The 890,252-nt window shown below is 40.6% G+C and overlaps 7 protein-coding genes, 4 long non-coding RNA genes, 1 other non-coding gene and 1 pseudogene across 87 annotated transcripts; 8 read left to right on the top strand and 5 right to left on the bottom strand.

The window, feature by feature from the left end:
- Positions 1 to 11,277: 11,277 nt before the first annotated feature.
- On the bottom strand, positions 11,278 to 545,605 carry RMI1 (RecQ mediated genome instability 1). 3 transcript variants are annotated; one of them, XM_084979796.1, is made up of 16 exons: positions 545,479 to 545,605; positions 539,175 to 539,235; positions 462,810 to 462,886; positions 315,599 to 315,682; positions 203,482 to 203,520; positions 65,517 to 65,605; positions 64,433 to 64,547; positions 61,509 to 61,669; positions 57,497 to 57,669; positions 57,309 to 57,411; positions 29,408 to 29,557; positions 28,271 to 28,498; positions 21,074 to 21,374; positions 19,410 to 19,644; positions 15,016 to 15,630; positions 11,278 to 11,409 (listed from the first exon to the last, which is right to left on the bottom strand). In XM_084979796.1, exons 3-8 carry the CDS (start codon positions 462,825 to 462,827, stop codon positions 61,520 to 61,522), a joined length of 495 nt encoding a protein of 164 aa, XP_084835922.1. In that variant the 5' UTR covers positions 462,828 to 462,886; positions 539,175 to 539,235; positions 545,479 to 545,605; the 3' UTR covers positions 11,278 to 11,409; positions 15,016 to 15,630; positions 19,410 to 19,644; positions 21,074 to 21,374; positions 28,271 to 28,498; positions 29,408 to 29,557; positions 57,309 to 57,411; positions 57,497 to 57,669; positions 61,509 to 61,519. The 3 variants fall into 3 exon arrangements, with proteins under 3 accessions (XP_084835922.1, XP_005668084.1, XP_084835921.1); XM_005668027.4 differs by lacking the exons at positions 11,278 to 11,409; positions 15,016 to 15,630; positions 19,410 to 19,644; ... (9 more) ...; positions 315,599 to 315,682; positions 462,810 to 462,886 and adding exons at positions 522,598 to 524,695; positions 525,544 to 525,640; XM_084979795.1 differs by lacking the exons at positions 11,278 to 11,409; positions 15,016 to 15,630; positions 19,410 to 19,644; ... (9 more) ...; positions 315,599 to 315,682; positions 462,810 to 462,886 and adding an exon at positions 522,598 to 524,695.
- Positions 123,474 to 128,054, bottom strand: LOC146399444 (uncharacterized). The gene is made up of 2 exons (XR_014817743.1): positions 127,933 to 128,054; positions 123,474 to 127,637 (listed from the first exon to the last, which is right to left on the bottom strand). It is a non-coding gene; the product is annotated as an uncharacterized LOC146399444 (long non-coding RNA).
- SLC28A3 (solute carrier family 28 member 3) lies at positions 234,164 to 299,663 on the top strand. 4 transcript variants are annotated; one of them, XM_021064009.2, is made up of 19 exons: positions 234,164 to 234,299; positions 240,807 to 240,940; positions 265,816 to 265,914; positions 270,483 to 270,562; positions 274,777 to 274,868; positions 276,830 to 277,019; positions 278,074 to 278,218; positions 279,475 to 279,588; positions 280,411 to 280,488; positions 283,100 to 283,180; positions 285,144 to 285,224; positions 288,013 to 288,138; positions 289,805 to 289,935; positions 291,410 to 291,578; positions 292,365 to 292,562; positions 297,393 to 297,474; positions 298,176 to 298,274; positions 298,482 to 298,602; positions 299,056 to 299,663. In XM_021064009.2, exons 2-19 carry the CDS (start codon positions 240,863 to 240,865, stop codon positions 299,180 to 299,182), a joined length of 2,091 nt encoding a protein of 696 aa, XP_020919668.1. In that variant the 5' UTR covers positions 234,164 to 234,299; positions 240,807 to 240,862; the 3' UTR covers positions 299,183 to 299,663.
- Positions 499,137 to 499,872, top strand: LOC146399445 (ATP synthase F(0) complex subunit g, mitochondrial pseudogene; annotated as a pseudogene).
- A 137-nt stretch (positions 545,606 to 545,742) lies between the features above and the next one.
- Positions 545,743 to 558,028, top strand: HNRNPK (heterogeneous nuclear ribonucleoprotein K). Of its 50 annotated transcripts, none has more exons than XM_084978823.1 (18): positions 546,163 to 546,225; positions 547,029 to 547,073; positions 547,859 to 547,932; positions 548,044 to 548,128; positions 548,554 to 548,651; positions 549,234 to 549,290; positions 550,756 to 550,799; positions 551,680 to 551,752; positions 552,273 to 552,344; positions 552,848 to 552,961; positions 553,311 to 553,439; positions 554,093 to 554,400; positions 554,509 to 554,563; positions 554,835 to 554,918; positions 555,208 to 555,223; positions 555,300 to 555,382; positions 555,779 to 555,948; positions 556,666 to 558,028. In XM_084978823.1, the coding sequence occupies exons 4-18, from the start codon at positions 548,071 to 548,073 to the stop codon at positions 556,697 to 556,699; spliced, it is 1,395 nt and encodes a 464-aa protein (XP_084834949.1). In that variant the 5' UTR covers positions 546,163 to 546,225; positions 547,029 to 547,073; positions 547,859 to 547,932; positions 548,044 to 548,070; the 3' UTR covers positions 556,700 to 558,028.
- On the top strand, positions 556,250 to 556,358 carry MIR7-2 (microRNA mir-7-2). The gene has a single exon (NR_049168.1). It is a non-coding gene; the product is annotated as a microRNA mir-7-2 (primary transcript).
- A 12,921-nt stretch (positions 558,029 to 570,949) lies between the features above and the next one.
- QNG1 (Q-nucleotide N-glycosylase 1) lies at positions 570,950 to 581,520 on the top strand. Of its 2 annotated transcripts, none has more exons than XM_084979798.1 (4): positions 570,950 to 571,142; positions 571,365 to 571,655; positions 572,150 to 572,519; positions 573,375 to 574,615. In XM_084979798.1, exons 1-4 carry the CDS (start codon positions 570,965 to 570,967, stop codon positions 573,403 to 573,405), a joined length of 870 nt encoding a protein of 289 aa, XP_084835924.1. In that variant the 5' UTR covers positions 570,950 to 570,964; the 3' UTR covers positions 573,406 to 574,615. The 2 variants fall into 2 exon arrangements, with proteins under 2 accessions (XP_084835924.1, XP_003357755.2); XM_003357707.6 differs by lacking the exons at positions 570,950 to 571,142; positions 573,375 to 574,615 and adding exons at positions 576,764 to 576,959; positions 580,427 to 581,520 and having other exon boundaries at positions 571,179 to 571,655; positions 572,150 to 572,409.
- A 14,717-nt stretch (positions 581,521 to 596,237) lies between these two features.
- On the top strand, positions 596,238 to 688,118 carry KIF27 (kinesin family member 27). Of its 10 annotated transcripts, XM_084979803.1 has the most exons (20): positions 596,238 to 596,379; positions 597,055 to 597,178; positions 604,808 to 605,192; positions 614,558 to 614,758; positions 617,329 to 618,287; positions 621,753 to 621,896; positions 626,588 to 626,794; positions 634,838 to 635,007; positions 636,033 to 636,136; positions 637,422 to 637,577; positions 642,333 to 642,538; positions 647,991 to 648,188; positions 655,389 to 655,502; positions 658,908 to 659,084; positions 665,774 to 665,989; positions 672,294 to 672,500; positions 673,785 to 673,983; positions 675,481 to 675,645; positions 683,658 to 683,741; positions 687,858 to 688,118. In XM_084979803.1, exons 3-20 carry the CDS (start codon positions 604,895 to 604,897, stop codon positions 687,911 to 687,913), a joined length of 3,861 nt encoding a protein of 1,286 aa, XP_084835929.1. In that variant the 5' UTR covers positions 596,238 to 596,379; positions 597,055 to 597,178; positions 604,808 to 604,894; the 3' UTR covers positions 687,914 to 688,118. The 10 variants fall into 10 exon arrangements, 9 of the variants coding, with proteins under 9 accessions (XP_084835929.1, XP_020920315.1, XP_084835925.1 ...); XM_021064656.2 differs by lacking the exon at positions 597,055 to 597,178 and having other exon boundaries at positions 687,858 to 687,987; XM_084979799.1 differs by lacking the exon at positions 687,858 to 688,118 and having other exon boundaries at positions 683,658 to 684,401.
- LOC102159026 (uncharacterized) lies at positions 665,563 to 711,748 on the bottom strand. Of its 3 annotated transcripts, none has more exons than XR_014817753.1 (6): positions 709,559 to 711,748; positions 708,757 to 708,870; positions 690,335 to 690,371; positions 674,703 to 674,858; positions 667,077 to 667,168; positions 665,563 to 666,275 (listed from the first exon to the last, which is right to left on the bottom strand). It is a non-coding gene; the product is annotated as an uncharacterized LOC102159026 (long non-coding RNA). The 3 variants fall into 3 exon arrangements; XR_014817752.1 differs by lacking the exon at positions 674,703 to 674,858 and adding an exon at positions 686,039 to 686,122 and having other exon boundaries at positions 665,985 to 666,275; XR_002336307.2 differs by lacking the exons at positions 667,077 to 667,168; positions 674,703 to 674,858 and adding an exon at positions 686,039 to 686,122.
- A 112-nt stretch (positions 711,749 to 711,860) lies between these two features.
- GKAP1 (G kinase anchoring protein 1) lies at positions 711,861 to 801,050 on the top strand. Of its 8 annotated transcripts, none has more exons than XM_084979820.1 (12): positions 711,861 to 712,126; positions 723,855 to 724,107; positions 727,492 to 727,635; positions 737,482 to 737,559; positions 743,586 to 743,709; positions 745,991 to 746,013; positions 771,870 to 772,026; positions 785,286 to 785,383; positions 790,937 to 791,000; positions 794,359 to 794,429; positions 794,923 to 795,000; positions 800,732 to 801,050. In XM_084979820.1, the coding sequence occupies exons 2-12, from the start codon at positions 723,889 to 723,891 to the stop codon at positions 800,777 to 800,779; spliced, it is 1,104 nt and encodes a 367-aa protein (XP_084835946.1). In that variant the 5' UTR covers positions 711,861 to 712,126; positions 723,855 to 723,888; the 3' UTR covers positions 800,780 to 801,050. The 8 variants fall into 8 exon arrangements, with proteins under 8 accessions (XP_084835946.1, XP_005668085.1, XP_013835605.1 ...); XM_005668028.3 differs by having other exon boundaries at positions 771,870 to 772,022; positions 785,282 to 785,383; XM_013980151.3 differs by lacking the exon at positions 771,870 to 772,026 and having other exon boundaries at positions 785,282 to 785,383.
- Positions 762,616 to 767,844, bottom strand: LOC146399446 (uncharacterized). The gene is made up of 2 exons (XR_014817754.1): positions 766,093 to 767,844; positions 762,616 to 765,362 (listed from the first exon to the last, which is right to left on the bottom strand). It is a non-coding gene; the product is annotated as an uncharacterized LOC146399446 (long non-coding RNA).
- Positions 801,051 to 846,676: 45,626 nt separating the features above from the next.
- On the top strand, positions 846,677 to 887,586 carry UBQLN1 (ubiquilin 1). Of its 3 annotated transcripts, none has more exons than XR_014817745.1 (11): positions 846,677 to 847,126; positions 865,479 to 865,630; positions 867,499 to 867,614; positions 872,168 to 872,430; positions 873,168 to 873,326; positions 873,640 to 873,874; positions 878,836 to 879,183; positions 880,432 to 882,344; positions 883,569 to 883,684; positions 883,948 to 884,116; positions 885,591 to 886,148. XR_014817745.1 is itself a non-coding variant. In XM_021064658.2 (11 exons), the coding sequence occupies exons 1-11, from the start codon at positions 846,947 to 846,949 to the stop codon at positions 885,741 to 885,743; spliced, it is 1,770 nt and encodes a 589-aa protein (XP_020920317.1). In that variant the 5' UTR covers positions 846,677 to 846,946; the 3' UTR covers positions 885,744 to 887,586. The 3 variants fall into 3 exon arrangements, 2 of the variants coding, with proteins under 2 accessions (XP_020920317.1, XP_020920318.1); XM_021064658.2 differs by having other exon boundaries at positions 878,836 to 878,978; positions 882,261 to 882,344; positions 885,591 to 887,586; XM_021064659.2 differs by lacking the exon at positions 880,432 to 882,344 and having other exon boundaries at positions 878,836 to 878,978; positions 885,591 to 887,586.
- Positions 856,358 to 861,975, bottom strand: LOC146399447 (uncharacterized). Its single transcript, XR_014817755.1, has 2 exons — positions 860,767 to 861,975; positions 856,358 to 860,324 (listed from the first exon to the last, which is right to left on the bottom strand). It is a non-coding gene; the product is annotated as an uncharacterized LOC146399447 (long non-coding RNA).
- Positions 887,587 to 890,252: the final 2,666 nt, after the last annotated feature.

The following is an 890,252-nucleotide window of genomic DNA, read 5'->3' on the forward strand; positions in this document are numbered from 1 at the left end:
GGTGCTTTTGCAGAGGGAGAGGAGTCTCCAAACGCAACTCTGACTCTCTAAGTGGGTCTTTTTCCTGCCGTTTTCTGGCATCACACGCCCGGGAAATAGAGACATGTGAGGGGAAGGGAGCGCGCCTGACGCGTATTGGGTCCCCTAAATGCGCGGCAGCCACCCTGGCCTGTCTAATGAGTGGCGCCGCGTCATTTTCTCTCATCCTTCAACCTGGCGGGATGCAGCCATTCCCAGACTGTAGCTTCACTCCCCGCGATGCCCACCCCCGCTCGGGGCACCCAGAGCCCTTTCTCCCCTGCCGTACCTTGCGCGTTTTCGTGTGTGCGCGGGTGTGCGCGAACGCGTGCCCTGCGCCCGCGCTGCCCAGAGCACGACATGCATCCAGCTATTGAGAAGCCCGGCGCGGGCAGAGCCTCGGGGTCTCACTAGGGACAAACGAGGCGATCCGGGAGGGTCGAGTGACAAACCGTAACTGCTCTGCGGGCGCAGTTAAATGATGGCCGCGGGGCATCCGCAAGCCTTGTCTGAGAATCCGTCTTCCCATTTGCGACTCGGAGAGTCTGTTTTTCCGCAGTCATTTAAAAGGGAACTGGGAAAATGCACCGCAGTGCCTGACACTTCCGAGGGCTTTGGTGCCCCCGCGCGGGGAGAGAGAACCCGGCACGCTTGGAAGCACCAACCCACGGCCGCGGCCTCGCCGGGCACTGCGCGGGAGGGGCGCGCTCTGGCTCCAGATGCGCAACCGGCGGCGCTGGACGCGTGCGCGCCCCTTCCCGACCCTCGCGCGGCTTGCCAGTTCTCGCCTAGCTTCCGCCCGGCAAAAGGCGGGCCGCTCTCCGCGCGAAAATGTGCGAGGGGATGGGATCGCATCCTAAGATGAGACTGGTTATAGATCTGTCCGAGATGCTGGGGGTGGGAAGGATGGAGAATCCCGAAGGCCAAAGAGATGCTCACATCTCGCCTACGCCTTAAATATTACAGGGGAACCGAAAGCATTTAGTAGGGCTTTTGTACAGACCCTGGGCTCTGAGTGTAAGCGGGAATCCTCGCACAGCATCCAAAAATCTCGTTTCAGGGGCAGGAAGATAAGGCCAGCAGGCCTTCCTCTCTCCACCGTTACTCAGCTGTGACATGCACTGGTGCTGAATGACCTGGCTGAAGTTCATTTCTCCTTTCGACCCCCTGGCAAGTGAGGATGTGCCAAGGTAGGGAAGCCAAGGGCAAAAAAGTCTTGGTACAGGTCATACTGTAACACTCCTCTGCCTGTCTCACCAGTGTTCTTAATGGCGCTGCCCCTTCGGAACACTTGGGGGAAGGGTGTGTACATAAATATTCGCATCTCTCTCACACCTCCTTTTTCAACTCATTTTTCCCAGAAAGGGCCCACTTGCACCCTAGTGGCTGCAAAGTGTCAATGCAAGATCCAAAGGAGGGACAGTTTAGAGTAATTTGTAGACCAGAACATTCTAATTATGTTGGAATATTTTTAGAAGTTGTATTACAATAGATATTTGATGCCATCATATTTAATTCCAAATATGCCCCACCAAATATCTCTCACTTAAAATTGGTGGCCCCACTTCCCTTCCTCCCCTGTTTCTTCTTTTAACAGATGGTTTATTTATGATATTTATTATTTATTGTATCTCTCCCAGTAGAATGTAAGCTCCATGAAAGCAAGGGTCTTTATTTTTTTCATTAGTACATCTCAAAGACATCGTAGGTATTAAAGTATATATGCACGTGTGTTTAATAAAATATACTGAAGTTGAGATTCCTCATCTATAGTCTCACTCTCTTAACCTCTCACCCTGGCAAGTCCATCTAAATGATTCTCCCCAGGCACCCTTCTTCCTATCTCCACAGTCTTCCCCATGCTATGAATTTTCATAGCATTTTTGTTGCCTTACTTTCTGCCTCCTCTAGTCTCCAGGTATGTTCTGGCACAAGGCCAGGGAGGACCTCCCTCTGCTCTGGTTCATGCTACTATCTCAACATTTTCTTTCATGCACAGTGCCCGAAACACACTGGGCAATCAATATTTATTAACTGATAGAATTATGACTCTATCTCAGTGTTAAGACCTACAATATATTTCACAGAGATATCAGGGATGCTCAGACCATGGCTTTGTAGGAGCCTTTTTCAGATGGACAAAATGAAAGATAAATTTTCCCAGATCATATGACCCTTCAAGGCAGAGATGGAGACTAAGCATTGCAGACTCTGGCCTGTACTGGACCATGGTACACCTAAAACAGGGTTTCTCAAACTATTTTCACCATGACTTACACTAAGAAATGCCTTTTCTATCACAAGCCGATGCACCCATACATCTATGCATATAACTAAAAAAAGTTTCACTAAACATATTTTCTCTTAATACATGGAACATGGTTATATTTTATTTTCTAGTGTATACCATTTCATTTTCTAATGCTTGTAATAACACAATACGTTGATATTAACATTCCATACTGGGCTATTAAAGACAAAAACACTGACAGTTTCTGCTCCTAAGAGGGAGCCGTGGGGACCATATTTAACTTCCCGGTCAAACCAACAGGACACTGAAGAAAACACCTGAAACGACAATTTTCAGGACAGTGACCACAGGATGAAGGCTGTGGCTCAGGGTACGGGAACCCAGGCAGAGTGCAGCTCCGTGATTTAAGGGGATAGAGCCGAGAGTTCAGGGAGACCAAGGAGCACAGAGTTCATAGGACAGATCAGCAGGGGAGAGAGGGATGTAGAGAGAACACCCGGGAAGTCTGCAGAGGGTCCATCTCAGGTATTCAGCGAGGTACTGATGAGCACACTCGGTGATGGAACTGACTGAAGCCAGGGAAAGAAAGGAGAAACGGAAGAGGGTCAAAGAGACACTCAAAAGGAAAACTGAAAATACAACATAGCAAAAATTTGTGCTCCATAAAGCTGAGGGGAAAAGGCAGACTTTAAACAGTTTTTGTTTTTGTTTTTAAGAAAAAGAATTTGGGAGTTCCCATCTTGGCCCAGCGGAAATGAGTCTGACTAGGAACCATGAGGTTTCGGGTTTGATCCCTGGCCTTGCTCAGTGGGTCAAGGATCCAGCATTGCCGTGAGCTGTGGTGTAGGTCGCAGGCGCGGCTTGGATCCAGCGTTGCTGTGGCTGTGGCATAGGCCAGAGGCTACAGCTCCAATTCAACCCCTAGCCTGGGAACTTCCATATGCCTTGGGTGTGGCCCTAAAAAGAGAAAAAGACAAAAAAAAAAAAAGAAAAAAAAGAAAGAAAAGAAAAAGAAAAAAATTTGTATAACAACATTGTAAATCAACTCTATTTCAACACATTAAAAAAAAAAAAAAAAAAAAGAATTCGTGGGATGCCACTAAAGCAGCTTCAAGTTTTCAGGAGGAATTTTTACCGCACTAAATGCCTATATCTGAAAAGAAAAAAGATCTCTAACCTCTGACCTCAATTTCCACCTTAAGAAACCAGAAAAAGAAGAACAAATGAAACACAAAGGAAACAGAAGTGAGGAAATAATAAAGATCAGAATGGAAAATAAAGCAATTCCAAAAGCTGATTCTTCGAGAAGATGAGTAAAATTGATAAACCTCTAGCCAGACTGACAAGGAATAAATGAGAGAAGACACAAATTATCAATAACAGGAATGAGAGCAATTATAACACTAGAGAATCTACTGATATTAAAGGAATAATAAGGCAATATTGTGAACAACTCTATGCAGATAAAGTTGACAGTTTAAATGAAATTAGTGTATTTTTTTGAGAAAGCTAGCAAAGCCAGGAGTTCCCTCATGGCTCAGTGGGTTAAGGATCTGGCATTGTCACTGCTAGGACTCTGGTTACAGCTGTGGCTTGGGTTTGATCCCGGACTCAGGAACTTCCACGTGCTGCAGATGTGGCCAAAAAACAAGCAAAAAAAACCCTCACCATAGAAGGAACAGACTACCCGAATAGTCCTGGATTTATTTCAGAAGTTGAATTTATAGTTTAAAATCTTCCCATAAAAAAACTCCAGGTCCAGATGGCTTCACTGGTGAATTGTACAAAATAATTAAGGAAAGATAATACCAGAAAATGAATAGTACCAAAATATACCAGGAAAATAAAGAGGAAGGAACACTTTCCAACTCATTCTGTGAGGCCAAGCATTGTCTAATACCAAAACCAGACAAAGACATCATTAGAAAACAGCAAATCAATATCCCCCCATGAATACGAATGCTAAAATTCTTAACAACATTTCATCAAATTGAATCCAACGCAACCTCATACATCCAAAAACGCCATGACCAAGGGAATGCATTTTAGGTTAATATTTAAAATGCATCAATGTGATTTGCCTTAGTTACAAACAAAAATCTAAAATTATGTGATCATCTATTCCTGAAAACTCTTGGCAAACTAGAAATAAAAGGTAATACCCTCAATCATAAATAGGATCTACAAAAAAGCCTACAGCTAATGTAATGCTTAAAGTGAAGACAGAATGCTTTTTCCTAAATATCAAGGAGACAAGGATACCCACTTTCACAGTTTCTATCCAGCACTGTACTGGAGATTCTAGTCAGTACAATAAGAAATATATAAACAGATTGGAAAAGAAGAATAAAAGTACATTTGCAAACAAACAACATGATCTCCTACGTAGAAAATCCAATAGAATCTACAAAAAAGCTACTCATACTAATAAGTGAGTTATCAAGGATGCAGGATTCAAGTTAAATATTGACAAGTTAGTTGTATCTATATCCTAGTAACAAAAAAAAATCAGGAATTAAACTTTTTTTTTCTGCTTTTTAGGGCCGCACACAGCATATGGAAGTCCCAGGCTAGGGAACCAAGCCACGTCTGTGACCTACACCCCAGCTCATGGCAACACCAGATCCTTAACCCACTGAGAGAGGCCAGGGATCAAACCCACATCCTCATGGATGCTAGTCGGATTTGTTTCTACTGAGCCACAACAGGAACTCCCAGGATTTAAAATTTTAAATAATACTAATTACAATAGCATAAAAATAAAATACTTAGAGATAAAGCTCAATAAATAAAAGTAAAATGGATAAACTGGATTTTATGGAAATTAATAATTTCTGCTCTTCAAAAGACATTTTTAAGAAAATAAGAAAAACCAAAAGCTGGGAGACCTATTTGCAAATCATAAAAGGCTTGTAGAGAGTTTATAAAGAACTCTCAAAACTCGATAATAATGAACAACTGAAAAAGTGTGCAAATAATTTCAGTATATAATCTACCAAAGAAGCTATACAGGTGGCAAATAAGCACATGAAAAGATGTTCAACCTCATTAGTCATTGGGAAAATGCAAATTAAAACTATAATGGGGAGTTCCCTTCATGGCTCAGCAGTTAACAAACCTGACTCGGATCCATGAGGATACAAGTTTGATCCCTGACCCTGCTCAGTGGGTTAAGGATCTGGCATTGCTGCACCTGTAGTGTAGGCCGGCAGCTGTAGCTCCAATTTGACCCCAGCCTGGGAACTTCCATATGCTGCAGGTGCAGCCATAAAAGAAAAAAAAAAAAAAAACCATAATGGGATATCTCCATACCGATTGAAATGGCTAAAATTAAAATGACACCACATCAAGTGTTGCTCAGAATAAGAAGCAACTGGAACTCTCATACACTGCCGATGAGCGTGTAAAATGACACAACTACTTTGGAAAAGTAGAACTGTTCCTTTAAAAAGTGAAGCGTACACCTGCCATGTGATCCAGCCACTCTGTTTCCATGCATTTACCCAAGAGAAATGTCCACACAAAGACTTAACGTGAGTGCAGAAAGTATTCACACAGCTTTTTTTATATCGCCCCAAAGCCCCAAACTGGAAATAATTCAAATGTTCATCAATAGGCAAATGAATAAATACATTCATGGCTTATCTATGCAATGAAACACTACTCAGCAATGAAGAGCAATGAACTACTGATACCTGCAACGATATGGCTGCATCTCAGAATAATTATGCTACGTGAAAGAAGCCAGGAAAAAAGAGAATATCCTGTGATAGCCTGTTTTTATGAAACTGTAGAAAACATAGACTATGATGACATAAAGTAAATCAGTGATTTGCAGTGAACATGCAAGGTGTGGGCCGGCAAGAACCAGAAGGAGGAATGACACAGAGGCATAAGGAAGTTTTGAGGATGATGGATGCATTCCTTATCTTCACTGTGGTGATGGTTTCAATATTATCAAATTGTAGGTTTAAATATATGCAGTTTATTATATGTCAATTACACCTCCATAAAGCTATTTTTATTTTTATTTTTGGCCACACCCATGACACGTGGAAGTTCCTGCACCAGGAATCAAACCCATGCCACAGTTGCAACCTGTGCCACAGCTGGTGAACAGCAAAAGAGGGGGTTGGGGTAAGAGGGAGTGTGATAATCATATCACACTCAAATCCACAGCTAGGTCCTTAACCCACTGTGCCACAGGGAACTTCCTTTGTAAAGTTTTTGTTTTCTTTTTATGGCCACACCTGTGGCAAATGGGAGTTCCCAGGCTAGGGGTCCAAATCAGAGCTGCAGCTGCTCACCTACGCCGCAGCCACAGCAAAGCCAGATCCAAGCCAAACCTGCGACCTAATGAACAGCTTAAAGCAACGCTGGATCTTTAACCGACTGAAGCAGGCCAGGGATTAAGCCTGCATCCTCAGAGAGACAATGTCAGGTCCTTAACCCACTGAGCCGCAGTGGGAACTCCCACGGAGCTCTGTTTTAAAGCAAGAAAGAAACACTGTCCTACATGTCTCAGCATCAGTTTCTTGTTCCCACTGAAGTTTGATTGAATCTCTAAGGAAGCAGTTATAAAGTTTGAGGATTTTGAAAAATAAACTCAGATTCAGTAATGTTCTACTGTTAGGGGAAACTACTTTGTTGTAGTTTGTACATTTTTGAAAAAAAAAAAAGTTTAAAAGATAGAAGAGGGAATTCCCATCATGGCGCAGTGGAAACGAATCCGACTAGGAACGTTGAGGTTGCAGGTTCAATCCCTGGCCTTGCTCGGTGGGTTAAGGATCTGGCGTTGCCGTGAGCTGTGGCGTAGGCTGGCAGCTGTAGCTCCGATTGGATCCCTAGCCTGGGAACCTCCATATGCCATGGGTGTAACCCTAAAAAGCAGGAAAAAAAAGAAAAAAGAAAAGAAAGATAGACGAGATAGTGGCCTACACCCTAAAATAGCCTAAATGCCCATTAAGAGCAGAGAAATTTGGTAAATTACAATACTTTCATTCTTTATAATATTATACACTTAATTAGGATGTTATAACTATCAACATCAACCTGAAGGCATGGCCATAGTATATTAAGTGAATGATGCAAGTTGCACGGCAATATAGCGCCTGATCCTACAAAGAAAGCCAATGTTTGTGAATGAATGTGTTTTGTTGGTGTGTGCCTAAGGAGAAAGGCAGAGAATTTTTGACGCCAAAAGTAATATTGGTAACCTCAAAAGTTCAGGGATGCTCTTCACTGGAAGAAGAGGACAGATCAGAAAACCTGTGAAATATTTCTCTGGCACTAGTCATCTCTTTACTCATCACCTGCCTTCTTTCCTTTTTCACTTTTTCCCCTTTGGTGCCTCTTTTCCCCTCAGATCCTGTATTACCTTCTTGCTAGAGTCCCCTCCCTTTGGTGGAAAGGACTGAATCTACAGCATGTTTACAACCTAAATAATGTTTGCCACTGGATATTTCACTCTCCCAAGAATGTCTGTATGTTAGTAGAAAACACTAGGGCGAAGACAAAACCCAAAGGAATTTCAGGTACCGTGGCCTCCATAAATGGGAATTATTGGGTATCAGAGGCCCCTAACGCTGGAGCCAGAGGCCCATAGGATTAGCACATGCCCTTTCACCCCAAACTCCCCTTTTGTTGTCAGAAAGTTGCCAAACTCTTGTCTACCTCACCCACGCCAACGCTGAGTTAGGGTCTCACGTTTTCCCGTCTCTGCCCACAGAGACCGTGAACTCCACGCTGCCCCGCCAGTCACACCCATGACCTCATCCCACTTCCTTTTTCCCTGTGTCCAAACCTTCCACTTTTAACTCTTAGTTGTACACTTAACACACACTAAGTCAACACACTTAGGGAGCTTTCCCAAACGTCTCAAGGGAAGAGCATATGGAGAAAAGTGGACAGAGCCCCAGGAAATTGAAGTCAACGTATAACTGGGTGACCCTAAAAGCTTAAGTTTGCACCGTCTATCTGACTAGGTCTCGTGGTAAACTCTAGACTGTTTTCCAAGTCTATGTCAATAGTCTTATATCAACACCCTTTCTGCCCCTGCGTTGTCCTATGTTATCAAGAGCTATCTTATCACGCCATCAGAGAACTCCATTTTTTTTTTTTTTACAAGAGAGTTTACTTATTCCTCAATAAACAGTCATGGACTATCTTTTCTGTGCCACCCAGCCCAGATTTATTGAGGCAGTCGTGTTCCTGCTTGCAACTCAATGGACAAGTACAGTCCGTGCAAAGAGCACTGTTTCTAGCCATAAAACCCTTAACGTTAAAAAGGTATAAGCATTCAATTATATCAGACCTCGACAGATAATTAACTGAAAAGTTCTCCCAGCTGAAGTCACAACCCATTAAGAAATCAGTTTAGTGGGTTGTGATGAGGATATTTCTAGTGAAAGAGACTCAACTGTACTAGAAAAGAAAATACCACGGTATATCAAACATCCAAAGGGAGTATTATTATTCCATGAAATGTTCATTATTGGCTGCACTGGATCTTGTGGTAAACATATTTCTTATTGTGATTCGAAGTCAAACAAGTTTGAGATCCACTGGCAGGAGTTCCCATCGTGGCTCAGCAGTTAACAAACCTGACTAGCATCCATGAGGACACAGGTTTGATCCCTGGCCTCACTCAGTGGGTTAAGAATCCCGCATTGCTGTGAGCTGTGGTGTAGGTGGCAAATGAGGCTTGGATCCTGCACTGCTGTGGCTGTGGTGTAGGCCAGCTGCTATGGCTCCGACTGGACCCTTAGCCTGGGAACCTCCATATGCCGCAGGTGTGACCCCCCCAAAAAAGACAAAAAGAGATCCACTGGCAGGCACAACGTCTCAGTCACTTGCAGAAATCTTCTCTGTGAGGGGATACAATTCTAGGTAAGCTTGAACACTCCCAGCAACCCTCCTTAATCAGCAGATGAGTGATACACATTGTACAGATTCTGTTAGTCATGCAACTACCATCAACTCTTCGAGGGCAGGAATTCTCTTATTTGTCTAGTCTTTTCTTCCGTGTGCCATCTCTGCCCAAGTATTACTGTGAGTTGTTCCTTGGTCACATAAGTAAGCCCAGCAGTGACCTTGATCATCTTTGCAGCCATTTAAAAATATTATGTTAAAAAATATGGAGTTCCCGTTGTGGCTCAGTGGTTAACGAATCCGACTAGGAACCATGAGGCTGAGGGTTCGATCCCTGCCTTGCTCAGTGGGTTGAGGATCCAGCGTTGCTGTGGCTGTGGTGTAGGCCGGCGGCTACAGCTCCAATTAGACCTCTAGCCTGGGAACCTCCATATGCCAAGGGAGCAGCCCTAGAAAAGGCAAAAAGACAAAATAAAATAAAATAAATAGAATAAAAAAATAAAAATACCATGTTAAAAAATGTGATGATAGCTCTTTCAGGTTTCCCATAACTAAGATGTCAAATCCTTGTTAATCACGTTACCTCTACCATGTCTAACGTAAAGATCCTTTTTTCTTAACCAGAGAAGGACACAGAATAGCAGGTGAATAATACTGTGTTGTCTCTATGATCGGTTAAAATCTCACCATCTGCCCCAGCTCTGAGCTTATCTCTTCATTCTTCTTCTTACTCTAAGCCTGATTCAAATAGTCCTCTTTTGCCGCTCTCTGTACTTTTTGGGCTTTTTTTTTAACAGCCCTCATGGGTTCTGGGCTTCAGTCCTTCTGCCATGTTTTTCACAGATTGGTAAAGCTTTGCTGTGTTCAAAACGTGGCTATATACCTCCCTTCCATCTTGTTCCACATCAAAATCCACAGCCTAGTTACATAAAGTCTCATTTCTTCCTCGTGGGGACCATTCATGCCTCTGTGGTCAGAATTTTATATTTTAGAGCTTTCCTTCTCTCTCAAATCAATACTCTCTTTAAGAGGCAGATAGTCAAAGAATGTCATCTATTTTTTTTTCTCAAAACAGAAATTTGTTCCCTGAAGTCTAGATCCATAACAATCTTCTCAACATCCCCTCCTCAGCCAGGATGAGCTCTATCTAGTGCTGCAGCCAGGTCAGTCTTGTGGGAGCCCATGGGTCTGTGGTGAGTGTCCTTCCCTCCCCATCCACTAAACCCTAGGGACCCCTATAAGATCCAAGCACCATCCAGGACAACGATTCCCTCCCTGACTGAACTGGAAGCACCCCAAAAGAAAAGAGGATCAAGGCGGCAGAATCTGGCTGAACCAGGGTTGCCTGACACACCTTTCTAATTAGAGATTCTCTTTGTGAGGCTCAAATGCTGTGCTGGAAATAGAAGGCAAATAATTTCTTTCTAAGGAAATGATGTGGAAGTTGTATATCACTCCCACTTAACATTTCTCTGCTAAGAACTTAGCCAAGTGGCCATCCCTTTTCTGCAAAGGAGGCTGGGAAACATAATCACTTAACTGCATCTGATCAAATGTCCTGAGAACTTTGAAAAGGGAGGTTCTGTCACTCAGGAGAAGAGAAGGAGAACAGACACTGGGGGCCAATTAATAGCATTTGTTGTTGTTTCTTAAATAGAACCTCAGTAAGATACAGTCTAGACGTTTCCTGACTATATAATCTTTGTTAAAACAGAATGTAATAGACAATTGGAACTTCAGGTAACACCTTGACACCTTCTCTTTCTGTCCATGAGGAAAGACAGTCTTTCTGCCATGTGGCTCCCTCCAGCCAACTCTAAAGTCAGCCTCTTACACAGGACTTCATTATTAAATAGATGCATAATACCCTAAGGGGCAAACTCTACTGCTGTAATTTTTATCTCTGAGCATAGCTCTGAATTTTGATCATTAGAGTTCCCTTAGTGGTTCAGTGGTTAACAACCCCGACTAGTATCCATGAGGATGTGGGTTCAGTCCCTGGCCTTGCTCAGTGGGTTAAGGATCTGACATTGCCATGAGCTGTGGTGTACGTCGCAGACGCAGCTCGGATACCACATTGGTCCCTTTCTGTACCAATATTCTAGAATTTTATGAGAAAGAAATGGAAGTATAGCTACCTTATTTTCACTGGCCACGAAATCTTCTCTGTGTCTCTTACATTTCTCTTTGCAGATCCTTACCAGTATCTCATAATTCATTAATTAATCGTCCATCAGTAAAGTGATTGCTCTCCAACAAATGGGTAACTTCTGTAATGATATGAACAGCAATAATCGCTTATTGCTTGTGAAGGCAATATTTTATATAACCTTGGATTTTTTTTTTTTTTTTTTTTTTTTGCCTTTTGAGGGCCGCACCCACGGCATATGGAGGTTCCCAGGCTAGAGGTCGAATCGGAGCTGCAGCTGCCAGCCTCCACCACAGCCACAGCAACATCAGATCCAAGCCATATCTGAGACCTACACCACAGCTCCCGGCTATGCCAGATCCTTAATCGACTGAGCAAGGCCAGGTAGCGAACCTGCAACCTCATGGTTACTAGTCAGGTTCATTAACCACTGAGCAATGACAGGAACTCAAATTTTTATTATAGTTGATTTACAGTGTTGTGCCAATTTCTTCTGTACAGCAAAGTCACCCAGTTATACATATATATACATTCGTTTTCTCAAATTATTTTCCATCATGTTCTATCTCAAGAGTTTGGATATACTTCCCTGTGCTACCCAGTAGGATCCTATTGCTTATCCATTCTAAATGTGATAGTTTGCATCTACTCACCCCAAACGCCCAGTCCATCCCACTCCCTCCCCACTCCCCCTTGGCAAAGAGAAGCCTGTTCTTTTTTTTTTTTTTTTTTTTTAATCTTTTGTCCTTTTAGGGCCACATCCACAGCATGTGGAGGTTCCCAGGCTAGGGGTTGAATCAGAGCTGTAGCCGCCGGCCTATACCACAGCCAAAGCAACACCAGATCCGAGCCATGTCTGAGACCTACACCACAGCTCCTGGCAATGCTGGATGCTTAACCCACTGAGCGAGGCCAGGGATCAAACCCTCAACCTCATGGTTCCTAGTCGGATTCACTTCCGCTGCATCAAGATGGGAACTCCAGAGAAGTCTGTTCTTTATGTCTGTTTCTCTTTTGTAGATAAGTTCATTTGTGCCCTATTTTAGATTCCGTGTATAAATGATATCATTGCAGCACTATTCACAATACCCAAGACATGGAAACAATGCAATTGTCCATCTACAGATGAATGGATTCAGAAGATGTGGCTTCTCTATACAATGGGATACTACTCGGCCATAAAAAAGAACAAAATAATGCCATCTGCAGCAACATGGATGCAACTAGAGAGTCTCATACTAAGTGAAGTAACTCAGAAAGAGAAAGACAAATAAGCTTGGAACTTTTGAAGGCCCTCCGAGACCACCTTACAACCAGCAGCATCTATAAGCCAGTGGAGAGCTACCAACACCAGCTCTCATACCCTGACTGCAAGGGGGATATTTGGGAATGGTGGGTCCTTAGCCATCAGACCTTCAATTCTTTTCAATGATAGATACTGCTTAGCGCTAGAAATATAAAGAGATATAAGTCACAATCCCTGTGTTCTAAGAGCTTTGTTGTCCTATGGGAAGACGAGCAAAGGAGATCATTTCAATTAACGTGATTTAAGACTGAAGATATGCTGGGAGCAATAGGAGACACGAGAGGGACAGAATGCCCCTTCACAGATACAGGTAAGGCTTCAGGGAGGCAGTGACCCTTGAGCTGAATCTTAAAAGATGCACTTGATTTCTCCAGAAGAGATGACCCTGAGGATGTTGGAAACAGCATGGCCTGTGGGTGGAACCACATGCCGCTGGAGTGGTGGTCACTGCCCACACCTTTCTTCTACTCTCCCTGCAGAATTAGCACCAACTGTGTCCACTGGCCTCTTGCCCCCAAGTCTAGGCTCCAAGAGAATATGGTGACTGCTTTCTTACTACTCCCTTTTGCTCTGATCAGAGTCTGCCCTATGGCCCGTCCATGCTTGGCAAAGCAGCAGCCAGTCTAAAGGAGTAGTTTGGTGGTTCCTGCCAAGACCTGAAACTTTTCCAAGTTATATCCTGCCTGTACATCTCCTATTATGCTTCCTTCCTTCTACCAGGGGACCCTAGCCCTTGGCATATACTACCTTAGAACAGCTCTGTCGTGAATCTGATAAATAGAAAGCCTTACCAACACAAAACCTGTATCATAATTGCACTTCTGAGGTCATCCCAGGAAAGAGAAAACAGAAAATAGTTTATTCTGTAGAACAAAATCTACCTGTTCTTGAGAGTCTGTTTGTCCCTATGTAGTTGTTTTTTTTGTTTGTTTTTTTGGTTTTTTTTTTTTATGCTTTGTAGGGCTGCACTCACAGCACATAGATGTTCCCAGGCTATGGATCGAATCAGAGCTGCAGCTGCCAGCCTATGCTGTGAGGGATGCAAGCCGTGTCTGCAACCTACACCACAGCTCACGGCAGTGTTGGATTCCCCAGGCCACTGAGCAAGGCCAGGGATCAAACCTGCATCCTCATGGATACTAGTCGGATTCATTTCTGCTGTGCCACGAAGGGAACTCCCTGGTTCCTCTCTCTGAAAGGATTTTCAAGGTCAGTTTACTGACCTCGTGCCTTACAATAATGTACCTCTTTTGTGTCAGAGGCCTTGGAGAAGGCCCTTTATAGAAACTGCAGCTTTTGCTTTTACTCTGTTGCCTTTCAACAGCTCCAGTGTACCTTCTCTACCGCCGGAGGACTTCACCTGTGCACAGAGTAAGATTTCTGGTAGATTAAGAGAGAGGGTCCTGGAGTTTCCAGCATGGCTCAGCAGTTAATGAACCCAGCTAGCATCCATGAGGACTCTGGTTCAATCCCTGGCCTCCCTCAGTGGGTTAAGGATCCAGCATTGCTGTGAGCTGTGGTGTAGGTCGCAGAGGCAGCTCAGATCCCACGCTGCTGTGGCTGTGGCGTAGGCTGGCGGCTACAGCTTCCATTAGACCCCTAGCCTGGGAACCTCCATATGCTATGGGTGTGGCTCTGAAAAAAAAAAAAAGAGAGAGAGAGAGAGAGAGGCTCCTGGAGATGGAAGAAGTTCCCTTGTTCCCATCTCCTCTTATCCTCACAAGTATGCAAAGTAGAAGAGAAGATTCTGTCCCCCGTGGATAATTCAACTTCTGAGAGTAAAGCTAATCCTGGGTTTTCTGCACTCCAAGATATCTCTAAAGATCTTCAAAGAGTGTTACCAGATCCTTAAAACTCAGTTTTAAAAAATCAGTTCTTGGAGTTCCTGTCCTGGCGCAGTGGTTAACGAATCTCACCAAGAACCATGAGGTTGCAGGTTCAATCCCTTGCCTTGCTCAGTGGGTTAATGATCCAGTGTTGCCCTGAGCTGTGGTGTAGGTAGCAGATGTGGCTCAGATCCCGAGTTGCTGTGGCTGTGGAGTAGGCCGGCGGTTACAGCTCCGATTAGACCCCTAGCCTGGGAACCTTCATATGCCGCGGGAGTGGCCCTAGAAAAGACAAAAAAATAATAAATTAATTTAAAAAATAAAAAAATAAAAATAAAAATAAAAAAATCAATTCTTTTTACCTTCAACTAGAAAAAAATTTGCCACTCAATACTTTTAGATTAGGAGGGGACCTCCATCCCCTGTAATCTCACAACCCCAAAGATATTATCAGCCGCACAGTCTTTGGTTCTGTTTCTCCAGCATCCTCTGAACTCTTTGTTCTCTAAATAACTGAACAAAGGATATTCAAGGAAAGATCACAAGATTGTTTATGGAGCGAACACCTAGTGTGGTTTTTAAGTTCTCAACTTGCCTTTCTGTGCCTGCGACTTCACATTTCACCAGCGGGGATGATGTTCTCACACATCCGCCATCTCACAAGGTTCTTGGATGAGAAATCAGATGTTGTTTTTGAGTGTCTGAAACTTTAAGTCTGAAACTTTCTTCATGTGAGGAACATCACCTCCCAAAGTGGCGGCAGTGCTTTTATGAACCTCATTTTGTACTTGAAAAAAGTCCCACCACAGAGGCAGCGCATCACTTCAACAGGGACTGAACATGTTGAGGAAGCCCACACTTTGCAGGATGGAAGAAACAGCCGTCATCGGAGAAGCCACTTCTCTGCCTCTGAAGCAGAGAGAAGAAGAAGTGGCCAGGCACAGAATGGTCACAACTCAGCCCAGAAGCAGCAGCCTGCTGGCTTCCTTTGCCTTGGGGGTTTTGACACAGTTCTGGGCTGGCTGTAAGGACCAAGCGTTCTCCATGCCGCCTGTGCTGTCTTGAGCATCTCGTTAGCGAATGCCAGAGAGTTTCTTGGTAAGTAAGACTTTCCTCTTCTTTCATCCTTTCGTCTTGGGAGATGATTTTCTTGGCAGAAAGGAGGGAGTTCCAGAGCAGTTCTTTTTCACTTCATTTCGGATTTCAGTGGCTATAGGTCGAAAGAGAGGGAAAGAGAGGGTCTTACACTCCTCTTTTTAATATCCACCTATGAGTGGTACCCCATCTAAATGCTTGCAAGTGTTTGGCATATTTCTTTGCATAAAGAAGTTATTTCTCACTTCTTTCTTTTCTTTTCTTTTTAGGGCCGCACCTCTGGCAAATGGAAGCTCCCAGGGGTTGAATCAGAGCTGCAGCTGCTGGCCTACCCCACAGCCACAGCAACATAGAATCCGAGCCGCGACTGCAAGCTACCCCACAGCTCACAGCAACATCAGATCCTCCACCCACTGAGCGAGGCCAGGGATCGAACCTGCATCCTCATGGATACTAGTTGGGTTTGTAACTCACTGAGCCACAAGGAGAACTCCTCCTTATTTTCATAAGAACGTTGAAAAGAGGTCGTCATCATCTAGCCCAGGACCCCCTCCATCCCAGGACCAGGCCCCTTTGCCTGCCTCCTCCCTGACATGTAAGGTCTCCACCCTCTTCTTCATCCCCTGTACTTGCCTGGAGTCTTTCCTCTAGAAGAGCCAGAACACATACATGAGACCCGAGCCCACGTGTATTTAGCAGACTCAAGATGATGAGTGGAGCCACTTGTAAAACAAAGCCAAATGCGGCACGAAAATAAACCCTTGTGTTTATTCTCGTCTCTTTCCTTCCCTCATCATCCTTCTTGATTGCTATTTATTTTTCAGTATTTCTCAGCAACACAAGCAGTTTAGTTCCTACTCTGTTTCCTATCCCTTTTCTCCAGACAGCCGTGGGGAGCCAAGCAGACGTTAAGACTGCCATCGTGTGCTCAAGACGGTTCTCATCGTTTCTTTGGAAATGAAAAGTGATTTGTGGGATTGGAGGGAAGGCCTTGGAGGCCAGGTCTGCTGTTCTCTGACCTAGGTTTTCCCAGAAGCTTTTGACATTTCCCATCCTTTGGCATTACTTTCTCTTGGCCTTCTCTCTCCAGGATGCCATGAGTCACACCTTGGTTGAAAGCCTTTTTTTTCTCCCCTCAAATGACTCCAAGTGTGCCTTGGAATAATTATAGTTGAGATGCCACCACCTATGCTTCTGTGACTGAGCTCAGGGGCTCCACAAGGGAAAGAGAGATTTAATAATGACGGTCCTTTAAAACCAAGGACCCAGTGAGCAGTCTCCACACCCGACCACGGTCTCTACACTGGAAACTGACACACACAACTGGCTGTGTAAGTAAGTCACAAAAGCCAAGTGCTCCATGCCAGGCCCTTGGCCGGAGGTCCCACGAGGTAAAGATCCCACCGGACCTAGGAACCCCCAGACAGGCCACTCTCAGGGGACATTTTAGTGCCAATCACTGTTGAAAGTGGATTTAAATCAATAACCTGAAAAAGACAGAGCAAAGGAGGGGGAGGGATTGAAGGAAAGGAAAGAACCACAAGCCAAGAAGAGAAACGTAAAGAGGCCACAAATACAATGATCTAAAGTGAATGAAAAGAGCTCCATAGAGGAATAAGCCCTGGACAACTGAAACGACAATGCCTGCTGGGAAAACAATAAAGAGGGGAAGTGACCCTGAGAAGGCCTCCCCCCTCTCCAGGTGGAGGAGTCCACAGGGATTGTCATGACCCGGAAAGGGTTACGATTCATGCAAAAAACACTTCAACTCAAGAACACAGTCGTCTAGGAGGAATGTGGCTCGATCATACTGAATCTTCTGATTTTTGAACTGAATCCATAAATTTACATTTATACATGAAATTGTTACTTTTCTTAGAGTTGGCTCAAATGAAAAAATAAATAAATAAACAACCACTGTGTGGGACAAACATGTATTCAAGCCAGAATCACCTGTGGCTGCTGGTTTAAGACCCTCCCCATGCCTGACACAAAGTTGTATTGACACATGGGTACATAGCTAGATACAATAGCTGTACATCCAGGCTGTCCCCCATCTCTCATTCAAGAAAGTTTGTGAAAACAGAACTAAGGTAATATCATGGGTGGTATGACTGACCTCATTTATATTCAAAAAGCATTTCCACAGGAGTTCCCATCATGGTGCAGCAGAAACGAATCTGACTAGGAACCATGAGGTTCCTATTGCAGGTTCGATCCCTGGCCTGGCTCAGTGGATTGAGGCTCTGGCATTGCTGTGGCTGTGGTGTAGGCTGGTGGCTACAGCTCTGATTAGACCCCTAGCCTGGGAATCTCCATAGACCACTAGTGGTGCGGCCCTAGAAAAGGACAAAAAAAAAAAAAAAAAAAGACCAAAAAAATAAAATAAAGACAATGGGCCAAGACATGAACAGATATTTCACCAAAGAGAAAATACAGATACTCCAAGTAGTAAATAAATACTCCAAAAAAGTTTAAAATCATTAACTATTAGAAAAAGGCAAATTAAAAACATAATGGAAATATCATTACACACCTGTCTGAATTGCTGAAATTAAAAATGGTGATAACACGGAATGCTGACAAGGTTCACTCCTTCCTTGGTGGTGGGAATATAAAATGGTACAGCCACTCTGGAATACAGTTTGGCAGTTTCCTCTAAAACTAAAAATGTACCTTACCATATGACCCAACAATTGCACTTTGGGGCATTTATTCAAGGGAAATTAAAACCTATGTTCACACAAAAGCCATAAATAGCAGCTTTATTCATAATAGCCAAAAATTCCTTCAGTGAGTTAATGGAAGGATAAACAATCTGTGGTGTATGTACACCGTGGACTACTACTCAGCAATGAAAAGGATAAACTATGAATACACACATCTTGGATGAACCTCAAGGGAATTACGCTAGGTGACAAAAATCAGTCTCGAAAAAGTCAATTACTATACGATTCCATTTGTATATTAGTCTCAAAATAACAGAACATTAGTGGATATGGAGAACAAATTATTGGTTCTCAAGGGTTAAAGATTAGTAGAGGGAAGAATACTAAGGATTGAAGGTGGGTGTAGTTAGAAGAAGTGAGCAGGAAGGAGCTTTGTGGTACTGGTACAGTTCTACGTCTTAATTACTTACGAATGGTAGTTACATAAGCTATACTTGTGATGTAATGCATGCAAGCACACACACACACATACACACACACCAGACATGCCCACAGATAAGTGCAGGTATAACTGGTGAAACCTGAATCTGCTCTGTAGATTGTACCAGCGTTAGTGTCCTGGTTTTGATATCGTTCCATAAGATATCGACCCCAGGGGTAGGAAGATTGGTCAAGAGGCTCATGGAACCTCTTTGCACATTTCTTAGTTTCCTCTGAGTCTGTAATTATACCAGAATAATAAGTTTTAAAAATTCACAAATTCCAGCCCATCAACTATAATTAATACCACGTCACTTGTGCTGCACTTGGCAAGAGAACATAGCACACTGTGTGCATCGCTGCACCTGAACTGACTAGCCAGGCCCTTCTCCTTCCCTCTAAAATGCATTGTACTTAAACGACCTCATCCAGGGGCTTTCACCGTTCCTGTCTCATCCAGTGGCCTCAGAAAAAAGGAAATCAAACATCCCAGGAACAAAAGTGTCTTTGTCATTCTCCCCAATCCCATTGGTTCAGGACTTTCCCTCATGTTAAGTGAACTGTGAGTCACCTGCTTTAGAGATTAGCTGATGAATAATGAATGCTCCCATTGACAGTGGAGTGAGCAGCTCCGTGTATAAGCCAGGACAAGCTAAAACCTCTAAGAAATAACCCCTGATTCCAAGTGGTCTAACACAATAGACGTTTATTACTCACTAGGCCAAGTCCTAATTAGAGGGCGCACCTCCCACAGTGACTCAGGGGATCCAGGTTCCTTCATGCTTGTCTGTTCTGTCTTCAATACATGTTTGCTCTGGTATCATCCAACTGCAAAGAGTAGGGAAGAGGAGGTGTATTGAAAGGAACAGGATGATTTCCTTCCAGGTCCCCCTCGAGCTGCATGTATCACTTCCTCCAGCACAACTCACGTGACTCCCCCTGCAAGCTGGTGGGCTGGGGATGCCGTTGAGCTGAACACCCTGGAAGATAAAATGGGTTTGGTGAGCAAAGAGCAAGTCTCAGCCACAGGGACCTCTGTAGAGGCATTTTTCCTGAAAGTGGAAGTTAGCTGTTAAAGGACTGAAGAGGAGCCGGGGTAGGAGGCCTTAAAGGATTAAAGTAGCTGGAGTGTGGGACACAAAACGTTCATGTGGAAGCTCTATTTGCAGGAATGACCAGAAAGCTGTCACTTGGCATTCAGAGGGATCCTGAAATTTCTACATGATTAGAAATTGCTCTCACAGCTGCTGGGGTGTTGCCAGTTATTTTTTTAATTACTTACGCTGATAGTGTCCTGAAAATTTTTCACTGCACCTAAGAGTGAGGCCTTGCAAATTATTCAGACCACGATACTCCCCTTCCATTTCTTAAAGGTGAAATAATCAACTAAGTAGAGCCGCAGAAAGAGGAAAACTCTCCCACTAAATTCCTTTCTCATCAGAAGCCAAAGCTGTAGAATGTCCATAGCTTCCAGATAATGAAATTTTCTAGTCATTTTGCTTTTCGGCACTAGAAACTGCTGGAACTTACAAATACGAATCTCAGTTACATCACAAGGAGAGTAGACCTTGCAAGGCATCTTTTCCTTGGCCACACCCCCAACTGGGCTATTATGGCCTCTTGGTGGCACAGGTGGGTTATAAAAAGGCTTAGTCATCATAAAAATGCCCTTTGTGCCTTAGCAGTAACAAACTCAACTAGTATCCATGAGGATGCAGGTTGGATCCCAGGCCTCACTTGGTAGATTAAGGACCTGGTATTACCGTGAGCTATGGTTTAGGTTGCAGACACAGCTCAGGTCCCATGTTGCTGTGGCTATGACGTAGGCCAGCAGCTGCAGCTCTGATTCAACCCCTAGCTTGGGAACTTCCATATGCCTCAGGTGCATATGGAAGTATTTTTTAAAAAAGCCAAATAAAATAAAATAAAATAGAATAGAATGCTCTGAATGTGACACAAACCCTCTGAATATTTGTGAAAGATCCATTTCTAACACAAGATGGGGAACATGATTTATTTCTACCCAACGTCCCCACCGAATGCCCCATGGAAATGTTTCCCTGGCCCTGAGCTCCCATGACGTCATTGCAGGTACCCACAGAGCTCATCCTAAGCAAATACTGCTCCCACCTGCTCCTGGCACAGACTTCTGGAGTGGTCTCGTCTTTTAATGGTGTCACCATGAATCTGAGGTAGAAACTGAGTCATTCTTACATCCCTCTTTCTCTTTCACTAGCATAATGAGAAGATCAACAGGCTACTTGGGAGAAGATGCAAGCCACTTCCTTAAATCACAACTTCATTAGATGTGTTTTACCAAAGCCACAATAATGACCATTTTCTGTATTCCCTGTACTAGCTGACAAAGAAAAATAATGAAAGCTAAGCTCCTACCAGAGCTTTACTCACCAAACCATGTCAACATAAGTTATTGGTGCACTTTGCCATTTCTGCATCATCTACAGCATCCAACAGAGAAGAATGCAAGGAAGATCCATGTATATTCCATTGGCTGTAAACTCTAGACCAGAGGATGAGTTGACACACATTGGAAGGTTTTGGCAATGATGAATAAAATAACTAGGGTTCTGGTTAACTGGAATAATTTCGCAAATGCTCCCATTCATGGATGCTTTTACTGCAATTTGGAGAAGCTGGTCTCTTGGAGATTAGAAGCACAGTGGAAAGCATTTACCAAGGTGCTGTGGTCCTAAAATTCAAGTACAAAGGAGGTTAGTTGCTCAACGATACAGGCATGGGGGATGCTCAACGATACAGGCATGTATAGCACAGAGAATGCTACCCAAAAGTCCATGATAATCCATATGGGAAAGGAGTCTGAAAGAGAATGGATATGTGAGAGTTCCTGTTGTGACTCAGTGGATTATGCCCGACTAGTATCCATGAGGATGCGGGTTCAATCCCTAGCCTCACTCAGTAGGTTAAGGATCCAGCATTGTCATAAGCTGCAGTATAGGTTGCAGATTCAGCTCAGATCTGGCTTTGCTGTGGCTGTGGCATAGGTCAGCAGCTGTAGCTCCAATTTGACCCCTAGCCTGGGAACTTCCATATGCTGCAAATGCAGCTCTAAAAAAAAAAAAAAAAAGAAAGCAAAAACAAAAACAAAAAAAAGAGCAGGCAGACAGAAGGTCAAAAATGACATGAAGGAAAGAGAAATAGGATGGTTCTTTGTAGGGCATCACATATAATGGGACACACGAAAGATAGAAGTTAAAAAAGAGTAGCAGACTCTGAAAACAGCAGCCAATGTCCTCAACCAAGATGCTATAAGTCCTATAGTGTGGACAGGAGGGGGGTCATTCAGTCGCCTCATTGGCCCATACCCTCCTCCGTGCAGAGCGACCACAACAGAGACACACATTCTGGTGAGAGTAGATAAGTCAGTGGGCAGAGAGACCCTTTGGGAACGAAACTGGGATACGAAATGAATTTAATAGGAATGGCAATGGAAAAAAGACTAATACGATGGCAGTGACAGAAAAAGAATAAGCTCCTCTCCTTTAGCAACCGAGGGTTTTGGGGTTTTTTTTTTTTTTAATTTTTATTGTAGGTGATAAATCAATGTTTTGTCAATTTCTGTTGTACGTCAAAATGACCCAGTTATACATTTATATACATTCTTCTTCTCACATTATCCTCCATCATCTTCCATCACAAGTGATTGGATACAGTCCCCTGTGCTATCCAGCAGGCCCTCATTGCTTATCCACACCAAATGCAAAAGTTTGCATCTACTAATCCCAAACTCCAAGTCCATCCCACTCCCTCTCGCTCCCTTTCCAATAAGATCTTTAAAATGTACTCAGTTGAATTTTGCCTTTTTTTTTTTCTTTTTAGGGCCACACCCATGGCATAGGAAGTTCCCAGGCTAGGAGTCAAATTGGAGTTGCAGCTGCCAGCCTACACCACAGCCACAGCAATGTGTGATCCAAGCCACATCTGTGACCTACACCACAGCTCACATGGCAGCACTGCATCCTCAACCCACTGAGCAAGGCCAGGGATTGAACCCACATCCTCATGGATACTAGTCAGGCTCATTACCGCTGAGCCACAATGGAACTCTCCAATTTTGCCTTTTAACAATACTTATATAATTTGATTAACTTTATCCTTTCACATGCAATAACTTGCACGTGCAATAAGCCACTTCTTTTTTTTTTTTTTTTTTTTTTTTTTTGTCTTTTTGCCTTTTCTAGTGCCGCTCCCATGGCATATGAAGGTTCCCAGGCTAGGGGTCAAATTGGAGCTGTAGCCACTGGTCTATGTCAGAGCCACAGTAACGCGGGATCCGAGCCGCGTCTGCAACCTACACCACAGCTCACGGCAACGCCAGATCCTTAACCCACTGAGCAAGGCCAGGGATCGAACCTGTAACCTCATGGTTCCTAGTCGGATTTGTTAACCACTGAGTCACCACAGGAACTCCTGCAATAAGCCACTTCTTTTTTTTTTTTTTTTTTTGTCTTTTTGTCCTTTGTCTTTTGTTGTTGTTGTTGCTATCTCTTGGGCCGCTTCCCGGGCATATGGAGGTTCCCAGGCTAGGGGTTGAATCGGAGCTGTAGCCACCAGCCTACGCCAGAGCCACAGCAACGAGGGATCCGAGCCGCATCTGCAACCTACACCACAGCTCACGGCAACGCCGGATCGTTAACCCACTGAGCAAGGGCAGGGACCGAACCCGCGACCTCATGGTTCCTAGTCGGATTCGTTAACCACTGCGCCACGACGGGAACTCCAATAAGCCACTTCTTAAACTGTATTTTCAACATATAGCTGAACCAGAAGTGAGGTGGTTACAAAGCATTATAGATGAAAAAGCATTATAGCCCAGAGAAGGTTCAAGATTTCACCCCAAGCCATCTTCACTGTAAATGTGTAAGCCTGTACATGGCTAAGCGAAGGAGGCCCTGTGTAGGGATGTGAATGCAGAGCTCTGACCCTTATTCAAGAAAGGACTGGCCCTGAGGCTTCCAGGAGCCCAAGCCTCCAGAGAGAAACTCTTGCAAAGGTTTGCTTCAGCTTTTCTGCCAGGTCAGCCTCCTCTGGGGCATCCCCAGACAATGACCTTGCTAGGCAGTGGTACAGGGCTTGGCACAGGGCCCCAGTGTGGGGCTTGCCTAAAGGGCATCAGCTCTTCCCAGGGAACCAGTTGAGACCTCATAGTGTCTGCATCAGGGTCTGATGGCTTCCTCTACCTACCCTTGCTTCCCCCGCTTATCCTTCCACGGGTGTTACACCCCATAGACCAGCTGCACCCCCAACTCTGTCTCAGCACCTGCTTCCCTGAGCCAGACTTGCACAGTATCTTTTCCAAACTTCATTAGACCAGTGGTATAAGAACCTTGACCACACTAGCCCCATGCAGAAAAATCCCCCCAGAGGAAATTTTTAGTGTTTCTTTTCTTTTCTTTTCAATGGTTACACTCATGGCATATGGAAGTTCCCAGGAAAGGGATTGAATCTGAGCTGCAGCTGCGACCTACACCACAGCTACAGAAACACTAGATCCCTTACAACCTCCTGCACTGGGCCGGAGATCAAACTTGTGCCTCTGCAGTGACCCCAGCCACTGCAGGGATTCTTAACCCACTGCACCACACTGGGAACTCCAGTGGTTCATTTCTTAAACATTTCAAATGTGCTCTGGAAACTAATACAACATTGTTAAGTCAACCAAACGCCAATAAAATGTTTTCAGAAACCTGCTAAAAAAAATAAATGAATGAAATTCACTAAAGCAAAAAAATAAAATGTGCTCTGAATAAGAAAGCAATTGCGTTCTTTATAAGAAACTCAAATATGACAGAAATTCATAATGTACAGAGCAGGTGTCTCCTGTAACCCCAAACCTTTTAACCACCAGGTGTTTATCCATCCAGGCTTTCTTCATATGCACATACTAATATGTATGGATGTTATATTACAATGTAGAATCAGACTATACTCTTTTGTAGTTTACTTTAAAAATACATAATAGGATGGCATTCCCATCGTGGCTCAGCAGAAATGAATATGACTAGCATCCACGAGGATGCAGGTTCGATCCCTGGCTTTGCTCAGTGGGTTAAAGGATCTGTCACTGCTGTGAGCCATGGTGTAGGTCACAGACACAGCTCAGATCTGGAGTTGTGGCTATGGCGTAGGCAGGCGACTATAGCTCTTGATTCAACCCCTAGCCTGGGAACCTCCATATGCTTCGGGTGCAGCCCAAAAAAGAAAAAGAAAAAAAAAAGACAATAAATAAATAAATAAAATAAAAATTCACGTTAGGAGTTCTCTGGTAGCCTAGCTATTTAGGATTCAGCATTGTAATTGCTGTGGCTCAGATTTGATCTGGCCCAGGGAACTTCTCCATGCCATGGATGCAACCAAAAATAAAATTTCTAAGCTAGATATGATCTATGTCTATACATATAGAGATACCTCATTTGATTACCAGCTACATGAATTTCCATTTTATGAATATTCAACAATTTATTTAAACATTCCCACCCAAATGGGCATTTGTGTTATATCTAGTTTTTCATGATTGTAACAGAGGTTTCACTGCTTAGTTTAAGTTTACAAATAGAAATGTTTGTGAAAGCATGTATATGAGCTTCATCTTTATTTTTCTCATCTATGTTGGAATCAGGGGTATAAAACAGGATTCCAGGGACTGACTGCACTCATAATGTTGGACCTTCACATAGTAAGGGTTTGTGAATCATTTTTGGCTGAGTTTTCCCTGTAGTGGGGAGGGGTTCCCACCCTCCAACCATCCTATTTCTCTCACTTGCCTTGTGGCCTTAAGAGCAGGTTAATGAGGGTTTGGTGGGAGGTCAAAGGATACTAACTTGTAGGACAGTCCCAGTCACTAACCATGTAAATGGAACCTCCCTTTCAGATCTTGAGGGCTCTGTGCTTACAAAGACCTCCTACAAACATTGACCGTGTGCAGTAACATTCCAGATTCTAATCTTCATTCTAGATACTGCAACATTCTAGATAATGTGTACTGTGACATTCTAAAACACACATGTTCAAATATGGCCTAAAATTTTTTTTTGCTTTTAAGAACTCCTGTTGTATAAAAACCCTCTTTTGTCAAACTTTTAAAAAAGAAAACAGTGACAAAAGATCAGGACGGTAAAGCTAGAAGCCCAATCAATGTTTGCATTACTGCAGTTTGAGTTTGGCCAGCGGGTCAAATGATTTTGCCAAGATGAATTCACCCCGTCAGACATTCCCCTGATCTTAGAGGCAGCTTATGAGCCAGTGTACAGTTTCTGCCAGTGCTTCCTTAGCAAAAATGTCCTTGGCTAACAAATATCTATGCATTTGTTTGGTTAAGGGACCCAGATAACCTCTGAGAGGCAGCAGGAGAGGTGTCCCAGGTGAGTATGGAGGACTAAAATGACATGGTACATATATACAGTGGAATACTACTCAGCCATTAAAAAGAATTAAACAATGCCAATTTGCAGCAAAGTGGGCGGACCTAGAAATTGTCATATTAAGTGAAGCTAATCAGATAGTAAAAGACAAACATCAGATGATATATCACTTATGTGGAATCTTAAAAAAGGATATAAAGGAACTTATTTGTAGAACTGCTTTAGAAACAGACTCACAGCCTTTTAAATGGTTACCAAAAGGGACAGGATGGGGGGCTGGGAGGGATGGACTAGGGGTTGGGGTTGGCATATGCACACTGTAATATATGGAATGACTGGCCAACAGATAATTCTACCCAGTATTCTGTGTGATAATCTATGTGAGACAAGAATCAGAAAGAGAATGGATGTGTGTATATGTATGACTGAATCACTTTGTTGTACAGCAGAAATTATCACAGGCTTGTAAATCAACCATACTTCAATGAAACTTTTAAAAATGAAAGGAGGAGTTCCTGTCATGGCTCAGTGGTTAATGAATCCGACTAGGAACCATGAGGTTGCATGTTTGATCCCTGGCCTTGCTCAGTGGATTAAGGATCCAGCGTTGCCATGAGCTGTGGTGTAGGTAGCAGATGGGGCTTGGATCCCACGTTGCTGTGGCTCTGGCGTAGGCTGGTGGCTACAGCTCCACTTAGACCCCTAGCCTGGGAACCTCCATATGCCTTGGGTTCAGCCCTAGAAAAGACAAAAAGACAAAAAGACAAAAAAAAAAAAAGAAGGAAAAAACCATATCGTATAAACACCAATAAACGGAGATCAGGATGTTGATAGAATATACCCATCAATGACTCATAAATAGCCTAATTTTCTTTCAACAGCTCTTTGAAAATAATGAGAGGCATTTAAATGTCTGCTTTTAGAAAAGAAAATACACTAGAATTTTTTTTTTCCTGTTTGAATCAGGAAAGTCACAGTTGAGTTCCTAAATTTTTCAATTTATATACCCACGAAGCCAGACAGGGAAGGTCTACATGAGGTGAAAAACTACACCGAAGGAGCAGTCTTCCACCAAGACGCTCCCCAAAATGGCAAACTCTTTGATCCATTTGCCAGAATTCAGGTTTAGAACATTGAAGGCAGGGCCCAGAGAGTTGCATTTTAATCACCTCTGGTGATTCCCATGCAGGGGACAGGGAAACCACACTTTGGACTGGCTGAACACTGGCCCAAAGCCTGCAAGACTTCTTCTTCTATCCGTAGTCTGTCAGTGAGTTTCAACTGAGCTTTGGAACAAGTCACATTCATTGTGTCCCAATTTCAGTCTATAATGTGGGGTTGATCATATTTGCCACCTACCTCATTACCCTCACATGTAAATTCATGAGCTAATGCCTGTGAAGTCATTTAAATTCCTCAGTAGAAAGGCGCTATATTTCAAGTATCATCAAGCATTTATTTCCAGTATTACAGTGACACTTTGGTTTTTAGGGACCCACAAAAAAGTGGTACCATTCCTGTGAAAATGTCAATAAGACTAATACACTACAGGTTCAATCAAATGACATAACTTGTGCACTGAAGGAGAATGGGCTTCTGTGCCTCAGCTTTGACTTACTGACTTGACTGGCATCATGGTTAATGTCATTTTTCAAGTATAGACTGTAATTTGACATTCTATCAATTGGGTTCTACCAGAGAAACAGAACCAGTAGAAGATGTATCTATATCTACAAATACATATATACATATTTGCACTGCATATATGTATAAATACATATTTGTATATGTATATGAGATATATGTACATAAAAATAATACATATATATTTACATATACATTGAAGTTTGATTGACTATAGGAACTACAATCTAGCCAAGCTGACACGTAAAACTAGCCATCACACGCAACTTCATGGCATTTTTCAATGATTGCCAATTAAATGACTTGTTTGCATTGGGATGGAAACAAGTTATATCCCTAGAACTTAATAACTGCACTGGTGAAGTAAAAAACTTACCTTCAATTTATTCTTTTTATTACTGAGAAGCAAACTAGTTAATCATTAGATTTCCCCTGAGCCTGAGAAGACCTTATACCTATTTCCCAGGTTGTAACATGGCCTTTCCTTGTAAAGTCTTGATATTTTAATTTAAAAGGCATAAAAGTACTGAGCCTAGAGTAAATGCCTATTGTTTTTGCTTACTTTGATTCCTTCTTTTGATGCCAGCCCCCAGATTTATCTTTGGGACCATTTCTTCCTCCTCCTCGATCCACCTCCCCTTCCCGGAGGAGGCCTGGCCAATCAGATGACTGCCCATAATGATGGGTTCAGGGATGGATGGATGACTCAACCAGACTGACAGACACAGTTCTGGAAATCTTGCTGGCTCCCGTAGGAAAGGGGTGCTGTCTTTTTGCTGTGGTTATTAACCTGGTAGAAAATAATCCTGGAACTGTTAGTTACTACCTTGCCATGCTAGGAACACCTGCAAAAGTAGAGCAGAGATGGAGAGACAGATTCTGAAGCCATTCAGATTTGAGGTTGTGGAGCTTTCTCTATGCTTAAACCAATTTGAGTCCTGTGCCTTGAACCTGTCGCTAAAAGCTTCTGACTACACTAGATACAGATCCCCACTTCACACTTAGGATGGTGTGAGCCATGAGTCTGCTCTGCAGAGAACAAGAAAGAGGAGCATTGCTTCTGATTCCCAACTTCAGGCTTGATGTGAGAGCCTGCATTCCATGGTCCCAGGATTACAGGTCCTCAGGTGGCAGCCAAAGTCATCCCAGGTTCATCCACTGGGGAAAGTGAGGGCACCTCTCTCAAGGAGTACTCCCACTCCTGCTGGCATCTTCTTATGAGCCATCACTCCTTCTCTGGGTTCAAGGGCAGGCACAATGACGTAGAAGGACAAAAACTTCCACAATGTGGACCATCCTCTGTTCACATCCAGATCAGCACCAGCTGCCCTCAAAGTGGGGTTAGAAGAGAGGGAAAGAGGAAGGAGGGAAGGAAGGAAGGAAGGAGAAAAGTTTGAAAAGAAACTTTTGCTAAGCTCCCACTATGTGCCACATACTTTCCACATATCTTATCTCACCAGCTCCTCACTATGCTTTGATGTTCTATGAAATAGTTCTCTGAAGCTCTTATTACCATCTTCATTCTAACTGATGAGAAAATAGATCCATAGAGATTATACAACTTGCCCATATACTTACTTAGTCAGTGCAGAGCTGAAATTTAGACCTGTTTGAGTCCAGCACCTGTGTGTGTGGGAGTTCCCGTCTTTGAGAACATTTCTTATAAGGAAATTCAAGATATACATGAACGATGGCCCACCTGCTCAACTTCTTCTTCCCGGCTTCATGGAAGACCCCACAGCTTCATCTTGAAAATGTGGGACTTTAAGAGCACGGTTTGAAAAGCACAGACAGGTCTGATGGAAAAACCTCTCGACCGGTTAGGACTCAGCTCAGACACCAGCTCCTCCTATGACGAGAAGTATGAGGGAGTAAAGCAGATGAATAAATAAACAATAAACAAATAAAGTTGCTTCCAAACCCCCTGCTGTTCCAGTACCTACATAAAACCAGATACCTCATAAGTGCTGAATAAATATGCCTCACAACAAGGTGGGATCCAAGCCGCGTCTGCAACCTACCCCACAGCTCACAGCAAGGCCGGATCCTTAACCCACTGAGCCAGGCCAGGGATCGAACTAGCATCCTCATGGATACTAGCCGGACTCACTGCCACTGAGCCACAGTGGGAATTTGCAATAACACCTAGCTGTTAATTGACTACTTATAGTAAAGATAAGGTGGAAAGTTTGCCTCCTGGTTTTATTCCTCCTTGCAATAGCAACGTCCCTCCCAGTTCTGCATTGGATCATGTTCTCTAAGCTGAAGTTTTAGTGGCAGTTTGCTGGCAGACTGCCTGAGAAAATATGGTAGACATATTATCTACCACTTGATCTCTGCTCTTCCATCAGAGAGGATGTGGAAGGCTTCTAGGATCACTGGAGGAATATGAGAGGAGGAAGTGAAGGAAATGCTGAATAGAAAGTAAGATAAGGATGTACTTTCTTGCAATTCTAATGATGACATCTCTCACCTGTTAAAAGAAGTTCTCCAAAGCCATTCTAGTTTGCACAATTCTGAAAAAGATGTTTCAGAATGGCATTGTGTGCCTTCCAATACAAGAACAGGCCTGAATGTAGCATTCGTTGAGTGTCTCACATGGGCCAGGCACTAAAGCGGAGAGTAGCTTCTGGTGCCCTGCATCCACTTATGATTATCTCCAGAAGGGTAAGCATCCTGATGTTAGCTTCCAGGGAAACACCCCATCTCCACTCTCAACCCCCATGCTTCAGGCAATATTGGCTCCACCCCTGATTCCTGCTTATGATTTCTGCCTGGCCAATAAGAGCAAGCAATTTCCTCAGCCACGGTGATTGGTTGGAGGAAGGACACGTGACCCAGACCAAGCCAATTGGAGCTAATCAGAACTCATTCCTGCTCATTCCCAAAGCCCTTGATTTCCATTTGGGTTTGAATCTGAAAGTTCTGAGGTTGGAGCCATCTTGCTTTCACATGAAACCTGAGAATGAAGTCAATATAAAGAACAGAGCAAAACAGAATTGAAAAGTGGGGAAACAACAAAACCAACAATATAGATCACTCCATTTGGCTGTGAATTCAGCCTAAGGTTTACCCTGTGACTTGTCAGTTACAAAAGCAAAGTGTTCCCAGTTCCTTGCTTAAACCAATTTATTTATTTATTTATTTATTTATTTATTTATTTATCTTTTTAGGGCTGTATCCTAAAAACCTGTGGAGGTTGCCAGGCTAGGGGTCTAATTGGAGCTACACCTGCCGGCCTATGCCAGAGCCACAAACCATTATTTATTTATTTATTTATTTTAGGGCCACACCCACGGCATATGGAGGTTCCCAGGCTAGGGTCCACTCAGAGCTACACTACTGGCATTCACCACAGCCACAGCAATGGAGGATACAAGCCGTTTTGGTGACCTACACCATCGCTCATGACAACACTGGATCCTTAATGCACTGAGCAAGGTCAGGGATTGAACCCACAACCTCATGGTTACCAGTCGGATTCATTTCCACTGCGCCGCAATAGGAACTCTGCTTAAACCAATTTAAATCGGAATTTTAGTCACTGACAACTGAAAGAATCCCAACTAATAAAGGTGTTTAATACATTCCTCTTCCTGGATGTCCCTAACAGCCCTATAAAGACATTATTATTATGACTTCGAATAAGAAAGACAAGTCTTAGAAAGGTTAATTTACTTGTCCAAATCCACACAGAGGGCATCAACTGCTATTTTAGAGAATGAGGATTATTCTCAATATCTGTGACTATTTAAAATCATGCACAAGTTTCTGTCATAACTATTAAAAAAGAACAATCTGCTGAAAATTTAAGGATGAATAATTGCCTTTTAGGTCTCTTCAACATTGTGTGTGTTCAATGTCAGAAGATGGTCTGTGTAACAGTTAAGAGCTTGGATTCTGGAGATAAACTCCCTGGTTCCATCTCAGCTCTTCCTATATTAACTGTGTGACCTTGGACAAATTAATCTCTCTGTGCCTCAGTTTCCTCATTTGAAAATTGGGATGAGGATAATGAAAGGAATTGCCTTGTGGGTTTGTAGGATTGGGTGAGTTAACACATGAGAAGGTGTCAGAGAGGGGGGAAACTTCCCCACACCCTTCTAGGTTCTTTTGGCTGATCTAATTATTAAGTTGACACAATAGAAATAAATTAATTCACACATACAGAGGTCTTATAGAGGTAGAACCCTCAAAATGACCAAAGCAGGGTATTGATATATCATTTTTAGACAGAGAAACAATTATTTGTGAATATTTAACAAAACAAAAGAGCTTGTGCTTGGGGTTGAAAGTTAATAAACAAGTAACTAAGTTTGTCTATACAGCTTTCTTAGCCTTGAATTCCCAAACTCTGGTGATGGGATATTTTCTATCTTCCAGATATAGGGAGGCTACCCTCTTATGGAAGATTTCTTTTCTGCTTTCAAGGGGAAAGAGGAGAGTGCCAGAATTTTTTTTAAATACTTTTTTCCCACTGGCTATTTCTCAAGTAACTTTAATTCAAATAATCAATATGTGCAGCACTATTCACAACAGCCAAGACATGGAAACAACCCAGATGTCCATTGACAGTTGAATGGATTAAGAAGATGTGGTATATATATGCAGTGTACTACTCCTCAGCCATAAAAAAGAACAAAATAATGCCATTTGCATCTACATGGATGGAACTAGAGATTCTCATACTAAGTGAAGTAAGTCAGAAAGAGAAACACAAATACCATATGATATCACTTACATCTGGAATCTAATATACAGCATAAATGAACCTTTCCACAGAAAAGAAACTCATGGACTTGGAGAACAGACTTGTGTTTGCCAAGGGGGAGGGGGAGGGAGTGGGATGGACTGGGAGTCTGGGGTTAATAGATGCAAACTATTGCCTTTGGAATGGATAAGCAATGAGATCCTGCTGTATAGCACTGGGAACCATATCTAGTCACTTATGATGGAGCATGAGGGAGGATAATGTGAGAAAAAAAATGTATGTGTGACTGGGTCACTTTGCTGTACAGTAGAAAATTGACAGAACACTGTAAACCAACTATAATAGAAAAAAAATAGTCATTTAAAAAATAATCGATGTGTTTCTTTGTCATATTTTGGGGTGGCCAGCCCTCAGCCCCAGCAAAAGTATCTAGCATATAGTCAGTGCTGCTATGAATACAGGTATAATTATATGTAATGTTTCCCATATACCCCAAATTTTAAAATATGAATTACTTTTATTCCTTGTTTGTTTATGCTGTTTCTGCTTCCCTAAAAAATGCACTGAAGTACACACGAGCCAATCACCTCTTCCCAAGTGCTGTCTTTCAATAAAATCCTCATACACCAAATATGGCTAAGCCAGAGCAGTAAAAAGTTGCCCAAGTTGCAAAAGACTCTGAGGGTATATTATCATGATTCAAAAATTAGTAACATTTTTACAAGCGCAGCATCAGCATCTAAGCAGTTGTTTCAGTGCCAAGTCACAAAAGATACCATCACATTCATGAGGAGGAAGTGGCTACATCCTGACCCAGAGGGGGAGCAATAAGATCCCTCACTATCAGCACAAGGAATTGCAAATTCTTCACTGTAACTACCACCTCTTTGCATTTTGCAATTTTCCTGGTCCTGTCATTCATGGACCTTAATTCCAGGCAGTCTTTGAAGCTCCCTTAGTTTCTAGATACACTTAGCAGAGCTGGCTGGTCTCAAGGGGAAACTGGTCTGTTTTCAAAAAGCAAAGGGAATTTTGCCCCAAAGCATCTGTCTTGCCCCTATGATCCTCATTATCATCACCCATTCTCCCTCCAGACAAAAAGAAATGGAATCAGGCCTCCCAGCATCACCCAGACCCTTCTAGTAATCTGCTGTAATACAAGGGACAGGCCCTATCAAATTCTTAACTTACACAACATGGGAAGGAATAATCCAGGACCTACCATTCTCGGATGGAAATAGCAAAGGCACCTGGAAATGGCAGATGATGAGACTCAGAAGCACCTTAGAATAGCGAAAAGTCTTCTCCTGTTCATCTGCCACAATTCAAAGGAATCAGCTAGGCAAAGAATGTGGGGGAAAGTGTCCAAGCAGAGTGAGTGCTTCCACTATTGTCCAGACAGGACTTCTCTGGTCTGATCTGGTCTGCTAGTCACAAAAGGATGGAACCATTAAGTAGGCTTTGCTTTTCTCTGACTCACGCTGTGTAAAGTCCACTGGGAGTCACTTGGTACCAGATGAATCAACTACAATTAGGTTTAGCTGCAGGTGAGAGAAAACCCACATTAGCAATAGTTTAAATTAGCTAAAAGTACATTTTTTTTCTTGTCTAAACCAAAACGGGACCAATATTGCTCTCCATGGGCTTAAGGATCCAGGCTCACTCTCTTTACTCCGTCATGGTCCACCTCCTGGTCCAAGATGGCTACTGGGTTTCCAGTCATTATATAAATTTCAGTCAACAGAAAGGAGATAAGCCAGAAGAAGGGACAAAGATTGCATGTCAGCATTTTCACAAAGCAATTTCCTGGAGCATGCCCCAATCTTCTTTAGTAAAAGTGTTACCAGATACTGCAGTGAATAGATATCAGGTCCAGCGGACCCTACACAAACACACACACTTAATTACAGTCTAGATCCTGGTCCCCAGAGCAGGCAGAATGGGCAAGCATCATCTCTCACTGAGAAGAGCACCTCAGTCAGACATCTCTCTGCCAGACCTACTACACAAATAGATTGCCAGCCTCTCTAGAGCATGTATGAAAGTTAGCATTTTCCATTTCCCTCCCTCTCTCTCTTTTTACTGGCTTGCATATCAAAATTGATTTTGGAACATTGAAAAAACTTGAGTATTCTTTTTTTGAGGCTATTACCTTATCTTTCTAATATTAACATTTTTAAAATCACTATCAAAATATTCTTAAACTATAACCCTATTAGAAACCAAGATATTTAGACCACTCATCCTTGACATTGACATAAGCTTTCAGACTCAGTCTTGCCATAGATTACCCACTGCTTTGGTTCCCCACCTCTTTCCCAAATCTGCCATCCTGGAAGGATTGGCAGCATTTTCTATGGCTCTTGAATAAGACAGATGAAGATCCAAATAAACTCCAGGACACTACTTATCCATTTTCTTTTCCTACTATTTAATCCTTAAGATAGAGTTCCATGAAGCTATGCTGTGTGTGTGTGTGTGTGTGTGTGTGTGTGTGTGTGTGTGTTAAGGTGTTGTTTTTTAGGAAGCAAAAGATCCTGGTCCATGCCTGGGAAGAGTAATACAAGCACTTACTGACAATATTCACATTTTACTGACCTCTTTAGAGCTAGTTTCCTTTTAGTGTAAAGAGAATAGCAGAACCAAGCAGATGTTCTGGCCACTCTGCATCTGCTTGATTTACAATGTGACACCAAATTTATGAAATCAGCTGGGGGACTCCATGGCATCCTAAGGTTTCAGAAAGGGAAATTCACGGGTTTGAGTCAATCCAGGTTCCATGTTGTCAAGGGCTTGCTTTATAATGGGAAGTTGCTCTGAGTTTCCCAAAGGATAGCCAAGGATGCTGGGGGAGGGTAAAGAATGAACATAAAGCAATGTGCTCCTTTCCTTCACAGGACCAGTGGGAGGGACAGGAGGAGGAGGAAGCACGGAGAGAGATCCCAAGAAGAAAGGAAAGAATCCCCATTTTTCAAACTGATACCTTCCCCTAAGCTTGTCTCTCAACTCCCACTTCAGCATGAGGAGGGTTCAGGAAGTGTATCCACCACCACGAGGGAACACCTGCTCTGGGGTTTGTGCAGAAGGTTGCCCCCATTCCCTCCACATGCCTCCCACTCTTGTTGCGTTCACAATAAAAAATGGGGTCTCTGAAGGCTGAAAAGAGATCTGGTTTGGAGATTAGTGAACCAAACCGAATACAGTTGGACAACATCAGGGTTGAGAAACCTATCTGGAGGAAAGCCACTTTGTAATTTGTCATGATGTTTCAGTGCAGGGACTTTGCAAAGACACAATCTTAACAATCTATTGTTTTCTCCGTCTAAGGGGAGTGCATGATCATCGCATTTAAAAAGATGTCTTTGAACTTCTCTCTTGCCTGAAAAAAAAAATGACAAAATCATGGGTCCAACCTGGTGATAAAAGCAAAAACAAAATCAATTGTCCCCTAGGCACTGCAACATATGTTGAATAAATGAGTGAATGAATGGTCAAGAGGAAAAGGTAGTTGGAAGAATGGTGGCAAATGCAGTTTTAGATGTGTTGGGTTTGGGATGCTAATTGAAACATCTTATACCAGATGGAGAGATTTGACTACTTAAAATTTTAAAATTCTATATGACCAAGGACACCACAAATAACACTGCAAGACAAGCAACACATTGGATGAAAGTATATACAACATACTAAATGAAAGACTATTATCCAAAATATGTACATTTCCTAAAAATCTTTGAGATCCATATCTCAACAGTTAAATGAGCAAAGGCTATGAACAGGCAATTTGCAGAAAAATGACAAATGTCAATAAACAGATGGTGAAATGTCATCAAAAAGATAGAGATCTGTGTTAATAAAAAAAGAAATGCACATAAGCCACCAGATATCAGTTTTTGCCCATCATTTTGGCCCAAAATAAAAATATTTCTGATTTTAAGTACTGAAATGCTATAAAGAATCAAGCATTCACTTTCAATGTGGAAGAACTATATGTTTTAAAGTATTTTGTGTGTAGGGGGGAGCAATCTGGCAAGAGCTGTCACAATTTCAAATGTGCCTACCCTTTTAGCAGTTTAATTGCTACTAACCTATCCTAGAGAAAAAACACATGTGCCCGAAGAGCGTGAACTAAGATGTTTCTTGGCCTCTTTGTAATATTCAAAACTGGACAATCCCAACATCCATCAGTAGTGGAGTGATTACCTGTATTATGGTACACCCCGCTAAAGAAATATTATACTGCTGTTTAAAAAAGAAGGTAGCATATTTTTATATGCTGATATGGGAAGATCTCCACATCAAGAAGCAAGGCAATTGGTAAAGTACAGAACATGGAAATTACATGGAAAGAGAGCTGGAAAGATATCCACCACACTGTTAAGGTCAGTTTCCTTTGGAATAAATGATGGTTATGAGAAAGGTGGAGGGGTTACTTTTACATTTTACTTCAACCATTTCCATATCTTCTCTATCACAAGGAATTTTAGCAGACAGGAAATTGATGGCATTTAACACAAGAGAATCCATTTGATTCTGTTGCTTAGAGAGGCAGAACAGTATAGTAGCTAGGATCATGGGCTCTAGAACCTGACAGTCCCTTCTGCTCTGCTTAATACCGTGTGAACTTTGGGCAAAGTTCTTAATCCCTTGGGCCTCTGCATCCTCATCTTCAAAGTGGGATTGACAGATTCCACATGGAAATGATATCCCATTGTATTTGTCCTTCTCTGTCCGACATCTCACAAATACTGTAAGCTAGCTCTTCTATGTGGGATCTAAAACTCCAGACTCATTAAAACAGAGTAGAATGGTGGTTACCAGAGGCTGGGATGAGGGTGATGGAGGAGATGTTGTTTAAGGGTACAAACTAGCAACTAGTAGATAAATAAGTCCTGGAGCTCTAATGCAAAGCATAGTGATTATCGTCAACAATACTGTATCATAAAGTTCACAGTTGCTAAGAGACTAAATCTTAATTGTTCCCGCTGCAAAAAAAGAAAGGATAATTATATGATGTGATGGAGATGTAAGCTAAGGCTGCAATGGAAATCATCTTGCAATATATGAATGTATCAAATCGACACATTGCACATCTTAAACTTAGTTTTATATGTCAATTATATCTCTATTAAAACAAACTTTATAAATAAATAAAGTGGAACTGCTAGTGCTCCATACATACTAGTGATATTATTAATAATTGCTTCTAATGACAGGAGGTTAGGTTCTATTTCCTTCTCCCAGTGTCTCATCGCAATAATCAGTCTGGCAATAAATAACATTACATAATAAAATATTATAAATTCAAAAAAAAAATTTTGTTCCTAGGGCTGCACCCATGGCATATGGACGTTCCCAGGCTAGGGGTCGAATCAGAGCTGCAGCTGCTGGCCTACACCACAGCCACAGCAACGCCAGATCTGAGCAACGTCTGTGACTTACACCACAGCTCGCAGCAACATCAGATCCCCGACCCACAGAGCGAGGCTGGGGATCAAACCCACATCCTCATGGATACTAGTCGGATTCATTTCCGCCGCGCCACAATGGGAACTCTCAAAATATTATAAATTTTGATAGTTATTAATTTTAAGAATGAACATATGGACAATGCATGAAATGACGAATCATATTTGTGGAACAGAAACCAAATGTTAACATTGACACTATGAAATTAATGGCTGTTAAAGTTATATAAATAACCAAAAGAAGAATTAAAAAGAATAGCTAATTTTAAAAATTGGAAAGGGAGGACTTACATTTGTTAATTTAGGTTGGTAGAGTTAAAGCATTTCATAATAGAGAATACTAGATCTTATCTAAAGCTGGTACGTAAAGAAATAAAGGTATGTGCACTTTCTTTGAGCATGGAGCCAGACATCCGAAACACTAAAAAATAAAGGGTTCAAAGAATTTTCTTCAAAAAGAATCATCAGAGAGCCTTTTATTTTGAAATTGAGGTCTTCCCATACAATTTGAATTTTATATTATAATGCACTGAATTCATGATACTCATACAGTAGGTACCCTCACCGTAATGAGGCCATGGTATGTTTGCCGTGAACGTATTGATTGTATACAAATTCAACAGATGGAAAGGTTATGCCCCCAAATCTGATAGCAGTTGTGGTTCGTAGGGAAGGAAAATGGTGGCTGAGGGAAAGGAGTAAGTAAGATGAGTACTTTTCACTCAATTCCTTGTGGGCCTTTTACATTTTGTGCACTGTACCTGTATCACCTACCCACCAAATAATAATTTTGTAAAGCCTCTGCCTTTCCATGGGATTTCCATTACTTTCCATGCCTTTCCTCTGCCTTTATACAGCATGGCCCTATCCAAAGGGTAGAACCTTAAACTTCCAAATGAAAGTGTTACCTAGGCTTGTACCATTCTCCCAAGTTCCTGTGCCAACACTCACTGTTCCTTCTCCATCAGCCCCACCTGAAGCCTCACTCCCAGCCACCTCCAGAATTCTGAAACAACAGGTGAACCCCCCCGAGAAAGGGCTGTGAATTCATATTTGCACTGTCTAGTTTTGCAAGCATTACCAAACAATAAAAACAACTCACTTCCAGGGTTCCCACTGTGGCTCAGCAGTAACAAATCCCACTAGTACCCATGAGGATCCCTGGCCTCGCTCAGAGGGTCAAGGATCCGGCATTGCCTTGAGCTGTGGTGTAGGTCGCAGAGGTGGCTTGAATCCCAAGTTTCTGTGGCTGTGGTGTAGGCAGCTGCAGCTCTGATTTGAGCCCTAGCCTGGGAACTTCCACATGCCTTGTGAGCGGCCCTAAAAAGACAAAAGAAAAAAAAAGAAAAGAAAAGAACTTGCTTTTGTCCACGTTTTGGTCATTCAACAACTGTGGATAGAGAATAAGGCAAAGTAATGTCTGTGACTGGTGACAAGGTGAGAAAGCAGGGATTTCGTGGGCTGGGACCTGAACCATGGCTGGGACCAGAGTTGCCTTGATAACTGTTCAGCTTTGTCAAACATGTACCTATAGACAGAAAGGCCATAGTTACTACATGCAATCTAGCATGACTAATGACAACCATAATTTCAAAGTAATGAGGAGCATGAATAGCATTTCAGTATAACTGTAACAAATGCAATAATAAATAGAGGTACTGTTGCTTTATTTTTTTGCTGGCATAGTCCCAGGGTCATGGGTACTGCTAATATTAATGGGGTTTGTTGCCCACATTCACAATTGGAAAAAATGCTGTGCTTCGGTTAGAAGTTAGTAAAATAAATATGTAACGCACCCCACTCCTGTCTAAGAGCATGGACACCTTGAATTTTATCTTTGGACCTGAGACAAGGACCCTAATTTATGCCCACATGTTCCAGAATCATGAATCCCATTTAAGATGGACTGGTTGGTCTGCAGTGAGGCTTAAAGCTTTAGACACATTTTGAGAGCAGACAGAAGCCACATGTCAGACACTAAAGAGAATTCCCTGTTGACTCAAAGTCATATATATTACAATTCAAAAGAAGAAATCCAGACTGTTCAATGGATTATCTGGGATGTGTAACATAGTTCACAGGTTTGAGAAAGCAGAATTGTCCTCATTCACTTTATTTCCCCAGGCTGATGAGAGATGATTAAATAAATCACAAGCTGAAGATATTTTGAGCTTTTGATGAAACTTTATTCCTCTAGCTGAATGGCTTACTTTATGCTATGTGCACAGGGGTGTCAATTAACGTGCCAGTTTGTATCAGTTTTAAAATGTGACCTGAAGTTTTTTTGACTTTCTTCCCATCAAGAACCCCATCAAGTGGGGTTCTATGTTCCCTCCCCTTAAATCAAGGTTGACTTGTGACTTTTGAGCAGTAGTGTACCATAGAAGTGATGCCACATGGCTTCCAAGGCTAAGTCATAAAAGGTTGTGATAGGAGCTTCTGACTTGTTTGCTAAAAATACTCACTCTTGGAGTCTTGAGCCACCATGTAAGAAGTCTGACTATCCTGAGGCTGCCATGCTGTGAGGAGGCTCAAACCACACAAGAAGGCTATGTATAAGCACCCGAGCTGACAGCTCCAAATAGCCCAGGCTTCATTTACATGACTGAAAGAACCACCAGATGATCCCATCCCCCAGCTATTTGAGTAAGTCCCTAGATGTTCAAGCCTTGCCAGCTGAGCCCCAGTCACAGAGAGGCAGGACCGAGTTATCCCTGCTATGCTGGCCCAAATTCCTGACTCACAGAATCCATGAGCATAATAAAATAACTGGGTGGTTTTTTTTAATAGTTATTTCCCCAGTACAACCTTTTTTCTACTGTACAGCATGGTGACCCAGTTACACATACATGTACACATTCTATTTTCTCACATTATCCTGCTCCATCATAAGTGACTAGACATAGTTTCCAGCCCTACCCAGCAGGATCTCATTGCTAATCCGTTCCAAAGGCAATAGTTTGTATCTATTAACCCAAGCTCCCCAACCACCCCACTCCCTCCTTCTCCCCCTTGGTAATCACAAGTCTATTCTCCAAGTATAACTGGGTGTTTTCATGCTATGAGACTTTTTGCCGTTCCAAAGGCAATAGTTTGTATCTATTAACCCAAGCTCCCCAACCACCCCACTCCCTCCTTCTCCCCCTTGGTAATCACAAGTCTATTCTCCAAGTATAACTGGGTGTTTTCATGCTATGAGACTTTGGAGTAGTCTGTTACATGGTCAAAGATAACAAAAAATAAAGTCCAGTATCTAAACAAGAGGAAGCTGGTGAAAAATCAGATGTGGTCAATATGAAGACATAGTGACAAGACACAGATATACCCTTTATATTCATTAAATTTTTGTTCTAAAGCAATGCTTTAGCCTTACGCCAGGGTTCAAATAACCAGTTGCCACAAACATTTCTTATGGTATGCCAAGGTGGCAAAAAAGCTGACATTTCCTCACCTTCTTTTCCCCATCCACCAGTTGCATGCATACTCCTCCAAGGCTTAGATGGCTGAGCCATGAGATAGGAGGAATCTGACTCCCTGAATGATTGTGTAGAGAAAGGCTATCCACTTCCAGAGACACTAGCATTAGATTGTTACAGGGTTAATGTGATACATTTCTATAAATTATTGAGGCACTGGAATGTCTGGGTTCATTTGTTTTAGCATCTAGCATTTTCCTAACTGATACAGTAATGATAAATAGCAACTCACACTTGACCTCCATGTCAAGAGAATAATAAGCAGTGGTAAAGCCTATGGAGAATCTAATAATATCAGTCACATCCCGCCCCCAGCTGATTTTTGTCATGTGGAAATGTGAAACCAGCTGCCAGATGTTCCTACCTCTTTGAGAAAATCTAGAAATCATATTTTTATATGTAGTCTTCTACTTTTTAATGATTTGCTCCTTAAAAAAAAAAAAAAAAAAAACTCAATGAAGCCAAGAAAAACACACCTTCAAGTCCATTTCATGACATTGTACCCCTCTGGGCTTTAGGCCAAGATTGGTGGGATCTCTTTATAATGCTGGTATTAGTAAAAAGAGCTAACCACTATTGAGCATTAACCATGTCATCAGACATTTATTCTATATGTTACACCTTCATTAGAATTGCAATCTCAGAACAGCTCATCTCTTTCTCAAAAAAAAAAAAAAAAAAAAAAAAGCCTTCCAGGTCAACGTAATAAAGTTCCTTTTAGCTCAGTATTCAAGGCTCTCCATAATCTGGCTCTAGCCTAATCTCCTACAGTAGTATCTTTCTTCTGCTGCTTATCTTCCAGTTACACCTTTTTCTCATGCTGTTCCATAGGACAATTCAACCTCATTGTCCAAGTTTCAGCTATTGGACAACACAGAGGAAGAAGTAAGAAACTTGTGGAATTAGGAGTTCCCATTGTGGCTCAGTGATAACAAACCTGGCTAGCATCCATGAGGATGTAGTTTCAACCCCTGGCCCCGCTCAGTGGGTTAAGGATCTGGTGTTGCCCTGAGCTGTGGTGTAGGTTGCAAATGTGACTCGAATCTGGCTGTGGCACAGGCTGGAGGCTGCAGTTCTGATTTGACTCCTAGCTTGGGAACTTCCAAATGCCACAGGTGCAACGAAGGAAGGAAGGAAGGAAGGAAGGAAGGAAGGAAGGAAGGAAGGAAGAAAGAAAGAAAGAAAGAAAGAAAGAAAGAAAGAAAGAAAGAAAGAAAGAAAGAAAGAAAGGAAGAAAGAAAGGAAGAAAGAAAGAAAGAAAGAAAGAAAGAAAGAAAGAAAGAAAGAAAGAAAGAGAGAGAGAAAGAAAGAAAAAGAACTTGTGGAATTAAATCTCAGCTAAAATTGGAGTTAGGACAGGCCTGTAGGGGGAGCTCTCACACCCCCACCATACACCTGTCAATTACTCTAAACAGGACGAGAGAAAGTCCTACATCCTTAACAGGAAGAAAAAAACTTTCTGGCAGGAAGAAAACTTTCAGCCTCTGGACAGCCCAGCCAATTGGAGAAGGTAGCAGGCCAACCAATGAGAAGTCTTTATACTTTGGATGCCCACTTCCTCCAATGGGCTCTTTGGTTCTTACAGCCCTTCCCAACTCCACTCTTTTCCCTATAAAAGCAAGTTCCCCTTACCTTGTTCTCTGATTTTCTCTGATCTGCCATGATTTGCACATCTCAAATTGCAATTTCTCTGCTCTTCCCAAATAAACTCACGTCTGGTGGTAAAATAAGTGGCTATTATGTCATTAACTTGACAAAACAACTAGATCTGCCCTCAGAAGCTGTGACACTTGCTGAGTAGCCTTAGCCAAGTCACCTGCACTTCTCTAAGTAGCCCACCATAGAGGCTAAGAATGTCAGGTCCTCCCAGCCATCTATTCTGCTAGTTCAAGGGTCAGAACACTCTTCCTGTAAAGAGTCAGATAGTAAATATTTTCAGTAAATAGTAAATATTCTCTATTAAGTGGCCTCAGCCACTGTACAGTGAAAACAGCTTTAGTCAATGTATAATCAATTGGGCACAGCTGTATTCCAGGAACACTTTATTTATGGACACTGAATTTTAAATTGCATTTAATTTTCATTTGATGAAATATTATTCTTCTTTTGAATTTTTTTCAACTCTTTTTAAAAATGTAAAAACCAGAGTTCCCTGGTGGCTCAGTGGGTTAAGAATCCAGCATTGTCACTGCTGCGGCTTGGGTCTCTCCTGTGATGTGGATTTGATCCCTGGCCTGGAAATTTCTGCATGCTGTGGCATGGCCCCCTGAAAAATGTAAAAATCATTCTTAGCTTGTGGGCTTAACCATAATAGGTGGCTGGCTAGGTTTGTCCCATGGGATAGGGTCCTTTGCTAACCCCTGAACTAGTTTATGTCCAGTGTGACCCAATCCTGAACGATGGAATCTCTGGGAAAGTTTTCTGGCCCCCCTGGAAAGAGACGCTTGGAGGAAATATGCTTCTTCTTGGGCCAGACATTTTCTTATCTCTACCTAATGATCCCTTAGGTCATGAGAGGCATGCCTGATGACATTGCCAGGATGTTGAGAGTAGTGACAAACAGAAAGATACTGAATTTTTCTTGATATGATTTAGCTGTCAAAGCAACCCTGAAACTATCTGAAGCATGACTTTATTTCACGAGAAAATGAACTTTCCTCATTGTTTAGCCAGTGTTTTGCAGTGGGTACCAATAGGGGGAGCAGTGGAGCCAATCTGCCTTGGGTTTAGACCATCATGGAGTGTGTGGTCTGCAGAGAATTTAAAAGCAGTAATAAAACCAATGAAAATCCATCTGCTTTTTATTATCACTATGCACCAGCAATTCTAAACCATGTCAGTGATAAAATACTAAACCTTGCCCAGGCCTACTCCTCTCACTGCTCCCCAATCTTGGTGCCCAACTAAAATTTTGTATCCTACAGCCAAGAGCTTCTTAACTAATAGGCAGGCCCCAGGACCCAGCCTAGTGTCTTGCCTTTATAAACATTTCGCCAAAATGTTGAAGGACCCGTGATCCACACACATGCCCCCAAGGATACAAATGAACCCATGCAGTAGTGAGGCATGTTATAATTGCATTCTACTAGCTGAAGAAAAAGAAGAGTATTCTTGACATTTCTTCAACCCACAGTGGAATTATGAGAACACCATTTATTGTGGCCTCACATAGCTTTATGATCACTTCTCAAGGCCTGGCTGTGGTTATCAGGACAGCCCAAAGGGTGCATTTGACTGAAGTAAAAAAAGAAGAATCCAAATAAACTTCAAATAACTCATGTGAATTTACTCAAGAAATACACAGTGTCTCCAAATAAGAAAATTAGACCAATCTAGAAAAATGTAGCCAAAGCACCCAGGATCCAGAACCATCTAAAGTGGTGGTGCTTGGGAGCTCCCACTGTGGCACAATAGGATCAGTGGTGTCTTGGGAGCCCTGGGACATGGGTTTAATCCCTGGCTGGCACAGTGGGTTAAGTATGCAGCATTGATACAACTGTGGCTTAAGTCGAGGCGGCGGCTCAGATCTGATCCCTGGCCCAGGGCTCCAATATGCTTTGGGGCAGCCAAAAAATGAAAAATAAAATAAAATAAATAAATAAAATTAAAAAAAAATAAAATAAAAAGTGGTGGTGCTTGGGCCATGGCTCACTTCCCCTGGCTCTGCTCTGGGAACCCAAACCAATTAATCAGGATGATGCATACCCTACAACCATTTTCTATAGAAAATGTGTGCACACAGTTTAAACATCAGGCTTTCATTTTTAGCAAGGTTCTATTCTTTCTCAGCTGCATGTTCGCTGTGCTATAAAATCACACACATATGCACCCACATGTACAATTCATACATGTGCACATACATGCACACGAAAACATATGTTGACAAACGTGTACAGATGTGCACACAAATGCATAAAGGTATAGAGACACGCAGCACACACAAACACACACACATAGGCAAAGACACACTTGCATACACAAGCGGTACACATGCACATCAACACATACTATGAACACAAGGCACATACATGCACACATTCATGTACAACACAAATATATGCCCATATTCACATCCCTGGGCGCTGGACATTAGATTCTTTTGGTTTAGCTTAGCAGAGTAAATTAAGAGCAGCTCAAGGGAGTTCCCGTCATGGCTCAGCAGAAATGAATCTGACTAATATCAGTGAGGACACAGGTTCAACCCCTGGCCTCACTCAACGGGTTAAGGAACTGGTGTTGCCATGAGCTGTGGTATATGTGGCAGATGCGGCTTGGATCTGGCGTGGTAGGCCAGCAGCTGCAGCTCTGATTTGACCCCTAGCTTGGGAACTTCCATATGCCACGGGTAAAGCTCTAAAAAAAAAAAAAAAAAAAAAAAAAAAAAGGAGGCAGCTCAAAACTCAGACAAAATTGGTCTGAAACCCTGCCCCAACTCTTTCCAGCTATATGATTTTGGACAAGTTATTTAACTTCTCTGCACCTTGGTTCTCCAGTATAAAATGAGAACAACATAGGTCCCTCCCAGACAGAACTGTTGCAAGGGTTAAAGGAGATGATGTTTGGAAATGCTCAGCACAAGTCCTGTCACTTAAGTACTGAATATATGTTATTTTTATCATCATCATTTTCATCATTCTCTATTCAGTCACATCTGGGCAACCATATGCAGTAATCAGGAGCCAGATTTGAGGCAGTGCATGTGGTTACCTGATACAAAGGTGAAAAGAACCAAAGGGCTGGATGTGGTCCCATCCACCAGAAGTAGGTAAGGACATGCTAGCCCATTGGCTCTGACACCTGCCGTTACCCCCAACCCTCCACCCCCCTCCCCACCCTGCCAGGCCTGTTCAGCCTCCTGTCTGCTCAGACACATGCACCAACAGAGGTGCTGCTCTGGTTGGGCCTGGGCTGGGGTCCAGATGGCCTGGCTTCCATCCACAGGCCCATCTCCTTGCCCAAGGGTTCTGTTAATGTGCATTTCCAGGAAACAGAGTAAGTGATTCTGACTTTAGAAGGTGGAAATCCCTTGACCTGAAGGTTGGATTAATGCTAAACCAGAAGTCCTCCAGGCTCCAGAAGGGTAGCCAGGCAGGAGGAGATGTGGGTACCAGCTCACCTGAGGCTTGAGGTTTCAAGGGGAAGATGCTGACATCAGCATAAAAGCACACCCCGGACCCTAGCAGGGTGCACACCTGGGAAAGAAACCAAAGAGATGAGAGAGGAAGTGGTGAAAATCGGAACAGGGAGTGATGGTGGAGAGGCGACAAGGACATTTTCCAGGCCATGTCTTAGAGCTGGCCTAGCACTTGACCAGAACCATCTACTATCAACTGAGTCTCTCGCTCTCTCTCCCTAAGAGCTCATTCAAAAAGTTGCTGTATTTTCCTATTACTTTGTGAACTAAAATTAAAAATAGGTTAAAGAATGGTTTATTATTAACTGAGCCAAAACATCTGCACTTTAAGCCCAGTTCTACAATAAACAGTCTGCTGCTGTCTTGCCCTGCAGAAGAGCTGTTGTCTAAAAGTGCAGACAGATGTACACCAAAATAATAAATAAAGAAAATCAACAACATAAAACTCAATGAGACAAACTCCAGAATGAATTTGTTCCATTTGGCCTTGCAAAGGGCAGTAAGGATGGTTGCTGTTTTGAAATTGCCTCAGTGCTTTCTGCTTATCCAAGATCACTGGTTTCCCAGAAAAATTTGCAACCCATTTCATGTTTAACACGTATGGATAAAATGTTAAAAAAACCCCACAGTAAAGTAGTTTTTTAAAATTGACGTCTCATTGCTGTACAATATTATATGTTACAGGTGTACAATATGGTGGCTCATAATTTTTAAAGGTTATGCTCCACTTAGAGTTATTATAAAATATTGACTATATCCCCATGTTGTACAATATATCCTTGTAGCTTCTTTTAATGCTTAATAGTTTGTACCTCTTAATTCCATACCTCTATTTTCTCCACCCACTTCTGTCTCCACACTGGTAACCACTCACTTGTACTCCATATCTGCGAGTCTACCTAATTTTTGTTATATTCTCTAGTTCACTGTATTTTTTAGATCCCATGTGTAAGTGGTATCATACAGTATTTGTCTTTCACTGGCTTATTTCACTTAGAATAATAACCTCCAAGTCCATCATGTTCTTGCAAATGGAAAAACTTCCTTCTTTTTATGGCTTAATAATATTCCACTATATGTTAATACCACATTTCCTTTACCCATTCATCTGCTGGTGGACACTTAGATTGCTTCCATATCTTAACAATTGTAAATAATCATAGTAAAGTAGTTTTATTTATTTTTTTATTTTTTGTCTTTTTGCCATTTCTTGGGCCGCTGCCTCGGCATATGGAGGTTCCAGGCTAAGGGTCTAATCAGAGCCGTAGCCACCGGCCTATGCCAGAGCCACAGCAATGTGGGATCCGAGTTGTGTCTGCGACCTACACAACAGCTCACAGCAATGCCGGATCCTTAACCCACTAAGCAAGGCCAGGGATCGAACCTGCGTCCTCATGGAGACAACATTGGGTCCTTAACCTGCTGAGCCACAGTGGGAAATCCCCCCCAAAATAGCATTTTTAAAGCAAGAAAACTGACACTCTGGTTATCGAGTTATACACTCGCTCTAACATGACTAAAAGGCCTCCTTAGAGTCCTGTAGGACCCTGATTTGAGGCCTGGCTTGGTTTTATGACAATTCTCTCTCCTGACCCTAATGCAGCCAAAGGGTAGAGAGATGGTCTAAGATGAAGGCCATGGTGTGAGCAAGTTGACCAGGGGGGAGGAAGGTTTCAAAAAGGCTTTAGAGAATTTTTCTTTCTTTTTTTTTTTTTTTGAAAAATAGTGTTCAGTCTCTCAAGCTTTGTCTAGTATGACATAGGTTTTTCCCCTTCATTTAAACCCTGATTTTTTTTTCCCAAGGAAATGTAATTTAAACAATGTGCAATTATAATTAAATAAAGGACACGGCAATACAAATACCAAAATGCTTGCTTGAAAATAAATCTTTCCTGGCTTCCAGGACTGCCAGGGAATTTGTAAAAGAACTGTGGCAGCTTTGAGCTACAAGTTTTCACAGAGCCAGGGTGAGAAAATTCACCAGAGATTCATCATCTGAATGTGTTGTGTGGCACCTGAGGTGGGATGAAACTCCTCTCCTTACCCTCATGTACTGGGGCATATAGAAGTTCCCAGGCTAGGATTCGAATCGGAGCTGCAGCTGCCGGCCTACACCACAGCCACAGTAACACAGGATCCAAGCTGAGTCTGACCTACACTGCAGCTTGTGGCAACACTGGATCCTTAACCCACTAAGCAAGGCCAAGAATCGAACCTGCATCCTCATGGACACTAAGTCAGGCTCCTAACCTACTGAGCCACACCGGGAACTCCTCCTCATGTATTCTGACTACCAGCATAGATGAAGCAGTGACACATCTGAGAAAACTCAGACACCTCATTTGCAGCAAGTTCACAGCACAGTGGACCATGTTTATTAAAGAGCAACCCACTGTCCTGTAAATCCTCACACGCAGTAAACACCACATGAAGAAACTTGTGGGAGCTTCAGCTGCGTTAATTTATCACCAGCCATGCTTCATCCCAGCTACTGACAACCAAAATGATCGGTTGAGGGTTCTTTTCCTGGAAAAATGTGAAGTTTTAAATGGAAACGCGGAACAGAATGAGGATGCTTGCAGATAATTGAAAAACAATGAAGACCATCTCAACAGCAAGGGACTGGATGACTTCCTGGGAGAAGGGCTGACAAATCACCTTCCAGGGCACCAGGAAATGCCTGATGATGTTCTGGATTACGTCAGCACTGCTCCTGTGAACATGGGGTTGTTTGCTAGATGCTCATCCAAGGTCAAAGAATCCACACCAGTGTCTAGTTCCAATTAGGCATAAGAGTCCAGTGGTGGAGTTCCCGTCGTGGTTCAGTGGTTAACGAATCCAACTAGGAACCATGAGGTTGTGGGTTCGATCCCTGGCCTTGCTCAGTGGGTTAAGGATCTGGCGTTGTTCTGAGCTGTGGTGTAGGTTGCAGACGCGGCTCGGATCCCGCGTTGCTGTGGCTCTGGTGTAGGCCGGTGGCTATAGCTCCGATTAGACCCCTAGCCTGGGAACCTCCATATGCCGTGGGAGCGGCTCAAGAAAAGGCAAAAAGACAAAAAAAAAAAAAAAAAAAAAGAATCCAATGGGTCAGCCTTGGACAAGGCCACCCCCAAATACTGTCAATGGTGAGGCCAGTAGAGATGTGGAAAAAGAGAAGGGAGCTAAGGCCATAAGGGGCAATGTTGTTGAAAAGCAAACTTCGAGAGTTCCCATTGTGGCCCAGCAGATTATGAACCCAACTAGTATCCATGAGGATGTGGGTTCCATTCCTGGCCCTGCTCAGTGGGTTAAGGACCTGGCATTGCTGTGAGCTATGGTGCAGGCCAGAAGCGGCAGCTCTGATTGGACTCCTAGCCTGGAAACTTCCATATACCATAGGTGTGGCCCTAAAAAAAAAAAAGCAAACATAGTTCCCTTTCCTTCTTTGGATAATCATAATCCACCTGCACAGCTGAATGTTCTCTTCTAAGGCCACGTCATTTCCCACCCTGACACTGATGATGCTACCCCCATTTATTTCATCTCAATACTAAAGCCTGAGGAATTGGTGAAAAGCCTGCTTGTAGGGCAGAGGACAAGGGTCCTACCTCATCACTCTTCACTAATCAGGGAAGGTGTCCAGTCCTGGTGGCCCCGGGAGAGGAGCGTGTGGAAGGGAAGTGTCATATCCCAGAAAGACCATTCCAGTCATGGGCAGGAAAGCCAGTCAAGCAAAGTTATCAGCCTCTAGCAGGGTATGGAATCTAAATGAAGATAAGCTAAAAGTGCAGTTCAGAAGAGCGAGAAGTGGGCAGACCAAAAGGGATTGGGTAAAATCTGAGTGCTGTTTACCAAAAGATGGGTAATAATGAATGAAATGGGCTCAGTTAAAAGACCTGTGTAGGCACAGAGATGGCCATATACTCAGTCTGCAACAATAATCCTCGGTAATATTAACTAAGCACTTACTCTGTGCCAGACACGTTTCTAAGGGCTTCATGTATATTATCTCCTGTCATCCTCACAGCACAGCTCCCTGAAGCAGGTACAGTAATCCTCATCCTCCTTTTGTAGGTGAGGAAATCAGGGCATGGAGAGTGGAGTAATTTGCTAAGTCACCCTGCTAGCAAGTAGAAAAGCTGAGATTCAAAACCCAAGCAGTTTGATTCCATGGCCCATGAGCTGTAATCAACAAGCTGGTGGGCTCTTCAGGGTCTATTGCCCAGCAAGTGTCTGTATCCAGAACTCACAAGATATTCTGAGGCTCAGACAATACGCCCGCACAGGTGGTAGACTTACTTTAGAGATGTGTTAGTGTTCAATCTTGAGAGTAGAACTCACCCTGTCTCCCCAGCACAGTAGATCCCAGAGCCCAAGAGACAAGCCATGCTCAGAAGCAGGCTCACCAGGAAGTTTCTACCCTGGAAGAATCAGAAGCTGCAACTGTGGGTATGAGGAGCCCCCTATTTCCTCTTAGACTCCGCAGACCAGGATATAATATCCTCATACTTACAGTGTTCAGTAAAACCCAATTTTGGAGTCAGTATTAACTAGCAATGCTTTCAAAGAAAAATCAAATGGAAGAGTTATTTAAGGCATTAAAAGATAAGTGGATTGAGCATGAAAGTAAAGACTTCTCATAAAATTGTTAATTAGAAAAGTATTTAAAACATTGTAAATATTTACACTTTGAACATCCCAAATAGTTGCATAACTTTATTCTAAGAGAAATCTTAACAAAGATTTTCAAGTGTTCAAAGGCTATAAAAAGACTCGGGTATTGTTTTCCATTTACTTGTTTTTGGAGAAGAGCTCAGGAATTGTCTGGCAAACCCATAATGAGCCACATTTTCCCTCAGTAAATGTACCAAGATCTGTCCTCATTTCTGGTCTAAATTTCCTGCTCTTGTTTTTTGGGTTTGTTTGTTTGTTTGTTTGTTTTAGCATACTCATTACCTCCTTTTCATCCAAGTGTGTACTGAGCCCCAAATGGACACTGCATTAGGGGTCAAGCATGCAAAGGGCAACACATAATACCCTCTACTCATGGAGCTTGCATTCTACTGGGCCAGGCAGGCATTAAACAAATGAACAGCTGGAACATTTGCAGGCTGTGGTTAACAGTATGAGGGAAATACATGGGAGCAGATGATGGAAAATAATAGGAAGAAAGGCTGACTCAAGATGGATAGCAAAGACAGCTTCTCTCAGGGTGTGAAATCTCAAACAAAACCAAAAACTGGTTTTTCTTAAGATAAACAAAATTGGTGAAGCCATAGCTAGACGAAGAGAAGGCAAAGAAGATTTAAATAAATAAAATAAAAAATTAAAGAGGAGATATTACAATTTACATTGCAGAAATACAAAAGATCATAAGAGACTACTATGAATAATCATACAATAAATTAGATAACCTAGAAGAAATAAATAAATCCCTAGAAATATACAACCTACAAAGACTAAATCAGGAAAAACAGAAACTGAACATACCAATAACATTAGTAAAGAGACTGGATCAGTAATCAAAAACCTCTCAACCACAAAAAAGCCCAGAACTAGATCGTTTCATTAGTGAATTCTACTGAACATTTAAAGAATAATTAACACCAATCCTTCTCAAACTCTTCCAAAAAAACTGAAAAGGAGTAACATTCCCAAATTCATTTTGCAGGGCCAGCATAACCCTGACACCAAAGCCAGATAAGCACACCACGAAATAAAAATTTTTTTAAAAAATTTAAAAAAAAACTAACAGACTAATACTCCTGATGAATATAGATGCAAAAATCCTCAACAAAAGATAAACAAACTGAATTCAACAGCATAGCTATACTCAAAAGACTATGGTGCTGGCATAAAAATAAGACACACAGACACATGGAACAGAATTGAGCCCAGAAATAAACACTCAAACATATGGTCAACTAATATTTGACGAGGAAGCCAAGAATATTTAATGGGAAAAGCATAGTGTCATTAATAAAAGGTGCTGGGAATATTGGATTAACATGCATAAGAGTAAAATTGGGCCCCTATCTTGTGCTACTCACAAATTACCTCGAAATCAATGAAAGACTTAAACCTAAGAACTGGAACAATAAAACTCCTAGAAGAAAAAATAGGGGAAAAGCTCTCTGACATAGATTTTGGCAATGGTTTTTCTTTTTGGATGTGACACCAAAAGCACAAGCCACAAAGGCAAAAATCAATAAGTAGGACTACATCAAACAAAAAAGCTTCTGTACAGCAAAAGACGTGACCAACAAAATGAAAAGGCCACCTACAGAATGGGAGGAAATACTTGCAAATCATATATCTCATAAGGGGTTATTTCTCAAAATATACAGGGAGTGGACTCAATATCAAAAAAATTAAATAACCCAATTTAAAAATGGGTGAAGAACCTAAATAGGCATTTTTCCAAAGATGATATACACTTGGCCAACAGGTATATGACAAGGTATTCAACATCACAGTCATATCATCAGGGGCATCAGGGAAGTGCAAATCAAAGCCACAACGAGATAGCATCTCACACTAGTTAGGCTGCCTATAATCAAAAAGACAAGAGAAAAAAAAAGTGTTGGTGAGGATGTGAAGCAGAGGGAACCCTAGTGCTCTGTTGGTGGGAATATGAATTGGTACTGTCATTATGGAAAACTGCAAAAAATCTCCTCAAAAAATTAAAAATAGAACTCCCATAAGGATCCAATAATCCCACTTCTGGGTGTGTATCCAAAGCAAATAAAAACAAGATTTTGAAGAGATATCTGTATTCCCATGTTCTTTGCAACCGTATTCACAACAGCCAAGAAGTGGAAACCATCTAAGTGCCTGTCAGCAGATGGAAGGGATAAAGAAAATGTGATGCCTCTCAATGGACTATTATTGATATATAGAAAGATTCTATATCTCTATTGATACATAGATTCATGAGAAAGAACGAAGTCCTGCCCTGGGAGTTTGAGATCAATAGATACAAACTATTGCATTTGGAGTGGATAAGCAATGAGATCCTGCTGTATAGCACAGGGAACTGTATCTAGCCACTTGTGATGGAGCATGATGGAGGATAATGCAGAAAAAGAATACATGTATATGACTGGGTCACTTTGCTGTACAGTAGAAATTGACAGAATACTGTAAATCAACTATAATGGAAAAAATAAAAATCATAAAAAAAAAGAAGTCCGGCCATTTGTGACATGGACCTATCTTGAGGGCATTATGCTAAGGGAAATAAGTCAGACAGAGAAAGACAAACACTGCATGATGTCACTTTTATGTAGAATCTAAAAAACAGAGAAAAAAAAAAACATACTTACAGAAATAAAAAGTAGAATGGTAGTTGCCAGGGACTGGGAGGTGGGATAAATGGGGAGAAGTTGGTCCAAGGGTACAAACTGACAGTTACAAGATGAATAAGTTTGGGGATCTAATGTACTAGCCCAGTGACTATTGTGAATAATACTATATTATATGTTCGAAAGTTGCTAAGAAAGTACATCTGAAATGTTCTCATCACAAGAAAGAAATTGTATGTAATGTGACAGGGGTAGGAGCTAACCCTCTGATGGTAATCATTCCTCAATAAAAAAGTGCATCAAATTGACACACTGTACACCTTAAACTCACACAATGCTGTATGTCAATTACATCTCAATAAAGCTGAGGAGAAAAAAAGGGGGGGGGAGGACTCTATTGTAGAAAATGTCAGAGAAGACCTAGACCTTGAGGTTTTCCTATTGCATGAGATTTACAGCCTACAAACAATGGTCCAGGTAAATCAATGTTTATGACTTTTTATAGAAATTCTGCAACCCCATTGTTGTCCTCAACCTACCCTTCTAAACTTAGCACTTTTCCTCCACACAAACCTATTTTGAACTTCTGGGCTCCTGGGAACTCCCTAGACAAGCTACATCTATCTATTCTTTCTTCCTCTTTGTCTTCTCCCATGTATTCTCTCCATTAGGATTGCTTTTTGCCCTTTTTTTGTCCAAGTCTAGCTGATGTCATCTGTTGATGACGCCTTCCCTGGTTACCTTTACTACAAGTGACTGGTGAACACCTGCAACCCTCAGTGCACCATCACTCACTTGATGCTTGGTATTTACTGCCCTAATTGTGAGCTAACTTTTCAATATTTATATCTAGTCTATCCAAATAAGCCATGCTGGAGTTCCTATTGTGGCTCCATGGTAACAAACCCAAATAGAATCCATGAGGATGAAGGTTCAATCCCTGGCCTCGCTCAGTGGGTTAAGGATCCAGTGTTGCCATGAGTTGTGGTGTAGGTTGCAGATGCAGCTCAGATCTGGCGTTGCTGTGGCTGTGGTGCAGGGCAGCAGCTGCAGTTCCAATTCGACTGCTAGCCTGGGAACTTCCATATGGCGCCGGTGTAGCCCTAAAAAGAAAAAGAAAAAAAAAAGCCATGTACAACTGGAGGTCATATGTTTCTTTGCTGACACCCAGTGACTAGTCAGGTGCCCCTATAGTCTCTTACAACATTTGGCCCATCATACTGGATTTGGCAATTTACTCGACTTTCTCCTAAACAACTCTTGCCTCCACTTAAGCATGAAGTCCTACTGTGTCTCTTACCATCATCTCTTCCACCCCTACTCCAGTTCAACCAACCATTATTTCCCACTCGCATTAGTGGGATGACCTCCCAACTGGTATTCTGCCTCCATCACTGCCCCTACAAACCATTCAATGTGCAGGGCACGAGTGGTCTTTCTAAACTGAGTATCTGATTACGTCCCTCTGCTGATGAAACGTCCTCCATGCCTGCCCATTACAATTCACATGGAGACTAAAATTATCTCCTGGTCTCCAAAGCCCTCCCTGGTGAGGCCCTGCCCACTTCTCCTCCTCTTCTGGGCCGCTCTTCACCTGATACCTGCAATAGTCTCTTTGGCAGCAAAACTCTAATTTCTCCCTGTACACCCCGCATCTGTGTCTCCATCATATTTATGCCAGCTCATCCTTCAGAACACAGCTCACAGGTGAACTTCCTCAGGATATGATGGGTCCCATCATCACCTCATGGCATTATGGGCTTATCCCTTGTGCTTCTGACGGAAAGTATGAGTCTACAAATAATTATGCGATGTGAGATTTTATGTCAGTCTCCCTGATGACATCTGTATTCCCAAGAATAGAAACTTTTATTTTCTCTTCACTCCTTTATCCTGAGCTCCTAGCACCATGCCTGGATTCAAATAAACCTTAAGAAAGTCTTTTATTTATTTATTTATTTTGTCTTTTTAGGGCCGTACCCACAGCACATGGAAGTTCCCAGGCTAGGGGTCCAACTGGAGCTACAGCTCCCGGCCTACACCCACAGCCACAGCAACGCCAGATCCGAGCCGCCTCTGCGACCTATACCACAGCTGATGGCAACGTCGGATCCTTAACCCACTGAACGAGGCCAGGGATCGAACCCGCAACCTCATGGTTCCTAATCGGATTTATTTCCTCTGCACCACGATGGGAACTCCAAGAAAGTCTTTTAAATAAATTCACGGTTTAAGTGTAAGCTCTTAAAGGCATGAAACATGGCTTATGTACCATTTTATCCCCTGTATTTAGCATGAGGTCTTTCACATTATGGGCCTCAAATACATATTTTTTGAATAAATGGCTCTATCTCATGGAGTTAGCTTTGTATTTTACAAAAATTGAAGGATAATAAGAAAGTCGTAAGTACAGAAGTTTGAAAGAAGAAAGCCCAAATGAGAGAATTTTTTAAAAGCTCAACTTTCAATGCTGATTGATTTAGGTCAAGCGCAGAACTTGTACTTACCTCTGCTGCCTAGAGAGCCAAAGCCTGGATTTGCATGTGAGGCTGGGATCGTCAAGTTACCAATCTTGAAATAAAATATGACTCTGACCTAAAGCTTAGACATCCTCCATGAATCCAGATAGGAGCAATTTCCTATGTTGAACATGGCTTGAAGGTCATTCCTTGTTTGGTTTTGAATTATGTGTTCTTACATTGTTGCGCTTATAAAAATAAGCAGAGCATTTGTTTTGAGTTATCGGAGAATTTGAATCTTGGCAGCTTCCACCTCTGCTGTCTGGCGTGCCAGGGTCTCTCAGACATAAGCCACTCTCTTAGACATTTCCTAAAGCTGCATTAACTGCTTCAGGCAAGTTGAAAAACATGCCAAGCACAAATGGAGATGCATTGGTAAGAACGAGCATGGGGCAGTGATAAACCTCAGACACTAACCTCCAGTGTCTTGCACACCCACAAAGGGAAAGTTCTGGTGGGTGCTGCTAATGTGTAACAGTCATGCTACTACCTTCATCGTGAGACCTAAACCGGCCATGAGGCGCAGGACACCCTGAAAGTTTCCCAAACTGCAGTTCTAACCTGCATGCCTAGTGATAGAATGTGTGTTGGTAAAGAGACTGGTTTGCTGAGGTTAAGTGTGAAAATTAGTCTTGTTGCTTGCTGCTCTAGAGCAGTGATTCAGGGAATGTGTTCTTTGGAGCACCCACATAGGATGACAAGGAGGAAGGCTGTTCTATAATCCCACCTGGACATTCGCCATGCGTGCAAGCACATGAGAAGCCCTGTAGTAAAGAAATCTGTTCAACCTGGCATGTCTCAAAGTTAATTGAATATGGAGCCTTTTTCTATGTAGCATCCTGTTGTCATTTATCTTTTTTTTTTTTTTTTTTTGGCTGCCAGGGATCTGAAGCACCTTCCTACATTGAGGGTATTCCCAGTTCCCAGCTGTGTGAGTCTTCCTGGGAGGCAAGGCCCATCTCTCATTCCAGAAGGTAAAAAAAAAAAAAGGCAAATTGTCTTACCCTACCTCACTTCATGGGAACTGGGGCCAGTTGGCTGTTTCCCCTGGGGCTTTGACTCTGGAGGCGGCGACAGAGAAGCAAGAGCAGTAGAGATTCTTTCTGATGTCTCTGAAAGGCAAGAAGTTCAAAGCTTGGCGCCATCAATGAGGCAAGGACAGTGTTGCGTCTACAGGTGGTGGCAGTGGTGACCCACCAGGCTGCACTGTGGTCTGATTTGTGTTGTGATTCTGACCGCCTTTCTCTCCCATGGCTCCGACCATCCTCTCAACCTGTTCTTCGGTTTTGCCATCATGACTGTGAATTGACGCATTCATTCAATTCACTCTTCTTTTTTTATTTAAGTCATCCAGGGTCGGCTTCTGTAGCCTGTAAATGAGAATTTTGTTAATTTAATTTTTTTGTCTTTTTGTCTTTTTTTAGGGCCTCACCTGTGGCATATGGAAGTTCCCAGGCTAGGGGTCAAACCAGAGGGGCAGCCAACCAGCCTACACCACAACCACAGCAACACCAGATCTGAACCTCATCTGCGACCTACACCATAGCTCATAGCAAAGCAGATTCTTAACCCACTGAGGGAGGCTATGGATCAAACCTGTGTTCCCATGGATACTAGTCAGTTCCTTAACCCCAAGTGAACTCCCAAGAATTTTGTTAAATTTGTTTAACAACTGGCAGAACTGCTTTAGAACAGGCTGCATTCATATGTTAAGCTGGATGCTAAGATGAAAATGTGGTCAATCCATGGGCCTCCACTACCTTGGTGAGCTGACACCAATACAACTTACAAAAGCAATTTACCACTAGGTATGCAGTTTATGAGAAAGAAAAAAAAAAAGCTCTCTAAAAAAAAATTTATCTCTGAGCTCACTCCCAGATAATTTAATGTCTCTTTTTTTTTAATTTAATTTTACTGGCATATCATAGACTTACAATGTTGTATTAGTTTCAGGAGTACAGCAAAGTGAATCAGTCGTGTATATAAATATGTTCTTTCTTCTCTTCCCATAGAGGTTATTACACACTATTGAGTAGATTTTCCTGTGCTGTACAGTAGGTTCTCGTTAATCATCTCTTTTATACAGTAGCGTGTACCTGTTAGGCACTATCTAATTGCCTCTGATTTGACCATGACCCCTCTCCCTGCCCTCCCCCCCACCACAATGATCTCGTATTGACCACTCCCTTTGTCCTTAAATGTAATCTAACTCCTCTATCTCAGTGCGAAGCAGTGTGAGTTTTGTTTTGATTATGTGGATTGCAAAACTTAAAAAGACGGTAATTGTGCAAGACAGAGATGGTTCAGCCAACACAAGATTTTAAGCTGATATTAAATCTTTAAAATGCTGAAATTCCAAAGTTTTCTAGACGCAAGAACCAAGTTCAAATGGGTCATTGGAGTAGCAATAGGTGTTGGAATCCTCCGGTGTCCCTGGCAAGGGGCTGAGGATTACAAGCATCCACATAAATACAATCGTTCGCCCTGGAGATGTATTTTTTCCTCCTTGCCTTTTTGGTGAAAACAGTCTCATAGGTTTCTACTTAATAATGTGCTAGCATGGAGTTCCCGTCGTGGTGCAGTAGAAACGAATCCGACTAGTATCCAGGAGGACATGGGTTGAATCCCTGGCCTCGCTCAGTGGGTTAAGGATCCAGCGTTGCCATGAGCTTGGTGTAGGTCGCAGACGAGGCTCAGATCCCGCAATGCTGTGGCTGTGGCGTAGGCCGGTGGCTGCAGCTCCCATTTGACCCCTAGCCTGGGAACCTTCATATTCCATGGGTGCAGCCCTAAAAAGCAAAATAAATATATAGGTAAATAATATCCTAGCATGAGAGTAGATATGACATATTTCTTCCTAATGGGAGGACCTCTGGACTTCTGCTTGAAATACACCATCATCAAATCTTCAGTCATGTTATTGTTTATTTTGTCACCTTGATCTAGCATTCCTAGACCAAGAATGGCAGATAATGAATGAAATGGCATTTTCTCTCTGTAAGTAAGGAAAGTCTTGATTTCTGAGCATAGACCCTGTCATCAGTACACACTGGGTAACTTCAGCTGATCCTGTGTATTCCCCTACATATCTTATTGGGTCTTATAAGAAAATAAGAATGTCTATACTATGCCTTTTTAAAAGCTTTGACAAATACAAATGATCCCTAGCAAGTTCTTAGTTTATTTTTTTACTTTGCATTTAAAATGTATCCAGTCTTGGGAGTTCCCACTGTGGCTCAGCGGGTTAAGAATCCCACTAGGGGATTTGGGTCGGATCCTTGGCCTTGTTCAGTGGGTTAAGGATCAGGTGTTGCCACAAACTGCAGCATAGGTCACATGTGGCTCGGATTCCAAGTTGCTGTGGCTCTGGTGTAGGCCTCAGCTGCAGCTCTGATTTGACCCCTAGCCCAGGAATTTCCATATGCTGAGGGTCCTGCCCTAAAAAGAAAAAAAAAAAAAAAAACTAATAAACATTAAAATTTTTTTTTAAATATATATATCCAGTCGAAGAACTTGGCTTGTTTCCAGAGATGATACACGGAGACATTAGCCAGGAATTTTTTTTTTTCTTTTCCCCATCATACCTCTCTTGACTGCAAACATACACCTATCATTTTTCTGTGGGGTGGAAGAAGGGTTTAGAGCATCAGAAAGAAAGTGGAACAGAGGCAACCAATTCTTGAGTATTAAAGCTCAAATACTAAGGGCGTTCCCATCGTGGCTCAGTGGAAAGGAATCCGACTAGTATCCATGAGGACACAGGTTCGATTCTCTGGCCTCATTCAGTGGGTTAAGGATCCAGCATTGCCATGAGCTGTGGTGTAAATCACAGACTTGGCTCGGATCTGGCATTGCTGTGGCTGTGATCTGGCATTGCAGCAGCTACAGATCTGACTCGACCCCTAGCCTGGGAAGCTCCACATGCCACCGGTGCGGCCCTAAAAACAAAACAAAACAAAAAAAACACCACGCAACACTAGGGGTTCAGGTATAAAAAAGAGAACTAAAAACTAGATGTATGGGTTAGCACTAGAGTCACCCTTCAACTCTCCACCTGGGTTCTGAAAAGCACAAGGTTACGGCCCAGCAGGCCGCTGGGCAGAAGTGGCCAACCTAAGGGACAGGTAAAACAAGGTATAAGGTACATCTCAAGGGCTGGCAGCAGAAAATACTACAGAATAGAGACCAAGGAGTGACTTAATAACATTTGAGTAAACAGCCCCCTTCCTGAAGCTTGACACCAACCTGAGAAGCAATGAAGTTTATTTATTTATTTATTTATTTATTTATTTATTTATTTTAGGGCCACACCCTCGGCATATGGAGGTTCCCAGGCTAGGGGTCCAATGGGAGCTGTAGCCACCAGCCTATGCCAGAGCCACAGCAACGAGGGATCGGAGCCACACCTGCAACCTACACCACAGCTTACGTCCACGCTGGATCCTTAACCCACTGAGCAAGGCCAGGGATCAAACCCTAAACCTCATAGTTCCTAGTTGGATTCATTAACCACTGTGCCTGGACAGGAACTCCTATTTTTAAAAGGGGGAAAAAAAAGTAGCAATTTTTTTAACCTGAAGTGATTGAGAAATTACAAAAGCTGACAGAATTTACCTTAAAGTCATGAGATCCCTTTTTCTGTATCTGAAAGAGTGGCAGCTCAAGACCAGAAATAAACGTTATGCACATTGAGGTACATGGAACGCCTGGCCAATGGGGACCTGCTGTAGAGCCCAGAGAACTCTACCCAATGAGTGTTCTGTGATCATCAATGTGGGAAAAGAATCTAAATGAGAATGGATGTGTGTGTACGTATGACTGAGTCACTTTGTTGTCGAGAAGAAATGATCACAACAATGTAACTCAACTCTACTTCAATAAAACTTACAAAAAAGGATGTAAAAAATGTCATTCCCCCCAGGAGACTCCATTCTATATTTCTGAGCTTAAGGACTGTGAAGTCTATATCCACTTTACTTGGATTTGCTTAAAGGACTTAAGCCTGAGGGCTATCCAGTTGGAACTGACCTTCCTGGCCAACCTGAATTTCTCGAGTTGTCCAAAACTGTTGAACTGGGAAGAGAGGCGAGATGGCAAGAGATGCTGTGCAACGAGGCAGCACCTGGAAAGGTTATGAGAAGTCCAAGTCCAAGTCGGAAATGAGGGGAGGAGGCAAACGGGAAGCACGTGAAGAAGGATGTGTCATCACCTGTCTCCTCTTCAGTCCCGGTAGGGACAGGTTCCTTGCGCATCACTTATGCAGACTTGAGGCAGCCCAAGAGGGGAAAGGTCAGGAGTTTCAGGCAAGCGGACGAGGTCTGCGGATGATGTGGAAGAAATGGAGGCAATGCAGGCTTTGGCAGGATGCACCTAGCTTGGAAATAGCGATTTTGAGAAATGCAAAAATAAAACATTTTCATGCATAATAGTATAAGGAATATACATATACACTATTCTTTACACTATTAGGGGCATAATACTATATGCCCCTCGTAGTATATGTATATACACTATTCCTTACACTATTTCATGCATAATAGTATAAGGAATATTTTATATACACACACACACACACACACACACACACACACACACACACACTAGTCCTTATACTATTAGGGGCAATGAAACTAACCTGCATACTCCTTTACACTGGAGCTGACAGACTGATATTATTATCTCCTTGCCCTGAAAGTCTGAGAGCTCACTCACATCCTGTATTGTGGCCCAATTCCAATGCAGGCAATGACACGCTTACCTAACTCCTCCTGGAACATCTATTAGGTATGTTTCCCATCCCTTCTTCTGGCCCCTGGTTATTCCGTATTCTAAATCTCTGGTACCCAAGAGGTGTCATATACCTTGAGATCTCCGAATGAGAAGTGCTATAAGAGTGCAAATTGATCTTCTTTAGGAAGAGCAGGCCGGCGTTCCTTAGTCAGCCCAGATCCTTCCCCCTTACACATATCCCCCCTCCTTATTTGCAAATACTTCCCATTTCTCTTGATCCTTTCCCATTTCCTTAACTGTAAGCATCTGAAGAACAAGGAGTTCGTCTTCCCTTTCAGGGGTAGCTTCCACATGATTATATTTTTATATATACATTTTTTTTTTTGGTCTTTTTTTTTGCCATTTCTTTGGCCGCTCCCACGGCATATGGAGGTTCCCAGGCTAGGAGTCGAATTGGAGCTGTAGCTGCCGGCCTACGCCAGAGCCACAGCAACGAGGGATCTGAGTAGCATCTGCAACCTACACCACAGCTCACGGCAACACTGGATCCTTAACCCACTGAGCAAGGGCAGTGATCGAACCCGCAACCTCATGGTTCCTAGTCGGATTGGTTAACCACAGAGCCATGATGGGAACTCACCAATGAATTATAAATACATCATGAAGCTTTGGTGACAGACGAACTTAATCACATGTTTACAAAGCCATAGTGGAGTCTTCCTCCTAAGGCCTGTCATAAACTTTTACCCCAGAACCCTCCTTACTAATTCTGCTTTTCGGTCTATCTAAATGAAAATAATTGTTAAAAATCATTTTTCAGGAGTTCCCGTTGTGGCACAGCAGGTTAAGAATCTGCCTAATATCCATGAGGATGTGGGTTCGATCCCTGGCCTCGCTCAGTGGGTTAAGGATCCAACATTGCCTGGCTACAGTGGGTTGCAGATGTGGCTTGGGTCCCGCATTGCTGTGGCTATGGTGTTAAGAGGGGAGCTGCAGTTCTGATTCAACTCCCTGGCCCAGGCACTTCCATATGCCAGGGATGCAGCCATAAAAAGGAAACAAAACGGGAGTTCCTGGTCATGGTTCAGAGGAAACAAATCTGACTAGTATCCATGAGGATGAAGGTTCGATCCCTGGCCTCGATCAGTGGGTTAAGGATCCGGTGTTGCCATGAGCTGTGCTGTAGGCCAGCAGCTGTAGCTCCGATACAACCCCTAGCCTGGGAACCTCCATATGCCATGGGTGAGGCCCTAAAAAGACAACAGAAAAAAAACAAAACAAACAAACAAACAAAACCAAAAACCATCCCCGAACAGGCACTTACACCCAGGAATGAATGACATGATCGATTGAGAGAGCTGTGTACTTAAGGCCCTTTGTGCTTGCAGTGAAAGCTAACCAGTTAGAGCCAGAGCAGAAGAGGAAATTCCTTGGGTCTCAGTTGAGAATGTAGGGAAAGTCACATGGCAAGGTCGCACTCAGGGCAGGGGTCAGCAGCTGGGCCTCAGGAGCAAAGGCAACCGAACGCACTCGGACCACTTCTCAACTCTATTTGCCTCCGCATATCAGTTTCCTTCTTTTTTCTTTTGTTGACTCTCTAGGCAAGGTCTCTAAGAGTTCCCAAAAATGATACTGATACTCCATTGCCCAGCTGGAGAGAGACAGATCCTAAAATGAGCCCAAGTCCAAATGACCTTGGAAGACCCTTCTTGGTCCAGCTGGGGCCAGGCATCCACTCCCGGACTATTGGCCAGGAGATCGTGAAGGAGGGATACAGGCTGGGGGAGCTACTGGATGCACAATCCCAAAGGTCAAGCAAAGAGCTAAGACTGGACTAAAAGGTGACAAGACTATACAGAATTGGGTGCATTTTAGCCTAAATATCTGGTCATGTTAGATGAACTAAAGACATGTCAATGGCTTGAACCTGTCTCCGGCTCCTCTATAAAGCCACCCATCATGCTAGATGGGGTGCACTGAGGCTCCAGCCTGCTCCCCAGCCGTGGCCATCAACAGCCTCTGAGGGATGCTGGGGGACCTCCATGGCTCACCCAAGGGCTTCCCAGGAGCTCAGATTTGTGCTCATGCCCATAAAACCCTATCTCCCGGTCTCGTGTGCCTCAACATGAGATGATGAGTGAAGGAGAGAGGAAACAATAGACAGAGGGATAGGGAATAAACAGGAGGACAATGGGGGCGGGGGGGGGGGTTGCAACAGGGTGTTGACAAGAAAGGTTAGATTCACTGCCAGCCCAGGAAAAGATCACATTTGCCCCTGACAACTCCCACACCTTTTTGGAACTTTGAAGCCTTGGCTCCAAGACATGCCACTCTGCCATAGGGATGCAGTGAAATGACCAGGAAGGCTCTGGGTTTTTGCCCTGCTCTCAGCAAGTCACTTACATCCTTAGCATCAATGTCCCCTTTGTACAATTGTGGCCTGGTCCACGTGCTTGTCATGGTCATGGTTTCGTCTATCTTAGCAGCTCTAGATTTTACCCCTGCGAAAATAGCCGACCTAAGAAGGAGGAAAGATCAATAAATTAACAGGTAACATTGCAGCAAGGGACAAGCAAGAAGGGAAGCAATTTTTTCAACATCTTTCAAGGTCCCATTAAAATCTAGGGCTCCTGCCTCTGGCTAGCACATTCTGACCGCATTTCACCATCATCGCATCCATGTGACTATCTTACCTCAGTGAATCAAGAATTTTGAGCCCTTTACAAAAACACTGCAATGATTTCAGTTGCACAAGCTGAGGCATAAAAGGCCTTGGTCCCACAGTGATTAACTGGGGTTTTATAGATAGTGTTTCAAACCAGCACAGTGCCGCGTGTATTCTGTTACTGTGGTTATGATTTCATTAGCTTCTCTGATAAATAATGCAGTGACTTTAATGATGCATTTCCTCTTTAAAAAGAAATAAAAAAAAAAACCACAATGGAAACTCCATTTCATAAAGCAAGGAAGACCAATGACTTCTGTTTAATTTTTATTACTTTTAAATGAATCTGTAAGGTGTAAGTGAAAACCACCTTCTGAGGGAAAAAAAATTGTAAAGGAAAGAAAAAGGTTAACCTGTTTAAAAAGTACAATCATTTCTGGGTGAATGCAGAATGAATATAGGTCAAGAAGCAGCATGAAAGCCCCACCTTCTTCAATTGAGCCCTTTCTAGATCACAGAAGGAAAATGGTCTGCCAAATTAAAACCCTCCATAACAATAAAACCTGATTTAATGCAGTCATTATTTTTCCATTAAATCTGAATATCATCTAATGCGTGGATGTTATTTTAAACCTACCACACTAATGCAAATCCAGCATTCCTTATAAATCAGACCTAAACGTTCCATCAGTTGTCATTATTGCTATTGACAATCACAATACTTCATCCCCAAGGACACCAGCCCCTCAACCTCTGACTCCAAAGATGGAGGAGGAAAGAATAAAGGAGCCGTATTCTAATTTCCAACTGAGAGCTGCTTACCAAAGTGTAGAGGTTGGGTCAGTAACACCCAGAGGTCTCAGCTGAATTTGGTTCAACATGTAACCCTTGCTTATCCAGGCCACACTAGGCTGGGAAAGAAAAAAAAAAATTCAAGGTTGGGGAGAGGAATAACTAGGAAAAGAGAGAACACCCTAAGTTTTTAAACCAGAGGAAATCCAGTGCTGGGTATTGATGACGCAGGGAGTGGAAGAGAAGGGAAGAGCTGAGAAGCCAGAGAGAGACAGTGGTGCAACCCACAGATGGGCAACTGCAGGGAGATGTTGCCACATCTTAGCAAGAGGGTCCAGCTCAAGTGGTACCAGGGATGCTGGGATCGGAGCCGTGGACTCTGAGGAGACGGTACCGCTGCTGGATGCTGCCGGAAGCACACAGTGGGGAGAAACGAGTTGGCTTTTTCCTTTTTCCTTCCTTCCCAGTCCCTGCCAGCGCCTCCCATCAGCAAATCCCGCTAGAATCCTAGTGACCTCGGGGCCTGGGAAGGACAGTCTCTGGACATCCGGCCCCTGCCAGGGCAGGAAAAGGATGCGGAGAGATGGTGAGGACCACCAGGTCCAGAGCTGGCAGAGGTTACATCTATGTTGGGATTCCAGGTCTGCCTGCTCCAACGCCTGCCTCAAACCCCACCACAGACCCACTGCTGAGAGCTACAGAAGTCTGGAGAGCTTTGCCCTGCAAGGTGCCAGTTCTTTTTTCTTTTTCTCTTTCTCTCTCTTTCTTTCTTTCTTTCTTTCTTTCTTTCTTTCTTTCTTTCTTTCTTTCTTTCTTTCTTTCTTCCTTCCTTCCTTCCTTCCTTCCTTCCTTCCTTTCTTTCCCTTCCTTCCTTCCTTCCTTCCTTCCTTCCTGGCTGCCCTATGGTATATGAAGTTCCCAGGCCAGGGATCAGATGCGATCTGCAGCTGAGACCTAACCTGCAGCTGTGGCAACACTGTATCCTTTAACCCACGGCGCCAGGCGAGGGATTGAACCTACGTCCTGGTGGTACAGAGACACCGTCACTGAGCCCGTCTGCACCACAGCAGGAACTTCTCTTTTAATCAAATTTAAATAACCAGTGCCTTCAACCCAGCATCTGTGAGATGGTGGGCATCACAGTCCACTCCCCAGCACTGAGCCCACCCTCTCTGGAGAAGCCAGACAGTCTGGGAAGGCTTATCTCTACTCCTGGCTCCATCACAGGACAGGTTCAGAGACAGACACACACATCCCTGGACCTGGGTCCGGGCAGACCAGAGCACAGCATCACCCTCCTCAAGGGAGCTGATTCAGAGTGAACTGGGATTCTACTTGAGCCTCTATTCTGCCAGTGGTGGGTAGAGAAACTCTGGGTGTGGCCCCAGGAACCAACAGCAGAGACTTGGCTACCAGCCTGAGGACAACATAGCCACCCAGAGGAGGCGGAGCTGAGAGTCAGAGAGAAAACAAGCCACAGCCTGAGGACAGTGTGACAGTGGAGAACAAACCAACCCCCACCTCAGGGCTTTATGGTTTTAGGGGACAACACATTCTTCTTTGGTTCTGTGAGCTGGAAATGAACACGTGCCATCTCTTGCCATCTGCCTCTGCACAACTGAATCATGGGCCACTGCACCTGCTGACCCGCAGTAACGCCCCCTGAGTGGAGCTCAGGGTGAAGATCGGGTGTGAGGCGCTCTGCGCTCTGGGAAAACAGGCAGAGAGGTCTTCAGATCATTAGATAATTTTAGGAGAAGATTTTATGAGCCCAGTTCTTGCATCTCTTCATGATCTAGAAAAGCACTAAAATCCATCAGGGCAACTGATGTCTGCTCCTCATGACTAGTAGAAAGCTTCGCAAAACCAGCAGCAAATGTCCGTGAAATGTGTGCAAGGCTGCCCGTGAGCCCTGAGGGAACTCAGGAAGGAAAGGAAGAATACCTGCCATCCAGCAGCCCTCAGACTGCAGCCACTCCTAACGGGAAGCCCTGAGTAAACAAACTCAGGCTGTGAAAACACAGGCTATGGGCCCCGGATAACTGAGGTGCATGTCAAAGGAATGACTTCAGTGAGTCCAGACCTTCACATCTTCCCATAGAAAAGCACTAGATTCCTTAACTTGAGATATCTGGTTTTCTGTAATCTTTTGTTCCTATTTCATGCCCTGGGTTGCAAAATTCTTGATATCCTAGCTCCCCACTCATCTCCTCTATCAGTTTTCTTAAGGTTTCTTGAAATGCTGCCTCCCAGGCTCAAGGCCCCATTTTGCTCCAAATAAAACTTAACTCTCAAATTTTAAGTTGTGCATTTCTTTTTACGGCCGTACCTGCGGCATATGGAAGTTCCCAGACTAAGGACTGAATCTGAGCTGCAGCTGCCGGCCTACACCACAGCCACAGTAACACAGAATCCAAGCCACGTCTGTGACCTACACCACAGCTCACAGCACTGTGCGAGGGCAGGGATCGAACACACGTCCTCATGGATACTAGTTGGGTTGGTTACCTCTGAGCCACAACAGGAACTCCCAAGGTTGTGCATTTTTTTAAGTTGACAGTTTAAACCATTTGAGGTTTTTCTTGCTTATAATGGGTCCTAACTGAGAGAGAGAACCAGTTGCTTCTTCAAAGGTCTGGCACATGGTAGATTTAAATGAACTATGCTTGCAGTTGTTCTCTTGTACAGCTTTTGAGATATTAATTAATTAATTTTGTCTCTTTAGGGCCTTATCCATAGCATCTGGAGATTCCCAGGCTAGGGGTCAAATCCGAGATGTAGCTGCCAGCCTACACCACAGTCATAGCAACGTGGGATCTGAGTTGCGTCTGCAACCCACACCACAGCTCACAGCAACGCCGGATCCTTAGCCCACTGAGCAAGGCCAGGGATCGAACCTGTGTGCTCATGGATACTCATCAGTTTCGTTAACCACTGAGCCACGATGGGAACTCCTGACACTCAAAATTTATGACCTGCACTAGACCTGACTCCAACACAAGGCACACATCCCCCCAGCCCTCTAGACCTCAGCTGTGTTTTCTAACCCATCTTGCCACACTACACCACCTCTCTACCCTGAAGATCTGAAGCCTCCATTTTTCTCTGTTGTTTCTCTGTGTGGATTTTACTTTATTTATCCCACTTGCGATGTACTGGGCTCCCCAAAATGGAGAAGTGGTGTTTTCACTTCTCGAAGCACTAAGCCATTTTTGGCCTAGAATGTTCTATCCTTTAATCTCGCTTCTCTCCTTCTTGAATTTTCTTTAAACATATGTTAAGCTTGTTTCATGTTTTCCATTGCTTTGTCTTTTTTTTTCTGTATTCTATAGAATTCCTTCAGCTCAATCTCTTTTTCCATAATCATATTTAAACTTAGGAATGGAAAATGAGACCTGACCCCAGGTACAGACAAAAACAATCATGAGAGAATATTCTGTGAAAATGGATGGCAATGAGTTTGACAAGTTAAATAAAATGGATCATCGTGTAGCAAAATGTCATTTCAAAACTTGATTAGAGTGGTTACAATAGTTTTAACACAAGAAAGCACAGCAACTTGTAGGCTAAAAAAATACACAGAGGCTTCTGGACAATTCCAAAGTATACAGCTCTAGAAGAGCAGTGACCTCAACACTCTCCAGCTAAACACTGTGTAAGTTCAATATGAGGGTAATTGAGCCTCAGATGACATCACATTGAATCCTACTGGGAGCTCTGGATTCTAAAGCTAGCTCAGGGGAAGATGAATTGAAAGATACTGAGAAATGGAGTTCCTGTTGTGGCTCAGTGAGAGTGAACCCAACTAGTATCCACAAGGATGCAGGTTTGATCCCTGGCCTTGGTCAGTGGGTTGGGGATCTGGCATTGCCGTGAGCTGATGTGGACATGCCTTGGATCCCACATTGCTGTGACTATGGTGTACGCCGGCAGCTATAGTTTGGATTTGACCCCTAGCCTGGGAACTTCCGTAAGCCATGGGTATGGTCCTGAAAAGACAAAAAAAGGAAAGAAAGATGCTGAGAAAATAACAACCTAGAAGATGCTGAGTCCCTTTGGAACCAGGATGCCGGACAGGTTTATAAATAACTTTCAGATCAATCCATGAGGTTGGGCCCTCTTGGTTCCAGTGTCTCAGAAGGAAATTCTAACAGTTTCTCAAGATGTGCAAATCATCAAATTCAGCCTTTCCAAATCTACATTCCTGAGCTCTTTTTGGTATTGGCCATTTCTCGTGAAAGTGTCAACATCATGTTCATGTGATTACTGTTCAGATGGAAACATTTAAAAACTCATGAAAAGGAAAAATTACTGATGATGCAGTCTCCAAGGTCAGAGTCATGCATTTCAGTGAAAGTTTACCTCCTTCCAAAACAAACAAAAAAGTGACACTAAACCATGGTTTCAGGAGGGTTGGGGGGAGGTGGGGAGCAGGGGCGGTGACAGGAGGAAATTCACAAGTATATTCATCAAAATGAACTGCAGAGTTTATATATTATAGGGGTTTTTTAAACTATTGTCTCACCATTGAACTATGAAAATTGTACGATTGTTTTTTGCAGCAAGGTGACAACCTAAAGCAGAGACTCCAACTAAGTGATGCCTGGAGCCCTGACCCATAGAAACTGTGAGATGATGAATATATGTGTCATTTTAAGCTGCTAAATTTGTGGCGATTTGTTATGCAGCAACAGAAAACAAATACGCACCCCTCTAACCCTCTGCTCACACTCTTCTCACTGCCTCCACGGCCTCCCACCCACGCCCATCCGTCTCTGGACAAATAATTCCTACTCTCCTTTTAAGCCTCAATTTCTACCTCATCTCTTTCCATAACCCTTCTCTTCACACTCCCCTCCTCCCCTGTTCTCAAGCTCCATAATACCCAGAGATATCTATTATTATTATTATTTTATGATTATTATGATTATGATTATGTTTTTTTAGGGCCACACCTGTGGCATATTGGAGGTTCCCAGGCTAAGGGTTGAATCGGAGCTGTAGCTGCAGGCCTACACCACAGCCACAGCAATCAGGGATCTGAGCCGAGTCTTTAACCTCCACCACAGCTCACAGCAATGCCAGATCCTTAACCCACTGAGCGAGGCCAGGGATCGAACCTGTGTTCTCATGGATGCTAGTCAGATTCATTAACTGCTGAGCCACAACAGGAATGCCAGAGATACCTATTGTAATCCATATAAATTAATCTATATTTGAAGCATCCTCATCTTATATGTCTGCCCCTTTGACTGGCTGTGTGCATCTTTGAAGGCTACGTCTTAGTCATTTTCATGCTCTCAGTGTCAAGTGAGATGCCTGCCTCATAGCAAACACTCGATAAATGCTTGTTTGGTGGGTATGCACCTAAGACCAAAAATCCTTATTTTAATTAATAGACTTTATTTTTTAGAACAGTTTTAGAATTATAGGAAAACTGAGCCAATAGTACAAAAACTCCTAATTTTAAATAAGTCAATACAATTACCATCTTTAAGGCCCTTCTTCACCAGACTGGCAGGTGAAAGTCATCCAAAAGTTCAAGGTCTTACACTATCCCTTATGGGTAGGTGTCTCCGTCACCTGTCCACCCTCATTGCTGCTAAGATATTGTCCCTGTCTACAGCTTCTTTTCTCTTTTCTAAAACTAATGCTGACTGGTTTAAATTTCACCAACTGTAGGACACTCTTTTTTCTCTCCCTCTTTTTTTTTTCTTATGGCCATACCTGCAGCATATGGAAATTCCTCGGTCAGGAGTTGAACCAGAGCTGCAGCTTCAACCCATGCCACAGCCATAGCAACACTGAATCTGAGCTGCAGCCTATGCTGCAGCTTGTGGCAATGCAAGATCCTTAACCTGCTGAGCAAGGCCAGGGATCGAACCCGCATCCTCATGGAGACAACATAGGGTCCTTAACCTGCTGGGCCACAACAGGAACTCCTGTGGGACACGTTTTATAAGCCCACTTGATTTTAGCATGGTGCAGCTGGATGGCTCTAAGCATGCTGCCAGCTTTGCATCTTGAGTTTCTCATCTCAGAGTTCTCCTGTGGCACAGTGGGTTAAGAGTCTTGCACTGTGGTCACTGCTGTATGCAGGTTCTATTCCTGGCCTGGTAATTTTTGTGTGCCATGGGCACAGCCAAAAGAAAAAAATAAGAGTCTCATGTCATGGACCTCTCTGCTTTTCTGCCTCCAGCCTTGCTCCTAAGGCTTGAAAGACCACTTCAAGGCTCTCCCAGGACAAGGGAGAAGTTAATACCCACTAAGGCAGCCTTCTGACAAGGAGTTAATGGATAAATGTCCCAGGCTCCTAATTCTTAGAAGGACAGTTCCAACAGGGTCTGGATACATTGCCTCACAGGCCCCCAGAGGACAGAACCTTGGTTGCCCACAGTGGTGACCAGCTCAACTGCACATTCCCTATTGGCTCTTCCTGCTTCTCCATTTCACTTCTCACTCCCATACTCTGGCTTCAAGAAACCACTCCCAAATAAATGAACACAATACAGGGCACCTTTTCTGGAGAAGGTGCTAATGAAGAGTGACAAACCCAAGCGGTAAGGTCTAGACTGAGCAGAGGGGATAGGGAGGTGAGGTAGGAAGAGATCCAAAATAAGAAAATTGGATAATCACCTACAGAGCTGCCACAATGAAGGAGCGGTAAATTGGCCTGCCAAGGTTCATCTGTGCACTGTCTGGACCAAGTTCAAGAGGAGGCGCATGCTGCTTCCAGGATCAGAGTATTGAAAGATTGCTGAGCACAGGTGGATGGAAAGAGTGCTAGCTCAGGCTCTGACAGCATGGCTTGAGCAATGCAAACCCTGATGCGCCAGCCACACCGTGACCTCATCTTTAGCCTCACAAAAACAGGACAGTGAGAGGAGAGGAGTGCTTAGACAGCTCTCTGGGAAGAGGCATGGTGCCAACATAAACTGAGAGATGGAAGCAATGAGGCTGCGGGGAAAGATTAGAGCATCTAGAGCAAGTCAATGAGGTCACAGTCAAGGAAAGGGAGAGAAAGGGAGGAATGAAGCCAGGCATTTCCAGAGCTGCTCCAGGGTCCTCAGTACTGGGCTACGAGCTGGAGTTGTATAATGTGGCTTTCCTCAGCCACACCAGTCCAGGGTTAAATCGGGGCATATATTGCTTCAAAAGGTAGGTTTTATTATTATGTGGGGGTGGGAGGCCAATACACTAGGAGACGATTGCCACTGACAAAAGTGCTTGCTATGCACAGTTTCCAAGAGGAGAGGGAAGGCCATGCAAGGCCACATGGAGAAGCACCAGGATCAGGCGGAAGTGAGGGAAGATGATGGGCAAGAGCTTCACTGTGCTATCCAACAGTTCTTTATAAAATAAGGGGGGAAAAAAAGCATTGGTCCCTTTAACCAACTTGCAGCATGGCTTCCTGGCCAAGCATAGGGTTGTTTCCAGTGTTCTATAACTTTGTGTGTGTGTCTTTTGTGTGTGTGTGTGTGTGTCTTTTTTTTTTTTTCCCCACTGTACAGCAAGGGGGTCAGGTTATCCTTATATGTATACATTACAATTACAGTTTTTCCCCCACCCTTTCTTCTGTTGCAACATGAGTATCTAGACATAGTTCTCTATGCTATTCAGCAGGATCTCCTTGTAAATCTATTCTAAGTTGTGTCTGATAAGCCCAAGCTCCCGATCCCTCCCACTCCCTCCCCCTCCCATCAGGCAGCCACAAGTCTCTTCTCCAAGTCCATGATTTTCTTTTCTGAGGAGATGTTCATTTGTGCTGGATATTAGATTCCAGTTATAAGTGATATCATATGATATTTGTCTTTGTCTTTCTGGCTCATTTCACTCAGTATGAGAGTCTCTAGTTTCATCCATGTTGCTGCAAATGGCATGATGTCATCCTTTTTTATGGCTGAGTAGTATTCCATTGTGTATATATACCACCTCTTCCGAATCCAATCCTCTGTCGATGGACATTTGGATTGTTTCCATGTCCTGGCTATTGTGAATAGGGCTGCAATGAACATGCGGGTGCATGTGTCTCTTTTAAGTAGAGCTTTGTCCGGATAGATGCCCAAGAGTGGGATTGCAGGGTCATATGGAAGTTCTATGTATAGATTTCTAAGGTATCTCCAAACTGTTCTCCATAGTGGCTGTACCAGTTGACATTCCCACCAGCAGTGCAGGAGGGTTCCCTTTTCTCCACAGCCCCTCGAGCACTTGTTATTTGTGGATTTATTAATGATGGCCATTCTGACTGGTGTGAGGTGGTATCTCATGGTAGTTTTGATTTGCATTTCTCTTATAATCAGCGATGTTGAGCATTTTTTCATGTGTTTGTTGGCCATCTGTATATCTTCTTTGGAGAAATGTCTATTCAGGTCTTTTGCCCATTTTTCCATTGATTGATTGGTTTTTTTGCTGTTGAGTTGTATAAGTTGCTTATATATTCTAGAGATTAAGCCCTTGTTAGTTGCACAGTGTTCTGTAACTTTTTCGGTGAAATAGCAGTAGCTGGAACATGACAGAGCTATACCTTTTGCAGTCTCTAAGGGGATGCCTTACAAAGTCAGTCAGGGAAATAATCAGGGAATTCACCTGTTCTCTGCTTCTCCTGGCCTAAGAATGTCCCATCCCCAGCCCTGTCCAGCCAGAACCCTAAAGAAAACAGGGCTGTCCCTGCTGTCCCTTGCCTTCGCCTCTCACATCTAATCTTGATCAATCACTAGCAAGTCTGTGGGGTTCTTTCCTAAAGAGTCTATGAGATCGCAAAGTAAGAAAATAAACATTGGAGCTTTATTGAACTTGCCATTAGTTTGGATCCCTCAGGGGAGGGTCTGGTAGCCTGAGATCTTCCAAAGGAACATGCCCAATGCTGGCACCTTTTTTCCTGTCTTTTGGCCAACCTACATTCTTCTCTGAAGTCCCCTTTCCCAAGTACATCCAAGGTCTGGGGCCACTTCCTTGAGATTCTCTGTCCCTCCTCATTTCTTCTTGCTATGATCTTGCAAACCTCATGTTAATGAGCCTTTTCTCTGCTCTGTCACGGAATCTGGAGAGGACGCCTGTGTGTTCAGGGCACAGGATGAAGCCCAACGTAGCAAATGCTGAATTTCAGTCTCCCCATCAGCAAAGGCTGCATCTATTTCCTCACTCACTCAGCTCACCAAGGGGAGCATAACTGTTCTCAGATTCAGCCCCATCTAGCCTAGTATGAGGGGAGCTCATCATCTGAACAGCAGGGCTGTGACTATTCGTGAATAAATGACCCTTTCCTTCTCGGCTGAGGATCATTTTGCCATCTCAGGTCAGACTGAGAACCACCAGCCCCAATAGAATGAGTCTCCCTTGTACATCCTGGACAAGTGACTGACTTGGTTCTGTAAGAGAGAGGCAGATGGGCTGCAGGAAGGAGGTTTTGCCACTCATCCTAACCCCTCCATCTTCCAGCTCCTATTTCCAGGCTGGGCCAGGAGACAAGTAGGCTGCAGACTCCATGCTGCTCTTCAACAGGCCCAGAGTCCTGGGCTAACTCATCTGCCTAATTCTCCTTGACTTCAGGCTGCCTTCTCTCTAGGGCTGCTCCTTATCTCCTCATGCAGATAGATGCCCAGAGGCCTTGAGTGAATATGCAAATTTTCTTGCAAAGGTCTTTTAGGGTTCTTTCCTAAAGAGTCTATGAGACCTCAAAGTAAGAAAACAAACATTGGAAGGTAGAAAATGGATCTTTTGCTTTAATATGGCTGCTTTGCAGCAGGTTGTTTTTAACCATGTTGAAGTTCATACACCAAGCATCCCCCCAAGGGCTGTGTGTGTATGTGACTTTCTCCAAAGCCTCAAGAACTCTGTGGGTCAGTCTTACCATTGGCCATCTTCTTGGTCTCACAAAACAGTTGTGAACTTCTGGATCTAGGAGGTTACAAACTGACCCAGGGTCCCCCAGCCAGAAACAGACCCCTGTGCTTCAGAGCCACTTAGGAGCACATGCCTGCTGCCTGCACCAGGGGTGACAGGATCGCTGCAATCCTTCCTGACGTGGCTTTAAAAACACCACTGGTGTCAGTCACCCTATAAGGAGTGGATCAAGAGCACAGTTTTTACGGAAGCCAGAGAACACACTGCTTCCATTATAAAAATACCTGTGTTGGCTAAATGCTAAATCAAATGACAGCGACTAACAGCACAGCCCTGACTTTGCCCTTTTGGTGTGTCATCACATGTAAATCTGAATGTCTTTAACCTCACAGGCATTCCATTGCCCCCTTTAAGTTCTTCCTGGAGATGCAATCTCTTGCCATCTGTGTGAGCAAAGAAGATGCAAGCACCGTCTCACAATCAGCAATCAGCAAGGATAAATTCACATGGATTTCAGCAGCTTCTCCCTGCTGTGATGGCTGTGCCCCAAAACAACACAGCTTGACTCATAAATACCCTCACCCAAGATGACTCTCCAAGCCATACAGAGAAAGGTTGGAAGTAATACTTCACTTGGAGGTTTCTTTCTTTCTTCTTCTTCTTCTTTTTTTTTTTTTTTTTTTTTCACCAGACAGGTGTACTTAGCTTTACGGGAGAAGCATTCCTAAAGAATTGGCTATACAGTAAATTTTGTCAAGCAAATCTCGTTTTAACATTGATTTCCATTATGTCAGAGATGTTTTCCCCAGTCTTTTGCTCTGACTGCTTAGTTGTGATGACTGTGCAGACATGGAGAGAGGGGAGGGGTGAGCTTCTTCGGGGCCAGCTAGAAAGGATGGTCTAGCAAACAGGGAGCTTCCAGCTGCGAGAAGGTTTCTGAAACACTCCTGAGATCTGACCCAAGGCCCGTTCCATGCAACCTCCAACTCCATGAATTTGATGGTGAGCACAGGGAGGCAGAGACCCGAGCACAGAGAGCTACCAAACCAAGGCACGTTTTGGCTTCAACAGAGGTGCGAGAGCTGGAGGTGCCTCAGCAGGGCAGGAAGGTCACTGGCGGAGGTGACCTGGTTTGGTTAGGAAGGTGGAGAGGTGCAGTGAAAGCTCTTGGGACTTCAGTCATCGACTAGATGGAGGGCAGATGGGGGTTGCATTCAAGCCTGGCATGCTCATCCTCAGGCAAGTCAAGCCATGTTTTGGGAGCCTCTTTCCCCATTTGTAGAAGAAGCATAGTCATCCTCACCTGGCAGTTGCTTGTGAGAGTCAAACATAATCTGAAAGGTCACATAATGAAGGTTTTAGGCTTTGCATACAGACTCTGTCCCAACTCTGCCCATGTAGCATGAAAACAGGCTTAGACGATACTTAATGTAGGTTATGGCTGTGTTCCAATAAAATTTTATTTATAAAAACAGGCAGCGGGCAGGATTTGCAGGCTCCTCATTTAAAATGTGCCTGGTACCACGCCGGGGTCTACGTGCTCTCAAAAACGATTTAAAAATAGGCAGAAGACCTGTATAGACATTTCTCCAAAGAGGACACGCATATGGCCAACAGGCACATGAAAAGATGTTCAGCATCCCTAATCGTCAGGGAAATGCACGTCAAAATCATAGTGAGTTATCGCCTCACACCTGTTAGGAGGGCTATCAGGAAAAATCACACACATATGCTGTACAGCACAGGGAACTGTGTCTGGTCTCCTGGGTTAGAATAAGATGGAAAAGAAAAAAGAAAAAAAAGAGGAATAAGAAGGAGTGTGTATGGGTGGCTGGGTCACTTTGCTGTACAGCAGCAATTTAAAGAACACTGTAAATCAACTTTAACTTACAACAATTTTAAAAAGAAGAAAAGAAAAGGAATACAAATAACAAATGTTGGCAAGGATAGGGAGCAAAGGGAACCCTTGTGCCCTATTGGTGGGAATGTAAATCGGTGCAGCCACTGTGGAAAACAGTATGGAGGTTTCTTAGAAACTAAAAACTAAAAACCAACTAACTACATAAAAATAGAACGACCATTTGCCATTTTTGTGTGCCCCTCCCTGGATCCCAGAGGAGTGACCTCTGCAAAGTGTAAATCTTAGCCTCCTTTGCCAGCCACCTTCTGGATGGATTTGGCCAGTAGGGGGAGTGGGTGGGAGTTTGGAGGCAGGTTACCCTCTGTTCACCTGTGAATCACCTGGCAGCATCTGTCCTACTAGACAGCCTGTCCCTCTGCAGTCCCGCCATCTCCTTAAGTTTTCCTGCACCTGCTTCAGCCTGGTCTTGGCTAATCTCTGGGATGCCCCACCATCACCATCCTTTGCTAAATTTCTAGCTCTCCTGGTCTTTTTTTTTTTTTTTTTTTCCTCTTTAGGGCCGCTCTTGCGGCATATGGAGGTTCCCAGGCTAGGTCTAATCAGAGCTAAAGCTGCCAACCTCCGCCAGAAGAAGAAGAAGAATGGGTTTTTATGGGTGGCTGGGTCACTTTGCTGTACAGCAGAAACTGATGGAACATTGCAAATCAACTTTAACTTAAAACAATTTTAAAAAGAAGAAAAGAAAAGGAATACAAATAACAAATGTTGGCAAGGATAGGGAGCAAAGGGAACTCTTGTGCCCTATTGGTGGAAATGTAAATCGGTGCAGCCACTGTGGAAAACAGCATGGAGGTTTCTCAGAAACTAAAAACTAAAAACCAACTAAATAAATAAAAATAGAATGGACCATTTGCCATTTTTGTGTGCTCCTCCCTGGATCCCAGAGGACGGTCACCCCACAGTCACAATCAGAGGCCAGGCTCTGATATCTTCACCATTGCTCTTTTGTCTTTGTTATTTGGGAACCATGACTGTCTTTGCAGCAGGCAAATGAGTGTGTGTCTTTTGACCTCATCACAGGGACAGCAATAAAAGAAGCTGGGATGGCCAGCACACGTGCGGGGTGGGGGGGATGCAGGGGGAGAGGATAAAGGAGCAAAGCCTCAGCAAGCCTGACAGAGCAGCCCTAATATCTGAGTCTCTAATAATCCCCAGCTACATGGTCCAGGCTGCACTGAGATAGAGAAGAAAACAGCTCTCTGATCTACTTGGGTTAGCACTCGAAACTGCTCAGCAAGAAGCATCTCCCAAGACATCAAAAGCCAGTGCCGCCGGGACTGCAGGGAGGCGGCGAGGCGCACCTGTGTCCCCAGGCCGGCTCTTGGCAGTTGTTTTTATGGCAGAACAGCGGGGCTGCCTCTGCCGCGGCGGAGCCCGAATCAGAGTGGACCCGCGGGCTTTCACGCTGCAGTGGTTGTTCACGTTCTGTGCTTCTCTGAGGCTTTCCCCCATGTGGCCGACAACCTCCAGCTGCCATTTAGACTTCATGGGGGTTCTCAGTTCTCAGCAGGGAGAAAGGAAAGCCCTGGAAACCCCCAGCTTTGAGACGGCGCTCTCAGGCTGGGAGACGAATGATGCGGAGACAAGCCCTGGACGCCTGAGCAGGGCGGGCTGGATGGAGGAAGCAGAAGGCCAGTCAGTGTCCCTACGGTGTTATCTGCCTACCTGTCCCAGCCCAACAGCCAGAGCAAGGTCACTGAAGATCACTGTCATTAACCAAAGTGGTTTCACCTCCAGGGTCCAAGTCAGGTTCCATTTCTGCAGCTACATATCTCTTTGTTCAGATTTCCTCTCCTAAAACAACTATATTATCCAAATTTTTGCACAACCGAATCTTTTCTCTGAATGGTTTATTTTCTTTGCCATTAAGGTCTGGTTGAAAACTCAGAAGTTTCGCTTGAATTACCATCAAACTAAGTCTTAGAAAGACATAAGGGGCTGACAGTTTTCCATTTATGGATTAGCTACTCGCTATGTTTCTGGCTTTTAACAGCTTTGCAGTCTAACTCGTCCTTCCAATCTTCTTCCCATTCCAAGATGACAATGCAAATTGGGCCCAAAGCATGCACTTACAGCTGCCCTTCCAGAAAGCCTAAGTACCTAATGGTTTGTGAGGTTATTGGCTTCTTGTTTTTGTTTTTCAAGTAGATTCTTTTCAAAATTCCAGTAAATTGGTTACGTTCGTGTCTTAAAGAGGAAAAAAAAAAGTCCATGTCTTTAACTGCTCTCTCTCTTCTCTCAGGGGGTCCTCCGCCAGTGGGAATGGGCACCATCGGACGTGACTGAGGGTCTGACATCCTCTGTCTTCCTCTAATGTGCCCAGTGTTCCTTCCCTCTTCCTTTTGTCAAAGTCCTCTGTCATCAGGAGCCTGACCTTGAACGCTTCATTCAGAAGCAATGACTAAGAAGGCTCTACCCATCTCTACTCTGGATGCACCAGTGTTCATCCTTCAATTCCAGATTCTTCCCTTCTTCAAAGCATGCAAAAAGAGCTTCCATTGTGGGCTCAGCAGTTTAAGAACCCGCCATAGTGTCTGTGAGGATTCGGGTTTGATCCCTGGCCTTCCTCAGTGGGCCAAGGATCCGGTGTTGCTGTGAGCTGTGGTGTAGGTCACAGACACCGGCTCAGATCCCGAGTTGCTTGGCTGTGGCATAAGCTGGCAGCTGCAGCTCTGATTCAACCCCTAGCTTGGGAACTTCCATATGCTGCCAGTGTGGCCCTAAAAAGACAAAAAAAAAAGAAAAAAAGACTCAAAAAAGTTTAGCAACAGTCCTCTCTAATTGGTGGGATTTGGGGAGATTTTAATTCTCTTCTTCTTTACCTATTTTTTCTAATTCTATCATGTATTTCCCAGGGAATAAAGGAACGGTTATCATTACTTGTGTGATAATTATCCCCTAGCACTTTGTTCTGAGTTTGTCATACTCGGACATCTCTAAGCAATGCATGTTTTTAGTTTCTATTGTTTTGAAATTTCACATAAAAATAATCTGACATTTTTCAAAAGTTTATGAAATAAAAGACAAAAATGTGATGATGCAGAAGGAAGCTGTCTAGAACTACACCATCCGATATACAAACCACCAATCACACGTGACTGGGTGAGTACAGGAAATGTGACCAGTCCAAACTGAGATGAGCAGGAAGTGCCAAATGCAGACCAGATTTTGAAAACATGTTTTCGTATGAGAAAAGGCATGTGAAATGTCTCATTAATACTTCTATATTGATTCCTTGTTGAAATGTCAATATTTCAGAATCTTGTTTTAAATAAAATATATTATCCACATTAATGTCACTGGTTTCTCTTTATTTTTAAAATGCAGCTACCGAAAAACTTTAAATTACACGTGGCCTGCATTATATTTCCATTGCGTGACACGGAATGCCTTACGTTCAAAATTCCCACAAAAGTTCTAAACACTTTGGGGTGCCTATTGGACATATGTCCCAAACCACGCATTTTGCTGTTGTTTTCTTTTTGATGTCGCCGTAGTTTAATTCATAGCACAAAGCTCCTCCTGCTCCCCCTGCTTGTCTCCCACTACTCCTCTGTCCACCAGCCAAAATGAACACAGTGCCAATTGCCCAAGGCCCCGACTAATGGTCGGTCAGTGCCGTCATCCTCCAGTTCCTTTGATCCTCCCTTCTTTCTCCTGCACAGCTATTCTGCTCACACCAGCCCTTCATTCCTGTGCCTTGGGTCCTGGTCCCCGACCCCCCCCACCTCATCTTCTCATCAAAGACATCCCATAGCTTTGGCTTACATGTGAATGATCATTACAGCATCACTCAAAACTATGTCATCATTGCAAGAAGACCTTACTCTCTCCTGAAATAAAAGGCTGCACATCTCTTTATATGTGTGTGTGTGTGTGTATACACACGTATATATATAATTGACACATGACATATATCACATTATATTAATTTCAGGTGCACTACACACTGATTCGATCTTCATATATATTGGGAAATGATCACTGCAGTAGGTCGAGGTACCATCCATCACTACAGAGAGCTACACATTTTTTTTTCTTGTGATGAAAGTTTTTAAGTTCTACTCTGTTAGCCACTTTCAAATATATGATACAGCATTAATTATAGCCTGTCCTGTACATACATCCTCAGGGTTTATTTATTTTATAGCTGGAAATTTGTACTTTTAACCCACTTTGCCCATTTTACCTGCCCCCACTTTTTAATTTTTTAATTTTTATTTTTTGTTTTTTTCTTTGGCTGCCACGTGCAGCAGCTTGTTGTGGGATCTCAGTTCCCAGACCAGGGTTTGAACCCAGGTCATAGCAGAGAAAGTGCCAAGTCCTAGCCACTAGACCACCAAGGAACTCCCACACGCCCACCTTTTTAAGGCCTTATATATTAAAACACAACAAAACATCTTGTCATCATCTCTGCTCTATAGTAGTTTCTTTCTTTCTTCCTTTTATTAGAGTATAGTTGATTTACAGTGTTGTGTCAATTTCTGTTGCACAGCATAGGGACCCAGTCATATATATGTGTACACACACGTATACACATTTATTTTTCACATACCATCTTCCATCATGTTCTACCCCCAAGAGGCTGGACATAGCTCCCTGTGCTATAGAGTAGGACTCCACTGCTTATTCATTACAAATATAATAGCTTGCATCTACCAACCCCAAACTCCCTGTCCATCCCACTTCCTTACAATAGCCAAGACATGGAAACAACATAAATGTCCATTGACAGATGAATGGATTAAGAAGATGTGGTACATATATACAATGGAATACTACTCAGCCACAAAAAGGAAAAAATAATGCCACAATCTCTAGTTGGATGCAACTGGAGAGTCTCACACTGAGTAAATTAAGTAAGAAAGAGAAAGACAAATACCATAAGATATCACTCATATGTGGAACCTAAAATATGGCATTGGAGTTCCTGTCGTGGTGCAGTGGTTAACGAAACCAACTAGGAACCACAAGGTTTCGGGTTCGATCCCTAGCCTCGTTCAGTGGGTTAAGGATCTGGCATTGTCATGAGCTGTGGTGTAGGCTGCAGACACGACTCGGATCCAGCATCGCTGTGGCTTTGGTGTAGGCCAGCGGCTACAGCTCCAATTAGACCCCTAGCCTGGGAACCTCCATACGCCACGGGTGCGGCCCTAGAAAAGACGAAAGACAAAAAAAAAAAAAAAAAGGCACAAAACAGAAACAGATCTCCAACAGGGAGAGCAGACTTGTGGTTGCCAGGAGGAAAGGGGGAGGAAGTGGTATAGCAAGTTCTTTGAAGAGACAGGAGGTCCTTCTTGGTGAACCTGATACCATGATATCTGATATGACATACGGGAGAAGCACTGGATTTAGAAGCATAACCCCTGCTTACACTTGTGACTTTGAACAACTTGTTTCTCCTCCCAGCAGCAGAGAGTCCTCATCTGTGAAGGAGACTTGTACACAGTGGTCCCCAGGATCCCCTTGGGTGATAACATTCTCTAGTAGGAAGCTGGTTGTGTGGTCCCTCAAATCTATGTCTCACTTTCCTCCTCGGCAAAAGCAGAACCACAGTGGTAACAGACCTTGTGAATAAAGCTCAGCACAGGCCTGGATACTTACTCCTTCTGACAAGCATGCTGGTTTGTGCAAAGACCAGCAACAGCCCCTTGGGAAGCATATTACACTCATTTTCACGTATCCTTAAACTCCACAGTTATTACTTTAGAAAACTATGCTGAATTTATTTTTACTTCCTAGGATCAGGCCTCCTCTCGGTTTCCTCTCTTTCTGGCTGGTTCAAATCTGTTGCCAATGGCAACATGGAGGGTGGAATCCTAGCCCCTGCAGGACTCTTTTTAGCTCTCCTCCATCTCCCATTCCTTCTCTGCCCAATATCAGTCCAGATGTTTTCTCATCAGATCCAACATAAGTGAAAACAGAATCTTTTTTTTTTTTTTTGCTTTTTTTTTGGGCCACCCCTGAGGGACATGGAAGGTCCCAGGCTAGGGGTCAAATCGGAGCTGCAGCTGCTGGCCTACACTATAGAGCTCATGGCAATGCTTCATACTTAACCCCCTGAGCAAGGCCAGAGATCAAACCCGCATCTTCATGAACACTGATGGGTTCGTAACTGCTGAGCCACAGTGGGAACTCCCAAACACAGAATCTTAAATCATCCTCTTGCTTGCTTTGGAGACATTGCCTCAAACTCTTCCTCCCTCAAATCAGGAGTCCTACCATTTTCTGGGGTCCTTTTCCACCTCATCAGAGACCCTATAACTGCACAGTCAAATGTGGCAGCCACTAGCCACATGTGACCATTAAGGGGGGCTACTCCAAATGAAGATGTGCTGACGGTTTAAAATGTCCCCAGATTTAGAAGAGTAAGTGCAAAAATTAAAACAAAATGTAAAATATCTCATTAAAAAGTTTTTAATATTGATTACCCATTGAACTGATAACATTTCTGTATATATTAGGTCCAGTAAAAATATATCACTAAAATTAATTTCACCTGTTTGACTTCTTTAATATGGTTATCAGAAATTTTTTAAAGTTTTTGTTTTTTCTTTAGGGCTGTACCTGTGGCATATGGAAGTTCTTGGGCACCAGATCCAAGCTGCATCTTTGACCTTCACTGCAGTTGGTGGCAACACTGGATCCTTCACCCACTGAGTGAGGCCAGGAATCGAACCTGCATCCTCATGGATATTAGTCAGGTTCTTAACCTGCTGAGTCACAATGGGAACTCTAGTCACCGGAAAATTTTAAGTCATATATACAATTTATAATTTGCATTATATTTCTACTGGCTAGTGCTGCATTTACAATGGGCAGCCTTTGCAGCTTACTTCTCCGGAGTGATAGCACAGAGCCTTCCTTGTAAACTACTGGACTGCAGTCAGCAAAGTAAACAAATGGACATCTTGGGTGCAAGAATAAAGCAGCTTATTTTCTTCTCCCATTGTCTTTTAACTCTCCCAGGAGGGCTAGGCTGGTTTTTCTCTGCCCCTCAATGAAAACCTGTCTCTTGGGTCACTCTGAAGTATTAGAAAATCTCAGCGTCATTTCAAGCATACATCCTAGTGAAAGCTACTAACTTCATTCAAAGTTTGGAGGAGTCACCTTCCCTTAGGTAGATTCGCTGTGAAAAAACAACAATAACAACAAAAAACAAACAAACCAAAAAACCCACTTGGGAGTTCCCATCGTGGTTCAGCGGTAATGAACGTAACCAGTACCCATGAGGATGTGGGTTCAATCCCTGGCCTCGCTCGGTAGGTTAAGGATCCAGCGATGCTGTGAGCTGTGGTGTAGGTCGCAGACCTGGCTCACATCCTGAGTTGCTGTGGCTGTGGCCGGCAGCTGTAGCTCCAATTCAACCCCTAACCTGGAAACTTCTCTTGGGTCTAAAGAAGAGATGAGGACTACTCTAAAACAGGAAATAAGGAAGAACGGTCTAAAACTCATTTTCATTTCTGCATAGATCAGAGAGCTGTGAAGACCTTGGTATAGCATCTCTCTGGTCCTTATCAGGATTATGATACATGCCAAGGTCATTCTTTTCAATTTTCCATGTTTTATGTAAAGGAATATCACTGCTTCAAAAAACTCAGATGATCTTCTTCACCGAATATGCATTTTTCCAAGCAGATTCAGTTAAAACTCTACAGTCCCTAAAAGACCTGGTACGTGGGTATAGTGTATATAGTCCTTTGAACGTGCAAGAACCGTCATAGTAGTTTGATGTCTGTTTTTTAAGCAAAATAAAAGATCTCACAGTCATCTGCCTCTACCACTGACTTACATGTTTCTCTAAAGCTTGCCACCCTCCTCAACTTCTTAGGGCTGGCTCTCAGACAATGCAATCTGCAGATGCAGCAGAATAGCTGAGCAAACAATGAAAAGGGTGTTACTGGAGCAGACAGGATGCGATGCTTGGCATCTGATTCAGGACAGAGAATGTGTTATGAGCCTGCCCGGACCACTTGAGAATCTCATACATGTTTGTTTGTTTTTTTCTGTTTTTTTCTTAATTTGTAATATTTTTTAAAGTTGAAGTATAGGAGTTCCTCTTGTGGCTCAGTGGGTAACAAACCAGACTTGAATCCATGAAGATGCAGGTTTGATCCCTGGCCTCTGTCAGTGGGTTAAGAATCTGGCATCGCCATAGCTGCGGTACAGGTCACAGATGTGGCTTGGATCTGGTGTTACTGTGGTATAAGCTGGCAGCTGCAGCTCCAGTTCGTCCCCTAGCTGGGTGGGGAACCTCCATATGTAGCAAATGAGGGCCTAAAAAGCAAAAAAAAAAGAAAAAAGAAAGAAAAGAAAATTGAAGTATAGTTGATTTATCATGTTAGTTTTCTGTGCACAGCATAGCAATTGCACACACAGCAATTCAGTTGTGTGTGTGTGTGTGTGTGTTTGTTGTGTGTGAATCCTTCATCAGATTCTCTTCCATTATAGGCTATAGGTTGATACAAAATATTGGAGTTCCCATTGTGATTCAGCAGGTTAAGGACCCAATCTAGTCTCTGTCAGGACGTGGGTTCCATCCTTGGCCTCGCTCAGTGGGTTAAGGAGCTGGCATTGCCACAGGCTTGCCACAGGTTGCCAGTGTGGCTCAGATCAAGTGTTGCTGTGGCTGTGGTACAAGCCTGCAGCTGCAGCTCCAATATGCCATAGGTGTGGTTGTGAAAAAGAAAAAAAAAATATATGTATATATTGAGTAGAGTTCCCTGTGCTATACAGTAGGTCCTTGGTGGTTATCTATTTCACATATAGTAGCCGCACAAGTTTTCTGAAGTTCATGCCTGGATAATTCCACTGTCACAGAAAAAATGGTGGCTGTGCCTGGTCTATTCTGACAGCTCAGTATGAATGTCAACTTGGGAAAATTCTGCACGGGAGAACTCTGTCTTCAGTCATGGACCCTGGCCAGAGAGCATGCAATGTGTGGGATTAGTTTAAAAGGGGACCAGAAAAAAAGCACTAAATGGTCATATGACCCCTTCTCTCAGGTGGAGAAACAACTCCCTCTGAGTCCCGCTGACAGTGGGGCATCTCGGGAGGGGACCACCCCATGGTGTGGGGAGGTGTTGACGGTCCTGTGAGGGTCTTTTCCATCATGTTCGCACACCCAGCTACTGGGTTTCATCAGCTGCACCATCAGGAATATGAAAGGTCAGACATATAATAGAAACCAAAGGGTTCCTGTGGCTGAGAGAGAGGTGACTGAAAAGCCGGGCAGAGTTGCTTCTTCTCTGGGCCAGTGGCTTACTGTGTTGGACAGAAAAGGCACATGCCTGCTACTATTTGTAGGACATAAAACAGGAGCAATAAAAGCTGTGTTCAGTACCAAAGGACCCCCTTGCTATAAAATACTACAAAATATCCCTGTTCGTTCTTGTAGTTTATAGAAGCTCCCTAGTGGAAGCGGCAGCCTTGCCCTTTGTTTTTTTTTGTTTTTGTTTTTTGCCATCAGATGTAGTTCCTAGGCTCCTGCCTGTCAATCAGAGGGGCAAGGAGAGCTCACTTGGCTGCATTCTTGCCCTCTGTACCCAGGGAAGTAGCCTGTGCTGACGTGTGCATGCAGAAAACACCTATGGAAAGGCCCTCTTCCCACTCTGACTCAACTTTAGTTTCACAGTTTGTGTTCCATGAGGAGAAAGAGGCGATGCACTTTAGCAAAACAGGAGACCCTTCCAAAACACACACACACACACACACACACACACACTAGCCTTGGCCTTAAACCCCCAAGGCATTAGAGAACATTTCCAAGCCTAGCCAGCCACTGACTAAAAGTAATTTTTTAATTAAAACTAACTCAATTTCAGACTTCACACAATGATGTAATGGCCGATCATTGTGGAAGACTGTGCGACACGCAGCAACACGTGTGAAATGGAGGTAAAAGGAAAGATTAAATGAAAGCACATATTTGGGTGGGTTATTAGGAACAATAACATTCCCAGCAATGGGTCACTTGGGGAAGCAGTTGATTTGGCTGGGGATAAAGAGCGCCTCATTCGTGTGCCCCGAGAAGAAACGATCCGAACTTAATTTTAACATCTGAAGATTGTAATAAGAACTGGGTTATTTTAAGTCACTGCCAAAGAGAAGGGAGCAAACATAAGCCAGTCCCCAGAGGATGAACAGTTAGATGCTTGTGTGGCCCTTGAGGTCAGGAGGAGAGACAGAGACTAGTTCAATATGGGAAAGCTAATTTCTACTGGTCTCTGCAAATGCTCTAGCGAGGGGAACCCCCTGGTTATACAGTTCTCTGCCACAAAGGGCACACAGGAGGGCGTTTCTGAGCTCGGCGCTAATGCAGGGAGCAGAAAGGAGAGAAAAGATTCCTGCCGTAGAGAGCTCTCTACCAGCTAAGGGTTTAGGTGCGATGTTTGTAATCCAACACTTTGGGTCTTAATCTTCCCATTTGTAGGCTGATTTTACAAGGCTGGACATTCACTTCGTTCCTCCCAGACTTTCTGCAAAAGAATGAATGCATCTGCAAGAAATGGCACGCCAATCCTTTCAGCCCAGCCTATAATTTGAATATCAAACAGCCGATACTCTCTTCTTTAGATAATGAAAACACAGATTTGGTGCTTTTACTTGGCATTCCACTAAGAAAGTGCACATGTGGGCAGATCTGAAGTGTGCAAAGTGTAGAAACTGGAAGGTCAGGGGCAGGGTCAGCAGGATTGGGCACAAGAGAAGCCATTTCCTGAGACCGTGCTGGGGAGGGCAGCTCAGGGCAGTGCTTGGAAATGAAGCATCTGCAGCTAACAGTCCCTTAGGTATAAACCTGAGATCAAAGAAAGCTAATGAAAGAGTGATTTTTACCCTCTGTGTCAGAATCAACCGAAATTAACTAGGCTTTTAATTTTACATATTATCATAAAGTCTACAGATAAAGCATGTCAGGTGCTAAGCTTCCCAGAGATTAAAACTGATGGTATGAATCCCTCTTTAAAGCATCCTTATATTTTTCTGGAACACAAAAGCAAACGCTATGAGTCACAAAAGTATGCAATTTCAAGGTCAATTGATACCGTGTCACTCCAGGCTTCCCAGATACCAAATAAAAATTCCATTACTTTGTGCATGTCTTTCTATCTTGCTCCGTTTGTCTGACTACAACTCAATGACCTTCAAATGCAATATCTATTGTTGCAGTAACTTTCATCTTTACCTGAGTGAAGCAGAATCAATGCACTTGACCAGCAATTCCAATTAAGCCACTATAGACCATCCTGCTGAATCTGCAAGCTTTGGATTTATATTGAATTAATGAAAGCTGAAAGGGGTTCCCATATTACAGCCACACTTAATGCATCCTTGTCAAAGAGAAATGTAATTACAATATTGCACGTACATAGTAGGTTCATCAACTTATGCAAGGTGACAACCATGAATTGATCATGTAGGAGTATCAATAAAAATCCCAGTAGCTATTATATAATATGCCACTTTTAGATTATTTAATTCCCTATCGCCTAGATGGTTCAGATGATTGGTAAAGAGATATACATTTAGAGTCACTTATTTTTGTGTCCATGATTTAAGTAGACTGGTAGGCAGTATCAAACGCATCTGCTCCAGATCAATTAGTTTTTATTATTTAGATAAAACTCAGGTCTTAGACTAACAATTTATTTCCATATGGGTAAATCCAAGAAAAAAAATTTTTTTGGCCATGTGCATGGCATTCAGAAGTTCCCAGGCCAGGGATCAAACTCAAGCCATAGCAGTAACCAGAGCCACAACAGTGACAACGCTAAGTCCTTAACTGCTAGACCACTGGGGAACTCCAGAAACCTCTTTTTTTTAAACATTTACTGTTAATCTTTGGAGTTAAAAAAAAAAAAATCCTGAAAAAAAAAAAAAAAAGCAAAGGAGTGGATAAAATAGAAGAAATATTTATATCTACTTGTCTAAGAATCTCTGATTTAGGCATCAGACACACCTTAAAGCATTAACTTTGCTAATTGCCTTTAATATTAGCTTTTGGCTTGGTAGAAGAGACAAAGAATCTAAGCTCTAAAATGGTTTAAAGAGTGCTATAAAAAAAGAAATACAATAAAAATAATTTAAAAATAAAATGGTTCAAAGAGAAAGAAAGTTATTGCAATCGGTTAACCTATGTAGTAATGCTGGCATGATGATTGATAAACCTGACTATCTTTTTCCATCAAGAATAGTATTATGTTGGGAGTTCCCTGGTGGTCTAGAGGTTAGGATTCGGTGCTTTCAGGGCTTCGGCCCAGATGCAATGCCTGGTCTGGGAATAAAGATCCCATGTTAAGCTACTGAAAAAAAAAAAAAAAAAAAAAAAAAAAAAAAACAAGGAAAATGAGGAGCACCACAACCCTGTACCACAGTTTATGAAGAAGCACTGCTGAATGGACTAGAAACTCTGCCCAGGGAAAGGAAGACTCAGAAAGAAAGAGATTCCAGGTTCTCCAGACTAGACAGCCCACCAGAGGAGTCAGCCCAGCTGCCTTGATTGGATCAGCAAGGCCAGGGAGGGTGGACTAGCCAGGCGAACTTCCCACAGAGAGAAAGAGGATCTATTTTTGCAAGAAGTAGGCTGTCAGTAAGACTGGACCTAGAATAAACCCAGGCACAGGTTCAGCACCTGCAGATAGTAACATTTAAACTGCCAAACAAGAACCACTGTCCAAGGAACCAGAGTGAGTACCCCCACCTGAGGGCAGAACATACCAACCAGGCAGCGCACTGTGAAGTGTTCAGAGGCCACAGAGCAAAAGCTTCTGCTACCCTGGTTTAGCCCAGCTTATTTCTACACTTTTGTCCTACAAATAGCTAATTCAGGAAAACGTCCACCATCCAACGACAGACACCAGTGTGGAATTTATACGCATACTGTAAGAAATGAGACAAGGTAAGTGAAAAATACACATCGGAACATTAGACCACAGTGGAGTGACTGGCCAATGGGGACCTGCTGTACAGCACAGGGAACTCTGCCCAATATTCTGTGATCATCTACATGGGAAAGAAATGTAAGAAAGAATGGTTGTGTGTACACGTATAACTGAATCACTTTGTCGTACGGCAGAAATTATTACATTGTAAATCAACTGTACTTCAAGAAAACTTTAAGAAATGAAATACATAACGATACCACAAATCAGTTTGAGAGTATGATCAAACATCTTCAGGAAAATTAAAGAAAGCAACTGAAATATGGCTTCGGAGAAAGAAAAAAAAGGAACAGAAAGAAAAAACCATCAGGCTCATAAAAGAAAAACATAAGAGAAAATGTTTTGGTTTTTAAAAGACTTGAAAGAATAAAAGTTTTAAAAAATGAAAAAAGAAAAAAACAAAAGACATGAATGAAAATATAAACATAGCAAAAGTAAAGGTCATATTAGAAATAGAAATGACTGGAAAGAGTTAGCAACATAGGAAATGCTTTAGACAATGTCAGCACTTGGAAAAGGAAATAAAGCTTTTTAAAAAAAGTGATTAAAGGAGTTCCCATCATGGCTCAGTGGTTAAGGAATCTGACTTAGCATCCACGAGGATGCAGGTTCCATCCCTGGCCTTGCTCAGTGGGTTAAGGATCCGGTGTTGCCGTGAGCTGTGATGTAGGTCACAGATGTGGCTCAGATCCTCCATTGCTGTGGCTGTGGTGTAGGCCGGCAGCCACAGCTCCGATTTGACCCCTAGCTTGGGAACCTCCATATGCTAAGGGTGCAGCCATAGAAAAGGCAAAAACAACAACCACAACAAAAAGTGACTAAAAGGTAAGTGTTAATTATGGAAGAGAGTTAGAGGAGAGCAGTCACTGCGTCTTAAAGAAGGTGACCAAAAATTAAGCAGAAAACAATTCAAACATAAAAGACTCTTACGACTTTAATTAATTAATGAAACAGAATGAAGAATCATACTAAGTCCCAGGAAAATAATTTGATACAAGACAGCTCAGATAAACCTTTCTAGAAAAAATTCTACAATTTTAACCATCTGAGAAAAAAAAATAAAGTATATCCTTAGGAATGACAGTGACCACTGAATCAATATAAATACAGAAGTAAGTCTAAACATGCATGAAAATTACTGTTACATTTCACAATATTCAACATAATAATTAACAAGAATGACAAAAGAAATCATAATCTAATTAACAAAACAAGAAGAAAAGTTAGAAAAACAGTAAAAGGAAGTATTTGAAGAAATAATGGTAGAAAATTTTCCAGGATTAAAGAAAAACATTTTTCCAAGATTGAAAGGCCCTCTGAACCTCAAAGAGGATGAGTTAAACATAAATTAGCCCTAACAACAAAGGGCAGGAAAAGCCAAGACTCTATTAAAGAAAAAGTAGGGTAGAGTATTGGCCTTGCAAGATATAGAAATTTTTTTATGGTATTATTGACACAGAAGTAGATAAACTGCTAATGAAGCAGAAAAAAGAGCAACCATAAGCAAAATATAGAGAAACTTGATATATGACAAATTTTCCACCCATATCAATGGAGAAAGTAGAGACTATTCAATAAATGGTTTGGGGACAACCTTTTATTCATATAAAAAAAGTGAAAAATGAAGCTTTACCTCTCATAATTCCCAACTATCAATTCAGGAATTAAATGTGAAAAGCAAAACTTTCAAACTCTTTTTTTGTCTTTTTAGGGACACATCCACAGCATATATGGAGGTTCCCGGGCTAAGGGTCAAATTGGAGCTGTAGCCACTGGCTTACGCCACAGACACAGCCACAGCAACGTGGGATCTGAGCCGCATTGCAACCTAAACCACAGCTCACTGAAATGCTGGTTCCCTAACCCAAGAATTGTAGGACAATTTCAAAAAGAGAAACCTATGTGACGGCGGAATATAAGGAGAAAAAAGAGGTATTAGAACAGAAGAATTTGAAATAATAATGGCTGAGAATTTTCCAAAATTAGTGACAGACACAAAACCATAGATAAAAGAAACTCAAAAAACACCAAATAAGATAAATACCCTGCCAAAAAAAATCTACTCCTGGGCATGTTATGTTCAAACTTCATAAAATCAAAGACAAAGAGAAAACCTTGAAAGCAACCAGAGAGAAAACCACACTGAACCTATAGAGAAACAAATAAAAATTACACAAGACTTCGAACACTATGCAAACAAGAAGACAATGGAACAAAGAATTTGGTGTTGGAAAAAAAAAAAACCCACCAACATGAATTCTTTGTGAAAGTATCCTTCAAAAGTAAAGGAAAATGAAGAATTTTTCAGTCAAACAAACACAGGGGCTTTACCACCAGCAAACCTGGCCTACAAAAAATATTAAAAGTTCTCGGGCCGCCATGGAGCTCCTGTGGAAATGAATCTGACCAGCATCCATGAGGATGCAGGTTTGATCCCTGGCCTCACTCATTGGGTTAAGGATCTGGTGTTGCTATGAGCTATGGTGGAAGTTGCAGTCGAGGCTCAGATTCCTCGTTGCATGGCTGTGGTGTAGGCCAGTGGCTATAGCTCTGATTCAACCCCTAGCCTGGGAACCTCCATATGCCATGGGTGAGGCCCTAGAAAAGACAAAAAGACAAAAAAAAAAAAAAAAAAACCAAACAATAAAAAAAAAAATAAATAAAAAGGCAAAAAGACACACACACACAAAATTCTTGGGCCTCCATAAATTTAAGCTTTGTTCCTCTGTTCCTTCCCTGAAATGTAACACTTTGCACTGCTTCTTCCGGTTATAATAGTGCCCTTCAATAAAGTCGTGCCTTATTAATTAATTCTTAAGGGAGAAGGAAAATTGCATAGTTCAGAAACTCAGATCTACATAGAGAAAAGAGAGGTGACAAAGAAGAAACAATGGAAGTAACAAAACATTGTATTTTCCATATTCTTAATCGATCTGATAGATAGCAGTTTTGTTTGAAATAATAACAGTAACTGTATATTGGTTTTATTTGTTTGTTTGTTTTATGGCCACACCTGTGGTATATGGAAGTTCTCAGGCCAGGGATTGAATCCAAGCCACTGCAACCCGTGCCACAGCTGTGGCAATGAAGGATTTTTAACCCACTATGCCAGACCAGGGATCAAACTCATATCTCCACAACAACCTAAGCCACTGCAGTCAGGTTCTCAACCCACTGCACCACAGCAGGAACTCCAGGAACAATATATCAGATAAGTGAAATGAAATAATGGAAATAATGGAAATGTTATAAGGGATGGAAGGGGAAAATTGGAAGTATTCTCTTATAAGATATCTGTACCAACCATAAAGTGTTATTTGAAAGTAGACCAAGATTAGTTTAAAATGTATATTGAAATTCTTAGAAAACCAATTTAAAATTTTTAGGTATAATTAATATACTAGAGAGGAGAGAAAATGGAATTATATAAAATGTTCAATTAAAATCAGAGAAGGCAGAAAAAGGGCGAAAGATTAAATGCAAGAGCACATACAATAAATAAAAAGTTACAAAAATTGAAGATATTAATTCATGTATATCAATAATCACCTTAAACATCAATAGGGGCTCAGAAGGTTTTTTGTTTTTTGTTTTATCAAATGACGGACTCTGAAGTTAAAGCTTTATTACCTTCACAGTAAATGTACCTCTGTACTCTGTTTTGTTTTGTTTCATTTTTTTAAACAGGAGTTCCCATTGTAGCTCAGTAGGTTAATACCTGACCTAGTGTCCATGAGGATGTAAGTTTGATCCTGGCTTCATTCAGTGGGTTAAGGATCCAGCACTGCCCAGGAACTTTCATATATTGCAAGTGTGGCCTTATTTTTAAAAAAGAAAGAAAAAGAAACCAAAAACTAATCCACAGAAAAAGACTGAAAGGAAGTTCCATGAAAACATTGACGAAGTTTTTTGGTGTTAGAAGTGTAAGCGGACTTTATTTTTTCTGCCAACTTTTCTATACTATCAAAACTTTCTTTAAATCACCATCTTTTGCTTTAGCGCTAAACTAGTTTAAGAGATTCTTCTGACTTCAACTGTTCAACAGGCTATAATCTCTTGATTTACTTTTAATCCAGATAAGGGTCACGAAAAGTTCTTTAGTTCCCAGGGAATTTCAGCCCTTTGGTAAGATGTTTCTAGCCTCGTGAAATGTTTAGGCACAAGTTATAACTGCTCAACCTAATCTTCTCTAAAACACTATATAGATGCATATATAAAACCACCATGCTAACGACTTCACTGATAACCAATAACATCCAATAACCAAGGAAAAACGTAGCTGCCAAATTGTCATTAATTCTTACCAACTATGTAACAAACATACATGCAAAACTTTTTCCTCTGGCATATGCATAAAATGTTTTACAAGAGTCAAAAATGCTCTCAATTTTTATTAATGAAACATAGTCATTCATCCTAAACTACATTTGCCAAAGACCTTATGGATAAATCTAAGAATTTTATTCAATCTTAGAATGAATTTTGTCTTGTGCTTTCCATTTAAGGCCTGTTGCTTAATCAGTGTAAAGATGCTACACATTCCCACCAGGAATAAAACAATAAAACCTAGACAAGTCTGTATGTGGTCATCATTGGTTGACAAATTTAGGGCAAATTTTCCAAAATAGTATTTCACAGAACATACTTCCAAACGGTATTTAAAGATATGGTATGAAAAAAAAAATCTCTTACCAAAATATTGGTAACCTTGAGTTACACAAATGGTGTGTGTGTGTGTGTGTGTGTGTGTGTGTGTGTGTGTGTGAGAGAGAGAGACTTTGATAATTGTTGCTGTTATTATTATGACTACCAGACCATTAACTTTAGCTGGTAATAAGTATCATAAATTGTCAAAAGAGAGTATGCTGCATTTTACAAAACTATTTTGATTATGGAACACATTTTTTCTTTCTAGAGCTTTGAAAGTCTCAAAATGAACATTTTGCGAACAATCATTTGGGAGAAGGTTGACTTAGGTTCCGATGTTCGTTCCATGATGTGTGTTCTATGAAGTGTGAGGTAGGGTATCAGTGAAAATGTGGGTCATCTGTCAACACTGAAAACTAAACCAAACATGGCTACTGAAGAAGTAGTTTACCTTTGCTGGAAAGCAAATTCCATTTTTCTACTTTTACCATAATTCAGTCTGGAACAGTGCAACACAGGAAAAAAAATTAACCACCCCAGGGTAGTCACTGTGGAAACTTATTTATTTTTTAATGGGATGGGGGAGAAAGAGAGAGATTGTGTAAAAGAATTATTAAAATATTCAAGATGGAGTTCCCTTCGTGGCTCAGCGGTTAACGAACCCAACTAGGATCCACGAGGATGTGGGTTCCATCCCTGGCCTCGTTCAGGGGGTTAAGGATCTGGCGTTGCCATGAGCTGTAGTGTAGGTCCCAAACATGGCTCAGGTCACATGTTGCTGTGGCATAGGCCAGCAGCTATAGCTCCCCTTCAACCCTTAGCCTGGGAACTTCCATATGCCACCGGTCCAGCCCTAAAATAGAAAAAAAAAAAAAATTCAAGATAAAATTGTAAAAGCTGAGTTCACAAATGTATTCAGTTAATTGCATTTCTACAGTTACCTCTCTCTGTCAAGTAAAGAGCAAGGCATCATAAAGGAAAGCCGGGGTGGGGAAAAAGATTTCACATTTTCTTTCTCCAGGTTTTGCTAGAAATGTAGAATTCAACGAAGTAAAGGATGTATTCCAAGTCTGCCACTTTGTTGAGTAACACAAAATACTGTCGTCAACATCAGTGTAAGTTTAAGAAAACGTTACGAAACTCTCAAATGAAAAGAAAAAAGAAACTCCATCATTCCACCATAACTCCAAAAACATAGAGAGAAATTAAGGTAGCCACAAAGTCCACCAAATTACAAGACTGAGTGTCACGCCAAACACATGGACCAAAAAAATGGCATGTATGTGGTTGACAGAACAGGTTTGGAAAGGCAGACAAATACCAGGTGACGGCAAGATAACCAAAATTCCCACGGAAAAAGGAAAGATGGAAAACATACAAGTGCCATAAGACTATTTTTGAAAACCACTTACAATTTTCAAAATTCAAGTTCAACACCCTCTTCAAAATAATATCCCTATAGTAGGAGCCACTTATCTTTATAGGCTGCAGATCAAAGAATTTATAGACAGGCTTTGTCATCTGTCCCTCAGATCTGCTCTCTGCAGCAGCTGTTGGCTGTCGGGGGCCAGGCAAGGCTCAAGGCAACACTTCAAATTTGTGGCTGTTGCCCACTGGAGACTTCTTTGGACTGACAATTCTTGGAACTTTGAGAATCCAATTTCAAAATCGTTGCCAAATAATTGGAATACAAATATTGATGTCCTATTTTATGCGATACTCACACAATTGTCACCCAGTGGTATCCTGGAGACAACCTTATAGGTTGCTCTTCCCAATGTCAAATTCAGTGATATCAAAGCAGTGATAGCTTGAAATCTGCTGCAGTGGGAGTATTGACACTATAGATATTTGCAAATACTATTTATCATGGCTTTTTTCTTTTCAGAAAGTCAATTGTTTGACACTTGCCAGCACACCTCTATTAATATATACCAGTATTCTGCAATTTTCTCCATTATTTTTCATTTATTTATTTTTGCCTTTTAGGGCTGCACCTGTGGCATATGGAAGTTCCCAGGGTAGGGGCCGAATCAAAGCTACAGCTGCTGGCTTATGCCACAACCACAGCAATGCAGGATCCAGGAGTCATATCTGTGACCTATACCACAGCTCAAGACAACATCAGATCCCTAACCCACTGACCATGGCCAGGGATCAAACCCTCGACCTCCTTGCTACTAGTCAGATTCATTTCTGCTGCACCACAACAGGATCTCCATGCAATTCTCTCCATTATTGATTGCTACTATCAGCCTCTATTAAAATATGAGATTGTTCTGCTGCTTCTACTTATGTTTGCATTTGGGGTATAAAATAAAGGGATAAAAGATATGATCAAATATCTGGGCTCCTTCCAGAGTCCTGCCTAAAGCACAGAATATAATCTGCTGCAAGAAGTACCAAACTTCTCTGACCAGAGCCCAAATGCCAGGGGGATTCTGACTAGCAGTGCACACACAGGGAGAGGAAAAACTCTGCATTAGTGTATGGAAACGAGGCTTTTTGGTAAGCATTGTGAAAGTGCCATCAGGAAGCTGTGCTAACTGTAGTTGATGAGCACCAACTATTAGTAACGGGGATTTCGTTTCTGTCATGGCGCAGGGGTGAGCAGTGGCTGAAATGCCATCTGCCGCCACCTGCAGGCTTCAGGGCTGCAGCCACCTGGGCACCTTGTAATTTCTACAAAGAAGCAGTATGTGATGAGGACTATGCTGACAGTAAACAGCCAGTCACAGGTAAAAATAAAAGATGGAGAACTGGAGGTCATTCACATATGAGACAAACTAGTATCCATGAGGATGTGGGTTCAATCCCTGGCCTCGCTCAGTGGATTAAAGGATCTGTCATTGCCACAAGCTGCAGCTTAGGTCATAGATGCGGCTCACATCCTGTGTGGCTGTGGCGTAGGCCAGCAGCTGCTGCTCTGATTCAACCCCTAGTCTAGGAACTTCGATATGCTACAAGTATGGCCCTAGAAAGAAAGATAAAACAAATAAACCACAAAACACCAATTAGACTGGTCCTTTTCAAAGGGTTCCTCCTAAGATCAGGGACAATCAGGATACTTTAAAAATTATGCGAGAGAATTCCAGCCAGGACAGCTCTGTAACATCAAGTTCTGACACACACATAAGAGTAATAGATTTGTTTTTTAAGAAGACAAAGAAGTCATAGCCAGACTCCAACACAAGACAAACATGCCTGTGGACAGGAAATGGAAGAGAACTACAAGCTGATGAGCAGAGAGGGAGCCGTGGCAAAGGCGTTGGCAAGATGGGGAGAGAAAGATCGAAAGATTAAAGGAGAGAGAGAGGAATGGGGGAGGCTGAGAGGGTGGACCTGTGGATGGATTTTGGATGCAGATGGGGCCAAAGGTAAAACCAAAACTCTAGACAAAATAACAAGATGAGCTGACAGTCCCTGAGTTGTTCCAGCACGTGGAGGTTCTGTTACCTACGGCAGGGGGAAGAAGAGATCCGAGAAAACTTGCCATACTGTTAGAAAGCTATATTGTTCAATGTGTATGTTACAATGTTAAGGGGAACCACTGAAAGGAGGGAAATGCAATCTCAGCTTCCAAACTGACAGAGGAGTCAAAAGGGAACACAGGAAAGTTTAGTAGTCTATCAGACACAGCGAAGGAACAAGGTAGAAGAATGTGAGTGAACACGAAATAAGGTGGCCAAAAGGGACTCCAGCTCAGCAGTGCTCACAGTGCAACTTGCTATTAAAAGATAGCATTTATCTGAATGTATTAAAAACAAAAACATCTCTGAGTTCCCTGATGGCTCCGTGGGTTAAGGATCCAGAGTGGTCTCTGCTATGGTTCAGGTTCCATCCCTCGCTCAGTAACTTCCACATGCCATGGGCCCAGCAAAAAAATAAAATAAAATATCTGTACCAGTTACAAAAAAGCATATCTAAAACAAAACTACACAGAAAGGCATAAAATGAGGTGACAGATAAAGATATATATATCATGTAATATAAATAATACATAAATGTGTATTTTATAATATAAATGTGGTTTTTTTGTCACCTCTTTTTTCTTTTTAACTTTTTAATAGAGTCTAGTTGATTTACAATGTTGTGCCAATTCCTGTTCAGCAAATTGACACAGTCATAGACACATATCCATTCCCTTTCTTATATTATTTTCCATCATAGTCTACCCCAAGAGACTGGATATAGTTCCCTATGCTATACAGCAGGACCTCATTGCTTATTCATTCTAAATGTTAGAGTTGGCATCTACTAACCCCAGACTCCCAGACCATCCCACTTCCTCCCCCTCCCCTTTCGCAACCACAAGTCTGTTCTCTATGTCTGTACCATCTTTTTTTATATCTATCTATAATTATATCTATATCTATATAATGATAGATGATAGAAAGATGACAGATAATCAGGCAAAATTTAGCCTAAACAAAGCTGGTATACCCATATTTGCATTAGATATATAAAAGCTAAGGGAAAAAATATTGAGAGATCATTTGGTACCCCAAATAATAGTGATTAGAACAATCTATCAAGAAAATATAAAAATCATGAGTATCATTATATAACTGACAGCAGAGCCAAATATATATATATATATATATATATATATATATATATATATATAGCAAAACTAAGAGAATGGCAAAAAGAATTTAGCAAATATGTCATCATGGTGGGTGAATTTAACATCTTCTAACAGAAGCTGATAGACCCAGCAGAACAAAGTTCCGTAAAGATATAGAAGATTTAAACAGTTAACTAGCTTGATCTAATGGATATATATAACCCAGAACCAGCAGAGAACATAAAATCTCTTCAAGTAAACATGGAATATTTACAGAAACAGACCATGTGCTGGGTCACAGAGAAGGCCTCAGCACATCCAAAGAATAGATTTCACATAGGCCATGTTCTCCAACAGTAAAGCAATTAAGTTAGAAATCAGAGGATATTTTTCAAAAGAAGAAGAATCGTTTCTAGAACAGGAAGAACAAATGGACCAAGAACTCTGTGAGATATGCATGGAAATCCCAGGTTCAACACAGGCCTGCTGAGTGCCCTTGAATAAGGCACTTAACCTCTCTGGGCCTTGGTTTCTGCACCTGTTGTATAGGTATAGTAATACCTCTCTCACAAAATGCTCATGCAAATAAATGAAGTATCTTAAAATAACCTAAGTACAGTACCTGGCGGAAACTCAAATACCAGTGTTCGCCCTTTCACATAGTATATGTTCAATAAACCTGGATGGAATTAATAGCTGCATAAATGAATACCAAGTAGAGATAAATACACATTCTTTTGTGAATGGAATTTAGAATAGAATCTAATTAATCAAGAAGGTCCTGTTTTAAATGGAGACAAGAAAAACCATGGCACATTCTATGTTTTTCATCATCCTCAGATTCAAAAAGAAAGAAAAGATCTTGTCAGGACCTCTGGAAAATCTGATGCCACATCCTGTTTGTCCCTCTCATATTAATTTTCATAATTGGCTCAGATCTTGAGGTCACTTTATCGAAATAAAAAGAGGCTTTGCTTGTGAAAGAAGAGAAGCTTGGAGAACAATGTCCGATATCTTTCAGCCTGCAGTGCAGAGAAGAGCAAGCTGCGGACACTAGTTTTCAGAGTAAACCCAACTACATTCAACGAGTATGCCAGCTAGATATGACAGTCTCCTCACAATAAAGGCTGCCACTCCATCATATCAGGCAGGGATCTGTGTGATCTCCTTCCAAGTCTGATGTTTCCAGACGTCCTGAACTCAATACAGGCTATGCTACACACTGAGATCCACCCAACTTGGGGCCACCATAGTTAATGAGATGTGTGCAATTATGCGACCCAAAGACAGCTCTCATCCCTCTAACCCCTCTCATTGGCTCTCTCTCCTAAAGGCTTTGCAACTTGCCTTTGGCTAGTTATTTGGCCAGTTATTTGTTTGGCTGCTTATTTTCTATGAGACTCAGAAGAAAACATTTTGCTCCTTTTATTTTTTCACTGGGGCCAAGAACTTGTTAATTTAATTGTTATATGGGAGCATGAGGCCACATCCAGGCTCTGGTCAAAGAAGAAAACTTTTCCAAATCTCGGAAAAAGGTAGCCTTGGTGACAAAGCTGACAAGGACAGGACAGACAGTCCAGGAATTCAGCACTGCTGCTGGGAAAACAGCACATGATCCTTTTGCTATGAATGGTCTGTGACTTCCTTTTCACCTGAAAAGTACAATGTTTTAGCTTTTCTATTGTTAAAAATACTAAACATTTCTGGAGTTCCCAATGTGGCTCAGTGGTAACAAACCCACCTAGTATCCATGAGGATGCAGTTTCGATCCCTGGCCTTGCTCATTGGGTTAAGGATCTGGCATTGCCATGAGCTATGGTGTAGGTTGCAAACAAGGCTCAGATCTCATATTGTTGTGGCTGTAGTTGTGGTGTAGGCCAGCAGCTTCAGCTCCAATTCACCCCTAGCCTGGGAACTTTCATATGCTGTGGGTGTAGCCCTAAAATGACCAAAAAAAAAAAAAAATACTAAACATTTCCAAAGCACCATAAAATATGGATTAATTAGGGAAAAATTAATTGGATCAGCTTTAGGTCCTATACCAAAATAAGTTCCAGGTAAGTTACAATTTTTAGGGTAAATTAATAGAGGCATATGCTTTTATAATTCTAATGTGGAGATCTTGAGATCAACTGCAAAAACTAAAGGGAAAGACTGACATAGTCTAGATGTTTGTATGATTAGAAACATCATAAATAAAGTCAAAGACAACACACAAAAAAAGCCTCAGCATCAGTGACAAAGGTCACATTCTAAGTATTTAAAAAAAAAAAAAAAAGTACTGTCAAAAACAATGAAAAATGGGAAATGGTTGTAATCAGTCACTTCCCAAAGGAAGAAATACAAGTGACTCAGATCTGGTGTTGCAATGGCTCTGGTGTAGGCCAGCAGCTGCAGCTCTGATTCCACCCGTAGCCTGGGAACTTCCCCTAGCCTGCTGCACATGTGACCCTAAAAAGCAATAAATAAATAAATAAATAAAATTAGTACATCTTATTGATTGCTGTGGGGGAAAAAATTCTAGTTTACCTCAATTATACTGACACCCAACACTGTTTATGGACACTTGTTCTGTCACCTTGTGATGGCAGCTTCTGCAACAATGCATGGTTTGAGACATGTGGTCTGACAACCAGGGATCTGTTTACATGGGCAGAAGTTAGCAAGCCAGAAAATCCAGACCATACACATACCTTTAACTACATTCAATGAATGATATGTGTAAATAATATATGAATCTATGGGATAGAGAGTGTCTTTCAACTGGTCAGTGTATGTGAACATTATTTGAGAGGTTAACTAAGTTATGCCTTCCCGGCTGCTTATTTAATTAATGTCAAATGTCTTCATTAGGCCAGTTAACCTGACAAAATGATAGATTATCCTTACATTTGTTCTTCTTTAAGACAAATATATATAGTTTTGTTTTGTTTTGTTTTTCCTTTTTAGGGCCTCACCCACAGCATATGGAGGTTCCCAGGCTAGAGGTCGAATCAGAGCTACAGCTACCGGCCTACACCACAGCCACAGCAATGAAGGGTCCAAGCCACATCTGCAACCTACACCACAGGTCACCACATCGTCAGATCCTTAACCCACCAAGGAGGCCAGGGATCGAAACCGCAACCCTCATGGTTCCTAGTTGGATTAGTTTCCGATGTGCCACAATAGGAATTCTTAAAATTATTTTCACATTTTTTAAAGCTCCTAGGAGACTATTATGAAAACTATTATTAGAGAAATACTGTATCAATTTGCTGATTGTCGATGGGAATAATCACAATGACCCATATAGTTTGAAAGTATACGCACATTCTAATGCAAAATAAACATCATGGCCCATTTCTCTAAACAAGAGTGCATATTTGCAAAACCACAGGAGAGCCCTGTCTAGATGTGAACTAGGAAACAATGTGTAAAAGTGCCTACATCTTAGGTCATCTTATGGGTTCAATGAGTTTATGCTGGTTACTATGCTTAAAATAGTGCCTGGCACATGGTAAATGCTATATAAATGCCACTTGTGGTGCTGGCTTTTAAGATGAAGTTAACTGTTCAAAGTCTTTTGAAAAGCCCATCAGAGGTTTTAGCTAATGCTTATTTTTTTATATGAGGTATGTTTTAGTTTTTAAATGTAAAATCTATGGATTAATCATCATGAATTAAAACCCACTACCATTTGTTCTTATCTATGGTTTGTTTGGGTTTTTTTCCTACAACCGTGTGGGTGTTGGCCTGGAACCAAATCTGTGCCTAAACACGATCCACTGTTCCCTCTTATTCTAGCCGGTATGACCTGTTTTAACATGACAAATATGCACACACAGCTACGCTGTGTTCCTAAATATGAACTCTGAGCAATCATAACAACTATATGAAACCTTGAGTATGCAAAACATGTGAAATAAGTTTGGTCAGTTACAACATAAACCGTCTCTCTATTGTACTCAATAAGTCATTGATGCTTCCAGAGAAGCTGAATAAAGTTCAATGGACATTAAAGGAGAGCAAGATATGTCTTTCGAGATTCAGGGAGCTGAGCTGGATGTGGCAATAGGGCAGGTACTGTCAGCACGTTTCATGTTGGGGGGGAACTGTCTGAGCCTGTCCGATAAACCTACAGGGTGCGGTTATGCAGAAAAGTCTGTTCCACAAAGGCCTACAAAGTTTTATGGGAAGGGATTCTTAAGAAAGGGATCTTGACACAACTTTGAACTGGCAGAAAAGCCTAGCATTGTGTTACAAACATATGCCTGCAAACCTGAATCAGTGTTTGAATTTTATGTAGGTGTGTGAATGTGTGGGTGGGGAGGGAAGAGTCAAAAAAGAGTAAACATCCCAGATGCCATTCCACCCGAGTGCTAAGACCTGGAGATACGAGGCACACTGGTTTGATACTCTGATTTGGAGCTACAGCTGCTGGCCTGCATCACAGCCACAGCAAGGCAGGATGCTGACGTCTTTTAACCTAAGGAAGTCAGATTTCCTTTCCTACCTCTCCGCAGAATACCATCCCATTGAGTGTCTGTACAGAAGGAGGGGAGGAGTGGGGAAATGTATCTGACCAGCATCCATGAGGACGCAGGTTTAATCCCTGGCCTTGCTCAGTGGGTTAAGGATCCGGCATTGCCATAAGCTGTGGTGTAGGCCGCAGACACCACTCGGATTCTGCGTTGCTGTGGCTGTGGTGTAGGCTGGCAGCTACAGCTCTGATTGGATCCTTGGTCTGGGAACTTCCCTATGCCACAGGTGTGGCCCTAAAAAGACCAAAAAAAAAAAAAATCAGTAATAAGTGATCATCATTAAAATACTAACAAGGAGAGGAACGTTCAGGGGAGGAAGGATCAGAACACTGGATTCTCTCCATCACTGCCCCCCCCATCCGCCCCCTGCATCTTCTGCTCCTTTGTCCATCCCAACCCCCTCCTCTCAGCCAGGTCTGTGTAAGGCTAAGGCCGCCCAGCCCATGCACAGAATTCTTCCACATTCTCCTGACCTAGGAACCACAGAACACGTCCTCCTTAATTCCACTAAGATATAGAGTTTTTCTAACTATATCTTAGTAGAATTAAACTATTACATTTAGAACAAATAAGTAATGGGGTCCAACTGTACAGCACAGGGAACCATGTCCATTCTTTTGGGTTAGAACATGAAGGAAGATTCTATAAAAAAAAAAAAAAAAAAAGAAGAATGTATATATGTGTATGGCTGGGTCACTTTGCTGTACAGCAGAAATTGAAGGAATATTGATCAACTAGACTTGAATAAAAAAAAATTTTTTTTCAATATTGCTGTCTGCAAGATAAGTCTGGCTGTTGTCATGAGTTGCACTTCCTAACTAATGTTAAGTTCACAAAATTTAACTTTAATAAAGTCACTAACATCTTTCCAACGAAAAAGGGAGAGAGAGAGAAAAGAAAAGAAGTAGAATTTTTCAAAGTAATGATTTACTCTAAAACCAAAGGAAAACAGCTTGTGGGTGACATGGCTCAGATGTAGGTACAAAGTGCCAGAAACAACAGAACTCGGTGGTGTGAATGGCTACCCAGGTGAGTCTGCTAGTTAGTGCTTCCACTGACACTTCTTTTTTTTTTTTTTTTTTTTTTTTTTTTAAGTATAAGGCTAGAGTGAAGTGTGTGGATTTCAAAATCAGTATTCAGGAGTTCCCTGGAGGCCTAGCAGTTAAGGATTCAGCATTGTCAGTGCTGTGGCTCAGTTTGATCCCTGGTCCAGGAACTTCCATGAGCTGTGGGTGTGGCCAAAAAATAAATAAAATAAAATCAGTATTCATTTAAGTTAAGGGTTTAAACTACTTTGGATATGGAGGCAAAGCCAGAAATATAAAGGAGTTGGGAAGGGAACCTCTACTGACAGCTTCCCAAATTCCATTACTCGCCAACCATGAGCCAACAAAGGTATACATACCAGTTCGCATTTGAACTCTATCAAAAAAAGAGGATTCTTGGAGTTCCCATTGTGGCACAGTGGTTAACGAATCCAACTGGGAACCATGAGGTGGTGGATTCGATCCCTGGCCTCACCCAGTGGGTTAAGGATCCGGCATTGCCCTGAGCTGTGGTGTAGGTAGCAGACGTGGCTTGGATTCCATGTTGCTGTGGCTCTGGTGTGGGCCAGTGGCTACAGCTCCAATTAGACCTGTAGCCTGGGAACCTCCATATGCCCCAGGAGCAGCCCTAGAAAATGCAAAAAGACAAAAAAAAAAAAAAAAAGAGGATTCTAACAGTAACCGAATTAGAAGGAAAGAATCTAAACAGCTGTTTGCAGCAGATTCACTAATTACCTTCATTTTATATTGTTTCCACAGCTCTCTGACATGACTGTTTTTAACCAATAAGTAAACAAAAAAAGTGAAAACAGAAAAGATTTTGTAAAAAGGACAAAGGCATATCTGCAACAACTGTCACACATGGTACTTGCTATTAGGTGGTAACTGAACAAAATGAAACACAGAGCTGCAAGACAGGAATAGCTGGAGCAACTGTGAAATTCTAACAACATAACTGTGTCTTTCCTGTTTCTTACTCCATCACCAACCTGTGCTAAAAATAGAAACTACCCCTTTCCCTGTATAACTAGCTGCTCCCTAAGCCCCAGGGTGCCTGAGTTCTCTCTGCTCAGTGCTCCCGGCCACTCTGTTGGTGGATAAACCTGCTTGAGATCTCACTGTTCCCCTCTCTGCCTCCCCCTTTCCTCGGCATTTCTGACACTTCCTATGAGGATCTGTCTAAATCAGAAAATCATGATCATTGCTCTTTCCCTTTAAAGCTCCCTTCCTCCAAGCCATCTCAACCATAAAGTGGTTCTTTCCTTCTTTATTTTGTTTCAGATTTGTTACAACCCAGCTCCCTTGCCCTACTTAAAATGCTTCTTGTCTGAGTGTTTTTACAAGCTTATCTGCCAGTGTTCCTCTTGAACTGACAGCACAGGAGGAATTTAGGATTAGTGATAAAAGACAGTGGAAAATAAAAAATTGCTGTATCCTAAGGGGAAAAAAGCTCTACACACCTGTCCTGATGGTGTGTTAAAATTCTCTGTCTTTGAAATCATTTCTTTTTTGAAAAAGGTCACAATATACGAGGTATTCGAAAGGTGTACATTTAAAAAATGTATTTGCATATACATACGTTTACAGTTTATATATATAAAATTTAGTCCACTGCAGCATGCTGTTTCCCAGTCTGAATGGGGTCCATTGCCCTCAGCCAATGAGCTAATATGACACAGATCCTATTGGTGCCTTGACCAATGATTGTTAGTGTCCCAAAACGTGAGCTCTCCCAGCCACTGAACACACGCTCTTAATATCCAGAGTTGTGTGTGTTTTGTCACATGTGGTGTTTACTTTCCCGTCTTCCTTTCTTTCATTGACATGTATTCTCAATAATTTCTGTCCACTCCGGCTGATAAAATTGTGCAAGTCATTCAAGATGTGAAAATGCAAATATCAAGGAATCGTTTCAAGAAAATGGTCAAGAAAACATTAGAAAACAAGATTTCAAGACCCATCAAGGTCTTTTCAAGACTTAAAAACAAGGTTTAACTTTTATTGTAAAAGCAAAGCCACAAAAGCAGATATGCATTCCCAAGTCAGATATTCACTGTCCTGGATCAAAATAGGAAAACGTTCTTCTGGCTAGGGACTGCAAAAAAAGTAGCTGCATAATTGCCAACTACAATTCTAATTTAGGAGACTGAGAGTGTGAAATCACAGAATTTTCCCTTGATCAGCTCCATCTGATTACCAAATCCTCCTGCTCTGTGTGTGTTGTGTTCTGTGATTGCAGCAGCACCACTTATACAGATGGCCCTAAGTAATATCTTTTTGGCAAGATGTGTGCATTGGGCTTGCTCACTGAGTTAATCAACAATTGTGTTTTCTTCATTTTTTTGAATTTAATTAAACTTGGATTTCGGAGCATTTTTTTTTTTTTTTTTTTGGCCATGCCAATGGCATTTGAAAGTTCCCAGGCAGGGGATTGAACACGCACCACAGCATTGACAACACCAAATCCTTAACCTCTAGCCCACCAGGGAACTCCAATATTTCACTTAGATATTTGCACATGCTAGCAAATCAAACCTAAAGAAGTAGATATTACTTTTTTCCTTTCTAACTGCTTATTTAACACCTTTCTCTTCTTGCACTAAGTATCGTTAACACAGAAAAACACATCTAGGCGTTAAAAATGCACCAAAAATACTTTAAAAGGAACTAGTATTATAATTTGCCAAAGTTTTCTCTGTCCCCTTATAATGAAGAAAGCAAAACAACAAACACTTCCCATTTGCTTCTAAATGGGAGCAAGTCAGCCAGCACAACTTAGCTATGAAAGATTAATTGAGTAGCCTGTTGTTTAGACAGTCTCTCAAGGTCATTAACGACTTCACCTTTAGCAAATCCTTTTCTCTGACCTCAATTTTTCTTTGACCTCTGAAGCACTGGATGGTTCTTAAATATCCCTTCTCATCTGCCTGACCCTGCAGTTTTCTGGTTCCTTTTCAACATCTCCATCTGCTCTTTCTGAGTCTTCTTCATGAGCGTCTCTTTTTCTACCAGCATCTTAACTCTAGATGCTTCTGGAAAAAGAATGTGTAAATGGCCTGATCATTCACCCCCACCTTGTATTCACACTATTTGCCATGTGTCTTTGACGGTCTTCTCAGGGAAAATAACTAAGGCTATTTCCCTTAGCCTCAACATAGGATCCAGGCACATGACTTGTTTGGACAAACTGAAGGTTAAGGGACATGACATGGGACCCTTGAGTGATGGGCTTGACCTCCTGTGCCTGGGCTGTTGCCATGAGAAGAAGATACCTAGGCTAGCCCTGGTCCCCGAGGAGTCAACCTGCCGATGCCAAGAGAAGGGTAACAGATACTAGAAAGAGAGCTCAGCCAACGTCAGCTGACCACAGATCGATGGGGAATAAATGATCATTGCCTTAGCCATTAGGGATTGAGGTGGTTTATTATAGAGCTGTTGCCGGGTAGTTAACTGAGAGACTCCATGAGATTCTAGTGTCCTGGCTCATTCGTGATGGTCTAGGTGCTATGCTGACCTATTACCTGATAATAATAAATGATAAAATCCCATGGTAAATATTATAATCATTAACAGTAAAAATAAATAACAATACATGATATAATATATATTAAAACAATACATGAAGAGCTACCTTTTTTTTTTTTTTTTTTTTGTCTTTTTGCCATTTCTTGGGCCGCTCCCGCGGCATATGGAGGTTCCCAGGCTAGGGGTCGAATGGGAGCTGTAGCCACCGGCCTACGCCAGAGCCACAGCAACTCGGGATCCGAGCCATGTCTGCAACCTACACCACAGCTCACGGCAACGCCGGATCGTTAACCCACTGAAGAGCTACCATTTTTAAAGCTCCTATTATATTTCTAGGGTCCTGTTAAGAGCTATACATGTGTGTGTCTGAAAAGTCATGATTTTCCAGAAATAAAAGACAGGATTATGCTTAATTATAAAAGTATAAGCTGAGGCACTTAGTGACTTGCCCAAGCCCTCAATATAGGGATTATTTCTCCCCCAGAGCTGTCAGAGAGAGCATGATCCTGCAAATACCTCTGTTGTGTACTTTAGCCTCCAGAATTGTGAGACAATAAATTCTGTTTTTGTATTCCTAGTTAGTGATATTTTGTTACAGTAGCCCTAGGAAAGGAGTACACAGGGCTAAAGTCACATTAAAAAAATTTTTTTTAATTTAAATAAAAATAAATGAGTTCCCATTATGGCTCAGCAGAAATGAACCCAACTAGAATCCATGAGGATGCAGGCTTGATCCCTGGCCTCACTCACTGGGTTAAGGATCCGGCATTGCTGTGAGCTTCGGTGTAGGTCACAGATGCAGCTCGGATCCTGCATTGCTATGGCTGTGGCATGGCCTCAGCTGCAGCTTCAATTTGACCCCTAGCCCAGGAACTTCTATATGCCACAGGGGTGGCCCTAAAAGGGCAAAAAATAGAAAAATAAAATAAATTGTGCTAAACTCCTTTGGGGGAATCTAGGGTAGAACCTATCCCTTTCTTTTCCAGGTTTGAGAGGCTGCCTGCACTTCTTGGCTCAAGGCCACATCATTCTGACGTCTGCTTTCATTGCCACATCACTTGATCTCACTCCCCTGCCTCTCCCCACCCCCTTATACAGACTCTTGTGATTACACTAGACTTATTTGGACAACCCAAAATTCTTAATTTATAATGTTTTATTTATTTATTTATTTATTTTTTGTCTTTTTTGCTATTTCTTTGGGCCGCTCCCGCGGCATATGGAGGTTCCCAGGCTAGGGGTCCAATTGGAGCTGTAGCCACTGGCCTACGCCAGAGCCACAGCAACGCGGGATCCGAGCCACATCTGCGACCTACACCACAGCTCACAGTAACGCCGGATCCTTAACCCACTGAGCAAGGGCAGGGACCGAACCCGCAACCTCATGGTTCCTAGTCGGATTCGTTAACCACTGCGCCACGACGGGAACTCCAAGATTCTTAATTTAATCACATCTGCAAAGTTCCTTTGCCATGTAAGGTAATATGGCCTCAGTTTCCAGGCATTCAGACATGGCCAGTTTAAGAGTGTATTAGCAGGAGTTCCCTTGTGGCTCAGCAGGTTAAGGAGCCAGCAGTTTTCACTGCTGCTGCTCAGGTCACTGATGTGGCACAGGTTCAGTCCCTGGCCTGCGAACTTTTGCATGCTGCAGGCATGGCTACAAAATATATATATATATTGGGATCAGCAGCCTTTCTGGAGCAGTGGGACACAGTTTTAACCCACAGTTTGGCACAGTGGGTAAAGGATCTGGTGTTGCCACAGCTGCGGCATAAGTTACAATTGGAGCTCTGATCTGATCCCTGGCCCCAGAATTCCATGTGCTGGGGGCAGCCAATAAGAAGAAGGAGGAGGAGGAGTGGGGGAGGGGAAGGAAGAAGAAAAGGAGGAGAAAAATAAGAAGAGGAGGAGGAAGAGGAAGAAGAAGAAGGAGGAGAAATTAGAAGAATCATAACTGGGAGCAACAGGGTGTAGATTTTTCCAGGACCTCCTGATTTACCCACCAAATGCATCCAGAAGTGCCTTCCTCAGCAATGGGAAGCTGGGACATTTATTCCCTGGCCTTCTCCCCCGTTTAACTGAGGCCTGTGTATGGGAGCACTGGTTTCCCCACACTTGCAGGCTGTGTTTTCATGTTGGCCCAACAAGCTATCATGACACTAAGGAAAGCCTAGGCTTGGGGTAGGGCATTTCAAGCTTATCCAGAACCATCCTCTGAAGCCGTGGGTAAAATCAGAGACAAGCCAAGGGTATGTGATGCAGGACACAGGAGGCATCTGCTTCAAGGTGAGTGCTTAATGTTGCTTGCCAAAAATCCACATGCTAGCCAGCACACATATTCTTGGCAATTGCTTAGACTTTAAGGTTCCGTTGTAAGTAACACATTAGCTATTTCTAATCTGCTACCCCCAAATTATGTGTTTCTTGTTCAACAATTAGGCTTATAATAAGAGTTGTTACCTAATGTGACTGTCTTTTTGAAGGCACAGGGCAAGTCTTGCCATGTAGCTCAGGGGCAACGTTGCTCTCAAGTGGATATTACTAAGGTCAATCATTAAGCAGCAAAGAGTTTTCTGTGATCACGGAGACGGTCACAGAGGCAGAAATAGCGGCTCTTGGCCACTGGCAAATGGGAAAAAATTTGCCAGGTAGACGGTAGACCAGAAGGTCATTCTAAGTAAGGTTATATTGGGCTGAGAATTGCATCTCATTTCATACAAAATTCTGGTTTATGGAAACTCTGTCAAAGAATTCAGTCTAATAAAAGCCAAGATTTAAACCCAGATTCCCTCATTACAAATCCTATCCTCTTTCCCCTTCTCCAGAATGTTATCACCTGGCAATGAGAGTCAAGATGGAGTTCCCACTGCAGCACAATGGGTTAAAAATCCAACTGCAGCAACTCAGGTCAGATTCAATTCCCAGCCCAAGAACTTCTATATGCTGCTGGTGTGGCCATGAAATTTTTTAAAAAATAAAATGAGGGTCAAGAGGAGAATGTTTAGATTTTCCAAGGATAGGTAGGGAGGGCTCTTCCCTCTATAGTCTGCTATCGTCAGGAGAAGGGCAGACAGGTTTCCAGTTGTACCAAAGGTTCTCCTTGGAGAAGAAGGTACCAGAGGGAGAGAAAGGGCTCCCAGGACTAGGAGAAGAACATGGACCAGATGAACAGATGTAGATGGACTTTTCTGAGGGCTCAACATTGTCCTGCATTGTGTGCTTGCTCCAGGTTCCCTCTGATGCAGGGTCCTGGTGATTGAGCTCTCTAAGATGACACTGGGCTGTCCTTGCTCCATTCTTCGGAGAGTGTGTGCCTCGCTATCTCTCCTTCTCCCAGTTTCTGCAGGTCTCTGTGGATATTTTCCCACTCAAAGGCTGTGATCTTTTTTTCTCCCAACTCCACAGATCAAGATCCAAAGCTATTTATTTTTCTGTGTGGGTCCCAAACAGAAGCTTCTGTTCTTTTGCTCATACTTTGGGTGTTTTGACAGCCTTTCCTGACAGCTAGTTTATCACAAAGGTTCAGTGCTCTGCCCTCCCCCGACCCTGCCTGACCCTATCTCTCACTAAAACTTTGGCTATTTGGAATAAGTCATGCAGCCAAAGAGTTCAAGTCTAGCACCGAGGCAGCCACCTTTGCTTAGCCGTTCTCTGGAGCCCCCTGACTGCTGTTTCACCGACTACCCTCCTTTTCCAACCTTTTGGAAACTAGCCCAAATCCAAGGGTCCTAGCCTCCAGTGATGGGAAGGTCATTCTGTTTTGTACAAAATTCTGGTGTGTCGAAATTTTGTAAAGGAATCTTCATAGGGGTCTAATAGCCGTTGTGCACCATCAATTTTCCTCCAGCCGCGAACACTAGTTTGGTCTCATAGAAACAGACTGCAAGGAAATAGCTTTCCCCCAAGATTTTTGCTTTCCTTAAGTGCAGTGGAAAATCATCATTTTGGATCCCCCCTCTACCACTCTGTCTCAGCATCAGCTCATGGTTGATTCTTGCCATTCATCTCACAATGCAAACGCCACTTCCTCAGAGTGTCTTTCCTTGAACACCAATCAAATGTAGCCACGCCATCACTCTATCACGTGACCTTGTTTTATTCTCTCCATATCATTCATCAAGTTCTGAAACTGACCCTATTTGTTATTTAGTAAGATTTTTGTTTCTATCTTTGTTTTGTCAGTCTCCATCTTCCATGGACATAAACTCTACGAGAATAGGGACCTGATTCTTTTCCCTGGTTGGAGAAGTACCAGGGCTGGTCCCACATTTTCAGTTTCTTCCATCTCCACATGTAGGAGTATATGTCCCCTTTCTAACTGAAGTTTGGCACAGCCATGTGATTTGTTTTGGCCAATGAAATGTAAGCCAGAGTACTCTGTGTTTCTTCCGGGAGGACGATATACAAACTATTTACCATGTAAAGATGAAGTGGTTATAGAAGCACATGTCATGATGGTGCCTCCATCACCCTGGGTTACTGGCTGACAACGATAAACAGAGCCCCCAGGTGGCCCTTTCTGGCCCAGTAGTGTGCATAAGAAATAAGCCCTTGCTGTGATAAGTCAACGGGATTTGGAGATTGTTTGTTACTGCATCATACTGTAACTATCCTGACTCTTTTTTTTCCTATTGCTGCTGTAACAAATTACCACCTACCTTGGGACAGAAAACAACACAAATTTATCCTCTTACAATACTGAAAGTCAGATATCCAAAATGAGTTTTATGGGGCTAAAATCAAGGCTGAGGCAAGGTTATGTTTATTCTAAAGTAGAATCTGCTTTCTTGCTTTACCAGATTCTAGAGGCTACCTGCACTCCTTAGCTAGTGGACCCTTCCTTCATCTCCAAAGCAGATTACTGTCTAACCTCTGCTTCCACATTACATCTCCGCTGTGGCTCTGACTCGCGTCCCTTCCTCTTATAAACACTCATGATTACAATAGGCCCAACTAGATAATCCAGGGTAATCCCCCCTCTCAAGATCCTTATCTGTTTTATACCTGAAAAGACCCCTCTCCATGTCAGGGGACACATTTGCAGGTCTCGGGATTCGGATATAAACATCTTTTTGTGTGTTGCAGGGGGAGGAAGGGAGGTCATTGTTCCATTTATCACACTGATTAGTAAGTAGGATAATGAATCCATCACACCTGGGATAGTACCCACCCTAATAAAGTCACTCAGTTAATACTTCGGGAATGAATAAATGAATGAACAGACCAGAATAACATAATGTAGCATACAGGCCAGCACACCATAACATAGAATAGACTGTAAATAGAATTTTTCTTTTTTAGTAAATATTATTTGGAGTATGACTGCAGCTTTAAAAAGATGGGTCTAGGAGTTCTTTGGTGGCCTAGCGGGTTAAGGATCTGGCATTGTCACTGCTGTGGCTCAGGTCATTGTTGTGGCTCAGGTTTGATCTTTAGCCCAGGAACTTCCGCATGCCACAGGTGAGGCTGAAAATAAGTAAGTAAGTAAATAAATAAATAAATAAATAGGTGGGTCTCAAACATCTCTTTATTTCAAGTTTACCTTTCTTTGCCTAAAAATGATATTGTCAGAGTCTAACTTCAATTTTAAAAAGAAAGTACTGGTTAAGATTAGCCAGGAGTGGAGTGTCTGTTGTGGCTCAGCAGGTTAAGAATCCAACTAGTGTCCATGAGGTTGTGGGTTCGATCCCTGGCCTCACTTAGTGGGTTAAAGGATCCAGCATTGCCGTGAGCTGTGGTGTAGGTTGCAGGGGCATCTGGGATCTGGCATGGCTGTGGCTGTGGCATAGGATGGCAGCTGCAGCTCCAATTCAACCCCTAGGCTGGGAACTTCCATATGCCACGGGTGCAGCCCTACAAAGACAAAAAGAAAAAAAAAAAAAAAAGATTAGCCAGGAGCATTACTTTTCTAAGTTATTTTCTTTCTGTGCCTCAGTTCCCATAACTATAAAGGGAGGAGAGATATACATAGTACCTCATGCTGTTGCTGAAACAATGCCACAGGTAATACACCTAAAACTCTCTCATAACGTCTAGCACAAAGCAGCCACTTTATAAATGTCAGCGTCCTTCTTCCCCCTTCTTACCACCCAGCTTCCCACCCTCCTTGCAACACAAAGTTTGCCAAACATTATTTGAAACTTCCCCTTCCCCAGCTGTCTACACCTGAGAAGTGAAAAACAATGGCTTTTCTTCTGGAGGAATGAAAGTTTTGGCCCTTGGATGAAAACTCTAATTTGAAAAAATATATGCATCCCGATGTTCATTGCAGCACTATTTACAATAGACAAGACATGGAACCAACCTAAGTGCCCATCAGCAGATGAATGGATAAAGATTTCGTGTGTGTGTGTGTGTGTGTGTGTGTACACACACACAACGGAATAATACTCAGCCATGAAAAGAATATGAAATGCTATTTGCAGCAGCATGGATGAACCTAGAGATCATCACTAGCTGAGGTAAATCAGACAAAGACAAATATCATATAATATCACTTAAACGTGGTAGCTAAAAAAAGGATACAAATGAACACATTTACAAAATAGACAAGAAAACAAACTTATGGTTACTAAAGGGGAAAAGGGGAGGGATAAATTAGAAGTTGGGGATTAGAAGGTACACACTACTGTATAAGAAATAGATAAGCAACAAGGACCTCCTGTATAACACAGGAAACTATAGTCAATATCTTGAAATAACTATAATGGAAAAGAATCTGAAACATACATACATATATATATGTGTGTGTGTGTGTGTGTGTGTGTGTGTGTGTGTGTGTGTGTGTGTGTATGAATCCCATTGCTGTACTCTCAAAACTAATACATTTTAAATCAACTATACTTCAATAAAAAGTTGTTTAAAAAAAAAAAAAAAAAACTCTGGCCATCTGTAAGCATCATTATCATCACCACAGCTAACATTTTTTCAAGAATTTGTAGGCGTTCCCGTCGTGGCGCAGTGGTTAATGAATCCAACTAGGAACCATGAGGTTGCGGGTTCGATCCCTGCCCTTGCTCAATGGGTTAAGGATCCGGCGTTACTGTGAGCTGTGGTGTAGGTCGCAGATGCGGCTCGGATTCTGCGCTGCTGTGGCTCTGGTGTAGGCTGGCAGCTACAGCTCCAATTAGACCCCTAGCCTTGGGAACCTCCACATGCCGTGGAAGCAGCCCAAGAAATGGCAAAAAAAAAAAAAAATTGTAGCAAGAACTGTTCTGAAGCACCCTATACCTCACTATTCTCTTAGCACTCACAACCCTGTGAATAAGTTAAGAAGTTTTAGGTTAAAGTTAAGAAGTTTTGCCATTAAGAAGTTAAGGCTCACAAGTCATACAGCTAAGAGTCAGGTGGAAACGTAATCTGATTTTGGAGCCACCGTTCCCCATCACCATGCTAAACCCAGTGTACCTATGATATCCTGTGGACCAGGGAAGATGTCTCCTTCGTAAATCACAGAAGAATCAAAAGCCAGATTGAGTTAGTAGTCTGGGGTTCTTATGTATGGCTTCTCCACAGTCTTGCCAACTGCCCACAAACAAAGCAATGGGTAAGAGGCTCACAGATACCATGAGGGTTAAAGTCAGATCAAGGGGGAAGTGTTTTTAGCATTAATGTGTCTTTTACATTCATCCAGAGAAGCTAATTATGTGACACTTAAGCACATTTCCTGAAAAATCAGAAAAACAAATTAGAAGAGAGACAAAACACCAAGTTGGAGCTTGAACCCAGCCCTCCGGGGTGAGACTGTGGTTATCCTAGAATTAAGAAACTGTGCCTTTGAACTTGAGTTCTATTATATAATTCATATATTCCAAGATGATTTCTTCTTACCTTATATTTTTTAATAAAGTCTTTTTTTAGATGATGTTAACCTGCCTTGGCTGACCTGAAGAATACAGAGGGAAAAGACTGGACCATGAAAGAAGGAATATGATTCCTTGTTGGCTGAATGTGGTGGCAGCAGGAGGAATGGGAATGAGAGACATGAAGCTAGGATGCCTGTGGCCACTGCTTCTGGGAAGTGCCTTTCTGAAGCCCTTCTCATGGCCCAACCAGTGATGGTAGGAGAAGGCTTGTTGAAATAAGGGGGTGTTATCCCCTTATAACCTGTTGTAACTGCAGTTAATGGACATTGTCCTCTTGGTGGGTCTATTTAGTAATAGTCTCTATAAGCCCATGTGGTTTCTGGCTAATGCCAGTGCCACAGCCTCTTAAGTTTGTGGGTAACAAAGGCATGGAAATAGCCACTGGCCAATGACCCTAGCCAAGTAACACTTAACACTGACAAGTAAAACAACAGCTGGTTTCATTCTGTGAGTTCCCAACGTGCTTCCCAAGGATAATAGGTAATGAGGGTGGAAAATTTCAAAGGCCCTATAATTATTTCAGTGCCATCCATACGTTAGTGGCTCCATGAATTACAGACCCTTCCAAGACCAAGGACGGTACCCGGCAGCATGAAGACTCATAAATGTACTCTAACCCACAGCCCGCAGAACAAGGACCTTTCCAAAGCTCCTTTGGTGACATCTTACTTGGATCACTCCTTGACTCCACATTCTCTCAGCAAGTTGTGACCATAAGTTGCACTGGAGGCTCTTACGAGTGTTCGCCAGAAGTCGTGCAAATGCTTTCTTTCTAATCATTCCAGTGATTTTTGGTGCAAACGCTGTGATCAGTTAAAGATTATTTACGCATTATTTACGCTTCCTACTTTTGAGTTGTAGCGTCCAATTCTTCTCCCCTTGAATCTCGGCTGAACTTGATGTCATGTTTGACTAACAGGATATGTTGTTCAAGGGGTGTTCTGGGAACTCTGAGTCTTGATCACAAGGAGATTTACAATATCCACCTGGATTTCTTGAAATATAGTCTTAGGAGCCCCATCCCACCATGCAAATGGCCATCCTCCCTGAGGCTGCCTTGCTAGAAAGATCTCAGATAGGTAGGTGCTCTGGAAGACAGTCCTAGTTACACCCTGCTTTCTAGATATGCTTCCATGGGTGCTTGACTAGTGAGCAAAGCCTTTTTGGCACTTCCAGACCAACCCATCACGAGCTGAATACTACCAAGTAACATCATTGACAGGCCCATGGAGGTGGAAAATTACCATCCATACCCTGTCCAAATTCCTGACCCACAAAATCACATGGTATAATAAAGTGGTTGCTCCTTAAGCTATTGAGTTTTGGGGTGGTTGTCTACACAGGTATAAATAAACAGAGCAACTATCTCATCAGCTATAAATTCCTGGAAATTAATGGATTTTACTTTCTTTTATTTTTATTATAACTGTTCTTTCCCCATACTTTATTGTTACCCACCAAATACCTTGCTCTGCACTAAAGATAAACCTAGTCAAGTTTTCTGAACTAAGTGTACTTTAGTCTCTCTCTTCCTGTTTTATTAAACATCTAGGAAGATCCTTCCTTCTTACAATGGACAGATTCACTTTAGGCATCAGAACAATTCTGATTTAATTTCCCAATTTCCAATGTATTTTAAAGAGGATCAGTTCATGGATTTAATATCACCTCACAAGGACTTCCTACAAAAAAGACATGTGCCTTTTATATAGGCTCTACTTCATTTACATTATTATCTGGGACCATTTGAAAGCCAAGTCTGGGAGCTGACCACAATCCAATAAATGAGGAAATCAACAACAAAAAGATAGTGAATGTGGCCAAAGTAACATCTGCTTTGGAGAATTTAATAAGATTTCCTTAGGGTCCAATATTTGGACCACTACTCAGCACCTTGTAAACACTCAGTAAGTGTTAGCAACTATTGGTATTAAAGGCCTGTATAAGTTTCAAACCCAGTTTTAGCTCAGCGGGTGATAACTTAGGCTACTCTGTTGAGTTCAAAAACTCAGAGCCAAAATGCCAAGCAATGCAATGCTTTGCTCAGCCTGTGTACCCTCATTAGAAAGTAGGTAATGTTTCTGCTCATCTCTGAAATATTAGAAATGATAGAATTATCCACTGGGAATCAATGATATGCACTCAGTCTTTTACTTGCAAATGAGGAAAGCAAATTCCAAAGGATAATACTTTCAGGACTCTATCCATTCATGCTGCCTCTCTTGAAACAAACCAGAATGAACCTGTTGTTTAGAAAACAAAGAAAGGGAAGGGGGGAAAAATTCTCCTGAATTCTGCTGTTTAGTCTTAGGGACGATGGCAGAGCACCAGGATAGACTTTGTACTTGACTTGTACAAGGTACCAGATCAACAACTCAGAGTATATATTTTAGAAACTATAGGAACATTCTGTAAGATTTCTTCAGGCTATGCCTTTAGACATCCAGAAAATACTGGAGGCCTGGGCCTCCTATGAATATCTTCTCTTATAGGAAATGTAATTTATGAAAAGAAAATATGAACTGGAATTTTTTTTTTCCTTTTTAGGGCTGCATCTGAGGCATGTGGAAGTTCCTAGGTTGAATCAGAGCCACAGCTGCCAGCCTATGTCACAGCCACAGCAATGCCAGATCCAAACCATGTCATCAACCTACAGCACAGCTTACAGCAATGCCGGATCCTTAACCCACTGAGTGAGGCTAGGGATTGAACCCCTATCCTCATGGATACTAGTCATTACTGCTGAGCCACAACAGGAACATCTGAACTGGCATTTTATACTGGTTATATCTTAAGCCCTAGATATAGGCACCACACCAATATACTTTTATTCTGTACTTACAGAGTAATATCCTAAAGCATCAATATTTACAATTTTAGGGGTTCTTTTGTGTTCAGCAGACTAAGGATCCAGTGTTGTCACTGAAGCAGCTCAGGTTGTTGTCATGGCATGAGTTTAATCCTGGCCCCAGAACCTCTATATGTTGTTGGCATGGCCAAAAAAAAAAAAAAAAGAACAAAATCATTATGTTGAGAGAGAAGCCAGATACTAAGGAAACATACTATGTAATTACATGTATATGTTGTTCTAGAAAGGGAAATGTTAATTTGTAGTAACAGCAAGCAAACGGCACCCTGGAATGGATGGACTGACCATAACAGAGACTAAGGGAACTTCGGAGGATGATAAAAACTTTCTATTGCTTGATTGTGTCAGTGGTTACACAAGTGCTTGCATTTGTCGAAGCTCACCAAATTGTACACACACTTAAAGTGTTTGCATTTTGTTTTGTATAAACTATACCTCAATAAAGATGATTTTTGAAAATACTCTAAGGGAATACAGATAATCCTTAAGGTAATAATTGTAAGTTTGACAGTGCTAAACTAATACATTTCGATTTACCAAAAAATAAAAAATAAAAGTGCTCTAAGGGAGGAAGATTCTGTGTGGCCGTAAGTTAAGGATCTGGCATTGTGGCAGCTGTGGCTAAGGCTGAAAGTGTGGCCCGGAAACTTCCACGTGCTGCATGTGTGGCAAAAACAAAAGAAAGGATTGTGATGATCATTATACAACTACAGATGTGATAAATTCATTGAATAATAAAAATAAATAAATAAATAATAAAATAAAATAAAAATAAAAAACAAAAGAAAGGGACCATATTGTAGTGATCACAAATATATGCTAGAAGGATGAATGGGGGAAAAAAGTTCTAATATTACAAAAATAGTGCTTTGGATTTAGGATAAAATTATCTGTGGCAACATTATAGACGAATTCCAAAAGCTTGTTCTCTAAATAACTTTAATAAAAATGAATATACTGTATTGTGAAAACTGTGTGACTGGACCAAAATAAAACGGCTATTTTAAGGACAAAAGCATGAATGTAATGACCTTGAATCAATGTGTATAGGGAAACACATTTCTAAATTAACATGTAATTCCTAACATGTGATGTGAAAATTTTACCATATTGCTCAGAATCTAATTAGAAGCAGAAAGCCCTTAAACAGTTAAGTCAGACTCTTTAATGCTGGGATTGATGGCACAGTGAAGAAAGCCGGGACAGAAGGAGATAAGGAGGCCAAAAGAAAATGAGAGAATGGAGTTCCCGTCGTGGCTCAGCGGAAACGAATCTGACTAGTATCCCTGAGGACACAGGTTTGATCCCTGGCCTTGCTCAGTGGGTTAGGGATCTGGTGTTGCCAGGCGATGGGGTATAGGCCAGTGGCTACAACTCCAATTCGACCCCTAGCCTGAGAACCTCCATATGCCACAGGTATGGCCCTAAAAAGACAAAAAGAAAAAGAAAATGAGATAATGACAGGGAGTTGAGTTGTTTGCATTTCCCCTGTCACTGAATAATATTACAGAGCCCACTCAGCCCTCGCTAACATGGGGGAGAAACAAGGACTTCAACTAGCCATGTTCACTGTATACATGACAGAAAGAAGCAAAATCCAAAGATAAATGCTTGCAGGCCACAAGGTGGTCTGGGTCAGAGTGGACAAGCAGGTGTCAGCACCACCAGGGTAGGCAGGATCCAAGTGAATGTGCCTCTAGTGACAGCTGGACTCCATCCTCAGCCTCTCCAGAGGGACACCCTGGCCCCCAACTCTCCTGATTTTGAAGGAACAGATGGAGTTGAACTTCAGAAACTAATTGCAGTGGTGCACACTGGCTGGCCTTCACCAGATCCGAGGCCCAGGAGTCTGTGGTTTAACTGGTTAATAATAATTTAAAAAGAAGAGGAGGAGCGCCCATTGTGGCTCAGTGAACAAACCCGATCCATGAGGAAGGCAGGTTCATTCCCTGGCCTCACTCAGTTAAGGATCCAGTGTTGCTGTGAGTTATAGCATAGGTTGCAGAAACAGCTCAGATCCTGTGCTGCTGTGACGGTGGTGTAGGAAGACACCTGCAGCTCTGATTCAGCCCCTAGCCTGGAAACTTCCGTAGGCTGCAGGTGCAGCCCTGAAAAGCAAAATAATAATAATTATTATCATTATTTTAAAATTTAAAAAAATAATAATAGAAATTCAAAAAAATAACTGAAAGAAATTTTATATTGAAATCCAGATTTCTAACTTCCTCAGCCAACTCAGAAGATCTGGAACTGAGGAACAACCACCCCTTTTCAACAAGGAATGCCTTCTCTGGTTGCTGCTGTCCCCATCATTCTCAGCAGTTACATCATGCCTACCTCATTTACATGACTTGGCCCCCTCTCCCGGCCCCTGATATATAGCTCTGGACACCCTCTATCTTCTGAACTTTTTTAGTAAGACAGGTTAGGGATGTACAGATTGCTCTGTTACCAGCCAACCAAACTTTCTAGCAAATCTCAGAATGGTTGATACCAGCCTCTCAGTCCTTCCACTCATCCCTTCCCACCAATGAAGATGACTCACTCTCTCTTCTCATCGTCAAAGTCCTTGGAACACGGTTCCAATGTCAGAGAAACATGAGTGAGTCTGACATAGGAAAGCCCCTTCCTGGCCCCAGGCACACCTTTGTCCTTGTGCCTCTGCAGGCATAGCTGTGCCTTCAGAAGTTAGCTCTCAGCTTGGCCTCTTAAATCAGCTGTGAGCAGGCCGAACACTAAGTTCTATGGACATGCACTTTAATGCAGCATTTCTGAGCAAGACCAAATGCAAATGATTGGCAAAGCAAAAGACCTTTGGATGACACCCTCTAAATCCCAAAAGCCAAGATGGAAGAGGAGATGCTGTGTTTCAAATTTGTCAGGATGAGGCAAAGAACATGACTTTCCAATCAGGGAGGAGTTTTTCTATCTCTGAGAGTTTCCCCTGCAAGGATTTGTGGTAAATACACTTTATGAGTTTCCCTCTACGATGAGTTCCTAATCTAGTTGCCAAAATCCTTGAGGCAAATACAGATGTTGTGCAGAAAACCAGGCAATAGACTTGGGAAAAGGCAGGATCTGAGTTCATTTCTGGGGTGCTCTGCCTCTCGTCTCCTGAAGTGGCCTTGGGGCAGAAGCTCTCAGCCCTGGTTCAGCCCACAGACCTGGAATCAGAGTTGGGGCCCCTATTGGGCTTGGAGGGAGCACAGCAGGAAGGATATACAATTCCTAGCTCTGCACCAGAATTTCTGGACTGAACCAAGCCTTCTCCTACCTTCATCCTAAAAGTTCTTAGCAGCCTGTCTACATTCAGCCAAAAAAGTTTTCATCTGTACCAAATAAGTATATAGTATATATGGAATATATAGTATATAGTATTGCTATTTCCAAATACTGGGTGTCATTCTCAGCAAGGTGAGAAGAATAGCTTTATCTAATATTTTAACCACCCCAGGAATGGATTAAATTCATTCTGTCCAGCTAGCAAGACAAGAAGTTCAGTTGAATAAGTAACTCAGGATCCCTAACACCAGGCACTAAACTAATTAAAAAGGGAGCATCATTAAAACTTGCTAATACCAAATCTGATTTATTTATCCTGTGGCCCACCAGGGTGCTGGGACCCCCTCCAAGCAACTCCCTTAAACCTTTTCAAACTGTTGTGGGAAATTCTGCTTGTTAGAAATGCAGAATCGCATCTGTTACCTCCAACCCACTGAATTACGTGAGATGAACTAAAGGCGTCAGTGGGATGAAAAAGAGAAGTGGATACAAGACAATTAAGGATGCAAAATTCATAAATTTGGTTTCAATGGGATGCAGGAAAAGGTGACATCAAAAATGATGCCTGTATCTGGCTTGGATGCCCAGGTAATGATCACCAAGACTGTGGACACCAGAGGAGGAACAGGGCTTCTCAAATGTTCCTCTTCTGTCTCCATGTAGTTTCTCCATCCCTAAATTGTGTTGTTCCCTGGGATTCCTTTTTGACCTGTGTTGCTTCTCTTTTGAGACTTCTGCTCTCAAAGGTGTCATCCCTACACACACACACACACACACACACACACACACACGTCAACAGTCTGCTCAGGGTCCCAAAGCACATAAGACTCTTTTTATGACCCTTCTCTTAAAATGTACTCAATCTTTCAGTTAATAGAATCCAATCTGTTTATCTGTTCACTAAGAGGAACAGTCTGGATGTCACCAGAGAGTTTAGCCTCTCTCTTTATTTTCAATCTTTTTCTTTTTAGGGCTGCACAAGTGGCATATGGAAGTTCCCAGGCTAAGGATAGATAGGCACAGCAAACACAGGATCCAAACCGTGTCTGTGACCTACACCATAGCTCATGGCAATGCGGGATCATTAACCCACTGAGTTATGAGGCCAGGGATTGAACTAGTGGATCCTCATGGATACTAGTCAGATCTTTTTTTTTTTTTTTTTTTTGTCTTTTGTCTTTTTTTTGTTGTTGTTGTTGTTGCTATTTCTTGGGCCGCTCCCGCGGCATATGGAGGTTCCCAGGCTAGGGGTTTAATCGGAGCTGTAGCCACCGGCCTACGCCAGAGCCACAGCAACGCAGGATCCGAGCCGCGTCTGCAACCTACACCACAGCTCACGGCAATGCCGGATCGTTAACCCACTGAGCAAGGGCAGGGACCGAACCCACAACCTCATGGTTCCTAGTCGGATTCGTTAACCACTGCACCACGACGGGAACTCCACTAGTCAGATCTTAACTTGATAAGTCATGATGGGAACCCAGCCCCTCTCTTGAGGCTCCACATGAAGTCAACCACCAAGTCCTACTTTTCCACCATCACATCTCTAATATCTGCCCCCTCCTCGCTCACCTCTCTGCTTCTACATTTTACAGCATCATTGTTCACCTAAGCTGTCGACCTGAATCTTCCCTCTCCCCATCACCGCTCCTGTAAGTCTACCTCTTCCTGCCCCCCACCCCCATGCCCTCCACCTGCTGCATTTAAAGAGCTACTTCTAAAACACAAATCTGATCATGTCCTTCTCCTGTTTAATACACTTCAGTGGCTCTTTGGCATGCTTTTCAAGACCTTCCATGGCTCCTCCCCTGCCCACCTGTCCAACCTCATCTCCTGATGCTTGCCCATCACCCTCTGCATTCTTGTGACCTGCCAACTTTGCCACTCTGAATAAAAAATATGGACCAAACAGTAATCTCAGGCATCCTCTACTGCTTTGAGTTCACTGGGAAGTGAATTTGATGACAAGGTCAAAGCTTCTTGTAGGGTTCCCAACGTCTTCACGATTGAAGGGGATGAAATTCTTCATCAGCAAAGGTTTGTTGAGTGCATTTCCTGTGGACAGTATTTTCTAGATGCTCTGAGCAGTTTCCAGAATAAGACAAATTTCCCTTATTGGAAGGCCCAGGAAATACCCTTAATGTCTTATTCCTTAAATTCTCGTAGCCCGCAAGTAGAAAAGACCATTGAGTCCTATATTAGGAGCAATGTTTATCTATATGGTGTTAAGTAGTTCCAACTAAAGGCTCAGAAATAGCTACCATTTACTGAGTACCTGCCATTTCATTTCCTCCTCACCTGGAACCCAAGAGTTTGGTAAGGAACAAGGGTTGCATGCATTTGATTTACGCCCATTAGAGGCAACTGTAGACTCCACAGGTCAGTAAATTTTATGCATTTAGTTTATTCCTGGAACATGGTGCTCAAACAAGTGTGTCTTGGATGAGCAAGTGGAGTGAAGCAAATAGCTGGTGAGTGGTAGAGCTGGTATCAAGACCAGGTGATCTGACCACAGGAGGGCTTCTTACCCTCATAACAGGAAACCCAGTGTAGGAAAATATCCAGCTGATGAGAGGTCTGACCAAGTGCCTCTCAGTCCATTTTTTCTGCACTTTCTGTATGTGGTTTGAAAAGAGTAGGAGGGAAAGCATCTACTACATTTAGAATGGATAAGTAATGAGGTCCTACTGTATATCATAGGGAACTATATCCAATCTCTTGGGATAGACCATGATGGAAGATAATATGAGAAAAGCAATGTATATATATGTATGACTGGGTCACTTTGCTAGACAGCAGAAATTGGCACTTCGTAAATCAAACATACTTTAATTAAAAATAAATAAATAACCTGACCCATCTAATAATGGTGCTGAAAGGCAATTTAAGAAACATCTTGTGTTCCCATTGTGGCTCAGCGAGTTAAGAATCCCACTTTGTCTTAGTGAGGATATGGGTTCGAGCCTTGGCCTCACTCAGTGGGTTCAGGATCCAGCATTGCCGAGAATTCTGTTGTAGGTTACAGAAGCGGCTCAGATCTGGTGTTGCTGCAGCTGTGGTGTAGGCCAGCAGCTGCAGCTCTGATTTGACCCTTTGCCTGGGAACTTTCATATGCCACAGGTGTAGCCATAAAAAGAAAAAGAGAAAGAAATATTTTATGAAAACTTGTCCTAAGTCCTAAGTACTATAAAGTAATCAAATGTGATTCTTAACATCAGCATTTAAGGTTCTACTGTTTCTTTACGGATGATGAATGTTATACATTCTTTTCTAGGATTAAGGGAACAAATGAGTGACATATCCTGTTTCATTTTGCATCATTCTTACCATTTCATGTCACCCTTCCCATCAGGGTTGAAATGGGGGTGTGAATGATTCTTATGTAACCTTCAGAGGCATTTTACAAGGTCACAGAGATCCATACAAGGTCCAATAGATTTACATCGAACACCCCTTGTGGGAAAAATACATTAACTAAAATGAGGTGAATTAGGTCCAGGTTTAGACATTGCCTATTAAACAAAATCTATTACACTGTCAAGGACACTAAATTGTTTAACTCAACATTTTAAATGTGAGGAGTTAATGTTGGCGGAAGAGTTAAGCACATTATACACGTATCATCCTAAAGACAGAGATATGAAAACGTCTAAAGCATTAACCACGTAAAGCTTCAAATGCTTTTTTCCTGTAACTTTACATTGGTTAAATTATGAGACTACAATTTAGAATCATTATCCTCGCAGGTGGCAAGTAGATGCAGAAACCCCAAGAAGTAGACAGCTTAGCTCAGTAATATATCACCTCACAGCCTGAGGCTGTCTGAACAGTGACAAACTCACCAGTTTTACATCCCGCTAATACCATTCATAACATATCAAAGAATAGTTCAAGGCAATGCGCAAAGAAAAATTTCAAGATCCCAGTCCAAACCCATGCCCATCTAAAACAGGAAGAGAAAATACTCCAGAAGTGATTTTTTTTTTTAATGTCCAAGTGAACATGGATGACATTAAATTCTAGAGCCGCTCCCTCAGCATATGGAGGTTCCCAGGCTAAGGGTCGAATTAGAGCTGTAGCCGGCAGCCTACACCAGAGCCACAGTAACTCGGGATCCAAGCCGCATCTGTGACCTACACCACAGCTCACAGCAACGCCAGATACTTAACCCACTGAGGAAGGCCAGGGATCAAACCCGCAACCTCATGGTTCCTAGTCAGATTCGTTAACCACTGAGCCATGATGGGAACTCCCAATTAATTTTTTTATATTTATCCTTGTACAAGCATCATCACAACCTAGTTTTAGAATATTTCCATCCCAAATCCCCAGCCCACCCTACACCCTACCCCCCCCACCTATCCCCATTGGTAACTATAGTTTTTCAAAGACTGTGAATCTGTTTCTTTTCTGCAAATAGGTTCATCTGTATCCCCTTTTTTAGATCATATAACATTTGTCTCTCACTGTCTAACTTAGTATGATAATCTCTAGGTCAATCCATGTTGCTGCAAATGCATTATTTCATTCTTTTTTATGGCTAAATACATGTACTGCATCTTCTTTATCCATTCCTCTGTCAGTGGACTTTTGGGGTTGCTTCCATGTCTTGGCTATAGTACATAGTGCTGCAATGAACATTGGGGTGTGTGTATCTTTTTGAATCCTGTTTTCCTACAGATAGATGCCCAGGAGTGGGACTGCTGGATCATATGATACTTCTACCTTTAGTTTTTTGAAGAGCCTCCATACTGTTTTCCATAGTGGTTGCACAAAGGTACCTTCCCCCAACAGTGTAGGAGGCTTCCCTTTACTCCACACCCTCCCCAGCATTTATTGTTTATAGACTTTTTGATAATGGCCATTCTGGTTGGTGTAAGTGATACCTCATAGTAGTTTTGATTTGCATTTCTCTAATAATTAATGATGTTCAGCATCTTCTCATGTGCTTTTTGGCCATTCGTATGTTATCTCTGGAGAAATGTCTATTTAGATCATCTGACCTTTTTTTTTGTCTTTTTGTCTTTTTTTGTGTGTGTGTCTTTTTACCTTTTCTACAGCTGCTCCTGTGGCATGTGGAGGTTCCCAGGCTAGGGGTCTAATTGGAGCTGTAGCCACAGGCCTACGCCAGAGCCACAGCAATGCAGGATCTGAGCCGTGTCTACAACCTACACCACAGCTCATGGCAACGCCGGATCCTTAACCTACTGAGCAAGGCCAGGGATCGAACCCACAACCTCATGGTTCCTAGTTGGATTCGTTAACCACTGAGCCACAACAGGAACTCCTGTCTTTTTGTCTTTTTAAGGCCACACCTTCGGCATATGGAGGTTCCCAGGCTCGTTGTTGAATCAGAGCTGTTGTTGCCAGCCTACATCACAGCCACAGCTATGAGGAACCCAAGCCATGTCTGTGACCTACACCACAGCTCATGGCAATGCCAGATCCTTAACCCACTGAGCAGGGCCAGGGATAGAACCTGCATCTACATGGATACTAGTCAGGTTTGTTACCGCTGAGCCATGATGGGAACTCCCATCTGCCCATTTTTTGATGAGGTTGTTTGTTTGTTTTTTTTTTATTATTGAACTACAAGAGGTGTTTATATATTTTGGAGATTAATCCTTTGTCAGTCACTTCATTTGCAAATATTTTCTCCCACTCTGTGGGTTATCTTTTTGTTTTCTGTTTTTTTTCTTTTTATGGTTTCCTTTGCTGTGCAAAACATTTTTAAGTTTAATTAGGTCCCATTTATTTATTTTTGTTTTTATTGTCATTACTCTAGGAGGTGGATCTGAGAAGATATTGCTGCGGATTATGTCAAAGCATATGACCTATGTTTTCCTCTAAGAGTTTTACAGCATCTAGTCTTACATTTAGATTTTTAATGCATTTTGAGACTATCTTTTTGTATGCTGTTAGAGAGTGTTCTAATTTCATTCTTTTACAAGTAGCTGTCCAGTTTTCTGAGCACCACTTATTGAAGAGACGGTCTTTTCTCTATCCTATATTCTTTCCTCCTTTGCCATAGACAAGTTGACCATAAGCGCTTGGGTATATTTCTGTTTTTGTGCCAGTACCATACTGCTTTCTTTTCTTTTTTTCTTTTTTGGCCACCTTCAGCGTATGGAGTTCCCAGGCCAGGGACTGGATCCAAGCCATAGTTGTGACCTATGTCACACCTGTGGCAACACCAGATCCTTAACCCACTATGCTGGGCCATAGATCAAACCTGCATTCCAGTGCTCCCAAGCCACCACCAATCCCTTTGCCCCATAGCGAGAATTCCAGTACCATACTGTTTTGATGACTGTGGCTTTGTAGTATAGTCTGAAGTGAGGGAGTCTGATTCTTTCAGCTCCATTTTTCTTTCTCAGAATTGCTTAGCTATTCAGCATATTTTGTGTTTCCATACATATTTTAAAATATTTTTATTTCTGTGAAAACTGCCATTGGTAATTTGATCGGGATTACATTGAATCTATAGATTGCCTTGGGTGGTGTAGTCATTTTGACAATATTGATTCTTCTAATCCAAGAGCATAGTTTATCTTTCCATATTTTTTTTTGTCTTTTTGCATTCTAGGGCCACTCCCACGGCATATGGAGATTCCCAGGCTAGGGGTCTAATCAGAGCCATAGCCGCAGGCCTACGCCAGAGCCACAGCAACGTGGGATCCAAGCCTCGTCTGTGACCTACGCCACAGCTCACAGCAACAACAGATCCTTAACCCACTGAGTGAAGCCAGGGATTGAACCCGCAACCTCATGGTTCCTAGTCGGATTTGTTAACCACTGAGCCACAACAGGAACTCCTATTTTCCATCTGTTTATGTCATCTTTGATTTATTTCATTAGTGTCTTATAATTTTCAGAGTACAGGTCTTTTGTCTCTTTAGGTAGGTTTATTCCTAGGTATTTTAGTTTTTTGATGTGATGGTAAATGCAATTATTTCCCTAATATCTCTTTCTGATCTTTCATTAGTATATAGAAATACAATCAATTTCTATTATAAATTTAGTATCCTACAGATTTACCAAATTCACTGATGAGCTCTAACTGTTTTCTGGTAGCATCTTTAGGATTTTCTAGATACAGTATCATGTCATCTGCAAACAGTGATAGTTGTACTTCTTCTTTTCCAATCTGGATTCCTTTTATTTCTTTTTCTTCTCTGATTGCCATGGTCAGGACTTACAAAACTATGTTGAATAAAAGTGTTGAGAGCAGACATCCTTGTCTTGTTCCTGATCTTAGAGGGAATTCTTTCAGCTTTTCACTTTTGAGAATGATGTTAGCGGGTTTGCCATATATGGCCTTTATTATGTTGAGGTAGTTTCCCTCTGTGCCCACTTTCTGGAGAGTTTATATCAGAAATGAGTGTTGGATTTTGTCAAAAGCTTTTTCTACATCAATTGAAATGAACATATGGTTTTTATTCTTCAGTTTGTTAATGCGGTGTATCACACTGATTGATTTATGGTTACTGAAAATCAGTTGGCCACGGCATGTAGCAGTTTGATATGGGATCTCAGTTCCCAGACCAGGGATTGAACCTGGTCATAGTGGTGAAAGCACCGAATCCTAACCACTAGACCACCAGGGAACTCCCGTAGAGCATTTTAAAAATACTCACACCTGAGGCCAGTCCCAAATTCTCTGATTTGATTGGTGAAGCCTAGGCATCAAGATTTTTAAAACTCCTCCAATAATGCTAAAGTACAACCAAAGCTGAGGCCCTTAGACCTTCTTTCTCAAGCTTTTCATTGTCTTATTTCCCCCATAAGGAGACTTTTTAGACATTTTCCCTCCAAATATCCCTGATAAATTTTAATATCACATTACAGTTTATGTATTCTATGCATACCTGTGTTTTATACATAAAAGGAGGATTTTTCCATTCTCTCAGGAGCAATTTTCCTGCCCTTAGGGTTGTATCACCCCCTCTGAGAAGGCATGCTTTAGACTATGCCTGAAGACCTGGATGTGTCCTAGCACCACACGTAAGCCTCCAAGACAAATCCCTCCAAGTGGAAGCTGTTAATCTCATGCACAAAGGGCCAGGCTGGAGAGAGATGACAGGATCAGATCAAAGTGCACCCCCACCTTTGCATCCTAAGCCATGGCTGGCTGCCTGGCCTGAAACCCCATGTGCTTTCTACCACTTTGTTACCCTGCAACCACAAAGGACAGTATGTGTCCTGCTCAGTTAAAGTAAGTAAGCTCCAGCACGTGCCAGTATATCCCTGCTCATGTTCACAAGCTAAGCCTCCCTTTCACAACCACAACATCTGCTTGGAAACAAACAGGCTCTCCCTCACCACATAAAGCAAAATGTCTACTGGAGACTTTTTAAGGCATGTGCTAATTCCTAACACCAGCTCAAGTTACACTATAACTTGTGTAAATTGTGCAGGAGGGGTAGGTCACTGCTAGCAGGGGAAAACAGCAGTGCATTCTAAGGACAAAGGAAACTGGACTCCAGTCCGGGTATAAAGTCCTGGCTATAGGGAAGGCAGGTGGGAATGCAGTAACAGAAAAAGGAAGGAGGAGTTCCCTGGTGACTCAGCAGGTTAAGGATCCAGCATTGTCACCGCTGTGGCTCTGGTTACTGCTGTGGCTCAGGTTCGATCCCTGGCCTGAGAATTTATGCTTGCTGAGGGCACAGCAAAACAAACAAAAAACAGGCAGGGAGGTGAGGAGGATGAAAGAAAAGAAAAAGAAACTAACATTATTTGTGCCAGGTGGTATATGAACATGATTTCATTTAATTATCCATCACGCGTCTAGGAGCAGGGTCTCATTCTCTCATTCCACAGACAAGAGCCAGGGATTCTGAAACTGCCTAAGGTCTACTCCTAGTTAGTAGAGGAGCCAGCATATACACCCTTGTCTGTCTGGCTCCAAATCCAGTGTGCTTTCCAGTTAATCATGTTGCTCTCCAAGCCCTATGACAGTAACACAAAAATGAAGCACTATCAAGACAGCCCACCCTATTTTAAACCAAGAAGATCAGGAAGACTTTGCCATGACAGCAGGAACTCTGATTCCTGCAGCAGCTCCAGGATATAAATCCAAGGCTAAAATGGATATTCAAAATCAGCAAAGAGGAGTTCCCACTGTGGTGCAATGGGATCAGCAGTATCTTGGGAGTGCTGGGATGCAGGTTTGATCCCCAACCTGGCACTGTGGGTTAAGGATCTGGCATAGCTGCAGCTGGATCTGATCCCTGGCCCAGGAACTCCATTTGCCATGTAACGCCCAAAAAAGAAGCAAAAAAAAAAAAAAAAAATTAGCAAGAAAGCATCTGCAATAGGGACCACAAGGAGCATGGATTCAAGTGTCTGGACCCCACAAAGCACCAGAGATTCTGAGGACCAAGGAGTAGGAGGAAGAGAGAAGCAGAGATGGGCCAGGGCTAGCCCACATTTAGCCTTAAATAGCAGGAAAAATGAGGCCCTGAGTTTTCTGAAGATACAAAGACACCAGAAATTATGGAGGAGAGAGGGAAGGGGAGGTGATGTGGTAAGAATTCCAGGATGTGGGGAAAGGACTAGAAGAGGGATGGCCCCAGAAGAGAAGTAACTTACCTTCCTTGAAAACATGGGGCCCTGAGCCAATAGCCCTCTCCTTCACCTGGGCCATTCCAACCTCAATGCAGGGAACAGGGGAAGGAAAACCGAGTTGAGCAACATCCCCAAGCCCAAGTCCAAAAATGAGATTCACTCCTCTAAGAAAGATGAGTGATCATCCCCATTCTCCACCCAGACCCAAATCATGACCTCACATGGACACAGGGACACAGAACCAGTGATAAAATGGACCATTAGTATCTGCTTTCATCCAGGAGAGAATCTCTTGCCTTCTCATGGGCTCTCTTTCCCTCTCTGTCTACACTGGATAGCCAGAAACCCACCCAGAACCATGACAGACCACCCCCCAAGGGAATTATAGGGCTAGCCCATCCGTGTCTCTAAGAGAGTTCAGAGGACATTCCAGGGGTGAACCCTTTGTCTTACCATCACCAATTCTGCTACTGACCACAGCCCCCTCCCTTCCTAGCAACACTGAAGTGTAAGCTCCCCCATGAGGGAGACCACTTCCTGTGGACATCAACAATGAGTCACTTTTCTGAATAACACATTTATGGTAAAAGGGAAAACTCCTGAATAATACACTGAAACCAAAGGCCCCTCAACAATTTCCACCCATAACCCTCCAGAGCTGGAAATCACCAGGGAAGTAAGAGCTGCTTCAGGCAGGGAAAAGTCATGAACACCCACAACTCACTCTCCCTTACAGCTGTAACAACCTCATTGTGCCTGAAGGGCTAAGAATGGTGTGGGAGGCCTACTGGAGGCCCTTGTCATAGGACGAAAATTAAAGAACCACCATGTAAAAGTTATCTCTTTGAAGAATTCGTTCAGATCATTGCCACCATATTTTTCGGTTGAGGGGGCACACCTGCAGCATATGGAAGTTCCCAGGCTAGGGGTCAGATTGGAGCTACGGCTGCCAGCCTACGCCACAGTCACAGCAACACCAGATCCAAGCCAGGTATGTGAACTACACCACAGCTCACGGCAACACTGGATCCTTAACCCACTGAGCAAGGCCAGGGATTGAATGTGCATCTTCATGTATACTAGTTGGATTCATTTCTGCTGAACCACAGTAGGAACTCCCAGCCGCCATATTTTTAAATGGCTGAAAAGACTAAGAGCAGATGTATCTTCATGCACCTCCCCCCACCCCAGAGTCAGATGTCTGGCATGTTCCTATCAGGTGAAACCCATCCATAGGGCAGAGAGAAAGGAGTTGTCCCTGTTTACCAGAACGAGGGAGAGAGCTTGTGCCACCTTCCTCTTCTTGCTACATGTTCCTAAATTTGTTTAGCTCCATAAACTAACCAGTTGGTTTCTACTCAACATGTTTATTAAAACACTGAATAAGAATTGGCAGTGTCGGCTAATGCTGGCCTGGCAGGAGAATCCCCACATGGTGTTTTGACAAGAGCAGTTCAAAAGGCCCCTCTGAACCGGCATCACAGAGGTTTGCATTCCCAGGAGTCGTGAAGCAGAAATAATTTGATTATTTGCTGAGTATTTACCCAAGCACAATTACACTTGATGGCCAGATTAACTCCGAGAGGCATCCTTTACTTTGAATCTCTCACTAAAGCTGACAAGAGTGTATCTACACATTTTGATGGGAGACAACCTGCCAGCAGAGGCTCATCTCTGTTGGGCATAAGGAGTACTGTGCAGTGAGACCAGATTTGGGGAGTTGCTCAATGAGAGCCTTATGTCTCAGCAACGAAGATCAAGATCAACAATATCTGTGCAGATCAAGAGAGGAGCAAATAAAACTATTATATATAGAAGAGATAAACAAGGTCCCACTGCATAGCACAGGAAACTATATTCATCATCATGGAAAAGAATACATATATGTACAATCACTTTGCTGTACACCAGAAGCTAGATTGTTACATCAACTATACTTCAATATGATAAATCACTTTAAAAGAAAAAAGGATAGTAGCAAATACCTGCAGAATGTAATTACTCCCAAATAAAGAAAGAGAGGGGAGAGTGGAGAAAAAAGAAGAAAAGGAGGGAGGGAAGGAAGGAGGAAAAATGAAATAAATAAGAAAGAGAAGTCCAATACATTCTTTCTCTAGTCTGAACTCATAGAGATTCCTTGGATTCACAGCTCTATAAATTCACTGAGTAATTTGTGCGAATTCCCTGGATAGCGGTCAGGTACTTTTTACCTTCCCCTTTCCATCCCCTATGGAAAGACTCATTCAATTAAAAGAGCAGTATTGGACATTATGATTGTTTGTAGAAGAGCTAGGCGTAAGAATGTATATTAGGTTGTATTTTCATGCCCCCCACCATGTGCCAATCTGGAAATATACACAAGTGACAGTGGTTACTGGGGTGGGATGCAGGACAGCTGAGGGTGGGGGTGGGGACAAGACAAGGGTAGGAGGGAGATTCTTCCATAGGTACCTTTCTGTGCTCTTTCATGTTTGAACCATGTGTATGTGTTGCCCATATACAAAAATTAAATGAAAGAATGAGATGTAAAAGGAGTTTCCCTTGTGGTACAGCAGAAACGAATCTGACTAGGAACCATGAGGTTACAGGTTCAATCCCTGGCCTTGCTCAGTGGGTTAAGGATCTGGTGTTGACAGGAGCTGTGGTGAAGGTCACAGACATGGCTTGGATCCTGCGTTGCTGTGGCTCTGGCGTAGGCCGGCAGCTGCAGCTCTGATTAGACCCCTAGACTGGGACCCTCCATGTGCCGCCCAAGTGCAGCTCTGAAAAGACAAAAAGACACACACACACAAAAAAGAATGAGAATATAAAAAACAAATTATATAAATAGCAGCCAGCAGAAGCTCTGGGACAATATATTAAAAAGGAAGAGAAAGAGGGAACACCCAACTAGTATTCCCTCCTCCCCTCCACTCCCACACCTGGGAATCTATCTCGCAAGCCACTGGGACATCTCAGGGCTCAGCAGAAGTTTAGACTATGATGGCTTCATGCCTGGTCCTTGGAGCTACAATAGAAAAGTCCCAAACCTAACCTGAAACCTAAAGCAGAGAAAGTCTAAACATCTCAATCAAAATAAGCAACGAGTTTCTACTAAACAACACAGGGAACTCTATCCATTCTCTTGAGCTAAAACACAATGGAAGACAGTACAAAAATAAGAATGTGTATATATGTATGATTGGGTCACTATGCTGTGCAGCAGAAATTGACACAACACTGTAAATCAACTATACTGTGATACAAATAAAATTTTTAAAAATTTAAAAAAAGACTAGGAATAGGAGCATGTGGCAGGGAGAAGTGCCAGAGAATCCGTGATGAGCCGCAGTTAGGAGTATCTGCGCTGTGGTCAGAAACTTAGGGGTGATGCTTCTCTTCCTCCAGCCCTGGTTTCCTCCTCTGTGAAGCTAGTGTGGTGAAGATTCAAATGTGGGATGCAGGGGCAGCCCCCACCACAGATCCAGAGAGGGAGAGCAGAGCTTAGGGTGTGGGCAGCCACTGACCCGTTTAAGCACACCCTGTGACTGCTGCTCGAAGCAGCCTTCGGTCCTGACCCTGGAGCAAAAGAGCAGCAGGCACAAGACCAAGATCTCCAGCCTCAATAGACAATCTGAGATGATGAGTCTCTGCTCTTTAGAAGTAGCACAATGAAGATGCTTTGAAACCAGAAAGATAGGCCTCACTCCCAACTCTTTCTACGTAGTAACTGTGTCCCTTCAAGCAAATTGCTTAAGCTCTCCGCTCCGCAGTTTCTTCTCTGCCAATAGGATGACTGCAGGATCTACCTTATGAGGACTGTATGTGTGTGATACAAAGCCTAGCACAGACTCAGCGCCCAAAAACAGGAACTGTTCACTGAAATAGAAATGCAGGGATGAGTGGGCCAGACTAGGATCCAAGTGAATGAGTAGCTTCTTCCACCCAAAATTGTGTTAGTGTTACTATTAATAATTTTTCATTTAATTCTTTGCCTGAATACAGAAGCTGGGATTTGTTTTTTTGTTTTTGTCTTCTTAGGGCCACCCCTGTGCATATGGAGGTTCCCAGGCTAGGGGTCGAATCAGAGCTATGGCCACAGCCACAGCCACGCCAGATCTGAGCCACATCTGCAACCTACACCGTAGCTCAGGGCAACACCGGATCCTTGACCCACTGAACAAGGTCAGGGATTGAACCTGCGTCCTCATGGATCCTAGTCAGATGCGTTTCTGCTGAGCCACAATGGGAACTCCTAGGATATGCTGTTTTTATTGCTTGTACTTTTTGTTGTTTGTAAATGTGCTTAAGGCATCATATTTGCAATAATGCTGAAAAGAATGCCACATGGCCAGTGTTGAAGGTGTCTTACTCACTCCGTCATGGTGAAAACAGGGTTAACCATCAGCATTATTACTTTGAATCTGCAGGACCTTGAGACCCCTCTCACAGAGAACTTTGTATATTTGACATGTGACACAGATCACTTAACACCCTCTCCTCCTCACAATTATTTTCAGCTGTATTCACGTTGTATGAATAATAACCATTATTTTTGACATATTTATCCTTTACCTGTAAAACAATTAATTTAAAAAGAAGTTTCAAAAAAATAAAAATAAATTTAAAAATAAAAATAAGTGGAGTTCCTGTCATGGCTCAGTGGTTAACGAATCCTACTAGGAACCATGAAGTTGAGGGTTCGATCCCTGGCCTTGCTCAGTGGGTTAAGGATCTGGCGTTGCCGTGAGCTGTGGTGTAGGTCACAGACACGGTTCGGATCCTGCGTTGCTGTGGCTCCAGCGTAGGCCAGCAGCTACAGCTCCAATTAGACCCCTAGCCTGGGAACCTCCATATGCTGCGGGAGCAGCTCTAGAAAAGGCAAAAAGACAAAAAAAATAAAAAATAAAATAAAAAAATAAAAAGACATTTCTACCTTAAGAATGTTACTGAAAATTTAGAAAAGTATTTCATTTATGAGCTAACGTTTGCACTGATCAAACAAACAAAAAAAAAACTTTGCAATTATAGTTTTAAATTTTAAATACAAAATCTCCAGGGGTCACATAAGGTGACAAAATGAAAATAACTCAGGCCCTGAGTCTTTGTCTTTATTCACTGGAACATCATGGTTGATTTCAAATCTGCTATTTAAACACAGAATCTGAAGTACTGAGGGATTTGGAGAAACATACTATACGCAAAGCAAGCTTGAACAATTCCAGACCCTTACATATTTAAGCTCAAAACCTGGAGGTTTCCCAACAGGAAGTTGTCCAAATTAACTTCCATGTAGAATGCAGTTTTTATTAAGGAATAATAAAATTTAACTTGAGGCTGACATGACTATTATCAAATCTCCACAGTAACTTTAACAATTGTTTAGAATTACAGCCAACAAAAAGATTTTTCAGGGTATGAGTATTTTATCACTGACATAGTTTAGAATTGCCCACACATGGTGATAATAAAAAGCAAACCAACTTTTAGTTGGTTTTATTGTTTTTAATCTCTCTACAGATATTGCCTCTACCCAGGACAGACCACTCCCATCCTCAGACCTCTGCATGTGGGCCCCTCACTCACTCATCAGTCTAGCTGCGCCATGGTTCCCAACTCCCAACCTGAGCACATTTAAAGTGGAGATTCATATTACCCCCCCCCACAAAAATAAACAAATAAAAAAAATTGACATAGCTACTCCTACAGTCCTCTTTTCATGTCAGACCATTTGACCTTGAGATGGATTCATCTTTGGTCTAACACATTTTTGTTGAAGTTTGAAAATAGGGTGTTTTTAGGGGAAAGCTGAGACAGGAGAGGGCCTCAACTCAGGAGATGCTACACTGGGGAGTTTACTGCAGATCAAGTTTATTCCAGAGCCTTGCAGATCTGGAAACTGGGCTTTTCTACTGCTCCCAGATGCTCCAAGCTTGAAACCAATGAATAATACAGACTAGTCAGTGTATTCATTGACAGTGGGGAACCTGGCATGCCCAGGACAAGGGGGCTACCTACCTCTTCCATCTGGCTCTTCACTGTAGGGGACCTTTTTTTTTTTTTTCTTGCTTTTTAGGGCTGCAATTAAAAAGTCCCCAGGCAAGGAGTCCAAATGAAGCTGCAACCGCTGGCCACAGCCACAGCAACATCAGATAGAAGCCTTGTCTCCAACCTACACTGCAGCTTTCAGTAACACCAGATCCTTAACCCACTGAGTGAGGCCAGGGATCAAACCCACATCCTCATGGATGCTAGTTGGGTTCTTAACCTGTTGAGCCACAATAGGAATTCCACTATTTCTATATTCAGGAATTTTGCCAAAATCTCCAAAGGACCCCATGAGTAACTCCCAAGGTAGAGTCAGAGAGCATGATTTCCTGACTCCCTGGATGCTAAGAAAATCCATGTGGACCTAGATTTTTCCAATCAGACACACCCATGTGAGATTTTTGACCTCGCCCTGCAAAATCAGAATTTTTCGAGGATGGTGGGTAAGGCGTTTTCATAGTGGCCAATGAGTGGGTGTCTGCTCTCCAGCACATCTTTGAACAGTGGTGGCGGGAGTGGGATTGTCCCTGGAGTCCTCCCACTGTGAGGTCTGCTCCAGGCTGCAGAGCATACAAGCATAACTCCCCCAGCCCTCCCAGAGGGTTTGTGAGCTGTCCAAAATCCTGTAGTAAACTTCATTCCAGCTTAACTTGGCTAGAATGGGCTTTGTTACTTCCAGTTTCCAGGAAGCCACATTAGTAATTAGAAAGTTATATGAAGACCATGTAGTATAGGTAGTTATAACAAGGGATGTTTTATGCAAGCCAAGATAATAACTTTATAAGAAAGCACCTTTCCAATACTTCACCCCCTTCCCAGATGAGTGTCCTACCCCATGTAGTGATGTGCGTGCACTGGAAGACTTGCCTCTCTTCAATCCACCTTATATGCTATAATAAAGACATTCTTTCTTGTACTATATTAATATCATTGGTTCAGTTACAAGTCAAAGAGCTATTCCCATAGGCTGACACCACCTATTTAATTTTATTTAAGTGTTCTAATTTATTTCTACTTAATTTGGCAATCTTATTTCCAGACTCCCATGAGCCGACTCCTCCCATTTCATTTTAATTAGTCTAATTTATTTCCATTTAATTAATCCACCTTATTTCTAGGTGGGCATCTCATTGCTACCTTCATATATCACCTACAGTTGACACAGTTCTTAGAATTCTGGTTTTTTTCCTCAAGATTTCTAAAAATAGACTCATTGAACTCATTGCAATGTGAATTAAGGACTTCACTCAGGCAAATTTCCCCATACTCTCTACCAAATTTCACTATAAGTTGTTCTGTATTATAGGAAATTCATCTATTTGAACACTTTAAAGGCTGCCATTTTTGTTTCAAAATAGCAGGCCAAACCACAGATCAAAAGTAAGACTCTAAGGAGTTCCCTGGTGGCTCAGTAGGCTAAGGATCTGGAGCTATCACTGCTATGGCTTGAATTCACTTGTGGCACAGGTTCAGTTCCTGGCCTGGGAACTTCTGCATGCTATGGGTGCAGCCAAATAATAATAATAATAAGGCTTTATGACACCAGGTAAAAATTACTCATCCATTTCCAAAGTTGATATGACATATACCTAAACATTAACAGATGAGAGGTTGAACTGAGAAAAAAAAGCTCACAGCTGGTTAATCAGTTCTTATAACTCTTGGGTGATTTTCAAGCAGCCCTGGCAAAGTTGCCCCTTGAATTCCACAGATTCCAAAGTTGCAGAATTCTATAAGATCAGACTCCTATGGGACCTCTGGAAGCCAGGATGTATTTAAATTATTTTTGCCACCTTATGAAGAATTATTTCCAGGTAAGGTAACTGTGTCGACAATGTAGAATACTGATTTTTCAATATAGCTTTCTTTCCTGCCAATATTGTTTTGTTTGTTGCATTGTCTTTGTTCTATTTTAGCTTCACAAGGTGAACTAAAGTTTACGTAGAAAGATGCTTTTGATAAGTTCATTGCATTTAGATTTGTCAGCTGTCAAAAATTTACCCTGGGCTTTCAAACATCCTAATTTACTTTTGACAAGAAAATGTTCACTAAGCCATTTAAATCATTCACCAGAAGTAAGCCAGAAGTTTTAAAGGGATTATTCCATACTAAGCCACTTCCTTGAAAAAGAAAAATAATACACTTAGGCTGGAAATGAGTTTTTTTGTATTCATTCTCAAGAAGGAAATTTTGAATGAAAACTAAATGGTCATTCAATTTTGACATAGCAGAATGCTTAAAAACTGAAATTTTCTAGCCATTATTTTTTCAAGAGATACTGATTTAAAATTTCAAACTCTTGGAGTTCCCATTGTGGCTCAGCAGGTTACGAAGCCAACTAGTATCCCTGAGAACACAGGTTCTATCCCTGGCCTTGCTCAGTGAATTAAGGATCTGGTGTTGGCTGTTGCCATGAACTGTGGTGTAGGTCACAGACTCGGCTCAGATCTGGCGTTGCTGTGGCTGTGGCATAAGCAGGCAACCACAGCACCAATTCGACCCCTAGCCTGGGGTGCGGCCCTAAAAAAGAAAATAAATAAATAAATAAATAAGCGTCTTCTGTGAGGACCGGCTCACAGCATGGCAGGGTGAGAGGAAGTTGCGGCCATGACTCTGGCCCAACTCAAAGCGAGCTTACAAATGCAGGCTCCTTAACCACCTGATTTACTCCATTTCTGTGTTTTATAATTAAAGTCTAAGAGAGATCGGTCCAGCTTGACAAAGCTGGCTGTGAGTATAGGATGGCAGGGAAGATGGTCAAATGACAGCAACCAGAGATGGCGGTCCTGGGGGAGGGGTGTGGAAGAATGCACCCAGCGAGTTAGAGAACCATGAAATAATCGAACCAGTGAGGAAACCCATCTTCCAAGAAGACTGCAGATGTTCCTCGATGAGAATCTGGCCCTCCACTTGAAAGCTTCATTTTATCTGAACTAACCTTTTTTCCAAAGGGTCAATCCAATTACTTGGGACAAATACCAGTGGCTCTCTGGTCTGCCCATCAATCCTCAGAGGATGTATCTGAAAGGGGGCGAGGGGAAAGAAGCAGAGTGTGTTTCATGGGAGGTTCAGGTGGCTGTTCTGCATGGATTGTAGTTTAGAATTACAGTTCAATGGCTCCTGGATAAAATTAGTTCATAAAGTCCACAGGGAGATTCCTGGACTTCTTACTTCTCTGTTTTTGGGAGGCCTGTGAAGGACTATTAGGGTTCTGCTACCAATTTTCCTTAAAACCATAGTCCTTTTTTTGTCTTTCTTTTATTTTCTCCCTCTTTTTTTTTTTTTTTCTTTTTCTTTTTCCTTTTAATGGCTGAAGCTGCAGCATACAGAAGTTCCCAGGCCAGGCATCAAATCAGAGCGGCAGCTGCCAACCTAGGCCACAGCCACAGCAGCATTGGATCTGAGCCGCACTCCACAGCTTTTGGCAATGCTGGGTCCTTAACCCACTGAGCAAGGCCAGGGATTGAACCTGCATCCCCACACACACCACACTGAGTCCTTAACCCACTGAGCCACAACAGGAACTCCTCCTTAAAACTCTTTTCATTTCTTAAATGCCAGGTGTGTATAAATTTAGCCAATGACCAATAACATCAGGCTTTTGTTTTTGTTTTTGTTTTATAATTCCAACTTGCTCCAAGTTCCCGGAGAAAGAGGACAAATGTGTATCAGCTCTTTCCTAGGAGCCAGTATGATACAGGTCCACAATTCCTTATCCAAAATTACAGAATCCCAAAGCTCTGAAAATCAGAAATTTCATAAGATAGGTACACAATCATTTGGCAGCCGGACAATGAGGCTGTTTATACTTTGTCTTTATCCTATTTAGTTTCAACGTTGATCTGTTTCACTGTTAAAATATTAATGGGCTTGGTGGGGTGCTGCTCTAGACCCCACTGGGAGTATTAAGTGAAATACGGACCATGTATCACGCCTCCATTCTGTACCCTATTGAATTGCAAAACACATCTGACTCCAAACTTTTTGATAAGGAATCATGGACTTGTTAAATAGAAAAATCTAGACTTTGGGCTCAGACAGACAGACTTGAACTTGAAACTTCTCTCTGAACATCAGTTTCTTCCTCTGTAGCTTGGAAGTAACAATCATAACTACCTCATAGTGCAGGGTGAGGGGTGCGGGCGGGGAAGTTGGGGTTCGTTGAGACAAGTTGCATGATGAGTCTGACACCCTCTCTGCTACTGGAGAATATTCTTTTCTCCCCCTTACAACTCCCCTCCCTTTCCATAGACTCCAGGCACAGTGCTATGAAAATCAAAACACAGAAAGAAGAGAAAGGGAAAAACTCAATAAAAGGAGGGCACAAAAGACTGACTGACAGGATAATTTGCCAGAAATGTCATCCTGCTAATAAAAAGTCAGGTGCTCAGATGTGACTGGGAACGAAGACCAATAATAACAAAGATCTACTCTTATATGTATCTCTTTAGGCTTCTCTCAAGATTGATTTTTTTATGGCCTATTAACAAATTCCAGCAATTGGTTGCAATTATGTGGGCGGGTGGGTAATTTCCTTTCTCCATTGTTTCTGTCATCCTGGTAACTGACTGGTTGTAAACAGTGCCAGTATTATTGACCATATCGACTTCCAAAATCCCACCCTTCGCTTTATTATTGGCCCCCCCTTTGAGATGATTTCTTTATTTAAAGACTTCACCACACTTCAGTCAACTGCAAAGGCCATAAGACACTGAGATACTTTTTTTCTTCATGTGACTGCTACGTACATAAAAAACACAGGAACATGTGTAAGGGTTTAATGAGCTTGGCTTAAACCTTAGAAGAAAGTCAGGAAGCAGTTGTATACAGACTTTTGACTTCTATTTTAACAATATTTTTAATAAATTGAAGTGTCAAGAAAGAGTCTTTATGCTTGTAGCTTCCTCTCAAGGACAAAATATGATTGATTGCTAGTTTCTATTTGTAGTTCAAACACAGTATGAGGCAGCATCTCCAGTCCCCAGAAAAAGTGCTTGGATCTGTTAGCCATGCCTTCTGTGGGCACAGAACTGGGAGATGGCAGCACATATGCCCCAATTTTGCAAATCCCACTTCATATTTTCCAAGCCTTTCTCTCCATCCATCCATCCATCCATCCATCCATCCATCCATGTCTTCTCTCTATCAAGCTGTGAACTAACCTCAGGTGCAAAGATGAATACGACACAGCCCCCACTGAGTGAGACACATGTGCTTATTCTTTGAGTCCATGATGAACTAAAATAATGTTCCCTTGTAATATTAAAAACCTCAAAAACACCACAGCAGTTCAAATCCTGCCCCTTGAGGAAGATGAGATCTGATGGCTAGGGGATCTTTTTCTACTGAGAAAGTTGAGAGTGCCATGTAGATCTGCAGGGCTCCATGTCAAGGCTGAGAAACAATGAACTTATGTAATAAAGGGATGGAAAACATGAGGCTTCCCAGAGAAATAGGAAAAGGGAGATGCACACCAGCAAAAGTGAGTTCTGGATGGAGGCGAGTTCTGAGACCTGGAATGGCTCAAGGCTGGGCAGGAAAGGGGAGTTTCCAGGAAGGGGGCCATGGGCATCTGGAGCCAGAAAAGATCTCACAGGGAAAGCGGCCCTCAGACAATGGTTTAAGAGGTTCCATTTACCATTGTTGTGCAGTGAGGCACCCGAAAACGTAATCGCTTAAAACAACAATTATTTCATTATTGCCCACAGCTGGTGCATGTCAGGAATTCAGGAAGAACTTGAGCAGTGGCTTTGGATCAGGATCAGATAATGGATGAAGCTGGAGGAGTGTAGGTTGGTGGGGAGGGACTGGGAGCAACTGGAAAATGGCCCCACGTCAATCTCTCTCTTTCTCTCTCTTCATGCAGTCTTGGAGCTTCTCCATGTGGTCTCTCCAAGAGGGCCAGTTTGAAGCTTCTCACAACATGGCAGCTACAAGGCACTTGGACTCCTTATAAGGTAATTCTGGGCTCCAAAACCAGTCAACCATTCCAGGGCACAGGATGTAAGCAGCATTGCTTTTCATTATCAAACCTTGAAATTATGCCACATCACTTTCATCACATCCTATTGGTTACAGGGGAGTCCTAAGCTTGCCTAGGTTTAAGGCGAAGGGAATTAGCCCTCACTGCGAGATGGATGGGGGTGGTGGTGGGGCCAGTAGTAGGGATCCAAAGAGCAAGAGGGATGGGCGCTTTCAGTGTGGCCACCTTTGAAAATACAGTCTGTCACAAAGAGTGCTTGAGATGGGTGGTTGAGAAAGCTGGCTCCACATGAATCCTGAAGTGCTAACTGTTTCTTCAATCAGCCAAAAAGCCCTCCCCTAGTCCTGCTAAATGAGAAATCAGAGAGAACCAAACAGCCACCCCCTTTTCAGTGCGTACCTGGTGCCACATCAACAGACCATCTCACCTCCCGGCATCTGAGTCTTCACTGCCCACCTGTAGGCCAAGTTCTCTTTTTTCTTTTCTTTTTTTTTTTTTTTCCTTGGTCTTTTTGCCTTTTCTAGGGCTACTTCCTGTGGCATATGGAGGTTCCCAGGCTAGGGGTCTAATTGGAGCTGTAGTCACCAGCCTACGCCAGAGCCACAGCAACGCAGGATCTGAGCCGTTTACAACCTACACCACAGCTCACGGCAACGCCGGATTCTTAACCTACTGAGCAAAGCCAGGGATCGAACCCGAAACCTCATGATTCCTAGTCAGATTCGTTAACCACTGCGCCACGACGGGAACTCCATAGGCCAAGTTCTGCTCACCTTCTCCCTCTGCTCTGACCCTGAAGCCAATGGCTCTTTGCTCACTGTCCTCATTTCCTAGGCTGCCACACCAACATGGCAAATTGAGTGGCTTATAACAATAGAAGTTTATTCTCTCACAGTTTGGAGGCCAGAGGTCTGAAATCCATGTGGTAGGCAGGGCCATATCCCCCCAACCCCCACATCCCCAAGCTTCCAAGGAAGAATCCTCCCATGCTTCTTCCTAGCCTCTGGTGGCTGCCAGAAATCCTTGACACTCTTGACAGCATCATTCCAATCTCCATCTCTATCACCACACGGTCCCCTTCCCTCTTTTGCATAAGGATGGGAGTTACCGAATTAGAGCCATGTTCTTCCAACAGGATCTCATCTTAACTTGATTACAAATGCAAAGACCCCATTTCTAAATAAGGTCACATTCACAGGTACCTTGAATGGGGCTAGGACTTGAACATATCTTTTGGGGAGACGGACACCGTATGATTCACAAGACTTGCCATGGGATCACTAAAGTTCTCCAGTCACCTCAAGGCTTCAGGACTGTTACCTCTTCCCAACCTCAGCCCCTTTCTTGCCTTTGAAGCAAAGCCACAACGTCCCACCCAGAGGACAGGTCTTTCCATCTTTTTAACTTAACTCAGTCACACAGTTTGGCAAGAACTACATCCATCTCTCTGCCACTGTCTCTACTCTATGCCAACACCCTCTCGCAGCCCTGGTGTGTAGATTGACACATGTTCAATAAAGCCACCTGATTCCTGACCACAGAGATGCTTGGAGCCACACAGGCTGTGTGGCTCTGATTACTGACTTTTCTCTTCTCTGGGCTTTTCATTAGTGCCCACAGTTTCCTTTGTCCTCATGGCTTCCTTGAACTAGCTTTTTTCAGAGTGAGATTTGTTAGCAGAGGCAAGGCTCTTCTTTGGTGCTCACGAAATCCAACAGAGCTCTCTGGAACCCCAGATCATCTGACATCATTTTTAGGACGATCAGTCCAGAATGCCCTTCCTTCATGGGTCCAGAAATGTTCCACACAGACCTCTTCCTAACAGGCCTCTTCCATTTCAATAAAGAGGTAGTCTGCAGCTACAAGACTAACCTGCATTTTGCAAGTTCCACCTGAGAGGGAAATGGAAACCCAGTTTGTAAGAGTCCCTGTGTTAATCAATGTGAAATTCACTAACATTGTGAGAAACTAGTCTTTTGTTTTTTTGGGTCTTTTTAGAGCCACACCTGCGGTATATGGAAGTTCCCAGGCTAGGGAGCTATAGCGGCCAGCCGACACCACAGCCATAGCAATGTGGGATCCTTAACCCACTGAGCAAGGCCTAGGGACTGAACCCGCATTCTCATGGATAGTAGTCAGGCTCATTACCACTGAGCCACGACGGGAACTCCTGAGACTAGTCTTTAAAAGGCCACACTCTGACCCTTTTACCTGGGGAACTCTGCCTGTTCTTATCCTTTTCAGCCTTGAGATATGAGTAAAATGAAAAATCATCCATGGAGTTCCTGCTTTGGTGAAGTGGATTAAGAATCCAACAGTAGTGGCTTGGGTTGCTGCAGAGGTATGGGTTTGATCCCTGGCCCAGTGCAATGGGTTAAAGGATCTGGTGTTGCCACTGCTAAGGTTTAGATCACATCTGTGGCTTAGATTCAGTCGCTGGACCACGATCTTCCATATGCCATGGGTATAGCCATAAAATAAAAAAAATTTTTTTAAGTAAATTTGAAAAAAAATCATTCACATGTCAACTTGTTCCTAATCAAGATCAAACCACATGATCCCACCAGAAGGGACTCAGCATTCTTCTAATTATATAATATATATAATTCTAATTCATATTCTGACTCCATTATATATATATGTGGATATAATATGGGTACTTAAATTCATACACACATTGTGACTGATATAAATAAACACACACTATGGCCGAAATAAATTCATTACAGCATGTTTTTTCCCACAAATGAAATGACTGTATCATCCCAAATGTAGAAAAGTAGTTTTCTTCATGGGTGGAGAATTTGCTGTTTGCCTAGATAGTCTTACATGCAGTAAAGAGGAAGGCGCCCTCCTTCCCTAACTGCAAAGTGAATTCAAATCATGACTGATCTAAAGAGAAATATAGAAAAACCACTGTCAAACCAGAACCCAACCATGACAACAGGCCCCAACTCCTCTGACTGAAAAAAAAAAAGAGGGTGTCATCGATCACGGGATCTTAGGAAGAGGAGTGTTACTGGCCGCCACCCTCCACCCCCATCCCCCCCAGTTCTGTGCTGCCTTTTCATTTACAGGTGGCTCTGAAGTCTGGAGCCACATGCATTGCATGCATCTAAGGAATATTCCTAATGCCCTTTGCCCTGGTCTGTGACCTCCCATGACCTTCGGAGAGTGGCTTGTAACACAGAGGGAGAGAACAACCCAGACCTCCTAAAATAGGGTTATCAGGCTTTTTTTTTTTTTTGGTCTATTTTGTTTTGGGGCAAAGCCACGAGTGCTTTCAAAATCCCTGAATGGAGATGGGTGGAATAAATATCTTACCCAAGTGGGAAGTATTTCTAGCCTTCTTCCAAAGCCAACAAACCCAAATCACCTTCAACTGGGTTTTAATATTTAATTTGTTGTATGTGCTGTCAGAGAAAACATGACACCCACAGTTCTGATCAGCCTCGCCCTCGCTTGCTGACATGTTGCTGGATTGGGAAAGGATTTTTTTCAATGGCTCTCCCATTTTGAATGAGGCCATTGAAGGTCTTATGAGCATGTTTTTGCCCAGATGGACTCTAACACACATGTTCAATCACATACTGAAAAGCTGGACAAGCTTATGTGTAAAAGCTTATGGAATGAGCCAGAATTGGGTTTGAATTTCAGTTCCTCCTCCTTATAGCTGTGTGATTTTCAGTGACCTTAACCTCTGGAAGATCAGTTCCCTCCATGGTAAGAATAAGAAATGACTGCTTCCTATGGATAATGTAAAAATTAAATGAGACGAAATGTGTGACTTGTACTAGTCGATCAGGTAACAACTGTAAAATCTCAGTGACCTAACAGCGTGAAGCTTGGTCCTGCCTCCTGCTCCACATCCAGCTCAGGCTGAGGGGAGCCCCAGTCCCTGCCCTCCTCCCTTCAGGACCAAGCTGACAAACCAGCATTGCCTGGACCTCACACCTCACCACTGTGGTTCCCCCAGTGACATCCTTTGTTTTGCTTTTTCCACTTTAACATCTGTGAACAAAGCCAACTTCAAAGCTGTAAAGTCTCGCGATAACTCTGAGAGTCTTCCAGCTGGACGTGACACGTGTCCCTGCCACTCACCATTCACTGGCCAAGCCCCAAGTCTATGGCCACACCTATCTTCAGGAGATAAGGATGTACAATCTGACGCTTCGCCCCAAAGGAAGAAAATCAGTACCTCAGTACCTTGAGGGCAGCATTGATGTCGGCCACATGCTGAGTGGGGGGGCGGGGAGAGCCTCAAGTGAACAGAGTATTTAGATCCTGTTGCTTTTCTCTTATAATTTTGACTCACTGGACATGGAATCTGATCCGTGGAAAATGTTGGCTGGCGTGAACAACTGCAAACATTTAAATGCAGAATTCGTCCAAACCAGTATTTGGTGAGCCTCCTTGCATGCCAAGCTCTCTTTGAAACACAGGACAAAGCAGTGACCCAAACTCTGGAGCTGACAATCTTGTCTAGGAAGTAAACAAATAAATAGATATCATTGGGAACTGGAGTTTGGCACTTGCTACCACTAGCCATCTGCCTCTGCATGAATTGAATCGTGAACCCCTGCAGCTGCCCACTCCAGCACCCCCTGAGCAGAGCTCACGGTGGAGATCAGGAGTGAGGCACTAGTGCTGAACTCTGGGAAAACTGGAAGATCAGATCTTCAGATAGTCAGATATTTTTTAGGGGAAGATTTTATGTACCCAATTCTTACATCCCCTCCCATCTAGGAAAAAAAAACAAAACAACAAAAAAACCAGCACTAAAATACTTCGTGGTGATGTCTGCTCCTCATGACTCTCATGATTAGTATAGTAGTAACCTTCACAAGACCAGCAACAAACTTCTGTGAAATGTGTGCACGGCTGCATGCACCTCCCCCTTCACCTTCATCATATACACTTGATGTTATTGCCCTGTGCCTTTGGGGGCAGTATTTCAGACCGGAAATATTTCAGCCACCTGGGGCTGTGGTTAAGTGGGCAAAACAAAGGATGTCACAGCCATCTGTGAATAAAGCCAATTTCAAAGGTGAGCCAGAGGGGCAAGGGGCGTCCTGAGGGAACTCGGGCTGTGAAAACACAGGATACTGGCCCTGGTAGCTGAGCTGCATATCAAAGGAATAATTTTAGTGAGCCCAGACCTTTTTTGTTCCTACTACCTGTTCTTTGTTGAAAAAAAAAAAAAAAAGAAAGAAAGAAAGGAAAAAAACCTCCTTTATATTCTGACTCACCCTTTGTCTCCTCAGAGCCAAGAGGTTTCTAAGAGCTACCTGGGATGCTGTCTCCCAGGCTCAAGTCCTAATTTTGTCTCAAATAAAACTTAACTCTCAACTTTCAGTTAGTGCAATTCTTTCTTTCTTTCTTTTTAATGGCCACACCTGTGGCATATGGAAGTCCCCAGGCTTGGATTAGAGCTACAACTGTGACCTGCACTGCAGCTTGTGGCAATGCCGGATCCTTAACCCATTGAGCCAAGTATCACACCCACATCCTCATGGATACTAGTAGAGTTCTTAACCTGCTGAGCCACAACAGGAACTCCAGGTTGTGAAAATGTTTAAGTTGATATCACAATGTTAGGAAGTAATACTTAACTATGAGAAAACACAAGGCAGGGTAAAAGGGTAGAGAGTGAGTGGAGTGACATTTGAGCAGAGGCCACCAGGAAGTGACAGAGTGAGGAAGGTGACAGCTGTGGGAAGAACTTTCCAGGCAGAGGAAATGTCACAGCCCAAGGCTCAAGGAGCACATGCTTGGCACGTGGGAGGAAGGACAAGAAGGCCAGTGTGGCTGGAGCACAGTGATGGAGCTGGGTGGAGGAGATGAGGGTGCTGGGGCCAAGGTCATGGCAAGCACTTGGGGACTCGAGCTGATGCCTGACACCGCGAGGCCTGCTGTACCACAAGGAGGCCTGCATTGTGCAAACATTCACACATTTTTCTGGAAGAGAGCATTTTAGGAGTAAACTCCATGAAGTCAATTTAATTCCCGAATTAGTTAAATGACACCCAATTGTTTTCCACTTTCATTTCTATTTTAATAAATGTGTTTTCCAGAAACAGACTCATAGACATAGAAAACAAACTTATGGTTACCAAAGGGGAGAGAGGGCTGGAGAGGGTACAAATTAGGGGTATGGGATTAATAGATACAAGCAGCTCTGCACAAAATAGATCAGCAAAAAGGATTTACTACAGAGCACAGGGAATTATACCCAATATCTTGAAATAGCATATAATGGAATATAATCTGCAAAAAAAAAAAAAATCAGTATGCTACACAACCTGAAATTAACACAATGTTGTAAATCAACCATACTTCAATATTAAAAAACAAAACATGTTTTCATTAGGATTAATCCTTTTCTTTGTAAAATTTATACCATAATTTTTTTTTGTTTGATCTTTTTGTCTTTTTAGGGCTTCACCAAGGTATATGGAGGTTCCCAGGCTAGGAGTAGAATCAGAGCTATAGCCACTGGCCCACACCACAGCCACAGCAACATAGGATCTGAGCCACATCTGTGACCTATACCACAGCTCATGGCAATGCTGGATCCTAAACCCTCTGAGCAAGGCCAGGGATTGAACCTACATCCTCATGGATACTGGTCAGGTTTGTTAAACACTGAGCCAGGACAGGAACTCCTACAGCATAAATTTAATTCATTGATTAGTTTTATGACCATATCAAATTTTACAAAACCTGCCACTGCCAGGTATTTTATTTATTTATTTATTTATTTATTCATTTATTTTTTTAGGGCTGCACCCAGGCTAGGGGTCAAATTGGAGCTGTAGCTGCCAGCCTACACCACAGCCACAGCAACACCATAGCTCATGGCTATGCTGGATCCTTAACCCACTGAGTGAGGCCAGGGATGGAACCTGCATCCTCAGGGATACTAGTCAGGTTCATTACCTCTGAGCCACATGGGGAACTCCACTTATTTTGTGTTGTCTTTCTGAGGCCAGTATTTTTGATAAATCCAATTTTTCTCAACCCAGCTTTGCAGATCTAAATTTTATTCAAAAATATCTGATTTTTCCATCATAAATTGCAATTAAGAATTACTATGTACAAAGAGAAAAAAAGGAAAAAAAAAATTTAAAAAGGGAGTTCCTGCTGTACGGGATCAGCAGCATCTCTGCAGCTCCAGGACACAGGTTCAATCCCCATTTGGCAGAGTGGGTTAAAGGATCCGGTTTAGCTGCAGCTATGGAATAGATCACAGCTGAAGCTTGGATCTGATCCCTGGCCTGGGAACTCCATATGCCAAGAGGACAGACAAAAAAAGAAGAAAATTACTATGTACAATTCTAGCCATTGCCTTGTCTATTTTGTGTTAATTATTTCTAATCACTACCCAGGCGAATCTTCCCCAGGTCACTTTTTTACAGTTTTCTATGTAACCACCAAGACTTAAATTAGTCAGCATTTTGTCAGGTGATTGTTCTGTTTTGTTTTGCATTGCTTATATCTACCAGTAATATTACAAATTGGATTTTTTAAAAAAGTTTGTATCAGTCTCTGTCTAAATCTGATCAGGCTGCTATGACAAAAATATCACAGACTGGGAGGCTTATAACCAACAGAAATCTATTTCTCACAGCTCTGGAGGCTGGAAGTTCAAGATCAGGGAGCAGGCATGGTCGGGGTCTAGTAAAAGCGCTTTCTTGTGTTACAGACTGCCACCTTCTCACTATGTCCTCACGTGGTGGCAGGGACTAGGGAGCTCTCTGAAGCCTCTTATATAAGGGCACTAATCCCATCCATGAGGGCTCCACCCTCATGACCTAATCGCCTTCCAAACCCATCTCCAGGAGCTCCCGTTGTGGCTCAGCAGAAACAAACCTAACATCCGTGAGGACACAGGTTCGATCCCTGGTCTCTCTCAGTGGGTTAAGAATCCCGTGCTGTCATGAGCTATGGTGTAGGTTGCAGACACAGCTTGGTTCTGGTGTTGCTGTGGCTGTGGTGTAGGCTGGCAGCTACAGCTCCAATGGACTCCTAGCTTGGGAACCTCCATATGCCCCAGGTTCAGCCCTAAAAAGCGAAAAGAAAAAAAACAAAACAAAAAAAACCCCACCAAACTCACCTCCAAATACAACCACCTTTGGTGGTTAGGATTTCAACTTAATGAATTTTAGAGGAAACAAATGCTCAGACCATAGCAGTTTCTAAGAGCAGAGACTGAAGTATGAAGTCTGGATAAACCCAAAGATCAAAACAATGGAGCCCAAGCTTCCTGTTCTTACCACATACAAACTGCTCCCAGAAACAAGAGTCCTTATCGTCCCCAGTTACAGACGAAGACTACACACCTGAAACCCCATTTATTCACTCCCAAGTGGAGATCTGTATTTACATTTTTATTGTAAAAGGCAAGCATTATTAGCCCAAGTAGGATTCCATGTCTTAATTTGACAGCATCTCTGACACAAAAAGCAAGATGTGAATAATCAAATTTACCTGTAGATATTACTTTACTTGCATTCACAGATACAAACAATTTCACTTACAGCCTTATCAACCATACCTCTAATGAAACTACCCAACATTCTTTCTTGGTACAGAAAACATTAAGAGTTCTGTCTTAAACCTGTGGTCATCACCCTGCTCTTCAAATCTGCCAAGAGATTTCTGAACCTATAGAGCTGGAAGCTAGCCGACAATTCTGCTTCTTCTCCAGAAGTACAGGGGAGGAAAAACTGAAATTACTTAGCACTTTTTCTGGTATTTTGTCTGTATCAAATCTTCTACTCTTTAAAACATACTTATGAGGCAGGAATTTCCTCCTTATTTTAGAGGCAAGGAAACTGACCTTCTGAGAAGTTAAATAACTTGCCCTAGGTCACGTGGCGGGTACATAAGTGGTAGAGCCTGGAAAATAAGGTCGGCCTGCCTCGAAGCTCATGCATTTTAATCCCATTTAAACCAGCTTCATAAAAGGTCTATATTTCATAGCACCAGAATTTTCGAGCACCAGAGGGTACCTTTTCCTCAGAGACTCTGCAAGCATTTCCTTCTGCACATTTTTGACCCCCACATCTCCCTTCCAGCTTCAGGAAGCATTCTTCTGAAGAGACAGTGTACAGTGTTGAACTAATGCAGGTTACCTGTGATCAGCATTGGCAATCTGAGGCATGTCTCTCACAGCACCCTCCTCAGGCAATGTACTCTACGAGAGCATTCCAGACACACTCTTATACTTCACAATGTGCCACTCTGAGGGTAGTATCCAGAGCCACCCTGTTCCAAACGTGCATTTCAAGAAAATAAATCCTGGAGTTCCCGTAGTGGCACAGTGGAAATGAATCCAACTGGGAACCATGAGGTTTCGGGTTCGATTCCTAGCCTTGCTCAGTGGGTTGAGGATCTGACACTGCCATGAGCTGTGGTGTAGGTTGCAGACATGGCTCGGATCCCAAGCTTCTATAACTGTGGTGTAGGCCAGCAGCTGTAGCTCTGATTAGACCCCTGGCCTGGGAACCTCCATATGCCATGGGTGCAGCCCTAAAAAGACAAAAACAAAAAAGAACGAACGAAAGCAAGCAAGCAAGCAAGCAAGCAAGCAAGCCAGCCCTATTTCTCTGGCTCTGTCACATACGTACCACATCATGCAACCAGGAGCCTCCTATTTCGTGTGGCTTGTTACACACCTTACAAATCAAGTTCAGTTCCTTTGTCAAAGTAAGTCATTCCTTTGAAATGAACTTCAATCATCATTTTTTTTTTTTTTTTGTCTTTTGTCTTTTTAGGGCCACACCCATGGCATATGAAGGTTCCCAGGCTAGGGGTCGAATTGGAGCTGTAGCTGTCGGCCTACACCACAGCCACAGCAACGCAGGATCCGAGCCGCATCTGTGGCCTATACCACAGCTCATGGCAACACTAGATCCTTAACCCACTGAGTGAGGCCAGGGATCGAACACGCATCCTTATGGATCCTAGTCAGGTTCATTAACCACTGAGCCATGATGGAAACTTTGTTTTTGAAGTACATATAACAAGGAACCTTTTTATTTTCCTGACTCCTTATCTAACCAGAGATGTCTATTTTATTTTATTTTATTTTATTTATTTATTTATTTTTCAGGGCTGCACCCATGGCACATGGCAGTTCCCAGACTAGGGGTCGAATCAGGGCTACAGCTGCCGGCCTACGCCACAGCCACAGCAACTCAGGATCTGAGCCGCATCTGTGACATACACCACAGTTCACGGCATTGCTGGATCCTTAACCCACTGAGTCAAGCCAGGGATCTAACCCGCATCCTTGTGGATTCTAGTCAGGTTCTTAACCTGCTGATCCAAAACAGAAAGTCCAGAGATGTCTATTTTAAACAGTCACTCAAAAATGTATTAATAATAAAGGCCAACACGTGTGCTTTCTCTGACTTTATGCTCTGAAAAGCTCCCAGTTCATGGCAGTCACTGGTTTTCAGCCTTCCTCGCTGCTAGATAGTGACACGGACTATCAAGGGCTGAGCCCTGCCTGCCTGACTTATTGTTACCATGGTATGCTGTCAGTTACTCATAAACACTGCAAATGCTGAAGCATTACGTGAATGGGAACACCACACTAAATTATAGATGGCCAGCGTGGTGAAGTGTAATATACAAGGTCCCATCAGCACAACATGGAGAGCTCCCCTTCAGATAAAAGCCTCTGCTTTAATGAGCACCAAAGGCCCTTCCACATTAAGCATATGAACTTGAGAAAAATAAATCAGAGGATGGCCATTTACGATCCAAAAGGGGTACATCAAGTTTGGGTGGAAACTAATTGCTGAGTTAAGGAAGCAAAGCCATTCAGCACGTTAATAGCCCCGAATACCACATAATACCTAGCTAAACATCCTCAAGAAGGCTTTACACTTGTCTAAAAGCCCAATACCAATAGAGTATATTAGGAATAAGTAAGCTGAAGAACAGTGCCTTGGGTGCATTCCCTAAGGCACAAAACTAAATTATTTTTCCCCAACCTGGAGCAGAATGAAGGAGGGGTAGGGAGTGGAGCAATCGGAAAAGCAATTCTGGGACCTCTTTGCACTGTGTGTATAAATCATTAAACAGCAGACAAATGATTTAACACGAATACAAACAAGGGTTCCCAGAGAATTAAATTTCCCTTCCCACAAATGAGTCAGAGTAAAAGTGAATTGGACACATCATCCTCTTACCAAATGCCAGGAAATATGATGCCAGGACAAAATACATCTTGGAGGGATTGGATGTGACTGTATTTGAAACCATCCGTGCCCCCATGAAGTTCCTCCATCCATGCAGGGTCTATCCTAAATAGACGAATGAAGTCAGTTCTCATCTGTCTAATACACACACAGGGTTCCCAAAGGCCAGTTCCCTGACCTGAGGCTCACCAGGAAGCTTTTTAAAACAGTACAGAGCAAAAGTATAGGTGGAAGATGACCTATACTTCTTAGGAAGGAACCCCCTTTATTCTGAGATTATGCCCTTCCCAGTAACAGGTATAAAAATTCTTTTTCTTTTTAAAAAGATGACAATCATGTAACTTTTAGTCTAAAGTTCTTAATTTTGCAAAATAAAAAGTTAACAACTCTCTGTGGAACCCAGTCTTTTTCATTTACCAGTCCATAAAATCTACAAATCTAAAAATCATCATCTGGGAGTTCCTGTTGGGGCTGAGTGGTAATGAACCTGACTAGTATACATGAGGATGCGGGTTCGATCCCTGGCCTCACTTAGTGGGTTAAGGATCTGGTGTTGCTGTGAGCTGTGGTATAGGTTGAAGATAAGGCTCAGATCCCTTGTTGCTGTGGCTGTGGCGTAGGCCAATAGCTGTAGCTCCAAATCAACCCCTAACCTGGGAACCTCCATATGCCTCAGGTATGGCCCTAAAAAGCAAAAATTTCATATGCCACACCTGCATATGAAATTTCCCAGGTCAGGGGTTGGTCAAATCAGAGCTGCAGCTTTGACTTATACCTCAGCTTGCAGCAACACCAGATCCTTAATCCACTGAGCCAGGCCAGAGATTGAACCTCCAGCCTCACAGAGACAACATCGGATCCTTAACCCACTGAGCCACAGTGAGAACTCCTAAAAAAATCATCATCTTATATTCTCAGGTAGCCCAAATTTATAAATTGGCATATCCAGATAAAAATCAAGGAATTCCTGTTCTGCTTGTTTTGCTGCTCAAATGTGATTGGAGGAGAGAGCCATACAGTATCACCTAATTCAAGTGGCTGGTCCTAGCCTCTAATACAGTGAATCATGTAGTCTCTAAGTGTACACAGTTGACCAAATTGGGATCATCTGGATTGCTAAGGTGGCCTATGCTGCATTTTCCACTTGAACTTAAAATCTCACACAAGCTAAGGATTCTTTCCATATGCTGCGCTGACAGGTTCTTGACCCTTACATTAATTTCTGCTCCACATCAGCTACTGTGATGAGCAGTGAATCTCATTTCCTTTTTTTTTTTTTCTTCTTTTTGCTTTTTAGGGCCACACTCGAAGCATATGGAGGTTCCCAGGCTAGGGGTCGAATCGGAGCTATAGCCACTGGCCTACACCACAGCCACTGCAACTCCAGATCTGAGCCACATCTGCAACCTACACCACAGCTCATGGTAATGTCGGATCCCCAACCCACTGATCGAGGCCAGGGATTGAACCTGAGTCCTCTTGGATAGTAGTCAGATAGTAGTTGAACCACGATGGGAATGTCGAATCTCATTCTCACTTGTAGGATGGAACTACCCTTTTCTTTGCTCTTATAGAGATGGGGGAAACCCAGTCACTGAGAAGTAATGACTGAGCATGGCACTTCCCCAGGCTTGGTCAACTAAAGAGGGCTTAGAAGTGAACCTCACATTCCAGAAAATGAATTTCTGATGGATTTCTTGTATAACATGGAACCTATATTATGGTAGTAGGAATCTTGAGTCTCTCATGCTCAGGTCTACTGCGTGGTGAGATAGCTGGTTCTTTTTAGAAACTTAAGGAGTCAAAGGAAAATATTAAAAACAAAAAAAAAATGAAGAAAAGTAATCTTCAAACCAGGAGATGGACCTAGAAATTATCATGCTAGGTAAAGTTAGTCAGACAGTGAGACACCAACATCATATGCTATCACTTACACGTGGAATCTAAAAAAAGGATACAATGAACTTCTTGCAGAACAGATACTGACTCACAGATTTTGAAAAACTTATGGTTTCCAAAGGAAACAGGTTGGGGAGCAAGGGAATGGGCTGGGATGGAAATGCTATAAAGTTGGGTTGTGACGATTGCTCTACAATTATAAATGTAATAAAATTGAGTAATTAAAAAAAAAAAACAGGAGCACAGTCCTTGCTAGGGGTCAAGGGGACTTCAAAGTCACAAGAGGAGCCTACCCCTGAGAACATGCCTGTCTTTACTCAGTCACTCCTCTGCCTCCCTCCCTTACTCCATTCTAGAAGTTCAAATCCTCCCCATTCTCCAAGACGCAGGAACCTTTTCTTACAATAAGCCCTCCTGCCCCTTGGTGACAAGTCCCCTCTCCTTCCTCAGGGCAACCACAGCAACGAACTAGACCCCTCTTCTGAGCGTTAACACCTATCATTTCCTACTTTGTAGTATTGGTTTTATGCTAAGAGGACTATTTCTCTTGTTATTTTGAAAGAATCGCAAAAGCAAATCCATGTTTGATTCAACTTTACATACAGTTGATGTTTAACAATTACTTGCTAGATAGAAAGACAAACCAATGAATGAATAGGGAGTTCCCATTGTGACTCAGTGGGTTACGAACCTGACTAGTATCCATGAGGATGTGGGTTCCATCCCTGGCCTTGCTCAGTGGGTTAAGGATCCGGTGTTTCCATGAGCTTTGGAACTTGGTCACAGACATAGCTCGGACCCAAGGTGCTGTGGCTGAGGTGTAGGCCAGCGGCTATAGCTCTGATTCAATCCCAACCCATAGCCTGGGAACTTCCATATGCCTCAGGTGAGGACCTAAAAAGAAAAAACAAACAACAACAACAAACAAACAAACAAAAAAAAAACAGAGAGACATTTGGGTGATTGAGCCCATTGTAGCAGCAGTACACCAGCTAATCTTGGGACACCTGCACCCTGGGAAGCCTGCAGAAATCTGTGCCTTCAAGTCACCAAGCAGGAAAGGCAGCAAATGGCTCTGCAAAGCCACAAAGACAGACTGGCCTGGTGCTGTGACAGGGAACAGTGACAAGGAAGAAGGGGTCACGATCTAATGAGCACCTGCTTTGTGCCAAGAATGTCACTGGGTGTTTTATATACATTGTCTCACTGGAAATTGCTACCTTCCTGTTAGAACAGAGAAAACACGCTTCAAAGTTCAGGTTGCTCGCCCAAGCTTACTCAGCTTGCAGAGACCATAGCAGCCAAGAGGCAAATTCCAGTTTGTTTGAAGCCTAAACCCATGTTGTCTCCACCCCTCCACTTGGTTTGCTGAAGGGCCCCTAGATTCCATATACAAATCAGTTCTCCCCTTTTTTTGGCTGCACCTGCAGCATGCAGAATTTCCCAAGCCTGGGATCAAACCCACACCTAGCAGTGATCAGGGTCCATCCTTAATCCGCTGAGCCACCAGGAATTCCTGTTCTCCAGTTTTGAGAGCAGCATTTTGCCTATACTTGAGCATGTAGCGCTCCTATTCCAGCTCATTGGGCAGGTAAGTGTCCAATAAAATAGGTCCCATGGAAGGCCGGCACTCTTCAGTCTGCACATTTGCTCCCCCATCTTTCCTCCTTCTCTACCTCTTTATTTTCCCTCTGACTTCCTGTCCCTTTCTGCCTATGTCTTGGGCTTGCAATGACAGCCCTGTGACCCTCAAAACAAAAACATGTGCCAAGCCCTGGTGCTAAACAGTTTAATTTAATTAGGTCCTGGGGTGGCCAAGTTCACTGCTGACATCATTTCTCAGAATCCAGCAGGGCATAACCCTGTTGTCTAAGGACACAGTGTTAGGGTCCAGATCCAGGAGCTGACCTTGACCTCCAGGAGGTGAGGCTCCAGTAGGGCTGGCCCTCCCTCCACGGGCACTAGAAGTCCTCTCTAGAAAGCTGAGTGAGCTCTCTGGGTGCAAAGCAGCAGAGATGTGATAAGGCAGTGGGCATCACGTGGATCTAATCAAGGTGGGGGAGTCCTATTGATGTGAACCAACAATGGTTAGAAACTGGATAGTGGACAGAGCTTCAAGACCAGCCAGGTCAGCCTCAGGGATGTCTGTCATTAGGCAATAGGAACCAATCCACAGGGCTGGTCCTCAAAGCCAAGACCCTGTGTCCAAGAAGACTTGGCAGGAGCAAGGCCAAGTCTTGGTGCAAAGGCTGGCATCTGGCCAAGTTAACAAAACCTGGATGTGGGCAAGAGGTTCAGGCATCAGAACTAGAGCTCAGGGTGGGGACCACATCTAGGGACAGAAGCAACCAATTCTAATTCTCTGACACCACATGTGTATCCTACAATTCAAGTCAATTCTGCCAGGAGCTGGCATCAACATCAGACTCCGCAGGTTGAGGGCTCAGTCCCACAAGATCTGGCCACGAAGTCAGGGGCTCCTTGAACCTCCCTCCCCTTCATTTTGATAATTTGCTAGGCAACACACAGAACTCAAGAAAATGCTGTAGTTAAAAAAAAAAAAAAAAAAGAAAGAAAGAAAGAAAGAAAAGAAAAGAAAAAAGAAAAAACATAATGCTGTACTTACTATTGAGGTAGGAGGTAGATGGGCCCCTGGGCTGAGAACAGCTGGAACTTGTCAGGCTGAGTAAATTGGGCCTAGTTTCTCTTTGACACATCAAGGAAAAAGTTAATTGCAGGAGCTGAGCTCTGCTGGAGTAAAAAGATAAGATGACTGCTTCAATCACTCCTGGGATCAAGGCGATTTCCCCAATTACACCTGCGCAGTGAGGCTCCTGGGATGAAAAGGGAGGGGGCGCCAGGCCATAATAAGTCCTGATACCATCCCGGCACCCTTTGGTCTGAAATCCATCTTGGCCAAAAGATGTACACGCATATCGGGGATGGTCCTGTGCTCAGTCAGGTGTGAGAAATAAAACAAGATAATTGGCCAAAGGAACACAAAGACCCAGAAGAACTGGGCTATATAAGTGATTTAAATCACCTCGCTGGTGCCCTCCTCTTTTTTTTTTTTTTTTTTTTTGTCTTTTTGCCATTTCCAGGGCCGCTCCCGCGGCATATGGAGGTTCCCAGGCTAGGGGTCGAATCGGAGCTGTAGCCTCTGGCCTACGCCAGAGCCACAGCAACGAGGGATCCGAGCCACGTCTGCAACCTACACCACAGCTCACGGCAACGCCGGATCGTTAACCCACTGAGAAAGGGCAGGGACCAAACCCACAAACTCATGGTTCCTAGTCGGATTCGTTAACCACTGCGCCATGACAGGAACTCCTGTGCCCTCCTCTTTAGGGTGTATATTTCTGCCTTGCTTCTGACTTAAATAAACTACTTCTCTGTGTGCCCCCCAAAAGGTTGTACTGTGACCCTAACAATAAGCTTAATACCTGTTTTCACAGTTTTGGGGTCCTTGAAACATTCTTGCTTTCAACAGGGGGTGAGACTCAGGGCAATTCTGCTTTTAGCCTTTAGTCTAGTGGCTAGGATTCCTGATTTTCACCCAGGCTGCCCAGGTTCAATTCCTGAGCAAAGAATTAAGATCTCACTTTAAGCCATCACGCACTGCTGCCTCTCCAAAATTACTATGACAGTTTCCTACAAAAGTGCATGTGAACAGCCAGCTGAAAAGGTACTAGGATGGGGTCTGAAAGAGTCTGAAGCACAGGACCCTCTGTCCCCGTGGAGTTGGAGTGCCTATCCACCCAGCCCATGGATAGGCTCACCAACTCAGAAGCTCCTTGAACTCTGTCACTTAGGGGTTTCTTGGAGGTTTTGTTAAACATGATTGAATAGTTGTTAGTGACTAGCTCAATCCTAGAGGCTGGGAAGTGGGGCTGAAATTTTCAAGTTTCTAATTATGGCTGCTTCTCTGGCATCCAGCCCCCATCCTGAAGCTAGGTGGGCGCCTCCACCAAGAGTCATCTCATCAGCACACAGATGTTCTTATCACTCAGGAGATTCCAAGGGTTTTAGGAGCTGTGTATCAGAAATAGGGGACCTCTGTCCCTGTTTTTTTGGCCATGGCTACAGAATGTGGAAGTTCCCATGTAAGGGATCAAAGAGGTGACACAGTTGCAATCTGCACCACAGTTGTGGCAACACTGGATCCTTAACCCACTGCACTACATAGGAACTTCCAAGACCAAATATTTTTAATTGAACCACAGAGACAAGCATTCAGCTATCAGGATAGAGGCCAGAGCTACACCAGTAGCAAGCATGACCTACAGGTCAATTTATCATATTGAGCAGAGCCCGAGAAATTCCTCCTGTCAAGAGTTAGGACCTGCTCTAGGGAAAAGGGTAAAGACGAGCCTATAAACATGAGGCCCCAGGTGATGCAGAAAGATGTAGGAGCTTGACCATCAATGCGAGACCAAGAAGAGGTATCTGGGAAAGCCCTCTGCTGAGTTCCTACACAGCCTTGATCACCACCATGGCTTCTCTGCTTTCCCCAGATATTTTTTAAAAATCAACTGAAAAAAAAAAAAAAAAGATTAACTCATAGAAACAGAGAGGAGAAAAGTGTTTGTCAGGGGCTGGGAGAATAGGCAAAATGGGGAGAGGTTAGTAAAAAGGTACAAACATTCACCTATAAAATGAATTAGGTCTGAGGATCTAATGTGTAACATGGTAACTATATTGCTAACATGATACAGTATAATTGAAAGTTGCAAGAAAGTAGAACTTAAATGTTCCCATAAAAGAGAGACAGAGAGAAAGGTAAATATGTGAGGTGATACGTTCACCAACCTGGAAGCTCTCTGAACCCCATCCTTTTGGGTTTTTACTGAGGCTTCATTACATGGGCAGGATTGATTAAATCATTATTCATTGCTTGAGTGAGTGAATGACTGGTGATTGATTCAACCTCCAGCTCCTCTCCCTTCTCTGCAGGCCAGGGGGTGGGACTAAAAGTTCCAACCTTCCAATCATATGTCTGGTTCCCCTGGAAACCAGTCCCCATCCTTAGGTGTTTTCCAAAAGTCATCTCATTAATATAACAAAAGAAATCTTTATCACTCTCATCACTTAAGAATTCCAAAGGTTTTAGGCGCTTTGTGCTAGGAATGGGGTTAAAGACCAAACATTTACTTCTTACCGTAAGTCACAATATCACAACACTCAACAAGGAAGTAAGTCTGCCTAAAACTGAAGGTGTCTACATTTTGAGAAATAAAAAATGGAAGAGCTGGAAAGCTAGCAGAAAGAGTTAATTCATTAGAGAGTGTAGAACATTTGACAACAGATTTTTGAGCAGATGAGTTGCTGCACATCATGACGATGGATTTTTGATCAGATGAATGCTATAATATCCGTGCTAGGAAGATAAATTTGGCATCAGTAGTTGGGAAGGACAGGGAAGAAGCTCTGGGAAGAATTTTGGAATGAGGAGGTAAGGAAGTTAACTAGTCTGGTAACAGGAAGACCTCAGAGAAAAAGTTGTACGGTAGACATCTTAAGAGATACAGCGACTAGTTGGATTCCAAGATTCACTGATTTCCAAAATTTTGCACTTGGATAATTTGTACTTACAATTTTGTAATTGGCATCCAGAGAAATTTGAAGAGGTAGGACTGGTTTGGAGAAGATGAGTTCCTTCAGAAATGTTGAATTTAGGAGTTCCCGTCGTGGCTCAGTGGTTAATGAATCCAACCTGGAACCATGAGGTTGCAGGTTCGATCCCTGGCCTCCTCAGTAAGTTAAGGATCCAGTGTTGCCGTGAGCTGTGGTGTAGGTCACAGACGCGGCTCAGATCCTGCGTTGCTGTGGCTCTGGCGTAGGAGCAGCTACGGCTTCAATTCGACCCCTAGCCTGGGAACCTCCGTATGCCGTGGGAGCAGCCCTAGAAGAGGCAGAAAGACAAAAAAGAAAAGAAATGTTGAGTAAGGCAATAGTAAAATATCCTAACAAAAATGATTGGTAAGCAGCTGGAGATGTGAGACTAAGACTTAATTGAAAGAGCAAGTCAAGGTACAGAGTCAAGAGTCATCACTATTGTGGTGATAAGCAGTAAACAAAATGAATGAGCTTTCCATCCCCTGGACCAAATGACTGATTAAATGGTATGAAAAAAGGCAAAAAATGACAGATGACTATTCGTTCAAGATCATGGGTGCCTATCATGAGCTAGGTACTATTCCAGGTGCTATGAATGCAGAGCAAAGCCCTGTTAGTTCAACAGAACCACAGACTGATCCTGGAGCAAAAAGTTCCAACTTGTTGGTCCCATCACCCAACAATGGACAAACTACTGGGCAATTTCCACCAGCTTGTGCCTTTTTGCATCCAGGCCACTGGCAAAGTTAGAAGATGGGTAATTTCTTTCTCCTAGAACTCACTTCCCCTATAAAGTCCATGTTTCTTGACCTCCATGGAGTCCTGTGAGTGATATATTTTTGATTTACTTATGCCTCTCAAAAAGGCATAGTTCTCTCCCCCAATCCCATCTCCCCTATTTTTCTTATGCATTGGATTTTATCCAATGTTTTTTAGTTCCTTTTTCTAAAAAAAGAATTTTGTAAAAAAAAAAAAAAATTACCTTTAAAGAAATGCCCTTCAGAGGAATATGTACATTTCAATGTTTAAAATAATTATAGATATAGCAAACAGCTTGTCTGTTTGAATAAGGTAGAGACCAGTTTGAATGTCCTCTCTCTCATGTGATCACATGTGATGGAGCCACATCCTGGCCCTGGTCTATGACGAATTAGAAATTGTAAAGAAGGAGTTCCCATCATGGCGCAGCAGAAATGAATCCGACTAGGAACCTTGAGGTTGCAGGTTCGATCCCTGGCCTCACTTAGTGGGTTAAGGATCTGGCGTTGCCATGAGCTGTAGTGTAGGCTGCAGATGCGGCTTGGATCCTGTGTTGCTGTGGCTGGGGTGTAGGCTGACAGCTGTAGCTCCAATTTGACCCCTAGCCTGGGAACCTCCACATGCTATGAGTGTGGCCCTAAAAAGAAAAAAAAGAAAAGAAAAGAAATTGTAAAGATAACAATCATAAAAAGAAAAGAAGAAAAAGAACTGATCCTTCAGTGTTGGTTAGATTGCATACCCTGATACAGTCAGGGGCTTCCAGAATTTCAAAATACCTGCATTAAACTTTCACAGAAGCTCAAAAATGAAAAATAATTCAATGAAGTCTTTATTTCTAGTGAAACTTAGAAGCTGAAAATTTTAAAACCATAATAGTAAAGAGCAGAGTTCCCATAATGGCTCAGTGGTTAATGAACCTGACTAGTACCCTTGAGGACTCCAGGTTGATTCCTGATCTTATTCAGTGGGTTAAGGATCTGGCGTGGCTGTGAGCTGTGGTGTAGGTTGCAGACGTGGCTCAGATCCTGAGTTGCTGTGGCTGAGGTGTAGGCCCGCAGCTACAGCTCCAGTTTGACCCCTAGCCTGGGAACCTTTATATGCCATGGGTGTGGCCCTAAAAAGACAAAAGACAAAAAAAAAAAAAAAAAAAGAGTAAAGAGAGATTTTGTGTTGCTCCAATGTTTTTTTTCTTTGTAGAAATTTTTAGGGAGTAAAGATATAGTCTTATATTACACTGTATATAAAATAAGGTAAAATAAATTGTGTAGGGAAAAACAATGTATTCCCAAAGGAACTCATAGCAGCCTTGTTTGTAATAGCATAAAACCGGAAACAACCTAAATGCCATCAAGGAGAGTCTGGTTCATTTGAGTGTGACACTGTCACACAACAATTTATTTGTTTGGTTTGGTTTTTTGCTTTTGGCTGCCCAAAATGGAGTCCCTGGGCCAGAAATCAGATCTGAGGAGCTAAAATTGTAACCTATACCATTGCTGTGCCAACATGGGATCCCTTAATCCACTGTGCAGGGTTGAGGATCAAACATGTACTGGTGCTGCAGAGATGCCGCCGATCCCATTGTGCCACAGCAGGAACTCCAACAAAATATTTTATAGTTGTTAGAAAAAATGAGACATCTCTACATGTCTGGATATGTCACATTTTTCCTTTTTTCTTTTTGTCTTTTTAGGGCTGCACCCACAGCATATGGAGGTTCCCAGGCTTGGGGTGGAATCAAAGCTATAGCCGCTAGCCTAGACCACAGCCACAGCAACACCAGATCTGTGCTGTGTTTGCAACCTACACCACAGCTCATGGCAATGCCAGATCTCTAATGCGCTGAGTAAGGCCAGGGGTCAAACGTGCATCATCGTGGATGCCAGTCAGATTCGTTTCCACTGAGCCATGACAGGAACTCCCACATTTTTCAAGACATATTATCAAGTTGAAAAAGAACAGTTGGTATGGCACATTTGTAAAATGGTAAGAACACACACATGCACACATACACATGTTTAAATGCATGGATAACACTGGGAGGAAAGAGGAGCTGCCTCCAGGGATGTGAACCGGGTACCTGGTAGATAAGGAGAGGGAAACTGTCTTACTTTTCACCTTTGCCCTTTGGTGTCTTTCAAATTGTGTTCTGTGTACAAGTAATAGCTATTCTCAATAGCATATTAAAAATAATAATTTAAAATAGCAAAAACAAAAGTAAGAAATAAATTATTCATGTTTGACCATACCCATAAACTAAAATGACGTCGGCCCTTAAATCTCCCTATGGGTCTGGCACAGTGCCTTCCATTCAATATTTGTTAAATTGTTGAACTAAAAGTAATAGCTCATACAGAATTAAACGTACCAAAAAAAAAAAAAAAAAGACCATTCAATATTTATCTTTTAAACTTGATATGTTTCAAAGAACTAAATCATTTTAGCCAAAACGAACAAACTGCATTATAGAAACAGATTAAACCTCTCAAGCTGCTAAAAAGAGTCTGGAATCAACTTCAGTATCAAAAGCTTCCTGCAGTGGGATAATTTACTCTGATCAATTTCATCAGTAAGTTAAGAAAATCATGCATTTATAATTACATTGTCATTTGACTGGAGAAGATGGGAATTAAATACCATCCATGGGCTTGTTCTTCAACCTTTCATCAAATTGCCATGATTCACAGATTCAGCAAGGCTATTCTATATTTGTTTAGGTTGAACCTGAGAAAATAGCATTGTGTTGGATGAAAATGAAGATAACAATGAGAAAGGAAATAGCAGGGAATCGGCTATTAGGAGTTCTCTGAGAAGTGCAGGACTATGTGAGTCAGAATACAAGACATGAAAACATTACACTGAAACTGTTCTAGGCCACCCATATTAGCCTGAGCTATTTCTCTATTTTTTTCTTCCAAGTATGTAGTTTGGCACATCTGCTTACACAATAACATCATGATCCCAGCTATATTTGTGTTTGTGCTTTGGAGTTCATTCTATTCAATCTTCTCATAACCCTCAAAGAAGATCATATTCTCTGTAGCTATTCCCAAGATTCTCCTAAGAGCTTCAATTTTTCTCCCAGCAGAAGTGCTTTCTTATCCAGTTATTTCATTTAGGAGATAGTAAAAGAGTTCAACAAAAGTCCTCATGTACTTCCCCACCCCCACTCCCAAATCCACCTGTGCTGCTACATATTCAATTCCCTTAATGAGGAAATAACATTAGGCCACTCTGAAAAGAGTGAAGTGAGGAGCTATGCTAATTTTCTTAATTATTCACCTTCATATAAAGACAAGGTTTTAAAACAAATTAACCAACCCTAACCATGTGATGTTAACTCAAATACCTTAAGATAAGCTCGATATTGTAATGGAGAAAAATTCACTCTTTTTTTTTTTTTTTTTTTTTAATTCACTCTTGATTCAAGGAAACATGCTGGGCTCCCTCACTCTCATCAGGAAAGCCCTTCCAACTCTGGCTCTAGGGCCTCATGGATGACATCATCTGCCAGAGAAATATATGCTAATAAGTCCAATTCCCAGGGACCGAGGGACACAATTCCCAGGGGCCAAGAGAAGTGACAAAGATAACAGAGAAGGAGCTCACTTTAAACATTAAAAAAAAAAAAAAAATCTCTGAGGTTTCTATGCATATAATCCATTCATAAGATCAACACCTTTGAGAGCAAACTAACCTGCTTCTCACATGTCCCTCTCATAGCTCAGCTTTTTTTTTTTTTTTTTTTTTTTGTCTTTTTAGGGCCAAACCTGTGGCACATGGAAGTTCCCAGGCTAGGGATTGAATCAGAGGTGCACCTGCTGGCCTACACCACAGCCACAGCAACTTGGGATCTGAGCCGAATCTGCAACCTATACTACAGCTCATGGCAATTCTAGATCCTTAACCCACTGAGCAGGCCCAGGGATTGTACTTCATGGATACTAGCTGGGTTCGTTACTGCTGAGCCACAATGGGAACTCCCTGGATAATCTTAATGAATGATCATTTGAACTCAATTTCACTTACATTACAAAACTTTTTAGCTATCATTAGCTACTGCTGTGTAACAAACTATCCTCAAATTTTAACAGGGTCTAAGAAAGGAAAAAGTACACAAGTACACTACTTGTGTCATTTGTTTTGTCCCACTGGCTAAAGTCATATCACCAAGCCCAGAGTCAGAGTAGAAGGCCACTATTAAAGGGCTTTGATATGGGGAAATGCAAAAGTGGGGTCCATTTATGCAATCAATCTACCATGCTTGGAGATGAGCAGCACAGGGTGGTAATACTTACAAAGCCCCTCAAATGACCCCAGTCCTAAACCTACTCCAATCACTTATCCCAACAGTGTCGGGTAAACTACTGAGCTGGCCACCAAGTGAGCACTAGGGCCAGCCTTGGCTTATGTAGGTACAGCATGACTGGCTGAGGGTATAGGAGTGATGACTTCCTACCACACCAAGGCTGGTTACTGGGGTCCAAGGGCAAGTCTGTACCTGCCAGCAGTTGGAAAGAGATGCCCACTACTCAATCTAGGAAAGAGTGAGCCAGATGAGAAGGAAAGCTATACCCCAAGGGAGATCAGCTGGGGTGGTGAAGCTGGGAAGAGAATAAGGACAGCTTCGAGTTCTGTATAATGTAGTGAAATTCAAATTCCTTCTTGTCCAGGGCCTAGGAAACCTGTCACGTTTCCCAAGCGGAGGGTGGCTGCAGTGAACTGATTACTGTGGTACCTCTAGAAACCGTACCACAGAGGAGACAGAAGTTGTGCTGGGTGGAAGAGGTTTTCACAGGTAATGATCTGGACAGAGAAGAGGACCTGCTTCAGCAAACAAAAAAAAGAACTCCAGGCACAATGACCGGCACATCCTGGCCAGGAGAAGCAACAACAGCACAGAGGAAGGAAGGGAAGGGAAATGAGGTGGCCAAGAGGAGGGTGTGTGAGATGCCCCTGAAGATCCCCTAAATAATTTAGCAAGGGGGAATGACCTAGATCGGGGCTTCTCAATTTGTATGGAAGAATGAGCTTCTTAAATTTCCAAATTGTAATGGACACATAATTGTAAATACTATAAAAAATACCCCCCCCAAAAAAAGCTTTTAAAAGGGCACAAATACAAACAAAATACAAAATCAACTAGATTTATCACTAGATTCAACAGACATAAAATTGTTGTCGAATGATCAAAAAGTCTATAAACACTCACTCCCAATTTCAGTGCTATGTCATCAGGAACTGGTAACAAACACCTCACCCACCGGCATAAGTCTGGGGACCACACTAAGCGCAGCGCTGAGCTAGACAGCTGTCAACTTTTGTTTAGTAATATAAAAACAATAGCTACTGTGTTCTAAGCTCTGCAGTCAGTATTGCATATTTGTTATCTTTTCCTTTTGAAGTTATGATCCCCATGTTTTTGGCCTTGCCCATGGCATGAGGAAGTTCCCAAGCCAGGGATTGAACCCATGCCACCCCAAGCCACTGCAGCAATAATGCCAGATCCTTAACTTGCTGAGCCACCAGGGAACTCCTATCCACATTTGAAAGATAAGGGAATCAAAGTCAGTGAGGCTGCAGCCTTTTCTGGACTCCATAGCCAGCGTCAGTGACCAAGGTGGCTTTTCTTGGGTTAAAGGCCTGGTCGGAAGGGCTTGAATAAAGATGGCGATGGATATAAGCATGTACAGTATTCTCTACACTCTCAGACTCAAATGAGGGTAGGTGGTCCCAGGAATTCTTCCAAAGCGCCTGAGTATAAATTGCCTTTGACCTTGGCTTCTCTTTCTAGTCACCATCTTTTCCACCTCCACTTACAGAGAGTTGGACTTTTGCCAGATTCATCACAGTAACCATTTCAGTTCAAAGCCTTTCTGCTCTTATTCTTCACTGTCGTTTAGTCCCACACATTTCTCTGGTGCCCTCGAGTCTTAGGTCTTCTGGCTGAAAGTGACTTTGTGACCTTTGAGCCAGGTGAGATTAGACCGAAAGCATCACAGAGGGCTTGTGACAGCTGTGACAGGCTGCTGGTGGTGCTGGGACTTTCAGATTTCTCCTTTTTTCTTCATCGAAGAAGCTCTAGGCTCTCAGGCTCAGGCATGGTGAAGTGTTGGGGCAGGAAGTCACCAGCTAGGTAGGTAGCCAGTACCAGGCTGAAACTCCTGTGATTTTTGAAACCATTTGTTTTTCATTTGCCCATGTGGCTAACTTAATTTGAAAATAACTTTCCTTTCTTTAATCTTAAATCTTGTAAAGAGTGGTGAGCAGAGTTCTCACTGTGGCTCAGCGGGTTAAGGACCTGATGTCGTCTCTGTGAGGATGTGGGTTCGATCCCTGGCCTCATTCAGTGGGTTAGGGATCTGATGTTGCCACAATATGTGATGTAGGTCACAGACTCGGCTTAGATCCGGTGTTGCTGTGGCTGTGGTATAGGCCAGCAGCTATAGCTCCGATTCAACCCCTAGTCCGAAAACTTCATATGCCACAAGTGCAACGATTTAAAAAAAAAAAAAAAAAAAAAAAAAAAAAAAAAAAAAGGAGTGATATCTGATTGCAATCTTCTTTATGAGCTTGGAATTTTAAAATATATTTAAAATTGAATGGAGGAATGGCATGGGTCTTGAAAGCAGCCTGATTGTGTTTAGATCAGCTGGCTTGGTATTCCTGGGGATTTCTAGCTCACATTTTTCATTTCTAGGAAAGCTTGATCCTTGACAATGACATTGACAGGGGCTCTTTTTTTTTTTTTTTTTTTTTTAATTCTTGATTTTGGTTTATTTAAGCAATAGGCCAGGAGAGGCACTAATTAGCTTTATACTTGCCATGACTGGAGAGATTGAATTGAGTGTATGGACAATGCTTGAGAAATAGAGTGAACAACTTTGGGGGTACCTTCCCAGCACCAGCCTACCTCTGCCCTCCTGAGAATTATCCCTCCACAAGCGGACTCCATGACCATGTTAGGACTGTCGATTTGAAGGGGGTCTCTGCTACTTCAACCAAAGGGAACTGGACCAAGTTCATGAGCAAATCCACAGGGGTGTTCAAAAAACAAAAAGTAGATAGGCTCTTGGTAAGTGGAAGCATGTTCAGATTGTTTTGGAGAAGGAAGTGGAATTTTTAGCCGAGAACTCCCTCCATCACTCCAAAAGGGTCGAATTAACAGCGCTACAAAGACAACTTCCTCCAAGGAGAGTCTTACAAGCAATAATTGTGATTAGTCAAGAAAATTATGTATACGTTTAAAGGCAAATTTTACCAAAATAGATCTGAAGCGCCCAAAATAGTTTCCAGACCTTTTTTAACCTAACGCTAATGTTATATGAGCCACCATTAATTGGATTTACTGAAATATCTTGTTTGGGGGATGTTTTTCATTATTACGATCGCTTTCATTATGATGAAGAAAACTTTACACCTACCTGTAATTCTAGTTCATCTTGCATCAAATGAGAAAAGGCCAGTATAACTTTGAGCATCAGTTCCACACATATGAATATTTCATTACAGTTTTGCTTTAGCTGGGGAGGAGGTAGGTCTTGATGGTATCCATATTCTGGTTGATTATGTAACCTGAAATTTAGATCTCAGCAATTTAAAAATGGTAAGTGTCTTTTTAGATCTCAATCTGCTTTTGGTTTTCGTTGCTGTGTTCATTCCTGGACATTGATATTTCAGCTGGGATAGATTTGCTGAGGAGTTTCCTCTCCTCTTTTGCTCACGTGCTTTCCTCTGAGTAATGGCCACCCTGACCTCTTTAAAAGTCAAGATGAGCTCAGTCTTTCTAAGGGACCTCAGCTAAAAGTATGGATCACTTAGGTCAGCAAAAATTCATTCTCCCCCAAACTCCATATGGCTCTGCCCCATTAAGCCATTACTAGAGAGGTTGTACCCTTAACATCCTTAAGTTGAATGCACACGTGAAAGAAAGCAAGGGAATTGATATTGACATTGATTTGTCCAATTTGACTTTATAAAACATTCCTCAGGTTGTAAAGACACAGGCAGAAACTGGCTTCTAGCCTAAAGATCACCAAATACACTCAATTTTAAAAATTAACTAACTAGGAGTTCTCCGTCTTGATTCAGGGGAAATGAATCTGACTAGCATCCTTGAGGATGCAGGTTCGATCCCTGGCCTCGCTCAGTGGGTTAAGGATACCGCATTGCCCTGAGCTGTGGAACCTCCATATGCTGTGGGTGCGGCCCTAAAAAGGCAAAAAAAATAAAAATAAAAATAAATTTTCTAATTAAAATTAACTAACTTTACACCATAAGTATGCTCTTTGTGTCGAACTGCTACTGACCTATGCCAAGTGTTAATGAGAAAAACTATATTTGTACAAATTGGAAAAAGTGTCTCTGTAGGTAGACCCTGCCCTCAGGTACTGAGTTTGGCAAATTACCAGGGCTGGATTTCAGCGCCCCCGCAACCACTTTATGGAGTGGACCAACAGCAGAGTCATAGGCAGTGACCTGCCTTCGTGGTGGAGAAGCTGTCTCTGTTTTTTCAGCTATGCATTTCAGATAGATGGTATAATAGAAACGTCATTTCCGCTAACCTTCAAAGCTTTGAAAATGAAAACGTTTTGAATCTTTGAGATCATCAACGTTCAGGTTCAGGAACAGCAGACACTTGGGCACAAGCATGGAAGAGAAATAAGCGAGAAGTGGGATTACCAGCAGTCCTCTTTCGAAGGGAGGCTAGAGATACATACAGGGAAGTGAATAAATTATGCTGATTCTAGCAGTTCCTGTCATGGCTCAGCGGAAACAAATCTGACTACCATACACGAGGATGCAGGTTTGATCCCTGGCCTTGCTCAGTGAGCTAAGAATCCGATGTTTCAGTGAGCTGTGTTGTAGTTCACAGACGAGGCTCGGATCTGGCGTTGCTGTGGCTGTGGTGTAGGCTGGCAGCAGTAGCTCCGATTTGACCCCTAGCCTGGGAACCTCCATATGCCGTGGGTGCAGCACACACACACACACCCACACACAAAGAAAAAAAAAAAAGTATGCTAATTCTAAACCTACACCTTGATGATTTTCTACTGGTCCAGACACTCAAAAACAACAGCTGAGTTCAGGATCTAGAACATTTCTAGCACACATATAGTTTTTTCTTTTTTTATTATTATTATTAATTTTTTTACTACTCAAATGAATTTATCACATCTGTAGTTATATAATGATCATAACAATCTGATTTCACAGGATTTCCATCCCACAGCCCAAGCACATCCCCTCACCCCCCAAACTGTCTCCTCCAGAGACCGTAAGTTTTTCAATGTCTGTGAGTCAGCATCTGTTCTGCAAAGAAGTTCCGTCTGTCCTTTTTTCAGATTCCACATGTCAGTGAAAGCATTTGATGTTGGTGTCTCATTGTATGGCTGACTTCACTTAGCATGATAGTTTCTAGGTCCATCCATGTTGCTAAAAATGCCAGTATTTTGTCCTTTTAATGGCTGAGTAATATTCCATTGTGTATATGTACCACATCTTGATCCACTCCTCTGTTGATGGACATTTGGGTTGTTTCCATGTCTTGGCTATTGAAAACAGTGCTGTAATGAACATCGGAGTACACGTGTCTTTGCAAGTCGTGGTTTTCTCTAGATAGATGCCCAGAAGTGGGACTCTTGGATCAAATGGTAGTTCTATTTTTAGTATTCTGAGGAATCTCCAAACTGCTTTCTACAGTGGTTGTACCAATTTACAATTCCACCAACAGTGTAATAGGGTTCCTTTTTCTCTATACCCTCTCCAGCACTTATTGTTTGTAGACTTTTTGATGATGGCCATTCTGGCTGGTGTAAGGTGGTACCTCATAGTGCTTTTGATTTGCATTTCTCTAATGATGAGTGATATTGAACATCTTTTCATGTGTTTTTTGGCCATCTATATGTCTTCTTTGGAGAACTGTCTGTTTAGATCTTCTGCCCATTTTTTGATGGGGTTGTTTGTTTTTTTGGTATGGAACTGCAGAAGGTGTTTATAAATTTTGGATATTAATCCCTTGTCAGTCAATTCACTTGCAAAGATTTTCTCCCATTCTGTGGGTTGTCTTTTCATTTTCATACGGTTTCTTCTTGCTACCTCCCAGGAAGTCGCCCCTGGCCACGGCAATCGCTTTTTCACCTCCATCACCTCCATTCTTGTTGCCTATAACTGGACTTGGTATAAATGGAATTACATAGGGCATACGCTTATGTCCGGCCTCTTCCACTCAGCACAGTGTCTGAGGGGTCCCTTCATGCTGTAGCATGATCAGTCTTTCTGTTGCTGCAAAAAATTCCATCATAGGACAATACCATAGTCTATTAACTCTTTTTTTTTTTTTTTTTTTTTTTTGTCTTTTCTAGGGCTGCACCTGTGGCATATGGAGGTTCCCAGGCTAGGGGTCTAATCAGAGGTATAGCCGCCGACCTATGCCAGAGCCACAACAACACAGGATCCGAGCCGCATCTACAACTGACACCACAGCTCACGGCAATGCCAGATCCTTAACCCACTGAGCAAGCCCACTGATTGAACCCATAACCTCATGGTTCCTAGTCAGATTCGTTAACCACTGAGCCACGACAGGAACTCCCCTCTTTTTTTAATTTTATTTTATTTTTAGCCATTTTGAATGAATTGCCAATGTTTTCATTCTGAATTTCTGGAGTCTCTCTCTATTTTTGTTGTTGTTGTTGTTGTTGTTGTTAAGGCCGCACCCACAGCATATGGAAGTTCCCAAACTAGGGGTCAAATCTGAGCTGCAGTTGAGGCCTATACCACAGCAACAGCAACACCAGATCTAAGTAACATCTGCAACTTACACCACAGCTCACAGCAATGCTGGATCCTTAATCCACTGAGGAAGGCCAGGGATCAAACCCACATCCTCATGGATACTAGTCAGATTTGCTACCACTGAGCCACACAGAGATTCCTAACTCTCCTCTTGATGGAGATTTGGGCTGCTTCTAATTAGGAGCTATTATTAATATAAATTCAGTCATTCCTTTGAATCCAAAGACTAGAAGTTCATATTTTTACTCAATGTTATTCCACAGAGAAGCCTTACATGATGAAAATATAATAAAATAGAAAAACACAGAAAATTAAAATAAGGAGTTTCCATTGTGGCTCTGAGGATCAAGGACCCTTGATGTTATCTCTGTGAGGATGCAGGTTCAACACCTGGCCTCGCACAGTGGGTTAAGGATCTAGTGTTGCTGCAAGCTGTGGTGTAGGTTGCAGATGGGGCTCGGATCTGATGTTTCTGTGGCTGTGGCATAGGCAGCTGCAGCTCTGATTCAACCTGATTCGACCCCTAGCCCAGGAACTTCCATATGCCATAGGCAAGGCCATAAAAATAAAAAATGAGTGAATGAATGAGTGAAGTAAGAATAAACGATCAATGCCTGGGCAGATAAGTCTAATATGTAATCTGACATGTCTTAATAATTTTAATAATTGGGTTTCAAGTTAGACTCTAGCTTCCTGAAAGCCAAAACAAAAAAGGAAACAAGGTGAATTATATTATTTTGTAATAGGAAAAAAAGTCAGTTGAAGCAAAACCTCGATTGCCACTAAATTCCAAAGAAAGTCCTTCACACGGAGATTTGTGGTAGGAATCACTAAGACATCTAAAGACTAGTGTTCTCCAGGTGACTCTACAAAAAATACATGCACATATTTTCAGATAACTATTTGTCTATTTGTTTGTCTTTGGTTTCACCCTCAACAAATGGAAATTCTAGGGCCAGGAATCAAATCCAAGCTGTAACTGCAGCAACTCCAGATCCTTAACCTACTACATCACATTGGGAACTCTCCCATTCACTATTTCTTATAGGGCCCATAAAACATGATCCCAACTCAGCAGATTATTTAACAATATCATACAACGGTGGTGTTATGTGTGGGTGTGTATTTTTAAAGAGAGAGGAGTACATTCAGAGTACATTCACAGACGTGTCCCGGATCTGGTGTGGCTGTGGCGTAGGCCGGCAGCCGTAGCTCAGATTTGACCCCTAGCCTGGGAACCTCCATGTGCTGCAGGTACAGCCCTACAAAGCAAAAAAAAAAAAAAAAAGAGTACATTAGAACATCACATATCCTAAGTCAGGAATCGGCAAACACCAGCCCACTGACCAAATGTGATTTGTCACTTGTTTCTGTAAATAGTTTTAATGGGAAACAGCCACACCCATTCACTTCCATTCTATCTGTGGCAAGTTTCCTGAGTAGCCAAACAGTTGCAACCAAGGCCATCTGGCCTACAGAGCCTAAAATATTTACCATCTTACCTTTTACAGAAAAAGTGTGCCAAATCCTGCTGTGAACTAGCAATCAGAATAATTCCAGGTATTATTTTCTTCTTGGTTATTGTTCATGCCTTTACATAGTTTCCACCTCTTCAGTATGGGCAGGTCTTGTGACTGCCTTCTAGCCAAAAGAATATGGCAAAAGTGAAGGAATTTGCCAAGTCGGTTGATTTTTTTTTTTTTTTCCTGCCCTTGCAACATGTGGGACTTCCCAGGCCGGGGATCGAACCCATGCCAAAAAAAAAAAAAAAAAAAACATGCCACAGCAGTGACCTGAGTCACAGCAGTGGCAACACTGGCTTCTTAACTACTAGGCCACTAGGGAACTCCCCAAATCAGTTGATTTTTATTTCATTAAAATATAGATTATCCTGGATGGGCCTGACTTAATCAGGTGAAGTTTCCAAAACGAAGGACTGGGCCCTCGCTACTATCAGAGACCTCTCTCCCTTGCTGGCTTAAGGAATCAGGCTGCCTGTTGTGAGAGGGTCTCAGGAGAAGGCCATGTGGCAGGACACTATGGGCGGCTTCTGAGAACAGAGGGTCTCAGTTCTAACAACCACAAGGAACTTTCAACAACCAGAGGAGCTTAAAAGAGGACCCTGAGCACGAGGTAAAACCACAGTTCCAGCCAAAGCCTTGATTACACACTGGTGAGACCCTGAAGCAGAGGATCCATCTAAGCTACACTTGGACTCAACCCATGGAAATGGTGCGATAACAAATGCACGTGTGTTTTGTTTGCTGTTTGTTGTTTTGTTTTTTGCATTGTTTTAGGGCTGCACCTGTGACATATAGAAGTTCCCAGGCCAGGGGCTGAATTGGAGCTGCAGGTGCTGGCCTACACCACAGCCACAGCAACGCCGGATCCGTAACTCACTAAGCAAGGCCAGGGATCAAACCCAAGTCCTCGTGGATACTAGTTGGGTTAGTTATTGCTGAGCCACAACAGGAACTCCAACAAATGCATGCGTTTTAACCCACTAAGTTGGTAGTAAGTTGCTGCACAGCACTAGAAAGCTAATATATTTACCTAGTCTCCCCAATTTTTTCTACAGTGCATGTATGGTTTCAACCTGAGAGACGACCACTATCTTTATAAAGAATTCTTACCATTTAGATGTACACACTGAATTACCTAAAGACAAAATCACATGATGTCGGAGATTTGCTTCAAAAAATGGAGAGGAGACCACAGAATGATATAGATCAGATGAGACTGGCCATTCTTGAAGCTAATTGACAGATGCGCGGGGATTTATTACACTACGCCGTTCACTTTTGCGTATGTTTGAAATTTTCCATAATAAAAAAGTTTTTAAAAATTAGACTTATACATAAGAATTAGCTAAAAGGATGTTTATGGTTTCTGATACAGGAAAACTAAACAGTTTAAATGTCTACACAGGGAACTAGTTAAATTCATCACTATAGATGTGCAGTTTGTTTATATGTGCCTTTAAAATTGCATAGAATAATGATGCTGTTAACATTTTTCTACAGTCTTAGAATTTGATATGAAATAAAATATTGGTGCTTACCAATAATTTGTACTTACCAACCAAACAAAACAAAACAAAACAAAAAAACCCCACAGAGCTTAGGTATTTTTTTTAAATGTATCTGAGTTAATTAGGCTCTGACAGGCAGTGGCTGGACTGAGTTCAGTCTAAGTGCCCTGGTGGCTCCCCTTGGTGGAAGGGGCAAAATGGGGATGCCTGGAGGAAGGGAGAGCCTTGGAGCCCCCCAGTGTTCCCTCCACCCATCATGGATCCCTCAGTCCTCTGTGGGATAACAGGCAACTTTAGGTGCCATGTTCTACTGAGGCTCCAGCCGTGCTGTGAACAGACAGAGATGGGGCAAGCAAGGAACAGGCTGGATCCCAGACAGAGTATGCAAACTCCCAGTACATCATGAATAAATATAATCATTATTCTCAAGACTTCCTTTAGGTTCTTCCGCCTCTACGGCTTCAGATTTATCTTGTTACCGAAAGATTTCTCCATTTTCCTCAAACCCATAAATTCCTTCAGTACTTGTTGGCTCCTATTTTCCCCAGGTCCCTTGGTCAATAAGACTCAGGGACAAGTGATACCAACACCACAATGACTCTTGGACCCGTTTTTTACAATCACCATTCCAGGTTAGTTGAGGGGGGACTTTCAAAAGGCCATGAGGATGTGGTCAATGGTCTGCCAAAATATGTGCCATCAAAAGATGCCAGAGAAGAGAGTGCCCTTATAAATCATTTAAAGTATCTCTATTTTACCAGCCAAAGAAAGAAAAAAAAAGGGGGGAGAGACCCAAGTCATAATGCAATAATAAACAAGGTCATGAGGACAGGCAGAATACCTGAGAGCAGATCCCTGCTGTGTGCTTTCCCACCAGTGCTGTTTTGTCCTCTCTGAGTCAGTGCTTTTCAATCATAATGCATAGCCTAAGTTCAGGTTCAAATATATGTTAGGGGACTATTGACCGAAACCTCCCACGTTGGCCAAGCACGACAACAGGGGCTTGCGTGAGTGGTCTCACAGCAGAACGTGCTGATAAGGAACTGATGCTGCCCCGAAGACTAACCAAGAAGATTGGGAGGAGCCTATAGGAGGAAGGAGACAACCAACCTCCCAGGATCTGTGGCGCTGAAATCCACCTTGGCTGAAAGGTGTGCATGTCACCAGGAAGGACCCTGAGCCAGACCAAGTATGAGTCAAGAAAGATGATTGGCCAGAGACCAACCCAGAAACTAAACCCCATTCCCATAAAGCCAGAAACTGTGAGCCACGTGGTAGAGCAGTTCTCCTGGGTTCCCTCAACCTGCTGTTCTCCACCCAGGAGCCCCTTCTCAATAAAGTCTCTTGCTTTGTCAGCACGCATTCTCCTCGGACAATTCATTTCTGAGTGTCAGACAAGAGCCCATTCTCGGGACCTGGAAGAGAGTCCCCCTTCCTGCAACATATAGACTTACAGAGCAGGGGCCCAAAACCTGAAATATGGGTGGCCACTGAGTACAGGAGGGAAGGAGATAGGGAGGAAGGGAGAGAGCAAGAAGAATATCGAAAGAGAAATCTAAAAGGGCAGTAGCCAAATTAAAAGGTGTTCAAGGACATTAATTATTAGGTAACTGCAAATCATAATCACAGTAAAATATCACCACCCAACCTATCAAGGTGGTTAAAATCAAAAAGACTAACTGCCCAAGTATGTTGCAGCTGGAACTTTCATACATCACTTGTACCAGTGTGGTACATCGTGTGGTGAAACCACTTTGGAAAACTGTTGAGCTGTCTATTAAAATTAAGCATATGCATATTCCATAAGTCAGCAATTCCACTCCAAGATATTTTCCCAACAGAAATGCATACACACGTTCACCAAAAGAGACACTAAAATGTGCATAGCAGCACCATTTTTAATAGGCAAAACTAGGAGCTACCAAAATATCCAACAACAGCAGTTGGATAAATAATGTATAAATATTCATATGGTGGAACACAAGGCAGAAACATGAATGAAGGCCTGCTATAGGCAACAACATAGACAAATCTCACAAAAAGTGTTGAGTGAAAGAAGCCAGCCACAAAATAATACATTGCAATTTACATAAGGTTCAGAAGCAGGCAAAATGAATTAATGGGTGTGAGAAGTCAGGTTCCTGATTATTCGGGGAAGAAAGTGGAAATAATTGGAAGTGGTCATGAGGGGATTTTAGGATGTGCTGGTAGAGATCTATATCTTTATCTTGCTGGTAATTACCGGAAGTATTCACCTTGTGATCATTTATGGGGCATACTTATAATTTGTGCCCGTTTCTGAATACATACTAACTTTTAATAAAATAGTTTGTTTTATATACATTTTTCAAAAAAAGAGGCAGTGCCTATTGTGGCTCAGTGGGTTACGAACCCAACTAGTACTAATAAGGATGCAGGTTCGGGAGTTCCTGTCCTGGCTCAGTGGTAATGAGCCCTACTAGGATCCATGAGGATGTGGGTTTGATGCCTGGCCTTGCTCAGTGGGTTAAGGATCTGGCTTTTCCATAAGCTGTGGTATAGGTCACAGAGGTGGCTTGGATCTTGCATTTCCATAGCTGTGGTGTAGGCCAGCCGCTGTAGCTCCAATTAGATCCCTAGTCTGGGAACCTCCATATAACTTGGGTGCGGCCCTTAAGAAAAAAAAAAAAGGGATGCAAGTTGGATCCCTGTCCTCAGTCAGTGGGTTAAAGATCCGGCATTGCCATGAGCTGTGGTGTAGGTCACAGACAAGCTTCAGATTCTGTGTTTCTGTGGCTGTGATATAGGCTGGCAGCTGCAGTTCCCATTCGGCCCCTAACTTGGGAACTTCCATATACGGTGGGTGTGGCCCTAAAAAGCAAAATAAATATATATATATACACACACATAAAGCAGAGGAGCTGTTTTGGTCGGATTCTAAGACTCTTAAGACTTGATCGATGCGACTTTCCTGAACTTCCAAACACCACTGAAGGTCATTTACCCCTTACAATCTCAAATGTCAGCTTAACCTGGTAGCTATAGGAAGCGATGTCGAGTAGATGGTAAGACTGTTAATATCATAGACATGGTATTAGATCACTAATCATCTCAAAACAGCAGAAGGGAAAGAGGAATTACAAGAATTAAACAACAGATGTGTTACCAGCAATGCTCTCAGCACCTTTTTGTGTTATCGTCAGAATTCTCAGTAACTCTTCATTACAGGTATTGTTACCAATTCCATTTTACACAAGCAGGAACTAAGACTCAGTGAACTTGAGCAGTTTGCCCAATGTTGCAAAGCTCCTCAAGAGTAGAAGCTAGGGAGTGCCTGTCGTGACGCAGCAGAAATGAATCCAACTGGTATCCATGAGGTTGCAGGTTCCATCCTTGGCTTCATTCAGTGGGTTAAGGATCTGGCGTGGCCATGAGCTGTGGTGTAGGTCACAGATGTGGCTCAGATCTGGGGTTGCTGTGGCTGTGGTATAGGCAAGCAGCTGTAGCTCTGATTCCACCCCTAGCCTGAGAATCTCCCGATGCCGCAAGTGCAGCCCTAAAAAGCCAAAAAAAAGAAAGAGTAGAACCCAGATTCAAATCCAGAATTGCTTGCTCCAGAATCCCAGAGTTGTTCCATCATACCCCACATGGCCCTGGGCTATTAGTGCCTTTGACTTTTACCAATAAAACAACTTCATAAAACTCACACCCTTATAAATATCTTGTATAAACAAAGCAGCCCAAGGCGATTTCCTAGGAATATTATTGCATTATGGTTTGTTGCCATTTACAACCCAGAAAATGTCCCACAGTCTTTACTCCTGATGAAAAAAAAGAAAAAAATGGAAGTACAGTGTCGCTGATTCCCAAATGACAGTTAACTGCCCAGGACATAGCCAGAGTACAGCCGAACCACCCCCACCACAGGCCCCCAGAAGCCCTTCTGCAAAAGAGTGAGGAGGGGAGCTATGAAGGTCAAGGTACTCTTTTAAAGCTTTTCTTATTGTAGCTGTTTTATTATTCATATACTTTTAATAGCATCCCAATGATTGTTTTATACGCCTCCCGCAGCTTAAGTTAATGCTAAAGACATTACAAGTAGCTCCCTTTTAAATTTTTAACCAGAATAAAAGTTTGCAAAAATCACTTATGCTCCTGAAGCAGTCAGACCTCGTATCCAAACAGAAATCAAGATGGTTTTACAAGGCAGCTTATAGATTTTACGGGGCCCCCAGTGGTATCTGATGTCCATTACAACTACAAAAAGAAAAGTCTTGGTGACTAACTACAGCCAAATAAATGATGTTTTCTCACTTAAAAGCCACTGCAGGAAGGATTACGGAAGAAGATGAAGAAAGATTACAGAAGAAAGTTGTCTTTTTTTTCGTTAGACAAAAACAGTTCTGCCATTTCGGGGGGTGGGGCAGGAGGACTCTAGAAGTTTCAACATTATCCAACCACTGACTGAGTCAAATGACACTACCCAAGTTGATCATGCTTAGTTTAGAAAAGGTTAATGGTTGTCTTTTATTGAAAGGGAATGAGTTTTGTTAAATGTATCGATAGTGCAAATGTTGATAATTGTAGCATAAATCTTTCCCATTGTCCCATGAGGCTTACTCCATCATACACACGATGATGAATTTAATGCTCCTGCTTTTATATATAGGAACCCAGAGCGGAATCCCTCCCAAATCTAGACACGGTCGGGTCTCTGCAAAGCCTTCCTGGTAAGAGAAATCCCAGCTGTAACAGTCACCTTATCAGAAAAGCAAAGTTGAGGGAATAACGTTGAGGGCATCTTTGACAAAGGTTTTTATATTTACTAACACACAATAATAAAGCCAGCACACTGCAGTCAATAATGACATTTTAACACATCTTAAATTAGTAATAATGGCTTCTCTGCAGTTAACCTTCATTGCCTATCTCTTGATTCCATTAAGATATTCATTAATATCTCCTCCCCTCAAGTTTCAAAGGGAGGCTAGCGAATCCATTGTATCTTTACAGATAAACTACAAGCCAAGAGGCGGCTTCTCCTTGTCTTCAGTTTTCCAGCAAAATGCCTTCTACCTACTCAGATTTTACAACTCAGAGCTGTGGCCACACCTGCAACCCTTATCTAACCCAAATGACTGCCTGCCTTGGTCCCCCAGGTGCAGGATTTGTTCACAGTAGAAAACATCCTCTAAAACCTGAATTCACTTGTGTACCCCAGAATGGGGCTCTGACTTCCTCCTGTCTCCCTGCTATACCACAGTGGTCCAGCTTGAGATCCAGCTTTTCAGTCCCTCCGTCTCCTTCTGCCTCACTGCAAAAAACTTCAACTTTACTTCCTGTGGTGGTTAGTTTTATGGGTCACACTGGCTGGACTATAGCACGCAGTTACTCTTTTATTTTTTTCTTTTTACAGCCACACATGCAGCATATTAGAAGTTCCCAGGCTAGGAGCTGAATTGGAGCGGCAGCTGCTGGCCTACACCACAGCCATAGCAACACAGGATCTGAGCCGGATTTGTGACCTACACCACGGCTTGCAGCAACACCAGATTCTTAACCCACTGAGCAGGGACAGGGATTGAAGCCACATCCTCACCAAGATGTCAGGTCCTCAACCTGCTGAACCACAACCTGAACTCTCAGTTATTCATTTAAACACCAATCTAGGTGTTGCTGTAGAGTTATTTTGTAGACATGATTAACATCTATAATCAGTTGACTTAAGTAAAAAAAGATCAGGAATTCCAGTTGTGGCTTAGCGGGGTTAAGAACCTGTTGTAGTCTCTGTGAGGATGTGGGTTCATCACTGGCCCTGCTCAATGGGTTAAGGATCCAGGATTGCCACAAGCTGCAGTGTGGTCGAAGACACGGCTGGATTCCAGTGTTGCTGTAGCTGTGGCTGTGGTGTAGGCAGGCAGCTGCAGATCTGATTTGACCCCTAGCCTGGGAACTTCCATATGCCACAGGTGCAGCTGTAAAAAGAAAAAAATCACCCAAAAAAATATGGGTGGGCTTCATCCAATCAGTTAAAGGGCTTAAGAGTGAAAAACGAGATTTCCCAGAGAAAAAAATACCACCAGCTTCTGCTTTTCCAGGCTGCAGACTTCAGATTTCAAACTTACCAGCCCCCACCCCACAATTGAGTGAGCCAATTCTTTAAAATAAATTTGAGAAGGAGAAAGAAACAGAGACAGAGAAGAGGTTCTCTTTCGCTGGAAAGCCTTGACTAATGCACACACACCTTCCCACCCTCTCTACTCCGACTACTGCTAATTATTTCAAAACAAAACACTCACAAAGTCACTCATCTTAGAAGTGAAATCTCAGAGTTTCCATTGTGGCTTAGTGGGGTGACTAGTATCTATGAGGATGTGGGCTCGATCGCTGACCTCACTCAGTGGGTCAAGGATCCAGGGTTGCTGCAAACTGCAGTATAGGTCACGGAGGCGGCTCAGCTCCTGTGTTGCTGTGTCTGTGCCGTAGGCCGGCATCTGCAGCAACTGCAGCTCTGATTTGACCACTAGTTCTGGGAACTTACATATGCTGGATGTGTGGCCCTAAAAAGCAAAACAAAAGATAAAAATAAATAAAGCTCTATTCAGATGTCAACATATATCTTGTAGGGAAGAAAGGAACTAATACTCATACTGCTTGAGATTCAAGCATTTATCAAACAGTTATTTTTTTATTTCTAAGAAAGTCTTCTTTGGCTTTTTTCTTTTCTTTTCTTTTCTTTTTTAGGGCCACACCCGTGGCATGTGGAAGTTCCCAGGCTAGGGGTCGAATTGGAGCTGTAGCTGTCAGCCTACACCACAGCCATAGCAATGCAGGATCCGAGCCCTGTCTTCAACCTACACCACAGCTCACGGTAACACCAGATCCTTAACCCACTGAGCAAGGCCAGAGATCAAACCTGCATCCTCATGGATCCTAGTCACATTCATTAACTGTTGAGCCACGAAGGGAACTCCCCAGAAAGTCTTTTTTTAAAAGAATTTCAAAATTCTTAAGGCTGATAATTGGAAGAGAAAGGACAACATAAAATATAGCTAATTTCCAACAGAAGAATATTTGCAAAAAATCATTAGTACTACGTCATTTGGATGGGTGGTTAATGATTTGAAAACTCACCAACAAGAAGTACTATAATGAACAGCCACTGTGAAGAACAGTGCAGAGTTTCCTTAAAAAACTAAATATAGAGCTACTGTATGATCCTGAAATACTACTCCTGGGCATATGTCCTGAGAAAACCGTAATTTGAAAAGATACATACAACCCAATGTTCATTGCACCACTGTTTACAATAGCCAAGACATGGAAGCAACCTAAATGTCTATCAACAGAGGAATAAAGATGTGGTACATATATACCAAGGAATACATATATACTCAGCCACAGAAAAAGAATGAAACAACACCATTTGCAGCAACATGAATGGATATAAAGATTATCACATGAAGTAAGTCCAACAGAGAAAGACAAATATATGATATCGGTTATGTACGGAATCTAAAAAAATGATACAAATGAACAAGTTCACAGGACAGAAACTGACTCATAGGCATAGAGAAAAACCTTCTGGCTACATAACTGAATCACTTTGCTGTACAAAAAAAAAAAAAAAGAATAAAATAAAATAAAGACTGCTGTGAAAATGGAGGGGGGGGGATACTAAATGAGACCACTCCAGCTACCACCATGTCAATTTCCAGGACTTACACCAGAAACTGTTACTAGTGTCCTTCATGGGAAGAGGCCGTGGCCAACCCCAGTCAACAAAAGGATGCTTTGTGGAACTGGCCAAATTGAATCCCGGTGCCAGTGATCAAGAATGATGTAGGAATTTTAAGTTCTTCAGGTCCTTGGTGAGAAGAAAATATCACAGAGAAATGGGGCAGAGGTGAAGGTCCTGTAAACTTTCAGTCCCCAGAGAAAAGGACCAACCACACCACTTACCAATTGCCCGTTTCCCGCAGTCTCACAAGCAGCCAGAATTCAAATACCATCCCACTTGAGGTCACTGACCTCCGTGGGCCTGGACAAGTGGGGTTTCCTGCCCAGTGCTGATGCCACCCCTGATGGGTGGGGAGGGGAGACTCACCCCGCATCCCGCAACTGCTGAGGACACTACAGGAAGAAGAAGCTGAGGACTCTTAACAGACGCTGTCCTGCAGAGCACAGGGTCGTAGGTCTCATGCTACGCTTACCCTCCTCATTCGTCACCAACTGGGAGAATCTCAATTAGAAACAGCTGAAGAATCAAACTGTTTTGCATGAGGCTGAAGAAACCACCATGCAGGGATCAACACAATCTCAGGTTTGCAAAGCCCTGGGCTTTGGACAATGCATGTAAAATGATTTATTTGAATAATTACTACAAGCGAAACATTATACTTTCTTATATAAACATGAATGAGTCAAGATCCCCAACCTCAGGGGGCTTCTATCTGACGGCGAGGCCTGGCAAGGTCAGAGCTAAGAGGAGGTGGGTGACATTTTTGCTTCATGAAGGAAGATAATCCTACAGAAACCCCCAGGTGGAAACAATTTCAACTAGGAAAATGGAAAGGGGCTGCCTAATAAATTAGTTGGAATTTGGGTGGTTTCCCCTGGAAGTTCCAAAGGAAATGTAGGGGATGCTTGGAACTAAGGGAAAAAAAATTATGGAAAAAAGTGACAGAGACGGGAGAATGACCCCCACCAACATGGCAACAGGCTGCAGCCCCTGGAAAAAGAACAGGCTTGTTCTGGGCTCGTAGACTGAGCTGTATTCCCCAGCTATGTTTCTTAAGCCTTCTGTAGAAGTCTACAACACAAACAGTCCTCTATAGAGTGCCTGGGGACAAAAAAGAAAAGGACTGGGTCAACACTTGAGGTCAGCGAGACAAAGGGAGCCCTTTTTCCTCCAGGATATGTCAATCTTGGAAACTGTACTTGGAGGTTTGTGCTTGAATATTAAAGACAAAGAGACTTGGCAACATTTGGTTTCATGCATTAAAAAAATGGGAAAGTAATAAATTTTTAAATGACAGTGGGAGTGCAAAGGAAGGAAATGACTCTCACATCTTATAACCCTGAGCTGGTCAAATAACCCGGTATTCATGCTTCTTCTCACTATCCTGCTGTTAACTCACACTGTTCCCTCTAAAACACCTTCTAGGAGTTCCCATCATGGCTCAGTGGTAAAGAACACGACGAGTATCCATGAGGACACAGGTTTGATCCCTGGCCTAACCCAGTGGGTTAAGTGTCTTTGTGAGCTGTGGTATAGGTTGGCAGCTACAGCTCTGCTCTGATTTGACCCCTAGCCTGGAAACTACCATATGCCACAGATGTGGCCCTGGGGAAAAAAAAAATGCACATAAAATAAAATAACATCTTTTTTTTTGGCCGCACTCAGGGCATGTGGAAATTGACAGCTCCAATTCGACCCCTAGCCTGGGAACTTACATACACCACAGATGTGGCACTAAAAAGCAAAAGAAAAGAAAAAAAAGATTTAGGGAGTCTCTGGGGTAGCTTGGAAAAGATACATCTTCCCATTTAAGACTTTTCCATTCTTCTCCATGTGGCTGCCCACTGGAGTAAATTCGGCCACAGGGTATGTTAGTCATGATGCAACAGAGGCCTTAAAAGTGCTTGCGTGACTCAACTTAGTTTTTTAGGCTACGATCCCACTGGGTAGGAGCTCCCTTCCTCTTGGTCCCCAAAGTGAAGATATGGAACATCCCTGCAGCAGACAGGAAGCCTGGAGTCCAGCCAAGTGCAGCCAAATCCATCCTAGACCAGACAAACCAGAGCTTACTTGCAGACTCCTGAGCATGAAAATAAATATTTGTTGTAAGGCACTGAGATGGGGCAGTTGTTTATAGCACACACACAAAAAAAACTATTATAGGCTCCTAAGTTAATCTCCAACTCTTAGAAACAATCCTAAGGGATGAAGATGAGTAGACGAAGTTCTCAAATGTGAATTTATATCCACTAATGTGGAGGGAAGCCTGTGGGGTAGATGTACAGGCAGCCTGGGAATGGGCAGGGAGGAAATCCTCAGGAGGAGAAGCATTTATCTGTCAGTACAAAGAGGCCAGGCTCTCAGAATTGGCAAGAAACCCACCAGGGTTAAACTGGAAGATCTCTAAAGCCTGGGGTTTCATGTTCCTCGGGAGCAGAACAGGCCTAGGCAGAGTAGATCCTGGCGGGGGATGAGCCAAGGGCTCCAAGAAAGAATTCAGAACCCCAGCAGAACATCATTCCACAGCCCCAGCCACACTCCTGTGGACAAAGAACGTCACCTGCCATACCAGTAAACAAAGGACCTGGCCATCAAGCCCTCAGCCACTCAGATGGTGAGCCCTGAGGGAACTCAGGATGGAAACCAACAGGCTGCCTGCCACCAAGCCATCAGTCACTGCAGCCACCACCAAAGAGATGCAGGATGGGAAAGAACAGGATACTGGCCCTGAGAGCTGAGTGCATATGAAAGCGAGGATTTCAATGAGCCCAGACTCTTGCAACTTCCCATGGCACTAAGTTCATTAACTTGAGATGTCTGGTTATCTTTAATTAACAGTAATCATTTGATATTCCAACTACCTGGTTTTTGTTGCAAAAACTCCAATATATCCTAACCCTTACCAATTCAGAGCAGTCCCTCAAAGCCCTCTGAGAGGCTACCCTGAGGCTCAAGTCCTCAGAAAGTCCATGAATAAAATACAGTCTCGGAGATCTCATCGTGGCTCAGTGGATTACTGATCTGACTAGTATCCACAAGGATGCAGATTCGATCCCTGGCTTTGCTCAGTGGGTTAAGGATCTGGCTGTGCCATGACCTGTGGTGTAGGTCACAGACGCGGCTGGGATCCCAAGTTGCTGCAGCAACTCTAAGTTCTTCTTGAAAATGTTAGTAGGAAATACATACAACAGAATGAGAGAAGAATTGAAGTTTTAAAAAAGAAAAGGACACAAATGGAGAAAGCTTGCTTTAAAAAGAAATTAGTGGTAAGCATTAGCCCATCTATTTAAATCTCTAAGACCAAGAACCAAAATAATTATCGTGATAGATTGGGATGTAAATTATCAGCCCTGACAATTATAAATGAGTAATGAGAACTCAGAGGAGCTGGAGAAGTAGAAGAATGTATGTTTCCTCATGGGTCCCTGTAGGGAGTCAACTGGTCCATCCTAAATTGAAAACTGGAATTTAAAAAACCAAAATGGGAGTTCTTTTATGGTGCAGCAGGTTAAGGATCCAGTGTTGTCACTGCATCGGCTCCAGGACTTGCTGCTGTGGTGAGGGTTCAAACCCTGGCCTGAGAACTTCTACCTAGTCAAAAAAATTAAAATTAAAAAAATAATAAAAATGATTTTGAAAAATAAAAAAGCAGGGATTTCCCATTGTGGCGCAGCAGAAATGAATCAGACTAGTATCCATGAGGACCCGGGTTTGATCCCCGGCCTTGCTCAGTGGCTTAAGGATCCTGCGTTGCTGTGGCTGTGGAGTAGGCTGGCAGCTGTAGCTCCATTTCGACCCCTAGCCTGGGAACTTCCATACGCCATAGGTGGGGCCCTAAAATTTTAAATTAAATTTAAAAAAAAAAAAAAAAAAAAAAGATTCCTAACCTTTTTTTTTTCTTTCCACAGGCGCACCTGTGGCATGTGGAAGTCCCCAGGCCAGGAGTCCCCAGGCCAGCTGCAGCTGCCGGCTCAAGTACACCACAGCCACAGCAACACCTTGTGCCATGACTGTACTATTGCTTCTTTTTTATTATTATTCTTAAAGTATAGTTGATTGACAGTGTTGTATCAATTTCTGCTGTACAGCAAAGTAACCGAGTCATACATATGCATACATTCTTTTTCTTATATTGTCTTCCATCGTATTCTGTCCCAAGAGATTAGATATAGTTCCCTGTGCTGTACACTAGGACCTCCTTGCTTATCCATCTCGACTGCCTCTCCTTTGCTTCTGTACTTTCCTGCTTCCCTGATTAGCAACTGTTTGAATCTGCCTTTTGGAACTCAGGGAAGGTTCCAAAGGAACCAATTTCCTACAGACAAGAAATGGTAGACAGAAAGGATTTGTCTTGAAATCAGGGTCCTGCTTGGTTTCAAGATTTTACACCAGGCTGGCTGTCAGCTGTGGAAATCTGGGCCAGTTTGTCAGGTGTCCGTCTGAAGAAGGCAGTTATGTCACTGGTTTTGGCAAATGATTTGAGAAAATCGTCCAAAGAATAAGAAGTTGGGTAGGAGAAGGCAGGAGAAGAGAAAAAAAATTTTTTCGGAGTTCCCGTCGTGGCGCAGTGGTTAACGAATCCGACTAGGAACCATGAGGTTGTGGGTTCGGTCACTGCCCTTGCTTAATGGGTTAATGATCCGGCGTTGCCGTGAGCTGTGGTGTAGGTTGCAGATGCGGCTCAGATCCCACATTGCTGTGGCTCTGGCGTAGGCCGGTGGCTACAGCTCCAATTGGACCCCTAGCCTGGGAACCTCCATATGCCGCGGGAGTGGCCCAAGAAATAGCAAAAAGACAAAAAAAAAAAAATTTTTTTTTCTACTTAGCATTTGTCAAAATCCCAACCATCAGCAAATATCACATAACTCATTAAAAAATTCCTCATTTATTGAAACTAAAAAGGAAAGGGCTCAAGAAATCAAAAGAAAAACTAATCAGTCCTGCTCATGTGTTGAAGAATCTTTCTCAACAGCAGGCTGATTTCCAAATGCTCAAATAAAGGCATTTTCTAAAAGATTCAACTTATAAAATGTTTCAGAATCAGAATTCCCTTTGTGGCTTAGCGGGTTAAGAAACCAACTGATATCCATGAGGATGTAGGTTTGAAACCTGGCCTTGCTTAGTGGTTAAGGATCTGGAGGATCTGGCATTGCTGTGGCTCTGGTGTAGGCGGGCAGCTACAGCTCCAATTCAATCCCTGGCCCGGGAACTTTCATATGCCACACTTGCGGCCCTGAAAAATTGAATTAAATTAAATTAAGATAAGATGTTTCAGAACCCACACAATCCAAAGAAAGATGGTCAAGAGTCTGTGAAATACCATCGGATCCACTTGTGAGAGAGACCTTGTCAAACCGACAGCTGAGAGAAGAAAGAAGCCACCAACACGTGTCCATCACTTTAAGCTTCGCCCTTCAGCCGCCAGGCCACCCTCTCCACAGAGCTTTTCCACCAGAAAAAAACCTCCCTGACGATTTAAGCCGACTGAGCAATCTCTGTGCGAGATGAACACTTGTCCCCGTTCTGCATATCACATCACCCAGCATCAATTATTAATTAATTGCAGAGCATTCCAAGGGCACAGAGGCATAATTCTGCAGGATGAGCTTTCAGGCCTTAGAAACAAGGAGAAAGATTAAGACCTATGAATTACAGATTTCATGATTCAAGATGTTTTCTGTCTTAAAATAATTAATGGTGTTGATTTTATTCCCTCATTGAATAAATGTGCTTATTCCAAGAACAGTAAATCTCCCCTGTTGGGAGAATAAAAAGGTCTCCGGCAGAAACCTTCTGCTTCTTTTCTGATTAGAAAGCTACTTTACTTTCTTAGGGAAAGAAAAAAATCTATATCAAGGATCATTTTTACTACAAGGGCTAACTGGTCAACTAAATATATCTAAATACAGAAACAGCAAAAGTTTTTTCTTCATACGTCGTGAGGTTTCTTACACAATCAGAAAGTTTTCTGGGAGTTCCTTTCGTGGCTTAGCAAGCCAGAAATCAGAAAGTTTTAAAATTAATGAACACTACTAGTATCCATGAGGATGCGGGTTCGATCCCTAGCCTCATTCAGTGGGTTAAGGATCTGGCATTGCCATGAGCTGTGGTGTAGGTTGCAGACACAGCTCGGATCTGGAGTTGCTGTGGCTGTGGCGTAGGCCAGCAGCTGTAGCTCCAATTCGACCCCTGGCCTGGGAACTTCCATACGCCATGGGTTGGCCCCAAAAGGTGGGGGGAGGAACTAATCAGAAAGTTTTAAAATCAGTTTTTGTAAGTAAAAACTGAATTAGTTGGGCATGTAACACAGGTTGAAGTTGTCTAAGAAAAGTGCTTATAAATTCTCACCATGAATCAAAAAGCTAGAAGATATTTCTTTTGGAGATTTTACAACTTTTTCTCAAATTTTACAGTTCCTCCTTATCTTACTGTCAGTCATCCAGATGCTCAATGAAATATAGGATATTTTCCCAAATATATAAAATTATTTGCTTTGTGTTGCCTCCACCACCCCATCCCAATCCCCCCAAAGTCCCCCTATTGGGGGGAAAATAAAAACAGACCACAAGACAATCTTTTTTTTCTTTTCTTTTTTTGCTTTTTAGGGCTGCCCCTGTGGCATGTGAAAGCTCCCGGGCTAGGGGTCAAATAGGAGCCACAGCTGCCGGCCTACACCATAGCCACTGCAACGCAGGATCTGAGCCAATTCTGTGACCTACACCACAGTTCATGGCAACACCAGATCCTTCACCCACTGACTGAGGCCAGGGATCCAACCCACATCCTCATGGATACTAGTCCGGTTTGTTACTGCTGAGCCACAATGGGAACTCCCTTTTTCTTTCTTCTTTTTTCTTTTTCATGACTGTACTTGTAGCATATGGAAGTTGGAGGCTAGGTCCAGTTGGAGCCACAGCCACCAGCCTACCACAGCCACAGCAACACCAGATCTGGGCAGCATCTTCGACCTACACTTCGAACAGCAACAACATCAGATCCTTAACCCACTGAGGGAGGCCAGGGATCAAACCTGTATCCTCATGGATACTAGTCAGGGTCTTAACCCCCTGAGCCACGACAGGAACTCCAAGAGAATCTCTTTTAAAGAAGAGAAGAAAATCAGACATGTTTCAAAATGTCATCCTTCAACTGAACCACAAAAATGCCAAGATGCAGTTAGGGAGGACAGCCTATCTATAAAGGTGCATTTCTCCACAAGTGGGCAGGACAATTCCTCCACAAATCAACCAAGACATTAAGAGCATTCAAAAACAAACAACTTGTGATTCTAAATCAGAAAAACGATCCCAGGGATGAGAGAAATGGGTGCAGAGAATCAAAAGGTACAAGCTTCCAGTTATAAAATAAATAAATCCCGTGGATGTAATGTACAGAATGGTGACTATAGTTAATAATATTGTATTGCTTTTTTTTTTTTTTTTTGGTCTTTTTAGGGTTGAGCCGGAGGCATGTGGATGTTCCCAGGCTAGGGGTCGAATCAAAGTTGCAGCTGTTGGCCTACACCACAGCCACAGCAACACCAGATCCCAGACACATCTGCAACCTACACTGCAGCTTGCAGCAATGCCAGATCCTTTAACCCACTGAGCGAAGCCAGGGATCAAACCTGCATCCTCATGGATACTAGTCGGATGCTTAACCCACTGAGCCACAATGGGAACTCCTGGACTGCATGTTTGAAAGTTGCTAAGAGGGTAGGTCTTAAAAGTTATCACCACAAGAAAAAAAAAAAAATCCATGACTATGTAAGATGACAGATGTTAACTAGATTTATTGTGGTGATCATTTCACAATATACACAAATACAGAATCATTATGTTGTATACCTGAAATTAATATAATGCTATATATCAATTATACCTCAATTTTTTAAAAGAAAGAAATCCAATCCCATTGCTAAAGCTCAGACATTCATTCCATGGGCCATTAATCATTTAAATCAAACTAAAACATTCCCAAAGGGAGAAAAGCCACAGGGAGGGGAAATGTTTGAGGTTTCAAAGCATAAGGAAGGTCTACATAGTGAGCTTTATTGTTTGCCTGTCTAGACATCTTCTCTTGCGTGCTGAACATTTTGAGTGCATTTTACTGCAGAGACTGAATTTTGTCGTAATCCTCTAAGAAGTATGACATTTTGTTCTGACAAGAAGTTAAATCCTAACAGGTCATCTTAATCCAGCTGAGTCTTGGGTTTTAGCCTTGTTAAGGCAGGTCTCTTTCATCTGTTCTCCCAACTCTATGGCATGCCCCTTATTCCTAGGACACAGTCCTTCCTCCTGAGATGAACCTTTCTTGGGTCTCTAGTAAGTGCCCAGCTCCACTTTGGCTGGATCTGAACATCACCACCTCACTAACATGTGCAACTTTTTTTTTTTTTTTTTGTCTTTTTGCCTTTCCTAGGGCTGCTCCTGCGGCATATGGGGATTCCCAGGCTAGGGGTTGAATCGGAGCCCATAGCCGCCGGCCTACACCAGAGCCACAGCAACGCGGGATCCGAGCCCTGAGCCACGTCTGCAACCTACGCCACAGCTCACAGCAATGCCGGACCTTTAACCCACTGAGCAAGTCCAGGGATCGAACCTGCAACCTCATGGTTCCTAGTCGGATTCGTTAACCACTGAGCCACGACGGGAACTCCTGTGCAACTTTTTTTTTAAGTTCCTGGACCAGGGATCAAACCCGTGCCATAGCAGCAACCCAAGCCACTGTAGAAGCTATTCTCAGTTGACTTTGCAGAGTCTCATTCAATGCATATGCAGTTAAAGATTTGGCAAAGAACTTGACGAAGTCCCTAAACAGACTTCTGAGGCTATTTCTCTTCAGCTTCCTCCTCTCTGGTACCCAAACTTGCAAGTTCCACAGCCACACCAACTTTGACTTTCTATCCTTGCGTCCTACCCCCAGCTAGACTTCTCCACAGTGCGGAAATGCCTCAGGCCACAAGTCTGCATGAATGGAAAACCCTCTTCCTGTGAAGGGCACCAACCTGCGCTGATGGGGCAGGGGCCGTAAAGTGAAATGAATGGGGACAATCTGTGTTCAGCAGCGCCCCCAAGTGTCAAGAAACAGCGACTACAGAGATCTGGCCGACACTAACGTTTCCCCCCCTCACACTTGAAAATGGAAGTTTGGAGTAATTTCTTCTCAGACTGCGGAAGTTTCAAGAAGTTCATAGATGATTTAGAAAGGAGAAGGAATACCAAGAGTGTGATGATGACCTTTTGCCAATCTAGTGGGTGGACACTTGGGCTTTTGTGTTCTGCATCAGCTCCCACCTTTTTGTAATAAATGCATGATAACCAGCAACTGTGCTCATCACATGATAAGTACTCAAAAAATTATTAATATCAATAAATGTGAACTAAATTAAATAAGGACAAAGGTGTGTGTGTGTGTGTATGTATGTATATATATATATATATATATATATATATATGACAGGACTTAGTCAAAATGATATCCACTAAAATGAAAGCTTCATAAAGATAGACTTTTTCTCCATTTTGTCTGCTGCTATATCCCCAGCATTTAGAACAATACCTGACATGTCCGAATTAACAAATATTTGTTGAATTGGATGTTAAAATGAATGGGAGGGAAGGGTAGGACCTCTTGCGTCACAAAACTGTGTCCCCATCCCTTTACTGTCTGTTATATTTACCCAAAAGACCTAGAAGGCCCATTTATCAAATTAAATGACAGCATTAAGCTGGGAAAAACCATTAATATGCTGAATGACTTGCATTAAAAAGGATTCAAGCTACAAAACTGGGCTGAAACCAACAGGATGAAATGTAATGCATATGAATTTCCAACACAGGCTGAAAGTCAAATGTGCAATTTCAGAACAGGGACAGCCTGGCTTCAAAGAAGTCTCTAAGGAAAGGATTTGAGCAGCAAGGCCAATATTAGCAACATTTGACACTGTCACGACACCCATGCAGTGACAGATGGCCTCCTTGGAAGGGAGTGTCCAGAATAATGGCAAAGTGGAGCAGTTCCATGGTGTCAGGGATAGAATGTCACATCCATCACGGGTGTTATGGGGGTCAGGGAGAGTGGGCCCAGAGAGGAATGCACAAAATAATAACGGAGGAATCATGAAAATGTATCATCTGAAGACAGTTAAAAAACAGGAACAAGGCTGTGGGTCAGCGGAAATGAACTCAACTAGTATTCATGAGGATGAGGGTTCAATCCCTAGCCTGGCTCAGTGGGTTAAGGATCGGGCGTTGCTGTGAGTTGCTGTGAGCTGTGGCATAGACTGGCAGTAGCAGCTCTGATTTGATCCCTAGCCCGGGAACTTCCATATGCCATGGGTCAGGCCCTAAAAAGACAGGAAAAAAAAAAAAAAAAAAAGAGAGAGAACAAGAGTTGGTTGCAGAGAAGGAATGGCTCCTGGCAGGATGAGACTGTGTCTTCCAATACTAGCAGAACCAGCTTCAGTTCTGTGTACATGCAACAGACAAAACAAGGGCTAATAGATAGAAATTTCAAAGATTTAGAAGAGTTTCTCACAATCTAAAACTGGAAAGGGAATTTACTGTCTTGGGAAGCTGTGGTTCCTTATCACCGGAAGGAAAGCAAGGAGAATGTGGATCGTATTTATTGAGCACCTGCTGTGTGCCAGGCACAAGATCAGAAGATTTATATGCTCTCACTTCTCCCCCATATACATCTTCTGAGATAAGTGTTTATTACTAATATAGAACCCACTCGTACCTGGGTGGTTAATTGAAAAAAAAAAAAGTTAAAGCAGGAAATCATAAAAGGTGATACATAACATACCTTGAATATTCAACTTCGACTTAATACATATGAATGATCTTTCATTCCCCAACCTCGGTGTTGACCCAAGGTTTTTCTTTGAGGATAGATCTGCTGATTGGATCCACATGGTCCTCCTTGCCGAAACTTCACTTCTGTGTATTGGTCATGTTTTCCAGTTTCCACTTCTTTAAAGGGGAGCAAGAATTTAAACTGTCTTAAGAAGCAAACTAAATTGGTGATTGTTCCAGTTTTTTCCACCTTTCCACCTGTCCTCTCTACACCTAATTCAAGAGCCAGTTTTTACTACCAAAATCCAGCAATTCCACTCCTGGGTACCTGCCCAAAGGAAAGGATATCATTATTTTGAAGATATCCCTGCACTCTCAAGTTCATTGCAGCAGTATCTGCAATAGCCAAGACATAGAAACAACCTGTATCCACTGACAGCTGAATGGATAAAGAAAATGTGATATAAATCTTATGCTAAATGAAATAAGTGAGACAGAGAAAGACATATACTGTATGTGGAATCTAAAAGGTCAAATCCAGAGATCCTCTGTGACTCAGCAGGTTAAGGATCCAGCATTGTCACTGCTGTGGCTTGGGTCGCTGTTGTGGCAGGAGTTCAGTCCCTGGCCAGAAATTTTTGGCTGTGGGTGTGGCCAAAATAAAATAAAAATAGAGTCAAACTCACAGGAGCAGAGGATATACTGATAGTTGCCAGGGCACTGGCAATGGGAGAAACAGGGAGATGTTGGGTCAAGGTGCAAAAACTCCCAGTTATAAAATGAATGTAAGTTCCAGGGATGTAATATACAGCATGGTCAGTATAGTTAAAAATATTGTATTATATGTTTGAAAGTCAAGAAATTAGACCTTAAAAGTTCTCTCCATAAAAAAGAAAAAAATTGGAGTTCCCATTGTGGCTCAGGGGAAACAAATCTAACTAGCTTCCATGAGGATGCAGGTTTGATCCCTGGCCTCGCTCAGTGGGTTAAGGATCCAGTGTTGCCATGAGCTGTGGTGTAGGTCGCAGATGCCGCTCAAATCTGATGTTGCTGTGGCTGTGGTGTAGGTCAGCAGCTACAGCTCAGATTGAACCCCTAGCCAGAGAACCTCCATGTGCCGCAGGTGAAGCCTTAAAAAGAAAAAAATATATATATAACTATGGGAGGGGCTGTATGTTAACAAAACATTGCACTAATCATTTCACAATATATCTATACATCAAATCATCAGGGGTACACCTTAAACTTACACAGTATTTCTTGCCAATTATAGCTCCATAAAGCTGGAGGGAAAAACCAGCTTCTTATCAATTCACCCCAGAACGGACTAAGCAATGGCAGGGCCCCGGCATCTGGGCACTGAATTCACTTCCACAGTGATGCAATGAACTGAGGACCTCTGGAGCCTCAAGAATGCGCCAAAGGGTAACTTGGCCTAGGAGGGTTCTGGAACTGCATAAGGTTCTCATCGCTGCAGCTTCCCGGCTCGCTTTTCACAGCTCCGCCCTCTGCGAGTCTAGTATGCAAGCAGCAACTCCCCCCCATCTCCACCCTCCACGGCCAAAAAAAAAAAAAAACCCTTGCCTGGCCCCCAACCCTTCAGAAAGAAAGACCCTGGGGGCTCCAGCTGGTAAATGGAAGAAAACAAGCTCTCCATTAAAACCAAATCCGTACATGAGTTCGGGGGGTGGGGGGGGGGGCCTCACTCTGTCCCCAGGCACCTTGCCTGATTGACACAGCCTCGCTCCTTGCCTCTCCACCTTACAGCCCATTCTGCCCAAATCAGCCCAGCTATGCTTCGGTGCAATACACCCCCTGCGTGCGCTAAGAGGCTCTTAGCCAGGAGACGTTCTAATAGAAAAGAAGACAGGGAGGAGCCAGAGGATATCTGTTACAGCCATTATTTTCCACTCAGGATCTTATTTAGCATCCTCACTTGAGGCCCATAAATTGAACCTAGAGGGAGCTGCACCCCACCCCCACCCTCCGGGCCGCCAGTGCGCAGTGAGGAGTTCCTCAAAAGGGACGGGTTACCTGGGGCTGATCAAAGTGAAACAGTGCCACCACCTGGCAGCACTGGGTCATCACAGGCTGCCGCCGGCTTCCCCAATACCACCTCTACCAGAGTGAGACACAAAAGGCACGAAGGAGCAGGTGGGCGCACACAGCCCTTCCCTTCCCCTTACAAACTATTTCTTCTATTATTAATAGAAATGCATTCTCTTGGCACAAAACTGATAACGTCCAAAGGCTCTTCGATGGAACATCAATCTCCCCACCATTGACTCCAGACATTATTTAACTGAGCATTTCTTGCGTAGCCGGCAGGGGGCGCTCTAAGCACACACGCAGATTATTCTGGTGTCTGGAGCAGCGCGAGCGCTCTTCACTGCTGTATATACGTGGTGCGTGGCTGACAGTCCCCGTCTGTGCCTTGATCTTTCCACCTGCCCTCTTTCACGCACAGTCCCTTTCGCTTGCACTTAACAAGCTCTCATCTCGCACAAATACAGCAGGAGAAACCAGAGATAACAGATGAGCCAAGCAGCCATTCCTGCCCACACAAAATCAACCCAAACCGCCCCAGTAGAATAAGTTTTAGAAACCCCCAGTCCAATCTTCTCATTGTTTTCAGGTGAAAAGGCCTCCTGGGCTTCTGCAGATTCAGATGAATGCTTAGTTAGGGGTCCGTACCTTGTCTTTAACCCCAGGCCTACCAGCTCACCAGCTTTGCCCTCTCTGTTCCCTGTCCTAAGGGGCCCTGTTCCCAAGCACTCAGCACTGACCTTCCTCTTAGCATTTACCAGAAATCTGGGCTGATTCCACCCCATGCCTGCTGCTAAATGCAGGAACTCCAAGAACCCTCCCTGGTCCTGAACAGCCCTGAGCACCAGCCCAGGCAGTGAGCCAGACAGAACAGGCCTCAACTGCCCTTAGAGCTCAGATGCAGGTGAGAAATTCAGGCTGGAAAGACCCAAAGAAGACCCTCTAATGGGCAGGATTTTTACCATCCTGGTATGAGTGGCCAAAGAAACTGACAGAATCTCTTTTGGAGATATTCACAATTGGATTAAGTTGTAAAAGAATGCTATGAATTCCACTCCTGGGCATATATCCAGACAAAACTATAATTCAAGGTACATGCACCCCTATGTTCATAGCAGCACTATTCACAATAGCCAAGACATGGGAACAAACTAAATGTCCATAAACAGATGAATGGAGAGAGATGATGTGGTGTATATATGCAATGGAATACTAAGCCATTAAAAAAAGAATAAGGGAGTTCCGATTCTGGCTCAGTGGTAACAAACCCAACTGGTATCAGTGGGGATGTAGGTTTGATCCCTGTCCCTGCTCAGTGGGTTAGGGATCTGGCATTGCCACGAGCTGTGTTGTAGGCTGGCAGTTGCAGCTACAATTAGACCCTAGCCTAGGAACTTCCATATGCCACAGGGGTGGCCATAAAAAGAAAAAAAAAAGAATAAAAAGAGTTTAAAAAATGCCATTTTCAACAACATGGACACAACTAGAGAATATCATACTAAGTGAAGTAAATCAGAAAGAGAAAGACAAGTATCATATGATACCACTTACATGTGGAATCTAAAATATGACACAAATGAATATATCTGTTGAGCAGAAACAGACTCACAGACATAGGTAGCAGGCTTGTGGTTGCCAAGAGAAGGATTAGAAGTTTGGGATTAGCAGATAAATACTATTACACATAGGATGGAAAAGCTAAGACCTACAGTATAGCACAGGAAATTATATTCACTATCCTGTGATAAACCATATTGGAAAATATGGAAAAAAGAATATATATGTATAACTTTAGATATGTATCACTAAATCACTTTGCTGAACAGCAGAAACTAACACACCATTGTAAATCAACTATAATAAAATGTTTAAACATAAAAAATAAGAGAATGTTATGTATGTACGATAATGCCATCGAACATGAGATAAAACACAATTAACAAGCCTGTTTGGTTTTCTTATTACTCTTTTAGTCCTTCACAGACAGGCATCTTCCAAGTGCTTTTGCCGTCCATCTGTGCCACATGATTCAATCTGAATCAGATCAGTTGAATACAGGGCATTTTCTTGAGCATCTACTAAGCCCAACAGTAATAATCAACATGCATTTCCAGCACAAAGTGGGAATTGAAACTGGATTTCCTATAGCCAGTGGAAAATTTCTATGAGGAAAAGAAAATATAGGAGTGAAAATTCACAACTACTCTCTGGGGTCAAAAGAAATAACAACCTTCATGACGGAACGGGATGAAACCTTCAGAAAGGAACATTAGCTAAGCCATCCAGCGTGACAGTCAAGTCATTCCTGCATATTGATTATATGCACAAAGATGCACCAGATTTGTCAGCACATTTTCCCAAAGGGTGCAGCACACTGTGTAAGCCTCCACCTGCAGCCACTGAAAATGTATATTTTTCAGCCTAAGGCTCAATACAATCAATTCTTGTTATGCGTGATAGTTATATTCTATACATTTGCCTGGAAAACCAAACCACTGTTCCTCGGGGAAACACGTGGTTCAGTTCCTGAGAAACTCTGGTCACATTTTCATCAACCAATCAATACACAACTTTGTCTTATATGTGTATCTGGCCAAGAGCACCATAACTCGTGCATGAAGGCAGCTTATCTAACACACATCTTTTCTCTATGAGGCACATCACAGCCTTCTTTGCCCTGGGGAACACTAGACAACATTTTAGCACTATGCTTGAGGGCTACCTTAAATAGCAAATCACCAACAAAAATGAAAAAAAAAATGCACTTTTGCATAAAAATGCAAAAAATGTGGCACTAAAAAGATTGGGAAAGAATGCTTGCTCAGCGGTATGAGAGCTGAAACAAGACATGTCATCTTGTCCGACCTTAGCTGGGAAGGTGCAATCAAAATTTTTCTCCAATCCGCACACGTCCACACATGGATCACAAAAGCTCCAAGAGTATTGATTTGAGGTTAACAAGCAAATTTTAGCAAGTAGGTGGATTCGCAAATACAGAATCTGAGTAATGCAAATCAACTATATTTCTGTCTTTAGCTCCTATAGCATAGATTACCAGAGCTGAGTTTGGGGAGCTCCCCCAAATATATATAAATAGGCCTTAAACCCAATAGGAAAGCCCTGAAATTCCATTCTAACTTTCTGCTGGCAGGTAGCCAGTTTTACTTATAAGAATATTCCTCCTCCCCTGATAGGCCACTGAGATTAGTGGTTAAAAGAGTGGATTCTGGAGCCTGCCTTCTGAATTTGTACCCCAGGCCCATCATTTATAAGGCTTGGCCATTGACAAATCAACCTCTCCAAGCCTCAATGTCTTTAGCTTTAGGGCCACACCTGCAGCATATGGAAGTTCCCAGGCTAAGGGTCAAATTGGAGCTACAGCTGCCGCCCTACGCCACGGCCACAGCAACACCAGATCTGAGGGGCATCTGTGACCTACACCACAGCTCTCAGCAATGTAGGATCCTTAACCCACTGAGTGAGGCCAGGGATCAAACCCTCATCCTCATGGATCCTAGTCAGGTTCATTAACCATTGAGCCACAATGGGAACTCCCAATGTCCTTATCTTTAAAATGGAGTTTATAAGAGTATCTATCCCGTTGGGTTGCTGCAATGCTTAAATGATATGTTAAGTTTAAATCACTTAGCTCCCTGCTGGGCATATTCATAGTCCTCAGTAATGACTGAATATCATATTGAGTTGAACAGAACACATTTCCCATTATAATCACACAGAAGGTCATGCAAGAAACACTACTTTCCTTAAGCTTTTCAGAGCTGTGGGCATCACTGCCAAGACAGTAAGAGGGAAAAATAAAAGTGTCCTTAAAAGGTTCATTCTAAGAGTTCCTTCTGTGGCACACTGGCATAGGTGGCATCTCTGGAGCGCTGGAACACAGGTTCGATCCCAAGCGCAGTGAGTTAAGGATCTGATGTTGCCGCAGCTGCAGCATAAGTCACAACTGTGGTTTGGATCTGATCCCTGGCCTGGGAACTCCATATGCCCCAGGGCAGGAAAAAAGAAATAATTCTAACAGAATTTCCTCTTTAACTCTTCAAGTGGATTTAATTGTGAAAGAGGGAAAAAACAAAAGTTCCAAGGGAGTTCTCCAGGGTTTTACACGTCACAATCACGGCCTTCACAAATGGTCTGCCTCCTTGCAAAGTGATGTATCTTCGGGAGTTCCCTGGTGGCCTAGCAACCGATTAAGGATTCGGTGTGGTCACTGCTGTGGCGCAGGTTTGATCCCTGGGCTGGGAACTTCCACATGCCCCAGGCATGCCCCCACCCCCTGAAAAAGTGACATATCCTTGGTTTCCTCACTTGTAAAGTGAAGGTTTAACCAATGATCTCCCAGGACCAATCCAGAACAGCAATGCGCCAGCCCAGCCTGACTTAACGGCAACTTTTTTCTCCTTCTGTTACCCCAGACTCTCTAAGATGCTCCAGCTAAAACAGTCTTCCCAAAAAGCAAAATTTAAAAAAAAAACCTTAAGACACTATTGCATGTTGAAGCTTTGTTCACTGCAGTGCTTCTGAGCCAAGTCGATTTTGCCTCTGAGACATTTGGTGATGTCTGAAGACACTTCTGATTGTCACAGGGTGGGGCAGGGGTGCTCCCAGCATCTGGTGGACAGAGGCCAGGGCTGCTGCCAACATCCTAGGCGGCACAGGACAGCCCCCACATCACGGAATCACCAGCCGCAAAGTCCCCAGTGCTGAGGTTGAGAAGTCTGGTTTCTCTTCAAGCACGATTCCCATGGATGACCTCATTGCCCTTGGCATTGAGATCCAAGGACATGGGTGTAAAGAAACTACCTGCATTGCATGGTATTCTGGTCATGACCCGTGATTTCCTGCCAACTCTGAGAATGTGTGATTTGTGGTCTTATTGGCTGCTTGAAATCCCCATCAAACTAACTCCTGCCCTAAACCTATGTTCCAATGGCCTTTTTCCTAAAGTAAGGTCTGACGAAGCTGTTTTTCACACTTAAACCTGAAAACTAAAAACACTTTGTGGATTTGATGAAGTCACAGACCTACAACCGCAGTAGAACTTTTCACCTGGGCCAACTTTATTCTGATAAAGACTTAGCAGCTGCTGGGGGATTTGGATCCTTGTCAACTGAAGCAAATTTAAACTATGATTAACTGATTCTCATTCCATTGCACTTATTCTTTCTGACTTTGGAGAAACCAGAACCACATATACATCTAAGGATGCTTTAACATCCAGCATTCTTTTCGGCTGATTGCCTTTTTTCCACTCCCACCCTGCTGTATCTTGGGATCTTAGCAGCATCACAACGGGATCTGAAACGCTTTCCTGGACTCTTTTTGACCAATGTCCAGGGAACACAGTCCCTTGACGCCCCACACCAAGCAACAAGAGAAGACACCACGGTTTGCTCTCAGATATCACTCATTGCTTCAGTGACACACTTAAACCTATCAGGAAATCCTTCAAGAGGAAAAGATTTGACAGCAAGAGTATGGGAAATAGTCTTACCTTCAGATACACTTGTTGAGTCCAGACAGAGAGAACCTCCTGTAATTAGAAAAAAGAAGAGATTTCAGTGTCCCTCTGTGTGGTACAACTCCACCAATTCCCCAGGACGATTTGACAATTGTCCCCTGCCCACCTGCCGCTCTCAGGATTCTTTCATTCCCTCCTTCCACCTCGGATAACAGTCCTGGTACCACAATTTTGAATCATGCTTTCCTTTTTTTCATTTTGAACCATTCATCTGTCAACAGCAGCTGCAGAGAGCAATGTCTTTATCTTACAGAAAAGGAAAATTGAACTAAAAGTAAGTCCAGGAGTTCCCATTGTGGCTCAGCGGTTAACAAACCCTGCATCCATGAGGATGCAGGTTCCATCTCTGGCCTCAATCAATGGGTTAAGGATCCGGCGTTTCCATGAGCTGTGGTATAGGTTGCAGACACAGCTCGGATCTAGCGTAGCTGTGGCTGTGGCGTAGGCCAGCAGCTGTAGCTCCAATTTGACCCTTAGCCTGGGAACCTCCATATGCCAAGGATGTGGCCCTAAAAAAAAAAGAAAAAAATAAAAGAAAAGGAAGACCAGTGCCTCGTCCCCAGAGATCACATGATAAGAGCTGCACTTGAGACTGTCCCCGTCTCTAGAGTGGCTGGGACAGAGCTCCAGGAATATAAACTGAGAGATTCTTAGGGACTTAGGATAGGAAGAATTGTACCTCTTTTTCACTAATAAAAACATCTTTGATGGTATCTAATGGAAATGTCCCTAATAAAATATTTTCCTCCCCTTACAAACTGGGAGGTTGGGATTGGCATAAACACACTACTACATACAAAATCTATAGGCAACAAGGACCTACTGTATAGCAGAGGGTAATCTATTCAATACTCTGTGATAAGCTATATGGAGAAAGAACCTAAAAAAGAATGTATATATGTATATATGATTCACTTTGCTATGCACCTGACACTAAAAAAAAATTTTTTGGAGTTCCCGTAGTGGCACAGTGGTTAACGAATCCGACTAGGAACCATGAGTTTGCGGGTTCGATCCCTGGCCTTGCTCAGTGGGTTAAGGATCCGGCGTTGCCTGAGCTGTGGTGTAGGTCATAGACCCGGCTCAGATCCCGAGTTGCTGTGGCTCTGGAGTAGGCCGGCAGCTATAACTCCAATTAGACCCCTAGCCTGAAAACCTCCATATGCCACAGGTGCAGCCCTAAAAAAGGTAAAAAGACAAAAAAAAAAAAAAAAATTTGTCTTTTTAGGGCCGTACCCATGGCATATGGAGGTTCCCAGGCTAGGGGTCCAATCGGAGCAGTAGCTGCTGGCCTAGGCCACAGCCACAGCAACGCAGGATCCGAGCCGCATCTGTCACCTACACCACAGTTCACAGCAATGCCGGATCCTTAACCCACTGAGCAAGGCCAGGGATTGAACCCGCAACCTCATGGTTCCCAATCGGATTCGTTTCCTCAGCACCACAACAGGAACTCCACAGGAACTCCTTTTTTTTTTTTTGAAATTTATTTTTTTTAATGTATTTCCCTTATCCTGTCTTTAGTGATAATTTAGGTAAAGAAGAATTAATTCCTTTAAAAATATTGAATTCTTGGAGTTCCCGTTGTAGCTCAGCGGTTAACAAATCCAACTATCATCCATTAGGACACAGGTTTGATCCCTGGCCTCATGCAATGGGTTAAGGATCCGGCGTTGCTTTGGACTGTGGTGTAGGTCACAGATGCGGCTCAGATCCGTGTTGCTGTCGCTGTGGTGTAGGCCAGTGGCTACAGCTCCGATTCAACCGGTAGCCTGGGAACCTCCATATGCCACAGGTGTGGCCCTGAAAAGACAAAAAAAAAAAAAAGACACACACAAAAAACGTTATTGAATTCTTAATCTTAAGATTTGCTAAACTTTACATATACCCATAAGGGTGGAAGCTTTTATACACATTTTACACATGAGAAAACGGAGATCTGGAGACAGCAAAGTGATCTCAGTCACATAGTTGGGAATTCAGACACAGAATAACACAAGCCCAGGGCCCCATCTCTTAACCTGTGCACTGCACTGCCCCCTGTATTATTTTTACAACCAAGACATAACATCCATATAGTACACAAATTTTTACATGTCACCATCACCCAGATCAAGGGACAGAACATTTCCATGACTCCAAGCCCCCTTGGGCTTCCTCCCAGGGTAAAGAGCTCTCCTGATGTGCTATTGTATTTTTTTTTTTTTTTTACCACCCTTCCAGAGAGCTGGAAGCTGCTTGAGCAGACACACAGCCTGCTTAAGACCACACGCTCCTTTAAGAAACCTCTACAGAAATGAGGCAGCTGATCTTTTTCTCACAGATGTGCCTGACTGTGGTCCAAATAACAAGCACTGTACCTTGCATATGATGCTTGAACAGCTGGATATCCACAGACAAAAGAAGGCATCCAGACACAGAGCTTATGTTCTTCACAAAAATTAACTCAAAATCACTCACAGACCTCAGTGTGAAACGCCAACACTATAAAACTCCTGCAAGATAACGTAGGAGAAAATCTAGATGACCCTGGTTTGGCAATGACTTTTTAGCTGCAGCCCCAAAGGCATGATCCATGAAAGAAAGAATTGATAAGCTGGATTTCATTAAAATTAAGTTTTCCTGCACTGTGACAGACTGTCAAGAGAGCGAAAAGATAAGCCACAGACTGGGAGACAATATTTGCAAACGACACATATGATAAAGGACTATTATCTAAGATAGTCAAAGAACTCAAAACTCAACAATAAGAAAACAAATAACTGATTTTAAAAATGGGCCAAAGACCTTAACAGACACCTCACCAAAGAGGATCTATAGGCAGCAAGTAAGCAAATAAAATGATAGTCCATAAAACAGGTCCTCAGAAAAAGGCATATTAAAACAACCAGATTCCACTAGATACCTATTAAAATGGTAAAAACTCCAGACCATTGAAAACATCAAATATTGGTCAAGATGTGGAGCAAGAGGAAATGCCAAATGGTACAGCCACTTTGGCAATTTCTTACAAAACTAGACATATTCTTACCATGTGATAAAGTAATCATGCTCCTTGATATGTACTCAATGGGGTTACAAACTTACGTGGATACAAAAACCTGCACATGGGAGCTCCCTAGTGGCCTCGCAGTTAAACAATCCAGCATCATCACTGCAGGCTGGGGTTCGATCCCTGGCCCAGGAACTTCCACATGCCACAGGTACGGCCAAAAAATTAATAAAAAATAAAAACCTGCACATAGATTTGGGGGGGTGCACTGGGCTTGCAGCACATGGAAGTTCACAGGCCAGGGATGAAACCCACACCACAGCCGAAACCAGAGCCAGAGCATTGACAATACCGGGCCCTTAATCCACTGAGCCACCAGGGAACTGCATTTGTGTTTTTTTGTTTGTTTGTTTTGGGGGTGGGGGGGGCAGGTGGTGCACATCAATGTTTAGAGCAGCTTTATTCTTTTTTTTTTTTTCTTTTAGGGCCTCACCCACAGCATATGGAGGTTCCCAGGCTAGGGGTCCAATCAGAGCTGCAGCTGCGGCCTATGCCACAGCAATGCCAGAGCTGAGCGGTATCTGTGACCTACACCACAGCTCATGGCAATACCAGATCCTTAACCCACTGAGCGAGGCCAGGGATCAAACCTGCAACCTCATGGTTCCTAGTCAGGTTTGTTTCCACTGCGCCGCAACAGGAACTTCTAGAGCAGCTTTATTCTTTTTTTTTTTTTTTTTTTTGTCTTTTTTTGTCTTTTTTTGTCTTTTGTTGTTGCTATTTTTTGGGCCGCTCCCGCGGCACATGGAGGTTCCCAGGCTAGGGGTTGAATCGGAGCTGTAGCCACCGGCCTACGCCAGAGCCACAGCAACGCGGGATCCAAGCCGCGTCTGCGACCTACACCACAGCTCACGGCAACGCCGGATCGTTAACCCACTGAGCAAGGCCAGGGATCGAACCCGCAACCTCATGGTTCCTAGTCGGATTCGTTAACCACTGCACCACAACAGGAACTTCTAGAGCAGCTTTATTCTTAATTGTCACAACTTGGATGCAGCCAAGACATACTTCAGTAGGTGAATGAATAAACTTTAGTACATTTAGACAATGGAATATTATTCCACACTAAAAATAAATGAACTATCAAGCCATGAAAAGACATGAAGGAACTTTAAATGCATATTACTAAGTGAAAGACGCCAGTGAAAAGGCTACACATTTTATGAATCCAATCATATGAACGCTAAAAAAGGCAAAACTATGGAGAGAGGAAAAGATCAGTGGTTGCCAAGGGCGAGTAGGGAGGAAGGAAAGAATAAGCAGAACACAGAAGACTTCTTGTTGTCGTTGTTGTTGTTTTAGGGCTGCACCTGTGGCATATGGAAGTTCCCGGGCTAGGGGTCAAATCAGAACTGCAGCTGCTGCCCTACGCCACAGCAACGTGGGATCCAAGCCGTGACTGTGGCCTACACTACAGCTCATGGCAACGCTAGATCCTTAACCCACTGAGTGAGGCCAGGGATTGAACTTGCATCTTCATGGATACTAGTCAGATTCTTAACCTGCTGAGCCACAGCAGGAACTCCCACAGAGGATTTTTAGGGCAGTGAAAGTATTCTGTATGCTATTACAGTGGTGGCTACATGTCAATATACTTTTGTATATACTTTTGTCCAAGACCAAAGAATGCACATCACCATGAATGAACTCTAATGTCAACTACGGACGCTGGGTAATGCTGTGTCAGTGTGGGTTTGCCACTTGCAATAAATGCACCCCCCTTCTGGGGGATGTTGATGATGGGGGAGCTACGCATGTGTAGAGGATGGTGATATGTGGAACATCTCTGTACTTCCCACTCAATTTTGCTAAGAAAGTAAGCTATAAAAAAATAAAGTCTATTTTTTTTAAAAAAAGTCATCTCCAGAGTTCCCATTGTGGTGCAGTGGTTAATGAATCCGACTAGGAACCATGAGGTTGCGGGTTCGATCCCTGGCCTTGCTCAGTGGGTTAAGGATCCAGCGTTGCCATGAGCTGTGGTGTAGGTCACAGATGCGGCTCGGAGCCCAAGTAGCTGTGGCTGTGGTGTAGGCCGGTGGCTACAGCTCCGATTCGACCCCTAGCCTGGGAACCTCCATATGCCACGGGAGTGGCTCAAGAAAAGACAAAAAGACCAAAAAAATTAATTAATTAATTAATTAATTTAATTAAATAAGTCATCTCCTCCCCAGGATATCCAGAAATTGTTGCCCAGGGGGTTCCCCCACCCCTCCAGCGAGGGCCCCTGTTACAGCAGGTTTGGAAACCACTGGCTTCTTGTGCACCAACACCTGCCATTTAATGGCTCTGTGACCCTGTAATCTCAGCACTTTTTCCCCCTGCCGGCTTTAGCATACTACCCATAAAACGGAGGAGATATTCACTTCCTCATGGAATTGTAGGAAAGATGCAATGAGGATTCGAGGGGGAAAAAAAACTTCACCTGTAATTCCTCCCCCTCTCCCTAAGGAGTTTGGGCTTTGGTCTAAGGGCAAATGGGACTCGCCCAAGAATTTTAAGGAGGGGAGTGATGTGATTAGCTTTATTTAGAAATATCACTGATTCATGGATTTTAAAAAATCCGTGAGTCAGCAATGTGGATATGCATGGAGGGAGGAGGAGGGGCAGGCTCGAGGCCCCAGGGAAGGACCCTATCTGAGAGAGAAGAGCTGAGATAGTGAGGGACTTTTATCTTCCCTTCACAGCCCACAGCAGGTCTTCACAGCCTGCAACAGCAGGTCTTATCTGTTCCACCACAGAGTAACCTGATCCTCTAGGCTCTGAACCTCTGCTGTTCCTACTGCCTTCTACACTGCTCAGTCCCCAGTCGTGAACTTGCTGCAAGAGGCTGTAATGGTTTTCCTTCTTCCAACCCCAATCCACTCTGTATAAAGCAGCCATGGATGTTAATCAAATCTCTTCCACTCCCCACTTCAAAACTCTCTGGTAGTTCCAATCACATTGAATAAAATAAAATTCTTTACCCTGGCTTGAGGATCTGGTTGATGTCCCATCCCACTTCATCATTTCTCTCCCCGAACCGTGTCCCGTCATGGCTCAGTGGTTAATGAAACCCGACTAGTAACTGTGAGGAACGTGGATTCAACCTCTGGCCTTGCTCAGTGGGTTAAGGATCCGGCATTGCCATGAGCTGTGGTGTAGATCACAAATGCAGCCTGGATCCCACTGTGGTGTAGGCCGGTGGCTACAGCTCTGACTGGACCCCTAGCTTGGGAACTAACATATGCCATGGGTGCAGCCATAAAAAGACCAAAAAAAAAATGCTTTCCAAGGAGCTCCCACTGTGACACATTGGGATTGGAGGTGTCTGGTGAGCGCTGGGACACAGGGTTCCATCCCAGCTTCGCCCAGTGGGTTAAGGATCTGGCGTTGCTGCAGCCGCAGCTTAAGTTGAGACTGTGGTTTGGTTCTGATCCCCGGCCCAGGAACTCCATATGCTGCAGGGCGGCCAAAAAAGAAAAAAAAAATTTTAAATAAATAACTAAAATAAAATGCTCTCCCTGCCCTGCCTACCCCATCCATCTCATTCCTTTCCCCACCTGCCCGCCCCACACCCTCAATCTTTGCCTGAAGATTTCATTCCCATCTGAGCTATAATGACTCCGACTCAGAGAAGCCTTCCTTTCCTTAATTTAAATTTATACGCAGGAGTTCCCATTGTGGCTCAGCAGTAATGAACCCAACTAGCATCCATGAGGACTTGGGTTTGATTCCTGGCCTCGCTGAGTGGGTTAAGGATCTGGAGTTGCTGTGAGCTGTGGTGTAGGTCACAGATGTGGCTCAGATCTGGTGTTGCTGTGGCGGTGGCGTAGGCCGGCGCTGCAGCTCCAATTCAACCCCTAGCATGGGAACTCTCATATACTGAGGGCGCAGCCCTAAAAAGAAAAAAAAAATATATTCAGCATGATCACCACCTGCTATTTTTCTTATTCAGTTATGGGTTGATCATGGCATTGTCTATCTCATTCTATTAAAATGTTGCCTCTCCAAGACCAGGAACTGCCTGTCTTATAACTTAAACCTAGCCTATAAGAGGTATGAACAAAGAAAAGATTATTACATGAATAAAATAAAACTATGTGGGGTGGAGGAGGTATGTATAGAAATATCTCGGGAGTTCCCATCGTGGCGCAGTGGTTTACGAATCCGACTAAGAACCATGACGTTGCGGGTTCGGTCCCTGGCCTCGCTGAGTGGGTTAAGGATCCGGCGTTGCCGTGAGCTGTGGTGTAGGTCACAGACGCAGCTCAGATCCCGAGTTGCTGTGGCTGTGGCATAGGCTGGCAGCTACAGCTCCGATTGGACCCCTAGTCTGGGAACCTCCATATGCCGTGGGAGAGGCCCTAGAAAAGGCAAAAAGACCCCCCCCCAAAAAAGAAAGAAATATCTCTGATGATCCCACCCAACAACTATTACTTTTAACCATTGTTCTAGCATACCATGTACTTTATTGCCTACATCTGTGTATCAGCCTTTTCCATTCCTCTTCAGCATTGGAATTATTTTCATATTTATCTTTGCATGCCCAACATCTTACTCAGTACGTGACACATGGCAAATATTCAACAAGTATTTGTACAATGAATGAATGAGTACTACTCAGCTGAGGTTTTACTTCTTATTGAGCCAACTTTTAATTCATTGTCACTTCCAAATGATTCCTCTTGGCATTAATTTATATCTTCTCCTTCTCATACTTTTAATCAAGACCTGCTCACATTCAACATTCAACTGTCCTCGGGATTGGGCTGGAAAGGAGATGCCCTCTAACCTCAGCTCCTCAAACTGCTCTCTTTTTACAGCATAATTTGTCTGAATTCACTCCCTTCCTCTCTCCTCCACTCCTGCCCAGGTTTACCTCCCCAATTCTCCCCTATACACCCTCTGAGGCAATACTTGTCCAGGCATCATCATACTCAAGTTGATGAGCTGTTAAAAGGCACACTGTGGCGTTCCTAGTGGCCTCAGGGTTAAAGGATGTGGTGCGGGTTTGATCCCTGGCCCGGGAATTTCTGTGTGTGTGGGCATGACCAAAAAAAAAAAAAGAATTCCCATTGTGTCTCAGTGGAAATGAACCCAATTAGTATCCATGAGGACGTGGGTTCCATCACTGTCCCTGATTCATGGGTTAAGGATCTGGCATTGCTGTGAGCTTCCGTCTCTGTGGTAGATAGGACTCAGATCTGGCATTGCTGTGGCTGTGTTGTAGGCCAGCAGCTGCAGCTCCAATTCAACCCCTAGCCTGGGGAACTTCCATATGGTGCAGGTTTGGCCCTAAAAAGCAAAAAAAAAAAGCACATTGCTGTCTCCCATCTCATATCTAACAGATTGGACTCTCTGGAGTTGGTGTCTGGAAATACGCCTTCCTAACTTCCCAGATGATTCTAAAGGAAACCAGAATATGTTACCCTAAAATATGCCTCTTTGACATGAAAATTATTTTGAGCTGAAAGCAATTAAGAAGCAGTAAATGCAGAAAGGCTTCCCCTGCTGTGCCTGAAGGCAGGAAAGAAATTCTCCTTTGATTGGAGACAGACATTTATCAACCCAGAGACCAACCAGGGGAATCTGCAAACAAACCTTGTTAAACTAACCTTGATTTACCTAGTTAAGTGAGAGAAGGACTAACTAGCCCTACCTACACAACTCCCTGGCCCAAACCCTTCTGTCTTCTCAATTCTTCACAAATGTACTGTTTCTTTGTCTAAAAGGCATACAGCTTCCTGCTCTGGTCACTTCTTGAGGTCTTCGTTTTTTTATGAATGTGTAAAAATTCAATAAAACATGTATGCTTTTCTCTTGTTAATCTATCTCTATCGGTTTAATTTTCAGACCCATCCAGGGAACCAAAGAGGGTTGAGGAAAACTTGTTCCTCCCCCAGTTCTCAAGGACACCAATATTTAAGACCACTAGTAAGCTGCTTTTATTTTTTTAAATAGTTAACATCCTTACAATGCCAAAATATTCCAAAGGTGTAATAGGATTTGGGTCAGCTTGCTACACCTAACTATAGAATTCCTACTAATTAATAAAATGATTAACAACCCAACAGTAAAAAGGGCAGGAGGCATGAACAGGCACTTTTCAGAATTGCCAAAAAGCATAGAAAAGATGCACTATCTTGACAAAGTGAACACACATCAATCTCTTGCCTAAATATCTATACCCTATTCTTTTTTTTTCTTTAAGGGCCGCACCCACAGCATATGGAAGTTCCCAGGCCAGGGGTTGAATCAGAGCTGCAACTGCCAACCTACGCCACAACCAAAGCAACTCGGGATCTCAGCCATGTCTGCCACCTATACCATAGTTCACGGCAACGCCAGACCCTTAATCCACTGAGCGAGGCCAGGAATCGAATCTGCAGTCCTCATGGATACTAGCTGGGTTCATTACTTCTGAGCCATGCCGGTAACCCCACCCTAAGTATCCTTACATTCGTGCACCAAAACATTTCCAAGAATGTTCCTAGCAGCATTGTTTATGATATAAACTAACAACTCAAATGTCCATCAACAGAAGATAATGGACATCTGAGTTGATGAAGAAGATGATTGTTTAAAAAAATGCATTTTTAAGAGTAAATTTTCAAGGTCTTGTTGGCTTTACTCAGTAGTTTATGAATCAGGCAGCATCTCATCTAGCAGATAGAAAGAGTCTTCAAAGAGCTTACAAAGTGAAAGACTTTTAGAGGCAGAAGGTGAAGGAAGCCTAAAAGCAGAGTGGATTGTTCTGGGCAAGGTCACCTTCCTAGAAAGTCACGTGTTTTTCCAGCACTCTACACTAAATAAGCCATATTTTCCCCTCTGATTTGATATTCCATTTCTTTTGTATAATAAACTTGTTTGTATCCAGTTCTGAGGAATCCATTCTTTCTCATCTGTGATCAAAGGCAACCTGTAGCTTTGGAATAGGAAGCAAAGAAAACCTGCTCGCTTTATTCTTCATGAGCTCCTGAATGGCTTTGCTAAGACAACCAGTCAGAAGGGTTTGTAGTGTAAATGCAAAGGCCACCTAGAGATGCCCCAGCCTTTTCCGGGTCTAGTCCTTGAAGATCAGAAAGCCCTTCCAAGGTTGGGTTTCAAAAATGCTTAGAGTTCCCATTGTGGCTCAGCAGTTAAGCACCCGACCAGTATCCATGAGGATACGGGTTCGATCCCTGGCCTCACTCAGTGGTTAAGGATCCAGCATTGCTTCAAGCTGGGAGATGTGGCTCAGATCTGGCATTGCTGTGCTGTGGCTGTGGCATAGGCCAGCAGCTGCAGCTCTAATTCGACCCCTAGACCGGGAACCTCCATATGCCACTGGTTCAGCCCTAAAAAGAAAAAAGGGAAAAAAAGAATGCCCAGCACAGTACTGGGGCCAGGGCAGGCCACCCTGAAATATGCCTCAATGGCATATTGGTTATTTTGAATTAAATTTAATTAAATGGGGGATGCAAGAGGGACACTGACCGTTCTTTCTCCCCACCCCTTACACCCCAGAGCAGGAAATACATTTCCATATGAAGCATGCCCTCCCTGTCCCTGGAGAAAGAGGATCCCTTATCACAGATGTAGGGAATTCAGACAGGGAGTCTGTATAAACAGACCTCATTCCTTCTTTAATTTACTATCCCAAGCCCAAACTGTCTAGATTCTTCACTAATGAAGCTCCTAAAGATGAAGTTTCTTTGTCCTGTCAATTCCTCACAAATTTACTGTTTCTTTATCTAAGAAGTGTCAGTGAAGGAGTTCCCGTTGTGGCTCAGAAGTTTAAGAACCTGACTAATATCCATGAGGACAAGTGTTTGATCCTTGGCCTCGCTCAGTGGGTTAGGGATCCAGCATTGCCATGAGCTGTGGTGTGGGTCCCAGACGAGGCTTGGCTCCTGCGTTGCTATGACTGTGATGTAGGCTGACAGCTACAGCTCTGATTTGACCCCTAGCCTGGAAACTTCCATATGCCTCAGGTGCAACCCTGGAAAAAAAAAAGAGAGAGAGAGACGGAGTTCCCGTTGTTGTGCAGCAGAAATTAATCCAACCAGTAACCATGAGGTTGCGGGTTCGAGTCCTGGACTCACTCAGTGGGTTAAGGATCTGATGTTGCCATGAGCTATGGTGTAGGTAGCAGATGTAGCTCGGATCCCACATTGCTGTGGTGTAGGCCGGCAGCTGTAGCTCAGATTCGACCCCTAGCCGGGAATCTCCACATGGTGTGGGTGTGGCCCTAAAAAGCAAAAAAGAAAGAAAACAAAAGCCCAGTGCCTTGTCCCCAGGGGTCACATGATTGGAGGGGCCCTAAAAAGACAAAAAAATAAATAAATTTTAAAGAAAATAAATAAATAAATAAATAGGTGTAAAGGCTGCCTGCTTTGGCCATTTCTTAGATCCCACTCCCTGGAGACCTCCACACAAATGAACTGACATTTGTTCTCCTCTTGTCAGTCTAACAGTTTTATGAGTCTGGCCACAAAACAACCAGAAGCCAGAAGAGGAAGCAATCTCCCCCTCCCCAAGCACAGCCTGACACCGGATTAACAAAGCACAGCCTCCTCAGGCAGCCAATGTCCTGTGCTTTGCCAGCAGGAGCAACATTTTCAACCATCAGTGGGGATTTTGATCTCAACCCCCTGAGAACAGGACTTCACCCAGAAAAGAACTTGGCTTTGAACTGGATGTAAGAGGACCCTGATCAGGGAGCTCTCTTGTGGTGCATGGGTTCAGGATCTGTCATTATCACTGCTGCAGCTTGGGTGGCTGCGGTGGCTCAGGTTTGATCTCTGGCCAGGGAACTTCCCCATGCTGTGGGCATGGCCAATGAATAGATAAACAAATAATAAACTAATTAAATAAAATAACAGCAGACCCCCTTCCAGAAGCTCTTCCCCCATGGGAACAACTTCCCCAGCCTCAGAGCCAATCTGAAAGAATTTTTCAGATTTTTCTTGGCAAATTTTGCTTTCAGTTCTCTTCTCTCACAGTTTGTATTAAAACATCCTTCTCGGCATTTTTCTACTGTGGTGCAACCAAATCTGCAGTGTCTTGGGAGCGCTGGGGCGCGGGTTCGATCCCTGGCCCGACACAGTGGGTTAAGGATCCAGCATTGCTGCAGCTGCAGCTTAGGTCACAGCTAAGGCTTGGACCTGATCCCTGGCCCAGGAATGCCATATGCCTCAGGGTGGCCAAAAAGAAAAAAATGTAACAAATTTTTTTTTTTTACTTTAAAATGTTCTTCTCTGTGGAAGGATGTTAATAACCTGGAGAATTCTAAGTGCTAAGATTAGACATGCTGAGCACCGGCTGACTCCACCACCCAGAAAGCGAGCCCCTGCTGTGTCAGAGGGGAGGTGCCAGGAATTAGAACATAAAGACAAAACTTGACTTGGTCCTATTCCTGAAGGAGATTATAGGCCCTGGGGCTAAACAAACAGCAATAGTACAAGTCATAACCCGATCAGAACAATCCCTGCAGAGGTGAGGAACTTGGCTGAAGTCTTTCTATACCCACTTGAATGTGTGACTCAGTCTTCCTGGGTCTCTCCTTTCTCATCAGAAAAACAATAAAACCCACACTGGCGTTCCAGTCATGGCTCAGGGGTTAACTAACCCGACTAGTATCCATGAGGATGCGGGTTCAATCAATGGCCTTGCTCAGTGGATTAAGGATCTGGTGTTGCCGTGAGCTGTGGTGTAGGTCGCAGACCCGGCTCAGATACCGCATTGCTATTGCTGTGGCTGTGGCGCAGGCCAGCAGCTACAGCCCTGATTCAACCCCTAGCCTGGGAACCTCCATATGCCACGAGTGTGGCCCTAAAAAGACAAAAACGAAAAACAAAAAAACAAACAAACAAAAAAAAAACCCCATCTCTATCTAAGTAAGTGCCTGGTGGCATTGTGAGCACTCTGGATGTGACTAGTTCTTATTTCCCAGAACTATGGGAATCTGAGGAAGGGACCCTTCATCACATCTTAGGCCTTTGAGAACACACAGGTTTCACAAAATTGGAGACTTAGAATTCAGGTAAAGGCTGCAATTGGGGAACAGTACGGAGGCCGGTTAGGGGAGTTCCAAGAGGCACCTGAAGGATGTGCACTGCTTTCTTTTTCTTTTTTCCACTTTTGGCCACCCTACGGCCTACAGAGCTCCAAGCAGCTGCAGCAACACCAGATCATTAACCCACTATACCAGGTCGGGATTGAACCTGTGTCCCAGTGCTCCCAAGATACTACCAATGCTGTTGCACCACAGTGGGAACCCTGGGTGTGCACTGCTTTCTGACTTCCATCTGCAAAGGTAGTAGGACCAGAGAGGACAAAGCAGGATGAAGGTAGGATTTCTAAAGGTTCAAGCCAACAGCAGTTGCCCAGGACAAAGCGCCCTGAGGAAAATTCAGGATTGGGGAGTGTGGGGGGAAAACAAACAAAAAACTTTACGTAAGTAGTTACGATGCATATCTAAGGAAAAATTTCAAATGACCCCAGTTTCTTGCATCTTCCCAAACATATCAACATAACTTGATATGTTCGTTGATTAACTGGATATGTTTGTAATTAGTAGCAATCTCTCTCTTTTTTTTAATTTCTGGCCATGTCATCAAAGTGAGCCAAGCCACAGCAGTGACAATGTAGGATCCTTAAACCACTGAGCCTCCAGGGAACTCCTTAGCAGTAATCTTTTGATGCTGGACTGCAAGCGTTTCCCACACAGTACCCACTAGCCACCTGTGCCCTATTGACCCTTAAAATGTGGTTAATATGCTGAGAAACTGAGTTTTAAATTTTATTTCACTTCAATTAAGTTTATTTTCTCTTTTTAGGGCCACACCTGCAGCATATGGAGGTTCCCAGGCTAGGGGTCAAATCAGTGCTGTAGCCACTGGCCCATGCCACAGCCACAGCAATGCCATATCCAAGCCGAGTCTGCAACCCACACCACACCCCATGGCAACACTGGATCCTTAACCCACTGAGCGAGGCCAGGGGTCGAACCCGCATCCTCTCGGATACTAGTCTGGTTTGTTATCCACTGAGCCACAATGGGAACTCCTCAATTCAATTAAGTTTAAATCTAAATAGGCACATGTGACCAAAGGGTACCACACTGGACAGCACAGCTCTAGATCATTATCATCCCTGCCTTGAGCTCACCCTTCATGGAAGGTAGTGGGCAGATCACCTAAAAGGAGAGAGCTGGGGCTTTATCAAGACTCCAAAATACATTGTATGAACTGTGTTTACGGCAGCTCGCTAAGGACTGTTCATTTTACAGATTGAGAGGAAAGGAGGAAAAAACAAAACAAAACAAAACCTCCAATCAAATCTGTTCAGGGCAGTTTTCTTCCCTGCTTTTATTTATTTATTTGTTTATTATTTATTTTTCTTTTTTGGCCTCCCTGTGGCGCATGGAGTTCCCAGGTCAAGCATCAGATCCAAGCCACAGTTGCGACCTATGCCACAGCTGCAGCAACACTGGATCCTTTAACCCATTATGCCAGGCAAGAGATCAAACGTGTTTCCTGGCACTGCAAAGACACTGCCAATCCCTTTGAGTCAGAGCGGGAACTCCTTCCCCTGCTTTTAGAAGGGGGCTTACTATTTTTGCATTTGTTTCCATCCAGTCACTCCCCACACCATAATCAGGATCCTGCAAAGATTGTTTCTACACAAAGAAAAATAGAACAAAAAAGGAGATGAACATAGACTTTTTTGAGAGCTATCGGACCTTTCTTTTACTTAGAAATGAACTTAAATCTTGTTGTATGAGTCTTGCAAAAAGTCTGTGCCCCAGAGCAATACAACATGATCTAGCCTCTCATCTTTTATCACGATAATCTTTCAGAGTATCAAATAATTATGCCAGACAAACATAAATATCAAAACAGTGTCTTAGATAAAGATGCTGACTCTTTCAGAGATAGAAAGTGATGAATGGGTACCTTTCCAGCAGTTGTCCTGGAACTTTGAAACAACAAATGTTTCTAAGGCAGAGAGGGAAGCAGGCCAATAGAACAATGAATCATGTCTAGACAGGGATTACGACAATCCTCATAATGTGGATGAGACAAAATTGAGGCCCGAAAAAGGTTAAATGACATGTCCAGAGCTGGGAAATCACATCTGTAAAATGGACTTGAACTGGGTCTTCTGACCCCAGATCTGATATTGCTGCTGCTTCTATTTTCAGGACTAGAATGGAACAAGAGCATTTATTTTTATGATCGGTTTTTTGCAGTGTGTGCTCTCCTGCATCCTTGATAACTCAACTGAAATCACAGAAATCTAAAATGAGATTATCGTAACACCCAATGATGACATTTTCTTTCCTTTTTTTTCCGCTCTTTACGGCCACTCTTCATATGGAAGTTCCCAGGCTAGGGGTTGAATCAGAGCTGCAGCTGCCAGCCTACACCACAGCCACAGCAATGCAGGATCTGAGCCGCATCTTCAACCTACACCACAGTTCACGGCAACACCAGATCCTTAACCCATTGAGAAAGGCCAGGGATTGAACCCACATCCTCGTGGATACTAGTCCATAAGCCACCAATCCACAACAGGAACACCCCAGTTACGACATTTTAGAAATACGATTATGGTAACATAGAAAATATGAAAAGAATATTGTGTCGATTTCATTATAATTAAACTATGAAAAAAGTATTTTTTTCTTTTTATAGCTGCACCCACAGCATACGGAAGTTCCTGGGCTAGGGGTTGAATTAGAGCCGCAGCTGAGGCCTATGCCACAGCCACAGCAACATCGGATCTGAACCACATCTGTGCTGCATCTGTGACCTAAGCTGCAAAATTCGGCAATGCCAGATCCTTAACCCACTGAGCCAGGCCAGGGATCAAACATGCAATCCTCACAGAGACAGTGTCAGATCCTTAACACTCTGAGCAAGAGTAGAAATTCCTCATAAAGTAATTTTTAAAATCCTCGATGGTTTTTGATCTGGGCCAATCACTTGTGCCATTTGCTTAAAATACAGTGAGACGTAGATACTCTGACCACCCATTCTGATGCAGAATGTCTGGGGAGGGGGCCCAGACATCTTTTTTTCCTTCTTCACAAAACACACAATTCTAAGGAAGCCCCAAAGTTTGAGAATCATTACTCACATACAGCATAGGTGACTGAGAAAGGATAGTAAGGGAGGAGGGAACCCAGGAGGATGAGTCATAGAAGCCGGAGGCACTTCACGATGGGGAATGGAGGATGGGAGATAGAGAAGAGATACAAGGAAGCAGCCATCGGACTTGATAACATGAAGGTCATAGGCATTTCTGAGAGAAGTGGAGGCATCAGAATGTGTTTGGCACAGGATGAGGAGGAGAATGAGGGGAGACAGAGGAGGCAGAGTGACAACAGAGAGTTTTTTTTGGAGATGTTAAGCTGCAAAAGGAGCAGGGAAACAGCATTGAAATAGAGAAATGGGGAGGTGTTGAGTCAGGGAGAATTTGAGATTTTGGGGGGGGGGTGTTTTTGTTTTTGCATTTTAAGGCCACACCGCGGCGTATGAAGTTTCCCAGGCTAGAGATCAAATCAGAGCTGTAGCCGCCAGCACACACTATAGCCACAGCAATGCCAGATCCAAGCCTCGCCTGTGACCTACACCACAGCTCATGGCAACACCAGATCCTTAACTCACTGAGCAAGGCCAGGGATTGAACCTGCATTCTCATGGATACTAGTCAAATTCATTTCCACTGAACCACGACAGGAACTCCTTCATTTTTTATTTTTTAAAGAACTAATGTGGCGTTCCCATCATGGTGCAGTGGAAACAAATCTGACTAGGAGCCATGAGGTTGTGGGTTCGATCCCTGGCCACGCTCAGTGGGTTAAGGATCTGGCATTGCCTTGAGCTGTGGTGTAGGTCGCAGACGCGGCTCAGATCTAATGTTGCTGTTGCTGTGGCTGTGGCGTAGGCCAGCAGCAACAGCTCCGATTATACCCTTAGCCTGGGAACCTCTAAAAAAACAAAAGATAAAAAAAAAAAAAGAGAGAGAGAACTAAGGTATTAAGGGATTCATGGATATACAAACAAACCACATAACAAACACAAGCCACAAGACAGTAGGGCCTCTGTTGTGTTTACAGTTAAGTGCTTAAGACCTTGGGCTCAGCAGAAATAAATTCTCACATATACATTCAACTAATATTTGATAAGGGAGCCAAGAATACTGAATGGGGAAAAGATAGTCTCTTTCATGAATGATATCAAGAAAACTGGATAGTCACATGCAAAAGAATGCAATTGGATCACTACAGTATGCCAACTACAAAAATTAACTCAAAATGTCTTAAAGACATAATATAAGGTCGGAAAACATAAAACTGCTAGAAAAAATGTAGGAGGAAAGCTCCCTGACATTAACAATGGCAATGATTTTTTGGATATGACATCAAAAGCACAAGCAACACAAACAAAAGTAAACATGGGAATACATCAAATGAAAAAGCTTCTGCCCAGCAATAGAAACCATCAACAAAATGAAAAGGCAACCTATAGAATGGGAGAAAATATCTGCAGACCATATATTTGATAAGGAGTTAATACCCAAAATTTATAAGAATTCATACTATTAAATAGCTAAAAAAAAGAAAAAAAAGAAAGGACTTGCATTGACTTTTTTCCAAGGAAGACTTAAAAATGGCCAACAAGTGAAAAGAAAGGATGCTCAACATCACTAATCATCAGGGAAATGCAAATCAAAACCACAATGAGATATCACCTCATACCTCTTAGGATGACTATTACCAAAAAGACAACAGAGGAGTTCCCTTGCAGTATAGTGGGTTAAGGATCTGGTGGTACCACTGCACCAGCATGGGTCATTGCTGTGGCTGGGTTCAATCCATGGCCAGGGAACTTCCACAAGTCACAGGCATCCCCCCACCCCGCTCCCGTCAAAAAAAAAGAAAAGAGATATTAGATAACAAGTTTGGGGCAGGATGCAGAGAAAAGGGAACCCTTGTACACTGTTGGTAGGAATGTAAATTGGTAGAGTCATTACAGAAAATAGGATGGAGGTTCCTCAAAAAAATAGAACTGTCGCACAATTCAGTAAACCCAATTCTGGGTATATATCCATAGTAAGTGAAACCAGAATCTTGAAGAGATATCTGCATACCCATGTTAATTTCAGCATTATTCGTAATAGTCAAGACATGGAAATAACCTAAGTGCCCAGCAACAGAAGGATGAATGAAAACATGGTGTATATGGAACAATGGAATATCATTCAGCCATAAAAAAGGAAGGAAACCCTGCCCCTTGGTGACAACACAGATGAAACTTAATGATATTATACTGAGTGAAATAAGCAAGACAAAGAAACACTGATATCACTTATATGTCAGATCTAAAAACATTGAACTCACAGAAAAAAAGTGGAATTGGAGTTCCCGTCGTGGCGCAGTGGTTAACGAATCCAACTAGGAACCATAAGATTGCGGGTTCGATCCCTGGTCTTGCTCAGTGGGTTAAGGGTCCAGCATTGCTGTGAGCTGTGGCGTAGGTTGCAGACGCAGCTCGGGGCTCAGATCCCGCGTTGCTGTGGCTCTGGTGTAGGCTGGCAGCTACAGCTCCGATTAGACCCCTAGCCTGGGAATCTCCATATGCTGCGGGAAGCAGCCCTAGAAAAGGCAAAAAGACAAAAAAAAAGAAAAAGAAAGAAAGAAAGTAGATTTGATGGTTACTGGGGTTGGGTGGTAGGGGAAATGAGAGATGTTGGTCAAAGGATACTAACTTTCAGATATACAATGAATAAGTTCTGGGGATTTAAGGTACAGCACGGTGACCATAGTTAATAACACAGGACTGTATACTTCAAAGTGGCTGAGATTATATCTTAAATGTTCTTATCACACATGCACACAAAATCTAAACTTTGTGAGATAATACTCATTATCATTGTAATCATTTCACAATATATACATATATCAAATCATCATGTAAACCTTAGAAGTCAAGAATATCTCAGTAAAGCTGTAGGAGAAAAGAATTTAAAGGGAATTATAAACAATCTTTCAGATCTTTCTTTTCCCCCCTTTTTTAGGGCTGCACCTGCAGCCTATGGAAGTTCCCAGGCTAGGGGTCGAATCAGAGTTGTAGCTGCTGGCCAATCCCACAGCCACAGCAACGCCAGATCCAAGCCACGTCTGCAACCTACACCACAGCTCATAGCTTAATCCACTGAGTGAGGCCAAGGATCAAACCTGAGTCCTCATGGATATGATGTCAGGTTCTTATCTTGCAGGGCCACAAGGGGGAACTCTTCTTTCAGAGCTTAAAAAAAAAAAAAGATCTAGAGTTCAGCAGACAGGTCCAAATTCAGGCTCCATCTCTTCCTTCAGAGAAGTTATTTAACTGCTCCTGCCCTGATTTCATCCACTGAGTGAGAGTAATAATAAAAGAGTTGGGAGAATTAAATTTGTGAATAAGAAGTTACCTGTCCTAGAGTAAGTGGTCATTACTTCTGCATTCCCAGCCTTAGGAAACCTTACACCTTAGGAAACCTTGTTGGAGTTGAAAGAAGAATGAATGAATGAACCAGTGAACAGTGGGAAGGGTCCAGGAGAGAGGAATCAAAATGCTATATATAGCAAATCCTTGGAGAGATGATAAACAATGCACTCCCCCAAAGGCTTTTTCTTCTCTTGGTTTCTTTTCTTTCTTTTTTTTTTTTTTTTTTTTTTTTTTTTTTTTTGCTTTTTAGGGCCGCACTCACAACATTAGGAAGTTCCCAGGCTAGGGGTAGAATTGGAGCTACAGCTGCCGGCCTACACCACAGCCATAGCAATGCGGGGTCCAAGCCGCGTCTGTGACCTACACCAGAGCTCACAGCAACGCCAGATTCTTAACCCACTGAGCAAGGCCAGAGGTCAAACCCACATCCTCATGGATACTAGTCAGGTTCATTTCCTTTAAGCCACGACGGGAACTCCCTTCTCTCGGCTTCCTGACTTCACCTTCTCCACTCCTACCTCACTGCCTGCACCTTCTCAGTCTCTTTCCAGCGCCTCCTCCTTTGCTTGGCCTCCTAATGTCAAAATATCTCAGATATCTGTCCTAGGAACAGGTTTTTCTTCTTTGTCTATATACTAGTTGATTTCATTGAGTTCTGTGACTTTAAATACCACTCAGAGGATCCCTGAAATTGGATGAGGGAAAATAACCTATTTTTCACCAATCTCTAATTGAAAATTTATTTTATCTTTTTGGCTGGACCTGTGGCATGCAGAAGTTCCTGGACCAGGGATAGAACCCATACCACGGCAGTGACCTGAGAAAGAGCAGTGACAATGCTGAATCCTTAAACCACTCAGCCACCAGAGAAATCCTCTACTTGAAATTTAATATTTCATTCATGAATAAAGGGGTCTAAGTACAATAGTGCCACAGAACCTGTGGCTTTGTCACCAATAGAAATCATAAACATTTTCCTGTTACAATTGTTTCAGATATCTAAAGATATCAATTCCTTTTTTACTACTTTAAAATTATGGTTGTTAATTTCTCAGCTCTCAAGTCATTAATTTTTTTTTTTTCCTTTTTAAGGCTGCACCTGCAGCATATGGAAGCTTCTGGGCTAGGCGTCGAATTGGAGCTGCAGCTGCCAGCCACTGCCACAGCCATAACAGCAACTTGGGATCCAAGCCACATCTATGACCTATACTGCAGCTTTAGGCAACACAAGATCCTTGACCCACTGAGTGAGGCCAGGGATTAAACCCACATCCTCATGGACACTAGTGAGTTTCCTAACCCACTGAGTCACAATGGGAATTCCTCAGATTGTTAATTTAACAGATTTACTCACTAGACCTGTTACTCAATATATTAAAACAGGAGCATACTATATTACCCTATAACAATGTTTAAAACAATTATATTTTAATTATATTTTAATATTTTAATTTTAAGTATATTATATACTCCATTGCAACATTTAAAACAATTTTAATGATTTTATATTTTAATATTTTAATTAATATTCATTAATATTAATCATTAATATTTAAAGATTCCTTTGTAATCTTATGTATTTTATTTTATGCATTTAAAAATGTCTTTCTGGGAGTTCCCTTCATGGCCCAGTGGTTAAAAAACCTGACTAGGATCCATGAGGATGCAGGTTCAATCCCTGGCCTCTTTCAGTGGGTTAAGGATCCAGCATTGCCGTGAGCTGTGGTGCAGGTCACACAGGCGGCTTGGATCTGGCATTGCTGTGGCTGTGGCGCAGGATGGCAGCTGTAGCTCTGATTTGACCCCTAGCCTGGGAACTTCCACATGCTGCAGGTGCAGCCCTAAAAAGCAAAAATAAAAATTAAAAAAAAAAATAAAAACATGTTTCTGAGAAGGGAGGTCTAGAGGTTTGACCAGACTGTCAAAGGGGTCCATGGCATAAAAAGTTAATGGCACTTGATTTAAATGAAGTTCGGTCCTTAATTTCTGTCTTCAACTCTGACTTCCAAAATTTCCCTTAATAGTTACCAGGGATTAATTTGTTGGTTGTTGGTGTTTGTTTTGTTTTGTTTTCCAGAGCTGAACATTTAGAAGGTTCCAATTGTCTATCCTTTTGAAGTTTACCCTAGGACCCAGGGTGGGACAGATCAGGGTGGGGCAAAGTGAAGGATGGAAACAGATCCTTTAAAATGAGTTTATCCACGCCCAGCCAGTAGAACTCCTACAGCATTCTCGAGGTGAGCTGGGGAGTGGAGCGGGCATCTAAGCCTCGGTCAACACACCTGGGAAGAGGCAGGAGACCATCTACAGGTTTCTGGTAGGTACAGAGAACAGTATTTCCTTTCTTGAAATGTCTTTGTTTGGGTAACTGAGCAAGTGTGCAATGGCCAGTCTTCTGAATTAGCCCTGTGACCCTCTTGGCAGGTTTAACCTTAAAGGTCAGATTTATTTGGGATTCACTACTGACTACTGGCTCATTTAACAAGTGTTTCTTGAAGGGAAGGAGACTGACGTTTACTGAGTGCCTCCTCTCCTCCAGGCGTTGTGTTGGGGGGTTTTAAATGCGTCATCCATTTGATCCTCATCATGAAATGTGAGAGCGCTTGGGATGAACCTTGGCCCACTTTCGTCCTGTTCACTCTCCATGTCTATATGTTGTCAACTCACATCTCTATCCCCAGGGCCACGACCTGAACGCATTCAAAGTTCTTTCTCCACTCCTCCCATCCATGCTTGGAAGCCCCTTGAAAATCTCAAATGTTTCCAAGACTCTCCTGCTCAGCCCATTCCCCCTGAAATTGCTAACTTCTAAGAGTGTCTGTCTCAGTACATGGCAGCCAAGTCATCTTTAAGCCTCTATACCTTTGCCACTACCCATGCCTTTCTCCAAACTGCCACTACCCATGGCTTCTTCTTTACTGAAAACCTCCCTGTGGTTTCCACAGCCCTTAGACTAGAATGCAGATGCCTTAAAGCGACACCCCCAGGATCTTGCTTTGTTTTCTGCCCCTCTAACCTCAAAGACCTTGCAGGTTCTAGATTTCTTCCAGATCCAGGAATTTTATCTCTTCCACCCCAAACAGATTTAACATGAGATTAGCCTTTACATTTTTTGTAATTTAATACTTTAAAATGAGGTCTTACCATTTATTCCTAGGCTCTAAGACATGCCGCAGCTCTCCACTTAGTCCCCAAGACATCTTAATTGGGGTACCATGGTTTAAACCTTGATTTATAGTCATATACATGCTTCCTCCCAAACACACCCACAAATTGGATAATAGTACAAATATTGTTCTGCAACTCACTTTTTTTCCTTTACATACTCTGCATAATCCCTCCTTTTAACACATTTTTTATTAAAGTCTAGTTGATTGGCACAATGTTGTGCCAATTTCTGCAGTACAGCAAAGCAACCCAGTCATAAACATGTATGTATATACATACATTCTTTTTCTTATTTAATATTCCATCATGGTCTATCCCAAGAATCTGGGTAGGGTTCCCTATACTATACAGCAGGACCTCATCTCTGCAGAATGCTTTTATTATCTCTTCTTACAGATATGCCTTATTCTGCTACTTATTGTCTCATGGTACGAATGTACCATAATTCACCATTTCTCCTATAAGCTGTTCTAATGTTTTTCTTTTATTTCAATGACTACTTGGGACCATGTGTTCCTGAGGACCTGTGTATTTCTGTAAGATAGATTCTTACAAGTGGAATGCTGGCCCACATGAAATGCGTGTTTTTAAATGGTTATCCGTTCTGGCTGGCTGGCCCAAACCAAAGTCTAGAGCTGGAAAAAGTTTTATTTATCTATTTATTTATTTATTGCTTTTAGGGCTGCACCCTCAGCACATGGAAGTTCCCAAGCTAGAGGTCGAATCAGAGCTGTAGCTGCAGGCCTGCACCACAGCCACTTCAACCACGGCTCACGGCAACGCCAGATCACAGACCCACGGAGAAAGGCCAGGGATCGAATTCGAATCCTCATGGATACTAGTCAGATTAGTTTCTGCTGCACCACAACAGGAATGCCTAAAGCTGGAAGAAGTTTTAAAGGACATGTGGTCCATCATGCTTTGTAACAGGGGAGGAATCTTGGAACAAGAAGGTAGCGGCTGGAGATAAGAACAGGGCTAGGATGAGAGGACAGGGCTAGAGATACTGATTTGGAAAGTATCTCAAAGGTGGTGGTGGGGCCCAGAATCTAGAGAAAAATCTGACATCTAGAAAAGCAGCCGCCTCCCCCCCAGGGGTGGGAGGGGGACAGGAGCACTTGGAATGCAGAGAATCAGGCTGAGAGAGGGTCAAGGAAAGAGAAGCCCCTTTAGCAGAGCCAGGGGCCAGAGAAATTAAGGAGAAGGAGGCACAAGGAAGAACGCTGGATTTGGCCAGGAGGCATTTTAGTAGAGTGGTCGGATCTGAATACTTATCCATGATGTGTTCCAGATTTTCAGCACAGAAACAAGTACCATTTATTGCCTCCAGGCCACTGGAGACATACGCTGAGGGGCCCAGGTGGCACAGGGGTGGGGGCTGAGGCCTGTTTTCTGCAGCAGGTGTTCCCCTTACGTCCTCAAAACAGGAAGCTGCCTGTCTCTCCTGAACCTAGTTCTAAAGTAACACCCAGGTCCCACCCTCCCAGCCACAGCAGACCACGCCCAGTGGGACAGGCCCACTCTGGGCCACGCCTATAGCTCCAAACGCCCTGGGGGCCTGGCTCACCTCAAGCCCCTAACTGGTTCACTCAGTTGTGTCTAGCACCTGGCAGGCACCCAGCTTACTCAAAGGCATGATGAATGATCTCTGTAAGAATTCTTAGAAAATGTCTTCTTTCTGGTTCATCATTTTGTGCATTTCATCCAAAAAATTCATTACATTCTTAGTAGCAAAGGCAGTTCCACTTCCCACTGACAGAGTTCTCTGCCTTCTGCTAGGCTCTGAGCAGAAACATCTGAAAAGACACAGCCTTTGTGTCCAAGGAATTCAGAGACCAGCAAAGGAAATAAGGAAAGTAGATAATCACTATAAAGTGCACTTAGCTCTAGAAACAATACCACTTTGCTATCTTGTTTATTTCTCGCAGCCACAAATATATCTCAATGTGTAATAGAGGAATAAATGGTATAAATGAAATTAGATGGAGTGAACTCTGCATGTGTTTTAAAATTCTCCACATTGCCTCTTCACTCCCTTTTAGTTTAGAATGATTTTATTGACCAAATCTCTGCATCTAAACTTTCTTTTGTTCCTTTTCCATTAATCCTGCTTTGGTTCTCTATACAAAGAGCAACTATGCTGCCTTGTGCATATCATTTAAGGATGCAGAACCTCAATGCTGTATAAAATGAAACTGCAGTATAAGAGGGGTGTGAAATTTGGAGATGTGTACCTAGGGAGGTGTACCTGGGAGGCAGGTGGATCCCAGGAGCCTGGTCTATGTCACCTGGGAAATCAGGAAGGCATCATAAAGGAGGCGGCCCTTGAAGGGTGGGGTGAGCTTTGCCTGGTGGATTGCAAGAGGGCAATACAGAGGGAGGTGAGAGTGCAGGGATGCTGTTCCACACAGAGAAACTGCACATGCAAATCACTGTGGGAAAGGTTAGCATGATTTCAAGGGATCTTTAGCATGGCCCAGGAGTTCAGCACTGCTCATCACATTGTTAGGGGGATAAAAGATAATGGCATCTGGTGGGCAAGGACCAAGACTTTAGCTTCCCTGGCTGGTGGTCTGTTCTGTGAGCCATGGGGAGCCACTAAAGACTATTGATCAGGGGAGTAACATGATAAAACACCCATGTGTGAAATACTCTTGGGCAGTCTCATGAAGAGAAACTAGAATAAGAACTAGAGGCAAGACGTTGACAAGAAAAGTATGGCTATGGTTTAGGTGAGAGGAGGTGAGTGTCTGAACTGGGCAGGTACTGAAGGTGATTAGTCTTGAGTGTTAAGATGTGAGAATAAATTAGCAACCTAAACTCTCCCCCAAGGTTCTGACTTGGGAAGCAAGATGAATGGCAACACTACCTACAGAAGAAAGAAAACAGGAATAGGAACCTGTTGCGGGGGGCGGGGGGGTGTCAGTTTGGGTCACACTGAGTTGGAAGTGCCTGTGATTAGCCAGGTCTAGATGTTTCCAAATATGGGTGTGGAGCGTTTGTCTTCTGCAAACTTGGGTTTCATTTACATCCTTTCCTCCTTTCTTGCTACCCTGTCTCCACTGCTTCTTATGGGGTCATGGATCTGTAAGAATAATTGAGGAAAGCTTAAGACGCTTTCTTCAGAAAAGCACATGTGGACAGCTGCATAAGAAAAATTCTCCTGGAGTTCCTGTTGTGGCTCAGAAGTTAACGAATCCGACTAGGAACCATGAGGTTGTGGGTTCGATCCCTGGCCTTGCTCAGTGGGTTAAGGATCCGGCGTTGCTGTGAGCTGTGGTGTAGGTCGCAGATGCAGCTCGAATCCCCTGTTGCTGTGGCTCTGGCGTAGGCCGGCGGCTACAGCTCCAATTCTACCCCTAGCCTGGGAACCTCCATATGCCGTGGGTGTGGCCCAAGAAATGGCAAAAAGACCAAAAAAAAAAAAAAAGAAAAATTCTCCTATTTCCCCTTTATTCTCACACTAGCATCACACTTATAACTCTTCTGACAGTAGATGTCTGACGCCAGCTGTGTGTCCCACAATTTAACTCAATTCTGACACTATCTGCCTGGAAACAGAATCAAATCCCACAGGTTAAGGGTTCAGTCCCACAAGACCTCCCCCTCCCATTTCAGATGCCAATCGCAAGTTGAGGGTGCCTCCCGTGCTTCTGACCAGCAGAAGTATCCACGGCACTTTCATCAGGTTTGATTCATTTGTGAAAACATCTCACAGAACTCAGGAAAAGTTTACTTATGCTTACCAGTTAATTATGAAAGGATGATAAAGGATATCAATGAACATCCATGGGGAAGAGATATGGAGGGCAAGGTTGTGGAAAGGGGCACAGAGCCCTCCCTGGGCCAACCATTCCCCACATCTTCACATATTCATCAACGAGGAAGCTCTCTAAACTCCACGCTATTCACATTTTTATGGAGGCTTCCTCATGTACATATGCTCAGTCATTAACTCAATGAGCACGGGAGAGATGGGGCTGAAATCTCCAAGACTCTCCATGGCTTGGTCTTTCTGGTGACCAGCCTCCATCCAGGAGCGCACTCAGAGATGCCTCAATAGAACAAAAGATGCTCTTAGTGCTTTGGAATTTACAAGGGTTTCTGGAACTCTGGACCAGGAAAGGAGAAGGGAGACCACATGTGTTTAACTAATTATAAATAGTGATATCACAACATGTGAGCAGAACGTTGGGATGGTTTCAGAAGACTCCACTCATAGACCTTACTTGAGAAACTGTTAAGTCACACACCCGTGGAAGAGTAGGAGGAAAGCCTAGGGACACTAACACCCCATGAGGGGGTGGAGGAAGGAGAGTGACAAAGGCAACTAGGAGGGAGTGGCCGAAGAAAGAGAAACACCAGGAAAGGGCAACAGAAGGGCTGGGTAATTGCCACCAAGGAGGGCCAAGATTCAGCATCAGAATAAGGACTGCCCACGGTTTATGGATTGGCAACAGGGAGTTACCGGTGACTTCAATGGGTATGGGTCCAGTAGGGTGATCAGGCACAAGAAGAGAAGCACCCTGCAGAGGAAGTGGATTTAGTGAGTGTAGCCCCTTCTCTCTTCAAGGGTCTGATCAGATCTGCCAATCACAGATTGGCACTGGATGCTCTGCACACCTGAAATGCTTCTCCCAGGGACAAATAACTAATAACCAATATTTATTTAGACATTTCAAGTCTCCTGAGAAATGAAAGTCAGGTTTAAGAATAGAATACTTTGAAAACAAAGAGTGAGGCAATCTGAGAGGGCTGTGAGTGGAGAAAAAAAAAAAAAAAGAAGGTACAGAGGGACGTGAGTTACAAAGAGAAATATGACTTGGCCTGTGTGGATTGGTGGATGATGGAGGGAACAAAAATTGCTCTCCAATTTTTTTTTTTTTTTTTTTTTTTTTTTTGCTTTTCAGGGCTAAACCTGAGGCATTTGGAAGGTCCCAGGCTAGGGGTTGAATCGGAGCTGCAGCTGCCAGCCACAGCCACAGCAGTGCTAGAGCCAAGCCACATCTGTGACCTACACCACAGTCACAGCAATGCCAGATTCTTAACCCACCGAGCAAGGCCAGGGATCGAACCTGTGTCCTCATGGAAACTAGTCAGGTTCTTAACAGGCTGAGCCATGACAGGAACTCCCTGGGAAGATTTCTTGAGGCCAAAAAAATGAGGTTGGCAGCTCCATATAATCAATGAATCAGCTCATTACAGGATAATTTACTCCTGGGATGGGATTGGGTGGACATGACCCAGAAGCATTCACAGATGCCCTCTGTACCCCAAGGGCTATTGAGACAACTTGATGGTTAACCTCAGGTACAGGGGTACATCCTTGGGGACAGGTTGTGCTTCCTGAGTGAAGATGACTGAATGGGTAACTAGCCTTGTGGGTGCCAGGGAATAGTCCATCAAAGGTCTCATCATTATTTGGGGACCAAGAGAGCATAGAGGCCACCTGGCCCTGATGATTAGTAAACAATATCTATTTTCCACAAAGCCCTTGATGACAGAGGTGATTTACCACCACACAGTCCAGTCCTTGGTAGAGTTAGCAGAAGGACAACTCAGGATGGCATCGGTTATGCTAACAGCCATAAGTGGGTTCAGAAATCTTTTCCTTGAAAGACTAACATTTGAGTTATTTTTCTATTTTACATGCAAAATCAGACATTAATAAACTTGTTGGGAAAAGTCATTTCACTTAGAGGCATTGTACAAATAAGATATAATTTCCTCTCTGCAAAGATAGTAGAAATGTGTGTTGTTTATAAACTAAAGGAGAAAAAAATAAACTATTGCTCAGCTTTAAAAATGCACACGTGTTTAAATAATCCACATGAGGAGTTCCCATTGTGGCTCAGTGGATTAAGAACCCAACCAGTATCCCTGAGGATGCGGGTTCGATCCCTGGCCCTGCTCAGTGGGTTAAAGATCTGGTGTTGCCATGAGCTGCAGTGTAGGTCATAGATGGGGCTCAGAGCTGGGGTGCTATGACTGTGGTGTAAGACTGTAGCAGCTACAGCTCCAATTCAGCCCCTAGCCTGGGAACTTCCATGTGCTGCAGCCACTGCACTAAAAAAAAAAAACCTACATCTGCAATGAGGCTAAGCCACTCACTACACATGGAAGTTATAACTGGAAAATGGATGAAAAGAGCGGCAAGGAAATTATTTTTTTTTTTAAAAGAAAAAGCCTTATTGCACAGAAGGGTGTAAAAACAGCCTTGTGTCTTGCTTCTGGGAATGAATGCTTTCTGTCTATATGTTACTAATTCTTCTTGGAACCACAAGGAAGAACCCCCCCCCCCTTTTTTTTTCTGGATGTTACTGAGTGGAATGAAGCAAATGCCCTGGGCATCCAGGTTTTGGGGCTTTCCAAAGTATATCTTGGGGCCTAAACAGAACTTCTTGGTTCAAGATTGCAAGTTTTCTATGTGGTTAGAAAGTCCTGTGCATCTTTGTTGACTCATTCACGATTATTTATAACTGTATTCTTAGTTATAAGAACAGTAACAGCCAATGCTTCAGTAGTTCTTACTCTGTGCCAACCACGAGTCTAAATGCTTTCCCTATCAACTCACTCAATCTTTGTAACATGAATAAAAAGAGGCTGGCTGAATCGTTGCCCAGGATCACCCTGCTAAACAGAGCTGGAAAGGAGCCCAAGTAATCTGTTCTTAACCACCACCACCTAGTTATAACCTCTATGTTCACCACACAGAGAGCACAGGAATACACTTGTCAACAACCATGTTCCCACCAGCCAGAACCGATAACCAACTTTCCATCTAATTTGCTTTGCAACATTTCTTTGTTAAAGAATCCAAATAGTGGATACAGATAAACAACTCTGTCGTCAAGGACCCCATTGGCCACTGGCCCAGGCTTCCCTCCCTTGCTCTAAAGAGGTAAACATTGTCACAAATTTAATTCCTAGGCTTCCCATCTGATCTGTAGTGATGCCATAGTCACTTTCAGATAAACCAGTCCCCTCTATTATCACCTGATTGCTACCTGTTGAAGGATTTCTAGGCTGCAAAACCTCACCAAAAAATCCTGCTCTTGTTTACTATGCTTGAATTACCAGCCTTGAACCAGGGATCGAGATGAAGCCTACACAGGGCACAAGAACAGAGAAGGCTCTAGCTGGAGAACAGGTTTTGATGTTCAGGCCGGATTGTGTGTAGAACATTCAGGTGAGACAGGGGAGAAGCAGAGGGTGCCTTTACAGAAGTTTAAAGAGCTGGCCTCCCGTCTCTGTCCCCAAGGCAAGAGCTAAAGTCAAAATTCTTGGTGTGGTCTTCAATTCCTCTTACATTTCAAGTCCTGTAGATCAAGATCTGGATCTCTGGGGTTCGTGTCATGGCTCAGCGGGTTAGGAACCAGACTATTATCCATGAGGATGTCCGTTCGATCCCTGGCCTCGCTCGGTGGGCTAAGGATCTGGCATTGCTTAATTGGTCAAGGATGGGGCTCAGATCTGGCATTGCTATGGCTGTGGCGTAGGCTGGCATATGAGTTCTGATTTGACCCCTAGGCTAAGAATTTCCACATGCCTGCCTTGGGTGTGGCCCTTAAAAAAAGAGACCAGATGTAGATCCTTCACCAACAACTCCTAAGTGTCTAAAATACTGCCTGGTACATGACAGGCTCTCAGTCAATATTTGTTTGGGAGTTGGAGATGCCAAAAGCAGAAAGGGAACAGTAGGAAAAAACTTAAGTCTTCAAGGCAAACAGCCTGGATTGGCTTGTCCTCCTCCAGAGGCTTCTAGCTTTGAGACCCAGGGCAGTGTTTACCTTCTGAGGTTCGGGATTTTTTTACAGGCCTGTGATCCATCGCGGTTCACTGGGGGTAACAAGGCTTTACCCCCTGCCCTATCTGTGCCATCTGCCAAGGTTGGGCTAAGTCTCCACTCTCTGATCCCTCCCCCGCCCCCCAACTCCGGAGAACCAAGACCTCTGCGCTGATAGGTTCCTTTGGGATCAGCTGCCTCGCCTCATTTAAAGGGAACAAAGAGAGGCAGGGCTGGAAATCTGAATTCCTACTCATTTCCTGTGACGACGAAGCCCAGGGAGAGTTAAGGGGAAAACCCAACCGGCGACATAGAGTTGACACAAACTGTGCGTACTTACAAAGCTCTTGCTCAGCTTTGACTTTTCCTTGACTCAAAACCGTATGGGATGGAGACAAGGGCAGAGAGTCATCTTACAGGACCTGGGCCCCACATTTTACAACAACAGTCGATATCCAAGTTGATGACTTTGTAAGGGATTTTGACCAATGAAACCAATATTGGTCAAACATTTACTATGTGTCTGGCACTGTCGTAGGTGCTGCGGATACATCTGTGTACAAAACAAAGGTCCCTGACTTCCCAGTGCTTCTGATCCAACAGGGAGGTAGGCAGTCAGTGTAGTCAGTAAGTACACTGTCCTGTTTTATTAGGTGACAGTGCTATGGAATTTTTATTCCAGAATAAGAATTAGGGTCATAAAAAAATTTAAAGGATTTAGTGGACAAATATTTGTGCGCTAAATCCTGGAAGGAGTAGAATCGGGGCAGCCTTTATTTGTTTATTTATTTTTTTCTTTTTAGGGCCACACCTGCGGCATTTGGAAGTTCCCAGGCTAGGGGTCAAATTGGAGCTGTAGCTGCTGGCCTACACCACAGCCACAGCAACTTGGGATCCGGGCTGCACCTGTGACCTATACCACAGCTCACGGCAACACCGGATCCTTAACGAGGCCAGGGATCAAACCCGCATCCTCATGGATACTAGTTGGGCTCTTAATTGGCTGAGCCACACAGGAACCCCAGCCCTTGGTTTTATTTTGGAAGATGCGAGAAAAATAAGGCCAGGGTCCTGTCCACTGAGGAAGGGAAATGTCACATTTTATCTTATGTGCAGTGTGTCCTAGGTTCTAGCATAGTCACGCTGAATGGCACCTTAATACCATTTTGTATAATCTTTCTTCCCCAGTGGCACACATTTGAGGTCCTTGCCACCCTGCCCACCTCTCTTCCAGGCTCATGGTGAGGAAGCTGAGGGTCAGAGCCCTTGAGCGTGACAGGTCCTGCAGCTGGGTTAACAAGGGGAGAGGCTGGAATGTGGGTGCTGACACCCTCATGGGTTCTCAGACTTCTGGAAGTCTAGAATCCCATGGGGCAGGACTGCGGTGAGGACAGGCAGAGGGTAGATTATACACAGACATATACAGCTATGATGGTTTTAAGACAAAACCACAACAACCTAAATGTCCACTGACAGATGAATGGATTAAGAAGATGTGTTTGTTTGTTTGTTTTGTCTTTATAGGACCGCCCCTGTGGCATATGAAGTTCCCAGGCCAGGGGTTGAATTGGAACTGCACCTGCTGGCCTACAACACAGCCATAGCAATGCCAGATGTGAGCCACGTCTGCAACTTCAGGAGGACCAAGACCTCAGCACTGATAGGTTCCTTTGTGATTAGCAAAGAAACACAGCTCACAGCAACTCCAGACCCTTAAACCACTGGGCAGGGCCAGGGATTGAACCCATGCCTTCATGGATACTAGATATGTTCCTTACCACTGAGCCACGACGGGAACTCCTGGTTTTGTTTTTTAAATGCACGGACATTTCGTACCTGTGCAACGCTGGAAGACCTCAGGCCGTCACGCTGCCTCAGTGTGATAGTGAGTGGTCACCAGGCTTGCAAAAGAACCTCACTGACCTCAGGGAGAGGTTCTCAGGTCCCTAACAGGCAGAGAGCATATCGGGTGTGGCTCCTGTGCCTCCAGACCTCCTGCCCTCAGGCTGCCCAGTCCTTGATCCTCAGAGTTCGCCTTTGTGTTTCAAGCATAAGGCAATAAATACCTGGAGGGACAGAGTGTGTGGGGAGAGGGGTGAGTAGTTTGTTAGAACAGGAGAAAAGGCAGCTATGAAGCTAATTCATTTGGGGAAAAGCACGGTCTCCACCTTATTTATCTTTGGAAATCTCTGTGTCTGTGACACTTCAGAGCATAAGCTGTCATCATCTGGTCAGGAAAGTAACCCTCAGGGTTTGTAAGGACGTAATATCCACACTGATTTGAACCCTCCCTCAAATGCTGTTGAGACTCCCTCTTGGGTCCAATGGAGGAGGCTGGTTGAAGCAGCAAGATATCTGCTCTTGTGAGTTGGCTTTTCACTGTGGGTTCTTTCTTGGTCTTTGGCCTTTGGCAAGTTCTTATCATTCTTGAAGCTTTCTTGTTGTGTGTCTCCTCAAAGTGACTTTTGTGTCATTGGAAAGGTTCTTCAGATTTAAAACCAGAAATCACCCCTTAGAAGTGATAGCAGTGGGTGTCAGGAGGAAAAGGATACTTACTGTGCATTCTGGGTCTGTGGCATTGAAAACAGGCATTTTCCCAGCTTGCTATCCATACATGTGCCTGTCTCATCTCTGTGACACTTGTTTTCTTCCCTGCTCCTGGGAGTAGTCTTCAATGCTATTGACTTCTGAGGTTTGCAGATTTCATAATTTGATACTGTGTTTTCTGTCTATAGATTATTTCTCCAGGAGAAAAGGTAATTTCTTAAAATCCATACGGATGTAAAGAAAAGCAGTATCTTATTGTTGTTGCACTATAAAGTAAAAAATGAAAAGTAAAAGGGAAATATATGTATAAATAAATTAAAAATTTCCCTGACCACATACATAACTGACACCAAAGTTAAATTTATAATCTGCATGTATGAATAATTCACAAATCATCTTTTTGTATTTTTTATTTTGATATTTCAAACTTCTAGAAAATTTCAAGAATAACAAAACCTCCCATCACTTAATCAGATGCACCATTAACATAATACCTCATTTGTTTTACTTATTCTCTCTCCATATTCATATGCATTTATGTGTTGCTTTGTTTCTGAATCACTTGGGAAAAATTACAGACTTCATACTCCTTTATCCTTATATACTCCAATGTCGTATTTAATGAGGACATTCCCTTACATAATCACAGTATAATTATCAAGATGAGGAAATTTAAAAAAAACAATTGGGGGCCATGCCCACAGCAGGCGAAGTTCCCAGGCCAGGGATCAAACCTGCACCACAGCAGTGACAACACTGAATTCTTAACCACTAGGCCACTAGGGAACTCCAAGATGAAGAAAATTAAGACTGATACATTACTATGACCAAAATTCTAATTTGGTCAATTGTCCCTACTTTTTCCTTTATAACAAACCTTTCCTTTGGTCAAGGACTCACTCCAGGATGATGTGTTGCATTTATCTGTCAAGTATCTTTGGCATTCTATAATCTGGAATGGTCTCTCTGCCTCCTTTGTCTTTTATGATCATAACAATTTTGAAGAGTACAAGCCAGTTATTTTGTAAAAGATCCGGAGTTCCCACTGTGAGATCAGCACTGTCTCTGCAGTGCCAGGACGCATGTTCTATCCCCACCTTGGCACGGTGGGATGAAGAATCTGATGTTGCTGCAGTGGTGGCATAGGTCGCAACTGTGGTTTGGATCTGATCCCTGGCCTGGGAACTCCATAAGCTTCAGGGAAGCCAATAAAGGGAAAAAAAAAAAAGAGAGAGAGAGAAAAGGAAAAAAAAAAAAAAAGATCCCTTCAATTGGGCTAATGTCTTTCTGATTAGAGTCAGGTTATAGATTTGGGGCAAGAATACCACAGAAGTGATGCTGTGTCCTGCTCAGCACATCATATTAGGAGGCAGTGTCACTTTTCTCCATTCTTGGTGACAGTTTGGGTAAGATGGTATTGTCCAAGTTTCCCCATTATAAAGTTTCTGTTACTCTTTTTCTTTGATTGGTATGTAATTTGTGGGGGAGACACTGAAAGGCTACGTAAATGTCCTTCATCAGATTCTGCCAGGAGTTCCAGTTGTGGCTCAGGGAAAACGAATCTGACTAGCATCCATGAGGACGCAGGTTGAAATCCTGGCCTCGCTCAGTGGGTTAAGGATCTGGCATTGCCCTGAGCTGTGATGTAGGTCACAGAGGCAGCTCGGATCTGGTGTGGCTATGGCTGTGGTGTAGACTGGCAGCTGTAGCTGCTATTCAATCCGTAGCCTGGGAACTTCCATGTGCCAAAGGGGTAGCCCTAAAAAGACAAAAAAAAAAAAAAAAAAAAAAAAAAAAGAAAGAAAAGCAAAATCTAACTGCAAAGGTGATTTTGTCAGAAAAGCACCCCAAAGTATTGTCTATTTCAAATACACATTATTGCTTTTTTTCTCTCTTGGATGATATGAATAATTCCAAGTTGGTTAATTAGGTTAAGCTTTGCAGCCCTCCCAGGATTACATTTCTGGTTTATTAAACTACAAATGTTAATCTGAGGTACATTAAATATCCTTCCAGGAAGGGTAGCAGGGAGCAGATAAAAACCATGCTGTAACATATGTCATTCTCAACACAGGACAATTTTTGGACAATTTTTTTTTGCCACACCTATGGCAAGTGGAAGTTACCAGGGTTCAGACCCGAGCTACAGCAGCGACCCAAGCTGCTGCACTGACAATGCCAGACCCTTAACTTGCTGAGCCACAAGGGAACTCCTGGACAATTTTTTAAGATCCATTTCACTCTTTTATTTTTTATTTTTATTTTTTTTATTTTTTTGTCTTTTTGCCATTTCACTCTTTTAGAAACTGTCACTAAAAGGAAAAGAGTGACCTTACTACAGAATGACATGCATAAGGCAAGATCTACTGGCATGTGTTTATAATTTTTTTTTTTTTTTTTTTTTGGCTGCAGCGTGTAGCAGCTTGATGTGGGATCACAGTTCCCAGGCCAGGGTCTAAACCTAGGATGTAACAGTGAAAGTAACAAGTCTTAACCATGTATTTATCGAGAAACTCCCCAAGTATTTATAATTTTTTTGCTCTCATATTTTTAATAAATTTGAAGGGGGTCAGGAAGTTTCTTTTTGTTTTTTCTTTAATGAGTTTGTACTTATACAGACATGGGTTTTGAGCCTAAAAGCCACCTCTTAGGGGATGGAATAGATTAAAAAGTCTAGTGATGTGATTGGTACACGATGGTTTCAAAGTTTAAAACTGAGTTGGAGAGACCCTGCAGTGAAAATAGCTCAGACTCAGAGAAGTTAAGAGACACTTTCTCAGGCCTTGGCACAAGCTCTTGCTTACAAACAATCATTCTCAGTGACTGGGGAATGATTTAAAATGCAGTCATGCAAAGGTGAAAGGGTCTTTCACCTCATTTTCTGATCACAATTTCTATTTGCAAATGGGACAAAATGAGCCATAGCTTCTACCAAAGCACCATCATGTTAAGTGATAAACCCATGAATCAAGTTAATTCTTGTGCTGCTAAGAAAGTGGGAAGTTTCATTAATTCTAAAAGCTCTTAGCCATAGGTTTCAGATAGATAGCATTTTAAGTTAAAGCTTCTCTGGAAATAATTATCTTTTTATGCCTTTTTGCATCACAGTCTCATGTGCCATTTGCTCTAATTGGTCTCAGTTTCCTAGTTGGAGAATGAAATGGGCAGATTGGTTGCATCTTTTTTTTTTTGGCCACACCTCAGCATGCAAAATTGAACCCACACCACAGCCGTGACCCAATCTGGACAATGTCAAGTCCTGAACAGCCAGGCACCAGGGAACTCTGGGGTGTGTCCAAAAATTTTTATTTTGAAAAAAATCCTACAGCTAATAATTTTTATTTCAATTTTTTGTTTTTTTTTTTTTTTGTCTTTTTAGGGGCACACCTATGGCATATGGAGGTTCCCAGGCTAGGGGTGGAATCAGAGCTAGAGCTGCCAGCCTATACCACAGTCACAGCAACACAGGATCCCAGCCCACATCTGCGACCTACACCACAGCTCACAGCAACACCGGATCCTTAACCCACTGAGCAAGGCCAGGGATCAAACCCTCATCCTCATGGATGCTAGTCAGATTCGTTTCTGCTGAGCCACTACTCAACTCCCAAAATTTTTATTCTGAAAAAAATCCTACAGCTAATAATTTCATAAAGCAAAGAATCTTTTGATTCAGTTGGTCACTTTCCATTTATCTGCCACATCTTTGCATGTTTAAGAGCTGGATTTTTAAAAGCAACCCTGTCCACAGATAGGGGTGTGATAAAAAGGCTTTAGAATTCACCAGACCTGAATTTGACTTCTCACTGTCTCTGTATTAGCCAAATGGCCCTGAGAAAACCGTAAACTCTTGTTAATCTGCTAACTAACATTGTTCATGTTACTGGTCACCGTGGTTTCCCATTGTCCCAAAGATAAATCAAGACCACCATATATAATAATCTCCCGAGCACGGACTTAGCACAGAATTATGGTCACGTGTAGCCGTGTTCCCTGCAGCCCCACCCAAGACTACAGAGAAAATGCCTTTTTCTATCCTAAGCGGCACAAGAGTCCTTTTCTGGGAGTGCAAATGGGCAGGCAGGACTGGGGATATGAGAAGGATTAATGAGGTTGGTGGACCTGACTCGGATGTGTCCACTCCCCCCACCGCCCTCTTACCCCCGCCACTCCTGCCCCACCCCAACCAGGAGGTTTGGATTGAAGTTTCCTAACTGAAACAGTGCCCAGCTTCCTACAACAGCAGGTGGCATTCTGACCTCAGCAGAGGCTGTGTTTTTTCTCACAGGTACAGGGGACCTCCGGCCCAGACGTCTGAAAAGAATTCGGAGCCCAGCCAATTCCATGAGCAGCAAAAACTCGGTGGAGCTGCAGAGGATGGTGGCCCTCAGAGACGAGGGCTGCCGAAACCCTGGCTTTCAGGTGAGCAGGTGTTTTGATTTTTATGTTTAAGACCAAGGAAAGGGAAGTTATGCTCTTTCCTTGAATTTCTGGCAAGTTTCTTAACTAGAGCAGTGGGGTTATTGGAAGGCAATGAGATTTTTAATGGCACTCTTTAAGCCTATTATTTTTCCTCCTTGGGTTCTTGTGTTGACAAACCTGAAAAGTTTCTTTTAACTGAAGCTGTTTTGATCCTTGACTTGCTGTCATTTGAAAACTAGACTGTCCTCTCCTGCTTTTGTTTCGGGCTCACACGGCAGATATATAATATTTACCTACAGCCATTTTCCCAAAGAACTGGTGGGAAGGGAAGAATGGGCGAGAATCTGAATCCTGGGTGTAGTCAGCACGTCAGGGCCCCTTTCTCTTCAACCAGGTCCCAGAGCTCCCGTCAATGGTAGCCCGGGTACCTGCCCCACATAGCCAGGTTATGCAAACCCATCTCGTGTCATTAACCAAAACTCACTGAGTGGTTAATATTGCTTGGCTCAGGGCTAGGTGCCACTCCAGGAGCCTTGTCACTGGAAAACACCAGGCTCTCTGACTAGGTCTGGGATGGAGATTTTTCAGGGCTATTCCCGGGTATGCTTCCTTTCCTGAGCTGAACACTTGACTTTGGGAAGCCCACGTGTGCAGGTGTCAGCCCTTCTTTGGGCTTTGGCATCAATAAACAGGCAAAACAAACATTTAGGCACTAGCAGAGAGAGGAACAGGGAAGGTGAAAGAGCTTTGAGGCAAGTCCGGAGTCTTCCACCCACAAGTTTTATTGTAACTTCCCTGATCCTCCCTTTAGTCGTCTGTGCATTCATCACCATCATGCTCATCCCACAGGTTATAAGGACAGGAGAGGAAAAATCTTTCCTTCTACCCTCTAAGATGCAGCTCCTGAGGTCTATGAATGAAGATGACAAGTGTCAGATCAATAGGAGCAAAGGCATAGACACTTTGTTAACATTTTAAATTTCATGTACACATAAAACTCACAGAGAAGAAGCCTTCAGAGAAAAGAAGTGAAAATGCCAAGGAAGCAGTAAGACTCAGAGGCTCATATGCCATTTTGAAAAGGGCGATAAATTGTAGAAAAGTGATCAGACAAAAGAAAGAGGGTGTGGGCTTTGAGGGCCAATAAACTGTGGGAAAATCACTGGGAACTATGTGGAGGTAACTACTAAAGACGGGGTTTGATTAAATAGCTCCTTGCCATCTCTGCCTCTAGTGATAAGAGCTGTTGTCTTTCTGTTAAGGGAGAGGGGGAACATCCCACAAGGCAAAGTTGTGCCTTGTTTTTAAGCAGATCAAGTAAGAACAGAGAGCCCTTTCTGCATCTGTTTTTTCTCATTTGCCTTCAGTTCAAAATAATTCTTACGCCAAAGTGGCATATTCGAGAGGGAATAACTTGATCCCCATCACAAGTGAGGAAAAAAGCATAGAGCAGGGAGACTTTTTGGATTCGAAAGAATAGAAGTGGTAGTCATGGTTCAGAGGTTAATGAACCCGATTAGCATCCATGAGGACTCAGGTTCAATTCCTGGCCTCGCTCAGTGGGTTAAGGATCTGGCCTTGCCATGAGCTGTGGTGTAGGTCACAGATGCGCCTGGGATCCCGATTTGCTGTGGCTCTGGCGTAGGCCGGCAGCTGTAGCTCTGATTGGACTCCTAGCCTGGGAACTCCCATATGCCTCGGGTGCAGCCCTAAAAATAAAGACAAGAAGACAATAACCCAGCACAGTGTCTATGAGGATGCTGGCGCAGTGGGTTAATGAACCAGCGTTCCAGTAAAGCTGCGGCTTAGGTCACAGATGTGGCTTGGATCCTGCATTGATGTGGCTGTGGCATGCCGGCAGCTGCAGCTCTGAATCAACTCCTAGCCTGAGAACTTCCATATGTCACCGGTGTGGCTGTAAAAAGGAAAAAAATTAAAAATGCTGTCTTAGTTTGTTTCCATGGCTGTGACAAAATATCTCGGACTGGGTGGCTTTTAAACAGATATGGAAGAAAGGAAGGAAGGAAGGAAGGAAGGAAGGAAGGAGGGGAGAGGTCTATTTCTCACAGTTCTAGAGGCTGGGAGGTTCAAGATCAGCAGATTCAGTGCCTGGCAAGGCCCCTTTCTTCACATGGCAGAAAGTGCAAGGGACATCTCCAGGGTCTTTTTTAAGGACACTACCTAATCCTATTCACAAAGGCTCTGCCCTCGTGACCTGATCACCTCCCCAAGGTCCCACATCCTAATGCACCACCCTGGGCATTAGATTTTCAACACAGGAATTTGGGGGGAACACAAACATTCAGGCCACAGCAAGTGACTAGCACAGTGTGAGCATAATGAGAGTCATTCTTGGCGCCAGGGCAGGTTAAAGAGAGTGACAAGTCCACATTTCTAGCTTGAGATGTCACCTCGGAATTCCCTTTACGGTAATGGGAAATGCAGGAATTGGGTGGGAGCAAGGAAGAGAAGGACTTCATTTTGAGGCTTGTTGGTTGAAATTAAGATGATTCCAAACATCCAGAGAAAGATGGAGATGGAGCGGGAAGCTTTGGGCAACACTTGCAGTGGAGCCTGGGAGGGGGCATCATATACATTTGGGGGCTGCTAGCACAGAGGTGGGCAAGGGCGTGAATGAGACCTGGAGGGAAAATGTTTAAAAAGCAGGAAAGTTAGCAACATCCGAGGATGCAGCAGAGAAGGCCACAGGGAGAGAGAGGACAGAAGCCAGGAGGGAAAAGAGAGCCACAAGGTCAACTGCAAAGACTCCTCCATGGATCAGAGAAGACAAGTTCATTTGATTTGCTAACTAGGAGGTTACTGGTGGGGAGGGGGCCAGGGGAGAGTTTGTGTTATGAGTAGGAATGCAGGGACTGGTGAAAATGAGGGCAGAAAGTACATTCTTCTGGCAAAGAGGAGATGGGGGAAGAGAGACAGGTTCAGGTTCAGGAGAGGCAAGATCAGGGTTTTGGCAGGGTTTTTCTTATGACCGTGAAATAGAACATGCAGAAAAACACGTGCAAATGAATAGACCACGTCTTATAAAGGACTACCCAGATCAAGAAGTAAGACATTGCCATCCCTCAGCTTGGACACCTCCACCCCACCCATTCTGTCACAACCACCTTCCTCCCCCACAGCTAACGAGGGTCCCAAATTTATGGTAATTACTTCCCCGCTTTGCTTTTTACCTTAACTTCTGATTATGAATCCCCTAGCACTCCTCTTGTCTGGATTGGGGGGGGGCTATTTTTGGGGGTTTGATCTGTTTTTTTTGTTTTTAGGGCTGCACCAGCTGCATATGGAGTTTCGCAGGCTACGGGTCGAATCGGAGCTGCAGCTGCCAGCCTACACCACAGCCACAGCAATGCGGGATCTGACTTGCATCTGCAGCCTACACCACAGCTCATGGCAATGCTAGATCCTTAACCCACTGAGCAAAGCCAGGGATCAAACCTGCATCCTCATGGATACTCCTCATTGTTACTGTGAGCCACAACAGGAACTCCCTTTGTCTGTTTCTGAACTTTATGTCAATAGAAAATTTCAAGAAAAATTATTTGCTTATTTTAAAAGTTTATATGAAATTAGGTTAAGATGAATCCTTTTGTATCTGGCTTCTTTTGCCCGGCTTTACAATTCTAAGATTCAGCCGTGGTATTGCATATAACTGGAGTTCATCCAATTTCTTTTTTTTAAAATGATTTTTATTTTTTCAGGGTTCCCATCATGGCACAGTGGTTAACGAATCTGACTAGGAACCATGAGGTTGCGGTTCGATCCCTGGCCTTGCTCAGTGGGTTGGGGGTCCGGTGTTGCCGTGAGCTATGGTGTGAGTCGTAGATGCGGCTCAGATCCCGAGTTGCTGTGGCTCTGGCGTAGGCCGGTGGCTACAGCTCTGATTGGACCCCTAGCCTGGGGACCTCCATATGCCTCGGGAGCGGCCCAAGAAATGGCAAAAAAAGATTTTTATTTTTTCCATTGTAGTTCATTTACAATGTTCTGTCAATTTTCTAATGTACAGCAAAGTGACCCAGTCATACACACATATATATACACATTCTTTTTCTCACATTATCCTCCATCATGTCCATTGCAAGATATAGTTCCTAGTGCTATGCAGCAAGATCTCATTACACAGTATCAAAGTATTCTCCATCAACATTACACAATTCCCTCACGTTGTCTTGGCTGCAGTTCCCAGCTCCTCACACAGTTGTGCATGATTTCCTTTACTTTTTGAACATATTTAAAATAGTCAATTCAGGGAGTTCCCACTGTGGCACAGCAGGTTAAGGATTGGGGTTGTCACCATAGCAGCTTGGGCCACTGCTGTGGCATGGGTCCCATCCCTGCTCCCTGAACTTCCATATGCCCCTGGTGGGGCCATTTAAAAAAAAAAAGTTCAGGAGTTTCCATCATGGCGCAGTGGAAACGAATCTGACTAGGAACCATAAGGTTGCGGGTTCAATCCCTGGCCTCGCTCCGTGGGTTAAGGGTCTGGTGTTGCCATGAGCTGTGGTGTGGGTCGCAGTCACAGCTCGGATCTGGCATTACTATGGCTCTGGCATAGGCCAGCAGCTGTAGCTCTGATTGGATCCCTAGCCTGGGAACTTCCATATGCTGCAGATGCAGCCCTAAAAAGACAAAAGGCAAAAAAAAAAAAAAAAAAGTTCAGTATAGAATTTCTTTAAAACACTAAAAATAGAGCTACTATACATATGACCCAGTGATCCCACTCCTGGGCATCTATCCAGAGAAAATCATAATTCAAAAAGATACATGCACCCCAATGTTACTGCAGCACTATTTACAATAGCCAAGACATGGAAGCAACCTAAATGTCCATCTATAGAGGAGTGGATGAGAAGATGTGGTAATATATATATCATGGAATATTACTCAGCCATAAAAGAGAATGAAATAATGCCATTTGCCGCAATATAGATGGACCCAAAGATTATACTAACTGAAGTAAGTCATATAGAAGAAGACAAATATCATATCATATCACTTACATGTGGAATCTAATTTTAAAATGATACAAATGAGCTTATTTACAAATCAGAAACAGACTCACAGATTTTTGAAAACAAACTTGTGGTTACCAAAGGGGAAACATGGGGGGGGGAGGGGATGAATTAGGAGTTTGGGATTAACAGGTACACGCTATACTATATACAAAATAGAAAAAAAACAACAAGGACTTACTATACAGTACAGGGAACTATACACAATATTTTGTAATAACCTATACAGGGAAAGAGTGTGAAAAAAATATTATATACATATAACTATATAGATAGACATATACATAACTGAATTACTTTGCCATCCTCCTGAAATTAACACAACATTGTAAATCAACTCTAATAAAAAATAAAATTATGTGACAGTTGTGGAAAACAGATACCTCCCTCTTTCCCCAGGGCTTATTGCTGTTGCTATTTGTTGCTCTTATGATTCTTGTTGTTACTATTTGTTTGTTTAGTGAATTAACTGTACAAATTCTAGGTAGTCTGTGCTTATTGCCACCTGCAGCCACTAAAGTCTCTGCTCAGTTAGTGTAACCATTAGTTAAGGATTTAACATAAATTTCCAAGAGCCTGGAACCAGTATATCTCTCAGCCTTTGCTGAGGGCTCTCTGTGTGTCCACAGGGAGGTGCTCAGGCAGCTCCTCTACAATTCTAATTCTATGTTTACTTTTACTTCCTGGCTCCTGCAGGGTTTCGACATCAGCCAGAGATGGCAGCTTTGATTTTTTTCAAGTCTTTTCTTAAGCTTGAACACAGTGCTGGGCATGTACCTGAGCTTCTAATTTCCCAGGAATGTCAAGGCTTTTCAGAGCCCCTTAAAGCTATCTCACTCCCCAGTTTTTCCTTTAAATTCCTCGAAATGTTCTTTTCCTTTCAATTTTTGTTTATCTTGCTTTCTCCAACTGTTATCACCACCTCAGGCAGCTGCCTCTGTTAAACAATTGCCTCCAAGGAAATAGTACTGGGTGAACTCTGACTCAGATTAAATAAAGTCAAGCCTTGTGAATGGGATTTTCTCAGGAACTGCGAGACAGGTCAAATAATGGCAGTTAGACTGCGAGACGGTCAAATAAAGGCAGTTATCTTGGAATTGGACTTTGGGAGAGTGACAGCCTCATTCTGCCTCTTCCTCAGGATGCTCTATGATTGCAGAGTTGTTTTTCGAGGCTATCAAGAGTCTGGGGAGAATGGAATAGGACAACAGAAATCAGACACCATAAAGCCTACAGATCTGAGATTCAGTCATTTTACTTGGGAAAAAAAAAAAATGTGCTCTGGGTTGTTGTAAGCCTGTGGTTAATTTCCAGAGTTCAGAAGAAGTCAGTTGGACAAATATTTGCCAATGTTCTTGCTGCTTTTATAAAGATGAGGAAGTCGGGGGTGGGGGGGGGGGTCCTTACTTTACCATTCCTTCTAAAGTTACCAACAACCTTAGATTCAAATAGCGAAGTCAGACATGTAAAAAGGGAGTGTATATACAATTAATGAATGATACTGGCCACATCTCTGGTTTCAGGAGAGTGAAAGTACCTTTGGGAGGAATGCTTTGGAAGATCAGTTGTGAGCAGAGCAAGGACTAAGGCTAAGGTTCTGAGGCCGATAAGGCCTCACTGCTGCCTTTTACCAAAACTGTGGGAAGAATTTAGGCATCTCATGGTCACAGGAAAAGGAAAAGAGAAGAGAAAGATTAAATGCTATTATTTTCCCACCATGGATATCCCTTCTGATTCTAAGAGGCTTCCTTTTTTTTTTTTTTTTTTTTTGGTCTTTTTGCCTTTTCTAGGGCAGCTTCCCGCGGCATATGGAGGTTCCCAGGCTAGGGGTCTAATCAGAGCTGTAGCCACCAGCCTACGCCAGAGCTACAGCAACTCAGGATCCGAGCCACGTCTGTGACCTACACCACAGCTCATTACCACGCCAGATCCTTAACCCACCTGGCAAGGCCAGGAATCGAACCCGCAACCTCATGGTTCCTAGTCAGATTCGTTAACCACTGAGCCATGACGGGAACTCCTAAGAGGCTTCCTTTGAGCCTTTACATATTGATGGCATGGAGTAAAACCTGGTATGTTATCCATCTCTAGTCCTAACTGTCAGGCAGATGTCATGTTAGTAATGACAGAAAGCCCCTGATCACAGGAGCAGAAACACCAGTTTCAAGTGGTTCACAAAGCAATCTGTCCTGCAAGCACGTCCCCAGCCTCCAGAGAGTGGACTGCAGAGGTTTTCAGAAAAATGTCCTTACCTCAGTTAAGACAGATACAAGACTGGTTACTAGGTGCTCTCTTCCCACTCGCTCTCTCTCTCTCACTGATGATTATAAAACTTCCATTCCATAATCCCATAATTTAAAATGAAGGTAGTGGTGTCCTCTGACCCATCTCATCCTGTCACTATTTTTTTTTTTTTCTTTTTAGGGCTGTACCCTAGGCATATGGAAATTCCAAGGCTAGGGGTTGAATTGGAGTTATAGCTGCCAAGCCTACACCATAGCCACATCTGTGACCTATACCACAGCAACGCCAGATCCATGCCACACCTGTGACCTACACCACAGCTCATGGCATTGCAGGATCCTTAATCCACTGAATGGGGCCAGGGATCAAACCCGAATCCTCATGGATACTAGTTAGATTCATTTCCACTGCACCACAACAGGAACGCCTCATCCTGACAATATTGATATTAATGAGAAGCTGGGGCCTGGATGTGAGCTGAACTGTTGTTTGTCAAGTTGAAAAAAAAACCAAAAGTGGGAAAATTTGGAATTTCATATAGAATAGACGTGGGAGCATGAATCCCAAGTCTCTACCATGCCACGGAAATTTAGAGTTCTGTCTTTAGATTGCAGATAGAGTACAGCACGATTTTCACTCAAAGCCAGGATTGGGGCTGGAGGCATCTAATTCCACTCCACACACAGACTCAGGTGGTTGGCCTAGTCTTGGCACGGCTGGTTGTTCCGGTAAAGAGAGAGAGAGGGAGAGAGGAAGGAAGGAAGGAAGGAAAGAAGGGAGGAAGGGAGGGGGAAGGGAGGAAAGAAAGAAGAAAGAGAGAGAAAGAAAGAGATGATAACAAATGTCTTGTATCCTCTGGAAGTAAAGAAAAACAGAGGCTTCCTATGAAAATCCTGGGAGTCACATGGTTAAGGAAACTCTAGGTGTTCAGGGACAAAGTAGATGATTACCGGGAACTGTTAATCCAGGAAATGTACCTGAAGACTGTTCAGTGTTCCTTCCAATTTCCTGGTTTTATAAATTCAAGCCTTTGTTTCTTTCCTTCCAAGAGCCAAAACTCTTTCAACATAAAGCATGACAGTTATTGATTCAAGAACAATTTATTGAGCTCTGTCCTTGTGCCAGGCATTATGTGAGGAGCTGGAAACCGAGAGCTTTTGTGAGGTTAACATTAGGTAACAATGCAAACGAGCACAACAGAGTTTGTAAAAAGTGTTACTCATGATATGAGGAGGCGATCTCACCTCCTTACATCAGACTGGGAGTTGGAGAATCTTTCCTAAATGTTTCAAATGAGCACTTGTGGGCTTTCATTCCTTCACTCATTCATCCCACAAATATCCACTGAGGCCCTACTCTGGACTGAGTGGAAGGAAAATATTCAGTGGATATAATTCCCCAAGCCACCCTGTCAAGAACTATATATATATGTATATATATATATATGTATATATATATAATTTTTTTTTTTGCCTTTTTTTGGGCTGCAACTTCGGGCATATGGAAGTTCCCAGGCTAGGGGTAGAATCAGAACTACAGCCACTGGCCTACGCCCTCCACAGTCACAGCAACGCCAGATCCAAGCCATGTCTGCAACCTACACCACAGCTCACGACAATGCCGGATCCTTAACCCACTGAGTGAGGCCAGGGATGGAACCGTCGTCCTCATGGGTCCTAGTCAGGTTCATTAACTGCTGAGCCACGAAGGGAATGCCCTGTCAAGAATGATTTTTCCCATATTACATTATGCACAAGGAAAGGTCAAGGCCTAGAACAGGAGGGTATGAGAGGCAGGGCAGGGAGATGCGGCCTGTGGTAAAGAGAGACATACAGGAAGACAGGCCACTTCTTAATTGTCTCGTGGCTCTTTGCTAATTTCAAAATCCTGGTCCCAAGAATCTAAACCCAATGATAAGTTTAGGTTTACAACTGAATTCCTGGAGCTCTCATTGTGGCTCAGCGGGTTAAGAACCCAATCTAGTGTCCATGAGGAAGCAGGTTCAATCCCTGCCTTGCTCAGTGGGTTAAGGATCCAGCATTGCCATAAGCTGTGGTGTAGGTCACAGACACAGCTCAGATTCTGCGTTGCTGTGGCTGTGGTGTAGGCCAGCAGCTGCAGCTCCGACTGGACTCCAAGCTTGGGAACCACCATGTGCTGCAGGTGCAGCCCTAAAAGAAAAGAAAAGAAAAAAATAAAAAGAATTTTTATTTTTCTAGTTCTAGTTACTGCATTCTGAGTTTCTCATCTACCCAAGTCCATTGGTCCAGGAACATTTACAAGGAGGAAGCTGGTTAAACAGCACTGATCTGACTTGTGCAGTCAGGTAGGCTTGAAACAAAATAATTGCTGAACTGAAGGCTAGACCCAGGTAGGAAGCAAAGGTGTAGTTTCAGGGTATACTGTATCCAGCAAGGAGGGGCACAAAGTCAACAAAAGACATTTCTAGGAAGCCAACAAAGGTTAGTTTTTCTGTTGACCTATACGGCCACTTCCCCGTTCCCCTATAGAGCATGAGGTCCGTAGGTCAGAGAAGAGGGGAGAAAGGAGTAGAGATGGAAGAATTTAGAATGCACAGGAGGGAGAAGGCTCCAAGTCTGCCATGCTTCAAGCACTGACCATAGTGTATGTGGCCTTGACCTTGGCTGGAGATGGCAAGGGGCCTTTGGTTAAGGAGGAAGTGGCAGAGAGAGGAGAGGGGCGAACTCTTGAAAAAAGCCAGACTGTTGATGGTGGATGCGGGAAGGTCAGGTGATGCAGGACACAGAGGCTGAGGCTGAAAGCTACATACTAAATCACTATGAGGAGGGCAAAATACAGATTCTTTGGGTAAAGTGAGTTGAGGCTTCAGAGCCAGACTGCCAGGCCCATCATTTAGGCAAGTTACCTAACTTCTATACCGATTTCCACCTCTAAAAATGGGTTCTAATAGCCTGCATCGATGGTAAGACTTTTGGGAGATTAATGTAAAGCACTGTACCTAGCAAATGCTCAAGTTCAGCAGCTATTATTTAAACCACTGAGGTGGGCATTTATTTCGGGGCAGACCAAACCAAGTTTTGAACTCCAGGTGTGAAGTTTGGCTCTTGTAGCAACTACTGGGATCTGCTGATGGGAAAAACTGTGAGAGATGCCAACATGCAGCTCTGAGTTGTTACCACATCAGCCAAATGTAAAACCTCACATCCCTGGGGTCCCCAGCACATTGGAGAGCTCAGCTCTCAACACCTGTATCTCTTCAAAGCACATTATAAGGTTATTTATTTATTTAGTGGCCACATTCAGTATGTGGAAGTTCCCAGACCAGGGATCAAACCTGAGCCAGAGAAGTGACAATGACAGATCCTTTAACCACCAGGCCTCTGGGGAACTCCGATCCATGTCCTCTTTAGTCAAATGAATTTCTTTGAAATTTTTATGCATGATAAATATATTCAATGTGTTTCTCATTCATTTACTTTGATTTAATTAGCAATCTCTGGGAAGAAGTGCTTGACAGCCAAGGTGATTTTAGAAATCACCCAAAAGCAAATTTTTTTCCAAATGTGAGCAAATTCAAATGTCTATGACATAATGATATAATATCAATGGGTATAAAATAATCCAATTAAAAGTAAGGCTAGTAGTTATGAATCCATCATTGTCACTGCTGCAGTGCAGTTTCCATCCCCAGCCTGGGAATTTTCACATGCTGCAGCAGCAGGAGGAAAAAAAAAAAAAAAAAGAGGAAGGCTAATACTTAAAGAAGTTAACTCATAACTCTGGGTAATAGCACAAGAACCAGGTAGGCACAACTGACCAGAGTTTATCCTGCAGGTGATTTTCCAGGCTTTGGCATAAGATACACCTTTACATAAACACAGCTGGAGAGTGGCTAAAGCAGGGACCAAAAGTAGACTTGAAGGAGTTCCCTCATGGATCAGCGGTAACAAACCGGACTAGGATCCATGAGGACTCGGGTTCAATCCCCAGCTTGATCAGTGGGTTAAGGATCCGACATTGCTGTGAGCAGCCGTGTAGGTCACAGACGCGGCTCGGATCCAGCGCTGCTGTGGCTCTGTGTAGGCCAGTGGCTACAGCTCTAATTTGACTCCTAGCCTGGGAACTTCTACATGCTGTGGGCGTGACCCTAAAAAGACAAAACCAAAAACAAAAAACACCACCACCACCAACAAAAAAAAGTAGACTTGAGCAAGGCCAGGGATTGAACCCATAACCTCATAGTTTCTAGTCAGATTCGTTTCCACTGTGCCACAACAGGAACTCCATGTTCTATCAATTTCTGCTATACCACAAAGTGACCCAGTTTTATGCATATATATATATATACATATATATGCTTTCTTTTTCTCATATTATCTTTCATCATGTTCTATCCCAAGAGACTGGACATAGTTCCCTGTGCTATACAGCAGGACCTCATTGTTTATCATTCTAAATGTAATAGTTTGCATCAACCAACCCCAAACTCCCAGTCCACCCCTTTCCCTCCCCCTCCCACTTGGCAGCCACGAGGTTGCTCACCATGTCTGTGAGTCTGTTTCTGTTTTATAGATAGGTTCATTTTTGCCATATTTTAGATTCCACCTATAAGTGGTATTTGTCTTTCTCTTTCTGACTTACTTCACTTAGCATGAGAATATCAAGTTCCATCCATGTTGCTGCAAATGACATTATTTTGTTCTTTCTTATGGCTGAGTAGTATTCCATTGTGTATATGTACCACATCTTCTTCATCCATTCATTTGTCAATGGACATTTAGGTTGTTTCCATATGTGAATAGTGCTGCTATGAACATAGGGGTGCATGTATCTTTTTGAATGCAAGTTTTTTTGTCTGAATATTTGCCCAGGAGTGGGATTGCTGGATCATATGGTAGTTCTATATCTAGTTTCAAAGGTGGACTTTATAATAAAGAGCTGAAGCCATTGTTTTCAATTCTTAGTTTTAGATATAAAATTAAGAAATAAATGTAAAGATCAGAAATAAGTCATTTAGTGACTTATCTGACAAAATTGCTTCACAGACAAGTGTTATTATGCTCTTTATAGCTTTTGTATGTATTAAATATTAGACAGAGTAAGTTTCCTAATCTTTAAAAAATCAGGAGTCCTGCAAGAAAAAGACTTCCCACCACCAGCTCTGTGGTCCAAGATGAAAGCATTTTTATAACCAAAAACACAATCTATAATCACCTTGCCATCTGAATTTTGATCCCTTCAGACATACTAGAGATTTGCCTAAAAACAAATAAGAGAAGAAAATGAGAGGAAAAGAATCTTAGTTGCAACTGACAAACTCAAAGGGATTTTATCCTTGTTTAGTAATTTTTTTCCTCAAGGGTAGGAAGGTGTTTTGCTTGTAAGAGCATTTCTGATTCCTCTATGACTAAATGGGTTGCATCTGTGTAATTTCAGACACAGCCAAGTTCATTCCAGTTCACCTGTAGAAGCAGTACCTTAAACTTTTTAATAGTCCTTAGATCAGCTATAATTAAATAATCAATTAAATAATTTATGATTTATGGTCCTTGTTCTCTAACTTCCCTGAGAACAAGGACCATATATGCAATGCCTAGTAACCAGTACAGTGTCTACTGCATGGTAGGTGCAAGAAAAATATTTGTTAAAGAAATGACTGAGAATGCCTGGGATGGAACCAAAAAAAGAAAAAAGAAAAAACTGTACGTAATATTAAGGGTTGAGTGAAAAGGTTGAGATGGTATAGGAAAGGGAGTAGTCCCAATGGTGGGAGAAAACTAGCAAAATGTGATCACAGAAATCAGAGACAAGAATATTTTAAGGAGGGGAGTTCCCATTGGCTCAGCAGTTAAGAACCCAACTAGTATTCATGAGGATGCGGGTTCGATCCTTGGCCTCGCTCAGTGGGTTAAGGATCTGGCATTGCTGTGACCTATGGTGTGGGTCTCCGACACGACTCAGATCCCAAGTTGCTGTGGCTGTTGTGTATGTCAGCACTGTAGCTCCAATTTGACCCCTAGCCTAGGGACCACCATATGCTGTGAGTGGAGCCCCAAAAAAGCACACACAAAAAAAAGAATATTTTAAGGAGGAAGCGGTCCACTGTGTATGATGAAAACTGGACTTAGGGAAATGAAAGCCATGGCTGATTTTAGCAGAGGTGATTTCTGTAACACAATAAGAATGAAAGCCATACTGGTATAGGTTGAAGAGTGACCATGAGACAAAAATGGAACCAGTGCAATCAGGCGACTATAACAAAATACCACAGACTCCATGGCTTAGAAGCAGCAGAAATAGATTTCTCATAGTTCTGGAGGCTGGAAGTCTAAGATCAAGGTGGCTGCATGGTCAGTGTTCTAGTGTGGGCGTCTTCCTGGTTTATAGCCAGCACCTTGGCATCACTGTCCCCTCATGTGGGAAGTGGCTAGGCACCTCTGTGGGCTCGCTTTCATAAAGGAACTCATTCCCATTCTCTCAAAGGCCCCACTTTCCTAATGCCATCATCATTGGGGGGTTAGAATTTCAACATAATGGATCGGGGGTGGGGAGGATGCAAACATTCAGACTGTCACCATCGCAACCAGTAAGGGCAGATAGGAAATGTGTTGGCTTTTTTGTTTGGTTTTGTTTGTTTGTTTTTATGGCTGCACCCATGGCATATGGAACATCCCAGGCCAGGGACTGAATCTGAGCCACAGCTGTGACCTATGCACAGCTGCAGCAATAGATCCTTTAACCCACTGCACCGGACCAGGGACCAAACCCCGGCCTCTGCAGTGATTGGAGCCACTGCAGTCAGATTCTTAACCCACTGTGCCACAGCAGGGACTCCAGAAATTGGTTTTTAATGGGAGAAGAGATGATGCTTACCCATGAGCTCCGGGCTTCATGCAATAAAAAATTGATAAAGATGCAAGTATTAGAAAATCAAGAGGTGAGTTCCCTTCATGGATAACAAACCCGACTAGGATCCATGAGGTTTTGGGTTCCACCCCTGGCCTCGCTCAGTGGGTTAAGGATCCAGCATTGCCGTGAGCTGTGGTGTAGGTCACAGGCATGGCTCTGATCTAGCATTGCTGTGGTGTAGGCCAGGGGTTACAGCTCTGATTCGACCCCTAGCCTGGGAACTTCCATAAGCTGCTGGTGCAGCCCTAAAATCCCCAAAAACAAAAAAAAAAAGAAAGAAAATCAAGGGGAAAAGAGGTGGAGTAAGGTAGGGTGTGAGGAGGCACAGAGCACTGTGCCCAGAGTAAGAAGTCTAGATGTTGTCATATCATTGCTCTTAGGATTAAATTACAAAATGATGACTTTCATTTCTTCAATATTCCTTACCCCACCTTCTTCTGAAAAGAATAAATTTCCCTTCTTTTCATCTTTTTTTTTTTTTTTTGAGTATCAGTGTGGACTAACATTCTATTTTACTCAATATTTTATAATCAATTACCAACATTATTTGTTTCTCCTAACACTTTAATAGAAAATTTTTCAAATGTAGAGAAAAGTTGAAAGAATTTCATGGTGAACACATCACCTACAGTCTACAATTTCCATTTTAGTATACCTTATTACATATTTCTTCAGCAAGGCTGCCTTCTATCTATCCATCATTTCATCTCATTTTTTGACATAGTTGCAGACACTAATGATGTCTATTTACTTTTTGGTACTCAGTTTGTCCTAAATTTGGCCAGTGATTTCAGAATGCTTTTGACAAGGATTGAATTTATTACTGGATATAACCACCTCAGAAAATACATGAAGTAAACATTCAGAATATATAAAAAATGAGGTCATGGTTTAGCATTTTAATGCTTTTAACCAAGTGCCTACTTCCAGACTGTCAGAGTCAGAAGTGGGCCCCAACCAGCAGCTGTAGCTCTGATTTGACCCCTAGCCTGGGAACTTCCATATGCCACGGGTGCAGCCCTAAAAAGCAAAAAATAAAAATAAAAAACAAATTAAAAATAAAATAAAATAAAAGTGGGGCCGTAAGTTTGGCCTTCACAGCACCTCCATCTTGCAGAATTAGTGAAGTGGCACCACCAAGTGGACATTACATGCGGTAACTACTTTCCTGCCTGCCTGAGCTTGGCTGGTCTGACACCAGAATTACTTTGGAAGCTTATCTGCATTTCATCCTCTAAATATAACCCAGGACTCTGAAGAATTCTGGTGGAAAAAACAATGCCTTATTAAAAAAAAAAATCATATGACATCAGCCTCAGACAATTAAGCAGGATGCTCAACTATCGCTCATTTTCTCTTTATTTCAAGAATCGATTTGAACCAGATGTTAAGTCCTTTACTCCTGGGCATAATTTGATTGTTTCCCACTAGTAGATTTACCAGATGATAATACAAACAGAACCAGAAGTAAAACCAGGACCTTCAAATACAAATAAGAGAAAAAAGGGGGTGGCATATTCTCCCAGATGCATCCATTTAGAGCGGCTTCATAACTAAGAGCTACATCGGATGAGAAATAGCCAGGGAAAGCTTCCCCACCAGCCTGAGGGGAAAGGGGTGTTTTCCACTCCACAAACCAAGAGGAGGTCCAACTCCAGGTTTGAAATGTATGTGAAAGATGCAAAAGGACTCTCATCACATGGAGTGCATAAATACAAATAGAAAAAAAGAATTCACATGTTTTGCATAACTTACATCCATGGCATTGAAATTAAGGTGGTTATCAGAACTTGCCACTGGATCTTGTTAAGGGTTTTTTTTTTCATGTTTTTAATGTGTTAGTAAACATGCACATACATTATTCTATCACGAATTCATTTTAATATTTTAATAACTGGATTTCAATATCATTGGTTTCCTTCTAATCCTACATATTTAATTTTATGTATTTTAAAACATTCTGAAAGGGGTCAATCAGTTTCACTAACTGTCCTACTTTAGAAGTTGCACGTAGCTTCAATTGCAGTGGCAAAATGTCATCATTACCACTGGGAAGTTATGAAATATGCCTTTTTATGGAAAATATTAGGCCCTACTAAAATTCAAAGCTCTATTTCCTTTTTTTATTAAAATACAGTTGATTTACAATGTTGTGCCAATTTCTGCTGTACAGCAAAGTGACCCAGCCATACATATATATATATATATACATTCTTTTTCTTACATCATCTTCCATCAGGGTCTTTCCCAAAAGACTGGCTCTAGTTCCCTGTGCTATACAGTAGGACCTCATTGTTTAGCCATTCTAAATGTAACAGTTTGCATCTACTAACCCCAAACTCCCAGTTCCTCCCACACCCTCCTGCCTTCCCCTTGACAACCACAAGTTTCTTCTCAGAGTTCTAATTCTAAAAGAAATGGGGAAATGACATGAAGAATGACTAGCAGTCTTGGCCACAATGCACCTTCTATTTGGGTTATAGAGTTCAGAGTTCAGTAGATGTTAATTAGATTCCTATTATTCATTATTATTTTAGTTTTCCTTTGTCCTTACTTTTGCCCACTTGATTTGTCGTAGACTGAAAGAGTTTTCTCATGTCTTTCTAAATGTGTCTCCAGATATTTCTCTCTGTTTTCTTTGATAATCCATGCTACTGGTACATAGATAGCCGTGCTTCAAAGGCTATGAGATTGTACCCTGATGATTGGCTTCTGTTTGGACAAGGTAATTGAGTTTTCTGTCCTCTGTCAGCCTCGATTAAGATAGTGACCACTGCCTGCTTTGCCTGAGTCACTGTCAGTCCACAGTTGTGTTCTGTTGTTCCATCTGACTCAACCAAATCAACTTGCTTGCTCTTAGCTCCTCTCATCATAGTTGATGTGATTTTTTTTTTGTCCTTAAATCTTTTCATTGATTTGGTTGATGTTTGTTTGTTTGTTTGTTTGTTTTCTAAAGATGTGGGTTTTTTTGTTTGTTTTCGTGAATCCTTTTATAACCAGCTTAAGATCGTGAGTTATCACAGAATTAGTTTTGGGTTTTTTTTTTGTTTTTGTTTTTGTTTTTTTTTGCAGCCCCAAAGGCATGCTTAAGTTCCCTGGCCAGGGATCAAACCTGCACCACAGTGACCCAAGCCACTGCAGTGACAAGGCCAGATCCTTAACCCACTGAGCCACCAGGGAATTCCACAAAATTATTATATTTTCTATCTTCCTTTAATTTTCTTTCCTTCTCTTCCATCACTTGATATTTTAGCTGAACATATTATCTTCTAGTGTTTACTTTTCTAGTTTAAACACTGCTACTTATAATCTCTCCTGGGTCCCAGAAATTAAAAGTTGAGAAAGTTGGCCTACTTATACTATCATCTACTTTTTTGTTTCCTTCTCCCTCAAGTGGGGCCCTGATAATCTTTTCTACATTTTCAGGGGCTTTAATGCTTACCATTTGTTCTGGAATCTTAATCCCTGGTGGTGTTTTAGATTTTGATTCATTAAAAAGATTCAGAGAGTTTCCTGGTGGTCTGTGGTTAGGACTCAGCTTTTACCTCTGTGGCCCAGGTTCAATCTCTGGTCTGGGAACTGAGATCCCACATTGATGCTGCTGCATCCCACATGCATGCTGCAGTCAAGGGGAAAAAAATCAAAACCTACTGTACTTGTTTTGCCAAAATTTCTCCATTTATCGTTTGTTTCACTTACTCTTCTTTGAGGAGTTTCTTTAAGAAAGCTCACGGAAGCCATATTCCAAGAGTACTTGCATGTTTAAATTCTTTTTTTTTTTTTTAATCTTTTTAGGGCCACATCAGCATATGGAAGTTCCCAGGCTAGGGGTCAAATCAGAGCTGCAGCTGCCAGCCTACACCACAGCCACAGCAACGCCAGATCCGAGCCATGTCTGAGACCTACACCACCGCTCATGGCAACTCAAGATCTTTAACCCACTGAGCAGGGCCAGGGATTGAACCCACATCCTCATGGATACTAGTCAGGTTCATTTCCGCAGAGCCACCATGGGAACTCCTGTACTTTTTTTTTAATCTGATGAATAGAAACCTTCTAATTGTTTTCCTTCAGGTACAGAACTCTGCCTCTTTCCACTTTTCCTTATCCCCTTCTACTTAGAGGTGCCCTTTGGCTCTGGCTCAAAAAGGTCAGGAGGGGGGAGTGTTATCAGGGTTCTGTGGCCCTGACTCCTTGCGCCCAACTCAAGGCTCCCTTCGGAGCATTCAGAGGTGACAGGGCAGTGTGACAATGAGCCCCAGGCTGGTCAGGTGGCTCCCTCCCACAGTCCTGCTGCTCCTCACCCAGTTTGTAAACACACACAGTCTGGCAGGAAAAACAGGAACATCTCACAGAGGGAGCAGTCTAGCCAGTGCCCATTACCTCACATTAGGATTATGGAAACCCAAGACTTGAGACAGAGCCAGAAGTTACATGAGCCAAGAAGGTCAGAAGCAATAGGTAACAAACAGAGGCTTCTGGAAGACATACAATTTGGAGGCAGACATTAGAGAAATGGCCTTAAAATATTTGATATTTGTAGGATTTCCAGTCCTGCTAAGCAGTAACAAACCCAACTAGTGTCCATAAGGACTTGGGTTCAATCCCTGGCCTCGCTCAGTGGGTTAAGGATCCAGCATTTCCATGAGCTGTGGTGTAGGTCGAAGATGTGGCTTGGATCCTGTGTTGCTTGGCTGTGGTGTAGGCCGGCAGCTGCAGCTCTGATTTGACCCCTAGCCTGGGAACTTCCATGTACTGCAGGTGTGGTCCTAAGATGACAAAAAAAAAAAACCCTGAAATTTGTAGTTTTTTTAAGTAAAAAAAGAGTAAGAAATAAAAAGAAGAGGGAGGAATGATCACAATTTGAAGAGATTAGATTCAAAAACAGATGCTGACTTTTACAAGCTAAATTTCATCAAGAGGACAAAATACATGCCCAGAACGAGCAATTAAATTGTAAAATTAACATAAAAGTCAATGAGTGCTTATTATGTGTGGCACCAGACTGGTCACAGAGCCCACTAGGTGGGTAAAGAGCCCCATGGTATGAGGACTCAAGAAATTAAGGCTGGATTTGAACCCCGGTATGACCATGGAACCCAAGAGTTTTATCATAATGCAGCATCAATTCATATAGACAATTTATCAATAGTCCAAGAAGCAGTCACCTAAGATTTACATTTGAGTCATTGCCTATGATCTAGTTGTATTGAATTTTATACATTTAAGTTACTATTTGAGGCAGTTGCTCTAATCTAGTGACGTATTTATTACCAATACCTTCACTTAGACACTTAAGGCTCAGAATATTAGAACATAAGGTAACTTCTTAAAGAAGTAGAGAAAACATTCCCTTACTAGTCCTGCACCATTTGTAGAGACACTGTTTAATCTGATATTATATGTTTGACAGTCCCTTTCTCATTCATTCAAAAATAATCATTGAGCGGAGTTCCTGTCATGGCTCAGTGGTTAACGAATCCAACTAGGAACCATGAGGTTGCGGGTTCGATCCCTAGCCTTGCTCAGCGGGTTAAGGATCCGGTGTTGCCGTGAGCTGCGGTGTAGGTCGCAGACGAGGCTTGGATCCCAAGTTGCTGTGGCTCTGGTGTAGGCCAGCGGCTATAGCTCTGATTAGACCCCTAGCCTGGGAACCTCCATAAGCCGTGGGAGCGGACCTAGAAAAGGTAAAAAGACCAAAAAAAAAAATAGTCATTGAGCACTGTGCTGGGCTCATGGTATTCCACAGAGAACAGAGGACATAGTATCCAGCTTCTCAGCTTAAAGTCCAGTGGGTAAAATACAAATTTAACAGTCCCAAGTCCAAATGACATCACTTCCCACTTTTGTGGCAGGCACTGGGATTTTGGCATCCATGGTAATGTTTAAGCCACCCTCTTCCTCAGAATGTACCACACTGATCGCTTTTTACTGTGTTAGACTCAAGGACCACCACCGCCGCCCCCTTAGCTGAACCAAAGCCCCCCAGCTGGGTCAGGGAGTTCTTTCCCACTCAGGTTCATGCTGCAAGTAATGAAACTGAGTTTGGTGCAAGCAAGACAGGCTTTTATTCAGTGGTCAAAGAATGGAGAAGTGGGGGTGGACTCTTGCTCTAAAGGCATCTTTTCCCAGAAGGGAGAGGAGGAGTAAGGGAATTTGAAAGGCCAGGAGGCAGACAGGTCATCAGGCTCTAGGTAAAGGGTGGAGATTTCCAAGGGCAGCGGGCCACACAGACTCTTCCACACTCCTTTGCACAGGGCACTAATTGTACCCAGCAGAGTACAATTCCCCCCTTAGGGGCAGAGATCTTAGCATGATAATGAAGCCAAGGTAACTCTTGGATACCTCCAGGTTTCCTTTGCACAGGCACCTTCCCAGGGTCAAGTTAGAGCCAGGTCTGGGTGATGGATCACTATATTTCTCAAAGCATATTTCTCTCTCTGCAAAGCATCTCAGCCAAATACCAAGGACTTTTTTTTTTTTAACACCAGTTACCTTTGAAACAAACAGAGAGAAATCAGGCAAGCATCCTTCAGTTCTCAGGGGTTGGTAAGGAAACACAACCAGCATGTATGGTTGAGAAAATTTTTCTGCACCTGCAGCCTTGGCTGCATGGCAGGGATGACACTTCCAGGAAGTGTGCACTAAAGGTGTACAGAGATGTGGAGATAGATTAATAGGTACATATCTGCATACAAAGAAAATAAACAACTTTGATCACCCGTGGAAATCTGTTCTGGCAATATAGAGCCCTCCACCCATTACACTGCCTAGAACTTGGCCATGTAATGTCAAGCCCCAGAACCAATTAAAGAACTTCATAGCTATTCCTCCAGGTTCTTGTCGCTATCACTTTGCCTTCTGGGAAATTCCCATCTTACATAAACATTTATAATCTATGTCCTACTAAAGGTTAGGATCAAGTCTCCTTGGGAAAAGGTTTCTGTGCTTGCCCCAGGTCTTAAAACTCCTGCCGCACCTCCTCAGCAAAGCCGGTCCCTCAGCTAGAGCACATATGGCCAGAACAGTTTCTATAAGGAAGGTAGAAAGAAAGGCCCCCGTCACAGTGATGCTGAGTCTGTAGCAGAGACACTTCATCCGAGAGATGGGGACAACGCTGTGCAATCAGGGCCACAGTGGGAGGGAGAGATGGAGACCAAGTGAGTGGAGTAGGCACAGGTGGAAGAAAGAATGTCAAACCCATCATGGAGACAATGACCTGCTCACAAATGCAGAATTGCCCACTCCTGTTATTTAAAGGGCAGAGTTGACTTATAACCAGCCTATAGGGGGAAGGCCACTCTGCTGGCATAAGAAATGACCACCAGAACTCTACACAGAGTTTAAAAGTGGCCACAAGCTGGAGTTAGCATCATGGCTCAGCAGGTTATGAACCTGACTAGTATCTATGAAGGACACAGGTTCGATCCCTGGCCCCTCGCAGAGGGTTAAGGAGCCAGCGTTGCTGTAATCTGTGATGAAGGTCACAGACACAGCTCAGATCCACTGTGGCTGTGGCTGTGAGGTAAGCCTAAAGCTGAAGCTCCAATTCAACCCCTAGTCTGGGAACTTTCATAGGCCACAGGTGCAATCCTACAAAGCAACAAAACAAAACAAAACAAAACAAACAAACAAAAACAACCCCAGGCACTTACTGGCTCAAGGACCCTGCCCTTCAGAGGGGGCTTGATCCAAGATCATCTCCTTAGTACATCCAGCCACTAACGCTAAGTAGAGAAATTAAAAGTGGTGTGATGTAAATTGCTGAGAATTACACACACACACACACACACACACGCACACACACACACACGGCACCCACAGCATTGTTACCCATTCAGTGGACAGGTGTGCACTCAGAATACAGTCGTGGATGTAGGAGTCCGGTTTTCTAAGGTATCTATTAATCCGAATTGCTAACCAGATGGAAATAAACAAAGGGCTAGGAAGTAATTATGGGCCACCTATTATAGCCCCATGACTCCAATTTGAAAAGAAGCAGAGAAACAGGTGTTTTAGGGGTCATGTTTTCAGGCGCCAATAAACACCCACAAACACCCCCATTGTTTCTGATGAAAATTGTCAACCAGGAGATACTGTTCTTCCTGAAAATGCTTTAAAAAAAAGCCAAGGTGTGTACTCTAGTGGGGGTAAAACAGCCCCATTACATGTTGAATAATACATTCCCAGAGGTGGTCTTGTCACCATTTATGTCCAGTCTACCCCCATGCCAACCCTCACCCCCTTACCCCCACCCCTTCCTCTTTCATTAACTTGAAAAAGGCAGGCTCAACCCTGCCCATGAGGAAGTCTCCCATTCTGCCGCCAGGTGGCAGGAATAACCAGCAGCAAGAGGCTGAAGCTCTTGGAAGCAGAAAATGTCAGGATTCTAGAAGGGACCATAAGAACACCAAGCCAAAACTGCGATGTCTAGATGGGTGGATGGAAGAGTAGGAAGATGTAACCTGCCCAGTGTCACACATGTAATTAGGGACCCGAGGGATCAAGCCTCTTCAGGTACCTGTGACCGGTTTTTCCTCCAACTTTTGCTGGGTTTTATTTTTAATCTTTTATGAAGGACATTTTCAGCATGCATGAAAGCAGGAATAGAAAAATGAGTCCCTAAGTACCTGTTAGCCAACTTTCAATTAGCAACATTTAATCATCTTTCATACTCTATATATTGACCCTCACACACCGCTATATTTCGATACCAAGTATCCAGAGCAGCCACGTTGCTATACTATCTAGTGCAATATTAAAATCCCCTGGTTCACTAATCCAACTAATAATCGTTAGTGTCTCTTATGTGCCAGGAACCAGGCTAAAGTAAAGTATCAATACTTGTAAACAGAAAAGCAGCTTGGCCACAAGACTCTTAAGCATGAATCAAGTGTGTGCTGGAAGTTAGACATTATTCACATTTATACAACCCTGTGTTTCAATAAACGGAACATGGAATACAAGTTGGTATTGCATTTTTTTTCCTCTAGATCCATGACGCTAGACAGAGATCTAACGATAAAATCAAAGTCATGTACTTGTTCCTTTTCAAAGACAAGGTCATAACCAATAAGGCTAGGAGAGAACATTTCCTGAAAAGATACAGGCACCCACCTGACACTATCTATCTATTGGAATGAAAGGCCAGATAAAAAGGCAAGTTGGGATGAGATGAGAGAAAGATTGGACCCACCCAAATAAGGGAGAGGAAAAATGAACCAGGTGTTTGTCACACTTGGAAAAAACAGCTAGGGGGTCAGAACACCCCCTCCAAGAGCAAACTCCACTCAGTTTGTTAAAAATCAAAAAAGTAAAAGTAAAATTGGTCTCACAAAAGGAATTTTTTTTCCTATAATCATTACTACCAATGGCTGCTTCAAACTAAACAAAACACATGTCAACATTTCATAAATCCAACATTTAAAAATAAAATTATCTAGCCTCTGGTTCGCTATGTTTGGTTTTATAATAAGGAGGTCGGTGTGATGTGATGCAAAGGAGATTGAAAACCTGCACTCTCATCTAAGCTCTGCTTATTAGGAAGTTACAAGGCCTAGACCAGGCAACAGTCTGCCTTTCTCAACTTGGACCACACACATCTTTTCTATCATAACAACACACACGCACAAAAATCATCCAGGTTTCAAATATAAATAGTGACCTTCAATACAACACATGCATTTTTCAGGTCATCATGGTCCTGATTGAAGCATGATTTATGTATAAATCTTTTTTTTTTTTTTCTCTTTCTCTTTTCTTGGCCTCCCAGTGGCATATGGGGTTCCAAGGCCAGGGGTCAGATCTGAGCCACAGTTGTGACCTACGCCGAAGCTGCAGCAGCACCTGATCCTTAACTCATTGTGCCCAGGGTGGATCAAACCTGCATCCCAGCACTCCAGAGACACCACCAATCCTGTCTCACCACAGCGGGAATTCCTATGTATAAATCTTGTCATATAAGAAAGTGCTCAACTTTTACAGGTTTACAGGACAGTAGAGAGACTACAGCAAGCCCAGGGCAGGAGAACTTGGCCTGGGCTTGGAGAAGGGCATGTCGTTCTCTTTAGCTGGGTATTCATTCATCATGACTACGAGGGGAGTAGAGTGAGATAAATAAGCAGGATCCTGCAGCCCTGAACCATGCCAAGGAGCATGTAATTGACCCTTGGAGGCCGAGAGACTCACTTTATTATGTAGGAAGAGTGGTGTAGAAGGGATTTATAGACAGTTCCGGACGAAAGAAAGATCAGAAGCACAGAAACTGAACATGCTTAATCAAAGAAATGGAAAAAATACAAAACACTTAGGCATTTGTTAGTCTTATACTTAAAGGTATTCATCTCTTTAGGAAAAAAAATATAAGTGAAATATAAGTGATCCAAATTTTTAAACTAAAATACACTTTTGGCATGAGCAACTATACATAATGTAAGAACATATTAGGGGAAGAAAAGGATTTACATTTCTAGATCGAGACACAAGGATTTACATTTCTTTTTCCTTATGTTGCCTCTATAGTCGATGGTCACATTTAAAAAAATATATAGGTTTCTTCATGTGCCAAGATTCACTGGTTCTTTCTTTAATCAGCTGACTCATCTTTGCCATCCCAGCCCTCAAAATCTTCTATGTATCATTCATTGAAAGAATATTTGGGGTTTTTTGGCTCTGAATTTTTATTTTTTTGCAATCTGTGCTTTTTCTTAGAATGACGAAATCTGCGTTGAAAGCCAGAACACATCAGGAAACGACAACTCATTAAGGAGCAGAGTTGTGCAAAACAGAGAGGATGAAAATGGAAAACAGGTATGGCTAGAAAGCAGTGAGTGAATCTATCACCATGGTAACTGCTGTGCAACAGCTATAGGGACAGAAAGCTCAGTGCTCAGCTGGCACTCAGAGGAATGAGTTAAATGGTAAGTAGAGTATGTGTGGCAGAGCCAAGAAGAAAACACACATGCCCAAAGATGCTGCATTTATATACCTGTCCTCAGACTTCTCTGATGGTGAGAGTACCTAGGCTTGTTCTGGCACTTCACTATTAAAGATTCCAAACTCCATCCCAAGGCTTCAATCAAAACATCTCAATTTGAAAATAAATGAGACAAGAGAAGGTTCTAAAACTGTGTCCTTCACACCCTAAGGTTTCTCAGGGACACCTAGGAGTGTATACAGCAAGTTGAAGTGCTCTGTGACAATGCCACCTCTTATTTTTTTTTAATCTATTGAATTCTGCATAGGATCTCATTTTTTTGTTGTTGTTGTTTCCCTGAAAATATCTTTATGAGGTGTTCACTTTTAAAGGATATTTTCATTGAGTATAGATTTTTTTAAGAAACTTTTTTTTTAGGAGTTCCCTTGTGGCATGACAGGTTATGGATTTGGCATCGTCACTGCAGCAGTGCAGGTCGCTGCAGTGGCACGGGTTCAATCCCTGGCCTGGGAACTTCCACAGGCCGCAGGCACAGCCAAAAAAAATTTTTTTTAATTGAAGTATAGTTGATGTACAATATTATATAAGTTACAAATGTAAGAATCTCATTTGAAGAAAGTCTTCTCTAATTTGCTAAAAAAGAATCTCAGAGTTCCCATCATGGCACAGTGGTTAACGAATCCGACTAGGAACCATGAGGTTGCGGGTTCGGTCCCTGTCCTCACTCAGTGGGTTAAGGGTCCGGTGTTGCCTGAGCTGCAACCTTACACAGACCACGTTGCTGTGGCTCTGGTGTAGGCCGGTGGCTACAGCTCCAATTCCACCCCTAGCCTGGGAACTTCCATATGCCATGGGAGCAGCTCAAGAAAAAGCAAAAAGACAAAAAAAAAAAAAAAAAAAAAAAAAAAAAAAGAATCTCATTTGAGGAAAGTCTTCTTTAATTTGCTAAAAAAAGTGAGAAAATTACCCATATATTTCATCCTTTAGAAAGTAATTTTGGTTGCCATATGGGGGGGGAGTTTGCTCATGATAAAAGAATAATTTATTTGAAGGAGAAAAATTGAAATACTATTGCAGCGAAATTTGGAAGACAAAAAAATGACCTGCAATTCCAGAAAAAAAAAAAAAGTCAGCGTCTATCATATTGCAATAGTTTGTTTTCATACAAATACATACACGTCTGCCTGCCTGTGTCACCCATATTGAGGTCATAATATTTGGTCATCATCTATTTCACTTAATACATTGTCAGGTGTTCATATCACTAAGTATTCTTCAACAAAAAAGAGAAAATAATACTTCTGTTCACACAAAAACCTGCACATGGGTGTTTATAGTGGCTTTATTGATCATTGGCAAAATCTAGAAGCAACCAAGATGTCCTTCGGTAGGTAAATAGATAAATGATCTGTGGTCCATCCAGACAATGGAATATCATTCAGCGCTAAAAGCAAATGAGTTATCAAGATGTGAAAAGACAGAGCGGAGAATTACATGTGGATTACTAGGTAACAGAAGCAGTCTGAGACGGCTACATACTGTATAGTTCTGACTATATGACATTCTGGAAAAGGCACACTGTGGAGACAGTAAAAAGGTCACAGGATACCTAGGAGAAGGAAGGGATGAATGGGCACAGAGGATATTTAGGGCAGTGAAAATACGCTGTATGATATCTTGATGGTTGATACATGTTATCAAACATTTGTCCAAACCCATGGAATGTAGAACACCAAGAGTGAGCCCTCATGTAAACTATGGACCAAGGTACCACTCTGGGTGGAGAAGTCAGTCATGGGAACAATGGTGTTTGTGGGTGGGGGGCAAACCTTGTTCCTTCTCCTCAATTTGGCTGTGAGCCTAAAACTGCTCTAAAAAGTCTTTTTTAGGAGTTCCCGTCGTGGCGCAGTGGTTAACGAATCCGACTAGGAACCATGAGGTTGCGGGTTCGGTCCCTGCCCTTGCTCAGTGGGTTAAGGATCCGGCATTGCCGTGAGCTGTGGTGTAGGTTGCAGACGCGGCTCGGATCCCGCGTTGCTATGGCTCGGGCGTAGGCTGGCAGCTACAGCTCCGATTCGACCCCTAGTCTGGGAACCTCCATATGCCGCGGGAGCGGCCCAAGAAATAGCAAAAAAAAAAAAAAAAAAAAAAAAAAAAGTCTTTTTTAAAAAAGAGTTTCACCAAAAAAAAAAAAAGCTAAAAAAACAAAAAAAATTAGGTACTATTGTAAACAGAAGTATGAAGACTGAGGAGTAAGTTCTGAATTTGGCAACAAAGGTCCTTAGACGACCTTGGCAGAAGCCATCTCGGTAGAAATCTGGTCACGGCAAGTTGAGAAGTGAGCAGGACATGAGGGAGTGTCAGTAAAAGCAAGGGCGACTCTTTCAAGTGGTTTGGCCATGAGGGGAAGGAGCGAGGCTGGGGTCCCATGGCTGTGGGGTCAGGAAGGTTTTGTTGTTTTGTTTCAAAGATGAGAAAGGGTTGGAAAAAAATAGAAAAGAGAACAATAGTAAGGCTAGACATTCCATATGGTAGGTAACTTGGAACAATTTCACTCTAAGAAAATAATGATTATGATCATTTAAAATAAAAATTTACCAAACTTTGACTATCGGCCAAGCTGGGGGGGGGGATAAATTAGGAGTTTGAGATTAATATATACATACTACTATATATAAAAATAGATAATCAACAAGGACCGGCTATACAGACTGGGAACTCTACTCAATTTCTGTAATAACCTATAAGGGAAAAGAATCTGAAAAAGAATGGATATATGTATGTGTGTAACTGAATCACTTTTCTGTACACCTAGGACTAACACAGCATTGTAAATCAACTATAAAACTTTTTTAAAGCTTTTTTTTGGGGGGGGGCTTTTTAGGGCTGCACCTGCAGCATATGGAAGTTCCCAGGCTGGGGGTCCAATCAGAGCTTCAGCTGCTGGTCTACACCAAGGCCACAGAAACACAGGATCTGAGCCACGTCTGTGACCTGCACCGCAGCTCACGGCAACGCTGGATCCTTAACCAGGGATCGAACCCATGTCCTCATGAATACTAGCTGAGTTCGTTTCCACTGAGCCACAATGGGAACTCCCAACAAAATTTTTTTAATTTACCAAACTGTGACTATTGGCCAAGCTAGGTATTAGATGGGAAAAAATCAGTAATGCTTCTTTCTACCCCTGACCTTAGAGCTGCAGCTTGAATTCAGCTGGTTTCTATTACAACCATCCCCCTCATCTTCCAAGTACCTGAGAACCAGCTTAGAAAATGAGGAAGGCAGCCTCAGTCAGTAGTATAATGGGATTCTGGCATCTAAAGATGATCTTTGAGGATCCTTCCAGCTCAGAGACATGCTAATAACTTATTTCTATACTTTCTTACTAAAGTAAAGAGAAGCAATGAGGTCCTGCTGTACAGCACAGGGAACTACATCCAATCACTTGTGATAGAACATGATGGAAGATAATATGAGAAAGAGAATGTGTATGTGTGTGTGTATATATATAAATACACACACATACAGCAGACATCAAGAGAAAATTTTAAATCAACTATAATTTATAAATTTTAAAAAAAATTTAATTTAAAAAAATAAAAAGAATCAAAGGCCTCCTGGGATCAGATGAAAAAACTAAAGCTGACATTTGCCATTCCACGTCTTAGAGTATGTTCCAAACTACGCCACACCTGCCTACTTCCTCCCTCCCTTCCCTTGCTTTGCTTACAGTCGCTGGACCTGTTTGAGACATTATTGCAGAGTGGTGGGAGGTAAAAAATCGCTCCACCATCACAAGAATAGGAGGAGGAGTCATAGATATGTAAGAGCTCAAACAGAACCTGGAAAGATCGTCCATGAAAGATAGCCCAGGTATACACTTTGCTCAGTTAATTACAGTAAGGGCTTAACAAGCTAAGGGAAACATTTCCCTTTAAATCAACTGATAGGAGAACCCTAGTTCCCAAGGGTAGTTTAACAGCTCTTGAAGAGGTTGAGCACTCTTCATATCTGCAGATCAAGCCTTGGGCTGCTTGGGCAATAAAACCAGCCTCGGTCTCAGTCATTTGGGAACTGGAGCTGGCGGAATATAAAGGGAGATTTATACAGCCCCTGGTATTAACTTCATTTAGCTCTTGTCTGAAAACAGAGCAGGAGTTGAATGATTACAGTAGAGACAGGGACAAAAAGATATTAGCCAGTTCCCTGAAGAAATGGAGAAAATACCAATGGCTCCTTTTGAAGGAAAGGGAGAAACGCATGAGCCTGAATTTTTGTGACAAGGCAAAAATGTCTGTGCAGTGGGTAATTGGAGCTATCATCTCACAGAAGAGCTGAAAAGGACCCTTTTTGGCCAAAATTCTGAGCCAAAGAGATCAGAGGCCATTGTACTCAGGATTCTCATTATTCCACTTCTGTTGCAATGTTTGATTTCCAGGATGAAGAGCAAGTCACCATTGAGGAGGATTCTCCAAGGAAGGAGGAAGAGGAGGAAGATCAAGAGACACATCAAAAAGGGTACAGGTTTCAACTAGAGAAATGACCATACCTACATCCAAAACAAAGTGGTTTTGCTGCCATCTAATTTTTAACATTAATTGTGGTTTATCAGAGATAGTCACTACCAATCCCTGCTCCCCACTATGTACCCAACACCATTTTCAGAAAACATAATGGAGCTCTAGAATAATCTATGTGTGATTTCTTTCTTTCTTTCTTCCTTTCTTTCTCTTTCTTTCTTTCTTTCTTTCTTTCTTTCTTTCTTTCTTCCTTTCTTTCTTTTAGAGCTGCACCCATGGCATATGGATGTTCCCAGGCTAGGGGTCCAGTGGGAGCTATAGCTACCAGCCTACACCACAGCCACAGCAACAAGGGATCTGAGCCAAGTCTGCAAACTACACCACAGCTCCTGGCAATGTGGGACCCTAACCCACTGAGCGAGGCCAGGGATCGAACCCACTTCGTCACGGATACTAGTCAGGGTCCTTAACACTGAGCCACAAGGGGAACTCCTCAACGTGGTAAATTCAAACTGCTGATGTCCTGGGGACACAATATCTAGGATAATCTTCTAATTAAAGGTAAAAATTGCTGACTAATTGCAATCCAAACAGAAGTAGTTCATCTTCTCCATGTTCAATCAATAAGCAATTGATTCCTCAAAGCCCAAATCACTTTAAATCCCAACAAATTTTCTCTTGCCTTGTTTTATCATGAAAATATTCAAGTCCTTATCACCCATTAGCAGAAGAGACAAATTATTATTTTGGGGATCAGAAAAATGAAGCTCAGAAAAGTGATTTACCCAAGGTTAGTCAAGCTAGAGTGGGAAAAAGCTAATTGAAATTTCAGCTTCTGATTCCTAGTTCAAGATCATTTGTTACTCTACCATAACACTAAAGTTTTGTAAATTTTCTCAATTCCTATTTAAATTTGATTTAAATTCCCAAGTCTCTGAGGGACTTCGTTTTTTGTTTTGTGTGTTTGGTATTTTTTTTTTTTTTGTCTTTTTTTTTTAGGGCCACACTTGTGGCATATGGAGGTTCCCAGGCTAGGGGTCGAATCGGAGCTGTGTCTGTGACCTACACCACAGCTCATGGCAATACTGGATCCTTAACCCACTGAGCAAGGCCAGGGATCAAACCCAAGTCCTCATGGATACTAGGCAAGTTCATTAACCACTGAACCACGACAGGAACACCTGTTTTTATGTATCATAAAAAGACAACTCTGGGAGTTCTCGCTCTGGTGCAGTGGGTTAGGATCCAGCATTGTCTGCAGTGGCTCGGAGTTGCTGCTGATGAGCGGGTTCAATCCCCGGCCCAGGACAGTGCATTAAGGATCTGGCATTGCCACCGCTGTGGCATGTGGTCTCAACTGAGGCTCAGATTTGATCCCTGGCCTGGGAACTTCCATATGCCTCAGGTGCAGCCAAAAAAAAAGCTCAGGAGAATTAGGATTGAAAGCTCTTATCACATATATATAAAGAATATTTATCACCAGGAAACTGTAACTTAGTCTCATCCTTCATTTCACTTTATGAATCTCTGATGGAGGTGGGGGCAGCTGAGAGATTCTCTTGCTGCTGAGAGGTTTCTTCAGGTTTCATCAGCATTAATGAGATGGAAAACAACCACCAGGAGATTGAGAGTTGTCGAGCCTAGATAACCAAATGGCCAAAGCTTCTATTTCTACCTTCTTCCTTTCGGGCAGCATCAGATTGCTCTAATAGTCTATACACAGTCCCTAAAATTAAAAATTCTGATGGGGAGTTCCCGTCGTGGCGCAGTGGTTAACGAATCCGACTAGGAACCATGAGGTTGCAGATTCGGTCCCTGCCCTTGCTCAGTGGGTTAAGGATCCGGCATTGCCGTGAGCTGTGGTGTTGGTCGCAGACGTGGCTCGGGTCCTGCGTTGCTGTGGCTCTGGCGTAGGCCAGTGGCTACAGCTCCTATTCGACCCCTAGCCTGGGAACCTCCATATGCCGTGGGAGCAGCCCTAGAAAACACACACACAAAAAAAAAAGACAAAAAAAATCTGATAAATGCAACCTAAAGTAGACATATGTGCCCTATTAAATGTGGCCCTCCAACACTCGTGCTTTATAACATTCTTTCCATGACCGAAGATATCAGTCAGCAGCCTTTCCTAAATTAGACCAGGAAAAATTGTCTTTACCATCCTTATATTCCCTCAATATGTGCCAGAACAGTATTTCTAATTCTCATGACACATGTTCACACACACAAAAATTTCATGAAATAATGCCTGTCATCACTACGTATGATACATTCTGAGATGTCCTTTTCCTTTGTTTTCCATCTTTTTAGGGCTGTGCCCGTGGCATTTGGAGCTTCCCAGGGGTCAAATCGGAGTTGGAGCTGCCAGCCTACACCATAGCCACAGCAACTTGGGATCTGTGTCACCTCTGCAACCTACACCACAGCTCATGGCAACGCCCAATTCTTAACCCACTGAGTGAGGCCAGGGATCAAACCCAAGACCTCATGGTTCCTACTCGGGTTCTTAACCCACTGAGCCGCAATAGAAACTCCAAGAAGCCTCTGTAGATGCAAAGGGCTTGAGCTGTGCCCTGAAACTTGAAGGGGGCTGAGACTTGGGTGCTTGAACATGACTGCTGGAGGGGAGGGAACTGGGGGTCTCCACCAAAAGGAGGGAGGCCCAGCTGCAGACTGAGTCTTTTGAGATCCTGGAGATAGGGAATCTTCTATTTGGAAGAAGTGGTTGTTTTAGAAATCCTGTCCAGCGGGCTGGAAGTGGTAGTGATTAAATGTACAAGTCAATACCTTCCAGGGGCCTCACATAGGAAAGAGGAGAGGCCTCCCCCTCTCCCAAAGGAGGCACATGGAGGACAGAGGCACATGCCAGGAACCAGGTTTCAGAGCAAGCATGGAAGGGACCGGAAGTTCCCAAAGTAAAAACAGTCATGGGTTTGGCCCTGTGGGCTCTCCCGCCTCCCTCACTAGTGGACACCAACCATCCTTTCTCAGAAGAGATCAGATGCATATGTTCCTTGAACACCACACGCTGCCCTGTAACAAAGCTCTGGGCAGAAACAAAGACACCCACAACTCCAGAACCTCCTGAGGAAGCTATGTTACAACCTATTGGTGAATGGCCCTCAAAATCCCTGAAATCCAACTTTACATTTCAAGCACCCCATGAAGTCTGTCAGCCTCCTGCTAAAGAGGAGGGTGACTGAGGACAGAGGGTCGCCTGTCTGCTCAAACTTTGGGAACCAGAAGGGATGAAGTTCACTGAATTTTTATTTTTTTAAAAAGTCGACACCTTGGAGTTCCCATTTATGGCTCAACAGGTGAAGAACGCCACTAATATCCATGAGGATGTGGGTTCGATCCCCGGCCTCACTCAGTGGGTTAAGGATCTGGCGTTGCCGTGAGCTGTGGTGTAGGTCACAGACGCGACTTGGATCTGGCATTGCTGTGGCTATGGCATAGGCCAGAGGCTATGGCTCTGATTCGACCCATAGCCTGGGAACTTTCATATGGCACAGACACAATCCTAAAAAGACAAAAAATAAAAAAATAAAAAGTTAATATTTTTAAGAGAGCTTCCACTCTGGAGAGTGCTTAAAAGTCAATGGAAGGAGTTCCAATTGTGGCTCAGTGGGTTACAAACCTAACTAGTATCCAGGAGGATGCAGGTTCGATCCCTGGCCTTGCTCTGTGGATTAAAGGATCCAACGGTGCCAAGAGCGGTGGTGTCAGTTGAAGACACAGCTCAGATTCCACCTTGCTTTGACTGTGGTATAGGCCGGCAGCTGCAGCTCTGATTGGGCCTGGAAACTTCCATATGCTGTAGGTGCAGCCCTAAAAAGCAAGCAAAAAAAAAAAAAAAAAAAAAAAGAGGAAGCCCTCTTTGCCTAGTGACAAACACTCTCATCCAGTGACTCATACTCAGCTTTTGGTTAGTTATCCCTGTCCCCTGCTTTATTTCCAGGAGCACATTTCCTGCATCTCTGAAATTCCTTGGGACTTGGCACAGCCATTCAGCAAAGGGTGATCCAAGCACAGCATGGCTGACTTTTACCTAAAATGAAAAGAGTTTCTTATTCCTATTTTGTAGGACTCATATTTCATGCATTGTATGTTTCCTTGATTTGCAAAGCCTTATCGAGTTTTAGCATGCCAGGTTATTCACGTTATGTGGTGCTTACTTTTGCCTGCCTTCTTGTTTTTGCGTTGTTGCAGGTGCCTGGAAAACAAGTGCGGCACAGTTTATGATTTTTACAGGGAACACAAAACAACCCTTCAGTATATCCTCAGGGGCATTTTACTAGCAGGTAAATAACAAAAGGGGATGTCTCTTTTCCTAGACCCCTCAACTATTAGCTTTCTGTAGAAGACAAATACATCTCCCTGTTTCTCTGGACTTCACCAAATCATCCAGAGAGGAGAGAATTGACTCAGAAAGCCCCTGGGTGGTGGGTCTCAGCTTGGGATGCCCATGTAGATAGTTTCCCTGTGCTGTGTATGCAGCCAGCAGCTGATTTTTAGCTCACCTGCTCTCACGGTCTTTGTTATTGTGGTATGAACTTGAAGGTGGCTAATGCAAATTCAGGTAACTGGAAAACATGGTGATAACCGCAAGGCAGAAACCTAATTGAAGGTTAGGTGATATGGATTCTTGGTATGGACACAACCTGAGGAGAAGCCTTGGGTCACATGGCCCCCTCCTCTTGCCTAAAAGCAGGACCACCTATCTCTATAGATGAGCAGGTGTTCTGTTTTGACTCCCTCCAAAGGAAAAGGTTCAGGGGCCCATTTCAAAGAACACTCCTGTCTATACAATGGGAACCTTCCCGCCCCAGTCCACAGACATTAATCTAAGACGGCTGCCTGCCGGGGGTCAGTGGTTTTTGGGTGCTCACAAAGTCAGAAGAGGGAGCAGCAGGGTTGTAAGCTTCCCCTGCACTGACCCAGAGAATATCTTGCAGACCATACTTAAAACCATGCGGCTACGCCCCTGTAGTACAAAGTGAGCAGATGGCGTGACTGTGTGCCCATGTGACTTTATTTATAGAATACAAATACAAATACACAAATACAGCTGCACTTGCTACCTACAAAAATAAGGCGTAGGCCAAATTTAACTTGCAGACAAAGCCATGTCCGCTGACCCTTGGTGGAAAACCTTGTTGTTCTTATCCTAGAATCTCCTCTTCCAAAGCCATCGCCTGGGTCACCTCCCCACCCCTTTCCTTTAGAGATTCTGTGGCACTAGATTGTGGTGGCACTCAGGGATTTTCCCACTCAAGCTTAGGCCAAACCTGAGCTGCAAACCAGGAGACGAGGTGTCTTTTTGCCAGTGGTTGTTTTAGTGCCTGACCTTTCTCTGATAAAAGTTCACCTGCTGAGTCTGAATATCAGAAAAAGTAGTATTCAGCAAGAGGTCCAGCGATCAAGCAACAAGACCCAAGAATTCAGAAGGTTCTCTAAGAAAAAAGACCTGCATTCATTTGGATTAGATTTTGATTGACAAGCTCAATGACTACTTAACAAATCCCTCAGCTCTCACAGTTATGGCAAAACAAACTTGCCAGGTCCCATCAGCAATCAGCAGAAAAGGTGGTTTGCTCATTGGAAGTCTAATCTTTCAAGATTCATTTATGAAAGAGTAATTTCCTATGTCCTGTCCATCCATCCTGTCTCTTCTGGGTATAGCGATGGCTTTCCTTTTTTGTTTTGTTTTGTTTTTGTTTTTTTGTTTTGGGCCACCCCGAGGCATATGGAGTTCCCAGGCCAGGGATCAGATCCGAGCCACAGTTGCCACTATGCTGCAGCTGCAGCAACGCCGGATCCTTAACCCACTGTGCTGGGCAGGGATCAAACCTATGTCCCAGTGCTCCCAGGTCGCCGGCCAATCCCATTGCACCACAGTGGGAATGCCAGCAAATGGCTTTGTAAATTGAATGTTTAAAACATAATTTTTGGTGATTTTTTTCCCACTACCCTGAGAATGCTTCACATAATTATTAAAGTGAATAATACAGAGAACCAAAAAAAGAAAAAAGATCTAGCACCCTGTCCTCTTAGCATCCTTGGTAGGACTGTTTAAAAAAAAATTTTTTTTAAAACCCCAATTATAGTCCTTGCAATCAGAGGCACCAATAGCTATATCAAGAGTACCCCTGCGTTCAATGGTTTTCTGATTGAGGCTGCCCTTGGCTGAGTCAGATGTGTGCTGAAGGCTGGTTTCCAGTTGATTTGGTGATTTTCACTGCCTGCATTTGCTTCTGAACAGGGTACCTGGCCCTGGTGATTGCAGCCTGCGTGCTGAACTTCCACAGAGCCCTTCCTCTTTTCGTGATCACAGTGGTCGTCATCTTCTTTGTGGTCTGGGATCGCTTCATGGCCAAATATGAGTCGCAGATCGATAAGTTCCTGTCTCCTGGCAGAAAGCTTCTGGACAGCCACTGGTTCTGGCTGAAGTGGTAAATGTAGTTGGTCCTCCTACTGCGGTTGAGAGGGATGTTAGTCTTTTCCAACACTGTTCCAAAAATGTGTTCTGAAATTGCTTCCTCATTTATGGGAAGCTAGAAACAACCTAGGGAATAATCTGTTTAAAAAGGCTTTCATTTTAGAAGCAGGACATCAATGAGTCACATAAAGCAGTGACTCATTCAAGATGTGCTCAATTGTCCCTACAAACTGCCTTAATTTCAAGTGCCACGAAATATAAAATGTTGTCCAAAAGTTGGGATGGTTCTGACTAGGAGAGATTGCTTTCTGCTTTGGGCACGAAGCTGGCCTCCCTGGGAGGCAGGGTCTGTGAATTAGCCGAGCCAGTTCCCTCTTAAAGGACCCCGTGTCCTACAGGTGACAACTCAGGGCTTTTCTTTCAGTCACTCTCTGTGGAACATCCCCTTTCCAGGTGGCCCCACAGAGGCCCAGGACCCATTCTCCCCAGCATGGCCCACAGAGGGTCTACTAGGAAAGTGCACACATTCTCAGCCTAATAAACCAGGGTTGTGCAATCCCAGCAGAGCATCCTTTCTGGCTCTGCCATCTAATGAGTCAGCCCTGTCAAACCCACTAGGTTCCCCAGGGAGTCAGAACCCAGTCTGACTTAGCTCCCTGAGGCTTGGGTGAGGTTCCCCAACGCAGAGGTTCTTCATTGAAGGGAAGAAAGTGATGCTTCTTCCATCTCCAAAAACTGAGGAGAAGACTCCCAGCAGCTCCTGCCAAGCAATCCCCAGACTTCCTCTCCAAGCATCCTTTCTCCTTCCTGACCCCTTTACACATCCTTGAACCTGCAAAGGGTCCAAGAGATGTGGAGTGAGGGGACGCCTTGCTTCACTGTTTTTACTTTGACTTTATAGCAACAACCAGAGAGAGTCTGTTGCAATTTCTCAAAGCATAATTTCCTGGTGCCAGGGTATGTTACTCAATGTTTTTGTTTGTTTGTTTTTGGTTAGTTGAAGCCTGATGAAGGTTTTCAAGTTAGCATAACAAATGATGTCAAAGCCTCCTTTCTGGTTCTCTTAGGGTGACTTGGGGCTCCCTGATCCTGGGAGTTATTTTGTGGCTGATCTTTGACACCGCCAAACTGGGCCAACAGCAGCTCGTGTCCTTCGGTGGACTCATAATGTACATCAGCCTGACATTTCTGTTTTCCAAGCACCCAACCAAAGTAAGTATGAGATTGAACCTCTTTCATTTTTTTCCCTTCATGTGTAAATTGCTCAAAATAAGGTGTCTGAGAGAATCAAACTGTTATGTAATATTTTTCTTACCTTGCTATATTTTAAGTGGCTCAGGTGCCATTCTTCCTGGACATTAATTGTACTGTTATGCTCTCAGTTTTCATCCTCAGTAATTTTCCAGTTGCTCAACCAGTGAGATGTTCTCTCCTGTCAAGTCCAATTTCTACTTAAGTGCCCCACCTTCCTCCACCAAACACACATACAAAGAAAACTCATCCATTTGGATCCAGATTTCCCCAGACCAGTGTAGAATTTAATATTCTACCATTGGATTCTGCAGTTTATCAATTTTCTATTGGCCATTGAGGTTATTTTACACCCCCCCAAAAAAAATTATCCTTAAGCAGTTTTGTTCACATTGAATTCAGTTCTCATCCCTGTTCTGTCAGCCTGTGACCCATTCGGTGAGCAAGAATTCTGAGCTGGTGAAGCTTTCACAGGTGACTCATAAAGGCGAACTCTGGAAGACTTTACTGGCTGGAAGGCTGACCCAAGAAAGAGCATTAATCAAAGACCCAAACTACCTACTATGATGCAAATTCTTTGCCCCATTCTGGTGAACAACTCCACTGTTTTCCGTGCCTCCAATCTCATGATTCTTTGCAAACCACTCATCTTGGCACCAAAAATGAGAGCCTTTGATCGTCCATTACTGCCGGCCTCTCTGGGTCTGCATTAGAGTTCATCGGTTCCTTTTACAGAGAAATGAGAGCCCCCTCAGCAGAGTGGGGTTTCACTTAATTCTCTTACACGTTGTCAGATCAACAAACCTTGGGCACACAGAGAAGTCCTATTCGGCCTATCTATTTTCTAGTCAGGGAAATCATTATATGTAAATAATATTTACAGCATGACTGAAAAGGCCAGATCCTTCCTCTTTTAAAAGCCCTTCTAAGACTCCTCTTTGTGTCTAAGTGGTTTTATCCTGACAAAATGGTTACATAGGCTCCCGGGACTGGATACTTAAAACTCAGGTTTCAGAAGACAGGATACAAGCCTGAGATCTTAGAGACGATTCTATAGAGAACAGGGATTCTCTGCTCACAACTATTTTGGCCTCTGAAAGAAGGTGGATCACGGGCCACATTTGAAAACCTTCCAAGGAAATAGTGATCCTCTGGGCATTGACGCTAAGTTCAGCACTTGTTTTCTAATGGATATATCTCTTCATCTTTCTATACAGGTTTCCTGGAGACCCGTCTTTTGGGGAATTGGGTTACAGTTTCTTCTTGGACTTTTGATACTAAGGACTAAACCTGGATTTATAGCTTTTGATTGGTTGGGCAAACAAGTTCAGGTAAGTTTAGTTCAAAAGCATAAGGATCTGGCATTGCCGTGAGCTGTGGTGTAGGTCACAGACGCGGCTCGGATCTGGCATTGCTGTGGCTCTGGCGTAGCTGGCAGCAACAGCTCCAATTAGATCCCTTGCCTGGGAACCTCCATATGCTGCAGGTGCAGCCCTAAAAAGACAAAAGACGAAAGAAAAAAAAAATACCTTGTTCTTATAGTACCTTGGGTCTTTTTTTTTTTTTTTTTTTTTTGACATTTGAATATAAGCCTCAAGACATGTCAGGAATAGATATGAATGCTTTTGTTGACCAAAAATGTAATCCCATAGCACGAGTTAGACAAATAATTTTGTTTCTGTAGAAGATGTTAATCTGCCTTGTTTATTAATATTCTAGTGGTCCCTTACCCCTACCATCCTCTACATCACTCCTCTAGTCCATTTGACCCCTTCATCCTGCCCCAGGGATGTCACTCCTCTAAGATCATCCCCAAACAGAGAAACAGGCGTATTTGCATCCAGTAGTAACCGATGCCACTCATGAACTGTCTACAGCTTCTGGAGCAAATTACCACAGGCAGCTTATTTCTTAGCACCCTAGGGTCAGATTGGATAGCAAAAATGCCAGGAAATCTGTATGCAGTTACAGTTGTAAAATACACTTGCATGCCATCCACTGGAGGGGGGAAGTTGAGAGAATTAACTCTCTAAATCCTTCCCACAAGTTTGCTGGATGCCCACCCTCTGCAGAGCCTGGGAACTCCTGTGGATGACAACCACCACTTTCATGTTTGTAATGTTCTGTCTGCTCTTTTCCTTTCTTTCACTCAGACGTTCTTGGAGTACACCGACGCTGGCGCTTTGTTTGTCTTCGGCGAGAAATATACAGACCATTTTTTTGCATTTAAGGTAAAGCCAAGTCCTTTTTTTTCCTATGTAGGCACTTACTTTTCAGTAACTTCTCTGTCTTTGAAGATGTTCAGATAGAACCTAACTGACCAGAAATCAGGTATATGCCTGCCAGGCATGTTCTAGCGACATAGCCCATCACTCTCTCTCCCCCTTTACAATTTATCCAAAGTCAATGGACTGAAAATAATTTATCTTCTTATCCTAACACAGGGAAACATCTAGAAGAAGTAAGACATATTGAAGCACAGGCACTTAGAGATATTACAGGTTTGGTTCCAGACGACCACAATAAAGTGAATATCATAATTAAGCAAGTCACAGACATTTTTTAAAAAGCACTTATAAAAGTTAGATTTACACTCTGCTCTAGTCTGTTAAGTGTGCAATAGCACTATGTCTAAAAAAGTACATTCCTTAAGTTACAAAAAACTTTATTGCTAAAAACAAAGTCAAAACAATTAGAATAGTAATATCAAAAATCACTGATCCCCATTGCAAATATAATAATAATGAAAAAGTTTTGAAATATTGTGAGAATTACCAAAATGTGACCGAGAGACACAAAGTAAACACATGCTGTTGGAAAAAATGGTGCCGATAGGGTTGCTCAATGAAGGGCTGCCACAATCCTTTAATTTGTAAAAAAAAAAAAAAAAAAGAAAAAGAAAAAGAAAAAAACACAGCATCCAAGAAGCACAATAAAGCAAAGTACAGTAAACCAAGGGTTGCCTTTACTTTTGGAGGTCTTGTAGCATTTGCTGAGATACTTAGGAAAGATCACATAGGGTAACAGTATTTGAGATTTCAGGGAAAAGAACAGTAGGTACCTGGCAATGAATAGACATATGACCACAAACATATGTCCAGGCTCATGGAAGCTCTGCACTCAGGAAACTCTGTGATCCCAGGCAAACCGGGACAGCTGGTCACCCATATCAAGCTCTGTTCTTCTAGAGCCATCCTCTGCTAAACCTTTGCCCTCCTTCCTTCCGCCCAGCCTTCATCTAGGCAGGCTTGCAGGCCGGGCCTTCTCCCAACCAAAGGAGGGATGTTATTTTACAGGGGAAAGGCCACTTGGCAACTTGGCCACATGCCCAGGCCTAATTCATCTGCTCCAGGCCTCCCGAAGCCCCAGGAAGTTCACCTTCCTCTGGAAGTCCCTACAACAACTTGTCAATGATTTAGAAAATTGCTTTTGGCTTTTTCTTCTGATTTCTTTTTTGTGATGCATTATTGTTCTTTCACTTGTCAGCTGTTTTCTCACTCAGGAACTCCAAATTTACCTCCCAATTATCTCAGCACCAGTTAGGCCAACTGCCACACTGAAGCTTTTTTTTTAAAAAAAAAAAAAAAACTGCTGATTTAACTTTGGTGCTGACACAACTAAGCCATCTCTGAAAGGTCAAGTGTTTACAAACTGAGATAGGAATATGCTCCTAAAGGAACTGAACCCAGAATTGGAAAAATTAGAATCACAAAGAAGGAGGAACTTGCTGCCCAGACTGCACCAGTGTCATCAGACACCCCCCCCCCCCGCCGCCCCTGCTCCAGTATCCCCCTCCTTCCCACAAGTCAGTGGCCTCCATTCTTTCTGCACAAAGCAGATCTCCCATGGGAACATTGTCAAGATGAGCTCCTTTAGCTCCCAGAAGCTTTCAGCAAGGCTATGCCTGCCCATTAAAGCCAATAAAAGCCCATAAGTGAGCTGGCTCTGAATAATGGCATAAAAAAGTCTTTTAATATATATTATTAATAGACTTTTCTAAATTAGATCCTGCACAAATTGTCCTCCATCATTCTGTGTCTGGTGACAGCTTGTCCCTGGCCATTTAGCTAGGAACAGAGAGGGCAGGGAACAATGGGAAGGGATGGGGAAGGACCCAGACCACAGGCCTGTGTGGTCTACGCAGGTAAAAACTGCTCCCTGTGTACCTAGTACACAAGTGGCATTGAAAGTACCCCAAAGTTCATCTGGAAAATAGGATCCAGAAAAAGACAGCCTTTGTTAACACAGAAGTAATCTGGTTTCTAAAGTTTAATCTTTATCTAGTGATTCAAAAATCTACAAGTAAAAATACCTATTATTCTCAAAGCTAGATGTATAAACACTTGCTCTATAGGAGGCACTGTTTAAGCACCTACTGGGTAGCAACCTCAGAATAAGGATCTGAGGTTGCTCACACTCAATCTTGACCGAGGTTTCTCTGCTAGTAAGTAGTAAAGCTCATGTCTGTTTCACATCAGGACAAGAATATCTGCCAGTGGCCTTCGGTTTCTTGATCTAATTATTACAAATTCTCTCCCAAACCTCGTTCCTTCTCTTAGAAACTAAAATAAGAAAAACTTATCATAGCGGGATTTTTTTTAAAAAGTTGTTTCCTATGAAATATACTCAAGTTTATCCAGAACAAATTAGAATAAGAGACTGTAGGTGGGGAAGTTGCCTGGTAAAAGTGTTGTTTAGTTCAAGAGGAATGTCCAGTGTTTTTATGACACTTTGGGTGGAGGGGGAGAGACAGAAAGAGAGAGACTGATCTGAAACCTACTAATAGTGCTAGGGCCAAGGTTAACAACCCACAATCCCTCTTGTCCTCCTGCCCTCCTCCAGGTCCTGCCAATCGTGGTTTTCTTCAGCACTGTGATGTCCATGCTGTACTACCTCGGATTGATGCAGTGGGTCGTTAGAAAGGTACCAGGACTGGAAGGGCTTGAGTGACAGGGGTAGAATTGATTATTTCAGAGAGAGTCTTTTTATTTTTTCCTTGCCGCGCCTGCAGCATGTGGAAGTTCTCAGGCCAGGGAATCAAACCTGAGCCACAGCCATGACAATGCCAAATCCTTAACCCTAGTCTACCAGTGAACTCCTATTTCAGGAACAAAATCTTGAATACCTTTTTTTGGGGGGTGGGGGGAGCACACCTGCAGCATATGGAAGTTCCCAGGCTAGGGGTCAAATCGGAGCTGCAGCTGCCAGCCTACACCACAGCCACAGCAACACAGAATCTGAGCCATGTCTGCAACCTACACTGTAGTTTGTGGCAACAGCAGATCCTTTAACCCACTAAGCAAGGTCAGAGATTGAACCTGCATCCTCATGGATACTAGTCAGGTTCTTAACCCACTGAGTCACAATGGGAACTCCTTAAATGCGTTTTATCCACATTTTTCCAAAGTGCCTTTCTCTTTGTACCAAGATCCATCACCACTCCAAGTTTTTAGATTCAACCCCAAAATCCTATGTGGGTCCACAGAGGGAATTTTATCCCAGGGACTTCTAATAGGACTTTCAACATACTGGGTATCTTCATGAAACCTTAGCAGTTAATCCTATAGCCAAAGAACTGACTCGAATCAGTAGGGACCCAACTGGCCTTTAATCTCAGCTATCTGCCCCCTCCCTTAACACAGAGTCATAGCTTATCTTCATGAGATAATAACAAAAGTGGACATTCCTGGTCTAGGAGTTGCTAGAGAATCAATGCAAGAAGAGGAAGTTGCTCTTCTCTCCTAAGGGAACTTTATAAGCACACAATTTTTTTTTAGCTCTTTTCTCTTCTTTTTATGGCTGCACCTGAGGCATATGGAAGTTCACAGGCTAGGGGTTGAATCAGAGCTGCAGCTGCCAGCCTACATCACAGCTCATGGCAACACTGGATCCTTAAACCATTGCGCAGGGCCAGGACTCCAACCTGCATCCTCATGGTTACCAGTCAGGTTCATAACCCACTGAGCAGCAATGGGAATTCCCATAGATCTGAAAAGTTCATCTTAGTCTTGCTGCTCCAGCAACGATTAGTCCTACACTCATGTTAGATCACAAAACTCAGAAATTTGTAAGCTAGTTTGAAGGTACACAAGAGCAAGTGCCTGCAGGGCTTGGACATAGCCACAGCCCTCGTTTGAACCCTATAAGTAAATTAAATGGAGGGAAAGGGGAAGAGAGAGCCAGAATAGCAGCAGCAGTAAAAGTTTCAGCAAGAGCACGAAGGCCCACAGTTTTCTGATCTAAACATTCAGCATTCCTGTGCTGACACCAAAGCAGGAAGGAAGGAGAGAGGATACAACAGCAAGTTCCCGTTCTGAGGTGGGTACCACAGTCTCTGGTTGGATGGCTAACTATAAAAGTGGAACTGTAAACCATGTGCTTTTGAGAGTTAAGTAGAAAAGGCCAAACCTCAACTACATCCCATTAATTATTGGCTGAGCTATTTTTAACAACACAACAAAACTGTTCTGTGTCTCAGTTTCCTCTTCTATAAAATGGGCCTAGTTATAGGAACTCCTTCAAAGGGTTATTGCGAGGAATAAATGCATTACTTGGAACAAGCGCTTAAAAAAGCGCTTGGAATGCACTGAAGGCTGCATGACTATTAGCAATTATTCTAACATTACTTGCATACAATAGACATTCAATAGACATTACTTGTATGAAACTGACATCTCAATAGACATTCATCACATAGTATTCAAAGTATATACAATGCCTCAGACTTACCACTCAAATAGGAGGATTTGATTGGCCTGCTCTATGGACTATATAAGGTATACTCAAATTTAGTACCATTGTTGAAGGTCTTAAGATTTTATCCCTACTCTGAAGTTCTTTGTACACAAAGAATTCTTCACTGACCTTGTCCCTTTTTGCCTTTTAGGTGGGATGGGTAATGCTAGTGACTATGGGAACATCTCCTACTGAATCTGTAGTTGCTTCTGGCAATATATTTATTGGACAGGTAAGTTGTAATATCAAAAAACAAAACACTTGCTAAAATGAAAAATGAATACACTTTCCAGAAAAAGGAATAAAACAATATAATGGTGTTCTTTCTCTCTCTCTCTTTTTTTTTGGGGGGGGGTTGTTTTTTTGGCTGAGCCATTTTTGGGGGCAGGGGGCAGGGTGTTGCACCTGTGGCATGCAGAAGTTCAAACCTGCACTACAGCTGCAACTAGAGCCACTGCAGTGACAGTGCCAGATCTTCAACCTGCTGAGCCACAAGGGAACTCTGGTGTTATTTCTTTAAGTGTAGGGAGGGAAGGGTGTCAAAATAAAGAACCCTCAATATTGACAATGTCCAGATTCCAAGGAAGGATAAAGAGCCCTCCAAGAGTCTCTGCATTGGTGTGGAATTTGGGTTCTTGAAAGTTTATGGAAAGGAAGAAAGATTTAATCATTTTATCAAAGCTTGGGGCTTCTCATGTATAGATTCTTAACAAGTCTTTTCTGAAATAACTGAATTGTTGAGGTTTCTGGCCCAACAGCTCATCCACTCAAATGGACTTCATCATTTGGCTCTTCCATCATCTTGAAGAGGAACAAATTATTTTATTTAATTCCTAGAACAATGGTATCCCATTCTATTTTACAGATTTGGAAACACTGGCACAAGGAGGTTAAACAGATTTCTCTTAACACAAATAAGCTGTTTGGTGATGGAGTGGGAATTAAATCCCAGAAATTCTGCTCCAGAGCTTCACATTCCCTTTTTTTTTTTTTTTTTTTTCTTTTCCTTTTATGGCTGCACCTGAGGCATATGGAAGTTCTGAGGCTAGGGGTCAAATTGGAGCTGCAGCTGCCTGCCTACGCCACAGCCAGAGCAACGCCGGCTCTGAGCCATGTCTGCAACCATGGCCGAAGCTTGCAGCAACAGTGGATCCTTAACCCACTGTGTGAGGCCAGGGATCAAACCTGCATTCTCAGCCTGCTGAGCCAGGACAGGAACTCCGTTCACCATTTATCCTGAAGTTTCAAACATGTAACAGGCAGCCTCGCATCCTGTAGTCTAATGCTGCGGCAACAATGAAAGCGACTAAGAAGGGTCTACTAACAGCCTTGCCGCCCTATTAATACTTAAGCTCATTTTCAACATGTCTGAACTGGCCAACAGAGTCTTTGCTGAGCCTGTATAAAAATGATAACAAACAGAAGCATTTTCACCTTCCTTACCCATAACACAGATTAAAATGCTCTTTTGCCTGAGGTCCATTTAAGCAAGGAAATATGTTGCCAAGGGGTATCCCTCAAAACGGCAGCTTTCCTAAAGGGGCGGATAAGTAAGAAATGGTAATCATCCTCTCGCTCAGGATACACAGCTTCAGGCAGAATGGGATCATTCGCCAAAGAAACCTAGTGTGAAGCCTCGCTAGCATGGCTGCTCGAGGAAATTGCAGCAAAAATCAAGTCATCCAGAACAACACATGGCTCCAATCCTTAGGCTCACAATTGCTCCAGGCACTGAACCTTCCAGCTTTCTAGCCTGGAAAAGAGTCTTTAGAATGAGGCCCACACTTCTTTCCCTAGGAGTTGACTATAATTATCATAATTATAGTCAACATAAAATCTCTCAGGACTAATTAGGGCACCATCTTGAGTTGATTACTCCTACCTGCAGGGCAAGAGGGCTCATGTACTGAGTTTCTCTTTAGTCCATAAATTGACGCGCCACACAGTCAATCTTATAGAACAATTAGAAATAATGAGGGGAAAATTGTAAAATTGCACACATGCTTCTGTGGTGCTCAATTTGATCCTTAATATGCTAAAAGTACAGCTATTATTTATGGAGAGCCCCATGCTACAGGCCGCCTGCCCTCCATAATGGGACTCAAGCCTTTACAACTGCACTCTAATCGATTCTTTTCCACACAAGAGGAAGGGGGGAGGGTCTGATTCTCAATTAGGAAAGGGCCTATAGGCACCTGTCCTTGTTATTGCTGGTATTTTTTCATACTAGTATCTCTGTTTCCCCATGGCGTCAGACCCCTATGGTTTGGGGTCTGTTGAGATGAAGCTGGAAGATGGGCAGTCACCAAAGGCTAGAGAATCACTTCCCAAGGCCAGGCCAAAGGGAAGAGTTTCTTGGCCAATGGAGTTCCAACCTTAGAAAAGAGTTCCATGCCATCACAGTCCAATCCCAGGCTAGTTGGGGGCCTTAAGTGGATTGGCCTTGCAGATTTTATGTATGACTCTATATGTGCACTGCTCTAGAGTCCAAATGACCCAGACATCGATGGTGTAGGTTCTCAAACATGAACACATTGGAACTACCCAGAAGTTGTGTTAAAACACCACTGCTGGGAGTTCTCATTGTGGCTCAGCAGTAACTAATCCTACTAATATCCATGAGAATGTGGGTTTGATCCCTGGTCCTGCTCAGTGGGTTAAGGATCTGGTGTTGCTATAAGCTGTGGTATAGGTCATAGATGAGGCTGGGACCCCATGCCACTGTGGCTGTGGTGTAGGCCAGCAGCTATAGCTGCAATTCAACCCCTACCCTGGGAACTTCCATATGCCATGGGTGCAGACCTAAAAAGAAAAAAAAAAAATCACCACTGCTGTACCTAGTCCCACAGTTTCTGATTCAATAGTTTTGCTTTTGCATATCTAACAGGTTCTCAGGTCATTCTCATGAAGCTGTTCTGAGTTCCACTTTTAGAAATACTATTGTAGTAGAGAATGGAATTTTGAGTATATTCCCTAAGTGAACATTTAATCTATTTAATCTGGCCACTTTTTGATTCCAGACAGAGTCTCCACTGCTGGTCCGACCATATTTACCCTATGTCACCAGGTCTGAACTCCACGCAGTCATGACTACTGGGTTCGCTACCATTGCCGGAAGCGTCTTAGGTGCATACATTTCTTTTGGGGTAAGAATGTTTTGAGATTAATTTATGGAAAAATGCAACCTCTTTTTTCTATGTTATTGTTATTTCTAGTCCTTCCTTTACTATTGCTGCCAGATAAGGAGGCCAAAAAAGTGTCCTTTCTGCTGTATAGTTGGCCATAGTTCCTTTAGCATTTGAACGGAGTGACCCCAGGGAGATTTGGTTCTTCATTTTCATATCCCTGTCACCTAAATGTGAACTATATCCCATGACAGCAGAATGAAATTACATTATGAGGTTACTTTGGCTGAAATTTTAAATATGTTAAAAACGTAACTATTACCAGCACTAATAAAGGTGATTTAAGCCAGGGGTCAGCAAACTATGGCCTATGGGCCAAATCTGGGATCACTCCCCTTTTTTGTAACTGAAGTTGTATTGGAAACCAGCTTTTTCTATCCATTTCTTTCTTTTTTTTTTTTTTTTTTTTTTTTTTTGTCTTTTTGCCATTTCTTGGGCCACTCCCACGGCATATGGAGGTTCCCAGGCTAGGGGTCGAATCGGAGCTGTAGCCGCCGGCCTTCACCAGAACCACAGCAACATGGGATCTGAGCCGTGTCTGCAACCTATGCCGGATCCTTAACCCACTGAGCAAGGCCAGGGATCGAACCCGCAACCTCATGGTTCCTAGTTGGATTTGTTAACCACTACACCACCACGGGAACTCCTTTCTATCCATTTCTATATAGCAGCTTTCATGAAACAGAGTTAAAAAGTTGTGGCCCTGGAGTTCCCGTGGTGGCGCAGTGGTTAACAATCCGACTAGGAACCATGAGGTTGCGGGTTCAATCCCTGCCCTTGCTCAGTGGGTTGGGGATCCGGCGTTGCCATGAGCTGTGGTGTAGGTCACAGACATGGCTCGGATCCCACGTTGCTGTGTCTCTGGTGTAGACCGGTGGCTACAGCTCCGATTGGACCCCTAGCCTGGGAACCTCCATGTGCCGCAGGAGCAGCTCAAGAAAAGGCAAAAAGACAAAAAAAAAAAAAAAAAAAAAAAAGTTGTGGCCCAAGAAGCCAAGAATATTTACTCTCAAGCCCTTTATACAAAAGGTTTTCTTACCCCTGGCTTAGAGCAATAGTTTGCAAATCTTATTACATATTAGGACCACCTGAGAGCTTTTTTTGCCTTTTAGGACCACACCTGTGGCATATGGAGGTTCCTAGGCTAGGAGTGGAATCAGAGCTGCAGCTGCCGGCCACAGCCACAGCAACTGCAGGATCCAAGTCAAGTCTTCAACCTACACCACAGCTCACAACAACGCCTGATACTTAACCCACTGAGCAAGGTCAGGGATCAAACCTTCATCCTCTTGGATACTAGTCAGGTTCTTAACTAGTCAGAGTGGGAACTGACGTGATCTTCCTTCAAAATTCCTACAACACAAGATTCGTTCTCTTCCACTAATGCTCAGATTTGGGTTTTGTGCTTCTCCCCAGCATGTGGTCACCTCTCACAATGCCCTCCCTTCCCTCCAGGTGATACCTGGGTATGGCTCATTGAGCTCCTCCAAGCCTCCAAAGAAACACTGACTTCTGGCATAGAATCAATGCTGGTCCCTCACCTCCCTTGTAAGGCATTAAGGCCATTCATTCTGAGCACAAAGAAAAGCTAAATCTAAGTTGGCCTTTTTTTCTCCTGAAATCACAGATTTCATCCTCTCACTTGATAACTTCTTCAGTTATGGCAGCACCTGCAGCACTGGCTATTTCTAAACTTTTTTGGCCTGAGACAGAAAAACCTAAAATAACCCTCAAGAATGCCATGAAAATGGAAAATGGGTAAGTGGAACACGTTCACCTAGTTAATTAATGACTGTACAAGCAGGAGGTTGGGGGTGGAGGAGGTTGTTCCAGTCCAAATCCAAATTACAGAAAAAAATCGATAGTCAGAGAACACAGTGAATTAAAGTGAATCTAATTTCCTAGGACTATTTAGACGTCACCCAAAATATCTTGTTTCAACACTTGAGGAAAATCTTTCTAAATACCTGAATATCAGCACCTTTCCTGGCCTGTTCAGTATAGATATTTCATTTAATTAAGTTATTTTTTTAGATTGAAGTATAGTTGATTTGCAATATGATATTAGTTTCAGGTATACAGTTATTTAATTTTAAATATAGCATAGGGTTCATTGAGCCATGATTTAAGACAGCTGGAAAGCCATTAGATCATCATTTCTGGAAGCTTCTTATATAAAAAGGAATTTAAGGTGTGATAATAGGTATTTCTAACCCCTCTTGGGTTCATTTACTTTTTGCCCTGTTCAAAAGAAAGAGAAAAGGGTAAGAAAAAACTAAGGGATTTAGGATGTGCAAAAGTACGTCATTAAATAACAGAGTTCATCAACCAACATGTTTCTGAGTTTCATCCCTTGTTTCTACAGAGTCATAACTATGAGTGAAAAAGCAAGTTGCCAAAGGATATACATGTAATATGTAGATTTCACTTGCAAAAATAGCAAATGTGTAAACCTACACAATATTATTTAGGGATAAAGAAAGTTGAAAAGAAAAGGAATCATAAGCAAATCCTAGGTGACCACGTATCTCTGAGATTAGAGAGAAGAAGAGATTAAGGAAGAGGTGCTCAAAGGTGAAATGACATTCCAGTTCTTAAATGAGGGTGTGGATATACAGGCCTTCTTTGAGTTTTTAGTTCTTATACTGTGAATATTTTATAAATGTTCTCTGGAAGATACTTGTAATTAAATATAATTGTTAAAACCTGTAATTTTTTTTACTATTTTTAGTGCCACACCTGCAGCATATGTAGGTTCCCAGGCTAGGGGTCAAATGGGAGCTGCAGCTGCTGGCCACAGCCACAGCCACGTGGGATCCAAGCCATGTCTTCGACTAACAGCACAGCTAATGGCAACGCTGGGTCCTTAATCCACTGAGTGAGGCCAGGGATCAAACCCAAATCCTCATGGATACTAGTTGGATTGTCTCTGCTGTGCCACAACGGGAACTCCGAAACCTGTAATATCTTTGCCTCTTCCCAGTTTATTCATTATAAGTGCTCCCAAATGAAAAGAGTAGTATAATATTTAAGCACTCATATGCCCATCGCCTACACTCAATTGTAAATCCCATCATGATTTCATGGAATTCAGGTTGAGTATTTCCACCAGGATGTGGGTCTGAGTGTTTGTCTCTTCATTCAAATGAGCTCTGATTATGCCATTCCTACCCCTGACGTCCATCCACCAATAAACCCTTGCTAATTCTGGAATTGCCATTTTTTGATTAAGTGATTCAAGGAATCTCCTCGAAGCTGCAACTAATGGAGCATCCTCATCCATTTCCCTGGTGGCAAATATCGCTGTGAATCTGATTGCCTTCCTGGCCCTGTTGTCTTTTGTGAATTCAGCCCTGTCCTGGTTTGGAAACATGTTTGACTACCCACAGCTGAGTTTTGAGGTATGATTCTATTGTGTTTCTCCTTTTTGTTTCTGCAAATCTTTGTTTAAAAATAAAATAGCCTTGGCATTTCCGTTGTGGCTCATTAGTTTAAGAACCTGACTAGTATCCATGAGGATGCAGGTTCGATCCCTGGCCTCACTCATCAGGTTATGGATCCCGAGTTGCTGTGGCTATGGTATAGGCCCAGCTGATGCAGTTCCAGTTCAAATCCTAGGCCAGGAACTTCCATATGCCACGGGTGCAGCCCTAAAAATTAAAATAAAATAGGCTTGTGAACGGCCTTTCCTAACTGCCTATGTAATGCACTGTACAATAAGTACACTCTTATACAATGTACAAACTTATCATGAACCCCCAACTTCCCCTTTTGCTAGCTCCTATCACCCTCCTTCACCCAACATAGAATTGTTCTCTCCTGACCCTGCCTGCCCAAATCCAGGTTAGTTCAAATGACCCGATTTCCTTTTGTCTTTTCTTTCTTCTTTTTCTTTTTCTTGTTTTTTGTTTTTTGTTTTTGAAAAGGCATGCAGCAACTTGATATGGGACCTCAGTTCCCAGCCAGGGGTTGAACCTAATCCTAACCACTAGACCACCAGGGAACTCCCCAAATGACCCAATTTCAACCTTGACTCCTAACAAATAAAAAATATGCAAGAGGATGCACAGATGTCTTTGTGCCTGAAGGAGACATAGAATGGGTGGGAACAATTTGGTCATGAGGTGAAGCCAAAGATCTGGAAGCAAATCACTGCTCTAATAAAGTATCATTTTTGGTTTTTGTAGATAATATGCTCCTATGTCTTCATGCCCTTTTCCTTCATGATGGGAGTAGACTGGCAAGACACTTTTATGGTTGCCAAACTCATGGGTTATAAGACATTCTTCAACGAATTTGTGGCTTATCAGAAACTCTCGGAATTGATCCATTTAAGGCAAGCAGGTGGACCCAAATTTGTGGATGGTGTGCAGCAATATATATCAGTGAGTAAAACCTTTTTTTCCAATATGGTTCTTCATCACATACATACATTCATCAGATAGCTACTGGTGCCTCTGTGTGTCAGGCACCATGTGAGGCATTTAGGGTACATCGCAGAAGGAAACAGGCCCCCAAGCCCTGATCTCATGGACTTCATAATGTAAATAGTGCTTTGTAATTGTCAGTTATGTTGAGCTAATCGTTGTGTGTGTGTGTGCGTAGAAAGAGAGAAACATAGCTAATCCTTACCACTGAGATCATTTACTTTTGAGCACTGAATTCAAACCCAGAGTCATATGAACTGGAACTGGAATCAATCAATCAAGAGATATTTATGGAATGTCTCCATGAGCACTGTGCTATATACTGAGGCCACAGCATTGAACAATTGATGAGGCCTCTGCCCTCATGGAGCTCATAGTCTAAGGATCATAAAGAACTCTTCCTTCCTATTTAAGGAATTCTTTGAACTCTGATAAACTGCCTAAATGCCACGTCATGCCCACACAGCCTAAAAAAAAACTGTGAGATACAATAACCACTCTTTCAGTGCATGAGAGAAGAGAAAAAGCTCAGGACCTTTTGCACAAGCACCTATAATTATGCCAGGATTTCAGGTCCATAGCCTGCAAGGAGATCCTCTTATCTAGTTGGCCTTGGATGGGATGAAGGAGCTCAGGTGAAGCCATTATTTATTTGCAGCTGAGTGTCCAACTTCTACTTTGCTGAAGAACAGAATTGTTGCACATAGAAACTTATGGGCATGGGGAACATTTCTGACCACCGCCATTACTCACTGAAACAATCCATTTGGAATTAATGTCTTAGGCACAAATTTGGCGTTAAGAGGAATGGGGAGGAAAAGTCTGCTGTCCAAGGTTCTGACACACCTCCCCACTCTGATCACCACTACCGTCGCTCCCAGCCTCCCAAGCACCAAACATGCAAACGTCCTCCCACATACTACACATATAACAGAAAATGCCAGGAGAGTACTTATTTGTATTTTATGGTCAGAGGCATTTTGACCCACACATCTGATATGAACAATAGCTCCATAGGTCTTGTGCTTCTCAAACGTTCGCTCTTCAACTGGCACGTAGTGGAACATGGCCAAATGTCCTCATTGTTTGAATGCCACCACAAAGAAGCTTTCTTCCCCACCAAAGGTAAAGAATAGGCTAAATGAAGTAAAATGTTTTCCCTCTCCAGCTGCCAGTTGCCAAGAGAAAGTACTTTTCTTAATAAGCGAAGCAAGCTTTCAGTTCTGGCTGTGCTAAGCAGGTTTGTGAACAGGTTATTAGGGGGAGAGAAAAGAATAGTAGAGCTGATTTGGATTGGGAGTGAGCCCAACCAGAGGCAGACCCACAGAGGATATTTGGAGATATGAGGCTTCTGGTATTGTTGAGTCACAAAGAGGAAAACGTTTGGGTTTTTTCCCAATTTCTTATTTCCAATCAACCAAATGGAGATGCATTCCTCCAATTATCAGTGTACCAACCAACAAGAGGTGGGAGTGTCCTACCATCTCCTGGAAAAGGTACCCCATAACGAAACCATATGATCTGGGTCCCTGAGGCAAAAACCAAGTGTTTATGCTCACTGGTGACCTCCATCTAAAGGTCAGAATGCGTGTGAACAGATGACTGATAGACACATGAAAAGATGCTCAATATCACTAATTATTAGAGAAATGCAAACCAAAACTATAATCAGGTACCACCTCACACCAGTCAGAATGGCCATCATCAAAATTCTACAAATAACAGATGTTTCAGATGGTGTTACAACCACTGTAGAAAACAGTGTGGAGGTGTCTCAGAAAACTAAGTATAGAACTCCAGCAATCCCACTCGTGGGCATATATCCAGAGAAAACTATAATGCAAAAAGTACATATACCCCAATGTTCACAGAAGCACTGTTTACATTAGCCAAGATATGGAAGCAACCTAATTGTCCATCAGCAGGTGAATGGATAAAGAAGATGTGGTATATACACAATGGAATATTATTCAGCCATAAAAAAGAATTAAATAATGCCATTCTCAGCAACATAGATGGACCTAGAGATTATCCTACTAAATGAAGTAAGTCAGAAAGAGAAAGACAAACACCATATGATATTACTCCTATGTTGAATCTAAAATATGGTACAAATAAACTTATTTAATAAGCAGAAACAGACTTACAGACACAGAAAATAAACTTGCAATTACTAAAGGGGAAAGGAGGTGGGGGAGGGATAAATTTGGAGTTTGTAATTAACATATACATACCATTTTATATATAAAATAGACAACAAGGTCCTACTACATAGCACAGGAAAATCTAGCCAATATTCTGTAATAAACCATAATGGAAAGAATATGAAAAATAAATATATCACTCCACTGTACATCAGAAATTAACACAACATTGTAAATCAACTAGACTTCAATTTTTTTAAATGCATATGCAGCAGCCTATCCTCAGAATGAACACTCCATCATTTTCCCTTTCTTAGAGTAAATATAATACTTTGCATGTTTGTTTGTTTGTTTACATATGAAACATACCACAGTACAGAATTCACAATGTACAAAAAGGTGTGGAGGGAAAAGTAAGTCATCTTTCTTATTTCTCTGCTATTCAGCTCCTCTCCCTGTTCCATATTATAAAGCTCACTGTTCTCAGCATTGTTCTTTACACTTGATAATGTATCTTGGATGCCTCTCCACCTCAATGCCTGTGTCACAGTGTGAGCACATCATGATTTATTTTAACCAGCCCCTTGTTGATGAACACTGTTACCAATCTTTGGCTGTTAGAAGTAGTGCTATAATCACTGTCTTTGTACCTGTGGCATCTTTTCTCCCTTGCAAGAACAGTTGGAAGATGTGTTATTAATTTCCTGCTGCAGTTAAGCTCTATACATCCCATAATCTTGCATATTCATGGGAAAAGGCAAAGAGGACTCATCCAAGACCCCACATGGCCACATCTGTTTACCCCCTTCCCACAGATGCCCAGAAAGGCAAAAGAGAAATCTCAAGCACTTCATTCCATCTCCCTTCCCGAGGCTTCTTTTTTTTTTTTTTTTTGGTCTTTTTGCCTTTTCTAGGGCCACACCCATGGCATATGGATGTTCCCAGGCTAGGGGTCTAATCAGAGCTGTAGATGCTGGCCTATGCCAGAACCACAGCAACACGGGATCCAAGCCGTGTCTGGACCTACACCATAGCTCACTGCAACGACGGATCCCCAACCCACTGCGCAAGGCCAGGGATCAAACCTGCATCCTCATGGATACTAGTCAGGCTTGTTAACCACTGAGCCACGATGGGAACTCTCCTTGAATTTTTTATTTCCTGCCCACTATATGCACACCAACAAAGGAGTTCTCAGAAATTATGAAAGAGGAGCCTTATAATCAACAAAAAACTTACCATGACCACTTGAGTCTTAAATGTGAGCTTTTAAAAATCCAGTTAGTGGAAGAAAAAAAAGAAAAAAAAAAACCTTACTTTTGAATGCAGCATTGGCCTGGTTTTTTCTTTGAACCAAATCATTGATTTTTTAGGAAAGGTAAGCACTCACCACAGCCAACTGAAAGGACCCCATCTGATAAGTGTGAGCCTCCTTTTTACTAAGATAATTCGTTTTCACTGAAGTATAATTTACATACAAAAAAAGGTCTATCTTTAGTGTATGTATGAGTTTTGATAAATGTGTCACCTGTGTAACCATGACCACAATCAATATACCAAACATTTCCATCACACCTAGAAAATGTCCCTCATGGCCAATTATGGTCAACAATGCCCCATCTCCACCCCAACACAGCTCCAAGAAACTAGTGATCTTTCTTTTCCTCACTGTAGGTCACTTTTGCTTGTTCTAGAAGTCCATACAAATGGACTCACTTAGGTTTCAAGTTGTTGCATGTGTTAGGTTTTTCTTTTCTGTTTTAGAGCATTATGCTATTTCATGGATAGCCACACTTTATTTATCCATTTGCCTAATTAAAGACATTTGAGTTGTTTCCAGCTTGGGGCTATTATGAACGAAGCTGCTATAAACATTCGTGTACAGTCTTCTTGTAGACATGTTTTTATTTCTCCTGGAACATTCCTAGGAGTAGGATCACTGGGTCATATGTATGTTAATTTAATATGAAACTTCCAAGTATGTTTATGTTTTGCAAATAGACTGTATCAGTTTACATTGCCACCAACAATGTACAAGAGTTCCAGTTGCTCCACATCCTTGCCAACACTTGATGTCATCCATCTTTTTTAGCCATTTTAGTGGCTGTGTAGTTCATTGTTTTAGTTTGCATTTTCCTGTTGACTAATGATGTCAAACATCTTCTTATGTGCTTATTTTGGCCATTTGAGTGACTTTTTTGAAATCTCTTTATCAGTTTGTATTGGACACTTGTCTTCTTAATGAGTTATAACTGTTATTTATACATTCTGAATAAGTCCTTTGTCAAATAAACATAATGTATTTTCTGGGATCAATTTTGGTATGTTCAGCAGCTAGTACTATTCCTGACACTTTATAGCTTGTGGCCAGGTCATTCTGAATATTAGAAATTATCATCGTGCAGAAAATAGCACTTGTAGAGCAAATACCATCAATTCTAATCATTTCATAGAGAGCCTCTGAATCCACACAGCCCCTTTCTCTCCCTCCAAATCCAAGGGGAGATGGAAAAAAACTAGGAAGCAACAGGTGTCTGACACCATACACTGCAGATTTGTCAATATTGATAACATAGTAGGATGTCAGACTTAACTAAGCTGGGTCACATCATGTGTACATCTGTGTGTTTATGCTTATTTCCAGATTCGTTCTGAGACCATTGCCACTTATGCTCTCTGCAGCTTTGCCAATATCGGTTCCCTAGGAATAGCGATCGGTGGACTCAGTAAGTAAAAAGATTATTCCTTAACAATAGCTATTATATAGACATGCTTCAGATCTCCATGTTAGTCTGTAATTTTTTTTGTTTGTTCATTTTGTTTTGTTGTTGTTGTTGTTGTTGCTTTTCAGGGCCACACCTGCACCATATGGAAGTTCCCAGGCTAGGGGTTGAATTGGAGTTACAGCTGCCAGCCTACGCCACAGCCCAGCAACATGAGACCCAAGCCTTGTCTGCAACCTACACCACAGTTCAGGGCAACGCCGGATACTCAACCCATTTAGCAAGGCCAGCTATCGAACCTGCATCCTCATGGATACTATTCAGATTCGTTTCCACTGTGCCACAATAGGAACTCCTGTAATATTATTTGTGTCAGAAAAAAAAGGGGGGGAGGCCTGCAACAGCAGTAAATCCCTTGGGGTCCATTTTTATCCCCGCTCTGCAATGTAGTTTTCCTGCATAGCTCCAAGCTAACATCAGGAAGAATTTGCTCAAATGTACAGGTAATACTCTGCTCAAAAATGACAGAGAGGTTCTAATGGTATGCTAATTCCTTATATTTATAGTAAATACCTGGAGAAGGATTCTGAGGGCAGTGGAAGTTCAATGGGAAAATTCTGTGATTAAGTCTGTGCCACCAGGGGCATAGGAGATGGTGCCAGATAAGTTGATTAATCTCTTGTACTTGCTTCTGTGTTCCCCAGCATCCATAGCCCCTTCCAGAAAGCGTGACATCTCCTCAGTGGCAGTGAGAGCTCTGATTGCGGGGACCATTGCCAGCTTCATGACAGCCTCCATCGCAGGTACTGCATCCTGTCCTGTCTATCCTTTCGGGGGATAGTGCCTCCAACTGCATACATAGCATATGTTGCTGCAGAGAGCCAAGAGGCAGAGCTGTCATTAAGCATATTGTGAATTGAAATGTGCAGAGTGAGGTAGAGAAGCTAAAATTAGAAGGAGAGTACCCTGGCTTCATTAATTAAATAAACGGTCCTCTGTTCCACTTCCAGGCATACTCATCAACACTCCTGTAGACATCAACTGTCATCACATTTTGGAGAATGCCTTCAACTCCAGCTTAGTTAGAGACACAACCAATGTAGTATCTTGTTGCCAGAGTCTATTGAGCAGGTATTGTATTTTTATTTTATTATTATTATTTTTGGTCTTTTTAGGGCTTCATTTGAAGAATGTGGAAGTTCCCAGGCTAGAGGTAGAATCAGAGCTGCAGCTGCCGGCCAGAGATTGAACCCACATCCTCATGGATACTAGTAGGGTTCGTAACCCACTGATCCACAATAGGAAATCTTTCATCTGCCCTTCTTAATGTGCAAGTATTTTAAAAGGACTGATTCTTCCTTTATCTGTTTACTCTGGAGGACATAAGGGGTGTCCTTCAGGCCAAACAGGATTTAAGCATCAAAACCCCTTCTCTGGTGCCTCTGTCCTTAACCCACCCTGACAGGAACATGAGGGAGAAAATCAGCTTCCTCCCCTCTGCTATTCCTAATGTTTCATCTTCTGCTCATCTATTGTTTCTGTCTTCCAAGGTTTAACTAACTGTTTTATTCTACTTTTCACCAGCACTGTGGCCAAGGGCCCTGGTGAGATCATCTCAGCAGGAAACTATAGCCTGTACTCGTTGAAGGACTGCTGCAAATTGCTGACTCCGTCGACGCTGAACTGCAGTTGGATCCCTAATGCATTTTGAGTTCAGCCACTTCTCCAACAGAACTCTAAGTACCAGTGCTAAATTTTCTGCTTGGAAGAGGGAAGAAAAAAAAAAGCTATTTCCATAGATTGATACTTCTGTCATGGAATCAGCTTTCATTGGAAAGAAGAGACATAGGAGTGAGCAGTTCAGATCTACATCTTCCTCCTCCCTGACCCCTTCCCTACTGTGAAGAGCTACTCACTGGGGCATCCCCGAGTGAGCTATTGTCCCCAAAATGTTTTTTGCCTCGGAAGGAAATTTTAGAGACGATGCTGAGATGCTTTTTAATGAAATGCCTATCAGCAATGCTCTTTATTGCATGAAGCCCACACTGTATGTGAAAACACAAACACTAATGACTGGATTAAAAGAGGGGTTCACACTAAAGAAAAAATGTGAAAAAGGTTTTGGAAGACCTTAAGTAATTTGTTTTCATTTTTGTTCACAAACAAGAGTGATTAAAAAAAAAAAAAATCCATGTGTCAAGAGCTGATCTATGTATGGAGGTAGCAATGGTGGTGGTGGAGGTGGTGGTGACGTAGGGACCTGAATGCCCAAAGGACTCAATCTCTGAAGTACAATACACTAGGACATGTCTAATTATTGATCATTTGCATCATATTTTTCTTGGAGCTCACTGTGCACTTTGAGTATTTAGACTTCATTTTAGAAAAAGAGGTATATGTCCTTTCCCTCTGTTCTCTGTGTTCTGGTGTCAGCCTTCATAAAAGCCTATGGCCCTGTGTGTTAGGGATGCCAATTATTCATATGCTGGTTTTCCTTTGTTTGCTATGGCTATGATTTTTCTTCTCATTCCTTTTTCTCTTTTTAACTCTTTGCATTTTTCTACTCTGTTTTATTCCTGAGGGTCTCTAAGAGAATCTCTTTGCTGTTTCTAGTATGCCTCTGTGACCAACTAATTTTTAAATTCTGTCTGTTGCCATTACTATTCCTTGGATGTTTTAAGCTCTGTCTCTCTCTTTTTAATTTCATGAGAAAGTTAATTACTGCCCTATTTTTAATTGTTTTTTTTCTTTTCAAATTCAAAAAGTAATATCCATTTTTAATGAAAAGTGGAAATATCACATACACACACCCCTTCCTTTCCACCCTGTTCACCCCAGGTCTCTTTCCAGTACCACACCCTGAGATTATGGTTAATTGACTAGCACATGCACCTTTCTCTAAACATATAAAAATGTGGGTGATTTGTTGTCTCTACACAAATAGAACGAATCTATTTACATCACCTCCAACTTCTTTTCACTTGGAAATATACTTTGGAAATTTCTACAAGTCATTATAGTTCTAGCTCCTGCTAGTGTGTGTGTGTGTGTGTGTGTGTGTCAGATAGAGAGAGGGAGTGTGCTCTCACACACAATTTTAACATAAAAGAGATAATATATATTCTGGGGAAGGGAAGGAGTTAGAGGTTTTATTTTCTTGCTGCTTCCTTCCTTCTTCCCCTGCCCCATCATATACAAAGCCCAAGTTAAATAACCTGATGCATAGCTTTCTGTACTTTTTTCATGTTCTGGTCATATTTTACAAAATATCCATTTATTGAGTATTGGAATGGTAGTTTTACAATACTGGAATTACATTTCTATGTGGTTTGGTTTTTTTCTATAATAATGCTTTGTGGATATTCAAGTCCACCGACAAAACTATAATTATTCTTTTCAAAGTCTTCATAATTGCCCATGACATATTATGTATATGTGTTAGTCATTCCTCTATGGACAAGCATTTACTTTGTTTTCAGGTTTGTATGGTTTTGTTTTTGCTACTTTGAAATGTGCTTGTCAACATATCAGTGCTTTTATTTTGTATAGCAGTGCTATCTCATCAATATATAACACAAGTTGCATATAACTTAACATTTTTTAGTCACTATTGAAAAAGTAAAGAGAAACTGGTAAAATTCACTTAAACAATGTATTATTATTATATTAGTAGTATATTATTTCAATGAGAGATTTTACATTTTTTGAATTGTCTTTAAAAATCTAGTGTATATTTTATACTTAGAGCATATCTTGAGACACTAAATTTCCACTGGCAGTACTTGATCTGTAATTAGATTTCATAACATCTACAGGTAACATAACATCTACATGTAAAAGTAAATTTACATACACAGGTTGTTCCAAATAGCACCTACAAGTTTTTCAGTAACTGAAAAGAGGATTAGTTTTGTTTGTTTGCTTGTTTGTTCTCTTTTGGCGGCCCCACGACATATGGAGTTTCTGGGCCAGGTCACATCAGAGCCACAGTTGCTACCTACACTGCAGCTGTGGCAATGCAGGGATCCTTAACCCACTGCAGACACCACTGATCCCGTTGCACCATGGTGGTAACTCCAAGTATCAGCTTTTAAATAAAAGTTGTTGTTCCTCAGTTCCATATATGAAATAGTTCCATATGCTAGATATTCATGACTACCATAATAGACAGTGAAATTACATAGGATGCTTTCCTAGGTGAATTGAAGTGTGTGTCTATATTCGGTATTAATATATGTTTCCAGATTGCTTCTTGGAGAAGTATGTTGTCTTAATTTTCATCTGTTTTGCCATATACATTTTCTGATGTGTTTTATTCATTTACCTCTTTGTGTAGGTATGATACTTCCTTTTATTTATTTTATTTTATTTTTTTTCTTTTTTGGCCACCCCTTGGCAGGTGGAGTTCCCAGGCCAGGGTTCAGATCCAAGCCACAGTTGCGACCTAAGCTGCAGCTGCAGCAACACCAGATCCTTAACCCACTGTGCCGGACCATCCTCCCAGGATGCTGCCAATCCCATTGCACCACAGCAGGAACTCTGAAACTTCCTTTTAAATACTACATGTTCACGTACGTCGCGTGCTGAGTTCTTTTTTAATGTTGTCCATCCTTGAAGTGAAGGAAGGAGGTATTATCCTTGAGCCATATTATGAGAAAGGATAGTAACGGTAGGGATCAGGTGAATGAGGTGATGAGCACTTGAGGCTTGCTGCCTCCAGAAACCTTATCAATCCCCTGTGAACATCTTGAGTGGCTCTGGGCTGGCTGGAAGTTTCCCTCTTCCCAGTGAAACCACTCAGTGGAGGCTTCTGGTGGACAGTGATGTCTTTGGGAGATGTAGAAGTTGGAGGGCTCTTTGTTCTTCACAGTTTATCCTCCACCCATCCACCAACCTGTAGTCATCTAAGATGGCAAAAGATGGAGTGTCCATGTATTTCCTATGTGTCTGGTCAGGTGTCACCTGAGTTCACTCATTGCTGGCATCATGTTGCTGTCAGTCTCTGCACCCTGACCTTGTTTCAAGCCAAGGCTGTGAAATCTACCGTGAAAAATCCTTCACCCCAACAAGAACTCTAGTCTGCCCACGAAATTCAAAGCCTCCAGCCATCTCTTTGACTCTAAGTTCATACTGGCACAGTTTTTAACCCAAAAGCCTTGTTTCAAATACAGTATTATAGGTCCAGATATGAATGTTGCCTAATTCCAATAAAGATGGAAGTTTGCTTTACTGTTTCTTATTCTCCTTATCGCTTACCATTGGTTTTCAAAAGGAGAAGGGGAGGTGGGGGGCAGAAATAGCATTTCTCTCTCCAATCCAGAAGCTATGGTTGTAAACGAATTCTCTGACCCTGCAGAAGCCTTGGGGTTTCAGCCAAGAATAGATTAGAGTCATGGAATATGGAAATTTTTCTTTGATTTTTCTTTCCATTGGTAAACTTAACACATCCACACAGTTGGGTCGGAGTGAGAAGTTTTCCGTAACTACACAGTTTACTAATGTGCATTCATTTTGCAAATTCTCCCTCCTAATTGCTTTAATGTTTCTGCAATTTAATTAGGCTGGTAGGCCACTGTGAAGAGCTTAAGACATGCACCTGCCCACTGAGGCTTACTTCCAATTACAGAACAATTCCAGAATCAGGCATGCTTATAAAGAAGTTATTGAGGGACACAGTGTGCCAGGAAGGATTAAACTACCCTGAGTGTAGTGGAGCAGGGGTAGGGAGGCAATAATTCACATTTTAAACAGGCAGGAGCACAGGACTTAAGGAAGAAATGCCTGGTCAGGTGCACCATGTGACGCTAATGAACCATCAGGTCCTGAGAAAAGCTACCTTTTCACAACCTGTTACTTAATAAAAAACAGCTTTGTTTTAAGCTAAAGCAGGAAGAAAGTTTACACTGACTGACCCATTCTTTTTCTGTATCTAAAGATGAGCTGACTCAATGTGACTGCCCCTGGATGAAAAGGGAGCTTCTTTCTTTCTCCCTTTTATTTTAGGGGGGGAGGGGGCTTTCTAGGGCCATACCCTTGGAATATGGAAGTTCCCAGGCCAGGGGTCAAAATAGGAGCTACAGCTGCTGGCCTATACCACAGCCACAGCAACACGGGATCCGAGATCTGAGCAGCGTCTGCGATCTACACCACAGCGCATGGAAACACCTGATCCCCAACCCACTGAGTGAGGCCAGGGTTCGAACCCACATTCTCATGGATGCTAGTCTGATTCGTTTCTGCTGTGCCATAAGAGGAACTCTTTTCTTGCTTGCTTGCTTGCTTGCTTTCTCCCTCCCTTCCTCCCTTCCTTCCTTCCTCTCTTCCTCTCTCCCTCTCTCTCTTTCTTAATTTCCACCATGCCTGTGGCATATGAAAGTTCCCAGGCCAGGGGTCGAATTCCTGCCACAGCACTGTAGACCATTTGGCATTTCTATTTCAAGAGACTCTAGAAAGTAAATAATGGGTCTGAGCCAAACCAACTCCTCTTACTATGCCTTTTGCAAAATGGGAAGACAGAAGATGAAAAAAGGGATACAGCCTATAGCCATGGATTAGAGAAAAGCACTCAAATGACAATCCTGAAATTTGGTCCTCTAGTAACTGACATTCAAACATTTTAGTATGAGAAACCAAGATTAAGAACAAACCCATGTCTTACAAGTCACGCTTACATGCAGAATCAGCCCCATATCTTCCCTGCACTGGGCATGCTTCCAATAATATTTTCAAAATAAGAGGACTGTAAAATCCTAGGCCACTTAGAAATTCCTCGTCTCTTTCAACTCCCCCTCGCCTTCAGGTAAAGAGCCACCACATCTATAGATTACTATAGGTAAAGGAGAATTGGGGCAATATTCTCTGGTCTAATCTAAGTTCCTATAACTACAGAGTATCAACTTCACTTCATAACTGCCCAAATGTCTGCCTGACCACTAGATAGACTACAAATTCCTATATATCTCCAGCACCTAGCTCCTGGCATGGAGGAGACATTCAGTACTTTTCTTTGCTTTTTTATGGCCACACCTGCTGCATATGGAAGTTCCCAGGCTAGGGGTCAAATCGGAGCTGCAGCTGCTGGCCTACGCCTCAGCCACAGCAACCCAGGATCCGGGCTACGTCTGCAAGCTACACCACAGCTCATGGCAATGCCAGATCCCCAATCCCCAATGCCTGATCAAGTCCAGGGATAGAACCTGAATCCTTATGGATATGAGTCAGATTCGTTTACGCTGCACCACAATGGGAACTCCCTAAAAGTTTATTCAATGAATGAATGAATGAATGAATATCACAAAATGACTAACCTTCACATAAGCAGGAATAGTTAATTGGGTCACTATTAAAAACTTTAAAAAAATCTCACCCAGAAGTACATAATCATAATAAAAATTGCAAATGATGTGCCAATGTATAATCGAGAAATTGGAAATCTTCCTCCCATCTCAGTCTCATTCCCCATAGTCAGCCACTTGTGAACACTTAGATATCATTAATTTTTCTCAGTACATAATAAACAATACAGTAAGTTAAAACTATCAAACTGGAGTGAATGAATCTTCTTTCAAGCCCAATGTCAGAATTACTTTCATCTTCTATTTCTAGGCAACATCACACATGATTTACTTGCCTTACAACATTAACTGTATTGAACAATGATTAGCAAATGAAATTCAGGCAAGGCTAGTCTGCAATTCAGTGGTATTGTCTACATTGAAGCTAAATGGAATCATTAGATGAGATTAGGCACGTTCAGGGTGGTAGGGCTACAAACAAAATCTACTCAATATTCTGTAATAACTTATATGCGAAAAGAATCTGAGAACGAATTGATATATGTATAACTGTTTCACTTTGCTGTACACCTGAAACTAATGCAACATCCTTAGCCACCTATACTCCAGTAAATTTTTTAATCATTAAAGTAAATGGAATCATGAAAGCATCCCAATCCCAATATAATAGGCATACTTGAAGTAATCAGATTCATTCTGCTTATATGAGCAATTGTTCTGCTATCGCATTTGGAAAAGCTCTTCTAGGCAATGGGAAACAACAAGCTGGTTGCCACTGTGGGCAGGTAGGAAATATAATTCAGTAGCTAAGCGTCCATCTCTGAAGTTGAACTGTCAGTGTTCAAATCCTGGCCCCAAACACAAGCTCCGTTACCTTAGATGCTTATGTAACCTCTCTGTGCCTCAGTTTCCCTGTCTGCCAAATGCAAATAAATATATCTCTTCCTTCAGGTTTTTGTGAGAATTAAGGTACATAAGGCACCTAAGAAAATGCCTCACACAGAAAGGCTATAAAATATACTTTTTCTTCATTGAAATATAATTTATATATAATAAATGAATGGATTTTAAGTGTATATTTTGATGAGTTTTGACAAATGTATATATTCATGTGACTATCATCCCAGTCAAGATAGAGCACCTTTTGGAGTTCCTGTTGTGGCTCAGGGGAAATGAATCTGACTAGCATCCATGAGGACACAGATTCGATCTCTGGCCTCGCTCAGTGGGTTAAGGATCCGGCGTGTGGCGAACTGTGGTGTAAGTTGCAGATGCGGCTCAGATCTGGCATGGCTGTGGCTGTGGTGTAGGCCAGCAGCTGTAGTTCCAAATCGACCCCTAGCCTGGGAACCTTCATATGCTGTGGGGAAGGCCCTGAAAAGCAAAAAAAAAATTAATTAATTTTTTAAAAAAGATGGAGCATATTTCCATCATTTCAAAGCTCCCCAGTACCTCCTCCCAAGCAATCTCACCCCCACGCTTCCATACTCCCAGGCAAGCCTGACCGATTTCCTTCCCCTAGAGATTAATTCAGATAAATGATTCAGATCGAACTTAACATAAATGGATTTATACGGCACATGTTCTCTTTTTTCACGGCTTCACTCGTGGTGTATGGAAGTTCCTGGGCCAGGGACTGAATCCAAGTCGCAGCTGCAGCAACGCTGGATCCTTTAACCCACTGAGCAAGCTGGGGATCAAACCCGTGATCCCAGAGACCCAAGCCACTGAAGTCGGATTCTTTTTTTTTTTTTCTTTTTTTTCTTTTTTTTTTTTTTTTTTGTCTTTTTGTTGTTGTTGTTGCTATTTCTTGGGCCGCTCCCGCGGCATATGGAGGTTCCCAGGCTAGGGGTCGAATCGGAGCTGTAGCCACTGGCCTACGCCAGAGGCACAGCAACGCAGGATCCGAGCCGCGTCTGCAACCTACACCACAGCTCACGGCAACGCCGGATCGTTAACCCACTGAGCAAGGGCAGGGATCGAACCCGCAACCTCATGGTTCCTAGTCGGATTCGTTAACCACTGCGCCATGACGGGAACTCCTGCAGTCGGATTCTTAACTCACTGCCCAACAGGGGGAACTCCAGCACATGCTCTTCTGTTCATGCTTTTCTCATTTGACATTTGAATTTAAGTTTTATCCAATAAATTATCCTGTTTTTATCACTGAGTATTATTCCATTGTATGAATATAACACAATTAATGTATTCCTTCTACTCTTGATTAACATGTATGTTGTTTTTAGTTTGTGTAGAATGTTTGCTCTTGAGGGAAATTTCTATGTGCCACATATTCTTTAGGAGTTTTAGAATATTTTAAGATGCAGAAATCTAAACTGGACTGTGAAGAGACATGGTTGACTCACATGGAGGTTTGTTCCTGTCACCCTTCCTCTCCCTCATAATCTTGCTGAATCTCTTTACTTATATGTTGTTCTTCACAGCGATTTTCAAGATTGTTCTGAGCCACAAACTAGAAGACCAGTGAGGACTGAGCCCTGGTGGGGAATAACAGGGAAGCTAGAGCACCACGAGGTCACTCTCTGTTGAATAGACTATTGATTAGCTTGTTCCGACACACCACATAATGGCATTTCCACTGTCCTGCATTCTGAGAAAAATCGCTTGGCTTTTCTAAGTCTCCAGTAAAAGTAAGAGTTACATTAACATCTGACCTCATAAAACTGTAGAGCAGGAACATGGATTAAAAATATACATAAGCAATGTAAAAAACACTTCGTAGTTTGAAAGGATTGTAGGAAAGACCAAGGCATATTCAGGGTGAGCTTTGATCCCACCATAACAGGTTTTGGTTCCAGGAGATTGCAAGGTACAGAAGCATCCATCAGCTGAAAATGTTGTAACTCAAGAGCCATGATAAACATAATCCTATTTATGGGAAAGGTTGGTCAGTTCTTAAAAGCACCTGTGCAAAACAAAGACTGGAATTCTTGGTAGAATTCACCCATCAAAAATCCAACGTGCACTTTCTGAGACAAACGTCTCAAAAGGCTGAGGATTATTTGCCCTCTTTGAACATCTGTTCATCAGTGTCTGGCCATGGAAAACAGGTTATCCAAAAAGTGAGGGTTTCCATCTACTTAAACCAAAATGAACCAAAGAGAAGGAAACAATATGTTCCTGGGGACTCAGGAGCGGTCCTCCTGTTGCAGTCTGACTTGAGTATTGTTCCCAAGGTAACAGACTTCGGAGTTCTCAAACAAGGGCCAAGGGCTCAGAGGGGGTTACAGCTGACACTCAAGAAAGTTTGTTTGTTTTTTTTTCCTTAAAAGCTATTGAAGTATTCGGAAAGAATTCGATCAAAATTCCATCTAAAACTTACAGGTGGTTGGTCTTCTAGATGACCAGAAGATAAAACTAATTTCTTAAATAACTCCTCCTCTTACTGTTTATACCAAGAATATGTTTGGAGAGAATCTTATTCGGGTTATAGGGGGTTTTTTTTGTTTTTTGTTTTTTGTTTGTTTGTTTGCTTTTGTCTTTTGTCTTTTTTTAGGGCCGCACCCATGGCATATGGAGTTTCCCAGGCTGGGGTCCAATGGGAGCTGTAGCTGCCGGCATATATCAGAGCCACAGCAATGCCAGATCCGAGCCATGTCTGTGACCTACACCACAGCTCACGGCAACGCCAGATCTCTGGTTATAGGTTTTTACAAGTGCCTCTGGTCAGAGAGGACAGTCACTATCCAAACATCAATAGCGAGCAACAGGGCAGAGATCCAGAGAGTTTCCCTAGCAACCAGGCAGAGCTGGTGCCCTTAGGAGGAGGCAGAGATCTGGAGCTGTGGAGGTGGCTCCCTACATTAGCCTGCTGAATCTGTATAGGACAGGTGCTCATGGATGTTTTTGTCTATCCCCCTTCGCATAACAGCTTTTATAAGATGCTTTATTGCAAAAGTAATCAATCGTATTTTTGTAGAAAAAGAGTCAATGTTAAGAAGAAAATAAAAAAACTTTACCCGTAACTCATCAGAAAACATATCAAGTGCTAATAATCTGTAGATATCGTCATTCAAAGTGTATGTGTACACATATATAAAACTTTTTCAATGAGGTCACTACTGTGATTGATTCTGAGGTCAGCTTTCCCCTCTAAATACATCATGAACATTTTTACATGTTGTTAAATATTCTTCTACATCACCATTTTTAAGGAAGCGTTTTTGTTTGTTTCTTTGTTGGCCACCCTGAGGTATATGGAGTTCCCAGGCCAGGGATCAGATCCCCAGCACTGCGGCAATGCTAGATCCTTTATTTATCTGTTTATTTATTTATTTTTGTCTATTTGGGGCTGCAGGTGCAGCATATGGAAGCTCCCAGGCTAGGTAGGGGTCGAATTGGAGCTACGGCTCCCTGCCTATGTCACAGACACAGCAACATGGGATGCTAGAGGAGCCGTGTCTTTGACCCACACAGCAACGCCAGATCCTTAACCCACTAAGCAAGGCTAGGGATCGAACCTGCACCTCAAGGATAGTAGTTGGATTCATTTCTGTTGAGCCACGAAAGGAACTCTCAATGCCAGATCCTTAACCTACTGTGCCTGGCCTGGCTGGGAACCAAACCTGCGTCCCAGCGCTCCCAAGACGCCGCCAACTTTAGTAGGAACTCCTTACATCACCATTTTTAAATGGCTACTGATCGTTCCACTCTATCAATCACTGTACCATAATTTAACCAGTCTCTTGGTTAGCTACTATGGATGTTTCCCATTTTTCATGATTATCAACACATTTGCAATACACATTCTTTTCTTTTCTTCTCTTTTTTTTTTTTTTTTTTTTTTTCGTTTTTTGCTTTTTAGTGCCACCCTCACAGCATATGGAGGTTCCCAGGCTAGCGGTCCAATCAGAGCTACAGCTGCCAGCCTACACCACAGCCACAGCAACTTGGGATCCGAGCCGAATCTGCGAACTACACCACAGCTCACAGTAATGCCAGATCCTTAACCCACTGAGAGAGGCCAGGGATTGAATCCCGAAACCTCATGTTTCCTAGTCGGATTCGTTTCTGCTGTGCCACAACAAGAACTCTTGAAATACACATTCTTGCAGTCAAGTTTTTGCACAAATTCATGATCAGTTCCTTGTAAGACATATAAAAATGCTAGAGACACATGGAGATTTTATCTCCCAACATAATTTTTCCTAGCTGAAGCTGAGCCTCAGGGCAAAGCCACATGATCAAACTTTGAATGGCCAGCATACTTCCAGCACAAAGCCAGTCTGCCTGCTAGCGTCTGCTGGCAACTAAGAAGGTAATTGAAACATGACAGCAAGCCTGGGCTCGTGTGGGATTTTATATTTTATACACTAACCACTGACATAGCACCTTGTATAAATGCTTGGTAAGTGACACACCAGGTTATCCTCATCTGATTAAAGATGAATTTTCTAGTTCCATACTTGAAACTGAAAGTGATTTCTCTGTTCACTTTTATACTGCCAACACAGATTAATTGGGTATGAATAAAACAAGGATAAGTTTGAAAGCTACTTCCCCATCCTGCTTGGGCCCAGTCCAGGAGGAAAGAAGTCCTCATCCACAGAAAATCAAAAAGGATGGTTCCTGCCAGTATCATTAGATGCTGGGCATGCTGATGGCAGAGAACAGGTGAGCACCTCACAGGTCCTTGAAGGTCTGGGTCTGTTCACCCAGTTAAAGACAGGCTAGCAATTTCACCAGCAGAAGCAGGATCCAGAATTGTGTTCTATCTCCCCAGGTTGCCCAGGAGAGCAGCCAGGGTCTCTCCTTTGCAAGGAGAGGAAGTCAATTCCCTGTATTTCTGGTTCAGAAATAGCAGCATATTATAAACTTCTACTTGTACCTGGCTGTTTGTCACTTAGGATTTTGTCACTCAGTCTTTGTCACCTAGGACTTTTTCTAAATCACTACATTAAAATGTCATGCTTTTGGAAATTCCTGTTGTGGTTCAGTGGTTAATGAACCCGACTAGTATCCATGAGGACGCATGTTTGATCCCTGGCCTTGCTCAGCAGGTTATGGATCCAGCATTGCCATGAGCTGTGGTGCAGGTCACAGACACAGCTGGGATCCTGAGTAAGTTGGCAGCTGCAGCTCTGATTTGACCCTTAGCCTGGGAATCTCCATATGCCCCAGGTGAGGCCTTAAAAGGCCAAAAAAAAAAAAAAAGGTTCATGCTTGTGTGCATGTCACGTGGATTTACCATAATTTCGTAGTTTTCCATTTCTGTTATATTCTATATTTTGCACCCCCAGATGCTGCAGTAAATAGTCTCTATGTCACCTCACACCTATGTGAGTAAAGTTGTAGAAGAAATTTCTAGAAATGGAATTGCTGAAACTTAGGCCATGGACATTTATAATTTTGAACAATATTGACCAATTGCCTTCCATGGAGATTTGACTGATTAATAGTCTTACCAGCCAAACACAGTGCAGTACTTTCTTAAACTTTGGATTTTTGAAAAATGCAAAGAAAATGGTATATCAGTATTGTTTTAATTTATACTTCCCTTGCTTAAATGAGGCTCTCTTTTTGTATGTTTAGGAGCAATTTGCATTTCTTTTTCTATAAATACTTTATTCCTATCCTTTATTAATTTCTCTTTTGGTTAAGATGTCTCTTCCTCAAATGTGTGTAGATGCTATTTATCTACTAGGGATCATAAGCCTTCACCTGTGATAAAAAACTACAAATATCTCTCCCATATTGTCATTTGTATTTTTACTTTTTTTTTTTTTTTTTTTTTTTGCTGCATCTGTGGCATGTGGAAAATCCTAGGCCAGGGATCGAACGCGCCACACAGTTGGGACCTGCGCCACAGCTGCAGCAACACCAGATCCTTAACCCACTGTGTCACAGGGTAACTTCCTATATTTTTACTTTTTGATGGTGCTTTTTTGCCATGCATACAATGTTCCTCTCCAAGTTTAAATGTATTGATCTCTTTAATTACGGCTTCTAGATTTTGTGTCATAAAAAAAATCCATCTTCATTTCAAAGTCAAAAAGTAATTTCCTTATAAAAATTTTTATGGCTTCACTTTTTATACTTAAATCTTTGATCCATTTGGATTTTGTCCTGGTAAATGGTGTAAATGGCTCTAACTTCATTTTTTTTTTTCCCAAATGGTTATTCCAACTTCACTTATTGAATACTGGCAGTTTCTATTTTCCCCATTTACTGAAGATGTCACTTTTATCATTAATAAAGTTCTGTGTATTGGGGTGTATACAGACTTTCTATTCTATTCCATTGATCTATTTATCTCCAGTCAGGATTGTTTGATTTTGAAGGGGATTGAAGTATGCTACCCTAAAAGATGCCACTTTGGTTAAGAGATTATTTCAAGCTAAAAGCAATTAGCTCTCTGCCCTCCTTCTTTCTGCCTAAAAGCAAGGCATAAATTTCCATGTGTAAAAGTGTCTCCCTCTTCTATACCAGGAAGATGAAGACAACTCAATCACTAGAGACAACTCTTATCAATGGAGAAAACAATTGAGTTTGTATCATAAATCTTAAAAAATTCTTCTCTTCTACTAGTTTCCCCCATATATTTACCTGCCCACAATTGACTGTCCCTGGAAGCACAATTTATTGCTAAATTACTTCGCACAATTCACCCTCCTTCCTTTGTCTACTTACTTCACAATTTATCATCCTTTGTTAAAATGGTATATAAGCCCCAGGGTCTAACACTTTCTTTGGGATTTCACTTTTTTCTTGTGAAGCCTACATATCTATTCAAGATTAAATCTCTTCTCCTGTTAATCTGTCTTTTAGGTGTTTAATTCACCTTGTCTACTTACTTCACAATTTATCATTCTTTGTTAAAATGGTTTATAAGCCCCCAGGTCTAACACTTTCTTTGGGATTTCACTTTTTTCTTGTGAAGCCCCCATATCTATTCAAGATAAGTTTCTTCTCCTGTTAAGCTGTCTTTTATTTGTGTAATTCACGGGCCCCAGCCACAGAACCCAAGAGGGCAAAGAAAAAGGATCCTTTCCTTCCCCTACATTCTCTAACATGGCAGTTATAATATCTACCCCAGAGAATTAGTTGTAAGAATTAAATGAATGTGGGATGTTTGGACCATAGAAAAATTCAACAAATTTCAGCAATAATGATGAAGAGAAGGAAATTACTGCCTGCCTCACTCTTGCGCAAAGAAATGCTGGTTCACAGATTATGATGTTTCAAAAATTGGCCTTTCCATTGCATTCCAAACCAAAGACTTCTCTACATGCAGAAAGTGACATTAGCTATTTTTTTTTTTTTTTTGGTCTTTTTGGGGGGGTTGTCACACCCACAGCATATGGAGGTTCCTGGGCTAGGGGTCAAATTGGAGCTGTAGCTGCTGGCCTACACCACAGCCACAGCAATGCCAGATCAGAGCTGCATCTGCAACCTACACCTTTTCTCATACTATCTTCCATCATGTTCTACCCCAAAAGATTGGACATAGTTCCCTGTTGTACAGTAGGACTCCATTGCTTATCCATTCTAGATGTAATAGTTTGCATTTACGAACCCCAAACTTCCCATCTCACTTCCTCCTCCCTCCCCCCAGCATCTTAATTTTAATCCAACATCCACAAACACTCAAAGGCAAGGAAGATTGATTTTCCTGTGTCTTGATATTTCACATTGAGTGAAGAACTTGTAACTCACTTCCTGGTCTAAATCACAAGCTGTTTTTATGAATGTGATTCCCTCTCTTCTCCTAAAATTCACATGTTTTATTTCCTGCTGGTTCAGGAATTTGCACACATCAGTCACCAATATCATTCACAGCCCAGATCCCCCCTCCCACCCTGCTGCCCTCAAGCCCCTAACTCCCAGAGTCGAAACAGCAGGAAACTACAGAGAAGAAGTCATGCCTGGGATTGAAACCTTTTTCCAGGGCGTTTGAAATGCCAGAGTCAACTACGGCTTTCTCCTGTTGCTATGACACAGCTGACCCTGTAGAATCGCCAGCTTGGAAGCTGACATACATGGATCAGTGTGTACTGGTTGCTATGGTGAGGAAGAACCTAAGGATGCTTTCTCTATGCCCATTGGTGCCTGGGATGTCAGGTGGCCAGAGCTTCAAGAGAGTGCTAAAAGCCCTCATCAAATCATTAACATTAAGGCTGGAATTCAATTGTGCTCAGTTGATCTGAAGATCATGCTTCACAAAAGAAATTGTCATGAGCAGGAGAAATGCTGGACCCTTCTAAAACCTGGAAAATAAAGTATTTACAGCAAATTCTGTGTTTTTCAGAGACTTGCTCATATTTGTTTCCCCCAACACACCCCAAAGGAAAGTTTAATTAACTCCATTTATAAATTTTTAACTTCGGGCAATCAACATCTTTTAGTCCAGTATTTGTCAAAATGCTGTCCCCTAGCTAAAAAAAATCAGACTCTCTGGGGGTGGGGTCCAGGTAACAGCAGTTTTAACAATGTCCCTAATGTCCTACAAGTTTGAAAAATATGGCTCTAGTGTAGCTATACAAATTTAAAGTCTCATGACAAAACAACAGTTCCAGCCAGGGGCACCAAAATATTTCACCACTCTGGATACTTTTTGGCGTGTCCTTACAATACCATGGTTCCCCACAAGCCACACTTTTTGAAAGATATTTGCCTACCAAAGAAACTGCATGTACAGTCATTCCTCCATATCCTTGGATTCAGCATCCACAGATTCAACCAATTTGGTCAAAGGCAGTTGAATCCATTGATGCAGAAACCATGGATATAGGGGCAACAGTCCTACTGACACTTTATACAAGGAACTTGAGCCTCTGCAGATTTGGGTATGCTTTGGTGTCCTGGAACCAATCTCCACAGATACCGAAAGATAATTACATTGAATAATAATGATTTCCCCTTATTATCAAAGACTTAGATAAACCTCAGCTCAGGTGAATATGTATTGCTCATTAGTCTTTCGGAGATTAAAAACAACAGCTCAAGCTCATCAGTCCTGCCCTTGCCAATCCTTAGCAATCTGAGTATCCCAAATTAGGATTACAGAAACTGTGGGAGAACTCTCTGGCATCAAAGACTGGTTCTGGCATTCTGACTCATACTAAACAGAAACAAGAACACGATCCATCCTCCTTCTAAGGAATGTAAACTTGCTTATTCCTTCATTAATTATAACCACCCTGTCCCAGCATGAACAGAATTTGAAGTCATTCACAAAGATACATACGATTATCTAAATTAGCACAGCCTTCTACTTGTTTCCTAACAGCCCATCTCTCCTTCCTCTACCTTATTAAGATTTCTCATTTTTAGCTAAAATGCACAGCTACCCACATTTCCCAGCTGTCCTTATAGCCAGGTGTACCCATATGACTAAGGTCTGGCCAATGGGATGTAAATGGAGGTTGTTTATGCAACTTCTAGAAAGTATCCTTAAAAGGCAGGATTGGTTGTGCCCCCTCCTGCTGACTGGCTGCAGACAGGATGGCGAGGGCAGCTATCTTGGACCCAGGGGTTGGAAGCTGTGTGTTGAGGACCACAGAGCAATAAACACATTAGAAGTCTGGGTGCCCTTGCCGAGGGGGAGGGGAGGACTGGATAGATGCAAGCTATTGCATTTGGAATGGATAAGCAATGAGATCTTCTGTATAGCACTGGGAACTATATCTAGTCACTTGTGATGGAGCATGAGGGAGGATAATGTGAGAAAAAGAGTGTATATATACGTGTGAGTGTGACTGGGTCACTTTGCTGTACAGTAGAAAATTGACAGAACACTGTAAATCAACTATAATGGAAAAAATAAAAATCATTAAAAAGAAATAAACAAACAAATAAATAAATGGACTCACCAAAAAAAGAAGAAGAAAAAGTCTGGGTGCCTGATGACCACGGAGCTGCCCTTCCAAACTTGGACTACCAACCCAGAATTTTACCTGAGAAGAAACATAGCTTCTATCTTATTGAATTCATGGTATTTGGGGGTTTTCATTCCAGCCAAACCAAATGCTATTACTAGTGTAAATAGGGGGAAGGGGACATAGAAACATATGATAAAGCCAGAAGTAAACTTAACACAAAAATATATACCATAAAGTCTTACATATGTGCTATGAATATGTTGAAATTTTAATTTCAAGCTTTCTAAGGGTCAGTGTGACAGTGAGACTTTGAGGACACATCTCAGTGTCATAAGATTTGTTTTTTCAATTTCTCAGGAGAAACATAATTGTCCCTGATGCTTAGAACAAATTAATTTATCCCGAGAGTCTCCACAAAAAGAACATTTATCATGTAATATAATAACCACGACAACCTCCTTATAGTTGAAAAGATTAAAAATAGAAAAGATTGTTTCATGATGTTCTTCCACAAAGGCCAGGGAATCCAAGTGTAGATAATTTGAAATTGCCCTAACCAGTTTATATAATATGCCAGATTGAATGCTCTCTTTCCATCCCTCACCAACACTACCTAGAGAGGACTGAAAGGGGTAGCAGGTGAGAGGAGAAGAAGGAGGGGGTTTTTTTGGCTTTTTTTTTTTTTTAGGGCCGCACCCGTGGCATATGGAAGTTCCCAGGCTAGGGGTCCAATCAGACCCGCAGCTGTAGGCCTACATGACAGCCACAGCAACGCGGGATCTGAGCTATGTCTTCGACCTACACCATGGCTCACAGCAACACTGGATCCTTAAGTCACTGAGCAAGGCCAGGGATTGAACCCAAATCTTCATGGATGCTCGTCGGGTTGGTTAACAGCTGAGCCACAACGGGAAATCCAGAAGGTGGTTTAAAAGGCCAAATTCTTATACACTCAACCCATATCCAAGTTGTCTGACACCAATAGCACCATCATCAATGAGAAATGGGCAGGACAGATACATCTTCTCTTCCATGTACCCAAACCTTTCTTTTCATAACATTTTCTCCTTAACACACTCTTGAAGTTATTTTAATTTAAATTTTATAGGTTATTTCAAACCTATTAAAATTGTGTCTGCATTGAGGAAAGAACTCAGTGAGGGATTTTTCCCTATCTCTGAATCGTATAATACAGGTAGATAATGAGTAAAATTCAGCTATGTAAGGCACTTATTACCAGAAAAACACAGGGACCAAAAATGTAAGTACTTACTTAACCTACAGGTCAGGGGTCCCAACTGTGAATATAAAGTGGTGAACATCGGCAGTTTATATCCCATAAAGGAAACAAAAATGGTTTCTGACACAACATCCTTTTGCCAGAAGCAGCAGGGCAGTCACCCCCAAAACCACAGGGATGCATTTTCAAAATTTCCAGAGAGATGCTAACTGATGGAGCTTCCTGCCTACTCCATAGATTCTACAGCATTTCAAGCAGGATCTTCCCTCCAAAGACCTTCTAGTCTAACCTGCATTTCTTTCTGGCTTTATCCTATAGAAGAAATGATTTGTGAGAGAGTGTGTGGTGAATATGCACTACTTAAACCAGATGTTTCGCATCCAATGAGGTCCCTTTATACTTTATGGCTAGGTTTGGTTAAGGTTCACTTTCCTATCACCCAACACTGGATTTGAGAATAGAAGGATATGTTGTTTTTTGTTTGGTGGTTTTTACTCTGAGCATGATTTGTTTTCATGAGGCAAATACTGCACTTAAACTGGTAGAGAGATGAGTGTATTCATTCCAGGAAACTCAAGTCCCACAGAAACGGAGCACAAAATGAGTTCTTCTTGGTCCCTCAGAAAGGATGGCAGGAGGTCTGCTTTCCTCTATTTAATTAATTAATTTATTTATTTATCTATTTTTTTGCTATTTCTTGGGCCACTCCTGCGGCATATGGAGGTTCCCAGGCTAGGGGTCCAATCGGAGCTGTAGCCACTGGCCTACGCCAGAGCCACAGCAACGCAGGATCCGAGCCGCGTGTGCAAACTACACCACAGCTCACGGCAACACCAGATCCTTAACCCACTGAGCAAGGGCAGGGACCAAACCCGCAACCTCATGGTTCTTAGTCAGATTCGTTAACCACTGCGCCACGACAGGAACTCCTCCTCTATTTAAATTAACTGTCCAGTTCACCTAGGCAGCTACAGGCAAAAAATCTCAGAAATTTATCATCCTGGTCTAGTTATTATCCCCCAGTGGTCCAAAGCCATCTTTACATTTATATATTGAATTTTATGAACAAATTCATTTCCCACAAATGGAATCTCTAATTAGGATCAACTTCATTTGAAACTGGAAAACAGCAAATAGGAAAATGAGAGGATTAGAGATCATTAATAACAACTGCAAATAACTTTTCTTTTTTTGTCTTTTTAGGGCCACACCTGCAGCATATGAAAGTTCCCAGGCTAAGGGTAGAATCAGAGCTGCAGCTGCTGACCTACGCCACAGCCATAGCAACATGGGATCCAAGCCACGTCTGCAACCTATGCGAAGCTCATGGCAACACCAGATCCTTAACCCACAGAGCAAGACCAGGGATCAAACCTGCATCCTTATGGATACTAGTCATGTTGGTAACCCACTGAGCCATGACAGGAACTCTGCAAATAACTTTTTAATCAATCTAGATATTTCTCTCCAAGAAGTCACTCTTCTCTTCCCTTGAGGGAATAGACAACTTTTGCCTGCCATTAACAACAATCTCAATATCACACATAAACAATAGTAATAATGATAATTTTTTAAATGTCAACTAAAGTCTAGGTAGATCTTTCTCATTTAAAGAAACTTTCATTTGCTGGAGTTCCCACTGTGGTGCAGTGGGTTAAGAGGCCAACTGTAGCAGCTCCAGTTGCTGCAGAGGTGCAGGTTCAATCCCTCTTCCAGTGCAATGAGTTAAAGTATCTAGTGTGGCTGGCATTGCATGGGTCGCAGCTGAAGCCTGGATTCAATCCCTGGCCTGGGAACTTCCATATGCTGTGGGTGGGGCCATAAAAAGAAAAAAAATAATTTTAAAGCTTTCATTTGCATTATCACCTCCTCTTAGCCTACATCTGCTTTGTGTGCGACAGGTAATTTTACTTCATTTCACAGACACAAGGCAGAGGGATTCACAGTGGGAACTCGTTTACTGAGGTTTTTCTGATTGACCTTGGACAAGTTGCTTAATGTCTCTAAACCTCAGTAAATCTATAAAATGAGGATGAAAATAGCACCTACCACAGACAGGTGCTGTGGTGTGCGGTAATTCTGACAAAGCATTGCAACTGTTAGTTGTGGACAGAGGGGTGAGTTGGTCTTCCCAAAGGTGAACAGTTTAATCTGCAGAACTAAGAAGAACCTGGCCTCTCAAACTCCAGGTCTAGGGTTTACCTGAAGCACGAATCTATTTAGGAATGAAACAAAGATCAGATCAGACATTTCCAACACTTAAACTTCTCTCACAAACATCCAATGATAGAAGAGTCTATAAACAATGAACAGAACCCACAGACTCTTGCTTGGAATCCCAAAGGCTGGCAATGCCTGACCCAAAGGGCTTCTCCACTGGGCACACTTAGGGGACAAAGCACAGGCCAAAGTCCACAGCTGGCCACAAGGGGGCAGGATGTCACCAGCAAGGATGCTCAGGCCCATACTTTATGCTGGAGCGAATCAGTCCAGGGCACATCCAAGATGACAAACTGCAACAGTGCAGTTATTAACATCAGCCCTAAATCTAAGTTAGTGCCAAATATTCTGCAAATGCCATTCTTCTACCTAAATCCTCAGCTCTTTTTTAATTTTTTTCATTTTTTTAAAAGTTGTATTGAAACAAAAATTTACAATCGTAAATCGTAAATGCTTAGCTCTTATTCTAGACAGTAAAATGAGTACCTCATCCATCTTCACCTGTAAAAAGGAACCTCAAGTTGACCATGAACTTATTCAGCACATATGACTACTTGTATGTACATGAATCCCAACTTCCAAACGTATTAAAAATTGAGAAGGTTTTGGGAGCTGACCTCCAGAATCCCCAGAGCCCTCTTATAAAATATTTTCTTATAAAGATGAAAATGTCTTAATAAATTAAATTCTTTCTATATAACTCAATCACCACAAACATTTAAAACCTGGATTTTCCTAATAACCTGCATGTTTCTGAGCTGTCTTCTCTTTCACTTTCTACAAAAGCAGATGCTTACGGATTATGGAATAATTTTTTTTTTTTGTCTTTTTAGGGCTGCACCCAAGGCATACGGAGCTTCCCCAGAGGGTCGAATCAGAGGCTAAGGGTCGAATCAGAGCTGTAGCCGCCGGCCTACACCACAGCCACAGCAACACCAGATCCGAGCCACATCTTCGACCTACATCACAGTTCTCGGCAAGCCTTAACCCACTGAACGAGGCCAGGGATCGAACCTGTGTCCTCATGGATGCTAGTCAGATTCATTTCCACTGAGCCACAACGGGAACTCTGGATTATGGAATAATTTAAATAATAGCCTAACAAGATCCAAGGTGTTACACAGACTTCTATTTAGAGCTTGATAGTAATTGGGAGAATTTTTACCTTAATGCCCTTATTTTTCCCTAGAAAGTACTATTGCTAGAAGTTAATTAACTTGCCTAAGATAACACTGAAAGTCAGTTCAGCACTGAGATCCAAACTTTTGTCATCTGACTTTCAGGATAATTTGGACTAATTTTGACCTTTCATTTAACTGTGTCAGGAAAGTCATGACTGTCCCGTACTCTACAGAATAGAAAAACCACTTGCAAGAAGAGAAAATACCAGTCCATTATCATGCTGTGTGATTCCAACAGTTCAGCTGGATCTGTTTCAGCAAGTCAGAAAAAAAAAGTTCCCATTGTGGCTCAGTGGTAACGAACCCAACTAGTATCCATGAGGATGCAGGTTCAATTCCTGGCCTCGCTCAGTGGGTTAAAGATCCGGCGTTGCCGTGAGCTTCGGTGTAAGTCTCAGATGTGTCTCAGCTCTGGTGTTGCTGTGGCTGTAGTGTAGGCCAGCAGCTGCAATTCCAATTACGTCTAGCCTGGAAACTTCTCTATATGGCAGGTATGGCCCTCAAATAATTTTTTTAAAAATTCAGTAGCAGTTAAGACAAAAACTAATTACATGGCAGCATCATGATTATTGTAATGGCAAAGCCCTCCTCCCTCTGAAAAAAAAAAATTTAAATCCTAATAGATGCTCCAAGGATGGATCTCTCAAACTTGAAAAAGAACCTGCCAGGTCACAACCACTCCACTGAGATATGAGACAGTAAAATTCAGGCAAGAGCAAAATGCCTCTTCCTGGACTCTGGGGATCCTCAGCCTTTCTCAGAAGGTGTGACTATAAAGTAATGTGTCTGATTTTAAAAGAGACACAACCAGCGCTTAGACATCTAAGAGAGCAGTCACTTTGGGAAGCTGCATATTTGTGCCAGAGATGCTGCTGCAGCTCAAACATTAACTCTTCTTTGGGAGTGTGCCTTTACCACGTTCTGCCAAACATCCACCTGTGTGTTAATCCTGGTTGTGTGTGGGCAGACTTGTTCCTGGAAAACTTCCAGAGTCAGCTCCTGGGAATAAGGTGGGTGGTCAAGGTGGATAGTAATATTTTGGGCTAAAGCTGAGTTGCATACAATCATTGGGTCTATTTCAACGACTTATAAATTCAACCAGATGGTTCACCTTGTGGAAAAGATTCACTTTCATGGAAGAAGTCAGGAGACACTTCAGGGTATTATTAATACGTGCATTACTGACTTCAAAATAAAGACTTAGGGAATTCCCATTGTGGAGCAGTGGAAACAAATCTGACTAGTATCTATGAGGACATGGGTTCGCTCCCTGTCCTTGATCAGTGGGTTGGGGATCCAGCGTTGCTGTGGCTGCGGTGTAGACCGGCAGCTGTAGCTCCGATTCGACCCCTAGCCTGGGAACTTCCAAATGCCGTGGGTGTGGACCTAAAAAAGCAAAAAATAAAAAACAAAGACGTAATTCTAGTTCTTCTTATTCTTTTTTTTTCCTGCAGCATATGGAATTTCCCCGGGGTAGGGGCTGAATCGGAGCTGCAGCCACAGCAACACCGTAGCCTTAACCCACTGAGTGGGGCCAGAGATCGAACCCACTTCCTCATGAATACTAGTTGGGTTCTTAATCCACTAAACCAAAATGGGAAATCCTTAATTCTAGTTCTTAATGATTTTGCATCCATTGATAAATACTCTTCTGTCTCCCAACTCATGTCTTAGCTCCTCTAAGGGAAAATGCCCATAATTAGACTGAAGTATATGAAACTGCTGCCATTCAGCCATATTTGACCTACAAAAATTATACAATTCAAGCTAACACATTGGACATGGTAATATTTTGGCACAGTGGTGAAAAGGAATTCAATAATGTTAAGAGATATCACCGTGTAGAGATGGCCATCACCAGTGTCAGCAATGAATTGCCAGAAAATGATGCTAAACAACCTCATAAAAGGCAAACACCAGTTTTCTCTCTCCATAGTTCTACTTTTTGTGCATGTAGGGGTCTTTTTTCCCCCACTAATTTAAACTGCACATCTTGAGGGTAAAAAAGCCAGCCATGCACACCAGCAAACAGGCTTTCAAAACAAGGCTATTCTGTAAGAAACCTCAGTCTCACTTTAAATCATGATTTGTGGCCATTTTCCACACATTTGGAAGCAGATTTGCCAGCTAGGTTGCTCTAGGTCCTGGGACTCAGCACGACAGGGCAGATGATCTGATCTGAACTTAACTGATTTCACTAAGAAACGGAGTATACACTTGGCCTTTTCTGCTTCCTCCCGAAGGGTGGATGTGACCCTGAAAATTATGGTTGAAATAATTATTCTGTGAGCCATATTTCTTCTCTGACTTTTTTTAAATCTTCTTTTCTTTTTTTAACATTAATTTATTCCAAGAGTAATTTTTTGTCTTTTTTTTTGCCCATTTCTTGGGCTGCTCCCGCGGCATATGGAGGTTCCCAGGCTAGGAGTCTAATCGGAGCTGTAGCCGCTGGCCTACGCCACAGCCACAGCAACTCGGGATCCAAGCCTCATCTGCCACCTACACCACAGCTCACGGCAACGCCAGTTCCTTAACCCACTGAACAAGGCCAGGGATCGAACCCGAAACCTCATGGTTCCTAGTTGGATTCATTAACCACTGAGCCACATCCGGAACTCCCCAAGAGTAATTTTTAAAGATATTTGGCCTCATTTTAAGAGTAAATGTTTTGCGAGTTCCCATTGTGGCTCAGCAGTAATGAAGCCAACTTGTATCCATAATGACACAGGTTCAATCCCTGGCCTCCATCAGTGGGTTAAGGATCCCGCATTGAGCTGTGGTGTAGGTGGCAGGCTCGGCTCAGATATGGCATTGCTGTGGCTGTGGTGCAAACCAGCAGATACAGCTCCAATTGGACCCCTAGCCTGGAAACTTCCGTAAGCCATGGGTGTGATCCTAAAAAGAAAAAAATAAAGAGTAAATGTTTTGCCCTGGTTTTATTGAGATATAACCTATGGCTCTTCTTCACTTCATTTAGGTTTTGTTTTTCCCTATCCTGTAGTTTCCATCAAAACAGGATTAGAGAAGCTGTTCTACCATCCCTTCATTTGAATATTTGAAAGGTGTCATCCCATATCTCTAACCTGCCTGGGAGAAAAGACTCATATGTTGAAGCAGAGAACTTTCTGGATATTATTTCAGCATTATAATGTCATTTAGTGTTTGGGTGGAAAACTGTGTATCATCCATCTGCCTCTTACAGAATACTTCTCTCAGGAAAAGCTTTGACTCAGGAAAAATGTCACTGATAAAACCTGGCCCTGAGAAATTAACCAGGTGATAGGCAAAGCCATTAAGACCTGTGTTGTATATCTGGGATCTAATATACAGCACAGATGAACCTTTCCACAGAAAAGAAACTCATGGACTTGGAGAACAGAATTGTGGTTGCCAAGGGGGAGGGAGTGGGATGGACTGGGAATCTGGGGTTAATAGATGCAAACTATCGTCTTTGGAATAGATAAGCAATGAGATCCTGCTGTATAGCACTGGGAACTATATCTTATCACTTATGATGGATGCTGAAGGATAATGTGAGAAAAAGAATGAGTATATGTATGTGTGACTGTGTCTCTTTACTGTATTGTAGAAAATTGACAGAACACTGTCAACCAGCTATAATGGAAAAAATAAAAATCATTAAAAAAAAAAAAAAAAAAAGACCCTGTGTTGAGGAGATACTTCCCATCTAGAAGAAAGCATGGCCCAAGCAGACACAGGTGGGTGTCATAGCCCAGCTCCTCCCAGGAGGCTCACACCCTGTGCCTCCATCCCAACAGCTCCCCACCCCAAATTTATCATCAGTGGGGAATCACTCTGCACATTCAATTATAGTGTGATGAATTTTAAATTGTTCGCCTATGACTCAAAATGGGAAAGGTAGGGCTATGTGACTGTAGAATTATGATCTCTGCTGGGGACTTCCTGCTAAGCCTCAGGCTGACCAGAAGGTGCTCGCGCATCTTTTGTGTTAGCCCATGAGTCGCTTGGCTGACCCAGCTTCCCCTGAACCTTTTCAAGTTCCTTAATTTTCTTTTCATCTAAGATATTCATCTCTTATTACACATCACTGAGTCCTTGAAGACAGCAAGCCAGTTGACTAGTGAAGTCCTAGCCTCTGTATTTCTTTGCCTTGTTGCTTCCTTAGGCTCTCTGTTATTAAGCTTGTTCTCCCATTTCCAGAATCCCTACAAACTGGAACTTAGGTCCAAAAGGTTAGACACAAACACTTCCTGGCTAGAAGTCACCAGAGGAGCTGTGGTTTACTGCATGTTGCCCCACATAAGTGGACATGTAAACACTCAGTTGCCTACACTAGTGATGCTGTGAGTGCCCCAGGATTGAGGGAGATGAGAGCTTACTTAACCCATTCAACCAGGAAGTAAACTTTGGGGTGTTACATTGGCAAATGATTGTTGTCTTTTTTTTGCCATTTCTTGGACCGCTCCCACAGCATATGGAGGTTCCCAGGTCTAATCAGAGCTGTAGCCACCGTGCTATGCCAGAGCCACAGCAACGTGGGATCCGAGCCGCGTCTGTAACCTACACCACAGCTCACGGCAACACCGGATCCTTAACCCACTGAGCAAGACCAGGGACTGCACCCGCAACCTCGTGGTTCCCAGTCGGATTCACCAACCACTGCGCCACGACAGGAACTCCGGGCAAATGATTTTTGAGACTCTGTGGCTAAGATCTTTTTTCTTAAGTTTTATCGAAGTGTAGTTAATTTACAAGGCTGTGATCATTTCTGCCGTACAACACAGTGATCCAGTCATACATATCCACACATCCATTCTCTCTCAGATTCTTTTCCCACATAGATTATCATAGAATACAGGGTAGAGTTCTCTGTGCTACATGGCAAGTCCCCATTGGCCAATCGCTCCATATACCTCAGTGTGCATATGCCAACCCCAAACCCCAGTCCATCCCTTCCACCTGTTTCCTTTGGTGCCCTTAAGTTTTTCAAAGTTTAGGTAATATCTTGATCCCCAAACCATACCATAAATAAATAGGGAGGAACAGACGGCACAAATTGGAGACCAAGAGCTAGGGAAGATTAAACAAGCGGGGAAGTCTAAGTGCTTAGTGATTAGTGCCCAGAGCTGGAAGGAGGAGAGAGTATTAGAGTATTCATGGCGCCCTCCACCTTCCAAAGTAATTGATGGACATGAATGCAGCTGGTTGTAAACACACGAGCCCCAGGGGCTCAGGTGAGACTAAGTAACTGATAAAGTCAGCACTGGTTTTGTGTAATTTTTTCCCCTGAAGAGCTCTTCACGGGAGATCAGGCAGGATTCTGATTTCTCTTTTCACACTCATTAGTCAAAGTTACAATGCCAGGCTCACACATGCAAGTGCTTCAGAAACACGAACTAGATTTAATCCCTCCCAGAGGAGCCTGCGCTAAGAACCTGCTTCAGCTGCAATCCAAGAGCTGGGTATTGTCTTAGCAACTAGGCAACAGCAGGGCCTGATCCCAGCTCCCTACACTTTAGTCCCACCCTCCACCCTGGGGGCCATGACTCTGTGACAATAACCCCATGCAGGGAGCTTGTTGGTGAGGCTTGGTGGCTGTGTTCAGTGCTAGGTAGGGGACATCAAATGGGACGTGGCATCAGGCACCCACCACCACCAGGAACGAGGGTGACCTGGTATTCTTGTTAGCCACAGAGGGTGCATGTTGCACTGCTTTACTGTCTGCTTTTTCCAGATGAGAGTGGCACAATTATTTCAGACGGCAGGAAAAACCTGAATTTGCTCCTATGAGCAAGTATAACCGGAAAGCCTCCAAAGGAAGATGCCTCTGAATGTTTGCCTCTGTGCCCCTGAGCAAAACTTTCATGGGATAAATGAGAACCAAGGTGGGCCTGTCTGACTGCCAGGATGACCTGATTTCCAGAATAATGGCAAAGATGTGCAATTAACCTGGATAAGGCCAATCGACCCAGGATGTAAGAAGGAGAGAAAATAAATGCCACATAACCCAGAGAATACACACACACACACACACACACACACACACCCACCACCACCACCACCACCACCACCACCACCAGAATCTGGCCTCAAGCAAACATAATAGACAGTCCAGCTGGAGTGAAACTCTTAGAGGAGCTCCAATAAATCTTCCTGTCTTCCCTACCATGTAGAAAGAAGACTCAAAAGGGCTCCTGGGACCACTGCAGCAGGCTTCTGAGAGTTAAAAGGGATTCTTGCATGACTGATAGATACACAGCCTTTGGCCAAATGGAAACTCAATAACTTCTGACTCAATGATCCAACCAGGTAAATTTTCACCAAATGGACATCAAGTTGAAAATGAAAAGGAAAAAGAAGAACACAGTATTTAGAAAAATGGTCCTAGAGGCCGTTCTACTTGCTGCTTCACTCAGAGGTGGCTCCTTTGGTCTCTGCTTTTAGCAGAAGAAGTTTGTACAACCAGTTCAGCTGGAAGCAGGCCAGCCTCCCTGCCAACAGCCCTGTTAGCTGCCTCTGACCTGTTGAAAAGCTGAAAATAGAACTTTGAGCCATTTTCTCTGCAGCTCAACTCCTATAATTCGCTGTCTTTCTAAACATTAGCAGCAGCCCCGTTATGCCATCGTTTTTAAAGTCCTTGCCCCTTTTTGCCTTTTTTGACAGCCCCAACCACCACACTACCTTTCTTCAGGAAAAAGCTTTTTATATAAAGAGTGAAGTGCCGCCTTTTTATTTGCTTTTCTCCCTATGTAGCAAGGCAGCCTACATTTTTTTTTTCTTGATGGCTTTTATACTTGGTTAAAGTCACCTGGAAAAAGCAGTAGGGAAAAGTAGAGTATTTCCTTAGTTACCCATTGGTCATAATGACTAAAATCCGCAGAAATCCACTTCCCATTTTCTATTAAAATGTTATAAGCATTTCAAATATTCACTTAGATGCTTTGGGTTTTCTTTTGCATCCCAGCTGAGCTTCTTTTCCAGCCTGAGGTCTAAAGTCTGGCAGATTTTCCTCAATTGCTTTACTCACTTAAAATAATTTATTTTTTACTAACAAGTAAACATCCAACTCTGTTCATTAAACCAGTGGCCTTCGCGTTTTCTAACAGTTTTTTCTAAGCTGGAGCTAAACCTTGACAATACTTTGGTTGATAGGCACACACAGATGAAACTATCTGCAACTAATAATAATAATAATAATAATAATAATAATAATAATAATAATTTCCTCCCTGATTTAGAAGGATTCCCTGCCTTAGATGATGGGCTCCCTGCAAAGTGTACCCAAAAGTCACTGCAGCTTGCCTTTCCCAGCTTTAAAGTAAATACAGACACCTAATTTGGCACATCAGTGGAACAGAATTTCTCTAGCCCCCAGTCCTCACTCTCTAGAACCTTATTTTAGGGGACCTAACACCAAGTATGCTGAACATACTTGGAAGGTCCCTAAACACTCTCAAATATCAGACTCCTCAAAGATCTTATTTAAAACTCAGATTCTGGAGTTCCCGTCATGACTCAGTGGTGAATGAATCCGACTAGGAACCATGAGGTTGCAGGTTTGATCCCTGGCCTCACTCAGTGGGTTAAGGATCTGGCAATGCCATGAGCTGTGGTGTGTAGGTCATAGACGCGGCTCAGATCCCGCATTGCTGTGGCTGTGACGTAGGCTGGCAGCTACAGCTCCAATTAGACCCCTAGCCTGGGAACTTCCATATGCTGCGGATGCAGCCTTAGAAAAGACAAAAATAAATAAATAAAATAAATAAAACTCAGATTCCTAGGCATCATCTCCCACAGAGTCTGGTTCAGTAGGTATTCATGGGGTCCAGGAATCTGCATTTTTCCATAACCTCCCCATCCCCACCCTAGGTAAATGGTTCTTGGAACTCACTGTGACAAACACTCTTCCAAGAGTGCTGATCTCAATGGCTTTTGATCAATGCTGTGTCCACTCATTTACCCAACAAACAATGACCTGCTATATGTGAGATGTCCCTCGAGGGGCAGATAAATTTCACAGGGCCCTAACCCTCAAGAGACTTACAGTCTAGCAGGAAAAATGAGACATGAACATAAATATCTACTCAAAGGATGTAATAAATTTGTCCTGAAAGAGGAACAGAGTTCAGAAGAAGATGGAACATTGAGCTAGAGAGGGATGGGGCATGGCTTTATGGAGAGGTGACATACGCATTAAATCTGAAAGAATGCATAGTATTTGGGCTCATGGAGGTAGAGAAAGGGGGCATTCTGAAACCCAACAGATGTCAGCAAAGGTACAGAGTGGGGAAGTATAAGATGTGGGTGTGGGGAGAGTCATTTAACAGGTTTGGAGTATAGGATGCAAGAAGGGACATAGAAGTGAGCAAGCTTATCCTGGAGGGCTTTAAATGCCAAGTACCATGCCTTGGTTACAAGTAAGAGTTTGAGGTAGCCCTGGCAAAAGAGCAGGCTGTGTGCAGAGTTGCAAGTTGTCCCAAGCTGCTCCAAGCATGTAGTAACATGGTGGCCCTGGGCATTTTCCCAAGGAGGTGGGAAGAAAGTCCACTCAGCTCTTCTCTGTAAGGATCCCTCAACCCTGCGGTCCAGCCAGGAGCCTCATACATTATCCCTCAGAATAAGCCATCCAGTGTAAGTTCACATCTTGCCCTGCAGTGACCCATTAATGTTAAAAAAAGAGCTTTCATCAGCGGATTTTTACCACCATGGAACCCGCAAATGCTCCTTGAGTTGGAAGGATGAGAAAAAATGTAGGGTGAGAATGCTCCATGCTCTCACATTTTTAAGCTTTTGAGAACACTGCTACACCTCCACCATGCTTCACCCCCACACACACCCACACAACTTAGGGCAGCCTGAGCTATAATCTGCTGGCAGAGCAAAAATAAGGACACAGTGGAGTTCCCGCTGTGGCACAGTGGGATCAGCAGCATCTTGGGAGTGCTGGGACACAGGTTTGATCCCCAGCCTGGCACAGTGGGTTAAGAATCCCACTTAAGATCCTTAGTGGCTTAGGTCTGATTCCCGGCCTGGGAACTCCATATGCCATGGGGCAGCCAAAATGAAAAAAAATTTTAAATAAATAAATAAAAATAAGGACACTGTGCTATGAAGACTAGACTTTTCCTGGAAAAATTTCTCATATCCAGTTTAATGAATAATTTTTGTTTATGCGTATAGCACTTTGTAGACTCCCTCTGCCTGGGGCAGAGCTAGACAATACCTTCTAAATGATCATTCTTTCTGCAGTCATAATAGTTCCACCCTCACCACGCCCCCCCAAAAAAAAAACAGGTCCCCCCACACAGGGGCTGACTATCCACCCACACATGACAGGATCTTGTGAAAATCCTTAATTAGAAGGCCAGTTCCTTTGAATGCCCTTCAGGATTACCAACAGCATAGATTACATGAGCAAACTGTGCAAGTAAATTCAGCCACTATCCTATTTTTTACTTTAGTTCAATCAGAAATACAAAACAAGGAGTTCCCATTGTGGCTCAGCAGTTAACAAACCTGACTAGTACCTGCTAGGAAGCGGGTTCGCTCCCTGGCCATGCTCAGTAGGTTAAGGATCCAGCGTTTCTGTGGCTGTGGTGTAGGCCAGCAGCTACAGCTCCAATTGAACCCCTAGCCTGGGAACCTCCGTATGCCGCAGGTTCAGCCCTAAAAAGACAAAAAAGAAAAAAAAAGAAATACAAAACAACATACACCAGAGAAAAATGAATTACAATCAGAAGCAGGGGCTCAGAAGAAGCAGATGGATGTTAGGATTACTGGCCCAGGTGATGGGTCATTTCTCCGGGAAATCTAATCAGAGGCGATAATAACGTACTTTTTCAGAGAAGGAGGGTTTTTTCCTGCTTGCTTTGTGACAGCGGCGCAAGCTTTAGCGGGTGCAGCATGTCCCTTGTGGCCTTTTTGCACATCTAATATTATAAAGAGGCATGTGGGGAATGAGGAATACAGCACCCGCTGCTCTCTGCTGGTTTTACTGACAGGTTATGCCAACAAATTAAAGGGATGTATTAGCTGCCTAGTTGTGCAGCCGGCTGGCCCATTCCTTTGTGACCTGATCATTGTGGACCATGCTTTCAAAGAGGCTGGGAAGAATAATCTGAGTGTTGGCGCCCTCCTTTGCATGCATTTGTGTAGACCTATTTCAACTGAAGCCTCCTGGAAATCATCCCCATCTGCTCCAATGCAGGTGCAAGTGAAGGCAGATCAAAATGGAATATGGGGAGTTCCTGTCATGGCTCAGCAGTTAACAAATCAGATTAGGATCCATGAGGGTGTAGGTTCAATCCCTGGCCTCACTCAGTGGGCTAAGGATCTGGTGTTGCCATGAGCTGTGGTATAGTTCACAGACGCGGCTCGGATCTGGCATTGCTGTGGCTGTGGTGCAAACCAGCAGATACAGCTCCAATTTGACCCTAGCCTGGGAACTTCCATATGCCGCACATGTGGCCCTAAAAAGCAAAAAAAAAAAAAAAGAAAAGAAAGAAAGAAAGAAAAAGAAAATGGGATATGGGACTGAAGTTAACAATACTGTATTGTAAACTTGAAAGTTGCTATGAGAAAACAGCTTTAATGTTCTCACCATAACAACAGCAACAGCAACAACAACAATAAAATAGTCATTACATGAGGTGGAACATGTGGTAACCTTATTGTGGTAAACACTTCACCATATATGAGTCTATCAGATCACTGTATGCCTTAAAGTTACACAATGTGATACGACAATTATATCCCAACAAAGCTAGAATAAAAAAAAATTTAATTAAAATATATGGAATGTGAGGAGTTCCCATTTTGGCTCAGTGGATTAAGAATCTGACTAGTATTCATGAGGATGAGCCTCACTGGCCTCACTCAGTGGGTTGAAGGATCCACCAGCTGTGGTGTAGGCTTGGATCCCGTGTTGCTGTGGCTGTGGTATAGGCTGGCAGCTGCGGCTCCAATTCGACCCCAGCCTGGGAACTTCCATATGCCGTAGGTGTGGCTCTAAAAAGACCAAAAAACATATGGAATGTGGACTTTCCATGAGTCAATACTGACTCTGTGATCACCTGGAAATAGCCACTGGCCAAAGCTGGCAAGACTGGGAGCAGTGATAAAGGATCTTCAGGAGGAGATCAGTTTGCAAGCTAGTTCTTCCTGTCAGGACAATGAGGACCTGCAAAAACTGTCCCTTTTTTCCTTGGGGCATTTGGGATGTCTGCCAAGGCTGCAGGCCCTGCCCCACCACCCACAGGCACAGCATAAATGCTCAGTGAGGTAACCCACACAAACACATACACACACACACACACACACAGGCAAACTGCCACTGGCTGGAAATAGAATGCTGGAAATAGGGCTACCCTAGCAGCATGCTCCGCAGATGCTTCGAGCTGGGATAAATCATTCCTGAGGAACTCGGATTTCAGAATCCTGGAGCTAAGGGCCTGTAACTATGCTTTTCAGGATGGTAGCTGCTAGTCCCGTGTGGCTGTCTTCACTTGAAATGGGGATATCCTGAACTGAGATCTGAGCTATGCCCTAAGTATAAAATACGCGCAAGACTTTAAAGACTTGGCATGGAATAAAGAATATAAAATATCTTGTTAGTAATTTTTATATAATCAAATGTTGAACTGACAATATGCTGGACTGCATTAGCTTCTTATTGCTAGTCTAACAAATTTCATGGCTTAAAACAACACTAATTTTTTACATTATAGTCATGGAGATCAGAAATCTGAAATGGGGCTCATGGAACTAAAATTCGGGTGTGTTTTTCCAGTTTCTAGAGGCTGCCCACAGTCCTTGACTCATGGCCTCTTCCTCCAACTTCAAAGCCTGCAATGCTCCTTCTGTCTGACCATTCTTCTCTGACCACAGCCAGGAAAGCATTTAGGCTTTTAACAATCCATGTGATTAGACAGGCCCAGAAAATCCAGATTTATCTCCCCCTCTCAAGGCCCTTAACTTAATAACATCCGCTAAATTCCTTGTGTCATGGAAGGTAACACACTACAGGTGGGAAAATTAGGACAGGGACATCTTTGGAGGCCTCACTCCGCCTGCCACTTGGATATGTTGGATGAAATACAGTATATTATTAAGATTAATTTCACCAGTTTCTTTTTTCCTTTTTTAATGTGTCTACTAGACATTTTTTAAATTGCATATGTGGCTCGTGTTACATTTCTATCAGACATTGCTAGTCTAGGGCTTTTGAATCACCAAATGTCACTACATGAACCACTTTAGTATGGCCAGACCCTCTCTAGGTAGGGCACAGGGGTACAGCCCTGGGGTGACCCCCACTTCTAGAACACAGCCACGTGGCATATACCTTATGCTCAGGGTGACTATATGCCCTGTTTGCCAGAGGCAGGCCTGGTTTACATTGAGGTCCCAGCAGAATTAGCACCATTGTTCCTGCTCACTCGCAAAACGTCCTGGTGTGGATGATTCATTAAATACTTGTCCTGGAGTTCCTGTTGTGGCTCAGTGGGTTAAGAACCCAACATAGCATCCATGAGGATGCAGGTTCAATACCTGGCCTCGCCCAGTGGGTTAAGGATCTTGCATTGCCACAAGCTGCAGTGTAGGTCACAGGTGCAGCTCAGATCCAGTGTTGCTGTGGCTGTGGTGTTGGCCAGCAGCTGCAGCTCTGATTCTACTCCTAGCCCCAGAACACCCATATGCCACACATGCAACATTAAAAAGGAAAAAGCAAACAAACAAAAAATGTCTGTCCTGCTCCTGTGTACTATGTGTAGATGAAGCTGCTCGCTCATCATCAATCATGCAGAGCCTCCAATCAATTGGCTCATAGAGGTAACGGGTTTGCAGTGGTCTTCACATCCCACCCCGCTGGACCTTCCAACAGCTCCATCAGCAAATAAAGCCACTATATCAAACTGGTCGGCTCTAAGCTAAACAGCTTCTGGCCTTCTTAATTTACTTTGTTGCTGTTATTTTATAACTACAAAACTCACACTATAGTTACAAAAATAATTACGATAATCCATAATGTAGAAAATATATGTATCCTATAATTCTCCACACACACTCCCACAGATAACCAATAGTTATCATTAGTGTCAGTAGTCAGCTGAATATTCCTTCTCTGTGCAACAAGTTTGGTTGAAAAGTCTCAGTTCAATGAAAGTGGAGACTGGAAATGTTTCTCCACAGGTATTTATACCCTCCTACACATCCTAACAGATTTTGCTTCTACAGGTGTCTTTCAGGACAAATTCTCCCAAGTCTTAGGATTTAAATGAATTCCACACAATTCCTTCCATTATTAAGTAAAACCCACCAATGATTTTCAATATTTATGTAACTGCAGCATAAAAGCTAAACAAAAGGATAGTGACAGAAGGAATGAAACTAGGCAAATCTTGCACAGATTATCTCTTTCATAAACAAGTAAGTCATAAGTAGTCTAAGGGGGAAGCTATGTCCCAGGACATTCGATGGCTGCCTTTGCAGCACTCAGCTGCTAGCAAGATCAAAACGTAAAATAAAACTCATATGTATAACTGAATCACCTTGTCGTACAGCAGAAATGATCACAACACTATAAATCAACTGTACTTCAATAAAACTTTAAAAAATGAAAATTAAAAAAAAAAAAATCATCAGAAATGTTATAGGATGGAGTCACAAAAATTGACCAGAGAGAACCAAACAGAAAAACAAAAAGATGAACTATAAGAGGGGAAAGATAAGGGTTCTAGAGAATCAATCCAGGAAGTTCAACCTCCAATGAAAAGAAATTCTGAAAAAAAAAAAGAATGAGAAAAAAGAATGTGTGTGTGTATATACAAATATATATGAATGACTGGGTCACTTTGCTGTACAGCAGAAATTGACAGAACATTGTAAGTCAATTATAATAGAAAAAATAAATATCTAAAAAAATAAAATAATTTTTAAAAGAATAAGTGGAGGTGTAGAAATTATGAATAATCATGACAATAAAGGAAATACATTTCAGATTGAAAATTCTCTGCATAAAGACTGAATAAAGAATCATGAAAATCAAATTTCAAAATGAACCTTAAGAGAAAAATAATTGGCCATTAAATTAACACCAGCTTGATGATGAAGAAGGTGTGATGCTTTCAAAAGTTTAAATGAAAGTTTTCTCAATCTAAAACTCTACCTAGTCAATGATCAATCAAGGAAAATGGGGGAAATGATATTTTTAATTTTTTTTGGCCACAATCACAGCATGTGGAAGTTCCTGGGCCAGGAATTGAACCTGTGGCAGAGCAGCAACCCAAGCCACTGCAAAGACAACATCAGATCCTTTACCTGCTGCACCAAAAGCAAACTCCAAGAAATGATACTTTTAAATTCTCAAAAATGTACTTCCCTTTTTAAAGAAGTTAGTGGAGGAGATATCTTAACAAAATAATAACAAATACATATCTGGCACCTTCTGCACCAGGTACTATTGGAAGTGCTTTGCTATATTAATTGGTTTACGTCTCATCACACTCCTGTGAGGTGGGTACTATTATCATCTCCACTTTTTCACGGAGGAAACTAAGCTCAGAGGAGTTAGGTATAATCAAAATCTCACAGCTCCTAAGTACTAGAGAAAGAAGGAATTAAAGTAAGAAAGACGACAAGGGACCCAGGAACAAGAAATTCACCTAGGAAAATGGCACAGAAAAGCTCAGGATGGTGAAAAAAAAAAATGTAGCCCCAAGATGCTAACTGATCAGTTGATGTTGAGCATGAAGCTGGAGCTGAAGGCTAGAGGACTCTGAGAGGGACGTCTGCCAGGCAGAGGAATTGATTAATGAATTATCTGATAATTCTGACTATCTGGAATATAAAGTTGATCAGTGTTGGACAGATGGAGTAGGATGTAAGTATAACATACTATTTGGCTCAATAGCTAAAACATAATAATGTGAACACTGCTTATTGATTTTGTAAAAAAAAAAAAAATGTTCTGGCAATTCCCATCGTGGCTCAGTAGTTAACGAATCTAACTAGGAATCATGAGGTTTCGGGTTCGATCCCTGGCCTTGATCTGTGGCTTAAGGATCTGGTGTTGCTGTGAGCTGTGGTGTAAGTCGCAGAGGCAGCTTGGATCCCAAGTTGCTGTAGCTGTGGTGTAGGCTGGCGGCTGCAGCTCTGATTAGACCCCTAGCCTGGGAACCTCTATATGCTGCAGGAGTGGCCCTAGAAAAGGCAAAAAGATCCCCTCCCAAAAAAGCGTTTTGATACAAAATAAAATAGAAAGTATAAAGCATGTGTGATAAGGAGCAGGGGAGCGAGACTGTGTAAGAAATCTAAATCCTCATTAGCCAAATAAGGAGAGAAGAGACAATCTCTAAAATCAATAAACCCAGAAATGGTAGCCCAAGCATATTCTCTAAATGGCAGCAGATATTGAAATAAATGCTTAAAAACATTTTTAAGTATTTGCCTTTGGGAAGTGGGGCACAGAGTGAAAAGGGATGGAAAATTTTAGTAATACCTAATCTTTTTTTTTTTTTTTTTTGTCTTTTCAGGGCCACACCCATGGCATATGGAAGTTCCCAGGCTAGGAGTCAAATCAGAGCTGTGGCCGCTGGCCTACACCACAGCCACAGCAACGCAGGATCCAAGCCGAGTCTTCGACCTACACCACAGCTCGCAGCAATGCCAGATCCTTAACCCACTGAGGGAGGCCAGGGATCAAACCCACCATCCTCATGGATGCTAGTCAGATTTGTTTTTGCTGAGTGATGATGGGAACTCCACTACCTAATCTTTTAATTAATCTTTTAAAATATACATTGGTTATCCAATTTTATTATTTTTTCAATTATATAAAAATAAGATGAGTAACAAGAAGTATGAAAAGACTGTTAACCCAAATATATGGAGCCGATCTATTCCAGTTTTCACAGTATTCAGACACGTTAATGATTTTTTGCAAGCACGGCACAATAGGGACTATGGAATATTAAATACAATAAGACATTTGGGAAATCTGAAACCTATACAATGATTAGAAACCTTTTATTTAATATAAATACATCAGGCAAATTTATTGTTCAACCATAAACATGTAGTCTATGGCTTTGATGTTTCTTGCATTTAAAATTAGAAGTGAACTGGAATTCATTTGGATGTTATAAGAATTGGATGTTAGAAGCATGTTACATTTGTTTATTTTATTTTATTTTATTTTATTTTATTTATTTTATCTTATTGGCTGTGCCTGCAGCATTCAGAAGTTCCTGGGCCAGGGATCAAACCCATGCCACAGCAGTGATGCCAAATCCTTAACCTGCTAGGCCACCAGGGAACCCCCTAAATTTTTCCTTTAAACCCTTTTGCATTTTTCTAAATTTTCTTCAATTAAAATACACTGCTTTTCTAATCATAAAAAAAATTCAAAGGAGAGATTTTTTTTTTTTTCTTTTTAAAGCCACACTTGTGGCATGTGGAAGTTCCCAGGCTAGAGGTCAAATGGGAGTGGCAGTTGCTGGCCTACACCACATCCACAGCAACAAGGATCCAAGCCACATCTACACTGCAACTTTCGGCAATGCCGGATCCTTAACCCACTGAGGGAGGCCAGGAATCAAACCTGCATCCTCACAGACACTATGTCGGGTTCTTAACCTGCTGAGCCACAATGGGAACTCCCCAAAGGAGAAATTTTTAAAAAGACAATGTATTTGAGTTGGAAAACTAGATTCAGATGCCCTTTTGATAAATAAAAAAAAAAAAATTCATTGGAAAAGAAAGCATTCAAAAGAGGAAAACTTTTTTTTGAAGGAGAGTGGAAAGGAAAAATGTCCCTGTATCATACAAGACCCTTTGATTCTCCTAAGTGACTCCAACCTAACGTAACACTTTCCAAAAAAATTTATTTCAAATGTTTTGTATGGGACTCTCGACAATGTTACTCAAAATGCGAGGCCAAGGGCTGAGGAGTGGAACCCCCAGTTTGAGAGACTGCTTAGGGTGATGGCAAAGGTGGTAACATAAAATGGAAAGAAATGCTGGGCTGCCTCCTCCCTGATGTGGAATTCCAAGCAGGAGGGAGAGTGAAGTGATGACAAACACCCTTCTCTCCAAAACTGTTCCACATGTATAGACAGTGAAGCTAAGAAAAGCTGCAGGGAGGTCCCACAAAGGCCTGGCTCTCCTTTGCTAAGCCCAAGGCATGGCTGTTTCACAGAGGACTGCAGGGAGTTTCGTGTCAAAAGGTGACTTGATGGAACCCTTTTCCCTCGCTTGTAATTTACTTAAATGCCAAGAACCTTAATGCAGGCTGTCAACAGCTCCATGTAACATTTAACACAAGTGACCTCACTGGAGTCCCTCTCTCTCTTTAAGTACTTTAAAAACACATTATCATCTCATCTCAATGTACAGCAGGATCTTAAAGAAATGCCACTCCTTGAAAGGAAATGTTACATAAATCACAGCTACAAAGTGCTGGGCCCAAGCCACGGATTGCCCAACGCCCCACAGCACACACAAAGGCAGGAAATCTGCTCTCAAAACAAAGAGAAGACAGGACTATTACAGAATGCGCATCAAGGAGTACCCTGGAACGAGGTTCAAAAATTCCTGTTCAAGGAGTTCCCGTCGTGGCGCAGTGGTTAATGAATCCAACTAGGAACCATGAGGTTGCGGGGTCGGTCCCTGCTCTTGCTCAGTGGGTTAACGATCCGGCATTGCCGTGAGCTGTGGTGTAGGTTGCAGACATGGCTCGGATCCCGCGTTGCTGTGGCTCTGGCGTAGGCCGGTGGCTACAGCTCCAATTAGACCACTAGCCTGGGAACCTCCATATGCCACGGGAGCGGCCCAAGAAATAGCAAAAAGACAAAAAAAAAAAAAAAAAAAAAATCCTGTTCAAAAATAAAATGCAGATTTCTGGGGCAACCTGGTACATTCCCCAAATTACCACATAATCACCTGGTCCAAGTGTGGGGGGATCTTTGAGAAAGGCCCCAGAATCTGGGATGTCTTCAGGGCTTTGAGACTGCCTGGAATGGAGGAGGTGGCTTAATTGTTCCTAGAAAGTCTGGTCCAATACCCAAGAGCACTGATGCCAGGGTACCTTGGGATAAAAGTCTGCAAAGGTGGCTGAGCCTGATACAGATCCTCCGGTACCTTCAGGCAAAAATTTCCCCAAGGGGTTTTTCAATGATAACCTTCAGGGCTCCAGGATGAGGTTGGGCTCTGAGGAATCCCAAAAGGCAGGGCAAGCAGCATCTGCTCCCATGGCATAAAACCATAACAGCTGTTTTATGGCATAAATTATAACTAGAGATTCTAGAATTACCTAGTACCTAGTGGAGGCCATGCCAACTTCTCAACCTGTCTTCCACAGCCGCCATGTTCTGACAGGCACTAAGAATCTTTCCCTGAGCCCTTCCCAAGCCCTGGATGAAGCTCAAATGTCTGCCCAAGGGCTTCACTTTTGCCCATACTCTACCTCCATCTCTGTCACCCATTACACCCCCTGGGGTGTCCGATGCTCCAGCCAGGTGATCCAACTCGCCACCAACAAGACTCCTTCAACCACCTCAGGTTTCACACTGTAGCCTGCTAAACTACAAAGCAGCTTCCAACTCGCCTCCCCTGATCAAGTAGGAAGTGTTCACCAGTCCCTCTGTCCCTGTGCTCCATGCAGGAGGGATGTGAGTGTGAGGGGACCCTTGACCAAAACCGCCCACTGTGGCCAAGCGGTACAATAGCCACTTGCATGAGTTGTCTCACAACAGGACGCCCTGATAAGGAACATGGTACTGCCCTGAAGACTAACCGGGAGGATTTGGGAGGGGCCAACAGGAGGGAAGAGAGGACTAACCTCTCAGGATCCTTGGTGCTGGAATCCATCTTGGCTGAGAGATGCACACGCCACCAGGAAGGACATGAGCCAGACCAAGTATGGGATGCGCAAGACGATTGGCCAGAGACGACCGGAAACTAACCCCATTCCCATAAAACCAGAGACTGCAAAACACGTGGCAGAGCAGTTGTCCTGCGTTCCCTTACCCTGCTGCCCTCCACCTGGGTGCCCCTTCCCAATACAGTCTCTTTGTCAGCTCGTGTGTCTCCTCCGACAGTTCATTTCCAAGTGTTAGAAAGAGCCCATTCTCGGGCCCTGGAAGGGATCCCCCTTCCTGCAGCATGAATGGTGTCACACGTCTCTGACTGCGAACTCAAAGGCCATCTTTTCAGGTATCCCTCTCCTGCCCTGGTGGGAAGGCCAGTGTCTGTCCCTTTTCCAATCCAAGGACACTTCCCTTCCCTCCCAGTGTCAGGGGCTTACAGAATCCAGAGGAGGGCAAGGAACCTCTCGGCATCTGCTTTCCAGGCTGCCCTTGCTTCTTGAGGAGAGCTGGTGGTCTGCCACGTGGCCTCCCTCCTGAACAGGCAGGGCTTGTGAAACTTCCCTCAGGCTCCCCAGCCAGCCCACCGCACAGCCCAGGCGCCCCCAGGTCCTGCCACCTCAGGAGCCAGGCTCCATGCTCTTCAGGCCTTGCCACTCAGGCCTGAGTTCTAGTCCTCTGCTCGGAAATCGAGCCCCACCCTGAGGCCAGACTGCTCTTCCAAACCAGAAAATACAAAGACTTTATTCACTTGCTTTTCCTTAACAAAGGGGCATAATTGCCAGTGAGAAGTTATTTCTAGGGTCTCAGATCCCAGCCCCTAGAATAGAAAAAAGTTGTTTCTATTTAAAGAAGGGAAGGAGAACAGAGAATAAGGTTGATATAGATGTCTTGAAAGTGCAATTTTAGCCCTTCTGTAAAAAGAGATCCTTTTGTATTATGTGTTTATTTGTCAAATATTTAAGGAGCTGGCTATGGACCCATTAAAATGCTGACAATGGGAGCCACAGAACCTGCCCTCAGGTAGGTATCTGGAAGCATCTGGAAAATAGCCATCAAAGAAACTCCTCCCGTCAACCGCAAGGAAATGTATTTATTCTCTCTTAAAACCACTCATTATTACTTGTCTGTCGGTACCTAGCATAACTTTCCATACCTTAAATCATCTGTTGGTTACTTTGTACGAAGAGGACTGTAGATCGGATTTCCTTAGGAGAGAGCCCTCTAGGACCTCAGTACCAAAAATCACATATGAAACTTAAAACTCCTTTCACATCAGTTGATCCCTCCTGTAGAATTACAGATGGCACGCCTACAGGTCCTCTGATTACATTTTATAAAGAAAGAAAGCAAAGCTCAGAGAAGTTCATTAATTTCCAAAGAGGGGGCTTATCCATGTGGAAAGAGCCAGGTATCTAACCTAACCAATGACCCATCTACATACAGCAGCAACTCACCAACTCCAATTCACAAAGCCTTCTATTCTCAACTGGGAGCTGAAAGAAAGCCAAAAGCATTGAACTTCTGCAGGAGGGGGTTTGAGAGTTGGGGTCTCAGAGTGAGATTTACCGTGAAGCTAATAAGGCTTAAGCTTCAGGGACCTGCACCTACATAAGCTCCTTTGGAGGCTCGTATATAAAAAGGTAACCTTTCATATGCATTCCATCAGTAGTTTTGTCTTTGTTTTTTGTTTTTTTCTTTTTAGGGCCACACCCATGGCACATGGAAGTTCCCAGGCTGGGGGTCAAATCAGAGTTGCAGCTGCCAGCCGACACCACAGCCACAGCAACATCAGATCCTTAACCTACTGAGCAAGGCCACGGGATCAAACCTGAGTCCTCATGGATACTAGTCAGGTTCGTTACCACTGAGCCACAATGGGAACTCTAGGAGACTGTAATTTCTCAATTGTTTTACATTTGTAATTTGTTGGATTCTGTTTTCTCACTTTAAATAATTATTTGTTAATAGCAAATAAAAATTTACTGAAATTTAAAAAAAAATTCTTTTCTTTAAATAGCTCCTCCCTTACCCCCAGACCATATAAGTTCCCAGCCACCTGCTTGTGCCACAATCCTAGGCTTGGCAAGGGGAGGGTGATCATAGGGTGCTGAGGACAGAGAAGGGAGTTGCCAGCTCCTACAGACATTATCCTCAACTCAGTCACCAAAGAGAGAAAAAGTCATATGCAAATAGCACTTAAAGCTTAAAAAAACAAAGCAAAATAAGAAAAATCCATTAACTGACTTCCTACAGATCAAAAGAGAAAACAAAAACAACTAGTGCCTGGGCCAGACAAGGCAATAACCGCTAATGAGTAACTTAACTGAGGACTCACAAGGGGGTGCAATAAAGGAGGCTTCAAGGTGGTTATGCTAATTAAGGGCTGAGAACTCTTCAGAGGCAGGAATTAGCCCATTGGTCTACACAGAGTTGGCAGACCATCATTTATTGGTCAGGAAAGTCTTCAATTAGGCCCAGAGAGGGTCTGGTGTCCCCGGGGCCACTGAAGGCTCCTGGTCATGTATCAGCTTCATCTGGTCAGAACCAGCTATGATGCAGCATGGTATTCCACTTTGATATCTCCTGGGCAAGTGCCACTGGAAGTGGAAAAGTATCTTTGAACATATAATAAGCCAGGAACAATAAGGTACTCTGTTTAGGGCTGACAACCATGAATGATACATATTATTAAATGATTAAGGAAATTGAAAGTGCTTAGAATAGTGCTGGCATATAGCAAGTGCTACACCATTATATGCTAATATTATTATAAGCATATACACTTGACAGTTGGAGATACCAGGATCCAAAGAGATCAAGTAACATTCTCAAGACCACCCAACTAGCAGTGATAGAACTAGATTCCCAGTCCAGGGCTCTGTGACTTCTTTCTTTAGCCAAAACTCCCCTTTGCACAGAGACTCCTGGATAAATGTCCATTTTCCTGGATTCCTGTGAAAACCAATCTAGAAAGAGTACTCTGAGCATGCATTTATTCACCAGCTCAGGGTGCAGTTGTGTTCTTTGCATGGGAATATAGAACTGGGAAGACTTCAATCCCGTGGAGCAGAGCCCTTCTTCCTGCAGGCCAATGACTGGAGAAGGGCTGTAGCAAGGACAAATTCTGAGACTCTGTCTGGAGAACAATGGCCTGGAACATAGAGGACCCCAGTGAGGAAGACGATGTTTTCCAAAAGTGGCCACAATGGTATTTCCCACTCCACTTACTCTTCTTACAATACATGCAATTGCGATTTTGTAAAATAGAATTTTTTTTCAGAACAGTTTTAGGGTTATAGAAAAATTTCACAAAAAGTATAGAGGGTTTACATACACACACACACACACACACACACACACACATATATATACATTTATATACACAATAGAATACTATTCAGCCATTAAAAAATGAAACAATGCCATTTGCAGCAATATGGATGAACCTAGAGTTTATCATATTAAGTGAAATAAGTCAGAAAGAGAAAGACAAATACCATATGATCTCACTTATATGTGGAATCTAAAATACAACACAAATCAACATGTCTATGAAACAGACTCACAAACATAGGGAACAGACTTGTGGTAGCCAAGGGGGTGGGGGGATAGCAGAGAGATGGACTGGGAGTTTGGGATTAGCAGATACAAACTATTGCATATAGAATAGATAAACTTCAGCATCCTGTATAGCAGAAGGAACTATATCCAGCATCCTGCCATAAACCATAATGGAAAAGAATATGAAAAACTATATATACACATATATAAATAATATATATACATAAATGAATCACTTCGCTATACACCAGAAACTAACATAAATCAGCTATACATCACTAAATTTTCTAAAAAAAAAAAACCTCGCCTTAGTCCAGTACATTTATTACAATTAATAAACCAACTACATTATTGTTAACCAAAGTCCATGGTTTACTTTAGGGTACTCTCTATGTCATACACTTTTATGGGTTTTGACAAGTGCTTAATGTCCTGTATCCACTACTACAGTACCATAGAGAATACTTTCACTGCCCTAAAACTCCCCTGTGCTCCCCGCTTTCATCCCTCTCCTCTTCCCCTAAAACCTTGGCAATCTCTGATCTTTTTACTGTCTCTATAGTTTTTCATTTTCCAATACAATGGGATTTTAAACTTCTCCTATCCAGAGATTGGGCCAGTCAGTTGAATCTGGTTGTGATAGGGGCAGAAATGACATTATGCACTCGATGCAACTTCTGAGGCACCATTGTGAAAGACCACACGTCTCCCACCCAGTTCTCATTGGATGCTCACTCTTAGACTCCTCCATGCTGGGAGGATATCCAAGTTGCTAACAGAGAGGCCCTTGTGGAGAAAAACTGAACAGCTAGCACCAGCTGGCCAGTCACATGAGTGAGCCAGCTTAGAAAGGAGCCCTCCAGTCCCAGCTGAGCCCATCCAGCTGATACCATGTGGAACAGAAACAAGCTGGTTAGTCCAGCCATACTTAAATCAAGGTGTGTGAACAAAATAGATAATTGTTTTAAACCTCTAAGTTTGAAGGTGATTTGTTATGCAACAATAGATAACCAGAACATTTAGCCAGCCTCTAGGGATAGAAAATATGTCTCATTCATTTTTGCATTTTAAGCAGCAACTGGGGGGCTTTAAATATGAAAGTATCTTGATAATTCCCGTTGACGATAAAATCAAAATCTAAGGCAAACATGGTAAATCCAAAATCCAAGAGCGAAATATCATGAAATTGTATCTAGGAGCCCTAGCAATCATTTAGGCCAGTTTCTTCTGGATGATGAAAATGCTCAGGCCAAGTGATAGTAAGAGATTTACTTAGAGTCACATCACAAGTTAGTGACAGAACTGAGACTTGAACCCAGCACTGCTTGAAAAACACAAGAGAAAAACAAGTGAAAATTAGTTCTACTTCATGGAGCAAGTAATTCACTTATGGACTCCCTCCACCAGTAGATCACTTTAGAGACAGTAGGATCTTATAGGATGGAAGGGACACTAAAACATCTGGGAATCATATTCCTAACACACACACTGATATTAAGGAGGGGCATTTTCATACCTCCATTGTACATTTTTCTCAGGTGATGAGTTGACAAATTTCAGCCAACATGAAAATCGTTGTTTTATGTAGAACCATTTGGGGACTTTGCCACTCTCTAACAAAGAGCTTTTAAATGGATTGAGATAAAATTGTCCATGAGCCTCTAATGATCCTGAACATCTTACAATCAAGGGATTGGTCATATTTTATTCTGGGCTATCTTTTCAGGGATGATTGTCTGGTGAACAGCCTTGGAAGAGAGATAATGCCTTCCTTTGGGACAAAGGGCAGGCATGTTTATTGCCCATTATAAAAGATGTGTGTTCCCTACACTCAGGGTTCCTCTCCTGCAATGCAAACATTGCATATGCAGACACCCATCTGGGTTCATCTGCATCACCCCACACGACTTGGTAACAAAGGGACAATGATGCAACATGCTGCTCATGCTACCTTCTGTGCTGTAATGATGTCCTTTGTGTCTTGTCCAGGAATCTGTGTCTTCTACCACTATCTTTAAAACTATGCAGCCTAACTTGTTAGTTTGCAAGTAGGCCAAAGTCTCAGACCCTTTATAGTCCTGTCCTTCTTTCCTTTTATGTTGGAGCTGAGGTAAGATCAATAATAAGAGGACAGAACTTTATAGTTGGAAATAATGATGACATTCACTGATGGGAATGATGAACCTCAAAAAGTGTTAACTCCTGTTTTAAAGTCTGACAGACTTGCAAGAACTCCCTTTCTCTGGGATAAGCTCTACATGAAGCTTATTTCTTTAAATCCAACGGGGCTGAAATCCCACAGCACTAAAAGCAGAGACAGCAGAGGAGGTTTACTGATAAGCCCATGAAGCTGAAGCTTGGAGGGCCCTCACCACCCCAGGGCTTCCAAGGCCAAGGCAATGTCTTCACATAGTCAAAGTTTGTAAAAATAAGATTTTTAACCATAATTCGTCAATTTGCACTTTGACTTATCTTCCATCACATCCCTTCATTTAGGGAATTTTTTAAGTGGCCACAGGTATTTCATGATATCATTGAAAGGGAGCTGATGATACTTGGAGCTTGAGTTTAGCTTGGGACATATTTCACAATCATATTTGTATGTGATTTAGCCATCCCTTTGCAGGCATGAAGATCCCAGGCCAGAGAGTGTGTTGGGAAACAAAAGAGCCCCATGGCACTTGCCACTGCAAGGATAAGGAAAATGAAAGAAAAACACGGACTGAATTGTGTGCAGCCAGAAGCCAGTCTGTGGGAAATTCTTCCAATCATCAGATGTTTATTATTGAAAGCAGAAGAGCCCTGGTCGAAAGTCCTTTTATTAGGAATGCTTAATACGATGCAGAGTTCCCATTGTAGCTCAGCTGGTTAAGAACCCAACTTAGTCTCCGTGAGGATGCAGGTTCAATCCCTGACCTCACTCAGTAAGTTAAGGATCCAGTTTTGCCACCGCTGCAATGCAGGTCGCAGATGCAACTTAGATCCGGAGTTTCTGTGGCTGTGGTGTAGGCCTGCAGCTGCTGCTCCAATTCAGCCCCTAGACTATGAATTTCCATATGCCATAGATGTGGCCCTAAACAGGAAAAAAAAAAAAAAGGAGTACTCAATACAACGGATATAATGGTAAATCTTGCATATAATTTTTCATGTTTGTTAGAAATTATGCAAAATGGAATGTACCAGAATTCCTTTGTGTATAGGGTACAGACAGTACTACAAACAGTTGCTATGTGAGGTCCCATGTTTTACGCATCCCAAGGTGTCAGATTATGTCTTAACGTATCTGATGCATCCTTTCCTGACAAGGTCTAACAAGGCCTGATGAGATGGCATGCAAAATTGCCACCAATACTTAGAAATGGCCTGGAAGAAAGAAAACAGTGTTCAAAGGACAAAACTCATACATAGTCATCCATTGGTCAATGGGTGCAGTTATAAGTGTAATATGATTACCCAACTATGTAACACAAGTCAACTTGGTGGGAATTTCGAAATGCATCCCAATTGCTCATGTGGACCTTATTTTCAGGTTATTTTCTATTTTGTCTTCAGAATTACTGACCCTACCAAAATAAATGTGACAGGAAGGAAATATCCTGGTAGAAGCTGATAATGTAAATCAAAAACTAAAAATTAGCAGAGCTTTGAAATGTTAAAAAGAAAACTTGGAGTTCCCGTGGTGGCTCAGTGGTTAACGAATCCGACTAGGAATCATGAGGTTGCAGGTTCGATCCCTGGCCTTGCTCAGTGGGTTAAAAGATCCGGTGTTGCCGTGAGCTGTGGTGTTGGTAGCAGACTCGGCTCGGATCCTGCGTTGCTGTGGCTCTGGCGTAGGCCAGTGGCTACAGCTCCAATTAGACCCCTAGCCTGGGAACCTCCATATGCCACAGGAGCAGCCCAAGAAATGATAAAAAGATTAAAAAAAAAAAAAAAACTCTCTTGCTTTTAGAAGATAATGGAAACTAAAACATTTGATGATCAAAATCATGAAGATAAGGGTAAAAATGAATCACAGGTGCCAATAAAACATAGATGAAAATTAAAATAGAAAAGATAAATGTGATTAGGGGAACCTGGGCACTAACACAGGAAACAAAAGGAAGGGAGAAGGAGAGCATAGTAAGGGAAAATGCCGTTTGTGCAGACAATGGAGCAAGCTTGAGATGCACAGCTGCTTCATTTCGAAGAATCTGATGACTTTGCTACACGTCCTTTACCTGTCCTTTCTTATCTAGTCAAAAACATAGAAGGAAAAAGTATTTTAGAGATTTGTCAAGCAGACAATCATCTATTATGATGTTTCCTGCATTTTGTGAAGTTTCTGATATTTGCCTTCTTTTTATTTTTGTATTTTTTATTTATTTTTATTTTTATTTTTTATTTTTTAGGGCCACACCCGCTGCATATGGATTCCGGGCTAGTGGCTGAATCCTATGGCACAGCCGCAGCCACAGCAACATCAAGATGCAAGCCGAGTCTGTGACCTACACCGCAGCTCATGGGAACCCCAGATCCTTAACCCACTGAGTGAGGCCAGGGATCAACCCTTGTCCTCATGGATACTAGTCGGGTTCGTTACTGCTGAGCCACAACAGGAACTTCCAGACACTATTCTTTACTGCCCAAAGAAGAAGAGGTTCAGTTGTCTAAAAGGGTTTGGGTTAGAGAAGGGGCAGATCCAGATGGCCTCACAGGCTCAGGTTTCACCTTGCTTTGGGGAGTTTTAGTAAAATGTGCCAAGCAGGGTTGTAACTTTGGAGAAAAATAAAGTATGCTGGCAAGTGTTGGCTGCTTTTGTACCTTTCAGGAAGACTCGACAAACAGTTCAGGCTGGGTAACCAGTCTGAAAGCAGAGAGGGAGAGAAATAGAGCTATGCCAAGGCAGAAAGATGCTTTCTGAGGAGACCCTTAAATCTAAGTTGACGAATTGACTCTCAGAGTTGAAAAAGGCAACTGCTAAATAATCACCATTCATAATATACGTAAATGAATTAATAAATTAATGAGTAAATAAATAAATAAATACGCCGCCTGCTCCTCTAATGAGATTCAAGTGCCAACTGCTGTGATAGTCACAGTCTTATTGCAGAGAGCAGAATCCACCTTAATTAGCCTAAACACAAAGAGATCATGAAGGATATAGAGAGCTCATAGAATTGCTGGAAAGGCTGAAGACGCAGGCTTCAGCTTAAGGCAGCTCCCTGAATCAGTAATTTCCCTTTGTGGAGACAGCAGCTCCCTTGGTGGCTCAGTTGGATGGTGTGGTTTTGGAAGGCATCCTTTAATCTCAGTCGAGGGTCATTTTCTGCAGAATTCTGACCAGTACACCTCACTTCACAGCAGTGGTGGGAGTTCCCTAGTGATCTAGTGGTTAGGACTCAGTGCTTTCAGCACTGCAACCTGGGTTCAATCCCTAGTCTGGAAATTGAGATCCCACATCAAGCTGCTGCATGCTGCAACAAAAAATAAATAAAAATTTAAAAAGTTTAAAAAAGGCAGTGGTGATAATCCATAAGTCTCATTTCTTGCTGTGAGAATAAAATCTTCCCAGAGCTGTACCAACAATATCTGACCCCTTTGGAGGATTTTTCTCAAGAACTCTCAATAATAAAACTCAGTGCTATTGGGAAAAATGATGTTTGGAAAAACATCAAAAAATTGGGCAGTGGTTTAGGCAAGAATATGTTTTTACTGATACTAGAAGCATCAGTAAGTTAGTGGGAACGAACATCTCTAATAAGAACAAGGATACAAAGATAGAGTGGTTGAAATTCCACCACCCATATTATTCTGGGTCTGTCTTCTCCCTCCTATCACTCTACCCCTCACGCCACCGTTACCATCAAAACTCCAAACAGAACAGAATAATTTTGAAAAATTTTGTGTATACCACTGGAAGTCTCTTCCAAAGTAGGTATATTTAGGAGTTGACCACAATTTTGAATTCTTTAACATTGTAAAGAAGGCTTTCTGTTGCCTGTGTTTGGAACATATGACAAACATCTTATGATAGTGATAAAATCCAGCAAGTTTCCTGAGTGGTAGAGGGAAACTGCTATTACAGACAGGTTCAACTTTTATAATTACATGAATTCTTCATCATACAACATATTAGTAGCAATTCCATTATCAATGGCTTCTATCATTGATAGGGGATATTTTACATCTTATACAGACTTCCACACACAGGTTAACTCAGGGGAATAATGCAAATGTGCTGTTTCTTTTCTTTTCTTTCTTTCTTTTTCCTTTTTTTTTTTTTTTTTTGGTTTTTAGGGCCCCACATGCAGCATGTGGAGGTTCCCAGGCTAGGGTCGAATCAGAGCTGCAGCTGCCAGCCTACACCACAGCCACAACAACACAGTCTTTGAGCCATGCCTGTGACCTACACCACAGCTCACAGCAACGCCAGATCCTTAACCCACTGAGCAAGGCCAGCAATTGAACTCGCAACCTCGTGGTTCCTAGTCAGATGTGTTCCCACTGCACCACAACGGGAACTCCAGCACATGGTGTTTCTATCCTTGGCTTTTTAGTACCTGTGGCAACAGACCTGAGAATATATGGTTCAGTAATTCCTTTAATGGACTCAAAACTGTAAAATTTTTCTGCATAATTTTGTCTTTAGTGTGGATATTGTTTTCACTTCTGGAAAATGTTTTATCTTACAGAAAGAACTATCATCAAGATTCTATTGACTCTGCTACCCCTCACCTCAGCCCATCTCTAACTTCCCTGGTCAACAGTAAATGCTTACCAGACACACTAGAAGTCACTTTTCTAGCCTGGCACCAACTTGTAGTGGTTTTGCTTTGTGTCAGTTTAGCTAAGCTGAAGCTATGCTTGCCCAAAGTCCTTTCCCCATACAGCTCCAAGCAAGGGTTGTACATAAGAGCAATTTGCATGTGATTTAGAAGCTGCAAGGTCAATAGCATTCATGATACTAGGAAGTTGAGTGCGGGTCTCAGGGGCCAGTGCAGGTCCCACAATGTGGCTGACCTGCTGGCTCATCTTGTTAGCCTGGGGCAGCAGCAAGCTGAAGAGCTCTGTCAGCTCCTGCCAGATCTCTTCTGTCAGCTCCTCCTAGTCCAGCGCCAAGCACCTGGACAGCTTCATAGCAAAAGGCACCAGATTTTTCTACAGGTCACCAGCATCACTGGAGTTAGATGGAGTGAAAGACATCTAGAATTTGCTCTCATACATGCCAGCCTATTTATTTTCCTCTGCTTCACGTCCAGCTTTTCTTCCTGACTGGCTGCCCTGCTGGCCCACAGTAACTTCAGGCCAACCATCAAAGTGTTCCCCTTCATGGGCTCTCAAAGTCACTACTTGGTGACTTTTCCCTGATCCTCCAACCAGAACTTCACTTCTTTAGCTTTTCCACAGTACTAAAGTCTAACTCCATAACAAATCCATTTCCATTTCCCTACCACTCACAGTGGTTCTGGTCCCCTGACTGAACTCTGACTGATGTGCTATGGCCAAGGAGGCTGATGGAGAACAGTGACAGAAAGACCCAATAAGCACAACTCTAGGTCTCGGTTTGGTAATGACTAGAGTCTCAACCAACAGTGCTCAGGAGAAAAATCAACAAATCAAGAAAGCAAATCAACAAATAATCAGAGCAATTCAATGCACCTTACGCCTAACAGTCATCAACGTCCTCACGTTTTATTTATTTATTTATTTATTTATTTATTTTTTGCTTTTTTTTAAGCTGTACTTGTGGCATATGGAAGTTTCCAGGATAAGGGTCAAATTGGAGCTGCAGCTGCTGGCCTATGCCACAGCTCACAGCAATGCCAGATTCTTGACCCACTGCTCTAGGCCAGGGACTGAACCCACATCCTCATGGATTCTAGTCGGGTGTGTTACCACTAAGCCACAAAGGGAACTCCCACTCTTCAAGTTTTTTAAGCTCTTTGATACGGCCATTCTTGCCCTAAGAATTTATCTCAGGGAATAGTTACAGATCGTAAAATACTTTGATAAATAATTTGATGAAACATTTCAGTTAAAATAGATGATCAATGAAATGCTGTTTCAAGATGGTTAGTTCTGCTGACTGCAGAACTTTTTGCTTTGCTCAGTGAGTGTGTAGAGATGAATAACTTTGAACTCTGGACACCACGAGGGGAGTTGGGAAACTTTCTAGGGAAGAGAAAGAAGAGAGAAAAGGCTACTGTCCTGGTAAGAAGAATGGCAGGTAGAAAACACAAATATGGCTGATGACCCTGAGTTGCCACTATGTGTTGTGTGTTGTGTTTCCACATGAAATATTCATGTCTGCTAATTCACAGTGGAACCAGATCTATTTGGAGACAAGTCCAAGGGCTGAGTCCTTCTTCAAAATGAGCATATGGCAAAAATAGAAAAATACAGGGAAATACTGGAAATAGTCTAAGTGCTGAAAATTGGGAATTATTTAAATGAATTATGTCATTTCTAGACAACAAAATACCAAGCCACAATCAAAACCTATATTGTAAAAGAATGTTTAATAATATGAAAAATCATCTAAAGCGAAGAAAGCACATTTCAAATAGAATGCAGAATATTAGCAAAGAAAAACAACTGAGAGACTAAACACCAAATGCTCACAGCTGTGGTAGGTAAGGCTGATTTTTATTTGCTTCCTTTTATTCATTTGTAATGTGTTAAATTTGTATAATGAATACGTGTTTCTTTTGTAACAAAACAGCAACAGTAGATAGATGTAGATTTTTGTAAGCTGTGTGAGTCTAATGCCTAAAACAAGGGCTAAAAGGAAAGGGCTCAAACTCTTTCCTTCGCTCTAGACACCCAAGCCCAAATGACATCATCCAGTTGCTATATTTTATATACCATTTCCTTGCCAGAGATTCCCAAAGCTATATTTCCAGCCCTGACCTTCCCCCTGAATTCCAGATTCCTTTATCTAATTGCCTAAAGACGTCTCCTCCAGGCTCTCTGATGCTCCTCTTAAACCATACTCTGGATTCCACCCCAAGGCTTCTCAGTCCCATAAATAACCACCATTGATCCAGACACAAAGACAAAAAGCTGTGCCATCATCCTTGACTCCTCTTCCTTCCACCCCACATGCAATCCATCCACAAGTCCTCCTGTCTTGACATTCAAGGCAAATTCCAGATCTGTCCACCACTCCCTACTGACCACTGCCACCACCTTAGTCCACCCTGTCAATGCTCAGTGTTCCTGGGAGGAATTTCCTCTCCTGTGTCTTCCTTTCATGACTAGAATGTTTCCCTGTCTTTCTGACCTCATTTTGCACCACTCACTACTCCAGAATGGGGTATGTGTCTCTGTTCCCTTGCAGAGCACAAAGGAGACACCCTCAAAGTTTTTCAGAAGCTTCTATCTTCTCCCACCTCTATCCCTCGTCCTAATCCCCACCCTACGTCTGGTGGGGTCCCTGACCTTTAAGACTCAGGCCAGTGATCTTTTCTTCATTATACTTTTCCTTGATTCTTTCTATTCACCAAAGAGCTCGCTCCCTCCATTGGGCACTACATCCCTCACCCCTCATCCGCGTTCCCTCCTCCATCCCCTGGCTTGGTTTTCGTGGTGGACAGGGTGCAGAAAGTTTACCAATACGGGAGGTACTCATCTGGAGGGATGTCAACATTATCTATCCCACCGTACGACTCTTAATACTCCCTGGTAAATTTCTTTCCTTCCTTCCTCCCTTCCTTCCTCCCTTTCTTCCTCTCTTTTTAGGGCTGCACCTGCGGCATATAGAAGTTCCCAGGCTAGAGACTGAATTGGAGCTGTACCTGCTGGCCGCAGCCACAGCAACACAGGATCCGAGCCACATTTGCAACCTATACCACAGCTCATGGCAATGCCAGATCCTGAACCCACTGAGCGAGGCCAGGGATTGAAACTGCATCCTCATAGAAACTAGTCAGGCTTGTAATCTGCTGAGCCACAACAGGAACTCCCCTTTGTTACAAGTTTTACCCTAAACCTGTGTTGCAGTAAAACATCTTATGGCTTAATCGATGTCAACTCTTAATGATAATGCCCACATGTAGGATATTATTTCCAACTCAAGTGTATAAAAGAGCATCTTAAAGATTGAAAGAGAGGACTTAGTTTATTCCAGCAAAAGGTGAATGGCTGCTATTGGGTTATCCCCAGAAGAAGAACCTGAGACAAAGATTCAAATGTGGATAGTGTAATCCTGCTGAGAAAAGCCTGGGCACTGGTGTAGTGTACATACTTCTGTGTTCTCCCTCCGGGGAGTGAGGGAACGGGGTACTTGTATCCCAGCTCCCATCAGTCTTTGGTTGGAGTCTGCAGCTGGGGTGGGAGGACAGTCAATTCCCCAGCACCACTGCTCTCCAGGTAGCAGACGATGTGGACACTGGCAGCCAGCACCCACAGCAGTGGTGAGGCCTGAGGCAGAGGAGGAGGAGGCTGCTCTACACTACAGGGCCTCTGCCACTAAGCAAAGCACCCTGGACCACCTCTCCCTAGAGGACAATTACAAGGAAACAAAAGAGCACTTTAAAACCTCTTCTTGCCTTTTCAGCGACTATGAAGCCAGGAGATCCCGGCCAGGAGGATGTCAGTCTCATTGTTCTCCCAATCCTTCGACCCTCCCCCAAAGCCCCTCAAAAAAATGGATTGATCTCAAAAATTAAACAAATAAATAAAAATAAAACCTCTTCTCATGGAATGGCTTGGAAAAGCCCTCAAAATTGTAATATACATATAAAGGTTTCTGCAAGGACCTTTGCTGCATAATCTCTGAAAGAGAAAAATGCCATCTGTCCCCAAACAGCAGCTCAAGCAGCATGTCCAGCTGTGGAGGGGTGGGGAAAGTGCGTTGGAGAGGGCCACATCCTTGTTCTACCCAAGACTGGCTCCCCACTGCCTTTTAACTTGTGTCTGAAGCAGGCACGCCCACATGAGTGACTATCCTTTCACCAGAGAAGTGACCAAGCTCTGAAGGACCAGGGCAAAAATCCTGTGGCCCCCGTAGGTGAGGTCACTCCTGGGGTCTGCGTCAGTCTCTCACACCTCGCTGACCCTGGATGAGCAGGAAAGGGGATGCACATCGGTCCCCAAGACTGGCTCTGGGACCAGCTAAAAAGCCTCTAGGTCCCAGAGTTGTGATGGCCGCTGGGGCAGATGTTTGGGCCTAAGCTGGCATGATGTTTTCAGTGTAATGGTCCAGAACAGCCCTCACTTTCTCCCGTACATAAATAGAGCAGGCATAAGCCCAAGGTGATGAATAAATAGGAAGCAGGAAACAAAGGGGAAAGATGGAGACGGCTTAGGACCTTCAAAACAAACTCCTCAATGGAGTTCCCATTGTAGCTCAGGGATAACAAACCCTACTAGTATCCATGAGTGTGTGGGTTCGATCCCTGGCCTCACTCAGTGGGTTAAGGAACTGGCGTTGCCATGAGCCGCAGTGTAGGTTGCAGATGCGGCTCAGATCTGGTATTGCTGTGGTTGTGGTGTAGGCTGGCGGCTACAGCTCCAGTTCAACACCTAGCCCGCAAACTTCCATATGCCGCAGGTGTGGCCGTAAAAAGAAAAAAAAAGAACAGAAAAGAAAAAACAATTATACTATCAAATTCTAGCCAGATCTTCTTGCCCCCCATAGGCTGTGGTCCTGAGGGCCTCTCTCCCTCCTGCTTCCTTTCTCTCTCAAGAAAGAGGAGGCAGTTTTGCTCTTGGTTCTTTGGTTAATCGGAAGCATTGAAACAGACACCTAGAAAATGTACTGCAAAAATAGGTCAGCACCCAGACCTGGAATTGGCAATGAAGTCCTCCCAACCCCCCAAGGAGGACATGAAGACTCCACACTCTCCATAGGACCCTGAGGAGAGGAGGAGAGAGCTACCAAAGAAAGGAAAGCAAAGTGCAAGAGAAAGAGGGTAAAGAGAGGAACAGAGTGAAGAAGTCAGGCTGATGGAAAAGAAAGCACACAGCACTCACCACCACCTGCTCCAAGTCCAAAGCTGCAGTAAGTATTGGTCACCTGCACAAATTTTCCTCTCATTAAAGCAAAAGGAATGGTCAACCCTACTGAGCCTTCCTGTGTGCTAATTACTGCAGGACTGACTGCTGCAGGACCCCTTCAACAAAGCCATTTGAACTTACAATTTAACCTGCAAAAAAGATTCACTCTTAATTAAAACCACGCTGACCTTTAGGAAGGCTTATTTCTGGAGGCAAAGAACTGACTTTTTAAGATTAATAACTCCTAATCAGTTCCATAACTACAAGACCAGTGGGCACGTGCACTCGACTATCTGACAGCATCTACAGTAAGGATGTCATAAAAACCCATGTCACATCTTCCTGAGTCCCAAATGGGAGGTGAGCAGATGAGAGATGACTCTGCACTGGGCAACTCAATGAGCCCCTTGTGACTTCAGAAATGGGAGTAGTTCTTGGGGAGAGGGCGCAGCGAATGGCTTTTGTCCCAAGAACCCACACAATGGACTGTGCAATGCAAGATGTTAAAGGTGGGGTTGGGGCCAGAGGGGTAACCCCAGAGTGAGCCTGAGAGTGGAGGGGTATCAATAGCTCTTGGGATCTATTTCCACACAGATAGGGCTCTGCTTACCTATTTGTAAGAAAGCACAGAACTTCCACAGGGAAAAAGACAGTTAAAACTTTTGCAGACCTGAGCCTCATCTTCACCTTTGGGACCGGACTGGAAGAAGCAAGGAACAGGCAAAAGTAGAAACAAATAGGTCTTGGAGATACAAGTGGAATTAAGGGTTCATGTTCAGTGTACCTGACCAGGGATCGGAAGGATGTGATTCTGCATCCTGCCCCTGAGAGTGGTTGCTGAGGTATCAGTTCATCTCCATGGATTCAAGTCTTTGCTGGAGAAGGAACAATGTACTCTCTCTGTAGATGGATTTATTGTTTTCACAAACAGTATTTGAAGCTCAACATAACTCAGTTGGAACAGATATCAAAGAGATATCATTGCCCTCATTTCCCCAGTGAGCCCTCCTAATGACTGGAGGTGGGGATCACCATTCCAGTTCTGCCACTGTGGGACTTTGGACAGGTTATTTAACCTCTGTGCCTCAGTTTCTCCATCTGTTAAATAGGAGTAGGATAGCACTTATTTCATAGAGTTGCTCTGAAGATTAAACGAAGTACCAAAAACCCAACTGAAAAATGGGCAGAAGACCTGAATAGACATTTCTCCAAAGATATACCGATGGCCAACAGGCACATGAAAAAATGCTCAGCATCACTAATTATTACAGAAATGCAAATCAAAACTACAATGAGGTACCTCCTCACACTGGTAAGAATGGCCATAATTAACAAGTCGACAAATGACAAATGCTGGAGAGTGTGGAGAAAAGGATATCCTCCTTCACTGTTGGTGGGAATGTAAATTGGTACAATCACTATGGAAAAAAGTATGGAGGTACCTTGAAAAACTCAATATAAAACTACTCAGGCATATATACTGCAAAATCCCACTCTCGGGCATATATACTGCAAAACTTTCCTTGAAAAAGAGAAGATACATGCACCCCTATGTTCACAGCAGCATTATTCACAATAGCCAAGACATGGAGACAAACTAAATGTCCATCTACAGATGAATATATGTACACAATGGAATACTACTCAGCCATAAAAAGGAATAAAATAATGCCATTTGCAGCAATGTGGATGGAACTAGAGACTCTCACACTAAGTGAAGTAAGTCAGAAAGAGAAAGACAAACACCATATGATATCACTTATATCTGGAAAAATATGGCACAAATGGACCTATCTACAGAACAGAAACAAACACATCGACACAGTGCCCAGGGGGAGGGGGAGGTGGGATGGACCTGGAGTTTGGGGTTAGTAGATGCAAACTATTGCATTTGGAGTGGTTAAGCAATGAGATCCTGCTGTATAGCATAGAGAACTATATCTAGTCACTTGCAATGGAACATGATGGAGGATGTGAGAAAAGGAATGTATGTGTGTGTGTCTGTATGTATATATGGGTCATTTTGCTGTGCAGTAGGTATTGATAGCCTATAACAAAAAAAATTTAAATAGTTACATAGTTTTAAAAAATAAATAAAATGCCATCTAAAAAAGATTAAACAAAGTAACATATATAAAGTACTTAGTAAAGTCCTGGCACTTAATAAAATAAGCTCTCCATAGCTTATTTTAGCATTAATGCTAGTTCTTCTTGACTAAGGTGTCAAATCTGGGATTCTCATCCAGGACGCCAGGATAGCTCATTGATTAAGAACATGGGCTTTAAAAGTCTAAGCTTAGTATTTGGTAGTTGCAATCTTCATCTTTATTATTGTTCTCTCCTTGCTACTCACAGAGTTGCTGACAAAGCCAACTGGATAGATAAGTGTGGTATATAATCTTAGGATTCTACAGAGTGCTGAGATAATATGATCTAATTAGCTTTCACTAGGACAACTTTTTAAAGAAGTCACTTAGGAATTTCCTGCTAAAGATGGAAGATTAAACACACTCACCCACTTTTATTCCCTCCTGCAATCCCACTAAAATGATGCCAGAGGAATTTTTTTTAAGGTTATAAAACTCACAAAGAGAAGGAAAAGGGAAGGAAATATAAGCAAGAGAATCTTGAAGGCCAGGAACCAGAGGGACACAAGTGACCATTATAGAAAATCAAGAATCCTAATCCTCATTAACACAGAGAAAGCCAAGAAGCACCCCTCAAGGCTCAGACTGGCAGCCCCAGGCACTCTTAGAAGTGGGTGTGAAAGTGGGGCTGACCACAGGCTGTCGAGGAATCAGACACTTAGATGCAACTGCCTGCCCAGCTCAGCCAGGTGACTCCTCTTCCCAGCACCTGTGAATGGTGAAAGGGTTTCTTTTCTGGAAAGAAACATCAGATATAGATATAATTGAAAATAGATATATTGTACTGTAAACAGGGGGATTAAATGGACATTTTTCATGTAGTGCCGCTTAGGACACTTGGAGAGCACTGCCACTAGCCACAAAATTGAAGAAAATTTAAAATTCAGTTTCTCAAGTGCACAAGCCACGTTCAAAGTGTTTGACAGCCGTTCTGGATAGTCCAGAGTTCAAATGTTGCCATCACAGAAAGCTCTATTGGCCAGCTCTGGTCTAGTGTGAAGTGTCTGAACAGCCCAAGAGAATAAATGGAAAAATACGAACAAAATGGCCAAATTTTAAAAATCCCTAAAAGCACCAGGCCTCCAGTCATCTTATTAACTCTCCCTCTTTGAAGTTACACCAAAGATCATCAGGACGATGAAGGACATCTTCATCCTGAAAGATAAGGGACCAAAACGAACAGAAAAGTCATCTGGAGAAACAGAAATAGAGCAGGGAGAAAAGGGAACTTCCACAGAAGCATCATTAATCTCTTCAAAGAGTTAAGAGATGTTGCAACTGTAAAACAGGAGTGGATTCTCCTAATAATGAAATATTCAGAGAAATGTTTTAAAGAGATCTTAGAAATTTTCAAATGATAGCGGGGTTAAAAATTCACTAGAGGAGTTCCCGTCGTGGCTCAGTGGTTAACGAATCTGACTAGGAACCATGAGGTTGCAGGTTCAATCCCTGGCCTTGTTCAGTAGGCTAAGGATCCGGCGTTGCCGTCAATGAGCTGTGGTGTAGGTCGCAGACGTGGCTCAGATCCCACATTGCTGTGGCTCTGGTGTAGGCAGGTGGCTACAGCTCCGATTCAACCCCTAGCCTGGGAACTTCCATATGCCGAGGGAGCAGCCCTAGAAAAGGCAAAAGGAAAAAAAAAAAAAAAATCACTAGAAAGACTGAAAGAAAAGGTTGAGAAAATATCTCAGGAGGTGTACACAATGATAACTGGATAAAAAGGAAGAAAAGAAAGATGAGTAAGTTATTTTGGTCCTTGCATTTCCCAGACCTTTTCACTAATTAAATGCCAGAAACGTGAGGCCAGGTTCCAGGGGTCCTAGCCCCCCAGCTGTACAAAGGAGGTACTCATGGGTGTCTGACAATGGGATGCCTGATTCAGCATGTGTTAAATCCATGGTCTGTCTTCCTTCTCTGGTGTCCTAATCTCCATTTTACCCCTGTTCCCTCACCTAGCTTCTTTGCTCAGCAAAGTCAGTGTTAGAACAGCTTATTTTTCTAGAAGTCAAGACAGGGAAATAAATCAAAAAGGTAATATAGGAGTTACCACTGTGGCTCAGTGGGTTAAGAACCCAACTAGTATCCACACAGATGCAGGTTCAATCCCTGGCCTTGCTCAATGAGTTAAGGATCTGGCATAGATCACAGATGTGGAGTGGGTCCGGCGTTGCTGTGGCTGGGGCATAGGCCTTAGCTGCAGCTCCAATTTGACACCTCACCTGGTGTGGGAACTGAGATTCCACATTACATCATGGCCAAAAGAAGCCAAAAAGTAAAACAGGAATTTTCTTGTGGTGCAGCAGGCTAAGGATCTGGCATTGTCATTATAGTGACTTAGGTTGTGGTACGGATTCGATCGCTGGCCCAGGAACCAAACCAAAACACAAGAGGGAAGTGATTTTCAAAAGACATGGGGTTAAAGGGAAGTTTGGAGAAAGTCTGGGGCCCAATTGGGGTCGGTGGGTTTAGTACAACCTCCTCCTCTCTCCAGTGGTGTGAGCCCAGGCTTGCTTTCTTTTCACCAGACTTGTGCCCTTGGGTATGTCCTTCCACCCCTTGCTGGCTCCCGTTACTGCCTCTCTGTAAGCATAGTTGTCACAGTGCAGCCATCATTCCCAGAGCTTCTTAGTATAGAGAAAAATCCCGAGAACTTCTTAGTACTGAGAAAAGACTTAGTATAGTACAGGAAATGTGACCATCAATGAGTGGTGAGACAAAAGGAAAAAAAATGAAAGGAAAGATTTTAAAAGAGTTAAGGAGAGGAAAAAGAAGGTTATATTAATAGCATTTTAGCCTTTTTATTGTACACAAGTTTAAACACATACAAAATAACAGTTTAAAGAATACTTGTGTTATTGTCATCCAGATTCAACAATATCAAGTCAGAGTTAATAGCTGATTTGAAGGAATATAATGATGTACTGAAGCCTCACCATGTACAAGTATGCTCTAAGTATTATATATAGGGGTGTGAGAGATTTAAAATGATGACAAATTCTTTGCCACTATTCCCACCAAGAAGTGGAGTCTAAGCCTCCTCCCACATCAACCCTGGCCTGGCCCTGTGACTTGCTTTGACCAACAGAATTCAGAAGCTAGGTCTTAAAAAGCTGTGATGGGTGGTTTAATGCATCCACATGGCTAGGCTATAGGCCCCAGTTATTCGATCAAACATTAACCTAGATATTTTTGTGGTATTTTATAGATGTGATTAATGTCCATAGCCATTTGATTTTTAAGTAAGGGAAAGTATCTGAGATAATCTTGGTGGATCTGATTCAATCATTTTTAAGGACTTAAGAGTTAGATCTGAGGCTTCACTGAAGAAGAAAGAAATTTTGCCTGTGGAATACAGATTGAGCTCATGTCTGAGAGTTTTCAGCCCGCCCTTCCTGATAGACTATCTCATGGATTTTGGATTAGACATCTTACAATTGTGTAAGCAATTCCTTGAAATAAATTTCTTAATATGGTTTTCCCAATGGCTCTGTTTCTCTGATGGAATCCTGACTGATACATATTTTGGTTTGTGGAAGTGGGGTTCCACTATGACTAATACCAAATGTGGAATTTGCTTTGGAGTCAGGTGATAGGCATAAATTGGAAGATTTTCCAGGAGCATGAGAGAAAAAGCTTCAATTATCTTGACCAGACTGTTAGTAGAAACATGGATATTAACAGCTCTGCTAATGATGACTTAGAAGAAATTGATGAATACAGTAGAGAAAACCTACATTGTCTTTGAGAATAGTTAAATCCTCATAAACAGACCACGGTGGAAATATGGACATTGAAGGAGCTGCTGGTGAGGGCTCAGAAGAAAATGCAGAACATATTATTGGAAACAGGAAAATAGATCCTTGTTATATGGTGACAGAAGCTTCACATAATTGTTCCCTATAGTTAGATAGAAAGCAGAACTTGTAAGCAATGAACCTGGGGATTTCCAAGCAAAGTGTTGAAAGTGCTGTATATAGTAAAATAAGAAAGGAAAAATGAAGACTGGGGAAAGACCTTTTAGGTAAAAAGGAGCCAGTGTTTGATTACTATAATATTTTCAGTCTATCCAAATTGAAAAATACACTAAAATCAGTAAATCATGTCAGGAAAGAGCACTCTGAGAGAAAACCAAGGGATTAGGAAGATGTGGTATATATACACAATGGAATACTACCGGCCATAAAAAAGAACAAAATAATGCCATTTGCAGCAACCTGGGTGAAACTAGAGACTCTCATACTGAGTGGAGTAAGTCAGAAAGAGAAAGACAAATACCATATGATATCACTTATATCTGGAATCTAATATAAGGCACAAATGAACCTTTCCACAGAAAAGAAAATCATGGACTTGCAGAAAAGACTTGTAGTTGCCAAGGGGAGGGGGAGGGAGTGGGGTGGTTGGGGTTAATAGATACAAACTGTCTCCTTTGAAATGGATTAGCAATGAGATCCTGCTGTGTAGCACTGGGAACTATGTCAAGTCACTTACGATGGAGCATGATAATGTGTGAAAATAGAATGTGCACATGTATGTATAACTGGATCACTATGCTATTTACAGCAGGAAAAAAATTGTATTGGGCAAATAACTATTTTAAAAATCAACAAAGAAAAGAAAAGAAAAGAAAACCAAGGGTGTGGCTGGACAACTTGTTGCTTGTGCCTCAAATGATCAAAAAGTTAGACTATTCAATCACACAGAAGGATTAGGAATTTGACTTGAAGAGACTATGCATGTGACTTGTGGACCCCTTCATCCATCTTAGCAGAGACCAGGAATAGAGATGAGATTTTCCAGGAAAGATTTGTGGAGGAGCCTCTTACATAAAGGAGTCTATTCCCAAAGCATACATAGGAGATTTACAAGGTTCTAAAGAAAGTGTATCAACAGAAACACTACAAACTTGGATCGATAGGGACAAAAAGAGGACAAGATGAAAGAAGGCTGTCAGATTCCCAAATTTTTACAAGAAATTCTGAAAGGCTGGTTGTAGCATGGGAAAAAAACAGGACTCAAGAATGACTCAAAGGCTTCTGACCTACAGAATTGCAAGAATGGAGATGCCATCAACTGTGATGGGGAAGACTTAAGGAATATGCTTTCCTATGGGTAAGATTAAGAGCTAGAAAAAAAAAAAAGGAGGGTAAAGTCTTCACAACCTTGGATGAGGCAACAATTTCTTAGATGTGACATCAAAAGCATAAGCAACAAAAGAAGAAATAGTTAAGCTGTACTTCACCAAAATTAAAAACTTCTGTTCTTCAAAGGATATCATCAAGGAAGTGAAAGGACAAATATTTGCAAATTATATAGCTATTAAGAGACTTGCATCTAGAATATGCAAAGAACTCTTGCAGGGAGTTCCCTGGTGATCTAGTGTTTAGGACATGACACTTTCGCTACTGTGGCCCAGTTTCAGTTCCCAGTCTGGGAACTGAGATCCCACATCAAGATGCTGCAAGCCATGGCCAAAAAAAAAAAAGGAAAAAAAAAGAGTAAAGAAAGAGACAAAGAGGAAAAAGAGAGAGAGAGAAAGAGGAAGGAAGGAAGGAAGGAAGAATGGAGAGAAGTAAGAAGGAAGGAAGGACACAACTCAATTGGATTGTCATTAAAAAGACAATCCAATTGAGAAGTGAAAAAAGGATTTAAATTGACATTTTTCCAAAGAAGATATACAAATAGCCAATAATCAAAGAAAAACATGTTCATCATCACTGGATATCAGAGAAACATAAATCAAAACCATAATGAAGAACCACTTCACACCCTCTAGGGTGACTCTAGCAGAAGACCACACAAAAACTGATATAAGAATGTTTATGACAGCATGAACAACAGTAGCCAAAAAGTGAAAATGACCTAAATACCCATCAACTGATTAATATATAAATAAAATATTGTGTATCCATGCCACAGAATATTATTTGACAATGAAAAAGATTGAAATGTTGATTCATACTACAATGTGGATAAGCCTTGAAAACATGCTAAATGCAAGAAGCCAGTCACAGAAAACCACATGTTGTGTATCATTCCATGTATATGAAATGCCCAGAGACAAAACTTTTAAACTTGGAGAGAAAGTTTGTAAAGACAGAAAGATTAGAAATGTCCTAGGAATGAAAGTATAGGGAGAAAGGTAGGGTGATTGCTAAACACTGTTGGAGTGATAAAAATGTTCCAAAAATTGACTGTGGTGACAGTTGCTTAACTCTGAATATACCAAAGACCATTGAATTGTACACTTGAATTGTAAATAGACAAATTATGTCATGTGAATTATATCCCAATGAAGCTGTCACCAAGAAAAAAAAACGAAATCATACCTGAGGTCTGATCTTTTATCCAGCTGGGTGCCAGCCAAGCGAGATTCAAACATACCACACATTGCCCTGTTTCATGGTATAGGGAATGAGGTTGGACTGGGGAGGGTCATGGGGAAGGGGGACTTCCCAGGATGCCCACAGGCAGGCAGAGTTGTACCATCCTAACTGCAGACACAGGCAGTTCTTGCTTACCCTGAGCTAGATTTTTTTTTCATTTTTAACACATTTTTTTTGGCCTTTTTGTCTTTTTAGGGCTGCACTCACAGCATATGGAAGTTCCCAGGCTAGGGGTCAAATCAGTACTGTAGCTGCTGACCTACACCACAACCACAGCAACTCAGGATCCGAACCGCATCTGCAACATACACCACAGCTCAGGGCAAAGCTGGATCCTTAACCCAATGAGCGAGGTCAGGGATCAAACCCAAATCTTTATGGATATAAGTCAGGTTGGTTAACCACCGAGCCACAATAGGAACTCTAATACATTTTTTAAAAGATGATAAAACTACTAAAATTGCTCAGCTGCAGATATGTGCAACTTTTTGTGGAAAAAAAAAAAAAAAAAAAAAAAAGATGATTCAAACTAAAGTTGTGAACCCAGAGAGTAGAATTCCAAGCCACAGAGGATTATTTCTAGGCTTTGAAACCTAGCAGAGTTTGCCCCAAATTGCTTCAAATTGACTTTAAAATTGCTTGGGATTGGTGACTCGTTTTTTTCCTTCTAGGTTTGCCCTTCTTGAGCAGGAATCCCTACTGCTGACTACTGTTATCCAACTACTGTCCCACCATTATATTGGCAGAAGAGATAACTTGTTTTCTAGATTTATAGGTCCACAGATAGAAAGGAATTCTCCCCCAGGATGGACCATACAGAGTCTCACCCATACTTGATTAAGGCTATTTTTAGATAATGCAATTTGGGACTCTTGAGCTGATAAAATTTAGATGAGATTTTGGACTTAGAATTGATGTTGTAATGGGTTGCAACTTTGTGGGAAGTTGAGATGGGGTAAACGTATGTGGGATGGTCATGAACCGCTGGGGCCAGAGGGTAGACTGGCAGTAAAATAATGTTCATCACTCCCTCCACCAAAAAAAATGTCCTTACCCTAATCCCCAGAACTTGTGAATATGTTACCTTACATGTCAAAGGAATTTTGCAGATGTGATTAACTGAAGGATCTTGAGATGGGAAGAGCATCCTGGGCTATCCAGGGGAGCCTAATATAATCACGTGAATTCTTATACGAGGGAGACTGGAGAGTCAGAGAAAGAGATGTGATGATGGAAGCAAAGGTCAGAGGAAGAGGGAGAGAGGTGAAGATGCGAAGATGCTGGCTTTGAAGGTAGAAGAAGGGACCATAAGCCAAGGAATGCGAGCGGCCTCTAGAATCTGTCAAAGTCAAGGAAACAGATTCTCCCCCAGAGCCTCCAGAAGGAACATCTTTTGCCAACAACTTTTAGACCCACAAGACCCACTTCAGACTCTGACCTCCAGAACTGCAAGATAATAAATCCACGTTGTTTAAGCCACGACGTTTAGGGTAATTTGTTATAGCAGCAATAAGAAACTAATACAGAGGTCTTGCAGTTTCTGCTTTCATGCTCTTTGAAGTTAACTGCCAAGTAAAAATATCCAACCACTATGAAGTGCAGAGAGTCCACAGGGAAAGAGAGGGCCTGGAGGCTAAGAGCAATGAGGGGAGAGAAAAAGAGACTTGGCCAGTCCCCAGCCATTGTAGCTACCCTTTGAGGCACCAAACGTGAGTAATGCCATCAGGGATCCTTCAGTCCCAGTAAATCATTGCAGCCATACCATGTGGAGCAGGGGTGGATTGTGCCCATGCCCAAGTTGTGGAACCATGAGCAAATAAATAGTTGATAGCGTCTTAACCCATCAAGTTTGGGGGTGGTTTATGTAGCAATAAATAACTGAAACAATATGATGTTATGTAATGTTTATCACTATCCTATGAGGTAGGGACCAATATCATTCCCATTCACAAATAAATAAACTAGCCCTAGAGAGGTTAAACTAGTAACTTGTTCAAAGTCACATTTAGTAAAAGGAACCAGGATTTAATCCTAAACTATATGATGGCAGAACCTCTTAATTTGGAGGATTTAATACTAAAGCTGTCATCTTTAGTCTTAACATCAGAGGTTAACCTTGAACACCTTTATTTGATATGCAGTAGAAAGCTTTTCATAATTGCAGGAAAATCAAAGGAGGAAGACTCTGAAACTAAGCCCCAACTGTTGTTAGAACTCTGTGTGAGTATGAAATATGCGTGTGTGTGAGCACATGCGGTGTTTTCTCCTGAAGTTTTGGTTTCCTTCTGTCAGATGGACATTTTCCAAATATTTAAAAGTTTTAGGCAGGTTAAAAGTGGCTGATTGTGTCAGAAAACATAGCTAGAACAGGTCTCAGATTTACATCTTCCAGCTTTGCCATCAAAGAAAACTTGAGACTCTCTGTTCCCAGTAAAAAGTCCTGGGGACAAATTCTAATTTGTCCATCATGGGTCAGGTGCTCACCTCTGGACCAATAATTAGTTCAAGAGTGTGAGATCTTTTAAAAGATGGCAGCTCCAATTTGCTGCTTATGGCTTAAATTCTATAAGAAGGTGAATAGTGTGTGCTGATCTCATTAGGCAAACAGCAGAGAGAGCAAAAATTACGTCAGTGAGAGACATTTGGAAATTAGGGAGGGAAAGAGAAGTCAAAACTCTTTAATGTAGAATATCTCATCCAAAGAAAGCATATTTTACATGAATTTCATAGATTTAACTTGGATAAAATGCTTTAAGAAACTCTCCCTCTAGTAATGTGAACTTAGCCAGAACAAGCTTGACCGCAACCATTAATGTAACACGAAATCCCCTCTTGGCAGCCAGAGGCCTCATGGTAGAAAAATGGCCCAATGCAAGAGCAAACAGGGAAAATAGCTGATTAGCCACTAAATACGCAGAATTTCCAAGGCAGAAGTCACCCGCAGAGGTTACCTAATCTAACCCAGAGATTTTGCCAACCACTGATTTGTGCATACATAGTGTGGGTACATAGAAACCTCTCTTAACTACTTCCCCAACTAGAAAGTCTGGGAAAAAACTTTCTCTACAACCAGCACTCTTCCTCCCGGCCCTAAAGGAGAACCAACAACTCTCTATTATCTGCAAAACCGAAAGATAGAATTTTAATCAAGAACTAATTAGTGATTAAAAGTGCATGTAATAAATAAGTGTCTAGACTTGGGATAGCACTGCTCATTCTTTTTTTTTTTTCTTTTTTTGGTCTTTTTAGGGTCACACCAGAGGCATATGGAAATTCCCAGGCTAGGGGCAAACCTGAGCTGTAGCTGCAGCCTATACCACAGCCACAGCAACACGGTATCTGAGCCACATCTGCAACCTACACCACAGCTCACAGCAATGCCAGATCCTTATCCCACTGAGCAAGGCCAGGGATCAAACCTATATCCTCATGGATAGTGGTTGGGTTTGTTACTGCTGAGCCACCAATAGGAACTTCAGCACTGCTCATTCTCATAGACCTGTATTACTATTAACAAAAATCCACACGTTTAGCTTCTCTATATTTATATTATATTCATAGAGACTACTGGCTCAAGTAAAAGAAAAATCTCATTCCTCTCACACACCACCCTTAACTAATCCAATAATCAAATTCTTCTTCTTCTTCTTCTTTTTTTTTTTTTTTTTTTTTTTGCAGCACCCACAGCATGTGGAAGTTCCCACACCAGGGATCAAACCCAAGCCACAGCTGGAACCTGTACCACTGTAGTAAAAATGCTGATCCTTAACTGTTGAACCACAGGGGAAATTCCATCCAATGATCAAATTCTTTTTTGCCTTTTTTTTTTTTTTCTGCACCCACAGCATGTGGAAGTTCCCACACCAGGGATCAAACCCAAGCCACAGATGGAACCTGCACCACTGTAGTAAAAATGCTGATCCTTAACTGTTGAACCACAGGGGAAATTCCATCCAATGACCAAATTCTTTTTTGCTTTTTTTTTTTTTAAGGGTTGTACCCTCAGCATATGGAAGTTCCTAGGCTAGGGGTCGAACTGGAGCTATAGTTGCCAGCCTCCACCACAGCCACAGCAACACGGGATCCAAGCCGTATCTGCAAACTACACCACATCTCGCATCAACATGGGATCCCTGACCCACTGAGCAAGGCCAGGGATCAAACCTGCATCTTCATGGATACTATTCTGGTCTGTAACCTGCTAAGCCACAACAGGAACTTCAATGATCAAATTCTTGAGCAAGCCTGTAATTAACTAGAGATTCTCCTGGAAGTTTAAACAGAATCTGTTAAAAGTGTGTTCATGTGACCTGTTGGTGATGGGCACCGAGAAGGCTAAATAGAAAGAAGTCTTCTTTTAGGAAGGAAAGGCATATTTTTATCAGCAGGTGTGAAGGATGAGAAGAGTTTCCAAGTTCTCTGCCTTGCCGAGCAGCAGCATGCATTTTCCCCAGTGACACTGCCCATGGGCCAACTCTCTCTCATCCACTTACCTCTCCAGTCTCTCATGCAATGCCATCAATCCATTATCCCTTTTTGATCAGAACGTGGTGATTATTTGCATCTGGTACTTGTACTTGATGAGTCCTTCCTCTCTACTCATGTTCAATCACTTTCTCTTTTATCAAGATGTTCTTGCGCCATCTTCATCATTGCAAAATAAAATTTTGCTCTTGAAATCTAAGTGCTCTCTCCTCCAATATTTCATTAGCATTTCTCCTATGGTTTCACAGAATTCTTGCATGGTATTCAGCCATTTTTAACCAGGCTAAAATTTTTAAACCTTTGATTAGTTATATAAATGAATGTTCCCATTTGCGTAAAATTCCTTAAGGAATAAATCTTCAGAAGCCCGTACAATTTTTATAAACACTTGAAGATATGTGGTATCTGCTTAAGGATTCTTAATCTTAAGTTTTAAATATTAAGCAAATGCTCAGTGATGCTTACACTTATTTTGAAGAGTCACTACCTACCTCTCAGTGGTAATTCATCAGTTAAAAAGGGTGTTTCCAAATGATCATTGGACACATGAACATGCATTGGCCAGAGTGATCATGTGAAGTGGAAATCACATGACATGGCCAAATACTGGGGAGTTTTCTGTATAAATGAGTTTACTGGGACAGAAGTGGGAAATCCATCCATGTGTAGGCTCACTTACAAAGGTCAGAGAGAAGTGGAGAAAAAAGGAATAATGGATTGATGGTATTGCATGAGAAACTGGAGAGGTAAGTGGATGAGAGAGAGTTGGCCCGTGGCCAGAGAAGAACAGGAGTAGGCAGTGGAACACTAAAGGATGCTAGGAAATTTATTACTTTATGAGCTGCCAAGACCAACATCTCCAGAGAGCACACTTGTAAGAATCCAGTGGTACAAGTGTAAGGAGGGAAACTCTGTGGTGACCTGGGACAGGCAGGCCTCATGCAAAGGCATTCTAGTTCAAAAAAAAAAATTTTTTTTTAAATCAGCGAATGCCAAACAAAACAGCTTTGTGAATCAAATTCAGCCTGTGGACTGCTGGTGTGTGACTTCTGCATTAAGGAATAGTTCATAATGGATCTTAGCTGTAGTGTCAAAGAATGTAGATTCAAGAGCCAGACTACATGGATTCAAATCCTGCTTCTAGCTGTGTGGCCTTGGGCAAGTGACTTAACATTAGCTGGATTCCCAACAAAGAGTATTCAAAGAGATCCAAGAGAAGCTTATTATTATTTGGAACTTAAATGGTGCCACTTCCTTCACATTCCATTGGTCAAGTGCAAGTCACAGGTCAGCCTCAATTCAATAAGTTAGAAAAATCATGTTCCACCTCTCAATGTACATGTAAAGATGGAAAGACCTGATGGTCACCATCTCAGAGATAAGCCACCAAACTGTCCATCCATCTCTTTCAACAACAGTAGGACTAGGAAAGTTTGCTCTGACAAGAATTTTTTAAGTGGATGGAGTTCCCGTCGTGGCGCAGCAGAAACGAATACGACTAGGAACCATGAGGTTGTGGATTTGATCCCTGGCCTCACTCAGTGGGTTAAGGATCTGGTGTTGCCGTGAGCTATGGTGTAGGTCTCAGACACGGCTTGGATCTGGCATTGCTGTGGCTGTGGTGTAGGCTGGCAGCTGTAGCTCTGATTAGACCCCTAGCCTGGGAACCTCTATATGCCACAAGTGCAACCCTAAAAAGCAAAAAAAAAAAAAAAAAAAAAAAAATTAAGTGGAGAATCATAATGTTTTGTAATGTTATTATATAAATAAGATCTGCTCATTTTTAAATTAGCAAATATAAGTAAGTAAATAAAAAATAAATTAATCACTACTGTCATCCAGAGAAAATCACTCAGTTTTGTTATGGGCAAAATTAAGTTACCCCATTAGGAGGATTTCAGACATAAGAGATTTCTGCTCCTCCCGCTTAGAATACCACTTAGTCCAGGAAATTACTCAATGTTACTCAACTTTGTTGAATGGGCAAAGAGCCAGCCCTCAGATGTCAGGACAAATAGAGGGGCTTAGTGATTGAATAGGTTAGAGGAAACGAATGAAATGAGCAGATGCCTGATTGAAGTTGTGAGAGGGAACATCTGCTGTCCTATTTGCCAAGGTACTTGGTAATCAAGAAGAAGGTGTGAATGTATAAATGGAGAGACCTGTATTGAGATTCAGAGCATGAACACTGATGTCAGTGTTTTGTAGCTAATTAGATGGAGACTGTTACATTGTGTATCTAATTTTACAGAATGGAAGCAGAATGTTCCACTCCACCAGGGTTTACCCACAATTTTCAAGCAGAGTGTGGCCTTGTTCCCATTCCTTGGACACAGAATGATAAAGAATAAAACACAGTAACCAAGCCTCTGTTCCTTACATTATATAACCCAAATGTTCAGGCTTTGCTAGTTTGAAATGACATCATAGTTACATTTATGATGTGAAAATGATGGTGCCTCGATTCCTATCCACTTGACCCTAGGAAGTCCAGTTCTCCTTTTTCCTCTTCTTCTTCTTCTTGGCCATGCCCTTGGCATATAGAAGTTCTTGGGTCAGGGATCAATTCCAGACGACAGCAGCAACCTGAGCCACAGCAGGGACAACACTGAAAACTTAACTGCTAGATCACCAGGGAACTCCTGTAGAGTGTTAGGAAGTTTCAAACTATGATAATGGATTTATCAATTTTTTCTGGCAGTTCGTTCACTACCTTATGTACTCTGATGTTCAGCTGTTAGACACATACATCTCTAGAATTATTGCGTCTTCCTGGAGAATTGACCCTTTTTTTTTTTATTATGTAGTACCCCACTTTATTCCTGATAACTCTCTTTGCTATGAATTCTGCTCTGCCTGAAAATAATATAGCTACTCCTATTTTCTTTCATTAGGATTAGTATCTTTTTCATTTTAATCTCAATGTGTTTTATTTTTGTGTTTTTTTATTTTTATTTTATTTATTTATTTATTTATTTTTCCCCACTGTACAGCAAGGGGATCAAGTTATCCTTACATGTATACATTACAATTACATTTTTTTTCCCACCTTTGTTCTGTTGCAACATGGGTATCTAGACAAAGTTCTTAATGCTACTCAGCAGGATCTCCTTGTAAATCTATTCTAAATTGTGTCTGATAACCCCAAGCTCCCGATCCCTCCCACTCCCTCCCTATCACATCAGGCAGCCACAAGTCTTTTCTCCAAGTCCATGATTTTCTTTTCTGAGGAGATGTTCATTTGTGCTGGATATTAGATTCCAGTTATAAGTGATGTCATATGGTATTTGTCTTTCTGGCTCATTTCACTCAGTATGAGATTCTCTAGTTCCATCCATGTTGCTGCAAATGGCATGATGTCATTCTTTTTTATGGCTGAGTAGTATTCCATTGTGTATATATACCACATCTTCCGAATCCAATCATCTGTCATTTGGGTTGTTTCCATGTCCTGGCTATTGTGAATAGTGCTGCAATGAACATGCGGGTGCATGTGTCTCTTTTAAGTAGAGTTTTGTCCGGATAGATGCCCAAGAGTGGGATTGCAGGGTCATATGGAAGTTCTATGTATAGATTTCTAAGGTATCTCCAAACTGTTCTCCATAGTGGCTGTACCAGTTGACATTCCCACCAGCAGTGCAGGAGGGTTCCCTTTTCTCCACAGCCCCTCCAGCACTTGTTATTTGTGGATTTATGAATGATGGCCATTCTGACTGGTGTGAGGTGGTATCTCATGGTAGTTTTGATTTGCATTTCTCTTATAATCAGCGATGTTGAGCATTTTTTCATGTGTTTGTTGGCCATCTGTATATCTTCTTTGGAGAAATGTCTATTCAGGTCTTTTTCCCATTTTTCCATTGATTGATTGGCTTTTTTGCTGTTGGGTTGTATAAGTTGTTTATATGTGTTTTTTATTTTTACCTCAATGAATTTTATTATATTTGTAGTTGTTCAACAGTCATCACAACCCAACTTTATAGCATTTCCATCCCAAACCCCACTTCATCCCCCAACACCCCAACCTATCTCATTTGGAATCCATAAGTTTTTCAAAGTCTTTGAGTCAGTATCTGTGCTGCCAAAACATTCATTGTGTCCTTTTTTTAGATTCCACATGTAAGTGATAGCATATGATGTTGGTGCCTCACTGACTAACTTTACTCAGCATGATAATTTCTAGGTCCATCCATGTTTCTGCAAATGCCGTTATTTCTTTCCTTTTAATGGCTGAGTAATATTCCACTGTGTATGTTTACCACATCTTCTTGATCCACTCCTCCATCAAGGAACATTTAGGTTGTTTCCATGTCTTGGTTACTGTGTATAGTGTTGCAGTAAACATTGGAGTACATGTATCTTTTCAAATCACAGTTTTCTCTGGATAGATGCTCAGAAGTGGGATTGCTAGATCAAATGGTAATTCTACTTTTAGTTTTCTGAGGAATCTCCATACTGTTTTCCACAGTGGTTGCACCAATTTACATTCCCACCAACAGTGTAACAGGGTTCCCTTTTGTCCACACCCTCTCCAGCATTTATTATTTGTAGACTTTTTGATGATGGCCATTCTGGCTGGTGTAAGGTAGTATCTCATAGTAGTTTTGATTTGCTTTTCTCTAATAATGAGTGATGTTGAACATCTTTTCATGTGTTTTTTGGCCATCTGCATGTCTTCTTTGGAGAATTGTCTGTTTATATCTTCTGCCCATTTTTTTATAGGGTGGTTTGGGTTTTTTGGTATTGAGCTGTAGGAGGTATTTATAAATTTTGGAGATTAATCCCTTGTCAGTTGCTTCATTTGCAAATATTTTCTCCCATTCTGTGAGTTGCCTTTTTGTTTTGTTTAGGGTCCCTTTGCTGTACAAAAACTTTTAAGTTTAATTAGGTCCCATTGGTTTATTTTTGTTTTTATTATCATTACTCTAGGAGGTGGATCTGAGAAGATATTGCTGTGGTTTATTTAGGAGAGTGTTCGGTCTATGTTTTCCTTTAAGAGTTTTATAGTATCTGGTCTTATATCTAGGTCTTTAATCCATTTTGAGTTTATTTTTGTGTATAGTGTTAGGAATTCTAATTTCATTCTTTTACATGTGGCTGTTCAGTTTTCCCAGCACTGCTTATTGAAGGGGCTGTCTTTTCTCTATTGTATATTCTTGCCTCTTTTGTCATAGATTAGTTGTTTATAGGTTCGTGGGTTTAACTCTGGGCTTTCTATCCTCTTCCACTGATCTATATTTCTGTTTTTGTGCTAGTGTCATATGGTTTTGATGGCTGTAGCTTTGTAGTATAGTCTGAAGTCAGGGAGCCTGATTCCACCAGCTCCATTTTTCTTTCTCAGAATGGCTTTGGCTATTCTGGGTCTTTTGCACTTCCAAACAAACTTTAAAATATTTTTTCTAGTACTGTGAAAAATGTCCTTGGTAATTTGATAGGGATTGCATTGAATCTGTAGACTGCCTTGGGTAGTACAGTCATTTTGAAAATATTATGCATCCTTATATTTAAAGTGAGTTTCTTGGGGTTTCTGGTGTGGCACAGGGGGTTAGAAATCTGAGTGCAGCAGTTCAGGTCACTGCAGCGGTGCAAGTTCATTCCCCAGCCTGGTGAATCAAGTTAAAAGATCAGGTTTTGCCATAGCTGCAGCTCAGATTCAATCCCTGGCCCAGAAACATCCATATGCCACCAGTGTGGCCATCAAAATAAATAAATAAAGTGAGTTTCTTTTAGAAGTTCCTGTCGTGGCTCTGTGGTTAACAAATCCGACTAGGAACCATGAGGTTGCATGTTCGATCCCTGGCCTTGCTTAGTGGGTTAAGGATCTGGCATTGCCGTGAGCTGTGGTGTAGGTTACAGACACAGCTCAGATCCCATGTGGTTGTGGCTGTGGCGTAGGCTGGCAGCTGTGGCTCCACTTGGACCCCTGGCCTGGGAACTGCCACATGCTTTGGGAACAGCCCTAGAAAAAACAAAAAGACAAAAAAAAAAAAAAAAAAGTGAGTTTCTTTTAAACATATATCTGGATCTTATTTTTTAATCCATTCTGACAGTCAAGATTTGACAAACCCACCTTTTAATTTGTTTATTTACACCATTGATATATAAAATGATTATTGACATAGATTAATATCTGCTATATTTGTTACAGTTTTCTGTTTGTTGTCCTTGTCCTTTGTTTCTATTTTTGTCTTCTACTCTTTTTTCTGATTCTTGTGGTTCTAACCAAGCATTTCATCAATTCATTTTCTCTCCTATCTTAGCATGTTGATTATATTTCTTTTTAAAATTTTTAGTAGCTGTCCTAGAGTTCGCATCCATGTCTACTTTCAAATAATAATATACTACCTCACATGCAGTGCAAGTACCTTATAATAAACATTCCCAGTTTTTCCTTCTGTCTTTTATATCATTGCTGTTATTTATTTCACTTATGCGTAAATCAAAATCACCAAATACTGTTGCCAAAATTATTTTGAACAAAATTTACCTGTTAGGTTGATTAAGAGTAATAAAAATAATACTTGTATTTTACCTTCCATTATTCCTTCTCTAAGGCTCTTTCTATTTTGTAGATCTATGTTTCTGACCTACCTCACTTTTCTTCCCTTTAAAAAACATCTTTCAACATTTGTTGCAACTATTGTTGCAAGGTCTATTGGCAACAAATTCCCTTAATTTTTGTCTGGGAAAGTCTTTATTTCTCCTTCACTTTGAAAGAATAATTTAACAAGGTACAGAATTATATGTTACGGTTTTTCTCTCTCAATACATTAAATATTTCATTCCACTCTTTTGCCTGCATGATTTCTGATCCTCTATAGGTAAGGTTTTTTGTTGTTGTTGTTGTTTTTGCTCTGGCTTCTTTTAAGACTTTATCTTTTATTTTCGGCAGTTTAAATATGATGTGTCTAGTTCTTTTATTGAGGTATAGTTGATTTACAATATTATATTAGTTTCAGTTATACAACACACTGAGTCAAAATTTTCATAGATTATACTCCATTTAGTTATTATAAAATGTTGTCCACATTCCCTATGCTATACAATGTATCTTTGTAGCTTATTTATTTTACACACAATAGTTTGTACCTCTTAATCCCCTACTCCTATCTCCCTACTTCCCTCTCTCCACTGGTAACCACTAGTTTGTTCTCCATGTCTGTGAGTCTGTTTCTTTTTTGTAATATTCACTAGTTTGTTGTATTTTTTAGATTCCACATATAAGTGATATCATACATATCTGTCTTCCTCTGTCTGACTTATTTCAGCATAATACCCTCTAGGTCCATTTCAAGGCTTTCATTCTGACATTCATTCATTCAATATTCTGTTATTACACTCAATTAGTCAATTGTTCACTCTTTGAGTTAATCACATTCATCTGGTTTCATTCGTTTAATCAATTAATTATCCATTCAATCCCTCAATCAATCACTTAACCTATTATTTAATGAATTATTCACCAAATCAATCATTCAATCACATGCATTCATTCCAAGGCAAACATTAATTCAATCGCCCACACCGTCCATCATGAAATCAGTCACTACTACTTCCTGCAATCCATAGTTTTGATTATGACATTCATTCATTCATTTATTAATATACTCAATTATTCATTCAGTCATTCTTTCATTCAAACGCATTCATTCATTCTATTGTGATCACTGATTTATCTATTCTGCCATTTACTCAGTGTTTACTGGATACCAGGCACTGGATCAGGAACTGAAGATCTAGAGATAAAAGACGAGGCCCCTGAAATCCAGGGCTTACCATCTGGTCGATAGACAGATGCTATCTAGGGTGCCATGCTTTCTTCCCATGCCACAGAGAGTTTGTGTTTCTGGAAAGAAAACCGCCTGATGATAAAGAAAAAACACTGAAACTGACATGGGATGTTGTCTTCTTTTAGAAAAAGACCAGAAGCTGGTCCCACAAAGCCCCTATGAACCTAACTTTGGAGTCGAACTGATTTGGATTCAAGTCCCAACCCCACCACAAAACAATGTATGACTTCGAGAAAGGCTCAGCTTTTCTAGGCTTTGGTTTTCTCAACTTTAATATAGGAAGAATAATTATAGTATCTACTCCAATAATTTATCTACTCAAAAATATATATATATATATTTTTGCATTTTAGAGCCACACCTTCAGCATATGGAAGTTCCAGGCCAGGTGTTGAATCTGAGCTGCAGCTGCCAGAACTACACCACAGCCACAGCAATGTCAGATATGAGCCTCATCTGCAACCTAAACCACAGCTCACAGCAACTCAGGATCCTTAACCCACTGAGGGAGGCCAGGGATCGAACCTGCATCCTCATGGGTACTAGTGGGGTTCTTAACCCACTGAGCCACAAGGGGAACTCCCTGGAAACCATATTTAGAGATTATCTGTAGGATCCTACCATCTACTGTGAACCTGTTATATACCAAACCCTGTAGTAAGTATCTATATGTCCTATCTCATTTCATTCTTTCAGCAACTGTATGAGGTAATTAATACTGTGATCATTCCCATTTTCCATGGGAAGAAACTTGTGGAGCAATTTGTACCAAAGAAGACTAGTCTGGAAGCTTTTGAAGTTATACAAGCAAAAATATAGAGTGATCCACACTTTTCCCACTGCTTCAACCTGCTTCTCCAGGCAGTGTACAGTGCCTGCGTCATCCAGACACTGCTTTACCACTGAAAGAGTATAAAACCTGGGATCACCACACTTACTGACCTTGACTCTAGAATCATCAGTCTGAAAAAAAAAAAAATTTTTCAACTTTCAAGCTCAGGAGTCACCTAGAAAAAAAAAATGTGCCTAAGCCTCATTTTGGCTTTTCTGTCAACTGATTGCTCAATAAAGATACAAGCATGCCCACAAGACATTAGAGAAACTGCTAATAAAAACATCCAGGGAACTCGGGACAGAGGTTTAGCATTCCATGTGGTGCTTCAGAGCCACTCTGGTTAGTATATAGCCATGTTCATTTAAATTTGCCAATATCTCTCAGACCAATAGGCAGTCCTCTGAGAACATTTATTTGCTGCCTTCAGATCAAAGCTTCCAACTTGCCTCCCTTGGGCTTTCTGTTTGCTTTGATCTTCCCATCGAGTTGATGAGTTCGAGCTAATGATTTACCCCGCCTCACCCAACTTCTCTTTTAAGCAGAGTTCAGTTCTTGGTCTTCTCTTTTTTCAAATCTACCTTCACTCTGAGGTCTGTCCAGTCTCCTATATGTATACATATGCTAAAGTCCCCCACATTTGTAACTATGGCCAGACCCTTCCTGGGAGCTCCTGACTCATATCTCCAACCACCTACTCAACAGTGTCATCTGTATGTCTAGTAACATGCCAAATTTACCACGTCCAGAATCAAGATCCTGATTTTTTTTTTTTTTTTTTTTTGTCTTTTGTCTTTTTGTTGTTTTTGTTGCTATTTCTTGGGCCGCTCCTGCAGCATATGGAGGTTCCCAGGCTAGGGGTCTAATTGGAGCTGTAGCCACCGGCCTACGCCAGAGCCACAGCAACTCGGGATCCGAGCCGCGTCTGCAACCGACACCACAGCTCACGGCAACGCCGGATGGTTAACCCACTGAGCAAGGGCAGGGACCGAACCCGCAACCTCATGGTTCCTAGTCGGATTCGTTAACCACTGCGCCACGACGGGAACTCCCTGATTTTTTTTTTTTTTTTTTTTTTTACTTTATCGAGTCATAACTTACTTAACCTACAATTTGCCCATGTAAAGTATACAATTCAATGGCTTTTTTTGACTTCTCCTTTGCATTCATAACTTGGCTAAGTGTTTGGCACCAGAGCCCTAGGTTTCAGCCTATCTTGGCTTTAGACATGCCTTCCTAACTAATCTTCATTTCTGGCTTTTGATTGAAAGTGAGAATTATGCAAACTCTTTCTTTTACTTGAACACAGGGTTATTAACTGGCCTAATTTCAATATTGTTCTCAGGGAATAGGGAGGCTGGAGGAGAGGGAGGGAGATAGGGAACAACCAGTTGGGGGAGAGGTTAGAACACACACATTTATCCACTGAGTGTGTCGTTTTATAAGGGCATGTTTCATGGTGCCCCCAAACAATAAGTAACATCAAAGGTAAACTAATCGCAGATCACAATAACCAATATAATAATCATGAAAAAGTCTGAAATAATCACCAAAATGTGACACAGAGACAGGAAGTGAGCAAAATGCTGTTGGCAAAAATGACACCAGGAGACTGGCTTAAGGTAAAATCACCACAAACCTTCAACTTGTAAAAAATTCAGTATCTGTGATGCACAGAAAGTGAAGCATGATAAAATGAAGTATGCCTGTATTTTCACTGCCCTGAGTATCTTAAAATCCTAAAAAATGTGTTCTTCTTCTTCGTTCCTCCTTCCCCCAAGCCCCTGGCAACTACTGGTCTTTTTACTTTCTCCACAGTTTTGCATTTTCCAGGACAAAGTTGGAGTCATACAGTATAGAGCCATTTCAGACTGACTTCTTCCACTTAGTAATATGCATTAGAGGTTCCTCCATGATTTTTCATGGCTTGATAGTTCATATTCTTTTAGCACCAAATAATATTCTATCATATAGAGGTCACCAGTTTTTTCATCCACTCACCTCCTGAAGAACATCTTAGTTGCTTCTAAGTTTTGACAATTATGAACAAAGCTGTTATAAACATTCATGTACAGGGTTTTGAATAGACATAAATTTTCAACTCATTTGGATAAATACCAAGGAGTACAACTGTCGATCCTGTGGGAAGAGTATGTTTAGTTTTGTACACACACAAAAAACCTGCTACCACTACTAAATGAGTGCTCCTGTTGCTCCGCATCCTTGCCAGCATTTGGTGCTAATGTTTGGGTTTTCACCATTCTCATAAGGCATGTAGCAGTTTCTCATTGTCATTTTAATTTATAATTCCCTAATGATACATGATGTTGAGCATCTTTTCATACGCTTGTTTGTTATCCACAAACCTCTTTGGTGAGATGTCTGCTCAGATCTTTTGCCCATTTTTCTAATCAGGTTGTTCATTTTTTTATTGGTAAGTCAGAGCCTTTTCAAAAATGAAGTCAATAAACATGGGTTCAAATATTCTCATTTTGCTGGATTCATTTAACTGGAGTAATCTGATTGATAGACTAATGCATCACACACTGGGATTGTGAATCACATAGGAATGAAGGGTGAATGGAGAAAGGGGATTTCAACTATTAAACTATTAATACTTTATCCTCCTTTGATTGTTTTTACAGAAACTGGGCACCTATTTTGCAAGGCCAGTAGTGACAGTCTGGTATTTATTGTCAAAACTAAGATACTAGAGATTCTGAATTTAAAGTGGCACTCTGATAGTTACGAAATCTGCCTCCAAGAAGGAAGTCCAGCTTCACACCTCAGTTCTTTGCCTGCCTTGTCAGGATTCATAAAGAAGTAGGAGAAACAGTGGATTTTCTTCAGATTCAGTAATAACTAAGGTTAAATTGATCAGGACAAACACGTTGCAAAATGCTTAGGTCTATTGGCTCTTTGTAAGGCATGTGGGCAGCAGGTATGTGAGAAAAGGTCCTAGTATTTGTCCAGTAAAACATTAGCAATCTACAAAGGGGTTCTCTTTGGTCCTGTAAAATGTGAGAGGTCTATCATTTTTCTCAGATTTTTCATGGATGGGTTGATATCTATTGAGTTCCTATTGCAGAAAGATGTCTTCATTTCAGAATGGAGCCTGCAGATCTGGTCTTCTTGGAGACACCCCCATCTACCCCACCCCCGCCACACAAGACAGCAATCTATCAAAATGTACAGCCTACAGGGAAACAAGTACAAAGGCTCAATTCCTGGGGACAGTTGCTTCAAACTTCTGCAGCTCTTTTTTCTTAGGAAAAAAAAAAAAAAAAGCCAAGAAATTCTCACTATTTCTTTTTCTTTTTTTCTTTTTTCCTTTTTTCTTTTTTGTTTTTGTTTTTGCTTTTTAGGCCCACGCCTACAGTGTACGGAAGTTCCCAGGCTAGAGGTCGAATCCGAGCTACTGCTGCTGGCCCACACCACAGCCACAGCAACTTGGGATCCAAACCATGTCTGCGACCTACACCACAGCTGGATCCTTAACCCACTGAGTGAGGCCAGGGATCAAACACGCATCCTCATGGATCCCAGTCAGGTTTGCTAATCACTGAGCCACAAAGGGAATTCCTCCCACTATTTCTGATTCCTTGAATCTCCTGGTTGATAACAGCCAGGTACTCCCCCAAATAAAAGTAAATCAGAGAACAGGATAAAGCATTCCTTATCTAGATTTATAGTCTCACAGTCTAATTCATTAGAAACCAAATTCAGTTTTTGACGTCTTAATGTTTGTTTGCTTTTTTCTCCATCAAAAGAGAAAAAGGCACAACCACTTTGGAGAACTCCATAGCAATTTCTTTGAAAGTAAAACATGGAGTTCCCACTGTGGCACGGCAGAAACAAATCCGACTAGTAACCATGAGGTTGCAGGTTCTATCCCTGGGCTCGATCAGTGGATTAAGGAGCTGGCATTGCTGTGATCGTGGTGTAGGCAGGCAGCAGTAGCTCTGATTAGACCCCTAGCCTGGGAACTTCCATATGCCCCACATGTGGCCATAAAAAGCAAGAAAAAAAAGAAAGAAAGACATAGTAAAACCTAGCAACTGCACAGAGAAATGAAAGCGAACGGCTCACATAAATGCATAAATGTTCATTGCATGTTATTCAAAATAAGCCAAAAATTGGAAACAATCTGCATATTTACCAACAAAAGACTACACTGTACTACACCCTTGCAGTGGGGGTATGTCTCAGCAATAAAAACGAACAAACTACTGAATTTCAGAAAACATGCTCAAGTGAAAAGCCATGCCTAATAGAATGCATACTGTATGATTCCACTTCTATAAAGTATAAAAAGCAGGCAAAAGTAATCTGCAGTGATAACAATCCCAAGAGTGGCTTCTTTCTGCACAGGGGGTGAATCTGGGCAGGGAATGAAGAAACTTTGTGGGGTAATGGATATTTTCTCCATCTTGGTTGGGCTGGTAATTATGCATGACTACAATTTGTCAAAACTCAGCAAACCATACACTTACAATCGGCACATCCTATTGTATGTAAATTACACCTCATTTTTTGAAAAAAGAATATAGGGGAGAAAAGAAGAATCTCTATTAAGGTGAAAAGAAGGCCAGTGGTCCCTGGTTTCTGTGGTAATTTAAGCTCCCCATTTGGTCTCTGTGTTCAAATGAGTTTTTATTACCCTGGGATTATTGAAAGTTATTATCACCCAAAATGACAGCAAAAAGAAAGAAGAGACAGACTTCCAGAAATCATTTTCCCCATGATTTTTTTTTAAGCGCATTTTTCAGTCATTATCTTGAGAGAAAACAAGCAGCTGGGTCTCTTAACAAAGAGGTTTAATAGGCTACTGGAAAAAAAGAGAGGGGAAATTGAGGCGAACAATGCCTATTTCGGTGCCAGCCACACAAAACCAAGCCTAGTGAGATGCAGCCAGTGGCTCCTCTCTGCCACTAACATCGTTAGAGGCATAACACTCAATAATGAAGGGTCCTCCAATTATTGGCGTGATTTGAGGCATATTGTTCAAAACATTCTAAAACCTGAAATTGCGGCTGCAAATGCATTATTGGCCCTCACCCTCGTCTGTCAAAATAGATGTACATGCAAAAGGAAAGAGAGGAGGCCCTTTGGGAACCCCAAGTGCATTGTAAACCCACTTCCCTTGCTTCTTTTTACCTTCCCTGTCCTTTCAAACCCATTTGGGTTTGAGCTGCTGGATTCAAAGTTTCCAACTGACCTCCAACCCAGTTTGTTCATCTCTTACCTCCTTTTCAGTTTTGCACAAAATTAGCAAAACACATGTAATGGATGATTTGTAAGAACATCATGCACCACTCTGAAAAGCAAAAATAAGGGAGGCTTGGGTTTTGTTTAGCAGGTTTCTCTCCTGCTTCAGACCACACACACTTATGCTGTTTAATTGCAAAATTCAGATGTTGGATGGTAGGGGAAGGAGCCCAGTAAAAAGGAACACTGAGATGCCTTCTAGATTCTACTTAGACTAAATTAACTACGTGGGCAACAATACAGGTACTGCTTTTCCCCTTAAATATATATATTAGCAGAGATGCAGGCTAAATAAATACTGTTCAGTGGGAAATGAATTATGCAAATGTAATTTATAGCATTAATTTGGGCTTGTAAATTTAATCCACTCAAATGTAGAAAGGTTTCCGTGCAATGCATATTTCTGAGGTTAATATGTCAAAATAAATATTGAGCAGCTGACAGAAAAACATCTCCTCCTCATCACAAAAGCTATTTTGAAACAATAAATTAAGTGCCTGCTGAATATTTACAATCATGAGTTTTTAACTCTTAGGTAAATTTTCTTCCTAAAATATTCAGTATGCCATCCATTCAAGCAGCAGGCAGATTCTGGTGGCAGCAGTTCAAAAATGTGCGGGCTGAGAACATTTGAAGTAAGTAAGTGCTACCGCATGAGACAGGAGGGGAGTGCTTTCTGTAAAATAGGTCTATTTCATGCCATCTGGAAAGCCTCAAGAAACAGAAATATTTGGGGAACTTTATGCTGCCCCAAAGGCCCCGTCATTCACCATTCACCCTGCTAAAGAATTTACAATGATACTCAACTATTAAAGTGAAAAAGAAGGGAATGATTTAGAAGCATTTTATTTGAGAATAAAGCTGAGACTTTAAACAAGGTATTTTTTAAACCATCAGATTGTGAGGGGAAAAATTACTCACTCCATGCTTTGGGAATAAAAAAGGAATCTGAAGGTCGAATATAGACGATTATTAGCTGGCAGATTTGGGAGACGTCAACGGTGTCTGCTGGTCACATGGTTGTCCTGCCTGCCTTCCCTGTAAGCTCTCTGCTGTGACCATCCGGTGGGACTGTGGGGGTGGGAGCAAACCTCCTACCTCTGCTATTAAGGTTCACTGCTTTTCATCTGGAAAGTAAACATCATTTCTCCAAATGATAGTATCAGTCAATAAAGTTCACTGCGGGAAAAAATGGAGAACTTGTAAATGATTTCTACTCTTTTTAAAGTCTTTTTTTTTTTTTTTCTTTTTAGGGCCACACCTGCGGCATATGGACGCTCCCAAACTAGGGGTCAAATTGGAGCTACAGCTGCTAGCCTACATCACAGCCACAGCAACACCCAACCCAAGCCACATCTGCAACCTATGCCTCAGCTCGAGACAACGCTGGATCCTTAACACACTGAGCAAGGCTAGGGACTGAGCCGGCGTCCTCACAGACACCATGTTGGGATCTTTATCCGACGAGTGACAACAGGAATGCCATGATTTCTACTTTTAATTTTCTTCTTCCTCTGGGTTTCTATAACTGTGTGTGCAGCCCTCTCTGGAGCACAATAATCTCTGGATTATAGCCTCCTCAATAAAGCAGAAACTGTGTTTGATTCTCCACAGTCTTGTGGCAGGCCAGCGTTGCTGAGTTAACTTCAACCCACCCTCATCCCCAACCTCAAGACTAGATTATCCCCATGGCATTGATTCTTAGGTGCTTTTGACCTCTGGGACCTGACGAGACTGGAAGGGAAGACCCAGTGTCTGCTTTGGGCCGGTGTTCATTGGGAGTACAGAACTTTAAGGCCCCACCTCTGGCCTTGCTCACAAACATGCAACCAATGGAGCAGATTCAAGAATGGCCACAGCAACAAAGCATGGACTCCCAAGCACAGGGCACTGGCATGTGTTTTTGTTTTTTGTTTTTTTTGTTTTTTTTTTTTGTCTTTTTGCTCTTTCTTGGGCCGCTTCCGCAGCATATGGAGGTTCCCAGGCTAGGGGTCGAATCGGAGCTGTAGCCACCGTGCTACGCCAGAGCCACAGCAACTCGGGATCCAAGCTGCGTCTGCAACCTATACCACAGCTCACAGCAACCCCAGATCCTTAACCCACTGAGCAAGGCCAGGGATCGAACCCGCAACCTCATGGTTCTTAGTCAGATTCATTAACCACTGTGCCACAACAGGAACTCCCACTGGCATGTTTTAATAGAGAAGTGCTTCTAACCATACTCATCACAGTCGGATAATCCATTTGATAAACCTTCCTTGGATGAGTGTAAACCAGGAAAAGTCGATATCCAAAGACAAGACGTTGATAAAGATCAAAAGCATCTTAAGGCAACTGTTAATATTCTCAAGTATCAAATCAAAACATGTTGAAATTAAAGATTTTTCAGAGGCAATGCCATCTTGAAATTAGAATACAATTAAGTGGGAAATCATGATTTTATATAAAAATTCTCTCCATATAGAGAGCTTTTTAGGAACACATTATGTGTCAAAATGAAGCAGTTTTATTGCCAAAGTCACAGGCTGCCCTTAGATAGGGTTCCTTTGGACTGTGACAATATGATTTTAATAGGATTAGAAATCATAGGTGATACTGGGCCTAAGAGCGTGATGTCTATATGTGGTTATTTAAATTTAGATTAATTAAAGTTAAATAAAATTTAAAACTCAGTTCCTCATCCTCAATTGCATTAGCCACATTTCAAGTGATCAATAGTTACATGGGGCTAGTGCCTGCCTTATTAAACAGCACAGATAGAGGGTATTTCCATCACCACAAAATGTTCTATCGGTCCACACTAGCTTAGAGCAAATACAAATGACAACTTTCTGTACTGAAGAGAAAATAATTAGTAGTTAGTATTTCAAGCTTAGAAAAAAGTTTATTAGGCATCAAAGAGATTTTGGAGACAACACTGAATAAATTAAATATGAGTGATAAAGATCAGATTTATCTTAAGATAGGCAGGCATTTTTAAATGTCTTTAAATGTTACATGTACAGGTAACCATAAACTTTTAAAAGCAACTAACGTAAAAATAATAATTTTTTTAAAAATGAAAAAAAAAAAACATAGCTAAGAGTTGACTTCTAGTTTTAATTGGTTAACATAACAGCATAAGTAAAGCCTGCCATCTTTCATTGGTCCCCCAGAGTCTCTGTGTGTGGTTGCTCAGGTTGTGCACTGAATTCTGGGGGCATCGTTCCCATCATCTGCAATGTGAATTGCAGGGTAGAGGCTGCACAGAAGCATACAGTAGCCGGTCCCCTCATTGCAATTCTAATTTAGAACATTGCTCAACGTCACAATTTTCTAAATCCAAAAATTCCTTTTGACCACATTATCCTAGTTTCTGAAATAGATAATTTTGTTTTCAGAGTCGGGCTTTACCACAAGTCCAGCTGCTTTGCTGGAATCAAGCTGGAATTTGCATTTGCTTTGCTGAGATACAGAGAGGACTTCCATGTGAGAATTATTTTTCAGACACACATGTCCAGCAGGAAGAAAAGAACTTTCAGTTAAACATTTTCCCCCAGCCCAAAGTGGAAGTGGGAAACCATCTAAGTCTGCCTTTGTCCCTGGGTATCCAAGGAGAGAATATTCAGATGAAAATGCTTCCAGCCTTTTATACATGCACATTTGTGTGTGTTTAGAAAACAACACTACAAACAATCACATAAATAATACAGCAGTACAATGTACGTCTCCCAAAGAACTCAGGAAGCATAGAAGGCATTATCTCATTCAGGCTGACAGCTGCTTGCTGATGCAAGGGACTAGTAACCTCCACTGAACTCTTCTGTGCTTTAGCTACCAGGAAGGGAAGGAATTTAAATTATCCACAGAGCCCATCAGCCCTGTAGCTGAAATATGACACTGAGGGTTGAGCTGGCAAAGCTCTTGCAAGCAGGATTCCTGCTCCGCCTTCTGAGGGCAGTAGTTATAAGAGGGTTATAAGACCTGTTTCCAGGAAGTTCGGCCCCCAGCACTCAGAGACTGGTCAGAAAGCACTGGGGAAGCACCTTGGGGACTGGAAGGGCGGGCCAGGAATGGTCGGGCAGAGCAGGGAGGGGTGTACAAAGTCGCGGGAAGAATGCCCCAGGCCAGAGCCGCATGGCCACAGACTTCCCTGTCCCAGAGGGACACCTAAGCCAAGGCCTTTGGGTTCCCAGCCCCATCTTCACTGTGTTCCGTGACCCGGGTCAACAGCCTTGAGATGCCACGAGCAGCTAGCACACACACATTGTGGGGCTCTGCCCCTCCCCCAGTCTGCCACTGACTGTGGAGATACCCACCCCAGTCCCATCACCTGTGCTACTGCCCACAGGCAGGACTGGCTTCCAGCACCAGCACTGCATTCACTTGCATTAAGGCTTTCGCTGGCTCTTGGAACCTGCCCTGCCACCTAATAGCAGGCCGGAAGTACCATGGAATTAACACCTTGGGGAGCAGCCCTCCACACTTATAAACACCCCAGCTCTCTGGACACATAGTGTTTCCCCACTGCCTTCAGCTCCAGTTGCCCACAGTGGTGACTTCCTTGAAAACACACCATCTATTGGCTGCCTTACCTTCACTGTCTCACCTCCCCCACCTCCCCTGTCTGTATTTCCTTTAGCAACTTGTATCAGGATCTGCTTCTGGGAGACCCAAATTAAGATACTGACCCAGGAGGGAAATTTTCAAAATCTTCTAGAGAAGATTTTCTAAATTCCTTTATGTTCCAGCTTTAATAAATCAGTGATAGAGTATAGGGTACCCAGCTCAGAACTTTCCTACATGTAGAGAAGCCAACCCTTCCACCTATGACAGCAAAACTATGACACATCTTGCCTGATGATAGAGGAGGGATGTGACATAGGGTCAGGAATGGTCATCAAAATATTTAATACAGGCACAGGCCAATTAGAACAGATGCCAGTGGTACAGATGCCTCTGCCAGGATCTACCTGCCACCAGTTCAGTCCACAGAGGCAGAGACCTACTAGTTGGCCTCTCTGGGCCCAGAGCTGTCCACAGCCTCCCAAAGGACAGTCAGGGTGGGAGGTAGGATCGGGATCCAGGTGACCTCCTGCCCTGACCTCTACCTGGTCTCTGATTCTTCCTACAGTAGAAGCTGTCCAGCTATCTCAGTGCCAGGCCTGCTGTGAAAGGCACCTGAGACCAAGGAAGAAACTCTGAACCTGCCACCAAATGACTTGACCTCGGGCCATACCTCCACACCTCTCAAATGAAAAGGTAGTGTTAAGCAGACACCAGCTCCTCCATGAAGGCTTCCCTGACGGAGACAGTAAGAGAATGCCTTAGATAGAAGTTGCTGTGCCCTGATTGTCCTACTGCTGAGAGTGGGGCCATGTTGAACAGGCACTTAACCCCTCTTTTCTTGGAGCTTCTCATCTGGAAAATGGGGGTAGAAATTGTCAATAAGCCATAGGTTTATTGAGGAAAAATAAATTAAGTCACTTAACACTGTGTCTGAAAAAAAAAATCTCATTATATTTTAGCTGATTTTAATACTGTTATTATTCTGCTCCCTCAGATGTGGTTAGTTGTGCCCTCTGAGAGTCCGTGGCCTCTTGAACACTCCACCACTCTAAAGCTAATTACAGGGTTGTTGTTACTCATTTGCATCCTTCTCCTCCAGGTGGATGAGAGCATCGTTCATCTTTGGGGCCCCAGCACCTGACCCAATGCTTCATACAAGGTAATGGGATAATGTTTTGAAAATTATTAAGGCATTTTTCTTCTTTGCTTCTCTGAGTATATGGCCTCTGCCCTCACCAGCCGGAAATAGCCATCTGCCTGGGGGAGGATTAGGATTTGTTACAGAAGTTAAAACAGATTAATATGCACCTGCTGGCAGGCAAATTAGGATTAGGCATCAAGATAAGAGCCGTACAAGCTAGGCTATCTCCTCTAGAGAGGATTTTCCAAATTCCTTTATGTTCCAGCTTTAATAAATCAATAGCAGAGTATAGAGTACCCAGCTCAGAACTTTCCTACATGTAGAGAAGCCAACCCTTCCACCTGTGACAGCAAAGCCACAATCCTTGCTGCCTGATGATAGAGGAGGGATTTGACATAGGGTCAGGAATGGTCATCAAAATATTTAATACAGGCACAGGCCAATTAGAGCAGATGCCAGTGATACAAATGAACCTATCTACAGAACAGAAACAGACTCACCAGGATTTCCCATTGTACCTCAGCGGTAACAAACCCAACTAGTATCCATGAGATATGAGTTCGATCCCTGGCCTCCCTAGGTGGGTTAAGGATCTGGTGTTGCCATGAGCTGCAGCATAGGTCGCAGATGCGGCTTGGATCCCGCACTGCAGTGGCTGTGGTGTAGGCCAGCAGCTACAGTTGCAATTTGACCCCTAGCCAGGGAACTTCCATATACCACAGGTTCGGCCCTAAAAAGCAAAAGATAGAAAGAGAGAGAGAGAGAGAGAGAAAGGAAGGAAGGAAGGAAGGAAGGAAGGAAGGAAGGAAGGAAGGAAGGAAGAAAGGAAGAAAGAAAGAAAGAAAGAAAGAAAGAAAGAAAGAAAGAAAGAAAGAAAGAAAGAAAGAAAGAAAGAAAGAAAGAAAAAGAAAGAGGCTCACATACATGGAGAGCAGACTTGTGGTTGCCAAGGGGGAGGGAGTGGGATGGACTGGGAATTTGAGGTTAGATGCAAACTATTACATTTAGAATGGATAAGCAATGAGGTTGTGCTGTACAACACAAGGAACTATATCCAATTACTTGTGATAGAACATGATGGAAGATAATATGAGAAAAGAGTGTATATATGTATGTATGATGGGTCACTTTATTGTACAGCAGAAATTGACAGAAAAATGTAAATAAACCATAATAAAAATTTATAATAAATAAATAAAAGTTATAGTAGGGAAAGAACAGATGCCAGTGATAAGCATCCCCAGTGGCAGTGCTGGCTGTAGCAAGTGAGGGTAAGCCATCCCTAGGGGCTACAAAAGAAAAGCTACCTCTCAGCCCCAAGGTTAGAGGGAGAAAGACCAGAGATGGGTGGGCACATCAAGGGCCCACATGGGTTCTGCTTTTTCTCCCTCCAGGAAGTTACATTGATAAGATGCTAACTCTGGCTGAAGAAGGGAGAGGGGCAAAGAAGTAGCTCTTGCTCACATTCTGCAGAATGTGACCACCTCTTAGGCTGTTTCCATGGCTGCTGGGTCTTGGCCACATGGCCAGGCAGAGGAAGACCACAAGAACCGAGTGGAATGGATATACGACATTTAAGGCCATGCACAACTCTTATGTTCTATGTTTTATTACATTTGTTCCTTCTTCTGATAACACTGCAGCCCTTTGGATCTTGTGGTTACCATGTTTGTCTCAGTGCCGTGCAATAAACCCTGCTCCAAACCCTCTCTTTGTCCCACCTGGATGGCATCCTTAACTACAGCCAGCTATCCCCCCAAAAAAAAAAAAACTATCAAGATGTCTTGGGGGCCCTCAAGACCATTGTTTTGTTCAATGATTCAACAGAAGGATCTACAGGATTCAGCAAATAGTCACACTCATGGCTATGATTTATTATCCCAAGAGGATACAAAGTAAAATCTGCAGATTTTGCACCCCAAAGGTGCATGGGGCAAAGTCTAGAAGAAACAGGCACAAGCTTCTAAAAGTCCTCTCCCAGTTAAGTCACACAAGACACTCTTTATTTCTTCCAGCAAGGAGTTGTGACAGCATTTCTGATATGTTGTCTACCAAGGAAGGTCATCACAAGAGACTCAATGCTAGGGTTTTATTAGGGCCGATCACATAGGCAGATCCCCAAAATCCCAGAGTCCCAGATGGAAAGAGGAGTTCAGCATAAACACTTTGTTTGTATAAACAATTTAGGTGGAGTGAACTACTCTTATCAGCTTAGAAAAATCCAAGTTCTCAGATGTCAACCAAGGACCATCCTTGCAAGCAAGTACTTTCTAAGAAGAGCAGTCTCAGATCTGCATGTGAAGTCTTTCCTGGACAAAAGCTTAGCTGGTTTAAAAGTACAGGTGGTTCAACAGCATCCTCTTTATCCCTTTATTCTCCATCGAGAAGGTGAGAGATCTGAGCTTGGATAACCCACAATACATCATTATCTATAGTATGGTCATCTCATAATAAAAATAAGTTGCATCTTATTGGACTCTTCCAATAGTATTATATTCACATGCCATGTTGTAGCTGGGACAGGTGAAGACAGATGAAGTCAGCCCCTCCTATGACCTCTTGGCCTGCCCCAGAGGTCACTTGAAAAAATTTCAGAAAGTGCATCAGGAGTTCCCGTTGTGGCTGGGTGGGTTAAGAACCTAACATAGTGTCCATGAGGATGCTGGTTCGATCCCTGGCCTCAGTCAGTGGGTTAAGGATTCAGCGTTGCCACAAGCTGCAGCATAGGTCACAGATATGGCTTGGATCTTGCGTTGCTATAGCTGTGGCATAGGCCAGCTGCTGCAGGTCTGACTGGACCCCTATGCAGAGTCTGGGAACCTCCATATGCAGAGCAGGTGCGGCCCTAAAAAGAAGAAAGAAAGAAAGAAAGAAAGAAAGAAAGAAAGAAAGAAAGAAAGAAAGAAAGAAAGAAAGAAAGAAAGAAAGAGAGAGAGAGAGAGAGAGAGGGAGGGAGGGAGGGAGGGAGGGAGGAAGGAAGGAAGGAAGGAAGGATGGAAGAAAAGAAAGAGAGAAAGGAAGGAAGGAAGGGAGAGAGAGAGAAAGGAAGGAAGGAAAGAAAGAAGGAAAGGAAGGAAAGAAGGAAGGAAGGAAGAAAGAAAAGAAAGAGAGAGAAAGGAAGGAAGGAAGGAAGAAAGAAAAACAAAGAAACAAAGAAACAAAAGGAAAGAAAGAAACAAAGAAACAAGGAAAGAAAGAAAGGGCATCAACTTTCTGGGTCTCTCCATTGAAGAACTGTGTACGTCCGGTCATAGTTAGACGCTCCTGAGAGTCAGTGTTCTGGGAGTAGCCCTCAGGTAACAGGGGACAGGAATTGGTGGTTTGATCCTCTGGGTTTCCCTTTTCTCAGTGGGATAGTTTTGAGGTGCACTCTACAGCCTCCCAGAGGTCCAGCCCCAGTTGCCCACAGGGGTGGTGTGCTGATGGATGCGCCTTTGTTCCTCCTGTCTCTGGCTCACCTCCCCACCCCACCCCCACCTATTTCCTGAGACCATCCCCCCATGAACTGCTTACACCCTCCCTGTTAGGGACAGAGTGGAGGAAAAAAATCCGCAGTCTTTCAATGCCAGATCCAAGACCCTGTTCCATGTAACCAATTGGAAAGCATTTCCCCTAAAAGATTTCCCCTAAACATGTTCAAATATATTCTACCCATCCTTTCTTTCCAGACTTTACACTCAGGTGCCTACATTTCAGCTGCCATGTGCTTATGGAACAAGGTACACTGCCCTGGTGGTTAAGCATGTGAGTTCTGGAATCAGAAATTCTGGGTTCAAATCCCATTTCCTCCTCTGTAAAATGCCACTCAGAATTTAGAGGCTTTGTCTGAAAAGCAGTCAGCACAGTGGCTGCCACAGAGCAAGCACTGAATACTTGTGAGGTTCTGTCATTATACTCCAGGTAAGAGGTTCCATCTCAAGCGGAGGGAAGTGGGGGGGGGGGTGTGCCCACTCAGACTTCCACCCAACTCTGTGACTCTCTCCTTTCAAGCACTGTGGGATGAGAAGCTGAGGCAGTGCTGTCCTGAAACCATCCTTGCTCTTTTCAAGTGTTCTGGGGAGAGAGCACTCTGTCTCATCTTCCACATGCCACCTGGGGCTGAAAGTCCTGGATGCCATTCTGTAAATATCAAGTGCCTCCTGAGTGCTGGCTAATAACAACACTTGAAACCAGGGCGGGCAGAGAGCCCACGCGGAGCTGGCTGCCTGGCACTCTCTGAACCTCTTCACTTTGTTTATATCTTCAAGGTCTACTTTAGTCCCCACCAATGTGGAAGTAAAAAAAAAAATGCCTCTCCAAAGATGATAGGATGTCTTAAAAAAAAAAAAAAAACACTGGCGAGATGGAATCTGTGGATGAAGCAGTCAAAAGAACATGGTTTGGGGGTCAGAGAGACCTTGACAGAAATCTTGGCTCCGCCTCTTAGTAACTGGTTCTCTTGGCAAGTTTTTTCTTTTCTTCAAAGTGGGAGCTCACATCACCTTCTTGCAGAGCTGTAGCTACAGTTACAGATGGCAATGGAAAGGACCTTGCCCAGGACCTACATTAAAGGGACTGTTTTTATGACAGACAATCCCACAACCTGGTATTACTTATTTTCTAGGTTTTTTTGCTTTAGCCCTTCTAGAAATGTTGATAAGAAGGTGCAAAACCAGATGATTTAGACTTTATTTATTTTTCACACTTATTTCTCTGTTTGAGACTGTGATGAATGGGACAGTGGCCTAAGAAGTTGAACAGAAAAGATGAGGGAATGAAGAAGGGTCTCAAAAATCTACAAATTAGACTTGCCATTCTAGGTGGGCTGAATTTTGTCTAGCATCAAGCAGACAGCACTCAAAATGAAAAATGTGCTTGATTTTTTTATGTCAGCAAAGAGTTAATTAGAGATGGCTTTAAAATTGGGTGATTAGGGTCAAGCAGTTTCATTGGTACATTAAATAATATTCAATATTGCAGTTGAATATTATACAAAAGTTAACCATTTGGAACTATCTACATTTAAAAAAAAAAAAATCTCAGTGGCCAAGACTGCTAAAATGACCCAGTATCTATCCTCTCTTTCTCCCATAGCAATAGTTGAGTACATGACCTCCCAGAATAAAGACTACAATTCTGACTCTCCCTTGCAGATGGCAGTGATCAAGTTATTAAGTCCTGGACAAACAAATATAGGAGCGAGTGGTATATGCAACATCCCAGAGTATCCTTAAAGGGAAGCTTTTCCTTTTACTATTTTCTACTGGCTGGAATGTTGCCTTGATGTCTTGAACAGGAATAGCCATCTTGGACAATGAGGTACACTTGAGAATCGAGAACAACTCAAAGAAGGAAGACAATATTCCCCAGTGTGATGAACAATCACACCAGCCCTGGACCATTTACCCAGACTTTCACATAAGAAAAATAAATGTCCATCTTTTTCAGCCATTTGTCACTTTGGATTTTCAATCTCTCAAAGCTGATTCTAATCCTAACTAATTCAGTCTGGATGGCACAGATACACAATTTGCCATAAAATGCTCAATTTCTTGATTTTTTTTTTTTTTTTTTTTTTTTTTTTTGTCTTTTTAGGGCTACACCAGAAGCATATGAAAGTTCCCAGGCTAGGAGTCAAATCGGAGCTGCAACCGCCAGCCTACACCACAGCCACAGCAATGCAGGATCCGAGCCACATCTTTGACCCACACCACAGCTCATGGCAATGCCAGATCCTTAACCCACTGAGCAAGGCCAGAGATTGAACCTTAGTCCTCATGGATGCTAGTCAGATTCGTTTCTGCTGAGCCACGACGGGAACTCCTCTGAAATTTTTTATATGCATCAAAATCAAACATTAAGATGCATTAGCTTGGTTTCTCCTGTGTTTTTTGGGCTCTATTAACAGAAGTCCTACGACAGGAATTGTCTTGGTTATCACTGTAAGAAAATTCGCTTTTACTCATTTACTCCTGCTATTTGATATGTGGAAGATCTGGATGAAGATTTTTTCCCCCCTAGTTGTACACAGATGTTGCTCTTGGCTACATAGATAGCCACCCTTCCCGACAAATAAAAATCCTCCAAATATATTTCCAGTTCTTTGGGGGTTGAGGGTAGGTGGGGTGGATATTTCATCCCTCTGAAGTCACAAAGTAGCCCAATCTGATAAACATATTTTTCCTCCATTTGGATCAGAACTCCTTTCTCCTAGGTCTCTTTTTTAAATTTTTTTTTTTTTTTTTTGGAATAGGAACAGAGATCTGTGTTAGATTACCTAAAATACATACATAAAATAGAAAAACTGAGAGCGTGTGCTTGCTGGCTTTTCTTTTTTCTTTCTTTCTTTTTTTTTTTTTTTCTAAAGATTTTGAGACCATATACTCTCTAGACAGAATGAGGAAAGAAGAAACTTTTGGGCAGAGGAGGATCCAAACACATAAAACTTTGCAGGGTTCAGGGACCCCCCCAGATGCCTTTCTAAGAACCTCTCTAGAAATCTCACAATAACATTAAGAATCAAGGTTATTTTGCAGAAGATATTTTGGTCCAGTGGAGTAGGCATCTAGCTACATGCTCTAATTTAAGAATGTCAGAAAAGCTCCCCTCCATAAATAGATTTCCTTTTGAAACTTCTCCCCTCTACTCCTACTTTCCTCTTGAGATAAGGTGCTAAAGTCTTTTGAGCTGCAAATGTTATCTGGGAAGACTAATAACATTAAGTCATTAGCAGCCAATAGTTTAGATGTCATTAGTTTAACAGATGAGATAAAGCTGTTAGGCTCCTGCTAATATTTGTAATTATTTAAATCACATCTGCCTTTCCCCTGAGAGTGTAAATCCCATGGGGCGCTGGAGCCACGCCTGCTCTTTCACTGCTGCAATCCCAGGGCTTAGCCCAGTGCCTGGCATGCAGCAGTAATCAGTTAACATTTATCAAAAGGATGAATGGATAAATAGAATGAGACACAGTGGGTTTCGATGGAAGAAGAAAAAAAAAAAAAAAGCCAATGCTTCTCTCAACCCAGTAGAGATTATAGGTGGAATACAGGTGGGCCAAGTAAGAAGGACCAAAGAGCAGGTAGAAAGAAGAGTAAGAACTACAGGGTCTCTAAAAGAAAGTACACCTATCTCAGGTCAAATGCACCCAAAACGGTTTGGGAAATTAAGATTTTATATTTCCCTAAGTCTGTCTTCATGGCACAGACCAATCCTAAACGTTAGAAAGTTCTGTTCGGAGTTGCGGTTGTGGTACAGAGAAAACGAATCCGACTAGGAACCGTGAGGCTGCGGGTTCGATCCCTGGCCTCGCTCAGTGGGTTAAGTATTCAGCGTTGCCCTGAGCTGTGGTGTAGGTCACAGATGTGGCTTGGATCTGGCATTGCTGTGGCTGTGGTGTAGGCTGGCAGCTGTAGCTTCGATTCAACCCCTAGCCTGGGAACCTCCATATGCTGCAGGTGCCACCCTGAAAAGACAAAAAGAAAAAAAAAAAAAAAAGTTCTGTTGAATCAACTCAATGACATTATTGCATTGACATGTGATCATGGTTTTGAAACCACAACCTTACCGTTTTATATCTTTGTGAACTCAGGAAAATGTTTAGATGGCTAAAGAAGGTGGTAAGTTACATTCCCCTACTGTTTCAGTAGGTATACATTGGGTCCTTAATACAAATCACAACATGGAGGAGTTCTCAAGCCAGGTTTTGCACTGGAAATCCTTCAGATGCTAGTTAAGATACAGATTCCCTAATGTTCGGCACAAATGCACCTTTCCACAGAAAAGAAACTCATGGACTTGGAGAACACATTGTGGTTGCCGAGGGGGAGGGGGAGGGAGGGGGACTGACTGGGAATCTGGGTTAATAGATGCAAACTATTGCCTTTGGAATGGATAAGCAAAGAGATCCTGCTGGATAGCACTGGGAACTCTAGTCACTTATGATGGAGCATGATGGAGGATAATGTGAGAAAAAGAATGTATCCATGTATGTGTGACTGGGTCACTTTGCTGTACAGTAGAAAATTGACGGAACACTGTAAACCAGCTATAATGGAAAAAATTTAAATCATTTAATATTAAAAAATAAAATGGAATAAAATACAGATTCCCTGATCCTCTTGGATTTCTGAATCAGACTCAACCAGGATTGGACCTGAGAGTCTGAATTGTTAAGTTTCCTCTGTAATTTAGAGGCAGGCAACCTGTGGTAGGTCAGTCCACCAATATTTGGGAATCTTTGCTACTGAGGATATGAAGATGATACTGTCATTTTCATCAAGGAGTTTGCAATCTCAAGTGGAATTACAAGACATGGATATAAATAACAAAATATAAATTAAATGACAGATATGACCGGCTGTTGACGTTGTCTTGGGAAGACCTCACATGGGAGTAGCATTTTAATCTAGATCCTGACAGATGAATATAATTATAACAAGGAGGCCAGGATTTGGGGGTAAGTGGACTTAAGGAAGGAATCTGGTGAACATCTAAAACTCAACAAGAAAGGTATTCTAATTATCATAAGATCTTTGACCCTGGAAGGGACTTTAGAGATACCTCTTTTGTCCCCCTCTGTTCAAAAGGAATCAGAGCTCAGAGGGATAAAGGCACCAATATAGAGTCAAATAGCCAGTTACTGTGAGCACACGTGCCAAAGTGCACGTCTCTAAACTCCCAAGCCAAGGCGCTCTGCCCCACCTCCCTGACTCCTATTGGCCTGGCACCAGCACTAGGAATGTGTTTCTATTACTTCTACATACTGCTTGGCTCCTGTCCCTGAAAATGTAATGCCATATGGGACCAGGTGTCAGGAATGGCCTCCTGGGGGCCAAACAAACTACAGGGCCAGCTGGCAGGCTCCCTGCCTCTCCTCTCAACAGACTCGTTTCATTTCACCCTGTCGCCTGCAGAATTGCTGTGGATAACAGTGTTGAGGCGCACGCGCGCGCGCACACACACACACACACACACACACACAGAGTGAATGAGTATTTCAGAGATACTGAGACCACCAATGCCCATTGCCTAGGCTGGAGTCACATTCTGTCAGAGCCTTTGCATATGTGGGCCTGTGACAGACAGCTCATACTCGTTCACCCTCACCAGTCAAAACTTAACAGGCCACCTGGTAGGTGGCGCCAGGCCATCCAGACACACCAGCAGGGGTCCACTAACGAGTTTTCCACATCCTCACCAACAAGGTGCTTCTCATTGGTGCTCCTGACTTAAGGGATTGTGATGCTCTTGATTCAAGGGATCGCTGCCATCGTGGCTGCACTTCACTAAATTGTAAAGGTTCAGTAAAATTCTTAAAATAAAATTTGTATTGAGGAGAATAGACTTGTGGCTGCCCAACGGGAGAGGGAGGGAGCGGGAGGGATCGGGAGCTTGGGGTTATCAGACACAATGTAGAATAGATTTACAAGATCCTGCTGAGTAGCATTGAGAACTATGTCTAGATACTTATATTGCAACAGAACAAAGGGTGAGAAAAAAAAATGTATACATGTAAGAGTAACCTGATCCCCACGCTGTACAGCGGGAAAAAATTTAAAAAAAAAAATTGTATTGAAACATGGTGTTCAAAAAAGCACACAAATCATAAGCAAATCATGTAACTGGCCCCTGGAACAAGAAACAAGAACACCACTAGCACTGAAGAAACAACTCTCAGGCCCCTTTCCAGTTCCTAATGCCACCAGGGGTACCGACTATCAAGACTTTCAGCACACTTCATTAGTTTTGCCTGTATGTAAATGAGATAATTATCTAATAGCTTCAATATTTAAGACATATGGATGATGAACAAGAAATTGCCTGCAAAGTAATTTGCAAGTTTAAAGAACTAAAAGAGTAGAACGTATACGTAAAAACGGGGTTTATTCTAAGACTGGCTAGGAGAGCTGTTTGACCTGGACCTCACTTTCAGAAGGGGCCTCAACTTGAGATCATTTCCAAATGACATTAATGTTCATTCACAGAGATGCACAGACAGAACTGGGAAAACAGTCTCATCCTACAATTTTAAAGCTGTGTTTCATTTCTGGAACTAGATCGCCTGTCAAATTAATATTGTAAAGACTTGTGGCTGCCTGATGGGAGGGGGAGGGGGAGGGAGTGGGAGGGATGGGGAGCTTGGGCTTATCAGACACAACTTAGAATAGATTTACAAGGAGATCCTGCTGAATAGCATTGAGAACTTTGTCTAGATACTCATGTTGCAACAGAAGAAAGGGTGGGGGAAAAACTGTAATTGTAATGTATACATGTAAGGATAACCTGACCCCCTTGCTGTACAGTGGGAAAATAAAATAAATAAATAAATAAATAAAACCACATCACTCAAGAAAAAAAAATACATTAAAAAAAAAAAAGAAATATTGTAAAGACATCTTGGAGTTCCCGTTGCGGCTCAGTAGTGATGAACCTGACTAGTATCCATAAGTATGCAGGTTTGATCCCTGGCCCCATTCAGTGGGTTAAGGCTGTTGTGTAGGCTGGCAGCTGCAGGTCCACTTCAAACCCTAGCCTGGGAACTTCCATATGCTATGGGTTCAGCCCTAAAAAGACTGAAAAAAAAAAAATATATATATATATATAGTAAAGCAATCTTATGAACTCAAAATTATATTACCTTGAATTTTCGTGTTAAATGCATTAAATGGTTAAATACAAACATTTTCTATATACTACCACTTTAGTAACTCTGTGTTGGCTTTCTCCATTTTTCACGTAAATTCACAAAAAATTAGAAGTGGCCCCAAGCCTTGCTTAACTTCTAAAAGACCCTGCTTAGTGATGGTCCTGGAGGTGCTGTTGGCAGACCTGGGCAGGGTATATGTTGCCAACACAGCTTTAAAGACTGGAGAAATAAGGGGGAGTCTGCAAAGGGAACGAAGCGATCATTTTCTTAAGCACGTCCTGCCAGCTAGAAGCTCCTTTCTGGTCTTTCATTCTCATAGTTATTATAAAAATAAGTTCCCATGATATTTTGGAAGATGTATCTTTGGACTTTTAATTCAATGTGTCATCACAACTTCATATTTTGCCAAGTTCCCTTTATGCCTTCAATTTTTATCCATGCTTCATTGGTGTCCACGTCTTTAGCCTGTATAGGCTCCCTCCTTCCTTCAGAGGTGTTAGGCTGTGATACAGCAACCTCCAGGGGGTGCATCTCAGTTAGGGTCCTTAGATCATCTGCATCACAGGACCCCAGATGTTTGTTAACATACACATTCCTGTAGCCCACTCCACGGCACCTGAGGTAGAATTTCGGAAGTGGGGCCCTGGGATACATTTCTTTTTCTTTTTCTTTTTCTTTCTTTTTTTTTTTTTTTTTTTTTTTTTTGTCTTTTTGCCATTTCTTGTGCCGCTCCTGCGGCATATGGAGGTTCCCAGGCTAGGGGTCTAATTGGAGCTGTAGCTGCCGGCCTACGCCGGAGCCACAGCAATGCGGGATCCGAGCCACGTCTGCGACCAACACCACAGCTCACGGCAATGCCAGATCCTTAACCCACTGAGCGAGGCTAGGGATGGAACCCGCTACCTCATGGTTCCTAGTCAGACTCGTTAACCACTGAGCCACGACGGGAAGTCCTGGGATACATTTCTTAGATTCAAGATTTGCAGCTTCTGTGTCACCTTATCTTCCTCCTTTAATGAACTGCCTTTCTAAAAATATTGATAACCATATTTCGGTAGCATGCATACTCAGCCAAAATGCAGCCCACCATTGATGGTAAGTCCCACACTGGAATGCTCAGAGAAACAATTACCTGTGAAGGTTCAGAAGCTCCATCCCTGGTTTAAGATCCAACTACCATTTTTCTTGGTAGTGTCTTTGAGGAAATTCCTCAGCATCTTTAAGCCCCAGTTTTTCACTTGGAAAATGGAAAAACTAATAGTGGCTGATTCACTGTGGAGTTGTGAGAATTAACTTAGTTAATGCTCTGAAGCATTTGAAGTACCTGGCACATAAAAAAAATATTCAGTAAAAGATGGCTATTCTTCTCAATATGACTGCTTGAAATTTAGACTTTTAAATTTTTTAAACTTAAAATTGGCAAGATAACACCTGATGTTCAAGCAATATAACCAGATTTTAAAGTTTTATTCAAAAATGGAATGAAAACATCCTAAGCTAACTCTTATCTATACTGTTCCTGAGAATGTACCATGATACAACACTCCAAGAAAACGATTTGGCAATAGGTAACAACAGCCTTTCCAAGTTGCTTTGAGTGCAAGTCTTACACATATTAAATATTAAATCAACCCATGTGAATGTTGTTTTATGATATTGTAAATTCAATTTCTGTTTGTTCATTGCTGGTAAAGCAATATAATTGATTTTTAGATGTTGCTGTTGTATCCTGCAATCCCACTGAACTCACGTATTAGGTCTAGCAGAATGGTGAGAGCTGACAGATATGCTTGCCCTGTCCACAGGCTTAGAGGGAAAGCATTCAGATTTTTACTGTTAAGTATGATGTTAGCTGTAGGCTTTTTGCATATGCGCCTTATCAGTTTGAGGAAATTCCTTCACAGTCCTAATCTCTTGAAGTATTTTTCATGAGTAAGTGTTGAATTTTGTCCAAATTTTTTCCTGTATCAATTGTAATATATGGCTTAAGTTTTCTAGTTGTTCATATGGTGAATTACATTGGTTTACAAAAGCTAAACCAACCTTGTGTTCCTGAGATAAGCCCACTTTATCATGAGGCATTATCCCTTTTTTTAATAAATTGTTGGATTAGCTTTTTTTTTTTTTTTTTTTGTCTTTTTAGGGCCGCACCTGCTGCATATGGATGTTTCCAGGCTAGGGGTCCAATCCAACTGTAGCCACCAGCCTACACCATAGCCACAGCAACTCGGAATCCGAGCCACGTCTGCGACCTACACCACAGCTCACCGCAATGCTGGACCCTTAACCCACTGAGCGAGGCCAGGGATCCTACCCTCATCCTCATGGATGCTAGTCTGGTTCGCTAACCACTGAGCCACGATGGGAACTCCAGCTTTGCCAATCTTTTGTTAAGAATTTTTGCCTCTGTGTTCATGAAGGAGAAAAACATGTTTTTATTTTCCAGCATTTTGCAGCTGGCATTTTCCTAGCCCTAAGATAGAGAGTAAATTGCTCAAGATGCAAACTGCATTTCCTAGCAGGGCCCAGGTCTCTGTCAATGTTGTCACTTAACGGCAATCGGCAATGCATAGAATCTTATTTACAAATGTTTTATTCATTATAATAATATGATAAATAGAAATATATCTAGTGGTTTTGCCAATGAGTATTCTTTATTTACAATTCTTAAGTTTTCTCTATTTCAATCCCAAAGGTTAAATCCTAGCTTATGTCATGTTTTATGTCTTGATCAAAAGTGGTTTTATATTTAAAAAATTAATGTCCATGGTGTTTTGTTCTCTACTATTAGTGGATATCAGTTAAATATACTAAAGTAAATAAAAATGACTAATCAATGTTTATGTTAAAAACATTATATAATAGTGGTCATGATAACACTATGCAGCTTAGAAAGTAAATTCATGCATAATCTTATTTGATCTATGTTCAGCATGATTAATCCATTTCACAGGTGAAAAAAACTAAGGCTCAGAAAGCGTTCAGGTCTTTCTCATGCTTACTTAGCTAGTAGGAATCAGAGTATTTGGAAAAAAGAAAATATTCTAATATACAAAGACAGAAACAATTAACAAAATCATAAGTCCTCTGTATTTTAATTCCAGATGCTAAATACTAGCTTAAAGCCATGTTTTGTGGCTTGAAATATTTTCATGTTTCAAAAAATAAACACTCACTGCATTTTGCTCCCTGCTGTAAGATGATGACATATTCAGATACATTTAAGGAAATACAAATACAACATTATTTACTAGTGGGTATTAGTTGTTCTAATAAAGGCAGATGAAATTAATTCAAACAAATGTCAGGAGAGTCAGCAGTACTCCAATAATTGTGAATATTGTAATTATTCTTCCTCAGTATATTCATTAGCCCTATTCTGGTCTATAGGACTTATCTCCACACAAACAGCTCATTCCATCTTAAATTACACACTCCACATTCTATCAGTCACTTGACCTCCAGAGTCAACAGCTGCCTCTTCTTTCTTTAGGCTTTCTTGGAAACTCCACTCAGACACCAACAGAGTCGTCCCCCTTGTGCATTTGGAGCCAAACCTCCAGCTGCAGAGCTCCTGACCCCTCTGCCAGTGGCCATTTCCGGATCCCACTCTAGAATTTCTCAATGGGCAGTGCTTTATAGTGTACATCGGAACTGCCTGGAAGACCTGTTAAAACAGCTAGCTGGGCCCCACCTGGAGAGTTTCCTGGTCAAGGGTGGGGCCAGAGGATCTGCATTTCTTACAAGCTCCCAGGTGATACTGCTGGTCCCATTCTGAGCATCACTCTACCAGATGATTGATTGGGCATCTAATTTTCCAGCTTCCTTCTTTTCTGCCAGAAGAATAGAAAAGAAGTGGAAATTTTAATGAAGACAGCAGACAAAACCTGGCCGTGGAAGAGCTGCTTTGTTCCATAAATCAAATAGTTTAAGAACTGCAGGTTTAGGGAGTTCCCTTCGTGGCTCAGGGGTTAACAATCCCGACAAGGATCCACGAGGATGGAGGTTCGATCCCTGGCCTTGCTCAGTGGGTTAAGGATCCAGTGTTGCCCTGAGCTGTGGTGTGGGTTGTAGACGCGGCTCAGATCTGACATCGCTGAGGCTGTGGCATAGGCCAGTGGCTACAGCTCCGATTAGACCCCTAGCCTGGGAACCTCCATATGCCGCAGGTGCAGCCCTAGATAAGACAAAAAAAAAAAAAAAAAGGCATAAGGAATAACTGGAATTTCTTCTTACAACTCTGCAAGCTAAAATATTTAAGAATTTATCTTTCAACCAGACCTAAACCCACCTATTTATGCCCCAACCTCTAGGTTACAGATCAAGCTTGGAGTCAGTTCATAAGTCAAGGAGTCAAATGGCAGGTTCTGAGATTTGTGGTCCCTCTTCTAGTCCATACTCTTACTACCATGGAAGTGGTCTTCCCAGTTGATTAATTCCCAGTAATGCTGGTCCCTTCCAGCAACCTTCACCCCTTCCTCTCAGACCTTCCCCTGGAGCTGGAAGCAGTGAACCACAACTTGTGTATTCAGAGTCCTCTGAATCTATTTACAATCAAGGAAGAGCATGACCCTCCACTGACCTCATTTTCATTCACAATTTTAAAGAACCACCAACTCATACATTTCCCAAATTTACTATAAGAACAGATTCAGTCACTGAAAAAATAACCAAAATAACTTCAGCTAATGAGTGAGGAAGTCAGAGTTCTGCCCACTTAAATTTTCTTATGTATTCAGGTAATATTTCACAACATGAAAAACAACAAAAGCCTATTTTTGCCACATTCTACTTCCTGGTCTATATAAAATAATGTTGATTTTTCTTTATGACATTTGCTAAGATTAAGGGTCTTCTTTTTATTTTTCATCATGGATTTTGAAATTGAAAAAGCAATACTGAGTTGAAAAATAAGGTGAGGATTTAGTATTTTACATGACAGTGTTTTTTCTCCCTGACTGATTCATTTTAAAAATCCAAATACAAGGATGTTTTTTTCTCTGGTTTGCATAAACATACACAGATCTACTTAAAGGTAACAGTGGAAAAGCCACATTTTCCTGATTATTGTTAATTCATTGCCAAATTAAAATGTATGCTGCCTCTTCCTCCTACCACACAAATTGTGCCTGAAACAAAATAATAATTCCACTTTGTTGAACAAAAACATCATGCAAATCAAGACGAGGTTTTTCTTAATGACCTAAAATGTGTGTTTTCTCTAAAGGAAGAAGAAACTTAAAAGGCAGTGACAACACAAGTGTTTTTCCAGGAGATAGTAATTAGAAATAAATTAGAACATCCCACCGAGCAAAAGCAAGAAGGCCTTGTTTATATCTTATGATAACTACAGCCCAGGTTTATGAACCTCTGTTACCCAAGAGTTATCTCTCAACCATATCCTACAAATGGATGTAATTTGTAGCTTTAGCTCAACTGGGATTTGAGACACATGAGTGTCTTTTGTTTTGCTCTCTTTTTGTTTTCCCCCCCTAAATCTTAAGAAGGACGGCTTGGTTATATCAAACCAATTTCCACATCAAAAAAGCAGCAGCTATACTGCATCCTTTTCTGTTATCTTTTTTAAAGATATGTTAGCATTATTCTGGAAACTCTTGAGCAAACAGACTCCAATGTAAACCTCTGTAATTTTGAGCAGAACTCATTTCTAGTAGCTTTTTACTCTGGGCATGACAGTTCATCATTCACCCAAACAGGAAAGCAATTTGCAGAAATAAACATGTGTATTAAAAGACTGAGAGAATGAGAGCATAACCCTCTGGGAGGACTCCTTCCCACGAGCATCCCTACAGGGCTTTACTTCCCACTCCCTCCAACAATCCCACATTTTCATTTGTAACCAGCTGTCCGGCCAACCTCGGCCACCCAACCCCAAGGGAGAGGCATGAAAAGATGGGGAGAGTCAAAGATTAGGAAAGTCAAAATCCAATTGGCTGACCTGGTGAGGGAAATTGAAAAAAAGCCAAGTCTCACTGGCTCCGACACTGAAAACCACAGCAGTGGCAGGAAAAATGAAAGCCATGTGCAAGAAAGAGGGAAAAATGAGTCAGCCTCATGAAAGAGGCAGGGCACTAAGCCATTCACCTTTTCAGAAATGGTAACTTGAAGTGAAGAGAATGATGATCAGAGAAGACTCTTGGGGGAAGGGTCAGAGTGTATAAGAAGGAGGGAAAGCCATGAGGGAGGAGTGAGCACAGGCTAAACCAGCAAGGCCACTGGGGGACGTCCACTGGAAGGGCCACCAAATGTTCCCAGTGGTACCCCCTGATTATCACACCATATTATTGCTTACTGGGGTGTCAGTTCATTAACTTAGTGGGTGATGTGTTTATTTTACTGTTTTGTCTAAGATGTAATACATTGTAGAAAGCCTTCAGTTAGTTTGGAATAATTCTAAGTACCCAATTATCTAGAAAATTCACTTCCCATAATCCAGTACTCCCCAATCCATCTTGATAACTAAAGTAACTTTCTAATCTCACTGCTATAGACTGAACGTTTGTGTCTCCCACAGAAATTCATATGCTGAAACCTACTTCCCAATACAATGGTATTGGGGGTCAGGCCTTTGGGAGCTGATGAGATCATGAAGGTGGAGCCTTCATGAATGGGATCTTATAAAAGCAACCCCAGGGGTCCCCAATGTAGCTCAGAGGGTTAAGAACTCAACTAGAGGAGTTCCCCCCAGGGCTCAATGGAAACGAATCTGGCTAGCATCCATGAGGACACAGGTTCAATCCCTGGTCTTGATCAGTGGGTTAAGGATCCAGCATTGCCACAGTGTAGGTTGAGATCACAGCTCAGATGGTGCATTGCTGTGGCTGTGGCATAGGCGGGCAAGTACAGCTCTGATTCAGCCCCTAGCCTAGGAATCTCCATATGCTGCAGGTAGGGCCCTAAAAAGACAAAAGAAAAGAAAAGAAGAGAAAAGAAAAGAAAACAAGAACCCAACTAGTATCCATGAGGATGCAGGTTCAATCCCTGGCTTTGCTCAGTGGGTTAAGTATCTGGCGTTGCCATGAGCTGTGGTGTAGGTCACAGATGTGACTTAGATTCTGCATTTCTGTGGCTGTGGCATAGGCCTGTAGCTTCAGCTCCCACATGACCCTTAGCATGGAGAACTTCCATATGCTGCAGGTGTGGCCCTTAAAAAAAGAGACAGAGAGACCCCAGGCAGCCCTCTCACCTCTTTCCCCATGTGAGGACAGAGTGAGAAGATGGCCGTGATTAAACAAGAAAGCTCTCACCAGGCACCGAATCTCCCAGCACCTTAATCTTGGACTTCCCGGTATCCAGAACTGTGAGAAATAAAACTGTCATTAATAAGCCACCCAGTCCACAATACTCTCTTATAGCAATCTGAACAGACTAAGCCTTTTCAGAAGAAGTTCTCTTAAAATAGATCCCAATCTCTAAAAAAAAGGAGGTTCTCTATTATCTTAGTAAAACTTCTGACTGCCACCTCTAGCACATCGAATCCACATGGCTCCAACTAGTTGAATTTTATGTTTACCAAGGATTGGTTATTTGCACCCATTTAATTCCAATACTACTGCAATGATGTAATTAAATTTTTAAAAATATGTACAGTGGTGGGAAATGAGTGAAAAAGAAAGCATTCTCATGTAAACAAAATTGAAACCTTTGAAAAAAACTAAGCAATTTATTTAATTGTTGATTTTAAAGATGAGGAAAAGAACTCATAGAATCTAGAAAGACGCTGCATTGTTTTTCAAACTTTAAACTCCATTTTAAAGAAACAAAAACAGGACACAGCAGTCAGACAAAAAAAAGAAAGAAAGAAAAGTTATCCAAATTGGAGAGAAGAGATAAAATTGTCACTCTGTGCAGATGACATGATACTACATATAGAAAACTGTAAGAACTCCACACAAAAACTACTCTATCTGATCAATAAATTCAGCAAAATAGCAGGATACAAGATTAACATTCAGAAGTTGGTTGCATTTTTGTGTACTAACAAGGAAATACTAAAAAAGAAATATTTTTAAAATACCTTTTAAAATCACACTAAAAAAATTAAATACCTAGGAATAAACCTGACCAAGGAGGTGAAAGACTTATATGATGGGAGCTATAGGACATTAATGAAGGAAATCAAAGAGGATTCAAAGAAATGGAAAGATAACCCATGCTCCTGGATTGGAAGAATTAGCATTGTTAAAATGGCCATACTACCCAAAGCAATCTACAGATTTAATGCAATCCCTATCAAGTTACCCATGGCATTTTTCACAGAACAAGAACAAATAACCCCCAAATTTTTAATGGAACCATAAAAGACCCAGCATTGCCAAAGCAATCCTGAGGTGGGGGGAAAAAGCAGAAGGCATAATTTTCCCAGACTTCAGACAATATTACAAAGCTACGGTAATCAAGACAGTGTGGTACTGGTATAAAAACAGACATACAGATCAACGGAACAAAATAGAGAGCCTAGAAATAAACCCAAACCCCTATGGTAAATTAATCTTTGACAAAGGAGGCAGGAATATAAAACGGGGAAATTCTCTCCAGCAAGTGGTGCTGGGAAATCTGGACAGCTGCATGTAAGTCAATGAAACTAGAACACACTCTCACACCATGTACAAAAATAAACTTAAAATGGCTAAAAGACTTAAACATAGGGAGTTCCCTTGTGGCACATTGGATTAAGTATCCAGCATAGTCACTGCAGTGGCCTGGGTTGCTGTTGTGGCACAGATTCAAACCCTGGCCCAGGAACTTCTGCATGCCTAGAGCACAGTCAAAAAAAAAAAAAAAACAAAAAACAAACAAAACAAAACAAAAAAAAAAAAAACTTAAACATAAGATATGACACCATAAAACTAGAAGAGAACATAGGCAAAACATTCTCTGACATAAACTCTCCAAATATTTCCTTAGGTCATTCTCCCAAGGCAATAGAAATAAAAACAAAAATAAACAAATGGTTCCTAATCAAATTTACAGGCTTTCGCACAGCAAAGGAAACCATAAATAAAATGAAAAGACAACATACACAATGGGAGAAAACTGTTGCAAATGATGCAACTGATTGGGGCTTAATTTCCAAAATATACAAACAACTCATATAACTCAAAAATAACAAAAAACAAACAACCCAATTGAAAAATGGACAGAAATAGACTTTTCTCCAAAGACATATGGTTGACCAGTAGGCACATGAAAAGATGCTCAACATTGCCAATTATTAGAGAAACAGAAATCAAAACTACAATGAAGTACCACCTTACACTAGTCAGCATGGCCATCATCAGAAATTTTAAAAATAACAAATGCTGGAGAAGGTGTGGAGAACACTCCTACACACTGTTGGTGGGAATGTAAATTAGTACAATCACTATGGAAAACAGTATGGAGTTTCCTCAGAAAACTAAATATAGAACTATCATAGGATCCAAAAATCCCTCTCCTGGGTATATATTGGGAGAAAACTATAACTCAGAAAGATACAATCTGAAAGTGAATGGATGTGGGTACATGTATTACTGAATCACTTTGTTGTACATTAGAAATTATCACAATGTTGTAAATCAACTATACTTCAATAAAACTTTATTAAAAGTACCAAAGAACACCTAAAAAAAAAAATATATATATATACACATGCACCCCCTTTGTTCATTGCAGCACTACTCACAATAGCCAAGACATGCAAACAACCTAAATGTCCACCAACAGATGAATGGATTAAGAAGCAGTACATATACACAATGGAATACTACTCAGCCATAAAAAGAATGAAATAATGCCATTTGCAGCAACATGGATACAACTAGAGATGATCATACTAAGTGAAGTAAGTCAGAATGAGAAGGACAAATAGCATATGATATCACTCATATGTGGAATCTAAAATATGACACAAATGAACCTATCTACAAAACAGAAACAGACTCACAGACATAGAGAACAGGTTTGTGGTTGCCAAGGGAGAGGAGGGAGGAAATGGGACAGACTGGGAGTTTGGGGTTAGTAGAGGCAAACTATTAAACTATTACATTTAGAAGGGATAAACAATAAGGTCCTACTTTATACCACAGGGGACTATATCCAATCTCCTGGGCTAGACCATGATGAAAAATATTTTAAAAAGAATGTACACACACACACACACACACAGAGTCACTTTGCTGTACAGCAGAAATTGGCACAACATTGTAAATCAACTATATGCTAATTTAAAATAATAGGAGTTCCCATTGTAAATCAACTATATGCTAATTTAAAATAATAGGAGTTCCCATTGTGGCTCAGCAGTTTAAGAACCCATCTAGTATCCATGAGGACACAGGGTGGATCCCTGGCCTCGTTCAGTGGGATAAAGGATCTGGCATTGCCACAAGCTGCAACATAGGTCAGGGATGTGGCGCAGATCCCGCCCTGCTGTGGCTGTGGTTATGCCGGTATCTACAGCTCCGATTCAAGCCCTAGACAGGGAATCTCCATATGCCTCAGGTGTGGCCCTAAAAAAAAAAAAAAAATGACAAAAAAAATAAAAAAGAAAGAAAGAAAACCACGAAATTACAGAAAATACAGAGAAATTCCAATTCGCACATATCCAAATTCAAAGCCAAGACCTAGGTCTTACATCAAAAGCATGCATGTATTTTAAAGTGTTTAAGGCACATATATATCATTCTTTTTTTTTTTTTTTTGTCTTTTTGTCTTTTTTTTTTGTTGTTGTTGTTGTTGTTGTTGTTGCCATTTCTTGGGCCGCTCCCGCGGCATATGGAGGTTCCCAGGCTAGGGGTTCAATCGGAGCTGTAGCCACCGGCCTACGCCAGAGCCACAGCAACGTGGGATCCGAGCCGCGTCTGCAACCTACACCACAGCTCACGGCAACGCCGGATCGTTAACCCACTGAGCAAGGGCAGGGACCGAACCCGCAACCTCATGGTTCCTAGTCGGATTCGTTAACCACTGCGCCACGACGGGAACTCCCATATATATCATTCTATGGCTGCATCTCTGAACCATATTTTCTCAATAATCCGGGCAGCTATTGGGCCTCAGAGAAGATGGCTTCTACCACATTTTATTTATTTATTTATTTGTCTTTTTGTCTTTTCCAAGGCTGCACCCAAGGCATACAGAGGTTCCCAGGCTAGGGTTCTAATCAGAGCTGTAGCCGCCGGCCTCCACCACAGCCACAGCAACATGGGATCCAAGCCACGTCTTGGACCTACACCACAGCTCACAGCAACACCAGATCCTTAACCCACTGAGCAAGGCCAGGGATTGAACCCTCAACCTCATTGTTCCTAGTCGGATTCATTAACCATTGCGCCTTGACGGGAACTCCATACATTTATTTTAAAACCCTGGGAACAGATGCCCCTTCCCACCAAGTTTTAATCTTCAAAGATGATACTGGTAAACTGCATCTTTCATGTAGAGAATGGAGTTTTAACTTATCTGGCCATCTACCAAGGGATCTTTTTGTCCTTATGGCCAGATTTGTTCTTTGCTTGGTTGACAGTCCAGAAAGCATAGCTGCTCTTCTGTTTTTTGCACAGCCAGGGTCTCACTTGAGCAAGGGTTTTGTGCCACCTTATCTTATCATGGTCTCGGGGCGAAGATGGTGGCTTTCTTCTAGCTTTTAAACTTTCTCTTAGGAATTTCCCGTAGTGGCGCAGTGGAATCCTAGCCTGGGAATCTCCATAGGTCACGGGAGCAGCCCTAGAAAAGGCAAAAAGAAAAAAATAAAATAATAAACTTTCTCCTGAGACCTGTAAGGTAGAGGGAGGGAGAGGTGTGTGTCAAGTGCTAAGCCCCACTGCTACCCTATCCCCAGCTCAATCTTTGCTCTACAAGAAGAGTCTCACCATCACTTTCAATTCGGAAAGGACATCTTTTGTTTGCTTTGGTTTCTAAATTGAATTTACAAGTTCAGCGCAAACATTCCAAGCTCAATTCTGGTTTTCGCTTCATCCAAACCAGGCATGGAAAGATTTGAAAGGGTTCTTTTCCTGCCATGATATTCTTTTTGCCCTGGCTTGTAAATGAGTGAATTAATCAATTTAGGAAAGCACGTCAATTGCTCTGATGGTATTTTGAAGTAATCTTCATTCACTCAGAAGTGGGATTAAATAAAAGGCCTCCAAAATATAATTCATTTCTGTGTATCTCATGACACAGTGCAAAACTTTCTCAGAAAGGAAGGACAGAAAATAGAAATTTGTAGCCAAATATACAAGGGCCTTATTCTCCATTGGTTCAAAGGCTGACCACCAAGATATTAAATAAAATTACAGAGGCATAGTTTGTGAACTTAACACCCAGTTGATCATTTCTAATAGCCCTTTCCTCTATATAAAATTACTTCCTGCAATAATCATTATTTTCTTGATTTGGTTGTTTAGTTTTAATTTTTAAAATACATTCTAATTTAAAGATATTATTCAAATTCCATTCAGTACTTCATGTATGAAATAAAATTTGCATTTACCAAACAAAATATCATACCTCACAGTTCACCACTCTATTTCACTGTTTAAATTGTAAATACAAAAACTCTGTGATGTGTGAAATGAATTTCTGTAAAGGATGCCTTAGCCTTACATTTTAATAGGAGTGAACAGAAATCTGTTTGCTGTGTTTAAAACTGGGAACCAAGCTCCCCCACCAAAAATGGGCCTTTTCCTATACATAATGGCTCTTCCTTAGACATCATTACAGTTGTAAATATGTTTGTCCCGCCACAGAAAAGCATATGGCTAACTCACCTAACATTAACTGCAGTAATTGTTTAGAATGTGATACAACAAATTTGTGTGTGGGAAGAGAGTATTTTATCTTTGATGTTGTTTAGAATTGCCGACATATGGTGAAAATGAAAAGAAGACCAAATTCTAGCCAGATTTTTATTTATTTTATTTTATTTTTTCCTTTTATGGCCACACCTGCAGCATATGGAAGTGCCCAGACCAGGAGTCGAATCAGAGCTGCAGCTGCCAGCTAACACCACAGCCACAGCAACACTGGATCCAAGCAACATCTTGCAACCTACACAGAGGCTTACAGCAATGCCAGATCCTTAACCCACTGAGCAAGGCCAGGGATTGAACCCACATCCTCATGGATACTAGTCAGATTCTTAACCTGCTGAACCACAACGGGAATTCCTATTTCTTTTAAATTCTCTATAAACCTTGTGCCCCCCTATTGTCTACACCCAAGAAACTGTGCTCCCAGGACTCTAAGCTGGTATGTCACTACCACAGGCAAGGGCACAACTGTAATCTGAGGGCTAATGAGGAAGCTGCCCAGACAGAAGGACTGTGCTTCTGGTTGACTCCAGACATAGAAATCGAGGGAAGCTCAACTCCAGGATCTCAGTGAGAACCAATCTCAGTGAGAAGTGTGGGGTGAATTTAAAAAGCGATGTACAAACAAGCCCAGTACTATTAGGGTGTGGGAGTGTTTTAAAATGCAATTCCAATTCTCACGTCTTCATTAATTGAAGAAGGCCTTTTCCAGTTTTCTACTTTTCATTCTGGACTGTTGAATGAACGAAAGGGCCAATGATCAAAGTGAGTCCATGAGAGGGGAGCTACTATTTATGCATTGATTTGAACCCATATCTCTCAATTTTCTCAAAGAAATGGTGACGAGATTTTTTTTTTTTTTTTTTTTTTTAACCCGGAGGGTTCCTCCAGAAACAAATGAGCAGGTCAGTTAACGGGTAACCAAACACTCAGCACCAACCAATTCCTAGGCCAGGCCAGGAATTGCGTGTGTGAGATTCAGAGACTTCGTATGTGGGATCCAGAGATTCAGAAAGAAGTCTGAAGCCTAGGCTGGCCAGCTTTGCAGTAAATGCCAGAGAACGTCAAACAGCTTTCTGCTGGGCCCTGTAAGCCTCACTGCTGACATAAGAAGGAGGTCAAGAAAATAAACAAATTGAATACAGCTTAATCTTCCACTTTGGAAGTCTCAGCAGAGCCAACATAGAGACCATCTCAGCCATGAAGACAGTGCTTCAGATCATGACATATGTGCTTTCACTGGACTGTAAATTCTAACCCTGGAGCATTTATCATCGGTGAGGGCAAGCACCTGAACTTAGGATCTGAAAAAAGCACTCATTTCAAAAGGAGTTCCTCTGCTGCTGTCAGAATACAGGGGGCTTCTCCTTTTTAGACTAATCTTCCCACCAACATAGAAAAAAAGGTTTCCCATTTCCAACTTTCCCATCTGTCGATTTCACTATAAGACCCTTTATAAAAGGAAGGAAACAGAAAAGAAATTTATTTCAGAAGAAAAATTGTTCCATAACAAGAAGAAAGACACACACACATGAACGGTAAACGCCATGGTTTTTTGGTAATGCATTTTTTTTCATTATTAATCAGTATACTACTGAAGCCAAATGAAAAACAATAAAAGCAATATGCTTGAAGTATGTTTTAAAGGTAAAATCTCTAGCTCCAAAGGAATAGAAATGAATTTTAGCTAAACCTGATGCTTTATTCAAACTGCAAACATTCAACATGTGACATAAAAACTAAACCTACACATGAGATGTCTATATATTCCTATATGCAATAACATGGACCAATATCACCTCAATGATTTCTCCAAAGGTTTATTATAGCTTTATTATTTAAGTAAGGTGTTATATCCAAGAGGGAAAGAAAGAAGAGCTAGAAACTTCTTTTTTAATTTATTTTTTATTTTTTACTTTATTTTTTTTTTTTATTTTTTGCTTTTTAGAGCCGCACCTGTGGCACATGGAGGTTCCCAGGCTAGGGATCAAATCGGAGCTACAGTTGCCAACCTACGCCACAGCCACGGCAACGCAGGATTGGAGCTTCGTCTGTGACCTACACCACAACTCATGGCAACGCTGGATCCTTAACCCTTAACCCACTGAGTGAGGCCAGGGATCGAACCTGCAACCTCAAGGTTACTAGTCGGATTTATTTCTGCTGTGCCACAACGGGAACTCCCTTCTCTTCTTTTTTAATCTGGAAGAGACATACTTGGCTTAAACACTTCCTACTCACATAAATGACTCAAAATATTTACATGTCATTTTCTCATCCACATAATCACCAGAGATGTATTTAAGAAACAAACTTAACAGTATCCTGTCCTCAAAATGACTGTGATATTTCTACTCTTGGAGCTGATGTGGCATGGGAAGAGATTCATAAATGTGCCAACAGGGATAAAGGAGCTAGAGTAAGTATTTCACTTACAACATCTAAATATCACAGATCAAACACGTGTAAATGGAAAAATCCTGTGAATCTATATCTGCATGTGTGTACACAAACAAAAGCGTGTGCATATTCACACTCGCTTCACCAATTATCTCAAACCTTAAAGATAAGATTCTGTTCCCAAAGCAGCATCTTGTTAACCTGAAAAAAACTGAATGACCATTCACTAAATGAGGATTTAGACATGGTCCCTTATCACACCTCCCACATCTCTGTAACTTTTTTTTTTAAATAATGGCACAGCACACTTAATTTTCTTTAATCAGAAAAAATATGGGGTTAATAGATGCAAACTATTGCCTTTGGAATGGGTAAGCAATGAGATCCTGCTGTATAGCACTGGGAACTCTATCTAGTCACTTATGATGGAGCATGATACTGTGAGAAAAAGAATCTATACATGTATGTGTGATTAGTCACCTTGCTCTACAGCAGAAAATTGACAGAACACTATAAACCAGCTATGATGGAAAAAAATAAAAATCATTTAAAAAGAAAAAAAGAAAAAGCAGCCCTGTTTTTCTGGGAGGGAGACCAGGTTATCTGGAGGCTCTACTCCAGGAGTCAGGCTATAGGGCAGACCCCACCCCTGGCTGGTCAGAACCCTCGGAGGGCCAGCGTCCTCGTGAACATGCACTTAGGAAGGCTTGGGCCTGGAAACGGGGGTGTGTGTTGGGGGGAATATGGGTATGTGGCCCGGGCACCTCCGTGGCCTCCATGAACTGGGGTGGTACTGGGGTGGCCGCACAGCCAGGTGAGATTGGGTGCACAGAGCACTGGGGAGAGCCTGATCAGGGCACCCCAGGTGGCCAACGCTGCTCTGCCATCTTGTGCCCAGGACTCCAGGAGCACCAGTGAGGGGCGGTCCTGAGTCCGAGGTCTAGGATGTAACTTCTTAAACTATCTCGCAAACAGGTCTCCAAAATCTTCTCTTTGCTCTCGTGTAAGCCAGTGGTCACTGGGTCTGAGACAGACATAAGTCCAGAGGTAAAAAGCTAAAGAACTGATTCTTACCAGAGAAAGGAAATACTGCCCAGCTTGAATTTCCTCCTCCTGCAGAATGAAATTCTTGCTCTAAAGGGCTATTTCCAAACACATATGAAATGGACCACACAAAGAGGAATTAAGCATCACAGGATTTGCTTTAGGCTCAAATGAGACCTATAAAAGTTTCTAGTACCCAGTGATCACCCTGTAGAATATATTTGCTCTCATCGAAACACATTTTCTTCTAACCAGTTGCAATAAAATTAACAGAACTAAAACGGTCATCTTTCTGTTTTCATTTGCCCTCATTTTTTACCATTCATTTTCTCTCTCTGTCTCTCTAGCTTGGAGAGTTATAGAAGACAGGGTTGCTTTGGTTACCATGAAATCAATCTCACCTCATATCCTTTCACAAGACTAAAATTAATTCTGAGTGATTCTGATTAGACCAACTGTACCCTAGCCCTGATCAAGCCTAATTACAACTCGAGGCAGGGTCCCTGCCATTGTTGTACGTAAGTAATGGAGCCTGAATTCCAGCCAGCAGTGCCGTGTTAATAGGACCGACGAGAGGCCTGCACATTGTCTCCAGTGACCTCTTCTACATCAGAGAGAGAAAACTGCACTGATAAACACACTGAGATGGTTATTATCCATTATTCAGTTTTACAATCGGTGAACACCTGGCACAGCGGTAGCCAGTCACTCTTTACCTCCCATCCGTATCTATGTGGGCCCCAAACTCTGACACAATACAGCATGCCAATTTCACTTTATCAAAGGGAAGAAGTTATAAAGAAAGGGCTGGGGGACCCTGAGAGAGGTGCTGTTGCTGTTTTTACATCTCCTTGCTCTTTGCAAGGAACAGAGATTGGCAGCAATCCTACAAATGTTAGAGGTGGCTTCAAGAGAGGTTTTAAATACTGTCCTTTAATGTTAAGAAGGACTTAAAGACCAAGGAGCTCTTCACCCGCTCCTGAAGCCTGGCATGCTTCCAGATTAACAAGACGATGAAGAATTCAAGGAACAAAGAAATGCAGCCTTACCATCCTTGAACTTATAGGAGAGGAAAATCCATTACACTTTGCTTAATCCTGGCTACTTATGGACTTTCAGTTAATCTGGTTCTCCTCTGAGTTTATAAATCTTTATTTCCAGCCTTCAATTCACTTTAAGGAAGAGGGCTGCCTGGTTTTGGTGGCAGTATATTTCACATTTCTTATATCCTTGCATGATCATAGTTCATTTATGATCACCCTACTGTATGAAAAAGCTCTAGTAAAGATTTTTTTGTGGCCACACCTGCACTATGTGGAAGTTCCTGGGCCAGGGATTAAACCTGCACCACAGGAGCAATCCAAGCTGCTGCAGTGATAATGCCAGATCCTTAACCCATTGCACCACAAGGAAACTCCAAGACTTTTTTCAGCAACAGTTAATAGGCAAGTTTTGGGGAGTTCCCTTCTTGGCTCAGTGGTTAATAAACCCGACTAGAATCCATGAGGACTCGGGTTCCATCCCTGGCCTCGTTCTGTGGGTTAAGATCCAGTGTTGCCGTGAGCTTGGTGTGGGTCACAGACACGGCTTGGATCTGACGTTGCTGTGGCTGTGGTGTAGGCTGGCAGCTGCAGCTCCAATTCGACTGCTAGCCTGGGAACTTCCATATGCCGCAGGTGTGGTCCTAAAAAGACTAAAAAAAAAAAAAAAAAAAAAAAAAAAAAAAAAAAAAAGGCAAGTTTTGGGTCTATGGGACAGAGAATATCTGTTTTATGGACAGCACTAGATATAGTTTTTATATCCCAACAATCCCAGCACTTCAGAGATTGGGAATAAGCTGGGACAATGAGAGAAGGGTAGTGAGGTGTGTGGCCTCAGAGACTTAATGTACAGTTTGCCAACGTGAAGCTTCTAAATTCAGCTTAAACTGGGGATCTCAGCAGTCTCTGAAAAGCACTGGCTTGTGCCACCCAAACTCACCAAAGAACAAAGTGAGATCAATTTAGATTAGCACCCAAAGATGATATATTGGGTTCATAAGTTTTCAACTAAAAACACGCCCACAGGCTTAAAGGCAATGGTACAAGCCTCTGTACTCAGTGGCTGGTTTGAAAATGACAGCACAGCCATATACAGCTCCCCCTCCAGCAAGCACTCCAACCTTACACGTTTTTCTCCACATCTCTTTGCAGCACCAAAAAAAAAAAAAAAAAAAAAAAAGACAACAAAACAACAACGACAATAAAAACCACAAAATAAAAACAGATAGTTTATTTTCTAGGCAGTGGCCAAGTACTTCCATTTTATAATTACAAGGATAAAAAAAGACATTTTTACCAAAGCTAAAGTTGTCACTTGGGCATTTCCTCAGGTTTATACAAATGTGAGTGACTTGGTCAGGCAAGGTCAATGGCTTTAAATTCCATGCCATTAAGCCGTGGTCCTGTTATTATTTTTCAGCAGTCCTAAAAGCTAAGAGGAAGCACATAATGGCCATGTTCCGGGCGTACCTCCAAGGGTCAGATCATGCTGACATCATGGAACCAAGCCCTCCTCAACATTAATTGTTTGTCCCACCATCAGAAAAGGACCCCTGAGAAGCATGGAAATATGAGTCAAGAAGAATGTAACCTTCCTAAGGTAAAATGGCTCCATTTTGCTCCGGCAAATGATAACGTGCCATTTTCAAATACACTCCAATAGAATGACTACTTTGTCAATATCACTATGGCTGCTTTGGTTTGACTTTGTTTGGCTTGCAATCCTATCACAGTTCTCACAGAAAGGCTTGGCCAAAAAAGATGCCTCATAAACTGAAATCAGATTGCCCAAAATCAATGCAGTAAGAATGAAATTCACACACGTGTTTATTCTCAGGGTGGAACTTGGTCCAGGGCCCCTCAGAAAGGGGTCCTCTGTAGCAGATGAGATAAGTGAAGGCAATGTTGGTCATCAGACTTACTTTACTTTGCAAAAGAGAGAAAGATTTGGATGTAAACCTTTTGATCTCAGCTCATTTATGATGCTGAGACATTGTACATAACCTAAATTGAGACAAATAAGGAAATGGCAATAGTAACTATGATATATTCTTACAAGAGATTATAGTTATTAAAAATGGGCTTGGAAGATATTTCATAATGTGGGAAGATGCTAAATAAATGAGGGATAAAAATGAAAAATTATGCATACCATACATAAAAAAATATGTATATATAAAAACAAGTACAAGGAAATACATCAAACTGTTAACAGTGGCTATGACTAGGTAGTAGGATTATGAGAAATATTTATCTTCTACAGGTTGCTCTACATTTTCTGAATTGATACAATGAGCAAGTATTACTTTCATAATCCAAAAAGAAATAAACTTAATTGACAGAACACTGTAAACCAGCTATAACGGAAAAAATAAAAATCATTTTAAAAAACAAACTCAAAAAAATAAAGAAATCATACATCTCTTCTTTGCTTCTAGACATTGACACACCCAAATCATTCCACACATGGCTGCCTAGTCCACTGCTCCTTTTAGGCCCAAGTAAGGAAATCTTCTAGAATTAGACAGCTGTCATTTACATCCAGCTTTTGTTGCTCCTGTTGAAACTTAAATCTGCTCTCTCTTACTCTTCTTTCATGGACTCAGGGACCAGCTGTTTTCTTACTTCCTGAAGAGGTTGCTCATAATACCTCCCAAGCTGGCTAGTGTCTATTTCTGTCCCAAAGGTCCACTGTAAAGGAAACGTGTAAACTCTCATTGATCAGGGAATGCTTGGGGAGAGGGCTAGTGACTGTGATTGTGATGAGCTCTGGTTTCTGGGAGAGGGTGACTGTGAGGGCTAAAGAAAGCATTTTCCAGATGAAGTTCTACTCAATAGATTCTTTTGAAAGCAATTAATCAATGAATGAGTAATCTTTGAAATCAGTTGCCCAAAATTCTTGTACAAACACAGATTGCATAGCCATCCAATAAGTCTTACAAAACAATTACAAAAGAATGTTTCTTTTTTTTTTTTGGAGGCGGGGTTATCTGCTTCTTAACCTCCCAATATACAATGTCATTGAAAGGATAAGATAAGCACCATAGACACTAATGTTCAGCAAGAGAGACGAGAGGCCCATAGCACAGGCACTGGTTCATAGAAATTTGACAAGACTACAAAACCAGGGGCGACTCTATGTCCTCTTGCCATTTCCCATCACATCCTGGCTGTACACGTTCATGGCCAACCCAGAGCAGAGCGTTATAATGGTGTGCCAAGGGTGAACCATGAATGGAAGGCAGGGAGCTGCTGGACCTCTCTGACTTGCAGCAGTGTGGTCCTCAAAGGAGCAGAAGGTTCCTCAAAGGACAGCCCCAGGGGGTGGGGTCTGATGGGGTGGGAACATTGAGGGACATGAGAGACACCCAGCATCCTTGTTCCACTGTGATAGGATGAGAGGGACTGAGAAGATGCCCTACCACCTGGCTGACTGCTCAGCGGACCTCTGTGGCACACTTTGCCATAATCACAGGCTGCTGCAGCTGCTAAAGAAGGAGCAGGGCAAACATCCAGTAGGTCAAGGAAGGCTGAGCTGAGGCTACCAGCACACCAGTTTCAGATGGGGCCCCAATCTTTGTCTTCACATCTATCCTGTGCTTCTTCCCATTTGTGGCTCCCATGTCCAAGTTGTGTCCCAGCACTCACAGAGCTTCATCTTTATCCTGAAACACTTGCTTTGATAAACTTCTATTGGACTTGAAATCCATTCCTATTATCCCAAGAATTTCCAACATCACTTATCAATAAGAGCAAAGGATGAGTTATTAGATTCTTTAAACAGAATTTCAACCATTATTGGGAGTTCCCATTGTGGCACAGTGGAAACGAATCCAACTAGTATCTATGAGGATGCAGGTTTGAATCCTGGCTCTGCTCAGTGGGTCGGGGATCCAGCGTTGCCATGAGCTGTGGTGTAGGTCACAAACGCAGCTCAGATCCTGTGTTGCTGTGGCTGTGGCTGGCAGCTCTAGCTCCAATTTGACCCCTAGCCTGGGAACTTCCATACGCTGCAAGTGCAGCCCTAAAAAGCCAAAAAAAAAAAAAAAAAAAAAAAATTCAACCATTATACATTTTAGAATGGCTGTAAAAGGAAACATTTTTAATCACTGGCTTGTACAAAGTTTCAATAGAAACTACCAATAATTTGAAAAGATTTCCATTTTTTTAAAATTGTTGATGAAGGTTTTCTCACAGAGGGAGTTCCTATTGTGGCTCGTGGGTTAAGAATCCAACTAGTACCCATGAAGATGTGTGTTCGACCCCTGGTCTCGCTCAGAGGGTTGATCATCCAGCATTGCTGCAAGCTGTGGCGCAGATCACAAATGCAGCTCCACTTCGACTCCTAGCCTGGGACTTCCACATGCTGCAAGTACAGCCCTAAAAAGAAAAAAAAAAAAAAAAAAAAAAAGATTTTCTCACAGATATTTCAAGCTTATATATTGATATTACAAAGTTATATGCTTATTCAGCATTAAAAAGGAATGAAATACTGACGCATGCTACAACATGGATGAATCTATTTGCTGTTGTTGGTGGAGGTGGTCTTTTTAAGGCCACACCCGTGGCATATGGAGGTTCCCAGGCTAGGTGTAGGCTGTATCTGCTGGCCTATACCACGGTCACAGCAATGAGGGATCTGAGCTGTGTCTGCGACCTACACCACAGCTCAGGACAATGCCGGATCCTTAACCATGGATGAATCTGAAAAACATTAAGCTAAGTGAAAGAAGTCAGACACAAAAGACCATACATTATATGATTCCATTTACATGAAAGGTCTAGAATACGCATATCTATAGACAGAAATAGATGAGCAATCATCTAGACTGAGGATAGAAGAGAGAGGGCTTACTGATAACAGGTACAGGTTGTTTTGTGGGATGATGAAATGTTCTTGAATTGATTGTGGTGATTGTTGCACAACTCTGTGAACATACTAAAAAACTATCGAATTGTACACTTTAAAGGGGTGATTCGTATGGTATGTGTATTTGTTTTCCTGTGGCTATTGTAATAAATCCACAAACCTGTTGGCTTAAGATGTGTTCTCTCACAGTTCTGGAGAACAGAAAACCAAAGTCAGTATCGTGGGGCCAAAATTAAGGTGTTGGGCGGTGCTGTGCTCCCCCTGGAGGATCCAGGAAGAATTCATCCATTCCTTGCCTCTTCCAGCTTCCAGTGGCTGCTGGCTTTCCTTGGCTTGTGTCTGCATCCTGTCAATTGGCCAGCACCTTCAAATCTCCCTGCCCCATCGTCACATAGCCTTCTGTGTGTCAAATCTCCCTCTTATAAAGATCTATGTCACTACATTTAGAGCACACTCTGATAATTCAGGATAGTCTCCCCATTTCAGGATTCTTAATTTTATTAGATCTGTAAAAAAATCTTGTTTCCCCATAAGGTTAACACTCACAGGTTCCAGGGATTAGAACCTAATGTCTTGCCAGAGGGTTGAAGGGGTCACTGTTCAGCCTATGACAGTATGTGAATTATATCTTAATAAAGCTATTTTTTTAAATATAAAGGGTATACTTTATGAATAAATAAAATTTAGTATACAGAAAAAAAAAGCCATGTCCATGTATAAATGCAAGGAGTCTTAAAAGACATATTAATCAATTGCAAACTTTGTTTTGATCTTGACATATCAACAGTAAAAAAACATCTTTTGAGATAAATGAAGAAAGTTAAACATGGACTGGGTTTTAGATAATATTGGGAAATTATTTTAACTTATTAGAAGTAATAATGGTATCATGGTTATTAAGTCCTATCAATTAGAGATTTATACTTAAGTATTTTCAGATGAAATAAAATGATGCCTGGGACGTGCTTTTAAAGACTCTGGCAAAAAAAGGGAAGATGGAATAGATGAAATCTGAAAAGCAAAATGTCCATAACTGTTTAATTATCACATATGTGATGGATGGGAGTTGGCCATTATGCTATCCTCTTTATTTGCATATGTTACAATTTTTTCCATAATAAAAGAAAAAGTTATAGTCATGGAAATAAGCTCAATTTTCTCACCTAAAAATTTGAACACATTTTATTTGGAAATTTTAAACAAATACAGTATCTTCTCTAATACAACATACATATTTTTCAAAATTCTATGACATAAAAAACTAATTTTTTTAATAGGCCTCATAGAAATGCTCTCAAATTCCCTCTGGCATTATCCCAAATGCTCTTCAAATAATGCCATTTTTTGTGTGTGCCATGACGTAAAAAGACTGGGAAGCCCTGCCCAGAAGAACTGATTTTTTGCAAAGGGCAGATAAATACAGGCTTTCAAAGTTCTCCATTTCCAAAAGCGCTCAGGGTCCCTCTTCAGCATCTTTTTAAAGTGCTTTCAGAAAATGAAATGGAGATTGAAACAGTCCCTGCAGCTGCAGCACCGGTTTCAAATGCCCACTATTTTGAAAGAAGATCCCTTTGTGTTGTTTTTTGTTTCCCAAAGGAAAAGCTAAATCCACCCCAGTGTTTTCATAAACTGAAAATGAATGGCTTGAGGGCCACCATCGAGAGGGACGGAAGAGGATGTTTGGCAGAGCCGGCCTCTGAGGGGCTTTGGTGGCCCCCAGACCTCAGTCAATTAGCAGCCTGCCCAGACGTGGACACTGGAGAGGACGTCAGAGGCGAAGCTCTGATCCTGGTGGGGCTGCCAGCCTGGGAAGGATAGTGCACGGTATTCAGGGTGGGAAGCATGCTATCTACAGCCCCTTTGCAGCTATACAGCCATGTCAGACAGAGTGCCCCTCCTCCTGGAAGCCCACAGGTGCACCGCACAGCTCCGCTAAACAGTGCTCTTCCTCTGCCTGGTTGAGTGTATGCTTAGCTCTGCATTTGGTTGTTTGGTTATTTATGTAAATCTGTAATACTCAAAGTAAAGCATTTCAAAGGGAACAAAAAGACGTGCAATAGAAATAGTCCATCTCCCAGGCTTCTTTCTCCCATAGAGGCAAGTGGTGCTACCAGTTTCTTTTGCATCCTTCCAGAGATATCTATACTACACACAGGTGTACATACATATGTTCAGGTAATCATATACATGCCCCATTCCCCCCCAAATGCTTACCATACACTCTGTTCTTAATATCTCTTGGTTCTTTTTCACACTTAACTGTGTACTTTGGAGATTGTCATATGAGTATAGAGGGAAATGCCTTGCCTTGTGTTTTGTTTATTCAGCACTTTTTAAGGTTGTCTATTCCCTGGTATGGATGTGCCACAATTTATCTAAATAATTCCATATTGGTGTGTATTTGGGTTGTTTCCTGGGTCCTGCTATTCCCAAAAAAATCACAATAAATTTGCTCCAAGCTTTTATGCAAGAATCCAAGTTACCTTTAAAAAAGACACATATACACAGTGCTGACATGAAAGAAAGCAACAACAAAATCTCCCTTCCAAATTCAGGATTACAGTTAGAATCTGACACTGTTTTCCAGAAGTAGCTGCTCCCCCAACAGAATCAAAACAACATGGTAAGGATGTTGGCTGTCAAGCTGGCTCCCTTCTCATCATTCCTACTGCCATCCCAGCAGCTTTGTGGACAAACCACCAAGGCTCCAAGGTATAAGGATTTCCATCAAGGATATCTTTTCCCTTCACCTCTGACTCTGAGCCAGTCCACAGAAAACCCAACTGCATTGTCTTTGCAGCATTTCCTCCCTCAACAAACACCAGGACTCTGCCTCCATCCAGGCTAGCATCTCACCTGGCAAACCTCTCTGAAATACTTCATACCTGCCTATCAGAAGATGCAAACCAAGAAACCACAAGCAAAGTTCTTCTGACCATAGAAACCAAACTGACAGAGGACAAAAGAACAGGAAAGAGTCTGCTCAGGGAAGGAAGTAAGAGCTTTGAGCCAATACAAATTAAAAAAGTGATCAAGGAGTTTCCGTCGTGGCTCAGTGATTAACGAATCCGACTAGGAACCATGAGGTTTCAGGTTTGATCCCTGGCCTTGCTCAGTGGGTTGAGGATCTGGCATTGCTGTGAGCTGTGGTGTAGGTTGCAGACTCGGCTCAGATCCTGCGTTGCTGTGGCTGTGGCATAGGCCAGTGGCTACAGCTCTGATTTGACCCCCGGCCTGGGAACCTCCATATGCCACGGGAGCAGCCCAAGAAATGACAAAAGGACAAAAAAAAAAAAGTGATCAAAATTTCCTTTCCAGGAACCCTCCTGCACTGTTGGTGGGAATGTAAACTGGTACAGCCACTATGGAGAACAGTTTGGAGATACCTTAGAAATCTATACATAGAACTTCCATATGACCCTGCAATCCCACTCTTGGGCATCTATCCGGACAAAACTCTACTTAAAAGAGACACATGCACCCACATGTTCATTGCAGCACTATTCACAATAGCCAGGACATGGAAACAACCCAAATGTCCATCGACAGATGATTGGATTCGGAAGACGTGGTATATATACACAATGGAATACTACTCGGCCATAAAAAAGAATGACATAATGCCATTTGCAGCACCATGGATGGAACTAGAGAATCTCATACTGAGTGAAATGAGCCAGAAAGACAAATACCATATGACATCACTTATAACTGGAATCTAATATCCAGCACAAATGAACATCTCCTCAGAAAAGAGAATCATGGACTTGGAGAAGAGACTTGTGGCTGCCTGATGTGATAGGGAGGGAGTGGGAGGGATCGGGAGCTTGGGCTTATCAGACACAACTTAGAATAGATTTACAAGGAGATCCTGCTGAGTAGCATTGAGAACTTTGTCTAGATACTCATGTTGCAACAGAACAAAGGGTGGGGGGAAAAATGTAATTGTAATGTATACATGTAAGGATAACTTGATCCCCTTGCTGTACAGTGGGAAAATAAAATGAAATTAAATTAAATTAAATTAAATTTTTAAAAAAGTTCCTTTCCACAAAACAACCAAAAGAAACCTCATCTAACGATCAAACTCCTCCAAAAGCAAGTAGAAACATTTCACAGCCAAAATGCTTAATTCATTGCAGCAGGTTTGAGAGAAGGTGGGCTTAAATTAGTAAAAATCAGGATGATGGACATTAAAGGAATATAAAATGCAATCCTCGTGGAGTTCCCGTTGTGGCTCAGAGGGTTAAGAACCTGATATACTGTCCACAAGGATGCGAGTTCGATCCCTGGCCTCCCTCAGTAGGTTAAGGATCCAGCATTGCGGCAAGCTGTGGTGTAGGTCACAGATGCGGCTTGGATATGGTGTTGCTGTGACTGTGGCATAGGCTGGCAGTTACAGCTACAATTCAACCCTTAGCCTGGGAACTTTCATGTGCCACAGGTAAGTGTGCCACCACAGAGCTGGCCTTAAGAAAATATACTTTATATGAAAACTGATGTCTGAAGTCTTTATGAACAGTTTATCCTATCAAGTAGATGAAACATTTCCATATGAAATCCTATTTGTTAATTTGGACCACCGGACATCTTTCCTGCCCATTTTATAATAATTAACTCTTTTCAAATCTGAAACTGTAGGTGGCTTTTTTTTTTTTAATGCTTTGATATGGTGAGGACCTTCAAATTCCCTGAAGAGTGTTTTGCCACTTTGGGGGACATTTTCTGTATGGAAGGTAGGTACATAGTGTGATCATGTAACTTACCAAGAGCCAAGGCACAGAGGTTGGCCCAGCTGTTTTCCTAAAGGCTGCAAGGACAAGGGTTTTCTTATTCAACACTGCTATCCACCCAGATGTGCTTCCCCAGACTGCCCGCAGTTTAATTCATAAGAGATTATTCATTGGGGTTCGCTCCAAGGGGTTCAGGTACATGGAATGAGGTCTTGTCCTCAGCACATGGCCTCGCTGTCCTTCTGCAAGGGTTCACACAAGCTCACAGTGGGGACAGGGGAGGCAGCAGAGGGAAGGAGCATCAGGACCTCAGAGGCCCTGGGGTCCAAACTTCCCAGAGTCCAGCCCTGCGGGGCTGTGACTCACAATTATAGGACCCTGGCAAGAGCTGGCAGGAAACTTGCAGGTCACAAATCCACCCCCAGTCCACCCTCAGAAGCTCAGTAAGGGTCAAAGAATTGGGTAGAGACAGAACTTGGGCTAAAACTCAGATTATCTTGTCCCTGGGAGTTCTTTCTGCTTCTTGGGCTATTAAGGTGCTTAGGAATCACCAGGGGAGTCTGTTAAATGCTAATTCTGATTCAGCAGGCCTGGAGTAGAGTCTAAAATGCTGCATTTCTAAAAAGCTTCCCAGACACCAATGTTGCCTCTGAGAACACTGCTCAGTAGCTGCTCACAACATTCCTCAGTTACAGAAAAATCCAGAAAATAGTCCCTCTTGCACTGCCTAGGTACTGATTAAAGAGAGTCCTTTTCTTAATCTCTTCTTTACCAAACCTACTTCAAATAATAAAGTCTCAGCTTCAGCCTTCTTCTCCACTGAGACCCCCCCCCACCCCTACTCCAATTACTGCCCAGCCCCTAGTGGGAAAGGACAAGAAAATCTTAAGACTCTCTGTGAGGTCAGTTTTGGATAAAGCACTGGTTCTCAAAGTGTGGTCCCCAAGCCAACAGCATCAGTGTCATGTGGAATCTTTTATTTATTTATTCATTCATTCATTCATTTAAGGGCCACACCTGCAATATGTGGAAGTTCCTGGGCTAGGGTTCAAATCAGAGCTGCAGCTGCAACCTATGCTATAGCTTGTGGCAATGCAGGATCCTTAACCCACTGAGCAAGGCCAGGGTTCAATCCCAAACCTTCATGGATACTAGTCATGTTCTTAAGCCCTCCAGGCAATTCTGATGCAGGCTTAAGTTTGAGAATCACTGAGATAAGGTTACTCGTGGCCAAGAGCAACCTATCAGTACTTGTAGATTTGTATCCAAAATAAAAGAAAATGCCCACAAGTCCAAGAACATGACTTACTTGAAGCACCAGATGACATATTATCATATTCTAAACCAATTAATCTAGAGTATGTTAGTACATGATTGTGGGACCTGCACAGGGCATCTCAAAGATTCTCAAAGAGGAGTTTCTACAATGGCTCAGTGATAACAAACCAGACTAGTATCCAAGAGGATGCAGGTTTGATCCCTGACCTTGCTCAGTGGATTAAGGATCCGGTGTTTCTGTGAGCTGTGGTGTAGGTCACAGACTTGGCTCGGATCTGGTGTTGCTGTGGCTATGGTATAGGCTGGCATCTACAGTTACAATTCAACCCCTAACCTGGGTACTTCCATATGCCAGGAGTGCAGCCCTAAGAAGAAGAAGAAAAAAAAAAAAAAAAACTAGATTCCCAAAGAATCACACAGTTCCCTAAAAAAAAAGGGGGGGGTTCCTGTTATGGCTCTGTGGGACGAAGGTTCCATTCCTGGCCCTGCTCAGTGGGTTAAAGATATGGCGTTGCTGTGAGCTGTGGTGTAGTTGCAGATGCAGCTCAGGTCCGGTGTTGCTGTGGCTTTGGTGTAGACCGGCAGCTGCAGCTCTGATTTAAGCAGCTCTGATTCAGCTCTTAGCCTGGGAACTTCCATGTGCTGTGGGTGCAGCCCCCCCACCCCCCAAAAAAGAATCACAAAGTCACTCAAATGTACACCTTCAAGCAGGACACCCTCAAGCTTCCTGCCCCTTGGGAAGGCTCACCGTAGTGCCCTGGAATCATCTGCACCCTGAAGTTCACTTTCTGCCTCACACCCTGAAGGGGTGATTTATTTACCTGGCTCTTTCAACAACCAGGTAAGAAGATATCTTGTCATGTTCATCGTGTGTGTGTGTGTGTGTGTGTGTGTGTGTGTGTGTGTGTGTGTGTGTGTGTGTAAGCTCAACTACATGTTTGAAAGAGACCATCTCCTTTCACATCCTCAAAAAGGCTGGGTCTCCAGCATGTTAGGCTGAAGAAACAGATTTTTGCCCCGATGCAGTAGTAGTACCGAAATAAATATAATTCACAGCTTCTACCCTTCTGTGTACGTCCCTCATTTTCTTTGACAGAAACAATAAGAAAGTCTCATTAAAGTGTTTGCTGTAATTTTTAAGCTTTATAAAGCCAGCTCTAATAGGATAACATTTGCTTCTTTGTCTTCCACATGAAGTCGTGATTCATCTGTATGCAGTTCCGCCTTGTTTGCAACAACGTTGCCATGGCGACATTTTTCCTTTTAAGTACCAAGTAAATTGTGGAAGACCACATATAAATAGCATGCGCCTATAGGTAAATACTTCATCACTATCTACACAAACATTTCATACATTGTACCCACTTTCTCCCCTCTCCATAAAGCCAGCTCTATTAGGATCCAGTTTTTGAATCCTTTCCTCCCAAGGATGTGTGAAGACCTTCCTCCAGCAGAAGGGATCCAAACCAAAGCATATTTGGGTTTGACTATTTTGGGGGGGGCGGGCGGAAGGGCTACACCCATGGCATGCGGAAGTTCTAGGGCCAGGGATCAAACTTGCGCCCAGCAATGACCTGAGCCACAGCACTGACAATGCCCAATCCTTAATCCACTGAGCCAAGAGGGAACTCCCTGGGTTTGACTATTTTAAAATAATTTTTCTTTTCCACGGTTCTGTAGGGCTATGATGTAATAGAAGTTTTAAAAATCAAACAAGAAGTTAATAACCAGTCTTCTCCATCCCAAACAGCAGAAATTCCTGCCTTCCATCTCCATACAAATAGCCCAGCACTTAGACACCACAGATGTACTTTGAGTTGATTTCATAGACGTTTATACCTGATAAAGTTAAGTGATATATAGGAATCCACAAAATGGAGGCCACCCAGTGGCCCGGCCCATGTCACAAATCTATACCCAAGACAGACTCACTGACGGGAAACACCTGTCAGGCGTTCCCGTCGTGGCACAACGATAATGACTGTGACTAGGAACCATGAGGTTGTGGTTTAGATCCCTGGCCTCGTTCAGTAGGTTAAGCATCCCGTGTTGCCACGAGCTGTGGTGTAAGCCACAGATGCAGCACAGATCCCATGTTGCTGTGGCTCTGGCAAAGGCTGGCGGCTACAGCTCCGATTAGACCCCTTGCCTGGGAACCTCCATATGCCACGAGTGTGGCCCTAAAAAGCAAAAAAAAAAAAAAAAAAAAAAAAAAAATTAATTAAATAAATAAATAAAAAGGAAACTAACACAAAGAGATCTAACACACACAAATCACAATCCTCCCACTCAGCTAACTCACCATTTCCTAAAAACTAGGATCTGCTCGCCTTATAAGGAAATCTCCAACCTCCTAGCTAATCATGCGCTGTTTGCTGTTGCCTCTTTTAACACCATAAAACTCATTTTTGCCCAAACCCCCTCAGGAAGGATGCTCCACTGCTTGAGAGGCACGGTAGTTGAGTCGTTTGGCTATGTGAGGTGAGGAGGCAACCTGAAGGTCCAACCATCTCTCAGTATAAACTTTCAGCAGCACATCTTGTTTTCAGCCCACCCTCACTTAGGAGAATGTGCATCATCATTCCTGAGCTCTTCTGGACTTAGGTAGTGCAGACTGACTTTTTCTGATTGATGTTCCCCCTCCGATCCCATTCCTTCCTCTATTTTCTCTCTTCCAGAATTATGTTGATTTCAGTCTGCTGCAGTCTCCTCTCCAGTTTTCTCTCTCCCTTAAATTTTCCACACTTTGGCATTCCCTTACCATTATTTTCGTAGAGTTTGGGGAGTTTCTGAGCATGCTCCATTTTCACGTTTAACTAGAAGTTCTCAAATGCCTCTCCTACCACATCTATGAATATAATCCAGTGTTGTTGTCATTTAACCTATTTAGATAATGAATTATATTGATTTTTTAAAAATATTCAACTATTCTTAGAATCCTGCAATAACCTGTATTGGGTTATTATGTATTATTTTTTTATTAGGCATATAGATTCAGCTTATATTGTATTCAGGCTTTTTGCATCCATGAGTAAAATTCATTTCCTTTCTTTTTTGAGTGTTATGTTGATTGATTTTGGTGTTGGGGTTCTAGCACCTTAGTAAAAGAATCTGAACAGTTTTCTGTTTATAATCTATGCTGTGAAATACTTTAAATTGTATAGAAATTATCTGTTCACTGACAGCTTGAAAACATTTGCCCCAAAACCTCTAGACATCCCCCCAGGTCTTTTTTAAAGGTAAATATTTGACAAATTTTTTTTCAATTGTATTATATAACTTTTTTTTTTTTTTTTTTTTTTTTTTTTTTTTTTTTTTTTTTTTGCTGGTGATGACACTTTAAAGAAATGGTTTTCATTTCCCTGAAAAAGACACTCCTGAGCTGGAAGAGCTATGTTTACATCTGAAAGGGATTCACGATTGTAAGGCCTTTTTAGTAAGTGCTCCAAGAAAGGATAGTCAGGGACCTATTATCAGCTATTGACCAGAACATAGTAAATTCTTTTAACAGCCTGGAGCTTTCCCAGGAAGGCATTTTAAGGGGGTGATGGTCACCCCAAGGATGCCAGCTTGTGCTGTTAGAAGGGGAACAAAATCACTTGTGTTGTGAGCCTGTGGCTTCCTAAGCCAAAGCTGAGCTGGTTGAGAAGATGCCCAGAGGAGCCTGGCTAGTGTTTGGTCTAGGGGGAGAATCTGTCAGCTCACCACACTAAGCTGTCATTCTTCCTTTTCATCTCTTTATCCATGGTTAAATTTCCTTTCTCTCTCCTAATGAGGCTAATTTTCTACCTCATGTCTTTTCCCCAGCTTCTTTCCTCTCACCAAGACTTATGCTTTTGCTCAGAAACAAAGAGAGTGAACTAAAGAGTTAGCCCAGAAGAAACTGATAGAACATTGTAAATCAAGTATAATTAATTTTTTAAATAAAATAAAATAAATTAAAGAGTTAGCCCATTAAAATCAAAGTTAAAGAAATGCATCAGTAAGTACAAATGAAGAGTCTACATTCTATGCTGTATTCCCACACACACACTGTTTTTTTCTTTAAAATTTTTTAGAAATATCGTTTTTAAAAAAAGTTACTTTGATGGCATAGAGTGTGATAAAACTTATGTTTTAAAAAAAGAATTTATGTAGGAAAAGAGTAGAAAGGGAGTTTCTTGGTGGTCTAGCAGTTAAGGATCTGGCATTATCACTGCTGTGGCATGGGTTTGATACCTGGCCCAGGAACTTCCTCATGCTGCAGGGGCATGGCCAAAAAGAAAAAGAAAAGAGTAGAATGAAGCAAATCAAAGTGTTTTAAGACCTAACCAAATTAATCACCTCCTGAAGTCCTCAGCAAACCATGCTCAGTCCTTGAGAAAGGTCCCTGCTAAAGCCATTGATTAAAGGCCGTAATTGTTCTTGTCTTGCGTTAAAAGGCTAGCAAGGCAATGTTTAAATAATTTATTTATTGAGCACAACAAACAGGACCAAGGTTAACTTTACCAACTTCAGAATTAAATTTTTAGTCCATAAAGTATCCTAAAATGAAACCTATATGAAACAGTAGATTCCTTCTCTGTTAAAGTGAAGGTCACAGGAGATACAAGATCAAGTTCAGCAACACAGTGACTTACAGACAGTAAGTACTCAGATGTTTGTTGACAATATGTTACAGAATAAATGTTTATATTCCCTGATAAAAATATTACTTTGGGTATCTTATAGTTTAAAAAGCACTCACATTTGCTGACTCCTTAGGTCTGCACAGTAACTTTAAACGACATGTTATCAGCACCACCCTTTACAGCAGGAGCAGCAGATCCCCAGGAGGTATGGGTTGGGAAGCAGCCGAGCCAGCACTCAGCCTCCTCCCTGACTCCTTCCAGCTTCTGCTCTCTTTCCAAGAGACCTCCTCATACACTATTCAGTGTTAATGTCTCATAATTTTCTTGTCTCTTTCATTTCTGTACCAAGGAAGAAAGAATTCAAGAATGATCCTTAACCGCCACTGGGGTTTTAAAAGAGTACGAAGGCCCCTTCCCACTGGAAAGGAAGTTTCATTAGATGCCAAGAGAAGAACCCCTAAGGGAGGCTTCTGGTCGTGTGTGTGTGTGTGTGTGTGTGTGTGTGTGTGTGAGCAAGAAAGTTAAAAGAAGCCCAGCAGCTGCCCCATAGAGAAATATGAGTGCAAAGGTGATAAATCATGTCACACATCCAAGCAACAACTCATTTCCTGCCCAAACTCTCCTGGTCTGTTCTCCTCACCTGCTCCCTGAATGTAAAATCTTCCGAGCACACCCTTCCCTGTCAGCACAACCATTCATCATTAACACCAGACCCCAGAAGGGCATCTCTGTGGTAGCTGAAAATAGTCATTCATTATTGATTTTATAGAAGGTTTATAAATAAACTCAACATAAATGGTACCATGAGTTTAACAAAATTGATATAGCTAAGAATATTGGATATTTTCCTGGTGGCTCAGAGGATTAAGGATCCAGTGTTGTCAATGCTGTGGCCCAGGTCTGCAGCTATGGTACAGATTTGATCCCCAGACCAGGATCTTCCACATGCTCTGGGCACAGCATGAAAATTTAAAATTTTTTTAAAAAGAATTCACTTTGAAAGACATAATTTATATGTGGAATCTAAAATATGACACAAATGAACATATCTATGAAAGAGAAACAGACATAGAGAACAGTTTTGTGGTTGCCAAGGGGGAGGGAAGGAGTTTGGGATAACAGATGTAAACAATTATAAGTAGGATTGATAAACACAGGTCCTATTGTATAGCATAAGGAACTATATTCAATATCCTGAGATAAACCATAATGGAAAAGAATATGAAAACCCAATCCCTATTCTATACAGCAGAAATTAACACGACATTGTAAATCAACTACAATAAAATTTTTTTTAAATAAATTCACTTCAGTTAACCTCTGGTCTATTGCTGTCCAGTGAAAATACAAGGTGAGCCACACATACAATTTAAAATTTGCTTAGCAACCACATTTTAAAAATAAAAGAAACAGGTTAAATTAATTTTAATAATATATTTTATTTAACCCATTATCTCATTTTTTTTGTTTTAAAATAGTAATACAAAAATATATTAATGAGATACTATCTTACACTATTTTTGTACTAAGTTTGAAACCCAGTGTGTATTTTGCATGCACGGCACATCTGAGTTCAGATGAGCCACATTTCAAGCGCTCCACATGCACCTGTGGCTCAAGCTACCATACTGGCTAGCTCAGATCTAGCCTCAAAACTAAGAACTCAGGTGTGACATATAAGACTGAAAGTCATTTCTCAGTTTTTAAAAGAAACTGAGGAGATGAAAAGCCATTTCCTGCTGACTACAGGAAAATATGTGTTGGTGGCAGTGCTCCAAAAGCCAAAAGAAACATCTAGAATGCATGAAATTCGATGAAAAAATTCTCTGACCCATATGTAATAAACAACAAAAGCTTTAAAAAAAAAAAAAAAAACTTTTTTTTCTGTTTGAGGCAAAGTCTCTGACTGTGGCCAAGGAACAATTTAACCAGGGCCACAGGCTAAAGGCATTTAGGAGCCAGGCAAGTCACATAAATTCATGGGAACCAGCATGTTGTGTGTAAGACATCAGGGAGTGTCAGCAACAGTGCCAATTTGGAAAGTGCAGACTTTGTCTAAACATACTCAAGTTGAAACCCTGCATAAATACCATGTATATCCAACAAAACCCCATCTGTGAACCAAATTTGGCCTGTCTACAACACCTAACTCAAGGGAACCAAAAAAGGGAGCATCATAAAAGAAAGGCTTGTTTTATTCCCTGAGTGGAGGATGCTGTCTTCCTGGTTACACTGCCAAAACCAGTATTTTCCAATGATAGAGGTTTTGTGATGTAAACGTGTCTCTCACTTAAAGTTGTCTGTTAGAAGTTCAGTCTTTGCAGATTCCACATGATATCACCTGTATTTGGAGTCTAAAATATGGCACAGATGAGCCTATCTACAGAACAGAAACGGTCGCACAGATACAAAGAACAGACTCGTGGCTGCCAAGGGGGAGAGGGAGGGAGTGGGATGGACTGGAAGTTTGGGGTTAGTAGATGCAAACTATTGCATTTAGAGTGAATAAGCAATGAGGTCTTACTGTATAGCATAGGGAACTATATTCAATCACTTGTGATAGAACATGATAACACAAGAAAAAGAATGTATATGTATGTATGATGGGGTCACTTTGCTGTACAGCAGAAATTGACAGAATATTATAAATCAACTATAATAAAAAATTCTGAAAAACTATACTTCAATTAGGAGTTCCCGTTGTGGCTCAGCAGTAATGAACCCAACTAGTATCAACAAGGACACAGGTTCGATCCCTGGCCTTGCTCAATGAGTTGGGGATCTAGCATTGCTGTGAACTGTGGTGTAGGTCGCAAATGCGGCTCAGATCTGGCATTGCTGTGGCTGTGGTGTAGGCCAGCGGCTACAGCTCCAATTCAACCCCTAGCCTAGGAACTTCCCTATGCTGCAGGTGTGGTCCCTAAAAAGACAAAAACAAACAGACAAACAAAAAAGACTTCAATTAAAAATATATATAAAAATGCAAAAAAAAAAAAAAGAGTTTGGTTTTTGGGATTTTCAAGAAACAGGGAAACTATGATACATAAATTATCCATAAGTAAGATTCATTAACATGAAATGGCATGATGTGTACAAATACCTTTGCTTGCTCTTCTAGACATGGACTGGAGTGTTATAAGGCCCACTTTAAGAACATGGGCCTGACTTGGTCACTGCTATGAGGTCAAGAGCAGCTTGGTTACTGTTATTCTGCTCCTGCGGACCAGCCAGGCAGCATTCACTGCAACGCTGTGCATCCTTTGCATCCTTTGAAGGTAGTTTCAAGCTTGCTCTAACAAGAAGCACTCCTTTCAAGATAAGGAATATTTTAAAAGAATAATTAAAAAGAAAAAATCTTAGAACAATGATTTTAGTTCTGAAAAATCTTAGACTATGTGATAAGGTGTGCGTTATGACAGTTATATCTGCCCTTTGGGAGGATTTCAGAGCAGGGAATTGAACACATTTCATCTTAGAGCACGCAGGTATGACAGAAGCACCTTCAATAAGCGAAAGTAGTTCCCTTTTAAAAACTCAGAGTACCCTTTTCAGAGTGTTCATGAGATCACTTCTTCTGATGGAGTGACTCATCTGGATGTTGTCATCATAGCAAAAAGAGCACCCTCCCAATTCTCTTAAATTAGGAGGGCACTGTTTGGACATCATCAGGCTCATTCTTTTTAAGGTGGGTATTAGTTTGTTTGGGCTTCTATAACAAAATACCACAGACTGAATGGCTGAAACAACAGGAATTAATTTTCTCATGGTTCGGGAAGCTAGAAGTCCAAGGTCACAGGGCTGGCAAAGTTGGATTTTTCTAAGGCTTCTCTTCATGGCTGACAGATGGACACCTCCTAACTGCCTCTTCCCATGATTTGTCCTCCTGTTCATGTGGACACTTACTCCAAAACCTCAAATGCTTGTGTACAAGCACACCCTGTGGAACTGAACTGAGTTTGTGGACATTTTAAACAAGTATTAGAAAGCAATAGACAAATGTTTAAAATCAAAAAAACAAGTACGAAGTTGTACAACCTGCTGTAAGATAAAAATGTGATATACATTATCATCTATAATCTAATATCTTGGATATGGGGCATACATAAAACGGAATACTACTCAGCCATATAAAAAAGTGATGCCATTTGCAGCAACATGGATGGACGTAGAGATTAGCATACCAAGCGAAGGAAGTCGGAAAGAGAAAGACAAATACCATATGATATAACTTATATGTGGAATCTAAAATATGACACAAATGAGCCAATCCATGAAACAGAAATAGACTCATAGACATCAAGAACTGACTGGTGGTTGCCAAGGAGGATGGGGGTTGGGGGAGGGATGGATTGGGAGTGTGGAGTTAGCAGATGCAAACTATTATATACATGGATAAATAACAATGTCCTACTGTATAGTTCAGGGAACTATATTTGATAGCCTGTGATAAACCATAATGGAAAAAAATATTAAAAATATATATATATACATATATATATATACACACACACACATATATATAACTGAATCACTTTGCTTTACAGCAGAAATTAACACAGCACTGTTCTTAACACCGGAGCCTTAATCCTTAACTGAGCCACAAGGGAACTCTCAGGGGCACATTTTTATCAAGAGGATTTGGTATTTTTGTTTAAACAGTCTAGTAACCTGATTCCCATTGAAAGAAAAAATAAATCAGAGAAAGACCCCAGTATAGACAATGCCAAAGGATGCAGCCTTAAGTAAGAGAGCATTTATTCGATGCATTTATTCAGTGACATTTGTTAGCAGCCTGTTAGGTGCCTCTGTGCCAGGTACTTGCTAGCCTGAGTTGAATAAGCCATTGGGAAATAGAGCAAAAGCAAGCAGAAAAGAAAGAAAGTGAGCTCCTAAGATATGGGAGTGAGGGCAGCAAGTTCTAAGAGTAATAAAAGTACCTTGACATTGAAGTAGTTGGAAAAGAAGTCCCTGCAAACTGTTTAATGGCACAAATTAACAGAGAAAGCAGACAGCTGAGCTTGCGGAACACAGAGGACACACATGAAATATTTAGAAAGAAAATGAATCTAGACAAAAAGAGAAAAGATGGGCTGTAACACACCTAACCCTCCAGGCTTGAAAACTTTATTAATTTGGGGGCAAAAAAAGGATTTGCAAGCTTACTCTGTTATTCACATTTGTGTTAATTACCAAGAGATCTCTTTAGTGAGTTCTACAGGTTTCTTTCAATTGCTCTGTAAATCTCTATTGCTTGGAGGAAGGCAATAATTTACTTTCATTTAAGATTTCCTCCTGACTCAAAAAAACAGTTTGCTTATCACAGAAACACATGAATCCAGGTATGTCGTACCCACTGGCACCCCTCCACTGTGAGGGGTGGCAATGGCCCGGGTACTATTAGCATGCGCTCAATGAAACCATGAACGGTAAGTGGGAGCACATGTGTTGTGTCCTGTGGTCAGATATAATAATGTTTTGAATGGTGCTGACAAGTCATGAGTCACTGAGTACACGCAAGAAGATAATAACTTTCTGGAGGCAAGAAATCACTTGGGGGAAAAAAAACTGCTTCTGCCTTTGCCTTGATGATTAATTTGCTAGAAAGGCAGGCACATTATCCAGCCCAGGGGCCAGGCAGCTGTGCGTGCCCCACTCTACCTTTTGAGGAGACAGCAAATGACCACAAGACTGGCTGACATCAGGGATGGTCACGAAAACAAGTTCCAGGACCTCTGGGACCAGCCCTCTGTTGCTTCATTCCCCAAAGCTCATGTGTGGCATGACAGCACAGCCCTGAATCAAGTTATGGGTTTGGAGAAGGCCTTGACGTTAAAACAGTGGGAAAGCACTGATTGACCTGCAGAAAAAAAATGGAACAAACAAGGGGACAATAGGAGCCAGAGAGCTCTGTCTCTAGAAGAACAGGTTTATTATAGTTGTAAAAAAGACAAAAAGAATAATTATTTAATCAACTCCCCTATAACCAGAGTTTTGTTTGTTTAGTTGGTTGGTTGGTCGGTTGGTTGGTTTAGGGGGTTTTAGAGGCACCTAACAAAAGCTAAAAAATATTCACATCAATACCAGTAGCTCTAAAGTAGGCAAGAAAGATAAGTAGAGTGCGAAAGAGTCTCCCCCCACCCCGCCGCCCCTCTCCTGCACCCCCTCCCTATCCCTGAGACTCATAGCTCTAAACCAAGCAGAGTTCAGTTTTCCTTTTTCTTTCTTTTTTTGCTTTTTAGGGCTGCACCCACAGTTTATGGAAGTTCCCAGGCTAAGGGCTGAATCGAAGCCACAGTTGCCAGCCTACACCACAGCCACAGTTGCCAGCCTACACCATAGCCACAGCAACGTGGCGTCCAAGCCACGTCTTCAACTTACACCACAGCTCACTGCAACACCGGATCCTTAACCCACTGAGGGAGGCCAGGGATTGAACCCGCATCCTCATGGATCCTAGTCAGGTTCGTTAACTGCTGAGCCAAGAAGAGAACTCCAGAGTTCAGCTTTTCTAAGGAAACTGTCCGTACACCCCCCCACCCACCCCCACCCCGCGTCTGCCTTTAACAGAGGCTTGCGAAAGGGGTTGTGTGGACTAAGGAAAGGCACTCTGGGGATATAAGAAAACTAGCCTGAGGGCCCCTGAGAAAGAGAAGCTCAGTTGAAAGAGGCTCAAGAAAGAGGCTTACTGAAGCTTGGAAAGGAAGGAACAACTCTTTAGTGCCGCAGCTCATTAGGAAGCCCATAGATGGAGTTTGACTAGACTAATATAAGACATGGCCAGAGTGAGCAAAGACCTTCAAGCAGAGACTCCTTACAAAATAACCAAGCACTGGAGTTCCCATCATGGCGCAGTGGTTAACGAATTCGACTAGGAACCATGAGGTTGTGGGTTCAATCCCTGCCCTTGCTCAGTGGGTTAAGGATCCAGCATTGCTGGGAGCTGTGAAGTAGGTCACAGACGCGGCTCAGATCCTGTGTTGTTGTGCCTGTGGTGTAGGCCGGCAGCTGTAGCTTCAATTAGACCCCTAGCCTGGGAACCTCCATGTGCTGTGGGTGCAGCCTAAAAAGCAAAAAGAAAAAAAAATGAATAGTTGGTTTATGATTAACAAGAACCTACTATAGAGCACAAGAAAACCTACTCAATAGTTTGTAATAACCTATATGGGAAAAAAGAATGGACATATTTATATGTATGAGTGATTTACTTTGCTGTATACCTGAAACTAACAAACTTGTAAGTCGACTATTCTCCAATAAAATTACATTTTAAAAAATTATAAGAATGACAGGGCAGAATATCACAAAATAAAAAAAATAAACTCAAAATGGCTTAAAGACTTAAACATGAGACAAGACACCAAAAAACTCCTAGAAGAGAACATAGGCAAAGCATTGTGTGATATCAACCCTACAAATATTTTCTTAGGTCAGTCTCCCAAGGCAATAAAAATAAACTAATGGGACCTAATCAAACTTATAAGCTTTTGCACAGCAAAGTTAAAAAAAAACAGACAACCTACAGAGTGGGAGAAAATAGTTTCAAATGATACAACTGACAAGGGCTTGATCTCTAAAATATACAAACAACTAATACAACTCAACAACAACAAAAAAAACCAACAACCCAATTGAAAAATGGGCAAAAGACCTGAACAGACATTTCTCCAAAGAAGATATACAGATGGCCAACAGGCACATGAAAACAATGCTCAATATCACTAATTATTAGAGAAATGTAAATCAAAACTACAATGAGGTACCACTTCACACCAGTCCAAATGGCCATTATTAGCAAGTCAATAAATAACAAATGCTGGAGAGGGTATGGGAAAAAGGGAACCCTCCTACACTGTTGGTCAGAATGTACATTGGTAAAAACACTATGGTAAACAGTATGGAGGTACCTCAGAAAACTAAACATAGAACTACCATACGACCCAGCAATCCTACTCCTGGGCATATAGCCAAACAAAACTTTCATTCCAAAAGATACTTACACCCCTGTGCTCACTGCAGCACTATTCACAACAGCCAAGACATGGAAACAACCTAAATGTCCATCAACAGATGAATGGATTAAGAAGATGTGGTACATATACACAATGGAATACTACTCAGCCATAAAAAAGGATAAAATAATGCCATTTGCAGCAACATGGATGGAACTAGAGATTCTCATACTAAGGGAAGTAAGTTAGAAAGAGAAAGACAAATACCATATGGTATCACTTATATCTGGAATCTAACATACAGCACAAATGAACCTATCTACAGAAAAGAAATAAACTCACGGACTTGGAGAACAGACTTGTGGTTGCCGAGGGGGAGGGCGAGGAAGTAGGATGGATTGAGAGTTTGGGGTTAGTAGATGAAAACTATTGCATTTGGAGTGGATAAGCAATGAGATCCCACTGTGTAGCACAGGGAACTATATCTAGTCACATATGATGGAGCATGATGGAGGATAATGTGAGAAAAAAATTGTGTGTGTGTATATATATAGATATATGTATCTGGGTCACTTTTCTGTACAGCAGAAATTGACATAACAATGTAAATCAACTATACTAGAAAAAATTAAAACCTAAAAAAAGAAAAAAATTGTGTTATACAGGATGAAGTTATGCAATAATAAAGAAGGAGATTTGAAATCAGATGGACTTTTCCAGTTTATGCGCTGTGTGTTACTCTTGTGCAGGTACTTATTTCTCTGTCTTCCATTTTTTTCTTATGCAAAATGAGTATGAATATGATCACCATTTGGGATTATTGTGAAGATTAAATGATAAGACATATGAAAATATTGGCACCACAGGTATGCTATATACACAGTAGCCATTAATGCTGGTGAAGTACTTACCATTGGTCAAATATGTATTTAGCTTAATTTTGTTCTTTGTTGCTGACTTTAGGAATTAGGAGTCAATTTTTGCAATAATAATTGCAATAACAATTGTGATTACCATCATTTTCCCAAATTCCACTTTACCTAGATAAAACCGAGTGGTTTGGATATAATCCATGGAGGGGAACATAGTTTATATAGTCAATTTTCTAATTGAAAATATTAATTTTATCACATAATCTTTGTTTTTACAGTATAGTTATCTTAACAAACACCTATAATAAATAATTAATAAAAGTACTTGTTATTGTATGTTTTTCCTAAGTTTTTTTCCCTAAGCTACATTTACATGATTTCTGAAATAAAATGGGATATTATTATCACTAAAATTAAAATGCCAGGATACTACTTTATAAAAGTGCTCCAAACCTAAGTAAAGCATCATCTTTCTCCACAATACAATCCAGTAATAATTATAAGACAATAATTTTTAAGAAACATGATATGGGGGAGTTCCCATCGTGGCTCAGTGGAAACTAATCCAACTAGTATCCATGAGGATGCGGGTTCGATCCTTAACCCTCAGTGGGTTAAGGATCCAGCCTTACCATGAGCTGTGGTATAGTTTGCAGATGCAATCTAGCACTGCTGTGGCTGTGGTATAGACCAGCGGCTATGCTCTGATTTGACCCCTAGCCTAGGAACTTCCTTAAGCCGAGGGTGTGGGCCTAAAAAGAAAAGAAAAGAAAAGAAACATGATCCGGGATCAGAACCATCTGTGTTCCACTGCTCTGTAATTAACTAGTTGTGTGACCTTAGTTTAATCATATATGAAATGTGAATAGTAATACCACATACCTCGTAGTGTTGTTGTGATGAAAAATAAGTTAATGCTTGTGAATCAAATGCCCATCAAAAATAAACCCATGATAAAAGACTGTTATGGTATGACTATCAAAAAAAAAGTAATAGCTGGTTGAAATTAAAAACTCAACTGTGAAAGACAAAGTCAAGAGAAGAAGAAGACAAGGCATAGCCTGGGAGAAAATATTTGCAAAAGACGCATCTGATAAGGGACTGCTATTCAAAATATTTGCAAAAGATGTATCTGACAAAGGACTGCTATTCAAAATATACAAAGAATTCTTCTTCCTTTTTTTTTTTTTTTTTTTGGCCATGTCCAGAGTATGCAAAAGTTCCCAGGCCACAGATCGAAACCAAGCCACAGCAGTGACAGTGCCAACTTCTTAACCGCTAGGCCACCAGGGAACTCCTATAAAGAACACTTAAAAACTCATCAATAAGAAAATAAACAAGCCGATTAAAAAATGAGCCAAAGGCTTTAACAGACACTTCATCTGTTAAGAAGATACACAGATGGCAAATAAACATATGAAAAGATGCTCCACGTCATATGTATTTAGGGAAATGCAAATTAAAACAATGACACACCTGTTAGAATGGCCAAAATCCAGAACACTGACAATAGCAAATACTAACAAGGCTGTGGAGCAACAGAAATTCTCATACAAAACTGGCAGGAATGCAAAATGGCACAGCCACTTTGGAAAACAATTTGGTGGTTTCTTATGAAACTAACCATACTCTTAACATGAGATATGGCACTGACACTCCCTGGTGTTTACCCCAAAGAGCTGATAACTCGTGTCCACACAATAAACTGTACTTGGGAATATAGAGCATCTTTACTCATAATTGCCCAAACTTGAATGCAACTAAAATATTCTTTGGTAGGTATATCTATAGACTGTGGCACATCAAAACAATGGAACAGTATTTAGGGCTAAAACAGGAATGAACTATCCGGTCATTAAAAACATACAAAGGAAAATTAAATACATATTACTAAATTACAGAAGCCAATCTGAAAAGGTTACACACTATACGATTCTAAATATGTGATACTGTGGAAAAGGTAAAACCATAGAGATAACAAAGAGAGCAGTGTTTGCCAGGGGTTGGATGAAGAGGTGGAACACAGGATTTTTTAGGGCAGTAAAACTATTCTACATGATACTATAATGATGGATACTTGTCATTATACATTTGTGCAAATCTATAGAATGCACACCAAGTGCAAAACCTAATGTGAACTCTGGACTTTGGGTAATGATGATGCTGTATCAATGTAGTTTCATCAGTTTAACAATTGTACCAACTTGGTCAGAGATGTTGATAATGGGGGAGGCTCTGCATGTGCAGAGGGCAGGGAAATCTCTAAATCATCACCTTGGTTTTGCTGTGAGTCTAAAAGTGCTTTAAAAATAAAGTCCTGGGAGTTCCCATTGTGGCTCAGCAATAACAAACCCGTTTAGTATCCATGAGGATGTGGGGTCGATCCCTGGCCTCGCTCGGTGGGTTAAGGGTCCAGCATTGCCGAGAGCTGTGGTGTAGGTCACGGATGCAGCTCGGATTTGGCATTGCTGTGGCTGTGGCGTAGGCTGGCAACTGCAGCTCCTATTTAAGCCCTATCCCAGAAACTCCCATATGCCTTGGGTGTGGCCCTAAAAATTAATTAAGTAATTAATGTCTTTTTTTCTTTTAAAAAAAAGTTAATAGTTGTCTAAATGAAGTGTGGTTTCCTAGATTGTATCCTGTAACAGAAAAAGAACATTAATGGAAAAACTATTAACAGTCTAGTTTGGTTAATAGTAATGCACCAATTTTGGTTTGTTAGTTTTGACATATATACCACGGTAATGTAAGATGTTAATAATAGTGGAGAATGAGTAAAGGATATTTAGGAACTCTCTCTACTATTTATAGTAGATTTACTACTACAGTAGATTTACTATAAATTCAAAATTATTCCAAAATTAAAAGTTTATTTAAAAAAATTAATATTTGGCACTTTTGTGGTTAAATCCCAAGTTTATCTGAAAAACAGTCCAAGGGAAATTCACTCATAGCTTCCTAATTCTTACTTTCAATATTTTTTAAAGAATTGCACATATCTGTACTAGACATATAAAACCAATCATCTTAAAAGAACTCTAATAATCTAATAAAGTTCTCGCCTTTATTACTCTCAACAAACTGTAGACTCAGATAATAGATTTCTGTCTCTATAGCTCTTGATAGGATGACATAGCAGCTCTATCATTAATAAGTCTACAAATAACAAATGCTGGAGAGGGTATGGGAAAAAGGGAACCCTCCTACACTGTTGGTCAGAATGTACATTGGTAAAAACACTATGGTAAACAGTATGGAGGTACCTCAGAAAACTAAACATAGAACTACCATACGACCCAGCAATCCTACTCCTGGGCATATAGCCAAACAAAACTTTCATTCCAAAAGATACTTACACCCCTGTGCTCACTGCAGCACTATTCACAACAGCCAAGACATGGAAACAACCTAAATGTCCATCAACAGATGAATGGATTAAGAAGATGTGGTACATATACACAATGGAATACTACTCAGCCATAAAAAAGGATAAAATAATGCCATTTGCAGCAACATGGATGGAACTAGAGATTCTCATACTAAGGGAAGTAAGTTAGAAAGAGAAAGACAAATACCATATGGTATCACTTATATCTGGAATCTAACATACAGCACAAATGAACCTATCTACAGAAAAACAAACTCATGGACATAGAGAATAGCCTTGTGGTTGCCAAGGGGGAGAGAGGGGAATGGACAGGGAGTTTGGGGTTAGTAGTTGCAAACTATTGCATTTGGAGTGGATAAGCAATGAGGTGCTACTGTATAGCACAGGGAACTATAACTAGTCACTTGTGATGGAACATGATGGAGGATAATGTGAGAAAAAGAATGTGTGTATATATGTATGTGTGTGTGTGTGTGTGTGTGTGTGTATGACTGGGTCACTGTGCTGTACAGCAGAAATTGACAGAACATTGTAAGTCAACTACAGTAAAAGAAAAATTTTTTAAGAGAAACAAAACAAAAAAGAATCTATTTCTTCATTCTGTGAATCTAGTCTGGGATTTTATGACGTTCAATGAATGTGATATAAGTAATGTGCAATTTCAGAGTCCAGGCTTCAAAAAGCTACTGTCACAATCTGAACTCTCCTACCACCCAAGCTCACCCACTGGAGGATTAGAGGCTACATCTAACAGGGATGAAACACTGGCTGGGTCCTCCCTCAACTAGCCAGCCCCCAAGCATTCTAGCTGCTCACTAGAGACGTGTGAGAGAGCCCAGCCAGGACCAGCTCTAGAGCCCCCTAGCTGATTCTCATCCATGCTGTCACCTTGCAAATTCAAAAGCAATAATAAGAGTTTTTTTTTTTAACCCATAAAGATTTGTTTTGCAGCTATAGCTTACTAATATAACTTTACACATATTAGCATGGCCATTATTTTTTTTTTAAGAAAGAAAGGAAAGAACATAACAAATGCACTATGGGTGGGCATGTGAAATGATGTGGCCACTGTGGAAAACAGTCTGGCAGTTCCTTAAAATATTAAAAATAGAATTATCACATGATCTAGCAATTCTACTCCCAAGTATACATGCAAAATAATTGAAAGCAGGGTTTAGAAGGGATTATCTGTACATCCATGCTCATCATAGCATTTGTCACAATATCCAAAAGGTGGAAGCAGCCCAAGTGTCCAACAAGAGAGAAACGAATAAACAAAATGTGGAATACATACAATGAAATATTATTCAGCCTTAAAAAGGAAATTTTAACATATGCTCCAACATGAAGGAACTTATGTTACATTATGTCAAGTGAAATAAACCAATCACAAAAAAGATAAATACTGTATGATTCTACTTCTATGAGGTGTCCAGAGTAGCGAAATTCATAGAGACCAAAAACAGAAAGGTGGTTGGCAGGGGGGTGGGGGATGGGGCCAATGGGAGTTACTTAATTGGTATAGAATTTCAGATTTGCAAGATAACAAAGAGTTCTAGAGATTTGTTGCTCAACAATGTAAACGTTCTTAACACTACCCAACTAAACACTTAAAAATGATTAAGATGGTAAATTTTGTGCTATGTCTATTTTACCATAACTTGTTTGGAAAAGCTGATGATGCAAATCCCATCCTCCCTACTCAGTTTTCTTATCCTTTCTTGCCCAAACTTGACCTCACAAGATGAAGATTTTGTACTGAATTTCTCAGAAGAAACCTCTACTCTGAGACCAACTTCTAGTTTAAAGTAGGAAAAAAAACATTACACATGAAATTGTCACCCATGCTATCTATATAGCCCAGGCCCCAGGCACAGAAACTGGTTGTGCTGGGTTTTTTGTTTATTTGTTTGTTTTTGTTATTTTTTTCTTAACCATATGCACTAGTTGTACTTTATCAACAGGATAACACAAAGGCCTATGACAAAACCGGCATGAACCAGCTATATCCAAGATGGTGGACAAAGTAGACTAAAGGTCACTGCTTTCTTGGCCTTGACTTACTTCTGCATTTCTGTACCAATGCCTGAGAGCTGATGGACACGTGCAGGATTTATCTCTGTGTTTGTTTCAAAAGCACCTGGTGTTTGGCGTGGATGCTTTACAGAGGGAAATGTGCTTTGAGACATATAGAGGTCCACCATCCAGAGCTGGCTTTGACTTTACCACAGGAAGGAGACTGGGCAAATGAACCCTGGAGGTATCCAGGAATTACCTTGGCTTCATTATCATGCTAAGTATTCTACCTCAAAGGGGGGATCTGCACTCTTCTAGGTACAATTAGTGCCCTGTGCAAAGGAGTGTGGAAGACTTGTGTGCCCCAGCTGCCCCTGGAAATCTCCACCCCTACCTAGACCCTGATGGCCTGTCGGCCTCCTAACCTTTGCAATCCCTTACTCCTCTCCCTTGGGGAAGAGATGCCTTTAGACCGTGGACTCTCCTTCTTCATTCTTTGACTACTGTATAAAAGCAGGTCTGGCCAAACTCAGTGTCATTGTTGGCATTTGAACCTGAGCAGAAAAGAACTCCCTGACAGAGCCAGGAGGACTTGTGTTCAGCTAGGGCCCCAAGAGGGGGGCCTTGTGTCTAATTTGTTAACAAAATCATCCTCTATCATTTTATAGACCAACTTAATGCAAGAAATTAAAGCTATTCTAGAAGCTTCCCTCCCTCCTTTTCCCCACCACTCTCAGGAAACTACACCCCCATAGAATCTTTGCTACAAGCTCTGAGATTATGCCCTTTCCCTTGTCTCTTTTGCCCAACCATCTCTTTTAAATCTCACCAGTGACCTTATGGAGAAAAGCCAAAGAACATACTGAATTCTAAAAGACTAACGAATGTAGCCTTTTCTGAAGCTCAAGTAAAATGATGCTCCTACAATCCAATGGCACTCCAGCTCCCTGTGGTTCTGGGCTTCATAGACACACATTCTCAGAAACACAGTCCATTGACAAAGAGCAATTAAAAATTTTTTTAAATTTATTCTTCCCATTCCTGTCATATCCTCCCCAAACAAAACTTTTTTTAAGATTGTCTAATATAAATCTTATCACCTCTCCTGCTGCTTCTGCCGCCCGTGCTCAAATTTATAAAAGAAGACCCAATGGGCAAGAGAAGCAGGAGAAATTGTCCAGTGGCCAAAGTTTGCCTTTTTGGGTAGATGGAACGTCCCTATATAACCTGGCTGGCAGATCTGATTCTAAGAAAAGAGACATATATGGGGAAATGAATGCAAATATTCAAGTTACATAGTTCCTGTGAAATAACTTTTATATGAGATTTAGATTTAAACTATACCAATTCTACTTCCCAGAAAGTGGGGCTCTTAAAGCAAAAGCTCAAATGAGTTTGATCAAAGGTGTTTTCAAGGGAGCAAGATTTGACATTTCTCATCCTGCACAGAGAAAATGAATAGGGGTTTCATTCATGGAAACCACAATTTCCAACACTCACTCCTTTGGAGTCCTAACCATCTCATTGCAACAGCACATAGCCTCCCTGTGAACCCCAGGAGAGGTGAAAACCTCTTTCCCTAACACATGCAAAAGGGCAAGAAAAAATTTCTTCCAGCACCTCACTTAATAGAGGAGAATCCAGCTACCTCCCAATGCTTTGTAAGAAATGGTGGGAGTTCCCACTTGTGGCACACTGGAAACGAATCCAACTCAGATCCATGAGGATGAAGGTTCAATCCCTGGCCTTGTTCAGTGGGTTAATGATTCAGCATTGCTGTGAGCTGTGGTGTAGGTCACAGATGTGGCTCAAATCCCTGCATTGCTGTGGCTGTGGCATGGGGCAGCCGCTGTAGCTCCAATTTGACCCCTTGCCTAGGAACTTCCATATGCTGCAGGTGAGGCCCTAAAAAGGGAAAAAAAAAAAAAAAAGAAATGTTGGCCGAGGAGTTCCTGCCATGGCACAGTGGGTTAAGAATCCAATGGTAGTGGCTCCAGTCGCTGCAGAGGTGTGGGTTTCCCTGGCTGGTGCAGAGGGTTAAAGGATCTGGCATTGCCATAGCTGTGGTGTAGGTCACAGCTGTGGCTCGGATTCAGTCCCTGGCCCAGCAACTTCCATATGGTGCAGGTGCAGCCATAAAATGTAAAAAAGAGGAAGGAAGGAACGGAGGAAGGAAAGAGAGTAGGAGAGGAAGGGAGGAAGGAAGGGAGAAAGGAAGGAAGGCTAAAAATACAAATAATTTAATTTCCTTTAAAGTGGTGATTTGATCTCATTTCATACATAGAAATAATTCCTGAGAAGATGACATCTGCCACCTTTCCCACTCCCAGCTCTCCAAACCTCCCTCTTAGCCTCTTTGTGTACACTCTGGTTACGGTAAACAGCTTACAAGCTCTAAACCAGGGAATACCAACTTGTGTGCCACAATGTACTGCATCACCCCAGGGTGCCTTGCAGATGTGTTTTTCTTTTTTCTCAAGAGCCATCACTTGCTAAAAGTTGGGAAGCATTGTCCCCTACATAATGTTTTTGGATTCAGTTGCCCTTTCTGTTCAGAAAAGTTTTTATCTGTGTGATTTATATCTATTTTTTCAGATTCAGCTCTGGGTATCTGAATCCCTCCTCCAGGACGTCTTCCCTGATCTGACCTAACTCACCATTCAGTGTAGGTTAGATGCTTTTCTACACTCAGAAACACCCTCTGCACCTAAGTTCCACATCCAGCGTGTAGTGTGGTACGTGGCCACTAATAAGTAGTTCCCCCACTATGTCTTGCTTTAAAGGCAAAGTCCTCATAACTGTTGTTATTCTTAAATGAATTTAGTCTGAATTTTTTAGAAAGTTTCTGTTAACCATCTCTGTCAAGGATAAGTCTCTTTATCCTTCAAGGCTCCACTAAGGTTCACCTTCGTGATAACCTCTCTGCCTGATCTCAGCTCCAGAAAGAGTGCCTTGTGCAGGCTCGATCAGAGCCCTGCCTGCAGGTGTCCTGGTGGGATGCACCCATCTTTTCCTTCTCACTGAACCATACTAGAACCGTGTCTTATTTGCATATTTGTATGTTTAATGCTAGTGGTGCCTGAGCAGGAGCATTCTCTGTTCCCTCAATGAATACCCTGTCTCCTAAGAACAACCAAGACATAAAAAAAAAAAAAAACCACCACCTCTTTTGCTCCATGCTGTAAACCAGTGGTTCTGGACCTTAAGATGCATCAACGTCACCTGCAGAACTTGTCAAAAAAGATTGCTGGGCCCTGTACCTAGAGCTTTAAGTTCATTCGTCTGGGATAGGGCCCAAGAATTTGCCTTTCTAACAAGCCTCCAAAGTAATGCTGATGCTGCAAGTCCACGAATCAGATTTTGAGTAACCCTGTACAAAGCAAGCTATCAGATAACCCAAACAGTCTCTGCCGGGTCTTACCTAACACGTACCTCTGATCCGGGACTGAATGAATGAATCTTAAAGAGAAATGTACCATATCATGCTTACATGCTCTGGGCCAAAAGGAAAAAGCTCTCATTGTCTGGCACCTAGCTTTTTTTTTTTTTTTGTCTTTTGTCTTTTTGTTGTTGTTGTTGTTGTTGTTATTTCTTGGGCCGCTCCCGCGGCATATGGAGGTTCCCAGGCTAGGGGTCTAATCGGAGCTGTAGCCACTGGCCTACGCCAGAGCCACAGCAAGGCGGGATCCGAGCCGCGTCTGCAACCTCCACCACAGCTCACGGCAACGCCGGATCGTTAACCCACTGAGCAAAGGCAGGGACCGAACCCGCAACCTCATGGTTCCTAGTCGGATTCGTTAACCACTGCGCCACGACGGGAACTCCCTTTTTTGGTCTTTTTGTCTTTTTAGGGCCCCACCTGCATCATATGAAGGTTCCCAGGCTGTTGCCCCGGCCTATGCTGGAGCCACAGCAACGCCAGATCTAAGCCGCGTCTTCGACCTACTCCACAGCTCACATCAACGCCAGATCCTTAACCCCCTGCACAAGGCCAGGGATCGAACCTGAAACCTCATGGTTGCTAGTCGGATTCATTTCTGCTGCGCCACAATGGGAACTCCCCTGGCACCTAGCATTTTTATCAGTTTTTGTTGCTGTCATTTTATATGTGGCCAAAGGGAAATAACAGTTAGTAAACTCCTCCTATGAGAGACAGCCAATACAGAGGTTAAGGGCCTAGTCCTGGAGCCAGACTCCCTGCTATCAAATCCTGGTTCAGATTAATCTCTGTACTTCAGCCTCCTCTTCTATAAATTAGGACTAATGACAGTCCTCCCTTATGTGAAGTTCAACGAGTTGATAGATGTAGTGTGCTTAGCAGGGTCTGGCACATAGTAAACGCTCCATAAGCATTAGTTTCCATCTTAAACATTACTGTTTTTACACACAGTATCAATTTAATCTTCCTACAGCTCTATAAACAACTTGCCTAAGGTCATATAATTAAAAAGAGCAAAAACTGGGATAGAAATCAAGGTTTGATTCCAAAATTCATGTTTCTCTTTCTACTCATTCATATATTTGAAAGCTTACTACAAGGCAATTTCCTGAGTCCCAACTGACTGCCCAGATTCTTATCCCAGTCCATGAGGGACCCAGAAATCTGTGTTTTAAACTAGCATCTTGGATTCTAATTTCTAAATTTGATGCTAGTGGTCTAGGGATCACCTTTTCCATACACTGCCTTGCAGGATGGACTTTAGGATTAGTGAGAACAAGTGTAGGACAGAGATTTAAAACTAAGTACAACACAAACGTCTGCTCTTATGAAAAAAATTTTTTCAAATGTCAGTTATATCAAAAATAAGAAGAAACTGTGTTAAAACACAGTTGAAAAACTAAAAGCTATTGCTCTAATTTGACCAGGTACCAAAGCTAAAAATCCTCTGCAATAAAATGATCTAAAGATTGAGAACTCTGTTTCTGGAGTTAGAAACACTTCAGTTTGATTCTCAGTTCTATTTCTTATCACTGTGTGATCTTGGGCAACTTATTCCACCTCTCTAAACTTCAACCTGTTCATGTGTAAAGAAAAATAGCTACCTCATAGGATCCTTGCACACACTAAATGAAATAAAGCATGTAAAGTACTTAGCACTACTATGTCTGGAATAGAATATACACACAATAAGTTGCGCCATGATTATTTTTATTAATATGGACAGGAGTTGCCCAGAAAAAGGAGTATTTGACAATACCACAGCTTTAACCACTGGCATAAAAAAATTTTAAAGGAGTTTGATGGCATGCTACAAATTTTAAATCACATTTAGGAATTAGGAGTGCTCACCATCATCCCTAACATGTGTGTAAATCTCAGATCACCATATCTTTATAATAGCTGGAGAAACGTGAGAGTATGCCCACTAAAGATTCCTTCCCCAAAAGTGTTCATCATGGTCCCCCAGGTCTGAGGAAGAAATGGACTCCAGTACTTGCTCAGCAATTGCAGAGAAATGAGAAGCCTTCTCAAAAAGTTTTTCCACTCCTTGTGGAGTTCTCCTCATTACACAGCCCTTTCCCATCACAAAGTCATACATTCTAAAATGCCTCGTGGACCTCTGGAAAGCGCCTGTAGTCCACCCACCTCCAGGGTTGTCTTGGGATGCAGGGAAAGAGCAGGAATAAACAAGAGAACTCATTGCACCCGTTGGGCTAACACTGTCTGTAAGCAAATTCCGAACCCAGGAGTGTGTGTGTACATGTGTGTTCCTCTGGAGAAATGCGGAGGTTAAAATTAACTCTAAATGCCTCAAAAGCATGACTTGAGGTCGCTTAAACACAATATGCTGCTGGCATGTCATCAACATGATTTGCCATGAAATTATTCTTAGAAGACACTCCACTGCAGAAAGAACAGAAAAGTACTATTTCTCCAAAAGAAGGCAGAGAATCGCTTTGTGAGATCCGCCCATTTGTCAAGTGAGTTGGGCTGCTCACTGGGTACAAAAGCCACTGTCAGACCTAACCTAGAATTCTAAGATTCTATACAGATAGACAGATAGGCACACAGACACATATCTATGTATACATACGTAAAACATAAATTTTATTTGGTCCCAAGCATGTGACAGAATGTTGCAATACTATTTACAATTCACCAGAATTCTCCATCCTTAGCATTAACCTTATGATAAACACAGAAATTGCCTATTAAATGGAAAAAGTGGAAAAAGAATTTTTTTCAAGCATAAAACCACCCCTGAGGGGCATTATAGGATTTTATTCGGTTAAATGTTAAATTAAAATCCTCCAAGTGCTGCCATGGTGAAACTTAAAAAATGTTACTCGATTTTTAATTAATGTAATTTAATTTCTTTGATTTAATATGATATGTGATTATTTAAATTTTATATGTAGATTTTGTTGTCTGTGTGTTGTGTCGTGTCGTGTGTGTGTAGAATGTCTCTCTTCTAAAACCACACACTATCTGAAATTTGAAGTGTCATGGGAACAAAAGGAGAAAGAAGGCACCAAATTTTTCAAAAAGGATGCGGTGTAATGGTTTATCGGCCAGTCTCAGCTTGTCATAGCCGCCTAAACAAAACCCTTACCCCTTCCTCCTGGACGGACAAATCCAACCCCACCCACGGTCTCCATTTGGTTTAGAAAGCATTTTTCTTTTTTTAACCCATGAAAGGGACTGGGTAAGTGCCTGGGTCGGGGCTTTCCCGCACGCGGGGCGCATCCTTGCACCCAGCGGCGGGACGCTTCTCCCTCCTCCTTCCTCTTCTCACCCATCTATAACATCAGAAGAAAAACAGTGGCACAAGAGCCCCCAGCGTGCGTGCCGTCCATAGGCACTTCTTTTTCTGGGCTGCGATAGCTAAATATCAGCCTGGAAAGCGCCAGCCTCGGAGTCTGCCCAGAGAAACCGGCAGCCGCGCCCGAGTGCGAGTCGAGCAAGCACGTTAAAGGCTCCGAAAGGGCAGGAAAAGAGAAGCGCTACTCCAGGAGCTATTTTGCCCTCCAGAACCCAAAACTGCAAGGCGTAATCCTAGGGATTTCCAGGGACCAGGACCGTAGGTTTCCAAACTCACGGAAGGTCGCCCCCTTTGTAGTGGTTTACAGACAGCCCCTGCATGGTGTGAGTCAGTTTCCAGGTTCATCGCGCTTCCTGTTTACATAAAGTTCTAAGAACCGCACCAGCCAGAGACGCTTCCAATTTGCCCGAAGTTTCCAGGCTCTTTGGTCAACTGTGTCGACGGCTGCCCTGCCCATCTCAGCGTCCTGTAGATGGGGTGTGAGGGAGGCACTGATAATTTTATTAACTACTAGCTTTATTTTTTAATTTGCCGAGGAAAAATACAAAATAAAGCAAAGCTTTTGGAGTCAGGGAGTAGAATTAATTCTCAAGGCAAATGTCACGCCCTTTTTTCAAGGAACTGCACTAAGGTTCTGACCTCTACAGATGCCTAAACGTTTGCCGCCAGAGATGATTTTCTGGGGGCAAAAAAAAAAAAAAAAGGAGGAAGGAAGGAAGGAAGGAGGGGGAAGGGAGAGGGGAGCAGACAAAACGGATATAAATTAGCTGTAGTCTCTCAGAAGATGAATAGCACAGAAATCTTTGTTTATATTTTTGCACACTTTCCCATAAAATCACTCATAGCCTTCTTTCCCTCTCCCCTACTTCTCAGCAAACAAAACATTTGAGCAAGTCTATGAGAAAGAACAGTCATTTCTTAATGTGGGAAACTGATTTTATTTATGAGCATGTGCCAGTCATGGTTGCCCTGGGTTATGCTTGGGTCTGAACTCTTTAGTGAGAGTTTACCAGGTCTTTGGGCAGGGCTGGCTTGGAAGCAAATAAAACTTGAACTCTGTGTGTACACAGGAGAGAATGTTAAAGAAACCATGTATTTTTGTGTTCCACATGGATTTGGGGCCTTCTTTTCAGCCCCCATTATCCACAATTTGTGTTTTCTGGAATGTTTGAAACATCGGTGGTAGACGCTTGCAAGACTGTTTCATTAAATGTTAACAGTTAAGGAATTCCCTGATGGCCTAGTGGGTTAAGGACCTGGTCCACTGCTGTGGGGAAAGTTCCATCCTTGGTCTGGAAACTTCCACATGCCATTGGTGCAGCCAAAAAAAAAAAAAAAAAAAAAATGTTAGCACTGGAAGGGACCCCAGAAGGTCATCCATTGAGTCAACCTTATCTTTGCAGGGAACAGAGACCCTGAGAGGTTGGAACTAAATTAAAAAGATATAAACAACCTCTGAAGACAAGGGAAGCCTGGAAGGTGACATTCAGGTCTAGCTAGCAAGTCACAGAACCACTATGTAAAACTGCTAGGCAGCCGTCCTTCCACAGGGATAAGGTTACCCAAGATCCCTCAGTCTGCATAAAGCAACTTAGAAGCCTTCCCTCATCCTTTCTTCTTCCCTGCTTCCTGAATCCTGGCCCTTCAGTGTTCTAATAAGTCCTGTCTGGGTGGGAATGGAGGACTAAAGGAACTAGGCTGCTGTGGCTCAGGCAGAACCATATGCACCAAATGCACAACGTCCACTTGAGTTAAATCCTCTTATCTTGCAAGAGGTAGCAAGCTTTGCTTGAGTGTTAATAACATATATGACCCTGGAAAGGAGAGGGGAACTGAGAAAGAGGAACGGTGCTCAAATCAAAGCAAAAGCCAGCTGCTCCTTCCTTTCTCCCTGTAGGCATAAACGAAGCGCTTAAGTAGCCCCTATTTGGAGGCAGGAGAGGAAGTCTGTGAAAACACAAAAGGGAAAGACTCCCTGGTGGAATTCTACTTATTTTTTTTACAAAGGTTAATGAGCTTCTTTTGAACGATGACCCCCCCCAAAAGAAAATTTTAAAATAAAAAATTTTTAAAAAATAAAAGTGAAAGATTAAATACAAAAAAAAAAAGGAGATGAGTCCAGAATTTAAACCACTGCCCCAAATAAGACACGCCATTACCTGCAGATATCACCTAATCCTCCACTGTGAAACTAACACTCATCTAAAAGAAGGCAGTTTCCACTTTAAAGAACCAACCTTTGAAAACGTATTTAAAATTTAGATGATTTTGGTTTTGCCAATGAGAAGAATTAGAACTTGACCGGGGTGGGGGGGGGGAGCTGGCATCAACAGACTTTTTTGGTTTTCTTTGCTAAGATTTTGGGTTAAGAAATTTAGACTCCTGCTGCAGAAAAAAAAAAAAAAAATCTATGGCTTTTGAGACACCAAAGAATGTTTATCGGATTTGGAGCTGTGAGCGAGGTTTCTTCTCAAATGAAGCTAAGGTTTCTCAATCTACAACAGCCCAGTTTCCAGCTCAGGCTGCATGAATCTTGGTGTTTTCCCAATGAAGCTAGCTGGGTAGGGCACAGTTTAAAGGAGACTACTTTTGTAAGTTTGCACTACCTCAAATTCATCATTACATTTCATTTAGAAATGTAATTCATTTATGCATTTCTTAAAATCATTGAGTGTGCTGATGGGCAAAGTGAAAATTAGTAAACATTTCCCTGTACCTCACATCAGTTCTCTATTTATGCTCTGAAAAAAATAATAATCATAAACTTTCATCTAAGCACCCCCAAAATGTTACAACCTAGGGTAGTTACAAAGCAGAGGGGTTGATTGATCTTGTGAATCAACTGTAAAGATTACAAAAAGTGCAAAATGAATAATGTTCTATTCTGGAGGAAAACCTACCTCTTTTGAGCAGCACAACCATGAAGTGGTACATTTCTGACTTAGTTAAATAAGAGTCCAATTATATTTGAACTGTAGATTAATTCTCCTAAAAGCATTAAACAATCTGGCAAGAATACCTCAATAATAATGTAGTCTCTTTATTGCCTCCATAGTAAGATTGTTGATACAAATCAGCTTCTTGATACAAATATGTCTTCCCTTCGGTTGGTTCAAATAGAGCATTTCATAGGTACTTACAGCCGATGGGATAGTAAATAATTTTTAGACTAAAAGTTGAAGTGGATTGATTAGAAGCAATTTTTCCTGTTTTGCACAATAAAAAGATGAACTACATGGTTCGCCAAGCCAATTTGCAGAGCAACCTCTCCTCTCTAATTGCTGCCAGACTAATGTAGTAGAAGCCGAGTCCTAGGAAGTAGAGAAATCCATTTACCCAGCCATGACATTTAAGTAGCAAACACAAGTACTGGATTTTTCCATTACCCTTCATTTCAGTCCTGCTTCGTTCCACCTGTGACCCTTATGTGATGAGGGCAATGTGCTTTCATACAATTTGGTACCTATAATAAAGGTCCACTTCAGAATGTTTGAGAGCAGACTAAAATCATTTTTTAGAAAAGCGTAATTAAGTCCATAACCAATCTCACTAATTTCTGATAATGTATTGGAAAACCAAATTATTTGATAAACACTCTAACAAGTGCACATCATGCTAGAGGGGAAAAATTGCATATTTCCTCTATCACAGATAACAATGTTTGTCACCAATAGTCCCAACCTTAAGCAGTGATTTTCTTTCATCTAAGACTTTATTTCAACAACAAGAAGCAAAGTAAGTTCTCCAAAAATACCCTGTTCGCCTTTGTGGTATATCTTCCCACAAAGAAATGGGGAAAGCATCTTCAAAGAGATTCCATATTGAAATGCCTATCAAAGAAAAAAACTCTATATCTTTATTTTTCACAGCTATCCTAAGACATTTTAGTCTCAGCCAAAGTTTCCCCAGATAAATTATCTGCAAATGGTACAGGGAAGCTCCCAGGGATGTGTCTTTCTGGAGGATGGTCTCTCCACTTCCCAGGAATAGTACTTGGAAAGCAGTGCATGGCCCATAAATGTTTGCTGGATGAAGGATGAATGTTCACAGGGCCCGTGGACTTGGAGGTGGGAAAAAGACCAAAGCAATATTTTTAAATAAAGCGAAGTCAGTCAGTTTTATTTTGTTTTCTCTTTTTCCCCAAAAAAGTTACTCTTGTTCTCCAAAAAAGAAATAAAGAGAGTTTAGGCATTTTACCTCCAACTGAAATTTCTTCAGTCATTCATCAATACCACACTTGAAGCCAAAGCATTCACTTCAGGTTTGAATTTAGAAGCTGAGTCCACAAAAAATCAACCTCAAATATAGCATCTTCAGCTTCAAACAACTCTGTGCAATGCCACAAAAATAGAGGAGAGTCCTTGGAGGATATGTTAACTGAAGGCTAAAAGCTTTACCCTTTTCTTTATTTCTGTTGTTTACTTAAATTGCTTTGGTAAAAGATTTATCTGCTAGTCCTTCCCGATGTAAATTTAATAGCCTAGATATTAAAACCATCAAGTTCGAGGTTAGAGAGGAAAATGCCAACCTTGCTTCCTAATGACAGCAGCCCACCAAAGACGCTTAAATACCATCAACAATATCCTTGATGCTTTAACAAGTGTACTTAAAAAGCAATTAAGTATGCCAATCTCAGGCTGAAAACAATTTTAAAATAACACACGCATTAAGTCCCTGCTTCTTGATAAAGTAGTGATTTGTACTGACATGATTTAGATACTGTGCATTGTTCAGCAAAGTAATTTCCACAAGGCGGGGAAGCGTGTGGTTAGAAAGATTCCTGTTATTGTAGATTCAGTCTTTCTCCCCCATTAAACAAAAAACAAAACTGCATACAATTGACTTGAACAGTTTTGAGTAACTACCAAAAACTTCACCACTATAGGAAGCGCTGATATTAGCTAAAAGCTAAAACTTAGTATTTATTGGCCTTTGACTCCGTAATAAGATACAGGAGAGTGGAGGATGGTAGATGGCAGGTTGGAAACGAGATGTAAGTAAAGATTTTGCACTAAGGAATTTTCCTCCAAAAGGGGACACTTGAGATAAGTTTGTGCCAAAGGTCACAGAGGGTGTCCAACACCATTGCATTCTCAGCAGTAGTAACTGGGGAGGATGAGTGGCAGCCAAGTTCAGGATGTTGAACTGGGAGGGCAATGACAAGATGACAACCACCTAGATGGCTAAGCCTACACAGCAGGGTGGATTGTGAGGCCCACCAAGAGGTAATTCCCAGAGGACTTGTATTTGAGGGAGATGGTTTAGCAGGGGCTAATACAAGGCAAAGGAACGTGATGGCGAACAGGATGGTGCATCTCTGGGTGAGCTAGGTCCACAGCAAGTACTTTGGTCAAGCCAAGACCATGTGGATTAAAGGTCTCTTAGGACCTTACACTTTTTTGGAACCAGTGTGTCTGGACAATCATCAAAGGTTTAGAGTTCCACTTGTTTTCACAAAACTGTCCTGGTAAAATGATGGTTAGATTACCAGTTAATATGGTTAAGATCCCCTTTCTCAGATATCTGATCATTTGACATTAACAAAGCCCACTTCTTTCCTGCTCAGTGCTTCAGGCTCTGAGATCCACTTTTTAAACGGCCAGATACTTTTAATGGAAAGCCAGTCATAGCTATCGTCAACAAAATCAGAGGCAGAAGGATGAAGGTGTAAGGAACACAGGTATCAGAGCCACACAAACCTGGTTCCAGGTGATGTTTTTGCCATGTATTAGCTGTGTGACTTTGGACAAAGTAATTAATCTTTCTGAGCCTCATCTGCAAAGTTAAGATAAGGAATTTGAGGATTATATGAAGTTAACCATGTTAAAAATTTAGCACAGTACTTGACGCTTGGGCCATCCAAGAATGATTAATGTTGTTGTTATTATCATATAGCAAAATGCTACACAGGGTAGAGCTAGAATCTTATATTCGGGCCTCTAAAGGCATAATCCTACTGTGAGCCACAGCTATTGTTCCACTTCAAATCTTTTTTTGGAATACAGCTAGGAATAAATACATAATTGACTAAATGTTGAATCTTTTAACTCTGAACATTTTTCACTTCCGTTTGTCCTCTGCCCAGGTCCCGACTATTTCTAGATTTCTCTCCTTAAACCATAAAAAAACCCCTGAAAGCCCACAGATTAGGAGAAGATATTTGCCAACAAAGTAACCCACAATGGATTAATCTCCAAAATATAAAAATATCTCATGCAGCTTTATATCTAAAACAAAAACAAATAACAGAAAAATGGGCAGAATATCTAAGCAGACATTTCTCCAAAGAAGACTTAGACATGGCCAAAAAGCACATGAAAAGATGCTCAACACCACTGCTTATTAGGGAATGCAAACCAAAACTACAATGAGTTATCACCTCACACCAATCAGAATGGCCATCATCAAAAAGCCTACACATAATACATGCTAGGAAAGTGTGGAGAAAAAGGAACACTTCTACACTGTTGCTTGGAATGTAAATTGGTGCAACCACTATGGAGAACAGTTTGGTGGTTTCTTAAAAAATTAAATATAAAACTACCATATGGTCCAGCAATCCCACTCCTGGGCATATATCTGAAAAAAGCAGTAATTCAAAAAGATACATGTAGCCCAATGTTCATGGAAGCACTATTCACAATAGCCAAGACATGGAACAACCTAAATGTCCATCAACAGAGAAATGGATAAAGATGTGGGACATATACACAATGGAATACTACTCAGCCATAAAAATAATGAAATAATTCCATTTGCAGCAACATGGACAGACATAGAAATTATCGTACTGGAGTTCCCGTCGTGGCGCAGTGGTTAACGAATCCGACTAGGAACCATGAGGTTGCGGGGTCGGTCCCTGGCCTTGCTCAGTGGGTTAAGGATCCGGCGTTGCCGTGAGCTGTGGTGTAGGTTGCAGACGCGGCTCGGATCCCGCGTTGCTGTGGCTCTGGTGTAGGCTAGTGGCTACAGCTCCGATTAGACCCCTAGCCTGGGAACCTCCATATGCCGTGGGAGCGGCCCCAAAGAAATAGCAAAAAGACAAAAAAAAAAAAAAAAAAAGAAAGAAGTTATCGTACTAAGTGAAATACATCAGACAGAGAAAGACAAATATTATATGACATCATTTATATGTGGAATCTAATAAAAATGATACAAAAGAACTTGTTTACAATACAAAACAGAAACAGAAACAAAGATTTTGAAATCAAACTTATGGTTACCAAAGTGGAAATGTGGGATGGAGGAATAAATTAGGAGGTTGGGATTAATAATATTTTATCTATTATAAAATAGATAAGTATCAAGGACCTACTACTGTACAGCACAGGGAATCTACTCAATATTCTGTAATAACCTATAGGGGGAAAGAATCTGAAAGAATGGATATATGTATGTGTATAAATGATTCACTTTGCTGTACACCTGAAACTAACACAACATTGTAAGTCAACTAAACCCCAATAAAATTTTTAAAAATAAATTTTATTTTATTTTTTGTCTTTTTGCTATTTCTTTGGGCTGCTCCCGCAGCATATGGAGGTTCCCAGGCTAGGGGTCGAATCGGAGCTGTAGCTGCTGGCCTAGCCAGAGCCACAGCAACGCGGGATCCAAGCCGAGTCTGCAACCTACACCACAGCTCACGGCAACGCCGGATCCTTAACCCACTGAGCAAGGCCAGGGACCGACCCCGCAACCTCATGGTTCCTAGTCGGATTCGTTAACCACTGCACCACGACAGGAACTCCCCTAAAAATAAATTTTAAAAAATAAAATAGACTGCTCTCCTTAGAAACAGTTTGGTGTGTACTCTAGAGACATATTTATTTTAATACTAGTCCAAACCAAATATAATTAGTAATAAAAACTCCTGAGAGGAAAAAAAATTGTATTGTGCATTCCAAAGCCAATTTTCAAATTATTTATTGGTTGACGCCTCTTCTGCAGATAATTAAAAAATAACTACATCCTGAGTGTAGACATTCAGAAATTAAAATGTGTATTGTCCACTCAAATGAGACAATACCCACTGCTTGAGGAGAAAGTCATTCTGCTTGGAATACTCCTAACTACTTTAACCTGAGTCATTCCCACTGATGAGTTATTAAATTCATAAGTGCTGGTTCTATCAAAATGTGTTTTTTTTTCCTCCAAGTAAAATGATATACAACTGGGGCCTTGAAGGAAAGGCAAATTGTGTATAGAAAAATAAAGACAGAGAGGGAAAGAAGATCAGAGACAGAGAGAAAAAGAACAGTAGAAAATGGAGAGGGAGAAGGGTAAATTGTGGTCAGGAATGACAGTGGCCAGAGCTTCCAGGAAAGGCAGCAAGCTATTCCCCATGCCTCCTTTTACAAGCAGCACGAACCTGATTCCTGAACAACGTGGAATAATATCCAGGGGTTGGACATCAAAATAAGTTCCGATGTCCAGATCCCAGATTGGGATTATTTCTTGAATGGTCCCTGAGATTCCAGGTGTAGGGAATGATTATTATTTACGATCACTATCCAAGAAGCTGAATACATATATCCCCACTCTCCAAAAGCAGAGAATTCCTAGGAAAGCTTTCACAAGCTGAAATGGTGTAGAGCAAAGAATCAATTCCCTTAGGATACCTCTTGCTGACAAGGCTGCACAAAACAAATGGCGATAAAGTCCAGATGCTCAGACAGTTCAAAGTGATGGCAGCTTGAAAGTGAGATGCCAAGTGCAGTTCCTGCAGGAGGAGCTTAGGGTGCCACTCTCTGTGGCTCCGGTAGGGTACATGCTGCCTCTAAAACAGCTCCACGCACAAGAAACACTAATGCTATTTTTGCTTTTCATCAGTTTTCAGAAAAGCAAAAAATACTCTTCGGATTTCTTTTGGTTAACAAGAAGAGGTACTAATATAGGTCTTTTATCAAAGTGACATGGCATAAAGCAACTTTTGAAAAGCAGGAGATACCCATATATATTGTTACTCTGGACCGTGAATACTTCATTCTCTTAGACTTTCCTTGATCTTGGGTCTTGGCCCTATGTCCATCTGCCAAGGGGTTTAGGTAAAAGTGGAAGGGAGCTTGCTACAGCTACTGAAGAGATAGTTGGGGTAGTAGGAGGGCTACGAGGGTAAGGAAAATGGAATTTGAAGGCTAATTTTCCATGCCTAGGGCCAAGGCTCTTTCCCCTGTACATTATTTTAACAGACTTAGAAAAAATTGTTGTGTTTCAACAAAGTGAAAACATACACGACTCTTTCTGTCATTTTACATACAGGTAGAGAGGACATCTGTTTTTAAAAGTCCAGTCACATAAACTAGCCTGAGCTCTAGACTTTAATTTTGAAGGAAAATTAGACTGGATCTAAATAATTGAAGATAAGTCAAGAAACCATTTTCATAAAACTTTGGGGGAGTTCCTGTTGTGGCACAGTGGTTAATGAATCCAACTAGGAACCATGAGGTTGTGGGTTCGATCTCTGGCCTTGCTCAGCGGGTTAAGGATCCGGCGTTGCCGTGAGCTATGGTGTAGGTTGCAGACGCAGCTCGGATCCCACGTTGCTGTGGCTGTGGCGTAGGCCGCCGGCTGCAGCTCTGATTGGATCCCTAGCCTAGGAACCTCCATATGCCTCGGGAGCGGCCTTGGAAAAGGCAAAAAGACAAAAAAAAAAAAAAAAAAAAAAAACTTCATAATTTGACCCACAGTTCCTTGAACCATTAGTGCTCACTCTCATTAGTTGCATGATTACCAAGTAGTCGGTGAGTATCCATTAATAACCTGAACATTGGTGGGGCCTTTTTATCTAGCTGAAAGCTGATTATGTTCATTAGAACTACTTTCATCTGTCTTCATCTGTCTTCTCCAGCATGAATTGCCTATCATGGTCATTGCCTCTAGGTCATTTTCTTTTTATTTTTATTTATTTATTTATTTATTTATTTTTGCTTTTTCGAGCCGCACCGGCAGCATATGGAAGTTCCCAGGCTAGGGGTCTAATTAGAGCTACAGATGCCAGCCTACACCATAGCCACAGCAATGCCAGATCCGAGCTGCATCTGTAACCTACACCACAGGTCACGGCAACACTGGATCCTCGACCCACTGAGCGAGGCCAGGGATTGAACCTGCATCCTCATGGATCCTACCTGGGTTCCTTAACTGCTGAGCCATGAAAGGAACTCCCATTTTCTATCTTTTTAAGATATTATTTTTATATTACAATGCACGCCCCCAAAATATGCCATATGTTCGTATGGTGCACGTCACAAGAACTTTCACAATTACTATCAAGTCAATTAACTATCAAGTCTATATTGTTTAGCTTCAATTTTAAATTAAATCTTTCACTGTAAATCCCTAGAAGATAGTGGTCAAATTTATGAGAATTCCCTTCATACAGTTCATAATCAATAATACTTTTAATAATGATCCTTTTTTTTTTTAAGTAATGATATAGCTGGGTTTTCTTTTTATTGTACCATAAGCAAAGCCTTGTCAACTCTGTTCACAACATAAATTTAAAAGACAATGACTCTCACAATCACATAGGAAAAAATGGTTAATATTTATGAGGAAGATGAAAGAACCAAGCCAAGGCAGCTGAGACTGTTCAATATTTGCAATTCTGTACTTTACATTTGTTAACAAGTTTAATTAATTAGGTGAATAAGTGAGCTGTGGGTGAGTCACTTGTGAGTCCTCTGAAACCAATTTGCCTTGAAATTATTAAGAGATGCTTAATTGATTTAACTTGAACTAAGAGGGCAAGGCTGAAACACTTTGCATCAAAACAGAAGCCTCTCCCTAAAATGATTTGATGTACACTAAGCCCTGTAGCCTGAAAAGAAGATGAACAAAAGCACATTAACCCTAACTGCCTGATCCAGAAAAGCTTCCTAAATGAGAAGGATCCAACCAGAGGACTCTGATTTGGTTGTTACTGCTGTCACCTTCCATATGATTTCTGCAAACCCCTAACAGCTACTCCAAAGACACAAATTCCTCTAAGAGGGTAAAATCTAAAATAATTTTCATTTCTTTATTGTATCAACTAACAGATTAAGAGTATTTTGTACATGAAGTATAATTATCATTCATATTTTCTATTTTATTTAATTTTAATGGCAATGTATTTGCATGATTCAAGAATCAAATAACTTATAAAAATTTAAGTGAAAAGTGTCACACTCACCCCAGTTCCCATCACCATGCTGACAGGTAATCACTTTGATTGATTTCTTTTCATCCTTTTAGAGTTTGTGAATGTATCTAGAAGCAAATAGGAATATGTATTTTTATTTCCTTTTCTTTTTTCCACAAAAGGTTGCACATTATGTAGCCTGCTCTGCACTTTTTTTTTCTTTTTTTCTTTTTTTCTTTTTTAGCCACCCCACAGCGTATCAAGTTCCCAGGCCAGGGGTCAGAACCCAGCCACAGGTGCAACATACACTATAGCTGCAACCTATGCTACAGCTGCAGCAACGCTGGATCCTTTAACCCACTGTACCAGGCTGGGGATTGAACCTGCATCCTGGCACTGCAGAGACAACACCAATCCCATTGCACCACAGCAGAAACTCCTGCACTTTTTTTTTTAACCTAACAATCCAGTTTATCCTGGAAATCTTTTCATATCAGTTCTTATTTTAACAGCCATATCCTATTCCATTGTATGAATATGCCATAGTTGAGTTGTTTTTTAACCATATGCCTATTGATTTACATTTGGGTTGTTTTCCAAACTTTGCTACTACAAACAATGCTTCAGTGAGTAACCTTGTTCATGCATTGCAATATTTATTTTAAGGCCATGTGAATGTTTTAATCATCACAAACATTTTATAACAATTCAGCATGGCTCAGTAGACGCAACCATGGGAATATAAAAGAGCCAGAAAAAAATAAACTCCTTTATGTTTTGAGTACATCTTATGTATTAGGTGCTAGGTGCAAACCACCATCGTCAATCAGGGCTAAAGTCCTCATATTTATTATTTCTTTCTTTTCTCAAAATTTTTTAAGATTCTGTAATGTGTCGGGCTCTGTTCTAAGCACTGGAAATACTACAGTGAATAAAAGAGGCAAAGTTCTAACTTTAGGGTACTTATACCCTCGTGGAGAGATGCAGAAAATTTATGAATAAATAAATAAATATAAATAGCAGCAGCTCTTTCTCCCTCACCAGAGGAAAACCAAGTACAGCATAAAGTTTAGAATGCCCTGATGACTACATTGCCCTTCATACCCATAGTTTAGAAAGACACAGGCAGTGGCTATTAAACCTCTGGCTTTCCTACAACTATGGCTTATAAAAATTTTAAATTATTTGTAGACGAGTTTTATTTTGCCTGTTTTTTGTTTGTTTGTTTGTTTGTTTAGTATATGGAAGTTCCCAGGCTAGGAATTACATCTGCGACATACACAGCTACAGCAGAAATTACACAGCTCACAGCAACACCGGATCCTTAACCCACAGAGCATAGCCAAGGATTGAACCTGCATCCTCATGGATACTAGTTGGGTTTGTAACCTGCTGAGCAACAACGGGAACTCCTATCTTGCCTGTTTATGGCCACACTCCTAATTGAGAAAACTCTATATTATGTTTTGATTCTCAAAATTAATCTACACAAATATAATGCAATTTCACTCAAAATCACAGCAGGATTTTTTTGTAGAACTTGACAAACCAATTTTAAAGTTCATCTTACCCTACCTGATATGAAGTATACTATAAAGCTACAATAATTAAGACAGTAGCATACTAGTAAAAAACATAGATTGATGGAGAGGATAGAAAGTATATAAATATTCTAATATATACAAGAGAATTTATTTAACATTAACTTGACTGAAACTGCTGTATTTAGAGATCAAAAATGGCCAAAAATTGCCAACTGTATATGGTTCAATCAAATAAATAAGGGTAACATTTTACATAGTTAGATAAAAGACTAATTAGACCCCCCAAATCGACTATTTTGTTAGAAATTTGGTTAAATCCTTATCTCATAACAAGCAAAAAAATAAGTTATTTTATCAATTTATTAAAAATGAAAATATTATATATATAAATATATTTATATATATATACCAGCTAAGGTATTTAGTGGCTGTATCAGATAAATCCTTAAGTCTCAATGTCTTAAAAGTCATGTAAAAGTCAAAACACATGTTTCTGATTGAGTAGCTCTTCTCCAAGAGGTGATTCTGTTCTTAGCACTTTCCATACTGTGGTTCTACCATCTTCAATATGTAGCTCCTCATTTCTCCCTGGGGGTTGTATCCATAACAGACAACCAAAAGGGAAAACAGTATAAAAGAACACACAGGCAAGTCATGGAAGACAGCAGTTCACCACGTCCACATTCCATTAGGCAGAACTCAATAGCATGGCCACACCCACTTGCAATGAAGGTTCATAAAGTAGAAAAACCTAACCATAAAAGACACCTTGAGCAAAGTTTAAAGGACAAGTGAGAAACAGGAAGAAAATATTTATAAAGTATAAAGCAAAAGGTTAACGTTAAAGAACATAAAAAATTACAAATGCCCAGTAAATATGTGGAAAAGTGCTCAATCTCACTTGAAATCAGTGAAGGTGTACTTTGAAACAAGGAACAGATATTTTGCTACCCACTAGATTTGTAAAAAATCTTTTTTTTTCTTTTCTTTTCTTTTTTTTTTTTTTGTCTTTTGAAGCATATGGAGGTTCCCAGGCTAGGGGTCTAATCGGAGTTGTTGCTGCTGGCCTACACCACAGCCACGGCAACGCCAGATCTGCGGCCTGCACCACAGCTCAGGGCAATGCCAGTTCCTTAACCCACCGAGCAAGGCCAGGGATCAAACCCACAACCTCATGATTCCTAGTTGGATTCATCTCCAGTGCACCACAACGAGAACTCCCGTAAAAAATCTTTAAACGTTTAAAATATCCAACAATTCCTCTTCTAAATATCTATCTCACTGGAATGCTTCCCAAAATGTTCAAATTAAAATAAAGAATTTTTTTTCAGTATCATTTATAAAAATGAAAAAATGGAAGCTACAAAAATGTTCATAAAGAACAGTTAAATAAACTTTACTACCTAAATATGATGGAATATCATGCAGGAATTTTTTTTTCATTTTTTTTATTACTCAAATGAATTTATCACATCTGTAGTTGTATAATGATCATAACAATCTGATTTCACAGGATTTCCATCTCACAGCCCAAGCACATCCCCCCACCCCCCAAACTGTCTCCTCCAGAGACCATAAGTTTTTCAATGTCTGTGAGTCATCAGCATCTGTTCTGCAAAGAAGTTCCGTCTGTCCTTTTTTCAGATTCCACATGTCAGTGAAAGCATTGGATGTTGGTGTCTCATTGTATGGCTGACTTCACTTAGCATGATAGTTTCTAGGTCCATCCATGTTGCTAAAAATGCTGGTATTTCATTCTTTTTGATGGCTGAGTAATATTCCATTGTGTATATGTACCACATCTTCTTGATCCACTCCTCTGTCGATGGACATTTAGGTTGTTTCCATGTCTTGGCTATTGTAAATAGTGCTGCAGTGAACATTGGAGTACATGTGTCTTTGCAAGTCATTGTTTTCTCTGGATAGATGCCCAGAACATTTTTCACAGAACTTGAACAAAATATTTTAAAGTTTGTTTGGAAGTATAAAAGACCCAGAATAGCCAAAGACATCCTAAAAAAGAAAAATGGAGCTGGAGGAATCAGGCTCCCTGACTGCAGACTATACTACAAAGCAACAGTCGTCAAAACCGTATGGTACTGGCACAAAGACAGAAATATAGATCAGCGGAACAGGATAGAAAGCCCAGAATGAAACTCACGCACCTACAGCCAACTAATCTATGACAAAGGAGGCAAGAATACACAATGGAGAAAAGACAGCCTGTTCAATAAATGGTGCTGGGAAAACTGGACAGCCACATGGAAATAAGGAAATCAGAACACTCCCTAACACCATCCACAAAAATAAACTCCAAATGGATTAAAGACCTAGATATAAGACCAGACACTATCAAACTCCTAGAAGAAAACATAGGCCAAACACTCTCTGACATAAACGACAGCAACATCTTCTCAGATCCACCTATCAGAGTATTGACAATAAAAAGAAAAATAAATAAATGGGACCTATTCAGACTTCAAAGTTTCTGCACAGCAAAGGAAACCCTAAACACAAAAAGACAACCCACAGAATGGGAGAAAATCTTTGCAAGTGAAATGACTAACAAGGGATTAATCTCCAAAATTTATAAACAACTTCTGCAGCTCCATACCAAAAAAACAAACAACCCCATCGAAAAACGGGCAGAAGATCTAAACAGACAATTCTCCAGAGAAGACATACAGATGGCCAAAAAACACATGAAACAATGTTCAACATCACTCATCATTAGAGAAATGCAAATCAAAACCACTGTGAGCTACCACCTTACACCAGCCAGAATGGCCATCATCCAAAAGTCTACAAACAGTAAGTGCTGGAGAGGGTGTGGAGAAAAAGGAACCCTAGTACACTGTTGGTGGGATTGTAAATTGGTGCAACCACTGTGGAAAGCAGTATGGAGATTCCTCAGAAAACTAAAAATAGAACTACCATTTGATCCAGCAATCCCACTCATGCAGGAATTTTTTAAGCAGATATTGACGCACAACACAGAAAATTCCCAAACACACACTAAGTGAAAATACAAGTCATAGAACAACATAGACAACATAGCCCAATTTTGCACATATACATATGTGATTCCTCTATGAATATATACATGTAAGTGTGTACAAAATTAAATATCTTGAAGGATACATATCAACCTGATGTGATTTTTCCCAAAGGAGGGAAGTGAAATGACAACACAGAGGGAGATTAGAAGGGGATATTTTCCTTATATAATCTGTATTCTTTGAATTTTTTTGGAAATATGTAATGTTACCTGTTTTTTTATTTTAAAAATATTTTCTTTTCTTTTGTGCTATAAAATGCTATACACAAATACTATACACAAAAAATTTGCTTAAACTAAAGCAATATAACTAAACATGCTTGTTTATATTTGTATTATAATTCATATTTATCATTAATTTCCAATTTATAACAATAATTTGATATCTGTATATATTGCAAAATAATCAAAATAATAAAATAATCTAGTATACTTACTTTTTTTCTTCTAATGAGAATATTTTAAAATTTTTATTTATTTATTCATTTATTTATTTCCTAGGGCTGCACCCGCAGCATATGGAGGTTCCCAGGCTAGGGGTCTGATCAGAGCTGTAGCCACCAGCCTACACCAGAGCCACAGCAACTCAGGGTCTGAGCCACAGCTGCAACCTACACCACAGCTCACAGCAACGCCAAATCCTTAACCCACTGAGGGAGGCCAGGGATCGAACCCACAACCTTGTGGTTCCTAGTGGGGTTTGTTAACAACAGAGCCACTACTGGAACTCCCTAAAAAATTAATTAAAATACAATTGAGGAGTTCCCGTTGTGGTTCAGCAGTTAACGAATCTGACTAGCATCCATGAGGACGAAGTTTTGGTCCCTGGCCTTGCTCAGTGAGTTAAGGATCCAGCATTGCCGTGAGCTGTGGTGTAGGTCGCAGACACAGCTCGGATACCATGTTGCTGTGGCTCTGGCGTAGGCCAACGGCTACAGCTCTGATTGGACCCCTAGCCTGGGATCCTCCATTGCCGTGGGGGCAGCCCTAAAAGACAAAAAAATATATACATATAGTTGATTTACAATGTCATATTAGTTTCAGGTGTATAGCACAGTGATTCAGGTATACATACATATACATATATATCTTTTTCAGATTCTTTTCCATTATAGATTATTACAAAATGTTGAGTATAGCTCCTTGTGCTATATAGCAGGTCCTTGCTGGTTATCTATTTTATATAGTAGGTATATGTTAATCCCAAACTCCTAATTTATCCCAGCCCCCTCCACCTCCCCCTTTGGTAACCATAAGTTTTCTATGTCTGTGGGTCTATTTCCGTTTCATAAATAAGTTCATTTGTATTTTTTTTTAGATTACACACATAAGTGATTTCAAATAATACTTGTCTTTCTATGGCTTACTTATATGATAATTTCTAGGTCCATTCCTGTTGCTGCAAATGACATCATTTCTTTCTTTTTTATGGTTGAATAATATTCCTCTGTGTGTGTGTGTGTGTGTGTGTGTGTGTGTGTGTGTGTACCACATCTTCTTTATCCATTCATCTGTCACTGGCCATTTAGGTTGTTTTCATATCTTGGCTATTGTAAACGGTGCTGCTATGAACACAGGGTACATGTATATTTTCAAATTAGAGTCTTCATCTTTTCCAGATACATGCCCAGGAGTGGGATTTCTGGATGGTATCTTTAATTTTAGTCCTTGAAGAAACCTCCACATTGTTCTCCATAGTGGCTGGATCAATTTACAATCTCACAAACAATGTAGGAGGGGTCCCTTTTCTCCACACCCTCTCCAGCATGTATTATTTCTAGACTTTCTGATGATGGCCATTCTGACCAGAGTGAGGTGATACCTCATTGTAGTTTTGATTTGCATTTCTCTGATAATTAACAATGTTGGGAATTTTTTTTTCTGTCTTTTTGTCTTTTTAGGGCTGCACCTGCGGCATACGGAGGTTCCTAGGTTAGGGGTCTAATCGGAGCTGTAGCCACCAGTCTGCGCCACAGCCACAGCAATGCCAGTTCCAAGCCACATCTGTGACCTACAGCACAGCTCACGGCAATGCTGGATTCCTTGACCCACTGAGTGAGGCTAGGGATCGAACCCGCAACCTCATGGTTCCTAGTCGGATTCATTTCCACTGCACCACGATGGGAACTCCAACAACGTTGGGAATTTTTTCACGTGCCTGTTGGCCATCTGTATTTCTTCTTTGGATAAATGTCTATTTAGATCTTCTGCCCATTTTTTGACTGGGTTGTTTGGTTTTTTGATATTGAGATATTTGTTTGTATATTTTGGAAATTAATCCCTGTTTATCGTTTCCAAATATTTTCTCCCAGACCACAGGTTGTCTTTTCATTTTGTTTATCATTTTCTTTGCTGTGCAAAAGCTTTTAAGTTTAATTAAATCCCATTTGTTTATTTTTGTTTTTATTTCCATTACTCTAGGAGATATATCCAAAAAAAAAAATCACTACAATTTATGTCAAAAAATATTCTGCCTGTGTTTTCCTCTAAGAGTTTTATAGTATCCAGTCTTATCCTTAGGCCTTTAATAATATATTACTTATACATTAATAAGAATTATGATGGAATTTTTTAGGAAGTATGAAATAATAATTTGACTCAGGTTTCTGACTCCACATGTATGGAGTTTGGAAGTCGCCACTCCATTTAAAAAAGCAAAAAACAGAACAGACTGAAAAATAAATAACTCTTCTAGGGTTTCTAAGAAAGATGAGGTCACAAAGCAGGTAGCTGCCCACAAGACTGGAGACATATATAGGTAAATATAGGGAGTCACAGCTTACCAGAGCAGTCTCACAAGTAGAAACCTCCAAAAGAACAGATTTTTAAGAGAATCTGAACTGTAATTGACAAATTGCTGTAGGCTCAGAATGGACAAGTCTCAGAGTAAAATACCAGGGGGAGTTCCCATCGTGGCACAGCAGAAACGAATCTGACTAGGAACCATGAGGTTGTGGGTTCAATCCCTGGCCTCGCTCAGTGGGTTAAGGATCCAGCATTGCCATGAGCTGTACTGTAGGTCACAGACGCAGCTATGGCTCTAGCCTAGGCTGGCAGCTGTAGCTCTGATTAGACCCCTAGCCTGGGAACCTCCATATACCATGGGTGTGGCCCTAAAAAGACAAAAAGACAAAAAAAAAAAAAAGCAACCAGGGGACATAGCCATAGGGAGGAATCCACAATGTTGTGACATTTACCTCCAGGAGCTCTACCAGGTGCTCACGGTAAATTTGGAGGAAAATTCCTCATGCTTCTGACAGTGGGAAGGAAAAAGGAACCATGTTGAAATATGCCAGTGAACTCTGTTCTTCATAGCAAGGCCTTTTCTCAAGGGAAACTTAGTCAACTAGACTCTAACCTGACAGAGTATTATCATCTTAGCCTTTCAAATGGGAGAAAAGAAATACTCAACGGTAGCCCACCTCAAACTACAGAAAATCAAAGCTAAAGGTAAAAAAAAAAATCCTGAAAAAAAGCCAACTTACACCACCTTACACCAGCCAGAATGGCCATCATCAAAAAGTCTACAAATAATAAATGCTAGAGAGAATGTGGAGAAAAAGGAATCCTCTTGCGCAGTTGGTGGGAATGTAAATTTGTGAAACCACTATGGAAAACAATAGGGAGATTCCTCAAAAAACTAAAAATAGAATTACCATATGATTCAGCAATCCCACTCATGGGCATCTATCCAAAGAAAACTGTAATTTGAAAAGATACAAGCACCCCAATGTTCACTGAAGCACTATTTACAACAGCCAAGACATGGAAGCAACCTAAATGTCCATCAACAAGGAAATGGATAAAGAAAATGTGGTACATATATATAATGGAATATTACTCAGCCATAAAAAAGAATGAAATAAAGCCATTTGCAGCAACATGGATGGACCTAGACACTATTATACTAAGTGAAGTCAGACAGTGAAAGACAAATATCATATGATAACACCTATATGTGGAATCTTTAAAAAAGGATACAAATGAACTTATTTGCAGAACAGAAATAGGCTCACGGCCTTTGAAAAAAATTATGGATACCAAAGGGGACAGGTAAGGGAATGGGAGGGATGGACTGGGGGTTTGGAAATGGCATATGTGCACTGAGGTATATGGAATGATTAGCCAACGGGGATCTGCTATATAGCACAGGAAACTGCACCCAATATTCTATCATAATTCATGTGGGAAAATTATCTGAGAGAATGGATATGTGTATATGTATGTCTGGGTCACTTTGTTGTACAGCAGAAATTATCACAACTTTATAAATTAACTTTACTTCAATAAAACTTTAAAAAAAAAGATACACAGTGAGAATAAATATCTGATGAAAAAGACAAAAAAAAAAAAAATCCTCAAAGAAGCCAGAGGTTTAAAAAAAAAAAAAAAACACGTTTCCTGTAGGGGGCAATGATAATAATTCTTAGAAGCCCAAATTCTTAGAAACCAGGGAAACAAGAAGAGAGTGGAGTAAACATTTAAAGTTTTGAGAAAGAAAAAATACTAACTTAGAATTCTGTACCCTACAAAATTATCCTTCAAACATAAAAGAGAAATAAAAACTTTCTCAGAAGAACAAAAGTTGAGGAAATATGTTGCCAGTAGACCTGAACTGAAGGAAATTTTAAAAGATTTTTAGAGAGAAAGAAAATAATATAGGTCAGAAACTCTGATCTACATAAAGAAAGGAAGAGCACTGAAGAAGGAATAGTGAGAGTAAGATAAAAACTTTATTACTGAGGTATAACTGGTATAACATTAAAGAGTTTCCTGTATACAACGTAAAGATTTGATATTCGTATATATTGCAAAATGATCACCACAGTAAGCCCAGTTCAAATCAATCACGATACATAGTTACACATTATTTTCATGGTGAGAACGTTCAAGTTCTACCCTCTCAGCTACTTTTAATCATGTAATACAGTATTATTAACTACAGTCACCACATTGTACATTATATCCCCATGACTTAATCATTTTATAACTGGAATTTGTACCTTTTGATCCATCTCCTTCAGCCATTTATATTATTCTTAATTGATCTAACTGATAAATTTGCTTAAAATAATAACAGCAAAAATGTATTTGATTATGTGTATATATGCTTGTATATGCTCATATGTGTATATATTTTATATACATGAATAACAGAAATGATACTAGAGATAAGAGAAAACAAAGATTTTTTGTTATTATTACATTTTAAGATTATATTATTATAAGATTATTTGTTATTAAAGCTACGCATACTACCTAAAATGGGAATATTGTTATTTGAAAGTGGATATGTATTAGCTGTAAATATATATTGCAAATTCTAGGGAAACCACTAAAGGAAAGTTAAAAAAAACAAGGTAACTGAAATGCTAAGAAGGAAGAGAAAATATAATCATATAAAATGCTCAATTAAAACCACAACAAGCATGGAGTTCCCATCATGGCTCAGCTATAATGAATCCAACTAGCATCCATGAGAACTCTGGTTCAATCCCTGGCCTCAGTCAGTGGGTAAAGATCCAGCATTGCCATGAGCTGTGGTGTAGGTCACAGATGCAGCTCAGATCCCACGTTGCTGCGGCTGTGGTGTAGGCCAGCAGCTGTAGCTCTGATTCAACCTTTAGCCTGGGAGCTTCCATATGCCATAGGTGAGGCCCTAAAAAACAAACAAACAAAAAATACAACAAGCAGGAGTTGTCTTGTGATGCAGTGTATAAAGATCCAGCATTGTCACATGCAAGGGTTTGGGTCACTACTGTAGAATGGGTTCAATCCCTTGCCCAGGAACTTCTGAATGCCATGGGTGCAGCCAAAAAAAATAAGAACAAAGAACAAGGGGGACATATAGGCAACAGTAACAAACATGATAGTCATTATTGATGTTGAATACCAATAGTCTAAATGTACCAAACATGATAGTCATTTACTGATGTTGAATACCAATAGTCTAAATGTACCAATTAAAAAACAGGAATTGTCAGAGTGGACTGAACACACTACCCAACTATATGTTGACTACAAGAAATTCACTCTAGGGCGTTTCTGTCTTGGCTCAGTGGTTAACAAACCCAACTAGCACCCATGAGAATGCAGGTTCAATCCCTGGCCTTGCTCAGTGGGTTAAGGATCTGGTATTGCCGTGAGCTGTAGTGTGGCTCAGATCCCAAGTTGCTGTGGCTGTGACATAGGCTGGCAGCTACAGCTCCAATTAGACCCCTACCTGGGAACTTCCACATGTCGAGGGTATGGCTCTAAAAAGACAGAAAGGCGGGCATCTATCCGGACAAAGCTCTACTTAAAAGAGACACATGCACCCGCATGTTCATTGCAGCACTATTCACAATAGCCAGGACATGGAAACAATCCAAATGTCCATCGACAGAGGATTGGATTCGGAAGATGTGGTCTATATACACAATGGAATACTACTCAGCCATAAAAAAGGATGACATCATGCCATTTGCAGCAACATGGATGGAACTAGAGAATCTCATACTGAGTGAAATGAGCCAGAAAGACAAAGACAAATACCATATGATATCACTTATAACTGGAATCTAATATCCAGCACAAATGAACATCTCCTCAGAAGAGAAAATCATGGACTTGGAGAAGAGACTTGTGGTTGCCTGATGGGAGGGGGAGGGAGTGGGAGGGATCAGGAGCTTGGGCTTATCAGACACAACCTAGAATAGATTTACAAGGAGATCCCGCTGAATAGCATTGAGAACTATGTCTAGATACTCATGTTGCAACAGAAGAAATGGTGGGGGAAAAACTGTAATTGTAATGTATACATGTAAGGATAACCTGACCCCCTTGCTGTACAGTGGGAAAATAAAAAAAAAAAAAAAAAAAAAAAAAGACAGAAAGGCAAAAAAAGAAAAAAAAGAAAAAAGAAATTCACTCTAAATATAAAGACAGGTATAGATTAAAAGTACTTGAATGGAGGAAAATATACCATGCTAACACTAATTGAAATAAAGCAGAAGTTAATTTCAGACAGAGCAGAATTCAAAGAGAAAGTTACCAGGAATAAAGAAAGGCATTACATAATGAGACAGGAGCCACTTCTCCAAGAACACATAACAACTCTCAACACATATGTACCTCACAACAGAGCTCAAACTATGTGATGCAGAAACTGAAAGAACTGCAAGGAGAAACATGTTTTTTCACACCAGGTTTGGTTTTCACAGGCCATATTCAACAGGTTGTTTCCAAGGCTGCCCCAGGAGTCAACCCATTCTTACCAGCCAGAAGGGAAAAAGAGCAAGGAACCTGCAGGATGTTTAGATGGACCAAGCCTGGTACCAACTCAGGTACATGACACATTTAACCAGTAGTCTAGCTGTGTGCCCAGAATGAAGAGGAGAATGTGGATAGGGGTGAGCCCCTAGTATTTCCTGTCACAGATCATTAGCAGACCTAAAGTCAGACTTGAATAAGGAACCTCAATAAATTCCAAGCTCCACACTGTGGTTCCCCTTCTCAGGAGACTGAGAACATGTGCCAAACACCTGTTCAAGAGTTACTTTTGTAATAAGTTTCAGATGAGAATTTACCTCCCCAAATTCCATCACTGGAGGATTTTTCAGGGAACTCTCCCATCCCACTATAGAGTGAGGAAAGGCAAAGAACGCCCATCCCTGCAGTGTATTTTAAGAGTCACTGTGGTACCAAAGAGAAATCAGAGATGGAAGATTAGCTATATTTGTATGTAGGAGAGATTATTCTGGGTGGCCTTGTGCATTCATGGAGAGAATGTCATGCTGATGTCAATCTTTGTTAAACCACTGATAAATCTTTTGCAGAAGCATGGTATTTTAAAAAATATTATTTCTATTGTTCACTTCTGCCTTGCTCTGGTAAGATTATTTCCACACTGAGTGGGAGAAATAAAAGAACAGCTGCACCACATCTCTTAACCATGAACCCTAGTAGGCACCCATTTTGCTAAAAAGAAATCAGCTTTTAATTTTCAAGAGAGAAATAAAGCCCATTTGAAAGGAAATATTAAGAACACCTATTTAAATGCAAATTGAACTACAGCATTTATATGTGTCAATTAAAATCCCTCGAAGAATTTTCCTGAAAGATTAGCATTTGCTTAGGTGAATTTTTTGTTTTAAAAGAAGAGACTCACAACTAAAAGTTGTTCTGAATTTCATGGCACTTTTTTAAAAAGTAAATCATGGTGAGTTCTGGTAACATTAAACTTAGACTCATTTAGTTTCAGGATGAAAAACATGATGACTCCTTTGCCCATCCAAGAAAGATCATACTCTTGATTTTGCCCTTGCTTGTACCCTGTCAGAAGAACCAAGGTGAGCAGTGACCACTGACACCCACAAAACAATCTAAGAATAATAAAAATCTAACCGGAGTTCCCGTCGTGGCTCAGTGGAAATGAATCTGACTAGTATCCACGAGGACGCAGGTTTGATCCCTGGCCTTGCTCTATGGGTTAAGGATCTGGCATGGCTGTAAGCTGTGGTGTACATCACAGACGTGGCTCGGATCTGGCTTTGCGGTGGCTGTGGCACGGGCCAGAGGCTACAGCTCTGATTCGATCCCTAGCCTGGGAGCCTCCATATGCTGCGGGTGCGGCCCTTAAAAGACAAAAAAATAAAATAAAAAATAAATTAAAAACTAAACTTCACTGAGTACCTACTGCCTATGCCAGACATTTCCTTCTTCAGATTACATCAATTGGTCTCTGCAATCACCCAGAGAGGGAAGTAGGTAAATGTTGTTATCCTCTTTTAATAAGTGAGGAAACAAAGTCTCAGGGAAGCAGCATCCTGCCCTGTCTCACAAGTAATAAGTCGTAAATGCAGAATTAAAAGCCAAATGTGTGTTATTCCAAAGCCCATAGTTCTAATCACTCTTCTCAGCTGGCTCAGGTATGTCCACAGCCGCCTCTTCCTAGTTAGATGCTTTTCCCATGCTATAGGGAGGCCAAGATCCCTTGGGCTGCTCTTCCAACCTGTGGGTCTTTTTCAATGAAGTAACACAGCTGAGAAATTCTACCTACATTTGCCTGGCCTGACATTTGAGCCTGTCAATGTCCTCTTCCCATCAAGGAAGGCCCCCATGTAATGACACACTCACGGACATGACTGGCTTCACTGGATATACAAGGAATCATGACAGAATTCAAGGAAAGCCTGCCCACCAGCTCCCACTACTTTCCTCTTCCCAAAAGTTTCCTACAACTGCCCAATGACCCCAGAAATTCCTTTAACAGATGATCAAGCCTTTAGTCCACAATTACAGAGTAGAATGCTGGTAGAAAGCTTGTGAGATAAGGGAAGCAAATTACCCTAAAAGCTATCTAACAATATCGGATCTTTTTGCAGCTAAGATTTTTAGGTGGGAAGAGAAGTGTTGGCAAATTGTACAACAGAAATCTGCTGCCACTGCCCTTCTCCTAGACCATAACAGACATCACTAAAAGAACCCAGCACAATTTCCTTCTTTTTTTTTTTTTTTCTTTGTCTTTTGTCTTTTTGTTGTTGTTGTTGTTGTTGTTGTTGCTATTTCTTGGGCTGCTCCCTCGGCATATGGAGGTTCCCAGGCTAGGGGTCAAATCGGAGCTGTAGCCACTGGCCTATGCCAGAGCCACAGCAACGCTGGATCCGAGCCGCGTCTGCAACCTACACCACAGCTCACAGCAACGCTGGATCGTTAACCCACTGAGCAAGAGCAGGGACCAAACCCGCAACCTCATGGTTCCTAGTCAGATTCGTTAACCACTGCGCCACGACGGGAACTCCACAATTTCCTTCTGAACATAATCCTCTCAACATGGCACTCTAATAATAGTTGATACATGTGATTGGACCCAATTTCTCCACCCCAGGAATAAGAGGATGCAGGAATCCTTCTGCATGAAAAAGTAAGTGTCCTGGGGCCACTGAAGTTGGCAAAGGCTGTGGAAAAAAGCAGCTGAGATGCCCATGACACATCTGACCAAATTCCCAATTTTACCTACAAACTACTGTACCCCAGGAGTCACAGCCCTGCTCACAAAAGGTACCACTGGCAAGTATTGCAGAAACACGAATGTAGCAGGGGAAGAGTATGTGTTGTCTGCTTTCCAAGCTTCTTCTGTAACAGCCCAGGATTCCACCACCATTGGAATAGAACCAATAGGTCCGGTGCATTTATATATTTATCCCAAAGACTGCCATGGTGGTGAGTTACCTCCCCTGGGTCCTTGCAGGTCAAAGAGTTACATATTAGAGTTCTAATTCCAGGTAAATGAAATAAGTCCACTCCTCTCTCTCACTCACATAGCAAAGATATAAAGCCTGCATGGAATGCCTGGAAGAGCTATTAGAAAACTCTGGGAGTTCCTGTCATGGCTCAGTGGTTAACGAATCTTACTAGGAACCATGAGGTTGCAGGTTCGATCCCTGGTCTTTCTCAGTGGGTTAAGGATGTGGCATTGCTGTGAGCTGTGGTGTAGGTCACAGATGCGGCTCGGATCTGGCGTTGCTGTGGCTCTGGTGTAGGCTGGTTGCTACAGCTCTGATTAGACCCCTAGCCTGGTAACCTCCATATGCTGCGGGTGTGGCCCTAGAAAAGACAGAAAGACCAAAAAAAAAAAAAAAAAAGAAAGAAAGAAAGAAAACTCTGAAAAGTAAATTTCCCAGGCAGACTGGGAAAGGAGATCAGAATTTGAAGGGCCACCAGGCCAATAGGAGGACATGTTTTCACATGTGAATCTCTCAGCTCAGACATAAAACAAGCCAAAACCCAGAAGTGGACCCCAGGGAATAAACAAAAACAGTTTCAGGAGAAGCCCTCTAGTCTTGGCTCCAGAAGAGAGGCAGGGAACTCCTAATACTCAGAGAGAGTGAATGTTTCTCTCTATCTTGTCATTCTCTATTCCATCCCATATTGGTGGCAGTGATGACAGATGCCTTTTGGTGGCAGTAAAAGCAGCAGCAGCAGGGCCCCCAGGCACCTAAAACTCTCTATAGTGAAAACTTTCCTCTCCCATCAGAGGCAGTTTGCTCCCTAGTGGATGAGTGAACCCTGTTGATTTTTTCTCTTTGTCTTCCTGCCACTTGGCCCCAGATGTGGGTGTGATTTGAGAATTATGCAGCAGACTGTGAAGACTAAAGCCTCAGAGTTCTGATTACAAAAACAAAAAGGAGAGTTCCCACTGTGGCTTAGTGGGTTAAGAACCTGACATAGTGTCCATGAGGATGTGGGTTTGATCCCTGGCCTCGCTAAGTGGGTTAAGGATCCAGCGTTGCTGCAGTCTACAGTGTAGGTCACAGATATGGCGCAGATCCAGTGTTGCTGTGGCTGTGGCAAAGGCCCCAGATGTAGCTCCAATTTGACCCCTAACCCAAGAACTTCCACGTGCTGCAGGCACAGCCATAAAATGAAAAAAAGAAAAACAAAAAGAGGGCCAGGGTACTGAAAAAGGCTGGAGAGATTGCAGAAAGGACAGAGCTCAGGAAAGTGACCACATAAAGTTGTCATAAACTCCTGGACTCATCCTCAAATTACACATGTAGCATACCATAGACTTTGAAAATTAAACTAAGCAACATAGCATTGCTGAGCTCCCAGACTGGCCAATGGATTGTGCACATAAGGTTGATTTAAATAGCACTTCAGGGAGTTCCCTTCATGGCTCAATGGTTAACGAACTTGCAGAGGATCCAGGAGGATGCAAGTTTGATCCCTGACCTCACTCAGCGGTTTAAGGATCCAGTGTTGCTGTGAGCTGTGGTGTAGGTTGCAGATGTGGCTCAGATCTGGCATTGCTGTGGCTCTGGCATAGGCCAGTGGCTTCAGCTCTGATTTGACCCCTACCCTGGGAACCTCCATATGCCACAGGTGCAGCCCTAAAAGGACAAAAAAGACAGGAAAAAAAAAAAAAAAAAGATCTGGTGTTACAGCAGCTGCAGCATAGATCACAGATATAGCTTAGATTCAATTCTTGGCCTTCCATATGCCATGGGTGTAGCCATAAATAAATAAATAATATTTTATTTGCAAACAGAATTGACACTGACATCATAAACCACAGAAGGCAGGTCAGAACTTGTAGCCTGAATGCAAATGTGTATCAACAGCCTCCGGAAACAAAAACACCAACATTCTCTAGAAGTTTAAATAAGATCCAGAGTCTCATAACTTAATATTCAAATTTTCCAAGATAAAATCCAAAATTACTTGCCACACAAAGAATTAAGAAACTCTTGACTCATATGAGAAAGCATAAGCAATAGACACCAACAATAAGATAACATAAATATTGGATTAATCTGAGAGACTTTAAAGTAGTTATTACAAAAGTGCTCCAAGAAGTAAGGACAAAAGTTCTTAAAACAAGTGGAAACATAGAAAATTTCAGCAAATAAAGGGAAAATGTAAAGAAGAGTCAAATAGAAATTTTATAACTAATAAATATAGTAATCAAAATTTAAAACTCATTGAATGAGCTACATAGCAAAATGAAGAAGACAGAGGAAAGAGTTGGTGAACCTGAAGGTAGATTAATAGGATTTATCTGAACTACATAGGAAAAATAAATAAATGAAGTGTTAAAAATATAATGAATAGGAGTTCCCGTCGTGGCGCAGTGGTTAACGAATCCGACTAGGAACCATGAGGTTGCGGGTTCGGTCCCTGCCCTTGCTCAGTGGGTTAATGATCCGGCGTTGCTGTGAGCTGTGGTGTAGGTTGCAGACGCGGCTCGGATCCTGCGTTGCTGTGGCTCTGGCGTAGGCCAGTGGCTACAGCTCCGATTAGACCCCTAGCCTGGGAACCTCCATATGCTGCGGGAGCGGCCCAAAGAAATAGCAAAAAGACAAAAAAAAAAAAAAAAAAAATATATATATATATATATATATAATGAATAGAGCCTGTGGGAACCATGGGACAATACCAAAAATCCTAACGTCATCGTCATAGGAGTCTTCAAAAGGGAAAAAAAAGGATGGATTGAAAAAAAAAATTAAAGAAATAGCGGCTAAATTTTTCCCAAAGTTGGCAAAAGACATAAAACATAAACTTCCAAATTCAAGAGCCAGTAAACCCAAACAGATAACTCAAAGAAATCCATGCCACAAAATATCATAAAACTTCTGAAACTAAAGATAGATAAAAATAATGTATTACTTATAGGGGAACAATGACTCAAATGATTGCAGATTTCTCATTGGAAACCATGGACGCCAGAAGAAGTGAAATAACATATTTCAATGTGCTGAAAGAAAACAGCAATCAACACAGAACTACGTATGTAATGAAAATACCTTTCAGATGCCACTAGAGATTCTCATACTAAATGAAGTAAGTCAGAAAGAGAAAGACAAATTCCATATGATACCACTTACATGTAGAATCCAAAATTTGGCACAAATGAACCTATCTACAGAACATAGACTCACAGACACAGAGAACTGACTTGTGGTTGCCAAGGGGAAGGGGGGGGGAGGAGTGGGAGGGACTGGACTTTGGGGTTGATAGATGCAACTATGACATTTAGTTAGAATGGATAAGCATAGAATGAGGTCCTGCTGTAGAGTACACGGAGTTATATCCAATCTCTTGGGATAGAACATGATGGAAGATACCAGAGTAAAAGAACATATATAGAGAGAAAGACACACACACACACACACACACACACACACACACACACACACACACACACACACTGGGTCACTTTGCCATAAGGCAGAAACTGGCACAACATTGTAAATCAACTATACTTTAATTAAAAAAAAACCCTAAGCACATAACTTCCATATGCATGTAATAAAATTCAAAATTAAATTTTCATCAAGATAAGTAATATATATGAATATATGAACTGCAAATTCTATGTCTTATCAATCACCAGTGCCAGGAAATAATAAAGTAAGAAATTCAATTTTCACAGAAAAGAAAATCATGGACTTGCAGAATAGACTTGTGGTTGCCAACAGGGAGAGGGAGGGAGTAGGGTGTTTGGGGGGCTTGGGGTTAATAGATACAAACTATTGCCTTTGGAATGGATTAGCAATGACATCCTGCTGCGTAGCATTGGGAACTATGTCTAGTCACTTATGATGGAGCATGATAATGGGAGAAAAAAGAATGTGTACATGTATATGTATATGTATGAAACTGGGTCACCATGCTGTACAGCAAAAAAAAAAAAATCGTATTGGGGAAATAACTATTAAAAAATAAAAATAATAAAATAAAATTTTTTTAAAAAGAAATATAGTCTTTAAAAAAAAAAGGAGTTCCCCGTCGTGGTGCAGTGGTTAACGAATCCGACTAGGAACCATGAGGTTGCGGGTTCGATCTCTGCCCTTGCTCAGTGGGTTAACGATCCGGCATTGCCATGAGCTGTGGTGTAGGTCGCAGATGCGGCCGGGATCTGGCATTGCTATGGCTCTGGTGTAGGCTGGTAGCTACAGCTCTGATTCGACCCCTAGCCTGGGAAACTCCATATGCTGCGGGAGCACCCCAAGAAATGGCAAAAAGACAAAAAAAAGGGGGGGAAAAATCTTTCAGGAATGATAGGTTTTTTTTTTTTAAAAAGGCATCTCAGATAAGAAAAACTGGAGAACTCATTGCCAGCAGACCTACTCCAAAAGATTACTAAAAGCCGCTCTTCAGATAAAAGGGAAAGAATATCAGAAGGAAACTTGGAATATCAAGAATAAAGAAAGGGAGTTCCTGTCATGGCTCAGTGGTTAACAAACCCAACAAGTATCCACGAGGATTCGGGTTCAACCCCAGGCCTTGCTCAGTGGGTTAAGGTTCCAGCATTGCCATGAGCTGTGATGTAGGTCACAGATGTGGCTTGGATCCCTCGTGGCTGTAGCTGTGGTGTAGGCCAGTGGCTACAGCCTCCCCTGTCCTGAGAACCACCATACGCCGTGGGTGCAGCCTTAAAAAAAAAAAAAAGACAGGAGTTCCCATTGTGGCACAGTGGTTAACAAATCCGACTAAGAACCATGAGGTTGCAGGTTCGATTCCTGGCCTTGCTCAGTGGGTTAAGGATCCGGCGTTGCCGTGAGCTGTGGTGTAGGTTGCAGATGAGGCTCAGATCCCGAGTTGCTGTGGCTCTGGTGTAGGCCAGCAGCTACAGCTCCGATTAGACCCCTAGCCTGGAAACCTCCATATGCCACAGGAGTGGCCCTAGAAATGGCAAAAAGACCAAAAAAAAAAAAAAAAAAAAAAAGAAAGAAAGAAAGAAAGAAATAATAAAGAAAGAGCAGGAGAATTAAGTATCTGAATAAATATAGATAATTCTTCTCCCCTTGAAATCTTTAAAATATGTGTAATAGTTGAGAGAAAAAAATGTAACAATGTCTGATGTTTTCATCATATGTAGCTGTATAAGACAGTTACCACATAGAGTTGGAAGAGTAAAGAGACCCAGAAGTTCCTGTTGTGACTCAGTAGTAATGAAGCCGACTAGTATCCATGAGGACACAGGTTCAATCCCTGGCCTCGCTCAGTGGGTTAAGGATCTGGCAATGCTGTGAGCTATGGTATAGGTCACTGACGTGGCTCAGATCCCACATTGCCATGGCTGTGGTGTAGGCCAGCAGCTGCAGCTCCGATTAGACCCCTAGCCTGGGAACTTTCATGTGTCACGGGTGCAGCCCTAAAATGAAAAAAAAAAAGTGAAGAGACCCATATGGTAGTAAAAGTCTACATCCACTTTGTGTCAGGGGTCCCAAAGTCCACCCTCAGGTTCAGTGCTTTTCTAGAACATACCACAGAACTCAGAAAAGTTGTTATATTCATGGTTACAGCTTATTACAGCAAAAGAATATAGATCAGTATCAGCAAAGGTAAAAGGTGAATAGAGGAGACTCTAGGAGAGATCAGGCATAAGTTTCTAGTTGTCCTCACCCAGTGGAGTTGTACAAACAGCACTTAATTCTCCCAGCAATGACATGTGACAACACATACAGAGTATTGCCAACCAGAGAAACCCACCCAAGACTTTGTGTCCAGGATTTTCATTGGAGGTTGGTCACATAGGCATGAAACACCCACATGACTGACCTTAGTTACTTCTCTCCAGTCCCTCCAGAGGTCATAGCGATACAGTATGGCCTAAAGTCCCCACATAAATTACATTGTTAGCATAAACTATCTAGCAAGGCCCTCAGGATACAAAAATATTCTTATCAGGCAAAATATTCCATGAGTTTAGAGATTATCTCCCATAAATTGGTCAAGGGCCTTTAGAATGTGCAAAGCTTGAACATACCAAGCCTGCTGAGTTAATCCTTTACTACATGTTCTTGAAGGCGTAAACTATTGTTTCTAAGTAGAATGCGCCAAGTTATGATGTGTTTTATAATCCCTATAGTAATTACTAAAATATATGTATATGTATACACACACACAGAAAGAGAGAGAATACATATATAGAATACTAAACTATATTCAAATAACCCCAAAAAAGGAAAGAATAGGTAACAGGCCCTTGAAGTGGTAAACTATTGCTTCTTAGTAGAATGTGACAAGTTATGATGTGTTTTATAATCCCTATAGCAATTATTAAAATATAGAATACACACATACACAGAGAGAGAGAACATATATATAGAATATAAACTATGTTCAAATAACCCCAAAAAAGGAAAGAATGGGAAACAGGAATAAAAATCAGAAGGGAAAAAACAGAACACAAACAATAAAATGGTAGGTCCAAATCCTAATAAATCAATAATTGCATTAAATGTTCCAAATAAATCAGTTAAAAGAACAGAGACTGGCAGATGAACAACGGACTGAGAAAGAATAAAAACATGAAATTATATGCTGTCTACAAGAAACTTATCTCAGATACAATGATATAAGTAAATTAAAATGAAAGAAAAGAAAACAATATACCTTATGAAAATGCAAAAATACAAAATATTAGCAAATGGAATCCAGCAATATAAAGTACCATAACTTTATATGCAATATGCAAAAATTCCTGTAATCCATTATTATAACAGTCTAAAGAGGAAAATCCACATGATCTTACCAATTTATGCCAAAAAAATCACTTGAAAATAATTCAACATTCATTCATGACAAAAACTCTCAGCAAGAGAAATGGAACTTTCTCAGCCTAGTAAAAGGTAGTGTTATAGGTTGAACTGTGTCCCCCACAAAATTCATAATCGGAAGCCCTAACCCTCAGTACCTCAGAATGGGACTGCATTTAGATAGAGATAGAGCCTGCCCCTACAGCGGCTAGTATCCTGCATTATGGAGATCGGCCTTTAAGAGGTGATTAAGTTAAAATAAAGTTTAGGGTAGGCCCCCTAATCCAATCTGAATGGTGCCTTTACAAGAAGAAGTTTCCACATGAGGAAACACCAGGGATGAGCACAGAGAGGAAAGACCATGAGGACATGGAGAAAAGGCAGTCATGGACAAGCCAAGGAGAGAGGCCACAGAAGCAACCAAATCTGCTGACACCTTGATCTTGGAATTCTGTGAGAAATGAATTTCTGTAGTTTAAGTCACCTAGTCGGTGGTACTTTGTTATGGAAGCCCCAGCAAACTAATACAGATACCTACAAAATAAAACACAGGTACCTACAACTAATGGCATAGTTAAGGATGAAAGGCTAAGTGGTCCCCTACCTCCCCTGCCTCATCTGAAGATTAAGAACAAGGCAAGAATATCTGCTCACCACTGTAGTGTGAACAGGCATAGGAAGAGAAGAGTCCATGATTTTGAGATTATCTATCATATAGATACTATGTCATCCCCTCACCTCAGTACACCCCACCAGAGCAACTCCAACACCACCCCTACACAAATACACACATACAGACACAAGTCATGCCTATTATCTGAATGTCTTCATTAAAACTAATTGTCATCCAAATTATCAAAATAGTTGCCTCAATTTGTTTTGAGTATACAGAGACAGTCTTGGGCATAATGAGGAGAGGGAGCAGGGAATCAAATTAACAGCAAAATTATGAGAATTGCACAAAGGAAAATTGTTAAAGGAAAAAAGAACTTAAATGTGCTCATATATGAAAATTGCAGCCCACACATCCCTGTTATGTTGTGGAACGTCCAGGCACATTTACAATAACATTATATTCGCTGGTCATAAATAATTATCATAATTAAAGAGGAATAAAATATGATGATTTCAAAAGCATAAAGCTTCTTAGAAACCTCAGTCTACAACAGCTTATTTGGAAGTTTATTTTCCCCCCACATATAATGTATCTGAGCAATTTAGAACTGTATCTACCAGGTCCCACTTCAAACCTACTCTTACAAAAAGGGTTTCATGGAAAATATGAAAACTACAACTGGAGACATCATATATAGACCACTTAACCTATGATAGAGGAGGGATATGTATTGCCCTGCATGGACCTGAGAAAAGGTAGTTAAAAAGAAAATAAGGATTGTATTCTAAGGTTGTGTTTTCCCCTGAAGCTCTTTAAAGAATGCCTTTATCTGTTCTCTGTTTTCCAATTGTCTTCTCCAGTGACGGGGCCATAATTGAGCAATAGTATGTGCTGTCACTTCTGCATTAGTAAACTCCGGGACTTGCTGAGTAATTACAGAATAACCTCATAACGAAATGCAGTGAAGAGTTCTAATTACGTTTTAATGTTGCTTAACAACTATTCTACTTTAAAATGAGAATTTTCCAGCCATGTATCCTAATGAGTTATCACAATGCATTACCCCCCAAAAATGCACAAATGAGAAGGTAAACACAGAATATCACCACCAGTGGGCATGTGTGTGGGAACATTTATAATCAAAATTAATAATGCTATGTTAAAAATTATTAAAATATATAAGCACATCAAAATGCTGCAATATAGATGCAAACTATTGCCTTTGGAATGGATAAGCAACGAGATCCTGCTGTATAGCACTGGGAACTATATCTAGTCACTTATGATGGAGCATGATAATGTGAGAAAAAAGAATGTACATACATATGTGTGACTGGATCACCTTGCTGTACAGTAGAAAACAGAAAGAACACTGTAAACCAACTATAATGGAAAAAATAAAAATCATTAAAATAAAAAAAATGCTACAACAACTATGGGGCAGGATTTTTTTTGAAAGCCTATATTTCACTTGGAAGGAGGAAAAATGTTAAACTATTCTCCAATACAGGAGAATACAGTTAAAGCTGTCTTCTTCTGAAAATAGAACAAATACAAGTTAAACTAAGGATATCCATGCCCTCTTATAACAACACAGAGCTAAAACTCACGATGTGATCTAGGAAAGAAGGCTTTCCATTTACTTTATGCTTTAAAAATCTGCCAAGAAAAAGTGCTCCTCCCACATTCTATTGGTCTACTGTCTTCATCTGCACAACATCCTTTTGAGCATTTGGGGGGGTGTCCTTTTTTAGGGAGGTTCATGGAGGTTCACAGGCTAGGGGTCAGATCGGAGCTGTAGCTGCCAGCCTACACCACAGCCACAGCAACGAGGTATCTGAGAGCAGAGTCTGCAACCTACACCACAGCTGATGGCAACCCCAGATCCTTAACCCACTGAGCAAGAACCTGCATCCTCATGGATGGTAGTTGGATTTGTTTCCACTGAGCCATGATGGGAACTCCCATTCTTTTGAGCATTTATGTAAACCCCTTGGATGCTGACCTAGATAGGCATGGTGAAAATCTGTTACCCATTTCTCCTCTCCTACCACAGGAAGAATGTTACAATCCTTTTCTTCCCTTATGTTCCAGAATAAACAGGTCCAATCCATTTTGTCCTAGGAAAAGACCGATCCCCAAGCCCTTCTACCAGTACCTGCTGAATCTGCTAGTTTCTCCTCACACTTCCGTCAAACCATTTAAATTACTATTTCTACTCAAAAGGCCTAATTAATGCCCTTTCAGGTATAACATTTTAAAATGCAATCACATTGAGCCCAGTAAGGATATTTATTGCCTATAGAATTCTGCAAAATGTGCTCCAGTTTTGCACTTCCTGTCAGCTTATTCTGTCCCTTTGATACTTCAGCTGGTAGAGCAGAGGGCTGTGGCTGACCCTCTGATTATAAGCTTATTCTTTTGTCCAAGATGCAGAGCCGGCATAAGTTGCCATTGACAAATTTGAAGGCATTATTTCCATTACGAAGCTCTTGTGTTATTAGGGATATGAGACCCTGAGTCTTGGATAGTTCCCTCCATGCAGTTACCCACCCCACACTCACTTACAGCAAAGTTGCCGATGCTGCTCTTAAGAAAGTTATTTGTTTACAGGTGACTCAACAAGATACATCAGGACTTTTTCTTCTCTGCCTACACCACATAAGTAGAAGAGATGACATCTCTTAGCTTTTCTGGGATTTGCTTTTGTCAAGTCTATGAATGCACCAAGGCTAGAAGCTCTGGGAATTTGTGGTAAACAGTCTACATACCTGAAAGGAGAGGCAAGAGAGAGGAGACACCTGGGGTCTCACTCAGACAGCTTATCTTTTTTTTTAGGGCCACACCTGTGGCATATGGAAGTTCCCAGCCTAGGGGTTGAATCAGAGCTGAAACTGTCAGCCTCTGCCAAAGCCACAGCCATGCCAGATCCAAGCCTCGTCTGTGACCTACACTGCAGCTCCAGGTAACGCCAGATCCTTAACCCACTGAGCAAGGCCAGGGATTGAACTCGCATCCTCATGGACACTAGTAGGACTCATTGTTAACACCGAGCCAAAGCAGGAACTCCCAGACATCTCATCTTTGTGCCTGTAACTTTGCAGTTCTACAGGGGCTGGTCAGGGAACCATCTGTGTCATGTGGAACCAACACGGCAATGAACTCCGCTCAGTCATCAGACATCATAAATGGTTGCTGAGAAGTGGTGAGACTTCCCCTCTTGCCCCTTGAAGAACATGAAATAATGCCCCTAGGAAGTTTTCAGGGGCATAGTGCTTTAGGACACAAGCTTTGGATTCAGACTTGAATCTGAATCTCAGCTCTGCTGCTTGCTAGTTGTGTTACCTTGAGCAATTTGCTTAGTCTCTCTGAGCCTCCATTTGATCGTCTTTAAATTGGGACTAATAATGTTCGCCTCACAAGGTTATTGTGATAAATAAATGAGCAATGTATGATAGGTGCTTGGCATGGTAGCTGATTCAAATAATCAGCTGGTGGTAGCTGCTATCATTACTATTACCGCCCCTGTTAGTGCTATATTTCCCCCACAGGTAGTAACAGCTCCTGGCTTCTGTAAGAACAATGACATTCTTCCCAAGAAAAATGTTCAAGTCATCCTTATCTCTTACCCCTCCCTCAGTCCCCACATCCAAAGAATCACTGAGTTTTGTTTTGGGTTTTTTTTTTTTTTTTTTTTTTTTTGTCTTTTTGCTGTTTCTTGGGCCGCTCCCGCAGCATATGGAGGTACCCAGGCTAGGGGTCAAATCGGAGCTGTAGCCTCCAGCCTATTCCAGAGCCACAGTAATGTGGGATCCGAGCCGCGTCTGCAACCTACACCACAGCTCACGGCAACGCCGGATTGTTAACCCACTGAGCAAGGGCAGGGACCGAACCCATAACCTCATGGTTCCTAGACTGCGCCATGACGGGAACTCCAGAATCACTGAGTTTTATTAATTCATCCCTGCCTTTGCATTTCCATTGTCACTCCTCTGCTTCATTACCCTCCTCACACCTTTATTACCTCTTACCTGGACCTTCACTCAGTAAATGTTTATTAAAGTACCTACTATGTGCTGGGCATGGTGGAAAATTCAGATGTGCAGTACTTACTTCAAAATATACTTATAAGCTGGTGGTCGTGGTAGAGGAAAACACAGACATTTGGGTAGGTAACTAGAATGCAAGGCCAAATGAAACACAATAGAATATATAGGAAGCTTTCACACACACACACACACACACACACGTCACCAAAAATAATTAAATATACAGGAAGGCTTCATGGAGGCATTGCCCCATGATACGAAACTTGAATAGTGAATAAAAAGAAAAAAAGACATTTCAGTCTAAGAACACAGCATAAGCAAATGCAAGGCTGCAGGAAATGCATCATGTTGAGAGAATGTTGAGCTGTAGGATGGGGCTAGGGGATGGAGTGGGAAGGCCAGAGCAACAGCTGAGATGGAAGCACTAGAGGTGTCCACTCAAAGGCAAGAGTATATGAATCAGGCAGCTCTGCTTCAAATTCTGCCTCTACTCCTAAAGGTCATGCAGCCCACAAATTGTTTATCTTCCCTGAAACTCAGTTTCCTCATTTGTAAAATATAGGCAATAAAATACCTACTTCATAAAATCACTGTGAGGATTAAATGAAATAATATATGTGGAGCACTCTGTACAGAACCTAGAATATAGCAAGGACTGGACGGTAGTTATTGTTTTCACAGGAGGCTGTTATGGACTGAATGTTTGTGAACACCCCCCAAAATTCATAGGCTGAAACTCCAACCCTCAATATGGCTATGTTTGGAGACAGATGTTCCTTACTTTAAGGAAGTAATTAAGGTTAAATGAGGTTGTAAGTGTGGGTCCTTGATCCTATAGGATTAGAGTCATGTTCAAAGAGCATTCTCTCCCCATGTGCAGCCACCAAGTGAGGACAGAGATGGCTGTCTACAAGTCAGAAACCACCTAGGATCTGGCATTGCCGAAAGCTGCAGCAAAATTCACAGATGCAGCTCAGATCCAGTGTTTCTGTGGCTGTGGTGTACGGCCTCACCTGCAGTGCCAATTTGACCCCTACACTGGGAACTTCCATATGCTAAAGGTGTAGCCATAAAGAGAAAGAAAGAAAGAGAGAGAGGGAGGGAGGAAAGAAGAAAAAGCAAGGAAGGAAGGAGGCAGGGAATGGGGGAAGGAATGAGGGGAGGAAGGAAGAAAGGAAGAAACTAAACCCAGCTAGAATCTTGATCTTGAACTTCTGGCCTCCATAACAATGAGAAAAAAAATTTATTTTGTTTAGGGTACCCAATCTATTTTTGTTATGGCAGCCTGAACTGAAACTGACTAATAAAGAGGGCTTTTTTTTTTTTTTTCTTTTTACCTTTTTCTAGGGCTGCACTCACAGCATATGGAGGTTCCCAGGATACGGGTCTAATCGGAGCTGCAGCCACCGGCCTACAACACATCCACAGCCACACCAGATCTGAGCCAAGTCTGCAACATACACCACAGCTCACAGCAACACCGGATCCTTCACCCACTGAGCAAGGCCAGGGATCAAACCCACATTCTCATGGATCCACTGTGCCACAACAGGAACTCCCTGAATGGCATTTTAAGGGGTATGTTCTTTATTCTGTGGGCAATGGGGAAGCATTAAAAATTTCTGAGGTTCCATCCTGCTGAATAGCACTGGGAACTATATCTAGTCACTTATGATGGAGCATGATAATGTGAGAAAAGGAATGTATATGTGTATGTGTGACTGGGTCACCTTGCTGTACAGCAGAAAATTGATAGCACACTGTAAACCAGCTATGATGAAAAAAATAAAAATCATTAAAAAAAAACAAAAACAAAAAAACTTCTGAGGCTCCAAGAATCACACTGAGATCTGACTATCTGAGAGTTGAAGACTGATGGGAACATTCTCTTTACTGACCTGCGTCCTGTATCTGCCCTTTTCCATTCATTCATGACCATCACTCTAAGATCATTAGCCCCAGTACTGCCTAGATGAGCTGCTCAAATGTTTGACCTAGGGGAAAAGCCTAAACCCTTTAGTTTGTTATTCCAGGCCCTCTGGAATCTGGATCAGCACCCCCACCCCCTTTCCTAACCCACTACTTTCCTTAGCTGGGAAGATCAGACCCTGGGTTGTCCCACATTTGTGCTTCTATTCAAGTTTTCTTCCAATAAGAATACTCATTCCCATTGCTCCATCTAATGCATTGTGGTTACCACAGGTGAAGCCGTTGGGAAGAGAGAAGAACTGGGAGAGTAAGAATAACATATACACACTACTGTATAAAACATGCGATTAACGAGAACCTGCTTATAGCACAGGGAAATCTACTCAATAGTTCGTAATAACCTATATGGGGAAAAAAGAATGGATATGTTTACATGTATGACTGATTCACTTTGCTGTACCCATACACCTAAAACTAATACAACATTGCAAATCAACTACACTCCAGTAAAATCCAATTTTTTTAAAAAATCTAATTCCTCCTTTAAGGCTATTTCCCTAGGATGTCTCCCCTCCTTTGATCATTTGCTGTTTGTACCTCTGGCATATCACACCTTCAGTACACTGTGGTCTTTGCTTCCATCTCCAGGTCCAGCTGCCCAATGCCAGGCAGCCTCCATGCTAGGCTCAGGACACTAGATTCTCGGGGAGTCAGTATCCAGGATCTAGTCTTGCAGATGCATCCCCTACCCTTCAAGGTCCTACATCTCCCTAGGGCACAGGCCCCGCTGCCAGGAGGTAGTGGAGAAAGAGTAGCAGTTAAGAGCATGGACCTGGATGTTGGGCCACCAGGGCCTCTGTCCTGGCTCTATGCTTTGCTTGTCATGTGACCTTGGGCCTCTCATGGTTCAGTTTCCTCAATTGAAAAGTTTTGAATAAAAATAATCTCTGTTAAGAATACTACATGATTCTACTTACACGTGGAACCTAAAAAGACAAATGAACAAACATAACAAAACAGAAACATATATAAAGAAGAGGAGTTCTCATTGTGGCTCTGGGTTACAAACCCAACTAATCTCCATGAGACTGCGGGTTCAATTCCTGGCCTCCCTCAGTGGGTTAAAGATCCCACATTGCCGTGAGCTACGGCATAGATCAAATATGCAGCTCAGATCCTGAATTGCTGTGGCTGCGGCATAGGCCAGCAGCTGCAGCTCTGATTTGACCCCTAGCCTGGGAACTCCCATATGCCGCAGGTTCGGCCTTAAAAAGAAAAAAAAAATACAGAGAACAAATAAGTTGTTACGGGAGGGGAAGGGGAGGAGAGAGGAAAGAAATAGGTGAGAGAGCTTAAGAGGAACAAACTTCCAGGTGCAAAATAAATGAGTCATGGGCATAAAATGTACAGTGTGGAGAATATAGTCAATAACTATGTAATATATTTGTATAGTGACTGGTCGTAACTAGACTTATCACAATGATCATTTTGAAATGTATCAAAATATTGAATCACTATGCTGTGTAACAGGAACTAACCGTGTTATAGGTCAATTATACTTCAACAACAAACAAACCCAGGAGTTCCTGCTGTGGCGCAGTGGGTTAAGAATCCTCAGGTCGCTGCAGAGTTGTGGCTTCAATCCCTGGCCCCGGAACTTCCATATGCTGCAGGTGTGGCCATTAAAACAAAACAAAACAACTCATAGAAAAAGAGATCAGATTTGTGGTTACCAGTGGCAGGGGGTTGAGGGTGGGGGAACTGGATGAAGGCAGTCAAAAGGTACAAACTTCCACCTTTAGAAGAGGTTCACTAAATTTACTGTGAAATCATTTCATGATGTATGTAAGTCAAATCCCTACATTGCACACACCTTGAACTTATACAGTGCTGCATGCCAATTGTATCTCAACAAAACTAGTAGAAAAAAATAGTCTCTGTTTCATGACTAATACTCATATTTACCCATTTAATCATTATAATGAAACTTATCATGTTTCAGATGAGAAAAAGTAACTCCTTATTCAAGGTCATGTAGCTAATAAGTGGCAAAGCTAGGACTCACGATGCCCAGCCCTCATGGAGCCAATAAAAATCGGGAAGTTGATTTAAAAGTTGTTAAATAGATTCTATTTTTGTCTAATGCAATTTTATTACTAGATCATAAGAATCTGTGATAGTGGGAAATTCTAAGATAGTCATGTCAATGTTTACTGTAAACATGTGCTTGTGTTGACTTGGCCCAGCCAGTGGACAAGAGAGGCCCAGCAGGCCGTGGTGAAATGTTCCTCCCGCTTCTGCACAGGCTGGCATTGGATTCCAGAGACATACTTATGTCTAGTGGCATAAAGCATTAAGAGGTTTGCCCATAGTCATGGATTTAACCTAGATTTAACCCAGGTTGCTTAATTCCAAATCTTTCTACCTCATCCTTGGGTGACCGACTCATTCCAGCTACCTGGGACTGTCCTGGTCTTAGCACTGAAAGTCCTAGATACTAAGACACCCCCCATTCCTGGCCACACCAGGATAGCTGGTCACCCTTAGTTGCTCACATTCAGGGGACAAGATAGATGATTGGGGTGGGTGGAGTGAGAGAGAACAGATGACCATTTTTATAAAGGCTGGGTCAGAGTTGATGATTTCTGAAGTTGTTTTCAATCTAATCAGTGCAAAGAAGCAAAGATGTTCTCAACTCCCTGGATGTTAATTTTATAATTTAGTAGCTGGTAAGAAAGTGAGAAAGATAACTCTAGCAGTACAGTGGAAGGTTCAAGAGAAGATAACTCTGGGGAAGGTAACTCTATTCTGTCCTCACATCCCCACACAGAACAGACTCTGTCCTATTTCCCACACTGCACTCTATGGTCACACCTGAAACTGTCTTTTGAACTTGTTTGCATGCTTCTTTTTCTTACTAGACCCCAAAGTTCCTTGAGACACTGAGTCTTATCCATCACTAAATACCTGGCACAGATCAGGTATTTGTTAATTGTTGGTTGACTAACTGAACAAAGGATCACTTTTTTCTTCTACATTGAATTCATAATACATTTTGCTAGCTTTCCTCCAGTGCATATCACAGTATCTTGAGAAGAACATTATGTAATGATGGTATCCTTCACAATAATCAAACTAATTCCATTAGTGACAGAATTACTGATTATTGATGCCCTTTCACCCCTTGAAGTTTTGCATTTATGGTAAATCTACCCTATTCCTTTCTATTTGAATCTTATAAAACCTAGCTGCATTATTATTACATTGTAGCCATTTCTCTGACAGGTGTGGCTCTATTGCTTCAAACAATATATCTAGTCTGACAAACATAGATTTTTTTTTAAACCCAGTGTCTTGTGTTTTGAGGTTTTCCAATGTTTTTGTTGGATCTAGCCAATATTTAATAACATTTACTATCACTGAATGTTTTGTATGAATGTCACTGACTCTTCAACATATTTCTTGCAGATCTTTAGGACTCAAAGTGGTATGAATGAGAGCCTCAAAACGGTATTATATAATCTTTGCCTTCAAGAATTTCTGGTCTACTGGAAGAGATAAGACTTACATAGACATGAAAAGATAACTAATAACGGATCTTAGGTGAAATGCATTTAATGTGCCAAATGAGTGACATAGAACATAAATGACAATACACTTACTATTTTCCCTGTGTTTCCATATACTGTGGGTGCTTTGGGGATATATTATTTTTAAGCTCAGCACTTGATTTTTAAGAGACATCTGATTTTTATCAAGCTTCCCAGGTGATTCTGAGGTACAGTGAAGGTTAAGATTCACTACTGTAGACAAGGGGAGCGACTGAGGTATTTGACGCAAGAAGATGTCATGATAGAAGTGTCTGATCAAGATTCATCTAGTAGAGTGCAAGATGGAGCAGAGCACAGAGAAACTGTAGATCAATGATGCAGAACAAAAGCCGCAGCACTGGAGTTCCCGTTGTGGCTCAGCGGTTAATGAACTCAACTAGGATGCATGAGGATTCAGGTTCAATCCCTGGCCTCACTCAATGGATTAAGGATCCAGTATTGCCTCGAGCTGTGGTGTAGGTCTCAGAGGCAGCTCGGATCTGGCATTCCTGCAGCTGTGGTATAGGCCGGCGCTGTAGCTCGGAATTGGACCCCTAGCCTGGGAACCTCTGGAGGCCTCCAGTGCAGCCCTTTAAAAAAAAAAAAAAAAAAAAAAAAAAGCCACAACATTTCTCCACTCATGAGATAAGAAAAGCCTTAACTACTAGGAATAGCATAAAGGGAAAGAAAGAGGAAAGCATGGAAAACACTGAACTTAAGTGACAGAGTGTTTGCTGGGGTGGGAGGGGGGAAGGAGAATGAAAAATAACTTCAATATTTCTAACTTAAGGAATTAGAATAATAATAATAATAGCTAACATGCAACAATCACTGTGGCGATCACTGTGGCCTGGTTACTTCAGCAACCGTGCCCATCCCTCTTCTTTTCCCACTCATCTTCCATTACAGAGGCTGGATATTAGACAGTTTCTTTCCTGGCTTCTTTCACAGACAAGGGTGGACACGCGACTTACTCCTGACAATCAGACAGAGGGAGAAGTCCTTTGGGAGGCTTCTCAGAAAGCTTTTGTCTTCCTGACAAGAGGGACAGTAGATGCTGGCCCTGTCCTTCTCCCTTCTTCCTGCCTTGAAATGCAGATGTGATGCCTGGATGTGCAACATCTGGTGACCACAATGTGATAATCATGAAGATGAAAAGGCAGCATGTTAAAAATGACAAAAGGGAAGATAGAAAGAAATGAGGGCTTTGGTGGCACCACTGAACTGCTGCACCAAACCTGGAACTGCCCATAGCCAGTATTCTAGTTAAGAAAGAGAGTTAAATACATTTCTTGCCTACAATAATGTTAACTGGTGTTCTGCTACTTGGCACCTAATACAACCAAACTGATACAAACACTATGTGCCAGGCACAGGTCTAAGCAGTTTAATTCACTGCTTACAACAACTTGATGATAAATATGTTGTTATTATTCCAATTACACAGATGAGGTGATTAAGCCATTGAAAAGACAAATAATGTGGCCAAGGCCACACACTCAGTAAGTACCATAGCAGGATTTTAAAACTAGGCGGTCAACCTCCCAAGCCCTCACTCTTAACCACTACATATCTAGTTCCTCAATATTGGTGAGAGCACAGATAGAAATAAGGATGTTGGGAACACGTATGAACAGCCAGAAATCCAAGTGGAAATGTCCATCAGGAAGTTAGAAATGCCACGGCTGCAGCACAATAATATAAAGGACATTATTTAGAACTAAGAGCCATCTGCATTGAAATAAGAGTTGATTTAGAAGCTATAAAAGTTCCAGGAGTTCCCGTCATGGCTCAGTGGTAAACGAGCCCAAGTGGTGTCCATGAGGATGCGTGTTCAATCCCTGGCCTCACTCAGTAGGTTAATGGTCTGGCATTGCTGTGAGCTGTGGTGTAGGCTGGCAGCTACAGCTCCAACTCAACCCTTAGTCTGGGAACTTCTATATGCTGTGGGTATGGCCCTAAAAAGACAAAAGACACACACAAAAAAGAAGAAGCTATAAAATTTCCAAATTCTTTTCTCTACAAGGTGAGCTGAGTTGAACAGAAATGTAGCAACACTAGCTTGGCCCGAATAATGACACTTTGTTAACAAAATGCTTTCAACTATTCAAAAGCTGGCTCCCATGTTAGTGCCCCATTTAAATTCTGGCTTATGACTGCAATGTTTAAAGGAATGTTGTTAAGTGGAGGTCCAGGGCTACTCTTCATTTCTTATTGCCAGAGAAGACTGTTGGCTGTATGTAGCAATTTCCCAGTGCAGGCTAATGCAGAATATGACCTCAATCTTCTAGGCAGCTGCCAGTTCGCAAGGCTGGGCTGACCCAGCAAAATTACCCGGAATCTGGAATAGAGCTTCCAGGGCTACTGACATGTCCTATCACCTTCAACATCAGGGCAGACTGTTCTCAGAAAAGAGGATGAATGTTGTTTACCTTCATACCACTGAGGTTCACCAGTAAAAGATGTTTGTGAGGACCAAAGTGGGAGAAGGAGGGGGAAATAGGTGACATTCATTCCAAATAATAAAATAGTGGTAATAAGAGCTTGCACTTATTGAGCACTGGCTCTGTGCTGAGTGAGTGCCTTTCATGCATTATCTCACTCAAAGCAAGGTAATTTCTGGTCTGCTTCTATTTTAACAGAATCACAAAATGTCCAGAGAAAATTGTTGTTAATCACTGATGGCACCTTGTCACTTGCCAATTATTTTTTGTTGTTGTTCTTTTCCATCTTTCCTCAAAGACCTAATAAAGGTCAGCTGGAACATTCAGTGGATGCCCGTGACACAGTGATAATTCTCATACAAGGCTGACAGCGAGGAAAATAGAACAGTCCTGTGAAAAACAAACTGACCTGCCTAAGGATCTGAGAGGTCACCTATACGAAAAAAGTTGCATCTATGAACAGCCTATTGCCAATTTTGCAAGGTTGGTATTTACAGGGTCCTAGAAATGGAGCCAAGCTAATCCTTACTGATCCAACATAAGGTTGTCCATGCCCTGCTGCACTGGAAGAGAACTAAAAAAGGGAAAGATGTCTATTATACAATCCAGGTATTGGCCAGAATGTTCTGTCCTTTCCTTGATGATGAGATTTAATTCTGATCTGACTGTTCTAATCTTCATTACAAATCCCAGATGACACTGGAACAATTTTACTATCATTAAATACGTAAATGATATTAAAATCACTTCAACAACTAGAGTACACATATTAAAGCTTTAATTTATAATCCCTTTGCCAAAGCACTTCCATTAGAATTTCATTTAATATTTCTCTAGACTCACACTCCAAGTCCAATCATCACAATTAATTCCAATCTCCCTAATCAAGGACACAAGTCTTAACTTATTTTCCCTACAAGTAATAATGGAGATTATAAATGGAAGGATTTCATTACTATTCATGATTGTGGTCAGTTGTTCTCAGGTCTTGGTCTGGGACCATGTCCCTCCAGGATGCTATTTGGAAGCTAAACAGCCACAGATTTAGCTGCTAACAAAACAATAACAAAAAGGAGATGGGAAAAAAATACACATCAAGCTTCTTACAGAGATAAGAATGAGACAGGCTGAATCACCACTGAAGGGGTCGGTAGGTCTAAGGCCACTCCTGCCTCATGACTGGCAGCTGCAAAGGGTTCCCTCTGCTAAGCCCACTATCCAGCGTGGCAATGGGTCAGAATAGTAGGGAGAAGTGGTTCAGCCAGCATTAGCGGCTAAATCCAGGCAGACTACCTGTGGGCAAGATCTGATTTAGTATTTAAAAGCACACAGACAAGGAATAAATAGAAAGTCATCTCACAATTCTACAAACATTGATTTTTTTTTTTTTTGGTCCCAAAAGAGAATGAAGGGAAAGTGAGTTCCCTTGTAGACTTCAAACGCTCCCAAGATACACACCTAGTGTAGTACTGGGTACACAAGAGGAGATTAATAAATGTTTGTGGGACAGAAACTAACTAATATGTCCTATTGGTGAATTTGCATAACTACCAGACAAAACAGGTACTATTTTCCCATTTTACTGTGAAGAAATTGAGAAAGATAAAGTTTGATAATTTGTGTAAAAGGAATAAAGCCAGGAACCAAACTCAGATCTTTGTGGCTCCAAAGCTAAATGTTCTTTCCACTGCGTCATGATGCTGCAAACCACCTGCTTTGCTCAACTTAAAAAAAAAACAAAAAAACAAAACTTCCACATCTTTTCTTATTATAACTGGAGTTTCTTTGGTGGTGCAGCAGGTTAAGGATCTGGCATTGTCATTTCTGTCACTCAGCTTGTAGCTGTGGCAAAGGTTTGATCCCTGGCTATGGAAATTCCACATGCCACAAAAAAAAAAAAAAAAAAAAAAACTTTTATAAGACTATTCTACATATGTAAAATCCCCTCTTATTCAGATCTGTTTATTCCCCGCATTTGAACTAGTTTATTTATTTCTTCAAAATATGGACATGCTTCCACATTAACACAACTTTTTGCCCATCCTCCCTTCCTTCACTACTGGCACAGAAAAGGTGGTCACCTTCTATTTCTGGGTGAGATTTTTTTAGCCTAGAACCATGGCCCAATTTGTTCAGAGCCTCACAGAGAAGACTCAAGCCCTGGTAAATGCTGCTGTGCCTCCGTTAAAGCCTTGACAGGCCACATTCTGGTACTAGGTCAGGTTTGAGTTAGTGCCTCCAACCCTGCTAAGACCCTTACTGCTATTCAGAGGTTTAAAAAAGTAGTCATCAGGAGTTCCAGTTGTGGCTCAGTGGTTAATGAATCCGACTAGGAACCATGAAGTTGTGGGTTCAATCCCTGGCCTCGCTCAGTGGGTTAAGGATCTGACCTTGCCATGAGCTGTGGTATAGGTCACAGACACAGCTCGAATCCTGCGTTGCTGTGGCTCTGGCATAGGCCAGTGGCTACAGCTCCAATTAGAGCCCTAGCCTGGGAATCTCCATATGCCGCAGGTGCAGCACTGGAAAAGACAAAAAGACAAAATAAAACAAAACAAAATAAAATAAAATAAAATAAAATAAAAAGTAATTATCAGTGAGCTCCTAGGGGCCTAGTGGTTAAGGATTTGGCATTGTCACTGCTGTGGCCAGGGTTTGATCCCTGGCCCAGGGACTTCCACATGCTGCAGGCCCAGCCAAAAAAATGTCAAGTCATTAGTGCGCAAACTAGTAGCTTCGAATAGCTCATAGTTAAGGAAGCTATGCTGAATGGTTTGATGACCAATGAGGTGTGAATGTGGTTTTCTGTTTGCAAGATCATAGCAAGCATAGCATTATTGGCTAGAGTGTTTGAAAACCAACCTTTAATATCTGATTATATTTGGTTTATTTCAGTGTCCTTGCACCATGTGTGACCAGACTGCTATCTGAATAAAATGATGTGTCAAGGGAGCTCCCATCATGGCACAGCAGGAAAAAAGTCAACTAGGAACCATGAGGTTGCTGGTTAAATGCTTAGCCTCACTCAGTGGGTTAAGGATCTGGCGTTGCCATGAGCTGTGGTGTAGGTCACAGACGTGGCTCAGATCTGATGTTGTTGTAGCTGTGGTGTAGGCTAGCAGCTGTAGCTCTGATTGGACCCCTAGCTTGGGAACTTCCATGTGCCACGAGTGCAGCCCTAAAAAGAAAAAAGAAAAAAAAATGTGTCAAAATTGGTGTTTTCTCTATCAAACACTACATGGACGGTCACAGTATTTCCTTGTATTAAGGTGGGTTGTCTTTTGCTCTGACACATTAATACAGCTCTAAATGTATATATCATTGTTTAGTCTGAAATTGGAAAGGATATGGGTAAATGTATCAATCTGGTACATGTACATATGAGGAAAACATTTTAATTTGAAGGTTTGAAATATATTGTAGTGTATGAAATCATGTCAAGTAGCGATAAAGAATAAAATTTGGAATGTTTCTCCTTGCTAACACGACAGAAAGATCCTTTTGACAACAGCTACGTCTATAAATGTTGGGGTACTTATCAACTAATATATAGTCTCCCCAAAAGGGAAGAGCAGGCTGGTCTTCTAAATGTGTATCTTTGTAACATCTTTAACAGCAGGACAGAGTGAATGAGAACCATGATCTACATTCTAAATCCAAGACTGGCATGTGTTATATTATTAATCTATCCAGTTTTACGATTTTCAGAACATAGCTCTTTTTTTGGCAGCGCCATGGCATGTGGAAGTTCCCAAGCCAGGGACTGTACCAGTGCCATAGCAGCAACCTGACACCACTGGATCCTTAGCCCACTGTGCACCAAGGAACTCCAGAACTTATCTTTACAAAACAAAATATTTAAACAGGATTATAACTCAGTATCACCCATGGATCTAAATAGCAATTATGTTCTGAAATAAACAGACAAGACTGGCATTTAAAAGAACAAACCAAAAAAAAAACAAAAACAAAAACAAAAACAAAAGCAAATGAACAAAAAAGAAGTAATCCTCCTCCATCTCAAAGTGAAAGCTCCCTCTGTGGTCCTCCTTCTCATCCATTCTCCGAGGTCTTACTCTATCAATAATCCCCCCAACTTGACCGCATTTCATTACACCGTCATTCTTTCTTTTGTGACTTCTTCCCGCCAATGTATAAATGGTGTACACTGAAGCACTCTCCACCTGTTTAGCACACACACATCACCTTCACTCACCAGGAAACCCTTTGAACTACACTCCCTCTTTCCTTCCACTACCAAGTTTCCTTCTCACAGCCTCCATTTCCTCATCATCCAACTATATGCATCCTCATGATGTTCCAAAAACTCTCTCAATAACCACTGAAGGATCAAATCCAACAGCTTTTTCTTGGTGTCCCTCCTCCTCAGACTCTCTTCAGCAAGCACATCACCACCAGCAACTCTTATTTCTTCATAGTATCTTCTCCCATGATTTTTCATAATGGGTTCACTCTCAGAGCTACGTCTCATTCTTTTATTCCTCCTTTTCCTTCTGACCCCAAGAGTAAGTCTTCCCTTTGGTTATGGCCCATTTCTCTTCTCTTCACCTTTCTCCTTTGGGAATTTCACTCAATCTTTTCTTCCAATCTTCAGTCTTAACTAATGCCGAAGTCCACATTTCCAACTGCCTGTTGTTGGACATCTGCCTGTACTCCTGATAATTCAAACCCAATATGCTCAAAATAAAATGATATCTATTAATTATATTATAAATACTATTCTCTCAATCATTGTGGAAAAATGTTCACAAGTTAAGGTTGCAGATGTCTAATGCTACAGAAGCAGAATATTAATCACAGGAGGTCTAATATTCAAATAAGATTTATTTTCTTTTGTTTAAAAAATAATTTTTTAAATTAGCAGAAACGAATCTGACTGGGAACTATGAGGTTCCGGGTTCGATCTGCAGCCTTGTTCAGTGGGTTAAGGATCCGGCATTGCTGTGAGCTGTGGTGCAGATGAGACTCAGATCTGGCATTTCTGTGGCTCTGGCATAGGCCAGCAGCTACAGCTCCAATTCGACCCCTAGCCTGGGAACCTCCATATGCCGCGAGTGCAGCCCTAAAAAGACAAAAGCCAAAAAAAAAAAAATTAATACATGTTCTTCTAAAGTAATGCACGTAGTAAAAAAGAATCAACATGGGTGAATCTCAGGATTATAACGTTGAAGGGAAAAAATAAGAAATAGATGGTATGATTCTAATTATATAATTAACTTTATATAAGTGAATGCTTTTATTTATTTGCCTTTTCAGAGCCATACCAGCAGCATATGGAGGTTCCCAGGCTAGGGGTCTAATCGGAACTGTAGCCACCAGCCTACACCACAGCCACAGCAATGCCAGATCTGAGCCGTATCTGTGACCTACACCACAACTCACGGGCAACGCCAGATCCTTAACCCACTGAGCGGGGCCAGGGATCAAACCTGCATCCTCATGGATGCTAGTCAATACATTTCTGCTAAGCCATGATGGGAACTCCTAAATGAATGCTTTTAAACTAAAACATACAACACTAAACAATACATTATTTAAGAATATATAGAGTGGTAAAATTAAAGAGAAAACAAAGAAAATGTTAAATACAAAATTCAGGATAATGGTTCCATCTGAAGGAGGAAAGTGGAATTGGGAAGAGGCATTTTAGGGAATTCTAAACTACTGGAATGTTCTTAAGCTGTGACACTGACAATTTGTTTTATCATCATTCTCTAAACCTTCATGTATCTTACATATGCAGTTATTCTCTTCATTATTTAATAAAAATAAATAAAGAATAGTGGATATTTAATGAATCTGGAAATTCCTTAGCTTTCTTTCATATTCATGTGGAATCATGTAAAGCAATTAGCAGAGTATTTAACAAATGGGATCTACTTTCATGGGTCTCCATCATCTCATCAGTTGCTTATCCCGTAGGAATTTAAAAAAAACTAATACAAGAGTAGCAAGAGCTTGATTTGCAGAGACAAGGGGTACTCAGCAGCTTTACATGGTCCCAGGCAGTGTCAACACAACACCCAATGGAAGTGGGAAGGCTAGAATTGCCACACTACCCCTCTGACACTGACTGTCTGGTTTGAATTTTCTTCTCCAAAGTGAATGTGTGTCCTTCCTCCACAACTGTGTTCACCTTCACAATCTATCACCATCAGCCTGCAACCAGCTGCTCCAGGGGGTTATGTTCAGCATGCCAGATCAATAATGGCCATACCCTCATGTACAGAGTGCTACTCTGTGCCAGGCACTGCTATCTCATGTAGCCCACCAACTCCTCTCAAGGGTAATGCCTACTAAGCCCATTTCATGGAATAAAACAAGCTCAGGAGAGGTAAACAATCTGTCTAAAATCACAGCATTAGAGGACAGGGCTCCCATGGGCCAGCACAAGGGGCCCAGCCTGAGCCTCCCCCATCCACAGCCCAAAGAGCACCAAGTGTTGGAGCGTGTATTTGGACTAAATCCTCCCCCCAGCCCCAATTAGATATCATTTAACAAAATAAAGTAAAATAAAATAAAATAAAATAATAAAATAAAATCAGAGCAGTAACAAGTACTGGAGGTAGAATTCAGGTCCAGGTCTCTCTGACTCCAAGCACAAACTTCTCACTGACAACCAGCGTTCTGCATCATGGGACTTCTCTTGTTCATCCATTTTCCAATGAACCCTCCCCTCAAGTGAAGGAGGCAAGTCTCCTGAATGTTGCCTGGAAAAGTGAGGCTCAGTTTGTATTCATGCCTTTCCTTAAGTTATTCTCCTGCTGCAAACAGTCTCTCCTTTCCTCCATTCATCCAAATACTACCCTTCTTTCAAGCTTCCACTTGGGACTGCTCTCCTTATGAAGTCTTCTTGAACCAATTCAACTCCAGAGTGATCTCACTTTCTCAGAATCTCTTCTGTCTTCTTGTTTTGTTTCATTTTCTATTACCTAGGCTATAGGTTCCACAAGACACAAGATGCTATCTTCTTTAATGTCATTTGGTTTTCTTTGGGGTTCTCCACACAGTGAGTGCAAAATAAATGAAGACAGTGATCCAGGTACTATACAGACATAATTGTAATCCCTGTGGCAGTGGTTCCAAAGAGATTCCAAATTTCCCTCAAGGCTGGTTAAACATACAGCTGCCAAGCTTCACTCCAGGGACCTAGTAAATCAGAATTTCCTGGGGTTGCGGGGTGGGAAGAACTAGGTATCTATATTTTTTTTACACATGATTTTAAGTGCACCACCCTCAGATGAGAACTTTATGCTTCGTTGCACTTCAGGACTATGTCCATTCAGATAAACACACAAGGGAAAGCCAGTGAAAAGTGAGCCAAAATTCTAAGAAATATTACTTATAATACTTATAAATAAATATTTCAAGAAATCTATTTCTTTATGGGCCTGACTGGTTTAAGGAAAGAAGAAGGAAGAGGGAAGGAAGAAAGGAAGCAGAGAGGGAGAAAAGGAAAAGAAACGGGAGGGCAAAGGACGGAGCTGAGAATTTATTAAACTTCAAAGAATCTCCAGGCATCTTTTTCTATTCAAGCAGTCCTGACTGATAGAGTGTTCTTACCTTTGCCAAAATCCATATCCATCACCTTTCCTTCAATGGTTCTGGTCCCTTCCTAGCAGAACTAGCCTATCCAGGGGTTGCAAATGCAAATACATGCAAAGCCAAAGAAGATACCCAAATGAGTGAAGCCAGTAGCATGTTTGACAGCAGAGAAGGTGGGAGCTCAGGTGAATCAGAGAGTGAGAGCCCTATCTAAAGAAGGGAGCCATGAATCAGCTCTAGATAAACACTACCATGTAGCCCAAGCCCACAGTTGCCAAATTCTCCAATTTATCAAGAAAATTGTGATGTCTCCCAATTTTTAATTATTTACCTTTTTTAAATTTTTAATATTGGCCAGACCTACCTAGCTTCCACAGAATAACATCCTCAATTCTTGGAGTTCCCATTGTGATTCAGTGGGTTAAGAACCCAACACAATGTTCATGGGGATGCGGGTTCAATCCCTAGCCTCGCTTAGAGGGTTAAGGATCTGGTGTTGCTGCAACCTGCAGTGTAGGGAGGGATAAAGCAAAGATAAACAAAAAAAGGGATATTAAAAGGAACACCCCTGAGTTCCTGTTGTGGCTCAGCACTAGTGAACCCAACTAGTATTCATGAGGATGCAAGTTCCATACCTGGCCTCACTCGGTGGCTTAAGAATCCAGCATTGCCATGAGCTGTGGTGTAGTTCACAGATGAAGCTCAGATCCAGCATTCCTGCGGCTGTGGCACAGGCTGGCAGCTACAGCTTGGATTGGAGCCCTAGCCCAGGAACTTCCATATGCCACATGTGTGGCCCTAAAAAGCCTAAATAAATAAATAGGAAAATCCCAATGAAACTAGAACACACACTCATACTATGCATAAAAATAAACTCAAAATGGCTTAAAGACTTAAACATAAGTCACCATAAAACTCCTAGAAGAGAACATAGGCAAAACATTCTCTGACATTAACCATACAAATGTTTTCTTATGTCAGGCTCCCAAAGAAATAGAAATAAAAACAAAAATAAACCAATGGGACCTAATCAAACTTAGAAGCTCTTGCACAAAAAAGGAAAAAATTAAAAAAAAAAAAGACAACCCCCCCCGGAATGGGAGAAAATAGTTGTAAACGATGCAGCCAACAAGGGCTTAATCTCCAAAATACACAAACTCATACAACTCAACAGCAAAATAAAACAACCTAGTTGAAAAATGGGCAGAAGACCTAAATAGACATTTCTCTAAAGAAGACATACGGATGGCTAACAGACACATGAAAAAAAAATGCTCAGCACCACTAATTCTTAGAGAAATGCAAATCAAAAACACAATGAGGTACCACCTCATACTGGTCAGAATGTCTATTATTAATAAGTCTACAAATAACAAATGCTGGAAAGAGTGCAGAGAAAACAGAACCCTCCAACACTGTTGGTGGGAATGTACATTGGTACAAACACTATGGAAAACAGTATGGAGGTACCTCAGAAAACTAAATAGCGAACTACCATATGATCCAGCAGTCCCACTCCTGGGCATATATCTGGACAAACTTTCATTCAAAAAGATACATTCATTCCTATGTTCACTGCAGCACTATTCAGAATAGCCAAGACATGGAAACAACCTAAATCTCCACTGACAGATGAATAGATTACAAAGACATGGTGCATATACACAATGGAATACTACTCAGCCATAAAAAGAACAAAATAATGCCATTTGCAGCAACGTGGATGGAACTAGAGATTCTCATACTAAGTGAAAGTCAGAAAGAGAAAGGGAGTTCCCATCATAGCTCAGCAAAAATAAATCTGACTGGTATCCATGAGGATGAGGTTCAATCCCTGCCCTCACTCAGCAGGTTGGGAATTCAGCATTGCTGTGAGCTGTGTGGTGTAGGTCACAGGCATAGCTCAAATCCTATGTTGCTATCCCTGGGGTGTAGGCCAGCAGCTGTAGCTCCAATTCAACCCCTAGCCTGGGAACTTCCATACGCCATGGGTGCAGCCCTAAAAAGAAAAAAAAAGAAAGAAAAGAAAAAGAAAAAGACAAGTACCATATGATATTGCTTATATGTGGAATCTAAAATATGGCACAAGTGAACCTATCTACAGAACAGAAACAAACTCATGGATATAGTGCCAAAAGGGAGTGGGAGGGAGTGGGATGGACTGGGAGTTAGGGGTTAGTAGATGCAAACTACTGTATTTGGAGTAGATAAGCCATGAGGTCCTGCTACATAGCACAAGGAACTATATAATCAATCACTTATGATAGAACATGATGGAAGATAACATGAGAAATAGAATGTATTTATATATGTATGGTGGGGTCACTTTGCTGTACAGCAGAAATTGACAAAACACTGTAAATCAACTATAACAAAAAAATTTTTAAAGAAATGCTAATTTTTAAAAAATTAATTTAATTAATTAATTAATTAAAGGAAAATCCCAATATAATTCTGCAACAGTTGCAGAAATTGGCCAGTCCAGATTGGAGCAAGAATACAAAAGCCTCTAGGAATGGATTAGTAGTTTTTATGGCCAGTTCCTACCAGTTCACAAGAGCCCACTGTTAATTTTCAGGAATGATGCAAGTCAGTTGTTTAAAACATTGTTATTCAAAATTAACTTCTAGGAGCTCCCACTGTGGCACAATGGGATGGGCAGAGTCTTGGGAGCACTGAGAAGAGAGTTTGATCCCCAGCCCAGCACAGTGGGTTAAGGATCCAGCATTGCTACAGCTGCAGCTTAGTTCATGACTGTGGCTCAGGTGTGATCCCTGGCCAAGGAGCTCCATATGCTGTGGGGCAGTAAAAAAAAAAATAATTTCTATAAATGTATAGTTAAATGAGTCATATTAAAAATAAAGATAATAAGCAGGCAAAACTCTGTAATTCCTAGTTATTTTTACTATTATCTATGCTTTTGAAGTTATTTATATCTGCTCAGTAAAAATAATAAATACTAAATAAAATACTACGGGCTTACCATATCTCCCTTCCCAACTCCATATTCAGTACTATCATGTTGGTAGCTTGAAACTAGCCATCGTGGAAATAATTACACAGTAAAAATTGGCAAATATTACAAATAAGGTCTTTAGTTATTATTTTGTTGTCTATCTAGACTTTAGAAAGTATTAGGTAAAATGTTAATAACACATACTAAACTATAACTATTACATAATAAGTAGCACAAAAACTGTCAAATCATGATTGACTTGCAATCATGAGTTGGCTACAAATAAAAGAATTTGGCAAAAATCAGTGTCCTGTGAGAATCGATTGGCTATATGGAATTTACAATGAAGAGTATATTATACTTTATTATCATTTGTAAATTGTGTGCTACATATCCTTCATTTCAGTAAAACTCTTAATAAATATATATACACTATATATATTTATACATAATATATAAATATATATATAGTATATATATTTACATACTAAATAAAGCCCAGGTGTTAAACATTTGCTAGCAAACCTCTGTACACTAGGGAGTCTAGAGGTAAAGTTTGAGGCTTTGATAAAGGGAATTAAAGATTCCATTTGAACCTGGCCCCAGGAATACTGTCTTTCGAGTGGCTCAAGTTTGGGGACATAAAACTCATAGGAAAAGAAATGTAATTCAATACACTCCCTGGATTCTGAATGAAATAGCCTAAATGATTTTATGGGTTTCAGCTTTAAACTTCAAGCCGTTAAAATTCATCTTCTACCCTCTAGAAGATTAGCTAGCCAAACATACATACAGAAAAATTGTAAGAGACGTGCAAGTGACCTGCAATCCTAATTTAGATTTATTACTTTTATGAGAAAATACACCAAAATATGATGCTAGAATAATAACAGTAATTATTAATTGGGCAAGTCGTTTGCATGCTTTTTCTCATTTGATCCTCACAAGATTATATAGGCTATAAGTCACTACTCTCACTTTACCAATGGGAAAACTGGGGCTCAAAGAAATTAGGCAATTGCCAAGGACACATGCCCTAACACCACCACTTGGAAGCCCAAAGCTCTCCTTGTGACACTGGATCACTTGTCCTCTTCCAGATGATCATTTGCTACATTATTATTACTGGGTTGTCAGTGAAAAACCTTAAAAGCAGTTGAAAATTGAATGTCTAATCACTATCATTCACATTAAGACGTAAAGGCATTTTGGGAGTTCCCATCGTAGCTCAGTGGAAACGAATCTGACTAGCATCCATGAGGACATAGGTTAGATCCCTGGCCTAGCTCAGTGGGTTAAGGATCCAGCGTTGCCATGAGCTGTGGTGTAGGTTGCAGATGTGGCTCAGATCCTGAGTTGCTATGGCTGTGGTGTAGGTTGGCAGCTACAGCTCTGATTTGACCCCTAGCCTGGGAACCTCCATGCGCCACGAGTATGTCTCTAAAAAAATAAAATAAAATAAAAATAAAAAGCTCACCAGGAGGTAAAAGCATTTTAATAGATTAATTTCTTAAATCTCTAGAATAGTGGAGAAGAGGGAAAGATTTTATTTTGTTTCAGGCATATGTACGATGATTTGGAAGTGAGACACTAGTCAAGAGGTACTTGACTAGAGGTACGTGTTGCCCCTTAGCTACACTTCCACTTCATCCCAGAAAGACAGGGGTCAGGAACTCATTCTTCCATCTGAATATCTGTGAACTCCAAGGGCGAAGCCAAAACAGAAACACTTGATAAACTTTACTTCCATTCTCCTTCCACCTTCTACTCCTACTTCCCCTCTCTCCACTCAGAGTTAAACATTAAAAATTTTAAAAGCTCTTGAGTAAATAGCTTGATAATATTTAGTGATGTTCATAATGTAAAATTATCAGGGACAATCTGCCAATTTGTATTTCCCAGAAATGCAACCTAACAAAAACATCTTAGTTCTCTAGTTCTTTTCCACAAAAAGAAAAAAACAGATTAAATAAATTTGGGCTTATGCAGCTCTGTTTCATTTCATTAGCACTGAGGTCCCATAAAGCTGACATAAAAATCAAGCCATCATGGAAAAGGAATAATGTCAAATATGTACTTAGAGTTGATTTATACTGAAATTTTTAAATGCACTCTGAGTCTGCTGCCCTGAAACTAAAAGCCCAATGGATATCAACAGTATGAATTCACAAATATAAAAAAGATGACACCAAATTTATTGAATTTACTTATGGGATAATCACCTGTCTTACATTCCAAATTGTTAGATATTGCTCTAAAACCTTGGTCTCCTGGAATTCCCATTGTGGCTCAGCAGTAACAACATGACTAGTAACCATGAGGATGAGAGTTGAATCCCTGGCCTCATTCAGTGGATTAAAGATCTGGTTTTGCCTTGAGCTGTGGTGTAGGTCCCCGACATGGCTCATATCTGCTATGGCTGTGCTGTAGGCCAGCAGCTGCAGCTCCGATTAGACCCCCAGCCTGGGAATCTCCACATGCCACAGGTGCAGCCCTAAAAAGCAAAAAATAAAAAAATGTTAAAAATAAAACCTTGGCGTCCTATTGTTCATTCCAATGTTTGAGAAATAATCAAGAAAGATAATTCACAAAAGAAGAAATACAAATTATCAGATTGGCAATAATAACTTGTAAATATTTGAGAGACTGAGAAAACACAAACCAAACACTTCAGGTAGGAATATGAACTGGAAAACCTTTTTTTTTTTTAAGTAATAATAGCTATCACTAAGTATTTACCATGTGTTAGGCACTGTGTTAACTGCCTTAAAAGAGTATTTTCACATTATCTCTGTTTTATGGATAAGGAAACTGATGTTCAAAAAAGATTAAGTAACATACCCAAGAACACAAAAACAGTGAAAAAAAAAAAGACCTAGAATGCAATTTGGCAACAAATATTAAATGTCTTTAAAATTTGTATATTTTATTTTTTTTATTTTTATTTACTTATTTAGTCATTCTAGAGCCGTACTCACAGCATATGGAAGTTCCCAGGCTAGGGGTCAAATCAGAGTTGTAGCTGCCCGCCACAGCCACAGCCACAGCAATGCCAGATCCAAGCTGAATCTGTGACCTACGCCACACCTCACGGCAATGCTGGATCCCTAACCCACTAAGCGAAACCAGGGATTGAACCCGCATCCTCATGGATACTAGATGGGTCCATTTCCACTGAGCCAGCACAGGAAATCCTAAAATTTGTATATTTGTAGAACCAGCAAGTCTTCCTGGAGTTATTGTAAATAATTAGAGAAATATACAACTATATTTATACAGTGATGTCCAATGTGACACTATTTATAAAAAGGAGAGCTTCTTAAAAATTAAGCATACATGGAGTTCCCGTCGTGGCTCAGTGGTTAACGAATCCGACTAGGAACCATGAGGTTGCGGGTTCGATTCCTGCCCTTGTTCAGTGGGTTAACGATCCGGCATTGCTGTGAGCTGTGGTGTAGGTTGCAGACGCGGCTTGGATCCTGCGTTGCTCTGGCTCTGGCGCAGGCTGGCAGCTACAGCTCCGATTCGACCCCTAGCCTGGGAACCTCCATATGCCGCGGGAGTGCCCCAAGAAATGGCAAAAAGACAAAAAAAAAAAAAAAATTAAGCATACACCCGCAATGTGATCCTGTCATCCTACTCCCAGGTGAGTATCCAGGAGAAATGAAAGTGGATGTTTATACAAAGACTTGTACCAAAAAAAATTAAAAAAAAAAAAAGACTTGTGTCAAATGTTCAAAGCAGCTTCCTTAACAATAGCCAAAAACTGAAAACAATGCAAATATATCCATCAACAGGTGAATGGATAAACAAGATGTAGTACATCTGTTCACTGGAATATATACTCAGCAGCAAAAAGGAATGAAATATTGATATATGCCTGAATATGCAACATGGATAAACCTCAAAATCATTATACTAAGGAAAAAAATTCAGATACAAAAGTTACACATTATATGATGCCATTTACATAAAATGCACAAGAATGCAAACTAACTTATAGTGACAAAAAAAATCAGTAATTGCCTGAGGCCAGGAGCAGAAGGAATAAACTACATAGAGATATAAGGGGAAGGGTGATGATGGAAATGTTTTGTATCTTCATTATGGTAGTTGCTTCACAGGTATATATAAACAAAATTCATCAAACCATACCCTTCAAAAGAATGCAGCTTATTATATATACATTACACTTCAATAAAGTTAAGGGTTTTTTTGGGGGGGTGGTTTTTTTTTTTTTATGATCACATCCAAAGCATATGGAAGTTCCTGAGCCAAGGACTGAATTGAAGCAATGCAGGATCCTGTAACCCACTTCATCAGGCTGGGGATCAAACCTATGCTTCCGCAGTGACCCAGGCCAGGCCATGGCAGTCAGATTCTTAACCCGCTCTGCCATAGCAGGAACTCCTAAAGTTAAGCGGGTTTTTTTGGGTTTTTTTTTTTTGGGGGGGGGTGTCTTTTTGCCATTTCTTCTTTTTGCCTCCCACAGCATATGGAGGTTCCCAGGCTAGGGGTCTAATCCGAGCTGTAGCCACTGGCCTACACCAGAGCCACAGCAACACAGGATCCAAGCTGAGTCTGCAACCTACACCACAGCTCACAGCAATGCCAGATCCTTAACCCACTGAGCAAGGCCAGGGATCGAACCCGCAACCTCGTGGTTCCTAGTCGGATTCATTAACCACTGAGCCATGATGAGAACTTCCTAAAGTTAAGTTTTTTTTTTTTTTTTTTTTGGTTGATAACATTTTTTTTATAAAGTTAAGTTTTTTAAAAGCTTACGGGAGCTTGTCTTAAAATATATATATATTTTTTTCCTAAACTCTGTATACAGGAATTCTAGGTCTCTACATTGGTTTTAAACTTACTAACAATAAAAAAAACAATAATTGCAACTAATAATAATATTCCAGAAACTATCCTATCAAAATCCCAATGTTGTTTTCACAGAAAGAGAAAAATCCATCCTAAAATTCACACAGAATCTCAAGGGACCCCTCAAACAGTAAAAACAACCTTGAAAAAGAATATCAAAGTCAGAGGTTTCATACTTCCTATTTCAAAACGTATTACCATGTACAGTAACCAAAATAGTGTGGTACTGGCACAAAGATACACATGCAGAAGAATGGAATAAAATAGAGAGCCCAGGGGAAAAAAACACCCTTGCAATATACGGTCAAATTATTATTATTATTTTTTTTTTTTATTTTCCCACTGTACAGCAAGGGGGTCAGGTCATCCTTAGATGTATACATTGCAGTTACACTTTTTTCCCCCACCCTTTCTTCTGTTTCAAATTATTTTTGACAGGAGTGCCAAGACAATTCAACACCATTCAATATACCTTGGTGTTGGGAAAACTGAATATTCACATGCAAAAGAATGAAGTTGAGCCCTTATACGCCACACATACAATATGTAAAAACACAAAATAGATCAAAGAGCTAAATATGAAACTTTTAGAAGAAAACGTAAGCGAGGGAGTACCCGTTGTGGCGCAGTGGTTAACGAATCCGACTCAGAACCATGCGGTTGCAGGTTCGATTCCTGGCCTCACTCAGTAGGTTAAGGATTCTGTGTTGCCGTGATCTGTGGTGTAGGTCGCAGACACGGCTCGGATCTGGCATTGTTGTGGCTGTGGAGTAGGCCAGTGGTTACAGCTCTGATTAGACCCCTAGCTTGGGAACTCCCATATGCCACAGGTGTGGCCCTAAAAGGCAAAAATAAATAAATAAATTAATTAATTAATTAAACCTTCAGGGAAAAATGGTGTAGAAACAAACTTATCTTTTACGTATGCCACTTTAAGCCATCCCACTTTTCCTTTCCTGTTATTGTTCATTTCTCCATATAATATTGTTTTCTTCCACTGTACTTCCCTTATTTAAAAAAAAAAAATTTAACAGGTGAAATAGTTCCAAATAAATCAAATGATACGTAGCAACTAACCATGAAATAAGGGGATGCAAGGTACAATAATCCAGAGCAAATATAAATTGATACATTTCAGAATCATCTGCCAAACATACTTAATAAGGAGTCACATACTAAACCAGGTGTCTTCTGGGTTTTTGAAAATGAAATAGTGGAAGACACAATATTTCTGCTATCTCCTAGGATATTTCTAAGGAAGAGTTCATAGTAGTGAAGCAGAGAAAACAACAATATGAAGCACCTAGAGTTCCTGTGGTGACTCACTGGGTTAAGGACCCAACATCGTTTCTGTGAGGAAGCAAGTTCAATCCCCAGCCTTGCTCAGTGGGTTAAGGATCTGGCATTGCTGCAAGTTGCAGTGTTGGTCACAGATGCGGCTCAGATCCAGTGTTGCCATGGCTTTGGCACAGGCCACAGCTGCAGCTTCCATTGGACCCCTGGCCCAGAAACTTTCATATGCCTCAGGTGCAGCCATGAAAAGAAAAGAAAAAAAAAAAAGTGAAGGTCTGGAGTGGAGTTTCTGGGATTTAATTCCCACTCTATCATGAAACAGCCTATTTGTGTTAGAGTATTTTATTTAACCTCCTTGTACCAATGTTTCCAAATCTGTCAAAGAGAATGGTATAGCATTGTTCTAGAAATAAAATAAAATAATTAGTTTCTCTTCAAGATGATGGAAGAGCCAAATGCTTTTGGTTAGTCACTCTGAAAACCTTATTTAAATAATAGTAAAAGTCATTTTCAGAGTATAAATTCACAACATTTAAGAAAAAGGAAAGCCATTAGGAAACAAGTTATTTTAACAAATTTTTGGAAAACAGTAAGATGATGAAGCATTGGGAGTTCCTGTCGTGGTTCAGTCATTAACAAATCTGACTAGCACCCATGAGGACTCAGGTTCAATCCCTGGCCTTGTTCAGTGGGTTAAGGATCCAGCATTGCCATAAGCTGTGGTGGAGGTTGCAGACGTGACTTGGATCCTGCGTTGCTGTGGCTGTGGTGTAGACTGGCAGCTACAGCTCCGATTAGACCCCTAGCCTGGGAACCTCCATATGTTGCAGGTGTGGCCCTAAAAAGAAAAAAAAAAGGAAAAAAGGTGATGAAGCATTGATAGCTAATAAAGTAGGGCAAGAGGAACCATTACTTAGAATATAAGTGGAAAAGACCACAGTGGAAGAGTGCACCAATCTTACTTGAAAAAATTAAAAATGCTTAGAACCAGGAAATTCTGGTTAGGATGAACAACAGGAATAGAGCTGAGTCTGACAGCAGGGTTATTATTTAAAGCCTGTATATGGAACGCACCCACTCTCCTCCCAAAAACCAGAGAGAAAAATAGCCATCATACAGGTGATTATTTTCTGTGCAAATAATAATGATAATGAGGGAAGTGGTTCAAGACGGCAATAGAGGAAGATCTTGAAATCACCTCCTCCCACAGGCACAACAAATCTATAGCTACATAAGGAACAATGCCCTCTAGGAAGGACCTGAAAACCAGCTCAATGGTTGTCACACAACAATTAATATAATACCTTATCTAGATAGGTAGAAGAGAGGCAGAGATGTGGTCTCACAAAAAGCTCCCCCTGCCCCCAGCATGATGACCCACAATCAGGAGGGATCTGATAAATACAGAACTACTCCCTTAGGAGCAAAAGGAAAGTGCTCCACACCAGGCACCCCAACCCTTAGGAGTTACACCAGAGAGATAAACTCCCAAAATGGAGCTTGCATAGAGGAGTACCATAGGGCTGTAGAGAAAGGAGATTCTGCTCTTCAAGGGCATGCACACACACTCACATACCCTAGCACCTAGAGGATCCATGGCTCAGATTCAATTCCTGACCCAAGAACTTCCATATGCCACAGGCATTGCCAAAAAACAAAACCACAAAAAAATTAATTAATTAATTAATTAAATAAAATGTGAGGAGCATGGTAAAAAAGGTAGAGTTTTAGAATGCATTCAAACTTAACTTGCAATCTACTTAGTAGACTATTATATATATATAGATATAGATAGATAGGATAGATAAATATGCCATTACATGTGAGCGTCATGGTAACCACAAAGCAAAAATCTATAGTAGATACACAAAAGATAATGAGAAAGGAACCTAAGCATAACACTAAAAAACACCATCAAACCAAAGGGAAGAAAGGAAGACAAGAAGAAAGGAACTATAAAACAGCCAGAAAACAATTAACAAAATGGCAATAAGTACATACTTATCAATAATTACTTTACGTGTAAATGGAGTAAATTCTCCAAAAGACATAGAGTGGTGGGATGGATTAAAAAAAAAACTCAAGAGGCTCACTGCAGTGTAAAGACATGCACAGACTGAAAGGATGAAAAAGATGTTTCATGCAAGTGGAAACCAAAAGAAAGCTGGATTAACTATATTTATATTACACAAAATTAACTTTAAAACAAAGACTATAATAAAAGACAAAGATGGACATTATACAATGATAAAGGGGTCAATCCAGTAAGATGATATAACATTTGTAAATACTTATGCACACAACATAGAAGTAACTAAATATATAAAGCAAATATTACCAGATCTAGAGGGGGAAATTGACAGCAATACAATTATAGCAGTAGACTTAAACATCCTACTTACATCACTGGATAGATCGTACAGACAGAAAATTAATATGGAAGCACCAGCCTTAAACTACACATTAATTCTCTTGTGACACAGCAGGTTAAGGATCTGGCATTGTCCCTGCAGGGACTTGGGTCTCTGAAAGAATTTATGTAGAGTGGTGTTATTTTCAATATTTGGAAGAATTCAGTAGGGATCCCATCTAGGCCTGGATTTAAGTTTTTAAATAATAGATTTACCCTTTTAAAATGTACAACTGACTGTGGTTCTTAGTATATTAATAAAATTATGCAATTATTATCACTATGTAATTTCAGAGTAAGTAAATCATCCCCAAAAGAAACTCCATATCCATTAGCAGTTATTCAACAGTCATCCTCTCTCCTACTCTTGGCAAACACAAATTACTTTTTGTCTCTATGGCTTTGGCTATTACAGATATTTCATATAAAGTGGGATCATGCACTGTGTGGTGTTTTGTATTATTTTTCCACTTAGAGTAATGCTTTTCAAGATTCATCCATGCTGACCCATGTATCAATACTTCACTCCTTTCCATGAATAGTATTCCACTGTATGTACGTACCACATGTGTCTATCCATTTATCAGTTGATAAACATTTGCATTGTTTCCCCTTTTTAGTTATTATGAACGATGCAGCTCTGAACATTCATGTACAAGTTTATGTACATGATATACACTTTCAATTTTCTTGTGTAAGAATGGAATTGCTAAGTCATGTGGTAACTCTAGGTTTAAGAATTGCCAGTTTTCCAAAGTGGCTGTACCATTTTACAGCCCCATCAACACACGAGGTTTTCAATTTCTTCATATCCTTGCCAAAAATAGTTGATTTACTGTCTTTTCAATTACAGCTATCCTAGTGAGTGAATAGTATCTCATTGTCGTTTTCAATTACATTTCCCTAATGACTAATAATGTTGAGCATTTCATGTATTTTTTGGCCATTCATAGATCTCCTTTGAAGAAATACCTATTCAAACATTTTGCCCATTTTTTTTTTTTTTGTCTTTTTGTTATTGTTGTTGTTGTTGCTATTTCTTGGGCCGCTCCCGCGGCATATGGAGGTTCCCAGGCTAGGGGTTGAATCGGAGCTGTAGCCACCGGCCTACGCCAGAGCCACAGCAACGTGGGATCCGAGCCGCGTCTGCAACCTACACCACAGCTCACAGCAACGCCGGATCGTTAACCCACTGAGCAAGGGCAGGGACCGAACCCGCAACCTCATGGTTCCTAGTCGGATTCGTTAACCACTGCGCCACGACAGGAACTCCACATTTTGCCCATTTTTAAATGGGATTGTCTGAGGTTCCACTATGGTGCAATGCTGTATATCATGTACATAAACTCCAGCATCTCTGGAGCTCCAGGACACAGGTTTGATCCCCAGCCCGGCACAATGGGTTAAGGATCTGGCATTGCACAGCTGCAGAGTAGGTCACAACTGCAGCTTGAGTCTGATCCCTGGACCAGGAACTCTATTATGTCATCAGGCAGCCAAAAAAATTAAATAAGTAAATTGGGTTACCTTTTTATTGTTGAGTTGTAGGACTTTAGATACTAGTCTTTCATCAGATATGTAATTTACAAATATATTCTCCCATTCTAAGGGTTGTCCTTTCACTTTTTATTTTTTGTCTTTTGTCCTTTTTTGTTAGGGCCACACCCACAGCATATGGAGGTTCCCAGGCTAGGGGTCTAATCGGAGCTGCAACCACCAGCCTATGCCAGAGCCACAGCAACACCAGATCCAAGCCGCCTCTGTGACCTACACCACAGCTCACTGCAACACTGGATCCTTAACTCATTGAGCGAGACCAGGGATTGAACCCACCACCTCACAGTTCCTAGTCAGATTCATTTCATTTCAGCTGCACCACAATAGGAACTCCTGTCTTTTCATTTCCTTGATAGTCTTTTTTTAAAGATTTTTATTTTTTCCATTATAGTTGATTTACAATATTCCACCAATTTCTGTTGTGCAAAGTGAACTAGTCATAAATATGTATTCTTTTTCTCACATTATCCTCCACCATGTTCCAACACAAGTGACTGGATATAGTTCCCTGTTGATAGTCTTTCAAAGCACAAATTCAAAAAAAAATATGAAATCCAATTTATCTATTTCTTCTTTGGTCGCTGTACATAAGAAAACATTACCCCATCCCAAGGACACTAAAACTTAGTGTTTTCTTCCAAAGTGTTTTATTGTTATAGCTATCACATTTGGGTATGTGGTACTCTGGGTTAGTTTTTGTATGTAATGTGAGGTATAGGTTCAACTTCATTCTTTTTCATGTGGCTATGCAGTTGTCCCAACACTATCAATTGAAAAGTCTATTATTTCCTCTTGTCAAAAATAGAATCAAATGCTTTAACAAATTTGAAGCTATTTGGATTTTTCCCTTTCTCCTATCTGTAGTTTTTCAGGTATTTGACCATTTCATATAAATTTTTTAAAGCCTCAGTATTTATTCATAATATCCTCTTAGATTTTTAATGTCTATAGAAATAGCGAATGATGCCTCCATTTCATTTCTGGTATTTCTCTCTTCACACTTCTTTCATTTTAATCTTCTCAAGGAAGCAACTCAACTTTATTAGTCCTAGCATGTTTGACTATTTTAAGAAATTAAGCTCTTTATTTTTACTGCTCTCTTCTCTGTGCTTAACTTGCAGCTTCTATAACTTACTGGGATAAACACTATATTCACTGACTTTTAGCCTTTATTCTTTTCTAAAGACGTAAAATCCCCTCTAAGCATTTTTATCTACAACTCATGAATTTTGATACTTTTTTTTTAAATTAAGTATTTTTATTTATTATTATTATTTTTTTTTTGTCTTTTGTCTTTTTAGGGCTGCACCTGTGGCATATGGAAGTTCCCAGGCTAGAGGTCAAATTGGAGCTGCAGCCGCTGGCCTATGCCACAGCCACAGCACACAGGATCCGAGCCTTGTCTGCAACCTGCATCACAGCTCATAGCAACACCAGACCCTTAACCCACTGAGCAAGGCCAGCGATCAAACCCACATCCTCATGAACACTAATCGAGTCCCATTAACCCCTGAGCCATGACAGGAACGCCAATATTTTCTAATTTTCATTGTAGATTCTTCCTTAACACAAGGTTACTTTGGAGTATGTTTTGCACTTTTTAAACATAAGAGATTTTCTATTTTTTTTTTTTGTACCTAATTTTTTTTGGCCACACCCACGGCATGCAGAAGTTCCCAGGCCAGGGAACAAACATGCACCACAGCAGTGACCCAAACCACAGCAGTGACAATACCAGATAATTAACCTGTTAAGCCACCAAGGAACTCCCTATCTTAATTATGGTCACAGAATATACTGTATGGTTACAATTATTTGAGTCTTGTTTAGATTTGATTCCTGGTATAAAAATGGTCAGTTTTTGTAAATGTTCCATGTCCATGAAAAAAATGTGTATTTGTTAAGTAGGGTAGCATATACATGGTGATTAGGTCAATTCTATCTTTTATAACCTTTATTACTAAGTGTGTGATCTTCCTCTGTGATTACAGATTTCTCTATTTCCCCCTGTAGTCCTGATAAACTTAGAGCCTATGTGTTAAACTCAATAAATTTAGAATTGCTAAATCTTCCTAATGAATCAGTCTTTTTATCAACTTTAGTCTCTCTTGCTAGTCTCTTTACTTACTAGCAAGTCTTCTGCCTGATAGCCTGATATTAACATAGCCACAGCAGCTTTCTTTTGGCTAGTGTTTATATATTTTATCCTTTTACTTTTCTGTATCCTGACATTTTATGTGTCTCTTTTGTATATACAGGCATGTCTCAGATATCGTGGGTTCAGTTCCAGACATCCATAATAAAGTGATTATCACAATAAAGTGAATCACACAAATCTTTTTTTTTTTTTTTTTTTTTTTTGTCTTTTGTCTTTTTTGTTGTTGTTGTTGTTGCTATTTCTTGGGCCGCTCCCGCGGCATATGGAGGTTCCCAGGCTAGGGGTTGAATCGGAGCTGTAGCCACCGGCCTACGCCAGAGCCACAGCAACGCGGGATCCGAGCCGCGTCTGCGACCTACACCACAGCTCACGGCAACGCCGGATTGTTAACCCACTGAGCAAGGGCAGGGACCGAACCCGCAACTTCATGGTTCCTAGTCGGATTCGTTAACCACTGCGCCACGACGGGAACTCCTGAATCACACAAATCTTTTCAGTTTCCCAGTGCATATAAAAGCTATGGTTACACTTGGGAGTTCCCTGATGACTCAGCAAGTTTGATCCCTGGCCTGGAGTTCCCTGGTGGCTCAGCAAGTTTGATCCCTGGCCTAGGAACCTCCACATGCCAGGGAAGGGTCAGAAACAAAACAAAAACAACAATGAAATTTATGTTTAATTATACGTTGGACCATTAAGTGTACAATAGCACTATGTCTAAAAAAACTGCAGGAGTTCCCACTGCGGCAGAGAGGATTAAGGATCTGGCGCTGCTGTAGCAGCTGTGGCTTGAATTCAGTCCCTGGCCTATTGTGTACAATATACAGAGGGCATGAAAGTGGGCTGAGGAATTCATGAAACACTTCAGTGGGCATCTAAAGCTAAAGATGAGTGGAAATACGAAAGAACCTGGGAGGGGGAGCACTGTAAATCTGACTATGAAAGCATACGGCATCTTCCCCACATCTGGGAAACAACTATGACTAGAATTTAGTGGCAGACCATGTAGGTGATGAATAAGGAGGTGAGATTAGGCTGAAAAGGAAAGCAAGGGCCAGATCACAAAAGGCCTTACATACTAGATGAAGAGTTTGAACGTCACCCTGTAGGAAAGGTGGTAGAAGGTTGATATTAAAGGGTAACAAAGAGAAAATAAATTTATTCAAGAAAGATCATTTAGGCAAGAAATTATAGGAAAAGGTATAAGGGTAAAATAAGGCACAGATCAATTAGTAAACCTACTGGATGGAATACTCCAGGCCAGAGAAGACTAGAGCGAGGGTCAAAGCACCAATATAGAAAGATGGATTGATACTGAAGTACTACCCAGTCTTTAGTGACTGAATATGAAGAGAAATTAAGGTTTAAGCCCAGCTTTCAAGCACTATTCACAGAGACAGAGTACAAGAGAACATTTAGATGAAAGATAATGAAAGATAATGCCATCCATTTAGATCTCTTGGAGTAAAAGAGCTATGCAAGTATATAAAAGTAGTTATTATCAGAGGATAGAGCAGCAAAATCTGGGTTATGCCCTGAATTCTGATTATCATCCTTTAACAAAAAAGGACAAAAGAATATTAGAATATTTTTCTGCTATATCCATATATTTTTATATATTTATCTTCCAGACATTTTCCTATTATTTTAACTAAAACCACAATGTCATTTTATTTGTTTAATGTTTTAAACTTCCAGACACTTTAAATTTTTTAAAGACAAAAGATAAATAACTACCTTTAAATGTGGTTTTAAAAGTGGAAAAGTGGGGAATAGTCTTCCTTTAAAAAGAGATCAGCACTTCCAAGAAAATTAAAGGAAGACTTATATGTAGAGCTAATTCAGAAGTGAGGTATTACCTAAAGACCTGGATAAATACCTAATTTTAATCTAAAAATAATGAAATACTTATTGGATCTTAATAATTATATATTATCCTTGAAAATACAAGTTTTGGGGGTTTTTGTTTTTGTTTTTGTTTTGTTTTTGCTCTTTAGAGCGACACCCGCAGCATATGGAGGTTCCCGGGGGTCGAATCAGACCCCTACACCACAGCCACAGTAATGCCAGATCCAAGCCACATCTGCAACCTACACCACAGCTCACAGCAACATCGGACCCTTAATCCATTAAGCAAGGGCAGGGATCAAACCCACATCCTCATGGATACTAGTTGGGTTTGTTACCACTGAGGTACAATGGGAACTCTAAAAATATGGTTCTTAACCATTCGATATAGTCTCTGAAGTGGGATCTAGTTAAGACAGTATTTGCCTTAAGATCAGCATTGCTGTGAGCTATGGGATGGAAGCTATGTGAGCTATGGTATGGAAGATTCGGCTCAGATCTGGTGTTGCCGTGGCTCTGGCATAGGTCAGGAGCTGTAGCTCCAATTAAACCCCTAGCCTGGGAACCTCCATATGCCGTGAGTGTAGCCCAAAAATACAAAAAAAAAAAAAAAAAAGCCTTAAATATGCCCAACCAATAATTATAATAAGGAAAATAAAAACCAGCAAAACAATTTGCATCTTCAAAGCCTGACATTCTAATCCACTGGATTTACATTTTTTCCTAAGAAAAATAATATAAACAAATCTTTAGGGTCACTCTACATATTAGAAGTACTCAACTATTTATAACTGTTAACTTTCAAAAGCATGACTCATCAGTATACACCAATATAATACTTTAGCAGTTATTTGAAATAACAAGTAGAAAACAAATTTCTCAACAATAGTAGGTAATAAATTACTTCAGCAAACAGTTACTATAAAAATTTTATTAAAAAATTTAAAACACATAAACATGATTAAACATTTTTAAATTAAACTGAAATTAGTTACAAAACTTCCTTTCCCCTTCTAAAAAAAGAAAGTTACAAAAGTAAAAGGACAAATTTAATTCTAAATATTTCCTCATTTTTTGGAATTGTTTTCTAATACAATTTTAGTAAATTATTTCTTTAATCGCCTCTTTAGGTTCTCAAGGTGTTCCATATTAACGTCTTGTAATGCCAGTACCATTGCCTTAGACAAGCAGGGATCAAATGAAATAGTCATTAGACAGCACAAATCTATTAAATCTCTCTGACATTTCTGCAAACCTTCCCGGAACTTTTGGTATTTACAAGGATCCTTTTTTAACTGTTTCATTTCTGGGACTGAAAACCCTATCAGACTAAAAAGTATTTCATGTACAAAGCCTACATCTAGATATGCAGTACCATCAGAAATTTTTGCTGTTATACTCCATATGCCACCAGAACTTGAGAGATTTCCAGTTAAGGTTACAATAAATGCTTTGACTTTCACTGTTGTAACTTCCTTTGGTTTGCTGGCCATTAAAACAGACAAATAGATAAAAGGTGGAGAATATAAATCCATGGTGACAGAAAGATTAGTGCTATTCTCTGATGATCTTAAAGAACAAGACTGTAAATGGCGCTCATTTTCATTAGAAATGTCTCCACTCTTTTTTGGTACATAACTGACCAGCTCTCCATTTAATATTTTATTATTGAAGGAATGTTCACCTGAACTGCTGGCTTGTTCTATTTCATTATATGGCTCTGAATTCTTATCTTCATTTGTAAAATCATGGGGTAGGGGTACATTATGATTAACTGAAAAAGTACTACTGTTTCGGTCTCTAGCAGATGGACAACTAAAAGATTTGTCTTCATTAGTCATTTGCTCAGATAAATTTTTTTTGTTCCAATTGTTTCCATTTTTGCAAATCAAAGAAAAATTATTCAGAGTATTAGATCTATGCGAAAATCTCTCTATACTTTCATCTGGAGTTCTGTTCAAAGTCATTGGCTGCAATTCTTTGGTCTCCATTTGTTCTTTCTGGACAGCTTCTTCTAAAAGCAAGGCCTCCTCCAATGAAAAGTCGTCTAATTCCCCATCAGTGAAAGGCATAGATTGGTTTTGTGGTCTCTCTTTTGGTCTTGGAGAAATAAGTCCTGGTTCAAAATCTAATTGTGTGGTGGGAATAGCATTTGAGGAACTACCTGTGCTGAAACAACTTCTTTCCAAGGAGGCATTATTTGCTGCAAGTTCATCACTTTCATCAAGACTTGCCAAGAGTTCTTCATCGGAAGGTCCTAATGTAGGATCTAGAACATCTGTAATTCTGGGGATGCTTTGGTTAGAATTATTTGGTATGACTGAAACTGTAGGATCAGGTTCCCCAATTAATCTTGCAAGTACTCTTTGGGGGGCATATTCTTCTAAAAGAGCATCTACTTCTCCTCCTAACACTTTCACATTTTCTGGTTTCAGTAAGAGAACACCAAGACGGAAAGAAATGTTTCCATAAATCAAAATTTTTGTTCCTGGAGGAAGATCACTATGAAGAGCTGGAATAGAATGATATTCCATTCCCTGTATTTGTACAATTCCATCAGTCAGCTGTAGCATCAACATTCGTGAAGGCTTTGCTTCCCAAGGTTTTGGGACTACTTGTGTTTCAGCTGTAATTAGGTCATTACTTGTATTCTTCCCTCTCAACTTCTGTATCTGGGCATACGCAGGTTGACTTACATCAACCAATGAAATAATTTGCAGAGCAAAAAATCCATTCAGTTCTCCTTTTGGAACTTCTAAAATGCCATCAGGTAAAAGAGGATACTCCAAGTCTCTGAGATCAGTAAGGAGCCATTGTTCAAACACTTGTTTATTCATTTGTGCCTGACTCAAATTAACATTATCATTTTCTTCTTGGATCCAGTTAATACAAGCTTCCAGCCACATCAAAGGTACTTTAACATGCCATGTAGCTAAAAGCCAGGTTTCAACTCTTGATGCAATACTAGTTACACTCATTTCTTTTAAATAAAAGAAATATTAGGCATCTATTACCTGAAAACAAAACAAAAAAAATTATGGTAATTCAGTATATCTAGGTATAGTTTCTATATAATTCTCTACAATGCACAAAGAGGCATAACCAAACCTTTAGATTTCTCTCTCTTCAGCATCTTTATAATTCTTTGACTTTCTACCAATTACCACAAGTAATCAGATGGTATAATGAGAAAAGCAAAAAGGCTGAGGGTTAGCTGTCAAATTACAAGCTCAGTGATCTAGAATAAATTTCTTTTTTTTTTTTTTTTTTTTTTAATTTTCCCACTGTACAGCAAGGGGGTCAGGTTATCCTTACATGTATACATTACAATTACAGTTTTTCCCCCTAGAATAAATTTCTTAACTTCTCTAACCTAGTTTCTTCTGTCTACAAAATATCAATACCACCTCCTACCTATCAAGAGTTTTTGTGAGAATTATATGATTAATATTTGTAAAGCAAAATGGCAGACCTACAAAATCATATGGTAATTAGTAGTTATCATATTATTAATATAATAATGAGATTCTAATCATTTAAAATTAAGTTAAGAAATAATATTTACTAAGGTTCTTTTCATATCTACAATTCACAGTCTATTATAACTTATACTATTGTGTTCTATAAAGTCATAACAAGTAACAACAGACTCTGAGCTGATGTAAACTATCTTACTTGTTTATAATTCTCAATAGTCCTGTTAGGTAAATATACGTCTTCTGATTTTCTCAGTATGATTTTAAAAAAAGGTAGCAAAACACTAAAGACTAACCCTGTGTTCACAACACTGTGTTTCCTTTCTAAAGATGAAGATATCTAAGAGTTTGAATTTATGTTTTAATATATCCATAAGAAAACTTACCATTTGAAACAGGAGCATAGAATTTGATGACAGGATTTGGAACTGGTTATTCAGTGGATTACTTGTAACCTCTACTGCTGAGAAATGACCCCGAGAGCTAAGACAAGAAGCAGTAAGGGTTATAAGAGGAAGCTGCAAAAAGAATCACTGGCGAGAGTTTGATGTTATGGTTTCAAAGGTTCCTATTATCAATCAGGGTACAGTGGAGGTAATACAGAATAAAAACATGAGGCTTGATGGGGGCAGTCAAAAAAAAAAAAAAAAAGATATAACCCCAGGGCTGGTTCATCAGAAGCCATTCAGCTCTGCTTCAGGGACAGACTCCTATATACTGGTAGGAATTCAAGAAGAGGAAGTAAGCATTCTTTAAACATGCTTTAAGATGATCCCTTCAAACTCTGAGATTCTACAATATTAAAGACTGAACCAAATGACCAACTTAAAGGGCAGGAAAAGATATCTACATTTTAATCTATCAGATCAGTGACCAGCTTCATGACTTATCTCAATAACCTCGTTTGCTGAACCTGCAAAAGTTCTGACACATTCAGATGCTCCTCCTTTTTAACAATATACATGTTTTTTATTCAGATATTAGGGAGACTGGACCAGCATTTGCCTCAGATGGGTCCTGGTTGGTCTAACCAATTATAGTGGCCCAGAAATGGATCCTGATGGGTCTAAACTAATTATGGCAACCCATGATGTAGACAAAAATCTGTGATGTAATTCTAGTCAAGGAGATGGGAAGAGCAGTCAACTAGGAAAGGAAGAGTGGGGTGGCTTGCTTTTGAAAATGATTTCCTCACTTTTAAAGAAGTGAGTGGGATGGATTGGGAACTTGGGGCTAATAAATCCAGACTATTGCCCTTGGAATGGATTAGCAATGAGATCCTGCTGTGTAGCACTGGGAACTATGTCTGGTCACTTATGATGGAGCATGATAATGTGAGAAAAAAGAACGTATGCATGTATGTGTAACGGGGTCACCATGCTGTACAGTAGAAAAAAAATAGTGTATTGGGGAAATTTTAAAAAGGGGGAAAATGATATTTTAAAAAATTAAAAAAATAAAGACAAAAAAAATGAGGCTTGGAATGAAACACACAAAAATAAGTGACTATGAGAAACTCAGACACTCTTATCTAAGCTTGTTTCCTGTCTATATACTTACTGCATAGGGCTACTACGAAAATTAAAGGACAGGAGAAGATGGCAGGCTGAGCACAGCATAGACACAAATCAGCTGACCCCAGGCGGCAAACCAGCCATTTAGGCTGCTCACTTAAGCCTCAGCAGCAGCTGCAAGGCCAGAAGTGTTGGCCAAAAGGTGTCCAAGGCCCACAAGCAAACCAAGGCTGAAGTAGGCCAAAGCAGCTAAAACTGAAATTGAACAGTACCACCTGCAGTACCAGCAGAGGAAGAAAAGGTTCAAAGCCAATGAAGCTGGGGCTCTGGGATCCCTTGGCAGTGGCAGCACTGAGCTAGAAGAGGAGACCCAGGTGATGACTTATCCTCCAGAACTACTTCTAGCAGAACAGGGATGAAGTCTCAGACAACCTCTTGGCCTTTGTTTATGACATCTGCCCAGAGAGCCATGAAAACTACCACATAAAGGAGAAGAAGCCCTGTTCCATGGTCTGGCATTTTAGATGTCTTCACATAAAGTGAAATTTTAACAAAAGCTTGAATTATATTCTCGTGAAAAGGTATTATCTTTGTATATTATATAGTAGGTCCCCTCACTTTTCAGAGAATAGCAAATCCAGCTTCTTATAAAAAACTTAGAGCATTAAATAATCTTAAATATTTTAAAAATCTCTTTGAGCATATTAAGTACACTTTAAAAGTGGAACTAATATCCTTAAGGAAGAACAGAAGATATTTAAACAGTAACAGGCATTTATGAAAAGGATCGATTAGATATCTTGGATAACAAAAACTCAGTAGGTAGGATAAACAAATGAAGAAAGAACTTATACACTGGAAATTATCTTATGAACAGAGTACGAAGACTTAAAGAAATTAAGCAAAGAAGGGGGAAAAGAGCTTAGTAGGGAGTAATCATGGTCTCAGGAGAAAATAAAAAAAGTGAAGGAAATAGTTTTTTTTGTTTTTTTTTGTTTTTTTTTTTTTTGTCTTTTTGCTATTTCTTGGGCCGCTCCCGCGGCATATGGAGGTTCCCAGGCTAGGGGTCGAATCAGAGCTGGAGCCACCGGCCTACGCCAGAACCACAGCAACACAGGATCCGAGCCGCGTCTGCAACCTACACCACAGCTCACGGCAACGCCGGATCGTTAACCCACTGAGCAAGGGCAGGGACCGAACCCGCAACCTCATGGTTCCTAGTTGGATTCGTTAACCACTGCGCCACGACGGGAACTCCAGGAAATAGTTTTTGAAAAGTTAATGGGTGAAGGTGGGCAAAAGGAACAAATTTCTGGTTATGAGATAAATAAATACTAGGACTATAACGTACGACATGATTACTATAGTTAACACTGCTGTGTGATATATAGAAAGTTGTTAAGAGAGTAAAACTTAAGAGTTTGCATTGAGAGGAGAATTTTTTTCCCCTTTTCCTTTTATTGTATCTATTTTATCTATGAGATGATGGATATTAACTAAATCTGTTGTGATAATCACATCACAAGATATGTAAATGCTACCTTAAACTTAACATGGTGCTGTATGCCAATTATTTCTCTATGCACCTGGAAAAAATATACAAATAAAAGTGAAAATTTAATAGTAAAAAAAAAGATAACGGTTGAAATTTTTCTAAAATTCAGGAAAGCTATGATTCTACAGGATGTAAAAACTCCACACTGCATAGCAGCATTTACAAAACTCCACTCCTAAACATAGTATGGCAAACTGTAAAACATCAAGGACAAAGAAAAAAAATATCTTAAGATTCAACAAGCTGGATCTAAAATTTTAAATAACGAAAATGTAGAAAATAAAAAAAGAATTCAGAGGGAAGTTAAGATATCCCTCTTTTGTCAAGGAGGGTAATTGAGATTCCGAATGCTTAGAATTTTATAAGGAAAACAGGAGTTCCCGTCGTGGCGCAGTGGTTAACGAATCCGACTAGGAACCATGAGGTTGCGGGTTCGATCCCTGCCCTTGCTCAGTGGGTTAACGATCCGGCGTTGCCGTGAGCTGTGGTGTAGGTTGCAGACGCGGCTCGGATCCCGCGTTGCTGTGGCTCTGGCGTAGGCCGGTGGCTACAGCTCCGACTCAACCCCTAGCCTGGGAACCTCCATATGCCGCGGGAGCGGCCCAAGAAATAGCAACAACAACAACAACAAAAAAAAAAGACAAAAGACCAAAAAAAAAAAAAAAAAAGAATTTTATAAGGAAAACAAAAAAATTATGTATTTAAGGGTAAAAATGAAAGATTGAAAAAAATCATTCTTATAATCCTCCCAAAAATCAAACAGAAAATTGATTTTTAAAAAGCCATAAAGCTCTAAGAAGAAAGAAAATTGAGAGAAGAAACAAAGACAATAAATTTTGGAAACTAGAAAACAAACAGATTAGTACATGATTTAGCAGGCACTCGAAAGTTGAATTCTAAGGTTGTATTAAGGGCAGCTGATTTAAAAACCCAGAACCTGAGTTCCCTAGTAGTACAGCAGGTTAAGGATCGGCATTGTCACTGCAGCGGCCTGGGTCACTGCTATTGTACAATTTCAATTCCTGGCTCAGGAACTCCCACATGCTGTGGGTGCAGCTAAAAATTTAAAAAATTAAAATTAAAAAACCCAGAACCAGAGTTCCCATTGTGGCTCAGTGGTAACAAACCCAGCTAGTAAACATGAGGATGAAGGTTTGATCCCTGGCCTCGCTCACTGGGTTAAAGGATCCAGAGCTGCCATGAGTTGTGGTGTAGGTCACAGATACAGTCCAGATCTGGCGTACTATGGCTGAGGCATAGGCCAGCAACTACAGCTCCGATTTGACCCCTAGCCTGGGACTTCCATAAGCCTTGGAGTGGCCCTAAAAAGACCAAAAATAAACAAACAAATAAATAAATAACAAAATAAAATAAAAAACCCAGAACCCACAAAAGGAAATATTAAGTATGTTTGGAAGTAAAGGATACCCTCAAAATAAGAATGATTAGAAGATTCTTCAAGACATTTAAGACTGTGGTATTCCCACCTCACATTAGAAAGACTACTCTTCTACCTCTAGAGAGGATAAAATAGGGGCTCTCTAGACCTGGGGGTCTAGGGTAGAGCTGAAGGTACCATACTGAAAATAAGGAGGACAAATGAATTCATAAACACCAAAAATACTAAATGCCGAACACATGCTACTGTCTTCCTCCACAAAGCTTTCAGAAATACCAGCAACTAGGCCTATACTCTCCAAGGAGACTAGAAGATCTTACCACCCTAACAAAAAAGTCCTAAAGATACTTACATGAGAAGTTCTCCAATTAAACAGGCTATATTTGAAACTACATGCAGATTCAAGAGTTTCAACCAACTTTCTACTTCCCTTCTTAATTACGGTAAGATATCTGAGAAAACCCTTTCTAACAAAAAACCCACATCAACAGAAAAAATGCAATGACATGACTATGAAGGAATACAAAAGCTTTAAAAAAAAAAACCCATTAATATCCCCAGAGAGGCAAGATATCATATCCATGAAATAACAGGATGTTATAAAAAGGAATATTCACTGGGCAAAACTCAACTCTTAGAAATTTTAAATATGACAGCAGAAGAGTTCCCATTGTGACTCAGTGAGTTAGAAACCCAACATAATCTCAATCCCTAGCCTCACTCAGTGGGTTAACAATCTGGCGTTGACACAAACAGCAGTGTAGACTGCAGATGTTGCTTGGCTCTGGCATGGCTGTGGCATAGGCTTGCAGCTGCAGCTCCGATTCAGCCCTCAGCATGGGACCTTCCATGTGGCACAGGTGCCGCCATAAAAGGGAAAAAAAAAAGAAGAAAATAAAACAAAACAAAATAAAATATGACAGCAAAGATGAAAAACAGCAGAATGAATGGAAGATAAAAAAATTAAGAAAATCTCTGGGAGTTCCCTGGTGGTCTAGTGGTTAAGGACTCAACACTTTCACCACTGCAGCCCAGGTTCAATCCCTGTTCTGGGAACTGAGATCCCACATTGAGCTTCCACACACTGCAGCCAAAACAAATTAAATTTTCTAATAAAAGTTAAGAAAATTGGGGAGTACCCATCATGGCTCAGGCGGTTAATGAATCCAATTAGGAACCATGAGGTTTCAGGTTTGACTTCTCTCAGTGGGTTAAGGATCCGGCGTTGCTGTAAGCTGTGGTGTAGGTCGTAGATGCAGCTCAGATTTGGCATTGCTGTGGCTGTGGCGTAGGTCGTAGATGCAGCTCAGATTTGGCATTGCTGTGGCTGTGGCATAGGTCGCAGATGCAGCTCAGATTTGGCATTGCTGTGGCTGTGGCATAGGCCGGCAGCTGTAGCTCCGATTAGACCCCTAGCCTGGGAACCTCCATATGCCGCAGGTGTGGTCCTAGAAAAGACAAAAAAAAAAAAAAAAAAAAAAGAAAGAAAGAAAGAAAATTGGGAGTTCCCATCGTGGCTCAGTGGAAACGAATCTGACTAACATCCATGAGGACACAGGCTCACTCCCTGGCCTTGCTCAGTGGGTTAAGGATCCAGTGTTGCTGTGAGCGGTGGTGTAGGTCACAGATGTGGTTCAAATCCAGCATTGCTGTTGCTGTGGCGTAGGCCAATGGCTACAGCTCTGATTTGACCCCTAGCCTGGGAACCTCCATATGCTGTGGGTGTCGCCCTAAAACGACCAAAGAGAAAAAAGAAAAAAAAAAAAAAAAAAAGTAAAGAAAATCTCTTCCAAAACTAAAACATCAGCACAAAGAAATCAGTGGAACATAGGAGAAAAATGGATAGCCCAGGAAATCTAACAGACTAGGAGTTCCAGAAAGAGAAGGGGTAAATAAAGAAATAAATGAAGAAAAATTTCCAGAACTTAAACACTTCCAGATGAAAAAGACTTGACACAACAGAAAAAAAACAAACAACGTGGCATTTCTTTATGAAATTCTAAAATATAGGGACAAAGATTCTGTTATTTTCAAACAGATCACATTAAGAAGACTAGAATTTTAAAAAAAATAACAAAAGATCAGGAATGAAAATAGCTTTAGATTTCTCAATGGAAGCTAGAAGGTAAATGAGCAACTCCTTCAAATTTCTGAATTTCAGTTATTTTCAGGCAAATTATCAATCATGTAATGACAATGAAATAAAAACATTTTCAGATCAGCATTGTCTAAAACTATTTTGTAACGGAAAATACAAATTGCCCTAACATAGAGGAATAAACCAACAAAGAGGAAGACGCAATGGCCTCAATCTTACACAAAAGAGAGGCAAAGCATTATAGGCAAGGATATTTGCAGGATTTAAAGGCAAACTTCCCCAAAGCCCTCAGGAGATATTTTTCAAGAAAATAAAATTGTGGAAGATCACTGCTTCCACAGTCTCGTGTCTTTTTTTGGGTTTACCTAAACCAGTTAGATTGCTGATGTATTCCAATGTACAGTCGAGCTTTACATAACTGGAGGAGTTAAGGGTTGAACAGATGAAAAATGCACAGAAAGAAATTAAGAGAAAAAAAAAGACAACTCAAGAGAAAACAAAATGTTGTACGAGAAAGAAATTGTAATATTTGTATACTACATGGCTTAGTTGTAAATAACATATAAGTAGCCGTAATAATACACACTCTAAGTACTAGTCTGACAAAAATTTTGACAGAGCTATATAGAGATAATAGTGAGATGAAAAAGTGAGAGTTGGGATAGGGAATGAGAAAGGTAGGTGGAGAGAGAGGTAAATCCTCATTTCCATAACGAAAGTCCAAAGATAATGTCTAAAACTGAAAAATCAGGAAGTAACAATATTTGTATGGTTTCCAAAGTAAATATCCAAAAAAATCAGCTAGAAAAGTTGAAAGTGTTTGCCTATGGGGGAGTGGAACGAAGGCAAAGGAAGGCAGAGGATTGCTATTTTTCAAAACTATGCTTTAAAGTTCGAATTTTTTTTTGCTCTTTAGGGCTGCACCTGCAGCATATGGAGGTTACCAGGCTAGGGGTCTAATCAGAGCTACAGCTGCCAGCCTACACCAGTGCCACAGCAAAGCCAGATCTGAGCCGCGTCTGGGACCTACATACACCACAGCTAACAGCAAAACCAAATCCTTAACCCACTGAGTGAGGCCAGGGATCGAACCCGCATCCTTATGGATATGTCGGATTTGTTTCCACTGAGCCACAATGGGAACTCCCTAAAGTTTGGTATTTTAAATAATACATGTAAAACTTTTACTTTCTTTGATCTTCTCCAATGTTCTATGATTTCTTTGTACTAATATTTAATACTGGAGGAAGATTTTCCTAACCTTAACTTCCCCATATTCTCCTGAGTTTTTCATTTCTGCTACCAACAATGAATAAAACAGCACAAGAGTACATACGCTTGAAAATTAAAAGTATAGGAGTTCCCGTCGTGGCGCAGTGGTTCACGAATCCGACTAGGAACCATAAGGTGGCGGGTTCGATCCCTGCCCTTGCTCAGTGGGTTAACAATCCGGCATTGCCGTGAGCTGTGGTGTAGGTCACAGACGCGGCTCGGATCCTGAGTTGCTGTGGCTCTGGCGTAGGCCAGTGGCTACAGCTCCGATTCGACCCCTAGCCTGGGAACCTCCATATGCCGTGGGAGCGGCCCAAGAAATGACAAAAAAAAAAAAAAAATTAAAAGTATAAAAAACAAAATGCTTTTCCCTAAGATCAGGAAAAAGGCAAAAATGTCCACTCTCAACACTTCAACACTGTACTGGAGACCCTTTTCAGTGCAATAAAGGCAAGAAAAAGAAATAAAGCGTATACAGATTAAAAAAGAAAAAAATAAGATAGAGACAATGGAACAGAATAAAGCCCAGAAATAAACTCTCGCATATATGATCTGATGATCTTCAACAAGGGTGCCAAGATTACACATGAGGAAAGGACAGTCTCTTCAACAAATGGTGTTGGAAAAACTGGATGTCCATATACAAAAGAATGAGATGGACCCTTATTTTACACCATATTCAAAAATTAACTCAAAATGGATTAAACACCTAATTGTAATACCTAAAACCATAATACTCCTAGAAGAAAACACAGGGGAAAAGCTTCCTAATACTGCACTGCAATGAGCAATGATTTCTTGGATATGACACCAAAAGCACAGGTAACAAAAAGAACTATACCAAACTTAAAAACTCTGTGCAGCAAAGGAAATAACAGTGAAAAAACAATCTACAGAATGGGGGGAAATACCATAATTTTTTTTCTTTTCAGGGCTGCACCCGTGGCATATGGAAGTTCCCAGGCTACAGATCAAATTGGAGCTGCACTGCAGGCCTACACGTCAGCCACAGCAACGTGAGATCTGAGCCACATCTTCGACCTACACCACAGCTCAAGGCAATGCCAGATCCTTAACCCACTGAGCAGAGCCAGGGATCAAACCCACATCCTCATGGATACTAGTTGGGTTCCCTGTCGCTGAGCCACAACGGGAACTCCTATCATCATTTTTTTAAAAGAGAGAAAAATCAAAAGGTAAGAAGAAGAGGGAAAAAAGAGGGAAAAAAATTACCTCCATTTGCAGATGACATGAATGTTTTGGGAAAAAAATGCTGAAGACTGTACAAAGAAGCTATATCACCTGATAAATGAGTTAGCAAGGTACCAGTCTCTATTTAGTGCCACATATTTGCACTTCTGTGCTTTTGTTGATGACTTCTCTATTTAAAATGGACCCTTAGCATGGTGCTGAAGTGCTGTGTAGTGTTTCAAAACACAAGAAAGCTGTGATGTGGCATGTAAAAAAAAAGTCACAGGTAAAAAATGTTAGTTAAGCTTCTTTCAGGTGTGAGTTATAGTGCCATTGGTTAAAACTCAGTCAATAAATCCACAACATATAGTGAGGAAAGTGTCTTAAAACAGAAACACATAAAATTACGTATTGATCAGTTGGTAAAAAGTGATGACTACAGTGTCTCAGATACCTAACCCTGTCTTTCCCCTAGGAACAAGGTTTGGTATTCCCTGTGTTCACAGAGACTTTTATTTATATAGAACATAACTACCAAAAATAATGAGACTTGATTGTACTAGCAACAAATAAAGATTATAATTTACAAAAGTCCCCAAAATTTAAATCTAACAAAATATGTGCAGGATGCATGTATTGAGAACTACAAACTACTGATAGAAGAAACCAAAGACAACCTAAACAAATGAAGAGATATGCCATGTTGAAGACTGATCAAATTCCAATTCTATTCAAACTGATAATATAAATTCAATGCATTTACATGCAAAATCCCAGCATGCTTTTTTTTTTTTTTTTTTTTTTTAAAGAATGGCAAGCTGATTCTAAAATTTATATGGTGGGAGTTCCCATGTGGCTCAACGGCAACGAACTCAACTAGCATCCGTGAGGACGTGGGTTCAATCACTGGCCCCACTCAGTGGGTTAAGGATCCTGCACTGCCGTGAGCCACGGTATAGGTCGAAGACACAGCTCAGCTCCTGCATCACTGTGGCTCCAGCTCCGATTAACTCCTAGCCTGGGACCTTCCATACTGTAGGTATGGCCCTAAAAAGAGAAAAAAAAAAAAAGAGGCAAAAATAAATAAAATTTATACAGAAAGACAAAGGGAATTAGAATAGCTGGGTAATTTTTAAAAAGAAAAACAAAGTTAGAGACTCACATTGAGTTCAAGACTTAGTATATAAAACTACAGTAATCAGGAGTTCCCACTGTGGCAGAATGGGATCAGCAGCATCTGGAGAGCGCCAGGACGCAGATTAGATCTGCAGCCCCACAAAGTGGGTTAAGGATCTGCCATTGCCACAGCTATGGCTTAGGTCTTGACTATGGCTTGAATCTGATCCCTGGCCCAGGAACTCCATATGCCATGTGACAGCCAAAAATGAAAACAAACAACAAAAAAAAAACCTACAGTAATCAAGACAGTAAGGTACTGGCAAAAGGATCAACATATAGGTCAATAGGAAGAGAAGACAGTCTAGAAAAAGACCCATTCAAAGCAATAAAGTTATCTTTTTCTCCTCCACACCCCCCCCAAAAAAAAGAAAGAAAAGTTCGGATTTAAAAAAAAAAAAAAAAAAGCTTGGGAGTTCCCACTGTGGCACAGGGGGTTAATGATCCGGGTTGTCTCTATGGCAGCACTAGTTCAATTCCCAGCCTGGTGCTATGGGTTAAGGATCTGGCATTGCCACAGCTATGGTGTAGGTCACAGCTGCAGCTTGGATTCAACCCCTGGCCCAGGAACTTCCACATGCTGAGGGTGCAGTCCAAAAAAAAGAAAAAAAAATAAAAGCTCACAGAATACAAAAAACAGGAGTTCCTGTAGTGGCGCAGTGGTTAACGAATCCGACTAGAAACCATGAGGTTGAGGGTTTGATCCCTGCCCTTGCTCAGTAGGTCAAGGTTCCGGCGTTGCCGGGAGCTGTGGTATAGGTCACAGACGCGGCTTGGATCCTGTGTTGCTATGGCTCTGGCGTAGGCTGGCAGCAGCAGCTCCGATTCGACCCCTAGCCCGGGACCCTCCATATGCCGCAGGAATGGCCCAAGAAATGGCAAAAAGACCAAAAAAAAAAAAAGAATACAAAAAACAGACTTACTGGTAGTTGCCAGAGGCAGGGGTGGGTGAGTGAAATGGGTAAAAGGGATCAAAAGGTACAAACTTCCAATTATAAAATCAGTAAGTCATGGGAAAATAATGTAAAGAATGACCACTGTAGTTAATAGTATTGTATGATATATTTAAGAGTTGCTAAGAGAGTAAATCTTAAAAGTTCTCAGCACAAGAAAAAAAAATTTTTTGTAACTAAGTGTGGTAAAGGATGTTAACCAGACTTACTGTCATGATCATTTTGCAATGTATACGAATATCAAATTAGTATGGTGAATATTTGAAACTAAAAACGTTAAATGACAATTGCACCTCAATTTTTTAAAAAGGGAAACAAAAGTCAGAAGAAAAATCTTTATGATCTTAGTTTCTTAAAAGTTTTCTGAGGAGGAGTTCCCGTCGTGGCGCAGTGGTTAACGAATCCGACTAGGAACCATGAGGTTGCGGGTTTGGTCCCTGCCCTTGCTCAGTGGGTTAAGGATCTGGCGTTGCCGTGAGCTGTGGTGTAGGTTGCAGACGCGGCTCGGATCCCACGTTGCTGTGGCTCTGGCGTAGGCCGGTGGCTCCAGCTCTGATTCGACCCCTAGCCTGGGAACCTCCATATGCCACGGGAGCGGCCCAAGAAATAGCTAAAAAGACAAAAAAAAAAAAAAAAGTTTTTTCTGAGGAGTTCCCTGGTAGCTAGCAGGTTAAGGATCTGGTATTGTCACTGCTGTGGCTTGGGTTACCTCTACGGCACAGGTTCAATCCCTCTGGAACTTGTGCATGCCACAGGCATGGCCAAGCAGAGGGTTGTTTTCTTAGATATAACACTAATAGCATAACCTATAAAAGAAGTTAATTGAGCTTCACCAAAATTTAAAAATTCTGCTCTGTGAAAGGTACCGTTAAAGAGTATAAAGACAACTCAAATACACAAAAAGACAAGCCACAGATGGAAGAAACACATAACTGACAGAAAACATATCCAGACCATAAAAAGAATTCTAAAATTCAATTAGAAAACAAACTAAATTTTTTGGCCACACCCATGGCATGTTGAAGTTCCTGGGCCAGGGATCGAACCAGTGCCACAACAGTGACAACACTGGATCCTTAACCTGCTGAGCCATCAGAGAACTCCAAAAACAAACTAATTTTAAAAGGAGTACAACTATAATGGAAAAAATAAAAATCATTAATTAAAGAGAAATTTTAAAAATAAAAGAAAGCAAAAGATTTGAATAGATATTTCACCAAAAGATATGTGGATGGCAAGTAAGACATTGGGAAATACAAAATTAAAATCACAGTGTGATACTACATATCTATTAACATAGCTAAAATAAAAAATAACTGACAATACCAAGTACTGGAATTCTCATACAGTGCTGCTAGGAATGCCAAATAGCACAGCCCTTTAAAGTACAGTTTAGCAGTTTCTTCGGAAGAAAACAGTTTAGCATTTTCTTAGAAAGTTAAACATACACTCAGCATGCAATCATACTACTAGGTATTTATTCAAGAGAAATGAAAACTTACACCCATTAAAAATCTTTATGTGAACATTTATAGCAGCTTTATTCATAATTAGCAAAATCTAGAAACAACCCACATGTCTTTCAACTGGTAAACTGATAAAACAATTGTAGTACATCATTACAATGGAATACTATTCAGTAACAAAAAGGAATAAACTACTAATAGATGCAATAACATGAATGAATATTTCTATAGACTGTGTCCCTCACAAAATTCATTATGTTGAAATCTTAATGCCCAATGTGATAGTATTAGGAAGTGGGGCCTTTGGGAAGTGCTTAGATTTTTAGAGTGGAAACTTCATGAAAGTGAGTAGGGCTCTTATAATAAAGACCCCCTTCTCAGAGCTACTTACCCCTTCAGCTATGGGAGGTTACAGTAAAAAGACTGTCATCTAAGAACCAGGAAGCATGGCCTCACCAGACACCCACTAAATCCACCATCACTTTGATCTTGGACTTCACAGCCTCCAGAGTAATAAATTTCTTTTGTTTATAAAACACTTGGTTTATGCTATTTTATTATAGTAGCCCAAACAGACTAAGACAAATGTCAAATGTGTAATGCTAAGTGAAAGAAGCCAGGTAAAGACTGTACAATTCCATTTACATGACATTATGGAAAAGACAATATTATAGAAACAGAAAACAATTTAGTGGTTACCAAAGACTGGGGGTGTGGAAAGGAGCAGACAAGGGACACAAGGAAATTTGGAGGATGATGAAACCATCCTATGCCATGACTGTGGTGGTGATGGTGGTAGTGGTAGAGGCAGAGATGATGATGTGGTTAATGTTTGTCACAACTCATAGAACTACACACCAAAAAGAATAAGAATATTACTGAATGTAAATTACATCCTCAATAAAAAAAAAAAAAAATTGAAGACAAACATGAAGTGGATAGAAACATAACAATTAATTTTCAAACCTGCTGAGGAAAACACAGAATAAAGAAAACAATCCCAGAGTTCCCATTGTGGCTCAGTGGTTAATGAACCCAACTAGTATCCATGAGGACTCAGGTTTGATCCCTGGCCCTGCGCAGTGGATTAGGATCCAGCATTGCCATGAGCTGTGGTGTAGGTGGCAGATGCGGCTCAGACCTTGAGTTACTGTGGCTGTGGTGTAGGCTGGCAGCTACAAATCCAATTGGACCCCTAGCCTGGGAACATTCATATGCCGCAGGTATGGCCCTAAAAAGACAAAAGAAAAGAAAAGAAAGAAAGAAAACAATCCAAAAAAAGGCATTTTCCAGAAGGGACTGGCAAGCACAATAAATAGAAACAATAAACAAGATGGTAGAAATAAATCTAAATGTATGAGCAATTATAATGAACATCGATTAACCAACTCACCTGTTAAAAGATACTCTCAATTTGAAAAAACCAAGTTCAGCTGTAGGCTTAAAAGATAGACCTAAAACAAAATAATATCAAAATATGAAATTAATTAAAATAAAGCATGTTAAAATCTTCAAGTATGATTTTATGAGGCCATTAGTTGACCTGACATCTTATCCTCAAGATTGAAAAATCCGTACTTGTATAACTTAAGATTCCAAAGTGCTATTTTATCCCATTTTTAACCTCAAAAATTAGGCTAGATCCAAGGCACTAACGTGTGCTCATCAATAAGTTACCTTATTTCCTCCACCAAAATTTAAACACCACAGCACTGGCAAAAGGACCTAGCATAATTGGCAGAGGTGTTGCGGTAGTAATGAGATGACAGTCATTAAGTAAACTGAAATCAAGACAAAGTGTACTTGCAGTAGAGGTATAATTATTTAAATGAACTATCAAGCATGAATGCCACAATCAAGTTGTTTGCAGAATGTTTTGTACTATAAATTACCCAGGGTACAATATATACCCCTAAGTTATTACACGCATCCATTTAATACAAAAGCTGTTTTCTACCTGAACCTATTAAATAGTAGGATTTAATACTGTTAATACTTCTAGGAGGATAATGGAACCAATAAAAAAGTAAAAAAAGACTATGAATCGAAAAGGTCAAGGTTGGATAAAAAACAGAATTTCACTAGTGTTTATCGAGCAGGGACACTTGTGTAAGTAGAGAACTGAAGAAAAATGTTTAATTAAAAATAAAACATCTTATTTGTAAAATTTAAAACTTTTTCAAAATATATACTTTTACATCTGCAGTATTATCTAAACCTCAAAATAGTCATTTATAATAGAAAGGGTAGGTATTGTCAACTATTCGGGTTAGAATGAAACAGGCATGAAGATTAAAAGACACAAAGATCATACAGAGCAGCAGACCCAGAACTAAAACATAAATTCTGCTAATCTCCATCCTTATACCTTTTTCTATATCCTGTTGACTTAAGTGAAAAGAGAAAGCCAATCCCTCATTTACATATAAAACCCACTTAGATATACAACTCATTCATTAACAGTCTTTTTTTTTTTTTTTTTTTTGCCATTTCTTGGGCCGCTCCAGCAGCATATGGAGGTTCCCAGGCTAGGGGTCGAATCGGAGCTGTAGCCACCAGCCTATGCCAGAGCCACAGCAACGCGGGATCCGAGCCGTCTGCAACCCACACCACAGCTCACGGCAATGCCGGATCGTTAACCCACTGAGCAAGGGCTGGGATCGAACCCCCAACCACATGGTTCTTAGTCGGATTTGTTAACCGCTGCGCCACGATGGGAACTCCAATTAACAGTCTTCCTATAAGAGCACTACACTGTCACTACAACAGAATTTTCTCAGATCTCATTTAAATAACAAGCTCAACTGGTACATTCTATTTTATTTACAAAGTCAAATAAAAGAACACAGAACATCACCTTCTGCATCCATCTTTGTAATAGGTTCAAGAGAGTGTTATCATTAAGTACTACTGTTCCTTTTGCTATAACTCTATTAAAATACCACATAAAATAATTTTTAATTTTTTAAATACTACAAACTGGTATTTTAAGGCTTATATTCATGTATTTTTAAAATTTTGGGTTTTTTTTTTTTTTTTTTGGTCTTTTTGCTATTTCTTGGGCCACTCCTGCGGCATATGGAGGTTCCCAGGCCAGGGGTCGAATCGGAGATGTAGCTGCCAGCCTGTGTCAGAGCCACAGCAACGCAAGATCTGAGCCGCGTCTGCGACCTACACCACAGCTCACGGCAACGCCGGATTCTTAACCCACTGAGCAAGGGCAGGGATCGAACCTGCAACCTCATGGTTCCTAGTCAGATTCGTTAACCACTGCGTCACGACGGGAACTCCAAATTTTGTTATTTTAAACATGCACTTCCTTGTGTGAGTTGTTGAATATAGCAAGTGACAAAACTCCTTCAGAGGACAGTTGGGATAAATCCTGAGATAGTGCTCAAAGAACCATAGTGAAATTAACGTGTAGCAGCCTTAATGAATAATTCCCTAAATCGGACTAGGAACCATGAGGTCGTGGGTTTGTTTGATCCCTGGCCTCGCTCAGTGGGTTAGGGATCTGGCACTGCCTCAGCTGTGGAGCTGTGGCGTAGGTTGAAGACTCGGCTTGGATCCCGCACTGCTGTGGCTGTGGTATAGGCTGGTAGCTGTAGCTCCAACTGGACCCCTAGCTGGGAACCTCCATATGCTGCAAGTGTGGCCCTACAAAAGGCAAAAATAATAATAATAATAATCCCCTCTAAATATTACCCTCTAGGATGTGAATCTTCACTTCTGGAGCTACATGATGTACTGTAGTTTTATAATAACGTCATAACTAAATGTACATTTGCTACATAGAATTCTTCGCTTAATAGCAAAGTAAGTAAAATGGAGGGCATATTGATCTGAAACATGGCTTAGTCCCCACAACTGTATGTTATAACAATTTAATAAAAAGATGTTTCTATCTCTAATAGGATTTTTTTCCTACAGGTTAAAAAGAAAAGCTTATTCAATTTTTTAATTAAACCAAAAAAGTCTTATCATGTGGGATTATAAAATTTAGACTGGGTTTCAATAACTGAGTGCCTTAAAAATTTAGTAAACTGTATTACTTCCATCTACTTTTTCAAGAGAATTCTAAGGTTTTCATTCCTCCCTTACTTGAGAAATTAGGTAACCACAGTCACTCAGAGGGGAGGTATGATCCAGAGCAGCACAACTTCCCTTTTGCTCACACATAAGAAATAGACCCTGATCCTGAAGAACATCATTGTTCTGGAGGTCCCATTGTAGCACAGTGGGTTAAGAGTCTGACTGCAGCAGCTCAAGGTCACTGAGGGGGTACAGGTTCAATCCCCAGCCCTGTGAAGTGGGTTAAAGGATCCAGCATTGCCACAGATGCTGCACAGGTCAAAGCTGTAGCTCAGATTCAATCCCTGGCAATGGGGGGCATATGCCACAGGTGCAGCCATAAAATAAAATAAAAAATAAAAAGACCATCACTGTTCAAGAAAAAAAAAAAGGGATAAAGCATGTATTGTTTAAATTGTACATTAAGAAATGTTTGAATCATGCTTCATTTATTTTTAAAACTTAATCTTAATAAAACAATCAAAAATGAAGACAAAGATTTATGTGCCAGAGTATTTATCACTACAGTTTTACAGTGTGGAGAAAAAAACAGAAACAATCTAAATGCTCAACAGAAAAAAAATTAAACACTTTGGATCCATGAAATGGAAGGTTATAGTCTTTAAAAAAAAATTTAAGGATTATTTAATGACACGAAAATATGTTCATATTTTATTTTGTTAGGAAAAAAGGCCAAACATAAAACTATATATATCTAGATTCTGAAAAAGAATGGATGTTGTGTATACGATTAACTGAATCACTTTGTTGTGAAATTATAACATTGTAAATTCAACAAGACTTTTAAAAAATGAAAAAAAGTAAAACTACATACATCTTAATCTCAATTAATTTTACAATCATGAAAAAAAGTTTTTTTAAAAAATTGATTGACATCTTGTACATGCTAAACTTGGCTGACCAAAATAATCTACATTGCAGATCTTGACCACAGGAATTGAGAAGAAAAGAGGAAAATTCTATCATTCACCATTAAGACTAGGCGAATTTGATTTATAAGCTGATTTTCAGCCAGCCTCACATATTTCAATTTTTTAAAAAACAAAGAGGCAGAAGTACCATCATATTGGACATTGTATAGCTAAGACTTAAAAGTACTAACAAATATTTCTATTATAACCACTCCTTGTTTCTAATGTCTTCATCTAAAAAATAAAGTAAGTCTCTGTTTTAACTCCTTGGGGATGGCTTCAAGGTAACCCCAGAATTTTGAGAAGGCACTCTCTGAAAACTAGAGGGGAAAAAAATTATATTTGTATGACTGGGTGACTTTGCTACACAGCAGAAACTGGCAGAACATTGTAAATCAACTCTAATTTTTAAAATGTATCTTTTTAAAAAATTATATTTAATGACTGAAATCAGAAAGAAGTAACTAGTGGAGCTGTTTGTGGATCCTCCATAACCTAATGTAAGGAAAAAACAGAACAGGTTTAGGAGTCTGAATCCCATCTCCGTTATGTGACCTTAGACATGTTCCTTAACTTCTCTCAGTCTTAACTGCCTTGTCAGTAAAACAGAGATATTGACAATTTACTTGAAGGACTGTAGTAAGCATTAAGCTGCCCGAACAAGGTCTGGTATAGAGAGCAGAAAGTGGCAGTTATAAAACCGTAAATAATCATCCGCCTGGCTAGTGTACTATCTCAGTTATATTAGTTTATCTGAAGTAAATCCCACAGCTAATTTAGAGCTAATACCAGTTCTAAATTCATTGGGAGGGTCCAAATAATAATACAATTAACTACACAAGACAGGATCTCATAAGGTATCAATCAAGTTAGCAAGTCCTTGAATAACTATAGACACAACATAGTTTGGCTGAAAACAATAGAGGATGAAAGGATGGTGGAAAGACTTTCCTCAAGCTACCAAGTCCTTGAATGAAGCAAGTAGAATATAGTTTGGTTGAAAATAGAGGAAGAAAAGACAGTGAGAAAACAGACTTTCCTGTTGTTTAAATAGTAAACCTAGAAAACAAATGAAAAGAGGTAAGGAAGAAAACAAGTAGGAAAAAAGAAAATCTGACAATGGCATCTGGAAAAGAGGAATAAGAGTTAGGGAACAGTCATGAGTGAAACTGGGAAGGAGTTCTTAGACCTACTTGCTTTGCATTCCTGCCCATCACTCACCACTGTTTATCAAGTCAAAAAATTATGGCTGCAACAGAAATACTAGCTTGAAAGAAAGCATTATTGATACAGTACCCTTATATGTACCTGTTTATGTTAATGAAAGTCCCGGGTTTTAAATGACAGATTCAATTAAATGCTGCAAATCCTAACTAGATTAAATCTCTATAATCCAAGTAGCCCCAGCCCCTTCATACACTCAGTCAATTCTTGGTTGAACATTAAACATCTGAACCATATATTATAAAACCAAACTCGAGTTAAGTTTTACCTCCCCACAAGACTATAGTATTTTTCATGGCGGGGGCCATTACAAAAATTATACTGCGACTCAAAGAACCTTTTATTAACTCCACAATCCCAGACACTATGTACTAACAGTATTTAACTATCCTCCCAGCCAGCAAATGTTGGTGTTCAGATCGCCTTAAAAAGTTTCTTCCTAATCAAACAAGTAAGATACTAGATGGCTGATCACAGCCACTTTAAAAAGAGGCTAGTTACACCTAATTTGCAAATTCTTCAAGAGGGAAATCAAGTTACAACGGAATGAATCAGCACAAATTCATCATGACCAAAATATATATATATGTGTGTGTGTGTGTGTATTCAGCTTCACACGTAAATTATAGCATTTTTGCACTTACACATGAATTTGAGGTTGTGGGTGAGAGCCGGCGGGTTAAGTCAGGATGTGGATACTGGGTACTACCGGCAATTTTCCAGGTTTGTCACCGATTCAGAGTGACCTTAAGTGCCTTAACAAAGGAAATCATCACAGACAGACACAGGGGCCTTAGAAGTAACCAAACACAAAGCAAGTATAAAATGAATAAGCTAGGTCGATAATACATCTGAGGGCGAAGGTTTTGGTCTGTTTTAATCACTGCCGAATACCCTGACACAAGACGAGTGCTTGAAGGAGGTGGGTGAACTTTGGAAAGCGGATGTCTACAACACAATTTGCGATTTGCATTCATTGTAGGAAATGAAAGTAATACTTCCAGAAATTTTTCACACATAACTGCAGCAACGATACTACAAAATATACGTATCATAGGCCTCATGAACAAGAAAAGAAAGCGAAAAAAGAAAGGGAAAACAGAAAAAGAAAAGCTGTCGTCCGGACCAAGAGACCCTGGGCTCTCCGAAGGTGAACAGATTCAGGGCCGGAAGAGAAGGGGACAAGTTCTCCAGGACACCGGGGCTCGCCCGCCACGGCCTGGAGGGACGGCCTGCGTTTCGTGGAGTCTCGCCCAAGGCGCCGGCAGGCAGCAGGCCGAGCCCCGCGGCCCGTTACAGGCAGCGAGTTACCGCGGCTGGGGCCGGGCCGTTGGACGGGCTGCACTTACCGACGCGCAGCTCGCCCTGAAGCCCCGCAGACCGGGAGGGAAGGGAATACCGGGGAGAGAGGGAGGGAGGCGCGAATGTAGACTGTGGAAACAAGGGCACTTGTCTGGGCCTAGCACCGACCTGGGCGTCCCGACTTCCCTCGAGCAACAGCGGCTGCCGGGCCGCTCGACTTGAGAGAGCAGGAACCGCTACGCCGCGCGCCCTAATCCTTTTTAGCTCGTTCCCGCCAGATTTGCCGCGCAGTCATGCCCCTCCTCCCAACCCAGAAAACTCCTCCCGGCCGCGAAGACGCCCCTTCTCCCGCCCCCTCCCTGTGAGCGTGAACGAGACAGCCTTTAGTTCTCGCGAGAGGCTACCCCCCCCCCGCCCCTTTCCCCCACAGCTAGTGAGTGCGCGAACGAGAAAGGAGGAGGGCGCTCCAGGCGAAAGCTCTGCAGACGCCATTATCCTCTGTTTCTTCGCTGCACCAACCTCGAAGTCTTGTCTACGTCCCGCTTATTTGCGGCCTAGAGGTAATTAGGGTTGTAAGGGCTTGGGTGTTACGGGCTCGGGCAGGGTTTGGCCTCCCCAAAGGCTGTGTTGACTTTTTCCAAGTCTGGTTTTTCTCGGGCCCTTAGCGGCCTTAGCCTGAAGGGAGGCGCCGGCGGGGGGCGGGGTTGTCGCCTCCTCCGGCGCCTTGATTGACGCGGCCTTCGGCCAATCATTTCGCCCTCGCGCCACCGCTGTAGCCGGGGCAGCCAATCGGGCACAGCGGCGGGGTAGGGGAGCGCGGGGAGGCGGGGGAGGGCGGCGGGGCCTGCGCTCGTTCTCTGTCTAGCTGTGACCGGCTGAGGCGGCGCGGCGGCACAGGGACGGTAGTTTTGCCTAGTAAGGAGTCGGGCTGGGCGAGCGGCGCGTGGGGGCGAGCGCCGGAGACCAATATCTCCACTTGAGGGAGGCTTTGGGGGCTGCTTAGTGGTTGGCGGGTTCTGGGGGGGGGGAACGTTGCCGGGCTTCCCCTCCCCCCTCCCCCTCCGCCATTTCCCTGAGAGCGTATATCCGCAGTCCGCGTTGTGGTGTTGGCGGCTTCGAGGAATCGCAGGGCTGGTACCGGTGGCATGAGCTGTAGTTCTGGAGTCTTGGGAACTAGGCACGTTGTGCAGGGAAGAGGAGGGGCCGGCGGGTGGGCCCCGAGGGCGGTAGAGAACGCCGCCGCTCTCTTTGTGTGGGTCCCGCCGCACTTGGGCGCTCCCGGCCCGAGCCTGGAGCGGGAGCGGAAGAGCTGGAATGGTCCCGGCTGCCTCCGTTGCTTTGTCTCTCCCGCGGAGGGGGGGAGGGTGCGGGGGATGAGGTCTCGGGACCGCGTGGTGGGTGGGGGAGGGGGGTCCGCGCTCGGCTCCGCCTAGTAGCACGTAGTCGCCATTACGCGGGCCGCCATTTCCTGTCGGATCCGGGTGAGGAGAGGTGCGGAGCTGGTGCTCCCGCCTCGGGAGCTTTTCCAACTCCTGTTGCCTGGCCGTTGCCGACACCGGTATCGGGCGTTGGGGCGAGGAGGGCAAGTTTGAGCTCGGCGGGTCACGCACATACTTGGCGATTTTTCGCGGTCTGAGAGAGGGTGTCTAAAGGACCCGAAGGATATTTATTTATCCTTGCAAACAGCTTGGTATTGGTTTTTAACCTCTTTTATCCAGATCTGCCACCTCACGTCAGTGTTTAACCGAGTGGTGGGCCAGAAGGTTAGCGTTTTTGTTTTTTTTTTTTTTTTTTCAGTTAGTGTTTGGACGGGTGGAAGGCATAAATGTTGCCTTGACTTTGAGCTCTAAGCTGTTTGGCTATATTCTGGCGAGGGCCACGAGTCGCCTCCTTCTACCAGTCTTGAGAGAGGAGCTAAAAGCAATTACATCACCAGCCTGGTATTGAAGATGTGGTTGTTAGGTTACACCCGCTTTTAATGTAATTTTAAAATATCCCGCTAGTGATGGTATTGGTGTTCAAGGGTTCTGTTGGATGGTTAAGTAGTACTGGCAGTTTCGGGTTTTGCTTGTATCAACTTTGCAGACTTAATTATTGCTCCAATGGATTGACTTGACGGTTGGATATGGTTTGAATTTGGCTTTATGTTTGTAAATTTTAAAGATTTCGGAGATAGCATTTCAAGTCAACAAAGGAAAGAAACCCAAAAGCGATTTTAAATTCCAGTATAAAAATAATCCTTCCATAAATTTATACTTCCCAGAACACAGGCTCAGAAGCTCATATGCCTTACATGCTTCTCTGGCTTTCTTTGTCATATAAAATAACTAGTTGCTGTGGAAGGACTTGATCCAATGGCTTAAAATTAGTGTTAATTTTTAACAAAATCAGATGATGGTCTTTTGTTTTTTGAGGCAGTTATTGTGAGGTTTAAGACCCTAAAACAAACACGTTTTAAAAACAGCTCTTTGGGTCGTTGTGTTCAAATTAACATTCATCAGTACTTAGTAACCGAAAAGGGAAAGCTGATTCGTGTTGGTTTTTATAGGCTACTGCAGCACCATAGTGTCAGTTGGTCCCGCCCAGAACACTTCAGTTCTGCTCTGCAAGGATATATAACTGGTACGTTCTGGAAGTAGAATCATTTCTTTGCTTTAAAAAAAAAAAAAAAATTAATTAGGGGCACAGCTTACTTTCCAGTAAGCCAAATGTACTGTTCTCTATTTTTCACAGATTGGTGTGTCCATTTAATACAAGAAAATGGAAACGGAACAACCGGAGGAAACCTTTCCCAACACTGAAACCAATGGCGAATTTGGTGAGAGAACGTTTTACTGTTTAGATTTTCTTTTTTTTTTTTTTGGTCCTGTTAGCTTCATTATATTACTTTAATTTGAGATCCTTATCAGTTCTGTTTTGGAGTTTATTTATGAACTAGAAGTAACTTGTTTGCGTAGGTAACTAAATTTATTTTTTAAGACAGTAAATATTAAAATGTTGCATTTTGAAATTGCTGTTTTGTTGTGTTAAAATATATTTAGAAATATTGGAGCTGGAGAGTGCTTCAATTTGTGCTTAAAGTCTAAGCATAGGTGCCTTTTAAAACTTAAAATTGGCCTCAAATCTCTAAATAGAATGGAATTACTTTCTCTAATTTAACTTGCAGTTTAAAACTAAAGTGTAATGGAAAGTGTCCTTGAAGATGTTGGTGCTCTCTCTGAAGTCTGAACTGTTAATTTCTAGGTAAACGCCCTGCTGAAGATATGGAAGAAGAACAAGCTTTTAAAAGATCTAGAAACACTGATGAGATGGTTGAACTGCGCATCCTGCTTCAGAGCAAGGTATCAATTTATTCTTGAGAATTTGAAAATGGTTATTCAAGTAGAAATTAAGATAAGTTCTTATTGGGCCATCTGGGAGGCCTTAAGGGCTGCAGAATATGAGAGATTTGTGTGGCTCTTTCTAAATATCCTTTTGACCATGGTGACTGTTGTTTTGCTAACAATAAAAAGGAAAGCCCATGATAGTGAGCCACCACAGGTCAATCTAGGAGATCGGTATGGATGATCCTTAAAGTATTAATGGATTAGAGATTATATCTTGATTATATCATGGGTTCATTAGAAAGCATCCACATGTTGCCAGCTTACTTGACTCATACTATAGCTTACAAAGTCAAGGTATCTACAATTACTTGTTTTGTGGAAAGGAACTATAAAACTAGTTTAGTACCAGTGCTTCTGTTTTACATTTGGTGTGTTGCTGGCATTTTGAATATTTAGCCCCCAAAGTACATAGATCCTTAATTTTTGTTAACCTGATGGATTTGCTATCCCCAAGTAGTTTTTTATCCCTATAGCCAAAAAAGAGATTAGACTTGCATGGTATTTATGGTTTTGTTTTGGTTTCTTTATCTTTTCCAGAATGCTGGGGCAGTGATTGGGAAAGGAGGCAAGAATATTAAGGCTCTCCGTACAGACGTAAGTATTAAAGAGTTTAAACGACTACTCAGGCAGCTTCAGTTTATGTGTTTGTATAAAATTAAAGATGCATCATAGAAATCATTTATAGTCTAGATACAAGCCTTTTATAATAATTGATTACATAGATGATTTCAGGTTTTGCCATTCCTGATTTAACAAAACCCATATTGAATTGGGTGAGGGGTCCATATTTAACCTCCTCACTTTATAATACTTTTCCACTACATTATTCACTTCAAGCAAGGTAACATCTTAATTAAAAATAACAGTATAAAAACCCTCAATTGCACCGTTTCCCATATGTGAATCAAATACAGTATTAATGAAAACCATTGCAGGTGGCTGATTAAACACCAAAATTTTTATTTCCCTTCCCCTTTTTACAATTCGTCCATGTGTTCTTTAACACCTTGCACATGGAGCACAAAGAAATTGAGGTTGCATGATTTAAATATGGGTAAAGAATAGAGTAGGCACTTAATCTTGCACCTGGGAAACCATTTGTCAACACTAATGATTTGTTTGAGTCTTCATATTTTATAGTGGGTTGACTCTTGTGATTAGACACATTAAATGTTGGTATCACCAGAAGTGAGCATATTTATAGGACTTGGCTACACCAAATTTCCTAAATTTTTTTTCTCATGTACACACTCTTGATGTTTTCTTGCTAATAAAGTTGAGGCAAATAACTTTGTGTTGAACACTTATTTGATAGAATTTCATTTCTCTCTTGGTCACAGATCTTTGTATGTTTCTCTTGATTACTGTAAACTTAACTTGAAAATTTGTTTAAATTTTACAAACTGGCCTGTTAGGATCTAGGAATGCGTTTTAAACCTCCAGGACACCAAACTAGTCTTTTTAAGAGTTAGGGTTTTTGGTGGTGTGGGAATTTTTGTTTTGTCTTTTATAAACCTCTTTCCTCTTAATCCAGATGTTCTGTATAATGATCTGGGTTATTTCCCCATTTTCCTCAAGAATTTGAGTCATGACAGGTTTTGTGTCTACCCTCATGAGCCAGCCTGCTACTGAAACATCATTTGTTTTTTTTTTTTGTTTTTTTTTTTAAAAAAGTACCATCATTAAAGGTCCTTAAATGTTAAGCCACAGTCAGGTATAGAGAAGTCCATTATTGTGTTAGTCTTCAGAACAACTTAAGCTTGTTTCATTAATTGAGAGTATGAGTATAGTTTGTATTAAATTAAAATTTATTGCTTTTCCCCCTTTTCCCTCTCCTTGTTTTTTTGGCCATATATCTCCGTTGCCCATGTACTGGATCGACTTACCCCTGCGTTGCCCACCATGACGTTGGCCCATCCGCCCCTGAACGCCCATGTGAAAACCCTGGTTGGCTATGCCCAAAAATGTGCTCGTTGCCAAACGGGTACCATACTTGACAACTTCTGATTGAATGCCCATGCCCAATGCCAACATCCACGAACGCCAATGACCAATGCAGTACAATGCCAGTGTTTCAGTCCCAGACAGCAGTGGCCCCGAGCGGTATGTCCCAACAGTTTATGCCTCACTGCCTGATTAGAAAGAGAGAAATGTATTTTATTACCTGCCTTTTATATAATTAAATAGTATCCCCTTTAGACGGTGTATTGTTTTTCAAGTTTCTGTCTTATTTTCCCCATTAAGTCTTTTTGTCACTGAACTTTTACCGTGAGTTGCCCACCCAAACGATCCACTAATTTTATTTCGATGGAAGGAGCACAGCTTCAAGTGTTGCATATTTGCTGCATTGTAAATCAAATTGTTACCGAAATAGTCTCTCGCTCTGTCTTTGTGGCCCACCTTGCTTCCCAAACATTGCCTGTTCATAATTTTTTCTGATGAAATGCTAACTCTGGTTCACTTTCCTTCACTTCTCATTTGTGTTGTCTTTGTTTTGTCTTGCATTTGTATTTGTTTTCTTGCAGAGCCCATTAGTGATCTAATTTCTAACTGGTATCCATAACCTTACTCCAGATATAATGTTCACCACTTGGCATATTCCCCCACTTTGCCTAAGAGAAGGTGTGCCAGTTTTACCAGTGTAACAGCGAGGGTATCCTTAATTAACTTAGTGGTGGCGGGGAACATAAATATTCAACTCTGCTTCAGTTCTGGTCAATTTATTGCCCACTTAATCTGAGCCCTTCCAAGAGCCCATTCTCTCTGTCTCTGCAAGTCTCCTAATATTGTTACCATGTTTGTATTGGGCATAAAACAAAATGCATGTGAAAAATGTATAAATAGGCTACTTTAAATGGGGAGTATTAAATAATTGTATGCTACTTCTCTGTAAAAGTTTGCTTGACTACGGGTGATGACCACAAAACTCATTTTTTCTTTTCCACCTTTTTTTGTACTATCTGGTATTTGTGATGTTTGACAGCATATTGAGTATCAGTGCCGATATTGAAACAATTGGAGAAATTCTGAAGAAAATCATCCCTACCTTAGAAGAGGTAGGCTCATTTTTTTAATGTATTTGGTAGTTGGGGGGGTGCTTAAAGGATGTTTTAATGGGGCAAAATGGGGGAGGTGGCGAGACATGGAATTAATAGTTTTGTAGCAGTAGTGTTTTTAACCTCTGCTACTTAATGTATAGGGTTATCATTCCATTATTTCTTTCAAAATGTAGCATAGTCACTCTGGAATAGATAGGAACTACCTGTGGTCATGCACTTTCTTGGGTTTAGCATGTATTTTAGGGGCTTTAGAGGAGATTTTGAAGTTAGAGTATTGATTATGGGACTTTTGGAAAGGACTGTTTGATCTAGTTTGAAGATTTTTAAATTGTATATAAAGATTTATTTACTAGGTACTGAGAAAAGCTTTGTGCCTTGATTCTTAGTGTAGATAAGCATTTCTTTGCTATTTAATGATATAGACGTGGAATATGTTGTAGTAGCTTTACCAATATATGCGACAATAGCCTGATCACACTAGACACTTAACCTATTACTCTTATTTTTCTACTTTCAGGGCCTGCAGTTGCCATCACCCACTGCAACCAGCCAGCTCCCGCTCGAATCTGATGCTGTGGAATGCTTAAATGTATGTCATAGTGCCATTGAACCCCACTGAAGTATGGAGCCTGGCCCATAGGATCAATTTTATTTTCAACATAGTGTACTTTTCCCATCTCTATAGAAAAAGGCTTAAAAACATGATAAATGAATGGTCTTACAACTCACTGTTGACCCTGCTCCATGCTGCAGTGGGAATTAACTACATTTGCAAAGTGCTTTGCAGTCATTTTTATTATGGTGTTATTTGAATGTTAATAATAATTTTGTGGTAACAGCGACATGCTAAATGGCTGCAGTGTGGGTATGGTGTTGCAGGACCTGAAAATAAAATAGTTTTTTAAGGTGGTGCAGAATGTCCTTTTTGGGCCTGGCTATTGAGGATAATAAGCACATAACTGGTAAAGTTATTGAAATATAAATTCAGGTTGCTCACTGCAACAGTATGTTGTTATGCTTATAGCAGATAAGTGTGTATTCTTGGGGAATCCTTGATTTGGGACTAAAGTTTTATAACTCTCCCTCCCGCAGTACCAGCACTATAAAGGAAGCGACTTTGACTGCGAGTTGAGATTGTTGATTCATCAGAGTCTGGCAGGAGGAATTATTGGGGTCAAAGGTGCTAAAATCAAAGAACTTCGGGAGGTAAAGACCTTTTGTTTTTCTTCTCCTGCCCCACATTACTGTAAAATAGATTTTTGTATAGATTTGGTTCAATAGGCTTCTCATTCCCCCTTTAGAGTTTTCTCTCCTAACGTTCATCGTTATCTAGTTAGCTAAGTACAAGGTAACAAAAAGGTCTGGCCATAATAGACAAGTTATTTAGCCAAAATTTATCATTACAAAAATCCTCAATTACTAACAAGGTTTTTATATTGGACAGAAATGTTCCTAAGATAAAAATTTATCTGAACCTAGGATTTTTTTTTTATACTTTGTTTCCCCTTTTTTTCCCTAATTAATTAATGCTACTTCTTTTGTGAACTTATTACAGAACACTCAGACAACAATCAAGCTTTTCCAGGAATGTTGTCCTCAGTCCACTGACAGAGTCGTTCTCATTGGAGGAAAACCTGATAGGGTTGTAGAGTGTATAAAGATCATCCTTGATCTCATATCAGAGGTACCTGCAGAATGCTTTATTTACTTCTAATTTCATAAAAACATTCTTACTCATATTCTTATTCAAAACATAGTCTATTACAGAACATTTAGACAAATGGCTTCCTTTACCTAACAGTTTTCTATCACTTTGCTTTAGCTATCACTTTAACTTAGATAAAATTTGGGAGCCTACAGAGTCATCTTTTGATTGTTGGTGGGGTTTTGATAGCTTTTGATCTTTCAAATGAAGTTTCTATGGTTCCTCTATAGTACTACATTTTACATTGCACAGCTTCCCTAGCAAGATGTGCCTCATTATGAGTTACAGGCTTACCTAAGATACTGATCCTCTCAACCCTCAGATCAGTCACTTTTTTTCTTCATAATCCCCATTGTGAAATGTGAAAAGGGTTTGTGGTCTGTTACTTAGCCCTAAGGGTAAAATCAAGCTGTCAGTCCTTCACTCACAGATGGTAAAACTCTTATTTTGTTTGGGATGCACAAAAAAATGCATTGTTAGGGTTTTGTTTTTAAATCCTTCCTATTATCTTTGCTTATATTCTTGTCCCTATCTTGGGTACTTCCCAGGAGAAATGTAGAGAACTTGAAATGTATTTAAGAAAATGGTTGATACCAACTAAGGTTCTTTGTTGGCTATATTTTTTGTTTCAGTCGCCCATTAAAGGACGTGCTCAGCCTTATGATCCCAATTTTTATGATGAAACGTATGATTATGGTGGCTTTACAATGATGTTTGATGATCGCCGTGGACGTCCTGTGGGATTTCCCATGCGGGGAAGAGGTGGTTTTGACAGAATGCCTCCTGGTCGAGGAGGGCGTCCCATGCCTCCATCTAGAAGAGATTATGACGATATGAGCCCTCGTCGAGGACCTCCTCCCCCTCCTCCTGGACGAGGTGGCCGGGGTGGTAGCAGAGCTAGGAATCTTCCTCTTCCACCACCACCACCACCTAGAGGAGGGTAAGTTTCTTTCATCTGCACATAACATAGAAGAAGCTGCACTTCAGGGATAGAGGTGATATTTTTTGTCATGTATGACATGTAAATAAGTACTGTGTATGCTTGCAGAGATCTAATGGCTTATGACAGAAGAGGAAGACCTGGAGACCGCTATGATGGCATGGTAAGAACTTTATTACCTCATCAGTGTATGTAGGAGCGCAAACAGGGGTCTTATTAACTGAAGGGCTTGTCTTATAAGTGAATTTTCTTATATAGCAACTTAGATTATCATGTGTGTTAGCTGGCATATTAAGATTAGGTCAGTCTTTGTTTCCTCCCAAGTAGGTGATTCTCATTTATGTGGATGATGTGAAATAGAAATTGGTTGTATAAAAATGGTAGCTCTGACAAATGTAGTGCAGGTTCCTGTTAATGGTTTTTATCTCTAACAGGTTGGTTTCAGTGCTGATGAAACCTGGGACTCTGCAATTGATACATGGAGCCCATCAGAGTGGCAGATGGCTTATGAACCACAGGTTGAGTATCAGGGGTGTTTATGTTCATGTCAGTAACAATTTTTAAGGTGTTTGCTTACCCATCAATAAGTGTTTTATTTCTCCCTCATATAGCATTTTTGTTTTGTTTTGTTTCTTGGATTGTTGTGTGCCTGAGGTTTCTTTCTCTTGAGGATTGTCTTCTGAAATTTACTGACAAGGGAGGATATGGGAGGACTTCTGGTTTCCTAAACTGGGGGATTGTAGGAATGTTAAAGGACCTGAAGTTTTGAAGGCAAAGTAACTTTTTATTTTCTGTTTCTGTTTTTAGGGTGGATCTGGATATGGTAAGTTTTCTCCTTTGTGAAATAAAACATTATTTCATGCTTTCTAAATGAACTTAATACTCATTATTTAAATCAGATTATTCCTATGCAGGGGGTCGTGGCTCATACGGTGATCTTGGTGGACCTATTATTACTACACAAGTAACTATTCCCAAAGATGTAAGTATCTTTAATACTAAAGGGATGTTTAATGCATTTTACGTTTCCTGACTTTAAGTGAAAGGTTTTAACAAAAATATTCCATTGTAGGATTAAAACAGTGTTTTAAGGACTTGAGTGAGGTGTCATTCTCCAGTTTAAGCCTTGTCAAATGGTGTGCAATACTACTAAAAGCAATTACAAAGAGTTTTGAGCCCTTGGTTCCTTTATTAAAGGAAATGTTGATGGGTAGTATAAATACATTATAATCCAATAATTGAGGGGCATCGAATTAACACAGCATAATCAATAAGTTGTACAAAGTTAACAGTCCTGATGGTCATTGAAAGTACAAGATGATATGGTTTCTTTGAAAGTACATCATAAACACTTGTTTTTAAAAAAAAATCTTTTCAGTTGGCTGGATCTATTATTGGCAAAGGTGGTCAGCGGATTAAACAAATCCGTCATGAATCAGGAGCTTCGATCAAAATTGATGAGCCTTTAGAAGGGTCCGAAGATCGGATCATTACCATTACAGGAACACAGGACCAGATACAGAATGCACAGTATTTGCTGCAGAACAGGTCAGTTTGTTTAGCTTTATGTTAGCCTACTCCTACTAAAACTTGAAAAAGCTTTTCTTCTCAACTGATTTTTCTTTTAGAAGCCATGGTGTCTCAACCTTTTGGAGACCTAACTTCTAAACCCTCTAATAGCTTTGCTTTAATTTTCTTCTGCTTTCTTACTAAAAAACGAAGACATTTAATACTAATCTTTCTGGAAGAAGCCTTAACCAAGCAAACCTCTCATTTCTCTGGTGAAAACTGCTGCCAAAACTACTTGTTATAAATTATACAGAGCCTGTAGAAAATATAGAAGATTCAGTGGATGTTGGTCTAGTTCTGTGTGGAAGACTAGTGATTTTGTTGTTTTTAGATAACTAAATCGACAACAAATCACAGTCTGCCATATGGCACAGGCCATGCCTCTACAGGACAATTGATTGGTGCTGTAAAATGCAGCATTTCACACCTTAACTGGCATTTCTTTGTCTTTTCTACCAAATATTAACAACTTTTGATTTTCTTAATTCTGCTCTACTAATGTCTGGTTTACTATTAATCTTTTTTTCTTGAATTTTATGTTGCTCTAATTTGTAATTGCTAATGTTTTTAATTCTTATCTCTAATAGTGTAATGGACATGTTTATCATTTTAACTTAGCATTGAAATTGTCTTAATGTGATTAAGATGTTACGAACAAAAATTCTAATTCGTACTTTTTTTTCTTTTCTTTTATAGTGTGAAGCAGTATGCAGATGTTGAAGGATTCTAATGCAAGATATTTTTTCTTTTTTATAGTGTGAAGCAGTATTCTGGAAAGTTTTTCTAAGACTAGTGAAGAACTGAAGGAGTCCTGCATCTTTTTTTTTTTTATCTGCTTCTGTTTAAAAAGCCAACATTCCTCTGCTTCATAGGTGTTCTGCATTTGAGGTGTAGTGAAATCTTTGCTGTTCACCAGATGTAATGTTTTAGTTCTTACAAACAGGGTTGGGGGGTGGGGGAGGGCGTGCAAAAACTAACATTGAAATTTTGAAACAGCAGCAGAGTGAGTGAATTTTAATTTTTGTTCATTGTTGGTGGTTTAAAAAAAAATTCCCCCATGTAATTATTGTGAACACTTTGCTTTGTGGTCACTATAACATTTGGGGGAGGGGGGGACAGGGAAAAAAAGTAACAATAGTCCATATGTCCCTGGCATCTATTCAGAGCAGTGTGCAGAATGTAATGCTCTTTTGTAAGAAACGTTTTATGATTTTTAAAATAAATTTAGTGAACCTATTTTTGGTGGTCATTTTTTAATGGTCATTTTTCAGATGGCTGAATTCCCCCCCAGTTTGCCCCCAAACTAAACACTAAGTTTAATTTTCAGTCCTCTGTTGGATATAAATAAATACATCTCCTCTTGGACATATGCAAAATATCTTGACACATTTAGTTCTGGTGATCTCTTAATGGTTTGAAAGTCCATTGCTTGGGAGAAAATTCCACCATACATTCATGCTTATAGTAAGCGGGGGATTTTTGTTTGTTTTTGCAAATGCTTGCCCCTACTTTGCAACAATTTTGTTAGTGATTATGAAGAAGAACCAAAGTGGGGAGCAATACAGCAGATGGAGTAGTGGTATAAGTATATATACCAGAAGCCTAATGGCAGCAAGTTTTATTAGTCAGAATATTTGGTTATGGAAGTGACTGATGCTAAATAAATTCTGATTATTTTTTATTAGATAATTTCTCACCTATAGACTTAAACTGTCAGCTTGGTAGTGTCTATTAGTTAAACTTTGTAAAATATATATATATTCTTGTTTTTCCATTGTATGCAAATTGAAAGAAAAAGATGTACCATTTCTCTGTTGTATGTTGGATTATGTAGGAAATGTTTGTGAACAATTCAAAAAACATGAAAAAAGTTCCTGTGGATGTTTTGTGTAGTTATCTTGGCATTTGTACTGATAGTTAAAAGTTCACTTCCAAATAAGTAAAACTCCCATAATGTTAGATTTGATGTGTGACCGATTTGAACAAGGGTTGATTGACACCTGTAAAATTTGTTAAAACGTTCCTCTTGTAAGGAAATACAGTGATCTTAAATTATGTATTTTTCGTGTGAAGTGTTTTTCTAGCATTTTCAAATCAGATTTGGTTAAGATGGTTAATCTAAAATTATTTTAAAATTAGTGCTAATTCCAATTTCTACAGGTCCCAGATAAGTTTAAAATGTTTTTTCTGGTTCTTGGCTCATAAACCCCTAAAATGCTACCTCTTAATCTCCCAAGTGTCCAGAAGATTTTAAATTATATGGAAACAAGTTCCTATTACAGCTCAGTGGGTTAACCCAACATGGTGTCTAAGAATGTGGGTTTGTACCTCACTGGCCTTACTCAGTGGCTCAGGATCCAGCTTTGCTGCAAGATGTAGTGTAGGTCGCAGATGCAGCTCAGAACCCATGTGGCTTAGGATGGGTTTGGGGAGAAGAATTGGATATTTTCTTCGTAAGTGACAATAATATCACAGCATCGCTTAAAAATGCTATCTGTGAAAAGGTTTCCCACAAAGGTGAAATTAGTTGAAGTTGTCATTTGGGTGTTCTTTTTAGGGCCACAGCTGAAGCATATGGAGGTTCCTAGGCTAAGGGTTGAATCAGTGCTAAAGCTGTCAGCCTGCACCACAGTCACAGCAGTGCCAGGTCTGAGGCAAGTCTGACCTATACCACAGCTCTTGGCAGCTCCAGATCCTTAACTCACTGAACGAGGCCAGGGTGAAACCCACATGCTCATGGGTGCTAGCTGGATTCTTAACCCACTGAGCCACAGTGGGTACTCCCCTCTTGGGTACTTTAAGTATGGGTAATTTGGAGTTGCTTAGGGTGGTAATAGCTTCATTTCGAAATGAGCTCTTCCCGTAAAACTATCAGTAACGACGTTGTTACTCCTATTAGAGGAAAGCCTTAGAACACTTGAGTTTTCATTGGTCATTCAAAAATTAGTATTGTAAATGGGCTATTAGCTATAAGAAATTCTCACTTTTGCCTTTTAAAAAATTAGATCTTGAATGCAACTTTCTAAATAACAGATTGAAGATGAGCTAATACTGATAAACTGGGTGTACGACTCTGGAGGGAGAGGCCTTTTGCATTACCACTCTAGTAATGGTGTTTGAATGCAGGCTGGCAATTTGAGATAGATTGAGAAAATAACAGGTTTAAAGTTAAATGGAACATTGAACCAATTTTGTAAGATAAGTAGGTAGCCTGATAATGTTGTTAAAGTTTTAGAAGTTTAAATGGTTTCAAAAATATTTTTGTCTTTGAAAATTACTGCCAAATTGCCAACAGACATGGAAACTAAAGTTTCCTCAGTGATGAGGAAGGGATTTGAATATTTACCCTATTACTCAAATTTTAATAGCTTGCCTAGTGAAATTATGATAGAAAATACTTGAATTTTATTTTACTTTGTCTTTTGAGGGCTGCACCCACAGCATAAGGAGGTTCCCAGGCTAGGGGTCCAGTGAGAGCTGTAGCCACCGGCCTACACCACAACCACAGCAACTCAAGATCCGAGACCACAGCTCACTGTAACACGAGGCCTTTAACCCACTGAGCAAGGCCAGGGATGGAACCTCCATCCTCATGGATACCAGTCAGGCTCATTAACTGCTGAGCCTTGGCGGGAACTCCAAAGTACTTAAAATTTTATGGAATGATCCAGCAGTTATTCCAAAGTCTCACCACTGATGCCACTGGAATACACAAAGACTGGATCTTTGAAGAAACTGGACATAGCAGCTGTTTTGAAAACCACTTCAGTGGTTTTGTCTTCAAATGCCAAATGTTAGTGCTCAAAATCGAATTACTGTTGCACAAACAAAAGTCATGATTCGCTTGCTGCCAGATAAGCCTATATTTGTTAAATTTTCTCTTTAGACCACTGAAAACTTCTCTGTCCGTAAGGTTAGTTTGATTTTTTTTTTTTATTTTTAATACTCAATGCCATCAAAATTTTTTTGGAAAGGGACTCGATGTTGATGGTGGCTGAATGTAAAATTAGCCTTAAATACTGTGTTTTACATCTCCCATTTATCAAAGTTTACCTGTCGCTTGCAAGTTTGAAGTGAAACTGACCGAACTTGGCTCTGAACTCTTAGGAAGCAATACTGAAGCATTTCTCTGTTCTTAGGAGCACCTTCAAAATCTACAGTTCTGGTTAAACATAAATATTTCTGGTCCACACCCCAGGTTTACTGAAGCAGAATTTATATAGAGAGGTACCAGGAATCTACAGAGTTAACAAATTGATTAAGTTAATAGTTTTGAAGTAATGTAGTATGGCAACATAAAGTAAGAACTACAAGTTTCTATATCATTAATTAATCAAATACATACTTAGTTCCTGAGGAATACAGAGGTAGGCTTTGAAGAGGCAGTTCTTAAGTATTTGGGGAGAATCCAATAATTACAACAAACTGAGGAAGAAAAAACAGTATTGTGAGATGTGCTTATGACAGCAGAGATCATCCATGTGTGTATGTATACATGTTTATATACATTCACAAGTATGTTCCTCGAAACAAAACTGCAGTTAAGCTAGGAAAATCCCAGTGCCTTGACCCAAAATTCTGCCTTCTGCTCCTCTTTGCAAATGAAAAAAACACAATGGGGCTTGTATACACAGATCAACCTTTACCCAAGCCTCAGGGAGGGAAATCTGACCAGAGGAAAAGAGGGAATACCCAGCACCCAGAGAATTAAAGCCCAGGCAGTTAAACATTTGTTTATATTTAAATGGGGAGCTTATCTGCTGAGTCAAGGTGGTTGAATGTGCAAATAGACTTTGGAAAATGTAGGATGCAAATGTGTGGGGTTGGGTTCCCCTGTTTGCTAACAGTGACTGTTTTATCATAGCTGGTCTATGACCTTGAACCTTTCTAGCCTCCAATTTTTGTCCAGAACCCATAAGAACTTGCTAATCCTCCTCAGCAACTCTCTACCATTTCTTCTTGCTCTCCAAAACTAGACCCATGACCCCAAGCCTGTAATTGTGAGAAAAATTTGGTTACCAAAACTTCATGCTTTTAAAATCCTCTCAAACATTTTCCCCCTTTGGACATCCTGTTCCCTTTGCCCCTTTTTTCCCTGAGGTCATTTAAGGACAAGGTTTCATTGGAAAGGAAGGGCCACCTTGTTCACCTAGTAAAGTCTTTAAGTTTAGGCGGGATGAGAAGTCATGTAAATGGTAATGACACCGATTTGCCAGGAACAAAGTAGAAAGTGCCAGCTAGGCCCCTCAGAGACTTCCGTAGGGTTAAGCCTGGGGCAGGGTGAGTGAGGGATGATTAGTAAGAGCAGGAGCTTCAGGTTAGTTGAATAGGAAGCCAATAGCAGAGAAGCAAAGCTCAAGACTCATTTTTGTTTGGAACCCTGCAAAGTGTCCCTTTAGTAACATAAATTACTGACGTAGAGGAGAAATTGAGGCATATCATGTTTGGGCAGAGAGAACCTGAAACTTCTCTCTTCTCTCTGCCCCTTCCATCCCTTCCTCCCTCCCTATCTCTCTACCTCTCTCTTTCTCTCTCCCCACAAAATTTACTTTGATTTCTACATGACACAAAAAGGACACCAGTTAGGTGCTAATAGGCTTGCCATGGGGGCACCATGATGAGAGTGGTTACTACATAGCAGGAGCTATAAGGTAACCCAGCTAGGGACTGGATAGAGACAGCAGAATCTAAAAAAATTGTCAATACCAGTGAAAAAAAATGAGATCAAGTTAGTCAAGTCCACTGGGCTAAGTGCTAAAAAACCAGACCACCAGTTATTCTAGCTTTGGTCATTCAGTATAACTGTATGGAGAGCAATTGCCAAAATTCAGACACTGGACAGACCATACCTCAGGGGTGAGTTTGCTGACAAAGGCCCTTTCCTTCCATTATCAGAATACCTAAACACTTTGCACCCAGACTTGGAAAGGTGGCGGTGAAAGCTTTTAGCAAAACAAACAGCCCTAGGAGTTCCCATTGTGGTACAGCGGAATCGAACCATGAGGTTGCCAGTTCAATCCCTGGCCTCGTTCAGTGGGTTAAGGATCTGGCATTGTAGTGAGCTGTGGGGTAGGTCATAGACCCAGAGCGGATCCTTTGCTATGGCTGACTTAAGCCTGGGACCCCTAGCCTGGGAACCTCCCTATGCTGCAAGTGCGGCCCTAAAAAGCAAAAAAAAAGCCGTAATAAGAGGTCTGACCTTTAAGTTAACTGAATAATATTTAGTTATTCAATAATTAATAATATTCAATTAATAATATTCAGTTATTCAATATTTACCTTAAATTAGATCACTTTAAACTGGAAGAGACCAACAACTTACGTTCCCTTGGCAGGTTTATGTGTTTTTTTCTAACATCAATGGGAATGGAAACCTAAAGTATAAGGGAATCTGGGGCCTCTAGAAGTCTCCATTTTAGAAACAGGAGAGGTAAGACTAATACTATCAAACTAGAAGTTCCAGATGGAGGTGGCCCCAGTTGGGTGGTGGCCTTCATTGGGTAAATCATGTGGCCTTTTATCTAGATCATTAATCCATACCTGTGTTTTAAAGTGGCACCAATTCTGTGTACAATTCAGATTCCAGAATTCTGTGGGATCAGGCTGACACTAATCTCCAGTTGAGACCACATCATGGCTTAACAGTCTCTGTTCTATCCTGCTTTCCTCAGTGCCTTTCATGTGAGAACACTTCCCCAGCAAATCGCCTGCAAAGAATCCCTGGCTTGGGCTCTGCTTGCAGGGACTTGATCTAAGATAGTTGAGCTGGAGCCAGACCAGAAATTTATTTCACCTAGACATCCTTGACTTAAATTTTGATGCTGCAGGTAATGAGACATTGAATTATTTCCTTCTGAAGAAGGAGTGAGAATTTTTTATTTTATGAGGAATAGCTGCATTCTGTTAGAAGTATTTTTGAAAATGTATATATGGGAAGAAAATTGTTTGGAGGCTGAACAGCCACAGGGGTGAATTATCATGGCCCTTTTGTTAAACAACACAGCTTCAATTTCCCCTTTCTAATAGGACCCAGATTTCCTTTTAGAATTTTTCTCTCCCAGTTGTATGAAGACTTGATGAGACAGAAATCTTGGTCATCAGAGATTCCTCATCACCCAAAGATGTGGGCATTTGACCTAGGCTTGCCCAACCAGACTGTTTGTCCTGGGAATTTGAACCTTAAACAGAATAATGGAAGTAAGTTAAACTGATCATAGTTTTTTTCAGCGGCAGCAGTAGAGGAAAACTTTGGGCAGTTTCTGTTCACAGTACAGTAGAACTGCTTGATTTCTGTTTATAACTCTGGTTCCCCAGACTTCTCTTCCTAAGAGCTTTTTCATAACTTTTTTAAAATTTTGTTTTCTTAGGCGTTCCCTTCATGGCTCAGTGGTTAACAAACCCATCTAGGATCCATGAGGATGCGGGTTTGATCCTTGGCCTTGCTCAGTGGATTAAGGGTCCAGCATTGCCATGAGCTGTGGGGTAGGTCACAGACACGGCTGGCATCCCGAGTTGCTGTGGCTGTCTGTGGTGTAGGTGGGCAGCTGCAGCTCCAATTTGACCCCTAGCCTGGGAACCTCCATGTGCCTCGGGTACGGCCCTAAAAAGCAAAAAAAAAAAAATTCAGTTTTTTTTATTAGTTGTCTAGCCAGTTGCTATTATATGCAGCCCAATCAGTGAGGAGGCTTTTCTATTTATTTAACTAACAAATGTTTGTTTATTTATACAAATACATAGCTGATGAAAATATTGTATTTTCAGGTGTCCAACAGTTTTCACAAAAAGGTTATACTCCATTTATAGTTATTATAAAATATTGGCTATATTCCCTATTTTGTATCATTGCTTGTTTATTTTATACGTAGTAGTTTGTGCCTCTTAATCCCCTACCCCAAACTTGCCCCTCCCCCCTTTCCTCTCCCTACTAGTAACTACTATCTAACCTTTCTTTTCTTTTTTTTTTTTTAGGGCTGCACCCCAAGCCATATAGAAGTTCCCAGGCTAGGGGTCAAATCAGAGCTGCAGCTGTTGGCCTACACCACAGCTCATGGCAATGCCAGATCCTTAACCCACTGAGGGAGACTGAGGATTGAACCCATGTCCTCACGAATCCTAGTTGGGTTCATTACTGCTGAGCCACTGAGCCACAGCAGCAACTCCCACTACTACCTAAATTAACACACTTTAACTCTGCCCTTGAACAATGTACAAAATTTAAAGTAACTTGGGGATGGCTTCAAAAATTTAACATTTTTCTTGAATGGACGTGTTTATTATAGATTACTCTTTTTTTAAGGAACAAGAGCAAAACATCCACAGCTGGTGGGATTTAGACACTTTAATCCTGACTTGAAATGGAATCATTGAAAAAGACCTTCCTCTTGCCTTTCTAACGAATACTAGCTTATGTCGTTTGCTTCTACATTTTCTAGCTAGATCTCTATTCAAACTTGATTGTGGACTTAATTAGGGAAATGCAGGAAAACAAACACAAAGCATGGAAGGTGGATGGTGTCCTGTAGAAATGTGATTCTTTTCTTTTCTTTTTTTTTTTTTTTTTGCTTTTTAGGGCCACACTTGGGGTATATTGAAGTTCCCAAGCTAGCAGTACCTGCCTGCCTACGCCACAGCCACTCAAGATCCCAGCCATGTCTGCAATGTACATCACAGCTCATGGCAACAAGGCCAGGGATTGAACCTGCATCCCCATGGAGCCTAGTCAGGTTCATTAACCACTGAGCCACAAAGGGAACTCCCTAGAAGTGGGATTCTTGATCCTTTACAAAATGACAGCAGTGAGGTCTCGTGGATTCCACTGACAAAGACCAGCATTGACCACGTGGTGAATGTTTAGGAGTTCCAGACTAAAGGGCAAACGAGTTTTTTTTTTTTACACTGGTATTATCATAAAGAGGCAGTTCTTTATGATAATAAAGTTAAGGATCTGGCATTGCTGCAGCTGTGGTTGCAGGTCACAGCTGCCTCAATGGTTTAATCTCTGGCTTGGCCAAAAAAAAAAAAAGAGAGAGAGAGATAAAAGTGGCATACTAGGAGTTCTCATTGTGACTCAGCAGAAATGAATCTGACTAGTAACCATGAGGATGGAGGTTTGATCCCTGGCCTCACTCGGTGGGTTAAGAATCCAGTGTTGCCGTGAGCTGTGGTGTAGGTCAAAGACTGGCTCCGAGCCGATGTTGCTGTGGCTGTGATGTAGGCCGGCAGCTAGAGCTCTGATTCGACCCCTAACCTTGGAACTTCTATATGCCTCAGGTATGGCCCTAAAAAGACCAAAAAAAAAAAAAAAAGGCATATTACATGTTTATATAACAAGATCTGTTTTTAATACCAAGTAGCTTCTTTCTCTATGCATTTATATTTCTAATAATATTGTTCTCAGTAATACACGTAGAGGCTTTCAGAATTTGTTAGAATCCTTGACTTTGTACCTTACAGCATTATATTATTAATGACTGTGGTATCCCACCCCTTTCTATTCCTTTTGAAGCTATTTTACAAAAAAGATTAAAAGTTTTCAGGTTCCTTTTTGCTTTCCTTTCAATGAGTAGAAGAGAAGATTGTTGATTGGCTCTTTTCTTTGAAGCCACACCTGTGGCATATGGAAGTTCCTAGTCCAGTGGTCAAATCGGCCTACTTCACAGTCACAGCAACACCAGATACAAGCCATATCTTTGACCTTCGCCACAACTTGCCACAAAGCCAGATCCTTAACCCACTGAGTGAGCCTAGGGATGTAACCCACATCCTCACAGAGACAATGTGGGTCCTTAACCCACTGAGCCACACAGAAGGACTCCATTTTTTTTTTTTGGCCATGCCCCACAACTATCTAAAGGTGCCAGGCCAGGGATTGAACCTGCCCTACAGCAGTAAGGAGAGCCACAGCAGTGACAGCATGGGATCCCCAACCCACTGAACCACCAGGGAACTCCAGTTGGCTCTTTTTTAGTTATGCCATTGAGCTAAAATTCTGTTAAACTCTCTTATCTTTTGTTCACTTGACTGTTCCCTTTATGTATTTGGCCAGAGGGATACTGTGAGTTCTGGAAGATCTTTTTTTTTTTTTTTTTTTTTTTTTGTCTTTTTGTCTTTTTGCTATTTCTTTGGGCCGTGGAGCGGCATATGGAGGTTCCCAGGCTAGGGGTCGAATCGGAGCTGTAGCCATTGGCCTACACCAGGGCCACAGCAACGCGGGATCCAAGCCGCGTCTGCAACCTACACCACAGCTCACGGCAACGCCGGATCGTTAACCCACTGAGCATGGAAGATCTTTTCTAAAGAATCTTTCACCACAGTTTATCCACAGTCCATATTTTAGTTGAATATATAAATATTAAAATCCTAAAACATCTAGGAGTTTTCTTGTGAATACCCTTCTCTACCACACCTTTTTTTTTTCCCCACTACACTCTAAGATGAGCCATCTACTGCCAGCTGGCACCAATTCTTCAAGTCAAAGTGTGCATTACAAACGCAATTGTGTGATCCTCTTTAATGGAAAAAACACCAGGCAATCTCTCTACTTCTGTTCCCCAGAATAATTAGAAGGGTTGCTGCTCCACTTCCACATATTTGGGGGCTTTTGATTATGTTGTTTCTTTCAGTTTTATTGAGATGTAATTGCCATATAGCACCATATAAGTTTAAGGTGTACAGCATGATTTGATTTATATACATCAATTTTATTTGATTACCACAATAAGGTTAGCAAACATCCATGATCTTGTATGGCTACAAAGTTAAAGAAATAGGAAAAAATTTTTTCTTGTGATGAGAACTCAGGATTTACTCTGTTAACAACTTTCATATACAACATCCAGCAGTATTCTGTGCAAGTAGTTTTACATGTAGGGTGTTTTTTTGATGTGTTTGTGGGAGAAGGTGAGCACGACCTCTTACTCCTCTGCCATCCTGTTCCCTCTTATCCAGCAGTGTTAAATGTATTTATTCATATTGTACATAAGTCCCTAATACTTACTTATAACTGAAAATTTATCTTTTTTTTTTTTTTTTTTTTTTTTTTTTTTTTTTTTTTTAGGGCCACACCTGTGGCATATGAAAGTTCCCAGTATAGGGGTCGAATCGGAGCTACACCTGCACCACAGCCACAGCAACGCCAGATCTGAGCCGCATCTGCAAACTATACCACAGCTCACGGATCCTTAACGCACTGAACAAGGCCAGGGATGGAACCCGAGTCCACATGGATACTAGTCAGCTTTGTCTCTGCTGCGCCTCAACAGGAATTCCAAAAGTTTGTTATCTTTTGACTGCTTTCCTCCTATTCCCCCCTTCTCCCACTTCCATATGTTTGAATTTCAGTTCTGGAAATTTCTTTATACCGTCTTTAGGCAGTGCAACCACTCTCTGCTTGATGACTTCCAGAACCCATTCCACTGACAGCTCAGCTCCAGCTTGTAGCAACCCTGAGCTAAGAAGGGGATTACCAGACCAATATGTTGTGTTATACTTCAAAATGAAGGATGAGTTCAGAATTGTTCAAAGAGATCTCATTTGTAAAGCAGTGTAAACACCGAGTTTTGGATGATGAAGAGAATTTGGCAAGCACAAAGTGATGATCTCTAATACCATTCAAATCCATCCCTTATGACATTTAAGTCTTATTTGTAATCTGGTAAAGGGACAGCATTGGCACTCAGCAAAACGTTCAAGGACTGTGTGACTTATTCCAGAATGTTGTTGCATTTTTTTAGACAGCAAGGGAAGCAAGTAGATTATCGGTTTACTGTAAAAGAATATAACTCATGAAGAGCCAGATGAAAGAATTGCACAGGGCAAGGTATGTGGGAAGGGGTGTGGAGCATCCATGCTCTCCCAGCATGTTACTCTCCCCAAACTTCACCAACCTGAAATGTTTGTATATGTGTGTTTTGGCTGCGCCCTCAGCCTGTAGAAGTTCTCATGTCAGGAATTAAACCCATGCCACAGCAGTGACAACGCTGGATCCTTAACCACTAGGCCACCAGGGAACTCTGTGCTTTTTTTTTTTTTGGCCACCCCATGGCAAATCCGAGCTGCAGCTATGACCTATGCCACACCTGCAGCAATGTTGGATCCTTAGCCAACTGCACCAGAGTGGGAACTCCAGGACTATTTTTTTTTTTTTTTACCACCCCCATGGCGTGTGGAAGTTCTAGCCTAGAGGCAGAACCTGAACCATAGTAGTAACCCAAGCCACAGCAGTGACAACACTGAGTCCTTAACCACTAGGCCACCAGGGAACTTCTGACTTCTTTTTGCATTTCTTTGGGGGGCCGCACCAGCAGCATTTGGAAGTTCCCAGTTTGCTATCAAAAGAACTGTAGTGGGGAGTTCCCGTCGTGGCGCAGTGGTTAACAAATCCAACTAGGAACCATGAGGTTGCGGGTTAACTATCTGGCGTTGCCGTGAGCTGTGGTGTAGGTCGCAGACGCGGCTCGGATCCCGCATTGCTGTGGGTCTGGTGTGGGCTGGCGGCTACAGCTCCAATTCGACTCCTAGCCTGGGAACCTCCATATGCCGTGGGAGCGGCCCAAAGAAATAGCAAAAAAAAAAAAAAAAAAGACAAAAAAGAAAAAAAAAAAAAAAGAACTGGAGTTATTTCAAGCTTCATACCCTGAGGATGCTGTGCTACACCACCTAATGGTAAGACAGAGGGATTCCTGAACAACATCAGAATTCTGTTGAGAAGGAAGGAGGGAAAGGAAGTTAAACTGGTAAAGAATTCACTTTTTTTTTTTTTTTTTCCTTGTTAGGGCTGCACTGGAGGCACATGGAAATTCCCAGGCTAGGGGTTAAATCAGTGCTGCAGCTGCCAGCCACAGCCACAGCCACAGCAATGCAGGATCCAAGCCACATCTGCGACCTACACCACAGTTCTGGGCAATGCCAGATCCTTAACCCACTGAGTGAGGCAAGGGATTGAACCCGCATCCTCATGGGTACTAGTCGGATTTGTTTCCGCTGCACCACAATGGGAACTCCCAAGTTGTTGATTTTTCTGTCAACAAGCCTCAGTAAGAGAAAATAGCCTAAATTATTTAGCCTCTTGAATTTTTCTGCCGATTCCTAGATTTTCTTGCTAATCAACTTCTTTGACTCCCAACATTTAGAACTGGAAACATTCCAAGTCAACAGATTCATATTTATTCAACAACTGCATTACTGTGCTAGGACTTTTTCTAGAAGAGCAAATTATAGTGAAGACCGTAAAGCTCCTTATTCTTACCCAAATAAGGAAATGAAGCTGTTCTAGAGGGATGAAAATGTTCTGCTTCCCTAGGGACACAGTTGTCAGACTTAAAAGTTCTAAAGCCTCCCCAAATTCAATAACTAGAGCTGACTACTGATGATTATGATTATTATTTTTTTTCTGCACCCATGGAATTCAGACATTCCCGGGCCACAGATAGAACCCTTGTCACAACTGTGACCTGCGCCACAGCTGTGGCAATGCCAGATCCTTAACCCACTGTGCCAGAAGAGAACTTCCTACTAATGATTATTTTTAAGTTGATTTTCAAAGATTTGAACATTTTAAATGGAGATTTAAGTCTTTCCATGGAGATTTAAGTCTCCGAAGAAGAATACATGCCTCTAAAATTTCATCAATAGGCAAACTTGATCATCACTAAACTGACTCCTAAACCTCTCATCTCATCATCCTACTAGGAAGTTGTTTTTTGTTTATGTTTGGGGGTGTAAGGTGATACTTACAGGCTCTAACAATGTCTCATTAGATAAAGATACGTAATCACAGTAGAGTCATGGATATGGTCACCACTTGACCAGGATGGTTGGCATTGGGGAACTTGGGAAACTTGGTTCATAGAAAATGCCTTTGACTTTGAGATCAAATCTCAAGCCCAGACCATTGCTGGGACCGGGGGCTAACCATTGAACTATTCAGCTTCTCCTGTAATAAGGTCATTACAAGTGCTGAGATTTGGTATTTAAGCCCAATTCCAGGCACGCAATATTAATTTGACAATTTTTATTTTATTTATTTATTTATTTATTTATTTATTTATTTATTTATTTTTAGGGCCTCACCAAAGGCTATGGAGGTTCCCAGGCTAGGAGTGGAATGGGGGCTATAGCTGCTGGCCTATGCCACAGCCACAGCCATGCCAGATCTGAGCCAAGTCTGCAACCTACACCACAGCTGACCCGCAATGGCAGATCCTTAAGCCACTGAGCTAGGCCAGGGATCCAACCTGCCTCCTCATGCATGCTAGTCGTATTCATTTCCTCTGAGCCACCATGGGAACTCTCGTAATTTGACAATTTAATTTTTTTTTTTTTTTTTTTTTTTTGCCTTTTCTAGGGCGGCTCCCGTGGCATATGGAGGTTCCCAGGCTAGGGGTCAAATTGGAGCTGTAGCCGCTGGCCCACGCCAGAGCCACAGCAACGCGGAATCCGAGCCACATCTGCGAACTACATCACAGCTCATGGCAACACCGGATCCTTAACCCACTGAGCAAGGCCAGGGATCGAACCCGCAACCTCATGGTTCCCAGTCGGATTCCTTAACCACTGAGCCAGGACGGGAACTCCCAACAATTTAATATTGTTTAATAAAACATTTTAATATTTATTTAACAATTTTGTTTTCTCATGCGTTTTGCCAAACGTTCCAACTAATCCTAAACCTCCAAATAGGAGGAATTTAGCAAGATAAAGAGGCCTGCCTAGAGGAGTGAAATGGAGGGGTACTGCCGACCCTGGTCTTAGGGTGGGTCGGCCCCCACGCCAAGATCCGCGGCCATAAAGTTCGTCGCGTCCCAAGGACCCGGATTCAAGGCGTCATCACGGGTGTCTCGCCCAAACTTCGCCCTCCGTGGAGAGGAGACGGGCGGGAGCCAAGTAAGGGCAACGCAGTACACGGGTGGGAGTCCTCGCGACTCGGGCCAGGGCGGAGAACGCAGGGCCACCTGCTGGAGGGAGGGTGAAAGCACAGGCAAAGGTGGTAAACCCCATGGGGCACGCGCCGGACCCTCCGAGGCAGTTTCCAGACTTTCAGAACCGGAAATGGGTCCTGGGCGCGCGCCCCAGCGCGAGTGGGCGGGGCTGCCCTCCCGGAAGTCCCTGCGGCTTTGGCTCTGATCGCGGCCCAGCGGTCTGCACAGGGTGGGCGCAGAAAGGGGGAGAACCTGGTGGGTTCTCCTTGCAGGTTTGGGAGGTGGGACCCTGTTAGGGCAGCGCTCCCACAGTGGGAAGGGACAGAGTGTCGCAGAGAGACCCCGACCCCTGTCCCGCCTAGAGAGGGACGAGAGTTTGGCCAGCCCGAGGGCCAAAGTGTCGGTCCCCAGTTCCTCAGGGGTGGGGCGGGATGGACGGGCTTCTGACGCCCAGGGAGTCTGCAAAATTCGTTGCAGAAAACAGTCGGGATGTGTTCATTGACGGCGGAGGCGTGCAGAGGGTGGCGGAGCTGCTGCTTGCCAAGGCCGCGGGGCCCGAGCTGCGCGTGGGGGGCTGGAAGACCCTCCACGAGCTGAACCCCAGGGCGGCGGACGAGGCCGCGGTCAACTGGGTGTTCGTGATAGACACACTCAACTTCTCCTTCTGGTCAGAGCGCGACGAGCATAAATGTCTGGTGGGATACAGAGGGAAGACGTACAGTGGATACTGGTCCCTGTGCGCCGCGGTCAACAGAGCCTTGGACGAAGGTTGGTGCCACTCCTCCGGTTCAGATGTAACAGCTTTGAAGTTTCAGTTTTCTGGGAGGGTCCCAAAGAGCGGGCTGGGAGGTGGAATAATGTGTTGATAAAGCGAACTGGAAGTTATGGCCAGTCCCTGTGCTTATTCCGTGGGAAATGCTCCTAGTATTTATCATTGTCGCAGCTAAGTATAAAAGTCGGTTTTCTAAAGAATGCCACTCTACTTTGATGACAAACGAGGAACAAAGGGACAGATATTATAACACATTTTACACGTTCCCAAATACATCTGATGTAATATTACAATTGTTAGAAGTGGATGAATAAGTACAGACAAGAAAATAGAAAATGAGGGATCTGCTCCGGATTTTTAAATTCAGCCACTTTTAGTGCATTCTTGTAACATTCATGTGGTTTCATATTAATTGTATGTTGAAAAAAAGCAAGGTCCTAATGGATATAAAAGTATGACATTGTTATCTGCATTTTCTTTCCTCTTTAAGGGATACCAATAACTAGTGCTTCATACTATGCCACAGTGACCCAGGATCAGGTTCGGCATATTTTCCGTTCTGACACAGATGTCCCCATGCCTTTGATAGAAGAGAGACATCGGATTCTCAATGAGACAGGGAAAATCCTGCTTGAGAAGTTTGAAGGCTCTTTTCTTAATTGTGTCCAAAAAAGTGATAAAAGTGCACAGAAGTTATTGCACCTGGTGGTTGAAAGTTTTCCTTCTTACAGAGATGTGACTCAGTTTGAGGTGAGTTGCTTCTGTTTAGGAATCTCAGAATTCTTACTTATCTTCTCTTTTACTTCCAGAACTCACCCTCTCTCTCAATGGCCACACCCACAGCATATCCAAGTTCCCAGGCCAGGGATTGCATCCCAGACGCAGCTGCAACCTATGCTGCAGCTGTAGCAACAGCAGATCCTTTAACCCACTGCACATGCCAGGGATCAAACCCGAAACCCGTGTTTCTGCAGCAACCAGAGCCGCTGCAATCAGATTTCTAACTCACTGAGCCACAGCAGGAACTCCTCCAGAACTGCTTTTGGGAATAAAAATTTTTAATTTGAAATTTATTCCTTATGAAACAAAGGAACAGTTACAAAATTGTTAAGTAGTATTTCAAAGACATTATTTATTTATTTTTTTCTTCTTGCAGCCGCACCTGCGGCTTATGGAAGTTCCCTGGCTTAGGGGTTGAATTGGAACTGTGGCCATTGGCCTATACCACAGCTACAGCAACATTGGATCAGAACTGCACCTGTGACCTATCTCACAGCTTGTGGCAATGCCAGATCCTTAATGCACTGAGCGAGGCCAGGCTTTGAACCTGAAACTATGTTGGGTGCTCAACCTGCTGAGCCACATTGGGAACTCCTTCTTAATGTTTTCTAACCAGTGTATTTCCTTTATACTTTCATCTTTTTCTCTTTTTCATTTAAGATTAGACCTTTGATATGATGTTGTCACCTAGGGATAATGAGGTCCTCTTAGTACCTCAGAAGATGTACTTCATTGGATGAAAATCAGGATATACACAGTAAATTCTCTCTAATGAGTATTTCTTGTAGAGTTCTAATGTATATATCCTGTGTTTTCTTTTTCATGTATGGGGTATTCTAACAGTATTATTTACTTTATGGTACAAAAAATTTAAATAGGTGTACTTTTTCTTTTTTTCTTTTTTAGCCACACCCACAGCATAAGGAAGTTCCCAGGCCAGGGACTGAACCAGTGCCAAAGATGTAACCAGAGCCACAGTGGTGACAATGCCAGGTCCTTAACCTGCTGCACCACACGAGAACTCCCCATAATTATTATCTTAGAATAGATTCCTAGCAGTGGAATTATTGAGTCAGAGTATGGGCAGAATTTTCAGGTTGGTAATCATAAAAGTGGTAACTCTTCTCCAGAAAAAAAATAACAGAGATGATCAACAGGGGCATATAAGAGTACAGTTTTCCCTACTCCTTCATTGTATGGTCATGGTTGCTATATTTTTTAATCTTTAGCAAATTACATAAAAAAGAGTTGCAGTTGTTTTTAATGTTATTCTTATTTACTGAGATTATCATTCTTTCTCTCTTTTTTTGTCTTTTTAGGGCTGCACCCTCAGCATATGGTTCCCAGGGTAGGGGTCGAATCAGAACAGCAGCTGCTGGCCTATGCCACAGCCACAGCAACACCAGATCCAAGCCTCATCTGTGACCTATACCGCAGCTCACAGCAATGCTGGATCCTTAATCCAGTGAGCGGGGCCAGGGATTGAACTGTGTCCTCATGGATACTGGTTGGGTTCCATAACCCACTGAACCACAGGGGGAACACCTATCCATTCTTTTTTTTTTTTTTTTTTTTCCTGTTAGTGTGTCTTTTGTTCCCCTCCCCCACAACCTCTCCACGAATCAGCTCAGCAACCCCAAAGAATGAAAAGGAAATAGGCGTTTATAGCATTTCCAGGCCCAAACTCGACTTCCTCTGGGGCACTGGGACCAAGGTGAGGCTAAACTTAGCTCCTGCTGCGCTAAGTGAATCTGGATGCACCCCTTCCCACCCCCGCCCCAGGCGCAAAACTATCATTGATTTTTTAACATTATGGACAAATTAATGAAATTTGAAAATTTTAACTCAGACAGGCTTAGATCAGTGACGCCCCAAACTGGCTGTGCCATAGAAGCAGTTAGGAAGCTTTAGAATTCAGATGCATTTCAAAAGCATCACTCTCAAAGATTCTGAGCTAATTTTCTTAAGCTCTTCAAGTGACTGATTTACTCAGTAACTATATGAAAGTCCTGGAGTTACCTGGTGGCTCAGCGAGTTAAGGATATATACACCATTGTCACTGCTGTGGCATGAGTTTAATCCCTGTCCCACGAACTTCCACATGCTGTGGGTGTGGCCAAAGAAAAAAAAGTCCTAATTAATAGATGAGCTTCCTTTACTCTGACATACTGATAAATATACATGAAAAGCATGAGCCTTGTTATATGTTAATTGATAACATTTTATATTACTCTTAAGCACTTATAATTCTTGACATTTCTAATTTGTTCATGATAAATCTGTTGCAGAATATTGACTCCTGGTTATAGGACTATATATTGATAATTATTTTATAAAGGTACTATTTTGAAAATATTTTACAAAGTAATATTATGGAACATATAGGGAATTGTTATTTGGGGATTTACTGGTATTTTCAGGGATATCAGTTAATATTTTAGAGACATAGAATTTGATTACTAAAATCCATCAGCTAGTTAAGAAACCATTTTATGGGTGATTTGAATTTACTTTTAGATTCCTCACTTATTTGTTTTTGTATTTGGTTTTCATTTTAGGGTATTATAAATCTTTATGATGCAGTAGTCGGCTACTATGGAAACCATGCTTCTGATATGACAGTTTGTTTTGCTAGAGTATAACACTGATTTTGTTATATAAATTTGGTTCCTAGATTTTTCCAGTTTGCTCTATAAATCTTGTTAAAAATAGGAGACATTAGCTGCTGTTATAGTAAACATGATGTAATAATTTTGTTGGATGCATGGTTTTATTTGTAAGTTAAGTTTTATGCCTTGTTGTTTAATAGACTAGACTTGAATTAATAACCTAGTGACCATAAATCAGTCCAGTTTATATAGAAAAACAATTGCCAGATTGTCACATTTTGGTAGGTTTGAGGAGAGTATAGATTTTTCCCAAATGTTATAGGGATACTTCTTAGTGGTGATTTGTTCCCCTTTCACTCAGTTTAATTTACAGACTTTTACACTATGTCAGAAAATGAGTGTATGTATTTGCCCTGGAAAACAAGATAGTCAGTTTCTTCGTGGTGGCCTGAGAAAAATTAGTTTACATGGTAAAAGTAAGTCTGAACTGATTACAAGAAGTAGACCTTAAGGTTAAGCAGTATTAGCTTATTTCTCATTAGGACAGAGTTTTGTTGGAGTTGTTTTTTTAGTAAATAAATCTATATTATCATTTTTGAGGAATTTTTATATGAAGCCTTTCTTTGAAGAATTTAATTTCATTTTTTATTTACTCACGTCATTTACTTATTAAAACATTCTCCAAAGTGGTCAGAATGTATTGTGGGAGCCAGTGATACTGATTACTCACATTTAGCACACTAACAGTTATAAAAGGTAATTTTAGATTGTTAGCATTGGTATTCGGACAAGGAGTAGATTGTAGTTATCTTTTTCCATAGTTGATGCTAATGAATATTTATAGTTTTACAGATAATTTTTGAGTTATGACCCATTATCTTAATGCTTGATAAAATTTCTTCTGTGCATAAATATAATTGGTAACTTATTTTGTTAAATATATATTTGTTATAATAGGTGATTTATGTTGTATATGTACTTACATATTGACTGGGCCATTTACAAAAATGGTGAACGTGATAAATTCTGGCTCTTGATCAGTTGTATCTTTATTTCAGAAATAAGTTAATCACATTATCTGAAAGGAAACAGTTGAAAAATGGATATTGTTATTTTCTTTAGAAGTAAATTCAAGGATAATTATTTTCTTTATACTCTTCCATATTTTATAAAATTAATGTGAATTATGTCTCAATTAGAAAAACATATATATGTGTTTTATTTCTTTTTTAATGCTTTTTATTTTTTCCATAGAGCTGGTTTACAGTGTTCTGTCAATTTTCTACTGTACAGCAAAGTGACCCAGTCACACACACACACACACACACGCACACGCACACACACACACATATACATTCTTTCTTATTTATTTATTTATTTTTACTTTTTAGGGCCTCATCTGAGGCATATGGAGATTCCCAGGCTAGGGGTCAAATAGGAGCTACAGCTGCCAGCCTACACCAGAGCCACAGCAACTCGGGATCCAAGCTGCGTCTGCAACCTACACCACAGCTCACGGCAACGCTGGATCCTTAACCCACTGAGTGAGCCCAGGGATCGAACCCACAACTTAATGGTTCCTAGTCGGATTCGTTTTCACTGCGCCAAGACGGGAACTCTTGAAAAATGTTTTTGATGTGTGCCTTTTGAAAAAATATATCATACAGAAAGCTTTAAGATACCCAGGTAACATTTATATTCTTTTCACTCATTAGGGAAAGATAATTTCTTTTTACAAACGGGCCCAAATCCTTGTGGCGGATACATGGAGCGTATTAGAGGGTAAAGGAGACGGCTGCTTTAAGGACATCTCCAGTATCACCATGTTTGCTGACTATAGGTTGCCTCAGGTTCTTGTTTACCTGGGAGCCCTGAAATACTCTGATGAACTACTGGAAAAGCTTCTCAGAGGTTTGCCAGCTTAATTAAGACATTCTTTGTCATACTCTGAATCGTTGTTGAGTTTTTGTCTAGTTTAGTTTCTTTCACAAAAGGTCTAATTTCCTTAAAAAAAAAAAAAAAAAAAAAAAAGAAGCACTATTATTGTTAAAAGCACATGTGAAGAAGAGGGGCAATTAAAATACAGAGAAAATTGCTTTTTGTTGTTTATGCTGTGGAATCTGAATATTGTGGGGAATCACACTATTTGAACAGCATCATTTCAGAGCCTCATAATAAAATGAAACCTAAATTTATGTCACATGAAGGTGTGCAACATTAAGACAGCTCACCACGCTTGTATTTAAAGAGTGTCTATTAAGCTAAAGAGACATGGTGAATTAAAAGGTGGGCTGAGAGATTGAGAGATAAATATGTACTGGGTGTTGAATTGCCACCGGCTTGCTATGCACAATCCACTCACTTTTCTAGGTTTATTTATTTATCATTGTTGGATTTGATTATTGATTCTCAAGAGTGGGAGCCTCATTATGATATATGAGTATAGATGGTTGAGTTTGTGTGAAAAGTGGCTTTTTTAAAAACATTTCTTTGTGTAAGAAAAATAATCATATTGCATACATTTCATGTTAATTTCCTTTAGGTGTAGTATTTTCAGCTACTTTTTTCTTTATTTTTAAAAGAGGTAGTTGGTTTTCTTTTTGATTTTTAGGGCCGTACCCATGCCATATGAAGGTGCCCAGACCAGGGGTTGAATCTGAGCCGTAGCCGCCAGCCTACGCTACAGCCACAGTAATGCCAGATCTGAGCCACGTCTGCAATCTACACCACAGTTCACAGCAATGCGGATCCTAACCCCACTGAGCTAGGCCAGGGATCAAATCTGCATCCTCATGGATACTTGTCGAATTAATTTCTGCTACACCACAATGGGAACTCCCTAAAAGAAGTAGTTTTTATGATTGCATAATTTTCTCTTGTGAAAGAGCTTTCAATCACCCAGAATAACACAGAATATAAAGGTGCCCTTATTCCTGTGGTTGCTTCTACCAGGTTTTTATGCAGCCTTGGGGTATCCATTTTGCCCATTTCCTCATTTGAAAAATAACAAGCTATTTTATGTTGTAATGCTCATAACCGGGTTCATTAATTGTTGGATACCTTTAAAAAGGACAACATTTGGGGGAGTGCCTGTTGTGGTACAGTGGGTTAATTAATGATCCAGCATTGTCTCTGTGTCTCTTTGGGTATAATCCCCCACCCAGTGCAGTGGGTTATGAATCCGGGGTTGCAGCTGTGGCTCTTATTCCATCCCAGGCTGGAGAACGTCCATAGGCCATGGGTGCTGCCAAAAAAAAAAAAAAAGACAGCATTAAGCAATCCAGGCTTCCACTACAAATAGCCATATTCAGCTGATCTTTTTTTTTGGCCAGTGTGCATGCTCATTCCTCTCTCTCTATACTGTCTTGTCTGGTTTCCCTCACTCAAATTTTCTTTTTTTTTTTTCAGTTGAAATCCTACACAGCCACAAAGGCTTAGCTCAAATGCTACCACTTATTCTCTCTCTCTCTCTCTTTTTTTTTTTTCTTTTTTTTAGGGCCGCACCTGTGGCATGTGGAGGTTCCCAGGCTAGGGGTTGAATCGGAGCTACAGCTGCCAGCCTATACCATAGCCACAGCAACTTGGGATCTGAACCGTGTCTGTGACCTACATGACAGCTCATGGCAACGCTGGATCCTTAACCCACTGAGCAAGGCCAGGAATCGAACCCGAATCCTCATGGATACTAGTCGGGTTTGTTAACCACTGAGCCATGACAGGAACTCAGTCAAAAGCTACCACTTCTACATAGCTTTTCCTGACTCTTCATGATTTGTCCATGCCATTCTGAATTTTTAGAGCACCTAGTTGTCTCTGCTACTGTGAGAAAAACCCTTGTGTGAAGGAATCCCCCAGCATAGTTGTACAGAGTCCTCTGAATTTTCTTCTGCCCTCCATTTCACCTCCGGAGGCTCTTTTCCAGGTGTCCAATTGCAGCTGTTATTGCTTCCATTAAATTTGGCTTCAAAAAGGATACTCTGCTATCCTTAGCTTTTGACATAGGGGGAGCAAATTCCCTTGCCCCTTAGTGTATTTAAGCAAAGTTGGAATTTTTTTTTCCAAAAAGTACTTTACTAGCAAACCAGAGGAGAAATAGAAACTATAAATGTAAAGGAGCATTTCCCTGTGTGTCACTGTTGTGGCTCAGGTCACTGCATGCCATGGCCAGAGAAAAATTTTTAAATAAAAAATATCTTAAGTTGGAGTTCCTGTCGTGGCACAGCAGAGACGAATCTGACTAGGAACCATGAGGTTGTGGGTTCGATCCCTGACCTTGCTCAGTGGGTAGAGGATCCGGCATTGCCGTGAGCTGTGGTGTAGGTCTCAGTCTCGGTTCAGATCTGTCGTGGCTGTGGCTGTGGCTGGCAGCTGTAGCTCCGATTAGACTCCTAGCCTGGGAACCTCCATATGCCTTGGGGGCGGCCCTAAAAAGACAAAAAAATCTTAAGTGAAATATAGATTCTGGTGGCTTGACTAGATGAGGTAGAACCCTCCTTAACTAGCCCCCTATGATACTTCTTAACTAGGCCCCAATGATCTTCTAAACTTGAAGATCTTCTAAACTTGAAGATATGCTACACGTTTGTTCCTTCTCTTCTCTTCTGGGTATCTCTGGGGTAGTCCTTGGGAGACCTACCCAGATTGCTGTCCATTTTGTTTTTAATCCATCTCTTCACCAGAGGCATATTTTTTAGCCAGTTATAAAGACTGGCAATGCAGTTTGCTGAATTAGATTCTTCATTGTGATTCTAGGGCTGAACTATAGGCCTCAAATGTTGGCCATGTTACCTTCCCTGAATCCAATCTATGTCAGTCCTCTCCAGCTTTCATTCTTTTTCTGTTTCAAAGTCCATGTCCTATCCCATACTATTAGTTGCTTATTAGTTTATTAGTTTCCTAAGGCTGACATAACAAATTACCATGAACTTGATGGCTTAAAATGACAAAACATTATTTTCTCACATCTTTGGAGGCTGGAAATCTGAAATTAAGGTGTTGGCAGGGGCATGCTCCCTCAGAAGGATCTTGGGAAGAATCCTTCCTTGCCTCTTCTACCTTTGTGTGGCTGCCAGCAGTTCTTGGCATTCCTTAGCTTGTAGCTGCATCTCTCCAACCATGGCTTTCTTCCCTTTGTGTCTCTTCTGCCTCCTTATCCTCTCCTTGTTTTGTGAGGCATGCAGAAAGTCCCTAGCCAGGGACTGAATCTGAGCCACAGCAGTGACAATGTCGAATCCTTAAACACTAGGCCACCAAAGAACTCCAATTTACAATTTTTAAATGAGTACTATTTAAATACTGTATTTTGTCCTGCAGTAAAGTTTTGAGTAGATTTCATTTCCTCGACTATCAGTACTTCTTGCTCTTTTTTCCCCTTGTAGGAGAAATGCTTTCATATGGAAGTAGACAAGAGGTAGAGATCAGAGGGTGTTCACTTTGGTGTGTTGAGCTGATCCGGGATTGTCTTCTGGAGCTTCTTGAAAAAAAGGGTGAAAAAACTGGTGGAGAGATCAATTCCATTCTTCTGGATTATTACTTGTGGGATTATGCCCGTGATCACAGGGAAGACATGAAAGGAATTCCGTTTCATCGCACACGTTGCATATATTATTGACCCACCATGTAAAGTAATCCTAAGAAAACTGCATTTTTATGTCACATAATTATTTGTACAGTTTTACTTTGATACTAAGAGAAAGTGAAAGAAGTGACAGCAACAAGGAAATTGATTATCCAGTTCTCTCAAAATATTTTTTCTAACATACCACTCTGTATTCCCAGCTTTATCCTTTGTTTGCTTGTTTAATTTTGACTATGTTTTCCTTTCTGTGGACCCATGACAGAAATAGTGAAAGGAATTTAATGCTTTCTTTAAATTTCTTAAAATTAATCATGCTTTATAATGTGATTAGTCTTCAGTGATAATATTGCATCCATTCAATTGGTATCTTTTTTCAAGGTTTAATAATTTTCTATATACCTTAATCACTTGATATGAGAGAGAGTAGGGTCTTTGCTGTGTGAATGCTGCTGTTTTTATAGAAATCAATTTTGATGGATTTTTTAAAAAGTTTCGTTACTAAATACAGTGGGCTTTTACATCTGATTTTCAACTTAGGATATCTGTCTAGTGATTTGTTTGTTTGTTTGTTTAGAATAACTACATTGGAATTGATTTTTTTTTTTTTTTTTTCTTCTTAGGGCTGCACTCTCAGGATATGGAGGTTCCCAGGCTAGGGGTAGAATTGTAGAATCAGAGCTGCAGCTGCCAGCCTACACCACAGCTCACAGCATTGCCACATCCTTGACCCACTGAGCAAAACCAAGGGTTGAACCTGCATCCTCATGTATACTAGTCAGGTTCATTTCCACTGTGCACAATGGAAACTCCCTGGAATTGAGTATTTTAAAACTTTTCTTAAACCTGGAATGAATGATTTCATTAAAATAGAATTTACCACATATAATTTTAAAAGGTTTACAGTGAATTTGATTATTTATGTTGTTGAGCTCTCATTACCTACCAAGAATTCGTTTCCACCTTCACCTCCACCTTCCTTCTAATATAATTTTGGTCTTTTGTTACCCTCCCTGTGACTTTGTGTGAATCAGAAAAAGCTGTCCTTGGAAGTTCTCCTGGAGGTGCCACGGGTTAAGGATCCAGCATTGTTGCAGCTGTAGAGCAAGCTGCAACTGCCTTGCAGGTTCAATTTCTGCCTGAGGTTGCAGAAACAAAACAAAACAAAACAAAAAACGCTAAGAAAAAGCTGTCCCTTCTCCAAGCACTTTACTGCCATCTGCTGGAAACTTGTCATAATAATTTACAAATGACAATGACTGGAAATGTGAAGGGGGGCCCCTGGAGTCTGTGCACAACTTGCACCACCAGAAGTAGTGTAAGTAGTGGTCCCCTATCTAACGTGCTTCCCTACGTGACTTGGGAAAGTGGTCTCGTTCCCAGTTCCAAGGTAGACCCAAGTTAATATGAATGGTTTATTATTCATGATAATCCTATTCTCTGACTGTGATTGTTCTAGTAGTGGAAACATAATCTAGTTGGCCAGTGCCAGTGCCATTAGAGGACAAGTCTACAGAAAGGCTTATGGCAAAAATAATAATAATAATAATTTAAAAATAAGTAAAATTATTATTTCATTAATTTTTCTTTGGGACCACCTGAGGATTTGCCGCCCTCCACAAACTCAAGTAGTTTAGCTGTGGTACCATTGTCAGTGTTCTCCAGCCAAAGTAATGAGTTGGGTCAATTATTTGCTGCAGCAAGAATATCTCTGTAAGGGATGACTTGGAAGAGGGTCTAAGAAAGCAAGGTTCTCTTTAGATTGGATGCCGTCAGAAAACGGCAATTCTCCCTTTGGCTGTCTCAATAAATCTTCTCTGTAAGGAGGGCAGACTGGAGCAAGGGAAAGCTGAGATTGGTAAAGAAGCAGCAGTCACTTATTTGAGCCAAGAAATTGGGATGTTTGGTCCATGTGTAATGTGGCACAGTGGCCTAGACAAAATCATCAAGTAGCCTGATTTTGTCTCACTTTATTAAGTAACCTTGTCTGAGGTCATGTTCAACAGGAGAATAACATGGCCTAGTTGTGAGTGCCAGGCCAGCTTTTGTCAGGGGCTGCTTTTGTTCCTTTCTCAACCTTTCATTTCCCCACTAATTTAATTTAACACTAAAGAAATTAATAGATTTCATCTGATTCCATTCAGAAATCAGTTAATGAACTCCTTCACTCTTCCTCTCCCCTGAAGCTGAATGGGTAATGGCTTAACAATCCAGTGGAGGAGGTACAAGTTTGATGAGCCAGAGTATGTGACCTGAGGCAACTCCACCTTCCTTTTTCTTGTAACTCTATACCCATCTCTTTCTTAGTGTGCTTAGATCATTCATCACTCTCTTTTTTAAACTTTTTTTTTTTTTTTTTGCCAAGCCTGTGGCACATGGAAGTTCCCATGCCAGGGATCGAACCTGTGCCACAGCTGCAGCCCAAGCCACAGCAGTGACAATGCTGAAAATGCTGAATGCTTAATCCACTATGCCACCAGGGAAATCCTTCTTTGCCCCTGCCCCGTGCCTGTAGCAAGCAGAAGTTCCTGGGCCAGGTATGACACTTAGCCACAGCAGTGACAACACTGAATCCTTAACCACTAGACCACCCGGGAATTTCTCATTCATTGTTTTGTTTTGTTTTTGTCTTTTTGCCTTTTCTAGGGCCGCTCCTGTGGCATGTGGAGGTTCCCAGGCTAGGGGTCTAATCGGAGCTGTAACCACCAGCCTACGCCAGAGCCACAGCAATGCCAGATCCAAGCCGTGTCTGTGACCTACCCCACAGCTCACGGCAACACCAGATCGTTAACCCACTGAGCAAGGCCAGGGATCGAACCTGCAACTTTATGGTTCCTAGTCGGATTTGTTAACCACTGTGCCACAACGGGAACTCCTCCTCATTCATTTATTTGCTATCAAACCATGGGAAATAATGACCTCAAAGTAAGAAAGTCGAGAATTGTGAGTTATTCACAGTGTAAAATGTTCAGAGTTCCCATCGTGGCTCAGCAGAAACTAATCTGACTAGCATCCACAAGGATGCAGGTTGATACCTGGTCTTGCTCAGTGGGTTGAGGATCCAGCATTGCTGTGAGCTGTGGTGTAGGTCACAGAGGCAGCTTGGATCTGGTGTTGATGTGGCTCTGGTGTAGGCCAGTGACTATAGCTCTGATTTGACCCCTAGCCTGGGAACCTTCATATGCTGCGGGTGCGACCCTAAAAAGACATCAATCATTCAGGCAATCAAAATAAATGTCCAGAGTCAAGATCCAAGGGCCTGGGCTGCCCTAATGGGAATCAGTGTTTGCTTACTGCCTTGGGTTCTGTAATCAACTTGTGAACAAGTCAGTTAAAATCTCTATTCCTATTTCATTTACATACAATATAGGATAATCTGAGCATGAGCATGATTTGTTAGTTTTGGTTCCAATTTTCTTTTTGTATCATTTTATAAAATATATGCATGTCTCAGATTATTTGTAGGCTAAGGTAGGATGGCATTTGTGGTGGTTAATTTTATGTGTCAGCTTTGCTAGGCTGTGGTGCCCAGTCGTTTGGTCAATCAATCAGCAGTCTAGATGTGGTTGTAAAGATATTTTTCTTGTGAGATTAAAATTTATAACCCAGATTAAAAAACTTCCAACAAACAAAAGTCCAGAACCAGATGGCTTCACAGGCAAATTCTATCAAACATTTAGAGAAGAGCTAACACCTCTCCTTCTGAAACTATTTCAAAAAATTGCAGAGGAAGGGATACTCCCAAACTCATTTTATGAAGCCACCATCACCCTGATACCAAAACCAGACAAAGATACCACAAAAAAAGAAAACTACAGGCCAATTTCACTGATGAACATCGATGCAAAAATCCTCAACAAAATACTAGCAAACTGCATCCAACAATACATTAAAAGGATTGTCCATCATGATCAGGTGGGATTTATCCCAGGGATGCAAGAGTTCTTCAATATCCACAAATCCATCAGTATGATATACCACATTAACAAACTGAAGAATAAAAACCATATGATGCTCTCAATAGATGGCAGGAAAAGCCTGTGACAAAATCCAACACCCACTTCTGATAAAAACCCTTCAGAAAATGGGCAAAGAGGGAACCTACCTCATCATAATAAAGGCCATATATGACAAACCCAGAGCAAACATCATTCTCAGTGGTGAAAAGCTGAAAGAATTCCCACTGAGATCAAGCACAAGACAAGGATGTCTGCTCTCGCCACTACTCTTCAACATAGTTTTGGAAGTCCTAGCCACAGCAATCAGAGAAGTAAAAAAGATAAAAGGAATCCAAATTGGAAAGGAAGAAGTAAAATTATCACTATTTGCAGATGACATGATACTATACCTCCTAAAGACTCTACCAAAAAACTGTTAGAGCTCATCCATGAATTTGGCAAAGTCACAGGATACAAAACTAATACACAGAAATCGATGGCATTTCTATATACTAACAATGAAAGATCAGAAAGAAAAATTAGGGAAGCAATCCCGTTTACCATCGCATCCAAAAGAATAAAATACCCAGTAGTAAACCTACCTAAAGAGACAAAAGACCTGTACTCTGAAAACTATAAGACATGATGAAAAAAATCAAAGATGACATAAACAGATGGAAAGACATATCATGCTCTTGGATTGGAAGAGTCAATATTATCAAAATGACTATACTACCCAAGGCGATCTGCAGATTCAACACAATCCCTATCAAATCACCAAGGACATTTTCCACAGAACTCAAAATATTTTAAAGTTTGTTTGGAAGCACAAAAGACCCAGAAGAGCCGAAGCCATACTGAGAAAGAAAAATGGAGCTGGAAGAATCAGGCTCCCTGACTGCAGTCTATACTAAAAGCCACAGTCATCAAAACCGTATGGTACTGGCACAAAGACAGAAATATAGATCAGCGGAACAGGATAGAAAGCCCAGAATGAAACTCACGCACCTACAGCCAACTAATCTATGACAAAGGAGGCAAGAATACACAATGGAGAAAAGACAGCCTGTTCAATAAATGGTGCTGGGAAAACTGGACAGCCACATGGAAAAGAAGGAAATCAGAACACTCCCTAACACCATCCACAAAAATAAACTCCAAATGGATTAAAGACCTAGATATAAGACCAGACACGTTCAAACTCTTAGAGGAAAACATAGGCCAAACACTCACCGACATAAACAACAGCAACATCTTCTCAGATCCACCTCTTAGAGTAATGACAGTAAAAATAAAAATTAACAAATGGGACTCAATCAAACTTCAAAGTTTCTGCACAGCAAAGGAAACCCTAAACAAAATGAAAAGACAACCCACAGAATGGGAGAAAATCTTTGCAAGTGAAATGACTGACAAGGGATTAATATCCCAAATTCATAAAGACCTTCTGCAGCTCCATACCAAAGAAACAAACAACCCCATCGAAAAATGGGGCAGAAGATCTACACAGACAATTCTCCAGAGAAGACATATAGATGGCCAAAAAACACATGAAACAATGTTCAACATCACTCATCATTAGAGAAATGCAAATCAAAACCACTGTAAGGTACCACCTTACACCAGCCAGAATGGCCATCATCCAAGTCTACAAGCAGTAAGTGCTAGAGAGGGTGTGGAGAAAAAGGAACCCTATTACACTGTTGGTGGAATTGTAAATTGGTGCAACCACTGTGGAAAACAGTACGGAGATTCCTCAGAAAACTAAACATAGAACTACCATTTCATCCAGCAATCCCACTCCTGGGCATCTATCCAGAGAAAAACATGACTTGAAAAGACACATATACTCTGATGTTCATTGCAGCACTATTTTCAATAGCCAAGACATGGAAACAACCTAAATGTCTATTGACAGAAGAGTGGATCACAAAGATGTGGTACATATACACAATGGACTATTACTCATCCATTAAAAGGAACAAAATACTGGCATTTTTAGCAACATGGATGGACCTAGAAATTATCATGCTAAGTGAAGTCAGTCAGACAATGAGACACCAACATCAAATGCTTTCACGGAATCTGAAAAAAGGACAGGCTGAACTTCTTTGCAGAACAGATACTGACTCTGCAGACTTTGAAAAACTTATGGTTTCCAAAGGAGACAGTTCGGGGGGTGGGGGGGATGTGCTGGGGTTGTAGGATGGAAATCCTATAAAATTGGATTGTGATGATCATTGTACAACTATAACTGTAATAAATTGAGTAATAAAAAAACCCAAAAAAACAAAAAACAAAATTTATAACCAATAGACTTGAGTAAAGCATTGGGTTAAGGATCTGGTATTGCTGCAAGCTTCATCATAGGTCACAGATGCAGCTTGGATCCCGTGTTGCCATGGGCAAGGCGTAGGCCAGCAGCTGCATCTCTGATTCAACTCCTAGCCTGGGAACCTCCATATGCTGCAGGTGTGGCCATAAAAAGAAAAAAATTTCCCTAAAGCAATTGTAAGTTTGGAGAATTTATTACTGTAGTGTTCATCTAAGTTTCTCCTTCTCCTATGCACTGCATTCCTTTTCCTTTTCCTTTCTGTTTTGATTTCTCCCTTTGAGTTAAGGATATTTTAAGTTTCTGGAGGGTTTTTTGTTTTTGGCCACAGCGTGAAGTGGCTTGATAGGGGATCTCGGTTCAATTCCCAGACCAGGGATTGAACCCAGATGGTAGGAGTGATAGCCCTAACCAGTGGACCACCAGGGAACTCCTGAGGATATTTTATTTATTTATTTTTAAATTTGTAATGATTTTTATTTTTTCCATATAGCTGATTTACAGTGTTCTGTCAATTTTTTACTGTACAGCAAGGTGACCCAGTCACACATACATGTATACATTTTTTCTCACATTATTATGCTCCATCATAAGTGACTAGATATAGTTCCTAGTGCTATACAGCAGGTTCTCATTGCTTATCCATTCCAAAGGCAAAAGTTTGCAACTATTAACCCAAATTCCCAATCTATCCCATTCCCTCATCCTCCCCCCTTGGCAACCACAAGTCTGTTCTCCATGTCCATGATTTTCTTTTCTGTGGAAAGGTTCATTTGTGTCATATATTAGATTCCAGATATAAGTGATATCATATAATATTTTGTCTTTCTCTTTCTGACTCACTTAGTATGAAAGTCTCTAGTTTCATCCATGCTGCTGCGAATGGTATTATTTTGTTCTTTTTTCTGGCTGACTAGTAATCCACTCCCACTAAGAACGTGGGAGGGTTTCCTTTTCCCTTTTCTCCACACGCTCTCCAGCATTTGTTATTTGTGGACTTATTAATGATGGCCATTCTGACTGGTGTGAGATGGTACTTGTAGTAGTTTTGATTTGCATTTCTCTAATAATCAGTGATGTTGAGCTTTTTTTTTTTTTTTTTTTTTTGCTTTTTAGGGCTGCACCTGTGGCATATGGAGGTTCCCAGGTTAGGGGTCGAATTAGAGCTGCAGCTGCCGTCGTACACCACAGCCACAGCAACACAGAATCCAAGCCACATCTGCGACTTACACCACAGCTCACAGCAAAGCCGGATCCTTAACCCACTAAACAAGGCCAGGGATTGAACCCAAGCCTCATGGATCCTAGCTGGATTTGTTAACCACTGAGCCACTGAAAAGAACTCCGAGATGACTCTTAATAGCTACTGATTACAGGCAACAGAGTGCAAATCTTTGCCAACAGCCCATGCAAACATCTGTGGTTTGGCTGATGAGTCTGGCTTGAGTCCCAGGTCCACAGCATAGGGCCTGGGGTAAGGGCCAAGGGATTGACTGACCTACCATGTGGAGCAGGGGCTGTTTTGGAATAGAGGAGCTTTGCTTATAGAAAGGAAAAAGGTATGGTAGTCAGCCAAACAACCTTGTCTTCTACACCTTTGTGTGCTCAGAATTCTTCAGCAGGTAGGGATCATTCAAGTTGAGAACTGCTGAAGAAGAGCTAAGAAAAGGCTAAGTCTGCATTCTGAGTTGGTCTAAGGAATGAACTAATCCAATTTCCTGTTTGGAGGTGGGAAAACCCTAATAACTCCCTTCAGCATTTCTTTCTTTTTTTCTTTTCTTTTCTTTCTTTCTTTCTTTTTTTTTTTTTTTTTTTTTTTTTTGTCTTTTTGTCTTTTTGCCTTTTTCTAGGGCTGATCCCGCAGCATATGGAGGTTTCCAGGCTAGGGGTCTAATTGGAGCTGTAGCTGCCGGCTTATGCCAGAGCCACAGCAACATGGGATCCGAGCCTTGTCTGAGACCTACACCACAGCTCACGGCAGTGCCGGATTCTCAACCCACTGAGCCAGCCCAGGGATCAAACCTGCAACCTCATGGTTCCTAGTTGGATTCATTAACCATTGAGCCACTACAGGAACTCCCCTTCAGCATTTCTATTTTAATATTTTCAGGCTAGACTAAGGGTTGGTTGCCAAATAATTACTCAGTATTCTTTGGTTGCTGAACTGGAATTCATTATTAAGACAACAACTTTAATGAAGACCGAATTAAAATGAAAAGAAATAATAGGTCATGATATTATTTAATAAGAAGTCTAAAAATACTTTGAGGAATGAAAATGGTATTTGGAAAACAAAACATATAAAATTCTATGAGTTAATAATCACTCCCTTCCCCCAGTCCGAAAAGAAAAGAAATCCTATTTGACTTTGGAGTTTGGTAGGGATCAATTCATTACTCTCGAAACTGATAAATAAGTTGGGATAACCTGATATAGGCCAAGCACTTCTTCTTCTTCTTCTTCTTTTTTTTTCCCACTTTTTAGGGTTGCATTCACAGCAATATGGAAGTTACCAGGCTGGGGGTCGAATCAGAGCTACAGCTGCCAGCCTACGCCACAACCACAGCAATGTGGGATCCAGGCTGCGTCTTCGACCTACACCACAGCTCACAGCAACTCTGGATCCTTAACCCACTGAGCAAGGCCAGGAACTGAACCCGAATCCTCATGGATCCTAGTCAGGTTCATCAACTGCTGAGCCACGAAGGAAACTCCTAGAAAACCCTTCTTTATAGAACAATTCAGGCTGATAAATGCAAAAAGGAATATTAGAATGAGAACATCACCGTTTTAGAATCTCTGATAGATCTGTAAAACAATCATTAATGGTTGTTAAAAGCAGTGGGTAAAGGACTTCCTGTCGTGGCTCAGTGGTTAACGAATCCGACTAGGAACCATGAGGTTGCAGGTTCGATCCCTGGCCTTGCTCAGTGGGTTAAGGATCTGGCGTTGCCGTGAGCTGTGGTGTAGGTTGCAGATGCAGCTCGGATCCAGTGTTGCTGTGGCCCTGGTGTAGGCCAGGGGCTACAGCTCCGATTCAACCCCTAGCCTGGGAAGCTCCATATGCCGCAGAAGCGGCCCTAGAAATGGCAAAAAGACAACAACAACAACAAAAAAGCAGTGGGTAAAAATGTTGATGAGGAAATTTTAAATGGATGGATTAGGCTGAAAGCACCTGTACTCACAAATAATCTTAACATCACTACAAGTGGGATACTCAGTCACTCTCTTCTTCCTGTGTGTTGCAATAGGGAAATACACAGCCCTGTCTATGAATTATTCTTGCCAGAAAAATTGAACCTGAATCTAATCAAGAATCTAGATCTGTGAGTTTACAGGAAATGTAGGAAAAAGAGGAACAAGTTAAATGACAATACAAAGATGTGATCACTAAATCTAGAATGTGAGATGTTCTAAAGGAAAAATGGCATGGTTTCTTCAACACATAAATGATGTTTTAGTTTTTTTTTTTTTTTTTTTTTTTTTTTTTTTTTTTGTCTTTTGGGGGCCGCTTCCTCAGCATATGGAGGTTCCCGGGCTAGGGGTCGAATTGGAGCTGTAGCCGCCGGCCTACGCCAGAGCCACAGCAACGCCAGATCCAAGCTGTGTCTGTGACCCATACCACAGCTCATGGCAGCGCCAGATCCTTAACCCTCTGAGCGAAGCCGGAGATTGAACCCACAACCTCATGGTTCCTAGTCGGATTCATTGCCACTGTGCCATGATGGAAACTCCCTTTTTTTTTTTTTTTTTTTTAAAGTGAGGGTTGGTGAGGATGTGGAATAATTGGATTCCTGTGCACTTTTGGTGGGAATGTAGAATGGTAAAGCTGCTATGGAAAAAGGTATGGCAGTTCCTCAAAAAATTAAAGGTAGATTATAACACAATCCAGCAGTTGCATTCTGGGCATATACCCAAAAGAATTGAAAGGGGTATCTTGAAAAGATAGTTGTACGCCTTTGTTCTTAGCAGCTTTGTTCACAATAGCCAAAATTTGGGAGTACCCCAAGTGTCCAACGAGAGATGAATGGATAAACAAAATGTGTTATATCCATACAATGGAATATTAGCCTTAGGAAGGAAGCAAATTCTGACACATGCTACAACATGGGTGCAGCTTGAGGACATTATGTTGTGAATAAGCCAGTCACAAAGGAGAAATACTGTATGAGTCTACTTAGACATCTAGAGTAGTCAGAAGTTCCCGTTGTGCCTCAGCAGTAACGAATCCAACTAGTAACCCAACTATGAGGATGCAGGTTCGATCCCTGGCCTTGCTCAGTGGTTAAGGATCCAGCATTGCCATGAGCTGTGGCATAGGCCTGCAGCTGTAGCTCTGGTTTGACCCCTAGCCTGGGAACTTCCATATGCCTCAGGTGTGGCCCTTAAAAGCAAAAATAAGAAGATATCTAGAGTAGTCATTGAGACAAAAAGAAAAATAGTGGCTTCCAGGGGCTGGGAAAAAGGGTGAATGGGGAATTGTTGTTTAATGTGTATAGAGGTTCAGTTTTCCAAGACAACAAAGAGTTCTGGAGGTTGGTTGAACAGCATTGTGAATGTACTTAACACACTTAACACACTGAACTACATGCTTAAAAATGGTCAAATGCTAAATTTTATGTTATTGTATTTTACCACAATTTTTAGAGATCAAGGGCAGGAGTTCCCTGGTGGTCCAGCAGGCTAAGGATCCAGTGTCACTACTGTGGCTCAGGTCACTGCTGTGGTACGGGTTTGATCCCTGGCCAGGAACTTCCACATGCTGTGGATGCGGCCAAAAAAAAAAAAGAGGTGGAGGGTAACTTCTTAAACGAATTAAGGGAGTTCCCGTCGCAGCGCTGTGGTTAACGAATCCGACTAGGAACCATGAGGTTGCGGGTTCGATCCCTGCCCTTGTTCAGTGGGTTAATGATCTGGCGTTGCCGTGAGCAGTGGTGTAGGTTGCAGACGTGGCTTGGATCCCGCGTTGCTGTGGCTCTGGCGCAGACTGGCAGCTACAGCTCCGATTAGACCCCTAGCCTGTGAACCTCCATATGCCGTGGGAGCGATCCAAGAAATGACAAAAAAAAAAAAAAAAAAAGAATTAAGGAACATGTCAACAAAATATTACATGTGGACTATGTTTGGATCGTGATTGGAGTAAATGTGGGGGGAGAGAGAGGGAGGGAGAGAGGGATAGGGGAGGGGTGCATTATGTAGAAAGCTATCACTCAACTCAGTCTTTGGGGAGGCAGTGTTGATTTTGTCATCTGAAACATATAGGCTTCAGTCTTGCCTCTGCCACTTACCAGCAATGTAGGCTTGAACAAATTACTTGCTTTCTATTTTTTTTTTTTTTCCTGCACCCATGGCATACAGAATTGTCCAGGCCAAGAATCAACCCCTTGCCACAGCAGTAGCCAGACCCAGAGCAGTGACAACGTTGGGTCCCTCACCTGCTGAGTCACGAGGGAACTCCTGTTTTCTATTTTTTTTTTTTTTTTTTGTCTTTTGTCTTTTTGTTGTTGTTGTTGTTGCTATTTCTTGGGCCGCTCCCACGGCATATGGAGGTTCCCAGGCTAGGGGTTGAATCGGAGCTGTAGCCACCGGCCTACGCCAGAGCCACAGCAACGCGGGATCCGAGCCGCATCTGCAACCTACACCACAGCTCACGGCAACGCCGGATCGTTAACCCACTGAGCAAGGGCAGGGACCGAACTCGCAACCTCATGGTTCCTAGTCGGATTCGTTAACCACTGCGCCACGACGGGAACTCCTGTTTTCTATTTTTTTTTAAGTTCCATAAATATTTATTGAATCTCTGCAATGAGCTTAATATTTACTATGTGTTAAACACTGACTATTTCAACAACAGGGACATAGAAATAAATAATATATAGTCTTCTGATGCTGGAGATTAAAATATGAGGCAAGAAATATCAGAGATGAGTCTGGAAAGATGGGCAAAAAGTAAATTACAGAAGGCTATGTATACCACGTCAAGAAGTGTAGATTTTTAAATTTTTTTTAATATAATGATTTTTATTTTTTTCATTATAGCTGGTTTACAGTGTTCTGTCAATTTTCTCCTGTACAGCATGGTGACCCAGTTACACATACATCTATAGATTCTTTTTTTTTTCTTAGGGCTACACCTGCAGCATATGGAAGTTCCCAGGCTGGGGTTTAATCAGAGCTGTAGCTGCTGGCCTAATCTACAGCCGCAGCAATGCTGGATCTGAGCCAAGTCTGCAAGCTACGCCACAGCTCACGGCAACGTCGGCTCCTTAACCTACTGATGGAGGCCAGGGATGGAACCCACACCTCATGGTTCCTAGTTGGATTTGTTTCTGTTGTACCATGACGAGAACTCCAAGAAGACGGGATTTTATCATGAAGAGCTATCTTATCTTTATCATAAAGAAGCATGAAGTTCTTACACTTTAAATTTGTCCTCTGTTTATAAAAATGTGTTATAATTTTTAAAACTTTAATTGTAATTTCAATTTAATTTTATTTTTATTTATTTATTTATTTTTAGGGCAGCACCCGAGGCATATGGAGGTTCCCACCCTAGGGGTCTGATCGGAGCTACAGATGCTGGCCTATGCCAGAGCCACAGCAACTCAGGATCCGAGCCTCATCTGCAACCTACACCACAGCTCATGGCAATGCTGGATCCTCAACCCACTGAGCCAGGCCAGGGATGAAACCTGCAACCTCATGGTTCCTAGTCAGATTTGTTTCTGCTGCACCATGATGGGAACTCCTGCAATTCAATTTTAGAATCTCAATGGAACTCTCTTCTGCAAATTGTCAAGCTGATTCAAAAGTTGTTGGAAGAGAAATGTCAAGAGTAGTCAAGATAATTTAGAACAACGAGGAAGGGCTTCCTAACAGCAAAATATACAGGAAAGCTATAGTGATTAAAACAGTATGGTATTGGTTCAGGAATAAATTTATTGATGCAACAGAATAGAGGCCCCCTCAAATAAACTCATGAATATATAGGAGTATGTCCTATTTCACTGATTCTAAGATATGTATTCATATTTCACTTCAAGATTTTTTTTTTTTTCCACATCCACAGCATGAGGGAGTTCCCAGGTCAGGGATCAAACCCAAGCCACAAGTGACAACACTGGATCCTTAACTGCTAGGCCATGAGGAACTCCAAAAAGATCAGTTTCTCTTGGTGCTGCTCTTACAGGCTCTCCAGGTCATCCTTAGAGCCTCCTTTCACTTAGGAAGGAAGATTCTCACTTGTGAACCCTTTATTTCCAACTCCACAAGGTCTAAGACCCCATGACTCTCATTAAGCACCTCAAGTCCCTCTTATAAGGGCTTTGTTTATTTATTTATTTTAGATGATTTTAATTTTTTTCCGTTATAGCTGGTTTACAGGGTTTTTTTTTTTTAATTTTAGATGATTTTTATTTTTTTCCCATTATTACAAGGGCTTTAAAAGGAGATAGGGTGAGTTCCTGTTGTGGCTCATTGGGTTAAGAACAGAACTAATATCCACGAGGATGCAAGTTTGATCCTTGGCCTTGCTCAGTGGGTTAAGGATCTAGAATTGCTAGCAAGCTGCAGTGTAGGTCACAGATGTGGCTCAGATCTGGTGTTGCTGTGGCTGTGACATAGGCTGGGAGTTGCAGCTTGGATTCCACCCCTGGCCTGGGAACTTCCATATGCCACAGGTGCAGCCCTAAGAGCAAAAAATAATTTAAATAAATAAATAAAAGGAGATACGGCTGAAGTTGCAATGGAATGAGCCTTATTCTGCTGTAAACCCTCGGGATGCAGGGGATGACAATGACTAGTGTCCACTTTACAATGTGGGGAACTTAAGTGACACCTTCTCTTCAACTCTGTACTCAGACACCAATTTGGGGGCAACAGAAAATGTTCTATTCTAATCCTGGTATGCATTTGCTGACTTTGTCTGCCATCATGTAGCCTCTTGAAACTTGCTACCTAGTCTTCTCTGGGATTCTCAAACCTAAATTGTTACTGTCATCATTGCAGTTTTGTCAGCAGGCTAGTCTGACCTATCAATTTACAGTCATGAAGGGCAATTTTTAAAAAAATTCCAAAAATGCAACATAATTAACATTTTCACATCTTTGAATTTTCAAAATTCAAAATAATCTAATTTAGGAGTTCCTGTAGTGGCTCAGCGGTTAAGGAACCCGACTAGCATCCATGAGGACACAGGTTCGATCTCTGGACTCATTAGGTGGGTTAAGGATCCGGCATTATTGCCATGAGTTGCGGTGTAGGTTGCAGACTTGGCTCGGATCCTGCGTTGCTATGGTTGTGGTGTATGCCAGTGGCTACAGCTCTAATTGGACCCCTAGCCTGGGAACTTCCATGTGCTGTGTGTGGAGCCCTAAAAAGACAAAAAGAAAAAAAAAATCTATTTCATAACTTAACAGCTTCCCCCCCACCCCTACCTCTTCACTTGTAAGTTTCATGAAAAAAAGGACTGCTTTTTGAAGATGCTTAGATTGTGCTACTAAAAATGGGAGGCACTGAGAAATTTAAAACTAAATTGGAAAAGATGAACATCGAATTACCATATGACCCAGCAATTTCATTCCTAGGTCTACACCCAAAAGAACTGAAAAAAATGAATTAAATACTTGTGTATGATGTTCATAGCATCATTATTCATATTATTCCCAAAATGGAAAAACCCACATGTCCATTAACTGATGAATGGATAAATAAAATGTGGTATGTCTGTACAAAGAAATATTCTGTCACAAAAAGGAATAAAAGTCTTGATACATGGTACAACATGGGTGAATCAGGAAAACACTGTTTCGCAAAATAAGCCGGACACAAAGGCCACAGATTCCATGCATACAAAATGCCCAGAACAGGTAAGTCCACAGAAACAGAAAGCAGAATAGCGGTTGTCAGTGACTGGGGGAGTGACTGCTCAGAGGCATGGGGATTTCCTTTTGGGGGTGATGAAAATGTTTTGTAAATAGAGGTGATGGTTGCACAACACTGCGAATGTCTAAAACGTCATTGAATTGTACAGTTTAAAACTGTTCATTTTATGTTATGTGGATTTTTGTGCTTCCGTAAAAATAAATAGAATCGGTAGATAAAATTCCAAAGTAATGTGACTCTCATATTCACTTTACAACTCGTGGAGCGTTACTTTGTCTCAGCACTCTGAGGGGTCCCTGGGTATTCATTTACTTTGGAGCGGATATGGGAGGCGGACTTCCAGACTGCCGGCTCTAGGCTCCTTCCCTGACCGGGCGGGTCCAGGGGGCGGAGCTTGGAGGGGCGGAGCTGGGGGGGGGCGCCGGGGAGCCGCGGGACGCCCTGACGGGCGGGGCTGCGTCGGCGGCTGGCTTCACCCGTTGCCGGGAGAACCCGCGACAACAAAAGGCGCGAGCGGCGGCGGTAGCAGCGGCGCAGCGGAGCGAAGTGAAGCCGAGGAGTCCTGCGCTGCGCTCGCCGCCGGAGCCGGGCTTTCTCGAACCGGTCAGTGAGTCGCAGGCGGGCCGGGGCAGGCTGGCGGGGCCGGGTCTGGTGCGGCGCCCGCCCGCCCTCTGCGCAGGTGTCCCCACCCGGCGGTTGGGAGGAGGGGGCGCCGGCTAGGGAGCAAGGAGCCGCCGCGGCGTGGCTTGAGGGGCTGTGGGGCGCCAGCGAGGCCGAGGAGAGCGCCCGAGAGGCCTGGGGTCGTTGCTGGGACCTTTGGCAAGCGGCTTGGAAAAGTTGGGTGCCCTTTGAGTTAGGAGGGCCTGGAGATAGGGGCGCGCGGGAACCCCGGCCCGAGCTCCACTGAATCGGATGCTGTGTATTTCTTGTGTTCATATTTCCAGTTGCAGGATCTGAAGAGGGATAGGAAGGTCCACCCTCCTTGAGGGTTTCCTTTTGTTACAGGCGGATGTTGAAATTTTTGTGCATTCTAAACTCTGGAAGTCTGAAAGCCCTTTCCTTAGAGTAGGTGATAATTGAGAAGGAAAGATGCCCGCATTCTTCCTTTGAAACAATTTTAAAATAAAATTTCTCTCTCCCCAAGTTTTAAAATCTCTGTGGTTTCCCTTTCTTTCCTATCTTCTCCATCTAGTTCTTTATGCTTCGGGGGCCTTTTCTGAGATCCTTGTGGGATTCACTGTCCATTTGCCAGAGTTTCTTTCTTTCTTTTTTTTTTAGGGCTGCACCCACAGCGTATGTTCCCAGGCTAGGGGTGGAATCGGAGCTGTAGCTGTGGGTCTCCACCGCAGCCACAGCAACGGAGGATCTGAGCCTTGTCTGCGACGTACACCACAGCTACGAGGTAATGCCACTGAGCGAGTCCAAGGTTCGAACGCATGTCCTCATGGATACTAGTCAGGTCCCTTAACCACTGAGCCACCATGGGAACTCTGCCAGAGAATTTATGAAACTATTTATTACTTACAAACTGTAACTTTTAGACAATTACTACTTTTGAAAAGCCAAGGGCACAGGATGGCAAACATAGACACTTTTGGATCAATGACATGGCATCAGTGATCAAATACTTCTCTTGTTACTGAGATTTCAAAACTCCACTGAGTGTTCCTAAATATTACCAGCCAATCAGATTTCACCTTTCTTTGCGTTTATTGGTGAGATGATACCTATGCTTCTGATGGCTGTAATTGATCAAAATCTGAAGACGTGTAAGTGGTATGGATTTTTAAAAAGAAACATAAATTCTTATATATATATATATCTGTATTTTTGTGCCATCTGTATGTTTATGGACCGTTACCAGTTTATAGGCCCTTACCGGTTTTAGAGTAGCTGAATTTCTATTGACTTTGTAGTCAGATTGTTTATAGGCATTCCTGTTAAAAACAAACAAACAAACAAACAAACAAACAACAACCCGGGAGTTCCTGTCGTTGCGCAGGGGAAACAAATCCGACTAGGAACCATGAGGTCGCAGGTTAGATCCCTGGCCTGGCTCAGTGGCTTAAGGATCTGGTGTTGCTATGAGCTGTGGTGTAGGTCGCAGACACAGCTCAGATCTGCCTTGCTGTGGCTCTGGCGTAGGCTGGCGGCTACAGCTCTCATTTGACCCCTAGCCTGGGAACCTCCATATGCCACGGGTGCAGACCTAAAGACAAATAAATAAATAAGTAAATAATAATAATAATAATAATTTAAAAAACCAAGAAAGCAAAAAATATCTTAATTTCACTTGGCATCTTTTATCAGCAATTTTGTTGGAAGTGGTTAGGTTTAGCCTAACATAGACCATGACTTTTGTTTTAATGTGGTGGTATTTAAAAAAAAGAAATAAACTAATCTTTATGACAAAACCTTCTGAGTGTTCAGAGACTTTTGGACGAACCAAGTCATATACATCCCTGTCATTTCTTTGGAAAAGTTTCCAGTACCAAATGATTGTAGAGCCCTTAATTATCCAAGAAAAGATTTACTGAATTTACGAGTATTTATTTTTCCAATAAATATTCATTTCGTGAGTATTATTTCTGAAAAATAGTAGAAATTCACCAGAATGATTAAAACTGCGAAGATTAGATGCATCTCTTTGGCCATTAGTTTGTTGACTCTGATTTGGGATTTTACAGCCCAGGGGAGCTGATATTTTCTTCACTCTCAGTGGGCTCTTAGTAGAGTGATGTAAATTTTTTGTTGTTGTTGTGCTCCTTTTTAGATTATCCACTCACAAAATTATAATTTTGGTCAGTTTGATTAATATGTGTCTTGGTGTGTTCCTTCTTGCATTTATTCTGTACAGTACTTGTGCTTCTTGAATTTGAGTGAGTGATTCCTTTCCCATGTTAGGGAAGTTTTTGACTATTACCTCTTTGAATATTTTCTCTGGCCCTTTCTCTCTCTCTTTTTCTGGCACCCCTATAATACGGATTTTAGTGCGTTTAACGTTGTCCCAGGGTTCTCTTCGACTGTATTCATTTCTTTTCAATCTTTTTTCTGTTTCACATCAGTGATTTCCACTGGTCTGTCTTCCACCTTGCTTATTCGTTCTTCTGCCTCCTGTATTCTGCTGTTGGTTGCTTGTAGTGAATTTTTTATTTGTTATTGTATTTTACATCTCTGCTTGCTTAATCCTTAAATCTTCTATTTCTTTTTTCAGTGTTTCTTGTAATTTATCAATCTTTGCCTCCAGTTTATTTCCAACATCTTGAATCATCTTTACTATCATTAGTCTAAAGTCTGTTTCATGGAGGTTGGTAATCTCCAGATCACTTAGCTGTTTTTCTGTTTTTTTTTTTTTTTTTTTTTTTGTCTTTTTTGTTGTTGTTGTTGTTGTTGTTGTTATTGTTGCTATTTCTTGGGCCGCTCCCGCGGCATATGGAGGTTCCCAGGATAGGGGTTGAATCGGAGCTGTAGCCACCGGCCTACGCCAGAGCCACAGCAACTCGGAATCCGAGCCGCATCTGCAACCTACACCACAGCTCACGGCAACGCCAGATCGTTAACCCACTGAGCAAGGGCAGGGACCGAACCCGCAACCTCATGGTTCCTAGTCGGATTCATCAACCACTGCGCCACGACGGGAACTCCTGGTTTTTTTTTCTTGTTCCGTTATCTGAGTCATAATTCTCTGCCTTTTCATTTTGTATAGATTTTTGGTGTGGTCTCTTTTTTGCAGGCTATAGGGTTATAGCCTCTCTTGCTTCTGGTATCTGCCCCCCTTGTAGGTGAAATTGGTAGGGGGGCTTGCTATAGGCTACCTGATGGGAAGGACTGTGCCTGCCCACTGGTAGGTGGAGCTGATTTTTATCCCTCTGGTGGTTGGGGCTTTCTCTCTGGGTGAGATTAGATGCAGCTGTATGCCAGGGGTCTTTAGGCAGACTGCTGAGTGAGGCTGTGTTCCCACCTAGTTTATTGTTTGGCCTGAGATTTCTCAGCCCTGATGGGTGGGGCCAGATTTTTCCAAAATGGCCACCCTTAGAGACCTCACACTATTTTTTTTTTTTTTTTTTTTTTTGTCTTTTTGCCATTTCTTGGGCCGCTCCCACGGCATATGGAGGTTCCCAGGTTAGGGGTCTAATCGGAGCTGTGGCTGCCAGCCTACACCAGAGCCACAGCAACGCGGGATCCGAGCCGCATCTGCAACCTATACCACAGCTCACGGCAACGCCGGATCGTTAACCCACTGAGCAAGGGCAGGGATCGAACCCGCAATCTCATGGTTCCTAGTCGGATTCGTTAACCACTGCGCCACGACGGGAACTCCGAGACCTCACACTATTGATCATTCCTGAGATCTTTGCCTCCAATGGCCTTCCCCCACAACAAACCACAGTCACCCTCTGTTTTCCCAGGAGATCTTCTAAGAACCATAGGCAGGTCTGACCTAGATTCCTATAGAGTCTCTGCTTTGCCCTGGGACCCAGTGCACATGAAAGCCTGTGTGCACCTTTCAAGAGTGGAGTCTCCCCCAGTCCCGTGGAGTTCCTATGCACAAGTCCTGCTGGCCCTCAATGCCAAATGCTCTGGGAGCTCCTCCTCCCAATGCCAGATACCCAGGTGTAGGAACCTGATGTGGGGCTCAAAACTCTCACTCCTGTGGGTAAGCCTCTGCAGTACAGTTACTTTCCAGTCTGTGGACCATCCACCTGGTGGATATGGGGTTGCTTATGTCGTGTAATCAGCATAATTGGCCCTCCTACTGTCTGGATGTGGCTTCCTCTTTGTCTTCTGAAGTAGGATATCTTTTTTGATCGTTTGCAGTCTATTTGGTTGAAGGTTGTTCAACAGTTGGTTGTAATTTTGTTGCTTTTATGAGGGAAGTTGAGCTCCAGTCCTACTCTGCCAGCTTAATCCTGCCTCCACTAACAAAATTGTAAATGCACAGTATTGCTGCAGAGGTTTTTTTTGAAGACTAATGAATATTAAATATGCCTTAATTAACATTTCCATTGCATGTAGTCCTGAAAATGTTATTTTAGTCCATTAGTCTCCTAGATTACTGAACAATAGTGTTCAAGACTCTTCTCCAGTGATCCCAGTCCCACCCAAACTGATTATTTTTCATCTGTACTTGAACATAGATTACTTGTTACTTTTTTTTTTTTCACTTTTACGTAAACACTGTCCTCCCAAGACTGTGAGCACTCATGTACAAGTTTTTACGTGAACATAAGCTCTCATTTCTTTTTGGGTATATACACCTAAGAGTGGAGTTGCTGGGTCAAATGATAACTCTGTTTAACATTTTGAGGAACTGCCAGATTGTTCCAAAGAGACTACATCATTTTACATTCCTGTCAGGAGTACATGAGGGTTCTGTATTCTCTACATTCTTGCCAAAATTTATTATGATCTATCTTTTTTATTAGAGCTGTGTTAGTTGGAGTGAAGTGGCATCTCATTGTGGATTTGATCACATTTCCCCATAGCTAATGATGCTGAGGATCTTCGGATTGCTTATTGGCCAATTTTATATCATCTTCAAAGAACTGTCTTTTCAGATTCTTTGCCCACTTTTGAGTTGGCTTGTCTTTTTATTATTGACTTGTTCTAGTTCTTTATATACTCTAGTTACAAATCCTTATCAGATCTATGACTTTCAATTTTTTTTTTTTTTTTTTTTTTTAGCAAAGGAGAAAAAAAAGCTTTATTGGCTTTGCCAGGCAAAGGTGGGTCACAGCAGATTAATGCCTTAAAGACTGTGCCCCCCTTAGAAGAGTTTTGGGAGTGAAAAATAGGGCCACAGAGAAGGATCAGGGTAGAGGTAGGCTTGCATTGTTTTCAAAGCTGGTGTTCTGTGGTATGGTGGTCTTTCTGGAATAAAGAATGCTGCCGTAACATCTTCTGTTTGTTGGGGGTTTAGTTCCAGTGTCTGGAGTCACTGAGGTTCGGGTTCTTCATGGCTCTGTGCAGAACGAATTCAGAGAAAGACAAAGTGATAGGCAAGAAATAGAGTTATTAAGATAAGACGCTTGTGAGAGATGCAGGCAGGCAGGCAAGGAGGCTCTGCCTTGACTTGGAAATATTTTCTCCTATTCAGTGATTTGTCTTTTCACTTTCTTGGTGATGACCTTTGAAGCACAAAACTTTTAAATTTGAATAAGTCCGTCTTATCTATTTTTCCTTTTACTGCTTATTGCTTTTGCTTTTGATGTCATATCTGAGAAATCACTGCCAAATCCAAGATTACAAATAATTATCCTTGTGTTTTCTCAAGGATTTTACAGTTTCAACTCTTACACATAAGTCTTATGAGCCATTTGAATTAACTTTTGTATATAGTGTGAGGTAGGAATCCAGTTTTATTCTTATGTGTATGGATATCCAGTTGTCCCATGGCTACTTGTTGAAAGACTGTTCTTTCCCCATTGAATTGTCTTGGTATTCTTGTTGAAAATCAATTGCTGGAGTTCCCATCGTGGCACAGTGGAAACGAATCCAACTAGGAACCATGAGGTTTTGGGTTCGATCCCTGGCCTTGCTCAATGGGGTAAGAATCTGGCATTGCTGTGAGCTGTGGTGTAGTTCGAAGATGCGGCTCAGATCTGACATTGCTGTGGCTCTGGGGTAGGCTGGCAGCAACAGCTCAGATTAGACCCCCTAGCCTGGGAACTTCTATATGCCACGGGTATGGCCCTATAGACAAAAAAAAAAAAAAAAAAAAAGGAAAATCAATTGCCAATAGATACTCTTTTTTTTTTTTTTTTTTTTGTCTTTTTGTTTTCTTTAGGGCCACACCCTTGGCATATGGAGGTTCCCAGGCTAGGAGTACAATCGGATCTATAGCCTCTTGCCTATGCCACAGCCACAGCAGCTCGGGATCTGAGCCACTTCTGGGACCTACAACAGCTCATGGCAATGCTGAATCCTTCACCCACTGAGCAAGGCCAGGGATCGAACCTGCAACCTCATGGTTATTAGGTTTAGTAACCACTGAGCCATACGGCCAACATGGCCCATAGATATTCTTAGGTGGTAAATGAAACAAGGCCCCAAAAGACAAAAAATCAGCATAACCCAGTCAATTCCAGACCTGCAGACTCCTTCTTGTGGAACAGGTGCATGTGGTGGATTGAGTTTCTGAAATAAAGATAGCCCTGAGGAGAAAGTTAAAGATTACATAGTACTGGAGTCCCAGTTGTGGAGCAGCAGAAACGAATCTGACGAGGAACCATGAGGTTGTGGGTTCAATCCCTGGCCTCGCTCAGTGGGTTGAGGATCCGGCATTGCCAAGGGCTGTGGTGTAGGTCACAGACACGGCTCAGATCTGGCGTTGCTGTGCCTGTGGTGTAGGCCAGTAGCTGTAGCTCACATTCAACTCCTAGCCTTGGGAACCTCCATGTGCCAAGGTTGAGGCCCCCCCCAAAAAAGAAAAAAAATATTACATAGTACTCCCAAATACCAACCTTAGACTACATGACTTGGCAAAAATGACCCCTGTCTGTGAAAAAACCAAGCACTCCCCTTGGGGGGCAGCATTGAGTCTTGCTCGAGCAGAGCTCCTGACCACTCTGTTGGTCAATAAACTGCTTGCAATCTCATTGCTCCAGCCTCTGCCTCCTTCTTCCCTGCTGTTCTAACAGACATGAGGGTTTATATCAGGATTCTCAATTATTTTCCATTGATATTTAAGTCTGACCTATGCCAGTACCACATTGTCTTAATTACTGTTGCCAGGTTTTAAAATTGGGGAAGTATGTCCTCCAACTTGGCTCTTTTTTCAATATTGTATTGGCTATTCTGTGTCCCTTGAATTTCCGTATGAACTTTATTTTATTTTATTTGTCTTTTTTTTAGGGTCGCACCTGTGGCATATGCAGGTTCCTAGGCTAGGGGTTGAATTGGAGCTGTAGCCTCCAGACTGTGCCACAGCCACAGCAACGTGGGATCTGAGCCGTGTCTGGGACCTACACCACAGCTCACGGCAACGCCGGATCCTTAACCCACTGAGTGGAGGCTAGGAATCAAACCCACATCCTCATGATTGCTGGTTGGGTTTGTTAACCACTGAGCCACCACGGGAACTCTCCCTATGAATTTTAGGATCAGCTTGTCAATTTCTGCAGAGAGGTCAGCTGGGATTTTGATAGGTGTTTCACTGACTTTTTAGATGCATTTGGGGAATATTGCCAATTTTATATGTTGTGTCTTCCAGTCCATGAAGATGAGGTGTTTTTCCATTTGTTTAGATCTTCTTTCAACAATATTTTATGGTTTTCAGAGTGTAAGTTTTACATGTCTTTTGTTAGATTTATTCCTGAGCATTTGATTCTTTTTAATGCTGTTGTAAATGAAATTGTTCTTTTATTTTTCAGGTTGTTCATTGTAAGTGTAGCTACCAATTAAATTTTAATGTATTAATTAATGTTTTGATTCCACCAGAGATCTTCAGAAATAAGTACCACATGATTTAGGAGTGAAACAGTAATTTTTCTGTTAGTTGTGGTTACTTTTGAATTGAAAATTTTGGTTTTAAATTTACTTATAGAAGGCCTTAAATCTATTTTCATGGATTAATTTCTAACATTTGTGACAAAGACGAGATGTTATTTTTCAGTACATAGCTATAAAATCTAATACACGGGTTTGCTTTGCACTGTTTGTGTTCATGTGTACAATTACCTAATTATTTCCCTATGTATCAAACTCCCCAGTTGTTCAATATTTAGGTTAGAGACCTGGGAAACATATTACCACTCTAGAAAGAATGGTGTAATTCTTTCTATCCTGTGCACTTAGCGATTTACTTTGTCATTTACCAACTCATGGCTCCCACCCCCCAGATTATTTTGCAGCATATCCAGACATCATATCGTTGCATCCGTAAATAATATCTTTTTAAAGACAGATATTCTCTTTGTAGCTATCTTATATTGGTGCAAACCCTGCTATAATTGACTTTGCTTTAGAAAATGGTTAGTTTATTAGAATAGTGGAGTCAATAACTAAATTTTGTTTTTATTTTGATACACAGGGGTCCAGATCTTATGTAAAATGGATGTTTCTCACACTAGATACTGACTATTAAGTAGAAAATCTATTTAGTAAAATCTAAGCTGCCATGGAAGAAATACCAGTAAAAGTTGCCGTAAGAATTAGACCTCTGCTGTGCAAAGAAGTTCTTCATAATCATCAAGCTTGTGTGAGAGTTATTCCAAACACCCAACAGATTATCATTGGGAGAGACAGAGTCTTTACTTTTGATTTTGTTTTTGGCAAAAATTCCACTCAAGATGAAGTTTATAATACCTGTATAAAGCCACTAGTGTTGTCACTCATTGAGGGCTATAATGCAACCGTTTTTGCCTATGGACAAACTGGATCTGGGAAGACGTACACCATTGGAGGAGGCCATGTTGGTAAGATGCTCTTACTCTTTGACTTTTATTGGAGACACTAGAAGGAAGCTTTAATACCACAGTGCCTGCCACATAGTGGGTGCTCAGCATATTGATTGAGTGAAATAATGAATAGGATAATCAGATGTGTTCATAAAAGCATCATCTTTGAAAGATTTGTTTTTAAATATTGAAGTTTCATTGAATAATTTGATTTATGATTATATTTGCCTGAGGAAAGGCATTTAAGACAGTGTTCGGTGTTCAGTCCTTCACCATTTCCTCACAGTGTTATTGAGATAAAATTGATGTGTGATATTCTTTTTTTTTGCCTTTTTAGGGCCGCACCCGCGTCATATGGAGGTTCCCAGGCTAGGGGTTAAATCAGAGCTGTAGCTGCTGGCCTACACCACAGCCACAGTAATGCCAGATCTGAGCCGCATCTGACCTACACCATGGCTCACGGCAACGTCGGATCCTTAACCTACTAGCAAGGCCAGGGATCAAACCTGCGTCCTCATGCATACTTGTCAGATTCATATCCACTGAGCCTCGATGGGAACTCCAACATGTAACATTTTGTTAGTCCAAGTATACAACATAGTGATTTGATATATCTGTATATTGCAAAATGATTATCACAGTTAGTTTAGCCAACTTTAGTCACCTCACATAGATTTTTTTTCTTGTGATGAGAACTTTTAAGTCCAACTCTCTTAACAACTTTCAAATATACAAAATAAAGTTCAAATAAACTATAGTTACTATGCTGTAGGTTGCATCCCAGAACTCAATTATGTTATAGCTGGCAGTTTTCACCTTTTGACCACTTTCACCCATTCTCCACCTCCCTCTACCACAGCTCTTTGTCATTTTGAACAGATTTTAAAATAGAGAGGAATGAATTAACACGATCAGATTTTACATCTTTTAATGCTTTAAATGTTAGGAGTCCTGCAATCAAAACTGAAAGACGATAGAAGAAATTTATTATGTAAATAAAGTGTTTTAACATTTTTTTCTAGTCAGATTTGTATTTTATTTTCTTTCGGCATAATGATTTGATAAATGTATACATTGTGAAAGGATTCCTCCCATTAGTTAACATAGTCATCACCTCATGTAATAGACAGATTTCTATTTTAAGAACTGAACATTTTAGGATACAGTTTCTCTTGCTTGTAATTCTAGCTGGGAAAGGTGGAATGATAGGATTTTCTTTAGAGCTGGAAGGAACCGCCTTGAAAATCATTTTTCTTCATTTATAATTGAGGAGTTGCAGCCACAGAGCAGTGAAGGGCTTGGTCAGTTAGGTGGCTAGTGACAGAGCTGAGATTGAAAGCTGGGTCCTCTGTTGAGGTCATTTACTGTATTGGTATTTTTTTTAATAAAAGCAAAATTTTGAATGTTTCACACATTTATCATTGTTTAAGATTGTTGTTAGTATTCTCTGTATGTGTAATGACTCTCAGATATGTTTTCTGCTTTCATGCTTCTGAAACATAGAATGTGTGACTTTCACAAACATCTCATTACAACTAGGGATTATTGGGGAAGGTTAGAGGGTGGCCATGTGGTTTGAGGAGGCCCTTATTCCAAAGATTAAATGGAAGAGTTGCAAGTGCCCTGTACTCCCTGCCCCTTCCCTTTAAATACTTTAAAAAAACAGTGTTTTTTTAGAATTCTGTTATACAGGATTAAGAGATTAAAGATATTAGAGGGAGTTCCCATCATGGGCATGTGGTTAATGAATCATCTGGAACCATGAGGTTGCGGGTTCAATCCCTGGCCTTGCTCAGTGGGTTAAGGATCCAGAGTGGCTGTGAGCTATGGTGTAGGTTGCAGACATGGCTTGGATCCCGTGTTGCTTTGGTTGTGGCATAAGCTGGCAGCTGTAGCTCTGATTTGACCCTTAGCATGGGAACCTCCATATGCTGCTGGAGCGGCCCTAGAAAAGACAAAAAAAAAAAAAAAAAAGATATTATTTTAGGGTCTCGCAATAAAAAATTTCAATTTTTCTACTACAGGTTGTGCATTTCCTTGAGGATTGTAGGTTTTTGTTTGTTTGTTTGTTTTTACTTTTTTGGCTGCACCCACAGCATATGTAAGCTCCCAGGCCAGTGATTGAATCTGAGCTGTAGTTACGACCTACAGCACAGCTGCAGCAACGCCAGATCCTTCATCCACTGCACCACAGCAGGAACTCCTGTATCTTTTTTTTTTTTTATTGGCAATTGCTTTATGATCTTATAGATTTGCTATATGCCTTATACTAATAAGAGTCGTAAAATTTTAACAGCTTGGTGACTTACTTATAGCAATATATTGTGTTGTTTTTGTTTGTTTGTTTTGGCTACACCCAAGGCAGATGGAAGGTTTTGGGCTGAGGATTGAACCTGCGACCCGAACCATTGCAGTGATGGTACTGAATCCTTAACCTACTGTGCCACAAAGGAACAACATGCTGTATTGTTTTTTAAGGGGCCATGAGTACAATTTTAATTCCTTAAGGGAAAAAGTTATTAAAGTCACTTGTTGTCCTAAAATACTGGCTCTAAAATACTTGATACCAAAAGAAATAGATGACCATTAGGAATAGTTTTAGATGTTTTTTACTCTACATTTTTTTTTAAAAAATTGTTCATTGTAAAAAGAATTACAAGTGATACTTAAGACATCAAACAAATGAAAGCTCCTCTTATTCCCAGAAAATAACAGTTTGTATAAATTCAGGAATCCTCTAGACATTTTTCCTGGCATATTACAAGTACTCACACATGTAGATTTTGGTTGTTTGGTTTTCCTTTTGTTGTTCTTTGTTTAATGAGGTATTTTATACCTCTGGTTCTATAACTTTCTTTTTGCAATTAAGAAAAAAAATGTCACTTCATTTCTTCTCATTTGGGTCATAGAATTTCACCCCATTTTTTTTGGCTGTGCATATAATATTCCAGAGTTTGAATGGATCATAATTCACCCATTCCAGTATTAATGGGCATTTAGGTTGGTTTTGATTTTTACTATTTAAAAAAGTTACAGTGTATATCTCTGTATATTTACCTTTATATCCATGTGCAGATATATAATCTATTTTGTAGAATAGATTCCTAGAGGTAGATTTGTTGATTCAGTGGGTATGCACATTTAAAATGTGGATAGAAGCGTTCCTGTCAAGGCTAAGTAGAAACGAATTGGACTAGTATCCATTAAGATGTGGGTTTGATCCCTGGCCTCACTCAGTGGATTAAGGATCTGGCATTGCTGTGAAGTGAGGTATAGGTCACAAATGCTGTTCAGATATTGCATTGCTGTGGCTGTGGTGTAGGCTGGCAGCTATAGCTCTGATTCAACCCCCAGCCTGGGAACTTCCATATACCACAGGTGTGGCCCTAAAAAACCAATCAATCGATCAATCAGTAAGTGCATAAGTAAGTAAATAAATAAATAAAATGTGGATAGATACTGACAGATTATCCTCCTAAAAGGCCTGTATTAATTGGATTATATTCCCACCAACAATATGTGAAAGCCATTTATTTGCTCATATTCTTGCCAGTTACTGGAAATTATAAATCCAAAATTTTTTTTTCATCATTTGTTGTTTGAAGTTGCATTTCTTGGTGTATTTCTGAAAATAGCATTTTCAATTTTCCCAGGTATCTGTAGGACACCAGTTCTGGATTGGCCATCTGCTGTTCGGTTATTTTTTTTTCCTCTTGATTTTTAGGGCTGCACCTGTGGCATATGGAGGGTCCCAGGCTAGGGATCCAATTAGAACTGTAGCTGCCAGCCTACGCCACAGCTGCAGCAACATCAGATCCAAGCTGCATCTGTAACTTACAATACAGTTGATGGATACGCCAGATCTTTATTAACCCACTGAGCAAGGCCAGGGATCGAACCCGCAATGTCATGGTTCCTAGTTGGATTCATTTCTGCTGTGCCACGATGGGAACTCTTGCTGTTTGGTTATTGACCATGCAAATAATATTGTTTTTTCTCTAATAATTTATCAAGCATTTGCAGTGGCTAAGGTACCATGCTAGGCACTGTGGCAGGATAGAAATCTCTTATTTTCAAAATGATGCTTACTTAAACTAATATTCATTTCCATGCTTTTCAGAACCTTGGATTTACTACCTCTTATCATGCACAATCTTCTCTAAAAACTTTTATTTTCTTACTCTTTAAATGGTGTATAAGAACTAAATGGTGGATGTTGAGCTATAAAGCTTTACAGTTTTTTCCTCTGAGATAGTCGGTTTCAGTAATATAAGCATGACATTGAAAATGTGATCTTTACCAAAATACATATTGAAGCTTTATTTATAAATATTACTTGAAATCCAGCGTTTTGATAAGTCTTTTGAATTACTGCGCTTCGTTATCTGTTGAAGTGGGAAATAAATCTTTCTTTCTTTCTTTCTTTCTTTCCTTCTTTCTTCTTTCTTTCCTTCCTTCCTTCCTTCCTTCCTTCCTTCCTTCCTTCCTTCCTTCCTTCCTTTTAGGGCCGCACCTGCAGCATATGGAGGTTCCCAGGCTAGGGGTCTAGTTGGAGCTGTAGCCGCCGGCCTATAGCACAACCACAGCAACGCAGGATCCACGCCTTGTCTGCGACCTACACTGCAGCTCATGGCAACGCCGGATCCTTAACCCACTGAGCAAGGCCAGGGATCAAACTCTTAACCTCAAGGTTCCTAGTCAGATTCGTTTCTGCTGTGCCAGGACGGGAACTCCAAAATGTGCTGTTTCTGATCAGCCTTATATTCTGGCTACTCTGGAGTTGATAGGTATAGCACTATTGGCTAGTTCCAGGAAAACTCTAAAAGGAGTCTTAACATCCTCTTGTACAGGAAAGACACGCATCTTCCTTTTCTTGCCACATGATGGCGATCCTGTATTTTAAATTAAGTGAAAGGCAGTCCAACTTTGTAGGGCTCAGATTTCTGGGATTTTTGTTGCCAAAAATCTAAAACGTTAGTAATCTTCAGCTTGGAAGCAAGTTGTTTTTAAGGTTATTTGTAAGCCACTTTTTTGTAGCTTGGAGTATATTTTCTGTGGAACAGTACTAAAAATGGTGGGCAGGTTTCTAAATGGGCCTGTAGAAACTTATTTAACCTTTTTTCTTTTTCTTTTTTTAGGGTCGCACCCGCGGCATATGGAGGTTCCCAGGCTAGGGATCTAATTGGAGCTGTAGCCATCGGCTTACATCATAGCCACAGTAATGCTGGATCTGAGCCCCATCTGTGACCTACACCACAGCTCATGGCAAGGCCAGATCCTCAATCCACTGAGCGAGGCCAGGAATTGAACCAAAACCTCATGGTTCCTAGTTAGACTCCTTTCCTCTGTGCTACAGTGGGAACTCCCGAAACTTATTATTTTTGTCTTTTCTGGGGCCGCACCTGCGGCATATGGATATTCCCAGGCAAGGGGGTCTAATCAGAGCTATAGCTGTCAGCCTACACGACAGCCACAGCAATGGGGGATCTGAGCCACATCTGCAACCTACACCACAGCTCAGGGCAACACCAGATCCTTAACCCACTGAGCGAGGCCAAGGATCGAACCTGAAACCTCATGGTTCCTAGTAGGATTCGTTAACCACTGAGCCATGACAGGAACTCCAACTCCAGAAACTTATTTAACCTTAAGTCCCAATTTATTCTTTCATTTACTCTAAATTTTATCTTGTACACTTAAAAAATTATTTTTAAAATTGTTGTTAAATAAATGTAAAACTCAGTTTGACATTTTAGCTATTGTTGTGGTAGAATTTATAACAAATTTTTTTATCATTTTAACCATTTTTAAGAGTATAGTTCTGTGACATTAAGTACATTCACAGTGCTTTACAATCATCACTGCTCTTCCAAGAATTTTTTATCACCCCAAATGAAAGCTTTGTGTCCATTAAGCAATAACTCTTCTCTCCCACATCCCCTGGTAACCTCCAGTTTACTTTCTTTGACTATGAATTTGCCTCTTCTGGATGTTTCATAGACTTGGAATCATACAGTATTTGTTCTCCTAGTTCTGGCTTCTTGCACTTAGCATGATGTATCTAAGAGTATGCTCCATGTATGTATAGCATGTATCAGAACTTCATTCCTTTTTATGACTGAATGATTTTCCATTGCATGTATAAGTCACCTTTGGTTTATCCATTCATCTGTTGATGGACCACTTGAGTTATACATCCCTTTTGGCTATTGTGAATAATGCTGCTGTGCACATTGGTGTACAAGTATCCGAGTCTCTTGTGTGCATTCCTATTCATTCGTGTTATTGTGAGACTCTGCGTTCCAGGTTATGGAAGTGATGGAGAAGAGGGGCAGAGATGTTCCCTTCCTCATGCCTGGGCCGTGGTCTTGGCCTGGGCAGAACTGGTCTTTCTGCACATCTCTTCTGCACGTGTCCTTTGTTGCCACTGGACTCTGGCTTCCTCCCCTGTCCCTTTTTTATGCCTGTCTACTCTCAAACTACCTGCACCTTTTCACCTCACCCAGAAATCTCAAAACAAATGCTTATTGGCTAAGTGTGAAGAAATATGACCCAAGTATTTTTTTAAAAGGGTTCTTACTAACATAAATGAGTTACATTCTGATGACGGAGATTCTACCCAGGCCATAATAAATAATCTAAAGAAATATTTTAGTACATAGGACTGTGAAATAAGGTGATCTAACCAGGGTCAGTTTCTACTACCTCTGCTGTTTTGTTTGTTTGGTCTTATACTCTTTTTAGGGCTGCACCCATGGCATATGGAAGTTCCCAGGCTAGGGGTCTAATCAGAACTGTAGCCACTGGCCTACGCCTGAGCCACAGCAATGCCGGATCCTTAACCCACTGAGTGAGGCCAGGGATCAAGCCTGCACCCTCATGGTTGCTAGTCAGATTCATTAACTGCTGAGCCACAACAGGAACTCCGACTTTTGATACTATTGATACTAATGGATCTCCAAAAAAGCTGTACAGGATAGCATTCTCATAGTATTAGAGGACTGATTTGCTCACCTTGAGGAAATGGGGCATTATCAAATTTAAAAATCTTTGCTCACATGGTATTTTAAACAGTGAATAATCATAAGTAGTGATAATATGGTTGTGAACACAGTTCTTCATCAATTACAATGATTTTAATAGTATTTTAGTATCAATAGTTGAGAGACTGCTGGATAAATCAGTCATTACTGTATCTTAAAATAATAACCTTTCCCACTTCCCTTTTTGGACCCACTCCCACCCCACTTTTCTGCTTCTCTTGGCAGTGGAACCTTGACGGTGTCATCTGTGACTCGCCATGTCAGTTCTCCTCTCATTCTTTCTTGCCGTCACTCCATTCAGACTTTCACCTTCTCTACCACTAAGACTGCAGTTGTCAAGATGTCATAAATGACCCTAACTTTACTAAATTCAGTGGTCAATTATCATATCAAACTGGCTTTGCAGCAAATTTGATACACACTCTGCGCTTGGTTTCCAGGCCACCAGGTTCTTGCTTTTCCTCCTGCTTAACTGAGTGCTCCTCATGCTCTTTTGCTAATTCCTTATAAATGAAGCAACAAATGTCAAAGGGTGCAGGGCTCAGTCTTTGGTGCTCTGTTTTTCTCCTTGATCTCATCCAACCCCATGACATTAATACCATCTGTATGTAGCTAGCTGACTTTCAATTTGTTACCTCCAGTCCAGGCTACTGTCTTGAACTATGGTCTTATATGTCCAGCTTCCCATTCAACCATCCCAATTGTATCCTTAATAGATATCACAAACTTAATAGGTCAAAAAACGAACTTCTCCCACTTTCCCCTCATACCAATTCAGCATCCACTCCTCCCCATATCAGTTAATTACAACTCCAGTGCTCAGGATCAAACCTTGGAGTCATCCTTGACTCATCACTTTCTCTCACATTCCACATCCAGTCTGACAGGGAATCTTTTTTTTTTTTTTTTTTTTTTTTTGTCTTTTTGTCTCTCTAAGGCCGTACCCACAGCATGTGGAGGTTCCCAGGCCAGGAGTCTAATCGGAGCTATAGCTGCCGGCCTATGTAACAGCCACAGCAACACCAGATCTAAGCCGCATCTGTGGCCTACACCATTGCTCACGGCAATGCTGGATCCTTAACCCACTTAGCAAGGCCAGGGATCAAACCCTTAACCTCATGGTTCCTAGTCAGATTCGTTTCTGCTGCGCCATGACAGGAACTCCTTGACAGAGAATCTTAAAGGCTTTCCCTTAAACTTAAATCTGAAATCTGGACACTTTTTTTTTTTTTGGTTATCATGCATTTTATTTTTTTTTAATTGTTATTTCCCCAATACAATTTTTTTTCTACTGTACAGCATGGTGACCCAGTTACACATACATGTATACATTCTTTTTTCTCCCATTATCATGTTCCATCATAATTAACTAGACATAGTTCCCAGTGCCACACAGCAGGATCTCATTGCTAATCCATTCCAAAAGCAATAGTTTGCATCTATTAACCCCAGGCTCCCAATTCATCCCACTCCTTCCCCCTCCCCCTCGGCCACCACAAGTCTATTCTGGTCACTTCTTAACCTTTCTCTGATGCCATCCTTGGGTAAACTACCATCATGTCCATCTCTGCCCCTGTCCTTTAATATTGATGTAAAACCCAGTAGCCGGAGTGGTCTCTTTTAAACCCCAAGTTACTGCTGTGCTCCAGTGGTTCTCGTCACAGGGTAAGACCTAAAGACTGCTGTGGTCTACAAGGACCTACATGCTCTGATTTCTGTCACTCTTCCCTTGCTCCCTCTGCTCCAGCCACACAGGCCTCCTTGTTTATGGATCACACCAGTTTCACACCTTTGTGCATGTTCTCTCTGTCTAGGACCCTCAGATACCCACATGACCCCTCTGGCCCCTCTTTCAAGTTTTTGCTCAAATGTCAGCTTGTACGTGATGTCCTATTTAAAGTCGCAAGCACCTCTCACCTAATTACACTCACACTTCCAGTCTCCTTTACCTTGCCCCATTTATTCCTCTGGGCATATTTAACACCTTTTACTGTACCGTATTATTCACTTATCAGCTATTCTTTTTTGCTGTTGTCTTTCTCTCCTAGTACAGTTCCCTAAGGGCAGGGATTTTTTTTCCTCCGTTTTGTTCACTGATGGTTCCTGGGGTCCTAGAATCTGCCTGGCACATAGTAGGTACTAGGTAAATAGTGAGTGCATGAATGAATTTTGAGTAAGGGCCCGCAAGTGAAAACTTTCATTTCTCAATTTTGTAGTTAATGGTTTTAAAAAGTTTAATAATAGAGATTAAGCAAGTGAATTTATTGATTGTACATTTATTAATTGTAGCTTTTCTTAAAACTTAAGTTTCAGATGTGCTTTCTTTTTCTAAACTTTCAGTTTCAGTTGTGGAGGATCAAAAGGGTATCATTCCTCGTGCTATCCAAGAAATATTTCAAAACATCTCTGAAAATCCTAGCATTGACTTTACTATAAAAGTGTCTTATATAGAAGTTTACAAAGAAGACCTAAGAGATCTTCTAGAATTGGAGACATCTATGAAGGATCTTCACATCCGAGAAGATGAAAAGGGAAACACAGGTAAAGTAGCCTACCTAACTGATAGCCTTCATTAGCAGATGGATATGATTTAATTCAGTTTCTGGGTATTTCCCAAGGATTCTTTAAAAACAGACATAGAAACAAAATGAATTTTGTTTTTACTTTTGCATTGCATAGCTTAATGATTACCAATAGCAGTGAACTCATCCAGGTGAAAAACAGAAGTTCAGACTGGTTGGTAAGATGAAATTATTAAGGTACAATTTAAAATTCAGTTGGAGTTCCCATCGTGGCTTAGCAGTTAGCGAACCTGACAAGCATCCATGAGGACGCTTGGCCTCGCTCAGTGGGTTAAGGATCTGGTGTTGCCGTGAGCTGTGTGGTAGGTCACAGATGCGGCTGGGATCCTGCGTTGCTATGGCTCTGATGCAGGCCAACAGCTATAGCTCCAATTCGACCCCTCGCCTGGAAACCTCCACATGCTGCGAGTTCAGCCCTAAAAAGACGAAAAGACCAAAAAAAAAAAAAAAAAAAAAAACCCAAATTGAGCTGACTCTTGATTAACATGATTGGTGGGGGTGGCATTGGGTTGTTGACCCTCTGCACAGTCAAAAATGCAAGGGTAACTCAATAAAAATGTCAAACAAATGCATTTTGGTTGTGAATGAGCATTTTAAGTGATAGATGGCAATCTTCAAATAGTTTACATGGTACCAAAATTTTTGCAGGATTGCTATCAGCTAGAGAATATTATGATCATTAATTTTTTTTTTTTTGTCTTTTGTCTTTTTGTTGTTGTTGTTGTTGCTATTTCTTGGGCCGCTCCCGCGCATATGGAGGTTCCCAGGCTAGGGGTTGAATCGGAGCTGTAGCCACCGGCCTACGCCAGAGCCACAGCAACGCAGGATCCGAGCCGCGTCTGCAACCTACACCACAGCTCACGGCAACGCCGGATCGTTAACCCACTGAGCAAGGGCAGGGACCGAACCCGCAACCTCATGGTTCCTAGTCAGATTCGTTAACCACTGCGCCACGACGGGAACTCCTGATCATTAATTTTATCTAGAGTGATAGTGTATACTTCTGTGCTGTCTATTTTATATTTTTGGAACTTTTATTTTTGTCTTTTTAGGACTGAACTTGCAGAACATAGAGGTTCTCAGGCTAGGGGTTGAATAGGAGCTGTAGCCGCTGGCCTATGCCACAACCACAGCCATGCCAGATCTGAGCCGCATCTGTGACCTACACCACAGCTCGTGGCAATGCTGGATCCTTAACCCACTGAGTGAGGCCAGAGATCAAACCTGGGTCCTCCTGGATGCTATTCAGATTTGTTTCCACTGAGCCATGATGGGAACTCCTAGAAACTTTTTTTTTTTTTTTTGAATTGCCATCTCATCTTGTTTACCTTATACTCTGATGTTATGTAGGGTAAACCTGTTTTAAAAATGACTAACCAACTTTATTTTTATGAAACTTTCATTTATCATTGGTTATGTACCAAAATTCTTAAATTTTAGAGTGGCTTGAGTATTAATGAAACACAAAAGAAACTGGTTTCTCCTAATTAGTCTACTACTGATTAATTCTTTTGAGTTATATATTTAGTTTATTTATTTATTTTTTTTTAGGGCCATACCTGTGGCATTTGGAAGTTCCAAGGCTAGGGGTTGAATTGGAGCTATAGCTGCTGGCATATGCCACAGCCATATAGCAATGCCAGATCTGAGCCAGGTCTGTGACCTACACCACAACTCATAGCAACACTGGATCCTTAACCTGCTGAATGAGGCCAGGGATTGAACCCACATCCTCATGGATACTAGTTGGGTTCTTAACCCACTGAGTCAAGATGGGAACTCCAATTTATTATCTTTTAATCAGTGTGATAGACTCCACAAATCAAAATACTGGAAGAGTTTTTCTTTTGTCAGCTGTCTTAAAGAATTGTGCGATGTGTCATTCAAAAAAAAAAAAAAACCCAGATTGTTTAGAAAATATGTTACATCTTTTTTTTAATATATAATGATTTTTATTTTTTTCCATTATAGCTGGTTTACAGTGTTCTGTCAGTTTTCTGCTGTACAGCATGGTGACCCAGTTACACATACATGTATACATTCTTTTTTCTTACATTATCATACTCCATTATAAGTGACCAGACATAGTTCCCAGTGCTACACAGCAGGATCTCACTGCTAATCCATTCCAAAGGCAATAGTCTGCATCTGTTAACCCCAAGCACCCCATCCATCCCACTCCCTCCTCCTCCCCCTTGGCAACTGCAAGTCTATTCTCCAAGTCCGTGATTTTCTTTTCTATGGAAAGGTTCATTTGTGCAGTATATTAGATATGATATGACATATATTACATCTTTTAAAATTTAAACCTCAAAATGAGTGCCATCTGTTAGAATAATCCTGTTAGAAGATTATCTAAAATTATTTAATGATGTTGCTGATGTTACTTTCATTTGAAATGCTATTGATTTTTTTTAAAGGGACAATCTTGGCTGGGCAGCTTAGCAAACGATAACTGTGGTGTGGTTAATTGAACTCTGTTGGATTTTGATTAAACTTGATTTAAAACCTTGCTCTTGCCATTTTAAGTGATTGTTGGAGCCAAGGAGTGTCAGGTGGAGAGTGCAGATGAAGTGATGAGTCTCCTGGAGATGGGGAATGCGGCCAGGCACACGGGGACCACCCAAATGAACGAGCACTCCAGTAGATCACATGCCATTTTCACCATCAGCCTTTGTCAAGTAGAGAAAAATAGAGCGTCAGCCAAAGATGGATCATGGTATTCCCCTCGGCATATTGTCTCAAAGTTCCACTTTGTGGATTTGGCTGGGTCAGAAAGAGTAACCAAAACGGGGAATACTGGGGAACGGTTCAAAGAATCCATTCAGATCAACAGTGGGTTGCTGGCGTTAGGAAACGTCATAAGCGCTCTTGGGGACCCACGCCGGAAGAGCTCACATATTCCATATAGGGATGCTAAAATTACCCGGCTTCTGAAAGATTCACTGGGAGGCAGTGCCAAGACCGTCATGATCACTTGTGTCAGCCCATCCTCCTCCGATTTTGACGAGTCCTTAAATTCTCTCAAGTATGCCAACAGAGCACGCAACATTAGAAATAAACCCACCTTAAACTTCAGCCCCGAGTCGGACCGTATGGATGAAATGGAATTTGAGATTAAGTTGCTTCGAGAAGCTTTGCAAAGCCAGCAGACTGGTAACAGCCAAACTAGCCAGATCCATCGTGAGGGCACTCCTGATAAAAATAGAATCCATTCTCTTGAGGAGCAAGTAGCTCAGCTACAAGGAGAATGTCTGGGTTACCAAAACTGTATAGAGGAAGCCTTTACCTTCCTGGTGGACTTAAAAGATGCTGTCAGACTAAACCAAAAGCAGCAACAAAAACTGCAGGAGTGGTTTAACATGACCCAGGAGGTCAGGAAGGCAATTCTCACATCATTCAGAGGAAGCGGAGGCATTGGCAGCCTGGGCGAGGGACCGCAGCATATTACAGTGCTCCAGCTGAAGAGAGAGCTTAAGAAATGCCAGGTATGTAGACACCACTTTTGTAAAGAACTTGTTTAAGGATAAATTTATCGGGTCAAGGAGGAGTCATTTTGGAATTTCAGAAGGTCCCCCCCCATTAAGGCTGCGCCTGTGGCAAGTGGAGGTTCCCAGGCTTGGGGTCAAATTGGAGTTGCTGGCCTACACCACAGCCATAGCAGTGTGGGGTTCAAGCCGCATCTGCGACTTACACCACAGATCACGGCGACGCCAGATCCTTAACCCATTGAGGGAGGCCAGGGATCAAACCTGCGTCTTCATGGAAGCTAGTCATATTCATTTCTGCTGAGCCATGACAGGAACTCCAAATTTCAGAAGTTTTTAAAAAGGATTCTGTGTAAAACCTCATTTGCCTTTACTCTGTTTCTCCCTTTTCTTTTCATAGTGCTTTCTCCTCATAAATCATACCTTTCTGGGCTCCTCCCCCTTTCTCCTTTAAATATATTTTAATTTGTTGTATTTATTGAGTAGACTCTTGTGGACCTGGTCATTAATTTGTAGAATGAAAAGAAACACAGTTTCAGAAACAAAATTAATTAAATTTTATTGGGTTTTTATCCCTCTTTGGGTTAGTGCTGCTTCTTTCTTTCTTTCTTTTTTTTTTTTTAAGGGCCACACTTATGGCATATGAAAGTTCCCCAGCAAGGGGTCCAGTGGGAGCCTAAAGCTGCTGGCTTATGCTGCAGCCACAGTAATGGGGCATCCACCACATCTGTGACCTATACCACAGCTCACAGAATGCTGGATCCTTAACCCACTGAGCGATGCCAGGGATCGAACCTGAATCCTCATGGAAAATAGTTGGGTTCGTTACCGCTGAGCCATGATGGGAACTCTAGGTCAGGTCTTCTTGAAAGAAAAAAATACTTCATCCCTTGAGTTTGGAGTGTTGATTTTTAGACAAACAAATCATCATATTTCAAAAATATTTAAGGAATGTATCTACATATATGTATACATATTATATATACATGTGTTAAGACTTACATTAACCTACTTTTCATTGAAAAAAATGAGCCACTGCAGTGACAATGCTGGATCCTTACCCTGTTGCTCCACAAGGGAAATCCCTCATCAGAATATTCTTAAGTGAAACTGGCATTTGTTTGTTTGTTTGTGTTGTGAATGCACAGCAGTGAAGAATATAGTGACTACCACAGCAGTTTGGTGACACTTCCTTTGTTCACACTAGGAGCCAGCCCCTTTACCTGTCATTGTTTTTGCACCATCAGTGCAAGTGTTACCATGGTGGAAAAAGCAATTATCATTTTAGTATAACTAGGAAAATGGTTTTGCCCCATGGACACCCTGAAATGATCTAAGGGTCATGCTAAAAGGATCACTACTGAATGCCCTAGGAGAACTGCTACTCTGTTATAAAGCTTTAATATTTAAATATAAGTGTAGTCTTAAAATCATGGATTTTTTTTTTTTAAGGCAGTAACACTGCCCTGTCTTTTTCTTAAATAGAGCAGGCCCAGCCTTTCCTCTTTGGTTTAAGAAACTGGCAGAACAGGAAGTACAAATGATAGGAAGCTTGAACTTCAGTTCACTATAGGAGCTGGTGGTAGGAAGCATGCCTCTAAGGTGGCTATTGGAAGCCCACAAAACCCACCTGCTTAGCGGTGAGGTGTGTAGTAACTTCTCTCCGTCTGTTGGAAACTCTGTGTTTATACTTGCTCTAGATTATGTACTCTGGATTATGACTTCCCAAAGATATTAACAGTCTCAATGAAAAATGGTACCCTGATCAGATTGTTTTGGGGAATTCTAGACTGCAAAAAGCAAAAATCCCAAGACTTCTCAGAATTTTGAAAAATGCTAATGTATATTATAAATCTCAAAGCATTTAGCGTTTCCCAGTTTTATAAAATGGGTTCCTTCTTTTGATCTGCAGACTTGCAGGGCTAGTAATCTTTGGATACCACTGAACAGCAAGTAGAAAAATGATTGGTGTCATTCCTTACCCCATATGTCCCTTTAAAAAAAAAATTTCTTTTTGGAGTTCCCATCATGGTGCAGCGGAAATGAATCTGACTAGTAACCATGAGGTTGTGGGTTCGATTCCTGGCCTTGCTCAGTGGGTTAAGGATCTGGTGTTGCCGTGAGCTGTGGTGTAGGTTGCAGACGCAGCTTGGATCTGGCATTGCTGTGGCAGTGGCTGTGGCCCAAAGCTGTAGCTCTGATTAGACCCCAAGCCTGGGAACCTCCATATGCTGTGGATGAGGCCCTAAAAAAGACAAAAAAAAAAAAATTTTTTTTTTAGGGCCGCACTTGCGGCTTTTGGAAGTTCCCAGGCTAAAGGTCAAATCAGAGCTGTAGCCCATCTGAGCTGTGGCTGCAACCACAGCTCACAGCAATGTTGGATCCTCAACCCACTGAGTGAGGCTAGGGATCAGACCTGCATTCTCATGGATACTAGTCAGATTCATTTCTGCCAAACCACGACAGAAACTCCTAAAGAATTGTTTTTTAAACTTCCTTTTCTGTTCTTTTTCCCTGTGGGAGATAGAATATCATAGTTAAGAACATGGGTACCAAAATCCCAACACTTGAATCCCAGCTCCTCTGCTGATTAGCTCTCTGACCTTGGACAAATATTGAACCTCTCTGTGCTTCCATTTCCCCATCTATAAAATGGAAACGCTTAAATTATAAGCTCCATGTAGGGTTGTTTTGAAAGCTGTCAGAGCATCTTTAGTTCCCATAAAATCATGTGAAGGATGCCTGAGCTGTAGTAAGGCTCAGTACACATTAGTTTATCATGATCTTTTCATTTATTTTTCACCTGCCTCTGCCTAGGCTATACATTTGTGGCAGCTGAGGGATTGGACTCAGTTGTCATAGGTAGGGCCACATGCCAGGGATTCTATAGACAGATCAATAAACTCATCTGTTCAGGGAGTCCGTGGGTCTGTGCATGAAGAAGCATGGACATTCTCTTTGCTCAGCCCTGCCTCCCTGGGCCCATTAGGCAAGAAGGTAAGTACTGTAAAAAAGCCAACCTGAGATTATTAGACCATCTCACAGGTAGAATAACTTCCTTTAAGAGACATTGTCAAACTATCATTAAACCATGGTTTCTGTGATACTGTGTGGGCTTCCTTGAATATTTTCTTTTTTCTTTCTTTCTTTTCTTTTTCTTTTTTTTTTTTTTTGGTCTTTTTAGCACCATACCTGCAGCATATGGAAGTTCCCAGGCTAGGGGTCAAATCAGAGCTATAACTGCTGGCCTATGCCACAGCCACAGCAACGTGGGATCCGAGCCTCATCTGCAGCCTGCGCCACAGCTCACAGCCAAATTGGATCTTTAACTGAGCAAGGCCAGGGATCTCACCTGCGTCTTCATGGATGCTGGTCCTGTTCATTATTGCTGAGCCACAGCGGGAACTCCTCCCTTGAGTATTTTTCATGGTGAATATCACTTGTGCTTTCTTTCCCTCCTCCCAGTGTGCGCTTGCTGCTGATGAAGTAGTATTTAATCAGAAGGACCTGGAGGTGAAGGAACTAAAGAATCAAGTGCAGATGATGGTACAAGAAAACAAAGGACACGTTGTATCTTTGAAAGAAGCGCAAAAAGTGAATAAGTTACAGGTAGAGTTTCTTAATGTGCCTCACTTGGTATATTTCATTGGAATAGTAACTAAATGGAATTGCATTTTCAGTGATGAGTGGGAATGTTTGCAAAACAGTTTTCATAAGAATTCTGAACACAGGCACCTGAAAGAGTTATTACAGTTTCCCCCCTAAATTGGTATAAAGGAAAATATTTTTATTGTTAGTTTGACTTATATTTCAAAAATATAAAGCCTAATACCTAGGAAATTAGTTTGCAAATCATATTATGGTTATCTTTTCTTTATACTTTTCCCTTCCGTTATTTGCCAAAGTAATAGCCAATGTGATATTGTTCAGTGATGGAAGGTAAACACATAATTTAAACATTTTAATTTATTAGATTATCCTTAACCCACTGAGCAAGGCCAAGGATCGAACCCGCAACCTCATGGTTCCTAGTCGGATTCGTTAACCACTGTGCCATGATAGGAACTCCAACAATCTTTTTCTTAAAGCTTATTGATATCTGTGCTCTCATTAACAAGCCTTATCTTGTCCCAACTCCTTCCTCTGAGAATACTTTTTATGTCATCTTCTAGGAGCTTTATTGTTTTGCCTTTCACATTTAGCTCTACTGTCCTCCTGGAATTGATTTTTGTGTTTGGGTTAAAGTAAAGGTCAGATTTCAGTTTTTTCCATATAGATATCCATTGATTCCAGCATCATTAATTGAATAGGCCCTCTTTTTACCACTGTTCTGAGTGCTTTTTCATAAGTCAAAGTTCATTTGTGCATGAATTTATTGTGTATTTCTGGGGCATCTGCTGTATCCCATTCACTTGTCTATCCTTGGACCAATGTCAGATTTCTTATTTATTGTGAGTACCTAATAAATCTAGTTATTCTTCAGAGCAAGGCCTTCTGTTCTGTTTCCCTCCCCTCCAAGAGCATCTTGATTGTTTCCTATAAATTTTAGCATCAGTTTGTCAAGGACCACAAACACACACACACACACACACACACACACACACACACACACACACCCCTTATGATTTAAGTTGGAATTGCCTTAAATCTATAAGATGCATTTGAAAAGAATCAACAGCTTTTGATCATGAGTCTTCTTACTAATCTCTGAACATGGTATGTTCCCCCATCGACTCATGTTTTCTTTGTTTTTTCTCAATAACAGTTGTTGTGTATGTCTAGAGGTATTGCATGTCTTTTGTTAGATTCATTCCTAGGTGCTTTACTTTTTTATCTGACTGTAAATGGAGTCTTTTCAAATTTCTACTTTCTTAATTGTTTGTTGGTATGTATAACTGTATTGATTTTTGTATGTTAATAGCTTATATCCAGCAACATGATTAAATTCACTTTTTAACTGTAATATTTTATGTAAATTCTTCTGGATTTTCATTTACAATTGTGTCACCTTCAAGTGATCACATTTTAATTTCTCCCTTTATAATCTTTGCACCTTCCATTTGTTTTTTTACCTTTCTTCATTGACTGATATCTTCAATACAATGTTGAAAACAAGTGATGACCACAAGCATCATTATCTTATTTCCAACCATAGAGGAAAAGCTTTCATCATTTCACTATTAAGTAGCATGTTTGCTGTGTATATTTTTAAAATTTTGTTATTTAAAAATTTTTTTTTATTGTAGTTGATTTTGCTGTAGATATCTTTAAAATTTATCCTTTATTAAATGAGGGAAAGTTTCTTTGAGAAATTTTATTATGGATGGATATGAAATTTTATCAAGTCGTTTTTCTTTAACATGATCTTCCCCTTTTATTCTATCAGAGTGGCGAATTATATTGATTTTTCTAATTTTATTTTTTTTTAATTATTTATTTATTTATTTATTTATTTATTTGTGGCTATTTCTTGGGCCGCTCCCGCGGCATATGGAGGTTCCCAGGCTAGGGGTTGAATCGGAGCTGTTGCCACCGGCCTAGCCAGAGCCACAGCAACGCGGGATCCGAGCCGCATCTGCAACCTACACCACAGCTCACGGCAACGCCGGATCGTTAACCCACTGAGCAAGGGCAGGGACCGAACCCGCAACCTCATGGTTCCTAGTCGGATTCGTTAACCACTGCGCCACAACGGGAACTCCGATTTTTCTAATTTTAAATCGATCTATGTATTCCTGGAATAAGACCTTTTTTGGTCATGATGCACTATTGGGTCAGGGGTCCCCGAGACCATCCTTTGGTTGAATGACACACTAGAGGACCCAGCATACAATTGTGCTCATGGCTAAGGTTTATTACAGTGTGGAGTTCCCGTCATGGCTCAGTGGTCCATGAGGATGCAGGTTTGATCCCTGGCCTCCCTCAGTTGGTTAAGGATCTGGCATTGCCATGAGCTGTGGTGTAGGTCACAGATGTGGCTTGGATCCAGCGTTGCTATGGCTGTGCTGTAGGCTGGCAGCTATAGCTCGAATTGGACCCTAGCCTGGGAACCTCCTTGTGGCATAGGTGTGGCCCTAAAAAGCAAAAAAAAAAAAAAAAAAAAAAAAAAAGTTATTATAGTGAAAGAAGAACAATGGGAAGAGGGATGTAGAGTGACGTCTGGGAGAAACCAGGCACAAGCTTCCAGGAGTTGTTTTCCAGTGGAGTCACCCACACGTGCCTAATTCCCCCAGCAAACATTGTGACAACACCTGTGAAATGCTGTCTACCAGGGAACCTCAGTAGAGACTCAGATTTTATTGGGGGCTGGTCACGAAGGCATTTGGTGTCCAGAATGGACCACAATTCCAGACTACCAGAAGGGAAGCAGATGTTCAGCATAAAGTCCCTTGTCTACACGAACAGTTTGAGCGCAGTCAGCCATTCTTACCAGTTGGGGTGTTCAGAATCCTCTCAGGATCCAAGTTCCCAGACACCAGCCAGTGGGCAACCTCAAAAGCAGGTGTTAGAAAAGGGCAGCCGTCAGGTCCACTGTGTTAACTTTTTTCTACATATGTCCTTGATTTGGTTGACAATTATTTTGTTTAGGATTTTTGCAGTTCTGAATCCCACCATTGTGATTTTTACTTATCCTATCTGCTCTGTGTTCCTTTTTCTCTCCTTCTTACCGTCTTTTGGATTAATTGTGGGTTTTTGTTTGTTTGTCTGTTTGTTTTGCTTTTTAGGACCACACTCATAGCATATGGAAGTTCCAGGCTAGGGGTCCGATGGGAGCTGTAGCTGCCAGCCAGTACCACAGCCACAGCAATGCAGGATCTGATCCACTTCTGCAACCTACACTGCAGTTCAAGTCAATGCTGGATCCTTAACCTGAGCAAGGCCAGGGATTGAGCCCTTGTCCTCATGGATACTAGTTGGGTTTGTTACTGCTGAGCCACAAAAGGAACTCCCAGTGTATTTTTAATTTTTCTATTTACTTCATTACCTTAAGGTAATGAAGTATGTAGTGGTATCCTAGAGAGTGTACCATGCACCCTTGACTTAATGCAGTCTAATATTAATTGGTATTTTTACCCTTTTCCCAGAGAATGTAAGAACTCCATTTAATATCCTCCCTAAACTTATATGCTATTGACATATATAGATATATAGAAAGATAGTCTTTTTTTTTTTTCTTTTTAGGGCTGCACCCATGGCATATGGAGGTTCCCAGGCAAGGGGCAAATCGGAGCTGTAGCTGCTGGCCTACACCACAACCACAGCAACACGGGATCCAAGCGGAGTCTGTGACTTATGCCATAGCTTACTGCAACACCAGATCCATAACCCACTGAGGAAGGCCAGGGATCAAACCCACGTCTATATGGATACTAGTTGCAGCCTACACCACAGTCATGGCAACACCAGATCCGAGCAGCATCTGTGACCTACGCTGCAGCTTGTGGCAACACCAGACCCTTAACCCACTGAGCGAGGCCAGGAATCCAACCTGAGTCATCATGGATACTAGTTGGGTTCTTAATTGCTGAGCCACAATGGGAACTCCTCAATTTTTTAATATAGTTACATTTTATAGCTCAGCATTAACACAGTGAAACTTTAGGGTTTTTTTTTTCCTCTATTTAAATGTCATAGTACATGTGAAATATTAAAATGAATGACATTTCCTGCTTATGTAATTTAGTGTTTGTAAAGCAAAGATTTTTGTCAGAGCCTCCTAGATTGGATATATGTCAGGATTTTTTATTAGAGGCTACATAGAAAGCTAAACCACATACAGTCGCCCCCCACCCCTCCCTGCCCATAGAGTTTGTTCTGCCTTTGGTTTCAAGTTCTCCTTTCTTCCATGACTCTTGTCTTCTGTCTCTTTGTTTTGGGCTTTCTTTTTCGATGAGTAAAGTCTTTGATTTCACTGCACTTTCTGTCTCCTTTACTGTCACCTAGGCTATTTGCAGTTCTTTCTAAACTTTTCACCTTTCTAGTCCCTTGTTACTTCTTGGATTTCACTCAGAAAGTTCAGACATTTATAAAGATCAACTAATCAGAGTGCTTTAGGTTAGCAAGCCAACAACTCAGAGTATATGGGACACTGTCTTTGACTCTTCAGGCTGTGTTTGTTGCTGCTTACTGGTCAAAGGTTTTTATCACTCAGAACAATCTTAAATTCTTAACCTGCATCAGAGGTCTAGTCTTTGGATAAGTGAGGTTTTACTGTTAAGGTAGTTGTGATTTTGGTCAGCGTACAATTTAATCATATCGATGTACTGAGATTCTCTTTTTAACATCTTTCTTCTGCAAAGAATGAAAAAATAATAGAACAACAACTTCTTGTGGATCAACTGAGTGAAGAACTAACAAAACTTAACCTGTCAATGACTTCTGCAGTTAAGGAAACTTGTGGAGATGGGCCAGATGCCAGGATACCCGAAAAGAGACCATATACTGTACCGTTTGATACTCATTTGGGGCATTATATTTATATTCCAGCAAGATCAGATTCCAGGAAGGTAAAGTCTAAGCATTAATCTCTTTCTTATTTTGAGATTTCAAAAATACTATATGTTAATGTAATATCACAGTGTATTTATATAGTCTCAACTTTTACTGCTTGGTTTCATAGACTTTTGTGTATACTCTTTGTTTGTTTGTTATGTATACTTTTTTTTTTTTTGCTCATGCCTGCCAATGGCATGTGGAATTTCCCAGGCCAGGAATCAAACCCGTGCTACAGCAGCAACCCAAGCCACTGCAACGACAACACCGAATCCTTAACCCTCTACACCACAAGAGAACTCCTGCTCTTTCTTTTAATCTTGCTTCTTTTTAATACAAAAAAATAATATATAGGAAAATGTAAAGTTATATTTGGAAGGAATAGTTGAAGATAATGCTTACGTTTATCAAGGAGAAAAAAGCTAACCCTTTGCCATCGTAGTTTCAAATATGACTAAGTCTGTTATCTTCATGAATTTTTTTCTTTAATCATACCAAGTTGATGAGGTTAGAGGTTGATGAGGTTACTTTGACTTATTTGGTTTGATTATTTTCAAAATGATATTGCATGTAAGTCTTGCCAAGCTGACATAATCAAGACTATATAGAAACTAGTATGAGATTTCATTTTAGTATTTATTTATAAAAATATGTGTGTGAGTGTTAAATATATGCAAACACAGATTTCTCTTGAAAAATCAAGAAATCTCCACTCTAGAAAACACTAGTTAGGAATTCCCATCATGGCTCAGCGGTAACAATCCCAACTGGTATCCATGAGAATGTGAGTTTGATCCCTAGCCGCACTCAGTGGGTTGAGGATCCAGCATTGCCATGAGCTGTGGTGTAGGTAGCAGATGTGGCTTGGATCTGGCATTGCTGTGGCTGTGGTGTAGTCCAGCAGCTACAGCTCTAATTTGATCCATAGCCTGGGAACTTCCATATGCCATGGGTGTGGCCCTGAAAAGACAAAAAAAAAAAAAAAGAAAGAAGACTAATTAGCATATTCATGAATTTTAGTTTCTGTTTATTTATTTATTTATTTTTGGCCACATCTACGTGCAGAAGTTCCTGGGTCAGAGATCAAATCTGTACCACAGCAGTAACCAGAGCCACTGCAGTGTGAAAATACCAGATTCTTAACCCACTGAGCCACCAGGGAGCTCCCTGTTTATTAATTTTGTGAAGGGAAATGACTTGAGATCTATGTGTTGGTTACAGTCAGAGGGATAAGAAATATGACAGGTGTTAGACTTTGCAATCAGGTAGGCTTGGTATGAACACCAGCTCTATCATGTAGGCCTAGATGTGTGACTAAACCTGTGTGAACCCCAGGTTCCTTATCTGTCAGAATGGGGGACATGGTGGATGTATGAAGGATTACATGAGGTGGTGACTCTGAAAGTACATAGTACACTGCATTCTCAAACACATGTTCATGAGGTGTCTCCTATGTCATAGTCTCAGTGCCTCAGAGTGCCAAGACAACAGCTCTGATTAGACCCCTAAGCTGCAAACCTCCATGTGCAGTGGGTGCGGCCCTAGAAAAGGCAAAAAACCAAAAAAAAACAAAAAAAAGTTTAAACCATTGTCATTATTAATTTTTTTTTAGGGCTACACCCGTGGTATTTGGAGGTTCCCAGGCTGGGAGTCTAATTGGAGCTACAGCTGTTGGCCTACACCACAGTCACAGCAACGTGGGATCTGAGCCACGTCTGCAACCCACAAACATTGCTCATGGCAATGCCGGATCCTTAACCCACTGAGCGAGGCCCAAGATGGAACCCGAAACCTCATGGTTCCTAGTTAGATTCGTTTCCGATGTGCCACAACGGGAACTTCTGTCATTATTAACTTTTGTTAAACTTTCTAGAATTATTGACATTTTTTTCTTGGTTGAATACATGGTAAATTTTCATAGAACATTTGCGAGCAAAGATAAGTTCTTTGTAGGATTCAATTTGGATATTTATTAATTCAACTTAATAGTTATATATCAAATCTTCTGTTAAAATTTTTTATTATTGGCTAGTAGTGAAAGAATTTCCTGTTTCTGTCATTCTTTTGTTTTTTTTAATAACTTTTTTTCTGATCATCAAAGTTAGACCTATTTATTATCTCTCTCAGCTTCTGTTTCTCTCTCTTTTTTACTAGACATTCACACACACACACATTCACACATATACACATATTCTTTGAGGAGCCAGAGCTCCATGGGCTCTTGAGAAGGGGGTAGACCCTTCTATTCTTACCTCTAATTTTGTGATTAGGCCTGAAATAGCTGTGACTGGAATAAAGACTTCCACAGTTATTGTTTCAGATTAGCAGATTCTTTTTTAAAAAAAAATTAGTTAATTTTATTACTCCCTTTCACTTTCAGGGGTCCTAGTTTGTTTTTGTTTTTGTTTTTGTTTTTTGCTATTTCTTTGGGCCGCTCCCGCGGCATATGGAGGTTCCCAGGCTAGGGGTCGAATCGGAGCTGTAGCCACCGGCCTACGCCAGAGCCACAGCAACGCGGAATCCAAGCCGCATCTGCAACCTACACCACAGCTCACGGCAACGCCGGATCGTTAACCCACTGAGCAAGGGCAGGGACCGAACCCGCAACCTCATGGTTCCTAGTCGGATTCGTTAACCACTACGCCATGACGGGAACTCCAGGAGTCCTAGTTTGGAAAGCATACTGTGTGGTTAATATAATTAACAACCTGGCATGCTTAGGAGAGGTCAGATATACTACAAGATTTGTAGCTCACTCTACAAGCAATCTCAGTTCCCTTGTGACCACGTGGGATTGAGATGTAGCAGAAAGAAAGAACTAGTGAGTTTGCCAAAAGATTGCTGTGACATAGAAGGAAAAGTCCCTACTGGATGAAGTGCCTATTGTGGCTCAGCAGAAATGAACCTGATTAGTATCCATGAAGACGCAGGTTCCATCCCTGGCCTTGCTCAGTGGGTAATGATCCGGCGTTGCCATGAGCTGTGGTGTAAGTTGCAAACTCGGCTCAGATCCTGCGTTGCTGTGGCTCTGGTGGAGGCCAGCGGCTATAGCTCTGATTTGACCCCTAGCCTGGGAACATCCATGTGCTGCTGGTGTGGCCCTAAAAAGACCAAATCCGGATCAGAGAAACAGCATTATGTTGAGAGACAGGAACACTTCTTCTCCAGGGCTCTCTCCACTATGGAGGAACATATGTATTCAAATTAGCAAATCTTAGTTTTGTTTTTAAAATTTTCCTTCTGCCCCCCAAAGAACCCTCCTGGTCACTAAGAGAAGGGGGAAAAAGAGAAAATGCCAAGGAATATGTTCATAGTTTTGAGAGTTCTCTTGCCCCCACTATTTGCCCAGGAATCCTGGCCACCTCTCTTGCTTGGGCTGGTGACTGCAGCAGGCTTGAAGAGGCAGGCTTGCACAGGAAGACACAGAGCGTGCCAAGCCTGGTTCACGTCCTATTTCCTGTTCCATTTTCTGGAATGAAGGGAAGGTTTCAGATGAAACACCAAAACTAGCTGAGTGAAGCCAAAGATGACGTCTGAAATCCCATTTCATTTTTTCCTGGATTTCTGTCTCCTTGGCAGCTCTAAAATTTTCTTTAAGAGTTTAGCTCTAATGTTTTCTTGAAGTAAAGATAGTCTGACAAGGGAAGTATCTCCTTAGCTTAAAGTACTTTAAAAGGAAAAGGGGAAAATGGCTTAATTGGTTTTTAAATTGATCACGGAGAGAGCGATTTTTTTTTCTTATATGCTTGTTTATAGGTATTGGAGGGAAAGAATGAGAAAATCATTTATTTTGAAAGTATCTTATTTATGTTATATATATATATGTGTGTGTGTGTATATATACTTTTGTAGCTAGCATTTCTCACTTAATCACAAACACTTGAAAGTCATTATTCTATAATATATCATGATTTTGATGGCCGAATAATATTTATCCTAAGCACATACCATTGTTACTTTTTCCTGTTGTTGCACATTTAACTGTTTTCAGCTGTTTCTTAATCTAAAAGTCTTAACACCAAAATGGGATTGTAGGACTTAGGTAGAAATCTTAAAGAAATTGCCTCTCACAACTAAATAGTATAATTTACCAAATTTATAGGAAAAAAGAGAAAGTAATTCATGTGCCTCAACAGATACCAGAAACTCATCCAATGAAATGTAAAACTGAATCTAGATTTTACCTTGAAGAAAAAATATAAGAGGTTTCTGTTTTCTTAACCTGATATAATTAAAAACAATATCCAGGATTATACATACCATAAAGGCACTTTATTTATTTATTTTTTTGTCTTTTGTCTTTTCTAGGGCTGCACCTGTGGCATATGGAAGTTCCCAGGTTAGGGGTCTAATCGGAGCTGTAGCTGCCGGCCTATGCCACAGCCACAGCAATGCCAGATCCGAGTCAAGTCTTTGACCTACACTACAGCTCACAGCAACGCCGGATCCTTAACCCCCTAAACGAGGCCAGGGATCGAACCTGCAACCTCATGGTTCCTACTCGGATTTGTTAACCACCAAGCCATGATGGGAATGCCCCAAAAAAGGCACTTTAGAAGGAAGAAAATTACAAAGGTGGTCCCAGTCATTACTTAATGTTTAAAATACTATTACAAATGCTACCATTTTTCATTGATTGTAGGGTACATTTTTTTCACATTTTATCATTTTTGACGGCAGGATATGTTTCATAATTGATGGTATGTCATAGTTGACAGCTTTTTTTCTTTCTTCATAGTACAGAAATAATGGTATGTCTTATGGTTGAGGACATTTTATATTTGATGAAATATGGTATTATGGAAAGGAAATAAAAACAATGGGTAAATAATATCACTTTCAGTACTTGACATAATTGTAGAGAAAACCAACCAAAATGTTCTTAAGGGACATATTTAAAAAACAACCTAGAATCTCCAGATTCACAAAAGTGGAAATGTTTGTAAAATCTTTTCTCTTTTTCCTGAATGAATTACATTTTTATTAAGTCACAAGATTCTTATACATTAAGCACCATATCCTATAAATTAAGAGCCTCTTCATATTTCACTAAGATTTTCTCTCTCACACAGAGGCCATTTTTTCTCACAAGGTAATTAATTTGTTTTGCTTTTTAATCACTCTTTTGTGTACATTGTTGCTTATGGTATAGCAGGGCTGTGTGAGATGTGTCTGCTGAGCTTTGACCAGATTCCCTTGCTAGCTAAGCATTCACTCCAGCAGAACACACCAACTTCACAGGAGCAAAAGGATAAATTACATCTCATGAACCTTCGGGAACTCTCACATTAAAGTACAGAGTTGAATATCTAAAAGCGACAATCTATGGTAAATGAGTTACTGCACATCTGATGAAATAAAATCAAATGCATCACTAATGAGAGGAGATTATCTTACAGTATGATGACTGAGAATATTACGTTCAGGTCAGGGTACAACACCTCAAGTCAAATTAGATTATTTTCGGAGAACGGTCAAGTTGCTGAAGACCTTGGGGAAAATCTGAAGTAACTCTAAATTTACTCTGATTCAGAGGGGACATGATGACTCTTTTCAAATATGTGAAGCCTTACCATTATTGTCAGACTTTTCTCCAAAGCTAGGACCAATGAGAAGTGCTAAGGGAATATAAGGAGAACTGTCCAAGTGATATGAGAGGTCCCAGGGCTTGTGAGGGCCCCCCACAGTGAATTTCTTTAAGCAGAGGTTGATTAAATGATAATTTGCAGTATTATAGAGATGAGTCAAACATAGGATGAGTTGAACTCTAATCTTTATAAAGTTCTGTCCAGTCCTATTGCAATATAATTCTAGGTACAAATGGTTAGAATAAAAAAATTGCCTTCTGGAGTTCCTGTTGTAGCACAGTGGGTTAAGAATCCAACTGCAGTGGCTCAGGTTGCTCCAGAGGCGTGGGTTCAATCCCTGGCCTAGTTAAGTGGGTTAAGGGTCTGGCATTGCCACAGCTGTGGTGTAGGTTGCAGCTATGGCTTGGATTCAATCCCTGGCCTGGGAACTTCCATATGCTCTTCGGTGCAGTCATAAAATTAAAAAAAAATGCCTTCTACTGGGATACCTCTCCATTATCTGAATTATTAATCAGCTTATTGAGTGTTTACATTGTGGTTACTACTGTTTGGGGTATGGTTGAAAATGCAGGAATAGCCTTACTGGGGAGCGGAGAGTGCAGAAGCAACTTGAAGGAAGCAGGACCCAATACTTTGGTAGAAAGGGGCGGATTATAGAAGGTTTTATGAGCCAGAAGGGGCAAAGGACCATTCTTTTGGGTGGAATGACTCTTAAGGAATTAATTTCCTGAATATTACTCATTTGGTGTTCATTAGTAAGCTGAGCCATTTGGTTTTCTTTGTAAAAGGAAAATTTTAAAACAAGTTGCAGTTCCAGAGAACAACAAAAGTTTCATCTGTTCCTGAAGTAATACCTGCCCCTGAGACACAACCAACACCTCCTTTAGTAAAGAGAAACCTTGAATCCTGTCATTTAGGGTGCAAATGGCCATGCTGGGTAACAATGTACTTGTTAGGCAGATACTTCTTGAACTGGTTCTTCTGCAAATGATTCCCCTCCCCTCCCCTCCTCACACCCCCGAATTCAGAGGCCACCTGGAAAACATTATCCCTCCATCCATCATGGTGCTGATGTGACAAGTGGTCTCATTTTGTGCAGTGGAGGCACAAAAATCAGGTATCAAGGACTATTGAGAAGGGAGAAGGGAGTTCCCTGGTGGCCTAGTGGTAAAGGATCCAGTGTTGTCACTACTGTGGCCAAGTGTTTGATCCCTGGCCTGGGAACTTCCATATGCCATGGCAGCAACCAAAAAAAAAAAAAAAAAATTGAGTATCAGGTAGGCTTTTCTGGGACGGGGTATGTGAGGAACCTACGTCAATTGAATATTAAACACCATGCGATATACACATTCCACTATATGTTGTAATTTGAATAGCTTCTGATTTATGTTAACAGTAAATTAAATATCTTCTCTAAGAGCTTATTATTTACCTTTTTTGAGAAATCGCCCTGAAGTTTGGTTAGAGAGAAGTGGCCAAAAAGGAAACTAGAATAAAAGTATAAAGGCAGTTTCTAATTCATTGTTCACTGTTTTCCAAGGTCAGTTTTTGAGAACCTAAGGTGTATTGCCAATAGAAACATGTTATAATAGAGAAAGTTAGCCCATGAAAACTTAGCCAGGTAGCTCATGAAAATCTATTTATCCTATGGTATGTATTAAGTATGTCACTTAGAGCCTTAATTCAGCTATCCCTGACTACCACGTGTAAAGTCTGAATAAATACATTCAAATTTCAAATCAGAACTATTGTAGCCATGGGCTCAGGATTTCTTCCTGTGACAGATTTGGATGGGGGGGATTGCAGATCATTAGCAACACTGCAGTTCTTCAAGTGTTCAGAACTGGGAGGATGGGGTGGGGCAGTTGTCTCCTATTACACCACATATGGGCTCCACAGTTGTTGGGGAGTGCTGTATTTAAGAGCTGTTTTGTTTCTATTCATGCCTCTTTTTTTTTTTTTTTTGGGTCTTTTTAGGGCTGTACGTGCGGCATGTGGAAGTTCCAAATTGGAGCTGCAGTTGCTGGCCTATGCCATAGCCACAGCAACACTAGATCTAAGCCGCATCTGTGACCTACACCAGAGCTCATGGCAATGCCAGATCTTTAACCCAATGAACAAGGCCAGGTACTGAACCTGCATCCTCATGGATACTAGTCGGGTTTGTTACCGCTGAATCACAATGGGAAGTCTTGCTTTCATTTTTGAATGATATTTTCCATGAATTATAAATTGAAGCTAGAAGAGCTTTCCAGAAGAGAGAAGGAAGTTTGTGTCCACGAGGCGCCATAGTATTATGAAGTGAATTTTGATTTTTTTTGTGGGGGATGGGAAGTGTACGTTTTCAGTGGTTGGTTATTTTAAGAGTACCTATCTGATCATCTCTTTAAAAAATTTTGACTGATAGGATAAAAATAGACACTTTAAAAATCACTTTTTTTGTTGTTGGGTGGGGAAATCCCTTGTAAGGTCTACACAAGTCCTTCTGTGTACTCTCTGGATCGACTAGTTGCTGGATTTCGAACACGAAGTCAGATGCTTCTGGGTCACATAGAAGAACAAGATGAAGTCCTCCACTGCCGATTTTCTGATAACAGTGATGATGAGGAATCAGAAGGTCAAGAGAAAGCTGAAATTAGGTATGTTAATGTAGACTGATTTAATAAACATAATTACATGATGTAATAAGTATATGCAGATGTAGGTTTTTTAAAAGTGTATCCTTCCCATGTAATCTAAGAGTAGGTGATTTTTTGCTACATGAACTGTCAACTGTTATGAAACCAGCGTTTAAACACAAGTCATTGGTCTAACAACTGTAAAATAATTTTTTATTTAGAGCTTTTATGGTGGATGAATTTTAATTTTCAGAGAGAATAATTTTGGATTTCTTACCTTTGCTGCCACAGTGGCAACAAACATGATGAATTTTCCACTGGGTCCAGGATGGTGGGGGGGGTATCTTTTTATTTTGTGGAATATTAGCAAATTGTTTACATAATTCATTATTTTCTTTTTATAGCCATATGGAAGTTCCTGAGCCAGGGGTCAAATCGGAACTGCATATAGAAGTTCCTGAGCCAGGGGTCAAATTGGAGCTGCAGCTGTGGTCTATACCACAACCACAACAATGCCAGATCTGAGCTGCATCTGCAACCTATGCTGCAGTTTTTGGCAACGCTGGATCCTTAACTCACTGAGTGAGGCCAGGGATCGAACCTGCATCCTCACAGAGACAACGTCAGGTCTTTAACCCACTGAGCCACAACAGGAACTCCTATAATTTACTATTATTATTATTATTATTATTATTATTATTGGTCTTTTTAGTGCTGTACCTGTGGCATATGGAAGTTCCCAGGCTAGGGGTCACATAAGAACTATAGCTGCTGGCCTACGCCACAGCCACAGCAATGCCAGATTCAAGCTGAGAGTAAGACCCACACCACTGTTCAGGGCAATGCCAGATCCTTTAGCGCACTGAATGAGACCAGGGGTCAAACCCGTATCCTCATGGATACTAATAGGGTTCATTACAGCTGAGCCATGATGGAAGCTCCCTATAATTCATAATTTTAAAAATAATTTTGGGGGAAACTCATTGAAGAGCACATTAGAAACCACTAACAGATAAGTTACCTTTGATCCTGATCTTTTTTTTTAGACATAGAGGTTGCTCATGGATTCAAAAGCCAGGCTCTGTTTGTTCTCTTGTTGAATTGAATGATATTCAGGATCAAACACAAAAGTCAGGATTGGAGAATGAAGGTACACAGACTTTCTCAAGTAACTTAGATCTAATATTTATAAGACACCTCTCTTTTTCTGCAGGCACTAATTTAAGAAGCATCTAGGAATTCTCAGAGACAAAAACTTGGTTAGGAGTGCTTTCCTGCCTTTTCCTTTATGTTCTGTGCTCTAAACTCTGATTTTTTTTTGTTCCTTTTTACTCCTTAATAAAAAAGTTTTCTCACAGATCAATTCTAGCTAGAATTATAGGCTAAATCTTTCAGAATGGGGAATTTATATTCAAACCTGAGTTAATATACATTATACTCTTGGCTACTTTAAAATACATCCTAAGGAATTTATGAGGTATCTATTACTTTGCTGGCATGCATGCCTACCATTAGTGATATATTTGGTATTAGAGCCAACTTAGTCTACTGGGTGCTTGTAATGTTCACAATTGAGAATTTTTATGCATCAAAAAACAGCATCCAAAAATGTTTATGTAGCAAAAACTACAGTAGGATATTTTAGCTCATTTCTCTTGGACTATGAGTGCTCAAAACATGAAGGGTAAGAGTACAGAGAATATAAATAATGTGATAAGTCCTCCACTGTGAAAATAGAGAGCATCTTTTTAAGAGCCTGTGCATGTGATATTAAAAAATTAACTATATGTCACAAATGAAACTAAAATACATTTAAAAATAGATAAATAGTTTAGACAAGTGCTACCCAAGTAGCCATCCTTAAACTGTTTTGTTACTGGTCTACAACAAGGTAAGAAACTTATATCACCGTGTAAGTCAGTGCACCAGCTCCTTCATTGAGGGGGTCTCGCTATGAAAAAAATGTCAGCTGAACTAAAGTAATGGCATGGTTGATTTACGTTCTGGTGCAAGACAGTAACAAACAGTATGGGACCAGACTCTGATTAGCCTGCATTCTCTGATTAGAATAATACCATAAATGAATAGGAAAAAATTCAAACCTCTACCCATCTGGAGATTTTACACCTTTCTCAAATAACTCGGGTTAAAGAAAAACTTTCATTGCAGTATATCTAAAGGCAATGAAAAACTGTGTACCAGAACCTACAGATTATTACTATGTTAACTTTATATATATATAAAGGAAAGGAAAACGTACTGTTAGCTGGAAAACTAAAGCCCCAATTGCCATGTATTTTTTTTTCCTTTTTTTCCTTCTGCTTGTCTCTTCTGTGTTACCTCTAGACTGCTTCTGTGTCTACTTTTCTTTTTTAATTCTGCTTCTGTTGAATATTTCTGAGCAGATAGTTTCCTCAGTTTTGTTTCTTTTAAAGATTTAAAGATTGAATGTCTCCAGGAGAGTCAAGATTTGAATTTGCAAAAATTAAGGAATTCAGAACTCATACTGACTGAAGCTAAACAAAAAATGAGAGAACTTACTATAAACATCAAGATGAAGGAAGATCTGATTAAAGAATTAATTAAAACAGGTAATAATATCCTGTGAATCAGCTTATATGAAAAAGAAAAGCTTTCTAAAGTTGCTTCTGATGTAGCATTTATTTATTTATTTTTTTGGCTTTTTAGGGCTGCACCCACGGCATATGGAGGTTCCCAGGCTTGGAGTCTAATCAGAGCTACAGCTGTGCCACAGCCACAGCAATGTCAGATTGAGCCGAGTCTGTGGCCTACACCACAGCTCTTGGCAACACCGGATCCTTAACCCACTGAGCGATGCCAGGGATCAAACCTGCAACCTCATGGTTCCTAGTCAGATTCCTTTCTGCTGAGGCACAATGGGTACTCTGTAACATTTAATTTTTGATGCAGAGGACTCTCTACTTTAGCTGGGTATTTTGTGTAACAAGGTATGTTCATTCTAGAGCCAATATGTGGAGGTTAATTATTGAAATACCTTTGTTATGTTTGATTTCATCTGTGAATTCTTCTAACCAGTGGGAACTCCATGTTGTACTGAAAGTCTATGGCACTTAATATTTTTTTCACCTTTTTTTTTTTTTTTTTTTTTGGCCACCCTGCAGCATATGGAGTTCCCGGGTCAGGGATTAGATCCGAGCTGCAGTTGCGACCTACACCCCAGCTTTGGCAATGACTGATCCTTAACCCACTGTGCTGGGCAGGGATCAAACCTGGGTCCCAGTGCTCCCACAACACCACCAATGCCACTGCGCCACAGCGGCAACTCCTGTTTTTTTTGCTGTTTTTAAAGAAACATTATACTAGGCATCTGGGAATAAGTCTGAGATGTTTTTCTAACTCATTTTAGTAAGTACTTATTTTAAATTTGAGTCTTTATTGTCTTGGCTAGTTCATTTTTAACATTAGTTATAAGCTTAATAATTTACATGTAGATAATTTTTATTTTTCTAAAGATGTAGGGATTTGTCCTTGAGAGCTGTTCTCTTGAGTGAGCCAAGCTTGCAGCTCTTCCCCTTGGTCTCAAATCCTGCCAGGTTGGGTGATGTGCCACATCCTCTCCTCTCCCTCAGCTACATTAGGCTTGTCCTAAAATGCACATTTCTAGCTTTTGGGTTTTTCCCCCACTAATATACTCAAAGTGTAAGCTATTCTGAAGTGTAAGCTACTCAAACTTGGCTACTCTGCAGTTCAGTAAAGAATTGAAGGAATAAGACACACTAGCATTTCCCCCCCCCAGTTCAAATGCAGACAGCTCTCTGGTCACGTTTGGGGGAACTGAGGGAAATACTGTCTTCCTCTTCTTCAAGCCCAACGCTGTAATCACACTCCAACCACACGAATTGTGGGTCCCAAGTCCTCTGCAGCAAGGAGACACCTGCCGTCCTTCCATGTCCTTTGTCCTGCAAGTTTGCTTTCTGGCCGTCGGTCCTACTTTCTCAGTGTTCTGTTCCTCAGCTGCTGTCCAAAGCATTTTCCTTCCTCATTCCTGGTGACCTGTGTGCTCTACATTATCCTAGCTCATTATCCCAGGTGTAGAATTTTGACCATGCCCCTTCCACACAGACAGGATCCTTGCCAGTAAATCTCTCTTAGGAGTATCTAGGAAATGATTTAGGATTGGTTTTGTTTCCTTTTCCTTTTACAGCTGTACCCACGGCATATGGAAGTTCCTGGGCTAGGGGTCAAATCAGAGCTGCAGCTGCCAGCCTACACCACAACCACAGCAACACCATATCCAACCCGCATCTGCCACCTACGCCAAAGCTTGCTGCAATGCCTTAATTCATTGAGGCCAGGGGTCAAATCTGCATCCTCATGGACATGATGTAGGTTCTTAACCTGCCATGATGTAGGTTCTTAACCAGTCCCAGATGTCATAGCATCACCTATACATACTTCAATAAGCGTCTATACAGAACATAGAAATAACAAAAAAGTCACTACCACATCTAACAATGTTAATATCTGCCAGACCCTATTCAGACTTGCCCAACTGTCTCGAAATATCTTTTGCAATTAGTCTATTATAATCACAACTCAAAGAAGGTCACAATACATCTTATTGTTATGTCTCTTAAAAATCCTTTAATTGAGAGCTGGCCCCCTCTCCTTTATATTTTCACTTGAATTTGTTGAAGATGAGTTCTTCTTATATGCTTCCCGTGTGAATATTTAGAACATAGAGAAAAATAGAATATAGATACTTCTATATCTCTTTTCATTCTAAGCCCAGTTACTGACCCTAAAAACTTGGTTTTGATTTGTTCTGAATAGTAAACTGTCCCTGAACTAGACTAGCAAACTTGTGGCAGTGGGAAGTAAGAGTCTGGAGTTCATGGGATGAATAATTACCAGGCACAGGTTGTTAGACTGGTTTACTGAAAATCTCTCTCTCTTTTTTTAGGGCCTCACTTGTGGCACATTGAAGTTCCTAGGCTAGGGCTTGAATCAGAGCTGCAGCTGCAGGTCTACACCACAGCCATAGCAATGCCAAACCATGTCTGCAACCTACACTATAGTGGGCAGCAAGGCCAGATCCTTAAGCCACTGAACGAGGCCAGGGACTGAACCCGCATTCTCATGGACACTATGTCAGGTTCTTAACCCACTGAGCCACAATGGGAACTCTGAAAATCTCTAAATTTTTTAATAAAATGAGTTATTGAACCAAACACACTATCAACTGTCTTCTGGCTCTCCAATTCTATGATGTGACTAACTTTAAAATTCATCTGGGGAGTTCCCATTGTGGCTCAGTGGTAACGAACCTGACTAGTATCCATGAGGACATGGGTTAGATCCCTGACCTCACTCAGTGGGTTTAAGGATCTGGCATTGCCATGCACTGTGGGGTAGGTCACAGATACATCTCAGATCCCACATTGCTGTGGCTGTGCCTGTGGCGGAGGCTGGCTGCAATTTCAGTTCAACCACTAGCCTGGGAACTTTCATGTGCCAAGGGTGCGGCCCTAAAAAGCAAAAAAATTTAAAAATAAAATAAAATTCATTTGACTACTGTGTTTTAATAAATCTAAGATCCCATAAATTGGTTAACACACCAATATTTTATGAACCGCTAAGAAAAAAAACACAGTGCCAGCTATACCAGGAAAAGATGTTAAAATGCTACGGATCTTAAGATGCATCCTCATTTCAGAGAGACATTAAAATGTGAAAAAGTATGCTAAAATTGATGAAATGTAGTATAATTGTCATTGTTATTTATTTTGGCCGAAGTAGCTATTGTCTGGGGAAGTCTTCACTGAGAGGGCTTTGAAAAGTAAGCACGCATTCACCCTTTTGCTAATCACCACCTCTAAGGGTCTTCAGGAAAGCTCTAAACTGCCTTTGGTTAGAATGAGCAAGAAGAAGACCTTCTCTGTGTAGGTTTAGGTCTCCTCTATTTTAAGGCAGCCAGGAAGGTACCAGGCTACAAAGTTAGCTTGTTTAGTGAAAGATCTCATGGTGGGATAAGTACCTGAAAGAAAATCATTTATTTCAGGGGCGTAAATATTCTTAACCTCTACACGTACTACCACAAAATAATGGGGATGGAGAAGCTATGTAAACCCCAAATCAGGAGTTCCCGTTGTGGCTCAGTGGAAAAGAATATGACTAGCATCCATGAGGATGTGAGTTCAATCCCTGGCCTCGCTCAGTGGGTTAAGGATCCGGCATTGCCATGAGCAGGTCACAGATGTGGCTCGGATCTGGTGTTGCTCTGGCTGTGGTATAGGCAAGTAGCTGCAGCTCCAATTCAGCCCCTTGCCTAGGAAACTCCACATGCCAAAGGTATGACCCTAAAGACCCCTGCCCCCCCAAAAAAAGAAAGAAAAGAAAAAAGGCATAGATGAAGCATTTGTGGCAAAATCTTGATAACTCTTGAGTCTGAGTGATGGAGGTTCATTATATTATTTACCTACTTTTTATATGTTGGCAATTTTTCATAGTAGTAGAAAAAAAAAAAGAATTTAGACACAGATTATGGGTAGTAGTAGGAAGCCAAAGTGTAATAAGAGGCCAAAGAACCACTCCAAACATTCTTTTAAACTGCAGTTTGATGCCAAGCAAAGGTAAACTGCAAATTCAGAAGCTCAGAAATGTCACACTAAAACATAAAAGATGAGCCAGGGAGAAGAATTGAATGGCACCAGATGGGGACAGTAATTAAGAAACTAATTATTAAGGCCAAGTGGCAAGTTATGTTTGATGCGGATGGGAGGGAACAGCTGGGTTTTTAATGCTCTGCCTTAAATAGTTATACTGCTCAGCTTTTTAAGAATAGGGTAGTTTTGGACATTCCACAGTGTTGCAGTGGGTTAAGGATCCGGTGTTGCCATAGCTGTGGTGTAGGTTGCAGCTACAGCTCAGATTTGATCCCTAACCTGGGAACTTCCATATGCCACAGGTGCAGCAAAAAGAAAAAAAAAAAAGAAAAAAGAAAAAGAAAAAGGCTGTTTTATGTTTTCAACATTTTACTTAGTTTTAAAATGTAATTTATGGAGTTCCTGTCGTGGCTCAGTGGTTAACAAATCCAACTAGGAACCATGAGGTTTCGGGTTCAATCCCTGGCCTTGCTCAGTGGGTTGAGGATCCGACATTGCCGTAAGCTGTGGTGTAGGTCGAAGAGGCATCTCGGATCCAACATTGCTATGGCTGTGGTATAGGCTAGTGGCTACACCTCCGATTAAACCCCTAGCCTGGAAACCTCCATATGCCATGGGTGCGGCCCTAGAAAAGACAAAAAGGCAAAAAAAAAAAAAAGTAATTTATAACTTATTACTATTATTATTATTATTATGAAGGTAATGATGCCAAGTCTGTAAGCAAACAGTATTCTCTGAAAGTAACAAAACTTGAACATGAAGCAGAACAGGCGAAAGTGGAATTAACTGAAACACAAAAGCGGCTGCAGGAACTGGAAAACAAAGATCTTTCTGATGTTGCTTTGAAGGTAAAATTGCAGAAGGAGTTCCGCAAAAAGATGGATGCCGCCAAGCTAAGAGTCCAGGTAATTTAAAAAATGTAATTGAGAAAACTTATTTAAGGCTTCCAGCTTTTGAAGATTCGTGTACCTAGTTAGGAAAGAAAAAGGGTTCAGTTTTTACTAGTAGGAGGAACTGGATAGCAAGTTTTCTTTTCCGGTGTACTGGTGGGTTTAGATAATTTTAGTCTAGGTAGTATATTTCTTCATTCAAGAAGTGTATTATTTCCAGAGTTTCCATCATGGCTCAGTGGAAACGAATCTGAGAAAAAAAGACCAAAAAAAAAAAAAAGTATATTATTTTCATCTTTTCCTCAAAAACCACATGGTGGGAGTTCCCATCGTGGTGCGGCGGAAACAAATCCAGCTATTATCCAAGAGGATGTGGGTTCAACCCCTGGCCTCGCTCAGTGGGTCAGGGATCCGGCAATTGCCGTGAGCTGTGGTGTAGGTTGCAGACACGACTTGGATCCTGCTTTGCTGTGGCTGTGGTGTAGGCCGGCATCTACAGCTCCAATTTAACCCCTAGCCTGGGAACTTCCATATGCGGCGGGTGTGACCCTAAAACGCAAAACAGACAAACAAAAACCACATGGTAAGAAATAAAAACAACCACAGAAGTAATGTCCTTTTCTGAAGGATAGAAGATTAACTAGTGATTAAATAATGCATATAAATTATCTTGTTTGTATATAGCACTTTGTTGACACTCAGCAAATGATAACTGTTTCAGAGTTTTCTGAAATCATAACTGGTTTAAGAAAGGTTAATAACTTTGAGTAGTACATCTTATTCTTAATTTCCTAAATGCTAGACTTTGCTATAACCTCAGATACAGCTATCTTAAAAAAATTCTATTCTAGGAGTTCCTGTTGTGGCTTGATGGGTTAAGAATCTGGTGTTGCCATAGCTGTGGTATAAGCCACAGCTGCAGCTCTGATATAACCCCTAGCCTGGGAACTTCCATGTATCACAGGTACGGCTGAAAAAAAAAATTATATTCTCTGAGAAATATTCCATTACAGAGACATTTTGTTTCTGAAGCCGTTCCCAGGTGCTTTTGGTATGGGCGGAGTGCTTTTTTAGTCTGCTTATAAGAATTTGCTGGAGTGCCTTTCCTTTTTTTTTTTTTTTTTTGGGCCACACCTGTGGCATATGGAAGTCCCAGGGTAGAGGTCGAATTGGAGCTGCAGCTGCTGGCCTACACCACAGCCACAGCCTCAGCCACACCAAATCTGAGCCGCATCTTCACCCTGCACTGCAGCTTGCAGCAACACCAGATCTTCACCCCACTGAGCAAGGCCAGGGGTCAAACTGGCATCCTCATGGGTATTAGTCTGGTTCTTAACCTGCTGACCACAACAGGGATTCCTAGTATGTAATTGTTGATTGTAATCTCTTATGATCCTTTGTATTTCTGTGGTATCATTTGTGACTTCTCTTTCATTTCTGATTTTATTTATTTGAGCCCTTTTTTTTTTCATGATGAATCTGGCTAAATTGTCCAATTTTATTTATCTTTTCAAAGAACTAGTTCTTAGTATCATTGACCTTTTCTAGTATTTTTTAGTCTCTGTTTAATTTATTTTTGGTCTGATCTTTACTCTTTCCTTCCTTCTACTAATTTTAGGTAAGCTTTACTTGTTCTTTTTTTAGTGCCTTTAGGCAGAATATTAGGTTGTTTGATCTTTCTTGTTTCTGAGGTAAGCCTGTATCACTATGCCCTTCCCTCTTAAAACTGCATTTGCTGTGTCCCATAGAGTTTGGACAGTTATGGTTCCATTTTCATTTGTCTCAAGGTACTTTTAATTCTCTTTTTGATTTCTTTGTTGATCCATTGGTTGTTTAGTAGCATGTTGTTTAGTCTTTAAATGTTTATTTTTTTTTCCAGTTTTCTTGAAATAGCTATAATTATTAGAGACTAAAGATTAAATGAAATATTGTTTTAAAACATTTTATTACGGAGTTCCCGTCATGGTTCAGTGGTTAACGAATCCGACTAGGAACCATGAGGTTGCGGGTTTGATCCCTGGCCTTGCTCAGTGGGTTAGGGATCCAGTGTTGCCGTGAGCTGTTGTGTAGGTTACAGACGCAGCTTGAATCCCGAGTTGCCACGTTGCTGTGGCTCTGGCGTAGGCCGGCGGCTACAGCTCTGATTGGACCCCTAGCCTGGGAACCTCAGTATGCTGCGGTGCAGGCCAAGAAATGGCAAAAAGACAATAAATAAATAAATAAATAAATAAAACATTTTATTGCCATATAGTTGATTCGCAATGTTTGTGTTAGTTTCAGATGTACAGCAAAGTGAATCAGTTATACATATACGTATACCCATTCTTTTTTCCCATGTAGGATTTAATAGAACATTGAGTAGTCCACCTTGTGTTATATATACAGTAGATCCTTTTTCTTTTTTTTTTCTTTTTAGGGCCACACCTGAAGCATATGGAAGTTCCCAGGCTAGGAGTCGAATCGGAGCTACAGCTGTGAGCCTATGCCACAGCCACCTCAACATGGGATCCAAGCTGCATCTGCAACCTACACCACAGCTCACAGCAATGCCAGATCACTGACCCACTGAGTGAGGCCTGGAAACGAACCTGCATCCTCATGGATACTAGTCAGATTCGTTTCTGCTGCACCACAATGGGAACTCCCTACAGTAGGTCCTTGTTAGTTTTCTATTTTATATATAGTAGTGTGTATGTGTTAATCCCATCCTCCCAATTTATCCCTCCCCCCAAATGGTGTCCTCCTTGGTAACCATAAGTTTAATTTTGAAATCTGTTTGTTTCTATTTTATAAATAAGTTCTTTTATATCATTTTTATTAGATTCCACATATAAGTGATATGATATTTGTCTTTCTCTGACTTAGATAATTTCTAATGTCCATCCATGTTGCTGCTGATGGCATTATTTCATTCTTTTTTATAGCTGAGTATTATTCCATTGTATATGTGTACCACATCTTCTTTATCCATTCTTCTGTCGATGGACATTTAGGCTGCTCCCATGTCTTGGCTATTGTGAATAGTGCTGCATCAAACATTGGGGTGCATATATCTTTTCAAATTACAGTTTTCTCCAGATATATGCCCAGGAATGGGATTGCTGGATCATATGGCGGTTCTGTATTTAGTTTTTTAAGAAACCTTGCACCAGTTTACATTTCCCACCGACAGTATAAGAGTAAGTGAAAGATTAATAGGGTTTGTGAATCATCATGTTCTTTTTGTTTTCCGTTTTTCTTGATGCATATCTTTTTCTGCTGAGGATACTGATAAGGAAAAGAAAGAATTTAAGTTCAAAAGAAGCATCTCATAGGCAGAGGATTGAAACACGTTTCCCATGTAGTTTTAGAAATTTCTTTGCCTTTATGATATCCACGTACAACTGATGGCGACCCTAAAGATGATGAGGATGGTGGTGGTAATGAGAAGGAGGGTGGTAGTTGAGTGTCTACAAAGTACTATATACACACCAGGTGTCTTATATGTATTATTTAGTCATTATTTAACCGTTTGAAGTGGTATTTTTACATTCTTACGAATGAGATAGGTAGTTTATGAATATAAAATAACTCATTCAGAGTCACATAATTGTGATGATAATGGTTCTCAGTACTCTCACATCTCATACCATTTTAAAATACTAGTGATTTTATTGATATAATGAAGTTACTTCAGTTTTTAAAACTTAAAAGTTTGTTTTAATTAAAAAATTTGAAATTCTCTGTAGTCTTTGTCTTCAGATATAGTTATATGCTTCATTAGTATCTTAATGCTAACAGAGGTTGCATGTTTGAACATCTGTGGAGTAAGTGCAAAAGGCAATGACAACCTATCTCACTTTTAAACAAGATTGTCAGTACTTATACTGATATTTTCAATATTATGTGGAGACACTAAAATGCTCGTATTAACATTTTTGCTTCAGTAAAGCAATTACTCTCAAAAGTAAGTGCAAAGCCAGGGAGGGTGCAGATCCAGGCATGGGAAGCTTCAGAGTCCTATGGCCTCCAAGCTTAGTAGTACTCAAAGTAGTCCATCTGCAGATTGTGCATTATTGACCTGCAGTGAGATAAAGGTAAATGGGAGCACAGCTTCCCTTATCTTAAAAGTCTTGCATGAAATTATCACCAACTAATATAGTAGTGTGCTTCATGGTGCCGGCTGACGACAGTCTGTGGTTGGTACTGTCCGCACACTACACATTGAGTAGCACTCTAAGCTACACTATCTTGTGAATACTTAGTTTAATTAAAACAAACTGTGTTTATGTCAACAATATATTACCAGAATAAAGGAAATAATTAAATTTAGCCTGCAAAGTTACAAAGGACCTCACCTTAACCTTTTTGTCGTGTAAGAGATACTTAGTGCAATGCTAAAGTACATAATACAAATCTAATATATGTTTATTTGATCAGGATTAAATCGATGCCCTCTGGTATTTTGTATTAATAGAGTCAACTCTTCACAAATGTTCACAAGTTTTTAATGCTATCTATGGATAACTTGAGCTAGAGAGGAAAAGCTTTTTTTAAAGATCATTAAAATGGTAATTACAGTGGTTGGTCACTTTTAGGGAAAATGGGATCATTTCAGATCATCTTAATTCAGGGGTTAATGACTTAGGCTACAGCTGGATATTAAAGATGAGCACAGTGGAATATTATGCAGCCATATAGAAAGATCAAATCTATGTGAGAAGACCTCTCTCTTAGATAAGTTAAATAGAAAAAAAGAGAAGTGGGAAATAGTCTACCTAGAATATATGTAAAATTATTTTCATGCTTGTAAATTATTTCTTGGAGTTCCTGTCATGGCGCAGTGGTTAACAAATCTGACTAGGAACCACAAGGTTGCGGGTTCGATCCCCGTCCTTGCTCAGTGGGTTAACGATCCGGTGTTGCCATGAGCTGTGGTGTAGGTCTCAGATGCGGCTCGGATCCTGCATTGCTGTGGCTCTGGAGTAGGCTGGCAGCTACAGCTCCGATTTGACCCCTAGCCTGGGAACCTCCAGATGCTGCAGAAGCAGCCCAAGAAATGGCAAAAAGACAAATAAATAAATGATTTCTCAAAGAATATTTAAGAAATTGATAATTTTTGTTTCAGGAAGCAGCACAAGTTGGTTAGGGGTCTGAGATAAGGGTCTTTTAAAATTTAAGTTCAGCTTTATATTGTTTTTTACCATATACATAAAATGTTTTTTAAATTAAAACAGTAAAAAAGCAATGATGTCAATTTTGTTCTATTTGGCTTTCAGCATCAGGAGATCTTAGCACACTCTGGTGAAAATCATGATAGTTGCCCAGTTGTAAAAGTAAAAATGTAGAAAACACTTATGAAACAATCAAGAATAAATTAAAATTTAGGCAAAATGCTTACCTATGTCATTAAATGAAAAGCTCAAGTTTACTTGGGGGATATGAGAAATGAAATTTTTTCATTTTGAAATATTCCGTATGATCCTAGGTCTTACAGAAGAAGCAACAAAACAGTAAGAAATTGGCATCACTGTCGATCCAAAATGAGAAACGTGCTAATGAACTAGAGCAGAATGTAGATCACATGAAATATCAAAAGGTACAGCTACAAAAAAGACTTCGAGAAGAAAACGAGAAAAGGAAGCAACTGGATGCAGAAATTAAGCGGGATCAACAAAAAATCAAAGTAATATTGTCATACTTTCCTGCTAAGCATAATATGAAATGTTCAACGGCTCAGAGCTAACGAAACCAAGGTCTTGATTCATTTGGCTTGTGAGGTATCTAACCTTGGCCTGCCCTTGGCTGCTGTCCTCATTCACTTTAAAGCTTTGTTGATCTACATAGTAAAAGCTATTTATTGAATTCTGAGTACTGTCTTGAAGGCTTTGACTTCACAAAAGAAAGTTCAGTGATAATTTCTCTACTAGGACCTTAACTTCAGTTGAGGCTGTCAAAAACATAAAAACTGACTTTCTAAAAAATATCTAACATTTGAATATAGGATTTCCCATTTTCAAAGTGCTTTGACATGCATCGCCCATGTGGCAGCATAGAAAAAAGTACAAGGTACAAAGGTGTCATTACATTCATAGTGAGCAGAAGAGTGATCAGACTTGTAGGCCCAGCAGTTCTGTTGAATGGATTGGTCTGGGGAGGAACTAGTGGTTGTCAGCCCGGGCTCTGGAGCAAGGCTAACAGGTATTCAAACCCCAGCTCTCTCAATTCCTGGCTAGATCATTTGTTGAGAAAATCACTTACCCTCTCTCTTTCTGTTTATTCTTATCTAAAATGGCCTTAGTCATTCTTGCCTCAACAGACCTCTTTTGAAGAAGGGGAGGATGATAATGATCATAATAACAGTAATAACAAACACTTAGCACTATGTACCAGGCTCTGTTCTATAGAAGTGTCAAGCTGAACCCAAGGCTTGGTACATAATTGGAGATTTCCAACTTTGGAATAGAATATGTTCTCAGATCCTTAGAAAAATGACAGAATTTAGTGATAGAAGGGAACTGAAAGAGCATTTAAGCCAAGTTACTGATTCTTTTTTTAAAAAACAGCTTTATTGAGATATACCTCACATTCTATACAGTAATATATGTAATACATATTAAAAAACCCAGCTTTATTGAGATATACCTCACATTCCATACATATCCATGTAAAGTATACAATTCGATGGGTTTGGTATATTATTGATTTTTGTAAATTGTAAAATATAGCATGAAATTTACCAGTTTAACCTTGTTTAATATTAGAGTTCCTTAATTATATTCACAGTGCTGTACAACCATCACCACTATCTATTTTTAAAGCTTTTTCATCACCCTTAACAGTCACTTGGTAACCATTAAGCAATAACTCCTTTTTCCCTCTTCTCCCAACCCCTGGTAACCTTCAATCTAGTTCTGTCTCTGTGAACTTGCCTATTAGGATATTTTATAAAAGTGAAATCCTACAATATTTGTCCTGTGTCTGCTTATTTCATTTAGCACGATATTTTTTTTTAAGGTTCACCCATGTTGTAATACGTACAAGAGCTTCATTCCTTTTTATGGCTGAATAATATTCCTTTGCATGCATATATAACATTTTGTTTATGCATCTATCTGATAGACAGTTGGGTTGTTCCACCTATGGTGAATAATGCTGTGACAAACATTGGTATACAAGTAACTATTCAAGTCCTTGCTTTCAAATACCTATGAGTGGAATTGCTGGGTCATATGGTAGTTCTATGCTTAGCTTTTTGAGGAACCACCGTTTTCAACAATGGCAGCACCATTTTAGATTCCCACCAGGAATATATGAGGGGTCTAATTTCTCTACATCTTCACCAACACTTGTTCTTTTCTTTTCTTTTTTATTATAGTCATCCAAGTACAGGTGAAGTGGAATCTCTTTGTGGTTTTGATTTGCATTTCCCTAATGAGTAATGATACTGAGCATCTTTTCATGTACTTACTGGCCATTTGTATATATTCTTTGGAAGAAATGTCTTTTCAAGTTCTTTGTTTTTAATTGGGTTATCTTTTTGTTGTTGAGTGGTGTGAATTCATTATGTATTCTGGACTTTGAACTTTATTAGAATCATGACTTCCATATATATTTTCCCATTCTGTAGAATATGTTTATATTTTCTTTATAGTATTCTTTGATGCACCAAAGTTTTAGATTTTTATGAAGTTCCCATTTATCTTTTTTTCCTTTTATTGCTTATGCTTTTAGTGTCATATCTAAGACTCTGTTGCCAAATCTAAAGTTGTGAAGATTTACCCCTATGTTTTCTTCTTGAGCTTTATGGTTTTAGCTCTTATATTTAGGTCACTGATCCATTTTGAGTTAACTTTTGTATATGGTATGAGGTAGGGGTCCGTCCTTATTCTTTTGCATTGTGGAAATCCAGTTGTTCCAGCGTTACCTATTGAAAAGATCATTCTTTTCCCATTGAGTGGACTTGGTGCCCTTGTCAAAAATCAACTGGCTGTAGATTTATGGATTTACTTCTAAAATCTTGATTCTATTCCATTTGTCTGTATGTCTATCCTGTGCCAATTCACACTATTTTGATTGCAATAGCTTTGCAATAGATTTTGACATTGGGAAGTAAGTCCTCCAATTAATCCATAAATCTACTTTTTCAGGATTGTTTTGGCTATTCAATTCCTTATGAATTTAAAGATCAGCTTTTCCATTTCAGCAAATTTGCCATTAGAATTTTGATATGGATTGTGTTGATTCTGTAGATCTCACAGGGTGATGTAGATGTGATGACAATATTAAATACGTCTTCCTGTCCATGAGCACAGGATGTTCATTTATTTACATCTTCTTTAATTTCTTTTAGAATGTTTTATAATCTTCAGTGTGGTGTCTTTTACTTCCTTGGTTCAATTTATTCCCAGATTTTTTTATTTTTTTTGGCATGTGCGAGTTCCCAGGGCAGGGATCAAACCTAAGCCCAGAAGCAACCCAAGCTGCTTCAGTGACAACACTGAATCCTTAACCTGTGCATCACAAGAGAACTCCTGTTCCCAGATAATTTATTCTTTTAGATGTTATTGTAAATATAATTGCTTTTTAATTTCCTTGAGTTAACTCATTCCTGATGGTAATAATTATTATTATAGTAGTAAATAACATTTTTTATTTATCTTCAGTCAGTACTATGCTAAGCAATTATGTGCTTTATCTCATCTATTTCTCTTTTTCTCTGCCTATGTTTTCATTTTTCCTTTTCCCCTAGATTCTTTTTTTAAATATCTCAGATTTTTCTCATCCTAAAATTATTCTTCTTCAAGTTTATACTTCTCCCTTGCTTTCTGCTCCCCTTTATGACCAGACTTCTTGGAAAAGTTTACTATATTTGATTCTGTTGCCTTTTCTTTCATTTGTTCTCTTACTCTCTCCAGTCTGGCCTCTGGGTCTTGGCTGTACCATACACTTCAGGGCTCTTGAGAAGTTCACTAGTGCTCTGTCACTCTAGTCCCTGACACCTCAGCTGCATCTAGCATAGTTCACCACTGCCTAATCTTGAATTATTTCCCCTTTGCAATTTTTCCCCCCTTTGCCTTTGTGAGATTGCACTCACCTTGTTTTTTCTTCTCTGATTGCTTGTTCTTTATCTTTGCTAGATTATCCTACATTATCGTTTCTTTACCACTGGGAATTACTCAAGGCTCTAGCCTGTGCCCTTATCTTCTGTATTTGTCCTGAGTGACCTTTGACCTCATCTTTTTCCATGGCTGCAGTTTAATTCTGACAATTCCTAGATGTAATCCTTTAATACCAGATTTGCCCTTTGAGCTCTGGATTCATGTATCCAACTGTTGACATCTTCATTAGGCTGTCTTACAGATGAATTCAAAATCTTCCTTTCTTATCTTCCCACTATTCCTCCTCCCTGCTCCCTTCATTGGGGAGAAAATATGGTTTTCCAAAGCACCTTACAATACATTTCAGCCCATTCACTTGGATAAGCTAGACATATAGCAGTCATCCTTGACGCTGTCCTCTTCCTCATTGCCCATATCCAGTGAACCACTAAGTCCCATAGATTGTGTCTTCTAAATGTCTTGAATCTGTTCAATTTTCATTTCATTGCCAACACCCTTCCTCCAATATAAATATCAGGCCTGTCAGTCTTATGATCTTTGGATATCAGCTTCTCATCTCTCTTGTGCTCTGGCTCAAACCAGCAAGACATAGCACTCTCTAAATCTATGTTTAGCGAAAAGAAAAAAACTTTTGAGCAGAGTGCCTAGTCTGCTGAAATGCAACTCTGCCAGTAACTTAAACTTTTTACATTCTTATTCAGGGAAATTTTGTTCCTTCTAGCCATATCTCTCATTCCAGGGAAATGATCCATTTATGGGGGAGATGAATATTCCAGAAAAGGAACAGTCTGCTCCAAAGATATACTGAAGTGTGTCTACTACTTCATGCAAAAACAGAAAACCTACTCAGAGTCCTAAAAGACATCTTGTCTTCTGTTTGAAGCTTACTCTAATCTGTTTTTCACTTGGCTAAACCAGACCATTTCCAGGGAATACTATGACTTCTACATGGGTTCTCCTTAGAACAGCAGTTCTTAATGGAAGCCCATGGATGAGCTATAAAGAAAAGGTATGGGCACCCCTGGAATTGTGGAAACTGGGATCTTGGGCTTTTTACTTCTCTAAGCACCAATTTCCTCATCTATAAAATGGGGTTTATGATGGTATCTGTTTCATAGGATTATTGTGAGGATTAAATGGGATAATTAAGTAGATGTAAAAAGGCTAGCGCAATACCTGGTAGGTAGTTATTTTACTATCATAACAGGGATTACAACATATGTCTAAAGAAACATGCAGAAGATGGGATTAGTCCAACTACATTATACTTTTAAAGCATTTGTAGAAGAATCAGAATAGTAGAGAGTCAGCCCCAAGTGTAAGGTGCTTTTATTTCAGCATCTTGAAGTTGCTGTGACTGTGAGAGGGGCTAAATTACAACTGTGAATCAGAGCTAGGAAAGCATGAAAAATTAATGGGTAGTACATATAACAGGGTCCAAATTTGCTCATAATACAACTCAGGTGGGCAGAGAAAATTTATTTAGTCTATAGCAGACCTGTGTTCTTTTTTTTTTTTTTTTTTTTTTTGGTCCTTTTGCCATTTCTTTGGGCCGCTCCCGCGACATATGGAGGTTCCCAGGCTAGGGGTCGAATCGGAACTGTAGCCGCCAGCCTATGCAGAGCCACAGCAACGCGGGATCCGAGCCGCGTCTGCAACCTACACCACAGCTCACGGCAACGCCGGATCCTTAACCCACTGAGCAAGGGCAGGGAGCGAACCCGCAACCTCGTGGTTCCTAGTCGGATTCGTTAACCACTGCGCCACGACGGGAACTCCTTTTTTTTTTTTTTTTTTTTTTTTTTTTGTCTTTTTTAGGGCCACACCCATAGCATATGGTTACCAGGCTAGGGGTTGAATTGGAGCTATAGCTGCTGGCCTACTCCACAGCCACAGCAATGCCAGATCCGAGCTACATCTGCAAACTACACCACAGCTCACGGCAACACCGGATTCTTAACGCACTGAGTAAGGCCAGGAATTGAACCTGCGTCCTCATAGATGCTAGTCAGATTTGTTTCCACTGAGCCACAACAGGAACTCTTACGCCTGTGTTCTTTATGAAAGAGCTTCCACCCTGTCCTGCCCAAACCATGTCATGATAATTGCTGGGACTATGGTAGGAGCTAACTAGATATCCAGTCTTATTCTGGTAGCTTAAACATTTCCTTCAGATATTTCTCAGTCTTCTTGAATAAGAATATTCAATCTCTTGGCCTCTTTTTCCCTGTGCTTCTCTAAGATAGAGTCTGGTATATGTGGTTTTCGGGTGTGTAGCTTTATTGCATTATATAGAGTTGAGGGGGAAGGGAAATCCTGAGTTTCAGTTGGTCCTTGGATGTGACTGGCTGGAATCTGCCCTCCCTTGTCCACTTTTCCCCCTGGCCCCTGATATGAAGCTGCTGTAGTTCATCATCTGGTTTCACTTTCAGCTTAGGGAATGGAGGTTCTTTGGCTTCATCTCATCTCCTAACGGTGTTTTAAATTCCTGTTGAGACTACTAGGTCTTCCATCTAGCATGGTAGCCCAGTGGCCTGTCCTCACCTTCAGTTTGGGGATTAATTCCCCATGATAACTGACCTCTGTTGGTTCTCAATTCAGGATCCTTGTCACCGAGGCCAAGGAGTCCCCACAGTCTCTCTCTTTTTCTCCTGATCGTACTTCTGTCTTCTTTCAGCAAGGCTGGGCAGACCCTCGTGCGTGTGGGGGGCCTCTCTGCTGCAGTGCTCCTTCGCTCCCTCTGCCCTCAGTGATACCTTTACTTATCATCCCCTTTTGGGGCCACAACTCAGAGGGGGGGAGATCAGGACACACCTCTTTCTCCTTGCTGCCATTCTCAGGGCTGGCAGATGGCAGGCTTCCGTTTTACTTCTTTTTTATCAGTACTTCCAAAATGACTAATGGAAAAGGTACAGTTTTCATGTTATTATTAATTTGTCAGACAGCCCAATACTTTTGTAAAACAAGAACTAGTAGAAAAATGAAATAAAAAATTAAAGTGGACAATAAAAATCCATCTTTTATTAGATTAAACAGACATTAAATTATTCTGTTAATTTTTATAAAAGGTTCTAAATGCTAACTTTCCATTTCTATACTTATCCGTCATGGACCAGTAAGAAATAGCCGTGCGGACCAGGCCTTTTTGAATTCATGGCCTCCTTCCTGATTCCTGCTAAGCTTTGTGGTGGACAGTAACATCATCTCTAAACCCCAGTAGGACACATGGGCCCTCTTGACTCTTAAGATGTGGATGGAAACTACAGGAATTTGGAAATACTCTTCAGAGGACCATGATCTGTCTTGAAAGACTATGCTCATGCTGCAAAATCTGGTTTTTGAATGCTGGAAACTGAATATTCCTTTTCTTTTTACATTTCTCCTGTCATAAATTCTCATATCCCCATTGCAGGTGGGTGCCTTGGGCCAACTAACTAAAGGTAATGAACTCAGAAAGGCAGAAGAGAAAAGCAGATTTATAATTTTCATACTCTTACCCCATTATGCTAATTTGTAACACTGGCAAAGAATGAAAAAAAAATACCTAGTTTGTCTAGTAAATCCTGTTTTGTTTTTTTTTCTGCGAGATTGTATAGCTTGAATGAGGAGCTAACATTATTTTCTTCTTAAGTAGCCCCAGCCTTCACCTACTCCCCCCCTTTTTTTTAACAGAAAGTAAATGTTAAAATGCTTATCTGTATAGGTATTTAATGATGGCCATGTAGTAAAAGCAATAAGGTATCTTCAACTTCTGTTTTCTACAGGAACTGCAGCTAAAAACAGAACAGGAAGAAGGTCAACAACTGAAAGCCGAGGACTCTGATGCATTTAAGATGAAAAGGAGAAAAGGTTCGTTTGGCAGCATAGACCAGCTCCAGGTTTGTTGATTCTATTTAGTGTTTCCTGGTTTCTCTTCAATTTGATTTAAGTAGAGGAAAAAAGTGGTGGATTCTAAATAAAACCTTCATAAACATTAGACTTTGCCACTCAAGTGAAAAATTTCTAATATTTCTTCAAAAATTGTTCTGTTATTAAAAAATAATTTCTTATTCAAAATGTGCTGTATTCTTATTTTAGTTGAACTGGGTTTATTTGAATGTTGTTGAATGTATACCTGAAAACTAGATTTATTCCCATGTCAAGACTGGTTTATTCCTCTGGAAACAGGTATCTTCCTAAAGATAAGAGCTTTTTATCCAAACATAACTAAATTATATATGTATCATATATTTAAAAGCTATTGTTTTAGTGCCACATTTAAAAAATGAAATCCATAAATTAATATCAAAGTTCAAAAAAACAAATTTTTTTGTATATTTGAAATGGCAGTTCTAAAAACTTAAAATTATTGTACTTACAACTGTAGTTACACTCAAATGTAAATACATCACCTTAATTCTGAAAAATATATTTGCTCTCTCTTCATATAGAGAGTTCCCACGCTAGGGGTCGATTCAGAGCTGCAGCTGCTGGCCTACACCACAGCCACAGCAACACCAGGTCTGAGCTGCATTGGCAACCTATACCATAGCTCATGGCAACACCAGATCTTTAACCCACTGAGCGAGGCCAAAGATCAAACTTGCATCCTTATGGATACTAGTTGGGTTTGTTACTGTTGAGCCATGATGGGAACTCCCAAATCTTATGTATTTTAATAGCAGAATTTGGGACCGAATGTATTCCCAGTTATTTTACCAGTGTATTTTAGAAATTGATTAAAGATCTCCCTCTCTGACATGCTTGGTAATAATATTTCTGGGGTGGAAAGGGCATGTGGAGGAGCAGGAGAGGTAGGAATGCATAGAATAGTGAGACCTGTTTTTCAAAACGTTAAAGATCTAAATTTTTATTTATTTATTTATTTAGGCCATACCCATGGCATATGGAAGATCCTGGGCCAGGGACTGAACCTGTGCCACAGCAGTGACCCAAGCTGCTGCAGTGACAACACCAGATCCTTAACCTGCTATGCCACAGAGAACACCAAGGCTCTGATTTTTTTTTTTTTTTTGTCTTTTTAGGGCCTCACTTGGGGCATATAGAGGTTCCCAGGCTAGGGGTCAAATCGGAGCTGTAGCTTCTGGCCTACACCACACACAGCCATAGAAATGCGAGATCCGAACCACATCTTGGACCTACACCACGGCTCATGGCACTGCCAGATCCTTAACCCACTGCAAGGCTCTAAATTTTAAATGAATACAATGATAAAGAGTCTCTCACAGCTTGCACTGGGTTAGAAATAATAATAATTAAAAAAAACTGTCATGCTTTTTAATGTTGTAAAACAACCATTTTCCATAATTTAACCCTAAACAAGATTGTAAGTTAATTAATGAGTATCCAAAGAGCTTATAATAGGAATTGATTTGATATGAAGCACCTTTATAGAAGAAAGTATTTAAAATTGGAATTGTGTAGTAGAAATATTTTCTATAGAAAGAGAAAAGACTAAAGAAATTTTCAGAAAACTTACAGTAAATTGCACAAATCATAACTTTTATTATATCAAATGGAGACACATCCATTCATTTATTACTGTTTCCTTAAAAAACCTGTATTATGTTAGCAGAGTCCTACCCACTATTCAGAGGACAGCTAAAATATTACCTACTCTATGAAGCGGGCACTGACCTTTCTTCCATTTCCCAGAGAGAACTGATCCCTCCCTCTGTTTTGGCTTACATGGTACCTAGGAGTTAGCTGTATGTAGCATTGGTTAGCAACAATCAACATTTTTCCTTTTGGAATGGCCCTTACAAAAGATGTTATTCGTCTTTCAAACCCCACTTAGAGTCAAGACATGTTTGTAGAATAGGTTTTACATTAATTGCTGGTCTACATATATGGAGTTTCTAAGATATAGCTGAATATAACAAAACTCAAGTATTTCTGTGGCTGCTCTGGGATATCCTTCCTGTTCCTAATAATTGCAGAGCTACTTCTTTGGAGTTCAGTGTTATTTGGATGTGCTATTGCTTATAGGACCATGTTATCTAGGTCTGAATGAAAGACTGCATAGCTCTGGACCTACTTTGCCTTGGCCACTTTGCTCTCTTTTCCTCATGCATATTCATTATCTTATTGGCTTAACATAGATCTCTAGGAACCATTTTTATGAAGTTTGAGAAGAACTGGAAAATAGTACTACATTAATTTGTTGTCTTATTACTTGTTGTTTAGGTATAGTAGCTTCATTGCTCTGTCCACAGTTTAGGTGGGCACTTGGTAGAGTTCATCTTGGACGGTCATTCCATTCACTTGTTTATTCTTATTTCTGAGTATCCTTAACTCAAGAGAATATTATTATGCTTGTTTTGGAAATCTTGCCAGCTCAATTTATTTTACTTTATAATTATTTGATATTGACAGGCTACAGTGGAGAGTGTATTTCCATGCTCTGTTATCTATGTTTTCCGCTGTGTGTATTCACTTATTCATTTCCTTGGTTAACTGATTGAATCAGGCATTCGTTCAGTCATTCATTTAACATAAGCTATTGAAAGCCAGCCATGGGCCAGGCAGTATAGTAGGCCTTGGGGTTAGAGAGGCAAAAAGCACAGTCCTTGCAATTAGTCAGGAGCTCAAGTAGGGTGTCCCTGTGGGACTGTCAAGCAACCCACAGTGTTCGTGTTGTGATGGAGGTATGCACCTCTTAATAGGTTTCCAGCATGTTCTCAGAACTAACTCTCAGTAAATATAAAGAAAATTGTCAGCCTAAAAAATCCAAGGCTCAAACATATTTGGGAAATACATTTTAATTTCTTATAAAACAACACAAGAAGATTGTTAAATTAGAACCACCTATTTCTTGACAATTTTATTTTTTATTTATTTTTATTTTTTTGTCTTTTTTGCCATGTCTTGGGCCGCTCCTGCGGCATATGGAGGTTCCCAGGCTAAGGGTCGAATCGGAGCTGTAGCCACTGGCCTACACCAGAGCCACAGCAACGCGGGATCCAAGCTGCGTCTGTGACCTACATCACAGCTCACGGCAACACCAGATCCTTAACCCACTGAGCAAGGCCAGGGATCGAACCTGCAACCTCATGGTTCCTAGTTGGATTCGTTAACCACTGAGCCACGACAGGAACTCCCTATTTCTTGACAATTTTAGACAAACACTATTTTGTTATTCTCATTGTTCATTTAAGGTGTTCTGGATAGTTTTTAAATGTTCATTTAAGGTGTTTTACTTGATCTGAAATTATGTTATTACCATGTAAATTGTATGTCAGAAGGAAAACAAATTGTAACATTTCTTTGGAATTTTAATGTAGAAATTGGATGAGCAGAAGAAATGGTTAGATGAAGAAGTAGAGAAAGTTCTGAACCAACGCCAAGAATTAGAGGAGCTGGAAGAAGACTTAAAGAAACGAGAGGCCATAGTTTCTAAGAAGGAGGCCCTGTTACAAGAGAAGAGCCACCTGGAAAGTAAGAAGTTGAGATCTAGTCAGGTATTCTATTTAGTATGCTTTTTGATTCTGATTGTAAGCCATATAAACTAGGATTTATTTTCTCTATGAAGTAAATCATACCACTGTAAAGTTACCAACCAAAAGACTACTCCTCTTCTGGTTTTCAGTGTATTTTGCTTACCATCAGTAAAATCTATGGCAATTTTGAAGTAAAATGTTCCGTGTTTTGGGGGGTATTTAAAAATTGTGGTGTATTATGCATAACATAAAATTTACCATTTTGACAGTTTCAAAGTATCAACTCAGTGGCATTAGTTAGATTCACAATGTTGTACAACCATTATCATTATCTACTTGCAAAACCTTTTATTACTGCAAACAGAAACTCTGTAATCATTAAGCTATAACTCTCCATTTCCCCTGGCAGCCTCTATTGTTAATCTTTGTGGATATTTTAAAAGTACATGGCACCATTTGATGCTGTAGAGTGAACATTGGTAATTTGGAAAAACAAGACTTGAAAATCATCTAGCTATCACTACTGCTCAAAGTTAAGGGTTTGCAGGGTTCCTGTAAAAAAAAAAAAAAGATTTTGTATAATAAAGATTTATTTATTTTTCTAATTATAAAGACTTGGGGACCTTTAAAAAGTTTTGCTGGAAGACTTGGATTTTATGAGTCATTCACAAAAGTGGTTTTATGAAGGACTTTGCCTCAAATTCAGGATTTTTTTTTTAATATTAGATTTTTTTTTTCCACATCCATGGCATTTGGAAGTTCCCAGGCCATGGATTGAATCCAAGCCACAGCTACAACCTACACCACAGCTTTGGCAATGCCAGATCCCCCACAGCAGGAACTCTTCAGTTTTAGGTTTTGAAAAAGGAATGACTGGGGGCGGGCCGGGGGGAGTAGAAGAACCAGGAGAAGCTTTTTTTGATATATGTATATGTGTGTATGTGTGTGTGAGAGAGAGATATGTGTGTATTTTCAGTAGCAGCAGCAGCAACAATAGCATCTAAACATGAAGCTGGCTTGCCCCAGACTTGAAGAAGACTTTCTACATAAACCCTTGCCTCCAGCTGGCCTCGAGTCTGGGGTCAGTCTATAACACTGAGTCACAGAACAGAGAGATCAGTGATGCGCCTCTTTATTAAACCTGCCCTTCATCCAGCATCTAGACCACTAGGATCTGAGGTGATGGTGACATGTTCTTAACTTTTCTATCTCAACAAAATAGGTAGGCAGGCTTGGGGACCTGTACTTACCTCTGCTCTGTCCTCCATTCCCCAAACATGTTGAAATAGGTTTTAGCACCAGGCTGTTGGACTTACGAGTACTGGCAGCCTCTCCAGTGGACATAGGGGTACAGGCCACCCCTCCACCCAACCTAACTGCTGGTGCTGTATCCAGGTAGCTTGTTCACATTGGCTGTCAGGGTCAGGTTTTAAAAGCTACCCCTCTCCATGGGAATTCCCATTGTGGGTCAGTGGTAAAGAACCTGACTAGTATCTATGAGGATGTGGGTATGATCCCTGGCCCCACTCAGTGGATTAAGGATCTAGTGTTGCTGTGAGCTGTGGTGTAGGTCCCTGATGCAGCTCGGATCTTGTGTTGCTGTGGCATAGGCTGGCTGCTGCAGCTCCACTTCAACCCCTAGCCTGGGAATTTCCATATGCCGCAAGTGCAGCCATAAAAAGCAAAAAAATTTTAAAAAGTAAAAAAAAGTAAAAGCTGCCTCCCAAACATGTAAACGATAGCAAAGGAGTTTAACAATTAACGTATCAAATGAATGAATAGAGGACAATACCTGGACCTTTATGATATGTTCTGTATCACAAAAGAGAAAAGAGGAAAAAAATTAAAAAAGGAATGATAAGGAAACTCTTATTCCTGAAATACATTTACTTCATGATACAGGGGAGAAACGCTGTTTTATTATTTCAATGAGATGTAATATTTAGGAAGCAAGAACATACTGAGATAAGCAGAGAGTGCAAATAAATGAAACCCATAGTAGATCATAGCAAAATTGAATCTGTGAAGATTGTTTTAATGAAACAGAAGAGAAACTTGAGACATGCTGCTGGGTTCTTTTTTTGAACAAAAAGCATAAGAATATAACATTTTTTCAGTAAGAGGTACTGTAAGATGTAATCATATACATTTTAGACATGAAACATGATATAAAAAGCCTATATTCATACCATGTACAAATTTAACTCTAAATGAATCAAAGATCTAATTGTAAGTGCTAAAACTATTATATCTCTTAGAAGAAAACATGGTTATAAATCTTTGGGACCTTGCATTAAGCAATGGTTTCTTGGATATTGCACCTAAAGCACCAGCAACAAAAGAAACATTAGATAAATTGGACTTCATCAAAATTAAAAATGTTTATGATGCAAAGAATACCATCCAGAAAGTGAAAAGACAACCCACAGAATGGGGGAATATATTTGGAAATCATATGTCTAATAAAAGACTTGTATCTAGAATAGATAAAGAACTTTTACAACTCAATAATAAAAAGCCCAATTTTAAAATGAGTAAAGAATATACTAGAAGTTTCTCTGAAGAAGATATACAAATGGCCAATAAGTACATGAGAAGATGCTCAACATCATTAGCTGTCACATAAATGCCAATCAAAATTTAAATGAGCTACTGTTTCACACCCACTAGGATGGTTAGAATCAGAAAAACAGATAATATCTAAGTGTTGGTGAGGACCTCTCATACAGCGTTGGTGGGATTGTAAAATGGTGCAGTTGCTCTGGATAACTATCTTGCAGTTCCTCAAAAAATTAAACATAGGATCACCAAATGACCCAGCAATTCTACTCCTAGGTGTATATCCAAGACAGGTGAAGAATCTGTCCGCCCAAAAACTTGCACATGAATGTTCATAACACCATTATTCATAATAGCCAAAAACATGAAAAGAGCCCAAACGTTCATCAGCCAATGAATGCACAAATGAAATGTGGTGCATCCTTGCAATGGAGTATTATTCAGCGGCTGAGAGGAACGAAGCACTGGTACATGCTACCACATGGATGAGCCTGAAGACGTTATGTTAAGTCAAAGAAGCCAGTCATTGTAGGCAATTCCATAGAGACAGAAAATAGAGTAGTGGTTACTTAGGACTGGGTGGGAGCTTGACAAGGAAATGGAATGACTGCTAGTAGGCAGGGGTTTATTTTGGGGGACTGAGAAAAATATTCTAAAGTTGATTGTGGTGATGGTTGCAAACTTTGCACATACACTAAAGCCCATCGAATTATACGCTTTAAATAGGTGAATTGTAGATATGGGAACTATATTTCAGTAAAGCTATTACTCAAAAAAAAAAAAACTATAAACATGTAAGGGGACAACATACTAGGGGAGACAACAGAGGATGAAAGGTTACCAAAAATGTAAGATGGAGAGCAGACAGGTGAGTGGTTACTGACTCAACCGAACAGAAGAAGCTATAGTCAGAGTGCCTAGAAGAGGGACACCAATGAGAACCAAGCCTTTAGCTTAAAAAAAAATAAAAATAAAAAATAACAGCTTTAGGAGATATAATTCACATAGAACCTGAAAAAGGCTCAGAAGGGACCATAATTTTTAGAAGGCAAGAGTGAGGCCTAAGGATGAAAAAAGGGCATAGCCAGGTAACATCCTTTTCTCACTCTGGGAGTAGAAGGTTTATTTTTCTGAAGATTGAACCAGGTACAGCAGAAGACCAGGGTAAATCAAGTACTCTAAACAGGGAGTGAATGAAAGTCTGCATATGAATCCTGAGATACCTATTTCCTTTATTTGGACCCCAGAAAGCTGGCAGCCAGACTTATACTTCCCAGCAAGAAATTGGTGGATTTTTCTGAAACAGAAAATAGACCTTAAGAAACTTACATTTGGGGAGCTCCCAACTAAGTGGCTAGATCCCAGATATACCCTATTGTGACACATCTTACCCAGCACAGTTTACTAGCATTTTAATACCTGACTCTTAAATATGATGGCTATTTCAGGAATGCTACTAGCATTGAAGATAGAGGCCAAAACAAAACAAAACAAAAGAAGCTCAGAGAAATTAGAGATAGAACAAGGAGCTGAAAAAATTTATTTTTTCTTTTCTTTTTTTTTTCTTTTAGTGCCGCACCCACGGCATATGGAGGTTCCCAGGCTAGGGGTCAAATAGAGCTGTAGCTGCCGGCTTACACCACAGCCACAGCAACTCAGGATCCGAGCCATGTCTGCGATCTACACCACAGCTCACAGCAACACCGGATCCTTAACCCACTGAGTGAGGCCAGGGATCGAACCCTCAACCTCATGGTTCCTAGTCGGATTCATTTCTGCTATGTCACGACGGGAACTCCTGAAAAAATTTCTTAAAAATATCTTCAAGGTGCTAAAAGATGATATTCTATCCGTAAAACAGCTGCAGGTTATAAAACACATGAAAGAACTCTTAGAAATTAAAAGGGCCGGAGGAAAGTGTTAAGGTAATATCCCAGAAGTAAATAAAAAGATAAATAGAAAATAGGAGGAAAAATTTAATCAGCAGATAAATCCAGAGAGTCCATCATCAAGATAATAGAAATTCTAGAAAGATATAGCAGAGAAAACAGAAGAGGACATTCTCAAAGACATAGTACAAACATTTGCCAACACTGAAAATATGAGACTCTGGGTTGAAATAGCTCACCAAGGAGCTGGCAAAGAGTGCCAAAAGCATATCATTGTGAAGTTTTGAGTACACTAGGAAAGAAAAGATCATGAAAGCTTCCAGAGAGAAAAGACTAGTCACTTGAAAACCTCGAGAATCAGAATGGCATTGGACTTCTCAACCCTTCTTTAATCAAAGTTAAAAGACCTGAAGTAGTTGTAACACTCAGAAGGAAAATGGTTTTCAGTCAAGGATTCTCTTTTCAGCATATCAGTCAAATGGGGAGGTAGAACAAGGACATACCTGTCTCAGGAAACTACTAGAGATGTGCTCCTTAAATATGAGGGCACAAACTATGAAAAAGGAAGACTTAGGATCCTGAAAATGTGATCTAACATGGAGGTTTTCAGGATAATACCCGAAAAAGGAGGAAGTCCAGGCACAGCCAGTCCAGTTTGGAGCAGGAAGATGGAGACTCCAGGCAAAACATTTCCAGGAATGAAAAGACTTCCTGGTTTAAGTTTTGGTCAACTGAAAAAAAAAATGTTGAGAGGAATTTTATGGTTCTACTGGAGAAGAATTAGTTATAAGGTACCAAAAAAGTTGTTTCAGGTGGAAATATGCTCATTTTGTACTAGATAGTTCGGTTCTGAATAATAGTCACAAAGTCAGGTAAACTGAATATTGATTTAACTAGAAATTGTAATATAACCTATTTTGGGAGAGTAGAGGGAGGGGAAGTAAGAGTGCTAAATCCTTATCTACCATAATAGATAATCAGCAGACAGTATCAAAAATTAGTAATGTTATACAGAAACATGAACATAATCACCGTAAGAAATAGCTTAAAAGGTTGAAGATGGTTGTTTCTAGGGAACAGGACTCACATGAAAGGGTGGGGTATGAGGTAGGGGACTACTTTTGAGAAAAATTATAAATCTTGTTTTATATGTATATATATAATTACTTTGATGAAAAATTCTTTTTAAGATCATCTTAAATTGGGAGTTCCTGTTGTGGTGCACTGGAAACGAATCAACTAATATCCATGAGGATGTAGGTTCCATCCCTGTCCTCACTTAGTGGGTTAAGGATGTGGCGTCACCATGAGCTGTGGTGTAGATCACAGATGCAGCTCGGATTCCAAGTTGATGTGACTGTGGCTGTGGCTGGCAGCTGTAGCTCTGACTGGACCCTTAGCCAGGGAACTTCCTTATGCTGTGGGTGTGGCCCTAAAAAGGAAAAAAAAAAAAAAAAAAAAAAAAAAAGGTTAAAGATTATCTTAAATTGGTCATAATGAAAATCTCCATAAATCTAACTGGCCCTATTTTTGATGAGAAGGAAATATGAGTAGAAACAAATTATATGTTTAAACACCAACAAATCAAGTAGTAATCCCTAGGAAATTTTAACGTAATTAATTCTACTATGTAACAGGCTAGGAATATAGTATATATAATATAAAGGAAGAAAAGTTTAATTTAAAAAAATAACACAAAAGAGGGAGTTCCCGTTGTGGCACAGTGGTTAATGCGACTAGGTTGCCTGTTCAATCCCTGGCCTTGCTCAGTGGGTTAAGGATCTGGTGTTGCCGTGAGCTGTGGTGTAGGTCACAGATGCGGCTCGGATCCTGTGTTTCTGTGGCTGTGGTGTAGGCCAGCGGCTATAGCTCTGATTAGACCCCTAGCCTGGGAACCTCCATATGCCGCGGGTATGGCCCTAGAAAAGAGGCAAAGACAAAAACAAAACAAAAAAACAAAACAAACAAACAAAAAAGCAAAAGAAAAATACTATCTCTCAAAACCTATGTTGTATAGTCTTGTATGGCAAGCAATCCTTGGCAGTCAGTTCGTTGTTTGAATCTCTCTTTTTTTTAAAAGGCATTCAACTTAAGATTTTAGAAAATTAAGCCCGCCCCCCCAAAAAAAATCCATGGGAGAAAACAATAATGTAGAATTAAAAATACATTCCTTTAGTAATTTTCTCTCTGTTTCTCCTAATTTATTGACAGTCTGTATTTCTAGTAACTGTTTTGGGGGTGTCTGGTTGATTGTCTTTTTAGGCTTTAAACACAGATAGTTTGAAAATATCAACTCGCCTGAACTTGTTGGACCAAGAGTTGTCTGAAAAGAATGTGCAGCTCCAGAGCAGCACAGCTGAGGAGAAAATAAAGATTTCAGAACAAGTTCAAGCCCTCCAAAAAGAAAAGGATCAGCTACAGAGACGAAGAAACAGCGTGGATGAGAAACTTAAAAATGGTAGTGTGTTATCACCTGAAGTAAGTCAGTATTCTTTGGAACTGGAAGTGCTGTATGATGGATCGCTAGGATGATCTCCTCTGTCTTCATTACTTAAACATAAAAATGATACATCTGGTCAACCTTGCTTCCTTGAGACTTTGTCAGATGTAATGAGTTTACCTGGCACCTGTTTGGCGCCATAAGCCATGCTTGACTGTAGACTTCGATGTCCTCACATAGAGGTCCATGAACGATGCCCTACTGATTCCAATCAGGAGACTACACTTTGCTTGAGTGTGGGCTTTCTCAGCTGGGGTTTTTCATCTGAAATCACAGAACACAGAAAATGATATAAGGGGCTCTTATTCTCATTTCTTCCAAAAAGGGCACCGACCTTCTCTCTATGCATCTTTCTTAAATGATATTTGGTAATTCTTCCCCTATAATGGATCCCGAGGGCATGAAAGGTTAGTTCTTTCAGAAAGAACAGGAGCATGTTCCAAACTAAGTCCTAGCCAAGGAGATGCGTAAAATTCAAACCCCAATAAAAGTATTTTTTAGGAGGTTTCATTTAGGGGAGCATGTGGCTTCTTTCACCTATATTTTTTTAAACTATGTAAAAGATGTTTCATTTATTGGCTACCAAATTGTCTGAGACTTTGTCTTTTTTTCAAAATTTTACTTTACTACTTACTATGTGATATCTGCACCTTATTACTTTATCAGACAAAGATGAACTTATGAGTTTGTATTTTCTTTGCAAATATTTATAGTTGATGTCCTGTCATTACCAAAGCAAGGGAAAGTTGCTAAAACGAAGTAAGTAGCTGGGACTCATGCACCTTTCTGAATCTTAACAGTGTTTTATTTATTTTTATTTTATTTTTTTAGGCAAGAAATAGAATTATTAAGATAGGACACTTGTGGGACATGCAAGTGGGCAGGCGAGGAGGCTCTGCCAACAGTATTGGAGCAAGTGTGAGAGGAAGGGGGATGGTTAAGAAGGAAGAGAAGATTTCATGACATTAGATTATTATTTTATTATTGATGAAAGAAATTGAAGACAAACTTGATTGGGAGCTATGTGACATCATAAGCTTCAACAGTCCTGTGTTATAACTTAACTTGGTTAGCTTTGCAGAGGATCACAGAATGAGGTTATCCTCCAGATGCTCTTAATTGGATCCCCAAGCTTGCAGATTTGAAGGTCTGAGAGCCTAAGATACAGCAAAACACATGAGCATTTAAGGAATTTTGCCTGTCCAGGACAGTTACTGGGCCCTATGGAAGAAACAAAAAAAGTAGAAAACATTATGCTTCTCTTGAGTAATTCCTATTCCATCTGAGGAGAAGAGACAGAAGGATGAGAAAGTGCTAAACCCTAAAGAACATAAAAAAGCAAATTATAGATAATGTAATAAAGCTATACTTATTATTTATATAAAGCAGTGCAGTGATCATTTGGGGGAAGATTCATTTCAGGCAGTCTTGGTGGATTGGAATCTTGAGCTGGATTATGAAAAACATGGTATGTATTGGTAGATACAAGAAAGAAGGCCATTTTAGATGGAACACTGTTAAATAAGGCATAGAGATGGGAATGAGCAAATTATGTTTGCAAAGGGGTAGAAGGGGGTCCATTCTTTATTTTTATTTATTATTATTATTTTGTCTTTTTTTGCCATTTCTTGGGCCATTCCGCAGCATGTGGAGGTTCCCAGGCTAGGAGTCGAATCGGAGCTGTAGCCGCCGGCCTACACCACAGCCACAGCAATGCGGGATCCAAGCTGCATCTGCGACCTACACCACAGCTCATGGCAACGCCAGATCATGAACCCACTGAGCAAGGCCAGGGATCGAACCCACCACCTCATGGTTTCTAGTCAGATTCGCTAACCACTGAGCCACGAAGGGAACTCCCTATTTTTTATTTTTAATATGTTGTAAAGGTTACACTTCATTTACAGTTATTACAAAATACTGGCTATATTCCCTGTGTTGTGTAATACACCCCTGTAGCCTATCTTACTCCCATAGTTTGGACCTCCCACTTCTTTACCCCTGTATTCCCTCCACTCCCCCAAACTGGTAACCACTGTTTTGTTCTCTATATCTGTGACTCTGCTTTTTTTTTGTTATATTTACTAGTTCGTTGTACTTTTTAGATTCTACATGTAAGTGATACCATGTAGCATTTGTCTTTCTGTCTGACTTATCACTTGGCATAATGCTTTCCAAGTCCTTCTGTGTTGCTGCAAATGGTAAAATTTTGTTCTTTTCTTTCTTTATGGTTGAGTAGTATTCCATTGTATATAGATACCACATCTTCTTTATCCTAACTGGTGATGGACACTTAGGTTGTTTCCATATCTTAGAAATTGTAAATAATGCTGCTGTAAACACCAGGGTGCATGTATCTTTTTGAATTAGTGGGGTTTTTTTCCAGATATATACCCAGGAGTAGAATCACTGGATCATATTGTAGTTCTATTTTTAGTTTTTTGAGACAGCTCCATACTGTTTTTCACAGTGTGTATACCAATTTACGTTCCCACCAGTAGCGTACTAAGGGTCCTCTTTTCTCCACATCCTCTCCAACATTTGTTATTTGTATTCTTTTTGATGATGGCCATTCCAATAGGTGTGAGGTGACATCTCATTGTGGTTTTGATTTGCATTTCCCTGACGATTAACAATGTTGAGTATCTTCTCATGTACCTGTTGGCCATCTGCATTTCTAGATGGTCCATTCTTATCTCCAAGAAACATTTAAATTTCTATTTCATGAGGAATTATGTAACTAAGAACATTATGTAAGAGTTCCCTGGTGGCTCAGCAGGTTAAGGATCCAGCATTGTCACTGCCATGGTACAGGTTCGATCTTTGGCCCAGGAACTTCTGCATGCCATGGGCAAGGCCAAACAAACAAAAACCCCAAATCCCAATAAACATTATGTAGTGTTCCGTGCTGCAAGTACAGCACTCTGTATTACGTGAAACCTATTTGGCAGCCATTTTGGACTGGTTTGAGGGAAGGATAAGCCTCTGACAACGTGTGGGATTCCATTTAGTCATGTGCACTTCTGTGCACCCTCCTTCCACACGGTTGGTCCTTCTTAGTGTAGCTCTTAAGTAGGCTTTGCTCTCACCACTGTTTTGAAGCCAGGATTAATAGTATGAAATAGAGGCGTTCCCATTGTGGTGCAGCAGAAATGAATCCGACTAGTATCCATGAGGATGCAGGTTCAATCCCTGGCCTCGCTCAGTGAGTTAAGGATTTGGCATTGCCACAAACTGTGGTGTAGATCACGGATGTGGCTTGGATCTGGCATTGCATAGGCCGGCAGCTACAGCACCGATCCAACCTCTAGCCTGGGAACTTCCATATGCCACTGGTGTGACCCTAAAAAACAAAACAAAACAAAACAAAAAAGAAAGAAAGAAATAGTACCAAATAGATCTCCAGTAGCAGATCGGGAACATGAGACTGCTATGACACAAAACATCAATAAAATCTAGGTGGGATGGTTTCTTGTTTCAGTGTCTTTAAACTTGCTTAGAATTATTTTTTCCACAATAAATTAGAATATTTTCTTTCTTTCTTTTTTTTTTTTTTTTTTTGCTACTTTTTTTAGGGCTGTACCCTCGGTATATGGAGGTTTCCCAGGCCAGGGGTCAAATCGGAGCTGTAGCCCACTGGCCTACACCACAGCCACAGCAACGTGGGATATGAGCTGCGTCTGCAATCTACATCCCAGCTCACGGCAACGCCGGATCCTTAACCTACTGAGTGAGGCCAGGGATCGAACCCGCATCCTCATGGATCCTAGTCGGGTTCGTTAACTGCTGAGCCACGAAGGGCACTCCCCAGAATATTTTTTCTAATTGTATTACTTCAAGAGACGTGATAGAAAGATTTTAGATCATTACACTAGTACAGGATTACCCAATAATTTAATATAGAAAAGTCACCTCCTTTTTTTTTTTTGGTAAAATCCAGAAACTAAAATTAAAAAAACGACTTAAACTCTGTTTTTCTAATAATGCAGAGCAAATGCCTAAGTGGAGTATAGGAAGACTACCTATGAACTATTAAATCTATGTTTATTTCATCTTTTAAAATTTCAGTTTTATGTTTTATCATTAGAAAATGCATATAATTTATAGAGAAATATATGCAGTGCTTGCTCAAAAGGTTGTGTTTTTGTTTTTTTGGCTAGGAAATGTGTGATCTAAAATTGTTGGAGACCACTGCTTTAGATCCTTGTTACTCTCAGTATGATCTCTGTACCAACCTGGAGACTCTTAGACATTTAGAGGCTCAGGCCCCACCCAGACCTGCTGAATTAAAAGTGTGCATTTTAGCAGGATCCCTGGTGGACATTTGACAAGCAGTATTCTAGGATAAAGCATAGTCCACTCTTGATAATCTAAGGTTTGAGTTGTGGCAAATTTTTCATTCTGGGACAGTTTCCTGTTTCCATTCAATCTTGTCAACCCACAACCTATTACTGGGTTAGGTGGAACCATAATATTTATCTGCTGGAACCTCACTAGAGCGGGCTATCCTCACAGTTCTATAGTCATACTACCGTATAGTATCTCAGTGCTCCCTTAACTTAGAACCAAAACTACAGAAAATAAATTTGTACCAAACTGTTCTCAGCTATACATAAAGGCAAACCCTTTCCTCATTTGTTTTCGATAGAGCACAGTATGCATTCAAAAGTCAAATTTGTTCTTTGGATAATTCACTTTTATTTTCTGGGCTTTCTTATTCATCTGAGTATCTTTTAGGATTTAAGTTTGCTTTTCTTAAAAAGGTGAATGTTGTTATTTTCTTCCTTATGGAATGATGATCAAATCATCAAATTCTTGATGGTCAGTGATTGCACCAAGAAATAAAATTGCTGTTGAGATTTTTTTTTTTCAAAATGGATCTTTCAGGAGATTTTATAAAATGGCTTTTTAGGAGTTCCTGTCATGGCACAGCAGAAACAAATCTGACTAGGAACCATGAGGTTTCAGGTTTGATCCCTGGCCTTGCTCAGTGGGTTAAGGATCTGGTGTTGCCATGATCTGTGATGTAGGTCACAGACGCAGCTTGGATCTGGCGTTGCTGTGGCTCTGGCCTAGGCCGGTAGCAACAGTTCCAATTTGACTCCTAGCCTGGGAACCTCCATATGCTGCAGGTGTGGCCCTAAAAAGACAAAAAGACAAAAAAAAAATAGCTTTTTAAAAAGTAAGTATTATTCAACCTCCACTGGAATAGGTTATTACATGGCTTTTCTCTGAATTCCAGAAAAGGAGTTCCAGTAGTCGTTCTAACTGTTCTTTGTGTAGGTCAGAAATAGTAGCAGTATTTTCCTCTGAAATGTCGGGGGTTGAAGAGGGGCAGTAGAGAGAAATACTTGGGCCATGTACCCAAGACATATGAAAAAAAATTTCTTTTTCCTTTCCCTTCGTTAACTGGTTCAGCAGATACTTACTGAGTTTAAACTATGTAATAAGTACTGTGCTGGGCAATAAGGACATATGGATAAGACTGTCTGCCCACAAGGAACTTAAAGTTAAGGTAGCTTCCACAAGTACAGGAATACAAAAAACAAAACAAAACAAAACATATTCAAGTCTTACCACATCCAAAAAGATTTCTTAGCAGAGGTTTGGATCCCCCCAAATAAGATGTGTTTTGGATAGTTCAGAAAACTCCTGGGTTTTCTGACAGGAATTCATCAGATTTTTTTTTTTCTTACACAGGAAATCTGCTCTGGCATGTGAGAAAAAGTTTATGCTGCCACCATTTTTAATGCCTACACTCTCCCTCTAAGGACATTTCTTAGGAACCTTATGAAATGTTTCATGCCCTTAAATCCTTTCTGCTTTTTCTTATGCCATACTGTGTTTTCCCCTAGAGACACTCCTCTGATTACCAGTTTAACAACTTATTCTATTTCTTCTTTCCTTCTGCCACTGAGGGAGATACACGACAATACTGTCAAACCTCTGGGTCGAGGCTTTGTTCAGGTGTCTTCCTTGGTGATTAGCATTTATTTATGACCTTGGGATGTTTCATAACTCACCTAAGCTTCTGCCTCTTCTGTTTTACTACCCAAGGCTAACTACAAGGATTCAATGATTACATGTTATATGTATATATGTGTGGACACACACAGTGTACTGTGTAGCATAGCAAGCACTCAATAAACACTCTCTTAAAATTTAATAGAATGGTAACAGTGTCCATTAGACTCAAATAGCATAGTGAGATATTAGTATATGACAAAGCCCAGATTATAATACTTAATTTAAAATGAGTGATTTCTGTTGTATCATGTCTAGGAGGAACATGTTCTTTTCCAACTTGAAGAAGGGATTGAAGCTTTGGAAGCCGCCATCGAATACAAGAACGAAAGCATCCAGAGTCGCCAGAAATCGCTCAGAGCTTCATTTCAAAACCTCTCTCACAGTGAAGCAAATGTCCTAGAAAAACTCATTTGCCTGAGTCCTGCTGAGATTAGAGCTATTCTTTTCAGATATTTCAATAAGGTCTGTTTTTCAAGGACCGAGGATTTTCCTATGGAGAGGGGTCAATATACTTACACGACTGACAAATTTTATACAATTTACAGTACTAAATGTTGTCATCTGAAATCTTTGTGCTTATTCAAGTATGTAGCCATAACTTGGTGAGGTTCTTAAAGTTGAAGGGCCTATGAAAGAAGGACTTTTTAAAATAGTTTTAAAAGCAAAAGAATTTAAGTTATAGTCGTCAGTCACTATTTCTTGGATGTTTTTTAGATTTGGTTATTGATAACTCAGCATTTGTGAGAAATCAAGGGCCCTCCAAGTTGGGGTTCCCCTTCTTTCACTGCTGTAGGGTAGGGGTACCTGTACTTTGTCATCATACCTTGTGAAGTGAAATGGATATAGAAAGGTGCCTCAGTGACAAAGACGGTAATAGACTTTAGCATTCACCTGAATGTGCTTAATATAAATGAAAATATTTTATGCAAAATTTGACAGTTTACTGATGCAGAGATGTTTCATAGCATTGAAAACTATATCCATCTTTTCTCTAATGTCTTCTCTTAGGATATATGTATTACAAAGTGTTAAATAAGTAGGTAACTCTTTTCTCTGGAAAACATTTTCAATTTAAGGGAATAGCAGGGTGATTGTTATAGCAATATTATATTTAAAATGAAGTTTTGGAGTTCCCTGGTGGCCTGCTGGTTAAGGATCTGGTGTTGTCAATGCTGTGGCTCAGGTCACTCCTGTGAGGTGCGTTTGATTTCTGGCCTGGGAACTTCTGCATGCTGCAGGAAAGGCAAAATAAAGTAAGATATAAAATAAAGTAACTAAAGTTTTCCAATTTAGAATCCCCCAAAATTCAAAGGTTATTTATTTTGTGGGTAGATTACAAAGCATTTACTTAGTTATACCATGGTGATTAAGGGAGTTTATCTTTTTTTTTTTTTTTTTTTTTTTTGTCTTTTTGCTATTTCTTGGGCCGCTCCCGCGGCATATGGAGGTTCCCAGGCTAGGGGTCGAATCGGAGCTGTAGCCACTGGCCTACGCCAGAGCCACAGCAAGGCGGGATCCGAGCCGCGTCTGCAACCTACACCACAGCTCACGGCATCACCGGATCGTTAACCCACTGAGCAGGGGCAGGGATCTAACCCGCAACTTCATGGTTCCTAGTCGGATTCGTTAACCACTGCGCCACGACGGGAACTCCAGGAGTTTATCTTTATGAAGTCTAAGAGAAGTAAATTTATTACATTAGGCTGTCTAAGACATACTTAAAAGGTCAAAAAATGTCTTTGCTAGGTGATTAATTTGCGAGAAGCTGAACGTAAACTACAGTTACAGAATGAAGAAATTAAAATGAAACTTCTGGAACGAGACAGTATGGTTCGTGAGTTGGAATCTGCACTAGAACATCTGAAATTGCAGTGTGACCGGAGACTGACTCTCCAGCAAAAGGAACACGAGCAAAAAACGCAGCTGCTGTTACATCATTTCAAAGGTAACCCCTTATCAGTTGTGTGAAGGTGATATGTAGGAGGGGGTTGAGAAAGGAACCTGGGACAGATTTGGATCAGTCAAAGCCCAGCATGCATAAGTAGTTACTGCTTATCTGGGTGTTGTGCATCACGTATTTTGGTCTACATGCTGGGATGGTTGACTTTGATGTAGGACTATTCTTACCTGAGATGCCATCCCCTCTCCCTGTCCCTCATGCCACACAGAGAACTGCTACAATCCTGTTAGTTTGTTGTTGGTCTTGTTTTTATGTAGAAATCTGAGATGGCTTCTGACTTGGTGATGAACAGTTGAAAAATTCCTGTCTTCCAAGGATATAAAATCTTGCTATTTAAATCACTTTCCCATCATAAAATTAAAGTGATAGGTTCTGTCAGATTTCTGGTTATATTTCTTGTTACAATTATCAGTCAATTATAATTTTTTTTTTTTTGGCTGTGCCCACAGCACATAGAAGTCCCTGGGCCAGGGATTGAACCTACACCACAGCAGCAACCCAAGTCACTGCAGTGTCAGCATCAGATCCTTAACCCACTGTGCCATAGGAGAACTCCAGTCAATTATAAATTTTATGCATTATGGCTATAGCTTATGTCAAAATTAGTCTACCATTGATAGGCACATACAGTTATCAGTGCATAGTAGTTCACCTGTCAACTCTGGTGTGGAAAGAGTTATCATAGCAGTTGATCTTTACAATACCTGGGCTTATGGCTGGTGCACCAAAAGTTACTATCGCAATAAAATCACTGCCTGATGACACTGGGAATGCATCAATCTGGGCTCCTTAGTTGCTTAGTCTTGATTGTCATGAACCTATAGCTGGCAGTGGATTAAAAGGGATCTGGAAGAAGCAACCTGAGTAAGCAGAAAATTGGAAAATATATGCATTTGAATGTTGAGGCAGTTTGCCTCTAAGTTAATTCTATAACCAGTTAATTAGCACCCAGTTGCCTGATGACAGGATTTCCTTGACTTGCTGTGAGCTGTGGTGTGGGTTATAGATGTGGCTTGGATTTGGAGGTGCTGTGGCTGTGGTTTAGGCTGCGGGCTACAGCTCAGATTTGACCCCTAGCCTGGAAACTTCCATGTGCTGTAGGTTCAGCACTAAAAAAGACAAAAATAAATAAATAAATAATTTTTTTATCATAGTTGATTTACAATATTATGTCAATTTCTGCCATGCAGCAAAGTGACCCAGTTTATATATACATATATATATTTTTTTCTCATATTATCTCCCATCATGTTCTATCTCAAGAGACTGGATATAGTTCCCTGTGCTATGGAGTAGGACTTCACTGCTTATCCATTCTAAATGTAATAGTTTGCATCTACTAACCTCAAACTTCCAGTCCATCCGCTTCCTCCCCCACCTCCTTGGCAACGACACATCTGCTCTCCATGTCTGTGAGTGTGTTGAACATAATTTTCAATCATTTATTTTAACTGATTTTAAATGTAAATTTTTATTTTATAGAGCAAGATGGGGAAGGCATTATGGAAACTTTAAAAAATTATGAAGATAAAATTCAGCAGCTGGAAAGAGATCTTTATTTCTATAAGAGAACCAGCAGAGATCTTAAGAAGAAACTTAAGGAACTGGTAGGGGGAGCAATTCGGCAGCAACTAGTACCATCAGAAAGTAAGAGATGTAGTGTTATTTGTCATGCTAGCACCATAGCATGGTTTGTAGTGGGTTTTTTAGGATTAGATACTTCTGTTTGTCTCTGTAAACAAAAATAGTTGTCTAGTCTATGTGTAAGACAAAATTCTAGAGAAAATGAATGAGCAAATGTATATGTGGGAAGGAAATGATCATTTATTGGATCACCTGCTGTGTACCAGGGGCTCTGGCGTTTCCTAACTCATTTAATTCTTAAAATAACCCTATATTATAGGATAGCTTTGCTTTCCTATTTTATAGTAAATTAAGCCTTCTGATTATCACAAGAAATAGAGAATAATAACAGTAAAGGTAAAATAGTATTGTATGTATGTCTAAGATCAATCAGGTTTTTTTAAATATCATGACCTCTGGAAATTCAAAATTATAATAAAACCCATCATTGAGACAGAGATGTTTTCTTGCATAATTACATGAGATATATAGAAGTACCACCTTCCTCAATGATAGGCTAAAACATGATAAAGAACTTTGCAGAAGTAAAAAGTGCCACGAAGGTGTTATATTTAGCTTTAATGCCACCACCATCTCTAAAATAATGTATTCTTGGATTTCCTGTTGTGGCGCAGCAGGCTAAGAACCTGACTAGTATCCATGAGGATGTGGGTTCAATCCCTGGCCTCACTCAGTAGGTTAAAGATCCAACATTGCCATAAGCTGTGGCACAGGTAATGGATGTGGCTTTTATCTGACATTGCTGTGGCTGTGGCATAGGCTGGTGGCTATGACTCCGATTTGACCCCTAGCCTGGGAACCTCCATATGACATAGGTACGGCCCTAAAAAGACAAAATAAAATAATATAGAAAATATTCTTCTAATGACTTAAGTATGGCTTTTTAAAGTTTAATTTACAGTCTTTCAGGAACACAGCTATTTTGTACCTGTAAAGAAAAGTAAGTACTTAAAGATCAGTAAACAAAATGTAAAGAGTACACTTGAAATGAATATAATGTTATGTATCAATTATATCTTGGTTAAAAAGACAATTACAGGACTGTGGGTGTGAGGGCGCGTGATGTGCACTGTGCAGGGCAGGGCAAGGCCTCCCACATGCTGCTCTGACTCGGGAGGGGACGTGTTCACCCTGAGCATGCTTTGCTGTGACTGGATCCTGCCTTATCTGTGATACTAAGAGCAGGAGCACTGATTCCTGGAGAAGAGAAGCATTGTGAACTCAGGCATGAAAGATCCAAGAGTCCATGTGGCTTACCCCTGCCTCCAGTTTCCACATCTATAAAGTGGGGTCAACAAAACTTAAAACTTCCGGATCAATGGGATTAAGATGGTGGAAGAGAAGGACTGGAGCTCAACTTCTCTCCTAAAAACAACAAAATTTACAACCAAATGCTGAGCAATCTTCAGCCAAATGGACCGGAAACTTTCAAAAAGGTATCCTACTCCAGAAGACAAAGAGGAGGCCACATCAAGAGGTAGGAGGGGTGATTACATGATTTAAGCAACCCCATACCTCCCAGGTGGGAAGCCCCACAGACTGGAAAGTAACTGGTTCACAGAGACTCACCTACAGGAGTGAGAGTTCTGAGCCCCACATCAAGCTCCCATGAGTGGGGATCTGGCAGTGGGAGAAAGAGCCCCCAGAGCATCTGGCATTGAAGGCCAGTGGGGCTCGTGCAAAGGAGCTCCGCAGGACTGGGGAAAATGGAGACCCCATTCTTAAAAGGCACACACAGACTTTTAAGTGGACTGGATCCCAGGGCAAAGCAAAGTCTCCATAGGAATCTGGGTCAAACCTGACTGCAGTTCCTGGAGGACCTCCTGGGAAAACAGGGGTGAATGTGGCTTGTTGTGGGGGAAGGTCATTGGAAGCAAAACTCTCAGGAATATTCAGCAGTGTGCCTTTCTCTGGAGGTGGCCATTTTGGGAAAATCTGGCCCCACCCATCAGCACTGAGAAGTCCCAGGGCAAACAACAATCCAGGTGGGATCGCAGCCCCGCCCATCACTAAACAGACTGCCTAAAGAACCTCCCCCCCAGGCACACAGCCCCACCTCTAATCCCATTCAGAGACAAAGCCCCACCCACCAGAGGGATAGGAATCAGCTCCACCTGCCAGTGGGCAGGCATCATTCCCTCCCATCAGGAAGCCTACAGCAAGCCCCCCATACCAACTTCAGCCCCAAGGGGGGCAGACACCAGAAGTAAGAGAGGCTACAACTCTACCATCTATAAAAAGGTCACCACACCAAAAACCTATACAAATGAAAAGACTAGAGAACTATAACTCAGATGAGGGAGAAACAAAAAACCCCAGAAAATCAGCTAAGTGATCAGGAGATTCTCAGCCTCCAGGAAAAAGACTTTAGACTGTTGATGCTGAAGATGATGCAAGACATTAGAAATAAAGTGGAGGCAAAGATGGATAACGTACAGGAAACACTGAGCAAAGTGATACAAGATATAAAACTTAAACAAGCAGAGATGCAAAATACAATAACTGAAACAAAAAATTCACTAGAAGCAGCTAACAGCAGAATACAGGAGGCAGAGGAACGAATAAGCGAGGTGGAGGACAGATTAGTGGGAATTACGGATGCAGAACAGAAAAGAGAAGAAAGATTGAAAACAAATGAAGAGAGAGAGTCTCAGACAACTCTGGGACATCAAATGCACCAACATCCGTATTATAGGGGTGCCAGAAGGAGAAGAGAGGGAGAAGGGGACAGAAAAAATATTCCAGGAGATAATAGCCAAAAACTTCCCTAACATGGGAAGGGAGCCACTCACTCAAATCCAGGAAGCACAACGAGTAGCACATAAAATAAACGCAAGAAGGAACACACCAAGACACATATTAATCAAACTGACCAAAATTAAAGACAAAGAGAAAATCTTGAAAGCAGCTAGGGAAAAGAAACAAATAACATACCATGGAAACTCTGCAGGCCAGAAGGGAGTGGCATGATATAGTTAAAGTGATGAAAGGAAAAAACTGCCAACCAAGATTACTTTACCCAGCAAGGCTCTCATTCACATTTGAAGGAGAAAGCCAAAGCTTCACAGATAAGCAAAAGCTAAGAGAATTCAGCAACACTAAACCAGCTTTACAACAAATGCTAAAGGAACTTCTCTAGGCAGAAACAAAAAGGCCACAAATGCCAAGGCTCACCAATAAAGGTATACATACAGTAAAGATATGAAATCATCCATACTCAATTATGCCACCAAAACCAGAAATCATGAGAAGAGGTGGGAACAAATGCAGGACACTGGAGATGCACTTCCAATTAAGAGACCAACAACTTAAAATAATCTCGTGTATGTATATAGACTCTTATATCAAAACTTCAGAATAACTGCAAACCAAAAATCTACAATTGATACACAAACAAATAAGAAAAATCAACTCAAATTCAACACTAAAGATAGCCATCAAACCACTAGAGGAGAGAACAAGAGAAGAAGGGAAGAAAAAAGAGCAACAAAAACAAATCCAAAGCAATTAAGAAAATGGCAATAAGAACATACATATCAATAATTACCTTAAATGTTAATGGACTAAACGCCCCAGCCAAAAAACATAGACTGGCTGAATGGATACAAAAACAAGGTCCATATATATGCTGCCTTCAAGAGACCCACTTCACCTCTAGGGACACAAACAAATTGAAAGTGAGAGGATGGAATAAAATATCCCAAGCAAACGGGATAAGAAAAAAAAAAAGCCAGAGTAGAGGAGTTCCTGTCGTGGCACAGTGGTTAACAAATCTGACGAGGAACCATGAGGTTGCAGGTTCGATCCCTGGCCTTGCTCAGTGGGTTAAGGATCCAGCGTTGCCGTGAGCTGTTTTGTCGGTTGCGGACATGGCTCAGATCCCGCGTTGCTGTGGCTCTGGCGTAGGCCGGCAGCTACAGCTCCAGTTGGACCCCTGGCCTGGGAACCTCCATGTGCTATGGGAGCAGCCCTAGAAAAGGCAAAAAGACCAAAAAAAAAAAAAAAAGCCAGAGTATCAATACTCATATCAGACAAAATAGATTTTAAAATGAAGAATGTTTTAAGGGACCAAGAAGGTCATTACATAATGATCAAAGGATCAATCCAAGAAGACGTTATAACAATTTTAAATATCTACACACCCAACATAGGTTCACCACAATATATAAGGCAACTGCTAACAAACAACCTTAAAAGGACAAATTGACAATAACACAATCATAGTGGGGGACTTTAACACCCCACTTACAGCAATGGACAGATCATCCAGTCAGAAAATCAATAAGGAAACACAGGCCCTGAATGAAGCATTAGACCAGATAGACTTAATAGATATTTATAGGACATTCCATCCAAAAGCAGCAAAATAACATGCTTCTCAAGTGCACATGGAACGTTCTCTAAGATTGATCACCCCCTGGGCTACAAATCCAACCTCGGGTAACTTTAAGAACATTAAAATCATATCAAGCATCTTTTCAGACCACAACACTACACAACTGGAAATCAACAACAAGGAAAAAAACTGCAAAAAACACAAACACGTGGAGACTAACCAACATGCTACTAACCAACCAATGGATCACTCAAGAAATCAAAGAGGAAATTAAAAAATACCTAGAAACAAATGACAACAAAGATACGACACTCCAAAACCTATGGGATGCAGCAAAAGGCGTTCTAAGAGGAAAGTTTATAGCAATAGAGGCCCACCTCAGGAAACAAGAAAAAGCTCAAATAAACAAGCTAACTTTACATCTAAAGCAGCTAGAGAGAGGAGAACAGACAAGACCCAACATGAGTAGAAGGAAAGAAATCATAAAGATCAGAGCAGAAATCAATGAAATAGAAACGAAGAAAACCATAGAAAAGATCAATGAAACGAAAAGCTGGTTCTTTGAAGAGATCAACAAAATTGATAAACCCTTAGCTAGCCTGATCAAGAATAAAAGAGGACTCAAAAGAATAAAATTAGAAATGAAAGAGGAGAAGTAGCAACGGACATCACAGAAATACAAAGGATCATAAGAGACTACTCTATGCAACTATATGCCAATAAAACGAACAACCTAGAAGAAATGGACAAATTCTTGGAACAGTACAATCTTCCAAGACTAAACCAAGATGAAATAGAAAAGATGACAAATGACAAATAACAAAACGACAGTGTGGTAAATGGTCATAACCAGGTTTAAGAAACCTGGATCCTTATCATGCTCTTCGATGAAACAAACACAGAAAGCTAAAAAAAAAGTTATATAATCTTGGAGATGTGTGGGGAGTGCCCACATGTCTCAGCAGTAACAAACTTTGCTTAGTGGGTTAAGGATCTGGTGTTGCTGTGAGCTGTGCTTAGGTTGCAGATGCGGCTCGGATCCTGAGTTGCTGTGGTGTAGGCCAGCAGCTGCAGCCCTGATTCAACCCCTAGACTGGGAACTACCATATGCTGCAGGTGTGGCCCTAAAAAACAAAACAAACAAAAAAAATCTTGGAGATGTGTAAACTGAGGATAATTCCTGTCTTACCAACTTGTCTGGTAACTAGTCTTAGTAATAATTATGTCAAAGATGTTATTTCAGCTAATTTGTTATTTCACCTAGAAATATTTTAAATATTTTTATTTTTTGGCTATAAAAAGTAGTACATAGTCAATATAGAAAACTTTGAAAATATAGAAAAAAATCACCCAAAATCCTACCCACAACTGTTTACATTTCAGAATAATTCTTTTCAATATTTTCCCCATGCTTTGAAAAAAATAAGTTGGAATCACATTGGTGATATAGCTTGTACTACATCCTTTCAAAATGCTGCTCTAGGAGTTCCCATCTTGGCACATTGGAAAGGAATCCGACTAGGAACCATGAGGTTGCAGGTTTGATCCCTGGCTTCACTCAGTGGGTTAAGAATCTGGGGTTGCTGTGAGCTGTGGTGTAGGTTGCAGACAAGGCTTGGATCTGGCGTTGCTGTGGCTCTGGCATAGGCCAGCAGCTGTAGCTCCAGTTAGACCCCTAGCCTGGGAACCTCCATATGCTGTGGGTGTGGCCCTAAAAAAAAGACAAAAGGAACCCAAAAAAACCCAAAAAACAAAACGCTGCTCTAGTACAATGACATTAAGTAAGATTTGAATTATAGAATATAGCAATTTAAATACATCAAATTTCGAGTTCCCTAAAATGTATTTGCTTAATAATCAGTATTCTAGTTAATACATAACTGTCTCAGTATTCAGTTGATTGGGGTTTTATTTAATTTATTTATTTGTTAATGTCCACACCCATGGCATATGGAAGTTCCTGGGCTACAGGAAGTTCCTGGGTTGAATAGGAGCTACAGCCGCAGGCCTATGCCACAGTAACGCCAGATCTGAGCCATATCTGCAACCTACGCCACAGCTTGCAACAACACCGGATCCTTAACCCACTGGGCAAGGCCAGGGATTGAACCTGCATACTTTATTCTTTTTCATTATAAGTTATTAGGCATCAAGATGTTTAAAAGCTTCCAGGTAACACTAATGGGCAGCAAAGTTTGGGAGCTACTCTGATCATTACAGTCAACTTTATAGCTGCTAATTCCATGTGAGGATCTACATCATTTGCTAGTTCAGGTTTTTTGTGTGTAAGAATTTTCTTTTTTTTTTTTTTCTTGAGGTATAGTTGATGTACCATATTATGTTAAGTTTCAGGTGTACAATAAAGTGATTCACAATTTTTAATGGTTATATAGGAAATCAGTGAGGTTTTAAACCGGGAATCACAAACTAAGATGCCTGCAGAAGCCAGGAAGGCAGCTTGAGCAATGGGACTCAGCAGTTGTCTCAATTGGCAGGGGCAGCTCTGCTCCAGCTGCCGTTGCCAGGCAGAAATTGTCAGTTCTTCTCATTTTTCTATAAAAGCCAGAAATCTGTATTTTTATATGAGACTTTCCAAAAACTTAAAAAAATTTTATGGTATATTCATAGGCTAAGTAAAACGTATCTGTGGGCCACATTTGGCTCAGGAGCGGCCAGTGTGCAACTTCTGCTTTTAAACTTGTATTCTCAGGACCAGAAGTGTACTAATTGCATCCTCAACATATGTTAGAGTTGGTGTTTTTTCTTTGCATTAGGTCTAGTACCTATATGGACTTCTCTTAAATTTTGTCTTTGTGATTTTGTCAGTTTGTGATGTGATAGCCTCAAGCTTTGATTTCTTCACTCGCTCCCATCACTCATTCCAATGGAGCGCCCCCCCCCCCCCCGCCCCGAGGGGTGTGCTGTCATTTTCATCTTGATGGTCGAAGCTGTGGTATGTACCTCAGAGTACATTCAGGCAGAATAACCCTGCTCTCTTGCTGGGAGTGTCAACCAAGACGAGGTTTTCACACACATAAGGCCAAGTCCCAGAAGATTCCCTGGAGATAGGACCAGGATTGGAATGTGATTCACCAGTGGCAAGGCCAGTGGAGGCCGGTGTGGAAGGGCACCGGAGAGGCCTAAAGTACTCCGGTGTTTCCATGTGGTACCAAGATCTCCAGAAGGCTATTTCTCTATTTTGTTCCATTAATTAAAACTTCTCAGGGAGTTCCTGCCATGGCTCAGTGGAAACGAATCATCTGACTGGTATCCATGAGGACATCAAATTCGATCCCTGGCCTCACTCAGTGGGTTAAGATCTGGCATTGCCATGAGCCGTGGTGTAGGTCGCAGACATGGCTCAGATCTGGTGTTGCTGTGGCTATGGTGTAGGCAAGCAGCTGTGGCTCTGACTGGACCCCTAGCCTGGGGACCGCCATATGCTGCAGGTGCGGGTCCTTAAGGCAAAAAAAAAAGTACTCAGTTTTTTACATGCAAGAGGCCTCTAAGTGAAATAAGAATAATTCATATTCAATTTGTTTTTCTCAAATCATTTAACAAATAAGCTGAAAGACATAATTTATATTGCATGATAATAATGTGGTTATATTAGGATATCATGATTAAAATACCTATTTTTGAGGAAACAATTTTTTTCTGCATATTTGATTATTTTTAGATCATGATGCTGGAGATGGAGTCCAGAACCCAGAAGCAGAAGGAGTGGTTTCAGAAGAATTAAAATGGGCATCCAGAACTGAAAGTATGAAATTAAATGGAAGGGAAACAGAATTAGACATTTCCACAAGCAGCTTAAGAACACAACCAAATCCTCAGAAGCTCTGGGAAAATGGCCCAGAATTACCTCCAATTTGTAGCTCTTTAGCACCCACTAGTGGACATTTGTTAAGCATTGAGGACAAAACAGAAATAGATGAAAATCAGTTTACAGAATCCCTCAGTCGACCATCACCCCAAATTCAGCCAGTAGGAAATGTGGGACAGCTGCATGGTGTCACACCTGTAAAGTTGTGTCGCAAAGAGTTACGTCAAATCTCTGCCTTGGAACTATCATTACGACGTTCCAGTCTTGGAGTTGGGGTTGGATCTATGAGTGCTGATTCCATTGAAGTAGTTAGGAAAACGAGTGACTTAAAAACTTAAGCATTTAACAAAAGACATTTTAATTTAGTAGATGTGTAAGATTCCTTATTCTAACCTGTTAAAAATTAAAGCTTAAGCTCACTAGCTCTTCCTTCAGGATAAAAGGAGAGAAAGGAATCCCTAATCTTTTTGTACACTATGGATGAATATATCTTCTATAGTATATTTGAGGAGTTTTAATTTGTATTTTCACTATAATGAAACACATGTTTTACAATACTATCAAGTCATGGAACATTAAAATATTTCCACTTATAAATGTGCTTAAAATTTTTTTCCAGGCATATTTGAATAACAAAACTAAGAGGAGAAAAACTAAAATATCCATCAAATGTCTATCATTATACAATATAAAAGTATATTATTATATTATAAAAGTATATTATAATACAGTAATTATCTTATAAATTTATATTATTGTTATTCTCAAATATATTTTGTTATTTAAAAAAAAAGTTAGACATTGCTTCTGTCAGAGGGAGAGTCACCTGCTGTGTATATTTTGGCACAGTTGAATATTTGTGCCAGACGTCATCACCTGTCTAGGGTTATGGATTAAATTTCATTTATGGTCCTCAGAGCCCATAGAGATTGAGCAGTCAGTCTTGACTTTTTAAACCTGGTCTCTGCTCTTTTTCTAAAATTGTTCGTAGAGTATTATAGTATTGGTTTTCTCATATTTTGGAATATAAATTTTCATCTCTCTCCTGCCCTATCTATTCACCTAAAACGGGGGGAAATGAATACAGTTCCATGGAATAGAGAAACAAGGATAGAATAACATTAAAGCATTCTGACACTTCCAAGAAAAGATACCTGGTTGCATCGAGTACACCTGTAAAGCTTAAAGTCTAGCTAGAGGATCTTTAGCCAATAACCTTATGGGCTTAATATACTGAAATTTTTTCTCAAGATTTTTTTTTTTTTTTTGGTTTAAATCTTATTATATAATATAAAAACTGCAGTTTGGTTTTTTTTTTTTTTTTTTTTTTTGCTATTTCTTTGGGCTGCTCCGGCGGCATATGGAGGTTCCCAGGCTAGGGGTCCAATCAGAGCTGTAGCTGCCAGCCTACGCCAGAGCCACAGCAACGCAGGATCCGAGCCGCGTCTGCAACCTACACCACAGCTCACGGCAACACCGGATCGTTAACCCACTGAGCAAGGGCAGGGACCGAACCCACCACCTCATGGTTCCTAGTCAGATTCGTTAACCACTGTGCCACGACGGGAACTCCAAAACTGCAGTTTGGAATTAAGAACTAACATTGATTTACCCAACAAATACAATTTGTACTTTTTCATCATATTTTCAATCACAGAAAATATCCCATTATAATGACCAGACGTATTATTTTGTTACTTCTGTTGTTACTTTTGTTACTTTTCTAAACTTTCACCTATAAAATAAAGTTTCTTCCTTAATTACTATTTGGGTGGGACAGTGTCAAAATCACCCTGATTTATGGATGCCTACTCCATGACAGGAACCCACTTTCTTACTGACTCCAGTTTTTCTTTTTTCTTTTTTTTTTTTTTTGGTCTTTTGTCTTTTTGTCTTTTGTTGTTGTTGTTGTTGTTGTTGCTATTTCTTGGGCCACTCCCGCAGCATATGGAGGTTCCCAGGCTAGGGGTTGAATCGGAGCTGTAGCCACCGGCCTACGCCAGAGGCACAGCAACGCAGGATCCGAGCCGCGTCTGCAACCTACACCACAGCTCACGGCAACGCCGGATCGTTAACCCACTGAGCAAGGGCAGGGACCGAACCTGCAACCTCATGGTTCCTAGTCGGATTCGTTAACCACTGCGCCACGACGGGAACTCCCCAGTTTTTCTTATATGATGCTAATTTTGTTCTTTGATTCTTTCCTCTGTTGCTGTTGACCCTGACTGTCTTACCTAAGACCCAGGCTGTTGCCTTGTGCTCAAAGACTGTTTTCTTCTTCTAGTTTTAGCTCCTGGTCTCATTGGTAAAAACAAGTCCTATAGGAAAAGGAAACCAAATCTAAACAAACTTCTAAATTGGTGAACAGTTTCTATATCTCTTAAGTATGTTATTAAAACTCATTTAAATTATGGGTTAGGTAGTCTTCTGTGGACTTATCTGGGAATGGAATCACAGTTTATAACATTGGCACAAGGAGAAACTGCTTCAACCAACAAATTTACAAAGCAACTTAGAAATTTTATTTTTAACAGGGACTATTTGAAGTCGGATTCTGGTTTTAAGCTAGTTTTCTCTTTGTACCTTTGGTTTGTATGACATATGTATATATTTTTTTGGGGGGGGTCTTCTTTTTGTCTATTTAGGGCTGCATCTGCAGCATATGGAGGTTCCCAGGCTAGGGGTCTAATTGGAGCTATAGCTGCCGGCCTACACCATGGCCACAGCAATACCAGATCTGAGCTGCGTCTGCGACATATGCCACAGCTCACTGCAACACTGAATACTTAACCCACTGAGCGAATCCGCAACCTTGTGGTCCCTACTCGGATTCATTTCCACTGTGCCACAATGGGAACTCCCCCTGTATGATATATATCTAATATATATCATATATAATTGTTATGTATATATAATGGCAAAAGGCCAGTGCCTTAACAGAGCATAGCAAAATCATATATTTATTAATAAGTATATATTTATTAATGTCCTGATTTTAAATTCCTTATAAAATGAATAATTTAAAAATAATTCATATAAGAATGTATTTTGACACTGGAATTTTGCCTGCCCAAGAAATTGACACGTATTTGTTTTACCTGTGGAAATATAAACACATTTTCTAAAAGCTCACTAACAAAGCAAGAAAATTTATATTAAACTAACCATGAGTACATTTGATAATGCAAATGTGAACTGACTTCTAAATAACAAAGGTACAATTCTTCCTTTTGGTTAAACATATATCCTTTATATGCTATGACAGATTTCACATACATAGTCAAACACACACATATAAATAATGTCCTAAATAATATATTTTGGGAGTGAACCTCTTATCTTTCTTTTTCCTTTTTAAATACTTACTTTATTTTATTTTTATTTTTTGTCTTTTTGCCTTTTCTAGGGCCCCTCCCGCGGCATATGGAGGTTCCCAGGCGAGGGGTCGAATCAGAGCTATAGCCTCTGGCCTACGCCACAGCCACAGCAACGCTGGATCCGAGCTGTGTCTGCGACCTACACCACAGCTCACAGCAACGCCGGATCCTTAACCCACTGAGCAAGGCCAGGGATCGAACCGACAACCTCATGGTTCCTAGTCGGATTCGTTAACCACTGCGCCACGATGGGATCTCCTTTCTTATCTTTCTAGTTTAGTCAGTGCACTCGCAAAGGAGCGAAAGAATTAAGGCACTCTCCTAAGGCAAGTACAATTTTCTTTTAATATATACTAGTAATAAATTTTACTGTCTGTTTCAGTGCTCTTAGCTAAATCATTTTGTCATCGTGTTTGTCTCTTTGCATAAATATGAAATATGTTTGTGGTTTTCTCTTTTTGTTCATTATTTTTTTCCACCTATAACAGAGTGTCTGGAAAGAAACATATTTGCTTCCATAAAGTACTAGTTCCTTCCCTAATTCCAGAGTGTTGTAGATAACAGAGTTGGAGAATTTTATGAGTGTGGGAACTGTGGGTGGCAAGAACCTCAATGAAGATACTGTTATACTTTAATATTTGTTTTCTTTTGCTAATGGTTTTTTCTTTCCCCTCAGTTCTTCATATCTTCATGAACTCAGGGTCCAAGGAGTCAGCAAAAATATACATATGATCTTCAGTAATGTGGACTTTATTGCCATTGGCTTGTTTGTAATAGTCCAGGTGAATAAAGTGATAAATGCTTAAGAACAGGCGTCTTACATTTTAAAACAAAAGGTCTTATAAGTCTTAGAATGAATTGCTAAGGAGTGAAGTCCACAGTGGGAGTTTGGTCTATAGTCAACACAAGTTCTCCTGCATTAAATACAAATATGACATGTTTGGCTCTTTCATTTATTTCCTTAGGCACATACTTATGATTTTTTAAAACACTGGAGTATGAATAATGAAAGCTCAGTGTCCACTTATGTCTACAGTTCCTCTCTCAACCTCAATGGAATTTTTCAAAGTATTAATTTTGTATGTTTTACATTTAAAGATATAACAGGCTGCAGGCTGCCTTGATTAGTACTGATAACACATTCTTCTTCCACATTTATATTTTCAAAAATTGAAAATAAAGGCGAGAGTGAGATCCTGCCACAATAAATATCTCACATGCATTGGGTATGTAGTATTATGAGCTTATCCGGGCAGTTGTGTTCAAAAGGTGGGTATGGGAGCATCTGTCTAATGGGGAGAGTATTTTTCACTGTCGTTTGCCTCACTGCTGATAATAAAAAGCAGACTGAGGGAGTCCCCTTGTGGTGCAGCTAGTTAAGGATCCGGTGTTGTCACTACAGTGCCTTGGGTTGCTGCTGTGGCATGGGTTCAGTCCCTGGCCCAGGAACTTACACATGCTGTGGGTATGGCCAAAAAAAAAAAAAAAAAAAAAAAAAGACTCACTTTTCGTGAATTTATTGATTTTAAATTCTCTGCAAACAATGCATCCCTTAATGCCTGCATCAGATATGAATGCTTCCATTCCTTGCTTTTGGAATGCAGTGCATACATGGCTAGAGTGGTGTCTGATTTTTTTTTTTTTGCTTTTTAGGGCTTCACCCGTGGCATATGGAGGTTCCCAGGCTAGGGGTCTAATTGGAGCTACAGCTGCTGGCCTACACCACAGCCACAGCAACACAGGATCTTTAACCCACTGAGAGAGGCCAGGGATTTAACTTGTAACCTGATGGTTCCTAGTCGGATTCGTTTCCTCTGCATCACAATGGGGACTCTGAGTGGTATCTTATTTTTATCACAGCCTCTATGTTGACTCCAACAATACCCCAACATGGGGAGTAATTAGAACAAGAGGAATTATAAAAATAAGGCTCAGAAAGACCATATTATAATAATGGCTTTTGATGTTTTGCATAGTTCTTTGTCCCTTTTTATATCTTTTTTCATAAGAATTTCCACAATGAATCAACAGAATTGCCACTATTTGAAATGCTAACAGTGTAATTTAATTGAATCCAAATGTAATGACTTAGATACAGGTATTACGTCCTACTGGTAAATTATTGTTTGTTTTTTGCTTTTTTTTTTTTTTTTTTTTTGTCTTTTTGCCTTTTCTAGGGCTACTTCCCACAGCATATGGAGGTTCCCAGGCTAGGGGTCTAATCGGAGCTGTAGCCACTGGCCTAGGCGAGAGCCACAGCAACGCCAGATCCAAGCCGTGTCTGTGACCTACCCCACAGCTCACGGCAACACCAGATCGTTAACCCACTGAACAAGGCCAGGGATCGAACCCGCAACTTTATGGTTCCTAGTCAGATTCGTTAACCACTGTGCCACAACGGGAACTCCCTTACTGGTAAATTATTACATAAAGCTCCACTGAGTTATCTCTACAGTACTTGAAGAGAAAAATACTACAATCTCACAGACTTTGTTATAATGAGCAAGATCCCTATATGCCCAAGGAACAAAACAATTCACAACAGAAAGGTAGAAAACTAAACACTTAAAAAATTTTCTACTTAATGATGGTTGGAAATTTATTTATTTATTTATTTATTTATTTATTTATTTATTTATTTATTGTCTTTTTGCTATTTCTTGGGCTGCTCCCGCGGCATATGGAGGTTCCCAGGCTAGGGGTCGAATCGGAGCTGTAGCCGCCAGCCTACGCCAGAGCCACAGCAACACGGGATCTGAGCTGCGTCTGCAACCTACACCACAGCTCACGGCAACACCGGATCGTTAACTCACTGAGCAAGGGCAGGGACCGAACCTGCAACCTCATGGCTCCTAGTCAGATTCGTTAACCACTGCGCCACCACGGGAACTCCGGAAATTTAAATTCCATTTATTAGTTAATACTTGTGTAATTAAAGTAGAACAAAATAAATATATCTTGAAACAATATTTGCATACTCTATTTGCTTTCAGCCTTATTAAAGTATATACAAAGCAAGGTATAAGTTTTCAAGTCTCAAGTGGTGAATATGGTTAGAATTTATTTGATCAGAGGGGCCTCTTAAAAGAACCACTTCTTGTACCCTGCCTTAAATAACAACAACAAATTATAGGCAAATTATAGCTTACTTACCCCTCACTGCCCAGAGTGTTCCAGAATTCAAATAGCTCTGGTAAAAACAGGAGAAAAGGAGGTTTATTTTAAAGTATTCTATAGGCCAGCAAGGAATTTTCAGAAATATTTTGAGAGACTATATTTTATTTCTGTTGCAACAACACTAAAACTAACTTCAATCTTTGGCTATCTCCAAAACCCTAAAGTATGCTAGTTACTATTGAATTTGCCATTTGAAAATATACATCCCAGTTTTTATGCTGATTTTTCTCCCTACGATTACTATTCATTCAGGATTATATGAAAAGAAGCTACCCTAGACAGAATTTAAATGGAAATTGTAGAGCCAGCCATTCAACAGAAAACTATAAGAAACATTAGTTTTGGATAAATTCCATCAGCTATAACATAAACTGAATAAGAGGACTTATTAATAGTATGTGAAGAACCACAAACACTGCAGGCAGAATTGACAGGATTTATCTTTATAAAACAATACTAAACCATTTTGCTTAATTTTTCTCTCTACTAAAATATCCTGAAGTTTTCTGAAAAATTTCTGGATAAAAGACTTGTACTCATGATTACAATACAGCAGCTACTGGCCTGCCTTGAGAGGCTGAACTGATGTTACTTGCTTTTGTTTGTGGACTGCAAATTCCATATTTCACTATCTTCCATGAAAAGGAGTTAGGAACTAATCTAAATTCAACTGATTTATAATTTTGATAATTTATAAGTATTAAAATTGTCAAAGTTTTATTGTTACTTTCTAGCATGATTATTTTTTTCTAGATAAGGAAAGGCCAAGGTATTTTTATACCAACGTGCCAGTCTTTTGAAATTCCAGTCACCTGGAGGTTGGGCAGCATTTGAATTGTTCCATTTGAAGCCTGGAAGTAAGCTTATCTATTTCATTGGACACATTCCCAGTCAGCACCAAGTGTCCCTGGCTGTAAGACAACCAGCACATGATCAGAATGATCCAGGTTATAAACTTATTAATGAAGTACATTAAAAATAGTATTTTCTAAAACACTGAACAGCCTTTGTAAGTTCCTTTATAGTGGAGGGGTTAAGGATCCAGTGTTGCTGCAGTTGTGGTGCAGGTTGCAGCTGTGGCTCAGATTCAGTATCTGGCCTGGGACCTTCCACATGCTGTGAGTGCAGCCAATAAATAAATAAAACATCAAACAGTTCCTAGGCTAGGGATTGAATCCAGCTGTGATCTTGCACCACAGCTGCAGCAACACTGAATACCTAATCCACAGCATTAGGCGGGGGATCAAACCTGCACTGCCACAGCATCTTGAGCCGCTGCAGTCAGATCCTTAACCCACTGTGCCACAACAGGAACTCCTAAGCCTTTTTTTTTTTTTTTAAAGAAGCAATTTATGAATGACCCCTTGCATTCAAAATCTTATTTTTCTTTCTTTCTTTTTTCTTCTGTTTTTTAGGGCTGCACCCGCAGCAGATGGAAGTTCCCAGGCTAGGGGTCGAATTGGAGCTACAGCTGCCAGCCTACACCATAGCCACTGCAACGCAGGATCTGAGCCATATCTGCGACCTACACCATAGCGCATGGCAACATGGATCCTTAACGCACTGAGTGAGGCCAGGGATCGAACCTGGGTCCTCATGAATACTAGGCAGCTTTGTTTCTGCTGAGCCACAATGGGAACTCCCAAAATCTTATATTTCAAGTGCAACTCTAATAAATTAATTGAGAATGAAACTGCTATTTTTATTATAAGTAGTCTTGCTTTATCAAATAAATGTATAAAAGGGCTTTGAAAACTAAAGAATCATATATGTTTATAACAGAATTATAAGTAGGTTTTCCAAAGAGTTGGCTTGAAAAATGGGATAACTTTTTAGCACAAATGTGGTCATTGACTTTATATATATCATAAAACATTTTAAAACAAATTCTCAGCTTTAATTATATATGTTAGCAACAGCAGAAATAACCATTCTCTGGAAAATTTCATGTGAAGTCTATTCTCACAAGAAAATATTTTAAAGACTTGCCTGAGTCTATTTTTATAGGCATAAGAAGGGCTTCATGACTATTTGATTTGAACAAAAAATATGTTTTTACTGGTTTGTTAACCACTGGGTTTTGGTTATTTGTTACATATTTCTTTAGTGAAAATTACATTTTTGAGTTATTGATGAACTCTGGCTAGAAAATAAAACTGAAAATTCTGGTTTCCATTTGGTAAATATTTTAAACAATTTTTTCATTCAGGGAAACTGTAAAAGTTAATTTTTTGGTACATGTACAGATAGGTGATAAAATTAACAGCAAAGTCAGCCTTTGACATTTGACACTCTTACCTACTGTATACAAGAAGTATATATTAGAATGAAATCTGATTACCGTGGTAGTCTCCTTCATAAGTATCCTGAGTGAAGCTCATTACCGTTAGTTTGCAAGTATCTTCCAATGTTAAGGAATATTTTCTCTCTGTTTAGATCAAAGCACCCATGACCTGTGCAGTCAAGTAATCAAAGAGAAGGCCAAGACTTCAGGAGTAATGGAACCCACAATCAGAAGTATTCTAGTGGATTGTGAGCAAATAAGAGAGGAAGAGTTCTAATATATACTCTTCCTGATTTATCTTCAGTGGTGCTGAGGTCCTTTTGATAAGGTTTATTACAAGGTTCACTATCTCACTAGTCACTAAGAAGAGATACTAGATGTAAGGACCCAATTATGTGAGTTTCATTGGCTAGGCTACAGCAAACCATAACACCCTTTGAACCAGGCCTGTACCCTGAGGTTTAATTCTTATATGGGGAAGAATCTGTGCCTCCTTCAAAGGGTGAGCTGGTAACTAAAGTTACCTGTATTCTGAAAACATTACAAAAATGGCATCTGCAGACAACAGATGGAAATTCTCTGTAGATAATTTATAGGCATTTCCCCTGCTTTATGTTTTCTGTTAACCTTTTATTATAGAGGATAGAGCTGAGAACTAAAGGCCTTATCACTCAAGGAACCTACATTCCAATAAGTACGATGAAGAAAATAAAACAAGGTAGGGGAATAGAGAATCAAGGATGCTTATTTTTTAAAGATGGAAATTTTGAGTTAGGTAAATACACACAAAGCTGTAAAAACCAGATATAAACTCATGGACCTAAAGGTTGCTTTTCAATTGACCCAATGCATACAAGGAGCAAATATCATAAATTGCATCTGAATGTAGAAATCATATCCAGCCAGTTTTATGGGAGGGGTAGAGCACTGACTAATTTTACTGAGCCATTTCATCCTTTGATAAAGAGAAAACTGCTCTAGATCCACTGCCTTGATCTATACAACTCCTTAGGATTTATTTCAAGTTTAGGATCACATTTCACTTAAACTTTTTAAAAATGAGATATAATTCACAGAACATAAAATACCATCTTAAAGTGCACAATTCAGTAGTTTTTGGTATATACACCATGGTGTGCAATCATACTAATTCTGGAACATTTTCATCAAAAAGAAACTCTGTCCCTATTAGCAATCAGTCCTAATTTCTGCTTTTTCCAACACCTGGCAACCACTAATCTCTCTGTCTCTGTGGAGTTGCCTGTTTTTGACATTTCATATGTCTCTTAGTGTATGGCTTCTTTTCCTTAGGATGATGTTTTCAAGATTCATTCATGTAATATGTCACAGCATTGCATTCCTATTTATGGCTGAATAATAATCCGATGTGTGGATATACCATGCTTTGTTTATCCATTCATGAATGGATAGGCATTTGGATTATTTCTACTTTTTGGTTATTATGAATAGCCATGCTACAGAATGCTATAAACACCTGTGTACATGTTTTTGTGTGAATATGTTTTCAATTCTCTTGGACATATCCCTAAGAGTGGAATTTCTGAGTAATATAGTAGTTCTCCATTTTTTTTGGAGAGACTGGCAGACTGTTTCCCACAGCAGCTACACCATTCTACATTCCTACCAGCAGTGTATGAGGTTCTGATTACTCTATGGCCTCGTCAACAGTTCTTAGTGTCTGTCTTTTTTTTTAAGTTTCTTTTTAATTTTTTTATTACTCAATCAATTCATTACATTTATAGTTGTACAATGATCATCACAATCCAATTTTATAGGATTTCCATCCTACAACCATGGCACATCCTCCCACCCCCCGAACTGTCTCCCTTGGAAACCATAAGTTTTTCAAAGTCTGCAGAGTCAGTATCTGTTCTGCAAAGTTCATTCTGTCCTTTTTTCAGATTCCACATGTCAGCGAAAGCATTTGATGTTGGTGTCTCATTGTCTGACTGACTTCACTTAGCATGATAATTTCTAGGTCCATCCATGTTGCTAAAAATGCAAGTATTTTGTTCCTTTTAATGGCTTAGTGATATTCCATTGTGTGTATGTACCACATCTTTGTGATCCACTCTTCTGTCAATAGACATTTAGGTTGTTTCGATGTCTTGGCTGTTGTAAATAGGGCTGCAATGAACATTGGAGTATATGTGTCTTTGCGAGTCGTGTTTTTCTCTGGATAGATGGCCAGGAGTGGAATTGCTGGATCAAATGATAGTTCTATGTTTAGTTTTCTGAGGAATCTCCATACTGTTTTCCACAGTGGTTGCACCAATTTACAATTCCACCAACAGTGTAATAGGGTTCCTTTTTCTCCACACCCTCTCTAGCACTTACTGCTTGTAGACTTTTTGATGATGGCTATTCTGGCTGGTGTAAGGTGGTAGCTCATAGTGGTTTTGATTTGCATTTCTCTAATGATGAGTGATGTTGAACATTGTTTCATATGTTTTTTGGCCATCTGTATGTCTTCTCTGGAGAATTGTCTGTGTAGATCTTCTGCCCATTTTTTGATGGGGTTGTTTGGTTTTTTTGGTATGGAGCAGTAGGAGGTGTTTATAAATTTTGGAGATTAATCCCTTGTCAGTTGATTCACCTGCAAAGATTTTCTCCCATTCTGTGGGTTGTCTTTTTCTGTAGTTTAGGGTTTCCTTTGCTGTGCAGAAACTTTGAAGTTTGATTGAGTCCCATTTGTTAATTTTTATTTTTACTATCATTAAGAGGTGGATCTGAGATGTTGCTGTTGTTTATGTCGGTGAGTGTTTGGCCTATGTTTTCCTCTAAGAGTTTGATAGTGTCTGGTCTTATATCTAGGTCTTTAATCCATTTAGAGTTTATTTTTGTGGATGGTGTTAGGGAGTGTTCTGATTTCCTTCTTTTCCATGTGGCTGTCCAGTTTTCCCAGCACCATTTATTGAACAGGCTGTCTTTTCTCCATTGTGTATTCTTGCCTCCTTTATCATAGATTAGTTGGCTGTAGGTGCGTGAGTTTCATTCTGGGCTTTCTATCCTGTTCCGCTGATCTATATTTCTGTCTTTGTGCCAGTACCATACGGTTTTGATGACTGTTGCTTTGTGGTATAGTCTGCAGTCAGGGAGCCTGATTCTTCCAGCTCCATTTTTCCTTCTCAGTATGGCTTTGGCTCTTCTGGGTCTTTTGTGCTTCCAAACAAACTTTAAAATATTTTGTTTGAGTTCTGTGGAAAATATCTTTGGTAATTTGATAGGGATTGTGTTGAATCTGCAGATCGCCTTGGGTAGTATAGTCATTTTGATAATATTGACTCTTCCAATCCAAGAGCATGGTATGTCTTTCCATCTATTTGTGTCATCTTTGATTTCTTTCATCAGTGTCTTGTAGTTTTCAGAGTACAGGTCTTTTGTCTCTTTAGGTAGGTTTACTACTGGGTATTTTATTCTTTTGGATGCGATGGTAAACAGGATTGCTTCCCTAATTTCTCTTTCTGATCTTTCATTGTTAGTATATAGAAATGCCATCGATTTCTATATATTAATTTTGTATCCTGTGACTTTGCCAAATTCATAGATGAGCTCTAACAGTTTTCTGGTAGAGTCTTTAGGATTCTCTGGGTATAGTATCATGTCATCTGCAAATAGAGATAGTTTTACTTCTTCCTTTGCAATTTGGATTCCTTTTATCTCTTTCATTACTCTGATTGCTGTGGCTAGGACTTCCAAAACTATGTTGAAGAGTAGTGGCGAGAGCAGACATCCTTGTCTTGTGCTTGATCTCAGCAGGAATTCTTTCAGCTTTTCACCACTGAGAATGATATTTGCTCTGGGTTTGTCATACATGGCCTTTATTATGTTGAGGTAGGTTCCCTCTATGCCTACTTTCTGAAGGGCTTTTATCAGCAATGTTTGTTGGATTTTGTGAAAGGCTTTTTCCGCGTCTATTGAGAGGATCATATGGTTTTTATTCTTCAGTTTGTTAATGTGGTGTATCACACTGATTGATTTGCAGATATTGAAGAACACTTGCATCCCTGGGATAAATCCCACTTGATCATGATATACAATCCTTTTAATGTATTGTTGGATGCAGTTTACTAGTAGTTTGCTGAGGATTTTTGCATCTATGTTTGTCAGTGAAATTGGCCTGTAGTTTTCTTTTTTTGTGGTATCTTTGTCTGTTTTGGTATCAGGGTGATTGTGGCCTCATAAAATGAGTTTGGGAGTATCCCTTCCTCTGCAATTTATTGAAATAGTTTCAGACGGAGAGGTGTTAGCTCTTCTCTAAATGTTTGATAGAATTTGCCTGTGAAGCCGAGTTCTGATTCTGGACTTTTGTTTGTTGGAAGTTTTTTAATCACAGTTTCAATTTCAGTACTTGTGATTGCTCTATTCATCTTTTCTGTTTCATCTTGGTTTAGTCTTGGAAGATTGTACTGTTCCAAGAATTTGTCCATTTCTTCTAGGTTGTTCGTTTTATTGGCATATAGTTGCATAGAGTAGTCTCTTATGATCCTTTGTATTTCTGTGATGTCCGTTGCTACTTCTCCTCTTTCATTTCTAATTTTATTCTTTTGAGTCCTCTTTTATTCTTGATCAGGCTAGCTAAGGGTTTATCAATTTTGTTGATCTCTTCAAAGAACCAGCTTTTCGTTTCATTGATCTTTTCTATGGTTTTCTTCGTTTCTATTTCATTGATTTCTGCTCTGATCTTTATGATTTCTTTCCTTCTACTCATGTTGGGTCTTGTCTGTTCTCCTCTCTCTAGCTGCTTTAGATGTAAAGTTAGCTTGTTTATTTGAGCTTTTTCTTGTTTCCTGAGGTGGGCCTCTATTGCTATAAACTTTCCTCTTAGAACGCCTTTTGCTGCATCCCATAGGTTTTGGAGTGTCGTATCTTTGTTGTCATTTGTTTCTAGGTATTTTTTAATTTCCTCTTTGATTTCTTGAGTGATCCATTGGTTGGTTAGTAGCATGTTGGTTAGTCTCCACGTGTTTGTGTTTTTTGCAGTTTTTTTCCTTGTTGTTGATTTCCAGTTGTGTAGTGTTGTGGTCTGAAAAGATGCTTGATATGATTTTAATGTTCTTAAAGTTACCCGAGGTTGGATTTGTAGCCCAGGGGGTGATCAATCTTAGAGAACGTTCCATGTGCACTTGAGAAGCATGTTATTTTGCTGCTTTTGGATGGAATGTCCTATAAATATCTATTAAGTCTATCTGGTCTAATGCTTCATTCAGGGCCTGTGTTTCCTTATTGATTTTCTGACTGGATGATCTGTCCATTGCTGTAAGTGGGGTGTTAAAGTCCCCCACTATGATTGTGTTATTGTCAATTTGTCCTTTTAAGGTTGTTTGTTAGCAGTTGCCTTATATATTGTGGTGAACCTATGTTGGGTGTGTAGATATTTAAAATTGTTATAACGTCTTCTTGGATTGATCCTTTGATCATTATGTAATGACCTTCTTGGTCCCTTAAAACATTCTTCATTTTAAAATCTATTTTGTCTGATATGAGTATTGATACTCTGGCTTTTTTTTTTTTTTTTTGGTCTTTTTGCCTTTTCTAGGGCTGCTCCCATAGCACATGGAGGTTCCCAGGCCAGGGGTCCAACTGGAGCTGTAGCTGCCGGCCTACGCCAGAGCCACAGCAACGCGGGATCTGAGCCATGTCCGCAACCGACAAAACAGCTCACGGCAACGCTGGATCCTTAACCCACTGAGCAAGGCCAGGGATCGAACCTGCAACCTCATGGTTCCTCGTCAGATTTGTTAACCACTGTGCCACGACAGGAACTCCTCTACTCTGGCTTTTTTTTTTTCTTATCCCGTTTGCTTGGGATATTTTATTCCATCCTCTCACTTTCAATTTGTTTGTGTCCCTAGAGGTGAAGTGGGTCTCTTGAAGGCAGCATATATATGGACCTTGTTTTTGTATCCATTCAGCCAGTCTATGTTTTTTGGCTGGGGCGTTTAGTCCATTAACATTTAAGGTAATTATTGATATGTATGTTCTTATTGCCATTTTCTTAATTGCTTTGGATTTGTTTTTGTTGCTCTTTTTTCTTCCCTTCTTCTCTTGTTCTCTCCTCTAGTGGTTTGATGGCTATCTTTAGTGTTGAATTTGAGTTGATTTTTCTTATTTGTTTGTGTATCAATTGTAGATTTTTGGTTTGCAGTTATTCTGAAGTTTTGATATAAGAGTCTATATACATACACGAGATTATTTTAAGTTGTTGGTCTCTTAATTGGAAGTGCATCTCCAGTGTCCTGCATTTGTTCCCACCTCTTCTCATGATTTCTGGTTTTGGTGGCATAATTGAGTATGGATGATTTCATATCTTTACTGTATGTATACCTTTATTGGTGAGCCTTGGCATTTGTGGCCTTTTTGTTTCTGCCTAGAGAAGTTCCTTTAGCATTTGTTGTAAAGCTGGTTTAGTGTTGCTGAATTCTCTTAGCTTTTGCTTATCTGTGAAGCTTTGGCTTTCTCCTTCAAATGTGAATGAGAGCCTTGCTGGGTAAAGTAATCTTGGTTGGCAGTTTTTTCCTTTCATCACTTTAACTATATCATGCCACTCCCTTCTGGCCTGCAGAGTTTCCATGGTATGTTATTTGTTTCTTTTCCCTAGCTGCTTTCAAGATTTTCTCTTTGTCTTTAATTTTGGTCAGTTTGATTAATATGTGTCTTGGTGTGTTCCTTCTTGTGTTTATTTTATGTGCTACTCGTTGTGCTTCCTGGATTTGAGTGAGTGGCTCCCTTCCCATGTTAGGGAAGTTTTTGGCTATTATCTCCTGGAATATTTTTTCTGTCCCCTTCTCCCTCTCTTCTCCTTCTGGCACCCCTATAATACGGATGTTGGTGCATTTGATGTCCCAGAGTTGTCTGAGACTCTCTCTCTTCATTTGTTTTCAATCTTTCTTCTCTTTTCTGTTCTGCATCCGTAATTCCCACTAATCTGTCCTCCACCTCGCTTATTCGTTCCTCTGCCTCCTGTATTCTGCTGTTAGCTGCTTCTAGTGAATTTTTTGTTTCAGTTATTGTATTTTGCATCTCTGCTTGTTTAAGTTTTATATCTTGTATCACTTTGCTCAGTGTTTCCTGTACGTTATCCATCTTTGCCTCCACTTTATTTCTAATGTCTTGCATCATCTTCAGCATCAACAGTCTAAAGTCTTTTTCCTGGAGGCTGAGAATCTCCTGATCACTTAGCTGATTTTCTGGGGTTTTTTGTTTCTCCCTCATCTGAGTTATAGTTCTCTAGTCTTTTCATTTGTATAGGTTTTTGGTGTGGTGACCTTTTTATAGATGGTAGAGTTGTAGCCTCTCTTACTTCTGGTGTCTGCCCCCCTTGGGGCTGAAGTTGGTATGGGGGGCTTGCTGTAGGCTTCCTGATGGGAGGGAATGATGCCTGCCCACTGGCAGGTGGAGCTGATTCCTATCCCTCTGGTGGGTGGGGCTTTGTCTCTGAATGGGATTAGAGGTGGGGCTGTGTGCCTGGGGGGGAGGTTCTTTAGGCAGTCTGTTTAGTGATGGGCGGGGCTGCGATCCCACCTGGATTGTTGTTTGCCCTGGGACTTCTCAGTGCTGATGGGTGGGGCCAGATTTTCCCAAAATGGCCACCTCCAGAGAAAGGCACACTGCTGAATATTCCTGAGAGTTTTGCTTCCAATGACCTTCCCCCACAACAAGCCACATTCACCCCTGTTTTCCCAGGAGGTCCTCCAGGAACTGCAGTCAGGTTTGACCCAGATTCCTATGGAGACTTTGCTTTGCCCTGGGATCCAGTCCACTTAAAAGTCTGTGTGTGCCTTTTAAGAATGGGGTCTCCATTTTCCCCAGTCCTGCGGAGCTCCTGTGCACGAGCCCCACTGGCCTTCAATGCCAGATGCTCTGGGGGCTCTTTCTCCCACTGCCAGATCCCCACTCATGGGAGCTTGATGTGGGGCTCAGAACTCTCACTCCTGTAGGTGAGTCTCTGTGAACCAGTTACTTTCCAGTCTGTGGGGCTTCCCACCTGGGAGGTATGGGGTTGCTTAAATCATGTAATCACCCCTCCTACCTCTTGATGTGGCCTCCTCTTTGTCTTCTGGAGTAGGATACCTTTTTGAAAGTTTCCGGTCCATTTGGCTGAAGATTGCTCAGCATTTGGTTGTAAATTTTGTTGTTTTTAGGAGAGAAGTTGAGCTCCAGTCCTTCTATTCCGCCATTTTAATCCTCAGTGTCTGTCTTTTTGATTATAATCATCCTAGTATATTTGAAAAGGTATCGGGGTGTTCTCCTGGTGGCTCAGTGGTTAACAAACCCGACTAGCATCCATGAGGATGCAGGTTCGATCCCTGGCCTCGCTCAGTGGGTTAAGGATCTGGCATTGCCGTGAGCTGTGGTCTAGGAGGCAGAAGCAGCTCAGATCCCACCTGGCTGTGGCTGTGCCATAGGCCAGTGGCTACAGCTCTGATTCGAGCCCTAGCCTGGGAACCTCCATATGCCGTGGGTGCAGCCCTAAAAAGAAGAAAAAAAAAAAAAAAGATTAAAAAAATGAAAAGGTATCTCATTGCAGTTTTGCGTTACATTTTCCTAATGCGTAATGATACTGAATATTTTTTTCATATGTTTATTGGGTATTTATCTTCTTTGGAGAAATGTCTGTTCATATCCTTTGCTCATTTAAAGTTATTTGTCTTTTCAATTTTGAGTTGTAAGATTTCTTTATATATTCTAGACTCAAGTCCCTTTCAGATATATGATTTACAAATATTTTCTCCCATCCTGTGTTGTCTTTTCACTTTCTCAGTGGTGTCCTTTGCATTGGAGAAATATTTACTTTTGATGAAATCCAATTTATTTTTTTCTTTGGTTGTTTGGGCTTTAGTTTTCATATCTAAGAATCCATTGCCAATCTGATATGATACAGATTTACATCTCTTTCCTTCAAAGAGTTTTATTGTTGTAGCTCTTACCTTTATGTCTTGGATCCATTTTGAATTAATTTTTGTGTATGGTTTGACGTAGGGTTCATTCTTTTGCAGATGGATACTAAATTGTCTTAGTACCATTTATTGGGAAAAAAAAAAAAAACTCCTATCTTTTGTTTATTGAGTTGTCTTGGCGCTGTTGTTGAACGCTGATTGACCATAGATGTTTGGGTTTGTTTATGGATTCTTTTTTTTTTTTTTTTTTGCCACACCTGTGGCATGCAGAAGTTCCCAGGCCAGGGACCAAACCCAAGCCACAGCAGAACCCAGCCATAGTAGTGCCAACACTGAATCCCCAACCACTAGAGAACTCCATGGACTCTTGATTCTATTCCATTGGCTTATTTCTGTCCTTATACCTGTACCACACTTGATTACTGTAGCTTTGAATTTTACAAATAGCCTGTTCATTTCTTTCTTTTTTTTTTGCTTTTGTGTGTGCTTTGTATTTTTAATTTTCTAATTTTAATTTTTTCATTTTTAAGTTTTATTAAAGAATAGTTGATAGCTTACCCATTTCTGCAAAAAAGCTTGTTGGAATTTTGGTAGGAATTACACTGAATCTGTAGCTATATTTTTGGAACATTGTCGTCTTAACAAATATTAAGTTTTCCAATCCATAAACATGGGCTGCCTTTCATTTATTTAGTCTATAATTTCTTTTAACCATGCTCTGTAGTTTTCAGTGCACAAGTCTTATCTTTCTTTGGCTAAATTTATTCCTGAATATTTTATTTCTTTTGATGCTATTGTAAGTGGGCTTGTTTTCTTAATTTCATTTTTGGATTGTTCATTGTTAGTGTATAGAAATACAACTTATTTTTGCATATTGATCACACTTTGGTTTTGGTGGATAGTGAAACTTGGCTTAGAAACATGTGTACCCATAGGAACTTACTTAATGAGCAGAAATCCAACTTTTTGTTGTTGTTGATGATGCCAAATTTTTAGCTGATTATTTCCATATTATTACTTCAAAAATTATTTGTTTTTCTTATTGCTAGGTGAAGGTGATAAGAGCATAGAGCACAGCTAGATAATTTGGCTTTTGAAGTCTATAGTCTCAAATTTTTCACATTTATTTTTCCTATTTAAGTAAAACACAAAAGGAACAATCTTCAGTACCCACCCTATCTCTCTGTAGCATGAGAATACTTTCTGAATATTCCTCAGTGCTATATATTTTAAAGATTAATGGTAATGAAAAAAGCTAATTTATTCAACAAATTTCTATGTGCTACGTCTTATCCTAAGTGCTTAGAACGAAAGAAAACATAGTTTAATCAATTGCAGACCAAGAAGCATATGATCTGTTGAAGAAAGAAACATTCGAATGCATACAAGAAGCCTGGTTGTGGCAGTGACATAGAAATGAGTAAAAGGCTAGGTTTCTGTTTTATGGGGCTCACAATATAAACGAGAATGTAATGGTTCTGGTAAAAATATAGAGGATTTTAAGGGAATATAGAGGAAGGGCTTTGTAACTTTCAGGGGTAAGAGAAGGCTCCCCTAAGAATGTGCCCTTTGTGTCTTAAGGGACAAACTGGCTTTTAGAAGGTTTAAGAAGAACAGCATTTTAGATCAGGAAACTCCATTGCAAATGGGAGAGAGAACTGTCAACAGTTTAGTAATAGGCCTAGTACACTGGGAACTCCAGAGTCTGCTGAATGACTGAATTGGTGCTGGGTGTAAAAGGATGGCTGAAGATGAGGATAGAAAGGCGGTCTAGATCGCAAAAGGACCACACTAAAGAGTCAAAAGATTATGGAAAGACTGCTGCACTTATTCTGTACAATAAACACAGCAATTGGACTGGTTTACTTTTGCTGCCCAAATCCTTTTTCTTTAGATATAGTACAGATGGTGTACAAAATACCAAAAGAGGAGTTCCCATCGTGGCTCAGCGGAAATGCATGTGACTAGCACCCATGAGGATGCAGGTTTGATCCCTGGCCTTGCTCAGTGGGTTAAGGATCCACTGTTGTGAGCTGTGGTGTAGGTCGCAGATGCGGCTCAGGTCCTGACTTGCTGTGGCTGTGCTGTGGCCAGCGGCTTTGATTTGACCCCTAACCTGGGAACCTCCATACACTGAGTGTAGCACCCCTGCAAAAAAAAAAAAAAAAAAAAAACCTGAAGAGAGTTTAAAACCCATTAAGTAGAATTAATTATTTGCAAATAATTTATAGGCTGTATCTATGTTTATATCTATATCTAACATCAATTTTAATCACTGCCAGGCTCCTGAGTAAAATACTTTTAAGTCTAGTATGAGAGGGTATTTTGAAATTAATTATTTTTGAGAGTATAGAATAGCCTTTCATAAAACAATTCCATATTCATGTGGGTCATTTTTCAAATTCAAGTTAGTGACATTTGACTTCATATAAATAGTACACTATAAATAACACCACAGTAAGGGCAAGAGAAGGAGGTGGCTAAGTCAAGCAAAGCCATATTAATATTTCTATTTTATATGGGCAGTGTGAAGAATGAAAAAATTTAGCTTTCAGTGCTTTGATTTATCTAGTTCTCTTGAAAAAAGTATCTTAAAAGTATTAGTCAAGAATTAGTTCTACTTACAATCTTAAGGTTACTGTGGGATGATTAATGGTCATTCTATTAAGTTGACTGAATTAAAAACAGTAGTACTACAACCTTCCCCTCTTCTCACTTAGCATTAACCTTTTTTTTTTTTTTTTTTTTGTCTTTTTGCTATTTCTTTGGGCCACTCCCACGGCATATGGAGGTTCCCAGGCTAGGGGGCGAATCGGAGCTGTAGCCGCCAGCCTACACCAGAGCCACAGCAACGCGGGATCCGAGCAGCGTCTGCAACCTACACCACAGCTCACAGCAACGCCGGATCGTTAACCCACCGAGCAAGGGCAGGGATCGAACCCGCAACCTCATGGTTCCTAGTTGGATTCGTTAACCACTGCGCCACGACAGGAACTCCAGCATTAACTTTTTTAAAAGAGATGTAATTTTACTTTTTTTCCCAAGTGACAGCGTATGTGGTTTAAAAGTCAAATAATTACAAGGCTCATAACAATAACAGAAGGCCCTGCTCCATCGGTCATCACTCTGATGCCTGCTTCCCAAAGGAAAATTGCTGTTCTATTTATCTCCACATTTCTCAAGAGCACATTTCTACTGGCATGTTTTATTCAGTTTTAGCCATTTTATGCCATTTATTAATTTCCTAATATGTTTTTATCACATTGCTCAGTGTTTACTGTCTATATTTTATTTTCCCACAGCCACAGCCACACCAGATCTGAGCTGCGTCCGCCACATACACCACAGCTCCTGGCAACGCCAGATCCTTAAACCCACTGAGCAAAACCTGCGTTCTCATGGATGCTAGTCAGATTTGTTTCTGCTTAGCCATGAAAGGAACTCTTATTGTCTACATTTTAATGCCTATTATATATTGTCCACAATATCCCATGTTATATAGGTCAGGAGAGGTGAATTCTGCTGTAGTAACAAATTCCCTCTCCTTTACAGTGCATATCAGCAGCAGGTCAGCTGCAGTTCTGCTCCATGGTGTCTGCACTGAGGACTCCAATGGCCAGAGGCAGCCTCTCACAGTGCCCACCCTGTGGTAGGGCTGCTGACATATGCCGAGTTAAACATTTTTATTTTGACATCTTTTTCTTCTCCCTGCATTGGCTCTATTTCCACTCTTTCTTTTCTTTTTCTTCTTTCTTTCTCCTGTTTGTTCATTTCAGGCTCTTTCATGGAAGGGGGGTTTCTTCAAATATCTAGAGATCTTTGACCAATCACCCACATTTAAGAATGAGATGACTGGAGTTCCCACTGTGGCACAGTGGGTTGAGGAGACAGCATTGTCTCTGCAGCAGCTCAGGTTGCTGCTTAGGCACAGGTTTGATCACCAGCCTGGCACAGTGGGTTAAGAATGCAGCTGCAGCTTGGATTCAATCCCTGGTCTAGGAACTTCCATATGCCACAGGTGCAACCAAAAAAAAAAAGAGCCTCTGTTGGTATGAGCAGGATTTGTCTCCTGTTGGCTTCACTGTAAAGAGTTAGGTGACAAGACCTTCTCCATTAGAGAACCCACGAATGTCAATATTTGTAGGCCTTTTCTCTTGCACTTCCCCCAGAGGAAGCTTCCAATTCCCTAACAGGATCCCAGTGTTCTAGAATCCAAATTTGGGGATGAAGCTGGGGGGATATGTCCCATAACTCAACATGCAAAACTTTATTTAATTCTTTTCTACAGAGCGAGTCACCCCAGCTCTCAGCTCTGCCAGTGTCCAGAGCAGCTCTGAGCAAAACTCTCCAGAAAATAAGCATCTATCTGCTGAGTTAAGGCAGCAGGAAATAGGGTAGGGGTTGGGGGAAGGAGGATCCCACTGTTCTTCATAAAACCTTCATAATTAAATTCTCATTTTCAACCCCACTCTACCTCAGCTTTCCTGTGTATTAACACAATTAGATGTAATGAAAAATTAAAAAAAAATTAGTTGATTTCTGTGTCAATTGTGTCAATTAATGCTGTAATTTGTGGGTGTTTTTTTCTTTTTTTGAGTTTTTCTTTTTTAACTGCCCAGTGGCATATGGAGTTACTGGACCAAGAATCAGATCTGAGCCACAGTGGGATCCTTTGACCCACTCTGCTGGCTGGGAATAGAACCTGCATCCTGGCACTGCAGAGACACTGGCAATCTCATTGCACCATGGCGGGAACTCTGAACATATTTTCTAAGTGAGAAAAGTCTGAGGATAGTTATAGGCAATTCTATAAGGATTAGATATATGTACAATAATATATCTAATTTTTTTCAGTCCTTTATATGCTAAACAGTCTTTTAAATGCTTATATGTATGATATGTATTAATATTTTATCCTCCCAATAACCCCATGAGATGGATGCTATGATTCAATAACTAGGAGTCTGACTTCAGGGCACCTATGCTACATAATGTAGCACATCATTTTCCAACCTACAGATAACCTAGTTATTTTCCATTTGTCAGGTCTCTAGTCAATCCCCAGGTATTGTTAACTTAACCTATACCTGACATTTTTCACATAGATTTTGAACATTTTCAGCACACTATTTGATGTGGCAAGGCTAGCCTCACTTTGGATGTATCTATTCGAGGATACACTTTGGAGGTAGAAGAGAGTAGTTTATGACAAATTTTAAAGCATAGTCATTTAAACTGGGAATCCTGGCATGTGTTTGTTTTATAATAAAGACAGATGGGCATTTCCTCTTAAAGAAAGCAGTTACCATCTGTAATCTGAGAGGTCAAAAAGAAGCAATTAGAAATCCCACATTAGTAACACAAAACTTTGAAGCACCTGTGTAAATGAAACCCGATAACTGCAAGAGTTCAACATCTTAACATCCTTGATAGCCTTGAGCACCCTAATTTAGAGAATTCAGCCCCTCATTCTTTGAAAATTTTAGTACCAGCTCATTATCACTCTCTCCAGAGCAACTCACTGCTCCAACACCACAGTCACTTCTATGGACAATTCTTTGCAAGATATATATAGACATACCTTTCAAGTCCTTACTGCCCCTCAATTCCTTGACCACTGGTTCTTTGAACAATCTTTGGCCCCGCTATCTCAGCTACCCACTCTCAAGGTCATTCTCTGAACCTTGACATTACTGACAACTGCCCTCTTCTGTTTTTTTTTTTTTTTTTTTTTCCTGTCCTTTTGTTTTAGGTCCGCACCCGAGGCATCTGGAGGTTCCCAGGCTAGGGGTCAAATCGGAGCTGTAGCTGCTAGCCTACACCACAGCCACAGCAACACAGGATCCAAGCCGCACCTGTGACCTTCCACAGCTCCTGGCAATGCTGGATCCTTAACCCACAGAGCGAGGCCAGGGATTGAACCTGTGTCCTCGTGGATACTAGTCGTATTTGTTTCCACTGAGCCACAAAGGGAACTCCAGCCCGCTTCTGATCTTAATTTCAAGCTTCTCTCCAAACCATCTTTTATCTTTTCAGGTCAGACTCTATGATACCTAAACTCCAACAATTCTTCAGTCTGATCAGAAACACATTACACACACACACACACACACGAATGAAAGGAGTTCACATTGTGGCTCAGTGGTTAACGAATCCGACTAGGAACCATGAGGTTGTGGGTTCGATCCCTGGCCTTGCTCAGTGGGTTGAGGATCCGGCATTGCTGTGAGCTGTGGTATAAGTTGCAGACAGCAGCTCGGATCTTGCGTTGCTGTGCCCCTGGTGTGGGCCGGTGGCTACAGCTCCGATTAGACCCCCTAGCCTGGGAACCTCCATATGCCACGGGAGTGGCTCTAGAAAAGGCAAAAAGCCAAAAAAAAAAAAAAAAAAAAAAAAGCACATTCCATTCACCCTATCATTTTATAGCCCCCCCGCTTTAATTCTTAAAACATCTGATATTATAATGCCTCCTTTGCATCTACCCACAACTACCCTTTGCCCACCTATCTCGATCATACTTGCCCTGCCAGATCTCAGTCCTGGGTAATCAAAAACTGCCTTCTCAGTGCCTGTGCATGAGCAACTAAATATGGCTGGTGAAAAATGTACACCATGTTGACTGGTCTCACTATAAATTCACTCACTCAGGGGGCCCTTCATAGTGCCTGGAAAACTTACCATGTTTCCCTAATCAATTATTTCTCCCACATTCACAGACTACTATTTCATTTCTTTCCTTTCTTTCTTTCTTTCTTTCTCTTCCTTCCTTTCTCTCTCTCTTTTTCTTTTCCTTCTTTCTTTTTGCTTTTTAGGGCCACACCCGAGGCATATGGAGGTTCCCAGCCTAGGGGTTAAGTTGGAGCTACAGCTGCTGGTCACAGCCACAGTCACAGCCACAGCAACTCAGGATCCAAGCTGCATCTGTGACTGCAGCTCACGGTAATGCTGGATCCTTAACCCACGGAGCAAGGCCAGGGATCAAACCCACATCCTCATGGATACCAGTTGGATTCCTTTCTGCCACACCACATGGGAACTCCCCAATTTCACTTCTTTTCCTCTCTCCCTCTCCCCCTAAATCCCCTCTCATTACTTCTGTTAATAACAGCACTAGCCATAGTAGGCTAAATTGTTATAACAAATAAACAGAAATGTGATGACCCCCATTCAATAGAAATTTATATCTTGCTTACAGAATAATCCTGAGTGGGTGTTCCAGATCTGTGGGCAGCTCTCCTGCATCCCTGCACCTTCTTTCTGGTGGTCCTGCCAACTCTGGGGGACATGCAGTCATCTGCATAATCCAGCTGGTGGGAAGGAAAAATTCATGAAGGAGGCACACTGGGCCGATAGTGGCAGACAGCATCTCTGCTTACTCTCCACTAGCAATAAACTTCACATGTGACCATACCTAACTGAAGGAAAGGCTGAGAAAAATAGCGTGTGCCCAAGAAGAAGGGAAGAAATACATTGTGATGAACAATTAGCAGTCTCTCCAGATGATCCTGTTTTCTTACTTCACTGAGAAAATAGAAGCAATTAGAAAAGAACTTCTAGGAAGTTCCCATGGTGGCTCAGGGTAACAAAACCAACTTAGTATCCATGAGGACGTGGGTTCAATCCCTGGCCTCGCTCAGTGGGTTAAGGATCTGGCGTTGCCACGAGTTGTGGTTTAGGCCACAGATGCGGCTCAGATCTGGTGTGGCTGTGGCTGTGGCCGGCTGCTGTAGTTCTGATTCGATCCCTAGCCTGGAAACTTCCGTATGCCTCAGGTGTGGCTCTAAAAAGAAAAAAGAAACAAACAAACAAACAAAAAACTACTTTGTTCCACTATCAAATCCACAAGCCTACTTTAATGAGTCCCATATATGTGGGGACTGGAGGGCTTATATTTCTAGGCTGTTCTCAATCACAAAGGGGCAGTTTTCAACCTTTCAATTGAAACAACATGGTCACGATGACCACACACCACCTAATCACAAAATTCAAACATACCTTCTTTCCTTAGGCTAGTCCACCTCTTCGGTTTTGGATATTGTAATCACCATTTCTTCCTGCCCATCTTTGTGACACTCCAATTTATCTTGCTTTGGTGATTCCCCATTACTGTGGTTCTCCTCCTACTTCCTCCTCTCTTTCTTGGCTGGCTTCTCTATCTAGATTAGTTCCCTCCTTTATTCGTTGGCTTTTCTCAACTAGGTCTGAGCTTCTCTAGTTTTAATGTGATATAAATCACCTGGGGTTCTTGTTAAATAAAAGGTCTGATTTAGCATGTCTGGGGGTCGGGGAGGCCTGAGACCTGGTGTTGCCAGTGCTGCTAGGCCCTTAACCACACTTGGAGCAACAATTTTCTAAAAAGCTGCTCTCCAAGATTCTGCCCTTTGTTTTCTTTTTTTTTCTCACAGTGATAGCACTGCTAGGAGGATAACCCCCCAATCTATTTTTCCAGTTCAATCTACTTTCCCTTCCTTCAAAATCTTTACATCTAATTTCTTAGTGTCCATTTCTAACAACCTTTCAAACTCATAAGATGTCCAAATCCCAAGTGATTCCTTAAAAAGCAGTTCCTATGCCTAGTTTTGTCTTTTTCTCCATCTTCTATACTTATCACCAAACTCAAAACCTCCACTACCTTTGATTTTTCTCTTCTTCCCTCATGTATTCTTGTGTTACCCCCTCTGACTAGAAATCCAATTAATCAATTGCCAAATTCTGTAGATTCTGCTTCCACATCATCTTTCAGCCAAGCTCTTTTAAATTCTGCCTGCCTTACCTTTAGTTCCAGACCTACCATTACCTCTTACCTGGTCTATTGCAAGTCTGCCTGACCATTTTTCCACCTCTAATTTCTGTATTCATTCAGAGAGAGATCGAAGATTAGCAAGGCTTTCAAACCTTCAAACTTTTAAAGGTGAAAACAAAGTACTGAATTCAACACAAATTCTTCCACTTGGCCTCCCTCCGTGTCTGCCACTTCTTAATATGCCCTAGAATCTTACCATTTGCTTTTCCTGAACATCACTTTCATTGATTTACCTTCCTAATATATGCGTGTGTGTTTTTAGGGCCACACCCACGAGCACATAGAGGTTCCCAGACTAGGGGTCGAATCGGAGCTGTAGCCGCCAGCCTACATCACAGCCACAGTGATGCAGGATCCGAGCTGCGTCTGAGACCTACACCACAGCTCACGGCACCGCTGGATCCTTAACTCACTGAGCGAGGCCAGAGATCGAACACACGTCCTTACGGATACTAGTCCAGTTGGTTAACCGCGAGGAACTCCCATACATTTTCTCATGGTCTCTTTTCTTGCTGTAAAACCATCCTCATCCCCTTCAAGGTCAATCCCCAGGGCAGCCTCCTTGCTGCCTTTCTTTCCTAATCCGCTAGACCGGTCTGAGCAGTTCAGTAATCTTCTGCAGTACTCCCTGTATTTTTCACGTGGTACCTATCCTGGCTTTTCTCTCATTATACGTGTTTTATTCCTTACTCTGAAGACAAGGACAGCATCTTCAACTCCTCTCTGTAACCCTGCAGTGTCTCACCTATGGGGGCGCCTACTAAAAGTTGAATCAAAGTGATTTGGGGAGATAATGTGATGTAACCGTAAGCAGCACAGAATTTGAAGTCAAGACAGCTGGGTTCCAGCTCTGCCATTTATTAGCTGCGAGGCTTTGAGTAAGTCACTCAGCTAGGCTTGTAAAGTGAGAGTCCTACTACCTGATGGAACACCAAGGGAGATAACGTGAAAGTGTAACTCTACAGAAAACTGAGCAATATTCGTTATTTTCCTTATAGAGATCTGATGCAGTCTTTCTATTCAAACCTTGATCTGGAGGACCATCCTTACTTCACTAACAGGGGGTCGAGCCCCGAGTGGCCCCCACATTCCACCGACCCTTCTCTACCCCAGGGGCTCTCTAACTGCTCTCCGCGATGCAGGTGAAGCCGCCGAACTGCTGGTGAACGGCCTGGAGTCCTATTCTCTCGGGAGGCCTCCCTCCTTCCATCCGCTCCGGGAAAGCCCTTCTCTTCCCGGTAACCCCTCGAAGACCGCGGCGTCGCCGCCTACGTGAGACGTTTGGACCCTGCCCGGCCCCCGTAGCTCCCCTTCTCCAGCAGGTGGTTCTGGCCCTTTCCCCCAACTCCGGGCGCTCACGTCACCGGAGAGCCTCTACCCACGCGCCAGCGCCGCAACCAACCGAGAAAATAAACAAACCCCCGCGCGCGGCGGCAGACGCGCCAGGCCCCGCCCCCGCCCCGCCCCGCGGCTCTCACGCCGCCCCCTCCGCCGGGACTTCCCTCCCGCCCTCAGCTCGCGGCCGCGCTCTCCCCGCCCCTCACCGCAGCCCGCAGCCGCGCTCCCCGCCGTGGTCCGCCCGGTCCGGCGCCACGGGGCCCGTTAGTGCCCGGCGCTCGCCCGCCGCGAGCCCATCTCTGCCCCCCGACACGTGACCCAGCCCGGTCCCAACGCCCAGTGCGGCCGCCACGGGAGTCGCGGAGCGGCGGCGGCAGGGGGAGGAGGGAGAGGAGGGCCGAACCGGCGGCTGGGGAGGCCCGGTGAGTACGCGGAGGGCGGGCCGCCTCGCTGGGTCCGCTCGGGCGCCTCTGAGGCGGTGGCGGTCGCTCAGCCGCGCCACTCTGTGCGCCCGGGGCTCAGCGGTAGGGGACTTGGCCTGGGGGGCGGCGGGCCCCGCTGGCCACAGCTGCCGGGCAGAGTGCGCGGGAGGGCCGCTCCTCGGGAAGGGCCGCGGCCGCGACGCTCGGCGGCGGGCTCAGGGACGAAGGAGAGGGACCGGCGGAGACCCCAGGCCCCGGGCCGTGCCTGCGCCTCCCGAGACCCCGCGGGGGCCGGGGTCGGGGGCGACCGCAGTGGCGGGGCCGCCGGTTGACAGGTGCCGCCGTCCCCTCCCCGTCGCGGGGAGCGGTCTTCCTCCGGGGGAGGCAGGCGCTCGGAAATTTCTGGAGCGACGACCTGACTCGCCGTTCTCTCCCTTTCAGGTTTTGAAGCCGTTTCTTTGCCCGGGTTAAGTCTTGCCCAGCCCCGTTTCTTTCTCTGTGTACTTTGCGCGAATAAGTTTTGGAGCATCGGTTAACAGCCTATGGGCGAAATTTGGCTTTCATTCATGAATGAGTGAATTTCATTCATGAATTACTTTTTGAATAAAGTGCTCCTCCTCCACGCTAGCTGTTGAAAACTAAAAAAGAAGGGTGTTGAATTTTGTTGGTTTTTTTTGCAATTATTGTTTGGAACAAGCAGTATTCCAGAATTTTTGTCATCTCTAGCACTTAGGGTGCTTGGTAGATAGCCAACAAGGATAAAAATGACTTATTAAATTTTCTCTCCACTTTCTTTTTAGAGTTTTCCATTCTTACCTTAGCCAGATTTTACAGTTGCCTACCTGCTACAGCTTTCATTAGAAGCAGTACTGAAAGAGTGTCTTTCCTCTCCTGAAAAGCCAGTGAAATTTTTTCGGCACTGTTCAGTATTGTCAGTTTCTTTATATCGTAAACATGCTTGTGACTGTAACTTGAATCACCAGTTTAATAAATTTGACTTTCAGCTATAAGAATATTAAAGAAACTTTATGGCAATCAAAAATATTAAAATCTTTAATCTGTGGAAATACAGATGTTTTTTTCTCAGCAGGCTTATATACGGCATTAGATGGCATTAGCAAATCCTTATTAATGGAAGATATTCTTGTCATAAATGGTTACAACAAACTTAAGGTATCAGTCAGGTGGCTTTGCTCTGTGGACTAAGAGCAGAAACCCAGAAGTTGACTTGAGAGATCACTGGGGCAAAGGAAAATATGTGTGCTTTATTCATGGGAGAATCCCTTAGGTCCTCACACAGTACCAGCTTGTGCTTTTTGCTCGGTTTTTCAGCCCACAGAAATTAGGTGCTGCAGATTGGAGTGGGGAAGCAATATTTAACTATGAAGAAAGACATGAAATTTAGGGCATACACATTAAATTTATGTGATTTGTTTACAGCGAGTGTGTTGAGAGCAAAGTTTTTGATATGCACTTGGCACTTGGTTGTGAACCTTAGTTTATAAGAAGTCAAAGTGGAGTTCTCATGGTGGCTCAGGGGAAACTAGTATCTGTGAGGACGGGGGTTAGACCACTAGTCTTACTCAGTGGGTTAAGGATCCACTGTTGCTGTGAGCTATGGTGTTGGCTGCAGATGCGGCTTGGTTCTGGTGTTGCTGTGGCTGTGGTCTAGGCCAGCAGCTGTAGCTCCAATTCCACCCCTAGCTGGGACTGTCCATTTGCAGCAGGTGCAGCCCTAAAAAGAAAAAGAAAAAAAAGATATAAGAAGCCAACGTGAAAGATATTTAGTTGTGTTATTTGACATAATACAATGAAAATTTTTTTCACCAGATGTGAAGTCACTCATACTCAGTGCCATTTCATTTTATGGCTTTTTTTTTTTTTGAATCTAAACTATATTTCAGAGAAGCATCTACATTATATTCATTTCTTTTTTTTCATAGGCTTACTGGTTGATAGGCTTAATGGAAGAAAGAGGATATATTGGGTTGTTCTTGATTGAGGATTTTATACATAATTAGTTTTGAAATGCCCTAATTGTGATTCCCAGGAATGAGGTATGGCTACTGCTACCATCTTTCTTGACCTTAGAGTGATTATAGTCTAGAGGGATGACATCATAGTGGCAGTGAACCTCAGAACCTTGGTAGAAGAGACCAAGAGGATCAGCTGTTTAGAAATCCTGCTGCTGGCAGTTGAGGCTGTTCATTTTAAAACGTAGTTTGCTTAAGCTCCTGTATCCTAACTCTTTTTAATCAATATTTTAAAACCAATTATGCTTCCTAAACGCAATTAATTGTGGTGATCAGTTAGAATGACACTTAGAGTAAAACAACTTTAAACTGCTAATAATCATTGTTAATGCACACTTGCTTCTAGGGATTCGGCATTATGTCTATCACACTTTGCATTTTATTTTGCTGTCCATTCTACTTGAGAGCACGTCTTTGAACGCATAGATAGTTGTATACTTGGGCAATTTCAATAATCCTTCTAAAAAACCAAATACAATAAATGTATCCTTTTTTGTGCCAGGTTTTATTTGGGGTGGAAAGAAAAAGCCTTTGTCTTTCAGGATGTTGAAATCAGAATTATGAGGGGCTAGGCACAGCAGCAAACAGATCATTTTAATGAACTCTATTCAGTAATAAAAGTAAATATAAAGCACAGAAATATCACAGAGGAGAGAATGATTAACTCAACAAGCAGGTTAGAGAAAGCTTTACAGAAATGTTGGCACCTCAGCAGGATTTTGAGGAACAAATACAAATTGTAAATGGAAGATAGGGCGTTTTAGGCAAAAGACACAGCAGAAATATACGAACAACTAAATGTGTGGTCAGGAAATTGTAAGTAGTTTGTTTTGCTCCAGTACCAAATCTGAGGAAGGACTGTTGCTATAGAAAGCTGTAACATATGCTCAAATGTTTGAAAATGGATTAGCTTTTTAAGTATTGAGTATATATAAAGTGGAGACTTCACTGTAATTTGACATAGCTGCAATCTCAAGTATAAAGGAAATAATAGTTTTTACTAATGGTATTCATTAAGAAATTATAGAATATTGCACTTAGATGTGTATGAGCTGCCAGCATATTTATATTTGTGAACTTGTTTAGTGTACATTTGACCTGAAATATTTCTCTTAAAGTTATCTTGGAATTTTCTTTTGTCTTGCTTCAACTACTTAAATTAGCTTTTAAATTATTTTTAAAAGGAGACTCAGGAGTTCTCGTCGTGGCTCAGCAGAAATGAATCTGACTGGTATCCAGGAGGACACAGGTTTGATCCCTGGCCTCACTCAGTGAGTTAAGGATCCAGCATTGCCCTGAGCTGTGGTGTCTGTGGCAGACGCTGCTGGGATCTGGCATCGCTGTGATTTTGGTGTAGGCCAGCAGCTGCAGCTCCAATTCATCCCCTAGCCTGGGAACCTCCATATGCTGCAGGTGCAGCCCTAAAAAAGCAGGGAAAAAAAAAAAGTAGACTCAAAGGGAAGAAGGAGAAACATAGGAAATAATCATTAAATTTCTGAACTAAAAAGCCTGATTTATGTAGTATTTTAGTAATATGTGTTTAATACAGAGCATTAGCCATTGCATTCCTGACAAAATGTAGATAGCTTAATGAATGTCCATTATATTTTTGCATTGTATACTTTAATTATATCCATGTTATTTAAGTTTATGTATATAAATGAGCATTTGAATATCTGGATTTTAAAGACCATGTGATAGAGAAAGAAAGGGAAAATAGTAGGGGGAGGGAGAATTTTGTTTGAATCTATTTATTCAAGTATCTCTGAGATATGACTATAGGTGGAGAGGTAGAAATTTAGGACATAAGACCGAAAGGAGTACTTTCCCTGAAATAGTATTTTTTAAAAGTCTGATGCTTATATGGTCAGCTTACTTATTTTCCTTTCAAGATTGGAAAAAAAAAAAAAAAGGCAGTTTCAAATGAATTCTTGGGTGTTCTCGTTGTGGCGCAGCAGAAACAAATCTGACTAGGAACCATGAGGTTGGGGGTTTGATCCCCGGCCTTGCTCAGTGGGTTAAGGATCTGGTGTTGCAGTGAGCTGTGGCGTAGGTTGGTGGTTGCAGCCCTGATTCGACCCCTAGCCTGGGAACCTCCATATGCTGCAGATGTGGCCCTAAAAAGACAAAAAGACAAAACAAACAACAACAACAAAAAACAAATGAATTCCTGGATTGTATAACATGGTTATCTTTTTGCAAATTCTGAAAACTTTGTTAATGAAGACAATGTTCTCCTAAAACCATGCAGCATAATCAGTCTTTGACAGTTGCTGTCTGTCATTTGTCTTCTCAATCACTTACGTAAGGGACCAGAGGCATCTCATTATCAATTCTGACCTGTAGTTGCCCTTTCTAAGTTTTGACACAGGGCAGAAAAAAAAAAAATCAATATTGCATTGACTAGATTATGTCTTCCTTCTTGAATTTGAGTGTAGATGACCTTGTTCCTTTTTTTTTTGACCATATATGGAATGCTATTATATCATTCATGCAGTACAATTGTTTCATCTGTATCAAAGGGGGTTATTGTCCTCTTTGCACTCTGAGCTATGGGATATTCCCCCAACTTTTTTCTTTTTAAAAAAATTTTTTTTAAAGAAGTAACTATTGGAGTTCCCATCATGGTGCAGTGGGTTAAGAATCTGACTGCAGCAGCTTGGGTCGGTGCAGAAGTGCGGGTTCGCTCCCCAGCAAGGTGCAGTCGGTTAAAAGATCTGGCATTGTTGCAGCTATGTTCTGGAGCTGTGTCATAATTCTCAGCTGCAGCTTGGATTCAGTCCCTGGCCCAGGAACTTCCATATGCTGTGGATGTGGCCTTTAAAAAAAAAAAAAAAGAATGAAAATATTTTTAGGAGTTCCCTGGTGGCTTAGTTAAGGATCCAGTGTTTCACTTCTGTGGCTTGGGTCCTTGCTGTGGCATGGGTTTGATTTGTGACCTGGAAACTTCCACATGCTGTGGGCATAGCCAAAAGAAAATAAGAATGTAACTTGTAGTTTGTTTTTTTTTGTTTTTTGGTTTTTTTTTTTTTGTCTTTTTGTCATTTCTTGGGCCGCTCCCGTGGCATAAGGAGGTTTCCCAGGCTAGGGGTCTAATCGGAGCTGAAGCCGCTGGCCTACACCAGGGCCACAGCAACGTGGGATCCGAGCTGCATCTGCAACCTACACCACAGTTCATGGCAACGCCGGATCGTTAACCCACTGAGCAAGGGCAGGGATCGAACCTGCAAACCTCATGGTTCCTAGTCGGATTCGTTAACCACTGCACCACAACGGGAACTCCTGTAACTTGTAGTTTTGATTCGCATTTCTCTAATAATTAACAATGTTGAGCATCTTTTCGTGTACTTTCAGGCCATCTGTCTGTCTGCTTTGGAGAAATGTCTATGTAGATCTTTTGCCTATTTTTTGACTAGGTTTGTTTGTGTTTTTGATATTAAGCTGTATGAGTTATTTGTATATTTTGGAGATAAGTCCTTTGTCAGTCTCTTCATTTTCAGATATTATTTCCCATTCCTAGGCTTTCTTTTTGTTTATGGTTTCCTTTGCTGTGCAAAAACTTTTAAGTTCAGTTAGGTCCGATTTGTTTATTTTTGTTTTTATTTTCATTACTCTAGGAGGTGGGTCCAAAAAGATATTGCTGCGATGTATATCAAAGAGTGTTCTGCAATTTTTTTTTTTTTTTTCCTTTTTAGGGCCACATCTGCGGCATATGGAAGTTCCTGGACTAGGAGTCGAATCCGAGCTGCAACTGCCGGCCTATGCCACAGCCACAGCCATGCCAGATCCGGGCTGTGTCTGCAACCTACACCACAGCTTCCAGCAACGCCAGATCCTTAACCCACTGAACAAGGCCAGGAATCAAACCTGCGTCCTCATGGATACTAGTCAGATTCATTTCTGCTGCACCACAGCTGGAACTCTCAAGTTCTGCCAATGTTTTCCTCTAAGGGTTTTATAGTATCTGGTTTTATATTTAGGGCTTTACTCCATTTTGACTTTATTTTTGTGTTTTGTGTTCGAGAATGTTCTAATTTAATTCTTTTACATGAGGCTGTTCAGTTTTCCCAACTCCTCTTTGTTTGTTTTTTTGTTTTTCTGCCTTTTCTAGGGCCGCTTCCCGAGGCATATGGAGGTTCCCAGGCTAGGGGTCCAATCGGAGCTGTAGCCACAGGCCTATGCCAGAGCCATAGCAATGTGGGATCCAAGCAATGTCTGCAACCTACACCACAGCCCACAGCAGCACTGGATCCCCAACCTGCCGAGCAAGGCCAGGGATTGAAACTGCAACCTCATGGTTCCTAGTTGGATTTGCTAACACTGAGTCATGATGGGAACTCCCCCAGCTCCACTTATTGAAGAGACTGTCTTTTCTCTATTGTATATTCTTGCCTCCTTTGTTGTAGTTTAATTGACCACAGGTGTGTGGGTTTATTTCTGGGCCTTCTATCCTGTTCCATTGATCTATGTTGTTGACTGTACTGTTTTCAGTACTGTAGCTTTGTAGTATGTATGATCTGAAGTCAGCAAGCCTGATTTCTCCAGTTCCATTTCTTTTTCTCAGGATTGCTTTGGCTATTTGGGGTCTTTTGTGTTTCCATACAAATTTAAAAATTTTTTGTTCTAGTTCTGTGAAAAGTGCCATTGGTAATTTGATAGGGATTGCATTGAATCTGTAGATTACCTTGGATAGTATAGTCATTTTGACAGTGCTGAATCTCCAATTCAAGAATATGATATATCTTTCCATTTTTTCATTTGTGTCATTTTCAGTTTCTTTCATCAGCATATTACAGTTTATATAGAATAGGTCTTTTGCCTCCTTACTAGGTTTATTCCTAGCTATTCTTTTTGATGTGGTGATAAATAGGGTTGTTTCCTTAATTTCTCTTTCTGATCTTTCATTGTTAGTGTATAGAAATGGAAGAGATTTCTGTGTATTAATCATGTATCATGCAGCTTTACTGAATTCATTGATGAGCTCTAATAGTTTACTGGTAGCTTCTTGAGGATGTTATATGTATAGTGTCATGTCATCTGCAAACAGTGACGGTTTTACTTCTTTTCCAGTTTGGATTCCTTTTATTTCTTTTTCTTCACTGACTGCTGTGGTTAGGACTCCCAAAACTCATTTTCTTTTTTTAAGATGAATTTTTTTTTCTAGAAGGAATATGGTCATTAGAATACTTGGGGAAATAATGAAAACTATAGAAAGGAAAATAAGCATAGTGAGTAGTCCCATGCATTTCTTTCTTTTTTTGGTATGTGAATAAGGAATATACACATTTACAAATTAGGGATTGTTTTTATGTTTATTCCCTTCTTGTAAAATTTGCATTTCCCCCTCTTCCACGTCTAAAGTACGGCTTAGTTTATTTTTTGACATTTTATATAAATTTCTCTCATGGCTGTTGAGGTAGTTGATGTGTTGGCTGTTTATCCTTTTTTTCTCGTCAGTACAGCATGTAGCATAGATGATGGAGCCCTTCAAGTTATCCCATCTTTTTTTTCCCCTCAGCTGCTAAGTAGAGCTATTTTTTGCCTTCAGTATTTACTGTTGTGTAAGGTATAGTGCATGTGGCTACCTCTTTACTCTTTTCCCATCTGTACTGCTGACCAAACCAAGTGATCACTGGAGGTGAACATGTCCCCCTTTCCATCTACCGTTTCATTAGTTAAAGTATTTTAAGGCGTGAGTTGCTAAGGCGTAGCATATGTAGCTGCTTTCTCAGTAAAATAATTATTTTGGATGTTTATCACAGATTCTTTCCTCAGTTAACAGTGTTTGTTCTAACACTTTCTTTTCATTTTATCTTTTGTTATTTCTCTTCATTCATTCAGGAAACATTTGTTGTTTGTCATGTGTGGCCACTGGGTAAGACAGTAACTCCTGTGATTCTTGGGTTTCAGGTAGATTGGTGTTTTCCTCTGTAGTGTGTTAGGTATTATCTTTGACTCTTTTCAGTGGCCAACTGTTCAGCCATAACTTCCCAATGCCTAGAAACTTTTCCCCTTTCATTTCAAAAAAAAAATTTTCTATGAGCTTTGGAGAGATGTTTAGAACATCTGTAAACATTCATTCATGCAGAACAATCCAAATATGAAGTTCACGGTTTTGATATCAGTCCTAAAATAGAAAATAAATTAATTTATGTAAGCTATCAGTGATGATTAAATTATATTGTAGTAACAACCTAAAAGTCTCAGCAGCTTTAAAGCAGCAAAGTTGCTTTCTTGTTCAAGCTATATATCTATTACAGTTTAGTAAGGAGATACTGTTCATTGTAGTTTGACTCCATCAGACCTGACCGATGGAGGCTTCATCTCAACATCTGCTTCTGCAATCACAGAAGCAGAGAAAAAAGAACATGGTAAACCATGTTCTGGGTTTTAAAGCTTTTATTATCTTTTTTTTTTAAATGATTTTCATTTTTTCCGTCATAGCTGGTGTGTACAGTGTTCCGTCAATTTTCTACTGTATAGCAAGGTTACTCAGTCACACATACATATATACATTCTTTTTCTCACATTGTCATGCTCCATCATAAGTGACTAGATATAGTTCCTAGTGCTATACAGCAGGATCTCATTACTTATTCACTCCAGAAGCAATAGTTTGCATCTATGGGTTTTAAAGCTTTTTTTTTTTTTTTTGATCTTTTCTAGGGCCGCTCCTGCGGCAGATGGGGGTTCCCAGGTGAGGGGTTGAATCGGAGCTGTAGCCGCTGGCCTACGCCAGAGCCACAGCAACTTGGGATGCGAGCCACATCTGCAACCTACACCACAGCTCACGGCAACACCGGATCCTTAACCCACAAGCAAGGGCAGGGATCTGACCTGCAACCTCATGGTTCCTAGTTGGATTTGTTAACCACTGAGCCATGACAGGAACTCCTAAAGCTTATATTTCACTGGTAAGTCACATGGCCATGCCTGCATTCAGCATGAGAGTGATCCATAATTCTCATTTGGGGAGGGGCAGTGACAGCTATCACATGTAATTTATAGTCCCAACAGTTAAAATTAACTATAATAATTTAGAACAGGTATGTAGGATACTGAATCTAAAGTGCTCAATTCTACTAAAATATAATATTTGAACATGGCATGTTGATTTTGAAGCAGAATGAATGTTTTCCATAATATTTTTGAGTCTGGAATTTCTGTTTCATTTTGCAGTATTTTCTTCCTTGTAATAACTTACCAAGTTTTAATTCTTACTTTTGTGGGAAAGATTTAAGCCTAAAAGTCATCATAATTTTATTGGTATGTCATCTCTGTGTGTTGTGGTATTTTCATCTTGATGTGTATATTTCTGAGTAGAGGAGCAACAGGGTATTAACACGGTGTTATAATAAAAATACTTTGATTCAATAGCTACTAGATGATATCTTCAGGTATCAGCTCTTCTTTTGATTTTTCTTTATTGGTTAAAAAAAATTGAAGGATTTCCAAATAATTTTCTGGCTTCTTAAGATGGACGATTGAACACATGCTTTTCATTTTTGTTCCCTCCTGAAAACAGGCAAACTGTAATGTGTGGTCAGCTTTCAGAATGGACCTCAGTGATCCTCACTTCCTAGTTGTCATACTTTTGCAAAGTCCCCTCCTGCAATAAATAGGGTGGACCTGTGTAAACAATAGGATATTGTGGAAATGACAGTAGTCAGTTCAGATGTGAGCACTGTGACCCAAGACAGACGTGATAAAACTGTAAACAAAGGAATAAGTAGCACAAAAATTAGAATAATAACAGGGTGGGAGCTGGGGGGATTCTTTTGGGGAGAGGCATGGGAGTGGGTTAACATTCTGTTAATCTTAGTGTTGGGTACTTGGAGTGTTCATTTATTTTTTATTTATTTATTTTTTTTTTTTTGTCTTTTTGCCTTTTCTTAGGCCACTCCTGAGGCATATGGAGGTTCCCAGGCTAGCGGTCAAATCAGAGTTACAGCTGCCGGCTCATGCCACAGCCACAGCAACGAGGGATCCGAGCCGCGTCTGCTACCTACACCACAGCTCACGGCAACGCCAGATGCTTAACCCACTGATCGAGGTCAGGGATCGAACCCACAATCTCATGGTTCCTAGTTGGATTCCTTAACCACTGAATCACGAGGGGAACTCATTTTTTTTTTAAACTTAGTATTTTACTCAGTTGTTATGTACCTGATACATTTCAATCCCCCCAACACACACAAATTTCTGAGTTTCACAGTGGGTTACTCTGTCTAGTCTATTTCTTTTGTCTTGAGAGAGTACTATGTCTTCTAGTAGTTAGTTACAAGGCTTCTTACTTTGAACTTGCAGAGTAAGGTTCAGCAAATCTAGTTTCAGGTCCTGACTTTGTCAGTAATATGCAGAATTACTTAACAAGTTGCCTTATCTGTGAAACAAGACAATTTGTGTTTGAAAATACTAGCGGACTTTTTTTTTTTTTAATTAAAAAAATTTTGGGGGAGTTCCTGTTGTGGCTCAGTGGTAACAAACCTGAGTAGTATCCACAGTGATGCGGGTTCAATCCCTGGCCTCACTCAGTGGGTTAAGGATGCAGTGTTGCAATGAGCTATAGTGTAGATCACAGAAGTGGCTTGGATCTGGTGTTGCTGTGGTGTGGGCTGGTAGCTGCATCTCCAATTCAGCTGCTAGCCTGGGAATTTCCATATGCCACAGGTACAGCCCTAAGAGGCAAAACAAAACATTTTTTATTGAGGTATAGTTGATTTGCAGTGTTGTGTTTCTGGTGTACAGCAAAATGATTCAGATATTTGTTTATGAATATATTATGAATATATATATTCTTTTACTAGAGGACCTTTAATATCCTAAGTTTAAAAGGTTCTTAAAAAGCTGAAAGAGGTAGAGTGCGCTCAGACTAGTGAACTAAAACATGATGATGGAAGGTGATTTTGCAAAGTTTCTTTTGGTTGAGAGAATTTAAGTTCTCTATTTTGCTGTCAATTCTGAGACTGAGAGCAGTTCTCTGGAATCAAACTTAAGGCAGAATTTGTATATCATAAAAATGTTCTTCCTTTTCTACTCCTTTTTTCCTGTCCTGAAAGTTGGGGATAAGCATGTAGTTGAACCAATGGTTGCTGTGTACAGTGAAAAATGATATTGTTACTTTGCATTGTAAACCGTATTGATTTAGACTGTCCTCCATAAACTTGTATTATGACAGATTTAGGATGTCCTACATAAATATGTAAATATACAGCAGTACATTTAAAAGAAAGAGGAAAATCATTAATTTTTAGAAACTGTATGTGGAAAAATGAATACATTGTATTGGTGGTAGTCTTATAATAACTGTAATCTCTATATACCATTTTTCTTTTTTTACGTTTTATTGAAGCGTAGTTAATTTACAAGGTTGGATAATTTCTGCTGTACACCAAAGTGACCCATTCATACATTTACACATATCCATTCTCTGATTCTTTTCTGTATATCATTTTTCTGTTTTATATTATTCAAATTTATGTTGTTTACTTAAGTTTAAAAAGTATGTTATTGCCAGTGGGACTGTGGGCATAAATCCAAATGTTACTAAATCCAGTGTTAGGAAAAGTGTCTATATATACACATGTATGTGTGTGTGTGTATCTATAGATACATATATATGTTTATATTTGTTCTAAAATGTAGAACAGATTTTGCTGACTGTGTTAACTCATTTTCCTCCTCCTTTCTCACAGGAATTATTCTTGACAAAAGTATTTTAAAAGAGAAATGTTTACAATGGCCTCAGCAGTACTTAGTTCTGTTGGCACTACGGCTTCTCGCTTTGCCTTGTTGCAAGTGGATAGTGGCAGTGGTTCTGATTCTGAGCCTGGAAAAGGCAAAGGTCCGAATACTGGCAAGTCTCAAACAAGTAAATCAACTATAAATGAGAAAAAAAGAGAGAAAAGAAGAAAAAAGAAGGAACAGCAACAGAGTGAAGCAAATGAGGTAGCATTGATAATTATTCATGTCTGCTTTCCATCTAGGTTGTAAGCATCGTGAGGACAGGTACTATCAGTTCCTGATCCATAGGTACTGGTAAACATGACTTGAATGAGTGGATATAAATTTGTATGTATTTAGGAGTTCCCACTCTGGCACAGCGGGTCAAGAACCTGACTGCAGGAGTTCCCGCTGTGGCACAGTGGGAGCCACAGCATCGTTGCACTGCCAGCATTTAGGTTCGATCCCTGGCCTAGTGGGTTAAAGGATCTGATGTTGCTGCAGCTGTGGCATAGATCACAACTGTGGCTTGGATCTGATCCATGGCCCAGGAACTCCATATGCCGTGAGGCACCAAAAAAGAAAGAAAAAAAAATCTGTCTGCAGCAGCTCAGGATGCCGCAGAGGTGCAGTTTTGATCCCTGGCCCAGTGCAGTGGGTTAAAGGATCCAGTGTTGTTGCAGCTGTGGTGTGGGTTGCAGCTGCAGCTTGAATTCAATCTCTGTAATTTCCCTATGGCACAGATATAGCCATTAAAACAAAAATTTGTGTGTATTTAAAGTCAGAACGTTTTTTAAATGCCTTTTTTTTTTTTTCCTGTGTATGGAAGTTATCTGCTCATTCTAAAAAGTTTTTGAAAAACAAAGTTTTAAAAGGCAAAAAAGGTCATTGAGAACTGTAACTAGAGATATAACAAATTAATGCTTTGCTATTTGTTTTCTGTAAATGTATGTAAGTTTATTTGAATATATAGATATGTATATACCCACATATCTATACATTCATATTTTACCTATATAATAGACTTTCATGACTGGCTTTTTAAAAGTTAGTATGAGCAGTTTTTCCTACAAGCAAATAAAGATCTATGTTGTTTAAAATGATTCCACGTTATTTAAAATTATGTGACTTTGTCATAGTTTACTTAATTGAACCCTTGTGATAAACATTTAGGTAGTTCCCCCTCCCCTTTGTTTTTTGTTTTTTGTTTTTTGCTATTGTAGACAATAATCCTATGACTAGCCTTGAACATACATTTCTATCTGTTTGATGGTCACCTGTTTCTTAAGGGTAATAAGTGCATGGCAGGCCCTTCTTCCCTAGACATTCCTAGCATGAGTTACATGACCAACATTTGCTTTTTTTTTTTTTTTTTTCTTCTTTTTAGGGCTGTACCCTCAGCGTGTGGAAGTTCCCCGCCTACAGGTCAAACTAGAGCTGCAGCTGCTGGCCTACACCACAGCCACAACAATGTGGTAGCATGAGTCAGTATTGGCTCCTTAACCCACTGAGCGAGGCCAGAGATCAAATCCACATCCTTATGGATACTAGCTGGGTTCTTAACCCACTGAGCCACAGTGAGAACTCCATTACATGACCAACATTTAATGTACTCATTTATTTTGCGAAGAAATGCTGAAGAACAATGCTAGCCTGTGTTTGTCTTTTACTAGGAGCAGTCAGGTATATAAGAATGGCAACCTACACCACAGCTCACAGCAGCATCAGATCCTTAACCCACTGAGTGAGTCCAGGGATCAAACCCACATCCTCATGGTACTAATCAGGTTCCTGACTCGCTGGGCCACAATGGGAACTCCCTTCAATATCATTTAAAGAGAAGTAGTGAAAGTTTTTTTCTGCCTATATTCATTTCATAATTACCAAGACTTAGAAAAATATTTTCAGTTTATTTCTATTACATTTCCATCACCATTGCTTTTAAAAAAATTCTGTACATAGTCACTTTAAAAGACATATTTCTCACCATACAACCTTTCAGAAGTCCAATCTTACAAAAATTTTGATTGCCTACCATTTTCTTTTTGGATTTAAAGATGATGTGGGGGAATAGAAAATAAGATAATAGTGGGGCTTATGTGACATTACTGGTAATGAGCCTGAGCGTCCTCCTTTCCCACTTCCGCACTGTGGTTCTGTTGGTCTGCCCTCTATAATAAATCCGCAGTCTGCCTCCCAGGGCTTCATCTCCAGCAGCATCTCTCCTACTCTGCCTTTTCTGTGGCAGAAACCAGCTACTTAAAGCAGTGTTTATATCTCATCTCTGATAATCTCTTATCAGTTAAATTGTTAATCCTCTAAAACCTTTTTATTGGTTTCCTAGGGCTGTTGCAACAACAAACTAGGTGGCTTAATGCAACAGAAATTTATTCTTTTAACATTTCTTTTAACATTTCTAAAGGCTAAATGTCCTATCCAGAGGTTAGCAGGGCCATGCTCTCCCTGAGACTGAATAGAATTTTTCCTTGCCTCTTCCTAGGTTCTTGTAGTAGCCATCAATCCTTGGCATTCCTTGGCTTGTGGCTACATCACTCCAGTCTGCCTTTTTTGTTACATGATGTTCTCTTTGTGTATCTTTGTCTATACCCTTCTTATGAGGACCCTAGTCATTGGACTAGGGCCCACCTTAATTCAGTATAACCTCATCTTAACTCGATTGCACAGATTTCCAAATTAGGTCACATTCTCAGACAGCAAAGGTTATGCCTATATTTTTTGAGGGAATACAGTTTAATCCATAATAGCCTTTCAGTATTTTTCTCACTATTTCAACTTCTATGTCTCAAATTAATCTTACTGTCGGGAGTGGCTTGGCCAGTACAGTTTAGTTCACTATGTTACTTTGTGGATGAGGCCCTGTATTTTTTCGCACTAGCAAAGTAGTTGCTAGAGTTCCATAAGCTATCTTCTCTCATTATTTAAACTTTTAAATTTGTAAGCTATTAAACTTTAATCTTATTGAATCCTATTGTTTTGCATTTTATTTTTTAATTAATTGATTAATTAATTTATTTTTGTTTTTAGGGCTGCACTCCGGCATATGGAAGCTCCCAGGCTAGGGGTCAAATTGAATCACAGCTACATCTGCTGGCCTTACCACAGCCACAGCAACACAAGATCCAAGGCGCGTCTGTGACCTATACCACAGCTCACAGCAACAGTGGATTCTTAACCCACTGAGTGAGGTCAGGGATTGAACCCACTCCCTCATGGATTCTGGTTGGGTTCATTACTGCTGAGCCACAAAAGGAACTCCTGTTTTGCATTTTAAAAGCATACTTGTTATTCCTGGTCTCTATTCCTATAAACTTCTCTTTAGTAAAGCTGAATCATTAAAATGGTGGTATAATAGAGTATAATCCTTTCTCACTTATTAATCATTTCATCTAGAAAGCCACCAAAATTATCTCAAATGCTGGCAAAATTAACATTTTACAAAAATTACAAAAAATACAAATAGTGACTTCATCAGTTAGCATAACGAGTATTTAGGAGTATAAAAATATTGATTTCTTAAATCCAAAAAAAACCATTGGTATCCCCGGATTGATAAACTGAGTTTAATATATTTTTTTATTTGTTTCATAGCTCAGGAATCTTGCTTTTAAGAAAATTCCCCAGAAATCCTCCCATGCCATTTGTAACCCTCAACATGAACTTTCATTACCAAACCCAGTACAGAAGGATTCACGAGAAGACAATTGGCAAGAGTGGAGACAAAGAGATGAGCAGGTACAGCTAAATAAAGCACATTGTTTTGCTTTGTTTTTCAGTGAATTTTTATGTTTTTAAGATAGCAGTACATCTGATATGACACCACCTTTCTGGGGATTGGATTAACTCACTTGTATTTGCTACTTTTAACAAAGAGATTCTGTTTATTATCTATTCGGAAAGCCAATTGATGCATTTATTGTTGTTTGTTTTGGTAAGTTCAAGCAGTTATTTTTGGGGGTTTTTAACTCATCTGCCTTTTTACAAATGAGAGATAAGGAAGGTAGAACAACAGGATTAAATTATTTCAAATAAAAACAATCACACTCGTAGAACCAGATGTCTCTTGATAAAAAATACTCAATGACAGTTTTGCTTAAAGAAAGAAAAAATTGGAGGGGAAACTTTTCCTTTTCAGCCTTGTAAAATAGCTTATGACATTTGTTTTTTTTTTCCTATTTATATACTGTTTTGTTCTTTTATGCCTCTATTACATAAGTGTCATTAATAACCAAAGAGATAATTTAATAAAGCCAATTTCTTTTTGTATGTATGGTATCCAGGAGAACATACTAAGCCTGGAATGTACTCTAGGAGATGTTGTATGTATGGGAAATGAATATTTGTATATCTGTTAAGCTGTCATTTGATCTGGGTGTAGATACTGTTTTAGCAAATGTTTGGCTTAATGGAGTGGTTATACCTATGATGCTTGGGTTACCAGTTCTTATAGAATTAGGCTATACTAAAACATTCTTAACATAAACTGTGTTAATTATAACATTTTCTGTAGAATTTTGTAGTGCCTCAGGCTTGTCACATGAGCGTCAGTTATACATTAGAACTGTGCAAAAATGATATTTCCAGGCACTGGTAAACTGGATAAATCATCTTGTATTATTCTAGGGGAGGAGAATTGATTCTTGTTTTTCCTTCTACAACATTAACTTTCACAAATTTTTTCTGGCTTACAAGATCTATTTGTTTAGAAAGTAATAGAGGAGTTCCTGTTGTGGCGCAGTGGAAAAGAATCCGACTAGAAACCATGAGGTTGCAGGTTCAGTCCCTGGCCTTGCTCAATGGGTTAAGGATCCGGTGTTGCCGTGCGCTGTGGTGTAGATTGCAGACTCGGCTCAGATCTGGCATTACTGTGGCTGTGATGTAGGCCAGCAGCTGTAGCTCTGATCAGACTCCTAGCCTGGGAACCTCTGTATGCCGCAAGTGTGGCCCTAAAAAGCGGAAAAAAAAAAAAGAAAAAAAAAGAAAAAAAGGGAAAGTAATAGAATTTCCCAATGTCTTCACCAGAGGGAATTTCTCCCAGTGGCCCAAGGAGCACTGGAAAATTAATGAAGGATAACTAGTCAATTTTGCACCAAAATAGATTCCATTATATTATGGGAACTTAAGTACAGATATTTGATTGCCCTTCTTCCTGCCCCTATTGATTGCTACCAAAATGACCAGGTAATTATGAAAAGGAAATAGTCAACTTGGCCCTGACCTTAGATTCCCGCTGTGGTGCAGTGGGTTAAGAATCCTGTTGCAGTTGCTTGGATCACTGCTGGGCTTTGAGTTTGATCCCCTGCCTGTCACAGTGGTTTAAAGGATCCGGTGTTGCCTTGACTGTGGCATAAGTTGTAACTGTGGCTTGGATTCAATCCCTGGCCCAGGAACTTTCATATGCTGCAGGTGTGGCCATAAAAAACAGATATCATCCAAGGCTCAGGCACTTTGAGGAAATTCTTCTGGATATAGTACTGATGGGTCCCTTAGGAAAACCCAGTACCTTATTTGGAAGTCTCACTTGTAGGAAAATAATCAAGGTCATAAGAAGTAGAGTCATTCCTGGGATAATTACACTGACAAGTGCAGAAGAGATAAGGGCAAGCCTTGGAACTGATGGGCAGTATACCACCTGGGATCATTTTAACTCAGTGGAGTAATAGGTTTTAAAAGTAGGAACCAGGCAGTGCCTGTAATAGGCAGAAGGCATAGGTTATGGTGGGTGTTCTCCCTCACAGAGAAAGGGCATTGTGAGAAGCTCCAGATACTGAGGACTGAGCCAGTCACAAAGCTGGACATAGAAATCTTGCCTGTTATGTGGCTGCTTGTTTTAAACATAATAGAGGAATGCTAGGACAAAGTTTCCTACTCCTAAATTATCAAAGCGATAATATAAATTTACTTCAGCTAACCCCCAGCATAAAATCTGAGGGCTGAGGAGTTCCCGTCGTGGCACAGTGGTTAACGAATCCGCCTAGGAACCATGAGGTTGCGGATTCAGTCCCTGCCCTTGCACAGAGGGTTAACGATCCGGCGTTGCCGTGAGCTGTGGTGTAGGTTGCAGATGCGGCTCGGATCCCGCGTTGCTGTGGCTCTGGCGTAGGCCGGTGGCTACAGCTCCGATTCAACCCCTAGCCTGGGAACCTCCACATGCTGCGGAAGCGGCCCAAAGAAATAGCAAAAAGACCAAAAATAAATAAATAAATAAATAAATCTGAGGGCTGAGATTAAACAGCATCTAGGTAGATGGTAAAGAAGCATCCACTCTACCTACTTAGGGGCAAATCCTAGATCTTCGTTGATCTCGTGTCAGCTGAAGAAAAGTTTCTGCCTCATAAAAGGAAAAGAACATTGTAGTTAATGTCCAAAGTGAAAGTGTACTTTGGAAAAGATTTGCTACAGGGAACAGAAATTGATTTTAGGCAGCACCATTTTTTTGCTTTAATAAAAACCAAGGAGCTAGAACATTTTTTTAAAAAGTCAAGGTGACAGTAATGTTATATGAAAAGGTGAAATAATAGATGAAAAATTGGGTAAGAGAAATTGAAGGGGAGACGGGTGAAAATTTTCTTTGCAGAGATGTATACATGAAAGGAAGTATATGTTTCACACTTGAAATGGGTGAATTTTCTGTGATGTGTGATATATAAAATATATGAATTATATCTCAGTAAATCTTTTTTAAAAAAGATGAATAGGCCCTGACTTCGATTTGATTGTATTCAGAATTTTTACCATTTCTTTTACTGTTGAATCAAGATCAAGAGACATACTGTTCACCACGTTGTTGCCTGGGAATAAATCTCTGTATTGTTGTTCAGGTATAACATATTACATTCATGATTGTGCATTGTTAACACTGATTCGAGGGTACCTTCTTAAAATTTTACATTGCGGCTCAAAAATAATGAATGAATAGAAAAATCTCTTCTCATGGATTTTCAGTGATAAATAGATCAAATTTTATTGTGGGAGTTCCTGTTATGGCTCAGAGGTAACGAATCCAACTAGTATCCATGAGGATGCAGGTTCGATCCCTGGCCTTGCTTAGTGGGTTAAGGATACTGTGTTGCTGTGAGCTTTGGTAAAGGTTGCTTGCTATACAGTTTGGATCCCGTGTTGCTGTGGCTGTGGTATAGGCCAGCAGCTGTAGCTCTGATGCTGGAGGGTGGCCCTAAAAAGACCAAAAAAAAAAAAAAATTGTGTATTTCTGTCTCCTGTTGTGGTGGGATTTTTTTTTGTTTTGTTTTTTTGTTTGTTCATTTGTTTTTTTGGTCTTCTTGTCTTTTCTAGGGCTACTTCCCACAGCATACAGAGGTTCCCAGGCTAGGGGTCTAATCAGAGCTGTAGCCACTGGCCTATGCCAGAGTCACAGCAACATCAGATCCCAGCTGCATCTGCGACCTACACCACAGTTCACGGCAACACTGGATCCTTAACCCACTGAGTGAGGCCAGGGATCAAACCCACAACCTCATGGTTCCTAGTCAGTTTCGTTAACCACTGAGCCACGACGGGTACTCCTCTCCTATTGTATTGATTGAAACTCCACACATCACTGGTTTTGTCCATCTCTGAAGTGAAATATCTGCTGGCATGTGCATAGTAATTGTTTTATCACACTGTATACACCAGTTCATCTGATAAGGGCATTTTTGCCAAGAGCTTTTTCTTTTTTCTTTTTTTTTTGTTAGTTTGTCTGTGAGTGTGATATTTCTCATTAATCTCATGGATGGTATAATAAGTCTATTGGTGATAGTTTGTCTTGTAGCTAGTGTACCTATAAGGAGTGCTCTGTGTTGTCGACTTTTTCTTGAGGAACAAAATTCATCACTTCACTTTTGTTCTGGAAAGCATTACTTGGTACTTGTTCTGGAAAGACTCATACAGGTCATTGTGCTTTGAAAGTGAAACAAAAACTATAATGTTTTTAGGTCACTGCTCTGACCGTGTTCCATAGAAAGAAGCTAGGAATAAATAGATTGATGACTGAATAAATTGAAATGTCAAATTTTCACTATCTTAATTTTGTATTTATAATTTTCCCTTTCAGTTGCTTATGTGATATCGCTCTTGTCCGGACACATACAGATTTATATTCTGTTTTAACTGTATTGGAGTCCGGTTCTTTTTAAATTTTTTGTGTTTTCTTAAGTTGCATTATTTACTATTTTCATTACTACTTTTAATTCTTCAGTGATTCATGGAACCGTTTTTTTTACCTTGAAATGTAATCAAGTATACAGCAAAAATGTGGACTTAATAAACAGCACTCAAACAACATGAAGCTACATTAGCTGAGATGAACTGAACCTGATCGTTAGTATAAACACATAGAAACAGCTTTTGTAGAATATTAACAATCTTTAAAATCATAATGATCATAAAACTTTTGGAAAAAATCTGGGAAAATAATTCCGCTTTCCATAGTAATGAAAGGTAATGTGGTCCGCACTTTGAAAATCACTTAATTAGAAAAATTGGGTAAGAGAAATTGAAAGGGAGATGGACGAAAGGAGGATTGGAAGGTGCTCCTGCTACTGTGGCTAAACGCTTAGCTGCAAGTGTTAGAAGTCTTGAGAATGATGTTCTGTGTTGATTTATAATGACTCCGTTCCCATGGTACCAATGGGAAATTCTTCATTTGGAAAATTTTTATGGTACTTCAACTTAAAAATTTTTAAAAATCTGAAATATTTTAGATAGTATCTGAAATATTTACTGTCCTCATTCTTCTTTTTTTCATTCCTTTTTTTGGCCTTTTTTTAGGGCCGCACCTGCAGTGCATTGAGGTTCCCAGGCTAGGAATTAAATTGGAGCGTAGCTGCCAGCCCACACCAGAGTCACAGCAACGCAGGATCCGAGCTGCGTCTGCCACTCATACCATAGTCCATGGCAACACCAGATCTGTAACCCACTGATCGAGGCCTGCACCCTCATGGCTCCTCGTCGGATTTGTTTCCACTGCATCACAAGGGGAACTCCTACTGTCCTCATTTTTCATTGATTCTTCATAAGCCCCTGAGCTATAGGTTTGTTTAAATAGAAAAAAAAAATGTTTTACTACTAGGTGGGGGAGTAGGAGACTATGAGGAAGCCAAGAGGGAGGGAGGGGATCTGAAGTATTCCATCTTGGGCACATGTAAGTATCTTCTCCAGTTCTGTAGGCTATTTCCTTTTTTTCTTCTTTTCTTCCTCCTCCTCGCATAACTGTAAATAAAATGATGAACGTTCAATTTGAAAACTTAAATATAAGATATTTTCTTAAAAATCATGGTTTCATTTGCATTTTCTTGCCTGGTTTGTGTCTTTCAGGCCCAGACTCTCCTACCCCCACCCCCATTTCTGCCTGTGCATGTACTGATTAATCAGATTGACAACTGTATTTACAGCAGTCTTGTGATTAAATAGTCTTCTAATTAAGACAAGGTTAGGGAATGTAGAATCATGTTTTCTTTCTGTTTCCTGATACTGGAATCTTATGCTACTATTCTCCCTGTTGTCTGGAGTCAAAAAATCTTATTTTTGATTCTTTCTCTTTTCATTTTTCATATTTAATCAGTGTTCCAAAACTTGGTCATTCTTTGATGAGAAATGGGCTTCTTTGTTTCCTGCACTACTGTATTGAGATCCAGGTTCCTGCATGCTGAGATTGCACTGGTTTAGCCAGACATATGGATTCTAAGTTCTCATTCTTCTCACATGCCGGTTTATTTCTTTAAACTTTACTTTTATCGGTGTTCCTCTTTCCTGAATGTCTAATTTTTAGGGAGTGTCTGGAATCTAATTCTACCCTTCTAAGCAATCTTATTTTATACTGTTTTCCAGCATAAAGAAGGAGAGTTCTGATTTTCTGTGTAACTTTTGTGCCAGGTAGGCATTGTGCTAGGTGCTTTACATATACTATAGCCTTAAATCTTCGAAACTACCTTGCAAAATTGATATTTCTGTGTCCTTTTTATGTATGAAGAAACTGAGATTCACAGACATAACTTGCCTCAGGTCACAGCTAACATGGGTGGAACAGGAATGTAAATTATCCACCTGTATGATCTTCCAAAGACTTTTTTCCACATCTCTCTTGTTGCATAGAATTCATTTTTAATCCTGTATCCCATAATATATTCTTAATATCATACCTTTGTTCCTGTGGCTCTTCCCTCCTGAAATTCTTCCATTCCTTTTTCTACCTGTCCAAAGTATATTTATCTTATAAGAACCACCTTAAATTAGTTTCTTTTCTGTATGCTTCTTTGAGTTCTATTTGTTGTTTACCCTTAACTTTTGTAGCACTTTTAATGTCTTATTCTATTTTCTTTATGTTGTGTGTGTTAGTTTTCTATTCCCAGCTGGAGTAGAAATTCTTTGAGGGCAAAAGCCAAATTTATGCTGCTGCTTTAAAAGCCTACAGGCAAAGGTTCTCTGTGAATCCTTAATACGCTGATTGATCATACAGTAATATTTTTGGAAGTTTTTTTCTAGTTTTTAAAGAGTTAAACTGAAATCATCTTTGCCTAATTGTATTTTTTTATATACTAGTTTTTGTTTATAATTAAAAGGTAAATATAAGTTCTGAATTGCTGTATTTAGAGTTAAATGCTGGAGAGAGCTGTATTTTTCACTTCAAAAGTTTCATTTCATTCATGCTCTTTTATCATACTCTTAGAATCAACTACCTTAATATTTAAGTTCTGTGAGATAATATGAAAAAAGACATTTTGCAAGATTCCCAACTTCCTAACTCGTTCTTCTGCCCAGTGATTTATTTTTGGAATATCTGTCAGAATATGTCAAATACTGGAAATAATCTTAAATGCCTTTCCTGTAAATGTTAAATATCATTAATATGGATTAAAAGCTTAGTGGTAAATTGAACCAGTGTTGCTCAGAATAAACTCAAGTAGTTTTGTTACTTTTTCTATGTTGAGATGATACTATGCTTTAATTATAGTGAAATATTTTATACTCTGTTTTGAGTTTAGGTGGAGAAATTGATGTAAACTTTTTTTGTATAACACCGACATGAATTCAGTTCTTTTTTTACCTTATAACTGTATATTGTTTTTATTTTTTATATTTATTTATTTATTTTTGCTTTTTAGGGCTGCACTCTTGGCATATGGAGGTTCCCAGGCTAGGGGACTAATCAGAGCTACAGCTACCGGCCTATGCCACAACAACTCGGGATTTGAGCTGCGTCTGCGACCTACACCACAGCTGACAGCAATGCTGGATCCTTAACCCACTGAGTGAGGACAGGGATCGAACCTACAACCTCACAGTTCCTAGGTGGATTCATTTCTGCTGCGCCATGATGAGAACTCCTGTATATTGTATTTAATATCCATTTGTATAATAAAGTATTTAAAAGGTTAACCTTTTAAAAAAGTTACTTTTTCTTGATAGTATGAATTTACATTGAATTAATTCTTCACTTTTTAGTTATTCTGTAAAGTATATATTTGAGACTTAACCAGATTTTCTAGTGTTATATGCCCTTATTTTGCCATTTTAATTCTAATCGTATTTTTCTCTGGGTTGGATTCATTTTTTTCCATGGATAAACCTAACTTTCCCTTCCTTTTTTTTTTTTTTTTTTTTTGTCTTAGTATAGGATTGGATGTTTTCAAAGGGATAACTTTGGTTAGAAAAAGTTTATTAGTTCATGGTGCCCAGTGTTAACGTTTTTCTGATTTTCAAGGTATGCCTTTGAAACAGATTACTCCTTTTTGGAATTGGTTTCTATTTTGGTTTAGTTTTTTTAATCTTTAATCAACAGAAATGATTCGGAATACCTTTGGCAAAAATAATTTGACCAAAGGACACTGAGTGATTCACAAATTTGAATTAAAAAATAAAAACTAGGCCTTGGGAAAGATGGAAACTACGGAATTTTGGGGTGCTCAGAGCCATGAGCCTAGTAGAAGTAGTAGTATACTTACTCACTTTTAGAGGCTGTCATCAGGTGATGGAACTCCAGTTGCATTGTGTTTGTTCTCAAGTTTTAATTCCTAGGAGGGTTGGGTCCTTTGCTCTGACCCTGTTTTTGGTGATGGCAGCTGGGATATTTGTGTGGGTATGGAAGTGGGTAGTATACGGGATTAGGTGATTGGCTGTCTTGCTAGAATCATAGGTTATAGGAATGAAGTGTAGTTATTCAAAAGAATAAAGGAAGGAATTATGGACAAACAAAAATAAGCAATGTCCACTGAGTTTATGCTTGTATATACAGTATATGTAGATAGACACAGAGATGTAGACAAATCCAGAATGTTTACTCCTATCGTTTTGCAGCTACAGATATACTTTATTACCAAAGGTTGACAACCCAAAGTCCTATCCTTTATACTGTAGCAGTTCTTTTTGGCAATTAGGAAAAGTAATTCTTGGAGAGTAATTTGATTAGAGGGTGGTGGAAGCCAGGTTGTAAGAAGTTAAGGTGAGATTGAGTGGTGAGAAAGAGGAACCAAAAGGTATAGATCACAAAGAATCATGTTATTATAGTATTAAATGATTTGAGGTTAGGGTAGTCATATAAGAGGAATAAAAAGATAGTGAATTCTGTAACATCAGGCATATACCAGAACAATTGGTCCCTTATTTAAAGGTTCTATACATGTGGATTAGTTTGTATTAAGGAAACGGTATGTTTTGTAATGCTTATGAGTCTTCAGTATTCTTATATTTTTGAATAATTATCACTATTATATTTTCTGTGTCCTAAACAGGATACTGTCTTTGACATCTATTACAGTGTCAATTTCTTTGTAAAGTTTAAAAAATTTTTTTTGGTCTTTTTGTCTTTTCTAGGGCCACACTCACGGCATATGGAGGTTCCCAGGCTAGGGGTCTAATCAGAGCTGTAGCCGCCAGCCTCTGCCAGAGCCACAGCAACGCCATATCCGAGCCTCCTCTGAGACCTACACCACAGCTCATGGCAACACTGGATCCTTAACCCACTGAGCGTGGCCAGGGATGGAACCCACAACCTCATGGTTCCTAGTCAGATTTGTTAACCACTGAGCCACGACAGGAACTCCAAGTTTCTTTTTTTTTTAATTAAAGTAAAATGATGGTGTTCCCATCGTGGCACAGCAGGAACGAATCCGACTAGGAACCATGAGGTTGCGGGTTCGATCCCTGGCCTCGCTCAGTGGGTTAAGGATCTGGTGTTTCCGTGAGCTGTGGTGTAGGTTGCAGAAGCGGCTTGGATCCTGCATTGCTGTGGCTGTGGTGTAGGCCGGCAGCTACAGCTCCCATTAGACCCCTAGCCTGGGAACCATGGGTGTGGCCCTAAAAAGACAAAAAAAAAAAAAAATATATATATATATATAAAATGATTATGTGATATATACACAGATAATTGACAAAAGAAATAAAAATCTCAAAATTAAAAATTTTTACTTTGTTATCTCCTATAAAATACAGAGTTCTCTCCTTTGGCTTGGATAGATAATTTTGGAGAACCCAGACTGTTTTTTAAAGTCTTTGTTTTTTTATCCTGTATGTATTGTCATGGTTACCTTGCTGGTGTAGTATAATGCTATCATCTGTTTATTGTGAAACTCTGTTTATTTTTAGCTGACATCTGAAATGTTTGAAGCAGATCTTGAGAAGGCATTGTTGCTAAGTAAATTAGAATATGAAGAACACAAAAAGGTATTTACACATCTATTGATTTAGCTATTTTATTAGATTTAAATTGCCTTAGTATAGGATTGGATTTCCAGAAGTTAGTACCTTCCAAAATTTTGTGTAAAAGTTTTCCTTTAAAGTTTGTCCTAAATAATCATTATTGTAACCAAATATTAACATAAGATTTTTATAAGATTTCTCTTCAAGATTTTAGGAACAACAGAAACATGTGGACTAAGCTTTATCTGGTGATTTGGGATATTTAGTTAAGAAATTTCTCCTCCCAGAGTTTACTTTGTGACTCAGTGGGTTAAGGATCTGGTGTTGCCACAAGCTGTGGCATAAGTTGTAGATGCTGCTTGGATCCAGTGTTGCCAGGGCTCTAGAGTTGGTCAGCAGCTGCAGCTCTGATTCGACCCCTAGCCTGGGACCTTCCATATGCTGCAGGTGCTGGCATAAAAAAGAAGAAGAAGAAGAAGAAGAAAATTTCTCCTCCCAAGGTGAAGGGAAGACAGGAAATGAACTTAATTGCAGGTGATTTATTTTAACTCATTTATTTATTTGTCTTTTTAGGGCCACATATGGAGGTTCCCAGGCCAGGGGTCAGATTGGAGCTGAAGCTGCCGGCCTACACCACAGCCACAGCAGTGCCAGATTCGAGCTGCATCTGCGACCTACACCACAGCTCATGGCAACGCCAGATCCTTAACCCGCTGAGCAAGGCCAGGGATCAAACCTGCGTCCCCATGAATACTGGTCAGGTTCGTTTCTGCTGAGCCACAATGGGAACTCCCCGATTTTAACTCATTTTAAATTAACATAGAAAACAATTAAGTTTTTAAAATTTAAGTAAGTGTGAATACAGAGGTGTCCATTAAGAGACCTTCTGCTAGAGGTACACTGTAATTAAATTAGAGGACAATTCTGATAATTTGACCTTGTGAACTCAGTATTTATCACTAAGCCTTGATATCGGACTGTATGCCAAAGTGCATTCTACAACTTGTAACTGTAGGAACATTTAAGCAAAATATAATGTTGGTTTCTATTTTCTCTATTTTGCTTTTTAGGGCTGCATCTGCAGTCTATGGAAGTTCCCAGCTACAGCTGCCGACCTACACCACAGCCACAGCAACAGAATCCAAGCTGCATCTGCAACTTATACCACAGCTCACAGGAATGCTGGATCCTTAACCCACTGAGTGAGGCTAGGGATTGAACCTTCATCCTTATGGATACCAGTTGGATTCATTTCCACTGAACCACAACGAGAACTCCCAGTTTCTATTTTCTTTATTTAAGTTGATCATTTATATTATCCATATTATTTAACATTTTATTCCTTTACATATATAGGGGATTTTTTTGGTTCATAATTTATTCACCTTGTGATTACTGAGTGGTTGATTATAAATGGTTTCTGGTTTAAGGGCCTTTAGACTATGTCATTGTACACTCGCTTCCTCACTCAAGGTGAGAGTTAACTAACATTTACAGCAGATGACTTTTTTTTATTTATAGCTCAAGGGAAGAGAATGAAAGTTGCTGTTAGAGCGGACATGGTACCCTTTGTATGTCAGTTTCATTTTCCATGTCCCTGTACCTGTTATCCCGAATAATCAGTAATAACTGTAATTGTCATTGTAACTTGTCCATTTAGACACAAAGCTGGCAATTACAAAAGTGGATATAGTTAGCTTTACTATGATTTAATCATTTAAATGGATTTTCAGATTACATTGAAAAAAATTCTGACTTGCTCAGTTCAAAAATAAAATCTATCAAATAGAATATTATCATACAAATGATTCATTGTTAGATATATGTCTAGATTCTAAAACTAAAAAGATTAGCTTTGCCTATAGAAAAGGAGTAGAGTAGATGGTGTTGGTAAAATATGCTTACAGCCAGTTTTCTTGGCACAGTCATAGGCCTACTATGTAAAAGCATGGATAATATCAGACTGTAATGAATCTCAGAGAATGGAAAAACTCCTTTTGTATGCAGTGGCTCGTTTGATGTAATTACATCGAATGTTAACTCAGTATTCCAATAAAATAATTATTTTAGCCTAAGGATTTTTATAATACCTAACATTTGGTGTGGCATTTTCTATCCTGAAACTCATTCACCAAACATTTTTTTTTTGAATTCTCAGAATTTGCTAGGCACACAATACAAAGATAAAGACATGGTCCAAGCTCTTGAGCTTAGTGGAGGGAGACACACATATAATTGTTGTGTATAGTATTTAGAGATGTATGTTCTCAGTGCAGTTGGAAGTCAGGAAAATAGAATTTTCTGTGCCTTTGATGGGAGTGGGTTTAAGGAAAGGATTATTTTTAATTTGATAAATCTGATATTTTACAATTTATAAATTTAAGGTGTATAGTATGTTACTTTGATAATTTATATATTATAATATAATTGCCAGTTAAGCAGTATTTGTCATATTACATCATTATAGTATAGGGGTTTTTTAATGTTTTTTTTTTGTTGTTGTTACTTATTTATTTATTTTTCGGCCTCACCTGCAGCATGTGGAAGTTCTTGGGCCAGGGGTTGAGCCTATACCACAGCTGTAACCGAGCTCCAGCTGTGACAACTGGATGCTTAACCCTATGAGCCATGAAGAAATGCTTCTTATAGAATAGTATAGAAATGTATATAATATATATTTATTTATATATAAGCTATAGAGATCTAATACAGTATATATTAATTACACTGTACCTTGGATCTCTACAGCTTAATTATTATGCATTACACATTTGTATCCTTAAACACCATCAGTTTTATCTCCTTACCCCTTCCCCTGGTAACTACCACTTTACTTTTTTTTTTTTTTAAAGCAGGTTTGGCTTTTTTAAGATTACACATATAAGGGTTAGCATATAGTACTTGTCTTTGACTTATCTCAGCATAATGTTCTCAAGGTCTACCCCTGTTGTCATATAAGTGGCAGAATATCTTAGGAAAGGGTTCTTTTCTTTTTTTCTTTTTCAGCTGCATGCTCAGCATATGGAAATTCCTGGACTAGGGATGGAATCTGAGCTGGAACTGTGACCTGTGCCACAGCTGCAGCAGGAATCTGAGCCAGAGCCATGACCTAAGCCACAGCTGCAGCAAGGCCAGATTTTAACCCACTCTGCTGGGCTGGGGATGAAACTATCACCTCCACAGAGACAAGCCAGACCATTAACCCACTGTGCCACAGCAGGAACTCCAGGGAAGGGTTCTTTTTTTCTTTTTCTTTTTTCTTTTTTCTTTTTTTTTCCGTCTTTTTGTCCTTTCCTAGGGTCACACCTGCTGCACATGGAGATTCCCAGGCTAGGGGTCCAATCAGAGCTGTAGCCGCTGGCCTACACCAGAGCCACAGCACCTCGGGATCTGAGCCGTGTCTGCAACCTACACCACAGCTCATGGCAATGCCAGATCCTTACCTCACTGAGCGAGGCCAGGGATCAAACCCACAACCTCATGGTTCCTAGTCAGATTCTTTAACCACGACGGAAACTTCAGGGAAGGGTTCTTAAAGAGGAGTTGTACTGGGCTGTATAGCAGTCCATTGGTAGGCAAGATAAAGTAGGCATTCCCAGTGAAGGAGTGTCATGTATACAAAATATGTGCATGTGAAAGAGTGGAGCATATTTGAAAAACTAATTTAGGGACTTAGAGTTGCTAGAGGTACTGCTACTAGAATAGGATATAAAGAACCTCGTGTACAGGTGAAGGAGATTGGGTTTTACGCATTTGTTGGCACAGAGCTGTTGAATATTTTTAACATTTAGATTGATTTCAGATTTTCATTATAGAAACTCATGCTATAATAATGCGGAAGATGAATGGAGGGACTAAAATTAGAGGGTGTTGCAGTGTCAAGCTAGAAAAAGATAGGAGAAATGACAGAAGTTATGAATAAAAGGGAATAGATTTAAAAGGTCTTTAGGAGATAAATTCAAAAAGACCTAGTTGCTAATTTGCATATAAAGTACGTAGGAAGAATAGGCCAGGATGACTGAGGTTTCTAGACTAGACAGTTGTGTAGATGATGGTGGCATTAAACCAGGTACTTACTATAGGATCAAGTAAGGAAGGCAGGGTGAACATACTTAATTTGGAGATGCTTTTGGAACATTCAGGTCAAGTTGTCTGTACATACCCAAGTCATCACATAGAACTTTACGCTTTGAGTTAGAAGAATGAGTATAAAGCATAAGAAGAAGAGGTTAATAAAGAAATAATAGGAAGTTACCTGGTGGTGCAGTGTGTTAAGTATCCAGTGTTGTCACTGCTGTGGCTTGGGTTGCTGGTGTGAATCGAATTGGATCCCTGGCCTGGGAACTTGGGAATGCTGCAGGTGTAGCCAAAAAGAAAAAAAAAAAAAAAAAAAGAATAATAGTGAACAGAGGCTGCATTTTAAAGAATAGAATTAGGAAAAGAGAAGCCAGTGAAGGAGACTTAAGAATAGTCAGAAGTAGGAGTTCCCTTGTGGTACAGCAGGTTAAGGATCCAGTGTTGTCACTGTAGCAGCTTGTTGCTGCTGTAGTACAGGTTTGGTCCCTGGCCTGGGAACTTCCACATTCCACAGTGTGCCCCTCCCCCAAAAGAATAATCAGAAGTAGATAAATGGATAAAGAAGATATATTTATACAGTGGAATATTACTTAGCCATAAAAAGAATGAAATAATGCCATTTACATTATTTCAGGTCATGGATGGACCTAGAGATTATCCTACTAAGTGAAGTAAACCAGACAGAGACAAGATTCATATGATACTGCTTATATGTAGAATCTAAAAAAAAAAGAATGTTAATATGGGAGTTCTCATTGTGTCTCAGCAGTATCAAATCTGACTAGTATCCATGAGGATGTGGGTTCGATCTCTGGCCTCACTCAGTGAGTTAAGGATTCAGTGTTGCCATGAGCTATGGTATAGGTCACAGATGTGGCTTGGATCCCCCATTGCTGTGGCTGTGGCATGGGATGGCAGCAATAGTTCCGATTCCACCCCTAGCTTGGTAACTTCCATATGCTGCAGATGTGGCCCTTAAAAAAATGGTACAATGGTACAAATGAATTTATATACAACACAGAAACAGACCCACAGATATAGAAAACATACTTATGGTCACCAAAGGGGAATGATGTGGGGGGGATAAATTAAGAATTTGGGATTAACATATACACATTCTTTATTATAAAATAATCAACAAGGACCTACTGTATAGCACAGGAAACTCTGCTCAATATTTTGTAATAACCTGTAAGGGAAAAGACTCTAAAAAAGTACATATACATGTATGTATAACTGAGTCACTTTGCGGTACACTTGAAACTAACACAACATTATAAATGAACTACACTTCGATTTTTTTAAAAAAAGTATTTATAACCAAAAAAAGAAAAGAATAATCAGAAATGTATTGAGAAAACAAGAGGTGCTAGAAAAAATGTCTTTGTATTTTACATTGTAAAGGAGGTTGACCTTAATTTTAGTGTCAGAACAGCAGATGCCAGATTTCAGTGTGGGTGAGAAAGGAAATTTATTGTTGAGTATCATCTAAAGTTTGGTCTTGGTGTTCCCATCTTGGCTCAGCGGTTAATGAACCTGACTAGTATCCATGAGGACCTAGATTCTGTCCCTGGCCTCGCTCCGTGGATTAAGGATCCGGCATTGCTGTGGCTGTGGCGTAGGCTGGCAGCTGCAGCTCCGATTCGACACCTAGCCTGCGAATTTCCATATGCCATGGATGCGACCCTAAAAAGACAAAAAAAAAAAATTAAGTTTGGTCCTAAAGTGAAGAAGAGCGTGGCAACTAGGAGTTATAAACCAAAGTATAGCTTTTTATTTTAGTGTTTAAAAGGCAAGAGATTGAGTGTAAAAGAAAGTGTCTTTTTATATAGTTTGGATAGCCTATGTTTTGATTTTTTTATTTGCTTCTTATTTTAAAAAAATAAAATTTTAAGGAGCATATTACTTATTGGTGAGTTGATTTTACTAGTGTAAACCAAGCTTAATTATTGTTGGTAATTTTGCTTTTTTAGGAATATGAAAATGATGAAAATGTTTCAACTCAGACAAAGGTTATAAATAAAAAAGGTAAAAGAAAGACTCATCGTGGAAAAGTCAAACCTCTCACAGTAACATTAAAAGAGTTTCAATCTGAAGGTAATATATGTACAAAATCTCTTATACTAGGGGAACTATTCTGAGTCTTTGTATACTTAAGTTGTAAGTACTTTTCTGATTTTTAAAATAAGTAAAGATTGTCTTATTAATGTTACTTAGAATGTAAAGAATATAAATCTGTTTGGAAATAAACTGTTTGGGGGTTAAAGTAGTTTAAAATCAGTCATTAAAACCTTATAAAATTTCATTAAGGATTTATCTTTCTAAATTTTCTAATTTCTTTTCTAAATTTTCCCTTTTCTAAAACTCACTGAAAATAAAAATTGACATTTGTAGTTTTTGAGTCATCTTGAAAGATATTATTGTCCTTATAAAAATAAAGTGATTTGGCTTATTCTAGACCAGAAATACTATTTTCAGATTTCATCCATTATTGGTCAACCTCTTCAGGTTATCTGGAACTATATCTTAGAAAATTGAAATATGGATTTTTAGAATGAGACTTATTACCAGAAATCCCTATACAATATCGTTTGTATTTTTATTGAGCAGGGAAGACCAAGGAAATTATACCATCCACCAGACTTGTGAAAATAGACCACAAAGCACATTATTTTTGGTACGGGAAATGGCAAAAACTTCAAGTCTATGCTGTATAATATGGTAGCTACGATTCACGTGTGGCAAACTATAAGTTAATTAAAATGCATTGAAGTTAAAAATGCCTTAGTTGCATCAGCCACATTTGATGCTCAGTTGCCGTATGTAACTAGCAGCTTCTATATTAGACAGCACAGGTATGTTACATTACTGTCATCACAGAAGATTTTAACGATGAGTGCTGTGCTAATACCAGTTATAATTATTGATGACCAAATGAACAGCTGCTTCTTCACTGACTGAGAGTTTAATACACTGAGCATTTGTTTCATGAGGATTAATAATACCTTAGGAATAATCTTTAAAAAGTAAACAAAAGGACGTTTTCATTAACAAACCTGTGAAGTTAGGAATAAATTTAGAGGATTGTATTGCTTGCATTTAAAGATGAGGAAAGTTTTTCCTATAGCCTGCCTTGTTGATTAGGTTGCTTTGTTTGAGGGTTAAAAGAACAGATGTATGTATGTTAAATTTCCAACTTTGGTAAGAAAGATTTTATATATGAATTATTAAAAACTAGGCAGAAACATGAAAAGAATGCTTTCTAAAACTTCTTAATTTTTTTTCATGTGTTTAAGCTATGTAAATTTATTAGCTACATCGAGAAAGACATTAGTGTGATACTGTTAAAAGGAAGCTACACAACTGTTTCAAAACCATGATTAACACAGTCATGATTCTTCCTTGGGCTTTGGGCATCACGTTGTATGATGCTAAGTAAAACATGGCTAGAAGAATGACTGTATAGCCCACCAGGATTTGGGAGTTTGATCTGATACTTTTGATTTTGACATTTACTGTGTTTGTGGACAGTATTCTGGGTGCTTTAGAGAACTGGACCAGCTTTTAGATTCTCAAATAGATTTCTCATAAGAAACTGTTCTATTAAATTATTTTAGTCCTCATGAATGAAAAATTTCTGCTATGCATGAAAAGCATTATTAAATATTAGATATCCTGATCATCTCCAATTTAAATAAGAACACTTGCTTCCTATTTGTACTTCAGTTTCAACCTTATATCTGTGTGCATTCCTACAATATTTCAGAAACACTTTGTTGTTACTAAGTCAGTGATTTGTTTAATCTTGATATAGATATGCCATCTTTTTGCATTTATAAATATTCATCAAATTTAGGACTTTGCCACAGTATTATCAACTCACTATGATGTGTATTTTTAAAATTAACAAAAAACTAGCTAATAGTTTTAAAAGACACAAATTGCTATCCTGTGTTGTATTTATTCCACAAAGGCAGTGACCTGTACAATTTTTGGCAATAAGAGTACCCTGTGATTTGATTTTAGACATATTTGTTCCTCCTTCAATTCCCCCCTCCCGAATTATGTGAAGCCATAAACCTAAAATATATGGAATTCAAATGTTTAAAATTTAATAGTACCATTTGGTGTGGGTGGCATTGACTGGGATAAAAATCCTTAAGGAGAGAAAATTAGTAATTATGTGTAAATTTTAATAGCATATCCCTAGAAAAGTAAATCTGATGTGAGTCCTAGAGAACCTACAAATGACTTCTGTAACTATTATTATAATTTTGAAAATTTTTTCAATAATTTTGTTGAAATATTTTACATATTGAAATATTTTTATATGTTAATGTCCTTCAATGAAGTCTCACCATTTTTTTTTCATTTACAGATCCCATTAGTAAAAAGACTGAGGTAAGTGTTATTGTAACCGTCTTTATTCTAGAAGACATTTGATAAAACTTCTGATTTTAAGAATAATGCTTTAGTGTTTAGCAGTAAGTCATGAATGAACTCAAGCATGTTTCTGACAATTAAAAGGATATAAATTACATTACAGTAGTATAAAAATACTATTTGCAGGAAGTATAATAGAATTTGATTTAGCGTCCTAATTAGTGTGTGTTTAAAGGTTACCACATGTAAGCTTAAAATTTTAGGGAAAAATGGTATAATATTCCAATCTTTATTAAAAACATCCCAAAACCATGTCTCAGGATTTTTTTGGAATTATGGAAATTGTGAGGTAAACTGTGATTTTATAATTTATATCTGTAGATAAGATAACCTGATCGTATACTTCTCTTGCCATTCACTATTAGAGGGTAGTGCAGCCTACACATAATTTCCTAGTATTATAGGTCATTTTTTAAAGACTCTAATATAGCTTCTATAAACCTTTTAGAATTAGGAGATAACTACTATAAAATATCTTCTAATATTGAGGAAGGTACTAATAAAATGTTAAGAGTTCCTTTGACTTAAGTAGTAATTTGGAAGTTTCATTTTTCTTCAGTTATCTAGTATTTTTGTTATTCATTCCCTTAATAGATTTTTTTTTTTTTTTTTTAGGCCCGCACCCATGACATATGGAGGTCCCCAGACTAGGGGTCCAATTGGAGCTACAGCTGCCAGCTACACCACAACTCACAGCAATGCCAGATCCTTACCCCACTGAGCGAGGCCAGGGATCAAACCCACCCCATGGTTCCTAATCGGATTCGTTTCTGCTGCCCCACAACAGGAACTCCTTAATTGATTTTTTTTTTAATGGTCAGATGTTCCTTGATTTCACTTTAGAAAACATACATGGTTTTGACCATTTTGTTTTTTGATATTTCAGATATTTGCTTGACAGGTCAGGGAAATGAAATCTATCTCTATGAAAACCACATCTTAAATAACTCTGTGACTATATTAGTAATATAGTCCTCAACCATACACACAAGCACAAAATCGATTTGTTAAAATGGATGATAGAAATTCTTTTAAAGTTAATTACAAACCACTGTCACCATTTTTAGATTAAAATTTAAATAATCACAAATATAGACTGAGTATTAATTTTATGTTTGAAAGTGGAAAACGTACTTTTGGACTGATTTCAATTTTTTTTTATTATGCATTGATTTATTTGGAAGATAGCTTTATACAAATGAGGAAGCAGATACCAAAGGTGCACCCTATTCCTAAGAGACTACTAGCAGCTGTTAGTGGAAGGAATAATAATTTTTATAAACAATTCATGTTTACTTTTTCTTCTTCAGTGATTGAAAAGAAAAAAATGCAGGCTGGCAGGATCTCATCTATTTAATATATTTAATACAAAATTGTATTTAAACAGGCATAGGTATGTGATATAGCATATGTTTTGTCTCTCATTATAGTTTTAGAACTGTGTTTTATTTTTCTTCTATTAAATGATTTGCTATGTAATAAAATTCACTTTGAATAATCCTGATGATTAAGACATTTTGTACATTTATAAATGAAATCATAATTTATTTCGTACATAACAATTTTAAGAAATTGGTCGAAAGAATATGTAATTCACAGTATCTTTTGACACTTGTAAAAAATATACCAAAGTTGTGTTTGATTTCCATTGAGGTATTACTCACTTTCTTGGGACTGGAATATATAAATATGTAATGGTTATGCCATTGCTCTAGGAATTTAGAAGAACTTTTAATTTTTTAATTAAACAGTAATTGATTTACAATGTTGTGCCAATTTCTGCTGTACAGCAAAGTGACTCAGTCATAAATATATACACATTCTTTTTTTTTAAATATTATTTTCCATCATCATCTATATATACCAGAAGATTGGATATAGTTCCCTGTGCTGTACATTAGGACCTTGTTGTCTATCTGTTCTAAATGTAATAGTTTGCATCTATTAACCCCAAACTCCCAGTCTGTCCCACTCCACAAGTCTGTTCTCTGTGTCTGTGAGTCTGTTTCTGTTACATAGATAGGTTCATTTGTGCCATATTTAGATTCCACATAAGTGAGATCATGTGGTATTTGTCTTTCTCTTTCTGACTTCTCTTAGTGTGGTAATCTCTAGTTGTCTTCATGTTGATGCAAATGGCCTTATTTCACTCTCTTTCTTTTTCTTTTTCTTTTTTTAATTATGGCTATACCTGTAGCATATGGAAGTTCCTTGGCTAGGTGTTGAATTGGAGCTGCAGCTGAGGCCTATGCCACAGCCACAGCCACAGCCACACTGGATCCGAATCACATCTGCCGCCTATGCCACAGCTTGTGAAAACGTGGATTTTTTTTTTTTGCATTTTTATTTTATTTTTTAATTTTATTTAAACAATTTATATTATTATTATTATTTTTTGATTTTTAGGGCCACATCCAATGCATAAGGAAGTTCCCAGGCTAGGGGTTGGGTCAGGGCTACAGCTGCCAGCTTACGCCACAGCCACAGCAATGTGGGATCTGACCCGACTCTGCGACCTACACCACAACACTTGGCAGTGCTGGATCCCCAACCTAATAAGCAAGGCCATATCCTCATAGATACTAGTCACATTTGTTTCTGCTGTGCCACAATGGAACTCCATATTATACTTTATTTTTAGTTGAGTGAATTTTATTATATTTATAGTTGTACAGCCATAATCACAACATAATTTTACAACATTTCTATCCCAAACCTCAGCCCATATCCTCCCACCTGTCTCTTCGGTAACCCTAAGTTTTTCAAAGTCTGTGAGTCAGTTTCTTTTCTGCAAAGAAGTTCATCGTATTCTTTTTTTCCCGTATAAGTGATGGCATATGATGTTTGTGTCTCACTGTCTGACTTACTTCACTTAGCATGATACGTTCTAGGTCCATCCATGTTGCTGTAAATGCAGTTATTTCATTCCTTTTTATGGCTGAATAATATTCCATTGTGTATCCTTATTTTCTCCTCTGTTTACCACATCTTCTTTACTCATCTGTCAATATTTAGGTTGCTTCCATGTCTTGGCTGTTGTATATAGTGCAGCAGTGAACACTGGGGTACCTGTATCTTTTAGAGTCATGGTACTCTCTGGATAGATGCCCAGGAGTGGGATTGCTGGATCATATGGTAGTTCCATTTTTAGTTTTTTGAGGCATCTCCATACTCTTTTCCATAGTGGCTGCACCAGTTTTATTCCCACCAACAGTGTAAGAGGGTTCCCTTTTCTCCACATCCTCTCCAGTATTTATTGTTTGTAGACATTTTTATGATGGCCATTCTGGCTGGTGTAAAGGTGGCACATACATAATTACTCTAGTAATTAGTGATGTTGAACATCTTTTCATGTGTATTTTGGCCATCACAATGTAGATTCTTAACCTAGTGAGCGAGGTCAGGGATGGAACCTGCATCCTCACAGAGACAACATTGGGTCCTCAACCCGCTAAACTAATATGGGAACTCTTATTTGGTTCTTTTTATGGCTGAGTAGTATTCCATTGTATATATGAGCTACATCATCTTAATCCATTCATCTATTGATGGACATTTAGGTTGTCTTCATATCTTGGCTATTGTTAATAGTGCTGCAGTGAACATAGGGGTGCGTGTATCTTTCTGAATTATAGTTCTGTCCAGATGTATGCCCAGAAGTGGGATTGCTGGATCATTAGGTAGCTCCATGTTTAGTTTTCTGAGGAACCTCCATACGGTTTTCCATAATGGTTGCACCAATTTACATTCCCACCAACAGTGTTAAGAGGGTTCCATTTTCTCCACACTCTCTCCGGCATTTGTTACTTGTAGACTTGTTAATGATGGCCATTCTTTCTTTTTTTCCTTTGCATTTTATGGCTGCACCTGTTGCATATGGAAGTTCCCAGGCTCAGGGTTGAATTGAAGCTGCAGCCCCCAGCCTACACCACAGCCATAGCAATACCAGATCCAAACCACATCTGTGACCTACCCCACAGCTTGCAGCAAAGCCAGATCCTTAACCCACTGAGCAAGGCCAGACATCGAACTGCATCTTCCTGGATACCTGTTGGGTTTTTAATCCACTGAGCCACAATGGGAACTCCAGTGATGGCCATTCTGACCAGTGTGAGGTACTACCTCATAGTAGTTTTGAATTGCATTTCTTTAATAATTAGTGATGTTGAGCATCTTTTCATGTGCCTACTGGCCATCCATATGTCTTCTTTGGAGAGATGTCTCTTTAGGTCTTCTGCCCATTTTTCGATTGGGTTGATTTTTTTCCTGTTGAGTTGTTTGTATGTTTAGGAGATTAAACCCTTATCATCATTTGCAACTGTTTTCTCTCATTCTGTAGGTTGTCTTTTTGTTTTTTGAATGGCTTCCTTTGATGTGCAAAAGCTTGTTAAGTTTGATTAGGTACCATTGGTTTATTTTTGTTTTTATTTCTGTTGCCTTGGGAGACTGACCTAAGAAAACTTTTTTTTTTTTAAGGGCCATACCCACAGCATCTGGAGGTTCCCAGGCCAGGGGTTGAATCAGAGTTGTAGCTGCTGGCCTACACCACAACCGTAGCAATGCCAGATCCAAACCACACCACAGCTCATGGCAATGCCAGATCCTTAACCCACTGAGCAAGGCCATGCATCGAACCTGCATCCTCATGGATACTAGTAAGATTCATTTCTGCTGAGCCATGATGGGAACTCCCTCAGAAAACATTTGTAAGGTTGATGTCAGAGAATATTTTGCCTATGTTCTCTTCTAGGAGTTTTATGGTGTGATGTCTTATGTTTAAATTTTGAACCCATTTTGAGTTTATTTTTGTGCATGGTGTGTTGTAGTTTCACAGATTTACACGCAGCCGTTCAGTTTTCCCAGCACCACTTGCCATAAAAAGAAAAAGGCGGAGGGTAGCAAAGATATGATGCATATTGTTCTTGACAGAGGTTAGCAATTTTAGAGTATAGTAGGGAAAAAAAATCTCTTGGCATAAGTAACATATTAAAGATGGAAAAAATTAATTACTGAGTAAAATGTAAAATTAAATATTGCATTTTAGGAGTAGAAAACAAATCTCATTTTAGAGTTGAAATCAGAATTTTTCCACACTTATTTTTTTGAACTCTTTGAAAAAAGTTTTACTAAACAAAAAGTACAGGACCAGATGGCTTCACGGACAAATTCTACCAAACATATAAAGAAGACCTTACACTAATTCTTTTTAAACTCTTCCAAAAGACTAAAGAAGAAGGAACACTCTCAAAGACATTCTTTGATGCCACCATCACCCTAATACCAAAACCAAAGATACTGCCAAAAAAGAAAACTATACACCAATATCTTTGATAAATATAGATGCAAAAATTCTCAACAACATTTTGGCCAACCAAATCCAACAACACATAAAAAAACCATACACTACGACCAACTGGAATTCAACCTGAGTTCATTAGGATGGTTCGGTATATGCAAATCAACGTGATACATCATATTAACAAAAAGAAAAGTCAGAAACCACATGATCATCTCAATAGATGCAGAAAAAGCATTCGACAACATCCATTCATGATAAAAACTCCTACCAAAGTGGATATATTATCTCAACATAATAAAAGCCATTTATAACCCACAGCCAATAAAATACTCAATGGAGAAAAGCTGAATGAATGCTTTCCCACTAAAATCTGGAACAAGACAAGGATGCCAACCTACTCTCACCACTTTTATTCAAACGTAGTATTATAATTAGACAAAAAAAAAAAAAAAGGAAATAAAAGGTGGCCAAACTGGAAGAGGAAGAGGTAAAATTGTTACTATATGCACAGGACATGATACTATATGTAAAAAACCCTAAGTACTCCACACAAAAACTACTTGATATGATCCATGAATGCAGAAAAGTAGCAGGATACAAAGTTAACATAAGAAATTGATCGCATTTCTGTATATACTAACAATGATTAGAAAAGGAATATTAGAAAAGGAGTGTAACAGTGATTAGAAAAGGAATATTAAAAAGTACCATTTAAAATCACACCAAAAAAACCTAAATGCCTAGGAATAAACCTGACCAAGGAAGTGAAAGACTTACACGCTGAAAACTATAAAACTTAAATCAAGAAAATTAAAGAGGATTCAAAGAAATGCAGAGATATCCCATGCTCCTGGATTGGAAGAATAGCATTAAAATGTCATACTATCCAAAGCAATTTACAGATTTAATGTGGTTTCTATCAAAGTGCCCGTGATATTTTTCAGAGAATTAGATAAAATAATCCAAAAATTGCTGTGGAACCATAAAAGACATGGAACTGCCAAAGAATCCTGAGGAGAAAAAAACAGAGCAGCAGGCATAACTCTCCCAGACTTGACAATGTTACAGCACTACAGTAATCAGGACAGTGTCATATTGGTACAAAAACAGACATATGGATCAGTGGAATGATTTGTTGCTTTACTGCTGGGTAATGATGAGTACTTGAACTACCTGTATATTCCTCTAGCTGCTAGCTAAACTTGTTCTCATGTTAATTTCATCATCCCCCCACCTCATTTTTTTCTCCATCCATCTTGGTTATGTGTTATTAATCTCTGTGTTTTCAGCCTTGAGTCTTGGTAATTTCTTTCATCTTATAACAATTATAATAATGACACTAGCAGGAGGACAAGTTGGGAACAAATTATCTTCATTAAATGTCCAGATGTTATACCTTTAATCCAGTACCCTCCCCATCACTTACTACAATAGTCAAGATCCAAGAGAACTGTAGGCAAGCAGAGTGAATAATAGAATAGGTCCTCATACATACCTCTTAAAAGCCTCTTAATCATGCCTTTAAGGAACATCATTTGATCCTTAAAGTGCTCGTGTTTTTTAATTTTGTTGCCTTTTTAAATTCCATTGCTTCTGGGTGGAGTATCTTATAGCTACTTTTTCATCAGGCCTCTCTAACTCCAGTCCTGCTCATGCCATTGAATAACTTTAAAAAATTTAGTGGTCATCGTGTATCTTGACATCTAAAAGGTCAAGTCTTCAACAATCTTAAGTAGACTGTCTCTAGAAGAGTCCCAAGAGGTTGTAACAGTGGTTGCGAAAGTGTGGGGAAGGAGGTATAACGGTTCCTGGGACGGGGATAGGAGAAAGGCTTACTTTTCACGTTATAAACTTGTGAATTTTCTATCTTGTCTCTGTACTCCCTACTAAAAATTATATTAAGAAGAAAAAGCACTGGATGAGAGAAGGAACTGGGGAACAAACCCAATTCTGCTGCTTCCACAGCCTATTTCCTTTTTTATTGCACTGTGCTTTCAGCATATCTACCTTAGATATATGAGCTTGTATAAATAATTTATTCATCTTATGCCTGAATTAGCTAAAAAGTAAAATCTGTTGATTTCCAAAATTATGATAAATGGTTAGTATGTGACTGAAATAAATATTAAAAAATGAACCCTATAGTCAATACTACTAAAACACAGGAGAATGGCAATGATAGCTCATTAAATTTTAAAAACAAATAAATTCTCCCTAGCTTTAAAAAATCTTAACCTAAATCTGGCTAAATTTACCTAAGCAAATCAGCTTTTACCTTACTTCTCTCAGTGTTCCTTTTTTTTTTTTTTTAGGGCCTCACCCATGGCATATGGAGGTTCCCAGGCTAGAGGTCAAGTCGGAGCTGCAGCTGCCGGCCTACACCACAGCCACAGCAATGCTGGATCCTTAACCCACTGAACAAGGCTAGGGATTAAACCCGCAACCTCATGGTTCCTAGTTGGACTTGTTTTTGCTGTGCCACGACAGGAACTCTGTCAGTGTTCTGAATCCATTTTTGTGCCCATGCCTCTCCTTATTTGTATTTATTATATTTGTTAGCTCTCTTGGTTATAAGTAACAGAAGCCAAACTCAGTGTAAGCAAAAAAGACATTTATTTAGTTCATATAGCCAAGCCATGAGAGAATAGGGAAATAACTGGTTCCAGATTTGACCAGAGCCATAGATTTATATAGCCTTAGGACTCTGGATTTTGCCCCCACATCTCAATTGCCATTTATGGCTTCATCTCATCATATCTGTGGACCTCAGGGGTACATCTTTACAGGATTTCCTATAAATTGTTAATTATCTCTTGAGGCTTGATAGAGTCAATTTCAGGGTTTGTTTTTTGTTTTTGTTTTTTGCTTTTTAGGGCCACACTTGTGGCATATGGAAGTTTTCCAGGTTAGGGGTTGAATCAGAGCTGTAGCTGCCGGTTTATACCACTGCCACAGCAATGCTGGATCTGAGTCTCTTTTGCAACCTACACTGCAGCTTACTCATGGCAGTGCTGGATCCTTAACCCACTAAGCAAGGCCAGTGATCAAACCTGCATCCTCATGGGTACTAGTCCAATTCATAACCCACTGAGCCACAACAGAAACTCTCTTTCTTTCTTTCTTTTTTTTTTTTTTTTTTGAGAAGATGAGGGAAGCAAAAATATTTCCTTGGTGGTGCATCCCACTTTGTGTCATATCAGTATCAGGGGGCATAGACTGACTGGGTTATTGTTATGATGTTAGGATTGATCAGTGGGTCTAACATTCGCCAATAAAAGGAACCAGGATTCCTTAAATGGCTCTGCTTCTAGGGCTGCAACAGAGCATATATAAGATGAGCCTGGAGCAACTGATAGTGCTATAAAGTAAGAAAGTACTCAACCAAAAAGATAGGGGTTTGGGGCATGTCAGAAGGACATGGGAACTAACCTACATACCTTCCAATGGCCAGAGCAGGGACACTTTGAGAAACAAAATCCCTGAGTAGATACTAATATAAATAAGTGGGAGATATATCTTCTATATGTAAATTTCAAATAACTTATGTAGATATTCTCTCTCCAGGAGAGGGAGCTTAACCCCTCCTCTTCCCTTGAGTGTGGGCTACACTTACTAACACTTCCAAAGAGTAGAGTACAGAAAAGGAGAGAGAAAAACAAACAAAACCAAAAGAAAAAAAAAAAAAAAAGGAGTTCCCATCGTGGCTCAGTGGTTAACAAACCCTACAAGTATCCATGAGGACGTGGGTTCGATCCCTGGCCTTGGTCAGTGGGTTAAGGATCTGGTGTTGCCATGAGCTGTGGTGTAGGTTGCAGACACAGCTCAGATCCCGCGTTGCTGTTGCTGTGGCTATGGTGTAGGTTTCCTAGCCTGGAAACCTCCATATGCTGAGGGTGCAGCCCTGAAAAAGACAGGAAAAAAAAAAAAAAGGACAGAAAAGGAGAGGAACTGACTTTACACTGCAGAAACCTGCAAACACAACCATGACCAGGTGATCAATAATATTATTAGTGATAAATAATGTTGATAGCATGTACCCTTGATGTGATGTGATAAGAATGGCTTCCCCCTGAGAACATATGTCTGGTCATGAGAAAAACATCAAACAAACCCATATCAAGGGACATTCTACAAAATACTTGACCAATGTATTAGTATAACGTGAAAATATCAAGGTCATGAAAAACAAAGTCTGAGAAAATACTATGTATCAGAGAAGGCCAACTCTACATAATAATTAAATGTAGTATATACTGAATGAGATCTTGGAACAGAAAAGGGATATTAGGGAAAAATTAGTCCTCGGGAAAGCCAAATAAAATGTGGAGTCTAATTATAGTAGTGTACTAATGTTGTTTCTTAATTATAACAAATGTAATAATGTTAAGATGTTAACTGGGGGAAACTGAGAGAGATATGGAAACTGTACTGTCTGCAACTTTTCTATAAATATAGGAGTATTCTAAAGTTAAAAGTTTATTTTAAAATTGATCAGTGGGTTGAGGTGTTGTGAGCCAATGTTAAAGTTTCCCATTAGACTTTCACGCAATACTGTTAGCAGCTACTTATGATTATTTCCTTTTTTTTTTACTTTTTTTGTCACCCCATGGCATATGGAGTTCCCAGGCCAGGAATTAGTTCTAATTCCTAAGCTGCAGCTGTGGCAACACCAGATCTTTAATCCACTGTGCTGGGCCAGAGATGAAACCTGTGTCCCAGTGCTCCCAAGATGCCACCCTTCCCGTTGCACCACATTGGAAACCCCGGTGATTATTTCCTTGACCCATTATTTCTTCAGAGCTCATTCATTCTTCATTAAATTTAAATTTTTACTTCAGCAGTACAAACATACAGTAATAATTATAGAGTTTATGAAACCAGTAGTATCCCAGTTATTGTCATTCCCATACTGCATTTAAAAAAATCCTATTTCAGGATTGACTCTGTCAAGCCATGCAAGAATATTTAGAGTTTCTGTATTTTTTCATACTACCTTGCTTCCCATGTATTTATTCCCTTCCATCTTTCTCAGTGGTGTCTTGTCCATGAATAGTTGTTTGTTCTTGTGAGGGGAAGTGAAATCAGGAATGACCTATGTCACCATCTTGGTGACATCACAAACCTTGCATCTTTGTTTGGCTAACTACAGAACTTGGCCAAAGAGTCACTTTTTCCAGGAAAGTTTTCCTCTTCATGGTCTTACTTACTAGATGCCCAAATACCTGTATATACATCATAGCACTCAAAATCCTGTGTTGTTTTCTTCACTAGAACTTGAGTTCTTGGAAGACTGGGACCATATCTTACTGATTTAATGTCTCTGGTACTCCTAACTCCTTTCACATAGTAGGTAATGTAAATGAATGTTGGTTGATGAATGCATGTTCTGCCTTCCAACTAAAACTTTCTCTAGCCTTTTTGGGCCTGTTTCTCTTGTGTATTTTTAAAACACTGTAAGAGAGGCACATAGGTTTTAATTCCTCTGCCAATTCAAGCACATTGTTAGGGCCTTCATGGAGCTCTGCATTGGGAATACTGAGACTACATCTTTGCTCAGCAAGAAAAGTGCCAGTACCAGTAAATTATGTTTGCCATTTATAAAAAGAGAAAGAAGTGGCTGCATGCTTTACCTGTATTTGCCATCCCTGATGTGTGTGGAAGAGTGCTTATAAATTATTGTGTTTATTATTATATCATATGTTAGTTTTTGTCTTTCTCAGTAAATTGTGAGTTCCCTAAGAGTAGCTGATGTGTAGCACTCTAACTAATTGCATACTAAGGGTTTAACAAATAGTTATTTCAAGTCAGGTTCAAGAATTGTCCATCAGAGTCTAGAAGAGACAAAAGTAGACTTATCCCATGTATAATGTCATCTTTAATATAATGCTCATGTGAAAACATAATTATTTAGATTTTCTCTTGGAATAAATTCAAAGCACTTAAGTGTGGCATAAGAGAAATAAACAGCATGTATAGCGTATAGATGGAGCATTTTTTTTTTGCTGTCCTTTTCTTTCTTTTTTTAAAAAATTTTTTATTCAAGTTGTGTCCAATAACCCGATTCCTCCCACTCCCTCCCTCTCCCCTAGGGCAGCTACAAGTCTATTTTCCAAGTCCATGATTTTCTTTTCTGTGGAAAGGTTCATTTGTGCTGGATATTAGATTCCAGTTATAAGTGATATCAGGTGGTATTTGTCTTTCTGACTCATTTTACTCAGTACGAGAGTCTCTAGTTCCATCCATGTTGCTGCAAATGGCATTATGTCATTCTTTTTATGGCTGAGTAGTATTCCATTGTGTATATATACACCGCATCTTCCTAATCCAATCATCTGTTGATGGACATTTGGGTTGTTTCCATGTCCTGGCTATTGTGAATAGTGCTGCAATGAACATGCGGGTGCATGTGTCTTTTTCAAGGAATCTCCTGTCTGGATATATGCTCAAGAGTGGGATTGCAGGGTCATATGGAAGTGCTATGTATAGATTTCTAAGGTATCTCCAAACTGTTCTCCATAGTGGCTGTACCAGTTTACATTCCCACCAGCAGTGCAGGAGGGTTCCCTTTTCTCCACAACCCCTTTAGCACTTGTTATTTGTGGACTTAGATGGAGCATTTTAATTACAAGCCCTACAGAAACTTGCTGTTGTGTCCTAGGAACTGTGTATAGGAATGTTTATGAATGTGTAATAACCTAGCCCCCTTCCAAAAGATCCAAATGTTAATCTTCAATAGAATGGATACATTTTAAGTATAATCACACAGTGGTTTATGCAGTAGTAAAAATGGATATAGCTCTAGGCACCAAAATGGATGAATCTGAAAGAACGTTAAATGAAAAAGTCTTCTAAGATTTTTTAATTGATACCAGTTTTATAAAACTTAAAATCAAGCAAAACTGAATACACTTCCCAAAAATGTTTAAGCTGTGTATAAATCAAGCCTGAAGATCTGACTTCCATTTTACAGGAAATGTAGGAATTACAAGTTAAGTGTAATTAGTGGAAGCAATCAGGCAAATCTAGAATATGGTCACTTTGCCTGGTCTCTGCAACAAGAAAGTATTATGGAGAAGAAAAGGTGGAATGTGGAGACGGAATGATCTGAATTAAAGGAGAGTTAAATGACTAATGTAATGTTTAGACCCTAATTAGATTAGCAATAAAAGATATTTTTATACAATTGAAGAAATTTAAATAGGTGTATAAGGTGATATTAGGAAATAGTTTTGTTGGGTGTGATGACATTATGGTTAAATTAGAAAATTTATTTCTTTGGAGCTAGCTGCATTTGAATTTTTGAGATGAAGTTGTGGGATTTCAAGTCCTCTCCAATGAGATCAACTCAAAGAGCCTCTGACCAGGTTAAAAATTACTGTATCCTAATGGCCTCTTCTATCCCATTGCAATTGTCACATAGTTCTCAAGCCCCTCTTGAGCATCCTGGCATATACGTCTAAGGGGGGTATATGCCCCCAACCAACCAGCATGTGTATCCTAAGACCTCTTCCCCTCTATTTTGTCCAGGCTATAAAAACAGACATGACCACGCACTTGGGGCAGCTCTCCCTGATTATCAAGAGGTCGACCTGCCGTGCTGGTAGCATTTCTTATCTCAGTAAACTCCTTTCTTTTCACTGCAGTATGGGTCTGGAAGTTCTTTTTCTAACCTGTGCATGGACCACAACAGAAATGTCATAATGTCAGTACTTTAAAATACCTAAGTGAAAAAGAGGGTTGGATAAATTGTTAAGGAAGATCTTTAACAATTGTTAAACCTAGATGTAGCGTATTTGGAAAATTTTCATAATAAAAGTAAAACAAGCAAAATGAAAACATTGTTTCCTGACATATCTATAAAACAGTAATAAAAGATAGAAATGATATACACTAAATTTGTATCAACAGTTACTCTTGTGGAGGACACATGGTATAGGTAATAGTCCAGTTATTAAGTAAAATAGTGCAATCATGGGTGTTCTTTTTTAAAAAAGAAACAGTTTATTGAGTTATAATTTACATGCTGTAATATTCACCCATTGTTAGGTGTATAATTCAATAATTTGTAATAAAGAACTGTGCAACCATAACCATAGTCTACATTTAGAACATTTCTGTCATCCCCTAAATTTCCTCATATCCATTTGTACACAATTTCTACTCCACTTTCAGCCTTTGGCAACTACTGATCTTTATGTCCCAAAATTTGCCTTTTTTGGTAATCTAATGTGAAAGGACTCATATAATATGTATTCTTTCATATCTGGCTTCTTTCACTTACCATAATGTTTTTGAGGTTTATCTGTGTTTTAGCATGTGTCAGTAGTTCATCTCATTTTATTGTTGAATAGCATGCCATAGTATAAATGTTATTTATTCACCAGTTGATGGACATTTTGCTATGAACATTTGATACATGCCTTTGTGTGGAGGTATTTTCTCTTAGGTGGATACTTAGAGTGAAATTGCTGGGTTGTATGGTAATTGATGTTTAACTTTTATTTGTCTTGTTAAACTGTTTTCCAAATTGACTGTACTGTTTGTTGTTCCCACCAGTAATGTATGAAGGTTCTTCCAATTTGTCCACATCCTTGTCAACACTTGATGTTGTTTCTCAGTGTGGTTATAGCCACACTAGTGGCTTATGATGGTTATCTCATTAAATTTGCAGTTCCCTAAGTGACTAATGATTTTGAACATCTTTTCATTTACTCATCAGCTATTCTTACATCTTATTTGGAGAAATGTCTACTCATTTCTTTTGCCCATTTTTAAGTATATTGTCTTGTTGTTTTGTCAAGTTCCTTTAAGTGTTCTGGGTAGGGGTCCTTCACCAAATACATGACTTGCAAATATTCTCTCCTAGACTTCAACTTGCCTTTGTACTTTCTTAATGGTGTCTTTTGAAACACAGAAGTTTTTAATTTTGATGAAGTGTAGTTTATTGATTTTTTCTTTTATGGGACATACTTTTGGTATTTATTTAATAAGTCTTTGCCAAACCCAAGGCCACAATGATTTATTCTAGAAGTTTTATGGTTTTAATTTTTTCTTTAAACTCTGTGATCCATTGTTACTTTTTTTTTTCACTGTGGTAAAATACACATAGAATTTACTCTTTCGACCATTATTAAGTGTAAAATTCAGTGGTGTTAATTACATTCACGTTCTTCACAACAGTGCAGTCATCACCACCATGCATCCCCATAACTCTTTTCATTTTGTAAAACTAAAAATTCTGTATCTATTAAACAGTAACTCTTCATTGTCCTCTCTCCCCAACCCCTGACAACCACCATTCTACTTTGTCTCTTTGATGTTGACTACTCTAAGTACCTAATGTAAGTGGAATCATAAATATTTGTCTTATTGTGACTGACTTATTTCACTTAGCAAAATGTCCTCAAATTTCATCTTTTATAGCATATCGCAGAATTTATTCTGTTTTTGGTTTTTCTTTTTAGGGCTGCACCAGTGGCCCATGCAAGTTCCCAGGCCAGGAGTCGAATCGGAGCTACAGCTGCTGGCTTACGCCACAGCAAAGCCAGATCTGAGCCACATCTGCCACCTACCCCACAGCTCACGGCAATGTCAGATCCTTAACCCACTGAACAAGGCCAGGGATCAAACCCATATCCTCATCGATACTAGTTGGTTGTGTTTCCACTACACCATGAGAACACCCAAATTTCTTTTGTTTTTAACTCTGATAGTCCATTGTATGTATATACCACATTTTTCTTACTCATTCATCAGTTTATCACTTGGGTTGTTTCTGTGTTTCAGCTATTGGGAATAATACTGCTGTGAACATGAGAGTACAAATACAAATACGTCTTTTAGACCTTGCTTTTAGTTCCTTTGGGAATATGCCCAGAACTGGAATTGCTGAATCATATGGTAACTCTATTTTTAATTTTTTTGAGGCATTGCCATGCTGTTTTACACAGCAGCTATGCCATTTTACATTCCCACCAACAGTGTGCAAGGGTTCTAGTTTCTCCATATTCTTGCAAACACTTGTTTTTTTTTTTTTTAGTAGTACCTATAGTAATGGGTCTGAGGTAGTATCTCACCGTAATTTTGATTCGCGTTTCCCCAATGGTTAGTGATGGTAAGCATCTTTTTCACTTATTGACCAGTCGTGTATCTTCTTCGGAGAAATGCCTGTTCAAGTCCTTTGTTAATTTTTTAGTGGGGTGGTTTTGTCTTTGTTGCTGCTGTTGTTACTGAGTTTGAGAAGTTCTCTATATATTCTGTATCTATGTGTATATGAATCTGTCCCATTTTTTGTTTCGTTTTTTAGATTCCACGGATAAGTGAAATCATATGGTATTTGTTTTTCTCTGCCTGACTCATTTCACTTAGCATAGTACAAGCAGCATGATACAAGCAGAGGCTTAATTTTGTTATTGTGCTATTTTTATATGCCTTATAGGTTTTTTGGTCTCTTATTTCCTGCATTAGTATCTTATTTTGTGTTTAATTGCTTTTTATAGTGAAATATCAATTCCTTTACTATTTTCTTTGCATATATTCTCCAGATACTTTCTTTGTGATTCCCATGGGGATTACATTTAACATTCTAAATTTATAACATTAATTTGAATTTATACCAGCTTAACTTGAATAACATACAAAATTTTTCCTTTATGTTGCTCTCACTACCCCTTTCAGCTTTTTCTAGTTGAAATAGAGTTGATTTATAATGTTTCAGGTATACAGCAAAATGATTCAGTTATACATAATGTATTTTTTTCTTTTTCAGATTATTTTCCATTATAGATTATTATAAGATATCGAATATTGTTCCCTGTGCTATACAGCAGGTCCTTGTTTTTTTTATTTTCTCTTTTTATATAGTAGTGTGTATCTGTTAATCCCAAATTCCTAATTTATCCCTCCTTCCCTTACCCCCCTTTCCTTTTGGTAACCATAAATTTGTTTTCTATGAGTCTTTTCCTCTTTTGTAAATAAGTTCATCTGTATCTTTTGTCTTAAATTCCACATATAAGTGATACATACCATATTTGTCTTTCTCTGTCTAAGGTACTTAGTATGATTATTTTTGGGCCCATCCATGTTGCTGCAAAGAGCATTATTTCATTCTTTTTTATGGCTTAATTTAATATTCCATTGTGTCTATATTCCACATCTTCTTTATCCATCATTTGTCAATGAATATTTAGGTTGCCTCCATGTCTTGGATATTGTAAATGGTGCTGTGAACATCAGGGTGCATGTCTATTTTCAAATTAAAGTTTTTGTTTTTTTCCAGATATATGCTCAGGAGTGGGATTGGTGGATCATATGGAACTTTATTTTTAGGTTTTTGAGGAACCTCCATACTGTTCTCCATAGTAGCTCTACCAATTTACATTCCCACCAACACTGTGGGAGCATTTATTATTTTTTGATGATGGGCATTCTTACTGGTGTGAGATTATATCTTAACTGTAGTTTTGATTTGCATTTTTCTAATAATTAGTGATGTTGAGCAGCTTTTCATGTGCCTATTCCCTGTGTGTATGTCTTCTTTGGATAAACATCTATTTACATCTTCTGCCAATTTTTTTATTAGGTTTTATTGTTAGGTTTTTTATATATATATATAGAGAGAGAGAGAGCGAGAGAGCGAGAGAGAGCACGCGTGCGCGCGCGCGAGAGCGAGCTGTATGAGGTGTTTATAAATTCTGGAAATTAGTCTCTTGTCAGTCTTGTTGTTTGCAGATATTTCTTCCTATTCTGTAGGTTGTCTTTTGGTTTTGTGTATGGTTTACCTGTACAAAAGTGTTTAAGTTTAATTAGGTCCAATTTGTTTGCTTTTGCTTCCATTACTCTAAGAGACAGGTCCGAAAAATATTGCTGTGCTTTCTGTCACTGAGTGTTCTGCCTGTGTTTTCCTCTCAGAGTTTTATAGTATCCAGTCTTACATTTAGGTCTTTAATCCATTTTGAATCTATTTTTGTATATGCTTTCAGAGAATGTTCTAATTTCATTCTTTTACATATAGCTGTCCAGTTTTCCCAGCACTACATATTGAAGAGACTGTCTTTTGTCCATTCTATGTTCTTGCCCCCTTTGTTGTAGATTAATTCACCATAAGTGTGTGGCTCTATTTCTGGGCTTACTATCTTTTTTCATTCATCTGTGTTTCTATTTTTGTGTCATACCATATATTTTTATGACTGCAGTTTTGGAGTATAGTCTGAAGTCAAGGAGTCTGATTCTTCTAGCTCCACGATTGTTTTGGTTATTCAGGGTCTTTTGTGTTTCCATACAAATGAAAAAAAATTTTGTTCTAGTTCTGTGGGAAATGTCATTGGTAATTTGATAGGTATTGCATTAAATTTATAGGTTGCCTTGGGTAGTATGTTCATTTTGACAATATTGATTCTTACAGTCAAAGAACACAGTATATCTTTCCATCTGTGTTACCTTCAATTTCTTTCATCAGCATCTAATAGTTTTTGAAGTAGCAGTCTTTTGCCTTCTTAGGTAGATTTATTCCTAGGTATCTTATTCTTTTTGATGTGATAGTAAATGGGATTATTTCCTTAATTTCTCTTTCTGAAATAGTGTTAAGTGTATAGAAATGCAACAGATTTCTGCGTATTAATTTTGTATCCTGCAGCTTTACCAAATTCATTGATGAGCTCTCATAGTTTTTGGTGGTGTCTTTAGGATTTTCTGTGTTTAGTATCATATAGTTTTACTTCTTCCTTTTCAATTTGGATTCTTTTTATTTCTTTTTCTTCTTTGATTGCTCTGGCTAGGACTGCCACTTTTCTATGTTGAAGAAAAGTGGTGAGAGTGGGCATTTTTTTCTTGTTCTTGATCTTAGGGGGAATGCTTTAAGATTTTCACCATTTGAGTATGATGTTAGCTGTGGGTTTGTCATACAGGGCCTTTATTATGTTGAGGTAGGTTCCTGGAGAGTTTTTTTAAAAAATCATAAATGGATTTTTAATTTTAGCAAAGCTTTTCTGCATCCATTGAGATGATCAGATGGTTTTTATTCCTCAATTTTGTTAATTATTTTTTCACACTGACTGATTTACAGATAGTAAAAAATCCTTGCATCCCTGGGATAAGTCCCATTTGATCGTGGTATATGATTCTTTTAATGTATTGTTGTAGTAGATTTGCTAGTATTTTGTTTAGGATTTTTGCATCTATATTCATCAGTGATATTGTCCTGTAAATTTCTTTTTTTGTGATATTTTTGTCTGGTTTTGGTATCAGGGTGATCGTGGCCTCATAGAACGAGTTCAGAAATGTTCCTTTCTCTGCACTTTTTTGGCAGTAGTTTCAGAAGGATAGATATTTAGCTCTTCTCTAAATGTTTGGCAGAATTCACCTGTGAAGCCGTCTGTTCCTGGACTTTTACTTGTTAGGAGATTTTTAGTACTGGGCATTGTTCTGTTAATATTTTCTATTTCTTTTTGGTTCAGTCTTGGGATATTGTACCTTTCTAAGAATTTGTCCATTTCTTCTGGGTTGTCCATTTTATTTGCATATAATTGCTTGTAATAGTCTCTTATGATCCTTTGTATGTCTTTGGTATTGGTTGTAACTTCTTTTTCATTTATGATTTTATTGATTTGGGCCCTCTCCCCTTTTTTTTTACTTGATGAATCTGGCTAAAAGTTTATTTCTTTTGTTTATCTTTTCAAAGAACCAGCTTTTAGTTTCATTGCTCTTTTAATTTTGGGTTTTCTTTGTTATTCTATGCCTAGTTGTTCTAGATGTAAGGATAGGTTGTTTATTTGAGATTTTTATTGTTTTCTTGAGGTAAGCTTTTATTGCTATCAACTTCCCTCTTAGAACTGCTTTTGCTGCATCCAATGGGTTTTTGACTGTTTTTTTATTTTCATTTGTCTCTGGGATTTTATTTTATTTTATTTTATTCACTTTTTAGGGTCACACCCATGGCATATGGAGATTCCCAGGCTAGGGGTTTAATTGGAGCTACAGCTTCCAACCTACACCACAGCTCATGGCAATGCTGGATCCTTAACCACTGGGCAAGGCCAGGGATCAAACCCACAATCTCAGGGTTCCCGGTCAGATTTGTTTCTGCTGTGCCACGACAGAACTCCTCTAGGTATTTTTTTTTATTTCCTCTTTGATTTCTTCAGCAGTCCATTGGCTGTTTAGTAGCATATTGTTCAGTCTCCACATGTTTGTGTTTTTTGCAATTTTTTCCCCTGTATTTGACTTCTAGTGTCATAGCATTGTGGTTGGAAGAGATGCTTGATATGATTTCAAGCCAGATCCTTAACCCACTGAATGAGGCCAGGGATTAGACCCATTTTCTTAAATTTACCGAGGCTAGTTTTGTGGCCTAGTATGTGATCTCTCCTTAAAAATGTTCCATGCGAAAAGAATATATATTCTGCTGCCTTTGAATCTCTCTAGTGAATGTGTTATTTCAGTTATTGTACCTTTTTAGTTCAGGATTTCCTTTTGGTGTCTTTTCAAATTTTTATCTCTATTCACATTTCCATTTTGTTGACACATTGTTTTCTTGATTTTTCTGCACATCTTCCTTTACTTATTTGAGCATCTTTTTTTTTAATTTTTAAAAAATTTTTTATTTAGGGCTTCACCCATGGCATTTGGAAGTTCTCAGGCTAGGAGTTGAATTGGAGCTATGGCTGCCAGCCTACACCATAGCCACAGCAACACGACATCTGAGCCAAGTCTGCAACCTACACCACAGCTCACGGCAATACTGGATCCTTAACCCACTGAATGAGGCCAGGGATCAAACCCATGTCCTCGTGGATACTAGCTGGGTTCATTACCACTGAGCCATTATGGAAACTCCTCTTTGAGCATCTTTGAGACAGTTGTTTTACAGGCTTTATCTCACATAACTACCATAAATAAATCTTTTTCAGGAACAGATTCTATTGATTTTTTTCCTTTCAGTGGGTTATACTTTTCTGGGTTTTGTATGCCTTGTGATTTTTGTTGAATATGAGATGTATGAATCTAGTAAAGTGGTAATTCTGGAAATCAGATTCTCCTCCTTCCTCAGAGATTGGTGTTTTTATTACTATTTTTCTTTTAAATTGTTGCAGACTCTGTTTCAACAACCAACATGACATGTAAATGTAATGTCTTAGGTCTTTTCTGAGCCTTTCCTTTGGCATTCACAGCACTTTCTCATTTTCCCTTTGTAGGCAGTTACTTTTGAATACGCTAGGTTTTTTTTTTTGTTTGTTTGTTTTCCTTTTTCTTTTTAGGGCCACACCTGTGGCATATGGAAGCTCCCAGGCTAGGGTCAAATTAGAGCTGCAGCTGCCACAACCACAGCAATGTGGGATCCAAGCCACATCTGTGACCTGTGTCACAGCTTGCAGCAATGCCAGATCCTCAACCCACTGAGTAAGGCCAGGGATTGAACCTGTATCCTCATGGATACTAGTCGGGTTCTTAACCTACTGAGCCACAACAGGAACTCCAGAATGTGCTAGTTTTTAAAGACTGGCTCTCAAAAGTGGAAAAGCAAAAAAAGGTGAAGTGGGGAGAAAGGGCACCAGCTTTTTATATCCACTGGAAGGCATGTCAGCTGGAACGGGAGGGGCTTGCAACAGTGAGGGGAAGTGCAGCAACAATGGCTGCCAGCCTCTTTTTCTCTTGGTCTGTCCTTCTGTGATTAGAAGCGGCAGTCAGTGAGTCATAGCACAGATCCTCATTATTTGGAAGACAGGGTCCTATCTGCCCAGCCTGGCTCCCATAAGCTGTGAACAAGGTACTCCAGCGTGCACACAGCTGCCTATCACATGGTTGAGGGTGGGAGATGTGTAGTTGGCAATGTGCTAAGAGCTGAAATGGACAAAATATACTGCAGTTTACTATCCAAGTGTTTCCCTGAAAGTTGTAAGCCTTTGATAAACTTTAAAATCCCCAATTAGTTAAATCCAGTTTAACTGTTGTCTAGGTGAGGAGATACCTTCTTAGTGCTTCTTCCTCTGCCATCTTCACAGAATCTTCTCTGTGATCTAATTTAATTTTTGTGTGTAGTATGAGGAGTCAGATTCACTTTTTGGCATGTTTATGTCCAGTTTTCCCATCACAACTTTTTTTCTTTAATGAAGTACCTTGACACCTTCATAAAAAAAATAAACTGACCATAAATGTGAAGGTTTATATCTAGACTCTGAATTTTATATTCCAATGACCTATAAAGCTCTATTCCACGCAAATACCATACTGTCTTTTTCATTATATGCTTGGCATATAATAGGTGCTCAAAAATTTAGTTAAATTGAAATTGAATTGGCTAGACTTATTAAAGAATCTGTGTTCTTATATTTGCCACATTTTTGTCTTTTTTCTCTTGAAGTGTGTGGCTGATTTATTTTTGTTTCATTTCCCTATAGTTTCCTAGTAAGGTATCTTTTGAAAAGTTCCATCCTTAGGCTGAAAAGAAACCAGATGGCTCACTAAAAAAAAAAAAAAAAAAAAAAAAAAAAAAAAAAAAAAAAAAATCAAGGACCGGGTACCCTTTGGGATAGGCTTGCTGATAATGGTAGCAGCCATCAGAAAAACAGAAAGCATTGGCTGGAACTGCAGTCTTCAATAAAGTAAAATTCTGGAGTTCCTGTTAGGGCCTAGTGGTAACAAACCTGATTCGTATCCATGAGGCTCGGGTTTAATCCCCGGCCTTGCTCAGAGGGTTAAGGATCCAGCATTGCTGTGAGCTGTGGTGTAGGTCAGATGCAGCTTGGATCTGGTGTTGCTGTGGCTGTGGTGTAGACCAGTAGCTGCAGCTCTGATTTGACATCTAGCCTGGAAACATCCATATGCCACTAGTGTGGCCTTATAAAGCAGGAAAAAAAAAAAAGCCAAAAAAAGGTAAAATCCAGAGGCTGATTAGTTGCCGTCTTCTTGCTATACTTTCTGTAGAAACACAGCAGTATTTTAAGCATTGCTATATTTATTGCTTTAAAATTAAATCTTACCAGAATATCCTGGAAGTATTTTATGAAGCTGAAGACAGGTAGAATGACTCGTGGGAAAGATATTTAACTTTTTTGTTTTTTGATTACTTTGTAGGGAAATAATTCTTGCTATATCAATTTCTTATAGTGTTAATGAGATTTAAATTAAGGGATATTTCTGTAAATGATTTTCAAAATATAAAGTACTGTACAAACATTTTATTTTTTTTTATTTTTTTATTTTTTTGTCTTTTGTCTTTTGTCTTTTGTTGTTGTTGTTGTTGCTATTTCTTGGGCCGCTCCCGTGGCATATGGAGGTTCCCAGGCTAGGGGTTGAATCAGAGCTGTAGCCACTGGCCTACGCCAGAGCCACAGCAACGCGGGATCCGAGCCGCGTCTGCAATCTACACCACAGCTCACGGCAACGCCGGATCGTTAGCCCACTGAGTAAGGGCAGGGACCGAACCCGCAACCTCATGGTTCCTAGTTGGATTTGTTAACCACTGCGCCACGACGGGAACTCCTGTACAAACATTTTAAATGTCATTCGTGGAGTTCCCATTGTGGCGCAGCAGAGACAAATCTGACTAGTGTTCAAGAGGATGTGGTTTTGATCCCTGGCCTGGCTCAGTGGGTTAAGGTACAGTGTTGCCTGAGCTGTGGTAGGTTGCAGATGTGGCTCAGATCCTGTTTTGCTCTGGCTGTGGCTGTGGTGCAGGCTGGCAGCTGTAGTTCTGATTCGACTTCTAGCCTGGGACTTCCATATGCCATGGGTGCAGCCCTGAAAAGCAAAAAAAAAAAAAAAAAAAAAAAAAAGAAGCCATTTGCTTGTTAAGCACTGATATATAATTTTTTTTAAATTTCAAACACTTTCTAAGGTAATGTAAAAGGAAAGGATGAACAGTTGGGTCATTTGCTCACAAATACAGTTGAAATGGGTAAAATTGGGATATTAAATAAAGCTCAAGGATAGGAACATAGGTAAAACCAATGATAGTGAGGGGAACATTTTTTTGTCTGTTTCTTATAACAGGAAGTTGGAAAGGAAATGATACTTTCCTTGGAGAACATATAAAAATCCCTAATTTTACATAATTGAATAGATTGTGATAAAGTCTTTATCATTGGTCTGTAAAACTGATGTAAAAATTTTATTTTACTTTGTCTTTTTCAGGGCCCCACTTGTGGCATATGGAGGTTCCCAGGCTAGGGGTCCAATCGGAGCTAGGGCTGCCGGCCTACACCACAGCCATAGCAACGCCAGATCTGAGCCATGCGTCTGTGACCTACACCACAGGTCATGGCAACGCCTGATCCTCGACCCACTGAGCAAGGCCAGGGATCAAATCCATTCCTCATGCATGCTAGTCAGGTTCGTTAACCACTGAGCCACAATGGGAACTCCTAAAAATTATTTTAAAATGTGCTGTAAGTGATTAAGTATATAAGGCTACAGTAGTTAAGGCAGTGTCGCATCTCATAAGGGTAGACATATAGGTTGACAGAATAAAATTAAGAGTCCAGAAAGAAGCCCTTACATTTATGTTCACTTGATTTCAGACAAGGGTGCCAAGACAATTCAGTGGGAAAAGAATAATCTTAACAAATGATGCTAGATATCCAAATGCAAACAAATGAATTTGGATCCATTCTTCATATCATATGCACAGAAATAACTCAAAATGGATTATAGATTTCAATGTAAAAGCTAAAACTATAAAATCTTAGAAGAAAATATAGGGAGTTCCCATCATGGCTCCGTGGCTAGTGAATCCGACTAGGAACTATGAGGTTGAGAGTTCAGATCCCTGTCCTTGCACAGCAGGCTAAGGATCTGGCATTGCCGTGAGCTGTGGTGTAGGTCACAGATACGGCTCAGATCCCACAATGCTGTGGTTCTGGTGTAGGCCAGCAGCTACAGCTCTGATTGTTCCCCTAGCCTGGGAACCTTCATATGCCCCAGGTGCGGCCCTAGAAAAGACAAAAAAACAAAAGAAGAAAATATAGGAGTAAATCTTCATGACCCTGAGTTAGGTGGTGATTTCTTGGATAAATTGGACTTCGTCAAAATCAAAACTTTCCTGATACAAAGGACATCATCAAGAACATGTAAAGACAACCCACAGAATGGGGGGAAATACTTGCAAATCATGTATTTGACAAGAAGCTTGTTTCTAGAATGTATAAAGAATGCCTACAATTCAAAAAATAAAAAGTAACCCAAGTAAAAATTGGACAAAGGATCTGAAGAAACTTTTTTGCAAAAAAGATATGCAGATATCCAATAAGCACATGAAAAGATGCTTAGCCATCAGGGAAATGCAATTCAAAACCACAGTGATTTCCTTCATACCAACTTTACAACCTTTGGGATGGTTGTAATAAAAAAGATACATAATAACAAGTATTGATAAGAATGTAGAGAAATTATATGCCTCATGTATTGATACTTCGATAGGATTGTAAAATAGCAGGACTACTTTGGAAAACTACTTGGGGACTTTTCAAAAGGGTACATAGAGAGTTGCCGTATGTCCTAGCAGTTCTATTTCCAGGTATATGCCCAAGAGAACTGAAAACATATCCACACAAAAACTTGTGCATGAAAAAAAATAATAATAATAAAATAAAAAAGGAGTTCCCATCATGGCTCAATGGTTAATGAACCCGACTAGTAGCCATGAGGTTGCGAGTTCGATCCCTGGCCTCACTCAGTGGGTTAAGGATCTGGTGTTGCCGTGAGCTGTGGTGTAGGTCACAGACATAGCTTGGATCCCATGTTACTGTGGCTGTGGTGTAGGCCAGCAGCCATAGCTCCGATTTGACCCCTAGCCTGGGAACCTCCATATGCCGCAGGTGGGGGCCCTAAAAAGACAAAAGACAAATAAAATAAAAACTTGTGCATTAATGTTTGTAGCAGCATTATTCATAATATCCAACAAGTAGAACAACCCAAATGTCCATCAGCTGATGAATGGAGAAATTATTATGTTGTGTCCATCAATGGGATATTATTTGGCAATAAGGAATGAAGTGCTGATACATGCTATGGTATAGATGAGCCTTGAAAACATTTTGCTAAGTGAAAGATTCAGTCACAAAAGATCATATGTTATATGATTCCATTTATATCAGATGTCCAGAATAGCCAATTCTATCCAGACAAACAGTAGATTAGTGCTGCCTTGGTAACAGCTGAGGGAAGTTCTTGGAGGGAGTGGGGGATGTGCATGAATAGGTTCTGGGTTTCTTTTTGGGCTGACAAAAACTTTATGAAAGGGTTATGGTTGTACAACTCTGTGAATATATTAAAAACCATTGAATTATGCAAAGTAAATGGGTCAATTATATATGGATAAAAAATAATTTTAAAATCAAACAATACCCAGCTCAAAAATATGAAGAAAAGAACATGTGCAAATTTACTGGTTATCTTCTGGAGACAGAAAAAAATCAGAAGGTTGATTGTCTCTTAGTTATTTCTTTTATTCTTTATCCTAGTGGCTGACTAGATTTATTAAATGCATGCACTATTGTAAATCTTAATTCATTTTTGACAGGAATTGAGTTCTTCTCAGACTTTATCACATGATGGAGGATTCTTCAATACACTGGAAGATGATGTTCATAAAATTCTTATTAGAGAAAAAAGAAGAGAACAGCTTACAGAATATAATGGAACAGATAATTGCACAGCTCATGAACACAACCAGGCATGTAAAATGGAAAATTCTCTTAAAATCACAGTGAAATTATTTTTTAAAAAATGTAACCAATGGATTCCAATTATGATTGTGTAAATTTACAGTTTTAGGATACTAGTCATTATTAACACATATGTTTATATTAAAATATGAAGTACTTCATTAGTGGTGAATGTATATTGAGCATGTGCTAGAATGCTAGGTATTGTTAGGCACCCATGTAGAGGGGACTGAGAAAACCAAGATAGATAAGACTGGCCTTGTCTTAAACATTCAGAGCAGGGGGTAGGAGGAGGTAGTCCTAGAAAGAGAGTCGTCATTCACCATGATGACAGCTTTAAGAGAGGTGAACAATCAAAGAAAGGTTTTCTTGTTTTCTGTGGCACGTGGAAGTTACCAGGCTGGGGTCAAAGAGGAGCCACAGCTGCTGGCTTGTGCCACAGCAGCACGGGATCTGTGACTTGTGCTGCGGCTTGCAGCAACTCTGGATCCTTAACCCAGTGAGAGAGGCCAGGGATCAAACCTGCATCCTCACAGACACTATGTTGGGTTCTTAACCTGCTGAGTCACAACAGGAACTCCAAAGAGAAGTATTGAATGGAAAAGATACTTGGTCACTCTTTGGGTGAATTGGGAAAGGTATATAAAGAAGAGGCATTTGGAATGGATTTTTGGTGGTGAATAACTATATAAGCTGAGAAATGAAGAAAACCTAAGGGAGCTGCAAGACTTGATGGCCCAGAAGAATGAAAAGCCTTAGACTGAATATCCAGGAAATGGAAAAATTCTGTCTCTAAGAAGTAGAGATTTAAGTGAGTGTGGGAAAAACACGACTAGATAAATAGATTTGATTTAGATTGTAAAAGTCTTTTTATGTGAAATTAAGTAGTTAGAATTTTATTCTGCAGACCAGGATTTGTAAACTTTGGCTGGTCAGCAGTCTGTTTTTGTAAGACTTACAAGCTAAGAGTGGTATTCATGTTTTTAAAATACTGTTTGGAAAAATACAGAAAAGATCATATAGAGACCTCTAAGTCTGCATTTATTTTTCTCACCACATCCACCAGTCTTGTCTTTTCCTTTCTCTGTGAATCCGTTCTTTACCTTATATTGACCTCCAGTCCATCAATAAATTGTTCTCCCAGTCTGAAGCTTGTAATATGTAATTTCAGTAACATCTCCATGATAGCTTGCCGCTCATCGCCTTGATTTTCTGGTATTGCCTCCTTGCCGGTAGGCAGCATCAGCTCTCTTTTTCAGTACAAAGTCTACCTTCTTTATTGTAATTTAATTTCTGGGCAGCCAGATATTGCTGGACAATATATTTTTTAAAACAGTGCTCATTTCTCTTCTGAAAAATCAGTGCTGTATAACTTTTGCCATATCTTCATTTTTACTTAATGGTCCTTTAATTCATCTCTTTCTGACTATAATAAATTCCTTACAATGGCTATTCCAAATTCAAAAGCCATTTTCCATCCTTTTACTCTCTTCATTGGACATTCCTTTTTTGTTTCCTCTGATAAACTCAACCATTAAACAAATTAAACACTTACTGTGTTGCGTTTTATAGGACGCAGAAAAGCCAGACTCTTAAATAACTTCTTACTCCAATGCAGCAATAATATTGCTTTATAAAAACACTATACCACATGAAAATATATTTTCAGCTTAGTATGGGAAATCCTTACTTGCCCTGAGGTACTTGTGAGCTTCTTCCTTTCTGGCATTGAATTAAATGTAGTGTGTTCCTGTCTTCCCTGTCAAATTTTATGTACATTTCAAGCAACCATGTTAACACATGTAGTTAGCATATTTGTTCCCTCTTTTTCATTGATTATGATTTTCCCCTTTGTCTTTCATATCTTATTTTTAAGCCATCTCAGATTATTGTTTGATAGGAAGAATGATATTAATATACTTGAGCAAATAATTAGGTATTTCAAATCCTTTGTAGAGCAAAGATAGGTACACATAAGTTTAGTTAAATCATTACATAATATTAATGATATAATAAAACCAAAGTGACAGTGCAGTATAATAGAAAGAGAATAGTCTTAAAATCAAACAAACTTAATAACACAAAATATAGCTCTGCAGCTTATCAGCTGTGTTACATTGGAATGAAATTACCTGTGTTTCATGCACTGTTATTAGGAAAATTAGCAACTATGATGTAAAATGTTTAGCACCCGGGAACTATATCTAATCACTTGTGATGGAATACTATGGAGGGGAATGTGAAAAAAATAATGTATATATGTATATGTATAACTGGGTCATATTGCTATATAGCAGAAATTGACAGAACATTGTAAATCAACTATAATAAAAATTTTTAAATATATTTGATTAATGAAAATAAAAAATAAAATGTTTAGTAGAGCATGGTGTACACAGCATGCATTTAATGGGTAATTGTTTTTGTATAAGGTAGAAGGTGTTAAGTCCAAAAAAGGTAATTAAAAGGAATAGAGATCAGAGATGGCTTTCTTAGGAGAAAATAGCCTTTGAATTGGAATTTAAGGGACAGTAGAATTTGAACATGCAGAGGTGAGGGAGAAGAAACTGGAATGCCAAGAGTAAAAGAATGGAGACAGTGAAGTATAAACCAGTTTAATTAAGATAAGATTCATAGAGGAGCATAATATAAGTTTGACAAAATGGGTTTGGAAGGATGGTGGAGGACTTTAAAGCCCGCTTATGATATTAGTCAGGAGATACAGAATTTTTGAAAGTTTTTGAGCAGAGAACAAAGTTTTATATGGTAATATTAATTTCACTGCAGTGCCTAGGAAAAACTGAAAGAAGGTAAAAACTAGTGATAGGAATCAGACAATACACAGTATTGGTAATGATGTAGAACAGCAGTAACATACTACTAGTGGTAATGTAAATTGGTATAAACATTTTGGAGAACACTTGTTTTTTGTCCTTTTAGGGCTACACCCACACCATATGGAGGTTCCCAGGCTGGGGGTCGAATCAGAGCTATAGCTGCTGGCCTATGCCACAGCCATAGCAACGCCAGATCTAAGCCACATCTGCGACCTACACCACAGCTTACAGGAACACTGGATCATTAACCCACCAAGTGAGGCCAGGGATCGAACCTGCATCCTCATGGATACTAGTCAGATTTGTTTCTGCTGAGGCACAATGGGAACTCGTTGGAGAACACTTTGGCATTAACTTTGAAAGTTGAAGATGATGGGGAGACTATGTTCTAGAAATTCTACCTTAGATTAAACAAGAAGAATGTGCCAAACTCTGTTGTTTATGACAACAAAATCAGTGGGAAAAATGAAGGAGCTACAGCAATACATAGCAACATGAATGAATATAAAAAGACTTAAATGAAAACAGCCAGTCATTATGTATTAATAGTTTGATGCCACATATATAAATTTCTTTCTTTCTTTTTTTTTTGCTTTTTAGGGCAGGACCCGAGGCATATGGAAATTCCCAGGCTACGGGTCAAATTGGAGCTCCAAGTGCCAGCCTGCACCAGAGCTACAGCAACGTGGGATCCCAGCTGCATCTGCAACCTACACCAAGTTCATGGCAACACCAGATCCTTAACCCACTGAGTGAGGCCAGGGATCAAACCCACAACCTCATGGTTCCTAGTCAGATTCTTTTCTGCTGCACCACCATTATATAAATTTCAAAAAACAAAATATTTAATATAATACTCAGGAACACATCTATATGTTGTAAAGAACTAAAAAAGGAAGAGAATGACAAACACAGAATTCAAAATAGTGGCTATCCTGAGGACAGGGGAAAGGGATATGACTGGGGAGAGGCATGTGGGGGAATGCGAAAGCATTGGTAGTGTTCACATAATCTGTATATTGGGTTATTTTTATCTTACATGTGTCATTCATTTATATGTTCTTTTGCATATTCAAGATTTTTCATAATTAGAAAATTAGTATTTTTGTCATTATCATCGAGTATAGTGGGGGAAAAAAGGAAGATTGAGGCCATTAAGAAAAGATTCTACTCTCTTTATCTACTGCCTTCCTCTCCCCCTTGCAATCCTTTTTCAGAGAAAGAAAGCCCTTCTTCTTGCAAAGGTTAAAATCCTTTTTAACTGTACATTAATGTACCAAGAATTTTTAAGGGTGATAAATAGATTGATCCTAATTCAGCAAATCTTAACATTTGATTTCTTTTTGTTTTGTTTTAGTTTGTTTGTTTGTTTGTTTGGCTGTGCCTGTAGCATGTGGAAGTTCCTGGGCAGGAATCATACCTGAGCCAGAGCAGTGACATGCCACTGTAGTGACAATGCCAGATCCTTAACCTGCTGTGCCACAAAGGAACTCATAGTTTCATTTTTGAATAGTGCTTTTTAGGAAAATGCCACATGCTTAAGTATTTAAAAATAACTGTAACAATAAGGAATATAGTTTTCGATAGCCCCTTATGTAAACCATAGTTATGTTCTGTGAAATCAGCATGCTATAATTTGCTTGGTCATTACCCTATTATTGAGTATTTAGGTTGTTTAGAATTGGTCACTTAATATTCTTTGAATATATTCATAAATTTAATTTTTTAAATGAATATGTCCTTGGAATATATTTAAATTTTTTTATTAAAGTATAGTTGAATTACAGTATTGTGTCAGTTTCTGCTATACAGCATAGTGACGCAGTCATACATGCATATACAAACATACGTGTATATATATATATACACACACACATTCTTTTTCTCATACTATCTTCCATCATGTTCTATCCCAAGAGATTGGATATAGTTCTTTGTTCTGTATAGTAGGACTTCATTGGTTACCCATTCTAAATGTAATAGTTTGCATCTTCCAACCCCAAACTGCTCATCCATCTCACTTTCTTCCTCTTCCCCCTTGGCAACCACATGTCTGTACTCTATGTCCGTGAGTTTGTTTCTGTTCTGAGGATAGGTTTATTTGTGCCATATTTTAGATTCCACATGTAAGCGATATCATGTGTTATTATTTGTCTTTCTTGTTCTGACTTCACTTACTGTCAGAATCTCTAGTTGCATCCATCTTGCTGCAAATAACATTATTTCATTTTCTTATGACTGAGTAGAATTCTATTATATACATTTACATGTACCACATCTTAATCCATTCATCTGTCAGTGGACATTTAGGTTGTTTCCATGTCTTAGCTATTGTGAATAGTGCTGCAGTGAGCATAAGGGTGCACTTATCTTTTTGAATTATAGTTTTGTCCAGATATATGCCCAGGAGTGGGATTGCTGGATCATACGGTAGTTCTATATTTAGTTTTCTGAACCTCCATACTGCTTTCCATAGTGGTTGTACCCGTTTACATTCCCACCAACAGTGAAGAAGGGTTCCCTTTTCTCCGCACCTTCCCTGTCATTTGTTATTTGTAGACTTGTTAATGATGGCCATTCTGACCGTTGTGAGGTGGTACCTCATTGTCATTTGATTTACATTTCTCTAATTAGTGATGTTGAGCATCTTTTCATATGCCTGTTGGCCATCTGCGTATCTTCTTTTGGGAAATGTCTATTTAGGTCTTCTGCCCATTTTTCTGTTGGGTTGGTTTTTGTTGTTGGGTGTATGAATTTTTTGTATAATTGGAGATAAGGCCCTTGTCAGTTGCATCGTTTAAAAAGATTTTCTCCCATTCTTTGAGTTGTCTTTTTGTTTTTTGAATGGTTTCCTTTGATGTGCAAAAGCTGGTAAGTTTAATTAGGTCCCATTGGTTTATTTTTGCTTTGTTGTCATTATTCTAGGAGGTGAATCAAACAAGATGTTGCTGTGATTTAGGTCAAAGAACGTTCTGCCTGTATTTTCCTCTAGGAGTTTTATCTCTGGCCTTACATTTAGATCTTTAATCCATTTTGAGTTTATTTTTGTGTATGGTATAGAGAATGTTCTAATTTCATTGTCTTACATGTAGCTGTTCAGTTTTCTCAGCACCACTTATTGATGAGACTATCTTTTCTCCACTGTATATTCTTGCCCCCTTTGTTATAGATTAATTGACCATAAGTGTGTGGCTTTATTTCTGGGCTTTCTATCCTTTTCCATTGATCTGTGTGTCTGTTTTTGTGTCATTTTGATGACTGTAGTTTTGCAGTATAGTCTGAAACCAGGGAGCCTGCTTCTTCTATCTTCGTTCTGTCATCTGTATTGCTGTTTTTGTGCCATTCTTAATACAGTAATTACATCAAAGTGTGTAAATATCTGTTTCTCTTGATATATATCAGCATTGTCTTCTAGCAGCTGGATATAAGCTTCCTAATTTTCTCTGCAGCTTCACTGGCATTGCCTCTAATGTTCTTTGGGTGTCTTTTTTATTAATTGCCTCTGTAGCATATTTCACCCCCTTCTATGAATACCTTATACTCACTATGTCCAAATTCAAGGCCATCATTTACTCTCCAAACCAAGCATTTGGCTTGACTTTCTCATTGCTGTTTTTGGTTTTATCATTTTATCTAAGATGGACCCTGATGGATCCTGATCTACTTTTCTATTTCTCAAGTTTTGGGAGTTTTTAATCTTTGAAATATTTCTCAGATCTTTCTTTGCTTCCATCCTTATTAACATTTCTCTGACATAGGCTCTCATTATCTCTTACTGGTATTATTTCAGTAACCTTATAAGTCTTTCTGCCTGCTGCCTTCTAATGCTAAGCAGTTTATCTTATACACTGCTAACAGATGACTTTTTAAAAAGAAAGCCTTCCCCTAACACACCATGTCCTTAAGCTTTAGTGTCTGTTGAATCAAGTGCAAATGTCCTTGACCTGACATTTAAAGTCCTCAAGCTTTTCAGACTCAGAGTCCCAACCCATTTAACTTGTCTTCAAATCAGTTTAGTAGATTGCTACCAGTACTTACCAAAAAAGTAAGTTTGTGACATCTGCTTATATTTTATGAATTTTTTTCTGTGTACATATGTATATATCCATAACATACAAATGTATATACATACATTCACAGGTATGTGCATTCTGGTCATAATATAAAACATTCCTTAACATGGGTCACTGTCAAATAAGATCGAAAGCATTGTTCTTCAGACTAAATAGCTTCAGCTATACTCTTTCCAATTTTTTCTCCTAGCTAGGGCAGAGCACTCCTACCACAATACTGGATCCATCCCAGCTTTTTTCATTTCACATGCCATCTCCACCGTGAAGCTCTCTCATTGCCCTACCCCAATCCCAAACACCAACCACAGAAAATCTGGGTATGATCTTTCCTCTTTTTCTATATCCCATAGCATTTTGTTTTTCTTAAGGCAAATTTCATACAGCACATTTTTATTTGCTATCATTTTCAGTAGACTACAGATCCCTTGTGGACCTAGACTTAGATAACTTTTTATCTCCATTTTAGGATAACATCTACTTGGGAGATAATTTTAAAATTGTTTAATGAAATATAGGACCTTATCAAATGGGTATACATTAAAACAATATGATTTTCTGTTTTAAAAAGTGTGTTTGGGAGTTCTCTTGTGGTGCAGCAGGTTAAGGATCTGGTATTGTCACTGCAGGGTCTGCTGTGGCCCAGGAACCACAGGCCAAGAGGGCACAGCCCACAAAACAGTAATGTTTGTTATAGAAATTTTAGAAATTACTGGGAAGAAGTAAAGAAATAATATTTGAGGGCTTACTATATATTTGCCAGATATTATAATAGGTACTTTAAATGACTATTTCATTTATTTCTCACAGTGAACTATGAAATTGATATCTTTATTATCCCCAGTTTGCAGATACATTGAGAAAAAACTGACCCTAATCTCATTCACCTGGAGAAAACCACTGTTGATACTTTGTTGTGTCCTACTTTTCTGTGGGTTTATACTTTACCCCCCAATAATGTAGGAATTTATATGGATCACTTTTCAGTTAAATACAGAGATGGTGAGCATTTCAAATCATTAAGCAATATGTTGACCTTTGAACAACACAGGTTTGAACTACTTGAGTTACTTAAACGTGCATTTTTTTCAGTTGAGGTTGATTCAGTCTGCAGATGTGGAGGAACCACATATACAGAAGGCTGTCTATAAGGTACAACGTGGACTTTTGATTTTGCAGAGGGTTGGTGCCCTTGACCCTAATGTTGTTCAAGGGTCAACTGTAGTACTTATACATTAAATAATTATGTTTATAGCTAAACAAAAATATACCAGGTTGATACAGCATTTCTTTGTTTACTACTGAGATTTGTACACTTTTTCACTTTTATTGGTCCAGTGCCTAACATACGGGTGCAACTATTTTTTTCCAGTTTTTCATTCACCTTTTAATTTTGTTTACTTTTTTTTCTTTTGAGGCTGTACCCGTGACATATTGAAGTTCCCAGGCCAGGGGTCAAATCTGAGCCACAGCTGCAACCTGAGCCACATCCTTAACCCACTTCTCCAGCCTGGGGATCAATCCCGTGCTGCCTCAGAGACAATCCCAGATTCTTAACCTGCTGCGCCACAGCAGGAACTCCCTGTTTCAGATTTTGATTAAATTAAATCTGTCAATCTTTTCCTTTTTGTTTTCTCCCTTTGCTATTATGTTTAGAAGGGGTTTCCTATTCAAAGATGACAGCTATTCATACTTAAGTGCTCTCATTTAAAAATTAATATAGTATTTCGTATTATTCAGTGAGATATTCTCAGTATAAAACAGTTTTGATGAAAGGAAAATTTTGAACTATAAAGTGAAATTTTTTCATAATCTGGAGTTCCCATCGTGGTACAGTGGAAACGAATCCGACTAGGAACTATGAGGTTGTGTGTTCGATCCTTGGTCTCACTCAGTGGGTTCAAAATCTGTTATTGCCGTGAGCTGTGGTGTAGGTTGCAGACACATCTCAGATCCTGTGTTGCTGTGACTGTGGCGTAGGCCAGCAGATATAGCTTCGATTTGACCCCTAGCCTGGGAAACGCCATGTGCCACAGGTGTGGCCCTAAAAAGCAAAAAAAAAAAAAAAAAAAAAAAAAAAAAAAAAAAAAAAAATTTTCATAACCTCACATTGTAATAGTTACAATATTTTGGTGTATGTCCTTACAAAAGTTTTTCCTTGCATAAGGTATCACAATTTTGGGATCATACAGATTTATTTTATGATTCTGTATCATCATTTTTAGTGATTTGAGTTTTCAGTTTTAAAAGTTTATCATATATTTAGCCTATATCTTATTAGGCATTTAAATTGATGTCCAGTGCTTTTTTTTTGTTTTACTATTTTAATTTTTTTCTGTTGTACAGCATGGGGACCAAGTTCCTCTTACATGTATACATTTCCCCCCCCACCCTTTGTTCTGTTGCAATATCAGTATCAAGACATAGTTCTCAATGCTACTCAGCGGGATCTCCTTATAAATCCATTCCAAGTTGTATCCAATAACCCCAAGCTTTGTATCCCTCCCACTTCCTCCCTCTCCCTCTGGGCAGCCACAAGTCTATTCTCCAAGTCCATGATTTTCTTTTCTGTGGAAATGTTCATTTGTGCTGGATATTAGATTCCAGTTATAAGTGATATCATATGGTATTTGTCTTTGTCTTTCTGACTCATTTCACTCAGTATGAGAGTCTCTAGTTCCATCCATGTTGCTGCAAATGGCATTATGTCATTCTTTTTTATGGCTGAGTAGTATTCCATTGTGTATATATACCACATCTTCCGAATCCAATCATCTGTCGATGGACATTTGGGTTGTTCCCATGTCCTGGCTATTGTGAATAGTGCTGCAATGAACATGCGGGTGCATGTGTCTTTTTCAAGGAATCTCTTGTCTGGATATATGCTTAAGAGTGGGATTGCAGGGTCATATGGAAGTTTTATGTATAGATTTCTAAGGTATCTCCAAACTGTTCTCCATAGTGGCTGTACCAGTTTACATTCCCACCAGCAGTGCAGGAGGGTTCCTTTTTCTCCACAACCCCTCCAGCACTTGTTATTGTGGACTTGCTACTGATGGCCATTCTGACTGGTGTGAGGTGGTATCTCATGGTAGTTTTGATTTGCATTTCTCTTATAATCAGCGATGTTGAGCATTTTTTCATGTGCTTGTTGGCCATCTGTTTATCTTCCTTGGAGAACAGTCTATTCAGGTCTTTTGCCCATTTTTCCATTGGGTGATTGGCTTTTTTGCTGTTGGGTTGTATAAGTTGCTTATATATTCTAGAGATTAAGCCCTTGTCAGTTGCATCATGTGAAATTGTTTTCTCCCATTCTGTAAGTTGTCTTTTTGTTTCCTTTTGGGTTTCGTTTGCTGTGCAAAAGCTTTTCAGTTTGATTAGGTCCCATGGATTTATTTTTGCTCTTATTTCTATTGCTTTGGGAGACTAACCTGAGAAAATATTCATGATGTTGATGTCAGAGAGTGTTTTGCCTGTGTTCTCTTCTAGAGTTTGATGGTGTCCTGTCTTATATTTAAGTCTTTCAGCCATTTTGAGTTTATTTTTGTGCATGGTGTGAGGGTGTGTTCTAGTTTCATTGCTTTGCATGCAGCTGTCCAGGTTTCCCAGCGATGCTTGCTGAATAGACTTTCTTTTTCCCATTTTAAGTTCTTGCCTCCCTTGTCAAAGATTAATTGACCATAGGTGTCAGGGTTTATTTCCGGGTTCTCTATTCTGTTCCGTTGGTCTGACTGTCTGTTTTGATACCAGTACCATGCTGTTTTGATGACTGTGGCTTTGTAATATTTTTTGAAGTCTGGGAGAGTGATGCCTCCTGCTTGGTTTTTGTTTCTCAGGATTGCTTTGGCGATTCTGGGTCTTTTGTGGTTCCATATAAATGTTTGGATTGTTTGTTCTAGTTCTATGAAGAATGTCATGGGTAATTTGATAGGGATTGCATTGAATCTGTAGATTGCTTTGGGTAGGATGGCCATTTTTACAATATTGATTTTTCCAATCCACGAACATGGACTATCTTTCCATTTCTTTACGTCTTCTTTGATTTCTTTGATTATAGTTTTATAGTTCTCAGCATATAAGTCCTTTACCTCCTTGGTCAGGTGTCTTCCGAGGTATTTGATTTTGTGAGGTGCAATTTTAAAAGGTATTTTTGTATTCCTTTTCTAATATTTCATTGTTGGTATACAGAAATGCGACTGACTTCTGAATGTTAATCTTATAGCCTGCTACTTTGCTGAATTTATTAATCAGTTCAAGTAGTTTTTGGGTTGAGTCCTTAGGGTTTCCTATGTATAGTATCATGTCGTCTGCATACAGTGACAGTTTTATCTCTTCGCTTCCTATATGGATACCTTTTCTTTCTTTTGTTTGTGTAATTGCTGTGGCTAGGACTTCCAAAGCTATGTTGAAGAGCAGTGGTGAGAGTGGGCATCCCTGTCTTGTTGCAGATTTGAGTGAGAAGGCTTTCAGTTTTTCTCCATTGAGTATTATATTTGCTGTGGGTTTTTCATAAATGGCTTTGATTATGTTCAGGAATGTTCCCTCTATACCCACTTTGGCAAGAGTTTTGATCATGAATGGATATTGGACTTTGTCAAATGCTTTTTCTGCATCTATTGAGATGATCATATGGTTTTTGACTTTTCTTTTGTTAATGTGGTGTATGACATTGATTGATTTGCATATGTTGAACCATCCTTGTGAACCTGGGATGAACCCTACCTGGTCATGGTGTATGATCTTTTTGATATATTGTTGGATTCGGTTGGCTAAGATTTTGTTGAGAATTTTTGCATCTATATTCATCAAAGATATTGGCTGATAGTTTTCTTTTTTGGTGGTTTCTTTGTCTGGTTTTGGAATGAGGGTGATGGTGGCCTCATAGAATGTCTTTGGGAGTGTTCCTTCTTCTTCAACCTTTTGAAAAAGTTTATGGAGCATGGGCACCAGATCTTCTTTATATGTTCGGTAGAATTTGCCTGTGAAGCCATCTGGTCCTGGGATGTCCAGTGTTTTGTTGTAATAAATCTGCAGTAAAAACTTCCACAGATACTCCCCCCTCACTTACCTATTTAAGGTAAATTCTTAGAAGTGAGATTCCTGGACCTACTAGTATGTGTATTTCTAATTTTGATCCACCAAGCTTATTCCTTATTCCTTAAACTAGAAACTTAACGTGTCAATCTTCCTCACCTGTCACCTTCAACCTCTCATCAAATCCTGTTGATTCTGCCTCCAGATAATTTCTTACATGATATTCTTCTCTCCATTTAAATGGCTTTCATCCTAATCCATGGCATAATCTTCTCTGACCTGGGCTTGAAAGATAAATTTGAAGAGTCTTTCTACCTGTTTTACCCCACTCTGATCCATTTTGCATACAGCAGCCAAAGTGATCCTTTAAAACATCAACCTAACAAGTATAATAAACCCCATAGTCCTGATGTTCAGTATCCTTCACTGCTTTTTGTTTTACTCAGAATAACATGCAGACCCATTCTTAGGGCCTGCAAGGCCCTCCAGTATCAAGCCTTTACCTGTTTTTCCAAAGTCATCTTACACTGTCATGTTCTTAACTAAGCTCCAGCCATGCTTACCTCTTTCCTTCAGATTCTCTAGGCTTTTTCCTGCCTCAGGGCCTTTATGCATACTGCTCTTTCTACCTGGAGAACTCTTACCTTTCTCTCCTTTTTACTTAACCAATTCCTACCCAGTCCCTTTCCAGAGAGAACTAACTATGGTATTTTAAAGAAGTGAAAAAAAGGCTGAATTACAGAATAATAGTGTAGGGTATGGGACAAATGGTTAACTTGGAAAAATCAAGTTAATCTTGTGCCATATATCAAAATATATAAATTTGGGTGCAAAAAATCAAAAGGGACAAGTGAAGAGGAGGGAGACGTGGGCTTGGGTTTAGGATGGAATGTTCTAAAATTGGTTTGTGATGATGGTTGTACAGTTATAAATATCATAAAATTCATTGAATTAATTAAAACACCATTGGGATTCTTCCCCTTAAACTTTTCAAAAGGGATATTATAAAACCAGAATTAGTAGAACTATCTTAGTTCTAAAATGGTGTTTTCTGGAGTTCCTGTTGTGGCTCAGTGGTAGCAAACTTGACTGGTATCCATGAGGATCTGGATTCAATCCCTGGCCCTGCTCAGTGGGTTAAGGATCTGATGTTGCCATGATCTTAGGTATAGGTCGCAGACACAGCTTGGATCTGGCATTGCTGTGGCTGTGGTGTAGGCTGGCAGTTGCAGCTCTCATTCGACCCCTAGCCTGGGACCTTCCATATGCCGCAGGTTGGCCATAAAAACTAACTAAATAAAATAAGATAGTGTTTTCCCTTTTCAGGAAGTAGTTCTAAAAGATGGAAGAATTGAAAGACTAAACTTGGAACTTGAAAGGAAAGATGTTGAGATCCAGAAGCTGAAAAGTGTGATCACTCAGTGGGAGGTTTGTAAATATTTACTGTTGTAAACTAAAATAATTCTATAAATTTTTGTATCTTCTGTTTTTCTTGTATGTAGATATTTTTATATTTGATAGAAATAATATTTCTGCTATTTAGGGTTTTAAACTCATTAACTGTATAATCTGAATGACAGTATATTTTTTATCATAGTAAAATATATATAACATTAAATTTGCCATTTTGACCATTTTTAAGTGTACAATTCAGTTGCATTAAGTACTTTCTCGTTGTGTAACTATCGCCACTATATATTTCCAGAACTTTTTCATCGTCCCAAACAGAAACTCTGTACCCATTAAACTCCCCATTTCCCCTTCCACTACAGTCCTTGGTAACCTCTAACCTCTGTGAATTTGCCTATTTTAGGTCCTTCATATAAGTGGAATCATGATATTTGTCCTTTTGTGTTTGGCTTATTTCACTTGGCATAGTGTTTTCAACATGTAAACACATGTTGTAGCATGTAGCATATCAGAACTTTATTCTTTTATGGCTGAACAATGCTCCACTCTATGTGTATGCCACATTTTTGTTTTTTCATCTGTTGGTGGACACTTGTGCCATTTCCACCTTGTGGCTGTCATGAATAATACTGCCGTGAATATTGGTGTATAAGAATCTGAGTCCCTTCTTTTAATTTTTTTGTTATCTACCTAAGAGTGGAATTTCTGGATCATATGGTAATTTTATTTTTAACTTTTAAAAAATCCATCAGGAGTTCCCATCGTGGCGCAGTGGTTAACGAATCCGACTAGGAACCATGAGGTTGCGGGTTCGGTCCCTGCCCTTGCTCAGTGGGTTAATGATCTGGCGTTGCCGTGAGCTGTGGTGTAGGTTGCAGACGCGGCTCGGATCCCGCGTTGCTGTGGCTCTGGTGTAGGCCGGTGGCTACAGCTCCGATTCAACCCCTAGCCTGGGAACCTCCATATGCTGCGGGAGCGGCCCAAGAAATAGCAACAACAACAAAAGACAAAAAGACAAAAGACCAAAAAAAAAAAAAAAATGAAAAAATCCATCAAACTACTTTCCATAGCAACTATATGTGTGTGTGTGTGTGTGTGTGTGTGTGTGTGTGTATCACGTTAAAGATCCACCAGCAATGCACAAGGATACCATTTTCTCTGCATCCTCACCAACACTTGTTATTTATACAATTTATTTTTACATCTTATGTACAATTATTTATTTTTATTGAAGTGTAGTTCATTTATAGTGTTGTGTTAGTTTCAGGTGTATAGCAAAGTGATTCAGCTATACACACATATATATCTATATTTTTCAGGTTCTTTTCCCTTATAGGTTATTATAAAATATTGGGTATATTTCCCTGTGCTATATAGTAGGTCCTTGTGGGGTATCTATTTTATACATAGTAATGTGTATATGTTAATCCCAGACTCCTAATTTATCCCACCTCCTTTCCTCTTGGTATCCATAAGTTTGTTTTCTCTGTGTGTGGGGTCTATACAAACAGTTAATATAGTTCAATATCAAAAAACCAGTTGACCCAATCAGATATTCAGCAGATAATCTAAATAGATATTTCTCCAAAGAAGACTACAGATAGTCCAAAGGCACATGAAAAGATGCTCAGCATCACTAATTATTAGAGAATTGCAAATCAAAACTGCAATAAAGTATCACCTCACATCAATCAGAATGGCCATCATAAAAATTTTACAAATAAGAGTTCCTGTTGTGGATCAGTGGGTTAAGGGTCTGATGTTTTCTGTGTGAGAATGTGGGTTCACTCCTTGACCTCGCTTAACGGGTTAAGGATCCAGCATTGTCTCAGGCTGTGGGGTAGGTCACAGATGTGGCTCAGATCCGGTGTTCCCATGGCTGTGGCATAGGCCTCAGCTATAACTCTGATTTGACTGTAAAAAAGAAAAAAAGTTTACAAGTAAATGCTAGAAGAGGATGTGGAGAAAAAGGAACACTCCTGCCCTGTTGGGAATGTAAACTGTTGTAGCCACTGTGGAGAACAATATGGAGGTTTCTTAAAAAACTAAAAATAGAACTACCATATGATCCAGCATTCCCACTCCTGGGCATACATCCAGAGAAAACCATAACTCTAAAAAAACATGCCCCCCAGTGTTCACTGCAACACTGTTTACAATACCCAAGACATGGAAGCAACCTAAATGTCCACTGACAGATGATTAGATAAAGACGATGTGGTATATTTATACAGCAGAGTATTACTCAGATATACAATTTATTTTAACCACAAGCTTATTTATTACTCTCTTCCTTCGACTTAAAAAAAAATCTCTTAATCATTTAAAGTACCATTCTTTTTTTTGAACTAATATTTATCCACTCAACTGTTATGTGTTAAATGCCTATAATATGCCAAGTGCTTTTCTGGGCCTTAAATATACAATAATGAAAAAAAATAAATCAAGTTCCAGGAGTTCCCACTGTGGCACAGCAGGTTAAGAATCTGGTACTATCTCTGCAGCAGCTCACGCTGCTGCTGAGATGCTGGTTCATTCCGTCCTTGGCCTGGTGCAGGGAATTAAGGATCCAGCATGGCCACATCTTTGTGTAGGTCGCAGCTGTGGCTTGGATACAATCCCTGGCACAGGAACTTCTATATGCTGCTGTGGCCAAAAAATATATATATAAATAAATAAATAGTTACAGCCCTGATAGTTCTTATATTTTCCTTCCGCTTTCACTCATGCCTTTAAGAATCATCCCTGCTAAAACCCTTATGGACTGCACCCACTTCTCTCTTAGCTTTTTCTGTCATTTATATTTTTCTTTGCTTTCATTGAGCAATTACCATGTGTTAGGCACAGTAAATACAAAGATGAGTTAGTAAGAAACTTATAGTCTAAAGGAGAAGATAAACATGTAATTGCCATATGAAGTAGAATTTGTAATTGAGGTTTGACAGATTGTTCCAGAAGCCAAGAAACAGGAATGAATCCATTGCTGCTATTGAAAATAGGTAAGGATTTCACAAAAAAGAGTTTTTCCAGATAAAACAGTGCATCCAGAGGCATGAAAATGGTAGAAAAATACGTTGTTCTTGACATTTAGAGAAATGGGAAGTTGTAGGTGAGATTGGAGATGTTAGTTGGGGTCAGAATTTGAAGGCTCTGCATTTTAGACAGAGAGTAAAAGTTTTAGAAAGGAAGTGACATAAGAATTGTTTTGTGGGAGATAATGCGCATAGCTTAGGCATAGAGTGAAGCTAGTCTGGTAACATAATTTAACAGAAATTGAATGTAAAAGGAAGAACACATTTTGAACTCTCTTGGGGAATGGGAGCTAATAGATCCCATTTTGGACATGAGCTTGAAATGCTGTGGATGCAGGCATAGATGTTCAGGGTGTTGAACATCTGTGTTGGACGCAGTGGAGTCAAAGCATATGTGCATTTAAGTGTCCTCTTTTTCATGAAATTAAAAATACCAATGAAGGCACTGTATATTTCTTACTTTATTATAAATTGCACAGTACTAGGATTATATACTTTTATGTTTTTATAGATACATTTACTGTTCAGGATTGTATATACAAAACTATATATGTTGTTTTTATGGGCAATATAAAGAATTTTCTTGGGTAATTTTGCTCATTTGCAATTTTTGCTTTATGAGCTGGCTTTAGACCTTGGCAACTAACTAAAATGGTGTCTCCCAGGAGCTCCCACTCTGGCACAGTAAGTTAAGAATCCAACTGCCGTGGCTCAGGTTGCCACAGAGGTGCGAGTTCAGTCTCCAGCCTGGCGCAGTACGTTAAAGAATCTGGCATTTGCCACAGCTGGGGCTCAGATTCAGTCCCTGGCTGGGCACTTCCTTATGCTGAAGGTGTGGCAAAAAAAAAAAAAAAAAAAAGCCTGATCTGGACCTTGGACAAAAGGCTTGAGTTCAAGATAAGAGTCTGATGAGCTGTTAACATTGATTGAAGCCCTGAGAATGGGAATCTCATAGTGGATACAGTTTTATATTCCCAGTAGATATATTTCTGTATTCATAGTGAGTATAGTTGATTGTTTTTTTCCTTCATATTTTTATGCTTCCATCTGATGTATCTATCTCCCTTCTTCATTTCTAAACTTCTCAAAAGTCCTACTCCCTTTATGTTTACTATGGTGCTTGCTTCTTCCATTCAGTGTATTTGTTGGCACTGGTACTCAGTAACATTGATTTATCCTCAGTGATTTACTGGACAGAGTATTTATTAAAAGTCATCTATTGGACATAATTTAAAATACATTAAGTTTGTTTTACAAGAAAGATTCTTGAATCTGGTAACTTCTGTACATATATGTGTACATGTTGAGAGCAGAAATGTCAAGTTTTGGGGTTTCTTTCTTTTCTTTTCTTTCTCTCTGCCGTAACTGCAGTATATGGAAGTTCCTGGGCTGGGGAAATCCAAGCTGCAGCGGAAGCCTATGCCACAACCACAGCAACACTGGATCTGAGCCACATCTGCAACCTGTACTAGTTCATGCATCAACACCAGATCCTTAACCCACTGAGTGAGGCTAGGGATCAAACCCACATCCTCACAGAGACAACGTCAGGTCCTTAACTCACTGAGCCACAATGGGAACTCCTATGACAAGTTTCTTATATTGATCTCTTTCTTTCCCTGACCTTTTGTATTTCTATAATTATTTAATATATTGTTTTCTCTAATATGTTAAATATTTATGAATAATTCAGTGTGTGTTATTATGTCGAATAAGTGTTAGTATGGGGGGAATTCCCTGGAACATGGCTGTTCATGTGGGAATACAGTTCCTAAATTGTTCATAGTATAGAACTGTATCATTTATGTAGTTTGAAAAGAAGCTAAGCCATTTGAAAAAAAAAAGTTGAAAAATAATTGAAAGACATTTCTGTAAATTATTAATTCGTGTCAAAAATTAACAATATTTAGTTAATTGCTACTTCAGTATTTAGTTAGTGAAATAATGAACTGAGAGGTTAGTAAAACCTTAGCTGAACAAATAAGAGAGCCATGCTGTACAGCAATCACTACCAGTGGTATAAAATTAATATACTACATGGATTTTAAATGAAAAATAAAAAATTAGTTTTTAAGTAAAAATTAAAATTTTATTAAGTAAAACTAAATGAAAAATCATTTTCTCAGTCATACTGGCCACATTTCCTGTAGTTAGTAGCCACTTATTGGACAGTGGCAGATATAGAACAGACACATTTCTAGTATAGTACTGGTATGGAACTATGAATCATTTTTCTTTTTGTTTTCATTGAATTATTTTGAATTGTATAAGGATTTTACTTGAGGAAGAAAAGAGAAATACTTCAGGAAAATTTAGTATTCTACTCTTCTTTAGTTTTCAATCACATGTAATAATTATTATACCAAGAATTTAATTAAGCAATAGACAGTTCCAAATATTTTCCTCCATCTTGTTTCTTTCAGAAGTAATTTTTGTCTTTGAGCAAGGCTAGAATTTATAGCTCCATAAACTGGTAGTAAATCATTTTAATTATATCATTTGCTTTCTTAAAGTAAAATATTTTTTCTTTGACTATTAGGCAAAGTATAAAGAAGTAAAGGCAAGAAATGCACAGTTATTGAAAATGCTTCAGGAAGGTGAAAGTAAGTGATTTCTATGTTTTTTTAGAATTAAAAGTTAATCTTTAAAATAAGATAGCTTTTCAAGATATATGATTTATCAACTCAACAAAATAAAAAGGTTTCCCAAAGTGATACAAACTGGATTGTTGCTGACACTTTTACTATTACAAGTTTCTCTTACAGCAGCTTAGTATTACACAAGTTTACAACTATTCAGGTAAGAAACTTGAAAATTCAATTCTTATAAATTACTGGACTCTATTTAGAGAGAAAACAAGAACTTTTGCTTAAGATTGTGCTTATTATCAGAGGAGAAGGCCTATCATCATTTTAGGTTTTCCTTTTCCCTCCCCTCTGGGACTCTTCATACTTTGCTGCCACTCTAAACTTTTGGCAGTAGATCACCAGCAGGAAGCCAAAGAATCAGTCAAAAATGACTAGAGAATGTATAACTGGATCACTTTGCTGTACAGCAGAAATTGACAGAACATTGTAAATCAGCTATGATAGAAAAAAATGTTTAAAAAGTGACTAGAGATAATGAGTAAAGTTGGTGTTATATGAAAACCCCCCACATCCGTTGCATTCCTCAATATGTGTATCTAGCGATACTAACCTGGAAAGCTCATAACAGAATTTTCCATTCTTAACAGAAAGCGAGTGTGTCTTAAGTTTGCAAAAGAAAATTATGAACCATGAAAATCTTCTTCTAAACAGATAAAGTTAAGTGTAATAAACAATTTCCCAGAGTTCCCAGATGGCTCAGCAGGTTAATGATCTGGCATTGTCATTGCTGTTACGTGAGTTTGATCCCTGGCCCAAGAACTTCCACGTGTCACAGGACATGGCCAAACAAACAAAATTTCCCATGTTAACAAAGTTTAATGAATTCCCCAAATATAGCCTCCTGTGTGTACTGTATAGCCCTTTAGAAATTATGAAGCTTATCTTAAAGGATAAGTAAATAAGATTTCAAAAATTGTTTCAAATATGAAGATACTGGGTATGGAAATGTCCAACCAAAACTTAAACTATTACATAACAGTTATCAACATTTAGTAAAAACCTGAAATCATGTCCAATTGAATAGAACATGTAGTCTTAGAGTCAAACATTTTTAATAACTTTACTATTTTTATAATATAACTGTAACTTAACTGTTACATAGCTTAACTAGGAAAAATTGAAGTTAAAGAATAATGGGAAAAAGCATTATTTGAACAATTTACATATCACTAGCCTGAGATTAATTTAGATCTGTGCATGTGAGTGAGCTCCACGTGGATCATTTAATGAATAAAATTATCAAAATCAGAGTTCCCGTCATGGTGCAATAGAAACAAATCTGACTAGGAACCATGAGGTTATAGGTTTGGTCCCTGGCCTCATTCAGTGCGTTAAGGATCTGGCATTGGCATGAGCTGTAGTATAGGTTGGCAGACCTGGCTTGGATCTGGCATTGCTGTGGCTGTGGTGTAGGCCGACAGTGTAGCTCCAATTCGACCCCTAGCCTGTGAACCTCCATATGCCGTGGCTGCGGCCCTAAAAAATTAAAACAAACAAACAAACACAAAAAAACCTAAAGAAACTGTCCACAAGATATATTTATAATTGAAGTAATTAAGGGTATCACTGGGCATTGGATGTATAATTTTAAAATATTAAAAATAAAGTAGTATTCCTTTATGAAACTTTGTGGAAAGTAAGTTAACTGTCAAAAACTTATGATCAAAAATAGATTAAAAATGAACCAACTGTATGAAAAAATAAAAATCATTTAAACTTTAAAAAAAAGCTACCAACACCAATGTCTATGCTCCATACTATAAATAAGTAGAATAATTTTACATAGGACCATTACATGAAAAACAGAGTATACAAAACTCAAAAGCATTTTTAGTATATACAAATACAGTTAGTTTTGCTATAATGCAGTGTGTTTTTCCTAAAAATCACTAATCTCTACAAAATCATACAATTTAAACCGGAAGGATTATAGGCAAAATGGAGTTAGGAGTATACAATATTCAAAAATTTCATCATAGACACATTTAAAAAAGATAGAAACAGGAACAGTTTTATACACATTAAATGGTTAAACACGTAAACATTATAATAAAAATGACACTTGACTCTGAAGACAACCTAAAGTTTGCTGTAGAAGTAGGTCTCAGAAGGGATGCAACTTGTGTGTATTACTGTTAAGTGATGGAAAGATGGAAAGTTGGTGTGATTCTTAACATAGTGACATTGTTAGTAGATATTTGAGGTGTGTGGGTGCAGTTTTCTGTGTTCATGGAGTTGTGCTTAAGCACACAATTCATGTTGTGTTCAAGTTGTTCCCTGTTAAATCAATCTCATTGAACACAAAACAGTATTATTGGAAATTGACTGTAAGTGAAATATTACGTAATTGTTAAAAATCACTAGTTCTCAGTGATTGTGTTTAATTCTGGGAATGGATGAGTAGAAAGTACAGTTTGTAGAAGTTCTCAAATTGGTTCTTGAGAGGCTGTGATCCATTTCGTGACACAGCATCTTCCCATAGTTCGTATCACGTTAAACCATGAAAAATAAGTTTGAATGACAGTGTTATATGGAGAGAGCTGTGGTGATATCAGTACTCATATATATTTGAACATTTTTTCCATTTCTAATTTCATTAGTTTTACCTCTTCAGTCTCTCCTATCTTGTTTTCAATGTTGATCTGTTAGTTTTTCATATATTAGCCTTTACTATAGGTTAAGGAAATTGACAGCCATGTGGAAATTTTTAAAGGTTAGGAAACATAGAGGCCAAAATATAGATCTTTTATTTCTCCAAAGAGGGAAAAACCTCCAGACAAATGAATAGTTCTGAGAGACCCCAGATATATGATCATATGAGCTACATTTATTTGACAGTGCTTCACTGGTATGAAAGGTGAGATAAAATAATTTTATGGGCCCTATACTATGCATGCCTTGACAATTTAACAAAACAAACCAAACAGAAACACACTACATTGTTTTTAAAATCTTGCTTTAAGATTAATCAAGCTATTTAAAGTTTTTTTTCCTTAAAAATGTTTTATTTTTCTTCTGTCCTAGTCCTTTTTCATATAGATGGAAAAAATTAATATTTTGTCATATGTGTACAATTAATATTTTAACACCAAAGAAAATGTAAAATTTGCAGTTAAAACTGCTGTGGTGATAATAATGATCAGAATTTATCAGTGAAAATTAAGATCTATATATACATAGGGCCAAGGAATACATTCAATAAGTATGAGGAAAATTAATTTGCCTGCCTTTCTGCTGTCTTGGTTCACTAAAAGTATTGTTAAAGTATCTCGGTGATTGAAAAGATTATACTCCTATTTTTCCTTTTTGTCAGTGAAAGATAAAGCAGAAATACTTCTGCAAGTTGATGAATCACAGAGTATCAAGAATGAGCTAACTATACAGGTAAGAAAAACTACAGGTAGGCTGTTCTTTAGTCTTGAATTGTGAAACTTGACTAAACAAAAACACAGCCCATCAATACTGTAAGAAATTGCTACAAATTATACTTCATTATTATGTAATAGCAAATGAGCGAAGATTCTGTTTACTGTGCTAAGGGAGGTATATATGTCCTAAAGAACAAGGCAAGATAAGGTTGTATTTTAGTTGATGTGGACTATGAACATAGAGACAGAAAGGACATACAGAATTTATGTCCTGTTCGTGGACTTGATATTCCCTCCTTCTTATCCTTATTCTGTGACCTTGTCTTAGAACAGTGAGTTTATCCCCCCATCTTTAATATACAGCTGAGCAAAATGCCTAATTGAAATTGTGTGTGGGGAGAGAGGTTCTCCTCTGATGGTCATTCATTTAGTAGTCAAAATCATCACTGTGAATAAATGTGAAGAATACCTGCCAAAAAAGTCTTTTTTAAATTAATGTTTGATTATAGGTAACTTCACTTCATGCTGCTTTGGAACAAGAAAGATCTAAAGTGAAAGTATTACAAGCCGAATTAGCCAAATATCAGGTATGCTTTTATAATTTTGAGAATGTTTTCATTACAGATAATTCATTTGGTATAGAAATATACATGTGAGAATAGGCCAAAATTTATTCACCAAACATATTAATACTTTTGTTACTATTGGTCATATAATTTACATTTTAGAAAATGTTAAGTTATTCTAGATATTAGTATATACAGCAAAAAAGTAACTCAGAAAAATCCTCGGTACTACATAGATGGTGGGGCATATCTGCCAGTGAATCAATCATAGTGGGGGAAGGTACATGGTGTCATTCATCCCATCATATAGTAAGTTCGATGCCTTGGCAGAGCAATGTCTCTCAGACATCTTCATTGTAAAGATACATTTTCCCCCTTGGTAACTAATAAATAATATATGAAGTTGTAGTTTGAGAATGTGTGAATAATCTTTTCTTTTTACCCAATGGTTTTTATCATCCATTGATGATATTTGTATCAGTTTTAATTTTGGTAGTTGCAAAATAGTGATTTTTCTGATTCTGTCATTCCTTCTGCATTTACAAGCTACCATTCAGCATTTTTTTCTAGATGAAGCAGTTAACAATATCAGGGCTTTGTTTCAATACACATGTATATGTGTGATTATGCACACATATATATGTGTATACACATATGTATGTGTGTCATATAAAATGAGTTAATTAATATGGGATCACAGTCAAAAAAGTTTGAAAGCCTAGAGAACATACTAGCCTAGAGAACATAACAGTTGTTTAGCTCTAGCTTTGACATCTCATTAGGCCAGAAAGGAAGAATTCACCATGCATGGGAGGCTTTGAAAATGATCCTTGAATTATTATCACTTTTTAAAAAATCTTGTTTAGAAGAAAGGTGAGAGTTTTAAGCTGTATAACATTGGTACCTTTGTACAGTGGGTATCTACCCTTGAAGGTTTTTAGTAAATTTATTTTTTTTATTTTCCTGCATTCAGGAAATAAATCTTTTTTTTTTTTGTCTTTTTAGAGCCGCACCCACAGCATATGGAGGTTCCCAGGTAACGTGTCGAATTGGAGATGTAGTCGCTGGCCCACACCACAGCCACACCAGATCCGAGGTGTGTCTGTGACCTACACCACAGCTCATGGCAATGCCAGATCCTTAACCCACTGAGCGAGGCCAGGGATTGAATCTCCATACTCAAGGATACTAGTCAGATTTGTTTCCGCTGAACCATGACAAGAACTCCTAAATCTTGTTTTTAATACATATCATTATACATCTCAGGTTTCACATAACCTCTTCATACTTTTTTTTCCCTCTAAATGAATCTTTGGTCTTTGCAAAACTTTATTATTTAATCAGGAGCGAATAACAGCATTCTTATACTTGATTAAAAAAAAATTTGATGTCAAAATTTTTTGAACCACAAGGTGAAAGTTATAGGCAGGAAAAGGGTGAAACAAAGAGAAGCTGGCAACATTAAGTGGGTCTGGTTCCACGTGCCCCTGACATAACACCACTCTAAGAAATACACTTCCACAGACCACAGACAAGCAGTTCCCAAATTTGGCTGATCGTCAGAATCTCTTGGGAACTTTTTGAATTAGATTATTCAGCTCACTCCTAATAATCATAAATAAGTAGGTCTGGGACAAAGTCTAGATGTTGGAATTTTAAAAATATTACCACTTCAGTGATTCTAGTGATCAACTAAGTTTGGCTGTCATTGCTATAGTTTATAAAAAGGGATTAAAAAAACTATAAAATTGGAGTTCCCGTTGTGGCACAGTGGTTAACGAATCCAACTAGGAACCATGAGGTTGCGGGTTCAATCCCTACCCGTGCTCAGTGGGTTTACGATCCGGCGTTGCCATGAGCTGTGGTGTAGGTCGCAGACGCGGCTCGGATCCAGCGTTGCTGTGGCTGTGGCATAGGCTGGCGGCTACAGCTCCAATTAGACCCCTAGCCTGGGAACCTCCATATGCTGTGGGAGCAGCTCAAGAAATGGCAAAAAGACAAAAACAAAACAAAACAAAACAAAAACTGTAGAATTATTGCAAATACATCAAACCATTATTTATGGTTAAAAGGAAGGGTAAGCTAGTTACATAAGAGTAACTTTTCTTTTTTGTACATTTGTACTTTCTCTTTTTAATTTTTTTTCCCCACTGTACAGCAAGGGTATCAAGTTATCCTTACATGTATACATTTTTTCCCCCTCCCTTGTTCTGTTGCAATATCAGTATCAAGACATAGTTCTCAATGCTACTCAGCAGGATCTCCTTGTAAATCTATTCTAAGTTGTGTCTGATAAGCCCAAGCTCCCAATCTCTCCCACTCCCTCCCTCTCCCCCTGGGCAGCTACAAGTCTATTCTCCAAGTCCATGATTTTCTTTTCTGTGGAGATGTTCATTTGTGCTGGATATTAGATTCCAGTTATAAGTGATATCATATGGTATTTGTCTTTGTCTTTCTGACTCATTTCACTCAGTATGAGAGTCTCTAGTTCCATCCATGTTGCTGCAAATGGCATTATGTCATTCTTTTTTATGGCTGAGTAGTATTCCATTGTGTATATATACCACATCTTCCGAATCCAATCATCTGTCGATGGACATTTGGGTTGTTCCCATGTCCTGGCTATTGTGAATAGTGCTGCAATGAACATGCGGGTGCATGTGTCTCTTTTAAGTAGAGTTTTGTCCGGATAGATGCTCAAGAGTGGGATTGCAGGGTCATATGGAAGTTTTATGTATAGATTTCTAAGGTATCTCCAAACTGTTCTCCATAGTGGCTGTACCAGTTTACATTCCCACCAGCAGTGCAGGAGGGTTCCTTTTTCTCCACAACCCCTCCAGCACTTGTTATTGTGGACTTGCTACTGATGGCCATTCTGACTGGTGTGAGGTGGTATCTCATGGTAGTTTTGATTTGCATTTCTCTTATAATCAGCGATGTTGAGCATTTTTTCATGTGCTTGTTGGCCATCTGTTTATCTTCCTTGGAGAACAGTCTATTCAGGTCTTTTGCCCATTTTTCCATTGGGTGATTGGCTTTTTTGCTGTTGGGTTGTATAAGTTGCTTATATATTCTAGAGATTAAGCCCTTGTCAGTTGCATCATGTGAAATTGTTTTCTCCCATTCTGTAAGTTGTCTTTTTGTTTCCTTTTGGGTTTCGTTTGCTGTGCAAAAGCTTTTCAGTTTGATTAGGTCCCATGGATTTATTTTTGCTCTTATTTCTATTGCTTTGGGAGACTAACCTGAGAAAATATTCATGATGTTGATGTCAGAGAGTGTTTTGCCTGTGTTCTCTTCTAGAGTTTGATGGTGTCCTGTCTTATATTTAAGTCTTTCAGCCATTTTGAGTTTATTTTTGTGCATGGTGTGAGGGTGTGTTCTAGTTTCATTGCTTTGCATGCAGCTGTCCAGGTTTCCCAGCGATGCTTGCTGAATAGACTTTCTTTTTCCCATTTTAAGTTCTTGCCTCCCTTGTCAAAGATTAATTGACCATAGGTGTCAGGGTTTATTTCCGGGTTCTCTATTCTGTTCCGTTGGTCTGACTGTCTGTTTTGATACCAGTACCATGCTGTTTTGATGACTGTGGCTTTGTAATATTTTTTGAAGTCTGGGAGAGTGATGCCTCCTGCTTGGTTTTTGTTTCTCAGGATTGCTTTGGCGATTCTGGGTCTTTTGTGGTTCCATATAAATGTTTGGATTGTTTGTTCTAGTTCTATGAAGAATGTCATGGGTAATTTGATAGGGATTGCATTGAATCTGTAGATTGCTTTGGGTAGGATGGCCATTTTTACAATATTGATTTTTCCAATCCACGAACATGGACTATCTTTCCATTTCTTTACGTCTTCTTTGATTTCTTTGATTATAGTTTTATAGTTCTCAGCATATAAGTCCTTTACCTCCTTGGTCAGGTGTCTTCCGAGGTATTTGATTTTGTGAGGTGCAATTTTAAAAGGTATTTTTGTATTCCTTTTCTAATATTTCATTGTTGGTATACAGAAATGCGACTGACTTCTGAATGTTAATCTTATAGCCTGCTACTTTGCTGAATTTATTAATCAGTTCAAGTAGTTTTTGGGTTGAGTCCTTAGGGTTTCCTATGTATAGTATCATGTCGTCTGCATACAGTGACAGTTTTATCTCTTCGCTTCCTATATGGATACCTTTTCTTTCTTTTGTTTGTCTAATTGCTGTGGCTAGGACTTCCAAAGCTATGTTGAAGAGCAGTGGTGAGAGTGGGCATCCCTGTCTTGTTGCAGATTTGAGTGAGAAGGCTTTCTACATTTGTACTTTCCATATTTTTAAAATGAGTATTTGGGAGTTCCCGTCGTGGCGCAGTGGTTAACGAATCTGACTAGGAACCATGAGGTTGTGGGTTTGGTCCCTGCCCTTGCTCATTGGGTTAACAATCCGGCGTTGCCGTGAGCTGTGGTGTAGGTCGCAGACGCGGTTTGGATCCCGCGTTGCTGTGGCTCTGGCGTAGGCTGGCGGCTACAGCTCCGATTCGACCCCTAGCCTGGAAACCTCCATATGCTGTTGGAGCGGCCCAAAGAAATAGCAAAAAGACAAAAATAATAAAAATTAAAAAAAATTAAAATGAGTATTTGCTTTTTGAATTAGAATAAGGCAGAAAATGTTATGTTAAAAGTAGGTTATGAGTTCCCCTCATGGCGCAGCAGAAAGAAATCTGACTAGGAACGATGAGGTTGTGGGTTTGATCCCTGGCCTCACTCAGTGGGTTAAGGATCCAGCGTTGTTGTGAGCTCTGGTGTAGGTTGCAGATGTGGCTCAGATCTGGCGTTGCTGTGGCTGTGGCGTAGGCTAGCAGCTGTAGTTCCAGTTAGACCCCTAGCTGAGAACCTCCACAAGCCGTGGGTATGGCCCTCAAAAAAAGAAATGTAGGAGTTCCTGTTGTGGCTCTGTGGTTAACAAATCTTACTAGGAACCATGAGGTTGCGGGTTCAATCCCTGGCTCGCTCAGTGGGTTGGGGATCCGGCATTGCCGTGAGCTGTGGTGTAGGTCCCAGACGTGGTTCGGATCCCGTGTTGCTGTCGTTCTGACATAAGCCGGCAGCTACAGCTCCAATTACACCCCTAGCCTGGGAACCTCCATATGCTGAGGCAGTGGACCTAGAAAAGGCAAAAAGACAAAAAAAAAAGTTGGTAATGAAAAATACTTCCTGTCTTTTAAGCTACCTTTTTTTTTGTCTCAAGTCAAATACCATAGATGGAGATTCATTTGGAACAAATGAAATACAGATTTATATATGTCACTGGGCAATGTGAAATGTATTATCTTTTCATCTCACTGATGAAAAAAATCATATTTCTAATGCTAATATGAACAAAGCTATACAGAACTTGAATTAGAAACTGAATTGCCCAATATGGTAATGAACTGAATTCCCAAATTTACTGATCATGTGGAACAAATTGTTTATTTTATAAGGTATTGATCAATTTTTTTTATTTTTTAAAACAATATGGGACAGTGAAAATGAACTCTAAAAAATAAGATACTGGTGATCATATTAAGTCTAGACTAACTCAAATAGATAACTGTTTTCTACTATCTACTTCAACCATTTGTAGAAATAACTAGTGGTATGTTCATTCAAATTTGCAACAAACTCAAGAAAGAAATGGCTTCCTTTTCATACTCAAAAATGCCATTGGTCTTATTTATTCTTAAAAAAAAAAGATGTCCCCAAAGTGTTTCTTCTTAAATAATTCACCCTATTTTTCTTTACAGGCTGGCAGAAAAGGGAAAAGAAACTCTGAATCCGACCAGTGTAGGTGATTCCATTAGCCTTTGAGGTCAACACAAAAATTAAAACTTTCAGGGTTTTGCAAAAATGTATATATTTAATGCTGTGCAACTGCTAAACTATGCAGTTTTTGTTGAGGAAACTTAAAATGATTAGCTAACAGTCTATAATTTTATGTCCTTTTGGCTTAAAGTGAAAAGAAGAAAAATAGAATTCCAGCAGAACTCAGTGATTATTGTCTACTATTCATACTTCTTATCACTTTAGTTTTTCATCAGTCAATAAAATTAATTTTCTCTTCCATTGATATGTTTGATTTTTTAAAAAATTTCAATGTGGAAGTATTATTTTTGCTTACAGCACATTTTATAGTGGATTTAAGCTCAGAAAATATTTACTCAGCATTTCCTGCATGCTAAATGCTATAGGACATATAAGATATCCTCAGATAGCTTCTGCTCAAGGAAAACAGAAGGTAAGAATGGGTAATGATAGCAGCAAAAATAACTACCATACATATTAGAATGTTCTATCGCATTGTTTGGAAATTGAGAAAACTTGCATTTGATAGTTTTTGGAGGGTGAATACCTTTTCTATAATTTTTTTGAGAAGCATTCCAAACTGAAGGAGTAAAATATGGGCTGAAATATTTGTATACAAACCAATCTGGCTTGAGGACTGAAATGTGACACACTGAGAATAGGAAGAGTGTTAATGCAGAGGAGGAATGAAGAGAGATTTTTTCCATCCGTGTAATCAATTAGTAGTTCATGGGATTGATTTTTTTTTTAGTGTAGTCAGTGAAATAACAAATATGATTAAAATACAGAGGTTTTTTGGTTTTATAACAAAGATAAACATATAAATACTGGGATTGGCCTTCAAAACCAGAATAATATGAAAGACTCCATGACAGTCTTTAAGAAAAAATAATGTCATCATTGCTTATATATCTGGCTTCTTCCATGAGCTTACATGACTCTTGAAAATAACACTTAGTTCTCTTTGTGGCACAAACTAGATGTTAAAAAATTATTTGTTTAATTAATTGATAAAATGGTAAAGCTTTTAAAGATAGTTTTCCCATAATTTTACTTTGATTAATAATAGGTACCATCAGAAACTAATTAATTCGTTAAATATAATTGGTAATCCAGACCAAAACCAAAGATAGCACACACAAAAAAAGAAAACTATCAGCCAGTATCACTAATGAACATAGATGCAAAAATCCTCAACAAAATATTAGCAAATTAAATCCAACTATACATTAAAAGTATCAAATACCATAATCAAGTGGGATTTATCCCTTGGATGCAAAGATTCTTCAGTATCTGCAAATCAATCAAAGTGATACATCACCTTAACAAATGAAGCCAAGAAACTATATGTCATTTCAGTAGATGCAGAAAAAGCTTTTGTCAAAACCCAACACCCATTTCTGATAAAACCCTACAGAAAGTAGGAACAGAGGTAACTTACCTCAACAGAGTAAAGGCCGTATATGACAAACCCAAAGCTAACATCATTCTCCAAGATGAAAAGCTGAAAGAATTCTCACCAAGATCAGGAACAAGACAAGGATGTCCATTCTCTCCACTTTTATTCAGCATAGTTTTAGAGGTCCTAGTCATGGCAATCAGAGAAGAAAAAGAAATAAAAAGAATCCAAACTGGAAAATAAGAAGTAAATCTATCACTGTTTGTAGATGACATGATATTATACATAGAAAAATCCTAAAGATGCTACCAGAAAACTGCTAGAACTCATCAATGCATTCAGTAAAGTTGCAGTATACAAAATTAGTACACAGAAATCTATTGCATTTCTGTATACTAACAGTGAAAGATCAGAAAGAAAAATTAGGGGAACAATCCCATTTGCCATTGTATCAAAAAGAATAAAATACCTAGCAGTACACCTACCTAAAGAGACAAAAAGCCTGTACTCTGAAAAGTATAAGATGCTGGCGAAAGAAATCAAAGATTACACAAACAGATGGAAAGATATACCAGGCTCTTGGATTGGAAGAATCAATATTGTCTAAATGACTATACTGCCCAATGCAGTTTACAGATTCAGTGAAATCCCTATAAAGTTACCAATGGCATTTTTCACAGAACTAGAACAAAGTATTTTTAAATTTGTATGGAAACACAAAAGAATCCAAATAGCTAAAGCATGCCTGAGAAAGAAAAATGGAGCTGGACGAATCAGACTCCCTGACCTCAGACTGTACTATAAAGCTACAGTCATCAAAACATTACAGTACTGGCACAAAACAGAAAGGTACATCAGTGGAACAGGATAGAATGCCCAGAAAATAAATCCACACACCTATGGTCAACTTATCTATAACAAAGGAGGCCAGAACATACAGGGGAAAAAAGACAGTCTCTTCATTAAGTGGTGCTAGAAAAACAGAACAGCTGCATGTAAGTGAATTAAATTAGAACTCTCTAACATCATACACAAAAATAAACTTAAAACAGATTAAAGACCTACATATAAGACCATATATAATAAAGCTCATAGAGGAAAACATAGGTGGAACACTCGCTGACATAAAACCCACCTCCTAGAGTAATGAAAATAAATAAGTGTGACCTAATCAAACTTAAAAGTTTTTGCACAGCAAAGGAAACCATAAAATTAAAAGACAACTCACAGAATGGGAGAAAATATTTGCAAATGAAGCAACTAATAAGGGATTAACCTCCAAAATATATAAACACCTCCTGCAGCTCAATATCAAAAAAACAAAAACCCAATTAAAAAATTGGGCAGAATATCTAAGTATACATGTCTCCAAAGACATATAGATGGACAAAAAACATGAAAAGATGCTCACCATTGCTAATTATTAGAGAAATGCAAATCAAAACTAGTATGAGGAACCAGTCAGAATGGCCATCATCAAAAAGTCTATAAACAATAAATGGTGGAGAGGGTTTGGAGGAAAGGGATCCCTCCTACACCATTGTTGGGTATTGGTACAACCACCATGGAAAAAAATATGGAGGTTCCTCAGAAAACTGAAAATAGAACTATACATGATCCAGCAATCCCACTCCTAGGCATCTATCCGGAGAAAACCATAATTCAAAAAGATACATGCAGCACTAATGTTCACCACAGTAGTATTTGCAACAGCCAAGACATGGAAGCAACCTAAATTCTGACAGAGGAATAGACAAGACATAGTACAAAGGAATATTACTCAGCCATAAAAAATGAAATAATACATTTGTAGCAACATGGACTTAACTAGAGATTATCATACTAAAGTTAGTGAAAGATTAACATCATATAATATCACTTATATATGGAATCTAAAAAACAGATACAAATAAATGTCTTTGCAAAACAGAAACAGACAGACTTTTAAACAAAATTATGGTTACCACAGGGGATAGGTTGGGGGGAAGGATGGACTGGAGGTTTGGGATTGGCGCATGCACACTGTGGTATATATGAAATGACTGGCCATCTGGGACTTGCTGTATAGCACAAGAAACTCTACCCCATATTTTGTGATAATCTATATGGGAAATTCTGAAAAAGAATGGATGTGTTTATATGTATAACTTAATCACTTAATTGTACAGCAGAAACTATCACAACACTGTGAATCAACTCTACTTCAATAAAACTTTTAGAAATAAAAAAATACTGAAATTAAGAAATGAAGATACACTAGAAGGAATCAATACTACATGCAGAGGAATGGATCAGCAAATTAGAAAACAGAGTAGTGGAAATCATTTAAGATGAATAGAAAAAGGAAAAAGAATTTTAAAAAGTGAGGGCACTTTAAGACACCTCTGGGGAAAAAAAATCAAACCTAGTAACATTATAGAGGTCCCAGAAGGAGAAGAGAGAAAGGGCAGAAAACATATTTAAAGATGTAAATAGCTGAAAAATTCTCTAAACTGGGAAAGGAAATAGACATCTACATCCAGGAAGCACAAAGAATCCAAATAGGATCAACCCAAAGAGGACTACACAAATACACAATGTAATTAAAATGGCACAAATTAAAGAGAGAATATTAAAAGTAGCAAGGAGAAAAGCAGCAATCCCAGAAGAGAGTCCACTGACCTTGCAACAGAAACTCTGGAGGCCAGAAGAGAGTGGCACAATATATTTAAGTTCATGGAACACAAAACCTACAACCATGAATACTTGGCAAGGCTATCATTCAGATGTGAAGGAGAGATAAAAAATTTTGAGACAAGCAAAAGATAAAAGATTTTAAAAAGTGGTTCAATCATTGTTATCCACAATAAGTAGTTAAGGGATACACAAAAAAGAGTAAAACATGATGTAAAAAACAGTAAAAGTGAGGGGGAATATAAAAATGCAGGGCTGTTAAAATGCTTTCAAACTTGAGACCAGAAACTTGAAATAATCATGTGTATGTAGAAATTATATATAAACTTCAAGGTAACCACAAACCAAAAATCAGTAACAGACAAAAAAAGAGAAAGGAATCCAAACATGATAATAAGTACATACCTATCAGTAAATGCTTTAAATGTAAATGGACTAAATGCTTCAATCAAAAGACATAAAGTGGTTAAATATGTATGAAAACAATACCTATAGATACACTGCCTACAAGAGATGCATTTCATTTTTTTTTATTTTATTTTTTGTCTTTTTGCCATTTCTTGGGCCGCTCCCGCGGCATATGGAGGTTCCCAGGCTAGGGGTCGAATCGGAGCTGTAGCTGCCGGCCTACGCCAGAGCCACAGCAACGCGGGATCCGAGCCACATCTGCGACCTACACCACAGCTCACGGCAACGCCGGATCGTTAACCCACTGAGCAAGGGCAGGGACCAAACCTGCAACCTCATGGTTCCTAGTCGGATTCGTTAACCACTGCGCCACGACGGGAACTCCAAGAGATGCATTCCAAATCAAAGACAGAGTGAAAGGAATGGAATGGAACAAGGTATTCCATGCAAATGAAAGTAAAAGAAAGCCAGAGTAGCAATATTTATTTCAGACAAAATAGACTTTAAAACAAATACTGTAACAAAGGACAAAGGTCATTATGTAATAATCAAGTGATCAATTTATGAATATATAACAGTTGTAAATATATATGCACCAACATATGAATACCTAAATACATAAAGTAAATATTAACAGCCATAAAAAGAGAAATGGACAGTAATACAATACTAATAGGGTCCTTTATCATACAATTTATATCAATGGATAGATCATCCAGACAGAAAATCAACAAGGAAACATGGTCTTAAACAACACATTAGATCAGATAAACTTAAGAGACATATAAAGAACACTCCATCCAAAAGCAGAAGAATACAATTCTTTTCAACTGTACATGAAACATTCTCCAGGATAGATCACATGCTAGGCCATAAAACAAGCCTCAGTAACTATAAAAAATTTGAAATCATATCAAGCATCTTTTCCAACCACAAAACTATGAGACTAGGAATCACTATCAGGAAAAACAAAACAAAACAAAACAAACAAAAAAAAACAACACAAAGGCTAAACAGTATGCTACTAAACAACCAATGGGTCACTGAAGAAATCAAACAAAATTTAAAAAAATGCATGGGAGTTCCCATCATGGCTCATGGTAATGAACCCAAATAGTATGCATGAGGATGTGGGTCTGACCCCCAGCCTCACCCAGTGGGTTAAGGATCCAGTATTGCCATGAGCTGTGGTGTAGGTTGCAGACATAGCTCTGATCTCATGTGGCTGTGGCCTTGGCTGGTGGGTATAGCTCCGATTCGACCTGTAGCCTGAGAACTTACAGATGCTGCAGTTGCAGCCCTAAAAAGACAAAAAGAAAAAAATCATAAATACCTAGAGATAAATAAAAACACAATGATCCAAAACCTATAGGATGCAGGAAAAGCAGTTCTATGAGGGAAGTTTATAGTGATATAGGCCTACCTCAGGAAATAAGAAAAATCTCAAATCAATAATTTAACCTTCAGAAGAAGCAGAAAAAGAACAAACAAATCCCAAAGTCGATAGGAGGAAAGAAATTTTATGTGTGTGTGTGTGTGTGTGTGTGTGTGTGTGTGTGTGTGTGTGTAATGAGCTGGTTCTTTGAAAAGTTAAACAAAATTGATAACTTTTACCTAGACCAGTAAGAAAAAAAGGTCTCTAATCAATAAAATCAGAAATGAAAAAGGAGAAGATACAACTGACACCACAGAAACACAAAGCATCATAAAACATCACTAGAAATAATTGTAGGTGAATAAAATGTACTACCTAGAAGAAACTGGAAAATTCTTAGGTGTAAAGTATCCCAGTTCTGAATCAGGAAGAAACAGAAAATATGAATAGACCTCTTACCAGGAATTAAAACTGAATCAGTGTTAAATAAATAAAACCTCCCAATAAATACAAGTCCAGGAATAGATGGCAGCACAGGTGAACTCTATCAAATGTTTACAGAAAAGTTAGCACCTCCCTTTCTCAAACTGTTCCATAAAGCTACAGAAGAATGTAAATTATTTTTTAAAAATGGACAGATTTAAAAGGAAAAAAGCTGTAGAGGAAGAAACACTTCAGAACGCATTATACAAAGCCACCATCACTCTGACACAAAAAACACAGATATCGAGAGTTCCCGTCATAGCTCAGTGGTTAACGAATCCAACTAGGAACCATGAGGTTGCGGGTTCGATCCCTGGCCTTGCTCAGTGGGTTAAGGATCTGGCATTGCTGTGAGCTGTGGTGTAGGTTGCAGATGCAGCTCGGATCCCACGTTGTGTAGGCCGGCGGCTACAGCTCCGATTCGACCCCTAGCCTGGGAACCTCCATATGCCACAGGAGGCGGCCCTAGAAAAGGCAAACAGACAAAAACAAAAAACAAAACCCCAAAAAACCCCAAAAAAATATAGGCCAATATCACTGATGAACATAGATGCAAAAGTCCCCCCCAAAAAATGAGGAAATCAAATCCAACAATATATTAAAAGGATCACACATCATGAGCAAGATGGATTTATCCCAGAGATGAAAGGATGATTCGGTGTTTGGAAATCAATCAATGTGACACATCACATTAAAAAACTGAAGAATAGAAGTTCCCATTGTGGCTTGGTGGGTTAAGAACTCAACATAGTCTCTGTGAGTGTGTGGGTTTCATCCCTGGCCTTGCTCAGTGAGTTAGGGATGCAGCATTGCTGCAAGCTGCAGCATAGGTCACAAATGTGGCTTGGATCTGGTATTGCCATGGCTGTGGCAAAGGCCTGCAACTGTGGCTCTGATTTGACCCCTAGCTCAAGAACTTCTATATGCTGCAAGTGCAGCTGTTAAAAAATAAAAGAAAAAAAGAAAGAAAAAACCCCAAGTAATAAAAATCATATCATCATCTCAGTAGATACAGAAAAAGCTTTTGACAAAAGTCAACATTTATTATAAAACTCTCCATAAAGTGGGTATAGAGGGGAAATACCTCAACATGGAAGAAGCTATATATGATAAGCCTACAGCTAACATCATACTGAATGGTGAAAAGCTGAAAGCATTACCCCTAAGATCAGGAATACTACATGGACATCCACTCTCATCACTTTCATTCAACATAGTATTGAAAGTCCTAGCCACAGCAAGCAGACAAGGAAAAGAAATGAGGGTATTCAGATTGGAAAGGAAGAAGTAAAACTCACTGTCAATGATGTGATAATACACAGAACATACTAAAGAAACCACTCCCCCCCCAAAAAAAACCTACCATACAGAAACCTACTGCATTTCTGTATACTAATAATGAACTATCAGAGTAATTAAGTAAATAAGCCCATTTACCATTGCATCAAGAAGAATAAAAATACCTGAGGATAAACCTACCTAAGGAGGTAAAACACCAGTATTTGAAAAAATTTAAGAGAGATTCAAGGTGACACAAACAGATTGAAAGATATACCATGTTCATGGATTGGAAGAATCAATATTATTAAATGAGAATAGTACTCAAGAAAATCTACAGACTCATTGCAATCCCTATAAAAATACCAAGGGCATTTCTCACAAAACAAAAAGTTTAAAAATTTTGTGAAAACATAAAGGAAACTCAATAGCCAAGACAATTGAGAAAAAAGAACAGAGCTCTCTGACTTCAGACTGTGCTCCAAAGCCACAGTAATAAAAACAGTTGTACTAACAAAAACAGACCATATGTGAATGGAACAGAATAGAGAACCCCAAAACAAGCCCCCAAACTTATGGTCAATTGATCTATTACACAGGAGACAAGAATATATAATGGGAAAAATACTTTTGTGAAAACTGGACAGCTACATGTAAAAGAATGAAATTAGAACATTTTCTCATATTGTATACAAAAATAAACTCAAAATGGATGAAAATGTAAGACCAGAAACCATAAAATTTCTAGGAGAAAACACAGGTAGAACATGCTTTGAAATAAATCATGGCAATATTTTTTGGATCTCTGAAAGCAAAGGATATACAAGCAAAAATAAACAAATGGGACCTAATTAGACTTAAAAGCTTTTAAACAGCAAAGGAAACCACTGACAGAACAAAAAGACAACCTACTGAATGGGAAAAATACTTGAAATGGCATGATTAACGAGGGGTTAATATCTCACATATATAAACAGCTTATACAACTCAACATCAAAAAACAACCTGGAGAAAAGGGAACCCTCCTACACTGATAGGAATGTAAATTGGTGTAACCACTGGTGCAGCCAGTATTGAGGTTCCTCAGAAAACTAAAAATAGACTTGCCATATGATGCAGTAATCCTACTCCTGGGCATAAATATATAGGAAACTATAATTCAAAAAGATACACACATCCCTATGTTCATAGCAGCATTATTTACAATAGCCAAGACATGGAGGCAACCTAAATGTCCACTGACAGATGAATGCAGAAAGATGTGGTGTGTATAGACACACACACACATACACACACACAACTGAATACTACTCAGTCATAAAAAAGAATGAAATAATGCCATTTGTAACAACATGGATGGACTTGGAGATTATCATACTAAGTGAAGTAAGTCAGAAAGAAAAAGACAAATGCCATATGTTATCACTTACATGTGGAATCTAAAATATGACACAAACTCCTCTGCAAAACAGAAACAGACTCACACACAGATAACAAAATTGTGGTTGCCAAGGCGGACGGGAGATGGTGGAGTGATGTATCAGAAGTTTGGGATTAGCAGATGCAAACTATTATATATAGGATGGATAAACAATAAGGTCCTACTGTACAATATAGAGAACCATATTCAATATCCTGTGATAAACCAAAATGGAAAAAAATATGAAAAAGAATGTGTATATGTGTGTGTGTGTATGAATGTATACCTAAATGTACAGAAGAAATTAAGACAACACTGTAAATCAACTATACCTCAATAAATTTTTTTTAAAAAAAAACTAAGCAACGCAATTTAAAAAATGGAGGAGTTCCCATTGTGGCTTAGCAAGTTAAGGACCCAACACTGTCTCTGTGAGGATGTGTGTCCTATCTCTGGTCTTGCTCAGTGGGTTAAGGATTTTGGTGTTGCTGCAAGCTGTGGCATAGGTCACAGACAGAGCTCAGATCTGGTGTTGCTGTGGCTGTGGCTTAGGCCTCAGCTGTAGCTCTGATATGATCCCTAGCCTGGAAATTTCCATATGCTGCAGGTGTGGCCATAAAAAAAAATGGGCAGAAGAACCGAATAGACATTTCTCCAGAGAAGACATATGGATGACCAATTGGCCTATGAAAAGATGCTCAAACTGGTTAATTGGAATAATTAATATTGTTAATATGACCATACTACTCAAAGTAATCTATGCATTTTTTGCAATCTATCAAAATATCGAGGGAATTTCTCACATAAAACAATTTTTTTTAACCTTTTCTTTTTTGGCCATGCTCACAGCATGTGGAAGTTCCTGGGCTAGGAACCCACACCATAGCAGCTACCTGAGCTGCTGCAGTGACAACACCAGATCCTTAATCTGATGCACCACAAGAGAACTCTTAGGACAAATAATTCTAAAATGTGTATGGAAACACAAAAACTCCAAATAGCCAAAACAATCTTAGCATTCATGACAATTTTATAAGTGATATATTCAAAAGAGGCCTATTTCTATATAGAGCAAGAAGATTACATTAATCATTTATGGTATACATAATGTTTAGTTTTCAGATGTTGACACTAGCCTGTTTTCCTTCTCTAACATGTACTGTGATACAGCTCATTATATGTAAGCTGCCACAAGCAGCTCTACCACAAGCTTCTTATTTGAATCCTGGATATTCCAAGAATATAGGTGCCCTTCACATCTTCACAAATGGCAGATATTTCCTCTTACACATCCCATGGATCCCAGGATCAGGAGTGACTTTTTTTACTGACTGCAGCCCAAGCCATTTTTCTTATGCTTTGTAAGCCAAAGCTCTTTTGAAGCTTATACTATAAGCATAATTTTCCAAAAATTAAAATATTTTAAACTATATGTGTAAGAGCTCACCAAACCAAACTCAATGTAAGAAAAATAAAGGAAATTACACCAAGGCACAGCATACTCAAAATATTCCAGTGTAGCAACATAAAGAGAAACTTTTATAAGCAGCCATGGCTCAGTGAAAATGCATCTGACTAGTATCCATGAGGATGCAGGTTCAATCCCTGGCCTTGCTCAGTGGGTTAAGGATCTGGCATTGCTGTGACCTACAGGTCACAGATGCAGCTCGGATCTGGCGTTGCTGTGGCTGTGGTGGAGGCTAGCAGCTGTAGCTCTGATTCAGTCCCTAGCCTGGGAACTTCCATATGCCATGGGTGTGGCCCTAAAAAAAAAAAAATAAATAAAGGCAAAAATAAAGACTTCTCAGAAAAAAAGTGAAAGATTTCATTACCAGAAGACATATACTACAAGAAATATTAAAGGGAGTCCCTCATGTAGAAAGAAAATGAAAACAGATGGAAATATGAATCTATAGAAAGGAATAAAAAACACAGGGTAATAAATTACATGAGTAAATATATTTAATTTTTTCTCTTTACATAAATCTATAAATGATAAATCATTGTTAAGTAAAAATAATTTGTGGAGTTTATAATATTATTTAAAAGTATGACAACAGGAAGTTCCCACTGTGGCTCAGCAGTAACAAACCCAGCCAGCATCCATGAGGATGCAGGTTTGATCCCTGGCCTCTCTCAGTATGTTAAGGGTCTGTTGTTGCTGTGAGCTGTGGTGTTGGTCGCAGACATGGCTCAGATCCTGTGTTGCAGCTGTGTGTGGCAAAGGCCAGCCAGCTGTGGCTCTAATTCAACCTCTGGCCTGGTAACTTCTATATGCTGTGGGGGCAGCTCTAAAAAGACAAAAAAAGAAAAAAGAACCCAACATAGGGTCCTTGAGGATGCGTATTCCATCCCCGGCCTCACTCAGTGTGTTAAGGATTCAGCATTGCCACAAGCTACAGGGTAGACTGCAGATGTAGATTCGACCTGGTGTTGCCATGGCTGTGGTCTAGGCTTTCAGCTGCTACCCCTAGCACAGGAACTCCCATATTCTGCAGGTATGGCTGTGAAAAGGAAAAGGGAAAAAAAATTATGACAACAAAGGTTAGCACTGAAGAAGTGGAAATATACTACTACGAGTTTCTTATACTATACATTAACTGGTATAAAATCATTTGAAGTTAAACCATGATAAGTTAAAGATATATACTATGACCCTAAAGCAACAAATAAATAACAGAACAGGATGTGGTTTATAGTCAACACAAGAGATAAAATAAAATCATAAAAATATTCAATTAATCCAAAATAAAGAAGAAAAAAAGAAGGAAACAAAGAATAGATGGGACAAATTCAAAAAAGTAGATTGAAACCAAACCATATCAGTAATCACAATACACCAATGAAAATGATCTAAATACTCCAACGAAAAGACAAAGAAGGTAATCTTTGCTTTGAAAAGCTAAATCCAACTATATGCTTCCTTCAAGAAATGTACTTTAAAGATACAAAAAGCAGTTGTATTTTTACACACTAGCAATGAACAATTGGAAACTGAAATTAAATGATGCAAACTCCATGGGCACTTTAACACCACCTTTTATTACCTCCTCAGTGGATTTTTGGCACAGGTAGCTTTCCATGGGCAATTTAACACTACCTTTTATTAGTGGATTTCTGGTGCAGGTGAGCTTTCTTATTGAAACCCTTTCTACTTATCAGCCAGAGATCAATAGAGAAAACAGAAACCATTACAGCATTTCAAACAGAAAAATATATAATACACAAAAGTAAGGAATTTGGTATCTACAAAATCACTGGAATGATTAAAGAGTGGACTTCAAGGAGCTACTACTTCCAGAACTCATAAAACCATAGGAAATCACTACCATAGTTATGTGTCTCATGGCTTCGAAGTGATCAGTGTGGAAAATAGTGTCTAGGCACCACAAAAACTTAGGTCTGCTAGGAATCTTACATTAACCAACACCATTGTGGGAAACATAGCTGGTACCTTCCAAGCCTCCATGCAAGCCTCCATACAATCTCTCACCTGAAGAACCTATATCATATCCAGAATCCTTGTAGAAAGGGAGTCTTGAAAAGGTGATCTCTAGTTTCCATCTTCTGAGCAACAGATTTAAGCATAGAAGGGATTGAGAATAGATGCTGATCACAAATTGATAATAATAGACTATAGTGGGTTGACTTGCGTCCTCCCAAAAGATATATTCAAGTCCTAACTCTCAGTATCTGTGAGCTGACCTTATTTGTGGTAAGGATCTTTGCAGATATAATCAAATTAAGATGAGTCAGAATAGAGTGGGCACTAAATCCAATGACTGATAGCTTTAAAAGAAAAAAGAAAGGGAGACTTTTTTAAAGTTTATAAACTTAGGGAAGAAGGCCATGCAGCAATAGAGGTGGTGACTGGAAGGATGGCAGGTATAAGCCAAGAGACACCAAGGATTGCCAGGAGCAAACCCAAAGCTGAGAGAGGTAAAGGATTCTTCCTAAGAGCCTTCAGTAGAAGCACGACTCTGCCAACACTCTGATTTCAGACTTCCAGCCTCCAGAACTATGAGAGTACATCTATGTATGTATTTTAGCCACACACACAGCATATGAAAGTTCCCATGCCAGGGATCGAAACTGCCACAGCAGTGACCTGAGTCGCAGCAGTCACAATGCCAGATTCTTAACCCGCTGAGTCAGGGAACTCCTGTTCATATTAAGACACCAAATTTGTGGAAATTTGTTATACAAGCTTTAGGAAATTAATTCATCAGCTTCTGCATCATCAAACTTTCCTAATTTTCTTCCTATTTTACTTCCTACTCCTATGGTCTCCTTTGCAGGATATTTCTGACCTCTATAAATCTGTTGCTACATGACTTAGTTCTGGGCTGTCTACTTTTCTCACTCTACACTATGAACCTAGGTGGGTTATCCATTACCATGCTTTAAATACTAGAAATATGTTGATATCTCTCAAATTTATATTTCCATACCTGATTTCCCCCTTGGAGATAAGGTGGATATAGATAACATTGAACTACTTTATCCTCACTTACATATTTAAGAGACATCTCAAATTTTATTCCCTCCACTCCTAATTTTTCCTCTCAATAAATGATACAAACATCCATCCACATGCTTGTCAAAAATCTCTCGTCACTGATCTCTCCCTCTCCATCATCCCATCTTATAGCAAACCCTCTCAAGTTTCGTCCAAATATCTCTCAAATTCACCCATCTCTCTCCAGCTCCATTGCCAACACCCTGTTCCAAGTTACCATCAATTCTATGTTGGACTAGTGCTAGCCTTCTTTTTTTTTTTTTTTTGGCACTAGCCTTCTAATTGGATTTCCTGCTTTTGCTCATGTGCCTACATTACTTATTCACATATAACCAGATCAGTTTTTTCGTAAATGTAAGTCAGGCCATGCCACTCGGCACAAAGCCACTCACTGGCTTTGCATTGCACAGAAAATAAAATTCCAGCCTACCTCTGTGGTGTACAAGACCCTGTATGTATGACTTGCCTTCTGTCTACTTCTCCCATCTTCCCGGGCTATAATGTTCTAGCCACACTGGCCCCCTTTTTGATCTCTGAACACACTAAGCTCTTCCCTACTTCAGGCAAGCCTTTGCACTTTACCATGGACTGAATATTTGTGTTCCCTCCTCCCTAAATTCATAGATCAAAACCTAATCCCCAATGGGATGGTATTTGGAGATGGGACTTTTGGACAGTGATTGGGTCATGAGGTGGGAATCCTCATGAATAGGATCAGTGCCCTTACAAGAGTCACAAGGGAGTCTGCTTCCCCCCTGTGCTGCCATGGGAGGACACAGTGAGAAGAAGGCCATCTATGAACAGGAAAGCGAGTCTTCACCAGATGCTGAATCTACCAGCACCTTAATCTTGAACTTCTGTCTCTGGTATTGTGAGAAATAAATTTCTGTTGTTGAAGCCACTCAGTCTTTTTTTTTTGTTACCAGATCACAAACAGAGACACACTTATTGCTCCCTCCCCACAGTGCTCTTTCTTCAGTTCTTAATGAGGGAGTTCCCGTTGTGGCTCAGTGGTTAATGAACCCTACCAGCATCCATGAGGACACCGGTTCAATCCCTGGCCTCACTCAGTGGGTTAAGGATCTGGCATTGCTGTGGTGTAGGCCGCAGACATGGCTTGGATCCCGTGTTGCTGTGGCTGTGGTGTGGCTACAGATCCAATTTAACCCCTGACCTGGGAACCTCCATATGCCATGGGTGTGGCCCTTAAGAGACAAAAACAAACAAACAAACAAAAAACCTTAATGAATTTTAAATGATTCCAGCAAGTTTTTAGGTCATTAAACCTTCTAGGTATTTACACTGAGATATGAATAAACTTTAAGGCTAATTTAAAGCCTTTGTCATATAAAAAAGGCCATAGCCAATTCTCCATAATCTAGCAACTCCTAGAACCAGAAAATGTTAAAGGTTGAATAAATCTTAAGAACATATGTAACCTGCTCATTTAGAGATGAGGAAACTGAGATCAAGGATTATGGCATGTGCATTGGTAGAAATACCCAGAATATTCCCCCTTTGGAGGACTTCTTTCTGCACAAAGAAATGCTACTTTTAACAATGATTATCTCTCCCCTTGCTCATAAGGTTAGCCCATAAAAGGCTATACGCTTTAGTAATTTAATAAGCAAGATGATGAAAATTGCTTACACGGCAGTGTTTGGAATTGAGAAAAACTTGCTGTCTTAGATACACACAAATTTGAGTGACTTGACTGCACAGGGAGAGTCAAGCTCATAAATAACAATAGCTCTCACTAAAAGCCACTAGTCCACCAAGTTAGCCTGAAATAGGGGGTTCTATGGGCCTCTTCCGGGCAGACTGAACTAACAAAGCCTCATACCACATGTGTTAAATATACTTGAACTCAGTGATTAAACTGTCCCCTCTCTGACTTCTTTAGATGCTCCTCCCTCACCCCCAGGTTGATGGAAAGATACTTTCCTCCAGCTCTTCTCACCACCAGAGTGTACTGTATCTGCCTGGAGTGGTGAGAGCATTTCTTCTCTTTACCCTGGACTAGAGTCTTCATCTTGGCTCCCCACTAAGAAGACAGAAAACAGCATTATTCCTTATGGATAAGTTTATATTATCTATGAAATGGCTCACTGGAAGAATGAAAAGGATCTGCTCTCACCTGTGGAAGCAGGACACTATTAGTTTTTAGTTAAACAGTGACTTACATAAGCTCTCTTAATGACAAAATACTGGAACCAGGTACTAAAATTCTGAATGTGGTTCCATTCCACCATATGTGTTTCTCAAACTCATTTGCAGATTGTCTGCATTAGACTTAATTAATGGTACTTGCTAAAAACATATCATTTGGGTCTTCACTCCAACTATGATGAATCAACATTTCTAGAGGTGGCTCTGCGTAGCTAAAATGTTAACAAATTTCCCCAAGAAATGCTTATGCATGTTAAAATCTGATAATCACTATACCACCACTGCTCTTTCTGATGTACATATTAAAGTAGTCATACCCATTGGTAACTTTCAAAGTATTTCTCAAGTATTATTAAATTCACAAAACTTCAATTTCACCTGTAAAATTTACCTTGATTTCTTTATCTGCAAATTAAAAGTTTTATTAGATAATCTCTAAAATCCTTATAAAGTCTAAAGGTAAATGTTCCTCACAGGACTCTTCAAATTATAGAATGCACATTTAGTATTCAAACAGTCACTATCAAGATATACCAAATTATTGGAGATTATCACTAAGTGATGGAAAAGCACTTTAAAGTTTAAAGAATAAATTATTTACAAAAACTACCACTGTCTACAGATGCCTCAGCTCCGTCCTCCTTTGGATGAAGCAAAACCCCAACTGAAGAACCATATTCTTAATATATACAAAGGGCAAGTAAGACCAAAACTATATAAATAAAATATTTCAAAAATGAGTTACCAAAAATATTTTCTTGTAATAACTGCCAATTTTTTTCTTTTTCTTTTTCTGTTTTTTGGGTTTTTTTTTGTTTTTGTTTTTGTTTTTTTGCTTTCAGCAACAGACGCACTGTATCTTGTGAAAAAAATGTCAAGTAGCTGTAGTTTGACTTCTTAAAAATGATATTTTTGGAATTCCCGTTGTGGCTCAGTGGTAACGAACCCAACTAATATCCATGAAGACACGGGTTTGATCCCTGGCTTTGCTCGGTGGGTTAAGGATCTGGTGCTGCCATGAGCTGCAGTGTAGGTCGCAGTTGCAGCTCGGATCTGGCGTTGCTGTGGCTGTGGTGTAGGCTGACAGCTGTAGCTCTGATTTGACCACTAGCCTGGGAACTTCCATATGCTGCAGGTGCGGTCCCAAAAAGACAAAAAGAAAAAAGATATTTTTCACCTAAAAATGAAGCACTTTATTAATGTCACCAGATTTATTTGTGATTTCACTAGGTACTGAATTTGCCAAAGTCAAGGCAACGCAAGACAAAAAAGTGTGGTTGATCTAGATCCAAAAAGCAAAACGAAACCGAGCGCAGGAGTAATCATACTAACTTTCAAGCAGTTTTAATTTCCGACAGCAAGGAGAATAAGGCTGGATATAACCTGTGAGTTCTTTTAAATATCCTACAAATCTCTCAATTTATTTAATGATAAATATATATTAGGCCACGAGACTAGGAAAAATTGTCCTTCTCACTTCTAAGTAACAGCTGGAATTCAAAAGTTATCTGAACTAACCACCATTACCAATATTCAACATCCAATAATAAATCACAAGGCATGCTTAGGAAGCAGCAAAACGTTACCCATAATTAAGAGGAAAATCAGTCAATAGAAAGGTTTAGAATAGCACAGATAATGGAACTAGCAGCAAAGATGTTAAAATGGCTATGATAAATATGTTTATTCAAAGAAAAACATGAACATTTAGAGAGAAATTGAAAATATAAAAAAAAAAGAACCAAACAGGATTTCTAGAGATGAAAAGTATAATATTTGAAAAAAAATAATTGGCTGTATGGGACTAATGCATATTAGACACTGCTAAAGAAAGTATTAAAATTAAAGCCAGAATGATAGAAATTACCTAAAGTGAGACAGCGAGAGAAAAAAGACTGAAAAAAGTTGACAAATTCTTGATAATCTGTGTGACAAAATCAAACAGTCCAACATACATATATAATTTGAGTCCCAGAAGGAGGAGAAGAGGACAAGAAAATTGAAATAATGCCTGAAAATCTTTTAAATTCAATAAAACCTATAAGCCCACAAGTCCAAAAATGTCAACAAAACCCAAGAAGGTTAACACATGCCAAAGCAAAAGCAAGACAAAACAATACACACCAAGACACACTGTAATTAAGTTGCTAATAAAACAGTGATAAAGAGAAACATTTTAATAGTAGCTGTAGGGGAAAAAATGACTTAGCTGAATAAAGTTAAGAATTTACACAGACTTCGTGTCAGAAATGTACAAGACAGAAGACAACACGATGGCATCTTTGAAATATGAAAGGAAAAAGTAAACTGTCAATCCAGAATTCTATAACCAATGAAAATATTATTCAAAAATAGTTGAAACAGATGAACAGAGGCTTAGATAATTTACTGCTAGCAGATGTTCCCTACAAAGAAATGTTAAAGAAATCCTTCTGCAGGAAGAAAAATACTACCAGATAGAAACCTAGAGCTAAACAAAGGAAGGAAGAGCAGCACCAAAATGGAAATATTAGGTAAGTACTTATTTTACCTCATGCTCTGATTTCTTAAAAAGATAATCATAAATCTAATAAAGCACTGCAGGGCTTATTACACATATAATATAAAATGATGTTACCTTACACAAAGGACAGGAAAGGTGAATGGAAGTATACCCTCCTAAGACTCCTACATTATATGTGAAGTGGCATATTATTATTTGAAGTTAAACTGCGATAAATTCAAATTCAGGGTTTCTTAATTTCAGCACCACTGGCTTTTGGGACTGGATAATTCTTTCTTGTTGGGGGAGGGGGCATTACCCTGTGCGTGACAAGAGGTTTAGCAGCAGCCCTGGTCTCTACCTATTAGATGCCAAGAGTAGCCCTACCCGCACCCCAGTTGTGACACCAAAAATGTCTTGGACATTATCCAAATATTCCTTGAGGGGCAAAATCACTCCTTGTTGAGAAACACTGCCTTAAAACCACCATAAAAAGGGGGGAAATTTTGCATATGTGAAGGCAGTGGTAGAGATCAAATGGATACTAAAAAGAAGGCAGGAAAAGAGGATAAAAGCAACAAGGAACAGCTGACAAACAGAGCACAATAAGATGATAGATTTAAAACCTAACCATATTGACAAGTGCATTAAATGCAAGTGATTAAACACTCCAATTGACAGGCAGAGATAATCTGACTAGATTTAAAAAGCGATAGCTAATGATATGCTGGCTACAAGAAATGTCCCTTTAAAGACACAGATCAATTAATAGTAAAAGGATAGAAGTTCCCTGATGGCCTAGTGCATTAAGGATCTGGCATTGTCATTGCTGTGGCTCTGGTCACTGGTGTGGCATGGATTCAATCTCTGGGCCAGGAATTTCTACATGCCACAGGTGCAGCCAAAAAAAAGTAAAAGTTCCCATCATGGCTCAGCAGAAATGATCTGACTAGTATCCATGAGGACAAAGGTTCTATCCCTGGCCTCGCTTAGCAGGTTAAGGATCCGGCATTGCTGTGAGCCGTGATGTAGGTCACAGATGCAGCCCAGATCTGGAGTTGCTGTGGCTGTGGCATAGGCTGGCAGTGTGGCTCTGATTTAACCCCTAGCCTGGGAACATTCATAGGCTGTGGGTGCGGCCCTAAAAAGACAAAAAAAAAAAAAAAAAAAAAAGTAAAAGTTAAAGGATAGAGTAAGATATATTAGGTAAGCATTCCTCCTAATGAATCTTGAGCACCTACTAGCAATATATATTTACTATACGATCCAGTCATTCTACTCACAGGTGGAAAAACATATGCCCACACAAAGATGTGTATATGAGGTCACACCGGCTTTATTCAGAATAGCCAAAAAGTGAAAAATACACAAATGTCCACCGAAAGGTGAATGTATATATGTATGTGTGACTGGGTCACCTTGCTGTACGGTAGAAAATTCACAGAACACTGTAAACCAACTATAATGGAAAAAATAAAAATCATTTAAAAAATAAATTTTTAAAAAAGGTGAATGGTAAAACAAATTGAGGTATATCCAATGTGTTGATGAAAATTAACTATCCAGTTAAGAAGGAAAAAAGGGAATTTTATTCGAGCCAAACGAGGATTATAACCTGGGAAGCAGACTCTCAGAAAGCTCTGAGAACAGTTCGGCCTGTTAGAAGTCAAAGGCATAGTCGCATACATCTTTGAGACAAAGGATCTTATATCAAAATGACATACTGATATTTTACATAAAGTTCGCCAAGGATACACAGTCCAGTAGGCACCTACAAAGTGAGCATTAAGTCACCATGACCCCTTAAAGAGCTGGGAAAGAACACTATTTTTTTAAGAAGTTACACTGCTAGGGTTAGAAGAAAGGAAAAACAAAAACGGATCTTTATGGTTGAGCAGGCACTCCCATCTTTGAGGGGCTCGGTTACTGTGTAATGCAGGTGCACACTACATGTTAGGGAGGGAGAGAGGAGGCCCAAACAACACAGAATTTTATGGTTTAATCTTTTTCTTGTCCTCCTTAAAATATAAATTTTATTTCATCACATGCAATGGAATACTAAAAGAACGACTGATATACACAATATGGATGACTTGTAAAATAATTTTCATGAATAAAACAAACCAGACACAGACTATTAATATGGACTCAATTTATATGAAACTCTAGAAAAGACTAATCATATAATGACAGTTAAGAGATCAATAGTTTCCTGGGGCCATGGTTAGGGGTAAGCATTGACTGGGAAAGGACCAAAGGGAATTTTTCAGACCAATAGAAATGCTTTATAACTTGACTGTGGTAATGGTTACATAGATGAATATTAAGATTTGTGGTGGAGTTCCTGTCGTGGTGCAGCAAAAATTAATCCAACCCATGATGTTGCGAGTTCAATCCCTGGCCTCGCTCAGTGGGTTAAGGATCCGGCGTTGCAGTGAGCTGTGGGGTGGGTCACAGATGCAGCTTGGATCTGGCGTTGCTGTGGCTGTGGTGTAGGCTGACAGCTGTAGCTCCGATTTGACCCCTAGCCTGGAAACTCCCATATGCTGCAGGTGCACCCCTAAAAAGCCAAAAAAAAAAAAAGATTCATGGAAATGCACGCTTAAAATCGAGTGTGTTTTAGTGTGTGTAAATTACATCTCAGAAAAGTAAATTTTAAAAATTCTTGTCATATATGTTCCATGTCAAAAAAAAGTCTAGACAGAGAGTTCCTTTGTGGTGCAGCAGGTTAAGGATCTGGTGTTGTCACTGTAGCGGCTCATGTCACTGCTGTGGTGTAGGTTTGATCCCTAGCCTGGGAACTTTCACATGCTGCGAGCATAGCCAATAAGAAAAAAAAAAAGAAAAAAGAAAAAAAAAAGGGCAAGAGATCTAAACAGACATTTCTCCAAAGACATACAGATGGCCAAAAAGTACATGAAAAGTTGCTCAACATTGCTAATTATTAGAGAAATACAAATCAAAACTACACCTCGCACCAGTTAGAATGGCTGTCATCAAAAGGTCTACAAACAGTAAATGCTAGAGAGGATGTGGAGAAAAAGAAACCCAGAGTTCCCGCTGTGTGCAGCAGAAACAAATCTGACTAGTAATAATGAGGTTGCGGGTTTATCTCTGGCCTCACTTGGTGGGTTAAGGATCCAGCATTGCCTTGAGCTATGGTGTAGGTTGCAGATGCGGCTTGGATCCTATGTTGCTGTGCCTATGGTCTAGGCTAGCAGTGTAGTTCTGATTTGACCCCTAGCCTGGGAACCCCCACATACCATGAATGCAGCCCCAAAAAGTAGAAAAAATAACAAAACCAAAAAAGAAACCCACCTACACTGCTGTGGCAATGTAAATTGGCACAACACTATGGAGGATAGTATACGGGTTCCCTAAAAAACCAAAAACAGAAGTGCAATCCCACTCCTGAGCATATATCCCGAGAAAACCATAATTCGAAAAGCTACATATAGAGTTACAGTTGTGGCTCAGGGGGTTAAGGACCCTATATTGTCTCTGGGAGGATGTGGGTTTGATCCCTGGCCTCATTCAGTGAGTTAAGGACCCAGCACTGCCATGATTGTGGCGTAGGCTGCAGGTGCAGTTCCAGTTCAACCCCCAGCCCAGGACTTCCATATAACTCGGGTGTGGCCATAAAAAGAGAAAACAAAACAAAAAAGAATAAAGAAAAGAAAAGATATACTCCAATGTTCATAGCAGCACTATTTACAACAGCCAAGACATGGAGGCACTCTAAATGTCCACTGACAGCTGAATGGATAAAGGAGATGTGGTTCATATATACAATGGAATATTATTCAGCCATAAAAAAGAGTGAAATAACGCCATTTGTAGCAACATGAATGGATTTAAAGATCATCATACTAAGTGAAATAAGTCAGAGAAAGATAAATATCATATGATATTGTTTATATATGGAATCTAAAAAAAAAGACAAATTGATTTATTTCTAAAACAGGGAAACTCAACAGGCATAGGAAAACAAACTCATGGTTACCAAAAGGGTAAGGGGGTGTGAGGGAGGGATAAATTAGGAGGTTGAGATTAACATATACACACTACTATATGTAAAATAAATAACCAACAAAGACTTACACATAGGTAAACAGGGAACATACTCAATATTTTGTAAAAACCTATAAGAGAAGAGAATCTGAAGAATATACATAACTGAATCACTGTTATCACCTGAAACAAACATGACATTGTAAATCAATTACGCTTTGGCTTAAAGTTAAATTATATAAAAAATAAAGTAAATTTTTTAATTTAAAAAGATCTAGACAAGCAAAGAAAATAACTAAGCCATCTTTAGTCAAACATACACACACAAATTGTATTTTATTCCTATATGTCTCATTAAATAACTTAAAAGACATCATTTAAGATAACATAAAAATGTATAGCACTAATCCCAAAACAGGTATGCGATACTGTTAGCTAACAAGATAAATATAAAAGCTTATTGAGGCATTCCCGTCGTGGCTCAGTGGTTAACGAATCTGACTAGGAACCATGAGGTTGTGGGTTTGATCCCTGGCCTTGCTCAGTGGGTTAAGGATCCAGTGTTGCCGTGAGCTGTGGTGTAGGTCGCAGACGTGGCTTGGATCCCGCGTTGCTGTGGCTCTGGTGTAGACCGGCAGCTACAGCTCCAATTGGACCCCTAGCCTGGGAACTGCCATATGCTGCGGGAGTGGCCCTGGAAAAGGCAAAAAGACAAAATAAATAAATAAATAAATAGAATAAGGTAAAATAAAAGCTTATTGAGAGAAAAGTATGATCTAAATAGAGTTACTATGCTCCTGGAGTAGAAGTTCTATTTTAAAGATTTTAATTCTCTCCAAATGGATTTATGTATTTAAAGTCATCTCAATCATTCTCAACAGAATATTTGCTTTGTTTTGTAATACTTGATTAGCTAAAGAAAAGGGCCAAGAAAAGCTGAGACACTCTTGAAGATGAATATCATTTTGGGGAGTTCCTGCCATGGTGCAACAGGACTGGGGGTGTCTCTGCAGTGCCAGGATGCAGGTTCAATCCCTGGCAGGCACAGTGCATTAAGGACCCAAGGATCCAACGTTGCCACAGCTGCAGCATAAGTTGCAACTGTGGCTTGGATGAGATCCCTGGCCTGGAAACTCCATGTGCTGCAGGGCAGCCAAAAATTTTTTTAAAAATCATTTTGGAGGATTTGTTCTACCAGCTACTAAGACTTTTTAAAAATACTGCATTAACTATAACTGTGACATTGCCCCAGTAATAGGCAAATAAACTGATAGAATAGAGAGCTTATTGGAGCACATCTGTATACCAATACTCAGTTTAGGAGAAGAGAAGCACTGTAGATCAGCTGGGAAAGGACTGTCTTTTCACTATGTTGTCCTGGCACAATTGAACAAAAGAAATGTTTACCTTATACAAAAAATTAATTATGGAGAGATTAAAGAGCTAGTTGTGAATGGCAAAAACCCTGAAGCTTTTAGAAGACAACTGTAACAGGTTGCATAGTGGGCCCCCGCAAAAGATATATTCATCTGGAACCCCGGAATGTAAACTTATTTTGAAAAAGAGCCTTTGTAGATATTTTGAAAATATGAATTTCAAGATGAGATTATCCTGGATTAGGGTGGGCCCTAAATTCAATGATGAATGTCTTTATAACAGAAAGACACACAGGAGAAACACGAGGGAGAAGGCCATGTGAATAGACAGAGACTGGAATCAGGCAGCTACAAGCCACACACCAAGAGGTGCTGGCGAATAGCAGAACTCTCACTAGGAGAGAGGCATGGAACAGGTTCTTTCTTCGGAGCCTCCGGAAGGAACCAACACTACAGATACCTTGATTTCAGATTTCTGGCCTCCAGACCTGCACTGAAACGAATCTCTGTTTTAAGCCATCAGGTTTGTGGCAATTGATTACAGAGCTCTAGGAACTAGTAAAAGAGCAAAGGAGAATATCTTCATGAGCTCAGGTATAATTCAATACAAAAATGCACTAACCATAAAGGAAAAGACTACCTCAAATTAAAAGCACTACGACCCACCCCCGCCCCCGCAAAAAAAAAAAAAAAAAAAAAAAAAAAAAAAAAAAAAAAAAACCTAAAAGAACCTCTTCAATGAACAGATACTATGAAAGAATAAAATGCAAGCAACAGAGTGGGGAAAGCTATTTGTAATATATACAACTGGCTAAAGACCAGAGTTGCAAAATGGGCAAAAGACTTCAATACTTCACAAAAGAGGAAATCGGAGTTCCCGCAGTGGCTCAGTGGTTAACGAATCCGACTAGGAACCACGAGGTTGCGGGTTCAATCCCTGGCCTTGCTCAGTGGGTTAAGGATCTGGTGTTGCTTGGATCCCACATTGCTGTGGCTCTGGTTTAGGCTGACGGCTACAGCTCTGATTAGATCCCTAGCCTGGGAACCTCCATATACCAAGGGTGTAGCCCTAAAAAAAAAAAAAAAGACAAAAAAACCCCCAAAAAACAAACAAAAAAAAACACAAAAGGGGAAATCAATTAAATGGCCAGTAGACATATTAAAAGGTGATCATTTATTAATAAGGGAAATAAAAATTGAAACCAAAATGAAATACCAGCACACTGCAGAAATACCAGCAGACTGTTACAACCAAACAGAAAAAAACATGTACCCCAAATCAGGCTCTTTACATAAAGAGAAATCCAAATGACCAATAAAAATGTGAAAATACGAAAATGTGTTCAGTTTCATTTAAATTCAAACCAGAATGAGAAATCATTTATATCTCTAACCAAAATGGCAAAAATGTAAAGAGCTGATCATACCAAGAGTTGGTAAAATTTGGGATTAACTGAATTTCTCATACAGAGCTGGTGGGATGTAAACTGCTATAACTGTTTTGGAAAATATTTTGGCATTATCATATAAAGCTGAAGACTCACCAATAATCCACCAATACCACCCATAAGTACACATCCTAGAAAACCTTATGTCTTATGTATACAAGGATATTCATATAAACCCTGTTTGTAATAGAAAAAAACTGGGGGGAAAAATCCATCTGAAATGGATTAACAAGCCCCACCTATACAAAACACCATGATGGATGGCTCTCCCAAACATAATACCAAGTGAAAGAAGGAAGACAGAAAAGGGTACCAAGTGTGATTTTTATGCATATGAAATACAAAAATAGACAAAATTAACTTAATTGCATTGATTAGCATGAAAGTCATTTTATTTTTCTCATAGATGGAAGAGGATTGTGTTAGGAAGAGATACAGTTAGGGATCTACTAGGGTGCTAGGGATGTTCTCTCTCTCTCTCCCTCTCCCTTTTTCTTTTTTTGGTCTTTTTAGGGCTGCACTCTGTCATATGGAAGTTCCCAGGCTAGGGGTTGAATTGGAGCTGATGCCACCAGTCCACGCCACAGCCACAGCAATACCAGATCTGAGCTGCTTCTGCGACATACACCACAGTTCACAGCATCACTGGATCCTTAGCCCACAGAGCAAGGCCAGGGATGGAACCTACATCCTCATGGATACTAGTCAGATTTATTTCTGCTGAGCCACGATGGGAACTCCTGTTCTCTTTCTTGACTTTAGATATAATTATATCTACATTTATACCATTTTTAAAATATATATATATTGCATTTTCTACATATAATTTTGTATTACATATCATAAAATTAGTATAAAAGGAGAGTTATTTATAAGTATTTCTTATTTTAATTCTTCCCACAGAGTGATTCCACACTATGTTAGAAAATGAAAAGGATCCTAGAATACCAGCTACTTAAATAAAACTATTTAAATGCTTCTGGGAAGAAATTAGGCATTTTCCTCTCAACGACTTATGTCTATGTCCAGGGTTTTGGAAGATTCTAAATGTCTACTTTGCAATTTTTATGTAAAAAAATTATCAGGGAATTTTTAAACACCATGTAAGTTTTTTTTTTTTCCCCTAGCATGCAGAAGTTTCCTCTCTAGGGATCGAACCCACAACACAGCAGCAGCCTGAGCCAGATCCTTAACCCACTGTGCCAAAAGGGAACTCCAGGAACACTATATATGTTTTTAAAGTACACTTTAATGAACACAGGTAATAAAACTATACTACATGTTGGGTAGTAATTTGTGACTTAAGATCTCAGTGATGTGTTGGGCACGACATTTACTGGCTGACTATGTGTGTCTCTTCCAACTCTGCAATCAATGATATCACATCACACTAACAGCCTGAAATTGGTCATATTGGTAGAAATATTTATACCATGGAAATTGGCACTGGATGAATGACACAATTCAGCACTCCCACATTCATCCCAACCAGTTTATCAGTACACCACTGCTTAAAGACTAAGAGTTCTGAATAAATTTAAGCTTCTTTTCATTAACTCTCTTATCTTCAGAGTAACTTAACATGTTTGCCAAGCAATTACATCAAGACAGTAAGGTATTTTCTAAGCCTTAAATAAGACAGCTACTTAAACAAGGAACTTAACTGGTGAAATACTTAGAAAGTAAAAAATGGAATAAACAAAACATGGCATGCATTAGACCGAGCCCTTGACATTTTCTGATAGTGCGGTTAATAAGAAAAAGAAAACCTACTGGCACAGATCCCTGTTCTTTAGGTAGTTTGCTCAGCAGTTGATTTCTATTTCCAACTCTTCTGTTCAGGAGAGAATAAAACTGTTTTCTTTCTTGGAAAACATGAAGGCAGTTTTCCTGTTTGGAATATCATGATCCTTGGGGCTAATGTCTTCAATATTTAATGTAAATCGTTCTCTTTGCCCCGGGTCCCTCAAGATTTTATTTATTTATTTTCCTTTCAATCTTCTCTCTTTATTTTCTTTTTTATTACTTAATGAATTTTAGATATTTAATAAAGCTCCCTATGATTTATTCCTCTTGAATAACTCAAGATAGAGAAGTATCATTTTTCCATAAGTGGAAAGCTCCATAATTTTTCTGAGGTGAGATGCAGATAGTGCTGAGATGCAGCACCTTTTAGTGCATAAGCATCTAGTCAGAAGACACACTTGAGAACCCAGACAACCAAGACTATGCATTTTGTCTGTGTTGTTCATTTACCTGGTGATAGTCATTTAGATGGTTATTGCTTTGGTCTCTCTGAAGTCTTGGGTTTTAAACACTTATCATATAATTCATAAGGATTTGCATTTATCTTTTGGAGTATTTTGGCATAAAGGCAATGTGAAGAAGAAAATGGTAAAATAGATTTAGTAGTCCAACTCTAAACAAAAAACACCTTTTGGGAGTTCCTGCTGTGGCACAGTGGGGTTAAGAATCCAACTGCAGCGGCTCAGGTGTGGCCATAAACAGAACAAAACAAAACACACCTTCTGCATTTCAGTGAAACCTATGTTCTCTTCCCATTTGACACAATGTGACATGCTTCTTTTTTTCTATATGGTTAGTACACTAAATCCAACAGATCTAGTTTCTACTTTGAAGAGAAGCTGCTCCGTTTGAAATACTTATTTTTCCTCCCAATGGCCAGCAGCCTACAAAGCATGCTTCCTCTTCTCCTTCTCCGATTCTCTCTCTCCTACCATCTCCATCTCTCCCTCCTTTTCTTTCCCTTTGCCTCTCCATCCTCCTCTTCCTTGCCCTCCCTCCAACCTTTCCTCTTTCCTTGTACTAGCTTGTATAGATGCATTTAAAGTCAGATCATTCTAAAAAACAGGTAGTTGTTACATAAGGTATTTTATAGAATCTAAACTCCTATAAAATGGGTCTAGACTCTATCTACCTATCCTGTAAAATTTTCACTTAATTATTAAATTCAGCCTGTATTTACAATAAAAATCTAATTACACTGTTCCCTGAGATACATGTGTTATTCTGATTTTCCTTTTTTTTTTAAAAACTCACAAATACTTTCAGATACTATGAATAGATACTATGCAGATATTAGGGCAAAACTCATCCTTTTTGGACATTGAAAAAAATTATTTGTGCTGAAAATTTTTAGCTGTTTTTTCCTCCACTGACTTTTTTTTAGGTCTGCACCTGCGGCATATTGTAGATGGGGTCTAATTGGGGCTGTGGCTGCCAGCCTACCTACAGCCACTGCAATCCCAGACCCGAGCCATGTCTGTACCACAGCTCACAGCAACACCAGATTCCTTTAAGTCACTAAGCGAGGCCAGGGATCGAACCCACATCCTCAAAGATATTAGTCTTAACCTGCTGAGGCACAACGGGAACTCCTTCCTCCATTGACTTTTAAAGTGAGGAGTATATTGGCAGTTACCTGGCCCAGCCAATGCAAGAATCCTTCTGCAACATCTGTGATATGGCTATTCACTTGGCTTCTACATGAACATTCACAAGTCAATTTTAGTCAATTGTAAGCACCTCTAATCATTAAGACTCTTTCTTTAGGATGTACTGAATCCACCTCCTTTTCATTGGTCTTAATTCTGTGCTCAGGGACCACATGACTGCTGAACATGTATTTGAAAACAACTACCATGTTCAGAAGGAAAATTTTCTTCTCATCCAAGCTGAACCTTCCCAACTATTACAAGGCAGTGCAGTAGAGTGGTTAAGAACACAAGCTTTAAAATCAGACAGATCTGGCTCATATCCTATATCCACCATTTACCGGCCATATGATTTGACAAAAGATACTTAACTTCTCTAAGGCCTCTTTTTTTTTTTTTTTTTTTTTTTTTTGGCCTTATGTGGAAGTGCCCAGACCAGGGATTGAATTCACACCACAGAAGTAACCAGAGCCACAGAAGTGACAATACCAGATTCTTAACCTGCTGAGCTACCAGGGAATTCCTAAGCCTCAATTTTCTTCTCTGTAAAATAGGCATAACAAAGCCCTCATAGAGTTCTTGTGAGGAGATAAAATCAGATAATAGATGTAAAGCATTTAGCAAAAGGCTTAGGACAAAGTAAGCACTGAAAAACTAGCTACTTATCTCACGTGATGTATAGACCTTTCATTGAAATCACTTTCCTTTGGGTATGCTCTGGTTTGTCATTGTTCCTTTTAATAAGCAGCTCTCAGAACTCAATGTAGTCCTTTTAATGTGGTCTGAATAATTTCATAGCACAAAAAACCTTTCTTTTTACTTTTTTTTCAACATGTGACCACACCTGCAGCACATGGAAGTTTCCAGGCTAGGGATCAAACCAGAACCACTGCAGAGACAATGCCAAGTAGTTATAATGGGAGCCACAAGGGACGTCCACAAAAAAACTTTCTTGTTAAGGAGTTCCCACTGTGGCTCAGCAGTAATGAACCTGAGTAGTATCCAGGAGGACATGGGTTTGATCCCTAGCCCGGAAACTTCCACATGCCATGGGTGTGGCCCTAATTAAAAAAAAGTTTTCTTGTTAAAAAATGATAAAAATTTTAATGCAGCCTAAGCTTAAATTATTTTTTTGGCAGTGAGGCTACTTAAGTTTGTGGTCAATTAAAACTTACAGGTCTTTTTTCATTTGAAATACTAATAAGTGAAGTCTTCTTTGGATTGTATTTGTTAGTTGTATATACCTAAGTGAAGGGGTTTTATACATATATCTGTTTATATTTAAAAACTTTCTTCAGCCTGTCATCACAGAGATTTTTTAATGATTTTGTTACCCACTGTATTAGTTAGTCTCCTAAATATCTTCCATACATTCGATAAAGATGACTCACATCTTCCATGTTGACAAAAATGTTGAACAGAATAGGACCAAGTACAAAGTCCTGTGGCATGCTGTTGGAAACTTTTTTTCAGGCTGACATTAAAAAAAAAAAAATCAAAAGTTCCCTGGTGGCTCAGCAGGTTTAAGGATATGGCATTGTCACTGTTGTGGCTTGGGTTGCTGCTGTGGCACAGGTTTGATCCCTGAACACAGAACTTTCTCGTGTCACAGTCAAAAAACAAACCAAAAAAAGGCATTATTTTGGTATAAATATTGAACCAGGTTTGAAGCTGCCTAACTTTCTCTTTTCCAGGACAATTCTCCCTATTTTATTAACAGAGATAATGTATAAAGTTTTTGCCATATATTTTGCTGAAATCAGAGTTACTGAGCCTAATTATCAGCCCAATAAGTCTATTAAGATCTATAAATAAAGCTGCTCTAGCACAACATTCTCACCAAATCCATTCTGTATTCTAGTGAACACTACTTAATTTTGTTTAGTTTTAATGATTTAAAAAACTGGGGGTGGGGGTGGGAACAATTACAACATCACTGAAAATCTATAAATGCAAAAAAACTTTCAGAGTTCCTGTCGTGGCTCAGTTGTTACTGCTGTGGCTTGGGTTGCTCTTATGGCGCAGGTTTGACCCCTGGCCTAAGAACTTTCCCATGCCATGGGCACAGTGAAAAAAAATCAAAAGGGAAATAGTATTTCATGACCTATAATAATTATATAAAGTTCAAATGTCAATGTCCATAAACGAAGTTGTATTGTAACACTTGATTGTCACACTGACTCATTTGCACTTTGTCTATGGCTGCTTAGTACTACAACAGCAGTGTATGTGCAACACATTGCACAGCAAGCAAAGCTTACAATCTTTACTAACTTGCCCTTTATAGAAAAAGTTTTTTTGACCTCTATCTTATAGTCTCCGCCTAGATATGTCTTCAAGGATTGGTAGGGCTAGAATAAATATATTCTCAAGAACTCTCCAATGCTAGGGAGTTTCAGGCAAACATAAATTGTTATGAGACCATGTGGGAAAATAATGCTCCACTGGTCTGTTGCATTTCTGCACATATAGTTAGAAGGGGCACTGACTGCTTTTGTTGTGGACTATCTTTTCAATGATGCTTCTATAGTGAACAATAACCTTGGATGATATATTGTCTGGTTCTTTCTGGAGCAAAGGATGGGTATGCTTACAGCCTTGGAACACAGTGTTCCCCTCCAGGGCAAAGGGCAGACCGGTTTACTGCCTATTACAAAAGATTTGTGTTCTCTAAGCTCAGAGTTCCTCTCAGGTAACACAGGACTAAGTACAGGTGACACTGGTCTTTTTGCCTTGCCCTATGGGAACCTGGCCATAGGGAAATGGTGCAAGACAATGCTCATCCTCCGCCTATCACTACTGCTGCAAGTAATAAGGCCTTCGTCTCTGACCTAAGACCCTTGTGTCTTCTGTCCACATCCACAAACCTGTGGCTAACTTACTAGCTTGCAAGTAAGGGCAAGTAGAGACTGATAACTAGATGAGTCTCTGGTTTACCCCATTGTAACAACTAGTACAAAGTTTTGCCCTCTTTCAGACAACAGTGACAGAGACATGCACTATATTGAAATGAGAGGGAAATCTGCAACCACTTGGGCAGAAAGAAGCAACTTTTTAGAACCTTGGTTGGTTGGCTAGGAAAATTAGGGGGTGGACATACAATGCTTGTTAAGAAAGCATTAGCAACAGCTAATCTGTTCTTCAGCGCAGCCCTCCTCTTAAATCTACCATGCTAATCTTAGATCAATCCAGAGATGACAGTAAAAGGTCTCAGAACATTTTTCAAATTAAAAAAAATTTTTTTACAACATATTCAAATTACTACAAGTCTTTGCCTCTCTCAGAGAGATTTTTCTGAGGAAGACTAATTCTTGTGGGAAACTGTAAATGAAGCATTTAGTTATTAATGGCTTTTACTGCCCAGATTGGGTTTACAATGCTAATGAAGTAACCTGCTAAAGATTGAGAAACAGACCCAAAGAAATCTAGATAACTTCTTGTAATCAGCTCTCACAACATGGAAAACTCCCTCTAGCACTTAGGTTGCATTGCAGAGATCTTATTTTGATAATGGGGAAACAGGTAGCTCAAGTGAAGGTAGACTCCTCTAGGAAGGTCACCTGAAGGACACGAACTCTGGCCACAGCTGGAAAATGTGGCTGTGGCTGCCACAGATCCTAAGGCTGAAATGCTGTGAGCAAATGACGACTTTGCTGCCTCGTATGAGGCTTTGGGTGCAGTGAAAACACTGGAATTTTGTTTGATTAAGCTGAGGTCAGCCACTACTCTGCTTAAAACTAAGTCAGGGCACCTTGCTTTCCATACATGGGCACTCTCTCCTTCCTTACCTCTTGTTCCCTCCCTCCTCCTCTACCCCAATCTCAGCTGCTTTAAGGGAAAGATGACTAGGGGAGAGGCCAAGATTTCTCTGACAACAGGGGGGACTGGAAGTCTATACACCGGCAAGTATGCTGGGAAACTTTGAGGAGGGGAGGAAGACAAACTTCCTCTGGCTCTGCTAGGTGCAGGTGCCCAAGTCACCAGTTCCATGGGGGCTTTTGCTGTTGGAGCTAATGGGGTTTGGGCAGCGCTCACCTGGAGAAGGAGAGCTAACACGACCCTGTGGGTGGGACCTTCAGAACTAATTCAATGCATTGTTGCTGTTACTTTTACGTCTACATATACAGTAGGAATCAATGTGTAATATACTTGTGTTTCTTCATCCCATAAGTGCCAGGGGAGATTCTCCTGATTGAGAAGAGCTGCATGTAGAGAAATGCTAGTATCTTTAGGTCTCCACAATTTGAGCTACAAGTCCACAGGACTGCTGGTTTTGCCCATCAGACCCTCTGACAAGCAGAGGCAGCCTCTATCCAGAGGTGCCCCTTGGGCTTTTGACACACAGCTTCCCTAACAGGGCTGCCACGTGCACCCCTTTTGAAAAGCCGCTTTTAGCTTGCCACCAAGCCCTTGTTGAAACTGAGTGCCTGACTGATAAAGGCTTTGCAGCTCTCAGCCTAATGCCCCCATTTTGGGGTGGGTCGATTTGGACACCAAGGGAGAAGAGCTCAATAAGCCTTGCTTGTCAATGGAAATGGTACGTTTAAGAACACCTCTGTTCTGGGCCCAGTGGAACCTTGACTTTACATGGAAAAGTGGTAGTTATCCTCCAAGAGAAAAGTTAGCCTTCAAATTCTCCTCCCTGTAGCTTTTCTTTTTCTTTCTTTTTTTTCTTTTTTTGTCTTTTTAGGGCCGTACCTGCGGCATATGGAGGTTCCCAGGCTAGGGGTCTAATCGGAGCTGTAGCCGCTGGCTGCTTTGCCACAGCCACAGCAACGCCAGATCCGAGCCGAGTCTGCGACCTGAACCACAGCTTGAGGCAACACCGGATCCTTAACCCACTGAGCAAGGCCAGGGATCGAACCCATAACCTCATGGTTCCTAGTCGGATTCATTTCCACTGCATCACAATGGGAACTCCCATCCTCCCTGTAGCTTTTCTGACCAAAGTAAAGCCATCAGCTCAATGAGGCCCTCATGTCACAGTTTCCCCTAAATATCTGGATCTGATTCCGAGATGGTTTGGCTACACTGAAAACTGATAGGAGTTCTTGGAGCTGTTGCAGCTGTTCAATCCCAGGTTTAACATGCAGAAACCAAAAGTGGACAGGATTACTACACTCAGTGGGCAGAATTCAAGGCTACTCTCTTATCTCTTACCAACAGTCCTCTTGATGAACCTTGTTATATTTATACTCATTCTTGGGCTGTTGCCAATAGCCTAGCTCTTTGGTCTGTACTTGGAAAACTACAGATTGGCAGATTAAAACACTCTTCCTCTTTGGGGATGTGAACTGCGGAGACAAATTACAGCAGCTGACCCAACCTTTTGGGTCTCTCTTGTAGGTGTCCATGGTAGGGGTCATTCTGAGGAGATGGACTAGAGTCAAGCTGCTAACAGAGCTCTGTGCTGTTCTTCTTGCCCCTGTTATAGCTGCCCACGTTCAACACTGTGCTGGACATGATCCACACCCTGATGGATGGGGCACAGAGTAGAGGAGTTCGTGTTTCTGATGCAAGTCTGCATGCCAGACTTGGACTGCTGACAAAAGGTGACACATTTGTCTCACAAGGAATAAGGCCACACTGCATGAGAGGGGCCCCCACCCACTTCTGGCATACTGATTGCATTAGACTTTTGATTCAGGGCTGCAGGTGGTGCCTCACTGCTATTGACACTTTTTCAGCTTTGGTCTAGTGCGATCAGTTGACTCCAGCCACACCACTGTGGTCCTTAAAATGAATCTGTGTCATGTTTTTGGCTTTCTGGACCATTTACAATCTGACAATGGTATACCTTTTATTGCAAAAGCCATTCAATAGTGGGCTCATGGCCAAGGTACTTAAAGGAATTTCCAAGTTCTCTATTATGCACAGATATCTGATACTGTTTGAGTGTTGGAAACAGCTCTAAAACCAACTCAGAAAGATCTCTTACTCTATATCCCTCTCCTCCTTCTAGTTCATTTGCCTTAGTATTAGGTACTTTGGTCACTTAATGGGACTGTCCCCTGAAAGGGATTATCTCCTCTTGGCTACTTCCTAGGCAATATAAGGACAAAAGGGGCGGAGTGGGGGATTATAAATCTACTTGGAAAATCCAGAATTCTACCCTGGGCCTGGCACTTCTTTCTTTCCCATTTTGACAACTGCAGGCTGGCCTGGTTGGTACACCCTCTTGGTGACAGCCTAGCCAAATGGAGCTTATGGGATTTAAACTTAAATCTGGTTCAGCTATTTGGATTCTCTTGATGGACTGACATGGTCCTAGCTCATAAGGACAAGGACTATATAGTTGAATACCTTGTTCCCTGGGTCCTCTTAACATATTCCTAAGGGCCAAAAAGGGAGACATGATGATGGTCCTTATACATTTCAGAAAAATGTCCTTATCCCTTTTGTACCTCCCCTTCTGGATAAAAGGTCTGAGTGTGAGTAGGGGGTGACTGGGGGAAAGGTGAAGTTATAGTTAGTGGAATGGAACACACTAATTTTTTAGTGGTGGGGTTAACAATCCTAGCACTAGGAGGAGGATCTTGGATGTTGGGATGCACAGGAGAGGGAGAGACCAGAACGGTCTTCCATCTTTCAGAGCTATCCCTGGCTCTTTTCTCATGAAGAAAAACCCTTAGGCAAGGCTCTCCTGAACTAGCAAACACTAAATTTAACGCACTGCTGAGCCTGCCATACCTCGCGGGAGAGCTCCGATCCCAACTGCCATTCTCCTTAACCTTACCACAAAGCCAACTGAAGATAACAGGGAATGGTCCCGGTCCTGCACCACCCATGCAAAAAATATGTGTCAGCACTTCGGATAACTCTCCCACTCCCATAGCTTTCACTAGTCATTCCATGGGGTGGACACAAGTCATTCCAGGCTGCCTGGACAAAGAGGAGAGTTTGGATGGCCTGCCTACAGGCTGTCCTTCCATAAATGAGGACTAGACTAAATTATTCAAACTAAACTAGGAACTCTAAGACCTACCAACCAGCTGCTGATCACATCTAGGGGCTCCAATAATCATAAATGTCATTTTCTTTCCAGGTAACAGTGTGCACCCCAGAAGTGTGTTTTTATGTGGAAGTCAGGCATTAACGTTCCTCCTCTTGAAAACACAGTGGCTTGGACCCTAGGGGAGGTCATAAGAGACCTCTGAGGAAACACCATCAGTAGGTCACACAGCCCTCAGATGACTGGGAAAATTATCCAAAATGAACTGCCCTGATGACTTGGAGGAGTTTCTCCAAGGGATTGATTACTTACTTGCTTTTGCATGCAACCAGTGGGCATACAAATTCCTACAATGAGAACCACTGAATTAGAAGAGGTAGGACACGGAGTTCCCGTCGTGGCTCAGGGGTTAACGAACCCGACTAGTAACCATGAGGTTGCAGGTTCAATCCCTGGCCTTGCCCAGTGGGTTGGGGATCTGGTGTTGCCGTGAGCTGTGGTGTAGGTCACAGACGCGGCTCGGATCCCACGTTGCTGTGGCTAGGGTGTGCTGGTGGCTACAGCTCAGATTCGACCCCTAGCCTGGGAACCTCCATATGCCGCGGGAAGCAGCCCTAGGAAAGGCAAAAAGACAAAAAGACAAAAAAAAAAAAAAAAAGAAGAGGTAGGACAAAATTTGTCATAACTTTAGCTGAAGAGATCAATGACACCACATTAGTCCTGAAAGGCATTCAAGCCAGATTGAGCTCACTGCTCAGGTTGTTATGACTGATATAACTGCCCTAGACTTCCTCCTTGCAGGCCATGGCAAAATACGTGCAGTTGTAACTAGATTAATGCTTTAGGCCAGGGGAAAAGTCAATACAGAAACAATACCTAGGAAGGAGTCACAGTAGATTCTAATGTTTTATGAAATCTGTTCAGCTGATTGGGTCTGGACCCCTGGGGAGCATGGCTATTAATACTGCAGGTTGACCTCATCCAGCTACTTGGAGTCTATTGATAGTGGCCTTATTAAATATTATATGAAACAAATTTAATGGATATGGTCCCAGTCTCTGGTGGTCAGATTAATCAGAATGACAGAGCGGCATACTCATGGGAAAGTTTTCCAGAAGCCAAGAAGGTATGGAAACAAGGAATGGATATTGGGAGAAAATTCTTCATGAGTCTCTCATAATTCTGCACATCTTATAAATACAGGCACTGACTGCCTCTGGTGGGCAGAATAATGGCTCCCCAAAGATGTCCATATCCTAATCCCCAGAGCCTGTGAATCTGTCACCTTACATGCCAGAGGGACTCTGCAGATGTGATTAAGGAACTTGAGATGGGGAGATTATCCTGGATTATCTCAGAGGGCCCAACATCATCTTTATAAGGGAAAGGAGGATGCAGGAAAGTTAGAGGAAATCAACAATGGAAGCAGAAGGTCAAGTGATTTGGCCACAAGCCAAGAAATGTGGGCAGTTGGAAAAAGCAAGGAATGAATTCTCTCCCAGAGTCTCCAGAAAGAATGCATCCTTTAATTTTCACCCCTTTAAGATCCATTTTGTGGTACAACCACTATGGAAAACAGTATGGAAGTACCTCAGAAAACTAACTATAGAAACTACCATATTATCTAGCAATCCCACTCTTGGGCATATATCCAGACAAAACTTTCCTTGAAAAAGACACATACACCTGTATGTTCACTGCAGCAGTATTCACAATAGCCAAGACATGGAAACAACCTAAACGTCCATTGACAGATGATTGGATTGAGAAGATGTGGTGTACACACACACACACACACACACACACACACACACACACACACACACACACGGAATACTACTCAGCCATAAAAAAGAACAAAATAATGCCATTTGCAGCAACATGGATGGAACTAGAGACTCTCATACTGAGTGAAGTAAGTCAGAAAGAGAAAGACAAATACCATAGGATACCACTTATATCTGGAATCTAACATATGGCACAAATAAACCTTTCCACAGAAATGAAAATCAGGGACATGGACAACAGACTTGTGGTTGCCAAGGGGGAGGGGGAGGGAATGGGATGGATTGGGAATTTGGGGTTAATAGATGCAAACTATTGCCTTTGGAATGGATAAGCAATGAGATCTTGCTGTATAGCCTGGGAACATATCTAGTCACTTATGACAGAGCATGATAATGTGAGAAAAAAGACTGTACACATGTATGTGTGACTGGGTCACCTTGCTGTACAGTAGAAAACTGACCCGATATAATGGAAAAAGTAATAATTATTATTAAAAAAAAGCTTCATTTTGGACTTCTGACCTCCAGAGTTGTAAGCAACATCTGTGTTGATATAAGCCACTAAAGTTGTGGTTGTTACAGCAGAAATGGAAACTAATACACTGCTTTGTGTTCTGGACAATTTTTTCAAGGATATTTGTATAGTGCACGGTTTTGAAAATAAAATATCTCTCTTCAGAGAAAAGGGCTGCAGGCTTACTGCCCATTTAAAAGATCTGGGTTCCCCATTTTTTTTTTTGACACACCCAGAGCATATGGAAGTTCCCAGTCCAGGGACTGAACCCATGCCAAAGCAGTGACAATGCTGGATCCTTAACCCACTAGGCCACCAGGGAACTCCTGGGTTCCCCATTCCTTTTTTTTTTTTCAGGGTCACACCTGTGGTATATGGAGGTTCCCAGGCTAGGGGGTGAAGTGGAGCTGTAGCTGCTTGCCTACGCCACAGCCACAGCAACGTCAAATATAAGCTGTGTCCGTGACCTACACCACAGCTCACAGCAATGCCGGATCCTAACCCACTGAGCGAGGCCAGGGATTGAACCTGTGTCCTCATGGATGCTAATCAGATTTGCTTCTGCTGAGCCATGATGGGACTGGGTTCCCCATTCTTGAGGTTCATCTTATAATGCAAACCACTGCAGAAGTTAGGGATTGGGGCACTAGTGCACAAAAATGCTGAAACACTAGCCACAGCTACTACTGTAACAAAATTCTTTGTTGCTAACCTAAGAGTCAAGTGTCTTCTGCCAGCAGTCTGTGAAACCGTTAGCTCACAAGTAGGGAAAAATCTCAGTCCCTTCACAATTTTTGACAGATTAAAGAACTCAGATAAGCTATGATGTTTTTCTGTCTTCGTCTTTCAACTCATGGGGGAACGAAGGTTGTAAGAATTATTTGGATAAATGGAAGGATTGAATCACTAATTTTTTTAAACACTTCCTTTGTAAAATATCTGCTAGTTGTCTTTTTGAGTGCTACAAATTCCCCAACACCCAGAAGCATTATTAGTCCCTGCAATTCCTAGGTAATTTTGTTCATATAGATTTTGTACTCTTTAACTTACTTCTTTCTGCCCTCAGAGAGCACCTAAAATTTCCCCATGGCTCTTTTGCTTAGTTTATACAACAAGATGGGCAGACTCTTCACATAAGGTAACTTCCTAAGGTCAGGAAACACATTCCAAATACATTCGTTTTGAATAAATTTGTCCTCTGAAAAGAAATCATAAGGCTTGGAGTTTTATGCAGAATAAAACCAGGTTTGGGTCTAATTATAAAAATATTTATCCTTGTATTTGTATGCTTCCAGGAGAACCAGTCTTACTACCTCTATAAGATATTCAAAGCTTGCCCTAGGGACTGTGTGTCAGGTTATCAGCAGTACCCTGTTTACAAGAGAGGTCAAAAGAGAAAAGCCTATGAATATTGTTAGGCATTTTCATGAGGCCTGAATAAAATTAGATCTCCTAATAAGAGATGAGTAGGTTAAAATGTAGTAACTGAGGTTAAGTGCAAGTTTATAATGGAAGTCTAGGAATACTTACCAATATTGGGAAAAATCTACTGTAAGGCTTTTCATGTACAGTAATCAACTAAGAATTAAAGACACTTTGTACTGAAATATGATTCTTTGATATTTGATAATATTTGCTACTCCACTGTGTGACAGAGGAATAAGAGGAAAAATTTGGGTCGTAGGGATGATCCCACCAGTTCTCTGTCCAGCTTGCTTCCCAGAGAACATTTGGTAATGTCTAGAAAAATTTTTGACTGTCATGATTGTGGTGGGGTGGTAGTACTACTGGCATCTACTGAGTAGACATCATGGATTCTGTTAAACATCCCACAATGCACAGAAGAGCCCCCTCAAAACAAAGATTTATCTTGCTTCAAATGTCAGTTGGATCAAGGTTGAGAACCCCTACTGTATAGGAAAGATACAAAAATAGTGAGATTGGTGATGGATGGTTCATCTTGGTATCTAATTATGGTTACGTGAATCTATACATAGGATAAAATTACAAAGAACCACACACACACACACACACACACCACTGCAGGTTAAAAAATATGATGAAACTAAATAAAGTTTGTAGTCTAGTTAACATGTCAATTTCCTAGTTTGACATTATGCAGCAAAAATTTAAGATGTCACCGTTGTGGGAAGCTGGGTTAAGGGTACATAGGACACTCTGTACTTTTTTTGCAACTTCCATGTCAGTCTATAACTATCTCAAAATAAAAAGTAAAACAAAAATAGTGAGACTAGAGCAAAATAAGAACTACAGGTGCGTTCCTCAGAGAGGCTTGCTTTATCTCCTTCCCTTGGACCACTCTCCACCTTCTTGTTGCTTCTGCATATTATGCAGTGCTTGGCACAGCTGTGGGATCCACTTAGGAGCTTGACTTCAAAGCTTGTGGTGGCTGTACATATATTTGTACATTCCACCCTAAACGTTCAAAGTTTTAGTTGGTGAATTAGTAAACAACCCTCCTCACCACCACTTCTTCCCCAGCCCTAATGCTCAGAAATTTACTGTACATTTTACCATGTTCCTACTTTAATTTGGAAGTAACCCTAGAGATCTTTGTGGACTGTTCCTAGGCTATGGCCCAGTTTGAGATCAATGCCCTGGCAGAGTTTCCATTTCTCACTACTGCATCTTTCTCATGAAGTTGCCCCTTTCAACACACTTAACCAAATCATATCCATTCCTTAAGGATAATTTCCTTTAAAATCCCTCTATGATTCTCCCTCCTTCTCTGCACCAAGCAGGGAATGAATAATGTTTCCTTTTTCTGAAACTATGGCAAAGCAAGTATGTAGGATATATCTATATAGGTACGTATTATCCATCTATCTATCTTTGTACTATAAACCTCCGGGGAGACAAAAGAGTATAAAATACGACTTACTGATTTAAGCGAATTTCTTTTCTAGTGGTAAACATGACAGTTCAACAATTCATTATTAACAGTAAATGATCTCATACCAAGAAATTAGTTTAGGCATTGGGTGGTAATATGATGATTAAGTCTTGATCGCTGTTTTCAAGAACCTTGTCTAATAAAAGAAATAGGCACACAAGTGTAACACAAGGCAGAATGTGATAAGTGACAGCAGAAAGGTAATAGTCAAATGAGAATATAAAGTATTTAGAGAACATGTCTCTCAAAAAAATGTTATCAGGGAAAAACTGTTAGGGAAAGTCACATTTCAAGGGAGTCCTGAAGGATGGGTAAAACAATGGAATTAAAATGAGAGTGAAGAATTTCTACTTGCAGTGAAAATGTGTTGAAGCCTAGAAGAAGGAAAGCACAAGACAAACTTGGAATGTCCAGTGGACTCACTTGATTGATGGTAAGATCTGAATGAAGACAGCCAGTATCTAAACTTGTGGATGCCATGCCACAAGTTTAGGTATTATTCTAAAGCTTTGGTGAGAGCTAATGACAATTTTCTGGGTGTCATGATCAAAGACTAGTTCTAGAAGGATAATATTCATAATCAATAGAAAATAGTTTTGAAGATAGTGACTCTAGACTGAGGCAGAGGAATCTTTTGGAGGTTATTGTTACAATCTGGGCTATTATTAATGAAGGTGTGAACTAGACTGGTAGCAAGAGAAATAGTTTTAGGTAATTGACGGTGATGAATTGTTAAGTGAAGGGTACAAATGATGATGATGAAGGTCAGAGAAAAAATGATTCTGCAGGCTTGGGTGTTTTCTAAAAGAGAAAAGGCTGTAATAATGGGCACATGGCAGATGTAGTGATGTGAGATCCTACGTGAGAGAAGTATAATGTACAAATGTTTCTAGACATGATAATAAATATGCTTGACTGTAGCAGGCTATATCTATAAAGAGTAATGGGAGTGAAGCTTGAAAGGCCAGGAATTAGTTGTGGAAGGCCTTGAATTTCTAGCTAAGAAGCTTAGGCCTTAATTTTATTAGGCTTTTTTTTTTTTTTTTTTTTTTTTTTTTCTTTTCTAGGGTTGTTCTCACGGTATATGGAGGTTCCCAGGCTAGGGGTCAAATCGGAGCTGTAGCCACCAGCCTATGCCAGAGCCGTAGCAACGTGGGATCCGAGCCGCGTCTGCAACCTACACCACAGCTCAGGGCAACGCCGGATCGTCAACCCACTGAGCAAGGGCAGGGACGGAACCCGCAACCTCATGGTTCCTAGTCGGATTCGTTAACCACTGCGCCACAACAGGAACTCCAATAAATTCTTTTTTTTTTTTTTTTTGTCTTTTCGCTATTTCTTGGGCCGCTCCCGCGGCATATGGAGGTTCCCAGGCTAGGGGTCGAATCGGAGCTGTAGCCACCGGCCTACGCCAGAGCCACAGCAACGCGGGATCCGAGCCGCGTCTGCAACCTACACCACAGCTCACGGCAACGCCGGATCGTTAACCCACTGAGCAAGGGCAGGGATCGAACCCGCAACCTCATGGTTCCTAGTCGGATTCGTTAACCACTGCGCCACAACGGGAACTCCTCCAATAAATTCTTGATTGATTGAATTGACTGACTCATTTTGTCAAAGAAGAATTCTACCATGAATATTAAATATAAAAACATTTATATTTAATATAAATATAAAAACATTTATATTTAATATAAATATAAAAACATTTATATTTAATATAAATATAAAAACATCTTATTTATATAAAATCTTATTTCTAAACTTGAAGTTGGAATATTGGGACTTATAAAAAAAGACATGTCCAGTTAGAGCTGCTCACATTGTCTTGTGAGAACTGAATGGTAAAATTTCAGCAGTTTTGTGAGCAACGACCTCAAGTTTGTAGCTTGAGATTGGCCATTTTGTAAGTAGCATTATATCAAGGAAACTGGCACATGCTAAAAAAATCAAAGCTTGCTTTCTTGAGTGTTTATTAAATACTTATTGGCATGGTACTGAGGCAGGAGGTAGATGGGCTCTAGGATAGAAATTTGCAACTAGCCTCTTATTTACACTTCTTGAAGCAGAAGATAGATGGGCTCCAGGACAAACATTTACAACCAGCCACCTATCTATATTTCAAGATAGAAATAACAACAGGAACAAGGCAAATAACTGGTACTTGTCTTCTGAGAACTTGTTAAACAATGATAATGACAGGATCAGAAGAGGGGCTAATAATCCCTGCTTGATCAAAAGACCAAGAAGTCACATTCTTCCCGTCCTTGGGGCCAGGGAGACCCCAACTATACATGCACAGAGAGACCCTTCTGGGTCAGAAAGGGAGGGTATGCCAGGTCATAATAAGTCAAGAGAACCTCTCCACCATGCTTTGCTTTGGACTCCACTTTGTCCAAAAGATGTGCATGGAGATCAGGGAGGGCTCTGGGTCAGGTCAAGTGTAAAAGGTAAAACAAGGTAATTGCCAAAGGAAGACAAAGACCTGGAAGAACTGTTCTATATAAGTGACTTACTTTAATAATGCTATATTATACCTGCACCCTCACTCCTTTGGGCGTGTATTACCACTTTACTTCTGCCTTAGATAAACAAATTCTCTGTGTGCTCTCCCACACACTGTACTGTGTTTCCAACAATAAACTTTATACCTATTTTTTACAATCTTTGCCTTCTTGAAACATTCTTGCTTTCGACAGGGGGCAAGAAAGAGGGCAATTCTGCTTTAAGCCTCTAGCTACTCTGGTGGCTAGGATTCCTGGTCTTCACTCAGGCTGCCCAGGTTCAATTCCTGAGCAGAGAATTAAGGTCTCACTTCAAGCCATCACCCACTGCTGTCTCTCTGAAATGAGTACTGGGAGACTCCTCACTCCATCTCCTCCTACCCATTACCCATCCCATCCAACTTCCTTTCTTTCTCTGTTTTTTTTTTTTTTTTTTTTTTTTTTTTTTTTTTGCCATGTCCCCAGAAAGCAGAAGTTCCTGAGCTAGGGATTGAACCCGTGCCACAGCAGTGACAATGCAGGAACTCCCTTGCCTCTTTTTTGAGGGCAGACACTGACTCTTATTTTCCTCTGTATCCTCAACATAGTATTTGGACATTAATGTGCTCAATTAATGTTTGTAAAATGAATGACATATGCTCTTGAAATTTTTTTTTTTTCTTTTTAGGAGCACACCCGAGGCATATGGATGTTCCCAGGCTAGGAGTCTAATTGGAGCTACAGGTGCCAGTCACAGCCACGACCACAGCAATGCCAGATCCCTAACACGCTGAGCGAGGGCAGGGATTGAACCTCCAACCTCACGGTCCTTAGTCAGATTCGTTTCTGCTGTGCCACGACAGGACCTCCAGCTCTTATATTTGTTTCACCAATCATTTAACAAACAAAAATTGTTCAAAAGAATATGCCTCAGACACCCTGTGGCCAAATCAGATCCTAGGCCTGTTTTTGTAAGTAGTTTTACCAGGACACAGGGAGGCTTAGTTACCCATACACTGTCTGCAGTTGTTCTTTGTTACAAGCACAGAGCTGAGTATTTGAGATGGAAAATGTATGGTCCACAAAGCCCGATACAGCTACTATCTAGTCTTTCGATGGTTTCTTACAAGGTAGAGTTGTATCCAAAAAGGGCTCTAATGAATTACTTAACTACATAGTCTTACAGATAAATTCTATTACTCCATAAATTGAGCATAGTCATCAGAATTTTTGTAGAAATTGATGTAGATATAAATAATTACAGAGAAATTTTTCCTAAGTGTAGGGTTAGAGATAAATGATTGGTTTTCCAATGGCAGAACTTTCCACCTTGACAAGTAATGATTACCTCACATCCAGACACAAACAAACAGTCATCTTCTAGCAGAGAGCCTTGTGTAACTTCTTCATGCTATTATTGAACAAGCTGCCAGGAATGTAGCTGATATCAGATGATGCCTATGTTGCAATTTACACTTTGAGAGCTCCTCTTAGACCGAGATTCCAAAGGAGCTCTGCTAAAAAGTGGTCTTCATGTAAGAGTACTTATAACCAGAACAGAGTTGGATGGCTTAAGAACAGAAATACAGTACGTATCTTTGCATATTTGGATCATGGTGGGGTGTCAGAGTTTACACTTGTGCAATACTGGTTAATAAAGTTCATGTCCTGTGTTGTACATTCCTTTGCAAGTCATCTTCAAAGGCAGATGATAAGTTCATTTCAAATTTAGAATTCTTTAGAGGGAAATTAACTTACTGTTTCTTATTTGTACCCATGTTTCATTGAATATAATCTTCGAAACTTTAATGCCACTTGAAGTCTGAAATGAAGCAGTAACTTAATTTGAAAGAATATAAAATGAACACCTGAGCTTCATTAAATTGTCCCAGTTGGGTGGGCACTTCTTGGGTACTCTGCTTGTGCCACAAACATTTGGGGGGATAGTATTCAGAGAACTCCAGGATGCACTAGCAGGGTTGTCAACGCAGGAGAGGCCACTGTCAACACAGGTGGCCTGATCACCTGACCAAACGGGACTGACCCGAGGGTGGGAAGCTCTGGCCATGGAGCAGTGACTCCGCGAAACTGCGCAAGGTGGCTACAGGCATGTACTCCATTTTCCTTTTCTTAGGACGAGGATTTTTTTCCTCCATTAATTCATAATTCAACTCTCGCGCACCGGGCTATAAGAGCAAGTGTTTTAAAGCTTCCAAGTGGGTAAGAATCAAGCACATTTAAAATCAACGAAACACCTTGCGGGCATTTGTTCTAGACCCTCCTCGCAGCAGGCTACGCAAAGCAGGTACGGGAGCTAAGGGGGTGCGCACCGCCACCGGGGGGAGGGGGGGGTGTAAGGTGAGGGGGTTGGGGAAACTACCTGGCCCACCAGCGCGCACGCGCATCTCCAGCCGCAGCGCCCAGTGGTCGATACCCCTTTCCAGTACTTTCGCTAGCCGTGACGTCATCCCTCTGCGCCCTTTCTGTCTCCCCGAGAACACGCGAGTTTATTTTTTGGTGAAAGGGGTAAAAAGAAATGAACTGACCTCTTCTACCCCACTTTGTTTTTAGTCCTTCATTCTGAACGCGCCTACGCTTTGAGCAATGGAGCAGGAAAGGGCAAAAAAGCCAGCCAGAGTCCCAAGCGGCGCCGGCCTGGCATGACTCGGCTACGTCTCCAGCCGCGTTACCCGGCGTGCCCCGCGCGGCGCCGGCAGAGGGACGTGGGGGGGAGGGGCGGGGAGGAGGAAGCGGCGGCGGCGGCTGCGGATGTCGCTGTGAGCGAGCGGCATCTGAACACACGGCGGCTGCCGAGCGCCCAACCCGGGCCTGCGCCGGGGTCCACGCCAAGCTTCGCGGCCCCTCGCCCGCTAGGACAGCCCTGCGCCCGTTGTCACCGAGGCAGCGTGCCCCACATTCTCCGCTGCCCAGGCCGGCCGGCTCTGGCGTCGCCTGGCTCCCCCTCGTTCGCCCGCTCCCTCCTGCGCGCCTGAGTCACCGCCGTCGCCGCCATGGCCGAGAATGGTGAAAGCGGCAGCCCTCCGAGCTCCCAGGACAGCGCCGCCGCGGCCGAAGGTGCCGGCGCCCCCGCGGCCGCTGCCTCCGCCGAGCCCAAGATCATGAAAGTCACCGTGAAGACCCCGAAGGAGAAGGAGGAGTTCGCAGTGCCGGAGAATAGCTCAGTCCAGCAGGTGAGGGCCGCCCTAGGCTCGGGGCGTAGTGGGGATGGCGGCAGGACCTCCGCCCGCCGTGGGAGGAGACGGTTTTGCAAGGGTTTGGCGGTGGTGGGGGTCGTCCCCGGAGGTGCCCTCATCCTTTCTCCCGCGTCTCATCCCAAATTCGATCACACCCAAGTTCGTGGGTTTGCTCCTGGGGGCATCGCAGGTTTGTGGCGGGGGCCGCGCGGCCTTTTTGGGGGATGAACAGATGCTGCTTCTCTCGGCTCCTTCTTCGGGCGTCCACAGACCCCCAGCCTCCTCCTCCAGCTCCCCGCCCCCAGCCGCCTCCTTCTGGCTCCTCACAAAGGAAAGGGACCCGCCGCCTGGCTCCGGGCGGGGTGGAGTCTGGGTTAGGGTTCGCCTTAGCCTAGTCTGCGATTTTGTCTCGTGAAAAAAAAAAAAGGGGATGCTCATTGTTTTACCTGCCTACAGGTTAAGGTGGATTGGGGGATGACGAGCACGTGTACATTTGGTTCTGCGTTTTGAGTGCTGAAAATTTTCCCATCTTCCAATCTTTAAAGAAAAAATTAACTATGACGTAGAAATTGTTTTCAGCCATATCTTAAGTGCTAGTACTAGGCTTAAACAGAAGAGGGGATGACTTTCATTGACGATTTGCTGGTCTTTTTTTAAAGTGTATTTGTCATCGCTTAGATGCCAATCATTGGGGAGGTTTTTTGTTTGATTTTAGTGGGAGAACTGCGTTATTCAGATATTAGCGTATGCAGTCGGATAACAACGAAATTGGAGTTAATGGAGAACATGCAAATATGCTACTTAAAATCTGTTCAGGAATACAAATCCCGCAGTTAATAGTCTTGAGGAATTTAACACATTGTTTTAGCTTATTGAATATACGTCTCAGGATATTTTCTACAATTATTGAGTTGATCTCAGCGTGAACAGTTTATGAAGAAGCAAAAATTACTGAAACGTACTTGTGAATGTCCCTAGGAACAATAAATGATTAGGGCATTTGTATATATAATTCTGAAAGGTGTTGTGTTTTGTCAAGTAGTAAGTAGAGTGTGTAGCATCAAGTGAGAAACTTTGACCACCTATTGAATCACCATATTTTTTTCCCTCAATATAACTATAAAAAATTTCCTTAACGTTTTTATGTTTTCTAGCATACAGGGAAATTGAAATAATTGTGCAGTGAACACCATGTGTCCATTGCCTACAGTTAGTATCTAGCTTTATTTGCTCTGTCATACAATTAATTTTATTTTTTCGGATGCATTTCAGGGTAAGTTTTAAGCATTAGTACATGTTACTCTTAAAAAGCACTTTAGTAATGTGCCTATCATTAACCTGAATTCATTTTTTTAACCTAAATTTTTTTTAGTTAAATTTGACTTGCGGTGAAGCGCACAATTGCCATTCCATGAGTTTTCCCACGTACATACACCTGTGTAATCCGAAGCCTTATCAAGTTGTAGAACTTTATAATTGACTAGGAAATTTCCCCCTTGCCCTTTCCCAGTCAGTTCAGTGACTCTCCTCCGTTAACCACTGTTTTGATTTCTTCCATGGATTCATTTTGCTTTTTCTAGAATTTCACATAAGTGGGATTATTGGGTATGTACTCTGAGTAAGGCTTTTTCTTTCAGCTTAGTGTTTTTGAGACTCCTTGTGTATCATCAGCAGTTCCTTTTCATTGCTATGATTCTTACTTTGTATGGATATACCACCGTAATCTGTTTATTTTCCAGTTGAGGGTCACCTGGGCTGTTTCCAGTTAGTTGCTATGAACATTCTTGTATAAATCTTTTGATTGGACAGGTGCTTGTATCTTTCATGTTAAATGCTTAGAAGTGGAATGACTGGGTCATAGGGTAGCTGTAGGTTTAGTTTCACAGGGAACTATGTTTTTAAAAAATGCTTGTGCTCTTTTACGGTCCTACTGATAGTGCGTCGGAGTTCCTGTTGCTCCACATTCCCACTAACATTTGATAATATCAGTCTTTTTTATTTTAGTTATTGTAGCAAGAGACCTACAAAAGGATAATATTGAAGGCTTAGACTGTATCAGGCAAATTCTGTTTTCTGTAATTTAAAATCTATTTCACTGTTTCTGTGTAATGTAAATTTTCTTAATACATTATTCTGAAAAAGTATACCTCCAGAAGGCTGTTGTTTGTGTGTGAATGATTAAAGTTAGTGCAGAGAATGGAAGGGTGCTTCCATATACTAGCTTTTAATTAGCTTGTTCTAGGATTTTGTAGCTCTCTAGATTATAAGATTTTGAAATACAGTTCCCTAAAATATTCAGGCAGTGTATGTCACTTGAATTTTTTAGAAAATATTAGTGTACTTAAACATAATGTGAATATTGTACTGAGTAGAATTGAACCTTTTCTTAAGGGAAATTACAACACCTCAGTATCATTATCACAAACATCATTTAAAATTGTATTTTATAGTGTAGATCTAGAATGCCTCTCCACTGTGGTGCCTTCAGCCACATCTGTCTCTTGAGCACTCAAGATGTGGTTGGACTGATTAGAAAGGTCCTAGAGGGGTAAAATACACACCACATTTTGAAAACTTGTGACTGGTTTCTTTTGCTTAGCATAATGTTTTTAAGGATCATCTTAAGTTGTAGACATGTACATCCTTTTTATTGCTAAATAATATTCCAGTGTATGGGTATATATCACATTTGATTTCTCCATTTTTCTGTTGATGGACATTTGGTTTGTTTCTACTTTTCGATCGTTATAAATAATGCCTATGTGAGTACTTACACAAGTTTTTTGTGGATATAGCGTTTTCATGTTTCTTTTACATATGCCTACTAGTAGAATTACTGAGTCGTGATAGTTCGTGTTTAACTTTTTGAGGAATTGCCAAACTCTTTTCCAAAGTGGCCGTTTTTATTCTCACCAGCAGTACACGATGATTCCAGTTACTCTCCATTTTCTGATGTCTGTCTTTGATTGCAGCCTTCCTAGTTGTATGAAATAGTATCTCACTGTGATTACTCTGCTTTCTATTACTCAAGCAGCAGTTCTCAATACAGTCTGGAGGTCCCCAGAGCTCTTCCAGAAGGGTCATGATATCAGAAGTACTTTCATAATAGTTCTGAGGTATTATTTGTGTTTTTCACTCTAATTTTCTCAAAAACAAAACACCCACTTTGAGAATCTAAGAAGTGAGATATCTAGACAGATGTGAAAATCCGGTTGTCTTCTATTGTGAGACTAAATAAATTGCAAAAATTTAAAACGGTGCTGTTTATGAAAATAGTTAATTTTTCATTAAAAAGTTGTTTCTATTGACAGTAATGAGTTCATTATCCTAAAATGAATATTTTTTAAGATTTCTGTTTTAAAATTTTGTGTATCAATAGATATAGAGAGTTCCCATTATGGCTAAGCAGGTTAAGAACCCAACTCAGTGTCTGTGAGGATGTGGGTTTAATCCCTGGCCTCGCTCGATGGGTTAAGGATCTGGTGTTGCCACAAGCTGCTGTGGGGTCAGAGATGTGGCTTGGATCCTGCATTGCTGTGGCTGTGGCTAGGCTGGCAGCTGCAGCTCCAGTTTGACCCTTAGCCTGGAACTTCCATATACCACAGGTGTGGCCCTAAAAAGGGAGAAAAATAGATATAGCCTGCATAAAAACAAACAAACAAAAACCTCTTTGGGGTTTCAAATTTGTAAGAGTGCTGTTCTGAGATGAAAAATTGCTGCAGTGGAGTATTTAGTAGATACTTTCAAGATTGAGGATTGACTTCACTAAGTTGTCATTATCTCTTGTCTAGAAACTGATAGCCTACTGGTCAGTCCTCTCCATTAATTCGTAGAGCGATCTCTGAAAACTATTAGATCATATGACCCTCTACAAACAACCAACGGCTCTCCATTGATCTTGGACTTAAATAATGTGGCCTTGGTGTGTGATAAGGTTTCTTCCTACCTCTCCATTCTGATGCCGTTTTTCCTTCTGGGTCACTTGACTCTTCCCTTTTTGACTTTTTAGTTTCTTTGTCTGTTAATTGCATTTTTTTTTCCTGCCTCAGGAGTTTCGTGCAATTTGTTCTTGCTACCTGGAATGCCTCCCACTCTGTGCATTCTCACTCATCCCTTAAATCTCAGTGCAGAGGTCACTCTCTAATATTCCAGAGTAGGTTGGGATTCCCCATTGTACTTTCTCATAGCACCCTGATTTTGCTTGTAATTTTGATTACAATTTAAAGTCTACGTTAATGTGGTTAATGCTTATTTCTTCTCTCAGAGAGGATCTGTGATTGTTCACTGTTGTGTTACCAGAGCCTAGCACATAGTATGCGTTCAGTAAGTATTTGTTTATAAATGAATATAGACCATATGCACAATGATGTATAATTAATAATCATTAGCAGTTATTCAGTCTTTACTGAGTGCAGTGCATTCCCCCTCTGTCTGCTGGGGGTTGGTTCCAGGACCTGAAGTGGAGGGCCAACTGTATACATAATTTCATGGTTTCCTGCCCTCTTACAGCTTTGTTCTAAACTGCTCTCCCTTTAGTTTACCGCTTCTGGTTACTGGAATATAGTTCTCCTAGAACAGCCTTTCTTCTTAACTGAGGATCTTCATCTGAACCACAGAGCACAGAAGATGATTTGAATGACTGTCCTTTTTTTTCTTGAAGATAGTTCACAGCTAATACATGTTTAAAGGCGTAGGAGAGAAGTTAATTCTTTACATATAGCTAGTGGTGTGCTGGTAAATGTTCATCAACAAGTTTTTCAGGAAAAACAGCACTGATTTGTAGTGTTTGCTTTTTTCTATGGTATAAATACCTCTCACTGTGGAAGATTTTAAGCTACCGATATTAAACTGGTTTATACAATTCCTGAAAATTTAGCAGTTTGAGTTGGTGGGAGCCATTGTTTACAGTGGATATATTAAGGCATGTGTCAGCAAACTATAGTGGGCCAAAGCCACCATGCCCATTCACTTATGTATTATTTGTGCTTTCAGAACAGACCATATGGCCCACAGAGCTGAAAGTATTTACCGTCTAGCCCTTTACAGAAAGTTTGCTGACCCCTGCCTTAGGGCATTAGAGCTTACAGTTCTAGATCTTGTCATACTGTTTTTCAAAACCCCTTTCATTATAAAATTTTGCCATGACTTAAGTTTAGCAGTGCGACCAATAGAGGTATAATGCTCCCACAAAGATAATTTAAATTTTCTTACAGCCGCTTGAAAGTTGATTTTTTATTGTAGTCAATAATCAGAACATAAAATTTATCATCCTAACTTTTTTTTTTTTTTTGTCTTTATTTAGGGCTACACCCTTGGCATATGGAAGTTCCCAGGCTAGGGGTCGAATTGGAGCTGTAATTGCCATAGCCACAGCAAAATCAGATCTGAGCTGTAACTCACAGCAACGCCAGATCCTTTAACCTACTGAGTGAGGCCAGGGATTGAACCTGCGTCCTCATGGGTAATAGTCAGGTTCATTACCACTGAGCCACAACAGGAACTTCATCCTAACCATTTTTGAGTGTACAGTTCATTGATATTAAATAAATTCATTTTGTTGTGCAACCATCACCATCATCCATCTCCAGAATTCTTCATCTCGAAAAATTGAAACCCTGTACCTATTAAATAGTAGCTCCCCATTATCCCCTCCTGCCAGCCTCTGGCAACAGTCATTCTACTTTTTGTCTCTGTGAATTTGACTACCCTAGGTTTCTCATAAAAGTGGAATCATAGTATCTGTCCTTTTGTGACTGACTTATTTTACTTACGTAGTGTTGTCAGATTACATCCATGTTGTGGTACATGACAATTTCCTTCCTCTGTAAGGCTGAATAGTACCCCATTGTATGTATGTATCCCATTTTGTTTATCCATTCAGCCATCAGTGGTCACTTGGGTTGTTTCTGTCTTTTGGGTATTATAATTTTAATATGTTTTATTTAACCTAGTATATCTTAAATATTCCAGCATGTAATTGATAGTTTAAAAATTTAAATATTTACTTTATTCACACTAGATCTTCAAGATCTGATGTGTATTTACATTCACAGCACATCTGAATTTGGACTAGCAACATTTTAAGTGCTCAATAGCCAGAGGTGGCTAGAGACTTGTGAAGTAGATAGCATAGTTCATGCTTTATTCCCTACTTACCTCTCCCCCTCTAGTCACTGCATTTCAGCCGTTTTTAAGCCTTTCCCCCAACTCTCACTCACTTGCTATTTACCCCTTTGGGCTTTTGCCAGTACTGCTAATGACTAACAAAATGGTACTTATTCCAGGCTTATCAAGGAATAATGCATTATTATTATTTTTTTAAGTTTTGCAACCTCATGATGAAAATACTGTTATATCTTTTAAAATGAAGAAACAGACTCATATTTATAATATGATTAAGTTTATAAACTGATTAAATAGTGGAGTCTAGATTCAAATCCAGTGACTAACTTTGGAGCCCACACCTAAGCACTGCTCCAGGCTGCCTCAACTCTTCTCTGGTTGGCTTTTCAGCTTTTAGGTTTATTTAAATGTTATCTGAGGTTGATTGGACTCACCAACCGAAATTAGATCAGTGATTGTACTCACTGATTCCAGTTTTAATTATATGGACTTTATCCTCCCCACTGCATACTCTTAAGAATTTACAAAGGTAGGGGCTGTTCTGTCTACCTCTTAATCCTGTGGTACCTGCCTAGGCACACATTGAGTAATGCAAATATTTATTGAGTGAATGAGCAAATAGTGGTTTAAAGATTTATTTGCAGTATTTTGTACTTAGTTGGGAATATTTTAACAATGTGATTTCCTTAGGAAAAAATGTGACGTTTAGTCTTATTTTAATTAAATGTCTAATGGCATTATTTTAGTTGTTTTTCTCTCTGAGCAGCTTCCACTATTAAAAAGAAAAAGAAAATCTCATTAAAATTAGGATTGGGAATTTTCTTAGAGACTAAAGTTGATATCTCCAAGTCTGATAAAAAAAATCACTGAGTTGGCATTCAAAATAGATTTCATTCATCAAATTCATCAAATTTGACTCACGAATCAAATGTGTGTGTGTCTGTATGTGCGCTCCTCTATTTTGCAAATACTTTCATTACCAGTAGATCTGACCTCTTTTTTTCCAGATAAATTTATGTCGTTTTGAGTTAGTTTGAATCCCTGTAGCTATGACAACATGGACTTCTTGGTTTATTAAGCTGCTGCTCTACAGATTTCTAGACTGGTGTAAAGTTTTTCATTAAAATTTTTAATGGCCTTGAAGCTCTCCAGTTTATATAAAGGATGTGGCTTTATTAGTTTTTAAAATACAAACTACAGGCGTTCCCGTCATGGCTCAGCAGTTAACGAATCCAACCAGGAACCATGAGGTTGCAGGTTCGATCCCTGGCCTTGCTTAGTGGGTTAAGGATCTGGCATTGCTGTGGACTATGGTGTAGGTTGCAGAATCAGCTCGGATCCCCCATTGCTGTGGCTGTGGCCTAGGCCTGCGGCTAGGCTACAGCTCTGATTAGACCCCTAGCCTGGGAATCTCCATATGCTGCCGGTGCGGCCCTAGAAAAGGCGAAATAAAATAAAATAAAATACAGACTACAAATATACTATGTATGCTGTCACTTTAGGAAATTTGAAAAGTATGAAATAAAAAGGGGACCCCTCAAAAAAAGTTACTCTGTGTATCTATCTGATTCCGTCCAGAAAAATGTTTATCTCTTTATCCATATATGATTTTCTATTTATTCCTGTTAAGCAGTGGATCATTACCCACACTTTTACTTTACTCTTTTTATATCTTTGCAGTCTTCCCATGGCATTTGTAGAGCTAACTCATTCCAGTATTTATTTGTGTGTGTGTGTGTGTGTGTGTGTATTTACTCATATTTTGAGAAAGGGGAAAAGGGTGTTGGCATTATTAATGAAGTATGTTGAAATGTGGTCTGCATTTTGGAGAACACATGAACCTTGGAATTTGAAAAATCTGACTTTGGACAAGGTGCTTTTACTCCTCTGAGTCTCACTGGCCACATTTTTAACATGTGATATAACATGTGCTTCATTAAATTGGAGGATTTCTTAAAATAATGTATTTAAAGTATCTGCTTCAGGGAGTTTCCTGGTGGCTCAGTGGGTTAAAGATCCAGCATCATCACTGCTATAGGGTGAGTTCGATCCCTGGCCGGATAACTTCCTCATGCTGCAGATGCAGCCAAAAAAAGAGGGGAAGGGGAAAAAAAAAAGAACCTGGCTCAGAGTTCATATACTATACTTGTGATGGTTTCTTTCCTCCTGTATTCTTTTGTTTGCTAGTGAGTTGAGTCTTAATTTTTTGTAGTAGAAGGAAGCATGAAGAGTATGCTGGCATGTGAAAGCGAAACAGTTTATTATATTTCAGTTACAGAAACTAATTATAATGCCCTTTAACATTTTTGACTAAGTGTTCAGTTTTATATTTATAAGAAGGTACCCTATTCCTATATAGCTGCTTAGGTCTCTGTAGCTATTTCTTATATCCAACATCTTAGTGTAAGACTTAGGCAGTGTTTTTTGTTTTGTTTTGTTTTTTTAAGAATTTATTTTATTTTGTCTTTAGGACTGCACCCATGGCATATGGAGGTTCCCAGGCTAGGGGTTGAATTGGAGCTGTAGCCACTGGCCTACATCACAGCCACAGCAACAAGGGATCTGAGCTGAGTCTGCAACCTACACCATAGCTCACAGCAATGCCAGATCCTTAACCCACTGGGCAAGGCCAGGGATTGAACCCGTGTCCTCATGGGTACTAGTCAGATTTGTTTCTGCTGAGCCATGACAGGAACTTCTAGGCAGTGTTTTTTTAATGAAGGTACTTTAAGGTTACTCAGACTCAGGCATTTGGACAATAACTGGCTGAACTATGAACTATTGCACGGTATGATGTATTGAGCATGGATTTTTTTTTTTTTTTTAAACGGCTGCACTTGTGGCATATGGAAGTTCCCTGAATCCAGGGTGCAGCTCTGGCAAGCCAGATCGAGCCCTTGCCTTAGCAGTGACTTGAGCCACTACAGCTGGATTCTTAACCCACTGCTCACAATAGGAACTCTGGGCATGGATTTTTTTTTTTTTTTTTCAAGAAGTATAAGCAATACTGAATAAGGAACTGATTGAAAAGTAGAGAATCTTGAAGGGCCTGTGATTTAAATAGCAAATGTTTGAATGCGGTGTGTTATTCCAGTAACTAGAAGATTCTTTTTTTTTTTTTTTTTTTGTCTTTTTGTCTTTTTGTTGTTGTTGTTGCTATCTCTTGGGCCACTTCCGCGGCATATGGAGGTTCCCAGGCTAGGGGTTGAATCGGAGCTGTAGCCACCGGCCTACGCCAGAGCCACAGCAACGCGGGATCCGAGCCGCGTCTGCAACCTACACCACAGCTCACGGCAACGCCGGATCCTCGTTAACCCACTGAGCAAGGGCAGGGACCGAACCCGCGACCTCATGGTTCCTAGTCGGATTCGTTAACCACTGCACCACGACGGGAACTCCGAGAAGATTCTTGCTAACTGCTATTAACACTTGGTTCTGCAGGAAATGAAATTAACATGTTTGTTTTAAACTTCAGAGTTTTTTTTTTTTTTTGTAAGAGCTTGCAAAAATTTTTTTCTTTTTCCCTAAGGATATTTAATAGGAGCAGAGACTGGCTGTTTAAAGGCAAGTTTGGATTGTGGAGTATTTGTAAAGGATGACAGTTTCTTTTAGCTAACTTAAAATCAGTTTAATTCAATTTAAAAAAGTGTTTATATTTCAGAGTTTATCCTCACACAATTAGGTTATCAGTATTTGAGTGTTTGCCTGAGTGTGAGTACTACGCCCAGGTATTTTACATAGATCCCATCAGCCCTGAAGAATAAACATAGTCTCCATTTTACTGATGAGGAAACTGAGGCTCTGAGACAGGTAACATCCTCAACATACAACTAGTAAGTGGCAAAACTAAGATTTGAATTCAGGTTTACATGTTCAGAAATATTCTTTCCTAATATAGTAATGCTTTATCTCATGTCCCCCACCCCTGCCCTCCGCCCTACCCCAAATGTGTATGTCTCATTTTCTTCTCAAGAACAGGGATTAAGTGAAGCAGGCTCTGAACAGCTGATACAGTATCATAAAAGTTGATATACTAAATCTTACTCATTTTCATTTCAGGGCAGCATTTCGTACAGTATTCTATTTTATGTGGCTTTCTAATTCTTGATTATTTGCTTTTTCCTCCCCAGATAAAAATAGCAAATTTAGGGGAAGAGGAGGTATGCTGTCAAGATAAGAACTGACAAGATGATGAAAAACAAATGTAGGGCATCTTGAGAGTTTGGAACAGTATCTGTGTTTTGCAGAACAGCAGTTGATATTTGCACCAGTAACTGAACATTACCAAAAAGTTAAGCTGTGTTCAGTAGAATGGAAAATAGTTTTGGTGTTCACATAGCAGTAAAACATCCTTTAGCTGGAGAATCCACTGGCATGAGGCACCTGACTTTGGATGATGTTAAGAAAATGAGAAGACTACTGAATGGTTTTTGTTTTGGCCATACCCATGGCATGCATAAGTTCCTGAGTCAGGGATCAAACCAGAGCCACAGCAGTGACAATGCTGAGTCCTTAACAGCTAGGCCACCAGAAAACTCCCTGAATGTAAATGCTGAATTGGTTTCAAATCATTAAATTACTGAATTTGAGGTACATTAAAATTTTGATTCTTCTAATCCTTGAAAGCATGTAGTAATTCTCAGTTTTCAACTTTTCTGGCCCATTGAAAATTGCTTTAGGTTGTCAGTCCATTCCAGAGTAGGGGACATAAATTTATAGGAAATACGGATCCTTACAGGCCCATTCCAGTATGTATTTTTCATTTTGATTTAGTGGTGGCCATATGGGCTTAAGGACAAAAATAAGTGTATCTATCTAGGTAGTCTAGAAATGCCTAAAGGGAATTAGAAAAATCCTTTATTTTTGCTTAGGATTCTAACCTAGGTAGATGGAAACATTTTATATAGTGGTTGCAATAAGTTTTATGTGTCTACAGAGGAATACTGTCTGTGGACTACCTCTGTCTAAAGCTGCTTGAGAATTTAAAATAGCCAAGTGTTCAGGGTTTTTTTTTCCTAAGTCAATATTATTTAGCTTCTGATTTTTTTTTTTCTTGTGTTCAATAAAAGTGTCATAGCTAAAACAATCATGGAAGTAAAGTTCAAATGTTAGGGATCACATTTTTGGAAAATTGGAAGCCACTGTAAACTATGTTCCTCTGCCTTTTTTTAGAGTGCAGAATAGAAGTTTAAGGCTCTGTGAAGTATGTGTAGAATGTTTGGCTCTTCTGCAAAAACATAACATTGTTTAATTAAAATTTTCTAGAATGAAGCTTATTTGGGAAAGTATATATGTTTGATATGGTACAAGTGAAATTAAGATTCATTTTTGTTTCAAATGGGGTGGCAAGCAACTGAATTTAGAGTTATTGTAATCCCTTGGATTTTGCAAGTTTGTTCCAAGCTTTGGATAATATACTTAGAGTAAGTCAGTATTACTTTAGTCTATTTGGAAGTGATTCTTTTTTTTTTTTTTGTCTTTTTGCTATTTCTTTGGGCCGCTCCCGCGGCATATGGAGGTTCCCAGGCTAGGGGTCGAATTGGAGCTGGCCAGGGCCACAGCAACGCGCCAGAGCCACAGCAACGCGGGATCCGAGCCGCGTCTGCAACCTACACCACAGCTAACGGCAACGCAGGATCCTTAACCTACTGAGCAAGGGCAGGGACCGAACCCTCTACCTCATGGTTCCTAGTCAGATTCGTTAACCGCTGCGCCACGATGGGAACTCCTGAATGTGATTCTGATACCTAAATTGTTTGTCATCAGTGTTTGAAATTTAAAATTCATTTTTCTAAGAGTTGGATTGTAATAGGTAGTCAGGTTATACAGTTTCCCTTTGTGCAGTACTGGAAGTACAGCTGTACCTATCTCATAATGCTTTCCAACTTTTACCATGAAGAACTCATACTTTTTGTTTTTATTTTTTGTCTTTTTAGGACCCCACCCACAGCATATGGAAGTTCCAGGCTTGCAGTCAAATCAGAGCAATAGTTGCTGGCCTATGCCACAGCCACAGCCACAGCATTGCAGGATCCAAGCCATGTCTGCAGCCTACACTGCAGCTCACGGCAGTGCTGGATCCTTGTCCCACTGAGTGAGGTTGGGGATTGAACCCTTGTCCTCATGGATACCAGGCGGGTTTGTTACCACTGAGCCATGACGGGAATTCCTAAACTTGTACTTTTGAATTGCTTTAGCTACCCTTCAGAATGAAGAGTTCCATGAGGTTGTAGAGTCCTAGTATGAGCTCTGTTAATTTTCAATAGTGCTGTAATTCTGTCAGAGAAAATGATTTCTTAAGGTCTGTCCGGACTTTGATTTCTTGAGATTTTGTTGTGAACATTGAATGAGATGGGGGGGTTGTGGTGCTAGGCAAAGTATAGCTGCTTAATAAACAGATGAATAAATGATGAATGTAAGTGCTCTTTGAGCTGTGTGCCGTAGGATCTTACTCCTTTGCATCTAGGACACATAAAGAAGCCTTTAGTCTGTCCAGAAAGCCCAACTATCCTTCCTAATTGGTAACTCAAGGTTAGTAGGATTCCAACTGTTAAATATTAGGCTCAACTAAACTGTTCATTACTGGTCTATAAGCTTTTGAGGCTGTAGCTCTTTTGGATAGCAGGCCGTAACTGTCTGTGCTGGATATGATGCTCTCAGATGACCATTTCTTATTCTTAGGTGATCATCTCTGTTGTGAGTTCCATGTCTTATATCCACTTTGGCCTGCTACCTAAAACTAGGATGTCTTCACGCCAATTCCCTTCAGATGACCTACATATGAAAGGTGTATGTTAGCTTTCTGGCTAGTTGAGTCACTTGAAATTGGATGCTCGGTGTATTTGGTCATGTCTTTTGACTTCCTGGTGTTTCTTATGCGTAGGGCATTCACAGTCAATTTTTAAGCCTTTTTTTTTTGTGTGTGTGTGTGTGTGTCTTTTTGCCTTTTTGCCTTTTCTAGGGCCGCACCCACAGCATTTGGAGGTTCCCAGGCTAGGGGTCTAATCAGAGCTGTAGCTGTCAAGCCTATGCCAGAGCCACAGCAACGCGGGATCCTAGCCACATTTGCAACCTACACCACAGCTCATGGCAACACTGGATCCTTAACCCACTGAGCAAGGCCAGGGATCAAACCCGCAACCTCATGGTTCTTAGTCAGATTTGTTAACCACTGAGCCACGACGGGAACTCCTTAAGCCTATTTTTTATTTTAGTTCAGAAGAAAAGACACATAAATGCATGCTTTATTTATTAGCACAAAAGTCAAGAAGTAAAATATTATCAACTCCACTGAAGTCACCTTGTGATCCCTTTGAATCACCACCTCTTAGCTACTCCTCTTCTCACTTTTAACACCATGGCTTTTGCCCCTTCCCCTTTTTTTTCTGTCTTTTTGTCTTTTAGCGCCGCACCTGCGGCACATGGAGGTTCCCAGGCTAGGGGTCCCATCGAAACTGCAGCCACTGGCTTACGCCAGAGCCACAGCAGCGCGGGATCCGAGCTGCATCTGTGACCTACATCACAGCTCATGGCAACGCCAGATCCTTAACCCACTGAGCGAGGCCAGGGATCGAATCCATGTCCTCATGGATGCTAGTCAGGTTCATTAACTGCTGAGCCATGACGAGAACTCCTAAAGATGTCTATTTTGATTTTGAGGGGGTTTTGTGCTGGATATAAAATTTCGGTTTCCCAATTACTCTTCCTCCTCTATAATTTTTTCTTAATTTTTAAAATCATGGGTAATTTCAAATAACAAAAGTAGAATTAATAAGTTAGCCTCTGACTCCTTCAGGCAGCTTTGACAATCTTAGAGCCAGTCTTGTTTGAGGTGTATTTTTCTTTAAGGCCCCTCTCCATTTCCCGTTATTTTGATGCCTCTCTCATAAATTATATTACTTCCTCCCTTAATATTTCAGCATATGTCTCTAAAAAGGAAGGACCCTCTTAACATAATACAGTTTCCTGCCTTACCAATTAATAATTTCTTAATTTCATTGGGAATTTCCCCATTGTCTTAAAGTGGTTTTTTAAAGCATAATGATAGCATGAATTTATTATGTATTTTTGTCTTAAAAATAGACTTTGTTCTTTAGAAAAGTTTTAGATTATATATTTATAGCAAATTGAGCAGAAAGTATAGAGTTCTCATATTCCCTACTTCAACCACTTCAGCCTCCCCCACCATCAACATCCCACCCCAGTGTGGTACATTTGTTACAATTGATGGACCTCTGTTAACATAGTTTTTATGTATAAAGTATGAGTTTATAGTTTAAGATTCACTGTTGGTATCTCAACAGATACATATTGTGTGTTCAACCTCCCCCACCATCAACGTCCCACCCCAGTGTGGTACATTTGTTACAATTAATGGACCTCTGTTGACATGTTATGTATGTATAGTTTTTATGTATAAACTATAAAAGTTTATAGTTTAAGATTCACTGTTGGTATTTCAACAGATATATATTGTGTGCGCTCTGCCTGGTTATCCTTCTCTCTACCCTAACTCCTAGCTACCACTGATCACTGATCCACTTACTGTCTTCATAGCTTTGTCCTTTCCAGAATGTCATCTCCTTGAAATTATACAGTGTATGACCTTTTAGATTGGCTTATTTGATTTAGTAGTATGCATTTAAGTTTCCTCTTTTCATAGTTCATATGTTCATTAGTCCAGAGACCCCCTGTTCCTTTTCCAAAGAGGAAAAAAAAAAAAATCATCCAGTCTTTTGTTGCATTTGGGGAGGGACAGTTGGCTGCTTAGTGTACAGTGAAGATATATCTGCGTCTTAAGACTTTCAGATCTCCTTATTTTCCCCTTTAGACACCTTTCATCTATCCCCTGTCCTCAGCCTCTGGTGGTACCGTATTGAATCTTTCAGGACTTTTGCACATTTGGTGGACTGAATTAGCTTTTTAGCTTGGGCTTTTAGTATTGCCAGTTTAGATTAAGTTCTCTTGGGTTCATTGGATGTCCAGCTTCCAAATTTTGTACCAGTTGAGACCAAAAGATCTCAATTTGTTCTTTTGTGAGTTTCTGCCTTGTTTCCTTTTGCAGATCATGTCTGATGAGAGCCTTGTATCTAGAATATATAAAGAACTTTTAAAACTCAATAATAGGAAGACAGATAACCCACTTTAAAAAAGGCAAAGGATCTGAGTAAAGTTCTCCAAAGAAGATATATAAAATAAACAAGCACATGAAAAGTGCTGAACATTGTTAACTATCAGGGAAATGCAAATCAAAACTACTTCACATTTAAGGATGTCTGTAATAAAAAAGACAATAAGTCTTTATTGATGTGGAGAGATTATTGCTGGTATGAATGTACAGCAGTGTAGCTACTCAGAATAATGCTCTTGTGGTTCCTCAAATGATTAAACCAAGAGTTATCCTAGGACCAAGTAATTCCACAATTCCTTTATATTTGTATCCCTCTCATCTAGGTATATACCCAAGAAAAATGAGGATATTTGTCCACAGAAAAACTTGTATACATGAGTGTTTACAGCAGCATTATTCATAATAGGCTAAAGGAGGAAACAACCCAAGTGCCCATCAATTGATGGATGGATAAACAAAATGTTATATATTCTATATTTTAGAATATTATTTGGCCATAGAAAGGATGAAGTGGAGTTCCTGTTGTGGCTCAGTGGTTAACGAATCCGACTAGGAACCATGAGGTTGCGGGTTCGATCCTTGGCCTCGCTGAGTGGGTTGAAGATCCGGCGTTGCCATGAGCTGTGGTGTAGGTCACAGACTTGGCTCGGGTCCCGTCTGGCTGTGGCTCTGGCATAGGCCGGTGGCTACAGCTCCAATTAGACCCCTAGCCCGAGAACCTCCATGTGTCTTGAGTGTGGCCCTACAAAAGGCAAAAAAAAAAAAAAAAAGGACACACACACACAAAGGATGAAGTATTGGTGCATACCACAACACAGGTGGCCTTGCAAACGTTAAGTGAAAGAAGCTGGTCACAAAGATGCATATTAGGTGACTTCAGTTAAAAAAATATCCAGAATAGGCAAATCTATTTGACAGAGAGTAGATTAATGGTTTCTTATGGTTTGGAGTGATGGGAGAAAAGGAGATGATAGCTAAAGAGTACTGGTTTCTTTTTGAGAAGATGAAAATTTCAAAATTGGTGATGGTTGGACATACTTGTGAGTATACTAAAAACTATTGTATACCTTAAGTGGGCAAATTGTATGTGAGTTATATGTCCATAAAGCATGAAAAAAATCTTTTATTGTTTCAGTGGGGAGTTGAAGGGATGTAAGAGTAGATGTATGTCATCAACCTAGTATCTTAACTACAAATTTTAAAGTGTGATAAAATGCTGTATAGTTGTATGTTAATTCAGTTATGTATTTTGGAATGACACCTGAGGGATATGAAGGATTCCAAAAAAGGACTTATTTGAAGGTAAAGAAACACAAACTTAGATTGCTCTCATTTTACACATGAAGTAGAGTATAGTTAATCTGGGTAGACTTGTTTTTGAAATCAGACCTAGATTTCAAGCTTAATTGGCAGTGTATTAGCTGTGTCACTGTGAGAGGAGGGAGACATATTGAACCTTTCTGTATCTAAAATAGGATTAAAAGTCATCTTAAATTATTTGAGGATTAAAAGAGTTGGCACTGTAGTAACTACTAATTTTTGATCACCACGTGTATTCCTGATGCCTACATTTTACATATTCATTCTCATTCAGTCTTTACTCTAAACCATGCCTTCTGCTCATTACCTTATTATTTCTAATAGCTACCAAAGGGAGAAATGAGATGTTTAATAATATGACAGTGGTTAAACTGATTTGACTTACCTCTTTATAAAAAGATTTTTTTCAGAGTTCCTGCTGTGGCACAGTGGGTTAAGAATCTAACTAAAATGGCTTGGATCCGTTTGAAGGCGTGGGTTTGATCCTTGGCCTGGTGCAGTGGATTAAAGGATCCATTGTTGCTGCAGCTGTGATGTAGGTTGCAGCTGTGGCTCTGATAAATTCCCTGGCCTGGGAACTTCCATATGCTGTGAGTGTGGCCATTTTTTAAAAAAAGAAAAAAGGTTTTTTTTTCATAGTTGGAAATTGCTTATCTTAGGTAAAAGGGCTGTATAGCATATGTTTTCAAATAAAAGAAGGAAAGTAGAGATGGAAAAGGTCCAAAATATTTACTGCAGTATAATTTCACATTATCTTTGTCATTTAAGGAAAAAAAAAAAAAAACCAATAGTTCTTACACATTGAATTTTGAGCAGTTATGGAAAATCTCATTCATACACAAAAGTAGCATGTGGTAAACTTTCATTCATCTCTCATTTTCGACAGCGATTGACATATGGCTTATCTTATTTTGTTTATTTTTTCTCCATGGCATGTGGAAGTTCCTGGGCAAGGGATTGAACTTGCACTGCAGGTTAACCTGCTGCTCCACACAGGAACTTCCTGGACAGTGGAGTAAAGCATATGTATACATGTGATTTTGATGAAGGTTTAAAAAACACTGATCTAGCATACAATAAATAAGCTTCTTAACAGTATGACAATCTTTTGTTTGCTTTTGCATATTACTTTCTTCTCTGGGAAGCCTTTCTTCAGGTTTTCCTGGCTACTTCCTACCTAATTAATTTTTACTGGAAAACTGCCCTTTGTGCTTCCTCTATACTTTGTGGTTTACTTGACTGACTTTTTGATTGAGCTACTCTTTTTCAGGGAAGGATTTTTGTTTTCTATCTTTGCATCTGCATAATACTGCTTGTTAATAAATGTTGAATGAAAGAAGTGGGGGGAAGGTCAGTATAATAGGTCAGGAATATGAGGTTGGCTTTCTCTATATTCAACTAAAAAGGAGCAGGACTGGAGATGGAATTCTAAAAAGGTTACTGTATACTCGTTAAGAGCTATGTGTGGCTTGAACTACATTTAGCCACCATTGATATAAAAAGAATAAGGCTATGACAAAGAAATGAATTATTGGACCTTAGCAGAAAATTCAATATAGGATATGTGCACTTGTAATAAAACATTTGTATTAGAGGTGAGTGAAGTGGGGGTACTCATTTCCCACAAAGGTAAAGATATGGACACAGAAAGGATGCATTGTTGCATTGTTTGAATTGTTGCAGTATATAGTAGGGGCTTCTTTGGGGTACTTCTAGAAAGGATTGGCTGATGCTGTGCAAACACCTGTGATACATACTTATTTTTATCTTACTTAGTTCAAGGAAGAAATCTCTAAACGTTTCAAATCACATACTGACCAACTTGTGTTGATATTTGCTGGAAAAATTTTAAAAGATCAAGATACTTTGAGTCAGCATGGAATTCATGATGGACTTACTGTTCACCTTGTTATCAAAACACAAAACAGGTATGTTTTTAAAAGACTTTTAGCTTTAAACCATGAACAGATGTTTATATTTCTCTTATAAAAATATCCAGTCTTGGCTTTAAATGGCTTTCTCTCATTAACATTTATTTAAATGGATTAAAATTCATTTATTTGTTGCTATTGATAGCAAATGATTTTTTTAAAAATATGACTCAGTAATGCTAATGCTTACACATTTGATATTTTAGAAGGTTCATCATTATCGAGTTATTATTTGAATTACAGAACAAGCAAATTAATATGTTTTTAGCAGTGCTTGTTGTTTTAGAGAGATTTTTGGACAGGATCAGGGTGACTCATCTTGGCAAACTACAAATTGGTAACTATATTTCATTAAACCTAAGGCACCAGTTTTTCAGAGGCAACTTTATGTACCACTAGGAGAAAAATATTGTCAGTTAAATTGGTGTATTTTCATTTCACTTAAAATTATTTTATATGTAGGAGTTCCCATTATGGCTCAGTGGGTTAAGAACCTGACTAGTATCCACAAGGATATGGTTCAATCCCTGTCCTCATTCAGTGGGTTAAGGATCAGGTGTTGTTGCAAGCTGCGGCATAGCCGCAGATGCGGCTTGGATCCAGTGTTGCTGTGGCTGTGGCATAGGCCAACAGCTATTGCTCCTATTTGACCCCTAGTCCAGGAACTTCAATATGCCCTTTAAAAAAAATTATTTTTATGTGTAGTGAAAGAGCTCCTAGAGCTCCCTCATACTTATTGGATATGGCATTTATCATCATTCTGTGCATCCATACGAAGAACATATGCATGAAACAACAGTTAAAGCCATCCTAACTATACTTCACATTGACTCTGATTGTTTTGAATCTCCCTTTGGCTTAGTCATCAGTGTTTATATTTTTCCAAGTGGGATGAAACTGAGCAGTAGTGGTGCAGCATTTCTTAAAAAAGTGCTACGATATTTTTTCTAGGAGTTTCTTCCAAGCCATGAACACCCATTCTGCAATTTTTTAATGTTCATTTCCCCCATCAGTAAATACTGCTTCATTGATAGTAAAATTTATTCCTTTTGTTCCTGTTTCTGTGCTTTTCTGTATATGCAGTAATTTCATTTTAGTTCCAATTAATGTCATAATCTCTCTGAAGACACGTTATATGATAATTAAACACAGCAAGTCTAGTACAACAATGTACTTAGGCAATTACTTGAAGTCATACAGAACATATGTGTGCAGGCATGACAGTTGATGCCTGGCTTTCAGCAATTGTATGATAGAGCCTGATTACAGAAATGTTAAAATGGAAAAATGTACATCTTAGAATTAGTGAAAGAAGCAGTGAGTGAGGTACAGAACTCTGAACTGGTGTCAGATGGAAGGGGTTTCCAATAAACCCCTTATTTTTTACCTATTAAGTAATAATCAGTTATTACTTGCATTGATTTGTCAACTTTCTTTTGGTGAAATCTCTTTTTATTTTTTATGTTTAACAATTTTAGGTTCTGAGTAAAACTGCCCCAACCCTCAAGAGTTTAGAATAGGGTAGATGAAAAGTTATTTATATAGTTAAAATTTGTGATTGTGACCAGTCATTGATTCTTTTCTGTTGAGGAGACCTGTCTTCCTCTCTTACATAATCAGTATGATTGAAAGTAATGAAATATTTATGTGTAATATACTTGAGGAGGGGCAGCTATAGTTTTTATGATGTTTTACTATGTTTATATTCATGTTCTTAATGCTTAGTTATCTCAGGTTATTTACTTTATGATAATTTGAATTGGTCTGAAAACTTACACTTTATTTCTGGGCATTGGAATTGAAGAGGTTCTTTTGAAAATAATTAGCTCCACTGTTTATACCATGATGTAATTATTTTTCCCTAGGCCTCAGGATCATTCAGCTCAGCAAACAAACACCAGTGGAAGCAATGCTACCACATCATCGGCTCCTAGTAGTAACTCCACATCTGGTTCTGCCACTAGCAATCCTTTTGGTTTAGGTAAGGGTCTTTAGTAATTTTTTTATAGGGTTGAAAAAGAAAATTTTCCTCCCAGGGTAGCTTTAAATAAAATGACAGAATTAAACATTAAGTCACTTTGGCAACAACACCAAAAACTTCTATAGCTTATTTCTGTAGGTCTTAAGGGAGTAGTTGGGAATACAGTTGTTCTTGTCTAGCTAATATTTACATGTAATAAGTGATCAGGAAATGGCATGTTTCTTTTTTTTTCTTTTTCTTTTTTTTTTTCTTTTTTTTTTTTTTGTTTTTTAAGGCCACACTTGAGGCATTTGGAAGTTCCCAGGCTAGGGGTCAAATCAGAGCTGCAGCTGCCAGCCACATCAATGTGGGATCTGAGACATGTCTGCAACTTATATGGCAGCTCACGGCAATGCCAGATCCTTAACCCAATGAGCGGGGCCAGGGATCAAACCCATATCCTCATGGATACTTGTTGGTCTCATTTCCACTGACCCACAATGAGAGCTCCAACACATTTCTTTTTAATAATAAAAGAGGTATTGAATGTGTACCTGATCTGACCACTATATAATTGACTCTGGGATGATTACCAAGTGGTTGATCATAAGCTAACCCCCTAAATACAATTTTCTTGTTTGTAAAACTGAGGAATCAGGCTGCATTAATAATTTTGTAACTAAACACACACAGAAAGGCCAGGGCCTGGGAGCAAGCCTAGTCCTTATTACTTCTCTTATATCAATTTTTACACTGAGGTTCTTTGGAAGGTTTTTTGGGGAAAAGCATAGTCTGAAGCTTACAGAAATTGAACTAGATATAGATAGATATCTCAGTGCTTCTTTCAGTTCCTAAATTGTATGACAAGTATAGTACCTCATAGTGACATTAAAAAAATATGTACAGTTTTCACATAGTGAGGATCATACCTTTTATCTCCTCTAGAAAAAGTTTTTTAGTAACTTAGTTCTATTATGTCAACTATAGTAGTTTTATGCTCTAATTTTTTAAAATGTTTAATGCTCTTATTTTTTTAAAATGATCTTAGGCTAAGTGTTTCTCTTTTGGTGGAGGCAGATGAGTTTTTTAGTTGGCAAAATTTTTAACACAAAAAATCTGGAGATATTAGGATGAAATTATTTACTGTTCAGATTCGTGAAAGGTACTGAGGTAAATCTCTGTCGCTTTCACTCTTTTTTTTTTTTCTCTTCTTTTTTGGTCGTCCTGCTGCATATGGAGTTCCCAGGTCAGGGATCAGATTTGAGCTGCATTTGGGACCTAAGCCACAGCTGTGGCAATGCTGGATCCTTAACCCACTGTGCTGGGCCAGAGATGGAACCTATATCCCAGAATTCCTAAGATGCCACCAATCCCATTGAACCACAGGGGGAACTCCCCTGTTACCCTATTTTATGGGCAAAGATATTGAAGCCCACAGAGGCTTTTAGTTAATATGCCTTGAGCCATACACCTTCCTGGTCCCTTCATTTCTTTTCTGTCCTGGCTGATCCTTCCACTGATCACAAACCTCCTTTCCTTCAGCTCCCTCCAAGGGATGCAGGTCCTGTCCTGCTTCCCACCCCTCTGTCATTCTGCCTGGTTACGTGGAGATCTTTCTCAGCTTTCAGGTGTTTGAGATCTTCTGCTAGTGTTCAGTTGGTGTTCTATGAGAATTGTTCCACTTGTAGATGTATTCTTGATATATTTGTGGGAATAGGTGAGTTCCATGTCCTACAGCTCTGCTACCCTGATTCTGAACTCCCCCAGTTTCTTCATTTCTGATCTTATTCTCATCCCCTCCTATCTTAGGTACTTTTCTCCATTCCATTTACCTGATTAGACAGGTTTTCTCTTGCTGGGGCTTTTCATTAAGGTCTATTCCATGTTTAAAAGCCCATAGAATCACACTGTCACCCTTTCTTTTGCATCATTTCTCAGCTATTTTTGGAAAAGGCATTTTCTGTTTTTTGTCTACACTTCTATTTCAGTAATTTGCTGTGGTCTGTTTCTTGCCCCCATCACTTCACCCTTTTGACAAAGTCACCATTGACCTCTTAGTTTGTCAGTTTCAGTGGACCCTATTTTAGGTTTTTTTGTTTGGCCACATCCATGGCATGTGGATGTTCATGGGCCATGGACTGAACCTGAGCCACAGCAGTGACAAGTCTGATTCTTTAACCACTGGGCCATCGGGGAACCCTTGCCTTTCTTAGATTTTTTACACACACTTTTTTTTTTTTGTCTTTTGTCCTTTTAGGGCCGTACTAGTGGCATATGGAGATTCCCAGGCTAGGGGTCTAATCAGAGCTGTTGCTGCTGGCGTACACCACAGCCACAGCAATGCCACATCCAAGCTGAGTCTGTGACCTATACCACAGCTCACGGCAATGCTGGATCCTTAACCCACTGAGCAAGGTCAGGGATTGAACCGGCAACCTCATGGTTCCTAGTTAGATTTGTTAACCACTGAGCCAAGACGGGAACTCCATAAATTACATTTTAAAACTAAGTAAGATGTCAAAAACATAAAACAGCCTTATTCTTTTTTTTTTTCCCCCTCCCCACTATTATTAGGCTATCTTAAGTGGCTATTCTGCTCAAGATCTTTCAAAATCTAGTGGTATAGTCCCCGTCTACTTCCCCATCCTCATTTCTTACCGTATTTTAACAGTTACACTAATCAGAATAGGCTCTCCTGTGGTAATAGCCCCAAATTCAGTGGTGTATTACCAGAAACCTTAATTTCTTGCTCTAAAGCTTTTCTTCATGCTTCATGTTTTTCATTGGTCAGTGAGGCCTCTATCTGCCTAGACCTCAGGGACACAAGCTAGTGAAATTATGCCATTTTTTAGCTGCACCACTTGGAATATGGCAGAAGAGACAGCTAGAGTGTCTCAATCTGGACTTTCTATTTCTATACTTGGGCCAGAAGTGACACACGTCAGTTCTTGCAGTCCTTTGGCCATAACTAGGTGTATGAACTTGTCCAACTGCAAAAGAAACAGAAGGCTGCTCATCAGATGTTTGATGAGCACTGCCCTTTTGGTCATACTGAACTTTTCGTGGTTTCAAGAACACATCAATGCTTATATTTATTTCTGCTCTTGTGTATAAGGTTTATTGTACCTAATATTAAATCTTCCTCCCTGCACTCCCTATTTCTTGCCAATTTACTCATTTTTCAAACTCATGAAGTGTCATCTTGTGGGAAAGTAGCCATTTCACTTAGGTAGTATGTTATAATATCCTTTACTATCTCTGTTGAAGTATTTATTCTGCATTAGTTTTCCTTGTCTGTCTTTTCGACCAGGTTGAGTTCTGAGGTTATACTTGTGTCTTTCTCATCACCTTATTCCCGACATGTAGCACAGTCCCTGGCATATGTAGAAAGTGCTTTAGTAAGTGAGGAGTGAATGTATTTGGTTGATTATATAATTTTACAAAGTTTTACAGTCAGTTCTTAGTCATCTTCTTGGATCTCTTAGGTTTCTCCTTGATTTAATTTCTCCAGAGAGACATCTATTTCCATGATCAGCAGCAGCTCTGATTCAACCAGTTATAGATGAATTCTACTTGGTAAACTTAAACTAGTCTTCTGGAAAGAGATTGTTAGAATTGTAATCTAGTGTATATTCATTTCTTTCTTCCTTTAGCAGGAATATTCTAGGGTATTTTTCTAACACCAACCAATTCTCTTAACACTGCTCTGACAGTACCTACCTGGAATTAGTATCAATCCCACAAGTTTAAAAGACTCAGTTAACTGTCTCCACACCCCTGCCACTTTAGATACCAGCCCAAGTCCCAGGCTACCTGTACTTCTGATTGGCGAGCTATAAATTGGAGGTTCCCACAACCCCTTCTCAAGTTTGGTAATTTGTTCGCATGGCTCACAGAACTCAGGAAAACACTTAAATTTACAAATTTATTATTGGAAAATAGACACATGGAAGGGAAGCATAGGGCAAGGTATGGGTGTCAGGAAAGCCTTTATGCCCTCTCTGGCATGTCACCCTAATAGCACCTAGATGTGTTCCTCTCAGAAGCTCTCTGAATCTCATTGCACTGGAGTTTTATGGAACTCCATCTCTAGCCCCTCTTCCTTTCCTGGAGGTTGGTGTGGTGTCCACCCCATCCTGAGGATATCTAGGGTCCCCACCCTAAGAAACATCATTAGCATAAATGAAGTGTGTTCTAAAGGCGCTTGTAACAAGTAACAAAAGACATTCCTCTCAGTCAAGAAATTCTGAGGGTTTTAGGAGTTCTGTGCCTAGAACTAGGGACAAAGGCCAAATATGTTTTTTGTATTTTAGTGCACATGAGAATATTTATTTTGATTTATTTGGCTTAAATTTAAATATCAGCATGAATTCCTTTTTTGACTATTTTCAACTATAGAAATTAAATGTGTTTATGAAAGTAGTAGGAATTCTTTTTTGCTTTAAAACGAATTTTTTTTATAATAGGCTGTTGATTCAATTAATATTTTTGTATGTTTGTATTTTAGCACCATCATATTAATGATAAAATTTCTGACTTTCATTTGTGTGTCTTTTTTCCCTTTATCTTCCTAGGTGGCCTTGGAGGACTTGCAGGTCTGAGTAGCCTGGGTTTGAATACTACCAACTTCTCTGAACTACAGAGCCAGATGCAGCGGCAACTTATGTCCAATCCTGAAATGATGGTCCAGATCATGGAGAATCCCTTTGTTCAGAGCATGCTCTCGAATCCTGACCTGATGAGGCAGTTAATTATGGCCAATCCACAGATGCAGCAGTTGATACAGAGAAATCCAGAAATTAGTCATATGCTGAATAATCCAGATATTATGAGACAAGTATGTCAAAAGTTTCAGTTAGCCAAGAAATTATGTACTTATTTCTTTTTATTTAATTATTTGTGTTTAAAGAGCTTGGTGTATATTTATGCCTTATATATATGGCTAAGCTAAAAAAAAAAAAAAGTCCCAATCTGTGTTCGGGAAAACTCAGCAAAGCACTAATTCACACTACCTAAACTTTGCATTTCCTGCTATATCTTAAAGATTTTTGTAAATGGTTATTTTGCTGATTTAAAAAGAGTCCAGTTCAAGAGATGGACTTTCATGCATAAGAAAGTGCTTCTCTTGATATTATTTGGATGTTAGCTTGCTTTTTGAAATGAAATCTCAAATAATTTTATGATTTAAATATCAAAAACTTAATTCATTGAATTAGAAGACAGCTGTGACAGTTAATAGCTAAAATGGGAGTTCCCATCATGGTGCAGTGGAAAAGAATCTTACTAGGAACCATGAGGTTTTGGGTTTGATCCCTGGCCTCACTCATTGGGTTAAGGATCTGGCATTGCCGTGAGCTGTGGTGTAGGTCGCAGACGCAGCTGGGATCCTGCCTTGCTGTGGCTGTGGCTGTGGCTGTGGCTGGCAGCTGTAGCTCCAATTTGACCTCTGGCCTGGGAACCTCCATGTGCTGCTAGTGCAGCCCTAAAAATTAAAAAAAAAAAAAAAAAAAACTGAAATAATGTGTTTGTATTTTGGTGCCTCTTTTTTTTCTTTCTTTGAAATCTTTTTCTTAGACATTGGAACTTGCCAGAAATCCAGCAATGATGCAGGAAATGATGAGAAACCAGGACAGAGCCTTGAGCAACCTAGAAAGCATCCCAGGGGGATACAATGCTTTACGGCGCATGTACACAGATATTCAGGAACCAATGCTGAGTGCTGCACAAGAACAGGTAATAACATTGGCTCTGAGGCTCAGGCCAAGTGTCCTGGGGGTTTTTTTGTTTGTGTGTTTTGACTGTGCTTGCAACATGTGGAAGTTCCCAGGCCAGAGATTGAACCCAAGCCACAGTGGTGACAATGCTAAATCTAAATCCTTAACCACTCGGCCAACAGGGAATGTCTAAGGCTCCTGTTTTAACACAAATACGCGTGTGATTGAGGGGTCCTTTTATGTGGGGAAATGCCATTTTCATTAAGAAAGAGTTCTCATCTTTATTTAAAACAAAACCTCATTCTTTATGATTTTTGTGTCTTTTATTACAGTTTGGTGGTAATCCATTTGCTTCTTTAGTGAGCAATACATCCTCAGGTGAAGGTAGTCAACCTTCTCGCACAGAAAATAGAGATCCATTACCTAATCCGTGGGCTCCACAAGCTTCTCAGAGTTCATCAGCTTCCAGTGGCACCACTAGTGCTGTGGGGGGCACTAGTGGTAGTGCTGCCAGTGGCACTACTGGGCAGAATTCTACTGCACCAAATTTGGGACCTGGAGTAGGAGGTATGCTCATGACAGCCAGTGCTTTTTTCCCCTTTGTTCTCACTTGAGTAATGCAAACATTTCTTTTTACTGATACTCTTTGTGCTATTGTGTGTATATGAGGAGCAACTTTTACAAACTTATCTTTTCATGGTGCAAGATTCTTTTTTAATTTTTTAAGGATGCTTTAAATATGGTTAATATTAATCACTTATGTGCATTATAGTGCAAAAGGTTACGATTTTCAGAGGCAGTTTTATGTTTTTGTCTTCTTGTTAGATGGTTTGGGAGAAGTGGGTTGTCTTCTTTCAATAGCACAGCAAACAAGTGTAGGGTTAACACAGTTTTACCTGTGTACTTATCTCGGGGCACATTTTCCTTGGCTTTAGTCTGGCTTTGTGTTCTTCTAGAGGAACCAATGCATATCCACTCCTGACACCAGGACTAAACTAGCTGCATCAGAGCACCTGCCCGATTTGTTTTAAAAAATCAGATTTTTTAAGTCTTAGGCTTTGTAGATCAGAATCTGCCACAGTGGGGTTTAAGATCTGCGTAAAGTTCCTAGAGATTCCTATGTGTGAACAGGTTAGAAATTTACTTTTGATCAGTTTTCTGTATACTAGACTCTTTTTCAACTATTCAGATATTTACATGCTAAGAATTAGGTCTAAAATCAGTAGCCAGAATGATGATTTTAGACCCAGTACTTAGCATGTAAAAGAAGAAGCGAAAGCATGGGATCATTTCCCTAAGGTGAGAGTGACTAGTTATGTTTTAAAAGATACCTCTGTTTTGGCAGAGGAAGTGGAAAGATGAGGTAGTAAATGAGGAATTTAAAAAAATTCATTGCTGAGAGGAAAAAAATCAGTATGGTCACAGTGATATATAATCTTTTATAGAATACAGTGGATTCATGAGATTTTTGGATGAAATTTTTATAAAAATTTAATACCATTTTAGAAGTTGAGGTGTAATTGACATACTAGCTTCAGGTATAAAATGTAAGGATTTTGTATTTGTATAGTTTGCTGAATGATCACTTTGATAAGTCTAAACAGCTCAGTAATACCATCTTTAAAATAAGGGAAAAATTGTCTTTTTCTGTATTTTACTTACTGCTTATTTGATTCTTCTTGATAGACTTGGGAGAGATGCTTTATTCACATTTTGAAGGTCTAAGAGCAGAGACAGCATGGTTTAATGAGGTTTTCTAACAAATAAGTGAATTGGTCTTTTTGTTTGTTTGTTTTTTTTACTGTGGCATGGCATCTATAGTAACAACTTTGTCTTACAAACAAATTAGTTTTGTAGCTTCTTAGTCAAATTTTTAATTTAATGGCTTGATACTCCAATTTCATGTTGATGTTTCCATCAAAGGAAAATAAACAGCAAAAATGAATGTATCCTGATGGCCTAACATGGTTAGTGTATTTTTTTATAATGATTATTTTTTCCATTATAGCTGGTTTATACGGTTAGCATATTTTTATACTATTATGATTTTTGCTCAAGTCTTTGAAGCTAGATACACACATGTTCCCAAGTGCACTGATAGACCTGAAAGGTGAAATTTCTTGACTCTTCCTTTACCCTGTAAGTACTCACTCTAGAAGACGAGGAAATCAAAGCAGGGGTCAGCACAATTTTTCTTGCAAAGAAATAATAATACTTTGGGTGTTGCAGGCCAAGAGACAAAATTGAGAATATTATGAGAGAAAGCAAGTTTCCATAAGTTCTTTTATTGATGGAATTAAATGTATAATAATTGGGTATAATATTTTCTTAAACATATCTACTAATGATAGGAATGGAATTCTTTTTAGGGATGACACTTTGCTTAATTGGTGTTCACAGTGTTCCTTTTTGTCAGTTGCAAATCATTTGCAAATATTCATTATTACTGATAGGTAATGAGATTTTACTTCATTCAAATGCGTATTCATTCTGAGAGTAAACTATTTTAATAGCGTATTTTTCAGTTGGAAAGCATTTTAGGGTTCTATTCGATTTTCCTCTGCTTTTAGTATGTAATTGCAGATTAATTACTCCCAATTGCAGGTTAGGTGGTAGTGCCTCAATTATACAGTTAAATGGATTTTAAAATGTGGAAATTTCTTTGCATTTGCAGTGAGGTCCAAAAAATGCTGCTGGAACGATAGTGTGAGGTCAAAAATATACTTACTGAAAATTCGCGGAAATGGAAATCTTGCTGCTTGTTCTAACTTGACAGCATGAGAATGTATAAAGCAGCTTGACGTTATCTGCGATTCACACAATTTAAGTTGTTGTCAGAATGACTTACCACAGTATGAGTTTGGCATGTAAATGCTGTTTTGCCATGTAGTTTGGGATGGTCATTAAAAAACATTACTAAGTCTCTAGCAAAAGATACTTTCCAAAGTCATTCAGTGTTTGATAAGGTGGTCGGGTGCTTCAGAAGGATTTCAGTCTTAGTCCTGAGCTTAAAAAAATTGCAGTAAAAATTTTTACCTCTTTAAAAACCAACCTTGACCTCCGCTAAGCCATTCGAACTGCTGTGTGGTTGGGCAAGTTAAGATAGTTTTGATTAAAAAGTTCATGAAATTGACTATGGCTAAGTTCACAAGAGTGAATGAACTTCATCATTGATACTCCTGCTGGTTGAATAACATAGTCCAAAATATTTTCTGAGGTACCTGCTGATGAATAAGACAGTGATTATTTTAAATACCATATATATTTGTAAACATATCTTTGTGCAGTGAATCCTTTTAATCCTCCGCATGTGTTTTTGTCGTTGTTAGATGTAGCACATCTTAGCAGGTTCTACTTTGGTTTGTACCAAATGAGTTTTCTCTCAACTTTGAAAATAATTTTACCTGTAGTTATTCTATGCAGACCGTTTATAGACACTGATTTTTCAGTTACTTCAAACTTGATGTTGACCTCTCAAATAAGAACTGAGCAGAACCAGTAAAATTTGTCAATTTATCAAGAAGCAAGAAATACTACCCAAAATAATTTGCATTGTTTTTTAGTTGATTATTGATGTTGAGTCCAATGTCCTTAACTCTTGAGAAACTTCTTGTCAGGAGAATAGTCTTAAACAGGTTTATTTTCTCTGGACACATTTATTTGGCTGCTGTAGTCATGATGTAAATAACCATCCTAGTTAATCGCCATTGGTACATTGCTTTCTTTGCTTGGCTAACAAGCCATTTGAGAGCCTAACTTTGCAGCCTTTTTTTTTTAAGGCCACACCCGCAGCATATCCTATGTTAGGGGTCAGATCAGAGCTGCAGGTACTGGCCTACGCCACAGCCACAGCAACTCGAGATTTGAGCCACCTCTGTGACCTTCATGGCAACACCGGATTCTTGACCCACTGAGTGAGGCCAGGGATTGATCGATCCCATGTTCTCATGGATACTGGTCGTGTTCGTTTCTGCTGAGCCATAGTGGGAACTCCTTCATTTTTTATTTTTGTAAAGAAATTTAGCTATGATGAGATATTGTATTTTAAATTTTGTATTTTTCCGATTTGCTTTCCTGTTAGTAGGGAGTACTGTGGTGAGTGCTCTGTCTAGCAGTGTTGAAGTATATCATATTCCTTTAGTGTCATTGCATAGTAAATATGGTGTTTTGCCATTTCAATGATAAAATAATCCATACTCTGTTGTGCCTTAAAAGCACAGCAGAGTCCAGTTCTCCCTCGTTTGTGGTACTCTGAATAGCAGTATAGAGCATTATGGTAGTGCCACATGGAACCTCTGTTGAAACTACTCAACTCTGATTTGGTAGTGCAGAATTAGCCATCAATAACAATAAATGAGGGTGCACGACTGTGTTGCAATAAAATGTTGTTTATGGACATTGACTTTTGAATTTCTTATAGTTTTAACATTTCACCAAAAATGTTTTTCTTTAACCATTTAAAAATGTAAAAACCATGTTTAGCTCTTTGGCTGTGCAAAAACAGGTCATAGGCTATATTTGCCCTACAGGCTATCTTCATCACTATCTGTCTAAGTGTATCCTTAGACTCTAGGATGTAGAAGAAACCTAAATTGAAATAATATGAGAAAATAGGAAAAACAAAAATTGTTATAGAAAAACAGCAGAATCATAATAAATTAGAAAGTAGGGAGAGTCAAATCTTTTAAATCTGTTAAATTAGATAGAATAAGAACAAAAGGGAAATGAAAAAGCTAAGAAGTGAAAAGTTCACATAATGAGTTTGAGCATATATTTGAGTTTGATTGTATCTAGTCAGCAAGTGAAAACCTTGTATGTTGAACAAATTTAATTTTCAAAGACTTGTTGAGTTCACATAAATTTAGCTGTAGCTCTCAACAAAAAGAGAGAGTGACAGTTAACAGCCATCTACACATTAATTTAATTGTCATAACCACTCTTTCAACTAAATACTGCTTATTACATCATTTTACAGATGGGGAAACTGAAGTATGAAGAAGCCCCCTTAATTTGGGGTTGAATTCATTGAGTGTCAGGACTCAGTGAAAACGAAAATAGATTGGAGGCCTGGACAAGAAGGCTTCCTTCTTTCTTAAGTGAGCGTATTGACTCCTGAATATGATTCTAATTAAGTCATCCTGGGGGAAAAGTTGGCTCAGACGTCTTCAATTTTTGAGATTTTTCAGTATTTTAATGAGTATTTTTAGTATTTTTACCATATCTAGTTTTTGCCTTAAATTGACTTTTGAACCTAGCCTTTCCATAAAACAGGATTTTCCTGTATATTCAACCAGAATGTATCAAATCCATAAACCTTCCTTTATTGATATATGTTAGTAGGCATGTTGTTTTGGAGATCTTAGCCATAAAATTTTTTCTTAGTTCAATTGATAAGTAATTGGTATGTGTATTTATCTGCAGTTGCTAAAATTATGTACAGTAGATATGTATTTTAAAACTTTCACTTTTGTTTATATGTCTTTTTCTTGATAAAAATGTTCTTTTTTTTTTTTAAACCAAACTTTCAGCTAGTATGTTCAACACACCAGGAATGCAGAGCTTGTTGCAACAAATAACTGAAAACCCACAACTTATGCAAAACATGTTGTCCGCCCCCTATATGAGAAGCATGATGCAGTCACTTAGCCAGAACCCTGACCTTGCTGCACAGGTGAGTGTGTAATTGTATTGAAAAGGACTAATCAGTGTGGATTGAAACAGCTTAATCAGTTATTTGTGATTTGGACACGTTTGTTTTGTGCATGCTGCCTTACACTGGAAAAGTAGGCAAACCACATCTCCAAATTTTTGGACAGTTTGTTTCCTTACAGTAAATTAATACTTCATAATGTAATGGAAACAGCTTCATTTCCACTGTTCACTGGCTAGAAAGAAGTGCAGGTTTACTTTGTATCCACATGTGTTGATTAAGGAGATGAATACAAAAGTTTTGAATGCTCTCTCTTTTAAAGCCTTTTCTTCAGTGTAATGAAAATCTTGAAAGTGATTGAGAAGTGTTAATACATTTGAAATACTTACATTGGTTAAGTCACAGAGATTTTGAATAATAGTCGTGTTCAAAATGACAGTTATAAAATGGCCTGAAATTGTTTAATATAAGCAGGGAGAGATTGTGGGAAAAGTATTCTTATTCTTTCTGTTACAGATCTCCCCCTGGTCTTTTATTAAATCATTTTCTAACTTGTTTCTGAAGAGAATAAGAAAATCAGTGGATCTCAATCCTAGCTGAACATTTAGGATGACTTTGGAAACTTTAAAATTAAAAGAAAAAATCTTGACCCTGTCCTGAGATCTTTTCATGTAACTGTATTGGAGTATAGGACTCCCCTACCCCCCACCCCACCCCCCAAGTTCCCTAGGTGATTATCATGTACCCCTAGGTTGAGAACCATTGGCGTTGAAAAATCTTGGCAAATGTAAACTAGGCCTTCATCATCTGTGATTTATATTTGCTGTTTATTAAAAAACAGTCTGTGGAGTGTTAGGAATTTGAAATAGTTTCCTTTATAGTCTCCATTTCTGAAATTTTAAAAGCTTTTAAAGTTAATCACTTTCTTCATTATGTCAAAGGAAATGGTTTTTATGTTTCTAAAGTCTGAAACCATATCAATTCAAGTATATAGAGATATCTTTGAGTTAACAATCCTCAGCAGCAGCTTTCTGTCCTCTTAAAATTTGTGGAGTTGGAAGTTTTTATTTTTTTATGTTTTTTTCCTTATACAGGTCCACCTGTGGTATATGGAAGTTGCCTATGCCACAGCTTGCAGCAATGCTGTATCCTTAACCCACTGAGCCACAACAGGAACTCTGAAATATAGAAGTTTTTAGATAAAGTTTTGTATATGCTTTAAATTTTGCCTATCGTAGGTACATTTAATGAAATATTTTATTCATAAGAAAACTATTAAACTGAGTTATTATTAGTATTAAATGCTTCAACTTTTGTTTAAAATACCCATGGGAAATATGTATGCAGACCAATCCTATTTGTATGTTTTTAAATGTATGTTTGATTAATACTAAATATTAAATGTGTATCTTTTTTTTTTTTTTTTTTTTTGTCTTTTTTGAGATTTCTTGGGCCGCTCCCACGGCATATGGAGGTTCCCAGGCTAGGGGTCGAATCGGAGTTGTAGCCACCGGCCTACGCCAGAGCCACAGCAGCGCGGGATCCGAGCCGCGTCTGCAACCTACACCACAGCTCACAGCAACGCCGGATCGTTAACCCACTGAGCAAGGGCAGGGATCGAACCCGCAACCTCATGGTTCCTAGTCGGATTCGTTAACCACTGAGCCACGACGGGAACTCCCTAAATGTGTATCTTGCTTTAAAATTTTTTTGACTTTAACAAGCACACTTCCAGCCATTTAAATGAAAAATAGTACATTTATAAAGTGACTTGAGCACTTTCACATGTTTTTTAAAGTGAAATGTTTGCTTTTATAAGAAGGCTAGGTATGAATTGTCTTATTGTAGACAGTTGTTACGAGCATTTATAGTGTACTTTGATTACCAGCAGATAAGAGTTTGTCGTTCTCTCTATTCTGATTTTGATTTTTAGGTATTCAAAAAAGTCTGATTATAAAAACTCTTGCTATATACAGTCAGGTAAGTTAGGAGAAATATCCTAATCCAATGAGATGAATCAGTTTAAAATGACATACTTTTCAAATAACATGAATCCTAAAAGATAAATGTGATAACTTTATTGATTTGTTCATAATAAAAAAAATATTATTTGACTGGAGCCGTTAAAGAAGCAGGTTTGTTGGCAAGGAGGTTTTACTTTATTTACTGTGAATTTACTGGTCACTTTGAAATAAATGCTGTAAATCCATAAAACATTGTCTGACTTCCTCCTGCATTAGTTATTTTGTTGAAATTAACTAAGTCTACTTTGCAATGATAGAATAAACTAAAGGAGGGAGGGAACAGTTCATTCTACTTGTAGTAGTTAACATGTAATTACTCTCAAATAGGGTTAATTAACTTGAGGGCAAGGGTCATTTTCCCCTCTGACTTGTAGACTGGTAAGCAGGCTGTCAGTAAATCTTTGTTGACCTTTCACTCTACCTGGGGAAAGTGATATAAAGTCTGTCTTTTTGAAGCTATGAGAGTATATCAGTTTCTGTTTATGCTGATCGTGTATCCTTATCTTATTTCCTGGTATGCAACATTGTGTTAATATTGACCCTGACTTTTTAGTTCTTAACACCCATTTGAAGGTTAGGAGGCATGCCGTTTTTCTCAACTCTGGTGGTAGTGAGGTGAAATCCAGAGGTTAATCTTGGTGTTCTCAAATGGCTTTATATTTTTAAGGTCTTAAAGCATTTTAATACTTTCCCCCAGAGATTGATCTATCGGTGCTAGTCCTGGGCTGATTTTCACTAGTAGCTCCACTTCTCTGGCTAGGTGGTTGCTGTTCTGCTGTGTTATTTTTCTGTACCTAATATTAGCTGTTTTGTAGTAGGCAGGTAGATATAGTGGTTCCAGATGTGGATTTTCTCTATGCTTGCCACTTGTGTGTTGAGGTGTCTAAGCAAGCCATGCATAGTTCATGTATTGATGCTATGTTTATTCTGTCAGTGTAGTGGAAAACGTATCTTCATGAATGCCATTTACTCTTATTTTTCCTTCAAAGGCAGATACCTTTGCTCAAGGAAAAGCCTAAAAAAATGATTGCTTTTATTTTTTAGGATATTGCATGGCATTATCATAATCACCATTCTCATTGAAAGAGAAGATGCCTCAGTTTTGTTTTTTCTGGAGATCCCTCTTGTGGACAGTATTCTTCCCTTTTTTAATTCATGTTCTACCTTCCTCACTGTTAAGTGCCAGGTTAGGCACTTGGGGGAAGATAGACTATTAAACAAGGTACATTACTTGTTTCAGATATTTCCAGTTAAAATTGTTTGAACACTTGCCCCATAGATGATGCTGAATAATCCCCTATTTGCTGGAAATCCTCAGCTTCAAGAACAAATGAGACAACAACTCCCAACTTTCCTCCAACAAGTGAGTAAGAAAAGATGCTAGCTATCTTTGGTAATTATTTGCTTGAAAAAAGTTTGGTGATAAACATTATCCTTGCTCTTCTCTGGCTGATAGCAAAACATAGAATAGAGTCTGGTAATGCTGTCAATTTGCAGAGAATTCAGCTTGATCTTAACTGAGCCCCATTTCATTGCTGACCTTTTGCTGGTATTTTTTAAACATAAATTCTGAGGAAAGGACCATTTGATTTTTGCTTTTGAGGATTTAGGATTTTGAATGCTTCGTTAATATCATAAACCATTTCCTTTCACTTTACTAACTTTGAAGTGCTTCATTGTGTCATGTTACACTGTATGGTTTAACTAATCTCGAGAAACAGGAAAGAGCTAGCTACCCTATCCTATTTTATATGTTTGGTTTCTTTGTAATGTTTTAATTCCTTCAAATTAATAGAATGCCAGTTTTCTAGGGGGTAGCACTCATTCCTCAAACTCGGAATTAGCAAGATTTAAATTGTTGTTGTCATATAAGGAAGGTTTTATTTAAAAAAGTACTTGAGATTGCCATGGTATTTTATTATTTAAAAAGATAAAAGAGAAGTCAGTCTTGGCATTTTGAAACTGGTAGTTCTAAGGAGGGCTTTTAAATATTATGCCAATGATCCTCAGGCCTGTAAACCATTATCCAAGGTTAGTTAGTGTCCTTGATCTATTGTAATGATGTAAGCCTGTCCTTTTTGGTTAGTCAAGTGGTGTGTATTTGGAAGTAGAAGCTGAACCCAGGACACATGCATTAACTTCAAATTTGGAACTATTGTTTTAGCGTGTATCTTACTGGTAAAACTGTTACATCAATAACAGATAACTCTTGGTCAGGAGGAATACGTGGTTTTCACCATATCATCATGTTATATAAATTGTGCATTTGGAAGTTGTCTCTTAGAAACAGTACTTTTATCTGTTGGAAAGGGGAAGAGTTGTGGCTTCCAGAGGAGCTCCTGATAGTCTTTCATTATGAAAAATGGCTTTCGTGATGGACTTGGGAGGAGGTCAGGTAACAATATGCACACTAGGTTACTATCAAAGAGGAGGTGCTTATGTTTATTTTGGGAAGAAATGAGGAATTAACTAGTGTTTAGGAGTAAGGTTTTAGATTTTCTCCAGAAGCATAGCAAAGAAAACATTTAAAATTTTACCTTTACTGGTTTTAATTCCTTCACTACCACAGTTTTTCTTTCTTCCTTAGATGCAGAATCCTGATACATTATCAGCAATGTCAAACCCTAGAGCGATGCAAGCCTTGTTGCAGATTCAGCAGGGTTTACAGACTTTAGCAACGGAAGCCCCCGGCCTCATCCCAGGGTAGGCTTCTTTGGGGAAGACTGTGAAAGTGCACAGTGGTTACTTTCTCTGAGAATTTCAGGCTTAATATTATTCTTCCCCCTTTTTTGGTGGAAATTGCTTTTAAAAGTTTTGAAAGTTAAAAACACTTATTTTAAGAAGATAACTTAGCTAATGTTCTTGTTAAAATGTAACTGATTTGCTGTCACCTGGCCTGGTCTGGCCTCTTGTTTTGCAGGAGTTTAGGTTTATTACCAGTTATTACCAGTTTGCCCTTTTTCTAGGTTTACTCCTGGCCTGGGGGCACTAGGAAGCACCGGAAGCTCTTCAGGAACCAATGGCTCTAATTCTGCACCTAGTGAAAACCCAAGTCCCACAGCAGGAACCACTGAACCTGGACACCAGCAGTTTATCCAGCAAATGCTGCAGGCTCTTGCTGGAGTGAATCCTCAGGTAATGATTTTTAATGTTAGAAATTTGGAAATTTCAAAAAAATAAATACATTAAAAAGAAAAAGTGGCTGTGCCTTTAGGTTTAGTCTATAGTAGAAAGCACATTCTTAAGGATATTGATTCTAAAAAACAGGCATTACGAAAGTTGTTAACTTTGGTACTGTATTAGACACTAAAGGAAATGTTGTAGTTGTAGGGAAGAAAGAAGTGATTTGCCTTAATTTTTGGAAGTTGCCTTTAAAAATGCATTCTTTTCTGGAGTCCCTGTTTGGAAATTATTTGAAATAGGTTATATTTTATAAATACAAGTTTGTCAGAAAAGAACAGAAACTTCATTGTCCCAGATACCTCTTGAACAATTATATTCTGTCTAGTCATTGTACTTTGAGTTTTAAAAAGTCCTAACTGCCTCACCCACCCACGAGTGCCTCCTGTGGTAACTTGTATCACTTTTATACACCTCACAAATGGCTGAAAAAGGTGAACTAATGATGTTCTTACATCTGGAAACATTTATTTACTAAGAATATGCCATTATACAGATGGTTGCTAGTTCATACTTACTACAGTAGCTTGTCCTTAAACTTCTGTGGGGCGAAACACAATAAACAGGTCAGAGTTTTATCTTATGTAAGTATTTGTATTCCCAATATAGAGCATAACTTGCTCAGTAAATATTCTTGGAATAAATTTAAAAAAACGATGTCATGTATTAGACAAAGTAGTTATCTAAGGTGAGCAATCTACAGACCTCACTATTATCAGGTTGCCCAAAATTGGTGATTTATGTATTTTTTTTTTTCTTAACATCATTTCTGAAAAAGATGCAATTGAACAGTCAGAGTATAATCTGTGCATCTGAAATAGGAACTCTTTTCTGAACACTTAACTAGCCAATAGAGAAATCTATATTCTGAGTCACATTAAAACTTAGAATTTTATACATCAAGACACTGGCTTTTGTAATTACCCAGTTGGTCACTAGCTACAAAAGAAATAATCTAATGCTAAACTACTTGCATACCTCTTTTTTTTTTTTTTTTTTTTTTTTGGCCTCGCCTGTGGCATACAGAAGTTCGTGGGCCAGGGATTGAACTGGCTCCACAGCAGTGACAACACCAGATCCTTAACCTACTGCACCACAATTTTGCATGCCTTTAAACATACTTGTTAAAGTTTTCCTGAATGTTCTATGAGCTTCTTAAGTGAATCTAAAATAATGGTTGACGTTTATTAAGCTTTTTTTAAAAGCAGAGTTATGTGTTCTATTTGACATAATTGTTTAGGTATAGACTGTTTAAAGTGATAACTGGATTTTAAATACGTCGAAGGTTTCAAAAGAGAGGCCAGTGCTTTTATAGCTCAGTAGACTAGGATATGTTATTTTGAAAAGCAGTTTAAAAATTTAAAAGATTATTTTGGTGTGACATGGACCGATTTTCCTTAAGAGTTTTGGTTTGTTTTTTTCTTAACAGCTACAGAATCCAGAAGTCAGATTTCAACAGCAACTGGAACAGCTCAGTGCAATGGGATTTTTGAACCGTGAAGCAAATTTGCAAGCGCTAATAGCAACAGGAGGTGATATCAATGCGGCTATTGAAAGGTTACTGGGCTCACAGCCGTCATAGCAGCCTTTCTGTATCTTGAAAAAATGTAATTTATTTTTGATAACGGCTCTTAAATCTTTAAAATACCCGCTTTATTTCATTTTGACTCTTGGAATTCTGTGCTGTTATAAACAAACCCAATATGATGCATTTTAAGGTGGAGTGCAGTAAGATGTGTGGGTTTCTCTGTGTTTTTTTTGTTTGTTTGTTTTTTTCTGTTTTCCTGGAACAGTGGGAATCAATGCTTTTTCATTTAAGGCTACTGCATGCATCAAACACTTCTGCATTGTAATTTTTAAAAAATATATCACCTTTTATAGTTGGGTGAACAGAATTTTTGTCCAGCATCTGTCCAGTTTATTTGCTTTTTAAACATTAGCCTATGGTAGTAATTTATGTAGAATAAAAGCATTAAAAAGAAGCAAATCATTTGCGCTCTATAATTTGTGGTACAATATCGCTTATTGTGACTTTGGCATGTATTTTTGCAAACAAAAATGCTGTAAGATTTATACCACTGACAGTTTTTGCTTTATTTGTATACAGTATATGTATGCACATTTGGAACTGCATTTCTAGAAACATACTGCAGTAGATTATCTGAGCAGAACATCTGCAACTGAAAAAGTATAGATAAGGAAATAACTTTAAAGCTGAGTATTTCCTAATTGTGTAAGATCTTACAGCATCTTTGATAAACATCTTTCAGCAAAAGTACACATTAGGTTTGTTGAAAATATAGTAGAAAAGCTGATTCTGGTTATCTCTTTAAGGACGTTTAATTGTATAGACATCATAATGTAACATTGTCGCAACATTCACAGATTGTAAATTATCTTAATCTTTGTGCAGACTGAAGGAGCACTTAGTATAACCCAAAAGTGCATTCGCCTAGGACTTTTCAGCTTTTCCCATAGGTAGTTTAACAGGCATTACAATTTGTAATTGAAATGTTGCTTTCACTGAAAGTGTCTTGATGTTTCATTTATTTTTAATCGCCATATAAAAATAGAACTATCTTTTGGGTTTATCATTTTTCTCATGCACAGGCAATACATGAATTTAAAATGATTTGTGAGCCACTTGTTTCTGAAGTGTTTTGGTAGTTCTATTAAGAAATAGTTAAATATTGTGCTTTTCAGAGCCTGAGAGAAGGGGAATTTGGGGGGTGGGGAGGGGATCTATCCTGGATTGGGCCAGCCTAAATAATACTGGCAACCAAGATTCTGTTAGGATTTCTGTGCATATAGTGTAGTAAAGAAGTATCATTCAAGGGTGAAAACAGAGCCGTTTTAACAATGTTGAGTACATTTGGCTGTTCTACAGCTTTTTCCTTCCTTCCCCAAAGAAGTCGTTTGCCTAACTCTCAAACTGTTGGGGTGGTACATTCCTTTAGGACCAATTAAAACATAACTTTTGGGTCAGTAATATATTTGGCTGACTCTGATGCAGTATTCTCTTAGGTCATTATATTCTCTCATGTACAGTTACAGGAAATTAAAATGTTAAAGTAACCTAAAATGAATTCAGACCAGTAAAATCAAGGGAAATAAAGTTGAATTCCATTACTTCTGTAAGTTGCTTGCTATTAAAAAAAAGTAAAGAGGCCAGGTTGCCCACCGTTTTGTGCACTGTTGTGACACTTTCCCCAGGAAGAAAACCATGTACAAAGGTCGAGGTGGAGGCATGACGAAGAGGAAGTTGTTAAGGATGGTATTCATGTGTCTCTGTGCTCTCTTGCCTTATGCCTCAGTACGGTTGAAAAACTTGTGTACTGGCCAATGGTGGTATACAGTATGGGATAGTGTCATAACCAATTTGACAATTTATTAATCACAAAATAACAATAAATCTCTAGCTTTTACACTTGTTTGTCTTGCTTTTTTTGTAGAAAGAAAAAGATGTCTTGCTCAAACTGTCTTTTAAAGACTATTGAAGTTGATTTACCTTAGACTTTATCACACTTGAGATTATTTTTTGTTAATTTTTTTTTGTTTGCAATTGAAATATGTGCATGTATACCATATAGTGTGTTAAAAAGAGCCAACAGAGAAGTTAGGTGGCCTGGGCTTTGTTCACTCCTTTTGGTATGTGATTAGTTAATTCGCCTTTTGAATCAGGGCATTAGGATTTCTTCACTGTGGAAAGTGGTGGTGAGGCCTGTATACAACACTCACTAAAGGGTCTCCTGAGTACCTTTTAATTGTTGTACTGGTGTGATTTTGTTTTTTTGTTTTTGTTTGTAGTATGTTCATCTTAGATCTGAATTATCTTTTTAAGGAGTTCAAACTCTGTACAATTCTTAAAAGCACAAAAAAGAATCTTGAAATACTGTAAATTGTTCTCATGTTAGTTTATTACAAAATGAATAGAGAATAGACTGGTGGAAATAACATTTCTAGATTTTATTTCCCAAGTGAAGTATTTGTGGTTCTAAACAAAGTTAGCAAATTAGATAAATGATAGTTGGCCTCTGTGTATTCAGAATTGGAGTTTCAGGCCTAAATTTAGTAATGAAAGGGGAGACGTTATTACTCTATTAATTTTATAGGCAAGTTACAACAGAATTGAAGAGGTAAGAATGTCACTAACATTAGTGATGAAAGTGAAGCTAAGGCACGTCTTTGTGCAAAACAAAGAGTTACGTGGTTTAGGTGGGGAAGTACTGTATACTGTCCTCCTTCTCTTAGAGGTTAACTTTAAACAGGTTGATTAAGTCAGCAAGAAGTCCTGCATTAAAGAAACCTGTTTAATTCAACCTTGTCCTATCCTCTACCATCCTTTTAACCATTCCTCAAGGTAACAGTATATCCAGTGAACAAACAGGCTTGGGAAGACTATACTTGGCAAATCTGTGCTTCTCTAGTGTGGCATGCGGTATTCTCCCTTCTGGAATTTCATCCATCTTCTTTGGCTTATGTAAAGCTTGTTGGTTCTTCTGGGATTCATTTTAGAGCCCTCCTAAACTTTGCTAACCAGTTGATGTACTCTGAACTGTCAACTGTTGCATTCTGTCCCTCTCATTCACTTACAGTTTGGGGATTTTTGTTTCGGAATTTCTGGGCAGCTACTTAAGTAATATTAAGTGTTTTTCCTTGACTTCTTTGTATCTTTCCTCTAGTCAACAATAGGGAACTGTTGCCCAAGAAAGTGAACATCTATTTGAACATCTGTTGAGTCACAGGTTCTTTTGTAGTTGCTCATAGTATAGCAGTAAATAAAATGAAGTTCTGTCCATATGGGGTCTACATAGTAGGATGCAAGGAGACCGTGAAAACATACACATATAGCCTGTTAGGTAGTGACAAGGCCTTTGCTGAAAAATTAAGCAGAGTGTGGAGACTATTTCAGGAAGAAGGTATTTTATTTTATTTGTTTTTATTTTTTATTTTTGCTTTTTAAGGCCGCACTGTTGGCATATGGAGGGTCCCAGGCTAGAGGTCCAGTTGAAGCTGTAGTGCCAGCCTATGCCACAGCCACAGCAATGTCAGATTCGAGCCATGTCTGTGACCTACACCACAGCTCATGGCAATGCCGGATCCTTAACCTACTGAGCAAGGCCAGGGATTGAACCCGCATCCCTACGGTTCCTAGTCGGATTGTTTCCACTGTGCCACAAGGGAAACTCTAGGAAAAAGGTATTATTTATATAGGGTAGTCAGAGATGGCCTCATTGAGAAGATGGCATTAAATAGAGACCTGAAGAATATCTGGGAGGGTGAAGAGCTTTTCAGGAAGAGGGACAAGTAATGACAATGTGCTGTGCTGTGAATGTTCTGAGTGTGTTTGTAGAACCGAAAGTTCGTTGTGACTGGGCAAGGTGAGCTAGGGAGAAAGTGGTGTAGGGACTACGACTAGAGAGATGGGAACAGGGAAGTGGTTCAGGAATTTGATGGGGGGGTGCTTAATAGCCAGTTTTTATGCCCTGTGCTCAGAGTTTCTGATTTACTAGTTTAGGGGTGTGGGAGGAGAATTTGCATTTCTAATAAGTTCCCAAGTGAGAACCATTGGACTAGGGGGACCAGGGTGGAAGCAGAGAGACTCTTAGGAGGTAATGATCTCAATGAGAGATAATGCCAGCTTGGGCTGCATTGGTAGCAGTGGAGGTGGTAAAAAGCGGTTAGATTTGGGGTATGTTCTGAAGGCAGAGTCAGTAGGTTTTACTGATGGGTAAAAGTGTGAGGTTGGAGTTCCCATCGTGGCTCAGCAGTAACGAACTTGACCAGTATCCCTGAGGACACTGGTTTGATCCTTGGCTCATTCAGTGGGTTGGGGATCCTGCATTGCTGTGGCTGTGGTGTAGGCTGGCAGCTGCAGCTCTAATTCAACACCTAGCCTGGAAACTTCCATATGCCAGAGGTGCAGGCCCCCCCCCCCAAAAAAAGAGACAAAAACAAGACAAAATGAAAAAAAAGTGTGAGGTTAAGAACAAGAGAGATGTCAAACAATGTGTAAATGAGAAATCTAGTTTTGATGTATTAAGTGAGATGCACATGATATATAATTGGAGATAATGAGAAGGCAATTGGA

The sequence above is a fragment of the Sus scrofa genome, chromosome 10, assembly GCF_054392235.1.
Source record: "Sus scrofa isolate SSC_HxYL_T2T_F1_AM1 chromosome 10, Sscrofa_HxYL_maternal_Yorkshire_Landrace_v2.0, whole genome shotgun sequence".
NCBI lineage: Eukaryota > Metazoa > Chordata > Mammalia > Artiodactyla > Suidae > Sus > Sus scrofa.

Bases quoted from the DNA above. Each gene is read 5' to 3' on its own strand.
- SLC28A3 (XM_084978822.1), top strand. From the start codon at position 236,268: ATGCTGTTGAGACTCCCTCTTGGGTCCAATGGAGGAGGCTGGTTGAAG. The intron at 240,941-265,815 runs GTGAGCAGGTGT...GCTTTTTCTTAG, and splicing joins GCCGAAACCCTGGCTTTCAG to AATGACGAAATCTGCGTTGA. The intron at 278,219-279,474 runs GTAAGTATGAGA...CTTTCTATACAG, and splicing joins TTTCCAAGCACCCAACCAAA to GTTTCCTGGAGACCCGTCTT.
- RMI1 (XM_084979795.1), bottom strand. From the start codon at position 524,659: ATGAGTGTAACTAGTATTGCATCAAGAGTTGAAACCTGGCTTTTAGCT.
- HNRNPK (XM_021064010.2), top strand. From the start codon at position 548,071: ATGGAAACGGAACAACCGGAGGAAACCTTTCCCAACACTGAAACCAAT. The intron at 550,800-551,679 runs GTATGTCCCAAC...GATGTTTGACAG, and splicing joins GACAGCAGTGGCCCCGAGCG to CATATTGAGTATCAGTGCCG. The intron at 555,383-555,778 runs GTAAGTATCTTT...AAATCTTTTCAG, and splicing joins AAGTAACTATTCCCAAAGAT to TTGGCTGGATCTATTATTGG.
- QNG1 (XM_003357707.6), top strand. From the start codon at position 571,319: ATGGACGGGCTTCTGACGCCCAGGGAGTCTGCAAAATTCGTTGCAGAA. The intron at 571,656-572,149 runs GTTGGTGCCACT...TTCCTCTTTAAG, and splicing joins CAACAGAGCCTTGGACGAAG to GGATACCAATAACTAGTGCT. The intron at 572,410-576,763 runs GTGAGTTGCTTC...TTCACTCATTAG, and splicing joins GAGATGTGACTCAGTTTGAG to GGAAAGATAATTTCTTTTTA.
- KIF27 (XM_084979799.1), top strand. From the start codon at position 604,895: ATGGAAGAAATACCAGTAAAAGTTGCCGTAAGAATTAGACCTCTGCTG. The intron at 618,288-621,752 runs GTATGTAGACAC...CCCTCCTCCCAG, and splicing joins GAGAGCTTAAGAAATGCCAG to TGTGCGCTTGCTGCTGATGA. The intron at 673,984-675,480 runs GTAACCCCTTAT...TTTATTTTATAG, and splicing joins GCTGTTACATCATTTCAAAG to AGCAAGATGGGGAAGGCATT.
- GKAP1 (XM_084979820.1), top strand. From the start codon at position 723,889: ATGTTTACAATGGCCTCAGCAGTACTTAGTTCTGTTGGCACTACGGCT. The intron at 743,710-745,990 runs GTAATATATGTA...TTTCATTTACAG, and splicing joins AAAAGAGTTTCAATCTGAAG to ATCCCATTAGTAAAAAGACT. The intron at 746,014-771,869 runs GTAAGTGTTATT...CATTTTTGACAG, and splicing joins CCATTAGTAAAAAGACTGAG to GAATTGAGTTCTTCTCAGAC.
- UBQLN1 (XM_021064658.2), top strand. From the start codon at position 846,947: ATGGCCGAGAATGGTGAAAGCGGCAGCCCTCCGAGCTCCCAGGACAGC. The intron at 882,345-883,568 runs GTGAGTAAGAAA...TTTCTTCCTTAG, and splicing joins TCCCAACTTTCCTCCAACAA to ATGCAGAATCCTGATACATT. The intron at 883,685-883,947 runs GTAGGCTTCTTT...CCCTTTTTCTAG, and splicing joins GCCCCCGGCCTCATCCCAGG to GTTTACTCCTGGCCTGGGGG.